The sequence below is a fragment of the Salmo salar genome, chromosome ssa01, assembly GCF_905237065.1.
Source record: "Salmo salar chromosome ssa01, Ssal_v3.1, whole genome shotgun sequence".
Taxonomy (NCBI): domain Eukaryota; kingdom Metazoa; phylum Chordata; class Actinopteri; order Salmoniformes; family Salmonidae; genus Salmo; species Salmo salar.
Window position 1 is genome coordinate 92,109,551 of NC_059442.1, and position 1,153,433 is coordinate 93,262,983.

At 42.9% G+C, this 1,153,433-nt stretch overlaps 1 protein-coding gene, 1 long non-coding RNA gene and 1 pseudogene across 3 annotated transcripts in view; 1 reads left to right on the top strand and 2 right to left on the bottom strand.

Moving 5' to 3' along the window:
- Positions 1-10,260, bottom strand: part of LOC106610147 (protein tweety homolog 2-like) — a 98,487-nt gene extending 88,227 nt beyond the window's left edge. The window contains exon 1 of one of the 2 annotated variants that reach the window (XM_014209326.2): positions 9,707-10,260. In XM_014209326.2, coding sequence (XP_014064801.1) covers positions 9,707-9,835 — 129 coding nt within the window. In that variant the 5' untranslated portion in view covers positions 9,836-10,260. The remainder of the gene's footprint in view (positions 1-9,706) is intronic. The other variant, XM_014209327.2, reaches the window with a different exon arrangement.
- A 1,877-nt stretch (positions 10,261-12,137) lies between these two features.
- LOC106610188 (60S ribosomal protein L38) lies at positions 12,138-18,929 on the bottom strand. The gene is made up of 5 exons (XR_001329867.2): positions 18,833-18,929; positions 18,607-18,633; positions 17,842-17,902; positions 14,798-14,920; positions 12,138-12,210 (listed from the first exon to the last, which is right to left on the bottom strand). It is a non-coding gene; the product is annotated as a 60S ribosomal protein L38 (long non-coding RNA).
- A 903,520-nt stretch (positions 18,930-922,449) lies between these two features.
- Positions 922,450-925,036, top strand: LOC106610120 (glyoxalase domain-containing protein 4-like; annotated as a pseudogene).
- The last annotated feature ends 228,397 nt before the right edge of the window (positions 925,037-1,153,433 follow it).

The following is a 1,153,433-nucleotide window of genomic DNA, read 5'->3' on the forward strand; positions in this document are numbered from 1 at the left end:
CTGTACCCTGACCACAACTATGTATCCAACCTGCTTCACAATCTCATATAGTCTAATGCCAACATATAGGGGATAAGCACAGTAAACTCATTAACAGGCCAATAGCTGGCCATTTAACACATTGCATTAGGCTCTGTGGATAAATGTAGACACATTATTGGCTTACTCCTGCTCTTGATGCCAGATAGGGTAGAGTATAACCGGATCCACAACGCATTGGTGGGTGATTAGGCTGATTGGAGTTCCAGATGGTTACCCTCCATAATGGGATAATAAAGACAACACACACTGTGCCGACGAATGGTGGCTGTCCGATCACCTCTGACCAGAATATATCACCAGGTCATGTTGTCAGGAAAACCTGGCCCTAAATATGAGAGCAAATACTGTCTGTTTCTTCATGATGATCTATTGTAGTAAGTCTAGTCAGACCCTTGTAGCCTTGAGATATAATAGGCCTGTAGGGGTCTGGGCCTAGTGATCTCCAGTGTCAGTCAGATCTACTGATTTTCAGCAGTAATAACATCATCACAGCAGCTGTAGTGATCAATAATCACCACAAGAGCCATAACTTGTGGAATGTTCATTTCTGACTACTGTGTCAATGTATTGCTTTCGAATTGCAGCATTAGTGCAAGAAGCCTAGTACACGGACAGATAGGAGAGTGTGGCAGGCTAGCGTAGTGTGCGTGGCAGGATAGCGTAGCGCTTGAACATTACACCCCTGGCTATAGGCTATCTATCAGGCTGCATGGTGGTGGTTGATGATCATTCGAACAGGAGTCAATTGTCTCCCATGGAGATCCTTCATCCTCTCTCCTCCCACCCCAATCAGCTCTGACTCACCTCCCACTGTCACTGACTGAGATGAGAAGCTCAACATTACTATTGACAGTTAACAGTGCAATATGCAGAAATCGCTCCGCCATTTCCTGGTTGCTAAAATTATAATAGTTTGCCTAATTTCAGTTTATGTGACAAAACAAGGAATGTATAGTGTTGAGAATTATTGTACCATCAAAACCGCTGTGAAATATATTTTCCATAACCAAAAATATTGTATTTTCAGCTGTTTGAAGTTGTTGTACAAAACTGAAACTAAAACACACAAAAACAAAACTTAAGAACGGGAAGCATAGAAATAGCTCACATAGAACAGATATACCACTTCATAGTCTTGCTTTCAATGAGAATGAAGGATATATAACTCACATTTCTTTGTGAATTTGGTCAGATCATCCAAAAAGTTACATTTTGCAGCACAAAAAAAATCATGCCACTTCAGACCTGACAACTGTTCCAAGGCATGTCATTACCAATAGAAACATCAGTCAGTCCCATCCTGCATGCTTCTTGTGGCTTCAAAGTAGCCTGGAAAACATGCACATGTCATGTCACCATCTACTCTAGTCAGCTGGTCTCCAATTTATTGGTGTTTCCCTGTGCAGTGGTTTCTATGTCTCTCCTAGAGACAGAAACAAACTAATCAACACCGACCATACTGATCACTTATCGCAGGCATTTTGCTTACATTGTTCATTACGATAAGTAGCCTACACTTGAGAAATGTGAAGTTTGAAATTAAATACGTTTTCTAATATGAGTAATTGTTAATGGGACAATTGAAGGCTACAACCATCAAACTAGCAGTCATTTAAAGCAGTGTTTCGCACAAGGGGTCGGCTTAAATATATTTATTTAAATGTTAAAGGAAATCAGTCCAAAAATGTATTTAAAAAACCCAACGATAAAGCCTTGCATCCCAATTTTTTTATTCGTTTTGCACTGTTTGCGGTACGTGCACTTGATTCAGCAGCGCTAGCGTCGAGAAGGCCAAGTGTGCCCATTTTGAACCATTTCATGTGTCTGAAGGTAGAACTCCACCTGCCCGGCAGGCTAAGGAAGCAAGTCAACTGCAATTATAGGCCTATCACTGGCAAAGAGGTGTGTATTCCAGAGGTGTGTATTCAAAGGAAGCCAGGCTTCCCCAAAAAAGTGACCAAGAAAAAAATGTTTATAAAAAAATTATCTTGCATCTCTCTGTGTTTCATAATTTTCTTTCAATTGGCAAGAGGCTGAATGTATCTCACAGGAGAAAGCACCCCTCTGTCTCTCTACGTGTAAGCCATCTATCTGATGTTGTCTGGTCCAAACGAGTATGACATTGTTGCCGCCCGTAGCATTGAAGGCAAGGGAAGCCAGCGAGCATTTGGCCTCCCTTGATAAAAAAAGGTATTAAAAAAAATGTGCCAATCAGTATTGAGCTAAACTGAGCGAGCTCAACTGTGAATGGTCCGGCGCATCAAAAAAAAACTGTCAAGGGAAGCCAGCTTGGATTTTGGCGTCACTCCTATCAAATCCCATTGAGAGCATACGTCATTGACAGTAAAACTTTAATTGTTGCATCTCATTGTGTTGGCCTCTGGTGGCTAGCTAGCTAAAATTGGCCCTTTCCAAAATTAGCCATGGATTAAGATTGAGCTGGACTTGTGGTTTTACAAAATTCTCCATACTGGCCAATGATTATAATGGCAATTCTGATCCAACCATTTATTCATACATTGTTGTGCCCCTGGCCTGAGAGGATGGAAGTTCAATATGTAGCTAGATGTAGAAGGCTAATGTTAACTAGCTAACGTTGCCCATGCATGTAATTTAGGCTAGGGAGCAAGCATTTTAGCCAGGTAGCCTAGGTCAAAAAAACACTAAAAGCGCGTACTGTATGACAGAGTGTTAGACCGTTTCATAAACATGAGAGAAGGATGGCATTGGCGTTTCTCTACAAGGGTGAGTCAAAAAAAAATTCTACTTGCAAGAACGCTCACACACACGCAGAAATGAGAACCATGGACAGCCACATCATATTTAGCTTACATTAAACTGGACTAATTTGTTTAGATGTCACTGTATTAGACTAAGCAGAGGTGATTTGATGATGTTGAAATGGTGTTGGAATAGTGGAGGCAGCTCCTGTTTTCTTTGTGACTTGCGGTAACTGTCAGTGGTTCTAAATCAATAGTTGTTCAGTGGTCCGAAAAAGTCGGGAAAATGAAGTTGCTTGACCATGCTGTAGGTCATGTAACTGTCTGTTACTGTACATGCAATATGCTTTGTGGACTTCATTGGACAGAGGTTGCTATCCGGCTTTGTGATAAAACAAAGGTGTGGTTGAATTTATTCTGCCACTATGTCTTCTTATTGTCTCAGCCTTTAGGCCTATATTTCATGGTCGCAAGGGATATGAATTAACAGGTTAAAAAGGCAAACAATGCAATTATCACAACACATAGGTTGTAATATGGCTTCCCTAGTGATTTTATCCACACACTGCTACTGCTCAGTTCACCATGTCTGCACAGTTCCCTCGAGCCATAGACCGTAAAAAGAAGCCTTGAAAGCACAGCAAAGCTGATACTGTGAGACTTCAAAACCATGACTAGAGAGACTCAACGAATACAGCAAAGAGCTTCTGTTTTTATGAGTAAGTTCATGTTCGGGTTGTTATTCAGCACTCCCAACACTTTGTTCAACACTTTTAAGCCATAAAAATGTGCATTCTGCCTACTTCTACTCACGCTACAACTAGCACTATAGCTGCAATGAATGAGTATAGCAAAGTGTTTCCATAAGCTTGCATTGTTATTATTAGTGGCTTGTATCTTTTTTCATGTCAAGGAATATTTCACTTTCTCTGGCCATAGGAGTAACAACATGAATTGGTGTACGAGGCAGAAATAATGCAGCGGGACTTAAGGTCCGTCATCAGCTAGATGGCTGTATCCTCTTTTCTCAGCGGAGGGAGGGAGAGAGGAGGGACGGTGAGTCGGGTGAGGCAGCCTCACTGCTGCTTAGACCTCCCCTCAGACTGACCATCAGATGCAGGCCACCAGTCCAGTAAGAAAAAGAGCAAAATATGCTCACTCAGCTGTGCCTCACAATGAATACAAGAAATTATCTATTAGTTGAATGCATTCAGTTGTGCAACTGACTAGGTATCCCCTTTCATATACAGTTGAAGTCGGAAGTTTACATACACCTTAGCCAAATACACTTAAACTCAGTTTTCACAATTCCTGACATTTAATGCTAGTAAAAATTCCCTGTTTTAGGTCAGTTACTTTATTTTAAGAATGTGAAATGTCAGAATAATAGTAGAGAGTATGATTTATTTTAAGCTTTTATATCTTTCATCACATTCCCAGTGGGCCAGAAGTTTACATACACTCAATTAGTATTTGGTAGCATTGCCTTTGAATTGTTTAACTTGGGTCAAACGTTTTGGGTAGCCTTCCACAAGCGGCCTTTCAGGTTATGTCGATATAGGACTTGTTTTACTGTGGATACAGCTACTTTTGTTCCCCTTTTCCTCCAGCATCTTCACAAGGTCCTTTGCTGTTGTTAAATGATTGATTTGCACTTTTCGCACCAAAGTATGTTCATCTCTAGGAGACAGAACGCGTCTCCTTCCTGAGCGGTATAACGGCTGCGTGGTCCCATGGTGTTTATAATTGCGTACTACTGTTTGTGCAGATGAACGTGGTACCTTCAGGCGTTTAGAAATTGCTCCCAAGGATGAACCAGACTTGTGGAGGTCTACAATTTCTTTGAGGTCTTGACTGACTTCTTTTGATTTTCCCATTATGTCAAGCAAAGAGGCACTGAGTTTGAAGGTAGGCCTTGAAATACATCCACAGGTACACCTCCAAATGACTAAAATGTAAATTATCCTATCTTCCCTCTCTCTGCTCTCTCCCCATCCCTTTCTTCCCATCCCTCTCTCTGCTCTCTCCCATCCCTGTCTTCCCTCGCTCTACTCTCCCCCATCCCTGTCTTCCCTCTCTCTACTCTCTCCCCATCCCTCTCTCTACTCTCACTCATCCCTCTTCCCTCTCCACTGCATCCCTCTTCCCTCTAATCTCTCCCATCACTCTGCTCTCTCCCATCCCTCTACTCTCTCCCCATCGCTTTCTTTCTTACTAACGCTTTCCCATTAAACTTGTTCACCCCTACAGAAAAGGCTCCACATTACCTACCTAATTAAAACCAGCAAATATAGGGTGGGTGTCTCACTTTAGCCACTTTGAAAAATAAATGAAAGCTGTCTGTCCCTATTTTAGACATCTAATTTACACTGTACGCTATAGAAAACAACATTCCTTGAAATAAACCCAGTCTTTGTGGAAAGTAAGATCTGAAACATTGCTCATCCCAAGGACTTGGTGGCCTGCCTGGTCATTTGGAAGTGTGAGGAAACAATGTGTGCAGTCTGTAGCTTACCCCATGACAGTCTGGCACTCTCCTCTCCTCTGGCATTCCTGTCTGCTAAGCCAAAAGCATCAGCTTCCTTATCTTTTGTGTTGTGTGTGATTACAAGAGAGATGTGAAATATGCTGTGTCTGATGTTCACACAGGTTTACTTCCATTAACAAGGGTTTAAATAAATAGTTAAAGGGTTATTGGGTGTGGTATAAAACAAGAAGTTATCCAAGATGGCGTAGTAGTCGGAGGTGTCTTGTTGCATTTTAATAATCGTTTTCCTCTGGGTTTTTTTTTGTATATATTTTAATCTCACTTTCCATCTACGGACTGAAAATATTCTACAGCAACCCGCCTCACCCAATGTGGTACGAATCTGCTATTGTTTTTTACTTTAGAACCGAAACTCCCATCAGAGGCTAGCCAGCACACTATCTACTAGCCAGTTAGCCACTGCTAGCGGTCTTCACCGTTAACTCGGACACCAGCCAGCCTCAGCTCTGTCAATACCTGCCAGTCTGCACAGCGCAATATCAACCCAGAGCATATCAGACTGCTTTTTCTCTACCACATCTCCGGATTCCTACCGCAAGCTCTGGACCTTTACACCGTATCACCGCAGATAGCTAGCTGCAATCCGAGTGGCTACTCCTGGCTAACGTCTCTGTCCCGAAGCAAGGACCAGTTAGCCTTGAGCTAGCCTCGAGCTAGGCCCATCTCCCGGCTAGCCAAAGAGGTCGACCAGCTAATTCTTGGGCTACAATACCTCTTTTGCCAATTGGCCTTTATTGCCGACACGGCGCCCTGCCGATCCATCACAACTGGTCTGCCGACATAATTGTCCGAGGTGGTTTCAACAGGCTTTTCCGTTGCAACGTCGCCGAAGATCCATCTACTGGCCACGGCCTGCTAGCTTTCTGAATCGCCATATCTCCAGCTCTAGCGTAGTAGCGACTACTGAACGGCCCCGACTTCACCTATTGCTGCTCATCGGGCCCGATGATCACTCGGCTACTCATGCCTCTCCCTAATGTCAATATGCCTTGTCTACTGCTGTTTAGGTTAGTTATTATTGTTTTATTTCTCTATAGAGCCCCCAGCCCCGTCCTAAATGCCTTAGATAGCTCGTAAGTCGCACCCTCCACACATGCGGAGACCTCACCTGGCTTAACTGGTGCCTCCAGGGACCAGTTTACCTCCACTGTACTCACATCCTACGATACCCTTGTCTGTACATTATGCCCTGAATCTATTCTACCACGCCCAGAAATCTGCTACTTTTATTTTCTTTCCCCAACACATTAGACAACCAGTTCTTATAGCCTTTAGCCGTACCCTTATCCAACTCCTCCTCTGTTCCTCTGGTGATGTAGAGGTTAACCCAGGCCCCGTTGCCCCCAGTACCACACCAATTCCCAACGTAGTCTCATTTGTTGACTTCTGTAACTGTAAAAGCTTTAGTTTCATGCATGTTAACATCAGAAGCCTCCTCCCTAAGTTTGTTTTATTCACTGCGTTAGCACACTCCGCCAACCCTGATGTCCTAGCCGTGTCTGAATACTGGCTTAGGAAGGCCACAAAAATTCTGAAATGTCCATCCCCAACTACATTTTCCGACAAGATTGAACTGCCAAAGGGGGCGGAGTTGCAATCTACTGCAGAGATAGCCTGCAGAGTTCTGTCATACTATCCAGGTCTGTGCCCAAACAATTTGAGCTTCTACTTTTAAAAATCCACCTTTCCAGAAATAAGTCTCTTAACATTGCCGCTTGTTATAGACCCCCCTCAGCCCCCAGCTGTGCCCTGGACACCATATGTGAATTGAATGCCCCCCATCTATCTTCAGAGATCGTACTGTTAGGTGACCTAAACTGGGATATTATTAATCTAAATCTAAACTAGATGCCCTCAATCTCACACAAATTATCAACGAACCTTCATCCTGACCAACTTGCCCTCTAAATACACCTCTGCTGTCTTCAACCAAGATCTCAGCGATCACTGCCTCATTGCCTGCGTCCGTAATGGGTCCGTGGTCAAACGACCACTCCTCATCACTGTCAAACGCTCCCTTACACTTCAGCAAGCAGGCCTTTCTAATCGACTTGGCCCGGGTATCCTGGAAGGATATTGACCTCATCCCATCAGTAGGAGATGCCTGGTTGCTCTTTAAAAGTGCTTTCCTCTCCATCTTAAATAAGCATGCCCCATTCAAAAAATGTAGAACTAAGAACAGATATAACCCCAGACTTGACTGCCCTCGACCAGCACAAAAACATCCTGTGGCGGACTGCATTAGCATTGAATAGCCCCCGCGATATGCAACTTTTCAGGGAAGTCAGGAACCAATATAAACAGTCAGGAAAGCTAAAGTTAGCTTTTCAAACAGAAATTTGCATCCTGTAGCAAAAATTACCAAAAGTTTTGGGACACAGTAAAGTCCATGGAGAATAAGAGCACCTCCTCCCAACTGCCTGAGGCTAGGAAACACTGTCACCACCGATAAATCTACGATAATCGATCATTTCAATAGGCATTTTTCTATGGCTGGCCATGCTTTCCACCTGGCTACCCCTACACCGGCCAACAGCTCTGCACCGGCCAAGCCCCCCCTGCTTCTCCTTCACCCAAATCCAGACAGCTGATTTTCTGAGAGAGCTGCAAAATCTGGATCCCTACAAATCAGCTGGGCTAGACAATCTGAACTCTCTCTTTCTAAAGTTATCTGCCGAAATTGTTTCAACCCCTATTACTACCCTGTTCAACCTCTCTTTCGTATCATCTGAGATCCCCAAAGATTGGAAAGCTGCTGCGGTCATCCCCCTCTTCGAAGGGGGAGACACTCTAGACCCAAAATGTTATAGACTTATATCCATCCTACCCTGCCTTTCTAAAATCTTTGAAAGCCAAGTTAACAAACAGATCACCAACCATTTCGAATTCCACCGTACCTTCTCCACTATGCAATCTGGTTTCCGAGCTGGTCACGGGTGCACCTCAGCCACGCTCAAGGTCAAAACGATATCACATGGATAAAAGGCAGTATTGTGCAGCCGTCTTCATCATTCTTGGCCAATCACCGCATTTTTATCGGCAGACTCAACAGCCTTGGTTTGTCAAATGACTGCCTCACTTGGTTCACCAACTATTTCTCAGATAGAGTTCAGTGTGTCAAATCGGAGGGCCTGTTGTCCGGACCTCTGGCAGTCTCTGTGGGGGTGCAACAGGGTTCAATTCTTGGGCCGACTCTTTTCTCTGTATATATCAATGTCGCTCTTGCTGCTTGCTGGTGATTCTCTGATCCACCTCTACGCATACGACACCATTCTGTATACATCTGGCCCTTCTTTGGACACTGTGTTAACAAACCTCCAAACGAGCTTCAATGCCATACAACACTCCTTCCATGGCTTCCAACTGCTTTTACATGCTAGTAAAACTAAATGCATGCTCTTCAACCGATTGCTGCCCGCACCCGCCCGCCCGACTAGCATCACTACTCTGGATGGTTCTGACTTAGAATATGTGGACAACTACAAATACCTAGGTGTCTGGTTAGACTGTAAACTCTCCTTCCAGACTCACATTAACCTGTTGGGGATAAGGGGCAGTATTTGCACGGCCGGATAAAAAACGTACCCGATTTTATCTGGTTACTACTCCTGCCCAGTAACTAGAATATGCATATAATTGTTTGATTTGGCTAGAAAACACCCTAAAGTTTCTAAAAATGTTTGAATGGTGTCTGTGAGTATAACAGAACTCATATGGCAGGCCAAAACCTGAGAAGATTCCAAACAGGAAGCGCCCTCTCTGACCATTTCTTGGCCTTCTACACTCTCTTTATTGAAAACTGAGGATCTCTGCTGTAACGTGACACTTCCTACGGCTCCCATAGGCTCTCAGAAGGCGGCAGAACGTTGAATGATGACTTTGCAGGCCATGGCTGAAAAACAGTAGCGCATTTACTGCCCCCTACCCTAGAGAGGTTAAAGAATGGTGAAATATTTTATTTTTTAAAGATACAAAATATCCCTTTCTCTTCCATCAGGATTATCAAATTAATGAACTGCTTTATCTGAGAATTTCTGCCAACAGCAGAAGTATGGTCGGCCTACACAGGACAGACTACAATGCAATGTTAAGGCTACCTGCAACATTACATTTAATCTTATTTTTACAAATAAAATAATGTCCTTTCTGGAGTACACTATCTCTCAGATGACTATTCACAAATATCTAGCATCTTGCTGAAAAAGTGGGAACCGCCAGCATGTTATGGTTTAATCCCAAATGGCATCCTACCATTACTTTTATAGTGCACTGCTTTTGACCAGAGCTCTGAAGGCCATGGTCAAAAATTGTGCAATATATTGGGATTAAGGTCGGTGCCAATTTGGATGGAGATTATGAGACCCTCGTGGGTCAAATCTCGGTGTCTACCACGAACCTGCTGGTAGTTCTGATCCTGGGGAGTGAACGTGTTGTCGATGGGCTGAAAGTTCAAGTTGACATGAGGGAAATTGTGTAGCCAATATGTCCACCAAGGTGCCCTATAATCCTCCCGTATTGAGGACATCCTGGCCCGAGTTTAATTATCCAAGATCTAGTAGTCTTCTTTAGTAAACGGACAGCGCAGTCCCGTCTTCTGTAACAAAGCTATAAACTGTAATGAAAAAGCATGCTGGATAATGTAAACTCGTTCACACGCACAGTAGACAAAAGGCGCAGGGAGATCGTTAAAGGAAAGCATCCCAAAATGATCGGTGAAAAATAAAATTATCACACCATGCCCAGTCAGCCCGTTTCAACCACAGCCATCCTACCGTCTGCTGTTCCAGTCATTCCACAGACAAGGGCCGTCCCTACACCGGAGCGTGTAGGAATAAGAGACGCTGGAGACAAAGCGAGAGCGCGCAGAACCTGAAAGCAGGAACATGAATAGTAATGAAAAAAATGTAATTGGAAAAAGTAAGGCTTGGCACGTGGTAAATGGATACTCAAGTTTATGAAAAAAAAGTATAGGTATAGGCCAAATATATAATTATGAAATGTTCGCAAAAGCAACATCGATATCTGGGTAGCTCCATTGACTTTGCAACACTCCCATCTAGTGTAAATAAACTCACATGCAGAATCTGTCAAAATGTACCAAAGTGCCATGGAAATAACACACAACTGATAAAATTACCGTAGTCATACGGCGCAGCTGGAGGATTTGGCCTGGTCTTTTTCCAGTCTGCAAACTGCTGCTGGACAATGACCCAGTGTTGACAGACAGTGAGCTGAAGAATGGGTTCTAACTTACTATCCCGAATCTGAAAATACTTTAAATAACAAATGGCACCCTATTCCATATAGTCTACTAATTTAAGACCCATAAATACCTGGTCAAAAGTAGTGCAGTAAATAGGAATAATAGTGTGCCATTTGAGACGCAAACCTTTTGTATCCTAGCATATCAGTGGGGAAGTGGTCTGTCTAGTTTGTAGTACAGTAGCCAATGCTATGGTCATTCCAACAAATATAACACTAACCATTTGAGCATGCTGTGACAAACAAGGTGAATATCTGAAGTCTCAACCTTCAGAACATTCTGTATGAAGTGGATGAGTCTCATGAAGCCGATTCTATGCACTAGTCTGAAATGAAGAACTTTAGCCCTACACGTGCCTGTCAATGGTACCATGGCACAGTCCCTTAGGCCTACTTGAGTTCATAGCGCTGTTCACAACTTACTGTGGAGACTTCAGCTAAACATGCCAAAAGAAACTAGCCTGCCCATCTACACCTTTCAATTAGTCATAATTAGCATGTAGATAGTCACCTTTTTTACCCTAACCATCAGATTTACCACTAAGGCTATATACATAATTATCCCAAATCCATGAAATGGCAGTGTTGGTAAAGTAATAGTACTGCATCTGTAATGGCAGGTTCTTCACCTAGTCACTTCCAGGAGCATATTTGTATTTAAATCCACCAGTCCATGAAGTAAGCGCAGGGCTATAAGTGATTGGATATGTGTAAGCAATGTAGTCGCCACCCGAAACAATTAAAATGTGGTTACATCATTTGAGTATTGGAAGAGGGCCAGTCAACTGGTTTGAGTCCACTACAGATAACCTGTCAAATTTGTTTAGCACAACAAAAAAAATGTATGAAATGTATGCATTCACTACTGTAAGTCGCTCTGGATAAGAGCGTCTGCTAAATGGAAAAAAAAATGTATGAAATGTATGCATTCACTACTGTAAGTCGCTCTGGATAAGAGCGTCTGCTAAATGACTAAAATGTAAATGTAAAAATGTAATGTTTAGGGCCAGTTTCCCAGTCAATAGGTAAACCTAGTCCTGGCCTAAGAGCATCCTCAACAGTGAATCTTCAACAACAGCAGCCGTCTCATCATTAAACACCTGATTACACGTCTCAACAGGTGATCCATGCAAGTCATGACAGCACCAGTGGGGGTGGGCCTTCCCTCTTCTGTTCTCTAGTGCTCCTCAAGCATGGGGTAGGCCGACGACGTCCCGACTTCCAATCAAACCAACTCTTTGAATGCCCAACTCCTAAGTTTGCAGTTGTCTAAAAAACACTAATACAAAACATTTGTTTACCCTTTAGCATACTTCATCGTATATATACACACTTGGGATATCACTGCAATAGGACAAGTACAAAAAACAAATCATTGGAGGAAGTCCTTAAATCTGAGGAGTAGGTTGAATCTGTCTGGGAAACCAGCTCTTAGATTATCCAGTCACTTCATTCGGCAGACATTAGTTTTTGCCTTCTTCCAATAAAAAGCCACTAAGCATGTTACACATGAATATAGATAATTTACTGTAGTGGAACAACATAACAGGCATGACAAAGACAAATGGTTTTCCTCTTTTTATTACAATTTACTGTACACGAAGATAGTCCTCTACTTGAGCTCCTTCACAGCCAGACCTGAAAAGAGATGAGCTGGTTAGAAACTACATTACATGAATCATGCTCATTCACAAAACATGCTTTGAGTGACCAAGCTACAAACTTGATACATTGACATTATTAGAAATGCTACTGGCGGTAGGAAGACAAGCGAAGGTTCGCTTGTTCAAATCCCTGAGCAGATTTTGGGAAACATCTGTTGATATGTCCTTGAGCAAGGCACTTAACCATAACTGCTCCTGTAAATTGCTCGGGATAAGAGCATCTGCTAAATGACTAAAATGTACAGTTGGGGGTTCAGGAAAGAGTATAAATCAATTTAAAAAAGGAAACTGCAACATTTTAGCAACATGAAATCTTATTCAAATCTGTTCATATACACCCCTAGGAAGAACGACAACGTAAAACATTTTCTGACAAGAGACCACTTACATATGGTCAAGTTGATACATTTTTTAAAAGTTAGGGAATAACATATACTAAAGCATTTGCAAAAAATTCTATAGCAACATAGAATGGGAAAGCAGCAATGTTTTTGAACAATTAATAGATTCTGCAGTAAATAGGAACAGAGTCTACGCAGACCAGTGCACCACAGCCAATCAGAGCTACAGTAGGCCTTCATGAAAACAAGAAATTTGCCACAGACCTGCTATCATTCACTTTGCTCTGGACTGTGTGTTTGCTGGCAGTTATTTACTTTATTGCACACCAGTATGTCTAATTGCACATCATCTGCACAGCTATTACGCCAGTGTTAATTTGCTAAATTGTAATTACTTCACTACTATGGCCTATGTATTGCCTTACCTCCTCATGCCATTTGCACACACTGTATATAGACTTTTTTTTCTCTATTTTTTTTACATTTACATTTACATCATTTAGCAGACGCTCTTATCCAGAGCGACTTACAGTAGTGAATGCATACATTTCATACATTTTTTTTTTTCTGTGCTGGCCCCCCGTGGGAATCGAACCCACAACCCTGGTGTTGCAAACACCATGCTCTACCAACTGAGCTACAGGGAAGGCTATTTTGTTACTGACTGTACGCTTGTTTATTCCATGTGTAACTGTTGTTGTTTGTGTTCCACTGCTTTGCTTCATCTTGGCCAGGTCGCAAGTTGTAAATGAGAACTTGTTCTCAACTAGCTTACCTGGTTAAATAAAGGTGAAATGAACAATAAATTAAAATGTAGCTAACGTTAGGCTCTGTTTTTAGCTTGCTAAATAAAGATATGCTAGCCTATTAGCCACATTATGATTGACTTGTGATCATTGCACTTGCTAGTTTGATAGTATTGACATTCCCAGTCTTAGTTACATTTGTCAGTTTTTTTCTAGAATATTGAGTCTTTAAACTGTATATACCGAAAGGTGGCAACAAACAATGTACCAGACCAGCTGTGCATTACAAAGCCAATTCCTCCTTTGGCCGCCTTTCCTTCCAGTTCTCTGCTGCCAATGACTGGAACGAATTGGAAAAATCGTTGAAGCTGGAGACTCATCTCTCTCACTAACTTTAAGCATTAGCTATCAGAGCAGCTTACAGATCATTGCACCTGTACATAGCCCATCTGTAAATAGGCCATCCAACTACCTCATCTCCATATTGTAAACTTTTTTTTTTGCTCCTTTGCACCCCAGTATCTCTACCTGCACATTCATCTTCTGCACATCCATTGTGATTACTTCGCCACTACGGCCTATTTATCGCCTTACCTCATTTGCACACACTGTATATAGACTTTCCTATTGTGTTATTGACTGTACGTTTGTTTATTCCATGTGTAACTGTGTTGTTTGTCGCACCGCTTTGCTTTATCTTGGCCAGGTCGCAGTTGTAAATGAGAACTTGTTCTCAACTGGCCTACCTGGTTAAATAAAGGTGAAATAAAAATAAATTAAAAAAAACCTGAGGGCAACACGTTTTGGACTACCAAGAAAAGTATTGTTGAGTTACATTAAATCACGCATTGAACTGCAACTACCTATTCTGCCAACAATTCCTTAGTGTACGTCATGGAATGTTGAGTCAAATATAACCCATTTTTAAAACCTCAAGAGTTTTGTAGCATAAACTGGGAATTTTATATATTTATCTGATATGATTGTCTGTTTCATATCTTCCAAAATAGTTAAAACGCTGTCAGTGTCACTTTAAAATCTTCAGCGGCAATGGAAGCAAGCAGCGTTGTTCTATCAGATAAAAAAAAATGTTGGCCACCAATATTCCCAGACAGCTCAAAGCATTAAGGAATATACGTCCATGCACCGGTGGATCTCAATTTCTGATGAAGTTGAAACTAAGCATTAGGTCTATCCTTAATCTCCTAGCAAGTGTGCAAATGCACCACAAGCACCAAACATGTGGTGTTTGGACAACTTGTATAGTAATAGATCAGATTACTTCACGTTCAATTTGTAACCACTCTGCACTGACAAAATAACATCTTTATAGACTGGAAATTGTCACCAGACTTCAGGATTAAAGGTCTTGAGAGATGGTTCTATAAAACAGATTTCAGACTCCTTGTGCCAATTACCAACCCAATTAACCACAACATGCCAGATTCCATGTGATGAAAGTTGAGCATCTTACCTGGGGGCAGGGACTGTTTCAGCTTCTCTGCCTTCTCCTTGTCTGTGATGACGAGGGTGTACAGGTACCGGCTGCAACGCACCTTGAACTTGACATTGTCCTTGTTCTTCTTGATCTTTACGGCTGTGGGATAATAAACAAGAAGCAATCTAAACATTCAACACTATGGTTCGCAGTCGGCGTTCCCAGACACAATCCTATGTGGGTGCAGAAATGATAAAGACATAAGCGTTAACAAACTCCACATTTTGAGTGTACTGACTAGTGTACAATACGGTCTGTGCATATTTGTAAACAACAGCTGGTGCACGTAATCTAAGGAAGTCTCTAGATTTTGCTCGCCTGAAGTAGAATATATTGTGATTAATTGCAGGCCACACTACTTGCCTAGAGAGTTCTCAGCTATACTTTTTGTAGCTGTTAATTTACCACCACAGACAGATGCCGGGACTAAGACAGCACTCAGCCAGCTGTATAAGGAAATAAGCAAACAGGAAACCACTCACCCAGAGGCGGCGCTCCTAGTGGCCGGAGACTTTAATGCAAGGAAACTTAAATCAGTTCTACCAAATCTCTATCAACATGTTAAATGTGCAACCAGAGGGAAAGAAATTCTAGATCACCTGTACTCCACACACAGAGACGCGTACAAAGCTCTCCCTCGCCCTCCATCTGGTAAATCCGACCACAACTCTATCCTCCTGATTCCTGCTTACAAGCAAAAATTAAAGCAGGAAGCACCAGTGACTCAGTCTATAAAAAATTGTCAGAAGAAGCAGATGCTAAACAGGACTATTTTGCTATCACAGACTGGAACATGTTCCGGGATTCTTCCGATGACATTGAGGAATACACCACATCAGTCACTGGCTTTATTGATAAGTGCATTGAGGATGTCGTCCCCAGTGACTGTACGTACATACCCCAAAAAGAAGCCATGGATTACAGGCAACATTCGCACTGAGCTAAAAGGTAGAGCCAGACGAGCTAAATCACTTCCATGCTCGCGCCGAGGCAAGAAACACTGAGGCATGCATGAGAGCATCAGCTGTTCCGGACGACTGTGTGATCACGCTCTCCGTAGCCGACGTGAGTAAGACCTTTAAACAGGTCAACATTCACAAGGCTGCGGGGCCAGACGGATTACCAGGACATGTGCTCAGGGCATGTGCTGACCAACTGGCAGGTGTCTTCACTGACATTTTCAACAAGTCCCTGATTGAGTCTGTAATACCAACATGTTTCAAGCAGACCACCATAGTCCCTGTGCCCAAGAACAAAGGCAACCTGCCTAAGTGACTACAGACCTGCAGCACTCACGTCCGTAGCCATGAAGTGCTTTGAAAGGCTGGTAATGGCTCACATCAAAACCATTATCCCAGAAACCCTAGACCCACTCCAATTTGCATACCGCCCAAACAGATCCACAGATGATGCCATCTCTATTGCACTCCACACTGCCCTTTCCCACCTGGACAAAAGGAACACCTATGTGAGAATGCTATTCATTGACTACAACTCAGTGTTCAACACCATAGTACCCTCAAAGCTCATCACTAAGCTATGGATCCTGGGACTAAACACCACCCTCTGCAACTGAATCCTGGACTTCCTGACGGGCCACCCCCAGGTGGTGAGGGTAGGTAGCAACATCTGCCACGCTGATCCTCAACACTGGAGCCCCCCAGTGGTGCGTGCTCAGTCCCCTCCTGTTCGCCCTGTTCACCCACAACCGCATGGCCAGGCACGACTCCAACACCATCATTAAGTTTGCACACGACACAACAGTGGTAGGCCTGATCACCGACGAGACAGCCTATAGGGAGGAGGTCAGAGACCTGGCCGGGTGGTGCCAGAATAACAACCTATTCCTCAACGTAACCAAGACTAAGGGGATGATTGTGGACTACAGGAAAAGGAGCACCGAGCATGTCTCCATTATCATCGACGGGGCTGTAGTGGAGCAGGTTGAGAGCTTCAAATTCCTTGCTGTCCACATAACAAATTAGAATGGTCCAAACACACCAAGACAGCCGTGAAAAGGGCACGACAAAGCCTAATCCCCCCCAGGAAACTAAAAATATTTGGCATGGGTCCTGAGATCCTCAAAAGGTTCTACAGCTGCAACATCGAGAGCATCCTGACCGGATGCATCACTGTCTGGTACGGCAATTGCTCGGCCTCCGACCGCAGGGCACTTCAGAGGGTAGTGCGTACGGCACAGTACATCACTGGGGCAAAGCTGCCTGCCATCCAGGAACTCTACACCAGGCGGTGTCAGAGGAAGGCCCTGAAAATTGTCAAAGACCCCAGCCATACTGTTCTCTCTACTACCGCATGGCAAGCAGTACCGGAGTGCCGAGTCTAGGACAAAAAGGCTTCTCAACAGTTTTTACCCCCAAGCCATAAGACTCCTGAACGGGTAACCAAATGGTTACCCGGACTATTTCTATTGTGTGCCCCCCCCCCCCCTGCAACCCCTCTTTTACGCTACTGCTACCCTCTGTTTATCTTATATGCATAGTCACTTGAACTATACATTCATGTACATACTACCTCAAATTGCCAGACCAACCAGTGCTCCCACACATTGGCTAACCGGGCTATCTGCATTGTGTCTCACCACCCGCCAACCCCTCTTTTTACGCTACTGCTACTCTGTTCATTATATGCATAGTCACTTTAACCATACCCACATGTACATACTACCTCAATAAGCCTGACTAACCGGTGTCTATATATAGCCTTGCTACTCTTATTTTTCAACTGTCTTTTTCCTGTTGTTTTATTTCTTTACTTACACACACACACACACACACACACACACACACACACACACACACACACACACACACACACACACACACCTTTTTGTTCTTCTTCACACTATTGGTTAGAGCCTGTGAGTAAGCATTTCACTGTAAGGTTTTGTATCCTGTTGTATTCGGTGCACGAGACAAATAAACTTTGATTTGATTACTTGATTCAATTGTCAGAAAAAGTGTCAGATGAGCAGAGCATGTGGGCAACAATGTAATACTTACACTTGGCATCCTTCCTCCTTGCTGTAAGAAGGAAATCTTTTATTTCTTCGATTTTTCGTGGCTGAAATATAACAGGAAAATAATAAGTACAATGTTCTGCAACATCCACACAACTACAGGGGTTCTCTCAACACAAATACCTTTGCTAACATGGCATAAGATTATAGCCTCATTGCTGACATAGCCATCTAGCCAAGAGAGAATAATAGCAAGCTAACTAAATGAAAGTAATCTGAGGATTGTCAGTGGACCGGTGGAACTAAAGATTCTGGTTATATCGAAATTTAGCACTAGGTCCACCCTTATTCTGGCAAGCGTGTAAATGCATCACAAGCACGAGACAGCCTGTGATGGTTGGACAACTTGCTAAGACATGCTGGCTAGCCAGGTTATCATTGGCTAGGTATGCTAACGTTCGCTAGTTAGCTCGTTACAACCCACGATGACAGTTGTAGCTGCCTTTCACTCGATTCGTTGACATTTCAGTTACTAACGAAATAGCTACACAACATCAGTTTAAGTTAGTAAGCAACTCGTGTACTGGCAGTAACCAACCACAGCAGCATTACTAGGCCGCACCGGAATTGGCCTGTGCTAACTAGTAGCCTACTCGGCTAGATAATGCTGGCGAACTAGTTACACAGGTAACAACCAGGCAAACAGATACCAACGTCTCAACGAAATAGCTAACACTAAGCGTACTAAACAACAGTAAGCCATGAACAGTTAGCCATGTAATTAAAATGCTATGAAAATGGTCCTCACCATCTTGCCGTGTCAGCGGACTGAAGCCTGAAAGACCGTAGAAAGACGAGGGTCAGAATGCAGATAATTTCAGTAGAACAAGCAACGCAAAACTAATATTAGGTTTATTATATGGATACATCTTTGTAAGATCATTCTTTAATAATTTGGGGGGGATATTATGCAGTTATAAGAAGGATGATTACAAATGTAATATTGAATGTATGGAAAAATATGTACAACTTACACAGCCTGCAAGAGAGGGGAGAAAGAGGACGGAACTTCCGCTGACGTAAAAATTATAGGTCAAGCTACGGCATACCATGGAGGACAAATGTAAGATGAACGACTTTCTCTTCACTCATTTATCCTTACTTAAACGTTTACTACAATAACATTAAAACAAGGGAAGATTTTTTTTATTTTTTTTTTTTTTTTTAATTTTAAATTATAAAGGGCAGACATATATGTAATAATATTCGACTAGTATTGGACTTGATAGACTACAATGAGCACATTATGGAAGATTGCTTTATTGTACTTGTAGACTTTTACAAGGCATTTGATAGCAGTTTAACATTTTCTTTTTGAGACTTAATTTTTTTTGATTTTGGTCAATATTTTCAAAGTGTAATTAAGACCTTTACAATAATAGTAACAGCTCTGTTAAATTATCCCATGGAACTTCACAGAGATTCAACGGAATTAGACATGGAATTAAACAAGGATGCCCAATTTCTCCTTTCTTATTTTTATTGGTCACGCAAGTTATGACACTTCATATAAATAAGGATAGTTGTAGGGGTATTCAGATACAAGACAAAGAGATAAAATGTTCACAATTGGCTGATGACACCACCATTTTTTGAAAGATCATAATGAAGTCAGGAAAGCTATTGAGTGTATTAATGCCTTCTCACATGTATCAGGTTTATCTCGGAATATTAGGAAATGTGAATTATTTGCGTTGAAAAGATGACTTAAACTCAGTATGTAATATCCCTGTAAAAGATATGATCACATATCTTGGTATTAAAGTTAGCAAAGATCAGAAAGAAAGGGCCAACTTAAATTTCTCTCCTATTGTAGAGAAAATTGGAAAGAGATTTAACTCCTGGTTATTAAGAGATCTTTCTTTATCTGGACGTGTACTTTTATCAAATCTGAAGGTCTGTCCAGATTCGTTTATACCTCCCTTGCCTTGGATGTTCCTCTGTCAGTAAATAAAATGGTTGATACTAAATGATTTAACTTCATATGGAGGAATAAACCTCATTATTTAAGAAAAGCGGTAATATGTAGCATCCAAGGTGAGGGAGGGTTGAATGCTTTGAATTTTAAAACCTCTAATATAATATTTAAGATTAAATGGATACAAAACTATTTAAGAAATAGGGATTGCATTTGGAATATCATCCCTAATTTAATATTTCAACAGATTGGTGGTCTAGAATTCTTACTCAAATGCAACTTTGATATGGGTAAAATACCTGTTAAGCTTGCAAACTTTCATAAACAAGTACTTCTAACTTGGAACCTCATGTACAAACACAATTTTTCCCCACATAGGTATACAATCTGTAATAATAAAGACACAAAATACAAAAACAAGTCTTTATTTTTCCAGAACTAGTTTGACAACAACATTATTCGGCTTAAACAATTATTGAATAATGATGGACAACTATATGATTATCCAGAATTTATTAGAACACACAATGTTACATTCACTCCTGAGGAGTATCAAATTGTTGTTAGAGCTGTCCCTAAAGGTGCTATTCTTTTAGGAGAATATAGCAATACTAAAAGTGAAACTGTTAAGTATTTTGTAGCCTCAATACAATTAGAATGAATTGACATTTTAAACTATAAATGTAATAACATGTATATAAGGAAACTATGTCATTATGTTACTATTCCCTCTGCTAAAATGTACTAGAATGCAGCCCTAGGACAAGTGAACTGGAACAAAGTTTCGTTGTTGTCTGGTAAATATTGTATATCTAAAAAGGTGAAAGAAGTATCATACAAACTCATTCATAGACTCTACCCTGTAAAGACCTTTATTATACACCGATTTAAAATAGATATTGATAACAAATGTGTATTTTGTGGTTTTGACCCAGAAACTCTTGACTATTTATTTTGGGACTGTTCTTAAGTCAGAAGATTTGAGTGAGTTTGAAGATTTTATTTTAAAAGAAACAACTATTAATGATAATCTGAGAGACTCTGATATTATGTTTTACTTTGATCCAAATGATATGGACCCTGACTTAACTTTCATTGTTCATTTGTTTATCTTTCATGGAAGATTCTTTATCCATAAAATGAAGTGGGCAGAGAACAAACCCCTTTTCACATTAGTTAAGATAGAATTTAAATATTATTTTGAAATGATCAGTAAATGTAAAAACAAAAAAGCAATATGTACCATAAAAGTATTTAACAAATTGAAAATGAATCTTGATATGTAATTCCCCTGTCTGTTAGGTTAATGTACTCTTGTTTGTATATTTCAGTTTTTTTTGTATTTGTTGTGTTCATAATAAAAATAAAAACCCTGAGCATACCGGACTGCTTTTCTCCACTACATCACCAGATTCCGGTCGTAAGCCCTGGACCATTACTCCAGATCATCGCAGCTAGCTAGCTGCTACCGAGTGGCCCAGCCCCGAAGCTAGCCTTGAGCCAGGCCCAACCCCCGGCCTGCTCAGTGGACCCTATGATCACTCGGCAACACAGCTGATGCCTCCTGGACTCTTCACTAACACGACTAGAAGCCACTACATCACCGGATTCCTGCCGTAAGCTCTGGACCTTTGCATCGGATCATCGCAGCTAGCTAGCTGCTACCGAGTGGGTATAGTGGCAAACGCCCTTGTCCTGAAGCTAACACCAGTTAGCCTCAAGGCAGGCGCATTTCCCGGCTAGCAAACAAAATTACTCCAGCTACAATACCTCTTTTGCCAATTGGCCTGGACCCTTTGTCGACACGGAGCCCCGCCGATCCACCACGACTGGTCTGCCGACGTAATTCCATCCGTTGTGCCCTCAACCGGCCTTTGCCAGACGTCGGTGAAGACGCTTCTGCTAGCCCCGGCCTGCTATCTTTATGAACGCCGTGTCTCCCGCTTTCTAGCGTAGTAACAACTACCTAACGGCTTCACTGTTTCATCTATTGCTGTTCACTGGACCCTATGATCACCTGGCTACATAGCTGATGCCTGCTGGACTGTTCATTAATCACTGTTGGCCCCAGCCTCGAACTCAGGCCCTGTGTGTAGTTAACTGACCCTCTCTGACCATTCATCACCCATTCACCTGTTGTTGGCTTAGCTGATTAGCTGTTGTTGTCTTACCTGTTGTTGTTTTAGCTAGCTCTCCCAATCAACACCTGTGATTGCTTTATGACTCACTTTATGTCTCTCTCTAATGTCAATATACCTGTATACTGTTGTTTAAGGTAGTTTTCATTGTTTTATTTTACTGCGGAGCCCCTAGCCCCACTCAACATGCCTCAGATACCTCTTTTGTCCCACCTCCCACACATGCGGTAACTTCACCCCACCATACCCGTCTGCACATTATGCCCTGAATCTATTCTACCACTCCCAGAAATCTGCTCCTTTTACTCTCTGTCCCCAACGCACTAGACGACCAGTTTGCTAGCCTTTAGCCATACCCTCATCCTACTCCTCCTCTGTTCCTCGGATGATGTAAAGGTTAACCCAGGCCCTGTGTGTCCCCAGGCACACTCATTTGTTGACTTCTGTAACCGTAAAAGACTTGGTTGCATGCATGTTAACATCAGAAGCCTGCTCCCTAAGTTTGTTTTACTCACTGCTTTAGCACACTCCGCCAACCCTGATGTCCTTGCCGTGTCTGAATCCTAGCTTAGGAAGACCACCAAAAATTCTGAGATTTCCATCCCCAACCACAACATTTTCCATCAAGATAGAACTGCCAAAGGGGGAGGAGTTGCAATCTACTGCAGAGAGTGCATGCAAAGTTCTGTCATACTTTCCAAGTCTATGCCCAAACAGTTCGAGCTTCTAATTTTTAAAATTATTCTCTCCAGAAATGTCTCTCACTTTTGCCTCTTGTTATAGACCCCCCTCAGCTCCAAGCTGTGCCTTGGACACCATATGTGAATTGATTGCCCCCATCTATCTTCAGAGTTCGTTCTGCTAGGTGACCTAAACTGGGATATGCTTAACACCCCGGCCGTCCTACAATCTATGCTAGATGCCCTCAATCTCACACTAATTATCAAAGATCCCACCAGGTACAAACCTAAATCCGTAACCATGGGCAAAGTCCATGGAGAATAAGAGCACCTCCTCCCAGCTGCCCACTGCACTGAGGCTAGGAAACTGTCACCACCGATAAATCCATGATAATCGAGAATTTCAATAAACATTTCTCTACGGCTGGCCATGATTTCCTCCTGGCTACCTCTACCCGTGCCAACAGCTCCGCACCCCCCGCAGCTACTTGCCCAAGCCTCCCCAGCTTCTCCTTTACTCAAGTCCAGATCGCTGATGTTCTGAAAGAGCTGCAAAACCTGGACCCGTACAAATCAGCTGGGCTAGACAATCTGGACCCTCTCTTTCTAAAATTATCCGCCGCCATTGTTGCAACCCCTATTAACAGTCTGTTCAACCTCTCTTTTGTTTTGTCCGAGATCCCTAAAGATTGCAAAGCTGCCACGGTCATCCCCCTCTTCAAAGGGGGTGACACTCTAGACCAAAACTGTTACAGACCTATATCCATCCTGCCCTGCCTTTCTAAAGTCTTTGAAAGCCAAGTTAATTAACAGATCACTGACCATTTAGAATCCCACCGTACCTTCTCCACTGTGCAATCCGGTTTCCGAGCTGATCACGTGTGCACCTCAGCCACGCTCAAGGTCCTAAACGATATCATAACCGCCATCAATAAAAGACAGTACTGTGCAGCCGTCTTCATCGACCTGGCCAAGGCTTTCGACTCTGTCAATCACCGTATTCTTATCGGCAGACACAATAGCCTTGGTTTCTCAAATGACTGCCTCGTCTTGTTCACCAACTACTTCGCAGACAGAGTTCAGTGTGTCAAATCGGAGGGCCGGTTGTCCAGACCTCTGGCAGTCTCTATGGGGGTACCACAGGGTTCAATTCTCGGGCCGACTCTTTTCTCTGTATACATCAACGATGTCGCTCTTGCTGCGGGGTGATTCCCTGATCCACCTCTACGCAGACACCATTCTGTATACATCTGGCCCTTCTTTGGACACTGTGTTAACTAACCTCCAAATGAGCTTCAATGCCATACAACACTCCTTCTGTGGCCTCCAACTGCTCTTAAACGCTAGCAAAACCAAATGCATGCTTTTCAACCCTTCGCTGCCCGCACCCGCCCGCCCGACTAGCATAACTACTCTGGACGGTTCTGACCTAGAATACGTGGACAACTACAAATACCTAGGTGTCTGGCTAGACTGTAAACTCTCCTTCCAGACTTATATCAAACATCTCCAATCCAAAATCAATATATTTAAATAAGGTATTATTTTTTATATATACATTTGCAAACATTTCTAAAAACCTGTTTTCGTCTTGTCTTTATGTGGTATTGTGTGTCGATTGATGAGGGGAAAAGTAATTTAATCAATTTTAGAATAAGGTTGTAATGTAACAAAATGTGAAAAAAGTGAAGGCGTCTGAATACTTTTCGAATGCATACACAGGTCAGACCCCTGGATCCCCCCTCTCTCTCTGTTTGTTGTTCTTTTGCTATGCAGAATAATGCCAGGTTTGTCAATGACATTTCACAACACAATGATCTAAATAGCAAACTATAAAAACATTTCTGATATTGATGAGAATGTCTAGCCCCTCATTGTTATTCTAGATTTTCTTAGTATTTACCATTTCAAAGAAGTTTGTGTTGGATTGGATGCAGGCCAGGGGTGCCTATAATTGCCTTTTCATTATGGAGACTAAAACGGTCTGTTGTTATTCCAGTAAGACAACAATTGTTGCCTGCTGAGAAAAATCTATAATTTTCATAAAATAATTCCTTTCATTCTGTTCATCCTCCATTTCAGGTTCACCCTTTCTAAGACATACCTATGCCATGCTGTTCTAGATAACTAACAACAGAGGTCACTAACCCATCATGAATGGAGTGGTATAATTCTCACTGTGAAACATGGGTGGCACTGTCTACCCTGCTAACAATGTGCTTGGTGGCCACATCTTTTTAAGTATCATAAAATGAGAAAATTAGATGGATTGATTTTGAAGGACAGAGTTGGGAATGAGATTTTTTTGAATATAGGTAGATATAGATAAAATTATATAATTATGTTTAAACTGTATATGCTATTGAAAGGGGTAATGTTTTTATTTAACCTTTATTTAACTAGGCATGTCAGTTAAGAACACATTTTGATTTATTTTTTGGATTAGAAAAATAAATAAATACAATATAAATATAGGACAAAACACACATTCCAACAAGAGAGACAACACTACACAAAGAGACCTAAGACAACAACATAGCAAGGCAGCAACGCAACATGGTAGCAGCACAAAACATGGTACAAACATTATTTGGCACAGAACAGCACAAAGGGCAAGAAGGTAGCGGCAACAATACATCACACAAAGCAGCCACAACTGTCAGTAAGAGTGTCCATGATTGAGTCTTTGAATGAAGAGATTGAGATGAAAACTGTCCAGTTTGGGTGTTTGTTGCAGCTCGTTCCGGTCGCTGGCTGCAGCGAACTGAAAAGAGGAGCGACCCAGGGATGTGTGTGCTTTGGGGACCTTTAACAGAATGTGACTGGCAGAACGGGTGTTGTATGTGGAGGATGAGGGCTGCAGTAGATATCTCAGATAGGGGGAAGTGAGACCCAAGAGGGTTTTTATAAATAAGCATTAAGAGTGCAGTGATGTGTCCTATAAGGAGCATGGCCGAATGGTAAAGAACATCTAGCCGCTCGAGAGCTCCCTTACGTGCTGATCTATAAATTATGTCTCCGTAATCTAGCATGGGTAGGATGGTCATCTGAATCAGGGTTAGTTTGGCAGCTGGGGTGAAAGAGGAGCGATTACGATAGAGGAAACAAAATCTAGATTTAACTTTAGCCTGCAGCTTTGATATGTACTGAGAGAAGGATGTAAAACAAAGGGCTTTATAAATACATTTGATTGATTGATTGATTGACAGTGCACCGTCTAGCCATACTCCCAAGTACTTGACTACCTCATGCTCTAAACCCTCAGAGGTAGTAATAACACCTGTGTGAAGAGGGGCATTCTTCTTACCAAACCACATGACCTTTGTTTTGGAGGTGTTCAGGACAAGGTTATGGATAGAGAAAGCTTTGTTGTAGAGCATATAACACAAAATCCGTGGAGTGGCCAGCTGAGTATAAGACTGTATCATCTGCATATAATTGGATGAGAGGGCTTCCTACTGCCTGAGCTATGTTGTTGATGTAAATTGAGAAGAGCGTGATTCATGGGCTGTTGGGGCTACAGGTTAGCAATGAACCCCGAGCCGGGATTGCTAACAAGGCTGGAAATTCAAAACATCAAAAATCTAATAATTTCAATTTCTCAAACAATCAACTATTTTACACAATTTAAATGATAAACATCTCCTTAATCTAACCACATTGTTCGATTTTCAAAGAGGCTTTACGGCAAAAGCATAAAGTTAGATTATGTTAGGACAGTACATAGCCACAAAAGTACAAACATCCATTTTCAATTCAAGGTCAGGCGTCACCAAAAGCAGAAACCAGCTTGAATTATGCACTAACTTTTGTCAATCTCCATCAGATGACACTCCTAGGACATTATGTTATACAATACATGCATTTTTTGTTCCATCAAGTTCATATTTATATCCAAAAACAGCATTTTACAGTAGCGTGAAATTCAGATTTTTTCTTCTCTGAAATGCTTCCGGTGAACATAACAAAATTACTATTCGAAAACATTGGTAAATTATAATATTGTCATTCAAAGAATAATATATTATCATCTCGTAATTGCTACCGAATGGCCAGATCTCAAAATAACTTTACTGGGAAATCACATTTTGCAATAAACGGGGTGCTATGCTAAGAACAACAGGCTATGCTATACAGTTAGCATCATCTAAAATCGATAATAACATTGTAAATATCCCCTTACCTTTGATTATCTCCATCAGAAGGCAGGCATCCCAGGTCCGGAAGGCATCCCAGGTCCGGAACAAATGTGGTTTCTTTTGACAAAGTTCATAATTTATGTCCAAATAACACCAAGTACTTAGCGTTCATTATGCTCCCACAAAACGTGTAAAATCACGCCGAAAAGCTAAAAAAACCTAGTAAATAATCTATTTATGTTCGTTCAAACATGTCAAATGTTGTTTAGCATTAATCTTTCCATTTTTAACGTTAAACATCAGTAATATTTTCACACAACCTAACCTATCCTATGTCTAGATAAACAATGAAGACAAAACTCACGTTTCTCAGATTTATGCGCAGGCGCAAAAAAATGAAGTGATGACATGTCAACTTCCTTGGATTCTAATTTGCTCTCTGTTTATCATAGACGCTTCAAACAACTTTATAAAGATCGTTGACATCTAGTGGAAGCCGTAGGTGTTGCGAAATGAATCCTTTCTCACTATGGTATCTATAAAACAATGACACTAAATAGTACAGTCACAAAATTCACATTTTTTTTGATCTATTTTTCACAGGTTTTTGCCTGCAATATGAGTTTTGTTATACTTACAGACACCATTCAAACTGTTTTAGAAAATTCAGAGTGTTTTTTATCCGAATGTGTTAATAATATGCATATCCTAGCTTCTGAGTTGGTGTAGGAGGCAGTTAAAAATGGGCACATATTTTTTTCAAAATGTCTCAATACTGCCCCCGAGCCCCAACAGGTTCCTATCGTTCCATCACATCTTAAAGTCCAATGCTGTCTTGGAATTCAGTGCCATTTTGAGATTATTACCTTGAACAATCTGCTCCTATTGGATTCATGAACTGTAAATGAGCCAGTCTTTCAGAAATGCATTTACAAATAGCTTCTGAGCGCACTTTGAAAAAAGACAACAACTGAACGGTTGCAAATGCTCTTAATAGGCTGTGGGTGCATTTAAACAGGCAGCCAATTCTGACCAGTTACCACTAATTGGTAGGGCCGGGATGATACCAGTATTGCAATACTTGCTAGTATCGTGGCAAGGAAACAAAACATGAAATGGATTTAACTTCTTTAGGAGTCAGGTCTACTTTGTGTTCTCATTTTTGCCATGGAAAAAACATTGCAATACTGCTGGTATCGTCACAGCCCTACTAATTGTTCTTCTGACCAATGAGATCAGCTCTTTTGCCAATAATTGCGCAAATGATCAGAATTGGGGTTCCTGTGTAAACGCAATCTTTGACTATGGGCCAGATTCAGATCAGCTGCCCATCACCAACACGTCTTATTGTGAAAACTGGCAGCATTTAGCTGTATAGGAGTCTAATAGAGATTTAGTGCATGTCCAAACTACTGTGGTAATACTATCAGCATGTTCAATAGAATTTTGCCCATAAAATTAAAGATGATCCAATATACAATATACAATATGCACTGTATCAATAACACTATCTAATTCATAAGCAGCGATCAATTTTTCATTTGGAAGAGTTAGCTGTTTAAACCAACATGGCTCATATGTAGCTAGGAGGTCCTTCCTATAAAGCATGCATGAAAGAGTTCCTAGTCTCTCAGCCTCCTGTAACATACATATACAGTGCATTCGGAAAGTATTCAGACCCCTTTTCTTTTTTCACAATTTGTTATATTACAGCCTTATTCTAAAATGAATTAAATTGTTTTTTTCCCTCAATGAACACACAATTCCCCATAATGACAAAGCAAAAACAGGTTTTTAGACATTTTTGAACATTTATAATAAAAATACATTTACATAAGTATTCAGACCCTTTACTCAGTATTTTGTTGAAGCACCTTTGGCAGCGATTACAGCCTCAAGTCTTCTTGGGTATGACGCTACAAGCTTGGCGCTATGGAGCAGGTTTTGATCAAGGATCTCTCTGTACTTTACTCCGTTCAGCTTTCCCTCGATCCTGACTAGTCTCCCTGTCCCTGCCGCTGAAAAACATTCCCAAAGCATGATGCTACCACCACCATGCTTCACTGTAGGTATGATGCCAGGTTTCCCCCAGACGACACGCTTGGCATTCAGGCCAAAGAGCTCAATCTTGGATTCATCAGACCAGAGAATCTTGTTTCTCATGGTCTGATAGTCCTATAGGTGCCTTGGCAAACTACAAGTGGGCTGTCATGTGCCTTATACTGAGGAGTGGCTTCCGTTTTGCCACTCTACCAAAAAGGCCTGATTGGTGGAGTGCTGCAGAGAGGGTTGTCCTTTTGGAAGGTTCTTCTTTCTCAACAGAGGAACTCTGGAGCTTTGCCAGAATCACCATCGGGTTCTTGGTCACCTCCCTGACCAAGGCCCTTCTCCCCCGATTGCTCAGTTTGGCCGGGCGGTCAGCTCTAGGAAATCTCTTGGTGGTTCCAAACGTCTTCCATTTAAGAATGATAGACGCCACTGTGTTCTTGGGGCCCTTCAACGCTGCAGACAGTTTTTGGTACCCTTCCCCAGGTCTGTGCTTCGACACAATCCTGTCTCGGAGCTCTACAGAAAATCCCTTCGACCTCATGGCTTGGTTTTTGCTCTGACATGCACAGTCAACTGTGGGACCTTATATAGACAGGTGTGTGCCTTTCCAAATCATGTCCAATCAATTTGTAGAAACATCTCAAGGATGATCAATGGAAACAAGATGCACCTGAGCTCAATTTCGAGTCTCATTGCAAAGGGTCTGAATACTTATGTAAATAAGGTATTTCTCTAATGTAACAAAATGTAGAAAAGTGCAAAGGATCTGAATACTTTCTGAATGTATTGTATACATACACAGTACCAGAGTGTGCAAATATATCAACAAGGCAAAGGGTGGCTACTTTGAAGAATCTAAAATAGATTGGGATTCTTTTAAACACTTTTTTGGTTACTACATGATTCCATGTGTGTTATTTCATAGTTTTGTTGTCTTCACTATTATTCTGCAACTTAGAAAAATAGTCAAAATAAAGAATAACCCTTGAATTAGTAGGTGTGTCCTAACTTTTAACCGGTACTGTGTGTGTACACATACATACATACATACATACATACATACATACATACATACATACATACATACATACATACATACATACATACATACATACATACATACATACCCCTTTCCAGGCTGTAAGCCTACAGATGGGGTGGGTCCGGGCTGGGAGACAGCAGGGGGAGTTCTGGATGAGAGGTAATGAGTAATTCTGGGGACGGCTCCATAATTAATCATGGTTTGGTCACACAGTGGATGACTGACTCCATAACGGCGAATGAGAATAAGGGAAGGAGGTTCATAGACCCACCATCATTGGATCCAGATTAATTCAATCATAAATGAAACATCGACTGTAAAATAACGCCGGACCTGAACGGACTAGTATGACGGTCTATTTGGATGAGCTGGAGTGCTTAAAGTCTTGAATGTTTTGTAACCCTCAAGATAACTTTTACAGTGTTATTTATTAGAAATTAGGAGATTAAGGGTGTTGAGAATTAAAAACAACATGGTGCGTCCATGTCATTGAAGCTCTCCTCTAGCTCTTGTGCATACAGGGACTGCTGGAGCAGAGTACCTCATACACTATCCAGCTTTCTCTCAACTTCCTTAATCTCTAATCATTGATTGAATCAAATGGTCAAATATCGACCCCCTTTCACTGGCCTTTTCAGAGGCAAACTAAACGGTAATCAAAGTCCTACAGATGAGTGAGATTACTGAAGGTCTGAGTGACTGATCACTCTGGCAGCATCTCAATTTGGACTACATCTGCATGCAGCACAGCTTGTTGTTGGTTTTGGTTTCTCCAGGTTTCTGTGATTTGGACCAGTAGCCTGTGGTGCTGAACAGAGCAGAGCCTTCTACATCCCTCAGAGTGTGTGTCCCAAATGGCACCCTATTACCTGTATAGTGCACTACTTTTGAGCTGAGGGCCCTGGTCAAAAGTAGTGCACTAAATAAGGAATAGGGTGCCATTTGGGATGCAACCTTACCCACCTCCCTCACTCTGTTCTGGCTCCTGCCAGATATGTAATCTTTGGCTGTCTTCCAGAGCATGTTTGACTGAACCTTACCTGCCAGGGCTTGGACCTCCAAAGCTCCTGCCCCCATCCCTAACTGCTCCTCACCTCCCTCCTGGCTGGCACTAGTCACTTTAATAATGTTTACATATCTGGCATTACTCATCTCATATGTACTATACTATTCTACTGTATCTTAGTCACTTTATAATGTTTACATATCTTACATTACTCATCTCATATGTATATACTGTATTCTATACTATTCCACAGTACCTTAGTCACTTAATGTCTACATATATGTATTACTCATCTCATATGTATATACTTTATTCTATACTATTCTACTGTATCTTAGTCACTGTATAATGTTTACATATCTTGCATTACTCATCTCATATGTATATACTGTTTTCTATACTATTCTACTGTATCTTAGTCCGTTCCACTCTGACATCACTCGTCCATATGTATATAGTTGTAACGCCCTGGCCATAGAGAGGGGTTTTTTGTTCTTGATTTTGGTTAGGCCAGGGTGTTACATTGGGTGGGCGTTCTATGTTCCTTTTTCTATGTTTTGGTATTTCTTTGTTTTGGGCCGTGTGTGTGGCTCCCAATCAGGCACAGCTGAAGCTCGTTGCTGCTGATTGGGAGTCACACATAAGGAGCATGTTTTTCCTTTGGGTTTTGTGGGTAATTGTTTCTGTTTTGAGTATTTTCCTAACAGGACTGTTTGCTGTCGTTTTTGTTCATTTTGTAGTGTTCTCTTGTTTTTGAATTAAAATTCTAATGATGAACACATCCTCTGCTGCACCTTGGTTCCCTCTTCCAGACAGCCGTTACAATAGTCTTAATTCACTCCTACTTAGTTTTGTGTGTATATGTTGTGCAATTTACCTTGTCAGCTTGGGGATTTGATCTTGCAACCTTTCGGTTACTAGTCCAACGGTCTAACCACTAGGCTACCTGCAGTATTATCTAACAAGTAAATTACTTGTTAGATTTTACTGTCAGAGCTAGAAGCACAAGCATTTCGCTACACCCGCAATAACATCTGCTAATCACGTGCATGTGACCCATACAATTTGATTTGGTTCGGTGGATCAAAGGGTATTCATTTATGACAATATGTGCTGTTACAAATCTAAAATATTATGGGTGCTCTGGAAGAGTGGTTTGGGTTTGTTTCATTCTAGATCATAAATAAGTATGAAGAACCTTTTTCCCCTCTTTGCATCAACCCAGCATTAGAATGGGCAAGATCCCATTTAGTTAAACAGTACATTACTGAATATGTCTAATTTAACATATCTCACACCCTTCTCATTGCCATTAGTTCATTACCCTTATAGTACCATGTACCTTTAGGCTGCTCTTTTTCACTGATAATTAGGTGATGTACTGTACTATAGGACATGTAGACCTGGGGCCCATTGGCCTGACATCATAACAATACATTCTTAACTGCTTTCATTTACCTAGGTCCTATAGAATAGCCTTGAGCTAGCTGTCTTTCATTTTACAGAATCTCATCTTGAAATGACATACTCTACTACCGGTCTAGTTGCTATTCTGTTTTGAGAAAAATGTTGCTGCAGTCTGTCCATTTGTCCAGTGAAGCATTGAAATCCCTCACTCTCCTCTTATTGGCTAAGCTCTGCTGAGTGTTGCTCACATTTCTCCCCACAAGGCAACACACATATGTACTATGATCTTCAAAACAACAGATACTTGTTTACTTGGACTTAAATTATCTGGGTAGTGACCATCAAATTAATTTATTTCTCTGAGAAACTAAGCCTATACTCCACCTTTGTATCACTTTTGACGTTGCTTTTAAAAACATTTGTGTCATTTTAATTTCTTAAACGTTTCCTAGTCACTGACAGCATTAAATACCAGGCTCTCATTCATGTGAGGTAAAAATTGTAACCTAAATTTGCTCTGACTTGCATTGTCAACTGTAGGACTTTATATAGACAGGTGTGGGCCTTTCCAAATCATGTCCAATCAATTGAATTTACCACAGGTGGACTCCAATTAAGGTGTAGAAACATGTCAAGGATGATCAATGGAAACAGGATGCACCTGAGTGCAATTTCAAGTCTCATAGAAAAGTGTCTGAATACTTATGTAAATAAGGTATTTCAGTTTTTTATTTGTAATTGTAACGGTTGTTGTCGGATAAAGTGGACCCAAAACGCAGCAGGAATATGTGCACCAATCTTCTTTTATTGGGTGAAGAAGGAGAACCAAAAATAAACACATACACAAAGAATAACACAACGACTATATACATGCTGGTAAGGCACAAGGCTATACACAGAATAATCTCCCACACAGTACTCAACAAACACACACCTATATATAGGACTCTCAATCAGAGGCAACTAGAAAACACCTGCCTCCAATTGAGAGTTCAACCCCAATTAACAAAACATAGAAATACAAAAGACTAGACAGAACATAGAAATACACTAACAGAACAGTGCCCAAAACCCCCCGGAATACATAAATCAAATACCCTACTAAACAAACCACCACCCCAAACCACATAAAACAAATACCCTTCTGCCACGTCCTGACCAAAATCTAATACAATTACTCCCTCTGCTGGTCAGGACGTGACAGTACCCCCCCCAAAAGGTGCAGACCCCGGATGCACCTCAAAAGAAAAAAACAACCAAAAAAACAAATTCCCCCTAAACTAAAGGGAGGGAAGGGAGGGTGGCTGCCGTCAACGGCGGCATCTGTGCTACACCCCCCCTCCCCAACCCACCTATACTGGAGGTGGCTTAGGTTTTGGCCTACTGTCCTCCAGACTGTAGGCAGAGTCTCTTGTCTCCGAACCGTAGGCAGACTCATTCAGTTCCGGGCTGTAAGCAGACTCATTCAGTTCCGGGCTGTAAGCAGACTCACACAATTCAAAGTTATTGTAAACCTCATTCTGATCCGGACCACAGGCAGACTCACTCGGTTCTGCACAGTGGGCCGTCTCCTTTGGTTCCGAACTGTAGGCCGTCTCACTCGGTTCTGCACAGTGGGCCGTCTCCCTTGGTTCCGAACTGTAGGCCGTCTCACTCGGTTCCGGGCTTAACACTCTTACCGGATACTCCTGACGGGGTACTGTTGTCGGATACTCTGGACGGGGCACGGTCGCCGGACACTCTGGACGGGACACGGTCGCCGGACACTCTGGACGGGACACGGTCGCCGGACACTCTGGACGGGACACGGTCGCCGGACACTCTGGACGGGACACGGTCGCCGGACACTCTGGACGGGACACTGTCGCCGGACACTCTGGACTGGACACTGTCGCCGGACACTCTGGACTGGACACTGTCGCCGGACACTCTGGACTGGACACTGTCGCCGGACACTCTGGACTGGACACTGTCGCCGGACACTCTGGACTGGACACTGTCGCCGGATACTCTGGACTGGACACTGTTGCCGGAAGCTCAAGACTGGACTGACACACTGGAAGCCTGATGCATGGTACTGGAAGTGCCAGTTTGGGGACACGCACTTCAGGGCTAGTGCGGTGAGCAGGAACGGGCTGAGTTGGACTGGGATTAGGCACTGGAAACCTGATGCGTGGTGCTGGTACTGGAAGTGTCAGTTTAGAGGTTCGCACTTCCGGGTCAGCACGAGAGGCAGGAACTGGAAAAACTGGGCCATGGAGGCGCACAGGTGGTCTTGATCGCACCTCCTGCACAACCTGTCCTGGCTGGATGGAACTAGCAGCCCTGTACAAGTGGGGTGCTAGTACAGGGCAAACTGGGCTATGCAGGAACTTGATGGTTACCGTGCGTAGAGCGGGCGTAGGGTAGCCTGGTCCTAGGAGGCGTACAGGCGACCAGACGCGCTGCGCAGGCATCCTCCTACCAGGCTGGATGCCCACTCTAGCACGGCATCTGTGAGGGGCTGGAATAGCTCGCACTGGACTGTGCGAGCGTATGGGCGAGATCGTGCGCACTTCTTCAAACTTCGGCGCCCTCCACTCCATACGTTTCTCCATATAAGCACGGGTAGCTGGCTTAGGGCTCACCCTTGGCCCAGCCAAACTACCCGTGTGCCTCCCCCCAAAAAATTATTGGGGTTGCCTCTCGTGCTTTATCGGCGCGTATATGGCTTCATACCTTCGCCGATCTGCCTTGGCTGCTTCAATCTCCTCCGGTGGGAGACGGTAATCCCCAGCCTGATGCCATGGTCCAGCCCTGTCCAAAATTTCCTCCCATGTCCAATTCCCCTGATAGTCCATATAATTGTTCCGTTGCTCCTTACCCCGCTGTTTGGTCCTTAGTTGGTGGGAGATTCTGTAACGGTTGTCGTCGGATAAAGTGGACCAAAACGCAGCAGGAATATGTACACTCATCTTCTTTTATTTGGTGAAGAAGGAGAACCAAAAATAAACACGTACACAAAGAATATCACAACGACTATATACAGGCTGGTAAGGCACAAGGCTATACACAGAACAATCTCCCACACAGTACTCAACAAACACACACCTATATATAGGACTCTCAATCAGAGGCAACTAGAAAACACCTGCCTCCAATTGAGAGTCCAACCCCAATTAACAAAACATAGAAATACAAAAGACTAGACAGAACATAGAAATACACTAACATAGAACAGTGCCCAAAAACCCCAGGAATACATAAATCAAATACCCTACTAAACAAACCACCACCCCGAACCACATAAAACAAATACCCTTCTGCCACGTCCTGACCAAAATCTAATACAATTACTCCCTCTGCTGGTCAGGACGTGACAGTAATAAATATGCATACATTTCTAAAACCCTGTTTTTGCTTTGTCAGTATGGGGTATTGTGTGTAGATTGATGAGTAAAACTAATAATTTAACCAATTTCTGAATAAGGCTGTAACGTAACAAAATGTGGAAAAAGTGAAGGGGTCTGAATACTTTCCATCAAAGTGAAAGTATGTTTTTCAAATTTTTAGCAAATGTATTGAAATAACAATAATTACAGCTGTGAGTCTTTCTGGGTAAGTCACAAAGAGATTTCCACACCTGGATTATGCAACATTTGCCCATTATTCTTTTCAAAATTCTTCAACCTCTGTCAAATTGGTTGTTGATCATTGCTAGTTTCAGGATAAGGTAAGACCCAGATGCAGACCGTGTCGAAGTAACAATATTTATTACAGCAACAGAGGCAAAGGTACAGTGCCTTGCAAAAGTATTCATCCCCCTTGGCATTTTCCTATTTTGTTGCATTACGACCTGTAATTTAAATATGTTTTTATTTAGACTTCATGCAATGGACATACACAAAATAGTCAAAATTGGTGAAGTGAAAAAAATTACTTGTTTTAAAAAATTATAAAAAATAAAAACGGAAAAGTGGTACGTGCATATGTATTCACCCCCTTTGCTATGAAGCCCCTAAATAAGATCTGGTGCAACCAATTACCTTCAGAGTCACATAATTAGTTAAATAAAGTCCACCTGTGTGCAATCTAAGTGTCACATGATCTGTCACACGATCTCATGATCTGTCACATGAGAAGTACAGATCAGGGTTGAGTTCTAAAAAAATATCTGAAACTTTGAACATCCCATGGAGTACCATTAAATCCATTATTAAAAAATGGAAGGAATATGGCACCACAACAAACTTGCCAAGAGAGGGCCGCCCAGCAAAACTCACGGACCAGGCAAGGAGGGCATTAATCAGAGAGGCAACAAATAGACCAAAGATAAGCCTGAAGGAGCTGCAAAGCGGAGATTGCCATATCTGTCCATAGGACCACTTTAAGCTGTACACTCCGCAGACCTGGGCTTTACGGAAGTATGGCCAGAAAAAAGCCATTGCTTAAAGAAAAAATTAAGCAAACACGTTTTGTGTTCACCAAAATGCATGTGGGAGACTCCCCAAACATATGGAATAAGGTACTCTGGTCAGATAAGACGAAAATGTAGCTTTTTGGCCGTCAAGGTAAATGCTATGTCTGGCGCAAACCCAACACCTCATCACCCAAAGAAAACCATCCCCACAGTGAAGCATGGTGGTGGCAGCATCATGCTGTGGGGATGTTTTTCGTTGGCAAGGACTGGGATACTGGTCAGAATTGAAGGAATGATGGATGGTGCTAAATACAGGGAAATTCCAGAGATTTGAGACTGGGATGGAGGTTCACCTTCCAGCAGGAAAGCATACTGCTAAAGCAACACTTGAGTGGTTTAAGGGGAAATGTAAATGTCTTGGAATGGCCTAGTCAAAGCCCAGACCACAATCCAATTGAGAATCTGTGGTATGACTTAAAGATTGCTGTACACCAGCGAAACCCATCCAACTTGAAGGAGCTGGAGCAGTTTTGCCTTGAAGAATGGGCAAAAATCCCAGTCTTCTGTTTTGTCTTATTTCTTGTTTGTTTCACAAAAAATGTTATTTTGCATCTTCAAGGTGGTAGGCATGTTGTGTAAATCAAATGGGGTGGGGTGAATACTTTCGCAAGCCACTGTACAGGACGACAGGCAGGCTCAGGTCAGGCAGAGGTCGGAAATCCAGATAGGGGCAAAGGTACAGGATGGCAGGCAGGCTCAGGGGCAGGCAGAGTGGTCAGGGGGGTGGTTCAGGGTCAGGACAGGCAACGGTCAAAAACCAGGAGGGCGAGAAAAAGAGAGGCTAGGAAAAACCAGGAGCTTACAGTACAAACGCTGGTGAGCTTGACAAACAAGACGAACTGGCAACAGACAAACAGAAAACACAGGTATAAGTACACAGGGGAAGATGGGCGACACCTGGAGGGGGGTGGAGACAAGCACAAAGACAGGTGAAACAGATTAGGGCGTGACAGCTAGACAACCATTTTCAGGTCTTGCCATAGATTTAAGTAGATTTAAGTCAGAACTGTAACTCTGCCACTCGGGAACATTCACTGTCTTCTTGGTAAGCTTCTCCAGTGTAGAGTTGGCCTTGTGTTTTAGGTTATTGCCCTGCTGAAAGGTGAATTAATCTCCCAGTGTCTAGTGGAAAGCAGATTGAACCAGGTTTTCCTGTAGAATCTTGCCTGTGCTTAGCTCCATTCCCTAAATGTTTTATCCTGAAAAACTCCCCAGTCCTAATGATTACAAGTATACCCATAACATGATGCAGCCACCACTATGCTTGGAAATATGGAGAGTGGTATTCAGTAATGTGTTGTATTGGATCTGCCCCAAACAAACATTTTTAATTCAGGACAAAAAGTGAATTGCTATGCCACATTCTTTGCAGTTTTACTTTAGTGCCTTGTTGTTAACAGGATGCATGTTTTGGAATGTTTATATTCTGTACAGGCTTCTTCTTTTCACTCTGTCATTTAGGTTAGTATTGTGGAGTAACTACAAGATTGATGATCCATCCTCAGTTTTCTCTTATCAAAGCCATTCAACTCTGTAACTGTTTTAAAGTCACCATTGGCCTCTTGGTGAAATCCCTGAGCGCTTTCCTTCCTCTCCGGAAACTGAGTTAGGAAGGACGCCTGTATCTTTGTAGTGACTGGGATATATTGATACAACATCCAAAGTGTAATTATGTGTGTGGTACAGAGATGAGGTAGTCATTCAAAAATCAGGTTAAACACTATTATTGCACACAGTTCATGCAACTTATTATGTGACTTGTTAAGCACATTTTGCCTCCTGAACTTATTTATGCTTGCCATAACAAAGGGGATAAATACTTGACTCAAATCAAATGTTATTTGTCACACATACACATGGTGAGCAGACGTTAATACAAGTGTTGTGAAATGCTTGTGCCTCTGGTTCCCGACAGTGTAGTAATATTTAACAAGTAATCTAACAGTTCCCCAACATCTACCTAATACACACAAATCTAAAAGGGGTGAATGAGAATATGTACATATAAACATATGGATGAGCGATGGCCGAGCGGCATAGGCAAGGTGCAAAAGATGGTATAAAATACAGTATACAGTTGTAGTCGGAAGTTTACATGCACTTAGGTTGGAGTCATTAAAACTCGTTTATCAACCACTCCACAAATTTCATGTTAACAAACTATAGTTTTGGCAAGTCGGTTAGGACATCTATTTTGTAATTGACAAGTAATTTTTCCAACAATTGTTTACAGGCAGATTATTTAATTTATAATTCACTGTATTACAATGCCAGTGGGTCAGAAGTTTACACTAAGTTGACTGTGCCTTTAAACAGCTTGGAAAATTCCAGAAAATTACGTCATGGCTTTAGAAGCTTCTGATAGGCTAATTGACATCATTTCAGTAAATCGGAGGTGTATCTGTGGATTATTTCAAGGCCTACCTTCAAAGTCAGTGTCTCTTTGCTTGACATCATGGGAAAATCAAAAGAAATCAGCCAAGACCTCAGAAAAACAATTGTAGACCTCCACAAGTCTGGTTCATCCTTGGGAGCAATTTCCAAATGCCTGAAGGTACCACATTCATCTGTATAAACAATAGTACACAAGTATAAAGACCATGGAACCACGCAGCAGACATACCGCTCAGGAAGGAGACGCGTTCTGTCTCCTAGAGATGAACGTACCTTGGTGCGAAAAGTGCAAATCAATCCCAGAACAACAGCAAAGGACCTTGTGAAGATGCTGGAGGAAACAGGTACAAAAGTATCTATATCCACAGTAAAACGAGTCCTATATCGACATAACCTGAAAGGCTGCTCAGCAAGGATAAAGCCACTGCTTTTTATTTCACCAAATTTAGTCAGGCTTTTGGGTGACAAGCCACATTTCATCAGCCTCCTGAGGTTGAAGAGGTGCTATTGCACCTTCTTCACTATACTGTCTGTGTGGGTGGACCATTTCAGTTTGTCATTGATGTGTACACCGAGGAACTTTCTGCCCTGCTGTCCCTTCGGCGTGGAAAGGGTGCTCCCTCTGCTGTTTCCTGAAGTCCACAATCATCTCCTTTGTTTTGTTGACATTGAGTGAGAGGTTGTTTTCCTAACACCACACTCCGAGTGCCCTCACCTCCTTCCTGTAGGCTGTCTCATCGTTGTTGGTAATCAAGCCCACTACTGTTGTCTGCTAACTTGATGATTGAGTTGGAGGTGTGCATGGCCATGCAGTTGTGTGTGAACAGGGAGTACAGGAGGGGGCTGAGCACGCACCCTTGTGGGGCCCCAGTGTTGAGGGTCAGTGAGGTGGAGATGTTGTTTCCTACCTTCACCACCCGAGGGATGCCCGTCAGAAAGCCCAGGACCCTATTGCACAGGGCAGGATTGAGGCCCTGGACCTCCAGCTTGATGATGAGCTTGGAGGGTACTATGTTGTTGAATGCTGAGCTGTAGTCAATGAATAGCATTCGTACATAGGTATTCCTCTTGTCCAGATGGGATAGGGCAGTGTGCAGTGTGATGGCAATTGCAAGGTGGAGGTGATATGATCCTTGACTAGTCTCTCAAAGCACTTCATGATGACAGAAGTGAGTGCTACAGGGCGTTAGTAATTTAGTTCAGTTATCTTTGCCTTCTTGGGTACAGGAACAATGGTGGCCATCTTGAATCATGTTAGGAGAGCAGACTGGGATAGGGAGCGATTGAATATGTCCGTAAACACCCCAGCCAGCTGGTCTGCGCATGCTCTGAGGTCGCGGCTAGGGATGCCGTCTGGGCCAGCAGCTTTGCGATGGTTAACACGTTTAAATGTTTTACTCACGTCAGCCACTGAGAAGGAGAGTGGGGGGCACAGTTCTTGTTAGCGGGCCACGACGCTGGCACTGTATTATCCTCAAAGCGGGCAAAGGTGTTTAGTTTGACTGGAAGCGTGACGTCGGTGTCCATGACGTAGCTGGTATTCCTTTAGTAGTCCGTAATTTCCTTTAGACCTTGCCACATACGTCTCGTGTCTGAGCCATTGAATTGCGACTCCACTTCATCCCTGTACTGGCATTTCGCTTGTTTGATTGCCTTGTGGGAATAACTACACTGTTTATATTCAGCCATATTCCCAGACCTCTTTCCATGGTTAAATGCGGTGGTTCACATTTTCAGTTTTGCTTGAATGCCGCCGTCCATCCACGGCTTCTGGTTAGGGTAGGTTTTAATAGTCACAGTGTGTACAACATATCCAATGCACTTCCTTATAAATTCATTCACCGAGTTAGCGTATAGGTCGATGTTATTCTCTGAGGCTGACCGGAACATCAGTCCGCGTGATCAAAACAATCTTTAAGCTTGGATTCAGATTGGTCAGACCATGGTTCTAGTCACTGGTACATCCTGTTTGAGTTTCTACCTACAAGACTCTAGGAGCAAAATGGCGTCGTGGTCGGATTTGCCAAAGGGAGGGAGGGGGAGGGCTTTGTATGCATCATGGAAGTTAGAGTTGCAGTGGTCGAGTGTATTACCCTCACACACAGTGCAATCAATATGCTAATAGAATTTAGGCAGCTTTGTTCTCAAATGTTCTTTGTTAAACTCCCCAGCTACAAGAAATGCAGCCTCAGGATAAATGGTTTCCAGTTTACATAGAGTCCAGTGAAGTTCCTTTAGGGCCATCTTGGTGTCTGCTTGAGGGGGAATGTACACAGCTGTGACGATAACTGGCGATAATTCTCTTGGAAGGTAATATGGCCGGCATTTGATTGTGAGGAATTCTAGATCGGGTGAGCAGAAGGACTTGAGTACCTGTATATTGTAATGATTACACCATGAGTCGTCAATCATGAAGCATACACCCCCGCCCTTCCTCTTCCCAGAGAGGTGTTTATCTCTGTCGGTGCGATACATGGAGAAACCCGGTGGCTAAACCGATTCCGACAACATATCCAGAGAGAGCCATTTTTCCATGAAACAGAGAATGCTACAATCTCTTATGTCCCTCTGGAAGGCAACCCTTGCGCGAATTTTGTCTACCTTGTTGTGAAGAGACTGGACATTGGCAAGATGTATACTCGGGAGCGGTGGGCGACATGCACGTCTACGGAGCCTGACCAGGAGGCCACTCCGTCTGCCCCTTCTGCGGCGCCGTTGTCTTGGGTCAGCTTCTGGGATTAGATCCATTGTCCTGGGTGATGGTCCAAACAGAGGATCTGCTTTGGGAAAGTCTTATTCTTGGTCGTAATGTTGGTAAGTTGATGTCGCTCTTATATCCAATAGTTCTTCCCGGTTGCATGTAATAACTCTTAAGATTTCCTGGGGTAACAATGTAAGAAACAATACATATTAAAAAAAACAACTGCATAGGTTCCTACTGATTCGAAGCGAGGCAACCATCTCTGTGTCACGCTTGTCGTTGGAAATGGAGGACCAAAATGCAGCAGGTATGTGTATGCTCATCTTGCTTTTTAATAAATACAAAATGAACACCAAAATAACAAAGAACGAACGATCAACAAAAACAGTCTGGTGAGGCACAAGGCTCAACACAGAATAATCACCCACAAATAACAAACACAAACACACCCTCATATATGGGACTCTCAATCAAAGGCAGATAGACAACACCTGCCTTCAACTGAGAGTCCCAACCCCAATTAACCAAACATAGAAACAGACATACTAGACAAAATCATAGAATACCTGAAAACCAAACAGTGCCCAAAAACCCCGGAATACTTAAACCAAATGCCCCTTCAACAAAACACACCACCCCGAACCACATAAAACGAATACCCTCTGCCACGTCCTGACCAAACTACAATACCAATTAACCTTATACTGGTCAGGACGTGACACTCTGTCAGCGCCATTTTGCGTCTGTCAACGCCATCTTGCGCCAAGACATTTCAGCTTTTCATTTGTAATTCATTTGTAAACATTTTGAAAAGCATATTTCCACTTTGACGTCATGGTGTATTATGTGTAGGCCAGTGACCAAAAAAATCTCAATTTAATCCATTTTAAATTCAGGCTGAAACACAACATAATGTGATTTAAGTCAAGGGGTGTGAATACTTTCTGAAGGCAATGTATATCCAGGTTCGACTGATAGACATTAAAAGTTAAGTGAACATCTGATTTTCCCTCTCCCACTCTCTCAGCCATACCTGTACTTGGAGTTGCCCTAGCCCTGACCCCCATCATCCACAGTCCAATCCTCCCCATGGCAACCCAGACTTGCACCAGGCCATGAGCATGTCTGAATGTCCTCACACGCTGTCGATAGAGCCAGGGCGCCAAGGGGGACATATTAAGGTCAACAGACACATCACTCCATTCCTATATTCCTCTTCCTATATTCCTCTCACTGCTGCTGAAATACCCGACGGAAGAAAATCTAGCGATTAACAATGAATTCATCTGAGTCTGGCCATGACTTTGGAATCAATGGACCATGTCCAATGGCAGGGCAGGGGTCCCATGACAAACCTTAGCTTTCTCCCTATTTATAAAAATATTGCAAACACACTTCTCCTCTGAGGAAAGTAATAAATAGTTAAGCAAACAAAACCAAACACACTTATTCAAACTGAGCTTCGTTTTCTTTTCAAGTTCCAATAAGAATGAATATGCCACAGTGTTATTGCTACTAGAGGTACACACTGCAGTTCCTTGTGAGGAGAGGTGAAGCTAATGATTGAATGACAATTGTGTTCTTTACCAAACCTCCACATCAGGGATGGACAACTTTGATGGGTGTGGTAGCCACAAAAAAATATGATCTCATCATGTGGGGCCGCAGTACCCACATCCAATCTCCACACACATTGCGAGCAAAATAGTTGAGGGGCCTCCCTCTTGACAGCGGAGATCCTTTTTTGTGTTTTAGAGTTAGTTTTGTGCAATGCTACTCATTTTGCCATGGTGTGGAGAGAAATGTTTTCCGTTTTTAACATGATATCTGAATGAGACTGACTAACAAAATCAATTGGCTGGTAATTCGACCATGATAACAAGTTTTGATAACTGGCCACTAAACAAACTCCTATGGTCATTGTCATGCCAGGCTACACAGCACAAACAGATCTGGGACCAGGCTAATGATTCCCCACTATAGATTCCACTTCAGTGCTTCAGTGACACGTGATTACTGCATGAATTATGGATCAGCCTAGACTGGCCATTGTTGGCCCAAATGGCCATGAGGCCACCCACCTTTCTCTACTATTGTCCTTCTATGCTCTTTCTCAATGCATTTTTCCTCAATTCTTCAAATCCTCTCTCCTCAGCTCAGCTCCAAGCTGAACTACAAGTACACACAATTTCCTTCTATTCTAAAGCTCTGTATTTCTATTCATTGAATTCAATTCACTAAACAGTTTCCATAACCATTTAAAATGTTCTCTGCTTTTCAATATATACATGTGCTATTGTGTGACTGAGGTTTGTGTCAAGGATTTCTTTGGAGTGGCCTTAGCCTTTGACTGCACTGCCTCTTCTCATTCAAATCTGTCATTCTGCCCCTGAACAAGGCAGTTAACCCACTGTTCCTAGGCCGTCATTGAAAATAAGAATTTGTTCTTAACTGACTTGCCTAGTTAAATAAAGGTTAAATTAAAAATGAAAAAATTCACACAAATTCGGTAAAAGCTCTGTGTCAGGCTCTGTCAGACAAATTTGTTTAGTCATAATAGAGTATTAGTCATTAAGGACATTGTGATATTGTTTGAACATATTTACCCTGGGCTAATAAAATATAGTGTGGGTCCGGGACGAAGGCCTAGTCCCAAACCATTATAATGATCATGAGACAAAGTATTGGTAACTAAATGAGGTTCACTTTAAAACTGCCCCCCTCACACAGACTCCCTCTCTGTCACGTCCTGACCAGTATAAGGTTAATTGGTATTGTAGTTTGGTCAGGACGTGGCAGAGGGTATTCGTTTTATGTGGTTCGGGGTGGTGTGTTTTGTTGAAGGGGCATTTGGTTTAAGTATTCCGGGGTTTTTGGGCACTGTTTGGTTTTCAGGTATTCTATGATTTTGTCTAGTATGTCTGTTTCTATGTTTGGTTAATTGGGGTTGGGACTCTCAGTTGAAGGCAGGTGTTGTCTATCTGCCTTTGATTGAGAGTCCCATATATGAGGGTGTGTTTGTGTTTGTTATTTGTGGGTGATTGTTCTGTGTTGAGCTTTGCTTTGCAGACTGTCAGTTTATCGTTCGTTTTCTTGTTTGTTGTTTTTGTATTCGTGTTGATTTAATTAAATGTTCAAAATGAACAACCACACACCTGCTGCGTATTGGTCTACCTTCTCAGATGACGATTTCGCATTATCGTCAGAAGACGAAGATAATTGTGACACTCTCTTTCTCTGCAAAGTTACAAGCAGCTCGGTGTGTGTGTGTGTGTGTGTGTGTGTGTGTAGACAGAGGTTTACAATAACAAGAGCTGACACCTAAAATGGTGGCATTGTGTTGACTCTTCTATCTTTAAGATGAATACAATGTGTGTTTGTACGAAGGAACGAGGGAAGGGGGAAATGATAGATTGGGTGTAGATGCAGAAAACAGCAGAGGAAAAGCCTGTGAGGCGTAGCTGTAGGATTCATTCCCCTATTCATTTCTATCCGCAGCGAGGCTACACCATGGAGTTGGATTTAACTAAATCTGTCTCTTTCCGCATATTGAAGGAGTCCTGCACTCTCTCCTTTTTTGTTTTTAATAGCATCCTTATGGTAAAAAATTAAGCAAAATTATTGGTGAATAAATTGGAGAATGGTGAAAAGAACAATAAACAATAATGTTTTGCCAAGATCATTACATCCAAGTGAGAAGTTTCCTCTCTCTACTAACTGGAGAGCTATTCCAGTGGAAATAGTGATTTTGGAGGTGATTAAAAAGCTATTACTGAAACGACTCTCTCAGGTAATTAAGAAGGTAGCCATTCAAAGCCTTTTAGAGACCTGGAACTGAGGGCCCACTGTAGATCGAAGAGATTACTTATATTGCATGATGATATTATACACGATAGCCCAACTGAGAATAATCCCCCTCAATCTGAATCTGCTATATTTTGCTAAATGGCTCTACTTTGTTGAGGTGCCGCCCCCTCCCCCCTCCCAAGTGGTGCAGTGGTCTAAGGCACTGCATCTCAGTGCAAGAGGTGTCACTACAGTCCCTGGTTCGAATCCAGGCTGTATCACATCCGGCCGTGATTGGGAGTCCCATAGGGTGGCGCACAATTTGCCCAGCGTTGTCCGGGTTTGGCTGGGGTAGGCTGTCATTGTAAATAAGAATTTGTTCTTAACTGACTTGCCTAGTTAAATACAGTCGTATGAAAAAGTTTGGGTACCCCTCTGAGGCTGCATAATAATTTACTCTGTCGTCACAGAAAATGATCACAGTGGCATGCCATTCATTTTCTAATAAAAGCTAAGTACTAGGGTATTGTCCAGACAAAGATTTTTAGTGTAGCAATATTAAGTTGTATGAAATTAAATCAGATGTGAAAAATAGGCTATGCAAAAATGTGGGCACCCTTGTCATTCTGTTGATTTGAATACCTGTAACTACTTAGCACTGATTAATTGGAACACACAATTGGTTTGGTGAGCTCATTAAGCCTTGAACTTCATAGACAAGTGCATCCAATCATGAGAAAAGGTATTTAAGGCGGCCAATTGCTGTTGTTCTCTTTGACTCTCCTCTGAAGAGTGGCAACATGGGGGCCTCAAAACAACTCTCCAATGACCTGAAAACAAAGATTGTTCAACATTATGGTTTAGAGGAAGGCTACAAAAAAGCTATCGCAGATATGTAAGCTGTCAGTGTCCACTGTGAGGAACATAGTGAAGAAATGGAAGACCACAGGCACAGTTCTTGTTAAGGCCAGAAGTGGCAGGCCAAGTAAAATATCGGAGAGGCAAAGGCGAAGGATGGTGAGAACGGTCAAAAACAGCCCACCTCCAAAGACCTACAACATCATCTTGCTGCAGATGGTGTCACTGTGCATCGTTCAACAATTCAGCGCACTTTGCACAAGGAGAAGCTGTATGGGAGAGTGATGCGGAAGAAGCCTTTTCTGCACACGCGCTACAAACAGAGTCGCTTGAGGTATGCAAACGCACATTTGGACAAGCCAGCTTCATTTTGGAATAAGGTGCTGTGGACTGATGAAACAAAGATTGAGTTATTTGGTCATAACAAGGGACGTTATGCAAGGCGGCAAAAGAACACAGCGTTCCAAGAAAAACACTTGCTACCCACAGTAAAATTTGGTGGGGGTTCCATCATGCTGTGGGGCTGTGTGGCCAGTGCCGGTACTGGGAATCTTGTTAAAGTTGAGGGTCGCATGGATTCCACTCAATATCAGCAGATTCTTGGGAATAATGTTGAAGAATCAGTCACAAAGTTGAAGTTACGCCGGGGCTGGATATTTCAACAAGACAGCGACCCAAAACACTGCTCAAAATCTACCCGGGCATTTATGCAGAGGAACAAGTACAATGTTCTGGACAGGCCATCCCAGTCCCCAGACCTGAATATCATTGAGAATCTGTGGGATGATTTGAAGCGGGCTGTCCATGCTCGGCAACCATCAAACCTAACTGAACTGGAGATGTTTTGTAAGGAGGAATGGTCCAAAATACCTTCATCCAGAATCCAGACACTCATTAGAGACCATAGGAAGCGTCTAGAGGCTGTTATTTTAGCAAAAGGAGGCTCTACTAAATATTGATGTGATTTTTCTATTGGGGTGGCCAAATTTATGCACCAGTCTAATTTTGTTTTGATGCATATTGCACATTTTCTGTTAATCCAATAAACCTAATTTCACTACTGAAATATTACTGTGTCCATCAGTTATTTGATAGATCAAAATGAAATTGCTGATCCAAACATCCAATTACTTATAAATGGAAATCATGAAAATTGTCAGGGGTGCCCAAAGTTTTTCATATGACTGTAAAGGTAAAATATAAATGATTAAAAACGAAGGAAGCACAAACCCCCACTTGTCAAAAGACATATGGCGTCTTGAGATTTGTAGAGCGACACAATAATACTTTGTCTTGTGTGATGGTGTGTCTTGGAGACTTCTGAAAGTTTGATCTGCAGGCAATAGCAGAGAAGTAGGCGAGTTAAAATGAAAAAGGAGACCTGGGGAAAAAGGAATACGCTTCTGAGGGAAGACCATACTAAAGTTCAAATTGAGTTTTAGTTTCTCTGTAATTCCCATCCTTAAACTTGATTCTTCAATTCTGTCATCTTTCCAAACAACTGTTTTAAGAAAAAAAAGGATTTAGAGCAAGGGTCCACTATTCCCAATCTAAACAAAGGCATCATTTTTATGGTGTATGCTTTTTTTAATCCAAACAACTTCCACTGCCATTTCTGATTATGATCTTCAAAACAATTTTATTTTTGGTTTATTAATTTTACAATTGCCAGCTTCGATTTGCAAGCCCCATTATTTTCTTTGACTTTGTGCCATTCTATAATGTGACTTAATGCAATTTGACTATATCTAAATTAAATATCTTCAATAGAACAAACATAAGGGATACCATCCAGAGGAAAACAGAGGTGTAGTCCACAGGAGGTTGTTGGCACCTTAATTGGGAGGACGGGCTCATGGTAATGGCTGGAGCAGAATGAGTGGAATGGTATCAAATACTGTACATCAAACGTGTTTGATGGCATTCCATTTGCTCTGTTCCAGCCATTATTATGAGCAATCCTCCCCTCAGCAGACTCCATTGGTGTAGTCCTACTCCTCCTCGACTGTGTGATCATGCTCAACGTAGCCAATGTGAGTAAGATCTTTAAACAGGTTAACATTCACAAGGTCGCAGGGCTGGACTGATTACCAGGACGCATAATCAGAGCATTCACTGATCAGCTGGAGGGTGTCTTCACTGACATTTTCAACCTCTCCCTGACCCAGTCTGTAACACCTACAAGCAGAGCACCATAGACCCTGGGCCCAAGAACGGCAAGATAACCTGTCTAAATGACTATCGCCTCGCAGCTCTCAAATCTCTAGATTTGATAGATATCTCTAATCTCCATGAAATGCTTTGAAAGGCTGGTCATGACTCACATGAACACCATCATCCCAGACACCCTGGACCCACTCCAATTCGAATACTGCCCAAACAGATCCACAGATGACCCAATCTCTATTGAGACGACACTATGGTGGTTGACCTCATCACTAACGATAATGAGACAGCCTATAGGGAGGAGAGACCTGGCAGTGTGGTGCCAGGACAACAACCTCTTCGCCAACTTCAGCAAGACAAAGGTGCTGATGATGGACTACATGAAACGGATGGCAGAGCACGCCCCATCCACATCAACAAGGCTGTAGAGCAGGTCGAGAGTTCCTCAGTGTCTACATCATTAAGGAATTAACATGGTCCACACACACCAACAGTTGTGAAGAAGGCACGACAATGCCTCTTTCCCCTCAGGAAGCTGAAAATATTTGGCATGGGCCCTCAGAGCTTTAAAAAGTTCTACAGCTTGAGAGCATCTTTACTGGCTTCATCACAGCTTGGTAGGGCTACAGCTTGCTAACAACTGCAAGGCGCTACAGAGGGTAATGCGTACGGCCCAGTACGTTACTGGGGCCGAGCTCCCTGCCATCCAGGACCTCTATACCAGGCGGTGTCAGAAAAACTCCAGCCACCAAAGTCATAGACTATTCTCCCTGCTACACCATGTCAAGTGGTACCGATGCAACCAACAGGACCCTGAACAGCTTCTACCCCCCCAAGCCATAAGACTACTAATTAGTTAACCAAATAGCTACCCGGACTATCTGCATTGACCCTGTTTGGACTAACTCTTTTGACTCATCACATACGCTGCTGCTATTGTTTATTATCTATCCTGTTGCCTAGTCACCTTACCCCTACCTATATGTACACACACTATATATACAAAAGTATTTGGACATCCCTTCAAATTAGTAGATTCGGCTATTTTGGCCACACCCGTTGCTGACATGTGTATAAAATTGAGCACAGGCCCATGCAATCTCCATAGACAAACATGGCAGGTTAATGGCCTTACTGAAGAGCTCACAGAACGGGACCAGCGAGTGCTGATGCACCTAACGTGTAAAAATTGTCTGTCCTTGGTAGCAACACTCACTACCGACTTCCAAACTGCTTCTGGAAGCAACGTCAGTACAAGAACTGTTCGTCGGAAGCTTCATGAAATGGGTTTCCATGGCCAAGCAGCCGCACACAAGCATAAAATCACCATGCGCAATGCCAAACATCGGCTAGAGTGGTGTAAAACTCGCCGCCATTGAACTCTGGAGCAGTGAAAACGTGTTGCTGGAGTGATGAATCACGCTTCCCCATCTGGCAGTACGACGGACAAATCTGGGTTTGGCGGATGCCAGGAGAACGGTACCTGCCCGAATGCATAGTGCCAACTGTAAAGTTTGGTGAAGGAGGAATAATGGCCTGGGGCTGTTTATCATGGTTCAGGCCCCTTAGTTCCAGTGAAGGGAAATCTTAATGCTACAGCATACAATGACATTTTAGCACCCAATTGTCATACTTGAGTATACAAGTATCATACTTGAGTATACAAGTGTCATACTTGAGTATACAATATACAATTACACCCAATTGTCATACTTGAGTATACAATATACAAGTATACAAGTATACAATAGATAGCTTAATAGAAAGTTACTCAAGTGAAAGTCACCCAGTAAAATATGAATTAAGTAAAAGTCTAAAAGCATTTGGTTCTAAATATACTTAAGTATCAAAAGTAAATGTAATTGCTAAAATATACTCAAGTATCAAAAGTAAAAGTGTAAATAATTTCCATTTCCTTATATGAAGCAAAGCAGACGGATAGCCAGCGGGACACTCCAACACTCAGACATAATTTACAAACAATGCATTTGTATTTAGTGAGTCTGCCAAAACAGAGGCAGTAGGGATGACCATGTGTTCTCTTGATAAGTGAAATGGACCATTTTCCTATCCTGCTAAGCATTCATCATGTAACGAGTACTTGTGTGTCAGGGAAAATGTCTGTAGGAATGTAATGAAGTAAAAGTCCAAATATAAATAGTAAAGTACAGATACCCCAAAAACGACTTAAGTGAAAATATTTTAAAGTACTACTTAAGTACTTTACACCACTGCCCTCATGCACAAAGCAAGGTCCATACCGAAATGGTTTGTCAAGATCGGTGTGGAAGAACTAGACTGACCTTTGGGATGAATTGGAACGTCAACTGCAAGCCAGGACTAATCGCCCAACATCAGTGCCCAACCTAACTAATGCTCTTGCTGAATGGAAGCAAGTCCCCGCATCAATGTTCCAACATCTGGTGGAAAGCCTTGCTAGAAGAGTGAAGGCTGTTATAGCAGCAAAGGGGGACCAACTCCATATTAATGCCCATGTTTTTGGAATGTGATGTTTGACACGCAGGTGTCCACATACTTTTGGTCATGTAGTGTATGTGGGGGGAGGAGGGCCCACAGAGCCCAATTTAAGCTACTGTTTATCATCTATCCTGTTTCCTAGTGACTTTACCCGTATCTACAGTACCAGTCAAAAGTTTGGACACACCTACTCATTCAAGGCTTTTTCTTTATTTTTACTATTTCCTACAATGTAGAATAATAGTGAAGACATCAACACTATGAAATAACACATATGGAATCATGAAGTAACCATAGTGTTAAACAAATCAAAATGTATTTCATAATTTAGATTATTTAAAGTAGCCACCCTTTGCCCTGATGACAGCTTTGGACACTCTTGGCATTCTCTCAACCAGCTTCACCTGGAATGCATTTCAATTAACAGGTGCGCATTTTTTAAAGTTAATTTGTGGAATTTCTTTCCATCTTAATGCGTTTGAGACAATCAGGTGTGTTGTGACAAGGTAGGAGTGGTATACAGAAGATAGCCCTTATGTCAAGAACAGCTCAAATAAGCAAAGAGAAACGACAGTCCATCGTCACTTTAAGACATGAATGTCAGTCAATTTGGAAAATGTAAAGAACTTTGAAAGTTTCTTCAAGTGCAGTTTCAAAAACCATGAAGCGTGATGAAACTAGCTCTCATGAGGAACGCCACAGGAAAGGAAGACCCAGAGTTACCTCTGCTGCAGAGGATAAGTTCATTAGAGAAATATAGGGGAGGTAATAAACAGGTGATTGAGTCCAGGTGAGTCCAATAATACGCTGATGCGCATGATTGGGAAAGGCAGGAGTGCATACTGATAATTGCAGGAGCGCGAAATGCTGGGGAGCCTGCCGCCTTTGAGCACCAGGAAGGGGGAGTGGGAGCAGGCGTGATAGTACCCCCCCTCTAGGGGTGCCACACGACGTTTCACCTGGGCGAGTCTGACGGGCTTGCCGAGGCACGGGCGCTGGACAAACTGGCTGGGCGTAAAATCCTGATGAACCGGCAGTGGCGTGGGAGCCTGGCGATCTGGCTGAGGCATGGGACCCTGACAACCCGGTTGAGGCGTGGGAGCCTGACGAGCCGGCTGAGGTGTAGACGCCTGACGAGCCGGCTGAGGCCTGGCCTGGGCGCCTGCCGAGCCAACCCGGGACAAGAAAACCTCTCAAGTCCACTAGGGCATGGAAGCCCAAGGAGCTGGCTTAAGGACCGCCAGTTCCATCGGCGTCGGCCCCCGGACCTGATGTCAACACCAACCGGAACGCCAGTACTCACCGATGCTTCGTTAGATGGCTGCTGCATTCTGTAAGGACCAACACCGGAGATGAGAAGCAGGTACGGGGAGTCAACATTTAATAAGGAACAGACATGAAACAAGACAGGGACAGCATCAGCACATGGACAAAATAACAACATTCAACAATTAATGCAGCAGTGGTGAACAGAGATGGGTGAACTGACAAATATAGGGGAGGTAATAAACAGGTGATTGATTCCAGGTGAGTCCAATAATATGCTGATGCACGTGACGGGGAAAGGCAGGTGTGCGTACTGATGATGGCACAGTGTCTCTGTGATCATTACCCAACTATGGAACAGAAGGGGATTAAAGAACGGATAGCTCGTTCCTTTCATGATACAAGATTAATTTCTTATTTTGCCTTCATCAGAGAGAGAGTGAGTTGGGGGGGTAATAAGGAATTCATCTTGAAAGGATGTTCTTAAAAATGCCCTTCTGCTCGAGAGAATGGGAACGTAAGCAACCTCATCGCCCACATAGACCAGCCCCTGGCATGGCACAGGGCCATAAGAGCACACCACCCCCAGGGTGGAAACTCAGAATACAGGATATTGAGGACACAGAGACAGCCTGTGTCAACCTGTACAAGTCTGTAACATTAATGGTGCAAGGGAAACTGTTTCAGCAGGACTTTTACAGGATCAAAGAGCGAGCACAGCAGAAGCTCACTTCTAGTGACAACCCCTCCATCCTGAGCGAGTCTGATCACACCCGCTCCTCAAACAGCCCCACAGACGAGCAGCCTCAAGAGGAGAGCCAACCCCCAGCACTGAGCAGACCTAGATCCCACAACAGCATTGCTCCTGCATTAATATGAGGGATAAATCACCGAGCTGGAGATGGAGCTGGAAGAGCTCAAACAGAGATTCAACACATTCCAGACAGCACAGACCCCAACAGACCAGCACAACAACACCCCCTCAACCAGACCCAGAGAGCTGAAGAGGAAGATAGATGTGTCTGCACTCTGGGCTGTGGTGACAAAACTCCAATGCCGGACCACTGCTACTCTAACTTCCGTGATGCATACAAGGCCCTCCCCCACCCTCCCCTCATCAATCCGACCACAACTCAATTTTTGCTCCTACCGTCCTACAGGCAGAAACTCAAACAGGATGTACCCGTGAATAGACCCATTCAATGCTGGTCTGACCAATCGGAATCCATGCTTCAAGATTGTTTTGATCACGCAGACTTGGAAATGTTCTGCGAAGCCTCAGAGAATAACATTAATTTATACGCTGACTCGGTGAGTGAGTTTATAAGGAATTGCATTGGAGATGTTGTACCCACTGTGACTATTAACATACCCTAACCAGAAACCGTGGATAGATGGTGGCATTCGCGCAAAACTGAAAGCGCAAACCACCGCATTCAACCATGGAAAGATGACTAGGAATATGGCTGAATATAGCATTGTTGCACAATGTGCAATCACAGCAGCAAGATTTTTGGCTCGTTGCCATGAGAAATAGGCAAACAGTGGAGCACAAACAACACTGTAAATACCACCAATGCTTATCTGTTTATTATCCTCCACTAGTTGTACTAATAGTTTTTGTTGTTAAATGTTTTCTCATTTTTGTAAAAAATGTAAAGCAATGTAAAAATGTTTCCCATGTCATAAAGCCCTTTGAATTGAATTAAGAGAGACCCACCTCACAAAGTACAAGAAAGTGGGTTTCGACACCCACCATCTCAGAATGTTCTGAAATTGTTTCTGTTGTTTGAAACAGATAAGATGATCATTCCTGCAACATTATTTTGTTGAAATATAATTTGATCTCAGAGAAATTAAGTTAATTGATTGCACCCAAATTGGCCACGTTAATTGATAGGATTCATATAATATTCGTTAAATATAGTACCTAACATCAGATTTGGACCAAACTTTTTTATAACAATGAGATCTACATGAGGAATCCAAATAAATGGTAAAAAGCCACCCAGGAACCCCCCACACCAATCCCACCCCAACAATGACTATATAGTATCAGTTCTATATAGTCATCGTTCAGAGAAATTAGCCATTGAAGTTGTTGGATTGATGTGTATACATTTTCTTCATATCATAATGTTTCTTCACACCTGCCTAAAGTAAATAATGGATTTATTGTGATGGTGTATATTAAATTGATTTATTATAACTTTTAAATGTATGTGTGGTGTGTGGAGATGCTAAATGTGTTTATTTTAATTATGTTAATAAACGGCATGTCAATAACCGTCCGACAAAATTTCATGACCGCCACAGCGATAGTGATCATACTTTGATCTGGTTTCCTTCAAATATCATCCAATTTCATTAAAAACATTATTTTGACTGCTCATGACCTTAAAACAGCACCACCTGGTAATATCATTCTCTGAACAGGAAAAAAATATCACCAAATATGTGAGAATACATTACATAGGATGAAAATATATTACTCTTTGTTAGGGTGGGATTGGCGTGGGGTGTGGGGGGTTCGTGGTTGGCTCTTGACAAATGTTTTTGATTCCTCATGTCTAATTCATTGTTAGAAAAAAGTTTGGTCCAAATCAGATGTTAGGTACTATCATTATTGAATATGAAATGAATCATATCAATTAAAATGGCCTTTGGGTGAAATCAATTAGCTTAATTTCTCAGAGATCAAATAAGATTTAAACAAAAAATGTTTCTGGAATGCTTATCTTCTCTGTTCTGAAATCGTTTCTGCAGTTAGAAACAATCTGAGATGGTGGGTGTCATGGCTTTCTGAAATGACATGGAACGACCCTAATGTCTTATCTGTGGAACTGTAGACTTGACCAGAGAGGAGTTGATTGTTGTAACACTGAGGTGATAAAAGAAATGTCTCCCAATCTTTACTTCTCTAATCAAACACAACACACAGTCGCTGGAACCTCTCTGGATTCATAAATTAAACAGGAGGACTTGTTCTGAATGTAACCAGGCACCATCTTAACCAAGAGCTTATGGTGTAGATGTGATCAGGGCTGGCCCCAGGCATAAGTGACATAAGCGGTCGCTTAAAACTCTGGAATCTAACAATGACAGGTTCCCTCCCATTTACATTACATTTTGTCTTCAATAGCCTGTCTGCCTGTCTGTCTGGATGCCCCTGTAGTGCTGTACTCTTTGTGGATCTTTCTATGCCTTGGGAGAGAAGCACAACAACGGCTGGATGTCATGGCACCTAAACACAGATTCCTCTCGGTCGCCATGGTTATGCCTCCATCAATTTGATCTTCCATTGTTCAGGGATTAGGAGATGAGTAAGGATTCATCCCTAATGGCACCCTATTCCGTATATAGTGTGCTAATTTTGTAGTACTTTTTCTTCAAAAGAAGTGTGCTGTATATGGGAATAGGGTGCCATTTGGAACACAGCATAACCCTTTGTGGTTGTGAGCTGGGACATGAGAGCTCTTGTTAGAGGTGACTAACAGTAAAACAAAGTTGTGGCGACCTGGGAGAGAGAGGAGCAGGAACAGAGGTGAAATGGTTAAGCTAAGCGAATGCTTTAAAAAAGAAAGAGAAAAAAATCACTGAGTGCTGGTGAGAGATGGGGACTGAGACAATTCCCTTTTGGATGCCAACCTATTATTAATGCCCTCTTCCAAGTTTTTCTCAGCGATGCAGGAAGCCGAAATACGGCTCCCACTTTCGTCTCCTGGACTACGTCCCATATGGCGCCCTATTCCCTATATAGTCCACTACTTTTTACCAGGGCCCATAGGACTCTAGGGAATAGGGTGCCATTTGGGACACATCCCTGGTTAATGAGAAAAGGCCAGATACACGCTAAGCCCTTGTAGGGTTTAGAGGAGATAACGTACCGAGGTCCAGGCCCTGCAGTAATCAAAAGACCTGGGTTCAAATATTATGTAAAATCTTTCAAATACTATGAACCTTTAGTTTAGGGTGCCAGATGGGTGGGGTTTGACGTTTTGGATCTCTTCTTTCGGTCCATTACAACAGGCAAGCTCAATCAAGCACAGATAAAGTATTTGAAATTATGTCAATAGTATTTGAACCCATGTCATCCCTGCAGTAGTAATCACATACTGAGCTCGTCATATGTTCCTCCAGCACCATGGGGGCTGAGCTGAGTACTACTATACTGAGTCAATATAAATTTAGACATCACTACAGGATTGGTCTTTGCTTTACCCATGTCAGCCCCCACGATGAAATCTGTCCATCTGTTCGTTCATGTGTTAGTCACACACGATATCTCAGACAGCACCGGACAGATTTTGACGAAACTTGGGTAAATGATACATCTTGCCATAGAGATCCTGCATTTACAAAAGTAAATGCTGATTAGCGAAAGGCAGGAGCTATAGGGCTGAATTATTCATGGGGGACGGAATGTTTACTGTAGCCTTGTTAATCTAACACCATGGGTGGTAAAGCCCATATGTTTTTCTCATGATAGTTGGTCCACACCTACGGCTCTCTTTCAAGTGTTTGTGTGTTCGTTTTACCCAGGCTTCAGTAGGAAGTCAATTTTGGTTAATTGTTTGGAACTATTACAAGGTATACTGTAGAATTGAAGGAGCATATCAAATTTCTGCCTGGTAGGCCTATTGTAAGAACTAAATGTTTTGACATGGGAGTTCTTATGGCCTTACCAGGGCTCCCGAGTGGCGCAGCGGTCTAAGGCAAGGCATCTCAATGCTAGAGGTGTCACTACAGACCCTAGTTCGATTCCAGGCTATATCACAACCGGCCGTAAATTGCGAGTCCCATAGGGCGGCGCACAATTGGCCCAGCGTCGTCCGGGTTAGGGTTTGGCCGGGGTAGGCTGTCATTGTAAATAAATGTGTTCTTAACTGACTTGCCTAGTTAAATATAAGATAAAATACTGTCACGTGTGCTCCCTCTCCAGCCTCTAGGTCACCAGGCTGCTCGTTAGGGTGCACACCTGTTACCAGCGTTACACGCATAATGACACTCACCTGCACTCCATCACCTCCTTGATTAGCTGCCCTTTATGTCACTCCCTTGGTTACTTCCACAGTCGTCATTGTTGCTGTTTCATGTTGGTGCGCTCTTTGTGTTTCTTGTTTTGTTCATTTATTTATTTATTAAATGTATTCACTCCCTGAACTTGCTTCCCGACTCTCAGCATACATCTTTACAGAATGATGACTCAACAAAGGGACGCATCAGGGAGTGTTTTTTTAATTAAATGTTTTTGTGTTGGGGGTGATGTCGGTTCCAGGTGTTGGCGCTGGAGCTACCTGGGAGGCCTCAGCCGGTTTGTAGGCTCCCATGCCAAAGCTGGGTGCCCGTGCCTGGTTCGTCAGGTTTCTGCGCCTCAGAGGAGGCGACCAGTCCGCTCCGGATCCCCGGGATGTTCCGTGGTTGGCATCCTGCGGCTGGAGCCGAACACGCCGGGGAGGGGGTACTGTCACGTATGCTCTCTCTCTCTCTCCAGCGCACTAGGTCGTCATGCTCCCGTGCCTCAGCCGGATCGACAGGTTCCCATACCTTAGGAGAGGTGACCGGTCCGCTCCTGATCCCCGGGATCGTCATCTTGGTCGGCGTCCTGCGGCTGGAGCCGTGCGTTGGGAAGGGGTACTGTCACGTGTGCTCCCTCTCCGGCCTCTAGGTCACCAGGCTGCTCGTTAAGGCGCACACCTGTAACCAGCGTTGTGCGCATAATGACACTCACCTGGACTCCATCACCTCCTTGATTAACTGCCCTTTATGTCACTCCCTTTGGTTTCTTCCCCAGTTGTCATTGTTGCTGTTTTATGTTGGTGCGCTGTTTGTGTTTCTTGTGTTCATTTATTTATTAAATGTATTCATTCCCTGAACTTGCTTCCCCACTCTCAGCGTACATCGTTACACATATCTTCATATGACATTAAACTTGTGCTTTGGGCGATAATGTAGTTGTAGTACCATGGCTGTGTCTGCAGTAGAAATGGACTTAATGTGTAGTTAACACTATCGTTACATCCCCCTGAAGTGCTGAATTTAAATGAACCATTTCTCTTTTCTGATGGGTTGAAGCTTCCTCCATAAGGGCCAGCCAGGAAGAATACCATTAGTTACCTACAATTGTTGTCTCTAATGACCTGCTGTCACGTTCTTCAAAATGAGCAGACCAAGGCGCAGCGTGAATTGAGTTCCACATCTTTTTAATACAAAGTGAAACTAGAACCAAAACTTACAAAGAACGTGATGTCGTAGTGCCCACACACACTAACTCGAACAAACAATATCCCACAAACACAGGTGGGAAAAACGGCTACCTAAATATGATCCCCAATAATAGGCAACGATTACCAGCTGCCTCTAATTGGGAACCATACAAAACACCAACATAGAAATATAAACTAGAACACCCCCTAGTCACGTCCTGACCTACTACACCATAGAGAACCAAGGGCTCTCTATGGTCAGGGCGTGACACCTGCATATCTCTGGTGTGTAACTTGGTGTTAATAATGTGTAATAATTAATGTAATGTAGGCTGTAAATTATGACATTCATTATGTTCATAGCTCATATATGGCCAATGTCTCAAAATAGAATAACAGTGTGTAAGGACTGTTTTGAAAATACTTACATATATTCAACGCAATGGGCTTAAAAAATAATCGGCCTTGCCTTTATTCAGTTTCGATTCAGAATACTCAAGTGTATAGAATTATTGTATACATATGAAAAATAACATATTTTGTGTTTTTCAAGGGCAAGTTGGCCTGTTTCAATACGAACAAAAACATTATTTTAAACCTGAGAGTAATTTGATCCCAACAGTAAACCGGCTAAATGGATATGCTACAGGAGAGTAGAATACAGGGATGCAAAGTCATGCTCTGTAAAGTGTTCATGTCACACTGCCTGGTGTGATAAAAGTGACTCTTGTCCTGCGTGGTTCACAGTTAGTTCGACTAGAGTGCAAAGCTGTAGACCGACAATATGTCTCAGAAAGCTGTAGTCTTGTGTCTCAGAAAGCTGTAGTCCTATGTCTCAGAAAGCTGTAGTCCTGTCTCAGAAAGCTGTGGACCGACAGTATGTCTCAGAAAGCTGTAGTCCTATGTCTCAGAAAGCTGTAGTCCTATGTCTCAGAAAGCTGTGGACCGACAGTATGTCTCAGAAAGCTGTAGACGTATGTCTTAGAAAGCTGTAGACTGACAGTATGTCCCAGAAAGCTGTAGTTCTATGTCTCAGAAAGCTGGAGACCGACAGTATGTCTCAGAAATCTGTAGACCGACAGTATGTGTCAGAAAGCTGTAGACATATGTCTCAGAAAGCTGTAGTCCTGTGTCTCAGAAAGCTGTAGACCTGTGTCTCCGAAAGCTGTAGACCTATGTCTCAGAAAGCTGTAGTCCTATGTCTCAGAATGCTGTAGACCAACAGTGTGTCTCAGAAAGCAGTAGACCGACAGTATGTCGGTATCCCACAACTGTCCCAGACCATGTTTGGAATATTTATTTCTCGCACGGAATAGAATAGGTCAACTTTTGTACTATGGGGGATAGTAGATTGACATAGGCTAGTGCTTTTGCTGTGCGTTAGGCCTACTCATCCTTTTGGCTGACGGAAAATAAATGTGGACAGTTCGTCCAATATCTTCAATATGCGCCTCGGAATTGGATAAGGACACACGCAGTTGCATCGCTGAAGTGTCTGGGGATGCCGCTTGGAAATTCGAGGCATTATCAAGTGCTTGTCAAATTGTGAATGAGAGACTGATGAAGTGTGTTTATTCTATTTATTTCATCTTTATTTCACCAGGTAGGCAAGTTGAGAACAAGTTCTCATTTACAACTGTAACCCGACAAAAGATAAAGCAAAGCAGTTCGACACATACAACAAACAGAGTTACACATGGAGTAAACAAACATATAGTCAATAATACAGTAGAAAAACAAGTCCATACACAATGTGTGCAAATGAGGTGAGATAAGGGAGGTAAGGCAATAAATAGGCCACGGTGGCGAAGTAAATACAATAAAGCAATTAAACACTGGAATGGTAGATGTGCAGTAGATGAATGTGCAAAGTAGAAATACTGGGCTGCAAAGGAGCAAGATAAATAAATAAATAAATACAGTAGGGGATGAGGTAGTTGTTTGGGCTATTTACAGATGGGCTATGTACAGGTGCAGTGATCTATGAGCTGCTCTGACAGCTGATGCTTAAAGCTAGTGAGGGAGTGTCTCCAGTTTCAGTGATTTTTGTAGTTCGTTCCAGTCATTTGCAGCAGAGAACTGGAAGGAGAGGCGGCCAAAGGAGGAATTGGCTTTGGGGGTGACCAGTGAGATATACCTGCTGGAGCGCGTGCTACGGGTGGGTGCTGCTATGGTGACCAGCGAACTGAGATAAGGCGGGGCTTTACCTAGCAGGGTCTTGTAGATGACCTGGAGCCAGTGGGTTTGGCAACGAGTATGAAGCGAGGGCCAGCCAACGAGAGCGTACAGGACGCAATGGTGGGTAGTATATGGGGCTTTGGTGACAAAACGGATGGCACTATGATAGACTGCATCCAATTTGTTGAGTAGAGTGTTGGAGGCTATTTTGTAAATGACATCGCCGAAGTCGAGGATCGGTAGGATGGTCAGTTTAACGAGGGTATGTTTGGCAGCATGAGTGAAGGATGCTTTTTTTGCGAAATAGGATGCCAATTCTAGATTTAATTTTGGATTGGAGATGTTTGATGTGAGTCTGGAAGGAGAGTTTACAGTCTAACCAGACACCTAGGTATTTGTAGTTTTCCACATATTCTAAGTCAGAACCGTCCAGAGTAGTGACGCTGGACCGGCGGGCAGGTGCGGGCAGCGATCGGTTGAAGAGCATGAATTTAGTTTTACTAGTATTTAAGAGCAGTTGGAGGCCACGGAAGGAGAGTTGTATGGCATTGAAGCTCGTCTGGAGGGTAGTTAACACAGTGTCCAAAGAAGTGCCAGAATTATACAGAATGGTGTCGTCTGCGTAGAGGTGGATCAGAGACTCACCAGCAGCAAGAGCAACATCATTGATGTATACAGAAAAAAAGAGTTGGACCAAGAATTGAACCCTGTGGCACCCCCATAGAGACTGCCAGAGGCCCGGAAAACAGGCCCTCCGATTTGACAAACTGAACTCTATCGGAGAAGTAGTTGGTGAACCAGGCGAGGCAATCATTTCAGAAACCAAGGCTGTTGAGTCTGCCGATAAGGATGTTGTGATTGACAGAGTCGAAAGCCTTAGCCAGGTCGATGAAAACGGCTGCACAGTATTGTTTCTTATCGATGGCGGTTATGATATCATTTAGGACCTTGAGTGTGGCTGTCAAGTCCTCCTCTTGTTCACCATCCAAAGGACACAGGGACAACTCAATTTTCCGACTCAATCTTTTTTATTTTTAGTTTGCCTTCAGTTGATTGGTCTGTCCAGTAATTTAGCCAGTAAATTTGCCAGTAAATTAGCCAGTAAATTAGGTTGTAAACCTTTAAAGACAGAACAAAAAGTTACCATCTTACATTTTAATGAACTTAAATTAGTTTAAACATTTAAATAACATTCTAAATAACTAAGATGAATTAACCATTTAAGCCTTTTACCATTGGCGTCTTTGGACTGAACCTGTGAGTGAACTTGGAGTTTTCCCTCTGAAGTTTGTTCTTCTGAATGACTGACGCCCTCCATGCCTTCACAGGTGCTCCAAATAAGTGAAAATGATTGATCAGGTGACAAGCAGCCGGTTTGCTGCTGCTGGTGCACTCTGGGAAGTGTAGTTCTTTGACTCACTCCTGATATTCAGCTCAACACCTCCCACTTGAGCTCCTGGTTTTTTTCAAATCCAGAGAGGTCACAAGCCCTTCACACCTCTGTTTGTTCTTCAATGGGTAGTAGAATGACAAGGTGTCTGACATCTCTATGAAGAATTGTGCCTGGGATTTTGGTTTGAAGCCTCTTCGTTCTTTCACCGTTTGCTCTTGTGGGCCTTTTTTTGCTGTTTGACTTTGTAATGTGAACAGGATAGCTGGGAAAAGTCTTCACAAGCACATCTCTAACGATGCCTTTGCTGTCAGCATTGACACCGACCACTCTAGCCAGCTTGTACTGTCCTCTTAGCGCGTTTTGGTCAGCCAACCAGACCACATCTCCAACAGCAACATTTCGCTTTTTGGTGTGCCATTTGTTTCTTATGAACAGATTAGGTCCAGCCAATTGGCTCCACTTCTTCCAGAAACGGCTTACCTCTGCTTGAATATGTTTAAGTCTTTTGTAAGGGTAGCCATCAAACTGGAAATCTCCAGGGTCTCCCTTTGGATTGGTACATCCTAAAAGCAGAGAATTCGGGGTGATGTACTCTACACAGTCTTCTCTGCTTTGAGTTCTTGCATCGATGGGTCTCTCATTAGCAAGGTTGGCTGCCATGAAGAGAAAAGTTTAGAATTCTCCCCACGTAAAACCACCATCTCCACCAAGGTTGCTCAACGCCCGCTTCACCACTTTGACAGCTGCCTCTGCGGCACCATTCCTATGGGGAGAGTCTGCAGGGTGGATCTTCCATGACCATTCTGTACCATGCTTGGCAGCTGTGTCTTCAAGTTCAGACTTATTTTGTTGGTTAAAGAATTTTTGAAGTGCGGGTTTGGCTCCCACAAAGTTTGTGCCAGGGTCTGACCAGAGTTTCCTGGGGTGTCCTCTCAGTGAAGTGAACCTTTGATAGGCTAGCAGGAATCCTTCAGATGACATGTCACTCACCACTTCAGTGTGTATGGCTCGGGAAGCCATGCAGCAGAAGACTATTCCCCATACTTTGAGTATAGTTCTCTTCTTGACCTCATCTTTCACTTCATAAGGGCCGAACAGGTCCATGGCGGTGAATTCAAAAGGTGCAGCTGGGCCTGTTCGTTCTAGAGGCAGGTCAGCCATGATTTGTTGACACTGTTTTGCCTTGTTTTTCCTGCAGACCACACAGCTGTCAACCATTTTCTTGGCAAGTCTACGGCCTTTTATTACATTTACATTTAAGTCATTTAGCAGACGCTCTTATCCAGAGCGACTTACAAAATGGTGCATTCACCTTATGATATCCAGTGGAACAACCACTTTACAATAGTGCATCTAAATCTTTTAAGGGGGGGGTTAGAAGGATTACTTTATCCTATCCTAGGTATTCCTTAAAGAGGTGGGGTTTCAGGTGTCTCCGGAAGGTGGTGATTGACTCCGCTGTCCTGGCGTCGTGAGGGAGCTTGTTCCACCATTGGGGTGCCAGAGCAGCGAACAGTTTTGACTGGGCTGAGATTATTATTACTATTACCCAGGCTTTCTTCCTCATCCGGAGAAGGGTTCCTGCCACTCCCTCGTGGTTTGCTTTGTGGGATTCTTGTGCCAGCAGTGTAGACACCCATGCTTCAAAGGGTAAAACTGGCACTGCTGTCTTATCTTCTTTGAATGTCTGAATTCTGCCTCCACAAACTAGCAGCCCAGACTTCACATCTTTGTACACTGTCAGTCTGCTTAGAGTTGTGTCTGAAAAATCTGTACCTTCTTGAGCTGCGAGAAAAAGGTCTTTGAGTGCATCTTCATGTTCTTTGACACTGTCGGCACAGCTTGCTTGGGTGATCTTACCTACCTCTTTGCCTGTTTAGGGGCCCGGCCCTTCCTCTTCAGCCACTGCTTGGCTGCTAGACAAACCCAGGCAACGACTCTCACCAGTTTGGACAGGCTACTGAATCTTCTTACTTCCACAAGATCTTTAACCTCTATGGGCTAGGTGGGACGCTAGCGTCCCCCCCGTGGTGCACTCCATCAACAGCAGGTGCATTTCAAGAGCGACAAATTTGAATCCAAATAAATGTCAAAATTCAAATTTTTCAAACATACAACTATTTTACACCCTTTGAAAGATTAACATCTCCTTAATCTAACCACGTTTTACGATTTCAAAAAGGTTTTACGGCGAAAGCATAAATTTAGAGTATGTTAGGACAGTACATTTACAAGAGTTGTGTGTAATGTTTTGTCAATTCAAAGACAGGGTCACCAAAACCATAAAACCAGCTAAAATGATGCACTAACCTTTTACAATCTCCATCAGATGACACTCCTAGGACATTATGTTAGACAATGCATGCATTTTTAGTTCTATCAAGTTCATATTTATATCCAAAAACAGCGTTTTACTATGGCATTGATGTTGAGGAAATCGTTTCCCTCCAATAACCGGCAGTCAAGTCAACGCCACAAATTAAATAATTAAAATTAGAAAACATTGGTAAAATATTATATTGTCATTTAAAGAATTATAGATTTACATCTCTTGAACGCAATCAACTTGCCAGATTTAAAAATAACCTTACTGGGAAATCACACTTTGCAATAATCTGAGCACTGCGCCCAGAAAAATACGGCGTTGCGATACAGACTAGACGTCATGTTGGGGAGATCTAAAATCGAAAATACTATGTAAATAATCCATTACCTTTGATTCTCTTCATCAGATGTCACTTCCAGGTATCACAGGTCCATAACGAATGTAGTTTTGTTCAAAAAAGCTCATCATTTATGTCCAAAAATCTCCGTCTTGTTAGCACATGATCTAAGCCAGCCGGACTTCACTTCATGAACGAGGGGAAAAAATATATTTACGTTCGTTCAAACATGTCAAACGTTGTATAGCATAAATCATTAGGGCCTTTTTTAACCAGAACATGAATAATATTCAAGGTGGACGAATGCATACTCTTTTATAACGTATTGGAACGAGGGTACCCAACATGAACTCGCGCCAGGTGTCTAATGGGCCATCATCGTTCCATGGCTCTTGTTCGGTCAGATCTCCCTCCAGAAGACTCAAAACACTTTGTAAAGGCTGGTGACATCTAGTGGAAGCAATAGGAAGTGCCAAAATATTCCTCAGCCCCTGTGTTTTTCAATGGGATAGGTTTAAAGGTAATACAACACATCAGGTATCCACTTCCTGTCAGAAAATGTCTCAGGGTTTTGCCTGCCAAATGAGTTCTGTTATACTCACAGACACCATTCAAACAGTTTTAGAAACTTTAGAGTGTTTTCTATCCATATATAATAAGTATATGCATATTCTAGTTACTGGGTAGGATTAGTAACCAGATTAAATCGGGTACATTTTTTTATCCAGCCGTGCAAATACTGCCCCCTAGCCCTAACAGGTTAACCCAACCAGTGGGCTTCCTTCTAAGAAGAGTTGGGTTCACCACAGGTATTCCCTCTTGAGTTTCACTCTTTGGACTTTCCTGAGTGCCTTGTCGGTCTTCTTTCTGCTGACTACTTCTCGCTTCAGCTCTTGTCAATGCACCTGAGAATGCCTTCCTCTGGAGCTTGTTTACACTCTCCCTGGCATGAGCTGCAACCTCTCCAGCTGATTTTATAGGCCACTCCTCCACTGGCCACTTTAGGAACTCTGGTCCCTCTTGCCATGTGGAATTCTCCTTCAAATCTTCAGGAGCACCCCCTCTTGTTATGATGTCAGCTATGTTTAGATCCCCACGGATCCACCACCAGTCTTGCACTTGTCCAGCCTTCTGGATTTCACCCACTCTGTTTGCAAAGAAGGTTTTGTACCCATAACTGACTCTTTGAATGGCTCCTAAGACCGTTTGACTGTCAAGTAGATGGAACCATCTCTCGATCTTCATTCGAGCATGCTTTTCCACATACTTCCTGATCCTGGCTGCGAAGACAGCACCACAGATCTCAGCTTTTACAGCGTCTCCCTTCTGATACAGGGGTGTCAGCTTGGCTTTTGATTCAACAAATCGAACTTTAGTGCCTTTACTTGTCTCCCATCTTAAGTACATCACAGCTCCATAGGTTTTATCACTTCCATCAGAGAATGTGATGCCCCACGGTTTCCCTTCCCAGCCAGCTGGTGTGAGGCTCCTGTGGAATTTCACCTCTCCAAGCTGCACATATTCTTCAACAAGCTGGATGGCTTCTTCCCTGAGGCTTTCTGAGAGAGGTTGGTCCCAGGTTTCTTGGGTTAGTTTCCCACCCCCTCCTTCTTGGAATGCTTTTCGAACAAGAATTGCTCCCTTCTGTTTGGCAGGTGTAACTAAGCCAATTGGGTCGTACAGTCCAGCCACTTGGCTTAAGAGGGCCCTCCTAGTCAGTGGGTTAGGTGTCTCAGTTCTCACCTCCTCCTTGAGAAGATTTTTCCCAACTCTCATCTTCTTTTTCCTTTTTGAAAAGTTAACTGAGGTTAACATGTAGAGCTTGTCTTCATCCATTCGGTAGCCGATACCCAAGGCTTTGTTGTCTTCGTCCCTCATTTGATTTGGAAGAATTAAGGTTTTACTTTGTGCCTTTGATAGACCCTCCACCTCCATTCCTTGCCTCCCACTTTGCCCTGACCGGACCCATGGTTTGAGGAAGAACCCTCCAGCTTTCAAGATCTCTTCTACATTTGCTGTGATTTTCTCAAGTTTATCCAGGTCATTTTGGGAGGTTACGAGGTCATCCACATAACTGTCCTCTTCAATGACTCTGCGCTCATCCTCCAAGTGAAGAAAGTTGGGCAGGCGTGCTGTTTCCCTCATAGCCAACTAAGCAATGCAACCAGCAGGTCTGTCCCCAATGTTGACTCTGGTTATTGCATATTCACTTATCTCTTCAACTGGGCTGTCCCTCCAGAGGAACCTGTGAAGATGCATCTCACGCTCCTCCAGCCATACAGAGTTGTACATCTTTTTGATGTCTCCTAGAGATGCATACGTCCCCTCTCTGAACCTCAGCAAGACAGCTCTTATAGGGTTGAGAACGTCTGGTCCCTTCAGAAGAAGATCATTCATACTCACGCCTTTGTATTTCTTGTTACTATTCCATACAATACGAACCGGTGTTGTTACCGAATGAGGGTTTGGTGCCACCAGGTGGCTTACGTACCACACTGGTCCATTCCACTCGTCCATGATTTTGTTGGTGAGTTTTATGGCTGCGCCTCGCTCGACCATTTCATAGATTTGGGTAGCATATGCGACTTTCCAGTCTGGCTCTCTGCTTAGTTGTTTTTCCATCCTTAAGAAACAAGCCTGGACTGCACTTTTGTTATTCGGGAGAGAGGCTGGATCTACCGTCCAAGGATACTTTGCATCCCAATGTGGAGCCGGTGTGTGAGCATCCCCCTTCTCGTAGGTGAGGCCTCCTTTAATGATCTCCAGTTCCCTCTCCTCTGCCAGGGTCATTTCTTTTCCTCCCGGTGGACAGTTTCCACATCGGCATCCTCCACATCTTGGCTCACATGCAGATCCGATGCTGTCCCAGTGCCACCACTCAAGGAACTCACGATTACTGGCAGCTGTAAATTTGGTCAGAGTCACATCCTCCTGCTGTAGCTGGGCTGTGTCAGTTGTTGGACTTGTGATTTCGTGATATTTGACAGCTGCTGTCCTCATGGAGCGAGCAAAGAGTGTTTTGGTCTCATATAGTGCAACCTCCACTTCTTCAAATAAGTCGGGATGTGCTCCACCCACTGTTTTCCCCAATGGACCCTCCCACAAGACGAGGTCTCCCATGATTTTTAACCTCTGGGAGCGAGTCTTCCCTCTTGGTGGTTAACCTCTATGGGCTAGGTGGGACGCTAGCGTGCCACCCGTGGTGCACTCCATCAACAGCAGGTGCATTTCAAGAGCGGCAAATTTGAATCCAAATAAATGTCAAAATTCAAATTTTTCAAACATACAACTATTTTACACCCTTTGAAAGATAAACATCTCCTTAATCTAACCACGTTTTACGATTTCAAAAAGGTTTTACGGCGAAAGCATAAATTTAGAGTATGTTAGGACAGTACATTTACAAGAGTTGTGTGTAATGTTTTGTCAATTCAAAGACAGGGTCACCAAAACCATAAAACCAGCTAAAATGATGCACTAACCTTTTACAATCTCCATCAGATGACACTCCTAGGACATTATGTTAGACAATGCATGCATTTTTAGTTCTATCAAGTTCATATTTATATCCAAAAACAGCGTTTTACTATGGCATTGATGTTGAGGAAATCGTTTCCCTCCAATAACCGGCAGTCAAGTCAGCGTCACAAATTAAATAATTAAAATTAGAAAACATTGGTCAAATATTATATTGTCATTTAAAGAATTATAGATTTACATCTCTTGAACGCAATCAACTTGCCAGATTTAAAAATAACCTTACTGGGAAATCACACTTTGCAATAATCTGAGCACTGCGCCCAGAAAAATACGCGTTGCGATACAGACTAGACGTCATGTTGGGGAGATCTAAAATCGAAAATACTATTTAAATAATCCATTACCTTTGATTCTCTTCATCAGATGTCACTTCCAGGTATCACATGTCCATAACGAATGTAGTTTTGTTCAAAAAAGCTCATCATTTATGTCCAAAAATCTCCGTCTTGTTAGCACATGATCTAAGCCAGCCGGACTTCTCGTCATGAACGAGGGGAAAAAATATATTTAAGTTCGTTCAAACATGTCAAACGTTGTATAGCATAAATCATTAGGGCCTTTTTAACCAGAACATGAATAATATTCAAGGTGGACGAATGCATACTCTTTTATAACGTATTGGAACGAGGGTACCCAACATGAACTCGCGCGCCAGATGTCTAATGGGCCATCATCGTTCCATGGCTCTTGTTCGGTCAGATCTCCCTCCAGAAGACTCAAAACACTTTGTAAAGGCTGGTGACATCTAGTGGAAGCAATAGGAAGTGCCAAAATATTCCTCAGCCCCTGTGTTTTTCAATGGGAGAGGTTTAAAGGCAATACAACACATCAGGTATCCACTTCCTGTCAGAAAATGTCTCAGGGTTTTGCCTGCCAAATGAGTTCTGTTATACTCACAGACACCATTCAAACAGTTTTAGAAAATTTAGGGTGTTTTCTATCCATATGTAATAAGTATATGCATATTCTAGTTACTGGGTAGGAGTGGTAACCAGATTAAATCGGGTATGTTTTTTTATCCAGCCGTGTCAATACTGCCCCCTAGCCCTAACAGGTTATTTAAGATGGTGAGGGAGGCATTTTTAAAGAATAACCAGGCATCCTCTACTGACGGGATGAGGTCAATATCCTTCCAGGATACCCGGGCCAGGTCGATTAGAATGGCCTGCTCGCTGAAGTGTTTCAGGGAGCGTTTGACAGTGATGAGGGGAGGTCGTTTGACCGCAGACCCATTACGGATGCAGGCAATGAGGCAGTGATTGCTGAGATCTTGGTTGAAAACAGTAGAGGGTATTTAGAGGGCAAGTTGGTTAAAACCTCTTACATCTAGACGTTCCGCTAGCGGAACACCTGCTCCAATATCCAATGATAGGCGTGGCGCGAATTACAAATTCCTCAAAAAGACAAAAAATTCAATTTTTCAAACATATGACTATTTCACAGCATTTTAAAGACAAGACTCTCCTTTATCTAACCACACTGTCCGATTTCAAAAAGGCTTTACAGCGAAAGCAAAACAGTAGATTATGTCAGCAGAGTACCAAGCCAGAAATAATCAGACACCCATTTTTCAAGCTAGCGTATAATGTCACAAAAACCCAGAAGACAGCTAAATGCAGCACTAACCTTTGATTCATCAATGAACACCTAGGACATTATGTTATACAATACATGCATGTTTTGTTCAATCAAGTTCATATTTATATAAAAAAACAGCTTTTTACATTAGCATGTGACGTTCATGGACTAGCATACCCCCCGCAAACTTCCGGAGGAATTTGCTAACATTTTACTAAATTACTCACGATAAACGTTCACAAAAAGCATAACAATTATTTTAAGAATTATAGATACAGAACTCCTCTATGCACTCGATATGTCCGATTTTAAAATAGCTTTACTATTATAAAAGTTTGATTACCTTTTGTTGTCTTCGTCAGAATGCACTCCCATGACTGCTACTTCAATAACAAATGTTGGTTTGGTCCAAAATAATCCATCGTTATATCCAAATTGCGGCATTTTGTTCGTGCGTTCCAGACACTATCTGAAAGGGTAAATAAGGGTCGCGCGCATGGCGCAATTCGTGACAAAAAAAATCTAAATATTCCATTACCGTACTTCGAAGCATGTCAACCGCTGTTTAAAATCAATTTTTATGCCATTTTTCTCGTAAAAAAGCGATAATATTCCGACCGGGAATGTCCATTTAGCTAAACAGAGGAAAGTAAACAAAGCTTTCGGTCGACGCGGGCACGAGCCTGAGTCTCACAGTACTGTAACCAGCCACTACCCAAACGCGCTACTTTTTTTCAGCCAGAGCCTGCAAAGCCACGATTCAGCTTTTTACCGCCTTCTGAGACCCTATGGCAGCCGTAGGAAGTTGCACGGGACAGCTAAGATCCTCACTCTTCAATAAACAGAGACAAGAAGAACGACACCTTGTCAGACAGGCCACTTCCTGAATGAAACCTTCTCAGATTTTGGCCTGCCATATGAGTTCTGTTATACTCACAGACACCATTCAAACAGTTTTAGAAACTTTAGGGTGTTTTCTATCCATATGTAATAAGTATATGCATATTCTAGTTACTGGGTAGGAGTGGTAACCAGATTAAATCGGGTACGTTTTTTTCCAGCCGTGAAAATACTGCCCCCTAGCCATAACAGGTTAAGATGATATCTATGAGGGTGCCCGTGTTTATGGCTTTGGGGTTGTACTTGGTAGGTTCATTGATAATTTGTGTGAGATTGAGGGCATCAAGCTTAGATTGTAGGATGGCTGGGGTGTTAAGCATGTCCCAGTTTAGGTCACCTAGCAGCACGAGCTCTGAAGATAGATGGGGGGCAATCAGTTCACATATGGTGTCCAGAGCACAGCTGGGTACAGGGTGGTCTATAGCAAGCGGCAACGGTGAGAGACTTGTTTCTAGAAAGGTGGATTTTTAAAAGTAGAATTTCAAATTGTTTGGGTACAGACCTGGATAGTAGGACAGAACTCTGCAGGCTATCTCTGCAGTAGATTGCAACACAGCCCCCTTTGGCCGTTCTATCTTGTCTGAAAATGTTGTAGTTAGGGATGGAGATTTCAGGGTTTTTGGTGGTTTCCTAAGCCAGGATTCAGACACGGCTAGGACATCCGGGTTGGCAGAGTGTACTAAAGCAGTGAATAAAACAAACTTAGGGAGGAGGCTTCTAATGTTAACATGCATGAAACCAAGGCTTTTACGGTTACAGAAGTCATCTAAAGAGAGTGCCTGGGGAATAGGAATGGAGCTAGGCACTGCAGGGCCTGGATTAACCTCTACATCGCCAGAGGAACAGAGGAGGAGTAGGATAAGGGTACGACTAAAAGCTATAAGGGCTGGTCGTCTAGGATGTCCGGAACAGAGATTAAAAGGAGCAGGTTTCTGGGGGCGATAAAATAGATTCAAGGCATTATGTACAGACAAAGGTATGGTAGGATGTGGATATAGTGGAGGTAAACCTAGGCATTGAGTGATGATGAGAGAAATATTGTCTCTAGAAACATAATTGAAACCAGGTGATGTCATCGCATGTGTGAGTGGTGGAACTGAAGGGTTGGATAAGGTATATTGAGCAGGGCTAGAGGCTCTACAGTGAAATAAGACAATAAACACTAACCAGAACAGCAGTGGACAAGGCCTATTGACATTAAGGAGAGGCATGCTTAGCCGAGTGATCATAAGGGTCCAGTGAGTAGTGAGGTTGGTTGGGGACATGGTGATTCAGACAGCTAGCCGGGGCAGGGGTAGCAAGCTAGCAGAAGACGGAGGAGGTCTGTTTATATCCTCCTCGTGTGTTTCCATCGGTAGATTAGTGGGGTTCCGTATGGTAGAGGGGACCAATCCAATTGGCAAAATAGTTATAGTTATAGTGGCCTCTTGAGCATCTGATCCCGTTAGCGGGATCAAAATCCAGCGAAAAATCATATCGCCAATTAGCATTAAAAAAATATCATAATTTAAAAAAAAAATATATATATATTTTTTTTTTTTATAGATACACCTCTCCTGAATCGACCCACGTCGTCCGATTTCAAAAAGGTTTTACAGGAAAAGCAAATCATTAGATTATATTAGATGAGTCCATCGTAAAAAGCAGCTTCATAGCCATTTTCCGACCAACCACTTGCATCACATATAATCAATAAACAGCTAAATGTAGCACTAACCTTTCACAAACTTCATCAGATGGCACCCCTAGGACATCATGTTATACAATGCATGCATTCTTTTGTTCAATAAAGGTCATATTTATATATAAAAACAGCATTTTACATCTCTGTCTGACGTTGACTACCTAATTTCCCCTCAAAAGCGTCCCCGGTAAACAATGCTACGTTTCAATAAATTGCTATACTATAACGATTTTTTAAATGTATATTGTCAATCTAACATTTATAGATGAATATCTCTTGAGAACACCCGTCATACCAGATTTTAAATTAACTTTACTGGGTAATCACACTTTGCGATAAAAGGAGATGCGATACTCAGAAAATGAGCTAATATACAGTGCTCGGCGCCATCTTGGACGCAACAGCATGAACCATCTCATCTTCTATAATATTGTCAATAATCGCCTACCTTTAGTTGTCTTCATCAGAAAGCATCCCAGGTCCACAACAGATGTATTTTCGGTCAAAAAGTCCATACTTCACGTTCCATTAGCCTGATGTTGGTAGCGCGTCCTATGGCTCTCTCCAAGCGCAGCTCTGAAGTTCATAATGAAAGCAATCCTCGCGCATGTAGGTTCGTTCAAACATGTCAAACGTTGTATAAAATAAATCTTCAGGGCCTCTAACACCAAGAGAGCCAATAAGATTCGAGGGGGATGATGTCATGGCCTTTAAAACCGTTTCCAAAGGTGGGGGCAGACATGGCCGCCGGCGTCATAATGGTGATGGCCCATCCCCTGTGACCAATTTCAAACTCGTCTCATTCACTGAGTTTTGACTCTATAAGGCTCAAACCACTGTGAAAGGACTGGCGACATCTAGTGGAAGCAATAGGAAGTGCTCACTGAACCATGGTTAACGGTGTGATTAATAAGGAAAGATGAGAAGTCAAGTCCACAATTCAGAATTCCACTTCTTGTTTCAATCGGTCTCGGGGTTTTGACTGCCATTTGAGTTCTGTTATACTCACAGACACCATTCAAACAGTTTTAGAAACTTTAGAGTGTTTTCTATCCATATATAATAAGTATATGCATGCCCTATCTTCTGAGTTTGATTAGTAGGCCGTTGAAAATGGGAACGATTTTTTTTCAAAATGCGCTGTGGCGCCCCCCTATCCTAGGGTATCCTCAAGAGGATTTATAGTGGCCCAAGAAAATTTGTCCGATGGACCTATTCAGCTAGCAGCCGATATGCTCTAGACAGCTAACGAGTACAACCTGTTAAAAAAAAACAAAGCAGAGCTCATGCCTTTCAAGCAACTTTTTTTCAAAATCATCATTAGAGTCGCGTTATGCAGCCTTACAATGTTTTAAAATCCAAAACATATAGCCCAATGTTTGTAGAACAACTAAAGTTACATGAATAACTCAAAATTAAGCATATAGGAATACCTATTTCTTTGTTAACCGCTCAACACAGAATAGCCGCATGTGCGCACTCCCTCAAATCATTTGGAGAAAATATCCTTTCTATTTCATTCAGCTTTATTCAATTGTAATCAAATCAAATTGTATTTCTCACATGCACCGAATACAACAGGTGTAGACTTTACAGTGAAATGCTTACTTACAAGCCCTTAACCAACAATGCAGTTGGTCTAAACCTGTTCTATTCGGCGCATGTGACAAATAAAATTTGATTTGATTTGAAAACAATTGAACAAAGCTCATACAATGAGAAAAAGAGGAAACCTGCATACTGCACTTGCTAGTATCAATGCTCTTTATTAAGCTGGAAGCTGTCCCCCAGTAATAGTGTTTCTGTCTTTTTTTTGTACAGAGTTGTAACATTGCTCCATTTGATTTCTCAATCCACATATTGAGGTAATGAACACGTTTAGTGTTACATTCCATACTGAATTTGAGATTGGGTTCATTGATTAATGTCATTGATTAATGCCATAAAGTCTGACAGCTCTTCTCCCGTTCCTCTCCATATGCAAAAACTGTCGTCAGTATATCGATACCACTTCAGGATTTTATAAAAAAATAGATTTTCATGATAGTACCCCGCCCTCTAGGGGCGCCACCCGGCGTCCCACCTGGGCGAGCCTGACGGGCCGGCCGAGGTGTGGGAGCCCGACGAGCTGGTTGAGGCATGACATGGGATGGGAGCCTGCCGAACCAACCGACGAGCCAGCTGAGGCACCCCTGGTTCCTTTGGCAGCGGCACATGGACCCGATGTCACCAACCCCCCCCAAAAAAAGAAAAAACAGATCATGACCTAACATAAGGACAACTCAGACTATGCTATTCTGTTGTTCTGAAAAAGACTACATTTTCTTCATATCATGTTTCTTTAGACCTGTCAAAAATAAATTATGAATTTATTGTGATGGTGTAGGCTATATTACATGGATTTATTCAACTTTTTAAAATGTAGATGTTCCAAAGGTCTGCATCAGTGGCAGCCAGAGATGCTAAATGTGTTTATGTTAATTTATGGTCAGTTACCATGAGACTGACAGCTATTTGCTTGTCAATCACCAACTTACTAAATTTTGTGACCACCACAGCCGTAGTTGTACAGTAGTTGTACCCCATGTCTGCCTTACATGCTTTCTTCCTACATTGTAAAAGTCTAACCGGGATCCTTGGCATGTCTGAACTCTGACGTCACCCCATTGAAGATGAAATTGAAAACGGTTAAGGTAAGGGTTAGGGTTAGCAGGGTTAGCAGTTCAACAACAGGAGGAAGACAATTATTGATAACGTATTTAGGGTAAAAAGGTTTAACTTTAAAACAAACATTATATCATAAAACATGCAAACTGGATCAATTAAGTAAATAATTCAATAAGTACATAATTGGAAATCCCCCCCCCAAGTGATGACGGGATTAAGTGCTCCAAAGATAAGTGTTACGTTAAAGTGCTTGATATAATACAATTCAATATAAAAAAGACAAAACCAGATTGAGCAAATAAATACATAATTTTTTATTGAACTTCCTCCTCGTGTCGATGGCCCCTCCACCTCTCATAATTAGGCCCTCACTAACTCCCACTGTCAGTGCTTTATACTACTCTTTACCATTCATACCAAGTGGAGCCAAGGTCTTAAAACTTCTTCAGGCTAGGGTCCTTTTTTCAGAATTTCTGACTGACTGACGTGCCCAAAGTAAACTGCCTGTTACTCAGGCCCAGTTGCCAGGAAATGCATATAATTGGTAGCATTAGATAGAAACACTTTTAAGTTTATATAACTGTTAAAATAATGTATGAGACTATAACACAATTGATATGGTAGCCGAAAATCCAAACAAAAACCAACCAAATTGTATTTGTTGAGATCCCATGCTCTTATAATGGAAGGCATTGGTCCTATGTAATTCCAGTTCCTAGATTGCAATTCCTATGGCTTCCACTAGATGTCAACAGTCTTTGATCAAGGTTTCAGGCTTTTTTCTTCCAAAACAAGGAAGAATTTGGAGTTTTGGTACAAAGAGTCACAGTTGGAAATCAGTCTGTGGGCGCGCACTTACTAATTTTACTTTTCTATTGAACATACTTCTTTCCGTATAAAATATTGTAGTTTATTTACATTTTAGGGTACCTGAGGATTAAATAGAAATGTAGTTTGACTTGTTTGAACAAATTTAGCGGTAGCTTTTTGGATTTCTTTGTCTGCATGTTGATGGATTACTGAAATTGATGGCGCCAACTAAACTGACTTTTTGGGATATAAAGAAGGATTTTATCTAAGAAAACAACCATTCATGTTGTAGATGGGACCCTTGGGATTGCAAACAGAGGAAGATTTTCTTAAAGCAAGTGATTATTTAATCGCTATTTGTGATTTTATGAAGCCTGTGCTGGTTGAAAAATACGTTGATGTGGGGCGCCGTCCTCAAAAATTCGCATGGTATGCTTTCGATGTAAAGCCTATTGTAAGTCGGACAATGCAGTTAGATTAACAAGAATTTAAGCTTTTATCCGATATAAGATACTGTTCATAAATGTTTAATATTACAATTATTTATTTGAATTGCGCGCCCTCCAATTTCACTGGATGTTGTCGACCGCTGACGGGACACCTATCCCTAATTAAGTTTGGATATCCACCTGGATTCAACTGCTTTTCTCTGGCCTATGGTCCAGGAGGCTTTCATCTCTAGACCGGTAATGCGGAGGGAGGTTGTAGGATGGTTTTGAAAGTGTTTTATCAGGTGTGTTTGTAATGTTTTTTTCAATTGTGTAGAGGTAAGGGATAGGGTAGAAGTCAAATTTCTTACATTGGCCTGTCTCCCCATCCATATCCATTGCTTCTAAATAAAGTGCTATCTGATGTACAGTAAGACAGTGAAAGAAGAGTGGAGTACCAATAACATGAGACTAGCCAATTATAGTATTACAACATCACCAACCCTGTTATCTGTCCAAAGGTCTTGTGGTCACATGTTCCGTGATGATGCCAGACCACTCTGCACAATCTTATAATTCTTCAATGTCCAGAAAATCAAGTGCCTATCATTAAACTCCAGCTGTCGACATCATTTTCTCTCTCTGCCTCTTTTCCCCCTCTTTTTCATGCCTTTGCTCCCAATTGGCAAATCTTCACTCTCATTATTGCGCTACTCTAATTGCATTGGGCGTGACAAGACAAAGAGTAAATAATTTGCACAACATATGTTTGAGAGGGAAAGTCATTTCTCCGCATCTGCAGGTAATTGAATTGTTATTGTTTGTTGAAAACGGGGCATCTGTGATTGGCTATATATATATATATATATATATATATATATATATATATATATATATATACTGCTCAAAAAAATAAAGGGAACACTTAAACAACACATCCTAGATCTGAATGAAATAAATAATCTTCTTAAATACTTTTTTCTTTACATAGTTGAATGTGCTGACAACAAAATCACACAAAAATAATCAATGGAAACCCAATTTATCAACCCATGGAGGTCTGGATTTGGAGTCACACTCAAAATTAAAGTGGAAAACCACACTACAGGCTGATCCAACTTTGATGTAATGTCCTTAAAACAAGTCAAAATGAGGCTCAGTAGTGTGTGTGGCCTCCACGTGCCTGTATGACCTCCCTACAACACCTGGGCATGCTCCTTATGAGGTGGCGGATGGTCTCCTGAGGGATCTCCTCCCAGACCAGGACTAAAGCATCCGCCAACTCCTGGACAGTCTGTGGTGCAACGTGGCGTTGGTGGATGGAGCGAGACATGATGTCCCAGATGTGCTCAATTGGATTCAGGTCTGGGGAACGGGCGGGCCAGTCCATAGCATCAATGCCTTCCTCTTGCAGGAACTGCTGACACACTCCAGCCACATGAGGTCTACCATTGTCTTGCATTAGGAGGAACCCAGGGCCAACCGCACCAGCATATGGTCTCACAAGGGGTCTGAGGATCTCATCTCGGTACCTAATGGCAGTCAGGCTACCTCTGGCGAGCACATGGAGGGCTGTGCGGCCCCCCAAAGAAATGCCACCCCACACCATGACTGACCCACCGCCAAACCGGTCATGCTGGAGGATGTTGCAGGCAGCAGAACGTTCTCCACGGCGTCTCCAGACTCTGTCATGTCTGTCACGTGCTCAGTGTGAACCTGCTTTCATCGGTGAAGAGCACAGGGTGCCAGTGGCGAATTTGCCAATCTTGGTGTTCTCTGGCAAATGCCAAACGTCCTGCACGGTGTTGGGCTGTAAGCACAACCCCAACCTGTGGACGTCGGGCCCTCATACTACCCTCATGGAGTCTGTTTCTGACCGTTTGAGCAGACACATGCACATTTGTGGCCTGCTGGAGGTCATTTTGCAGGGCTCTGGCAGTGCTCCTCCTGCTCCTCCTTGCACAAAGGCAGAGGTAGCGGTCCTGCTGCTGGGTTGTTGCCCTCCTACGACCTCCTCCACGTCTCCTGATGTACTGGCCTGTCTCCTGGTAGCGCCTCCATGATCTGGACACTACGCTGACAGACACAGCAAACCTTCTTGCCACAGCTCGCATTGATGTGCCATCCTGGATAAGCTGCACTACCTGAGCCACTTGTGTGGGTTGTAGACTCCGTCTCATGCTACCACTAGAGTGAAAGCACCGCCAGCATTCAAAAGTGACCAAAACATCAGCCAGGAAGCATAGGAACTGAAAAGTGGTCTGTGGTCCCCACCTGCAGAACCACTCCTTTATTGGGGGTGTCATGCTAATTGCCTATAATTTCCACCTGTTGTCTATTCCATTTGCACAACAGCATGTGAAATGTATTGTCAATCAGTGTTGCTTCCTAAGTGGACAGTTTGATTTCACAGAAGTGTGATTGACTTGGAGTTACATTGTGTTGTTTAAGTGTTCCCTTTATTTTTTTGAGCAGTTTATATATATATATATATATATATATATATATATATATATATATATATATATATACACACAGTATCTCACAAAAGTGAGTACACCCCTCACATTTTTGTAAATATTTGAGTATATCTTTTCATGTGACAACACTGAAGAAATGACACTTTGCTACAATGTAAAGTAGTGAGTTTACAGCTTGTATAACAGTGTAAATTTGCTGTCCCCTCAAAATAACACAACTCACAGCCATTAAGTAAAAATATCCAAATTGGGCCCAAAGTGTCAATGTTTTGTGTGGCCACCATCATTTTCCAGCACTGCCTTAACCCTCTTGGGCATGGAGTTCACCAGAGCTTCACAGGTTGCCACTGGAGTCCTCTTCCACTCCTCCATGACGACATCACAGAGCTGGTGGATGTTAGAGACCTTGCACTCCTCTACCTTCCATTTGAGGATGCCCCACAGATGCTCAATAGGGTTTAGGTCTGGAGACATGCTTGGCCAGTCCATCACCTTTACCCTCAACTTCTTTAGCAAGGCAGTGGTCATCTTGGAGGTGTTTTTGGGGTCGTTATCATGTTGGAATACTGCCCTGCGGCCCAGTCTCTGAAGGGAGGGGATCATGCTCTGCTTCAGTATGTCACAGTACATGTTGGCATTCATGGTTCCCTCAATGAACTGTAGCTCCCCAGTGCTGGCAGCACTCATGCAGCCCCAGACCATGACACTCCCACCACCATGCTTGACTGTAGGCAAGACACACTTGTCTTTGTACTCCTCACATGGTTGCCACCACACACGCTTGACACCATCTGAACCAAATAAGTTTATCTTGGTCTCATCAGACCACAGGACATGGTTTCAGTAATCCATGTCCTTAGTCTGCTTGCCTTCAGCAAACTGTTTGCGGGCTTTCTTGTGCATCATCTTTAGAAGAGGTTTCCTTCTGGGACGACAGCCATGCAGACCAATTTGATGCAGTGTGCGGTGTATGGTCTGAGCACTGACAGGCTGACCCCCCACCCCTTCAACCTCTGCAGCAATGCTGGCAGCACTCATGCGTCTATTTCCCAAAGACAACCTCTGGATATGACGCTGAGCACGTGCACTCAACTTCTTTGGTCGACCATGGCGAGGCCTGTTCTGAGTGGAACCTGTCCTGTTAAACCGCTGTATGGTCTTGGCCACCGTGCTGCAGCTCAGTTTCAGGGTCTTGGCAATCTTCTTATAGCCCAGGCCATCTTTATGTAGAGCAACAATTCTTTTTTTCAGATCCTCAGAGAGTTCTTTGCCATGAGGTGCCATATTGAACTTCCAGTGACCAGTCAGTATGAGGGAGTGTGAGAGCGATGACACCAAATTTAACACACCTGCTCCCCATTCACACCTGAGTAACACTAACGAGTCACATGACACCGGGGAGGGAAAATGGCTAATTTAGCCCAATTTGGATATTTTCACTTAGGGGTGTACTCACTTTTGTTGCCAGTGGTTTAGACATTAATGGCTGTGTGTTGTGTTATTTTGAGGGGACAGCAAATTTACACTGTTATACAAGCTGTAAACTCACTATACATTGTAGCAAAGTGTCATTTCTTCAGTGTTGTCACGTGAAAAGATATACTCAAATATTTACAAAAATGTGAGGGGTGTACTCACTTTTGTGAGATATATATACTGCTCAAAAAAATAAAGGGAACACTTAAACAACACAATGTAACTCCAAGTCAATCACACTTCTGTGAAATCAAACTGTCCACTTAGGAAGCAACACTGATTGACAATACATTTCACATGCTGTTGTGCAAATGGAATAGACAACAGGTGGAAATTATAGGCAATAAGCAAGACACCCCCAATAAAGGAGTGGTTCTGCAGGTGGAGACCACAGACCACTTCTCAGTTCCTATGCTTCCCGGCTGATGTTTTGGTCACTTTTGAATGCTGGCGGTGCTTTCACTCTAGTGGTAGCATGAGACGGAGTCTACAACCCACACAAGTGGCTCAGGTAGTGCAGCTCATCCAGGATGGCACATCAATGCGAGCTGTGGCAAGAAGGTTTGCTGTGTCTGTCAGCATAGTGTCCAGAGCATGGAGGCGCTACCAGGAGACAGGCCAGTACATCAGGAGACGCGGAGGAGGCCGTAGGAGGGCAACAACCCAGCAGCAGGACCGCTACCCCTGAGCCTCATTTTGACTTGTTTTAAGGACATTACATCAAAGTTGGATCAGCCTGTAGTGTGGTTTTCCACTTTAATTTTGAGTGTGACTCCAAATCCAGACCTCCATGGGTTGATAAATTGGATTTCCATTGATTATTTTTGTGTGATTTTGTTGTCAGCACATTCAACTATGTAAAGAAAAAAGTATTTAATAAGATTATTTCTTTCATTCAGATCTAGGATGTGTTGTTTAAGTGTTCCCTTTAAAGGGAACACTAAAATACATCCCATTATGAGCTTGTAATGGTTGCAGCAAGAAAAGTTGCTTTTATTGCACAATGTTTGAATCAATTACTGTTTGTATCAATATTTGTATCTTTACCTGTGACACAAAAGCAGCTATAGGCTGCTACCTATCATTTTCTTTGGTGAAGTAATACTGTTTTTTGCATCCTCCATCACCATATCTTTAGACTCTGCCAGACGGTCTGTGACCGGTGTTCCCTGTAGAGCTGTACTCATAGATTTTAGAACACTCACTTAATTGCACCTCTATTGTTTATTTCTACTTGTGTCTGGTGACAGAAAATCTATTATTTTTTCTTTGGTGAAGTAATGGTTTTTTTGCAACCTCCATCCCCTTTTCTTTCGACTCAGCCAGACTGTCTGTGACTGCTGTTCCCTGTAGAGCTGTACCCAGAGAGCGGGCAGAGCGGGCCCACCTGTGTGATTGGATGCTGTTTCACGTAGCTACCAAACATCGAAGTAATAGAAAAATAGCTTCATATTTAAGCTGAAGGGGTTGATATAAAAAGGCATCTCTCTTGACTGAGACTTATTACCACTCTATTTGTGCAGCTGTCTGGTCGATATTTCTTCTGATAAGAGGCTCCAGTTTGGCTCTGCTGGCTTCTGGCCCCTGTGGTTTTGGCGGGAGAAGAAGGGATACATTTCACAGGGGGGAGGAGGAGGACGGCCTTGTATGGGCTCAATGAAACGCGGGAAAGAGCATTTGCAGAAGTGAGATAAAGTACTTTTTTTCTCCCTCTCCCATTTTCCCAGGGAGAGAGCTGTGAGAAGGGCATAGAGCAGAGCAGTGATTGGAAGAGAGGGAGAGTGGTTGTGTCACCAATGGCACCCTTTTCCCTTTATAGTGCACTACTTTTGACTAAAGCCCTATTGGCCCTGGTCAAAAGTAGTGTACTGTAAAGGGAAAAGGGTGCCATTTGTGATGCACTGCTCAGAGAGAGACGAAAGCCAGTGGAAAGCCAGTGGAGAAGTCAGTGGAGGAGTCAGTGTAGGATGAAGAGCATGTGATTGGTGTCCCATTCACTTTCCCTATACAGATGCCAACTGTACAGGGGAGCCGATGGGCCCCAGGAGATCAGCTCAGCATAGAATTAAGATGACAGCCAATGAAATGGGGTGGTGCATGGAGAGATGTCTAACCAAGAGAGGCACATGCAGTGGTGTGTGTGTGGGGGGGGTGCTCTTGGTGTCAAAGTAGACAGCTGATTGCCTACTGTGCAGAGAGAAAACACTAGACATCACACGTCTGTTGGGCGTGAAGTGAACCACTGCATCGAACGATTCGTCAAACGGACGAGAGGCCCTCGATGGAAAACCATGTTTGTCAAATAATAGGGATCACACCATTTGGAGGTGTGGGATTGGTTTTCTGATGTGTTTGTTAGTGTCCATCAACACTATTCAAGTCATATAGCAGGATTTAATGAGGGCCAAGTCCATTGGAATACAGATTCCTGAAGCTCTAGCCCAGTTATAATTGATGGTCTAGGCTCTCAGGATTCACAACAGGATTGGCCAAGGTCCCGTCCCAAATGGCACTCTATTCCCTACATAGTCCACTACCTTTGTCCAGAGACCTATGCGCCCTGGTCAAAAGTAGTGCACTGTATAAGGAATAGGGTGCCATTTGAGATGCGTCACATGGCTCTCTAGAGCACTGGCATGTCATTACCCCAGCTCTGCTGTCCAATACAGTCTGACTTCAACCAGCTATCTAGCACCCCAGAACCATTTTAATTGAATCAAATAATTGCAGTAGCAAAGCAAGAGTTTTCTACAGATTCTTTTGAGAAATGTGTATACCTATAGTCCCAGCTAGGGTGACCACATTTCAGATTCCAAAATGCGGGACAACCGGGGGATTTTGAGGGACAGTGTAGCCTACATGAATACAAAATCTTTGCAGCATCGCAAAAAAAAAAAAAAAAAAAAACATTCTGTGGGTGGATCAGCTTTAATATTGCAGATAGATTGTTGCTTCCATCAATGCAACTGTCTGCATCATTTCCAGTCCCCCATATATTTTAGTGTTCAAAATGTTGGGGTCTCTTAGAAATGTCCTTGTTTTTGAAAGAAAAGCAAATTTCTTGTTCATTAAAATAACATAAAATTGATCAGAAATACAGTGTAGACATTGTTAATGTTGTAAATAACTATTGTAGCTGGAAATGGCAGATTCTTTAATGGAATATCTACATAGGTGATAATTCTGGTTCGAGACAGTTTGCGCTGTTCTGTGAAGGGAGTAGTACACAGCGTTGTACGAGATCTTCAGTTTCTTGGCAATTTCTGGCATGGAATAGCCTTTATTTCTCAGAACAAGAATAGACTGACGTGTTTCAAAAGAAAGTCCTTTGTTTCTGACCATTTTGAGCCTGTAATCGAACCCACAAATGCTGATTGTCACGTACTGGCCAGTATAAGGTTAATTGGTATTGTAGTTTGGTCAGGACGTGGCAGAGGGTATTCGTTTTATGTGGTTCGGGGTGGTGTGTTTGTTGAAGGGGCATTTGATTTAAGCATTCCAGGGTTTTTGGGCACTGTTTGGTTTTCATGTATTCTATGTTTAGTCTAGTGTGTCTGTTTCTATGTTTTGGTTAATTGGGGTTGGGACTCTCAGTTGAAGGCAGGTGTTGTCTATTTGCCTTTGATTGAGAGTCCCATATATTAGGGTGTGTTTGTCATTTGTGGGGAATTGTTGTGAGCACTGTTTTTTTTTGGTTTAGCCTGCTGCACTGTCATGTTGTGAGTCCTGTTCATGGTTTTGTTTTTGTTTTTCCAGTGGATACTTTACTTGTTTTGTTAATTAAAGAAACATGAGTGTCCACACTTCTGCTGCGCCTTGGTCCGTCTCTCTCATGTATGACATTTTCAACGATGAGTACGACTTATTCTATGACACTGATGCTCCGGTTATCAGCAACCATCACTTCTGTGTTCCAATGGCACGTTGTGTTAGCTAATCCAAGTTTATCATTTTAAAAGGCTAATTGATCATTAGAAAACCCTTTTGCAATTATGTTAGCACATCTGAAACTGTTGTTCTGATTAAAGAAGCAATAAAACTGGCCATCTTTAGACTAGTTGAGTCTAGTCTAGTCTAGTTGAGTCTGTACATACTACCTCAACTAACCGGTGCCCCCGCACACTGACTCTGTACCGGCACCCCCCCTGTATATATTGTTATTATTTACTGCTGCTCTTTAATTACTTGTTGCTTTTATCTCCTATTTCTATCGGTATTTTTTTAAACTGCACTGTTGGTTAGGTAAGCATTTCACTGTAAGGTCTACACCTGTTGTATTTGGCGCATGTGACTAATACAATTTGATTTCATTTCATTTTAATGACGATACACCACAGTTGTGGGTCTGCAAAATCAAGCAAATAGTACTGAACTCATGACAAAATCATCTTTTGACATTGTAGCGGCTATTGTTGTTTGGTTGTTTGTTTTCTTAGTGACGTTGAGAATATCATCTTTTAGGCTTTGATTTAATTCGCTATGCATCTGATCAGGTTTCAGCATGAGAAAATGAGAGAAGTCCTAAATTCCCGCAAGATACTGCAAGAATTTACAGATACAGAGCCTCAGAAATAAAAGATTTGTTCACGGATTAGGAGCCACTCCCTTTTTTCTAAATTAGTGGTGTTTGAATTTGCTGATAAAATGTGGACATTATTGTTTGGTTGCGGGAAAAAGGTCCAAAATGCGGGACTGTCCCGCGCAATCAAGGACATGTGGTCACTCTATTCACAGCAAGAAATGAAATAGCTATCTGAAATTAACCTTGAACCATTTTATTTTCCCCCACATGAGAAAGTAATTAGGTGTCCATGTGAGAAAGAGTCTGACTATACTGTTAGGGGGAGGGAATGTATGGTACAGGCAGTGGCAGCATCTCAAATGGCACCCTATTCCCTATATACTGCAGTACTTTTGACCCACACTACTTTTGACCAGGGCCCGCACAGTGCACTGTATAGGGAATAGGATGCCATTTGAGAAACAACCAGGGAACTGAGGAGGCCGAGGCCTGCACTCGTTAACCGTAAGCCCTTTCAGACAGACATTAAGACCCAGAGCTTGCCACTGTTTGCTTATCCCTGCTTTGTGCTCAGTTTAATGGAGATTAATTGTGTGGAGATAACAAAAGAAGGATAAGTTATTAGGGAAAATGTCCTTTACAGTTCAGATGAGAACCCATTGAGGTAAGTCTGCACGTGGGAAGACAATTGGACGATTTAACCAGACAAGTCCCCATTGTGAGCAATCAGGTTTTAGATGTGAATTTAGATAAGTGTAGTGTTAGTGTGTGTGAGTGTGTGTGTGCATGTGTATGTGTGTGTGTGTGTGTGCCCCTCTGCATAAAGCGTAGCAAGTCAATCATTATGCAACAGGTTGAAAATGGAGAGATGAGTTAAAGGAGTGATCATTAAAACCCTGATTTTTGTCTGTCTTCCTCTCTTTCTTCTATTGCTCTTCGGCTCTTTCTTCCTCTCTTTCTTTCATTGCTCTTCGTCTCTTTCTTCCCTTGCTCTTCATACCTCAGAGGCTTCACAGGGATCTCAATTAAAACCAAATAAGGCCCGTTATTTGGAGTGAGTGAGTGGGAGAGGAGAAGAGGGCTAAGCGGAGGTGATGGTAAGAAGACTAAAGGAGGTGCTGTGTTGTTAGCTGGGGTTGCAGACAGACAGAGGTTGTCTTGAATGCACCCTATTCCATATACAGTGCCAATAGGGCTGGTCAAAATGAGTGCACTACATAGGGAATAGGGTAACATTTAGGATACAGACAACCTGTGTACTTTACTCTAGCTGGTGGGGGAAATAAATAGAAACCCTCTGAGATGTGTGAAGGGAAAGAGCCAGGACTATTACAGTGATGAGCTGCTCATTAAATGTTTATTTACCTGCCTCTGTCTCATCACGCCTCTTGTAATGATGATAGGAGGGGAAGAGAGGGAACCGGGAGTCTGGCAGACAGTCATGTTGGAGCTAAACAGACAGGCCTAGCAGGATTATAAACTGGAGAAGCTCAAGGGGCTGTCCCTATGTGTGTCCCTCTGTGTGTCCCTCTGTATGTCCCTCTGTGTGTCCCTCTGTGTGTCTCTCTGTGTGATCTCAGGGAAAGGTGTCCAGGCACTACCACATAGACTCAGGGAAAGGTGTCCAGGCATTACCACATAGTCTCAGGGAAAGATGTCCAGGCACTACCACATAGTCTCAGGGAAAGGTGTCCAGGCACTACAGGTGTAGTGACACTTTTAAAGTTAATTACTTCTTGGTTTTACAATACCACTGGAAGTGGTGGAAGAGGAGTTCTGTAAGAAAATGTTCCACAAGTTTGAAAAGTAATTATTTGTTAGTGTTAAATTCTCCAGTGTTAAATTAACACTGAACGTGTGGACCCCTATCGATACTGGAATAGTGTTAAATTAACATACTGATTGGAGTAAAACCTTATTTCCCAGAGTGCCTTGCCTTTTGAGTGAATTGTAGAGTTACCGCCCATGACTGTATTTGTTAGTGACAGAGACATCATTGTTGCATTCATCCATGTTCAGTCCTATGGTCTTCATCATGTGAAATCCTGAGTAAATATGGTACTACAATTTAATTGTTTAATACAATAGGTATCTCATAAGGCCTTATTTTGAGGGCCTCCAATCTAAACATAACAATTAACTCTGTCAGTGTTGAACCAAAACCACAACCATCATTATCATATTTCCCAGCATTGCTGTATTGCAGGTTGATTTTAAATTGTTTGTTTTAATATCTATGTTTTTATATTGCATTGATTGATTAATTCATCTTATACTCCTCAAATATAAATGAAATACATTCTTTAAACTAATCCAATATGCTACTTGGATTTATTGCACCCATTACTGAAATGGTTGTTCCAGTTTAGATGCTATAGGTAGTCTCGTATTTCAGTCTTCTGAGGAGTTCGATTGCTCAGTAGGAATTGAAGAACGAAAGATAATGCGGATGATGAAGATGATGAAGTGGATTCTGAATACAATAGCGGTAGAATCAAGGAGAATTTGAGTATTGTCCAAAAGAATGGAGAACGGAGCGAAGTTGTGTACAGTCGTGGCCAAAAGGTTTGAGAATGACACAAATATTAATTTTCACAAACTCTGCTGCCTCAGTTTGTATGATGGCAATTTGAATACCCATCCACGACCCATTGTCAATGCCCTGGCTGAGGGAAGGAGGTTCTCACCCAAGATTTGATGGTACATGGCCCTGTCCATCGTCCCTTTGATGCGGTGAAGTTGTCCTGTCCCCTTAGCAGAAAAACACCCCCAAAGCATAATGTTTCCACCTCCATGTTTGACGGTGGGGATGGTGTTCTTGGGGTCATAGGCAGCATTCCTCCTCCTCCAAACACGGCGAGTTGAGTTGATGCCAAAGAGCTCCATTTTGGTCTCATCTGACCACAACACTTTCACCCAGTTGTCTTCTGAATCATTCAGATGTTCATTGGCAAACTTCAGACGGGCATGTATATGTGCTTTCTTCAGCAGTGGGACCTTGCGGGCGCTGTAGTATTTCAGTCCTTCACGGCGTAGTGTGTTACTAATTGTTTTCTTGGTGACTATGGTCCCAGCTGCCTTGAGATCATTGACAAGATCCTCCCGTGTAGTTCTGGGCTGATTCCTCACCGTTCTCATGATCATTGCAACTCCACGAGGTGAGATCTTGCATGGAGCCCCAGGCCGAGGGAGATGGACAGTTCTTTGTGTTTTTTCCATTTGCGAATAATCGCACCAACTGTTGTCCCCTTTTCACCAAGCTGCTTGGCGATGGTCTTGTAGCCCATTCCAGCCTTGTGTAGGTCTACAGTCTTGTCCCTGACATCCTTGGAGATCTCTTTGGTCTTGGCCATGGTGGAGAGTTTGGAAGCTGATTGATTGATTGCTTCTGTGGACATGTGTCTTTTATACAGGTAACAAGCTGAGATTTGGAGCACTCCCTTTAAGAGTGTGCTCCTAATCTCAGCTCGTTACCTGTATAAAAGACACCTGGGAGCCAGAAATCTTTCTGATTGAGAGGGGGTGAAATACTTATTTCCCTCATTAAAATGCAAATCAATTTATATCATTTGTGACATGTGTTTTTCTGGATTTTTTTGTTGTTATTCCGTCTCTCATTGTTCAAATAAACCTACCATTAAAATTATAGACTGATAATTTCTTCATCAGTGGGAAAACGTACAAAATCAGCAGGGGATCAAATACTTTTTTCCCTCACTGTATGGTAATTAATGGCACTGCCAAGGTAGAGAGAATGTCCAGAAATATAGAAATCATATTGGATGTGGCGGAGCCGTTCCTGGGTTTGAAAGATTTCTCAGCAAAGGAGTTACATGGAGTATTGACACAAGACGTACCACCCTCTCAAGTCCTAGAGCCTGAGAAGGGAGGTATGGAGAATTATAAGGAGGAAGAAGTGGGAGTTTTTTTTTTTTGGCAATGTACTATTTTTATTGGGGTGGATTAAGTTAGTTTCACTATTACGTACTGATTTATGTTTTATTTTAGTATTTTTTTTGGTTTCAACCCATCCAGTTGGTGGCGGAAATACACCTTTTGGGGTTGTAGTCCGCCACAAAACCCACAGAAGAAGAAGAATTTCAGTCTTCTCAACCCTGGCAGTCATTTTGAAGGCAGGTTGCAGGTGATCAAAAAATTCTGAAGGTTGGATATCCCCACTTTGGCTCAATTTCAATAGGAATTACACATCACTTTGCAAGTCAGCATAATGTGACAGATTGTGTGAATTATCCAACATGTTGGGTTGTTCGGATTAACCAAACATGAGTTAATTTAACCATCAATTGGTTTTTATTCACTTTCATGCTGGGTTGACCAAGCAGCTGGAGCTTTTTTAATACATTACTTTCAGGAGGCGTGGCTTTTATATGGTTATTTTTGGCCACCTGTGAGAGTAAATAACAATGCTGTTGGTCCTGTCGGCTTCATCAATAAGTGCATTGATGACATTGTCCCCACAGTGACTGTACATACATATCCCAAACAGAAGCCATGGATTACAGGCAACATCCGCATCGAGCTAAAGGCTAGAGCTGCCGCTTTCAAGGAGCGGGAGACTAATCTGGATGCTTATAAGAAATCTCGCTATGCCCTCAGACGAACCATCAAACAAGCAAAGCATCAATACAGGATTAAGATTGAATCCTACTACCCCAGATCTGACACTCATCGGATGTGGCAGGGCTTGAAAACTATTATGGACTACAAAGGGAAATCCAGGCTCACATCAACAGCATCCTTCTGGACACCCTAGACCCACTCCAATTTGTATACCGCCCCAACAGATGACGCAATCTTAATCGCACTCCACACCGCCCTTCTCACCTGGACAAAAGGAACACCTATGTGAGAATGCTGTTCATTGACTACAGCCCAGGGTTCAACACCCTTAGTGTCCACGAAGCTCATCATTAAGCTAAGGACACTGGGACTAAACACCTCCCTCTGCAACTGGATCCTGGACTTCCTGACGGGCCGCCCCCAGGTGGTAAGAGTAGGCAACATCAGTCTGCCACTTAACACTGGGGCCCCTCAGGGGTGTGTACTTAGTCCCCCCCATATTCCCTGTTCACCCACAACTTCGTGGCCAAACATGACTCCAACACCATCATTAAGTTTGCTGACGACACAACTGTGGTAGGCCTGATCACCGCCAACGATGAGACGGCCTATAGGGCGGAGGTCAGGGAACTGGCAGTGTGGTGCCAGGACAACAACTCTCCCTCAATGTGAACAAGACAATGGAGGTGAACAGGCCCCCATTAACATCGACAGGGCTGTAGTGGAGCGGGTCGAGAGTTTCAAGTTCCTTGGTGTCCACATCACCAACAAACTATCATGGCCCAAACATACCAAGACAGTCGTGAAGAGGGCGTGACAAAACCTTTTCCCCCTCAGGAGACTGAAAAGATTTGGCATGGGCCCCCAGATCCTCAAAAGATTCTACAGCTGCACCATCGAGAGCATCCTGACCGTTTGCATTACTGCCTGGTATGGCAACTGCTCGGCATCTGACCATAAGGCGCCACAGAGGGTAGTGCGAATGGCCCAGTACATCACTGGGGCCAAGCTTCATGCCATCCAGGACCTATATAATAGGCGGTGTCAGAGGAAAGCCCATAACATTGTCAGAGACTCCAGTCACACACGTTATAGACTGTTTTCTCTGCTACTGGCAAGCGGTACCGGAGCACCAAGCCTAGGACCAAAAGGCCATTAGACTGCTGAACAATTCATAAAAATCGCCACTGGACAATTTACGTTGACATCCCCCTTGTACACTGCTGCTACTCGCTGTTTGTTTGTTACCTATGCCGATTACCTCAACTAGCCTGTACCCCTGCACACTGACTCGGTACCGGTGCCCCCTGTATATAGCCTCGTTATTGTGTTACTTTTTATTATTACTTTTTATTTTAGCATACTTGGTAAATGTTTTCTTCTTCTTGAACTGCACTGTTGGTTAAGGGCTTGTAAGTAAGCATTTCCCGGTAAAGTCTACACTTGTTCTATTCGACGGATGTGGCAAATAATGTTAGATTTGGTCATGATAGGTTTGTTCAACTACAATGTTCAATTTTCCTTGAATATTATTGCACATTACACATTAATATTATATTTTGTAGTAAAGTGGTTACTATCCCATTGGAGACATCACATTGGAATATTGAGTGTAAGACCACAAAATAAGGCCTTATGAAATACACATAGTTTTATGTTAAATCATAACATTTTAATGGCAACATTCACTTGGGATCTCACTTGGTGAATTCCATAGGACCTAAAATGGTTGAACTCAAACACCTTCTCTGTCACTAACAAATTCAGTCATGGGTAACTCCACAATTCACTTGAAAGTCAAGGCACTCTGGGAAATATGCAAATAAAGCATTACACTTAGCAGTGTGTTAATTTGTCACTGTTCAGTGTCTATACGGGGTAAACACTTTCAGTGTTAATTTAACACTGGGAATTTGCTGTGTACAGTTCAGTGGAATTATCACTGAATGCTTTTTAGGTAATGGTAGAACTTAATGCCCAAAGTTAATGCCTGAATGGTTTAAAATTCTCCTGAAATTATTCAAGCTATGCAATGTATATATCCTACATTTCAAAGTGCATGCAGATTTTGACAACATGAAATCGTACAAAAGTCCTCAGAAGTTCAAACAAGGCCTGCAAAAACTGTTTGACCAACTACAGTCAGACTCTTCTCTCAAAACAATGTTGAGAATGCAAGACGTTCAGTAGCTACAGTATGTGGCCTGCCCATAGGGCCTGTCTCGATGCTCCTTGGGCTAGCCATTTTCTGGGGTTAGGGCCCGTCTCTGCTCCTAGGGCTAGCCATGGTCTCAGGTTAGGGCCCGTCTCTGCCCCTAGGGCTAGCCATGGTCTGGGGTTAGGGCCCGTCTCTGCTTCTAGGGCTAGCCATGGTCTGGGGTTAGGGCCCGTCTCTGCTCCTAGGGCTAGCCATGGTCTCAGGTTAGGGCCCGTCTCTGCCCCTAGGGCTAGCCATGGTCTGGGGTTAGGGCCCGTCTCTGCTCCTAGGGCTAGCCATGGTCTGGGGTTAGGGCCTGTCTCTGCTCCTAGGGCTAGCCATGGTCTTGGGTTAGTATTGTGTGTCACAATGTGAGCATGAATATATCAGCTCAAGTGATCTTTAAAAGGGTATGCTGTAGGAAACAGAAACCCCACAGCAGCTTACACTGCAGCACTGTGAAACTGATCTACTTTTACAATACAACACATTAAATTATTTTGTTATCTCACGTGTTTACTTTCTGTCATTTATACCTGTATTATAGCTTAAAAGCAGGCCACACACCATTTTACAGTACACATTGTCTTCTCTGTGCATATTCACAGGACACCGACTGATCAGTCTGACCGTTTGTTATACATCCATAATGCTGTCCATCAGGTGGGATGACCCATAAGACGGTGTTACTGTATAAGACAGCTTATACCTTGAACCACTTGAACAGTGTGCATTTCCTAATTTCTCCCCATCCACCCTTCCTCCATGGGTGGCTCCAGGGAGGGGCTGTGCTGAAGCCCCTCAAGCATAGGCCTAGCACTCCCATTAGCAGCCCAAAAACAAATGTATTAGCATGTACGCCATATACTACATGGCCAAAGGTATTAGTGAATTTGTCTATTTCAGCCATAGCTAGGCACACAGCCATGCAATCTCCGTAAACCAACATTGGCAGTAGAATGGCCCGTACTGATGAGCTCAGTGACTTTCAACATGGTACCATCGTAGGATGACACCTTTCCAACAAGTCAGTTTGTATTTTCTTTTGCCCTGCTAGAGCTGCCCCGGTCAATTGTAAGTGCTGTTACTGTGAAGTGGAAACGTCTAGGAGCAACAACGGCTCATCTGCGAAGTGGTAGGCCACACAAGCTCACAGAACGGGACCGGCGAGTGCTGAAGCGCGTAGCGTGAGGAGCAGTGGAAACACTCTCTGGAGTGATGAATCACTCTTCTCCATCTGGCAGTCCCACGGACGAATCTGGGTTTGGCGGATCCCAGGAGAACGCTATCTGCCTTAATGCATAGTGCCAACTGTAAAGTTCGGTGGAGGAGGAATAATGGCCTGGGGCTGTTTTTCATGGTTCGGGCTAGGCCCCTTAGTTCCAGTGAAGAGAAATCTAAATGCTACAGCATACAATGACATTCTAGACAATTTTGTGCTTCGAACTTTGTGGTAACAGTTTGGGGACGGCCCTTTCCTGTTCCAGCATGACAATGCCCAGGTGCACAAAGCGAGGTCCATACAGAAATGTTTTGTCAAGATCGGTGTGGAAGAACTTGACTGGCCTGCATAGAGCCTAACCTCAACTCCATCGAACACCTTTGGGATGAATTGAAACGCCGACTGCGAGCGAGGCCTAATCACCAACCTCAGTGCCCAACCTCATTAATACTCTTGTGGCTGAATGGAAGCAAATCCCCGTAGCAATGTTCCAACATCTAGTGGAAAGCCTTTATCAGAAGAGTGGAGGCTGTTATAGCAGCAAATGGGGGACCAACTCCATATTCCTGCCCATGATTTTGGAATGAGATGTTCGATGAGCAGGAGTCCACATACTTTTGTAAATGTAGTGTAGATTGCAAGCTCCCAATAGCTACCCCAGTGAAACATTTCTGGTGCCGCCACTGCCCTGTTTTGCTTCCATCCCCTCTCAAGAGACATCCGCTGCCAAATGGGAACTTTTCCCCTCACCACACACACCTGTAGCATTGTAAAGAAGTTTGCATACCAGGAGTATTGACAACGACTGGAAGTGAGCAGAAGGTCAAAGCCAGAGGGTGGAGGGGTACCTCGGCAGAGGAAACAAACTCGGAAACAATGAAAATAAATCCAATAAATCTTACTTGCTATGCATTGTCTTGTTTTCTATTATGAGAGGAAAGGGGAAAATCACTGTATGCATTTTTAAGAGGGCCCCTCTCCTTATTTCTATTCCATTTCATTCCTTAGCCTCAGATTTTGAGCGACCTCTGATAATCTTGCAGAGGTGAATGCAGTCATTCGCCTGAAACCTGAATACGGAAAAGAGATTGCACAGAAAGGCACAGAGGGAGGTATGAAGTACAGGTGTTGAATATTAGAGTATGCACATTTCATTAGAGGGTAGAAGTCTGAGTGTAAGATGTGGCCCGAAATATATTTTTTAAAGTCTTTATTTTAAGTGTTATCCTGAGTAGTAAAAGCCTTACCTTGTCTGTGAATGGAATTGAAATAAAAGGGAAAAATACCCTTCTGGTAGATTCAGTGTCATGAGATTCCCCAGGTACTGCTGCTCTTTCCGTGTACCAGTTCCGGAGGTCTACGTCACCGGCCTTCTAGGCGTCACTGAACTGTCTCATTACGTACACCTGATTCCAATTCTCCCTGATTAGTAATTGTATATATGTGCCCTCTGTTCACCATTGTCTTGTTGGTTATTGTTTCCATGTCTGTTGGTCTGTGAGTACCTGTGCTTTGACGTTTCGGCTTTCGTGCTGCTTGTATTGTGCACTTGTTATTACGGGTCTCGTCCTGTCTATTGTTGTGCATTTGTTATTACGGGTCTCGCCCCGTGTAGTGTATTGCGGGTCTTGTCCCGTGTATTTATTAGAGGTTTTACATCGCTCTTTTGTTTGGGTTACATCCCTGTGTTTTTGTATAAGTGTTTGTTTTGGGCTTCGTCCCCGTGCCTTTTCATGGCATGTTGTATATTTTGGGTGGAGTATTAAACCCCGCTATTACGAATTCCTGCGCCTGTCTCCAATCATTTATACAACGTGACATTCAGCATCTGATCAAAAGAGCACACAAAGGAGAGAGAGCTATCTACTGTATACCCTGCTGAAAAAAACAGCATAGACCAGCATACATTTCAAGCTGGTCCATTCTGGTGTATGCCTGTCAGATGCTGGTCTAGCTGTTTCTGCTGGCAGACCAGCCTTTGTTGTGTTTTCGCTGGTGACCAGGCTTCGTTGTGTTTTCACTGGTGATCAGCCTTTGCTGTGTTTTCACTGGTGATCAGCCTTTGCTGTGTTTTCACTGGTGATCAGCCGTTCCTGTGTTTTGGACATTGGTGGTGACCAGCATAAGCTAAAGCAAAACCAGCACCAAGTCACAATGTGATGTCTTGCAAAGTGATGTTTGATTCATTATTGGAATCCAACCAGCTTGGATTCCCACAATCTGCATTCCGAATGACTGCAAGAAAACCACACCCATGATTATCATATTTCTCAGCATGTTATATTGCAGTTAGATGTTTTGAATTGTTGGCTTCAATATCTGTGTTTTTGCATGTACAGTGGGGGAAAAAGGTATTTGATCCCCTGCTGATTTTGTATGTTTGCCCACTTACAAAGAAATGATCAGTCTATAATTTTAATGGTAGGTTTATATGAACAGTGAGAGACAGAATAACAACAAAAAATCCAGAAAAACGCATGTAAAACATTTTATAAATGATTTCCATTTTAATGAGGGAAATAAGTATTTGACCCCTCTGCAAAACATGACTTAGTACTTGGTGGCAAAACCCTTGTTGGCAATCACAGAGGTCAGACGTTTCTTGTAGTTGGCCACCAGGTTTGCACACATCTCAGGAGGGATTTTGTCCCACTCCTCTTTGCAGATCTTCTCCAAGTCATTAAGGTTTCGAGGCTGACGTTTGGCAACTCGAACCTTCAGCTCCCTCCACAGATTTTCTATGGGATTAAGGTCTGGAGACTTGCTAGGCCACTCCAGGACCTTAACGTGCTTCTTCTTGAGTTACTCCTTTGTTGCCTTGGCCGTGTGTTTTGGGTCATTGTCATGCTGGAATACCCATCCACGACCGATTGTCAATGCCCTGGCTGAGGGAAGGAGGTTCTCACCCAAGATTTGACAGTACATGGCCCCGTCAAATGATGCGGTGAAGTTGTCCTGTCCCCTTAGCAGAAAACCTCCATGTTTGACGGTGGGGATGGTGTTCTTGGGGTCATAGGCAGCATTCCTCCTCCTCCAAACACAGCGAGTTGAGTTGATGCCAAAGAGCTCCATTTTGGTTTCATCTGACCACAACACTTTCACCAGTTGTCCTCTGAATCATTCAGATGTTCATTGGCAAACTTCAGACGGGCATGTATATGTCTTCTTGAGCAGGGGGACCTTGCGGGCGCTGCAGGATTTCAGTCCTTCACGGCGTAGTGTGTTACCAATTGTTTTCTTGGTGACAATGGTCCCAGCTGCCTTAAGATCATTGACAAGATCCTCCCGTGTAGTTCTGGGCTGATTCATCACCATTCTCATGATCATTGCAACCCCACAAGGTGAGATCTTGCATGGAGCCCCAGGCCGAGGGATATTGACAGTTCTTTTGTGTTTCTTCCATTTGCGAATAATCGCACCAAATGTTGTCACCTCACCAAGCTGCTTGGCGATGGTCTTGTAGCCAATTCCAGCCTTGTGTAAGTCTATAATCTTGTCCCTGACATCCTTGGAGAGCTCTTTGGTCTTGGCCATGGTGGAGAGTTTGGAATCTGATTGATTGATTGCTTCTGTGGACATGTGTCTTTTTTACAGGTAACAAGCTGCGGTTAGGATCACTCCCTTTAAGAGTGTGCTCCTAATCTCAGCTCGTTACCTGTATAAAAGACACCTGGGAGCCAGAAATCTTTCTGATTGAGAGGGGATCAAATACTTATTTCCCTCATTAAAATGCACATCAATTTATAACATTTTTGACGTGTTTTTCTGGATATTTTTGTTGTTATTCTGTCTCTCACTGTTCAAATAAACCTACCATTAAAATTATAGACTTATCCTTTCTTTATCAGTGGGCAAACATACAAAATCAGCAGGGAATCAAATACTTCCCCCCCCCACTGTACATTGATTGATTCATTAATAATCCATTAATTTATCTTATGCTTCACAAATGTTCAATATGTTCTAAACTAGTCCAATGTGTTTGTTGGACTTATTGCATCTGTTACTGAACTAGTTATTCCAGTTTAGATGGTTTAGCTAGCCTCAATTAGTTTTATTCTAACCCTGGCAGTCATTTTGAACGCAAATTGTGGGTCAATAAAAGTTAAAATTGTTGCATATCCCCCACTCAGACTGGATTCCAAGAATTAGAATTCACTTTGCAAGCCAGTATGGATGCTGGTTTTGTGAGTGACAAGGAAAAACACAACGAAAGCTGGTCACCAGTGAAAACACAACGAAGGCTGGTCACCAGTGAAAACACAACAAACGCTGTGTCACGAATTCCACCGAAGGTGACTCCCCTGCCTGCTCGGGCGGCGCTCTGCGGTCGTCGTCACCGGCCTACTAGCCGCCGCTGATCCCTTTTTCCTTTTCGTTTGGTATGTCTTATTGTTTGCACCTGTTCTTCATTTGGTTCTCTTGATTTATGGTTATTTAAGCCTGTTTAGCCCGCCCAGGTTTGTGCGGGATTATTTGCGTCAGTGTGTTTGTTATTGGATGTGCTGGCGATCGTATAGTGTTGTTTTATGTGCGTGCTGTGCGCCTGTTGTTTTTGGGCACCTCGCATTTTCACGCCGGTTGTGTTGGCGTCGACCGTTTTTGTTGTGTTAAGGAATAAACACTTTATCTCCTTACCTCTGCTCTCTGCGCCTGACTCCTACCACCACTCCTAGCATTTACTGACAGAATCCCGCACCAGCTATGGAGTCAGCAGGAGCAGCCTCCCCTCCTCTCCCATCGATGGAAGAACGGGTCCTCCATCATACCACCATTCTCCACCTAATCGGCTCAGATGATGGAGAGGATGGACCGATGGGAGAGGAGTGGCCTCCCTACCGCATCCCCAGCACCAACTCCCCCCCAACAGTTACCCCTCCACCGGCGTCCGGAACCGGAGCCTTGCGCCTGGCTCTCCCCAGGGAGTACGATGGAGCGGCGGCTGGGTGCCAGGGGTTCCTGCTACAGTTGGAGTTGTACCTGGCTACCGTTCGTCCGACTCCCTCGGGAGAGGAGAGCGTAAGCGTCCTCGTCTCCTGCTTAACGGGACGTGCCCTGGAGTGGGCCAACGCAGTGTGGTATGGCCCAGACTCGGCAAGGGATCACTACCCCGAGTTCACCCGCCGTTTCCGGGCCGTGTTCGACCACCCAGCAGAGGGCCGGGCGGCAGGTGAACGGCTGTTCCACCTGCGGCAGGAGACGAGGAGCGCACAGGACTTTGCTCTGGAGTTCCGGACCCTGGCTGCTGGAGCGGGGTGGAACGACAGGGCCCTGATGGACCACTATCGTTGTAGCCTCCGGGAGGACGTCCGCCGGGAGCTAGCCTGTCGGGACACCACCCTCTCACTGGATGAACTAATAGACATGTCCATTCATCTCGACAACCTGCTGGCTGCTCGCGGGCGTCCGGACCGGGCCCTGTTGGTTCCACCTCCAGGTCCTCCAGCTCCCATCCCTATGGAGCTAGGGGAGGCCGCGTCCAGGGGAACTGGAGGAGGAGGTTCCTCCTGTACCCAGTGTGGTCGGAGAGGACACACTACCGACCGGTGCTGGGGGAGCTCCTCTGGGAATCGGGATGGCAGGCGGAGCACTCCTCGTTCACCTCAGGTGAGTAAGCACCAACCTCACCCAGAGCTCCCTGTTGGTCATATGTTCGTTTTAGTAACTTTCCCCTTGTTTTCTCCCTCTTTCCAGCATAAGGCGCTAGTCGATTCAGGCGCAGCTGGAAACTTTATGGATCGTGGGCTTGCCTTAAGGCTAGGGATTCCCCTGGTGTCGTTGGACCAACCTTTCCCCGTGCACTCCTTAGATAGCCGACCATTAGGTTCAGGACTGGTCAGGGAGGCCACGGTGCCACTGGACATGGTAACGCAGGGGGATCATGGGGAACGGATTAGTCTCTTCCTCATTGATTCGCGTGCGTTTCCGGTGGTGCTGGGGATTCCCTGGCTGGCCAATCACAATCACAATATTTCGTGGAGACAGGGGGCTCTCAGAGGGTGGTCAGAGGAGTGCTCAGGCAGGTGTAAGGGAGTTTCCATCGGTGCGACGATGGTGGAGAGTCCAGACCAGGTTTCCACTGTGCGCATTCCCTCAGAGTATGCCGATTTGGCTATCGCTTTCTGTAAAAAGAGGGCGACCCGATTACCACCTCATCGACGAGGGGATTGCGTGATAAACCTCCAGGTAAACGCTACACTTCCCAGGAGTCACGTGTACCCATTGTCACAGGAGGAGACGTTGGCTATGGAGACATATGTCACGGAATCTCTGAGACAAGGGTACATTCGGCCCTCCATGTCACCCGTCTCCTCGAGTTTCTTTTTCGTGAAGAAAAAGGATGGTGGGCTGCGTCCGTGCATTGATTATCGAGGTCTAAATTCTATCACAGTAGCGTTTAGTTACCCGCTACCTCTCATCGCTACAGCGGTGGAATCATTTCACGGCGCGCGTTTTTTCACGAAATTGGACCTCAGGAGCGCATACAATCTGGTGCGTATCCGGGGAGGAGACGAGTGGAAAACCGCATTCAGTACCACATCGGGCCACTATGAGTACCTCGTCATGCCGTATGGGTTAAAGAATGCTCCAGCCGTCTTTCAATCCTTTGTTGACGAGATTCTCAGGGACCTGCATGGGCAGGGGGTGGTGGTGTATATTGATGACATCCTGATCTATTCCGCCACCCGCGCCGCGCATGTCTCCCTGGTGTGCAAGGTGCTTGGGCGACTGCTGGAGAATGACCTGTACGTTAAGGCTGAGAAATGTGAGTTTTTCAAACGAGCCGTTTCCTTCCTGGGGTATCGCATTTCCACCTCGGGGGTGGTGATGGAGGATGACCGCGTTAAAGCCGTGCGTATTTGGCCGACTCCGACCACGGTAAAGGAGTTGCAGCGGTTTTTAGGGTTTGCCAATTACTACCGGAGGTTTATCCGGGGCTTTGGTCAAGTTGCTGCTCCCATTACCTCACTGCTGAAGGGGGGTCCGGCACGCTTGCGCTGGTCAGCAGAGGCGAACAGAGCGTTCAGTCGCCTGAAGGAGCTGTTTACCGACGCTCCCGTGCTGGCTCATCTGGATCCCTCTTTGGCATTCATAGTGGAGGTGGACGCGTCCGAGACTGGGGTGGGGGCCGTGCTATCACAGCGCTCGGGCACGCCACCCAAACTCCGCCCGTGCGCTTTCTTTTCCAGGAAGCTCGGGCCGGCGGAGCAGAAATATGACGTGGGGGACCGGGAGTTGTTAGCTGTGGTCAAGGCTCTGAAGGTGTGGAGACATTGGCTTGAGTGGGCTAAGCACCCTTTCCTCATCTGGACTGACCACCGTAATCTCAAGTACATCCGGGCAGCTAGGAGACTGAATCCACGTCAGGCCAGGTGGGCCATGTTTTTTACCCGTTTCCGGTTCACGATCTCTTATCGGCCAGGTGCACAGAACACGAAGGCCGACGCACTGTCCCGCCTATATGACACCGAGGAGAGGGCCATCGATCCGGCTCCCATCATTCCAGCGTCGTGCTTGGTAGCTCCGGTGGTATGGGAGTTGGACGCGGAGATCGAGTGGGCGTTACGGTTGGAACCTGCACCATCGCAGTGTCCGGCAGGTGTCCAGTACGTGCCGCTTGGTCTCCGTGATCGATTGATTCGATGGGCCCATAATCTCCCCTCTTCGGGTCACCCTGGGATCGAGAGGACAGTGCGGAACCTGAGGGGAAAGTACTGGTGGTCCACCTTGGCCAAGGACGTGCGGTTGTATGTTTCCTCCTGCTCGGTGTGCGCTCAGAGCTAGGCTCCTCGACACCTGCCTAGAGGGAAATTACACCCCCTCCCCGTTCCACAGCGGCCGTGGTCGCACTTGTCAGTGGACTTCCTCACTGACCTTCCCGTCTCTCAGGGGAACACCACTATCCTGGTCGTTGTGGATCGGTTCTCGAAGTCCTGCCGTCTCATCCCGTTGCCCGGTCTCCCTACAGCTCTGCAGACTGCGGAGGCCCTGTTTACCCATGTCTTCCGGCACTACGGGGTGCCCGAGGACGTCGTTTCTGATCGGGGTCCCCAGTTCACATCCAGAGTTTGGAGGGCGTTCATGGAACGTTTGGGGGTCTCGGTCAGCCTGACCTCGGGTTTCCACCCCGAAAGTAATGGGCAGGTGGAGAGGGTGAACCAAGAGGTGGGTAGGTTTCTAAGGACGTATTGCCGGGACCGGCCCAGGGAATGGGCGAGATACGTCCCATGGGCAGAAATAGCCCAAAATTCCCTACGTCACTCATCGACCAACATGTCACCGTTCCAGTGCGTGTTGGGCTACCAGCCGGTCCTGGCTCCATGGCACCAGAGCCAGACCAAGGCTCCTGCGGTGGAGGATTGGGTGCAGCGCTCGAAGGACACTTGGAGAGCCGTCCAAGACGCACTCACTAAGGCGAGTGGACGGCAGAAGAGCGCTGACCAGCACCGCAGTGAGACCCCTGTGTTTGCACCAGGGGATCGAGTCTGGCTCTCGGCTAGAAACCTGCCCCTCCGCTTGCCCTGCCGGAAGCTGGGCCCGCAGTGCGTAGGGCCGTTTAAAGTCCTGAGGAGGATAAACGAGGTGTGTTACCGGTTACAACTTCCATCTTACTACCGTATTAACCCCTCGTTTCATGTGTCTCTCCTCAGGCCGATGATGGCTGGTCCCATGCAGGAAGGTGAGGTGCCGGAGGTTCCTCCACCCCCGCTGGACATTGGGGGGTCCCCGGCGTATAAGATACGCGCCATTCTGGACTCCAGACTTCGGGGGGGGCCTACAGTACCTCGTCGACTGGGAGGGGTACGGCGCGGAGGAGAGGTGCTGGGTACCTAGGAAGGACATTTTGGACCCCCCACTACTGAGGGAATTCCACCGCCTTCATGGGGATCGCCCTGCGCCTCGTCCTCCGGGTCGCCCTCGAGGCCGGTGGCGGCGCGCTGCAGGAGCCGCGCGTCAGGAGGGGGGTACTGTCACGAATTCCACCGAAGGTGACTCCCCTGCCTGCTCGGGCGGCGCTCGGCGGTCATCGTCACCGGCCTACTAGCTGCCGCTGATCCCTTTTTCCTTTTCGTTTGGTATGTCTTATTGTTTGCACCTGTTCCCCATTTGGTTCTCTTGATTTATGGTTATTTAAGCCTGTTTAGCCCGCCCAGGTTTGTGCGGGATTATTTGCGTCAGTGTGTTTGTTATTGGATGTGCTGGCGATCGTATAGTGTTGTTTTATGTGCGTGCTGTGCGCCTGTTGTTTTTGGGCACCTCGCATTTTCATGCCGGTTGTGTTGGCGTCGACCGTTTTTGTTGTGTTAAGGAATAAACACATTATCTCCTTACCTCTGCTCTCTGCGCCTGACTCCTACCACCACTCCTAGCATTTACTGACAGGCTGGTCACCAGCCTATCCTGATCTATGCTGTTTTGTTCAGCAGGGTATCCTGCAGGTTATCCCTGAGTGAGGATAAGACAATTGTCACTGATACTGCCGATGTCCATCTGAGATAGTCAATTTTAACGACAGCTGAGTGATTCAATACCATCAATTTTTTTCCTTCACAACTAGGGTTGTGGCGGTCATGACATTTTGTCAGCAGGTTATTCTCAAGCAAATACTGTAACTGCCGGTCTCACAGTAATTGACCATTAATTAATATAAACACATTTAGCATCTCTGGGCTTCCACGCATAACCTACAATCCCCTGATGCAGACCTTTGGAACATCTACATTTTGAAGTCTAAAACATCCATGTAATATAGCCTACACCATCACAATAAATTCATTTTGTATTTTAGACAGGTCTAAAGAAACATGATATGAGGAAAATATAGTCTATTTCAGAAGAACAGAATAGCATAGTCAGAGTTGTCCTTATGTTAGGCCCTGATCTGGCCATATGACTTTGGGCTACACTAGTTAATTTAGCAGACAAGATTAGCTTAGAATTCCGTGGCATTCTTTTATAGTATGCATAATACAATTGAACATAGCTGAATAAAATAAAAAGGATGTTTTCTCTGAAAGGTTTCTGACGGAGTGCGCACATGCGGCCATTCTGTGTTGAGTGGTTAACAAAAAAGCAGGTCTTCCTATATGCTTAATTTCGAGTTATTTATGCAGCTTTAGTTGTTATCAAAACATAAAGCCCAATATTTGTATTTTTAATACATTCTAAGGCTGCATGATGCAACTCCTATGATGATTTGAAAAAAAGTTGCATGAAAGGCATGAGCTCTGCTTAGTTTTTTTGCGCAGGCTGTACACACTTCATCAGTCTCTCATTCACAATTTGACAAGCACTTGATAATGCCTCAAATTTCCCGGTTGCATCACCTTTGTGGCGTCGTAATGCCCCCTAAAAAAATCCATGCCTTTTGTGACGAGTGGCCGTTGTGCCTTTGGGCTGAATATAATAATTATAATTCCCTTCTCCCGGCTGCCTGCTCTGAAACACCTTTCATTCACATGGTTCTCTCAGATAGCTCTCTTTGTCAGTTTACATGGCTCTCTTTGTCAATTTATAAAAAATATATATATTTCACCTTTTTTTAACCAGGTAGGCTAGTTGAGAACAAGTTCTCATTTACAACTGCGACCTGGCCAAGATAAAGCAAAGCAGTGTGACACAGACAAAAACAGAGTTACACATGGAATAACATGGAATAAACAATAAACAAGCCAATAACACAATAAACAAGTCAATGACACAGTAGAAAAAAAGAAAGTCTATATACAGCGTGTGCAAAAGGCATGAGGAGGTAGGCAATAAATAGGCCATAGTAGCGAAGAATTACAATTTAGCAGATTAACACTGGAGTGATAAATGAGCAGATGATGATGTGCAAGTAGAGATACTGATGTGCAAAAGAGCAGAAAAGTAAATAAAAACAGTATGGAGATGAGGTAGGTAGATTGGGTTGGCTATTTAAAGATGGACTATGTACAGCTGCAGCGATCGGTTAGCTGCTCAGATAGCTGATGTTTAAACTTGGTGAGGGAGATATAAGTCTCCAGCTTCAGCAATCTTTGCAATTCGTTCCAGTCACTGGCAGCAGAGAACTGGAAGGAAAGGTGGCCAAATGAGGAGTTGGCTTTGGGGATTATCAGTGAGATATACCTGGTGGGTGTTGTTATCGGGTGGGTGTTACGGGTGGGTGTTGTTATCGTGACCAGTGAACTGAGATAAGGCGGAGCTTTACCTAGCATAGACTTATAGATGACCTGGAGCACCTGGACCTGGACCTGGCGACGAATATGTAGCGAGGGCCAGCCGACTACAGCATACAGGTCGCAGTGGTGGGTGGTATAAGGTGATTTGGTAACAAAACGGATGGCACTGTGATAGACTGCATCCAGTTTGCTGAGTAGAGTATTGAAAGCTATTTTGTAGATGACATCGCCGAAGACGAGGATCGGTAGGATAGTCAGTTTTACTAGGGTAGAATCCCCCATAGTACAAATCTCTTTTATTCTGTCCGATAAATAAATATTCCAAACATTGTCTGTGACAGTTGTGGGATGTGATAGATCCTAAATTAATACAACCACTACCAAAAAAACACATTTTTTAGCTATGAGGCTGACGCAATAGATCAGAACGTTTAGCTTAAAATGTTGATGAACTATTAGGCTATTTCTTCACATTATAAGCGCAGCAATGTGCACACGGCAGTAGGCTATAAGTGTGAATGTTCCAAAATGCAATCAACTAGCGGGAAAACACCATTCTCAAAAGTGACCACAAATTTGAATATGCATGTAATGCTTTCATTATAAAGGTGCATTTTTATGGTGAAGATGACCTTCCCAAACTTCAAACTCACATTGTGTGTATGTATTTCCAGTTAGGTTCTACACTCATTGTAAAGCGGATTAATGTGCTTCATTTTAAGAAATGATTTGACCACTTTAGTTGTGATACAAACCTTATAAAAACATATAGGCCTATGGGCTAGGCTAAAGGAGTATGATTTGAAAAGAAAAGCAAAAAAAGCATGCACTGTTTATTGTCTTACAGTACACAAGCCTGGCATCATTCACAAGGGTTAACCCTTGTGTTGTCTTAAGGGTCAAAAATGACAAGCCACTATGTTTAACAGCAGAGAAAACCCCCTAAATTATATTTTTTCAACCTGAAATTTGATTACTTTTCCTAGAGTGACCCCAACATTACAGTAAGTGAAACATCGTCTTTGTTCATATTTCCATGAAAGCTGTACACCACAACGGTGTCAGAAGGTGGGTGTAGCTGGTGCATGAAGTCAGGAGCAGGAGAGCAGAATGAGTGAGCAACGTACTTTACTCAAAATAACGGCACAAGGTAACAATACACTTGACCAACAAATAAACGGTAATCAATACACACGGGTGAAAACAGCACCCGTCGAAATACCAACCATAATGTACCGAATTAACATAGAAACAATCACGCACAAAAACATGGGGGAAACAGAGGGTTAAATACATGAACATGTAATTGGGGAATGAAACCAGGTGTGTAGAAAACAAAGACAAAATGGCTAGAAGACCGGTGACGTCGAACGCCGTACACCGCCCGAACAAGGAGAGGGACCGATCTCGGCGGAAGTCGTGACAGTACCCCCCCTTGCCGACACTGGCCTCGGGGACGACCCGGAGGGCGAGGCACAGGGCAATCCGGATGGAGACGGTGGAACTCCCGTAGCATTGACGGGTCTAACACGTCCTCCACCGGCACCCAGCATCTCTCCTCCGGACCGTACCCCTCCCACTCCACAAGGTACTGAAAGCCCCTCGCCTGACACCTCGAATCCAGTATGGATCGAACTGCATACGCCGGGGCCTCCTCGATGTCCAGAGGGGGCGGAGGAACCTACCTCACCTCAAAATCCTGGAGTGGACCAGCCACCACCGGCCTGAGGAGAGACACATGGAATGAGGTGTTAATACGGTAATCGGGGGGAAGCTGTAACCTGTAACAAACCTCGTTCAGTCTCCTCAGGACTTTGAATGGCCCCACAAACCGCGGTCCAAGCTTCCGGCAGGGCAGGTAGAGGGGCAGGTTTCAGGTCGAGACCTAGACCCGGTCCCCCGGTGCAAACACTGGGGCCTCACTGTGGTGGCGATCTGCGCTGGTTTTCTGGCGCCTCACAGCCTGCTGAAGGTGCACATGAGCGGCGTCCCATGTCTCCTCAGCTCGCCTAATCCAGTCGTCCACCACAGGAGCCTCGATCTGGCTCTGATGCCAAGGCGCCAGAACCGGCTGGTACCCCAGTACGCACTGGAAGGGGGAGAGGTTAGTGGAGGAGTGGCGGAGTGGCGGAGCGAGTTCTGGGCCATCTCTGCCCAGTGCACGAACGCCGCCCACTCCCCCAGCCGGTCCTGGCAATAAGACCGCAGAAACCTACCCACATCCCGGTTCACTCTTTCCACCTGCCCGTTACTCTCGGGGTAAAAACCCGAGGTAAGACTGACCGAAACCCCCAGACGTTCCATGAATGCCCTCCAGACTCTTGACATGAACTGGGGACCTCAATCAGATACTATGTCCTCAGGCACCCCGTAGTGCCGGAAGACGTGTGTAAACAGGGCCCCCACAGTCTGTAGGGCCGTAGGGAGACCGGGCAAAGGGAGGAGACGGCAGGACTTAGAAAACCGATCCACAACAACCAGGATCGTGGTGTTATCCTGTTAGGGTGGAAGATCCATTCTGAAATCCACTTACAGGTTTGACCACGGCTGTTGAGGAATGGGTAAGGGTTGTAACTTCCCTCTGGGCAGGTGCCTAGGGGCCTTGCACTGGGCACACACCGAGCAGGAAACATAAACCCTCACGTCCTTAGCCAAAGTGGACCACCAGTACTTCCCACTAAGACAGCGCACTGTCCGACCGATGCCCGGATAACCAGAGGAGGGTTAGTCAATACACGGGCGCAGACCTCCATCCTTCTTCTTCACAGAAAATAAACTTGAGGATGCAGGTGAAGTGGAGGGCCGAATATACCCCTGCCCCAGGGATTCAGAGACATATGTTTCCATAGCCGCCATCTCCTCCTGTGACAGGGGATACACGTGACTCCTGGGAAGTGCTGTGTCTACCAGGAGATTTATCGCACAATCCCCCTGTCGATGGGGTGGTAATTGAGTCACCCTCTTCTTACAGACGGCGAGAGCCAAATCGGCATATTCAGAGGGGATGCGCACGGTGGAGACCTGGTCTGGACTTTCCACCGTAGTCGCACCAATGGAAACCCCTAAACACCTCCCCGAGCACTTTCGGGACCACCCCGTGAGAGCCCTCTGTTGCCACGAAATAGTGGGGTCATGACAGGCCAACCAGGGTAGGCCCAGAACCACGAGAAATGCAGGAGAATCAATAAGGAAGAAACTGATTCTCTCCTTGTGACCCTCCTGCGTCACCATGCCCGGTGGAGCGGTGGCCTCCCTAATTAGCCCTGACCCTAATGGTCAACTATCTAGGGCGTGAACTGGGAAGGGCATATCCACTGGAACAATAGGGATCCCTAAACTATGGGCAAATGATCTGTCAACAAAGTTCCCAGCTGCACCTGAATCTACGAGCGCCTCATGCTGGGAATGCGGGGAAAACTCAGGAAAATATACAAAAACATGTGTGCAAACAGAGGGCTCTGGGTGAGCCTGCTGCCGACTCACCTGGGGTAACATGAGAGTGCCCTGCCTGCTGCCTCGACTCCCAGAGATACCTCCCCAGCACCGACCGGCAGTGTACCCTCCACCAGCCACAGATGGTGCATGGATGGGCTCTCCTCCGGTTGCCCTAAGTGCAGCACCTCCCAGCTCCATGGGCGTAGGAGCGGTGGTGCTGGGGGATGGAATCGACAGACCCCGATCTGGTCAAAGGTGAGAGTGGTGTCCCTGCAGGCCAACTCCCGACGGATGTCCTCGCGCAAACTACAATGGTAGTGATCGATCAGGGCCCTGTCGTTCCATCCCGCGCCGGCGGCCAGGGTCCGAAAGTCCAAAGCGAACTCCTGTGCGCTCCTCGTCCCCTGCCTAAGGTGGACGATATGTTCACCCGCCGCTCTTCCCTCAGGTGGGTGGTCGAAAACGGGTGAAATCCTCGAATTGGTCCAACACCGGTTCTCCTTCCCCCCATACGGCATTGGCCCACTCCAGGGCTTTCCCTGAGAGGCAAGAGACGAAGGCGGACATGCTCTCACGGCTCGAAGGAGCCAGGTGGATGGTTGCCAGGTAGAGCATCAGCTGGAATAGGAACCCCTGACATCCCGCAGCCGTCCCATCATACTCCCTCGGAAGAGCGAGCTGAATCCCACTGGGACCGGGAGAAGGAGGGGTGAGTAGTGGTGCCCTTGGTGGTGCTGGTGGAGGCGCTGGAGGAACTCCTATTCTCTCCCAGCGATCCATAGTCTGCAGGGCGCGATCCATGGCGGTGCCGAGATGTTGTAGCATGGCCGCATGCTGCTGGACGCGCTCCTCGACCCCTAATACGGGGGTATCTGCTCCTGCTGACTCCATATGGTTTTGGTGCGTGATTCTGTCAGAAGGTGGGTGTAGCTGGTGCATGAAGTCAGGCGCAGGAGAGCAGAATGAGTGAGCAACGTACTTTACTCAAAATAACGGCACAAGTTAACAATACACTTGACCAACAAATAAATGGTAATCAATACGCACGGGTGAAAACAGCACCCGTCAAAATACCAGCCATAACGTTCCGAATGAACATAGAAACAATCACGCACAATATCATGGGGGAAACAGAGGGTTAAATACATGAACATCTAATTGGGGAATGAAACCAGGTGTGTAGAAAACAAAGACAAAACAAATGGAAAATGAAAGGTGGATCGGCGATGGCTAGAAGACCGGTGACGTTGACACCCGAACGCCGCCCGAACAAGGAGAGGGACCGACTTCGGCGGAAGTCGTGACAAACGGTACAAAGATTGTCCTAAAGTCATTTTTGACTGGGCAGTTATAAAATCATTTACACCCCACAAAAACACACAAAATAATATTATGCGTGCTACTCATTGAACTCAGACAAAACTAAAACTTTCTTGTGCATGTGCAGCATCTCCCCTCCACGACCCAAGTTCACAGACAAAATAAAAACAATTTCAGACAAAATAAACATTTCTTGAAAGCATTGTTTACTAATGGGGAATGCAGTCAGAGACTATAATGGTGATGCAAATGACAATCCCCCCAGTTCTCTCTTTGCTGAAGCCATGAGTGCACATTTCAGTGCCCAACAGGTTGTAGATCTGAATTTTACAAATGTCCAGGAGGAACAAGAGAACAATGATTTAGAAGAGGAGGAATCTGAAGAAGATGGGGAAGAATACAACCCAGAGCATGATGCATCATTTTCAGATGAAGAAGTAATCCCCAAAGCTGAAAGAGTGACATTTTTGTCAAAGAACAGCAAAATAACATGGTCCTTGTCACCATATGACAACCAGGGCAGGATAGCAGCACAAAATGTCATAAGGATGACCCCAGGGCCCACAAGACATGCAGTTGCTCATGCCCAGGACAGACCTCAACATTCTACATGTTCATCACACCAGCCATGGAGGGTTTTCCGTAAAGGGCGATTTTCCATGCCACGATGCCACTGAAAGTCTTTCACACTTTCTCAAGAATGCTACGATTTGAGTCAAGACCTGCAAAATGTGTGAGAGACAAACAGGCGGCCATAAGAGAGGTCTGGGAGAAGTGGGTGGAGCGTCTGCCATACCTCTACAACCCTGGGCCTGAAGTAACAGTGGATGAGCAACTGGTTCCGTTCAGAGGTACATTTTTATTTTTCATGTCTGTAATGTAAGTGATGTATTGCTGTAATATCATTGATTTATGTGATTGTTTTCTGTGACACTGAAACTAATTACTGATAGTAATCTGTTTTGTCAAAAGGTCACTGTCCTTTCCGGGAGTATATGCCCAGCAAGCCAGCAAAGTATGGCATCAAGATATGGGTGGCCTGTGACACACAATCTAGCAACGCTTGGAAGATGCAAGTCTACACAGGGAAGCCGAACATTGGAGGTCCGGAGAAGAACCAGGGGATGCGGGTTGTGCTTGATGTTACAGATGGACTGAGTTCACCTGTTATGAACTCAGCCAACAAGCTGGACAAGGTGCTTGGAACATACAGCTGCCGGAGGATGACTGCCTGCTGGCCCCTGGACATCTTCCATAACATCATTGATGTGTCCTCATACAATTCCTTTGTGATATGGAACAAGATCAACCCTACCTGGATGCCTGATAAGTGGAACAAGAGGAGGGTGTTCCTGGAGCAGTCGGGAAAGGCACTTGTAACCCCACACATTCAAAGAAGGGAGCGTCTCCCCCACACAGCAGCCTCTGTAGCATTTGTGAAAGCTGTTCAGGGGGCTGAATCTTGTCCTGATCAACATGAGGCTGCAGCTGGGGCAGGCAAGAGGAGGAGATGCCAATTCTGCCCCGCCAAAGAATGACTGTAAAACAAATAGTATGTGCTGCACATGTGAGAGATACATCTGCAAAGTCCATGCACAAACACTTGCATACTGTCCTACATGTGCTAATTAGAGTTGATTGATTTATGTTCTTCACGTTTGTTTTGTATCTATTATCTTATTTTATTCTTATTTATTGTTGTTGTTTGTACACCTTGTGGATGGAGGCAATGGTTCAAAAAATGGGAGAAGACCAGTATTTTGTAGTTGAATTCCTCATTGTATAGTATATAAGAATATATCACTATGTTGCCAAAAAAGTTCAAGACTGTTATTGTTTCTGTCACGACTTCCACCGAAGGTGGCTCCTCTCCCTGTTCGGGCGGTGCTCGGCGGTCGTCGTCGCCGGCCTACTAGCTGCCATCGATCCCATTTTCCTTTTCATTTAGTTCTGTCTGGTTTTACACACCTGTGTCTTGTTTTTCTGATTTCGGTGGGTTTATATTTCCCCGCTGCAGGGTAGGCTGTGTGCGGGATTATTTGCTGTGTAGTACATGTAAGGGGTGCGTGCCTGTACCACGGGCGTTGTTTGTTTTAAGTACGGTATGTGTTTACCGTGGACATATTGCTTGTGGCTAGCGGAGTCAAAGTTTCTCCCCTGTGTGTGTCATTCCCTCCCTGGGAATGGATACAACATTTGTGCGGTTTTCCTTTGTGTCTGTGTTGTGCTTTCGGAACCGCCAAATAAACTATTGATTTTCCTGGAACCCATCTGCTCTCCTGCTCCTGATTCCACCCCCCCCTCCTTCGAGAGGCATTGTTACAGTTTCCCTTCAATAAAATGCATTCAAAACCACTTTCTGCACATTTCCGCTACTTTCTTAAGCGATACAAGTGCTATCTCTCGCAATTTTTTTTAACACCTATGCAGTACCTTTAGCAATAATAATAATAGTACACCTCTACTTAAGTAAAGAAAACAATTATGACAGGTGTGTTGTAATAAAAATGGGTGGTGTCCACTGATTAAATGCCGTCTTTCTGCCTTGTGAAGAGGGAAAACCCTGATATTCACAAAGTTTGTGATGAATGACAGGTTGTTTCTTCATGCAAAATAGATTTGGGGTAACAAGTTACAAATGCGAGCGTGGAGCATACAAGTTAGCAGGCGCCAGGCTAACTAGCTAGCCAACTCCAGTCATGTGCTAACGTTTGCTGGTAAACCTAGCTTTAGGTGACTAGTTGTAACCATGTAGTTTGCTGGGTAGTAGCTAGCCAAATCTTTGACTAAAAAGAGAATAGATTTGTCAATCAAGATACAAAAGATCTCCAATTATAAAACCTAATTTTAGTCATAGACATGACTACTGGTAGTTGTTTAGCTAGCTAAGTTAGCAAAAATGACAATAATTACATTTCTTCCCACTGTAATGCAGTATGCATCTCATCAGTTCTTTCAGTTTTGCCCGCCTTGGGGGAGGGACTGGGGCCAGAGGACAAAGCACCGCCCAACACAAGTTGTAGTCTATCAGAGACTGGAAAAAATGTGTCTGCTTGTACTGTATATATTAAGCAATGAATCCGCCGATTGGAACATCGCTGAAAGACGTCAAATGGCGCAATCGAATAAGGACAACCATATCTACACCCACAAAAACGTGTAGTTCGATCAGTATAACATAGAGCGATCAGTATAACATAGAGCCTTTGCGAAATTCTACAAAGCAGGACTACATCAATTTTTAGACCCCCCCCCCCACCATTAATACACCGGAAGCCGTCATAGGGTGTATCATTCAGCACGCGATGCCCTGACCTGCCGTCCTCCTGGGCAATAATGTGTGAAACACATCTCAATGTCCTAGAAATGCTACAGACATGATGAAAACAAGCCCAGATTACCCCAGGGTGAAATTCCCCTTTAAGATATGTATAGTTCCTATATCGCATCCCCTTTAAGCATACACTGTTCTCTTTTCTAGGAATGGGGTCTATTCTCAGAAATCTAAAGTCACATAAAAGTACAGAAAAAAACAGGAAGGTTGAAGCCAATATACTGTACATGGTAATTAACACGGCTATTTGTCTACTTGTGTGGCTTCCTCTCGGAGTAGGAAATGAACTTCTCCTGCAGAGTGGAAATGTAATTTCACAGCCTGTTAGTTAAGCTTTGAACCTCAACAGTAAACTGGAAATAAAATATGGGTGCTTGTGTGTGTTGGGGGCCACACCCTCAGGCACACAGGCCCACTAGAACCACTTTGGTAGGGGCCAGTGGGGCCCTCACCATCAGGTCAACAGTTTCTCTGGGCTTTAAGTGTGTAAACACTGGAAGAGTGGATGGCTCCCATGAACCCAACATATTTAACACTTACAAATAATGGCACAGAGTGACGAGAAGAAGGAACAGAGGGGGAATGAGAGAAATGGAGGGAGAGAGAGAGCTGGAGAGATTGAGACAGACAGTAACAGAGAGTGGGAGAGAGAGAGATGGAGAATGAGAGTGAAGAGAGAGAATGAGAGATCGAGAGAGTGAGAGAGAGGTTTGAAACAGGGAAGAGACTCAGGGGGTATGCTAATTTGGTATTTTACATCTGGTTAGAAATTAATATGGAAATGATCTCAACAGAGAAAAATGTCATCATGTGTGCTACTGTACCTATATCTCCCCAATAGAATCCCCATACTTTAACAATGACAGCTTATCCCTCATAGAGGGGGAGATCAACAATTTCAAAGCTCAGGGACATGTACTAGTCTGTGGTGACCTAAATGCCAGAACTGGACAAGAACCCGACACCCTCTGTCCCCCTGTGTATGAACACATACCTGGAGGTGACAGCATTCCCTCCCCCATATGCCCCCCTAGACACAATGACGACAACATAATCATCAAAAACAGGTCACAACTCCTGCAGCTCTGTCGGATGCTGGGTATGTACGTACAGTTGAAGTCTGAAGTTTACATACACCTTAGCCAAATACATTTAAACTCAGTTTTTCACAATTGCTGACATTTAATCCTAGTAAAAAATTACCTGTCTTAGGTCAGTTAGGATCACCACTTTATTTTAAGAATGTGAAATGTCAGAATAATAGTAGAGAGAATTACTTATTTCAGCTTTTATTACTGTCATCACATTCCCAGTGGGTCAGAAGTTTACATATACCTAATTAGTATTGGTAGCATTGCCTTTAAATTGTTTAATCAGTTTAATCGCGTGATAATAATTACAGGGAGCTAATTGATAAACATATCTTAAGTTTAATGGTACCCCAAAGACACGACTTTTGGAGCCCCCGTGCGAGGAATCTAAGATAGAATTGGACTTTGCTGTGAAATTCTATATATCAATTGTGCAAACAGAATTGTACAAACAGCCTGCTATGTAAACAAAGTGATTGTGCATTTTCCATTGAGAGAAGCTATTTAGAGTAGCTCCGGTCTTATGTCGATAGCAGTGAGGAATAAATTCCAGATTTAGTCCGTTAGGCCAAACGGTACTATTTCTGTCAGTCAATATTAACTTCTAGAGTAAGGTTAGAAATTAGAAGTTAACTGTCCGGTAACCGAGCCGAATAATTTGCCTACCGCACTAAGACAGTGTGGGCAGACCGTATGCGTATTTGTATTTAAGTACCGTTTCGCTCCGGTCAACATAAACGCCAGCAGAATATGCTGAATGGGGTTAAGGTGAGACGTCACTAGAAAACCCACCCTTTCCATAAGTGAAAGGATCCTATTTTGGTTCTTGGAAGGATACTCCTGAACCAAGTAGCAATAGCTTAGCATTACGGGTAAGCTAACAGAGAGGGAACATTCCCTCTCCCCGTAACACGTTTAAAATTCATCCGCTAGCGCGACGGAAGTCCGACCTTTGTACTTCCGTTTAATTTCAGCATTCTGCACCCTGGTGGTGAAGAATTGCCAGTACATCTCTAGGGGAAATTGAAACGTGGAGCACGGTAACATATCCAGACAATCACAATTGACTGGATATGACGTCTCATTCAATTTAACTAACAAGTGAAATTGCCAGATTTACCTTTTCAAGTGGATCTTTCAAATAATATCCAAAATTGATTGGGCGTCTACAATGAGACATGATTAACTTTTTCCAAACTTAACTTAGATGAAGCAATGCTCTCAGGTTAATTGAAAGTTAATTCCCAGATAGCCTATACAGGTTTGATATATCATAAATAGATGAATCAGTAAAATCGGCTTTAGCAAGGCACGGTCAGTAAAACCCCTTTACTGACGCTCAGCCCCAGGGAGGAGCGTACCCTAGTGGTGAAGGGTCCCAACATTTGAACTACGGTTTACACTTATGATATCCAATCAATGGAGATTGTATGGATTATAGTCTCATTCAATTTATTTAGTTAAATTGTCGAACATACCTTTCTAGGTTCTTCCAATTAAATGAGACAACTTAAACTTTGCATATTAACCGGGATGAAGCAACCTCTCTGGTAATTCAAGTTTAATACCCAGATAGCCTACCCAGGTAGGACTAATCATTGGCATTGATTAATTCAATTTGCTTTTGCAAATTAATTCACGTCCAACTTCCACAGTACTGTACAGTACTGATGGTTCATTAACGTCTATAAATAGATTAAAACCGTCTTTGCAGCTCCCCACATTCCAACATTTTGGAAAATTAGGAAAAACATTTTTTCCTTTCAAATGTTCTAATAATGTGCAGGCTATCAGAGGGGGTGGTCCCCACTCGCCCGCTAATTAGTGAACCTCCACCCGTAAATGGATTGATCTCTGACCTCAGCAGCGATAACAACCCTAATTATGCCATTAGTGGAAAAGCAGACAACAATGTTTTCCAAAATCAACCATCGGGCGCAGGCCTCGTAAAGGTCCTCTCCAGTCTAGCTCTGATGTCTTGCCATCCGAGATTGCCATCTGTCCAATACTGCAGTGCACAGCTGAAGCATGAGCAGGTAACGGTAGACATAAAGGCACAGGTGGAGAGAACCGGGAAACCAATGACAAATGCAGAAAAGGGAAAAATTCTGCTAGCTATGGAACTGCGTTCGAAAACTGAACAATTAAATGTAATTGCAAAAACGTATGACGATGAACAAGCACAAGCTCTTCAACAAAATCGTTTTCTACAGGAACAACTCGATTTAGCCAAAACTAAATACGATGATGTCCATGCCAAACTAGATAAATCTGAAGAGTTATCTACAAACAGGAGCGCTCAACTTGACAACATGCATGCTGTTTTGTTGAATGTTACTCAAAATAACACGGTGCTCCTCAAAGCGCTGCAGACCAAAGACGATCAGTTAATGAACACAATGACAAAGTTGGATGATAAATCAGCAGAACTTATTGAAGTCGCTGACCAAATGAATGATGAGAGAACTCAGGTGATGAGGTTGGAAATATTGATTTCTAAGCAAGCAGAGGAAATCTCATCACTGAATCTCTCGCTCCGTACTCAAGACCTCTATCTGCAAACCATGACAGATAAGATGGAGACCGAAAGGAGCAGGTGTGACACTCACGTGTCCAAAATCAGTACTCTAAGCGCTCAAGTGGACTCTGCAATGCAGCAGAAGTCCACCCTTAGGTACCATCTGGAGGAAATCCAGAATGGTCACGCTCTACAGCGCGACTTCCCATCCAAGCAACCGGAGCCCTCTACTCACAGGAGTGAAGACAATAGGTTTCAGACCTTGCCTCCCTCATGTGTCCCTCAGTCTTCTCCTCTTGGCCCTTCGGCACTGAGTAATATGGCGCCTCTTGGCCAACAACAACAAGGCTTGGCTTCTTCTCTTGGCCTTTCGGCCCCAATCTCTCCACAGGATGAAGCCAACCCTCTCCGCCCGCTTGGCGTGGAATACCTTGACAAACTCGTCAAGAATTTCCCCACCTTTGACCCCGTTCCAGGTCAGCCAAACGATACTGAGACGTTCCTAGCTGACATAGAGGACGCGTTGGGTGGCTACCCGAATGCTACGGGTTCTGACAGGGTTTACCTGTTGAAGCGAACGTCGAATAGACACGTGACGAGGTTCATTCGTCTACAACAGCAACACGTGCTAAATGACTACGCTAAACTTGCCACATCTTTGAAATTAGAATTCAGTGGTTCTGCGACTCGCAAACACGATAGCTCACTGGCTAACACCGTCAAACAAACTCGGAACGAACACCCACAAGCTTACTATCATAGGCTTCGTTCAGCTTACTTTGGCCTACTCACTGAAACAGGAATGGAAGAGCTGTTACCATTCAAACAAATGTTTCTGTCAAACATGTATCCCACCTTCATTACCTACTTGGGCCCTGCAGCCCACGTTGGCTTGCCTATCTTACAACTCAGAGAGCTTGCAAGCACAGCTTTTGAGGCATCAAAAGTTCACAACGCTAAGAGCCCTGACCACTCAGTTTTGAAGTTTAACCAGGAGCACTAACTCCAGTTAGAGGGTGCATTATCAGGTATTGGAGCGTCGAGAGATGACGCACAACAGCAGTTTCTACCACGAAACCATGATTCCAATAACCTCCGCGGTCGAAATAACTGTAAAGTAGGTAGCCATCAACATGACTACCGCTACAATCGACCCGTTCGCTACGTTCCTGCACCCAACCCACAAAAAGTGTCAGAGCACAAGGGTAACAAAGGGTTGAAGGACGACCAAAACGTAGACCAATGTTCTCCAGAAGTCCCACTACGGGAAGAACTTAAGCGAGAACAATTTGAGAAAAGGGTAAAAGATAAGTCACAAGGACTAGACGGGGAATTACCGGACACCAGGTCCGCAGGAATTAACACCCATAGCATGGACGTTAAAGTTCAAATTTCTCCCGCTCTCATTCAAGACCCTATCCAGGGCCCGCTTGATCAAGAAACAGGCCCCCGGGCTCTGTCTATAGACTCTGATACAAAAGTTGCGAAGAAAAAGGTCAAACGCTTCGTTAAAGCCAAGCCCACTCAAAATCGGAAAAGTCAATCTGCTTCCATCTTGACCAGACATGGCACATCACGTCGTTGCGAACGACCACTCCACTTTGTGGGGAATATGTCCACTAACCACAAATCTAAACGGCCATACCTGGAAACAGTCCTGGAGGACTGCTTAGCTTGTCATGCGCTAATTGATTCGGGTGCGACAATATCACTCATCTCTCAAACATTGTTTGATGATCTCAAAAGGGCTTTGAAACCAACTAAACGTTGGTTAAAAGTGGAACGATACGACACTAAACTTCGAGGGGTCACTCAGACTACCTCGCCTCTCACATTGAGAGTCATGCTGAAACTACACTTCCAGGACGTATTACTCGTTCACCCTGTGTATGTTACCAGCCTCGAAACTGTAACCCTGCTACTTGGAGCAGACTTGATGGATCGGTTACTCCCATTGATGGATTGGAAAACCAACCAGGTATGGTCACAGGCCACAGTGCCTTCTCCACTGACCACACCGTCTTCCCCTAACGCTAGCTGCAACGCAGTCCTTCACGAGGGGTATCTGTCGAAAGCACCCCTTGGGAAACGACGTTTAGAAACCTCTTGGTACAGAATCCGATCCACGGAGATAGTACGATATCTCGACACATTCCATCAGCCAACCTGATTGACCATTCTTTTCATGATTTCGAGCCAGCTGTCTCTGTGAATAAGCAACTTCCCTCCTCCTTGCAGTCGTGCAATACGATAGTTGAGATGAACTTCTCTTGCCCTTCGGACACTTCCGCAAGCACTGCGGCCGTCTCAGCAAGTAAAACATTGATGCACAGAGTATACTCTGCTTCCGATGATACACCTTCCGCTTTGTCTGGGACTGTCACCCCTTACAATGACACTAATGGCGTCAGTCCAGCAACTGACCCGATGACTCCCACTGGTGAAACACTTTGCGATATCACAGACCGATATCCTCGTCTCAGTTCGCAGGTAATGAAGAGGTTGCCACACGCGGACGCGGTGGTGACTGACATGCCTCGACAGCCACTGAGCGTTTTGAAGCACAAACACCAGGAGATTTGGTTGAAAGGTTACAGCCATTCTCATAACGCGGCCGCTGAAAACTCGTACGTACGGTCCGATCTTCTCGTTTGCGCATCGGACACCAACACCAACCGCTGGTGGGGGGGTCCCGAGGCACAAAGGGGGGGAATAGTAGCCCAGACCCATGATGAGCCTCATCGAGGCCGGTGGGGGGGTCAAGACTACGGACAACACCGTACGAGGCCGCCAGAGCATACATCAAATCTAGTTGTAAACTCTCCTATGAGAACAGTGAGGAGCAGACAGGCCCCTAGACGGGGATTATCTTAGAAGACATCTAAGATAGTACTGAGGTGTACCACACTGGTCGTAAAGGAAGTCCAGTGGACTTGTCCACCTCCAAAACTAAAGGCATCAATAATCATTCTTTGCCATGCGTAGGTTCAACTACAATACAACTAGTAAAATGCTCCAATCATGTGTTCCGGTAGATAATATTTCAGAATAAATCGGTAGGATAACTGGTCCCCTTGAGTACCAGTACCAATACTAGCAACAGTCAGTCCAGCTACAATCAGTAAGAAGGTTAGAGACAACCAATCAAATTACCATTGACAACAGCGACATAGGAGTCACTCAGAGTGCAACACGTGGAGGGGAATCTCCAGTGCACTCTTCCAATGGTTAACACACATGTCACCAATAAATAGGACCCTCCATTCAGGAGTAAAATTATTAGAAGTCATGAACCATGATCACAAAACGTGAGTACTTCCGTCGTGAGGTTAGCTCCTCCGTGGATAACATAGCTATGAAATAGACTTCATACCTATCGCCACTACAATAGTGGAAGACAGTGACTTGTAGAAAAACTACTACAGACTCCCTTGACACCAATTCTGACTGACCTCCAGGCATTGACCTGAAAATTACCTGACTATGTCAGACTCATTCTGAACAAGTTGTAATCTGCCCGGATACTTGGTTTTCTTCCCTTGACATGCGCGCTTGTGTAAGCATAAGCGCACATGCACAACGGAACATCCAATTAGGATTTATGCTAGGACCACTTAAGGGCCCAAGCAATATACCAGCCTTAGTAAAGTTGAACATTTACTTCTAGGCCTTTGACTCTACAGCACTCACCAGTTTTCTTCCCAGAAGTCCGTAGGTCATACCTGTAGACTGCCCAAAACTGGTGCATTACAGCTGTAGACTTATCATATAGTTATCAACTTAGGATAGCGCCTAAGCAACACACCAAGTAGGAAAAACCCTAGATATGGCATTAGAGACAATGCCATGATAATCATTTTGCCAGAACATTGGACGTATATAGAATACAGTCCAATTAGATGATTTTTTGTGTGAACTATATTTTGTATATTTTTTTGTTTTGTTTATGCTTTCATTCCTTTTCGGTTCAGTTCCTTTGACACTTAGGAAGTGATAGAGCCATAAACAAAGTCCCCATACAACCATCACTTAGTGCCACAACGCCGCTCATTGGGGAATGAATGTAATTATATATATTTCATGAGTGTGTGTGCATTGTTAACATCTGCCTAAGTTACTGCCCAGATCTTCCAGTCTGGACGACGGGTCCGGAACGGCGACCCCAAATCCAGACACCCACAGCCTATCCTTGTGGCGGCACGCCCGCTGTCAGAGAGACTACCAAGGTAAACCACCAGAGGGGGGGACCGCAACGGCGATCACCAACCAGGACATCCCCTGGCCCTTCCTGGGGTACTTTACAGCTTCCAGGGAACCTACCAAGGTACACCAATTGAGGAGACCGCAACGGCGATCACCAACCGGACATCAACTGCCCATCCTTGTGGTGGACGGCTCCGCTTTCAGAGAGCCTACCAAGTTCAACCACCAGAGCGGACTGCAACGATGATCTACCAATGGGACATCACGTGGTCATGATTTTATGTTGATTTGTAACTTGCAGGATAAACAAGATCCAAACCACCAGGGGGGTATGTCATGACGTTGGCCTCTTTTGGTACAGGGAGGACAGTTGACCCCCTCCCTTTTGCACCCCCCCACCTTCCCCCAATCCACCCTGTGTGTAAAGGGTTGTAAAACCCATAGAGAGACACAGGAAATCCTTCCAACTCATAGAATTGGAGAGCCAAGTGACATTTTGTGTTCTGGAGAAGGTATGGAAGATTGGTGAAGAATCCAGCTACGAACTGATCCGCTTGGTACAATTTTGTGATACTCAGAAGAGACAATATAGCCATATTACCATAAAACTGTTTATATAATAGCATCAGCTTGAGACTTGCAACTTAATGGTTGTATAGAATGTATTAATAAGGATAAAGCTTTTATAATACACATGAAATGCTATTGTACTGATGTAATGTGATAGAATTGTATTTCTGTAACCAAATCTAACTCAGTCATAGGCACGCCCCCAGGGACCCATACAGGACCAGGCGTCATTTGACAAGCCTGTTCTATGGGCACTATAAAACATCCCCTGATTTACATTTCTTCAGACCAGGCCTACACTCCGTGGCCACATAGGTTTTACCATCTAATTCCTCTACTGAAAGTGAACCATACCACGTGGTTAACTTTTAGACTATTGATACCGACAGAATAAGAATAAGTCTTTGATATTAATTATTAGTCTGCAGCTAAGTAAATTATATCATTGAACGCGAAGACCAACGAAACAACCATTCTATGACGACATTAATGAATGTCGCTTTGAAAGATCCATTCTAACCGAGAGAGAGACTCTCCAACAGAACCGAACTCTCCAACAAAGAACGACGACACACTGAGCGTAAATATATATTGATTGCAATTGTTCCCGAATGAGTGAGCCTTCAATTGTCAATTGTTAATATTAATGAACTCTGTGTAACTTCTCAGCTGACCGTTTATGACCCATTGTCTAACAGACCAGCCATGCTTGTTAGCCATTAGGGCACATTACTATACCAATCCTTTGTGACGATAATTACTGTTTGTATGTTTTCTGTTAATTACTTAGTGTAGTAAATAAATGATTTTAAGACAATTGATGTATGGATGATTTTAGTAAAGACTGGGTTCGTGCAGATACAACAATTTACGACGTTTTGGAATGAGACTGGACTAGAGGTAAAATACACCATTTAAACCAGAAGATAATCGGCCTATACTATAATACAATATAATATTATAGTACAGCAAAGTTATATTAGGAAAATTATAGCTTTGTAATCTGAATATTCTCCTTGGTGCCCCGATCTCCTAGTTAATTACAATTAAACGATTAATCAGTTTAATCGCGTGATAATAATTACAGGGAGCTAATTGATAACATATCTTAAGTTTAATGGTACCCCAAAGACACGACTGCGGCCTTTCAGGTTATGTCGATATAGGACTCGTTTTACTTTGGATATAGATACTTTTGTACCTGTTTCCTCCAGCATCTTCACAAGGTCCTTTGCTGTTGTTCTGGGATTGATTTGCACTTTTCGCACCAAGGTACGTTCATCTCTAGGAGACAGAACGTGTCTCCTTCCTGAGCGGTATGACTGCTGCGTGGTCCCATGGTGTTTATACTTGCGTACTATTGTTTGTATAGATGAAAGTGGTACCTTCAGGCATTTGGAAATTGCTCCAAAGGATGAACCAAACTTTTGGAGGTCTACAATTTCTTTTTCTGAGGTCTTGGCTGATTTCTTTTGATTTTCCCATGATGTCAAGCAAAGAGGCACTGAGTTTGAAGGTAAGCCTTGAAATACATCCACAGATACACCTCCAATTGACTTAAATTATGTCAATTAGCCTATCAGAAGCTTCTAAAGCCATGACATAATTTTCTGGAATTTTCCAAGCTGTTTAAAGGCACAGTCAACTTAGTGTATGCACACTTCTGATCCACTGGAATTGTGATACAGTGATTTATAAGTGAAATAATCTATAGTCTGTAAACAATTGTTGGAAAAATGACTTGTGTCATGCACGAAGTAGATGTCCTAACCGACTTGCCAGAACTATGACTCCAACCTAAGTGTATGTAGACTTCCGACTTCAACTGTACATAGTCAATGGTAGGCTTCGAGGGGACTCGTATGGTAGGTACACCTATAGCTCATCTTTTGGCAGTAGTACTGTAGACTACTTTATCACTGACCTCAACCCAGTCTCTTAAAGCATTCACAATTAGTCCACTGACACCCCTATCAGATCACAGCTAAATCAAACTCTACTTGAACAGAGCTATGCTCAATCATGACGCTTCATAGCCAAAGGAACTAAATAATATTAAGAAATGCTATAGATGGTAGGAAAATAGTGTGGAAATCTACCAAAAAACTATTAGGCAACAAAATATTAAATCCCTTCTTGACATTTTCCTGGACAAAATGTTTCACTGTAATAGTGAAGGTGTAAACTTGGCAGTAGAAAACCTAAACAATATATTTGACCTCTTAGCTTCCCGATCAAATCTAAAAATCTCAAGCAGACAACCTAAGAAAATTAACATCATCCTCAGCTCTGGCATCTTCCCCAATATTTGGAACCAAGGACTGATCACCCCATTCCACAAAAGTGGAGACAAATTTTACCCCAATAACTACCGGGGATATGCATCAACAGCAACCTTGGGAAAATACGCTGCATTATCAATAACAGTAGACTCATACATTTCCTCAGCGAAAACAATGTACTGATGTCAAATTGGAGTTTTACCAAATTACCGTACGACAGACCACATATTCACCATGCACACCCTAATTGACAAAACAAACCAAACCAAGACAAAGGCAAAGTCTTCTCATACTATTTTGATTTCAAAAAAGCTTTCAACTCAATTTGGCATGAAGGTCTGCAATACAAATTGATGGAAAGTGGTGTTGGGGGAAAAACATATGACATTATGATATACATGTACAAAGACAACAAGTGTGTGGTTAAAATTGGCAAAAAAACACATTTCTTTCAACAGGGCCTGGGAGTGAGACAGGGATGCAGCTTAAGCCCCACCCTCTTCAACACATATGTCAATAAATTGGTGAGGGCACAAGAACGGATTGCAGCACACTGCCTCTGTCTACTGTTTGCTGAGGATCTGATGCTTCTGTCCCCAACCATGAAAGGCCTAAAGCAGCACCTACAGTACCAGTCAAAAGTTGACACACCTACTAATTCAAAGGTTTTTCTTTATTTTTACTATTTTCTACGTTGTAGAACAATAGTTAAGACATCAAAACTATGAAATAACACATATGGAATCATGTAGCAACCAAAAAAGTGTTAAACAAATGGAATGCTTTTCCAACAGTCTTGAAGGACTTCCCACATATGCTGAGCACTTGTTGACTGCATTTCCTTCACTCTGCGGTCCAACTCATCCCTAACCTTCTCAATTGGGTTTAGGTTGGGTGATTGTGGAGGCCAGGTCATCTGATGCAGCACTCCATCACTCTCCTTCTTGGTAAAATAGGCCTTACACAGACTGGAATTGTGTTGGGTTATTGTCCTGTTGAATAACAAATGATAGTCCCACCAAGCCCAAACCAAATAGGATGGCGTATCGCTGCAGAATGCGGTGGTAGCCATGCTGGATAAGCGTGCCTTGAATTGTAAATAAATTACAGACAGTGTCACCAGAAAAGCACCCCCACGCTTCACGGTGGGAACCACAAATGCAGAGATCATCTGTTCACTTACTCTGCGTCTCACAGACACAGCGGTTGGAACCAAAAATCAAAATTTTGGACTCATCAGAACAAAGGACAGATTTATACGGGTCTAATGTCCATTGCTCATGTTTCTTGGCCCAAGCAAGTCTCTTCTCCTTATTGTTGTCCTTTAGTAGTGGTTTCTTTGCAGCAATTCGACCATGAAGAACTGATGCATGCAGGCTCCTCTGAATACTTGTTGTTGAGATGTGTCTGTTACTTGAATTCTGTGAAGCATTTATTTGGGCCACAATTTCTGAGGCTGGTAACTCTAATTCATTTATCCTCTTAACTTTTCCTGCAGCAGAGGTAACTCTGGTTCTTCCTTTCCTGTGGTGGTCCTCATGAGAGCCAGTTGTGTCATAGTGCTTGATGGTTTTTGCGACTGCACTGTTCCGGATTGACTGACCTTCATGTCTTAAAGGAATGATGGACTGACACTTCTATTTGCTTATTTGAGCTGTTCTTGCCATAATATGGACTTGGTCTTTGACCAAATAGGGCCATCTTCTGTATACCACCCCTAACATGGCATATCACAACTGAGTGGCTCAAATGCATTAAGAAGGAAAGAAATTCCACAAATTAACTTTTAACAAGGCACACGTTAATTGAAATGCATTCCAAGTGACTAATCAAATCAAAGTTTTTGTCACGTGCGCCGAATACAACGGGTGTGGACCTTACAGTGAAACACAATGCAAATAGTCTGGGTAGCAATTTGATTACCTGTTCAAGAGTCTTATGCCTTAAGGGTTAAAGCTGTAGAGAAGCCTTTTGGTCCGAGACTTGGTGCTCCGGTACCTCATGCGGTAGCAGAGAGAACAGTCTAGTACTGGGGTGGCTGGGGTATTTGACAATTTTTAGGGCCTTCCTCTGACACCGCCTGCTGAAGAGGTCCTGGATGGCAGGAAGCTTGGCGCCAGTGATGTACAGTACTGGGCTGTTCACACTACCCTCTGTAGTGCCTTGCGGTCAGAGGCCGAGCAGTTGCTGTACCAGGCAGTAATGCAACCAGTCAGGATGCTCTCGATGTTGCAGCTGTGAACCTTTTGAGGATGCCAAATAATTTTAGTCTCCTGAGGGGGAATAGGTTTTTGTGTGCCCTCGTCACAACTGTCTTGGTGTGTTTGGACCATTCTAGTTTGTTGGTGACGTGGACCCAAGGAAGGATCCATTTTCAGAGGGAGGTGTTTAGTCCTAGGATCCTTAGCTTAATGATGAGCTCTGAGGGCACTATGGTGTCGAACGCTGAGCTGTAGTCAATGAATAGCATTTTCACGTAGGTGTTCCTTTTGTCCAGTTGTGAAAGGGCAGTGTGGAGTGCAATAGTGATTGCATAATCTTTGGATCTGTTGGGCGCTATGCAAATTGGAGTGGGTCTAGCGTTTCTGGGATAACGGTGTTGATGTGAGCCATTACCAGCCTTTCAAAGCACTTCATGGCTACGGACGTGAGTGCTACGGGTCTCTAGTGATTTAGGCAGGTTACCTTTGTGTTCTTGGATGCAGGGACTATAGTGGTCTGCTTGAAACATGTTGGTATTATCAGGTACAATCAGGGACATGTTGAAAATGTCAGTGAAGACACCTGCCACCTGCCAGCGGCCTTGTGAATGTTAACCTGTTTTAAGGTCTTACTCACATCATCTACGGAGAGCGTGATCACACAGTCGTCTGGACCAGCTGATGGTCTCATGCATGCCTTAGTGTTGCTTGCCTCGAATCGAGCATAGAAGTGATTTAGCTTGTCTGGTATGCTCGTGTCACTGGGCAGCTCGCGGCTGTGCTTCCCTTTGTAGTCTGTAATAGTTAGCAGCCCCTGCCGCATCTGATGAGCGTCGGATTCTCTCTCTTTGAGAGAATGCCAAGAGTGTGCAAAGCTGTCATCTTGGCCAAGGATGGTTACTTTGAAGTCTCAAATATAAAATATATATTGATTTGTTGAACACTTTCTTGGTTTTTACATGATTCCATATGTGTTATTTCATAGTTTTGATGTCCTCACAATTTTTCTACAATTTTATTAAGACAAATTGTAAAAATAAAGAAAAACCCTTGATTGAGTAAGTGTGTCCAACATTTTGACTGGCACTGTAGATCTTCTGAACAAACTCTGTCAGACCTGGGCCCTGACAGTAAATCTCAGTAAGACAAAAAAAAATGGGATTCAAAAAATGTCCAGTTGCCAGGACCACAAATACAAATTCCATCTAGACACGGTTGCCCTAGAGCATACAAAAAACTATTCATACCTCGGCCTAAGGTAACTTCCACAAAGCTGTGAACGATCTGAGAGACAAGGCAAGAAAGGCCTTCTATGCTTTCAAAAGAACATAAAATTCAACATACCAATTAGGATCTGGCAAGAAATATTTGAATCAGTTATAGAACCCATTGCCCTTCATGGTTGTGAGGTCTGGAGTCTGCTCACCAATGAAGAATACACAAAATGGGACAATCACCAAATTGAGACTGCATGCAGAATTCTTCAAAAAATATCCTCTGTGTGCAATGTAAAATACCAAATAAACAGAGTCAATTTTCAAAATCCAGAAAAGAGCCGTTAAATTCTTCAACTCCCTAAAAGGATGCGATTCCCAAACATTCCATAACAAAGCCATCACCTATGGAGAAATTAATGGAGAATAACCCCCTAAGCAAGCTGGTCCTGGGACTCTCTTCACAAACACAAACAGACCCCACAGAACCCCAGGACAGCAACACAATTAGACCCAACCAAATCATGAGGAAACAAAAAGATAAATTACTTGACACATTGTAAAGAATTTACAAAAAACCTGAGAATGCTATTTGGCCCTAAACAGAGGGTACACCATGGCCTCACCACTGTGACTGATCCAACATTAAGGAAATCCTTGACTATGTACAGACTCAGTGATTATAGCCTTGCTATTGAGAAAGTCCGCCGAAGGCAGACCTGGTTCTCAGGAGAAGATGGGCAGTGTGCGCATAGCCTCCAAAATTAGGTGGAAACTAAGCTGCACTTCCTAACCTCCTGCTAAATATATGACCATATTAGAGACACCTATTTCTCTCAGATTACACAGAACCACAAAGAATTCAAAAACAAATCCAATTTTGATAAACGACCATATCTATTGGGTGAAATACCACAGTGTGCAATCACAGCAGCAAGATGTGTGACCTGTTGCCACAAGGGCAACCATTGAAGAACAAACACCATTGCAAGTACAACCTATATTTATGTTAATTTATTTTCACTTTAATTATATACAAATATATAGTTTTACCTTTATTTAACTTGGCAAGTTAGTTAAGAACAAATTATTATTTACAATGATGGCCACTGTATAATTACAAAACTGTATATATACATAGTATGACATTTGAAATGTATTTTGGAACATTTGAAAGTGTATGTTTACTGTTTCATTATTATTTTTTATTTCACTTTTGTTTATTATCTATTTCACTTGCTTTGGCAATTTAAACATATGTTTCCATGCCAATAAAGGCCCTTAAATTGAATTGAAATTGATCGAGTATGAGAGGAAGCAAGAGAGGCAATGAAATCGAAAAGGTGGTTGAACCATTAAAGAGAACACTTCTTCAAACTGCTAATGAACCATTAAAGAGAACACTTAATGAAATGCTAACTAAACATGAAAGAGAACACTTATTCAAACCGCTAATTCCAAATGAAAGAGAACACTTATTTAAACTGCAAATTAAACATTAATGGTTCATCACCAGTTTGAATGTGTTCTCTTTAATGTTTAATTAGCAGTTTGAATAACTGTTCTCTTTAAAGAGAACACTTATTCAAACTGCTAATGCAATATTTTAATGTGCAGACATTTCCCGAATCGCACATTTCAATATTTCTCTCTGCAGCCAGAAAGAAAGGCGACATTATGTGGATGAGAACAAAAAATGAACTGTCAGCTGAAGCACAAGACACCAAAAATATAAAGATATTAGAAAGCCTGTGTTTGAGAGATTTTTTTCAGTTATTTTGATTGTAAAAGGATTATATCATGAGTTCATGGTCCAGTCATACCCAAGCTGTTAGATATAGGGGCATAATAACTCAATATCACAAGTACAAAGAAAATATGTTTTTCAGAGAGGGCACTGAAATAAACTGAAATACATAACAGCAAGATTCATTTATTTGTTTCGCAATCTTGCAATATATATGTACGGTTATGGTATGGATACAGAAAAATAGGTTTGTGATTGTTAAAAGAAAAAATGCACTTTGTATCTTAAAGTCATACTTATGGGGAGAATTGCGAGTTGGATTGATAACTGGCAGGCATCACACAGAGAATGCAATCTTATTATCTCTGGGGTACAGTCTTATAAAACATTCAGGAGGCCTCAGATTGAAACAGAGTGTACAAAGAGAGATAGATAGGCTATAATGAACCTAGAGAGACGTGAGAGGTTAGATCAAACACACACAACCACAGACACACACAGACACAGACACACCTGGAACTAAAACAAATTATTCCTTTTAATCCCTTTGGGTCTCCTTTGCAGCCGTTAAATAATCTACTTCATTTGACAAGTTGATGTACCATGCATGTTTTCAAATTGAGTAAATTATTCAAAGGTAAAATAATAATATGAATAGGCATATATTTTCATTTTCTTTATTCATTTGATGGAGTAGAAGACAATAGCTATCCAAATCAGAGGACAAACTCACACTTGAATAGGACTGGCAGGATAAACTTAAGATGCAGCACGCTATCTGGGACTTCTGATGGAAAGAAAATCATACGGATATTGATTACTCCATCGAATCTTATTGTCTCTAAATAAGAAAGCCAGAGAGGTTGATTAAAATTGATTCAAAGAAGGAGACTGAGCTTCCTGTTTTGTTTCCTATTTAAAATCATATCTGTTGAAAATAAGTGATCAAATCAAAGTTTTTGTCACGTGCGCCGAATACAACAAATGATTCCTTACAGTGAAATGCTTACTTACAGGCTCTAACCAATAGTGCAAAAAAGATATTAGGTGAACAATAGGTAAGTAAAGAAATGAAACAACATTAAAAAGACAGTGAAAAACAGTAGCGAGGCTATATACAGTAGCGAGGCTGTAAAAGTAGTGAGGCTACATACAGACACCGGTTAGTCAGGGTAATTGAGGTAGTACAGAGAGGGGAAAAAGTATTTGATCCCCTGCTGATTTTGTACGTTTGCCCACTGACAAAGAAATGATCAGTCTATAATTTTAATGGTAGATTTATTTGAACAGTGAGAGACAGAATAACAACAAACCAATCCAGAAAAACACATGTCAAAAATGTTATAAATTGATTTGCATTTTAAAGAGGGAAATAAGTATTTCACCCCCTCTCAATCAGAAAGATTTCTGGCTCCCAGGTGTCTTTTATACAGGTAACGAGCTGAGATTAGGAGCACACTCTTAAAGGGAGTGCTCCTAATCTCAGTTTGTTACCTGTATAAAAGACACATGTCCACAGAAGCAATGAATCAATCAGCTTCCAAACTCTCCACCATGGCCAAGACCAAAGAGCTCTCCAAGGATGTCAGGGACAAGATTGTAGACCTACACAAGGCTGGAATTGGCTAGCAGCTTGGTGAGAAGGTGACAACAGTTGGTGCGATTATTCACAAATGGAAGAAACACAAAAGAACTGTCAATCTCCCTCGGCCTGGGGCTCCATGCAAGATCTCACCTCGTGGAGTTGCAATGATCATGAGAACGGTGAAGAATCAACCCAGAACTACACGGGAGGATCTTGTCAATGATCTCAAGGCAGCTGGGACCATAGTCACCAAGAAAACAATTGGTAACACACTACGCCGTAAAGGACTGAAATCCTGCAGCGCCTGCAAGGTCCCCGTGCTCAAGAAAGCACTATACATGCCCGTCTGAAGTTTGCCAAAGAACATCTGAATGATTCAGAGGACAACTGGGTGAAAGTGTTGTGGTCAGATGAGACCAAAATGGAGCTCTTTGGCATCAACTCAACTCGCCATGTTTGGAGGAGGAGGAATGCTGCCTATGACCCCAAGAACACCATCCCTACCGTCAAACATGGAGGTGGAAACATTATGCTATGGGGGTGTTTTTCTGCTAAGGGGACAGGACAACTTCACCACAAAGTGACGATGGACGGGGCCATGTACCGTCAAATCTTGGGTGAGAACCTCCTTCCCTCAGCCAGGGCATTGAAAATGGGTCGTGGATGGGTATTCCAGCATGACAATGACCCAAAACATACGGCCAAGGCAACAAAAGAGTGGATCAAGAAGAAGCACATTAAGGTCCTGGAGTGGCCTAGCCAGTCTTCAGACCTTAATCCCATAGAAAATCTGTGGAGGGAGCTGAAGGTTCGAGTTGCCAAACGTCAGCCTCGAAACCTTAATGACTTGGAGAAGATCTGCAAAGAGGAGTGGGATAAAATCCCTCCTGAGATGTGTGCAAACCTGGTGGCCAACTACAAGAAACGTCTGACCTCTGTGTTTGCCAACAAGGGTTTTGCCACCAAGAACTAAGTCATGTTTTGCAGAGGGGTCAAATACTCATTTCCCTCATTAAAATGCAAATCAATTTATAACATTTTTGACATGCGTCTTTCTGGATTTTTTTGTTGTTATTCTGTCTCTCACTGTTCAAATAAACCTACCATTAAAATTGTAGACTGATCATTTCTTTGTCAGTGGGCAAACGTACAAAATCAGCAGGGGATCAAATACTTTTTTCCCCTCACTGTATTTACATGAAGATATGGTTAAAGTGAATATGCATATATGATGAACAGAGAGTAGCAGTAGCGTAAAAGAGGGGTTGGCGGGTTGTGGGTGGCCGGACACAATGCAGATAGCCCGGTTAGCCAATGTGCGGGAATACTGGTTGGTCGGACCAATTGAGGTAGTATGTACATGAATGTATAGTTAAAGTGACTATGCATATATGTTAAACAGAGAGTAGCAGCAGCATAAAAGAGGGGTTGGGGGGGGGCACACAGTCCGAGTAGCCATTTGATTACCTGTTCAGAATTCTTATGGCTTGGGGGTAAATACTGTTGACAAGCCTTTTTGTCCTAGACTTGGCACACCGGTACCACTTGCCATGCGGTAGTAGAGAGAACAGTCTATGACTGGGTTGTCTGGGGTCTTTGACAATTTTTAGGGCCTTCCTCTGACACCGCCTGGTGTAGAGGTCCTGGATGGCAGGCAGCTTAGCCCCAGTGATGTACTGGGCCGTACGCACTACCCTCTGTAGTGCCTTGCGGTCGGAGGCCGAGCAATTGCCGTACCAGGCAGTGATGCAACCAGTCAGGATGCTCTCGATGTTGCAGCTGTAGAACCTTTTGAGGATCTCAGGACCTATGCCAAATCTTTTTAGTTTCCTGAGGGGGAATAGGCTTTGTCGTGCCCTCTTCACGACTGTCTTGGTGAGTTTGGACCATTCTAGTTTGTTGTTGACGTGGACCCAAGGAACTTGAAGCTCTCAACCTGCTCCACTACAGTCCCGTCGATGAGAATGGGGACGTGCTCAGTCCTCCTTTTCCTGTATTCCACAATCATCTCCTTAGTCTTGGTTACGTTGAGGGATAGGTTGTTATTCTGGCACCACCCGGCAGGTCTCTGACCTCCTCCCTATAGGCTGTCTCGTCGTTGTCAGTGATTAGGCCTACCAGTGTTGTGTCGTCAACAAACTTAATAATGGTGTTGGAGTCATGCCTGGCCATACAGTCATGGGTGAACAGGGAGTACAGGAGGGGACTGAGCACGCACCGCTGGGGGGCTCCAGTGTTGAGGATCAGCATGGCAGATGTGTTTTTACCTACCCTCACCACCTGGGGGCGGCCCGTCAGGAAGTCCAGGATACAGTTGCAGAGGGAGGTGTTTTGTCCCAGGATCCTTAGCTTAGTGATGAGCTTTGAGCGTTCTATGGTGTTGAATGCTGAGCTGTAGTCATTGAATAGCATTCTCACATAAGTGTTCCTTTTGTCCAGGTGGGAAAGGGCAGTGTGGAGTGCAATAGAGATTGCATCATCTGTGGATCTGTTTGGACGGTATGCAAATTGGAGTGGGTCTGGGGTTTCTGGGGTAATGGTGTTGATGTGAGCCATCACCAGCCTTTCAAAGCACTTCATTGCTACGGACGTGAGTGCCACGGGTCTGTAGTCATTTATGCAGGTTGCCTTTGTGTTCTTGGGCAGAGGGACTATGGTGGTCCACTTGAAACATGTTGGTATTACTGACTCAAACAGCGACATGCTGAAAATGTCAGTGAAAACACCTGCCAGTTGGTCAGCACATGCCCAGAGCACACGTCCTGGTAATCCATCTGGCCCCGCAGCCTTGTGTATGTTTCTTTCAACATATGAGTTTCTCGATACATAATATAAATTATGTTGTAATCTTTCTTTTTTTTTTACAAACACCCATTTATTCCAAATCTTGGTTTACTCAGGGGAGAGAAAACATTTAAATAAAAAATTAATAAAAAATATGTGTCACATGCTTCGTCTTCTGATAAGGAGAAATCAGTATTGGACCAATACACAGCGGATTGAGTGCTCATATTTACTTTTAATTTGTTTAGTGAACACGAAAAAACAATAAACAAAGAACGACAGTACGACAGTTTTGCAGGCTATACACAGCAGTGCAAAAACAATCTCCCACAAAGGGACAGGTGGAAAACAGGCTCCCTAAGTATGACTCTCAATCAGAAACAACGATGCACAGCTGTTCCTGATTGAGAGCCACACCAGGCCAACAAAGAAATACACAACATAGAAACCCTAGAATACAAAACAAGAACATAAACCAAAAACCCCGGAACACATAAATCCAACACCCCTCTACATACACACACACCCCGAACCATATAAAACAAATACCCCTCTACCTAAATACATAGCCCAAACCACATGAAACAAACACCCCCTGCCACGTCCTGACCAAACTATAATAACAAATAACCCCTATTACTGGTCAGGACGTGACAATATGACAGCAAAGAAAGGCAGTTAGAATCCAACACAGGCCACAGTCAAATCAAGGTCATAGCAAATGAATTACACTGTTACAAATTTAATTTTGCTGCTTCAATAAAAGTAAAAAAAATCTCTCATGGCCTTAATCATGCACTATAACAAGAATGTTCCTTTAAAAATCGATAAAATGGAACACAAGTGTGTGGAGTTGGACCGAAACACCTAAAACCTAAAGTTTAATTGGAATGTTTTAATAGTGATTCAGTATTTCTTTGAAGTCTCTGGGAAGAAGAGGCACGGTAATGAACTAGGGAGCAGTGTCTCTGATTGCAAATACCCCAGCACGGAAACTGAACATCCAGCAAAGTCCAGCCACAGCAAATATATGGACATATGCTTGTGTGTGTTGGCGTGTGTATGTGTGTGTTTGCATGTGTGTGTGCGTTTGAGTGTCTGTGAGCTGAAGTCTTTTGGCATGACTCATTCTAACCCATGTGACCAGGAAGATATCAGATTGGCCGCAGTGGTCTCACTGATGTCCCATCATCACATACACATTATCTGGCTCCATCTCTGTCATCCTGCCCAGCCTATACAGTACACAGACATAGTACAGCACAAATACACCAGAGAGTTGTATTACCAGTCAAGAGGCTAATCAGGACGTTCTACTCTCAGAGTATAGGCAATGTTATTGCTAACACAACAACTAGTTCATTGTTACTACTAACACCATTCCCAGACCGGACGCATGCCATCGTGCGGAAATTGATTTTGTCCCCCCACACCAAACACGATCACGACACACAGGTTGAAATATGAAAACAAACTCTGAACCAATTATATTAATTTGGGGACAGGTCGAAAAGCATTAAACATTTATGGCAATTTAGGTAGCTAGCTTGCAGTTGCTAGCTCATTTGCCCTATTTAGCTAGCTTGCTGTTGCTATGTTGAGTTGTTATTTTACCTGAAATGCAGAAGGTCCTCTACTCTGACAATTAAGCCACACATAAAACAGGAAACCAAATTGTTTCTAGTCATCTCTCCTCCTTCCAGGCTTTTTCTTCTTTGGATTTATATGGTGATTGGCATCTAACATTCATAGTATTACCATGACCGACTGACCTCAGTTCATCTTTCAATCACCCACGTGGGTATAACCAATGAGGAGATGGCACGTGGGTATCTGCTTCTATAAACCAATGAGGAGATGGGAGAGGCAGGACTTGCATCGCGTTCACCGTCACAAATATAACTGACTTCTATTTTAGCGCTTGGCAATGCAGACACTCGTTGGCGCGCGAGAGCAGTGTGGGTGCAATGATTGCAAAATAAATGTACACATACATGTTATTCAACGCTCGCGCACAGGACGCAAGCGGTGTGGTCAATCCATATGAAGATTAAGCCAAATCCTGCACTAAAAAAGCATTTTCAATGAAGAATGTTGTGCTTGCTTCTTAGTCCAGGACTAGGCTTAATCTGTGTCTGGGAAACCTCCCCTAAAACCCTCTAAACACATGTAAAAAGGAAATGTATAATTGCACTGTCCTGCACTGTTCCATATCAAACACAAACATACTAGATAATTGCTATGGATTAAGGAACCAATAGGAACTCTCTCCTACAGTGAAACAAATCTATCTCCACAACAACATGCAGTTCACAGAACTCGCATCATTAGCACCTTCTATAGCAGGCCTGGGCAAAAGTCGACCCGGGGGTCGTATGCAGCCCGCAACCTGATTCAATTCTGCCCGCGGAATCATTCTCAGATCACATAAAGAATTTGCGATAGTAAAGTTTTGAAAAACGTATTTGTTATTGTCACGTTCTGACCAGTATGAGGGTTATTTTGTTAGTGTAGGCTGGTCAGGACGTGGCAGAGGGTATTTGGTTTATGTGGTTCGGGGTGTGTGTATTATGTAGAGGGTAGTTGATATATGTATTCCGGGGTTTTTGGTCACTGCTCTATGTTATTCTATTTCTATGTTCTTTCTAGTTAGTCTGTTTCTATGTTTAGTTAATTGGGGTGTGGACTCTCAATTGAAGGCAGGTGTTGTCTAGTTGCCTTTGATTGAGAGTCCTATATATTAGGGTGTGTTTGTAATTTGTGGGAGGTTGTCTCTTGAATTGCTGTCTTTTGCCTTCAAGTCTATTCGTCGTCCATCGGTTTGTTTTGTTTAGTGTTTTTTCTCATTAAAGTTAATTATGAGCACTCAACCCACTGCACCTTGGTCCATTCCTGATGACCGTCATTACAGTTATTCAAATTAAAAGCCCAATGAATACTCGCCTTTGTGTAAATATTTAACTCCCACCGCTTGTGGGACATTTATTTTGAAGGCACATATAACTAACAATTGCACGAGGACAGACAATGAAATAGTAGCTAGCTAGAAATTTCGCAAAAATTTGTTTTTCAAACATTTCAAAGAAAAGGAATGTAGACAACGAATGTAGGGTGTTCCTGCAACAGTGGACATCGAAATATGCATTTATTGAGGTATCAGGGAAAGCTGTGTGCTTAGTGTGCAAAGAGAGCATCGCTGTCTTGAAAGACTACAACCTGTACCGACACTTCCAGACAAAGCATGCAGAGAAATATAGGAATACAGTGCATTGCAAAAATATTCATCCTGTAATTTAAATTGATTTTTATTTGAATTTCATGTAATGGACATACACAAAATAGTCCAAATTGGTAAAGTGAAATGAAAAATTATTTGTTTCAGAAAATTCAACCAAAAAAAAAAGAGAAGTAGTGCGTGCATATGTATTCACCACCTTTGCTATGAAGCCCCTAAATAAGATCTGGTGCAACCAATTACTTTCAGAAGTCACATAATTAGTTCAATAAAGTCTACCTGTGTGCAATGTAAGTGTCACATGATCTGTCACATGATCTCAGTATTATATATATATATATATATATATATATATATATATATATATATATACACACCTGTTCTGAAAGGCCCAAGAGTCTGCAACACCACAAAGCAAGGGGTACCACCAAGCAAGCGACACCATGAAGACCAAGGAGCTCTCCAAACAGGTCAGGGACATAGTTGTGGAGAAGTACAGATCAGAGTTGGGTTATAAAAAGTATCTGAAACTTTTTACATTCCACAGAGCACCATTAAATCCATTATTAAAACATGGAAAGAATATGGCACCACAACAAACCTGCCAAGAGAGGGCTGCCCAGCAAAACTCAAGGACCAGGATTATAATTTTTTTTACATTTTAGTCATTTTAGCAGACGCTCTTATCCAGAGCGACTCACAGAGTGAATGCATACATTTCATTAATTTTTTTTTTCCCGTTAGGAGTTATGCTCAGAAGATTTGTACTGTTTGGGTCAACCTAGGTATGTGAACAGACATTTTCAGTGATGAAATATAACAAGTCAAGGCACAGATGATCTCTTACTGACTCTCAGCAATACTGCGCATAGCGATGTCAGAAACTATACCGGACTTCACTGCTCTAGTCAATGCCCATCAGAGACTGCACTCCTCACGCTGAGTAGTTTGAATGTGACGTTGAGCTTTCGCTGTTGTGTTTTTGTGTATCCCCGTTAACAAGGGTTCTGTTGGTGTTGAATGCACAGTGTACTTTTCCCTCTCTGTAGTTCATTGCGTATTTAATAATGAAAATACCTACCAAAAGGAGAACATGGATGTGGTTTATTTCTGTGCATGTAAAATAAGTAGCATATCTGGATGTGATTTACAGTAGATGTGATTTACAGTAGATGTATCTGTCAACAGTCATGCACTTGATGTATAATCCTGTAATAGGATTCTGGCCCGCTATGGCAAAAATGTATTCTAATGTGGCCCTCCATAGAACAGGCCTGGTCAATTATTTTCCATAGTATAGTACAAACCAAAGGTCTAAGAAAGAACAACATGGGAGACATATCTGTGTTCCTCTCCATGTTCCAGGTGTTAGTTAGACCCCATCTCTTCGTCCTCAACCCTCTCCCTCCACTCCTGTACCACCTATGTTTGTGCTCCCTCTAACCCCACCCTTCCCTCCTCCGACTCCTCTGGACACACACCTCCCTACTGGGCACAAGGAGAAGGAGCAACAAAAGAACAGACCTCTATTCATTTTGCTTAGGCAACCTTCGTGATAAGTCAACGAGACAGCTGTTTAATTGTGCTAACTGAGGCCTAGCAGACAGTCAGCCGGCCTTCTCCCTAACGGCCTTCTCCATTCAAAACAAGGAGCCTCCTTGTCGACAAAGGAACCAGGCCCCCATGTTCTTTCCCTCTATTTACATTGACACCACTTTGTTTTTACACAGCTGCTACTCGCTGTTTATTATCTATGCGTAGTCACTTTACCCCTACCTACATGTACAACTTATCTCAACTAACCTGTACCCCCTGTATATAGTCATGTTATTGTTATTTTATTGTTACTTTTATAAACATTTGTGCTTTAGTTTATTTAGTAAATATTTTCATAACCTCTCTGGGCTAGGCGGGACGAAATCGTCCCACCTACGCAACAGCCAGTGTAATCCCGTGGCGCGATTTTCAAATACCTTAGAAATGCTATTACTTCAATTTCTCAAACATATGACTATTTTACACCATTTTAAAGACAAGACTCTCGTTAATCTAACCACACTGTCCGATTTCAAAAAGGCTTTACAACAAAAGCAAAACATTAGATTATGTCAGCAGAGTACCCAGCCAGAAATAATCAGACACCCATTTTTCAAGCTAGCATATAATGTCACAAAAACCCAGAAGACAGCTAAATGCAGCACTAACCTTTGATGATCTTCATCAGATGACACACCTAGAACATTATGTTATACAATACATGCATGTTTTGTTCAATCAAGTTCATATTTATATCAAAAACCAGCTTTTTACATTAGCATGTGACGTTCAGAACTAGCATACCCCCCGCAAACCTCCGGTGAATTTACTAAATTACTCACGATAAACGTTCACAAAAAACATAACAATTATTTTAACCTGTTGGGGATAGGGGGCAGTATTGACACGGCTGGATAAAAAACGTACCCGATTTAATCTGGTTACTACTCCTGCCCAGTAACTAGAATATGCATATAATTATTGGCTTTGGATAGAAAACACCCTAAAGTTTCTAAAACTGTTTGAATGGTGTCTGTGAGTATAACAGAACTCCTATGGCAGGCCAAAACCTGAGAAGATTTCAAGCAGGAAGTGGCCTGTCTGAGAAGTAGTGTTTCATCTTGGCTCTTTTTATTGAAGACTCAGGATCTGTGCAATAACGTGACACTTCCTACGTCTTCCATAGGGTCTCAGAGCCCGGGAAAACGTTGAACGATATCGAGGCAGGCTCTGGCTGAAACACTTTATTGCTTTTGGCAAGTGGCCACTCAGAGTACTATGGGCTTAGGTGCGTGCCCGCTTCGACCGAATGCTTTGTTTTCCTTTGTCTGTTTATCTAAATGCAGATTCCTGGTCGGAATATTATCGATTTTTTATGAGAAAAATGGCATAAAAATTGATTTTAAACAGCGGTTGACATGCTTCGAAGTACGGTAATGGAATATTTAGAATTCTTTTGTCACGAATTGCGCCATGCTCGTCACCCTTATTTAGCCTTTAGGATAGTGTCTAGAACGCACGAACAAAACGCCGCTGTTTGGATATAACGATGGATTATTTTGGACCAAACCAACATTTGTTATTGAAGTAGAAGTCCTGGGAGTGCATTCTGACGAAGACAACAAAGGTAAGAACATTTTTCTTATAGTAAATCTGACTTTGATGAGTGCTAAACCTGCTGGGTGTCTAAATAGCTAGCCCTGTGATGCCGGGCTATCTACTGAGAATATTGCAAAATGTGCTTTCACCGAAAAGCTATTTTAAAATCGGACATATCGAGTGCATAGAGGAGTTCTGTATCTATAATTCTTAAAATAATTGTTATGCTTTTTGTGAACGTTTATCGTGAGTAATTTAGTAAATTCACCGGCAGTGTTCGGTGGGAATGCTAGTCACATGCTAATGTAAAGAGCTGGTTTTTGATATAAATATGAACTTGATTGAACAAAACATGCATGTATTGTATAACATAATGTCCTAGGGTTGTCATCTGATGAAGATCATCAAAGGTTAGTGCTACATTTAGCTGTGGTTGGGGTTTATGTGACATTATATGCTAGCTTGAAAAATGGGTGTCTGATTATTTCTGGCTCGGTACTCTGCTGACATAATCTAATGTTTTGCTTTCGTTGTAAAGCCTTTTTGAAATCGGACAGTGTGGTTAGATTAACGAGAGTCTTATCTTTAAAATGGTGTAAAATAGTCATATTTTTGAAAAATTGAAGTAATAGCATATCTAAGGATTTGAATAACGCGCCACAGGATTCAACTGGCTGTTGAGTAGGTGGGACGCAAGCGTCCCACCTAGCCCATAGAGGTTAAAATAGCTTTTCGGTGAAAGCACATTTTGCAATATTCTCAGTAGATAGCCCAGCCATCACGGCTAGCTATTTAGACACCCACCAAGTTTAGCCCTGACCAAAGTCAGATTTACTTTTACAAAAGTTTGATTACCTTTGATGTTCTTCGTCAGAATGCACTCCCAGGACTGCTACTTCAATAACAAATGTTGGTTTGGTCCAAAATAATCCATCGTTATATCCAAATAGCGGCGTTTTGTTCGTGCGTTCAAGACACTATAGAAGTGTAAATAAGGGTCACGAGCATGGCGCAATTCGTGACCAAAAAATTCTAAATATTCCATTACCGTACTTCGAAGCATGTCAACCGCTGTTTAAAATCAATTTTTATGCCATTTTTCTCGTAAAAAAACGATAATATTCCAACCGGGAATCTGCGTTTAGGTTAACAGAGGAAAGAAAAGAAAGCATTCGGTCGACGCGGGCACGCGCCTGAGTCTCACAGTACTGTAACCAGCCACTACCCAAACGCGCTACTTTTTTTCAGCCAGAGCCTGCAAAGCCACGATTCAGCTTTTTGCCGCCTTCTGAGAGCCTATGGGAGCCGTAGGATGTGTCACGTTATAGCAGAGATCCTCAGTCTTCAATAAACAGAGGCAAGAAGAACGACACCTTGTCAGACAGGCCACTTCCTGCATGAAATCTTCTCAGTTTTTTGCCTGCCATATGAGTTCTGTTATACTCACAGACACCATTCAAACAGTTTTAGAAACTTTAGGGTGTTTTCTATCCAAAGCCAATAATTATATGCATATTCTAGTACTGGGCAGGAGTAGTAACCAGATTATATCGGTGTAACGGCTGTCTTCTGTAAAAATGGACCAAGGCGCAGCAGGTATGTGAATACTCATCTTTAATTAAAATAAAGGAGTAGAGCATCCACTGAACAATTCAAACAATATATAAGACAGGAACAGTTTTGCAGGCACACAACACGCAGTGCAAAAACAACTACCCACAAAACCAAGTGACAAACATACTCCTACATATATGACTCCCAATCAGGAACAACGATCCCCAGCTGTTCCTGATCAGGAGTCACAAGACCAACACAGAACAATCACACACACAAGACTGCCACGTCCTGACCCCAAAACTACAACAACAGCTCCATCTGCTGGTCAGGACGTGACAATCGGGTACGTTTTTTATCCAGCCGTGTCAATACTGCCCCCTAGCCCTAACAGGTTAACTCTACTTCTTGAACTGCATTGTTGGTTAAGGGCTTGTAGTAAGTAACCATTTCACGGTAAGGTATACACCTGTTTTAGTCAGCGTATGTGACAAGTAAAATGTAATTTCATCTGGTTATTCTCTTTTGTGTTCTTCCATCCCTCTGTTTCTGCTGCTTTCCAGGTTGTATATAACATAGACATTGTCACGCCCTGATCTGTTTCACCTGTGATTTTATCCCCTGTGTATTTATACCTGTTGTCTGTCTGGTGCCAGTTCGTCTTGTTTGTCAAGCTTACCAGCGTTTGTCCTGTCAGCTCCTGTCTTTTTCCCTGCCTCTTCCTCTCGTCCTCCTTGCCTGTCCTGACTTTGTACCTTCCCGCCTGACCACTCTGCCTGTCCCGGCCCCTGAGCCTGCCTGCCGTCCTGTACCTTTGTCCCATCTCCGGGTTATTGACCTCTGCCTACACTGACCCTGAGCCTGCCTGCCATCCGGTACCTTTGCTCCACCTCTGGAATACTGAACTCTGCCTGACCCTGAGCCTGTCTGCCTTGACCTGTTGTTGCCTGACCCTGGTGTTACAATAAACATTGTTACTTCACACGGTCTGCACTTAGGTCTTACCTTGATTCGTGATAGACATGAGTAGTCCGTGGAGGGTTCCTTCCTTGACCATGCATTGTAAGGTAGTGGTATGCTTCAAGAATCTTGAAGGACTTTTGGGGCAGTTGTCTCTAAACCATAGACAGTAGTTGTCTGTAATTCATGTTTACATTATCAATTAATCTGACTTCTCATGACTGATTTCATTTACTTATATCAGTAATTTGAGGGTTTTCTGTATAGTGGTCTAATGTTGGTGGGGCATATTATTGTGTTGTAATGTTACTCCTGTATCACTATGATAAATATCATTTTTCTTGAGTGTATTATACAGAACTGAGATTGACTTTAAAGTCCAAAGTGTAGGAATACAGGTGAAATCAGTTGACACAGACATGGTGGCGTAGCAGGAAGATCGGAATGTTGTGAACCAAAAGGTTGAGTTCAAATGATTGAGTTTAAATGTTGAATAGTAATGACTGTTTAAATAAACATACACAATGTAATCAAGTATGTCAGTGTCTCAAATATGAAGTTGAAAACGACTATTTTGTGATGTTCCGGCGATATCCTAACCACTCATTTTTGTTTGCCGTGCATCACCTGTGAAATCAAGTAAAAAATATTAATCAGAAAATATTTTTCCACATGTGGCCCATAGGGCTCCGTTCAAGGTTATGAGATCACGTGGCAAAATCCCTACCAGTTCTCACAGTCTCACGTCAGAATTAGACATTCATCAATGTTTCTCAAATGTCAAATTTTGACGTTATTTCAGTCTTTAAGATTAAGTTTAGTCATTAACTCCCAATTCTTAAGGTTAAGCATTAACTCAAAGAAATGCTTTATAACTTGCAACCTTTGGAATCACAGGCAGATACTTACCCCTATCCGCCATCCACAATGCCCTAGCAAAACCGAAACCTACCTGAAGGTAAGAGTGCTCACTTCATGTGAAGTGTTCCAAAACCACATGATTTCACATGTAAATATCCATGTGAAACTTAATTTGAAATATCCTCTCATGTGAAGTGTTCCAAAACCACATGGTTTCACATGATTTCATATGTGAAATCATGTGGGTTTTCCGTAAGGGCAACTACTCGTACAGTACACGGACAAACTACTGATAAAGACGCAGGCTCATTTCATTGCACAGGAAATCTATTTTCACTGAATATGCATCCCAAATGCCACCCTAGTGTTCCCTATATAGTCCATTATGTTTGACCAGGGTGCACTATACAAGGAATAGGGTGTCATTTGGGACACCGCCAGAGTGACGAGCCATCTCCTGCGGCACAGAGACTTGCAAAGCACTGTTCCCAGCAAACCATTACGTAACTGATTGAATGAACACGAGACACTGTCATTATGAAAGATGTTACCAACCCACTGATATGGTTATGCCAATGAGGGTAAGAAAAAGAGATGTGATGATGCCCACAATAAGTAATCCTTCATATGGCCCTGCCTAGTCCTAGTGCCTACCTCTACCTCTCTCACTGTGTAATCCTTCATATGGCTCTGCCTAGTCCTAGTGGTTACCTCCACCTCTACCTCACTGTGTAATCCTTCATATGGCTATGCCTAGTCCTAGTGCCTACCTCTACCTCTCTCACTGTGTAATCCTTCATATGGCTCTGCCTAGTCCTAGCGCCTACCTCTACCTCTCTCACTGTGTAATCCTTCATCTGGCTCTGTCTAGTCCTAGCACCTACCTCTACCTCTCTCACTGTGTAATCCTTCATCTGGCTCTGCCTAGTCCTAGCACCTACCTCTACCTCTCTCACTGTGTAATCCTTCATCTGGCTCTGTCTAGTCCTAGTGCCTACCTCTACCTCTCTCACTGTGTAATCCTTCATATGGCTCTGCCTAGCCCTAGTGCCTACCTCTGCTACTCTCACTGGCAATCACATACCCTACAACCAAGGAAATATGGAAGAGTACTCTCCAAGTGCTAATCTCCATTTTACTTTTAACTCACTCCACCACTTTACACTCTTCCCCTTTCTTCTCTCAATTGCTGTCCTGCTTCCTAGATATTTATTGTGCTGTCCTCCTGCCTTCAGTCTACGTATTTAGTGCTATCCCCCTTACTCCGGTCTAGATATGTACAGTGCTGTCCTCCTGCCTCCAATCTAGATATGTACAGTGCTGTCCCTCTGCCTTCAGTCTAGATATTTACAGTAATGTCCCCCAGCCTTCAGTCTAGATATTTACAGTGCAGTCCTCCTGCCTCCAGTCAAGATATTAGCAGCCCTGTCTACAGTCTACATATTTACAGTGCTGTCCTCCTGCCTGCAGTCTAGATATTTACAGTGCATCCTCCTGCCTGCAGTCTAGATATTTACAGTGCATCCTCCTGCCTGCAGTCTAGATGTTTACAGTGCTGTCCTCCTGCCTCCAGTCTAGATATTTACTGTATTGTCCCCCTGCCTCCAGTCTAGATATTTACAGTTCTGTTCTCCTGCCTCCAGTCTAGATATTTACAGTGCTGTTCTCCTGCCTCCAGTCTAGATATTTACATTGCTGTCCCCTTGCTTCCAGTCTAGGTATTTCTTCATCCCCTATTTGACCCTCATTCCTTCCCTCCCTCCCATCATCCCTCCAGTCTAGATATTTACAGTGCTGTTCTCCTGCCTCCAGTCTAGATATTTACATTGCTGTCCCCTTGCCTCCAGTCTAGGTATTGCTTCACGACTATTTGACCCTCCTTCCTTCCTTCCCTCCCTCCCAACACAGTCTATATGACAGTGATTCAGTGAGAACGGCTTTGATCACCTTGAATGATATATTAATTGATTTATGAATGTCTTTTGAGCTTTGTAGCTGTGAGAGGTAAAACACACTAGTCTGTAAATCCACTATAAAACCTACTAGTCTGTTAGTCCACTATAAACACACTAGTCTGTAAATCCACTATAAAACCTACTAGTCTGTAATTCCACTATAAAACCTACTAGTCTGTAAGTTCACTATAAACACGCTATTCTGTAAGTCCACTATAAACACACTAGTCTGTAAGTCCACTATAAACACACTAGTCTGTAAGTCCACTATAAACACACTAGTCTGTAAGTCCACTATAAACACACTAGTCTGTAATTCCACTATAAAACCTACTAGTCTGTAATTCCACTATAAAACCTACTAGTCTGTAATTCCACTATAAAACCTACTAGTCTGTAAGTCCACTATAAAACACGCTAGTCTGTAAGTCCACTATAAAACACGCTAGTCTGTAAATCCACTATAAAACACGCTAGTCTGTAAATCCACTATTAAACACTATTCCAAAATGGATCTATGAGGAAGTCAATGCACTAAACGTCGAGGACAGGACATTCTCTTCCATCTGCCATTTATGTCATTCTATGAGATGCACACCATTCCCCATTGCGTGAAAGAGTGTTTAAACAGGAGTGATGTGTCAGCTGGTTTTCCTAGAGAGAGACTTGGAAAAGGAGGAAAACAGAGAAATGAATTCCTTTAATGACCTTTTCTACCACCACCAATGGGCTAGTCCATTACCTCCTACCACCGCTAACGGGCTAGTCCATTACCACCAACCACCACTAACGGGCTAGTCCATTACCTCCCGCCACCACTAACGGGCTAGTCCATTACCACCAACCACCACTAACGGGCTAGTCCATTACCTCCTACCACCACTAACGGGCTAGTCCATTACCACCAACCACCACTAACGGGCTAGTCCATTACCTCCCGCCACCACTAACGGGCTAGTCCATTACCTCCCGCCACCACTAACGGGCTACTCCATTACCTCCCGCCACCACTAACGGGCTAGTCCATTACCTCCTGCCACCACTAACGGGCTAGTCCATTACCTCCCGCCACCACTAACGGGCTAGTCCATTACCTCCCGCCACCACTAATGGGCTAGTCCATTACCTCCCGCCACCACTAACGGGCTAGTCCATTACCTCCCACCACCAGTAATGGAAAAATCCATTACCTCTGCGAAGGGAGAGACGGTGGCAATAGAGCCGACAGTAGTACTATGGCTTCCTGTCACATTCCAGAGTTACTCCTCTTGTCTTTAATCAGGTACTATATGGGGTCCTATGTCGGGAGTAGGGAGTTATTTGGGACACAACCCATGTGTCTGCGGATTCTGTATGGTCAGTAGAATGATCGTTATCTTTGGGGAGGTTGCTGACTGGACTTTTTGGGGACTTTCAATTTAAATGCCTGGAAGATACCACAACTCTGTTTTGGTAAAAAGCTGATGGGCCCTAATGAATTATAGTTGTTTTTGCAATTACATTGTTTACAAACATTGGAGTTAAACAAGCTTATATTTGGGATTCTGTCGGGGTACGACAGTTGAACTAAGCTCATGAGGCATTTATAAGTTACATTTTTCTAAAATCAATGGATATATATCATTTATGTGTGCTTTAAAGTGTGCAGAGAATACTTAAATTTTTTTCAGCTGTGTAGAATTGAGAAGTTCTTGAATTCCAAAACTTCAGGGAGAAATATAGCTCTTAACTGAATTGCATTCTTAAGGCTACAAAACGTCTAGGTGCAAATGTTCAGTGTTGTGGGGGTTATTAACCTGCAAATGTTTTCTAATTTAATTTTAAGTAGTTAGGTTTCTGTCTTTTTTTGTTTTTGTCAGCGTTTGGGAGTGTAGAAATTACTTCATGAACTTTTATTTAATTTAAATCCTTTATTATCATGAACTAAAACTGAAATGTAATTAACTGCAGAAAGACGCTGTGTAATCACTTGAACTAATCAAAGTGTGCCTGTTAGAACAATGTTCACAGCACTTTATAAGCACGTTTTTGTCTTGTCAGGTATTCAAGCGCTTTTGGCTATTTTGGACCTATGGCCCATGGTCAAAAGTAGTGCACTACAAAGGGAAAAGGATGCAAATTGGGATGTAAAAACTGCCATGTTGGAGGGAATCTGTTCCAGGGTATTCTACCTAAGGCCAATGGGGAACACTGTGGCAAAGAGCTACCAATCAAACAGCATGATAATGTCTCTACTTCTGGCTGAAAAACAAAGAACCCGGTTCCCTGATTGCTTTCGGTGCATTGAGTGATTAAGTTTATGTATCCGTGTATGTACAGTACCAGTCAAAAGTTTGGACACCTACTCATTTAAGGGTTTTTCTTTGTTTTTACTATTTTCTACATTGTAGACTAATAGTGAAGACATCACAACTACGAAATAACACATATGGAATAATGAAGTAACCAAAAAAGTGTTAAACAAATCAAATAAATGAAGTGTGATACAGGTCATATGTTCAGTGACCTCCTACAGTACCTGCATTCCAGAACCAGAGAAGCACTTAATTTATCAAACAGAACATGTTCTTAAGGTCAGAGGTTTGTTAACATAAGTCGTGCCCTCTTGGTCTCTGGTCTAGGTTTGTTTAAGTGAATTTCCAAGTTGCATTGGGTCTTTCAAACCACCATAAACCTGCATCATTCTGTGTCCTTTACATTCTCCTCTGTAGCCATAACCACCTTTTAAAAAAACAGTCTAACACATTCGGCTGACTACAGACCTGATCAATGGCCACATTAGAGACAAGAGCCATGTTGCGTCCCAAATAGCACCCTATCCCTTGTTAGAAAAATGTATTCAGAAAGGGTGATCACATTTGTATAGCGTGAAAATCAAGTGGGCTGACATTCACATTGGATAGTGTGCAGCTCCATGTGCCACTGGATAGTATGCAGCTCCATATGCCACTGGATAGTATGCAGCTCCATGTGCCACTGGATAGTATGCAGCTCCATATACCACTGGATAGTATGCAGCTCCATGTGCCATTGGATAGTATGAAGGTCCATGTGCCATTGGATAGTATGCAGGTCCATGTGCCATTGGATAGTATGCAGGTCCATGTGCCATTGGATAGTATGCAGGTCCATGTGCCATTGGATAGTATGCAACTCTATGTGCCATTGTAAAATGTTCCTTTTGGCAGGTTAGGCCTATTCTATAAAACACAAAATATTCTGAATCAGGCACAAGTAAACATACAATAAGACAGGAGCAGAAGAGTGGGTGAACAACCTTCGGAAATGTTTTCTCTTCTGGCAGCATGAAAACTTTGGTTTGAACAACAATACAAAAAACATCAGTCAATCATTCCAAGGTAAATAACATTGTGATTTAGAATTTCCCTGCTAACAATGGTTGCCTGTTTCATATTTATCCATTATTCTACTTTTTACACAGACTGATGACTCACCAGCATTTCATTGGAATTGAATCACGCACACACACACAAACAAACCCTATTACCCATTGCTTGTATCTCAATACAATGAGATGTTAAAGTGCTATTTGACTGAATGAACAGCATTATACAGTCGTTTACTTGTTGGTATAAGCCGAAGTTGGCCAGAGGGGTGTGTGTGTGTGTGTCTGTGTGTGTGAGTGAGTGTGTGAGGCTGTGCCAGTGTCAGTGCATCGTAGCGGTTGGGTGTTAGCCTACACTAAATACAGAAGTCAGATTCAGGTCAGTTTGATAAGGGAGGTCAGATTCAGATCAGTTAATGAAACCTCATTATGGAAACCCAACCCAGATGAGATGTTGTGTATTAACTGTCTGTGTTTGTCTCATTTGATGAATCAGTCTGAACTACAGGTGAAGTGCCTCATCTCATCCCACTGGTGAAAGTGATAATTTCCAAACATTTTTACCCTCTCCACTACTAAAGTAAATGTCACGCAGTATTAACATACTCATTTATAGAAAACCTCAGCTGTCCCTGCTACCTCCCACCCCTTCTCCCCCTCCCCTTTCCCCCAATGCACCCAACCACCCCTCTCAAAGAGGGTTGTCTCAACGATGATGAAAAATGACTCCGGAAAAAAACATGATTTGACACATTATCTCAATATTAATGGAGTTTGAGCGAATAATACGTTTGGGTTTTGAGGCTTATTAATCAAGGTATGAGAGGGTAAAGAGCTGCCAAGTACAGTTAAATGTCACTGTCAATCTTACTGAACCTCACTTTTCCCTCTGCTGCCACAGAGATGTCCCCTCAACCCGATGGTGGTATTTATAGACATAATGCTGTCTTCTGCTCTTTGGACCAGTCGCCTTCTATGTGTTCGCCAATGGCGGTCATTCTAGACAACTCATGAGAATAAGTCAATTTGGTACTGTAGCGAGAGTGATTGGAAGAGCAAAGCCTTAGAGCTGGCCTTTCTGAAATCTCATGAGACCACATAGAACATCATAGATCTCAAGGGTGATTCCCTAATGGCAGTCCATTGGGCTTTGGTCAAAGTATTGCACTATATAGGGAATTTGGAGCCACTTGAGATGCTATCCAAGACAACCAAAGCCAAGTTTGTCTGCATGACCTATGAACCATTAGACAAAACATGTCCTTCAACAGCACTATTCAACTCTGCTCATTGTGTAAAATGTACAGGCACTGTAGGCATAAGTGCTATGGCTTGGTGTACAGTATAATTAGGGTGTTCTACAGGGCAAATGTTGTGATATAAAGGATGAGTTTCTAATGTTATACAAATCTGGCAAAGCCCTTGGTTTTTGAAACCAATGAACAGCCATTGAAGCAAAATAAATTCAGCTGTGCCAATTTCACGTGTTACTGTGAATACAAGGACCATTAAGAACACACGCCTGATTCAGTTAGAAGTGGTCATCCTGACGAGCCAGCGGAAAAGCCTCAGTATGTCATATCAACCTACTGAGTAGAGCACGCCAGCCGTCTGAACCACCAAGAGTCTGTACGTGTGCACTTTGCATGTGCATGCATGCATGTGTGTTACTGTTTGCATTAGGGCATGTGTCTGGGCCTTTGTGGGCACAACTGAGAAAAATATGTTCAGCTATCTAGCACATTCTATGGTACAAAAAAATCCATTCTATTATAAAATTGAAGAAGAAGGGTTTCAATTTCTCACCATCACTGTGTCATGAATAAATGATGAGGTGTGTTTGAATGAATCGCTCCTCTCGTCTCAATGTCCTTTGCTGTGTGTCCTTTCTAAAGTTCTCTAAATGGCAGACAGGCCAGTACATTTCCTGCTACAAGACTGGTGCTGCTAATCTGATCAAGGGGAGAAAGCTATCTCACATTAGCCAATGGCTGTGTCCTTCTGCAGGAAGTTATCTCACACTAACCAATCGCAAACTATGTCCTCTTGTAGGAGAAACCTACTGATTTGTAGTGAGCAGTATGGAGGAGGCTGAATCATGCTGTTCCATCATCGACTTGAAAAGACAAACCTTTACACAATATCCTCCTGATACAAAAATGTATGCCCCCTAGTCCATAAATCATACATATTGTATGTTATATAGTTGATAATGCCATGTAATCACTGTCTCCTTACTGCACATCCTCTGTTCTGCATTAGGGTTAGAGTTCATCTGTTCTCTACATTCATGTGTGGGAAAGAGGGACTGAACTTCACAGTACTAATTGAATTGGTCACTGTCGTTAAGCAATTAACAGCTCAGGGGCAAACGAGCCCAACGAGCCACAGAGGTCTTAGAAACCAGAAAATGGGGAGATGGGAGTGTGCTTCCCAAATGGCACCCTATTCCCTATATAGGCCCTGGTAGAAATGGGCTGTGGTCAAAACTAGTGCACTGCATAGGGAATATGGTAACATTTGGGACACAGAAGTGGGTCTCCAAGCTCTACTGAAAAGACTAATGGGAAAGCTGGGGGATGGAGCCAATGTTACAGTAGCTTGCCCTCAATCACTCAGACATTTAACGACAAAGTCAAAGCTGTGGACGGAGAGAAAGGCGACTTGTTTCAAAGGGAGTCACAGACAAAGATAATACAATAATGAAAATTTAATTTGTGGAGGAAATTAATACGTTTTTTTTTATAGAAAATCATACCCTGCTATTACAGTGCATTGTGTGAGTGAAGGGACACTCCTATCTTCAATTCCCAGATATCTGTAGGTCAAAACAGAGGAGAACATTTATATTTTCACCAACTGATGGCGGATTGTGAGAGGGACGATAGTACAAAAGGGTTATTTGGGGATAAAAGTTCAGTTCCCTGCAAACTGCGAGCTCACTTTCACTGCTATGTGAATATAATCCCCCTGAACCCTGTATCTTCATGTGCATTTAGTTAATTTGAATAAAGCTAGCAGAAAAGAACAAGCAGCAACATACAACAATGAAGCTAGCAGAGAAGCACAAGCAGCAGCATACAACAATGAAACTAGCAGGCAATAATGGGTGCGCTGCTATTTGATATTGAGCAATTAATGTCAGATCATGCAGTGCCATTTAAAAGGCTCCGTTCATACGAGGAATACAAAGGAGCTGACATTTTGAAAGGCCCCTGGTTCGCTGCCACAAAATCTTTCAGCAATTACTCAAATTAATGCTAAACACTGATGACTTCGCCTTCGGATATGGAAACAGAAAATAGAAATTAACAACCTGGGAGAACAGTATGAAATGATACACCAGGGAAGGTTAGATATTAGTTTTTCTGGCTTCATTGCGTTGTAGGAAACTTTTTCTCTGACACATCATGTGTGTAACAACATGTCAAAATTTCACTGTGTGGCTCCCCCCGCGTTATTTCTCAGGCTAAAGCATTTAATCCCCATGGAAGCCATGATGGATTTCTTGAAAAATATGCATTGAAATTCTGGAACTATGACTCTAGTGACTCTGTCATGAAGAAGAGGGAAGAATGACTAAACTGGAGGACCATCACACTCTCCCCAAAATTCCTTTGGTGCGTGAAACCCGCGAATCCAGATAAAAATGTTTAAAAGACATAGGTCGGCACTCTGAGTGTACAAAACATTAACAACACCTTCCTAATATTGAGTTGCACCTCATTTTGCCCTCAAAACAGCCTCAATTCGTCAGGGCATGGACTACAAGATGTCGAAAGCATTCCACAGGGATGCTGGCCCATGGTGACTCCAATATTTTCACAGTTGTGTCAAGTTGGCTGGATGTCCTTTGGGTGGTGGACTATTCTTGATACACATGGGAAACTGTTGAGCGTGATAAACCCAGTAGCATTACAGTTCTTGACAGACTCAAACCGGTGTGCTTGGCACGTACTACCATACCCCGTTCAAAGGCACTTAAATGTTTTGTCTTTCCCAATCACCCTCTGAATAGCACATATACACAATCCATGTCTCAGTTGTCTCAAAGCATAAAAATCCTTCTTTAAAACTTCTCTAGGGAATGGGGCACTATTTTCACCTCTGGATGAAAAGCGTGCCCAAAGTAAACTGCCTGCTACTCAGGCCCAGAAGCTAGGATATGCATATAATTGGTAGATCTGGATAGAAAACATGCTAAAGTTTCTAAAACTGTTAAAATAATGTCTGTAAGTATAACAGAACTGATTTGGCAGGTGAAAACCTGAGAGAAATCCATCCAGGAAGTAGGATTTCTTTATTTTTGTAGTTTTCTATTCAATGCCATTACAGTATCCATTGACTTAGGACTCAAATTGCAGTTCCTATGCCTTCCACTAGATGTCAACAGTCTTTAGAAATTGTTTCAGGCTTGTATTCTGAAAAATGAGGGAGTAACACCAGTCTGAATGACTGGACCCTAAAGTGTCACAGAGCTTTTTCATGCGCAATCCCGAGAGTGCACCTTTCTTGTTTACCTTTTATATTGCCGACGTTATTATGCGGTTGAAATATTATCGATTATTTAGGCTAAAAACAACCTGAGGATTGAATATAAACATCGTTTGACATGTTTCTCTGACCTTTACGGATACAATTTGGATTTTTTGTCTGCCTGTTGTGACTACATTTGAGCCTGTGGATTACTGAAGAAAACGTGTGAACAAAACTGAGGTTTTTGGATATAAAGAGAGACTATAAAGAGGAAAAATGAGAGGGAGAGGCAGCGGCATAGGGAGGAGAGTGAGAAAGAGAGAGATGTTAAATTGTACTATCTGTCAAACCAGGAGTTAAGCTTTCCCTATGCCGTAGGCTACAATTTTCATCTCACATTAACGACAGTCTGGTATTTAATGCTGTCAGTGATTAGGAAATGTAGAGATTTTTTGTATATATCAAAAGAGCAACATGACAACATTGTGGAGAGAGAGGTCTGACCCTGTGTATGAGCTGGAGTTCAGGGTGCCTTCAGGCCACGACTTGTATGATCTCAGCTCTTCAGCCTTTCATGTCACCTCAACGCAATTAACCTCTATGGGCTAGGTGGGACGCTAGCGTGCCACCCGTGGTGCACTCCATCAACAGCAGGTGCATTTCAAGAGCGGCAAATTTGAATCCAAATAAATGTCAAAATTAAAATTTTTCAAACATACAACTACTTTACACCCTTTGAAAGATAAACATCTCCTTAATCTAACCACGTTTTACGATTTCAAAAAGGTTTTACGGCGAAAGCATAAATTTAGAGTATGTTAGGACAGTACATTTACAAGAGTTGTGTGTAATGTTTTGTCAATTCAAAGACAGGGTCACCAAAACCATAAAACCAGCTAAAATGATGCACTAACCTTTTACAATCTCCATCAGATGACACTCCTAGGACATTATGTTAGACAATGCATGCATTTTTAGTTCTATCAAGTTCATATTTATATCCAAAAACAGCGTTTTACTATGGCATTGATGTTGAGGAAATCGTTTCCCTCCAATAACCGGCAGTCAAGTCAGCGTCACAAATTAAATAATTAAAATTAGAAAACATTGGTAAAATATTATATTGTCATTTAAAGAATTATAGATTTACATCTCTTGAACGCAATCAACTTGCCAGATTTAAAAATAACCTTACTGGGAAATCACACTTTGCAATAATCTGAGCACTGCGCCCAGAAAAATACGCGTTGCGATACAGACTAGACGTCATGTTGGGGAGATCTAAAATCGAAAATACTATGTAAATAATCCATTACCTTTGATTCTCTTCATCAGATGTCACTTCCAGGTATCACAGGTCCATAACGAATGTAGTTTTGTTCAAAAAAGCTCATAATTTATGTCCAAAAATCTCCGTCTTGTTAGCACATGATCTAAGCCAGCCGGACTTCTCGTCATGAACGAGGGGAAAAAATATATTTCCGTTCGTTCAAACATGTCAAACGTTGTGTAGCATAAATCATTAGGGCCTTTTTAACCAGAACATGAATAATATTCAAGGTGGACGAATGCATACTCTTTTATAACGTATTGGAACGAGGGTACCCAACATGAACTCGCGCGCCAGGTGTCTAATGGGACATCATCGTTCCATGGCTCTTGTTCGGTCAGATCTCCCTCCAGAAGACTCAAAACACTTTGTAAAGGCTGGTGACATCTAGTGGAAGCAATAGGAAGTGCCAAAATATTCCTCAGCCCCTGTGTTTTTCAATGGGATAGGTTTAAAGGCAATACAACACATCAGGTATCCACTTCCTGTCAGAAAATGTCTCAGGGTTTTGCCTGCCAAATGAGTTCTGTTATACTCACAGACACCATTCAAACAGTTTTAGAAAATTTAGGGTGTTTTCTATCCATATGTAATAAGTATATGCATATTCTAGTTACTGGGTAGGAGTGGTAACCAGATTAAATCGGGTATGTTTTTTTATCCAGCCGTGTCAATACTGCCCCCTAGCCCTATTAAGATGGTTTTGGATGAGTTGGACCACAGAGTGAAGGAAAAGCAGCCAACAAGTGCTCAGCATTTGTGGGAACTCCTTCAAGACTGTTGGAAAAGCATTCCAGGTGAAGCTGGTTGTGAGAATGCCAAGAGTGTGCAAAGCTGTCATCAAGGCAAAGGGTGGCTACTTTGAACAATCTCAAATCTAAAATATATTTTGATTTGTTTAACACTTTCTTGGTTACTACATGAATCCATATGTGTTATTTCATAGTTGTGATGTCTTCACTATTATTCTACAATGTAGAAAAAAAAGAAAAACCCTTGAATGAGTAGGTGTGTCCAAACTTTTGACTGGTACTGTATATCATAAGCCCTTACTTTAATAGCTTAGTTTTACTCTAACATAGTGGTCTGAAACTCCTGGTTTGCAGGTCACATCAGGTCACATTATGCTGGCTTGAAAAGTGATATGTTATTCCTTTTGGAATCCAGCCAGAGCAAGATATCCAACAATTGGAACTTTAACCTCTTAAAGATCGGACCCTTTTTTTCACAGCAGGGGTTCAAACTGTAGAGCCCAGTTCCTACATTTGAACATAAAATAGATTTTATCAAACAAAACTATGCTATATTTTATCGCTGGGACCCTCAGGATGACAAATCAGAGCAAGATTACTGAATGTAAGTACATTATTTACCTTCAGAGGTGAATGTATCAAACCAGTTGCCGTGATAAAAGGTTTTTGTTGTTGTGCACTCTCCTCAAACAGTAGCATGGCATTTTTTCACTGTAATAGCTACTGTAAATTGGACAGTGCAGTTAGATTAACAATAATTGAAGTGTTCTGCCTATATAAGACATGTCTATGTCCTGGGAAATATTCTTGTTACTTACAATGTCATGCTAATCACATAGCTCAACCATCCCGTAGAGGTTTGAAATCACCCGCAACCTGCATTCAGGTTGACTGCCATGGTAGGGAAGATTGATATGTGAAACAATTCTAAAAAACAACCTGCAATAGAGCATGCTCGGAAATATGATATTGATGGGCATTACCTTATCAAAAGTACTGCACCATATAGGGACTAGGGTGCTATGTGGGCCACAGCCAGTATTTCATAAAACAATGTACTTTGAGGCAGATAGACAGTAAATGTTTGTCAGGCTTCATCTCCAATTGAATCCTGGGAGAACGACAACTCCCCATCGATTTGAGAGTGGGTAGACTCCCAGAGATAACACAGTGCATAATGGGAATCAGGACACCCTGACCTTCAACGTCTGAGACTCTGAGGCGTGCCTCAGACGGCACATTTTTAAACAAGTAAATGTCACAATTTGACCCCTGACCTCTTGAAACTTTGTAGATTCCCAAAATTCTACTGGACAAGAGAAGAACTCAACTCTTGCTTAATCTCTGCTTAGAGTACCGCTCTGTGTCCGTTTGTTCAAAAAATGTAGGCATCACAATTGAAAAAGGCTTTGCTTTGGAACTTTCCAGTATTCCGTTGGTAGGTATGACATTTGGATCTATGAAAACCACCAGTAGGGTAATTGCTGATGTGTTTGACTTTATCTGGTTTTCTGCTTCTTTCCAAACGCTACAGTAACTGAAAGAAAACCCAACTTTTTTGGCTCGCCTGCGTGCCTGTGTGTGTCCTCCTGTTTGGTTCGCTGGCCAACAAATCACAGCTTCAAGCTGACGGCTGAGGTTGGCTGGTTGACAGGATGCAGTGGTGTGGCATAGTAATTGTGTGTGTGTTTGTGTGTGAGTTGTCATTGTTGTGGTGTAGTTATTGTATTGAGAAAGAAGAATTAGAGGTGGAGCCTCTGCTGTGCAGCTCAGTCATAGCTATCCTGCTAACTTACTCCGGACAGATTCCTAGCCTCTGGGAATGACTGACCGACCGACCGACTGACTGACTGACTGACTGAATGCTGCTGTTGTTTTTCAGATGGTACATCCTCATTATCCATTGCCAGAGAGGGTGAGCGTGTCTTAAAAACATAAACAAAATATTGTAAAACATAAGTATTGTTCATCTCACTCTCCCCAGGTCGTTATTCTGTTCTCAGCCTTCTTCCTGGCATGTCATGGGAGGCAAGAGAACAGCCCCTGATCATTATAGGCCAGGACAAAGCACATTTTGAAGTTATTCATCAAGAAGCGGCTCACACAAGGGTCACGAAGGTCATGCTGTTTTCTTAAAGAGCATTTCTAAGAAGAACATGTATTTTTTGGGAGAAAGCATGCTAATGACTGTGCTGCTGTCTATATGGAACAAAATGATACGTATGTCTCCACAGCCTGCGTTGTTTTCCTCCAACACACATATGGTGGGAGAATAGAGCAGTAATGGCCATTATTTCTACAATACGCCAGACACCCATCCTGACGGAGACTACTATTTGTCCTTTCCCTTCAGTCGGTCACTCGGTATAACATAAGGGGTGTCAACAACCAATCATATTAACCTGAAAACTAAAAACAGGCACAACCGGCCAATGAATGCAGAGCCCACCCTCGGAATCCCCACCTTCCTGGCTATAACAACGGGATTCAAGGAAAACTTGCCACCCAATTTACAAACTTTTCAAGCACACAAAGACGACTAGATTCGGCTCCAACTTAGGTGGGTGTTAGAGTACTTGTCTCCCTAGATGTTGCAAGTTTTTGGGCTTGGTTTTTGTTTTCGTGTAATCCGTTACAGTTACCAGCAAAAATATTCTAATCAGATTACAGATACTTTTGAAAAACGACATGATTACTTTGAGGATTACTTTTAAATTCAGAAAGGAGGTTTGTGGGAAAAAAATATTTGTCACTTCTCAGTTTTCTCAATGACATTCAAATCAGCATTGAAAAAAGGCGCATGTTTAAGTTTGTTCCACCTGAGCGAGTCTGACCACAAGTCAGAGACCACAATGATGACACTCAAAATGTGTTTGATGGATCGCGGGAAAAGAGCAGGAATAGGCTTTTGGAGGCTACAATCCAAGCTATGTTTTCCAATGGTAAAACTGCTGTCGGCATCCAAAGGTTATTCAACTTGAATAAAGGCTTGGAGGTAAGGATCACAGCAGAGGTGTAGACTACGGTGATACAGATATCACTTTTTATTGATATCTACATAGCGCATTGATGTGAATCACACCGCTGCTCTCTCATTTAGCTATTTGCGCATTACGGATTGTGGTTGTTGTGGATGGTTGTTCACAAATCTAAATGTGTATTTGAAGCCAATAATGGTTGAATACAAGAAGTTGAAGCTGCCTATCAATCATTGTTTTTGAAACCAGTGGACAGCCAGTGAAAAATGCGCTCTTGAAACAGCTGCATAGTGCAGATGCAAGCCTATGGAATACAGTGGCTTGCAAAAGTATTCACCCCCCTTGGCATTTTTCCTATTTTGTTGCCTTACAAACCCCCCAAAAATCTATTTTAATTCCAGGTTGTATCATTTGATTTACACAACATGCCTACCACTTTGAAGATGCAAAATATATTTGGGGGTGAAACAAGCAAGAAATAAGAAAAAAACTGAAAACTTGAGCGTGCATAACTATTCACCCCCCCAAAGTCAATACTGTGTAGAGCCACCTTTGCAGCATTTCCTGCTTCATGACTTTATTTAACTAATTATGTGACTTCTAAAGGTAATTTGTTGCACCAGATCTTATTTAGGGGCTTCATAGCAAAGGGGTGAATACATGTGCACGCACCACATTTCTGTTTTTTATTTTTTATAATTTTTTTAAACAAATATTTTTTAAAGTTTCACTTCACCAATTTGGACTCTTTTGTATGTCCATTACATGAAATCCAAATAAAAATCAATTTAAATTACAGGTTTTAATGTAACAAAATAGGAAAAATGCCAAGGGGGATGAATACTTTTGCAAGGCACTGTGAAAGTGGGGCTTTTATTGCTCAATCTAATTCATGCTGATAAAAAAAAATTCCATAGGCCTAATGGACACAGGCTCAAACTTGCACACTTTTGATAGACTTAAAGGGGCAATCTGTAGTTGCCTCATTCATTTTTGGACATACATTGTAAATGTAAACATTTTGGACATACATTGTAAATGTATAGGGTCATAAGATGGTTAAAACAATAATGTTGATATCATGGATGGTCAGTCCTTGCATCCATATTTCTATCTATTAATCTGAGAGTGGTTACATTTCCCCAGGCCCATCCCTCAGCTTTTTACCAAAACAGAGGCGGGGCGGACATTTTGTTATTGTTTCATCTGTGGATTTGCCCCTTAAACATCTGCATATTATCAAAATATATCAAAGTGTCACCAACAAAAAAGTTACCAATAGGCCAATAGCAAATGCAGCATATGGCATTCATTTTTCATATGTAAATAGCACTTTTCAGTAGTGCTCAAAGCATCCCATTCCATGAGCACAGCATTTATTTTTCAACTCGAGTCAATGAGGCCAGTCAGTCCTCCATGACAACAAAATCATAAACAACAGAGTAGGGATGGCTAATAAGTCCTTATTTTTGGCGTCATGCTCAGGTAAAATTTTTTGGCTAATCTATACCTCCATATTTCCAAGTCCTATTCTTGAAGATCAAGGGGTATACCATTTATTGGAGTGACTGGAATTCTGATACACTTAGGTTTTTAATGTAAACATTTAATTTAATCGTATTATTATATATATATAGTAGAAAGCAATGGGTTAGAAGAAGCCTACATAACCAACCCAGAAAGTAAAATTTTACATCCATATATGGCCAGTTATGTAAACTTTAACATTGATTTATCTTGCAATAGATGTCGTTCAATTGGTAACATACATTTATTTTTGTCTTATTCTAATGCCTCTTAAGGGGAAAGTAATCTAAAAGTAACGGAATGTTATCCAGAAGTTACATTACTGATTACAATTTTGGACAGGTAACTAGCAACTGTAACGGATCACATTTAGAAAGTAACCTACCCAACCCTCGATATATGCTGTGCTTCGATGTCATGCTACATCGAGAAGGACAAACAGGGCCGTTTTTGGTTGTCAGTGGTGACAATTAGCATTTGCATTTGGTAATTTGGTGGATGCTCTTGTCCAGAGCAACTTGCCTTAGTGAGTGCACTGCTTCTGTGAAGGTATTTTTCCTCAATCTACACACAACAACAAATAAAGACAAAGCATAAGCAGGTTTTTAAACATTTTTGCAAGTTTATAAAAAAAATATATATATACATAAGTATTCGTATCCTTTACTCAGAACTTTGTTGAACTGCCTTTGGCAGCGATTATAGCCTTGAGTCTTCTTGGGTCTGAAGCTACATGCTTGGCACACCTGTATTTGGAGAGTTTCTCCCATTCTTCTCTACAGATCTGCAGTGGCCCAGCGTCACAATTGGCACAGCGTTTGGCCGGGGTAGGCTGTCATTGTAAACAAGAATTTGTTCTTAACTGACTTGACTAGTTAAATAAAGGTTAAAAAAATTCAATAAAAGATCCTCTCAAGATCCTCTCAAGCTCTGTCAGGTTGGATGGGGCGCATTCCTGCACAGCTATTTTCAGGTCTCTCCAGTGATATTTGATCGAGAAAATTGAGGATGGATCAACAATGTTGTAGTTAATCCACAATACTAACCTAATTGACAGAGTGAGAAGAAGGAACCCTGTACAGAATAAAAATATAAAAAAACATGGATCCTGTTTGCAACAAGGCACTAAAGTAATACTGCAAAAAATGTGGCAAAGCAATTAACTTAGAGTGAACAAATGTGAACGATGATGAAAGCCAGTGATGAAGATGCATCTAGCGACTTGCTGGCACCCTGGGAGCACGGACACCGTTGGAGGTGTGAAGACTGATGTCAACTTTTATTGACAAAATGAATGTTAATGTGTTCATTAAATTGTCATATTTGGATTGTTTCAAGAGTTCCACAAGAGCTATGGATTTGTTTTATTGTGCTGTAAGTGCTATGGATTTATTGTTACAGGGAAACTGTTATTCTGTTGGTCAGACGGTGAATAGTTCAAAGAGCAGCAACACGGGTGCACTCTTATCATACACTTTTGAGTTGTCGTGATTAGATTAGAGAATGGGTGCCATTTGTTTTAATGTTTTGGTCCATGCAAAGCGATGTTAATTACACAATGTGCGAAACAGGGATTTGGCGCTCTTGGAAGAATTAAAGCTCGGTTTACATTTTAATCATGGATTTTTTGGTAAACCGATCTCCTGATTCATGTTTCTATGTCATAGTGGCGAATTTTCTATGCTATTAATATTTTGTATTATTTTTATTGGGAAGATTTCTGGTATGTACCGTTTGATAACTGTATTCTTATTGGATAACTGTAATAAATATGATTACTTTGAAATGGATGCACTGGGCCGTTTTGACACATCTTCAACTGGTCATAAATTAAGCAGGAGAGGACTCTCTCTCTACCCTCCAGTATTGGCTAAAGGAATGCCCCTTTGTCTCCAGAGACTTTTGCCCATCCAAAACTCTAACGTCCAAAAAGTGGATAATGTAAAAATAATTCTAACATAAAGAATGTGGGGAATGCTCAGTGGGGAGATATAGAAAACTAATGTCATATTGTTTTTCATTTTGTGATGTCATTAAAAACTGTATGGGCGAAATACTGTAACTTAGAAAGGAAACCCCCTTTATCTGTCAAGTTTCCCTCCAATACGTTGTGCATAGGACAGGAAAAACGATGAAAGTATTTTTGTTAAGATAGGACTGTGATTTTAGGAGTCATAAGAGAGAACTTCTAATCATATCCTTTGCACATTAAGTAGCCACGCCCCGAATGAGGTCAGAAACTGTCCTTTCGACCAGAGTGCTTAAAAGGACTGGCTAAGAATTAACATACCAGACCAGGATAAGAGGTGGAAAGCTGCACGTTTGGAATGGTTGATGGTTTGAACCGCAACACGAGGTGAAGGAATGAACTCACCTTCCTTAGGACCAGAGAGATGAAGAGCTGCAGCTCATGTCCATCATGGTCCGAATCCTGATGCCAACACGAGGAGGAAGAGGCGAGAAGCTCATCTCAGACAATCATTGGTACAGCTAAGTAGCTGTTCTGAGGAATGAACACCCATAGAGACCAGATAACGTAGAAGGACATTGTGACCTCTTGTGGACAATCAGAGCCTCACACCCACAGGATACCCCACCCAAAACCCTTTACAAGAAGGCTTGGTTCCGACAGAGATAAACGACGAACAAAGGCATTTCACACGTACATTCACGATTTCTTACTCCAAACTGGCGCCGGTTCGTCTGCAAAGTATATGATTAATGGGAGAATAGTTATAGAATGTGTCCATAATGAGTGTTCCTTTTTCCCTATCTCTCTTTTCCCCACCCCATTCGTTGTGTATAAGCCGCCATATTTTGTCAGTCCACTAGGGATCTTTGTCTCATGTAAATGTGTGTGTGTGTATTCTGTGTTATTATTTAGTTAGCTAGTAAATAAATAATTAAACCAATTTGTGTAGAATTGAATAATGAGCAAGGCTTTTTGCAGATCCAAGAAGGTTACGACTGGTCAGAATGATGATTTGATAAGAGGTAATGATTAATAAGATGACTGTTTATCGATGAAATAGGTAAAGACCTTATAGAGTTTAATTTGGGAGATGGTAACTCTCTAAACAATTTATTCCGTGGTGCCCCAAATCCTAATGATTTAATTGTTACATGATTAATTTAATCGGAAAACAATTAAACATAGTTAGTGGATTAAATAATAAACAACAGTCATCAGATTAATGTAGATAAAGTCACAACACTAGACATGTTCATTTTATAGTATTCCGAGTGGTGATGCAAGGCTTGCTTCCTTGGCTAGATTCATTGATATAATTATGGGCCTATAGCATTCAGATAATAATGGAGTCAGACAGTATGTCATACTATGGTTGTATTCCCCTACACTAATTCTCTGTCATCCTCAGACAAAGTGGATTTTGACTAATCTACAGTTTGGTTTCCACCAGATACGGGGAGATGATTTCACCTTTTAGCAGGATAATAACCCTAAATACAAGGCCAGATATCCTCTCTAGGGTATGTGGGACGAAATCGTCCCACCTACTCAACAGCCAGTGGAGTCCCCTGGCGCGTTATTCAAATACCTTAGAAATGCTATTACTTCAATTTCTCAAACATAAGACTATTTTACACCATTTTAAAGACAAGACTCTCGTTAATCTAACCACACTGTCCAATTTCAAAAAGGCTTTACAACGAAAGCAAAACATTAGATTATGTCAGCAGAGTACCCAGCCAGAAATAATCAGACACCCATTTTTCAAGCTAGCATATAATGTCACATAAACCCAAACCACAGCTAAATGCAGCACTAACCTTTGATGATCTTCATCAGATGACACCCCTAGGACATTATGTTATACAATACATGCATGTTTTGTTCAATCAAGTTCATATTTATATCAAAAACCAGCTTTTTACATTAGCATGTGACGTTCAGAACTAGCATTCCCACCGAACACTTCCGGTGAATTTACTAAATTACTCACGATAAACGTTCACAAAAAACATAACAATTATTTAAAGAATTATAGATACAGAACTCCTTTATGCAATCGCTATGTCCGATTTTAAAATAGCTTTTCGGCAAAAGCACATTTTGCAATATTCTGAGTAGATAGCCCAGCCATCATGGCTAGCTATTTTGAACCCCACCAAGTTTGGCCCTCACCAAACTCCGATTTACTATTAGAAAAATGTGATTACCTTTGCTGTTCTTTGTCAGAATGCACTCCCAGGACTTCTACTTCAATAACAAATGTTGGTTTGGTTCAAAATAATCCATAGTTATGTTCAAATATCCTCTGTTTTGTTCATGCGTTCAAGACACTATCCGAAGGGTGACGCGCCCGACCAAAAATAATCCATCGTTATATCCGAATAGCGACGTTTTGTTCGTGCGTCCCAGACACTATCCGAATGGTAAAGAAGGGTCGCGTGCATGGCGCAATTCGTGACAAAAAAAATCTAAATATTCCATTACCGTACTTCGAAGCATGTCAACCGCTGTTTAAAATCAATTTTTATGCGATTTTTCTCGTAAAAAAGCGATAATATTCCGACCGGGAAACCCTGTTTCAGTTCAAAGACGAAAAAATAAAAACATGGTGTCACCTCGTGCACGCGCCTCAGTCTCATTGTCCTCTGATCGACCACTATCCAAATGCGCTAATGTTTTTCAGCCAGGGGCTCCAAAGGCATCATTCACCGGTTTGCCGCCTTCTGAGAGCTTATGGGAGCCGTAGGAAGTGTCACGTTACAGCAGAGATCCTCAGTTTTCAATAAAGAGAGTGTAGAAGCCCAAGAAATGGTCAGACAGGCCACTTCCTGTAAGGAATCTTCTCAGGTTTTTGCCTGCCATATGAGTTCTGTTATACTCACAGACACCATTCAAACAGTTTTAGAAACTTTAGGGTGTTTTCTATCCAAAGCCAATAATTGTATGCATATTGTAGTTTCTGGGCAGTAGTAATAACCAGATTAAATCGGGTAGGTTTTTTATCTGGCCGTGCAAATACTGCCCCCTATCCCCAACAGGATATACACTGGAAATGCTTACCAAGAAGACAGTGAATGTTCCTGAGCGGCCGAGTTACAGTTTTGACTTAAATCTGCTTGAAAATATATGTCAAGACCTGAAAATGCTTCTCTAGCAATGATCAACAACCAATTTGACAGAGCTTGAAGAATTTTGGAAAGAGTAATGGGAAAATGTTGCACAATACAGGTGTGAAAAGCTTTTTGGGCCTGATACCGACTTAGAAAATTATGCCTTTCTTTTGCAAGCCTTTCCTACCCAGTTTTCAGTAGTTGGTATTCAGACTTACCCTATGAAGGTGCATAACAGGCTTTGCAGACATGATTCCCTTGCGCTGAATGAATGTAATTCAACTGCTGAAAACCCTCCAACTTTCTAGCTGGCAGATTTCCTCTTGGAGTTTTGATTCAAAAGGGTTTTCAGACATTTATCTTAAGTAATCTCTTTAAATATGGTGCACCTTGAAGTAAAAAGTTGTTGACAGAATAGAATACATTGAGAGAACCGGTTCGTAAAATAAGGATCAATATGCATCTTAGTCTCCGGTTCAGTACCAACTTGGGAATTTAAAACTACTCTGATCTTGTAGATTATTTAGACTGATGTTAGGGTTAGGAAATGTATGAATCATTCATCATTTTCTGTACTGAAAAAATATAGTGGTTTGATTCATTCTGAAATGTGTCATATTCAAGTTCAATCCATGAAATATTGGAATGTGGAAAAAAGTGTACAATAGGGGTTGAACAATAGTCCAATAAATCTACCCTAATCTTCACTATTCATGGAACTGTATGACAACGGTCCAGTCGTCCTGCACCAAGCGCCAGGCTCCAGGTTTAACCTGCTATGTGTGGTCTGAGTTCCAAAATGATTCAAATAGGCTACATGTCCCAAATTATTGATCAACGATCCACTAATGCTATAGCGACCCTCAGGAACAACTTACATGGTTGTGACAGAGGAGAGAAAGGTAAAAGGAACGGAATTGAATAACGCAAAATGTTAGCTAGGTTGAAGAAAATGAACACTAAAGTGATACAAATGTATCTAGGTGTTACTGACGGTTTCTCCCAATAGTGCTTTGTTTAATACTGTTTATACATTGAATAGCTTTGATGAGTACTCTCTAATCTGTGTTTGTGGGACTAAGTTGGGCCTCTGGGGCTTAATGCTGACAGTTGATTTACAATGCCTTGGTGATTAAACCTGAAGATTGCATTCCATAGAATGAGTTGGTGCTTGTGTAATATGAGGCACCAGGGAGGAGATGGCTCGGGTATGGATAATGATGAGAGGAACCTCGTCTTGGGGGCCAAAACCTGGTTTCCATACATTGAGAACAGTCTTCACAGCAGATACTGTCTGCAATGAGTTATTTATTTCTTTCATACAAATCATAACCTTTTGACCCATTCCACACATTTGTTGTTTGTCATGAACATCCAGGAGTATGGACTTTGCTATAAAACGCTGTGGCTTAGTTCTGCTCGTTGAGTTCTCAGTGATTACTTCCAGGTGGTTGCTGACCAGCTCCATTACTGCAGTAATTCAAAATTGTTTTTAAGAAATCTAAAAGTCTCTCTCCTTTGATTAGGATAATTCAACCACAGTGCTCATATTTAACATATCTAACAAATTGTAAATTAAAACTGAAAAAACCCAGGCATAGGCTATAATTAAAACATTCTAAGGCGCATACAAATCGAGGGCACACAATTACAATTCTGAATAATGGCACAGCTATTTATTGTCTATTTTACTGTGGAAATGGGGCCTCAATACATGTTATGTTAACCTCTTATGGCTAGGGGTCAGTATTTTCACGGCTGGATAAAAAACGTACCCGATTTAATCTGGTTACTAATCCTACCCAGTAACTAGAATATGCATATACTTATTATATGTGGATAGAAAACACCCTAAAGTTTCTAAAACTGTTTGAATGGTGTCTGTGAGTATAACAGAACTCAAATGGCAGGTCAAAACCTGAGAGATTCCTTTACAGGAAGTGGCCTGTCTGACCATTTCTGGAACTTCTTTGCCATCTCTATCTTTTACAAAGGATCTCTGCTCTAACGTGACACTTCCTACGTCGTCCATAGGCGCTCAGAGCCCGGGAAAAACCTGAATGTCGTCATCACAGCCCCAGGCTGAAACACATTATCGCCTTTCTCAAGTGGCCGATCAAGGGACTGTGGGCTTAGGCGCGTGACCAGGCCGCCCCCGTCTTTGTGATTTTTTTTCCTCTGTTTGCCGAAAAGGAGATTCCCGGTCGGAATATTGTCACTTTTCTACGAGAAAAATGGCATAAAAATTGATTTTAAACAGCGGTTGACATGCTTCGTACGGTAATGGAATATTTAGATTTTTTTTGTCACGAATTGCGCCATGCACGCGACCCTTCTTTACCATTCGGATAGTGTCTGGGACGCACGAACAAAACGTCGCTATTCGGATATAACGATGGATTATTTTTGGACCAACCCAACATTTGTTATTGAAGTGGCAGTCCTGGGAGTGCATTCTGACGAAGACAACAAAAGGTAATCAAACTTTTATAATAGTAAATCTGATATTGGTGAGTGCTAAACTTTCCGGGTGTCTAAATAGCTAGCCCGTGATGGCTGGGCTATGTACTTAGAATATTGCAAAATGTGCTTTCACCAAAAAGCTATTTTAAAATCGGACATATCGAGTGCATAGAGGAGTTCTGTATCTATAATTCTTAAAATAATTGTTATGCTTTTTGTGAACGTTTATCGTGAGTAATTTAGTAAATTGTTAGCAAATTCCTCCGGAAGTTTGCGGGGGGTATGCTAGTTCTGAACGTCACATGCTGTAAGAGGCTAATGATTTTCAATTTGCTTCCATATAGCTGGTTTCACATTTGTCTCCAGGGATCATAAGGAAACATCATCTAAAACAATTGCTATGAGTATTTACAATCCCCTTCTCCAAATTGATTACTCATTAACCTAGCTCTTATCAATAGGTCTTATCAATTTATAAATTACACTGCATGGAGAACGCTGTTATTTCTATCAGAAAAAAATTAAGTAGAATCTTTTTCCACTTGGAACCGGCAGGTTCACTCAACCTTTTTCTTGGTTTCCGCACATGTAAAGGTGGTAGAATTATGAGGGAATTAAGTCAAGGCCAGAAGATGGCTTATCTGTAGACACGCCTTCGCCACACCTTAATTTCTTTGCTCCACCCCGAATGAATAGCAGGTGAATAGTATGCTATTTTCATGCTTAAGTTCAAGGTCAAAATAGGCATAGAAAGAAAAGTGAATAACTTTCCATTTATGCGCGATTAACTCGGGTCGTAATCGGGCCTGGAGACTTGCCCAGAAAGACTCACAGCTGTAATCACTGCCAAAAGTGCTTCTACAAATTATTGAGTGAATACTTATGTAAATTAGATATTTCTGTATTTAATTTTCAGTACATTTGTAAAAAATTCTAAAAACAAATTTTCACTTTGTCATAATGGGATATTGTGTGTAAATGAGTGAGAAAAGTAAATACATTTAATCTATTTTGAATTCAGGCTTAAAGAATAGCATTTTAATGATAACATATTTTGTTACGATCTTACTTGGCCAAAAAACATTGCCATGTTCATTTGTGTTCCATCTTTTGTTACTGTGGAATTTGTAAAGCGCCTCAGAATCATCACACATAACATAACCGGCACTGCTATCATCATCCCATTTTACCATTTCACCAGATCTTTCCCAAACATTACTTTTCTGGACCTCCCTTCTCTTTGTTTTCAAATCTCATTTTCGTAGCTTTTGTCTTATTGAATTAAACTCCAACATTGTCCCTTTTGCCTTAGTGTATCAACATTAGCTTTTTCTGTCCGTTTCTAAAAGCGTTTGGCAATTGGCTTGTAGGTTATTTGGCATGTGTAAAGTTAGTCCCTAAAGCTTAGGTTTACGCACTAATGCCAGATAGCCTAAAAATAATGCTTAGAGATATAATTGCACAAGAACAATACATTTATGTATTTTTTTAATGAATTGTTTTGTCTTTATTCAAACCGCCCGCCACCCACCCATCCTTCATCCACACAATATTTCATAACCCTAACCCCACCCGCCCCACTGATATAAACCCACCCGCCCCACGGATATAGTCACGGGGACTGAGGGATAAGAGTCAACCCACACATCACTAGCACACATACACACGCACTGACCCACACACACACCCGCACACGCACGCACGCACGCACGCAGACACACACACACACACACATGCATACACAAACACACACATACACACACACACTGGCCATCAGCAGCCATCAACAGCGCAATGGGGCAATTACTATACACTCAAACTGAAATGGCGCTTTACAAATGTAACACTGACATTATCGAGCCCAAACCAGAACAATCAAAACACACAGACAGCACATAATAGGATTACACAAACAGTTGTGCAACTCTCTGTTCTGTGGTTGCAGCTTTCATGAAAAAATAACAGAGATTAGATTTTTTTGGTATTTTTCTCTCTTATATTATCCGCAATTACTCTGAGATTCACAAATGATTGGCATCAGTATTACTATTTTCACAGCAATGTGTACATTTTCACAACTCTTAATACTCCACGCTCCATGTCACATGCTGCCAGTCTTTCATTGAAAAAACCTGTAATTGTGCATTCATCTCTCACCACACAACCATTGATTCAAAAGATACATTTAATGTGAAATGTAATGAGAACATTGGTTTAATCACCAAAATCCAACATAATATCTTTTCATTTTAACTACCACTACCAATAGCGAACAATGCAAGATGTGTTTCAATTGCTGAAAATATTATGCTACAGTATTGCAAATTACAGTAGATTGCACAGTTTTCACATTAGGCAATACACTTACATTACCCAACAAAATTTATAGAAAATCTATAATTTCCATGATATTTACTCAATGTGTAATCAAAGGTATGATCAATGAAGACATCCTCTACAATCATTAATGCAAAGAATATATATATATATATATATATATATATATATATTTTTTTTTTCAATTGCAACCACCACAATATTTATTGTAGATGTACTGCTGTAATTAAATTAAAGAAACGAAATTAAACAAATTAAATGAAGTAAAATAAAACATAATGTTTAGCACACATTAATTAGCAAATTCAAATCAAAGTTTATTTGTCACGTGCGCCGAATACAACAGGTGTAGACCTTACAGTGAAATGCTTACTTACAAGCCCTAACCAACAGTGCAATTTTTAAGTAAAAAATAGGTATTAGGTAAACAATAGATAAGTAAATAAATAAAAAAAACGGTAAAATGACAGTGAAAATAACAGTAGCGAGGCTATATACAGATGGTGCCGGTACAGAGTCAATGTGCGGGGGGACCGGTTAGTTGGGCTAATTGAGGTAATATGTACATGAATGTTTAAAGTGACTATGCATAGATGATAAACAGAGAGTAGCAGCAGCTTAAAAAAGGGGTTGGCGGGACACAATGCAAATAGTCTGGGTAGCCATTTGATTACCTGTTCAGGAGTCTTATGGCTTGGGGGTAAAAGCTGTTGAGAAGCCTTTTAGTCTTAGACTTGGCGCTCTGGTACTGCTTGCCATGCGGTAGTAGAGAGAACAGTCTATGCCTGGGGTGGCTGGGGTCTTTGACAATTTGTAGGACCTTCCTCTGACACCGCTTGCTGTAGAGGTCCTGGATGGCAGGCAGCTTAGCCCCAGTGATGTACTGGGCCGTACGCACTACCCTCTATAGTGCTTTGCGGTTGGAGGTGCCGTACCAGGCAGTGATGCAAGCCTGTCTTGAGCATTTGGTCATAAATTCTCATCCACATCACAGTGAATGTCCTCATTTGTCAGAAGGTGGGTGTAGCTGGTGCATGAAGTCAGGCGCAGGAGAGCAGAATGAGTGAGCAACGTACTTTACTCAAAATAAAGGCATAAGGTAACAATACACTTGACCAACAATAAACGATAATCAATTACGCACGGGTGAAAACAGCACCCGTCGAAAACCAGCCATAACGTACCGAATGAACATAGAAACAATCACGCACAAAAATATGGGGGAAACAGAGGGTTAAATACATGAACATGTAATTGGGGAATGAAACCAGGTGTGTAGAAAACAAAGACAAAACAAATGGAAAATAAAAGGGTGATCGGCGATGGCTAGAAGACCGGTGACATCGACCCCCGAATGCTGCCCGAACAAGGAGAAGTCGTGACATCATTGTATGTGTTGTAAATGATATTACTAATGCCCTAGATAATAGAAAGTACTGTGCCGCCTTGTTCATAGATTTATCTAAAGCTTTTGACACTGTAGACCATGCGATACTTTTGGGTAAGCTGCCGTCAATAGGACTGGGATTGGATGCCTGTCGTTGGTTTCATGACTATCTAAAGGATAGAAGTCAGGCTGTTAGAGTCGACGGCATCCAGTCAGAACCATTGGAGTTGGTTAAAGGGGTCCCACAAGGTTCTATACTTGGTCCATTACTGTTCACTCTCTGCATAAACAATATTGGTGATGAGATAAGAAAGTGTCAAATTCATTTATATGCTGATGACACTGTTAATCACTCTATCGCTTCAACGGCTGACCAAGCATTATCACTATTGGAGACAGATTTTAAGATATTACAAGGGTCTTTTATACTGCTGAAACTTGTTTTAAATGCAAAGAAAACAGATTTTATGATTTTTAATAGGTTCAAAAAGTTGGTTGAAAATACACTTGCACTTACAAGCTTAGGTGGTTCTCAAATTAATCAGGTCTCTGCATATAAACACTTAGGGATATGGTTGGATGATAAACTGTCTTTTAAAATGCATTTTGAGGAACTTTGTAAACGGCTAAAAATCAAGCTAGGCTTCCTCTATAGAAACAGTTTAAGTTTGTCCTCTACAAATAGAAGACAAATTGTGCAAGCTACTTTTATGTCTGTTATAGATTATGGGGATATTATTTACATGCATGCTACGGCATCAACACTTAAATCGACTGGATGCTACTTATCATTGCACGCTAAGGTTTATTACGGGTGCTAGCTACAGAACTCACCACTGTGTTTTATATAAAAATGTGGGTTGGACTTCGCTGTCTGTGAGACGAGAACCACATCCTCTCGTGTTTGTCTATAAAGCACTTCTGAATAAGCTACCTTCTTATTTATCATCACTCATCAATATTAGAATTATAATTCCTAAAACCAGGTCTCAAGCATGGATTACACTTGAGGCCCATGCGATTTCCACAGAGTTGGGTATGGCTGCCTTTTCCTGTTACGCTCCTTGCCTATGGAATAGCCTGCAGACTAAACTTAAACTTGAGACTCTTGTCCCCCTTGCTCATTTTAAATATTTATTGGAGCATTTTTATTTTTGTATTGCTTGTAACTGTTTCGGGTAATGCAAGTTATTGTGCTGTTAGTAGAATAACCTATGAGTAAATGTAATCAGTTGCTGTATTTTTTTTGTGTTATCTGTGATCGTTTTGTTTGTCTTGTTTAGTTTTTTAGTCATTGTACCTAAACTGTATGTGTAAACATGTATACGCAGGGCCCAGCTGTAAATGAGACCTTGGTCTCAGTCTGTGTTCCTTGTTGAAATAAAGGTATAATAATTGTTCATGCACTGCAGAAAAAAACTTTTGGCATGGCGAATTCAAGCTTGACATTGGTGTGCATTGATGTCATCGTATGCCTCATCCATGGCCAGAAGGAGGGTGGCACACTCATGGCGATCGTACACCTTCCAACTCCATGCAATAGGGTTGAGGAAAGGAGAGTACGAGGGAAGTTATAGGGTCATGAATCAGGTTCCACCTCTGCATGGTGGAACCTGACATTGTCCCACACAATGACATAGGTGATCCCTTCACCTTCATAGGCCTGCTCAATTTCATTGAGAAACACAATGAGGTGTACAGCATTGTAGGATCCTAGTAATGGCCTACGTCCTATCACACAATCTTCAGCGATAGCTGCGTACATGGAGATATTTCCCTGTCGTTGTCCAGGCACTTGGACGGTCGCCCATTGGGTGATGAGGTTCCGCCCAAGGCACCGAGTTTTGACCAGAGATATACTTGTGATGGTTCACAGCAGCATCAAGCACAATCATCCTCTGGAAATACATTTTGGTTAGTTATTTGTACAGTATAGTTCGAATATGATATTGGGAAGTAGCATGTGCATCAAATAGTAACAGTAATACAGTATATAGTGCTGTACCTGAACATACTCGGCCCGCAGTTGTTTCACCCGGTTGTTGTTTCTCTCAAAAGGCACCAGGTAAATGTGTTTCATAGATAACTGGTGCCTCTTCAAAAGGCAGGCGATTGTTGGTAGGCTGATTGATGGCAAAAGTGTCATTGTTTTCCTCTACAGCCTGCTTTAATTCGGACAGCCATATGTCATTCCTGGCCCTCATCATTTCCACCACTGCCCACTCCTGCAGGTCGGTCAGCACATGACTATGGCCACCACCATGGGGTGTTCTGTCAATTCTGAGGGTAGAACAGTAAGAATACTGTAATATGTTTTGTGAATTTACATGCATTACAATATATAATTTACTGTAAATGTAATGGTAAAGCATAGTGCATATCCTGAAAACTTACCGGTTTTCTTGGCGAAATGTTCTCATGATCGAATTGACAGGTTGGAGTGTTTACGGACATATTCCATCTCTCCCTATCCCAGTCTGCAGTCCCCACATGCTTCAATATGTTCCCCATTGTTCCTGTAAACAAGAAAGCAAAGGTAACTGAACTAAATGTCTATCGCCTCGTAGCGCTCACTTTTGACATCATGAATTAGCTTTGAAAGACTAGTCAAGGATCATATCACCTCTACCTTACCTGACACCCTAGACCCACTTCAATTTGCTTTCCGCCCCAATAGATCCACAGACGATGCAATCACCATCGGACTGCACACTGCCCTGTCCCAACTGGACAAGAGGAATACCTATGTAAGAATGCTGTTTATCGACTATAGCTCAGCATTCAACACCATAGTACCCTCCAAGCTCATCAATAAGCTCGGGGACCTGGGTCTGAACCCCACCCTGTGCAACTGGGTCCTGGACTTCATGATGGGCCACCAACTCAATCATCACATTTGCAGACGACACAAAGGTAGTAGGCCTGATTACCAACAGTGACGAGACAGCCTACAGGGAGGAGTTGAAGGTCCTGGGAGGGAGGTGCCAGGAAAATAACTTCTCACTCAACATCAACAAAGCAAAGAAGCTGATCGTGGACTTCAGTAGACAGCAGAGGGAGCACCTACCTATTTACATCGACGGGACTGCAATGGAGAAGGTGAAAAGCTTAAAGTTCCTTGGCGTACACATCACTGACAAACTGAAATGGTCCACCCACAAAGACAGTGTGGTGAAGAAGGTGCAACAGCTCGTATTCAACATCAGGAGGCTGAAGAAATCTGGCTTGGCACCTAAAATCCTCACATACTTTTACAGATGCACAATTGAGAGTATCCTGTTGGGCTGCATCACCGCCTGGTATGTCAACTGCACCACCACAACTGCAGGGCTCTCCAGAGGGTGGTGCAGGCTGCCCAACGCATCACCAGTGGCAAACTACCTGCCCTCCAGGACACCTACACCAACTGATGTTACAGGAAGGCCAAAAAGATCATCAAAGATTACAACCACCCGAGCCACTGCCTGTTCACCCCGCTATCATCCAGAAGGTGAGGTCAGTACAGGTGCATCAAAGCTGGGACCGAGAGTCTGAAAACAGCTTTTATCTCAAGGCCATCAGACTGTTAACCTCTATGGGCTAGGTGGGACGCTAGCGTGCCACCCGTGGTGCACTCCATCAACAGCAGGTGCATTTCAAGAGCGGCAAATTTGAATCCAAATAAATGTCAAAATTCAAATTTTTCAAAAATACAACTATTTTACACCATTTGAAAGATAAACATCTCCTTAATCTAACCACGTTTTACGATTTCAAAAAGGTTTTACGGCGAAAGCATAAATTTAGAGTATGTTAGGACAGTACATTTACAAGAGTTGTGTGTAATGTTTTGTCAAGTCAAAGACAGGGTCACCAAAACCATAAAACCAGCTAAAATGATGCACTAACCTTTTACAATCTCCATCAGATGACACTCCTAGGACATTATGTTAGACAATGCATGCATTTTTAGTTCTATCAAGTTCATATTTATATCCAAAAATAGCGTTTTACTATGGCATTGATGTTGAGGAAATCGTTTCCCTCCAATAACCGGCAGTCAAGTCAGCGTCACAAATTAAATAATTAAAATTAGAAAACATTGGTAAAATATTATATTGTCATTTAAAGAATTATAGATTTACATCTCTTGAACGCAATCAACTTGCCAGATTTAAAAATAACCTTACTGGGAAATCACACTTTGCAATAATCTGAGCACTGCGCCCAGAAAAATACTATGTAAATAATCCATTACCTTTGATTCTCTTCATCAGATGTCACTTCCAGGTATCACAGGTCCATAACGAATGTAGTTTTGTTCAAAAAAGCTCATCATTTATGTCCAAAAATCTCGGTCTTGTTAGCACATGATCTAAGCCAGCCGGACTTCTCGTCATGAACGAGGGGAAAAAATATATTTCCGTTCGTTCAAACATGTCAAACGTTGTATAGCATAAATCATTAGGGCCTTTTTTAACCAGAACATGAATAATATTCAAGGTGGACGAATGCATACTCTTTTATAACGTATTGGAACGAGGGTACCCAACATGAACTTCGCGCCAGGTGTCTAATGGGACATCATCGTTCCATGGCTCTTGTTCGGTCAGATCTCCCTCCAGAAGACTCAAAACACTTTGTAAAGGCTGGTGACATCTAGTGGAAGCAATAGGAAGTGCCAAAATATTCCTCAGCCCCTGTGTTTTTCAATGGGATAGGTTTAAAGTCAATACAACACATCAGGTATCCACTTCCTGTCAGAAAATGTCTCAGGGTTTTGCCTGCCAAATGAGTTCTGTTATACTCACAGACACCATTCAAACAGTTTTAGAAAATGTAGGGTGTTTTCTATCCATATATAATAAGTATATGCATATTCTAGTTACTGGGTAGGATTAGTAACCAGATTAAATCGGGTACATTTTTTTTATCCAGACGTGCAAATGCTGCCCCCTAGCCCTAACAGGTTAAATAGCCATCACTTGCACCTTAGAGGCTGCTGCCCTATAAACATAGACTTGAAATCACTGACACTTTAACCTCTTACATCTAGACGTTCCGCTAGTGGAACACCTGCTCCAATATCCAATGATGGGCGTGGCGCGAAATACAAACTCCTCTAAAATCCGAAAACTTATATTTTTCAAACATATGACTATTTTACAGCTTTTTAAAGACAAGACTCTCGTTAATCTAACCACACTGTCCGATTTCAAAAAGGCTTTACAGCGAAAGCAAAACATTAGGTTATGTCAGCAGAGTACCCAGCCAGAAATAATCAGACACCCATTTTTCAAGCTAGCATATAATGTCACAAAAAACAAAACCACAGCTAAATGCAGCACTAACCTTTGATGATCTTCATCAGATGACAACCCTAGGACATTATGTTATACAATGCATGCATGTTTTGTTCAATCAAGTTCATATTTATATCAAAACCCAGCTTTTTTACATTAGCATGTGACGTTCAGAACTAGCATACCCCCCGCAAACATCCGGTGAATTTACTAAATTACTCACGATAAACGTTCACAAAAAACATAACAATTATTTTAAGAATTATAGATACAGAACTCCTCTATGCACTCGATATGTCCGATTTTAAAATAGCTTTTCAGTGAAAGCACATTTTGCAATATTCTCAGTAGATAGCCCAGCCATCACGGCTAGCCATTTAGACACCGACCAAGTTTAGCCCTGATCAAACTCCGATTTACTATTACAAAAGTTTGATTACCTTTGGTGTTCTTCGTCAGAATGCACTCCCAGGACTGCTACTTCAATAACAAATGTTGGTTTGGTTCAAAATAATCCATCGTTATATCCAAATAGCGGCGTTTTGTTCGTGCGTTCAAGACACTATCCGAAGTGTTAGTAAGGGTCACGAGCATGGCGCAATTCGTGACAAAAGATTTCTACATATTCCATTACCGTACTTCGAAGCATGTCAACCGCTGTTTAAAATATTTTTTTATGCCATTTTTCTCGTAAAAAAGCGATAATATTCCGACTGGGAATCTGCGTTTAGGTAAACAGACGAAAGAAAACAAAGCATGGGGTCGACGCGGGCACGAGCCTGAATCTCACAGTACTGTGACCAGCCACTACCCAAACGCGGTACTTTTTTTCAGCCAGAGCCTGCAAAGCCACGATTCAGCTTTTTGCCGCCTTCTGAGAGCCCATGGGAGCCATAGGAAGTGTCACGTAACAGCAGAGATCCTCTGTAATGGATAGAGATAATCAAGAAGGGCAAGAAATTGTCAGACAGGGCACTTCCTGCATGGAATCTTCTCAGGTTTTGGCCTGCCAAATGAGTTCTGTTATACTCACAGACACCATTCAAACAGTTTTAGAAACTTTGGAGTGTTTTTCTATCCAAAGCTAATAATTATATGCATATTCTAGTTTCTGGGCAGGAGTAATAATCAGATTAAATCGGGTACGTTTTTTATCCGGCTGTGAAAATACTGCCCCCTAGCCATAACAGGTTAATAATGGAACACCAGTCACTTTAATAATGTTTACATATTTTGCATTACTCATCTCATATGTGTATACTGTATTCTATTCTATTCTACTGTATTTTAGTCTATGTCGCTCTGACATTGCTCGTCCAAATAGTTATATATTCTTAATTCCATTCCTTTACTTTAGATGTGTGTGTATTGTGTATATTGTTGTGAAATTGTTAGATATTACTGCACTCTTGGAGCTAGAAATACAGGCATTTGATTTGATTTTATTTGAATTAATCTGTCAGCCTTTGCCATGGTAAGGCTTCTGTTTACTACATGGTCAACGATGACGGCCCGGACTTCATTAGACACAACAGTTCCCTGCTGCCTGCCTCCCTCTCTCTGATGTCCATCTCTTTGACAGGGCCCATGCCCACCTCTTTGAACTCTTTTGACGGGGCCCAAGCCCACCTGTCTGATGAGCCCCTTTTCCACAAGCTCTTTGATTTCTTCCTCTCCTTTGCTTTCTATCCTGATCCATGTTGAAAGAAATTGCAAGTGTTCAGCTCACACACCCCCTTTTATATGGTGACCAATTGTGGTTACCACTGTGTGAAATCATTTAGCAATATGGAGTAGTCATTATATATGGTTATCATGCATCATAATGTAATTTAGATGTTTATACTTCACAAGTATATTTAAATCCATATACTGTGTATTAGACAAGACAGTTTAAAATCTATAGATTTACCAAACAGTTAAGTGGTTAGCCATTAAGCACAGTTGGATTAAGTGATGGTAAAATGAGAAGAGAATCATGTGAAAAGTATTGTGACCATTGCATTCTGAAAGGAAATTATTGAATTATATGAAAGGTATTTCTAGATGAAATATTGATTAGGTTTGGTGAAAAGTTACTGTCAGATTCTGTGTTTTGTACTTACATGTCACGTCCTGACCAGCAGATGGAGCTATTGTATTAGTTTTGGGGTCAGGACGTGGCAGTCTTGTGTGTGTGAATGTTCTGTGTTGGTCTTCTGACTCCTGATCAGGAACAGCTGGGGATCGTTGTTCCTGATTGGGAGTCATATATGTAGGAGTATGTTTGTCACTTGGTTTTGTGGGTAGTTTGTTTTGCACTGCATTTGTTAGCCTGCAAACTGTTGCTGTCGTGTTATTGGTTTCCTGTGGATGCCTTACTCGAGTCTATTAAAGTATGAGTATTCACAGTCTCGCTGCGCCTTGGTCCTCTTCTCTCCAGTACGACATTTTTTGTGACATTACAGTAACAGTCAAAAGTTTGGACACCAAGCGTCCCACCTACTCAACAGCCAGTGTAATCCCGTGGCGCGTTATTCAAATTCCTCAAAAATGCAAAAACTTCAATTTTTCAAACATATGACTATTTTACACCATTTTAAAGACAAGACTCTCGTTAATCTAACCACACTGTCCGATTTCAAAAAGGCTTTACAACGAAAGCAAAACATTAGATTATGTCAGCAGAGTACCCAGCCATAAATAATCAGACACCCATTTTTCAAGCTAGCATATAATGTCACATAAACCCAAACCACAGCTAAATGTAACACTAACCTTTGATGATCTTCATCAGATGACAACCCTAGGACATTATGTTATATGCATGTTTTGTTCAATCAAGTTCATATTTATATAAAAAACCAGCTTTTTACATTAGCATGTGACTAGCATTCCCACCGAACACTGCCGGTGAATTTACTAAATTACTCACGATAAACGTTCACAAAAAGCATAACAATTATTTTAAGAATTATAGATACAGATCTCCTCTATGCACTCGATATGTCCGATTTTAAAATAGCTTTAGAACAGTTTTAGAAACTTTAGGGTGTTTTCTATCCAAAGCCAATAATTTTACGCATATTCTAGTTACTGGGCAGGAGTAGTAACCAGATTAAATCGGGTACGTTTTTTATCCGGCCGTGTCAATACTGCCCCCTAGCCCTAACAGGTTAAATAACACATATGGAATCATGTAGTAACCAAAAAAGTGTTAAACAAATCAAAATATATTTTACATTTTAGAATCTTCAGAGTAGCCACCCTTTGCCTTGATGACAGCTTTGCACACGCTTGGCATTCTCTCAACCAGCTTCTCCTGGAATGCTTTTCCAACAGTCTTGAAGGAGTTCCAACATATGTCGAGCACTTCTTGGCTGCTTTTCCTTCACTCTGTGGTCCAACTCATCCCAGACCATCTCATTTGGGTTGAGGTGGGGTGATTGTGGAGGCCAGGTCATCTGATGCACAAATCCATCACTCTCCTTCCTGGTCAAATAGCCCTGGACGTGTGTTGGGTCATTGTCCTGTTGAAAAACAAATGATAGTCCCACTAAGCGCAAACCAGATGGGATGGCGTATCACTGCAGAATGCTGTGGAATCCATGCTGGTTAAGTGTGCCTTGAATTCTAAATTAATTACTTGTGGTGGTGATGTTGGTTGTGGTGTGGCGGTGGTGGTAGAGGGGGCAGCAACCAGCACAGCCAGACAATTTTCTTGGAGGAGTTGCAATTTAGAATTTAGAGTCTGAAGGAGCAAATGGACGGCAAGCAGTCAGACAGCTGCTGTCATCAACTTATCCTGAGACTTAGTCATGAATCAGTATCAGAGAGAGACAGTGAGAAAGGAGAGAAAAAGAGAGAGAGATAGATAGATAGATAGATAGATAGATAGAGAGAGCAAGATGACGTGTGTGTGTGTGTGTGTGTGTGTGTGTGTGTGTGTGTGTGTGTGTGTGTGTGTGTGTGTGTGTGTGTGTGTGTGTGTGTGTGTGTGTGAGTGCAGAGACATTTGTGGTTGGTGGTCTTCTGTTTGGTCTGCATACAGAATCTTTTATGTCATTACAAAAACTTACAATTCAATCATTTATGGCACACAATCCTCTTTTCTCTCTTCACTTTATCTTCGATCAGTTTAGTATACATAAACAAAGACACATACACTGAATGGACAAATCATTAGGAACACCATGACATAGACTGACCAGGTGAAAGCTATGATCCCTTATTGATGTCACCTGTTAAATCCACTTCAGTTATTGCAGATGAAGAGGGTGAGACAGGTTAAAGAATCATTTTTAAGCCTTGAGACAATTGAGAAATGGATTGTTGTGGATGTGTGCCAGGGTGAATGTGCAAGACAAAAGTGCCTTTGAACGCAACCTGGTCTCAGAGCATTTTGTATTATTCTGTATGTAAATCTGAGACACATCATTTAATATGATATGTTACGCTTCGTATGGTATGTATTAATTTGAGGATGTCCATCACCCATTTCCAGTGGAGGCTGGTGGGAGGATCTATAGGAAGATGGGCTCATTGTTATGGCTGAAATTGAATAAATGGAACAGTGTCAAACATGTGGTTTCAATATGTTTGATATGTTCCGTTAATTCCATACCAGCCATTACAATGAGCCCGTCCTCCTATATAGCTCCTCCCATTAGCCTCCACTGCCCATTTCGTATTATATGTTATGAACTGCAATACGTATTTTATGTTACACATTTCCAGAATGTACAATATGTTACAAATTTGCAAAATGTATGTTAAGTTACAAATTCAAGCTCGGTGACTAATGTTAGCTAGGTGGTCGACAGTATTTTCAGCACAGAATCACCCCAGAAAATGCATTTAGCTATAACATTTGATACAGTAACATCACACAAACGTGTTTCTCAGGGAGATACTGGTGGAGAGTCTGATTTGGAGGGAACCTCAGGCTGAACAAGTTCTGGTTGTACAAACCCCAACACTGAAAGACTGGTAAGAAATGCTCTATTCATTTTCTGTCATTATTTGTGATTCATTAATTATTTTGTTGGTAATCGCTCAACGTAAGAAATGCTGTATGTATATTCTGTTATGCTTTGTGATTCAATAATTATTTTGTTGCCTGTTCAGCACATTGCCTGCCTATATGCAGTACAGTATTGATTCCTACCCAGTGTTAATACCCACTAGAACGACTGCATTAAGTTAAATAAAGGTTATATAAAAAATAATAAATAAAAATGAACATCCAGTGTGGTCAGTCAAGTAAACAATATCTCATCTGCATGACATATTGGTAGACTATGGGCCATCAAGTCATAGGAAGGTCACATAAGCATGTTACCCTGGTTACAGCACAGCACCATATCTTCCATCCATATTATGTTATCAAAATCAATGTTATTTAGCATATGCACAGGATACAGTGGGGTGTATGGGATATGCACAGGATACAGTGGGGTATATGGCATATAATCAGGATACAGTGAGGTGTATGGCATATGCACAGGAAACAGTGGTGCATGGCATATAATCAGGATACAGTGAGGTGTATGGCATATGCACAGGATACAGTGAGGTGTATGGCATATAATCAGGATTCAGTGGGGTGTATGGCATATAATCAGGATACAGTGAGGTTTATGGCATATGCACAGGATACAGTGGGGTGTACATGACAACATTGTACCGTGTACTATTGAAGTAACAATGTGTGTTTTGTTTACACACAGTGTCAACGACTCCCACAGACTCAGACTCTTCCCTCCTGTCCCGCTACTAACCAAGCAACAGTATCTCCAAGAACATCAGTGCAAAGGGCTTGGTAGGAAACTTTTGTTCATACAGAATGGAAGACATTATTCTCATTACAAATATTTTCCCTTTTCCTGATGAGACTTGAGAAATGAATATACAATTACATTGAGTTAGAATCAATACTATGAAAACTTGGTTTGGAAAGGCCATTGACACTTGCACTAAAAAGTGATTTCAATACATTTAATTGATATGATTTTTTTCCCTCCCATCAGCATCAACACTGCGGAGTAACTGAACCATGGATGCCTTGGACTACTGCTGGAGTTACTGAACCATGGATGACATGGACTACTGCTGGAGTAACTGAACCATGGATGACTTGGACTACTGCTGGAGTTACTGAACCATGGATGACTTGGACTACTGCTGGAGTAACTGAACCATGGATGACTTGGACTACTGCTGGAGTAACTGAACCATGGATGACTTGGACTACTGCTGGAGTTACTGAACCATGGATGACTTGGACTTCTGCTGGAGTAACTGAACCATGGATGACTTGGACTACTGCTGGAGTAACTGAACCATGGATGACTTGGACTACTGCTGGCGTTACTGAACCATGGATGACTTGGACTACTGCAGGAGTAACTGAACCATGGATGACTTGGACTACTTGCTGGCGTTACTGAACCATGGATGACTTGGACTACTGCTGGCGTTACTGAACCATGGATGACTTGGACTACTGCTGGAGTAACTGAACCATGGATGACTTGGACTACTTGCTGGCGTTACTGAACCATGGATGACTTGGACTACTGCTGGCGTTACTGAACCATGGATGACTTGGACTACTTGCTGAAAATAATAAAAAACTGACGACACAAATCTCTATTATGTAAAAATCCAGACTAAAAATGACTACTGAACACTTGTAGAACTTAAATGAAACACACATGCAATGCAGGACATGTACAGCCAGCTACCAGCTCCCAGGATAAAAAAGCCTACATGGTGCTGGAGTGGATCACAGGAGGAAGCCAGTACATTCTATATTGTGAATTGAAATAATGAGAAATAAAGTTGATTTGGTTGGTTTCTGCGGTAGCATGTAGAAAGTCACACTGGCACAATGCTGATGGTGACGCATGTAGCTGAAAGGTTAGGATGTTCCTCATCATCAATGGCTGATGTTTCCTCCATCCAACAGGTCCAAGCTATCCTGTGAATTATAGGTTGACATTGGGAAAACATTAAACAAATTGTTATTTCAGTAGCATCTGGTCATGATCAGTCTTCTTCTCATTTCCATTTTTCTTTTGGGGTCGAGTTGATTCAGATCTAAGAACAGAGAATGATGCTTGTTGGTTTCGTCTGCATGCTCTTTTTGTTTCTGGTGGCTGTAACGTTAGGTTGCAAGTGACTTTTACTTCTTCTCCACCTCCAGGGCAGCAGACTCCTTCGAGTAGGCGGGATTAGCGCAAAGACATATCTATCCCATAAGGGCAGCCCAAGGCGCCTCAGGGCTCAACCCCCTCGTTAACGTTCAAAGTGAAAACACCACGAGAAGTGGGGCGGCATAGAGTAAGAGTCATTTTTTACATTATAATATTGAATTGAACCCCTTTTGGACCTCAGAACAGCATACATTTGTTGGGGCATGGACTCTACAAAGTGTCAAAAGCATTCCACAGGGATGCTGGCCCATGCTTCCCACAGTTGTGTCAAGTTGGCTGGATGTCCTTTGGGTGGTGGACCATTCTTGATAGACACGGGAAACTATTGGGAGTGAAAAACCCAGCAGTGTTGCAGTTCTTGACATGCTCAAACAGGTGCGCCTGGCATCTACTACCATACCCCATTCAGCCTGGTCTCATAGACTAGATGTAACATAGTAAACATTCATTTTTTATTTTACCTTTATTTAACTAGGCAAGTCAGTTAAGAACAAATTCTTACTTACAATGAAGGCCTACAGGGGTACAGTGGGTTAACTGCCTTGTTCAGGGGCAGAACAACACATTTTCACCTTGTCAGCTCAGTGATTCGATCCAGCAACCTTTCAGTTACTGGCCCAACACTCTAACCACTAGGCTACCTGCCGCCCCAGGACACTGAAATTAGCATAATATGTTAAGTTTGGTATGGTTAAATAAGACAGATGGTTACTTAAGACGAAGGTAGGGTGGGTGGGTGTATAACACGAACGTCTAGCAACCCAATGGTTGTGAGGTCGAGGCTCATCACGGACAACTTTAGCATTTTAGCATCTTTTCATCTATTTACAATTTTTTAGCTACGTTGGAACTAGTTAGCATGTTAGCTAACCCTTCCCTTAACCTTAACCCTTTTAGCTAACCCTTGTGGTTTTGAATATGGCGCTCTGATTTTTCACTGGCTATTGTCAAACTCGGTGTCGTAAGAGGTTAACGCTTTAACCTAACTCCTAAACTTAACCCTAACCCTTAACCCTAACCCCTAGCCTAGCTAACGTTAGTCACCTAGCTAGCATTATCATCTTCAAACTAAACACACTATCATGTCAACATCTGCATGTCTAGCTTTAGCTCGCTAGCCTTAGCTAGTTGAAATAAATAAAAAATGTATTAGGGTCCCCAAAAGGCTCTGACTGCATGTGTGGGTATGACTGTGGATATGCTGACCCACGAGCCACTGAGGCCACTCATGATGAGTTCAGATTTTCTGTGGCCCCACCCCCAACATAATTGCCATCCTTTTCAGGATCATACCAATCAGAAAAAGCACTTCAGATTAACAAATGTGCCGTCCCACTTTTTACAGAGTACCTACAAATATTGATATGCCACAGTGGTAGTAATACATCTGGAAATATTATTGTTTGGAAGTTAGTACACAACCCATTTAAATATGCTGGAAAGTTAATCATATGGGGTTGCATTTGACAAAACATCACGTGTCAATGGCCAAAAGATAAAAAACAAGAACAACAGCTAAGAAAATGTTTCTCCTGTCTGATATCATGCCTGTTTCAGCAGCAGTCACGTTTTCTCCTGACTCAATATAATGAACAGCAAGTGAGCCAAGCATCACAGCGTTTTGAAACTACCACTGTCATCCACTTTACATTCAACTGTTCATTTAATTGGTAAAGGTATGGCTGCAGTGCTACAGCAGTTCATTTAATTGGCAAAGGGATGGTTGCATGCAGTTAATGTAATTGGTAAAGGTATGGCTGCAGTGTTATAGCAGTTCATTTAATTGGTAAAGGGATGGCTGCAGTGTTACATCAGTTCATTTAATTGGTAAAGGGATGGCTGCAGTGTTACATCAGTTCATTTAATTGGTAAAGGGATGGCTGCAGTGTTACCTTTCTACTCATGCTCTTTACACCGATAAGGAATGGTGTGTGTGTGTTTTTTTTTTGTGTGTGTGTGTGTGTGTGTGTGTGTGTCCATGCGTGCGTGAACACCACCGAACCCTGTATCTGATTCTATGCTTTTATACCATTGTTCTGTTAGCTCATGTTGTGGCTGGAAGCTAGTATCCTATCACAACACCATCTGGAAATGAATTATATCAGCCCTTTCTGTTTCTCTGTGGAACTGCAATCATATAAAAGACAGAATACGGAATGGCTTCAATTGAAAATGTTCTTATGAAAGTTCAGACCACAAAGAAGTTCAGCTGGCTTTATTGGCCATTTAATATTTAACACACAGGCTAGGAAAGGAATATATGCCTCCCACCACCGCCTGGTGGGTGGAAAACAATTAAACAAACCAACGAAAGCAGAGTTAAACAATCCCATTACTGTGAATAATGGGTTTAAAATGGTTTTCATGCTTTGGAAGTGAAGGGGTTGGTGTATAGAACAGAAATCACTCAGCTGATTGGTCCTAGAACTATGACTCAGGAGGTTCCTTCAGGGATGACCTTCAATCTTGAACAGTGAGCTAGGAGTTCAAAGGTTGTAGATTAAATTACCATGGCCATCGTCTTTCATCGGTTAGTTCACGTGTAGTAGTTAATGGCAACGTGGTCGTGTTAGAATGACGACATCTGTCGGAAGACAACGCTATTACCTCAATTCACAACTAAAATGAAATGGGATTATGTCATCAAATTCAATTAGTATGACTATTTGTTGGACAGATTTTCTTCCGATTTTCTTGTGCTGTTTCTGATAACGCCTGAAACAATTCTGAACACAACATTACGCTAACTATTCCAGATTGTACTGTACAGTAGGTAGATTGAAATACACATTTAAATAAGGAAACTCATGGTTACATGATTTTCAAATGTGCATAACATGACTGAGGGAAAGGACATTGTATTATGTTTTGTAGAGGACTTTGAGAGTTATTCACAGGGGGATTGTTAACTCACAGGCTAGAAGTTGTGTGTGACCCAAATTCTTCCCTATTCCCTATGTGGTGCACCACTTTAGACCACAGCCCTATGGGCCCTGATTAAAAGTAGTGCACTTTACCGTATAGAGAGTAGGGCACCATTGGGGACACATACTGTACGTTATCAGGACGCCCATACTTCTCATTAGCATGGAGACTACTTTGACACCTGTGAAGCCAGGACAACGACGACATCAAATGAGACTCTTAAAGAAAAGTAGGGAGGATTACAGAGAGAGAACAAGAGGCTGAAGGGGAGATAAGAAAAGGCATGTGGGTGATATACAGAAAGAATGAGAGAGGGAGTGAGGGAGGGAGTGAGTAAGACAGGCGGGGGAGGGAGGCATGGGGAAAAAAGAACAAGAAATGCTGATGTCATGGGTGACAATGTCTGTATCCCAAATAGGGCTCTGGTCAGAGGTAGTGCACTACATAGGGAATAGGGTGACATTTGGGACATAAACAATGTTTAATGGATGATATTCAGAGCCATGGCTGTGCATTCATCACACATCACCACATTGTCCTGGCACAGCACTGCTCAGCCCATCTCAGGTGGTGTGTGTGTGTGTGTGTGTGTGTGTGTGTGTCGGGGGTATCAGGCGAGGCCTGGGGGCGAATAAGTGACTGTCCGTCCGGCAGTGCGTTAGCAAATGGAAAATAATGAATCGTGAAGAAAGAGGGATGGAGAGAAGGAAGCAAACAAGGAGAGATGAGTCTCATGCAGTCATCCTCCTCCCTCCCTCCCCCTTCCTCCCCCCCTCTGCCTCCCTCCCTCACTCCGTTCCCTACATCTTATCCTCCAAGCGAATGATTATGGAGTCTACCAACTCACTGATACATGGGAGATTCTATTAACACCTTAGGCTGCTCGAGCGCCACTGTACCACCTGTCTGCTTCTCCGGCCCCCCTGGGAACTCCTAGCTGACAGGCACCCAATGGAAGAACCACCAAAGACAGTGAGGCAGCTATAGGAGACTTCTCAGAGCTATCTGTCCACACATACACACCTTGCTTTGATATCATGACTGGGAGAGACTCATTACACATGGACATGCCTGGTTCTCCAGCCAGCAAAATATTCCATTTAGCAGAAGCTTTTATCCAAAGCGACTACCCTCTGTAGTGTCTTTTCCCTATGCAACAACCATTTGTCCAAATGATAAAACATTATTGCGAGAATGCATTACATTAAAAGGAATAACAAAGCTTGATGATATACTTTTCTTTTTCTGTTTAATTTCAGAAATGGAGCAGATGAGTCCATTTCCAGGGGTTTTATTTTTATAAACTTCTCCTGTGTTTGCCCCCCATTTATTGATAAATCCCCCATCATAGTAATATTTCCTTCATCATATCCCCCCACGATACCTTCCCTCATTTCCACCCCCCATGTAACTGAAAACCGTTTCTGGCAACCCTGTTCGCGCTACGGTTAGGCAGTAGGCTTGTATTTGGGTGACGATCTGTGAGATGATAACATTTTATTTGCTTTCAAAAATTGTAAACATCTTGTCAAGTCATGTGCTCCGGTTCTTGAATACACTGTAAAAAGTAGATGCAGATTTTGTTGAAAAGTGTTGAAAAGTGGCCAAACTAAGTTGATATTTTCCGGGGAATGGGCGCAGTCATCTTTGACTTTGTTTATTTGCATCTTATGCCGAGTTCAAAATAACTGGGAACTCTGAAAAATACAAGGTAAAATCATGACATCAGAGATCTTTAACCTGTTAGGGCTAGGGGCAGTATTTGCACGGCTGGATAAAAAAAATGTACCCGATTTAATCTGGTTACTAATCCTACCCAGTAACTAGAATATGCATATACTTATTATATATGGATAGAAAACACTCTAAAGTTTCTAAAACTGTTTGAATGGTGTCTGTGAGTATAACAGAACTCATTTGGCAGGCAAAACCCTGAGACATTTTCTGACAGGAAGTGGATACCTGATGTGTTGTATTACCTTTAAACCTATCCCATTGAAAAACACAGGGGCTGAGGAATATTTTGGCACTTCCTATTGCTTCCACTAGATGTCACCAGCCTTTACAAAGTGTTTTGAGTCTTCTGGAGGGAGATCTGACCGAACAAGAGCCATGGAACGATGATGGCCCATTAGACACCTGGCGCGCGAGTTCATGTTGGGTACCCTCGTTCCAATACGTTATAAAAGAGTATGCATTCGTCCACCTTGAATATTATTCATGTTCTGGTTAAAAAGGCCCTAATGATTTATGCTATACAACGTTTGACATGTTTGAACGAACGTAAATATATTTTTTCCCCTCGTTCATGACGAGAAGTCCGGCTGGCTTAGATCATGTGCTAACAAGACGGAGATTTTTGGACATAAATGATGAGCTTTTTTGAACAAAACTACATTCGTTATGGACCTGTGATACCTGGAAGTGACATCTGATGAAGAGAATCAAAGGTAATGGATTATTTACATAGTATTTTCGATTTTAGATCTCCCCAACATGACGTCTAGTCTGTATCGCAACGCGTATTTTTCTGGGCGCAGTGCTCAGATTAGTGCAAAGTGTGATTTCCCAGTAAGGTTATTTTTAAATCTGGCAAGTTGATTGCGTTCAAGAGATGTAAATCTATAATTCTTTAAATGACAATATAATATTTTACAAATGTTTTCTAATTTTAATTATTTAATTTGTGGTGTTGACTTGACTGCCGGTTATTGGAGGGAAACGATTTCCTCAACATCAATGCCATAGTAAAACGCTGTTTTTGGATATAAATATGAACTTGATAGAACTAAAAATGCATGCATTGTCTAACATAATGTCCTAGGAGTGTCATCTGATGGAGATTGTAAAAGGTTAGTGCATCATTTTAGCTGGTTTTATGGTTTTGGTGACCCTGTCTTTGAATTGACAAAACATTACACACAACTCTTGTAAATGTACTGTCCTAACATACTCTAAATTTATGCTTTCGCCGTAAAACCTTTTTGAAATCGTAAAACGTGGTTAGATTAAGGAGATGTTTATCTTTCAAAGGGTGTAAAATAGTTGTATTTTTGAAAAATTTGAATTTTGACATTTATTTGGATTCAAATTTGCCGCTCTTGAAATGCACCTGCTGTTGATAGAGTGCACCACGGGTGGGACGCTTGCGTCCCACCTAGCCCATAGAGGTTAAGTCGGAGTTGGAATTCCGAGTTGGACGACCATTCAAACCTGTTTTTCCCCATTTGGAGCAAATTTTGTTCCCAGTTGTTTTGAAATCACTGAAGTCGGAAGTCTGAGATTTCTAAGTTCACAGTTGTTTTGATTCCGGCATTATTGTGCACCGTATTCTTGGATTAGTGTCACGATCGTCGTAAAGTTGGGACCAAGGCGCAGCGGGAATGTGTAAACTCATCTATTTTTATTAACCTCTCTGGGCTAGGCGGAACGAATTCGTCCCACCTACGCAACAGCCAGTCTAATCCAGTGGCGCGATTTTCAAATACCTTAAAAATCCTATTACTTCAATTTCTCAAACAAATGACTATTTTACAGCTATTTAAAGACAAGACTCTCGTTAATCTAATCTACTGCCCCCTAGCCCTAACAGGTTAAAAAATGATTTTAAACAGCGTTTGACATGCTTCGAAGTACGGTAATGGAATATTTTTAAGTTTTTTGTCACGAAACGCGCCCGGCGCGTCACCCTTCTTTACCCTTCGGATAGTGTCTTGAACGCACGAACAAAACGCCGCTATTTGGATATAACTATGGATTATTTGGAACCAAACCAACATTTGTTATTGAAGTAGAAGTCCTGGGAGTGCATTCTGACGAAGAACAGCAAAGGTAATCCAATTTTTCTTATAGTAAATCTGAGTTTGGTGAGTAGCAAACTTGGTGGGTGTCAAAATAGCTAGCCATGATGGCCGGGCTATCTACTCAGAATATTGCAAAATGTGCTTTCACCGAAAAGCTATTTTAAAATCGGACACCGCGATTGCATAAAGGAATTCTGTATCTATAATTCTTTAAATAATTGTTATGTTTTTTGTGAACGTTTATCGTGAGTAATTTAGTAAATTCACCGGAAGTGTTCGGTGGGAATGCTAGTTCTGAACGTCACATGCTAATGTAAAAAGCGTGTTTTTGATATAAATATGAACTTGATTGAACAAAACATGCATGTATTGTATAACATAATGTCCTAGGAGTGTCATCTGATGAAGATCATCAAAGGTTAGTGCTGCATTTAGCTGTGGTTTTGTTTTTTTGTGACATTATATGCTAGCTTGAAAAATGGGTGTCTGATTATTTCTGGCTGGGTACTCTGCTGACATAATCTAATGTTTTGCTTTCGCTGTAAAGCCTTTTTGAAATCGGACAGTGTGGTTAGATAAAGGAGAGTCTTGTCTTTAAAATGGTGTAAAATAGTCATATGTTTGAAAAATTGAAGTTTTGGGATTTTTGAGGAATTTGTAATTCGCGCCACGCCTATCATTGCATATTGGAGCAGGTGTTCCGCTAGCGGAACGTCTAGATGTAAGAGGTTTTAATTCATTGGTGACACTTAACCTGGACTTTATCCAAAATGTGTCCTTGGGTTTTTCTCCTTCAAGAAGACCTGTGTTTGGTGAGTAGCAAACTTGGTGGGTGTCAAAATAGCTAGCCATGATGGCCGGGCTATCTACTCAGAATATTGCAAAATGTGCTTTCACCGAAAAGCTATTTTAAAATCGGACACCGCGATTGCATAAAGGAATTCTGTATCTATAATTCTTTAAATAATTGTTATGTTTTTTGTGAACGTTTATCGTGAGTAATTTAGTAAATTCACCGGAAGTGTTCGGTGGGAATGCTAGTTCTGAACGTCACATGCTAATGTAAAAAGCGTGTTTTTGATATAAATATGAACTTGATTGAACAAAACATGCATGTATTGTATAACATAATGTCCTAGGAGTGTCATCTGATGAAGATCATCAAAGGTTAGTGCTGCATTTAGCTGTGGTTTTGTTTTTTTGTGACATTATATGCTAGCTTGAAAAATGGGTGTCTGATTATTTCTGGCTGGGTACTCTGCTGACATAATCTAATGTTTTGCTTTCGCTGTAAAGCCTTTTTGAAATCGGACAGTGTGGTTAGATAAAGGAGAGTCTTGTCTTTAAAATGGTGTAAAATAGTCATATGTTTGAAAAATTGAAGTTTTGGGATTTTTGAGGAATTTGTAATTCGCGCCACGCCTATCATTGCATATTGGAGCAGGTGTTCCGCTAGCGGAACGTCTAGATGTAAGAGGTTTTAATTCATTGGTGACACTTAACCTGTTAGGGCTAGGGGGCAGCATTGACACGGCTGGATAAAAAACATACCCGATTTAATCTGGTTACCACTCCTACTCAGTAACTAGAATATGCATATACTTATTACATATGGATAGAAAACACCCTAAATTTTCTAAAACTGTTTGAATGGTGTCTGTGAGTATAACAGAACTCAAATGGCAGGTCAAAACCTGAGAGATTCCTTTACAGGAAGTGGCCTGTCTGACCATTTCTGGAACTTCTTTGCCATCTCTATCATTTACTAAGGATCTCTGCTCTAACGTGACACTTCCCACGTCGTCCATAGGCTCTCAGAGCCCGGGAAAAAAGAGAATGTCGTCATTCCAGCCCCAGGCTGAAACACATTATCGCCTTTCTCAAGTGGCCCATCAAGAGACACTAGCTTATGCGCGTGACCCCGACCGCCCCCGCCTTTGGGATTTTTTTCCTCTGTTTGCCGAAAAGGAGATTCCCTGTCGGAATTTTATCGCTTTTCTACGAGAAAAATGACGTAAAAATTGATTTTAAACAGCGGTTGACATGCTTCGACGTACGGCAATGGAATACTTTGAATTTTATTGTCAGGAATTGCGCCAAGCGCGCGACACTTCTTTACTATTTCGGATAGTGTCTGGAACGCACGAACAAAACGCCGCTATTCGGATATAACGATGGATTATTTTGGACCAAACCAACATTTGTTATTGAAGTAGACGTCCTGGGTGTGCATTCTGACGAAGACAACAAAAGGTAATGACATTTTTATAATAGTAAATATGATTATGGTGAGTGCTAAACTTGCCGGGTGTCTAAATAGCGAGCCCGTGATGCCTGGGCTATGTACTTAGAATATTGCAAAATGTGCTTTCACCAAAAAGCTATTTTAAAATCGGACATATCGAGTGCATAGAGGAGGTCTGTATCTATAATTCTTAAAATAATTGTTATGCTTTTTGTGAACGTTTATCGTGAGTAATTTAGTAAAATGTTAGCGAATTCCCCGTAAGTTTGCGGGGGGTATGCTAGTTCTGAACGTCACATGCTAATGTAAAAAGCTGGTTTTTGATATAAATATGAACTTGATTGAACAAAACATGCATGTATTGTATAACATAATGTCCTAGGGTTGTCATCTGATGAAGATCATCAAAGGTGAGTGCTGCATTTAGCTGTCTTCTGGGTTTTGGTGACATTATATGCTGGCTTGAAAAATGGGTGTCTGATTATTTCTGGCTTGGTACTCTGCTGACATAATCTAATGTTTTGCTTTCGTTGTAAAGCCTTTTTGAAATCGGACAGTGTGGTTAGATTAACGAGAGTCTTATCTTTAAATGGCTGTAAAATAGTCATATGTTTGAGAAATTGAAGTAATAGGATTTTGAAGATTTTGAAAATCGCGCCACAGGCTGGCAGTGGCTGTTACGTAGGTGGGACGAATTCGTCCCGCCGGTCCCATAGAGGTTAACCTGGACTTTATCCAAAATGTGGCCTTGGGTTTTTCTCCTTCAAGAAGACCTGTGTTTGATAGATTGACTGACTGCATCTTTCCTCTTAGTGTGTATGTGTGTGTGTGTGTGTGTGTGTGTGTGTGCGTGTGTCAGTGTGCTGTTACGCTATCACACAGCAGAGGTTTTGGAAAGAGAGAATAGATCACACAGTACACATTATTCATTTATTAGATTGCAGACCTTTGAGTTCCACTTTGAGAGGCTTTTGGTCTTAATATCTCTTCCTGTCTTTTACCTTTTTCATAATCAGAATTGGTTGTTATTGTGTCCATTTGATCTTAATAAAATGTAAATTCCATGGCCAGAATCTACATGAATGAGAGAGAGAGAGAGAGAGAGAGAGAGAGAGAGAGCGAGAGAGAGAGAATGCACAATGTCTCCCCTAAGAGTATTGATCGTAGCGGTGGCCAAAGCCCAAACCAGCCCAGATTTACTGCAGAGTCTGCAGCTTTATACCTCAGTAACGCAGCAAGATTTTAATTTGAACTCAGTGATAGGCTGTGCCTCATAATTTCCCACCTGGACAATACAATGATGGCTGTAGGGCTGTCGCCATCTGGGCGTTGGCCCACTGTCCCGACTCTTGGCATGTCCTTTATTTAATTGGAATGACTAATTTGAGCTGACTTTGAGAGGGATGCCAGGGCATCCCTTCTAATAAGAATTAGAATCTTTTGGAGAGGAGGTTTTATGGGTTCAGTGGCCAATGCCAATAGACAAACTGGGCCTATCGTTATGTCTACAGCCGTTTATGACTTTGTATCAGACCATCTTTCACCTGGTTAAAACAACTGGGCAGCACAAAGTATTCTCATTGGATGAAGTCAACTTTTGGTCAAAGATATGCATGTATGAGTCAGCCTATAGGGAGGAGGTAAGTGAACTGGCATTGTGGTGCCAGGACAGGAACCTGTCCCTCAAAGTCAGCAAAACAAAGGAGCTGCTTGATGTCTTCAGGAAGAAGAGGAGGGAACATGCCCTGATCCACATCAACAGGACTGCAGTAGAGAGAGACAAGTTTTAAGTTCCTCAGCGTCCACATCACCAATGATTTGTCATGGACCAACAACACTACCATGCAAGAGGTTCCCAACAGCGTCTCTACTTCCTAAGGTGACTGAAGAAATGTGGCACTGCGTCGTCTACAAATATTACCGCTGCACCATCGAGAGCGTCCTGACCAGTTGCATCCAGGTCTGGCTCTGTCCATGACCGTAAGACCCTCCAGCGTGTGCCACATTTCTTCAGGTCTGATACCAACAGGCTTAGAGAATCAGATTGATGGGCTTTTGAAGTGACTGACCACCTACACTGGCTCTCTGCACCTTAGCACACATGCACTCACTTACTCACTCACTCACACACCCACATACACACCCACACACACACATCACAACTTCTGTTACCAGAATCTTATTTACTATTATATAAAACTGAAAAATGTAAACACGTGCCCCCCCATCAGATAGACATGTAAGTATTGTAATATAAATTGGGCTGCAAGTGGAGCCGTTGCTCCTTCGGCAATGAGTATTTTTTGTTTTTCCTCTGGGTTAAATAAGTAACATTTTTGAATAAATGTAGTAATTTCTGTAAATAATGAATCTTTTAGTGAGGCATATTTATCACAGTAAAGGAGAAAGTGCACCTCTGTTTCTACCTCCCTTGTCGTGCATTGACCACCTACACAATCCTCTTTGGGTAGCCATGTCTTTTCATGTCTGCCGATTTCTATTGCCAATTGGTGGTCACTCAGCCTGTACTCTCTCTCTCTCTCTCCCTCTCTCTCTCTAACTCTCGCTCTGTCTCTCTCTCTCGCTCTCTCTCTCTCTCTCTCTCTCTCTCTGGCTCTCTCAATTCAGTTCAATGTAGGGCTTTATTGGCATGGGAAACATATGTTAACATTGCCAAAGTAAGGGAAAACCCCTATGAAATGAACAAAAATGAATGGCAACTTATTGGCTTTGGGCGAACCATATACACAATCACAAATACCACTCAAATGGATGGCAGTTCATCAAAACCATATTGCAACAGGAACATTACAAATGCCAAGTGTAATAAACCAAAAATCCCATAGGGATTTTTTGAACGCGCTCCACCGTAGATTTTCATATGGGAAATGGTCATAGTCAGGTCCCAAGGGTGAGTTTTTCAAAAATGCTTTTTTTTGTCAATTATACATATGTAGTAACCGTATGGACACATTTTTGTCTTATTTTATTGAGTTTGTCCATAAGGCCTATGTTTTGTCCATTTGCCATATATGATCATAGGAAGTCAGCTTCCGAACCCAATAGTCAGTGAACCATGTCTAAATGGCACAATGAATATCTAAATGCCATATATAAATATTGAAAGTACCAAATCAGGATATTATGTCCATTTGCCAAACATGATCATAGGAAGTTGGCTTCCGAACCGAAAAGTCAGGGAACAATGTCCAAATGGCATAAGAAATGTCCAAATGGCATATCTACTGACCAAATGATATATATCACTATGTTAATTGACGCACGCCCAGGATAGGGGGCGCTACAGTGATTTTTTTTTTTAAATACGTGCCCATTTTAACCTCTTACATCTAGACGTTCCGCTAGCGGAACACCTGCTCCAATATCCAATGATGGGCGTGGCGCGAAATACAAAGTCCTCAAAAATCCCAAAACTTCAATTTTTCAAACATATGACTATTTTACACCATTTTAAAGACAAGACTCTCCTTTATCTAACCACACTGTCCGATTTCAAAAAGGCTTTACAGCGAAAGCAAAACATTAGATTATGTCAGCAGAGTACCCAGCCAGAAATAATCAGACACCCATTTTTCAAGCTAGCATATAATGTCACAAAAAACAAAACCACAGCTAAATGCAGCATTAACCTTTGATGATCTTCATCAGATGACAACCCTAGGACATTATGTTATACAATACATGCATGTTTTGTTCAATAAAGTTCATATTTATATCAAAAGACAGCTTTTTACATTAGCATGTGACGTTCAGAACTAGCATTCCCACCGAACACTTCCGCTGAATTAACTAAATTACTCATAATAAACGTTGACAAAAAACATAATTATTTTAAGAATTATAGATACAGAACTCCTTTATGCAATCGCTATGTCAGATTTTAAAATAGCTTTTCGGAGAAAGCACATTTTGCAATATTCTCAGTACATAGCTCGGCCATCACAGGCTAGCTAATTTGACACCTACCAAATTTGGGGCTCACTAAACTCAGAATTACTATTAGAAAAATTGGATTACCTTTGCTGTTCTTCGTCAGAATGCACTCCCAGGACTTCTACTTCAACAACAAATGTTGTTTTGGTTCCAAATAATCCATTGTTATATCCAAATACCTCAGTTTTCTTCCTGCATTCCGGTCACTATCCGAAGGGTATCGTGCGAGCGCATTTCGTGACAAAAAATGTCAAAATATTTCATTACCGTACTTAGAAGCATGTCAAACGACGTTTAAAATCAATTTTTATGCTATTTTTCTCGTAAAATAGCGATAATATTCCAACCGGGCAACGTTGTATTCATTCAAAGGCTGATAGAAAAAAAATGGAGAAGTCTCGTGAACGCTCATCTCAGTCTCACTGTCCCCAGGCTGACCACTCACAAACTCTGCTGCTGTACTTTGCCCAGAGACAGCAGAAACCCCATTCCACTTTCTGGCAGCTTTAGAGAGCCAATGGAAGCCTTAGAAAGTGTCACGTTACAGCACAGATGCTGTATTTTTGATAGAGATGCAACAGAACGACAACAAATTGTCAGACAGGGCACTTCCTGTATGGAATTTTCTCAGGTTTTGGCCTGCCATATGAGTTCTGTTATACTCACAGACACCATTCAAACAGTTTTAGAAACTTTAGGGTGTTTTCTATCCAAATCTACTGATTGTATGCATATTCTCATTTCTGGGCAAGAGTAGTAACCAGTTTAAATCGGGTATGTTTTTTATCCGGCCGTGCAAATCCTGCCCCCTAGCCACAACAGGTTAAAGTACAAAAGGGAAAATAAATAAACATGGTTGCCCTCACTGGTTGCCCTTTTCTTGTGGCAACAGGTCACAAATCTTGCTGCTGTGATGGCACACTGTGGTATTTCCCCCAGTAGATATGGAAGTTGATCAAAATTGTGTTTGTTTTCGAATTCTTTGTGAATCTGCGTAATCTGAGGGAAATATGTGTCTCTAATATGGTCATACATTTGGCAGGAGGTTAAGAAGTGCAGCTCAGTTTCCACCTCATTTTGTGGGCAGTGTGCATGTAGCCTGTCTTCTCTTGAGAGCCAGGTCTGTCTACGGCACCTTTTCTCAATGGCAAGGCTATGCTCACTGAGTCTGTACATAGTCAAAGCTTTCCTTAAGTTTGGGTCAGTCACAGTTGTCAGGTATTCTGCCACTGTGAACTCTCTGTTTAGGGCCAAATAGCATTCTAGTTTGCTCTGTTTTTTTTGTTAATTCTTCCAATGTGTCAAGTAATTATTTTTTAGTTTTCTCATGATTTCGCTTCCTTTTATGTGGTTGTAGAAGTTAACCGCTCTTTTCTGGATTTTTAAAATAATTTTGTGAAATCTTGGTTGGTGAGTGACCCCAGAGCTCACAACCGTAAAGCGCAATGTGTTCCATAACTGATGAAAGTATTTTTTGCCAGATCCTAATTTTATGTTCCTTTTGATGGCGTAAAAGGCCCTTCTTGCCTTGTCGCTCAGCTTCTTCACAGCTTTGTGGAACTTACCTGTGATGTTTAGGCCGAGGTATGTATCGTTTTTTTTGTGTTCTCTCTCTCTCTCTCTCTCTCTCTCTCTCTCTCTCTCTACCACTTGGTCTCTCTCTCTTTCTCTTTCACACACACAAGCAGGTGCACGCACACCCACCCACATGCACGCATGCACAAGCCCTCTCTCTACACTTGATTTCCTTCTCTCTCTCCTGTGTTCATCTAATCTGTTCAGTCTGTTTTTGACGTATTTCTTGGTTTAAATCTCTGCATAGTACCTTCAGCCTGGCCCACATCCATCTCAATATGGTTCTGGCTGGGTTATTTGACCAGAGGAGGGGATTGGAAGACCCATTAAATTATCCTTCCTCCAAAGCTGCTTTCTCAGAGCATGAAAGTTTGTGTGTGTGTGTGGTGTGTGTTTGTGTGTGTGTCTGCATCTGCGTCTGTGTAGATGTGTGTGTAGAGGGTACCAGTACATTTGCTGCCTCCTCGGACCAGCAGCCAAGCGGTCGCCCCACCACAGAGCTGACAACTCCATAGATTAAACCCTTGGTGGGGGGAGAAGTAATATTCCCTACCTGTAACTGAACTACACAGTCTGGCCAATACATAACAACGCAGGTGCTATACTCCTGGATGGAATTAATTGGATAACTGTCTTCAGAATATTGAAGTTTGTGTGTATGTGAGTATGTGTGTGTGTATGTAAAACAATGTGGCAGTTTGCAAATTACTTTACAAGGCACAGAGCAAGAGGCCCCTCTGTCACTCTCTGTCTCTCTCTGTCACTCTCCCCCTGTCACTCTCTGTCTCTATCTGTCACTCTCCCTCTGTCAAATCAAATCAAATGTATTTATATAGCCCTTGTTACATCAGCTGATATCTCAAAGTGCTGTTCAAAAACCCAGCCTAAAACCCCAAACAGCAAGCAATGCAGGTGTAGAAGCACGGTGGCTAGGAAAAACTCCCTAGAAAGTACAAAACCTAGGAAGAAACCTAGAGAGGAACCAGGCTATGAGGGGTGGCCAGTCCTCTTCTGGCTGTGCCGGGTGGAGATTATAACAGCACATGGCCTAGATGTTCAAATGTTCATAAATGACCAGCATGGTCAAATAATAATAATCATAGTAGTTGTCGAGGGTGCAACAAGTCAGTAACACAAGAGTAAGTGTCAGTTGGCTTTTTCATAGCCGATCTTTGAGAGTATCTCCACCGCTCCTGCTGTCTCTAGAGAATTGAAAACAGCAGGTCTGGGACAGGTAGCACATCCGGTGAATAGGTCAGGGTTCCAGCAGGTCTGGGACAGCAGGTCTGGGACAGGTAGCACGTCCGGTGAACAGGTCAGGGTTCCATAGCTGCAGGCAGAACAGTTGGAACTGGAGCAGCAGCACGGCCAGGTAAACTGGGGACAGCAAGGAGTCATTAACCCAGACAGGAAGTCCACATCAGTGACTCAACCCACTCAAGTGACGCACCCCTCCCAGGGACGGCATGGAAGAACACCAGCAAGCCAGTGACTCAGCCCCCGTAATAGGGGTAGAGGCAGAGAATCCCAGTGGAAAGAGAGGAAACCTGCCAGGCGGAGACAGCAAGGGCGGTTCGTTGCTCCAGCCTTTCCGTTCACCTTCACACTCCTGGGCCAGACTACACTTAATCGTAGGACCTACTGAAGAGATATGTCTTCAGTAAAGACTTAAACCTCTTACATCTAGACGTTCCACTAGCGGAACACCGCTCCAATATCCAATGATAAGGCGTGGCGCAAAATACAAACTCCTCGAAAATCCGAAAACTTCAATTTTTCAAACATATGACTATTTTACAGCATTTTAAAGACAAGACTCTCCTTTATCTAACCACACTGTCCGATTTCAAAAAGGCTTTACAACGAAAGCAAAACATTAGATTATGTCAGCAGAGTACCCAGCCAGAAATAATCAGACACCCATTTTTCAAGCTAGCATATAATGTCACAAAAACCAAAACCACAGCTAAATGCAGCACTAACCTTTGATGATCTTCATCAGATGACACTCCTAGGACATTATGTTATACAATACATGCATGTTTTGTTCAATCAAGTTCATATTTATATCAAAAACCAGCTTTTTACATTAGCATGTGACGTTCAGAACTAGCATTCCCATCGAAACACTTCCGGTGAATTTACTAAATTACTCACGATAAACGTTCACAAAAAACATAACAATTATTTTAAGAATTATAGATACAGAACTCCTTTATGCAATCGCGGTGTCCGATTTTAAAATAGCTTTTCAGCAAAAGCACATTTTGCAATATTCTGAGTAGATAGCTCGCCATCACAGGCTTGCACTCCCAGGACTTCTACTTCAACCACAAATGTTGTTTTGGTTCAAAATAATCCATAATTATGTTAAAATATCCTCTGTTTTGTCCGTGCGTTCAGGTCCCTATCCGAACGGTGACGCACCCCTACTGTTTTTCAGCCAGGGACTACAGAGTCATCATTCCCCATTCTGGCGCCTTCTGAGAGCCTATGGGAGCCTTAGAAAATGTCACGTTACAGCAGAGATCCTCTGTTTTCGATAAAGAGGCTATAGAAGGCCAAGAAATGGTCAGAGAGGGCACTTCCTGTATATAATCTTCTCAGGTTTTGGCTTGCCATATGAGTTCTGTTATACTCACAGACACCATTCAAACAGTTTTAGAAACGTTAGGGTGTTTTCTATCCAAATCAAACAATTATATGCATATTCTAGTTTCTGGGCAGGAGTAATAACCAGATTAAATCGGGTACGTCTTTTATCCAGACGTGAAAATACTGCCCCCTACCCAAGAGAGGTTAACTCTGTCTCTCTCTGTCACTCTCCCTCTGTTGCTCTCTGTCTCTCTCTGTCACGCTCTCTCTGTCACTCTCCCTCTGTCACTCTCCCTCCGTCTCCCTCTGTCTCTCTCCCTCTGTCTCTCTCTGTCACTCTCCGTCTGTCACTCTCTGTCTCTGTCACGCTCTCTCTGTCACTCTCTGTCACTCTCTCTCTGTCACTCTCTGCCTCTCTCTGTCACTCTCCCTCTGTCTCTCTCTGTCTCTCTCTGTCACCCTCTCTCTGTCACTCTCTTTCTCTCTCCCTCTGTCACTCTGTCTCTCTCTGTCACTCTCCCTCTGTCACTCTCTTTCTCTCTCTGTCACTCTCCCTCTGTCTCTCTCTGTCTCCCTCTGTCACTCTCTCTCTGTCACTCTCCCTCAGTCTCTCTCTGTCACTCTCCCTATGTCACTCTGCCTCTCTCTGTCACTCTCCCTCTGTCTCTTTGTCTCCCTCTGTCACTCTCTCTCTGTCACTCTCCCTCTGTCGCTCTCTTTCTCTCTCTGTCACTCTTGTCACTCTCTGTCACTCTTTGTCTCTCTCGCTCTGCTTTTTTCTTTCACTGCTGGAGGTAGAAGTTTGAATATAATACTACTGCTTCAGCCAAACACTGCTGGAGGTGGAATTTTGAATATAACTGTCACGTCCTGACCAGTATAGGGGTTATTTGTATTTGTAGGTTGGTCAGGACGTGGCAGAGGGTATTTGTTTTATGTGGTTCGGGGGTTATGAGTATTGTAGAGGGGTGTTTTATTTATGTATTACAGGGTTTTGGTGTATGTTCTGGGTTTGTATTCTAGGTTGGTTTTCTAGTTTGTTTATTTCTGTGTGGTCTGTGTGGCTCCCGATCAGGAACAGCTGTACGTCGTTGTTCCTGATTGGGAGTCATATATTAGTTGCGTGTTTTCACCTGGGGATATGTGGGTAGTTGATTTTGCACTGCTTGTTATTATAGCCTGTAAAACTGTTCCTGTCGTTTCTTTGTTTATTGTTTTTCCGTGTTCACATTTTAATAAATAATATGATGAGCACGCAACCCGCTGCGCCTTGGTCCTCTCTCTCCTACGACAGCCGTTACAATAACACTACTACTTCAGCCAACCACTGCTGGAGGTAGAAATTTGAATATAATACTACTGCTTCAGCCAAGCCCTGCTGGAAGTGGAAGTTGGAATATAATACCACTGCTTCAGTCAAACATGATTTACAGAATATTCTTAGGAAGAAGGAGAGCTTTATTAAGACAGGCATCACCCTATTGTGATAGGTTTTCACAAGTGTGGAAATAATGTGTCCTTTTCTGTTTTTCAGTGGTTACTCCTTTAACATTTGTGTCATATTGCAGCACACCTTGCGTGCCGCTGCAGCATTCTGTGGCACGTTATCTAATTGTCAGCCATTTTTTCTGTTAATGCAAGTTAGTGCTAATTTGACCACCTTTGAGAAGAATTTTTGAGCATCTTTGAGAAGCATTTGATAGTCTTCCATATTGGCATTACCAGAGAATTTCAAACCTTTTTTGTAATAACATAGAATATGGGATTAATTAAGAAATTTGGCTTAATTAATTTGATTAATGTTATGGTGTTTGCATTCACAGAAAAATTGTCAGTTTGTAAATTCAGACCATTTCGCTCTCGGAGCTCACACTGGACATTCGGGCAGAGGACTAGTGTTGATTTGAGCGTTCTGGCCTTACAACGGCAGTCAAGCACCCAAGCTAACGTGGCTAGCTACTTTCAGACACAAATGAGACCACTCTGACCATTTTACTCGCCCTAGCAGAGCTGGTAAGGCAGTTTTTGTGTTAATCAGAGCGTTGGTGACTGTAAATGTGCTGCTGGAAACAATTTAATTATGCTTTTTTCCCGACGTTTACTGACAACGGCCATATTCAACGGGTGTTGAGTGCTCTTAAAGTAATTATTCTGCACTCTGGTACATTCAGACGAGAGTGCTCTGAAATCCGTGTAGATAGTAGGCTGGACGCATGACATTTTTAACAACGTATTTTTCTGATAAAAATGAGTTTATTACATCCGCTGTGGTGCCCAGTTTCTTAATATGATGATATTTCCCAGCTGCTTGCTGTCGTTTTGAAGTAATCGCGAAAAAACAGGCCTTATTTTAGTGCATTTTCACCCTGCCAGCTCCTATTAGTTCAATTGAGCACCATGCCACCAACTCGCCTTCCGAACGTTCTATTCCCAGCTTATTGTTCCACGTCACAATGCCTGCTTGGCAATTGTTGGCAATGAGACCTGCTCACGTTGTTTTATAGTTAAAATGTAAACAACAAAATGTAAACAGCAAAAATAATATTGGAACTCTGCGGTCTTCCCATTGTTTTCTATGGGGGAAATATAGGCATGTCTGTCTATTTCACCAAATATCTTGCAATGTGTATATTTTCATTTTTTTAAGTCGGGTTTAACCGGTGTGAAATGGCTAGCTAGTTAGCGAGGTGCACGCTAATAGCGTTTCAATCGGTGACATCACTCACTCGGAGACCTTGAAGTAGTTGTCCCCCTTGCTCCGCAAAGGCCGCGGCTTTTGTGGAATGATAGGTAACGATGCTTCGAGGGTGGCTGTTGTCTATGTGTGCACAGGGTCCCTGATTCGGGGCGAGGAGAGGGACGGAAGCAAAACTGTTACACAGGCACCATTTTAATCAGGAGAATCTCCTCTTTGCAATTATGTAAGTCTGGGCAGCGAGCTCATTTGTCATAGATCGCTAGACCAGAAATTGTCAAAGTAAAAAAAAAATCTCTACTTTTTCATTACACAGACATAAGCACAGTTGACACCATAGAGGTGCGGATGTTTACTTTCTACACCAGTAGTTTTTTTCCAGTTTCGTCCGACGAACAGATTGTAGTGATAAAATAAAAATGGATACATTTTTAATGGAATTCTAAGCATCACTCCAGTCAAAACAGGCTCTTTGCACGTTCGATTCCATTAATTTGCTATGGGCTTGTGCTAGTGTTCCAGTTTAGCCAACGTTCTTAAAGCTGTTTTTCAGCCGTGGGTGAATTTTGACTCGTTCTATTGTCCAGCCTATAGATAGCCAGAGCGAATTTACGAAAGCACCCGAATGTCCATTGAAAAAGTACAATGCCTATACCATTTAGCTAAGCTAAGAATGACGAGAATAATCAAGTCAATAAACGTTGGGTAGTTAGATAGCCTTAAGTTAATATACTGGCAAGTTTGATGTATAACTACTAACGTTAGGTAGCTAGCTAATATACCATACATACTGCTGTAATGATATGCTATGTGGTTCGTAAGGACAGCGTAGCTAACAAATTGTCAGCCAACATACACCTAGCTCTGCAATTAGACTATTCTTTAGTAAAGGTTGAATAGTCTATTGTTCAGCTATTAGCCCTCCTCCCCAACTTGCAACAAATTGCTGTTCCCACCTCATTCATTTCCCTCTTCCACGCGTCATCATTCTGCTCCTGTGTGACTCGTTTGTGGGCGTGCTGGCTGGATATGGCAGCATCTTCGGTTGTGCGTCAAGAATTCTGCAAACAGTAGCACGTTTATATGAAGGTGTGGTTATTCACAGGCACATTGTTATATGCTATGGAGGTACATTTGTGTCTTTTTGTCGAGAGCAAAACCTTTTTTATTTTCATTCAAAAATAATTGTTCTGAAAGCAACTCTTTTCCGACACAAAGGAAGTCAAAGTGGACACCTACGAAGATGGCATCTCAGGTAAGCAGCACTGGGCTGTATTGACGTATCCTGAAAATGACATCTGCTGCTTTAGATTGAACGGTCATATCTCTGTTATTGTTTTCATATCTATTAAAAATAAGCTGTTTTCTTTACTTTCAGAGCGCGAACTGACCAAGTGGTCAAAAATGTAGATATTGCCAGATGTTCACTGTCCGAGGAACAGGCCGTGGAAGCTTTATTGCTGGTAAAGGTGTCCATACCCAGAGGTAAATAAACTGTTCTGTTTCCATCTTTTCATTTTTCTCCATCTCTGCCTGTCTTGTACATGGAACCTGTCTCACATGCATTAATTTAAAAACCCTTAAGATGTCAGCTGCTATTTTTCAGATTTACACCACATAAACACAGCCATTTTCACTGGACTATCTGTTGCTGCCAAGCCATGATTTCCCTGGGGGTTAGCCTTGCAATAACCAAGTAGTGAGACACATAGCCCTCTATATTTAAATTTTTCAGGTATACTCAGATAGGTGTCTGCGTCACATTATGTATTTTCTATCGACATTATCTTCTATTGTTTGTCATCATGTGTCTGTTTTTCAGCATAAAGTACTCTTTAGCCATTTAGTGTGGACACCAGGTAAGACCACACATACACAATAACAGTCTCTCTTCTTCACTTCATCCCTCTCCCCCTTCTCCCTAAATCCTCTAGGTTATATCAGCTGTTTTGGTGAACCCCTCCTGCATCTGAACTGGCTGACACAGAGGGCACTGCATGATCAGAGGTGAGATGTCACTTGGTTGGGCCAACAGGAAAATTATTAAAGAGATGCTTTACATTGAAATACAGACAGAGATGTAGTAGTCCCAGAGTTAATGATCCAAGGTCAGTTTTGCATTTCACCTCCTGATTTAAGATGACTGACCATGTTAGAATAAAAAAAACAAGGCTTAATCATGCTCTTTCTCTATCCATCTGTCTCTTGTCTGCAGGTATGTTTTGATGTGAGAGAGGAAGCCAGTCTCGTCATCGCCACCTCACGCGCTCTTAAGATAACCTTCAGGCAAACTGGGGGCCTAAGGCTGTTTAGGAGACAACTCAATTGTGACGAACTGAGAGAATATTAGGGCAGCACTAATTCATTAATCATATCCTGTCTGCCACTGTTCATAACTCTTTGCCTTTCTGTCTTCTACACCTCTCTCACCACCTCGTCTTTCTTCCTCGTTTTATAATGCACTCCATATGTGCATTGAAGCACATGTTGAACTTGCATTTATAATATTACAATTATCATAATTATAATGTATTTATGACACCTGGATAAAGAACTTATTCCAATAGAGCGTTTCACATTCTCCACTGGTTGAAATTAAACTCTCTGGGCTAGGCGGGACGAATTCGTCCCACCTACGTAACAGCCAGTTGAATCCTGTGGCGCGATTTTCAAAACCTTTGAAATGCTATTACTTCAATTTCTCAAACATATGACTATTTTACAGCTATTTAAAGACAAGACTCTCGTTAATCTAACCACACTGTCCGATTTCAAAAAGGCTTTACAACGAAAGCAAAACATTAGATTATGTCAGCAGAGTACCAAGCCAGAAATAATCAGACACCCATTTTTCAAGCTAGCATATAATGTCACAAAAACCCAGAAGACAGCTAAATGCAGCACTAACCTTTGATGATCTTCATCAGTTGACAACCCTAGGACATTATGTTATACAATACATGCATGTTTTGTTCAATCAAGTTCATATTTATATCAAAAACCAGCTTTTTACATTAGCATGTGACGTTCAGAACTAGCGAATTCCCCGCAAACTTCCGGGGAATTCGCTAACAATTTACTAAATTACTCACGATAAACGTTCACAAAAAGCATAACAATTATTTTAAGAATTATAGATACAGAACTCCTCTATGCACTCGATATGTCCGATTTGAAAATAGCTTTTTGGTGAAAGCACATTTTGCAATATTCTAAGTACATAGCCCAGGCATCACGGGCTAGCTATTTAGACACCCGGCAAGTTTAGCACTCACCAATATCAGATTTACTATTATAAAAGTTTGATTACCTTTTGTTGTCTTAGTCAGAATGCACTCCCAGGACTGCTACTTCAATAACAAATGTTGCTTTGGTCCAAAATAATCCATCGTTATATCCGAATAGCGGCGTTTTGTTCGTGCGTCCCAGACACTATCTGAAATGGTAAATCAGGGTCGTGCGCATGGCGCAATTCGTGACAAAAAAAATCTAAATATTCCATTACCGTACTTCGAAGCATGTCAACCGCTGTTTAAAATCAATTTTTATGCCATTTTTCTCGTAAAAAAGCGCTAATATTCCGACCGGTAATGTCCATTTAGCTAAACAGAGGAAAGTAAACAAAGCTTTCGGTCGACGCGGGCACGAGCCTGAGTCTCACAGTACTGTAACCAGCCACTACCCAAACGCGCTACTTTTTTTCAGCCAGAGCCTGCAAAGCCACGATTCAGCTTTTTACCGCCTTCTGAGACCCTATGGCAGCCGTAGGAAGTGTCACGGGACAGCTAAGATCCTCACTCTGCAATAAACAGAGACAAGAAGAACGACACCTTGTCAGACAGGCCACTTCCTGCATGAAACCTTCTCAGTTTTTTGCCTGCCAAATGAGTTCTGTTATACTCACAGACACCATTCAAACAGTTTTAGAAACTTTAGGGTGTTTTCTATCCATATGTAATAAGTATATGCATATTCTAGTTACTGGGTAGGAGTGGTAACTAGATTAAATCGGGTACGTTTTTTATCCGGCCGTGAAAATACTGCCCCCTTTCCCAGACAGGTTAAGTATCTCATTGAAATACTATCCTGTGTCCTCAGATTAATGCAGATGAAGGGAGTTAGATATACATCATTTTTTTCCCTCTGTATATATGAATTACAAATCAATCATGTTTCTAGTCTATGTCATAGTTACAATGTGTAATCATTGATGTCCCAGGAGGTATTTAGTCCCAAGATCTTTAGCTTAGCCTCTTGACAGTCGCCTAGGATAGGGGGCGCTACAGCGATTTTTGAAAAAAATGTGTGCCCATTTTAAACGGCCTCCTACTCAAACTCAGAAGCTAGGTTATGCATATAATTAATACTTGTGGATAGAAAACACCCTAAAGTTTCTAAAACTGTTTGAATGGTGTCTGTGAGTATAACAGAACTCATATGGCAATCAAAACCCCGAGACAGATCGTAACAGGAAGTGGAATTCTGAATTGCGGACTCAACTTCATCACTTTGCCTATAAATCACACCGTGAGCAATGGTTCATTGAGCACTTCCTATTGCTTCCACTAGATGTCCCCAGTCTTTACAAAGTGGTTTGAGCCTTCTACTGTGACAACTGACACAATGAGAGTCTGTGGAACGTGGTCACATGAGGAGGGCCATCACCATTATGACGCCGGCGCCCCTGGCTACCCTCCCCTTTCGAAACGTTTTGAAAGACAATGCAATCGTCCCCATTGAATGTTATTGGAGCTCTGGTTGAAAAAGGCCCTAAAGATTTATGTTATACAACGTTTGACATGTTTGAACGAACCTAAATTAAAAAAAAATGCATTTTGTTGAGAGAGAAGTCCTGCGGCCGACGGTACTTTTGGAGCAGCCTTCAGAACACGCTAACAAGAACAAGCTATTGGGACGTAAAGGATTAACTTTTTCGAACGAAAATACATCTGTTGTGGACCTGGGAAATCCTGGAAGTGCCTTCTGATGAAGATAATCAAAGGTAAGGGATTATTGACAATAGTATACAAGACTAGATTTGATATGCGATTGTTCCAAGATGGCGCTGACCTGTATTGCTAGCCTATTTTTCTGAGTATCGCATCCCCTTTTATCGCAAAGTGTGATTACCCAGTAAAGTTATTTTTAAATCTGGCATTGCAGGTGCTTTCAAGAGATGCTAATCTATAAATCTTAGAATGGCAATATTACATTTTAAAAATGGTTTCGAATAGTAATTTAGTAAATTGTAGCGCTGTTTCACCGGACGCATTTGAGGGAAAATAGTTAGTCAACGTCACGCGCCGATGTAAAATGCTGTTTTTATATATAAATATGAACTTTATCGACAAAAGAATGCATGTATTGTGTAACATGATGTCCTAGGAGTGTCATCTGATGAAGATTGTCAAAGGTTAGTGCTGCATTTAGCTGTTTTTTGGTTATTTGTGATGCATGTGGTTGGTCGGAAAATGGCTATGTGGCTACTTTTACGATATACTCCTCTAACATAATCTAATGTTTTGCTTTTGCTGTAAAGCCTTTTTGAAATCGGACAACGTGGTTCGATTCAGGAGAGGTGTATCTATAAAACGATATAACATAGTCCTATATTTGGAAAAAAAAAATATTACATTTTGTTATGCTAATGGCGATAGGATTTTTCGCTGGATGTCCGTCCCGCATACGGGACGAGCCCGTCAAGAGGTTTTAATGATGAGCTTTGAGGGTACTATGAAAAGCGTGCCCAGAGTAAACTGCCTGCTACTCAGGCCCAGAAGCTAAGATATGCATATTAATAGTGGATTTGGATAGAAAACACTCTGAAGTTTCTAAAACTGTTTGAATGATTTCTGTGACTATAACAGAACTCATATGGCAGGCAAAAACCTGAGAAAAATCCAACCAGGAAGTGGGAAATCTGAGGCTGGTAGTTTTTCAAGTGATTGCCTATCCAATATACAGTGTAAATGGAGTCATATTGCACTCCCTAAGGCTTCCACTAGATGTCAACATTCTTTAGAATGTTGTTTCAGGCTTCTACTGTGAATGGGGAAAGAATAAGAGCTGTTGGAATCAGGTGTCTGGAAAAAAGGCATGAACTCAGTCACGCGCACAGCCTTGGGAGCGAGCTGAGTTCCTCTTCATTCCTAAAGACAAAGGAATTGTCCGGTTGGAATTTCATTGAAGATTTATGATAAAAACATCCTAAAGATTGATTCTATACATCATTTGACATGTTTCTACAAACTGTAGTATACATTTTTAGACTTTTCGTCTGGACTTAGTAAGCGTGCGCCTTGTGCATTTGGAATAGTGAACCTAACGCGTGAACAAAATGGAGGTATTTGGATATAAAGATGAACTTTATCGAACAAAACAAACATTTATTGTGGAACTGGGAATTCCTGGGAGCGCATTCCGATGAAGATCATCAAAGGTAAGTGAATATTTATAATACTATTTCTGACTTCTGTTGACTCCACAACATGGCGGGTATCTGTATGGCTTGTTTTGGTGTCTGAGCTCTGTACTCAGATTATTGCAAGGTGTGCTTTTGCCGTGAAGCTCTTTGGAAATCTGACACAGCGGTTGCATTAACCTCTATGGGACCAGCGGGACGAATTCGTCCCACCTACGTAACAGCCAGTGCAAGCCTGTGGCGCGATTTTCAAAACCTTCGAAATGCTATTACTTCAATTTCTCAAACATATGACTATTTTACAGCTATTTTAAAGACAAGACTCAAGTTAATCTAACCACACTGTCCGATTTCAAAAAGGCTTTACAACGAAAGCAAAACATTAGATTATGTCAGCAGAGTACCAAGCCAGAAATAATCAGACACCCATTTTTCAAGCCAGCATATAATGTCACCATAAACCCAGAAGCACAGCTAAATGCAGCACTAACCTTTGATGATCTTCATCAGATGACAACCCTAGGACATTATGTTATACAATACATGCATGTTTTGTTCAATCAAGTTCATATTTATATCAAAAACCAGCTTTTTACATTAGCATGTGACGTTCAGAACTAGCAACCCGCAAACTTACGGGGAATTCGCTAACATTTTACTAAATTACTCACGATAAACGTTCACAAAAAGCATAACAATTATTTTAAGAATTATAGATACAGAACTCCTCTATGCACTCGATATGTCCGATTTTAAAATAGCTTTTTGGTGAAAGCACATTTTGCAATATTCTAAGTACATAGCCCAGGCATCACGGGCTCGCTATTTAGACACCCGGCAAGTTTAGCACTCACCAATAATCAGATTTACTATTATAAAAGTGTCGATTACCTTTTGTTGTCTTCGTCAGAATGCACACCCAGGACGTCTACTTCAATAACAAATGTTGGTTTGGTCCAAAATAATCCATCGTTATATCCGAATAGCGGCGTTTTGTTCGTGCGTCCCAGACACTATCCGAAATGGTAAATCAGGGACGTGCGCATGGCGCAATTCGTGACAATAAAAATCAAAGTATTCCATTGCCGTACGTCGAAGCATGTCAACCGCTGTTTAAAATCAATTTTTACGTCATTTTTCTCGTAAAAAGCGATAAAATTCCGACAGGGAATCTCCTTTTAGCAAACAGAGGAAAGTAAATCCCAAAGGCGGGGCGGTCGGGGTCACGACGCATAAGCTAGTGTCTCTGTGATGAGCCACTTGACGAAAGCGATAATGTTTTTCAGCCAGGGGCTGGAATGACCACGATTCTCTTTTTCCCGGGCTCTGAGAGCCTATGGACGCGTAGGAAGTGTCACGTTAGAGCAGAGATCCTTAGTAAATGATAGAGATGGCAAAGAAGTGCCAGAAATGGTCAGACAGGGCACTTCCTGTAAAGGAATCTTCTCAGGTTTTGGCCTGCCAAATGAGTTCTGTTATACTCACAGACACCATTCAAACAGTTTTAGAAAATTTGGGGTGTTTTCTATCCATATGTAATAAGTATATGCATATTCTAGTTACTGGGTAGGAGTGGTAACCAGATTAAATCGGGTACGTTTTTTATCCGGCTGTGAAAATGCTGCCCCCTAGCCCTAACAGGTTAACCTCTCTGGGCTAGGCGGGACGAATGCGTCCCACCTACGTAACAGCCAGTTGAATCCTGTGGCGCGATTTTCAAAACCTTTGAAATGCTATTACTTCAATTTCTCAAAAATATGACTATTTTACAGCTATTTTAAAGATAAGACTCAAGTTAATCTAACCACACTGTCCGATTTCAAAAAGGCTTTACAACGAAAGCAAAAATTTAGAGTATGTCAGCAGAGTACCAAGCCAGAAATAATCAGACACCATTTTTCAAGCTAGCATATAATGTCACATAAACCAAAACCACAGCTAAATGCAGCACTAACCTTTGATGATCTTCATCAGATGACAACCCTAGGACATTATGTTATACAATGCATGCATGTTTTGTTCAATCAAGTTCATATTTATATCAAAAACCAGCTTTTTACATTAGCATGTGACGTTCAGGAACTAGTTCAAACTTCCGGGGAAGTCGCTAACAATTTACTAAATTACTCACGATAAACGTTCGCAAAAAGCATAACAATTATTTTAAGAATTATAGATACAGAACTCCTCTATGCACTCGATATGTCCGATTTGAAAATAGCTTTTTGGTGAAAGCACATTTTGCAATATTCTAAGTACATAGCCCAGGCATCACGGGCTAGCTATTTAGACACCCGGCAAGTTTACCACTCACCAATATCAGATTTACTATTATAAAAGTTTGATTACCTTTTGTTGTCTTCGTCAGAATGCACTCCCAGGACTGCTACTTCAATAACAAATGTTGCTTTGGTCCAAAATAATCCATCGTTATATCCGAATAGCGGCGTTTTGTTCGTGCGTCCCAGACAGTATCTGAAATGGTAAATCAGGGACGCGCGCATGGCGCAATTCGTGACCAAAAAAATCTAAATATTCCATTACCGTACTTCGAAGCATGTCAACCGCTGTTTAAAATCCATTTTTATGCCATTTTTCTCGTAAAAAAAAGCGATAATATTCCGACCGGGAATCTCCATTTAGCTAAACAGAGGAAAGTAAACAAAGCTTTCGGTCGACGCGGGCACGAGCCTGAGTCTCACAGTACTGTAACCAGCCACTACCCAAACGCACTACTTTTTTTCAGCCAGAGCCTGCAAAGCCACGATTCAGCTTTTTACCGCCTTCTGAGACCCTATGGCAGCCGTAGGAAGTGTCACGGGACAGCTAAGATCCTCACTCTTCAATAAACAGAGACAAGAAGAACGACACCTTGTCAGACAGGCCACTTCCTGCATGAAACCTTCTCAGTTTTTTGCCTGCCAAATGAGTTCTGTTATACTCACAGACCCCATTCAAACAGTTTTAGAAACTTTAGGGTGTTTTCTATCCATATGTAATAAGTATATGCATATTCTAGTTACTGGGTAGGAGTGGTAACTAGATTAAATCGGGTACAGAAGGCACTCCCCGGACTGCTACTTCAATAACAAATGTTGGTTTGGTCCAAAATAATCCATCGTTATATCCAAATAGCGGCGTTTTGTTCGTGCGTTCTAGACACTATCCGAAGTGTAAATAAGGGTCACAAGCATGGCGCAATTCGTGACAAAAGATTTCTAAATATTCCATTACCGTACTTCGAAGCATGTCAACCGCTGTTTAAAATCAATTTTTATGCCATTTTTCTCGTAAAAAAGCGATAATATTCCAACCGGGAATCTGTGTTTAGGTAAACAGAGGAAAGAAAACAAAGCATTCTGTCGACGCGGGCACGCGCCTGAGTCTCACAGTACTGTAACCAGCCACTACCCAAACGCACTACTTTCTTTCAACCAGAGCCTGCAAAGCCACGATTCAGCTTTTTGCCGCCTTCTGAGAGCCCATGGGAGCCGTAGGAAGTGTCACGTAACAGCAGAGATCCTCTGTAATGGATAGAGATGGCAAAGAAGGCCAAGAAATGGTCAGACAGGGCACTTCCTGTACAGAATCTTCTCAGGTTTTGGCCTGCCAAATGAGTTCTGTTATACTCACAGACACCATTCAAACAGTTTTAGAAACTTTGGAGTGTCTTCTATCCATAGCTAATAATTATATGCATATTCTAGTTACTGGGCAGGAGTAGTAATCAGATTAAACCGGGTACGTTTTTTATCCGGCTGTGAAAATACTGCCCCCTATCCGAACAGGTTAATCCAGCCGCCATGTCAGATTTCAAAAAGGCTTTACGGCGAAAGCAAACCATGCAATTATCTGAGGACAGTGCCCAGCACACAAATGCATAACAGATCATTTTCCAACCAGGGAGTTGCGACACAAAAGTCAGAAATAGCGATATAATGTATGCCTTACCTTTGAAGATCTTCTTCTGTTGGCCCTCCAAAAGGTCCCAGTTACATTACAAATGGCCCTTTTGTTCAATAAAGTCCTTCTTTATATCCATAAAAACTCAGTTTAGCTGGCACGCTTCAGTCAATAATCCACTCGGTTTCCCCCCTTCAAAATGCATACAAAATGAATCCCAAACATTACCAATAAACTTATCCAAACAAGTCAATCAATGTTTATAATCAAACCTTAGGTACCATAATACGCAAATAAATGATACAATTTAAGACAGAGAATCGTTATTGTCTTTACCGGAGATAAACAAAAAGAACGCGGTCTCTCGGCCATGCGCTTGGAAACACTACAGCCAAAATGGGAGCCACTTAGAAAAACTACAACTTCTCCCTCATTTTTCCAGAAACCAGCCTGAAACTCTTTCTAAAGACTGTTGACATCTAGTGGAAGCCCTAGGAACTGCAATCGGGGAAGATTTCGCCCTATTATAAAAGTGCCAGCCATTGAAATCAGTGGTATGCTGAATTCTTTTGTTGTTGTTGATGGTTTGTCCTCAGGGTTTTGCCTGCCATTTCAGTTCTGTTATACTCACAGACATGATTTTAACAGTTCTAGAAACTTTAGAGTGTTTTCTATCCAACTCTATCAATTACATGTATATCCTAGCTTCTATGCCTGAGTAGCAAGCAGTTTACTTTGGGCACACTTTTCATCCGGACGTCAAAATACCGCCCCCTATCCAAAATAAGTTATTAAAAAAACTTAAGATGTCAGCTGCTAATTTACACCACATAAACACTCAGCCATTTTCACTGGACTATCAAGCCATTGTTTCTTCCTAGTCATGATTTCCCTGGGGGTTAGCCTTGCAATAACCAAGTTGTGAAACACATAGCCCTCTATATTTAAATGTTTCAGGTACACTCAGATAGGTGTCTGCATCACATTCAGTCAGTAACCACTCACAGAGGCACACACAACTTGCATTTCTATAACCTCCCCCACAAAACCTTATCTTTCTCTCTGTTAGAGTGGAAGGCTTATGGAGAGATGTTTGGAGTGCTGTGACATGTCAGTACTACAACTTGCTGCACAATTTGGAGGAAGAAGGCTACCTTGACCTGTCGAATTCTATCCACCTCTTCTGTGTGGGATATGTGTTCTTACCTCGTCTGCAGGCAGATCTGCAGCATTTCACAGAGAGTTGGAATAATCACCCTTTAAGTACAGAGGTGAACCTGACACCTCACCAGCTGTTGCCTTAGCACTACACAACGGATTCAAAGGATCAAGTCATCATCAAGCTTCAAGTGGTATTTATGTATTCATTTGTGATCTAAAAGTCTAATAATCACATTATATTCTATTGTTTGTCCTCATGTGTCTGTTTTTCAGCATAAAGTACTCTGTAGCCACTTAGTGTGGACACCAGGTGAGATTACACACACAAGGTTATACCAGCTGTGTTGCTGAACCCCTCTTGCATCTAAACTGGCTGACACAGAGGTGAGCGGTCACTTGGTCGGGTCAACAGGAAGTATAATTAAAGAGATGCTTTACATTGAAATACAGATAGAGATGTAGTAGTCCCAGAGTTAATGATCCAAGGTCAGTTTTGCATTTCACCTCCTGATGATTATGATGACTGACTGCGTTAGAATTAAAAAACAAAGCTTAATCGTGCTCTCTCTATCCATCTGTCTCTCGTCTGCAGGTATGCTTTGATGTGAGAGAGGAAGCCAGTCCCGTCATCGCCACCTCAACCGCTCTTGAGATATCCTTCAGCCCGACTGGGATCCCAAGGCTGTTTAGGAGACACCGCTAGAGACACCATGTAATTGTGATGAGCTAAGAGAATATTAGGGTAGCACTGTAATTCATTAATCATATGCTGTCTTCCTTGCTCCTCTGTTTTACCTCTTTCCTTTTCTGTCTTCTACACCTCTCTTCCCACCTCCTCTTTCTTTCTCTTTTTTTATAATGCATTATATGTGCATTGAAGAACAGATGAAAATTGTATTTATAATAAAATATTACAATTATAACATTTATAATGCATGTATTATGTATTTATAACACCTGGATAATGAACTTCTTTCAATAAAGCATTTCACATTCTCCACTGGTTGAAATACTACACCTATCCTATGTCCTCTTAATGCAGATGAAGGGAGTTAGATATGCATAGTTATTTTTTTCTGTATATATTAATTACAAATCAGCCTTTACTTTAATCATGTTTCTAGTCTATTGCATAGTTACAATGTGTAATCATTAATGACCCAGGAGCAGGAGTGGTAAACACTGTTGAAGTGTATAATTGTAATACATACATGCAGACACAGCAACGTTCAAAAAATGGAGTTTGATTCACCTGGTATTGGATATTACTGAAAAAGAATGTCTCACAGAGATGCATACCTGAACCACACCTTTATTTGCCAAGGAAGAGTATATGATTTGTGAATATATTCAATGTACAGGCTACAATGTGGGGATCTCATGTGTGGTAATAACTACAGTACATGTATATAGGACTTGAATCCTTTGCACAATAAAGTTATTATATTCTACTCTATCCATAGGCTTCATTAATGCCATTCAGACTTGAAGTCGATACAACAACTATGATTGCTGAGGTTCATAGTTTCTGAACTAATATTCATACCAAATGTTTTAAGGTCCATACACAGATCGGCTACATACTGTAGCTAGCTACACATCCATAGGAATACAGTTATTTTTATCCTCCACTACACAATAAGCAAATAAATAATTAGCTAGCTATGTTACTTCAGATGCATTGCATGGCAAATATAAGCACGGCAAGCTAACACAATTGTACATTCAATTTGCAGTAAATGCTTTAGCTAGTTAGATTCTTTACATCCACTTTTTCACAAGATGACAGCCTGGTTTGAGTCCCTAAAACATTAAACAACATGAATATCAATTTCATACTCATGTCATAACACTAGCTAGCTAGCCAGCTAATGTTAGCTAGTAAGCTAACTTTCTAAATAGCGATTTTTGTAAATTAGCGATTTTCATTAGTCACAAACAATATGCACAATCATTTGTCTGTATATTAACTAACATATTCCTCTCAACTGTACATTTTTTGCGTGACTCGTTATGATGTTATAACTATTTACATTTGCTTCCACCGTAATATTTTGTCAGCCATATTTGCTGAAGAAAGTCACCAAAGTCACATGGCTCACATCAAATTAGTCATTGGAACCACTCAATATGTTTGGCCATATGAAAACCTTGGGACCCAAATGCATAATGAGTGCCCTAACTCCCTCTGGCGGAGGTCTGGAGCAATGAAGCCGTGACGCTGGATACCTCTAAGTCCCGTGGTGTAAGCTCGCAACTTTTAAAGGAGGAACCACTGTATATGCCTTTTTAACAGACACTCTTATCTAAAGGGATTTACAGTCATGTATGCAAGTTTTAATGAGAGGGAGTAGAGTAGTTTATCTGTCTGGAACTAAACCCATTTGTTAGGTCTTGATTATGAGGTAAGTGAAGGAGTCAAGTGCAGGAGAGCAGAGATGTCCAAGGAGCGTCTTTTAATAGGTAAGTCCACAACAAAAAGACAGGTACACTACCAATAACAATGCCCACGACGAAAAGAGAATAGAGTTACTCACAGAAGGAAGGAAAAAACAACGCTCCTCAAACTTATACACAATCGGTATATACGTGAAATAAACTGAGGCACAACCTCAACGAGCAACCTGAGACAAGTAATCCCGCACAAACCTAAGCAGGCAACAGGGGTAAAATAAACACACAAAAATTAAAGCAAATGAAACCAGGTGTGAAAAAACCAAAGACAAAACAAACGGAAAAAGAAAAATGGATCGGTGGTGGCTAGTAGGCCGGCGACGCCGACCACCGAGCACCGCCCGAACAGGGAGAGGAACCACCATCGGTGGAAGTCGTGACACCATTTGTTCCCAGACATGACACAACACACATAATATGCCCTATGTAAACCTAACATTATAAATTAATATTATAAAGTATATCAAAAATATTGAACAGTTTGTAAAAAAGTATGTTTTTGTGACTTATGGGAACATACAGTGCTCTGCCTATAATACAATTAACAGATCCCTATTGCACAGCCCCAATATGTATATACCTCAGCCTACTTACCCACACACCTAAACCCAATTTCCTAACACTCACATGCCAATACCCAATACTGATACAATCGAGTGCCGATACACCCGTGTCCTAGCCCCACATGCCCTATTTGTTACTCATAGATCCCAGTGTCTTTGCCAGTACACCTCGTCCATGTTACTTGCCTGTCTCAGCCCTGTTACCCACTTTTCTTAGGCCTGTATTTCCCAAGTCACCAACAGTAACCTACAGTGACAAGAGAAGGTATGTGAACCATTTTGAATTACCTGGATTTCTGCATACATTTTTGTGGTGGTTAATTTCTTTGCTATTAAATGAAGAGAGACAAACTTATCACACAAGTCACAGTTATACTTAAACTAAATCTGTAATCACTTATCAATAAGGGAGCAGGTCAATACAACACACACATATAAAGTGAATCGATTGAGTGCTCTATGATAATGATGGCTGATCAACGAATCACGCTCATATGATTCGCTGAGAGCCCCAAGACAAAAGTACAGGTATTTGTCATGACGTTGGCCTCTTTTGGTACAGGGAGGACAGTTGACCCCTCCCTTTTGCACACGATCTACCCTAGTGGTGAAGGGTCCCAACATTTGAACTACGGTTTACACTTATGATATCCAATCAATGGAGATTGTATGGATTATCGTCTCATTCAATTTATTCAGTTAAATTGTCAAACATACCTTTCTAGGTTCTTCCAATTAAATGAGACAACTTAAACTTTGCATGTTAACCTTGATGAAGCAACCTCTCAGGTAATTCAAAGTTAATTCCCAGATAGCCTATTCAGGTTTGATATATCATAAATAGATTAATCAGTAAAATCTGCTTTAGCAAAGCACATTCACCAAACCCATTACTGACGGGGGTGAATCCCATGTGGCTTCAGCCCCAGGGAGGAGCGTACCCTAGTGGTGAAGGGTCCCAACATTTGAACTACGGTTTACACTTATGATATCCAATCAATGGAGATTGTATGGATTATGGTCTCATTCAATTTATTTAGTTAAATTGTCGAACATACCTTTCTAGGTTCTTCCAATTAAATGAGACAACTTAAACTTTGCATATTAACCTTGATGAAGCAACCTCTCAGGTAATTCAAAGTTAATTCCCAGATAGCCTATACAGGTTTGATATATTATAAATAGATTAATCAGTAAAATCTGCTTTAGCAAAGCACATTCACCAAACCCACTACTGACGGGGGTGAATCCCATGTGGCTTCAGCCCCAGGGAGGAGCGTACCCTAGTGGTGAAGGGTCCCAACATTTGAACTACGGTTTACACTTATGATATCCAATCAATGGAGATTGTATGGATTATCGTCTCATTCAATTTAATAAGTTAAATTGTCAAACATAACTTTCTAGGTTCTTCCAATTAAATGAGACAACTTAAACTTTGCATATTAACCTGGATGAAGCAACCTCTCAGGTAATTCAAGTTTAATACCCAGATAGCCTACCCAGGTAGGACTAATCATTGAAATTGATTAATTCAATTTGCTTTTGCAAATTCATTCGCGTCCAACTTCCACAGTACTGTACAGTACTGATGGTTCATTAACGTCTATAAATAGATTAAAATCGTCTTTGCAGTTTTCCACATTCCAAAACCAAATTTTGGAAAATTAGGAAAAACAATTTTTTCCTTTCAAATGTTCTAATAATGTGCAAGCTATCAGAGGGGGTGGTTCCCACTCGCCTGCTAATTAGTGAACCTCCACCCGTAAATGGATTGATCTCTGACCTCAGCAGCGATAACAACCCTAATTATGCCATTAGTGGAAAAGCAGACAACAATGTTTTCCAAAATCAACCATCGGGCGCAGGCCTCGTAAAGGTTCTCTCCAGTCTAGCTCTGATGTCTTGCCATCCGAGATTGCCATCTGTCCAATACCGCAGTGCACAGCTGAAGCACGAGCAGGTAACGGTAGACATAAAGGGACAGGTGGAGAGAACCGGGAAACCAATCACAAATGCAGAAAAGGGAAAAATTCTGCTAGCTATGGAACTGCGTTCGAAAACTGAACAATTAAATGTAATTGCAAAAACGTACGACGATGAACAAGCACAAGCTCTTCAACAAAATCGTTTTCTACAGGAAAAAAATCATATGCTACAGCAACAACTCGATTTAGCCAAAACTAAATACGATGATGTCCACGCCAAACTAGATAAATCTGAAGAGTTATCTACAAACAGGAGCGCTCAACTTGACAACATGCATGCTGTTTTGTTGAATGTTACTCAAAATAACACGGTGCTCCTACCCTGTGCTTTGACCTCTTTCTCCCCTCTCTCTCCAGATGAAATCTCGCGTCTTGTGACGGCCGGCCGCCCAACAACCTGCCCACTTGACCCTATCCCCTCCTCTCTTCTCCAGACCATTTCCGGAGACCTTCTCCCCTACCTCACCTCGCTCATCAACTCATCCTTGACCGCTGGCTACGTCCCTTCCGTCTTCAAGAGAGCGAGAGTTGCACCCCTTCTGAAAAAACCTACACTCGATCCCTCCGATGTCAACAACTACAGACCAGTATCCCTTCTTTCCTTTCTCTCCAAAACTCTTGAACGCGCCGTCCTTGGCCAGCTCTCTTGCTATCTCTCTCAGAATGACCTTCTTGATCCTAATCAGTCAGGTTTCAAGACTGGGCATTCAACTGAGACTGCTCTTCTCTGTGTCACGGAGGCTCTCCGCACTGCTAAAGCTAACTCTCTCTCCTCTGCTCTCATCCTTCTAGACCTATCTGCTGCCTTTGATACCGTGAACCATCAGATCCTCCTCTCCACCCTCTCCGAGCTGGGCATCTCCGGCGCCGCCCACGCTTGGATTGCGTCCTACCTGACAGGTCGCTCCTACCAGGTGGCGTGGCGAGAATCTGTCTCCGCACCACGTGCTCTCACCACTGGTGTCCCCCAGGGCTCTGTTCTTGGCCCACTCCTATTCTCGCTATACACCAAGTCACTTGGCTCTGTCATATCCTCACATGGTCTCTCATATCATAGCTATGCAGATGACACACAATTAATCTTCTCCTTTCCCCCTTCTGACAACCAGGTGGCGAATCGCATCTCTGCATGTCTGGCAGACATATCAGTGTGGATGAGGGATCACCACCTCAAGCTGAACCTCGGCAAGACGGAGCTGCTCTTCCTCCCGTGCTTGCCTACGGAGCTGTGAGGGGAACGGCACCTCCGTACCTTCAGGCTCTGATCAGGCCCTACACCCAAACAAGGGCACTCCGTTCATCCACCTCTGGCCTGCTCGCCTCCCTACCTCTGAGGAAGCACAGTTCCCGCTCAGCCCAGTCAAAACTGTTCGCTGCTCTGGCACCCCAATGGTGGAACAAGCTCCCTCACGACGCCAGGACAGCGGAGTCAATCACCACCTTCCAGAGACACCTGAAACCCCACCTCTTCAAGGAATACCTGGGATAGGATAAAGTAATCCTTCTAACCCCCCCCTTAAAAGATTTAGATGCACTATTGTAAAGTGGTTGTTCCACTGGATATTATAAGGTGAATGCACCAACTTGTAAGTCGCTCTGGATAAGAGCGTCTGCTAAATGACTTAAATGTAAATGTAAATGCTCCTCAAAGCGCTGCAGACCAAAGATGATCAGTTAATGAACACAATGACAAAGTTGGATGATAAATCAGCAGAACTTATTGAAGTCGCTGACCAAATGAATGATGAGAGAACTCAGGTGATGAGGTTGGAAATATTGATTTCTAAGCAAGCAGAGGAAATCTCATCACTGAATCTCTCGCTCGGTATTCAAGACCTCTATCTGCAAACCATGACAGATACGTTTGAGACCGAAAGGAGCAGGTGTGACACTCACGTGTCCAAAATCAGTACTCTAAGCGCTCAAGTGGACTCTGCAATGCAGCAGAATTCCACAGAAATCCAGAATGGTCACGCTCTACAGCGTGACTTCCCATCCAAGCAACCGGAGCCCTGTACTCACAGGAGTGAAGACAATAGGTTTCAGACCTTGCCTCCCTCATGTGTCCCTCAGTCTTCTCCTCTTGGCCCTTCGGCACTGAGTAATATGGTGCCTCTTGGCCAACAACAACAAGGCTTGGCTTCTTCTCTTGGCCTTTCGGCCCCAATCTCTCCACAGGATGAAGCCAACCCTCTCTGCCCGCTTGGCGCGGAATACCTTGACAAACTCGTCAAGAATTTCTCCACCTTTGACCCCATTCCAGGTCAGCCAAACGATACTGAGACGTTCCTAGCTGACATAGAGGACGCGTTGGGTGGCTACCCGAACGCTACGGGTTCTGACAGGGTTTACCTGTTGAAGCGAACGTCGAATAGACACGTGACGAGGTTCATTCGTCTACAACAGCAACACGTGCTAAATGACTATGCTAAACTTGCCACAGCTTTGAAATTAGAATTCAGTGGTTCTGCGACTCGCAAACACGATAGCTCACTGGCTAACACCGTCAAACAAGCTCGGAACGAACACCCACAAGCTTTCTATCATAGGCTTCGTTCAGCTTACTTTGGCCTACTCACAGAAACAGGAATGGAAGAGCTGTTACCATTCAAACAAATGTTTCTGTCAAACATGTACCCCACCTTCATTACCTACTTGGGCCCTGCAGCCCACGTTGGCTTGCCTATCTTACAACTCAGAGAGCTTGCAAGCACAGCTTTTGAGGCATCAAAAGTTCACAACGCTAAGAGCCCTGACCACTCAGTTTTGAAGTTTAACCAGGAGCACTCACTCCAGTTAGAGGGTGCATTATCAGGTATTGGAGCGTCGAGAGATGACGCACAACAACAGTTTCTACCACGAAACCCTGATACCAATAACCTCCGCGGTCGAAATAACTGTAAAGTACGTAGCCATCAACATGACTACCGCTACAATCGACCCGTTCGCTACGTTCCTGCACTCAACCCACAAAAAGTGTCAGAGCACAAGGGTAACAAAGGGTTGAAGGACGACCAAAACGTAGACCAATGTTCTCCAGAAGTCCCACTACGGGAAGAACTTAAGCGAGAACAATTTGAGAAAAGGGTAAAAGATAAGTCACAAGGACTAGACGGGGAATTACCGGACACCAGGTCCGCAGGAATTAACACCCATAGCATGGACGTTAAAGTTCAAATTTCTCCCGCTCTCATTCAAAACCCTATCCAGGGCCCGCTTGATCAAGAAACAAGCCCCCGGGCTCTGTCTATAGACTCTGATACAAAAGTTGCGAAGAAAAAGGTCAAACGCTTCGTTAAAGCCAAGCCCACTCAAAATCAGAAAAGTCAATCTGCTTCCATCTTGAACAGACATGGCACATCACGTCGTTGCGAACGACCACTCCACTTTGTGGGGAATATGTCCACTAACCACAAATCTAAACGGCCATACCTGGAAACAGTCCTGGAGGACTGCTTAGCTTGTCATGCGCTAATTGATTCGGGTGCGACAATATCACTCATCTCTCAAACATTGTTTGATGATCTCAAAAGGGCTTTGAAGCCAACTAAACGTTGGTTAAAAGTGGAACGATGCGACACTAAACTTCGAGGGGTCACTCAGACTACCTCGCCTCTCACATTGAGAGTCATGCTGAAACTACACTTCCAGGACGTATCGCTCGTTCACCCTGTATATGTTACCAGCCTCGAAACTGTAACCCTGCTACTTGGAGCAGACTTGATGGATCGGTTACTCCCATTGATGGATTGGAAAACCAACCAGGTATGGTCACAGGCCACAGTGCCTTCTCCACTGACCACACCGTCGCCCCCTAACGCTAGCTGCAACGCAGTCCTTCACGAGGGGTATCTGTCGAAAGCACCCCTTGAGAAAAAGACGTTTAGAAACCTCTTGGTACAAAATCCGATCCACGGAGATAGTACGATATCTCGACACATTCCATCAGCCAACCTGATTGACCATTCTACTCATGATTTCGAGCCAGCTGTCTCTGTGAATAAGCAACTTCCCTCCTCCTTGCAGTCATGTAATACGGTAGTTGAGATGAACTTTTCTTTCCCTTTGGACACTTCCGCAAGCACTGCGGCCGTCCCAGCAAGAAAAACATTGATGTGCAGAGTATACTCTGCTTCCGATGATACACCTTCCGCTTTGTTGGGGACTGTCACCCCTTACAATGACACTAATGGCGTCAGTCCAGCAACTGACCCGATAACTCCCACTTGTGAAACACTTTGCGATATCACAGACCAATATCCTCGTCTCAGTTCACAGGTAATGAAGAGGTTGCCACACGCGGACGCGGTGGTGACTGACATGCCTCGACAGCCACTGAGCGTTTTGAAGCACAAACACCAGGAGATTTGGTTGAAAGGTTACAGCCACTCTCATAAAAACGCGGCCGCTGACAACTCGTACATAGGGTCCGACCTTTTCATTTGCGCATCGGACACCAACACCACCCGCTGGTGGGGGGGTCCCGAGGCACAAAGGGGGGAATAGTAGCCCAGACCCATGATGAGCCTCATCGAGGCCGGTGGGGGGGTCAAGACTACGGACAACACCGTACGAGGCCGCCAGAGCATAAATCAAATCTAGTTGTAAACTCTCCTATGAGAACAGTGAGGAGCAGACAGGCCTGTAGACGGGGATTATCTTAGAAGACATCTAAGATAGTACTGAGGTGTACCACACTGGTCATAAAGGAAGTCCAGTGGACTTGTCCACCTCCAAAACAAATGGCAACAATAATCATTCTTTGCCATGCGTAGGTTCAACTACAATACAACTAGTAAAATGCTCCAATCATGTGTTCCGGTAGATAATATTTCAGAATAAATCGGTAGGATAACTGGCCCCCTTGAGTACCAGTACCAATACCAGCTACAATCAGTAAGAAGGTTAGAGACTTAACAAATCAAATTACCATTGACAACAGTGACATAGGAGTCACTCGGAGTGCAACACGTGGAGGGGAATCTCCAGTGCACTCTTCCAATGGTTAACACACATGTCACTAATAAATAGGACCCTCCATTCAGGAGTAAAATTATTAGAAGTCATGAACCATGATCACACCACGTATGACTGGTCCAACACTTATAGAGTACTTCCGTCGTGAGGTTAGCTCCTCCGTGGATAACATAGCTATGAAATAGACTTCATACCTATCGCCACTCCAATAGTGGAAGACAGTGACTTGTAGAAAAACTACTACAGACTCCCTTGACACCAATTCTGACTGACCTCCAGGCATTGACCTGAAAATTACCTGACTACGTCAGACTCATTCTGAACAAGTTGTAATCTGCCCGGATACTTGGTTTTCTTCCCTTGACATGCGCGCTTGTGTAAGCATAAACGCACATGCAAAACGGAACATCCAATTAGGATTTATGCTAGGACCACTTAAGGGCCCAAGCAATATACCAGCCTTAGTAAAGTTGAACATTTACTTCTAGGCCTTTGACTCTACAGCACTCACCAGTTTTCTTCCCAGAAGTCCGTAGGTCATACCTGTAGACTGCCCAAAACTAGTGCATTATAGCTGTAGACTTATCATATAGTTATCAACTTAGGATAGCGCCTAAGCAACACACCAAGTAGGAAAACCCTAGATATGGCATTAGAGACAATGCCATGATAATCATTTTGCCAGAACATTGGACGTATATAGAATACAGTCCAATTAGATGATTTTTTTGTGTGAACTATATTTTGTATATTTTTGTTTTGTTTATGCTTTCATTCCTTTTCGGTTCAGTTCCTTTGACACTTAGGAAGTGATAGAGCCATAAACAAAGTCCCCATACAACCATCACTTAGTGCCACAACGCCGCTCATTGGGGAATGAATGTAATTATATATATTTCATGAGTGTGTGTGCGTTGTTAACATTTGCCTAAGTTACTGCCCAAATCTTCCAGTCTGGACGACGGGTCCGGAACGGCGACCCCAAATCCGGACACCCACAGCCTATCCTTGTGGCGGCATGCCCGCTGTCAGAGAGACTACCAAGGTAAACCACCAGAGGGGGGGGACCGCAACGGCGATCACCAACCAGGATATCCCCTGGCCCTTCCTGGGGTACTTTACAGCTTCCAGGGAACCTACCAAGGTACACCAATTGAGGAGACCGCAACGGCGATCACCAACCGGACATCAACTGCCCATCCTTGTGGTGGACGGCTCCGCTTTCAGAGAGCCTACCAAGTTCAACCACCAGAGAGGACTGCAACGATGATCTACCAATGGGACATCACGTGGTCATGATTTTATGTTGATTTGTAACTTGCAGGATAAACAAGATCCAAACCACCAGGTGGGGTATGTCATGACGTTGGCCTCTTTTGGTACAGGGAGGACAGTTGACCCCTCCCTTTTGCACACAATCCACCCTGTGTGTAAAGGGTCGTAAAAACTCTAAAATTCCAGGAGAGTCTCTGGCCACATGGCCCATCGAGAGACACAGGAAATTCTTCCAACTCATAGAATTGGAGAGCCAAGCGACATTTTGTGTTCTGGAGAAGGTATGGAAGATTGGTGAAGAATCCAGCTACGAACTGATCCGCTTGGTACCATTTTGTGATACTCAGAAGAGACAATATAGCCATATTACCATGAAACTGTTTATATAATAGACTCAGTTTAAGACTTGCCTCATATGGGTGTATGGAATGTATTAATAAGGATAAAGCTTTTGTAAGACATTGAGATGCTATGTACTGATGTAATGTGATAGAATTGTATTTCTGTAACCAAATCTAACTCAGTCATAGGCACGCCCCAGGGACACATACAGGACCAGGCGTCATTTGACCAGCCTGTTCGATGAGCACTATAAAACACTCCCTGATTTACATTTCTCCAGACCAGGCCTACACTCCGTTGGCACCTAGGTTCTACCATCTAATTCCTCTACTGAAAGTGAACCATACCACGTGGTTAACTTTTAGACTATTGATACTGACAGAATAAGAACAAGTCTTAGATATTCATTATTAGTCTGCAGCTAAGTAAATTATATCATCGAACGCGAAGACCAACGAAACCACCATTCTATGACGACATTAATGAATGTCGCTCTGAAAGATCCATTCTAACCGAGAGAGAGAGAGAGAGAACGCGGACAAAACTCCCCAACAGAACTACTCTCCAACAAGAATCAGAACGACACACTGAGCGTAAATATATATATATTGATTGCAATTGTTCCCGAATGAGTGAGCCTTCAATTGTCAATTGTTAATGAACTCTGTGTAAACTTCTCAGCTGACCATTTATGACCCATTGTTCAACAGGCCGACCAGCCTGTTTAGCCAGTAGGGCACATTCCGATACCAATCCTTTGTGACGATAATTACTGTTTGTATGTTTTTCTGTTAATTACTTAGGGTAGTAAATAAATGATTTTAAGACAATTGATGTATGGATGATTTTAGTAAAGACTGGGTTCGTGCAGATACAACAATTTACGACGTTTTGGAATGAGACTGGACTAGAGGTAAATACACCATTTGAACTAGAAGATAATCGACCTATAGTATAATAGAATATAATATTATAGTACAGGAAAGTTATATTAGGAAAATTATAGCTTTGTAATCTGAATATTCTCCTTGGTGCCCCGATCTCCTAGTTAATTACAATTAAACGATTAATTAGTTTATTCGCGTGATAATAATTACAGGGAGCTAATTGATAAACATATCTTCCATTTAATGGTACCCCCAAAGACACGACATATTTTATAGCCAAGTTACACCCTTTTCAACCTACATGACGAATAACAGATATAGAATGGATCACAAGGTTAAGATTTGCATGAAAGACACTTATATTTCCCAGCAGACAGTACCTGCTGTAAAAACAGTTATCTTTGTGTACAGACCAGGGTCAGGCCATGGGGTCATCTCTCCCTGGTACCATATAGAACAGAAACATTAACTCATGCTCTGGAATGCGGTCTCTTTAGGTTTTATAACCCGTAAATCTCCTGTAAGTGTTATCTCCCAGAGGCCCATCCTCAGTAGAACACACACACAATAGTTATCAGAATATTCTATTCTGTTGAATAAAACAACCATTTGATGCAATAAAAGTATTATAACATAATCTTGCAATTTTCCACCATATCTTCATCTAAGTCACAACAATAGACAAACACAGTGTGCTTAAACTGATAACACACACATTACTGTATTTTTCTTGTCTATATTGAATACATATTCACGGTGTAGGTTGGAAAAAGTATGTGAACCCCTAGGAGAATGACTTCTCCAAAGTTCATTGGAGTCAGGATTCAACTAACCTGGAATCCAATTAATGAGACAAGATTGGAGATTTTGGTTAGAGCTGCCCTGCCCCATGAAAAACACTCACAAAATTTGAGTTTGCTGTTCACAAGAAGCATTTCCTAATGTGAACCATGCCTCGAATAAAAGAGATCTCAGAAGACCTAAGATTAAGAATTGTTGCCTTGCATGAAGCTGGAAAGGGTTACAAAAGTATTTGTAAGTCAGTCCACGGTAAGACAAATTGTCTATAAATGGAGAAATTTCAGCACTGTTGCTACTCTCCCTAGGAGTGGGAGTCCTGCAAAGATGACTGCAAAGATGACTACACAGCGCAGAGTGCTCGATGAGGTTAAGAAGAATCCTAGAGTGTCAGCTAAAGACTTACAGAAATCTCTGGAAGATGCTAACATCTCTGTTGACGAGTCTACAATATGTAAAACCCTAAACAAGATGGGTGTTCATGGGAGGACACCATGGAAGACGCCACTGCTGTCCAAAGAAAACCTGAATCTGAAGTTCGCAAAAGAGCACCTGGATGTTCCACAGCGCTATTGGCAAAATATTCTGTGGACAGATGAAACTAAAGTTGTGTTGTTTGGAAGGAATACACAACACTATGTATGGAGAGAAAAAGGCACAGCACACCAACATCAAAACCTTGTTCAATAAAGACATGAACAATTATAATTTTTGCGTGTTATTAGTTTAACCTCTTACATCTAGACGTTCCGCTAGCGGAACACCTGCTCCATTATCCAATGATGGGCGTGGCGCGAAATACAAACTCCTCTAAAATACAAAAACTTCCATTTTTCAAACATATGAATATTTCACAGCATTTTAAAGATAAGACTCTCCTTTATCTAACCACACTGTCCGATTTCAAAAAGGCTTTACAACGAAAGCAAAACATTAGATTATGTCAGCAGAGTACCAAGCCAGAAATAATCAGACACCCATTTTTCAAGCTAGCATATAATGTCACAAAAACCCAGAAGACAGCTAAATGCAACACTAACCTTTGATGATCTTCATCAGATGACAACCCTAGGACATTATGTTATACAATACATGCATGTTTTGTTCAATCAAGTTCATATTTATATCAAAAACCAGCTTTTTACATTAGCATGTGACGTTCAGAACTAGCATACCCCCCGCAAACTTCCGGCGAATTTACTAAATTACTTCCGGGGAATTCGCTAACATTTTACTAAATTACTCACGATAAACGTTCACAAAAAGCATAACAATTATTTTAAGAATTATAGATACAGACCTCCTCTATGCACTCGATATGTCCGATTTTAAAATCGCTTTTTGGTGATAGCACATTTTGCAATATTCTAAGTACATAGCCCAGGCATCACGGGCTAGCTATTTAGACACCCGGCAAGTTTAGCACTCACCAATATCAGCTTTACTATTATAAAAGTTTCATTACCTTTTGTTGTCTTCGTCAGAATGCACTCCCAGGACTGCTACTTCAATAACAAATGTTGGTTTGGTCCAAAATAATCCATCGTTATATCCGAATTGCGGCGTTTTGTTCGTGCGTCCCAGACACTATCTGAAATGGTAAATCAGGGTCGTGCGCATGGCGCAATTCGTGACAAAAAAAATCTAAATATTCCATTACCGTACTTCGAAGCATGTCAACCGCTGTTTAAAATCCATTTTTATGCCATTTTTCTCGTAAAAAAGCTATAATATTCCGACCGGGAATCTCCTTTTAGCTAAACTGAGGAAAGTAAACAAAGCTTTCGGTCGACGCGGGCACGAGCCTGAGTCTCACAGTACTGTAACCAGCCACTACCCAAACGCGCTACTTTGTTTCAGCCAGAGCCTGCAAAGCCACGATTCAGCTTTTTGCCGCCTTCTGAGACCCTATGGCAGCCGTAGGAAGTGTCACGGGACAGCTAAGATCCTCACTCTTCAATAAACAGAGACAAGAAGAACGACACCTTGTCAGACAGGCCACTTCCTGCCTGAAACCTTGTCAGGTTTTTGGCTGCCAAATGAGTTCTGTTATACTCACAGACACCATTCAAACAGTTTTAGAAACTTTGGAGTGTTTTCTATCCATATGTAATAAGTATATGCATATTGTAGTTACTGGGTAGGAGTGGTAACCAGATTAAATCGGGTATGTTTTTTATCCAGCCGTGAAAATACTGCCCCCTAGCCATAACAGGTTAAGCAGACCGTGGTTGTCTATTATTGTGACTCAGATGAAAATCAGATAACATTTTATGTAAAATTTATCCAGAAAGCCAGGTAATTCTAAAGGGTTCACATACTTTTTCTTCCCACTGTATATCCAGCAATTCACTTCACACCCCAACCCTGTAATTTGAATATCTTATAAAGAGATAGGTTGAGGGTCTTGCATGACAGCTAAGGACACCAGACCCACTTGGGTTGTAAGGATGCCCTTCTTTACCATCACTTGCCCTCTCTTCTCGCCATACACAAGCCATAGGGCGACTCTGTCACCTCCCCTTAGGGTCTTGCTGCTGTGAGAGAGGAGGGTCTATTATCCTTCAGGAGAGCCATGAATGTATGTGTGCACATGCATGTGTGTGTGTAAAAAAACATTCCAGCTTTGAAAATGACTCCACAAGGCACAGAACTAGAGGCCACTCTCAGTCTCTCTCTCTCTCTGTTCTCTCTCTGTTCTCTTTCTCTCTCTCTCTGTTTATCTTTCTCTGTTTCTCTCTCTCTCTCTGTGTTCTCTTTCTCTTTGTTTATATCTCTGTTTCTCTCTCTCTGTTCTCTCTGTTCTCTGTTCTCTTTCTCTCTGTTTATCTCTCTTTCTCTCTGTTCTCTTTCACTCTGTTTATCTCTCTGTTTTTCTCTCTCTCGCTGTTCTCTTTCTCTCTGCTTATCTCTCTCTTTCTCTCTCTCTCTGTTATATTTCTCTCTGTTTATCTCTCTGTTTATCTCTCGCTCTGTTCTCTTTCTCTCTGTTTATCTCTGCTGTTCCTCTTTCTCTCTGTTTCTCTCTCTCTCTGTTCTCTTTCTCTCTGTTTATCTCTCTCTGTTTCTCTCTCTCTCTGTTCTCTATCTCTACTTATCTCTTTCTTTTTCTCTCTCTGCTACATTTCTCTGTTTATCTCTTTGTTTTTCTCTCTGTTCTCTTTCTCTCTGCTTATCTCTCTCTTTCTCTCTGTTATATTTCTCTCGGTTTATCTCTCTCTGTTTCTCTCTCTGTTATCGTTCTCTGTTAATCACTCTCTCTGTTTCTCTTCTCTTTCTCTCTGTTATCTCTCTCTGTTTGTCTCTGTTTCTCTCTCTCTATCTTTCTCTCTTTCTGTTCCTCTCTCTGTTGTCTTTCTCTCTGTTTATCTCTCTCTGTTTCTCTGTCTCTCTTGGTTACATAGTGCGGAGCATGGTGTGTTCGATTATTTTCAAGCCTTCACTCACAACAAGCGCTCTGCTGTCAGCTCTGCAAATAAATATATACTGTATATATATAAACTCAGCAAAAAAACAAATGTCCCTTGTTCAGGACCCTGTCTTTCAAAGACAATTCGGAAATATCCAAATAACTTCACAGATCTTCATTGTAAAGGGTTTGAACACTGTTTCCCATGCTTGTTGAACCATAAATGAACCATAAACAATTAATGAACATGCACCTGTGGAACGGTCATTAAGACACTAACAGCTTACAGATGGTAGGCAATTAAGGTCACAGTTATGAAAACTTAGGACACTAAAGAGGCCTTTCTACTGACTCTGAAAAACACCAAAAGAAAGACACCCAGGGTCCCTGGTCATCTGCGTGAACGTGCCTTAGGGATGCTGCAAGGAGGCATGAAGACTGCAGATGTGGCAAGGGCAATAAATTGCAATGTCCATACTGTGAGATGCCTAAGACAGCACTACAGGGAGACAGGACGGACAACTGATCGTCCTCGCAGTGGCAGAACATGTGTAACAACACCTGCACAGAATAGGTACATCCAAACATCACACCTGCAGGACAGGTACAAGATGGCAACAACAACTGCCCGAGTTACACCAGGAACGCACAATCCCTCCATCAGTGCTCAGACTGTCCGCAATAGGCTGAGAGAGGCTGGACTGAGGGCTTGTAGGCCTGTTATAAGGCAGGTCCTCACCAGACATCACCGGCAACAACGTCGCCAATGGGCACAAACCCACCGTCGCTGGACCAGACAGGACTGGCAAAAAGTGCTCTTCAATGATGAGATGCGGTTTTGTCTCACCAGGGGTGATGGTCAGATTCGCGTTTATCGTCGAAGGAATGAGTGTTACACTGAGGCCTGTACACTGGAGCGGGATCGATTTGGAGGTGGAGGGTCCATCATGGTCTGGGGAGGTGTCTCACAGCATCATCGTAATGAGCTTGTTGTCATTGCAGGCAATCTCAATGCTGTGCGTTACAGGGAAGACATCCTCCTCCCTCATGTGGTACCCTTCCTGCAGGCTCATCCTGACATGACCCTCCAGCACGACAATGCCACCAGCCATACAGCTCGTTCTGTGCATGATTTCCTGCTAGACAGGAATGTCAGTGTTCTGCCATGGCCAGCGAAGAGCCCGGATCTCAATCCCATTGACCACATCTGGGACCTGTTGGATCAGAGGGTGAGGGCTAGGGCCATTCCCCCCAGAAATGTCCGGGAACTTACAGATGCCTTGGTGGAAGAGTGGGGTAACATCTCACAGCAAGAACTGGCAAATCTGGTGCAGTCCACGAGGAGGAGATGCACTGCAGTACTTAATGCAGCTGGTGGCCACACCAGATACTGACTGTTACTTTTGATTTTGACCCCCCCCTTTGTTCAGGGACACATTCCATTTCTGTTAGTCACATGTCTGTGGCACTTGTTCAGTATATGTCTCAGTTGTTGAATCTTGTTATGTTCATACAAATATTTACACATGTTAAGTTTGCTGAAAATAACGCAGTTGACAGTGAGAGGACATTTCTTTTTTTGCTGAGTTTATGTGTCTGGAACACAGCATGGGCAATGAGATGGTGGTGGTGGTGGCTGTAGCGGTGATGGTAGTAGTGATGATGGTGTTGATGGTGGTGGTGGTGGTGCTGGTGGCGGTGATGGGGGTGGTGGTGATGGTGGTGGTGGTGGCCATGGCTGTGGTGGTGGCGGTAGGAGTGGTGGTGATGGTGGTGGTGGAGGTTGTGGTGGTGGCAGTAGGGATGGTTGCGGTAGAACTAAGGTTATTGGAGATTGTTTTTCTTCAGACTGGCAGGGCCAGAGCAGCAGGTCTCATCAGACAGTGTAATGTGGTCACAATATATGCGGAGGACACGCAACCGCTCAATTTCAGGCCTGGCAGATAGAGAGATGGAATATGCACAGCAGCTGGTGCGGTGCAGGTCGTGGAAGGAGAAGAGGTCTGTATAATGAATTCTCTCCCCTACCTTCTGCTTAACATTTCTCTCACAAGCTCCACTTGGATATTAAAAGGTGTCATAGGCAATGCCATACCGAAGTCAGAATGAATGCTAAAGCAATTCAATAACCAACAGAGAGAGAAGATAGAGGTACAGGGATGAGAAATTGTTATTGTGTGTGTGAGAGAGAGAGAGATAGAGAAGGGGAGAGTGAGAAAGGGTGAGATAGAGCGAGAGAGGGTGAGAGAGAGAGAGTGAGTGAGAGAGAGTGAGAGAGAATGAGAGAGAGAGTACACAGTTGCAGAAATCCTGACCACTGTGACTGACCCAAACTTAAGGAAAGCTTTGACTATGTGCAGACTTAGTGAGCATAGCCTTGTTATTGAGAAAGGCCGCCGTAGGCAGACCTGGCTCTCAAGAGAAGACAGGCTATGGGCACACTGCCCACAAAATGAGGTGGAAACTAAGCTGCACTTCCTAACCTCATGACCATATTAGAAACACATATTTCCCTGAGATTACACAGATCCACAAAAAAATTGAAAACGAACCTAATTTTGATAAACTCTCATATCTACTGGGGGAAATACCACAGTGTGCCATCAGTCACGCCCTGACAGGGTGAACTCGGGTATTTTGGGTCAGGGTGTGTCATGTTGGGTATTTTTCCTGGGTTTGTTTTCTATGTTTGCGTTACAGCCTTGTGTTAGCTCTATGGGGTTTATTTCTATGTTGGGTTCTGTCGATTCCCAATCAGAGACAGCTGTCGCTAGTTGTCTCTGATTGGGATCACATTTAAGTTCCTCTTTCCCCCACGCTGTTGGTGGGGTGTTGCCTCTTTGTGTTTGAGCAGTTAACGTATCGGCATTTTCTTGATTTTGTGTACGTGTTTATTTCAGTGTAAAGAATAAACATGTGTTCGCTCCCAGCTGCGTTTTGGTCCGCTTCCTCATCACCCGACGACGATCGTTACACCATCACAGCAGAAATATTTGTGACCTGTTGCCACAGGAAAAGGTCAACTGGTGAAGAACAAACACGACTGTAAATACAACCCATATTTATGCTTATTTATTTTCCCTTTTGTACTTCAACCATTTGTTCATCGTTACATCATTGTGTATATATACATAATATGACATTTGTAATGTCTTTATTCTTTTGGAACTTCTGTGAGTGTAATGTTTAAAGGTAATTTTTTATGTTTATTATCTACTTCACTTGCTTTGGAAATGTTAATATATGTTTCCCATGCCAATAAAGCCCCTTGAATTGAGAGAGAGAGCAAGAGAGAGAGCAAGAGAGAGAGCAAGAGAGAGAGCAAGAGAGAGAGCAAGAGAGAGATCAAGAGAGAGATAGAATGGGGAAGGAAAACATTTACATTGAAACTTGAGTCATTTAGCAGATGCTCTTATCCAGAGTGACTTACAGTTAATGCATTCACCTTAAGATAGCAAAGGTGATACAACCATATATTTTTATTTTATAATTTTTTTATTTCACCTTTATTTAACCAGGTAGGCCAGTTGAGAACAAGTTCTCATTTACAACTGCGACCTGGCCAAGATAAAGCAAAGCAGTGCGACACAAACAACAACACAGTGATACATTTGGAAAAAACAAGCGTACAGTCAATAACACGATAGAAAATAAAGAAAGTCAATCTACATTGTGCGCAAATGGCGTGAGGAGGTAAGGCAATAAATAGGCCATAGTAGCGGAATAATTACAATTTAGAAAATGAACACTGGAGTGATAGATCAGCAGATGATGATGTGCAAGTAGAAATACTGGTGTGCAAAAGAACAAAGAAAAACTATTTGGGGATGAGGTAGGTAAATGGGTGGGCTATTTACAGATGGGCTATGTACAGCTGCAGCGATCAGTTAGCTGCTCAGATAGCTGATGTTTAACCTGTTATGGCTATGGGGCAGTATTTTCACGGCCAGATAAAAAACGTACCCGATTTAATCTGATTATTACTCCTGCCCAGAAACTAGAATATGCATATAATTATGGAAGTTTTGGGATTTTTGAGGAATTTGTAATTCGCGCCACGGCTATCATTGGATATTGGAGCAGGTGTTCCGCTAGCGGAACGTCTAGATGTAAGAGGTTTAACACCCCGGCCATCCTACAATCTAAGCTTGATGCCCGCAATCTCACACAAATTATCAATGAAACTACCAGGTACAACCCCAAAGCCGTAAACACGGGCACCCTTATAGATATCATCTTAACCAACTTGCCCTCTAAATACACCTCTGCTGTTTTCAACCAAGATTTCAGCGATCACTGCCTCATTGCCTGCAACTGTAATGGGTCTGCGGTCAAACGACCTCCCCTCATCACTGTGAAACGCTCCCTGAAACACTTCAGTGAGCAGGCCTTTCTAATCGACCTGGCCCGGGTATCCTGGAAGGATATTGACCTCATCCCGTCAGTAGAGGATGCCTGGTTATTCTTTAAAAATGCCTTCCTCACCATCTTAAATAAGCATGTCCCATTCAAGAAATGTACAACCAGGAACAGATATAGCCCTTGGATGTCTACAGACCTGACTGCCCTTGACCAGCACAAAAACATCCTGTTGCGTTCTGCACTAGCATCGAACAGCCCCCGCGATATGTAACTTTTCAGGGAAGTTAGGAACCAATACACACAGGCAGATAGGAAAGCCAAGGCTAGCTTTTTCAAGCAGAAATTTGCTTCCTGCAACACAAACTCAAAAAGGTTCTGGGACACTGTAAAGTCCATGGAGAATAAGAGCACCTCCTCCCAGCTGCCCACTGCACTGAGGATAGGAAAGTCTGTCACCACCGATAAATCCACGATAACTGAGAACTTCAATAAGCATTTTTCTACAGCTGGCCATGCTTTCCACCTGGCTACCCCTACCCCGGTCAACAGCCCTGCACCCCACACAGAAACTCGCCCAAGCCTCCCCCATTTCTCCTTCTCCCAAATCCAGTTAGCTGATGTTCTGAAAGATCTGCAAAATTGGGACCCCTACAAATCAGCCAGGCTAGACAATCTGGACCCTTTCTTTCTAAAATTATCAGCTGAAATTGTTGCAACCCCTATTACTAGCCTGTTCAACCTCTCTTTCGTGTCATCTGAGATTCCCAAAGATTGGAAAGCAGCTGTGGTCATCCCCCTCTTCAAAGGGGGGACACTCTTGACCCAAACTGCTACAGACCTATATCTGTCCTAACCTGCCTTTCTAAGGTCTTCGAAAGCCAAGTTAACAAACAGATTACCGACCATTTCGAATCCCACCGTACCTTGTCCGCTATGCAATCTGGTTTCAGAGCTGGTCATGGGTGCACCTCAGCCACGCTCAAGGTCCTAAATGATATCATAACTGCCATCGATAAGAAACAATACTGTGCAGCCGTTTTCATCGACCTGGCTAAGGCTTTCGACTCTATCAATCACCACATTCTTATCGGCAGACTCAACAGCCTTGGTTTCTCAAATGATTGCCTCGCCTGGTTCACCAACTACTTCTCTGATAGAGTTCAGTGTGTCAAATCGGAGGGCCTTTTGTCTGGGCCTCTGGCAGTCTCTGTGGGGGTGCCACAGGGTTCAATTCTTGGGTCGCCTCCTTTCTCTGTATACATCAATGATGTTGCTCTTGCTGCTGGTGAGTCTCTGATCCACCTCTACGCAGACGACACGATTCTGTATACTTCTGGCCCTTCTTTGGACACTGTGTTAACTACCCTCCAGATGAGCTTCAATGCCATACAACTCTCCTTCCGTGGCCTCCAACTGCTCTTAAATTATTCTAAAAAGTAAAACTAAATGCATGCTCTTCAACTGATCGCTGCCCGCACCTGCCCGCCCGTCCAGCATCACTACTCTGGACGGTTCTGACTTAGAATATGTGGACAACTACAAATACCTCGGTGTCTGGTTAGACTGTAAACTCTCCTTCCAGGCTCACATCAAACATCTCCAATCCAAAATGTAATCTAGAATTGGCTTCCTATTTCGCAACAAAGCATCCTTCACTCATGCTGCCAAACATCCCCTTGTAAAACTGACCATCCTACCGATCCTCGACTTCGGCGATGTAATTTACATAATAGGCTCCAACACTCTACTCAACAAATTGGATGCAGTCTGTCACAGTGCCATCCGTTTTGCCACCAAAGCCCCATATATTACCCACCACTGCGACCTGTACGCTTTCGTTGGCTGGACCTCGCTTCATACTCGTCTCCAAACCCACTGGTTCCAGGTCATCTACAAGACCCTGCTAGGTAAAGCCCCACCTTATCTCAGTTCGCTGGTCACCATAGCAGCACCCACCCGTAGCACGCGCTCCAGCAGGCATATCTCACTGGTCACCCCCAAAGCCAATTCCTCCTTTGGCCGTATCTCCTTCCAGTTCTCTGCTGCAAATGTTCTACTTTTCTCATTCATCTACTGCACATCTACCATTCCAGTGTTTAATTGCTATATTGTATTTACTTCGCCATCATGGCCTATTTATTGCCTTACCTCCCTTATCTCACCTCATTTGCACACATTGTATATAGACTTGTTTTTTTACTGTATTATAGACTGTATGTTTGTTTACTCCATGTGTAACTCTGTGTTGTTGTAGGTGTCGAACTGCTTTGCTTTATCTTGGCCAGGTCGCAGTTGTAAATGAGAACTTGTTATGTGAAATAAATAAAAATTAAAAAAAAATGTTTAATAGGAAACTGATTTTAGTAGGTGTGTCCTGTCTTCGTGACGTGCGTAAACACTAATTTCCAAGACTATGTCCCTGTACTAAAACTGATATTTCTTAATCGTTTTTGAAGTTACAAGCCTGAAACCTTGAACATAGACTGCTGACATGCTGTGGAATCCATAGGAATTGCATCCAGGGAGGTAATTTTCAGTATGACCTTATACTTGACATTGTAAGAGGATGGTCTTTCTCTCAAAAATAATTCTGGTTTGTTTTTCTTTGGATTTTCTCCTATCATATCTATTGTGTTATATTCTCCTACATTATATTAACATTTCTACAAAATTCAAAGTGTTTTCTTTCCTATGGTACCAAGTATATGCATATCCTGGCTTCAGGGCCTGAGCGACAGGGCTCGTCATTCAGGCGAAAATTGAGAAAAAAGGGGCCTAGCCCTAATTATTTGTGCTGTTCTTGCCATAATATGGACATGGTCTTTTTTATTTTTTATTTTCTTATTTCACCTTTATTTAACCAGATAGGCCAGTTGAGAACAAGTTCCAATTTACAACTGCGACCTGAACAAGATAAAGCAAAGCACTGCAATACAAACAACACAGAGTTACACATAGAAAACTCTATATACAGAATATTTTACCAAATAGGCCTATCTTCTGTATACCCCCCTACCTTGTCACAACACAACTGATTGGCTCAAATGCATTAAGAAGGAAATACATTCCACAAATGTACTTTTAAGAAGGCACACATATTGATTGAAATGAATTCCAGGTGACGACCTGATGAAGCTGGTTGAGAGAATGCCAAGCGTGTGCAAAGCTGTCATCAAGGCAAAGGGTGGCGATTTAAAGAATTTCAAATAAAAAATATATTTGGATTTATTTAACACTTTGTTCCTTACTACAAGATTTCATATGTGTTATTTCATAGTTTTGATGTCTTCACTATTATTCTACAATGTAGAAAATTGTGAAAAAAAGAAAAACCCTTGAATGAGTAAGTGTTCTAAAACTTTTGACCGGTAGTGTATGTGTATGTATACGAATACAGTGACAAGAAAAAGTATGTGAACCATTTGGAATTACCTGGATTTCTGCATAGATTTGTCATAAAATTTGATCTGATCTTAGTCTAAGTCACAATAGACAAACAAAGTCTGCTTAAACTAATAACACACAAAGAATTATATGTTTTCATGTCCTTATTATACACACTATGTAAACATTCACAGTGCAGGGTGGAAAAAGTATGTGAACCCTTGGATTTAATAACTGGTTGACCCGTTTTGCAGCAATATTTTTGGGATGTCTAGTGTGACCACTCTTTTGAAGTCATGTCACAGCATCTCAATCGGATTGAGGTTAGGACTGACTGGGCCACTCCAGAAGGCGTATTTTCTTCTGTTCAAGCCATTCTGTTGTTGATTTACTTCTGTGTTTTTTGTCGCATCACCCAACTTCTGTTGAGCTTCAATTGGTGGACAGATAGACTTACATTCTCCTGCAAAATGTCTTGATAAACTTGGGAATTCATTTTTCCGTCGATGATAGAAAGCTGTCCAGGCCCTGAGGCAGCAAAGCAGCCCCAAACCACAATGCTCCCTCCACCATACTTTACAGTGGGGATGAGGTTTTGATGTTGGTGTGCTGTGCCTTTTTTCTCAACACATATTGTTGTATGGTCTTTCTAAAGAGCTCAACTTTAGTTTCATCTGTCCACAGAATATTTTGCCAGTAGCGCTGTAGAACATCCAGGTGCTCTTTTGCCAACGTCAGACGTGCAGCAATGTTTTCTTTGTACACCAGTGGCTTCTTCTGTGGTGTCCTCCCATGAACACCTTCCTTGTTTAGTGTTTTATGTATTGTAGACTCGTCAACAGAGATGTTAGCATGTCCCAGAGATTTCTGTAAGTCTTTAGCTGACACTGTAGGATAACCTCATTGAGCATTCTGTGCTGTGTTCTTGCAGTCATCTGCTGATATTGATTGATGCTGATATTGATTGTTGCTGATATTGATTGTTGCTGATATGTCCTCAACCGATTGTGTTTTTTTTTGTTAACCTGTTAGGGCTAGGGGGCAGTATTGACACGGCCGGATAAAAAAAGTACCCGATTTAATCTGGTTACTACTCCTGCCCAGTAACTAGAATATGCATATAATTATTGGCTTTGGATAGAAAACACCCTTAAGTTTCTAAAACTGTTTGAATGGTGTCTGTGAGTATAACAGAACTCATATGGCAGGCAAAAACTTGAGAAGATTCTGAACAGGAAGTGGCCTGTCTGACAAGTTGTAGTTCATCTTGGCTCTTTTTATTGAAGACTGAGGATCTTTGCTGTAACGTGACACTTCCTACGGCTCCCATAGGCTCTCAGAGCCCGGGAAAAAGCTGAATGATATCGAGGCAGCCCCAGGCTGAAACACATTATCGCGTTTGGATAGTGGCTGGTCAGAGTACTCTGAGACTAAGGCGCGTGCACGAGGGCACGAGATGTTTTTATTTTCTCTCTCTTTGTACATATACATGCTTTACCGGTCAGAATATTATCGCTTTTTTACGAGAAAAATGGCATAAAAATTGATTTTAACCTGTTATGGCTAGGGGGCAGTATTTTCACGGACGGATAAAAAACGTACCCGATTTAATCTGATTAGTACTCCTGCCCAGAAACTAGAATATGCATATAATTATTAGCTTTGGATAGGAAACACTCCAAAGTTTCTAAAACTGTTTGAATGGTGTCTGTGAGTATAACAGAACACATTTGGCAGGCCAAAACCTGAGAAGATTCTGTACAGGAAGTACCCTGTCTGACCATTTCTTGGCCTTGTTGATTATCTCTATCTATTACAGGGGATCTCTGCTCTTACGTGACACTTTCTACGGCTCACATGGACTCTCAGAAGGCGGCAAAATGCTGAATCGTGGCTTTGCAGGCTCTGGTTGAAACAAAGTAGCGCGTTTGGGTAGTGGCTGGTTACAGTAATGTGAGACTCAGGCTCGTGCCCGCGTCGACCGAAAGCTTTATTTTCCTTTGTCTGTTTAGCTAAACGGAGATTCCCGGTCGGAATATTATCGCTTTTTTAAGAGATAAATTGCATAAAAATGGATTTTAACCAGCGGTTGACATGCTTCGAAGTACGGTAATGGAATATTTAGAAATCTTTTGTCACGAATTACGCCATGCTCGCGACCCTGATTTACCATTTCGGATAGTGTCTTGGAACGCACGAACAAAACGCCGCAATTTGGATATAACGATGGATTATTTTGGACCAAACCAACATTTGTTATTGAAGTAGCAGTCCTGGGAGTGCATTCTGATGAAGACAACAAAGGTAATGAAACTTTTGTAATAGTAAATCGGAGTTTGATCAGGGCTAAACTTGGTCGGTGTCTAAATGGCTAGCCGTGATGGCTGGGCTATCTACTGAGAATATTGCAAAATGTGCTTTCACCGAAAAGCTATTTTAAAATCGGACATATCGAGTGCATAGAGGAGTTCAATATCTATAATTCTTAAAATAATTGTTATATTTTTTGTGAACGTTTATCGTGAGTAATTTAGTAAATTCACCGGATGTTTGCGGGGGTATGCTAGTTCTGAACGTCACATGCTAATGTAAAAAGCTGGTTTTTGATATAAATATGAACTTGATTGAACAAAACATGCATGCATTGTATAACATAATGTCCTAGGGTTGTCATCTGATGAAGATCATCAAAGGTTAGTGCTGCATTTAGCTGTGGTTTTGTTTTTTGTGACATTATATGCTAGCTTGAAAAATGGGTGTCTGATTATTTCTGGCTTGGTACTCTGCTGACATAATCTAATGTTTTGCTTTCGCTGTAAAGCCTTTTTGAAATCGGACAGTGTGGTTAGATTAACGAGAGTCTTGTCTTTAAAATGGTGTAAAATAATCATATGTTTGAAAAATTGAAGTAATAGCATTTTTGAGGTATTTGAATATCGCGCCACGCCCATCATTGGATATTGGAGCAGGTGTTCAGCTAGCGGAACATCTAGATGTAAGAGGTTAAAGTGGCTAGTGATACATTTATTACATCAATTTTTCCATCATTAACCTGTTGGGGCTAGGGGGCAGTATTTTCACTGCTGGATAAAAAAACATACCCGATTTTATCTGGTTACTAATCCTACCCAGTAACTAGAATATGCATATACTTATTATATATGGATGGAAAACACCCTAAAGTTTCTAAAACTGTTTGAATGGTGTCTGTGAGTATAACAGAACTCATTTGGCAGGCAAAACCCTGAGACATTTTCTGACAGGAAGTGGATACCTGATGTGTTGAATTACCTTTAAGCCTATGCCATTGAAACACACAGGGGCTGATTAATGTTTTGGCACTTCCTATTGCTTCCACTAGATGTCACCAGCCTTTACAAAGTGTTTTGAGTCTTCTACTATGAGATCTGACCGAACAAGAGCCTTGGAACGGTGATGGCCGATTAGACTCTGGCGCGCGAGGTCATGTTGTGTACCCTCGTTCCAATACGTTTTAACCTGTTGGGTCTAGGGGGCAGCATTTGCACGTCTGGATAAAAAAAATGTACCCGATTTAATCTGGTTACTAATCCTACCCAGTAACTAGAATATGCATATACTTATTATATATGGATGGAAAACACCCTAAAGTTTCTAAAACTGTTTGAATGGTGTCTGTGAGTATAACAGAACTCATTTGGCAGGCAAAACCCTGAGACATTTTCTGACAGGAAGTGGATACCTGATGTGTTGAATTACCTTTAAGCCTATGCCATTGAAACACACAGGGGCTGATTAATGTTTTGGCACTTCATATTGCTTCCACTAGATGTCACCAGCCTTTACAAAGTGTTTTGAGTCTTCTACTATGAGATCTGACCGAACAAGAGCCTTGGAACGGTGATGGCCGATTAGACTCTGGCGCGCGAGGTCATGTTGTGTACCCTCGTTCCAATACGTTTTAAAAGAGAATGCATTCGTCCACCTTGAATATTATTCATGTTCTGGTTAAAAAAGGCACTAATGATTTATGCTATACAACGTTTGACATGTTTGAACGAACGTAAATATATTTTTTCCCCTCGTTCATGAAGTGAAGTCCGGCGGGCTTAGATCATGTGCTAACAACACGGAGCTTTTTGGACACAAATGATGAGCTTTTTTGAACAAAACTACATTCGTTATGGACCTGGGATTCCTGGAAGTGACATCTGATGAAGAGAATCAAAGGTAATGGATTATTTACATAGTATTTTCGATTTTAGATCTCTCCAACATGGCCGTTTGTCTGTTTCGCAAAGCGTATTTTTCTGGGCGCAGTGCTCAGATTATTGCAAAGTGTGATTTCCCAGTAAGGTTATTTTTAAATCTGGTAAGTCGATTGCGTTCAAGAGATGTAAATCTATAATTCTTTAACCTCTTACATCTAGACGTTCCGCTAGCGGAACACCTGCTCCATTATCCAATGATGGGCGTGGCGCGAAATACAAACTCCTCTAAAATACAAAAACTTCCATTTTTCAAACATATGACTATTTTACAGCTATTTAAAGATAAGACTCTCCTTTATCTAACCACACTGTCCGATTTCAAAAAGGCTTTACAACGAAAGCAAAACATTAGATTATGTCAGCAGAGTACCAAGCCAGAAATAATCAGACACCCATTTTTCAAGCTAGCATATAATGTCACAAAAACCCAGAAGACAGCTAAATGCAACACTAACCTTTGATGATCTTCATTAGATGACAACCCTAGGACATTATGTTATACAATACATGCATGTTTTGTTCAATCAAGTTCATATTTATATCAAAAACCAGCTTTTTACATTAGCATGTGACGTTCAGAACTAGCATACTTCCGGGGAATTCGCTAACATTTTACTAAATTACTCACGATAAACATTCACAAAAAGCATAACAATTATTTTAAGAATTATAGATACAGACCTCCTCTATGCACTCGATATGTCCGATTTTAAAATAGCTTTTTGGTGAAAGCACATTTTGCAATATTCTAAGTACATAGCCCAGGCATCATGGGCTAGCTATTTAGACACCCGGCAAGTTTAGCACTCACCAATATCAGCTTTACTATTATAAAAGTTTGATTACCTTTTGTTGTCTTCGTCAGAATGCACTCCCAGGACTGCTACTTCAATAACAAATGTTGGTTTGGTCCAAAATAATCCATCGTTATATCCGAATAGCGGCGTTTTGTTCGTAGCGTCCCAGACACTATCTGAAATGGTAAATCAGGGTCGCGCGCATGGCGCAATTCGTGACAAAAAAAATCTAAATATTCCATTACCGTACTTGAAGCATGTCAACCGCTGTTTAAAATCCATTTTTATGCCATTTTTCTCGTAAAAAGCGATAATATTCCGACCAGGAATCTCCTTTTAGCTAAACTGAGGAAAGTAAACAAAGCTTTCGGTCGATGCGGGCACGAGCCTGAGTCTCACAGTACTGTAACCAGCCACTACCCAAACGCGCTACTTTGTTTCAGCCAGAGCCTGCAAAGCCACGATTCAGCTTTTTACCGCCTTCTGAGACCCTATGGCAGCCGTAGGAAGTGTCACGGGACAGCTAAGATCCTCACTCTTCAATAAACAGAGACAAGAAGAACGACACCTTGTCAGACAGGCCACTTCCTGCCTGAAACCTTGTCAGGTTTTTGCCTGCCAAATGAGTTCTGTTATACTCACAGACACCATTCAAACAGTTTTAGAAACTTTGGAGTGTTTTCTATCCATATGTAATAAGTATATGCATATTCTAGTTACTTGGTAACTAGAATATGCCGTGAAAATACTGCCCCCTAGCCATAACAGGTTAAATGCAATATAATATTTTACCAATGTTTTCTAATTTTAATTATTTAATTTGTGGTGCTGACTTGACTGCCGGTTATTGAAGGGAAACGATTTCCTGAACATCAACGCCATAGTAAAACGCTGTTTTTGGATATAAATATGAACTTGATAGAACTAAAAATGCATGCATTGTCTAACCTGTTTAGGATAGGGGGCAGTATTGACACGGCTGGATAAAAAACATACCCGATTTAATCTGGTTATCACTCCTACCCAGTAACTAGAATATGCATATACTTATTACATATGGATAGAAAACACCCTAAATTTTCTAAAACTGTTTGAATGGTGTCTGTGAGTATAACAGAACTCAAATGGCAGGTCAAAACCTGAGAGATTCCTTTACAGGAAGTGGCCTGTCTGACCATTTCTTGAACTTCTTTTCCATCTCTATCATTTACTAAGGATCTCTGCTCTAACGTGACACTTCCCACGTCGTCCATAGGCGCTCAGAGCCCGGGAAAAAACAGAATGTCGTCATTCCAGCCCCAGGCTGAAACACATTATCGCCTTTCTCAAGTGGCCGATCAAGGGACACTGGCTTATGCGCGTGACCCCGACCGCCCCCGCCTTTGGGATTTTTTCCTCTGTTTGCCGAAAAGGAGATTCCCTGTCGGAATATTATCGCTTTTCTACGAGAAAAATGTAGTAAAAATTGATTTTAAACAGCGGTTGACATGCTTCGAAGTACGGTAATGGAATACTTAGAATTTTATTGTCACGAATTGCGCCATGCGCGCGACACTTCTTTACTATTTCGGATAGTGTCTGGAACGCATCGAACAAAACGCCGCTATTCGGATATAACGATGGATTATTTTGGACCAAACCAACATTTGTTATTGAAGTAGCAGTCCTGGGTGTGCATTCTGACGAAGACAACAAAAGGTAATCAAACTTTTATAATAGTAAATATGATTATGGTGAGTGCTAAACTTGCCGGGTGTCTAAATAGCGAGCCCGTGATGCCTGGGCTATGTACTTAGAATATTGCAAAATGTGCTTTCACCAAAAGCTATTTTAAAATCGGACATATCGAGTGCATAGAGGAGGTCTGTATCTATAATTCTTAAAATAATTGTTATGCTTTTTGTGAACGTTTATCGTGAGTAATTTAGTAAAATGTTAGCGAATTCCCCGGAAGTTTGCGGGGGGTATGCTAGTTCTGAACGTCACATGCTAATGTAAAAAGCTGGTTTTTGATATAAATATGAACTTGATTGAACAAAACATGCATGTATTGTATAACATAATGTCCTAGGGTTGTCATCTGATGAAGATCATCAAAGGTGAGTGCTGCATTTAGCTGTCTTCTGGGTTTTGGTGACATTATATGCTGGCTTGAAAAATGGGTGTCTGATTATTTCTGGCTTGGTACTCTGCTGACATAATCTAATGTTTTGCTTTCGTTGTAAAGCCTTTTTGAAATCGGACAGTGTGGTTAGATTAACGAGAGTCTTGTCTTTAAATGGCTGTAAAATAGTCATATGTTTGAGAAATTGAAGTAATAGGATTTTTAAGGTTTTGAAAATCGCGCCACAGGCTGGCAGTGGCTGTTACGTAGGTGGGACGAATTCGTCCCGCCTAGCCTAGAGAGGCTAACATAATGTCCTAGGAGTGTCATCTGATGGAGATTGTCAAAAGTTAGTGCATCATTTTAGCTGGTTTTATGGTTTTGGTGACGCCTGTCTTTGAATTGACAAAACATTACACACAACTCTTGTCAATGTACTCTCCTAACATAATCTAACTTTATGCTTTCGCCGTAAAACCTTTTTGAAATCGGACAACGTGGTTAGATTAAGGAGATGTTTATCTTTCAAAGGGTGTAAGATTGTTGTATGTTTGAAAAATTTGAATTTTGACATTTATTTGGTTTCAAATTTGCCGCTCTTGAAATGCACCTGCTGTTGATAGGGTGCACCACGGGTGGCACGCTAGCGTCCCACATAGCCCCAAGAGGTTAAAGTGGCTAGAGTTGAGTCAGTATGTTGCCAGCAGCCACTCAATGTTAGTGATGGCTGTTTAACAGTCTGATGGCCTTGAGATAGAAGCTGTTTTTCAGTCTCTCGGTCCCCGCTTTGATGCACCTGTACTGACCTCGCCTTCTGGATGATAGCGGGGTGAACAGGCAGTGGCTCGGGTGGTTGTTGTCCTTGATGATCTTTTTGGCCTTCCTGTGGCATCGGGTGGTGTAGGTGTCCTGGAGGGCAGGTAGTTAGCCCCCGGTGATGCGTTGTGCAGACCTCACTACATTCTGGAGAGCCTTACGGTTATGGACAGAGCAGTTGCCGTTCCAGGCGGTGATACAGCCCGACAGGATGCTCTCGATTGTGCATTTGTAAAAGTTTGTGAATGTTTTTGGTGACAAGCCGAATTTCTTCAGCCTCCTGAGGTTGAAGAGGCGCTGCTGCGTCTTCTTCACCACGCTGTCTGTGTGGGTTGACCAGTTCAGTTTGTCCGTGATGTGTATGCTGAGGAACTTAAAACTTTCCACCCTCTCCACTAATGTCCCATCAACGTGGATAGGGGGCTGCTCCCTCTGCTGTTTCCTGAAGTCCACGATCATCTCCTTTGTTTTGTTGACAATGTGTGTGAGGTTATTTTACTGACACCACACTCCGAGGGCCTTCACCTGCTCCCTGTACGCCGTCTCGTCGTTGTTGGTAATCAAGCCTACCACTGTAGTGTCGTCTGCAAACTTGATGATTGAGTTGGAATCATGCATGGCCACGCAGTCGTGGGTGAACAGGGAGTACAGGAGAGGGCTGAGAACGTACCCTTGTGGGGCCCCAGTGTTGAGGATCAGCGGGGTGGAGATGTTGTTACCTACCCTCACCACCTGGAGTCGGCCCGTCAGGAAGTCCAGGACCCAGTTGCACAGGGCGGGGTCAAGACCCAGGGTCTCGAGCTTAATGACGAGTTTGGAGGGTACTATGGTGTTAAATGCTGAGCTGTAGTCGATGAACAGCACTCTTACATAGGTATTCCTCTTGTCCAGATGGGTTAGGGCAGTGTGCAGTGTGATTGCGATTGTGTCGTCTGTGGACCTATTGGGGCGGTAAGCAAATTGGAGTGGGTCTAGTGTGTCAGGTAGGGTGGAGGTGATATGGTCCTTGACTAGTCTCTCAAAGCACTTCATGATAACGGAAGTGAGTGCTACGGGGCGGTAGTCATTTAGCTCAGTTACCTTATCTTTCTTGGGAACAGGAACAATGGTGGGCCTCTTGAAGCATGAGGGAACAGCAGACTGGGATAAGGATTGATTGAATATGTTCGTAAACACACCAGCCAGCTGGTCTGTGCATGCTCTGACGACGTGGCTGGGGATGCCGTCTGGGCCTGCAGCCTTGCGAGGGTAAACACGTTTAACCTGTTAGGGCAAGGGGGCAGTATTGACACGGCTGGATAAAAAAACGTACCCGGTTTAATCTGGTTACTACTCCTGCCCAGTAACTAGAATATGCATATAATTATTGGCTTTGGATAGAAAACACTCCAAAGTTTCTAAAACTGTTTGAATGGTGTCTGTGAGTATAACAGAACTCAAATGGCAGGTCAAAACCTGAGAAGATTCTGTACAGGAAGTAACCTGTCTGACCATTTCTTGGCCTTCTTTGCCATCTCTATCCATTACAGAGGATCTCTGCTGTTACGTGACACTTCCTACGGCTCCCATGGGCTCTCAGAAGGCGGCAAAAAGCTGAATCGTGGCTTTGCAGGCTCTGGTTGAAAAAAAGTAGCGCGTTTGGGTAGTGGCTGGTTACAGTACTGTGAGACTCAGGCTCGTGCCCGCATCGACCGAAAGCTTTGTTTACTTTCCTCAGTTTAGCTAAACGGAGATTCCCGGTCGGAATATTATCGCTTTCTTACGAGAAAAATGGCTTAAGATGGATTTTAAACAGCGGTTGACATGCTTCGAAGTACGGTAATGGAATATTTTGAAATTTTTTGTCATGAATTGCGCCATGCTCGTGACCCTTATTTACACATTTCGGATAGTGTCTGGGACGCACGAACAAAACGCCGCTATTCGGATATAACGATGGATTATTTTGGACCAAACCAACATTTGTTATTGAAGTAGCAGTCCTGGGAGTGCATTCTGACGAAGACAACAAAGGTAATCAAACTTTTGTAATAGTAAATCGGAGTTTGGTCAGGGCTAAACTTGGTCGGTGTCTAAATGGCTAGCCGTGATGGCTGGGCTATCTACTGAGAATATTGCAAAATGTGCTTTCACCGAAAAGCTATTTTAAAATCGGACACCTCGATTGCACAAAGGAGTTCTGTATCTATAATTCTTAAAATAATTGTTATGTTTTTTGTGAATGTTTATCGTGAGTAATTTAGTAAATTCACCGGAGGTTTGCGGGGGGGTATGCTAGTTCTGAACGTCACATGCTAATGTAAAAAGCTGGTTTTTGATATAAATATGAACTTGATTGAACAAAACATGCATGTATTGTATAACATAATGTCCTAGGTGTGTCATCTGATGAAGATCATCAAAGGTTAGTGCTGTCTTCTGGGTTTTTGTGACATTATATGCTAGCTTGAAAAATGGGTGTCTGATTATTTCTGGCTGGGTACTCTGCTGACATAATCTAATGTTTTGCTTTCGGTGTAAAGCCTTTTTGAAATCGGACAGTGTGGTTAGATTAACGAGAGTCTTGTCTTTAAAATGCTGTAAAATAGTCATATGTTTGAGAATTTGAAGTAATAGCATTTCTAAGGTATTTGAAAATCGCGCCACGGGATTACACTGGCTGTTGCGTAGGTGGGACGCCTAGCCCAGAGAGGTTAAATGTTTTACTCACGTTGGCTGCAGTGAAGGAGAGCCCACAGGTTTTGGTAGATGGCCGTGTCAGTGGCACTGTGTTGTCCTCAAAGCGAGCAAAGAAGTTGTTTAGTCTGTCTGGGAGCAAGACATTTGTGGTCCGCGACGGGGCTGGTTTTTCTTTTGTATTCCGTGGTTGACTGTAAACTCTGCCACATACCTCTCGTGTCTGAGCCGTTGAATTGTGACTCTACTTTGTCTCTATACTGACGCTTACCTTATCTGATTGCCTTGCAGAGGGAATAGCTACACTGTTTGTATTCGTTCATGTTTCCGGTCACCTTGCCCTGATTAAAAGCAGTGGTTCACGCTCACAGTTTTGCGCGAATGCTGCCATCAATCCACAGTTTCTGGTTGGGGAATGTTTTAAAACCTCTTGGGGCTAGGGGGCAGTTTTGAGAATTTTGAAAAAAATATATGCCCATTTTTAACCTCTATGGGCTATTTGCCATTTTTCTCATAAAAAAGCGATAATATTCCGACCGGGAATCTGCGTTTAGGTAAACAGACGAAAGAAAATAAAGCATGGGGTCGACTCGGGCACGCGCCTAAGCCCATAGTACTCTGATCGGCCACTTGCCAAACGCGATAAAGTGTTTCAGCCAGAGGCTGCCTCGATATCGTTCAGCTTTTTCCCGGGCTCTGAGAGCCTATGGGAGCCGTAGGAAGTGTCACGTTATAGTAAAGATCCCCAGTCTTCAATAAAAAGAGCCAAGATGAAACACAACTTGTCAGACAGGCCACTTCCTGCATGGAATCTTCTCAGGTTTTGGCCTGCCATATGAGTTCTGTTATACTCACAGACACCATTCAAACAGTTTTAGAAACTTTAGGGTGTTTTCTATCCAAAGCCAATAATTATATGCATATTCTAGTTAGTGGGCAGGAGTAGTAACCAGATTAAATCGGGTACGTGTTTTATCCGGCCGTGTCAATACTGCCCCCTAGCCCTAACAGGTTAACTGCCTCCTACACCAATTCAGAGGCTAGGATATGCATATTATTAACATATTTGGATAGAAAACACTCTGAATTTTCTAAAACTGTTTGAATGGTGTCTGTAAGTATAACAGAACTCATATGGCAGTCAAAACCCTGAGACAAATTCTATCAGGAAGTGGATATCTGATGTGTTGAATTACTTTTAAGCCTATGCCGTTGAAACACACAGGGACTTATTAATCATTGAGCACTTCCTACGCCATCCACTAGATGTCACCAGTCTTTACAAAGTGGTTTGAGTCTTCTACTGTGAAAACTGACCGAACAAGCGGCTTGGAAATTTGGTCATAAGCGCATGGCCTATACTACTCTGGCGCACGAGTGCATGTTTGGGTACTCTCGTTCCAATACGTTTTAAAAGAGAATGCAATCGTCCACCGCTGAATATTATTGAAGTTCTGATTGAAAAAGGCCCTAATGATTTATGCTATACAACGTTTGATGTGTTTGAACGAACGTAAATATTTTTTTCCCCCTCTTTGGTGAAGACAAGTCCGGCGGGCGTCGTTTATGTTTTTGAGTAGCCTACAGGACGCGCTAACAACACGGAGCTTTTTGGACATAAATTATGAGCTTTTTTGAACAAAACTACATTTTTTATGGACCTGGGATCCTGGAAGTGCCTTCTGATGGAGATAATCAAAGGTAAGGGAATATTTACATAGTATTTTTGATTTTAGATATATCCAACATGGTGCCTAGTCTGTATCGCCAAGCCTATTTTTCTGAGCGCAGTACTCAGATTATTGCAGTGTGATTTCCCAGTAAAGTTATTTTTAAATCTGGCAATGCGGTTGCGTTCACGAGATGTTAATCTATAATTCTTTGAATGACAATATAATATTTTACCAATGGTTTCGAATAGAAATTATTTAATTTGTTGTGCTGATTGACTGGCGGTATTGGAGGGAAAATATTTTCTCAACATCAACGCCATTGTAAAATGCTATTTTTGGATATAAATATGAACTTGATAGAACAAAAAATGCATGTATTGTCTAACATAACTTGTTTCCAAGATGGCGTAGCAGTTCAGACGTCCTCTACCCTCCTCTTGTCGTGTCCCGTGTATATATATATTTACATATTTTTTCTTCACTTATCTTTGTATATATATATATATTTTTTTTAATTCTAAAAACTCAACCTCAAAGCACTCTCCTGCAACCCGCCTCACCAATTTAAAAAAGAAAGTATTATTTACCTCATCTGAATTCCACAACAGAAGCTAGCAAGAGGTTAGCCATTTTCACGGGCTAACGTTGAAGTTCAGCTAGCCACGGTTAGCTGTCCTCGGCTATCCATTAGCTCGAAAAGCTATCGCCAGTTTTTGTACAGTGCGACTCAGACCAGAGCATACCGGACCTATTCTCTCTCCTTTCCCCGATTTCTACCGCAGGCTCTGGACATTTACACCTGGATCTTGCAGCTAACTAGCTGCTACCTGAGTGACTATTGGCAACGTCGGTCACGGAATTAACACACATTATTACGGAGCTAGCCAGCTAGCCAGCTGAAGAGTTCCGTCAGCCACTCCTGGGCTATTCCTGAGCTAGCCAGCTGAAGTGTCTCCTGGGCTACAACTCACCTATCCTGACCCGTTTTACTGCCGATGCGGAGCCCCATCGGGTCTTCACGACTGGACCACCGACGTTATCTGCCCGAGGGAGTTATCCAACTGGCCCCTCCGTCGCGACGTAACCTGATCGCCCATCTGCGGCCCGCTAATCGTTAGCTGTCTTTTCGGCTGCGATCTGAATAGGTCTATCGGACACTTTTCTTGGGCCACTATAACTAACTATTTTGCCAACTTGGACTGGTCCCCCCTTCCACACGGAACCCCACTAACCCACAGACAGAAACGCACGAGGTGGCTAAAAACAGACCTCCCTCCCATCTTCCACCAGCTTGCTACCTATGGCCCGGCTAGCTGTCTGAATCTCACTGGACCCTTTGATCACTCGGCTAAGCATGCCTCTCCTTAATGTCAATATGCCTTCTCCATTGCTGTTCTGGTTAGTGTTTATTGGCTTATTTCACTGTAGAGCCTCTAGCCCTGCTCATTATACCTTATCCAACCTCTCAGTTCCTCCACCCACACATGCTATGACATCTTCTGGTTTCAATGATGTTTCTAGAGACAATATCTCTCTCATAATCACTAAATGCCTGGGTTTACCTCCTCTGTACTCACATCCCACCATACCTTTGTCTGTACATTATACCTTGAAGCTATTTTATCGCCCCCCGAAACCTGCTCCTTTTTCTCTCTATTCTGGACGTCACAGACGACCAATTCTTATAGCTTTTAGCCGTACCCTCATACTTATTCTTCTCTGCTCCTCTGGGGATGTAGAGGTGAATCCAGGCCCTGCAGTGCCTGGCTCCACTCCTACTCCCCAGGCGCTCTCTTTTGATGACTTCTGTAACCGTAATAACCTTGGTTTCATGCATGTTAACATTAGAAGCCTCCTCCCTAAGTTTGTTTTATTCACTGCTTTAGCACACTCTGCCAACCCGGATGTCCTAGCTGTGTCTGAATCTTGGCTTAGGAAGTCCACCAAAAACTCTGAAATCTTCATCCCTAACTACAACGTTTTCAGACAAGATAGAACGACCAAAGGGGGCGGTGTTGCAATCTACTGCAGAGATAGCCTGCGGAGTTCTGTCCTGCTATCCAGGTCTGTACCCAAACAATTTGAACTTCTACTTTTAAAAATCCACCTCTCCAAAAACAAGTCTCTCACCGTTGCCGCCTGCTATAGACCCCCCTCGGCCCCTAGTTGTGCTCTGGACACCATATGTGAACTGATTGCCCCCATCTATCTTCAGAGCTCGTGCTACTAGGTGACCTAAACTGGGACATGCTTAACACCCCAGCCATCCTACAATCCAAGCTTGATGCCCTCAATCTCACACAAATTATTAATGAACCCACCAGGTACAACCCCAAAGCCGCAAACACTGGCACCCTCATAGATATCATCCTAACCAACGTGCCCTCTAAATACACCTCTGCTGTTTTCAACCAAGATCTCAGCGATCACTGCCTCATTGCCTGCACCCGTAATGGGTCAGCGGTCAAACAACCTCCACTCATCACTGTCAAACGCTCCCTGAAACATTTCAACGAGCAAGCCTTTCTAATCGACCTGGCCCTGGTATCCTGGAAGGATATTGACCTCATCCCGTCAGTAGAGGATGCCTGGTTATTTTTTTTAAATGCCTTCCTCTCCATCTTAAATAAGCATGCCCCTTTCAAGAAATTTAGAACCAGGAACAGATATAGCCCTTGGTTCTCCCCAGACCTGACTGCCCCAATTAACCAACAAAAATATCCTGTGGCGTTCTGCATTAGCATCGAACTGCCCCCGCGATATGCAACTTTTTAGGGAAGTTAGAAACCAATACACACAGGCAGTTAGAAACGCCAAGGCTAGCTTTTTCAAACAGAAATTCGCTTCGTGCAACTCCAACTCTAAAAAGTTCTGGGACATTGTAAAGTCCATGGAGAATAAGAACACCTCCTCCCAACTGCCCAATGCACTGAGGATAGGAAACTCTGTCACCACCGATAAGCCCACTATAATTGAGAATTTCAACAAGCATTTTTCTACGGCTGGCCATGCTTTCCACCTAACTACCCCTACTGCATTCAACAGCACTGCACCCCCCACAGCTACTCGCCCAAGCCTCCCCCATTTCTCCTTCTCCCAAATCCATTCAGCTGATGTTCTGAAAGAGCTGCAAAATCTGGACCCCTACAAATCAGCTGGGCTTGACAATCTGGACCCTTTCTTTCTAAAATTATCTGCCGAAATTATTGCAACCCCTATTACTAGCCTGTTCAACCTCTCTTTCGTGTCGTCTGAGATTCCCATAGATTGGAAAGCAGCTGCTGTCATCCCCCTCTTCAAAGGAGGTGACACTCTTGACCCAAATTGCTACAGACCTATATCCATCCTACCCTGCCTTTCTAAGGTCTTCGAAAGCCAAGTTAACAAACAGATTACCGACCATTTCGAATCCCACCGCACCCTCTCCGCTATGCAATCTGGTTTCAGAGCTGGTCATGGGTGCACCTCAGCCACGCTCAAGGTCCTAAACGACATCGTAACCGCCATCGATAAGAAACAATACTGTGCTGCCGTATTCATTGACCTGGCCAAAGCTTTTGACTCTGTTAATCACCACATCCTCATCGGCAGACTCAGTAGCCTTGGTTTCTCAAACGATTGTGTCGCCTGGTTCACCAACTACTTCTCTGACAGAGTTCAGTGTGTCAAATCGGAGGGCCTACTGTCTGGACCTCTGGCAGTCTCTATGGGGGTACCACAGGGTTCAATTCTTGGGCCAACTCTTTTCTCTGTATACATAAATGATGTCGCTCTTGCTGCTGGTGAATCTCTGATCCACCTCTACGCAGACGACACCATTCTGTACACTTCTGGCCCTTCTTTGGACACTGTGTTAACCTGTTAGGGCTAGGGGGCAGTATTTGCACGGCTGGATAAAAAAATGTACCCGATTTAATCTGGTTACTAATCCTACCCAGTAACTAGAATATGCATATACTTATTATATATGGATAGAAAACACCCTAAAGTTTCTAAAACTGTTTGAATGGTGTCTGTGAGTATAACAGAACTCATTTGGCAGGTAAACCCCTGAGACATTTTCTGACAGGAAGTGGATACCTGATGTGTTGTATTACCTTTAAACCTATGCCATTGAAAAACACAGGGGCTGAGGAATATTTTGGCACTTCCTATTGCTTCCACTAGATGTCACCAGCCTTTACAAAGTGTTTTGAGTCTTCTGGAGGGAGATCTGACCGAACAAGAGCCATGGAACGATGATGGCCAATTAGACACCTGGCGCGAGTTCATGTTGGGTACCCTCGTTCCAATACGTTATAAAAGAGAATGCATTCGTCCACCTTGAATATTATTCATGTTCTGGTTAAAAAAAGGCCCTAATGATTTATGCTATACAACGTTTGACATGTTTGAACGAACGTAAATATATTTTTTCCCCTCGTTCATGAAGTGAAGTCCGGCGGGCTTAGATCATGTGCTAACAAGACGGAGATTTTTGGACATAAATGATGAGCTTTTTTGAACAAAACTACATTCGTTATGGACCTGTGATACCTGGAAGTGACATCTGATGAAGAGAATCAAAGGTAATGGATTATTTACATAGTATTTTCGATTTTAGATCTCCCCAACATGACGGCTAGTCTGTATCGCAACGCGTATTTTTCTGGGCGCAGTGCTCAGATTATTGCAAAGTGTGATTTCCCAGTAAGGTTATTTTTAAATCTGGCAAGTTGATTGCGTTCAAGAGATGTAAATCTATAATTCTTTAAATGACAATATAATATTTTACCAATGTTTTCTAATTTTAATTATTTAATTTGTGGTGCTGACTTGACTGCCGGTTATTGGAGAGAAACGATTTCCTCAACATCAATGCCATAGTAAAACGCTGTTTTTGGATATAAATATGAACTTGATAGAACTAAAAATGCATGCATTGTCTAACATAATGTCCTAGGAGTGTCATCTGATGGAGATTGTAAAAGGTTAGTGCATCATTTTAGTTTTGGTGACCCTGTCTTTGAATTGACAAAACATTACACACAACTCTTGTAAATGTACTGTCCTAACATACTCTAAATTTATGCTTTCGCCGTAAAACCTTTTTGAAATCGTAAAACGTGGTTAGATTAAGGAGATGTTTATCTTTTAAAGGGTGTAAAATAGTTGTATGTTTGAAAAATTTGAATTTTGACATTTATTTGGATTCAAATTTGCCGCTCTTGAAATGCACCTGCTGTTGATGGAGTGCACCACGGGTGGGACGCTTGCGTCCCACCTAGCCCATAGAGGTTAACAACCCTCCAGACGAGCTTCAATGCCATTCAACTCTCCTTCCGTGGTCTCCAACTGCTCCTAAACACAAGTAAAACTAAATGCATGCTCTTCAACCGATCGCTGCCTGCACCTGCCCGCCTGTCCAGCATCACTTCTCTGGACGGTTCTAACTTAGAATTTGTGGACAACTACAAATACCTAGGTGTCTGGTTAGACTGTAAACTCTCCTTCCAGACTCACATCAATCATCTCCAATCCAAAGTGAAATCTCGAATTGGCTTCCTATTTCGCAACAAAGCATCCTTCACTCATGCTGCCAAACATACCCTCGTAAAACTGACCATCCTACCAATCCTCGACTTCGGCGATGTCATTTACAAAATAGCTTCCAATACCCTACTCAACAAGCTGGATGCAGTCTATCACAGTGCCATCCGTTTTGTCACCAAAGCCCCATATACTACCCACCACTGCGACCTGTACGCTCTCGTTGGCTGGCCTTCGCTTCATAATCGTCGCCAAACACATTGGCTCCAGGTCATCTACAAGACCCTGCTAGGTAAAGTCCCCCCTTATCTCCGCTCACTGGTCACCATAGCAGCACCCACCTGTAGCACGCGCTCCAGCAGGTATATCTCTCTGGTCACCCCTAAAGCCAACTCCTCCTTTGGTCGTCTCTCCTTCCAGTTCTCTGCTGCCAATGACTGGAACGAACTACAAAAATCTCTGAAACTGGAAACACTTATCTCCCTCACTAGCTTTAAGCCCCAGCTGTCAGAGCAGCTCACAGATCACTGCACCTGTACATAGCCCATCTATAATTTAGCCCAAACTACTACCTCTTCCCCTACTGTATTTATTTATTTTGCTCCTTTGCACCATATTATTTATATTTTATCTCTGAACTTTCTTCAAACTACAAATCTACCATTCCAGTGTTTTTCTTGCTATACTTTATTTACTTTGCCACCGTGGCATTTTTTTGCCTTTACCTCCCTTTACCTCCCTTATCTCACATCATTTGCTCACATTGTATATAATCTTTTTTTTTTATTATTATTTTAATTTTTTTTTCTACTGCATCATTGATTGTATGTTGTTTTACTCCATGTGTAACTCTGTGTTTTTGTATGTTGTCGAACTGCTTTGCTTTATCTTGGCCAGGTCGCAATTGTAAATGAGAACTTGTTCTCAACTTGCCTACCTGGTTAAATAAAGGTGAAATAAAAATATTTAAAAAAAAATAATAATAATGTCCTAGGAGTGTCATCTGATGAAGATTGTCAAAGGTTAGTGCATAATTTTAGCTGGTTTTCTGCTTTTGGTGACGCCTGTCTTTGCATTGACAAAACATTACACACAGCTATTTTCAATGTACTGTCCTAACATAATCTAACTTTATGCTTTCGCCGTATCCCAGTCCACATGAACATATCCCAGTCCACGTGATCGAAGCAATCTTGAAGCGTGGAATCCGATTGGTCGGACCAGCGTTGAACAGACCTGAGCGCGGGTGCTTCCTGTTTTAGTTTCTGTCTATAGGCTGGGAGCAACAAAATGGAGTCGTGGTCATCTTTCTGAAAGGAGGGCGGAGGAGGGCCTTATATGCGTCGCGGAAGTTAGAATAACAATGATCTAGGGTTTTGCCAGCCCGGGTCGCGCAACTGATATGCTGATAGAATTTTTGGAGCCTTGTTTTCAGATTAGCCTTGTTAAAATCCCCAGCCACAATAAATGTAGCCTCAGGATATGTGGTTTCCAGTTTACATAGAGTCTAAGTTCTTTCAGGGCCGTCGATGTGTCTGCTTGGGGGGTGGATATTCACGACTGCGATTATGATTGAAGAGAATTCTCTTGGTAGATAATGCGGTTGGCATTTGATTGTGAGGAATTCTAAGTCAGGTGAACAAAAGGACTTTAGTTTCTGTATGTTGTTATGATCACACCACGTCTCGTTAATCATAAGGCATACACCCCCGCCCTTCTTCTTACCAGAGAGATGCTTGTTTCTGTCGGTGCGATGCGTGAAGAAACCAGGTGGCTGTACTGACTCCGATAGCGTGTCTCGAGTGAGCCATGTTTCCGTGAAACAATGAACGTTACAGTCTCTGATGTCTCTCTGGAAGGCAACTCTTGCTCGGATTTCGTCTACCTTGTTGAAAAGAGACTGGACATTGGCGAATAGTATGCTCGGGAGTGGTGCGCGTTGTGTCCGTCTACGGAGCCTGACCATAAGACCGCTCCGTCTGCCCCTTCTGCGGCACCGTTGTTTTGGGTCGCCGGCTGGGATCTGATCCATTGTCCTGGGTGGTGGGCCAAACAGAGGATCCGCTTCGGGAAAGTCGTATTCCTGGTCGTAATACTGGTGAGTTGACGTTGCTCTTATATCCAATAGGTTTTATTACATACAGTCAGGAGGAACTAAGATTTCCTGGGGTAACAATGTAAGAAATAACACATAAAAAAACTAAATACTGCATAGTTTCCTAAGAACGCGAAGCAAGGCGGCCATCTCTGTCAGCGCCGGAAGTCAGAGACCTGACCGTGTGCTGCCAGGACAACAACCTCTCCCTCAACGTGATAAAGACAAAGGAGATGATTGTGGACTACAGGAAAAAGAGGACCGAGCAGGCCCCCATTCTCATCGATAGGGCTGCAGTGGAGCAGGTTGAGAGCTTAAAGTTCCTTGGTGTCCACATCACCAACAAACTAACATGGTCCAAGCACACCAAGACAGTCGTGAAGAGGGCACGACAAAACCTATTCCCCGTCAGGAGACTGAAAAGATTTGGCATGGGTCCTCAGATCCTCAAAAGGTTCTACACCTGCATCATCGAGAGCATCCTGACTGGTTGCATCACTGCCTGGTATGGCAACTGCTTGGCCTCCGACCGCAAGGCACTACAGAAGGTAGTACGAACGGCTCAGTACATCACTGGGGCCAAGCTTCCTGCCATCCAGGACCTCTATACCAGGTGGTGTCAGAGGAAGGCCCTACAAATTGTCAAAGACTCCAGCCACCCTAGTCATAGACTGTTCTCTCTGCTACCGCATGGCAAACACTACCAGAGCGCCAAGTCTAGGTCCAAGAGGCTAAACAGCTTCTACCCCCAAGCCATAAGACACCTGAACATCGTATCAAATGGCTACCCAGACTCTTTGCATTGCCCCCCCCTTTTACACCGCTGCTACTCTCTGTTGTTATCATCTATGCATAGTCACTTTAATAACTCTACCTACATGTACATATTACCCACATTCACTCTGTACCAGAACCCCCCTGTATATAGTCTCGCTATTGTTATTTTACTAATACTCTTTGATTACTTGTTACTTTTATTTCTTATTCTTATCGTTATTTTTTTAACTGCATTGTTAGTTAGGGGCTCGTAAGTAAGCACTTCATTTTAAGGTCTACACCTGTTTTATTTGGCGCATGTGACTAATATTTTAGATTTTCTTTATTTGAGACCCACTCTCTGTACTATCCAAGCAGCAGTAGCAGACTGACTCTCTGTACTATCTAAGCAGTAGCAGTAGATTGTAATGCCCTGGCCATAGAGAGGGGTTTTTGTTCTTTATTTTGGTTAGGCCAGGGTGTTACATTGGGTGGGCGTTCTATGTTCTTTTTTCAAGGTTGGTTTGTTTCGTTGATTTTGGCCGTGTGGGTTCCAATCAGGCACAGCTGTAGTTTGTTGTTGCTGATTGGGAGTCACACATAAGTAGCCTGTTTTTTCCTTTGGGGTTTGTGGGTGATTGTTTTCTGTTTCGTTCATTTTTGACCAGACAGGACTGTTTGCTGTCGTTGCTGTTTAGTGTTTTGTTTATAGTGGTTCATTTTATTAAATATTCAAAATGAATACATATCCTCCGCTGCACCTTGGTTTCATTACAACGACGGCCGTTACAGAATGACCAACCAAAAAACGGACTAAGCAGCAGAGGAAGGAGAGGCACCAGGAGAGGAGCTATCGGGAGTCGTGGAATTGGGAGGAATTGCTGGACGGTAAAGGACCATGGGCTCAAGCTGGGGAGTATCGCCGCCCGCAGTGGGAAATCGAGGCGCTGGTATGAAGCGAGGGAGCGCAACAGACACGAGAGGCAGCCCCCCCAAAAATTTGGGGGGCACACGGGGAGATTGGCGGAGTCAGGCGGTAGACCTGAGTCAACTGCCCGTGCTTACCGGAAGCAGCGTGGTACTGGTAAGGCACCGTGTTATGCTGTGAAGCGCACAGTGTCTCCAGTGCACGTTCATAGCCCGGTGCGCTATCGGCCAGCCCCCCGCAAGTGCCATCCGAGTGCAGGCATCGAGCCAGGACGGATTGTGCCAGCTCAGCGCGTCTGGTCTCCAGTGTGCCTTTTCGGTCCAGGTTATTCTGCACTGTGTCTCCAGGGCGCTGGGAGGGCCCAGTTCACCCAATGCCTGCGCTCCGCCCGTGCCGGTCCAAGGTGGGCATTCAGCCTGGAGTGTGGGTAAAGAGCCTACGTACCAGAACTCCAGTGCTCCTCCACAGCCCATTTATCCTCTGCCTCCTCCTTGCACCAGGCCTCCAGTGGGTCTCCCCATCCTGGTCAGTCCTGTGCCTCCTCCACGGACCAGGCCTCCAGTGGGTCTCCCCATCCTGGTCAGTCCTTTGCCTCCTGCACGGACCAGGCCTCCAGTGGGTCTCCCCATCCGGGTCAGTCCTGTGCCTCCTCCATGGACCAGGCCTCCAGTGGGTCTCCCCAGCCTGGTGAGTCCAGTGCCTGCACCCAGAGCCAGGCCTCCTTCATGTCTCTCCAGCCTGGTGAGTCCTTGGCCAGAGCCGCCAGAGCCGCCCGCCAGTCCGGAGCCGCCAGAGCCGCCCGCCAGTCCGGAGCCGCCAGAGCCGCCCGCCAGTCCGGAGCCGCCAGAGCCGCCCGCCAGTCCGGAGCCGCCAGGGCCGCCCGCCAGTCCGGAGCCGTCAGGGCCGCCCGCCAGTCCGGAGCCGTCAGGGCCGCCCGCCAGTCCGGAGCCGTCAGGGCCGCCCGCCAGTCCGGAGCCGTCAGGGCCGCCCGCCAGTCCGGAGCCATCAGGGCCGCCCGCCAGTCCGGAGCCGCCAGAGCCGCCCGCCTGTCCGGAGCCGCCAGGGCCGCCCGCCTGTCCGGAGCCGCCAGAGCCGCCCGCCAGCCCGGTGAGTCCAGTGCCTGCGCCCAGGGCCAGGCCTCCTTCATGTCTCCCCAGCCTGGTGAGTCCTGTGCCTGTGCCCATGGCCAGGCCTCCTTCATGTCTCCCCAGCCTGGTGAATCCTGGGTCAGTGCCACGGGAGCCGCCCGCCAGCCCGGAGCCGTCGGAGCCGCCAGGGTTGCCCGCCAGCCGGGCACAGCCCGGGACACCCGCCGGCCGGGCGCAGCCAGGGACGCCGCCAGCCGGGCGAGCGCGCCCGACACGGGCGCAACCAGAATCGCCAGCCGGGCGCAGCCAGGTCGCCTGCCAGCCGGGCGCAGAGAACCGCCGGCCGGGCGCAGCCAGGGACGCCGCCAGCCGGGCGCAGCCACCTAAGTGGGCGACGCCGAGGGTGGAGCGGAGGCCACGTCCCGCACCTGAGCCGCCGCCGTAAGAAGGCCCACCCGGACCCTCCCCTTCAGAGTCAGGTTTTGCGGCCGGAGTCCGCACCTTTGGGGGGGGTACTGTAACAGCAGCAGTAGATTGTAACGCCCTGGCCATAGAGAGGGGTTTTTGTTCTTTATTTTGGTTCGGCCAGGGCGTTACATTGGGTGGGCGTTCTATGTTATTTTTTTCTAGATTGGTTTGTTTCGTTGATTTTGGCCGTGCGGCTTCCAATTAGGCACAGCTGTAGTTTGTTGTTGCTGATTGGGAGTCACACATAAGTAGCCTGTTTTTTCCATTGGGGTTTGTGGGTGATTGTTTTCTGTTTCGTTCATTTTTGACCAGACAGGACTGTTTGCTGTCGTTGCTGTTTAGTGTTTTGTTTATAGTGGTTCATTTTATTAAATATTCAAAATGAATACACATCCTCTGCTGCACCTTGGTTTCATTACGACGACGGCCGTTACATAGATCCACTCTCTGTACTATCCAAGCAGTTGCAGCAGACCCACTCTAGGTACTACCCAAGCAGCAGCAGACCCTCTCTCTGTACTATCCAAGCAGTTGCAGCAGACCCACTCTTGGTACTACCCAAGCAGCAGCAGCAGCAGACCCTCTCTCTGTACTATCCAAGCAGTTGCAGCAGACCCACTCTCTGTACTATGCAAGCAGCAGCAGCAGCAGCAGACCCACTCTTGGTACTATCCAAGCAGCAGCAGACCCACTCTCTGTACTATACAAGCAGCAGCAGCAGACCACTCTCTGTACTCTCCAAGCAGCAGCAGCAGCAGACCCACTCTCTGTACTTTCCAAGCAGCAGCAGCAGCAGCAGCAGCAGACCACTCTCTGTACTATCCAAGCAGCAGCAGACCCACTCTCTGTACTATCCAAGCAGCAGCAGCAGCAGACCCACTCTCTGTACTATCCAAGCAGCAGCAGCAGACTCACTCTCTGTACTATCCAAGCAGCAGCAGCAGCAGACCCACTCTCTGTACTATCCAAGCAGCAGCAGCAGCAGACAAACTCTCTGTACTATCCAAGCAGCAGCAGCAGACCCACTCTCTGTACTATCCAAGCAGCAGCAGCAGCAGACTCACTCTCTGTTCTATCCAAGCAGCAGCAGCAGCAGCAGCAGCAGCAGGGCAGTAGTTGTTTTGGAATACATTTTAACATCTATTTTTTCAGAAGGTAAGTGGTTCAATATTGTTGTCTCAAAAAAACCTATCCTGGTATTTCCAGACGTCCTGAAAATGAAGACTTGTTGGTTGATAATCAGTGTTTTTGAGTGCATGGTATTTTGCAGTGAGTGGGTGGTTATCCTGTGCTGTGTGTGATTTTGGCGTCTGCTGAACAAGACAGAGCGGAGCGTGGGGAGGGAGACCATTCATAACACGTGGTTTACTTTCCCCCATCTTAAGCTGTCTGGGCTATCGCTCTAAGGAAACACATTTTTATCACTTAATAGCAAGAAGACAGGTGCTGTTAGAAAGTAACTCACTGTTCAAAACTCTGTTCCCCTTTGCAGGCAGCCAGGTTCTAATCCACCTAACTCAATTTGAAATCTGATCCCAGATGATAATGCCAAATGGAGATAAGCTAGGATGGTAAGTGTCCTTCGGCGGCCAGGATGTACACACAGACCCACGCACAAACACACACACACACACACACACACACACACACACACACACACACACACACACACACACACACACACACACACACACACACACACACACACACACACACACACACAGCCTGTAGCTGACAGACTCACTGACACACTTATGGGAGCAATAGCTCTGGTCTGTGTAGGAAGCTGGACAAGAGGACAGTGATATCCGTGATATCCGTTTCTTTCATTTGATAAGATAGAGAAGTTGACAGTAGACGATAAGGAGGTAGATAATAGATGGAAGGCCAGGACACTTCAAGCAAAGAAAGAAACACACAAAGCACCTAGCCAGCTGGAGATTTATTCTAAAAGACATGGCCTTCCTTGTGCTAGATTTATCAAAGGATACAAAACCTCAGTTTTCAGTTTTCTGGAGATTTCTTAAGAATGGCCGCCCCCTATCCATTATCCATTTTGTATGCTGAAGCCCACCAGTATGTCTCTCGGGAGGACTCTCTATAGTAAGAGAGGAGGAGAGGAACCACAACCACAGGGGCTGAAAGATATGGCCCAAGATGGTAGGATGGAAGCAGGATTGAGGGAAGAAGGGGGGAGGAAGACAGACAGCAGAGAGAAGATATGCCCTGGAGTGTCATCTCATGGGCAAACTTCCAGAACTTTGCTGCTTTCCATTTCCCATCAGCCACTAGACAGCTGCAGATCCTCTCTGTTCCCTGTTTCTCGCCCAGCTCTCATCCCCACATGACAGGCAGTAGAGCTCACAGACCCCCCCAAAGAGAGCCTAGAGCGGCTCCTGCCACTGCCCATCTCCTCTCTAACACCTGTGCTATTCACTTTTTTAGAGGCCCCAAACCCATCAAATCCAACCAACTTTCCCAGCTAAAAAATTCCTCACTCTCCCCCCAGCCCTCCTCTTTGATATCTCCAAGCAACAAAATCAAATGGAGTCCAGGAAATTTGGAAAACGTATTCAGGCTTCTTTCTTCTCCCTCCCTCATCACGGTTGATGCGCTCCTTGGCAAAGGGGATGAATAAGAATGAGCGGGAAGGAGCAGAGCTGCTGTTTGGGTCCAACTGTTGAGGAACAAGCTGGCATTTGGAGCTAGGCAGGCTGTAGAATGATGGAGTAACTCCGAACTAGCCAGAGGTTCTGAGGGAATTATGTTCATTGCTTCTTCTGGGGGGGTAAGTTATACTGTTGGGAGTGGGAGAGCGGTGTAGATGGGGTAGAAGGGGAGAGAGGGCGAAAAAGGAGAGACAGGGCAGAAAGGGGGAGAAACAGGCCTTTTCTCATTTGGAAAAAAGTCTGTCCTCTTTCCTCTGTCCCCTCTCCTCTGTCCTCTGTGACTCGGAAACCGATAAGTGGTTGAGGAGTGTGTTAATTCGTTAGTAGGAAAACGGAAGAGTCCTCCCCTCCTCCATAGCCTCCTTTCATCAGGATAGTCATGTGTATTGTACCTGAGTCCTTTGCAGAAGAGATTTGATATCTGCCCCTTTGAAGCAGTTGTTGTTTTCTTGAAGAAGAAGGGCATGCAAACCTTTAAAAACGATATGCTACATATCCTTTTCTCCATATATGTCTGCACAACTAGCAAAATGTACAGTATTTTATCACTTTACACATTTATTTTGGATTTCCAGACCTGTAAACGTTGTTTGCCTGATGACGCGCTAGTGGAGAGTAGAGTCTCTTTTCATACTGGCGCATTTTCGACCACGTTCCTCTTCTCGCCAGCGCTCCTCGATTACCTTTGACCCTTTCAAAAGGAGGTGAGAGAGGACAGAAGGGAGAGGATGCAGGAGTTGAGCAAATCCAATTGAGAAAATGTCAGGGAGAGGGGATTGACAGGTAGAGAAAGGGAGGGGGAGGTGTCGTGGGCAGATGCACAAGGCAGCCTAGCGAAACCTGGTACCTCTGTTGAGCACAATACTGTGCGTCGGAGAAAGTCTTCCCCGGTTTGGCTGGGATGCCTTTTGGTTATCTGCTACTTTACTTGTCACTTGTCACTGCACAATTCGTAGGCATTTTTCTAACAAATCGAAAAAGGAGAATTTCTTATGCTTCGAATGTAGGTGGATATTCTTTAGTTCCTCTCCAATAAACCACCCCCGCTTAGCAATTGGTGTCTGTTTAAAGTATCTATATATACAGTACCTGTAGCTCTGCGCAAAGCTGAGAGAATACATGTACGTCTATGTGACACAGTGTTTTAAAAAAGGAAACACCAAACTAGGTCTATAACACTCCAACCTAGGCCTATAACACAACAACTTACAGTGGGCCTATAACACACCAACCTAAGTCTATAACACACTAACCTACAGTAGGACTATAACGTACCTACCTAGATCTATAACACACCAACCTTGGCCTATAACACACCAAACTAGGACTATAACACTCCGACCTAGGCCTATAACACTCTAACCTAGGCCTATAACACACCAACCTACAGTGGGCCTATAACACACCAACCTTAGTCTATAACACACCAACCTTGGTCTTTAACTCACCAACTGACAGTAGGTCTATAAACACTCCAACCTAGGCCTAAAAACACTCTGATCTAGGCCTTTAACACACCAACCTACAGCAGGCCTATAACACATCAACCTAAGTCTATTACACACCAACCTAAGTCTATAACACACCAACCTAAGTCTATAACACACCAACCTACGGAAGGACTCTAACACACCAACCTAGGTCTATAACACACCAACCTACAGTAGGACTATAACATACCAACCTAGATCTATAATACACCAACCTTGTTCTATAAAACACCAAACTAGGTATATAACACTCTGACCTAGGCCTATAACACACCAACTTAAGTCTATAACACACCAACCTACAGTAGGACTATAACACACCAACCTAGGTCTATAACACACCAACCTAGGTCTATAACACACCAACCTACAGTAGGACTATAACACACCAACCTAGGGAACACACCAACCTTGGATTTTAAATCATTAAAATCCAGACGGAAAATATTTACACAATAAGCAACCACACCAACCTAGGTCTATAACACACCAACCTAGGTCTATAACACACCAATCTAGGTCTATAACACACCAATCTATGTCTATAATACACCATACTAGGTCTATAACACACCAATCTAGGTCTATAACACACCAACCAAGGTCTCTAACACACCAACCTAGATCTATAACATACCGACCTGGGTCTATAACACACCAATCAACAGTAGGTCTATAACACACCAATCAACAGTAGGTCTATAACACACCAATCAACAGTAGGACTATAACACACCAACCTAGGCCTATAACAAACAAACCTAGGTCTATAACACACTAACCTAGGTCTATAACACACCAACCCAGGCCTACAACACACCAACCCAGGTCTATAACACACTGACCTAGGCCTATAACACACCAACCTAGGTCTATAACAAACTGATCTATGTCTATAACACACCAATCTAGGTCTATAACACACCAATCTAGGTCTATAATACACCAACCCAGGTCTATAACACACCAATTTAGGTCTATAATACACCAACCTAGGTTTATAACACACCAATCTATGTCTATAACACACCAACCTAGGTCTATAACACACCGACCTAGGCCTGTAACATACCAACCCAGGCCTACAACACACCAATCCAGGTCTATAACACACTGACCTGAGCTCACAGACCCCCCCAAAGAGAGCCTAGAGCGGCTCCTGCCACTGCCCATCTCCTCTCTAACACCTGTACTATTCACTTTTTTAGAGGCCCCAAACCCATCAAATCCAACCAACTTTCCCAGCTAAAAAATTCCTCACTCTCCCCCCAGCCCTCCTCTTTGATATCTCCAAGCAACAAAATCAACAGTAGGTTAAAAATCAAATCACCAACCTAGGTCTATAACACACCAATCTAGGTCTATAACACACCAATCTATGTCTATAATACACCATACTAGGTCTATAACACACCAATCTAGGTCTATAACACACCAACCAAGGTCTCTAACACACCAACCTAGATCTATAACATACCGACCTGGGTCTATAACACACCAATCAACAGTAGGTCTATAACACACCAATCAACAGTAGGTCTATAACACACCAATCAACAGTAGGACTATAACACACCAACCTAGGCCTATAACACACAAACCTAGGTCTATAACACACTAACCTAGGTCTATAACACACCGACCTAGGCCTATAACACACCAACCCAGGCCTACAACACACCAACCCAGGTCTATAACACACTGACCTAGGCCTATAACACACCAACCTAGGTCTATAACAAACTGATCTATGTCTATAACACACCAATCTAGGTCTATAACACACCAATCTAGGTATATAATACACCAACCCAGGTCTATAACACACCAATTTAGATCTATAATACACCAACCTAGGTTTATAACACACCAATCTATGTCTATAACACACCAACCTAGGTCTATAACACACCGACCTAGATCTATAACACACCAACCTGGGTCTATAACACACCAATCTAGGTCTATAACACACCAACCTACAGTAGGACTAGAACACACCAACCTAGGCCTATAACACACCAACCTGGGTCTATAAAACACAAACCTAAGACTATAACAAACCAATCTAAGTCTATAACACACCAACCTAGGCTTATAACATACCAACCTAAGTCTATAACACACCAACCTACAGTAGGACTAAAACATACCAACCTAGGTCTATAACACACCAACCTACAGTAGGACTATAACATACCAACCTAGATCTATAACACACCAAACTAGGTCTGTAACACTCCGACCTAGGCCTATAACACTCCAACCTAGGCCCATAAAACACCAACCTACAGTGGGCCTATAACACACAAACCTAAGTCTATAACACACCAACCTACAGTAGGTCTATAACACACCAACCTAGGTCTATAACACACCAACCTAGGCCTAAATACACACCAACCTAGGTTTACAACACTCTGATCTAGGCCTTTCACACACCAACCTACAGTAGGTCTATAACACACCAACCTAAGTCTATAACACACCAACCTACAGTAGGACTATAACACACCAACCTAGGTCTATAACACACCAACCTAGGTCTATAACACACCCAACTACATCTATAACACACCAACCTAGGTCTATAACACACCAATCTAGGTTTATAACACACCAACCTAGGTCTATAACACACCAACCTTGGTCTATGACACACCAACCTACAGTAGGACTAGAACACACCAACTTAGGTCTATAACACACTAACCTAGGTCTATAACACACCAACCTTGGTCTATGACACACCAACCTACAGTAGGACTAGAACACACCAACTTAGGTCTATAACACACCAACCTAGGTCTATAACACACCAACCTAGGTCTATAACACACCAACCTTGGTCTATGACACACCAACCTACAGTAGGACTATAACACACCAACTTAGGTCTATAACACACTAACCTAGGTCTATAACACACCAACCTAGGTCTATAACACACCAATCTAGGTCTATAACACACCAATCTAGGTCTATAACACACAAACCTAGGCCTTTAATACACCAACCTAGGCCTATAACACACCGACCTAGGCCTATAACACACAGACCTAGGTCTATAACACACCAACCCAGGCCTACAACACACCAACCCAGGTCTATAACACACCGACCTAGGCCTATAACACACCGACCTAGGTCTATAACACACCAACCCAGGTCTATAACACACCAACTGCGTTTTCCAACTTTTTCAAGTATCTCAACAATCAGAGGTAATTTCTTCATTTAGTTTTGTTGTTTCATGGAAAGAGAAAACCTTTGTAATTCTTTGTGGGTCTTCCAGGACAACAGCGTGAGTTGTTCTGCTTGAAAAACAGCAGCTATTTCTAATTAAACCAAGTCCACATAAGGAGAGAGAAAACAGAAAAGTGTGTGTGTTTCTGTCAATGTGTGTGTGCATGTGTGTTTATGCTTGCGTGTTTATGCGTGTGTGTGGGGCTCCGGATGGCTACTGTCATTAGGGGCCCCATGTCAGAGTCATGCAGGTTAAGCCCCTCCTCTCATTAATGCATTCTGTTCTGTTGTGTTCTCCTCACAGAAAGACAAAAAACATCTCCCCGTCATAACAACCTAAATCTGTTTCCCGAATGGCACCCCATAGTGCTTCACTTTCGACCAGGCCCATATAGCTCTGAAAGGGAGTAGGGTTCCATTTGCTACACATCCTAAACCAGAGGTGTATCCCCTGGTCCTGTCTGTCTGGCAACTAATAGCTAACAGGTTCGATCTCATTTTAAGTCTGAGAGATGGTTGGGATACATTGCATATTGACCCGTCCAAACCCCCCTGACAGCCCCCATTGGGCAGGTGGTTTAACTAGATTACTGTTACACAGTGCATTCGGAAATTATTCAGACTCTTTCACTTTTTCCACAATTTGAGAGCAAAAAGCAAGCCATGAGGTTGGAATTGTACTTAGAACTCCGAGACAGGATTGTGTCGAGGCGCAGATCTGGGGAAGGGGACCAAAAATGTCTGCAGCATTGAAGGTCCCAAAGAACACAGTGGCCTCATCATTCTTAAATGGATGAAGAGCTGGCCACCCAGACAAACTGAGCAATCGGGGGAGTAGGGCATTTGTCAAGGAGGTGACCAAGAACACGATGGTCACTCTTACAGAGTTCCAAAGTTCCTCTGTGGAGATGGGAGAACCATCCAGAAGGACTACCATCTCTGCAGCACTCCACCAATCAGGCCTTTTTGGTAGAGTGGCCAGACGAGAGCCACTCCTCAGTAAAAGACACATGGCAGCTCACGTGGAGTTTACCAAAAGACACCTAAAGGACTCAGACCATGAGCAACAAGATTCTCTGGTTTGATGAAACCAAGATTGAACTCTTTGGCCTGAATGCCAAGCGTCACGTCTGGAGGACAACTGGCACCATCCCTACGGTGAAGCATGGTGGTGGCAGCATCATGCTGTGGGGATGTTTTTCAGCGGCAGGGACTGGGAGACTAGTCAGGATTGAAGGGAAGATGAATGAAGCAAAGTACAGAAAGATCCTTGATGAAAACCTGTTCCAGAGTGCTCAGGACCTCTGACTGGGACGAAGGTTCAACTTCCAACAGGACAATGACCCTAAGCACACAGCCAGGACAATGCAGGAGTGGCTTCGGGACAAGTCTCTGAATATCCTTGAGTGGCCCAGCCAGAGCCTCGACTTGATCCTGATCAAACATCTCTGGATAGAACGTAAAATAGCTATGCAGCGACGCTTTCCATCCAACCTGACAGAGCTTGAGAGGATCTGCAGAGAAGAATGGGAGAAACTCCCCAAATACAGGTGTGCCAAGCTTGTAGCATCACACCCAAGAAGACTCGAGGCTGTAATCACTGCCAAAGGTGCTTCAACAAAGTACTGAGTAAATGGTCTCAATACATACAGTTTTATATTTAATACATTTGCTAGAGTGTCTAAAAAACTGCTATTGCTTTGTAATTATGGGGTATTGTGTGTAGACTTGATGAGGGGCATTTAAAAAAAATCTATTTTAGAATAAGGCTGTAACGTAACAAGATGTGGAAAAAGTCAAGGGGTCTGAATACTTTCCGAATGCACTCTACAGTATATAGCCAGGGTAATGGGCAGTTTTCTGGAATTTAAACATTGAATAATGAAGGAAGCTTTATGTCACATATTTCTTCGTGCAAACCCATTACACCTCTTTGTTTGTCAGCTCTCTGGAGAGACCAAGCGAGAGTCCCCACTTTAAATCTTCAACACACTTCTTCTTATTATTTTTCCTTTGCACGCTGCTCCTCTTACACTGTTTAATAAGCTAGAAACATCATTCAAACGCCAAAACGTGCAATCTGGTCTGGATTGCTTGTATACAACTTTTTGATATCTTTGACTGTCTGTAAAGAGAAGGGCAGGTTGTACATTGATCTTGCTGCTCTGATTGGATAGAGCAAAGTTGTCTCCGTTCACTCGCTTCGTATATCATCTCATCACTTCTCATTGCACTTCTTTCAGTTTTCACATGCAACAACTGTAATTTAGACACTGACCACAGCCACACAACTCCTTACCACCACTACACAACTATTGACCACACAACTACTAAACTACACAACTACTGACCACAACTACTGACCACAACTACTGACCACAACCCCACAACTACTGACCACAACTACTGACCACAACCACACAACTACTGACCACAATTAATGACCACAAATACTGACCACAACTACTGATCTAACCTACTGACCACAACCACCAACTACTGACCACATTTAATACCACAAATACTGACCACAACTACTGATCTAACCCACTGACCACAACCACACAACTACTGACCACAACTACCTAACAACTACCTAAAAACTACTGACCACAACCACAACATTTATTGATTACAACTACTGAACCACACAACTACAGATCACAACTACTGACCACAACTACTTACCAAACTACTGACCACAACCACACAACTACTGGCCACAACTGCTGACCACAACCACACAACTACTGACCACAACTACTTATCTAACCTACTGACCACAACCACACAACTACTGACAACAACTACTGACCACAACCACACATATACTGAACACAACTACTGACCACAACCTCACAACTACTGACCACGAATACTGACCACGAATACTGACCACAACCACACATCTACTGACCACAACTACTTATCTAACCTACTGACCACAACCACACAACTACTGGCCACAACTGCTGACCACAACCACACATCTACTGACCACAACTACTTATCTAACCTACTGACCACAACCACACAACTACTGGCCACAACTGCTGACCACAACCACACAACTACTGACCACAACTACTTATCTAACCTACTGACCACAACCACACAACTACTGACAACAACTACTGACCACAACCACACATCTACTGAACACAACTACTGACCACAACCTCACAACTACTGACCACGAATACTGACCACGAATACTGACCACAACCACACATCTACTGACCACAACTACTTATCTAACCTACTGACCACAACCACACAACTACTGACCACAACTACTGACCACACCTACCTGACAACTACTGACCCCAGCCACACATTTTAAAGACCACAACTACTGAACCACACAACTACAGACCACAACTACTGACCACAACTACTGACCACAGCTACTGACCACTCTCGATGATATGAAAGTAAAGTTTCATACAGCATAATGTGTAAGCAGCATTAGGTGAACATGGATGAGAAATACTCCTACTAAACAGATGGACAGATATACATTCTGGAAAATGTACCTTTTAGTCTATCAATACACTAAACCTGAGAAACAATTCAAAATCAACGATCCATAATTCCTGTTTGTTATGATATGAAACATCAAGAGCAGTTTCTCCAACTTTTGAGGAATATGCATTGAAACGGTAAATACATGTACTGTAAACAATGGTTATGTATAGGGTGATCTGGCAGAATCAAGTCAAACAGTGATTATGTATAGAGTGATCTGGCAGAATCAAGTCAAACAGTGGTTATGCATAGGATGATCTGGCAGAATTAAGTCAAACAGTGGTTGTGTATAGAATGATCTGGCAGAATCAAGTCAAACAGTGGTTATGTATAGGATGATCTGGCAGAATCAAGTCAAACAGTGGTTGTGTATAGAATGATCTGGCAGAATCAAGTCAAACAGTGGCTATGAATTGGATGATCTGGCAGAATCAAGTCAAACAGTGGCTATGAATTGGATGATCTGGCAGAATCAAGTCAAACAGTGGCTATGAATTGGATGATCTGGCAGAATCAATTCTCCTCAGCAGTCACCTGTATATCATTACTCTACACAAGATTAAAACAATCCTGAATGAGCATCATTAGGTTAATATGAATGAGAAAAACTGTTGGACAAATGCAACATGTTTTCTGGGAAAGTATATTTTCAAACAAATCAAACAGTGCAACAAGTTAAGCAGTTGAAATGTTTTCTCGTATCACTTTAATTAGAGTATGGTCAAAAGTTCTGTCTTTTTGGTCTTCATTGCATAATGAGGGCACTTGTTTGTCATGCCATCAGCTTGAATAAAATGTTATCAACTTCTTCCACGACCACAAAAATACATTCAAAGAGCAAAAGCGAGCCACACATCTTTACTTGTAAAGTTACCATCTAGTTATTTCTTACTGTTGTTGCATTCTCGAGAAAGAAGTAAGCATTTTATTGGATGGTGTATGCCATGTACAGTAACACTCAAACGTTTGGACACATCTACTCATTCCAGGATTTTTCTTTATTTTTACTATTTTCTACATTGTAGAATAATTGTGAAGACATCAAACTATGAAATAACACATATGGAATCATGAAATAACAAAAAAGTTGTTTAATGCTTTTGAGCCAATCAGTTGTGTTGTGACAAGGTAGTGGTGGTATACAGAAGATAGCCCTATTTGGTGAAAGAACAGCTCAAATAAGCAAAGATAAACGACAGTCCATCATTACTTTCAGACATGAAGGTCAGTCAATCCGGAAAATGTCAAGAACTTTGAAAGTTTCTTCAAGTGCAGTCGCAAAAACCATCAAGTGCTGTGATGAAACTGGCTCTCATGAGGAACGCTACAGGAAAGGAATACCCAGAGTTACCTCTGCTGCAGAGGATACATTCATTAGAGTTAACCCTTGAATGAGTAGGTGTGTCCAATTTTTTTACTGCTACTGTATATCCTGTATATACAACTAATAAAACTTGAATTTAGGTAGCATGGTGGTCCTGCTGGTGATTTGTGTCTATAGCTACCAGAGTCGAAGGAGGATCAAAACATTCAAACATTCACAGAGCAACAAACTGTCTCTCTCTCTCTCTCTCTCTCTCTCTCTCTCTCTCTCTCTCTCTCTCTCTCTCTCTCTCTCTCTCTCTCTCTCTGGGATAAGTCTGATGTATTACAGCAGCAGAGGATCAATTAATCCACTCACAGAGCGCAGCTCCGTCTCTCCACCTTCGCCCTTACCCAGGAGAGAGTGCTCTTCCTCTGTCTGCGAGGCGGCTGCCCTCTTCCTATGTCTGGTGCCCTGAGTTGCAGCCCACTCGCTTGTCTCCTGCTCTATCCCTGTGGCTGGTGCTTCTGTGCTCCACCATCTCCCTATGGCGGGACAGCCTCTCCATATGTCAGCTACCCTGTGCTCCACCACACCAGGTCGGAAGCTACCATGATACCATGAGTCAGAATCCCCATCCCTGCCCAGCAACTTGTACATCCTGAAGCTTCAGCCATACAGGCATAGCCTCCAGTCAGTCAGGTATCTAGCTGCTATAGTCACAGTCAGGATGGGTGTCTGTGTTATGGTCGGTGGGTGAATGAACGGGGGGACAGAAGAAGGTGTATTGGAGGATGTGGTGCCAGGGGTTGATGGAGAGATAGAAGAAGGGGTGGAAGAAGGGAAGGATGGAGGGATGGATGGAATAAGATGTATATTGGAGGAGAGGATCTGATGCCTGCGGGGTGAAGGGAAGGATGCAGGGATAGAAACGGGTGTGTGTTGGAGGAGAGAATGTGATGACTGGGATGGATGGATGGAGGGAAGGATGGAGGGAAGGATGCAGGTATAGAAATGGGTGTGTATTGGAGGAGAGAATGTGATGACTGGGGTGGATGGAGGGAAGGATGCTGGGATAGAAAACAGTGTGCATTGGAGGAGAGAATGTGGTGCCGACACGCTTGTTTTGATTAATGGACCTCTCTCTGGCCGTGAGTGACAAATTATTAGGGTTGGCCCGCTCGTTCATCACTGTCACCGCGGCAATGCTAGTGTTTGCGGTGTCTCCGGGTCGGTCCGCCACAATCTCCCCCTTATTTCCTCCACCTGGCCCCTGAGATCCCACTGCACAGAAGAAGGAGAGGAGAGATGGGATGAGACAAGGAGAGGAGATGAGAGAGGAGAAGAGAGGAAAAGAGAGGAAAATTATATGAGTAGAAGAAGATGAGATGAGAGGAAGATGAGATGAGAGGAGAGGAAGATGAGAGGGAGATGAGAGGAAGATGAGATGAGAGGAGAGGAAGATGAGAGGGAGATGAGAGGAGAGGAAGATGAGATGATGTCACGTTTGTCGTAGTAAATGGACCAAGGCGCAGCGGGTCGAGTGCTCATCTTAACTTTATTAGTGAACACTTAACCTGTTAGGGCTAGGGGGCAGTATTGACACGGCTGGATAAAAAAAGTACCCGATTTAATCTGGTTACTACTCCTGCCCAGTAACTAGAATATGCATATAATTATTGGCTTTGGATAGAAAACACCCTAAAGTTTCTAAAACGGTTTGAATGGTGTCTGTGAGTATAACAGAACTCCTATGGCAGGCCAAAACCTGAGATTTCAAGCAGGAAGTGGCCTGTCTGAGAAGTAGTGTTTCATCTTGGCTCTTTTTATTGAAGACTCAGGATCTGTGCAATAACGTGACACTTCCTACGTCTTCCATAGGGTCTCAGAGCCCGGGAAAACGTTGAACGATATCGAGGCAGGCTCTGGCTGAAACACTTTATCGCTTTTGGCAAGTGGCCACTCAGAGTACTATGGGCTTAGGCGCGTGCCCGCTTCGACCGAATGCTTTCTTTTCCTTTGTCTGTTTATCTAAACGCAGATTCCCGGTCGGAATATTATCGCTTTTTTATGAGAAAAATGGCATAAAAATGGATTTTAAACAGCGGTTGACATGCTTCGAAGTACGGTAATGGAATATTTAGAATTCTTTTGTCACGAATTGCGCCATGCTCGTCACCCTTAGTTACCCTTTCGGATAGTGTCTAGAACGCACGAACAAAACGCCGCTGTTTGGATATAACGAAGGATTATTTTGGACCAAACCAACATTTGTAATTGAAGTAGAAGTCCTGGGAGTGCATTCTGATGAAGACAACAAAGGTAAGAACATTTTTCTTATAGTAAATCTGACTTTGATGAGTGCTAAACCTGCTGGGTGTCTAAATAGCTAGCCCTGTGATGCCGGGCTATCTACTGAGAATATTGCAAAATGTGCTTTCACCGAAAAGCTATTTTAAAATCGGACATATCGAGTGCATAGAGGAGTTCTGTATCTATAATTCTTAAAATGATTGTTATGCTTTTTGTGAACGTTTATCGTGAGTAATTTAGTAAATTCACCGGCAGTGTTCGGTGGGAATGCTAGTCACATGCTAGTCACATGCTAATATAAAAAGCTGGTTTTTGATATAAATATGAACTTGATTGAACAAAACATGCATGTATTGCATAACATAATGTCCTAGGGTTGTCATCTAATGAAGATCATCAAAGGTTAGTGTTGCATTTAGCTGTCTTCTGGGTTTTTGTGACATTATATGCTAGCTTGAAAAATGGGTGTCTGATTATTTCTGGCTCAGTACTCTGCTGACATAATCTAATGTTTTGCTTTCGTTGTAAAGCCTTTTTGAAATCGGACAGTGTGGTTAGATTAACGAGAGTCTTATCTTTAAAATGGTGTAAAATAGTCATATTTTTAAAAAATTGAAGTAATATCATATCTAAGGTATTTGAATAACGCGCCACAGGATTCAACTGGCTGTTGAGTAGGTGGGACGCAAGCGTCCCACCTAGCCCATAGAGGTTAAATAAACAAAACAAGAAACGAACTAACAGTCTTGCAGGCTAAATACAGCAGTGCTAAGAACAACCTCCCACAATACCCAAAACAAACATACTCCTAATTATAGGACCTTCAATCAGAGGCAACAATAAACAGCTGCCTCCAATTGAAGGCCCCAATCCCAATTACTTAAACAATGATCTAAACACCCTAGAATAGACATAGAAATATACAAACATAGAACAAGGACCAAAACCCCGGAATACATAAATCAAACACCCCTCTACATAAACACACACTCAAAACCATATTAAACAAATACCCCCTGCCACTTCCTGACCAAACTATAATAACAAATAACCCCTTACTGGTCAGGACGTGACAGATGAGGAGAAGAGAGGAGAAGAGAGATGGATGAGACAAGGAGATGAGATTAGAGAGGAGGAGAAGAGAGGAAAGGAGAGGAAAATGACATGAGAAGAGAGGAAGATATGTGCAAAGGAAGATGAGAGGAAGATGAGAAGAGAGGAAGATGAGATGAGATGAGAGGAGAGAAAGATGAGAGAGAGATGAGAGGAGAGAAAGATGACATGAGAGGAAGATGAGAGCAGGGGAAGATAAGATGAGAGGAGAGATGGGATGAGACGAGGAGAGGAGAGGAGAGGGGATGAGAGAGGAGGAGAAGAGAGGAAAGGAGGGGAATATGAGAGGAGAGGGAAATGAGAGGAGAGGAAGATGAGATGAGAGGAATAGGAGAGTGAGATGAGAGGAGAGAAAGGTGAGTGGAGAGGAAGATGAGATGAGAGGAAATATGATATGCGAGGAGATAAAGATGACAGGAGAGGAACATGAGAGGAGAGGAGATGAGAGGAGAGGAAAGATGAGAGGAGAGGAGATGAGAGGAGAGGAAAGATGAGAGGAGATGAGAGAATAGATGAGAGGATAAGAGATGAGTGGAGATGAAAGATGAGAAGAGAGGAAGATGAGATGAGAAGAGAGGAAGATGAGATAAGAGGAGAGAAAGATGAAAGGAGAGTAGATGAGATGAAAGGAAAGATGATAGTGGAGGAGAGGAGAGGAAGATGAGAGGAGAGGAAGATGAGATGAGAGGGGGAATGGAAAAGGAAGAGAAGAGGGAATGGAAGAGGAGGGAGATCGAGCGAGCGAAGGAGGAGAGGAGAGAGGACGTTGGATGGGGAGGGAGAGAATGAGTGATAGATCCTTTAGAAGGAGGTGTGTTGTGTTGTTCACACCTCATAGCACTTTTCCACATCACTGACTGCACAACCATTAAAAAACATGATGCTTCAACACTTCACCTCACTGCAGATTGACTGTACGGGCATGTTGGTCTTAAGAAGTCACTTTAATGGCTACATGCGGGCCACTACGATGGCCTGGTATTGTATTATTAAAGTTAATTTGGGACAGAGAAAGGGGGTCTGATAAGACGGTGTGCCGTTGAACAGCTGCGTCTCAACATGTGGCTCTGAATGCCTGTCCCCTAATTAAGCAGGTAGAGTGATGCGGAGCATTGGGAATCTTATCAGTAAGCTCCAACGCTGCTGCAGAGATAGTGTTTAGAAGTGGTGGGAGAGAAGAGTTAATTAAATACCAACCAGGCCTGCTAAACCATGACAAGATGAGATGAGAGGGGAGAAAGATGAGAGGAGATGAGAGGAGAGAAAGAGGAGAGGAGATGAGAAGAGAGATGGGATGAGACAAGGAGAGGAGAGGTGATGAGAAGGAGGAGAAGAGAGGAGAGGAAGATGAAAGGAGATGAGAAGAGAGATGGGATGAGACAAGGAGAGGAGAGGTGATGAGAAGAGAGGAGAGGACGATGAAAGGAGATGAAGATGAGAGGAGAGGAAGATGAGAGGAAGATGAGATGGGAGGAATATGAGAGGGAGATGAGAGAAGGGAAAGATGAGAGGAGAGGAAGATGAGATAAGAGGAGAGGAAAGATGAGATGGGAGGAGAGGAGAGAAAAAGGAGAGGAGAGGAGAGGAGAGGAGAGGAGAGATGAGAGGAGAGGAAAGATGAGAGGTGAGGAGAGGAAAGATGAGATGGGAGGAGAGAAAGATGAGATGAGAAGAGAGAAAGATAAGATGAGAGGAGAGGAGATGAGCGGAGATGATAGGAGAGGAGAGGAAAGATGAGGGGAGTAGATGAGATGAGAGGAAAGATGAGAGGAGATGAGATGAGAGGAGAGGAGAGGAACGATGAGAGGAGAGGAGATGAGATGAGAGGAGAGGAAAGATGAGATGAGAGGAGAGAAAGATGAGAGGAAAGGAAGATGAGATGAGAGGGGGAATGGAAAATGAAGAGAAGAGGGAATGAAAGAGGAGGGAGATTGAGCGAGCGAAGGAGGAGTGGAGGGAGGACGATGGATGGGGAGGGAGAGAATGGGTGACAGATGAGGAGGAGGGAGGAGGGAGGAAGAAGAACCAGAGGAAAATTAAGATTAGCCTTTAGAAGGAGGTGTGTTGTGTTGTTCACACCTCATAGCACTTTTCCACATCACTGACTGCACAACCATTACAAAACATGATGCCTCAACACTTCACCTCACTGCAGATTGACTGTACGGGCATGTTGGTCTGAAAAAGTCACTTTAAAACCTGTTGATTATAGGGGGCAGTGTTTTCACGGGCCGGATGAAAAACGTACCCAAATTAAACTGCCTACTACTCGGGCCCAGAAACTAGAATATGTATACTGCTCAAAAAAAGAAAGGGAACACTAAAATAACACATCCTAGATCTGAATGAATGAAATAATCTTATTAAATACTTTTTTCTTTACATAGTTGAATGTGCTGACAACAAAATCACACAAAAATAATCAATGGAAATCCAATTTATCAACCCATGGAGGTCTGGATTTGGAGTCACACTCAAAATTAAAGTGGAAAACCACACTACAGGCTGATCCAACTTTGATGTAATGTCCTTAAAACGAGTCAAAATGAGGCTCAGTAGTGTGTGTGGCCTCCACGTGCCTGATTGACCTCCCTACAACGCCTGGGCATGCTCCTGATGAGGTGGCGGATGGCCTCCTGAGGGATCTCCTCCCAGACCTGGACTAAAGCATCCGCCAACTCCTGGACAGTCTGTAGTGCAACGTGGCGTTGGTGGATGGAGCGAGACATGATGTCCCAGATGTGCTCAATTGGATTCAGGTCTGGGGAACGGGCGGGCCAGTCCATAGCATCAATGCCTTCCTCTTGCAGGAACTGCTGACACACTCCAGCCACATGAGGTCTAGCATTGTTTGCATTAGGAGGAACCCAGGGCCAACCGCACCAGCATATGGTCTCACAAGGGGTCTGAGGATCTCATCTCGGTACCTAATGGCAGTCAGGCTACCTCTGGCGAGCACATGGAGGATTGTGCGGCCCCCCAAAGAAATGCCACCCCACACCATGACTGACCCACCGCCAAACCGGTCATGCTGGAGGATGTTGCAGGCAGCAGAACATTCTCCACGGCGTCTCCAGACTCTGTCACGTCTGTCACATGTGCTCAGTGTGAACCTGCTTCATCTGTGAAGAGCACAGGGCGCCAGTGGCGAATTTGCCAATCTTGGTGTTCTCTGGCAAATGCCAAACGTCCTGCACGATGTTGGGCTGTAAGCACAACCCCCACCTGTGGACGTCGGGCCCTCATACCACCCTCATGGAGTCTGTTTCTGACCGTTTGAGCAGACACATGCACATTTGTGGCCTGCTGGAGGTCATTTTGCAGGGCTCTGGCAGTGCTCCTCCTGCTCCTCCTTGCACAAAGGCGGAGGTAGCGATCCTGCTGCTGAGAAAAATCTGAGAAAAATCCAACCAGGAAGTGGGAAATATGAGAATTGTAGTTCTTCTTTTGAATCCCTATTGAAACTACAGTGTCTGTGGGGTCATGTTGCACTTCCTAAGGCTTCCATTGGCTGTCAACAGCCTTTAGAAAGTTTTTTCATCCTTCTCCTGTTACTGGGCAGAGAATAGTTGCTCAGTCAATGAGTGGACTGCCTGAGGACAAAGGGCTTGGTGATGTGTGAGTCCGCGAGCGCGCCGTTCCTTCTTTTTCTCCTGGAATGAATACACTATTGTCCGGCTGGAATTTTATCGCATTTTTACGTTAAAAATACCCTAAAGATTGATTGTAAACAACGTTTGACATGTTTCTACGAACGGTAATGGAACTATTTGACTTTTCGTCTCTGGTGCTGCACTCGCGCGTTATGCCTTTGGATAGTGATCTGAACGCACAAACAAAACGGAGGTATTTGGACATAAATATGGAGTATTTCGAACAAAAATAACATTTCTTGTGGAAGTAGGAGTCCTCGGAGTGCATTCTGATGAAGATCAGCAAAGGTAAGAGAATATTTATAATACTAATTCAAAGTTTTGTTGATGCCAGAACTTGGCGTGTAGCTGTATAGCTTGCTTCGATGGCTGAGCTATCTTCTCAGAATATTGAACAATGTGCTTTCTCCATAAAGTTATTTTGAAATCTGACAAAGCGGTTGCGTCAAGGAGTAGTGTATCTATAATTCTTTCAATAACTGTTGTAAATTTTATCAACGTTTATGATGAGTATTTTTGTAAATTGATGTTCACATTCATCGGAAGTTTTGGTGGGAATACATTGTAAAATGCTGTTTTTGGATATAAATATGAACTTTATCGAGCAAAACATACATGTATTGTATAACAGGAAGTCCAATGAGTGCCATCTGATGAAGATCATCAAAGGTTAGTGAAAATTTTAGCTGTACTTTTGGTTTTTGTGATGCATGTCTTTGCTTGGAAAATGGCTGTGTGGTTTTTCTTGTGAAGTTTATGTCCTAACATAATCTAATTTTATGCTTTCGCCGTAAAGCCTTTTTGAAATCGGACAATGTGGTTAGATTAACGAGAGTCTTATCTTTAAAATGGTGTAAAATAGTTGATTGTTTGAGAAAATGAAATTATGAGATTTTTGCTGTTTTGTATTTCGCGCCATGCTATTTCACTGGCTGTTGAATAGTGTGTCTCGCAGGTGGGACGCTAGCATCCCACGTAGCCCTGATAAGTTAATGGCTACCTGCGGGCCACTACGATGGCCTGGTATTGTATTATTAAAGTTAATTTGGGACAGAGAAAGTAAATCAAATTTGGATATTCAAATTAACATGATATGTTACGTTTGGTAAGGTTAACCTCTTACATCTAGATGTTCCGCTAGCGGAACACCTCGCCAATATCCAATGATAGGGCGTGGAGCGAATTACAAACTCCTCAAAATTCTAAAATCTTCAATTTTTCAAACATATGACTATTTTACACCATTTTAAAGACAAGACTCTCCTTTATCTAGCCACATTGTCTGATTTCAAAAAGGTTTTACAACGAAAGCAAAACATTAGATTATGTCAGGAGAGTACCCAGCCAGAAATAATCACACACCCATTTTTCAAGCTAGCATATAATGTCACAAAAACCAAAACCACAGCTAAATGCAGCACTAACCTTTGATGATCTTCATCAGATGACACTCCTAGGACATTATGTTATACAATACATGCATGTTTTGTTCAATCAAGTTCATATTTATATCAAAAAATAGCTTTTTACATTAGCATGTAACGTTCAGAACTAGCATACCCACGAAACGTCCGGTGAATTTACTAAATTACTCACGATAAAAGTTCACAAAAAACACAACAATTATTTTTAGAATTATAGATACAGAACTCCTTTATGCAATCGCTGTGTCAGATTTTAAAATAGCTTTTCGGTGAAAGCACATTTTGCAATATTCTGAGTAGATAGCCCGGCCATCATGGCTAACTATTTTGACACCCACCAAGTTTGGCACTCACCAAACTCGGATTTACTATAAGAAAATTTGGATTACCTTTGCTGTTCTTCATCAGAATGCACTCCCAGGACTTCTACTTCAACACCCAATGTTGGTTTGGTTCCAAATAATCCATAGTTATATCCAAATAGCTGCGTTTGTTCTTACGTTCAAGACACTATCCGAAGGGTGACGCGCCGGCGCATATCGTGACAAAAAAATTCAAAATATTCCATTACCGTACTTCGAAGCATGTCAAACGCTGTTTAAAATCTATTTTTATGCGATTTTTCTCGTAAAATAGCGATAATATTCCGACCGGGAGACGTTGTTTTCGTTCAAACACTGAAAATGTAAAATGGACTCTTCATGTGCACGCGCGCACCTGTGTCATTGTTCTCAGATCGACCACTTTCCAAATGCGCTACTGTTTTCCGCCCAGGGACTGCAGAGTCATCATTCCCCGTTCTGGCGCCTTCTGAGAGCCTATGGGAGCCTTAGAAAATGTCACGTTACAGCAGAAATCCTCTATTTTCCATAAAGAGGCTATAGAAGGCCAAGAAATGGTCAGAGAGGGCACTTCCTGTATGGAATCTTCTCAGGTTTTGGCCTGCCATATGAGTTCTGTTATACTCACAGACACCATTCAAACAGTTTTAGAAACGTTTGGGTGTTTTCTATCGAAATAAAATAATTATATGCATATTCTAGTTTCTGGGCAGGAGTAATAACCAGATTAAATCGGGTACGTTTTTTATTCTGCCCTGAAAATACTGCCTCCTATCCTAAACAGGTTAAACAAAAGGAGGGTGGTTGGTTGGTGTGAGTGCGTAAGTGTATAACGCAAATGTCTAGCAACCCTAAGGTTCTGTGTTCGAATCTCATCATGGACAAATTTAGCATTTTAGCTAATTAGCAACTTTGCTACATCACTGAACAAAAATATAAATACACGTAGTGTTGGTTCCATGCTTCATGAGCTGAAATAAAAGATCCCCGAAATGATCCATACACACGTAAAGCTTATTTCTCTCACATGATGTGCACAAATTTGTTTACATCCCTGTTAGTGAGCATTTCTGCTTTGCTAAGATAATCCATCCACCTGACAGGTGTGGCATATCAAGAAGATGATTAAACAGCATGCTCATTATACAGGTGCACCTTGTGCTGGGGACAATAAAAGGCCAATTTAAAATGTGCAGTTTTGCCTCACAACACAATGCCACAGATGTCTCAAATTTTGAGGGAGCGTGCAATTGACTGCAGGAATACCCACCAGAGCTGTTGCAAGATAATTTGATGTTAATTTCTCTACCATAAAGCCCCTCCAAAGTTGTTTTAGAGAATTTGGCAGTACATCCGACCAGCATCACAATCATGTGTATGGCGTCATGTGGGTGAGCGGTTAGGGTTAGGGTTAGGCTTAGGCTTACTCTAAGGAAGCTTGGCCCCAGTGATATACTGGGCAGTACGCACTACCCTCTGTAGTGGCTTGCGGTCAGAGGCTGAGCAGTTGCCATACCAGGCTGTGATGCAACCGGTCAGGATGCTCTCGATGGTGCAGCTGTAAAAAAAAATTGAGGATCTGAGGACCCATGCCAAATCTTTTCAGTCTCCTGAGTGAGAATAGTCATTATAGTGCCCTCTTCACGACTGTCTTGGTATGTTTGGACCATGATAGTTTGTTGGTGATGTGGACACCAAGGAACTTGAAGCTCTGAACCTGCTCCACTACAGCCCCGTCGATGAGAATGGAGGCGTTCTCGTCCTCCTTTTTCTGTTGTCCATAATCGTCTCCTCCTCTTGATCACATTGAGGGAGAGGCTGGATCCATTTCAGGAAAGTCTCATTTGTCGTGTAAATACTGTTGAGTGACCGCCCATCTAATATGCAAATACATTTTCGTAGGTAATAATGCTAGACATTTACTGAGCAGAAAAAAATACCTAATAAATAGTTGGCTAGGAGCCATCTTGTCAACGTTACTTCTACCCCTGAGTCCAGGTTGCAGAGAGAGCAAGAGAGAGAGAGCGAGCGAGAGCGCGAAGACAAAGTTGTTGTTTTCTTAAGGAGGGCTGCAGTTCTATCCTCTATCTTCTCTCCTTTGACATGCGGAGGGCAGGGCTGAGCCTGTGATGGATGAGCCGTGGACAGCTGTCGGCCGGCAGCGAGACAACAAGGCCGGGGACACCCAACGGAGGCTCACCTAATTCCCAGGTCTTATTTTGTCAATAAACACCAGCCAGTGGTACTCAATTAGACGGCTCTATTGACTGCGTTCCCTGGGCTGTGTCAGATGTCAGCTGGCAACACAGTTCGACATCTGTCTCAGACACTTCTCTCAGACATTAGAAGACAGGAAAATAGAAGACAGGAGAAAATAAATAGGAAGTAGGGGGATAGAGAGAGAGGTGAGAGAGGGTGAGAGAGGTTGAGACGGGGGAGGGAATGTGAGAGAGGGAGAGAGAGAGAGAGAGAGAGAGAGAGGAAAGGGTGAGAGAGAGAGACAGAGAGAGAAAGGGTGAGAGAGAGAGACAGTGAGAGAAAGGGTGAGAGAGAGAGACAGAGTGGGGAAGGGAAGGTGAGAGAGGGATGAGAAAGAGATATAGAGGAGGGAGTGAGAGAGGGAAAGAGAGAAAGAGAGGAGGGGGAGAATAGAGGGAACGGGTGATAGAGTGTGTGAGAGAGAGAGGGTGAAAGAGAAGTTTCAAGTTTCAAAGTTTATTTGCCACATGCACAAGATACAACAGTTGTGAAACAGAATTGTGAAATTCTTACTTCTGGGCTCTTTCCCAACAATGGAGTGAAAATAATAATAATAATAAACATAATAATAATAATAATAAACATAATAATATTAATAATAATAGAGATAATAATAGAAAATAGAATAGAAAAAAGTACGATAATGCAAGTATAAACATATCAGTGCCAGTACCTTATTCAGTGTGCAGGGGTGTTGGAGTGGTTGAGGTGGCTTGTACTAGTAATTGTAGTAGGATATACATGTGAACAGGGCAGAAAAGTGACTGGCAGCAGGAATATAACAATACTTATTGAAATATACTAATGGTAATATATACATGTTAACAGGAGTAATAGTGACTAGTAGCAGGATACATAGAAAAAAACAAATGGTAATGGACATCAACAGTCAATGAACAGCTGCGTAATGGAGTAATACATCGAATCAATCAAGAAGTAGTGGGCATGAGAGAGGGGGGAGGGAAGGTAGGAGAGGTGGGAGGGAAGGTAGGAGAGAGGGGGAGGGAAGGTGGGAGAAAAGGGGAGGGCATGTGAGAGAGAGGGGGAGGGAAGGTGAGAGAAGGGGGGGAGGGAAGGTGGGAGAAAAGGGGAGGGCATGTGAGAGAGAGGGGGAGGGAAGGTGAGAGAGAAGGGGGAGGGAAGGTGAAAGAGACAAAGAGAGAGTGAGGAGGGAGTGAGCCCTGCTGACCCCCCCCAGCATAGACCAGCCTTCGTTGTGTTTTTGCTAGTGACCAGCCTTCGTTGTGTTTTTGCTAGTGACCAGCCTTCGTTGTGTTTTTGCTAGTGACCATCGTTCGTTGTGTTTTTGCTGAAGAGCACGTTTTCTCTGTGTTTGTGCTGTTGACCAGCCTTCGTTGTGTTTTGGACACAGGTGACCAGCATAAACTAGTCACCAGCATACCAGCGTATGCTGGTCACGTGTAGGACACTTACTGATTTAATTTTCTGTTAGAAACATGCACAGCTGAGGGACGGCTCTATCCAATAACAATTATTTCCTCTGAATCCACTGATTCCGTCACTCATCTGTAGAGTATTTTTGTATTTCCCCTGCATGCTTGCGTTCAGTTCATTCGTTTTCCCAAATATGTTTGTTAAATACTGTAGGCAAGGAGACATTTTCTTTTCATTCCACAGAAAGTCAAGTCTGTTTTTCTACATCCATTGTGAATGACAACAGTTCCTCTCTTAATACAAAAAATATTTCCATCACTCCCTCTTGATAACCACCGAGCCTCGGTGTGCAGCCTGGTCAGCATGAAATAGAACATTGCCATGCTCTGATCCCATAATCTCCACATATTTTTGCGAACAGGCGTGCACGCAGTGGATGTGGTTTGACGTAGTTTACAATCAAAGTTACCTGCTGCAGTATATATCTGAGTTCTGTGCTCAGCTCTTGGTGTATCATCCATATGGCAGAGGGAGACACATTCATAACTAGAGTGCAGAGGCCTGCCCGCCATGCCGCCATTGACGGAGCCCTATCTGTTAAAAAGCCCACTACTCGATCCCATGGAATCTGTTTTTTGTCAATATAGCCACGCAGCACACTGAAAGTCCCTTATGCCGTTTCATGCTCAGGAATCGTGAGACAGAACAATATGTCCTCGTGAATAGCATCCCTCGACATGTGTAGCGAACAAAAGTTAATGCATGGGCATCTCGTCCCTCACAGCTAACGTCCATTTGGAGAGCAGAAGCTGAGGAGTTTTTGAGTTGTTCAGTTTACTCTTGATTGCTAGCAATAGAATAAATTCTTCGTTTAACAATGTTAGCTGACAAATCAAATTAAATCAAATTTTATTGGTCACATTCACATATTTAGCAGATGTTATTGCTGGTGTAGTAAAATGCTGGTGTTCCTAGCTCCAACAGTGCAGTAATATCTAACAAATCACAACAATACACAAAAATCTAAAAGTAAAATAATGGAATTAAGAACTATATTGTCACGTCCTGACAAGGAAAAAGGTTATTTGTTATTGTAGTTTGGTCAGGACTTGGCAGGGGGGTGTTTGTTTTATGTGGTTCAGGGTTTGTTGGGATATGTGTTTATGTAGAGGGGTGTTTGTTTAGAGTATTCCGGGGTTTTTGGTTATGTTCTATGTTTTGTATTTCTATGCTCTGTCTATGTTGTGTAGTTCTTTGTGTTGGCCTGGTATGGCTCTCAATCAGGAACAGCTGTACATAGTTGTTGCTGATTGGGAGTCATACTTAGGTAGCCCCGTTTTCACCTGTCATTTGTGGGAAGTTGTTTTTGCACTGCTGTGTTTAGCCTGTAATACTGTGCGTTCGTTCATTTTCTTTTTTTGTTTTGTAAGGGTTATAATAAAAGTTAATATGAGCACTCAACGCGCTGCGACTTGGTCCACTATATACGACGACCGTTACAGAACTTCCCACCACCAATGCACCAAGCAGCGGGGTAAGGAGCTGGAGAAAAGCTATCGGGAGTCGTGGACATGGGAGGAGATCCTAGCCGGAGAGGGACCATGGAAAAAGGCTGGAGAGGACCTGGACTGTTATATTGGAACACGATTGGCATGGAAGCCTGAGAGGCAGCCCCAATAAAAAAAATTGGGGGGGGCACAGGGGTAGTTTGGCTGGGCCAGGGTTAAGCCCCAAGCCAACTCCCCGTGCTTACCGGAGGCAGCATGTTACTGGTCAGGCCCCGTGCTATGGGGTGATAAGCACGGCGTCGAGGCCGAGCATTCACAGGCCGGTGTGCGCGGTGCCAGCGTCCCGCATTTGCCAGGGGGAAGCGGGCATCCAGCTAGTAAGGGTGGTGCCAGTACTGCGCTCGAGACCGCCAGTGCGCCTTCACGGCCCAGTGTATCCTGTTCCCGCTCCTCGCACTAGCCCTGAGGTGCATGTATCCAGTCTGGCACCTCCAAAGCCAGCACCACGCACCAGGCCTTCAGTGCGTCAGCCCAGTCCAGCTCGTCCTACTCCTGCTCCTCGCACTAGCCTTGGGGTGTGTGTCTCCAGTCTGGTACCTCCACTACCAGCCCCACGCATCAGGCTTCCAGTGCGTCAGCCGAGTCCAACTCGTCCTGTTCCTGCTCCTCGCACTAGCCTTGGGGTGCGTGTATCCAGTCTGGTACCTCCACTACCAGCCCCACGCATCAGGCTTTCAGTGTGCAGTCCCCGTCCAGAGCTTCCGACGACGGTACCCCGTCCAGAGCTTCCGGCAACAGTGCCTCGTCCAGAGCTTCCGGCAACAGTGCCCTGTCCCGAGTGTCCGGCAACAGTGCCCCGTCCAGAGTGTCCGGCGACAGTGCCCCGTCTACATTTTTACATTTACATTTTAGTCATTTAGCAGACGCTCTTATCCAGAGCGACTTACAGTAGTGAATGCATACATTTCATACATTTTTTTTCCCATACTGGTCCCCCGTGGGAATCAAACCCACAACCCTGGCGTTGCAAACACCACGCTCTACCAACTGAGCCACACGGGACCAGAGATGGCCCACAGTCCGGAACGGAGAGAGATGGCCCACAGTCCGGAACCGAGTGAGACGGCCCACAGTCCGGAACCGACTGAGACGGCCCACAGTCCAGAACCGAGTGAGACGGCCCACATTCCGGAACCGAGTGAGACGGCCCACAGTCCGGAACCGAGTGAGACGGCCCACAGCCCGGACCCGAGTGAGACGGCCCACAGTCCGGACCCGAGTGAGATGGCCCACTGTCCGGAACCGAGTGAGACGGCCCACAGTCTGGAACCGAGAGAGACGGCCTACAGTCCGGGACCGAGTGAGACGGCCTACAGTCCGGGACCGAGTGAGACGGCCTACAGTCTGGAACCGAGAGAGTCACCCTACAGGCTGAAGCTCCCAGAGTTGCCCTACAGTCCGGAGCCCCCAGAGTCGCCCTTCAGCCCGAGGTCTACAGCGAAGCGCTTCAGCCCGAGGCCTTCTGGATGATAACGGGGTGAACAAGCCGTGGCTCGGGTGGTTGATGTCCTTGATTATGTTTTTGGCCTTCCTGTGACATCAGCTGCTGTAGGCGTCCTAGAGGGCAGGCAGTGTGCCCTCGGGGATGCGTTGGGCAGACCGCACCACCCTCTGGAGAGCCCTGCGGTTGCGGGCGGTGCAGTTTCCGTAGCGGGCGGTGCAATTGCCGTACCAGGTGGTGATACAGCCCGACAGGATACTCTCAATTGTACATCTTTAAACGTTTGTGAGGGTCTTAGGGGCCCAAGCCAAATTTCTTCAGCCTCCTGAGGTTGAAGAGGCTCTGTTGGACCTTCTTCACCACACTGTCTGTGTGGATGGACCATTTCAGACTGTCAGTGATGTGTTTGCCGAGGAACCTGAAGTTTTCCACCTTCTCCACTGCGATCTCGTCAATGTGAATAGGAGTCCACGATCAGCTACTTCATTTTGTTGACGTTGAGGGAGAGGTTATGTTCCTGGCACCACTCCGCCCTCACCTCCTCCCTGTAGGCTGTCTCGCCAATATTGGTAATCAGACTGTGTCGTCTGCAAACTTGATGATTTAGTTGGAGGTGTGTATGGCCATGCACTCATGGGTGAACAGGGAGTACAGGTGGGGGCTGAGGGGCCCCTGTGTTGAAGATCAGTGAAGTGGAGGTGTTGTTTCCTACCTTCACCACCTGGGAGTGGCCTGTCAGGAAGTCTAGGACCCAGTTGCAAATGGCCACGGAGAAGGAGAGCCCACAGTCCTTGATAGCGGGCCGCTTCGATGGCACTTTGTTATCCTCAAAGCAGGCAAAGAAGGTGTTTAGCTTGTCGGGGAGCAAGACGTTGGTGTCCGCCACATGGCTGGTTTTCCCTTTGTAATCTATGATTGTCTGTAGACCCTGCCACATTTGTCTCATGTCTGAGCCGTTGAATTGCGACTCCACCTTGTCTCTGTACTGACATTTTGCCTGTTTTATTGCCTTAAGGTGGGAGTAATTTCACTGCTTGTATTTGACCATATTCCCAGTCACCATGCCATGGTTAACCTGTTTGGGATAGGGGGCAGTATTTTCACGTCCGGATAAAAAACGTACCCGATTTAATCTGGTTACCACTCCTACCCAGTAACTAGAAATGCATATACTTATTACATATGGATAGAAAACACCCTAAAGTTTCTAAAACTGTTTGAATGGTGTCTGTGAGTATAACAGAACTCATTTGTCAGGCAAAAATCTGAGAAGGTTTCATGCAGGAAGTGGCCTGTCTGACAAGGTGTTGTTGTTCTTGCTTCTGTTTATTGAAGAGTCAGGATCTTAGCTGTAACGTGACATTTCCCACGGCTCCAATAGGCTCTCAGAGCCCGGGAAAAACCTGAACGATGACGAGGCAGCCTCAGGCTGAAACACATTATCGCCTTTTCCAAGTGGCCCATCAGAGGACAATGGAATTAGGCGCGTGCCCGATTCGACCCAGTGATATATTTTCCTTCGGCTGTTTATCTAATTGCAGATTCCCGGTCGGAATATTATCGCTTTTTTACGAGAAAAATGGCATAAAAATTGATTTTAAACAGCGGTTGACATGCTTCGAAGTACGGTAATGAAATATTTAGAAATCTTTTGTCACGAAATGCGCCATGCGCACGACCGTTATTTACCATTGGGATAGTGTCTGGGACGCACAAACAAAACGTCGCTGTTGGAACATAACTATGGATTATTTTGGACCAAACCTACATTTGTTATTGAAGTAGAAGTCCTGGGAGTGCATTCTGACGAAGAACAGGAAAGGTAAGACCATTTTTCTTATAGTAAATCTGATATTGGTGAGTGCTAAACCTGCTGGGTGTCTAAATAGCTAGCCCTGTGATGCCGGGCTATGTACTTAGAATATTGCAAAATGTGCTTTCACCGAAAAGCTATTTTAAAATCGGACATATCGAGTGCATAGAGGAGTAATGTATCTATAATTCTTAAAATAATTGTTATGCTTTTTGTGAACGTTTATCGTGAGTAATTTAGTAAATTCGCCGGAAGTTTGCGGGGGGTATGCTAGTTCTGAACGTCACATGCTAATGTAAAAAGCTGTTTTTTGATATAAATATGAACTTGATTGAAGAAAACATGCATGTATTGTATAACATAATGTCCTAGGTGTGTCATCTGATGAAGATCATCAAAGGTTAGTGCTGCATTTAGCTGTCTTCTGGGTTTTTGTGACATTATATGCTAGCTTGAAAAATGGGTGTCTGATTATTTCTGGCTTGGTACTCTGCTGACATAATCTAATGTTTTGCTTTCGTTGTAAAGCCTTTTTGAAATCGGACAGTGTGGTTAGATTAACGAGAGTCTTGTCTTTAAATAGCTGTAAAATAGTCATATGTTTGAGAAATTGAAGTAATACGATTTTTAAGGTATTTGAAAATCGCGCCACAGGCTTCAACTGGCTGTTACGTAGGTGGGACGAATTCGTCCCGCCTAGCCCATAGAGGTTAAATGCGGTGGTTTGTGCTTTCAGTTTAGCGCGAATGCTGACATCTATCCACGATTTCTGGTTGGGTAGGTTTTAGTAGTCACAGGGGGAACAACATCCCCTATACACTTCCTGATGAACTCAGTCACCGTGTCTATGTATACGTCCCTGTTATTTTCCGAGGCTACCCGGAACATATCCCAGTACGCTTGACCAAAACAATATTGAAGCATTGATTCCTTTTGGTCCGACCAGCATTGAATAGACCTTAGCATGGCTACTTACTGCTTGAGTTTGTGCATATAGGAAGGGAGGAACAAAATGGAGTCGTGATCTGATTTGCAGAAGGGAAGGCTGGGGAGATCCTTGTAGGTTTCCCAGAAGAGAGAATAGCAGTGGTCGAGTGTTTTCCCAGCAAGAGTACTACAGTCAATGTGTTGACAGAACTTCGGTAGCTTTTTTCTCAAATTTGGTTTGTTAAAATCTCCAGCTAAAATAAATGTGACCTCAAGATATGTGGTTTCCAGTTTGCATAAAGTCCAGTGTAGTTCCTTGAGGGTCGTTGTGGTATCGGCTTGAGGGGGAATATACACGGCTGTGACTATAACCGAAGAATTATCTTTGGAGGTAATAAGGCCGGCATTTATTTGTCAAGTATTCTAGGTCGGGTGAACTAAAGGACTTGATTTTCTGTACATTATCACAATCACACCATGAGTGGTTAATCATGAAACATACACCACCGCCTTTCTTCTTCCCGGAGAGATTTTTATTCCTGTCTGTGCAATGTACTCAGAACCCAGCTGGCTGTATGAATGGGGGCAGTATATCCAGAGAGAGAGCCATGATTCTTTGATGTCCCTGATGGGCTAATAATGTAATTAATAACACACAAAAAATCTAAATACTGCAAAGTTGCTTAGGAGCTATAAGCATGGCTGCTATGTCTCTTGGCACCATCTTACAAAGGTATTGATGTGAGTTTCTGTGCCTCTGCCTCCCCACACACTGTTGTCATCATATCTATTGCGGCCGATAATATCAAAGTCTCTGCAATAGTGTTTTTTCATAGTGGGCTAAGTCATTCATCATGGGATTGAGTGAAGTGTAACGGTCAAGTGTGACCTTTTCCCATGATCTAAGGGCACTCTCTGGTTGAATTTTATCTTTTAGATTTAATCATTTTCATTCACATTTTTAAGTTTCACAATATTACAAATATGTTGAGATACAAAGGCAATATTACAAAATTATAATATATAATACATATACTCAGCAAAAAAAGTGGCATGCTGCAAGGAGGCATGAAGACTGCAGATGTGGCCAGGGCAATAAATTGCAATGTCCGTACTGTGAGACACCTAAGACAGCGCTACAGGGAGACAGGACAGACAGCTGGTTGTCCTCGCAGTGGCAGACCAGGTGTAACAACACCAGCACAGGATCGGTATATCCGAACATCACACCTACGGGACAGGTATTGGATGGCAACAACAACTGCCCGAGTTACACCAGGAATGCACAATTCCTCCATCAGTGCTCAGACTGTCCGCAATAGGCTGGGAGAGGCTGGACTGAGGGCTTGTAGGCCTGATATAAGGCAAGTCCTCACCAGACATCACCGGCAACAACGTCGCCTATGGGCACAAACCCACTGTTGCAGGACCAGACAGGAATGACAAAAAGTGCTCTTCACTGACAAGTCGCGGTTTTGTCTCACCAGGGGTGATGGTCGGATTCGCGTTTATCATCGAAGGAATGAGCGTTACACCGAACCCTGTACTCTGGAGCGGGATCAATTTGGAGGTGGAGGGTCCGTCATGGTCTGGGGTTGTGTGTCACAGCATCATCGGACTGAGCTTGTTGTCATTGCAGGCAATCTCAACGCTGTGCATTACAGGGAAGACATCCTCCTCCCTCATGTGGTACCCTTCCTGCAGGCTCATCCTGACATGACCCTCCAGCATGACAATGCCACCAGCCATACTGCTCGTTCTGTGCGTGGTTTCCTGCAAGACAGGAATGTCAGTGTTCTGCCATGACCAGCGAAGAGCCCGGATCTCAATCCTAATGAGCATGTCTGGGAGTTGTTGGATCAGAGGGTGAGGGCTAGGGCCATTCCCCCCAGAAATGTCCGGGAATTTGCAGGTGCTTTGGTGGAAGAGTGGTGTAACATCTCACAGAAATAACTGGCAAATCTGTTGCAGTCCATGAGGAGGAGATGCACTGCAGTACATAATGCAGCTGGTGGCCACACCAGATATTGACTATTACTTTTGACCCCCCCCCCCCTTTTGTTCAGGGTGACATTTTCAATTTCTGTTAGTCACATGTCTGTGGAACTTGTTCAGTTTATGTCTCAGTTGTTGAATCTTTTTATGTTCATACAAATATTTACATGTTAAGTTTGCTGAAATTAAATGCATTTGACAGTGAGAGGACGTTTCTTTTTTTTCTATTTAGTTTATATATACAGTACATGTCAAAAGCTTGGACACTCATTCAAGGGTTTTTCTTAATTTTGACTATTTTCTGCATTCTGGAATGATAGTGAAGACATCAAAACTATGAAATAGCACATATGTAATCATGTAGTAACCAAAAAAGTGTTAACCTCTCTAGGCTAGGCGGGACGAATTCGTCCCACCTACGTAACAGCCACTGCCAGCCTGTGGCGCGATTTTCAAAACCTTAAAAATCCTATTACTTCAATTTCTCAAACATATGACTATTTTACAGCCATTTAAAGACAAGACTCTCGTTAATCTAACCACACTGTCCGATTTCAAAAAGGCTTTACAACGAAAGCAAAACATTAGATTATGTCAGCAGAGTACCAAGCCAGAAATAATCAGACACCCATTTTTCAAGCCAGCATATAATGTCACCAAAACCCAGAAGACAGCTAAATGCAGCACTCACCTTTGATGATCTTCATCAGATGACAACCCTAGGACATTATGTTATACAATACATGCATGTTTTGTTCAATCAAGTTCATATTTATATCAAAAACCAGCTTTTTACATTAGCATGTGACGTTCAGAACTAGCATACCCCCGCAAACTTCCGGGGAATTCGCTAACATTTTACTAAATTACTCACGATAAACGTTCACAAAAAGCATAACAATTATTTTAAGAATTATAGATACAGACCTCCTCTATGCACTCGATATGTCCGATTTTAAAATAGCTTTTGGTGAAAGCACATTTTGCAATATTCTAAGTACATAGCCCAGGCATCACGGGCTCGCTATTTAGACACCCGGCAAGTTTAGCACTCACCATAATCATATTTACTATTATAAAAGTTTGATTACCTTTTGTTGTCTTCGTCAGAATGCACACCCAGGACTGCTACTTCAATAACAAATGTTGGTTTGGTCCAAAATAATCCATCGTTATATCCGAATAGCGGCGTTTTGTTCGTATGCGTTCCAGACACTATCCGAAATAGTAAAGAAGTGTCGCGCGCATGGCGCAATTCGTGACAATAAAATTCTAAGTATTCCATTACCGTACTTCGAAGCATGTCAACCGCTGTTTAAAATCAATTTTTACGACATTTTTCTCGTAGAAAAGCGATAATATTCCGACCGGGAATCTCCTTTTCGGCAAACAGAGGAAAAAAATCCCAAAGGCGGGGCGGTCGGGGTCATGCGCATAAGCCAGTGTCCCTTGATCGGCCACTTGAGAAAGGCGATAATGTGTTTCAGCCTGGGGCTGGAATGACGACATTCTGTTTTTTCCCGGGCTCTGAGCGCCTATGGACGACGTGGGAAGTGTCACGTTAGAGCAGAGATCCTTAGTAAATGATAGAGATGGAAAAGAAGTTCAAGAAATGGTCAGACAGGCCACTTCCTGTAAAGGAATCTCTCAGGTTTTGACCTGCCATTTGAGTTCTGTTATACTCACAGACACCATTCAAACAGTTTTAGAAAATTTAGGGTGTTTTCTATCCATATGTAATAAGTATATGCATATTCTAGTTACTGGGTAGGAGTGGTAACCAGATTAAATCGGGTATGTTATTTATCCAGCCGTGTCAATACTGCCCCCTATCCTAAACAGGTTAAACAATTTAAAATATATTTTAAATGTAAGATTCTTCATTGTAGCCACCCTTTGCCTTGATGACAGCTTTTCATACTCTTGGCATTCTCACAACCAGTTCATGAGGTAGTCACCTGGAATGCATTTCAATTAACAAGTGTGCCTTGTTAAAGGATAAGCTATCCATAAGCTCGGACATAATAAGCTAGTAGGTCCCATTATAAGAATACAAAAACACAACCATTAAGCATTTCCCAATTGAAATGCACAATTATTACTTCCCATTGGAAAAAAACATTTTACCTTTAGCACGCAAAGTAACCAGTGACGTAAAGTTTAACGTGGAACTGACATCATTTTAACTACTTCGCAGATATGAAAAAAACAGGCAATCATAATATCAGTCAGAAATATCAAATTCACAGTTTATGCTACAAGTCAAATCAAATCAAACTTCATTTGTCACAAGCGCCGAATACAAGAAGTGTAACAAGTGCAGACCTTACCATGAAATGCTTACTTCCAAGCCCTTTAACTGACAGTGCAGTTCAAGAAGTGTTAAGAAAATATTTACCAAATAAACTAAAGTAAATAATGATAAAAAGTAACACAATAACATAACAATAACGAGGCTATATACAGGGAGTCAGTGTGCGGGGATACAGGTTAGAAGTCATTTGTGCATGTAGGTAGAGGTGAAGTGACTATGCATAGATAATAAACAGTGAGTAGCAGCTGTGTACAAAACAAATGGAGGGGGGCCATTGTAATAGTCCGGTGGCCATTTGATTAAATGTTCAGCAGTCTTATGGCTTGGGGGTAGAAGCTGTTAACCTCTATGGGCTCAACAGCCAGTTGAATCCTGTGGCGCGTTATTCAAATCCTTAGATATGCTATTACTTAAATTTTTCAAAAAAATGACTATTTTACACCATTTTAAAGATAAGACTCTCGTTAATCTAACCACACTGTCCGATTTCAAAAAGGCTTTACAACGAAAGCAAAACATTAGATTATGTCAGCAGAGTACCGAGCCAGAAATAATCAGACACCCATTTTTCAAGCTAGCATATAATGTCACATAAACCCAAACCACAGCTAAATGTAGCACTAACCTTTGATGATCTTCATCAGATGACAACCCTAGGACATTATGTTATACAATACATGCATGTTTTGTTCAATCAAGTTCATATTTATATCAAAAACCAGCTTTTTACATTAGCATGTGACTAGCATGTGACTAGCATTCCCACCGAACACTGCCGGTGAATTTACTAAATTACTCACGATAAACGTTCACAAAAAGCATAACAATTATTTTAAGAATTATAGATACAGAACTCCTCTATGCACTCGATATGTCCGATTTTAAAATAGCTTTTCGGTGAAAGCACATTTTGCAATATTCTCAGTAGATAGCCCGGCATCACAGGGCTAGCTATTTAGACACCCAGCAGGTTTAGCACTCATCAAAGTCAGATTTACTATACGAAAAATTTTCTTACCAGTGTTGTCTTCGTCAGAATGCACTCCCAGGACTTCTACTTCAATAACAAATGTTGGTTTGGTCCAAAATAATCCATCGTTATATCCAAACAGCGGCGTTTTGTTCGTGCGTTCTAGACACTATCCGAAAGGGTAACTAAGGGTGACGAGCATGGCGCAATTCGTGACAAAAGAATTCTAAATATTCCCTTACCGTACTTCGAAGCATGTCAACCGCTGTTTAAAATCAATTTTTATGCCATTTTTCTCATAAAAAAGCGATAATATTCCGACCGGGAATCTGCGTTTAGATAAACAGACAAAGGAAAAGAAAGCATTCGGTCGAAGCGGGCACGCGCCTAAGCCCATAGTACTCTGAGTGGCCACTTGCCAAAAGCGATAAAGTGTTTCAGCCAGAGCCTGCCTCGATATCGTTCAACGTTTTCCCAGGCTCTGAGACCCTATGGAAGACGTAGGAAGTGTCACGTTATTGCACAGATCCTGAGTCTTCAATAAAAAGAGCCAAGATGAAACACTACTTCTCAGACAGGCCACTTCCTGCTTGAAATCTTCTCAGATTTTGGCCTGCCATAGGAGTTCTGTTATACTCACAGACACCATTCAAACAGTTTTAGAAACTTTAGGGTGTTTTCTATCCAAAGCCAATAATTATATGCATATTCTAGTTACTGGGCAGGAGTAGTAACCAGATTAAATCGGGTACGTTTTTTATCCAGCCGTGTCAATACTGCCCCCTATCCCCAACAGGTTAAGGAGACTTTTGGTCCTAGACTTGCAGTGCAATAGCAGAGAAAACAGTCTATGACTTGGGTGACTGGAGTCTCTGACAATTTATGGGCTTTCCTCTGACACCGCCTATTATATAGTTCCTGGATTGCAGGAAGCTTGGCCCCAGTGATATACTGTGCTGTACGCATTACCCTCTGTAGCGCCTTACTGCCTTGCCGAGCAGTTGCCATACCAGTTAGTGATACATCCGATCATGATGCTCTTGATGGTGGAGCTGTAGAACTTTTTGAGGATCTGGGGATCCATGCCATATCTTTTCAGTCTCCTGAGGGGGAAAAGTTTTTGTTGTGCCCTCTTCACGGCTGTCTTGGTGTGTTTGGACCATAATAGATCGTTGGTGATGTGGACACCATGGAACTTGAAACTTTCGACCAACTCCACTACAGCCCCGTTGATGTTAATGGGGGCATGTTTTGCCTGATTTTTCCTGTAGTCCACGATCAGCTCCTTTGTCTTGCTCACATTGAGGGAGAGGTTGTTGTTCTAGCACCACACTGCCAGTTCTCTGACCTCCTCCCTATAGGTGGTCTCATCTTTGTCGGTGATCAGGCCTACCACTGTTGTGTCTACCACTGGAGTACAGGAAGGGATTAAGTACACACCCCTGAGGGGCCCCAGTGTTGAGGATCAGCGTGGCAGACGTCTTGTTGTCTACCCTTAACACCTGGGGGCGGCCCGTCAGGAAGTCCAGGATCCAGTTGCAGAGGGAGGTGTTTAGTACCAGGGTCCTTAGCTTAGTGATGAGCTTCGTGGTCACTCTGGTGTTGAAAGCTGAGCTGTAGTCAGTTAACAGCATTCTCACATAGGTGTTCCTTTTGTCCAGGTGGGAAAGGGAAGTGTGGAGTACGATTGTGATTGCGTCATCTGTGGATCTGTTTGGGCGGTATGTGAATTGGAGTGGGTCTAGGGTATCCAAGAGGATGCTGTTGATGTGAGCCATGACCAGCCTTTCAAAGCACTCCATGGCTACCGACGTGAGTGCTACGGGGCGGTAATCATTTAGGCAGGTTACCTTTGCTTCCTTGGGCACAGGGACTATGGTGGTCTCCTGAAACATGTAGGTATTACACACACAGTCAGGGAGAGGTTGAAAATGTCATTGAAGACACTTGCTAATTGGTCCGCGCATGGTAATCCATCTGCCCCCTTGGCCTTGTGAATGTTGACCTGCTCAAAGGCCTTGCTCACATCGGCTACCGAGATGGTTATCACACAGTCATCCAGAAGAGCTGGTGCTCTCGTTCATGCTTCAGTATTGGTCTCCTCGAAACTACCATAAAGGGCATTTAGCTCGTCTGTTAGGCTTGTGTCACTGGGCAGCTCGTGTCTAGGTTTCCCTTTGTAGTCCATAATAGTTTTCAAGCCCTGCCTTATCCGACAAGCGTCACAGCCGGTGTAGTAGGATTCAATCTTAATCCTGTATTGATGCTTTGCTTGTTTGATTGTTCGTCTGAGGGCATAGCGGGATTTCTTACAGGCGTCCGGATTAGTGTCCCACTCCTTGAAAGCGTCAGCTCTAGCATTTAGCTCGATGCGAATGTTGCCTGTTATCCATGGCTTCTGGTTGGGATATGTACGTACGGTCGCTGTGGGGACAACGTCGTCGATGCACTTATTGATGAAGCCGATGACTGAGGTGGTATACTCCTCAATGCCATTGGATGAATCCCAGAACATTTTCCAGTCTGTGCTTGCAAAACAGTCCTGTAGAGTAGTGTCATGACTGTCCTGATCAGGTCAGGGTACAGGAGACCACCACCCTACAGATTATCTCCCAAAACCCCAACAGAGGAGGAGAGATCTAGGGGTCTGAAGATGTGGGGGTTTTATGACCCCTCACGCCATAATAAACCTTAGGCCACAGAGAAATTCCTTTGTCCTCACAATGGAATTCTGGCCTCAGAACATTAAACATGCAATAAAGGGACTTTGGAACAATGGTTTCCGTCAGCCACAATGGTGGTCATGACGAGAGGTGGAATATGAAAATGTATGTAACTTTTGAATTGTTATTAAAGGTTAAGAGATTACGTTATTATGAAAACATTGTACCTTTAAGAGTTTTCCCAGTATATGCCTGATGTTTATACATTGTACGTTGTGTGGAAAATATCCAAATCAAAGAGAATGTTTTGGTAAAGATGAGATGTGAAGGTAGTGTCTAAAATAGGATTTTAGTCAAATCTAGGCCTTGCCCCTTAACTTGGTCCGCCCAGAGAATTGCCCTAAAGGCGGTTACGCCCACTTCTGACCCAAGGGTATAAGACAGGAGAGTGAAGAATTAACATATCAGACTATTTGACCCCAAGCTGCAGCGAAGGTCTAACACAGTCAACGAACCCCAAAACGAAACACAAGGTTGAAGACAAAGAAATCTTTTTCTACACGAGCTACGGACGAGTAGCTGTGTCTAAGCGGGTGAATTCAAGCCGAACCACCCAGCCTCCACTCTCCATTGAATCGTGGTATATACACCGTTCGAGTCTGAAGCTGTGAGCTCTGAGCTACAGAGCTGTCTGTCCTCAGAAGACCCCTTTCAGATCAAGGGCGAGGGATCAGACCACTTAGCCAAGAAGGACACTGACATCGTGAGAACAACCAGAGAGTTGCGCCGGAGAAGTGCGTCATTGAGAAGCCTAAACGACACACGCGGAGCTTCCCACCTGAGACCTCCAACACGTAATTACATCATTATATTCTGACCCATAAGAGCGGCAGTTCGGGGCAAGGCTAGGTTTAAATAAGCATGGCTGACAAATGAACCCAAATGTATATTTCTCTCGTGTACTTTCTTGGTTTCTCTCTCTTTTAAATCCCCATTTTGGGTAACACGCGCCATAGTGTGTTGGCCCGTTATACTAAGTCCTAATCAATAGCTAGACTGTGTTTTGTGTATGTGTATTTTTATCATCATTTTAGCTTGCTAGTAAATAAATAATCAACTAAGATTGGTGTGGTAAACTCATTGGTGAAGCCCGGGTCCGTGCAGATTCCCGGATTATGCGACGTTCAGAATGAGACTGTAGAGGAAATTGATTAATTTAGCGACTGTTGTAAAATCGATATTCTGATATCCTTTGAGTTAATTTGGGAAATAGAAACTCAATCAAAATAATGTTCCCATAGTGCCCCAGGTTGATGAGTTAATAATTGCTTGATTCATTGCTTAATTCATTTACTCACGCAATTATAAACCGTTAATCATTCGATGAGCAACAGTCGTCACATTAACTAATACAACGTCACGACAGTAGCATCCGCATCATCTGACCACTTCCTGCTTTAGTTTTTGCATGTAAGCAGGAATCAGGAGGATAGAAATATGGTCAAATTTGCCAAATGAAAGGTGGGGGAGAGCTTTGTATGTATCTCTCTGTGTGGAGTAAAGGTGGTCTAGAGTTGTTTTTCCTCTGGTTGCACATGTGACATGCTGGTGAAATTTGGTAAAACTGATTTAAGTTTGCCTGCATTAAAGGCCCGGCCACTAGGAGCGCCGCTTCAGGGTCAGCATTTTCTTGTTTGCTTATGTCCTTATAGAGTTGGTTGAGTGCAGTCCTAGTGCCAGCATCGGTCTGTGGTGGTAAATAGACGGCTATGAATAATATAGATGAAAACTCTCTTAGTAGAGAGTGTGGTCTACAGCTTATCATAAGGTACTCTACCTCAGGCGAGCAATACCTCGAGCCTACCTCGAGATATACATGCCTGTGACGATAACTGAGGAGAGTTCTCTTTGGAGATAATGCTGTCGGCATTTGGTTGTGAGGAATTCTACAGTGAGTGAAAAAAGTATTTGATCCCCTGCTGATTTTTACGTTTGCCCACTGACAAAAAAAAATGATCAGTCTTTAATTTTAATGAAAGGTTTATTTGAACAGTGAGGCACAGAATAACAACAAAAAAATCCCGAAAAATGCATGTCAAAAATGTTATTAACCTGTTAGGGCTAGGGGGCAGTATTGACACGGCTGGTTAAAAAACATACCCGATTTAATCTGGTTACTACTCCTGCCCAGTAACTAGAATATGCATATAATTATTGGCTTTGGATAGAAAACACTCCAAAGTTTCTAAAACTGTTTGAATGGTGTCTGTGAGTATAACAGAACTCAAATGGCAGGTCAAAACCTGAGAAGATTCTGTACAGGAAGTACCCTGTCTGACCATTTCTTCCCCTTCTTGATTATCTCGATCCATTACAAAGGATCTCTGCTGTTACGTGACACTTCCTACGGCTGCCATAGGCTCTCAGAAGGCAACAACAGTCTGGTTGAATCGTGGCTTTGCAGGCTCTGGCTGAAACAAAGTAGCGCGTTTGGGTAGTGGCTGGTTACAGTACTGTGAGACTCAGGCTCGTGCCCGCGTCGACCGAAAGCTTTGTTTTCTTTCCTCTGTTTACCTAAAAGGAGATTCCCGGTCGGAATATTATCGCTTTTTTACGAGAAAAATTGCATAAAAATGGATTTTAAACAGCGGTTGACATGCTTCGAAGTACGGTAATGGAATATTTCGATTTTTTTTGTCACGAATTGCGCCATGCTCGCGACCCTGATTTACCATTTCGGATAGTGTCTGGAACGCACGAACAAAACGCCGCTATTCGGATATAACGATGGATTATAATGGACCAAAACAAAATTTGTTATTGAAGTAGCAGTCCTGGGAGTGCATTCTGATGAAGACAACAAAGGTAATCAAACTTTTGTAATAGTAAATCTGACTTTGGTGAAGGCTAAACTTGCTGGGTGTCTAAATAGCTAGCCCGTGATGGCTGGGCTATGTACTTAGAATATTGCAAAATGTGCTTTCACCAAAAAGCTATTTTAAAATCGGACATATCGAGTGCATAGAGGAGTTCTGTATCTATAATTCTTAAAATAATTGTTATGCTTTTTGTGAACGTTTATCGTGAGTAATTTAGTAAATTGTTAGTAAATTCCCCGCAAGTTTGCGGGGGGTATGCTAGCTCTGAACGTCACATGCTAATGTAAAAAGCTGGTTTTTGATATAAATATGAACTTGATTGAACAAAACATGCATGTATTGTATAACATAATGTCCTAGGGTTGTCATCTGATGAAGATCATCAAAGGTGAGTGCTGCATTTAGCTGTGGTTTGGGTTTTTGTGACATTATATGCTAGCTTGAAAAATGGGTGTCTGATTATTTCTGGCTGGGTACTCTGCTGACATAATCTAATGTTTTGCTTTCGTTGGAAAGCCTTTTTGAAATCGGACAGTGTGGTTAGATTAACGAGAGTCTTGTCTTTAAAATGCTGTAAAATAGTCATATGTTTGAGAAATTGAAGTAATAGTATTTCTAAAGTATTTGAAAATCGCGCCACGGGATTCAACTGGCTGTTGCGTAGGTGGGACGAATTCATCCCGCCTAGCCCAGAGTGGTTAAATGATTTGCATTTTAATGAGGGAAATAAGTATTTGACCCCTCTGCAAAACATGACTTAGAACTTGGTGGCAAAACACTTGTTGGCAATCACAGAGGTCAGACATTGCTTGTAGTTGGCCACCAGGTTTGCACACATCTCAGGAGGGATTTTGTCCCACTCCTCTTCGCAGATCTTCTCGAAGTCATTAAGGTTTAAAAGGCTGACGTTTGGCAACTCAAACCTTCAGCTCCCTCCACAGATTTTCTATGGGATTAAGGTCTGGAGACTGGCTAGGCCACTCCAGGACCTTAATGTGCTTCTTCTTGAGCCACTCCTTTGTTGCCTTGGCCGTGTGTTTTGGGTCATTGTCATGCTGGAATACCCATCCACGACCCATTTTCAATGCCCTGTCTGAGGGAAGGAGGTTCTCACCCAAGATTTGACGGGAAATGGCCCCGTCCATTGTCCCTTTGATGCGGTGAAGTTGTCTTGTCCCCTTAGCAGAAAAACACCCCCAAAGCATAATGTTTCCACCTCCATGTTTGACGGTGGGGATGGTGTTCTTGGGGTCATAGGCAGCATTCCTCCTCCTCCAAACACGGCGAGTTGAGTTGATGCCAAAGAGCTCCATTTTGGTCTCATCTGACTACAACACTTTCACCCAGTTGTCCTCTGAATCATTCAGATGTTCATTGGCAAACTTCAGACGGGCATGTATATGTGCTTTCTTGAGCAGAGGGACCTTGCGGGTGCTGCAGGATTTCAGTCCTTCACGGCGTAGTGTGTTACCAATTGTTTTCTTGGTGACTATGGTCCCAGCTGCCTTGAGATCATTGACAAGATCCTCCCGTGTAGTTCTGGGCTGATTCCTCACCGTTCTCATGATCATTGCAACTCCACGAGGTGAGATCTTGCATGGAGCCCCAGGCCGAGGGAGATTGACAGTTATTTTGTGTTTCTTCCATTTGCGAATAATCGCAACAAATGTTGTCACCTTCTCACCAAGCTGCTTGGCGATGGTCTTGTAGCCCATTCCAGCCTTGTGTAGGTCTACAATCTTGTCCCTGACATCCTTGGAGAGCTCTTTGGTCGTGGCCATGGTGGAGAGTTTGGAATCTGATTGATTGATTGCTTCCGTGGACAGGTGTCTTTTTTACAGGTAACTAACTGAGATTAGGAGCACTCCCTGTAAGAGTGTGCTCCTAATCTCAGCTCGTTATCTGTATAAAAGACACCTGGGAGCCAGAAATCTTTCTGATTGGGAGGGGGTCAAATACTTATTTCCCTCATTAAAATGCAAATAAATTTATAACACTTTTGACGTGTTTTCCTGGATTTTTTGGGGGGTTATTCTGTCTCTCACTGTTCAAATAATCCTACCATTAAAATTATAGACTGATCATTTCTTTGTCAGTGGGCAAACGTTCAAAATCAGCAGGGGATCAAATACTTTTTTCCCTCACTGTAAGTGGTCGCTTGTCAGTGTCATATTCTTCCTGGAGGTGTATATGTATGGATTTTAATAAGACTTGATGATGCTAAAATGTTTTCAGTTCCACTTTAAATACAACAATGTTTCACACACAAAGTATTTTCAAAGAGATGTCTAACAACAGCAAGCTTGCTGCAGTTCCACCAGATGATGATTATTTGAAACAACTTCTTGTTGAAAGTTATTCTTGAAAATGGAAAAGCTAACAAATTAGCAACAACATCCTCTTTGATAACATTTGCTGCAGCCTCTGCAATCTAGCCAACAAGAAAAGCTAACTAGTTAGACCCTGGGAGAACTACTGCTCGTTATTGCGCAGCGACCTTTTGGCCTTCAAGTTTTTGTAAAAAGTTCTCACTCATTAAGTCAAAAAGTGATTGGTTGAATCCATTGTCACTCCAACATGTTGCCCTAATACAGTTGAATGGCATATGCCTTTATCTAGCTTCTGGTGGCCTAGTCAATTGCTGATTTAGCTAGCTAGATTTATCTCCCCAGAGACCAGCAAAGAAAAGTCCTGACTGTATATTTGTTTTCTCTTCAGTGTTAACTCTTTCCTTTCCAAAAAAACTGAAGAGATTAAATCAGAACATAATTTAAAATAATAATATATTATAATTATTATTATATGATAATAATCATTATTTTATGAATCCTTAGCCCTTCTCTGAAGGCGTAGTAGGCCCATTGCTCCCCACTGTGTTTGGGTTAGTAATAATTTGTAGAGTGGTGTCACAGGTGTAGCCGTGTTGAATCGACAAAAATCCAGCCGGGATGTGAATACTCATCTTTATATTTATTTTGAATAAAGCATACACGGGAAAACAATAAACAAGAACGACTAGTGACAGTTTCACAGGCTATACATTCACTAGCAGTGCGAAATACAGAATTACCCACCAAAAACGGACCAAGCAGCGGAGGAAGGAGAGGCACCAGGAGAAGGAAAGGAATGTGGACTCATGGACTTTGGAGAAAATGGAGAGGATCGTTCAGGATTCCTGGAGACGGGAGGAATTACTGGACGAAGGTGGACCATGGGCTCAAGCTGGGGATTATCACCGCCCGCAGTGGGAGATCGAGGCAGCGATAGCTGAGAGGCGCTGATATGAGGAAAGGGAGCGCAGCAGACACGAGAGGCAGCCCCAAAAATGTTTTGGGAGGGGCACACGGGGAGATTGGCGGAGTCAGGCGGTAGACCTGAGCCAACTCCCCGTGCTTACCGGAAGCAGCGTGGTACTGGTAAGACACCGTGTTATGCTGTGGAGCGCACGGTGTCCCTATGCGAGGGGACGGCTTCGAGCCAGGACGGGTTGTGCCAGCTCAGCGCGTCTGGTCTCCGTCCTGTGCCACCTCCCAGGACTAGGCCTCCAGTGGGTCTCCCCATCCTGGTTAAGCCTGTGCCTCCTCCTCGGACCAGGCCTCCAGTGGGTCTCCCCATCCTGGTTAAGCCTGTGCCACCTCCTCGGACCAGGCCTCCAGTGGGTCTCGCCATCCTGGTCCGTCCTGTGCCGCCTCCTAGGACTAGGCCTCCAGTGGGTCTCGCCAGTCCAGAGCCGCCAGAGCTGCCCGCCAGTCAGGAGCCGACAGAGCTGCCCACCAGTCCGGAGCCGCCAGAGCTGCCGGCCAGTCAGGAGCCGTCAGAGCCGCCCGCCAGTCAGGAGCCGCCAGAGCCGCCCGCCAGTCAGGAGCCGCCAGAGCCTCCCGCCAGTCAGGAGCCGCCAGAGGCACCCGCCAGTCTGGAGCCACAAGAGCCGCCCGCCAGTCCGGAGCCGCCAGAGCCGCCCGCCTGTCCGGAGCCGCCAGAGCCGCCCACCAGCCGGGCGCAACCAGGGTCGCCCGCCAGCCGGGCGCAGCCATCGCCGCCCGCCAGCCGGGCGCAACCATCACGGCCCGCCAGCCGGGCGCAACCAGGGTCGCCCGCCAGCCGGGCGCAGCCATCGCCGCCCGCCAGCCAGGCGCAGCTATCACCGCCCGCCAGCCGGGCGCAGTCAGGGTCACCCACCAGACCTTCGGCACGGCCAGGTGCGCCCCTAAGAGGGCGACGCCGAGGGTGGAGCAGAGGCCACGTCCCGCACCTGAGCCGCCGCCGTAAGAAGGCCCACCCGGACCCTCCCCTTCAGAGTCAGGTTTTGCGGTCAGAGTCCGCACCTTGGGGGGGTACTGTAACGCCCTGGCCATAGAGAGGGGTTTTTGTTCTTTATTTTGGTTAGGCCAGGGTGTTACATTGGGTGGGCGTTCTATGTTCCTTTTTCTATGTTTTTGTATTTATTTGTTTTGGGCCGTGTGTGGCTCCCAATCAGGCACAGCTGAAGTTCGTTGTTGCTGATTGGGAGTCACACATAAGGAGCATGTTTTTCTTTTGGGTTTTGTGGGTAATTGTTTCTGTTCAGTGAGTTTCCTGACAGAACTGTTTCTGGTCGTTTTTGTTTCGTTTTTTGTAAAGTGTTCTCTTTTTTTAATTAAAATTCTAATGATGAACACATCCTCTGCTGCAATTTGGTCTAATTCTGACGATGGCCATTACAAGTGGTTCTATTTTCCTCAGCATTCATTTTTTCACTATTCTGAATGTCTAAAGAATCCATATGTTGTTCTGAAATATGAACACAGAAATACTGGACATGTTGAACTCTTATTATGGTGGTGATTTGACAAAATTAGAATCATGGTCTTAAATTTGACTTTAAGGTGTCTCGGTCTTGACAAGGTCTCAGACCCCTTGTACCCATCCCGGTCTCGGTCTTGAATTGGTCTCACCCCCCCCTCCAATCTTGGTCTTGACTCAAACTCGTTTTGCTCCGGTCTTGGTCTTTCATTGGTCTCGCTTCAGATGGTCTCAAACACAACACAACACTGCTCTGCCCTACACACCCACATATACACTGCTGCTACTCTGTTTGTCAAATATCCTGATGCCTAGTCATCTTACCTCCATACATACAGTATCTACCTCTATCACTCCAATATCCCTGCACATTGTTAATATTGTACATGAACTGACCCTGTATATAGTATGCTAACCCCTATACATATCTAACCCTATCACTCCAGTATCACTGCACATTGTTAATATGGTACTGGGAATGACCCTGCACCTTTATTTAACTAGGCAAGTCAGTTAAGAACAAATTCTTAATTACAATGGCGGCCTACCAAAAGGCAAAAGGCCTCCTGCGGGGACAGGGGCCTGGGATTTTAAAAAAACAAACAAAACAATATTTATAAATATAGGACAAAACACACATCACAACAAGAGAGACAACACAACATTACATAATGTGAGACCTAACACAACAACATAGCAAGGCAGCAACACATGACAACACAGCATGGTAGCAATACAACATAACAACAACATGGTAGCAACACAACATGGTAGCAGCACAAAACATGGTACAAACATTATTGGGCACAGTCAAAAGCACAAAGGTCAAGAAGGTAGAGACAACTATACATCACACAAAGCAACCACAACTGTCAGTAAGAGTGTCCATGATTGAGTCTTTGAATGAAGAGATTAAGATAAAACTGTCCAGTTTGAGTGTTTGTTGCAGCTCGTTCCAGTCGCTAGCTGCAGCGCACTGAAAAAGGAAGCGACCCAGGGATGTGTGTGCTTTGGGGACCTTTAACAGAATGTGACTGACAGAACGGGTGTTGTATGTGGAGGATGAGGGTTGTAGTAGATATCTCAGATAGGGTTGAGTGAGGCCTAAGAGGGTTTCATAAATAAGCATCAACCAGTGGGTCTTGCGACGGGTATACAGAGATGACCAGATTACAGAGGAGGTTAGAGTGCAGTGATGTGTCCTATAAGGAGCATTGGTGGCTAATCTGATGGCCGAATGGTAAAGAGCATCTAGCCGCTCGAGAGCACCCTTACCTGCCGATCTATAATTATGTCTCCGTAATCTAGTGTGGGTAGGATGGTCATCTGAATCAGGGTTAACCCCTGTGCGGCCTCCGTCCCGTATGAGCGGTCGTAAATTCCTATGAGGAGATTCTCTCCTCATGGCCACAGTATAGAGACAGAGTGGGTTTCATAGAGAACAAAGGAGTTCTTCCACCTCACAGAACTGGATGTTTGGGAGAAGGTATAAAACATACAACATGTATGTTCGGGAGAAGGTATAAAAGATCGGTGAAGAATGCAGCTACGAACTGGTCCGTTTGGTACAATTTTGTGAAACTCATGAGAGACAATACGGCCACATTACCATTATCATGTTTATACAATAGCCTTAGCTATGAGACTTACATCTAAATGGTTGTATAAAATGAATGAATAAGGATGAAGCTATTTGTGAGATGATGGGATGCTATGTAATGATGTTAATTTGGCAGCTGGGGTGAAAGGGGAGTGATTACGATAGAGGAAACCAAGTATAGATTTAACTTTAGCCTGCAGCTTTGACATGTGCTGAGAGAAGGACAGTGCACCATCTAGCCATACTCCCAAGTACTTGTTTGAGGTGACTACCTCAAGCTCTAAACCCTCAGAGGAAGTAATAACACCTGTGGGAAGAGGGGCATTCTTTTTACTAAACCACATGACCTTTGTTTTGGAAGTGTTCAGGACAAGTTTAAGGTAGAGAAAGTTTGTTGGACACTAAGAAAGCTTTGTTGTAGAGCATTTATCACAAAACCCAGGGAGGGGCCAGCTGAGTATAAGACTGTATTATCTGCATGTAAATGGATGGGAGAGCTTCCTACTGCCTGAGCTATGTTCTTGACGTTCATTGAGAAGAGCGTGGGGCCTAGGATTGAGCCTTGGGGTACTCCCTGGTGACAGGCAGTGGCTGAGACAGCAGATTTTCTGACTTTATACACTGCAATCTTTGAGAGAGATGGTTAGAAAACCAGGCCAAAGACACCTCAGAGACACCAATACTCCTTAGCCAGCCCACAAGAATGGAATGGTCTACCGTATCAAAAGCTTTGGCCAAGTCAATAAAAATTGCAGCACAATATTGCTTAGAATCAAGGGCAACGGTGACATTGTTGAAGACTTTTAACCTCTATGGGCTAGGCGGGACGAATTCGTCCCACCTACGTAACAGCCACATGAAGCCTGTGGCGCGATTTTCAAAACCTTAAAAATCCTATTACTTCAATTTCTCAAACATATGACTATTTTACAGCTATTTAAAGACAAGACTCTCGTTAATCTAACCACACTGTCCGATTTCAAAAAGGCTTTACAACGAAAGCAAAACATTAGATTATGTCAGCAGAGTACCAAGCCAGAAATAATCAGACACCCATTTTTCAAGCTAGCATATAATGTCACATAAACCCAGAAGACAGCTAAATGCAGTACTAACCTTTGATGATCTTCATCAGATGACAACCCTAGGACATTATGTTATACAATACATGCATGTTTTGTTCAATCAAGTTCATATTTATATCAAAAACCAGCTTTTTACATTAGCATGTGACGTTCAGAACTAGCATACCCCCCGCAAACTTCCGGAGGAATTCGCTAACATTTTACTAAATTACTCACGATAAACGTTCACAAAAAGCATAACAATTATTTTAACCTCTATGGGACCGGCGGGACGAATTCGTCCCACCTACGTAACATCCACTGCCAGCCTGTGGCGCGATTTTCAAAATCTTCAAAATCCTATTACTTCAATTTCTCAAACATATGACTATTTTACAGCCATTTAAAGATAAGACTCTCGTTAATCTAACCACACTGTCCGATTTCAAAAAGGCTTTACAACGAAAGCAAAACATTAGATTATGTCAGCAGAGTACCAAGCCAGAAATAATCAGACACCCATTTTTCAAGCCAGCATATAATGTCACCAAAACCCAGAAGACAGCTAAATGCAGCACTCACCTTTGATGATCTTCATCAGATGACAACCCTAGGACATTATGTTATACAATACATGCATGTTTTGTTCAATCAAGTTCATATTTATATCAAAAACCAGCTTTTTACATTAGCATGTGACGTTCAGAACTAGCATACCCCCGCAAACTTACGGGGAATTCGCTAACATTTTACTAAATTACTCACGATAAACGTTCACAAAAAGCATAACAATTATTTTAAGAATTATAGATACAGACCTCCTCTATGCACTCGATATGTCCGATTTTAAAATAGCTTTTTGGTGAAAGCACATTTTGCAATATTCTAAGTATATAGCCCAGGCATCACGGGCTCGCTATTTAGACATCCGGCAAGTTTAGCACTCACCATAATCATATTTACTATTATAAAAATGTCATTACCTTTTGTTGTCTTCGTCAGAATGCACACCCAGGACGTCTACTTCAATAACAAATGTTGGTTTGGTCCAAAATAATCCATCGTTATATCCGAATAGCGGCGTTTTGTTCGTGCGTTCCAGACACTATCCGAAATAGTAAAGAAGTGTCGCGCGCTTGGCGCAATTCCTGACAATAAAATTCAAAGTATTCAATTGCCGTACGTCGAAGCATGTCAACCGCTGTTTAAAATCAATTTTTACGTCATTTTTTTCTCGTAGAAAAGCGGTAAAATTCCGACAGGGAATCTCCTTTTCGGCAAACAGAGGAAAAAATCCCAAAGGCGGGGCGGTCGGGGTCACGCGCATAAGCTAGTGTCTCTTGATGGGCCACTTGAGAAAGGCGATAATGTGTTTCAGCCTGGGGCTGGAATGACGACATTCTCTTTTTTCCCGGGCTATGAGAGCCTATGGACGACGTGGGAAGTGTCACGTTAGAGCAGAGATCCTTAGTAAATGATAGAGATGGCAAAGAAGTTCCAGAAATGGTCAGACAGGCCACTTCCTGTAAAGGAATCTCTCAGGTTTTGACCTGCCATTTGAGTTCTGTTATACTCACAGACACCATTCAAACAGTTTTAGAAAATTTAGGGTGTTTTCTATCCATATGTAATAAGTATATGCATATTCTAGTTACTGAGTAGGAGTGGTAACCAGATTAAATCGGGTATGTTTTTTATCCAGCCGTGTCAATGCTGCCCCCTAGCCCTAACAGGTTAAGAATTATAGATACAGACCTCCTCTATGCACTCGATATGTCCGATTTTTAAAATAGCTTTTTGGTGAAAGCACATTTTGCAATATTCTAAGTACATAGCCCAGGCATCACGGGCTCGCTATTTAGACACCCGGCAAGTTTAGCACTCACCATAATCATATTTACTATTATAAAAGTTTGATTACCTTTTGTTGTCTTCGTCAGAATGCACTCCCAGGACTGCTACTTCAATAACAAATGTTGGTTTGGTCCAAAATAATCCATCGTTATATCCGAATAGCGGCGTTTTGTTCGTGCGTCCCAGACACTATCTGAAATGGTAAATCAGGGTCGTGCGCATGGCGCAATTCGTGACAAAAAAAATCTAAATATTCCATTACCGTACTTCGAGGCATGTCAACCGCTGTTTAAAATCCATTTTTATACCATTTTTCTCGTAAAAAAGCGATAATATTCCGACCGGGAATGTCCATTTAGCTAAACTGAGGAAAGTAAACAAAGCTTTCGGTCGACGCGGGCACGAGCCTGAGTCTCACAGTACTGTAACCAGCCACTACCCAAACGCGCTACTTTGTTTCAGCCAGAGCCTGCAAAGCCACGATTCAGCTTTTTGCCGCCTTCTGAGACCCTATGGCAGCCGTAGGAAGTGTCACGGGACAGCTAAGATCCTCACTCTTCAATAAACAGAGACAAGAAGAACAACACCTTGTCAGACAGGCCACTTCCTGCCTGAAACCTTGTCAGGTTTTTGCCTGCCAAATGAGTTCTGTTATACTCACAGACACCATTCAAACAGTTTTAGAAACTTTAGGGTGTTTTCTATCCATATGTAATAAGTATATGCATATTCTAGTTACTGGGTAGGAGTGGTAACCAGATTAAATCGGGTACGTTTTTTATCCAGCCGTGTCAATACTGCCCCCTATCCTAAACAGGTTAAGGTTCCGGTGACACATCCATATCCTGAGTGGAAACCAGATTGCATACCAGAGAGAATACTGCAGACATCAAGAAAGCCAGTCAGTTGATTATTGACAAGTTTTTCCATCACTTTTGATAAACAGGGCAAAATAGAAATAGGCCTATAACAGTTAGTATCAGCTTGATCTCCCCCTTTAAATAAAGGACAAAATGTGGCTGCCTTCTAAGCAGTGGGAACCTCCCCAGAAAGGAGAGACAGGTTAAAAAGGTTGGAGATAGTCTTGGCAATGATAGGGGCAGCAACCTTAAAGAAGAAAGGGTCTAAACCATCTGTCGTGTCTTTGGCTATGACAGATTAAGTGATATTTCATGCTATTCTATAAAATCCTTTCTCTGTAATTAATATTACCTGATTAACCTGTTGGGTCTAGGGGGCAGCATTTGCACGTCTGGATAAAAAAAATGTACCCGATTTAATCTGGTTACTAATCCTACCCAGTAACTAGAATATGCATATACTTATTATATATGGATAGAAAACACTCTAAAGTTTCCAAAACTGTTTGAATGGTGTCTGTGAGTATAACAGAACTCATTTGGCAGGCAAAACCCTGAGACATTTTCTGACAGGAAGTGGATACCTGATGTGTTGTATTGACTTTAAACCTATCCCATTGAAAAACACAGGGGTTTAGGAATATTTTGGCACTTCCTATTGCTTCCACTAGATGTCACCAGCCTTTACAAAGTGTTTTGAGTCTTCTGGAGGGAGATCTGACCGAACAAGAGCCATGGAACGGTGATGTCCCATTAGACACCTGGCGCGCTACTTCATGTTGGGTACCCTCGTTCCAATACGTTATAAAAGAGTATGCATTCGTCCACCTTGAATATTATTCATGTTCTGGTTAAAAAAGGCCCTAATGATTTATGCTATACAACGTTTGACATGTTTGAACGAACGGAAATATATTTTTTCCCCTCGTTCATGACGAAGTCCGGCTGGCTTACATCATGTGCTAACGAGACGGAGATTTTTGGACATAAATGATGAGCTTTTTTGAACAAAACTACATTCGTTATGGACCTGTGATACCTGGAAGTGACATCTGATGAAGAGAATCAAAGGTAATGGATTATTTACATAGTATTTTCGATTTTAGATCTCCCCAACATGACGTCTAGTCTGTATCGCAACGCGTATTTTCTGGGCGCAGTGCTCAGATTATTGCAAAGTGTGATTTCCCAGTAAGGTTATTTTTAAATCTGGCAAGTTGATTGCGTTCAAGAGATGTAAATCTATAATTCTTTAAATGACAATATAATATTTTACCAATGTTTTCTAATTTTAATTATTTAATTGCTGACGCTGACTTGACTGCCGGTTATTGGAGGGAAACGATTTCCTCAACATCAATGCCATAGTAAAACGCTGTTTTTGTATATAAATATGAACTTGATAGAACTAAAAATGCATGCATTGTCTAACATAATGTCCTAGGAGTGTCATCTGATGGAGATTGTAAAAGGTTAGTGCATCATTTTAGCTGGTTTTATGGTTTTGGTGACCCTGTCTTTGACTTGACAAAACATTACACACAACTCTTGTAAATGTACTGTCCTAACATACTCTAAATTTATGCTTTCGCCGTAAAACCTTTTTGAAATCGTAAAACGTGGTTAGATTAAGGAGATGTTTATCTTTCAAATGGTGTAACATAGTTGTATTTTTGAAAAATTTGAATTTTGACATTTATTTGGATTCAAATTTGCCGCTCTTGAAATGCACCTGCTGTTGATGGAGTGCACCACGGGTGGCACGCTAGCGTCCCACCTAGCCCCAAGAGGTTATGCTAATCATGTAAATGTAATTAATTAGAAAGTCGGGGCACCACGGAATAACGTTTATAGAGCCGTTATCTTCCGAATAAACTCTTAAAATACTTAGTAATCTTTTACATCGATAGCCGTCATCTTAAAACCTGTTGGGGCTCGGGGGCAGTATTGAGACATTTTGAAAAAAATATGTGCCCATTTTTAACTGCCTCCTACACCAACTCAGAAGCTAGGATATGCATATTATTAACACATTCGGATAGAAAACACTCTGAATTTTCTAAAACAGTTTGAATGGTGTCTGTAAGTATAACAAAACTCATATTGCAGGCAAAAACCTGTGAAAAATAGATCCAAAAAAATGTGAATTTTGTGACTGTACTATTTAGTGTCATTGTTTTATAGATACCATAGTGAGAAAGGATTCATTTCGCAACACCTACGGCTTCCACTAGATGTCAACGATCTTTATAAAGTTGTTTGAAGCGTCTATGATAAACAGAGAGCAAATTAGAATCCAAGGAAGTTGACATGTCATCACTTCATTTTTTTGCGCCTGCGCATAAATCTGAGAAACGTGAGTTTGTCATCATTTTTATCTAGACATAGGATAGGTTGTGTGAAAATATTACTGATGTTTAACGTTAAAAATGGACCAAAAGATTAATGCTAAACAACATTTGACATGTTTGAACGAACATAAATAGATTATTTACTAGGTTTTTTAGCTTTTCGGCGTGATTTTACCAGCCCCCACCACGTTTTGTGGGAGCATAATGAACGCTAAGTACTTGGTGTTATTTGGACATAAATTATGAACTTTGTCAAAAGAAACCACATTTGTTCCGGACCTGGAATGCCTTCCGGACCTGGGATCCTGCCTTCTGATGGAGATAATCAAAGGTAAGGGGGTATTTACAATGTTATTATCGATTTTAGATGATGCTAACTGTATAGCATAGCCTGTTGTTCTTAGCATAGCACCCCGTTTATTGCAAAATGTGATTTCCCAGTAAAGTTATTTTGAGATCTGGCCATTCGGTAGCAATTACGAGATGATAATATATTATTCTTTGAATGACAATATTATAATTTACCAATGTTTTCGAGTAGTAATTTTGTTATGTTCACCGGAAGCATTTCAGAGAAGAAAAAATCTGAATTTCACGCTACTGTAAAATGCTGTTTTTGGATATAAATATGAACTTGATGGAACAAAAAATGCATGTATTGTATAACATAATGTCCTAGGAGTGTCATCTGATGGAGATTGACAAAAGTTAGTGCATAATTCAAGCTGGTTTCTGCTTTTGGTGACGCCTGACCTTGAATTGAAAATGGATGTTTGTACTTTTGTGGCTATGTACTGTCCTAACATAATCTAACTTTATGCTTTTGCCGTAAAGCCTCTTTGAAAATCGAACAATGTGGTTAGATTAAGGAGATGTTTATCATTTAAATTGTGTAAAATAGTTGATTGTTTGAGAAATTGAAATTATTAGATTTTTGATGTTTTGAATTTCCAGCCTTGTTAGCAATCCCGGCTCGGGGTTCATTGCTAACCTGTAGCCCCAACAGGTTAATTAATCATCTTATTTTCAGTCTCATAATGAAAGTTGTAAATTCTTGGTTATCTTCACGAACCCTGGCTAACAAGTTGAATCAGCAATACAAAATTGGGTTTAATTATTTATTTACTAAATACCTAAACCAATCACACAGAATTACAAATACACAGAATACAAATGATGTCATACAGAAAACATCCCTGGTGGATGGAACCTGTATGAAAGCTGGTTACACAAAGAAAGGGGGTTGGGCTTGAGTGAAAGAGCGGGAAGACTTAGGAACAAAGAAACAGCAGCTATGCTATCGTAAATACATTATCTTATGCATTCTAAATTACTGCCCATTTGGAAAAGGAAAATGCAATAAATACTTACTCTGAGCTGCGCTTCGGTATATTGGTCGTAGATGCTGGCCGTGTTGGCCAACAGATCTTCCTGTCCTCGGAAGAATGTCTCTGGTGGTAAATTGGATACGTGGTGGTATCTTTGTCTGTTTGTTAGACTGGATCCGTCGTCCGTCCTTTCCTAACCCACGTCTTCAGCGGCCGCTGCTAACTGAACGGCTAGGAAGTATCACTTCTGTAGTGATTAAGCTCAAAGTTCATACCATTCGCCACCAAAGCTCACGCCGAGGTTGGCTTAGTTCTGTACTTGACGTGTGTCCTTCTAACGTAGAGGCTGCAGACCTCACGTACTGGAACATGTGGTTATCTTTTCGTCAAAGGCTTATATAGTGGAGAGGGGGAAGGATGTGTTTCATCGTTTATAACCCCTGTCTCTTCACAGGGGTGGGCCACTGATCAAGCAGGGCACTTTCCTTATGAAAACCCAAATCTCTCATTTGGAAGCTAAAATTACATTTAATCTCCTAACAAACAATTTCAATATCAAACATTTCAATTGCATAACAATTCCATGTGACTCTGATAACTAGAGGGTGTATACTTTCCCAGGTACAGTTTATGTCGTCCTGTCATCAGTCATAATGTCTCAGATGACAATCGAACTGACATCCATACTCATTACGTTCCAAAGCATATTTCCAACTGGTTTTATTACCAAAATATGGTTCCTTTCCCCATTTGTTTGATGTTCCCAGACTCTCTATATTTAACAGGACAGCAGTCCTTCAGGACAGCAGTCCTTCAGTAGGGTCAGAAAGAGAGGGGAAGGGAGAAAGGTATTTATGGGGGGGTCATAAACCTTACCCACAGGCCAACGTCATGACAGTCCCCCCATGTTGGGTTTAATCTTGCGATTAACCTGCATGTTGTAAACCAACATAAAAATTCATGTGGGTTGTCCTGGTTGTGGACCATCGTTGTGGTCCCCATCTGGCGGTCGACCCGGGTAGGGTGTCTGCAAATGAAGAAGTCCGCTCCAAGGCTGGGCAGCAGATGTCCAGTTGGTGGTTGCTATTGCAGTCCCCCCTCTGGTGGCCGACCCGAGTAGGGTCTCTGCAAATGAAGAAGTCCGTTCCATGGCTCTGCAGCGGATGTCCGGATTGGGATCGCATTTCCGGACCCGTCGTCTGGTCGTCCAGACTGGAATATCTGGGCAGTAACTTAGGCAGATGTTAACCTCTTGGGGCTAGGTGGGACGCTAGCGTGCCACCCGTGGTGCACTCCATCAACAGCAGGTGCATTTCAAGAGCGGCAAATTTGAATCCAAATAAATGTCAAAATTCAAATTTTTCAAAAATACAACTATGTTACACCATTTGAAAGATAAACATCTCCTTAATCTAACCACGTTTTACGATTTCAAAAAGGTTTTACGGCGAAAGCATAAATTTAGAGTATGTTAGGACAGTACATTTACAAGAGTTGTGTGTAATGTTTTGTCAAGTCAAAGACAGGGTCACCAAAACCATAAAACCAGCTAAAATGATGCACTAACCTTTTACAATCTCCATCAGATGACACTCCTAGGACATTATGTTAGACAATGCATGCATTTTTTAGTTCTATCAAGTTCATATTTATATCCAAAAACAGCGTTTTACTATGGCATTGATGTTGAGGAAATCGTTTCCCTCCAATAATCGGCAGTCAAGTCAGCGTCACAAATTAAATAATTAAAATTAGAAAACATTGGTAAAATATTATATTGTCATTTAAAGAATTATAGATTTACATCTTTTGAACGCAATCAACTTGCCAGATTTAAAAATAACCTTACTGGGAAATCACACTTTGCAATAATCTGAGCACTGCGCACAGAAAAATACGCGTGCAGATACAGACTAGACGTCATGTTGGGGAGATCTAAAATCGAAAATACTATGTAAATAATCCATTACCTTTGATTCTCTTCATCAGATGTCACTTCCAGGTATCACAGGTCCATAACGAATGTAGTTTTGTTCAAAAAAGCTCATCATTTATGTCCAAAAATCTCCGTCTCGTTAGCACATGATGTAAGCCAGCCGGACTTCTCGTCATGAACGAGGGGAAAAAATATATTTCCGTTCGTTCAAACATGTCAAACGTTGTATAGCATAAATCATTAGGGCCTTTTTAACCAGAACATGAATAATATTCAAGGTGGACGAATGCATACTCTTTTATAACGTATTGGAACGAGGGTACCCAACATCAACTCGCGCGCAAGGTGTCTAATGGGCCATCATCGTTCCATGGCTCTTGTTCGGTCAGATCTCCCTCCAGAAGACTCAAAACACTTTGTAAAGGCTGGTGACATCTAGTGGAAGCAATAGGAAGTGCCAAAATATTCCTAAACCCCTGTGTTTTTCAATGGGATAGGTTTAAAGTCAATACAACACATCAGGTATCCACTTCCTGTCAGAAAATGTCTCAGGGTTTTGCCTGCCAAATGAGTTCTGTTATACTCACAGACACCATTCAAACAGTTTTGGAAACTTTAGAGTGTTTTCTATCCATATATAATAAGTATATGCATATTCTAGTTACTGGGTAGGATTAGTAACCAGATTAAATCGGGTACATTTTTTTTATCCAGACGTGCAAATGCTGCCCCCTAGACCCAACGCACACACACTCATGAAATATATCATTACATTTCCTCCCAAATGAGCGGCGTTGTGGCACTAACTGATGGAGGTATGGGGGAGTTGTTTATGGCTTTATCACTTTCTATGTGCTGAAGAAAATGAAACAAAATGAATGAAAGCATAAACATAACAAAATATAGTTATGCCACCTTAACCTCTCTAGGATAGGTGGCACCAAATCGTCCCACCTACGTAACAGCCAGTGCAATCCCGTGGCGCGTTATTCAAAAACCTTAGAAATGCAAAAACTTCAATTTTTCAAACATATGACTATTTTACACCATTTTAAAGACAAGACTCTCGTTAACCTGTTGGGGATAGGGGGCAGTATTTGCACGGCTGGATAAAAAAGTACCCGATTTAATCTGGTTACTACACCTGCCCAGTAACTAGAATATGCATATAATTATTGGCTTTGGATAGAAAACACCCTAAAGTTTCTAAAACTGTTTGAATGTTGTCTGTGAGTATAACAGAACTCCTATGGCAGGCCAAAACCTGAGAAGATTTCAAGAAGGAAGTGGCCTGTCTGAGAAGTAGTGTTTCATCTTGGCTCTTTTTATTGAAGACTCAGGATCTGTGCAATAACGTGACACTTCCTACGTCTTCCATAGGGTCTCAGAGCCCGGGAAAATGTTGAACGATATCGAGGCAGGCTCTGGCTGAAACACTTTATCGCTTTTGGCAAGTGGCCACTCAGAGTACTATGGGCTTAGGCGTGTGCCCGCTTCGACCGAATGGTTTCTTTTCCTTTGTCTGTTTATCTAAACGCAGATTCCCGGTCGGAATATTATCGCTTTTTTATGAGAAAAATGGCATAAAAATTGATTTTAAACAGCGGTTGACATGCTTCGAAGTACGGTAATGGAATATTTAGAATTCTTTTGTCACGAATTGCGCCATGCTCGTCACCCTTATTTAGCCTTTAGGATAGTGTCTAGAACGCACGAACAAAACGCCGCTGTTTGGATATAACGATGGATTATTTTGGACCAAACCAACATTTGTTATTGAAGTAGAAGTCCTGGGAGTGCATTCTGACGAAGACAACAAAGGTAAGAACATTTTTCTTATAGTAAATCTGACTTTGATGAGTGCTAAACCTGCTGGGTGTCTAAATAGCTAGTCCTGTGATGCTGGGCTATCTACTGAGAATATTGCAAAATGTGCTTTCACCGAAAAGCTATTTTAAAATCGGACATATCGAGTGCATAGAGGAGTTCTGTATCTATAATTCTTAAAATAATTGTTATGCTTTTTGTGAACGTTTATCGTGAGTAATTTAGTAAATTCACCGGCAGTGTTCGGTGGGAATGCTAGTCACATGCTAGTCACATGCTAATGTAAAAAGCTGGTTTTTGATATAAATATGAACTTGATTGAACAAAACATGCATGTATTGTATAACATAATGTCCTAGGGTTGTCATCTGATGAAGATCATCAAAGGTTAGTGCTACATTTAGCTGTGGTTTGGTTTATGTGACATTATATGCTAGCTTGAAAAATGGGTGTCTGATTATTTCTGGCTGGGTAGTCTGCTGACATAATCTAATGTTTTGCTTTCATTGTAAAGCCTTTTTGAAATCGGACAGTGTGACGTTCAGAACTAGCATACCCCCCGCAAACTTCCGGGGAATTTACTAACAATTTACTAAATTACTCACGATAAACGTTCACAAAAAGCATAACAATTATTTTAAGAATTATAGATAAAGAACTCCTCTATGCACTCAATATGTCCGATTTTAAAATAGCTTTTTGGTGAAAGCACATTTTGCAATATTCTAAGTACATAGCCCAGGCATCACGGGCTAGCTATTTAGACACCTGGCAAGTTTAGCCTTCACCAAAATCAGATTTACTATTATAAAAGTTTCATTACCTTTTGTTGTCTTCGTCAGAATGCACTCCCAGGACTGCTACTTCAATAACAAATGTTGGTTTGGTCCCAAATAATCCATCGTTATATCCGAATAGCAGCTTTTTGTTCGTGCGTTCCAGAAACTATCCAAAATGGTAAATCAGGGTCACGCGCATGGCGCAATTCGTGACAAAGAATTTCTAAATATTCCATTACCGTACTTCGAAGCATGTCAACCGCTGTTTAAAATCCATTTTTATGCAATTTATCTCGTAAAAAAGCGATAATATTCCGACCGGGAATCTCCTTTTCGGCAAACAGAGGAAAAATCACTAAGACGGGGGCAGCCAGGGCACGCGCCTAAGCCCACAGTCCCTTGATCGGCCACTTGAGAAAGGCGATAATGTGTTTCAGCCTGGGGCTGGTATGACGACATTCAGGTTTTTCCCGGGCTCTGAGCGCCCATGGAAGACGTAGGAAGTGTCACGTTAGAGCAGAGATCCTTTGTAAAAGATAGAGATGGCAAAGAAGTTCAAGAAATGGTCAGACAGGCCACTTCCTGTAAAGGAATCTCTCAGGTTTTGACCTGCCATTTGAGTTCTATTATACTCACAGACACCATTCAAACAGTTTTAGAAACTTTGGAGTGTTTTCTATCCAAAGCCAATAATTATATGCATATTCTAGTAACTGGGCAGGAGTAGTAACCAGATTAAATCGGGTACGTTTTTTATCCAGCCGTGAAAATACTGCCCCCTAGCCATAACAGGTTAAGTGGTCCTAGCAAAAATCCTAATTGGATGTTCCGTTGTGCATGTGCGTTTATGCTTACACAATCGCGCATGTCAAGGGAAGAAAACCAAGTATCCTGGCAGATTACAACTTGTTCAGAATGAGTCTGACGTAGTCAGGTAATTTTCAGGTCAATGCCTGGAGGTCAGTCAGAATTGGTGTCAAGGGAGTCTGTAGTAGTTTTTCTACAAGTCACTGTGTCTACCACTATTGTAGTGGCGGTAGGTATGAAGTCTATTTCATAGCTATGTTATCCACGGAGGAGCTAACCTCACGACGGAAGTACTCTTTAAGTATTGGACCAGTCATACGTGGTGGGATCATGGTTCATGACTTCTAATAACTTTTCTCCTGAACGGAGGGTTCTATTTATTAGTGGCATGTGTTAACCATTGGAAGAGTGCAATGGAGATTCCCTTCCCCGTGTTGCACTCTGAGTGACTCCTATGTCGCTATTATCAATAGCAATTTAACTTGTGAGGTTACTAATCCTCTTACTGAGTGTTGCTGGACTGACTGTGGTATTGGTACTGGTATTCAAGGGGTCCAGTTGTCCTACCGATTTATTCTGAAATATTAAAACTGAACACATGATTGAAGCATATTACTAGTTGTATTGTAGTTGAACCTACACATGGCAAGGAATGATTATTGTTGCCATTTGTTTTGGAGGTGGACAAGTCCACTGGACTTCCTTTACGACCAGTGTGGTACACCTCAGAACTATCTTAGATGTGTTCTAAGATATCCCCATCTAGGGGCCTGTCTGCTCCTCACTGTTCTCATAGGGGAGTTTACAACTAGATTTGATTTATGCTCTGGCGGCCTCGTACGGTGTTGTCCGTAGTCTCGACCCCCCCACCGGCCTCGATGAGGCTCATCATGGGTCTGGGCTACTATTCCCCCCCTTTGTGTCTCGGGACCCCCCCACCAGTGGGTGGTGTTGGTGTCCGAGGCGTAAACGAAAAGTTCAGACCCTATGAACGAGTTGTCAGTGATCGCGTTATTATGAGAATGGCTGTAACCTATCAACCAAATCTCCTGGTGTTTGTGCTTCAACACCCTCAGTGGCTGTCGAGGTCTGTCAGTCACCACCGCGTCCGCGTGTGGCAACCTCTTCAGTACCTGCAAACTGAGGCGAGGATATCGGTCTGTGATATCACAAAGTGTTTCACCAGTGGGAGTCATCGGGTCAGTTGCTGGACTGACACCATTAGTGTCATTGTAAGGGGTGACAGTCCCCAACAAAGCAGAAGGTGTATCATCGGAAGCAGAGTGTACTCTGCGCATCAATGCTTTTCTTGCTGAGACGGCCGCAGTGCTTGCGGAAGTGTCCGAAGGGCAAGAGAAGTTCATCTCAACTACAATATTGCACGACTGCAAGGAGGAGGGAAGTTGCTCATTCACAGAGACAGCTGGCTCGAAATCATGAAAAGAATGGTCAATCAGATTGGCTGATGGAATGTGTTGAAATATCGTAATATCTCCTTGGATCGGATTCTGCACCAAGAGGTTTCTAAACGTCTTTTTCCCAAGGGGTGCTTTCGACAGATACCCTTCGTGAATGACTGCGTTGCAGCTAGCGTTAGGGAAAGACAGTTTGGTCAGTGGAGAAGGCACTGTGGCCTGTGACCATACCTGGTTGGTTTTCCAATCCATCAATGGGAGTAATCGATCCATCAAGTCTGCTCCAAGTAGCAGGGGTTACAGTTTCGAGGCTGGTAACATACACAGGGTGAACGAACGATACGTCCTTGAAGTGTAGTTTCAGCATGACTTTCAATGTGAGAGGCGAGGTAGTCTGAGTGACCCCTCGAAGTGTAGTTTCGCATCGTTCCACTTTTAACCTCTATGGGACCGGCGGGACGAATTCGTCCCACCTACGTAACATCCACTGCCAGCCTGTGGCGCGATTTTCAAAATCTTCAAAATCCTATTACTTCAATTTCTCAAACATATGACTATTTTACAGCCATTTAAAGATAAGACTCTCGTTAATCTAACCACACTGTCCGATTTCAAAAAGGCTTTACAACGAAAGCAAAACATTAGATTATGTCAGCAGAGTACCAAGCCAGAAATAATCAGACACCCATTTTTCAAGCCAGCATATAATGTCACCAAAACCCAGAAGACAGCTAAATGCAGCACTCACCTTTGATGATCTTCATCAGATGACAACCCTAGGACATTATGTTATACAATACATGCATGTTTTGTTCAATCAAGTTCATATTTATATCAAAAACCAGCTTTTTACATTAGCATGTGACGTTCAGAACTAGCATACCCCCGCAAACTTACGGGGAATTCGCTAACATTTTACTAAATTACTCACGATAAACGTTCACAAAAAGCATAACAATTATTTTAAGAATTATAGATACAGACCTCCTCTATGCACTCGATATGTCCGATTTTAAAATAGCTTTTGGTGAAAGCACATTTTGCAATATTCTAAGTATATAGCCCAGGCATCACGGGCTCGCTATTTAGACACCCGGCAAGTTTAGCACTCACCATAATCATATTTACTATTATAAAAATGTCATTACCTTTTGTTGTCTTCGTCAGAATGCACACCCAGGACGTCTACTTCAATAACAAATGTTGGTTTGGTCCAAAATAATCCATCGTTATATCCGAATAGCGGCGTTTTGTTCGAATGCGTTCCAGACACTATCCGAAATAGTAAAGAAGTGTCGCGCGCTTGGCGCAATTCCTGACAATAAAATTCAAAGTATTCAATTGCCGTACGTCGAAGCATGTCAACCGCTGTTTAAAATCAATTTTTACGTCATTTTTCTCGTAGAAAAGCGGTAAAATTCCGACAGGGAATCTCCTTTTCGGCAAACAGAGGAAAAAATCCCAAAGGCGGGGCGGTCGGGGTCACGCGCATAAGCTAGTGTCTCTTGATGGGCCACTTGAGAAAGGCGATAATGTGTTTCAGCCTGGGGCTGGAATGACGACATTCTCTTTTTTCCCGGGCTATGAGAGCCTATGGACGACGTGGGAAGTGTCACGTTAGAGCAGAGATCCTTAGTAAATGATAGAGATGGCAAAGAAGTTCCAGAAATGGTCAGACAGGCCACTTCCTGTAAAGGAATCTCTCAGGTTTTGACCTGCCATTTGAGTTCTGTTATACTCACAGACACCATTCAAACAGTTTTAGAAAATTTAGGGTGTTTTCTATCCATATGTAATAAGTATATGCATATTCTAGTTACTGAGTAGGAGTGGTAACCAGATTAAATCGGGTATGTTTTTTATCCAGCCGTGTCAATGCTGCCCCCTAGCCCTAACAGGTTTTAACCAACGTTTAGTTGGCTTCAAAGCCCTTTTGAGATAATCAAACAATGTTTGAGAGATGAGTGATATTGTCGCACCCGAATCAATTAGCGCATGACAAGTTAAGCAATCCTCCAGGACTGTTTCCAGGTATGGCCGTTTAGATTCGTGGTTAGTGGACATATTCCCCACAAAGTGGAGTGGTCGTTCGCAACGACGTGATGTGCTATTTCTGTTCAAGGTGGAAGCAGATTGACTTTTCCGATTTTGAGTGGGCTTGGCGTTTGACCTTTTTCTTCGCAACTTTTGTATCAGAGTCTATAGACAAAGCCCGGGGGCTTGTTTCTTGATCAAGCGGGCCCTGGATAGGGTCTTGAATGAGAGCGGGAGAAATTTGAACTTTAACGTCCTTGCTATGGGTGTTAATTTCTGTGGACCTGGTGTCCGGTAATTCCCCGTTTAGTCCTTGTGACTTATCTTTTACCCTTTTCTCAAATTGTGCTCGCTTTAGTTCTTCCCGTAGTGGGACTTCTGGAGAACATTGGTCTACGTTTTGATCGTCCTTCAACCCTTTGTTACCCTTGTGCTCTGACACTTTGTGTGGGTTGGGTGCAGGAACGTAGCGAACAGGTCGATTGTAGCGGTAGTCGTTTTGAAGGCGACGTACTTTACAGTTATTTCGACCGCGGCGGTTATTGGAATCATGGTTTCGTGGTAGAAACTGTTGTTGTGCGTCATCTCTCGACGCTCCAATACCTGATAATGCACCCTCTAACTGGAGTGAGTGCTCCTGGTCAAACTTCAAAACCGAGTGGTCAGGGCTCTTAGAATTGCGAACTTTTGATGCCTCAAAAGCTGTGCTTGCAAGCTCTCTGAGTTGTAAGATAGGCAAGCCAACGTGGGCTGCAGGGCCCAAGTAGGTAATGAAGGTGGGATACATGTTCGACAGAAACATTTGTTTGAATGGTAACAGCTCTTCCATTCCTGTTTCCGTGAGTAGGCCAAAGTAAGCTGAACGAAGCCTATGATAGAAAGCTTGTGGGTGTTCGTTCCGAGCTTGTTTGACCGTGTTAGCCAGTGAGCTATCGTGTTTGCGAGTCGCAGAACCACTGAATTCTATTTTCAAAGCTCTGGCAAGTTTAGCATAGTCATTTAGCACGTGTTGCTGTTGTAGACGAATTAACCTCTATGGGCTTGGTGGGACGCTAGCGTGCCACCCGTGGTGCACTCCATCAACAGCAGGTGCATTTCAAGAGCGGCAAATTTGAATCCAAATAAATGTCAAAATTCAAATTTTTCAAACATACAACTATTTTACACCCTTTGAAAGATAAACATCTCCTTAATCTAACCACGTTTTACGATTTCAAAAAGGTTTTACGGCGAAAGCATAAATTTAGAGTATGTTAGGACAGTACATTTACAAGAGTTGTGTGTAATGTTTTGTCAATTCAAAGACAGGGTCACCAAAACCATAAAACCAGCTAAAATGATGCACTAACCTTTTACAATCTCCATCAGATGACACTCCTAGGACATTATGTTAGACAATGCATGCATTTTTAGTTCTATCAAGTTCATATTTATATCCAAAAACAGCGTTTTACTATGGCATTGATGTTGAGGAAATCGTTTCCCTCCAATAACCGGCAGTCAAGTCAGCGTCACAAATTAAATAATTAAAATTAGAAAACATTGGTAAAATATTATATTGTCATTTAAAGAATTATAGATTTACATCTCTTGAACGCAATCAACTTGCCAGATTTAAAAATAACCTTACTGGGAAATCACACTTTGCAATAATCTGAGCACTGCGCCCAGAAAAATACGCGTTGCGATACAGACTAGACGTCATGTTGGGGAGATCTAAAATCGAAAATACTATGTAAATAATCCATTACCTTTGATTCTATTCATCAGATGTCACTTCCAGGTATCACAGGTCCATAACGAATGTAGTTTTGTTCAAAAAAGCTCATCATTTATGTCCAAAAATCTCCGTCTTGTTAGCACATTATCTAAGCCAGCCGGACTTCTCGTCATGAACGAGGGGAAAAAATATATTTCCGTTCGTTCAAACATGTCAAACGTTGTATAGCATAAATCATTAGGGCCTTTTTTAGCCAGAACATGAATAATATTCAAGGTGGACGAATGCATACTCTTTTATAACGTATTGGAACGAGGGTACCCAACATGAACTCGCGCGCCAGGTGTCTAATGGGACATCATCGTTCCATGGCTCTTGTTCGGTCAGATCTCCCTCCAGAAGACTCAAAACACTTTGTAAAGGCTGGTGACATCTAGTGGAAGCAATAGGAAGTGCCAAAATATTCCTCAGCCCCTGTGTTTTTCAATGGGATAGGTTTAAAGGTAATACAACACATCAGGTATCCACTTCCTGTCAGAAAATGTCTCAGGGTTTTGCCTGCCAAATGAGTTCTGTTATACTCACAGACACCATTCAGACAGTTTTAGAAACTTTAGAGTGTTTTCTATCCATATATAATAAGTATATGCATATTCTAGTTACTGGGTAGGATTAGTAACCAGATTAAATCGGGTACATTTTTTTTATCCAGACGTGCAAATGCTGCCCCCTAGCCCTAACAGGTTAACCTTGTCACGTGTCTAGTTGACGTTCGCTTCAACAGGTAAACCCTGTCAGAACCCGTAGCATCCGGGTAGCCACCCAACACGTCCTCTATGTCAGCTAGGAATGTCTCAGTATCGTTTGGCTGACCTGGAACGGGGTCAAAGGTGGGGAAATTCTTGATGAGTTTGTCAAGGTATTCTGCGCCAAGCGGGTGGAGAGGGTTGGCTTCATCCTGTGGAGAAATTGGGGCCGACAGGCCAAGAGGAGAAGCCAAGCTTTGGCTTTGTTGGCCAAGAGGCTCCATATTACTCAGTGCCGAATGGCCAAGAGGAGAAGACTGTGGGACACATGATGGAGGCAATGTCTGAAACCTATCGTCTTCACTCCTTTGAGTACCGGACTCCGGTTGCTTGGATGGGTAGTCATGCTGTAGAGCGTGACCATTTTGGACTTCCTCCAGAGGGTACCTAAGGGTGGTCGTCTGCTGCATTGAAGAGTCCACTTGAGCGCTTAGAGTACCGATTTTGGACACGTGAGTGTCACCTCTGCTCCTTTCGGTCTCAAACTTATCTGTCATGGTTTGCAGATAGAGGTCTCGAGTACGGAGCGAGAGATTCAGTGATGAGATTTCCTCTGCTTGCTTAGAAATCAATATTTCCATCCTCATCACCTGAGTTCTCTCATCATTCATTTGGTCAGCGACTTCAATAAGTTCTGCTGATTTGTGTCCAACTTTGTCATTGTGTTCATCAACTGATCGTCTTTGGTCTGCAGAATTTGGAGTAGAACATTGTTACCTTGAGTAGCGTTCAACAAAACTGCCTGCATGTTATCAAATTGTGCGCTCCTGTTTATAGATAACTCGACAGATTTATCTAGTTTGGAGTGGACTACATCGTATTTAGTTTTGGCTAAATCGAGTTGTTCCTGCAGATGACGATTTTGTTGGAGAGTTTGTGCTCGTTCATCGTCATAAGTATTTTCAATTACTTTTAATTCTTCCGATTTCAAACGCAGTTCCTCGGCTAGCAGAATGTTTTCATTTCCTGCTTTTGTCAATAGTTGCTCAGTTCTCTCCACCTTTGCCCTCATGTTAGCCATGTCTTGCACGTGCTTCAGCTGTGCACTGTGGTATTGGATCGATGCCAACCTTTGATGGCGATACATAAGTGCTAAAGTGGAGAGAACCGTCACAAAGCCTGTGTTTGATGGTTGATTTTGGACAGCGTTCGCAATTTCGGCTGATTTTTCACTAATGGCATGATTAGGGTTGGTATCGCTGCTGAGGTCAGAGATCAATCCTTTTATGGGTGGAGGTTCACTAATTAGCGGAGGAGTGGTGACCACCTCCTTTGGTAGCTTGCACATTATTAGAAAAATTTAGAGGAAAAATTTTCCTATTTTTTTTTTCAATGTTTGGGTTTGGAATTCATTGGAAGCTGCAAAGACAAGTTTAACCTCTCTGGGCTATGCGGGACGAATTCGTCCCACCTATGCAACAGCCAGTTGAATCCCGTGGCGCAATTTTCAAATACCTTAGAAATACTATTACTTCAATTTCTCAAACATATGACTATTTTACAGCATTTTAAAGACAAGACTCTCGTTAATCTAACCACACTGTCCGATTTCAAAAAGGCTTTACAACGAAAGCAAAACATTAGATTATGTCAGCAGAGTACCCAGCCAGACACCCATTTTTCAAGCTAGCATATAATGTCACAAAAACCCAAACCACAGCTAAATGCAGCACTAACCTTTGATGATCTTCATCAGATGACAACCCTAGGACATTATGTTATACAATACATGCATGTTTTGTTCAATGAAGTTCATATTTATATCAAAAACCAGCTTTTTACATTAGCATGTGACGTTCAGAACTAGCAAACTTCCGGGGAATTTACTAACAATTTACTAAATTACTCACGATAAACGTTCACAAAAAGCAGAACAATTATTTTAAGAATTATAGATACAGAACTCCTCTATGCACTCGATATGTCCGATTTTAAAATAGCTTTTTGGTGAAAGCACATTTTGCAATATTCTAAGTACATAGCCCAGGCATCACGGGCTAGCTATTTAGACACCCGGAAAGTTTAGCCTTCACCATAATCAGATTTACTATTACAAAAGTTTGATTACCTTTTGTTGTCTTCGTCAGAATGCACTCCCAGGACTGCTACTTCAATAACAAATGTTGGTTTGGTCCAAAATAATCCATCGTTATATCCAAATAGCGGCGTTTTGTTCGTGCGTTCCAGACACTATCCGAAATGGTAAATCAGGGTCGCGAGCATGGCGCAATTCGTGACAAAAAAAATCGAAATATTCCATTACCGTACTTCGAAGCATGTCAACCGCTGTTTAAAATCCATTTTTATGCCATTTTTCTCGTAAAAAAGCGATAATATTCCGACCGGGAATCTCCTTTTAGGTAAACAGAGGAAAGAAAACAAAGCTTTCGGTCGACGCGGGCACGAGCCTGAGTCTCACAGTACTGTAACCAGCCACTACCCAAACGCACTACTTTGTTTCAGCCAGAGCCTGCAAAGCCACGATTCAGCTTTTTGCCGCCTTCTGAGAGCCTATGGCAGACGTAGGAAGTGTCACGTACCAGCAGAGATCCTTTGTAATGGATAGAGATGGCAAAGAAGGCAAAGAAATGGTCAGACAGGGTACTTCCTGTACAGAATCTTCTCAGGTTTTGACCTGCCATTTGAGTTCTGTTATACTCACAGACACCATTCAAACAGTTTTAGAAACTTTGGAGTGTTTTCTATCCAAAGCCAATAATTATATGCATATTCTAGTTACTGGGCAGGAGTAGTAACCAGATTAAATCGGGTACGTTTTTTATCCAGCCGTGTCAATACTGCCCCCTAGCCCTAACAGGTTAATCTATTTATAGATGTTGACGAACCATCAGTACTGTACCAGTAATGTGGAAGTTGGACGTGAATGAATTTGCAAAAGCAAATTGAATTAATTAATCAATGCCAATGATTAATCCTACCTGGGTAGGCTATCTGGGTATTAAACTTGAATTAACCTGAGAGGTTGCTTCATCCAGGTTAATATGAGAAGTTTTAAAAGTGTCTCATTTGATTGGAAGAACATTAAGGTATGTTCAACAATTTCACTTATTAAATTGAATTAGACGATAATCCATACAATCTCCATTGATTGGATTTCATAAGTGTAAACAGTCGATCAAATGTTGGGAACACTCCCCACTATGGTACACTTCTTCCTTGGGCCGAAGCCACATGGGATTCCCGCTGGGGCGGGACTTCTGTCAGTACTGGATTACTGAATGGGTTTAGCAAAAACCAAATTTTACTGATTGATCAATTTTAATGATAAATCAAACCTGTATAGGCTATTTGAGATTTAAACTTTAATTAACCTGAGAGGTTTATTCATCTAGGTTAATGTGGGAAAAAGATTACAATGTCTCATTTAGAAAACTCATCAATTTGGATATTATTTAACCTGTTTGGGATAGGGGGCAGTATTTTCACGTCCGGATAAAAAACGTACCCGAATTAATCTGATACTAACTGTTATAGGCCTATTTCTATTTTGCCCTGTTTATCAAAAGTGATGGAAAAACTTGTCAATAATCAACTGACTGGCTTTCTTGATGTCTGCAGTATTCTCTCTGGTATGCAATCTGGTTTCCACTCAGGATATGGATGTGTCACCGGAACCTTAACCTGTTTAGGATAGGGGGCAGTATTGACACGGCTGGATAAAAAACGTACCCGATTTAATCTGGTTACCACTCCTACCCAGTAACTAGAATATGCATATACTTATTACATATGGATAGAAAACACCCTAAAGTTTCTAAAACTGTTTGAATGGTGTCTGTGAGTATAACAGAACTCATTTGGCAGGCAAAAATCTGAGAAGGTTTCATGCAGGAAGTGGCCTGTCTGACAAGGTGTTGTTGTTCTTGCTTCTGTTTATTGAAGAGTCAGGATCTTAGCTGTAACGTGACATTTCCCCCGGCTCCAATAGGCTCTCAGAGCCCGGGAAAAACCTGAACGATGACGAGGCAGCCTCAGGCTGAAACACATTATCGCATTTTCCAAGTGGCCCATCAGAGGACAATGGAATTAGGCGCGTGCCCGATTCGACCCAGTGATATATTTTCCTTCGGCTGTTTATCTAATTGCAGATTCCCGGTCGGAATATTATCGTTTTTTTACGAGAAAAATGGCATAAAAATTGATTTTAAACAGCGGTTGACATGCTTCGAAGTACGGTAATGAAATATTTAGAAATCTTTTGTCACGAAATGCGCCGTGCGCACGACCTTTATTTACCATTGGGATAGTGTCTGGGATGCACGAACAAAACGTCGCTGTTGGAACATAACTATGGATTATTTTGGACCAAACCTACATTTGTTATTGAAGTAGAAGTCCTGGGAGTGCATTCTGACGAAGAACAGGAAAGGTAAGACCATTTTTCTTATAGTAAATCTGATATTGGTGAGTGCTAAACCTGCTGGGTGTCTAAATAGCTAGCCCTGTGATGCCGGGCTATGTACTTAGAATATTGCAAAATGTGCTTTCACCGAAAAGCTATTTTAAAATCGGACATATCGATTGCATAGAGGAGTAATGTATCTATAATTCTTAAAATAATTGTTATGCTTTTTGTGAACGTTTATCGTGAGTAATATAGTAAATTGTTAGTAAATTCGCCGGAAGTTTGCGGGGGGTATGCTAGTTCTGAACGTCACATGCTAATGTAAAAAGCTGTTTTTTGATATAAATATGAACTTGATTGAACAAAACATGCATGTATTGTATAACATAATGTCCTAGGTGTGTCATCTGATGAAGATCATCAAAGGTTAGTGCTGCATTTAGCTGTCTTCTAGGTTTTTGTGACATTATATGCTAGCTTGAAAAATGGGTGTCTGATTATTTCTGGCTTGGTACTCTGCTGACATAATCTAATGTTTTGCTTTCGTTGTAAAGCCTTTTTGAAATAGGACAGTGTGGTTAGATTAACGAGAGTCTTGTCTTTAAATAGCTGTAAAATAGGCATATGTTTGAGAAATTGAAGTAATAGTATTTCTAAGGTATTTGAAAATTGCGCCACGGGATTCAACTGGCTGTTGCATAGTTGGGATGAATTCGTCCCGCATAGCCCATAGAGGTTAAAAGATCCACTTGAGAATGTAAATCTGGCAATTTCACTTATTAGTTCAATTGAATAAGACATCGATATCCGTCTGGATATCATGAGTAACGACTTGAGTGTCACCTGACTAATTCTTCTTGAAGGAAAGTACTGGTGACTCTTCAGAGGTCCCCGCTGGCACACGCTGAAATCAAGCGGAAGTACCCAGGGCGGGACTTCCGTTCAGCAAGGCGGAGGATTTACAATGTGGCACATAACAAAATGGCTGTTTTCCCTTTTGTTAGCTTAGCATCTCGAGCAAGCTAATGCTACTTTATGCCTGAAAAATGCACAACATAGGATTCCCTTGGCAAGGGAAAGGTTTTAATTATAACGTATTATGTTCAAACCCTTTTCGGCGATATTTGACGATGTTTTAACCGGAACTCGCGGCAAACAACGAAATGCACCGTGGTCTACTCGCATCGAAACGCGAGAGAGACAGAGAGATACTTATCGCTGGTCAAGCTAATCTCTCCTAAATTTCAATCGGCTGGCTCTTTGTCCTCGCTCGAGAAATTAATAATGACCTAGCCAACACGCATCTGAAACACGCGAGGCAGAAATAGCCCAGCGTTTGGCCAAACGCGCTATTTCTCAGATAGCTTTATCAGCCCTCATACAGAACTGTATAGCTTATGCTACCCACTGACTACGTCAGGGCACAACACGGAGGCGATTCTCCAGAGCACACACGCACCAATAATTCCAGTCTACAATTCCCATAATGTATATAATAAACTTGGTATATTATGTAATCTGCTTTTCAATTTTATATAGGCTGAATCAAAATGAAAGCGTCATCCTATTTTAGATTCCTCACACGGGGGCTCCAAATGTCTTGATATTATCAAATTGACCCAACGTGCGTCTTAGTTTTAGAGGCCTCACACGGGGCGCCAAATATGTCTGTTCAGACCCTTTTCGGATCATTGAACAATGTTAAATTCTTAGGAAACAGAGTATACTCTGGGCTAACAAGTTGAATCAGCAATACAAAATTGGGTTTAATCATTTATTTACTAAATACCTAAACCAATCACACAGAATTACAAATACACAGAATACAAATGATGTCATACATGATGGCTGGTTACACAAAGGAAAGGGGGTTGGGCTTGAATGAAAGAGCGGGAAGACTTAGGAACAAAGAAACAGCAGCTATGCTATCGTAAATACATTATCTTATGCATTCTAAATTACCGCCCATTTGGAAAAGGAAAATGCAATAAATATTTACTCTGAGCTGCGCTTCGGTAGATTGGTCGTAGATGCTGGCCGGGTTGGCCAACAGATCTTCCTGTCCTCGGAAGAATGTCTCTAGTGGTAAATTGGATACGTGGTGGTATCTTCGTCTGTTTGTTAGACTGGATCCGTCGTCCGTCCTTTCCTAGCCCACGTCTACAGTGGCCGTTGCTAACTCAACGGCTAGGAAGTATCACTTCTGTAGTGAATAAGCTCAAAGTTCATACCATTCGCCACCAAAGCTCATGCCGAGGTTGGCTTAGTTCTGTACTTGACGTGTGTCCTTCTAACGTAGAGGCTGCAGACCTCACGTACTGGAACATGTGGTTATCTTTTCGTCAAAGGCTTATATAGTGGAGAGGGGGAAGGATGTGTTTCATCGTTTATAACCCCTGTCTCTTCACAGGGGTGGGCCACTGATCAAGCAGGGCACTTTCCTTATGAAAACCCAATTCTCTCATTTGGAAGCTAAAATTACATTTAATCTCCTAACAAACAATTTCAATATCAAACATTTCAATTGCATAACAATTCCATGTGACTCTGATAACTAGAGGGTGTATACTTTCCCAGGTACAGTTTATGTCGTCCTGTCATCAGTCATAATGTCTCAGATGACAACCGAACTGACATCCATACTCATTACGTTCCAAAGCATATTTCCAACTGGTTTTATTACCAAAATATGGTTCCTTTCCCCATTTGTTTGATGTTCCCAGACTCTCTATATTTAACAGGACAGCAGTCCTTCAGGACAGCAGTCCTTCAGTAGGGTCAGAAAGAGAGGGGAAGGGAGAAAGGTATTTATGGGGGGGTCATAAACCTTACCCACAGGCCAACGTCATGACACATCTGACCCAGATGTTTTTTGGGGGTCAAGTTTAAGGAGCTCCTTTAGCACCTCGGACTCAGTGACTGCCTGCAGGGAGAAACTTTGTAGCGGGACAGGGGAAAAAGAGGGAGAAGCATCGGGGAGAGTTGCATTAGATGGGGTGGGAGATGAGGAAATGTTGGACGGGCAAGGAGGCATGGCTGAGTCAAATAGGAATCCTGAGCTAGTATGCTTACTAAATTTATTGTGTTCTTCTTCTTATCATTATATCTTGTGTGTTTTTGTTCTACCTAATTATTTTTTTTGTTATATTGTTATTGATTACTGCATTGTTTGGGTTAGAGCTAGCTAAAAAGTCCTTTCACTGTACTTGTGCGTCTGACATTAAACTTCAAACTTGGTTTGTTTTGCAACTTTGCTCTTACTGGGTGAGTTTGCTTTGCATTTCCCTGTGCCTCGGATGGGTGGAGATTTCCCTTAAGGACCAATGAAATGGTCTTAAATGTGCAAACTCCACACATCCAAGGCACTGGGCCATGTTAAACAAACTGGCCCATTCTCTCTGACCCCTAAGCTCTCACGCATGACCTTCCATTGGCCCAGAGCCTCCTGTCTAACACTGATCAGTCTCTCTGACAGGAAGTTACTCCAGTAGGCCGGTTTATGGTGAAAACAGCTTCTCCACTCCTCATATGAGTAGAGTATTAGTTCTTCAAATAGTATCGGTAGGGAGCAAATCGCCTAAGGAGTTGGACCTATAATCGAAAGCTGGCTGCTTTGAATCCCAGGCCAGGCACTAGAAAAAATGAGAGAATTTATCAGGCAAATGGAGGGCTGCTGGGTTCACATCCTAAAGACATTCCCCTACTGTTTGACCCTTGAGCAAGGCCATTAACACCACAACCACTGCAGCTTGACCAAGTGCTTGCCTCAACTGTGAGTGATGTGTGCTGTTATGACTTACTGACACTGACATGGAGTGCTCCATGTTTCTGCTGGTAGCAGACCTTAACCTGGATGCAGGGAAATGTCCTGCCTATGGTCTCCACCAGGCTCCTTGGAAATCAGCTGACAAATTTGCATGAATCAACAAAAGAAAATTCTACCTGTATTTAGACATTTGTTGTCAAGACAGCCACAGCTTTTTTTTTATTCAGGGGTGTACAGGTTTTTGTTCCAGCACTTTAATAACACTCCACTCAACTAATTGTGGTCTAAATTGAAGACCACAATTAGTTGAGTGAGATGTGTGTGTTAGGCAGGAATAAATCAAATCAAGCTTTATTTATACAGCACATTTCAGACATGGAATGAAAATAAAAGGTGAAATATTTACTACACAACAAACATAAGATACAAATGTAAAGAATGACTAAATGAACAACTAAAAAACACCCTAAGGAAAAGCAAAGCTAAAAAGTTTGTGTTTTAAGATCTCTTTTAAATATGTCCACAGTTTCGGCAACCGTCATGTTCTCTGGCAGACTATTCCAGAAGCTGAGGCCTTAATAAGTAAAGGCTGCCTCTCCATGCCTCTTGGTCCTAGGCTTTGGGATAGTTAAAAGGCCCTTTTAACAGAGGACCTGAGGGACCTACAGTACTGGGTACATACAGTGCATTCGGAAAGTATTCAGACCCCTTGACTTTTTCCACATTTTGTTACGTTACAGCCTTATTCTAAAATGTATTAAATTGCTTTTTTTTCTCATCAATATACACAGAATACCTCATATTAACAAAGCAAAAACAGGTTTTTAGACCTTTTTGCAAATTTATAAAAAAAAAACATCTGAAATATCACATTTACGTAAGTATTTAGACCCATTACTCAGCCATATGTTGAAGCACCTTTGTTAAATCACGTTTGGCAGCGATTACAGCCTCGAGGATTCTTGGGTATGATGCTACAAGCATGCCACACCTGTATTTGGGTAGTTTCTCCAATTCTTCTTTGCAGATCCTCTCAAGCTCTGTCATGTTGGATGGGGAGCATCGATACATAGCTATTTTCAGGTCTCTCCAGAGATCTTCTATGGGTTCAAGGTCAGGCTCTGGCTGGGCCACTCAAGGACATTCAGAGACTTGTCCCGAAGCCACTCCTGCGTTGTCTTGGCTGTGTGCTTAGGGTCATTGTCCTGTTGGAAGGTGAACCTTCGCCCCAGTCAGAGGTCCTGTGCGCCTTGTAGCAGATTTCATTAAGAATCTCTCTGTACTTTGCTCCATTCATCTTTACCTCTATCCTGACAGGTCTCCTAGTCCCTAATGCTGAAAAACATCCCCACAGCATGATGCTGCCACCACCATTCTTCACCGTCGGGATAGTACCAGGTTTCCTACAAACGTGACGCTAGGCATTCAGGCCAAAGAGTTCAATCTTGGTTTCATCAGACCAGAAAATCTTGTTTTTCACGGTCTGAGAGTCTGGCAAACTGGCAAACTCCAAGTGAGCTGTCATGTGGCTTTTACTGAGGAGTGGCTTCCGTCTGGCCATTCTACCATAAAGGCCTGATTGATGGTTGGTGGAGTGCTGCAGAGATGGTTGTCCTCCTGGAAGTTTCTCCCATCTTCACAGAAGAACTCTGGAGTCATGTCAGTGTGACCATCGCGTTCTTGGTCACCTCCCTGACCAATGCCCTTCTCCCCAGATTGCTCAGTTTGGCCCAGCTGCCAGCTCTAGGAAGAGTCTTGGTGGTTCCAAACTTCTTCCATTTAAGAATGATGGAGGCCACTGTGTTATTGGGGAACTTCAATGATGCAGAAAGGTTTTGCTACCCTTCCCCAGATCTGTGCCTCGACACAATCCTGTCTCGAAGCTCTGCGGACAATTCTTTCGACCTCGTGGCTTGCTTTTTCTCTGACATGCACTGTCAACTGTGGGACCTTATAAAGACAGGTGTGTGCCTTTCTAAATCATGTCCAATCAATTGAATTTGCCACAGGTGGTCTCCAGTCAAGTTGCAGAAACATCTAAAGGATGATCAATGGAAATCGTATGCACCTGAGCTGAATTTTGAGTCTCATAGCAGAAGGTCTGAATACTTATGTAAATAATGTTTTATTTTTTATTAATTGGCCCAAAAAAATTACTTTTTTCACTTTGTCATGACAAGGTATTGTGTATACATCGATGATAAAAAAAAAATATATTTTAAAAGAAGGCTGTAATGTAACAGAATGTGCAAAAATGTTAAAGGGTCTGAATACTTTCTGAATGCACTCTATCACCCTCACCCCTGACAAAGGACCCTTGAAAAAAGAAAACAATTCTGTAGTGTATGCTGGTCCATTATGGTCTGGCTAGATAGTCTGCAAAACTATGCCAATCATTCTTTCCCAAATGCTTTATTACAGTTAGATTTTTAGAATTGTTTCTTTCATTATCTGTGTTTTTGCATTTAATTTATCTTGTGCTACGAAAAAATGAATAACATACATTTTCCTAAATTAATACAATATGTTAGTTGGATTTATTGCACCAGTTACTGAAATGGTTGTTTAAGTTTAGATGCTTTACTGTAGGTCAGCAGTTCCCAAACTAGGGGTCGTGACCCCATATGGGGTCTCCTGGTATGAAAATGTTTTCATGGGAGCATTTCCAAAATCACAAAAAATGTATACAGTGCCAGTCAAAAGTTTGGACACACCTACTCATTCAAGGGTTTTTCTATTTTTTACTGTTTCGGCCTCAGGAGAGAACGGCTGTAGGAAATGCTGTACCAGGATCAGGAACTTAATCATGAGCCCAGGTCATCACATCACCCAGGTCATCACATCACCCAGGTCATCACATCACCCAGGTCACCGCATCACCCAGGTAACCACATGGTATTGCATGTGCTTTGGCATGTGGACATTGCATTTGATTCAGTTAATCTTTATTTCTTCAGGGTAGTGAACTCTGTAAATGTTTTCCAGGGAGTCCTGGGATTAATAAAAACAAAGAAATGTACAGTACATTATGTGTGTGTAGAACTGTCCCCTCTATTGCCCCTTCTATCTGTGGTGTGTTTGTGTGTGTAGAACTGTCCCCTCTATTGCCCCTTCTATCTGTGGTGTGTTTGCTTCTGTAGAACTGTCCCCACTATTGCCCCTTCTATCTGTGGTGTGTTTGTGTGTAGGACTGTCCCCACTATTGCCCCTTCTATCTGTGGTGTGTTTGTGTGTACAACTGTCCCCTCTATTTCCCCTTCTATCTGTGGTGTGTTTGCCACATTGAAACGAAGAGAGGAGAGGAACATTTTATTGTGGACATGCTTTGATTTTTATTGGGAAACGTGATGAAATTCCACCCACATGCTATTATTTATTCATCTGAATTAGACAGATTACAATGTCATTCCCACCAGAGATCAAACTAAAGGCAAGCTGTCTACCTTTCACTCAACCCACACCACTTACAGTCCAATCGGACATTAGTAGCAGCTAATAGAATATGGTTTCATTCTCTTGCTTTAAAATCCAGAAGGTTGATTTCTCTTACCTTTTACAGAGTCTCTGATCCTGGATGTAAGGACCATCTTTTCTGAAAGGACATTAATTTGATATATTCTCCTAGAGAGAGAAACAGATCAATGCTTTGGTATACTCTTATATAATGTATGTAATCCAACCCTCTGTGCAAAAACTGTTTGAATCAACGTTTTTTTCTAAGGTATTTCAACAAAAAAGTCCATGTGATGACTTTGAATCAAAGTGGAACACTTATAATGTCGTTGACTTAAAGGAATTGTAACTTTTTTTTCACCCAACTTTTAACCAAAATTTAATGACATCCCACTGGGCACAGATGTCAATTCAACGTCTAATCCATGTTGGTTCCACGTCATGTCATTGAAATGACGTGGAGACAATGTTTCTTCAACCAGTGTGTGCCCTGTGGGACGGTGACAGCTATCATGCACTTTATTTATCCTGGATAGCATCAAACTTCCATTTATGAATTGTGAAAATAATTGTAGCTGCTCTACATTCTCCACTCTATTGTGCTCTGTAACAATAAACTATATATTGTCTCTAACTATTAATTTTTCAATGTTTGTCTTACAGTATGTTGTAGTTTGGATGCTATTTGGCTATGTTAATTTCTCTACCATAAGCTACCTCCAACGACGTTTTAGAGAATTTGTCAGTATGTCCAACCGGCCTCACAACCGTAGACCACGCATAACCACGCCAGACCAGGACCTCCACGTCCGGCTTCTTCACCTGCGGGATCATCTAAAACCAGCCACCCGGACAACTGATGAAACCAAGGAGTATTTCTGTCTGTAATAAAGCCCTTTTGTGGGGAAAAACTCATTCTGATTGGTTGGACCTGGCTCCCCAACCAGTGGGCGGCTCCCCAACCAGTGGGCTCAGTCATGTGAAATCCATAGATTAGGGCTAAAGGAATTTATTCATATTGATTTCTTTATATAAACTGTAATACAGTAAATGTGTTTAAAATGTTGCATGTTGCGTTCATAATTTTGTTCCGTATAGCTTCTAGCTTGTAGAGAATGATGGGACAGGTAAAACCTGACAGTACACCTTTGACTATAAGCAGGAGAGGAAAGAGGGAGAGGAGAGGAGAGGAGAAGAAGAGAGGAAAGAGGGAGAGGAGAAGAAGAGAGGAAAGAGGGAGAGGAGAAGAAGAGAGGAAAGAGGGAGAGGAGAAGAAGAGAGGGACAGGAAATGAGAGAGGACAAGACAGGACATTCAAGGAGAGGAGAGGAGAGGAGAAAAGAGGAGAGGAGAGGCAGCATGGTGCCAGTGAAGGTTCCTGGGTTCCACCTTCTGAAGGGACAGTATTAATAGGATAAGGTCAGTCGAGAGATCCCAGAGACAGACTGAACAGATGAGGACATACAAAACCTTCCAAGCTGGTTCCCCATTCAACTCAGGTCTATACTTTGTCTAGCATCAGACTGTTAAACCGTCACCACTAGCCGACCTCCGCCCTGTACCCTACCCTGAAAAAAACTATACATCAATAATGATAATCCACCAGGTATAGACAACCTTGATGGGAAACTAGCTTCCTTTCACGCCTGTGGACACACACCCCTTTAGGCTTTGGTTAAAGATATAGCAAATAGGGCTGGCACTACAGTCTGCTACCATTCTCAATAAAGTAATACCATTGCCTAAAAATAGAAACAGTAAATGGTTTGCTGGCTCTTACATCCGCCCAATCAATTTGCTGCCTGTTCTTAGTAAACTGGAGTGAATTGTGTTTTTCAGAGAAAAGGTTAACTACTTTCAGCATGCATATAGACAAGGGGACTGAACTTGTTCTGCACTGACGCAGATGACTAATGATTGGTTCAAATAAATCGATAATACGACGATAGTTGGAGCTGCATTGTTAGACTTCAGTGCAACCTTTGATGTTGTTGATCAGAAATTGTTATTGAAGATATTCACTTGCTATGGCTTTACATCACCTGCCATAACATGGTTGGAGAGTTATCTTTTTTCAGAGTTCCCAGTTGTCTTGAAAGCAAAATATGTCTCTGTGATTCTGGTTGTGCGTAATAGGAGCTTGCAAGCGTCAGTGCTCATAAAAATAGTCTACCTGACGTGCACACCACACTTTGGAGTTAGTACGTTGAATAAGAGAAGATGCAGTCCATATGATGAAATATAATTCATAATAATTAAGTCTGATTAAGTACCAATGTAACAATGGATGTGGAAATTGCCTTTTACATTGTAAAACCAGGTTTTTGGTTGTCATTGCCAATTGTGTAACTCTATGGTCTTGGTAGGGGCCAAGTGCTGATATGTACCTGTTGAGCAACTGTTAGATAGACACACAGACACTCTCTAAAGCACAGACACCCTCTAAAACACACAGCCACTCTAACACACATAGACAAACTCTAACACTCTAACATACAGACACACTCTAATACACAGATGCGCACTAACACACAGACAAACTATAACACACTCAGACACACTCTAAAGCACACACACTCTAAAACACACAGCCACTCTAACACACAGACCAACTCTAACACACATAGACAACTCTAACACTCTAACATACAGACACACTCTAGCACACAGACAAACTCTAACACACACAGACAAACTCTAACACACATAGACAAACTAACACACAGACACACTCTGACACACAAAAGACACACTCCAACACACAGACACACTCTAACACACAAAGACACACTCCAACACACAGACACACTCCAACTCACAGACACACTCCAACACACAGACACACTCTAACACACACACTCTAACACACAAAGACACACTCTAACAACCAAAGACACTCTCTAACACACAGACACAGTCTATCACACACGGGACAATAACCTGGAAGTTTATAAGAAATCCCGCTATGCCCTCCGACAAACCATCAAGCAGGCAAAGCGTCAATACAGGACTATGATTGAATCGTACTACACCGGCTCCGACGCGCGTCGGATGTGGCTGGGCTTGTAAACTATTACATACTTAACAAAAACAATACATTTCCCTTTTATTTAACCAGGTAGGCCAGTTGAGAACAAGTTCTCATTTACAACTACGACCTGGCCAAGATAAAGAAAAGCAGGGCGACACAAACAACAACACAGAGTTACACATGGAATTAACAAACTTACAGTCAATAACACAATAGAAAAGTGTATTGAACAGTGTGTTCAAATGAGGTAAGATTAGGGAGATAAGGCAATAAAAAGGCCGTAGTGGCGAAGTAATTACAATTTAGCAATTAAACACTGGAGTGATAGATGTGCAGAAGATGAATGTGCAAGTGGAGATACTGGGGTGCAAAGGAGCAAAAAAATAAATAACAATATGGGGATGAGGTAGTTTGATGGGATATTTACAGATGGGCTATGTACAGGTGCAATGATCTGTAAGTTGCTCTGACAACTGATGCTTAAAGTTAGAGAGGGAGATATGAGTCTCCAGCTTCAGTGATTTTTGCAATTCGTTCCGGGCATTGGCAGCAGAGAACTGGAAGGAAAGGCGACCAAAGGAGGAATTGGCTTTGGGGGTGACCAGTGAAATATACCTGCTGGAGCGCGTGCTACGGGTGGGTGCTGCTATGGTGACCAGTGAGCTGAGATAAGGTGGGGCTTTACCTAGCAAAGACTTATAGATGACCTGCAGCCAGTGGGTTTGGCAACGAATATGAAGCGTGGGCCAGCCAACGAGAGCATACAGGTCGTAGTGGTGGGTAGTGTATGGGGCTTTGGTGACAAAACGGATGGCACTGTGATAGACTGCATCCAATTTGCTCAATAGAGTGAAGTCAAGGATTGGTAGGATAGTCAGTTTTACAAGGGTATGTTTGCCGAAGTCAAGGATCGGTAGGATAGTCAGTTTTATGAGGGTATGTTTGGCAGCATGAGTGAAGGATGCTTTGTTGCGAAATAGGAAGCCGATTCTAGATTTAATTTTGGATTGGAGATGCTTAATGTGAGTCTGGAAGGAGAGTTTACAGTCTAACCAGACATCTCGGTACTGTATTTGTAGTTGTCCACATATTCTAAGTCAGAACCGTCCAGAGTAGTGATGCTGGACGGGTGGGCAAGTGAGGGCAGCGAACAGTTGAAAAGCATGCATTTGGTTTTACTTCCATTTAAGAGCAGTTGGAGGCCACGGAAGGAGAGTTGTATGGCATTGAAGCTCGTCAGGAGGTTAGTTAACCTCTATGGGCCGTGGTGCACTCCATCAACAGCAGGTGCATTTCAAGAGCGGCAAATTTGAATCCAAATAAATGTCAAAATTCAAATTTTTCAAACATACAACTATTTTACACCCTTTGAAAGATAAACATCTCCTTAATCTAACCACGTTTTACGATTTCAAAAAGGTTTTACGGCGAAAGCATAAATTTAGAGTATGTTAGGACAGTACATTTACAAGAGTTGTGTGTAATGTTTTGTCAATTCAAAGACAGGGTCACCAAAACCATAAAACCAGCTAAAATGATGCACTAACCTTTTACAATCTCCATCAGATGACACTCCTAGGACATTATGTTAGACAATGCATGCATTTTTAGTTCTATCAAGTTCATATTTATATCCAAAAACAGCGTTTTACTATGGCATTGATGTTGAGGAAATCGTTTCCCTCCAATAACCGGCAGTCAAGTCAGTACCACAAATTAAATAATTAAAATTAGAAAACATTGGTAAAATATTATATTGTCATTTAAAGAATTATAGATTTACATCTCTTGAACGCAATCAACTTGCCAGATTTAAAAATAACCTTACTGGGAAATCACACTTTGAAATAATCTGAGCACTGCGCCCAGAAAAATACGCGTTGCGATACAGACTAGACGTCATGTTGGGGAGATCTAAAATCGAAAATACTATGTAAATAATCCATTACCTTTGATTCTCTTCATCAGATGTCACTTCCAGGTATCACAGGTCCATAACGAATGTAGTTTTGTTCAAAAAAGCTCATCATTTATGTCCAAAAATCTCCGTCTTGTTAGCACATGACCTAAGCCAGCCGGACTTCTCGTCATGAACGAGGGGAAAAAATATATTTACGTTCGTTCAAACATGTCAAACGTTGTATAGCATAAATCATTAGGGCCTTTTTTAACCAGAACATGAATAATATTCAAGGTGGACGAATGCATACTCTTTTATACCGTACTGGAACGAGGGTACCCAACATGAACTCGCGCGCCAGGTGTCTAATGGGCCATCATCGTTCCATGGCTCTTGTTCGGTCAGATCTCCCTCCAGAAGACTCAAAACACTTTGTAAAGGCTGGTGACATCTAGTGGAAGCAATAGGAAGTGCCAAAATATTCCTCAGCCCCTGTGTTTTTCAATGGCATAGGTTTAAAGGTAATACAACACATCAGGTATCCACTTCCTGTCAGAAAATGTCTCAGGGTTTTGCCTGCCAAATGAGTTCTGTTATACTCACAGACACCATTCAAACAGTTTTAGAAACTTTAGAATGTTTTCTATCCATATATAATAAGTATATGCATATTCTAGTTACTGGGTAGGATTAGTAACCAGATTAAATCGGGTAAATTTTTTTTATCCAGCCGTGCAAATACTGCCCCCTAGCCCTAACAGGTTAACATAGTGTCCAAAGAAGGGCCAAATGTATACAGAATGGTGTTGCCTGCGTAGAGGTGGATCAGAGAATCACCAGAAGCAAGAGCAACATCATTGATGTATACAGAGAAAAGAGTCAGCCCGAGAATTGAACTCTGTTGCAACCCCACAGAGACTGCCAGAGGTCCGGACAACAGGCCGTCCGATTTGACACACTGAACTCTGAGTGTAGTTGGTGAACCAGGCGAGGCAGTCATTTGAGAAACCAAGGCTGTTGAGTCTGCCGATAAGAATGTGGTGATTGACAGAGTCGAAAGCCTTGGCCAGATTGATGAATACGACTGCACAGTATTTCCTTTTATCGATGGCGGTTATGATATCGTTTAGGACCTTGAGTGTGGTGCACCCATGATCAGCTCGGAAACCAGATTGCGTAGCAGAGAAGGTACGGTGGGATTTGAAATTGTCGGAGATCTGTTTGTTAACTTGACTTTCGAAGACCTTAGAAAGGCAGGGTACAATAAATATAGGTCTATAACAGTTTGGGTCTAGAGTGTCTCCCCCTTTGAAGAGGGGGATGAACACGGCAGCTTTCCAATCTTTGGGGATCTCAGACGATACGAAAGAGAGGTTGAACAGGATAGTAATAGGGGTTGCAACAATTGCGGCAGATCATTTTAGAAAGAGAGGGTCCAGATTGTCTAGCCCAGCTGATTTGTAGGGCTCCAGACTAGGGGTCCAGACTACAAAGGGAAGCACAGCCGCGAGATGCGCAGTGACACGAGCATATCAGACGAGCTAAATTACTTTTATGCTCGCTTCGAGGCAAGCAACACTGAAACATGCATGAGAGCATCAGCTGTTCCAGAAGACTGTGTGATCACACTCTCCCATAGCCGATGTAAGACCTTTAAACAGGTCAACATTCACAAGGCCACAGGGTTAGACGGATTACCAGGACGAGTACTCCGAGCCTGCGCTGACCAACTGGCAAATGTCTTCTCTGACATGTTCAACCTGTCCCTGACTGAGTCTGAAATACCAACATGTTTGAACCACCATAGTCCACCATAGTCCACCATAGTCCCTGTGCCCAAGAACACTAATGTAACCTGCCTGAATGACTACCGACACATGAATGACAACCGATCACGTCCCCATTCTCATCGACGGGGCTGTAGTGGAGCAGGTTGAGAGCTTCAAGTTCCTTGGTGTCCACATCACCAAGAAGCTATCATGGTCCAAACACACCAAGACAGTCTTGAAGAAGGCACAAAAGAGCCTATTCTCCCTCAGGAGACTGAAAAGATTTGGCATTGGTCCTCAGATGCCTAAAAAGTTACACAGCTGCTCCATTGAGAGCATCCTGACTGGTTGCATCACTGCCTGGCATGGCAACTGATCAGCCTCGACAGCAAGGCACTACAGAGGGTAGTGCATACGGCCCAGTGCATCACTGGGGCCAAGCTTCCTGCCATCCAGGACCTCTATACCAGGCGGTGTCAGAGGAAGGCCCTAAAAATTGTCAAAGACTCCAGCCACCCTCGTCATAGACTGTTCTCTCTGCTACCGCACGGCAAGTGGTACCGGAGCGCCAGGTCTAGGTCCAAAAGGCTTCATTACAGCTTCCATCCTCAAGCCATAAGGCTCCTGAACAGCTAATCAAATGGCTACCCAGACTATTTCTATTGCCACCCCCTCTCTTTTACGCTGCTGCTACTCTCTGTTCATTATCTATCCATAGTCACTTTAACTCTACCTACATATTACCTCAATTACCTCGACTAACTAGTGCACCCGCACATTGACTCTGTACCGGTACCCCCTGTATATAGCCTCGCTATTGTTCTTTTACTTCTGCTCTTTAATTATTTGTTACTTTTATTTTTTAACTTTCCTATTTTTTACTTATGACTTATTTTTCTTAAAACTGCGTTGTTGGCTCTTGAGGACCCCTTCGAGATAAAATCCCGTTAACAGGATTGGTTGGACAACAACCAGTGAGATAGCACGGCGCGAAATTCCCACAAAAAAGATCTCAAAATTAAAATTCAAGTATTATACGGCATTTTAAAGATACTCTACTCGTTAATCCAATCACATTGTCTGATTTCAAAAAGGCTTTACGGTGAAAGCAAAACATTAGATTATTTACGACACCATTCAAACAGTTTTAGAATCTTCAGAGTGTTTTCTATCCAAATCTACTAATAATATGCATATTCTATTTTCTGGGCCAGAGTAGTAACCTGTTTAAATTGGGTACGTTTTTCATCCAGCTGTGAAAATACTGCCCTCTAGCCCCAAGAGGCTTTAGGGGCTTGTAAGTAAGCATTTCACTGTAAGGTCTACATCTGTTGTACTCGACGCATGTGACAAATACTCTAGCACACAGACACACTCTAACACACACAGACACACTCTAACACACACAGACACACATTTTGTTACAGCCTGAATTAAAACATTTATTTTTATTTTTAATCTCACCTTTCTACACACAATACCCCATAATGACAAAACATTAAATTACAGCTCTAAAATCAATCTTCATCTTCAAATAATATTTTTGCAGGAATCTCCTTGTGAATGATTTTAGAGCGTGTCTGGGAGATTTTTAGCACATGAATTTATCGAAAATGTTGTATCAATTATTTTGAAGAACAACATTAAAGCTGAAACACAAAACAATATCTAGATATTGTTGTGTTGTGTTGAAGACTGTGCGATGTTTAACAGTGTGAATGGCAGAATGGTGAACTTACTAAATGACTAAGAGTTTGACTGTGTGATATTAGGTTGCTTCTTGTGTAAATATTTTCCGTCTGGATTTGAATGATTTAATGATTTGACACGTAGACTCGCTCTAACCCATAGACACACTCTAACACACACAAACAAACTCTAACACACAGACAAACTCTAACACACACAGACAAACTCTAATACACAGACACACTCTAATACACACAGACACACTCTAACCAACACAGACACACTGTAACACATACAGACACATTGTACCACACATTAACTTTTAGTTGTATTGTTTGTATATTGTGGTATTTTAAATGTGTGTGACTGTCCTTTATCAGTGTATGAGTGTTTTGTTACTTGTCATGTTGTGTTTTTTGTGGAACCCCGGAAGAGTAGCTTATCGAGGTGAGCTAGCCAGCCGCGACGCGGCGCCAGACTTAGTCAACACACCTAGTCATCATTAACCCACTGCTAGCTAGCCAACCATTACCGACTAGCAGCGCTGTAGATACTAATACTTTACAACGGAACGATTTGACTAGTGCAGTGTTAGCTAGCTAGCTACTTAGTTGTCTTTGTCATAGCTTGATAATTGTGTAGTTTAGTAATTACCGAGGTTAGCTAGCCAGCCATCGAGGTTAGCTAGCCAGCTATTTCCGTCCCCCGCGACGCCATTTTTCCTAACCCAGCCAACTATTACCGACGAGCAGCATTGTAGAAACTAAATACATTACAAGGAACGTCTTGATTAGTGTTATGTTAGCTAGCTAGATACAAAGTTGCTTTGTATCATGACAAGGTGTAGTACTGAAACTATCGAGGTTACCTAGCCAGCTACACGTTCAAAGTCAACAACGCAGCCACTGCTAGCCACTGCTCTCCTCTTCCATCCTATCATCTCTTCCCTCTGCTCAAACCTTCTCCAACCTATCTCCTGATTCTGCCTCCTCAACCCTCCTCTCCTCCCTCTCTGCATCCTTTGATTTCCTCTGTCCCCTATCCTCCAGGCCGGCTCGGTCCTCCCCTCCTGCTCCGTGGCTCGACGACTCACTGCGAGCTCACAGAACAGGGCTCCGGGCAGCCGAGCGGAAATGGAGGAAAACTCGCCTCCCTGCGGACCTGGCATCCTTTCACTCCCTCCTCTCTACATTTTCCTCTTCTGTCTCTGCTGCTAAAGCCACTTTCTAACACTCTAAACTCCAAGCATCTGCCTCTAACCCTAGGAAGCTCTTTGCTACCTTCTCCTCCCTCCTGAATCCTCCTCCCCCCTCCCCCTCCTTCCTCTCTGCGGATGACTTCGTCAACCATTTTGAAAAGAAGGTTGACGACATCCGATCCTCGTTTGCTAAGTCAAACGACACCGCTGATCCTTCTCACACTGCCCTACCCTGTGCTTTGACCTCTTTCTCCCCTCTCTCTCTAGATGAAATCTCGCGTCTTGTGACGGCCGGCCGCCCAACAACCTGCCCACTTGACCCTATCCCCTCCTCTCTTCTCCAGACCATTTCCGGAGACCTTCTCCCCTACCTCACCTCGCTCATCAACTCATCCTTGACCGCTGGCTACGTCCCTTCCGTCTTCAAGAGAGCGAGAGTTGCACCCCTTCTGAAAAAACCTACACTCGATCCCTCCGATGTCAACAACTACAGACCAGTATCCCTTCTTTACTTTCTCTCCAAAACTCTTGAACGTGCCGTCCTTGGCCAGCTCTCTTGCTATCTCTCTCAGAATGCCCTTCTTGATCCTAATCTGTCAGGTTTCAAGACTGGGCATTCAACTGAGACTGCTCTTCTCTGTGTCACGGAGGCTCTCCGCACTGCTAAAGCTAACTCTCTCTCCTCTGCTCTCATCCTTCTAGACCTATCTGCTGCCTTTGATACTGTGAACCATCAGATCCTCCTCTCCACCCTCTCCGAGCTGGGCATCTCCGGCGCGGCCCAAGCTTGGATTGCGTCCTACTTGACAGGTCGCTCCTACCAGGTGGCGTGGCGAGAATCTGTCTCCGCACCACGTGCTCTCACCACTGGTGTCCCCCAGGGCTCTGTTCTAGGCCCTCTCCTATTCTCGCTATACACCAAGTCACTTGGCTCTGTCATATCCTCACATGGTCTCTCATATCATTGCTATGCAGATGACACACAATTAATCTTCTCCTTTCCCCCTTCTGACAACCAGGTGGCGAATCGCATCTCTGCATGTCTGGCAGACATATCAGTGTGGATGACGGATCACCACCTCAAGCTGAACCTCGGCAAGACGGAGCTGCTCTTCCTCCCGGGGAAGGACTGCCCGTTCCATGATCTCGCCATCACGGTTGACAACTCCCTTGTGTCCTCCTCCCAGAGTGCTAAGAACCTTGGCGTGACCCTGGACAACACCCTGTCGTTCTCCACTAACATCAAGGCGGTGACCCGATCCTGTAGGTTCATGCTCTACAACATTCGCAGAGTACGACCCTGCCTCACACAGGAAGCGGTGCAGGTCCTAATCCAGGCACTTGTCATCTCCCGTCTGGATTACTGCAACTCGTTGTTGGCTGGGCTCCCTGCCTGTGCCATTAAACCCCTACAACTCATCCAGAACGCCGCAGCCCGTCTGGTGTTCAACCTTCCCAAGTTCTCTCACATCACCCCGCTCCTCCGCTCTCTCCACTGGCTTCCAGTCGAAGCTCGCATCCGCTACAAGACCATGGTGCTTGCCTACGGAGCTGTGAGGGGAACGGCACCTCCGTACCTTCAGGCTCTGATCAGGCCCTACACCCAAACAAGGGCACTGCATTCATCCACCTCTGGCCTGCTCGCCTCCCTACCACTGAGGAAGCACAGTTCCCGCTCAGCCCAGTCAAAACTGTTCGCTGCTCTGGCACCCCAATGGTGGAACAAGCTCCCTCACGACGCCAGGACAGCGGAGTCAATCACCACCTTCCGGAGACACCTGAAACCCCACCTCTTTAAGGAATACCTGGGATAGGATAAAGTAATCCTTCTAACCCCCCCTTAAAAGATTGGATGCACTATTGTAATGTGGTTGTTCCACTGGATATTATAAGGTGAATGCACCAATTTGTAAGTCGCTCTTGATAAGAGCGTCTGCTAAATGACTTAAATGTAAATGTAAATGTTATGCTTCTGCAAAAGCTAATGGGGATACAAATAAACACTGTTACTAGTTGGCTACCACCCGGTACTCTAAACTGTACCTTAAAGATTGCTTTGCCTTATTCACACCCTTGACTTTTTGTTGTTTTACAGCCTGTGTTTAAAATGGATTAAATTGATATTTTTTGTCACTGGCCTACATACAATACCCCATAATGTCAAAGTGGATTTCTGTTTCACGTATTTTTACAAATGAATGAAAAATTAAAAGATGAAATGTCTTGAGTCAATAAGTATTCAACCCTTTTGTTATGGCAAGCCTAAATCATTTCAGGAATAAAAATGTGCTTAACAAGTCACATAATAAGTTGCATGGACTCACTGTGTGTGCAATAATAGTGTTAGACATGATTTTTAAATTACTACCTCATCTCTGTATCCCACACATACAATTATCTGTCAAGCAGTGAGTTTCAAACACAGATTCAACCTCAAAGAGCAGGGAGGTTTTCCAATGCATCGCAAAGAAGTGCATCTATTGGTATAAAATAAAACAATCTGACACTGACGATTGGTTTGAGCATGGTGAAGTTATTACTCAAGCATTGGATGGTGTATCAATACACCCAGCCACTACAACAATAGTAGTCTTTCCTAACTCAGTTGCCGGAGAGGAAGGAAACCGCTCAGGGATTTCATCATGAGGCCATTGGAGACTTTAAAACAGTTACAGAGTTGAATGGCTGTGATAGGAGAAAACTGATGATGGATAAACAACATTGCAGTTACTCAACAATACTAACCTAAATGACAGAGTCAAAAAAGGAAGCCTGTACAGAATAAAAATATTCCAAAACATGCATCAAGGTAACAAGACACTAAAGTAATTCTGCAAATAAATGTTGCAGGAAAAGCAAATCACTTTTTGTCCTGAATACAAAGTGTTATGTTTGGGGCGAATCCAATACAACACATTACTGAGTACCATTCTTCATATTTTCAAGCATAGGGGTGGCTGCATCATGTTATGGATATGCTTGTAGTCATTAAGGACTTGGGAGTTTTTCAGGATAAAAAATAAACACAATGGAGCTAAGCACAGGCAAAATTCTAGAGGAAAACCTGTTTCTGTCTGCTTTCCACCAGACGCTGGGAGATTAATTCACCTTTCAGGAAGACAATAACCATAAACACAAGGCCAAATCTACACTGGAGTTGCTTACCAAGAAGAGTGAATGTTCCTGAGTGGCTGGGTTACAGTTTTGACCGAAATCTACTTGAAAATCTATGACAAGACCTGAAAGTGGCTGTCCATCAATGATCAACAATCATTTTGACAGAGCTTAAATAATTATTTCAAGAATAATGGGCAAATGTTGCACAATCTAGTTATGGAAAGCGCTTAGAGTGTGTGTGTGTCTGTGTGTGATAGAATGTGCCTTCGAAAGTATTCAGACTCCTTGACTTTTTCCACTTTTTGTTACGTTACAAACTTATTCTAAAATGGATTAAATAAAAGCAATCTACACAAAATGCCCCATAATGACGTAGCAGAAACAGGTTTTTATAAATTTTTGCAAACGCATTAAATAATAAAAACAGCAATACCTTATTTACATAAGTATTCAGACCCTTTGCTATGTGACTTGAAATTGAGCTCGGGTGGATCCTGTTTCCATTGATCATCCTTGAGATGTTTCTACAACTTGATTGGAGCCCACCTGTGGTAAATTCAATTGATCAGACATGATTTGGAAAGGCACACACCTGTCTATACAGTGGGGTGGAAAAGTATTTGATCCCCTGCTGATTTTGTACGTTTGCCCACTAACAAAGAAATGACCAGTCTATCATTTTAATAGTAGGTTTATTTGAACAGTGAGAGACAGAATAACAACAAAAAAATCCAGAAAAACGCATGTCAAAAATGTTAGAAAATGATTTGCATTTTAATGAGGGAAATAAGTATTTGACCCCTCTGCAAAACATGACTTAGTACTTGGTGGCAAAACCCTTGTTGGCAATCACAGAGGTCAGACGTTTCTTGTAGTTGGCCACCAGGTTTGCACACATCTCAGGAGGGATTTTGTCCCACTCCTCTTTGCAGATCTTCTCCAAGTCATTAAGGTTTCGAGGCTGACGTTTGGCAACTCGAACCTTCAGCTCCCTCCACAGATTTTCTATGGGATTAAGGTCTGGAGACTGGCTAGGCCACTCCAGGACCTTAATGTGCTTATTCTTGAGCCACTCCTTTCTTGCCTTGGCCGTGTGTTTTGAGTCATTGTCATGCTGGAATATCCAGCCACGACCTATTTTCAATGCCCTGGCTGAGGGAAGGAGGTTCTCACCCAAGATTTGACGGTACATGGCTCCATCCATCGTCCCTTTGATGCGGTGAAGTTGTCCTGTCCCCTTAGCAGAAAAACACCCCAAAGCATAATGTTTCCACCTCCATGTTTGACGGTGGAGATGGTGTTCTTGGGGTCATAGGCAGCATTCCTCCTCCAAACACGGCGAGTTGAGTTGATGTCAAAGAGCTCCATTTTGGTCTCATCTGACCACAACACTTTCACCAGTTGTCCTCTGAGTCATTCAGATGTTCATTGGCAAACTTCAGACGGGCATTTATATGTATTCTTGAGCAGGGGGACCTTGCGGGCGTAGTGTGTTACTAATTGTTTTCTTGGTGACTATGGTCCCAGCTGCCTTGAGATCATTGGCAAGATCCTCCCGTGTAGTTCTGGGCTGATTCCTCACCGTTCTCATGATCATTGCAACTCCACGAGGTGAAATCTTGCATGGAGACCCAGGCCGAGTGAGATTGACAGTTCTTTTGTGTTTCTTCCATTTGCGAATAATCGCAACAAATGTTGTCACCTTCTCACCAAGCTGCTTGGCGATGGTCTTGTAGCCCATTCCAGCCTTGTGTAGGTCTACAATCTTGTCCCTGACATCCTTGGAGAGCTCTTTGGTCGTGGCCATGGTGGAGAGTTTGGAATCTGATTGATTGATTGCTTCTGTGGACAGGTGTCTTTTTTACAGGTAACAAGCTGAGATTAGGAGCACTCCCTTTAAGAGTGTGCTCCTAATCTCAGCTCGTTACTTGTATAAAAGACACCTGGGAGCCAGAATCTTTCTGATTGAGAGTGGGTCAAATACTTATTTCCCTCATTAAAATGCAAATCAATTCATAACATTTCTGACATGCGTTTTTCGATATATTTTTGTTGTTATTCTGTCTCTCACTGTTCAAATAAACCTACCATTAAATTTATAGACTGATCCTTTCTTTGTCAGTGGGCAAATGTACAAAATCAGTAGGGGATCAAATACTTTGTTCCCCCACTGTATAAGGTCTCACAGTTGACAGTGCATGTCAGAGCAAAAACCAAGCCATGAGGTCGAAGGAATTGTCTGTAGAGCTCCAAGACAGGATTGTGTCGAGGCGCAGATCTGGGGAAGAGTTCCAAAAAATGTCTGCAACATTGAAGGTCCCCAAGAACACAGTGGCCTCCATCATTCTTAAATGGAAGAAGTTTGGAACCACCAAGACTCTTCCTAGAGCTGGCCGCCATGACAAACTGAGCAATCGGGGGAGAAGGGCCTTGGTCAGGGAGGTGACCAAGAACCTGATGGTCACTCTGACAGAGCTCTAGAGTTCCTTTGTGGAGATGGGAGAAACTTCCAGAAGGACAACCATCTTTGCAGCTCTCCACCAATCAGGCCTTAATGGTAGAGTGGCCAGACGGAAGCCACTCCAAGTAGGCACCTGCAGCCCACTTTGCCAAAAGGCACCTAAGACTCTCAGTCAATGAGATACAAGATTCTCTGGTCTGATGAAACCAAGATTGAATGCTTTGTCCTGAATGCCAAGCGTCACGTCTGGAGGAAACCTGGCACCATCCCTATGGTGAAGAATGCTGGTGGCAGCATCATGCTGTGGGGATGTTTTTCAGAGGCAGGGACAGGGAGACTAGTCAGGATCAAGGGAAAGATAAATGGAGCAAAGTAGAGAGATATCCTTGATGAAAACCTGCTGCAGAGCAATGAGGACCTCAGACTACGGTGAAAGTTCACCTTCCAACAGGACAACGACCCTAAGCATGCAGCCAAGACAATGCAGAAGTGGCTTTGGGACAAGTCTCTGAATTTCCTTGAGTGGCCCAGCCAGAGCCCAGACTAGAACCCGATCGAATATCTCTGGAGAGACCTGAAAATAGCTGTGCAGCAACTCTCCCCATTCAACCTGACAGAGCTTGAGAGGATCTTCTGAGAAGAATGGGAGAAACTCACCAAATACAGGTGTGCCAAGCTTGTAGCGTCATACCCAAGAAGACTCAAGGCTGAAATCTCTGCCAAAGGGTCTGAATACTTATGTAAATGTGATATTTCTGTTTTTTATAAATTTGCTTTGTCACTGTGGGGTATTGTGTGTAGATGGATGAGGGAAAATTATTTCATCCATTTTAGAAGAAGGCTGTAGCGTGACAAAATAAATTCAGGGGGTCTGAATACTTTCTGAATTAACTGTACGTACTGTAGCTCCTACCAGCTATCAATGTTTTACGAATTGAAAATAGAAGCCTCTGTATCTGTCCCCTTCCAGGGTGACGCTACTCCTTTGTACGTCATCATGCAACTCCCCTCTCTGCTCATAGACCAAACCATCAGAGGCAGATTGAGACAGACTTAAAGTGTTGAGGAACATCATCAATGATAAGACTCAGAGAAAATTAATATTTTGTGGCTTTCTCTGTCAGTTAGATCAGCACTCAGCACTGAGCTCTCTGTCTTTCAGCTCCAGCCTCTTTCTCTCTCTCTCCCTCTCTTTCTCTCTCCCTTTCTCTCTCTCTTTCTCTCTCCCTTTTCTTCCTCCTACCCCTCCTCCTCTGTCTCTGTCTGTGTCTCCGACTGGGGAGCAGTGGAGTCTTTGAAGACGACTTAGGAGGTGAACCTGACTAGGAGTCTCGAAACGGCGAATAATCACACTTTGATCATCCTCTAGTTTTTCTACATTCTCTATTTCTCACACACACATGCACACACGCATGCACACACACACACACACGCACACACACACACACACACACACACACACACACACACACACACACACACACACACACACACACACACACACACAGAGTGACTTCCAGACACATTAGACTAACGGGACCATAATGATCCCTTTTTTCCCTGCCACTTTCAGACAGCGTCAAAGCTTCAAAGAGAATAGCTTCTATACTAAAATATTTGCACAGCAGCTTCTATACTAAAATATTTGCACACACATCCTGCTGCAGAGAACATCCAACAGCAGACTCTGCTGCAGCCACAGACGTTAATAATTTGTAATAATCCTACATTAAAGTGCTAATGTGGAGGTTAAGAACCACATGGAGAAGTGGGAAAGTTCAGATATGTCTCTGAGCACGTACAATGCAGGGGGGGAATGATTCGACTTTGATTCATTCTAAAAGCCTCCATTTCGCCTTGACATCTCTCTCCCTCACTCTTCCTCGCTCTCTCTCTCTGGACTTCTCTCTCTGTCTCTCTAAAACCTATTTTCAATCTCTCTTACTGTCTCTCTCTCTCTCTCTCTCTCTCTCTCTCTCTCTCTCTCTCTCTCTCTCTCTCTCTCTCTCTCTCTCCCTCTCTCCCTCTCCCTCAGCCTTTACCACCCACCAGTCTTTCCTCTCTGTCCCTGTCGGTTTCCTGTGCCACTGTGTCAGCAGAGTGGGAATTGCAGTACAGGGGTGACATTTCAAGCAGACAGATTAGGCCTCTCTCCAATTAATTTTGCTTTCCTTCCCGGTTAAATATACAATCAACCAAAAGCAAAATGTCAGTGAAACAAACGAGGAGATGTCATGCGGCTGAGAATTACCGCCAAGAACCTCAGAAATGCCAATATGTTAAAGCTGGATCAGACTGCAGGATGAATGGGACAAACAAGACCGGGTTCAAATACTATTCGAAACCATCACTGTTTTGGGCTGTTGGTACAATCAGGGCTGGCCTTAGATTTACATGTTAGTGTTCCTTTTAAATACCACCATGAGACATAGGAGAAGGACAGAAAGACAGAAGGTAGAGGGGGAAGAAGACAGTATTTGTACAATGTATCTAGGGAAGTTGAGACACCTGCTCCTCCAACCAACACACAGATCAAAACCCAGGGTTTTTTAAAACCTGAAAGAATAAGCCTTTGGTTCCTAATTGGTACGAATAGTGCAGCATGCAGAAGAGTGTCATTTACTTTTAATTTTAAATAAATGCCTATTTCGTCTAATATCAACTGGCAAATACATTTATTTGCCCTTATCAATTAACTCAATGGATTGGTATTCATTTGACTAGGACGCCCTTCAAAACCATCCAAAATCATGGACTACTGCCTGGGAGTTAACACTAGAACCGTCATAGGCCAACAGCCACTGATGTTTGATTTTGTAATTAAAAACAATCTGCCCCCCCAAAAACGATGTCCTGCTCCTTCCCTGACATTTGCTAAATGTTTATGTTTTACACTGCTCATTTGTCAGAAGTTTGAAAGTATTTAGAGCCTTTTAACATTTTTTTCACACCTATTTTTTACTTAACCCACCAAGACAATGTGCTGTAGGACATTGGTACCCAGCCAGGCGCTAATGCATCTCTCTCTCCTCACTGAATGACAAATGGATTTAAATTAGGCTGACTGAATGATCAGGGTGAAGAGGTTGATTTAATTGATTAAACAATACTATAATGATGAGTTTGTGTTATGCCTATTTTTCAGCAGTTCGGCGATAAGTTAACCTGTTAGGGCTAGGGGGCAGCATTGACACGGCTGGATAAAAAACATACCCGATTTAATCTGGTTACCACTCCTACTCAGTAACTAGAATATGCATATACTTATTACATATGGATAGAAAACACCCTAAATTTTCTAAAACTGTTTGAATGGTGTCTGTGAGTATAACAGAACTCAAATGGCAGGTCAAAACCTGAGAGATTCCTTTACAGGAAGTGGCCTGTCTGACCATTTCTGGAACTTCTTTGCCATCTCTATCATTTACTAAGGATCTCTGCTCTAACGTGACACTTCCCACGTCGTCCATAGGCTCTCATAGCCCGGGAAAAAAGAGAATGTCGTCATTCCAGCCCCAGGCTGAAACACATTATCGCCTTTCTCAAGTGGCCCATCAAGAGACACTAGCTTATGCGCGTGACCCCGACCGCCCCGCCTTTGGGATTTTTTCCTCTGTTTGCCGAAAAGGAGATTCCCTGTCGGAATTTTATCGCTTTTCTACGAGAAAAATGACGTAAAAATTGATTTTAAACAGCGGTTGACATGCTTCGACGTACGGCAATTGAATACTTTGAATTTTATTGTCAGGAATTGCGCCAAGCGCGCGACACTTCTTTACTATTTCGGATAGTGTCTGGAACGCACGAACAAAACGCCGCTATTCGGATATAACGATGGATTATTTTGGACCAAACCAACATTTGTTATTGAAGTAGACGTCCTGGGTGTGCATTCTGACGAAGACAACAAAAGGTAATGACATTTTTATAATAGTAAATATGATTATGGTGAGTGCTAAACTTGCCGGGTGTCTAAATAAGCGAGCCCGTGATGCCTGGGCTATGTACTTAGAATATTGCAAAATGTGCTTTCACCAAAAGCTATTTTAAAATCGGACATATCGAGTGCATAGAGGAGGTCTGTATCTATAATTCTTAAAATAATTGTTATGCTTTTTGTGAACGTTTATCGTGAGTAATTTAGTAAAATGTTAGCGAATTCCCCGTAAGTTTGCGGGGGGTATGCTAGTTCTGAACGTCACATGCTAATGTAAAAAGCTGGTTTTTGATATAAATATGAACTTGATTGAACAAAACATGCATGTATTGTATAACATAATGTCCTAGGGTTGTCATCTGATGAAGATCATCAAAGGTGAGTGCTGCATTTAGCTGTCTTCTGGGTTTTGGTGACATTATATGCTGGCTTGAAAAATGGGTGTCTGATTATTTCTGGCTTGGTACTCTGCTGACATAATCTAATGTTTTGCTTTCGTTGTAAAGCCTTTTTGAAATCGGACAGTGTGGTTAGATTAACGAGAGTCTTATCTTTAAATGGCTGTAAAATAGTCATATGTTTGAGAAATTGAAGTAATATGATTTTGAAGATTTTGAAAATCGCGCCACAGGATGGCAGTGGCTGTTACGTAGGTGGGACGAATTCGTCCCGCCGGTCCCATAGAGGTTAATAATTTGACAGTGTCTTGATACCATTCTCTTTTAAAGTTTTACTCTGTAAAAATAAGCTGCTACAGGACTGTATTATTTACTGTAACTCTATTACTAATCAAATGTATGACTCTATCCAACTTGATAGCGGGAAACGAACAATGCCAGTCAGCCTGCACAGCTGGCCCATCGAAAGTACTCCTAAACTATTGTCATGACGTTGGCCTCTTTTGGTACAGGGAGGACAGTTGACCCCTCCCTTTTGCACACAATCGACCCTGTGTGTAAAGGGTCGTAAAAACTCTAAAATTCCAGGAGAGTCTCTGGCCACATGGCCCATAGAGAGACACAGGAAATTCTTCCAACTCATAGAATTGGAGAGCCAAGCGACATTTTGTGTTCTGGAGAAGGTATGGAAGATTGGTGAAGAATCCAGCTACGAACTGATCCGCCTGGTACAATTTGGTGATACTCAGAAGAGACAATATAGCCATATTACCATAAAACTGTTTATATAATAGACTCAGTTTAAGACTTGCATCATATGGGTGTATGGAATGTATTAATAAGGATAAAGTTTTTGTAAGACATTGACATGCTATGTACTGATGTAATGTGATAGAATTGTATTTCTATAACCAAATCTAACTCAGTCATAGGCACGCCCCCAGGGACCCATACAGGACCAGGCGTCATTTGACAAGCTGTTCTATGGGCACTATAAAACACCCCCGATTTCCATTTCCCCAGACCAGGCCTACACTCCGTGGCCACATAGGTTCTACCATCTAATTCCTCTACTGAAAGTGAACCATACCACGTGGTTAACTTTTAGACTATTGATACCGACAGAATAAGAACAAGTCTTTGATATTAATTATTAGTCTGCAGCTAAGTAAATTATATCATCGAACGCGAAGACCAACGAAACAACCATTCTATGACGACATTAATGAATGTCGCTCTGAAAGATCCATTCTAACCGAGAGAGAGAGAGAACGCGGACAAAACTCCCCAACAGAACTACTCTCCAACAAGAATCAGAACGACACACTGAGCGTAAATATATATTGATTGCAATTGTTCCCGAATGAGTGAGCCTTCAATTGTCAATTGTTAATATTAATGAATCCTGTGTAACTTCTCAGCCAACCTTTTATGATCCATTGTTCAACAGGCCGACCTGCCTGTTTAGCCAGTAGGGCACATTCCGATACCAATCCTTTGTGACGATAATTACTGTTTGTATGTTTTTCTGTTAATTACTTAGTGTAGTAAATAAATGATTTTAAGACAATTGATGTATGGATGATTTTAGTAAAGACTGGGTTCGTGTAGATACAACAATTTACGACGTTTTGGAATGAGACTGGACTAGAGGTAAATACACCATTTAAACTAGAAGATAATCGACCTATACTATAATAGAATATAATATTATAGTACAGGAAAGTTATATTAGGAAAATTATAGCTTTGTAATCTGAATATTCTCCTTGGTGCCCCGATCTCCTAGTTAATTACAATTAAACGATTAATCAGTTTAATCGCGTGATAATAATTACAGGGAGCTAATTGATAAACATATCTTCCGTTTAATGGTAACCCAAAGACACGACACTATACCGAAACTAATTTCACACATAATAAGAGTCAGCCTATAGACAAGATTAATTTGACAATAATCTGATGAGTGACAATATTAGGCCTACAGCTATAAAATTGTACATGAAGAGATGGACACATCTTTTAATTTACCGATGCAGTAAAAGGATCATCACTTTATCAAATCCTGCTTCAGAGTCACATGCAGGTAAAACATTTTTGAATTCTATATAGTATAAGAAATTGCATATTCTGCAGTTTCTATTACACTTCCCTCTTAGAGGTGCAGCTCTATTTCCAAATGTAACTTTTTTCCAAGAATATCTGTGCATTCAGCACATGACCACTCCTGCGGCAGCATTGCTCTGGCTACTAAGCAAAATGTAGTAACATAATAAAATGTAAATTAAAATATGCTATGTATTTATACAATTCATTCTTTAAAATTGTTCTTGAACTGGTGCTTTTGTTTAGGAATACAGCAAATTATTTCAGCTGTGACCTGGCTGGTTATATTATATATATATTTTGGTGTCTACTTTGTCAAAAGAGGCCAAAACCGGACTTTATTAAGTACTATACCTCTATTACTAATCAAATCTACAAGTAAAGTTGATCAAATAGATTACAATGTAATGTTTTTATTGTAATGGAAACGAAAATAGGCTATAGGCCTCCATGTGAGCTTCCATGTGCCTTAATAACAAGGGTCAAAAACAGAAAAAGACAGCAACCTTTCAGCTAGCCATGATTGGCTGAGATAAGGAGTGGGCTGGACATGGCGAGAGATGAGTTTCAACACCCGTTGTATATGTCCGGTGTCAGTAAACATTGGTAAAAAAGCATAATTACATTGTTGCCAGGAGCACAGTTACAGTCACCAATGCTCTGGATAACGTGAAAACTGTCACACCCTGATCAGTTTCACCTGTCTTTGTGATTGTCTCCACCCCCCTCCATCTTCCCCTTTATCCCCTGTGTATTTATACCTGTGTTCTCTGTTTGTCTGAAGCCATTTTTTTCTGGTTTGTTAAGCCAACCAGCGTTTTTGTGTCAGCTCCTGCTTTTCCCCAGTCTCTCTTTTCTCATCCTCCTGGTTTTGCCCCACCTCTGGATTTCCAACCTCTGCCTGACCTGACACTGAGCCTGCCTGCCATCCTGTACCTTTGCCCCTGTTGCTGTAATAAACATTGTCACTTCGACACAGTCTGCATCTGGGTCTTATCTTGATACCTGATAGAAAACAGCCTAACCAGCTCTGTTAGGGCAAGTAAAATGCTCAGAGTCTGGGTGGGGGCTAAAGCTTAAGATGTTTCTTATTGTATTGCACTTGGTCAGTGTGAACCAGAGGGACATGACACAACAACAAGCAAGCTGTACATACAAAACGGAAAGGACACAGTTGCAGTCTGCCATGAAGCTTTCATCCATGTATACGATGTAAGAGTCTAGTTACAGTGGGGCGGCAGGTAGCCTAGTGGTTAGAGTGTTGGACAAGTAACCGAAAGGTTGCAAGATCGAATCCTTGAGCTGACAAGGTAAATATTGATTGTCATAGCTAGCTAAATGTCATTCACTTTAACCTGTTTAGGATGGGGGGCAGTATTTTCACGGCCGGATAAAAAACAAACCCGATTTAATCTGGTTATTACTCCTGCCCAGAAACTAGAATATGCATATAATTGTTAGATTTGGATAGCAAACACCCTAACGTTTCTAAAACTGTTTGAATGGTGTCTGTGAGTATAACAGAACTCATATGGCAGGCCAAAACCTGAGAAGATTGCATACAGGAAGTGCCCTCTCTGACCATTTGTAGGCCTTCTATAGCCTCTTTATGGAAAACAGAGGATCTCTGCTGTAACGTGACATTTCCTAAGGCTCCCATAGGCTCTCAGAAGGCGCCAGAATGGGGAATGATGACTCTGCAGTCCCTGGCTGAAAAACAGTAGCGCATTTGGATAGTGGTCGATCTGAGAACAATGAAACGGTTGCGGGCGTGCACGTGAAGTGTCCATTTTACGTTTTCAGTCTTTGAACGAAAACGACGTCTCCCAGTCGGAATATTATCGCTATTTTATGAGAGAAATCGCATAAAAATTGATTTTAAACAGCGTTTGACATGCTTCGAAGTACGGTAATGGAATATTTAGAATTTTTTTGTCACGATATGCGCCGATAGTGTCTTGAACGCAAGAACAAAATGCCGCTATTTGGATATAACTATGGATTATTTTGAACCAAAACAACATTGGGTGTAAACTAGAAGTCCTGGGAATGCATTCTGACGAAGAACAGCAAAGGGAATCCAATTTTTCTTATAGTAATTCTGAGTTTAGTGAACGCCAAACTTGGTGGGTGTCAAAATAGCTAGCCATGATGGCCGGGCTATCTACTCAGAATATTGCAAAATGTGCTTTCACCGAAAAGCTATTTTAAAATCTGACACCGCGATTGCATAAAGGAGTTCTGTATCTATAATTCTTAAAATAATTGTTATGTTTTTTGTGAACGTTTATCGTGAGTAATTTAGTAAATTCACCGGAAGTTTCGGTGGGTATGCTAGTTCTGAACGTCACATGCTAATGTAAAAAGTTGGTTTTTGATATAAATATGAACTTGATTGACTAAAGACTAAAGATAACCCTGAAGGAGCTGCAAAGTTCCACAGCGGAGATTGGAGTATCTGTCCATAGGACCACTTTAAGCCGTACACTCCACAGACCTGGGCTTTACGGAAGTGTGGCCAGAAAAAAGCCATTGCTTAAAGAAAAAAATAAGCAAACACGTTTGGTGTTCGCCAAAAGGCATGTGGGAGACTCCCCAAACATACGGAAGAAGGTACTCTGCTCAGATGAGACTAAAATTGAGCTTTTTAGCCATCAAGGAAAACGCTATGTCTGGCGCAAATCCAACACCTCTCATCAACCGAGAACACCATCCGAAGCATGGTGGTGGCAGCATCATGCTGTGGGGGATGTTTTTAATCGGCAGGAACTGGGATACTGGTCAGAATTGAAGGAATGATGGATGGCGCTAAATACAGGGCAATTCTTGAGGGAATCTTGTTTCAGTCTTCCAGAGATTTGAGACTGGGACAGAGGTTCACCTTCCAGCAGGACAATGACCCTAAGCATACTGCTAAAGCAACACTTGAGTGGTTTAAGCGGAAACATTTAAATGTCTTGGAATGGCCTAGTCAAATCCCAGACCTCAAAGCAATTGAGAATCTGTGGTAAGACTTAAAGATTGCTGTACACCAGCAGAACCCATCCAACTTGAAGGAGCTGGAGCAGTTTTGCCTTGAAGAATGGGCAAAAATTCCAATGGCTAGATGTGCCAAGCTTATAGAGACTTATAGACACTTGCAGCGTAATTGCCGCAAAAGGTGGCTCTACAAAGTATTGACTTTGGGGGGGATGAATAGTTATGCATGTTCAAGTTTTCTGTTTTTTTGGTCTTATTTTTTGTTTGTTTCACACACACAAAACATTTTGCATCTTCAAGGTGGTAGGCATGTTGTGTAAATCAAATGATCAAACCCCACAAAAATCTATTTTAATTCCAGGTTGTAAGGCAAAAAAAATTGGAAAAATGCCAAGGGGGGTGAATACTTTCGCAAGCCACTGTAAGGCTCCATGGATTGATGAGGAATTGAAAAACTATATGGTTGAAAGAGGTGGGGCAAAAGGAGTGGCTAATAAGTTTGGCTGCACATCTGACAGTTTGACTTACTGCAAATTCAGAAATTGTGTAACTAAACTCAACAAAAAGAAGAATAAACTGTACCATTGTCACGTCCTGACCAGTATAAGGGTTAATTGTTATTGTAGTTTGGTCAGGACGTGGCAGAGGGTATTTGTTTTATGTGGTTCGGGGTGGTGTTTTATTTAGCAGGGCATTTGATTTATGTATTACGGGGTTTTGGGGCACTGTTTTATATTCATGTATTTCTATGTTTAATCTAGTGAGTCTGTTTCTATGTTTAGTTAATTGGGTGGGACTCTCAATTGAAGGCAGGTGTTGTCTATTTGCCTTTGATTGAGAGTCCAATATATTAGGGGGTGTTTGTGTTTGTAATTTGTGGGAGATTGTTTCTTGTTTTGCCTGTTTCTTGTTTAGCCTGTGTGAGCCTGACAAGACTGTTGTGTTGATCGTGAGTTCGTTTTGTTTATTATTTTGGTGTTCACTTTTGAGTTAAATAAACGTCAAGATGAGCATCCACATACCTGCTGCATTTTGGTCCTCCTTTCCCGACGACAACCGTGACAACCATGAAGCCAAGATCAATGACGTAAAGGATGATGAAAAAAATTACTTTGGAGTACTATAAATTATATTATGGGCAGAATTATTTAATTGAATCAGATTGCTTATTCATCACAAAACCATTTGATGTTGCCAATTATTTTAATGATTGGCAAAGTGAGCAAACTTAGGAAGGAAAAGCCAACAACGAACCATGAGCCATCGTAATCATGCATTAAAAAACGAATGATGAAAGAAAAGCATTGTAAGTTCGAATTTTGTAAAGTTAGTGTGGGAGAGGTTGAAAATTATTGTTATCAATCAATAATGACAAACCTCCTGGCATTGACAACAAATTGAACCACTCCCATCACAAAAAAATGATGGTTCGAATCTTTCCACAAGGGTTCCTCGAAGACCCTATTCAGAGGGGTTCCTCGAGGAACCTTTTGAACTATAAAGGTTCCGCCGGTGTGGCAACCCAAGAAGTTCTACAAGGCCCCTTTACTTCTAAGAGCGCAGGTGACTGGTCAATAGTGTCTTGATCAGCTTGGACACAGGGCGCAGGGAGATGACATGAGACAGAATTAAAAAACTATCGGAGACAGGCCTCCCACAGGTGAGCAAAGCCAAATTACTTCCAGCCCCGAGTAGAGACGAGCAGAGATTTCAAGCTGTTTCTGTTGGAAAGGGATTCTTCTAACGCGAACACGCTCCCAGAACAGTCCCGCTCCCACTGACAAGTCCATCTGTTACTTTCTCCATGCCATCCGCCATGTCTCCTCACACACACACACACACACACACACACACACACACACACACACACACACACACACACACACACACACACACAAGCACGCACTTCACACATGCAAGCATGAACGCATGCACGCAGGCAAGCACACACCCATACACACACGCAAACCATCATGCCTGAAATCAGAAGCTGAGAGCCAAGCCCCAGTTTCACACATGCCCTCCCCTGCCAACTATCAACCACACAACCACAAGCATATGGGGGAGGCTGCTGTCAACGTCAGGAAGAGAAGATGAAGACGCGGTGGTTGGTGGAGAGAAAAAAGGTGTAATTCTGCGCAGGTTCCAACCTGTTTTAGCTAGCGGAGTGTGAAAATAGAAGGATAACACTGTTCCAAGTCTGTTTGATCACTTCCTGTCTCCAGGATGCACAGCCATCCTGGCATAACCTCTTCTCTTTGCAAATGACCACTTTCAATCATAGAGCTTGGGATCATCCCAAATGACACCATATTCTCTATAACAAGATAAAGCTCTGCTCTATAGGGCCCTGGTCACTATACATATTAATATATATTTGATTATGTAAATGCAGAATTGATGTGTCATAACAGTAATTAATGACATGATAGAGGGACACAATGCTATAATCAAGGTCTTACCGCTGCAAAACGATTGTGGACAGCCAACACACTAATATTTTATCAAGGTCTTACTGCTTCAGGGAGATGGTGGACTGCCAACACACTGTAATGTTTTATCAAGGTATTACCGCTGCAGGGTGATGGTGGACTGCCAACACACTGTAATGTTTTATCAAGGTCTTACCGCTGCAGAAATATGGTGGACTGCCAACACACTGTAATGTTTTATCAAGGTTTTACCACTGCAGGGAGATGGTGGAATAACACACACTGTATTGTTTTATCAAGATCTTACCACTGCAGGGAGATGGTGGACTGTCAAAACACTGTAATATAATTAATATCAAGGTCTTAAATCTGCAGGGAGACTTTGGACTGCCAACACACTGTAATATTTCAAGGTCTTACCGCTGCTTGGAGATGATGGACTGCCAACACACTGTAATGTTTCATCAAGGTCTTACTGCTGCTTGGATATGATGGACAGACAACACAACGTAATGTTTTATCAAGGTCTTACCGCTGCAGCGAGATGGTGGACTGCCAACACACTAATGTTTAATGAAGGTCTTACCGCTGCAGCGAGATGGTGGACTGCCAACACACTGTAATGTTTCATCAAGGTCTTACTGCTGCTTGGATATGATGGACAGACAACACAACGTAATGTTTTATCAAGGTCTTACCGCTGCAGCGAGATGGTGGACTGCCAACACACTCATGTTTTATCAAGGTCTTACTGCTGCAGAGAAATGGTGGACTGCAAACACACTGTATTGTTATATCAAGATCTTACCACTGCAGGGAGATGGTGGACTGTCAAAACACTGTAATATAATTAATATCAAGGTCTTAAATCTGCAGGGAGACTTTGGATGGCCAACACACTGTAATATTTCAACGTCTTACCGCTGCTTGGAGATGATGGACTGCCAACACACTGTAATGTTTCATCAAGGTCTTACTGCTGCTTGGATATGATGGACAGACAACACAACGTAATGTTTTGTCAAGGTCTTACCGCTGCAGCGAGATAGTGGACTGCCAACACACTAATGTTTAATGAAGGTCTTACCGCTGCAGCGAGATGGTGGACTGCCAACACACCGTTATTTTTTATCAAGGTCTTACCGCTGCAGCGAGATGGTGGACTGTCAACACACTGTAATGTTGTATCAAGGTTTTTCTGCTGCAGGGAGATGGTGGACTGCCAACACACTGTAGTGTTTTATCAAGGTCTTACCGCTGCAGGGAGATGGTGGACTGCCAACACACTGTAATGTTTTATCAAGGTCTTACCGCTGCTTGGATATGATGGACTGCCAACACAATGTAATGTTTTATCAAGGTCTTACTGCTGCAGCGAGATGGTGGACTGCCAACACACTCATGTTTTATCAAGGTCTTACTGCTGCAGAGAAATGGTGGACTGCCAACACACTGTATTGTTTTATCAAGATCTTACCACTGCAGGGAGATGGTGGACTGTCAAAACACTGTAATATAATTAATATCAAGGTCTTAAATCTGCAGGGAGACTTTGGACTGCCAACACACTGTAATATTTCAAGGTCTTACCGCTGCTTGGAGATGATGGACTGCCAACACACTGTAATGTTTCATCAAGGTCTTACTGCTGCTTGGATATGATGGACAGACAACACAACGTTATTTTTTATCATGGTCTTACCACTGCAGCGAGATTGTGGACTCTCAACACACTGTAATGTTGTATCAAGGTTTTTCTGCTGCAGGGAGATGGTGGACTCTCAACACACTGTTATGTTTTATCAAGGTCTTACCGCTGCAGGGAGATGGTGGACTGCCAACACACTGTAATGTTGTATCAAGGTTTTTCTGCTGCAGGGAGATGGTGGACTGCCAACACACTGTAGTGTTTTATCAAGGTCTTACCGCTGCAGGGAGATGGTGGACTGCCAACACACTGTAATGTTGTATCAAGGTTTTTCTGCTGCAGGGAGATGGTGGACTGCCAACACACTGTAATGTTTTATCAAGGTCTTACCGCTGCTTGGATATGATGGACTGCCAACACAATGTAATGTTTTATCATGGTCTTACCGCTGCAACGAGATGGTGGAATGCCAACACTCTAATGTTTTATCAAGGTCTTACTGTTGCAGAGAAATGGTGGACTGCCAACACACTGTATTGTTTTATCAAGATCTTACCACTGCAGGGAGATGGTGGACTGTCAAAACACTGTAATATAATTAATATCAAGGTCTTAAATCTGCAGGGAGACTTAGGACTGACGACACACTGTAATATTTCAAGGTCTTACCGCTGCAGGGAGATGGAAGTCTGCCAACACACTGTCATTTTAATCAGGGTCTTACTGCTACAGGGAGATGGTGGACTGTCAACACACTGTAATTTTTTATCAAGGTCTTACCGCTGCAGCGACATTGTGGAAAGCCAACACACTGTAATGTTTTATCAAGGTCTTACCGCCGCAGGGAGATGGTGGACTGCCAGCACACTAATGTTATATCAAGGTCTAGACGCTGAGGGAGATGGTGGACTACCAACACACTGTAATGTTATATCAAGGTCTTACCACTGCAGGGAAATGGTGGACTGCCAACACACTGTAATGTTATATCAAGGTCTTACTCCTGAGGGAGATGGTGGACTACCAACAAACTGTAATGTTTTAACAAGGTCTTACCGCTGCAGGGAGATGGTGGACTGTCAACAGACTGTAATGTTTTATCAAGGTCTTAACGCTGCTTGGATATGATGGACTGCCAACACAATGTAATGTTTTATCAAGGTCTTACCGCTGCAGTGAGATGGTGGACTGCCAACACACTAATGTTTTATCAAGGTCTACTGCTGCAGAGAAATGGTGGACTGCACACACACTGTAATGTTTTATCAAGATCTTACCACTGCAGGGAGATGGTGGACTGTCAACACACTGTAATGTATCAAGGTCTTACCATTGCTTGGAGATAATGGATTGCCAACACACTGTAATGTTTTATCAAGGTCTTACTGCTGCAGTTAGATGGTGGACTGTCAACACACTGTAATGTATCAAGGTCTTACCATTGCTTGGAGATAATGGATTGCCAACACACTGTAATGTTTTATCAAGGTCTTACTGCTGCAGGGAGATGGTGGACTGCCAACACACTGAAATGTTTTAACAAGGTCTTACCGCTGCAGGGAGATGGTGGACTGTCAACAGACTGTAATGTTTTATCAAGGTCTTAGCATTGCTTGGATATGATGGACTGCCAACACACTGTAATGTTTTATCAAGGTCTTACTGCTGCAGGGAGATGGTGGACTGCCAACACACTGAAATGTTTTAACAAGGTCTTACCGCTGCAGGGAGATGGTGGACTGCCAACACACTGAAATGTTTTAACAAGGTCTTACCGCTGCAGGGAGATGGTGGACTGTCAACACACTGTAATGTATCAAGGTCTTACCATTGCTTGGAGATGATGGATTGCCAACACACTGTAGTGTTTTATCAAGGTCTTACTGCTGCAGGGAGATGGTGGACTGTCAACACACTGTAATTTAATATCAAAGTCTGAAAGCTGCAGGGAGACTTTGGACTGCCTACACACTGTAATGTTTCATCAAGGTCTTACCGCTGTAGGGAGATGGTGGACTACCAACACACTGAAATGTTTTATCAAGGTCTTACCGCTGCTTGGCGATGATGGACTGCCAACACACTGTAATGTTTTATCAAGGTCTTCCTGCTGCAGGGAGATGGTGGACTAACAACACACTGTAGCGTTTTATCAAGGTCTTACCGCTGCAGGGAGATGGTGGACTTGCCACACACTGTAATGTTTTATCAAGGTTTTACCGCTGCAGCGAGATGGTGGACTGCCAACACACTGTAATTTTTTTAAAGGTTTTACCGCTTCAGGGTGATGGTGGACTTGCCACACACTGTAATGTTTTATCAAGGTCTTACCGCTGCAGGGTGATGGTGGACTGCCAACACACTGTAATGTTTTATCAAGGTCTTACCGCTGCAGGGAGATTGTGGACTGCCAGCACACTAATGTTTTATCAAGGTCTTACCGCTGCAGGGAGATGGTGGACTGCCAGCACACTAATGTTTTATCATGGTCTTACCGCTGCAGGGAGATGGTGGACTGCCAACACACTGTAATGTTTTATCAAGGTCTTAATGCTGCAGGGAAATGGTGGACTAACAATACACTGTAACGTTTTATCAAGGTCTTACCGCTGCAGGGAGATTGTGGACTGCCAGCACACTAATGTTTTATCAAGGTCTTACCGCTGCAGGGAGATGGTGGACTGCCAGCACACTAATGTTTTATCATGGTCTTACCGCTGCAGGGAGATGGTGGACTGCCAACACACTAATGTTTTATCAAGGTCTTACCGCTGCAGGGAGATTGTGGACTGCCACACACTGTAATGATTTATCAAGGTGTTACCGCTGCAGGGAGATGGTGGGCTGCCAACACACTGTAATGTTTTATCAAGGTCTTACCACTGCAGCGAGATGGTGGACTGCCAACAAGCTAATGTTTTTACCAAGATCTTACCGCTGCAGCGAGATGGTGGACTGCCAACACAATGTAATGTTTTATCATGGTCTTACCGCTGCAGGGAGATGGTGGACTGCCAACACACTGTAATTTTTTATCAAGGTCTCACCTCTGCTTGGAGATGATGGACTGCCAACACACAAATGTTTTACCAAGGTCTTACTGCTGCAGTGAAATGGTGGACTGCCAACACAGTGTAATGTTTAATCAATATCTTACTGCTGCAGGGAAATGGTTGACTACAAACACTCTGTAATGTTTTATCAAGGTCTTACCGCTGCAGGGAGATGGTGGACTAACAATACACTGTAACGTTTTATCAAGGTCTGACCACTGCATCGAGATGGTGGACTGCCAACACACTGTAATGTTTTATCAAGGTCTTAATGCTGCAGGGAAATGGTGGACTAACAATACACTGTAACGTTTTATCAAGGTCTTACCGCTGCTTGGATATGATGGACTGCCAACACAATGTAATGTTTTATCATGGTCTTACAGCTGCATCAAGATGATGGACTGCCAACACACTAATGTTTTATCAAGGTTTTACCACTGCAGGGTGATGGTGGACTACCACCACACTGTAATTTTTTTATCAAGGTCTTACTGCTGCTTGGATATGATGGACAGACAACACAACGTAATATTTTATCAAGGTCCTACCGCTGCAGGGAGATGGAAGTCTGCCAACACACTGTAATTTTAATCAGGGTCTTACTGCTACAGGGAGATGGTGGACTGTCAACACACTGTCATTTTTTATCAAGGTCTAGAATTACCACTGCAGGGAAATGGTGGACTGTCAACAGACTGTAATGTTTTATCAAGGTCTTACCGCTGCTTGGATATGATGGACTGCCAACACAATGTAATGTTTTATCAAGGTCTTACCGCTGCAGTGAGATGGTGGACTGCAACACACTAATGTTTTATCAAGGTCTACTGCTGCAGAGAAATGGTGGACTGCACACACACTGTAATGTTTTATCAAGATCTTACCACTGCAGGGAGATGGTGGACTGTCAACACACTGTAATTTAATATCAAAGTCTGAAAGCTGCAGGGAGACTTTGGACTGCCTACACACTGTAATGTTTCATCAAGGTCTTACCGCTGTAGGGAGATGGTGGACTGCCAACACACTGTAGTGTTTTATCAAGGTCTTACCGCTGCTTGGAGATGATGGACTGCCAACACACTGTAGTGTTTTATCAAGGTCTTACTGCTGCAGGGAGATGTTGGACTACCAACACACTGAAATGTTTTATCAAGGTCTTACCGCTGCTTGGAGATGATGGACTGCCAACACACTGTAGCGTTTTATCAAGGTCTTACCGCTGCAGGGAGATGGTGGACTGCCAACACACTGTTATTTTAATCAGGGTGTTACTGCTACAGGGAGATTCAATATATTGTAATTTTTTATCAAGGTCTTACCGCTGCAGCGAGATTGTGGAAAGCAAACACACTGTAATGTTATATCAAGGTTTTTCTGCTGCAGGGAGATGGTGGACTGCCAACACACTGTAATGTTTTATCAAGGTCTTACCGCTGCTTGGATATGATGGACTGCCAACACAATGTAATGTTTTATCATGGTCTTACCGCTGCATCAAGATGATGGACTGCCAACACACTAATGTTTTATCAAGGTTTTACCACTGCAGGGTGATGGTGGACTACCACCACACTGTAATTTTTTTATCAAGGTCTTACCGCTGCTTGGATATGATGGACAGACAACACAATGTAATATTTTATAAAGGTCCTACCGCTGCAGGGAGATGGTGGACTACCAACACAGTGTAATGTTTTATCAAGGTCTTACCGCTGCAGCTAGATTGTGGACAGCCAACACACTAATGTTTAATGAAGGTCTTACCGCTGCAGGAAGATGGTGGACTGCCAACACACTGTTATGTTTTATCAAGGTCTTACCGCTGCTTGGATACGATGGACTGCCAACACACTGTTATTTTTTATCAAGGTCTTACCGCTGCTTGGATATGATGGACTGACAACACAACGTAATATTTTATCAAGGTCTCACTGCTGCAGGGAGATGGTGGACTGCCAACACAATGTAATGTTTTATCATGGTCTTACCGCTGCATCAAGATGATGGACTGCCAACACACTAATATTTTATCAAGGTTTTACCACTGCAGGGAGATGGTGGACTGCCACACACTGTAATGTTTTTATCAAGGTCTTACCACTGCAGGGAGATGGTGGACTGCCACACACTATAATGTTTTTAAAGGTCTTACCGCTGCAGCGAGATTGTGGACAGCCAACACACTAATGTTTAATGAAGGTCTTACCGCTGCAGGGAGATGGTGGACTGCCAACAAACTGTAATGTTGTATCATGGTCTTACCACTACATCAAGATGATGGACTGCCAACACACTAATGTTATATCAAGGTCTTACCGCTGCAGCGAGATGGTGGACTGCCACAAACTGTAATGTTTTATCAAGGTCTTACCGCTGCAGGGTGATGGTGGACTGCCACACACTGTAATTTTTTATCAAGGTCTTACCGCTGCAGGGAGATGGTGGACTGCCAACACAATGTAATGTTTTATCAAGGTCTTACCGCTGCAGGGAGATGGTGGACTGTCATCACACTGTAATGTTTCATCAAGGTCTTACCACTGGTTGTAGATGATAGACTGCCAACACACAAATGTTTTACCAAGGTCTTACTGCTGCAGAGAAATGGTGGACTACCAACACAGTGTAATGTTTAATCAAGATCTTACTTCTGCTGGGAAATGGTGGACTGCCAACACAATGTAATATTTTATCAAGGTCTTACTGCTGCAGCTATATAGTGATCTGCCAACAAACTGTAATGTTTTATCAAGGTCTTACCGCTGCTTGGAGATGATGGACTGCCAACACACTGTTATGTTTTATCAAGGTCTGACCACTGCATCGAGATGGTTGACTGCCAACACACTAATGTTTCATCAAGGTCTTACCGTTGCAGGGAGATGGTGGACTGCCAAACAGACTGTAATGTTTTATCAAGGTCTTACCGCTGCTTGGAGATGATGGACTGCCACCACAATGTAATGATTTATCAAGGTCTTACCGCTGCAGGGAGATGGTGGACTGCCAACACACTGTAATGTTCTATCAAGGTCTGACCGCTGCTGCGAGATGGACTGCCAACACACTGTAATGTTTTATCAAGGTCTGACCGCTGCTGCGACATGGTGGACTGTCAACACTCTGTAATGTTTTATCAAGGTCTGACCGCTTCAGGGAGATGGAAGACTACCAACATACTGAAATGTTTTATCAAGATATTACGACTGTATCGAGATGGTGGACTGCCAATACACTGTCAGTTTTTTCAAGGTCTTACCTCTGCGGTGAGATGGTGGACTTCCAACACACTAATGTTTTATCTAGGTTTTACTGCTGCAGCGTGATGATGGACTGCCAACACACTGTAATGTTTTATCAAGGTGTTACTGCTTTAGGGAGATGGCGGACTGCAAACACACTGTAATGTTTTATCATAGTCTTACCGCTGTTTGGAGATGATGGACTGCCAACACACTGTAATATTTATCAAGGTCTTACCGCTGCAGCGAGATGGTGGACTGCCAACACACTGTAATGTTTTATCAAGGTCTGACCACTGCATCGAGATGGTTGACTGCAAACACACTGTAATATTTATCAAGGTCTTACTGCTGCAGGGAAATGGTGGACTGCCAACACACTGTAATGTTTTTAAAGGTCTTACTGCTGCAGGGAGATCGTGGACTGTCAACACACTGTAATGTTTTATCAAGGTCTTAGAGCTGCAGAAGTGATGTTGCACTGCCAACACACAGTAGTGTTTTATCAAGGTTTTACTGCTGCAGGGAGATGGTGGACTGCCAACACACTGAAATGTTTTATCAAGGTCTTACCGCTGCAGCTAGATGGTGGACTGCCAACACACTGTCATGTTTTATCAAGGTCTTACTGCTGCAGCTAGATGATGGACTGCCAACACACTGTAATTTTGGCAAGGTCTTACCGCTGCAAGGTGGACTCTAAAAAACCTTCACCTTCCAATTCAGACCCACATTAAAATCTGTTTCCTGGTTTGATGACAGTGCTGGCTTTTTCACACGTCTAGAAATACTAAGTAACTCAACCCAGTATTCTTTTTGACGGGCCTGGCTCTCAGGGGCAGAGGGAGGCTATGACATAAAATGTTATTTTATAAATATTCCCTTAGCTGGATAACATTGAAAATCAAAGGACAAGGCATCTTGGAAGGCCAAAGGATCTATCCCCTCTATAGTATACCATATAGCCCTATGGGCAATGGTCAAAAGTAATACACTTTATAGGGAATAGTGTGCCTTTTGGATGCTTCCCATGGCTTTCAGACTGATCGTCCGGTCTGATCTGGTCTGTTCTGTGTGTGGAGGCTAGATACCATTCACATTCACCCAGGGACTCTATCCAAATTGGAAACACACACTTCAGCTTCCTCTCATCTCTGGCTTGCCATGGATACATGGAGTGTAGCATGGTGGATACCTGAAGTGTAGCATGATGGATACCTGAAGCGTAGAATGATGGATACCTGGAGTGTAGCATGATGGATACCTGGAGCGTAGCATGATGGATACCTGGAGCGTAGCATGATGGATACCTGGAGCGTAGCATGATGGATACCTGGAGTGTAGCATGATGGATACCTGGAGCGTAGCATGATGGATACCTGGAGCGTAGCATGATGGATACCTGGAGCGTAGCATGATGCCTCAATAGAAAAAATAAAAATAATAATAATAACACCAAAACAAAAAAACACACACACACACACACACACACACACACACACACACACACACACACACACACATGCACACATCCAGGCTGGAATAACTCACACAGGTTGTTGAGAAAGAAGGCAGTTAGAAGGCAATTAGTATCATACTGGTTTATATCTTTGTACTGAAGCTAATTATCATCAATATGTTATGAATAAATCACTATATCAAGGTTGTTGTTTCAATGCACCATCTGTGTTTGGGTAATTGTGCTATAAGGGGTCAATCTGGATGTTAGGAAGGACAAAGACAGTTATTCAGGTTATATCAGAGACTGCAAGTGGGAAACTGCTGCTTGGGTAGTCTCTTTAGATTTGAGATTCAGTTTGAATATAGGCTCACACTCCTGAGGTAAAAGAGGGATGATATTACAGTATCCAAACACACCAAGCAATGTACAGCTGGGCGTCAGCTTACAGAACAAACTAAACACAGTTCTGTCAATAGGATAACATGGTGTGCCTTGTGCTCACAAGGATGTTTAATTTGCTTATTGGACAATAAGGAGACGGTATAGTTAAGCTAGATGTCTGTCGGTGTACATATGGCTCCCTGTTCTCTATATAGTGCACTACTTTTGACCAGGTCCCACAGACAATAGGATGCCATTTGTGACTAGTCCCCTGTTTTTCTAGGTCTCCATTGGTGGCTATTCTCAGCACAAAGGTCTCAATGTCCTGGGTTCTCTCCACCTTTCCTCTTTCCCTTCCCTTATTCTTTCTAGCAAACAAACAAAGCTTCTCCGCCAAAGCCTGATCAGCGTCAGGCAGGGGAGAGGATTGTGTTTGTGCTTGTGTACTGTATGTGTGTGTATGTATCTATGTATATGTGTGTGCATGTGTATGTGTGTGTGCATACGTGTGCGTGCCTGCCTTTGTGTACATGCATGTGCGTGTGACAAGATGTGCCCAAATATACATGATGGGTCATTACACCCATAATGCATTTCACCAGGATTAGCATGCTGCTGCTCCTTTCACCAGCCATAACAAACTTTAAGACCCAGCTTGGATCCTCCTCACTCAGGGACCAAACCAGCAGACAGACAGTGCCTGCATCCCAGATGGCACCCTAGTACCTAACTACCTTTGACCTGGGGCCATAGGCACTGGCAGTATAGTATAGTGGCATCTCATCCATGTTTTATTTTATTCATTCCTTTTCTGCTCTAGATTTATAGAGCGTCTTGAACTCGGCTGTCTTGTGTCTTCCTGACAGCTTCGCAGGCACTTACTTTGTCGGTGTAATTCATTGCCATTACAGAGCGGAATATAAAAGGGCACCTAAAAGAGGAGGGGTGGGGTGGTAGGTGACTCACCAGCAGCGGTGGCTGCTTATTTCAGAAGACAAGGTGGGCTTTGGCTTCATCCTCCATCAAGAACAAAAAAAACAATCCCAGAAGCAGAAAGCTTTGAGGGGTATAGCTATGTATGTTAACTCTTCCTGACATCTTCTCCTGCAGAAAAAGTAATTCATTTCTTTCCCTTTTCTTTCTCCCCTCTAAAGAAAGGAAAATAGTGCTGTCATTGTTCAGTTAGGACTGTGGATCAGCTCAGATGATTTCAGAACATTGGTTGAGTGTCAAGAAAGTGTTTGCTTCTGTGGGTCGCTCTGGATGGGAGTGTTAGTTAACTGAATGTAATGTAAATGTTGAGCGGCTTCACTGCAAGTAGATCATATGTTTTAATATTCCCCCCCAAAAAAAAAAAAAAATGATGGTGTTTCTACAGTAACTGTAGCAATGATGTGTGATTGGGATGACGGTAATAACCATGTCATAATATGTCATAACAGCTGACGTAACTTGTCATAACTTGTCATAATATGGTCATAACACTGTTGTGACATTTATTTAAACCTGTTGTGACATATATTGTGTTAATTTATGGCTGGTTATGACACGTACATAACTCTCAAAACTTACCACACAAGGAAAACCATTCTGTTACACCAGGAATTCCGAAACTGGGGTACGCATAACCCCAGGGGTACACGCAATGCCGTCGGGGGTACGCCAAATAAAAATGTGATTCACATTAAAAAATATATATATATTTATATATATAAACTCAGCAACAAAAAAAAGAAACGTCTCTGTCACGTCCTGACCATAGAAAGCTTTTATTTTTCCATGGTAGAGTAGGTCAGGGCGTGACAGAGGGTTTCGTCTAGTTTATTTATGTCTATGTTGGTTCTAGTTTCTTTTTTCTATGTTGGGGGTTTTGTCAAGTTTATGTATTTCTATGTGGGGTTCTAGTTGTTGTATTTCTATGTTGATGTTTTTTGGGATGATCTCCAATTAGAGGCAGCTGGTCATCGTTGTCTCTAATTGGGGATCATATTTAACCTGTTAGGGCTAGGGGGCAGTATTGACACGGCCGGATAAAAAACGTACCCGATTTAATCTGGTTACTACTCCTGCCCAGTAACTAGAATATGCATATAATTATTGGCTTTGGATAGAAAACACCCTAAAGTTTCTAAAACTGTTTGAATGGTGTCTGTGAGTATAACAGAACTCAAATGGCAGGCCAAAACCTGAGAAGATTCCATGCAGGAAGTGGCCTGTCTGACAAGTTATGTTTCATCTTGGCTCTTTTTATTGAAGACTGAGGATCTTTGCTCTAACGTGACACTTCCTACGGCTCCCATAGGCTCTCAGAGCCCAGGAAAAAGCTGAACGATATCGAGGCAGCCTCTGGCTGAAACACATTATCGCTTTTGGCAAGTGGCCGACTATGGGCTTAGGCGCGTGCCCGAGTCGACCGAATGCTTTATTTTCTTTCGTCTGTTTACCTAAACGCAGATTCCCGGTCGGAATATTATCGCTTTTTTATGAGAAAAATGGCATAAAAATTGATTTTAAACAGCGGTTGACATGCTTCGAAGTACGGCAATGGAATATTTAGAATTTTTTGGTCACGAATTGCGCCATGCTCGTCACCCTTATTTACACAACCCTTTACAATGAAGATCTGTGAAGTTATTTGGATTTTTATGAATTATCTTTGAAAGACAGGTTCCTGAAAAAGGGATGTTTCTTTTTTTGCTGAGTTTATATATATATATTTATTTTAACGTTTCTTTTTCTTCACATTTTCAAACAGTCCATTTATATTTTCAAATAGTGATAAAGTTTGTTTTCTCACCTGAGTAGCCTCGTTTCACTGCCAAAAATAAAATTAAACCATCTAGTGTTCATGAAAATAACAAAACAATGTCAAGTACAGGTAGCCTAGTCAAATAATGAACATCCAATCACATGAACCACTACTCTTGCAGGAATTCCACTAACGGTCCATATGTTGCCAAACGTAGCTGCTAATAATGTTGTTATCTGTACTGATAAATACGCAAAAGCCATGACAGCCATGACATGGTGCAAAAGCCATGATAGGGAGACATAGTGGAGTGGTAACGCGTGTGCAAGCAGTTGCAAGCAGTTGCTCCCGATTCCATTTGGCTACACTGCAGCATCCACCAAGAGGCTCTTGCTGCCAAGGGAATGCCTGATAGCTTGAAAGACGTTCTGAGCACTACATCGAAAATGGTTAACTTTGTTTAAGCAAGGCCCCTAAACTCTCGTGTATTTTCTGCAATATGCCATGATATGGGCAGCGACCATGAGTTTCTCACATGACTGGCCTATCTGGGTGATGTTTTCTCTCACCTGAATGATCTGAACCTTGGATTACAGGGACTCTCCGCAACTATGCTCAATGTACAGGACAAAATTGAGGCTAAGAGTAAGAAGTTGGGGCTCTTCTCTGTCTGCACTAACAAGGACAACACAGGTCTGTCCATCATTGTATGATTTTTTGTGTACAAATGAACTCAAGCTTACAGACAATGTCAAATGTGATATCGCGAAGCACCTGAGTTGGGTGCGCAATTACGCAGGTACTTTCCCGAAATGGATGACATAAACAACTGGATTTGTTATCCCTTTCATGCCCTGCCTCCAGTCCACTTACCAATATCTGAGCAAAAGAGGCCCATCGAAATTGCAACTAGCGGTTCTGTAAAAATTGAATTTAGTCAGAAGCCACTGCCAGATTTCTGTATTGGGCTGCCCTCAGAGTATCCTGCCTTGGCAAATCGCTGATGCCCTTTGCAACCACGTACCTATGTAGGAGAGGATTCTCGGCCCTCACTAGCATGAAAACTAAATACAGGCACATACTGTGTGTGAAAAATGATTTAAGACTGAGCCTCTCTCCAATACAACCCAACATTGCACGAGCCGGGCTGTGACAAAAACTCACACTCATTCTTATGTTTAATAAATGTATCGTATAGTGTGTGTTTGGCAGGCTTACAATGATGGCAAAAAACAACATTTGAGAGTGTGCTGACCCTGGTGCTAGAGGATGTACGCAGCTGGAGGTTGAAGTGGTACAGGACTATGAAAAGTTTGGGAACACTGCGTTACACGAAAGCCTGCGTTACCTACTCATTCAACAGATTTTCTTTATTTTTTATTATTTTCTACATTGTAGAATAATAGTGAAGAAATCAAAACTGTGAAATAACACATAAGCCCTAAAAACTGTCAAAGACCCCAGCCACCCCAGTCATAGACTGTTCTCTCTACTACCGCATGGCAAGCGGTACCGGAGTGCCAAGTCTAGGACAAAAAGGCTTCTCAACAGTTTTTCTGGATTTTTTTGTTGTTATTCTGTCTCTCACTGTTCAAATAAACCTACTATTAAAATTATAGACTGATCATTTATTTGTAAGTGGGCAAACGTACAAAATCAGCAGGGGATCAAATACTTTTTCCCCCCACTGTATGTAGCCTCGCTACCTTTATAGCCTTGCTACTGTATATAGCCTGTCTATTTACTGTTGTTTTATTTCTTTACCTACCTATTGTTCACCTAATACCTTTTTTGCACTACTGGTTAGAGCCTGTAAGTAAGCATTTCACTGTAAGGTCTACACCTGTTGTATTCAGCGCACGTGACAAATAAACTTTGATTTGATTTGATATGGAATCATGTAGTAACCAACAAAAGTGTTACACAAATCAAAATCTTCAAAGTAGCCACTCTTTGCCTTGATGACAGCTTTGTACACTCTTGGCATTCTCTCAACCAGCTTCACCTTGCAAAAAAAAAAAATACATTCAAGTTCCTCTCTTGTAATGTAATGACGTGTGAAATACACCTATTTTCCTGAAAAGTGTGATATATTCTGATATAGTTATGAACGTGTCATAACGGGTTAGGACGCAATGTGTCAAATAAAGTGGTACCACTTTTGCATGTGAAAATCCATGTGTTTAACCTACATTGTTTTTGTTTCGAGCCTACTGCGCCGTCGGCCAAAACGGGGCACCTGGCTCAAGCCCCGGGAGGCAGCCTGGTTCCAAAACAAATGCAATCAACACTATCCCGGTTCACCTGGGGCATGTCCAGGGCAGTACACATTTCCTGTAGTCAAATTACCAAATCGCCCTCTAGTGGTCACATGGGTAGAATGTTATTCATATTATTTATAATTTCATAATTAACAAAAATCCAGTGTTTCCATTTAAAATGGTTTTGTTATATTTCAGTCTTCTGTGAATTATATGAAGTGTAATATTAGGATGCAAACTCAAAATTCAATACATCAACTCTATATCTGACATGGTACAGGTGTCTTGTTTTTCCTAAGCCTTGTGTGAGGTGTATACTTTTGCTTCAAGTTAGATTAGTTTAACCCTCCTGCTGTGTTCCGCGAGAATTGGACCGAATTACAGGTTCTCTCTGAAAAAATGTAGTTCATTTAATCTGATTGTCATAAGGTTCCATGACTTTGTCCACACAGGGTGTTTACATTTTGGGTGTTTTATTTAACTTTTGTACACCTGTGGTGATCCCGGTCAAAAATGACCGGTCATTAGAAATGAACGAGTGAGACTACAATTAGTGTATAAAACTGAGTTCAGGAACATGCCCATTCATCAGATGGACACACTTCCTCTCCTAGACCCCCACATGCATGTGTGTTTGAGTACACACACACACACACACACACACACACACACACACACACACACACACACACACACACACACACACACACACACACACACACACACACACACACACACACACACACCCCTTCTTGGCAACCCCCATGGGAACCTTTCCCCAATAGAATCTTTCCCCCACAGGAACCACACCTTTTGGCATTCTCACAAACAATAGCAACATTGTTTCAATAATATACAGAACTTTTCTCGTAGCTCTGGTATATAAACCTTTTTTGAGGCCTTGCTCACAATTCTTTCTGTGGCAGCACAATGACCAAATGATATACTGTATGTGAGGCTCTTGATCATATCTTTGATCATGACACTGGTGAGGAGGAGAGAGTCCTTGTTAAACCTTGACACAAAGTAGTCTGTGATAAATAGCACAATATGTTTCATCATAGTATTTGTTATAGTCAAAATAATCCATACATTATGCATTTTTTACTCAAAAACAAGTTGTTTGAGCTAAAGTCAATGAGGCCTACAGGCCATAAATAGCAAATACAAGTTCAAACCTTGTAATGTTCACAAGAACTTAAGTTGATAAAAGATCTAACACAACATTAGGTAATAATATATGTATTATCATGGATTTATAATCAGCTATAATGGGGCTGTCATTTTGGACAGGGAAAATTGAATTAATCAACATGAAACGAACACAACAGGAGGGTTAAGACTACCAAGAAACACTCTATGTGATCCTGATTTAGCCCACTGCAGTAAAACGTTAATCAAATCCCTTCATTATTACAGCCACATGCAAAAATGGGGACAACAGAAGCCGGTGGATTCTTCACACAATACAAAACAAACCTTATTTACATGGAGTCATTCATACTTCAATCAAACACAGCAACAGCACATAGCCACACAGTCAGTATGAAAGAATATATACCTTTCTCTGAACCTGGCTGTGGGAGAGTTCGATTGTATCAAAAGCATGCTTCCCCCTTATAAAAATGTGTAAATCAAAAAGCAATTTAGATTGTACCTTCATGGTGGTTGCACAAAGTCCCCTCCTCCAAGATCACTTGTTATTTTGATATAGAATTTCACACTGGCTGTTCCAATTTGAAATTGCTAAAGAAAGTCTGAAGAGTGATTCCCATTATTGTGTGTGTGTGTGTGTGTGTGTGTGTGTGTGTGTGTGTGTGTGTGTGTGTGTGTGTGTGTGTGTGTGTGTGTGTGTGTGTGTGTGCGTGTGTGTGTGAGTGTGTGTGTGTGTGTGCATGTGTGTGTGTGCATGAGTGTGTGTGCATGCATGCGCAAAAAAACACCCTTGAAGATGAATCAGATTATAGACAAGGGTAGTGAAAAGGAGAGAGAATGGAAACATATATGTTTTGTCACTACTTGTTGATTTAAATGTATTTTTACCTTAGCAAAGAAAACGTGTTTCATTTCATTTCTTCAGGTTGATGCTGTGCTTATTATTTTGTCCTTTCCTTCAAGTTGTCATTCTGTCATATATTGAATGTAGGAAACGATTTTCAATTTACACTGAACAAAAATATAAACGCAACATGTAAAGTGCTGGTACCATGTTACATGAGCTGAAATAAAAGATCCCATGCACAAAAAGCTTATTTCTCTCATATTTCGTGCAAATATTTATTTACATTCCTGTTAGTGAGGATTTTCTCCTTTGCCAAGATAATAATTTGGCAATACGTCCAAATGGCCTCACAATCGCAGACCACGTGTATGGCACTGTGTGTGCGAGCTGTTTGCTGATGTTAACGTTGTGAACAGAGTGCCCCATGGTGGCGGTGAGGTTATGTTATGGGCAGGCATAAGCTACGGACAACAAACACAATTGTACTTTATCAATGGTAATTTAAATGCACAGAGAAACCAGGACGAGATCCTGAGGCTCATTGTTGTGCCATTCATCCACCACATCACCTCGTGTTTCAACATGATAATCATGGCCCCATTTCGCAAGGATCTGTACACAATTCCTGGAAGCTGAAAATGTCCGAAAAAGTTATTCCGTGGCCTGAATGTTTCGGATGCTCTGGATCGACATGCACGACAGCGTGTTCCATTTCCCGCCAATATCCAACAACTTCGCACAGTCATTGTGGCCATTCCACAGGCCACAATCAACAGCCTGATCAATTTTAGGTGAAGGAGATGTGTCACCCTGCATGAGGTAAATGGTCCTGATCCACTCCCCTACCTTTTTTTCAAGGTATCTGTGACCAACAGATGAATATCTGTATTCCCAGTCATGTGAAATCCAAAGATTTTGGCCTAACGAATCTGTTTTAATTGACTGATTTCCTTTTATGAAGTTTAACTCAGTAAAATCTTACAAATTCTTGCAGGTTGCACTTATATTTTTATTCAGCACACTTCAAGGGCAAATGTATAAACTACCTGTCAGTTTTCCAAACATAATACTGTTATCCACATTCAACCAAGAGTCAATAAAAATAATTACAGTGAAACAGGTGATTATACTGTCTTATTATGGCCTTGGTAATATTGCTAAGGATTCAATAAGCTAATGAAGTGATTGACGTGTTTAAAGGGATTTGATACTGTCTTTCAGTCTTTCATTCTGATAGGTGAACCACAAACACGCATGCATGCACACGCACACACACACACACACACACACACACACACACACACACACACACACACACACACACACACACACACACACACACACACACACACACACACACACACACACACACACACACACACACTGCATAGTAGGCCTTGGATTTGTTTGTTTAATTGCACTGCCTTGACTGTTTCGGGTCAAATTTAATCACATGCTTCATAAAACAACAGGTGTAGACTAAAAGTAAAATGCTTCCCCAACAATGCAGAGGGAGAGAAAACAGAGAAATAATAGAAAAGTATTACAACTTCAGAAATAATAATAATAATAATAATACAAGTAATAATAAATACACAATGAGTAAAGATAACTTGGCTATACACACAGGGTACCAGTACCGAATCAATGTGCAGGGTGACGAGGTAATTGAGGTAGTTATAAGTACATACAGGTAAGGATAAAGTGACTAGGCAACAGGATAAACAGTAACATCAGTGTATGTGATGAGTAAAAATAGTTAGTGCAAAAAGGGTCAATGCAGATAGTCCGGGTAGCTATTTGGTTAACTATTTATCAGTCTTATGGCTTTCGGGTGGAAGCTGTTCAGGGTCCTGTTATGTCCAGACTTGGTGCATCGCTACCGCTGGCTGATGTCTTTGACAATTTTTAGAGCTTTCAGCTGACACAACCTGGTATAGAGGTCCTGGATGGCAAGGAGCTCGGTCTCAGTGACAAACTGGGCCGTACACATTACCCTCGCTATGCAAAGCGGTGATCCAGCTGGTCAAGATGCTCAATTTCAACTATGATTGTAACTTTTTAAGCTAGGTTTAAGCTAGGAGGTGCTGCTGAAACCTTTTTATGCTAGCCTTCACTGGCCCTGATACCTTCATATACTAACCTTCACTGGCCCTAATACCTTAATATACTAGCCTTCACTGGCCCTGATACATTTATATACCAGCTTTCACAGGCCCTGACACCTTTATATACTAACTTTCACTGGCCCTGAAACTGTTATATACTAACCTTCACTGGCCCTGATACCTTTGTATACTAATCTTCACTGGCCCTGATACCTTCATAAACTAACCCTCACTGGCCCTGATACCTTTATATATAACCTTCACTGGCTCTGACACCTTTAAATACTAACCTTCACTGGCCCTGATACATTTATATACTAACCTTCACTGGCCCTGACACCTTTATATACTAACCTTCACTGGCCCTGATACCTTTATATACTAACCTTCACTGGCCCTGATACATTTATATACTAACCTTCACTGGCCCTAATAGCTTTATATACTAACCTTCACTGGCCCTGATACCTTTATATACTAAACTTCACTGGCCATGATACCTTTATATACTAACCTTCACTGGCCCTAATAGCTTTATATACTAACCTTCACTGGCCATGATACCTTTATATACTAACCTTCACTGGCCCTAATAGCTTTATATACTAACCTTCATTGGCCCTGATACCTTGATATTCTAACCTTCACTGGCCCTGATACCGTTATACACTAACCTTCACTGGCCCTGATACCATGATGTCATAGTCGACCCAGAAGACCTTCAACCGGTAATAGTTGAATTATACCAAAAATGTACAGCAGTATAACTCTTCTGGCAGTGTAATGCTATGGCAGAGGTAGACTTTCATCTTCAGCATTAACTTGAAATCCCCAAATGTTCTTCAATTAGTTCTGTTTAAAAAAAGATATAAAAACATTTCACACCACTTCACACCACACCATGCGTTGAATACAACAGGGATAGACCTTACCTTGAAATGATTACTTACAAGCCCTTAACCAACAATGCAGAGTAAGAAAACATTTGCAAAATAAACTGAAGTAAAAAAAGTAACACAATAAAATAACAATAATGAGGCTATATACAGGGGGTACCGGTTCCAGGTCAATGTGCGGGTGGTAAGGGTTAGTCGAGGTAATAGAGTTCATAAGTACATGTAGATAGGGGAAAAGTGACTATGCATAGATAGTAAACAGCGAGTAGAAGCGGCTTAAAAAAAGGGGGTCAATGCAAATAGTCTGGGTAGCCATTTGATTAACTGTTCAGCAGTCTTATGGCTTGGGGGTAGAAGCATGCCACATTTTTTCATTCTCCTGACGGGGAATAGGCATTTTCGTGCCCTCTTCACAACTGTCTTGGTGTGTTTGGACCGTGATGATTTGTTGGTAATGTGGACACAAAGGAACTTGAAGCTCACGACCCTGTCTAGTACAGCCCTGTCAATTGCATTCAAATTAAATCTTCTTTCTGAGGTAAAGCTTTAAACACCTTATACCACGACACGGCATTGAAGTGCTGACTTAAGACAACATGCAAAGTGAACAAATGTTAAGGGATGGAATATGGCACAATGTTCGAGTATGAGTATTTCTCTGTTAGAAATAAAAGGAAAAAGAAAAGAAAATCAATGACCAAAACAGCCCAAGATCGGACAAACACTTAAGTACTCAATATAGGAGCACAAATAATGGATGGATAGATAGCCCATTAGATTGTGTTTAACAGTAATCAGATTCCACGCCTTTCTGGAAACCATTAACATATGAGGTCAGAGGGAAAGCGCTGAGGTAATGAACTAATAACTGGATCCTGCAAGTAAATTATAGTGGATCTGTAAGAGAAGGGAGAATGAGAGTCGCTTCTAAATTGCAAATTCCCAATAACACCCAAGAAGTTCAAATGAAACACTAATAAAATCAAGCAATCGTTTTATTTAAAACTGGTGTTGAATAAGCTCCCTGTTAAAAAGCTGAACCATACCACTGCATTCGAGCCTCTGCTCTGAGGCTAATGGGCATCATGAGACAGAGAAAATCATTTTGTGCAATTAATTCTCTATGGAAGTGTCCTGAGCAATTAACAATAATATATGCCTTTCAGCAGACTTTTTTATCCAAAGCTATTTACAGTCATGCATGCACAAATGTTATGTATGTATGGTGGTACCAGGAATCAAACCCACTACCCTGGCATCACAAGCACCATGCTCTACCAACTGAGCTACAAAGGATCAGAAGCACCAGTCTGTTGTTGCAGTGCGATTGTTTGACTGTCAGTTAATGGGTAGCTCCAGGTTTAAGGGCTGGCTAGATTAATGATGGCGGTTGGTACGGACTCAATCCATGCTCTGCTCTGCTCGCCTTTGATGGCTTTTAAACTTGTGAACTCTATAACTGAAATGGCTCCGGATCCTGAACCGCTGCAGTTTGATCGATGATGTTCTGTCCTGGACTTTTATGAAATATGTACATCTTACAGTCTTCTATAGTTTTTTTGTGTGTCTTCTGAACACGTCGTCTGTGTGTGTGCATGTGCATGCGTGTTTGTGTGTGTAGGTCAACTCTGTGGTGTCTGTCGGTTCTGTGGTGTCTGTCTGTTCTGTGGTGTCTGTCTGTTCTGTGGTGTGGTGTCTGTCTGCTCTGTGGTGTCTGTCTGCTCTGTGGTGTCTGTCTGCTCTACTGTAGCTGTGGATGGTGAACTTCTCCTCAGTATGTTTTACACCGGGCCCCTGGTGGCTCTGGTGGCCCCTGGTGGCCCTTTGTCTGCCTGCTATGGTTCTATCTGGAACACAATGGTGTGGATGGCAGATGCCTCAGCAGACCGCCCCCTGGCCCCTATCACTGTGTCGCTAAAATCCCTTGGCTGTTTGTCACTCTTTACCCTGGCCACAGTAAACTGCCAGCTGGACGCCCAGCCGGGCCAGCACAGGAGGTTGGTGGCACTTTAATTGGGGAGGACGGGCTTGTGGCAATGGCTGGAACAGAATAGGAATGGTATCAAATACATCAAATAAATGGTTTCCATGTGTTTGATGACATTCCATTAGCTGCGTTGCAGCCATTATTATGAGCTGTCCTCCCCTCAGCAGCCTCTACTGCTGGCCAGGCATGTGTGCATGCATAGGTGAGGTTTCTGAGGGCCAGCTGTGTCAATCAAGCCAATCTGTCTTTTAGTGATGTGATGATTTTGTCCCTCGTCCAACCTGGACCAGTTATGAGCCATGGGTTCGATCACTATGATAGCTGCATGTGCGGTTGTGTCATGTCCTGACCAGCTGAGGGAGTAATTGTATTAGTTTTGGTCAGTACGTGGCAGAGGGTTTGTGTTTTTGTATGTATTTCTATGTTCTGTCTAGTTTAGTTTTTCTATGTTTAGGTTTGGGTGTTGGACTCTCAATTGGAGGCAGGTGTTTCTAGATGGCTCTGATTGAGAGTCCTATAATTAGGTGTGTGTTTGGTTTGGGTTTTGTGGGTAGTTGTTTTTGCATTGCTTTTAGTATCGCCTGCAAGACTGTTGTACTGTCGTGTTTCTTTGGTTTTTTCGTGTTCACTAAATAAATAACAATGATGAGCACGCAACCCGCTGCGCCTCGGTCCATTCCTGGCGACAGATGTGACAGGTTGTCTGGTTATAGTGGTAGGGGTTTTAACACTGTTACGGTATGTTTTAATGTTGGCACACACTAAACCCGTGCCTTCCAAAACAGGAAAACTACAGCAACAGAAGGTTTACCTGGAGAAGAACCCCATTCCCTTACTGTAAGAAACCTTGTGTAGACAGGCATTCCTGAACACTACAAACTACACACTAAATCAGGTTTCATAGTTACTGTCACGACTTCCACCGAAGTCGTTTCCTCTCCTTGTTCGGCGGTCGGCGTCACCGGTCTTCTAGCCATCGTCGATCCACTTTTCATTTTCCATTTGTTTTGTATTGTTTTCTTACACACCTGGTTTCCATTTCCCTCATTAATTGTTGTATATTTAACCCTCTGCTCCCCCCATGTCCTTGTGTGGAATTGTTTGGTTGTAAGTGCTTGTACTCTGTTACTGGTGTGCGTCAGGTTTTGTACCCATGTAGGTTATTTTTGTATTGCCGTGGGTTTTGTATTAAACTGCTCCGGTTATTACCTATTTCTGCTCTCCTGCGTCTGGCTTCACTGCCACCAGTTCCGCAACCCTTACAGTTACACTATTCTGTTCTACATGCATCAACACATGTTGTGCTGTAGGATCTATAATGTGGATTACAGAGACATAGGCTGAGTCCCAAAATGCCACCCTTTGGGCTCTGGTCAAAAGCAGTTCACTGCATAGAGAATAGGGTGCCATTTGGGAAAAATACACATAGTTATTTTCCTGTCATCTTTTTGTCGACTGGGAGGATTTCGGTTCAAAAGTCCCAGGGCCAGAGTTCAACATTCCAGTCCTATTTCCTCTTCTCCTGTGTCCTGTGTGAATTTAAGTCTGCTCTCTCTAATTCTCTCTCTCTTTTGTTGTTCTCTCTCTCTCCCTCTCTCTCTCCCTCTCTCTCTCTCTCTCGCTCTCTTTTTCTCTCAGACGACCTGAGCCTCAGGACTACCTGGCCTGATGATTCCTTGCTGTCCCCAGTCCACCTGGTCGTGCTGCTGCACTAGTTTCAACTGTTATGCCTGTGGCTATGGAACCCTGACCTATTCACCAGACGTGCTACCTGTCCCAGACCTGCTGTTTTCAACTCTCTAGAGACAGCAGGAGCGATAGAGATACTCTGAATGATTGGCTATGAAAAGCCAACTGACATTTACTCCTGAGGTGCTGACCTGTTGCACCCTCTACAACCACTGTGATTATTATTATTTGACCCTGCTGGTAACCGATGTGAAATGGCTAGCTAGTTAGCGGGGTGCGTGCTAATAGCGTTTCAATCGATGACGTCACTCGCTCTGAGACCTTGAAGTAGTTGTTCCCCTTGCTCTGCAAGGGCTGCGGCTTTTGTGGAGCGATGTGTAACGATGCTTCGAGGGTGGCTGTTGTCGATGTGTGCAGAGGTTCCCTGGTTCGAGGCGAGGAGAGGGACGGAAGGTATACTGTTACACCTGCATTGCTTGCTGTTTGTGGTTTTAGGCTGGGTTTCTGTACAGAACTTTGTGACATCAGCTGATGTATGAAGGGCTTTATAAATACATTTGATTTGATTGATTGATTGATTCTCCATAACCAAGACTGGGTGTCATATTGAACATTTACCCCATTCATGGTTATAAAGGGTCCGAGAGGATCCGGGGATATCTGTCTGGATTCACTGTAATAATCAAACCTAGGCATCAAGGCCGGTTCCAATATGTCTCATGGATGCAGGACTCAGCCGAAAACAGGCTTTAGGCTTTAGTGTTGAAGCCTGTCCAGCCATGTCCTCCTGATGCCAGCCAGACTAGTGCTGACAGTCTCCACACACTCTAAACACACACACACAGAGACATCTAGCCTTGCCCTCGACCTAACCTAAGTCTATTGTAGGTGTTGTTTTATTCAGACCAGGTTTAAACTCAAGGGTTTTAGGTTGGTTTACATATTTCATGAAGTTCAGTCAGTCAGTCAATTGCAGGGAGATAATCTAACCCTATGGTCTGAAAGCTGTTGATTTATGGATGCACATAAACACTGTGAACAGCGAGAGGAGAGGGACTAAAGGTGCTCCAGGGGCAAACATAACAAAAACACAACATGTATTTCTGTTGGTCTAAAGATTTGCCTGATTCTCTGGGCAATACTGGGTACTATGTGAAAACCTTCTGACACCAGGATGTGTTTGATGTCAGAAACAGCCCTGTGTGTTTTAATAACGGTCTGGAGCTGAGATATGAACTGACACTGTGTGCCTCTGTGAAGTGCGATTATGGTGTCCCCTGCAGTTCAAAGCAGATGCTCCTCTCTCCTCTGGCAAGGACCACTGAAAAGGACCTGAAGCAGGAGAAGGACTATTTTGGGGTTATTTGCTAAAGACGTCAGGGGTATGTGGGTATCTTGCCTGTGTGTGTGTGTCAAATCAAATTCCATTTATTTGGCACATACTTCATAAACAACAGGCGTAAACTAATAGTGGAATGCTTACTTAAGGGCCCTTCCCAACAATGCAGTGAGAACAATTTGGAAATGATAGAAAAAAATAACAGAAGGAATAAAATATACAATGAGTAATGATAACTTGGCTATATACACTGGGTACCAGTACCGAGTCATTGTGCAGGGCAACGAGGTCATTTTGGTACAGTAGATATTATGTGTATATATAGGTAGGGATAAAGTGACTAGGCAACAGAATAGATAAGTGTATATTTAAAATGGTGTAAAATAGTTGTATATTTGAGAAAGTTGAATTATGACATTTTGTTGTTTTTGAATTTGCCGCCCTGATATTTCACTGGCCGTGTCCCGTAGCGTCCCACGTAGCCCATAAAAGTTAAGAATGATGGAGGGCACTGTGTTCTTGGGGACCTTTAACTTCTATGGGCTACGTGGGATGCTAGCGTCCCACCTGCGGGACACAGCCAGTGAAATATCAGGGCGGCAAATTCAAAAACAACAAAATGTCATAATTCAACTTTCTCAAACAAACAACTATTTTACACCATTTTAAAGATACACTTCTCCTTGATGTAACCACATTGTCCGATTTCAAAAAGGCTTTACAGCGAAAGCAAAACATTAGATTATGTTAGGAGAGTACATAGACAAAAATAATCACACAGCCATTTTCCAAGCAAGGACATGTGTCAATAAAACCCAAAACATAGCTAAATGAAGCACTAACCTTTGACGATCTTCATCAGATGACACTCCTAGGACATTATGTTACACAATGTTTTGTTCGATAAAGTTCAGATTTATATCCAAAAACAGCATTTTACATTGGCGCGTGATGTTCAGAAAATGTATTCCCACCAAAACGTCCGGTGAATGTGCACATCAATTTACAAAAATACTCATCATAAACGTTGACAAAATATATAACAATTATTTTAAGAATTATAGATAGACTACCCCTGGATGCAACCGCTGTGTCAGATTTTAAAATAGCTTTACGGAGAAAGCACATTTTTCAATATTCTGAGTACATAGCTCAGCCATCACGGCGAGCTATTCAGACACCCGCCAAGTTCGGGGCAACCTAAACTCAGAATTAGTATTAGAAATATTATCTTACCTTTGCTGATCTTCGTCAGAATGCACTCCCAGGACTGCTACTTCCACAAGAAATGTTGTTTTTGTTCGAAATAATCCATATTTATGTACAAATACCTCCGTTTGTTCATGCGTACAGATCACTTATCCAAAGGCATAACCCGCGAGCGCGGAACCAGAGACGAAAAGTCAAAATGTTCCATTACCGTACTTAGAAGCATGTCAAACGCTGTTTAGAATCAATCTTTATGGTATTTTTAACGTAAAATTGCGATAATATTCCAACGGGACAATAGCATATTCATTCAAGAAGAAAAAGAAGGAGGGGTGCGCTCGCGGGTCCGAGCATATCCAATCCCTTTGTTGCCAGGCAGTCCACTCAGAAACTGAGCTCCTATTATCTGCCCAGTGACAGGAAAATGCTCAAACCACTTTCTGAAGGCTGTTGACAGCCAATGGATGCCTTAGGAAGTGCAACGTCACCCCACAGACACTGTAGCTTCGATAGAGAATCAAAAGAAGAACTACAATTCTCAGACTTTTCACTTCCTGCTTGAATTTCTCTCAGGTTTCTTCCTGCCATATGAATTCTGTTATACTCACAGACACCATTCAAACAGTTTTAGAAACTTCAGAGTGTTTTCTATCCAAATCTACTAATAATATGCATATTCTAGTTTCTGGGCCAGAGTAGTAACCTGTTTAAATTGGGTACGTTTTTCATGAGAATACTGCTCCCTAGCCCAGACAGGTTAATCATGGAGAAATATTTTGTTACCTATCCCGAGATCTGTGCATCGACACAATCCTGTCTCGGAGCTCTACGGACAATTCCTTCGACCTCATGGCTTGGATTTTGCTCTGGCATGCACTGTCAGCAGTTGGACCTTATATAGACAGGTGTGTCACTTTCCAAATCATGTCCAATCAATTGAATTGACCACAGGTGGACTCCAATCAAGTTGTAGAAACATCTCAATGACGATCAATGGAAACAGGATGCACCTGTGCTCAATTTCGAGTCTCACAGCAGAGGGTCTGTGTACTTTAAACATTTGAAAATAAGGCTGTAAAGTTACAAAAATTGGAAAATGTCAAGGTGTCTCAATACTTTCCGAAGGCACTCTAGATGCAAAGCCTTAAAAAGAGGGGCAAAGTGCTATTTTTAAGGCCGATTTGCCTCATTATTTGTCAACTTGTGCACCATTTTTCTGTCCTTCACATCGGAGAGCTGCTGCAAGCTCTTTGCGTATCTTGACCAATCAGATTCACGCACAATGCACAAAGCTCAAAGTATGCTCTCCACTTTTGTCCTGTATTTATTTAGTAAGCCAAAGAAGATATTAAATGTCATTTTCATCCAATGTCTGCCGTGTTTTTGGAAGACATCATTATGTCATCACTGCTCGTGCTGCTCCCTTTGCACACTGAGTGTTAGTGCACATGCTATGATGGTCAACTCTAAGGCCTTTCTCAAGGCCAGTCTGGAGTGGTTCGTGAAAATTGTGTTATTGAGTTACTGAGAACTAGAGAGCAACATAGCAACATCGTACTAAATAGAGACAACAGCTTGGTATAGAGTCTATACTTTGACTGGAGAACTAGGGACATTAAAGAAGACGAACAGAACAAGACAGGATCAGCCAGACCTGAACCTGTATCCATCTGGGATGTTTCCTGTTCTTAATGGCTTCCTGTCTCAATTCTGTCTCTGTCTGCCTTTGTGTCTGCTTGCATCCTTAATGGCACCCTATTGCCTATATAGCGCACTACTTTGGCCATAACATGGGCCGTGATCAAAAGTAATGCACTATATAGGGAATAGGGTGCAATTTGAGACGGAGGCTCTTTCACTGTCTGTCTTTGAAAGTCGACTAGTGTGTGAGTGACACTCAGTCAGTGTCCATGCCTGCTTACTGGTATCCTCTTTAAACACTGGGATTTAGGGGGAGGATTTGCATCTGACAATATTGTAAATTCTCTCTCTTGCACCATGGGTGGGTTATGAAGGAAGATCTTACAGTGAAATTAGAATTGTATTCTCTACCTGGTCCAACTCCGTTCATCTGGGGGCTCAGCATGCAGTCCATAAGCAGGATGGATGGAGGACCAAAACTTATCTTCTACTACTACCACGATTACCCTGCCCCATCTCCCCCAATAACTTCCTCCCACCCAGGACTAAGATGTTGTCTTGTTACCAGGAAGCTGCTATTATTGGTTGTTTGGTGCTGCTGACCCCTGGGGTCGCCCGGCCTCTCATATTCCCAGCTCTTAGTCAAAGTGATTCTGACAGCCAGATTAAAATGCAAATTCCTTCCTGCCTTCCTCCTCATTCTGCTCATTGCCATTTTGTCACTTTCCCTCTCCTCGTGTGGCGGGTGGGTGGCGGCAAAGGAATTAGCACCGTTGGCCCAGGGGTTGAATATTCAGATGGTCAGCTGATTGCAGTAGCATCCCAAATGGTACCATTTTGTCTTTATAGTACACAACTTTTGATGAGGGCCCTGGCCATTTGGGACAAAGCCATAGTGATGTTACCCCTGCTTTCATCTCACACCTCCTCTCCTCTCTCCACCTAATACCCATCACTTAGTTCTGCTGCCAAGAATACCCACTGGCCTCTAGTGCTCATATGGAGGGCTGGAGTGGGTGTGAGTGAGTGTGAGATACACACACAAACAGTAAAACATCCAATTGGACAGGCTGTAAGGGGCCCTCCATCTCGCCAACCCCACCACCGCTCCACAACGCTGTACAACTTCCACTGATTAGAGGTATTCTATCTCTCATCTGTCCCTCCATTCATGGTCAGTTCCATTGTTTTACAGCACTGGAGACCTGTTCGCTGTTCTATACTCTCCAATAAGGAACAATTAGCATTTAATACAGAATATCAGTTCGTTAGGACATAATTAACCTTCATAATGAAGCAAAGTCCAAAAAGGTGTGAGTGTGTGTGTTTGTGCATTTTTGTGAGCTTTTGTGTGGGTGTGTGTGCATGTATGTGTCTGTTTGTACAGTATGTGTGTGTGTGCTGAAGTCCCATTTCCTGAGTCATTCTGTCCTCTGCTGGATGTCCTTCCCCCGTCCCTCTTCCCCCCCTCCCTCTTCCCCATGTATTTGTGTTGAATTGGTAATATCCTGGATGAGGTGGGTGGGGAGCAGTCAAGTACACCAGTCTGCTGGAGTACTTCCAAAAGACAAGCAACCTCCTGGGCAGTCTGCACAGGTGTGCTGTGTTTTCCACTCTTGTCACCTCGGCTCCTGCCCACCACATCTCAGCATGGCAGTACACACACACACACACCCCCACACACACACACCCCACACACACACACACACACACACACACACACACACACACACACACACACACACACACACACACACACACACACACACACACACACACACACACACACACACACACACGAGCTGAATGCCTTCTACGCTCGCTTTGAGCCAAGCAACACTGAACCAAGCATGAGAGCACCAGCTGTTTCGGACGAGTTTGTGATCTCGCTCTCCATAGCCGATGTGAGTAAGACTTTTAACCTCTTACATCTAGACGTTCCGCTAGCGGAACACCTGCTCCAATATCCAATGATAGGCGTGGCGCGAATTACAAATTCCTCAAAAATACAAAAACTTCAATTTTTCAAACATATGACTATTTTACAGCATTTTAAAGACAAGACTCTCGTTAATCTAACCACACTGTCCGATTTCAAAAAGGCTTTACAACGAAAGCAAAACATTAGATTATGTCAGCAGAGTACCAAGCCAGAAATAATCAGACACCCATTTTTCAAGCTAGCATATAATGTCACAAAAACCCAAACCACAGCTAAATGCAGCACTAACCTTTGATGATCTTCATCAGATGACAACCCTAGGACATTATGTTATACAATACATGCATGTTTTGTTCAATCAAGTTCATATTTATATCAAAAAACAGCTTTTTACATTAACATGTGACGTTCAGAACTAGCATACCCCACGCAAACTTCCGGGGAATTTACTAACAATTTACTAAATTACTCACGATAAACGTTCACAAAAAGCATAACAATTATTTTAAGAATTATAGATACAGAACTCCTCTATGCACTCGATATGTCCGATTTTAAAATAGCTTTTTGGTGAAAGCACATTTTGCAATATTCTAAGTACATAGCCCAGCCATCACGGGCTAGCTATTTAGACACCCGGCAAGTTTAGCACTCACCAATATCAGATTTACTATTATAAAGGTTTGATTACCTTTTGTTGTCTTCGTCAGAATGCACTCCCAGGACTGCTACTTCAATAACAAATGTTGGTTTGGTCCAAAATAATCCATCGTTATATCCAAATAGCGGCATTTTGTTCGTGCGTTCCAGACACTATCCGAAATGGTAAATCAGGGTCGCGAGCATGGCGCAATTCTTGACAAAAAAAATCTAAATATTCCATTACCGTACTTCGAAACATGTCAACCGCTGTTTAAAATCAATTTTTATGCCATTTTTCTCGTAAAAAAGTGATAATATTCCGATAGGGAATCTCCTTTTAGGTAAACAGAGGAAAGAAAACAAAGCTTTCGGTCGACGCGGGCACGAGCCTGAGTCTCACAGTACTGTAACCAGCCACTACCCAAACGCGCTACTTTGTTTCAGCCAGAGCCTGCAAAGCCACAATTTAGCTTTTTGCCGCCTTCTGAGAGCCTATGGCAGCCGTAGGAAGTGTCACGTTACAGGCCACCTTGTCAGACAGGCCACTTCCTGCATGAAATCTTCTCAAGTTTTTGCCTGCCATATGAGTTCTGTTAACCTGTTAGGGCTAGGGGGCAGTATTGACACGGCTGGATGAAAAACATACCCGATTTAATCTGGTTACCACTCCTACCCAGTAACTAGAATATGCATATACTTATTACATATGGATAGAAAACACCCTAAAGTTTCTAAAACTGTTTGAATGGTGTCTGTGAGTATAACAGAACTCAAATGGCAGGTCAAAACCTGAGAGATTCCTTTACAGGAAGTGGCCTGTCTGACCATTTCTTGAACTTCTTTTCCATCTCTATCTTTTACTAAGGATCTCTGCTCTAACGTGACACTTCCTACGTCGTCCATAGGCGCTCAGAGCCCGGGAAAAACCTGAATGTCGTCATCCCAGCCCCAGGCTGAAACACATTATCGCCTTTCTCAAGTGGCCGATCAAGGGACTCTGGGCTTAGGCGCGTGACCTGACCGCCCCCGTCTTTGTGATTTTTTCCTCTGTTTGCCGAAATGGAGATTCCCGGTCGGAATATTATCGCTTTTCTACGAGAAAAATGGCATAAAAATAGATTTTAAACAGCGGTTGACATGCTTCGAAGTACGGTAATGAAATATTTAGATTTTTTTTGTCACAAATTGCGCCATGCGCGCGACCCTTCTTTACCATTTCGGATAGTGTCTGGAACGCACGAACAAAACGCCGCTATTCGGATATAACGATGGATTATTTTGGACCAAACCAACATTTGTTATTGAAGTAGAAGTCCTGGGAGTGCATTCTGACGAAGACAACAAAAGGTAATCAAACTTTTATTATAGTAAATATGATTATGGTGAGTGCTAAACTTGCCAGGTGTCTAAATAGCTAGGCCGTCATGCCTGGGCTATGTACTTAGAATATTGCAAAATGTGCTTTCACCAAAAAGCTATTTTAAAATCGGACATATCGAGTGCATAGAGGAGGTCTGTATCTATAATTCTTATCGCGCCACAGGCTTCAAGTGGCTGTTACGTAGGTGGGACGAATTCGTCCCGCCTAGCCCAGAGAGGTTAAACTCACAGACACCATTCAAACAGTTTTAGAATCTTTAGGGTGTTTTCTATCCAAAGCCAATAATTATATGCATATTCTAGTTACTGGGCAGGAGTAGTAACCAGATGAAATCGGGTACGTTTTTTATCCAGCCGTGTCAGTACTGCCCCCTAGCCCTAACAGGTTAAAGATGAGTATTCACATACCTGCTGCGCCTTGGTCCATTTATGAAGACAGCCGTTAACCTGTTGGGTCTAGGGGGCAGCATTTGCACGTCTGGATAAAAAAAATGTACCCGATTTAATCTGGTTACTAATCCTACCCAGTAACTAGAATATGCATATACTTATTATATATGGATAGAAAACACTCTAAAGTTTCTAAAACTGTTTGAATGGTGTCTGTGAGTATAACAGAACTCATTTGGCAGGCAAAACCCTGAGACTTTTTCTGACAGGAAGTGGATACCTGATGTGTTGTATTGACTTTAAACCTATCCCATTGAAAAACACAGGGGCTTAGGAATATTTTGGCACTTCCTATTGCTTCTACTAGATGTCACCAGCCTTTACAAAGTGTTTTGAGTCTTCTGGAGGGAGATCTGACCGAACAAGAGCCATGGAACGATGATGTCCCATTAGACATCTGGCGCGCGAGTTCATGTTGGGTACCCCCGTTCCAATACGTTATAAAAGAGTATGCATTCGTCCACCTTGAATATTATTCATGTTCTGGTTAAAAAAGGCCCTAATGATTTATGCTATACAACGTTTGACATGTTTGAACGAACGGAAATATATTTTTTCCCCTCGTTCATGACGAGAAGTCCGGCTGGCTTACATCATGTGCTAACGAGACGGAGATTTTTGGACATAAATGATGAGCTTTTTTGAACAAAACTACATTCGTTATGGACCTGTGATACCTGGAAGTGACATCTGATGAAGAGAATCAAAGGTAATGGATTATTTACATAGTATTTTCGATTTTAGATCTCCCCAACATGACGTCTAGTCTGTATCGCAACGCGTATTTTTCTGGGCGCAGTGCTCAGATTATTGCAAAGTGTGATTTCCCAGTAAGGTTATTTTTAAATCTGCCAAGTTGATTGAGTTCAAGAGATGTAAATCTATAATTCTTTAAATGACAATATAATATTTTACCAATGTTTTCTAATTTTAATTATTTAATTTGTGACGCTGACTTGACTGCCGGTTATTGGAGGGAAATGATTTCCTCAACATCAATGCCATAGTAAAACGCTGTTTTTGGATATAAATATGAACTTGATAGAACTAAAAATGCATGCATTGTCTAACATAATGTCCTAGGAGTGTCATCTGATGGAGATTGTAAAAGGTTAGTGCATCATTTTAGCTGGTTTTATGGTTTTGTTGACCCTGTCTTTGACTTGACAAAACATTACACACAACTCTTGTAAATGTACTGTCCTAACATACTCTAAATTTATGCTTTCGCCGTAAAACCTTTTTGAAATCGTAAAACGTGGTTAGATTAAGGAGATGTTTATCTTTCAAATGGTGTAAAATAGTTGTATTTTTGAAAAATTTGAATTTTGACATTTATTTGGATTCAAATTTGCCGCTCTTGAAATGCACCTGCTGTTGATGGAGTGCACCACGGGTGGCACGCTAGCGTCCCACCTAGCCCCAAGAGGTTAACGAACCACCCACCAAAGGACCAAGCAGCAGAAGAGGAGGAAGCCACTGGAGAGAAAAATGGACGAATGGACTTGGGAACAGATCCTGGACAGAGAGGGACCATGGACTCAGGCTGGGGATTATCGCCTCCCTCAGTGGGAGATTGAAGCGGCGAGAGCGGAGAGGCGCTATTATGAAGAGAGAGAGCGCAACGAGCACGAGAGGCACCCCCAAGAATTTTTTTGGGGGGGGCACACGGGTAGCTTGGCCAGGCCAGGGAAGAGCCGTAAGCCAGCTACCCGTGACTACAGGGAGGTGCATATGAGGTGGAGGGCGCCATGTTACGCTGTGGTACGCACCATCTCGCCTATACGGACGCACAGCCCAGTTCGCCCAGTACCAGCGCCCCGCAGGTGCCAGGGCAAGGGGAGCATCGAGCTGGAAGGGGTGATGCCAACCCTGCACTCAAGACCGCCAGTGTGCCCTTTCGGTCCGGTGTTTCCCGCCAGACGCACTAGCATGGAGGTGCGTGTCTCCAGGCTGGCACGTCCAATACCAGCCCCACGCATCAGGAGTCTAGTGTGTCAGCCCAGCCCCGCCAGTCAACAGTCACCAGAGCTGCCCGCCAGTCAACAGTCACCAGAGCTGCCCGCCAGTCAACAGTCACCAGAGCTGCCCGCCACTCAACAGTCACCAGAGCTGCCCGCCAGTCAACAGTCACCAGACTGCCCTGAACTGCCAGAGTGGCCCTCCTGCCCTCCGGTCCAGCCCGAGTGGCCCTCCTGCCCTCCGGTCCAGCCCGAGGGGCCCTCCTGCCCTCCGGCCCAGCCCGAGGGGCCCTCCTGCCCTCCGGCCCTCCGGCCCAGCCCGAGGGGCCCTCCTGCCCTCCGGCCCAGCCCGAGGGGCCCTCCTGCCCTCCGGCCCAGCCCGAGGGGCCCTCCTGCCCTCCGGCCCAGCCCGAGGGGCCCTCCTGTCCCCCTCCTGTCCCCCGGCCCAGCCCGAGGGGCCCTCCTGTCCCCCGGCCCAGCCCGAGGGGCCCTCTGTCCCCCGGTCCAGCCCGAGTGGTCCGTCTGCCAGGGTCAGCCTGAGTGGCCCGTCTGCCCGGCGCAGCTATCGGCGCCATCAAAGTGGGCGACGCCGAAGGTGGAGCGAGGTCCACGGCCTGCACCTGAGCCACCTCCAGGATAGGTGGGTTGGGGAGGGAGGGTGTAGCACAGTGCCGTCGGTGATGGCAGCCACCCTCCCTTCCCTCCCTTATTGTTTAAGGGTTAGTGTTATGGGTTTTGTTGGGGATTTTGTTTGTTGGTGTTTTTTTTTTTGTTAGCTGCATTCCGGGGTCTGCACCTTGAGGGGGGGGGGTACTGTCACGTCCTGACCAGCAGATGGAGCTGTTGTAGTAGTTTGGGGGTCAGGACGTGGCAGTCTTGTGTGTGTTTGAATGTTCTGTGTGTCTTGTGACTCCTGATCAGGAACAGCTGGGGATCGTTGTTCCTGATTGGGAGTCATATATGTAGGAGTTGTTTGTCACTGGGGTTTGTGGGTGGTTGTTTTTGCACTGCGTTTATAGCCTGCAGAACTGTCACTGTTGTCATCTTTTTGTGTTGTTAAGTGGATGCTTTACTCCTTAATTTTAATTAAAGATGAGTATTCACATACCTGCTGCGCCTTGGTCCATTTATGAAGACAGCCGTTACATATTATTACAAATAAACTATAAAATATAAACCCCATCTCCCCTCAATGAATTTAATCCATTCAACCAATAATTTGTTCCAGTTAGAGTAATAAGATTGCAGTAATGCACTGTACTGTAAAAAAACAGGAAATGTTTCACAGTGTACTGTATGTACTGTATTATTCTCCAGTTCCACTTCTCTTACTTCCCACTGTCTCTGTCCGTCACTTCACCCCCCACCTCTCTCTCTATAGAATACCACTCACATCTTTATCACTCATCATAACCCTTACATTTCAACCGTCTTCATACACCCATCCCCTCTCTCCCACTCTTTCTCCATCTCACTTTCTCTCTGGTCCTCCCCTGTCCACTAAAGTTGTTACCATTTTCGTACCATCTGACTCTCTGCTTCAGCCCGTTATTTCAGCCCATCTCCCAGATCCAGTCCTAATTCGATTGGCTAGGCTTTCCCACTCACACAGTCCCCTATTTTCACTTAATAAAACTGATCTCCTTGTTTCAGGTTCTCAAACAGAATTTCAGCAAAAATGATACTTCTTCATTTAATACAAACCTCAGTCCCTCCACGTACCATGACCACACCCTGCTCCACATCCAACTCACTTCACTGCTTCATTTTGTAAAGTTTGTTTGTTTTGAATCCATTAAATAGGATGAATCCATTAAAACAGGATACAGAGAAATGAAGAGTAGGAGAAGAAGAAACCCGGAGGTGAACAGAATGAAAGAGAGAGAGACAGAGCTTTCATCCTCTGTTCTTTTTTCTTCTTCCTTTTCACCCAGGATATTCTCACCTGTTTGATTCCCTAACATCTCTTCTGACTTCAGCATCCCTTTGATGAATTTAATTAGAGAGGGTGTGTACGAGAAGAGAAGAGAGACAGTGAGTGATAAAGCGCCAGACTCCTCTCAGTCTTCTCTCCTCTCCTCAGTGTGTGTACGTCGTTGGGGCGAATTGGGACCAGTGAATTCATTTGGGAGGAGATGAGCAGAGACACTTTTTGTGTCTGAGTCATTTCCTCAAGAGAACATTGAATATCCTGTTGGGTTGTTATACAGCCTGGTGAGAGGGTTGGTTACCTACCTACAGCTCTCTCCCAGGCAGCCTCACCATGGATATAGTACAGTGAGGGAAAAAAGTATTTGATCCCCTGCTGATTTTTACGTTTGCCCACTGACAAAGAAATGATCAGTCTATAATTTTAATGGTAGGTTTATTTGAACAGTGAGAGACAGAATAACAACAAAAAAATCCAGAAAAACGCATGTCAAAAATGTTAGAAAATGATTTGCATTTTAATGAGGGAAATAAGTATTTGACCCCTCTGCAAAACATGACTTAATACTTGGTGGCAAAACCCTTGTTGACAATCACAGAGGTCAGACGTTTCTTGTAGTTGGCCACCAGGTTTGCACACATCTCAGGAGGGATTTTGTCCCACTCCTCTTTGCAGATCTTCTCCAAGTCATTAAGGTTTCGAGGCTGACATTTGGCAACTCAAACCTTCAGCTCCCTCCACAGATTTTCTATGGGATTAAGGTCTGGAGACTGGCTAGGCCACTCCAGGACCTTAATGTGCTTCTTCTTGAGCCACTCCTTTCTTGCCTTGGCCGTGTGTTTTGGGTCATTGTCATGCTGGAATACCCATCCCCGACCCATTTTCAATGCCCTGGCTGAGGGAAGGAGGTTCTCACCCAAGATTTGACGGTACATGGCCCCGTCCATCATCCCTTTGATGCGGTGAAGTTGTCCTGTCCCCTTAGCAGAAAAACACCCCCAAAGCATAATGTTTCCACCTCCATGTTTGACGGTGGAGATGGTGTTCTTGGGGTCATAGGCAGCATTCCTCCTCCTCCAAACACGGCGAGTTGAGTTGATTTCAAAGAGCTCCATTTTGGTCTCATCTGACCACAACCCTTTCACCCAGTTGTCCTCTGAATTATTCAGATGTTCATTGGCAAACTTCAGACGGGCATATATATGTGCTTTCTTGAGCAGGGGGACCTTGCGGGCGCTGCAGGATTTCAGTCCTTCACAGGCGTAGTGTGTTACCAATTGTTTTCTTGATGACTATGGTCCCAGCTGCCTTGAGATCATTGACAAGATCCTCCCATGTAGTTCTTGGCTGATTCCTCACCGTTCTCATGATCATTGCAACTCCACGAGGTGAGATCTTGCATGGAGCCCCAGGCCGAGGGAGATGGACAGTTCTTTTGTGTTTCTTCCATTTGTGAATAATCACACCAACTGTTGTCACCTTCTCACCAAGCTGCTTAGCGATGGTCTTGTAGCCCATTCCAGCCTTGTGTAGGTCTACAATCTTGTCCCTGACATCCTTGGAGAGCTCTTTGGTCTTGGCCATGGTGGAGAGTTTGGAATCTGATTGATTGCTTCTGTGGACAGGTGTCTTTTATACAGGTAAGAAACTGAGATTAGGAGCACTCCCTTTAGGAGTGTGCTCCTAATCTCAGCTCGTTACCTGTATAAAAGACACCTGGGAGCCAGAAATCTTTCTGATTGAGATGGGGTGAAATACTTATTTCCCTCATTAAAATGCAAATCAATTTATTAAAATTTTTACATGCGTTTTTCTGGATTTTTTTGTTGTTATTCTGTCTCTCACTGTTCAAATAAACCTACCATTAAAATTATAGACTGATCATTTCTTTGTCAGTGGGCAAACGTACAAAATCAGCATGGGATCAAATACTTTTTTCTCTTAGTGTATGTCCCATATGGTACCCTATTCCCTAAATAGTGCACTTCATAGGGCTCTGGTCAAAAGGATTCCACTATAAGGAATAGGGTGCAATTTGGGATGCAGTCCTCTTCTTCCCTCTCTGTCTTTCCTCAGTCTGAATTGATTGATGCACCCCTCCTCTTCCCTCTCTCTGTCTTTCCTCAGTCTGGCTTAAATGATTCACTCCTCTTCCCTCTCTCTGTCTTTTCTCAGTCTGGCTTGAATGATTCACTCCTCTTCCCTCGCTGTCTTTCCTCAGTCTGGCTTTAATGATTCACTCCTCTTCCCTCACTCTGTCTTTCCTCAGTCTGGCTTGAATGATTCACTCCTCTTCGCTCGCTCTGTCTTCCCTCAGTCTGACTTGATTTATTCACCCCTCCTCTTCCCTCTCTCTGTCTTTCCTCAGTTTGACTTGATTTATTCACCTCTCCTCTTCCCTCTTTCTGTCTTTCCTCAGTCTGACTTGAATTATTCAATCCTCTTCCCTCTCTTTCCTCAGTCTGACTTGATTGTTTCACCCTTCCTCTTCCCTCTCTCTGTCTTTCCTCAGTCTGACTTGATTGATTCACCCCTCCTCTTCCCTCTTTCTGTCTTTCCTCAGTCTGACTTGAATGATTCAATCTTCCTCTTCCCTCTCTTTCCTCAGTCTGACTTGATTGATTCACCCTTCCTCTTCCCTCTCTCTGTCTTTCCTCAGTCTGACTTGATTGATTCACCCCTCCTTTTGTTTGTGCTTCCAGCCTCTCTTCTTATTTATCTGGCCAGTTAATCTGCTGTGGAGTCCTGACCTGTTGTCCCCACAATAAAGTAAGGGGGCTGTCACCGATAATAGGCACATGGATAGTCCAGCAATTGTCTTTAAATTGCTCCTCCATCCGTGTCACAAATTGTACAAATTAAATTGTTTCTCTCTCTAAGCCATTCGTTCAGTCTCTTCTTCTTCTCTCTCTGAGTTTGTCTTTCCTGTACAGCAAGCCTCAGGTACCAAGCGGTTGGTTAATCCACAGTAAATTGCCTCCATGCCTGACAAATAGTCCATGTAATTACAGGAGTGTTGTGGTGCTGAAGCTGTGAAAATGAAAAAAATTTGTCCATAACTAGGATGCTAAAAATTCCGTGGTAGTAGTAGTGTAGGAATTGTGGTTCATTAGAAGTAGTCCTGGAGTACTCTTAGTACTACTGGTATACTTCTGTTATACAGTTCTGGAGTAGTGTTAGTACTACTGCCAGTATTACTGTCACAAATAAGACTATTTAAGTTCAGATAAAAAGTGCATGAGACAGTACTGTAACAGTTCATATATCTCTAACTCTAATGTAGATTATATGGAAGAAATTGAAAGTTAATGTAATATTCATGAGCTCTGATGCAATTACAAATTACACAAATGTCCTCTCTGCCTGTATGAGGTAATACAATTTACTTACTGAACACCAAAAAACTATTTTGATGATGACTTTGTAATCGCTCGTCAGGAAATGAATATTCCAAAGCGCCGGTCTTACAAATTATCTCGTTATTGAGCACTTGGCAGTGCAGGGATTTAAATTGGGGCCCCGTCCAGGAGCCTGGAAGTCTGATTGTAATTTATATGACAATGGGAGTACCTGTGCTGTCGTCTCCATGTCTAAAGGTTGGCTGGAAACGATTGCTCATCACCACAAGCATCTGTGCCCACCACCGCAGAAATCGCAGACAGAGAAGGAGCCAGTGAGATCCAAAGCAAATATGTTATTATTAAAATACAATTAGTCCTTGTTCTGAGGGCCTAGTTTTACCCAAATACAGTGTTCTATAACTCACGGTTTACAGGCCACATCAGATCTGCAAGCAGTGTTGCCATGTTCGTGGATTTCCTGCCAAATTGAGCTACTTTGAATATGATGTCGTGGGTGAAAATGAGTTGGTCGTGAGTGGCGGGTTGTTGGGCTACTTCTAAATTGCACCATGGCCGCCATAGAATTTCTCTTCAAAAAGTATATATACAGTAGCAGTCAAAAGTTTGGACTCACCTACTCATTCCAGGGTTTTTCTTTATTTTTAATATTTCCTACATTGTAGAATAATAGTGAAGACTTCAAAACTATGAAATAACATATATGGAATCATGTAGCAACCAAAAAGGTGTTAACCTCTCTGGGCTAGGCGGGACGAATTCGTCCCACCTACGTAACAGCCAGTTGAATCCTGTGGCGCGATTTTCAAAACCTTTGAAATGCTATTACTTCAATTTCTCAAACATATGACTATTTTACAGCTATTTAAAGACAAGACTCTCGTTAATCTAACCACACTGTCCGATTTCAAAAAGGCTTTACAACGAAAGCAAAACATTAGATTATGTCAGCAGAGTACCAAGCCAGAAATAATCAGACACCCATTTTTCAAGCCAGCATATAATGTCACCAAAACCCAGAAGACAGCTAAATGCAGCACTCACCTTTGATGATCTTCATCAGATGACAACCCTAGGACATTATGTTATACAATACATGCATGTTTTGTTCAATCAAGTTCATATTTATATCAAAAACCAGCTATTTACATTAGCATGTGACGTTCAGAACTAGCAAACTTCCGGGGAATTCGCTAACAATTTACTAAATTACTCACGATAAACGTTCACAAAAAGCATAACAATTATTTTAAGAATTATAGATACAGACCTCCTCTATGCACTCGATATGTCCGATTTTAAAATAGCTTTTTGGTGAAAGCACATTTTGCAATATTCTAAGTACATAGCCCAGGCATCACGGGCTAGCTATTTAGACACCCGGCAAGTTTAGCACTCACCATAATCATATTTACTATTATAAAAGTTTGATTACCTTTTGTTGTCTTCGTCAGAATGCACTCCCAGGACTGCTACTTCAATAACAAATGTTGGTTTGGTCCAAAATAATCCATCGTTATATCTGAATAGCGGCGTTTTGTTCGTGCGTCCCAGACACTATCTGAAATGGTAAATCAGGGTCGCACGCATGGCGCAATTCGTGACAAAAAAATCTAAATATTCCATTACCGTACTTCGAAGCATGTCAACCGCTGTTTAAAATCCATTTTTATGCCATTTTTCTCGTAAAAAAGCAATAATATTCTGACCGGGAATGTCCATTTAGCTAAACAGAGGAAAGAAAACACAGCTTTCGGTCGACGCGGGCACGAGCCTGAGTCTCACAGTACTGTAACCAGCCACTACCCAAACGCGCTACTTTTTTTCAGCCAGAGCCTGCAAAGCCACGATTCAGCTTTTTACCGCCTTCTGAGACCCTATGGCAGCCGTAGGAAGTGTCACGGGACAGCTAAGATCCTCACTCTTCAATAAACAGAGACAAGAAGAACGACACCTTGTCAGACAGGCCACTTCCTGAATGAAACCTTCTCAGATTTTTGCCTGCCAAATGAGTTCTGTACTCACAGACACCATTCAAACAGTTTTAGAAACTTTAGGGTGTTTTCTATCCATATGTAATAAGTATATGCATATTCTAGTTACTGGGTAGGAGTGGTAACCAGATTAAATCGGGTACGTTTTTTATCCGGCGGTGTAAATACTGCCCCCTAGCCCTAACAGGTTAAACAAATTAAAATATATTTATATTTGAGATTCTTCAAAGTAGCCACCCTTTGCCTTGATGACAGCTGAAATTAGATGTTGGCATGTTTACCAATCAGGGGCTGTTTACCCCTAACAGGGGCTGTTTACCCCTATCATGTTTACCCCTATCAGGAGTTTACCTATCAGGGGCTACCTGCATCTAGCTCAGCAAACAATGGCAAAGTTGAATTGCAATTATAAACAAAACAATACATTTTAGTCAGTAGCCTATGCCTATTGAAATAACAAGTCAATCTCGCAAATAGGCCATTTATAACAGATTGTTGTCTCAACATCTGGCTCATAATAACGGCACAATTTCCAGTTACCTAACATTTGTTTTTTGAAGCTCGTCCAAGTCTTTCTTGCACAGAGATTTTGACATCTAACTTACATCTGACTGGAGAGTGTGAGTGATGACTCTATAGTTATGCACATGGGAAAACAGGATTTATTTACAAGTATAAACTGGGTGGTTTGAGCCCTGAGTGCTGATTGGTTGAAAGCCAGGGTATATCAGATGTGTATCATGGGAATGATAAAACATACTTTTTACTGTTCTAATTACATTGGTAACCAGTTTATGATAGCAATTAGACCTCAGAGCTTTGTGGGTTATGGCCAATATTCCACAGCTAATGTTTGTTGTTCTTCTTCTATGGTATGTTGGCAATCACACAATTTAATGTGCATTCCACCACCTACTGTGCAGAATGCGAACAGAATTCCCAAGAATTTAACTAAATACCAAAACAACAAATATATAAATAAACTAAACTAAATCAAACAACTTTGCTGTTAAAAAATAAAACAGAGCTGATCCCTACACAGACTCAAGGGAGGGCGGGTCTTCGGCGCCAGTACCACTTGCAAGTCTTTAGATGTAAAATCCTTGTCCAGTTTCTTAGATTTCTTTGAAACTTGTGCCTTACAATTTATAACTGTGGCAATGAACGCCACAAAATACACCTTTTTAACACATAGGCAGCAAACATTTACTACAGGCTGTGGTGCGTCCACTACTATTCACCAGCATCACTTGTTTTCTCAATTCTTTTAATTGCCTCCTCATAGGAGATTCGATTGACCGCTCTAACATTTGCCACCTCAATCTCCTTCACCCTTACAGGGCACTCCAGGAACTCGGGATCATGATCACCACCACAATTGCAACCACATCATCCTTCTACACGTCGTTCTTCAATATACACTGTCCATCTGCACACACTTGAAATATGGCCAAATACTTTACAATTCTTACACTGCAATGGATTGGGGATGACAGCTCTTACGGCGTATCTTACTTAACCAAACTTCAAATGCGTAGGTTTTTGCTCTTTATCAAAAAACAACAGGACTGACAGACTTTCTTCTTTTTCTCCATTCACCCAGTGGGTCAGACGCCGGGCACCAATCACACCAGAAATTTTCTTCAAGGATTCAACATCGGTCGTCACCCCTGAAATGACTCCTTTGACTGGTGCTCTACTCAAAACACACAACTTCTGTTGTCCAGATTCTTTTGAGGCTCACTGCGATCTTCCTCTGTTCTTCAGAAATAACATGAATCAAAATAAGACCACTCCTGGTCACTCTGACAGACTCCACTTCTCCCAACACATACTTCACGATTTTAATCAACTCAAACTGTCACGACCAAAGTCGGTCCCTCTCCTTGTTCGGGCGGCCCTCAGCAGTCGACGTCACCGGCCTTCTAGCCATCGCCAATCCACTTTTCATTTTCCATTTGTTTTGTCCTTGTCTTACACACCTGGTTTCAATCCCCCAATTACTTGTTCATTATTTAACCTCTCTAGGATAGGTGGCACCAAATCGTCCCACCTACGTAACAGCCAGTGTAATCCCGTGGCGCGTTATTCAAAAACCTTAGAAATGCAAAAACTTCAAAGTTTCAAACATATGACTATTTTACACCATTTTAAAGACAAGACTCTCATTAATCTAACCACACTGTCCGATTTCAAAAAGGCTTTACAACGAAAGCAAAACATTAGATTATGTCAGCAGAGTACCCAGCCAGAAATAATCAGACACCCATTTTTCAAGCTAGCATATAATGTCACATAAACCCAAACCACAGCTAAATGCAGCACTAACCTTTGATGATCTTCATCAGATGACAACCCTAGGACATTACGTTATACAATACATGCATGTTTTGTTCAATCAAGTTCATATTTATATCAAAAACCAGCTTTTTACATTAGCATGTGACTAGCATGTGACTAGCATTCCCACCGAACACTGCCGGTGAATTTACTAAATTACTCACGATAAACGTTCACAAAAAGCATAACAATTATTTTAAGAATTATAGATACAGAACTCCTCTATGCACTCGATATGTCCGATTTTAAAATAGCTTTTCGGGTGAAAGCACATTTTGCAATATTCTCAGTAGATAGCCCGGCATCACAGGGCTAGCTATTTAGACACCCATCAAGTTTATCACTCAGAAAAGTCAGATTTACTATAAGAAAAATGTTATTACCTTTGCTGTCTTCGTCAGAATGCACTCCCAGGACTTCTACTTCAATAACAAATGTTGGTTCGGTTCAAAATAATCCATAGTTATATCCAAACAGCGGCGTTTTGTTCGTGCGTTCAAGACACTATCCGAAAGGGTAAATAAGGATGACGAGCATGGCGCAATTCGTGACGAAAGAATTCTAAATATTCCATTACCGTACTTCGAGGCATGTCAACCGCTGTTTAACCTCTCTAGGCTAGGCGGGACGAATTCGTCCCACCTACGTAACAGCCACTGCTATCCTGTGGCGCGATTTTCAAAACCTTAAAAATCCTATTACTTCAATTTCTCAAACATATGACTATTTTACAGCCATTTAAAGATAAGACTCTCGTTAATCTAACCACACTGTCCGATTTCAAAAAGGCTTTACAACGAAAGCAAAACATTAGATTATGTCAGCAGAGTACCAAGCCAGAAATAATCAGACACCCATTTTTCAAGCCAGCATATAATGTCACCAAAACCCAGAAGACAGCTAAATGCAGCACTCACCTTTGATGATCTTCATCAGATGACAACCCTAGGACATTATGTTATACAATACATGCATGTTTTGTTCAATCAAGTTCATATTTATATCAAAAACCAGCTTTTTACATTAGCATGTGACGTTCAGAACTAGCATACCCCCGCAAACTTCCGGGGAATTCGCTAACATTTTACTAAATTACTCACGATAAACGTTCACAAAAAGCATAACAATTATTTTAAGAATTATAGATACAGACCTCCTCTATGCACTCGATATGTCCGATTTTAAAATAGCTTTTTGGTGAAAGCACATTTTGCAATATTCTAAGTACATAGCCCAGGCATCACGGGCTCGCTATTTAGACACCCGGCAAGTTTAGCACTCACCATAATCATATTTACTATTATAAAAATGTCATTACCTTTTGTTGTCTTCGTCAGAATACACACCCAGGACAGCTACTTCAATAACAAATGTTGGTTTGGTCCAAAATAATCCATCGTTATATCCGAATAGCGGCGTTTTGTTCGTATGCGTTCCAGACACTATCCGAAATAGTAAAGAAGTGTCACGCGCTTGGCGCAATTCGTGACAATAAAATTCTAAGTATTCCATTACCGTACTTTCGAAGCATGTCAACCGCTGTTTAAAATCAATTTTTACGACATTTTTCTCGTAGAAAAGCGATAATATTCCGACAGGGAATCTCCTTTTCGGCAAACAGAGGAAATAATCCCAAAGGCGGGGGCGGTCGGGGTCACGCGCATAAGCTAGTGTCTCTTGATGGGCCACTTGAGAAAGGCGATAATGTGTTTCAGCCTGGGGCTGGAATGACGACATTCTGTTTTTTCCCGGGCTCTGAGCGCCTATGGACGACGTGGGAAGTGTCACGTTAGAGCAGAGATCCTTAGTAAATGATAGAGATGGAAAAGAAGTTCAACAAATGGTCAGACAGGCCACTTCCTGTAAAGGAATCTCTCAGGTTTTGACCTGCCATTTGAGTTCTGTTATACTCACAGACACCATTCAAACAGTTTTAGAAAATGTAGGGTGTTTTCTATACATATGTAATAAGTATATGCATATTCTAGTTACTGAGTAGGAGTGGTAACCAGATTAAATCGGGTATGTTTTTTATCCAGCCGTGTCAATGCTGCCCCCTAGCCCTAACAGGTTAAAATAAATTTTTATGCCATTTTTCTCGTAAAAAAGCGATAATATTCCGACCGGGAATCTGCATTTAGGTAAACAGACGAAATAAAATAAAGCATTTGGTCGACTCGGGCACGTGCCTAAGCCCACAGTACTCTGAGCGGCCACTTGCCAAACGCGATAATGTGTTTCAGCCAGAGCCTGCCTCGATATCCTTCAGCTTTTTCCCGGGCTTTGAGAGCCTATGGGAGCCGTAGGAAGTGTCACGTTATTGCAAAGATCCTACATCTTCAATAAAAAGAGCCCAGATGAAACACAACTTGTCAGACAGGCCACTTCCTGCATGGAATCTTCTCAGGTTTTGGCCTGCCATATGAGTTCTATTATACTCACAGACACCATGCAAACAGTTTTAGAAGCTTTAGGGTGTTTTCTATCCAAAGCCTATAATTATATGCATATTCTAGTTACTGGGCAGGAGTAGTAACCAGATTAAATTGGGTACATTTTTTATCCGGCCGTGAAAATACTGCCCCCTATCCCAAACAGGTTATGTAACAGATTTGATTAGTTTAGAAATAAGTATGTTATTAATATTTGAGTAGCTTAACATTCATTAATCAATCAATGTGCATGCAGAAACACATATATTGAAACAAACTAATTTAAAAAATCTACCTGCGATAGAGCATGCTGGGAAATAGGATAATGATGGGTGTGGTTTTGGTTCAAAGTGATGTGCATGAGTTTCAGGCCCCTAAATTAGATTAAAACCTAGGCCCTCAAAATAAGGCCTTATGACATGCATATAGTATTGTTTTAAATATATATATATTTTTTGTGATGATAACGTATTTACTTCAAATCTAACTTCTTGAAGTCCATCAGACAAACATGGGTGAATGTAACAACCATCTCTCTGTCACTTGCAAATACAGTCATGAGTTGTAACTCTACAATTTACTAGAAAGGCGAGGCACTCTGGGAAATATTTGAATAAGCCTTTGCACTTAACACTTAACACTGTTCTGGGGTCTATGTCAGTCCAGTCCACTGTGTTAATTTAGTTTTTTTTAACACTGGATAATTTGCTGTGTGTATATTTTGTCAGAGCGGGTAAGACCTACATGTCCCACAGAGCGTGACTGACAGTCAGATGTGTGTGTGTGTTTGTGTGTTGTGGTGGATGAATCAGAATTAGTTGGGTAACATAGATAATTAAGATGTTTTATTGGTATAATATGCTTGTGTGAGATACTTGTCATTAGAAAGTGTCCTTAGGACTATGGTGTCTTTCAGTTGCACGTTTCCCTTAGCTGGAGCTCAGTCACTTGGGGCTCAGAGAGGGGAGAGGTCAGACTTGTCTTTTACATGTCTCTGTTGCTATGCAGAATATCAGCAAGAGAGGAGGACAGAATGAAATGTGAATGTCTCTTTACTTATTCTTAAACCATGTGAAGGGATAGTGTGATTAATGGGGAACCAATGACTTGTCTCCACAATGTATGTGAGCAAGTCACTCCCTCCTTTTCTTTATTGTGGGGAGGTGTATGGTAGTGTCTGGGACCATTGTATGTCCTCTCTTAGATCTCGCACTTATCCTGTGATAGTATATGGCCTAGAGGCTCACTCCCCCCAGTGAGCCTGTCCAGGAGTGGGGTCAGGAGGGGGTTTGCTTGAGATGGGAGTATCTAGATTTGACAATTGATATATGCCATTGGATGAAATTGTGTTTTTGTTCTATGAAGTACCAGGGACGAGATTAGAACCTCGTCATTAGGGATCAAACTGAACGATAATTTATAGCGAATGCTATCTAGCTGTAGATACTCCTCTCTAAAGTAAACAGTCTTTCTTTGTGAACCGTTCCTAACTATCTGTGGTTTGTCATGTCAAAAGGGGGTGGATCTTGCTATAAAGATCTCAGTAGTCATTGTGTTCAACACTCTCAACGGGTCATTAGAAATGGTGAACTGTTGAAAGTCAACTGCTAATGCAAAGCTCTTATAATTAAAATTGTAGTTTAAGTATAAACTCTGACTGGTGTGTGTGAAGTTTGTCTCTCCTCATTTGGTAATACAGAAATTAGCAACCACAGTGTGTGCGTGCGTGCCTGCGTGTGTGTGTGTGTGTGTGCGTGCGTAAATGCATGTGTGTCTGTGTTTCTGCTTGCGTCTGTGTGTGTGTCTGACTAACAGCCAGGTGTACTGTGGCAGAGATTGAACCTCGGTCTGTTCCCTCCTTGTGTTACTCAGCTGGCTGTGGCAGCAGGAGGCCAATTAGGCTAGAGCCACGAGAGAGACCCATTAGAGAACAGCACAGATGCATCTCCAAGCAGCCCATCAGTCATAAAGCCAGGCTGGGAGCTTTGGCCAAAACACACATACACGGCACACACACACTGGGGACAGGGGCAGAGATAAAATGGACACTTTAGATAACGACTGTTACCTTTGTTCGTCTGTTGTCATTGGATTTTTCTTGTGACTCGTTTTGGAATATTTTAATAAATGTGTTTGCCAAACTTCACTCTTTAATTAGTCAGGCTTGGCAAGTGAGCAAGACACATGTCTGCTTAGACTTGGACACAAACAATGGCTGCTCATTTGTGGCTGCAGTGGAAGTGGCACACATCACTGGCAATTAAAATGTTGGACTGATACTCTAAACAAAGTGCCCATGGGCGGCAAAACGGGTAGCAAAACGATACACATGGCCATGCATTCATCTCTTGATCCTCCCCATCCCCAGCCAGAGAACATAATGAAGCAGACTGGACTAGATGCACTAGACTGTTAAAAACAAAAAACAAGGAAGTAGGCATTGGTCTGAAGCCGAAAAAGAAAGGAAATTAACTAGCACCCCAATGTCTACTGCACCCATGCTCTACCAAGGTTTTTCAATGTAAATAGTCCGGGTGGACATTTGATTAATTGATCAGCAGTCTTTTGGCTTGGGGGTAGAAGCTGTTACGGAGCCTAATGGTCCAAAACCTGGTGCTCCGGTACCGCTTGCCGTGTGGTAGCAGAGAGGACAGCTTATGACGTGGATGACTGGAGTCTTTGAAAAATGTTTTGGCCTTCCTCTGACACCGCCTAGCATATAGGTCCTGGATGGCAGGAAGCTTGGCCCCAGTGATGTACTGGGGAGTACGCACTACCCTCTGTAGTGCCTTACGGTCAGATGCCGAGCAGTTGCCATACCAGGCGGTGATGCAACCGGTCAGGATGCTCTCGATGGTGCAGCTCTAGAACTTTTTGAGGATCTGGGGACCCATGCCAAATCTTTTCAGTCAGGAAAAGGTGTTGTCATGCCCTATTCACAACTGTCTTGGTGTGTTTGGACCATGACAGTCTATTGGTGAAGTGGACACCAAGGAACATGAAACTCTCAACCTGCTCCACTTCAGCCCCTTTGATGTTAATGGGGGGCCTGTTCGGCCCTCCTTTTCCTGTAGTTCACAATCAGCTCCTTTGTCTTGCTCACATTGAGGGAGAGGCTGTTGTCCTGGCACCACACTGCCAGGTCTCGGACCTCATCCCTGTAGGCTGTCTCATTGTTGTCGGTGATCAGGCTTACCACTGTTGTGTCATCAGCAAACTTAAGGATGGTGTTGGAGTTGTGCTTGGCCACTCAGTCAGGGGTGAAAAGGGAGTACAGGAGGGGACTAAGCAAGCACCCCTGAGGGGCCCCTGGGTTGAGGATCAGCATGGCGGTTTGTGTTGTTGCCTACCCTTACCACCTGGGGGTGGTCCGTCAGAATGTCCAAGATCCAGTTGCAGAGGGAGGTGTTTAGTCCCAGGGTCCTTATCTTAGTGATGAGCTTTGTGGGCACTATGGTGTTGAACGCTGAGCTGAGCTGTAGTCAATGAACAGCATTCTCACATAGGTGTTCCTTTTGTCCAGGTGGGAAAGGGCAGTGTGGAGTGCAATAGAGCTTGCATCATCTATGGATCTGTTTGGGCGGTATGCAAATTGGAGTGGGTCTAGGGTTTCCGGCATGATGGTGTTGATGTGAGCCATGACTTCCTTTTCAATGCATTTCATGGCTACCGACGTGAGTGCTACGGGGCGGCTATCATTTAGGCAGGTTACATTTGCTTCCTTGGGCACAAGGATTATGGTGGTCTGTTTGAAACATGTAGATATTATAGACTCAGTCAGGGAGAAGTTGAAAAATGTCAGTGAAGTCACTTGTCAGTTGGTCCGCACATGCTTTGAGTACACGTCCTGGTAATCCGTCTGGCCCCGTGGCTTTGTGAATGTTGACCTGTTTAACCTCTATGGGCTAGGTGGGACGCTAGCGTGCCACCCGTGGTGCACTCCATCAACAGCAGGTGCATTTCAAGAGCGGCAAATTTGAATCCAAATAAATGTCAAAATTCAAATTTTTCAAACATACAACTATTTTACACCCTTTGAAAGATAAACATCTCCTTAATCTAACCACGTTTTACGATTTCAAAAAGGTTTTACGGCGAAAGCATAAATTTAGAGTATGTTAGGACAGTACATTTACAAGAGTTGTGTGTAATGTTTTGTCAATTCAAAGACAGGGTCACCAAAACCATAAAACCAGCTAAAATGATGCACTAACCTTTTACAATCTCCATCAGATGACACTTCTAGGACATTATGTTAGACAATGCATGCATTTTTAGTTCTATCAAGTTCATATTTATATCCAAAAACAGCGTTTTACTATGGCATTGATGTTGAGGAAATCGTTTCCCTCCAATAACCGGCAGTCAAGTCAGCGTCACAAATTAAATAATTAAAATTAGAAAACATTGGTAAAATATTATATTGTCATTTAAAGAATTATAGATTTACATCTCTTGAACGCAATCAACTTGCCAGATTTAAAAATAACCTTACTGGGAAATCACACTTTGCAATAATCTGAGCACTGCGCCCAGAAAAATACGCGTTGCGATACAGACTAGACGTCATGTTGGGGAGATCTAAAATCGAAAATACTATGTAAATAATCCATTACCTTTGATTCTCTTCATCAGATGTCACTTCCAGGTATCACAGGTCCATAACGAATGTAGTTTTGTTCAAAAAAGCTCATCATTTACGTCCAAAAATCTCCGTCTTGTTAGCACATGATCTAAGCCAGCCGGACTTCTCGTCATGAACGAGGGGAAAAAATATATTTCCGTTCGTTCAAACATGTCAAACGTTGTATAGCATAAATCATTAGGGCCTTTTTTAACCAGAACATGAATAATATTCAAGGTGGACGAATGCATACTCTTTTATAACGTATTGGAACGAGGGTACCCAACATGAACTCGCGCGCCAGGTGTCTAATGGGCCATCATCGTTCCATGGCTCTTGTTCGGTCAGATCTCCCTCCAGAAGACTCAAAACACTTTGTAAAGGCTGGTGACATCTAGTGGAAGCAATAGGAAGTGCCAAAATATTCCTCAGCCCCTGTGTTTTTCAATGGGATAGGTTTAAAGGTAATACAACATATCAGGTATCCACTTCCTGTCAGAAAATGTCTCAGGGTTTTGCCTGCCAAATGAGTTCTGTTATACTCACAGACACCATTCAAACAGTTTTAGAAAATTTAGGGTGTTTTCTATCCATATGTAATAAGTATATGCATATTCTAGTTACTGGATAGGAGTGGTAACCAGATTAAATCGGGTATGTTTTTTTATCCAGCCGTGTCAATACTGCCCCCTAGCCCTAACAGGTTAAAAGTCTTGCTCACAGTCTTCCGGAACAGCTTGTGCTCACATGCATGCTTCAATGCTTCTTGCCTTGAAGTGAGCATAAAGTCATCTGGTAGGCCCGCATCACTGGGCTGCTCATGTTTGGGATTCCCTTCGTAGTCTGTAATATTTTTCAAGCCCTGCCACATCCGACAAGCGTCAGAGCCGGTGTTGTAGGATTCAATCTTAGTCCTGTGTTGATGCTTTGCCTGTTTGATGGTTCATCTGAGGGCATAGCGTGATTTCTTGTAAGTGTCCGGACAAGTGTCCCTCTCATTGAAAGTGGCAGCTCTAGCAGCACTTGTGGATGAGCATTTTCTTGTTTGCTTAAGGCCTTATACAGCTCATTGAGTGCGGTATTAGTGCTAGCATCGGTTTGTGGTGGTAAATAGATGGCTACGAATAATGTAGATGAGAACTCTAGTGGGGGATTAGTGTGCTCTACAGCTTATCATGAGGTATTCTACCTCAGGCGAGAAATACCTTGAGACTTCTTTCACCTCTCTGGGCTAGGCGAGACAAATTCGACCCACCGACGCAACAGCCAGTTGAATCCCGTGGCGCGATTTTCAAATACCTTAGAAATGCTATTACTTCAATTTCTCAAACATATGACTATTTTACAGCATTTTAAAGACAAGACTCTCGTTAATCTAACCACACTGTCCGATTTCAAAAAGGCTTTACAACAAAAGCAAAACATTAGATTATGTCAGCAGAGTACCCAGCCAGAAATAATCAGACACCCATTTTTCAAGCTAGCATATAATGTCACAAAAACCCAGAAGACAGCTAAATGCAGCACTAACCTTTGATGATCTTCATCAGATGACACACCTAGGACATTATGTTATACAATACATGCATGTTTTGTTCAATCAAGTTCATATTTATATCAAAAAACAGCTTTTTACATTAGCATGTGACGTTCAGAACTAGCATACCCCCCGCAAACTTCCGGGGAATTTACTAACAATTTACTAAATTACTCGCGATAAACGTTCACAAAAAACATAACAATTATTTTAAGAATTATAGATACAGAACTCCTTTGTGCAATCGAGGTGTCCGATTTTAAAATAGCTTTTCGGTGAAAGCACATTTTGCAATATTCTCAGTAGATAGCCCAGCCATCACGGCTAGCCATTTAGACACCCACCAAGTTTAGCCCTGACCAAAGTCAGATTTACTATTACAAAAGTTTGATTACCTTTGTTGTCTTCGTCAGAATGCACTCCCAGGACTGCTACTTCAATAACAAATGTTGGTTTGGTCCAAAATAATCCATCGTTATATCCAAATAGCGGCGTTTTGTTCGTGCGTTCCAGACACTATCCGAAATGGTAAATCAGGGTTACGAGCATGGCGCAACTCGTGACCAAAAAATTCTAAATAATCCATTACCGTACTTCGAAGCATGTCAACCGCTGTTTAAAATCCCTTTTTATGCCATTTTTCTCGTAAAAAAGCGATAATATTCCGACCGGGAATCTGCGTTTAGGTATACAGACGAAAGAAAATAAAGCATTCGGTCGACTCTGGCACGCGCCTAAGCCCATAGTACTCTGATCGGCCACTTGCCAAAAGCGATAATGTGTTTCAGCCAGAGCCTGCCTCGATATCGTTCAGCTTTTTCCCGGGCTCTGAGAGCCTATGGGAGCCGTAGGAAGTGTCACGTTATTGCAAAGATCCTCAGTCTTCAATAAAAAGAGCCAAGATGAAACACAATTTGTCAGACAGGCCACTTCCTGCATGGAATCTTCTCAGGTTTTGGCCTGCCATATGAGTTCTGTTATACTCACCGACACCATTCAAACAGTTTTAGAAACTTTAGGGTGTTTTCTATCCAAAGCCAATACTTATATGCATATTCTAGTTACTGGGCAGGAGTAGTAACCAGATTAAATCGGGTACGTTTTTTATCCGGCCGTGTCAATACTGCCCCCTAGCCCTAACAGGCTAACTGTGATGTGCTAGATGCCATGCTTAAGATTGATGAAAAAAAATCCACTGGGGCTGATATGCTTGATCAATTTCTGCTGTAGCTCTCTGCCCTCATTAACTTATACAGTGGCTTGCGAAGGCATTTTTCCTATTTTGTTGCCTTACAACCTGGAATTAACATGGATTTTTGGGGGTTTATATCATTTGATTTACACAATATGCCTACCACTTTGAAGATACCATTTTTTTATTGTGAAACAAACAAGAAATAAGACAACAAAACAGAAAACTTGAGCGTGCATAACTATTCACCCCCACAAAGTCAATACTTTGTAGAGCCACCTTTTGCAGCAATTACACCTGCAAGCCTCTTGGGGTATGTCTATTTAAGCTTCGCACATCTAGACACTGGGATTTTTGCCCATTCTTCAAGGCAAAACTGTTCCAGATCCTTCAAGTTGGATGGGTTCCGCTGGTGTTCAGCAATCTTTAAATCATACCACAGATTTTCAATTGGATTGAGGTCTGTGCTTTGACTAGGCTATTCCAAGACATTTAAATGTTTCCTCTTAAGCCACTTGAGTGTTGCTTTAGCAGTATGCTTAAGGTCATTGTCCTGATCGAAGGTGAACCTCCGTCCCAGACTCAAATCTCTGGAAGATTGAAACAGGTTTCCCTCAAGAACTTCCCTGTATTTAGCGCCATCCATCATTCCTTAAATTCTGACCAGTTTCCCAGTCCCTGATGATGAAAAAACATCCCTCACAGCATGATGCTGGCACCACCATGCTTCACTGTGGGGATGGTGTTCTCGGGGTGATGGGGGGTGTTGGGTTTGTGTCAGACATTGCGTTTTCCTTGATGGCCAAAAGCTAGATTTTAGTTTCATCTGACCAGAGTACCTTCTTCCATATGTTTGTGGAGTCTCCCACATGCCTTTTGTCGAGCACCAAACGTTTTGCTTATTTTTTTCTTTAAGAAATGTTTTTTTTTCTGGCCACTCTTCCATAAAGCCCAGCTCTGTGGAGTGTACGTCTTAAAGTGGTCCTATGGACAGATACTCCAATTTCCACTGTGGAGCTTTACAGCTCCTTCAGGGTTATCTTTGGTTTCTTTGTTGCCTCTCTGATTAATGCCCTCCTTGCCTGGTCTGTGAGTTTTGGTGGGCAGCCCTCACTTGGCAGGTTTGTTGTGATGCCATATTCTATCATATTTTTTATAATGGATTTAATGGTGATCCGTGGGATGTTCAAAGTTTCAGATATTTTTTTAAAACCCAACCCTGATCTGTATATCCCCACAACTTTAACCCTGACCTGTTTGGAGAGCTCCTTGGTCTTCATGGTGTCACTTGCTTGGTGGTGCCCCTTGCTTAGTGGTGTTGGAGCCTCTGGGGCCTTTCAGAACAAGTGTATATATACTGAGATCATGTGACAGATCATGTGACATTTAGCTTGCACACAGGTGGACTTTATTTAACTAATTATGTGAGTTTTGAAGGTAATTGTTTGCACCAGATCTTATTTAGGGGCTTCTAAGCAAAGGGGTGAATACATATGCACGCACCACTTTTCCGTTTTTATTTTCTTACATTTTTTTAACAAGTAAAATTTATCATTTCACTACACAAATTTGGACTATTTTGTGTATGTCCATTTCATGAAATCCAAATAAAAATCAATTTTAATGACAGGTTTTAATGCAACAAAGCAAGAAAAATGCCAAGGGGAATGAATACTTTTGCAAGGCACTGTATTTTTAACCTGATGATTATATCTGGTGCTATCCCCAAGGTTAAGAAGGCGGCCCATGTACTCCCCCTTCACAAAGGTGGTGACCCTTGTGATCTAAATCATTACCGCCCTATTTCAAAACTTTCTTGCCATGCTAAAATATTACAATCCTTGATTAATTCTCAGCTAAGATCTTTCTCATCTTTGAAATGTATTCTAAACGTACATTAGTTGGGTTTTAGACCAGGTCATAGCAATATCTCTGCTGCATCTCTAGTGACAAATGATGTGGTTAACAGTATGGATTAAAGGCAACAACATTATGCTGCCTTCTTCATTGACCTGTCAAAGGCTTTTGAGACTGTTGATCAGTTACTGCTAATTCAGAGACTTTCCTCAATTGGCCTAGACCAGGCTGCATGTTACTGGTTTCAAAATTAATTGACAGATAGCGCTTACTGATGGTGTTAAAATCCTGGATATTTGAAAGGTGTCCCACAGAAGTCGATACTGGGTCCTGTACTTTTTATTGTTTACATTAACAATATCGACATGTCTGTAAAAAAAACCTGTAACCTACACTGTAATCTACAATACACCACGGTTGACCAGGCTCTATCGGAACTACAGTCTGCCTTCGTTGTCTTGAAGAAAAACTTTATTGACCTGAAATTAGTACTGAATGCAGGTAAAACTAAGTATATGTTGTTCTCTAGAGCACATAAAAATGACTTATGATTTCAGCATATGTACTTTGGATGGTGTCCATGTTGATCGTGTCCCTGCTTATAAATATCTGGGCATCTGGTTATTGATGAGTTAGTTAGTGAAGCTGAGAATAAAAAGGGGCTTCATCTATAGAAATAGGTCCTGCCTCTCACTAAATAGTAGAAAGCAGATTATTCTGTCGACGTTCCTATCGGTCCTAGACTATGGTGACATCTAGATGTGAAAGCAGCTGCCACTTCGTTAAAGCCATTAGATGCAGTTTATCATAGCGCACTTCGCTTTATTACGGGCGACAATTTTAGTACTCATCACTGCATTCTCTACCAGAAATTGGTTGGCCCTATTTGATGTCATGTAGGTTGATACATTGCTATGGCTTTTAAAGCCCTTTTACACAAAGTCCCACTGAACTTAACATCTTTACTAAACTTACAAGTTACTAGACTCCGTCTCATGATTAAAATTTCTTTGGTTTCCTCTGGAAATTCCATTGGTCTCTACTGAGTTAAGTAAATCAGCTTTTAGTTTTCTTGCACCTTATTTGTGGAACAATCTTCAAACTGTTATTACATGTGAGGATCTGGTGCCTATAGGACAATTCAGAAAGCTGATTAAGGACCTTATTACTGACGAATGAGTTTGTTTTTTATGACTCTGTTGTTCTTCCTGCTTGCGTTTTGTATTTATATTGATGTTTATACATTCTGTAATTTATGTAATTCAGGAGTCATCTGTAAACGAGAACTCAGTAGGACACCCTGATAAAATAAAAATATATAAATATAAAAGAATATTGATTGAGCGAGCTGTTTTGTCTTGTAGTAATGTAGGGCCTGTCTACATTTCCTGACATAACATATTTTTGGGGGGTCAGAAGATGCCCAACATAAGATCAGGTGGTGGTGTGATGACACAGTCACTCATAAATAGAGGTCTATCGAACCTGTCTGCATTGTTGATTTCTGTAACTGTTAGCTTACCTGTTTAATATTGACATAAGCTCAGAAACACATTCCTGTGCTGATCAATGGACAGTTTATTACCTCTGTCAAAGGAATATGTAGCTTAAAGTTGTGTGTATTTGTATTTATTTTTGCAATAAGGATGATGACACTACAATAATACACATCTACAATACGCCTACAGTACCAGTCAAAAGTTTGGACACACCTACTCATTCCAGGGGTTACAGTTTAGAATAATAGTGAAGACATCAAAACAATGAAAAAGCACATGGAACATGTAGTAACCAAAAAACGACCAAAAATATTTTATATTTGAGATTCTTCAAAGTAGCCACCCTTTGCCTTGATTACAGCTTGGCATTCTCTCAACCAGCTTCATGGGGTAGACACCTGGTAGGCATTTCAGTTAACAGGTGTGCCGTCTTAAAAGTTAATTTGTGAAATTTTCTTTCTTAATGCGTTTGAGCCAATCAGTTGTGTTGTGACAAGGTAGGGGTGGGTATACAGTCCGATTTGGTAAAAGACCAAGTCCATATTATGGCAGGAACAGCTCAAATAAGCAAAGAGAAATGAGAGTCCATCATTACTTTAAGACATGAAGGTCAGTCAATCCAGAAAATTTCAAGAACTTTGAAAGTTTCTTCAAGTGCAGTCGCAAAAACCATCAAGCGCTATGATGAAACTGGCTCTCATGAGGACCGTCACAGGAAAGGAAGACCCAGAGTTACCTCTGCTGCAGAGGGTAAGTTCATTAGAGTTAACAGCATCAGAAATTGCAGCCCAAATAAATGCTTCATTGAGTTCAAGTAACAGACATATCTCAACATCAACTGTTCAGAAGAGAATGCGTGAATCAGGCCTACATGGTCGAACTGCTGCAAAGACAACACTACTAAAGGACACCAATAATAAGAAGAGACTTGATTTGGCCAAGAAACACACCAATGGACATTAGACCGGTGGGAATATGTCCTTTGGTCTGATGAGTCGAAATTTGGGATTTTTGGTTCCAACTGCCGTGTCTTTGTGAGAAGCAGAGTAGGTCAACGGATGATCTCTGCATGTGTGTTTCCCACCATGAAGCATGGAGAAGGAGGTGTGATGGTGTAGGGATGCTTTTCTGGAGTCACTATCTGTGATTTATTTACAAATCAAGGCACACTTAACCAGCATACCTACCACAGCATTCTGCAGCTATACGCCATCCCATCTGGTTTGAGCTTAGTGGGACTATCATTTGTTTTTCAACATGACAATGACCCAACACACATCCAGGTTGTGTAAGGGCTATTTGACCAAGAAGGAGAGTGATGGAGTGCTGCACCTGATGACCTGGCCTCCACAATCACCCGACCTCAACCCAATTGAGACGGTTTAGGATGAGTTGGACCGCAGAGTGAAGGAAAAGCAGCTAACGTGTGCTCAGCATATGTGGGAACTCCTTCAATAGTGTTGGAAAAGCATTCCAGGTGAAGCTGGTTGAAAGAATGCCAAGAGTGTGCAAAGCTATCATCAATGCAAAGGGTGGCTACTTTGAAGAATCTAAAATCTAAAATATATTTCGATTTTTTTAAAACACTTTTTTGCTTACTTCATGGTTCCATATGTGTAATTTCATAGTTTTGATTTCTTCACTATTATTCTACAATGTAAACAATAGTAAAAATAAAGAAAAATCCTTGAATGAGAAGTTGTGTCCAAACTTTTGACTGGTACTGTATATCTAAAAATACATAGAGCTTAATGATATGCAGTGCCCTCAGAATGTATTCACACTTTTTCCACATTTTTGTTTTGTAATAAAGTTGGATTAAAATTGATTTAATTGTCTTTTTTAAAATGATCTACACAAACTATTCTGTAATGTCAAAGTGTATTTATTTATAATTTTTTTGTAAAAACCCCCCACTTCATTAGATAAGTATTCAACCCCTTTACTCAATACATGTTAGAATGACATTTGGCAGCGATTACAGCTGTGAGTCTTTGTATCTAAGAGCTTTGCATACCTGGATTGATCATTGCTAGACAGCCATTTTCATGTCTTAACTTGTCCACTAAGGAACATTCAATGTCATCTTGGTAAGCAACTCCAGTGTATATATGGCCTTTTTGTATATTTGGCCTTGGTCTTTTAAGTTATTGTCCAGCTGAATGGTGAATTTGTATCCCAGTGTCTGTTAGAAGGCAGACTGAACCAGGTTTTCCTCTAGGATTTTTGTGTGCTTAGCTCTATACCGTTTCCTTTTACCCTAAAAAACTCCCTAGTCTTTGCCAATGACAAGCAGACCCATAGCATGATGCAGCTACCACCATGCCTGAAAATATGAAGAGTAGAACTCAATGATGAGTTGTGTTGAATTTGCCCCAAACATGACACATTGTATTCAGGACATAAAGGTAATTTCTTTGTCACATTCTTTGCAGTTTTACTTTAGTGCCTTATTGCAAACAGGATGCTTGTTTTATTTTTATTACAAACACGTCCTCAGTTTTCAACTATAACAACCATTAAACTCTGTAACTGTTTTAAAGTCACCATTGGCCTCATGGTGAAATCCCTGAACGGTTTCCTTCCTCTCCGGCATCTGAGTTAGGAAGGACACATGTATCTTTGTATTGACTGGGTGTTTTGATTCACCATCCAGAGTTAATTAATAACTTCAGCATGTTCAAAGGGAAATTCAGTGTCTGCTTTGTTTAAATTTTTACCCATCTAACAATAAGTGCCCTTTTTTTGTGAGACATTGGAAAACCTCCTTGGTCTTTGTGGTAGAATTTGTGACAAAACCCACTGCTCAGCTGAAGGACCTTACAGATTATTTGTATGTGTGGGGTACAGAGATAAGGTACTCATTAAAAAATCATGTTAAACCCTATTATTGCACACAGAGTGAGTCCATGAAACTTATTATGTGACTTGTTCAGCAAATTTTTACTCCTGAACTTATTTAGGCTCGCCATAACAAAGGGGTTAAAAAATTATTGACTTAAGACATTTCATCTTTTAATTTTTTATTAATTTGTACACATTTCTAAAAACATAATTCCACTTTGACATTATAAATGTAATCCATTTTAAATTCAGGCTGTAACACAACACCAAAAAGTAAAGGGGTATGAAGAAATAAGCAAAGTTTCTTGCTAAGACTTTCTCCACATGAGCATACAGTATGTACTCAGTGTACTTTCTGAAGGCACTGTAAGAGGTGGCAATGCACCATATGGTTTGGATGTCAATCGTCGATAAAGCCCACAAAAGAACCAATAGCCTATAGTCACATCATGTACCCATATACATTTTGATTTCTAAGACATTCTAAGGTTTGTATCATTCACAACTAAAGTTGCTAGTGTATAGAACCTGTTCCATATGATATGATCACTTTCATGCTCAACATAGCCACTTCATATGCGCACTCGCTCCAGAATGGGAAACATATCCTTTCTATTTTATTCAGCTAAATTCAATTATATTCTTCTTACTATAAAATAATATAATATCAAATAATGGGACTAGACATATATGCATATCTTGTCAACTAAATGAACAAGCCTACAGCCTATGGCATGAAACATAGCCAGATAACATACAGTAGGCTATATTCTGTTTTTTTAAATGCATTTTCTTCATATCATAATGTTTCTTTAGACTTGATTAAAATAAATAATGGATTCATCTTGATGGTGTATGTGAAATACATTTTTTATACTTTTTTAAATGTAGATGTTCCAAAGGCGCGTATCGGTGACTTGTATGCAGCTTGTATTCGTGGAGGCCTGGAGATGCTAAACATGTTTATGTTAATTAACAGTCAATTACCGTGAGACAGGCAGCCTTTTGTGGCAGTCTTTTATATGACATTAACCGACTGTTTTGTTAACGAAGGCAAAGATAGGTGTTCGGCACGCTTTAGCAAAGGACACTGTGTGCTAGGAACCAATGGGAACCAATTGGATTCTCAGGCGGGGGGGGGGGGGGTGCGTTCCTGCAACTCCTGAATTGCATGCTGCAATCACACACTATTACAGGCCATAGTGATCTCTAATGTCAGTCTGATGTCTCTAGTCTGTGCTGGTTCCAATTTTGAACAGAAGACTGTAAAACAGCAGTATGCCAATTTTGAATGAACTCCGAACCTACCAATCCATCGGCCTCTCATCCATTAATTTATACCATTTGGGTTTTGATAGTAAATGGATGTAGCCCCCCCCCCACACACACACACACTTCAGTACTTGATGTGTTTGGGAAGTGAAGTCTGTACCTGGAAGCCTCAGCTCAGTGACTAGTGCTTCTGAACCATCTGCTTAGTGTCAAAGTGTCCAGGTGCAGCTCTGGATCACATTTGTGTGCGTGTGTGTGCGTGTGTGTGCGTGTGTGTGCGTGTGTGTGCGTGTGTGTGCGTGTGTGTGTGTGTGTGTGTGTGTGTGGTACATCTCTGGATCACGTTGTGTGTTAATGATTGTAATTAGAGCAAAATATGGAGTTGGAGTGCGTTGGACTTCCAAGGGGTGTTACCAAGTTCTATCCATCCTGTGAACACATCTATAGCATGCTGAAAAAGATTAGCTTTGTTTGGATAGGTTTCAATGAACCAAGATGTTGCTGAACCTATTGGGTCCTTTACTGTAGATGCTATCCACAGGAATGAGTACATATGCTCATGTGGAGAAAGTCTTAGAAAGAAGCTTATTTCTTTCTTTCAGTTGTTTGCCTATGCTTGCAGAAACCCTGCAGGAAACGGCCTATACATCTACTATGTTTGTCTTTCTCCTTTTCTCTAATTCAGCAGTTTTAAGTCAAAATAAAAGAGGAAGGACAGGTAGAAGAAGGAGAAAGCAAAACAACGGTTAGGGGATTTGTGCCCAATGCCGACCCACGTTAAGTGCACGTAAATGGAAAGTAATTCACTTTTTTTCATGCAGTTTTCTCTATGAGTATTCTGACCTTGATTTTAAGCATGTGAAATAATAACATTCTCCATGCTCTGTAATTTACAACTTGAAAGCGCTATTGATAAGAGCTAGTTAAATGACTAATCAGTTTGGATAAGGGAATTGTACATAAATTACACTTGTTTTATATATATTTTACCTTTTAATCATTGGAGAAAATCAGTCATATGGCAGAATTCTGCAGCATATCAGCATATCAACTTTCCCAAAGTAAAGTTGATGAAATGCTCTGCCATTAAATTATTCAGCCTTTTAGCATGCAGGGATGGGCACTCTCGAATGTCTTAATTAAAGGCTACTCTGACATTCTCTGTTTCTTATTTCTATCATGTTAAATATTAGCCACTATCAGTATGGGCTGTCAGTTAGCATAATAACAACACATATTCAACTTCCAATTTATTGTTAGTTCCTTCAGTTGGTATAGCCTACGTTATCATTCCATTTAGTCAATGTTTATTTGGCACATGCATAGGATACAGTGGGGTGTATACAGGAATATGACATTGCATTGTACTAGGTACTACTGAAGTGACATTTCATTTTATGTTTTCCCAATGCCAACCTATAATGCACAGGGTGGGCCTGTTGGATTGTATCAGCTATGAGGAACATCCTCACCCTTCAACTACATGCGTCACCATCAGCATTGTGTCAATGTGACGTTCCACCTGCTACACCAGAAACCAACCAAATCAACTTTATTTCTCATTATTTCAATTCACAAGATAGAATGAACTGCCATGTCAACCACTGAGAATTGAACCTCTGTAGCAGGGCCATAAGGATGCATTGAGGTCATACTGGCCTCCTAGTAGGGGGTGAAAGGCGGAACCAGAAGCAGCATATAACAGTTTGTATTCTGGATGTGTGGGACCTGGCAACACAGTCCTCATTTCAAGCTGCTGTGTGTGGTGAGTACTGGCTTCCTCTCGTGATCCGCAGCAGCACCATGTAAGATTTTTCATCCTGGGAGCTGGTAGCTGGTTGTACATGTCCTGCCTTGCATGTGTGTTTATTTAAGTTCTACAAGTGTTCAGTAGTCATTATAATTGTCCCATAATATTTTGAAAACAGTCAATGTTACCTTGAAATGTGTTTAATTATGAATTAAAATGAACATGTGGAGATTTATGTGGTCAGTTGTTTATCATGCAGCAAGTAGTCCAAGTCATCCATGGTTCCGTAACTCCAGTAATAGTCCAAGTCATCCATGTTTCAGTTACTTCGGCAGGAGTCCAAGTCATCCATGGTTCAGTTACTCTGACAGTAGTCCAAGTCATCCATGGTTCAGTTACTCTGACAGTAGTCCAAGTCATCCATGGTTCAGTTACTCTGACAGTAGTCCAAGTCATCCATGGTTCAGTTACTCTGACAGTAGTCCAAGTCATCCATGGTTCAGTTACTCTGACAGTAGTCCAAGTCATCCATGGTTCAGTTACTCTGACAGTAGTCCAAGTCATCCATGGTTCAGTTACTCCAGCAGTAGTCCAAGTCATCAATGGTTCAGTTACTCTGCAGTGTTGATGCTGATGGGAGAGGAAAAAAGCATGTCACTGAAGTGTATTGAAATCCTTTATTAGCGCAAGTGTCAATTGCCTTTCCAAACCAAGTTTTCATAGTATTGATTCTAACTCAATCTAATTGTGTAATAATTTCTCAAGTGTCATCAGGAAAAGGGAAAATATTTTTAATGAGAATAATGTCAGCCATTCTGTGTGAACAAAATTTTCCTACCAAGCCCTTGGCACAGATGTTCCTGGAGATACTCTTGCTTGGTTGGAGCAAGTGGGGGTTGTTGGCACTGTGTGAAAACTATGATGTTATTTTCGACTCACAATTCGAGGGTGCAGGGGGGCATGTCAAGGAGCTGAGAGAGAGTTAAGAGCTAAGATCAAAATGTTGCAAGCCCAGAAAGTGTAATTGAGCGAAAGAAATGAAGTGTTAAGCATGCATCTCCCTGCTCACAGTATAGTTGCCTGCGCTCTCTCAAAATGCACATGTGCTTGCATATTATGATCTCTGTTTGCTCGTAAATCTACAATGACATGTTCCTCAAATATGATTAGCAAAGTTAATGACCAATCATAGCACCGCTTTATGTTACAATGCCATTGATTGACTAGCTAAATGGAAGGCGGGACCCATACAACAGGACATTTATATCCCATGTAGCTAGCCAGTAGCCACATTGCAACATGGAGGACACTCCACAAGGCAATTCAGCCTAATGCTATTTCAATGTGTTTTTGATTATCTCCTTTATGTAAAGACTTGGCAGTGTATACAGTGAGGGAAAGAAGTATTTGATCCCCTGGTGATTTTGTACGTTTGCCCACTGACAAAGAAATGATCAGTCTATAATTTTAATGGTAGGTTTATTTGAACAGCGAGAGACAGAATAACAACAAAAAAAATCCAGAAAAGCGCATGTCAAACATTTTATAAAATGATTTGCATTTTAATGAGGGAAATAAGTATTTGACCCCTCTGCAAAGCATGACTTAGTACTTGGTGGTCAAAATCCTTGTTGGCAATCACAGAGGTCAGACGTTTCTTGTAGTTGGCCACCAGGTTTGCACACATCTTAGGAGGGATTTTGTCCCACTCCTCTTTGCAGATCTTCTCCAAGTCATTAAGGTTTCGAGGCTGACGTTTGGCAACTCGAACCATCAGCTCCCTCCACAGATTTTCTATGGGATTAAGGTCTGGAGACTGGCTAGGCCACTCCAGAACCTTAATGTGCTTTTTCTTGAGCCACTCCTTTGTTGCCTTGGCCGTGTGGTTTGGGTCATTGTCATGCTGGAATACCCATCCACGACCCATTTTCAATGACCTGGCTGAGGGAAGGAGGTTCTCACCCAAGATTTGACGGTACATGGCCCCGTCCATCGTCCCTTTTACATGGCCCCGTCCATCGTCCCATCGTCCCCACCCCCAAAGCATAATGTTTCCACCTCCATGTTTGACAGTGGGGATGGTGTTCTTTGGGTCATAGGCAGCATTCCTCCTCCTCCAAACACGGCGAGTTGAGTTGATGCCAAAGAGCTCCATTTTGGTCTCATCTGACTACAACACTTTCACCCAGTTGTCCTCTGAATCATTCAGATGTTCATTGGCAAACTTCAGACGGGCATGTATATGTGCTTTCTTGAGCAGGGGGACCTTGCGGGCACTGCAGGATTTCAGTCCTTCACGGCGTAGTGTGTTACCAATTGTTTTCTTGTTGACTATGGTCCCAGTTACCTTGAGATCATTGACAAGATCCTCCCATGTAGTTCTGGGCTGATTCCTTACCGTTCTCATAATCATTGCAACTCCACGAGGTGAGACCTTGCATGGAGCCCCAGGCCGAGGGAGATTGACAGTTCTTTTGTGTTTCTTCTATTTGCGAATAATCACACCAAATGTTGTCACCTTCTCACCAAGCTGCTTGGCGATGATCTTATAGCCCATTCCAGCCTTGTGTAGGTCTACAATCTTGTCCCTGACATCCTTGGAGAACTCTTTGGGCTTGGCCATGGTGGAGAGTTTGGAATCTGATTGATTGATTGCTTCTGTGGAGAGGTGTCTTTTATACAGGTAACAAGCTGAGATTAGGAGCACTCCCTTTAAGAGTGTGCTCCTAATCTCAGCTCATTACCTGTATAAAAGACACCTGGGAGCCAGAAATCTTTCTGATTGAGAGGGGGTGAAATACTTATTTCCCTCATTAAAATGCAAATGAATTTATAACATTTTTGACATGCGTTTTTCTGGATTGTTTTGTTGTTATTCTGTCTCTCACTGTTCAAATAAACCTACCATTAAAATTATAGACTGATCATTTCTTTGTCAGTGGGCAAACGTACAAAATCAGCAGGGGATCAAATACTTTTTTCCCTCACTGTAACACTGATGCCGGAATAGCATCTTATTACAGTGGTTTAGAGCTCTGCATTTATTATCAATGACATCAAATGAGATGGCTGGCATCTAGCGAGGGACGCTGGCATTTTCAGTGCACCTCTCCATCTCCCTCCCTTGGTTTTCAATCCTATGTAATGACATTCTATTTAGGTCCCCAATCACTGCAGAGTATGAAGCATAGGAGCAAGGGAGAGAGAGAGGACGGGATAGAAAAGGGGAACCTGAGTTGTGTTATAACCTTCTGTGTACATGTGTGCATGTGTGTGTGTGTGTGTGTGTGTGTGTGGGTGCGTGCATGTGCGTGTGTGTTAACTCGATTACTGAAACTGATGATGAAAACCATGCCTTAAAATAAATATTAAAAATTGTCCTGCATGAACCATGTAAGTGTTCATGCAGTGCGTGTGTATGAGAGTTTTTCAGTGTGTGTAAACAATCTATTATGTTCACAGTGGGGCGCAGCAAACACTCAGAGTGGGGGGCTGTGTTGTGAGACAGGAGTTAAGGCTTGGAAGGGGTGCAGACAATTCATGATGGGCACAGAGGGAAAGCCAGAGAGACATCCTCTCCCCTCCTTGCCTCAGTGCTCCAGCCCCCTCCCCTGTTACACCCGAGCATACCCCACGGACAGGCCCTGTGTGGGGGCCTTGCGTCGCCAGGTGCCCCCTCCATCCCTCACTCCCTGCCACGCTCATTTCTCACAACAAGCAGGAAGCATAGGGCCAGGCACTGGGGACCAGACACTGAAATTGAAAAGAGAGAGGTCCCTTTTTTAGCCCTGACCACAGAAAACACATTTTATCCTGCTGGTGGTGTTTCTGCTGAACCCCTAATGGGGTTGTGCTCACACAACCAGCAAATGAAAACACGCCTGTTTTGCTTGTCTGACTTTGAGCCAATGACCATACTGCACTAAGGCTTCGTTTGTGTTTGACATTTTTTAACAAGGGTAGTATACTCTGAGTGTACAAAACCTTAGGAACACCTGCTCTTTCCATGACATACACGGAGTATACCAAACACTAAGGAACACCTTCCTAATATTGAGTTGCAACCCATTTTGCCCTCAGCTCGGGCCAGCATCCCTGTGAAACGGTTTCAACACCTTGTAGAGTCCATGCCCCAACGTATTGAGGCTGTTCTGAGGGCAAAAGGGGTGCTACTAAATATTAGGAATGTGTTCTTAATGTTCTGTACAAATCAAATCAAATCAAATTTCAAATCAAACCAATATTTATTGGTCACATACACATGGTTAGCAGATGTTAATGCAAGTGTAGTGAAATGCTTCTGCTTCTAGTTCCGACAATGCAGTAATATCTAACAAGTAATCAAACAAATTCACAACAACTACCTTATACACACAAATGTAAAGGGATGAATAAGAATATGTACATATAAATATATGGACGAGCGATGGCCGTGCAAGATGAAGTAGATGGTATAGAATACAATATATACATATGAGATGAGTAATGTAGGATATGTAAACATTACAGTGGCGTTATTTAAAGTGACTAGTGATACCTGTATTAAGTCCATTTATTTAAGCGGCCAGCGATTTGAGTCTGTATGTTGGCAGCAGCCTCTCTATGTTAGTGATGGCTGTTTAACAGTCTGATGGCATTGAGATACAAGCTGATTTTCAGTCTCTCGTCCCAGCTTTGATACACCTGTACTGACCTCGCCTTCTGGATGATAACGGTGTGAACAGGAAGTGGCTCGGGTGTTTGTTGTCCTTGATGATCTTTTTGCCCTTCCTGTGACATTGGCTGCTGTAGGTGTCCTGGAGGGCAGGTAGTTTGCCCCCGGTGATGCTCTGTGCAGACCGCACTACCTTCTGGAGAGCCTTGCGGTTGAGGGCAGTGATACAGCCCGACAGGATGCTCTCGATTGAGCATCTGTAAAAGTTTGTGAGTGTTTTAAGTGACAAGCCAAATTTCTTCAGCCTCCTGAGGTTGAAGAGGCGCTGTTGCTCCTTCTTCACCATGTTGTCTGTCTGGGTGGACCATTTCAGTTTGTCCGTGATGTGTACGCTGAGGAACTTAGAACATTCCACCTTCTCCACTACTGTCCCGTCGATGTGGATGGGGGGGTGCTCCCTCTGCTGTTTCCTGAAGTCCACGATCATCTCCTTTGTTTTGTTGACATTGAGTGAGTGGTTACGGTATTTTCCTGGCACCACAGTCTTAGGGCCCTCACCTAATCCCTGTAGGCTGTCTCGTCATTGTTGGTAATCAGTCCTACCACTGTAGTGTCGTCTGCAAACTTGATGAGTGAGTTGGAATCATGCATGGCCACGCAGTCATGGGTGAACAGGGAGTACAGGACAGGGCTGAGAGCGCACCATTGTGGGGCCCCAGTGTTAAGGATCAGCGGAGTGGAGATGTTGTTTCCTACCTTCACCACCTGGGGGCAACCCGTCAGATAGTCCAGGACCCAGTTGCACAGGGCGGGGTCAGGGTCTCGAGCTTAATGACGAGTATGGACGGAAATGCTGTTAAATGCTGAGCTGTAGTCAATGAACAGCATTCTTACATAGGTATTCCTCTTGTTCAGATGGGATTTTGCAGTGTGATTGCGATTGCATCATCAGTGGACCTATTGGTGAGGTAAGCAAATTGGAGTGGGTCTAGGGTATCAGGTAGGGTGGAGTTGATTTGATCCTTGACCTGTCTCTCAAAGTACTTCATGATGACAGACGTGAGTGCAACGGGGCGATAGATATTAAGTTCAGGTAACTTAGCTTTCTCGGTAACAGGAACAATGGTGGCCATCTTGAAGCATGTGGGGACAACAGACTTGGAATAGGGATTGATTGAATATGTCCGTAAACACACCAGCCAGCTGGTCTGCGCATGCTCTGAGGATGCGGCTAGGGATGCCGTCTGGGCCAGCAGCCTTGCGAGGGTTAATACGTTTAAATGTTTTACTCACATTGGCTACGGAGAAGGTGAGCCCACAGGCTTTGGTAGCGGGCTGTGTCAGTGGCACTGTATTGTCCTCAAAGCAAGCATGAAGGTGTTTAATTTGTCTGGGAGCAAGATGTTGATGTCCGCAACGGGGCTGGTTTTGTTTTTATAATCCGTGATTGACTGTAGACCCTGCCACATACGTCCCATGTTTGAGCCTTTGAATTGTGACTCTACTTTGTCTCTATACTGAAGCTTTGCTTGTTTTATTGCCTTGCAGAAGGAATAGCTGCAATGTTTGTATTCGGTCATGTTTCCAGTCACCTTGCCATGATTAAAAGCAGTGGTTCACTCTTTCAGTTTTGCACAAATGCTGCCATCAATCACAGTGGGTACAACATCTCCGATGCACTTGCTAATAAACTCACTCACCGAGTCAGTGTATACATCAATGTTATTGTCTGAGACTATCTGGATCATATCCCAGTTCACGTGGTCGAAGCAATCTTGAAGCATGGAATCCGATTGGTCAGACCAGCGTTGTATAGACCTGAGTACGGGCGTTTCCTGTTTCAGTTTCTGTCTATAGGCTGGGAGCAACAAAATGGAGTCATGGTCAGTTTTGCTGAAGGCAGGGCGGGGGAGGGCTTTGAATGCTTCGCGGAAGTTAGAATAGCAATGACCCAGAATGCTACTAGCTCGTGTCGCACATTCGATATGCTGATAGAATTTAGGAAGTCTTGTTTGCAGATTAGCTTTGTTAAAACCCCCACCTACAATAAATGCAGTCTCAGGATGTATGGTTTCCAGTTTACATAGAGTCCAGTGAAGTTCTTTCAGGGCCGATGAGGTATCTGCTTGGGAGACTATAATCGAAGATTGACTATAATCGTGACTGTAATTGAAGATAATTCTCTTGGAAGATAATGCGGTCGGCATGTAATTGTAAGAAATTCTAGATCAGGTGAACAAAAGGACTTGAGTTCCTGTATGTTGTTGTGATTACAGAATGAGTCGTTAATCATAAGGCATACACCCCCACCCTTCTTCTTACAAAAGAGATGTTTGTTTCTGTCGGCGCGATGCATGAAGAAACCAGGTGGCTGTACCGACTCACATACCCGAGTGAGCCATGTTTCCGTGAAACAGAGAATGCTACAATCTCTGATGTCTCTCTGGAAGTCAACTCGTGCCCTAATTTCGTCCACCTTGTTATCTAGAGATTGGACATTGGCGAGTAATATGCTCGGAGGCGGTGGATGGTGGCTTGCCTTCTGAGTCTGACCAGTAACCCGCTCCGTCTGCCTCCCCTGCGGCGACCGCATTGTTTTGGGTCGGCCTCTGGGATAAGATGCCATGTCCAGGGTGGATGTCGGAACAAAGGATCCGCTTTTGAAAAGACGTATTCCTGGTCGTAATGTTGGTAAGGTAACATCGCTTTTATATCCAGTAGTTCTTCCCAGCTGTATGTAATAACACTTGAGATTTTCTGGGCTAACAATGCAAGAAATAATACATAAAAAAACAAATAACTGCATAGTTACACTCAGAGTATAAAGGAGATCACCAACAACAAACCATGTTTTCTTTTTGGTATGTCAAAACCTACAGTATAGAAAATCAATAAGAATAAAAAGAATAAAAACAATTCATAATTTCCCCCCCCAAAAAAACAACAACTAGAAAACGTAGTAGCGTTCCTAATTTATTGAATACATCAATTCCAGTCAGAACTCATCAGTGATTGTCAGTGATTGGCCAATGTGGTGTCTTCTTCTGGGTGTCAGTGATGAATGATTGCTTCTGATAGGCTGGATACCCTCAGTGGGGGCGAGGGCAGTACCCTGCTGTCAGTGGGCGTCATCCGTCCCCTTCCCTCCATGGGAAAGTGACTCAAAGTGCCAGTTGTTCTGTGGATTGGCAGTGATACATGTTCCCCCTGTTCCCCTACCACTCTGCCTCCCTCCTTCAGTCACTTTAGGTGATCCAGCACAAAGGCTAAGGCTGTGGCAGAGCCAGAGGCAGAGGGAAGGTATTGGCAGAAACAGAGGCTATGGCAGAGACAATGGCAGTGGCAGACATGGGGCTGTGGCAGACACTGAGTGAGAGTGGGAGTGGCAGAGGCAAAGGTAGGGGCAGTAGTAGAGGCAGAGGCAAGTATAGGAGAAGCAGTAGAGGTATGGGCAGCAGCAAGGGCAGGGGCAGCAGTAGAGGCGTGGGCAGCAGCAGAGGCAGCAGTAGAGGCATGGGCAGCAGTAGAGGCAGGGGCAGCAGTAGTCAGGGACAGCAGTAGAGTAAGGGGCAGCATTAGAGGCAGGGGCAGTAGTAGTGACAGGGGCAGCAGTCGATGCATGGCCAGCTGTAGATTAAGGGGCAGCAATAGAGGTCGCAGTAGAGGCAGAAACAGTAATAGAGGTGTGGACAGCAGCAGGGGCAGCAGTAGGCAGGGACAGCAGTAGAGGCAGGGGCAGCAGAAGTCAGGGGCAGCAGAAGAGGAAGGGGGAGCAGTAGAGGCAGGGGCAGCAATAGAGCCAGGGGCAGCAATAGAGCCAGGGGCAGCAGTAGAGACAGGGGCAGCAGTAGAGGCAGGGGCACCAGTAGAGACATGGGCAGCAGTACGTGGGCAGAAGCAAGTGCAGCAGTAGAGGCAGGGGCAGCAGTAGATGCATGGGAAACAGTAGAGGTGTGGGCAGCAGTAGAGGCAGGGACAGCAGTAGAGGCAGGAACAGTGTAAGAGAAAGGGGCAGCAGTAGAGGCAGTGGCAGCAGCAGGGGCAGCAGCAGAGGTGTGGGCAGCATTAGGGGCAGTAGTAGTTATGGGGCAGCTGTAGAGGCAGGGGCAGAAGTAGATGTGTGGCCAGCAGTAGAGACAGCGGCAGCAGTAGAGGCAGGGAAGTGGTAGAGACAGGGGCAGCAGTATAGGCAGTGGCAGCAGCAGGGGCAGCAGCAAATCAAATTTATTTATATAGCCCTTCTTACATCAGCTGATATCTCAAAGTGCTGTACAGAAACCCAGCCTAAAACCCCAAACAGCAAGCAATGCATGTGAAAGAAGCACGGTGGCTAGGAAAAACTCCCTAGGAAAAACTCCCTAGAAAGGCCAAAACCTAGGAAGAAACCTAGAGAGGAACCAGGCTATGAGGGGTGGCCAGTCCTCTTCTGGCTGTGCCGGGTGGATATTATAACAGAACATGGTCAAGATGTTAAAATGTTCATAAATGACCAGCATGGTCAAATAATAATAATCATAGTAGTTGTCGAGGGTGCAACAAGCACGTCCGGTGAACAGGTCAGGGTTCCATAGCCGCAGGCAGAACAGTTGAAACTGGAGCAGCAGCATGGCCAGGTGGACTGGGGACAGCAAGGAGTCATCATGCCAGGTAGTGCTGAGGCATGGTCCTAGGGCTCAGGTCCTCTGAGAGAAAGAAAGAAAGAGAGAAAGAGAGAATTAGAGAGAGCATATTTAAATTCACACAGGACACCGGATAAGACAAGAGAAATACTCCAGATGTAACAGACTGACCCTAGCCCCCCGACACATAAACTACTGCAGCATAAATACTGGAGGCTGAGACAGGAGGGATCAGAAGACACTGTGGCCCCATCCGATGATACCCCCGGACAGGGCCAAACAGGCAGGATATAACCCCACCCACTTTGCCAAAGCACAGCCCCCACACCACTAGAGGGATGTCTCCAACCACCAACTTACCGTCCTAAGACAAGGCCGAGTATAGCCCACAAAGATCTCCGCCATGGCACAACCCAAGGGGGGGGCGCCAACCCAGACAGGAAGACCACGTCAGTGACTCAACCCACTCAAGTGACGCACCCCTCCCATGGACGGCATGGAAGAACACCAGTAAGCCAGTGACTCAGCCCCTGTAATAGGGTTAGAGGCAGAGAATCCCAGTGGAGAGAGGGGAACCAGCAAGGCAGAGACAGCAAGGGCGGTTCGTTGCTCCAGCCTTTCCGTTCACCTTCACACTCCTGGGCCAGACAATACTTAACCTGTTGGGGATAGAGGGCAGTATTGACACGGCTGAATAAAAAACGTACCCGATTTAATCTGGTTACTACTCCTGCCCAGTAACTAGAATATGCATATAATTATTGGCTTCGGATAGAAAACACCCTAAAGTTTCTAAAACTGTTTGAATGGTGTCTGTGAGTATAACAGAACTCCTATGGCAGGCCAAAACCTGAAAAGATTTCAAGCAGGAAGTGGCCTGTCTAAGAAGGAGTGTTTCATCTTGGCTCTTTTTATTGAAGACTCAGGATCTGTGCAATAACGTGACACTTCCTACGTCTTCCATAGGGTCTCAGAGCCCGGGAAAACGTTGAACGATATCGAGGCAGGCTCTGGCTGAAACACTTTATCGCTTTTGGCAAGTGGCCACTCAGAGTACTATGGGCTTAGGCGCGTGCCCGCTTCGACCGAATGCTTTGTTTTCCTTTGTCTGTTTATCTAAACGCAGATTCCCGGTCGGAATATTATCGCTTTTTTATGAGAAAAATTGCATAAAAATTGATTTTAAACAGCGGTTGACATGCTTCGAAGTACGGTAATGGAATATTTAGAATTATTTTGTCACGAATTGCGCCATGCTCGTAACCCTGATTTAGCCTTTAGGATAGTGTCTAGAACGCACGAACAAAACGCCGCTGTTTGGATATGACGATGGATTATTTTGGACCAAACCAACATTTGTTATTGAAGTAGAAGTCCTGGGAGTGCATTCTGACGAAGACAGCAAAGGTAATAACATTTTTCTTATAGTAAATCTGACTTTGATGAGTGCTAAACTTGCTGGGTGTCTAAATAGCTAGCCCTGTGATGCCGGGCTATATACTGAGAATATTGCAAAATGTGCTTTCACCGAAAAGCTATTTTAAAATTGGACATATCGAGTGCATAGAGGAGTTCTGTATCTATAATTCTTAAAATAATTGTTATGCTTTTTGGGAACATTTATCGTGAGTAATTTAGTAAATTCACCGGCAGTGTTCGGTGGGAATGCTAGTCACATGCTAGTCACATGCTAATGTAAAAAGCTGTTTTTTGATATAAATATGAACTTGATTGAACAAAACATGCATGTATTGTATAACATAATGTCCTAGGGTTGTCATTTGCTGAAGATCATCAAAGGTTAGTGCTACATTTAGCTGTGGTTTGGGTTTATGTGACATTATATGCTAGCATGAAAAATGGGTGTCTGATTATTTCTGGCTGGGTATTCTGCTGACATAATCTAATGTTTTGCTTTCGTTGTAAAGCCTTTTTGAAATCGGACAGTGTGATTAGATTAACGAGAGTCTTATCTTTAAAATGGTGTAAAATAGTCATATTTTTGAAAAATTGAAATAATAGCATATCTAAGCATTTGAATAACGCGCCACAGGATTCAACTGGCTGTTGAGTAGGTGGGACGCTAGTGTCCCCCCCGTGGTGCACTCCATCAACAGCAGGTGCATTTCAAGAGCGGCAAATTTGAAACCAAATAAATGTCAAAATTCAAATTTTTCAAACATACAACTATCTTACACCCTTTTAAAGATAAACATCTCCTTAATCATAGGACCTACTGAAGAGATAAGTCTTCAGTAAAGACTTAAAGGTTGAGACTGAGTCTGCGTCTCTCACATGGGTAGGCAGACCATTCCATAAAAATGGAGCTCTATAGGAGAAAGCCCTACCTCCAGCCGTTTACTTAGAAATTCTAGGGACAATTAGGAGGCCTGCGTCTTGTGACCGTAGCATACGTGTAGGTATGTACGGCAGGACCAAATCGGAAATATAGGTAGGAGCAAGCCCATGTAATGCTTTGTGGGTTAGCAGTAAAACCTTGAAATCAGCCCTTGCCTTAACAGGAAGCCAGTGTCGGGAGGCTAGCACTGGAGTAATATGATCAAATTTTTTGGTTCTAGTCAGGATTCTAGCAGCCGTATTTAGCACTAACTGAAGTTTGTTTAGTGCTTTATCCGGGTAGCCGGAAAGTAGAGCATTGCAGTAGTCCAGCCTAGAAGTAACAAAAGCATGGATTAATTTTTCTGCATCAACAGACAGAAAGTTTCTGATTTTTGCAATGTTACGTAGATGGAAAAAAGCTGTCCTTGAAACAGTCTTGATATGTTCTTCAAAAGAGAGATCAGGGTCCAGAGTAACGCCGAGGTCCTTCACAGTTTTATTTGAGACGACTGTACAACCATCCGGATTAATTGTCAGATTCAACAGAAGATCTCTTTGTTTCTTGGGACCTAGAACAAGCTTCTCTGTTTTGTCCGAGTTTAAAAGTAGAAAGTTTGCAGCCATCCACTTCTTTATGTCTGAAACACAGGCTTCTAGCGAGGACAATTCTGGGGCTTCACCATGTTTCATTGAAATGTACAGCTGTGTGTCGTCCGCATAGCAGTGAAATTTAACATTATGTTTTCGAATGACATCCCCAAGAGGTAAAATATATAGTGAAAACAATAGTGGTCCTAAAACGGAACCTTGAGGAACACCGAAATTTACAATTGATTTGTCAGAGGACCAACCATTCACAGAGACAAACTGATATCTTTCCGACAGATAAGATCTAAACCAGGCCAGAACTTGTCCATGTAGACCAATTTGGGTTTCCAATCTCTCCAAAAGAATGTGGTGATCGATGGTATCAAAAGCAGCACTAAGATCTAGGAGCACGAGGACAGATGCAGAGCCTCGGTCTGACGTCATTAAAAGGTCATTTACCACCTTCACAAGTGCAGTCTCAGTGCTATGATGGGGTCTAAAACCAGACTGAAGCGTTTCGTATACATTGTTTGTCTTCAGGAAGGCAGTGAGTTGCTGCGCAACAGCTTTTTCAAATTTTTTTGAGAGGAATGGAAGATTCGATATAGTTTTTTATAATTTCTGGGTCAAGATTCGGCTTTTTCAAGAGAGGCTTTATTACTGCCACTTTTAGTGAGCTTGGTACACATCCGGTGGATAGAGAGCCGTTTATTATGTTCAACATAGGAGGGCCAAGCACAGGAAGCAGCTCTTTCAGTAGTTTAGTTGGAATAGGGTCCAGTATGCAGCTTGAGGGTTTAGAGGCCATGATTATTTTCATCATTGTGTCAAGAGATATAGTACTAAAACACTTTAGTATCTCCCTTGATCCTAGGTCCTGAGGTGTGGGCATCATTAGAGGCAGGGGCAGTAGTAATAATGGAACAGCTGCAGAGTCAGGGGAAGCAGTAGAGGCAGGGGCAGTAGTAGAGACAGGGGCAGCAGTGGAGGAAGGTGCAGTAGTAGAGACAATGGCATGTGGTAAAGACAGGGACATCAGTAAAGAAAGGGGCAGCAGCAGCAGGGGCAGCAGTAGAGAAAGGGGCAGCAGCAGCAGGGGAAGCAGTAGAGGCAGTGGTAGCAGTAGAGTTGTGGGCAGCATTAGAGTCAGGGACAGCAGTAGAGGAAGGGGCATTATTAGAGACAGGGGCAGCAGAAGAGGCAGGGACAGCAGTAGAGGCAGGGACAGTAGTAGAGACAGGGGCAGCAGTAGAGTCAATGGCAGCAGTAGAGGCATGGGCAGTAGTAGAGACAGGGGCAGCAGTAGAGACAGGGGCATTTTTTATTTAACCTTCGTTTAATCAGGAAAAGCCCATTGAGACCCAGAGTCTCCTTTTCAAGGAGACCTGGCCAAGAAGGAAGCAACAATAAATACATTACAGAATTAAAACTTACAACAATACAACTACATAATCCAGCCTAAAAAAAGCATTTACACTCCTCTGTAACAGAGTCTCCCATCAATATTTTAAATTCATTCAGTGGCACTAACATATCTAGATGAAGCATGGATTGTAGATTATTCCATACGTCTGGTGCACAAGAAGAGCATTGGCCAGCCTCACTTGTCATTGTGTGGTTTGTCTTGAGCTATAATAAATCATTCAAAGTGCTTTCTTCCCCCTTTTCTTTTTTTCCTATATTAAAGTTGTTGGGTGAATAAGCCCCTTCCTTTATAGATCAGTTTTAAGGTGTGTTCTCACATCTAACATTAATGTGTGTCAGGGCTGGAAATTGCATCCTAAAACACTGAACAGACGATTTCGGGCATGGCTGGGTTTATGGTATACCGCTCTAATATTTGTTAGCAAGGGGGTTGATTTATTGGCTGTGGCTGGATACAGTTATCAGGCCATTTGAGAACTTTTGATTGTCCTTTGATTGCAAAAACGAACACATTTAATAAAACATATTCAGAAAAATGTTATGGCTCTCACTCAGCGAGGAAAAACTACTGAAATGAATTACTAAGATCCACCATGAAAATAAAATAAATTGAGTCCATGACAGCAGAGGAAAATCCAGTGATATTCACTGACACCTATAATTTGATGTTTTACAATGTCTGTACACGTACATTACAAAGCAATTAAATATAATTTGCTGTAGCTGGATAAAGTCTCAAGTGTCAATTTATTGTCATGCTAGAACAAGAAACGATTCTACTGGAAGGCTGAATCCTAGTGATAATTTGAAACCTAACTTAATTGAAAAACTTATTTTGCCAGGTTATCAGGTTTCCAGAAGGAAATGCATTCCATTTTAATCCATTGTATTTGAACAGAAAATCATCATGACATGAAATAGGGAGAAAAAGCCATAGCTCTTAGCAAGTATACTATTTACTGGTGAACTTGGAGTTTGTCCTTGAGTTGTACCAGGCTTCTTTCACTCTTTATTCTCCTGTACTGTCTCTCTACATTCCACATTTTGTTACGTTACAGCCTTATTCTAAAGTTGATTAAATCATTTTTTCCCTCATCAATCTACAATACCCCATAATGACAAAGCAAAAACTTTTTTTTTATTATTGCAAATGTATTAAAAATAACTAAATATGACATTTATATAAGTATTCAGACCCTTTACTCAGTAGTTTGTTGAAGCACCTTTGGCAGCGATTACAGCCCTGAGTCTTCTTGGGTATGATGTTACAAGCTTGGCACACCTGTATTTGGGGAGTTTCTCCCATTCTTCTCTGCAGATGCTCTCAAGCTCTGTCTGGTTGGATGGGGAGCGTCGCTGCACAACAATTTTCAGGTCTCTCCAGAGATGTTCGATCGGGTTCAAGTCCGGGCTCTGGCTGGGCCACTCAAGGACATTCAGAGACTTGTCCTGAAGCCACTCCTGCGTAGTCTTGGCTGTGTGCTTAGGGTCGTTGTCCTGTTGGAAGGTGTGCCTTCGCCCCAGTCTAAAGGCTTGAGCGCTCTGGAGCAGGTTTTCATCAAGGATCTCTCTGTACTTTAATCTGTTCATCATTCCCTCGATCCTGATTAGTCTCCCACTCCCTGCCGTTGAAAAACATCCCCAGGATCAATGGGCACCTATGGAAATTCAAAAGGGACAGGATGTCTGTTCTCGGCCACACTCGCTCGTCAACAGTTTCTCCCTCGTCTCCGAAGAACCTCAGAAGTCCCCGATGCTTGCATTTCCGAGAGACTCCGAAGTCACCCGAGTTCCCTCAGGAATCATCGGGGACTGGCGACTTGTCTCCTCCACAGCTCATGCAGCTGGGCAGGGCTAGATTGTCTCCTAATGAACGTTTGTTAACCTGTTAGGGCTAGGGGGCAGCATTTGCACGTCTGGATAAAAAAAATGTACCCGATTTAATCTGGTTACTAATCCTACCCAGTAACTAGAATATGCATATACTTATTATATATGGATAGAAAACACTCTAAAGTTTCTAAAACTGTTTGAATGGTGTCTGTGAGTATAACAGAACTCATTTGGCAGGCAAAACCCTGAGACATTTTCTGACAGGAAGTGGATACCTGATGTGTTGTATTACCTTTAAACCTATCCCATTGAAAAACACAGGGGCTGAGGAATATTTTGGCACTTCCTATTGCTTCCACTAGATGTCACCAGCCTTTACAAAGTGTTTTGAGTCTTCTGGAGGGAGATCTGACCGAACAAGAGCCATGGAACGATGATGTCCCATTAGACACCTGGCGCGCGAGTTCATGTTGGGTACCCTCGTTCCAATACGTTATAAAAGAGTATGCATTCGTCCACCTTGAATATTATTCATGTTCTGGTTAAAAAAGGCCCTAATGATTTATGCTATACAACGTTTGACATGTTTGAACGAACGTAAATATATTTTTTCCCCTCGTTCATGACGAGAAGTCCGGCTGGCTTAGATCATGTGCTAACAAGACGGAGATTTTTGGACATAAATGATGAGCTTTTTTGAACAAAACTACATTCGTTATGGACCTGTGATACCTGGAAGTGACATCTGATGAAGAGAATCAAAGGTAATGGATTATTTACATAGTATTTTCGATTTTAGATCTCCCCAACATGACGTCTAGTCTGTATCGCAACGCGTATTTTTCTGGGCGCAGTGCTCAGATTATTGCAAAGTGTGATTTCCCAGTAAGGTTATTTTTAAATCTGGCAAGTTGATTGCGTTCAAGAGATGTAAATCTATAATTCTTTAAATGACAATATAATATTTTACCAATGTTTTCTAATTTTAATTATTTAATTTGTGACGCTGACTTGACTGCCGGTTATTGGAGGGAAACGATTTCCTCAACATCAATGCCATAGTAAAACGCTGTTTTTGGATATAAATATGAACTTGATAGAACTAAAAATGCATGCATTGTCTAACATAATGTCCTAGGAGTGTCATCTGATGGAGATTGTAAAAGGTTAGTGCATCATTTTAGCTGGTTTTATGGTTTTGGTGACCCTGTCTTTGACTTGACAAAACATTACACACAACTCTCGTAAATGTACTGTCCTAACATACTCTAAATTTATGCTTTCGCCGTAAAACCTTTTTGAAATCGTAAAACGTGGTTAGATTAAGGAGATGTTTATCTTTCAAAGGGTGTAAAATAGTTGTATGTTTGAAAAATTTGAATTTTGACATTTATTTGGATTCAAATTTGCCGCTCTTGAAATGCACCTGCTGTTGATGGAGTGCACCACGGGTGGCACGCTAGCGTCCCACCTAGCCCATAGAGGTTAACCTGTTAGGGCTAGGGGGCAGTATTTACATGGCCGGATAAAAAACGTACCCGATTTAATCTGGTTACTACTCCTGCCCAGTAACTAGAATATGCATATAATTATTGGCTTTGGATAGAAAACACCCTAAAGTTTCTAAAACTGTTTGAATGGTGTCTGTGAGTATAACAGAACTCATATGGCAGGCAAAAAACTGAGAAGATTTCATGCAGGAAGTGGCCTGTCTGACAAGGTGTTGTTGTTCTTGCCTCTCAGAGCCCGTGAAAAAAATTGATTTTAAACAGCGGTTGACATGCTTCGAAGTACGGTAATGAAATATTTAGAAATCTTTTGTCACGAAATGCGCCGTGCGCATGACCCTTATTTACCATTCGGATAGTGTCCTGAACGCACGAACAAAACGCCGCTGTTGGAACATAACTATGGATTATTTTGGACCAAACCAACATTTGTTATTGAAGTAGAAGTCCTGGGAGTGCATTCTGATGAAGAACAGGAAAGGTAATCAAACTTTTGTAATAGTAAATCTGATTTTGGTGAAGGCTAAACTTGCTGGGTGTCCTGTGATGCCGGGCTATCTACTTAGAATATTGCAAAATGTGCTTTCACCAAAAAGCTATTTTAAAATCGGACATATCGAGTGCATAGAGGAGTTCTGTATCTATAATTCTTAAAATAATTGTTATGCTTTTTGTGAACGTTTATCGTGAGTAATTTAGTAAATTGTTAGTGAATTCGCCAGAAGTTTGCGGGTGATATGCTAGTTCTGAACGTCACATGCTAATGTAAAAAGCTGGTTTTTGATATAAATATGAACTTGATTGAACAAAACATGCATGTATTGTATAACATAATGTCCTAGGTGTGTCATCTGATGAAGATCATCAAAGGTTAGTGCTGCATTTAGCTGTCTTCTGGGTTTTTGTGACATTATATGCTACCTTGAAAAATGGGTGTCTGATTATTTCTGGCTGGGTACTCTGCTGACATAATCTAATGTTTTGCTTTCGCTGTAAAGCCTTTTTGAAATCGGACAGTTTGGTTAGATAAAGGAGAGTCTTGTCTTTAAAGTGGTGTAAAATAGTCATATGTTTGAGAAATGGAAGTTTTCGGATTTTCGAGGAATTTGTATTTCGCGCCACGCCCATCATTGGATATTGGAGCAGGTGTTCCGCTAGCGGAACGTCTAGATGTAAGATACGGTAGTAAGATGGAAGTTGTAACCGGTAACACACCTTGTTTATCCTCCGCAGGACTTTAACCTCTCTGGGCTAGGCGGGACGAATTCGTCACACCTCCGTAACAGCCACTTGCAGCCTGTGGCGCGATTTTCAAAAAGATAAAAATCCTATTACTTCAATTTCTCAAACATATGACTATTTTACAGCTATTTAAAGACAAGACTCTCGTTAATCTAACCACACTGTCCGATTTCAAAAAGGCTTTACAACGAAAGCAAAACATTAGATTATGTCAGCAGAGTACCAAGCCAGAAATAATCAGACACCCATTTTTCAAGCCAGCATATAATGTCACCAAAACCCAGAAGACAGCTAAATGCAGCACTCACCTTTGATGATCTTCATCAGATGACAACCCTAGGACATTATGTTATACAATACATGCATGTTTTGTTCAATCAAGTTCATATTTATATCAAAAACCAGCTTTTACATTAGCATGTGACGTTCAGAACTAGCATACCCCCGCAAACTTCCGGGAATTCGCTAACATTTTACTAAATTACTCACGATAAACGTTCACAAAAAGCATAACAATTATTTTAAGAATTATAGATACAGACCTCCTCTATGCACTCGATATGTCCGATTTTAAAATAGCTTTTTGGTGAAAGCACATTTTGCAATATTCTAAGTACATAGCCCAGGCATCACGGGCTCGCTTATTTAGACACCCGGCAAGTTTAGCACTCACCATAATCATATTTACTATTATAAAAGTTTGATTACCTTTTGTTGTCTTCGTCAGAATGCACACCCAGGACTGCTACTTCAATAACAAATGTTGGTTTGGTCCAAAATAATCCATCGTTATATCCGAATAGCGGCGTTTTGTTCGGATGCGTTCCAGACACTATCCGAAATAGTAAAGAAGTGTCGCGCGCATGGCGCAATTCGTGACAATAAAATTCTAAATATTCCATTACCGTACTTCGAAGCATGTCAACCGCTGTTTAAAACCAATTTTTATGCCATTTATCTCGTAGAAAAGCGATAATATTCCGACCGGGAATCTGCAATAAACTAAACAGCCGAATTTAAATACTCCACGGGGCTAATCGCGCACGCGCCTCACTCCATTGTCACCTAATGGGACACTTGAATAAGATGATAATCTGTTTCAGCCTGAGGCTGCCTCGTCAACCTTCATGATTTTCCCGCGTCCTGAGAGCCTATTGGAGCCCTGGGAATTGTCACGTTACAGCTAAGATCCTTACTTTTCAATAAACAGATGCAAGACGCACGACTCCTTGTCAGACAGGCCGCTTCCTGCATGAAACCTTGTCAGGTTTTTGCCTGCCATAGGAGTTCTGTTATACTCACAGACACCATTCAAACAGTTTTAGAAACTTCAGGGTGTTTTCTATCCAAACCTGAACAATAATATGCATATTCTAGCTTCTGAGTTGGTGTAGGAGGCAGTTAAAAATGGGCACATATTTTTTCAAAAATTCTCAATACTGCCCCCTAGCCCAAACAGGTTAAACGGCCCTACACACTGCGGGCCCAGCTTCTGGCAGGGCAAGCGGAGGGGTAGGTTTCGAGCCGAGAGCCAAACTCGATCCCCTGGTGCAAACACAGGGGTCTCACTGCGGTGCTGGTCAGCGCTCTTCTTCTGCTGTCCACTCGCCTTAGTGAGTGCGTCTTGGACGGCTCTCCAAGTGTCCTTCGAGCGCTGCACCCACTCCTCCACCGCAGGAGCCTCGGTCTGGCTCTGGTGCCATGGAGCCAGGACCGGCTGGTAGCCCAACATGAATGAAACGGTGACATATTGGTCGATGAGTGACGGAGGGAGTTTTGGGCTACCTCTGCCCATGGGACATATCTCGCCCACTCCCTGGGCCGGTCCCGGCAATACATCCTTAGAAACCTACTCACCTCTTGGTTCACTCTCTCCACCTGCCCATTACTTTCGGGGTGGAAACCCAAGGTCAGGCAAACCGAGACCCCCAACCGTTCCAGGAACGCCCTCCAAACTCTGGACGTGAACTGGGGACCCCGAACAGAAACGATGTCCTCGGGCACCCCGTGGTGCCGGAAGACATGGGTAAACAGGGCCTCCGCAATCTGCAGAGCCGTAGGGAGACCGGGCAATGGGATGAGACGGCAGGACTTCGAGAACCGATCCACAACGACCAGGATTGTGGTGTTCCCCTGAGATAAGGGAAGGTCGGTGAGGAAGTCCACTGACAAGTGCGACCACGGCCGCTGTGGAACGGGGAGGGGGTGTAATTTCCCTCTAGGCAGGTGTCGAGGAGCCTTGCTCTGAGCGCACACCGAGCAGGAGGAAACATAAAACCGCACGTCCTTTACCAAGGTGGGCCACCAGTACTTTCCCCTCAGGTTCCGCACTATCCTCTCGATCCCAGGGTGACCCGAAGAGGGGAGATTATGGGCACATCGAATCAATCGATCACGGACACCAAGCGGCACGTACTGAACACCTGCTGGACACTGAGATGGTGCAGGTTCCAACCGTAACGCCCGCTCGATCTCCGCGTCCATCTCCCATACCACCGGTGCTACCAAGCACGACGCTGGAGGATGGGAGTTGGATCGATGGCCCTCTCCTCGGTGTCATATAGGCGGGACAGTATGTCGGCCTTCGTGTTCTGTGAACCTGGCCGATAGGAGATAGTGAACCGGAAACAGGTAAAGAACATGGCCCACCTGGCCTGACGTGGATTCAGTCTCCTAGCTGCCCGGATGTACTCGAGATTACGGTGGTCAGTCCAGATGAGGAAAGGGTGCTTAGCCCCCTCAAGCCAATGTCTCCACACTTTCAGAGCCTTGACTACAGCTAACAACTCCCGGTCCCCCACGTCATAGTTCTGCTCCGCCGGACCGAGCTTCCCAGAAAAGAAAGCGCATGGGCGGAGTTTGAGTGGCGTGCCCGAGCGCTGTGATAGCACGGCCCCCACCCCAGTCTCGGACGCGTCCACCTCCACTATGAATGCCAAAGAGGGGTCCGGATGAGCCAGCACGGGAGCGTCGGTAAACAGCTCTTTCAGACGACTGAACGCTCTGTTCGCCTCTGCTGACCAGTGCAAGCGCGCCGGACCCCCCTTCAGCAGTGAGGTAATGGGAGCAGCCACTTGACCAAAGCCCCGGATAAACCTCCGGTAGTAATTGGCAAACCCTAAGAACCGCTGCACCTCCTTTACCGTGGTCGGAGTCGGCCAATTACGCACGGCTTTAACGCGGTCACACTCCATCACCACCCCCGAGGTGGAAATGCGATACCCCAGGAAGGAAACGGCTTGTTTGAAAAACACATTTCTCAGCCTTAACGTACAGGTCATGCTCCAGCAGTCGCCCAAGCACCTTGCGCACCAGGGAGACATGCGCGGCGCGTGTGGCGGAATAGATCAGGATGTCATCAATATACACCACCACACCCTGCCCGTGCAGGTCCCTGAGAATCTCGTCGACGAAGGATGAAACACGGCTGGAGCATTCTTTAACCTCTATGGGCTAGGTGGGACGCAAGCGTCCCACCCTTGGTGCACTCCATCAACAGCAGGTGCATTTCAAGAGCGGCAAATTTGAATCCAAATAAATGTCAAAATTCAAATTTTTCAAACATACAACTATTTTACACCCTTTGAAAGATAAACATCTCCTTAATCTAACCACGTTTTACGATTTCAAAAAGGTTTTACGGCGAAAGCATAAATTTAGAGTATGTTAGGACAGTACATTTACAAGAGTTGTGTGTAATGTTTTGTCAATTCAAAGACAGGGTCACCAAAACCATAAAACCAGCTAAAATGATGCACTAACCTTTTACAATCTCCATCAGATGACACTCCTAGGACATTATGTTAGACAAAGCATGCATTTTTAGTTCTATCAAGTTCATATTTATATCCAAAAACAGCGTTTTACTATGGCATTGATGTTGAGGAAATCGTTTCCCTCCAATAATCGGCAGTCAAGTCAGCATCACAAATTAAATAATTAAAATTAGAAAACATTGGTAAAATATTATATTGTCATTTAAAGAATTATAGATTTACATCTCTTGAACGCAATCAACTTGCCAGATTTAAAAATAACCTTACTGGGAAATCACACTTTGCAATAATCTGAGCACTGCGCCCAGAAAAATACGCGTTGCGATACAGACTAGTCGTCATGTTGGGGAGATCTAAAATCGAAAATACTATGTAAATAATCCATTACCTTTGATTCTCTTCATCAGATGTCACTTCCAGGTATCACAGGTCCATAACGAATGTAGTTTTGTTCAAAAAAGCTCATCATTTATGTCCAAAAATCTCCGTCTTGTTAGCACATGATCTAAGCCAGCCGGACTTCTCGTCATGAACGAGGGGAAAAAATATATTTACGTTCGTTCAAACATGTCAAACGTTGTATAGCATAAATCATTAGGGCCTTTTTTAACCTCTCTAGGCTAGGCGGGACGAATTCGTCCCACCTACGTAACAGCCACTGCTATCCTGTGGCGCGATTTTCAAAACCTTAAAAATCCTATTACTTCAATTTCTCAAACATATGACTATTTTACAGCCATTTAAAGATAAGACTCTTGTTAATCTAACCACACTGTCCAATTTCAAAAAGGCTTTACAACGAAAGCAAAACATTAGATTATGTCAGCAGAGTACCAAGCCAGAAATAATCAGACACCCATTTTTCAAGCCAGCATATAATGTCACCAAAACCCAGAAGACAGCTAAATGCAGCACTCACCTTTGATGATCTTCATCAGATGACAACCCTAGGACATTATGTTATACAATACATGCATGTTTTGTTCAATCAAGTTCATATTTATATCAAAAACCAGCTTTTTACATTAGCATGTGACGTTCAGAACTAGCATACCCCCCGCAAACTTCCGGGGAATTCGCTAATATTTTACTAAATTACTCACGATAAACGTTCACAAAAAGCATAACAATTATTTTAAGATTTATAGATACAGACCTCCTCTATGCACTCGATATGTCCGATTTTAAAATAGCTTTTTGGTGAAAGCACATTTTGCAATATTCTAAGTACATAGCCCAGGCATCACGGGCTCGCTATTTAGACACCCGGCAAGTTTAGCACTCACCGTAATCATATTTACTATTATAAAAATTTCATTACCTTTTGTTGTCTTCGTCAGAATACACACCCAGGACAGCTACTTCAATAACAAATGTTGGTTTGGTCCAAAATAATCCATCGTTATATCCGAATAGCGGCGTTTTGTTCGTGCGTTCCAGACACTATCCGAAATAGTAAAGAAGTGTCACGCGCTTGGCGCAATTCGTGACAATAAAATTCTAAGTATTCCATTACCGTACTTCGAAGCATGTCAACCGCTGTTTAAAATCAATTTTTACGACATTTTTCTCGTAGAAAAGAGATAATATTCCGACAGGGAATCTCCTTTTCGGCAAACAGAGGAAAGAATCCCAAAGGCGGGGGCGGTCGGGGTCACGCGCATAAGCTAGTGTCTCTTGATGGGCCACTTGAGAAAGGCGATAATGTGTTTCAGCCTGGGGCTGGAATGACGACATTCTGTTTTTTCCCGGGCTCTGAGTGCCTATGGACGACGTGGGAAGTGTCACGTTAGAGCAGAGATCCTTAGTAAATGATAGAGATGGAAAAGAAGTTCAACAAATGGTCAGACAGGCCACTTCCTGTAAAGGAATCTCTCAGGTTTTGACCTGCCATTTGAGTTCTGTTATACTCACAGACACCATTCAAACAGTTTTAGAAAATTTAGGGTGTTTTCGATCCATATGTAATAAGTATATGCATATTCTAGTTACTGAGTAGGAGTGGTAACCAGATTAAATCGGGTATGTTTTTTATCCAGCCGTGTCAATGCTGCCCCCTAGCCCTAACAGGTTAACCAGAACATGAATAATATTCAAGGTGGACGAATGCATACTCTTTTATAACGTATTGGAACGAGGGTACCCAACATGAACTCGCGCGCCAGGTGTCTAATGGGCCATCATCGTTCCATGGCTCTTGTTCGGTCAGATCTCCCTCCAGAAGACTCAAAACACTTTGTAAAGGCTGGTGACATCTAGTGGAAGCCATAGGAAGTGCCAAAATATTCCTCAGCCCCTGTGTTTTTCAATGGCATAGGTTTAAAGGTAATACAACACATCAGGTATCCACTTCCTGTCAGAAAATGTCTCAGGGTTTTGCCTGCCAAATGAGTTCTGTTATACTCACAGACACCATTCAAACAGTTTTAGAAACTTTAGAGTGTTTTCTATCCATATATAATAAGTATATGCATATTCTAGTTACTGGGTAGGATTAGTAACCAGATTAAATCGGGTACATTTTTTTTATCCAGCCGTGCAAATACTGCCCCCTAGCCCTAACAGGTTAACCCATACGGCATGACGAGGTACTCATAGTGGCCCGATGTGGTACTAAACGCGGTTTTCCACTCGTCTCCTCCCCGAATACGCATCATATTGTACGCGCTCCTGAGAACCAGTTTCGTGAAAAAACGCGCTCCGTGAAATGATTCCACCGCCGTAGCGATTAGAGGTAGCGGGTAACTAAACCCTACTGTGATGGAATTTAGACCACGATAATCAATGCACGGACGCAGACCTCCATCCTTTTTCTTCACAAAAAAGAAACTCGAGGAGACGGGTGACATGGAGGGCCGAATGTACCCCTGTCTCAGAGATTCCGTGACATATGTCTCCATAGCCAGCGTTTCCTCTTGTGACAATGGGTACACGTGACTCCTGGGAAGTGTAGCGTTTACCTGGAGGTTTATCACGCAATCCCCTCTTCGATGAGGTGGTAATCGGGTCGCCCTCTTTTTACAGAAGGCGATAGCCAAATCGGCATATTCAGAGGGAATGCGCACAGTGGAAACCTGGTTTGGACTCTCCAATGTCGTCGCACCGATGGAAACTCCTTTACACCTGCCTGAACAGTCCTCTGACCACCCTCTGAGAGCCCCCTGTTTCCACGAAATATCAGGATTGTGATTGGCAAGCCAGGGAATCCCCAGCACCACTGGAAACGCAGGCGAATAAATGAGGAAGAGACTAATCCGTTCCCCATGATCCCCCTGCGTTACCATGTCCAGTGGCACCGTGGCCTCCCTGACGAGCCCTGACCCTAATGATCGGCTATCTAAGGAGTGCACGGAGAAAGGTTGGTCAAACGACACCAGGGGAATCCCTAGCCATAACCTCTCTGGGCACTCACCTACTCAACAGCCAGTGTAATCCCGTGGCGCGATATTCAAATACCTCAAAAATGCAAAAACTTCAATTTTTCAAACATATGACTATTTTACACCATTTTAAAGACTAGACTCTCGTTAATCTAACCACACTGTCCGATTTCAAAAAGGCTTTACAACGAAAGTAAAACATTAGATTATGTCAGCAGAGTACCCAGCCAGAAATAATCACACACCCATTTTTCAAGCTAGCATATAATGTCACATAAACCCAAACCACAGCTAAATGCAGCACTAATCTTTGATGATCTTCATCAGATGACAACCCTAGGACATTATGTTATACAATACATGCATGTTTTGTTCAATCAAGTTCATATTTATATCAAAAACCAGCTTTTTACATTAGCATGTGACTAGCATGTGACTAGCCTTGCCACCGAACACTGCCGGTGAATTTACTAAATTACTCACGATAAACATTCACAAAAAACATAACAATCATTTTAAGAATTATAGATACAGAACTCCTCTATGCACTCGCTATGTCCGATTTTAAAATAGCTTTTCGGTGAAAGCACATTTTGCAATATTCTCAGTAGATAGCCCGGCATTACAGGGCTAGCTATTTAGACACCCAGCAAGTTTTGCACTCACCAAAGTCAGATTTACTATAAGAAAAATGTTATTACCTTTGCTGTTCTTCGTCAGAATGCACTCCCAGGACTTCTACTTCAATAACAAATGTTGGTTTGGTCCCAAATAATCCATTGTTATATCCAAATAGCGGCGTTTTGTTCGTGCGTTCAAGACACTATCCGAAAGGGTAAATAAGGGTGACGAGCATGGCGCATTTCGTGCCAAAAAAATTGTAAATATTCCATTACCGTACTTCGAAGCATGTCAACCGCTGTTTAAAATCAATTTTAATGACATTTTTCTCGTAAAAAAGCGATAATATTCCGACCGGGAAAGCGTGTATACGTACAAAGAGAGAGAAAATAAAAACATCTCATGCCCTCGTGCACGAGCCTGAGTCTCAGAGTACTCTGACCGGCCACAATCCAAACGCGATAATGTGTTTCAGCCTGGGGCTGCCTCGATATTTTTCAGCTTTTTCCCGGGCTCTGAGAGCCTATGGGAGCCGTAGGAAGTGTCACGTTACAGCAAAGATCCTCAGTCTTCAATAAACAGAGACAAGAAGAACAAGATCTTGTCAGAGAGGGCACTTCCTGTAAGGAATCTCTCAGGTTTTTGCCTGCCATATGAGTTCTGTTATACTCACAGACACCATTCAAACAGTTTTAGAAACTTTAGGGTGTTTTCTATTCAAAGCCAATTATATGCATATTCTAGTTACTGGGCAGGAGTAGTAACCAGATAAAATCGGGTACGTTTTTTATCCGGCCGTGTCAATACTGCCCCCTAGCCCTAACAGGTTAACGCGAGCCCACGATCCGTAAAGTTTCCAGCTGCGCTTGAATCAACTAGCGCCTTATGCTGGAAAGAGGGAGAAAACTCAGGGAAAGTTACAAGTACAAACATATGACCAACAGGGAGCTCTGGGTGAGGTTGGTGCTTACTCACCTGGGGTGAACGAGGAGTGCTCTGCCTGCCATCCCGATTCCCAGAGGAGCTCCTCCAGCACCGGTCGGCAGTGTGTCCTCTCCGACCACATCGGGTACAGGAGGATCCTCCTCCTCCGGTTCCCCTCGACGCGGCCCCCCCTAGCTCCATAGGGATGGGAGCTGGAGGGCCTGGAGGTGGAACCAACAGGGCCCGGTCTGGACGCCCGCGGCAGCCAGCAGGTTGTCGAGACGAATGGACATGTTCATCCAGTGAGAGGGTAGTGTCCCGACAGGCTAACTCCCGGCGGACGTCCTCCCGGAGGCTACACCGATAATGGTCCATCAGGACCCTGTCGTTCCACCCCGCTCCAGCAGCCAAGGTCCGGAACTCCAGAGCAAAGTCCTGTGCGCTCCTCGTCTCCTGCCGCAGGTGGAACAGCCGTTCAACTCGGGGTAGTGATCCCTTGCCGAGTCTGGGCCATACCACACTGCGTTGGCCCACTCCAGGGCACGTTCCATTAAGCAGGAGACGAGGACGCTCACGCTATCCTCTCCCGAGGGAGTCGGACGAACGGTAGCCAGGTACAACTACAACTGCAGCAGGAACCCCTGGCACCCAGCCGCCGCTCCATCGTACTCGCTGGGGAGAGCCAGGCGTAGGGCCCCAGGTCCGGACGCCGGAGGAGGGGTAGCTGGTGGAGGGGGAGGAGGTGCTGGGGATGCGGTAGGGAGGCCACTCCTCTCCCATCGGTCCATCCTCTCCAACCGGCGTGAATAACGAAGTGCCCAACCCCTATACAACGGGTCCACAGTTCGCACAGAAAATAACACAGGCAGATCGCCAGCACATCCAACAAAAAAGCACTCTGACGAAAATAATCCCGCACAAACCTGGGCGGGCTAAACAGGCTTAAATAACCATAAATCAAGAGACACAAATAACGAACAGGTGCAAACAATAAGACATACCAACCGAAAAGGAAAAAGGGATCAGCGGCGGCTAGTAGGCTGGCGACGACGACCGCCGAGCGCCGCCCGAGCAGGCAGGGGAGCCACCTTCGGTGGGATTCGTGACAGTTCCATATCTAGTGCAGTTTTTCTGACCAAAAGTACTGCACTAGGGTGCCATTTGGGATGCAGAGAGCCTTAACATAAAGACTAAAGAACGGTAAGGCAGCTGTCAATGACCTTAACCCTTCGCTGGCCACCACCTCCTCCATTATTCCCCCTTCTGTGCCATTACCCTCAACCCCTGAACTGCTCAATCCTCCCTTGTCAGTTGTTCTCATGTATTGATGGATTGGCTATTTCAAACAGTCTCCAATAACATGATTAAAAAGCAGTTTTCCATCAATACATAAAGAGAAGACTCAGTGAAGTGCAATTACATTGAACACCACTCCTCCCCCTCTCCTCACCCTGCGACCCCTCCTCAATTCAAGTCCTAAATATGTCTCCCGACCTCGTGGTGAAATGCATACTGTACCTCTTATGTGGCTAGTCATAGACTAAATCAATGCAAATCTGCCATTTAAAAATGTTTTATCTCGTTTCATTGATTCAATTCCAGTCATTACAATGAGCCTGTCCCCCCAATTTATCCCACTGTCAGCCTCCACTGTCGTACATCCAGCGGTGTCTATAATGCAGACCCAATCTCAGTGTTTAGGGCTGGGATGACTGAGGTGTCTGCATCCAGAGACAGACAGACAGGGGCCTCTAGCTGATGTTTCCATCACATCCCATCCTTGCCTTTTCATTCTGTTCATCCCATGAATAACAGTTTTATATCTGTGGAAACGGACCAGATGAGGGAGGGAGGCATGGCAACCCTCAGTGGTGGCAGGGTGGTGGGGTAGGGGAGATGGGTGAAATACGGCACCCATAAAGGGTGTGGCATAAACCCAGAGCCACTTTTTTTTAGTTTGGATTGGCAAGCCAGCTGCCACGGTGCTCATATTTTAATACCCCTCATTTCTCTGAGGGTCCTGCTCTGGAGCTGAGTGGCTCTCAATCACATTTGTCAGCAAGGGTTTTATTGGATAACACAGAGAGAATGGAACGCAGCAACCCTCGCTAGGTGGCAACCATTGGCCTGGGAGAGCATGGGGAGGTAGGGTGGGGTAGGTAGTGTGCGAGTGTGCTTGAGGAGAGGATTGTGTGTGTGTCGGGGTGGGTGAAATGTAATTATCAGCAACAGAGTTTATGCCAAGTTCAAAAAGTAATGTCCTCAGGTATATATGAGGGACCGTCAAGACTACATATCCACATTGGTATGTATGAGGGACCATCCAGGCTACATATCCACTTAGTTATGTATGAGAGACTGTCCAGATTACACATCCATCTGTCCAGCAGATTATTATTTGTAGAGTCACTATGTGCTTCTATTAAGGCTAAAGTAGTTAGATGAATTCAACATAATTCAGTTTTTCCACAACATTCAATAACTAGATGATTCTAGCAGAGTGATTAACTTCTCTAGGGCCAGTGGGACGATTTCGTCCCACCTACGTAACAGCCAGTGGAATCCCGTGGCGCGTTATTCAAATACCTTAGAAATGCTATTACTTCAATTTCTCAAACATATGACTATTTTACACCATTTTAAAGACAAGACTCTGGTTAATCTAACCACACTGTCCGATTTCAAAAAGGCTTTACAACGAAAGCAAAACATTAGATTATGTCAGCAGAGTACCCAGCCAGAAATAATCAGACACCCATTTTTCAAGCTAGCATATAATGTCACCAAAACCCAAACCACAGCTAAATGCAGCACTAACCTTTGATGATCTTCATCAGATGACAATCTTAGGACATTATGTTATACAATGCATGCATGTTTTGTTCAATCAAGTTCATATTTATATCAAAAAACAGCTTTTTACATTAGCATGTGACGTTCAGAACTAGCATACCCCTCGCAAACTTCCGGTGAATTTACTAAATTACTCACGATAAACGTTCACAAAAAACATAACAATTATTTTAAGAATTATAGATACAGAACTCCTCTATGCACTCGCTATGTCCGATTTTAAAATAGCTTTTCGGTGAAAGCACATTTTGCAATATTCTAAGTAGATAGCCCGGCATCACAGGGCTAGCTATTTAGACACCCAGCAAGTTTAGCCCTCACCAAAGTTAGATTTACTATAAGAAAAATGTTATTACCTTTGCTGTTCTTCGTCAGAATGCACTCCCAGGACTTCTACTTCAATAACAAATGTTGGTTTGGTTCAAAATAATCCATAGTTATATCCAAATAGCGGCGTTTTGTTCGTGCGTTCAAGACACTATCCGAAAGGGTAAAGAAGGGTGACGCGCCCGACGCGTTTCGTGACAAAAAAATTCTAAATATTCCATTACCGTACTTCGAAGCATGTCAACCGCTGTTTAAAATAAATTTTTATGCAATTTTTCTCGTAAAAAAGCGATAATATTCCGACCGGGAATCTGTGTTTTAGTACAAAGAGAGAGAAAATAAAAACATGGGGTCGTCTCGTGCACGCACCTCAGTGTCATTGTCCTCTGATAGACCACTTACCAAAGGCGCTAATGTTTTTCAGCCAGGGGCTGGAATTACATCATTCAGCTTTTTCCCGGGTTCTGAGAGCCTATGGGAGCTGTAGGAAGTGTCACGTTACAGCAAAGATCCTAAGTTTTCAATAAAAAGAGTCAAGAAGCCCAAGGAATGGTCAGACAGGGCACTTCCTGTACAGAATCTTCTCAGGTTTTTGCCTGCCTTATGAGTTCTGTTATACTCACAGACACCATTCAAACAGTTTTAGACACTTTAGGGTGTTTTCTATCCAAAGCCAATAATTATATGCATATTCTAGTTTCTGGGCAGTAGTAATAACCAGATTAAATCGGGTACGTTTTTTATCCGACCGTGTCAATACTGCCCCCTAGCCCTAACAGGTTAATCTGATTATGTGTTAGCTTTGTTTGGAGGAGGCATACAGATCAAAGATGGCGTAGCAGTGAGACGTCTTTGTCTTCATCTTGTCAGGTCCCGTGTATATCTCTTTTTATCTCTTTTTTCTTCGCATATATATTTTTAAAATATTTTTCATAACCTCAACCTCAACTTCAATATACTCTCCTGCAATCCGCCTCACTCAATGTGGTATGGATCTGCTATTTTCTTTACTTTTGAACCGCAACCCCCAACAGAAGCTGGCCAGCTAACTAGCTACTAGCTAGTAGTCAGCTAGCCACTGCTAGCGGTCATCAGCTAACCTTAGCCCGGACAATTCTTGCCAGTCTGCACAGCGCGATCCAAACCAGAGCATATCGGATTTTTTTTTTCTCCATATCTCCGAATTCCTACCGCAAGCTCTGAACCTTTTCACCTGGATCATCGCAGCTAGCTAGCTGCAATCTGAGTGGCTACTCCTGGCTAATGTCTCTGTCCCGAAGCAAGCACCAATTAGCCTGGAGCTAGCCTATGTTATGCCCATCTCCCGGCTAGCTGAAGAGGTCCATCAGCCACTCCTTGTGCTACAATACCTATTTTGCCAATTGGCCTGGACCCCTTTTACTGCCGATACGGAGCCCCGACAATCCATCATGACTGGACTACAGACGTAATCTGCGTGACGTCCCCTTAATATCCATCTGCTATCCTGCTAGCTGCGGCCCGCTGCGGCCCGCTAGCTGTCTAGAGCATATCGGACTGTTAGCTGAAGAGGCCCATCGGCCAATTTCTTTGGCAACTATACCTATTTTGCCAATTGGCCTGGACCCTTTTACTACCTGCTGATCCATCACGACTGGTCTGCCGACGTGACCGCACGAGGGGCGCTACAAGAGATTAATTTCATCGCAACGTCCCTCTAAGGCCCTTCTGCTAACTTGCTAGCCCCTGCCCGCTAGCTGTCTGTATCGCCGTGTCTCCAGCCCGCCTAGCAAATCACTGGACCGCTATGATCACTCGGCTACACATGCCTCTCCCTAATGTCGATATGCCTTGAGAATTGCTGTTTTGGTTAGTGAGTATTGCCTTATTTCACTGTAGAGCCTCTAGCCCTGCTCAATACGACTTAGCTAACCCTTTAGTTCCACCTCCCACACATGCAGTGATCTCACCTGGTTTAAATTATGTTTCTAGAGACAATATCTCTCTCATCGTCACTCAATGCATAGGTAAACCTTCACTGTATTCACATCCTACCATACCTTTGCCTGTACACTATGCCTTGAATCTATTCACACGTGCCCAGAAACCTGCTCCTTTTATTCTCTGTTCCGAACGTACTAGACGACCAGTTCTTATAGCCTTTAGCCATACCCTTATCCTACTCCTCCTCTGTTTCTTAGGTAATGTAGAGTTTAATCCAGGTACTGCAGTGCCTAGCTCCACTCCCATTCCCCAGGCGCTCTCATTTTGTAACGCGGATCATATAAAGGGGACCAAGACGCAGCGTGTATAGTGCTCATATTTACTTTTAATGAATATACTTTAACAAAACAACAAAACGACCGAAAATAGTTTTGTCAGGTGACAAACACTAAACACTAAACAGAAAACAACTACCCACAAAACCCAGGAAGAAAAACCCCTACTTAAATATGATCTCTAATCAGAGGCAAAGAGGATCAGCTGTCTCCAATTAGAGATCAACCCAAACAATCCCAACATAGAAATAGAAAAACTAGCATTTAAACATTGAAATAGAAAACATAGAACAACCCAAAAAACCCCCTGTCACGCCCTGACCTACACTATAGAAAATGACATCTTACTAGGATCAGGACGTGACACATTTGTTGACTTCTGTAACCGTAAAAGCCTTGGTTTCATGCATGTTAACATTAGAAGCCTCCTCTCTAAGTTTGTTTTATTCACTGCTTTAGCACACTCTGCCAACCCGAATGTCCTAGCCGTGTCTGAATCCTGGCTAAGGAAGGCCACCAAAAACCCTGAAATGTCCATCCCTAATTATAACATTTTCCGTCAAGATAGAACTGCCAAAGAGGGCGGAGTTGCAATCTACTGCAGAGATAGCCTGCAGATTTCTGTCTTACTATCCAGGTCTGTGCCCAAACAATTTGAGCATCTACTTTTTAAAATCCACCTTTCCAGAAACAAGTTTCTCACCGTTGCCGCTTGCTATAGACCACTTTCTGCCCCCAGCTGTGCCCTGGACACCATATGTTAATTGATTGCCCCCCATCTATCTTCAGAGCTCGTGCTGTTAGGTGACCTAAACTGGGACATGCTTAACCTGTTGGGTCTAGGGGCAGCATTTGCGCCTCGGGAAAAAAAAATGCCCCCTTATTAATCTGGTTAATAATCCCCACTAACAACTAGAAGAGAACTAATAGAAAAACTCTAAAGTTTCCAAAATGTTTGAAAGGTGTCTGTGAGATAAAAGAGAAAATTTGGATGTACCCTCGTTCCAATACGTTATAAAAGGCTATGCATTCGTCCACCTTGAATATTATTCATGTTCTGGTTAAAAAAGGCCCTAATGATTTATGCTATACAACGTTTGACATGTTTGAACGAACGGAAATATATTTTTTCCCCTCGTTCATGACGAGAAGTCCGGCTGGCTTACATCATGTGCTAACGAGACGGAGATTTTTGGACATAAATGATGAGCTTTTTTGAACAAAACTACATTCGTTATGGACCTGTGATACCTGGAAGTGACATCTGATGAAGAGAATCAAAGGTAATGGATTATTTACATAGTATTTTCGATTTTAGATCTCCCCAACATGACGTCTAGTCTGTATCGCAACGCGTATTTTTCTGGGCACAGTGCTCAGATTATTGCAAAGTGTGATTTCCCAGTAAGGTTATTTTTAAATCTGGCAAGTTGATTGCGTTCAAAAGATGTAAATCTATAATTCTTTAAATGACAATATAATATTTTACCAATGTTTTCTAATTTTTAACACCCCGGCCATCCTACAATCTAAGCTAGATGCCCTCAATCTAACACAAATGATCAATGAACTCAGGTACAACAACAAATTTGTAAACACGGGCACACTATTAGATATCATCCTAACCAACCTGCCCTCTAAATACACCTGTGCTGTCTTCAAACAGGATCTCAGCGATCACTGCCTCATTGCCTGCGTCCGTAATGGGTCTGCGGTCAAATGACCCCCCCATCACTGTCAAAAGCTCCCCAAAACATTTCAGCGGGCAGTCCTTTCTAATCGACCTAGCCCCGGTATCCTGGAAGGATATTGACCTCATTCTGTCAGTAGAGGATGATTGGTTATTCTTTAAAAGTGTTTTCCTCACCATCTTAAGTAAGCATGCCCCATTCATCAAATTTAGAACCAGGAACAGATAAAGCCCTTGGTTCACTCCAGACCTGACCAGCACAAAATCATCCTGTGGCGTACTGCATTAGCATCGAATAGCCCCCGTGATATGCAACTTTTCAGGGAAGTTAGGAACCAATATACATAGGCAGTTAAGAAAGCAAAGGCTAGCTTTTTCAAACAGAAATGTGCATCCTTTAGCAAAAACTCCCAAAAGTTCTGGGACACTGTAAAGTCCATGGAGAATAAGAGCACCTCCTCCCAGCTGCACACTGCACTGAGGCTAGGAAACACTGTCACCACTGATAAATCCACGATAATTGAGAATTTCATTAAGTATTTTTCTACGGCTGGCCATGCTTTCCACCTGGCTACCCCTACCCTGGTCAACAGCCCTGCACCCCCTACAGAAACTCGCCAAAGCCTCCCCCATTTCTCCTTCACCCAAATCCAGACAGGTGATGTTCTGAAAGAGCTGCAAAATCTGGACCCCTACAAATCAGCTGGGCTAGACAATCTGGACCCTCTCTATCTGAAATTATCCACCGAAATTGTTGCAACCCCTATTACTAGCCTGTTCAACCTCTCTTTCGTATCATCTGAGATCCCCAAAGATTGGAAAGCTGCCGCGGTCATCCCCCTCTTCAAAGGGGGAGACACTCTAGACCCAAACTGCTACAGACCTATATCTAAGGTCTTCGAAAGCCAAGTTAACAAACAGATCAACGACCATTTCGAATCCCACCGTACCTTCTCCGCAAAGCAATCTGGTTTCCGAGTTGGTCATGGGTGCACCTCAGCCACGCTCAGGGTCCTAAACGATATCATAACCGCCATCGATAAGAGACAATACTGTGCAGCTGTATTAAATTGACCTGGCCAAGTCTTTCGACTCTGTCAATCACCACATTCTTATCAGCAGACTCAACAGCCTTGGTTTCTCAAATGACTGCCTCACCTGGTTCACCAACTACTTCTCAGATGGAGTTCAGTGTGTCAAATCGGAGGGCCTGTTGTCCGGACCTCTGGCAGTCTCTGTGGGGGTGCCACAGGGTTCAAACCTTGGGCCGACTCTCTTCTCTGTATAAATCAATGATGACGCTCTTGCTGCTGGTGATTCTCTGATCCAACTATACGTAGATGACACCATTCTGTGTAGTTCTGGCCCTTCTTTGGACACTGTGTTAAGATGGGGAAGAAATAGTCCTACTGTCACGTCCTGACCAGTAAAAAGGGTCCTTTGTCATTGTAGTTGGTCAGGGTGTGGCAGGGGGAGTTGTTTTTGTATGTTTTGTGAGTGTGTTTGTTCCTCCTGCATCACGGTTTGTTGTTTTCCTATTTTTCAAGTTATTTATGTATTGCATTAAGTTTCACATTTAAATAAATATGTGGAACTACGACGACGCTGCATTTTGGTCCAATCCTTATAACAGCCTTGACACCTACAAAAAAACATATGTCTCTATCTCCCTCTCTCTCTCTCTCTCTCTCTCTCTCTCTCCCCCTCACTCTCCCCCTCTCCCTCCGTTATCTCTCTCTTTAGAGATACTCATTTACATTTTACATTTACGTCATGTAGCAGACGCTCTTATCCAGAGCGACTTACAAATTCGTGCATTCACCTTATGATATCCAGTGGAACAACCACTTTACAATCGTACATTTATATCTTTTTTTGGGGGGGGGTGTTAGAAGGATTACTTTATCCTATCCCAGGTATTCCTTAAAGAGGTGGGGTTTCAGGTGTCTCCCGAAGGTGGTGATTGACTCCGCTGTCCTGGCGTCGTGAGGGAGCTTGTTTTGACTGGGCTGAGTGGGAACTGTGCTTCTGCAGAGGTAGGGAGGCGAGCAGGCCAGAGGTGGATGAACACAATGCCCTTCTTTGGGTGTAGGGACTGATCAGAGCCTGAAGGTACGGAGGTGCCGTTCCCCTCACAGCTCCGTAGGCAAGCACAATGGTCTTGTAGCAGATGCGAGCTTCAACTGGAAGCCAGTGGAGTGTGCGGAGGAGCGGGGTGACGTGAGAGAACTTGGGAGTGTTGAACACCAGACGGGCTGCGGCGTTCTGGATGAGTTGTAGGGGTTTAATGGCACAGGCAGGGAGCCCCGCCAACAGGGAGTTGCAGTAATCCAGACGGGAGATTACAAGTGCCTGGATTAGGACCTGCGCCGCTTCCTGTGTAAGGCAGGGTCGTTCTCTGCGAATGTTGTAGAGCATGAACCTACATGATCGAGTCACCACCTTGATGTTAACCTGTTATGGCTAGGGGGCAGTATTTTCACGGACAGATAAAAAACGTACCCGATTTAATCTGATTAGTACTCCTGCCCAGAAACTAGAATATGCATATAATTATTAGCTTTGGATAGAAAACACTCCAAAGTTTCTAAAACTGTTTGAATGGTGTCTGTGAGTATAACAGAACTCATTTGGCAGGCCAAAACCTGAGAAGATTCTGTACAGGAAGTACCCTGTCTGACCATTTCTTGGCCTTGTTGATTATCTCTATCTATTACAGGGGATCTCTGCTCTTATGTGACACTTTCAACGGCTCACATGGACTCTCAGAAGGCGGCAAAATGCTGAATCGTGGCTTTGCAGGCTCTGGCTGAAACAAAGTAGCGCGTTTGGGTTGTGGCTGGTTACAGTACTGTGAGACTCAGGCTCGTGCCCGCGTCGACCGAATGCTTTGTTTTCTTTCCTCTGTTTAGCTAAACGGAGAATCCCGGTCGGAATATTATCGCTTTTTTACGAGAAAAATGGCATAAAAATGGAAATTAACATACTTCGAAGTACGGTAATGGAATATTTAGAAATCTTTTGTCACGAATTGCGCCATGCTCGCGACCCTGATTTACCATTTCGGATAGTGTCTTGGAACGCACAAACAAAACGCCGCAATTTGGATATAACGATGGATTATTTTGGACCAAACCAACATTTGTTATTGAAGTAGCAGTCCTGGGAGTGCATTCTGACGAAGACAACAAAGGTAATGAAACTTTTGTAATAGTAAATCGGAGTTTGATCAGGGCTAAACTTGGTCGGTGTCTAAATGGCTAGCCGTGAAGGCTGGGCTATCTACTTAGAATATTGCAAAATGTGCTTTCACCGAAAAGCTATTTTAAAATCGGACATATCGAGTGCATAGAGGAGTTCTGTATCTATAATTCTTAAAATAATTGTTATGTTTTTTGTGAACGTTTATCGTGAGTAATTTAGTAAATTCACCGGATGTTTGCGGGGGGTATGCTAGTTCTGAACGTCACATGCTAATGTAAAAAAGCTGGTTTTTGATATAAATATGAACTTGATTGAACAAAACATGCATGCATTGTATAACATAATGTCCTAGGGTTGTCATCTGATGAAGATCATCAAAGGTTAGTGCTGCATTTAGCTGTGGTTTTGTTTTTTGTGACATTATATGCTAGATTGAAAAATGGGTGTCTGATTATTTCTGGCTGGGTACTCTGCAGACATAATCTAATGTTTTGCTTTCGTTGTAAAGCCTTTTTGAAATCGGACAGTGTGGTTAGATTAACGAGAGTCTTGTCTTTAAAATGCTGTAAAATAGTCATATGTTTGAAAAATTGAAGTTTTCGGATTTGAGAGGAATTTGTATTTCGCGCCACGCCCATCATTGGATATTGGAGCATGTGTTCCACTAGCGGAACGTCTAGATGTAAGAGGTTAGCGGAGAACGACAGGGTGTTGTCCAGGGTCACACCAAGGCTCTTAGCACTCTGGGAGGAGGACACAATGGAGTTGTCAACCGTCATGGCGAAATCATGGATGGGCAGTCCTTCACCGGGAGGAAGAGCAGTTCCGTCTTGCCGAGGTTCAGCTTGAGGTGGTGATCCGTCATACACACTGATATGTCTGCCAGACATGCAGACATGCGATTCGCCACCTGGTTATCAGAAGGGGGAAAGGAGAACATTAATTATGTGTCGTCTGCGTAGCAGTGATAGGAGAGACCATGTGAGGATATGACAGAGCCAAGTGACTTGGTGTATAGCGAGAATAGGAGAGGGCCTAGAACTGAGCCCTGGGGGACACCAGTGTAGAGAGCACGTGGTGTGGAGACGGATTCTCGCCACGCCACCTGGTTGGAGCGACCTGTCAGGTAGGACGCAATCCAAGAGTGAGCCGTGCTGGAGATGCCCAACTCGGAGAGGGTGGAGAGGAGGATCTGATGGTTCACAGTATCAAAGGCAGCAGATAGGTCTAGAAGGATGAGAGCAGAGGAGAGAGAGTTAGCTTTAGCAGTGTGGAGAGCCTCCGTGACACAGAGAAGAGCAGTCTCAGTTGAATGACCAGTCTTGAAACCTGACTGATTTGGATCAAGAAGGTCATTCTGAGAGAGATAGCAAGAGAGCTGGCCAAGGACAGCACGCTCAAGAGTTTTGGAGAGAAAAGAAAGAAGGGATACTGGTCTGTAGTTGTTGACATCGGTGCAACTCTCACTCTCTTGAAGACGGAAGGGACGTAGCCAGCGGTCAAGGATGAGTTGATGAGCGAGGTGAGGTAAGGGAGAAGGTCTCCGGAAATGGTCTGGAGAAGAGAGGAGGGGATAGGGACAAACGGGCCGTCACAAGTCGCAAGATTTCATCTGGAGAGAGAGGGGAGAAAGAGGTCAAAGCATAGGGTAGGGCAATGTGAGCAGGACCAGTGGTGTCGTTTGACTTAACCTGTTAGGGCTAGGGGGCAGCATTTGCACGTCTGGATAAAAAAAATGTACCCGATTTAATCTGGTTACTAATCCTACCCAGTAACTAGAATATGCATATACTTATTATATATGGATAGAAAACACTCTAAAGTTTCTAAAACTGTTTGAATGGTGTCTGTGAGTATAACAGAACTCATTTGGCAGGCAAAACCCTGAGACATTTTCTGACAGGAAGTGGATACCTGATGTGTTGTATTGACTTTAAACCTATCCCATTGAACAACACAGGGGCTGAGGAATATTTTGGCACTTCCTATTGCTTCCACTAGATGTCACCAGCCTTTACAAAGTGTTTTGAGTCTTCTGGAGGGAGATCTGACCGAACAAGAGCCATGGAACGATGATGTCCCATTAGACACCTGGCGCGCGAGTTCATGTTGGGTACCCTCGTTCCAATACGTTATAAAAGAGTATGCATTCGTCCACCTTGAATATTATTCATGTTCTGGTTAAAAAGGCCCTAATGATTTATGCTATACAACGTTTGACATGTTTGAACGAACGTAAATATATTTTTTCCCCTCGTTCATGACGAGAAGTCCGGCTGGCTTAGATCATGTGCTAACAAGACGGAGATTTTTGGACATAAATGATGAGCTTTTTTGAACAAAACTACATTCGTTATGGACCTGTGATACCTGGAAGTGACATCTGATGAAGAGAATCAAAGGTAATGGATTATTTACATAGTATTTTCGATTTTAGATCTCCCCAACATGACGTCTAGTCTGTATCGCAACGCGTATTTTTCTGGGCGCAGTGCTCAGATTATTGCAAAGTGTGATTTCCCAGTAAGGTTATTTTTAAATCTGGCAAGTTGATTGCGTTCAAGAGATGTAAATCTATAATTCTTTAAATGACAATATAATATTTTACCAATGTTTTCTAATTTTAATTATTTAATTTGTGACGCTGACTTGACTGCCGGTTATTGGAGGGAAACGATTTCCTCAACATCAATGCCATAGTAAAACGCTGTTTTTGGATATAAATATGAACTTGATAGAACTAAAAATGCATGCATTGTCTAACATAATGTCCTAGGAGTGTCATCTGATGGAGATTGTAAAAGGTTAGTGCATCATTTTAGCTGGTTTTATGGTTTTGGTGACCCTGTCTTTGACTTGACAAAACATTACACACAACTCTTGTAAATGTACTGTCCTAACATACTCTAAATGTATGCTTTCGCCGTAAAACCTTTTTGAAATCGTAAAACGTGGTTAGATTAAGGAGATGTTTATCTTTCAAATGGTGTAAAATAGTTGTATTTTTGAAAAATTTGAATTTTGACATTTATTTAGATTCAAATTTGCCGCTCTTGAAATGCACCTGCTGTTGATGGAGTGCACCACGGGTGGCACGCTAGCGTCCCACCTAGCCCATAGAGGTTAACAAACGAGGATCGGATGTCGTCAACCTTCTTTTCAAAATGGTTGACAAAGTCATCCGCAGAGAGGGAGGAGGGGGGGAGGAGGATTCAGGAGGGAGGAGAAGGTGGCAAAGAGCTTCCTAGGGTTAGAGGCAGATACTTGGAATTTAGAGTGGTAGAAAATGGCTTTAGCAGCAGAAACAGAGGAAGAAAATGTGGAGAGGAGGGAGTGAAAATATGCCAGGTCCGCAGGGAGGCTAGATTTCCTCCATTTCCGCTCGGCTGCCCGGAGCCCTGTTCTGTGAGCTCGCAATGAGTCGTCAAGCCACGGAGCAGGAGGGGAGGACCGATCCGGCCAGGAGGATAGGGGACATAGAGAGTCGAAGGATGCAGAAAGGGGGGAGAGGAGGGTTGAGGAGGCAGAATCAGGAGATTGGTTGGAGAAGGATTGAGCAGAGGGAAGAGATGATAGGATGGAAGAGGAGAGAGTAGCAGGAGAGAGAGAGCGAAGGTTGAGACAGTGTAATACCATCTGAGTAGGGGCAGAGTGAGTAGTGTTGGAGGAGAGGAAAAGGATACAAGGTAGTGGTCGGAGTCTTGGAGGGTAGTTGCAGTGAGATTAGTAGAAGAACAGCATCTAGTAAAGATGAGGTCAAGCGTATTGCCTGCCTTGTGAGTAGGGGGGACGGTGAGAGGGTGAGGTCAAAAGAGGAGAGGAATGGAAAGAAGGAGGCAGAGAGAAATGAGTCAAAGATAGATGTAGGGAGGTTAAAGTCACCCAGAATTGTGAGGGGTGAGCCATCCTCAGGAAAGGAACTTATCAAGGCGTCAAGCTCATTGATGAACTCTCCAAGGGAACCTGGAGATAAATGATAAGGATGTTAAGCTTGAATGGTTTAGTGACTGTGACAGCATGCGATTCAAAGGAGGAGATAGAGAGATGGGTCAGGGGAGAAAGAGAGAATGTCCACTTGGGAGAGATGAGGATTCCAGTGCCACCACTCCGCTTACCAGATGCTCTCGGTGTATGCGAGAACACGTGGTCAGATGAGGAGAGAGCAGTTGGAGTAGCAGTGTTTTCTGTGGTAATCCATGTTTCTGTCAGCGCCAAGAAGTCGAGGGACTGGAGGGTAGCATAGGCTGAGATGAACTCTGCCTTGTTGGCCGCAGACCAGCAGTTCCAGAGCCTGCCGGAGACCTGGAACTTCACGTGGGTCGTGCGCGCTGGGACCACCAGGTTAGAGTGGCAGTGGCCATGCAGTGTGAAGCGTTGTGCAGAGAGGAGAGAACAGGGTTAGACAGACACATAGTTGACAGGCTACAGGAGAGGCTACGCTAATGCAAAGGAGATTGGAATGAAAATTAACTAAACCACTGGGGAAGCGAGAGAGCAGGGCCTCCCTCACTAACCATTCACTGAAACGCTCAAATATAACATTTCCAAACTTCCACTTTAGAAATTATAATTGATGTAAACTACAGTGGTTCAATGTTTCCAGGAATAGGCTCAAACTTAGTTTATTCAGCTAGATAACTTGGTACAGAATTCTTCCGTGAAACCCACCCAGTGCACCGTGTCCTATGACGCCGTAGCTAACTAGCATGCTAGCATCCAATATCACACGGTTAGCACCAATACTTGGTTACAACAAACTACCAATGGATCATTCGTGTCCGTGTCTAGTTCCTTTCATAACGCAGAAGTAATTAAACGTTGGCTAGCTAACACAAAGTCAGTCCTGCTAGCTACACAAGAGGACTACACAACTCGAAAGTTCAGAAAGTTAAGCTTACGTTGCAAAAATCTTATTGACTAAAAATGATACAGTAATGCTAGCTGGTAGAGTTGGCTAGCTAGCAGTTGCTGCGTTTACCTTTATCTTTGATACAATGACAACTATGTAGCTAGCTAACATTACACTAATCAAATCGTTCCGTTGTAATGTATTTAGTTTCTACAGTACTGCTAGTTGGTAAAGTTGGCTAGCTAGCAGTGGCTGTGGCTGTTAGATTTGACCATAATATCCCTGTGGTGTCTCACTGTGGACAAGGCCTACAATTAGAGAAGATGTTGGGTGGTGTCACTGTGGACAAGGCCTACAATTAGAGAAGGTGTTGGGTGGTGTCTCACTGTGGACAAGGCCTTTAATTAGAGAAGGTTTTGGGTTGTGTCTCACTGTGGACAAGGCCTACAATTAGAGAAGGTGTTGGGTGGTGTCTCACTGTGGACAAGGCCTACAATTAGAGAAGATGTTGGGTGGTGTCTCACTGTGGACAAGGCCTTTAATTAGAGAAGGTTTTGGGTGGTGTCTCACTGTGGACAAGGCCTACAATTAGAGAGGGTGTTGGGTGGTGTCTCGCTGTGGACAAGGCCTTTAATTAGAGAAGGTTTTGGATGGTGTCTCACTGTGGACAAGGCCTACAATTAGAGATGGTGTTGGGTGGTGTCTCACTGTGGACAAGACCTACATTTAGAGATGCTGTTGGGTGGTGTCTCACTGTATTTGTAGTGCTCTCAGTGAAACACTAATGATAAATAACACGTTGCCCAAAGTTGTCATCCTCTCAACATATAAAGGAAACATGTTTCCTGCATTCATAATTGGCCCAGGCTTTATTTTATGTGTTTTTATTCATCCGTCTTTTGATGCTGAAACTGTTTTTCCCCACGTCTGCACCCCAAATGAAACCCTATTCACTATTTGGTTAACTTCTTTTGATCAGAGCACTATGGGCCCTGGTGAAAAGTTTTGCACTTTATAATAAATAGGCAGGCATTTGGGATGCACTCCATCTCCCCTTATCAATAACTGACACCCTGGTTGGGATGCCCTTGTCTCGACAAGGAGCTTTAAATGTGTACAAGTGGTTAGAACTGCTGCTCAACGAGCCCAGGCCCATTCTGTCCTGTCCTCCTCCTAATTAAGGAGGTACTTTTTTATGCGGGGTGATAAAAAGTACATAAATAAAAGCAGGACAGGGGGGTAGGGAGGGAGTAGTGTAGCCTGGGCCCATAGGAAAGGGGAGTAGGAAGGGAGTAGTGTAGCCTAGGCCCATAGGACAGGGGAGTAGGGAGGACATAGTGTAGCCTAGGCCCATCGGACAGGGGAGTAGGGAGGACATAGTGTAGCCTAGGCCCATAGGACAGGGGAGTAGGAAGGGAGTAGTGTAGCCTGGGCCCATAGGACAGGGGCGTAGGGGGGACATAGTGTAAGCTAGGCCCATAGGACAGGGGAGTAGGAAGGGAGTAGTGTAGCCTGGGCCCATAGGACCGGGGAGTAGCAAGGGAGTGGTGTTGCCTGGGCCCATAGGACAGGGGCGTAGGGAGGAGATAGTGTAGCCTAGGCCCATAGGACAGGGGAGTAGGAAGGGAGTAGTGTAGCCTGGGCCCATATGACAGTGGAGTAGGAAGGGAGTAGTGTCTTGGCCCATAAGATAGGAGAGGGAGTGGTATAGCCTGGGCCCATAAGATATGAGAGGGAGTGGTGTAGCCTGGGTCCATAAGATATGAGAGGGAGTGGTGTAGCCTGGGCCCATAAGACAAGGGAGGTAGTAGTGTAGCCTGGGCCCGTAAGACAGGTGAGGGAGTGGTGTAGCCTAGGCCCATAAGTCAGAGGAGGTACTAGTGTAGCTTGGGCCCATAAGACAGGGGAGGTAGTAGTGTGGCCTGGGCCCATAAAATATGAGAGGGAGTGGTGTAGCCTGGGCCCATAAGATATGAGAGGGAGTGGTGTAGCCTGGGTCCATAAGATATGAGAGGGAGTGGTGTAGCCTGGGCCCATAAGACAAGGGAGGTAGTAGTGTAGCCTGGGCCCGTAAGACAGGTGAGGGAGTGGTGTAGCCTAGGCCCATAAGTCAGAGGAGGTACTAGTGTAGCTTGGGCCCATAAGACAGGGGAGGTAGTAGTGTGGCCTGGGCCCATAAAATATGAGAGGGAGTGGTGTAGCCTGGGCCCATAAGATATGAGAGGGAGTGGTGTAGCCTGGGCCCACAAAATAGGAGAGGGAGTGGTATAGCCTGGGCCCATAAGATATGAGAGGGAGTGGTGTGGCATGGGCCCATAAGATATGAGAGGGAGTGGTGTGGCATGGGCCCATAAGATATTAGAGGGAGTGGTGTGGCATGGGCCCATAAGATATGAGAGGGAGTGGTGTGGCATGGGCCCATAAAATAGGAGAGGGAGTGGTGTAGCCTGGGCCTATAAGACAGAGGAGATAGTGGTGTAGCCTGGGCCCATAGGACCTAAAACCATAATAATTCACCCTGACTGATGCCTCTGAGACAGGGGAAGAGAGTCACAATACTATCCTCCTAAAACACAATTATTTTCCTCACACACGCTTCTCTCTTCACATAGCTTTTCACCACTACAGTACCATCCTGTTCTTATCCTCAAGTAACAGTAGCACACAACAGCACAACATTGACACAATGTATTGTACCCAGGTACTACTTTCAAAAAGCTTTACCCAATTTTACTACACTCAAAATGACTCCTTCAATTAAACACACTAATGCTGAGAGCTTTCTGAGTTGACGGACGGCTAATACTCACATCAAGATGAATTCACCTTTAGAGTCCCTCTGAGGAATCTCTCTCTCCTGTCTCTCTCTCCTGTCTGTCTCTCTCACACACACACACAATAGAGGGTGAAGGACTGAGGGCCGGGCGACTCCGTGTGGGGTGGTGGTGAGGGGCCATTTCCTGCTTTAATCGCTCCATAATGATAACATCTGGTCCTGAGCCATTAATTAGGAAAGAGGTGGGTAGGGGAGTGCCACTTTAAAATAAAGATCTAGCTAGCTCACACATACTCACACACAAACACACAGACATACGCGCACACACACACACACACACACACACACACACACACACACACACACACACACACACACACACACACACACACACACACACACACACACACACACACAGACAGGAATAAGGCAAGAAGTGCTCTCTCGATCCTCGTGTCGTCCTCGTGGCATTTGGAAAAAGTGATTAGTATCTATCTGCCATCACCATCATTCCTCTGAGGCCACTGTTTGTTTTCCTCATTCAAATGGTGTGTGTGACACAACATGCGTCCCATACCATCTGTTGCTGTGTGTCAGCCTGCTCGGTAACCTATTGAGAAACAAGGAAACTGTTAACCTCCAATGGAGCCATATCTGGTGTTTAACTTCAAGTTCAAGTTTATTTCCCATGTAATAAATACTGTACATTGCAGGGTGGGGGTCAATTCCATTTACAGTTTTTTCCAACTGCTTACACACAAAATCTTTTCATGTCACACGATTTTTGAAACCTCTCACTCAAAGTGCAAAACTACACACCAAATATCCAAAACCATAAGCTATTTCTCAGCCTTTGACTCAGTTGTCAATTGCATAAAACACTTTTTTCAAAACACTACACACAATTCTCTACCTAAAACACAAAAGTTTAACAGGAAGTGACTTGCTTTCCTTTTCCAAACACAACCAATCAACATGCTACACTTATTCACCAGGTCACACACACTCATCACATGTGCAAACACTAATTGCTTAAATGATCGCTAACCAATCACTGCTTTACTGTAGTATAGGCCTATAAATAGGTCAAAGGTCAGATTACCTGTTTTGAACAATGGATGCCAACAATGGACAGAGAGCAAGAGGAGTAGGAGGGAGAGGCAGGGGACAACAACGAGGACACATTCAAAGAAGAAGAGTTGGAGGAGGAGTAAGAGGAAGAAGAGGACGAGGGCAAAGAAGAGAAGGAAGGATATCCATCTCTGATGAGATTAGGGCAACACTTGTTGATCATGTGATCAACCACGGTTTGACCATGAGAGAGGCTGGACTGAGAGTCCAGCCCAACTTGAGTTGATTTACAGTGGCGTCCATAATTCGAACCTTCAGAAATGAGAACAGGTATGCAACTATCTAATGACTATTTTAGCATTACAGTAATGTACTGTAAAATACGTATGACTGCATGGTATTGCATAAACATTTGTAAATCTAAGCCATCCATTTACTGCACTGCATTGAATGAATGAGGTTGGTTATCATGCTGTACTACCTTTTTTTGTACATTGTTTACAGTTCCTATGCTGAACACATACTGTGTTTGAATTCTGTACAGAGTGGAAAGGCAAAGACATGATGGAAGACGAGGACACTTGTTTACAGATGTACAAGAGACTGCAATTATAAATATGGTTTTGGCCAAGAATGCAATTATCATTCGAGAGATAAGAGAGCATATCTTGAATAATGACACCATATTTAACAACATCAATGCTGTAAGCCTGTCGACCATACAACGCATCCTCCAACGGCACCGAGTGACGATGAAACAACTTTACAAGGTGCCATTTGAGAGAAACTCTGACAGAGTGAAGAATATGCGACATGACTTTGTAGAGGTATGTATGCATCACTACTTCCAGTACTTCAGACATACCATATTTACTCATCTGTATATCCTTTTGTCTGTTACAGAGAGTATTGGAGCTGGATGCCCATGTAATTCGCCATTAATTTATTTATGTGGATGAGGTTGGCTTCAAACTCACCAAAACCAGGCGCCGCGGAAGAAATGTAATAGGACAGAGGGCAGTTACCAATGTCCCTGAACAGCGCGGGGGTAATATAACCTCTTACATCTAGACGTTCCGCTAGCGGAACACCTGCTCCAATATCCAATGATCCAATATCCATCTCAGCCTATGCTACCCTCCAGTCCCTAGACTTCCTGGCACTAACGGAAACATGGATTACCACAGATAACACTGCTACTCCTACTGCTCTCTCCTCGTCTGCCCACGTGTTCTCGCATACCCCTAGAGCATCGAGCCAGCGGGGTGGTGGCACTGGAATCCTCATCTCTCCCAAGTGGACATTCTCTCTTTCTCCCCTGACCCATCTCTCTATCTCCTCCTTTGAATGCCATGCTGTCACAGTTACCAGCCCTTTCAAGCTTAACATCCTTATCATTTATCGCCCTCCAGGTTCCCTTGGAGAGTTCATCAATGAGCTTGATGCCTTGATAAGTTCCTTTCCTGAGGATGGCTCACCTCTCACAGTTGTGGGTGACTTTAACCTCCCCACGTCTACCTTTGACTCATTCCCCTTTGCCTGCTTCTTTCCACTCCTCTCCTCTTTTGACCTCACCCTCTCACCGTCCCCCCTACTCACAAGGCAGGCAATACGCTTGACATCATCTTTACTAGATGCTGTTCTTCCACTAATCTCATTGCAACTCCCCTCCAAGTCTCCGACCACTACCTTGTATCCTTTTCCCTCTCGCTCTCATCCAACACTTCTCACTCTGCCCCTATTCTGATGGTATTGCGCTGTCCCAACCTTCGCTCTCTCTCCCCCGCTACTCTCTCCTCAACAATCCTATCATCTCTTCCCTCTGCTCAATCCTGCTCAATCCTTCTCCAACCTATCTCCTGATTCTGCCTCCTCAACCCTCCTCTCCTCCCTCTCTGCATCCTTTGATTTCCTCTGTCCCCTATCCTCCACCCGGCTCGGTCCTCCCCTCCTGCTCCGTGGCTCGACGACTCACTGCGAGCTCACAGAACAGGGCTCCGGGCAGCCGAGCGGAAATGAGGGAAAACTCGCCTCCCTGCGGACCTGGCATCCTTTCACTCCCTCCTCTCTACATTTTCCTCTTCTGTCTCTGCTGGTAAAGCCACTTTCTACCACTCTTAATTCCAAGCATCTGCCTCTAACCCTAGGAAGCTCTTTGCTACCTTCTCCTCCCTCCTGAATCCTCCTCCCCTCCTCCCTCTCTGCGGATGACTTTGTCAACCATTTTGAAAAGAAGGTTGACGACATCCGATCCTCGTTTGCTAAGTCAAACGACACCGCTGGTCCTGCTCACACTGCCCTACCCTGTGCTTTGACCACTTTCTCCCCTCTCTCTCCAGATGAAATCTCGCGTCTTGTGACGGCCGGCCGCCCAACAACCTGCCCACTTGACCCTATCCCCTCCTCTCTTCTCCAGACCATTTCCGGAGACCTTCTCCCCTACCTCACCTCGCTCATCAACTCATCCTTGACCGCTGGCTACGTCCCTTCCGTCTTCAAGAGAGCGAGAGTTGCACCCCTTCTGAAAAAACCTACACTCGATCCCTCCGATGTCAACAACTACAGACCAGTATCCCTTCTTTCTTTTCTCTCAAACTCTTGAACGTGCCGTCCTTGGCCAGCTCTCTTGCTATATCTCTCAGAATGACCTTCTTGATCCTAATCAGTCAGGTTTCAAGACTGGGCATTCAACTGAGACTGCTCTTCTCTGTGTCACTGAGGCTCTCCGCACTGCTAAAGCTAACGCTCTCTCCTCTGCTCTCATCCTTCTAGACCTATCTGCTGCCTTTGATACTGTGAACCATCAGATCCTCCTCTCCACCCTCTCCGAGCTGGGAATCTCCGGCGCGGCCCACGCTTGGATTGCGTCCTACCTGACAGGTCGCTCCTACCAGGTGGCGTGGCGAGAATCTGTCTCCGCACCACATGCTCTCACCACTGGTGTCCCCCAGGGCTCTGTTCTAGGCCCTCTCCTGTTCTCGCTATACACCAAGTCACTTGGCTCTGTCATATCCTCACATGGTCTCTCATATCATTGCTATGCAGACGACACAATTAATCTTCTCCTTTCCCCCTTCTGACAAGCAGGTGGCGAATCGCATCTCTGCATGTCTGGCAGACATATCAGTGTGGATGACGGATCACCACCTCAAGCTGAACCTCGGCAAGACGGAGCTGCTCTTCCTCCCGGGGAAGGACTGCCCGTTCCATGATCTTGCCATCACGGTTGACAACTCCCTTGTGTCCTCCTCCCAGAGTGCTAAGAGCCTCGGCGTGACCCTGGACAACACCCTGTCGTTCTCCACTAACATCAAGGCGGTGACCCGATCCTGTAGGTTCATGCTCTTCAACATTCGCAGAGTACGACCCTGCCTCACACAGGAAGCGGCGCAGGTCCTAATCCAGGCACTTGTCATCTCCCGTCTGGATTACTGCAACTCGCTGTTGGCTGGGCTCCCTGCCTGTGCCATTAAACCCCTACAACTCATCCAGAAGGCCGCAGCCCGTCTGGTGTTCAACCTTCCCAAGTTCCCTCACGTCACCCCGCTCCTCCGCTCTCTCCAAAGGAGAGTCTTGTCTTTAAAATGGTGTGAAATAGTCATATGTTTGAAAAATGGAAGTTTTTGTATTTTTGAGGAATTTGTAATTCGCGCCACGCCTATCATTGGATATTGGAGCAGGTGTTCCGCTAGCGGCACGTCTAGATGTAAGAGGTTAAAGACAAGACTCCTTTATCTAACCACACTGTCCGATTTCAAAAAGGCTTTACAGCGAAAGCAAAACATTAGATTATGTCAGCAGAGTACCCAGCCAGAAATAATCGACACCCATTTTTCAAGCTAGCATATAATGTCACAAAAAACAAAACCACAGCTAAATGCAGCACTAACCTTTGATCTTCATCAGATGACACGCCTAGGACATTATGTTATACAATACATGCATGTTTTGTTCAATAAAGTTCATATTTATATCAAAAACCAGCTTTTTACATTAGCATGTGACGTTCAGAACTAGCATTCCTACCGAACACTTCCGGTGAATTTACTAAATTACTCACGATAAACGTTCACAAAAACATAATTATTTTAAGAATTATAGATACAGAACTCCTTTGTGCAATCGAGGTGTCCGATTTTAAAATAGCTTTTCGGTGAAAACACATTTTGCAATATTCTGAGTAGATAGCACTATTTTGACACCCACCAAGTGTGGTACTCACCAAACTCCGATTTACTATTAGAGAAGTTTGATTACCTTTGCTGTCTTCGTCAGAATGCACTCCCAGGACTTCTACTTCAATAACAAATGTTGGTTTGGTTCAAAATAATCCATAGTTATATCCAAATAGCGGCGTTTTGTTCGTGCGTTCAAGACGCTATCCGAAGTGTAAATAAGGGTCACGCGCACGACGCATTTCGTGACAAAAAAGATTCTAAATATTCCATTACCGTACTTCGAAGCATGTCAACCGCTGTTTAAAATAAAATTTTATGCCATTTTTCTCTTAAAAAGCGATAATATTCCGACCGGGAGTGGTGGTTTTCGTTCAAAGATAGACATGGAGTCGACTCGTGCACGAGCCTGAGTCTTATAGTACTGTGACCGGCCACTATCCAAATGCGCTACTGTTTTTCAGCCAGAGCCTGCAAAGCCACGATTCAGCTTTTTGCCACCTTCTGAGAGCCCATGGGAGCCGTAGGAAGTGTCACGTAACAGCAGAGATCCCCTGTTTTGGATAGAGATAATCAAGAAGGCCATGAAATGGTCAGACAGGGTACTTCCTGTACAGAATCTTCTCAGATTTTGGTCTGCCAAATGAGTTCTGTTATACTAAGACACCATTCAAACAGTTTTAGAAACTTTGGAGTGTTTTCTATCCAAAGCTAATAATTATATGCATATTCTAGCTTCTGGGCATGAGTAATAATCAGATTAAATCGGGTATGTTTTTTATCCGGCCGTGAAAATACTGCCCCCTAGCCATAACAGGATAACTATGTGTGCTGCCATCACTCAAAACGGGGTCCTCCATCACAATGCCACACTGGGTTCGTACAACACCGGCCATATGCTCTCTTTTCTGGATGCAATTTACACAATGCTTGTCCCTGATCCAGATCAGGAGCCTGCTAGATTTGTGGTTTTATGGGACAATGTTAGTTTTCACCAGGCTTTTCTGGTCCAAAACTGGTTTGCCACCCATCCACAATTTGTAGTTTTGTACCTAAACCCATATTCACCTTTTCTAAATCCCATAGAGGAATTCTTCTCAGCCTGGCGCTGGAAAGTGTATGATCGCCAACCCTATGCCCGCATGCCGCTTCTCCAGGCAATGGAGGACGCATGTGGGGACATAGAGGTTGCCTCTGTCCAAGGTTGGATACGCCATGCTAGGAGATACTTCCCTCGATGTTTGGCAAGAGAAAACGTATCTTGTAATGTGGACAAAGTGTTGTGGCCAGACCCAGCTCGGAGAAGAGATGACGCGTAGCTTAGCACTGGTGACTGCCCCCCCCTCCCCCGGGACCCCACACACACAATTGTGTTCTTTACTGTATTCTAAAGAATATACTTTTGGTTTACATATGTTTATGGTTTTGTTGTATGCTACTGTATTCCAACAGTAATATTTGGCCTAATAAATATTTTCTGTTTCTACATTGCATTGGTGTTTACAGTGTACTTGTTACCCCTCTCAGCAGATTACTTTCATTGTAGAACATTGTATTGAAATGTAGATATAAGCCAATGAAAGACCAAAGAGCTTTAGATTTAGAACAACAGTGTTTACATGGTATATCCCAAAATGTACTATTATGAAAGCAGTGTTTGCCATTTGATGCAAATGCTTCATTCTGACATGCGTTTATGGCTTTTTGAATGCAGTGTTACATTTTGAAGGAGATGTGAGGCATTTTGTATTTTGTGGGTGCAGTTTGGGGAATTGTGTGTAGTTTTGAAAAAAGGAGACAGTTTTGAAAACGTGTGTAAGCAGTTGGAAAAAACTAATTTCCTGTCAATTCAGGTACTACACTGAAATTCCCATTCCAATTCTCTTCATTGCTTTTTGTTGAGGAATATTTTAATTTTGTTAATTTTGTGGGACAACCACATCACAGGAATAGTAAATATACTTTTCCTCATTGCATGTGTTGGTTCAGGTTTAAAAATGTTTATATTTGTACTTTCTGTTGGGGGGGGGTCGAGGTGAGGGGGATTATTTAAGATCCTTTTTGAAGAGGTAGGGTTTCAGGTGCATTTCGAAGATGGGCAGGGACTTCTGCCATAATTTAGAAAAGCTTGGACTGGGAGGGTCAAGAGACCAGAGGTGGCAGAACGGAGTGCTTGTGTTGGGGTTTTAGGTTTGAGCATAGCCAGAAGTTAGGGAGTGGCAGTTCCTCTTGTTGCTCCGTAGGCAAGTACCATGGTCTTGTAGTGGATCCGAGCTTCGACAGGAAACCAGTGGAGTGTGCAGAGTTTGGTGACATGGAAGAACTTGGGAAGGTTGAAAACCAGGCGGGATGCAGCATTCTGGGTAAGTTGCAAGGGTTTTATGGCACAAGCGGGGAACCCAGCCAAGAGCAAGTTGTAGTAGTCCAGATGGAAGATGACAAGTGCCTGGATTAGGACCTACACTGCTTCCAGTGTGAGATAGGGTCGTACTCTACGGATGTTGTAGAGCATGAACCTGCAGGAGCCAGTCACTGCTTTGATGTTTGCAGAGAACGAAAGGGTGTTGTCCAGGGTCGAGCCAAAGTTCTTTGCAATGTGTGATGGAGACACAGTTGCCAACCATGATGGAAAGGTCTTTGCGCTCAAAGACCTTTCCATCCAGGTTGGAAGAGCAGCTCTGTCTTGTCAAGGTTCAGCTTGAGGTGGTGGGCCGACATCCACACTGAGATATCTGCCAGGCATGCAGAGATGTGTCGACACCTAGGTGTCAGAAGGGGGGAAAGAGAAATGTAGTTGAGTGTTGTCCGCATAGCAACGATAGAGACCATGTGAGTATATGCCAGAGCTGAGTGACTTGGTGGATAGAGAGAAGAGGAGAGGGCCTAGAACCGAGCCCTGGGGGACACCAGTAGTGAGAGTACGTAGTGCAGACACAGATCCTCTCTACGTCACCTGGTAGGAGTGGCCTGCAAGGTAGGATGCAATCCAAGAGTGTGCAGAGCCTGAGATGCCCATCACTGAGAGGGTGGAGAGGAGGATCTGATGGGTCACGGTGTCGAAAGCAGCGGAAAGCTCTAGGAGGATGAGAACAAATGAGAGTCAGTTTTGGCAGTGTGGAGAGCCTCTGTGACACAGAACAGCAGTCTCAATTGAATGACCCGTCTTGAAGCCTGACTAATTAGGGTCAAGAAGATCGTTCTGAGAGAGATAATGACGGAGTTGTTCAGAGACAGCACGCTCAAGTGTTTTGGAAAGAAGGGATACAGGTCTATAGTTTTTTACTTTAATTATTCGAGTGTTGGTTTCTTGAGGAGGGGAGCAACTCGGTCCATTTTGAAGTCAGAGGGGACACAGCCAGTGCTCACATTTGATTTATCGCTGTCCAACACAGCTCACAAGCGGTGAATTTAATGGTGTTTCTAATGAACAATCCAATAATACCAGGACTCCAATGTTCCTCCATAACACTAGTACATCCACTCAGGGTGCATCCAAAATGGCACACTACTTTTGATCAGGGCCCATAAGGATCTGGTCAAAACTAGTGCATTATGTAGGGAATATGGTGTCATTTGGGATGCAGACTCAGACCTTAGTAAGGAACCTTTGAGTCTCAACACAGTGATAACTAAATGTCTGTTATCTTGTATGACGTGTCGTCTGGGAATGGAATTAGTTTCTACTGCGGAGAAGGGGACGGAGGGAGAGATGGAGGGAGAGAAGTAGAAAGGGAAGGAGGATGAGAGAGAGGGAAGGAGGGAAAGAATGAGAGGAAATGGAGAAGAATAGAGAGAGTGAGAGCGAAGGAGACAGAGAGAGAAAAATAGAGACAGAGAGAGTGACACAGAGAGAGAGAGAGGGGACATGGTAACACTTCATTGAAGCCTTCCATCATCCAGCTCTCAGAAGGCTGTCACCAGGCATGACAGAACACAGCATAGAGACATTTGCAACCCTAATGCCAGCCTTATGACAAATGGTTGTCAGTAAGAAGCAGCATGTGATTAGCACCAGTAGCATAGGAGGACAGTGGGCCCTATATAATCAAAAGTAGTTCACTATAAAGGCAATAGGTTGCCATTTGGGAAGCAACCATTGAGTCTGACGGGAACAAGAGGAGGAAGAAAGAGCAGTTCCTGACCCTTGATGGGAGAGGAGAGGAGCAGTTCCTGACCCTTGATGGGAGAGGAGAGGAGCAGTTCCTGACCCTTGATGGGAGAGGAGAGGAGCAGTTCCTGACCCTTGATGGGAGAGTAGAGAGATGGATAAGTGATGTCAAATGACTGTGGTGTCCCAAGTGAAAGAGAGTGACATGTTGGGAATGATGTGTTCGGAGCGAGAATGGTGAAAACATCACAAGATAACCTGAAAACAATTGTTGAGATTGCAGTCTGTACCTTTGAGAATGAGCGTTTGTCTCAACTAGACCAATTGGAGAAAAACTATATACGCAGGTGAGATTGAAATGATTCTACCTCAAGAAGATGTAGGTTATAATTAGGTTCTGTCTCAAGAAGATGGATAGGTTATGATGAGGTTCTGCCTCACATCACAATATCTCACATAGATACAATACAGTAATCTACTGCTATGTTAAATTCATACTCCACTCTTTTGTTGTTGATACAACTTTTCGGGCCAATGCACAAGGGATAAATTACACTGCTCAAAAAAATAAAGGGAACACTTAAACAACACAATGTAACTCCAAGTCAATCACACTTCTGTGAAATCCAACTGTCCACTTAGGAAGCAACACTGATTGACAATACATGTCACATGCTGTTGTGCAAATGGAATAGACGACAGGTGGAAATTATAGGCAATTAGCAAGACACCCCCAATAAAGGAGCGGTTCTGCAGGTGGGGACCACAGACCACTTCTCATTTCCTATGCTTCCTGGCTGATGTTTTGGTCACTTTTGAATGCTGGCGGTGCTTTCACTCTAGTGGTAGCATGAGACGGAGTCTACAACCCTCACAAGTGGCTCAGGTAGTGCAGCTCATCCAGGATGGCACATCAATGCGAGCTGTGGCAAGAAGGATGACACACAATTAATCTTCTCCTTTCCCCCTTCTGACAACCAGGTGGCGAATCGCATCTCTGCATGTCTGGCAGACATATCAGTGTGGATGACGGATCACCACCTCAAGCTGAACCTCGGCAAGACGGAGCTGCTCTTCCTCCCGGGGAAGGACTGCCCGTTCCATGATCTCGCCATCACGGTTGACAACTCCCTTGTGTCCTCCTCCCAGAGTGCTAAGAGCCTTGGCGTGACCCTGGACAACACCCTGTCGTTCTCCACCAACATCAAGGCGGTGACCCGATCCTGTAGGTTCATGCTCTACAACATTCGCAGAGTACGACCCTGCCTCACACAGGAAGCGGCGCAGGTCCTAATCCAGGCACTTGTCATCTCCCGTCTGGATTATTGCAACTCGCTGTTGGCTGGGCTCCCTGCCTGTGCCATTAAACCCCTACAACTCATCCAGAACGCCGCAGCCCGTCTGGTGTTCAACCTTCCCAAGTTCTCTCACGTCACCCCGCTCCTCCGCTCTCTCCACTGGCTTCCAGTCGAAGCTCGCATCCGCTACAAGACCATGGTGCTTGCCTACGGAGCTGTGAGGGGAACGGCACCTCCGTACCTTCAGGCTCTGATCAGGCCCTACACCCAAACAAGGGCACTCCGTTCATCCACCTCTGGCCTGCTCGCCTCCCTACCTCTGAGGAAGCACAGTTCCCGCTCAGCCCAGTCAAAACTGTTCGCTGCTCTGGCACCCCAATGGTGGAACAAGCTCCCTCACGACGCCAGGACAGCGGAGTCAATCACCACCTTCCGGAGACACCTGAAACCCCACCTCTTCAAGGAATACCTGGGATAGGATAAAGTAATCCTTCTAACCCCCCCCTTAAAAGATTTAGATGCACTATTGTAATGTGGTTGTTCCACTGGATATTATAAGGTGAATGCACCAATTTGTAAGTCGCTCTGGATAAGAGCGTCTGCTAAATGACTTAATTAAATGTAAATGTAAAGGTTTGCTGTGTCTGTCAGCGTAGTGTCCAGAGCATGGAGGCGCTACCAGGAGACAGGCCAGTACATCAGGAGACGTGAAGGAGGCCATAGGAGGGCAACAACCCAGCAGCAGGACCGATACCTCCGCCTTTGTGCAAGGAGGAGCAGGAGAAGCACTGCCAGAGCCCTGCAAAATGTCCTCCAGCAGGCCACAAATGTGCATGTGTCTGCTCAAATGGTCAGAAACAGACTCCATGAGGGTGGTATGAGGGCCCGACGTCCACAGGTGGGGGTTGTGCTTACAGCCCAACACCGTGCAGGACGTTTGGCATTTGGAAGAGAACACCAAGATTGGCAAATTCGCCACTGGCGCCCTGTGCTCTTCACAGATGAAATCAGGTTCACACTGAGCACGTGACAGATGTGACAGAGTCTGGAGACGCCGTGGAGAATATCCTGCTGCCTGCAACATCCTCCAGCATGACCGGTTTGGCGGTGGGTCAGTCATGGTGTAGGGTGGCATTTCTTTGGGGGGCTGCACAGCCCTCCATGTGCTCGCCAGAGGTAGCCTGACTGCCATTAGGTACCGAGATGAGATCTTCAGACCCCTTGTGAGACCATATGCTGGTGCGGTTGGCCCTGTGTTCCTCCTAATGCAAGACAATGCTAGACCTCATGTGGCTGGAGTGTGTCAGCAGTTCCTGCAAGAGGAAGGCATTGATGCTATGGACTGGCCCGCCCGTTCCCCAGACCTGAATCCAATTGAGCACATCTGGGACATCATGTCTCGCTCCATCCACCAACGCCACTTTGCACCACAGACTGTCCAGGAGTTGGCGGATGCTTTAGTCCAGGTCTGGGACGAGATCCCTCAGGAGACCATCCGCCACCTCATCAGGAGCATGCCCAGGCGTTGTAGGGAGGTCATACAGGCACGTGGAGGCCACACACACTACTGAGCCTCATTTTGACTTGTTTGTAAGAACATTACATCAAAGTTGGATCAGCCTGTAGTGTGGTTTTCCACTTTAATTTTGAGTGTGACTCCAAATCCAGACCTCCATGGGTTGATAAATTGGATTTCCATTGATTATTTTTGTGTGATTTTGTTGTCAGCACATTCAACTATGTAAAGAAAAAAGTATTTAATAAGATTATTTATTTCATTCAGATCTAGGATGTGTTGTTTAAGTGTTCCCTTTATTTTTTCGAGCAGTATATTTAGCTCTCTCTTTACTGGTTGCAGAGACTTTCTGTTTCTCGCGCAAGACCCAAAACATTCACATCCTTCATATTGATTAGCCTACACCAGATGTCTTTTAGGGATGTATGGCAATTGTTGAGAATTAAAGAGTGGATGCTTTCTAAAGGAAACGGAGGAAAAAGCTTGTATAATCCATACACATGCTTTGAATGATTTATTATTTAGGTATGGAACCATTTTGTTTATTTACATGCCTTTGTTTATTAATTGAGTAGTGTGAACTATACTGCATGACCAAAAGTAAAATACCAGTCAAAAGTTTGGACACACCTACTCATTCAAGGGTTTTTCTATATTTTTACTATTTTATACATTGTAGAATAATAGTGAAGACATCAAAACTATGAAATAACGCATATGAAATCATGTAGTAACAAAACACGTGTTAAACAAATCAAAATATATTTTAGATTTTTCAAAGTAGCCACCCTTTGCCTTGATGACAGCTTTCCACATTCTTGGCATTCTCTCAACCAGCTTCAGCTGGAATGCTTTTCCAACAGTCTTGAAGGAGTGCCCAGATACGGTGAGCACTTGTTTATTGCTTTTCCTTCACTCTGCAGTCCAACTCATCCCAAACCATCTCAATAGGGTTGAGGTCGGGTGATTGTGGAGCCCAGGTCATCTGATGCAGCAATCCATAACTATCCTTCTTGGTCAATAGCCCCATACACAGCCTGGAGGTGTGTTGGGTCAATGTCCTGTAGACTGTTGTGGAAGCCATGCTGGTTAAGTGTGCCTTGAATTGTAAATAAATTACTGACAGTGTCACCAGCAAAACATCCCCACACCGGCACACCTCCTCCTCAATGCTTAACGGTGGAAACAACACATGTGGAGATCATCTGTTCACCTACTCTGCGTCTCACAAAGACAGCGGTTGGACCAAAGTATCTCAAATTTGGACTCATCAGACAAAAGGACAGATTTCCACCGGTTTAATGTCCATTGCTCGTGTTTCTTGGCCCAAGCAAGTCTCTTCTTATTATTGGTGTCCTTTAGTAGTGGCTTCTTTGCAGCAATTTGACCATGAAGGCCTGAAATCAAGCAGTCTCTGAACAGTTGATGTTGAGATGTGTCTGTTACTTGAACTCTGTGAAGCATTTATTTGGGCTGCAATTTCTGAGACTGGTAACTCTAATGAACTTATCCTCTGCAGCAGAGCTAACTCTGGGTCTTCCTTTCCTGTGGCGGTCCTCATGAGAGCCAGTTTCATCATAGCGCTTGATGCTTTTTTGCGACTGCACTTCAAGAAACGTTCAAAGTTCTTGACATTTTTCGGACATGATGGGCTGTCATTTCTCTTTGCTTATTTCAGCTGTTCTTGCCATAATATGGATTTGGTATTTTACCAAATAGGGCTGTCTTCTGTGTTCCACCCCTGCCTTGTCACAACACTACTGATTGGCTCAAACGCATTGAGAAGGAAGAAAATTCCACAAATGAACCTTTAACAAGGCACACTTGTTAATTGAAATGCGTTCCAGATGACTATCTCATGAAACTGGTTGAGAGAATGTCAAGTGTGTGCAAAGCTGTCATTGTACACTGTAGCATTACGATTTCCCTTCACTGGAACTAAGGGGCCTAGCCCCAAAAAGACAGCCCCAGACAATTATTCCTCCTCCACCAAGCTCTACAGTTGGCACTAGGAAATTGGGGCAGGTAGTGTCCTCCTGGCATCCGCCAAACCCAGATTTGTCCGTCAGACTGCCAGATGTAGAAATCGTGATTCATCACTCCAGAGAACGCGTTTCCACCGCTCCAGAGTCCAATGGTGGAGAGCTTTACACCACTCCAGCCAACGATTGGCATTGCACATGGTGATCTTACGCTTGTGTGCGGCTGTTCGCACATGGAAAACCATGGAAAACTATTTGATGAAACCATTTTGGTGCTACTTTGAAAGTCACTGAGGTCTTCAGTAAGGCCATTCTGCTGTCAATGTTTGTCTATGGAGATTGCATGGCTGTGTGCTCAATTTTGTACACCTGTCAGTAACGGGGCTGAAATAGCCAAATCCGTGTATGCAAATAATTGCCAACAAAGCAAAACTTCATGCAGCAATGCTTGGTGAAATATTGCTTTACAAAATACTGCTTTACAAAGTGACCGCCTGTGTGAGGAGAAATGCTCTCACCATCATCAGCCTTTATTAAAATGCACTCACATAGCTAGTGGAGGGTATTATACACACCACCGGTTGTTTCATTCAACACATTTTATGTTTTATATTCACTGTGAGGAGGGACAATTTAATTGCAAATGGCAATACCATCCAACTGTGAACAAGATGATGTTGGTTTGGTTGGTCGCAATTCAGCTGTTTTGTTGTCGTCGGTCTTCCTTCTTCCTCAACCTCCTGTCTCCTGAGATTCATTCTGGAGTTTTCAGCCGTAGCTCTTTCTATTCAATTCAATTCAAAGGGTTTTTATTGGCATGGAAAACACATGTTAACATTGCCAAAGCAAGTGAAATAAACAATCACAAAATTAACAGTTAACGGTTCAATGCAGCCATTTTCATCTCAGTATCAAATAATTTCTGGGTAACGATTAAGTACCTTACTGTGATTGTTTTCATTTAAAATGTTAAAAAATAAACTGAAAGAGCTTCTTAACAAAGAACAATTTCTCAAGCAAGAATTTTGTTAAGACTGTCGGGGAGTGTTCTGAGTGTGGAGGTGAAAACTGAAAACTAGCTGTTATTGGCAGAGAGGTTTGGAACTCTCTTTCTTATTAATTCATTTTCTGCCAAAACTCTATCCCACCAAAACAGGCTGAAATTTCAGGTGGCCTTTTCAAACAGCTCTTACACTAAAAGGGCATTATCATAATTTTCACAATTTCACAGTACTATTCCTACTTCATAGTGTGGAAATATACATTCAAAAAGTAATTAAAAATAGAAGAATTGGCGATCCAAAATGGAGATATATTCAATTATCACTTTTAAACATTATTTGCAATCGCACCAGTAGGCAAAACACCAGAGATAAAATATCCATGACAAACTGCAGAAATTGGAATTGTTCATAAAGGATAACCAAAACCACAGGAAGGCCAAAAAGATCATCAAGGCCACAACCACCCGATTCACTCCCTGTTCACCCCACTATCATCCAGAAGGCGAGGTCAGTACAGGTACATCAAAGCAGGAACCGAGAGACTGAAAAACAGCTTATATCTCAAGGCCATCAGATTGTTAAATTGCACAGTGAGGCTGCTGCCTACATACACAGACTTGAAATTATTGGCCACTTTAATAAATGGAACAATAGTCACTTTAATGATGTCACTAATAATGTTTAAAGATCTTGCATTACCCATCTCATATGTATATACTGTGTTCTATACTATCTACTGTATCTTAGTCTATGCCGCTCTGACATTGCCCATCCATATATTTATATATTCTTAATTCCATTCCTTTACTTAGATTTGTGTGTATTAGGTATTTGTGGTGAAATTGTTGGCTATTACTTGTTAGATATTGCTGCACTGTTGGAACTAGAAGCACAAGCATTTTGACTACACCCGCAATAACATCTACTAAACACGTGCATGTGACAAATACAATTTGATTTGATTTGAAATCATCTTGGTTACCCCATCACTGAACAGGAATTGAAGACAAAAATTCCGTCCCTCAAAGCCCAAAAAATATTGTGGTCCTACTGGTATCTTGAATGAGATGATTAAACACAGTTCTGAAAAATTCTAACTGGCTATCTTAAAATTAATTGGCTATCTGTTTATTTTTTACCATTTTAATTTAAAACAATCTTAATTGTTAAAAACCTCTATGGGATCAGTTGTCCATAAACCGGGGCAATTGTTGCTCAATATGCGATAATGTGACTAGAATGACGTTGTAAACAACAGCCAACTTTCCGGGATATGGACATGTCTTATAAGGGCAGAAAGCTTAAATTATTGTTAATCTAACTGCAGTGTCCAATTTACAGTAGCTATTACAGCAAAAAAATACTATGTTATTGTTTGAGGATAGTGCACAACAATGCAACACTTTTATCACGGCAACTGGTTTGATACATTCACCTCTGAAGGTAAATAATGTACTTACATTCAGTAATCTTGCTCTGATTTGTCATTCTGAGGGTCCCAGAGATAAAATGTAGCTGTTTGACCCCACTGTGGTCTCTGGCTCCACAAAAGCATGTTTTTTTGTTTATATTATCTTGTATCTAATGTGGTATATTCTCCTACATTGATTTCAAATTTCCACAAACATCAGAGTGCTTCCTTTCAAATGGAATCAAGAATATGCATATCCATGCGTCAGGTCCTGAGCAGTTAGATTTGGCTATGTCATTTTAGGCAAAAATGGGAAAAAGTCTGATCCTTTACTCAGAAATGATTTGATATTGAGATAAAAAACTGCATTGGACCTTTAAGTGAGTTCTAGTAGTCCCAGTGAAAGTTTGAATGTATTGACTCCTCAATTAGGAACATTTGTTTTTGGGTAGCTATGTTCATTCTTTTGTTATTCTGATGGTGTTCTTATAATTTTTATACAAAGCGTAAAACTTTGTTGTCTGGATACAACACAACAGTGACCTGTCTCTCCCCTTAGTGGTGCAAACTGTCCTTAGACTATTGGTGGTGAATTGCTTCATTGTTACCCCCTCACCTCCTCTCTTTGAAGAGAGGAGTTTGGGACCACTCCTCTCTCCTATATCTCTCCCCTCCCCATTAGTGAAGGGACCCAATGAAGGAATGAAAGGAGAGATTATACCACTCTCCTCCATCCTCTATTGTACAAGCACTTATCCCTCCCTCCCTCGCTCCCTCCCTCCATCCCTCCCTCTCAATCATATTCAAATAAATTATTTTAAAGTGTGAATGACCTTTAAGGATTTATGAAAACGCTAACCGGCTAGCCTTTTAAGGGAGGAGAGTTCGCGACCAGTTGTACATGTGAACTGTATCCCAAATGGGGCACTACGTTTGACCAAAGCTCATAGGGGTATGTTCAAAAGTAGTGCACTATGTAGGGAACAGGATGCCATTTGGGTCATAACCTTGATACCCTTGGCTGTAGGCCCAAGTATGGGCTTTTAAAATATGATTCTACTCTTTGTTTTTTTTAAGAAGAAAAAGTGGTTGGGTGGATAATGTATTAGCATCAAGGTAGTGTGTAAAGATTATTTTTTCTGTGTTCATTCTTCTTGACACTGGAAGATAAGGGGCGATACTTGCAGAGAAAGTGTATGCCACCATTTTGTGCGATCAGAAAGTCTGAAATCTCACCTTCAATACTGTTCTCTACTGCAATGAGAGACATATCCAGTGCATAATGAAAGCATGTTGCCGCTGTCAACTTTATCTTCAATGTAAAGTTTGATCGCAATATACAATGCTTGACTCTACAGCCCAGTCAGTCACATCCTCAGGCTCCTAACACCAAATGGAGGCATAGCTATACTTTGGCTTCTTAACAATTGTTGCAGACATGACATCACTGATGGCCACTAACTGCTTGCTGTCACACCCAAATATGACCTGATATTTCAACGTTGACAGGACTGTCACTTGTCTTTGACTTGGCCGCCTTGTCCAGATGAATTGTTTCTTTGACTCAAATTTCTTTCAGACAGCCAAGGTCTTGTGCAAATTTGTTTTTACATTTTTATTATACAAAATAAAATATATATATAAGATGTTTATTTTATAGCAGGTTGAATTAGAGTGGATGTGGCATTTGAGTTCTCTCTCCATACTGTAAGTGCATATTGGGCAGACACACATTTGTAATTTCTAATGTAATGCATGTTGACAAAGGAACGCCGTTGAACTCACTTCAGTACCTGACGTGAATTTGACCTCGTAAAAGTGTAGCACATTGTTATATCAAGGGAAAGAACCTCTTCATAGCTTTGTCCGTGTACTGGTACATTATGTAAATGTCTCATTTCAAAAATAGCTCCATGTTCAATGCCGATGTAACATTGAAGGTCACTGCAATGCAACACAGTGGGAAAATATACAGAGCAGAGACCTTTAAATAGTGGGTTCTACACTGAGTTAGAGGAAGAGCATATGCCTTTAAATAGTGGGTTCTACACTGAGTTAGAGCACGAGCAGATGGCTTTAAATAATGGGTTCTATACTGAGTTAGAGCAACAGCAGATACCTTTAAATAGTGGGTTCTACATTGAGTTAGTACTTTATTTGATTTGACCAGTGGACAGGATTTATTTGCAGGTCCTGAATGCTAACATACTCATGGGTCCTGGATTAATAGTGTTTTTTCTCTCCTGTATTCCCAAATCAAGATCTTAAATTTTAAAGGGATAGTTCACCCCAATCACAAAATTACATATGGTTTCCTCACCCTATAAGCAGTCTATGGACAAGGTAAGACAGCAATCAATGTTTTGGTTGTGTTTACCTGGCCACTGTCTCCAAATGCTAACTTCTTAGTTTAGTTATCTCAATTATGAGTTTATCTTGAAATCTTTGAAATTGCTTCCGTCCATCTCCTTGCCCCATCCTGAGGTCAAACCAGGGACCCTGTGAACACATTGACAACTGCCACCCACGAAGCATCGTTACCTGTCACCACAAAAGCCAAATATCTTGCAGATTAAGGGAAACAACTGCTTCTAGGTCTCAGAGAAGATGACGTCACCGATTGAACACTACTGGCATTTTCACATCGGCTACACTTGGCACTAATCAGTTCCATAGTGTACACATTCATTGTAATTATGATTGGGGACAGTTTCTGTAAATGGGGCCCAGATTTTTGGCTTGGAGTGAGGATATTTCCCACTACAATACATTCACAATAAATTAAAAATGAGAGGCCATAGATGAGGCCTGATGAGGCCTACTCCCTCTCTGAGTTTTGCACAAGAAGGTCTAGCCTACTCTACTGGCACTCCAGTGCAATCTGTGCCCCACACCTGGCCACAACACAATTCGATAGCTACTCTCCACAAGTGGATGAAGCAGTATGGACCCTTTATGACTGCAAGCACCAGGCTTCAGCCCCAGCATTCATTCCTGGTGAATGATGTCATTGATGCATTGTTCTCACACAGCTCTAACAGCACTATGCTAGCAGCCCCGTTAATTCTCTCTTTGTTTTTAGAGCCAGGTTTTGAGACAGCGTTATCAATTAGCGTTTTACCGAGGGCTAAGTAGTGGGTTGACTGGAGCAGCATGGTGGCTTTTGAAAGAAGAAAAGAGTCTTGTCTTGTCCAAAAAAATAATTTAATGCAAGTGGGCTCTCCTGTCAGATGCAGGCATTATTATTATTATTGAAATGTCTCTTTTTATATACTATATATATATTTGAAATATAACCTTTATTTAACTAGGAAAGTCAAATTCTAATTTACAATGGATGGCCTACCAGGGAACAGTAGGTTAACTGCCTTGTTCAGGGGCATGACCGATTTTTACCTTGTCAGCTCGGGTATTCAATCCAGCAACCATTCGGTTACTGGCCCATCGCTTTAACCACTAGATACCTGACGCCCCAAAACTATAATACTACATTTTATAAGTAAAATGCTTTTCAAAAACCCAAAGTGCTCCAGTAAAATATCAAAGGAATAAGAACACATGTTATTAAAGTGTATAGTAATGCCAATGGATTTACTCTAGCTGGCCTGATCAATGGGTACTTACATACAGTGCATTCAGAATGAATTCAAACGCCTTGACTTTTTTTAAATGTTGCTATGAGACACAAAATTGAGCTCAGGTACATTCTCTTTCCATTTATGCTCTTTGAGATATTTCTACAACTTGACTGGAGTCCATCTGTGGTAAATTCAATTTATTGGACATGATTTGGAAAGGCACACACCTTTTAGGGCCCACAGCTGACTGTGCATGTCAGAGCAAAAACCAAGCCATGAGGTCGAAGGAATTGTCCGTAGAGTTCCGAGACAGGATTGTGCCGAGGCACAGATGTGGGAAAGGGCAACAAAAATGTCTGCAGCACTGAAGATCCCCAAGAACACAGTGGCCTCCATCATTCTTAAATTGAAGAAGTTTGGAACCACCAAAACTCCTAGAGCTGGCCGCCCAGACAAACTGAGCAATCGCGGGAGAAGGGCCTTGATCAGCGAGGGGACCAAGAACCCTATGGTCACTCTGACAGAGCTCCAGAGTTCCTCTGTGGAGATGGGAGAAACTTCCAGAAGGACAACAATCTCTGTAGCACTCCACCAATCAGGCCTTTTTGCTAGAGTGGCCAGACGGAAGACAATCCTCAGTAAAAGGCACCTGACAGCCCGCTCCGAGTATGACAAAAGGCACCTAAAGATGCTCAGACCATGAGAAACAAGATGCTCTGGTCTGATGAAACTAAGATTGAACTCTTTGGCCTGAATGCCAAGCTTCACATCTGGAGGAAACCTGGCACCATCCCTACGGTGAAGCAAGGTGGTAGCAGCATCATGCTGTTGGGATGTATTTCAGCAGCAGGGAGTGGGAGACTAGTCTGGATCAAGGGAAAGATGAACTGAGCAAAGGACAGAGAGATCCTTGATGAAAACCTGGTCCAGAGCGCTCAGGACCTCAGACTGGGGCGAAGGTTCACCTTCCAACAAGCACACAGACCAAACAACACAGGAGTAGCTTCAGGGCAAGTCTCTAAATGTCCTTGAGTGGCCCAGCCAGGATATCGGAGAGAGGTGTTGGCTAGGAGTATGCTGCAGCGCAGGTGTTTTGAGGAGCGTGTCATCAGTCCGGTGCAACCTGTGCCGGCTCCATGCACCAGGCCTCCAGTGCACCTTCCCAGCCCAGTACGTCCTGTGCCGGCTCCCCGTACTCGCCCTGAGGAGCGTGTCATCAGTCCGGTGCAACCTGTGCCGGCTCCACGCACCAGGCCTCCAGTGCGCCACCCCAGTCCAGTACGTCCTGTGCCGGCTGCCCGCACTCGCCCTGAAGAGTGTGTCACCAGCCCGGTGCAACCTGTGACAGCTCCATGCTCCAGGCCGACAGTGCACCTCCCCAGCCCGGTACGTCCTGTGGCGGCTCCCCACACTCGCCCTGAAGAGTGTGTCACCAGCCCGATGCAACCTGTGCGGGCTCCACGCACTCGCTCTGAGGAGCGTGTCATCAGTCCGGTGCAACCTGTGCTGGCTCCACGCACCAGGCCTCCAGTGCGCCTTCCCAGCCCAGTACGTCCTGTGCCGGCTCCTCGCACTTGTCCACCAGTGCATGTGTACAGTCCGGAGTCTCCAGCAACGGTCTGCAGCCCGGAACCTCCAGCGACTATTCACAGTCCAGAGCTTCCAGCGATGGTTCACAGTCCAGAGCTTCCAGCGATGGTTCACAGTTCAGAGCCTTCAGTGACGGTCCACGATCCGGAGCCTCCAGTGACGGTCCACGGCTCGGAGCTTCCAGTGACGGTCCACGGCCCGGAGCCTTCATCTGCGCTGGTGCCCAGTCCAGGCACGGCGTCCAGTCCCGCTCCATGGCCGGAGCCGTCCTCTGCGCCGGTGCTCAGTCCAGACACGGCGTCCAGTCCCACTCCATGGCCGGAGCCTTCCTCTGCACCGGTGCCCAGTCCAGGCACAGCGTCCAGTCCCGCTCCATGGCCGGAGCCTTCCTCTGCGCCGGTGCCCAGTCTGGACATGGCGTTCAGCCCGGCTCCATGGCCGGATCCACGGTCTGAGCGGGTGCTACATCCCGCACCGGAGCAGCCACCGATGCTAGTTGCCCACCCTAACCCTCCCCATCCAGTTTCAGGTTTTGCGGTCGGAGTCTGCACCTTTGGGGGGGATACTGTCACACCCTGACCATAGAGAGCCTTCGGGGTTCTCTATGGTGTTTTAGGTCAGGTCGTGACTAGGGGGGTTTCTAGGTATTATATTTCTATGTTGGTGTGTGTGTGTATGGTTCCCAATTGGAGGCAGCTGATATTAGTTACCTTTAATTGGGGATCATACTTAGTGTGTCCTTTTTCCCACCTGCGATGTGGGATATTGTTTGGTTTTGTATGAGTGCCTATGTGCGCTATGTATTTCACGATCGTTATATCTTTGTTGTTTTGGAAGTTTCACTATCATTAAAATGTGTAACTCTACTCACGCTGCGCCTTGGTACAATTATTCATACGACGGTCGTGACATATTCTTATTATTTTTATTTTCATTCATCACCTTGGGTGTGAGAAAAGTGCTTTACAAATTAAATGAATTATTATTACTATTAATATTATTTTTATATTCCCACTTGGGGAATACACATATTCAGTTATATACAGTAATTAGACACAGATTCAGTTAAATACAGATTTACTTAGATACAGGTTAAGATATATACAAATTCAATAAGATACAGTAGTTCAACACAGATTCAGTTAGATACTTGTTCAGTTAGATACAGATTCAGTTAGATACATAATTATATACATGTTCAGTTAGATACATATTCAGTTAGATACATATTCAATTAGATATATATTTAGTTAGATACAGATTCAGTTACATACCAATACAGTTTCATACAGACTCAGTTACATACATATTTAGTTATGTCACGTCCTGACCAGTATAGAGTATATTTGGTTATTGTAGTTTGGTCAGGACGTGGCAGAGGGTAGTTGATGTATGTATTATGGGGTTTGTCACTGGTCTATGTCTGTGTTTCTATGTCTAGTTGATTGGGGTTGGACTCTCAATTGAAGGCAGGTGTGTTGAGTTGCCTTTGATTGGGAGTCCTATATAGTAGGGTGTGTTTGTCTTTGTTTTTCGTGGGTAGTTGTTTGAGAGTACTGCTTTTTGTTGAGCCTGCTTTCACTGTTTCATGTCGTTAGTTTGTTTATTGTTTTCTTCCGTGGTGTTCGCATTATTTGATTAATAAATATGTTGAGCACGCAACCCGCTGCGCTTTGGTCCCATTCTCTCTATGACGACAGTTGTGACAAGTTAGATATAGATTGAGTTAGGTACAGCTTTTGTTCAATACAGATTCAGTTAGATACAGATTCAGTTAGATACAGATTCAGTTGGATAAAGATTCAGTTGGATACAGATTTACAAATACAGACTAAAAACTGTGAGTGACATGGCTTTCAGTTGTGCGGCTGTTCTGTTCTCCTGTCTACCGTATCTGACGACACCTTTATACTCTCAATTATTTGATTGTTGTCTATTTACAAAGATTGTTTTTATACTTCTTATGTTTATTTTTATTCATCGCCTTGGGTGTGAGAAAAGAGCTTTACAAATTACATTTCATTATTATTGTTAATATGATTATTATTATATTCCCACCTGGGCCACTCAAACATAACATGTATGCCTGCATGATGCTAAGTCACGTTGGATAACAGCATCTGCTAAATGGCATGTATTATTATTTCTGAATGTGGGGGTGATTTATTACAGAAAATACTCTCTATATCAGTGTATCAGATCTTGGTAGAAAATAGCACTTTTCATTTTGTCACGCTCTGACCTAGGAGAGCTGTGTTTTCTCTGTTTAGCTAGGCCAGGGTGTGATAGGTGGGTGGGCATTCTATGTTTTGTGTTCTATGTCTTGGCCAGGTATGGTTTCCAATCAGAGGCAGGTGACTATCGTTGTCTCTGATTGGAAGCCATACTTAGGCAGCTTGTTTTTCCTTTGTTGTTTGTGGGTAGTTGTTTTCTGTTTTGTCAGTGTACCTTACAGAACTGTTGTCAGTCGTTTTATTGTTTTGGTTCGAGTGTCTTCATTAAAAGTTTAAATATGAGCACTATACACGCTGCGCTTTGGTCTACTCATTTCAACGCCTGTGACACATTTAATCTATTCGAGCCGTGGTGTGTGGTTGTTAGAGGGAGAAAGGGGGAGTTGGAGGGCTTGGTGCAGTAATGCTGGGAGACTAGGGGAATAAGTTAACTGCCTTCCTCTCTCAGTCTGAGTGAGAGAAAAAGAACAGCAAACTGACAGCAATGGAATGTGTGGAAGGGCAGCCAAAAGAATCCTTCAAATCTCTCGTCTTCCTCATCTCTTTTCTTCTTAAATTGAGAGCTGCTTCTCTCAGAGCCAGACATCAGAAATAAGAAGTTGGTCTCACTCCAGTGGATAAAGTAATAGAGAAATGATTTGAGCAACAGTCCACTCTTATTTACAGCCATTTATTTATTTATTTGTTTAGACACTATATGAAACTGAATGGAGGGTGAGGAAAAAGCAATATTCATTTTTATAATAAGATTTCTTCTCCACGGATAATGTGGCGTTATATTCTTACAATGGATTTCATGTGAAAAAGAGCGTCATGCAGCAAATACAAAGCGTTATATTTTGTCATACTACTAATCTATTTCATCTCAAACTTTTGACAGGAAGAGAAAAGTTGAAAAGGTTTTAGGCGTTTCCTGCTTTCACAAGTTAGTATAATATGTTTTGGCCAACAGGATCATGATGATTTATAAAATATAAGGGAATAAATCCTCTCCCACCTCAAACCCTTCAACATTAGCCATCAATCAAAACTGCATGCTTTATTCTGTTTTCAAAAGAAAAACTCTTATGATCCCTTTCACCCCTCTTATTACAATAATTATTGTGGGTGCGATGATTGGTATGTATTATGATGTGGCCTGCATCTCTGCCTGTGCAACCTCAACCTCACATTGCCAAATAACAAACACTTACGCATTATGTGGTGGCTGCTCTCATTAAGACAAAGTGCTGCACTTTGTAATTAATAAATAATTACATTCTAATAATGGGCCTTTGCAAATGACTTTTTACTGAGGCGCTTGGTCTGTGTTTGTGTCCCAAATTACACCCTATTCCTTATTTAGTGCACAACTTTTGGCCAGGTATGATCAAAAGTAGTGCACTACATAGCTAATAGGGTGCTATTTGGGACACACACTTGGTCTAGCTTTGTGAAGAGATGAGCCAGTGCTGCAGACAACATGAATTCAAAGGCTCTCTGCCCAGAGAGAAGCTAAGCCTCAACTCAGGGGTGGTGCTGAAGGCAGCTAGAGGAGCAGGAACCTAGTGAACCAATGCCTACACCCTCCCTCTCTCTTTTTCTGTCTGTCTTTCTGTGGTTCTCTGTGTGTCTCCCACTCACCACTCCATCCTCACGTCCTGCCACCCTCCATCCCTCCATTCCTCCCTCCATTCCTTCCTCCATCCTTCCATCCCTCCTCTCAGACATTGAGAAGGTGGGTAAGAGAAACAGTTAAACAGGATGACAGAACCTTTAGGCCTCTCTCTAGAAAACAGAGAAATCTGGGCAGATTCGAAATGGTAATTGGTGAAGAGTGAGGATAGGATACTTGATGCACACAGATCATCAATGCTACTATCTATGATCCTCTTACACATAGAAAATAAGTGACCTGGCAGTTGTGATGCTTATTTCTGGTCAGAATATCCTCAGTGCAGAACAAGACACTGGAGAGAGTTTAAAGTGGAATAATCAGCCCAGGAGTTCTAAGGAAAGGCCAAAGCAGAAAACAATAACACTACAATCAAAATAGGATGGCAATGTACGCTCTGGATGTCACCTATACACCTGATGGCAGTATAATAAATGGTCATCTATCTAGTGGGCTGGTGGATGGATGGGAGGGAGAGAGGGAGGGATGGATGGAGAGAGTGGGAGGAGGGGGTGGGGGGCATTAGAACAGAGAACGAAAATGTGCCCATCAATCATGGTTGTTTTACAGCTAGAGGTTTAGGGGCTGTTTCATCCTGTCTGCCGTCTGATTGGTCAGGGTCTCCTGGCAAGATGCTAAGACATGGTTGTATCTCTCGCTCTCTCTCTCTCTCTCTCTGCTTGTCAGTAGTTACTATATATTGTCATACTATGTGTCAGGTGAATTAGAGATTATGTTGTTTTGAGGTCAAGGCTAATGTATTTTCTCAATATGTCCCCCTCAAGGAGCATGAGAAAGAAAGAGAGAGACTTAACAAATAACCCAGAATGAACACAACAAGAACAGACCAGGTGGGATCCCCTTGAAACACACTCAGTGAGACTGATTCACAACCCTCTGCAGTCTTTCCCTGTCCAGAATTCAGAAAGGTATGAGCTAGCTGTGCCCTTCTCTGCCTTCATTGCATCCTGGGTGCGTGATTGATTTCTGGTGCAGCAGCACAGGGTGTCTTAATGTCCTAGTGTATTTCTATGTCACACTGGACTGCCTTGGCAACCTGCCCCTTCCAAACAGCGATCTGTTGCTCAATTGGTTGAGATCTGGGTAAATAAATAAAAAGGGAGGCCGGGTAGAAGATGAGGGGAGGAGAGGGTGGGTGATTACACACGTACAGTTGAATCGCTCTACGATTATTCAGACATTTCACATTCTTAAAATAAAGTGGTGATCCTAACTGACCTAAGACACAAACATTTTACTATGATTAAATGTCAGGAAATGTGAAAAACGGAGTTTAAATGTAATTGGATAAGGTGTATGTAAACTTCTGACTTCAACTGTATTTGTTACTTTTATTTCTTGCTATTTTTTTAGGTATTTTCTTAAAACTGCATTGTTGGTTAAGGGCTTGTAAGCAAGCATTTCACTGTAAGGTCTACACCTGTTGTATTCGGCACATGTGACAAATACATACAATTTGATACTGGTGGTAGTTGGGGGGGGGGGGGGGGGTTAACCGGATATTGAATCATCAAGGTGGGGCCTGCCTGTGTTGGACTGGTCTGATTCAGGACATGGCTTTTTGTACTCATAGCAGCTAATTTTCCCTTTATTTTCATGAAAAGAGCCCTCTTCTTTGTAAAGTAGATCCTCTCTAATCCCATTGAACGTTTGTTGCTGGGATGACACCGTTGAAATGTTAGGCTGCGATTCAGCCCTATTTAGAGGAAGCCCATCATTGCATCGTTAAACCAAACAGACTACCACTCAACGCTATTGTAACAATTACTGCCATTTCAGTGTCATTACTGCCTCCACTCACGGGAGTCTTGTGAGGAATTAGAGAAAAGTGTCAGCCTCTTCTCCTCTAGGGCTGCATGAGAGCTTAAAGTGCTCAGAAGAGTTGTCTACAGGGCAAATTAGTCATAATAGTAAGCATTAGTTAACTACTTTTCAGTTAGATAGATACTCAGTTAGATACAGATTCATTTTGATACAGATTCAGTTAGATAGTGTAACGGCTGTCTTCAGGAATGGACCAAAATGCAGCGGAGTTAGTATTCATCTTTCAATTTAATTAGAAAGAACACTATAACAAACAAAACAAGGAAACTGACAGCCAACAGTCCTGTCAGGTGCAAACACACTAAACAAGAAACAATTACCCACAAACCCCAGTGCCAAACAACTCCTACATATGTGACTCCCAATCAGGAACAACGATTCCCAGCTGTTCCTGATCAGGAGTCAGAAGACACACACCAGACTGCCACGTCCTGACCCCCAAACTACTACACCAGCTCCATCTGCTGGTCAGGACGTAACAGATAGAGAATAAGTTTGATAAAGATTCAGTTTGAAATAGATTCAGTTAGATACAGAATCCGTTAAAAACTAATTATATTAGATGCAGATTCAGTTAGATGCAGATTCAGTTAGATACATATTCAATTAGATACAGATTCAGTTAGATATAGATTCAATTAGATACAGATTCAGTTAGATATAGATTCAATTAGATACAGATTCAGTTAGATACAGATTCAGTTAGATACAGTAGTTAGATACAGATTCATTTAAATACAGATTCAGAAAGATACAGATTCAGTAAAATGCAGATTCAGTTAAATACAGAATAATTTAGAAACTGACTCAGTTAGATTAAGTTTGATCTTGATAAAGATTCAGTTTGATAGAACTTTAGTTTGATACAGCTTCAGTTAGATACATATTCAGTTATATACAGATTCAGTTCGATACAGTAGTTAGATACATATTCGGTTAGATACAGCAGTTAGATACATATTCAGTTCGATACATATTCAGTTCGATAAATATTAAGTTAGATACAAATTCAGTTAGATACAGATTCAGTTACATAGAGATCCAGTTAAATAAATATGAAGTTAGATACATATTCAGTTAAATACAGCTTTAGTTAGACACATATTCAGTTAGACACAGATTCAGTTAGATACAGATTCAGGTACATACAGATTCAGTTACGTAAATATTCAGTTAGATACATATTCAGTTCTATACAGCTTTAGTTAGATACAGACTCAGTTAGATACAGATTAATTTAGATACAGCTTTAACCCTTTCATGCGTGAGTTCCAAATATCTCTAACAGTTGCCCCAGCGTGAGTTTTTTTATGCACGTGATGTTAGAACGTTCTCTCCGTTCCAGAATGTGATTGTTACGTAACAGTACATTTAATCCGCGCTGCCCTCAAACCAAAGGGCAGCGCGTTCTGCATATACGTGTTCACATTTTCCGTCTGTTGCCTGCATCGCAATCAAAGTTGTTTTTGTTACCAATAATAACTTTGGAAATGTGTTCGTTTCTATCAAATTAAATGCCTTATTACGTTATAATAGTTTCTGCATATCGTTTCTTCTGTAGCATAATGTTTTTGTGTATATTCCTTATAACTGTGGACACGCAATGTAACGTTACTCACTTCATAACCTTTATGGTGTTATACTCAATGCTTAGGTAGCTAGCTATGTTCTTCTATTAGCTCTGGAAAACAATGCTAATTGCTTCAGAGAAGTATTAGCATGTGTTGTATTTTGAAGCTTCCCTGGCCTTTTGACTCCCAAGTGGTACAGCGTCTAAGTGCTAGAGGCAGACAGCCATGTTCAAATCCAGACTGCGTTTCTATCAAAGTAAGTGCCTTATTACTTTATAATAGTTTCTGTGTGTCGTGTTATACCGTTTCTACTGTAGGTCACTGTGTGTATGGAGCATAATATATTTGTGTATATTTCTTATAACCGCGGACACGCGAAGTAACGTTACTCATTTCATAACCTTTATGGTGTTAAATTCAATCGTGTTTATGTAGCTAGTTACATTGTTCTATTAGCTTTGTAAAACAATGCTAGTTGCGTCAGAAGTATTGGCTTGTTGTATTTTGAAGTTACCCTGGAAAAATTGAAAAATATCTTATACCACTTGGGTCGTTTTCTGAGTGCATTCCACAAAGCTCTTTATCATGTCCGCCTTATCCACCTCACCATTTTTAGGTTATAGTCAAGCACGCAGTATGGTTTGATGTTTCTCTCTGTCTGGTTTGATGTTTCTCTCTCCCGTCAGGTGGTCCACCTTCCCTGTGGCCGACATGGTCCCTGTATGGACAGTGGAGAGGACATGGACGTCTCGTTTGTCATGGCACTTTACTGCCAGCTGTTGTCATTTCCTATTTTGTAAAACGGGTCATTTAGGATGGCAGTAGCGTTGTTGATGAAATGCAGTCATAGCAGCAGAACTAGGAAACAGTCTTGGGAAAAGAGGGTGGCAATGAAAGGAGTTGCAAACATAGGATCTCTGCTCCAGTATTCTCTTAGGGAGTTCTTCTTTACTCTCCCCATGAGAAGGACTGTCACCAGGAAGGTATACATTTCACTAATTGTGCTTGTCCCCCCCACTCCTGGCTCTCTCTTCTCCTGTAGCTCCAAGGCATAGTGATTGGTCTCTGCTATGTCTCCCACCAGCTCCTCTGTCAGAAACAACTTGAAGCACTGCCTCAGGTGGAAATGGCACGGGCCATTGCACTCCAGACTGGGACTCATCTTCTGGGACTCATCTTTTTTTAAGTTTGTACAGGTTATGATGAGCTAAGCTAATTCCAGCTCTGTGTGGAGTCATGTTTGTTGACATACAATGCATTCGGGGTTGCACGTGATCATCTGTTGGACCAAAGATGCTATAACAAAATAAGGTGAGTAAGGGTTCACTCATTTTGAGAACTTCAGGAAGTGAATGGTGGGATGTGAATGATGGTAGACGAAACAACCCTTCAACATGCATACTATAAACAGACCAAACTCATCTTGTCTTCTCTTATTATCTTTGGTTTCTGTGAGGAAAAAAAGCATGGCTGCGCGCTGAAACTAATCGTTGGATTACTTTCGATTTCTAGAAAGTGTTTAAACACAGATTCAGATACATACATATTCAGTTAAATACAGTAGTTAGACAAAGAGTCAGTGAAATACAGATTCAGTTAGATACACGTTTCGTTCAATACAGATACAGTTAGAAATAGACTCAGTTAGATACATATTAGGTTAGATACAGATTCAGGTAGATACAGATTCAGGTATATACATTATATATATATAAATTCAGTTAGATATAGATTCAATTGTATACAGTAGTTAGATACAGATTCATTTAGATACAGATTCAGTTAGATTCAGATTCAGTTACACATATATTCAGTTATATACAGCAGTTAGACACAGAGTCAGTGAAATACAGAATTAGTTAGATACATATTCAGTTTCATACAATTTTTGTTCGATACAGATTTGGTTAGATAAAGATTAAGTGAGATACAGCTTTAGTTCGATACAGATTCAGTTACATACAGATTCAGTTAGATACAGATTAAGTTAGATACAGACTCAATTAGATACATATTAGGTTAGATACGGTTTCAGTTAGATACAGATTCAGTGTTATGTTCCCCAGTTCCTGTGTTGTGGGTTTGTGTGTGAGTGTTTCAGGATGGCTTCCTGAAATTCCCCCAAGCAGCTGATTGATCGGTCCCATTGCTAATTGGAGCTGACCACGCCCCCTCTTCAGAATACAGCCGTATCTCATTTGACTCCTTCTTCCAGCTATATAAGCCAGTGTTTTGTTGCTTAGAAGGGAGCAGAGGGTTATATCATATGTTGGTTGTAGCTGAGAGATGATGAGTGAGTCCTGTCTTGGTTGTGGCTGAGAGACAGGTTTTGTTAAGTATTTTTTGTAGCCGCTGATTTGAGGTATGTGTGTGCCAATAGAACTGTGTTTTTTGATTCTTGAAATTGTTTAATTACGTTTGGATTATTCTGTTTCATTTGTTCCCAGGGGTGAAGGGGAAGGCACCTAGGGAGTGCTTAGGCAAAAGGCCTGCGGGCATACATAACCCGTAGTAGTTTACTGTCTATACACACTAGGTAAAACCTGGGCGGACCACCCCCTGTATTTTGGTTAGCGCACCAGGTGGTGCTAAATTAGGTAAGTAGTGGGTAGACAGGTAAGGTAGGAGAGGGGGCTCTGACATTTACTTTCTTTGCTTTGATTCCGTCCAGCCCCTTTTCCACAAATTTACCGTGTGAAGGAATAAATTCCCTATAAACGGCAAATTCTCTGCCTTTTGTCACCCTTACTCGCACCTACAGTCCCATACCTCTTTCACTCCATGGGGAGTTGAGTTGTAGCAGGGTGTTGCGTTCCCTCTGACTAGAGGCGTCTATAACATTCAGTTAGATATATATTTAGTTAGATCCAGATTCAGTTTCTGTAGATGCAAATTCAGTTAGATATAGATTAAGACACTTTAGTTATATAAAGATTTTGTAAGATATAGATTCAGGTATATACACTGCTCAAAAAAATAAAGGGAACACTTAAACAACACAATGTAACTCCAAGTCAATCACACTTCTGTGAAATCAAACTGTCCACTTAGGAAGCAACACTGATTGACAATAAATTTCACATGCTGTTGTGCAAATGGAATAGACAACAGGTGGAAATTATAGGCAATTAACAAGACACCCCCAATAAAGGAGTGGTTCTGCAGGTGGGGACCACAGACCACTTCTCAGTTCCTATGCTTCCTGGCTGATGTTTTGGTCACTTTTGAATGCTGGCAGTGCTTTCACTCTAGTGGTAGCATGAGACGGAGTCTACAACCCACACAAGTGGCTCAGGTAGTGCAGCTCATCCAGGATGGCACATCAATGCGAGCTGTGGCAAGAAGGTTTGCTGTGTCTGTCAGCGTAGTGTCCAGAGCATGGAGGCGCTACCAGGAGACAGGCCAGTACATCAGGAGACGTGGAGGAGGCCGTAGGAGGGCAACAACCCAGCAGCAGGACCGCTACCTCCGCCTTTGTGCAAGGAGGAGCAGGAGAAGCACTGCCAGTGCATGTGTCTGCTCAAATGGTCAGAAACAGACTCCATGAGGGTGGTATGAGGGCCCGACGTCCACAGGTGGGGGTTGTGCTTACAGCCCAACACCGTGCAGGACATTTGGCATTTGGAAGAGAACACCAAGATTGGCAAATTCGCCACTGGCGCCCTGTGCTCTTCACAGATGAAAGCAGGTTCACACTGAGCACATGACAGACGTGACAGAGTCTGGAGGCGCCATGGAGAACGTTCTGCTGCCTGCAACATCCTCCAGCATGACCGGTTTGGCGGTGGGTCAGTCATGGTGTGGGGTGGCATTTCTTTGGGGGGCCACACAGCCCTCCATGTGCTCGCCAGAGGTAGTCTGACTGCCATTAGGTACCGAGATGAGAGCCTCAGACCCCTTGTGAGACCATATGCTGGTGCGGTTGGCCCTGGGTTCCTCCTAATGCAAGACAATGCTAGACCTCATGTGGCTGGAGTGTGTCAGCAGTTCCTGCAAGAGGAAGGCATTGATGCTATGGACTGGCCCGCCTGTTCCCCAGACCTGAATCCAATTGAGCACATCTGGGACATCATGTCTCGCTCCATCCACCAACGGCACGTTGCACCACAGACTGTCCAGAAGTTGGCGGATGCTTTAGTCCAGGTCTGGGAGGAGATCCCTCAGGAGACCATCCGCCACCTCATCAGGAGCATGCCCGGGCATTGTAGGGAGATCATACAGGCACGTGGAGGCCACACACACTACTGAGCCTCATTTTGACTTGTTTTAAGGACATTACATCAAAGTTGGATCAGCCTGTAGTGTGGTTTTCCACTTTAATTTTGAGTATGACTCCAAATCCAGACCTCCATGGGTTGATAAATTCGATTTCCATTGATTATTTTTGTGTGATTTTGTTGTCAGCACATTCAGCTATGTAAACAAAAAAGTATTTAATAAGTTTATTTCTTTCATTCAGATCGAGGATGTGTTGTTTAAGTGTTCCCTTTATTTTTTTGAGCAGTATACATTAGTTATATACAGATTCAGATATAGATATAGATTCAATTAGATACAGATTCAGTTTGACAAATAGTCAGTGAAATACAGAATCAGTTAAATAAAGATTCAGTTTGATAAAACTTTAGTTCGATTCAGGTTCAGTTACATATGGATTAAGTTAGATACAGACTAATTTAGATACATATTAGGTTAGACACAGATTCAGTTATATGTATATTTAGTTAGATACAGAATCAGTTAGGTAAAGATTAATTTAGATATAGATCCAGGTATATACATTAGTTAAATATAGATTCAGATAGATATAGATTAAATTCAATTAGAGAATTTAGATACAGATTCAGTTTGACACAGAGTCAGTGAAATACAGAATCAGTTAGATACAAATTTAGTTCGATACAGATTCAGTGAAACACAGATTCAGTGAGATGCATATTTAGTTCGATACAGAATCAGTTAGATACAGATTCATTTAGATACAGATTTAGATGTAACTACCGTTCAAATGTTTGGGTTCACTTAGAAATGTCCTTGTTTTTGAAAGAAAAGCAAATTTTTTGTTTCATTAAAATAACGTTAAATTGATCAAAAATACAGTGTAGACATTGTTAATGACTATTGTAGCTGGAAACGGCAGATTTGTTATGGAATATCTACAAATGTTAGATATTTTTCCAGTGGCACTTTGTGTTAGCTAATCCAAGTTACCATTTTAAAAGACTAATTGATCATTAAAAGACCCTTTTGCATGTATGTTAGCACAGCTGAAAACTGTTCTGATTAAAGAAGCAATAAATCTGGCCTTCTTTAGGCTAGTTGAGTATCTGGAGCATCAGCATTTGTGGGTTTGATTGCAGGCTCAAAATGGCCAGAAACAAAGACCTTTCTTCTGAAACTCATCAGTCTATTCTTGTTCTGAAAAATGAAGTGTATTCCATGCAAAACATTGCCAAGAAACTGAAGATCTCGTACAACTCTGTGTACTACACTCGTGCTTCTACACCTGCATTGCTTGCTGTTTGGGGTTTTAGGCTGGGTTTCTGTACAGCACTTTGCGATATCAGCTGATGTAAGAAGGGCTATATAAATACATTTGATTTGATTTGATACTACTCCCTTCACTGAACAGCGCAAACTGGCTCTAACCAGAATAGAAAGAGGAGTGGGAGGTCCCGGGGCACAACTGAGCAAGAGGCCAAGTACATTAGAGTTTCTAGTTTGAGAAACAGACGCCTCACAAGTCCTCTACTGGCAGCTTCATTAAATAGTACCCGCAAAACACCAGTCTCAACGTCAACAGTGAAGAGGTGACTCCGGGATGCTGGCCTTCTAGGCAGAGTTCCTCTGTCCAGTGTCTGTGTTATTTTGCCCATCTCAAACTTCTATTTTTATTGGCCAGTCTGAGATATGTGTTTTTCTTTGAAACTCTGCCAAGAAGGCCAGCATCCCGGAGTCACCTCTTCACTGTTGACCATTCTTGAACATGGGGTGAGACATTGTCACTAATTTGTAAATAAAACCAGCTTGTTATTTAGAATTATTTATTTATGTTTTTAAAGGGAGAAAAACTAAAAACCTCCTGTCATCTCATGGGTCTCCCAGTCGAGGGGATGGGTATTGAACCAGCATCTGTAGCAACACAGCTTGCACTGCTATACAATGCGCCACTAAGGAATTCAGCAACATCCCAGGTCGGGAGTGGGCTACAGTACTACAGTAAGAGCAAAATAATCCTAAAAAAAATAAAAGAAAAAAAACCTTACTGTAACAACAGTTTTAGTAAGTAATACTTCATGCACAGTTATCAGTTTCTATTTAGGTTTATTGAACTCCTCCTTGCGCTGGTCTGGAGCAATGAAATGGTGAAGCAGGGTACCATACTAAATCACAAATGACGTCTAAATCCCGCGGCTTAGACTCAAACCTTTTAGAGGAGGAACCACCGTATATACATATTATGTTACATATAGTAGTTAGATACAGATTCACTTCGATACTGATTCATTTAGATACAGTTTCAGATAGATACATATTCAGTTAGGTGCAGATTCAGTTTGATACAGATTTAGTTAGATAAAGATTTAGCTAGATATTGATACAGATTCAGGTAAATACAAATTCAATTAGATACATATTCAGTAAGCTACATATTCAGTTACACAGATTTAGTACGATACAGATTCAGTTAGATACATATTCAGATATATACCGATTCAGTTAGATGCAGTAATTAGATACAGATTAATTTAGATACAGATGCAGATAGATATATGTAGTAATATATAGATATTCAGTTAAATACAAATTCCGTTAAATATAGATTCATTAAGATACAATTTTAGTTCGATACAGATTCAATTAGAAACATATTCAGTCAGATACATATTTAGTTACATACAGATTTAGTTAGATGCAGATTCAGTTGGATAAAGTAGTTACATACAGATTTAGCTAGATAAATATTCAGATAGAGACAGATTCAGACATATGCAGCAGTTAGATACAGATTCATTTACATACAGATTCATTTACATACAGATTCATTTAGATACAGTTGATAAACACAGATTCAGTTCAATACAGAGTTAGTTAGATACATATTCAACTAGATAAAGCTTTAGTTCGATACAGATTCAGTTACATACAGATTCAGTTATATACAAATGAAGTTAGAAACAGATTCAGATATATACAGATTAAGGTAGGTATTAAGGTAGATGCGGCGGCAGGTAGCTTAGTGGTTAGAGCGTTGGACTAGTAACCGAAAGTTTGCAAGATAGAATCCCCGAGCTGACATGGTAAAAAATATGTTGTTCTGCCCCCTTGCTTAGTTAAATAAAGGTCAAATAAAAAATACTGATTCAGTTTGATACAATAGTTAGATAAAGATTCAATTAAATGCAGATTTAGTTAGATACAGATTTAGTAAGATACAGATTCAGTTATACATTATACAATTCAGTTAAATACAGTAGTTAGATACAGATGCAGTAAAATACAGATTCAGTTACACACTGCTTTCGTATGATACAGATTCAGTTATATAAAGATTTTGTTAGATTCAATTGGATACATATTGAGTTAGATACAGATGCAGCTGGATACATATATTCAATTACACAGATATTCAGTTAGATAAAGTAGCTAGACACAGAGTCAGTGAAATACAGATTCAGATACATAAAGTCTCAGTTTGATACAACTTTAGTTCAACAGAGATTCAGTTGGATACAAATTCAGTTAAATACAGATTCAGTTAGATGCAGACTCAGTTAGATACATATTTAATTTGATACAGATTTCGTTGGATAGAGATGCAGTTAGATACAGATTCATTTAGATACAGATTCAGTTAGATACATATTCAGTTTGATACAACTTTAGTTCAGTACAGATTAAGTTAGATACAGTAGTTTGACAGATTCTGTTAGATACAAGTTCAGTTAGATAGAGTAGATAGACAGTGATTTAGTTAGAAACATATTCAGTTAGATGCATATTCAGTTAGTTACAGACTCAGTTAGATACAATCGTTAGATACAGATTCTGTTAGATACGTATTCAATAAGATACATATGCAGTTTGTTACAGACTCAGTTAGATACAGATTCCGTTAAATACATATTCAGTTTGATACATATTCAGTTAGTTACAGATTCAGTTAGATACAGATTTAATTAGATACAGATTCAGTTAGACACAGATTCAGTTAGTTACAGACTCAGTTGGATACAGATTCAGTTGGATACAGTAGTTAGATACAGATTTTGTAAGATAAAGATTCAGATAGAGACCAATTCAGATAGATACAGTAGTTAGATATGGATTCAATTAGATACAGACTCAGTTAGGTATAGATTTAGTTAGATACAGATTCAGATCGATACATATTCATATGGATACAGTGTTTAGATAAAGATTCAGTTAGAAACCAATTTAGTTAGATACAGACTAATTTAAATGCATATGCAGTTGGATACAATAGTTAGATACAAATTTAATTAGATAAAGATTCAGTTAAATACAGATTCAGTTCAATATTGATTCAGTCAGATACAGTGGTTTTTTACATATTCAGTTTGACACAGATTCAGTTTGATACACATTCAGTTAGATACAGATTCATTTAGATACAGACTCAGATATATAATCAGTTAGACACATATTTAGTTAAATACATATTCAGTTGGATACAGATTCTGTTAGACAGAGTTGTTAGATACAGTGGGGGAAAAAGTATTTGATCCCCTGCTGATTTTGTACGTTTGCCAACTGACAACGAAAGGATCAGTCTATAAATTTAATGGTAGGTTTATTTGAACAGTGAGAGACAGAATAACAACAAAAATATCCAGAAAACGCATGTCAGAAATGTTAATAATTGATTTGCTTTTTAATGAGGGAAATAAGTATTTGACCCCCTCTCAATCAGAAAGATTTCTGACTCCAAGATGTCTTTTATACAGGTAACAAGCTGAGATTAGGAGCACACTCTTAAAGGGAGTGCTCCTAACCGCAGCTTGTTACCTGTATAAAAGACATCGGTCCACAGAAGCAATCAATCAATCAGATTCCAAACTCTCCACCATGGCCAAGACCAACGAGCTCTCCAAGGATGTCAGGGACAAGATTGTAGACCTACACACAGGGGCGAAAATCTGATATCAACTTTGGGGGGGACAATTACATGACACCAAAAGTAGTGCAGTAACACATAGCCTACATTGTAATATGGTAAATGTATATTGAGGAACCAAAGAAATAAGGTGTTTGCCGTACTCCTAACTACCGGTACCCAAAACTACACAACTACTCACAACAGCAATACCATTGCCTTTAACAATAGTTCAGTCACCAGTTTAAGTAGAGAGTGGGGGTATCCATGGCATTTTCCAATAATGTTCCTATTTTACAAGTAAAAAAAATGGAGAACCTTTCATAATGTTGCCAAACAAAGACTCAACAAACTTACCTGAGACTCCCTGTCTCTGCCAGTCTGTCCCTGCATATCTGTCCCCAACTCTGCTGTCTGTGTGCCATCTGTTGCCTGCTCTGCCTAATGACATCATTGTGAAACATTTCCATTAGAACTTCATTTCTTTCTTATGAACATTTTATCAACTAGTCTTTGCGATATTAGGCTACTAGGGTTCTTACTTTGCGTTTTGGTGTACTGAAAAATACTCTGATGTCCGTCTTTTATTTTTCTGCCATTTTTCTACCTGGCTGGCTGGCTACACACACACACAGTGTGTAGGTTATTTACAGTAGGAGATGGGCTTCTATCATCTTATCTTTTATCATTCTATTTGGGCTTCGATCTAAAAGGTAGCTAGCAAATGTGAAACGGATTAAAATGACAAGAGTTGACAGCTGTATGAGTTCACCATTTACACAACATATGCCGCAACCTTTTGTAATTTTAATAGTTTGTTTCATATTGGCTGGCTTCCAACAATAGCTGAATTTGCAAAGCTAGCGAGCTCCAATTCAGTTTCAGTGGTGTTTGCTATAATCTTTGCTACCCGGGTTAAATAAAATAAATAAATAAAAGTTCCCTTGCGACAATTTACCTTTTGCAACGAGACCATTAAATATATTTAAGACAATGGTAGAAAAGAGTGTAGTTCTGTTCAGTTTGGACTTCAGTTTATCGCTAACCTTATCACAGGGACTTTGAAGCACTAACTTACATCATCTGCATGCTGATCTCGGAATAAATTGATGATAGCAAAGATTCCATCTTTGACGAGGCCACATAAATGGAATAGGTACTAGCTAGCTTAATAGTTCATATTTGCGCGCTAGCTCTGCATATTCAGCTAGTGTGTGTGCGCGATTGACTGGATTAACCTCACGTCAGTTACGTTCATTGAGTGCCTTTCAGACAGTGGCTACGACCCCTCTGTTACCTTGCCAGTGGATCAAACCATTGTGAGGAAAAGGGTGGGGGGGTCGCAATCTTTTGAAACTTAAAAACGCGCTATTAAGTGTCTATAATCAGCACAATTGCTTTCATTGCGTATTATTAATATTATTTAAATTACATAGTTACATTTCAGTGATATATTGGGGGGGACAAATCATATTTTTCCCAGGATGGGGGGGTCGTGTCCCCCCCGCGATTTCCGCCCCTGCCTACACAAGGCTGGAATGGGCTACAAGACCATCGCCAAGCAGCTTGGTGAGAAGGTGACAACATTTGGTGCGATTATTCGCAAATGGAAGAAACACAAAAGAACTGTCCATCTCCCTCGGCCTGGGGTTCCATGCAAGATCTCACCTCGTGGAGTTGCAATGATCATGAGAACGGTGAGGAATCAGCCCAGAACTACACGGGAGGATCTTGTCAATGATCTCAAGGCAGCTGGGACCATAGTCACCAAGAAAACAATTGGTAACACACTACGCCGTGAAGGACTGAAATCCTGCAGCGCCCGCAAGGTCCCCCTTCTCAAGAATGCATATACATGCCCGTCTGAAGTTTGCCAATGAACATCTGAATGACTCAGAGGACAACTGGTGAAAGTGTTATGGTTAGATGAGACCAAAATGAAGCTCTTTGACATCAACTCAACTCGCCGTGTTTGGAGGAGGAGGAATGCTGCCTATGACCCCAAGAACACCATCCCCACTGTCAAACATGGAGGTGGAAACATTATGGTTTGGGGGTGTTTTTCTGCTAAGGGGACAGGACAACTTTACCGCATCAAAGGGACGATGGACGGGGCCATGAACCATCAAATCTTGGGTGAGAACCTCCTTCCCTCAGCCAGGGCATTGAAAATAGTCGTGGATGGGTATTCCAGCATGACAATGACCCAAAACACACGGCCAAGGCAACAAAGGAGTGGCTCAAGAAGAAGCACATTAAGGTCCTGGAGTGGTCTAGCCAGTCTCCAGACCTTAATCCCATAGAAAATCTGTGGAGGGAGCTGAAGGTTCGAGTTGCCAAATGTCAGCCTCAAAACCTTAATGACTTGGAGAAGATCTGCAAAGAGGAGTGGGACAAAATCCCTCCTGAGATGTGTGCAAACCTGGTGGCCAACTACAAGAAACGTCTGACCTCTGTGATTGCCAACAAGGGTTTTGCCACCAACTACTAAGTCATGTTTTGCAGAGGGTCAGACATTTTATAACATTTTTGACATGCCTTTTTCTGGATTTTTTTGTTGTTATTCTGTCTCTCACTGTTCAAATAAACCTACTATTAAAATTATAGACTGATCATTTCTTTGTAAGTAGGCAAACGTACAAAATCAGCAGGGGATCAAATACTTTTTTCCCCCACTGTAAAAAGCTGTTTTTGGATATAAATATGAACTTGATTGAACAAAACATACATGTATTGTATAACATAATGTCCTAGGAGTGTCATCTGATGAAGATCATCAAAGGTTAGTGTTTTATTTAGCTGTGTTTTGGGTTTTATTGACATATATGCTTGCTTGGAAAATGGCTGTGTGGTTATTTTGGTCTATGTACTCTCCTAACATAATCTAATGTTTTGTTTTCGCTGTAAACCTTTTTGAAATCGGACAACGTGGTTGGATTCAGGAGAGGTTTATCTTTCAAATGGTGTAAAATAGTCGTATGTTTGAAAAATTGAAATTATTGGATTTTGGAGGTTTTTGTATTTCGCGCCATGCGATCCCATTGGCTGTTGGCTAGGGGTTCCGCTGGCGGAACGGGGTTCCGCTAGCGGAACGCCTAGATTTAAAGTCCTGAGGAGAGTGAACGCGGTATGTTATAAAGCTCCCTTCCTATTACCGCATTAACCCCTCGTTCCATGTGTCTCTCCTCAGGCCGGTGGTGGCTGGTCCGCTCCAGGAGGTTGAGGTGCGGGAGGTTCCTCCGCCCCCCCTGGACATTGAGGGGGCCCCGGTGTACTCCGTTCGATCTATCCTGGATTCGAGACGTCGGGCGAGGGGTCTTCAGTACCTCGTGGACTGGGAGGGGTATGGTCCGGAGGAGAGATGCTGGGTTCCGGTGGAGGATGTGTTAGATCCTTCCCTGCTTAGAGAGTTCCATCGTCTCCATCCGGATCGTCCTGCACCTCGTCCTTCCTCCGGGTCGTCCCCGAGGCCGGTGTCGATGCGCTGCTGGAGCCTGCGCGTCGGGGGGCGGTACTGTCACGACTTCTGTCGTAGTCAATGCCCCTCCTTGCTCGGGTGGTGCTCGGCGGTCGACGTCACCGGTCTTCTAGCCATCATCGATCCGTTTTTCATTTTCCATTGGTTTTGTCTTGTCTTCCTACACACCTGTTTCCAATCCAATTCATAATGTTGTGTATTTAACCCTCTGTTTCCCCTCATGTCCTTGTCGGTGATTGTTTTTGATGTTAGGTTACGTGGGTTTGTGTATCGGGGTGCGACGGGTAATTTTACCCATTTATTTTGTAAATTGGTTTTGGAGTTGGTTTTTGTTATTAAATACTCCATGTTAACCAACTTGGTTTCTCCTGCACCTGACTTCCCTGCCACCTACATACAAGAACATGACAGTTGTTGTATGTGTTGAACTGCTTTGCTTTATCTTGGCCATGTCGCAGTTGTAAATGAGAACTTGTTCTCAACTAGCATACCTGGTTAAATAAAGCTGAAATAAATAAAATACAATTATAGAATATGCCAGCATCATAGACAGAGATAAATTGAGTGTCTATGCATTTTTTTTTTGTTATCCTTTTCTTAGTCAGGTTTTCACTATGGTTTCTAAAGTCACACTATTCCCTATATATTCTACTACTTTTAAAGTAGTACAGTATATAGGGAACAGGGTGCCATTTGGGACACATCATACAGTATGTCAATGTCGTTGACGCAGACAAATATTATGTCTAGACACAGATCTGCACTAGCTAAATCATGGCGACCCAAACCCAAGTACTAAACATATCCCAACAGCCTTGTTGGCTGTCTGCTACTAACATTGCACTCTAAACAAGTCCTTGTTTTGTACTACCATTGAATCAGGTCAGTAGATAAGAGTAATGAGACTTAGTTGTTAAAATTAAAGGAAACTGTTGATAGCTGTAGTTGTTAGCATTAAGCAATGGAAAATGTTGAGATCTAGCTTCTCACTTTTGCCGCCTGATGCTGCCAATTATTATCTCCAGAGAAATAACTCTCTAAGTCGACATTTTCGTTGCCAAAAATAGTAATTTGCTGCTTCATTGGAGTGTTTCAGTGTAATGACCTGTGGTGAGAAACACAAACTAGAAAAGGAGAGTCAGGAATTAGCCTGTTTAAGAGACAGTGTGGCTCCACACTCTCGCACGCACACACGAGCACAGTCACACACAATTGCATACACAACCACACTCACAACGTCAAGCACACACAAACTCCCATGCAGGCACACATGCAGGCTCGCACACAGGCAGGCTTGCACGCACACACAACACACACACACACACACACACACACACACACACACACACACACGCAAGCGCACACACACACTCATAAAGGAGGGCAATTACATGGTATCTTAGGGGGAAGGTGTTGTCCTGCTACCTTCCTGCCGGGGTGTCTACTGCACGACTCTCACCTTCTCACACATACATGCTAACACGCACACACACACACACACACACACACACACACACACACACACACACACACACACACACACACACACACACACACACACACACACACACACACACACACACACACACAAAGACAGAGAGAAACACACGTACTGGAAGCTCCTGTTGAGCTCGATCCCCCTGAGGAGAAACAGAAAAGCTGTGAAGTGGACACAAGTTCAATTCCCCCCTCCATCCCCCGTGCACTCCCCTCTGCCCCTGCCATTAAACTCTGTGGTGACGGTAAGAGGAATTGTCAGGCAGCTTTTTAGAGCACTAAACAACGTTCTCCTGCAGCTAGCCTCTTCTCTCTTCCCAGGTGCACTAAAGGCAATCCTGCAGAAATGTTAGCCTTAAATGGCAAACTCTCTCTCCTCAGGAAATCTAATCTGCGGGGTGTTTCTGTTCCTCTCTGACAGAACACAAGACAGATCAGAGGAAACAGGGTGTTCGTGCTTCTTGTGAAAACTCCTGGGGGCTGCTGTTGCTAGCCACAACTTTGTTTAGAAACTGTCCCCTTAGCGTACAAGCTACTGCTCTAGAGGTGTTGTTGTTGTGTGTGTCTTCATCTGTGTGTGTCGTGGTTTCGTTCGAGAAGTGTTAATCCGTGTTGTAATGGATGGTGGCATGTGGTTGGATGTGTCGTGAGACTCAGATCTCACCTATGAATCCAGCCAGTCAGCCATGCAGGTTTGGTCTGGTCTGTCTGGCACCCGGTGTAAACGGCAGTCATTCCTGATTATTGTATTTTTGTCAAGAAGAGCGAGGCTCCCTGTTGGGGGGCTTGACACCCAACTGCATAGGAAACAGAGATTTACTCCTGCCGTGCCTTGAACACATTACAGACTTTCCGCGTCCCAAATGGCACCCTATTCCCTATAGTTTCCACTACTTTTGATCAGAGCCCTATGGGTCCTGGTCAAAGGTAGTGCACTATAAAGGGAAACTGATGCCTTTTGGGACACATCCTATCATCCCATCCTGTCAATTAAGAGTGATCTGTGATGATCAGGCCATTAACCTCAAGCAGACCATGGAGTGGAACAGGACCCTCTGTCTAAACAGCAAGCCCAGGATCAGAGCCCCTAGCCCTCTCACAGCACCCAGTGACCCTCCCCTCTCTCCATGGAATATGTTAAATCATGAGGCGTGTTAATTGACAGCTCCTGGGGTAAAAAGGCAGAGGTTGAATCCAAAAATGGCACCCTATGGGCCCTGGTAAAAAGTAGTGCACTATATAGGGAAAGGGTTCCATTTGGGACGCTACCATAGCTTCTGCAATGTCCTCTGCCACTAAGGACTGGCCTAGTGACTACTGGTAAGGTCACTGGCCCCTCATCCCACCAGGGACAATACCAAAGTCCCCAATCCAATGCTGAAAAATATAAATTTGAAATGAGAGAAGTGTTTGGGTAACATTGTGAGACGTAAACTGAAATGATGAGATTACAGAGAATTTCTGAAGCAGTTCCACTTTTCACCTTCTCTGACTGTCATAGTAATGCATATTGTCTACTGTACCTTTTTCATGACCTCTCAGACTTTGTGTTCTCTTTATCTTCATTCTAAAACATTTCCTGTAAAATGTATGGCAACTTACTGGCAGCAATTGGCCAGTAAATTACTGTCAAAATGTTTTACAATGAAGCTTCTGTAATCAATTTTACGGTGCCCAAAATGTTACTATGATCTAATTTATAGTACCAAGTCAGTTACTGTAATCTAATTTACATGACCCATTACAATTACAGGATAATACTGTAATTAACCTGAGACATATTAGCCAGTGTTTTTTGCAAGTTTTCATTTTTACATTTACATTTTGGTCATTTAGCGGGCGCTCTTGTCCTAAGCAACTTAGTGAGTGCATTCAACCAAGGTTGATAAAAAAAAATATATGTCATAGTCATAGCAAATAAAATGTTTCTCTAACCATTACTGAAAATGATGTTGAAGTTAAGGCTACACTGCTCCTTAAAATAATTGTAATTACAACAACATATCTTATGACATATTTCTGACTACTGCATCTCTGGATAGTGCCAATACATTACTGAGATATACATTGCATTCAGAAAGTATTCAGACTCCTTAACTTTTTCGACATTTTGTTACATTACAGCCATATTCTAAAATTGATAAAATAGCCCCCCCCCCCATCAATCTACACACAATACACCACAATGACAATAATTTCTTTCAAATGTATTAAAACAAATGTTTAACCCCCCCTGAAATATCATATTTCTTCTCCCATTCTTCTCTCAAGGTCTGTCAGGTTGGATGGGGAGTGTCGCTGCACAGCTATTTTCAGGTCTCTCCAGACATGTTAGATAGGGTTCAAGTCCGGGCTCTGGCTGGGCCACTCAAGGACATTTAGAGGCTTGTACCGAAGCCACTCCTGAGTTGTCTTGGCTGTGTGCTTACGGTCGTTGTCCTGTTGGAAGGTGAACCTTCACCTCATTCTGAGGTCATGTGCGCTCTGGAGCAGGTTTTCATCAAGGATCTCTCTGTACTTTGCTCTGTTCCTCTTTCCCTCGATCCTGACTAGTCTCCCAGTTCCTGAAAAACATCCCCACAGCATGATGCTGCCACCACCATGCTTCACGTAGGGATGTTGCCAGGTTTGGCATTCAGGCCAAAGAGTTCAATCTTGGTTTCATCAGAACAGAGAATCTTGCTTCTCATAGTCTGAGTCCTTTACTTTAGGTGCCTTTTAGCAATCTCTAAGTGGGCTGTCATTTGCCTTTCACTGAGAAGTGGCTTCCGTCTGGCCACTCTACCATAAAGGCCTGATTGGTGGAGTGCTGCAGATATGGTTGTACTTCTGGAAGGTTTCCCATCTCAACAGAAGAACTGAAGCTCTGTCAGAGTGATCATCGGATTCTTGGTCACCTTCCTGAACAATGCCCTTCTCCCCCGATTGCTCAGTTTGGCCAGGTCGGCCAGCTCTAGGAAGAGTCTTGGTGGTTCCAAACTTTTTCCATTTAAGAATGATGGAGCCCACTGTGTTCTTGGGGACCTTCAATTCTGCAAAATTGTTTTGGTACCCTTCCTCATATCTGTGCTTTTACACAGTCCTGTCTCGGAGCTCTATGGACAATTCCTTTTACCTCATAGCATGTTTTTTTGCTCTGACATGCACTGTCAACTGTGGGACCTTATATAGACAGGTGTGTGTTCCTTTCCAAATCATGTCCAATCAATTTAATTTACAACAGGTGGACTCCAATCAAGTTGCAGAAACATCTAAAGGATGTTCAATGGACACCGGATGCACCTAAGCTCAATTCCAAGACTCATAGCAAATGGTCTGAATACTTATGTAAATTAGGATATTCATGTTTTTATTTTTTGTAAATTTGCTAAACTTTCTAAAAACCTGTTTTCACTTCGTCACTATGGGGTATTGGGTGTAGATTGATGAGGAAGAACATGTACTTAATCCATTTTAGAATAAGGCTGTAACGTAATAAAATGTGGGAAAAGGAAAGGGGTCTGAATACTTTCCAAAGGCTCTTGATGCCAGCTTCCTGTAATTTATTATAATACCAAAGCAATGAAACACAGTACAATATACAAAAAGTGACTAATAGACTGTAAAAAAGTTATTTGTACATTAATTTACTTAAATTACAAGGAATTGGAGCCAGCAGGTTGGCTGCTAGGCATTTGCATATTACAGAATATTAATAAATACTTGGTGTTGAATATAATTTTCACTTCTACATACCTAAACAGATCAAAAGGACCGGGTTAAATATTCAACCATTAAAGGTCTAAGACCCACTGCCACTAGGACCTGTCCCCTATATACAACTGTTAGAGAACCAATGTCACATATCACTTAAATTGGCACAGTACTCTGACTAATGCGTGCAACAAATATAGCTTCTTACAAGGCACACCTTAATTAATGAGCCAGCAATTAATTCCCCTCCCACAATATGTTTCCACAGTGCACCATAATGTACAGTATACTGCACTAAATATATAGCAACACAGCAATACAATACTTTATTGTTTAATTATATTGAAAAATATTATATTGTACCTTTCCTACAGTAACTTAAAGGTTGACGCCAGTAAGTTACCGTACAAACAAGTTACAGATTTTACAATGTGTTCAAAATGTTTTTGCTGCTCCAAAAATGCAGTGTGGTACTGTATTCTGAATTACAGTAGCTTACTGTTGATTTTTAGGACCAGGTTTACAGATTTAACTAAACACAGTATATAACTGTATTCTGTGGGGGTACAGCATTCTCACTCAGGGGTGCAACAAATATAGTCTCTTACAAGGCACACCTACAAATATGTTAACGATCCAGAGACTCTTTCAAACTGAATTATGTAAAACACATTTAAGGTATTTTACTGTGCATTCTATACTGAACAAAAATATATATATGCAACATGTAACAATTTCAAAAATGTTACTGAGTTACAGTTCATACAGTGTAAGGAAATCAGTAAATTGAAATACATAAATTAGGCCCTAATCTATGGATTTCACATGACTGGGCAGGAGTGAAGAAGCTGGATGTGGAAGTCCTGGGCTGGCGTGTTTAGACATGGTCTGCGGTTCTGAGGCCGGTTGGACTTATTCCCAGATTCTCTAAAATTATGTTGGGGGCGGCTAATGGTAGAAAAATTAACATTAAATTATCTGGTAACATCTATGGTGGACATTCCTGCAGTCAGCATGCCAATTGCACACTCCCTCAAAACGTGAGACATCTGTGGCATCAGCTTCTTGATATGCCTCAGATGTCAGGTAGATGGATGAACTTGGCAAAGGAGAAATGCTCACTACAGGGATGTAAACAAATTTGTGCACAAAATATGAGAGAAATACGTTTTTTTGTGCATAAGGAACATTTCGGGGATGTTTTATTTCAGCTTTACATGTTGTGTTTACATTTGTCTTCAGTATAAATTGTTTTACTGTTGAAATTACAGAAACATTTAACAGGTTTTTAGAATATGTTCTTCACTTCCAAACCATATAGGGCTTCATTGACTGTAATTGACTGTGCACCCAGATTCACAAAACCCGCTTCTTAAGAAAAAAAAAAAGAAGTTCTTAAGATAGTTCGTAAGTGCAAATCCTCAACATATCTTAAGATTTAGCGATTTTTCGTGCGAAACTTCTCAAATATCTTCTTACAAATCTTCTTTAGATGTGTGTTGCTAGGCAACCGTTTTAGCTAGCTATCTAGCTAGTAATGGCAATCAAGTTAGCATATTTCTTACTAAGAATACTGTTCTAAAACATGTTCTTTGCTTTCAAATAATCAACACTGAAACTTTCAGATGAAGTTTGTGAGTGAATTAAACATGTTTAATTGCTTTCATGAGCTTTTTCTCTAACTGCCCTGAGTTTAAGACAATAGTTCAGCTATCTTGGAGTTAAGAACATTTCCAAGAATCACATTTCTTCTTAAGCAGGAAGTTAAGGAGAAACATACGAAAAAGTTCAAGACAATTTCCAATAACCTTTTTGAGGAATAGCAACGTTGCTTATCTTTCTTCTTAAATCTACAGTTAAGGAAAAAATGCCAGTTAAGAAGAAAGTTCTACTTCAGAAGGTTTTTTGAATCTGGGCCCTGGGCCAGTAGGCATCTATTAGAGATGTCACCACTCAGGGCAAAAATGAGCCATCCAGATGACATCGGGCCCCCGTTATTTGGCCCTAATGAGTGTGTGTGACTGTGTGTGTGCGTGTGTGTGTGTGCTCACAGACCTAGTGCTCCTCCTGCTGCACTGACGATTGAAGGACACCAAAGTTTTGGTGCACCCCATACCACCCTTAGTACATTTCTGTGTATGTTGTAGGGTTTTAACTCAGACATATTTTACATGTAATGTAGATTTCCCATTGTTTTTTTGTCTTTCATTTCTGACTATAGGTAAACAGCGGGGTGTGTCATCTCTAGCAGCATACTGCTGTCTCCGTTCTTATGACTTAATCAGGCAAACCGCTAATTAAGCTAGAGATGACTCATTAGCAGGGATGGGGAGAGCTGAGTGAGCTGGAAAACTTCATTAATGAACAAACGCATTAAGCCTGGGCATCATAATGACGTCCCCAGCCCACTATTAGCATGAGACGCCACATTAACCAACACAGAGACCCATTTGGACCTCCCAGCCCCATTGGACCCATAAACAGCTTTACAACCAGATCCCCTGACTCAGAACTATAAAGTGCAACTGACTGATCCATACAGCCAGACACAGACCATAGAATGTCACTGACATCTAACGTACATAATTTATAACGTTATATCTTTCCACAATAGAGTAGCTATAAAACCAAACCAGTGACTGAACCTTTGTTTGACATTAATTACAAGCCAAATGTTTTTTGTCTTTGATAGTTGCATGTATTGGCTCATTGATTGCGTCACCTTGACAAATGCTAAATCTGCCTCTAATCCCTGACTGTGGAGGTGACAGATGTGTCTAGACATGCAAAAAGAGAAAACGGAATGCAATGGGCTGATGCATGTGTGTGTGTGTGTGTGTGCATGTGTGCGTATGTGAATGTGTAGGTGCAAGGGTGCATGCATGTGTGTGTGTGTACACTACCGGTCAAAAGTTTTAGAACACCTACTCAATCAAGGGATTTTCTTTATTTTTTTAAATTTTGTTAATTGTAGATTAATAGTGAAGACATCAAAACTACAAAATAACACATATGGAATCCTATAGAAACCCCCCAAAATGTTAAACAAATCAAAATATACTTTATATTTGAGATTCTTCAAATAGCCACCCTTTGCCTTGATGACAGCTTTGCACACAGTTGGCATTCTCTCAACCAGCTTCATAAAGTAGTCACCTGGAATGCATTTCGATTAACAGGTGTGCCTTCTAAAAAGTTAATTTGTTGAATTTCTTTCCTACTTAATGTGTTTGAGCCACTAAGTTGTGTTGTGACAAGGTAGGGGAGGTATACAAAAGATAGCCCTATTTGGTAAAAGACCAAGTCCATATTATGTCAAGAACAGCACAAATAAGCAAAGAGAAACGACAATCCATCACTATTTTAAGACATGACGGTCAGTCAATACTGAATATTTCAAGAACATTGAACGTTTCTTCAAGTGCAGTCGCAAAAACCATCAAGCGCTATGATGAATCTGGCTCTCATGAGGACCGCCACAGGAATGGAAGACCCAGAGTTAACTCTGCTGCAGAGGATAAGTTCATTAGAGTTACCAGCCTAAGAAATTGCAGCCCAAATAAATGCTTCAGAGTTCAAGTAACAGACATCTCTACATCAACTGTTAACCTCTAGTTAACTTGTGGTTGTTAGCTTGTGGTTGTTAGCCTCTATGGGCTAGGTGGGATGCTTGCGTCCCACCTACTCAACAGCCAGTGTAATCCCGTGGCGCGATATTCAAATACCTCAAAAATGCAAAAACTTCAATTTCTCAAACATATGACTATTTTACAGCATTTTAAAGACAAGACTCTCGTTAATCTAACCACACTGTCCGATTTCAAAAAGGCTTTACAACGAAAACAAAACATTAGATTATGTCAGCAGAGTACCCAGCTAGAAATAATCAGACACCCATTTTTCAAGCTAGCATATAATGTCACATAAACCCAAAGCACAGCTAAATGCAGCACTAACCTTTGATGATCTTCATCAGATGACAATCCTAGGACATTACGTTATACAATACATGCATGTTTTGTTCAATCAAAAACCAGCTTTTTACATTAGCATGTGACTAGCATGTGACTAGCATTCCGACCGAACACTGCCGGTGAATTTACTAAATTACTCACGATAAACGTTCACAAAAAACATAACAATTATTTTAAGAATTATAGATACAGAAGTCCTCTATGCACTCGATATGTCCGATTTTAAAATAGCTTTTCGGTGAAAGCACATTTTGCAATAGTCTGAGTAGATAGCCCGGCATCACAGGGCTAGCTATTTAGACACCCAGCAAGTTTAGCACTCACCAAAGTCAGATTTACTATAAGAAAAATGTTATTACCTTAGCTGTTCTTCATCAGAATGCACTCCCAGGACTTCTACTTCAATAACAAATGCTGGTTTGGTCCCAAATAATCCATTGTTATATCCAAATAGCGGCGTTTTGTTCGTGCGTTCAAGACACTATCCGAAAGGGTAAATAAGGGTGACGAGCATGGCGCATTTCGTGCCAAAGAAATTCTAAATATTCCATTACTGTACTTCGAAGCATGTCAACCGCTGTTTAAAATCAATTTTTATGCCATTTTTCTCGTAAAAAAGTGATAATATTCCGACCGGGAAAGCGTGTATACATACAAAGAGAGAGAAAATAAAAACATCTCGTGCCCTCGTGCACGCGCCTGAGTCTCAGAGTACTCTGACCAGCCACTATCCAAACGCGATAATGTGTTTCAGCCTGGGGCTGCCTCGATATCATTCAGCTTTTCCCGGGCTCTGAGAGCCTATGGGAGCCGTAGGAAGTGTCACGTTACAGCAAAAATCCTCAGTCTTCAATAAAAAGAGCCAAGATGAACAACATCTTGTCAGACAGGCCACTTCCTGTTCAGAATCTTCTCAGGTTTTTGCCTGCCATATGAGTTCTGTTATACTCACAGACACCATTCAAACAGTTTTAGAAACTTTAGGGTGTTTTCTATCCAAAGCCAATAATTATATGCATATTCTAGTTACTGGGCAGGAGTAGTAACCAGATTAAATCGGGTACGTTTTTTATCCGGCCGTGTCAATACTGCCCCCTAGCCCTTAAGAGGAGAATCAGGCCATCATAGTCGAATTGCTGCAAAGAAACCACTACTAAAAGACACCAATAAGAAGAGACTTGCTTGGGCCAGGAAACATGAGCAATGGACATTAGACCAGTGGAAATATGTCCTTTTGTCTGATTAGCCCAAATTGGAGATTTTTGGTTTGAACAGCCATGTCTTTGTGAGATGCGGTGTGGGTGAACAGATGATCTCCGCATGTGTATTTCCCACCGTAAAGCACGGAAGTGGATGTGTTATGGTGTGGGGGTGTTTTGCTGGTGACACTTTCTGTGATTTATTTAGAATTCAAGGCACACTTAACCAGCATGGCTTCCACAGCATTCTGCAGCGATACACCATCCCATCTGGTTTGGGCTTAGTGGGACTATCATTTGTTTTTCAACAGGACAATGAACCAACACACCTCCAGGCTGTGTACGGGCCATTTTACCAAGAAGGAGAGTGATGGAGTGCTGCATCAGATGACCTGGCCTCCACAATTCCCCGTCCTCAACTAAGTTGAGATGGTTTGGGATGAGTCGGACCGCAGAGTGAAGGAAAAGCAGCCAAGAAGTGCTCAGCATATGTGGGAACTCCTTCAAGACTGTTGGAAAAGCATTTCAGGTGAAGCTGGTAGAGAGAATGCCAAGAGTTTGCAAAGCTCTGATCAAGGCAAAGGGTGACTATTTGAAGAATTTCAAATATAAAATATATTTTGATTTGTTTAACACTTTTTTGGTTACTCCATGAATCCATGTGTTATTTCATAGTTTTCATGTCTTCACTATTATTCTACAATGTAGGAAAGGGTAAAAATAAATAAAAACCCTTGAATGAGTAAGTGTTCTAAAACTTTTCACTGGTAGTGTACATGCATGGGTGAATGTGTGTGTGTTGTGTGTATGTGTATGTGAATGCATGTGTCTCTGTGAATTACACCACTACACTGACGGAAGATAAGAAACACTTCCATGTTCCTTTCTCTGATCAGATGAGGGCCTCACGGGGAAGAGGAGGGGAGATGTTTTGGATGTGATTGAGAACAGTAGACAGCATGTGAGCGATGGGACTGACACTGTGTCCAAAATGGCACCCTATTCCCGATTTAGTACCCTGCTTTTGACCAAAGCCCTGAACCCCCTATAGGGCTCTGGTCAAAAGTTGAGCACTATGTAGGAAATATGGTGGAGGATTGAAATGGACAGCTTTGATGTTCCTTCTACTGTGTTATCTGAAGCAGCACTGCAGAGTCCTAGGGAGGTAGACTTCCTCTCAGCTCATTTAGGAGATATTACACACAGTCTGGTCATGCAACCAGGGGACCTGCCAAGTGAAGATCACACTGACAAGGAGAGAGACATAGAGAATGGAAAAAGAAGGAACAGCACATCAGAAATCAGCTAAATGTAATTGAAGAATACATAGAATCAAACCACTTCTGGAAAAATTGGAACACACTAAACAAACAACAACACAACGAGTTATCCAAATCTGAGATGTGTGGATTAACCACTTCTCTAATCTTTTTGGCTCTAACAATTTAGCATGAGGGTCTGCTATACAAATAGATGGAAAGTGGTGTTAGGTGAAAAAGATACGACATTGTAAAATTCATGTACACTAGAACAGTCTGCAGCACCTGGCCTCACCCTACTAGAATCACACAAACTATACATACCTCGGCCTAAACCTCAGCGCCACAGGTAACTTCCACAATTATGTGAACGATCTGAGATACAAGGCAAAGAGGGCCTTCTATGCCATCAAAAGGAACATAAAATTTGACATACCAATTAGGATCTGGCTAAAAATACTGGAATTAATTCTAGAATGCATTGCCCTTTATGGTTATGAGGTCTGGGGTCCGCTCACCAACCAAGAATTCACAAAATGGGAAAAACACCAAATTGAGACTCTGTATGAAGAATTCTGCAAAAATATCCTCAGTGTGCAATGTAAAACACCAAATAATGCATGCAAAGTAGAATTAGGCCGATACCCGGTAATTATCAAAATCCAGAAAAGAGCTGTTAAATTCTGCAACCACCTAAAAGGAAGTGATTCCCAAACCTTCCATAACAAAGCCATCACCTACAGTGAGATGAACCTGAGCAAGCTGGTCCTGGGGCTCTGTTCACAAACAGACCCCACAGAGCACCAGGACAGCAACACAATTAGACCCAACCAAATCATCAGAAAACAAAAAGATAAATACTTACGAATTGGAAAGAGTTAACAAAAAAACAGAGCGAACTAGAATGCTATTTGGCCCTAAACAGACAGTACACAGTGGCAGAAAACCTGACCACTGTGACTGACCCAAAATTAAGAAAAGCTTTGACTATGTACAGACTCAGTGCATATAGCCTTGCTATTGAGAAAGGTCACCATAGGCAGACCTGGCTCTCAAGAAAAGACAGGATATGTGCACACTGCCCACAAAATGAGTTGGAAACTAAGCTACACTTCCTAACCTCCTACCAAATGTATGACCATATTAGAGACACATATTTCCCTCAGATTAGACAGACCCACAAAGAATTCAAAAACAAATCCAATTTTGATAAACTCCCATATGTATTGTGTGAATAACCACAGTGTGCCATCTCAGCAGCTATATTTGTGACCTGCTTCCACAAGAAAAGGGCAACCAGTAAAGAACAAACACCATTGTAAATAATTTACAACCAATATTTATGTTTATTTATTTTCCCTTTTGCACTTGAAGTATTTGCACATCGTTATAACACTATATATGACATTTGAAATGTCTCTATTATTTTGGAACTTCTGTGAGTGGAATACTGTTTACTTTTTATTGTTGACTTCACTTTGTTTATCCATTTCATTCACTTTGGCAATGTAAACATATGTTTCCCATGCCAATAAACCCCATTGAATTTAATTGAGAGAGAGAGAGAGAGAGGAGATAGAAGCGGTTGGCAGATAAGATCTCTACTGGAGAATAAGGCAGGTAGTGTACGAATGCATGTTGACGTTAACGGTGAATTGGTTTATTACTGATGTATGAAATTCTAACAGGTCACATGGACAGTTTTTTGTAGTTGAGCTCTGGATAACTTCAATTTCCATCCTTTAGTCCTAATTGGTCCATAGTTAATGTTCCATTCCCTCAATCCCTCGTTACAAAACAGCACATTTCAAAAGCATTAGTCTCTAGTACAGTAAATGGGTGCCTCTCTTGGCTTGCTGATTGGTGAGGAATTCTGAGTAGTTTTTCAGATGTGATGTGTGATGGAGGCCAGGTGTAATTACCATGTATTGTGTATTCCCATACGGAGAGACAACCATAGAGACAGAAAAAAAGCTGTGGATCTATAGTCATCCATATTCTGTCCTTTCCACTGGGTTGTGTTTCTGTCAGGCTCTGTGAGGTATCCTTATGACAGCCTGGAAGTATGTTGTGTGTGTTGCACAGGAGGTTGGTGGTACCTTAATTGAGGAGGACAGGATCGTGGTATTTGCTGGAGCGGAATAAGTGGAATGGTATCAAATACATCGAACAAATGTTTTCCATGTTGGTGGCTGGAGTGTGTTTCTTTGTGTGTTGGTGGGCTGGAGTGTGCTTCTTTGTGTGTTGGTGGGCTGGAGTGTTTCTTTGTGTGTTGGTGGGCTGGAGTGTGTTTCTTTGTGTGTTGGTGGGCTGGAGTCTGTTTCTATGTGTGTTGGTGGGCTGGAGTGTGTTTCTTTGTGTGTTGGTGGGCTGGAGAATGTTTCTTTGTGTGTTGGTGGGCTGGAGTGTGGTTCTACGTGTGTTGGTGGGCTGGAGTGTGTTTCTACGTGTGTTGGTGGGCCGAAGTGTGCCTGACTGTCTGGCTAGTAGTAGAGGATATGGGAGGTTGCTGACCTCTGTAAGGCACCCACACACTCTCACACGCGGGCGGGCGGACGGACGGACAGACAGACAGAGAGTTAAGATGTGAGACAGACAGACAGACAGACAGACAGACAGACAGACAGACAGACAGACAGACAGACAGACAGACAGACAGACAGACAGACAGACAGACAGACAGACAGACAGACAGACAGACAGAGACCACACACAGGGGTCAATCAGGGGGTCAGTTAGGGTTAGAGGACAGAGGGGGAAATGGGTCAGTTAACCTGTTCGGGGCTAGGGGGGCAGTATTTGCACGGCCGGATAAAAAACGTACCCAATTTAAACTGGTTACTACTCTTGCCCAGAAACGAGAATATGCATATAATTAGTATATTTGGATAGAAAACACTCTAAAGTTTCTAAAACTGTTTGAATGGTGTCTGTGAGAATAACAGAACTCATATGGCAGGCCAAAACCTGAGAAGATTCCATACAGGAAGTGCCCTGTCTGATAATTTGTTGTCCTTCTGTTGCATCTCTATCGAAAATACAGCATCTGTGCTGTAACGTGACATTTTCAAAGGCTTCCATTGGCTCTCTAAAGCCACCAGAAAGTGGAATGGGGTGTCTGCTGTCTCTGGGCAAAGAACAGCAGCGGAGTTTGTGAGTGGTCAGCCTGGGGACAGTGAGACTGAGATGCGCATTCACTAGACTACTCAATTTTTTCTTTCAGCCTTTGAATGAATACAACGTCCCGGTAGGAATATTATCGCTATTTTACAAGAAAAATAGCATAAAAATTGATTTTAAACAGCGTTTGACATGCTTCAAAGTACGGTAATGGAATATTTTGAATTTTTGTCACGAAATGCGCTCGAGCGTCACCCTTCGGATAGTGACCTGAACACACGAACAAAACGGCGGTATTTGAATATAACTATGGATTATTTGGAAACATAACAACATTTGTTGTTGAAGTAGAAGTCCTGGGAGTGCATTCTGACAAAGAACAGCAAAGGTAATCCAATTTTTCTAATAGTAATTCTGAGTTTAGTGAGCCCCAAACTTGGTGGGTGTCAAAATAGCTAGCCGTGATGGCCGAGCTATGTACTCAGAATATTGCAAAAATGTGTTTTAGCCGAAAAGCTATTTTAATATCGGACACCGCGATTGCATAAAGGAGTCCTGTATCTATAATTCTTAAAATAATTATTATGTATTTTGTCAACGTTTATCATGAGTAATTTAGTAAATTCACCGGAAGTTTTTGGAGGGTATGCTAGTTCTGAATGCTAATGCTAATGTAAAAAAATGTTTTTGATATAAATATGAACTTGATTGAACAAAACATGCATGTATTGTATAACATAATGTCCTAGGAGTGTCATCTGTTGAAGAACATCAAAGGTTAGTGCTGCATTTAGCTGTGGTTTTGGTTTTGTGACATATATGCTTGCTTTGAAAATGGCTGTGTGATTATTTTTGGCAGGGTACTCTCCTGACATAATCTAATGTTTTGCTTTCACTGTAAAGCCTTTTTGAAATCCGACAATGTGGTTAGATTAACGAGAGTCTTGTCTTTAAAATAGTGTAAAATAGTCATATGTTTGAGAAATTGAAGTTATAGCATTTTTGAGGTATTTGTATTTCGCGCCACGCGATTCCACTGGCTGTTGACTAGGTGGGACGCAAGCGAGAGTCCCACTTCTCTCTCATCAAACATGACAAATATACCTTCTAGGTTGATACAGGGCTTAACATAGTGATATATATAATTTGGTCAGTATAAATGCCATTTGGTCATGGTTCACTGACTTTTGGGTTCAGAAACTGACTTCCTATGATCGTATATGGCAAATGGACATAACATCCTGATTTGGCACTTTCAATACTTATATATGGCATTTGGCCATGGTTCTTTTGACTTTCTATGGTCATTTATTGCAAAGGGACAAAACATAGGCTTCATGGAGAACTCAATAAAATAAGACAAAGTTATGTTCATACAGTTGTTATATATGTACAGTTGACAAAAAAAATATCTAAAGAATTTGGAAAAACGGTCCAGAAAGCACTTTATGCGGTGACCTTTGGGTCTTGACTATATGTCCATTAGCAATGTGAAAACGGTGGAGCGTGCTTGCACTCTTCGTGATTTTTGCTGTATGACACTTGTTATTTGCCATATGCCAAGTGCCAATAGCTTTGAATGTTTTGGCGTCCATTTGAGTGGTATTTGCGGTCATGTATATGTTTGGCCCAATGGCAATAAGATGCCATTAATTTTTGTCCATTTCATGGGGGTCTTCCCTTACCTACATGTCTGTTCTCTTCATTCCTTTTCTTTTCTTCCTTTTTTCAATTGGGTGTTTTTCTAACTTTTATTTCTTCATTTGTTGTCTTGTTTCTTGCTTCCATTTCAGCTATTTATCTTCTTCCTGTGATTCTTCTTCGTCATCCTTTTTTACCTTAATTTTTTCCAAGGCCTTTCTTAATCCTTCATAACAGTTCAAATCAAATCAAATGTATTTATATAGCCCTTCTTACATCAGCTGATATCTCAAAGTGCTGTACAGAAACCCAGCCTAAAACCCCAAACAGCAAGCATTGCAGGTGTAGAAGCACGGTGGCTAGGAAAAACTCCCTAGAAAGGCCAAAACCTAGGAAGAAACCTAGAGAGGAACCAGGCTATGAGGGGTGGCCAGTCCTCTTCTGGCTCTGCCTGGTGGAGATTATAACAGCACATGGCCTAGATGTTCAAATGTTCATAAATGACCAGCATGGTCAAATAATAATAATCATAGTAGTTGTCGAGGGTGCAACAGTCAGTAACACAAGAGTAAGTGTCAGTTGGCTTTTTCATAGCCGATCTTTGAGAGTATCACTACCGCTCCTGCTGTCTCTAGAGAGTTGAATACAGCAGGTCTGGGACAGGTAGCACGTCTGGTGAATAGGTCAGTGTTCCAGCAGGTCTGGGACAGCAGGTCTGGGACAGGTAGCACGTCCGGTGAACAGGTAGCATGGGACAGGTAGCACGTCCATAGCTGCAGGCAGAACAGTTGGAACTGGAGCAGCAGGTGAACTGGGGACAGCAAGGAGTCATCAAGCCAGGTAGTCCTGAAGCATGGTCCTAGGGCTCAGGTCCTCCGAGAGAGAAAAAGAAAGAAAGAGAAAGAGAGAATTGGAGAGAGTATATTTAAATTCACACAGGACACTGGAAAAGACAAGAGAAATACTCCAGAAATACTCCAACAGTTAATCTTCTCTGGATTTCTTCCTGCACCATGGTCATCCTCCATCATCTTTTCCAAGTTCTTTCTTTTCTCTAAGGAAAGTGCGGGGAAACATCTCTCTCCTCTTCCACTCCACATCTCCTTTTATTTCCATCAGCCCTGTTATCACCGGGAATTGTCCATTGGTGTACGGTTGGTAACCCACTCCACTTTTTCTTTACCTGTTTTTCGTCATCCTTTTTCAGGGTTTCTCTTGCCATTTTCATGCTCTTCAGCAAACCTCGTTCTTCTTTAAACATTTTCATCACTTCGTTCTCTTTTTGTCTTTTATTTCTTATTTTCTTTCCTGTGTCATTTGTTTTGTGTGCATGTATTATGTTTCCTGTCACCTTATGTGCATATATTCTCTCTGTCTCTGATTGTAGTATGGTTTCAAATGTTATTATATCTATGTTGCCCTGTACTGTGTACTCTCCTACCTTACAGCTCAGTATACGGTTTTTCGTTTCCTCTCTAGGTAGTAGATGATAGTCCTTAAACATATAGCTCAGTATGCGATTTTTAGTTTCCTCTCTAGTTAGCGGATGATAGTTCCTGGACATACTGGTTATTTCATACTTCTAATATTATGCAATTTCACTAGTCATTCATATATAATTTACACTCCCCTCTCAGATGCGTCCCTCCTGTCAGGCCACACTTAAGTGATGTCACAGGAAGGGTGTGCAATCTCTCCTCACCACGGACAGGCAACTTTCACACTTCTATTTACGTTTTCCCTAAAATTACCTGTGAATTCATCTCCGCCCCTGATACACTCCGCCCCGATACACTTCCTCGACACAGGGGGCAGTATTTATACAGGATATACACCTATCAAAACAGACTTTTGCCAAATGGGTCAAAGTGCTATTCTAGGCTATACACTCCCCCAGGCAGACCTCCGCTAAACCGAGTTGGAGCGGTATCGCAAGTGACCTACACATTCAGACCTCCGCTAAATAGAGTCGGAGAAGTATCCATAGGATTTTCCTATTTTTTTGTGCTGACCATGCAGACAGACAGTTGCCACCCTAAACCGAACCAAGCAGACCAGCCAGTCAGGGCAAACAGATGCACCAAACCAGATTGGACAATTTCTCCAGATGAGCAGTCCGGTGAGCGGGACGAACTGAATGACACACCCAACTCAGACCACCTGATCAAGATGAATGGGCTGTGTTTGCGCACAAACTTAGACCGATCCTGAACAGATGAGTCCTGTCAGATAAAATCAGAATCAGACAAAACAATCCCAACTCAGACAGGCCAATCATGCGGGTCAAATGAATCACCTGAACAGAGCAAGTGAATGGCCCCACCCAACTGAGCCACCTGACACCAATGAGGCACACAACTCCCAATCCAAACTGCCCACACAAATATTTCTACTTATTCTTTAACTATTGTATCCCCCAATGCTTTTTCTTAACATTTATGCATGTATTTATTGAATTCAAAAGCTCCCAGTATCTTTTAGTTCGTCTAAAATTTGGAGAGACCTACTTGGTGCTTCTATTGCTGAGGCAGGACTCCCAAAGCTAATCACACAAACATTAACTATAAGTAGGAACTGAGCTTACCTGACACGGTGGCCACCCGTTTGTGAGACTCGCCCAGAAGACCCATCATCAGGCACAGAAGTTTCACCGTTCACTGGTGCCTTGAGGCCACTCCTGACAAGCTTTCCATTATTGTTGTGGAAATATTGAATCAAATATTTCTCAGATACCGGAACTTGTAAATTCAAATAGACTTTATTTCGAAAGTAACAGAAGCCGAGCAATTCCATGGAACAGCTGGCTTCTCTTGTTCAAAACATCAGTATTTATACACTTTATACAAGTTCAGGTCTGTGTCACTTGGAAATGGTTAACCCATGTACCTGTCAAGTAGCCTTGACTAGATTCTATGTGGCCCCAAACAGTCTGGTCTATAATAGCTCAGCTTAGCTCATTCACATATTTACTTTTAGTTCTGTTTCTTCACGTCTAATGGTTAACTCTATGTTGGACCACTCCTGCATATTCACATGGTTTCGACCTTCATTCTGCTTACACATGTCTAGTATTTAACCTTATATTGCTTTTTCTTCCCAAATAGTATAGGTACTGGAAAATCACCAGGTGACTGGAGACTCTCATACATCTCCCCAACAACATCCATTCATTATGTGGACAAACCACAAGAACCTGGTATATCTCCGCACCGCCAAGCGTCTCAATTCCAGCCAAGCTAGGTGGGCCCTGCTTTTCACCCAGTTCAACTTCTCCCTCTCATACCGACCAGGATCCAAGAATGTCAAGACGAATGTGCTGTCACGCCGCTATAGCCCCGCTGCTACACCCCTGGATCCAGATACCATCCTTCCCTCTTCTTGCCTGGTGATGGCACTCTGGTGGGGAATATGAAAGCAGGTTCGTAAGGCGCAGCGTTCCCAGCCAAACATTGGGGGAGGCCCAGATAACCTGATGTTTGTTCCTAATGCTGTCCACTCCTCAGTCCTGGAGTGGGCACACTCCTCTAAGCTTGCCTGCCAGCCGGGCTCCCGTCGGACCCAATGCTTTTGGTGGCCTACCATGGTTCCTGATATCTCCGCGTTCGTTGCCGCATGCACGATCTGTGCGCAGAACAAGACTCCCCGGCAAGCTCCGGCTGGTCTCCTTCAACCTCTGCCTGTTCCTCACCAACCTGGTCTCACATATCCCTGGACTTTGTCACGGGTCTTCCCCCATCTGATGGCAACACCGCCATCATGACAGTAGTGGACCAGTTTTCCAAAGCCGCCCACTTCATTGCTCACCCCAAGCTACCCGCTGCCAAAGGGACGGCCCAGCTTATGGTGCAGCATGTCTTCCGGATCCATGGACTCCCAGTGGACATGGTCTCCTACTGGGTCCTCAGTTCTCGTCCCGGTTCTGGAAGGCGTTCTGCAGACTCATTGGGTCGTTTGCCAGCCTGTCCTCCATGTTACACCCCCAGTCCAATGGCCGGTCAGAATGAACCAACCAAGACCTGGAGACGACTCTTCGCTGCCTGGTCTCCGGCAAAACCACCACCTGGAATGGGTCGAATATGCCCGCAATATCTTTCATTGCTCTGCCACAGGTCTCTCGCCCTTAGAGTGTTCCCTGGATTATCAGCCCCATGTCTTCCCAGAGCAAGAGGAAATGGTCGGCATACCCTCAACCCAGATGTTTGTCCTCTGTTGTTGTCGTACCTGGAAGAGAGCCCAGTCGGCTCTTCTCAAGACCACCTCCAGGTATCGACGACAAGCGGACGGCCACCGGACCCCAGCTCCCCGGTATCGTCTCAGGCAGAGGGTATGGCTGTCCACCCGAGATCTGCCCCTCCGGGTGGAAACTTTCCCCCCGGTTTATCGTCCCTTTCCCCATATCCAACACCATGAGCTCCCTCATTAGCCCCTCATTAGCCCCTCTGTTTCCCCATACCCTCCATATACATCCCACTTTTCATGTGTCTAGGATCAAACCCAAGTCTCACAGCCCTTTGTCTCCTGTTTCCAGGTAAGACGCCAGGTAGCGCCCCTAGAGGGGATGTACTGTCACACCCTGATCTGTTTTACCTGTCTTTGTGCTTGTCTCCTCTCTCCTGCAGGTGTCACCCATCTTCCCCAGTGTATTTATACTTGTGTTCTCTGTTTGTCTGTTGCCAGTTCTTTTGTTCGTAAAACCTTCTAACGTTTTCCCCTTGCTCCTGTCTTTTTCTAGTTCTTGTTTTCCTGGTATTGACCATTCTGCCTGCACTGGTCCTGGCCAGGTGCCAACTTAGCAATATAGGGAAATCAAGAATGTGGCAGAGTTGGGAGACTAGCCGGGCCCAACCACTGTTTCTGCACACTGTCATATGTACACAGCCTCTTCCACTTCCTCAACTTGACAGGACCTACAGAGGATTGCAAGTCAGAGATGTCAGTAGGGGAGAAGAGATTCTGAACAGGAACCGAAATCATCTGCAACACAGACAAATCGAGTGACACAGCTGCTGCTTTGGCTGCCAAATCAATCATTGCGTTGCCCTTGGAGACAGGATCAAAAGAGTTAGTTAGCTGTATGTAAATGAGCCAAACATTTACATACAGCTATTTCAGAAGGGAGAAGAACAGCGTTCAATAGGTTATCAACAAGTTTTGTGTGAGAAATAGTTTTCCCAGAGAATGTGAGGAATGCTACCCCAAATGCATACCTGCTATCTGTGTCGATAGTAACTGACTTCGCCAGTATGCAAGCTCTTGTATGTGCAAAAGGTTCTGCAGCCTGCACTGAGAGATGTGATGGCAATTTAGCACTTTGAAGTGTGGTTGCCGCTGTTGTTACAGCATAGGCAACAAGTGGTTCTCCTTTCTCAGACCTCTGAGTGGAGCCGTCAACAAAGATTTCCAAATCAGCAATCTGCAAAGGCACATCAGTCAAATCTGACATTGGTTAAGATACAAGCTCCAACAGCGCTGTGCAGTTGTGGGGTTCTCTGCCCTCAGTTGGTGACAATGTAGCTTGATTGAGCACTGTGCACCTTTTCAGGGTCACATGAGACATGGTTAGAAGCACATTCTGATAGTGTAGCAACCTCGCTGGAGTCAGATGAGCAGTCTTAGCCTGTGAGATGAGAGCATGAACAGCATGTGGCACATGTTAGTTGACAGATAGCAAAACAATGTCAGCACCAGCCAATACAGCCTCAGTAGCCACAGCCACCACCCTCAAACAACAAACAAGACACTATCCAATTGCTTAGAATAGTAACCCGCTGGTCTCTGTTTCTCCCTATGGTCATGAGTCAACACAGAAGTCATAAAACCATTATTCTCACACACAAACAGGTTAAAGGGTTTAGATTGGTCAGAGAGACCCAGACATGGAGAAGTATTCATGAGTTGTTTCAGTTTCATCAGGGCAGTCAGTTATTCAGGAGTCCATTTTATCTTATAATTCATAGCCATCTTGTGACCATAATTGAGATCTGAGAGAGGCTAGACAACCTCGGCATTGTCAGGCAGCCACGCCCTATAGTACCCTGTCATACCAGACAGTGACATCATGTGTTGTTTGGTAACAGGCTGTGAGACAGAGAGAATAGCTTGTACTCTCTCTGGACCCAGCTGCTTGCTATTGGAGGTGATATCATGTCCCAAGTACGTTACAGTTTGGGAGACAAGTTGCAGCTTATTTTTCTTCTCTGCCAGAAAGATCAAATGAGCTTGAGTATCAGTTTCACACGCCTCAAGAGTTTCAGAGCACAATAACAAGTCTTCAACATACTGTATTAGAGTACTCCCCTCCGGGGGAATGAAACTCTCCAGATTTTGTGCCACAGTGGCTGAAAAAATTTCGGGGGACTCAGTGTACCTCTTTCCAAGGAATGACAGGGGCACGGGCAAGACAGCATCATTAACTGGCCTTAAGTCTTAAATAAAACGCCAATCCCCTCAGGCTTTTCTTACTGGCAAGATAGGGACACAGGACTAACGCTCCGTGCGCTAGCAATGAAGCATGTACCGGAGCAAAAGCTTCTTTACTGAGTGCATACTGTGCTCTGAATGGGCGCCTGGTGTCTTTAGCAGTAACCACAAGTGGCTCAGCCCCTTTCATTTGACCAAAATCATACTTGTCCCTTGCCCATAGGCAATAGGGGACCCCTCTCAAGAGGGTTGAGTCCTCTCTCAAAAGCATGATGTTGTTGACAAATGAGGGCTGATCAAGTCCATGCACACCCCTGTCAACTGACGTATCTCAGCTGAACGGGTAACAAAACATGAATGTGCTGGGTGAATAGGTTGATGCATCCATACACATTTCCCAATCAACAGAATTCACCAGCCCCTTCATCCAAACCCCAGTATCTGCCCACTCAACTCAGTGTGATTTAGCAAGGGACACATGAGGAGCACTGACTTCAAACAAGTAGAGCTCCTTTGGTGCAGGGGTTAAATTAACCCCTAGAGCACAGAAATCACTGCTACAACACAAGGTCTCACACTACACTGACTCTTCACCTATACTCTGGGAGAACCATTACTTCTCATAGCGTAAATTATTGTCGCTGGTGAGAAATGGGAAGTACAATGTAAGCCTGTCTCAGACATTAAACTGCTGTCGTGGCCCTAATGGGTTTTGGCCATTGAGAAAACAGGTGCAATTTTGGGCACCTCATTGTTAACCTTTTGAGGACAGACGTTCCGCTAGCGGAACCCCGTTCCGCCTGCGGAACCCCTAGCCAACAGCCAATGGCATCGCACGGCGCGAAATACAAAACCAACTCAAATACCACGAATCAATTTTCTCAAACAATCAACTATTTTACACAATTTTAAAGACAAGACTCTCGTTAATCTAACCACATTGTCCGATTTCAAAAAAGCTTTACAGCGAAAGCAAAACATTAGATTATGTTAGGAGAGTACATAGACACAAATAATCACACAGCCATTTTCCAAGCAAGCATATATGTCACATAAACCCAAACCACAGCTAAATGCAGCACTAACCTTTGATGATCTTCATCAGATGACACTCCTAGGACATTATGTTATACAATACATGCATGTTTTGTTCAATCAAGTTCATATTTATGTCAAAAACCAGCTTTTTACATTAGCATTTGATGTTCAGAACTAGCATTCCCACCGAAAACTTCCGGTGAATTTACTAAATTACTCATGATAAACGTTGACAAAATACATAACAATTATTTTAAGAATTATAGATACAGAACTCCTTTATGCAATCGCTATGTCCGATTTTAAAATAGCTTTTCGGCGAAAGCACATTTTGCAATATTCTGAGTACATCGCTCGGCCATCACGGCTAGCTATTTTGACATCCGCCAACTTCGGGGTCACCTAAACTCAGAATTACTATTAGAAAAATTGGATTACCTTTGCTGTTCTTCATCAGAATGCACTCCCAGGACTTCTACTTCAACAACAAATGTTGTTTTGGTTCCAAATAATCCATAGTTATATCCAAATACCGCCGTCTTGTTCGTGCGTTCAGGTAACTACCCAAACGGTGATGCGCGAGCGCATTTCGTGACAAAAGAATTCAAAATATTCCATTACCGTACTTAAAAGCGTGTCAAACGCTGTTTAAAATCAAACTTTTCTTGAAAAATAGCGATAATATTCCAACCGGGCAAAGTTGTATTCATTCAAAGAGAGAAAGAAAAAATGGAGTCGTCTCGTGAACGCGCATCTCAGTCTCACTGTCCCCAGGCTGACCACTTACAAACAGAGCTGTTGTACTTTGCCCAGAGACAGCAGACACCCCATTCCACTTTCTGGCGGCTTTAGAGAGCCAATGGAAGCCTTAGAAAATGTCACGTTACAGCACAGATGCTGTATTTTGCAACAGAAGGACAACAAATTGTCAGACAGGGCGCTTCCTGTATGGAATCTTCTCAGGTTTTGGCCTGGCATATGAGTTCTGTTATACTCACAGACACCATTCAAACAGTTTTAGAAACTTTAGAGTGTTGTCTATCCAATTCTACTAATTATATGCATATTCTAGTTTCTGGGCAGGAGTAGTAACCAGATTAAATCGGGTAAAAAATTTTTTATCTGGCCGTGAAAATACTGCCCCCTATACCACAACAGGTTAACGAACTTTAGTGCGAAAAGTGCAAATCAATCCCAGAACAACAGCAAAGGACCTTGTGAAGATGCTGAAGGAAACAGGTACAAAATAATTTATATCCACAGTAAAACGAGACTTACATCGACGCAAAGGAAGAAAGGCAGCTCAGCAAGGAAGAAGCCACTGCTCCAAAACCGCCATAAAAAAGCCAGACTACGGTTTGCAAATGCACATGGGTACAAAGATCGTACTTTTTGGAGAAATGTCCTCTGGTCTGATGAAACAAAAATAGAACTGTTTGGTCATAATGACAATTGTTATGTTTGGAGGAAGAAGAGGGAAGCTTGCAAGCCGAAGAACACAATCCCAACCGTGAAGCACGGGGGTGGCAGCATCATGTTGTGGGGGTGCTTTGCTGCAGGAGGGACTGGTGCACTTCACAAAATAGATGGCACCATGAGAATGGAAATGTACGTGGATATATTGAAGCAACATCTCAAGACATCAGTCAGGAAGTTAAAGCTTGGTCGCAATTGGGTCTTCCAAATGAACAATGACCCCAAGCATACATCCAAAGTTGTGTAAAAACGGCTTAAGGACAACAAAGTCAAAGTATTGGAGTGGCCATCACAAAGCCCTGACCTTATTCCTTTAGAAAATGTTTGTGCAGAACTGAAAAAGTGTGTGCAAGCAAGGAGGCCTACAAACCTGACTCAGTTACACCAGCTCTGTCAGGAGGAATGGGCCAAAATTCACCCAACTTATTGTAGGAAGCTTGTGGAAGGCTGCCCGAAACGTTTGACCCAAGTTAAACAATTTAAAGGCAATGCAGTGTCTTCTGATCCCTCCTGTCTCAGCCTCCAGTATTTATGCTGCAGTAGTTTATGTGTCGGGGGGCTAGGGTCAGTCTGTTACATCTGGAGTATTTCTCTTGTCTTATCCGGTGTCCTGTGTGAATTTAAATATGCTCTCTCTAATTCTCTCTTTCTCTCTTTCTGTCTTTCTCTCGGAGGACCTGAGCCCTAGGACCATGCCTCAGGACTACCTGGTATGATGACTCCTTGCTGTCCCCAGTCCACCTGGCCGTGCTGCTGCTCCAGTTTCAACTGTTCTGCCTGCGGCTATGGAACCCTGACCTGTTCACCGGACGTGCTTGTTGCACCCTCGACAACTACTATGATTATTATTATTTGACCATGCTGGTCATTTATGAACATTTTAACATTTTAACATCTTGACCATGTTCTGTTATAATATCCACCCTGCACAGCCAAAAGAGGACTGGCCACCCCTCATAGCCTGGTTCCTCTCTAGGTTTCTTCCTAGGTTTTTGGCCTTTCTAGGGAGTTTTTCCTAGGGAGTTTTTCCTAGCCACCGTGCTTCTTTCACATGCTTTGCTTGCTGTTTGGGGTTTTAGGCTGGGTTTCTGTACAGCACTTTGAGATATCAGCTGATGTACGAAGGGCTATATAAAAATAAATTTGATTGATTGATTTGAATGCTACCAAATACTAATTGAGTGAATGTAAACTTCTGACCCACTGGGAATGTGACGAAAGAAATGAAAGCTGAAATAAATCCTTCTCTACTATTATTCTGACATTTCACATTCTTAAAATAGTGGTGATCCTAACTGACCTAAATCAGGGAAATTTTATTAGGATTAAATGTCAGGAATTGTCAAGAACTGAGTTTAAATGTATTTGGCTAAGGTGTATGTAAACTTCCGACTTCAACTGTATGTCTATGTCCTGGGAAATGTTCTTGTTACTTACAAACTCATGCTAATTGCATTAGCCTACATCAGCTCAACCATTCCGTGGAAGAGACACAGATCCCGAAGAAGTTAACGTGTAAATATTTGTATGAACATAACTAGATTCAACAACCGAGACATAAACTGAACAAGTTCCACAGACATGTGACTAACATAAATTGAATAATGTGTCCCTGTACAAAGGGGGGGGGGTCAAAATCAAAAGTAACAGTCAGTAATTCACCATCGGCGAAGAAGAGGAGCAGGGAGTGGGCTCTTAGTCCACTGCTTCTTAGTATACTACTCGTTAACATTCAGTCCATGGACTTTAAAGTAGACGAGTTCAGGGCAAGGATGTCCTTCCAGAGAGACGTCAGGGACTGTAACATACTTTGTTTTACGGAATCATTGCTCTCTCCGGATATACTGTCCCTGTCCATTCAGCCAGCATGGTTCTCCGTACATCGCACAGACTGGAAGAAAGAACTCTGTGGGAAAAAGAAAGGTGGAGGTGTATGTTTTATGATTAACCTCTATGGGCTAGGTGGGACGCTAGCGTGCCACCCGTGGTGCACTCCATCAACAGCAGGTGCATTTCAAGAGCGGCAAATTTGAATCCAAATAAATGTCAAAATTCAAATTTTTCAAAAATACAACTATTTTACACCATTTGAAAGATAAACATCTCCTTAATCTAACCACGTTTTACGATTTCAAAAAGGTTTTACGGCGAAAGCATAAATTTAGAGTATGTTAGGAGAGTACATTTACAAGAGTTGTGTGTAATGTTTTGTCAAGTCAAAGACAGGGTCACCAAAACCATAAAACCAGCTAAAATGATGCACTAACCTTTTACAATCTCCATCAGATGACACTCCTAGGACATTATGTTAGACAATGCATGCATTTTTAGTTCTATCAAGTTCATATTTATATCCAAAAACAGCGTTTTACTATGGCATTGATGTTGAGGAAATCGTTTCCCTCCAATAACCGGCAGTCAAGTCAGCGTCACAAATTAAATAATTAAAATTAGAAAACATTGGTAAAATATTATATTGTCATTTAAAGAATTATAGATTTACATCTCTTGAACGCAATCAACTTGCCAGATTTAAAAATAACCTTACTGGGAAATCACACTTTGCAATAATCTGAGCACTGCGCCCAGAAAAATACGCGTTGCGATACAGACTAGACGTCATGTTGGGGAGATCTAAAATCGAAAATACTATGTAAATAATCCATTACCTTTGATTCTCTTCATCAGATGTCACTTCCAGGTATCACAGGTCCATAACGAATGTAGTTTTGTTCAAAAAAGCTCATCATTTATGTCCAAAAATCTCCGTCTCGTTAGCACATGATGTAAGCCAGCCGGACTTCTCGTCATGAACGAGGGGAAAAAATATATTTCCGTTCGTTCAAACATGTCAAACGTTGTATAGCATAAATCATTAGGGCCTTTTTTAACCAGAACATGAATAATATTCAAGGTGGACGAATGCATACTCTTTTATAACGTATTGGAACGAGGGTACCCAACATGAACTCGCGCGCCAGGTGTCTAATGGGACATCACCGTTCCATGGCTCTTGTTCGGTCAGATCTCCCTCCAGAAGACTCAAAACACTTTGTAAAGGCTGGTGACATCTAGTGGAAGCAATAGGAAGTGCCAAAATATTCCTCAGCCCCTGTGTTTTTCAATGGGATAGGTTTAAAGTCAATACAACACATCAGGTATCCACTTCCTGTCAGAAAATGTCTCAGGGTTTTGCCTGCCAAATGAGTTCTGTTATACTCACAGACACCATTCAAACAGTTTTAGAAACTTTAGAGTGTTTTCTATCCATATATAATAAGTATATGCATATTCTAGTTACTGGGTAGGATTAGTAACCAGATTAAATCGGGTACATTTTTTTTATCCAGACGTGCAAATGCTGCCCCCTAGCCCTAACAGGTTAACTACTCATGATGGAATTATGGTAATGTACACGAACTCAAATCCTTTCGTTCTCCCGATTTGGATTACCTCACCATCAAATTGACTACCTTATTACCTCCAGAGAGAAGTTTCTTCGCAAATCGTCACAGCAGTGTAAAATTCCCTCCCCCAAGTAGACACAGCGACGGCTCTCAACAAACTACACTGGATTTTTTGCAAACTGGAAACCGTATATCCTGAGGCCACGTTTATTGTAGCTAAGGATTGATAAATTAAATGTGAGGAAAATGCTACCAAAGTTTTGTCAACAAATGTCCTGTGCTACTCACTCATCGAGCACTCTTGACCAGGAGTACTCCCCCTTCCAGGACGGTTACAAGGCCCTAGCCGCCCTCCCTTTGGTAAATCAGATCAAGAATTATTTTTTTTCCTCCCCTCCTATAGGCATGAACTTAAAAACGAAGTACCCATGGCCTCTGATATGATTTTCACAGAAGTACTACTGTGGCAGGACGAGTCCATTTATACCAACCACTCCACTTAGCTCTTTAATAACATGCATACCAAACCCTTTACTTAATTATTTGAACATGCACACCAATCCCTCCACTTACCTCTGTAATAGCATGCATAACAACCACTCCACTTGGCTCTATAATAACATGCATACAAACCCATCTACTTAGCTCTGTAATAACATGCTTACCAACACCTCTACCTAGCTCTGTAATAACATGCACACCAACCCCTCCACTTAGCTCTGAAAAAAACATATATCAACCGCTTCACTTAGCTCTTTAATAACATGCATTCCAAACCCATCTACCTAGCTCTATAAAAACATGCATACCAACCCCTCCACGTAGCACTGTAATAACATGTATACCAATCCCATCAAATAGCTCTGTAATAAAATGCATACCAACCCATCTACTTAGCTCTGTAAAAAATGCATACCAACTACTCTACTTACATCTGTAATAACATTCATACCAATCCCTCCACTTACCTCTGTCATAAAATGCATACCAACCCCTCCGCTTAGCTCTGTAATAACATGCTTACCAACCCCTGCATTTATCTCTGTAATAACATGCATACCAACCCCTCTACTTAGTTCTGTATTAACATTCATACCAACCCCACTGCTTAACTCTGAAATAATATGCATACCAAACCCTACACTTACCTCTTGAATAATATGCATACCAACCCCCCCACTTAGCTCTGTAACAACATGTATACCAACCTCTCTACTTACATCTTTAATAACATTCATACCAACCCCTCAACTTAGCTCTATAATAACAGGCATACTAAACCCTCAACTTACTGTAGCCCCAAAATAACATGCATAGCAAACCCTCCACATAGCTCTATAATAACATGCATACTAAACTATCAACATACAGTGGGGGAAAAAATTATTTGATCCCCTGCTGATTTTGTTCGTTTGCCCACTGACAAAGAAATTATCAGTCTATAATTTTAATGGTAGGTTTATTTGAACAGTGAGAGACAGAATAAAAACAACAAAAATCCAGAAAAACGCATGTCAAAAATGTTATAAAATGATTTGCATTTTAATGAGGGAAATAAGTATTTAACCCCTCTGCAAAACATGACTTAGTACTTGGTGGCAAAACCCTTGTTGGCAATCACAGAGGTCAGACGTTTCTTGTAGTTGGCCACCACTCACATCAGGAGGGAGTTTGTCCCACTCCTCTTTGCAGATCTTCTCCAAGTCATTAAGGTTTCCAGGCTGACGTTTGGCAACTTGAACGTTTAGCTCCCTCCACAGATTTTCTATGGGTTTAAGGTCTGGAGATTGGCTAGGCCACTCCAGGACCTTAATGTGTTTCTTCTTGAGCCACTCCTTTGTTGCCTTGGCCGTGTGTTTTGGGTCATTGTCATGCTAGAATACCCATCCACGACCCATTTTCAATGCCCTAGCTGAGGGAAGGAGGTTCTCACCCAAGATTTGACGGTACATGGCCCCGTCCATTGTCCCTTTGATGCGGTGAAGTTGTCCTGTCCCCTTAGCAGAAAGACACCCCCAAAGAATAATGTTTCCACCTCCATGTTTGATGGTGGGGATGGTGTTCTTGGGGTCATAGGCAGCATTCCTCCTCCAAACACGGCGAGTTGAGTTCATGCCAAAGAGCTCAATTTTGGTCTCATCTGACCACAACACCCAGTTGTCCTCTGAGAGGACAACACTCAGTTGTCCTCTGAATCATTCAGATGTTCATTGGCAAACTTCAGACGCGCATGTATATGTGCTTTCTTGAGCAGAGGGACCTTGCGGGCGCTGCAGGATTTCAGTCCTTCATGGCGTAGTGTGTTAACAATTGTTTTCTTGGTGACTATGGTCCCAGCTGCATTGAGATCATTATCAAGATCCTCCTGTGTAGTTCTGGGCTGATTTCTCACCGTTCTCATGATCATTGCAACTCCACAAGGTGAAATCTTGCATGGAGCCCCAGGCCAAGGGAGATTGACAGTTCTTTTGTGTTTCTTCCATTTGCGAATAATCACACCAACTGTTGTCACCTCACCAAGCTGCTTGGCGATGGTCTTGATGCCCATTCCAGCCTTGTGTAGGTCTACAATCTTGTCCCTGACATCCTTGGAGAGATCTTTGGTCTTGGCCATGGTGGAGAGTTTGGAATCTGATTGATGAATTGCTTCTGTGGACAGGTATCTTTTATACAGGTAGCAAGCTGAGATTAGGAGCACTCCCTTTAACTTCTTGCATCTAGGCGTTCCGCTTGCGGAACCCCATTGCGCCAGCGGAACGCCTAGCCAACAGCCAATGGAACAGCAGGGCGCGAATTGAAAACATCAAAATAATTTCTAATAATTTCAATTTCTCAAACATATGACTATTTTACACCATTTTAAAGATACACTTCTCCTGAATCTAACCACGTTGTCCGATTACAAAAAGGCTTTACAGCGAAAGCAAAACATGAGATTATGTTAGGACACCACCTAAACAAGAAAAGCAACACAGCCATTTTCCTAGCAAGGAGATTTGTCACAAAAACCCCAAATCCAGCTAAAATGAAGCTCTAACCTTTGACGATCTTCATCAGATGACACTCCTAGGACATCATGTTACACAATACATGTATGTTTTGTTCGATCAAGTTCATATTTATATCCAAAAACAGCATTTTACATTGGAGCGTGATGTTCAGAAAATGATTAGCCTCCAAAACCCCCGGTGAATGACCACAATGTGCACATTCATTTACAGAAATACTCATCATAAACGTTGACAAAATATATAACAATTATTTAAAGAATTATAGATGTATTACCTCTTAATGCAACCGCTGTGTCAGATTTCAAAATAACTTTACGGAGAAAGCACATTGTTCAATATTCTGAGTACATAGCTCAACCATCAATGCAAGCTATACAGTTAGCCGTCAAGCCACGGCGTCCTCAAAACTGTACAATACTGTTATAAATATTTTCTTACCTTTGCTGATTTTCGGCGGAATGCACTCGGAAGGACTCCCACTTCCACAAGAAATGTTCATTTGTTTGATAAAGTCCATGATTTATGTCCAAATACCTCCATTTTGTTGGCGCGTCCAGAACACTATTCCAAAAGGCACGAGACGGGGGTGCAAATCAATAGATGAAAAGCTCAAAAGTGTCATTACCGTTTGTAGAAACATGTCAAACGCTGTTTCCAATCAAACCTGGTGGTGTTTTTAACATAAACAATCGATAATATTCCAACCGGACAATAGTGTATTCATTACAGAAGAAAAATAAAAAATGCTATCCATGCGTGAATGCGCATGAAGTAACTACATGATGTCGTCGTAAGGATGGGACCAAAGCGCAGTGGGAATGTGTATACTCATCTCCTTTATTATGAAGAAAACCAAAATAAACACTTAATTAAAAAAACAACGACGAAAAACAGTCCTGTAAAGCACACAGCTTACACACGGAACAACTACCCACAAAAACCCATGCAAAAACAACCCCTACTATATAGGACCTTCAATTAGAGGCAACGAGGAACAGCTGCCTCCAATTGAAGGTCAACCCAATAAACTAAACATAGAAATAGAAAAACTAGAACGAACATAGAAATATACTAACATAGAACATTAACCAAAAAACCCCGAAACACATAAAACAAACACCCCCTGCCACGTCCTGACCAAACTACAATAACAAATAACCCCTTTACTGGTCAGGACGTGACACATGACCTCAGACAGTACACTGCTTGAACCGGCTGTTATTCAGTCAAAATTCTCTATAGAAGACTCAAAAAACTTTGTAAAGACTGTTGACATCTAGTGGAAGCCTTAGGAAGTGCAAGTTGACCCCACAGACACTGTAGTTTTAATAGAAAATGGTCTGAAAGACTACAATTCTCAGACTTCCCACTTCCTGGTTGGATTTTCTCTGGTTTTTGCCTGCCATATGAGTTCTGTTATACTCACAGACATCATTCCAACAGTTTTAGAAACCTCAGAGTGTTTTCTATCCAAATCTACTAATAATATGCACATATTTGACTCTGGGCCCGAGTAGTAGGCTGTTTAATTTGAGTACGTTTTTCATCCGGCCGTGAAAATACTGCCCCCTGTAGCGAAAAGGTTAAGAGTGTGCTGCTAATCTCAGCTCGTTACCTGTATAAAAGACACCTGGGAGCCAGAAATCATTCTGATTGAGAGGGGGTCAAATACTTATTTCCCTCATTAAAATGCAAATCAATTTATAACATTTTTTTTAATGCGTTTTTCAGATTTTTTGTTGTTGTTATTCTGTCTCTCACTGTTCAAATAAACCTACCATTAAAATTATAGACTGATCATTTCTTTGTCAATGGGCAAATATACAAAATCAGCAGGGGATCAAATACTTTTTTCCCTCACTGTAGCTCTAAAATAACATGCATAGCAACCCCTCCACATAGGTCTGTAATAACATTCATACCAATCCCTCCATTTAGCTCTGTAATAACATAAATACAACCCGACTACTTACCTATGTCATAAATTGCATACCAACCCCTCCGCTTAGCTCTGTAATAACATGCTTACCAACACCTTAATGCATACCAACCCCTCTACTTAGTTCTGTATTAACATGCACACCAATCCCTCCACTTAGCTCTGTAATAACATGCATACCAACCCCTCTACTTAGTTCTGTCATAAAATCCATACCAACCCCTCCGCTTAGCTCTGTAATAACATGCTTACCAACCCCTTCATTTAGCTATGTAATGACATGCGTACCAGCCCTTCCGCTTTGCTCTGTAATAACATTCTTACCAACAACTACACTTAGCTCAGTAATAACATTCATAACAATCACCTAGACTTAGCTCTTTAATAACATTCATACAAACCACTCCACTTAGCTCTGTATTAACACTCATACCAACCCCAATACATACTTCTGTAATAACGTGCATACCAACCCCTCCACATAGCTCTGTAATAACATTCATACCATTCCCTCAATTTAGCTCTGTAATAACATAAATACCAACCCGACTACTTCCCTCTGTCATAAAATTCATACCAACCCCTCCGCTTAACTCTGTAATAACATGCATACCAACCCTTCTACTTAGTTCTGTATTAACATTCATACCAATCTCTCCACTTAGCTCTATAATAACATGTGTACCAACCCTTTCACTTAAGTCTGTAATAACACTAATACCAACCTTTCGACTTAGCTCTGTACTAACATGCATAACAACCACTCCATTGAGCTCTGTAATAACAATCATACCAACCACTCCAATTAGCTCTTTAATAACATGCATACCAACCACTCCATTGAGCTCTGTAATAACATGCATACCAACTACTCAACTTAGCTCTATAAATATATGCATACCAACCTCTCCATTGAGCTATGCATACCAACCACTTCACTTCATTCTGTAATAACATTCATACCAACCCCACCACTTACCTCTGTAATTACATGCATACCAAACCTTCATTTAGCTATGAAAAGATGAAATAAAAAAATGCTCTTCAATCACATCCATACCAACCCCTTCACTTACATCTCAAATGACATTCATTCCAACCGCTCCACTTAGCCCTGTAATAACATGCATACCAACCACTCCACTTAGCTCAGTAATAACAATCATACCAACCACCCCACTTAGCTCTGCAATAACATGCATACCAATCGCTACACTTAGCTATTTTATTTATATTCAAGCCAACCCCACTACTTACCTCTGTAATAACATGCATACCAACCACTCCACTTAGCTCTGTAATACCATTCATAACAACCTCACCACTTACCTCTGTAATAACATGCACAACAACCCCTTTGCTAAACTCTTTAATAAAATGCATTTCAACACCACTACTTACCTCTGTAATAACATGCATACCAACCCTCCAGTTAGATCTGTAATAACATGCATACCAACACCTCTACTGATCTCTATAAATATATGCAAACCAACCCCTCGACTTAGCTCTGCAATAACATGCATTCCGACTACTCCACTTAGATCTATAATTACATGCATACCAACCCCTCCACTAAGCTTTGCAATAACATGCATACCATCCCCTTGACTTATCTCTGTAATAACATCCATACCAACCGCTCTACTTACATCTCTAATTACATTCATTCCATCCCCTCAGCTTAGCTCTGTAATAACATGCATACCAATTCCTTAAAATAGCTCTGTAATAACATGCATACCGTCCCATCTACTTAGCTCTGTAAAAACATGCATATCAACTACTCTACTTACATCTGTAATAATATTCATACCATGCCCTCCACTTAGCTCTGTATTAACATGCATACCAACCCGACTACTTAACTCTGTCATAAAATGCATTCCAACCCCTCTGCTTAGCTCTGTAATAACATGCTTACCAACCCCTTCATTTAGCTCTGTAAATAAATGCACAACAACCTCTCCACTTAGCTCTGTAATAGCATGCATACCAACCATTCAACTTAGCTCTGTAATAACATGCACACCGACCCCTGTAGTTAGCTCTGTAATAACATGCATACCTACCCCTTTACTTAGCTCTGTAATAAAATGCATATCAACCCCTCTAATTGTCTTTGTAATAACATGCATATCTTCCCTTCTACTTAGCTCTGTAATAACATGCATACCAACTTCTCTCCTTAGCTCTGTAATAACATGCATACCAAGCTCTCTACTTTGTGATGTAAAAACATGCACTAGCTTGTGGTGCTGAAGCAGCTGCCTGTGTCATTTCCCAACAATTCAACAATTCAGAGATTCTGCTACTCTCACTGGTTAGCAACAACAGGGGGGCCTGTGTTTAGGAATATAGCCTGGGTGATGGCGTACCTGATTGTATGGTAGTGGGGGGAGGCTGAGTGAGCGCTGTTGTCCACAGTGCTTTTGTGCTGGTGGAGCAATCAAGACCTACTACGGGCGTTTTTGTACTGCTGAAAGAAACCGCTTAAAGGTAAACTAAAAGATTTGTTCCCAAAAGGCTGCTGTGATTCAGTCATATTGGGAAGTTCAATTAGAACGGATTCAATGAACAACAGCTATTCACTCCATTCTCCCACTTTCTCTCTCTCTACCAGGCTTCTCTGTGAAAAGCTACGTTAGTGCTCCCATCCTTCAACAGAAAGAACACAAACTCCTACCTCTATCTACCTTATACCTTCTCTCTCTCCATCTCTCCCTCGTTCCCTCTCTCCCTGACTCAACTTACCTACACTCCACCATAGTTATTATTAGGCAAAGGGAAAGGTAATTGTGCTCATCATGAGAGAGCTGCCTGCTTTGCTCTCTGATAGACTTTTAATGATCTACCCATGTCAACAGAGAGGCTGATTATGGATGATCACAACAACAATAACAATCAATGCTCCTTTAGAAAGAAGAAAAAAAGGATAATTAAAAAGTGGGGATGTTAGAATTCGCAGTCGGTGTGCAAAGGTTAAATTAAGATGTTGTAATTAGGCGGTTAGCGCTGGTGCAGGGCACTCTGACATATGTCACTCCTCCCGCCCCGATGTAACTCTCCCTCTTAAAGAGAGAGCCAGGGTGTCTCTGTGATCTCCAGTGACGGAGAAAGATACTGTATATAAATTACTGTTTAAAGACATGTCCACATCATTAGAATGACTCACAGAAGGTTTTGCAAGACGTTATGTTCTATTGGAGTTGAAAAGAAATTGGTTAAAACCAATTGGGAACCAATTGGGAACCAATTATACAAATCTGTATATATTTTTATATATTTTAATTAGTAATTTTGTTTTCATTGATTTCATCTTTTTTTGTCTTAATTGTAATGGTTTTCCTATTGAATTTCTTCAGTTTGTGCGGGAAAAAGAAGGGTTAATATCCAATAGAAAAATCAGAATTTTTCTTTGGTAGTCTCTTGGTAGTAACCGAAAGTTTGCAAGATCGAATCCCCGAGCTGACAAGGTAAAAAACTGTCGTTCTGCCCCTGAACAAAGCAGTTAACCCACTGTTCCTAGGCCGTCATTGAAAATAAGAATTTGTTCTTAACTGACTTGCCTAGTTAAATAAAGGTAAAATAAAAAATAAATAAAAAATAATAATCTAGCTGGACTCAATGCTCATTGGCTAGGCCCTCAGGCTGTGAATAGAAGGCACCAGCCAACGTCATTGACATTGACTTCAATTAGAGCAGCATTTTGGAATGACAGTAGAACAAATTGTCTTGTAATAGGTGGGACAATTGTATGATGCCTCAAGGCCCTCTAGAGGGCCTAGGTATAAGTCACTAATTTAGAGCCAATAGCGAGCCTTATCACGCTTTAGCCTAGCTAGCTGGCTAGCTTTTTGCAGTGAGTGTACGTAAAGATGGTGATGGAAACTTCAGAGAAAGTAAATGAGGACGATGTTGTGGCTAAATTGTTAGCATCACCCTTTTCAAGACTAACTTTTAATGAAAAGGTAAATATTGTACAGACTGGGAGACCAACTCCTGCACTGCTTGATTTGGTGCAACGAGAAAATAGTTTTGAAAGGCATTTTCAAGTTAATAATTATGAGCGTTATCCGTAGATAACCGGCTGTAAGCTGACAAAAAAGCTTTACTGTTAGAATTGCCTACTCTTCAGCACCGATAATAGCTCAACCTGGACAACTGTTTTCAAAGATTTAGCCTGCTTGACAAAGTCAGCACTTTGACACCAAAACTCAACTTCATACCTGCGAGCTACAATGAGTTTAAAAACATTTGGGGAAACAAGAGTAGACCTTCATATTAACGAGCAGCGGTGCAATGAGACACTTGCTCACAATGATGAAGTCAGGCACAACAGGGAGTTTTTTTATTGTTGCATGCTGGAGATAGAACATCGAATACGGCGCAACTTTTTTCTCTCTGACAGCATATATTGTCCATGGTTTTGAAACAATGTTGTTGTGTGGTTGAATTTATTCCGCCACTATTTGAGTGACTGTTTGTTTTAGCAAATGTTTCTTTGAAACGACGCAACCGTATTTTCTTTAAATGTGGTTCCTGCTATCGATATTTGCAACCGTTGTGTACGCCGAGGCGTGGCTTAGGACCGTTTGACTCTGTCATCAAAGAATTGCTTCTCCTACATAGGTCTAAAAAAGAAAGTTCTCAAGTCATGCTCTGTATACACAGGCATCCGAGTTCTCTATCTATATGTATGATGTCAGATCATTTTCTGCAACTGAGGGCCTAGCTCCAATAGTCCGGTTCGCCACTTGTTAAAACCCACAGGTATTCAGAGAGAAATGTAAAGCTTTATTTGACGTTATTGGATTTACATTCATTCCTTGCCGCTGAATTCGACAAGAGCATGGCCCATGGGGTCAAATATTCACTTAAAAACATATTTCACCATTTTGTATTTAGAGCGACAACAATTACTGTTGTTTTGGCTGGTCTCTCTGTTAACCTTCTTCTCTCCTCACTCTCCTTTGCCATTAAGTCAGAGGTTGCTAGGCAGCAAATATACTGGTCTGGACTTGACGACTGGAGGGGTGGCCAAATAACAAAACTCCTATAGTTATAAATACATCATTGAAGGTATGCATGTAATTTATTCAGGCCCATTATAATTCAAATGTTCTCTATGTTTAAACCATGGAAATTGCCTCAATGTAGATGCTCATAGATTTTATTTATGGGCCTCGAGGCATTTTCTTTAGAAAGACTCCTTTAGCAGATCAGGTTCATATATAAGGCTTGGTTGATTTGGTTACATAGACAAGCGGTGTGTCTGAAATGGCACCCTCTTCTCTATACAGTGCACATAGGGCTCTGGTCAAAGTAGTACACTATCTAGGGAATATGACATACATATGACCTTCTCTTTAACCACAGTAATGACAGTAATTACAGTGTTGTTAGTAGCTATATTCTGGCCCCAGGGGAGACCATTAAAACACATTTTTGTTTTAATCTTTCTCTCTCTCACACAGACCCACAGACCAAACACAGTGTGCACAGATGCATGCATGAATAAGCCTAACAAATGGCTTTTAAAGCATGAAACAATCCTAACAATTTTAATGGTGGTGGTGGAAAGGAGGCTGCTTTTGTTTCCAGCAGTGCGAGCCAGCCAGCCAGTCAGTCAGCTAATTAGCCAGCCAGTCAGTCTGACAATTAGCCAGCCAGTCAACCAACCCGTCTGTCAGTCAGACAGTCAGTCAGACAACCAGTCCGACAACCAGTCAACCAGCCAGTTAATCAGCCAGAAAACCAGTCAGTCAGCCAGCCAGTCAGACAGCCAGGCAACCAGTCAGCCAATCAGCCAGCCAGTCAGTAAAACAGCCAGAAAACCAGTCAGCCAGCCAACCAGTCAGCCAGCCAGCCAGTCAGTCCCTCGTCCACCTTTGAATTCAATTCTCTAGGCATGGAATAATACACTTCAGATCTTCAAGAGTACTCATGGCCATTATCGTTACAATTAATTCAATCCATTTACTGTTCAGATAATATACCATTAACCGGAATCAGAATCACTTTTAGGAGGACAATCTTGGCCCAGCTCACACATTGCATACACAATACATTTAGAAAACATACAGGAAACAAACAACAGTCAGACATGTTGTCACGGCTGTTTAAAGGATCGGACCAAAGCGCAGAATGGTTGTAGTTCCACATATTTATTATTACCGTGAAACGTTGCAATACACCAAATACTTGAAACAACAAAACAACGACGCAGAGAGAAATACACACTACTCAAAAATTAACAACCCACAAACACAAGTGGAAAAACCCCCTACTTAAATATGATCTCCAATTAGAGACAACGAGGACCGGCTGCCTCTAATTGGAGATCATCCAATAACCCCAACATAGAAATAGAAACCTAGAAAAAGCACATAGATAACAAGAAAACCAACCAAAAACACGCCCTGTCACGCCCTGACCTACTCTACTATAGAAAATGACATCTTACAAGGGTTAGGACGTGACACATGTAGCTCAGTTGGTAGAGCACTTGTAATGCCAGGGCAGTGGGTTTGATTCCTGGCACCACCCATATATAAAATGTGTCTATGCATGACTGTACGTCACTATTGATAAAAGTGCCTGCTTTTTTATTATATTATAAATAGTCACACCGATATATACAAAAAGTTACAATATTTTTAGAGCTGGATTGAGGTATTATTACTTTAAGGGGCATCTGTCATGTCCTGAGCAGTAAAAGGGGTTATTTGTTTTTGTAGTTTGGTCAGGGCGTGGCAGGGGGTGTTTGTTTTGTGTGTTTCGGGTTTTTTGATTAATGTTCTATATTTTCTATTTCTATGTTTATTCTAGTTTTGTATTTCTATGTTGTGTTTTTTCAATGACCTCCAATTAGAGGAAGCTGGTTGTCGTTGTCTCTAATTGGAGGCCATATTTAAGAGTGTTCGTTTTTCACTTGTGTTTGTGGGTGGTTGTTTCCAGTATAGTCTGTGCACCTTATTGGACTGTTTTCGTTGTTTGTTTTGTTTAACCTGTTGGGTCTAGGGGGCAGCATTTGCACGTCTGGATAAAAAAAATGTACCCGATTTAATCTGGTTACTAATCCTACCCAGTAACTAGAATATGCATATACTTATTATATATGGATAGAAAACACTCTAAAGTTTCCAAAACTGTTTGAATGGTGTCTGTGAGTATAACAGAACTCATTTGGCAGGCAAAACCCTGAGACATTTTCTGACAGGAAGTGGATACCTGATGTGTTGTATTGACTTTAAACCTATCCCATTGAAAAACACAGGGGTTTAGGAATATTTTGGCACTTCCTATTGCTTCCACTAGATGTCACCAGCCTTTACAAAGTGTTTTGAGTCTTCTGGAGGGAGATCTGACCGAACAAGAGCCATGGAACGGTGATGTCCCATTAGACACCTGGCGCGCTAGTTCATGTTGGGTACCCTCGTTCCAATACGTTATAAAAGAGTATGCATTCGTCCACCTTGAATATTATTCATGTTCTGGTTAAAAAGGCCCTAATGATTTATGCTATACAACGTTTGACATGTTTGAACGAACGGAAATATATTTTTTCCCCTCGTTCATGACGAGAAGTCCGGCTGGCTTACATCATGTGCTAACGAGACGGAGATTTTTGGACATAAATGATGAGCTTTTTTGAACAAAACTACATTCGTTATGGACCTGTGATACCTGGAAGTGACATCTGATGAAGAGAATCAAAGGTAATGGATTATTTACATAGTATTTTCGATTTTAGATCTCCCCAACATGACGTCTAGTCTGTATCGCAACGCGTATTTTTCTGGGCGCAGTGCTCAGATTATTGCAAAGTGTGATTTCCCAGTAAGGTTATTTTTAAATCTGGCAAGTTGATTGCGTTCAAGAGATGTAAATCTATAATTCTTTAAATGACAATATAATATTTTACCAATGTTTTCTAATTTTAATTATTTAATTTCTGACGCTGACTTGACTGCCGGTTATTGGAGGGAAACGATTTCCTCAACATCAATGCCATAGTAAAACGCTGTTTTTGGATATAAATATGAACTTGATAGAACTAAAAATGCATGCATTGTCTAACATAATGTCCTAGGAGTGTCATCTGATGGAGATTGTAAAAGGTTAGTGCATCATTTTAGCTGGTTTTATGGTTTTGGTGACCCTGTCTTTGACTTGACAAAACATTACACACAACTCTTGTAAATGTACTGTCCTAACATACTCTAAATTTATGCTTTCGCCATAAAACCTTTTTGAAATCGTAAAACGTGGTTAGATTAAGGAGATGTTTATCTTTCAAATGGTGTAACATAGTTGTATTTTTGAAAAATTTGAATTTTGACATTTATTTGGATTCAAATTTGCCGCTCTTGAAATGCACCTGCTGTTGATGGAGTGCACCACGGGTAGCACGCTAGCGTCCCACCTAGCCCCAAGACTGTTAGGGCTAGGGGGCAGTATTTACACAGCCGGATAAAAAACGTACCCGATTTAATCTGGTTATTACTACTGCGCAGAAACTAGAATATGCACATAATTATTGGCTTTGGATAGAAAACACCCTAAAGTTTCTAAAACTGTTTGAATGGTGTCTGTGAGTATAACAGAACTCATATGGCAGGCAAAAACCTGAGAAGATTCTGTACAGGAAGTACCCACTCTGACCATTCCTTGGGCTTCTTGGCTCTGTTTATTGAAAATGTTGAATCTTTGCTGTAACGTGACACTTCCTACGGCTCCCATAGGCTCTCAGAACCCAGGAAAAAGCTGAATGATGTAATTCCAGCCCAGGCTGAAACACATTAGCGCCTTTGGTAAGTGGCCGATCAGAGGACCATCAGACTGAGGCTCGTGCACGAGGGGATCCCATGTTTTTATTTTCTCTCTCTTTGAACGTAAACACGCTTTCCCGGTCAGAATATTATCGCTTTTTTACGAGAAAAATGGCATAAAAATTGATTTTAAACAGCGGTTGACATGCTTCGAAGTACGGTAATGGAATATTTAGAATTTTTTTGTCACGAAATGCGTCGGGCGCGTAACCCTTATTTACCCTTTCGGATAGTGACTTGAATGCACGAACAAAACGCCGCTATTTGGATATAACTATGGATTATTTGGGACCAAACCAACATTTGTTATTGAAGTAGAAGTCCTGGGAGTGCATTCTGACGAAGAACAGCAAAGGTAATAACATTTTTCTTATAGTAAATCTGACTTTCGTGAGGGCTAAACTTGCTGGGTGTCTAAATAGCTAGCCCTGTGATGCCGGGCTATCTACTTAGAATATTGCAAAATGTGCTTTCACCGAAAAGCTATTTTAAAATTGGACATAGCGAGTGCATAGAGGAGTTCTGTATCTATAATTCTTAAAATAATTGTTATGCTTTTTGTGAACGTTTATCGTGAGTAATTTAGTAAATTCACCGGAAGTTTGCGGAGGGTATGCTAGTTCTGAACGTCACATGCTAATGTAAAAAGCTGGTTTTTGATATAAATATGAACTTGATTGAACAAATTCTATATGGGAAGTGCCCTGTCTGACCATTTCTTGGCCTTCTGTAGCTTCTTTATCGAAAATATAGGATCTCTGCTGTAACGTGACATTTTCTAAGGCTCCCATAGGCTCTCAGAAGGCGCCAGAACGTGGAATGATAACTCTGCAGTCCCTGGGCGAAAAACTGTAGGGGTTTTGGAAAGTGGTCGTTCTGAGAACAATGACACTGGTGCGCGCGTGCATGTGACGACTCCATTTTTCTTCTTTCAGTGTTTGAACGGATACAACGTCTCCCGGTTGGAATATTATCGCTATTTTACGCGAAAAATCACTTAAAAAATTATTTTAAACAGCGTTTGACATGCTTCGAAGTACGGTAATGGAAAATGTTGAATTTTTTTGTCACGATATGCGCCGGCGCGTCACCCTTTGGATAGAGTCTTGAACGCAAGAACAAAACGCAGCTATTTGGATATAACTATGGATTATTTGGAACCAAAACAACATTGGGTGTTGAAGTAGAAGTCCTGGGAGTGCATTCTGACGAAGAACAGCAAAGGTAATCCAATTTTTCTTATAGTAAATCTGAGTTTGGTGAGTGCCAAACTTGGTGGGTGTCAAAATAGCAAGCCATGATGGCCGGGCTATCTACTCAGAATATTGCAAAATGTGCTTTCACCGCAAAAGCTATTTTAAAATCGGACACCGCGATTGCATAAAGGAGTTCTGTATCTATAATTCTTAAAATAATTGTTATGTTTTTTGTGAACGTTTATCGTGAGTAATTTAGTAAATTCACCGGAAGTTTTCGGTGGGTATGCTAGTTGTGAACAAAACATGTTAATGTAAAAAGCTGGTTTTTGATATAAATATGAACTTGATTGAACAAAACATGCATGTATTGTATAACATAATGTCCTAGGAGTGTCATCTGATGAAGATCATCAAAGGTTAGTGCTGCATTTAGCTGTGGTTTGGGTTTATGTGACATTATATGCTAGCTTGAAAAATGGGTGTCTGATTATTTCTGCCTGTGTACTCTGCTGACATAATCTAATGTTTTGCTTTCGTTGTAAAGCCTTTTTGAAATCGGACAGTGTGGTTAGATCTTGTCTTTAAAATGGTGTAAAATAGTCATATGTTTGAGAAATTGAAGTAATAGCATTTCTAAGGTATTTGAATAATGCGCCACAGGATTCCACTGGCTGTTACGTAGGTGGGACGAAATCGTCCCACTGGCCCTAGAGAAGTTAAGTGTCTTTCCTTTAATAAATAAGAAGATGAGCACTTTACCCGCTGCATTTTGGTCCACTCCTTACGACGACCGTTACAGCATCATGCTGTTGTATTCTGATGACTTGGGAGTCAGCCTCCCTTAGGATTTAAACTCACAACCTGGAGAGAGCTTATGGAAGAGAAATTAACATTCACATCCCTGGCAACAGCTATGGTGGACATTCCAATGGTGGACATGTTCTCTAAAAACTATGGTATGGTGGACATGTTCTCTAAAAAGTTGAGACATCTGTGACATTGTGTTGTGTGACAAAACTGGACATTTTATAGTGGCCTTTTATTGTCCCCAGCACAAGGTGCACCTGTGTAATGAGCATGCTGTTTAATCAGCTTCTTGATATTTTATTTATTTATTTTTATTTCACCTTTATTTAACCAGGTAGGCCAGTTGAGAACAAGTTCTCATTTACAACTGCGACCTGGCCAAGATTGTCACGTCCTGACCAGTATAGAGGATATTTTGTTTTTGTAGTTTGGTCAGGACGTGGCAGAGGGTAGTGTATTTATGTATTACGAGGGTTTTTTGGTCACTGGTTTATGTGTGTTTTCTATGGGTATGTTCTAGGTTAGTTTTTCTATGTGTAGGTTGGGTGCTGGACTCTCAATTGGAGGCAGGTGTTTCTAGTTGCCTCTGATTGGGAGTCCTATAAGTAGGTGTGTGTTTTGTTTGTTCACTTGTGGGTAGTTGTTTGAGAGCACTGCTTTTGTTGAGCCTGCTTCTCTGTTCCTGTCGTTAGTTTGTTTATTGTTTTTCCGTGGTGTTCGCATTTTTTACAATAAATATGTTGAGCACGCAACCCGCTGCGCCTTGGTCCCATTCTCTCTTCCACGACGGTTGTGACAAAGATAAAGCAAAGCAGTATGACAAAATAACACAGAGTTACACATAACAAACGTACAGTCAATAACACAATAGAAAAAGTCTGTGTGCAGTGTGTGCAAATGTAGAAGATTAGGGAGGTAAGGCAATAAATAGGCCATAGTGGCAAAATAATTACAATTTAGCATTAACACTGGAGTGATAGATGTGCAGATGATGATTTGCAAATAGAGATACTGGGGTGCAAAAGAGGAAGAAGATAAATAACAATATGGGGATGAGGTAGTTGGATATGCCACACCTGTCAGGCTGTCTGTGCGTATGGAACATTTATGGAATATTTTATTTCAGCTCATGAAACATGGGCCCAACACTTTAGATGATACACCACTGGAAAAAACTGCTTTATGTTGTCAACCAGAGTCACATGTTTATTTTGCAAGCTATAGTACACAATATTTTACAAAGGTAGGGACCATAGAGGGTAATCTGCTTAGTTTTTTCTTTCTTGCCAAGCCAACCTGAATTTCCTGCTACGCCACTGGGTATGTGATAATTATTATCTGACCCTGCTGGTCATCTATGAACATTTGAACACCTTGGCCATGTTCTGTTATAATCTACACCCGGCACAGCCAGAAAAGTACTAGCCACCCCTCAGAGCCTGGTTCCTCTCTAGGTTTCTTCCTCGGTTCTAACCTTTCTAGGGAGTTTTTCCTAGCAACTGTGCTTCTACATCCGCATTGCTTGCTGTTTGGGGTTTTAGGCTGGGTTTCTGTACAGCAATTTGTAACATCGGCTGATGTAAAAAGGGATTAATAAATACATTTGATTGATTGATTGTAGCGAGGGTTGGGGAGTAATGAATTTAATGTAATCCATTACATGTAAGGGATTACAAAAAACCGTTAACAGTAATCTGTTAAATTACTGATACTTTTGAAAAACTAGATGATTACTTCAAGGATTATTTTTAAATTCAGGCCACCCATGTCACCTTCAGTGAGCCGCGCTTCGCCAAAAGACCAGCGCAGACCATCACCTCAGTGAGACCCCGGTGTTCGCACCTGGGAGACTGGGTTTGGCTCTCGACCTAAAACCTGCACCTCCACCTGCCCTGTCGGAAGCTGGTTCCGCGGTTTGTGGGGAACATTCAAAGTCCTGAGGAGGGTGAACGAGGTGTGTTACAGATTAGATCTTCCCTCTAATTACCGTATTAACCTGTTAGGGCTAGGGGGCAGTATTGACACGGCTGGATAAAAAACGTACCCGATTTAATCTGGTTACTACTCCTGCCCAGTAACTAGAATATGCATATAATTATTGGCTTTTGATAGAAAACACCCTAAAGTTTCTAAAACTGTTTGAATGGTGTCTGTGAGTCTTTTATACCTTCTCCAGAACATAAATGTCGTTCGGTTCCCCAATTCTGGGAGTTGGAAGAATTCCTTTGTCTCTCTATGAAACCCCTCTCTGTCTCAAAACTGGGCCATGCGGCAGGACATTCTCCTTTAGAATTTTACGACCCCTCTCACCACAGCAGTGTCAGAAGTATAGAGGTCGGGGGATGGTGCATAGAAAAGGCCTGGTGCAGAGGGAGGGGGTTCAACTGTGTTCTCTGTACCCAGAGAGAGGGCAACGTCATGACACCTGTTACTACACTCTGCTCTCCTGCACCTGACGTCGCCTCCCGTACACACCCATAACACCAAGCAATGCATCTTCACAATGTCACAGTATCCAACGAAGGTGGCGCCCCTCCTCGGTCGGACGGCGCTCGGCGGTCGTCGTCGCCGGCCTATTAGCTGCCACCGATCTATGTTTTTGTGTCTTTTGGTTTTGTCTGTCTATCCCGCACCTGTTTCGTGTCTGTCATTTGTGGGGGGTTATTTAGTGTATATTTTCAGTTTGGGTTCTCGTGCGGGATTGTTTATTGTCCACTCAGGACAGTTGTGTCTGTGGCCTGTTTCACTGGCCTGTGTCAGCTTTATTGCCGGGCTGCGTCCCGTGCGCTTTTTCCTCGTGTTTATTTTGGGAATGTGTTTTCCCTGGCGGACTTTATTGAGTGCCCTGTGCCTTTCGGCTATTGTGTTTTTTCCCGTTGCATTAAAACACTGTTGCTCCGGCCCTCTGTCTCCTGCGCCTGATTCCGCATCTCCACTGGTCCTAGAATTCCGTGACACACAAGGTCATTTGCTGTTGTTCTGGGATTGATTTGCACTTTTCACACCAAAGTATGTTAATCTCTAGGAGACAGAATGCATCTCCTTCCTGAGCGGTATGATGGCTGCGTGGTCCCATGGTGTTTATACTTGCGTACTATTGTTTGTACAGATGAACCAAATACAATTTCCAAATACCTTCAGGCATTTGGAAATTGCTCCCAAGGATGAACCAGACTTGTGGAGGTCTACAATTTTTTTTCTTAGGTGTCGGCTGATTTCTTTTCATTTTCCCATGATGTCAAGCAAAGAGACACTGAGTTTGAAGGTAGGCCTTGGAATACATCCACAGGTACACCTCCAATTGACTCAAATTATGTAAAATCACGCCACGTAAGCATACACAAAAGACAGCATGTATTTTAAGTGTTTCTAAAAATCCCTATGGGAAAAATGAATGGTGAAAAAACGATTGGAACCATTTCCCTGTTTGACTACTAGTACTGTAGTACTCGATAGACATTCTGTAATTTGTCCCAGAACCCTTTTTGGTGCCACATAGAACCCTTTGATTTTTAGAACCCTCTCACAAGGAACCATGGTGAGGTTATTTGTTTTGTCCCTGGACACACACACAACAAGTGGTAGTTAGTACCAAAAAAGGTTTCTTAATTTTGTTCTGTACAGGAAACCTTTTTTGAATGGTTATTTGCATAACCATCTGCAGAGGATTGTAATCAGAAACGTTCAGTGGATGTACAGTAAGTTGGCAGAGAGATGCAAGTAATTTACTAGATGTTAATGGCTATTAAGTTACTGTGAATTTTACAATAACATACTGACAGCTAATTGCCAGTTAGGTTAGGCAACAAACTGCTATTAACTTACTGTGACATGTAAGGTAAACTCTTAACAGTTAATCTCTTATAAAGAAGTGCTCAACCTTGACAACATAATCAAAAACCATTTAAACACAAAACTTACATGGATGGCTGGCACAAATACATACAATTCAGTAACTTGTTGTTGTTTACCTTAGTTTCATTGCAACCAGTAGCCTGTAGTGTACCATACAATTACAGGAACTTTTTGACAGTGTAGCATTTCATGGCATAAAGAAAAACATGGTGGAGGGAAAGAACAGGATGTCTCTTCACAACAATCACAGCAGAATAGATAAGGAAATCAGTCAGTCGCAATACATTCTATCGATTTCACATGACTGGGAATGCAGATACGCATCTCTTCGTCATCAATACCTTAGAAAAGAAAGTTATGGGTGTGGATCAGAAAACAGTCAGTATCTGGTGTGACCACCATTTTCCTCATGCAGCGCAACACAGCTCCTTCACTTAGAGTTGATCAGGCTCTTGATTGTGACCTGTGGACTGTTTTCCCACTCCTCTTCAATGGTTGTGTGAAGTTGATGGATATTGGTGGAACTGAAACACGCTGCTGTACATGTCGATCCAGAGCATCCCAAACTTGCTCAATGGGTGACATATATGGTGAGTATGCAGGCCATGGGAGAACTGGGATATTTTCAGCTTCCAGGAATTGTGTACAGATCCATGCAACATGGGGTTGTGCATTATCATGTTAACCTCTCTAGGGTAGGTGGCACCAAATCGTCCCACCGACGTAACAGCCAGTGGAATCCTGTGGCGCGTTATTCAAATACCTTAGAAATGCTATTACTTCAATTTCTCAAACATATGACTATTTTACACAATTTTAAGACAAGACTCTCGTTAATCTAACCACACTGTCCGATTTCAAAAAGGCTTTACAACGAAAGCAAAACATTAGATTATGTCAGCAGAGTACCCAGCCAGAAATAATCAGACACCCATTTTTCAAGCTAGCATATAATGTCACATAAACCCAAACCACAGCTAAATGTAGCACTAACCTTTGATGATCTTCATCAGATGACAACCCTAGGACATTATGTTATACAATACATGCATGTTTTATTCAATCAAGTTCATATTTATATCAAAAAACAGCTTTTTACATTAGCATGTGACTAGCATGTGACTAGCATTCCCACCGAACACTGCCGGTGAATTTACTAAATTACTCACGATAAACGTTCACAAAAAGCAGAACAATTATTTTAAGAATTATAGATACAGAACTCCTCTATGCACTCGATATGTCCGATTTTAAAATAGCTTTTCGGTGAAAGCACATTTTGCAATATTCTCAGTAGATAGCCCGGCATCACAGGGCTAGCTATTTAGACACCCAGCAAGTTTAGCACTAAAAAAAGTCAGATTTACTATAAGAAAAATGTTATTACCTTTGCTGTCTTCGTCAGAATGCACTCCCAGGACTTCTACTTCAATAACAAATGTTGGTTTGGTCCCAAATAATCCATCGTTATATCCAAATAGCGGCGTTTTGTTCGTGCGTTCAAGACACTATCCGAAAGGGTAAATAAGGGTGACGAGCATGGCGCATTTCGTGACAATAAATGTCTAAATATTCCATTACCGTACTTCGAAGCATGTCAACCGCTGTTTAAAATCAATTTTTATGCCATTTTTCTCGTAAAAAAGCGATAATATTCCGACCGGGAAAGCCTGTATACGTACAAAGAGAGAGAAAATAAATACATCTCGTGCCCTCGTGCACAAGCGTGAGTCTCAGAGTACTCTGACCAGCCACTATCCAAACGCGATAATGTGTTTCAGCCAGAGGCTGCCTCGATATCATTCAGCTTTTTCCCGGGTTCTGAGAGCCTATGGGAGCCGTAGGAAGTGTCATGTTACGGCAAAGATCCTCAGTCTTCAATAAAAAGAGCCAAGATGAACAACAACTTGTCAGAGAGGGCGCTTCCTGTTTGGAATCTTCTCAGGTTTTTGCCTGCCATATGAGTTCTGTTATACTCACAGACACCATTCAAACAGTTTTAGAAACATTAGGGTGTTTTCTATCCAAAGCCAATAATTATATGCATATTCTAGTTACTGGGCAGGAGTAGTAACCAGATTAAATCGGGTACGTTTTTTTATCCGGCCGTGTCAATACTGCCCCCTAGCCCTAACAGGTTAACATCAGCAAACCGCTTGCCCACACAACACCATACACACTGTCTGTCATCTGCCCAGTACAGTTGAAACCGGGATTAGTTTGTGAAGCTCACACTTCTCCAGTGTGCCACTGGTAATCGAAGGTTACGACGCCAAACTGCAGTCAGGTCAAGACCCTGGTGAGGACAACAAGCATGCAGATGAGCTTCCCTAAAATAGTTTCTGACAGTTTGTGCAGAAATTATTCGGTTCTGTAACCCCACAGTTTCATCAGCTGTCCGGGTGGCTGGTCTCAGACGATCCCGCAGGTGAAGAAGCCGGATGTGGAGGTCCTGGGCTGGCGTAGTTACACGTTGTCTGCGGTTGTGAGGCCGGTTGGACGTACTGCCAAATTGTCAAAAACAACTTTGGAGGCAGCTTATGGTAGATAAATGAAAATGTTATTGCCTGGCAACAGCTCTGGTGGACATTCCTGCAGTTGGCATACCAATTGCATTTTCTCTAAAATCTAAAAACTTGAGACTTCTGTGGCATTGTGTTGTGTGACAAAACTGGACATTTTAGAGTGACCTTTTATTGTCCCCAGCACAAGGTGCACCTGTGAAATGATCATGCTGTGTAATGAACAGCGTCTTGATATGCCACACCTGTCAGGCTTTCTGTGTGCATGGAACATTTCTGGAATATTTTTATTTCAGCTCATGAAACATGGGACCAACACCTTACATGTTGCATTTATATGTTTGTTCCACCACTGGAAAAAACTGCCTTATGTTGTCACCCAGAGTCACATGTTTATTTTGTAAGCTATAACACACAATTTTACAAAAGTAGGGACCATAGAGTGTAATCTGTTTCGTGTTTTCTTTCTTGCCAAGGAAAGTCTGGTATCGTAGCATCACAATACTGGTATCGAGACAACACTAATACAAAGTACCACTCTTCTTCTCTCCTCTCATCCTCTTTTCCTCTCCATCTAGTCTGCATTGAGTGGGCATGAGGATTCCTTTTTAGAACATCAAAGACCAGTGTATTGTCTGTTTCTTTTGACCACCTTCCTTTCTGTAAAGTGTATTGAGGTTTTTGTTAAATGCACTTGAAATAAATTGTGATTTGATTCACTTTGATGTTTCCACTAGAACCTAAAATCCCCGGTATCCGGTCCTCATCCCTTAACATTTAGTCATCTTGTATAAAAAAGTGCTTTTGAGAAGCAGGCCGGCCACTAGGCAGGCCCCTTATGAAGCCGCTGTTGCTTGCATCTACAATAGCCTTTCATCAGGCCTGCAAGACCCCTGTATCCGGTCCCTCTCCTCTCACCATTTTGTTGTCTTGTATAATAAAGTGCATTTGAGAGGCAGGCAGGCCTGGCAGGCAGGCCCCTTATGAATCTTCTGTTGCTTACATCTAGCATAGCCTTTCATCAGGCCTGCATCCGGTCCCTCTCCTCTTCTGACCAAGAGCACTCCCTCTCACCCTCCTCCTCCCAACACCAGGATAAACAGGCCGCTCTCTCTCCTCTCTCCTTCCTGCAATAAATACTAAACAGCACTCTCTCTTCATAACATTGGCATTGACCTCAGGTTGTCGTAAATCCACCATATGTAGGATCCTAATCAGGAAATTTAAAAATTGTAATGTATTTATTTGAGGTTTAAAAGGGCTTCTGAAGTTTGTATTTTTCACTTTGCAATTTCAGATGGGATTTTCCCTTACAAAAAAATGTATCAACCATTATTATAATGTCCATTAATTATAATCACATAATAACTAAAATGACTTGTTGCTGCAGGATTATTTTCCTGCTTTAAAACATGTTTAGGATAGGGGGCAGTATTTTCATGGCCGGATAAAAAACGTACCTGATTTAATCTGGTTATTACTCCTACCCAGAAACTAGAATATGCATATAACTATTTGATTTGGATAGAACACACCCTAAAGTTTCTAAAACTGTTTGAATGGTGTCTGTGAGTATAACAGAACTCATATGGCAGGCCAAAACCTGAACAGTTGATTTTGAGATGTGTCTGTTTATTGAATTCTGTGAAGAATTTGGGCTGCAATTTCTGAGGCTGGTAACTCTAATGAACGTATCCTCTGCAGCAGAGGAAACGCTGGGTCTTCCTTTCCTGTGGCAGTCCTCATGCGAGCCAGTTTCATCATAGTGCTTGATGGTTTTTGCGACTGCACTTGAAGAAACTTTCAAAGTTCTTGAAATGTTCCAGATTGACTGACCTTCATGTCTTAAAGTAATAATGGACTGTCGTTTCTCTTTGCTTATTTGAGCTGTTCTTGCCATTATGGACTTGGTCTTTTACCAAATAGGGCTTTCTTCTGTATACCACCCCTACCATGTCACATTAAAAATGAAATAAATTCTACAAATGAACTTTTAACAAGGCACACCTGTTAATTGAAATGCGTGGGCAAAGCTGGCATCAAAGGGTGGCATCAAAGGGAATCTCAATTCTAAAATATATTTTGGTGTGTTTAACACTTTTTTGGTGTCTTCACTATTATTCTACAATGTAGACAATAGTTAAAATAAAGAAAAACCCTGGAATGAGTAGGTATGTGTCCAAAAGTTTGACTCGTACTGTACACACTGTTTTCTATTCTACAGTATTTTAGTCAATGCCACTCCGACATTGCTTGTCCTAATATTTATATAGTTCGTAATTCCATTCTTTTACTTTTAGATGTGTGTATTGTTGTGAATTGTTAGATACTACTGCACTGTTGGAGCTAGTAACACAAGCATTTCCCTACACCCACAATAACATCTGCTAAATATATGTACAGTATGTGACAATAACATTTGATTTGATTTGATGAGTTTAATGGCTGTGATAGGAGAAAACAGGATAGATCAACAACATTGTAGTTACTCCACAATACTAACCTAACTGACAGAGTGAAAAGAAGGACATTTGTACAGAATAAAACATGCATCCTGTTTGCAACAAGTCAATAAATTAATTCTTAAAAAATATGTGGCATTATGTTATGTGTATGCTTGTAATAGTGAAGGACTGGGGACTTTTTCAGGATAAAAAAAGAAACATAATTAAGCTAAGCACAGACATAATCCTAGAGAGAAACCTGGTTCAGAGGGCTTTCAACCAGAAACTGGGTGATGAAGTCACTGGTCAGCAGGACAATAACCTAAAACACAAGTGCAAATCTACACTGGAGTTGCTTACCAAGAAGACAGTGAATGTCCCTGAGTGGCCGAGTTACAGTTTTGAATCTAATCTACATGAAAATCTATGGCAAGACCTAAAAATGTCTAGCAATGACCAACTACCAATTTGAGAGAGCCTGATTCTTTTTTTAAGAATAATGGTTAAACGCACAATCCAGGTATGGAAAGCTCTTAGAGACTTACCTAGAAAGACACACAGCTGTAATCACTGCCAAAGGTGCTTCTAAAAAGTATTGACTTATGGTACATTCAGCCCCAGAACATAAATGGTTTGTCGAGATCGGTGTGGAAGAACTTGACTGGCGTACACAGAGCCCTGACCTCAACCCCATGGAACACCTTTGGGATGAATTGGAATGCTGACTGCGAGCCAGGCCTAATCGCCCAACATCAGTGCCCGACCTCACTAATGCTGTTGTGGCTGAATAGAAGCAAGTCTTCACAGCAATGTTCCAACATCTAGTGGAAAGCCTTCCCAGAAGAGTGGAGTCTGTTATAGCAACAAAGGGGGACTAACTCCATATTAATGGCCATGATTTTGAATATGTTCGACGAGCAGGTGCCCACATATTTTTGGTCATGTAGTGTATCTGATGGCAAACAGTTAGTAGTGAGTTGCATACAAGTGTCAATTCATCACGTCATGTGCGCCACACAACAGACACTCACCAATAGATATAGAACTCTATGGACTCACTGGCTCCCGTTTTCTCCCGTTGTGCTATTTACTGTGCAAACAAACACGTGACTAGCTCAACTGTTCTGGGGAACTACGGTAAGCTTCATCATTTAAAATAATGTGACAGGTGAAATGAAGAATGCAATCTGCTTTATCTCCTAAGGTTTGCACAATTTGACTGCAGGTAATAACTTAGCTACAAATATTCACATTTATTAAAAAACATCCAATAAATAGTTTTGACGGTATTAAAAAACCATCCCATGGCTTTTTCCAAATACCCCGGTCTTCGGTATATATGTTATTCCGCCTAAGCCTAAACGTTATCATCAACGACCATGTCTCTGTCACTAGAGTCATGGATGGTAATTCTACATTTCATTTGAAAGTCAAGGCACTCTGGGAAATAAGACTTTACTGTAAGCACTTTGTTAATTTAACCCTGTCCAGTATCTATACGGGTCCACATTCTCAGTGTTAATTTAACACTGTTCCAATGTCTATACAGGTCTACACTCTCAGTGTGTTAATTGAACACTGTTCCAGTGTATATACGGGTCTACACTCTCAGTTTTAATGTAACACTGTTCCGGTGTCTATACTGGTCCACACACTCAGTGTGTTAATTGCACACTGTTCCAGTGTCTATACGGGTCCACACTCTCAGTGTTAATTTAACAATGTTCCAGTGTTTACACAGGTCCACACTCTCAGTGTCAGGCGGTGGGTGTAGCTGGTGCATGAAGTCAGGTGCAGGAGAGCAGAGATGAGTGAACAACACACTTTACTTAAGAAATAGCACACAGTAAACATACCAATGTGCGAACAATAATGGTTGCCACAAAGCACGGGTGAAAACAGCACCCGGAAAAAAACAGCCGGAAACGTACCAACCTGAAAAATAAACAATCACACACAAAGACATGGGGGGAAACAGAGGGTTAAATACATGACCAGTAATTGGGAAATGAAAATCAGGTGTGTGGGAAACAAAGACAAAACCAATGGAAAATGAAAAGTGGATCGTCGATGGCTAGAAGACCGGTGACGTCGACCGCCGAGCGCTGCCCGAACAAGGAGAGGAACCGACTTTGGCGGAAGTCGTGACACTCAGTGTGTTAATTTAACACTGTTCCAGTGTCTGTACGGGTCCACACTCTCAGTGTCATTTACACTGTTCCAGTGTCTATACGGGTCCACACTCTCATTGTGTTCATTTAACACTCTCAGTGTAACACTGGAGAATTTGGTGTGTATGTTTAGTTAGAGTGGGGATTCACTAAAATATTCATGCAATAACTTTATATCTTTCTCTAAATGTGTGTGAATCAAACTCGGAGGGTTTCTATTTCTTAGTGTTTGAGTGTTTCTTATTGTTTGGGTGTTTACTCTTCCTATGCATTATAATTAAGCTTGAGGAGCTTGAGAAGCCCGAGGAGGTGTGGTATATGGCCAATTTATCACAAACCCCCGGGGTGCCTTAGTGCTATTATAAACTGGTTATCGAACGTAATTAGAGCAGTAAAAAATAAATGTTTTGTCATACCCTTGATATATGGTCTGTCAGCCAATCTGCCTTCACAGCTCGAACTCCCCATTTTATAATCACATTTATTACACCTTTTGAGCTATGCATAATTAATTCTAATGCTATTTTCTAAAGGGGGTAGTGAGTGCAGGTGCATTAATAAGACTTTCAACATGGCTATTCTAAGCCGCCCCTCTTCCCCTCTCTTGTGCCTTGACTCTTCCTAGGCTTATGGAGTCTCTGCACACACACACACACACACACACACACACACACACACACACACACACACACACACACACACACACACACACACACACACACACACACACACACCCACACACACACACACACTGTCTCTCTCTCACTCCTGGCCCTTTGTGCTGCTGAGTCATGAAGTTGCAGATACGGAGATCTGCCCCCTGCCTCCCGCTTCTTTCCTCTGCTTCCCTGCAGAGGAGGAGGAGGAGGAGAATAAAGGAGGCAGAGAGGTACATGAGTGCCCGTGGGAGACCACCTGGGAGAAGGAGGGAAGGAGGAGAAAGGAGGACAAGAGAGAGGGAAATTAGATGAATGATGCTTGGGAAAATGAGTGCTCCAGCACTGTACTTAAGATGGGGAAGTTGCTCGCTCCTCAGCACTGGGGACGTTTCCCTTCCAGAGGCTCACAATAAAAAGGTAGTCAAAGGCTGTGTCACAAATGGAACCCTATTCCATATTTAGTGCACTTTTTTATCAGGGTCCATTGGGCTCTGGTCAAAAGTAGTGCACTGTTTAGAGAATAGACTCCCATTAGAAGCCAGCCAAAGCTGCTTCCCTGGATCCCTGTACCATGCTGTCCCTAAGCAGGCCAGACTCATCTCACTAGCAGACAAGTAACAGCAGCAGCAGCAGCAGCATCCAGGACCTTTTGAAGTGTGTGACCCAGAGGCCCACTGGCTCTAGTAGACAGTAGACAGAGATGTGTGTGTGAGAGAGGGAAAGAGAGAGAGAGAGATAATTATTATATATATAACCTTTATTTAACTAGGTAAATCAGTTAAGAACAAATTCTTATTTACAATGACGGCCTACCAAAGGAAAAAGGCCTCCTGCGGGGATGGGTGTTGGGATTAAAAATAAAATAAAATATAGGACAAAACAAACATCATCTGAATCATGGTTAGTTTGGCATCTGGGATGAAAGAGGAATGATTATGATAGGGGAAACCAAGCCTAGATTCAACCTTAGCCTGCATCTTTGATATGTGTTGAGAGAAGGACAGTGTACCATCTAGCTATACTCCCAAGTACTTGTATGAGGTGACTTCCTCAAGCTCTAAACCCTCAGAGGTAGTAATCTCACCGGAAGGGAGAGGGAATTCCTCTTACCAAACCACATGACCTTTGTTTTGGAGGTGTACAGAACAAGGTTAAGGGTAGAGAAAGTTTGTTGGACACGAAGAAAGCTTTTTTGTAGAACATTTAACTCAAAATCCAGGGAAGGGCCAGCTGAGTATAAGACTATCAACTGCATATAAATGGATGAGAGAGCTTCATACTGCCTGATCTATGTTGTTGATGTAAACTGAGAAGAGCGTGGGGCCTAGGATTGAGCCTTGGGGTACCCCCTTTGTGACAGGCAGTGGCTGGAGCAGATTTTCTGACTTTATACACTGCACTCTTTGAGAGAGGTAGTTAGCAAACAAGGCCATAGACCCCTCAGAGACACCAATACTCCCAGAAGAATGAAATGGTCTACCGTATCAAAAGCTTTGGCCAAGTCAATAAAAATAGCAGCACAATATTGCTTAGAACCAAGGGCAATGGTGACATCATTGAGGACCTTTAAGGTTACAGTGACACATCCATAACCTGAGTGGAAACCAGATTGCATACCAAAGAGAATACTATAGAAATCAAGAAAGCCAGTCAGTTGATTATTGACAAGTTTTTCCAAAACTTTTGATAAACAGGGCAAAATAGAAATAGGCCTATAACAGTTAGGATCAGCTTGATCTCCCCCTTTAACCTCTATGGGCTAGGTGGGACGCTAGCGTGCCACCCGTGGTGCACTCCATCAACAGCAGGTGCATTTCAAGAGCGGCAAATTTGAATCCAAATAAATGTCAAAATTCAAATTTTTCAAAAATACAACTATTTTACACCATTTGAAAGATAAACATCTCCTTAATCTAACCACGTTTTACGATTTCAAAAAGGTTTTACGGCGAAAGCATAAATTTAGAGTATGTTAGGACAGTACATTTACAAGAGTTGTGTGTAATGTTTTGTCAAGTCAAAGACAGGGTCACCAAAACCATAAAACCAGCTAAAATGATGCACTAACCTTTTACAATCTCCATCAGATGACACTCCTAGGACATTATGTTAGACAATGCATGCATTTTTAGTTCTATCAAGTTCATATTTATATCCAAAAACAGCGTTTTACTATGGCATTGATGTTGAGGAAATCGTTTCCCTCCAATAACCGGCAGTCAAGTCAGCGTCACAAATTAAATAATTAAAATTAGAAAACATTGGTAAAATATTATATTGTCATTTAAAGAATTATAGATTTACATCTCTTGAACACAATCAACTTGCCAGATTTAAAAATAACCTTACTGGGAAATCACACTTTGCAATAATCTGAGCACTGCGCCCAGAAAAATACGGCGTTGCGATACAGACTAGACGTCATGTTGGGGAGATCTAAAATCGAAAATACTATGTAAATAATCCATTACCTTTGATTCTCTTCATCAGATGTCACTTCCAGGTATCACAGGTCCATAACGAATGTAGTTTTGTTCAAAAAAGCTCATCATTTATGTCCAAAAATCTCCGTCTTGTTAGCACATGATCTAAGCCAGCCGGACTTCTCGTCATGAACGAGGGGAAAAAATATATTTACGTTCGTTCAAACATGTCAAACGTTGTATAGCATAAATCATTAGGGCCTTTTTAACCAGAACATGAATAATATTCAAGGTGGACGAATGCATACTCTTTTATAACGTATTGGAACGAGGGTACCCAACATGAACTCGCGCGCCAGGTGTCTAATGGGACATCATCGTTCCATGGCTCTTGTTCGGTCAGATCTCCCTCCAGAAGACTCAAAACACTTTGTAAAGGCTGGTGACATCTAGTGGAAGCAATAGGAAGTGCCAAAATATTCCTCAGCCCCTGTGTTTTTCAATGGGATAGGTTTAAAGTCAATACAACACATCAGGTATCCACTTCCTGTCAGAAAATGTCTCAGGGTTTTGCCTGCCAAATGAGTTCTGTTATACTCACAGACACCATTCAAACAGTTTTAGAAACTTTAGAGTGTTTTCTATCCATATATAATAAGTATATGCATATTCTAGTTACTGGGTAGGATTAGTAACCAGATTAAATCGGGTACATTTTTTTTATCCAGACGTGCAAATGCTGCCCCCTAGCCCTAACAGGTTAAATAAAGGACTATCTGAGGCTGCCTTCCAAGCAATGGGAACCTCCCCCGAAAGGAGAGACAGGTTAAAAAGTTTGGAGATAGGCTTGGCGATGATAGGGGCAGCAACCTTAAAGATGAATGGGTCTTTTTGGGGTCAAGTTTCAGGAGCTCCTTTAGCACCTTGGACTCAGTGACTGCCTGCAGATAGAAACATTCTTGCGGGGCAGGGGAAAAGGAGGGAGAAGCGTTGTGGATAGTCGGATTAGAAGGGGTGGGAGATGAGGAAATGTTGGTCGGGCAAGGACTCATGGCTAAGTCAAATAGGAATCCTGACTTAATGAAGTGGTGATTAACCTCTTGGGGCTAGGTGGGACGCTAGCGTGCCACCCGTGGTGCACTCCATCAACAGCAGGTGCATTTCAAGAGCGGCAAATTTGAATCCAAATAAATGTCAAAATTCAAATTTTTCAAAAATACAACTATGTTACACCATTTGAAAGATAAACATCTCCTTAATCTAACCACGTTTTACGATTTCAAAAAGGTTTTACGGCGAAAGCATAAATTTAGAGTATGTTAGGACAGTACATTTACAAGAGTTGTGTGTAATGTTTTGTCAAGTCAAAGACAGGGTCACCAAAACCATAAAACCAGCTAAAATGATACACTAACCTTTTACAATCTCCATCAGATGACACTCCTAGGACATTATGTTAGACAATGCATGCATTTTTAGTTCTATCAAGTTCATATTTATATACAAAAACAGCGTTTTACTATGGCATTGATGTTGAGGAAATCGTTTCCCTCCAATAACCGGCAGTCAAGTCAGCGTCACAAATTAAATAATTAAAATTAGAAAACATTGGTAAAATATTATATTGTCATTTAAAGAATTATAGATTTACATCTTTTGAACGCAATCAACTTGCCAGATTTAAAAATAACCTTACTGGGAAATCACACTTTGCAATAATCTGAGCACTGTGCCCAGAAAAATACGCGTTGCGATACAGACTAGACGTCATGTTGGGGAGATCTAAAATCGAAAATACTATGTAAATAATCCATTACCTTTGATTCTCTTCATCAGATGTCACTTCCAGGTATCACAGGTCCATAACGAATGTAGTTTTGTTCAAAAAAGCTCATCATTTATGTCCAAAAATCTCCGTCTCGTTAGCACATGATGTAAGCCAGCCGGACTTCTCGTCATGAACGAGGGGAAAAAATATATTTCCGTTCGTTCAAACATGTCAAACGTTGTATAGCATAAATCATTAGGGCCTTTTTAACCAGAACATGAATAATATTCAAGGTGGACGAATGCATAGCCTTTTATAACGTATTGGAACGAGGGTACCCAACATGAAGTAGCGCGCCAGGTGTCTAATGGGACATCACCGTTCCATGGCTCTTGTTCGGTCAGATCTCCCTCCAGAAGACTCAAAACACTTTGTAAAGGCTGGTGACATCTAGTGGAAGCAATAGGAAGTGCCAAAATATTCCTAAACCCCTGTGTTTTTCAATGGGATAGGTTTAAACTCAATACAACACATCAGGTATCCACTTCCTGTCAGAAAATGTCTCAGGGTTTTGCCTGCCAAATGAGTTCTGTTATACTCACAGACACCATTCAAACAGTTTTGGAAACTTTAGAGTGTTTTCTATCCATATATAATAAGTATATGCATATTCTAGTTACTGGGTAGGATTAGTAACCAGATTAAATCGGGTACATTTTTTTTATCCAGACGTGCAAATGCTGCCCCCTAGACCCAACAGGTTAAAGAGCTCAGCCATGACCTTCTTGTCAGTAACAACGACATCATCAACTTTAAGGGACATGGGCAGCTGTGAGGAGGAGGGTTTATTCTTCAGGTCTTTAACCTTTTTCCAGAACTTCTTGGGGTTAGACCCACAGAGAAATAACTGCTCCTTAAACTTATTTCTCATTTTTCTGAACGAGTGCCTGTCAACCTGAGTATGCGTGCACCGAGCCTTTCGCCAAATGGAATTCTTGAGGTGGAGCAACTCTGACAGATCACAGTCGAACCAGGGGCTGAACCTGTTATTATTTCAAATTTTCTTTATGGGGACGTGTTTGTTAGCAACTTAAAGTCAGATTCGAAAAAAATGTGACCAAGGAGGAATTTCTACACAAAACAAATGTGACTGTCACAACGTCCACAGAAGGTGCCGCCTCTCCCCGTTCGGGTGGCGCTCGGAGGTCGTCGTCGCCGGCCTACTAGCTGCCACCGATCTCCTAGCACCTGGTTTGTGTTTAGTAATTAGTGGGGTATTTAGTCTGTCTGTTTTTTGTTTGGGGTTGTGCGGGATTGTTTCGTGTCAGTGATTGTATGTTGGGGGATTTATTCGTTTCTCAGGCTGTTACGCATTTTTGGGCATTAGGGTTGCTGGGCTGCATCCCGACTCATTCCAGGACTGTTTTGTTTTCGAGGGAATTGAATTACCCTACGTTGTTTGTTCGGCATTGTGGACTGTTGTTTTATTAAACGTGTGTCCACGTACTTGAGTCTCCTGCATATCTATTTGTGTGATAGTGACTATGTGAATGAATGTTGCCGACAATTATCTAAAGGTGACTTCTATCGCAAACTGAATTATGATCCTACCCTAGAATTACAGCATAATATCTCATCCACAGTAGAAAGCTGTTTGGAATCAGGACAAATCACCAAAAAAGAAGTTTAATTTCTATGTGTGAAATTTCCCAAGATACCAACTTTGTACACAGTCGCTAAATTACACAAACAAGTGTCTCCTCCTCCAGGTAGACCCATTGTAGCAGCAATCGACTCTGTGACATCCAACATTTCTAAATTTGTGGATTACCACATTAAACCGATGGTTGAGAATCTCCCATTGTATGTCAAAGACACCACTTTTGATGTGGAGAGCTTGTACACTAACATCCCACACACTGGAGGCTTGCAGACGCTTCAACACTTCCTTCAGCAGAGACTCTACCCTTGCTCCATCCAATGATTGCATCTTACAACTTATTGAACTGGTATTATCCAATAACTACTTTGTCTTTGAGTCAGACTTTTTCCTTCAAATTCAGGGTGTAGCCATGGGCTCCCCCTTTTCCCCCAACTATGCAAACCTGTACGATGGACAATTTGAGGACGAAATCATTTATAAAACAGAGACACACCTCCTTACTTTCTAAAATCCTCCTATGGAATAGATACATAGATAATGTCTTTGTGCTCTGGGAAGGAAGTCAGCAGAAACTGAATGAATTCCAAACTCTACTAAACGAGAGCTCTGAATACCTCAAATTCACCATGCTGACTGATGATAGAAAAATAAACTACCTGGATCATCAAAGAGAATGATGCATTACACACAGACTTATACACTAAGCCCACAGACCGCAATACTCTGCTATGTGTGGATAGTATGCATCCCCTTCCCCTCAAGAAAGGTCTAGCACACAGCCAGTTATGCAGGGTTAAATTAATCTCTGGCCACCAGATAGATTTTGACAACAACGCTAAAGAAATGACAGATACATTCAAAATGAGAGGCTACAAGGACAAAACTCTTGATGCAGCAAGATGAAAATATCTCAAAAACCAAGAGAGGAATTACAAAAAATTCATCCAAAGAAGAAAAACAACGCAACCGTCTTTTGCACTAAGTACACCAAGGGTTCGGAGAAAATGAAAGCAATCCGGAAAAAGCACTGGCATATTCTGCAATCAGACAAAAAAATCGCACACCTCTTCAAGGGTCCCTCACTGGTGGTCTATAAGCGTGGTCGCAATATTGGAGATAGCTTGTTGAGATCTGACATGCCCCCTGAGCCCACTCAGACACTCTTGACACCTATCCCAAATGGGAAATACAAATGTGGCTCGTGCGCACAGCGCAATAGCACTATAAAAATATCCTTCTTCAGACACCCACATACAGTTCGAAAAAATCCTTGTTAGGGGTATCATCTCATGCAAGACCAAGGGAGTGATCTCATTACCTGTTCATGTGGAAAAGCCTACGTAGGACAAACGAAAAGACAATTAAAACAATGCATAGCTGAACAGCGCAGCTCAATCAGGTGTAAGAACACTGACTATGCAGTAGCAGCTCACATCCAATCTCTTCCCTCAAATACACAGACATTGAGCATGTTGCTCTACCAAGGAGAGGAGGTAACATCGAGATCCTACTACTACAAAGGGAGCCTTACTGGAAGTCCTATCTGAAAACATTGACCCCTAGTGGTCTGAATCTTGACTTTGATCTCAGGCCCTTCTTATGAACAATTTTTTATTTTATTAACAAGTCTTATAAATTGATATAATCTTTCTACAGTTCATTAGCGTGAACCTAATATGTTCTCCCTGTTGATGATGCTCATTATACATTAAGGGTTGAACCAAAAGATTACATCTAACAAATATGAATGGAAATACGAAACAATTAAATGAAATTGAATTAAACAATAATGTATGTTAATGCTAATATGATGTACAATATTCCATTATGTTTCTATATGATAACAATAACCTAATATATTTAATTTGCCATATACTTTTTTTAACAGTTTCACTAGTTCATTCTAATTAACTTAGTCATTATGACACAACCCTCACTATTGTCATTGGTTGCACTAATTGCACTGTCTGTCTATATAACCTGGTTCAATTATTCTTGACATTACCCTGAAGAAGGCACAGTGATGCCGAAACATTGGTAAATATACTGCTCAAAAAAATAAAGGGAACACTTAAACAACACATCCTAGATCTGAATGAAAGAAATAATCTTATTAAATACTTTTTTCTTTACATAGTTGAATGTGCTGACAACAAAATCACACAAAAATAATCAATTGAAATCCAATTTATCAACCCATGGAGGTCTGGATTTGGAGTCACACTCAAAATTAAAGTGGAAAACCACACTACAGGCTGATCCAACTTTGATGTAATGTCCTTAAAACAAGTCAAAATGAGGCTCAGTAGTTTGTGTGGCCTCTGCGTGCCTGTATGACCTCCCTACAACGCCTGGGCATGCTCCTGATGAGGTGGCGGATGGTCTCCTGAGGGATCTCCTCCCAGACCTGGACTAAAGCATCTGCCAACTCCTGGACAGTCTGTGGTGCAATGTGGCGTTGGTGGATGGAGTGAGACATGATGTCCCAGATGTGCTCAATTGGATTCAGGTCTGGGGAACGGGCGGGCCAGTCCATAGCATCAATGCCTTCCTCTTGCAGGAACAGCTGACACACTCCAGCCACATGAGGTCTAGCATTGTCTTGCATTAGGAGGAACCCAGGGCCAACCGCACCAGCATATGGTCTCACAAGGGGTCTGAGGATCTCATCTCGGTACCTAATGGCAGTCAGGCTACCTCTGGCGAGCACATGGAGGGCTGTGCGGCCCCCCAAAGAAATGCCACCCAACACCATGACTGACCCACCACCAAACCGGTCATGCTGGAGGATGTTGCAGGCAGCAGAACGTTCTCCACGGCGTCTCCAGACTCTGTCACGTCTGTCACGTGCTCAGTGTGAACCTGCTTTCATCTGTGAAGAGCACAGGGTGCCAGTGGCGAATTTGCCAATCTTGGTGTTCTCTGGCAAATGCCAAACGTCCTGCACGGTGTTGGGCTGTAAGCACAACCCCCACCTGTGGACGTCGGGCCCTCATACCACCCTCATGGAGTCTGTTTCTGACCGTTTGAGCAGACACATGCACATTTGTGGCCTGCTGGAGGTCATTTTGCAGGGCTCTGGCAGTGCTTCCCCTGCTCCTCCTTGCACAAAGGCGGAGGTATCGGTCCTGCTGCTGGGTTGTTGCCCTCCTACGGCCTCCTCCACATCTCCTGATGTACTGGCATGTCTCCTGGTAGCGCCTCCATGCTTTGGACACTACGCTGACAGACACAGCAAACCTTCTTGCCACAGCTCGCATTGATGTGCCATCCTGGATGAGCTGCACTACCTGAGCCACTTGTGTGGGTTGTAGACTCCGTCTCATGCTACCACCAGAGTGAAAGCACCGCCAGCATTCAAAAGTGACCAAAACATCAGCCAGGAAGCATAGGAACTGAGAAGTGGTCTGTGGTCCCCACCTGCAGAACCACTCCTTTATTGGGGGTGTCTTGCTAATTGCCTATAATTTCCACCTGTTGTCTATTCCATTTGCACAACAGCATGTGACATTTATTGTCAATCAGTGTTGCTTCCTAAGTGGACAGTTTGATTTCACCGAAGTGTGATTGACTTGGAGTTACATTGTGTTGTTTAATTGTTCCCTTTATTTTTTTGAGCAGTGTAGTTTATATATGGAGTGTGCGACTTTATTTTGATAGTTTATAGCGTGTTTGTTAACAATACCACTGAAAATATACAAAAATAAGGTCCAAGCATTTTTGACAGAGGAGATCAAGCAGATACTATACCAATTTACAAATGCCAGGTCATGAAGGATTTGGAGAGGGAGTAAGAGAGAGAACGATAGAGTGAGAGAGGAGGATGAGTGGAGAGAGTGAGGGAGCTTGGAGAGAGACAGACATCGAGACAGAGAAGAGAGGGAGAGAGGTACTGTACTGCACTGCATTGAGTCAAACAGCACAGTGGACCGCCACCACCACCACCTCCTCCTTTACAGAAATCACATTGATCTGCAGCAGTTCTCTGAAGGCGGACCTCTATTCTCCCAGGATTATTCTCTTCACACTACAACTGTACTTTAGCTACTTGGATCATTGCATTTCACTGTTTACAATGATGTGGGTGAGCTGTAGCTGCTGTAACTGACTCTCAGACAAACTGCACTGCCCATGGGCATACAGGGAGTTTGAATCAACCGAACTAGCACAAATCACTACATACTACAGAAAGAACTCAATACCTTATCACTATGTACCTTAGACACACATGAGTAGTACACTTAAAAAGAGGGTTCCTCAAGGGGTTCTTTGGTAAAGTCAATGGTGTCGAAAATAGGTTTATTACTCGAGGCTGATCAACACGTTGTACACTAGTGGCACTTGCTGGTCAAAAGAATTTAGACGTCAGGTGCCACTAGTGTACAGGGTATCCTTTTTGTCTTCTACTAAACCACTCCCAAACCAATCAGGTAGTCGTTCGACAAAATTGAGCTTCGGACGTCATTGATCACGTGCTTCTGATAAGGTGATACAAGCATCGGTACACAGCTTCCAAGTAAACTGCTTAGCGATTTCGACGCATGCCTCGGAGCTCCGGTATCAAACCTAACATCATTACTATACAGCAACAAAAAGAATTGTAACGATAGAAGGAACCCTTTTTGGTGCTGTATAGAGCCTTTGGAAAGGGTTATTTTAAGCACCATAAAGGTACCATTTAGATGCTTATGAGCATGGTTCTTTAAAGGAACTTCAAAAAGGGTTCTATATAGCACCAAAAGGATTGCAACGATGCTTCTTTATAGCACCGAAAAGGGATCTGCAATCGTTACGAGAAATAACCCTTATTTTGCACTATATAGAACCATTTGTTTTTAGTGTATAGTATTATATGAGTAAATGACTAAACATGGAAGATTTGGTGAGCAGACCAAGCAAATGTAAGGGCTCTCTTCAATCCTCATGGTGAAAGACTAGTTTTACAGCGTGACAGAAATGTAAAGGCAACGTAACCGCTTTAGCAGAGACTGCATTCAAAGTAAACACACATTATCGCCTTTCTCAAGTGGCCGATCAAGGGACTCTGGGCTTAGGCGCGTGACCTGACCGCCCCCGTCTTTGTGATTTTTTCCTCTGTTTGCCGAAAAGGAGATTCCCGGTCGGAATATTATAGCTTTTCTACGAGAAAAATGGCATAAAAATGGATTTTAAACAGCGGTTGACATGCTTCAAAGTACGGTAATGGAATATTTAGATTTTTTTTGTCACGAATTGCGCCATGCGCACGACCCTGATTTACCATTTCAGATAGTGTCTGGGTCGCCAGAACAAAACGCCGCTATTCGGATATAATGATGGATTATTTTGGACCAAACCAACATTTGTTATTGAAGTAGCAGTCCTGGGAGTGCATTCTGACGAAGACAACAAAAGGTAATCAAACTTTTATAATAGTAAATCTGATATTGGTGAGTGCTAAACTTGCCGGGTGTCTAAATAGCTAGCCCGTGATGCCTGGGCTATGTACTTAGAATATTGCAAAATGTGCTTTCACCAAAAAGCTATTTTAAAATCGGACATATCGAGTGCATAGAGGAGTTCTGTATCTATAATTCTTAAAATAATTGTTATGCTTTTTGTGAACGTTTATCGTGAGTAATTTAGTAAATTGTTAGCGAATTCCCCGGAAGTTTGCGGGGAATTTGCTAGTTCTGAACGTCACATGCTAATGTAAAAAGCTGGTTTTTGATATAAATATGAACTTGATTGAACAAAACATGCATGTATTGTATAACATAATGTCCTAGGGTTGTCATCTGATGAAGATCATCAAAGGTTAGTGCTGCATTTAGCTGTCTTCTGGGTTTTTGTGACATTATATGCTAGTTTGAAAAATGGGTGTCTGATTATTTCTGGCTTGGTACTCTGCTGACATAATCTAATGTTTTGCTTTTGTTGTAAAGCCTTTTTGAAATCGGACAGTGTGGTTAGATTAACGAGAGTCTTGACTTTAAATAGCTGTAAAATAGTCATATGTTTGAGAAATTGAAGTAATAGCATTTCAAAGGTTTTGAAAATCGCGCCACAGGATTCAACTGGCTGTTACGTAGGTGGGACGAATTCATCCCGCCGGTCCCATAGAGGTTAACCAACGTTTAGTTGGCATCAAAGCCCTTTTGAGATCATTGAACAATGTTTGAGAGATGAGTGATATTGTCGCAGCCGAATCAATTATCGCATGACAAGTTAAGCAGTCCTCCAGGACTGTTTCCAGGTATGGCCGTTTAGATTCGTGGTTAGTGGACATATTCCCCACAAACTGGAGTGGTCGTTCGCAACGACGTGATGTGCCATTTCTGTTCAAGGTGGAAGCAGATTGGTTTTTTCCGATTTTGAGTGGGCTTGGCTTTTGAGTGAGCTATCGTGTTTTGAGTCGCAGAACCACTGAATTCTAATTTCAAAGCTGTGGCAAGTTTAGCGTAGTCATTTAGCACGTGTTGCTGTTGTAGACGAATGAACCTTGTCACGTGTCTATTCGACGTTCGCTTCAACAGGTAAACCCTGTCTGAACCCGTAGCGTTCGGGTAGCCATCCAACGCGTCCTCTATGTTAGCTAGTAATGTCTCAGTATTGTTTGGCTGACCTGGAATGGGGTCAAAGGTGGGGAAATTCTTGACGAGTTTGTCAAGGTATTCCGCGCCAAGTGGGCGGAGAGGGTTGGCTTCATCCTGTGGAGAGATTGGGGCCGAAAGGCCAAGAGGAGAAGCCAAGCCTCGTTGTTGTTGGCCAAGAGGCGCCATATTACTCAGTGCCGAATGGCCAAGAGGAGAAGACTGAGAGACACATGAGGGAGGCAAAGTCTGAAACATATCGTCTTTACTCCTGTGAGTACAGAGCTCCGGTTGCTTTGGTTGGTAGTCACGCTGTAGAGTTCCTCCAGATGGTACCTAAGGGTGGTATTGTCCTGCATTGCAGAGTCCACTTGAGCGCTTAGAGTACTGATTTTGGACACGTGAGTGTCGCACTTGCTCCTTTCGGTCTCAAACTTATCTGTCATGGTTTGCAGATAGAGGTCTTGAGTACGGAGCGAGAGATTCAGTGATGAGATTTCCTCCGCTTGCTTAGAAATCAATATTTCCATCTTCATCACCTGTTCTCTCATCATTCATTTGGTCAGCGACTTCAATGAGTTCTGCTGATTTCTCATCCAACTTTGTCACTGTGTTCATTAACTGATCGTCTTTGGTCTGCAGCGCTTTGAGGAGAACCGTGTAATTTTGAGTAACGTTCAACAAAACTGCATGCATGTTATCAAGTTGAGCGCTCCTGTTTGTAGATTACTCTTCAGATTTATCTAGTTTGGCGTGGACATCATCGTATTTAGTTTTGGCTGAATCGAGTTGTTCCTGTAGCATATGATTTTGTTCCTGTAGAAGACAATTTTGTTGAAGAGCTTGTGCTTGTTAATCGTCATACGTTTTTGCAATTACATTTAATTGTTCAGTTTTCAAGCGCAGTTCCAAAGCTAGCAGAATTTTTCCCTTTTCTGCATTTGTCATTGGTTTCCCGGTTCTCTCCACCTGTCCCTTTATGTCTACCATTACCTGCTCGTGCTTCAGCTGTGTACGGCGGTATTGGACGGATGCCAATCTCGGATGGCAATACATCAGACTGGAGAGAACCTTTACGATGCCTGCGCCCGATGGTTGATTTTGGAAAGCGTTGTTGTCTGCTGTTTTTCCGCTAATGGCATAATTAGGGTTGGTATCGCTTCTGAGGTCAGAGATCAATCCATTTATGGGTGGAGGTTCACTAATTAGCGGGCGAGTGGGGACTACCCCCTCTGATAGCTTGCACATTATTAGAACATTTGAAAGGAAAAATGTTTTTCCTAATTTTCCAAAGTTTGGTTTTGGAATATGTTGGGAGCTGGAAAGACGATTTTAATGTATATATAGACGTTAATGAACCATCAGTACAGGACAGTACTGTGGGAGTTGGACGTGAATGAATTCGCAAAAGCAAATTGAATTAATCCCCTACAACTCATCCAGAACGCCGCAGCCCGTCTGGTGTTCAAAGTTCTCTCACGTCACCCCGCTCCTCCGCTCTCTCCACTGGCTTCCAGTCGAAGCTCGCATCCGCTACAAGACCATGGTGCTTGCCTACGGAGCTGTGAGGGGAACGGCACCTCCGTACCTTCAGGCTCTGATCAGGCCCTACACCCAAACAAGGGCACTGCGTTCATCCACCTCTGGCCTGCTCGCCTCCCTACCTCTGAGGAAGCACAGTTCCCGCTCAGCCCAGTCAAAACTGTTCGCTGCTCTGGCACCCCAATGGTGGAACAAGCTCCCTCACGACGCCAGGACAGCGGAGTCAATCACCACCTTCCGGAGACACCTGAAACCCCACCTCTTTAAGGAATACCTGGGATAGGATAAAGTAATCCTTCTAACCCCCCCTTAAAAGATTTAGATGCACTATTGTAAAGTGGTTGTTCCACTGGATATTATAAGGTGAATGCACCAATTTGTAAGTCGCTCTGGATAAGAGCGTCTGCTAAATGACTTAAATGTAAATGTAATCATCCCTGGATAGGTTATCTGGGAATTAAACTTTACATTAACCTGGGAAGTTGGTTCATCTAGGTTACTATTGCAAAGTTTAAGATGTCTCATTTAATTGGAAGAACCTAGAAAGGTATGTTCGACAATTTAAATAATTAAATTGAATGAGACGATGATATCCAAGCAATTGAGAGCATCTGGATTCTCATAAAAGTAACCTGTAGTTTAAATGTTTAGGGTACATTCACCACTATGGTATACTTCCCCCTAAGGCCGAAGTCACATGGGATTCACTCCCGTCAGTAATGGGTTTTACTGAATGTGCTTTGCTAAAGCAGATTTTACTGATTAATCTATTCATGATAAATCAAACCTCTATAGGCTATCTGGGAATTAAACTTTAAATTAACTTGAGAGCTTTGCTTCATCTAAGTTAATATGGAAAAAGTTCATTTTGTCTCATTGTAGAAGCCCAATCAATGTGGATATTATTTAAAAGATCCACTTGAAAATGTAAATCTGGCATTTTCACTTGTTAGTTAAATTGAATGAGACGTCCATATCCAGTCAATTGTGATTGGCTGGATATCTTAACGTGATCCACGTTTGGATTTCCCCTACTTCTCCCAAGAGATGTACTGGCGATTCTTCACCACCAGTGATGCAGAATGCTTAAATCAAACGGAAGTACAAAGGGCGGGACTTCCGTCGCGCCAGGCGGAGGAATTTAAACGGGGCACAGGAAGAGGAAATCTTTTCCCCTTTGTTAGCTTAGCGTCACGTGCAAGCTAATCCTACTTTGTTCAGAAATATCACTTCCAAACACAAAATAGGGTCCTCTCACCATGGAAAGGGTGGGTTTATTAGTGACGTCTCACATTAACCCATTCGGCATACTTTGCTACATATGTTGACCGGAGCGACACGGTACATAAATACAGATACACCTGTGGTCTGCCCACACTGGCTTAGTGCGGTCGGCGGATAGAATACTTTGCGCGGTCACCGAACAGACATCTCCTAATTTCTAACCTTACTGGCTCTATGCCCTTGCTCTAGAAGTTAATATTGACCGACAGAAATAGTACCGTTTGGCCTAACGGACTAAATCTGGAATTTATCCCTCATTGCTATCGACACACGACCAGAGGCACTCTCCAAATAGCTTGTTCTAATGGGAATACACACACAACCAATTTGTATAGATAGCAGCCTGTTTGTACAATTCTGTTTGCACAATTGACATATAGAATTCCACAGCAAAGTCCAATTCTATCTTAGATTCCTCGCACAGGGGCGTCATAAATGTCGTGTCTTTGGCATCATTAAAAATGAAGACATATTTCTCAAATAACTGTCGGTAATTATTATAACGTGATTAACATGATTAATCATGTAACTGTAATTAACTAGGAAGTCGGGGCACCAAGGAAAATATTCAGATTAAAAAGTTATAATTTTCCTAATATAACTTTCAGATATTTTAATATCTGATCAATTAGTCTTCGATTGAATGACTTATTTACCTCACGTCAGTCTCATTCCAAACGTCGTAAATTGTTGGTTATCTGCACGAACCCAGTCTTCACTATGAGTCATCCATACATCAATTGTCTTAAAATCATTTATTTACTAACTAAGTAATTCACAGAAATGCATAACAAACAGTAGATATGGTTACAAAGAAATGATAGGAGAATGTGCCCTAGTTGGCTAAACCGGCATGGCGGCTTCTTAGACAAAAGGGGAGTGGGGGTCAGCTGAGAAGGCACTACAGAGTTGATAATTATAACAATTGAAATGCTAATCCTTTGCACATGAACGCTCACTCATTTGGGAACAATTGCAATCAATACATATATTTACTATCAGTGTGTCGTCAGGATCTCTGTTGAAATGGTTGTTTCTGTTGGAGAGTCTGTCCGCCCTCTCTCTCTGTCGTGGTTAGAATGGGTAGTTCAGAGTGACATTCATTAATGTCATTATAGGACAGATGTTTCGGCGGTTGTCGGTCTTCGGCGTTCAATGATACCGAATTTCTAGCTGCAGTCTAGTAATTAATATCAGACTTGTTCTTATTCTGTCGGTATCGATAGTCTAAGAGTTTAACCACGTGGTATGGTTAAAAGTTCAGAAAAAGGAATGCATGGTCAAACCTTGGCCCTCTCGTTATTGAGGTAAGCTGGTCTCCAACCTTTAGCCATCTCGTAATTGAGGTAAGCTCGGTCTGGTGATAGAAAACCTAGGTGGGGGTTTTATTCGGAAGAGCAGAAAAAGGATGTCTCATGACGCCAGGTCCTGTTTGTGTCCCTGGGGGCGTGCCAAGGACTTATTGAAACTTTAAACAGAAATACAACTCTCTCACATTAACATCATTACATAGCATCCCATCATCTCACAAATAGCTTCATCCTTATTCATTCATTTTATACAACCATTTAGATGTAAGTCTCATAGCTGAGGCTATTGTATAAACATGATTATGGTAATGTGGCCGTATTGTCTCTCATGAGTTTCACAAAATTGTACCAAACGGACCAGTTCGTAGCTGGATTCTTCACCGATCTGTTATACCTTCTCCAGAACATAAATGTCGTTCGGTTCTCCAGTTCTGTGAGGTGGAACAACTCCTTTGTTCGATATGAAACCCACTCTGTCTCTATACTGTGGCCATGAGGAGAGAATCTCCTCATAGGAATTTACGACCGCTCTTACAGAGCCTGGTGTCAGAAGTATAGAGATCGGGGGATGGTGCATAGAAAAGACCTGGTGCAGAGGGAGGGGGGTCAACTGTGGTCGCTGTACCCAAAGAGGGCAACGTCATGACACTGTATTGTGTGCAGATGACTGAACTGTTCACTGTGTCTGTGTCTGCAGGTATACAGACCTGGAGGCATACAATGGTATGTCAATTTGTATTGGTATATTTTACAGATCACATTTACCATCCTTCTTCCTTACCTCATCAATGAATATCCCATAGGTCTCTATATTATGAACAAGGTATGTGTATGAAAACCATTATCAAAACAGTTATTTTCATTCACATTCACCACAAAAACCAAGGTATGAATACTGTTGTGTGCATATTTTGTTAACCTCTCTAGGGAAGGCGGGACGAAATGGTCCCACACTATTCAACAGCCAGTGAAAAATCAGAGCGTCAAATTTAAAACCACAAAATGTCATAATTCAAAGTTCTCAAACAAAGGACTATTTAACACCATTTTATAGATACAGTTCTGCTGAATCTAACCACATTGTCCGATTTCCAAAAGGCTTTACAGCAAAAGCAAAACATTAGATTAAATTAGGAGAGTACATAGACACAAATAATCACACAGCCATTTTCCAAGCAAGCATATATGTCACATAAACCAAAACCACAGCTAAATGCAGCACTAACCTTTGATGATCTTCATCAGATGACACTTCTAGGACATTATGTTATACAATACATGCATGTTTTGTTCAATCAAGTTCATATTTATATCAAAAACCAGCTTTTTACATTACCATGTGATGTTCGGAACTAGCATACCCACCGAAAACTTCCAGTGAATTTACTAAATTACTCATGATAAACGTTGGCAAATACATAACAATTATTTAAAGAATTATAGATACAGAACTCCTTTATGCAATCGCTATGTCCGATTTTAACCTGTTGGGGCTAGGGGGCAGTGTTTTCATGGCCGGATAAAAAACGTATCCGATTTAAACTGGTTACTACTCTTGCACAGAAACAAGAATATGCATATAATTAGTCGATTTGGATAGAAAACACTCTAAAGTTTCTAGAACTGTTTGAATGGTGTCTGTGAGTACAACATAACTCATATGGCAGGCCAAAACCTGAGAAGATTCCATTCAGGAAGTGCCCTGTCTGACAATTTGTTGTCCTTCTGTTGCATCACTATCGAAAATACAGCATCTGTGCTGTAACGTGACATTTTCTAAGGCTTCAATTGGCTTTCTAAAGCCGCCAGAAAGTGGAATGAGCTGTCTGCTGTCTTTGGGCAAAGTACAGCAGCATAGTTTGTAAGTGGTCAACCTGTGGACAGTGACACTGGAGATGCGCATTCACGAGACTTCTCAATTTTTTTCTTTCAGCCTTTGAATGAATACAACATTGCCCGGTTGGAATATTATCGCTATTTTACGAGAAAAATCGCATAAAAATTGATTTTAAACAGCGTTTGACATGCTTCTAAGTACGGTAATGGAATATTTTGAAATTCTTTGTCACAAAATGTGCTCGCGCGTTACCCTTCGGGTAGTGACCTGAACGCACGAACAAAACAGATGTATTTGGATATAACTATGGATTATTTGGAACCAAAACAATATTTGTTGTTGAAGTAGAAGTCCTGGGAGTGCATTCTGACGAAGAACAGCAAAGGTAATCCAATTTCTCTAATAGTAATTCTGAGTTTAGTCAACTGAGTAAAGTCTTTTTTAAATCCTATAGTAAATAAAGTAATGGACACGCAGGATTCAGGTCAAAGAGGATTCAGAGGGGTTCTGAAAAGAAAGGTTAGTGTTTTCATGTGGAAACCTCCAACACCTCCATCAGTCCAAAATCACCTTAAAACCTGTTGGGGCTAGGGGGCAGTATTGAGAATTTTGAAAAAAATATGTGCCCATTTTTAACTGCCTCCTACACCAACTCAGAAGCTAGAATATGCATATTATTGTTCAGGTTTGGATAGAAAACACTCTGAATTTTCTAAAACTGTTTGAATGGTGTCTGTAAGTATAACAGAACTCATATGGCAGTCAAAACCCTGAGACAAATTCTGACAGGAAGTGGATACCTGATGTGTTGAATTACCTTTAAGCCTATGCCATTGAAACACACAGGGGCTTATTAATCTTTGAGCACTTCCTATGGCGTCCACTAGATGTCACCAGTCTTTAGAAAGTGGTTTGAGTCTTCTACTGTGAGAACTGAACGAACAAGAGCCTTGGAACGGTGGTGGCCGATTAGACTCTGGCGCGCGAGTTCATGTTGGGTACTCTCTCTCCAATACGTTTTAAAAGAGAATGCAATCGTCCGCCTTGAATATTATTCATGTTCTAGTTGAAAAAGGCACCAATGATTTATGCTATACAACGTTTGACATGTTTGAACGAACGTAAATATTTTTTTTCCCCTCGTTCATGAAGAGAAGTCCGGCGGGCATAGATCATGTGCTAACAACACGGAGATTTTTGGACATAAATTATGAGCATTTTCGAACAAAACTACATTTGTTATGGACCTGGGATTCCTGGAAGTGACATCTGATGAAGAGAATCAAAGGTAATGGATTATTTACATAGTATTTACGATTTTAGATCTCTCCAACATGGCAGTTAGTCTGTATCGCAAAGCGTATTTTTCTGGGCGCAGTGCTCAGATTATTGCAAAGTGTGATTTCCCAGTAAGGTTATTTTTAAATCTGGCAATCCGGTTGCGTTCAAGAGATGTAAATCTATAATTCTTTGAATGACAATATAATATTTTACCAATGTTTTCGAATAGTAATTATTTAATTTGTTGTGCTGATTTTGACTGGCGGTATTGGAGGGAAAAGATTTCCTCAACATCAACGCCATAGTAAAACGCTGTTTTTGGATATAAATATGAACTTGATAGAATAAAAAATGCATGTATTGTCCAACATAATGTCCTAGGAGTGTCATCTGATGGAGATTGTCAAAGGTTAGTGCATAATTTTAGCTGGTTTTCTGCTTTTGGTGACGCGTGTCTTTGCATTGACAAAACATTACACACAGCTATTTTCAATGTACTGTCCTAACATAATCTAACTTTATGCTTTCGCCGTAAAGCCTTTTTGAAATCGGACAACGTGGTTAGATTAACCTGTTATGGCTAGGGGGCAGCATTGACACGGCTGGATAAAAAACATACCCGATTTAATCTGGTTACCACTCCTACTCAGTAACTAGAATATGCATATACTTATTACATATGGATAGAAAACACCCTAAATTTTCTAAAACTGTTTGAATGGTGTCTGTGAGTATAACAGAACTCAAATGGCAGGTCAAAACCTGAGAGATTCCTTTACAGGAAGTGGCCTGTCTGACCATTTGTTGAACTTCTTTTCCATCTCTATCATTTACTAAGGATCTCTGCTTTAACGTGACACTTCCCACGTCGTCCATAGGCGCTCAGAGCCCGGGAAAAAACAGAATGTCGTCATTCCAGCCCCAGGCTGAAACACATTATCGCCTTTCTCAAGTGGCCCATCAAGAGACACTAGCTTATGCGCGTGACCCCGACCGCCCCCGCCTTTGGGATTTTTTTCCTCTGTTTGCCGAAAAGGAGATTCCCTGTCGGAATATTATCGCTTTTCTACGAGAAAAATGTCGTAAAAATTGATTTTAAACAGCGGTTGACATGCTTCGAAGTACGGTCATGGAATACTTAGAATTTTATTGTCACGAATTGCGCCAAGCGCGTGACACTTCTTTACTATTTCGGATAGTGTCTGGAACGCATCGAACAAAACGCCGCTATTCGGATATAACGATGGATTATTTTGGACCAAACCAACATTTGTTATTGAAGTAGCTGTCCTGGGTGTGTATTCTGACGAAGACAACAAAAGGTAATGAAATTTTTATAATAGTAAATATGATTATGGTGAGTGCTAAACTTGCCGGGTGTCTAAATAGCGAGCCCGTGATGCCTGGGCTATGTACTTAGAATATTGCAAAATGTGCTTTCACCAAAAAGCTATTTTAAAATCGGACATATCGAGTGCATAGAGGAGGTCTGTATCTATAATTCTTAAAATAATTGTTATGCTTTTTGTGAATGTTTATCGTGAGTAATTTAGTAAAATGTTAGCGAATTCCCCGGAAGTTTGCGGGGGTATGCTAGTTCTGAACGTCACATGCTAATGTAAAAAGCTGGTTTTTGATATAAATATGAACTTGATTGAACAAAACATGCATGTATTGTATAACATAATGTCCTAGGGTTGTCATCTGATGAAGATCATCAAAGGTGAGTGCTGCATTTAGCTGTCTTCTGGGTTTTGGTGACATTATATGCTGGCTTGAAAAATGGGTGTCTGATTATTTCTGGCTTGGTACTCTGCTGACATAATCTAATGTTTTGCTTTCGTTGTAAAGCCTTTTTGAAATCGGACAGTGTGGTTAGATTAACGAGAGTCTTATGTTTAAATGGCTGTAAAATAGTCATATGTTTGAGAAATTGAAGTAATAGGATTTTTAAGGTTTTGAAAATCGCGCCACAGGATAGCCGTGGCTGTTACGTAGGTGGGACGAATTCGTACTGTGTGTACTGTTTGTTGGAGACTGTTTGTTGTTCTATGGAAGATCAGTATATCTTTTGAAACAGGGGTTAAACACAACATTGAATCAACATTTTGCCTTTCGACTGACTAATAGATTTTCTGCCGTTTTGGTTCTCATCCAGCAGGCTGAGTACTGTCAAGTGGGTGCGTACTGGTAGCGAAGTCAGGTGCAGGAGAGCAAGAGATTTGTGAACTGGCACACACTTTATAGAGGCAAAAATGCAAAATGCGCAAAACAGTCACAAGAATTATGTTTAACAATAAACATATTCGTGAAATACCACGGAAAAACAAACCAGTCTGGCGCGTCAACAAATAACACGTAACACAAACAATCTTTCACAAAGACATGATGGGGAACAGAGTAATAAATATATGTAGATGGATTGGGGAATGAAAACCAGGTGTGCAGGGAACAAGACAAAGCAAATGGATACATGAAAAATGAAGAGGCGATGGCTAGAAAGCCGGTGACGTCGACCGCCGAACGCCGCCCGAACATGGAGAGGAGCCGACTTCGACGGAAGTCTTGACAAGTACACTGCTGTGTTGAACATCTTGTCAGAGTTTACTGCAGTGTTGAACATCTTGTCAGCTCCATCTCCCTGACTGTCCATTATGTTTGGGCTAACTGTTGTTTACCTGCCTTCATATCAAGATGATGTTTAAAACATTTGCCTACTAATTCAGAGGGGTTCTGATAAGAAGACAAGACAGTGGCCCATTGAGTGACATCAAAGTTTTAGGCTGCAGGTGAGGATGTTGAGTACTTCACCTCATGTGGCTCTTGAGGAGCGGTCTTAGCCAGACACAGTGGTATGTGGCGGGACTCAATGTAATGGGCGCTGGGTGGAAACACAGGAGCCTTAATGGGATTACACGGAGAGAGAAGCTAATCGATGGAGAGCAGGTGGAGAATTAAACACATCAGAGGGAAGGGGAGAGAGAGAGAGAAAGAGAGAGGGAGGGGAGGAAGTAATGTAGGAAGAGAGGGGGGAGAGAAGAAGGAAGTGGGGGAGAGGAAGGGGCCGAGCGGGTGAAGGGACAGAGGAGAAAGAGGAAGGAATAGAGTGAGGGAGGGAGGGATGGATGGATGAATGGAGAGAGAGGGAGAAAGGGGGAGGGAGGTAGACTAATGAACCTGGAGACATAAGAATCTCAGAGGACAGAAGTATCATTACACAACTGTCTCCCTCATGACCATCTGTCTGTTATACCACCTACTTCCAGACTCTCTGAATTCACTTGAATACCCTCAAAAGTCTTTCAAAGTGTTTTTTTATGTAAGAAATTAGGCAGGAAGGGTGCTTGTCTCTCATTTGGTTGAAAACAGCCCATTGTATTTCCCTGGGATACTGCTAAATGAAGTATCCTGGTTAGACGCTGGATGTATCCATTAGGACGAGACAATAACCTACTTGCAGGGAGCCATTAGCAGACACATAGAATGTGTGTTCAATTGAAAGAATGGTCTGATTATCAGTCTAGCCTCAGAGGCCAGTGAACGCTTCAATTGAATGAAATAACAACCACATTACTGCGTTTTGTTTGTCGAGTTTATTCAATTCCCACTGTGTGTGAATTAATAATTTCCACTCTGTAATTCCCCTAGCTTCTTCTGGTTATAGGCCTAATGCATGGTCAATTCCCAAACGGCACCCTATTCCCTATATAGTGCACTACTTTTCCCTTTACAGTGCACTACTTTTCCCTATATAGTGCCAAACCTTTGTCATGAGCCCTGGTCAAAAGCAGTTCACTGTGTATAGAATAGGGAGACATTTTGGACACAACCTTAGCCACTTAGGGTCACATAACTTTAGAGGCAAGGCCGTAGGCCCAAGATCTGCATTTAAAAAGCCAGGTGTGTTCTCCAGATATACATTGAGTCCCAAAAGGCACCATATTCCCTTCATAGTGAACTATATAGGGAAAATTAGTGCACTATATAGGGAAAAGTAGGGTGCCATATGGGACGCAGCACGTTTAGTCCATACTGAACACAATCAAAGAGGATGCAGTCAGTAAAATCTCCCTTGAAAGAAAGCATTGCTCAGGAGGAAGGAAGATAATTGTGACAGAGGTATAGTGTGGTGTTAACCTGTTTGGGCTAGGGGGCAGTATTGACACGGCTGGATAAAAAACGTACCCGATTTAATCTGGTTACTACTCCTGCCCAGTAACTAGAATATGCATATAATTATTGGCTTTGGATAGAAAACACCCTAACGTTTCTAAAACTGTTTGAATGGTGTCTGTGAGTATAACAGAACTCCTATGGCAGGCCAAAACCTGAGAAGATTTCAAGCAAGAAGTGGCCTGTCTGAGAAGTAGTGTTTCATCTTGGCTCTTTTTATTGAAGACTCAGGATCTGTGCAATAACGTGACACTTCCTACGTCTTCCATAGGGTCTCAGAGCCCGGGAAAAAGTTGAACGATATCGAGGCAGGCTCTGGCTGAAACACTTTATCGCTTTTGGCAAGTGGCCACTCAGAGTACTATGGGCTTAGGCGCGTGCCCGCTTCGACCGAGTACTTTCTTTTCCTTTGTCTGTTTATCTAAACGCAGATTCCCGGTCGGAATATTATCGCTTTTTTATGAGAAAAATGGCATAAAAATTGATTTTAAACAGCGGTTGACATGCTTCGAAGTACGGTAATGGAATATTTAGAATTATTTTGTCACGAATTGCGCCATGCTCGTCACCCTTATTTAGTCTTTAGGATAGTGTCTAGAACGCACAAACAAAACGCCGCTGTTTGGATATAACGATGGATTATTTTGAACCAAACCAACATTTGTTATTGAAGTAGAAGTCCTGGGAGTGCATTCTGACGAAGACAACAAAGGTAAGAACATTTTTCTTATAGTAAATCTGACTTTGATGAGTGCTAAACCTGCTGGGTGTCTAAATAGCTAGCCCTGTGATGCCGGGCTATCTACTGAGAATATTGCAAAATGTGCTTTCACCGAAAAGCTATTTTAAAATCGGACATATCGAGTGCATAGAGGAGTTCTGTATCTATAATTCTTAAAATAATTGTTATGCTTTTTGTGAACGTTTATCGTGAGTAATTTAGTAAATTCACCGGCAGTGTTCGGTGGGAATGCTAGTCACATGCTAGTCACATGCTAATGTAAAAAGCTGGTTTTTGATATAAATTTGAACTTGATTGAACAAAACATGCATGTATTGTATAACATAATGTCCTAGGGTTGTCATCTGATGAAGATCATCAAAGGTTAGTGCTACATTTAGCTGTGGTTTGGGTTTATGTGACATTATATGCTAGCTTGAAAAATGGGTGTCTGATTATTTCTGGCCCGGTACTCTGCTGACATAATCTCATGTTTTGCTTTCGTTGTAAAGCCTTTTTGAAATCGGACAGAGTGGTTAGATTAACGAGAGTCTTATCTTTAACCTGTTAGGGCTAGGGGGCAGCATTGACACGGCTGGATAAAAAACATACCCGATTTAATCTGGTTACCACTCCTACTCAGTAACTAGAATATGCATATACTTATTACATATGGATAGAAAACACCCTAAATTTTCTAAAACTGTTTGAATGGTGTCTGTGAGTATAACAGAACTCAAATGGCAGGTCAAAACCTGAGAGATTCCTTTACAGGAAGTGGCCTGTCTGACCATTTCTGGAACTTCTTTGCCATCTCTATCATTTACTAAGGATCTCTGCTCTAACGTGACACTTCCCACGTCGTCCATAGGCTCTCATAGCCCGGGAAAAAAGAGAATGTCGTCATTCCAGCCCCAGGCTGAAACACATTATCGCCTTTCTCAAGTGGCCCATCAAGAGACACTAGCTTATGCGCGTGACCCCGACCGCCCCCGCCTTTGGGATTTTTTCCTCTGTTTGCCGAAAAGGAGATTCCCTGTCGGAATATTATCGCTTTTCTACGAGAAAAATGACGTAAAAATTGATTTTAAACAGCGGGTGACATGCTTCGACGTACGGCAATGGAATACTTTGAATTTTATTGTCAGGAATTGCGCCAGCGCGCGACACTTCTTTACTATTTCGGATAGTGTCTGGAACGCATACGAACAAAACGCCGCTATTCGGATATAACGATGGATTATTTTGGACCAAACCAACATTTGTTATTGAAGTAGACGTCCTGGGTGTGCATTCTGACGAAGACAACAAAAGGTAATGACATTTTTATAATAGTAAATATGATTATGGTGAGTGCTAAACTTGCCGGGTGTCTAAATAGCGAGCCCGTGATGCCTGGGCTATGTACTTAGAATATTGCAAAATGTGCTTTCACCAAAAGCTATTTTAAAATCGGACATATCGAGTGCATAGAGGAGGTCTGTATCTATAATTCTTAAAATAATTGTTATGCTTTTTGTGAACGTTTATCGTGAGTAATTTAGTAAAATGTTAGCGAATTCCCGTAAGTTTTGCGGGGGGTATGCTAGTTCTGAACGTCACATGCTAATGTAAAAAGCTGGTTTTTGATATAAATATGAACTTGATTGAACAAAACATGCATGTATTGTATAACATAATGTCCTAGGGTTGTCATCTGATGAAGATCATCAAAGGTGAGTGCTGCATTTAGCTGTCTTCTGGGTTTTGGTGACATTATATGCTGGCTTGAAAAATGGGTGTCTGATTATTTCTGGCTTGGTACTCTGCTGACATAATCTAATGTTTTGCTTTCGTTGTAAAGCCTTTTTGAAATCGGACAGTGTGGTTAGATTAACGAGAGTCTTATCTTTAAATGGCTGTAAAATAGTCATATGTTTGAGAAATTGAAGTAATAGGATTTTGAAGATTTTGAAAATCGCGCCACAGGCTGGCAGTGGCTGTTACGTAGGTGGGACGAATTCGTCCCGCCGGTCCCATAGAGGTTAAAATGGTGTAAAATAGTCATATTTTTGAAAAATTGAAGTAATAGCATATCTAAGGAATTGAATAACGCGCCACAGGATTCAGCTGGCTGTTGAGTAGGTGGGACGCAAGCGTCCCACCTAGCCCATAGAGGTTAATTAAAGATATATGCTAGTCTACTGTACCGAGCTGGAGCATATTGGAACCATCGGTCCTGACTTGTCACGAATCCCACCGAAGGTGGCTCCCCTGCCTGCTCGGGCGGCGCTCGGCGATCGTCGTCACCGACCTACTAGCCGCCGCTGATCCCTTTTTCCTTTTCGTTTGGTATGTCTTATTGTTTGCGCCTGTTCCTCATTTGGGTCTTTTGATTTTGGTTATTTAAGCCTGGTTAGCCCGCCCAGGTTTGTGCGGGATTATTTAGCGTCAGGTTGTGTTTTTTGTATTTGGATGTGCTGGCGATCTACTGCTGTTATATTTTATGCATGCTGTGCACCTGTTCTGGGCACGTTGCATTCTTTCCACGCCGGTTGTGTTGGCGTCGATCGTGTTGTGTTTTGTTCAATAAACACAAAGTTCCTTACCTCTGCTCTCTGCGCCTGACTCCTACCACCACTCCTAGCAACTACTGACATGACTGTTGCTCAGGAACAGCTTATGTGGAGGAAGTGGCGCAAGGAATCATTCCCTCTTCTCTAGACTCTAGGACCCCACTTGAGTCTATATGATTAGACAGAGATACTGACAGGTCAGGAACAGATTGTTGTGGTCTATCAATATTTATAAAACCAAAACTCGGTTTATCTGTCTTTTCGTACCTGAGATGTCATTGCATCCTTTATTTCATAATGTAACTACTGTAGCTCGTATCTTCCTGACATCATAAGAGTTAGTCTACAGTATGCCACACATGTTCCAGTGTGTAGCACTCCTATCCTTTTTTGGGCTGTTGTGAAACATAAAGTATGAAGTGGTTGGCTACCATACAACATTTTTTTTATTTTATTTGATAATCTTGATAAGATTCAAACCCCAATATCAATCTGTGTTGGTGATTTCTCCCGGCTGTGTAATATTTATTTACTAAATGTGCTTTATGTAATTGTCTATGAGATTGATGTGTTGACATGGTGTAGTGCAAATAGGCCTCTGGGGTGTACTGTACCCTATACATGATGTACTGTACCCTATACATGATGTACTGTACCCTATACATGACTTACTGTACCCTATACATGACTTACTGTACCCTATACATGTGAATTATGAACAGTAAGCCACCATGACATTTGGCACCAAATAAACAAAGCAATACTCAAATAACATTGTTGAATTCATATTATTTGTCTAAATGTTCACCCCAAACATGTTTTTAGACATACACACAATGCTCACTTATAATGAGTTACTGTAAATCGTAACACATTACAGAAGAGGAGAGAATTGGATATTTTCTCTCACAGACACAATCTCTCTCTCTCATACCTTCTTCTCTCTTAATTTCTGTGTACCAAGCTTGGTATGTGTGTGTATTAATATATTTGTGTGTGCGTGCTTGCACACTCACGTGTGTGAGGGTGTGTCACGGTTGTCGTAAGGATTTGACCAAAATGCAGCGGGAATGTGTATACTCATCTTCTTTTTTTAATTGGCAGAAACAAGGAAAAACCATAACAAAAACACACGTATACAAAAATAACAACGATAACGAAACAGTCCTGTCAGGTGCACAAACACTAAACAAGGAACAACTACCCACAAAATCCCATAGAAAAAACACCCCTCTTAAATAGGACCTTCAATTAGAAGCAACTAGGAGCAGCTGCTTCCAATTGAAGGTCAACCCAACAAACACCACATAGAAATAGACATACTAGAACTAACATAGAAAATACTAACATAGAACATAGCCCAACAAACCCCGAAACACTCTAAACAAACACCCCCTGCCACGTCCTGACCAAACTACAATAACAAATAACCCCTTATACTGGTCAGGACGTGACAGGGTGTCCCTAGGGAATATGATGAAAACTAAATCCCAATTCACATAAGAGCCTCTCCTTCTCCAATTCAATTAGCTGGTATCCAGCTTTACTGACTCTGTGCCCTGTGAAGACATTCAACAACACACTAGCAGTCAGAATTGGGAAACAGCTGGGATTGATTTAACTTGCCTGGCACAATCGAACCAATTTAACAGTGCTGAGATGCTCAAACCCTCCTCCTCTGTCATTCCGTGCCAGACTCACGCAAACGCTCTTGTATTTGAACAATTTTGAATACTGTTTGAACCCAGGTCTGGGAGACCCAAGGCTAGCGCCTGGCCAGGCTCTTATAGAAGAGGGTAGACTAATCCCAGTTAAACTGAGAGGCTGGGGGGGTCAGAGGTATTGGACTGGGGGCACAGAGGTTGATGAGACTGTGGGTTCAAGAGATGAGGGAGAGGAGGAAATCAAAGCCAGTACAGAGTTAATGTCCCAAATGGCCCCATAGTCCCTTTATAGTGTACATAGGGCTCTGGTCACAAGTAGTGCACTGTATGGGAAATAGAGTGCCATTTGGGACACAGATAAGAATGTGCTAACAGGAAAAGGGATGAACAAGTACTAGGCAGGCAGGGGCACAGAGGGAACAGAGAAGGGTGGGATCCTCCTTCCTCACAATTTTCCCTGACTCTCAACAGAACACAATCAGCCACTCCTCACCCAAACCCACACATGCAGGATTTAGTGCTGTAACCCTAACACAAGAACAACAGACTACTACAAACCAAAAACAATCGTCACAAACAAAACCCTGCTTGGAGTGATTAGATTTTGTGTTTCTCAACTGTGCAAAATGAGTGTGTATTTTCTTTGATTCGGCACCACATGTAGTTACAATAGTTACCTTTTCTCTCAGAATGGATCATGATGCATTCATCTCCTTCACATCTCTGTTGGTTCTGTACCATCGCTGGATAGAAACCATTTAGCTAACAAATGACTGTTAATCATGGTGTATCCAGGCACTAAAGTTGTCCACTTACTGTCATGAATGGTATGAATAAGTCATCATTATGTCATAGAGGGTAAGATAACGCTTCTATCACCATCTATCTTTCCTCATCCCTCATCCACCCTGGGCCTATTTCACACCCTCAGTCGTGGCGTGCCTCGAAGCCAGCTTTGATTGTCCAAAGCCAAGCTGGATTAAAGCCCTGACAACGCTCCAGAAAATAGGTAGCAGCTATACCTGTGGAAAGTAGTAATGAGTCCTACGGGTGAGGACAAAGCCTCTTAGCCTTCTAAAGCTGTTCAGCTCCATGGGACCTTAGTGCCAGGCTGGCCTAACAGCCCCTGGCAGTGTGTGTACGCGTGCCTGCATGCGTGTGTGAAAAGAAGTAGGCAGGCAGGGTAGGATTAGGAGCCCGCTGTAGATGGAGGTAGAGGTGTTTAAAACCTCCATGCTTAAACTCCCAGACAAGAGATTTTAATCCTCTCCCTCAAACCTTGCAAGGCCTCCTCTCAGCTTGGCTCTACCCAGCTCCGTCCACCCTAAAGGGGCACGGGTGGAGGAAGAGAGAGGATGAAGCTTTAATAGATGGACAAATAAACATATTTATAAATATTTTAATGAGAAAAAAACATGACGAATGGTGGTCTCAACATCAAATCATTTCTGGGTAACAATTAAATAACTTCTGTGATTGTTCTCAATTACAATGGCCAAAAATAAACAAAAATAGCTTTTAGCAAGAACAATTTCTCAAGTAAATAATTTTAATAGGACTGTCTGGGTGTGGTCTGAGTGGGAAGGGTAAAACTGAAAACTAGCTGTTATTGGCAGAGAGGTTTGGAACTCTCTTTGTTATTGGTCTATTATTGACCTGGTGATATCACCATAGACGCCATCTAACCAAAACATGCTGAAATTTCAGGTGGCCTTTTCAAACAGCTCTTACACTAAAATGGCAAAATTTTACAGTATTGTTTAAGAGGAAGGGTGAGGAGGGGTGGGGGGAAGAAGGGAGGGAGGGGAGGGGTGAGCACAAGAGAGTAGAGCACAAGGGAGAAAATACTATGCAGGTTCAAGCAGATCTCTAAGGACAATATTTAGTACAAATCTTTCACACATTCTACTTGGCATGGATTGAGGGATTAACTTGTATTACTTAGGTCGTTTTTTAGTAATAAAATCCTCTGTGCAGGAACACAGGGAGACAGATTCACACAATAACTGAAAAACCTTTACAACCCTTCTCTCCCCCTCTCTCTCTCTATCTCTCTCTCTTCCCAATATCTCACTCATTCTCTCTCCTCCCTATCTTTCTTTCTCTCTAATTTTCCCATTCCTTAAAATTCTCTTTCTGCTCTTGCCCTCTCCCATAGCCGCTCTCCCTCTTTCTATCCTGTTCTCCCACTCTCTCTCTCTCTCTTTCGATCTCATTCGCTCTTTCATTGCTTGCCTCTTCAAAATAGCCTTACACATGCAGTCTTTGGTCTCTGACCTAGAATAGTTATTTTGTGATCATTTTCAATTACTTATTGGTTCGCTGTGCCTTCATTTCTTTCCTGCATAATTTTACAATTGAAAATACTGTAGCTAGGGACCAGGCAGGCTGGCTGCTGAGCAAGAACAAATCAAATCAAATGTTATTAGTCACACACGCTGAATACAACCTTACAGTGAAATGCTTAGCCCCTAACTAACAATGCAGCTTAAAAAAGACAAATAAGAATGATAAATAAAAGTAACAAGTAGTTAAAGAGCAGCAGTAAAATAACAATAGCGAGACTATATACACGGGGTACCGCTACAGAGTCAATGTGCGGGGGCACCTGTTAGTCGAGGTAATTGAGGTAATATGTACATGTAGATAGAGTTTTTAAAGTGACTATGCATAGATAATAACAGAGAGTAGCAGCAGTGTAAAAGAGGGAGGGTGGGGGGCAATGTAAGATGTTCAGGAGTCTTATGGTTTGGGGGAAGAAGCAATTTAGAAGCCTATATGAATTAGACTTGGAGCTTTGGTACCGCTTGCTGTGCGGTAGCAGAGAGAACAATGCATGACTAGGGTGGCCGGAGTCTTTGACAATTCTTAGGGACTTCCTCTGACACTGCCTGGTATAGAGGTCCTGGATGGCAGGAAGCTTGGATGTACTGATGTGGCCCAGTACGGATGTACTGGGCAGTATGCACTGCTGTAGTGCCTTGCGGTCGGAGACCGAGCTGTTGCCATACCAGGCAGTGATGCAACCAGTCAGGATGCTCTTGATGGTGCAACTGTAGAACCTTTTTAGGATCTGAGGACCCATGCCAAGTCTTTTCAGTCTCCTGAGGGGGCATAGGTTTTGTCGTGCCCTCTTCACGATTGTCTTGGTGTGCTTGGACCATGTTAGTTTGTTGATGATGTGGACACCAAGGGACCAATCTCAACCTGCTCCACTACAGCCCTGTCGATGAGAATGGGGGTGTGCTCCTTTTCCTGTAGTCCACAATCATCTCCTTAGTCTTGATCACGTTGAGGGAGAGGTTGTTGTTCTGGCACCACACGACCAGGTCTCTGACCTCCTCCCTATAGGCTGTCTCGTCATGGTCGTTGATCAGGCATACCACTGTTGTGTCATCAGCAAACTTAACGATGGTGTTGGAGTCGTGCTAGCCGTGCTGTCGTGAGTGAACAGGGAGTACAGGATGGGATTGAGCACGAACACCTGGGGCGGCCCGTCAGGAAGTCCAGGATCCAGTTGCAGAGGGAAGTGTTTAGTCCCAGGGTCCTTAGCTTTTTTAATGAGTTTTGAGGGCACTATAGTGTTGAACGCTGAGCTGTAGTCAATAAATAACATTCTCACATTGGTGTTCCTTTTGTCTAGGTGGGAAAGGGCAGTGTGGAGTGCAATAAAGATTGCATCATCCGTGGATCTGTTAGGGCGGTATGCAAATTGGAGTGGTTCTAGTGTTTCTGGAATAATGGTGTTGATGTGAGCCATGACCAGCCTTTCAAAGCACTTCATTGCTACAGATGTGAGTGCTATGTGTCGGTAGTCATTTAGGCAGGTTACCTTAGTGTTCTTGGGCACAGGGACTATGGTGGTCTGCTTAAAACATGTTGGTATTACAGACTCGGACAGGGAGAGGTTGAAAATGTCAGTGAAGTCACTTTCTTGTTGGTCAGCATACGCTCGGAGTACATGTCCTGGTAGCCTAGCCTGTTTGGTATAGGGGGCAGTATTTTCACGGCCGGATAAAAAACGTACCCGATTTAATCTGGTTACTACTCCTGCCCAGAAACTAGAATATGCATATAATTAGTAGATTTGGATAGAACACACAAAAGTTTCTAAAACTGTTTGAATGGTGTCTGTGAGTATAACAGAACTCATATGGCAGGCCAAAACCTGAGAAGATTCCATACAGGAAGTGCCCTGTCTGACAATTTGTTGTCCTTCTGTAGCATCTCTATCAAAAATACAGCATCTCTGCTGTAACGTGACATTTTCTACGGCTTCCATTGGCTCTCAGAAGGCGCCAGAAAGTGGAATGGGGTGTCTGCAGTCTCTGGGCGAAAAACAGCAGGAGAATTTGTGAGTGGTCAGCCTGGGAACAGTGACACTGGAGATGCGCGTCCACGAGACTGCTCCATTTTTTTCTTTCAGCCTTTGAAAGAATAAAACGTCGCCCGGTTGGAATATTATTGCTATTTTAAGAGGAAAATAGCATAAAAATTGATTTTAACCTCTATGGGCTAGGTGGGACGCTTGCAGCCTGTGGCGCGATTTTCAAAACCTTAAAAATCCTATTACTTCAATTTCTCAAACATATGACTATTTTACAGCTATTTAAAGACAAGACTCTCGTTAATCTAACCACACTGTCCAATTTCAAAAAGGCTTTACAACGAAAGCAAAACATTAGATTATGTCAGCAGAGTACCAAGCCAGAAATAATCAGACACCCATTTTTCAAGCCAGCATATAATGTCACCAAAACCCAGAAGACAGCTAAATGCAGCACTCACCTTTGATGATCTTCATCAGATGACAACCCTAGGACATTATGTTATACAATACATGCATGTTTTGTTCAATCAAGTTCATATTTATATCAAAAACCAGCTTTTTACATTAGCATGTGACGTTCAGAACTAGCATACCCCCCGCAAACTTCCGGGGAATTCGCTAACATTTTACTAAATTACTCACGATAAACGTTCACAAAAAGCATAACAATTATTTTAAGAATTATAGATACAGACCTCCTCTATGCACTCGATATGTCCGATTTTAAAATAGCTTTTTGGTGAAAGCACATTTTGCAATATTCTAAGTACATAGCCCAGGCATCACGGGCTCGCTATTTAGACACCCGGCAAGTTTAGCACTCACCATAATCATATTTACTATTATAAAAGTTTGATTACCTTTTGTTGTCTTCGTCAGAATGCACACCCAGGACTGCTACTTCAATAACAAATGTTGGTTTGGTCCAAAATAATCCATCGTTATATCCGAATAGCGGCGTTTTGTTCGTATGCGTTCCAGACACTATCCGAAATGGTAAAGAAGTGTCGCGCATGGCGCAATTCGTGACAATAAAATTCTAAATATTCCATTACCGTACTTCGAAGCATGTCAACCGCTGTTTAAAATCAATTTTTACGACATTTTTCTCGTAGAAAAGCGATAATATTCCGACAGGGAATCTCCTTTTCGGCAAACAGAGGAAAAAATCACAAAGACGGGGGCGGTCAGGTCACGCGCCTAAGCCCAGAGTCCCTTGATCGGCCACTTGAGAAAGGCGATAATGTGTTTCAGCCTGGGGCTGGAATGACGACATTCTGTTTTTTCCCGGGCTCTGAGCGCCTATGGAAGACGTGGGAAGTGTCACGTTAGAGCAGAGATCCTTAGTAAAAGATAGAGATGGAAAAGAAGTTCAAGAAATGGTCAGACAGGCCACTTCCTGTAAAGGAATCTCTCAGGTTTTGACCTGCCATTTGAGTTCTGTCATACTCACAGACACCATTCAAACAGTTTTAGAAACTTTAGGGTGTTTTCTATCCATATGTAATAAGTATATGCATATTCTAGTTACTGGGTAGGAGTGGTAACCAGATTAAATCGGGTATGTTTTTTATCCAGCCGTGTCAATACTGCCCCCTAGCCCTAACAGGTTAAACAGCGTTTGACATGCTTCTAAGTACGGTAATGGAATATTTCGAAAAAAAATTGTCACGAAATGCGCTCGAGCGTCACCCTTTGGATAGTGACCTTAATGCATGAACAAAACGGAGCTATTTGAATATAACTATGGATTATTTGGAACCAAAACAACATTTGTTGTTGAAGTAGAAGTCCTGGGAGTGCATTCTGACGAAGAACAGCAAAGGTAATCCAATTTTTTAATATTAATTCTGAGATTAGTGAGTACCAAACTTGGTGGGTGTCAAATTAGCTAGCCTGTGATGGCCGACTTATCTACTCAGAATATTGCAAAATGTGCTTTCGCCGAAAAGCTATTTTAAAATCTGACACCGTGATTGCATATAGGAGTTCTGTATCTATAATTCTTAAAATAATTGTTATGTATTTTGTCAACGTTTATCATGAGTAATTTAGTAAATTCACCGGAAGTTTGCGGTGGGTATGCTAGTTCTGAACATCACATGCTAATGTAAAAAGCTGGTTTTTGATATAAATATGGACTTGATTGAACAAAACATGCATGTATTGTATAACATAATGTCCTAGGAGTGTCATCTGATGAAGATCATCAAAGGTTAGTGCTGCATTTAGCTGTGGTTTTGGTTTTTGTGACATATATGCTTGCTTTGAAAATGGCTGTGTGATTATTTTTGGCAGGGTACTCTCCGGACATAATCTAATGTTTTGCTTTCACTGTAAAGCCTTTTTGAAATGGGACAATGTGGTTAGATTAACGAGAGTCTTGTCTTTAAAATGGTGTAAAATAGTCATATGTTTGAGAAATTGAAGTTATGGCATTTTTGAGGTATTTGTATTTCGAGCCACACTCTACCATTGGATATTGGTGAGGCGTCCCCTAGCGGAACGTCTGTCCCTAAAAGGCTAGAGGTTAGAGTGTTTGCCCAGCAACCAAAAGGATGCTAGATTGAATCCCTGAGCTGAAAAGGTAAAAAGGCAGTTAACCTATGATGTCATTGTAAATTAGAATTTGTTCTTAACTGTCTTGCCTAGTTAAATAAAGGTTAAATAAAATAAAACACCTGTCTGACCTGTTTAAAGATCTTACTCACATTGGCTGCGGAGAGTGTGATCACACAGTCGTCTGGAACAGCTGGTGCTCTCATTCATGTTTCAGTGTTATTTGCCTCGAAGCGAGCATAGAAGGAGTTAACCTCTCTAGGTAGGTGGGACGAAATTGTCCACACTGTCCGATTTCAAAAAGGCTTTACAACGAAAGCAAAACATTAGATTATGTCAGCAGAGTACCCAGCCAGAAATAATCAGACACCCATTTTTCAAGCTCGCATATAATGTCACATAACCCAAACCACAGCTAAATGCAGCACTAACCTTTGATGATCTTCATCAGATGACAATCTTAGGACATTATGTTATACAATACATGCATGTTTTGTATAACCAGCTTTTTACATTAGCATGTGACGTTCAGAACTAGCATACCCCCCGCAAACTTCCGGTGAATTTACTAAATTACTCACGATAAACGTTCACAAAAAACATAACAATTATTTTAAGAATTATAGATACAGAACTCCTCTATGCACTCGCTATGTCCGATTTTAAAATAGCTTTTCGGTGAAAGCACATTTTGCAATATTCTAAGTAGATAGCCCGGCATCACAGGGCTAGCTATTTAGACACCCACCAAGTTTAGCCCTCACCAAAGTCAGATTTACTATAAGAAAAATGTTATTACCTTTGCTGTTCTTCCTCAGAATGCACTCCCAGGACTTCTACTTCAATAACAAATGATGGTTTGGTTCAAAATAATCCATAGTTATATCCAAATAGCGGCGTTTTGTTTGTGAGTTCAAGACACTATCCGAAAGGGTAAAGAAGGGTGACTCGCCCGACGCGTTTCGTGACAAAAAAAATCTAAATATTCCATTACCGTACTTCGAAGCATGTCAGCCGCTGTTTAAAATCAATTTTTATGCCATTTTTCTCGTAAAAAAGCGATAATATTACGACCGGGAATCTGTGTTTTAGTACAAAGAGAGAGAAAATAAAAACATGGGGTCGCCTCGTGCACGCGCCTCAGTCTCATAGTACTCTGACTGACCACTATCCAAACGCGCTAATGTTTTTCAGCCAGGGGCTGCCTCGACATCATTCAGCTTTTTCCCGGGTTCTGAGAGCCTATGGGAGCCGTAGGAAGTGTCACGTTACAGCAAAGATCCTAAGTTTTCAATAAAAAGAGTCAAGAAGCTCAAGGAATGGTCAGAGAGGGCACTTCCTGTACAGAATCTTCTCAGGTTTTTGCCTGCCATATGAGTTCTGTTATACTCACAGACACCATTCAAACAGTTTTAGAAACTTTAGGGTGTTTTCTATCCAAAGCCAATAATTATATGCATATTCTAGTTTCTGGGCAGTAGTAATAACCAGATTAAATCGGGTACGTTTTTTATCTGGCCGTGTAAATACTGCCCCCTAGCCCTAACAGGTTAAAATAAATTTTTATGCTATTTTTCTCGTAAAAAAGCGATAATATTCCGACCGGGAAACCCTGTTTACGTTCAAAGACAGAGAAAATAAAAACATGGTGTCGCCTCGTGCACGCGCCTCAGTCTCATTGTCCTCTGATCGACCACCATCCAAATGCGCTAATGTTTTTCAGCCAGGGGCTGCAAAGACATCATTCAGCTTTTTGCCGCCCTCTGAGAGCCTATGGGAGCCGTAGGAAGTGTCACGTTACAGCAGAGATCCTCAGTTTTCAATAAAGAGAGTGTAGATGCCCAATAAATGAACATACTGTTAGTTCACATTGTAACATCTATAAAGCTATGTTTTTCTTTTCACGTGACAAGATTGCAACATTCTTCTACATGACATCCCACAAGAAAAGAACAGGGTTGAGAAAAAGGAAAGAAGAATACAAATAAACTGACACTGGAGACACAGAACATTCTCCACTGTTAAATCAACACTGAGAGTGTTCAATTTAACACTGGTCCAGTGTCTACACGGGCCCACACTTTTCAGTGTTAAATTAACACACTGATTAGTGTAAAGTCTTACTTGTATATTTCAGAGTGCCTTGTCTTTCAAGTGAATTGTGGAGATACCACCCAAGACTGTATTTGTTAGTGACAGAGACATGGTTGTTGCAATCATCCATTTTCAGTCCTATGACCTTCACCAAGTGAGATCCTAAGTGAATGTTATCACTAAAAATGTATTATTTAACACAATACAACAAGTGTTTATTAAGGTGTTGTGTCTTCGGGCACCATTAAACTGAAGACATGTTTATCAAAATAACTCCCTGTTATTATTATTACGCGATTAAACTGATTAATCGTTTAACTGTAATTAACTAGGAGATTGGGGCACCAAGGAAAATATTCAGATTACAAAGTTATAATTTTCCTAATATAACTTTCCTATTTTATAACATTATATATTATATTATCTTATAGTATAGGCCGATTATCTTCTGGTTTAAATGGTGTATTTTACCTCGCGTCCAGTCTCATTCCAAACGTCGTAAATTGTTGTATCTGCACGAATCCAGCCTTTACTAAAAGTCATCCATACATCAATTGTCTTAAAATCATTTATTTACTAAACTAAGTAATTCACAGAAAGCATACAAACAGTTGGCTATCGTTACAAAGCATTGGTGGAGTAATGTGCCCTAGTGGGCTAAACCGGCGTGGCTGGTGTCTTGTTAAAACAAAGGGTCATAAAGGGCAGCTGAGAAGACACAACAGAGTTGATAAATATTAACAATTGATATGCTAATCTTTTGCACATGAACGCTCACTCATTCGGGAACAATTGCAATCAATATATATTTACGCTCAGTGTGTCGTCGGGATCCTTGTTGGAGAGTTGTTGTCCTGTTGGAGAGTTTTTGTCCTCGTTCTTTCTCTCTCAGTTAGAATGGATCTTTCAAAGCGACATTCATTAACCTGTTAGGGCTAGGGGGCAGCATTGACACGGCTGGATAAAAAACATACCCGATTTAATCTGGTTACCACTCCTACTCAGTAACTAGAATATGCATATACTTATTACATATGGATAGAAAACACCCTAAATTTTCTAAAACTGTTTGAATGGTGTCTGTGAGTATAACAGAACTCAAATGGCAGGTCAAAACCTGAGAGATTCCTTTACAGGAAGTGGCCTGTCTGACCATTTCTGGAACTTCTTTGCCATCTCTATCATTTACTAAGGATCTCTGCTCTAACGTGACACTTCCCACGTCGTCCATAGGCTCTCAGAGCCCGGGAAAAAAGAGAATGTCGTCATTCCAGCCCCAGGCTGAAACACATTATCGCCTTTCTCAAGTGGCCCATCAAGAGACACTAGCTTATGCGCGTGACCCCGACCGCCCCCGCCTTTGGGATTTTTTCCTCTGTTTGCCGAAAAGGAGATTCCCTGTTGGAATTTTATCGCTTTTCTACGAGAAAAATGACGTAAAAATTGATTTTAAACAGCGGTTGACATGCTTCGACGTACGGCAATGGAATACTTTGAATTTTATTGTCGGGAATTGCGCCAAGCGCGACACTTCTTTACTATTTCGGATAGTGTCTGGAACGCATCGAACAAAACGCCGCTATTCGGATATAACGATGGATTATTTTGGACCAAACCAACATTTGTTATTGAAGTAGACGTCCTGGGTGTGCATTCTGACGAAGACAACAAAAGGTAATGACATTTTTATAATAGTAAATATGATTATGGTGAGTGCTAAACTTGCCGGGTGTCTAAATAGCGAGCCCGTGATGCCTGGGTTATGTACTTAGAATATTGCAAAATGTGCTTTCACCAAAAAGATATTTTAAAATCGGACATATCGAGTGCATAGAGGAGGTCTGTATCTATAATTCTTAAAATAATTGTTATGCTTTTTGTGAACGTTTATCGTGAGTAATTTAGTAAAATGTTAGCGAATTCCCCGTAAGTTTGCTAGTTCTGAACGTCACATGCTAATGTAAAAAGCTGGTTTTTGATATAAATATGAACTTGATTGAACAAAACATGCATGTATTGTATAACATAATGTCCTAGGGTTGTCATCTGATGAAGATCATCAAAGGTGAGTGCTGCATTTAGCTGTCTTCTGGGTTTTGGTGACATTATATGCTGGCTTGAAAAATGGGTGTCTGATTATTTCTGGCTTGGTACTCTGCTGACATAATCTAATGTTTTGCTTTCGTTGTAAAGCCTTTTTGAAATCGGACAGTGTGGTTAGATTAACGAGAGTCTTATCTTTAAATGGCTGTAAAATAGTCATATGTTTGAGAAATTGAAGTAATAGGATTTTGAAGATTTTGAAAATCGCGCCACAGGCTGGCAGTGGCTGTTACGTAGGTGGGACGAATTCGTCCCGCCGGTCCCATAGAGGTTAATGTCGTTATAGAATGGATGTTTTGTCGGTCTTCGCGTTCAATGATAGAATTTCTAGCTGCAGACTATTAATTAATATCAAAGACTTGTTATTATTCTGTCGGTATCGATAGTCTAAAAGTTTAATCACGTGGTATGGTTAAAGTTAACCTCTTGGGGCTAGGTGGGACGCTAGCGTGCCACCCGTGGTGCACTCCATCAACAGCAGGTGCATTTCAAGAGCGGCAAATTTGAATCCAAATAAATGTCAAAATTCAAATTTTTCAAAAATACAACTATGTTACACCATTTGAAAGATAAACATCTCCTTAATCTAACCACGTTTTACGATTTCAAAAAGGTTTTACGGCGAAAGCATAAATTTAGAGTATGTTAGGACAGTACATTTACAAGAGTTGTGTGTAATGTTTTGTCAAGTCAAAGACAGGGTCACCAAAACCATAAAACCAGCTAAAATGATACACTAACCTTTTACAATCTCCATCAGATGACACTCCTAGGACATTATGTTAGACAATGCATGCATTTTTAGTTCTATCAAGTTGATATTTATATCCAAAAACAGCGTTTTACTATGGCATTGATGTTGAGGAAATCGTTTCCCTCCAATAACCGGCAGTCAAGTCAGCGTCACAAATTAAATAATTAAAATTAGAAAACATTGGTAAAATATTATATTGTCATTTAAAGAATTATAGATTTACATCTTTTGAACGCAATCAACTTGCCAGATTTAAAAATAACCTTACTGGGAAATCACACTTTGCAATAATCTGAGCACTGCGCCCAGAAAAATACGCGTTGCGATACAGACTAGACGTCATGTTGGGGAGATCTAAAATCGAAAATACTATGTAAATAATCCATTACCTTTGATTCTCTTCATCAGATGTCACTTCCAGGTATCACAGGTCCATAACGAATGTAGTTTTGTTCAAAAAAGCTCATCATTTATGTCCAAAAATCTCTGTCTCGTTAGCACATGATGTAAGCCAGCCGGACTTCTCGTCATGAACGAGGGGAAAAAATATATTTCCGTTCGTTCAAACATGTCAAACGTTGTATAGCATAAATCATTAGGGCCTTTTTTAACCAGAACATGAATAATATTCAAGGTGGACGAATGCATACTCTTTTATAACGTATTGGAACGAGGGTACCCAACATCAACTCGCGCGCAAGGTGTCTAATGGGCCATCATCGTTCCATGGCTCTTGTTCGGTCAGATCTCCCTCCAGAAGACTCAAAACACTTTGTAAAGGCTGGTGACATCTAGTGGAAGCAATAGGAAGTGCCAAAATATTCCTAAACCCCTGTGTTTTTCAATGGGATAGGTTTAAAGTCAATACAACACATCAGGTATCCACTTCCTGTCAGAAAATGTCTCAGGGTTTTGCCTGCCAAATGAGTTCTGTTATACTCACAGACACCATTCAAACAGTTTTGGAAACTTTAGAGTGTTTTCTATCCATATATAATAAGTATATGCATATTGTAGTTACTGGGTAGGATTAGTAACCAGATTAAATCGGGTACATTTTTTTTATCCAGACGTGCAAATGCTGCCCCCTAGACCCAACAGGTTAAGTAGAGGGATGCAGGGTCAAACCTATTGGCCAACTCGTAATGGAGTGGAGGCCTGGTCTGATGAAAGAAAATCTGGGTGGGGGTTTTGTACGTGAACATAGAACAGGCTTGTCACATGACGCCTGGTCCTGTCTGTGTCCCTGGGGGGCGTGCCGATGACTGATTTAAGCTTTGAACAGAAATACATTCTATCACATTAACATCAGTACATAGCATCTCGACGTATTCCAAATAGCTTTATTCTTATTAATACATTTCATACAACCATTTAAATGCAAGTCCCATAGCTGAGGCTATTATATAAACAGTATTATGGTAATATGGCTATATTGTCTCTTCTGATTATCACAAAATTGTACCAAGCGGACCAGTTCGTAGCTGGATTCTTCACCAATCTTTTATACCTTCTCCAGACATAAATGTCGTTCGGGTTCCCCAATTCTGTGAGTTGGAAGAATTTTCTTTGTCTCTCTCTATGAAACCCCTCTCTGTCTCAACTGGGCCGTGTGGCAGTACATTCTCCTTAAGAGTTTTACGACCCTTTCACACAGGGCCTGGGTGGGGGAAGGTAGGTTGGGGGGATGGTGCAAGGGGGCGGGGGTCAACTGTCCTCCCTGTACTCAAAGAGGGCAACGTCATGACAAAGGCCTTTAAGGACATAATTTTACCCTAGTGCAGTGGCCTGAAACGAAAGGTTTTCAGGCCTGCAAGTCACATGATGGCTTGCAAAGCTGGGATTTCAACCAAAACTATTTTCCAATCTTTTTGTTCTGAAAATAACCAAAATGTTTTTTGTTCCGTTCCACTGTTCCGACCAGCAAAATAAAGTTATGAACCGGTTTGAACCCCAAAAAGGTACTGGTTTATATTGTTCCTTTCTGTTCCTTTATTAACCTGTGAAATAAACAGTTTTTAGCTCCTTAAATTACATCATCAATGAGTAAAGACAAAGACAGCTTGTAGTAAAGATGTAAGGCAGCGTGTAGGCCTGCCTTACAACAGGCCTACAAGCCCTCAGTCCAGCCTCTCTCAGCCTGAGCACTGATGGAGGGATTGTGCCTTCCTGGTGTAACTCGGGCAGTTGATGTTGCCATCCTGTACCTGTCCTGCAGGTGTGAAGTTTGGATGTACCAATCCTGTGCAGGTGTTGTTACACGTGGTCTGCCACTGCGAGGACGATCAGCTGTCCGTCCTGTCTCCGTGTAGTGCTGTCTTAGGCATCTCACAGTACGGACATTGCACATTTTTGTCCTGGCCACATCTGCAGTCCTCATGCCTCCTTGCAACATGCCTAAGGCATGTTCACGCAGATGACAAGGGACCCTGGGCATCTTGCTTTTGGTGTTTTTCAGAGTCAGTAGAAAGGCCTCTTTAGTGTCCTAAGTTTTCATAACTGTGACCTTAATTGCCTACCGTCTGTAAGCTGTTAGTGTCTTAACAACCGTTCCACAGGTGCATATTCATTAATTGTTTATGGTTCCTTGAACAAGCATGGGAAACAGTGTTTAAACCCTTTGCAATGAACATCTGTGAAGTTATTTGGATATTTACGAATTATCTTTGAAAGACAGGGTCCTGAAAAAGGGACGTTTCTTTTTTTGCTGAGTTTAGTAGATTTGGCCACACATAATGCTTTCGCTATCTCTCTGATGGGTTTGTTTAGATTTTTAAGCCTAATGATGGCTTGCTTTACTGGCAGTGACAGATCTTTGGACTTCATATTGAGGCTTAACAGCAACAGATTCCAAATACAAATGCCACACTCGAAATGTATGGACCTGACTGTAAACTGGAACAACCATTGGGTGCAATAAGTCCAAGTAACAAATTGGATTAGTTTAGAAATAGTTATGTTATTAATACTTGAGTAGCATGTGATTAATTAATCAATCAGTGTACATGCAAAAACAACGATATTGAAACAAACAATTCTAAAAATGAACCAGCAATAGAGCCTGCTGGGCTTAATTGTCACGCTCTGACCTAAGAGAGCTGTTTTTTCTCTGTTTAGTTAGGTCAGGGTGTGATAGGGGGTGGACATTCTATGTGTTTGTTTTCTATGTTTTGGCCTGGTATGGTTTCCAATCAGAGGCAGCTGTCTATCGTTGTCTCTGATTGGAAGCCATACTTAGGCAGCCTTTTTCAACCTGGTTTGTGTGGGTAGTTGCTTTCGGTTTAGTTTGTATTAACCCGACAGAACTGTCCGCTGTCATTTTTGTTCATTTGTATAAGTGTTTCATTTCATTAAAATTACAATAAGATGAGCACTCAACACGCTGCGCCTTGGTCTCCTCTATATGACGGCCGTGACATTAATACTGGTTATTTACACCAAAACTGGAGTTCTATTACACCCCTTAGTGTTAAATTGAATTCTGTAAATCATTAATTAACTCATGACTCAACACTAGAAAAGTTACAGTGAAAAATCAACACTACAAAACACTGGCCAATTTGCTGTGTAGCTGTAATGGTCTTGTGGACGGGACAACCTATAAAGCGTAATAAATTAAGCCGGGGGGCAATTAATGCTCAAGGACAGAGGAGGAGATCTTAGTAATGAGAGTTCCATGAGCAGTAACTGTACGACATAGTGATTCACCTAGCAGGGCTAGAGGCAGACAATGGATAAACGTGAAACAGTATTTAGCCAGAAGGAAAGCAAGACATGGAGAGAGATACCATGATTAATCTTGTAGGGCCTAGCCAGTGGTGAAAGAACCAAAGCCTGAAACATGAACCTGTGGTACGGAATGTAACAATAAAGAGCTTTAGCTTTCAGCAAAATATTTTCTATTTTCTGAGGTTATAGAATGAAATTACCACTTGAGAGTTGAAGAGTGTGTGAGGAGGGTAAATGGAGAGTTGAAAAGTGTGTGAGGAGGGTAAATGAGGAGTTGAAAAGGGTGTGAGGAGGGTAAATGGGGAGTTGAGGAGGGTAAATGGGGAATTGAAGATGGTTATGAGGAGGGTAAATGGGGAGTTTAAGAGGGTGTGAGGAGGGTGACTGCGGAGTTGAGGAGGGTAAATGGGAGTTGAAGAGGGTGTGAGGAGGGTAAATGGGGAGTTGAAGAGGGTATAAGGATTGTAAATGGAGCGTTGTAAAGTCCTTTTGGTACAGTTTCAGACAGTCTGGTGGAGTGTGGTGGAGTGTTACTACTACGACAGTTGCAATGGTGGTTTCACAGAGGACCGTGTGCCTGTGTGTGTATTTATGTTGTGTGTTTGTGTTCTTGTGGGGACTAGAAGTCCACTATAATAGTAAACAAACAAAACATTTGACAAACTGGGGACATGTCAATTGCTTTTTCTAGGGGTTTTAGGGTTAAGGTTAGAATTAGCGTTAGGGTTAGAATTACATTAAGGGTTAGGGTAAGGAGCTACTGTTAGTTTTAGGGTTAGGGTTAGGAGCTAGGGTTAGGGTTATGGTTAGGTTTTTGGGTTAAGGTTAGGGTTAAGGTTAGGATTAGGGTAAGGGTAAGAGTATGGGTTAGGGTTAGATTTAGGGATATGGGTTAGGGAAAATACGTTTTGAATGGGACTGAATTGTGTGTCCCCACAAGGTTAGCTGTAAAAGACTGTGTGTGTGTGTGTGTGTGTGTGTGTGTGTGTGTGTGTGTGTGTGTGTGTGTGTGTGTGTGTGTGTACCTCCTGCCTCTGTCACGGCCAGTTGTCTGGGCTTAAAATAGATGTTGACATGGTGCACACATGGATGGTGAAGAGGTGTGCCCTCCGCGGTGCCGCTCTGACAGAACCGGTAGAGTGTTGCCGTTGACAGGGCCAAGCAACACCGCTGCCCTCAGCCACACACAAACACACACACTGCTCACAACCCGCCGCCTCAAGGCCAGACTGCCAGGGACGGATAACCTCTGCTCCCTGTCACCTATGAATGACTCAACCGCTAATGCATAATGTGTCACCCAGAGAGAGATGCTGAGGGAGGGAAGGAGCATTGGGGGGAGGGCAGGAACTAACTAACTAACAAACTAACTAACTAACTAACTAACTAACTAACTAACTAACTAACTAACTAACTAGCCAACCAATTACCTAGAAAGCTAAGCAACTAACTAGCTAGCTAGCAAGCTAGCAAACTGAATAAATAATTAACTAACACCAGTGACTGAGTTCACTACATGGGACTGATTGACTTACTGATTGACTGAAGAAAAAGCCTCTGGACTAAACTACAAAACGACACTCCTACAAACATTGTACTATATCACTAAATTATACAAACATCCTACTACGCCACTAAATAATACACATTTCCTGCTATACCACTAAATTATACAAACATCCTACTATGCCACTAAATTATACACATTTCCTGCTACACCACAAAATTACACAAACATCCTATTATACCGCTAAATTATACAAACATCCTACTATACCACAACATTATACACATTTCCTGCTATACCACTAAATTACACAAACATCCTACTACACCACAAAATTATACAAACATCCTACTATACCACTAAGTTATACAACATCCTACTATACCACTAAATTGTGCAACTATCTGACTGTACCACTAAATTGTATCCTCATCTCTCCCAAGTGGACATTCTCTCTTTCTCCCCTGACCCATCTGTCTATCGCCTCCTTTGAATTCCATGCTGTCACAGTTACCAGCCCTTTCAAGCTTAACATCCTTATCATTTATCGCCCTCCAGGTTCCCTTGGAGAGTTCATCAATGAGCTTGACGCCTTGATAAGTTCCTTTCCTGAGGATGGCTCACCTCTCACAGTTCTGGGTGACTTTAACCTCCCCACGTCTACCTTTGACTCATTCCTCTCTGCCTCCTTCTTTCCACTCCTCTCCTCTTTTGACCTCACCCTCTCACCTTCCCCCCCTACTCACAAGGCAGGCAATACGCTTGACCTCATCTTTACTAGATACTGTTCTTCCACTAATCTCATTGCAACTCCCCTCCAAGTCTCCGACCACTACTTTGTATCCTTTTCCCTCTCGCTCTCATCCAACACTTCTCACTCTTCCCCTACTCGGATGGTATTGCGCCATCGCAACCTTCGCTCTCTCTCTCCCGCTACTCTCTCCTCTTCCATCCTATCATCTCTTCCCTCTGCTCAAACCTTCTCCAACCTATCTCCTGATTCTACCTCCTCAACCCTCCTCTCCTCCCTTTCTGCATCCTTTGACTCTCTATGTCCCCTATCCTCCCGGCCGGCTCGGTCCTCCCCTCCTGCTCCGTGGCTCGACGACTCATTGCGAGCTCACAGAACAGGACTCCGGGCAGCCGAGCGGAAATGGAGGAAAACTCGCCTCCCTGCGGACCTGGCATCCTTTCACTCCCTCCTCTCTACATTTTCCTCTTCTGTCTCTGCTGCTAAAGCCACTTTCTACCACTCTAAATTCCAAGCATCTGCCTCTAACCCTAGGAAGCTCTTTGCCACCTTCTCCTCCCTCCTGAATCCTCCTCCCCCCCCTCTGCGGATTACTTCGTCAACCATTTTGAAAAGAAGGTCGACAACATCCGATCCTCGTTTGCTAAGTCAAACGACACCGCTGGTCCTGCTCACACTGCCCTACCCTGTGCTTTGACCTCTTTCTCCCCTCTCTCTCCAGATGAAATCTTGCGTCTTTTGACGGCCGGCCGCCCAACAACCTGCCCGCTTGATCCTATCCCCTCCTTTCTTCTCCAGACCATTTCCGGAGACCTTCTCCCTTACCTCACCTCGCTCATCAACTCATCCTTGACCGCTGGCTACGTCCCTTCCGTCTTCAAGAGAGCGAGAGTTGCACCCCTTCTCAAAAAACCTACACTCGATCCCTCCGATGTCAACAACTACAGACCAGTATCCCTTCTTTCTTTTCTCTCTAAAACCCTTGAACGTGCCGTCCTTGGCCAGCTCTCCTGCTATCTCTCTCAGAATGACCTTCTTGATCCAAATCAGTCAGGTTTCAAGACTGGTCATTCAACTGAGACTGCTCTTCTCTGTGTCACGGAGGCTCTCCGCACTGCTAAAGCTAAGTCTCTCTCCTCTGCTCTCATCCTTCTAGACCTATCTGCTGCCTTTGATACTGTGAACCATCAAATCCTCCTCTCCACCCTCTCCGAGTTGGGCATCTCCGGCGCGGCCCACGCTTGGATTGCCTCCTACCTGACAGGTCGCTCCTACCAGGTGGCGTGGCGAGAATCTGTCTCCGCACCACATGCTCTCACCACTGGTGTCCCCCAGGGCTCTGTTCTAGGCCCTCTCCTATTCTCGCTATACACCAAGTCACTTGGCTCTGTCATATCCTCACATGGTCTCTCCTATCATTGCTATGCAGACGACAGACAATTAATCTTCTCCTTTCCCCCTTCTGATAACCAGGTGGCGAATCGCATCTCTGCATGTCTGGCAGACATATCAGTGTGGATGACGGATCACCACCTCAAGCTGAACCTCGGCAAGACGGAGCTGCTCTTCCTCCCGGGGAAGGACTGCCCGTTCCATGATCTCGCCATCACGGTTGACAACTCCATTGTGTCCTCCTCCCAGAGTGCTAAGAACCTTGGCGTGACCCTGGACAACACCCTGTCGTTCTCCACTAAAATCAAGGCGGTGACCCGATCCTGTAGGTTCATGCTCTACAACATTCGTAGAGTACGACCCTGCCTCACACAGGAAGCGGCGCAGGTCCTAATCCAGGCACTTGTCATCTCCCGTCTGGATTACTGCAACTCGTTGTTGGCTGAGCTCCCTGCCTGTGCCATTAAACCCCTACAACTCATCCAGAACGCCGCAGCCCGTCTGGTGTTCAACCTTCCGAAGTTCTCTCACGTCACCCAGCTCATCCGCTCTCTCCACTGGCTTCCAGTTGAAGCTCGCATCCTCTACAAGACCATGGTGCTTGCCTACGGAGCTGTGAGGGGAACGGCACCTCCGTACCTTCAGGCTCTGATCAGGCCCTACACCCAAACGAGGGCACTGCGTTCATCCACCTCTGGCCTGCTGGCCCCCCTACCTCTGCGGAAGCACAGTTCCCGCTCAGCCCAGTCAAAACTGTTCGCTACTCTGGCACCCCTATGGTGGAACAAGCTCCCTCACGACGCCAGGACAGCGGAGTCAATCACCACCTTCCGGAGACACCTGAAACCCCACCTCTTTAAGGAATACCTAGGTTAGGATAAAGTAATCCTTCTAACCCCCCCTTAAAATATTTAGATGCACTATTGTAAAGTGGTTGTTCCACTGGATATCATAAGGTGAATGCATCAATTTGTAAGTCGCTCTGGATAAGAGCGTCTGCTAAATGACTTAAATGTAAATGTAAATGTATAAACATCCTACTATACCACTAAATTATACTAAAATCCTACTATACCACTAAATTATGCAATCAACAAACAAACATCCTACTAAAGTGGCTTGCGAAGGTATTCACCCCGCTAAGCATTTTTCCTATTTTGTTGCCTTACAAACTGGAGTTAAAATTGATATTTTTGGGGGTTTGAACACAACATGCCTACCTACCACTGTCACGACTTCTGCCGAAGTCGATGCCTCTCCTTGTTCGGGCGGTGCTCGGCGGTCGACGTCACCGGTCTTCTAGCCATCATTGATCCATTTTTAATTTTCCATTGGTTTTGTCTTGTCTTCCTACACACCTGATTCCAATCCCATTCATTACATGTTGTGTATTTAACCCTCTGTTTCCCCTCATGTCCTTGTCAGAGATTGTTTATTGTTATGCTTGTGATATTAGATTGGTGCACGACGGGTTCTTGTACCCACGTTTATTTGATTATGTACTTTGGTTTTGGAGGTTTGTTTTACGTTATTAACCTCTATGGGCTAGGTGGGACGCTAGCGTCCCCCCCGTGGTGCACTCCATCAACAGCAGGTGCATTTCAAGAGCGGCAAATATGAATCCAAATAAATGTCAAAATTCAAATTTTTCAAACATACAATTATTTTACACCCTTTGAAAGATAAACATCTCCTTAATCTAACCACGTTTTACGATTTCAAAAAGGTTTTACGGCGAAAGCATAAATTTAGATTATGTTAGGACAGTACATTTACAAGAGTTGTGTGTAATGTTTTGTCAATTCAAAGACAGGGTCACCAAAACCATAAAACCAGCTAAAATGATGCACTAACCTTTTACAATCTCCATCAGATGACACTCCTAGGACATTATGTTAGACAATGCATGCATTTTTAGTTCTATCAAGTTCATATTTATATCCAAAAACAGCGTTTTACTATGGCATTGATGTTGAGGAAATCGTTTCCCTCCAATAACCGGCAGTCAAGTCAACACCACAAATTAAATAATTAAAATTAGAAAACATTGGTAAAATATTATATTGTCATTTAAAGAATTATAGATTTACATCTCTTGAACGCAATCAACTTGCCAGATTTAAAAATAACCTTACTGGGAAATCACACTTTGCAATAATCTGAGCACTGCGCCCAGAAAAATACGCGTTGCGATACAGACCAGCCGTCATGTTGGGGAGATCTAAAATCGAAAATACAATGTAAATAATCCATTACCTTTGATTCTCTTCATCAGATGTCACTTCCAGGTATCACAGGTCCATAACGAATGTAGTTTTGTTCAAAAAAGCTCATCATTTATGTCCAAAAATCTCCGTCTTGTTAGCACATGATCTAAGCCCGCCGGACTTCACTTCATGAACGAGGGGAAAAAATATATTTCCGTTCGTTCAAACATGTCAAACGTTGTATAGCATAAATCATTAGGGCCTTTTTAACCAGAACATGAATAATATTCAAGGTGGACGAATGCATTCTCTTTTATAACGTATTGGAACGAGGGTACCCAACATGAACTCGCGCGCCAGGTGTCTAATGGGCCATCATCGTTCCATGGCTCTTGTTCGGTCAGATCTCCCTCCAGAAGACTCAAAACACTTTGTAAAGGCTGGTGACATCTAGTGGAAGCAATAGGAAGTGCCAAAATATTCCTCAGCCCCTGTGTTTTTCAATGGCATAGGTTTAAAGGTAATACAACACATCAGGTATCCACTTCCTGTCAGAAAATGTCTCAGGGTTTTGCCTGCCAAATGAGTTCTGTTATACTCACAGACACCATTCAAACAGTTTTAGAAAATTTAGGGTGTTTTCTATCCATATATAATAAGTATATGCATATTCTAGTTACTGGGTAGGATTAGTAACCAGATTAAATCGGGTACATTTTTTTATCCAGCCGTGCAAATACTGCCCCCTAGCCCCAACAGGTTAAACTACTCCATTTATACCAAGTTTGATTCTCCTGCACCTGACTTCCCTGCCACCTACACAATCGGCATGACAGAATCTCTGACCTAAAATATGAAGTCAGCAGGAGAAGGTACCCCGGACATGGAGGTGGAGGAGCGTGTCCAGGAGCATTCGAAGAAGCTTTACCATCTGGGCGCCGCCATGGATCGCGTTGTCCAGAATATGGACCGCTGGGAGAGACAGGGAGTTCTTCCAGTGCCTCCACCAGCACAACCGGGGTCTAACCTGAACGCCCCTTTTCCGCCTGAACCCAGTGGGATCCGTCTCTCCATGCCACAGGGGTACAATGGAAGTGCTGCCAACTGCAAGGGATTCCTCCTCCAATTAAACCTTTATCTGGCCACGGTCCACCCAGCTCCATCGGACCGTGAGAAGGGTTTCGCCCTCGTCTCGTGCCTCACCGGGAAAGCCCTGGAGTGGGCCAGTGCCGTGTGTGGAGAGGGAGATGCGGCGTTGGACCATTGTGAGGAGTTCACCTGCCGTTTCCGGGCAGTCTTTGACCACCCAACCGAGGGCAGAGTGGTGGGTTAGCACCTCTACCATCTGAGGCAGGAGACGATGAGCGCCCAGGAGTTTGCCCTGGAGTTTACCTTTGCAGTCTCCGCGAGGACGTCCGTCGGGAGCTGGCCTGCAGAGAATCGACCCTCACCTTGGACCAGCTGGGGGTTCTGTCCATCCGGCTGGACAACCTGCTGGCTGCTCGCGGACGTCCAGATTGGGGTCTGGTGGTTCCATCCTCCCGCACCCCCTCTCCGATACCCATGGAGCTGGGAGGGGCGGTGCGCAGGGAGACCATAGGAGGTTCCCGCTCGTGCACCATCTGTGGCCGCAGATGTCACACTGCTGGTCGGTGCCGGGTTGGTTCCTCTCGAAATCGAAGCAGCAGGCAGGGTGCTCTGGCATCACCCAGGTGAGCCGGCACCATTCTCACCCAGAGCCCTCTGTTGCACATATATTTGTGTCAGTCAATTGTCCTGAATTTTCCCCGCGTTCCCAGCATAAGGTGCTTGTAGATTCAGGCACAGCTGGGAATTTCATTGATAAAGCGTTAGCTCATAGTTTAGGGACCCCATTGTACCTGTGGATGTGCCTTTCCCCGTTCATGCCTTAGATAGTCGGCCATTAGGGTCAGGGTTTATCAGGGAGGACAACGCTCCTTTGACTATGGTGACGCAGGGGGGTCACACGGAAAATATTAGTCTTTTCGTTATTGACTCTCCTGCATATCCCATGATGCTGGGCCTACCCTGGTTAGCTTGTAATAACCCCACTGTTTCTTGGCCACAGAGGGCTCTCGAGGGGTGGTCGCGAGAGTGCTCAGGTAGGTGTTTAGGGGTTTCTATTGGTGATACTACGGTGGAAAGTCCAGACCAGGTCTCCACCGTGCGCATTCCCCCAGAATATGCGGATTTGGCTCTCGCCTTCTGTAAAAAGAAGGTGTGGAGACATTGGCTTGAGGCGGCTAAACACCCCTTTCTCATCTGGACTGACCACCGCAATCTGGAGTACATCCGGGCAACAAGGAGAATGAATCCTTGCCAGGCAAGGTGGGCCATGTTTTTCACCCATTTTGTGTTTACCCTCTCTTACAGACCAGGCTCCCAGAACGTTAAGGCAGACGCACTGTCCCGGCTGTATGACACAGAGGAGCGGTCCATGGATCCCACTCCCATAATCCCAACCTCTTGTTTGGTGGCGCCGGTAGTGTGGGAGCTGGATGTGGACATTGAGCGGGCGTCACGTGCAGAGCCCGTTCCCCCTCAGTGTCCAGCTGGGCGTCTGTACGTTCCGTCTGCTGTCTGCGACTGGCTGATCTATTGGGCCCACACGTCACCCTCATCTGGTCATCCTGGGATCGGTTGGACGGTGCGCTGTCTTAGTGGGAGGTACTGGTGGCCCACTTTAGCTAAGGATGTGAGGGTTTATGTTTCCTCCTGATCAGTGTGCACCCAGGGAAAGGCTCCTAGACACCTACCCAGAGGTAAGTTACAATCCTTAGCCGTTCCACAACAGCCGTGGTCGCACCTGTCGGTGGATTTCCTAACCGATCTTCCACCTTCACATGTTAAAACCTCTTGGGGCTAGGTGGGACGCTAGCGTGCCACCCGTGGTGCACTCCATCAACAGCAGGTGCATTTCAAGAGCGGCAAATTTGAATCCAAATAAATGTCAAAATTCAAATTTTTCAAAAATACAACTATTTTACACCATTTGAAAGATAAACATCTCCTTAATCTAACCACGTTTTACGATTTCAAAAAGGTTTTACGGCGAAAGCATAAATTTAGAGTATGTTAGGACAGTACATTTACAAGAGTTGTGTGTAATGTTTTGTCAAGTCAAAGACAGGGTCACCAAAACCATAAAACCAGCTAAAATGATGCACTAACCTTTTACAATCTCCATCAGATGACACTCCTAGGACATTATGTTAGACAATGCATGCATTTTTAGTTCTATCAAGTTCATATTTATATCCAAAAACAGCGTTTTACTATGGCATTGATGTTGAGGAAATCGTTTCCCTCCAATAACCGGCAGTCAAGTCAGCGTAACAAATTAAATAATTAAAATTAGAAAACATTGGTAAAATATTATATTGTCATTTAAAGAATTATAGATTTACATCTCTTGAACGCAATCAACTTGCCAGATTTAAAAATAACCTTACTGGGAAATCACACTTTGCAATAATCTGAGCACTGCGCCCAGAAAAATACGCGTTGCGATACAGACTAGACGTCATGTTTGGGAGATCTAAAATCGAAAATACTATGTAAATAATCCATTACCTTTGATTCTCTTCATCAGATGTCACTTCCAGGTATCACAGGTCCATAACGAATGTAGTTTTGTTCAAAAAAGCTCATCATTTATGTCCAAAAATCTCCGTCTCGTTAGCACATGATGTAAGCCAGCCGGACTTCTCGTCATGAACGAGGGGAAAAAATATATTTCCGTTCGTTCAAACATGTCAAACGTTGTATAGCATAAATCATTAGGGCCTTTTTTAACCAGAACATGAATAATATTCAAGGTGGACGAATGCATACTCTTTTATAACGTATTGGAACGAGGGTACCCAACATGAACTCGCGCGCCAGGTGTCTAATGGGACATCATCGTTCCATGGCTCTTGTTCGGTCAGATCTCCCTCCAGAAGACTCAAAACACTTTGTAAAGGCTGGTGACATCTAGTGGAAGCAATAGGAAGTGCCAAAATATTCCTAAGCCCCTGTGTTTTTCAATGGGATAGGTTTAAAGTCAATACAACACATCAGGTATCCACTTCCTGTCAGAAAATGTCTCAGGGTTTTGCCTGCCAAATGAGTTCTGTTATACTCACAGACACCATTCAAACAGTTTTGGAAACTTTAGAGTGTTTTCTATCCATATATAATAAGTATATGCATATTCTAGTTACTGGGTAGGATTAGTAACCAGATTAAATCGGGTAAATTTTTTTTATCCAGACGTGCAAATGCTGCCCCCTAGACCCAACAGGTTAACACCACGATCCTGGTCGTTGTGGATCGTTTTTCTAAGTCCTATCATCTCCTCCCTTTGCCCGGCCTCCCTACTGCCCTACAAACTGCTGAGGCCCTGTTTACACTCGTCCTCCGGCACTACGGGGTGCCTGTGGATATAGTGTCTGATTGGGATCCCCAGTTCACGTCAAGGTTCTGGAAGGCATTCATGGAACGTCTGGGGGTCTCGGTCAGCCTTACCTAAGGTTTTCACCCCGAGAGTAACGGGCAGGTGGAGAGAGTTAACCAGGATGTGGGTAGGTTTCTGAGGTCGTACTGCCAGGACCGGCCGGGTGAGTGAGCGGCGTTCATGCCCTGGGCAGAGATGGCCCAGAACTCGCTCCGCCACTCCTCCACTAACCTTTCTCCCTTTCAGTGTGTATTGTGGTATCAGCCGGTTCTGGCATCAGAGTCAGAACGAGGCTCCTGCGGTGGACGACTGGTTCCAGCACGCGGAGGAAACATGGGACGCCGCCCACGTCCACCTTCAGCGCACCGTACCGTGCCAGGAAGTTGGCCCAGACCGTCACCGCAGTGAGGCCCCGGTTTTTGCACCGGGAGACAGGGTCTGGCTCTCAACCCGAAACCTGCCCCTCCGCCTGCCCTGCCAAAAGCTGGGTCCGAGGTTTGTGGGGCCGTTTAAAGATCTGAGGAGAGTGAACAAGGTATGTTAAATAATTGTTATCTATTTTGTCAACGTTTATGATGAGTATTTCTGTAAATTAATGTGCACATTCACCGGAAGTTTTGGGAGGCAAACATTTTCTGAACATCACGCGCCAATGTAAAATGATGTTTTTGGATATAAATATGAACTTGATCGAACAAAACATACATGTATTGTGTAACATCATGTTCTATGAGAGTCATCTGATGAAGATCATCAAAGGTTAGTAATAATTTTAGCTTTTATTTGTGGTTTTTGTGACACATCTCCTTGCTTGGAAAATGGCTGTGTGGTTATTGTTTGTCTATGTACTGTCCTAACATAATCTAATGTTTTGCTTTCGCTGTAAAGCCTTTTTAAAATCGGACAATGTGGTTACATTAATGACAAGTGTATCTTTAAAATGGTGTAAAATAGTCGTATGTTTGAGAAATTAAAGTTATTAGATTTTTGATGTTTTGTATTTCGCGCCCTGCTGTTCCATTGGCTGTTGGCTAGGAGTTCCGCTAGTGGAATGACTGTCCTCACCAGGATTTATTAAAGTGGCTAGTGATACATTACATCAAGATGGCAAGATGCAGTAGATGGTATGGCGTACAGTATATACATATGAGATGAGTAATGTAGGGTACATAAACATTATATAATATAAAGTGGCTAGTGATAAATTGATTACATACATTTTTCCATTATTAAAGTGGCTGGAGTTGAGTCAGTATGTTGGTAGCAGCCACTCAATGTTAGTGATGGCTGTTTAACCTGTTGGGGTGTAGGGGGTAGTATTTTCACAAACGGATGAAAAACGTACACAATTTAACCGCTATGGGCTAGGTGGGACTCAAGCGTCCCACCCGTGGTGCACTCCATCAACAGCAGGTGCATTTCAAGAGCGGCAAATTTGAATCCAAATAAATGTCAAAATTCAAATTTTTCAAACATACAACTATTTTACACCCTTTGAAAGATAAACATCTCCTTAATCTAACCACGTTTTACGATTTCAAAAAGGTTTTACGGCGAAAGCATAAATTTAGAGTATGTTAGGACAGTACATTTACAAGAGTTGTGTGTAATGTTTTGTCAATTCAAAGACAGGGTCACCAAAACCATAAAACCAGCTAAAATGATGCACTAACCTTTTACAATCTCCATCAGATGACACTCCTAGGACATTATGTTAGACAATGCATGCATTTTTAGTTCTATCAAGTTCATATTTATATCCAAAAACAGCGTTTTACTATGGCATTGATGTTGAGGAAATCGTTTCCCTCCAATAACCGGCAGTCAAGTCAACACCACAAATTAAATAATTAAAATTAGAAAACATTGGTAAAATATTATATTGTCATTTAAAGAATTATAGATTTACATCTCTTGAACGCAATCAACTTGCCAGATTTAAAAATAACCTTACTGGGAAATCACACTTTGCAATAATCTGAGCACTGCGCCCAGAAAAATACGCGTTGCGATACAGACTAGACGTCATGTTGGGGAGATCTAAAATCGAAAATACTATGTAAATAATCCATTACCTTTGATTCTCTTCATCAGATGTCACTTCCAGGTATCACAGGTCCATAACGAATGTAGTTTTGTTCAAAAAAGCTCATCATTTATGTCCAAAAATCTCCGTCTTGTTAGCACATGATCTAAGCCAGCCGGACTTCTCGTCATGAACGAGGGGAAAAAATATATTTACGTTCGTTCAAACATGTCAAACGTTGTATAGCATAAATCATTAGGGCCTTTTTTAACCAGAACATGAATAATATTCAAGGTGGACGAATGCATTCTCTTTTATAACGTATTGGAACGAGGGTACCCAACATGAACTCGCGCGCCAGGTGTCTAATCGGCCATCATCGTTCCATGGCTCTTGTTCGGTCAGATCTCCCTCCAGAAGACTCAAAACACTTTGTAAAGGCTGGTGACATCTAGTGGAAGCAATAGGAAGTGCCAAAATATTCCTCAGCCCCTGTGTTTTTCAATGGCATAGGTTTAAAGGTAATACAACACATCAGGTATCCACTTCCTGTCAGAAAATGTCTCAGGGTTTTGCCTGCCAAATGAGTTCTGTTATACTCACAGACACCATTCAAACAGTTTTAGAAACATTAGAGTGTTTTCTATCCATATATAATAAGTATATGCATATTCTAGTTACTGGGTAGGATTAGTAACCAGATTAAATCGGGTACATTTTTTTATCCAGCCGTGCAAATACTGCCCCCTAGCCCTAACAGGTTAAACAGGTTACTACTCTGGCCCAGAAACGAGAATATGCATATTATTAGGATATTTGGATAGAAAACACTCAGAAGTTTCTGAAACTGTTTGAATGGTGTCTGTGAGTATAACAGAACTCATATGGCAGGCAAAAACCTGAGAAAAATCCAAGCAGGAAGTGGAAAGTCTGAGAATTGTAGTTCTTCTTTTGATTCTCTATCGAAACTACAGTGTCTGTGGGGTGACGTTGCACTTCCTAAGGCTTCCATTGACTGTCAATAGCCTTCAGAAAGTGGTTTGAGCATTCTCCTGTCACTGGGCAGAGTATAGGAGCTCAGTTACTGAGTGGTTTGCCTGGCAAAAAAGGGATTGTATATGCGCAGTCATGCGTGCACACCGTTCCTGCTTTTTCTTCTTGAATGAATATGCTATTGTCCGGTTGGAATATTATCGCAATTTTACGGAAAAAATACCATAAAGATGGATTTTAAACAGCGTTTGACATGCTTCTAAGTACGTTAATGGAACATTTTGACTTTTCGTCTCTAGTTCCGCGCTCGCGCGTTATGCCTTTGGATAAGTGATCTGTACGCACAAACAAAACGGAGGTATTTGTACATAAATATGGATTATTTCAAACAAAAACAACAATTATTGTGGAAGTAGCAGTCCTGGGAGTGCATTCTGACGAAGATCAGCAAAGGTAAGTCAATATTTGTAATACAAATTCTGAGTTTAGGTTACCCCGAACTTGGCGGGTGTCTGTATAGCTCGCTGTGATGGCTGAGCTATGTACTCAGAATATTGAAAAATGTGCTTTCTCCATAAAGCTACTTTAAAATCTGACACAGCGGTTGCATCCAGGAGTAGTCTATCTATAATTCTTTAAATAATTGTTATATATTTTGTCAACGTTTATGATGAGTATTTTTGTAAATTCATGTGGACATTCACTGGACGTTTTGGTGGGAATACATTTTCTGAACATCACGCGCCAATGTAAAATGCTGTTTTGGATATAAATATGAACTTTATCGAACAAAACATACATGTATTGTGTAACATAATGTCCTAGGAGTGTCATCTGATGAAGATCGTCAAAGGTTAGTGCTTCATTTAGCTGTGTTTTGGGTTTTATTGACACATGTCCTTGCTTGGAAAATGGCTGTGTGATTATTTTTGTCTATGTACTCTCCTAACATAATCTAATGTTTTGCTTTCGCTGTAAAGCCTTTTTGAAATCGGACAATGTGGTTACATCAAGGAGAAGAGTATCTTTAAAATGTTGTAAAATAGTTGTATGTTTGAGAAAGTTGAATTATGACATTTTGTTGTTTTTGAATTTGCCGCCCTGATATTTCACTGGCTGTGTCCTGCAGACGCTGGTGTCCCACGTAGCCCATAGAAGTTAATGGTGTTGTCTTCACCTAAAGAATCCCTCATCCTCGGTCACCCCTGGCTAAGCCTTCACAACTCTGCCATCTCCTGGTGGCAAGGGGATCTTCTGTCATGCTCTCCCGTCTGTTTTAAGAACTGCTTCAGTCTACCCTGTCGAGCCAACTCTATAGAAGGATTGGAGTCTGCCGTTCCAACCCACATCCCACCTTTATATGCCCAGTTCCTGAGTGTCATCAGCAAGAAAAATGCGATCATTCTGCCCCCTCATCACCCGGCGGACTGCGCAATCGATCAATCCATCAACGTCTCCGGCTGCATCCAGTTTCTTTTTGTAAAAAAGGATGGTAGTCTCTGTCCCTGCATACATTACTGACCCCTCAATGATCTTACCATCAAGAATCGCTTCCTTCTTCATCTGATTCCAGCCGCTCTAGAAGAAGTTGGACAGGCTTCCATTTACTCCAAACTGGACCAACGTATTGCTTACAACCTGGTCCGTATATGAAGTGGGGATGAGTGGAAGATGGCGTTCATCACCGCTAGGGGTCACTACGAATACCTGGTTATGCCCTACGGTCTCACCAATGCTCCCGCAATCTTCCTGTCCTTCATAAATTAAGTTTTCCACAATACATGTATGTACACAATACATGTATGTTTTGTTCGATAAAGTTCATATTTATATCCAAAAACAGCATTTTACATTGGCGCGTGATGTTCAGAATATGTATTCCCACCAAAACTTCCGGTGAATGTGCACATCAATTTACAAAAATACTCATCATAAACGTTTTAGAAACTGAGTGTTTTCTATCCAAATCTACTAATAATATGCATATTCTAGTTTCTGGGCCAGAGTAGTAACTTGTTTAAATTGGGTACGTTTTTCATCCGGCCATGAAAATACTGCCCCCTACACCCCAACAGGTAAACTGAATGACCTCCAAGTGAAGGAGGCCAATCTGAAGGGTGATACTTTCAGTCATGCGAGTCACAAGACCAGTTCCAAGAGGTTGTCCATCCACCACATTAATCCAAAGTGGAGGATTAGCAGGGATTAGTTTGACCCTTAACTGTTGTGCCAATTGTTCATCAATAAAATTTCCTGCAGCCCCCGAGTACACTAGTCCCTCCACAAAGTGAGTAACCCCCATTAGCAGAAAGAAGAGCCGGGACCCTAAACTGCCTTTTGGTGATGTTCAAAAACGTAGAGGTGCTTACCCCAGCGGAAGTGGAGGGGTTGTGGTCAGCCCCTCATGGGGGGCGAATCAGACAGCTTTTGAGTAGGTGGTTACTCTCTCCACAATAGAGGCACAGGTTTTCATGTAACCTCCAGTGTCTCTCGGCAGGCGTGACAGGGGCGTGGCCGAGTTGCATGGGTTCGGGGCTGTTGGACCGTGGTGGACGAGAGAAGGGCGTGGAACACTCGCAGGCCTTGGGTGACTGTATAGGTTTGCGGTCCACAGGTAGGTTGTCAATGGATATGGACATCCGGATGTTTTGGTTAAGGTCCATTAAATCTCCTCTGCAGGCAAGTTCGGTCTGTAACTCCCGATCAAGACCCCTCCAGTAGACTGTAAGGAGAGCTGGTTCCCGGTGTGACGACCTGAAACTGAAGGATCGGGCACCTCCTTGAAGAGGGCATAGAAAAGTGATTCAGAGGACATATCAGAACTTTGAGCGACCCACAGGGCTGTGACTGTGAGTAGGGAGATGTAGTCCACCCTGTCTTTGTCAGCGGTGAAGTCAGCAGGGTGATGGTCTATGTACAGGTTACACTGCATGACAAATCCTTGACATTTCCCTGGGGAGCCGTCGTACTTAGGCATGGACATGGGGGGAGATGAACGAGAGGAGGCTGTGGCATCTGATATCAGTGAAGTAAGGAATGGACTGGCGAAAGACATCGCAGAGTTCATTGATTCATTCCTCCTGTCAGGCCAGACGTAGCTGTAGCTTTGCTGAATCCATCTGTTGTTTTAGGTGAGGTATTCTGTAATGAACACGAGGGGAGACAGAGAGCTGGTTTCAAGCGCAGGGCGCAGCAGGTGTTTATTGCAAAGGACTACAGGAGGAGGCAGGTAGCTGGGTCCAGGGGCAGGCAGAAGGTCATACACAGGGGTCCAAAAGGGCAACAGTACAGGCAGGGAAAAGGTTAGAAACGTAGTCCGGGAGATCAGGCAATAGGTGGCAATAGGCCTGTTGGGGTTAGGTTTATGACCCCCATAAATACCTTTCCCCTTTTTTCTCTCTCTACTCTATAGAGTTGACTCTTGAAAAGCCCTTTGTTAACATAGGGTGTCTGGGAACATCAAAAGGTGGGAAACAGAAACATATTTCGGTAATCCAACCAGTTGAAAATATGTGTTTGTACTTAATGAATATGATCTCAGATCAGTTGTTGTCTGAGACATTACTACCAATGACAGGATGACATAAACTGTATCTTGGAATGTCGACACATTGTAGTTATCAGATTCACATGGAATTGTTGTGCAATTTAAATGTTTAAATATGAAACTATTTGTGAAAAGATTAAATGTAATTTTAGCAAAAAGTAATCTTAAAACAGAACTTGCTTTTGCTTTACTTTTCCTTAGGGTGCTTTTAAGTTGTTCAGTTTTTAATGATATAAAAAACAATGTAGTAAATATGAAAGTTTGTATTTTCATTTTTTTGTATTTTTGTGAAGCACATTGCGTTGCATTCTATTTCTGAAATGTGCTGTATAAATAAAGCTTGATTTTATTTGATTTATTTAGCACCCCGTGGGCCCTGGTGAAAGAGTAGTGCACTACAGTGCTTTCGGAAAGCATTCAGACCTCTTTACTTTTTCCCTCATCAATCTACACACAATTCCCCATAATGACAAAGCAAAACATGTTTTTTTATTTTATGTATAAAAAAACTGAAATATCACATTTACATAAGTATTCAGACTCTTTACTCAGTACTTTGTTTACAGTTTTCCAATTATTTGTATTATGTTCCCGGCCGGCCGACCATCCGCTCAAGAAAAATTTGGTCAGCGGCTCAATCAAGTTGATCCCTGCTGTACGCCCCATTTCTGGTTGGTTGGTGTGCTGTGTGCTACTGGTGTGTCCTGCTGCTGGCAGATTCACAGCTAAATGTCTATTGCCTTTTCAGGTTCATCTACGGTCCTGCCCCTGTCAAATTTAATGGCTTGTGGAGAGAAATGATTGTTCTACACCAGGGGAGATAATGGCATTCTGTCAGAAAGTAGAGGGGCTGGGACACATGGATTTATCATGACTAGACTGACTGTACTGCTGCTCCTCTACTCTTGTATGTTGTCTGTTAACTCGCTTAGTCTCTAGCATTTGTGTATTGTCCTGTCAACCGTGCTGTTCTGTCTTCATTCACATATTGAGTATGAGTGCTGCCTCTTAAATTTCCTTGTTTTTGGCCTTGTACGCTCGTTGATACATGTTGTATGCTAGTTGATACATGTTGTATGCTAGTTGATAGATGAATGCTAGTTGATACATGTTGTATGCTAGTTGATACATGTTGTATGCTAGTTGATACATGTTGTATGCTAGTTGATAGATGAATGCTAGTTGATACATGTTGTATGCTAGTTGATACATGTTGTATGCTAGTTGATACATGTTGTATTCTAGTTGATAGACGTTGTATGCTAGTTGATACATGTTGTATTCTAGTTGATATATGTTGTATTCTAGTTGATAGACGTTGTATGCTAGTTGATACATGTTGTATGCTAGTTGATACATGTTGTATGCTAGTTGATACATGGTGTACGCTCGTTGATACATATTGTATGCTAGTTGATAGATGTATGCTAGTTGATACATGTTGTATGCTAGTTGATACATGCTGTATTCTAGTTGATACATGTTGTCTGTTAGTTGATACATGTTGCACAGTATGTTTTGTTTTGTGGTGTGTATTCAATTGCTTTTATATACAGTGGCCGCGTTGAATACCCGTACTTGCGTTCTAAATGCATTTTATAGTATGTGATATGTTGAAAATTGAGAACGCTTCAATGCCAGGATGTCATACTCATTTTGGCTTTTCATCTAGTAAAATTTGCTGCACACTATTGATGAAGAGAATTGTATTTTGAGACCCATGTGTCTTGGCAACAGCTGATTTTCAGCTGAGGGAACACGCTGTACCAAAATGAATGAATGGTGGAAATCCACGCAATTGAGCATTGGATGAGGCATTTTCAGTATTCTGATGTTTGTTGCTTACTGCATATGTTTTCACTAAACAGTACATTCTAAATAATATGTAGTGTGATTAGTACACAGTATGTAGTTTTAGTAAGTAGTAGGCAAGCCAGATTTCAGACACGGCTATAGTGTATCCTCTCTTAGCTGTAATATTACCTATATCTGAGGATTGAGAGAAAGTTTGTATCTTCAATTCTTTATGAAAAGCCATAGTTCAAAGTGGGGGAGAGAAAGAAATTAAAGAGATTTAAACAGGGTGTTAGGGGGCTGAGATGGAGACAGGCAGGTATTTGTGGTTTATCTTTGTAGCGCTAATTAAAATGTATTTACATCAACAAACAAACACAAAATCAAAAATATCCACCCCAAAACACCTGACTCTAAGTAAAAGCGTAGGCGTACTGTTTTTATTGGTGTGTGTGCATGTGTGCTGTGCGTTTACTGTGTGCATGTGTGCTGTGTGCTGTGTGTGCTGTGTGTGCGTGTGTGTGTGTGTGTGTGTGTGTGTGTGTGTGTGTGTGTGTGTGTGTGTGTGTGTGTGTGTGTGTGTGTGTGTGTGTGTGTGTGTGTGTGTGTGTGTGTGTGTGTGTGTGTGTGAGTTTCAGCAGAGTTAGGAGGGATGAGGGATGAGGGATAAAGGATATGGATTGTAGCTGTTGACATGTCATTACCTAAGCCAGGTCAACGAGTAAAGCCTGATGCTGGGGCTTTCACTGTCTGAACACTGAGTCAGAAGATATGCCTGTCCCTTCACTGGAACTTCATAGCGTTTAAGGGATGCAGATAGACTGACAGGAAAAGTCTGATTATTCAAATCCAAAGAGATCTACTTGCTCTACCTCTTCTCAAGAGTTGTGAATCATTATTTGTTATGTTGTTTGTCATGTTTTCCAGGGTCTTATCTTCCTACACACCGAATGCTGTTACTTCCCTGCCACACTCCGTTACTGTTGTTGACTACATTCTCAATGACACATGTTGTACTTCAGAGCCCTTCACTGAGCCCTTCACTGAGCCTTTCACAGAGCCTTTCACAGAGCCCTTCTCTGAGGCCTTCACTGAGACCTTCACTGAGCCCTTCACTGAGCCCTTCACTGAGCCTTTCACAGAGCCCTTCACTGAGCCCTTCACTGAGCCTTTCACAGAGCTCTTCACTGAGCACTTCACTGAGCCTTTCACAGAGCCCATCACAAAGCCCTTCACTGAGCCTTTCACAGAGCCCTTCACTGAGCCCTTCACTGAGTCTTTCACAGAGCCCTTCACAGAGCGCTTCACAGAGCCCTTCTCTGAGCCATTCACTGAGTCTTTCACAGAGCCCTTCACTGAGCCCTTCACTGAGCCCTGTCCAACAGGCCTGTGGAACAACAAGTCAGTGGCTAACTCTTCTGAATCACTATATATCACTCCTCTTGGATAGCTTCCATGATATCGGCTGTCAATCAGGCTAATGGCCTGTTGCTGGTTCATTGTTTGCTGTGGTGTGGCCAGCCTGGTCACCCGTGATACAAGTCAGCATTCAATGTCCATCCATATCTGAGGACGTTGGGAGATGATGTGGAAGCCGGCCACTATGGGCAACAGTGAGCCCTGTTACCTTGAAGAATTTGGGGTTAATGCCTGAACTTAACTCTAACCTTAAACATGTTCAGTTAATGCCTAAACTTAACCTTAAACACTTCGGAATTTGACGTTTGGAACAACTTTGAAGTTTGATGCTTGAAAAACATGGATGAACGTCTAACGCTGATGTTAGACTGTGAGAGCTGGTAGGGTGTGGCTCCAGGACTAGCCATACAGTACTTTGATAGGACAATAAATATAACTGCATTCTCATGTTTTTTTTCTTTTTTCCTTTTTCTCTCACATAGTTCCATTTCTTTTTATTTCCTATCTATATTACTAACCTTACTGCGCATTGTTGAGAAAGAACTCGCAAGTTAAGCATTTCACTGTTTGACACCTGCTGTATCCTATGCATATGACAATACAACTTGAAATTTAAACAATAGCTCTTAGTACATCATCGTAAGTACATCAACTTATAGTGGAAGTTGTTTTTACTACTTTACAATACCTGTGGATAAATTAACTTGTAGTAGTATTAATAGTAGATTTTACAAATTTAGCTCTAGGTCTAGTATTATTTTGCTACTTTACAATACTTTAATAAATTAATAAATCAACTTGTATTAATACTAGTTTTGCCACGTCCTGACCATAGTAAGATGTTATTTTCTATGGTAGAGTAGGTCAGGGCGTGACAGGGGGTGTTTTGTGTTTTTTTCTATGTTTTCTATATCTATGTTTAGTTCTAGTTTTCTATTTCTATGTTGTTGTTTTTTGGGATGATCTCCAATTAGAGGCAGCTGGTGCTCGATGTCTCTAATTGGAGATCATACTTAAGTAGGGTTTTTTTCCACCTGTGTTTGGTGGTAGTTGTTTTCTGTTTTGTCTCTGTACCTGACAGAACTGTGCGCTGTCATTTTTTCTCTTTGTTATGTTGCTTCAGTATTTTGAGTTATAATAAATTATCATCCTGAGCACTCAACATGCTGCGCTTTGGTCCCCTCTTTACGATAGCCGTTACAGAACTACCCACCACAACTGGATCAAGCAGCATGCCCGGGAGGAGATGGATACCTGGTCTCTGGAGGAGTGGCGAGAAAGGAAAGACTGGACTTGGGGGCAAGTATTGGACAGATATAGAAGCCTGCTGGGGAAGCATGAGAGGCAGCCCCCAATTTTTTTTGGGGGGGGCACACTGGGAGATTGGCGGAGTCAGGGGTGAGACCTGAGCCAACTCCCCGTGCTTATTGTGGTGAGCATGTGCCTGCTCCTCGCACTCTCCCTCCAGTGCGCCTCTACAGCCCAGTACATCCTGTGCCCGCTCCTCGCTCTCTCCCTCCAGTGCGCCTCCACGGCCCAGTATACTGTGCCAGCTATGCGCACCCGGTCTCCAGTGCGTCTCCCCAGTCCGGTGAGACCTGTTACAGCTCCACGAAAGAAGCCTCCAGTGATGATCTATGGTCCGAAGCCTCCAGTGATGATCCATGGCACGAAGCCTCCAAATCAAATCAAATCAAATTTATTTATATAGCCCTTCGTACATCAGCTGATATCTCAAAGTGCTGTACAGAAACCCAGCCTAAAACCCCAAACAGCAAGCAATGCATGTGAAAGAAGCACGGTGGCTAGGAAAAACTCCCTAGGAAAAACTCCCTAGAAAGGTCAAAAACCTAGGAAGAAACCTAGAGAGGAACCAGGCTATGAGGGGTGGCCAGTCCTCTTCTGGCTGTGCCGGGTGGATATTATAACAGAACATGGTCAAGATGTTAAAATGTTCATAAATGACCAGCATGGTCAAATAATAATAATCATAGTAGTTGTCGAGGGTGCAACAAGCACATTCGGTGAACAGGTCAGGGTTCCATAGCCGCAGGCAGAACAGTTGAAACTGGAGCAGCAGCACGGCCAGGTGGACTGGGGACAGCAAGGAGTCATCATGCCAGGTAGTCCTGAGGCATGGTCCTAGGGCTCAGGTCCTCCGAGAGAAAGAAAGAAAGAGAGAATTAGAGAGAGCATATTTAAATTCACACAGGACACCGGATAAGACAAGAGAAATACTCCAGATGTAACAGACTGACCCTAGCCCCCCGACACATAAACTACTGCAGCATAAATACTGGAGGCTGAGACAGGAGGGATCATATGATACCCCCGGACAGGGCAAAACAGGCAGGATATAACCCCACCCACTTTGCCAAAGCACAGCCCCCACACCACTAGAGGGATGTCTCCAACCACCAACTTACCGTCCTAAGACAAGGCCGAGTATAGCCCACAAAGATCTCCGCCACGGCACAACCCAAGGGGGGGGGGGGCGCCAACCCAGACAGGAAGACCACGTCAGTGACTCAACCCACTCAAGTGACGCACCCCTCCCATGGACGCAATGGAAGAACACCAGTAAGCCAGTGACTCAGCCCCTGTAATAGGGTTAGAGGCAGAGAATCCCAGTGGAGAGAGGGGAACCGGCAAGGCAGAGACAGCAAGGGAGGTTCGTTGCTCCAGCCTTTCCGTTCACCTTCACACTCCTGGGCCAGACTATACTTAATCATAGGACCTACTGAAGAGATAAGTCTTCAGTAAAGACTTAAAGGTTGAGACTGAGTCTACGTCTCTCACATGGGTAGGCAGACCATTCCATAAAAATGGAGCTCTATAGGAGAAAGCCCAACCTCCAGCCGTTTGCTTAGAAATTCTAGGGACAATTAGGAGGCCTGCGTCTTGTGACCGTAGCGTACGTGTAGGTATGTACGGCAGGACCAAATTGGAAAGATAGGTAAGATCAAGCCCATGTAATGCTTTGTAGATTAGCAGTAAAACCTTGAAATCAGCCCTTGCCTTAACAGGAAGCCAGTGTAGGGAGGCTAGCACTGGAGTAATATGATCAAATTTTTTGGTTCTAGTCAGGATTCTAACAGCCGTATTTAGCACTAACTGAAGTTTGTTTAGTGCTTTATCCGGGTAGCCGGAAAGTAGAGCATTGCAGTAGTCCAGCCTAGAAGTAACAAAAGCATGGATACATTTTTCTGCATCATTTTTGGACATAACGTTTCAGATTTTTGCAATGTTACGTAGATGGAAAAAAGCTGTCCTTGAAACAGTCTTGATATGTTCTTCAAAAGAGAGATCAGGGTCCAGAGTAACGCCGAGGTCCTTCACTGTTTTATTTGAGACGACTGTACAACCATTCAGATTCAACAGAAGATCTCTTTGTTTCTTGGGACCTAGAACAAGCATCTCTGTTTTGTCCAAGTTTAAAAGTAGAACGTTTGCAGCCATCCACTTCTCTATGTCTGAAACACAGGCTTCTAGTGAGGGCAATTTTGGGGCTTCACCATGTTTCATTGAAATGTACAGCTGTGTGTCGTCCGCATAGCAGTGAAATTTAACATTATGTTTTCGAATGACATCCCCAAGAGGTAAAATATATAGTGAAAACAATAGTGGTCCTAAAACGGAACCTTGAGGAACACCGAAATTTACAATTGATTTGTCAGAGGACAAACCATTCACAGAGACAAACTGATATCTTTCCGACAGATAAGATCTAAACCAGGCCAGAACTTGTCCATGTAGACCAAATCTCTCCAAAAGAATGTGGTGATCGATGGTATCAAAAGCAGCACTTAGATCTAGGAGCACGAGGACAGATGCAGAGCCTCGGTCTGACGTCATTAAAAGGTCATTTACCACCTTCACAAGTGCAGTCTCAGTGCTATGATGGGGTCTAAAACCAGACTGAAGCGTTTCGTATACATTGTTTGTCTTCAGGAAGGCAGTGAGTTGCTGCGCAACAGCTTTTTCAAAAAAATTGAGAGGAATGGAAGATTCGATATAGGCCGATAGTTTTTTATAATTTCTGGGTCAAGATTCGGCTTTTTCAAGAGAGGCTTTATTACTGCCACTTTTAGTGAGCTTGGTACACATCCGGTGGATAGAGAGCCGTTTATTATGTTCAACATAGGAGGGCCAAGCACAGGAAGCAGCTCTTTCAGTAGTTTAGTTGGAATAGGGTCCAGTATGCAGCTTGAGGGTTTAGAGGCCATGATTATTTTCATCATTGTGTCAAGAGATATAGTACTAAAACACTTTAGTAGCTCCCTTGATCCTAGGTCCTGGCAGAGTTGTGCAGACTCAGGACAATGGAGCTTTGGAGGAATACGCAGATTTAAAGAGGAGTCCGTAATTTGCTTTCTAATGATCATGATCTTTTCCTCAAAGAAGTTCATAAATGTATTACTGCTGAAGTGAAAGCCATCCTCCATTTGCGAATGCTGCTTTTTAGTTAGCTTTGCAACAGTATGAAAAAGAAATTTCGGATAGTTCTTATTTTCCTCAATTAAGTTGGAAAAATAGGATGATCGAACAGCAGTGAGGGCTCTTCGATACTGCACGGTACTGTCTTTCCAAGCTAGTCGGAAGACTTCCAGTTTGGTGTGGCGCCATTTCCATTCCAATTTTCTGGAAGCTTGCTTCAGAGCTCGTGTATTTTCTGTATACCAGGGAGCTAGTTTCTTATGACAGATGTTTTTAATTTTAGGGGTGCAACTGCATCTAGGGTATTGCGCAAGGTTAAATTGAGTTCCTCGGTTAGGTGGTTAACTGATTTTTCTCCTCTGACGTCCTTGGGTAGGCAGAGGGAGTCTGGAAGGGCATCAAGGAATCTTTGGGTTGTCTGAGAATTTATAGCACGACTTTTAATGCTCCTTGGTTGGGGTCTGAGCAGATTATTTGTTGCAATTGCAAACGCAATAAAATGGTGGTCCGATAATCCAGGATTATGAGGAAAAACATTAAGATCCACAACATTTATTCCATGGGACAAAACTAGGTCCAGAGTATGACTGTGGCAGTGAGTAGGTCCAGAGACATGTTGGAGAAAACCCACTGAGTCGATGATGGCTCCGAAAGCCTTTTGGAGTGGGTCTCTGGACTTTTCCATGTGAATGTTAAAGTCACCAAAATGTTTAATATTATCTGCTATGACTACAAGATCCGATAGGAATTCAGGGAACTCAGTGAGGAAAACTGCATATGGCCCAGGAGGCCTGTAAACAGTAGCTATAAAAAGTGATTGAGTAGGCTGCATAGATTTCATGACTAGAAGCTCAAAAGACGAAAACGTAAATGTTAGCAACACCTCCGCCTTTGCCGGATGCACGGGGGTATGGTCACTAGTGTAACCAGGGGGTGAGGCCTCATTTAACACAGTCAATTCATCAGGCTTAAGCCATGTTTCAGTCAGGCCAATCACATCAAGATTATGATCAGTGATTAGTTCATTGACTATAACTGCCTTGGAAGTGAGGGATCTAACATTAAGTAACCCAATTTTGAGATGTGAGGTATCACAATCTCTTTCAATAATGGCAGGAATGGAGGAGGTCTTTATACTAGTGAGATTGCTAAAGCGAACACCGCCATCTTTCATTTTGCCCAACCTAGATCGAGGCACAGACACGGTCTCAATGGGGAAAGCTGAGCTGACTACACTGACTGTGCTAGTGGCAGACTCCACTAAGCTAGCAGGCTGGCTAACCGCCTGCTGCCTGGCCTGCACCCTATTTCATTGTGGAGCTAGAGGAGTTAGAGCCCTGTCTATGTTCGAAGATAAGATGAGAGCACCCCTCCAGCTAGGATGGAGTCCGTCACTCCTCAACAGGCCAGGCTTGGTCCTGTTTGTGGGTGAGTCCCAGAAAGAGGGCCAATTATCTACAAATTCTATCTTTTGGGAGGGGCAGAACACAGTTTTCAACCAGCGATTGAGTTGTGAGACTCTGCTGTAGAGCTCATCACTCCCCTTAACTGGGAGGGGGCCAGAGACAATTAATCAATGCCGACACATCTTTCTTGCTGATTTACACGGTGAAGCTATGTTGCGCTTGGTGACCTCTGACTGTTTCATCCTAACATCGTTGGTGCCGATGTGGATAACAATATCTCTATACACTCTACACTCGCCAGTTTTAGCTTTAGCCAGCACCATCTTTAGATTAGCCTTAACGTCGGTAGCCCTGCCCCCTGGTAAACAGTGTATGATCGCTGGATGATTCGTTTTAAGTCTAATACTGCGGGTAATGGATGATGGATCAGTGATGATCCATGGCCCGGTGCCTGTAGGGATGATCCATGGCACGAAGCCTCCAGAGATAATCCATGGCCCGGAGCCTGTTGGGATAATCCATGGCAAGAAACCTGTAGGGATGATCCATGGCCCGGAGCCTGTAAAGATGCTTAATTGCCGTATTCGGACAGTACTTGTGTGTGCGGGTAGTAGAGGTGTGTGTACGACAGGCCACGTCTTCCCCACAGAGTTCCTCATTATGGGCTGGCCAGGGCAGGTGCTGGCTTGGTAGCGCTGGGCTGGGATTAGTGTTGGGTAGAGCTGGGCTGGGGTTAGTGTTGGGTAGAGCTGGGCTGGGGTTAGTGTTGGGTAAAGATGGACTGGGGGCTAGTGTTGGGTAAAGATGGACTGGGGGTAGTGTTGGGTAAAGATGGACTGGGGGTAGTGTTGGGTAGAGCTGGGCTCGGTTAGTGTTGGGTAGAGCTGTGTTGGGTAAAGCAGGGCTGGGGTTGGTATTGGGTAGAGCTGGGCTGGGTAGAGCTGGGCTGGGGTTAGTGTTGGGTCGAGCGGTGTGCTGGGTAGATCTGGGCTGGGGTTAGTGTTGGTTAGAGCTGGGTTGGGGTTAGTGTTGGGTAGAGCTGGGGTTAGTGTTGGGTAAAGCTAAGTAGTGTAAAGTACTTATTAGAAATACTTCATGGTACTACCTAAGTAGTATTTTTGATTATCTTTACTTAATTGTACTATTTATATTTTTGACAACTTTGACTTTTATTCACTAAATTCCTAAAGAAAAGTATGTACTTTTTTGAATGCTTAGTAACACAGGGAAATGGTCCAATTCACAGACTTATCAGGAGAACATCCCTGGTCATCCTCTGCCTCTGATCTGGTGGACTCACTAAAGACAAATGCTTTATTTGTAAATGATGTCTGAGTGTTGGAGTTTGCCCTTGGCTATACATACATTTAAAAAACAAGAAAATTGTGCTATCTGGTTGGCTTGATATAAGGAATAAGAAATTATTTACACTTTTACTTTTACTATATTTTAGCAATTACATTAACTTTTGATACTTAAGTACATTTAAAACCAAATACTTTTTGACGTTTACTCAAGTACTATATTACTGGGTGACTTTCATTTTACTTGAGTCATTTTCTATTAAGGTATCTTTACTTTTACTCAAGTATGACAATTGAGTATTTTTCCAACACTGGTAAAGCTGAGCTGGGAAAAACTAGGCTGGGGTTAGTGTTGTGTAAAGCTGTGCTGGGTAGAGCTGGGCTGGGGTTAGTGTTGGGTAGAGGGTTAGTGTTGGGTAGAACTGGGCTGGTGTTGGTTTGGGTAAAGCTGGGCTGTGTCGAGCTGGGCTGGGGTTCCACAGGCAGGTGTAGCAGAGCTCCACTTAATTGACACCCGGAAGAAGAAAATGCTTCTCCTTGCTGAGGTTCACTCACTCCTCTCTTTCTCTTCTCTCAGTCTCTCACTTTCTCTCCCTCTCGCTATCTTTCTCTCGCTTTGTCTCTCCCTCTCTCAGTTTCTCTCTCTCTTCCTCCCCTCTCTTTTCCTCTTCTGTCCCTCTCATTGTGGAGGAGAACTGAGCAAAGCCAGGGCTTCTAACAGCATATCACCATGGCTCCTCTGCTTTCTGTTCTAGCTGTCAGATTCCCTGTTTTCATACAGCACATCCACGACCGAGCAGCCCTCACTTCTTCCTGGGGTTGGAGCCAATTTGAGCACTGGAAATGCCGGGATTTTTCTGTCATTGAAATGCTTTGTTCTTTTTATACATTTTCAGGATGGAAAAACACTTTCAGTGTAAACTTAAACAACTAAAACCAGATATGAAGTACGTAGAAAAGATAATGGACCTATATTTTTTTATAATATAATCTGTGAGAACTAACAATCACTAAAATAAAAGCTAAACATTCAGTTTGAATTAAACATTCCAAAAACAATTAATTTAGCAGTATTGCTTTTGTTATGATGTTTGAGCAAAATAACACAGCATTAAACATGGCAAAAGGCATAGAACTGCAGGAAATCTGCTTTAAAACTGAAACAACTTTTCTCATTTCCATGGAGAAATGTGTAGAATTGCCACGCCCTATGCCACGCCCCCTGGCACGCCCACAACCAAAGTCCCTTTTTATTCCAGGAAAAGTCCTAATATGGGATTACTGTGGCTGAAAACCCTTTAGGAAGTGTATGATGGTGGTATGGGAACCAGCAGTGTAACATGATGCCATGCGTTGTGTGATAGCAGAAGACTTATAGAGTACTGTCATTGCTAAGTGTTTGACTTTGGCTAGTCTTGTGTTGGCCACAGCTGTCATGTCCTGACCAGTAAGGGGTCATTTTGTTATTATAGTATGGTCAGGACGTGGCAGGGATGTGTTTGATTTATGTGTCTTGGGTTTTTGGGTAATGTTCTATGTTGTCTATTTCTATGTTTGAATGTCTATTTAGTCTATTTCTATGTTCAGGTTTGGTATGGCCTTCAATTGGAAGCAGCTGTTCTTTGTTGCTTCTAATTGGAGGCCATATTTAAGTAGGGGGTTTTTGTCACTGTGTGTGTGTGGGTAGTTATTTTCTGTATAGCTGGTAAGCCTTATAGAACTGTTTCGTCGTTGTTGTTTATTATTTTTGTTAAGTGTTCACGTTTATCCAAATAAAATAAGGAAGATGAGCACGATACCCGCTGCTCCTTGGTCCACTTTCTACGAAGCACCTGACAACAGCACAGTGCATAGAGAGGATATTGCTTCATAGCATTCAGGCAGAGGCAGTTTGTGTTTTAATTTCTCAGTAAGAGTTGCCTTCAAAACATATACAGTATACCAACTCACTTATCATCAAAGACTAGTCTATGTAAATGATACAACACAATCAGTCACAAAGGCATATTTGTTTAACCTAAAATGTTTCCCACAGGCCACAATTATTATACACTGAGTGTAGCAAACATTAGTAACCCCTTCCTAATATTGAGTTGCACCCCCACCCCTTTCCCCTCAGAACAGCCTCAATTCATCAGGACATGGACTCTACAAGGTGTCGAAAGCGTTCCACAGGGATGCTGGCGAGTGTGAAAAACCAAGATCTTGACACAAACTGGTGAGCCTGGCACCTACTACCATACCCAGTTCAAAGGCACTTAAATCTTTTGTCTTGCCCATTCACCTTCTGAATAGCACACATACACACTCCATGTCTCAATTGTGTCAAGGCATTAAAATCCATATATAACCTGTCTCCTCCCCTTAATCTACACTGATTAAAGTGGATTTAACAATTGACATCAATAAGTGATCATAGATTTCACCTTGGTTCACCAGGTCAGTCAATGTCATGGAAAGAGCCAGGTGTCTTAATGTTTCGAATACTCAGTGTATGCCTCGCTGGTTGGACCATATTACGTCGAAGTAGCATGGGCATGAAAGCTTAATTAATTGAATAAAGTAAAGTGGTGAGAACAGAGTTGTTCCTTATCAAAGATCAGACATATTGGGCCTCTATATCTCCTCCATCTCTTCATTCATTTAAATAATTCATGAATTTGACTGAAAATCATTTTGGGGGAAAGAGCTTTTCAATTAAGGTCATACTGCTGAGGAATGGTATATCCACATTGATATGTAAAGTGGCCCTAGAACAATATCTACAATGGTACATCATCTCCATTTCAACTTGAAACAGACACTTCACATGGTCTGAGTGTGCATTTTCACAGACATCAAGGACACAGCCAGACAGAGGGGGGGAGGCGATGAAGAGGCATGGAAATGGACAGATGAAAAGATAAAGAGATGTGCATGGAGCAGAGGGATGGATAGAAGAGAGAGAGAGAAAACAGGAGCGGTAGTTAAATGTAGAGTAAAAAGTTGTGTGATGTTGAGAGGCCTGCCTGTGTGTGGGCAGTAGTCGGCAGTAGGCAGCATTAATGGGTGGATTGATGCAGCGTTGATGGGTGGATGGATGCAGCGTTGATGGGTGGATGGATGGAGCGTTGATGGGTGGATGGATGGAGCGTTGATGGATGCAGTGTCGGTGGGTGGATGTATGCACCGTTGTTATGGGTGGATGGACGCAGCGTGGATGGGTGGATGGATGGAGCGTTGATGGGTGGATGGATGGAGCGTTGATGGATGCAGTGTTGATGGATGCAGGGTGGGTGGATGGATGGATAAAGTGTTGATGAGCGGATGGATGGATGCAGCGTGGATGGGTGGATGGATGCAGAGTTGATGGGTGGATGGATGCAGCATTGATGGATGGATGGATGCAGCGTGGATGGGTGGATGGATGGAGTGTTGATGGGTGGATAGATGCAGCGTGGATGGGTGGATGTAGCATTGATGGGTGGATGGATGCGGCATTGATGGATGGATGGGAAAAGTGTTGATGAGTGGATGGATGCAGAGTTGATGGGTGGATGGATGCAGCGTGGATGGGTGGATGGATGCAGCATTGATGGGTGGATGGATGCATTGTCGGTGGGTGGATGTATGCACCGTTGTTATGGGTGGAGGGACGCAGCGTTGATATGGGTGGATGGATGCAGTGTTGATGGGTTTATAGGATGCAGAATTGATATGGGTGGATGGATGCAGCGTTGATATGGGTAGATGGACGCAGCGTTGATATGGGTGGATGGACCCAGCGTTGATATGGGTGGATGTATGCAGTGTTGATGGGTGGATGGATGCAGCATTGATATGGGTGGATGGATGCAGCGTTGATATGGGTAGATGGATGCAGTGTTGATGGGTGATGGATGCAGGGTGGGTGGATGGATGGATAAAGTGTTGATGAGGGGATGGATGGATGCCGCATGGATGGGTGGATGGATGCAGCGTGGGTGGGTGGATGGATAAAGTGTTGATGAGCGGATGGATGGATGCAGCATGGATGGGTGGATGGATGCAGAGTTGATGGGTGGATGGATGCAGCATTGATGGCTGGATGGATGCAGCGTGGATGGGTGGATGGATGGAGCATTGATGGATGGATGGATAAAGTGTTGATGAGTGGATGGATGGATGCAGCATTGATGGGTGGATGGATGCAGCATTGACGGGTGGATAGATGCAGCGTGGATGGGTGGATGTAGCATTGATGGGTGGATGGATGCGGCGTTGATGGATGGATGGATGGAAAAAGTGTTGATGAGTGGATGGATGCAGCGTGGATGGGTGGATGGATGCAGCATTGATGGGTGGATGGATGCGGAATTGATGGGTGGATAGATGCAGAGTGGATGGGTGGATGTAGCATTGATGGGTTGGTGGATGCAGCGTTGATGGATAGATGGAGCATTGATGGATGGTTGGATGCAGAGTTGATGGGTGGATGGATGAAGAGTTGCCGGATAGATGGATGGATGCAGAGTTGATTGGTGGATGGATGCAGTGTTGATGGATGGAATGTTGATGGGTGGATACATGCAGTGTGGATGGGTGGATGGATGTAGCATTGATGGGTGGATGGATGCAGCGATGATGGGTGGATGGATGCAGCGTGGATGGGTGGATGGATGCAGCGTTGATGGGTGGATGGATAAAGTGTTGATGAGTGGATGGATGCAGCATTGATGGGTGGATGGATGCAGCGTGGATGGGTGGATGGATGGAGCATTGAGGGATGATGGATGGATGGAGAGTTGATGGGTGGATGGATGAAGAGCTGATGGGTGGATGGATGCAGAGTGTATGGATGGAACGTTGATGGGTGGATGGATGGATGCAGTTTTGATGAGTGGATGGACGCAGAGATGATGGGTGGATGGATGGAGCATTGATGTGTGGATGGATGGGGCGTTGATGGATGGATAGAGCGTTGGTGGGTGGATGGATGAAGAGATGATGGGTGGATGATGCAGACTTGATTGGTGGATGGATGCAGTGTTGATGGATGGAAGGTTGATGGGTGGGTGGATTTATGCAGTGTGGATGGTGGATGGATGTAGCATTGATGGGTGGATGGATGCAGCGTTCATGGGTGGATGGATGCAGCGTTGATGGGTGGATGGATGCAGAGTTGAAGGGTGGATGGATGCAGCATTGATGGGTGGATGGATGCAGCGTGGATGGGTGGATGGATGTAGCGTTGATGGGTGGATGGATGCAGCATTAATGGGTGGGTGGGTGGATGGATGCAGCGTTGATGGGTAGACTGATGGATGCAGCATTGATGAGTGGATGGACGCAGCGTTGATGGGTGGATGGATGGAGCATTGGTGGGTGGATGGATGCACCGTAGTTTTGGGTGGATGAATGCAGCCTTGATGTGGGTGGATGGATTCAGCATTGATAACGGTAGATGGATGCAGCATTGATGGGTGGATGGATGCACGATTTCTAGGTGGATGGATGGATGCGGCGTTGATAGGTGGATGAATGCAGAGTTGATGGGTAGATAACGCGTGGATGGGTGAATGGATGCATTGTTGATGGGTGGATGAATGCAGCGTTGATTGGTGGATGAATGGGAAGTTGACGGGTGGATGGATAGAGGGTTGATTGGTGGATGTATGCAGTATTGATGGATGGATGGAACGTTGATGCGTGGATGGATGGATGCAGCGTTGATGGGTGGATGGATGGATCATTGATTTGTGGATGGATTGAGCTTTGATGGATGGATGGAGCATTGGTTGGTGGATGGATTGATCATTGATGTGTGGATGGATTGAGCTTTGATGGATGGATGGAGCGTTGGTGGGTGGATTGATTAATGGAGCGTTGATGGGTGGATGGATGGAGCATTGATGAGTGGATGGATGGTGTGTTTATGGGTGGATGGATGCAGCATTGATGGGTGGATGGATGCAGTGTTGATGGGTGGATGGATGGAGCGTTTATGGGTGGATGATGGAGTGTTGATGGGTGTATGGATGCAGAGTTGATGATTGGATGGATGAAGAGTTGATGGGATGATGGATGCAGAGTTGATTGGTGGATGGATGCAGTGTAGATAAATGGAACGTTGATGGATGGATACATGCAGTGTGGATGGGTGGATAGATGTAGCATTGATAGGTGGATGGATGCAGCGTGGATGGGTGGATGGATGGAATGTTGATGGGTGGATGGATGGTGTGTGATGGGTGAATGGATGGAGAGTTGATGGGTGGGTAGATGCAGAGTTGATGGGTGGCTGGATTCAGCATGGATGGGTGTATGGATCCAGCGTTGATGGGTGGATGGATGTAGCATTGATGGGTGGATGGATGGAGCATTGATGGGTGGATGGATGGAGAGTTGAATGGTGGATGGATGCAGAGTTGATGGGTGGATGGATAAGGAGTTGATGGGTGGATGTATGTAGAGTTGATTGGTGCATGGATGCAGTGTTGATGGATGGAACATTGATGGGTGGATACATGTGGTGTGATGGGTGGATGGATGTAGCATTGATGGGTGGGTGGATGCAGCGTTGATAGGTGGCTGGATGAATGCAGCGTGGATGGGTGGATGGATGTATTATTGATGGGTGGTTGGATGGATGCAGCGTTGATGTGTGGATGGATGGAGTGTTGATGTGTGGATGGATGGAGCGTTGATGGATGGATGGAGCCTAAATGGGTGGATGGATGGTGCGTATGGGTGAATGTATGGAGAGTTGATGGGTGTGTGGATGCAGCGTGGATGGGTGGATTGATCCAGCGTTGATGGGTGGATGGATGTACCATTGATGGGTGGATGGATGGAGCATTGATGGGTGGATGAATGGAGAGTAGAATGGTGGATGGATGCAGAGTAAATGGGTGGATGAATGAGGAGTTGATGGGTGGATGTATGCAGAGTTGATTGGTGCATGGATGCAGTGTTGATGGATGGAACGTTGATGGGTGGATACATGCAGTGTGATGGGTGGATGGATGTAGCGTTGATAGGTTGGTGGATGCAGCGTTGATAGGTGGGTGGATGGATGCAGCGTGGATTGGTGGATGGATGTAGCGTTGATGGGTGGGTGGATGAATGCAGCGTTGATGGGTGGATGGATGGAGCGTTGATGTGTGGATGGATTGAGCGTTGATGGATTGAGCATTGGTGGGTGGGTGGATGGATGGAGCATTGATGGGTACATGGATGGTGCATTGATGGGTGGCTGGATGGAGAGTTGATGGGTGGATGGATGCAGAGTTGATTGGTGGATGGATGCAGTGTTGATGAATGGAACTTTGATGGGTGTATGGATTTTTGCTTTGATTCAGCGGATGGATGCAACGTCGATGGGTGGATGGATGGAGTGTTGGTGGGTGGATGGATGCACCGTCGTTTTGGTGGATGGATGCAGCATTGATAAGGGTAGATGGATGCAGCGTTGATGGGTGGATGGATGGAGTGTTGGTGGGTGGATGGATGCACCGTCGTTTTGGTGGATGGATTCAGCATTGATAAGGGTAGATGGATGCAGCGTTGATGGGTGGATGGATGCACAATTGATCGGTGGACTGATGGATGTGGCGTTGATGGGTGGATGAATGCAGAGTTGATGGGTGGATGGATGGATAAAACTTGGATGGGTGAATGGATGCATCGTTGATGGTGGGTGGATGCAGCGTTGATGGTGGGTGGATGCAGCGTTGATGGGTGGATGGGTGGAGTGTTGATGGGTGGATGAATGGGGCATTGATGGGTGGATGGATGCAGGGTTGATTGGTGGATGGATGCAGTGTTTATGGATGGATGGATGGATGCAGTGTTGATGGGTGGATGGATGGAGCGTTGATGGATGGGATGGATGGATGGAGAGTTGATGGATGGATGGATGCAGAGTTGATGGGTGGTTGGATGAAGAGTTGATGGGTGGATGGATGGATGGAACGTTGATGGGTGGGTGGATGCATGAAGTGGGGTTTGGTGGATGGATGCAGCGTTGATGGGTGGATGGATGGATGCAGCATTCATGGGTGGGTGGATGGATGCAGTGTTGATGGGTGGATGGATGCAGGGCTGATGATTGGATGCATGAAGAGTTGATGGGATGATGGATAAAGAGCTGATTGGTGGATGGATGCGGTGTTGATGAATGGAACGTTGATGGATGGATACATGCCATGTGGATGGGTGGATGGATGTAGCATTGATGGGTGGATGGATGCAGCGTTGAAGGGTGGATGGATGCAGAGTTGATTGTTGGATGTATGCAGCGTGGATGGATGGATGTAGTGTTGATGGGAGGATGGATGCAGCGTTTATGGATGAATGGATGGAGAGTTGATGGGTGTATAGATGTAGAGCTGATGATTGGATGGATGAAGAGTTGATGGGATGGTGGATGCAGAGCTAATTGGTGGATGTAGCATTGATGGGTGGGTGGATGCAGCGTGGATGGGTTGATGGATCCAGCGTTGATGGGTGGATGGATGCAGCGTGGATGGGTGGATGGATGGATGCAGCGTTAATGGGTGGATGGATGGAGCATTGATGTGGGGATGGATGGAGTGTTGATGGATGGATAGAGCATTGGTGGGTGGATGGATGGAATGTTGATGGGTGGATGGATGGTGCGTTGATGGGTGGATGGATGGAGAGTTGATTGGTGGATGGATGCAGAGTTGATTGGTGGATGGATGCAGTGTTGATGGATGGAACGTTGTTGGGTGGATGGATGGAGCTTTTATGGGCGGATGGATGCAGCGTCGATGGGTGGATAGGATGCAGCATTAATGTGGGTGGATGAATGAAATGTTGATGGGTGGATGGATACAGTTTTGATGGGTGGATGAATGGAGGGTTTATGGGTGGATATATGCAGCGTTGATGGGTGGATAGAGCAGTGTTGATGGGTGGATGGAGCAGCGTTAATGGGTGGACAGAGCAGAGTTGATGGATGGATGGATGCCGTTAGTAGTTCTAATGGAGTTAAAGCTGGCTCCTCCACGTCTGAGTCCCAAATGCCACTCTGCAATGTGAGCCCTGGTCAAAGTAATTCACTATATAGTGAATAGGAGGCCATTTAGGTCACACTCCATGATTCCATTTCCCAGGAGTCTTTGCTCCATGTGGATTATATATCTCTGGGGAATACAGCTGCATCTCTAAATGATGCTGCCTCCCATTATCCCTCCCATGTGTCCTCCCATCATCCTTCCCTTGTGCACTCCCGTCATGCCTCACGTGTTTTCTCCCATCATGCCTCACGTGTTTCCCCCCGTCATGCCTCCCATGTTTCCTCCCGTCATGTTTCCCATGTTTCCTCCCATCATTGCCTCCCATGTTTCCTTCCATCATGCCTCCCATGTGTCCTCCCATCATTCCTCCCATGTGTCCTCCCATTATTCCTCCCGTGCCCAATAATTATGCACAATGTGTTCCCAGGTGATTAAGTGAATCATGAGTTAGGTTTTCCATTGTATTTAATTGTGGGTTTAATCATTCATTAATTTGTTCAGGGTCTGTTACGCATACAGTAATGGTGTGTGTGGTAGTAAAATGGCCGACAGTGTGTTTGTATCTTTGTGCAGTTTTGTGTTAGGGGATGTGTGTTTGTGGTAGTGCATTTTGTGGGTGGCTGGGTTGGTTTCTTAAATAAGTCTTGTATGTCTGTCCATATTTCAGTTCAATTATTTCTGTAATCAACGTATATTTTTTTATTCCAGGTAGAATGGAAGTTGAATCATTATCTACGACCTGATTCACATTCTTTATTTCTTTCAATTATTTATTTTACCCGGAGGCTCTGGTTTGGTAAAAACAATTACATATAATGCACATACACTGCATTCGGAAAGTAATCAGACCCCTTGACTTTTTCCATATTTTGTTACATTACAGCCTTACTCTAAAATGGATGAAATAGATTTTTTCCTCATCAATCTGCACACAATACCCCATAATGACAAAGCAAAAACAGGTTTTTAAACATTTTTGCAAATGTAGAAAAATAAGTACATTGAAAAAATGTACATAAGTATTCAGACCCTTTACTCAGTACTTTGTTGAAACACCTTTGGCAACGATTACAGCTTCAAGTCTTCTCGGGTATGTCGCTACAAGCTTGGTACACCTGTATTTGTTTCTCCCATTCTTCTCTGCAGATCCTCTCAAGCTCTGTCAGGTTCGATGGGGAGCGTCGCTGCACAGCTATTTTCAGATCTCTCCAGAGTTGTAAGATCGGGCTCTGGCTGGGCCACTCAAGGGCATTTAGAGACTTGTCCCGAAGTCACTCCTGCGTTGTCTCGGCAGTGTGCTTAGGGTTGTTGTCCTGTTGGAAAGTGAACCTTCGACCCAGTCTGAGGTCCTGAGCGCTCTGGAGCAGGATTTCATCAAGGATCTCTTTGTACTTTGCTCTGTTCGTCTTTCCCTCGATCTTGACTAGTCTCCCAGTCCCTGCAGCTGAAAAACATCCCCACAGCATGATGCTACCATTACCATGCTTCACTATAGGGATGGTGCCAGGTTTCCTTCCTCCAGATGTGACACTTGGCATTCAGGCCACAGAGTTCAATCTTGGCTTCATCACACCAGAGAATCTTGTTTCTCATGAGCTGAGAGTCCTTTAGGTGCCTTTTGGCAAACTTCAAGTGAGCTGTCATGCCTTTTACTGAGGAGTGGCTTTTGTCTGGCCACTCTACCATAAAGTCATGATTGGTGGAGTGCTGCAGAGATGATTGTCCTTCTGGAATGTTCTCCCATCTCCTCATAGGAACTCTGGAGCTCTGTCAGAGTGACCATTGGGTTCTTTGTCACCTCCCTGACCAAGGCCCTTCTCCCCCAATTGCTCAGACCAGCTCTAGAGTATTGGTGGTTCCAAACTTCTTCCATTTAAGAATGATGGAGGCCACTGTGTTCTTGGGGACCTTCAATGCTGCAGAAATGTTTTGTTACCCTTCCCTAGATCTGTGCCTCGACACAATCCTGTCTCGGAACTGGCTTGGTTTTTGCTCTTACGTGCACTGTCAACTGTGGGAGCTTATATAGACAGATGCGTGCCTTTCTAAATCATGTCCAATCAATTGAATTTACAACAGGTGGACTCCAATCAAGTTTTAGAAACATCTCAAGGATTATCAATGGAAACAGGATGCACCTGAGCTCAATTTCGAGTCTCATAGCAAAGGGTTTGAATACAACCTCTACAGGATCAGTGGGTCCCCCGCACGACGGTTGAGCTAACGTAGGCTAATGTGATTAGCATGATGTTGTAAGTTACATTAACATTTCTCAGGACATAGACATATCTGATATTGGCAGAAAGCTTAAATTCTTGTTGATCTAACTGCACTGTGCAATTTACAGTAGCTATAACAGTGAAAGAATACCATGCTATTGTTTGAGGAGAGTGCACAGTTATGAACTTGAAAATGTATTAATAAACCAACTAGGCACATTCTGGCAGTCTTGATAGAGCATTTTTAACATAAATGCGATGGTTTATTGGATCAGTCTAAAACTTTGCACATACCCTGCTGCCATCTAGTGGCCAAAACTTCAATTGCACCTGGGCTGGAATAATACATTATGGCCTTTGTCTTCCATTTCGAAGATTATGGTACAATAAAGATTTGTCCAGATCTAATGTGTTATATTCTCCTACATTAGTTTAACATTTCCGCAAACTTCAAAGTGTTTCCTTTCAAATGGTATCAAGAATATGCATATCCTTGCTTCGTGTCCTGAGCTAGAGGCAGTTAGATTTGGGTATGTTATTTTAATGCAAAAATTGAAAAAAGAAAAAGGGGTGGATCCTTAAGAGGTTTTATGTAAATAAGGTATTATTATTTATTTATAAATTTGCTAACGTTTCTAAAAACTGTTTTTGCTTTGTCATTATGGGGTATTGTCTCTAGATTGATGAGGGAAACAAGGCAATTTAATCGATTTTAGAGTAAGGATGTAACTTAACAAAATGTGGGAAAAGTCAAGGAGGCTGAATACTTTTTGAATGCACTATATATAGCCAGTGGAATAATACCCTATAAAATGTAAATCATGTTTTTACAGAATTAATTAAGATGCTCATTTTCATGCAATTAGTATGAATATGCCAATAAATAGTTTTGCCAGCCATGCAGAAATAGCTTTTCTTTGATGATTCTGAAAGGAGTGTCTGTGCGTGTGTGTGTGTGTGTGTGTGTGTATGTGTGTCTGTGTGTGCATATGTGTCTGTGTGTATCCTGAAGGACGACTCCCGAAGGTCATTGCCAACTTTTACCAGAACAGCAATTATTTTAATCTACCCAGTTTTCCTCTCATTATGAAAAAAATTGTGAAAAAATTGGTGAAAACGCTCTCTCCTAAATTGTTTGCAATTTGCACATAGTCTTTACCCCAAATGGTACACTAATCCTTTTATAGAACGCTGCTTTTGACCAGAGGGCTCTGGTCACATGTAGTGCACTATAAAGGGAATAGAGTGCTATTTAATACACAGTCTTTAGAGTGAGGCATTCATAGAAAGAGATGGAAAATAATGGTCCATATGTTAGCATGACCGTGGTCACCCTCGATAATGCGTAAACAGCTTCTGCTGAGTATAATATGGGGATGTTATTGTGAGACTTCTTCTATGATTTTCTTCCTTTTGGTCTAATCTTTCTCTTATTAAATGTCAATTTTATTGTCCTCTAAAAATGATTTCTAATATAATTAATATTCTCTGAGTAGAGAAAATATGTTTTGTGTCGATATAATATTACAAATGTATAATATGACAAATATATAATATGACAAAGCCTCTTCTATTAAGTCTGTTTGATGTTCAATTCCTTCAGCTGGGGGAGAAGTAATGAATAAACAAATAAATACATTATATCAAATAAAATACAATTTTTTTGGTCACATGCACATATTTAGCAGATGTTATTGCAGGTGTAGCGCAATACTTGTGCAGGTGTATAATGTTTTCTCAATAACTGGGTCAACAAAAATGGAAAAACTAGATGAAATATTGATGTAGCAATGTACTGTATGCAGACTGACAGAATAACAAAGTATTAAAAAATTATTCAATGGACAAATGTTGTCAAGAAGATATGTGTCAGGAGTGCGTAACTGGTGGCATGGAAGTCAAACGCAGGAGAGCAGAACTTGGTAAATAGCTGGAGCCGTTTAATGTACATAACTACCGGCATACAAAAATAACAAAACACATGGGCAACAAAACCCGTATCGCACCAGTCACAATAAACACACGTACTTACAATAAACAATTCCCGACAGGACATGGGGATACAGAGGGAACATATACAACATGTAATTAGGGAATTGAAACCAGGTGAGTGTGACAACCAGACAAAACAAATGGAAAATGAAAAATGGATCGACGATGGCTAGAAGACCGGTGACGTCGACCGCCGAACACCGCCCGAACAAGGAGAGGAACCGACTTCGGCAGAAGTCGTGACAATATGTTATAAACTAATACCATGGTGAAGTTCAGACACCCCTGTTAAACCTTCACAGAGCCTTGTCCTACTCAGTGATGCCTTGCTACTTACCCAGTGGTATTCAAACCTTTTCAGCGGGGACCACATCTTTTCCCCAGAATTTCTGGGGACCATATTTTTCCCAAAATAATTCTTCTAATTCTTAATGAATTACATTTCATTTCAAGAAAAGGCCCTGCGTAAATCCTTTCCAAAACATCGAAATAGAGAAGAAAACTGCAGCTGATGCATTTAGCATACTAAAGTGTCCCTGCAAGGTGACTGGGAATATGGTTGAATACAAACAGTCCAGTTATGTCCTCTGTAAGGCAATCAAACAGGCAAAACGTCAGTACAGAGTCAAAGTGGAGTCGCAATTCAACGGCTCAGACACGAGACGTATGTGGAATGGACTCAAGACAATCACGGATTATGAAGGGAAAACGAGCCACATCGCGGACAACAGTGTCTTGCTCCCGTACAGGCTAAACACCTTATTTGCCCGCTTTGAGGATAAAACAGTGTCGCTGACACGGGTCACTCGTGAGGACTGTGAGCTCTCGTTCTCAGTGGACGACGTAAGACATTTAACCATGTTAACGCTGCCGGCCCAGACGGCATCACAAGATGCGTCCTCAGAGCATGCACAGACCAGCTGGCTGGAGTGTTTACAGACATATTCAATATCTCCCTATCTAGATACTCCCATCTCAAGTAAACCCCCTCTTGACTCCAGTCTGGAAAAGCTCACTGAGGGGAGTGAGTCTCTAGGTCATACACTATCCCAAGATAAGTGCAACATCAGAGGGGCCATACAATGGTTCCAGACACTGCCATACACCTTCCCCCAATGCCAAAGGAGGGAGTGACTTGCGCACAGACATTGTGGAGACAATTAATTGGTTCCCCATTAATCACGCCATCCATTCACATGGTTTAACAGATACATTCACTTAGCAGACACTCTTATCCAGAGTGACTTACAAATTGGTGCATTCATCTTATGATATCCAGTGGAACAACCACTTTACAATAGTACATCTATATCTTTTTTTTTGGGGGGGGGGGTTAGAAGGAATACTTTATCCTATCCCAGGTATTCCTTAAAGAGGTGGGGTTTCAGGTGTCTCCGGAAGGTGGTGATTGACTCCGCTGTCCTGGCGTCGTGAGGGAGCTTGTTCCGCCATTGGGGTGCCAGAGCAGCGAACAGTTTTGACTGGGCTGAGCGGGAACTGTGCTTCCGCAGAGGTAGGGAGGCGAGCAGGCCAGAGGTGGATGAACGCAGTGCCTTTCTTTGGGTGTAGGGACTGATCAGAGCCTGAAGGTACGGAGGTGCCGTTCCCCTCACAGCTCTGTAGGCAAGCACCAATGGACTTGTAGCAGATGCGAGCTTCAACTGGAAGCCAGTGGAGTGTGCGGAGGAGCGGGATGACGTGAGAGAACTTGGGAAGGTTGAACACCAGACGGGCTGCGGCGTTCTGGATGAGTTGTAGGGGTTTAACCTGTTGGGGCTCGGGGGCAGTATTGAGACATTTTGAAAAAAATATGTGCCCATTTTTAACTGTTTTATAGATACCATAGTGAGAAAGGATTCATTTCGCAACACCTACGGCTTCCACTAGATGTCAACGATCTTTATAAAGTTGTTTGAAGCGTCTATGATAAACAGAGAGCAAATTAGAATCCAAGGAAGTTGACATGTCATCACTTCATTTATTTGCGCCTGCGCATAAATCTGAGAAACGTGAGAGTGTCATCATTTTTTATCTAGACATAGGATAGGTTGTGTGAAAATATTACTGATGTTTAACGTTAAAAATGGACCAAAAGATTAATGCTAAACAACATTTGACATGTTTGAACGAACATAAATAGATTATTTACTAGGTTTTTTTAGCTTTTTCGGCGTGATTTTACCAGCCCCCCAACCACGTTTTGTGGGAGCATAATGAACGCTAAATACTTGGTGTTATTTGGACATAAATTATGAACTTTGTCAAAAGAAACCACATTTGTTCCGGACCTGGAATGCCTTCCGGACCTGGGATCCTGCCTTCTGATGGAGATAATCAAAGGTAAGGGGGTATTTACAATGTTATTATCGATTTTAGATGATGCTAACTGTATAGCATAGCCTGTTGTTCTTAGCATAGCACCCCGTTTATTGCAAAATGTGATTTCCCAGTAAAGTTATTTTGAGATCTGGCCATTCGGTAGCAATTACGAGATGATAATATATTATTCTTTGAATGACAATATTATAATTTACCAATGTTGTCGAATAGTAATTTTGTTATGTTCACCGGAAGCATTTCAGAGAAGAAAAAATCTGTATTTCACGCTACTGTAAAATGCTGTTTTTGGATATAAGGATGGAACGAAAAAAATGCATGTATTGTATAACATAATGTCCTAGGAGTGTCATCTGATGGAGATTGAAAAAGGTTAGTGCATAATTCTAGCTGGTTTCTGCTTTTGGTGACGCCTGACCTTGAATTGAAAATGGATGTTTGTACTTTTGTGGCTATGTACTGTCCTAACATAATCTAACTTTATGCTTTTGCCGTAAAGCCTCTTTGAAAATCGAACAATGTGGTTAGGTTAAGGAGATGTTTATCTTTTAAATTGTGTAAAATAGTTGATGGTTTGAGAAATTGAAATTATTAGATTTTTGATGTTTTGAATTTCCAGCCTTGTTAGCAATCCCGACTCGGGGTTCATTGCTAACCTGTAGCCCCAACAGGTTAATGGCACAGGCAGGGAGCCCCGCCAGCAGCGAGTTGCAGAAATCCAGACGGGAGATGCCAAATGCCTGGATTAGGACCTGCGCCGCTTCCTGTGTAAGGCAGGGTCGTACTCTGCGAATGTTGTGGAGCATGAACCTACAGGATCGGGTCACCGCCTTGATGTTAGCGGAGAACGACAGGGTGTTGTCCAGGGTCACGCCAAGGCTCTTAGCACTCTGGGAGGAGGACGCAATGGAGTTGTCAACCGTGATGGTGAGATCATGGAACGGGCAGTCCTTCCCCGGGAGGAAGAGCAGCTCCGTCTTGCCGAGGTTAAGCTTGAGGTGGTGATCCGTCATCCACACTGATATGTCTGCCAGACATGCAGAGATGCGATTCGCCACCTGGTTATCAGAAGGGGGAAAGGAGAAGATTAATTGGTTGTCGTCTGCATAGCAATGATAGGAGAGACCATGTGAGGATATGACAGAGCCAAGTGACTAGCGAGAATAGGAGTGGTGAATAGCGAGAATAGGAGAGGGCCTAGAACAGAGCCCTGGGGGACACCAGTGGTGAGAGCACGTGGTGCGGAGACGGATTCTCGCCACGCCACCTGGTAGGAGCGACCTGTCAGGTAGGACGCAATCCAAGCCGCGCCGGAGATGCCAAACTCGGAGAGAGTGGAGAGGAGGATCTGATGGTTCACAGTATCAAAGGCAGCAGATAGGTCTAGAAGGATGAGAGCAGAGGAGAGAGAGTTAGCTTTAGCAGTGCGGAGAGCCTCCGTGACACATAGAAGAGCAGTCTCAGTTGAATGACCTGTCTTGAAACCTGACTGATTTGGATCAAGAAGGTCATTCTGAGAGAGATAGCAAGAGAGCTGGCCAAGGACGACACGCTCAAGAGTTTTGGAGAGAAAAGAAAGAAGGGATACTGGTCTGTAGTTGTTGACATCGGAGGGATCGAGTGTAGGTTTTTTGAGAAGGGGTGCAACTCTCGCTCTCTTGAAGACGGAAGGGACATAGCCAGCGGTCAAGGATGAGTTGATGAGCGAGGTGAGGTAGGGGACAAGGTCTCCGGAAATGGTCTGGAGAAGAGAGGAGGGGATAGGGTCAAGCGGGCAGGTTGTTGGGTGGCCGGCCATCACAAGTCGCAAGATTTAATCTGGAGAGAGAGGGGAGAAAGAGGTCAAAGCATAGGGTAGGGCAACGTGAGCAGGACCAGCGGTGTCGTTTGACTTAACAAACGAGGATCGAATGTCGGCAACCTTCTTTTCAAAATGGTTGACAAAGTCATCCGCAGAGAAAGAGGAGGGGGGAGGAGGATTCAGGAGGAGAGGAGAAGATGGCAAAGAGCTTCCTAGGGTTAGAGGCAGATGCTTGGAATTTAGAGTGGTAAAAAGTAGCTTTAGCAGCAGAAACAGAGGAAGAAAATGTAGAGCGGAGGGAGTGAAAAGATGCCAGGTCCGCAGGGAGGCTAGTTTTCCTCCATTTCCACTCGGCTGCCCGGAGCCCTGTTCTGTGAGCACGCAATGAGTCGTCAAGCCACGGAGCAGGAGGGGAGGATAGGGGACATAGAGAGTCAAAGGATGCAGAAAAGGAGGAGAGGAGATTGAGGAAGCAGAATCAGGAGATTGGTTGGAGAAGGATTGAGCATAGGGAAGAGATGATAGGGTAGAAGAGGAGAGAGTAGCAGGAGAGAGAGAGCGAAGGTTGCGACGGCGCAATACCATCAGAGCAGGGGCAGAGTGAGTAGTGCTGGAGGAGAGCGAGAGGGAAAAGGATACAAGGTAGTGGTCGGATACTTGTAGGGGAGTTGCAGTGAGGTTAGTAGAAGAACAGCATCTAGTAAAGATGAGGTCAAGCGTATTGCCTGCCTTGTGAGTAGGGGGGACGGTGAGAGGGTGAGATCAAAAGAGGAGAGGAGTGGAAAGAAGGAGGCAGAGAGAAATGAGTCAAAGGTAGACGTAGGGAGGTTAACCTCTTACATCTAGACGTTCCGCTAGCGGAACACCTGCTCCACTATCCAATGATGGGCGTGGCGCGAAATACAAACTTCCATTTTTCAAACATATGACTATTTTACAGCATTTTATAGATAAGACTCTCGTTAATCTAACCACACTGTCCGATTTCAAAAAGGCTTTACAGCGAAAGCAAAACATTAGATTATGTCAGCAGAGTACCCAGCCAGAAATAATCAGACACCCATTTTTGAAGCTAGCATATAATGTCACAAAAAACAAAACCACAGCTAAATGCAGCACTAACCTTTGATGATCTTCATCAGATGACAACCCTAGGACATTATGTTATACAATGCATGCATGTTTTGTTCAATCAAGTTCATATTTATATCAAAAAACAGCTTTTTTACATTAGCATGTGACGTTCAGAACTAGCATACCCCCCGCAAACATCCGGTGAATTTACTAAATTACTCACGATAAACATTCACAAAAAACATAACAATTATTTTAAGAATTAGAGATACAGAACTCCTCTATGCACTCGATATGTCCGATTTTAAAATAGCTTTTCGGTGAAAGCACATTTTGCAATATTCTCAGTAGATAGCCCAGCCATCACGGCTAGCCATTTAGACACCGACCAAGTTTAGCCCTGACCAAACTCCGATTTACTATTACAAAAGTTTGATTACCTTTGGTGTTCTTCGTCAGAATGCACTCCCAGGACTGCTACTTCAATAACAAATGTTGGTTTGGTTCAAAATAATCCATCGTTATATCCAAATAGCGGCGTTTTGTTCGTGCGTTCAAGACACTATCCGAAGTGTAAATAAGGGTCACGAGCATGGCGCAATTCATGACAAAAGATTTCTAAATATTCCATTACCGTACTTCGAAGCATGTCAACCGCTGTTTAAAATCAATTTTTATGCCATTTTTCTCGTAAAAAAGCGATAATATTCCGACCGGGAATCTGCGTTTAGGTAAACAGACAAAAGAAAACAAAGCATGGGGTCGACGCGGGCACGAGCCTGAGTCTCACAGTACTGTAACCAGCCACTACCCAAACGCTCTACTTTTTTTCAGCCAGAGCCTGCAAAGCCACGATTCAGCTTTTTGCCGCCTTCTGAGAGCCCATGGGAGCCGTAGGAAGTGTCACGTAACAGCAGAGATCCTCTGTAATGGATAGAGATAATCAAGAAGGGCAAGAAATTGTCAGACAGGGCACTTCCTGCATGGAATATTCTCAGGTTTTGGCCTGCCAAATGAGTTCTGTTATACTCACAGACACCATTCAAACAGTCTTAGAAACGTTGGAGTGTTTTCTATCCAAAGCTAATAATTATATGCATATTCTAGTTTCTGGGCAGGAGTAATAATCAGATTAAATCGGGTACGTTTTTTATCCGACTGTGAAAATACTGCCCCCTAGCCATAACAGGTTAAAGTCACCCAGAGCCATCCTCAGGAAAGGAACTTATCAAGGTGTCAAGCTCATTGATGAACTCTCCAAAGGAACCTGGAGGGCGATAAATGATAAGGATGTTAACCTTGAATGGGCTAGTGACTGTGACAGCATGGAATTCAAATGAGGAGATAAACAGATGGGTCAGGGGAGAAAGAGAGAATGTCCACTTGGGAGAGATGAGGATTCCAGTGCCACCACCCCGCTGACCAGATGCTCTCGAGGTATGCGAGAACACATGGTCAGACGAGAAGAGAGCAGTAGGAGTAGCAGTGTTTTCTGTGGTAATCCATGTTTCCGTCAGCGCCAAGAAGTCGAGGGACTGGAGGGTAGCATAAACTGAGATGAACTCTGCCTTGTTGGCCGCAGAATGGCAGTTCCAGAGGCTGCCGGAGACCTGGAACTCCACGTGGGTCGTGCGTGCTGGGACCACCACGTTAGAATGACAGCGGCCATGCGGTGCGAGGCATTTGTGTGGCTTGTGCAGAGAGGAGAGAACAGGTATAGACAGACACATAGTTGACAGGCTACAGGAGAGGCTACGCTAATGCAAAGGAGATTGGAATGAAAATTAACTAAACAACTGGGGAAGCGAGAGCGCAGGGCCTCCCTCACTAACCATTCACTGAAACACTCATTTAACTTACCTTTAATAATCTTCATCAGAAGGCACTTCCAGGAATCACAGGTCCACAACAAATGTTGTTTTGTTCGATAAAGTTCATAATTTATGTCCAAATAACTCCATGTTGTTTGCGCTTTCATTAAGCTACTCAACATGTAGGACGTGCGAGGAAAATGTCACAACGAAAAGTTAAAAAAAAATCTATTTACATTCGTTCAAACATGTCAAACGTTGTATAGCGTCAATCTTTAGGGCCTTTATAACGTGAAACTTCAGTAATATTCCATCCGGACCCATGCATTGTCTTGAAAAACTTTTTGGAACAGAGCTACCTCTCGCGTGAATGTGCGCCAATGAATTGACATCCTTCCCTGGGTCACCAACTTCCCAGCCTTATCATTCGGTCTCTGTTCATCATAGATGCCGCAAACAACTTTTTAAAGACTGTTGACATCTAGTGGAAGCCTTAGGAAGTGGAAAATGAATCCTTAGTCACTGTGTGTTCGATTGGCAATGACTTGAAAAACCTACATGCACCAGATTTTTCATTTCCTGGTTGTATTCTTCTCAGGTTTTTGCCTGCCATATGAGTTCTGTTATACTCACAGACACCATTCAAACAGTTTTAGAAACTTCAGAGTGTTTTCTATCCAAATCTACTAATCTACTAATAATATGCATATTCTAGTTTCTGGGCCAGAGTAGTAACCTGTTTAAATTGGGTACGTTTTTCATCCGGCCATGAAAATACTGCCCCTAGCCCAGACAGGTTAAATAGCCATCACTTGCCAGCCTCCACCCTGTACCCTGCCCTGAACTTAGTCACTAAGTTACTTAATATAACATCAAATGGATCAGAAATACAGTGTACTGTAGACACTGTTAATGTTGTAAATGACTATTGTAACTGGAAACGGCTGATTTTCAATGGAATATCTACATAGGCCCATTATCAGCAACCATCACTCCTGTGTTCCAATGGCACGGTGTGTTAGCTAATCCAAGTTTATCATTTTAAAAGAATAATTGATAATTTTAAAACCCTTTTGCAATTATGTTAACACAGCTGAAAACTGTTGTCCTGATTAAAGAAGCAATAAAACTGGCCTTTAAACTAGTTGAGTATCTGGAGCATCAGCATTTGTGGGTTCTATTACAGGCTTAAAATGGCTAGAAGCAAAGACCTTTCTTCTGAAACTCATCAGTCTATTCTTGTTCTGAGAAATGAAGGCAATTCCATGTGAGAAATTGCCCAGAAAATGAAGATTTCACAGAACAGCGCAAACTGGCTCTAACCAGAATAGAAAGTGAAGTGGGAGGCCCCGGTCTACAACTGAGCCAGAGGACAAGTACTTTAGAGTGTCTAGTTTGAGAAACAGGTGCCTCAAGTCCTCAACTGGCAGCTCATTAGATAGTACCCGCAAAACACCCGTCTCAACGTCAACAGTGAAGAGGCGACTCCGGGATGCTGGCCATTGCGCATAGTGATCTTAGGCTTGTGTGGCTGCTCGGCCATGGAAACCCATTTGATGAAGCTCCCGACTAACAGTTCGTGTGCTGACATTGCTTCAAGAGGCAGTTTGGAACTCGGTAGTGAGTGTTGAAACCAAGGACAGATGATTTTTATGCTCTACATGCTTCAGCACTTGCCGGTCCCATTTTGTGAATTTGTGTGGCCTACCACTTCGCGGCTGAGCTGCTGAGCTGTTGTTGCTCCTATATGTTTTCACTTCACAATAGCAGCACTTACAGCTGACCGGGGCAGCTCTAGCAGATATTTTATGAACTGACTTGTTGGAAAGGTGGTATCCTATGATGGTACCATGTTGAAAGTCACTGAGCTCTTCAGTAAGGCCATTGTACTGCCAATGTTTGTCTATGTAGATTGCATCGCTGTGTGCCCGATTTTATTCACCTGCCAGCAACAGATATGGCTGAAATAGCCAAATCCACAAATTTGAAGGGGTGTCCACATACTTTTGTATATATAGTGTTTATACTGTATTGTAGTCAAGTCTATCCTATTCAACTTTTGCTGTACATATACTATTTAAATCCACGTATTATTTAGATATACTATATATTCTATCAACATACTGTCCATAATGTCTATACATTCCATCACATATATATATATACACACTCTGGATTCCGACATCGTTCGTCCTAATTTATCTATATTTCTTAATTCCATTATTTTACTTTTAGATGTGTGTGTATTGTTGTGTATTGTTAAATGTTACTGCACTGTTGCTAGGAACACAAGCATTTTGCTAACAATTAATTAGATTTTATTTGAAAGAAACACACAGTGTGTGTCACGCCCTGACCTTAGAGAGCCTTTTTATTCTCTATTTTGGTTAGGTCAGGGTGTGACTAGGGTGGGTACTCTAGTTTTTGTATTTCTATGTTGGCCTGGTATGGTTCCCAATCAGAGACAGCTGTCTATCGTTGTCTCTGATTGGGGATCATATTTAGGCAGCCTTTTCCCACCTGTTTGTTGTGGGATTTTGTCTATGTATAGTTGCCTGCGAGCACTACATTGGCGCCACGTTTCGGTTTGCTCATTATTGTTTTCTGTGCGTTTCACTCGAATAAAGATGATGAAACCATTCCACGCTACACCTTGGTCCGATCATTACAACAACGTTCATGACAATGTGTCCCAAATGGCACCATATTCCCTGCATTGTGCACTACTTTTGACCATGGCCCATAGTACACTATAAAGGGAATAAGGTGCCATTTTGGGACACAGACCGATTGATCTATGAGAGTATGTTATGTAAGTCTATAATTCTCATGACATTGATTTAGCTGCCTTGTTTTGTCTGTACGGCAGTTCATTGAAGGGGATGCTAACTGGGATGAAATGGGGGCCAAGTTAATGCCAGCCACTTGTGTTTTTAATTCCCCAACTACCTGGTTGGTTATCCAGGGAGGATCCTACCACATTGTCCAATGCTCTGCAATGTGTGGTAAAGGAGAACTCCCTGAACACAGGAGAGAAGTTCAAATCTTACCCTACGAGGTCCAAAGTACTTTGGAGTTTTCTGTTTTACTTGGTAATTAATTGCACCCATCTAGTGTCCCGGGTCTAAATCAGTCACTGAATAGAGGGGAATAATACTTTTTTCTTTAAAGCAGTGGAACTGATTTTGAGGACCAGGACCCATTTTTTTCTACTGCATCATTGATTGTATGTTGTTTTACTCCATGTGTAACTCTGTGTTTTTGTATGTTGTCGAACTGCTTTGCTTTATCTTGGCCAGGTCGCAATTGTAAATGAGAACTTGTTCTCAACTTGCCTACCTGGTTAAATAAAGGTGAAATAAATAAATAAATAAAAAATATCCAACATATCATCTCAGAGTAAGAGTGCTAATCTAGGATCTGTCCATCTAATCTATGCATTGTGATCTAAAAGGCTAAACTGATCCTAGATCAGCACATCTACTTTGACACTTTGAGGATACGGGTCCAGATTTGAATTTCAGTGCAATAGAGTATCTGTGAAGGGAACAGTGGAATTCTGCTTAAAGACTAAAGGGAGCGGGAGCGAGAAAAAACAGCCTTGTCCTTTTACTCCCTCCCTCTACAAGGCCCACCACCAAACAATGTAAGCTGCTCTTTGCTCGCTCGCCACAAAATTTGAAGCTATTTTTTTGAAACCCTGGAGGGAAAGTACAACAGAAAAGAGAAAGTGCCCAGGCAATCTCTCTTTCTCTCTCTCTCTCTCTCTCTCTCTCTCTCTCTCTCAAATTCTTTTCAGTTCACTTGAATGCAATTCAGAGCAATCCCATGGTTATTGGAATGACTATCAATACGCCCACACAACTAAAACAGGCAAGCCTGTCAAATAGAGAATGGAAATGTTCTTGTTGTTCTTGCTGTTCCTCAAATCAAATCAAATTTTATTGGTCACATACACGTGTTTAGCAGATGTTATTGCGGGTGTGGCGAAATGCTTGTGCTTCTAGTTCCGACAGTGCAGCAATATCTAACAAGCAATATCTGAAAATTTCACAACATATACCCAATACACACAAATCTAGGTAAAGGAATGGAATTAAGAATATATAAATATATGGACGCATAGACTAAGATACAGTGAAATAGTATACAATTCAGTATATAAAAATATGAGATGAGTGCAAGATATGCAAGATATGTAAACATATTAATTAAGGTTACGTTATTAAAGTGACTAGTGTTCCATTTATTAAAGTGGACAATGATTTCAAGTGTATATATCGGCAGCAGCCTCTCTGTGCTAGTGATGGCTATTTAACAGTCTGATGGCCTTGAGATATAAGCTGTTTTTCAGTCTCTCGGTCCCAGCTTTGATGCACCTGTACTGACCTCGTCTGTGTTCCTGTGTTCATGTGTTACTTGTTGTTCTTGTTGTTCCTGTGTTTTTTTTCTTTTTTTTTCGTTCCTGTTATTCTTGTTGTTCCTGTTGTGGAAAGGTTCTATCCCTGAACATCTTGTTTGGTGCTATGAGTTGGTATTTGTGCGGAGGAGTCAAACATATGTTGGTTTGGCAGTGATTGTGTTTGGGTTTATGTAAGTTTTCATGACTGGAACGCAACACTTTTCCTCACTTCCCTTTAATCTATTTCTCTTTCGTTCCTCAGTCTTTCATTCACATGGTCTCTTTCCTCCTCAGTCTTTCATTCACATGCTCTCTTTCCTCCTCTGTCTTTCATTTACACGGTCTTGGTTTTCTATTTTTCTCTTTCTTCACCTTCACCAACCTGTTGACCTAACCTGTTGACTTAACCTGTTGACTTAACCTGTTGACCTAACCTGTTGACGTAACCTGTTGACCTAACCTGTTCACTTAACTTGTTGACCTAACCTGTTGACTTAACCTGTTGACCTAACCTGTTGACTTAACCTGTTGACCTAACCTGTTGACCTAACCTGTTGACCTAACCTGTTGACTTAACCTGTTCACTTAACCTGTTGACTTAACCTGTTGACTTAACCTGTTGACTTAACCTGTTGACTTAACCTGTTGACCTAACCTGTTGACCTAACCTGTTGACCTAAGCTGTTGACTTAACCTGTTCACTTAACCTGTTGACTTAACCTGTTCACTTAACTTGTTGACCTAACCTGTTGACTTAACCTGTTGACCTAACCTGTTCACTTGACTTGTTGACCTAACCTGTTGACCTAACCTGTTGACCTAACCTGTTGACTTAACCTGTTGACTTAACCTGTTGACTTAACTTGTTGACTTAACCTGTTGACCTAACCTGTTGACCTAACCTGTTCACTTAACCTGTTGACCTAACCTGTTGACCTAACCTGTTGACTTAACCTGTTCACTTAACTTGTTGACCTAACCTGTTGACCTAACCTGTTGACCTAACCTGTTGACCTAACCTGTTGACTTAACCTGTTGACCTAACCTGTTGACCTAACCTGTTGACTTAACCTGTTCACTTAACTTGTTGACCTAACCTGTTGACTTAACCTGTTGACCTAACCTGTTGACCTAACCTGTTGACCTAACCTGTTCACTTAACCTGTTGACCTAACCTGTTGACCTAACGTGTTGACTTAACCTGTTGACCTAACCTGTTGACTTAACCTGTTGACCTAACCTGTTGTCCTAACCTGTTGACTTAACCTGTTGACCTAACCTGTTGACCTAACCTGTTGACCTAACCTGTTGACTTAACCTGTTGACCTAACCTGTTGACCTAACCTGTTGACCTAACCTGTTGACTTAACCCGTTGACCTAAACTGCAAAACTCACCCAAGAGCCGAGTACAGTGACTGCATCTAAAGCCAACACAGGAAAATCAAGCAACAAGCAGTACTTAACCACAAGATAAAAATGACACTGGCCTACAAACAATACCTCATAATATCAAAGTGGAAAGCTGAAATGAAAAGCTGAAATGTCTTGAGTCAATAAGTATTCTACTCCTTTGTTGTGGCAAGCCTAAATATGTTCAGGAGTAAAAATGTGCTTAACAAGTCACATAAGAAGGCGACGGGCTCCTCAGCTGTCAGTCATGCTATACAGAGCCTGCTAGAATGTGACAAGTCCACCAAGAATTAGCATGCAGAGGCTGCATGAAGGCAAAGACATGACTCAAATCAAATCAAATCAAATTGAATTTGTCACATGCGCCGAATACAACAGGTGTAGATCTTACAGTGAAATGCTTACTTACAAGTCCTTAACCAATAATATTTTAAGAAGTAAAACAATACGTGTTCAGTAAAAAATTGATAAGTAAAAATTAGAAAATAAAAGTAACAAATAATTAAACAGCAGCAGTAAAATAACAGTAGCAAGGCTCTATACAGGGGGTACCGGTACAGAGTCAATGTGCGGGGGCACCGGTTAGTTGAGGTAATTGAGGTAATATGTACATGTAGGTAGAGTTAAAGTGACTATGCATAGATAATAAACAGAGAGTAGCTGCATCGTAAAAGAGGGATCTGGGTAACCCTTTGATTAGCTATTCATGAGTCTTATGACTTGGGTATAGAAGCTGTTAAGAAGCCTTTTGGACCTCGACTTGGCACTCTGGTACCGCTTGCCGTGAGGTAGCAGAAAAAACAGTCTATGACTAGGGTGGTGTCACGAATCCCACCGAAGGTGGCTCCCCTGCCTGCTCGGGCGGCGCTCTGCGGTCGTCGTCACCGACCTACTAGCCGCCGCTGATCCCTTTTTCCTTTTCGTTTGGTATGTCTTATTGTTTGCACCTGTTCCTCATTTGGTCTTTTGATTTTGGTTATTTAAGCCTGGTTAGCCCGCCCAGTGTTGTGCGGGATTATTTTAGCGTCAGGTTGTGTTTTTGTAGTTGGATGTGCTGGCGATTTACTACTGTACTATTGTATGCATGCTGTGCACCTGTTTTGGGCACTTGGCATTTTTTCCACGCCGTTTGTGTTGGCGTCGATCGTGTTGTGTTTTTATTTAAATAAACACAAAGTTCCGTACCTCTGCTCTCTGCGCCTGACTCCTACCACCACTCCTAGCAACCGTTTGACAGAATCCCGCACCTGCTATGGAGTCAGCAGGAGCAGCCTGCCCTCCTCTCCCATCGATGGAGGAACGGGTCCTTCACCATACCACCATCCTCCACCGAATCGGCTCAGCGATGGAGCAGATGATGGAGAGGATGGACCGATGAGAGAGGAGTGGCCTCCCTACCGCATTCCCAGCACCAAATCCCCCTCCACCATCTACCCCTCCACCGACGTCCGGACCCGGAGCCCTACGCCTGGCTCTCCCCAGGGAGTATGATGGAGCGGCGGCTGGGTGCCAGGGGTTCCTGCTACAGTTGGATTTGTACCTGGCTACCGTTCATCCAGCTCCCTCGGGAGAGGAGAGCGTAAGCGTCCTCGTCTCCTGCTTAACGGGACGTGCCCTGGAGTGGGCCAACGCAGTGTGGTATGGCCCAGACTCGGCAAGGGATCACTACCCCGAGTTCACCCGCCGTTTCCGGCCGTGTTCGACCACCCAGCAGAAGGCCGGGCGGCGGGTGAACGGCTGTTCCACCTGCGTCAGGAGACGAGGAGCGCACAGGACTTTGCTCTGGAGTTCCGGACCTTGGCTGCTGGAGCGGGGTGGAACGACAGGGCCCTGATGAACCACTATCGGTGTAGCCTCCGGGAGGACGTCCGCCGTGAGCTAGCCTGTCGGGACACTACCCTGTCACTAGATGAACTAATCGACATGTCCATTCGTCTCGACAATCTTCTGGCTGCGCGCGGGCGTCCAGACGGGGCCCTGTTGGTTCCACCTCCAGGTCCTCCAGCTCCCATACCTATGGAGCAAGGGGGGGCCGCGTCCAGGGGAACCGGAGGAGGAGGCTCCCCTTGTACCCAGTGTGGTCGGAGAGGACACACTACCGACCGGTGCTGGGGGAGCTCCTTTGGGAATCGGGATGGCAGGCGGAGCACTCCTCGTCCATCTCAGGTGAGTAAGCACCAACCTCACCCAGAGCTCCCTGTTGGTCACATGTTCGTTTTAGTAACTTTCCCCTTGTTTTCTCCCTCTTTCCAGCATAAGGCGCTAGTCGATTCAGGCGCAGCTGGAAACTTTATGGATCGTGGGCTCGCATTAAGGCAAGGGATTCCCCTGGTGTCGTTGGACCAACCTTTCCCCGTGCACTCCTTAGATAGCCGACCATTAGGGTCAGGACTGGTCAGGGAGGCCACGGTGCCACTGGACATGGTAACGCAGGGGGATCATGGGGAACGGATTAGTCTCTTCCTCATTGATTCTCCTGCGTTTCCGGTGGTGCTGGGGATTCCCTGGCTGGCCAATCACAATCCCAATATTTCGTGGAGACAGGGGGCTCTCAGAGGGTGGTCAGAGGAGTGCTCAGGCAGGTGTAAGGGAGTTTCCATCGGTGCGACGATGGTGGAGAGTCCAGACCAGGTTTCCACTGTGCGCATTCCCTCAGAATATGCCGATTTGGCTATCGCCTTCTGTAAAAAGAGGGCGACCCGATTACCACCTCATCGACGAGGGGATTGCGTGATAAATCTCCAGGTAAACGCTGCACTTCCCAGGAGTCACATGTACCCATTGTCACAGGAGGAGACGTTGGCTATGGAGACATATGTCACGGAATCTCTGAGACAGGGGTATATTCGGCCCTCCATGTCACCCATCTCCTCAAGTTTCTTTTTCGTGAAGAAAAAGGATGGAGTGTTGCGTCCGTGCATTGATTATCGAGGTCTAAATTCCATCACAGTAGGGTTCAGTTACCCACTACCTCTCATCGCTACGGCGGTGGAATCATTTCACGGCGCGCGTTTTTTCACGAAACTGGACCTCAGGAGCGCTTACAATCTGGTGTGTATCCGGGGAGGAGACGAGTGGAAAACCGCATTCAGTACCACATCGGGCCACTATGAGTACCTCGTCATGTCGTACGGGTTAAAGAATGCTCCAGCCGTCTTTCAATCCTTTGTTGACGAGATTCTCAGGGACCTGCACGGGCAGGGGGTGGTGGTGAATATTGACGTCATCCTGATTTATTCCGCCACCCGCGCCGCGCATGTCTCCCTGGTGCGCAAGGTGCTTGGGCGACTGCTGGAGAATGACCTGTACGTCAAGGCTGAGAAATGTGAGTTTTTCAAACGGGCCGTTTCCTTCCTGGGGTATCGCATTTCCACCTCGGGGGTGGTGATGGAGGATGACCGCGTTAAAGCCGTGCGTATTTGGACGACTCCGACCACGGTAAAGGAGGTGCAGCGGTTTTTAGGGTTTGCCAATTACTACCGGAGGTTTATCTGGGGCTTTGGTCAAGTTGCTGCTCCCATTACCTCACTGCTGAAGGGGGTTCCGGCGCGCTTGCGCTGGTCAGCAGAGGTGAACAGAGCGTTCAGTCGCCTGAAGGAGCTGTTTACCGTCGCTCCAGTGCTGGCTCATCCGGATCCCTCTTTGGCATTCATAGTGGAGGTGGACGTGTCCGAGACTGGGGTGGGGGCCGTGCTATCACAGCGCTCGGGCACGCCACCCAAACTCCGCCCGTGCGCTTTCTTTTCTAGGAAGCTAGGGCCGGCGGAGCAGAACTATGACGTGGGGGACAGGGAGTTGTTAGCTGTGGTCAAGGCTCTGAAGGTGTGGAGACATTGGCTTGAGGGGGCTAAGCACCCTTTCCTCATCTGGACTGACCACCGTAATCTCGAGTACATCCGGGCAGCTAGGAGACTGAATCCGCGTCAGGCCAGGTGGGCCATGTTCTTTACCCATTTCCGGTTCACAATCTCTTATCGGCCAGGTTCACAGAACACGAAGGCCGACGCACTGTCCCGCCTATATGACACCGAGTAGAGGGCCATCGATCCGGCTCCCATTCTTCCAGCGTCGTGTTTGGTAGCTCCGGTGGTATGGGAGTTGGACGCGGAGATCGAGCGGGCGTTACGGTCGGAACCTGCACCATCGCAGTGTCTGGCAGGTGTTCAGTACGTACCGCTTGGTCTCCGTGATCGATTGATTCGATGGGCCCATAATCTCCCCTCTTCGGGTCACCCTGGGATCGAGAGGACAGTGCGGAACCTGAGGGGGAAGTACTGGTGGCCCACCTTGGGTAAGGACGTGCGGTTTTATGTTTCCTCCTGCTCGGTGTGCGCTCAGAGCAAGGCTCCTCGACACCTGCCTAGAGGGAAATTGCACCCCCTCCCCGTTCCACAGCGGCCGTGGTCACACTTGTCAGTGGACTTCCTCACTGACCTTCCCGTATCTCAGGGGAACACCACTATCCTGGTCGTTGTGGATCGGTTCTCGAAGTCCTGTCGTCTCATCCCGTTGCCCGGTCTCCCTACGGCTCTGCAGACTGCGGAGGCCCTGTTTACCCATGTCTTCTGGCACTACGGGGTGCCCGAGGACATCGTTTCTGATCGCGGTCCCCAGTTCACGTCCAGAGTTTGGAGGGCGTTCATGGAACGTTTGGGGGTCTCGGTCAGCCTGACCTCGGGTTTCCACCCCGAGAGTAATGGGCAGGTGGAGAGGGTGAACCAAGAGGTGGGTAGGTTTCTAAGGACGTATTGCCAGGACCGGCCCAGAGAATGGGCGAGATACGTGCCATGGGCAGAAATAGCCCAAAATTCTCTACGGCACTCATCAACCAACATGTCACCGTTCCAGTGCGTGTTGGGCTACCAGCCGGTCCTGGCTCCATGGCACCAGAGCCAGACCGAGGCTCCTGCGGTGGAGGATTGGGTGCAGCGCTCGAAGGACACCTGGAGAGCCATCCAAGACACACTCACAAAGGCGAGTGGACGGCAGAAGAAGAGCGCTGACCAGCACCGCGGTGAGACCCCTGTGTTTGCACCAGGGGATCGAGTCTGGCTCTCGGCTAGAAACCTGCCCCTCCGCTTGCCCTGCCGGAAGCTGGGCCTGCAGTGTGTAGGGCCGTTTAAAGTCCTGAGGAGGATAAACGAGGTGTGTTACCAGTTACAACTTCCATCTTACTACCGTATTAACCCCTCGTTTCATGTGTCTCTCCTCAGGCCGGTGGTGGCTGGTCCCATGCAGGAAGGTGAGGTGCCGGAGGTTCCTCCCCCCCGCTGGACATTGGGGGGTCCCCGGCGTATAAGATACGCGCCATTCTGGACTCCAGACTTCGGGGGGGGGCCTACAGTACCTCATCGACTGGGAGGGGTACGGCGCGGAGGAGAGGTGCTGGGTACCCAGGAGGGACATTTTGGACCCCCCACTACTGAGGGAGTTCCACCGCCTTCATGGGGATCGCCCTGCGCCTCGTCCTCTTTGTCGCCCTCGAGGTCTGTGGCGGCGCGCTGCGGGAGCCGCGCGTCAGGAGGGGGGTACTGTCACGAATCCCACCGAAGGTGGCTCCCCTGCCTGCTCGGGCGGCGCTCGGCGGTCATCGTCACCGACCTACTAGCCGCCGCTGATCCCTTTTTCCTTTTCGTTTGGTATGTCTTATTGTTTGCACCTGTTCCTCATTTGGTCTTTTGATTTTGGTTATTTAAGCCTGGTTAGCCCGCCCAGTGTTGTGCGGAATTATTTTAGCGTCAGGTTGTGTTTTTGTAGTTGGATGTGCTGGCGATTTACTACTGTACTATTGTATGCATGCTGTGCACCTGTTTTGGGCACTTGGCATTTTTTCCACGCCGTTTGTGTTGGCGTCGATCGTGTTGTGTTTTTATTTAAATAAACACAAAGTTCCGTACCGTCGGCTCTCTGCGCCTACCACCACTCCTAGCAACCGTTTGACAGGTGGCTGGAATCTTTGACAATTTTTAGGGCCTTCCTCTGACACCGCCTGATATAGAGGTCCTGGATGGCAGGAAGCTTGGCCCCAGTGATATACTGGGCCGTACGCATTACCCGACTCAGACTGTGCTACCCTGTGATTATCTAATAATAAAACAAACTCACGAAAAGCCAAATACAGTAAATATTTTTTTGTTATCTAATGTTTTTTCTCAAATATTATTCTGGTGGTTTTTATGCTCAAAATCTCAACATGTGCTAAAACTGCATCAAAACCTCAGGAAAGGCGCCAGGGTATGCATTCCTTCCGTCCCATCCAATCAAATCGTTGACTCGCAGTGGCCGTTCCTGAGTCCAGTCACTGTTAATGGACAGGGTCAGCATATGCCTCGCTGCTTTGCCCAGCTTCATTGGTTGCATTGTGCCAATTTCATATTTTGCACATGCGTATTGCCTAAACATGTTGTGTGGGTAAGCCCGGGGTAAGATCTGCACATTTGGACGTGTCTACATAGTTTGGATCTTGCATCCCTTGAACTGAACAAAGTTAGCTAGCTAGCAAAAACAACCTGAGAAATGGACACTATATAGGTTCTGACTGACAGCTGAGTTCTAAAGGCAGGCTCCTCGTATTCTATCAGGAGAAGGAGAGGATGGGAGGGGAGTACAAGAGGACGGGAGGGAGTACAGGAGGATGGGAGGGGAGCACAGGAGGATAGGAGGGGAGCACAGGAGGATGGGAGGAGAGCACAGGAGGTTGGGAGGGGAGTAAAAGAGGATGGGAGGGGAGTACATGAGGTTGGGAGGGGAGTAAAAGAGGATGGGAGGGGAGTACAGGAGGTTGGGAGGGGAGTAAAATAGGATGGGAGGGGAGTACAAGAAGATGGAAGGGGAGTACAGGAGGATGGGAGGGGAGTACAGGAGGATGGGGAGGGAGTACAGGAGGATGGGAGGGGAGCACAGGAGGATGGGAGGGGAGTAAAAGAGGATGGGAGGGGAGTACAGGAGGATGGAAGGGGAGTACAGGAGGATGGGAGGGGAGTAAAAGAGGATGGGATGGGAGTACAGGAGGATGGGAGGGGAGTACTGGAGGATGGGAGGGGAGTACAGGAGGATGGGGAGGGAGTACAGGAGGATGGGAGGGGAGCACAGGAGGATGGGAGGGGAGTAAAAGAGGATGGGAGGGGAGTACAGGAGGATGGAAGGGGAGTACAGGAGGATGGGAGGGGAGTAATGGAGGATGGGAGGGGAGTACTGGAGGATGGGAGGGGAGTAATGGAGGATGGGAGGGGAGTACAGGAGGATGGGGAGGGAGTACAGGAGGATGGGAGGGGAGCACAGGAGGATGGGAGGGGAGTAAAAGAGGATGGGAGGGGAGTACAGGAGGATGGAAGGGGAGTACAGGAAGATGGGAGGGGAGTACTGGAGGATGGGAGGGGAGTACAGGAGGATGGGAGGGGGGTACAGGAGGATATCAGATAACTTGGCCCCAGTGATGTCCTGGAACGTACGCACTACCCTCAGTAGAGCCATACGGTCAGATGCCAAACAGTTGCCATACCAGGCAGTGATGCAACCGGTCAGGATGCTCTCAATGGTGCAGCTGTAGAACTTTTTGACGATCTGGCCACCCATGACAAATCTTTTCAGTCTCCTGAGGGGGAAAAATTGTTGTCATGCCATCTCCACAACTGTCTTGGTGTGTTTGGACCATGAACGTTTGTTGGTGATGTGGACCCAAAGAAACTCTCGACCAGCTCCACTTCAGCCCGGTAGATAATAATGGGGGCCTGTTCAGCCCTCCTTTAACTACAATCAAAGACCAGCTCCTTTGTATAGCCTGTAGTCTACTATACATGGTGGAGGAACATATTGCCTGTCTGTAGTCTACTGTACATGATGGAGGAACATAATGCCTGGCTTTAGTCTAGTGTACATGGTGGAGAAACATATTGAATGCAGTCTACTGTAAATTGTGGAGGAACATATAGATTATATACATGTTGAAGGAACACAAATTACATGTAGTCTACTGAACATGGTGGAGGAACATATAGATTACAGTCTACCGTACATGATGGAGGAACATATTCGCTGTAGTCTACTGTACATTTTGAAGAAACATATAGACTGTAGTCTACTGTACATGAGAGTGGAACATATTGCCTGTAGTCTCCTGTACATGGTGGAGGAACATATTACCTGTAGTCTCCTGTACATGATGGAGGAACATATTGCATGTTGTCTCATGTACAATGTGGAAGAACATATTGCCTGTTGTCTCCTGTACATGGTGGAGGAACATATTGCCTGTAGTCAACTATACATGATTGGGGAACATATTTGCTGTAGTCCACTGTACATGGTGGAAGAACATTTTTGCTTGGCAATAGTCTACTGTACAAGGTGGAGGTACATATTGCCTGTAGTCCACTGTACATTATACATGAAAATATTGCTTGGCTGTAGTCTACTGTACATGGCAGAGGAACATATTGCCTTCCTTTAGTCTACTGTACATTGTGGAGGAACATATTGCCTGTAGTCTACTGTACATGGTGGAGGAACATATTGCCTGTAGTCTATTGTACATGATGGAGGAACATATTGCCTGTAGTCTACTGTAAAAGGTGGAGGTCCATATTGCCTGTTGTCTACTGTAAAAGGTGGAGGAACATATTGCCTGTTGTTTACTGTGGAGGAAAATATAGATTATATACATGTTGGAGGAAAGTATAGATTATAGTCTACTGAACATGATGGAGGAGCATATTGCCTGTAGTCTACTGTACATTTTGAAGAAACATATAGACTGTAGTCTACTGTACATAGTAGAGGAACATATTGGATGTAGTCTACTGTACATTATGTAGGAACATTTAAATTATAGTCTACAATACATGATGGTGGAACATATTGCCAGTAGTCTACTGTACATTGTGGAGGAACATATTATCTGTAGTCTGCTGTACATGATGGAAAAACATATAGATTATAGTCTACTGTACATGGTGGAAAAACATATAGATTATGGTCTACAATACATGATGGAGGAGCATTTTGCCTGTAGTCTACTGTACATTGTGGAGGAACATATTGCCTAGCTGTAGTCTACTGTACATGGTTGAGGAACATATTGCCTTGGTTTAGTCTACTGTACATTGTGCAGGAACATATTGCCTGTCGTCTGCTGTACATGGTGGAGGAACATATTTTCTGACTGTAGTCTACTGTACATGATGGAGTAACGTAATGTCTGTAGTCTGCTGTACATGACGGAAGAACATATTGCCTGTATTCTACTGTACATGATGGAGTAACGTATTGTCTGTAGTCTGCTGTACATGACGGAAGAACATATTGCCTGTATTCTACTGTACATGATGGAGTAACGTATTGTCTGTAGTCTGCTGTACATGATGGAAGACCATTTTACCTGTAGTCCACTGTGCATGTACAAGAGCATTTTTGCTTGGCTTTAGTCTTCTGTACAATGTTGAGGTACATATTGCCAGTAGTCTACTGTACATTGTGGAAGAACATATTTCCTGTAGTCCACTGTACATTGTGGAGGATCATTTTGCCTGGCTGTAGTCCACTGTACATTGTGGAGGAACATATTTCCTGTAGTCTAGTGTACATGTTGGAGGAACATATTGCCTAGCTTTAGTCTACTGTACATGATGGAGGAACATTTAGATGACAGTCTAGTATACATGATGGAGGAACATAATGTACATTGTGGAAGAACATATTTCCTGTAGTCCACTGTACATTGTGGAGGAACATTTTGCCTAGCTGTAGTCCACTGTACATTGGAGGAACATATTTCCTGTAGTCTACTGTACATTGTAGAGGAAACATATAGATTATAGTGTACTGTACATTTTGAAGAAACATATAGACTGTAGTATACTCTACGTGGTGGAGGAACATGTTGGCTGTAGTATACAGTACATGATGGAGGAACATATTTCCTGTATTATACTGTACATGGTGGTGGAACATATTGCCTGTTGTCTACTGCATATGGTGGTGGAACATATTGCCTGTAGTCTACTGTACATTGTGCAGGAACATACTGCCTGCCTGTAGTCTACTGTACAAGGTAGAGGAACATATTGCCTGGTTTTAGACTACTGTACATTGTGGAGGAACACATTTCCTGTAGTCTAGTCTACATGTTGGAGGAACATTTTGCATGGCTTTAGTCTACTGTACATTGTGGAGGAACATATTGCCTGTAGTCTACTGTACATGGTGGAGGAACATATGGATTATATTCCACTGTACATGGTAGAGGAACATATTACCTGTAGTCCACTGTACATGATGGTGGAACATATTGCCTGTAGTATACTGAACATGGTGGAGGAACATATGCCTGTAGTCTGCTGTACATTGTGGAGGAACATATTGGCTGTAGTCTACTGTGCATTGTGGAGGAACATTGTGGCTGTAGACTATTCTGCATTGTGGAGGAACATATTGGCTGTATTCCAATGTACATGATTGAGGAACATATTGCCTGTAGCATACAGTACATGATGGAGGATCTTATTGTCTGTAGTCTGCTGTACATGATGGAGGAACATTTTGAATGTAGTCTACTCTAGATGGTGGAGGAAAATATTGCCTGTCTGTAGTCTACTGTACATGGTGGAGGAACATATTGCCTGTAGTCCAATGTACATGATGGTGGAACATATTACCTGTAGCCAACTGTACATGGTGGAGGAACATATTGCCTGTAGCCAACTGTTCATGGTGGAGGAACATATTACCTGTAGCCAACTGTACATGGTGGAGGAACATATTGCCTGTAGCCAACTGTACATGGTGGAGGAACATATTGCCTGTAGTCCACTGTACATGATGGTGGAACATATTGCCTGTAGCCAACTGTTCATGGTGGAGGAACATATTACCTGTAGTCCACTGTACATGGTGGAGGAACATATTGCCTGTAGCCTACTATACATGGTGGAGGAACATATTGACTGTAGTCTAATGTACATGTTGGAGAAACATATTGCCTGTAGTCTACTGTACATGGTGGAGAAACATATTGCCTGTAGTCTACTGTACATGGTGGAGGAACATATTGCCTGTAGTCTACTCTACATTGAGGAAGAATATAATGCCTTGCTTTAGTCTACTGTACATGGTAGAGGAACATATTGCCCAAAGTCTACTGTACATGGTAGAGGCACATATTGCCTGAAATGCTAGTGTACATGGTGGAGGAACATATTGCCTGTAGTCTACTGTACATGGTGGAGGAACATATTGCCTGTAGTCTACTGTACATGGTGGAAGAACATATTGCCTGTAGTCTACTGTACATGGTAGTGGAACATATTGCCTGTAGTCTACTCTACATGGTGGAGGAATATATTGCCTGTAGACTACTGTACATGGTGGAGGAACATATTGCCTGTAGTCTACTGTACATGGTGGAGGAACATATTGAATGTAGTCTACTGTACATGGTGGAGGAACATATTCCCTGTATTCTGCTAGAGAAGGTTGAATAAAACATTGTCTGTAGTCTACTTTACAAGATGGAGGAACATATTGTCTGTAGTCTTTTGTACATTGTGGAGGAACATATTGCCTGTAGTCTACTGTACATGATGGAGGATCTTATTGTCTGTAGTCTGCTGTACATGATGGAGGAACATTTTGAATGTAGTCTACTCTACATGGTGGAGGAAAATATTGCCTGTCTGTAGTCTACTGTACGTGGTGGAGGAACATATTACATGTAGTCTACTGTACATGGTGGAGGAACATATTGCCTGTAGTCCACTGTACATGATGGTGGAACATATTACCTGTAGTCAACTGTACATGATGGAGGAACATTTTGAATGTAGTCTACTCTACATGGTGGAGGAAAATATTGCCTGTCTGTAGTCTACTGTACGTGGTGGAGGAACATATTACATGTAGTCTACTGTACATGGTGGAGGAACATATTGCCTGTTGTCCACTGTACATGATGGTGGAACATATTACCTGTAGTCAACTGTACATGGTGGAGGAACATATTGCCTGTAGTCCACTGTACATGATGGTGGAACATATTAGCTGTAGTCAACTGTACATGGTGGAGGAACATATTGCCTGTAGTCCACTGTACATGATGGTGGAACATATTACCTGTAGTCTACTGTTCATGGTGGAGGAACATAATACCGGTAGTCAACTGTACATGGTGGAGGAACATATTGCCTGTAGTCCACTGTACATGATGGTGGAACATATTACCTGTAGTCTACTGTTCATGATGGTGGAACATATTACCTGTAGTCAACTGTACATGGTGGAGGAACATATTGCCTGTAGTCCACTGTACATGATGGTGGAACATATTACCTGTAGCCAACTGTACATGGTGCAGGAACATATTGCCTGTAGTCCACTGTACATGATGGTGGAACATATTACCTGTAGTCTACTGTTCATGGTGGAGGAACATATTACCTGTAGTCCACTGTACATGGTGGAGGAACATATTGCCTGTAGTCTACTATACATGGTGGAGGAACATATTGACTGTAGTCTACTGTACATGTTGGAGAAACATATTGCCTGTAGTCTGCTGTACATGGTGGAGGAACATATTGGCTGTAGTCTACTCTACATTGAGGAAGAACATATTGCCTTGCTTTAGTCTACTGTACATGGTAGAGGAACATATTGCCCGAAGTCTACTGTACATGGTAGAGGCACATATTGCCTGAAATTGTAGTGTACATGGTGGAGGAACATTTTGCCTGTAGTCTACTGTACATGGTGGAGGAACATATTGCCTGTAGTCTACTCTTCATGGTGTAGGAATAAATTGCCTGTAGTCTACTGTACATGGTAGTGGAACATATTGCCTGTAGTCTACTCTACATGGTGGAGGAATATATTGCCTGTAGTCTACTGTACAAGGTGGAGGAACATATTGCCTTTAGTCTACTGTACATGGTGGAGGAACATATTCCCTGTATTCTGCTAGAGAAGGTTGAATAAAACATTGTCTGTAGTCTACTTTACAAGATGGAGGAACATATTGTCTGTAGTCTTTTCTACATTGTGGAGGAACATATTGCCTGTAGTCTACTGTATATGATGGAGGATCTTATTGTCTGTAGTCTGCTGTACATGATGGAGGAACATTTTGAATGTAGCCTACTCTACATGGTGGAGGAAAATATTGCCTGTCTGTAGTCTACTGTACGTGGTGGAGGAACATATTACATGTAGTCTACTGTACATGGTGGAGGAACATATTACCTCTAGTCCACTGTACATGGTGGAGGAACATATTGCCTGTAGTCTACTATACATGGTGGTGGAACATATTACCTGTAGTCTACTGTTCATGGTGGAGGAACATATTACCTCTAGTCCACTGTACATGGTGGAGGAACATATTGCCTGTAGTCTACTATACATGGTGGAGGAACATATTACCTGTAGTCTACTGTACATGGTGGAGGAACATATTGCCTGTAGTCTGCTGTACATGGTGGAGGAACATATTGACTGTAGTCTACTGTACATGGTGGAGAAAAATATTGCATGTAGTCTACTGTACATGGAGGAGAAACATATTGCCTGTAGTCTACTGTACATGGTGGAGGAACATATTGGCTGTAGTCTACTCTACATTGAGGAAGAACATAATGCCTTGCTTTAGTCTACTGTACATGGTAGAGGAACATATTGCCCGAAGTCTACTGTACATGGTAGAGGCACATATTGCCTGTAGTCTAATGAACATGATGGAGGAACATATTGTCTCTAGTCTACTGTACATGATGGAGGAACCTATTGTCTGTGGTCTACTGTACATGGTGGTTGAACATATTGCCCGTAGTCCATTGAACATGATGGAGGAACATATTGCCCGAAGTCTACTGTACATGGTAGAGGAACATATTGCCTGTAGTCTACTGTACAAGATGGAGGAACATATTGCCTGTAGTCTACTGTACATGGTGGAGGAACATATGCCTGTTGTCTACTGAACATTGTGGAGGAACATATTGGCTGTAGACTACTGTGCATTGTGGAGGAAAATATTGGCTGTAGACTATTCTGCATTGTGGAGGAACATATTGCTTGTAGTCTACTGTACATGATTGAGGAACATATTGCCTGTAGTCTACTGTACATTGTAGAGGAAAATATTGACTGTCTGTAGTCTACTGTACGTGGTGGAGGAACATATTACATGTAGTCTACTGTACATGGTGGTTGAACATATTGCCCGTAGTCCACTGAACATGATGGAGGAACATATTGTCTCTAGTCTACTGTACATGATGGAGGAACCTATTTTCTGTGGTCTACTGTACATGGTGGGGGAACATATTACCTGTAGTCCACTGTATATGATGGTAGAACATATTACCTGTAGTCTACTGCACATGGTGGAGAAATATATTGCATGTAGTCTACTGTACAAGGTAGTGGAACATATTGCCTGGAAGTCTACTGTACATGGTGGAGGAACATATTGCCTGAAATTGCAGTGTACATGGTGGAGGAAAATATTGCCTGTAGTCAAATGTACATGGCGGAGGAAAATATTGCCTGAAAGTCTAGTGTTCATGGTGGAGGAACATGTTGCCTGAAAGTCTACTGTACATGGTGGAAGAACATATTGCCTGTCTTTAGTCTACTGTTCGTTGTGGAGGAACATATTGCCTGTAGTCTGCTGTAGATGGTGGAGGAACATATTGTCTGTAGTCTACTGTAAAAGACGGAGGAACATATTGCCTGTCTTTAGTCTACTGTACATGGTGGAGGAACATATTGCGTGTAGTCTACTGTACATTGTGGAGGAACATATTGCCTGTAGTCTGCTGTAGAAGGTGGAGGAACACATTGTCTGTATTCTACTGTACAAGATGGAGAAACATATTGTCTGTATTCTATTGTACATTGCGGAGGAACATATTGCCTTTAGTCTACTGTTCAAAATGGATGAACATATTGCCTGTAGTCTACTCTTCATGGTGGAGGAATAAATTGCCTGTAGTCTACTGTACATGGTAGTGGAACATATTGCCTGTAGTCTACTCTACATGGTGGAGGAATATATTGCCTGTAGTCTACTGTACAAGGTGGAGGAACATATTGCCTTTAGTCTACTGTACATGGTGGAGGAACATATTGCCTGTAGTCTACTGTACATGGTGGAGGAACATATTGAATGTAGTCTACTGTACATGGTGGAGGAACATATTCCCTGTATTCTGCTAGAGAAGGTTGAATAAAACATTGTATGTAGTCTACTTTACAAGATGGAGGAACATATTGTCTGTAGTCTTTTGTACATTGTGGAGGAACATATTGCCTGTAGTCTACTGTACATGATGGAGGATCTTATTGTCTGTAGTCTGCTGTACATGATGGAGGAACATTTTGAATGTAGTCTACTCTACATGGTGGAGGAAAATATTGCCTGTCTGTAGTCTACTGTACGTGGTGGAGGAACATATTACATGTAGTCTACTGTACATGGTGGAGGAACATATTGCCTGTAGTCCACTGTACATGATGGTGGAACATATTACCTGTAGTCAACTGTACATGATGGAGGAACATTTTGAATGTAGTCTACATGGTGGAGGAAAATATTGCCTGTCTGTGGTCTACTGTACGTGGTGGAGGAACATATTACATGTAGTCTACTGTACATGGTGGAGGAACATATTGCCTGTAGTCCACTGTACATGATGGTGGAACATATTAGCTGTAGTCAACTGTACATGGTGGAGGAACATATTGCCTGTAGTCCACTGTACATGATGGTGGAACATATTACCTGTAGTCTACTGTTCATGGTGGAGGAACATATTACCTGTAGTCCACTGTACATGGTGGAGGAACATATTGCATGTAGTCTACTATACATGGTGGAGGAACATATTACTTGTAGTCTACTGTACATGGTGGAGGAACATATTGCCTGTAGTCTGCTGTACATGGTGGAGGAACATATTGACTGTAGTCTACTGTACATGGTGGAGAAACATATTGCCTGTAGTCTACTGTACATGGTGGAGAAACATATTGCCTGTAGTATACTGTACATGGTGGAGGAACATATTGCCTGTAGTCTACTGTACATGGTGGAGGAACATATGCCTGTTGTCTACTGAACATTGTAGGAGGAACATATTGGCTGTAGACTACTGTGCATTGTGGAGGAAAATATTGGCTGTAGACTATTCTGCATTGTGGAGGAACATATTGCCTGTAGTCTACTGTACATGATTGAGGAAGATATTGCCTGTAGTCTACTGTACATTGTGGAGGAAAATATTGCCTGTCTGTAGTATACTGTACATGGTGGAGGAACATATTGCCTGTAGTCTACTGTACATGGTGGTTGAACATATTGCCCGTAGTCCACTGAACATGATGGAGGAACATATTGTCTCTAGTCTACTGTACATGATGGAGGAACCTATTTTCTGTGGTCTACTGTACATGGTGGGGGAACATATTACCTGTAGTCCACTGTATATGATGGTAGAACATATTACCTGTAGTCTACTGCACATCGTGGAGGAATATATTGCCTGTAGTCTACTGTACAAGGTAGTGGAACATATTGCCTGGAAGTCTACTGTACATGGTGGAGGAACATATTGCCTGAAATTGCAGTGTACATGGTGGAGGAAAATATTGCCTGTAGTCAAATTTTACATGGCGGAGGAAAATATTGCCTGAAAGTCTAGTGTTCATGGTGGAGGAACATGTTGCCTGAAAGTCTACTGTACATGGTGGAAGAACATATTGCCTGTCTTTAGTCTACTGTTCGTTGTGGAGGAACATATTGCCTGTAGTCTGCTGTAGATGGTGGAGGAACATATTGTCTGTAGTCTACTGTAAAAGACGGAGGAACATATTGCCTGTCTTTAGTCTACTGTACATTGTGGAGGAACATATTGCCTGTAGTCTGCTGTAGAAGGTGGAGGAACACATTGTCTGTATTCTACTGTACAAGATGGAGAAACATATTGTCTGTATTCTATTGTACATTGCGGAGGAACATATTGCCTTTAGTCTACTGTTCAAAATGGAGGAACATATTGCCTGTGGTCTACTGTACATTGTGGAGGAACATATTGCCTGTAGTCTACTGTACATGGTGGAGGAACATATTGCCTGTAGTCCACTGTACATGGTGGAGGAACATATTCCCTGTAGTCTACTGTACATTGTGGAGGAACATATTGCACGTAGTCAACAGTACATGGTGGAGGAGCATATTACCTGTAGTCTACTGTACATTTTGGAGGAACATATTGTCTCTAGTCTACTGTACATGATGGAGGAACCTATTGCCTGTAGTCCACTGTACATGGTGGAGGAACATATTCCCTGTAGTCTACTGTACATTGTGGAGGAACATATTGCACGTAGTCAACTGTACATGGTGGAGGAGCATATTACCTGTAGTCTACTGTACATTTTGGAGGAACATATTGCCTGTAGTCTACTGTACATGGTAGAGGAACATATTGTCTTGCTTTATTCTACTGTACATTGTGGAGGAACATATTGCCTGTGGTCTACAGTACATTGTGGAGGAACATATTGCCTGTGGTCTACTGTACAAGAATGAGGAACATATTGTCTGTAGTCTACTGTTCAAAATGGAGGAACATCTGGCCTGTGGTCTATTGTACATTGTGGAGGAACATATTGCCTGTAGTCTACTGTACATGGTGGTGGAACATATTCCCTGTAGTCCACTGTACATGGTGGAGGAACATATTCCCTGTAGTCTACTGTACATGGTAGAGGAACATATTGCCTTGCTTTAGTCTACTGTACATGGTGGAGGAACATATTGCCTGTAGTCTACTTTACATGGTAGAGGAACATATTGCCTTGCTTTAGTCTACTGTACATGGTAGAGGAACATATTGAATGTAGTCTACTGTAGATTGTGGAGGAACATATTGCCTGGAAGTCTAGTGTACATTGTGGAGGAACATATTGCCTGAAATTCTATTGTACATGTTGGAGGAACATATTGCCTGTAGTCTGCTGTAGAAGGTGGAGGAACATATTGCCTGTCTTATGTCTACTGTACATTGTGGAGAAACATATTGCCTGTAGTCTACTGTAGAAGGTGGAGGAACATATTGCCTGTAGTCTGCTGTAGAAGGTGGAGGAACATATTGTCTGTCTTAAGTCTACTGTACAAAGTGGAGAAACATATTGCCTGTAGTCTGCTGTAGAAGGTGGAGGAACACATTGTCTGTAGTCTACTGTACAAGATGGAGGAACATATTGTCTGTAGTCTATTGAACATTGCGGAGGAACATATTGCCTGTTGACTACTGTTCAAAATGGAGGAACATATTGCCTGTGGTCTACTGTACATTGTGGAGGAACATATTGCCTGTAGTCTACTGTACATGGTGGAGGAACATATTGCCTGTAGTCCACTGTACATGGTGGAGGAACATATTGCACGTAGTCAACTGTACATGGTGGAGGAGCATATTACCTGTAGTCTACTGTACATTTTGGAGGAACATATTGCCTGTAGTCTACTGTACATGGTGGAGGAACATATTGCCTGTGGTCTACAGTACATTGTGGAGGAACATATTGCCTGTGGTCTACTGTACAAGATGGAGGAACATATTGTCTGTAGTCTATTGAACATTGCGGAGGAACATATTGCCTGTGGTCTACTGTACATTGTGGAGGAACATATTGCCTGTAGTCTACTGTAGATGGTGGTGGAACATATTGCCTGTAGTCCAGTGTACATGGTGGAGGAACATATTGCCTGTATTCTGCTGGAGAAGGTGGAATAAAACATTGTATGTAATCTACTTTATAAGATGGAGGAACCAATTGTCTGTAGTCTTTTGAACATTGTGGAGGAACATATTGCCTGTAGTCTACTGTACATGGTTGTGGAACATATTGCCTGTAGTCTACTGTACATGGTGGAGGAACATATTGCCTGTAATCTACTGTACATGCTAGAGGAACATATTGTCTTGCTTATTCTACTGTACATTGTGGAGGAACATATTGCCTGTAGTCTACTGTACATGGTGGAGGAACATATTTCCTTTAGTCTACTGTACATGGTGGAGGAACATATTGCCTGTAATCTACTGTACATGCTAGAGGAACATATTGCCTTGCTTCAGTCTACTGTACATGTTAGAGGAACATATTGGCCGAAGTCTACTGTACATGGTAGAGGAAAATATTGAATGTAGTCTACTGTACATGGTGGAGGAACATATTGCCTGAAATTCTAGTGTACATGGTGGAGGAACATAATGCCTTTAGTCAACTGTACATGGTGGAGGAAAATATTGCCTGAAAGTCTAGTGTTCATGGTGGAGGAACATATTGCCTGTAGTCTACTATACATGGTGTTAGAACATATTACCTGCAGTCTACTGCACATGGTGGAGGAATATAATGCCTGTAGTCTACTGTACATGGTAGACGAACATATTGAATGAAGTCTACTGTACATGGTAGAGGAGCATTTTGCCAGAAGTCTACTGTACATGGTAGAGGAACATATTGCCTGGAAGTCTAGTGTACATGGTGGAGGAACATGTTGCCTGAAATTCCAGTGTACATGGTGGAGGAAAATATTGCCTGTAGCCAAATGTACATGGCGGAGGAAAATATTGCCTGAAAGTCTAGTGTTCATGGTGGAGGAACATGTTGCCTGAAAGTCTACTGTACATGGTGGAAGAACATATTGCCTGTCTTTAGTCTACTGTTCGTTGTGGAGAAACATATTGCCTGTAGTCTGCTGTAGAAGGTGGAGGAACATATTGTCTGTAGTCTACCGTAAAAGACGGAGGAACATATTGCCTGTCTTTAGTCTACTGTAAAATTGTGGAGGAACATAATGCCAGTAGTCTGCTGTAGAAGGTGGAGGAACACATTGTCTGTATTCTACTGTACAAGATGGAGGAACATATTGTCTGTAGTCTACAGTACATTGTGGAGGAACATATTGCCTGTAGTCTACAGTACATGGTGGAGGAACATATTTCCTGTAGTCTACTGTACATGGTGGAGGAACATATTACCTGTAGGCTACTGTATATGGTGGAGGAACATATTGACTGTAGTATACTGTACATGGTGATGGAACATATTGGCTGTAGTCTACTGTACATGGTGGAGGAACATATTGCCTGTAGTCTACTGTACATGGTGGAGGAACATATTGCCTGTAGGCTACTGTACATTGTAGAGGAACACATTGGCTGTAGACTACTGTGAATTGTGGAGGAACATATTGGCTGTAGTCTGCTGAACATGATGGAGAAACATATTGCCTGTAGTCTTCTGAACATGATGGAGGAACATATTACCTGTAGTCCACTGTACATGATGGAGGAACGTATTTTCTGTAGTCTGCTGAACATGGTGGAGGAACATATTGCCTGTAGCATGCTGTACATGGTGGAGGAACGTATTGTCTGTAGTCTGCTGAACATGGTGGAGGAACATATTGCCTGTAGCATGCTGTACATGGCGGAGGAACGTATTGTCTGTAGTCTGCTGTACATGGTGGAGGAACATATTGCCTGTAGCATGCTGTACATGGTGGAGAATCAAATTGTCTGTAGTCCACTGTACATGATGGTGGAACATATTACCTGTAGTCTACTGCACATGGTGGAGGAATATATTGCGTGAAGTCTACTGTACATGGTAGAGGAACACATTAAATGTAGTCTGCTGTACATGGTAGAGGAACATATTGGCCGAAGTCTACTGTACATGGTAGAGGAAAATATTGAATGTAGTCTACTGTACATGGTGGAGGAACATATTGCCTGAAATTCTAGTGTACATGGTGGAGGAACATAATGCCTTTAATCAACTGTACATGGTGGAGGAAAATATTGCCTGAAAGTCTAGTGTTCATGGTGGAGGAACATATTGCCTGCAGTCTACTATACATGGTGGGGGAACATATTACCTGTAGTCCACTGTACATGATGGTAGAACATATTACCTGCATCTACTGCACATTGTGGAGGAATATATTGCCTGTAGTCTACTGTACATGGTAGAGGAACATATTGAATGAAGTCTACTGTACATGGTAGAGGAGCATTTTGCCAGAAGTCTACTGTACATGGTGGAGAAACATGTTGCCTGAAATTCCAGTGTACATGGTGGAGGAAAATATTGCGTGTAGTCAAATGTTCATGGCGGAGGAACATATTGCCTGAAATTCTAGTGTACATGGTGGAGGAACATAATGCCTTTAGTCAACTGTACATGGTGGAGGAAAATATTGCCTGAAAGTCTAGTGTTCATGGTGGAGGAACATATTGCCTGTAGTCTACTGTACATGGTAGAGGAACATATTGAATGAAGTCTACTGTACATGGTAGAGGAGCATTTTGCCAGAAGTCTACTGTACATGGTAGAGGATCATATTGCCTGGAAGTCTAGTGTACATGGTGGAGGAACATGATGCCTGAAATTCCAGTGTACATGGTGGAGGAAAATATTGCCTGTAGTCAAATGTACATGGCGGAGGAAAATATTGCCTGAAAGTCTAGTGTTCATGGTGGAGGAACATGTTGCCTGAAAGTCTACTGTACATGGTGGAAGAACATATTGCCTGTCTTTAGTCTACTGTTCGTTGTGGAGAAACATATTGCCTGTAGTCTGCTGTAGAAGGTGGAGGAACATATTGTCTGTAGTCTACTGTAAAAGACGGAGGAACATATTGCCTGTCTTTAGTCTACTGTACATTGTGGAGGAACATATTGCCTGTAGTCTGCTGTAGAATGTGGAGGAACACATTGTCTGTATTCTACTGTACAAGATGGAGGAACATATTGTCTATAGTCTACTGTTCAAAATGGAGGAACATATTGCCTGTGGTCAACTGTACATTGTGGAGGAACATATTGCCTGTAGTCTGCTGTAGAATGTGGAGGAACACATTGTCTGTATTCTACTGTACAAGATGGAGGAACATATTGTCTATAGTCTACTGTTCAAAATGGAGGAACATATTGCCTGTGGTCAACTGTACATTGTGGAGGAACATATTGCCTGTAGTCTACTGTACATGGTGGTGGAACATATTCCCTGTAGTCCACTGTACATGGTGGAGGAACATATTCCCTGTAGTCTACTGTACATGGTAGAGGAACATATTGCCTTGCTTTAGTCTACTGTACATGGTGGAGGAACATATTGCCTGTAGTCTACTTTACATGGTAGAGGAACATATTGCCTTGCTTTAGTCTACTGTACATGGTAGAGGAACATATTGCCCGAAGTGTACTGTACATGGTAGAGGAAAATATAATGTAGTCTACTGTACATTGTGGAGGAACATATTGCCTGGAAGTCTAGTGTACATGGTGGAGGAACATATTGCCTGAAATTCTATTGTACATGGTGGAGGAAAATAATGCCTGTAGTCAACTGTACATGGTGGAGGAAAATATTGCCTGAAAGTCTAGTGTTCATGGTGGAGGAACATATTGCCTGAAAGTCTACTGTACATGGTGGAGTAACATATTGCCTGTAGTCTGCTGTAGAAGGTGGAGGAACACATTGACTGTAGTCTACTGTACAAGATGGAGGAACATATTGTCTGTAGTCTACTCTAAAAGGCGGAGGAACATATTGCCTGTAGTCTGCTGTAGAAGGTGGAGGAACACATTGTCTGTAGTCTACTGTACAAGATGGAGGAACATATTGTCTGTAGTCTACTGTAAAAGGCGGAGGAACATATTGCCTGTTGTCTGCTGTAGAAGGTGGAGGAACACTTTGTCTGTATACTACTGTACAAGATGGAGGAACATATTGCCTGTGGTCTACTGTACATTGTGGAGGAACATATTGCCTGTAGTCTACTGTACATGGTTGTGGAACATATTGCCTGTAGTCTACTGTACATTGTGGAGGAACATATTCAACCTAGTCAACTGTACATGGTAGAGGAACATATTGTCTTGCTTTATTCTACTGTACATTGTGGAGGAACATATTGCCTGTAGTCTACTGTACATGGTGGAGGAACATATTTCCTGTAGTCTACTGTACATGGTGGAGGAACATATTACCTGTAGTCTACTGTACATGGTGGAGGAACATATTGCCTGTAGTCTACTGTACATGGTGGAGGAACATATTGCCTGAAATTCTAGTGTACATGGTGGAGGAACATAATGCCTTTAGTCAACTGTACATGGTGGAGGAAAATATTGCCTGAAAGTCTAGTGTTCATGGTGGAGGAACATATTGCCTGTAGTCTACTATACATGGTGGGGGAACATATTGAATGAACAAGATGGAGGAACATATTGTCTGTAGTCTACTGTAAAAGGCGGAGGAACATATTGCCTGTTGTCTGCTGTAGAAGGTGGAGGAACACATTGTCTGTATTCTACTGTACAAGATGGAGGAACATATTGTCTGTAGTCTACTGTTCAAAATGGAGGAACATATTGCCTGTGGTCTACTGTACATTGTGGAGGAACATATTGCCTGTAGTCTACTGTACATGATGGAGGAACATATTGTCTGTAGTCTACTGTACATGGTGGAGGAAAATATTGCCTGTAGTCTACTGTACATGGTAGACGAACATATTGTCTTGCTTTAATCTACTGTACATTGTGGAGAAACATAATGCCTGTAGTCTACTGTACATTTTGTAGGAACATATTGCCTGTAGTCTACTGTACATTGTGTAGGAACATGTTGCCTGTAGTCTACTGAATATGGTGGAGGAACATATTACCTGTTGTCCACTGTACATGATGGTGGAACATATTGCCTATATTCAACTATAGATGAAGGTGTAACATATTGCCTGTAGTCAACTGCACATTGTGGAGGAACATATTTCCTGTAGTCTACTGTACATGATGGAGGAACAAATTGTCTGTAGTCTACTCTACATGGTGGAGGAAACTTATTGACTGTAGTCTGCTGTACATGGTGGAGGAACATATTGACTGTAGTCTACAGAATATGGTGGAGGAACATATTGCCTGTAGTCTACTGTACATGGTGGAGGAACATATTTCCTGAAGTCTACTGTACATGATGGTGGAACATATTACCTGTAGTCTACTGTACATGGTGGTGGAACATATTGCCTGTAGTCTACTATACATGGTGGAGGAACATATTACCTGTAGTCTACTGTAGAAGGTGGAGTAACATATTGCCTGTAGTCTACTGTACATGGTGGAGGAACATATTGCTGTAGTCTGCTGTAGAAGACGGAGGAACATATTGCCTGTAGTATACTGTACAAAATGGAAGAACATATTGTATGTAGTCTGCTGTAGAACGTGGAGGAACACATTGTCTGTAGTATACTGTACAAAATGGAGGAACATATTGTCTGTAGTCTACTGTGCAAGATGGAGGAACATATTCACTGTCTTTAGTCTACTGTACATGGTAGAGGAACATATTGCCTTGCTTTAGTCTACTGTACATGGTAGAGGAACATATTGAATGTAGTCTACTGTACATTGTGGAGGAACATATTACCTGAAAGTCTAGTGTACATGTTGGAGGAACATATTGCCTGTAGTCTACTGTACATTGTGGAGGAACATATAGATTATATTCTACTGTACATTGTGGAGGAACATATAGATTATATTCTACTGTACATTGTGGAAGATCATATAGATTATATTCTACTGTACATGGTGGAGGAACATATTGAATGTAGTCTACTGTACATTGTGGAGGAACATATTGCCTGGAAGTCTAGTGTACATGGTGGAGGAACATATTGCCTGTAGTCTTCTGAATATGGTGGAGGAACATATTACCTGTAGTCCACTGTACATGATGGTGGCACATATTGCCTATATTCAGCTATACATGATGGTGAAACATATTGCCTGTAGTCAACTGCACATTGTGGAGGAACATATTGGCTGTAGACTACTATACATGGTGGAGGAACATTTTACCTGTAGTCTACTGTACATGGTGGAGGAACATATAGCCTGTAGTCTACTGTACATGGTGGAGGAACATATAGCCTGTAATCTACTGTACATTGTGTAGGAACATATTGCCTGTAGTCTACTGTACATGGTTGAGGAACATATTCCCTGTAGTCTACTATACATGGTGGAGGAACATATGGATTATAGTCTACTGTACATGGTAGAGGAACATATTGCCTTGCTTTAGTCTACTGTACATGGTAGAGGAACATATTGCTGTAGTATGCTGTAGAAGACGGAGGAACATATTGCCTGTAGTATACTGTACAAAATGGAAGAACATATTGTATGTAGTCTGCTGTAGAACGTGGAGGAACACATTGTCTGTAGTATACTGTACAAAATGGAGGAACATATTGTCTGTAGTCTACTGTGCAAGATGGAGGAACATATTCACTGTCTTTAGTCTACTGTACATGGTAGAGGAACATATTGCCTTGCTTTAGTCTACTGTACATGGTAGAGGAACATATTGCCCGAAGTCTACTGTACATGGTAGAGGAACATATTGAATGTAGTCTACTGTACATTGTGGAGGAACATATTGCCTGGAAGTCTAGTGTACATGGTGGAGGAACATATTGCCTGTAGTATGCTGTACATGGTGGTGGAACATATAGACTATATTCTGCTGTACATGGCAGAGGCACAAATTGCCTGTAGTCTACTGTACATAGTAGAGGAACATATTGAATGTAGTCTACTGTACATTGTGGAGGAACTTATTGCCTGGAAGTCTGGTGTACATGGTGGAGGAACATATTAGCAGTAGTCTACTGTGCAAGTTGGAGGAACATATTGCCTGTAGTCTACTGTACATGGCGGAGGAACATATTCCCTGTAGTCTGCTTTAGAAGGTGGAGGAACACAATGTCTGTAGTCTACTGTACAAGATTGAGAGACATATTGTCTGTAGTCTTTTGTACATTGTGGAGGAACATATTGTCTGTAGTCTACTCTACATTGTGGAGGAACATATTGCCTGTAGTATACAGTACATGATGGAGGAACGTATTGTCTGTATTCTGCTGTACATGGTAGTGGAACATATAGATTATAGTCTACTGTACATGGTAGAGGAACATATTGAAAGTAGTCTACTGTACATGGTGGAGGAACATATTCCCTGTAGTCTGCTGTAGAAGGTGAAGGAACATATTGCCTGTCTTTAGTCTACTGTACATTGTGGAGGAACATATTGCCTGAAGTCTACTGTACATGGTGGAGGAACATATTGAAAGTAGTCTACTGTACATGGTGGAGGAACATATTGCCTGTAGTCTACTGTACATGGTGGAGGAACATATTCCCTGTAGTCTGCTGTAGAAGGTGTAGGAACACATTGTCTGTAGTCTACTATACAAGATGGAGGAACATATTGTCTGTTGTCAACTGTACAAGATGGAGGAACATATTGCCAGTATTTAGTCTACTGTACATTGTACATTGTGGAGGAACATATTGCCTGTAGTCTGCTGTAGTAGGTGGAGGAACACATTGTCTGTAGTCTACTGTACATTGCGGAGGAACATATTGCCTGTAGTCTATTGTACATTGTAGAGGAACATATTGCCTGTTGTCTACTGTACATGGTGGAGGAACATATTGCCTGTTGTCTACTGTACATTCTAGAGGAACATATTGTCTGTAGTCTACCGTACATTGTGGAGGAACATATTGCCTGAAGTCTACTGTACATTGTGGAGAAACATATTGCATGTAGTCTACTGTACTTGGAGGAGGAACACATCACCTGTAGTCCACTGTACATGATGGTGGAACATATTGCCTATAATCAACTATCCATGATGATGTAACATATTGCCTGTAGTCTACTATACATGGTGGAGGAATTTATTACCTGTAGTCCACTGTACATGAAGGTGGAAGATATTGCCTATATTCAAATATACATGATGGAGGAAAATATTGCCTGTAGTCAACTGTACATTGTGGAGAAACATATTGGCTGTAGACTACTGTGGTGGAGGAACATATTGCCTGTAGTCTACTGTACATGATGGAGGAACATATTGCCTCTACTCTACTCTACATGGTGGAGGAACATATTGCCTGTAGTCTACTGTACATGGTGGTGGAACATATTGCCTGTACACTACTGTACATTGTGGAGGAACATATTACCTGAAAGTCAAGTGTACATGTTGGAGGAACACATTGCCTGTAGTGTACTGTAAATTGTGGAGGAACATATAGATTATATTCTACTGTACATGGTGGAGGAACATATAGATTATATTCTACTGTACGTGGTGGAGGAACATATTGCCTGTAGTCAACTGTACATGATGGAGGAACATACATGTTATAGTCTACTATACATGTTGGAGGAACATATTGGCCGTAGTCTACTGTACATGGTGGAGGATCATATAGATTATAGTCTACTATTCATGATGGAGGAACATATAGATTATAGTCTACTATACATGATGGAGGAACATATTGCCTGTAGTCTGCTGTAGAAGGTGAAGGAACACATTGTCTGTAGTCAACTATACAAGATGGAGGAACATATTGCCTGTAGTCTACTGTTCATGGTGGAAGAACATATAGATAATATTCTACTGTACATGGTGGAGGAACATATAGATTATATTGTACTGTACATGGTGGAGGAACACATAGATTATATTCTACTGTACATGGTGGAGGAACATATAGATTATATTCTACTGTACATGGTGGAGGAACATATAGATTATATTGTACTGTACATGGTGGAGGAACACATTGTCTTTAATCTACTGTACAGGATGGAGGAACATATTGTTGTAGTCTGCTGTACATGGTGGTGGAACATATAGATTATGGTCAACTGTACATGGTGGAGGAACATATTCCCTGTAGTCTGCTGTAGAAGGTGGAGGAACACATTGTCTGTAGTCTACTGTACAGGGTGGAGGAGCATATTGTTGTAGTCTATTGTACATGGTGGAGGAACATATTGCCTGTAGTCTACTGTACAAGGTGGAGATCTGTAGTATGTCTACTATACATGAGGGGGAACATTTGCATGTGTAGTCTACTCTATCATTGTGAGCAGAAGCTATTAGCTGTAGTCGACTGTACATACTGGATGAATCATACCTGTTTTCTACTGGTCCCACGGTGGAGGAACATAACCTGCTAGTCTACTGTAGACGGTGGAGGAACATAGCCTGAGTCTACGTACATTGTGGAGGAAAATATTGCCTGTGGTCTACTGTACATGGTGGAGGAACATATTGCTTGTTCTCTTCTCTACATGGTGGAGGAACATATTGCCTGTAGTCTACTGTAAATGGTGGAGGAACATATTGCCTGTAGTCTACTCTACATTGTGGAGGAACATAATGCCTGTAGTCTACTGTACATGGTAGAGGAACATATTGCCTGTAGTCTACTGTACATGATGGAGGAACATATTGACTGTATTTTACTGTACATGGTGGATGAACATATTGCCTGTAGTCTACTGTACATGGAGGAGGAACATATTGCCTATATTCAACTATACATGATGGTGTAACATATTGCCTGTAGTCTACTGTACATGTTGGTGTAACATATTGCCTATATTCAAATATACATGATGGAGGAAAATATTGCCTGTAGTCTACTGTACATTGTGGAGGAACATATTGCCTGTTGTCTACTGTACATTGTAGAGGAACACATTGGCTGTAGACTACTGTGCATTGTGGAGGAACATATTGGCTGTAGACTATTGTGCATTGTGGAGGAACACATTACCTGAAAGTCTAGTGTACATGTTGGAGGAACATATTGCCTGTAGTCTACTGTACATTGTGGAGGAACATATAGATTATATTCTACTGTACATTGTGGAGGAACATATAGATTATATTCTACTGTACATTGTGGAAGATCATATAGATTATATTCTACTGTACATGGTGGAGGAACATATTGAATGTAGACTACTGTACATGGTTGAGGAACATATTCCCTGTAGTCTACTGTACATGGTTGAGGAACATATTCCCTGTAGTCTACTATACATGGTGGAGGAACATATGGATTATAGTCTACTGTACATGGTAGAGGAACATATTGCCTTGCTTTAGTCTACTGTACATGGTAGAGGAACATATTGCCCGAAGTCTACTGTACATGGTAGAGGAACATATTTCCCGAAGTCTACTGTACATGGTAGAGGAACATATTGAATGTAGTCTACTGTACATGGTGGAGGAACATATTGCCTGAATATGTAGTCTACTGTACATGGAGGAGGAACATACTGCCTGTAGTCTGCTGTATATGGTGGAGGAACATATTGCCTGTCTTTAGTCTACTGTACATTCTTGAGGAGCATATTGCCTGTAGTCTACTGTACATGGTGGAGAAACATATTGAAAGTAGTCTACTGTACATGGTGGATGAAAATATTGCCTGTAGTCTACTGTACATAGTGGATGAAAATATTGCATGTAGTCTACTGTACATGGTGGAGGAACACATTGTCTGTAGTCTATTGTTCATTGCGGAGGAACATATTGCCCGTAGTCTACTGTTCAAAGTGGAGGAACATATTGCCTGTTGTCTACTGTACATTGTGGACAAACATATTGTCTGTACTCCACTGTACATGATGGTGGAACATATTGCCTATATTCAAATATACATGTTGGAGGAAAATACTGCCTGTAGTCAACTGTGCATTGTGGAGGAACATATTGCCTGTAGTCTACTGTACATGTTGGAGTAAAATATTGCCTGTTGTCTACTGTACATGGTGGAGGAACATATTGCCTGTAGTCTACTGTACATGATGGTGGAACATATTGCCTATATTCAACTATACATGATGGTGTAACATATTGCCTGTAGTCTTCTATACATGATGGAGGAACATATTGCCTGTAGTCTACTGTACATTGTGGTGGAACATATTGCCTGTAGTCTACTGTACATGGTGGAGGAACATATAGATTATATTCTACTGTACATGGTGGAGGAGCATATAGATTGTATTCTACTGTACATGGTGGAGGAACATATTGCCTGTAGTATACTGTACATGGTGGAGGAACATATAGAATATAGTCTACTATACATAAGGAGGAACATTTGCCTGGCTGTAGTCTACTCTACATTGTGGAGGAAGATATTAGCTGTAGTCTACTGTATATGGTGGATGAACATATTGCCTGTAGTCTACTGTACATTGTGGAGGAACATATTGCCTGTAGTCTACTGTACATGATGGAGGAACATATTGCCTGTAGTCTACTGTACAAGGTGGAGGACCATATTGCCTGTTGTCTACTGTACATGTGGAGGAACATTTTGCCTGTTGTCTTCTGTACATGGTGGAGGAACATATTGCCTTGCTGGTTTCTACTGTACATGGGGTTAACTTATAGCTTGTTGTTGTCTTCTGTACGTGGTGGGGGAACATGTAGTGAGCTAACGCAGTTTTGTTCATTGCTCTGTAACGTTCAATTACCTTATTTTATCTCCCAAAAATGTAATTCTCCCTGGTCAACTTCAATATGAATGCTATTGTAAAGCACAGTTTCCTCCCTTTCCAGCATAATCAATGACTAGACTTTCATGCTGCCCGTCTCTGCATGATTGAAGATGTCAATGAGCTCCGTCGGGACTTTTTAAAAATGGCGGGTGGGGATGCGAAACCTACTGCGTGATTGGGAAAGGCGAGATAAGCCTGCATTTTTCACCCGATCTGTCGTCCAACTTATCACCTCTGAAATGTAAATAAAACACTATAAAGAGTTTATATAATGTCTCATTACATACCTATTTGAATGTTTGTGTCGAATTTGAATCAGTTTTTTTAGGGATGGCACTAAAGTTATCTTCAGAAGTGAACAGCGGCTGTCACGGCTTTTGAGAGTCATGATGGCTTGCAGTGATGACTCAAAAAATGAATGCATTCTGTTAGTACCACCTATGATGTCTCCATTTATTGGTCTGTTTGTACCACCTATAATGTCTCCATATATTGGTCTGTTTGTACCACCTATGATGTCTCCATATATTGGTCTGTTAGTGCCACCTATAATGTCTCCATAATTGGTCTGTTAGTGCCACCTATAATGTCTCCATATATTGGTCTGTTTGTGCCACCTATAATGTCTCCATATATTGGTCTGTTTGTACCACCTATAATGTCTCCATATATTGGTCTGTTTGTACCACCTATAATGTCTCCATATATTGGTCTGTTAGTGCCACCTATAATGTCTCCATATATTGGTCTGTTAGCACCATCTATAATGTCTCCATATATTGGTCTGTTAGCACCATCTATAATGTCTCCATATATTGGTCTAGTACCACCTATAATGTCTCCATATATTGGTCTAGTACCACCTATAATGTCTCCATATATTGGTCTAGTACCACCTATAATGTCTCCATATATTGGTCTAGTACCATCTATAATGTCTCCATATATTGGTCTAGTACCACCTATAATGTCTCCATATATTGGTCTAGTACCATCTATAATGTCTCCATATATTGGTCTAGTACCACCTATAATGTCTCCATATATTGGTCTAGTACCACCTATAATGTCTCCATATATTGGTCTAGTACCATCTATAATGTCTCCATATGTTGGTCTGTTAGTACCACCTATTGGTTGTAACTGTGGATGCTACATCAGTCTATGTCTGAGCTGAGCAGTGTGTCATTTTGTCCGAAAATATTAAATATGCCGCCCTCTGAGGCTATTGATTGTATAACTTGGCTACATTGGTATTTACATTTGGTGAAAATTGTTTGCAATTTTGGTTAATGGTTATATCTGTTGTATGCTGAACCAAGGTTTATTTGTGAGAAAATCTGTCTTTGATAATAGCCAGCGCCTACCAAGCCACCGACCCAACCGAACGTCACTGGTGTCACCTGCATAGGCTTAGAGCCAGTCCACCATTCCACTCCTCTTCTACAGTAAATGTATATTCTCTGAGAGAGAGAGAGAGAGAGAGAGAGAGAGAGAATGGGGGAGTTGGGAGAGCGCAGACAGATGGATAGAGACATCCTACAGAGCGCAGATCTCTCAGTTACTGCCTATCACGTTTCAGGTATGACCCAGATGCAGACAGTGTCGAGAAACAAAAGTTTATTTCAAACAGGGGCAGGCAAACGACTGGTCAAAGGCAGGCAGGGGTCAGTAATCCAGAGAGGGTGCGAAGGGTCCAGAACGGCAGGCAGTCTCAGGGCAGGCAGGTGTCAATAATCCAGTGAGGTGAGGCAAGGTATAGAATGGCAGGCAGGCTCCGGGTCAGGGCAGGCAGAAGGGTCAAAACTGGGAAGGACTAGGAAACAGGAGCAAGAAACAGACGGAAAAATGCTGGTAGGCTTGACGAAACAAAACAAACTGGCAACAGACAAACAGAGAACACAGGTATAAATACACAAGGGATAATGGGGAAGATGGGCGACACCTGGAGGGGGGTGGAGACAAGCACAAAGACAGGTGAAACAGATCAGGGTGTGACACTGCCAGAGGGAATGAGCACAAAGAGACAGACAGACCAACTGACTGTGGACAGAAGTCATCTTCACTCACCTCATTCCCACTGATCTTTCATCTCAGCATTGGACTGCTCATAGATTAAACCCTCCCACTAAAAATCTAATGAAATTTTATTTGTCACATGCGCTGAATACAACAGGTGTAGACTTTACCATGAAATGCTTACTTACAACCCCTAACCAACAGGAGTACAGGAAAAGGAGTACCCCATTCATATCTACGGGGCTGTAGTGGAGCAGGTTGAGATTTTCAAGTTCCTTGGTGTCCACATCACCAACAAGCTATCATGGTCCAAATACAATAAGACAGTCGTGAAGAGGGCACGACAAAGCCTATTCCCCCTCGGAAGACTGAGATGCCCCATCGAAGTACACACATAGTCGTATGTGAACATACACATTCACACAGGCACACACACAGACACACACACATTGCTTTGAGTCAATATGTGTCTATGTGAGTGTATTTGTGTGCTGAGGAGGGAGATGAAGTGAGAGGAGGATGGCGGAGGGAGAGGAGGATGGCGGAGGGAGAGGAGTGAACATTAATGGTGGCTAAAAGCAAACCGCTTGTAGCAATGATTGTTCAATTAAGGATCAATAAAGTATTGGAGACAGGTCATTTGGCAGGCCTGTATAGCAAAGTCTGTAAATCAGGACTTTAAAGAGCTATGCAGACAGAGAGCCAAGCAACATAGTGACACACACACACACTGTCCCTTTATGGCGCATGATCACCAACCCTCTCTCATTAATCACTGCGACTGGTAGCTCTGACAGTTGGGCAGAAGGTATTTTTTTCTCTCTCTCTTTCCCCCCTCTCTCTTTCTCTCTTTATTTTTTATTTTTTTCTCTCTCTCCTTCTTCCCCCCTTCCCTTCCCTTCCTCCCTCACTCCCATCTGCTCAGCAGGTATATAAACATCAACCGCCAGTCCTGCTCCAGCTGTTCTACCAGCAGTATGACGACACACACACACACACACACCCCACCACCACCACCACCACCACCACAGCAGCCTGGAACCCACTATCGTTTGCCCAGACTATGGCCTTTCACTCCTCACTCTTTCCTGCCTCTCTGCTGATGGACTCCCACTCCACAGCCATCTGTGATGTGAGCAGATTATCTTTATTACACTGGAACACTATGGGCTGGTTTCCCGGACACAGATTAAGGCTAGTGCTGGACTAAAGAGCGTTTTCAATGGGTAATCTGCATTAGGCTGGGTTTTTAGTCCAGGACTATTAGTCTGTGTCCGGGTGTCTATTCAGGTGTTCCGATGGAGTTGTGGAGGGATGGATGATGACTACCTCTCTATTCTTCTCTCTCCCTCAGGCATACTGTATTCCACTTTTGTTTTATGGGTTTCTGCATCAGATAAACAAAATACGTCCATAACCGTGACGTAAGGCATAATGATCTGCTTCATTAAAATAATCCCTTATTGATGTCACTTGTTAAATACACTTCAATCAGTGTAGATGAAGGTGAGGAGACAGGTTAAAGAAGGATTTTTAAGCCTTGAGACAACTGAGTGTCATTCAGAGGGTGAATGGACAAGACAAAATATTTAAGTGCCTTTGAATTGCGCATGGTAGTAGATGCCAGGCACACCAGTTTGTGTCAAGAACTGCACTGCTGCAGGGTTTTCCACGCTCAACAGTTTCCCGTGTCTATCAAGAATGGTCTACCGGCTCTCGAGTGGTGCAGCGGTCTAAGGCACTGCATCTCAGTGCTTGAAGTGTCACTACAGACCTGGGTTCGATCCCGGGCTGTGTCACAGCCGGCCGTGGCCGGGATACCCGCCGCAAAATTTGACCAGTGTCGTCCGGGTTAGGAGAGGATTTGATTGGCCAGGATTTCCTTGTCCCATTGTGCTCTAGTGACTCCTTGTGGCGGGCCAGGCACCTGCAGGCTTACTTTGGGTCCCAGCTGGACGGTGTTTCCTCCAAGACATTGTTGCAGCTGGCTTCTGGGTTAAGTGAGCAGTGTGTCAAGTTGCAGTGCGGCTTGGCAGGGTTGTGTTTCAGATGATGCATGGCTCTTGATCTTCACCTCTCCCGAATCCGTAGGGGAGTTGCAGCGGTGGGACAAGACTCTAACTACCAATTGGGTGAAAAAAGCATGGTCCACCACCCAAATGACATCCAGCCAACTTGACACAACTTTGGGAAGCATTGGAGTCAACATGGGCCAGCATCCCTGTGGAACACTTTTGACACCTTGTAAAGTCCATGCCCTGGCAAATTGATGCTGTTTTGAGGGCAGAAGGGGGGGTACAACTCAATATGTGGAAGGTGATCTTAATGTTTGGTATACTCAGTGTACATATATACAGTGGGGGGAAAAAGTATTTGATCCCCCGCTGATTTTGTACGTTTGTCCACTTAGAAAGAAATGATCAGTCTATAATTTTAATGGTAGGTTTATTTGAACAGTGAGAGACAGAATAACAACAAAAAAATCCAGAAAAACGCTTGTCAAAATTGTTACAAAATGATTTGCATTTTAATGAGGGAAATAAGTATTTGACCCCTCTGCAAAACATGACTTAGTACTTGGTGTTAAAACCCTTGTTGGCAATGACAGAGGTCAGACGTTTCTTGTAGTTGGCCACCAGGTTTGCACACATCTCAGGAGGGATTTTGTCCCACTCCTCTTTGCAGATCTTCTCCAAGTCTTTAAGGTTTCGAGGCTGACGTTTGGCAACTCAAACCTTCAGCTCCCTCCAAAGATTTTCTATGGGATTAAGGTCTGGAGACTGGCTAGGCCACTCCAGGACCTTAATGTGCTTCTTCTTGAGCCACTCCTTTGTTGCCTTGGCCATGTGTTTTGGGTCATTGTCATGCTGGAACACCCATCCACGACCCATTTTGAATACCCTGGCTGAGGGAAGGATGTTCTCACCCAAGATTTGATGGTACATGGCCCCGTCCATCGTCCCTTTGATGCGGTGAAGTTGTCCTGTCCCCTTAGCAGAAAAACACCACCAAAGCATAATGTTTCCAACTCCATGTTTGTCGGTGGAGATGGTGTTCTTGGGGTCATAGGCAGCATTCCAGCTCCTCCAAACACAGCGAGTTGAGTTGATGTCAAAGAGCTCCACTTTGGTCTCATCTGACCACAACACTTTCACCAGTTGTCCTCTGAATCATTCAGATGTTCATTGGCAAACTTCAGACGGGCATGTATATGTATTCTTGAGCAGGGGGACCTTGCGGGCGCTGCAGGATTTCAGTCCTTCACGGCGTAGTGTGTTACCAATTGTTTTCTTGGTGACTATGGTCCCAGCTGCCTTGGGATCATTGACAAGATCCTCCCGTGTAGTTCTGGGCTGATTCCTCACCGTTCTCATGATCATTGCAACCCCACGAGGTGAGATCTTGCATGGAGCCCCAGGCCGAGGGAGATTGACAGTTCTTTTGTGTTTCTTCCATTTGCGAATAATCGCACCAAATGTTGTCACCTTCTCACCAAGCTGCTTGGCGATGGTCTTGTAGCCCATTCCAGCCTTGTGTAGGTCTACAATCTTGTCCCTGACATCCTTGGAGAGCTCTTTGGTCTTGGCCATGGTGGAGAGTTTGGAATCTGATTGATTGATTGCTTCTGTGAACACAGGTAACAAGCTGCGGTTAGGAGCACTCCCTTTAAGAGTTTGCTCCTAATCTCAGCTCGTTACCTGTATAAAAGACACCTGGGAGCCAGAAATCTTTCTGATTGAGAGGGTGTCAAATACTTATTTCCCTCATTAAAATGCAAATCAATTTATAACATTTTTGACATGCCTTTTTCTGGATATTTTTGAGGTTATTCTGTCTCTCACTGTTCAAATAAACCTACCATTAAAATTATAGACTGATCCTTTCTTTATCAGTGGGCAAACGTACAAAAACAGCAGGGGATCAAATACTTTTTTCCCCCACTGTACACTATTGTACGGTGTCCCTTACCATAGAGCAGGGTGTTGCTTCTTCAATCTGCTGTTGTCTGAATTATATTTTAGTTCCAGAAAACTGTCTATGACAAATTTTCAGTTTGATACTGAGGCTGTTATTTGTAGGGTACTTTCTGCATGTCAGATTTTACGGGACTCATACTTATACCATGTCCATTATATCTATCACGATGTATTCCAATAACAACTTCTGCTATCAGTGTTCAGCTTTGGACAACCACATTAACCTCTTGGGGCTATGTGGGACGCTAGCGTGCCACCCGTGGTGCACCCTATCAACAGCAGGTGCATTTCAAGAGCGGCAAATTTGAAACCAAATAAATGTCAAAATTCAAATTTTTCAAACATAAACTATCTTACACCCTTTGAAAGATAAACATCTCCTTAATCTAACCACGTTGTCCGATTTCAAAAAGGTTTTACGGCGAAAGCATAAAGGTAGATTATGTTAGGAGAGTACATTGACAATAGCTGTGTGTAATGTTTTGTCAATTACAAAGACAGGCGTCACCAAAACCATAAAACCAGCTAAAATGATGCACTAACCTTTGACAATCTCCATCAGATGACACTCCTAGGACATTATGTTAGACAATACATGCATTTTTAGTTCTATAAAGTTCATATTTATATCCAAAAACAGCGTTTTACTATGGCGTTGATGTTCAGGAAATCGTTTCCATCCAATAACCGGCAGTCAAGTCAGCACAACAAATTAAATAATTAATATTAGAAAACATTGGTAAAATATTATATTGTCATTTAAAGAATTATAGATTTACATCTCTTGAACGCAATCGACTTGCCAGATTTAAAAATAACCTTACTGGGAAATCACACTTTGCAATACTCTGAGCACTGCGCCCAGAAAAATACGCTTTGCGATACAGACTAACGGCCATGTTGGAGAGATCTAAAATCAAAAATACTATGTAAATAATCCATTACCTTTGATTCTCTTCATCAGATGTCACTTCCAGGAATCCCAGGTCCATAACGAATGTAGTTTTGTTCAAAAAAGCTCATCATTTATGTCCAAAAAGCTCCGTGTTGTTAGCACATGATCTAAGCCCGCCGGACTTCACTTCATGAACGAGGGGAAAAAATATATTTACGTTCGTTCAAACATGTCAAACGTTGTATAGCATAAATCATTAGTGCCTTTTTTAACCAGAACATGAATAATATTCAAGGTGGACGAATGCATTCTCTTTTAAAACGTATTGGAACGAGGGTACCCAACATGACCTCGCGCGCCAGAGTCTAATCGGCCATCACCGTTCCAAGGCTCTTGTTCGGTCAGATCTCACAGTAGAAGACTCAAAACACTTTGTAAAGGCTGGTGACATCTAGTGGAAGCAATAGGAAGTGCCAAAACATTAATAAGCCCCTGTGTGTTTCAATGGCATAGGCTTAAAGGTAATTCAACACATCAGGTATCCACTTCCTGTCAGAATCTGTCTCAGGGTTTTGCCTGCCAAATGAGTTCTGTTATACTCACAGACACCATTCAAACAGTTTTAGAAACTTTAGGGTGTTTTCTATCCATATATAATAAGTATATGCATATTCTAGTTACTGGGTAGGATTAGTAACCAGATTAAATTGGGTACGTTTTTTTTTATCCAGCCGTGAAAATACTGCCCCCTAGCCCCAACAGGTTAATGTCTCTTATGGCCCTCAGCCTCAGCCCAGCAACACACACACACAGAGAACCCTGGGTGGCCTCAGCATGACTCGTCTTCAACTGCTTTCATTCTGCAAGAGACAGATTACAACACAGTGGCTATGCTCCTGTCATACAGCAGCTCCACATAGTAATGTAGTAGGTAGTAATGGCACCAACAGAGAGGGCTGCCTCGCTTCTCAGTGGCACACACACCACCCACCGCTTCCAAGTATATTACTCACAAATGTCCAGTCCCTAGATACATTTACATTTTAGTCATTTAGCAGACGCTCTTATCCAGAGCGACTTACAGTAGTGAATGCATACATTTCCTACATTTTTTTTCTCATACTTGTCCCCCGTGGGAATCAAACCCACAACCCTGGCATTGCAAACACCATGCTCTTCCAACTGAGCCACACGGGACCACGTGATAACAAAGTTCACGAAATCAGGGCAAGTGTTGCTTTCTCAAGAGACATCAGGGATTGTAACAAACTCTGTTTTATGGAAACATGGCTCTCTGGATATGCTGTCGGTGTCAGTACAGCCACCGGGATTATCAGTGCGTCGCACCGACAGGAATAAACATCTCTCCTGGAAGAAGAGGGGAGTGGGTGTATGTTTCATGATTAACAACTCATGGTGAATTTGTAACAGCATACAGGAACTGAAGTCCTTTTGTTCACCTGACCTAGAGTTCCTCACAATCAAATGTCGACCGTATTATCTCCTAAGAGAATTATCTTTGGTTATTGTCACAGCCGTGTATATCCCCTCTCAAGCCGATAACACGACGGCCCTCAAGGAACTTCATTAGACTTTATGCAGACTGGAAACCATGTATCCTGAGGCGGCATTTATTGTAGCTGGGGATTTTAACAAACCAAATTTGAGAAAATGGCTACCTTAATTCAATCAGCATATCGACTGTAGCACTCGCGCTGGAAAAACACTGGACCATTGTTACAATAAATTCCACGATGCATACAAGGGCATCCCCTACCCTCCTTTTGGCAAATCAGACCATGACTCCATTTTGCTCCTCCCTTCCTATAGGCAGAAACTCAAACAGGAAGTACCCTTGCTAAGGACTATTCAACGCTGGTCTGACCAATCGTCACAACCTGGGATATGTTCCAGGTAGCCTCAGATAATAATACTGATGTATACGCTGATTCAGTGAGTGAGTTTATAAGGAAGTGTATAGGACATGTTGTACCCACTGTGACTATTAAAATCTACCCTAACCAGATACAGTGGATAGATGGCAGCATTCGCACAAAACTGAAAGGGCGGACCACCGCATATAACCATGGCAAGGCAACTGGGAATATAGCAGAAAACAAACAGAGTAGTCATTCCCTCGGTTAGGCAATCAAACAAGCAAAATGTCAGTGGGGTCACAATTGAATGGCTCAGACAGGAGACGTATGTGGCAGGGTCTACAGACAATCACAAACTACAAATGGAAAACCAGCCACCTCTGGACACCAACGTCTTGCTTCCAGACAAACAAAACACCTTCTTTGCCTGATTTGAGGATAATAGAATGCCACAGAGGCGGCCCGCTACCAAGGACTGTGGGCTCTCCTTCTCCGTGGCTGACGTGAGTAAGACATTTAAACGTGTTAACCCTCGCAATGCTGCCGGCCCAGACGACATCCCTAGCCGTGTCCTCAGAGCATGCGCAGACTAGCTGGCTGTTGTGTTTATGGACATATTCAATCTCTCCCTATCCCAATCTGCTGTCCCACTTGCTTCAAGATGGCCACCATTGTTCCTGTACCCAAGAATGCAAAGGTAACTGAACTAAATGACTATCGCCCCGTAGCACTCACCTCTGTCATCATGAAGTGCTTCGAGAGACTAGTCAAGGATGATATCACTTCCACCTTACCTGTCACCCTAGACCTACTTCAATTTTATTACTGCTCCAGTAGGTCCACAGACAATACAATTGCTATCACACTGCCCTATCCCATCTGGACAAGAGGAATACCTATGTAAGAAAGCTGTTCATTAACCTGTTAGGGCTAGGGGGCAGTATTGACACGGCTGGATAAAAAACATACCCGATTTAATCTGGTAACCACTCCTACCCAGTAACTAGAATATGCATATACTTATTACATATGGATAGAAAACACCCTAAAGTTTCTAAAACTGTTTGAATGGTGTCTGTGAGTATAACAGAACTCAAATGGCAGATCAAAACCTGAGAGATTCCTTTACAGGAAGTGGCCTGTCTGACCATTTCTTGAACTTCTTTTCCATCTCTATCTTTTACTAAGGATCTCTGCTCTAACGTGACACTTCCTACGTCGTCCATAGGCGCTCAGAGCCCGGGAAAAACCTGAATGTCGTCATCCCAGCCCCAGGCTGAAACACATTATCGCCTTTCTCAAGTGGCCGATCAAGGGACTCTGGGCTTAGGCCCGTGACCTGACCCCCCCCGCCTTTGTGATTTTTTCCTCTGTTTGCCGAAAAGGAGATTCCCGGTCGGAATATTATCGCTTTTCTACGAGAAAAATGGCATAAAAATGGATTTTAAACAGCGGTTGACATGCTTCGAAGTACGGTAATGGAATATTTAGAATTTTTTTGTCACGAATTGCGCCATGCGCACGACCCTTCTTTACCATTTCGGATAGTGTCTGGAACGCACGAACAAAACGCCGCTATTCGGATATAACGATGGATTATTTTGGACCAAACCAACATTTGTTATTGAAGTAGCAGTCCTGGGAGTGCATTCTGACGAAGACAACAAAAGGTAATCAAACTTTTATAATAGTAAATATGATTATGGTGAGTGCTAAACTTGCCGGGTGTCTAAATAGCTAGCCCGTGATGCCTGGGCTATGTACTTAGAAAATTGCAAAATGTGCTTTCACCAAAAAGCTATTTTAAAATCGGACATATCGAGTGCATAGAGGAGGTCTGTATCTATAATTCTTAAAATAATTGTTATGCTTTTTGTGAACGTTTATCGTGAGTAATTTAGTAAAATGTTAGCGAATTCCCCGGAAGTTTCGGGGGGGTATGCTAGTTCTGAACGTCACATGCTAATGTAAAAAGCTGTTTTTTGATATAAATATGAACTTGATTGAACAAAACATGCATGTATTGTATAACATAATGTCCTAGGGTTGTCATCTGATGAAGATCATCAAACTATATATATATATTCCATTCCTTACTTAGATTTGTGTGTATTAGGTATTTGTTGTGTAATTGTTTGATATTAATGGTTAGGTGTTTGTATAATTTCATTTACACAACATGCCTGTCACTATTGTGAAACAAACAGGAAATAAGACAAAAAAACTGAAAACTTGTATGTGCATAACTATTCACCACCCCCAAAGGCATAACTTTGTAGAGCCAATTTTTGCAGCAATTATAGCTGCAAGTTTCTTGGGGTATGTCTAAATAAGATTGGCACATCTAGCCACTGGGATTTTTTCCCATTCCTCAAGGCAAAACTGCTCCAGCTCCTTCAAGTTGGATGGGTTCCACTGATGTACAGAAATTTTAAGTCATACCACAGATTCTCAATTGGATTGAGGTCTGGGCTTTGACTCGGCCATTCCTAAACATTTAAATGTTTCCTCTTAAACCACTCAAGTGTTGCTTTAGCAGTAAGCTAAGGGCAATTGTCCTGCTGGAAGGTGAACCTCCATCCCTTTGTCAAATCTCTGGAAGACTGAAACAGGTTTCCCTCAAGAATTTCCCTGTATTTAGCTCCATCCATCATTCCTTCAATTCTGATGCTGCCACCACCACGGTTCACTGTGGAAATGGTGTTCTCGGGGTGATGAGAAGTGTTGGGTTAGCGCCAGACATAGCGTTTTCCTTGATGGCCAAAAGCTCAATTTTAGTCTCATCTGACCAGATTTCCTTCTTCCATATGTTTGGGGAGTCTCACACATGCCGTTTGGTGAACACCAAATGTGTTTGCTTATTTTTTCCTTTAAGCAATGGCTTTTTTTCTGGCCACTCTTCCGTAAAGCCCAGCTTTGTGGAGTGTACGGCTTAAAGTGGTCCAATGGACAGATGCTCCAATTTCTGCTGTGGAGCTTTGCAACTCCTTCAGGGTTATCGTTGGTCTCTTTGTTGCCTCTCTGATTAATGCCCTCATTGCCTGGTCCGTGAGTTTTGGTGGGCAGCCCTCTTTTGGCAGGTTTGTAGTGGTGCCATATTCTTTCAATGTTTTTATGATGGATTTAATGTTGCTCCGTGGGATGTTCAGTTTTGGATATTTTTTTTAACCCAACACTGATCTGTACTTCTCCAAATGTTTGTCCCTGACCTGTTTGGAGAGCTCCTTGGTCTTCGTGGTGCCGCTTGCTTGATGGTGCCCTTTGCTTAAAGGTGTTGCAGACTCTGGGGTCTTTCAGAACAGGTATATATACTGAGATCATGTGACAGATCATGTGACACTTAGATTGCACACAGGTGGACTTTATTTAACTAATTATGTGACTGAAGGTAATTGGTTGAACCAGATCTTATTTAGGGGCTTCATAACAAAGGGGTGAATACATATGCATACACCACTTTTTCCATTTTGAATTTGTTAGAAAGTTCTTTTTTTCATTTCACTTCACCAATTTGGACTATTTTGATGTATGTCCATTTCATGAATTCCAAATAAAAATCAATTTAAATTACAGGTTGTAATACACTAAAATAGGAAAAATGCCAAAGGAGATGAATACTTTTGCAAGGCACTGTAGAGAGACAGGGAGACTGGGAGAGGGAGAGAGAGAGGCAGAGAGAAAGGGAGGGGTGAACATCCAGCTAAGAGCCGGGAAACGAGCTGAAATCCACAGTAGGATAGGCCACTGCCAGAGTGGAAATGGAGAAAGAATAGTGGTAGAGGGATGGATGGTGGTCCCTCAAGACTAAAGTTATAAATAGACGATATGTGTGGATGCGGCTTGCTCCATTAAAGTGGAACCTGATAAACTACAGTGGTTCCTCCTTTAAAAGTTGCATCATACTGCAGTACACCTTGCGGGCTGCTGCAGAATTCCATGGCACGTTATTTAATTGTCAGACATTTTTACCATTAATGCTAGTTAGTGCTAGTTTGACCACCAGAGGGCATCTTTGAGACGCATTTGATAGTTTTCAATATTGGTATTACTAGAGAATTTAAAACCTTTTTCATAAGAACATAGTATATAGGATTGATTTAAAGAAGTGTAGCTTAATTCATCTGATTAACATTATGGTGTTTCTATTCCAAGAAAAACGAAAAACAAAACCCTCAGGGTTTCCGTTAGGATGGAACGTAAAATATGACGCTGTACAACATGACGTTCGGGAGTAGGCTACAGTACTAAGAGCATTAAGATGATTGGAGGATTCTAAGTTAATTTCTAGATTGATTCTGATCTGTGAGAATATCTAAGGTGTTTTTATACAATTCTAAATTAATAATAATAATATCTTTGTTTAAAAAATAACGATATTTTGGAGATTTCGTTTTCATTTAACCTAGAGTGAGCGAGAAAAAGGCCATTCTTGAACATTCTCACAAATTTGTCTCCCGGCACAGGTATCGAACCAACATCTGTAGCGACGCAATTTGAATTGCGATGCACTGCCTTAAACCACTGCGCCACTCAGGGGGCCGCATGCACAAAGTTTTTAATGCTGATCAATTGCCTTGCACAAAGTATCACAATACAGAGAAGTGTTGGTAAGCATATATTGACCTTCTAATAGCCCTTAATGGGCTATTATAAAACAATACATGGTGTCCAGGTCAGGATAACCAAAACATTTCTTTATTATTAAAGACTATCAGAAAGAATGTTTGTACTTATTTATTTTATTTTGATCCAAAGCCATGAATGAGTGAGTCACTCAGCTTTTTGTAGGTGCCGAGGCTGTATGTCCATGCCATCTACTTGATTATTTAGCAGACATAACTTGCTTCTATTCAGTCAACACATACAGTATATCTTAAGAATATCATAGAAAATAATTGAACATTTATAAAAGCCAAAATATTTATTTATATTTTTAGAGCAAGAGAAACCAAGGACATCCCGGCCAGCTAAACCCTCCCCTAAGCCAGATGACGCTGGGACAATTGTGCGGAACTTGCAATCACAGCCAGATGATATACAGCCTGGATTTGAACCAGAACCTATAGTGATGCTTTTTGCACTGAGATGCAATGCCTTAGACGACTGCGCCACTCGGGAGCCGTGACCAATACGACCAATATATATTGTCCTGTTACTAGCCCATTCTAGTGTTTGAAAACCTGTTTTTAAAATGCCTCCAGCTGTCCATCACTACTGTAAACAAAAACACAGCATCTTGTTGACATCCTTTATTGTAACCACAATGTCGCAAATAATTTGTATGTACGTTTCCATTTACTTTTATAGTTTGGGATTTACAAATGTGCGCTTTTCATGTCATCATGTCACTTCTGTGCGGTCCTCTGTGGCCCGTGCCCTAATGCCATGAACCTAGTGTGCCTACCGCTATCTCAGTGGATAAAGCTGGAGAACTGCAAGGCAATCCCATTGTGTGCCAATCGGGAGCCATGACCAATATGCCCAATATACACTGCTCAAAAAAATTAAGGGAACACTTAAACAACACAATGTAACTCCAAGTCAATCACACTTCTGTGAAATCAAACTGTCCACTTAGGAAGCAACACTGATTGACAATAAATGCTCACATGCTGTTGTGCAAATGGAATAGACAACAGGTGGAAATTATAGGCAATTAGCAAGACACCCCCAATAAAGGAGTGGTTCTGCAGGTGGGGACCACAGACCACATCTCAGTTCCTATGCTTCCTGGCTGATGTTTTGGTCACTTTTGAATGCTGGCGGTGCTTTCACTCTAGTGGTAGCATGAGACGGAGTCTACAACCCACACAATTGGCTCAGGTAGTGCAGCTCATCCAGGATGGCACATCAATGCGAGCTGTGGCAAGAAGGTTTGCTGTGTCTGTCAGCGTAGTGTCCAGAGCATGGAGGCGCTACCAGGAGACATGCCAGTACATCAGGAGACGTGGAGGAGGCTGTAGGAGGGCAACAACCCAGCAGCAGGACCGCTACCTCCGCCTTTGTGCAAGGAGGAGCAGGAGAAGCACTGCCAGAGCCCTGCAAAATGACCTCCAGCAGGCCACAAATGTGCATGTGTCTGCTCAAACGGTCAGAAACAGACTCCATGAGGGTGGTATGAGGGCCCGACGTCCACAGGTGGGGGTTGTGCTTACAGCCCAACACCGTGCAGGACGTTTGGCATTTGCCAGAGAACACCAAGATTGGCAAATTCACCACTGGTGCCCTGTGCTCTTCACATATGAAAGCAGGTTCACACTGAGCATGTGACAGACGTGACAGAGTCTGGAGACGCCGTGGAGAACGTTCTGCTGCCTGCAACATCCTCCAGCATGACCGGTTTGGCGGTGGGTCAGTCATGGTGTGGGGTGGCATTTCTTTGGGGGGCCGCACAGCCCTCCATGTGCTCGCCAGAGGTAGCCTGGCTGCCATTAGGTACCGAGATGAGATCCTCAGACCCCTTGTGAGACCATATGCTGGTGCGGTTGGCCCTGGGTTTCTCCTAATGCAAGACAATGCTAGACCTCATGTGGCTGGAGTGTGTCAGCAGTTCCTGCAAGAGGAAGGCATTGATGCTATGGACTGGCCCGCCCGTTCCCCAGACCTGAATCCAATTGAGCACATCTGGGACATCATGTCTCGCTCCATTCACCAACGCCACGTTGCACCACAGACTGTCCAGGAGTTGGCGGATGCTTTAGTCCAGGTCTGGGAGGAGATCCCTCAGGAGACCATCCGCCACCTCATCAGGAGCATTCCCAGGCGTTGTAGGGAGGTCATACAGGCACGTAGAGGCCACACACACTACTGAGCCTCATTTTGACTTGTTTTAAGGACATTACATCAAAGTTGGATCAGCCTGTAGTGTGGTTTTCCACTTTAATTTTGAGTGTGACTCCAAATCCAGACCTCCATGGGTTGATCAATTGGATTTCCATTGATTATTTTTGTGTGATTTTGTTGTCAGCACATTCAACTATGTAAAGAAAAAAGTATTTAATAAGATTATTTCTTTCATTCAGATCTAGGATGTGTTGTTTAAGTGTTCCCTTTATTTTTTTGAGCAGTATATATTGTCCTGCAGAAACGTCCTGCTAGAAACGTCCTGCTAGAAACGTTTTGAAAAACAGGGTTAATAATATATCTGTGAGAATATCGAAGGGGCTTTTATATAATTCTAAATTAATTAATAATAATGACAATAGCTTTGTTTTAAAAATAACAATATTTTGGAGATGATTTTGTTTTCAAATAACTTAAAGTGAGCGAGAAAAAGGCCATTCTTGAACATGGGGTGAGACATTGTTACTAATTTGTAAATAAAGACAGCATGTTATTTAGAATTATTTATTTATGTTTTTTTAGGGCTAGGCGGTGAAACTGGAGGGCGCGCAAATCAAATAAATAATCATAAAAAGTATGGATATTAAACATTTAGGTACATACAAGTGTCTTACATCGGTTGAAAGCTTAAATTCATGTTAATCTAACGGCACTGTCCGATTTACAGTAGCCATTACAGCGAAAGCATGCCATGCGATTGTTTGAGGACGGCGCCCAACATATTTTTTCCACCGGAACAGGTTTCATAAATTCACAAATAGCGATTAATTATTCACTTACATGTAGTGTCATTTTGTTAGATAAAATCCTTCTTTATATCCCAAAAGGTCTGTTTAGTTGGCGCCATCGATTTGAGTAATCCACTCCTTCAACATACAGTGAAAGGAATCCAAAAATCTACCCATAAACTTTGTTTCAACAAGTCAAAATACGTTTCTATTTACTCCTCAGATACCCTAAAATGTAATCAAACAAATTTCCAAGACTGTGTCCCTGTACTAAAACTGATATTTCTTATTCGTTTTGGAAGTTACAAGCCTGAAACCTTGAACATAGACTGCTGACATCCTGTGAAAGCCATAAGAATTTCATCCTGAGAGCTAGAATTCAGAATGTCCCTATACTTTCCATTGTAAGAGCATGGTCTCTAAAAAAAACATTCCTGTTGTTTTTTCTTTGGATTGTCTCCTACCATATGCATTGTGTTATATTCTCCTACATTATCTTAACATTTCTACAAACCTCAAAGTGTTTTCTTTCCAATGGTACCAATTATATGCATATCCTGGCTTCAGGGCCTGAGCAACAGGCAGTTCACTTTGGGCAAGTCATTCAGGCGGAAATTGAGAAAAAAGGTGTCCCTTCCATGGAACAGTTGAGCTTAACGTAGGCTAATGCGAACATTTCCCAGGACATTAACATATCTGATATTGGCAGAAAGCTTAATTTCTTGATAATCTAACTGCACTGTCCAATTTCCAGTAGCTATTACAGTGAAAGAATACCATGCTATTATTTGAGGAGAGTGCATAATTTTGAACATGAAAAGTTATTAATAAACATATTAGGCACATTTGGGCAGTGTTGATACAACAATTTTGAATACTTCTACCTGCCTTCTCGATCCTATCCCCACTACCTACTTCAAAACAGTTTTTAATTGCATATCTGAAGAAGTGCAAGCTATTGTTAACCACTTTTCCCACTGCATTAAAACTGCAATGGTGAAACCCCTTCTGAAGAAAAATAATCAAGATTCTTCAACTCTTAGCAATTTTCAGCCAATCTCCAACATTCCATATTTATGCAAAATTCTGGAGAAATTGGTATTCAAAAAGCTAAATGATGTTTAACCTCTTGGCGTTCCCCCAGGATAGGGGGCGCTAAAGCGATTTTTGAAAAAAAATCGTGCCCATTTTAAACGGCCTCCTACTCAAACTCAGAAGCTAGGATATGCATATAATTAATACTTGTGGATAGAAAACACCCTAAAGTTTCTAAAACTGTTTGAATGGTGTCTGTGAGTATAACAGAACTCATATGGCAGTCAAAACACCGAGACAGATGGAAACAGGAAGTGGAATTCTGAATTGCGAACTCAACTTCATCACGTTGCCTATTAATCACACCGTAAGCTATGGTTCATTGAGAACTTCCTATTGCTTCCACTAGATGTCCCCAGTCTTCACAAATTAGTTTGAGCCTTCTACTGTTAAAATTGAATGAATGAGACGCTGTGGAACGTGGTCACACGGAGAGGGCCATCACCATTATGACGCCGGCGCCCCTGGTTACCCTCCCCTTTCGAAACGTTTTGAAACACAATGCAATCGTCCCCCTCGAATCTTATTGGCTCTCTTGTTGAAACAGGCCCTGAAGATTTATGTTATACAACGTTAGTAATTTAGTAAATTGTAGCTCTGTTTCATCGGATGCATTTGAGGGAAAATAGTTAGTCAACATTACGCACCGATGTAAAATGCTGTTTTTATATAGAAATATGAACTTTATCGAACAAAAGAATGCATGTATTGTGTAACATGATGTCCTAGGAGTGTCATCTGATGAAGTTTGTAAAAGGTTAGTGCTGCATTTAGCTGTTTTTTGGTTATTTGTGATGCATGTGGTTGGTCGGAAAATGGCTATGTGGCTACTTTTACGATATACTCCTCTAACATAATCTAATGTTTTGCTTTTGCTGTAAAGCCTTTTTGAAATCGGACAACGTGGTTCGATTCAGGAGAGGTGTATCTATAAAACAATATAATTTGATAATTATTATTATTTTATTTTTTTAAATTAAATTTTGTTATGCTAATGGCGATATAGTTTTTCGCTGGATGTCCGTCCCGAGGCCGCACAGGGGTTAAAGTTCCAACTGTATAAAAAAAAATCCAATCTAGTTTTCAGCACAGAACAAGCCTTAGTTGAAGTGGTAAATGAGTGTGCCAACACAGATGCCAAACAGCTCTCTGTCCTGGCACACTTGGATTTAAGTGCTACATTTGACTCTGTTGACCATGATGTCCTGCTGGACAGACTGGAGAGGTGGGTTGGCCTCTCCAGCTCAGTTTTAAATTGGTTTTAGGAGATATTTAACTGGTCAAGAGTTTTTTCCCCCTTGGTGAACATAACTCAGAGAAAATGCATTTCACTTGGCGTTCCAGAAGGTTACATTTTGGGTCCGGTACTGTTCAGTTTATATAAACTCAGAAAAAAAATCCCTTTTTCAGGACCCTGTATTTCAAAGATAATTAGTAAAAATCAAAATAACTTCACAGATCTTCATTGTAAAGGGTTTAAACACTGTTTCCCATACATGTTCAATGAACCATATACAATTAATGAACATGCACCTGTGGAACGGTCGTTAAGACACTAACAGCTTACAGACGGTAGGCAATTAAGGTCAGAGTTATGAAAACTTAGGACACTAAAGAGGAATTTCTACTGACTCTGAAAAACACCAAAAGAAAGATGCCCAGGGTCCCTGCTCATCTGCGTGAACGTGCCTTAGGCATGCTGCAAGGAGGCATGAGGACTGCAGATGTGACCAGGGCAATAAATCGCAATGTCCGTACTGTGAGACGCCTAAGACAGTGCTACAGGGAGACAGGACTGACAGCTGTTCGTCTTCGCAGTGGCAGAGCACGTGTAACAACACCTGCACAGGATCGGTACATCCGAACATCACACCTGCAGGACAGGAATAGGATGGCAACAACATTTGCCCGAGTTACACCAGGAACGCACAATCCCTCCATCAGTGCTCAGACTGTCCGCAATAGGCTGAGAGAGGCTGGACTGAGGCATTGTAGGCCTGCTGTAAGGCAGGTCCTCACCAGACATCACCGGCAATAACGTCACCTATGGGCACAAACCCACCGTCGCTGGACCAGACAGGACTGGCAAAAAGTGCTCTTCACTGACGAGTCACGTTTTTTTCTCACCAGGGGTGATGGTCGGATTCGCATTTATCGTCAAATAAATGAGTGTTACACCGAGGCCTGTACTCTGGAGCGGGATCGATTTGGAGGTGGAGGGTCCATCATGGTCTGGGGCAGTGTGTCACAGCATCATCGGACTGAGCTTGTTGTCATTGCAGGCAATCTCAAAGCTGTGTGTTACAGGGAAGACATCCTTCTGTCACGACTCCCGCCGAAGTCGACCCCTCTCCTTGTTCGGGCGACGTTCGGCGGTCGACGTCACCGGCTTACTAGTTGCCACCGATCGATGTTTCACTGTTCGTTTGGTTTTGTCTTTATTGTGTACACCTGTTTTGAGTTTCCCTAATTATGTTCATTATTTAAACCTCTGCATTTCCTGTTTGTCTTGTCGGTGATTGTTTGTCTGTTTTGTGTAGTTGGAGGTGTTTCTCCTAACTATGTAATTTTTATGAGAAGATGGATTGAGAAATTTTAGTAAACACGTTTTGTTTACCTTCCTCCCTGTGTCCTGCGCCTGACTCCTCCACTTCTCTAAGAAAATCCGTTACACCTTCTCCTTCATGTGGTACCCTTCCTGCAGGCCCATCCTGACATGACCCTCCAGCATGACAATACTACCAGCCATACTGCTCGTCCTGTGAGTGATTTCCTGCAAGATAGGAATGTCAGTTTTCTGCCATGACTAGTGAAGAGCCCGGATCTCAATCCCATTGAGCACATCTGGGACCTGTTGGATCGGAGGGTGAGGGCTAGGGCCATTCCCCCCAGAAATGTCCGGGAACTTGAAGGTGCCTTGGTGGAAGAGGGGTAACATCTCACAGCAAGTATGGGCAAATCTGGTGAGGTCCATGAGGAGGAGATGCACTGCAGTACTTAATGCAGCTGGTGGCCACACCTGTTACTTTTGATTTTTGAACCCCCCCCCTTTGTTCAGGGACACATTATTCAATTTCTGTTAGTCACATGTCTGTGGAACTTGCTCAATTTATGTCTCAGTTGTTGAATCTTGTTATGTTCATACAAATATTTAATATTTGCTGAAAATAATCACAGTTGACAGCGAGATGATGTTTCTTTTTTTTGCTGAGTTTATGTTCCCCAATGGCAGCGATATCAGAAAGCACAGCAATGATTTTCACTGTTATGCTGACGATAAACAACTTTATATTTCTGTGTAACCAAAGGGTTTTAGCTCCGAGGATAAATCATTAGATTGTATTAGTGATTGAAACACGTATTTTTTTCTTCCCCTTTTTCGATATCCAATTGGTAGTTACAGTCTTTTCCCATTGCTGCAACTCCCGTACGGACTCGGGAGAGGCGAAGTTCGAGAGCCGTGCATCCCACGAAACACAACCCAGCCAAGCCGCAATGCTTCTTGACACAATGCCCGCTTAACCTGTTAGGGCTAGGGGGCAGTATTGACACGGCTGGATAAAAAACGTACCTGATTTAATCTGGTTACTACTCCTGCCCAGTAACTAGAATATGCATATAATTATTAATGGCAGGTCAAAACCTGAGAAGATTCTGTACAGGAAGTACCCTGTCTGACCATTTCTTGGCCTTCTTTGTCATCTCTATCCAAAACAAAGGATCTCTGCTGTTACGTGACACTTCCTACGGCTCCAATGGGCTCTCAGAAGGCGGCAAAAAGCTGAATCGTGGCTTTGCAGGCTCTGGCTGAAAAAAAGTAGCGCGTTTGGGTAGTGGCTGGTTACAGTACTGTGAGACTCAGGCGCGTGCCCGCGTCGACCGAATGCTTTGTTTTCTTTCCTCTGTTTACCTAAACGCAGATTCCCGTTCGGAATATTATCGCTTTTTTTACGAGAAAAATGGCATAAAAATGGATTTTAAACTGCGGTTGACATGCTTCGAAGTACGGTAATGGAATATTTAGAATTTTTTGTCACGAATTGCGCCATGCTCGTGACCCTTATTTACACTTCGGATAGTGTCTTGGAACGCATACGAACAAAACGCCGCTATTTGGATATAACGATGGATTATTTTGGACCAAACCAACATTTGTTATTGAAGTAGCAGTCCTGGGAGTGCATTCTGACGAAGACAACAAAGGTAATCAAACTTTTGTAATAGTAAATCGGAGTTTGGTCAGGGCTAAACTTGGTCGGTGTCTAAATGGCTAGCCGTGATGGCTGGGCTATCTACTGAGAATATTGCAAAATGTGCTTTCACCGAAAAGCTATTTTAAAATCGGAAACCTCGATTGCACAAAGGAGTGCTGTATCTATAATTCTTAAAATAATTGTTATGTTTTTTGTGAACGTTTATCGTGTGTAATTTAGTAAATTCACCGGAGGTTTGCGGGGGTATGCTAGTTCTGAACGTCACATGCTAATGTAAAAAGCTGGTTTTTGATATAAATATGAACTTGATTGAACAAAACATGCATGTATTGTATAACATAATGTCCTAGGTGTGTCATCTGATGAAGATCATATAAGGTTAGTGCTGCATTTAGCTGTCTTCTGGGTTTTTGTGACACTATATGCTAGCTTGAAAAATGGGTGTCTGATTATTTCTGGCTGGGTACTCTGCTGACATAATCTAATGTTTTGCTTTCGTTGTAAAGCCTTTTTGAAATCGGACAGTGTGGTTAGATTAACGAGAGTCTTGTCTTTAAAATGCTGTAAAATAGTCATATGTTTGAGAAATTGAAGTAATAGCATTTCTAAGGTATTTGAAAATCGCGCCACTGGATTACACTGGCTGTTGCGTAGGTGGGACGAATTCGTCCCGCCTAGCCCAGAGAGGTTAACCCAGAAACCAGCCGCACAAATGTGTCGGAGGAAATGCCATACACCCGGCCCACCACAGGAGTCGGTGGTGCACGTTGGGACAAGAACATCCCTGCCAGCCAAACCCTCCCCTAACCCCTATGATGCTGGGCCAATTGTGTGCCGCCCCATGGGTCCTCCGGTAACGGCCAGCAGAGCCTGGAATCTAGCGGCACAGCTAGAACTGCGATGCAGTGCCTTAGACCACTGCGCCACTCAGAGGCCCTTGATTTAAATACTTGGAAGGCTCACAACTTCCTCCAGCTAAATCAAGACAAGACCAAGGTACTTATTGCTGGAGCCAAAACACATAGAGAGAATCAGGCCGAACATTTTAATTCATGGACAACAAAGATAAAACACCAAGTAAAACACCTAGGTTTTCTTTTAGATTCTGAACTCAATTTTGATTCACACATTAGGAATGTGACCAAACTAGCTATTTACCACCTGAAGAACATTGCCAAGGTTGGGATGTTTCTCTCTCAGGCTGACACAGAGAGACTGTTCGATTCGAAAAGTAGTGTAGATGTGAAGGAAAGTTCATATAGGTTTGCAGGGGTAGGATTTATCAGGCCACTATTGGTGGCCATCAAACTATTCTGATAAGTAGTGATTATCTTCCTCACTCATCCAAGGGTCTCTCTGTTTGGATGTGGCCTTTTCCAGTAATGGCATTCATTTGTTATTAACCCCTGTGCGGCCTGACATCCAGCGAAAAATCACATCGCCATTAGCATAACAAAATTTAATAATAAAAAAAAATTATAATAATAATAATTATATCGTTTTATAGATACACCTCTCCTGAATCGAACCACGTTGTCCGATTTCAAAAAGGCTTTACAGCAAAAGCAAAACATTAGATTATGTTAGAGGAGTATATCGTAAAAGCCACATAGCCATTTTCCGACCAACCACATGCATCACAAATAACCAAAAAACAGCTAAATGCAGCACTAACCTTTGACAATCTTCATCAGATGACACACCTAGGACATCATGTTACACAATACATGCATTCTTTTGTTCGATAAAGTTCATATTTCTATATAAAAACAGCATTTTACATCGGTGCGTAACGTTGACTAACTATTTTCCCTCAAATGCATCCGATGAAACAGAGCTACAATTTACTAAATTACTATTCGAAAACATTTTTTAAATGTAATATTGTAATTCTAAGATTTATAGATGAATATCTCTTGAAAGCACCTGTAATACCAGATTTAAAATTAACTTTACTGGGTAATCATACTTTGCGATGAAAGGGGATGCGATACTCTGAAAAATAGGCTAACGTTACATGTCAGCGCCATCTTGGAACAATTGCATATCACATCTAGTCTTGTATACTATTGTCAATAATCCCTTACCTTTGGTTGTCTTCATCAGAAAGCACTTCCAGGAATCCCAGGTCCACAACAAATGTATTTTCGTTCGAAAAAGTGAATCCATTATGTTCCATTAGCTTGTTCTTGTTAGCGCGTCTGAAGGCTGATCCAAATCCCCCGTCGGGCGCGGGACAGCCGTTTCGACAAAAAGCATTTTTTTTCCCATTTAGGTTCGTTCAAACATGTCAAACGTTGTATAACATAAATCTTCAGGGCCTGTTTCAACAAGAGAGCCAATAAGATTCGAGGGGGACGATTGCATTGTGTTTCAAAACGTTTCAAAAGGGGAGGGTAACCAGGGGCGCCGGCGTCATAATGGTGATGGCCCTCTCCGTGTGACCACGTTCCACAGCGTCTCATTCATTCAATTTTAACAGTAGAAGGCTCAAACCAATTTGTGAAGACTGGGGACATCTAGTGGAAGCAATAGGAAGTGCTCAATGAACCATAGCTCACGGTATGATTAATAGGCAACGTGATGAAGTTGAGTTCGCAATTCAGAATTCCACTTCCTGTTTCCATCTGTCTCGGGGTTTTGACTGCCATATGAGTTCTGTTATACTCACAGACACCATTCAAACAGTTTTAGAAACGTTAGGGTGTTTTATATCCACAAGTATTAATTATATGCATATCCTAGCTTCTGAGTTTGAGTAGGAGGCCGTTTAAAATGGGCAATTTTTATTTTCAAAAATCGCTTTAGCGCCCCCTATCCTAGGGGAACGCCAAGAGGTTAAAGTTATCAACTAAATCATCACAAGAGAAAGGCAGAATAGGCGATGGAGTATTGTTCATACACTCAATAAAATCTGTAGCAACTTGAGAGGTAAGAAAGCATTTTTTTGTAATGCGTTTAGTATTACCCTGTGCTGTGGGCAACAAGGTACAGTGCCTTGCAAAAATATTCATCCCCTTGGCATTTTTTCTATTTTGTTGCATTTCAACCTGTAATTTAAATAGATTTTTATTTGGACTTCAATTTTTTTACACAAATTAGAGTAAAAAAATTGGTGAAGTGAAATTATAAAAAATAACATCTAAAAAAATAGAAATAAAAACTGAAAAGTGGTGCGTGCATATGTATTTACCCCCTTTGCTATGAAGCCCCTAAATAAGATCTGGTGCAACCAATTACCTTCAGAAGTCACATAATTAGTTAAATAAAGTCCACATGTGTGCAATCTAAGTGTCACATGACCTCAGTATATTTAAACCTGTTCTAAAAGGCCCCAGAGTCTGTAACACCACTAAGCAAGCGACACCATGAAGACCGAGGAGTTCTCCAAACAGGTCAGGGACAAACTTGTGGAGAAGTACCGATCAGTGTTGGGTTATAAAAAAATATCTGAAACATAGAACATCCCATGGAGCACCATTAAATCCATTATTAAAAAATGGGAAGATTATGGTACCACAACAAACCTGCCAAGAGAGGGCCACCCACCAAAACTCACGGAACAGGCAAGGAGGGCATTAATCAGAGAGGAAACAAAGAGACCAAAGATAACCCTGAAGGAGCTGCAAAGCTCCACAGTGGAGATTGGAGTATCTGTCCATAGGACCACTTTAAGCCATACACTCCACAGAATTGGGCTTTACAGAAGCGTGGCCAGAAAGAAATAAGCAAACAACATCAACAACATAACCATCCCCACAGTGAAGCATGGTGGTGGCAGCTGTGGATATGTTTTTCATCGGCAGGGACTGGGAAACTGGTCAGAACTGAAGGAAGGATGGATGGCATGAAATAGAGGGAAACCTGTTTCAGTCTTCCAGAGATTTGAGACTGGGGCGAAGGTTCACCTTCCAGCAGGACAATGACCCTAAGCATACGGCTGAAGCAACACTCGAGTTGTTTAAGGGGAAACATTTACATGTCTTGGAATGTCCTAGTCAAAGCCCAGACCTCAATCCAGTTGAGAATCTGTGGTATGACTTAAAGATTGCTGTAAATCAGCAGATCCCATCCAACTTGAAGGAGCTGGAGCAGTTTTGCCTTGAAGAATGGGCAAAAATCCCAGTGGCTAGATGTGCCAAGCTTATAGAGACATACCCCAAGAGACTTGCAGCTGCAATTGCTGCAAAAGGTGGCTTTGGGGGTGGTGAATAGTTATGCACACTCAAGTTTTCTTTTTTTTGTTGACTTATTTCCTGTATGTTTCACAAAAAAATGTATTTTGCATCTTCAAAGTGGTAGGCACGTTGTGTAAATCAAGTGATACAAACCCCTCCAAAATTAATTTTATTTACAGGTTGGAAGGCAACCAAATAGGAAAAATGCCAAGGGGGGTGAATACTTTTGCAAGGCACTGTAACCAATGGAATATCAACCAAATTATTAATGCTACGGCCACATTTTTTGACAGTCTCCAATCTATCAGAATGGTAAGAGATGACAGTTTGTATAAACTCACTAGAAGGCGAGGTTGAAGGAACATACATTAGGTTACTCACAATAGCCATAATGCCATTTCTACAGGAGTTGATATGGTTTCCAAGTCCTCTGTTGCTTATTCTGACAGAGAAAACTGGAGCACTACCAGACCATATCCGTCAGTCTGAAACAGTTTGATCTTGCTGGAACTGGAATGCTTACTAGCCCGGGTCCAAAATATTGGCCGATCTGAAAAGTACAAGCCATGGGCTTGTGGTCTAGCCTAATTTCCATCCGTGGTGACAGTTTACCTGGATCATCATCTGATCATCTGGGGTCGATGGGAAGAAAAGTGGGTTCTCCAGAGCAGTGGTGGGACCTCCATTGCAGGTTCCATTTCCTCCCCCTCCACCTCGTCCACAACTCCGGTGTCACTCCTAGGCTGGATCTACTCATATCGTGCTGTGGAGTCCAGAGGATCAGTTCATTACCAGGTCCTACTGGTACCGTGCTGTGGAGGTCAGAGGATCAGTTCATTACCAGGTCCTACTGGTACCGTGCTGTGGAGGTCAGAGGATCAGTTCATTACCAGGTCCTACTGGTACCGTGCTGTGGAGGTCAGAGGATCAGTTCATTACCAGGTCCTACTGGTACCGTGCTGTGGAGGTCAGAGGATCAGTTCATTACCAGGTCCTACTGGTACCGTGCTGTGGAGGTCAGAGGATCAGTTCATTACCAGGTCCTACTGGTACCGTGCTGTGGAGGTCAGAGGATCAGTTCATTACCAGGGGTGTCTTTCTGCCTATAGGCATGGATAGTACCAGTGAGCTGAAGATAGACAAAATACCTTACACCTTAATACTCTGCCCAGCAACGCAGGGTCTCCATGGTGACTCAGGTTCCCACCAGTGGGGGATTAACAAGGGTGGTAACTAAGTGATGTCACCGAGGACACAGATCGTATGAGCATGACAACACGATGGCAGACAGATGCGATGGCGGTTCTCATAGTACTTTGTGATGAAAATGTGTGGTTTCAACGGGACATTCAGTATGCCTGTAACCACTAATGGCATTGGCAGTAATTGACAAAGTTACAGCAAAGTCCATGTCTATGACAGCAAGCATGCCTAAAGTCTATGATGCAAAATGTTAACTCTTTTAAACAAAGCTCCTGTGATTTTTATCCCTATAGCCTCCCCCGTGTCCCTGGGTTCTGAGTCATTGATGTGCATACCTGAGTAGGAGGGTGATGTCACTCAGCTGCAATCAGTTCATGTGGTACGATTATGGAGTGAGATACCTGCCAAAAGGTTGAACGTATGTATCGTTAGGATCGTAAGAAAACCATACATAAACTGTTAGGATCGTAAGAAAAGCTGTGTGTGAAACATGAAACGTAAACGTGACATTTTATCTGTGAACATACAAACACCATGTTACGATTACGGACCAAAATTTTAGGCTTGAACAAATATTATGTTGCATTTCTGATGTACAATAATACCTTTCAGAGTTTTGGCAGTTTCATCTCACCAACAAAAAAACCCCAACACAGTATAAAAAAAACGGAAGTCAGGGAAATCCTGTACATTTTCAAGTTAAAAGTTGCCTTTCTCTATTACTCCTCAGTTGAGTTTACTTCACATTTAGGTCACTAATCTAATGGATTTTTTCCCCAGCGCAAGTCTAGATAGCACTAGCTGTATTATGCCTACAATAGTGAAGTTTCAGTCCGCTAGGTGTATCTCTACATTATGTTATATCTCTGAGTGACGCGGACATCCCCATGCATGCACCATATCAAAATATGACTCATTCAATATTGCACCATTCTATAATGTCTGCAATCATAACCAGTAGTTTAAATCAGGAATAATGAAACATAACCAGTTGTGTATACCAGGAATAATGAAGCATAACCAGTAGTATATACCAGGAATAATGAAACATAATCAGCAGTATATACCAGGAATAATGAGACATAACCAGTAGTATATACCAGGAATAATGAAACATAACCTGTAGTATATACCAGGAATATTGAAACATAACCTGTAGTATATACCAGGAATAATGAAGCATAACCAGCAGTATATACCAGGAATAATGAAGCATAACCAGTAGTGTATACCAGGAATAATGAAGCATAACCAGTAGTGTATACCAGGAATAATGAAACATAACCAGTAGTGTATACCAGGAATAATGAAACATATAATAATAGATGTGTGGTGAATCTATGAATTATGTATATTTAATTCATGCCTCAACATGTTGCCAAAGCATGCTATTTAAAATAATTTGACATGATTTAGATGAATCGGCCCATGAACATAGGGAGATTGAAATTAACAAGGGAGAGGTTAAATGTAGGCTAAGTCTGGCATTAGCTTATTCTCTGTTGCAGTGGTCTTAGGTAGTCTCCGTATAGGCTATTCCCTCCATCGTGCCACTGCTGCCCAGTTGAAGAGCTTGTGATCTCCATGCAGCACCACAGCACCATGCACCTTCAGAAAAGCACCTCTCAGCCTCAGAAGATGCCCTCCAGGATATGCAGCCATAGAGTTATTATACCCTAATGTAGGCCTATTTGCCTACTTGCAATTAAAGTGCACAGCATGCATGATACTCGTCATTCCAACATATTTGAACATATAACATTTAACAACATCCAAACATAAAATAGGCCTTAAACTTGTAGGCACTGCAATTTAGGCTATCATTTTTGATATAGGTGAAAAAAAAATGTAAACTCTGATTGATAACTGAGAGAGAGAGAGAGAGAGAGACAGAGAGAGAGAGAGACCGAGAGAGAGAGAGAGACAGACCGAGAGAGAGAGATCGACCGAGACCCCTAGTTAGTAATCTCCACAAGTGTCAGAAGACTCGTCTGAAGTCGGTACCACAGATCTGCTAACTTCAGTCTGTAGCATCCGAACCGTCTGGGCTACACAGTAATACGACCCTCTGTGCAAAGGTGAGACTCTCTCGAACATGTACAAGACTAGTCTGAAGGTCCCCCGGTACCAGTTGAAAAATAGAATGGAAGCATATAGAAGACAGTTTAATGCCAAAAATATGGGGTTAAATACATGTCCAATAAAAAGTATTCCTGATCAACTGTCTGTTGTTCAATGTAGTGAATATGTTATTCAATTCGTTTGTATGGGTTAATAGCAGTAAGGCCCCGCCCCAAAAAATCAAAAAAATAGTTTTATATATTTTTGGGGTGCTTCAAGTGGTCTTAAAATTCGAAATCAAATAGCTAAATGATCATTGGCATGACCTTCTTAAAACAATTTCATATAGCTTAGTAGATCCCCCCCTACCCCCCAGCAAAGGCAGGGCTTAGACTGATGGGTTAATTATGTCATCATTGATTTAAAATGTTTCTATATGCTTGTTTGCTGGAAAATGTAGTGATAATACTTTCCATGCCAATCAATCAAGCATGTTGAATTGAATTAAGAGAGCGAGAGGGATAGGGAGAAAGCGAGAGAATCAAAACCGTAATGTATCATGGGTATATTGTGACTGCCTGACAGATCTACAAATAATAGTTATTTATGATGTTATTTGTAAATCAGTCAGTCAGCAGTCGCCTGCACTGTTGGCTGCAATGTCAAACAAGCCCAATGACTTAATTGTGACAGCTTGTGATATATCAGATCAGTTCCATCCTCTACCCATATAGGCTGTGTTTACAAAGGCAGCTTAATTCTGATCTTTTTTTCAATTATTGGTCTTTAAAAAATATCTGATTTGAAAAAATATCTGATTGGTCAGAAGACGAATTAGCGGGGAACATTTTTTGAATTGGGCTACCTCTGTAAACTATTTTTTTTTCACCAAGTGGTCTTTAAAATTAGATTGACCATCAGCTCTTTAATGTCACTTGGTGGAATCCAGCAGTCCTCTCCCCTACTCTGAGGTTGTAAAGTTTAGTTTCATGACCTTGGGTGGCCATGTCATCAGAAAATTGCTTCCCTTCTTATCTCTCTCTCTCTCCCTCTCCCTCTCTTGCTCTCTGTTTCTCTCTCTCTCTCTTATGTTATCTGCTATATGTCCGTCACCAGTATAATTTTCCTATTGCTGGACTGTGTGCAGAATCTGAATGACAAACTTCACTGTACGTTCATATCAATCTAAACTCATTTACCTGCCTTCAAAAACAGCTGTGCAGCAAGTCCCTAATATTACTAGGTACTGTGGATGACGTCAATTTACTCAACAACTCAAAGCCTTAACACAGAAATACCAGAAGATAATAACTCTTAGAGGGGAGCTAAGTTGCTTAAAACTAAAACTCTTTACTAAAAACTCCTAAACTTTGCTGGATCTGTACAAACTTAAACTTGTGTTTCAGTTGGTCTCATTATATAATAGTGGTTTGGTGGGTTCAAAACAGTAAGCCTTGTTACCGGTGGGTTTAGAGAGGGAGTTGTGGTCAGTAGGGATTGATACTAGAGGTCCGAGGGCATCTCATCGCTGTGACGACTATGACAGGGCTTTGACTGTAATTGGTGAGTGGTGATAATAAGCGACCACTCATCTCCCTCTCCTCTCCTCTCCCAGACACTTCGCCATTCAGATAATCACCCGTTCCAATTCATTAAGCCCCTCTCTGTGGTTGGTCGGGGGCTGGAGGATTGGCGGAGTGTGTGTGTATGTGTGTTTTAAAGTGTTTATGTTATTTTCCCTCTCCCTCTAACAGAGGTCTAACTGATAGAGAAATGTTTATGGTGTGAGAGTTATGTAATAAAAAGCAGGCTCTTCACATAATGAATACAGAGGGAGGTAGGTAGAGAGAGGGAAATTGAGGGAGAGAGATAGAGGGTGTGCGTGTGTTTGTGTGTAGAAGTTTGGTGGGTGGGATATTAGTGGTGGTCAGAGAGCATAAGGTTCCAAAAACACATTTTCACATGTGAAATGTCACGTGAATACATGTGAAGTGTTCCAAAAACACGTTTTCACGTGAGATTTCACATATGAAATCACGTGGGTTTTGCGTAATGGGGACACCAGCAACCTGAATTTCCACCAGGTCTGAGGCGATGGCAAAAATTGTCCATAGATTTGTTATCAAGAATACATTTATGCACAGCTAAAAGTTGCTCGGAATCAAGTCAATAACTGTGTGATTATTTGACAACACCAACGAAAAAGTTGCGGAGCTCAGTGAAACTTTACATTAAGTGTGCATAAACGCTCTTGGGGTTTGAAATTGCATCATTTTGGTCTGGAGTGCATTAATGTGTTCAGAAGTGCTTGGTAACTTTGTAGCTTGGTAACTCAGCAGTGCTTGGTAACATATTTATTACCAAGAACATATCCATACACTCAAAAATATGGTTATGGTAAAATGTTGTTCCCTGGTGTACAAAAAGATCAAAGGTACACATAAGGTACCTTCAGAGGTACACATAGGAACAAACATGGTTGGTACCTTTTAGGGTACTTGAGCATATAATCTACTATAATGGTAAAAAATAATTACCCAATATATTCAATATAAGGTACAAACAACACTGTGCTTTGAAATGTAGGTGGGGCAATGTGCTGGTAGCGGCTCATTAGCATATTTGTGGGCATGGTCTAAAATAAGTTGCATTTGTGTCAACCGCTATTGGAAATGTTGGAGCAGTTTAACTGCTTTATCGTTATGCTCATGATTGTTGAGCACTTATTTTGACACTGTTGGTTTTGTCGTTTTTGTAATAAAGTTGGACAGTCAAGAGCTGCTGTGTTAAGAGGTTACTGTGCTTTTCCAAGAGTGTAGTGGCAGCTGGTTCCCTTAAAGTTACATTTTCAATAGCTTACTGTCAATGAGTTGAAATTGTAATATTCACATTAATTCTTAGGGCTAGGCATCCCGCTAGCAAACAACTTCCGGTGAAACAGGAGGGCGCATAATTCAAATAAATAATCATCAATATTATGGATTTTAAACATTTAGGTACATATAAGTGTCTTATATCAGCTGACAGCTTATATTCTTGTAACTGCACTGTCCAATGTACAGTAGCTATTACAGCGAAAACATGCCATGCGATTGTTTGAGGATGGCACCCCACATCAACATATTTTTCCCACTGGCGCAGGTTTCATACATTCACATATAACGATTAAATATTCACTTACTTTTTGAAAATCTTCCTGATTTGAAAACCAAAAGGTCCCAGCTTTAACATGTAGTGTCGTTTTGTTAGATAAAATCCTTCTTTATATCCCAAAAAGTCAGTTTAGTTGGTGCCATCGATTTGAGTACGTTGCAGAGAAAGGAACCCACAAGTCAAAATACATTTGTATTTACTCCTCAGATACCCTAAGATGTAATCAAACTATAATATTTCTTTCGGAAAGAAGTATGTTCAATAGGAAACCGATTTTAGCAGGTGCATAATTTCTTCATGGCGCACGCAAACACAGATTTCCAAGCCTGTGTCCTTCTACTAAAACTGTTATTTCTTGAAGTTACAAGCCTGCAACCTTGAACATAGACTGCTGACACCCTGTGGAAGCCATAGGAATTGCATCTAGGGAGATAATTTACAATACGACCTTTCTCTTGCATTTCTAAGAGGATGGTGTCTCAAAAAAAAAAATCTGGTTGGTTTTTCTTTGGATTTTCTCCTACCATATCTATTGTGTTATATTATCCTACATTATTTTAACATTTCTCCAAACTTCAAAGTGTTTCCTTTCCAATGGTACCAATTATATGCGTATCCCGGCTTCAGGGCCTGAGCTACAGGCAGTTTAATTTGGGCACGTCATTCAGGCAGGAAATGGAGAGAAAAGGGGCCTACCTCTAAGCTTACTGCAGCTAATCTGTCATGCACCTGATGGTGGAGCAGGGAATTTAGTATTACAATGACATGGCTGGAAATTAAATATTTTATGGCTCTTCAGCGTCAGCCTTCAACAAAACTAGCAAACTAACAGTGTACAAGTTTACAGTTAATAATCAGAATACAACAGAGCAAATTAACTGGGATAACACACCCGCTTATGGGAGACCAAAAAGAACTAGCTGAAAGCCAATCTTCTGATAGGCTGCCGCTGCTACAGTATGCTGCCCATCAGCAAGTGATCTGCATGTTGGCAACAGAAAGGTCAGTGAAGGCATCGTAGGTTACTGGCATGTATTGCTATTTGCAGAAAGTTGCCTGTAGGTTACTAACAACATTTTGCCAATAAGTTATCTTACATTAATAAGTTACTGACAAATTGTTCTCAGTTAAAAAATGACTAATTCACAGAAAATTCTAACAAATGGACATTAAGCTACTGTAAAACACACAATACCCTCTTTACAGCACAGCTCATTACTAACATTTTCTTTATTCAAAATTCACAGAATGAACCGTATCAAAGGAGGTGCTTTACTTGCAATGGCATAACCATCAAACACTTAAACTGCTACAACACTTCCACTGAGGGTTGGCAGAAATACACATATAGTTGACCACGCCCCCGATATGCTAATAGTCGAATGAGTACATTGCCACAATCTATCAAAGCACAGTGATTATCGTGCCTTATGGAAAGATATCCCATTACACCTACAAGGTACCAAACTGTACCATGTGAGTTGATATGTGTACCTGTGAAGTTTACCTTTTAGTTTGTTGTACCCTAGGGAACAACATTGTACCCTAACCTTATTATTTGAGTGTGTTGATACATATTCCAAGCAATACGTATGGACCTGGTGGCAATGGAGAAACATCAATGTGCTCCACCAAGAGGTTGCAAGTTCATATCTGTCTTTGAGCTAGTTTTACATTGGTGGTGATAATTGGACAATTATTAATATGATTCTGGGAAGCTTTTAGCCAAGTCCAGAAATGTATTCTCACCAGTAAGTCTGTGGCCATATCTCTTTCATGCTAACAGACCTGGTGGTGTAGCAGGACATTCAGGTTCCTAGCAACCAAGAGCTTGCATTACAAAATTATTCAAAATATTTTACAGAAACTGAAATCAGAATACAACAGTCATTTTACAGAAATAACAAGTTGTTGTATATACTTTATGTATTCCTGGCAATAAATATATATTCTATCGCCAGTTAGACCTGGTGGCTCATTAGGAACTTCAGGTAACTAACGAACAAGAGGTTGTGAGATCACATCCCAAGCGAGGGTGAATATCAACAAACATAAGCACCTTAACTTATCTGCAAAAATACTGTAACTAGTTGAAGAATTACTGTATTTTCACTGCAACTAGACAAAAACTTCTAGGGTATGATGAACGTCTTGGAACAAACCGGGATCTGTTTGAATTTAATTAATGTCAGTGATTCCTTTTAAGACAAAATATTATCAATGACAGGCAACATTTTTGTCACTTGTATTTTATTTTGCATGTTGTCACATGCTCACATGTTGTCACGCATCATCAAATCAAATCAAATTGTACTTGTCACATGCTCCGATTACAACAGATGTAGACCTTACTGTGAAATGCTTACTTACAAGCCCTTAACCAACAATGCATTTCAAGAAAGAGTTTGGTCTTAGACTTGGTGTTCTGGTACCGCTTGCCATGCGGTAGCAGAGAGAACCGTCTATGACTTGGGTGACTGGAGTCTTTGACAATTTTTTGGGCCTTCCTCTGACACTGCTTAATATATAGGTTCTGGATGGCAGGAAGCTTGGCCCCAGTACTGGGCCATACGCACTACCCTCTGCAGCACCTTACAGTCAGATGCCGAGAAGTTGCCATACCATGCGGTGATGCAACCGGTCAGGATGCTCTCGATGGTGCAGGTGTAAAACTTTTTGAGGATCTGGGGACCCATGCCAAATCTTTTAGAAACAAGAGTATATCAGTTTCATGTTATCACATACACATAACTTCACATACAATCACGTGATCACAGAGGATCACACGAGATCATGTGTTCACGTGTGAAATTTATGTGGATAGATCAAAATGGACACACTAAGGACCTCCTTAGTGTATTTATTCTGTCAGGCAGACCTCTCAACAAACAAAGCTGGGATAAAATTGTGGATAGATCTCTGAGCTCTGCTTTGGAGAAACCATGGGCTCATCCGTTTTGAAGGATACAAAATCTGTTTCAAAACTCAAACCATGTAGCTACAACGCAACTCAATCTATTGGTTTCATCATCCACTGATGCTGTCTGTACTGAACATACACAGGAAGCTCAAGGTCATCAAACTGAACAGCAAATGATTTATTAAACCAACCGATAAATAAAAAATGCAGAGGCCGCTGATGTTGAGGCGGACCAGTAGGGTCTGGGTGGGTGAGAGGATGTGTGTGGAGATCATCCGAGCTAGAACATCAGATAAGATCAGATCAGAAGGGAGGGCAGGTGTGTGTGTGTGTGTGTGTGTGTGTGTGTGTGTGTGTGTGTGTGTGTGTGTGTGTTAAGACAGGCTTCACAGAGCTCTCTGAAGAACTGTGAGACTACCCAGAGATTTGCCTTTTCAGTTTTATCCTCCACCTTTATGTGTGTGTGTGTGTTTGTATGTGTTTGTGTTTTTGTGAGTTTGTGTTTTGCTGCCAAGTTCTCTGATTATATATTCTCATGTTTCTGTGTGTGTGTACATGTTAGTATGTGTTTGTGTGTCTCCTCTCCCCTCACCAGTACACAGGCTCTTCAGAAACGAGCAGGGGTGATGCTCCAAGCTATTGATCAGGCCCGCTGTCAGAGCGTATCTCAAAATCATTTCATAGACTGATGCCTTTTGTTGTATAAAGCAGATTTTTATTTTCATCTCTCTTTTCTGCTGTCTTCTCCTCTCCTTTCCTTTCTCTCTCTCTTCTCCTCTCCTTTCTCTCTCTTCTCCTCTCATTTCCGCACTTGCTCTTCTCCTCTCCTTTCTCTCTCTCTTCCCCTCTCCTTTCTATCTTCTCCTCTCCTTTCCACTCTCTCTTCTCCTCTCCGTTCTCTCTCTCTTCTCCTCTCCTTTCTCCCTCTCTCTCGTCTCCTCTCCTTTCCCTCTCTCTCTTCTCCTCTCCTTTCCCTCTCTCTTCTCTTCTCCTTTTCCTCTCTCTCTTCTCCTCTCCTTTCCGCTCTCTCTCTCTCTTCTCCTCTCCTTCGTTAGCTCTCTGGCCTGAGAGCTTGTCTGGGAGTGCCTCGGAGTGTCTCTCTGTGCTTTGTTCGCATCGGATGAAAAGATGGACACAGCAGCGGGAAGGGGAGGGGTGGATGGGGAGGGTTAATGAAGAATACTAGAGCAGTGTTGGACTAGGAAAGGGATGGGATATATAGGAACCGTTAATATGAAGATGGGGAACACATCCTATATTGCACTAAGGCAGAGGACAATCATAACTGCTGAGGAGGCAGGTTCTGTTGTGGAGCATCATGGGACAGAGGAGGCTAGAGGAGGTCAGATCATCCCTCTTCTCTCTCCTCCTCCACCTTCAACAGGCCCAAGGGTTGCTCTTCTCTTTGTTCATGTACCACATGGCACCCTGTACCCTATAGGAATAGAGTTCCATTTGTTACGCATCCTTGGATCCCCCATTCTGAATCTGGGGGAGACCATGTCTCTGGCCATGTTAGTATCCAGGTTGAAGAGAGAATGGACACACATACGGCCAGCTTGAAGAGAGAATGGACACACATACGGCCAGCTTGAAGAGAAAATGGACACAAATACAGCCAGCTTAAAGACAGAATGGACACACATGTTAGTCAGACTGAATGCCAGGGGGGATAGAACAGATGTGTTAGTCAGACTGAATGCCAGGGGTGGATAGAACAGATGTGTTAGTCAGACTGAATGCCAGTGGGGATAGAACAGATGTGTTAGTCAGACTGAATGCCAGTGGGGAAGGAACAGATGTGTTAGTCAGACTGAATGCCAGGGGTGGATAGAACAGATGTGTTAGTCAGACTGAATGCCAGGTGTGGATAGAACAGATGTGTTAGTCAGACTGAATGCTAGGGGTAGATAGATCAGTCATCCTGGGAATGACACTTCAAGCTTGGCACACCAGTATTTAGGGAATTCTCCCGAGTCTTCTCTGCAGATCCTCTCAAGCTCTGTCAGGTTGGATGGGGAGCATCGCTGCACAGCTATTTTCAGGTCTCTCCAGAGATGTTCGATCGGGTTCAAGTCTGGGCTCTGGCTGGGCCACTCAAGGACATTCAGAGACTTGTCCCAAAGCCACTCCTGCATTGCCTTGGCTGCGTGCTTAGGGTTGTTGTCCTGTTTGAAGGTGAACCTTCGCCCGAGTCTGAGGTACTGAGCGCTCTGGAGCAGGTTTTCATCAAAGATCTCTCTGTACTTTGCTCCATTAATCTTGCCCTCAATCCTGACTAGTCTCCCAGTCCCTGCCACTGAAAAACATCCCCACAGCATGATGCCGCCACCACCATGCTTCACCGTAGGGATAGTGCAAGATTTCCTCCAGACGTGATGATTGGCATTCAGGCCAAAGAGTTCCATCTTGGTTTCATCAGACCAGAGAATCTTGTTTCTCATGGTCTGAGAGTCTTTAGGTGCCTTTTGGCAAACTCCAAACGGGCCTTTTACTGAGTGGCTTCCGTCTGGCCACTGTACCATAAAGGCCTGATTGGTGGAGTGCTACAGAGAAGGACCTCCCATCTCCACAGAAGAACTCTGGAGCTCTGTCAGAGTGACCATCAGGTTTTTGGTCACCTCCCTGACCAAGGCCCTTCTCCCCCGATTGCTCAGTTTGACCAGGTGGCCAGCTCTAGGAATAGTCTTGTTGGTTCCAAATATTTTTATTTTTAAGAATGATGGAGGCCACTGTGTTCTTGGGGACCTTCAATGCTGCAGAAATGTTTTTGGTATCCTTCCCCAGATCTGTACCTCAACAAAATCCTGTCTCGGATCTCTACAGAAAAATCCTTCGACCTCATGGCTTGGTTTTTGCTCTAATATGCATTGTCAACTGTGGGACCTTATATAGACAGGTGTGTGCCTTTCCAAATCATGTCTAATCAATTTCCTTTATCACAGGTGGACTCCAAGTTGTAGAAACCTGTCAAAGATGATCAATGATAACAGGATGGACATGAGCTCAATTTCGAGTCTCACAGCAAAGGATCTGAATACTTACGTAAATAAGGGGTTTCTGTTTTATTTTTAATAAATGTGCAAACATGTCTAAAAACCTGTTTTCACTTTGTCATTATAGGATATTGTTTGTTGATTGATTAGGGGAACAATGATTTAATCAATTTTAGAATAAGTCTGTAATGTAACAAAATTTGGAAAAAGTCATGGGGTCTGAATACTTTCCAAGAGCACTGTAGGTGTGTGCTGAATGAACAAGGTGCTTAGGGACACACACCATCGTCTGATATTAGAATGAATGAGACAAGTGGACCATGCAGCCATAAGTAATCACAGCTAGTCACAGCTCATCGACACCAGGAGTTAACACCAGGTAGATGTGGCATATAGCTACTGCAGTGGGCATCTGAAAGGAAAAGAGGAAAAGAGATGGAAACAAGGGATGTGTCCGAAATGGCACCCTATTCCCTATTTAGTGCACTACTTATGACCAGGACTCAAAGTGCACTATAGAGGGAATAGGGTGCCATTTGGGAAGGATCCTAGATAAATAAGAAAACAGTTTGACTCTGTGAAAATCTGAGCTCCAAACAGCTCCAGCGCAAAAGCTACTACTGGGGATTTTAGAAAATCACCCTCTTGCTGAGGGGAGGCAAGGCACTGTAAATAAGTTTAAAAAGCATAAAATAGATGGTGGAGTACCCCGGGGTGGGCAGAAATACACTCCATCTTTGTTTTCACTGACATTACCTCATTATTAACTTCCTGGCAAGGTCTCCCATTTTCTGGATGAGATAGAGACAACCGCAGAATAGGGAGCATACAGAGAAACAACGGAGGCCAGTACCATGGCGTGTGGTGCCCTGTGGTGGCTTCCTTGGAATTCATCACCAAAACATTGTATTGACCTGATTCCCCTGGGGCGAACAGCCTCATTCTAAAGACATAAAGTGGATTTTCAGTGTCATGGTATTATACAGTGCCTTTGGAAAGTAGTCAGACCCCTTGAATTTTCCACAATTTGTTATGTTACAGCCTTATTGTAAAATTGATTAAATAAATACAAAATCCCCAGCAATCTACACACAATACCCCATAATGACAAAGTGAAAACAGGTTATTAGATTTTTTTGCAAATGTATTAAATAGAAAAAACAGAAATAGCTTATTTACATAAGTATTCAGACCCTTTGCTATAAGACTCAAAATTGAGCTCAGTTGCATCCTGTTTCCATTGATCATCCTTGATATATTTCTACAACCTGATTGGAGTCCACTTTCAACAAAGTACTGAGCAAAGGGTCTGAATACTTATTTAAATGTGATATTTCATTTTTTTCATTTTAATAAATTAGTAAACATTTCTAAAATCCTGTTTTTGCTTTGTCATTATGTGGTATTGTATGTGGATTGATTAAGTAGGAAAAACAATTTAATCAATTTCAGAATAAGGCTGTAACCTGGCAATGTGGAAAAAGTCAAGGGGTTTGAATACTTTCTGAAGGCACTGTACCTCTCTCTCGCTCTCTCTCTCCCTCTCTCTGTGTGTGTAGGTCTCTCTCTCTCTCCACACACACACACAGTCCTGTACAACTAAACTTGTGGGGACACAAAATTCAGTCCCACTCAAAATCCTATTTTCCCTAACCCTAAACCTTATTCTAACCCTAACACAAATTCTAACCTTAACCCTAAACCCCTAGAAATAGTATTGACCTTGTGGGGACCAACAAAATGTCCCCTGTTGGTCAAATGTGTGTTTGTTTACTATTCTTGTGGGGATTTCTGGTCCCCACAAGAATAGTTAAAGACGTACACACACACACACACACACACACACACACACACACACACACACACACACACACACACACACACACACACACACACACACAGCTATAGAAACACACACCTCCCTTCCATATTCATGAGTCTCAGACTGCCCACCATATGTTGATTCAACAATGCAGTCACTGACAGTCAGAAAGTGTCTCAATGGGATTTTGTCTGACTCCCTTGGCCACCATTCTCCTCTGGATAAACGTGTAAATCCCATTCTTAGCACAGTGAACATGTTCAAATGGTGTTTGAATATTCAGTTGTCAAAATGAATCAAGCTCTACAGTGACAGCCTCAGCACATGTCTGTCTCTGTTTGTTTCCCGTGACAAGATGTGCTTTAGTTTACTCTGAAATCTGGCTGGTAGCAGTGACTTCTTATTCTGCTCACCGTTTGTAAGGGTAGATCACGTGGTGGCTTATGGAGGACAATACCCATAACGTTGTACAGACGCACATAGCTATTCAACCTATTACTGTAGCCTAGCAGCAGACATGAGTATAATTGATGTCTTGACTAGGCCTAGATCTGCAGTATCAACGAACATTGCATGTATTTATTCATTAACGAGGCACATATTTTTGGGTTAAGAACGGGGACGTTACCTCTACGCATGTTGGTCATGGGCTGTTCTCCATCGTTTGGTAGACTGTTCTCCATCACTTGCTAATCTGTTCTCCATCGCTTGATGCTTTATTGCGCTCTACCGCGTGGTGGCAACCTACTAACGCTGCCATACACGCGCATGTAGGACGCAGACCGACAGTCAGTCCTGGATTCTCACGAGGAACAGTGGACGCTGCCTTTAAAGCGTATGGACCAGGCTCCTCCGCTGCGAAAGACATCGATGATAGCGTGGTTATTTTAAGTTTTTCTCCCACTCCCCTTTTCTCTATACTTCCCGCGTAATTTACCCCTACCACTGCGTGAATATAATCATTTCTACCAAAGGAATTGCCGGAGCTGACGTGGCAATAGGCTTTGGAAACTTTGGCTACTCATGCGGGGAGTATCGCTGATGTTGCTGGAGCACGTCACAGGGAGCTAGACGGCTCTCTCTCGCGCTCTCCCATCTTCAAAACTACCAGAGACAATCAGACTCACCATCAACAAAGGATAAACTTCATGATTAACTTTTATGGAAACGGGAAAAGTATTGCAGATTAAATAGTTGACTTTGCCTATATTGATATTGTATGTTTTAACTTGCTCCGATGCAGGTGCAGTGAGAATTTGAACTGTCTGATTGAACTCTGCTCTGCAATCTGAAAATGATTTTTTCAAAGGAACACAGATAGGTTCAAGCTGTTTTCTTGCAATTCGTAATAGGTAAAAATAGGTTTTCCCCCTTGTAATACAGACTGAAACCCACGACTGTCAGTGAGTGTATGCTACAATTTTGTTCAAACATAAAACACTATAGTCTGTATTTTTATCAACAGGGGAAACGTTTAAAATGAAAAATACGTTGCTGAATGACTGCGTTATTGCATAAGCCTACCGATAATTGAATTTTTGGGCTTATATCTTTGTTGGCATTCTTTAAGTCATATGTGTGACGGCAAAGCTTTAAATTGATCCGCTTGATGTATCGTTCCTTCTGAGCAGTTGGCGCTTGTTAGATAGCTTGTTCTCGCTCGAGCGCCCGGAGATTGCCCGGTTTCAGCGGCAACAACGTTCACGGAGAGAGGACAGTAACAGCATCCACACGGGCACACATAGAACTCTGGGAAGACTTGGTCAGCATCACAGCGGAGCAACATGTATCCAGTGTGCCTGACACACGCTGCGCATTTAGTCCGGCTGGGGACAATGGTTGGGGATTCGCCTGGATTGAGGTGGCGCGCCACATGGATTTTATTGTTTTCCCTGTTTATCCACTTCACAACAGCTCAAGGTAAAATAATTCCGTTTGTGTAGCACACCAGTACAGGCTTTATGTCCCTTTGTCATGCAGTGCTTTCGTGGAACAATGTTAATGAATGGTCCCCGTGTCCTCATCTGTGGAGCTTGAAGGCGGTACTGTATAGCCTATTTCTATAAAGTCACAGTAAGGAATTATATATATAATTATATACACTTCTTATTGTAACTTACCCACAGTGGCTCACTTCTCTCTCTCTCTCTCTCTCTCTCTCTCTCTCTCTCTCTCTCTCTCCTCTCTCTCTGTCTCTCTCTCTTCTCTCTCTATGTCATTACATGCATGTCATGACAGTGCTTTTCTCATGCAGTAGAGTGCATTACCATAAGGACAAATTGGAGTAGTTGATAGATGTCAGTGAACTCAACAGCTAATCGAACATGCATCTGTCATGATCAATCCATATCGCTACTGTATTATCATTTGCTTATCTGGCTGACGTCAGACTTGCTCTTACTTTACAAATGATGACATCGGCAGTTGGAGTGCCATGCTTTTAATTGATGTAATTTGAATTAAGATACATTATTTTCAACTGTTATTAAAATAGTGTTAGGGTAAATATTATTCTGACGTTTGAACACTCGCTATGAATTTGTCATTAGAAGCCCAGCTGTGTGAACATACTAATTTAATGAATACATCCTAATTAATTAATCAGGCAGGGTCCCATCCAGATGAATGTTTGCATAGCAAACAAGCAGCTGTAAATAAACAGATACAACAAATGCTGATATTAATAAAATACTGCTAGGGCAAACACATTCTGATTGTGAAAAGAGACTGTGTGTGCGTGTGTGTGTGTGTGTGTGTGTGTGTGTGTGTGTGTGTGTGTGTGTGTGTGTGTTTGTGTGCGTGTGCGTGTTTGTGAATTAATTATGTCGCCTTATCTTCTCACAGAGAGGCCTATAGCCACTTGTGGGACATTTTCACCCACTGGAGTTGATGTCCTCAAAGAGAAAGATACATTCAGTGTGAATTTAGTTACAGAAGCCATGTTGGTGGCTGGAGCAGAAATGATTCTGAATAGTTATTTAGTTTAGAACTGATCCCCAGAGGCGGTGGATGCTAGTACCCACTGCCCAGCATTTTCATAACATTTACATTTACGTCATTTAGCAGACGCTCTTATCCAGAGCGACTTACAAATTGGAGGTAAAGAGAGAAAGGGGGTAGGCTAATGTATAATAATGATGTAGCAGGTGTCCCCCTCCAGCACCCCTACCCTGCGCACATACACTGAGTGTAAAAATCATTAGGAACACCTGCTCTTTCCAGGACATAGACTGACCAGGTGAATCCAGGTGAAAGTTATGATCCCTTATTGAGGTTACCTGTTTTAAATCCACTTCAATCAGTAGATGAAGGGGAGAGGACAGGTTAAATAAGGATTTTTAAGCCTTGAGACAATTGAGACATGATTATGTTATGTGTACCATTCAGAGGGTTAATGGGCAAGAGAAAATATTTAAATGGCCACCACGATTATTTACATTGACCTCCCCCTTTTTTTTTTTTTACACTGCAGCTACTCGCTGTTTATTATCTATGCATAGTCACTTTACTCCTACCTACATGTACAAATGACCTCAACTAACCTGTACTCCAGCACACTGACTCGGTACCGTTACCCCTGTATACAGCCTCGTTATTGTTATTTTATTGTGTTTCTTTTTATTTTATACTTTAGTTTATTTAGTAAATATTTTCTTAACTCTATTTCTTGAACTGCATTGTTGATTAAAGGCTTGTAAGTAAGCATTACACAGTAAGGTCTACACCTGTTTTATTCAGTGCATGTGGCAAACACATTTTTATTTGATTTGACTATAAACACGGCAACAATTCAGAGTCATAATCATTGGGGGAAAAGTCTGGAATTACATTGCTGACAATACTCTCAATACTCAGGGGTTATTGTGAGCTTTACTATGTATGTGTGTCCATTCTCTCTTCAAGTGCCTTTGAATGGAGTATGGTAGTCGGTGCCAGATACACTCATTTGAGTGTGCCAAGAACTGCAGCACTGCTGGGTTTATCACACTCAACAGTTTCCTTTGTGTATCAATAATGGTCCACCACCCAAAGGACATCCAGCCACCTTTGGACACCCTGTAGAGTCCATGCCCCGACGAATTGAGGCTGTTCTGAGGGCAAAACAGGGTGCAACTCAATATTAGGAAGGTGTTCCTAATGTTTTGTACACTCAGTGTACATTAATAATGTTACTGGAAATTGATTAAAATGGTCATGAAGGCTTTAAATTCCTTTAAAGTGTGCATTTAGAATGTTTTTTTTTCATACCTCCACAATGCGCTATATAAAGTTTGAGCCAGATTACTGTTTGAATAGAACAGGTGAGAGAGATAGTTAAAGAGAGATAGATAGTTAAAGAGAGAGAGAGGGAGTGTCCAGAAGCAGAGATAGTATCCTCTGGTTGAACCCCCCATCCCTCCTTTCCTCCTCCTTTCTTTTCACCTCTTCCCTCACCCTCCCCTGCTTGTGTCTGCAGAAGCCAGTGGAGCAGTATGGTAAGGTAATTGGGATGCAGGTATTGCTGCTGCTGTAGGGGATGAGCTGCGTTACCTCTGGAGATGTAGTCTAAGCCCTCAGCATCATTGTACCACTGTATAATACAATGAAGAGGAGACTGGAGTTGTAGTCCAAATGACACCCTATTCCCTATATAGCGCACTACTTTTTGCCAGCTCTGGTCAAAAGTAGTGCACTATAAATGGAATAGGGTATCATTTGGGATTCACCCTAGAATTAAACAACCAGGGATACTGAGATATTGCAAGTAGAGATATATCCATCATTTTTGAGGGCAGATCCGCTCCCTCTGACATTTACTGAGAATTGATACCTCATGCATCATGGGATTAACAATCTTGACACTGTCACTTTTCACACTGTGTGTGTAGAGAGAGAGAGAGAGAGAGAGAGAGAGAGAGTGTGTGTTCTGGGAGTGTGTGTGTTTGTACTGCGTGTGTCTGAGAGGGAGTGGGAGAGGGAGAGAGTGTGTGTGTGTATATGTGCATACTGTATGTAGAGGGAGATGGAGTAGCTATAGATGCCAGTGCTGTGCTCTGTCTATTCAGCTCTGGCAGCATTGCCTGCCCGGCCAAACTTTCATTATGGATTCAGGGGTCAGGACCCACAGGAATTAATTGGACACTCTTCATACTGTCTCTGAGTGCAGCACTGCTAGTTGAGAGCACAGTGACCCGGGCCCTTTCCCTCCAATGATTAAAGGACATTAGGAGGCGAGCAGAGCAGAGCGACCTGACTCTGGACCGACAGCGCCCGTCCGTTTTAACGTGTTTGTGTTTGTGTCCGCCGTCACCCACATTTTAATGATCAGTCTAAGTAAAATGGCCTTTCAACAGAGGCAGAGCAGAAGAGTATGCATCAGAGTGGACTGAAGTATACTAATGACCTGCATTAAAGACCTATAGAAGAGATGCACTAGAGAAGGTCCAGTACTCTGCATATCCATTGTCATGTCAAACATCAGTATGCAACATTGAAGGACATAATGAACTAGAGAGAGTATTCAGCAGTGAGTTCGTTATGTTCTTCTATAGTAATGAACTAGAGGGAGTATTCAGCAGTGAGTTCTTTATGTTCTTCTATAATGAATTAGAGGGAGTATTCAGCAGTGAGTTCTTTATGTTCTTCTATAATAATGAACTAGAGGGAGTATTCAGCAGTGAGTTCTTTATGTTGTTCTATAATAATGAACTAAGGGAGTATTCAGCAGTGAGTTCTTTATGTTCTTCTATAATAATGAATTAGAGGGAGTATTCAGCAGTGAGTTCTTTATGTTCTTCTATAATAATGAACTAGAGGTAGTATTCAGCATTGAATTCTTTATGTTCTTCTATACTGATTAACTAGAGGGAGTATTCAGTAGTAAGTTCTTTATGTTCTTCTATAATAATGAACTAGAGTGAGTATTCAGCATTGAATTCTTTATGTTCTTCTATACTGATTAACTAGAGGGAGTATTCAGCAGTGAGTTCTTTATGTTGTTCTATAATAATGAATTAGAGGGAGTATTCAGCAGTAAGTTCTTTATGTTCTTCTATAATAATGAACTAGAGGTAGTATTCAGCATTGAATTCTTTATGTTCTTCTATACTGATTAACTAGAGGGAGTATTCAGCAGTGAGTTCTTTATGTTCTTCTATAATAATGAACTAGAGGGAGTATTCAGCAGTGAGGTCTTTATGTTCTTCTATAATAATGAATTAGAGGGAGTATTCAGCAGTGAGTTCTTTATGTTCTTCTATAATAATGAATTAGAGGGAGTATTCAGCATTGAATTCTTTATGTTCTTCTATACTGATTAACTAGAGGGAGTATTCAGCAGTGAGGTCTTTATGTTCTTCTGTAATAATGAACTAGAGGCAGTATTCAGCAGTAAGTTATTTATGTTCTTCTATAATAATGAACTAGAGGGAGTATTCAGCATTCAGCAGTGAGTTCTTTATGTTCTTCTATAATAATGAATTAGAGGGAGTATTCAGCAGTAAGTTCTTTATGTTCTTCTATAATAATGAACTAGAGGGAGTATTCAGCATTCAGCAGTGAGTTCTTTATGTTATTGTGTAATAATGTATCTAGATGTCTCATTGTCGTGTGTGTAGGTGGCAGGGAAGTCAGGCGCAGGAGAAACCAACGTGGTGTAACTGGAGTAGTTTAATAATTATAAAACAAACTCCAAGAAACCAACGTACATAAAAATAAACATGGGTAAACATACCCGTCGCACACCTATACAAAATTCACACATAACCACAAACAATCTCCAACAAGGACATGAGGGGAAACAGAGGGTTAAATACACAGCATGTAATTAATGGGATTGGAACCAGGTGTGTAGGAAGACAAGACAAAACCAATGGAAAATTAATCAATGATGGCTAGAAGACCGGTGACGTCGACCGCCGAGCACCACCCGAACAAGGAGGGGCATCGACTTCGGCAGAAGTCGTGACAGTACCCCCCCCAGACGCACGGCCCAAGCTGCGCGTCGACACCGGCCTCGGGGACGACCCGGAGGACGAGGTACAGGGCGATCCGGATGGAGACGATGGAACTCTCGCAGCAGGGAAGGATCTAACACATCCTTCACCGGAACCCAGCATCTCTCCTCCGGACCGTACCCCTCCCAGTCCACGAGGTACTGAAGGCCCCTCGCCCGATGTCTCGAATCCAGGATGGATTGAACGGAGTACGCCGGGGCCCCCTCAATGTACAGCCACCACCGGCCTGAGGAGAGACACATGGAATGAGGGGTTAATGCAGTAATGGGGGGGGAAGCTTTAACCTATAACATACCTCGTTCACTCTCCTCAGGACTTTAAACGGCCCCACAAACCGCAGACCCAGCTTTCTGCAGGGCAGGCGGAGGAGCAGGTTTTGGGTTGAGAGCCAGACCCTGTCCCACGGTGCGAACACCGGGGCCTCACTGCGGTGACAGTCTGCGCCAACTTTCTGCTGCCGTACGGCGCGCTGAAGGTGGACGTGAGCGGTGTCCCAGGTTTCCTCCATGCGCTGGAACCAGTCGTCCACTGCAGGAGCCTCGGTCTGACTCTGATGCCAAGGGGCCAGAACCGGCTAATACCCCAACACACACTGAAAGGGAGAGAGGTTAGTGGAGGAGTGGCAGAGCGAGTTCTGGGCCATCTCTGCCCAGGGCACGAACGCCGCCCACTCCCCCGGCCGGTCCTGTCAATAAGACCTCAGAAACCAACCCACATCCTGGTAAGGCTGACCGAGACCCCCAGACGTTCCATGAACACCTTCCAGACCCTTGACATAAACTGGGGGCCTCGATCAGACACTATATCCTCAGGCACCCCGTAGTGCCGGAAGACGTGTGTAAACAGAGCCTCAGCAGTCTGTAGGGCCGTAGGGAGACTGAGCAAAGGGAGGAGACGACAGGACTTAGAAAAACGATCCACAACGACCAGGATCGTGGTGTTACCTTGTGAAGGTGGAAGATCGGTTATGAAATCCACCGACAAGTGCGACCACGGCCGTTGTGGAACGGGTAAGGGTTGTAACTTACCTCTGGGTAGGTGTCTAGGAGCCTTTTACTGGGCGCACACTGAGCAGGAGGAAACATAAACCCTCACGTCCTTAGCTAAAGTGGGCCACCAGTATTTCCCACAAAGACAGCGCATCGTCCGACTGATCCCAGGATGACCAGAGGAGGGTGACGTGTGAGCCCAGTAGATCAATCATTCGCGGACAGTAGACGAAACGTACAGACGCCCAGCTGGACACTGAGGGGGAACGGGCTCTGCACGTGACGCCCGCTCAATGTCCGCGTCCAGCTCCCACACTACTGGTGCCACCAAACAAGAGGCTGGGATTATGGGAGTAGGATCTATGGACCGCTCCTCTGTGTCATACAGCCGGGACAGTGCGTCTGCCTTAACGTTCTGGGAGCCTGGTGTCGTGTCTTTGGCTATGCCGGATTAAGTGATATGACATGCTAACCTATAAAATCCTTTCTCTGTAATTAATATTACCTGATTAAGCTAATCATGTAAATGTAATTAACTAGAAAGTCGGGGCACCGCGGAAGAACGTTTATAGAGCCGTTATCTTCTGAATAAACTCTTAAAATACTTAGTCATATTTTACATCGATAGCAGTCAATATTAACCCTTATCTTATTTTCAGTCTCATAATGAAAGTTGTAAATTCTTGGCTATCTTCACGAACCCTGGCTAACAAGTTGAATCAGCAATACAAAATTGGGTTTAATTATTTATTTACTAAATACCTAACTAATCACACAGAATTACAAATACACCGAATACAAATGATGTCATACATGATGGCTGGTTACACAAAGGAAAGGGGGTTGGGCTTGAATGAAAGAGCGGGAAGATTTAGGAACAAAGAAACAGCAGCTATGCTATCGTAAATACATTATCTTATGCATTCTAAATTACCGCCCATTTGGAAAAGGAAAATGCAATAAATATTTACTCTGAGCTGCGCTTCGGTAGATTGGTCGTAGATGCTGGCCGGGTTGGCCAACAGATCTTCCTGTCCTCGGAAGAATGTCTCTGGTGGTAAATTGGATACGTGGTGGTATGTTCGTCCGTCTGTTAGACTGGATCCGTCGTCCGTCCTTTCCTATCCCCCGTCTACAGCGGCCGCTGCTAACTCAACGGCTAGGAAGTATCACTTCTGTAGTGAATAAGCTCAAAGTTCATACCATTCGCCACCAAAGCTCACGCCGAGGTTGGCTTAGTTCTGTACTTGACGTGTGTCCTTCTAACGTAGAGGCTGCAGACCTCACGTACTGGAACATGTGGTTATCTTTTCGTCAAAGGCTTATATAGTGGAGAGGGGGAAGGATGTGTTTCATCGTTTATAACCCCTGTCTCTTCACAGGGGTGGGCCACTGATCAAGCAGGGCACTTTCCTATGAAAACCCAATTCTCTATTTTGGAAGCTAAAATTACATTTAATCTCCTAACAAACAATTTCAATATCAAACATTTCAATTGCATAACAATTCCATGTTACTCTGATAACTAGAGGGTGTATACTTTCTCAGGTACAGTTTATGTCGTCCTGTCATCAGTCATAATGTCTCAGATGACAACCGAACTGACATCCATACTCATTACGTTCCCAAGCATATTTCCAACTGGTTTTATTACCAAAATATGGTTCCTTTTCCCCATTTGTTTGATGTTGCCAGACTCTCTATATTTAACACAGGCTATTCAAGTCCTTCAGTAGGGTCAGAAAGAGAGGGGAAGGGAGAAAGGTATTTATGGGGGGGTCATAAACCTTACCCACAGGCCAACTTCATGACACTGGTTTGTAAGAGAGGGTAAACACAAAACGGGTGAAAAACATGGCCCACCTTGCCTGGCGAGGATTCAGTCTCCTCGCCTCTCGGATGTACTCCAGATTGCGGTGGTCAGTCCAGATGAGAAAAGGGTGTTTAGCCCCCTCAAGCCAATGTCTCCACACCTTCAAAGCCTTGACGACAGCCAACAGCTCCCTGTCCCCCACATCATAGTTTCGCTCCGCCGGGCTGAGCTTCTTGGAAAAGAAGGCACAGGGGCGGAGCTTAGATGGCGTACCCGAGCGCTGAGAGAGCACGGCGCCTATCCCAGCCTCAGACGCGTCCACCTCCACTATGAATTACAAAGAGGGATCCGGATGAGCCAAAACAGGAACCGAGGTAAACAGAGCCTTCAGTGGCCTAAAAGCCCTGTCCGCCCCAGTTGACCACTGCAAGCGCACCGGACCCCCCTTCAGCAGTGAGGTAATGGGAGCAGCTACCCGACCAAAACCCCGGATAAACCTCTGGTAGTAATTGGCAAACCGTAAATATCGCTGCACCTCCTTCACCGTGGTTGGAGTCGGCCAATTATGCACGGCTACAATGCGGTCACTTTCCATCTCCACTCCTGACGTGGATAGGCGATTCCCTAAGAAGGAGACGGACTGTTGAAAGAACAGGCATTTCTCAGCCTTGACATACAGGTCATGCTCCAACAGGCGACCAAGCACTCAGCGCACCAGGGACACATGATCGGCGCGTGTAGCGGAGTATATCAGAATGTCATCGATATACACCACTACACCCTGCCCGTGCAGGTCCCTGAAAATCTCATCTACAAAAGATTGTAAGACTGATGGAGCATTCTTCAACCCGTATGGCATGACGAGGTACTCATAATGCCCTGAGGTGGTACTAAATGCTGTCTTCCACTCGTCTCCCTCTCGGATACACAGCAGGTTGTACGCACTCCTGAGATCCAGTTTGGTGAAAAAGCGCGCCCCGTGCATTAACTCAATCGCCATGGCGATCAGAGGTTGCGGGTAACTATACCCCCCCGTGATTTTATTGAGACCTCGATAATCAATGCACGGGCGCAGACCTCCATCCTTCTTCTTCACAAAAAGAAACTCGAGGAGAAAGGTGAAATGGAGGACCGAATGTACCCCTGACGCAGGGATTCGGAGACATATGTCTCCATAGCCAACGTCTCCGCTTGCGACAGGGGATACACGTGACTCCTGGGAAGTGCAGCGTCTACATGAGATTTATCGCACAATCCCCCTGTCGATGGGCTGGTAATTGAGTCGCCTGCTTTTTACAGAAGGCGAGAGCCAAATCGGCATATTCGGGGGGAATGTGCATGGTGGAAACCCCTACACACCTACCTGAGCACTCTCACGACCACCCCGTGAGAGCCCTCTGTGGCCAAGAAAAAGTGGGGTTATGACACGTTAACCAAGGTAGACCCAGCACCATGGGATACGCAGGAGTGTCAATAAGGAAAATACACATTTTTTCCTTGTGACCCCCCTGCGTCACCATACTCAAAGGAGCTGTGGCCTCCTCGATAAACCCTGACCCTAATGGTCGACTATCTAATGTGTGAATGGGGAAAGGCACATCCACGGGTACAATGGGGATCCCTAACCTATGAGCAAACGCTTGATCAATATAATTCCCAGCCGCGCCTGAATCTACTAGCGCCTTATGCTGGGAACGAGGGGGAAAAAATCAGGAAAAGTGACAGACACAAATATATGGGCAACAGAGGGCTCTGGATGAGAATGGTGCCTACTCACCTGGGGTGGCACCAGAGCGCCCTGCCTACCTCGATTCCCAGAAGAACCTACCCGGCACCGACCAGCAGTGTGACCTCTGCGCTCACAGATTGTGCACGAGCGGGAATCCCCTCCGTTCTCCCTGTGCACCCTCTCTCCCAGCTCCATGGGTATAGGAGAGGGTGTGGGGAGGATGGAACAACCAGACCTCGATCTGGATGTCCACGAGCAGCCAGCAAGTTGTCCAGCCGGATGGACAGATCCACCAGCTGGTCGAAGGTGAGGGTGTTGTCTCTGCAGGCCAGCTCTCGACGGACGGATGAGGGTGAACTCCTCACAACGGTCCAACGCCACATCTCCTCCTCCACACACAGCACTGGCCCATTCCAGGGCTCTCCCGGTGAGGCACGAGATGAGGGCGAAACTCTTCTCACGGTCTGATGGAACTGGGTGGACCGTGGCCAGATAAAGGTCTAATTGGAGGAGGAAACCCTGGCAGCCGGCAGTATTTCCGTCGTAACCATGAGGCATGGATATACGGATTCCACCGGGTTCAGGTTGAGAAGGGGTGTGGGGTATAGACCCCGGTTGGGCTGGTGGAGGCGCTGGATGAACTCCCTGTCTCTCCCAGCGGTCCATATTCTGGACAACGTGATCCATGGCGGCGTACCGATGGTGAAGCTTCTTCGCTTGCTCCTGGACGCGCTCCTCCACCTCCATGTCCGGGGTATCCTCTCCTGCTGACTTCATAATTTTGGTCGGAGATTCTGACATTGTCATGTGTGTAGGTGGCAGGGAAGTCAGGCGCAGGAGAAACCAACTTGGTTTAACTGGAGTAGTTTAATAATTATAAAACAAACTCCAAGAAACCAACGTACATAAAAATAAACATGGGTAAACATACAGCACACCTATACAAAATTCACCAACACATAACCACAAACAATCTCCGACAAGGGCATGAGGGGAAACAGAGGGTTAAATACACAGCATGTAATTAATGTGATTGGAACCAGGTGTGTAGGAAGACAAGACAAAACCAATGGAAAATGAAAAATGGATCAATGATGGCTAGACGTCGACCGCCGAGCACCGCCCGAACAAGGAGGGGCATCGACTTCGGCAGAAGTCGTGACAAGATGGAGTATTCAGCACTGAGTTATTTATGTTATTATATAATAATGAACTAGAGGGAGTATTCAGCAGTGAGTTCTTCATGCCATTGTATAATAATGAACCAGAGGGAATATTCAGCATTGAATTCTTTATGTTGTTCTATAATAATGAATTTTAGGGAGTGTTCAGCATTCATCAGTGAGTTGTTTATGTTCTTCTATAATAATGAATTAGAGAGAGATTTCAGCAGTGAGTTCTTTTTTTTCTTTTAGAATTGTTTTATTTATTTTATTTCACCTTTATTTAACCAGGAAGGCCAGTTGAGAACAAGTTGTCATTTTCAACTGCAACCTGGCCAAGATAAAGTGAAGCAGTGCGACAAAAACAGCAACACAGAGTTACAGATAAACAAACGTACAGTCAATAACACAAAAGAAAAGGAAAAATAGAAAAATCTATGTACAGTGTGTGCAAATGTAGAAGAGTAAGGAGGTAGGCAATAAATAGGCCCTAGAGGCGAAAATAATTACAATTTAGCGTTAATACTGGAGTGATAGATGTGCAGATGATGATGTGCAAGTAGAGATACTGGGGTGCAAAAGAGCATAAGGGTAAGTAATAATATGGGGATGAGGTAGTCGGGTTTGCTATTTACAGATTGGCTGTGTACAGGTACAGTGATCGGTAAGCTGCTGTGACAGCTGATGCTTAAAGTTAGAGAGGGAGATGTAAGACTCCAGCTTCAGAGATTTTTGCAAATAATAATGAACTAGAGGGAGTATTCAGCAGTGAGTTCTTTATGTTCTTCTATAATAATGAACTAGTGTGTAGCTACTAGCTGGTCTGCATGTGTTCTTTACACTGTTTATGTAATGGAGACACAAGTGAGTGAGGGAGGGTTATTATGGTTTCGCTAGCTCGTGAATGCTACACTACGGCATCGACGTTGACGGTTTGTCTAAACATTGTTCTTTCCTGCCAAACATTGGCTGTTGGATTTGTGTTCAGAGGAAAGGACCCGTGGAGCGAGCTGAAAGCCCCTTATGGCATGCTACCGTACTTCGCATAAGCATAGCTACGATAAATTCCCTAAATAAACCAGGGTGACAAAGCACACCCCAGCCTGGCTCACCACAGATATTATGTCAGATCTGACATTTATAGCTACGGCATACTGTCTCTCACAGTTTCTCTCCATTTCTGATCCTTTCCTCATTTACTGGGCCTTGTAGACACAATGGGCTCTGGTCGCCTGCTTTTGGGTGCCATCTTTAACGAGGTTCTATTTTGGAATTCAGAGTAGCAGGGGAGGACTTTACTGGAATGTCATGTTTGGCATACACTTAGAAATCACTCATCATTAGAGTGGACTAGCTTACAGTGCAGGCAGGGAGCTAGACTTTGTACGTTTTCAGAGAGAGAGGGAGAGAGAAATACGGCGAGTGAGAAAGAATGACAGAGCGGGAGATTGAGGGAGAATGAGAGAGAGAAGAGCGAGTGAGAGAGAGAATGACACTTGGTTACCATAAGAGAGAGTGATTGAGTGAGGCCCCTCTCTGGATGAAGGTATGAAGGCATGCCCTTCAGGTTAGTGTCCATGTGGATAGTGATGAGACACGGGGGTGCATCATCCGCTTCATGGGGTCAATGGAAGTCTGTTGTTTGCTCCCCCGGCCTGCACGGAATGCTGGGGATGTTTAGAATGGGGTCATTTTTAGATCGCCATCAATGACAATTTGGATGCTATCCTTGACCCTTGAAAGTTGAAGTTTGATTTCGTTTGGTCTAAGTATGTGGGCATTGAATGGTAAGCCTGGCTAGCTAGGCCTCATGACATATTTCCTATGCTTTCTCTCTCCAAATGCAATTCCATCAAAGAAGGCCACTTTCCGATTGTACAGTGCATTGCAAAAGGGTTCATCTCCTTTGGTGTTTTTCCTATTTTGTTGCATTACAACCTGTAATTTAAATGGATTTTTATTTGTATTTCATGTAATGGACATACAGAAAATAGTGAATTGGTGAATTGGTGAAGTGAAATGAAAAAAAGAACATGTTTCAAAAAATATTTAATAAATTAAAAACAGAAAAGTGGTGAGTGCATAGGTATTCAACCCCTTTGCTTTGAAGCCCCTAAATAAGATCTGGTGCAACCAATTACCTTCAAAGTCACATAATTCGTTAAATAAAGTCCACCTGTGTGCAATCTAAGTGTCACATGATTTGTCACATGATCTCAGTATATATACACCTATTCTGAAAGTTGTGGAGCAGAACAGATTTAAATGTTTTACATTTACGTCATTTAGCAGACGCTCTTATCCAGAGCGACTTACAAATTGGTGCATTGACCTTATGATATCCAGTGGAACAACCACTTTACAATAGTACATCTATATCTTTTTTTTTTTGGGGGGGGTTAGAAGGATTACTATATCCTATCCCAGGTATTCCTTAAAGAGGTGGGGATTCAGGTGTCTATGGAAGGTGGTGATTGACTCCGCTGTCCTGGCGCCGTGAGGGAGCTTGTTCCACCATTGTGGTGCCAGAGCAGCGAACAGTTTTGACTGGGCTGAGCGGGAACTGTGCTTCCGCAGAGGTAGGGGGGCCAGCAGGCCAGAGGTGGATGAACGCAGTGCCCTTGTTTGGGTGTAGGGCCTGATCAGAGCCTGAAGGTACGGAGGTGCCGTTCCCCTCACAGCTCCGTAGGCAAGCACCATGGTCTTGTAGCAGATGCAAGCTTCAACTGGAAGCCAGTGGAGTGTGCGGAGGAGCTGGGTGACGTGAGAGAACTTGGGAAGTTTGAACACCAGACGAGCTGCAGCATTCTGGATGAGTTGTAGGGGTTTAATGGCACAGGCAGGGAGCCCCACCAACAGGGAGTTGCAGTAATCCAGACGGGAGATGACAAGTGCCTGGATTAGGACCTGCGCCGCTTCCTGTGTGAGGCAGGGTCGTACTCTGCGAATGTTGTATAGCATGAACCTACAGGATCGGGTCACCGCCTTGATGTTAGCGGAGAACGACAGGGTGTTGTCCAGGGTCACGCCGAGGCTCTTAGCACTCTGGGAGGAGGACACAATGGAGTTGTCCACCATGATGGCGATATCATGGAAAGGGCAGTCCTTCCCCGGGAGGAAGAGCAGCTCCGTCTTGCCGAGGTTCAGCTTGAGGTGGTGATCCGTCATCCGCACTGATATGTCTGCCAGACATGCAGAGATGCGATTCGCCACCTGGTTATCAGAATGGGGAAAGGAGAAGATTAATTGTGTGTCGTCTGCGTAGCAATGATAGGAGAGACCATGTGAGGATATGACAGAGCCAAGTGACTTGGTGTATAGCGAGAATAGGAGAGGGACTAGAACAGAGCCCTGGGGAACACCAGTGGTGAGAGCACGTGGTGCTGAGACGGATTCTCGCCACGCCACCTGGTAGGAGCGACCTATCAGGTAGGACGCAATCCAAGAGTGAGCCGCGCCGGAGATAGCCAACTCGGAGAGGGTGGAGAGGAGGACCTGATGGTTCACAGTATCAAAGGCAGCAGATAGGTCTAGAAGGATGAGAGCAGAGGAGAGAGAGTTAGCTTTAGCAGTGCGGAGAGCCTCCGTGACACAGAGAAGAGCAGTCTCAGTTGAATGACCAGCCTTGAAACCTGACTGATTTGGATCGAGAAGGTCATTCTGAGAGAGATAGCAGGAGAGCTGGCCAAGGACGGCATGTTCAAGAGTTTTGGAGAGAAAATAAAGAAGGGATACTGGTCTGTAGTTGTTGACATCGGAGGGATCGAGTGTAGGTTTTTTGAGAAGGGGTGCAACTCTCGCTCTCTTGAAGACGGAAGGGACGTAGCCAGCGGTCAAGGATGAGTTGATGAGCGAGGTGAGGTAAGGGAGAAGGTCTCCAGAAATGGTCTGGAGGAGAGAGGAGGGGATAGGGTCAAGCGGGCAGGTTGTTGGGTGGCCGGCCGTCACAAGACGCAAGATTTCATCTGGAGAGAGAGGGGAGAAAGAGGTCAAAGCATAGGGTACGGCAATGTGAGCAGGACCAGCGGTGTCATTTGACTTAACAAACGAGGATCGGATGTCGTCGACCTTCTTTTCAAAATGGTTGACGAAGTCATCCGCAGAGAGGGAGGAGGGGGGGGGAGGAGGATTCAGGAGGGAGGAGAAGGTGGCAAAGAGCTTCCTAGGGTTAGAGGCAGATGCTTGGAAGTTAGAGTGGTAGAAAGTGGCTTTAGCAGCAGAAACAGAGGAGGAAAATGTAGAGGAGGGAGTGAAAAGGTGTCAGGTCCGCAGGGAGGCTAGTTTTCCTCCATTTCCGCTCGGCTGCCCGGAGCCCTGTTCTGTGAGCTCGCAATGAGTCGTCAAGCCACGGAGCAGGAGGGGAGGACCGAGCCGGTCGGGAGGATAGGCGACATAGAGAGTCAAAGGATGCAGAAATGGAGGAGAGGAGGGTTGAGGAGGCAGAATCAGGAGATTGGTTGGAGAAGGATTGAGCAGAGGGAAGAGATGATAGGATGGAAGAGGAGAGAGTAGCAGGAGAGAGAGAGCGAAGGTTGCGACGGCGCAATACCATCTGAGTAGGGGCAGAGTGAGTAGTGTTAGAGGAGAGCGAGAGGGAAAAGGATACAAGGTAGTGATCGGAGACTTGGACGGGAGTTGCAGTGAGATTAGTAGAAGAACAGCATCTAGGGAAGATGAGGTCAAGCGTATTGCCTGCCTTGTGAGTAGGGGGGGACGGTGAGAGGGTGAGGTCAAAAGAGGAGAGGAGTGGAAAGAAGGAGGCAAAGAGAAATGAGTCAAAGGTAGACGTAGAGAGGTTAAAGTCCCCAGAACTGTGAGGGGTGAGCCATCCTCAGGAAAGGAACTTATCAAGGCGTCAAGCTAATTGATGAACTCTCCAAGGGAACCTGGAGGGCGATAAATGGTAAGGATGTTAACCTCTATGGGCAAGCGTCCCACCTACTCAACAGCCAGTGTAATCCCGTGGCGCGATATTCAAATAGCTCAAAAATGCAAAAACTTCAATTTTTCAAACATATGACTATTTTACACCATTGTAAAGACAAGACTCTCGTTAACCTCTCTGGGGCAGGCGGGACGAATTCGTCCCACCTACGTAACAGCCAGTTGAATCCTGTGGCGCGATTTTCAAAACCTTTGAAATGCTATTACTTCAATTTCTCAAACATATGACTATTTTACAGCTATTTAAAGACAAGACTCTCGTTAATCTAACCACACTGTCCGATTTCAAAAAGGCTTTACAACGAAAGCAAAACATTAGATTATGTCAGCAGAGTACCAAGCCAGAAATAATCAGACACCCATTTTTCAAGCTAGCATATAATGTCACAAAAACCCAGAAGACAGCTAAATGCAGCACTAACCTTTGATGATCTTCATCAGATGACAACCCTAGGACATTATGTTATACAATACATGCATGTTTTGTTCAATCAAGTTCATTTTTATATCAAAAACCAGCTTTTTACATTAGCATGTGACGTTCAGAACTAGCAAACTTCCGGCGAATTCACTAAGAATTTACTAAATTACTCACGATAAACGTTCACAAAAAGCATAAGAATTATTTTAAGAATTATAGATACAGAACTCCTCTATGCACTCGATATGTCCGATTTTAAAATAGCTTTTTGGTGAAAGCACATTTTGCAATATTCTAAGTACATAGCCCAGGCATCACGGGCTAGCTATTTAGACACCCGGCAAGTTTAGCACTCACCAATATCAGGTTTACTATTATAAAAGTTTGATTACCTTTTGTTGTCTTCGTCAGAATGCACTCCCAGGACTGCTACTTCAATAACAAATGTTGGTTTGGTCCAAAATAATCCATCGTTATATCCGAATAGCGGCGTTTTGTTCGTGCGTCCCAGACACTATCTGAAATGGTAAATCAGGGTCGTGCTCATGGCGCAATTCGTGACAAAAAAAATCTAAATATTGCATTACCGTACTTCGAAGCATGTCAACCGCTGTTTAAAATCCATTTTTATGCCATTTTTCTCGTAAAAAAGCGATAATATTCCGACCGGGAATCTCCTTTTAGCTAAACAGAGGAAAGTAAACAAAGCTTTTCGTCGACGCGGGCACGAGCCTGAGTCTCACAGTACTGTAACCGGCCACTACCCAAACACGCTACTTTTTTTCAGCCAGAGCCTGCAAAGCCATGATTCAGCTTTTTACCGCCTTCTGAGACCCTATGGCAGCCGTTGGAAGTGTCACGGGACAGCTAAGATCCTCACTCTTCAATAAACAGAGACAAGAAGAACGACACCTTGTCAGACAGGCCACTTCCTGCCTGAAACCTTGTCAGGTTTTTGCCTGCCAAATGAGTTCTGTTATACTCACAGACACCATTCAAACAGTTTTAGAAACTTTAGGGTGTTTTCTATCCATATGTAATAAGTATATGCATATTCTAGTTACTGGGTAGGAGTGGTAACCAGATTAAATCGGGTACGTTTTTTATCCAGCCGTGAAAATACTGCCCCCTAGCCATAACAGGTTAACTAAACAACTGGGGAAGCGAGAGAGCAGGGCCTCCCTCACTAACAATTCACTGAAACACTAAAATGCTAAAATATAACTTTTCTAGCTACCACTAGAAATTAAAATTGATGTAAACTACAGTGGTTCAATGTTTCCAGGAATAGGCTCTAACTTATTCCGCTAGATAGCTTGGTACAGTATTCTTCCGTTAAAACCCACCTAGTGCACCGTGTCCTATGACGCCGTAGCTAACTAGCTAACTAGCATGCTAGCATCATATAACACACGGTTAGCACCAATACTTGGTAACAACAAGCTATCAATGGATCATTCGTGTCCGTGTCTAGTTCATAACGCAGAAGTAAGTAAACGTTGGCTAGCTAACACAAAGTCAGTCCTGCTAGCTACACAAGTGGACTACACATCTCGAATGTTCAGAAAGTTAAGCTTACGTTGCAAAAATCTTATTGACTAAAAATGATACAGCTAGCTGGTAGGGTTAGCTAGCTAGCAGTGGGCGCGTTGTTGACTATGTTAGAAAATGTAGCTGGCTAGCTAACCTCGATAGTTACTCTGTGCTACGCCTTTATCTTGATACAAAGACAACTATGTAGCTAGCTAACATTACACTAGTCAAATCGTTCCATTGTAATGGATATAGTTTCTACAGTACTGCTAATTGGTAAAGTTGGCTAGCTAGCTGTGGTGTTATGGTGTTGACGCCGTTTCGAAAACGTCACGAACGAACGAACGAATACAGCTGGCTAGCTAACCTTGTTAGTTCCTCAGAGCTACACCTTTATCCTTGATACAAAGACAGCAGATACAACTATGTAGCTAGCTAACAATACACTAATCAAATCGTTCCAATGTAATGTAATGTAATATTACCCACGGAGCGAGGTGCAGCACGACCACTCACTCCAGCATCCGGACTGTGGAGTTATACAAAAATATCTGAAACTTTGAACATCCCACGGAGCACCATTTAAATTCATTATTAAAAATGGAAAGAATATAGCACCACAACAAACCTGCCAAGAGAGGGCTGCCCAGCAAAATTCACAGACCAGGCAAGGATGGCATTCATCAGAGAGGCAACAAATAGACCAAAGATAACTCTGAAGGAGCTGCAAAGCTCCACATCGGAGATTGGAGTATCTGTCCATAGGACCACTTTAAGCCGTACACTCCTTCACGGAAGAGTGGCCAGAAAAAAGCCATTGCTTAAAGAAAAAAATAAGCAAACAAGTTTGGTGTTCACCAAAAGGCATGTTGGAGACTCCCCAAACATATGGAAGAAGGTTCTCTGGTCGGATCAGACAAAAATGTAGCTTTTTGGCCATCAAGGAAAACGCTATGTCTGGCGCAAACCCAACACCTCGCATCACCCCAAAATATCCCCAAGAACACCATCCTGTGGGGATGTTTTTCATCGGCAGGGACTGGGAAACTGGTCAGAATTGAAGGAAGGCACTAAATACAGGGAAATTCTTGAGGGTAACCTGTTTCAATCTTCCAGAGATTTGAGATTGGGCAGGAGGTTCAAGTTCCAGCAGGACAATGACCCTAAGCATACATTTACATTTTTGTCATTTAGCACACGCTCTTATCCAGAGCTACTTACAGTTATGAATGCATACATTTCATACATTTTTCCCCCCGTACTGGTCCCTCGTGGGAATCGAACCCACAACCCTGACGTTGCAAACACCATGCTCTACCAACTGAGCCACACAGAACTGGTGCTACTATACTGCTAAAGCAACACTCAAGTGGTTTAAAGGAATCCATGTAAATGTATTAGAATGGCCTAGTCAAAGCCCGACCTCAATCCAATTGAGAATATATGGTATGACTTAAAGATTGCTGTACACCAGTGAAACCCATCCAACTTGAGGGAGCTGGAGCAGTTTTGCCTTGAAGAATGGGCAAAAATACCAGTGGCTAGATGTGCCAAGCTTATAGAGACATACCCCAAGAGACTTGCAGATGGATTTGCTGCAAAAAGGTGGCTCTACAAAGTATTGACTTGGTGAGGGGGTGAATAGTTATGCACTCTCAAGTAAAAACATTTTTAAATCTTATTTCTTGTTTGTTTCACAAGAAAAAATGTTTAGCATCTTCAAAGTGGTAGGCATGTTGTGTAAATCAAATGATACAACCCCCCAAAAAATCCATGTTAATTCCAGGTTGTAAGGCAACAAAATATGAAAAACGCCAAGGGGGTGAAAACTTTTGCAATCCACTGTATGAGGCAGCCAGAGATATTGAGGAGACATCCAGTCAATGATGGTTCTGCAAACTGCAGTTTGAAAAACATTTAGATAGGGAACATTTTCTTAATTTTGTAGATTTTTGTTCTGTTTCAAAGCCTCGTGGCCTTTGGTGTGATCACAAGCGTCCTTGTTCAGCTGATATGAGATTGACTGTTGAGGAGTGAGCAAGAGATGTGAAAGGAAATGTAACTGGCTCCAGCCAGCAGCAAGGTTGTTAAATATTCTAGGGAGCAGGTCAGCTTAACCTCCTGGTCATGTTCTACAGACTCTCTGTAACTCTCAAAAAAAATGGCCCAGATTTTAGTCTAACACATAAGCTCAGCCTTGGAAAAAACACACATGCTGAAGTAAAAAACAACCTTGATGCTCTGATGCTGTAAAAAAAAACACAGATCTAGTTTCTTCTCTGTTTGCCCCATGGACATCCCTGGAGAACGTGGTCCCTTTTTTTCCTGCCTCTCCATCCCCATGCCCCTGCCTGCCTGCCTGCCTGCCCGCCCTGTGGAGGGCTGGCTGTGGCCAAGAGCAGCGCCTCAGAGTATATATTTATGATCTATTTATATTTCTGATCCACACTGCTGCACAGCATACACACTAGTTAGTGATCCACACAGCCACACAGCATACACACTACAGTTAGTGATCCACACTGCAACACAGCATACACACTAGTTAGTGATCCACACAGCCACACAGCATACACACTACAGTTAGTGATCCACACTGCAACACAGCATACACACTAGTTAGTGATCCACACAGCCACACAGCATACACATTACAGTTAGTGATCCACACAGCATACACACTACAGTTAGTGATCCACACTGCCACTACACTATTCTGAGCACGTTTATCCACAATACACTACTCACTCACTTACACTATAACCAAGCATGGTGCGCTCATTATGGCACAACACACACACACACACACACACACACACACACACACACACACACACTGATATATATTTCAGAGAAACACACCACCTGCTGTCTCTTCCCCTGCTCAGCCCTCCTGCTTAATTCTCTCTCACTCTCTTTCTTTCTCTCTCTCTCTCTCTCTCTCTCTCTCTCTGTAGGGCTCTCCAATTACAGGAAGCATAAAGGAGGAGTATATGGAATCATTACTGGAGAGGAAGTGCCGTATACTGTATTAGAGTGACTGCAGGGGCCTGTTGATCTTACTAGTGCTCTGAATCTTAATTCATCAGGATGACTAATAGAGTCCACAGAGAGAGAAACCTTCTCAGAAGCTCACTGGCTGCGTCCCAAATGACACCCTATTCCCTATACAGTGCACTACTTTTGACCAGTGGCCATAGGCCCTATATAGAGAACATGTACACTGTTACCATACCCTTGCTATTCGTATTACATTGTGTAGTATGGAACAGAATGGCAGCCAGCCCTATGGAGATTGGATATTCATTAATGTGAAGAATGACACGCTTCAGTGGCAACAGTGGTTAGAGCTTTGGGCCAGTAACTGAAAGGTTGCTGGATCAAATCCATGAGCTGTTGTTCTGCCCCTGATCAAGGTAGTTAATCTGGTAGGCTGTCATTGTAAATAAGAATTTGTTCTGAACTGACTTGCCTAGTTAAATAATGGTAAAAAATGAATGTGTATGGCTACTGCATCTTTTTGTGTTTGTGGAGCTTTTGACTGATTCAAGAAAAGAGAGGTTTCTTTGGCCTTTTTTTGCTCTGCCTCTTGGCTGTGTAGTTCTCTCTCTCTCTCTCTCTCTCTCTCTCTCTCTGTGTGTGTGTGTGTGTGTGTGTGTGTGTGTGTGTGTGTGTGTGTGTGTGTGTGTGTGTGTATTGAAAAATTGAAGTTTTGGGATTTTTGAGGTGTTTGTAATTTGCGCCACGCTCTATCATTGGATATTGGCGAGGCGTTCCGCTAGCGGAACATCTAGATGTAAGAGGTTTTAATATAACAAGAAACATGGAACAATACAATGTAGGAATAGCATCTAGACACGAACCACAGAAAGCAATACTGCCTGGGGAAAGAACCTAAGGGAGTGCCAGATAAAGGGGAGGTAATGGAGTCCAGGTATGCCTAATGAAGAAGGGCAGGTGCACGTGAGGATGGTTATCAGGACCAGTGGTTAGTAAACCGGTGACCAACGCCGGAGGGGAGGAGCTGGAGTAGATGTGACACTATCCACCCCCTCTGACGCGCGGCTCCAGCTGCAGGACAACGATGGCCAGAGGGACGGCCTGAGGAAGAGGAGCGGGCGGCGAAGATGGAAATCACGGATGATGTTGGGACCCAGAATGTCCTCCCCCGGAACCCAACACCGCTCCTCTGGGCCTAGATACCGGAACCGACCCCCATGACGTCAGAAGTCCAGTAGGGATCTGATGGCATACAGTTTGAAATGTGCCATTTAAAATGGCAATATGTGACTTTTTGGGTGACCTGACCAAATTCACATAGAAATGTGAGTTATAGATATATCATTCTACTTGAAAGCAAGTCTAAGACGCGGTAGATCTGTTCAACAGTATGTGCACTATTTCTATGCTTCCCGTTCTTAAGTTTTGTTTTTGGGTCTTTTAATTTCAGTTTTATGCACCAGCTTCTAACAGCTGAAACAACAATATTTTTGGTTATGGAAAATATATTTCACAGCGGTTTAGATGGTACAATGATTCTCTACACTATACAGTACTAGCTTATTTTGTCACATATAATGAAATTAGGCGAACTATTAAAGTTTCAGCAACTAGGAAATGGCGGAGTGATTTTTGCATGATGCAACTTTCAGATGATAATGTTAGTGCATAGGCTCTAGTTGTTTTAACAGAATAGCCTACAATGCCTTTTCAGCTTTACCCAAGCTGACTTACTCGGGGATATGGAATACAACGCATACAGAGCAGGGTTCACTGTGCGGACAGAACAAAGTCTGTATGTGTACCGTTACACCCTTAACACACACACACACGCACACACCACAGGAGGCTGCTGAGGGGAGGACAGCCCATAATAATGTCAGGAATGGAGCAAATGGAAGGGCATCAATAACATGTATTTGACACCATTCCACCACATTGAGCTGAATCACAATCCGATGGGTTTTAATAACAACTTTTTGAGACACTGCCTCACGCTGCTGGTGACTGCTGGAGGTCGACCAAAAAAATATACTTTTTAGATATTTTTTCTCACACTTAACTGGGCTCCTGTCTCTGACAGACCCATGTGATACGACAAACTCCGACAGCCCTATTTGCATATAGACTGCTTCTGTTCTGAAACTTTGGTCTACCTCTACCTCTAATTTGGGGGCTGTCTGGAGTAGTACTGACCAGTTCTACCTCCCAAATTGTACCCTATTGCCTATAGTGTACTACTTTTGACCATGGCTGATAGGACTCTGTTCATACGAAGTGCACAATTTATGGAATAGGGTCTGATTTGGAACACAACCCAGGGGTGGCTGGTTGTCCCTCCCTGCCTAGTATTAATTGGGTCCCTCTTCCCTTCTGGTTGACTGGGACACATGAAGGCCACCCAGGGGGCAGCCGCATGCTCAATGCCTACCCTCCTCTCCTCTCCCCTCCCTTGAACTGGACAACACACCCCAGGCTCAGTGTGGATGATCTTTAAAACGCGTACTCCATTTCGGATCTTTAGCTGCTCATTTTAACCTCTAAGCCAATCCCTCCTGGCTTTAGTCAGTTTGAATAAGCAACAGGCTGGTTGTGATTATTGGCTGGTTATTCTTGGTGAAATGGATGATATGGTCCTTAATTGAGCAGCCATTGTGTGAATGATTGGTCTCTTATTATTGCTTTCATACCACAAAAGTTTTGAGATGACTTACTTACCCATAAATAGCTTTGCCTAGATGTACTTTCTGTGTGTGTGCAGTTATGTGTTTGTGTGTACTGTTTTTGAAGTCTTCTTCGATCCTCAAAAAGATGTATGTCAGGCACAGTGAGTAAGGACCAGGCTTGATGAAGGGTGCGGATAGAGGATGCATACCTTTTAGGGTATGGCATTTAGGCTCTGTTTGATAAGGCAGGGGTGTAGAGAGACAGTAAGAATCCCAGTGCTATCTCAGCCCTCCTAGCCGTTTCATCTATAAAACCTTTCCCCCCAGAGGCAACCTAGATATGTGTACACTGCTCTACGTCCTGCCTTCCCAAAATAGACCTGTCATTACCTAGCTATGAGAAACCATCCATGGGCATTGGCAACAGTCAGTCTGTGTCCCAAACGGCACTCTATTCCTTATGTAGTGCTTTGTGTGCACTATACTTTTGACCAGGTCACTCATAACTGTACTGTTACTTCATTTAATTTGAGTCTTTGTTACTGCTGGAAAACATACACTTCTCAATACAGTATACTGCAAGTCCTTTAAATGAGTTTCTGAGAGGACCTCTGAAGATAAACCAGATTATGTGAATATGGACATCCTGTGCTTTCCTGTCCTGTACAGTGCATTATGTGCTGTATTGTGCTGTACATTATTCACACTCCTTTACTTTTTCTACATTTTGTTGTGTTACTGCCTGAATTTAAAATGTATTAAATTGAGATTTTGGGTCACTGATCTACACACAATACCCCTACCACTTAGTTTCAAAGTGTGATTTTGTTTTTAGAAAATGTTGGACATACTGTAAAAATATTTTTTAAAGCTTGAGTCAATAAGTATTCAACCCCTTTGTTATGTCAAGCTTAAATAAAATGTGCTTAACAAGTCACATAATAAGTTGCATGGACTCTGTGTTCAATAATAGTGTTAAACATGGTTTTTGAATGACTACCCCATTTCTGTACCCCACACATACAATTATCTGGAAGGTCCCTCAATCTAAAACGATGTTGGAGGTGGCTTATGTTAGAGAAATAAACATTCAATTATCTGGCTACAGCTCTGTTGGACATTCCTTCAGTCAGCATTCCAATTGAGAGCTCCCTGAAAACCTGAGACATCTGTGGCATTGTGTTGTGTAACAAAACTGCACATTTTAGAGTGGCCTTTTATTGTCCCCAGCACAAGGTACATCTTTGTAGTGATCATGCTGTTTAATTACAGTAGCTTCTTGATATGCCACACCTGTCAGGGGGATGGATTATCTTGGCAAATGAGACATGCTTAAGTAACAGGATGTAAACTAATTTGTGCACAACATTTGAGAGAACTAAAGCTTTTTGTGCGTATGGAACATTTCTGGTTACTTTTATTTCAGCCTATGAAAAATTGGACCAACACTTTACATGTTTTGTTTACATTTTTGTTCAGTATATGTTCAGGGTATTGTTTGTTGATGGGTGAGACAAGAAATCTGTATATATTTTTAATTTAGGCTGTAAAACAACAAAATGTGGAATAAGTTAAGGGGTGTGAGAACTTTCTGAAGGCACTGCATAAGGAGACCATTATGGATCATTATGCAAACCTAAACAGGCAGGGAAGGGAAGGTCTATGCAGACATATTTACCAGAAAACAGCCCATTATGTGTGTATGTATGTATGTGTGTGTGTATGTGTGCAGTGTGTGTACGTTCAGGAAATGTGTATGGATAAATGAGTTGTGTGTTTGCGTGCATGCGGTGTGTGTGTGTCACACAGTGTGGTCTAATGGAATGATCAAGGACCCCAGAGTGAAACAGCTTCAGCAGGCCCTTTAAGCCCCGACTCCCTCATACAGCTCCTTGTGCATTTATAATGGAAATACAATCAGATTGGCTGGAGCTCAGGAACCTCTGAACCCTGAAATAACCCTTCCCTAGGGGAGATGTGTGTGTGTGAGTATGTCACTCTCTCTCTCTCTCTCTCTCCCTCTCTCCTTCTGTCTCTCTCCTCTCTCTCTCTCTCCTCTCTCTCTCTCCTTCAGTCGCTCCCTCTCTCTCTCTCCCTCTGTCTCTCTCTCCTGTCGCTCTCTCTCTCTCTCTCCCTCTGTCTCTCTCTCTCCTGTCGCTCTCTCTCTCTCTCTCCTCTCTCTCTCTCCTTCAGTCGCTCCCTCTCTCTCTCTCCCTCTGTCTCTCTCTCTCCTGTCGCTCTCTCTCTCTCTCTCCTTCTGTCGCCCTCTCTCCCTCTCTCTCCGTCCGTCCGTCCGTCTCTATGTATGTCTCTCTCTCTCTCTGTCTGTCTGTCTCTATGTATGTCTCTCTCTCTCTGTCTGTCTGTCTCTATGTATGTCTCTCTCTCCCTCTGTCTGTCTGTCTCTCTATCTCTCTCTCCCTCATTCTGTCTGTCTCTACGTATGTCTCTCTCTCCCTCTGTCTGTCTGTCTGTCTGTCTCTATGTATGTCTCTCCCTCTCCCTCTGTCTGTCTGTCTGTCTGTCTGTCTGTCTGTCTGTCTGTCTGTCTGTCTGTCTGTCTGTCTGTCTGTCTGTCTGTCTGTCTGTCTGTCTGTCTGTCTGTCTGTCTGTCTGTCTGTCTGTCTCTCTCTCCCTCTATCTGTCTGTCTGTCTGTCTCTATGTATGTCTCTCTCTCTCTCTCTCTCTGTCTGTCTGTCTGTCTGTCTGTCTGTCTGTCTGTCTGTCTGTCTGTCTGTCTGTCTGTCTGTCTGTCTGTCTGTCTGTCTGTCTGTCTGTCTGTCTGTCTGTCTTTAACTGTCCTTAACATGCTTAACTCTACTCCCCTGGTGCTATAATGCTTAACATGCCGTCACTCTACTCCCCTGGTGCTATAATGCTTATCATGCCGTCACTCTACTCTCCTGGTGCTATAATGCTTAACAGTCCTCTAGATCAGAGGCAGTAGGGATGACCAGAGATGTTCTCTTGATAGTGTGTGAATTAGACCATTTTATTTTCCTGCTAAGCATGTGAAAATGTAATGAGTACTTTTGGGTGTCAGGGTAAATGTATTGAGTAAAAAGTACATAATCTACTTTCGTAATGTAGTAAGGTAAAAGTATTAAAATAAAGTACAGATTCCCCAAAAAAGACTTAAGTAATACTTTATAGTACTTATACTTAAGTACTTTACACCACTGCTCACACACACACACGTAAAACCCCTCGCCAGAGGTCATGAAAATATTCCACAGACTTCTAGAAGCCTTGAGCAATTTACTACACTGTACAAAACACTAAGAACACCTTCCTAATATTGAGTTGCATCCCCTTTTGCTCTCAGAACAGCCTCAATTTTTCGGGGCATGGACTCTACAAGGTGTTGAAAGCATTCCGCAGGGATGCTGGCCAATGTTGACTCCAGTGCTTCCCACAGTTGTGTCAAGTTGGCTAGATGTCCTTTAGTTGGTGGACCATTCCACCAACTAAAGGTGAAAAACCCTGCAGCATTGCAGTTCTTGACACAAACCAGTGTGCCTGGCTAGGGCTGTGGCGGTCATTAAATTTTGTCAGCCGGTAATTGTCAAGCAAACAACTGCTGGTATCACATAATTGACCGTTAATTAACATAAACACATTTAGCATCTCCTGACTTCGGGGCATAGCCTACAAGCCACTGATGCAGACCTTTGGAACAAGGTCTGCATAAATCCATGTAATGTAGTCTACACCATTACAATAAATCCATTATTTATTTTAGACAAGTCTAAAGAAACATGATATGAAGAAAATATAGTCTATTTCAGAAGAACAGAATAGCATACTCCGTGTCCTTATCTTAGGTCCTGATCTGGCTATCCTATATGGCTGTGGGCTACACTAGTTCATTTAGCAGACAAGATTTGTTTAGAATTCCATAGAATAATTTTATATTATTTTATAATATGAAGAATACAATTGAACAAAGCTGAATAAAATAGAAAGAATATTTTCTCCAAATTATTTGAGGGAGTGCGCACATGCGGCTATTCTGTGTTGAGTGGTTAACAAAGAAACAGGTACTCCTATATGCTTAAATGTAGAGTTATTAATGTAACTTTAGTTGTGATCTAAATGTTGGGCTATATGTTTTCATTTTTAATACATTCTAAGGCTGCATGATGAGACTCTAATGATGATTTGAAAAAAGTTGCATGAAAGGCATGAGCTCTTCTTTGTTCTTTTTGGAAAAGACCGAACACACTTCATCAGTCTCTCATTCACGATTTGACAATCACTCGATAATGCCTCAAATACCTGACTGCATCCGCTTTGTGTGGCCGTAATGCCCCCTAAAAAAATCCATGCGTATTGTGGCCAATGGCCGTTGCGCCCTTGGGCTGTATATAATAATTATAATTCCCTTCCCCTGGAGGCTGCGTACTGAAGCACCTCTCACTCACATGTATCTCCGTCACATGGTCAGGTCTTTCTCACAGGCTACAAGTGAAGACAGACACATCGGGGACGCAACTGCACAAGAACTGTCCACATTTACTTTTCGTCAGCCAACAAGTTGAGAAGGCCCAACGAACAGCAAAATCACTAGGCTGTGTCACTCTACTATCACCCATAGTACAAAAGTTTACCTATTCTATTCTGTGCGAGAAATAAATATTCCAAACATAGTCTGGGACAGTTGTGGGATGCGATAAATCCCAAATGAATACAACCACTAGCATAAAAAAAAACGTTTTTAGACAATGTGGCTGACGCAACAGATCAGAACGTTTAGCTTAAACTGTCAATAAGCTATTAGGTTATTTCTTCACATTATAAACACAGCTATGAGCACACAGCACTAAGCTATACGTGCAAATGTTCCATTAGCAGGAAAACACCATTCTCAAAAGTGGCCACAAAAAAAACATGATATCACATTTACATAAGTATTCAGATCCTTTACTCAGTAATTTGTTGAAGCACCTTTGGCAGCGATTACAGCCTCAAGTGTTCTTGGTTATGACGCTACAATCTTGGCACACCTATATTTGGGGTTGTTTCTCCCATTCTTTCCTGCAGATCCTCTCAAGCTCTGTCAGATCGGATGGGGAGCGTCACTGCACAGCTATTTTCAGGTCTCTCCAGAGATGTTCGATCGGGTTCAAGTCAGGGCTCTGGCTGGGCCACTCAAGCACATTCAGAGACTTATGCATTGTCTTGGCTGTGTGCTTAGGGTCGTTGTCCTGTTGGAAGGTGAACCTTCGCCCCCAGTCTGAGGTCCTGAGTGCTCTGGAGCAGGTTTTCATCAAGGATCTCTCTGTAGTTTGCTCCGTTCATCTTTCCCTTGATCCTGACTAGTCTCCCAGTCCCTATATAATATACTTAAAGGACATTTCTGCCTTTTTACTTGTTTGATTCTCCCTTTTAGAAGCCAGCCGCCGACCAACATATCAATTCAGCGCCAGTCATCACATGAGGATAGAATGGTAACTACCCACGGGTCGGATCGATTCAGACACTCGCCCCATCTTAAACAGACAGACATCTCATCAAATACCTATAAACCTCGCTCTCGCTCTCACTCTCCTCTCCTCTCCTCTCCTCTCCTCTCCTCTCCTCTCCTCTCCTCTCCTCTCCTCTCCTCTCCTCTCCTCTCCTCTCCTCTCCTCTCCTCTCCTCTCCTCTCCTCTCCTCTCCTCTCCTCTCCTCTCTCTGCCATGCCATTACATTACCCATCCATCCATTGACTAGGCCTAATGCTGCCTCGCTATTTACCCATTCGACACAAAAATTAATGGAGCCTCTCTCCCCCTGGTTGGATTAATCAGCTGTAACCATATGCTGCCGTATGCAATTACACTGCAATTTTGACCAAGAGAAACAGCTGTTGCCACTTTGAAAGGGTGAAATAAGATTGTAATTGCCCTAACTTTGATTTGTAGGGTGCTTTCCTTTGATGAGAAAATGCATTTACATGTTACATAATGATAGAGGGGGAATGACGGAAACTATTAGGCCCAGGGATGGAATGTTTCCCCTCAGATACTTCCTCCAGATGTATCCGATAGAGTAACCTTGCCCGCTGCCAGTTCAGTTTTGATTACTTATTGAACATTTTAAACTAGGTGGTTCGAGCTGATTGGCTGACAGCTCAAACTGTATACTACGGGAATGACAAAACAGTTATTTTTACTGCGTTGGTAATTACGTTCGTAACCAGTTTATAATAGCAATAGGGCACCTCGGGGGTGTGTGGTATATGGCCGATATACCACGGCTAAGGGCTGTATCCAGGTACTCTGCATTGCGTTGTGCGTAAGAACAGTCCTTAGCCGTAGTATATGGGCCATATACCACAACCCCTCGGGCCTTATTGTTTAATTATAGCGCGGTTATGAATATGTTTATTTATTTCCGTTCTAATCAGACTCTTTATATTCCGGGGGTGTAGTCTGTGTAGTCACTCTGCTGTTGCGATAGAGTATCACCTTCCTTTCTCACCACATATCATTTGATAGACCCACCACTAATCCTCCAGGTAATGCAATGCACCACTGAAGTCACATCAGATGTGGCGTCCCCAAATACTCTCTTACGTCCTGTGCTCTGAATCTGCCAAGATCTGACTTGTTCCCTTCGTCCCACACTATTCCCTACATAGTGCACTACTTTTTACCAGAACCCTATTGGCCCTTGTCAAAAGTAGTGCATTATGAAGGGAAAAGGATGCCATTTTGAGATACAGCTGGAGTTTACAACCTCTATCCCCATCACTGTGCTCCCTGCCAAAACATTCTGCACCGTCAGCCTATGAATAGACTGCAGCATTGTGACATCCTCCTACATGATACATGAGAATGATATGATGTCAGATGTTCTCCTATGAGCTGTGTGTCATCCTCAGTCGGTGTAGTAGTGTATTCCCATATTGGAGCTAGCTGGTTGAATCATCAACACATGTATTGCACTCGTTCAGATTTCACCCAGGGACCATCTCGAGAATTTGTCATCAACATACATGTACATCTTAGTCACCCTCAGTGGAGATTGCATTACAAATGAGCCCTTGTTGAAATTCTCCTGATATGACACAGCAGAGACAGAACAGTGACAGAGGAGAAGTAGGGAGACATAGACAGCAAGAGTGAGAGAAACACAGAGAGAGAAGAGACAGACACAGAGAGAGAGGAAGAGAAGGGGAGAAAGGGAGAAGGGGAGATAGAGAGGGAAAGAGACACAAGGAGAGAAAGAGAGAGAAAGGGAAAGACTGACAGACAGAGAGAAAACAATAGCTGGATAAAGTTGAGGAGGGTACAAGTAGGAAGAGAGAGAGAGACTGGGTAAAAGTCAGAAGAGAGAGAGACTGGGTAAAAGTCAGAAGAGAGAGAGAGAGAGACTGGGTAAAAGTCATAAGAGAGAGAGAGAGACTGGGTAAAAGTCAGAAGAGGGACAGAGAGACTGAGTAAATGTCAGAAGAGAGAGAGAGACTGGGTAAACGTCAGAATAGAGTGAGAGAGAGACTGGGTAAAAGTCAGAAGAGAGACTGGATACAAGTCAGAAGAGGGAGAAAGATACTGGATAAAAGTCAGAAGAGAGTGAGAGAGAGACTGGGTAAAAGTCAGAAGAGAGTGAGAGAGAGACTGGGTAAAAGTCAGAAGAGAGACTGGATACAAGTCAGAAGAGGGAGAAAGATACTGGATAAAAGTCAGAAGAGTGTGAGAGAGAGACTGGGTAAAAGTCAGAAGAGGGAGAGAGACTGTAAAAGTCAGAAGAGGGAGAAAGAGACTGGATAAAAGTCAGAAGAGAGTGGGAGAGAGGCTAGGTAAAAGTCAGAAGAGGGAGAGAGAGAGAGACTGGGTAAAAGTCAGAAGAGAGAGAGTGAGAGACTGGGTAAAAGTAAGAAGAGGGAGAGAGACTCGGTAAAAGTCAGAAGAGAGAGAGACAGAGACTGGGTAAAAGTCAGAAGAGGGAGAGTGAGAGACTGGGTAAAAGTCAGAAGAGGGAGAGTGAGAGACTGGGTAAAAGTCAGAAGAGAGAGAGAGAGACTGGGTAAAAGTCAGAAGAGAGAGAGAGAGACAGGGTGAAATTCAGAAGAGAGAGAGAGACCTTGTAAAAGTCAGAAGAGAGAGAGAGACTGGGTAAAAGTCAGAAGAGAGAGAGAGAGAGAGAGAGAGAGAGAGAGGTTAAAAGTCAGAAGAGAGAGAAAGAGACTGGGTAAAATTCAGAAGAGAGATAGAGAGACTGGGTAAAAGTCAGAAGAGAGAGAGAGACTGGGTAAAAGTCAGAAGAGAGAGAGAGAGAGAGAGAGAGACTGGTTAAAAGTCAGAAGAGAGAGAAAGAGACTGGGTAAAAGTCAGAAGAGAGAGAAAGAGACTGGGTAAAAGTCAGAAAAGAGATAGAGAGACTGGGTAAAAGTCAATCAGAAAAGTGGGAGAAGACGTGAGGTGGATTCGGTGTCGGACCAACTGACAGTTAACGTTTGTCTTTCCCAGACACACCTCAGTATTCAGCAGTATAGGTTAGAATCTGGATTAATAATTCATACACCTCACAATGCTTCTGGCTCTGAGCGCCTGGCGTCTTGAAATATGAAAAGCTAAATGACAGACACGTTTCTCTGTGGTGTGGAGACATTCTATTTCTTTCTGAATTATCCGCCGACTGAACTCCTCCACTGAATGGGACACGGCTAGGGAATGTATAATGATGACAACCTGCTACTCTGAGACGGGCTGTAGAAAAGGACGGCTTCATATAGTCATCATTTTGACAAACTGCTAAATCAGTCCACTCTCTGGTACTTCATAATTTGGACATTCATGGTTATCATCGTTTTGACAAACTACTAAATCAGTCCACTCTCTGGTACTTCTTTAAAAGGACATTGATGGATATTATCATCTTTTTTTCGCATGTCATGATTTGATTTCTTGTCCTCGTTTGACTTTCAGCAGTGTTCAGAGAGAGACTGACCTTCAGCGGTGTTCAGAGAGAGACTGACTTTCAGCGATGTTCAGAGAGAGACTGACTTTCAGCGATGTTCAGAAAGAGACTGACCTTCAGCGGTGTTCAGAGAGAGACTGACTTTCAGCGGTGTTCAGAGAGAGACTGTTGTATCGAGTCGTCAATCATGCAAGACTGAAATTAACTTCCCCGCGGCAGCTATCGCTCTACTACACTGATCATAGTGCTGATCATTATATCAAGAGTTGAAGAGCTGCTTTGGGCTTTTGCCGAACATCAAGCTCTGTTGCTGAACTGAAGCTGAATGGTTGTTTGTTGCTACAAGCCTAGACGCCTTACGAGAGAAAGATGAGATGAGAGCAGTGCCTCCAATAAACTCGGAGGGATAATCAAAGGCATCAAACAGGCTTTTCTGTAGCAAAGCTTTACTCTGCATCTTTATCACTGAGAAAGAACGACAGGCCCCCGATCTCTCCTTTATACAGACTGGCACTCCTCTATTATCGAGCACAGATCTGTCTCTTTGAACCAGCCTGAGACTCAGACGACTCACCAGATGCTGACATCCCCTGTTCTATGATCTGAAGATTCTCCTGTCTGCACTTTACAACAATGAATTACATCCCAAATGTTACCCTATTCCCTATATAGTGCACTACTTCTGACCAGAGTCCTATGGGCCCTGGTCAAAAGCAGTGCACTAAATATGGAATAGGGTGCCATTTGTGACATGACCATGGACTCTTTTATGAAAATAGGAAAGGCAGGGCATCACCCTGAGGATAGAGCAGAGCAAAACAGAGACTATGGCGCCATCTTGCTCAGAGGGGAAAACATTCACAATCCACAATTCACCGTAGATTCGTAAATAGTTACAACGCTATATATTTGTTAACTCAGGATTTTCTAAGTGGATGGTTATTCAGTGGATTTGAACCATGCAATTTAGCAGGTAGTTCAAGTGACCCGAGGATAAAGAATCTGACACAAACAGATGGATGTGTGGACGGGAGGCGTTGACCCATAGGATTGGGATCGCTTGACCTCAATTCAGCACTCCTGATAGGTACCTCCAGTGGCCACACGCACACACACAGCCCTCATCTTCCAGCTTCACAGAGATGACCGCTCAATCAGTCTGACCAGCAGCATAAAGGGGCTCCATCCATCTTGATTTGTCAATCATTACAATTGTTAATTACACCTGAGTACTGTCATCCTGCCAGGCTGGGTGGGGACCAGGGTAATTGCTGTGTTGATGGGAGCCAAGGTTTCCCCCTCTCCTTTCTTCCCTCCTCTTCCTCCTCCTCCTACTCCTTTTCATCTGGAGAATATAGACTAGGGCTAGGCATCACCTGCAGGCTGACCACCGAACACAGACTGGTAAAAGAATAGGGGGACTCTTTGTATTTAACTATGATGCTGGAGTGACATTTAAAAGAGCATGTGTCCATTGTTACTGCAGAGCTATAGGGTTGAGCATGAGAACCAGGGATCAGGGAGTATATTACCAAAGTGTGACAGTTCAAAGGAGGGAGAGACGTTTTGAGGCTGCAGTCAACTAGCCTGATGACTCAAATTCCATTCTTCCTCTGCTCTGTTGTTCTGTACATACTTCAGTCTGAGGCTGCCATCGTTGAAGTTGTTTGAGGTGACGAGAGGCACAAGGGGTGTTGTACAAAACAAAGTCATCAGTGATTGGGTCATCTCTAACCAAAGCCAATTATGATTTTTCAAACCGCCCCTCTACCCACGTGTGTTCTGGCTCTGGCTCAACCCATTGGTTTCTGTGTTGGCATTCGGTGAAGGGTCGGGGAGGTACTCAGATCCAGACTCACAGAGGAGAAGAAACTAACGTTTGTGGGCGTAGCGTAGCGTTTGGCCGGAGCAAGGAGTGTGGGAAGCCAGGCAAGCAGTCAACAAAACATTAGCTTCATTTTTTGTGGCTGTTTTTGGCCTCCTAAGCGTCTCCCATTTGTAGCTGTCGCCTTCTTCCCCTCCCTCCTCCCTCTTTCTCCCCCTCCCTCCTCCCTCTTCTCCTGCTGTCGCCTATAGCAGTGAAGGAGGACAATATGCACCTACGATCAAAGACGGGATGACAGCTCAGCAGAATGGTTAGACTCTATCTGTCTCTAACTCTTTCTAAATCATCCCTCCATCCTTAGTCTTAAGACTTTCTCATAGTGTCAGAACTATGCAACACAAACAAACAGACACACATTTGCATGTACGCACGCATTCAGACACACACACACACACACACACACACAAACACACACTCTCATGAAGTGTCAGAAGTATGGAGTGCTGTGATGGGGCACTACAGCGGCTCTTCTTGATTTTGTTTCAAAATGTCCACGCTGTTTTCATGACATAGTGGACTGAGGTGATTTAAAACATTCAGTACTCAGTGGGTGGCCTACTTTTATAGACACAGTGGACAGAGAGGTTAAGTCAGAGCATGTTTTTACAGATGGGCGGCTTGAGGTCTGTATACTTATGGGAGACAGAGAGAGAGAGACTGATAGACATGGAGAGAGATGGAGGGATGAAGAGGAAGTGTTTATTAATGAAGGGAAACAACCCCACTGATGGAAGGGTGGGCTGTATACGTTGGGGCCCCTTCTCCTGATTCAGTGTTCCTAAAGTACATCATCTGGTCACTGGTAGATATAAATATGGCAACCTTATAAGGAGTTTGGTTAGTTGGGAAAATGTCACTGGTGTAGTAGTGTAACCAATGTCACATGCTAGTGACTAGTGGCCAATGTCCCAGTCAGCCTATGATAAAATGGGGAGAAATTATGACTAAGCTAGAACTGGGGGAGACAAATGGTGAAGGACTATAGGTGTATCCCAAATGGCACCCTATATAGTGCACTACTTATTGGCACTGGTCAATAGTAAGATACTAAATAGGGAAAAAGGGGGCCATTTGGGATGAATGGTAATGTCTCATAATGCAAAGTGATGATGCCAGTAGAATAATGTTACAGTGTAACAACAAGCATTTTCTGCACCACTGCTGCTCAAAGAACAGTCTGTTCCCTAAAGCTTCAAAATGACTTGTGTACACACGCACGCACACACACACACACACACACACACACACACACACACACACACACACACACACACACACACACACACACACACACACACACACACACACACTTAAACATACACTTACACACTTAAACATACACTTACACATGCACACACACAATTACCCATAGATGTTACCCAGGACAGTTAGCTGAAGAGGTCCATCAGACAATTTTCTTGGGCTACAATACCTATTTTGCCAATTGGCCTGGAACCTTTTACTACATGTAGCCCTGCTTATTCATCATGACTGGTCTGCCGACGTAACCGCCCGAGGGAGCTACAACTGACTCTTCCGTCGCAACATCCCCCTAAGGACCTTCTGCTAAACTGCTAGCCACGGCCCGCTAGCTGTCTGAATCGCCGTGTCTCCAGACCGCCTAGCTACTCACTAGACCCCATGATCACTCGGCTAGGCATGCCTCTCCCTAATGTCAATATGCCTTGTCCATTGCTGTTTTGGTTAGTGATTATTGTCTTATTTCACTGTAGAGCCCCCAGCCCTGCTCAATATGCCTTAGCTAACCATTTGTTCCACCTCCCACACATGCGGTGACCTCACCAGGTTTAAATGGTGTCTCTAGAGACAATACCTCTCTCATCGTCACTCAATGCCCAGGTTTACCTCCACTCTATTCACATCCAACCATACCCTTGTCTGTACATTATGCATTGAATCTACTCTTTCATGCCCAGAAACCTGCTCCTTTTACACTCTGTTCCGAACGCACTAGACAACCAGATCTTATAGCCTTTAGCCGTATCCTTATCCTACTCCTCCTCTGTTCCTCTGGTGAGGTAGAGGTTAATCCAGGCCCTGCAGTGCCTAGCTCCACTCCCATTCCCCAGGCGCTCTCATTTGTTGACTTCTGTAACCATAAACGCCTTGGTTTCATACATGTTAAATAAAGGTGAAAAAAAAATAAAAAAAAATAAATGTTAACATCAGAAGCCTCCTCCCTAAGTTTGTTTTATTCACTGCTTTAGCACACTCTGCCAACCCTGCCTAGCCGTGTCTGAATCCTGGCTTAGGAAGGCCACCAAAAACCCTGAAATTTCCATCGCTAAATATAACATTTTCCGACAAGATAGAACTGCCAAAGGGGGCGGAGTTGCAATATGCTGCAGAGATAGCCTGTAGAGTTCTGTCATACTATCCAGGTCTGTGCCCAAACTATTTGAGCTTCTTCTTTTAAAAATCCACCTTTCCAGAAACAAGTCTCTCACTGTTGCCGCTTGCTATAGACCACCTTCTGCCCCCAGCTGTGCCCTGGACACCATATGTGAATTGATTGCCCCCATCTATCTTCATATCTCGTACTGTTAGCTGACCTAAGCTGGGACATGCTTAACCCCTGGCCGTCCTACAATCTAAGCTAGATGCCCTCAATCTCACACAATTTATCAATGAACCTACCAGGTACAACCCCAAATCCGTAAACACAGGCACCCTCATAGATATCATCCTAACCAACCTGCCCTCCAAATAGACCTCTTCTGTCTTCAAACAGGATCTCAGCGATCACTGCCTCATTGCTTGCATCCATAATGGGTCCTCGGTCAAACGACCACCCCTCATCACTGTCAACGCTCCCTTAACCTCTATGGGCTAGGTGTGTTGCTGTCCTGGGGCTCTGGGGTCTGTTTGTGCTTCTTAACAACACCCCAGGACCAGCTTGCTTAGTGGACTCTTCTCCATTTTCATCTCTCTGTAGGTGATGGCTTTGTTATGGAAGGTTTGGGCATTGCTTCCTTTTAGGGGGTTGTAGAATTTAACGTCTCTTTTCTGCATTTTGATCATCAGCGTGTATCGGCCTAATTCTGCTCTGCATCCATTATGTGGAGTTCTCTCTTTCTCTCTTTCTCTTTCTCTCTCTCTCTCTCTCTCACTCTGGAAGCAGTTATTTGATCAGCACCACCACTCTGAATAGACCAAATTAAAAAGGGTTAAAGGGGATTTTTTTATGTTTTGTGTATTTATTAGGGCTCCCCATTAGCTGCTTCCAAGGCAGCAGCTACACTTCCTGGTGTCCAAAACACATTACGACACTTAAATTACACATAAAACAAAAGATAAAACAGTACATCATATAACATTATTACACCACTACATATCTACAATACAAAATGTATAATACCACCAATATTACAATGTTCGTGTGTGTAGAGTGCGTGTGCTAACAGAAAACTGACCAGTTTTTTAGAGTTGTGTTTATGTGTGTGTGTGTGTTAGCTTGCTTGTGTGCGCGCGTAAGACTCTGTAAAATATAGTTCTGTTTCATTCCTCAAAACCTCATCTCTAACAGTGAAGCTTTTAACTTGACGTGGCATGTTGAGGGTTATACTCTTTTAGCTGTCCCTGGAAGAGGACTGTATGTGTGGATAATCAAATCCATAGACGTCCTGTATTGAATGGGCTGTTTCTCAACCTCCCTACCACACCCATTTACCATACATCTGTCCCTCAACAAATGTATTTACAATTGACTTTCAGTCAAATCTATTCAGAGAGATGCTTGAGCATTGGATATGGATGTGTTTCTACCTGGTGGTGACTGACTGAATCCCAGCTTGGACTAGGACTAGGACTAGGCGATATGACGTAGGTTTTTCAAACTCATGGGCAATTTTTTAAAATATTTTCTCAAAATAAACTTTTTTGTAAACTGCATTTCAAACAGTCAGCAATAATCTAATGAATTCAGGGCTTGTGAAATTATACCTAGGCTGAATATAAGCCTTCCAGAACCATAAGACTCACTAATAATATAATTATTTTATCAAAATAGTTTAACCTGCTTTTTTGCATTCATCACTGATCTGGCTTTCAAGTCTGTCTATGAAAATGCCCTTTTGATACACATTTTACCAGAACCATGCATAATGCACATTCACTAATAATGACCAACTTCTTGTAGCAGGCATTATAGAGAAAATGAACACAGGTCTCATAAACAATCTTTCAAGCACAAGACCATGTGCTTGTGAGTAGCCAGCTAATATTTAGATTTAAAGTCTAGCCAACTTGGATCTATATGCTAGCTAACAAGATAGAACAGTTGAACTGTTATGGACTCACCCTTCTGTCCGTCTCCAACTGTTTGAACAGCATGCCAGCCTGTCTATGTTGTTCAAATGTTATAATCAATTGGCTTACCTTATTTCTCAGAATAAGAACCAGTTGTCAATTCCTTATATAATAGTTTTTTATGTGTATTGCAAATTTATAAAATACAGACTAAACAACTAGTATAACTAGTATAACCGCAATGCCGCACGCAACAGAAACTAAGCATTAATTTTCCATAATCAATGTTCATTGATTCTCCCGTTTTAGTAGTGTCTGCTCCGCACACAATTTGAGGAGTTGAGACATAAAATGGTATTACCTCTATTACAGTAAAACAATGTCTCAATGTGTTTCGGTGTCCATATGACCCATTCTGTTGGACCAAACCTTAAATGGAAATAACAAGTTGAAAGATGCTTGTTGTCAGAGAGGAAGAAATTATCTTTCAACTTTGTTGTTGTGAGTGGAAGGGGGAGGGGCTTGGTGTGTGTGGCTCAGTTGGTAGAGCATGGTGTTTGCAACGCCAGGGTTGTGGGTTGGATTCCCACGGGGGACCAGTAAGCATTTTTAATATTTAAAAAAAAGAAATGTATGAAATGTATGTATTCACTACTGTAAGTCACTCTGTATAAGAGACCATCTGCTAATTGACTAAAATGTAAATGTAAAATGTAGGAGGGGCTTGGTGTGTGTGGAGGAGGGGCTTGGTGTGTGTGTGTGTGTGGAGGAGGGGCTTGGTGTGTGGAGGAGGGGCTTGGTGTGTGGAGGAGGGGCTTGGTGTGTGTGGAGGAGGGGCTTGGTGTGTGTGGAAGAGGGGCTTGGTGTGTGTGGAAGAGGGGTTGGTGTGGGTGGAGGAGGGGCTTGGTGTGTGTGGAAGAGGGGCTTGGTGTGTGTGGAAGAGGGGTTGGTGTGGGTGGAGGAGGGGCTTGGTGTGTGTGGAAAAGGGGCTTGGTGTGTGTGGAGGAGTGGCTTGGTGTGTGGAGGAGTGGCTTGGTACATGTGGGGGAGGGGCTTGGTGTGTGTGTAAATTGGAAGGTGCAGAAGGAGTGAAGGAGACTTGACCAAAAAGTCAACATGAGAACAAGCAGACATAAACGCTCAGAAAAAATGAAAATAAAACTTGATTCTTCCGATATAGACATTTGGAATATGGCACAAAAACATACTTTGAAATGAATCTTATTAATGTGGTCCTTCCCAAGATGGCATAGCAGTCGGACGTGTGTGTTTTTCTTTGTCTTATCCCGTGTTTTATCCCGTACCCAATGTGGTACTGATCTGCTTTTTTTATTCCTTATAACTCGAACCTCCATCAGGAGCTAGCCAGCTAACTAGCTACTAGTTTTGTCAGCCACGGCTAGCGGTCTCCACCTTTAGCTCGGTCACCAGCCAGCCTGAGCTCGGACAATACCTGCCAGTCTGCACAGCGCAATATCAACCCAGAGCATATCGGACTGCTTCTCTCTACCACATCATCGGATTCCTGCCACTCTGGATCATTACACCGGATCATTGCAGCTAGCTAGCTGCAAACAAGTGGCTACTGTTAGCCTACGCCTCTGTCCCAAAGCAAGCACCAGTTAGCCTCGAGCTAGCCTCGAGCTAGGCCCATATACCAGCTAATTCTACAATACCTCTTTTTCCAATTAGCCTGGACCCTTTATTGTCGACACGGAACCCCGCCAATCCATCACGACTGGACTGCCAACGTGATCGCCCGATGTGGTCTCAACTGGCTATTCTGTTACGATGTTGCCGAATAACAATCTGCTGGCCCCGGCCCGCTAGCTTTCTGAATGCTGTGTCCACTGCTCGCCTAGCGTAGTAGTGACTACTGAATGGCACCCTGACTCACCTATTGCTGCTCTTTTGACCCTATGATCACTCGTTACACAGCTGATGCCCCCTGAAATGTTTCAATAACTCAGTACCTCATTTTGTTTACCTGTCGGCCCCAGCCTCGGACTCAGGTCCTGTATGTACCTAACTGACCCGCTCTGCCCATTCATCACCATTTACTCGTTGTTGTCTTAGCTCTCCTGATCAACACCTGTGATTGCTTTTTGCCTCTCTCTAATGTCAATATGCCTTGTCTACTGCTGTCTTTGCTAGTTCTTATTGTTTTATTTCACTGTAGAGCCCTCAGTCCCGCTCAGCATGCCTTAGATAGCTCCTTTGTCCCACCCCACACACATGCGAAGACCTCACCTGGCTTAAATGGTGCCTCCAGAGACAATACCTCTGTCATCGTCTCTCGACGTCTAGGTTTCCACTCACATCCTACCATACCCTTGTCTGTGCATTATGCCCTGAATCTATTCTACCACACCCAGAAATCTGCTCCTTTTATTCTCTGTTCCCAACACACTAGATGACCAGTTCTTATAGCCTTTAGCCATACCCTTATCCTACTCCTCCTCTGGTCCTCTGGTGATGTAGAGGTTAACCCAGGCCATGCAGTCCCTAGTTCCACTCCTATTCCCCAGACGCTATCATTTGTTGACTTATGTAACCGTAAAAGCCTTGGTTTCATGCATGTTAACATCAGAATCCTCCTCCCTAATTTTGTTTGATTCACTGCTTTAGCACACTTCACAAAACCTGATGTCCTAGCCGTGTCTGAATCCTGGCTTAGGAAGGCCACCAAAAATTCAGAAATTTCCTTCCCGAACTATAACATTTTCCGCCAAGACTGCCAAAGGGGGTGGAGTTGCAATCTACTGCAGAGATAGTCTGCAGAGTTCTGCCATGATATCCAGGTCTGTGCCCAAACAGTTCGAGCTTCTACTTTTAAAAATCCACCTTTCCAGAAATAAGTCTCTCACTGTTGCCACTTGTTTATAGACCCCCCTCAGCCCCCAGCTGTGCCCTGGACACCATATGTGAATTAATTGCCCCCAATTTATCTTCAGAGTTTGTACTGTTAGGTGACCAAAACTGGGATATGCGTAACACCCTGGCCGTCATACAATCTAAGCTAGATGCCCTCAATCTCACACAAATGATCAATGAACCTACCAGGTACAACCCCAAATCCGTAAGCATGGGCACTCTCATAGATATCATCCTAACCAACCTGCACTCCAAATACACCTCTGCTGTCTTCAAACAGGATCTCAGCGATCACTGCCTCATTGCCTGCGTCCGTAATGGGTCTGCGGTCAAACGATCACCCCTCATCACTGTCAAACGCTCCCTAAATCATTTCAGCGAGCAGGCCTTTCTAATCGACCTGGCCCGGAAGGATATTGACCTCATTTCGTCAGTAGAGTATGCCTGGTTATGCTTTAAAAGTGCTTTCCTCACCATCTTAAATAAGCATGCCCCATTCAAAAAATGTTGAACTAAGAACAGATATAGCCCTTGGTTCACTCCAGACTTTACTGCCCTTGACCAGCACAAAAACATTCTGTGGCGTACTGCATTAGCATGGAAAGCCCCCGTGATATGCAACTTGTCAGGGAAGTTAGGAACCAATGTACACAGGTAGTTAGGATTATTTTGCCACTATGGCCTATTTATTGCCTTACCTCCCTAATCTTACTACATTTGCACACACTGTATATAGATTTTTCTATTGTGTTATTGACTGTACGTTTGTTTATCCCATGTGTAACTCTTTGTTGTTTGTGTCACACTGCTTTGCTTTATCATGGCCAGGTCGCAGTTGTAAATGAGAACTTGTTCTCAACTGGCCTACCTGGTTAAATAAAGGTAAAATAAATAAAAAATCATCCAGCCATCTGGCAAACAGAGCCCATTTAGAGGTCCAGGGGAGGTATAGTTTAGCACCGACTGTTTAACACAAACAAGCAGTTTGACACAACAGTAACCAAGCTCCTACAGGACTCTATCTCTTTACAATGCTCTCTTCCCAACTGGCATACAGATATGTTCTGTGTTATCCAAGGCCATTCAATCCAACAGGCTTTGGAAGTGATGGACAAGGGTGCACAGAAACAGGCCTTGCTTTCATATTTGACTGTTCATGCCTGTAGCTGGCAGCTAGGCAGACAGACATGCTGTTTTGGTCTTGGGGCTACTGTGAAAGAAAAAGAAACATGCCAAGGTTTGAATTTAGTACAGCTTGTCCAGTCAAACACCAACCTTGTTTTTAAAACCAGGGTGGTTGAGGGGCAGTTTGACGGGCAGCTATGATGCCAGTGGACTGTAAACTGTCCATCAGGTACTCTGCAGGTAGCAGGTCGGAGAAGGCATAGGCCATACTAGTTGAACCAGCTGAACCAGAGGGATTTTGTTCTGAAGGCTGCTTCATATCCCTCCCCCTCCTTATCCGCCTCTCTCTTTCTCTCCCTTTCACTCTGTCTCCCCCTCCCTATCCACCTCTCCCTATCCCTCTTTCTCCCCCTCCCTATCTACCTCTCTCTTTCTCTCCCTATCCCTCTGTCTCCCCTTCCTATACATCCATCTCTTTCTCTCCCTCTGTCTCCCCCTCCCTATCCACATCTCCCTCTCCCTCTATGTCCCCCTCCCTATCCACCTCTCCCTCTGTCTCCCCCTCCCTATACAACTCTCTCTCACCCTATGTCTCCCCCTCCCTATCATCTCTCTCTCTCTCCCTCTGTCTCCCCTCCTTACCCACTTCTCCCTCTCCCTCTGTCTCCTCCTCCATATCCACCTCTCCCTCTCACCCCCTCCCTATCCACCTCTCCCTCTCTCTCTCCCCCTCCCTATCCACCTCCCTCTCCCTTTGTCTCCCCTCCCTATCCACCTCTCCCTCTGTCTCCCCCTCCCTATCCACTTCTCCCTCTCCCTCTGTCTCCCCCTCTGTTTCCCCCTCCCTATCCATCTCTCCCTCTCCCTCTGTCTCCCCCTCCGTATCCACCTCTCCCTCTCTCTCTCCCTTTGTCTCCCCCTCCCTATCCATCTCTCTCTCTCTCCCTCTGTCTCCCCCTCCCTATCCAGCTCTCTAACTGCCTCTCCCTCTGTCTCCCCCTCCCTGTCCACCTCTCCCTATCCTTCTGTCTCCCCTCTCTCTGTTTTCTTTCGCTCCCGCCACTCTTCTCTCTCTTTCTTTTCTCTCTCACTCAATGTTTTCTTTCGCTCCCTCCACTCCTCTCTCTCTCTCCCTCTGTTTCTCTTTTCTTTCTTTCTCTCTCACTCACTTCAGAGCTTGGCAGTGGGCCCGGTCGATGCTTCCATTGGTCTGCTGTGGTTCATGCCGTCAGGACTTTCATATTGAGCAGGACGTTGAAACGTCCCCCTGGCCTGCATCACACAGGACACACACTCTGTTTGATGTCACTTCTGCTTTCTGCTGAGATCCATACAGACACCACTGGCTTCTATACAGTACACTGGTGTAATACATTGGTTTGTGTGTTTGTGTTATACATGTACATCTTTTACCATATTGTGAGAACATTGAATATATGCCCTCACTTAGTCAAGAATTCCCCCTTGGTGCGTTCTACTCAGTGCACATACAGGCCAAGGAACAAGCAGATCCAAGCTATATAGTAACCATAAGCCAGAATCACAATCACCAGGGTTTTCTTGTGGTGGAGGGTGGGTCCTTCGAACCTTTCTCCAACTGTGGCCATGGTTTCATCATTTTTACAGATTGCAACAGCACTGAGCAGAACCGTTTTTCAACCTTGACCTCGTGGCAGCATGAAAGTGTTTCTCTTACTCTTTATCTTGGTTCCCTAACTGGCTCTGACCTCTGGAATCCAGTGTGCTGATCAACACCACTATCATCTCTTCTCCTTTCCTTTACCTGCGCCACAACATTGCTTAGTTAAATATAGGATGAATAAAAAAAATTAAACATGTCATGTTTTATTATTGCTGTATATGGAGTGTCAACAGACACTCTTACTTTTCACCTCCTGCCCACATACACAGTCTATAAAGACTTTTATAAAGTGTCAAAACTATGGAATGTTGTGATGCGGCCTGTACACTACTACACACACTGCTGAAATGGTTTTCTTTTGGAGGAGCGGAGGGGGTGGGGGTTGCAGAGTTGGGGTGCTTTATAAGGTAAACAGTGACTAAATGTCTCGCTATGTCCGTTATGAATCCTGCTGACCCGTTTGAATTTGAATTTCTACAGTTGGGAAATTCTGTTCCATTCGGCCACAACACTCCTCTGTCTTCTCAGCTCCAACTGACACTTCTTGATTCATGATCCAACTACTGGCCTCAGTGGCCTGCTTATTTAGAGGGTGTGTGAGGGTATGACCAGGATGAGGCCTGTGTGTGTGTGAATATAGTGTGTCATGTGTGGGGCAATGTAATGAGTCGAAGAGCAAAATGAAGGGGAAAGAAAGATTGAGAGACTGAAAGATTGAGTGAGACAGGGGATGGAGGAGGCTGCACAGTTGAAATTTGGACAAAATCCATACAGGAGTAAAAAAGCCTTGACAGGAGTCTTAAGGGGTTAATGCAGTTAATAACATGAAGTTTTCTTAGCTACCAGAGCTGTAACAAAGTGTACTAGCCTAATGCTGGGTAACATGGTCTCTAGCACGCCACACACGGCTCAGGGGAGAGAGACAGGGACACTAACACACCACCTACTGAGAAGAGTGGCCTAGAGGGCCCTCTTACCCAGTCAGGGGTGAGATGGGGAGAGGGAGTGTGGAGTGTATCTTGCCGGGAAACGCAAAAGAGGAGAACCGTAATGTGGTTTGTCGGTACCTAGCTACAGTACATGTGGTAGGATACTTGGTCTCATGAGAGGACATCCTCTGAGTTCTCTTGTAAAGGGTTCAGCTAGCAGTAATTGGTGAAGTTTGTATGACTACTGTAATACTGTAGATGTCTTCATATGCATAGAAGTTGAGTGTGTGGCACTCCGTCTGCCTTCCTTAAAGGCTGGAATTCATCACAGCATGTCTTGAAATGGGCACACAAGCCAGCACTGTTATCAACACATGGGAGTGTCTCTCTCTCTCTCTCTCTCTCTCTCTCTCTCTCTCTCTCTCTCTCTCTCTCTCTCTCTCTCTCTCTCTCTTCTTCAGTAAGACCATTCTACTGCCAATGTATGTCTATGGAGATTGCATGGCTGTGTGCTCGATTGTATACACCTTTCAGCAATGGGTGTGGCTGAAATAGCCGAACTGTCTAATTTGAAGTGGTGTCCACATACTGCTGTATATACTGTATGTGTATGTTACATTACATTACATTACATTGCCAAAGCAAGAGAAATAGATCATTAACAAAATTGTAATAAACAATACAAAAATGTACCGTAAACATTACAGTCACAAAAGTTCCAAAGGAATTTAGACATTTCAAATGTCATATGGCTATACAGTGGATTGCACACTGTGGTATATCACCCAATAGATATGGGAGTTGTTTTTTAATTATTTGTATTTTTTAAATTTTATTTCACCTTTATTTAATAACCAGGTAGGCAGTTGAGAACAAGTTCTTTGTGGGTCTGTGTAATCTGAGGGAAATATGTGTCTCTAATATGGTCATACAGACAGGAAGTTTTTTACATTTTTTATTTAACCAGGTAAGCTAGTTGAGAACAAGTTTTCATTTACAACTGCGACCTGGCCAAGATAGGTTAGGAAGTGCAGCTCAGTTTCCACATCATTTTGTGGGCAGTGTGCACACAGCCAGTCTTCTCTTGAGAGCCAGGTCTGCCTATGGCGTCCTCTCTCAATAACAAGGCTAAGCTCACTGAGTCTGTACATAGACAAAGCTTCCCTTAATTTTGGGTCAATCACAGTGGTCAGGTTTTCTGCAACCGTGTACTCTCTGATTAGGGCCAAACAGCATTCTAGTTTGCTCAGTTTTTTTGTTCATTCTTTCCAGTTGGTCAAGTACTTATCTTTTGGTTGGGTCTAATTCAATCAATCAAACACATGTATTTATAAAGCCCTTCTTACATGAACTGATGTCACAAAGTGCTGTACAGAAACCCAGCCTAAAACCCCAAACAGCAAGCAATGCAGGTGTAGAAGCACGGTGGCTAGGGGAAAAAAAATGCGTGAAATGAAATGTATGAAATGTATGCATTCACTACTGTTAGTCGCTCTGGATAAGAGTGTCTGCTAAATGACTAAAATGTAAATGTAAAATGAAAAACTCCCTAGAATTGTGTTTCTCTCTCTCTCTCTCTCTCTCTCTCTCTCTCTCTCTCTCTCTCTCTCTCTCTCTCTCCCTCTCTCTCTGAGTTGATGTTCAACAGGCTAGAAGTGGTCATGATGGGGAGAGGTTAGGAGGGGAGGGAAGGGAGGGAAGAGGAGGGGAGAAGAGGGGATTAGAGGGGAAAAGAGGGGAGAGGAGGGGGAAAGAGGGGAGTAATGGGGTAGTGTGTGGAAGCAGAGTGACTTTCATAACAGTGTGTGAACAGTTGCTTCAATGCCACTGTTTTCACTGGAATAGCTGATGAGGGGTTCTCAGTGTGTGCACTGATTGAGTGTGTCACATTTATTTTGTACTCTCCAATTCCCTCCACCTCTCTCCTACCATTCAGTCATATCTCTCCACTCTCTCTCTCTGCTACCAGTCAGTCATAACTCTCCACTCTCTCTCTGCTACCAGTCAGTCATAACTCTCCACTCTCTACTACCATTCAGTCATATCTCTCCACTCTCTACTACCATTCAGTCATAACTCTCCACTCTCTCTCTCCTACCATTCAGTCATAACTCTCCACTCTCTACTCTCTCTCTACTACAATTCAGTCATAACTCTTCTCTCTTTTCTACCATTCAGTCATATCTCTCCACTCTCTCTCTCTGCTACCAGTCAGTCATAACTCTCCACTCTCTCACTCTTACCATTCAGTCATAACTCTCCACTCTCTCTGCTACCATTCAGTCATAACTCTCCACTCTCTCTCCTACCATTCAGTCATAACTCTCCACTCTCTCTCCTACCATTCAGCCATAACTCTCCACCTTCTCTCTACTACAATTCAGTCATAACTCTCCACTCTCTCTCTACTACAATTCAGTCATAACTCTCCACTCTCTTCTACCATTCAGTCCTAACTCTCTACTCTCTCTCCTACCATTCAGTCATAACTCTCCACTCTCTCTCCTACCATTCAGTCATAACTCTCCACTCTGTCTCTCCTACCATTCAGTCATAGCTCTCCACTCTGTCTCTCCTACCATTCAGTCATAACTTTCCACTCTCTCTCCTACCATTCAGTCATAACTCTCCACTCTGTCTCTCCTACCATTCAGTCATAGCTCTCCACTCTGTCTCTCCTACCATTCAGTCATAACTCTCCACTCTCTTTCTCCTACCATTCAGTCATATCTCTCCCCTTATCTCCTTCTTTTCTCTTCTCCTCTTTTCTCTCCCTCTTGATTTGTGTTTAATGCATCTCCCTGTCTCTGTTTAATGATTGCTCTCCCACTGATTTTTCTATTTCTGTTTCAAACGTTTATCAGAGCAGCAGTGTTCCGTTTGCTACAGGTGTGTGTGTGTGTGTGTGTGTGTGTGTGTGTGTGTGTCTTTTCCATCTCTCCTGCTGGTCTCACCATGGAGAATCTGATTGGCAAGGCAGAGCTTTAGCAGAAACAGGAGATCCAACTGCATGGAAACAGTCCTGTGTGTGGGAGTAGCAGTGAAATCGTTTCCTCTCTACACATACACACACACACTCCTCTCAGCCAGATCGCTAATAGCCGAGGTAGTGAACAGTCTATATGAGAGAGGAGAGAGCTAGCCAGGAGGCCAGGTCACTTAGTATGGCCCTCTGTGAGGAGTGGAGGGATACGGACAAAAAGCACAGTGGCCTCATGGTTCTAGGGTCAATAAGTGGTTGTCAAGGTGAAGCGGTGATGATTAGATCTGCTCTATGAGGAGGAATGGAGGGATCACCTGCTGCTGTCTACTCTATTGCACTATACCTTGACCCCCACCTTCACCACCCACTTCCATTCAGCATTCATGCTTTCACTAACAGCTCACCAGACTCCTATTACCTAGCATGTTATAGGCTAGTGAAGAGTGTGAATGGTTATATACAGTGAGTCACCATTAATTAATTGGACTAAACAGGTCATGGGAGATGAATTACAAACTACTGATGTTAACCATTTATACTCGTGCGAATTGATCTCTATGGATTGGGATAAATTGAAATGTTTCTTACAGAAGAAATGTGAAAAGCATATTCATAACCCTTGTAGCAATTGAAAGGGAACAGTTTGGAGATAATAGAGAAATTATTAGACCAAAATGAAGTACACAATAGTTCACCTGACAAGACTGAATCCAAACATTACATTGTTGATTTTATGTGCATTTTACATTTACTGTACTTTTTGCCGCATTTGTTGATAACGAAATCTGAAAATACTCTGGATACATTCAGTAACAGGAACTTGAGCAAGCCTGCATCCCCGCCATCACACAATTACTGTTGTTGTTTACGCAATCCCATAGTTGTCCATTATAAATCGCAATCTGGGTCAGGTGGGCGTGATTTGAAAGCTTGTTATATTTTCAACATGACTAGCTAAGTTCTAAAATATGATTTTACAGTGTTAGGCTTTCACAAGGCAATTCAGAGAAATAGATCGTAATTTTTGTGTCCAATAGAATGGAGTGATGCATTCAGGTGCCTGCGTCGCGGCAAGTTTTCTTCACAGTGAACAAATTCTGTTCAGAACAAAACACGGTATGACATGTACTTCCAATATAGTGATCATAAATGTGGACACTGTATATGACATGAGTTTTAGGATTTGGAAATGTGAAGTGCATATTTGGAATCAGATGTTTGGCTTGCTTATCCTCTCTAGGGTATGTGGGACGAAATCGTCCCACCTACTCAACAGCCAGTGGAATCCCGTGGCGCGATATTCAAATACCTTAAAAATGCTATTACTTCAATTTCTCAAACATATAACTATTTTACAACATTTTAAAGACAAGACTCTCCTTTATCTAACCACACTGTCCGATTTCAAAAAGGCTTTACAACGAAAGCAAAACATTAGATTATGTCAGCAGAGTACCCAGCCAGAAATAATCAGACACCCATTTTTCAAGCTAGCATATAATGTCACAAAAACCCAGAAGACAGCTAAATGCAGCACTCACCTTTGATGATCTTCATCAGATGACAACCCTAGGACATTATGTTATACAATACATGCATGTTTTGTTCAATCAAGTTCATATTTATATAAAAAAACAGCTTTTTACATTAGCATGTGACGTTCAGAACTAGCATACCCCCCGCAAACTTCCGGGGAATTTACTAACAATTTACTAAATTACTCACGATAAACATTCACAAAAAGCATAACAATTATTTTAAGAATTATAGATACAGAACTCCTCTATGCACTCGATATGTCCGATTTTAAAATAGCTTTTTGGTGAAAGCACATTTTGCAATATTCTAAGTACATAGCCCAGCCATCACGGGCTAGCTATTTAGACACCGAGCAAGTTTAGCCTTCACCAAAATCAGATTTACTATAACAAAAATGTTATTACCTTTGGTGTTCTTCGTCAGAATGCACTCCCAGGACTTCTACATCAATAACAAATGTTGGTTTGGTCCCAAATAATCCATCGTTATATCCAAACAGCGGCGTTTTGTTCCTGCGTTCTAGACACTATCCAAAATGGTAAATCAGGGTTACGAGCATGGCGCATTTCGTGACAAAACATTTCTAAATATTCCATTACCGTACTTCGAAGCATGTCAACCGCCGTTTAAAATAAATTTTTATGCAATTTATCTTGTAAAAAAGCGATAATATTCCGACCGGGAATCTGCGTTTCGGTAAATAGAGGAAAAAAAAGAAAGACGGGGGCGACCAGTGCACGCGCCTAAGCCCACTGTCCCCTGATCGGCCACTTGACAAAGGCGATAATGTGTTTCAGCCTGGGGCTGGAATGACGACATTCAGCTTTTTCCCGGGCTCTGAGAGCCTATGGGAGCCGTGGGAAGTGTCACGTTACCGCAGAGATCCTTTGTTTTGGAAAGAGATGTCAAAGAAAGCCAATAAATGGTCAGACAGGCCACTTCCTGTAAAGGAATCTCTCAGGTTTTTGCCTGCCATATGAGTTCTGTTATACTCACAGACACCATTCAAACAGTTTTAGAAACGTTAGGGTGTTTTCTATCCATATCTAATAAGTATATGCATATTCTAGTTACTGGGTAGGAGTAGTAACCAGATTAAATCGGGTACGTTTTTTATCCGGCGGTGTAAATACTGCCCCCTAGCCCTAAGAGGTTAAGAGTGTGCTCCTAATCTCAGCTCGTTACCTGTATAAAAGACACCTGTGAGCCAGAAATCTTTCTGATTGAGAGAAATACTTATTTCCCTCATTAAAATGCAAATCAATTTATAACATTTTTGACATGCGTTTTTCTGGATTTTTTTGTTGTTATGCTGTCTCTCACTGTTCAAATAAACCTACCATTAAAATTATAGACTGATCATTTCTTTGTTAGTGTGCAAACGTACAAAATCAGCAGGGGATCAAACACTTTTGTCCCTCACTGTATGTACAAAACAAGTTGCGAATAAACAAACAAAATAGCATGGTTGGTTAAGAGCCGATAAGACGGCAGCCCTACCCTCCGGTGCCATCTTCTGATCAGTTCTACTACGTGATATCTTTCAAAAAAGCTGCATTGAAAGAATTACCTACACATACTAACCAGCTCATGTTATAGACAGAAACGTGCTACATGGCAAACCAATCCGAACTCATTTCTTGGCATGTCCAGCCCTTCAATTATCTCAGCCAATCATCGCTAGCGGAATGGTTCCTGTCTTTTTCCATAGCTAAACCAACTAGGCTCGTAATTTAACAATTGTATGCGTATGTCACGTCCTGACCAGTATAAGGGTTATTTGTTTTTGTAGTTTGGTCAGGACGTGGCAGAGGGTATTTTGTTTATGTGGTTCGGGGTGGTGATTTATGTAGTAGGGTGTTTGATTTATTATTTCCGGGTTTTGGTCTATGTTCTATGTTTTGTATTTCTATGTTCTTTCTGGGTTGTGGTATTTCTATGTGTAGGTTAATGGGGGGTTGGACTCTCAATTGAAGGCAGGTGCTTTCTCGTTGCCTCTGATTGAGAGTCCTATATATGGGTAATTGTTTGGTGAAGTGTTGTGGGAGATTGTTTCTTGTTTTGCCTGTGTGAGCCTGACAAGACTGTTTTGTTGTTCGTGAGTTCTTCGTTTTTTTGTTATTTTGGTGTTCTCTTTATTTTAAAATAAATACAAGATGAGCATCCACATTCCTGCTGCGTTTTGGTCCTCCATTCCCGACGACAACCGTTACATCGTATTTACAGATGGCATACAACTTTGCTATTAAGGCACATGAAAGTTCACATTTTCCAGAAGGCAGATGCCGCTCCTGTGAAGTAGTTATGAGTAACATACGCCTAGTTTCCTGAAACAAGTTACAAACATATTGAGTGTTGGATGTTGAACGTTTCCAAGAGCACAGGGGTCTCCTTCATTGGGAAATTGAAAAATATGGAACTAACCAGACTTTGTCTAGAGCTGGCCTTCCGACCAAACTGAGCAACCGGGCAAGAAGTACCTTGGTCAGGGATGTAACCCAGAACCCAATGACCACTGCCAGAACTACAGAGTTCCTTGGCTGAGATGGGAGAACCTTCGAGAAGGACAACAGTCTCTACAGCACTTCACCAATCTGGGATTTATGGGAGAGTGGCCATACGGATGCCATTCCGGAGAAAAAGGCACATGACAGCACGCCCGGAATTTGAAAAAAGATATGTGAAAGACTGACAGCATAAGGGAAACAATTATGTGGTCTGATGAGACAAAAATGTTACTATTTGGCCTGAATGCAAAGTGCTATGTCTGAAGAGAACCAGGCACAGCTCATCACCCATCTAACAACATCCCTACCGTGAAGCATGGTGGTGGCAGCATCATGTTATGGGGATGCTTTTCAGTGGAAGGGACTGGGAGACTGGTAAGGATACAGGGATCTATGAATTAAGCCACATACAGGCAAATCCTTGATGAGAACCTGCTTCAGAGTTCAAACGACCTTAGACTGTGGCGAAGATTTACGTTACAACAGGACAATAACCCTAAGCAGTCAGCCAAAGCAACGCTGGAATGGCTTCAGAACAAGAATGTGAAAGTCCTTGACATGCCCAGCCAAAACCCAGACTTGAATCCCATGGAAAGATTGTTGTTCACCACTTGAAGAGTGTTGTTCACCGCCGCTCCCCATCTAATTTAACAGAGCTTGAGAAAATCTGCAAGGAAGAATTGGAGAAAATCCCTAAATCCAGATGTGCAAAGCTGATACAGACATTCCCAACACGACTCAAAGCTGTAATCACCGCCAAAGGGGCTTCTACAAAGTATTGACTCAGGGGTGTGAAAATGTATGTAAATTAGATATTTCTGTATTTCATTTTCAATATATTTGCAAACATTTCTAAAAACAGGTTTTTCCATTGTCATTATGTGGTATTTTGTGTAGATGGGTGAGACAAAAATCTATTTAATATTTATTTAATTTAGGCTGTAACACAATAACATGTGGAATAGGTCAAGGGGTATGATACTTTCTGAAGGCACTGTATTAGTGGCCAAATCTGCCATTTTCAACCCATGTATACAAGTGAAAAAGGTTAAACCAAGGTTTGATAGATATTAGATTAATGCACAACAATCAATCAGTTCCAAATGACTTTGTCTAGATTGGAATAATTCTATCAATTCCAAGACTGCATTTCTCAATAGACTTATACTATAGTTTAAATAGGTTTGGACGGTCTCTAATTGTACTAGAGCTGTATGACAAAATCTCAAACTGTGTGAATGACATCGCCCCATTGCATAATGAAATGGCTGAGCAAGTGAATAATTCCCCAAGTTGTGCTTCTCTCTCTATATTTAGCTACTTCTTTATCCCAGAGAAAGCTTTTAAGTTTAGTGGAGGATTAAGTCATCCTCGATTGGTGCTTTTTGGCTTTTTTTATGACATCTGAAAAAAAGACTAAGAGAGAAGGATTTAAAACACTAAATGAGCGCATTATTCTGAAATCTGAGTCTCTGTTACTGGGATCTTGCTGAATATGCTCAGTGGCCTTAATATTGATGATCATTTCTCCCTCTGTTTTGCAAGGGCGCTACACCATTGGTTCTATTCTGCCAGGAAGATCAATCAAGCTCAGACAAAGTATTAGAAAGAAAACTATGCTATTTGAACCCAGGACCATTTCGGTAATAAGTGTTTTAATTCATGCTATCAAGTGTTATCCTCTAGCATCAAACTTGCATTCTGTTTGTATGTATGATGTTATTCGTTTTAGCCAACATTCAATTCAGCAGGTCACGTTGTTTGCTCCCTGTGTGTGAGAGCCTGGACCAATGTGGTGTATCGGTCAGACCATCCCCCCTCCTGACCAGTGGAAGTTAGGGTGCATCCAAAATGGGACCCTGTTCCCTATATAGTGCACTACTTTTGACCAGGGCCCATGTGTCTGCACTATACAAAAGCACTGCACTATACACTGGGTATATCAAACATTAAGAACACCTTTTGACCTCAGAACAACCTCAATTCATCGGGGCATAGACTCTACAAGGTGTTGAAAGCGTTCCACAGGGATGCTGGTCCATGTTGACTCCAATGCTTCCCACAGTTATGTTAAGTTGGCTGAATGTCCTTTGGGTTTTGGACCATTCTTGATACGCATAGGAAACTGTTGAATGTGAAAAACCCAGTTCTTGACACAAACCGGTGAGCCTGGTACCTACTACCATACCCCGTTCAAAGGCACATAAATCTTTTGTCTTGCCCATTCACCCTCAATGAATGGCACACATAAACAATACATGTCTCAACTGTCTCAAGGCTTACAAATCCTTCTTTAACCTGTTTCCTCCCCTCCATCTACACTGATTGAAGTTAATTTAACAGGTGACATCAATAAGTGATCATAGCTTTCACCTGTATTCACCTGGTCAGTCTATGTCATGGAAAGACCAGGTGTCCTTAATGTTTTGTATACTCATTGTATAGGGAATAGAGTGTCATTTGAGACACACATTCAATAAAGACCCTGCAGGGCTGGTACTGATGTTATGCTGATAAATGAGATCTGGGACTTTACTCTGAGGTGGTATCTGTACTCTATGGTGGTATCTGTACTCTGTGGAGGTATCTTAACTCTGTGGTGGTATGTTTACTCTGTGGTGGTATGTTTACTCAGTGGTGGTACATTGACTATGTGGTGGTATCTTTATTCTGTAGTGGTATATTAACCCTGTGGTGGTATATTAACTCTGTGGTGGTATCTTTATTCTGTAGTGGTATATTAACCCTGTGGTGGTATCTTTACTCTGTAGTGGTATATTAACCCTGTGGTGGTATATTAACTCTGTGGTGGTATCTTTATTCTGTAGTGGTATATTAACCCTGTGGTGGTATCTTTACTCTGTAGTGGTATATTAACCCTGTGGTGGTATCTTTACTCTGTAGTGGTATATTAACCCTGTGGTGGTATATTAACTCTGTGGTGGTATATTAACTCTGTGGTGGTATATTAACTCTGTGGTGGTATCTTTACTCTGTGGTGGCTTCTTTGCTCTCTGCTGGTATCTCTGGTGAATACCTAAAAAATAAAAAATAAGAAAAAAGTAAGAGATAAGAAAAACAAACAATTAAAGAGCAGCAGTAAATAACAATAGCGGGGTTATATACAGGGGGTACCGGTACAGAGTCAGTGTGTCAATGTGCGGGGGCACCGGTGTCGAGGTAATTGAGATAATTATGTACATGCAGGTAGGTTGTTAAAGTGGCTATGCATAGATAATAACAGAGAGTAGTAGCAGCGTGGGGGGGGTGCAAATAGTCTGGGTAGCCATTTGATTAGCTGTTCAGGAGACTTATGGCTTGGCGGTAGACGCTGTTTAGAAGCTTCTTGGACCTAGACTTGGTGCTCCGGTACTGCTTGCCAGGCGGTAGCAGAGAGAACGGTCTCTGACTAGGGTGGCTAGAGTCTTTGACAATTTTTAGGGCCTTCTTCTGACACTGCCTGGTATAGAGATCCTGGATGGCAGGAAGCTTGGCCCCGGGGGTGTACTGGGCCGTACGTACTACCCTCTGTTGTGCCTTGCGGTCGGAGGCCAAGCAGTTGCCATACCAGGCAGTGATGCAACCCATCAGGATGCTGTCGATGGTGCAGATGTAAAATCTTTTGAGGATCTGAGGACCCATGACAAATCTTTTCAGTCTCCCGAGGGGGAATAGGTTTTGCCGTGCCCTCTTCACAACTGTCTTTGTGTGCTTGGACCATGTTAGTTTGTTGTTGATGTGTACACCAAGGAATTTGAAGCTCTCATCCTGCACCACTACAGCCCTGTTGATGAGAATGGGGGCGTGCTCTGTCCGCTTTTTCCTGTAGTCCACAATCATCTCCTTTGTCTTGATCACGTTGAGGGAGAGGTTGTTATCCTTGCACCACATGGTCAGGTTTCTGACCTTCTCCCTATAGGCTGTCTCATCGTTATCGGTGATCAGGCCTACCACTGTTGTGTCATCAGCAAACTTAATGATGGAGTTGGAGTCGTGCCTGGCCATGCAGTCGTGGGTGAATAGGGAGTACAGGAGGGGATTGAGCACGCACCCCTGAGGGGCTCCAGTGTTGAGGATCAGCGTGGCAGATGTGTTGTTACCTACCCTTACCACCTGGGAGTGGCCCATCAGGAAGTCTAGGATCCAGTTGCAGAGGAAGCTGTTTAGTCCCAGGGTCCTTAGCTTATTGATGAGTTTTGAGGGCACTATGGTTTTGAAATATGAGCTGTAGTCGATGAATAGCATTCTCACATAGGTGTTCCTTTTGTCCAGGTGGGAAAGGGCAGTGTGGGGTGCAATAGAGATTGCATCATCTGTGGATCTGTTGGTGCTGTATGCAAATTGGAGTGGGTCTCGGGTTTCTGGGATAATGGTGTTGATGTGAGCCATGACCAGCCTTTCAAAGCATTTCATGGCTACAGACGTGAGTGCTATGGGTCGGGAGTCATTTAGGCAGGTTACCTTAGCGTTCTTGGGCACAGGGACAATGGTGGTCTACTTGAAACATGTTGGTATTACAGACTCAGACAGGGAGAGGTTGAAAATGTCAGTGAAGACACTTGCTTGTTGGTCAGCGTGTCCTCAGAGTACACGTCCTGGTAATCCGTCTGGCCCAGCGGCCTTGTGAATGTTGACCTGTTTAATGGTCTTACTCACATCGGCTGTGAAGAGCGTGATCACACAGTCATCCTGATCAGTTGATGCTCTCATGCATGTTTCAGTGTTACTTGCCTCGAAGCGAGCATAGAAGTTATTTAGCTCTTCTGGTAGGTTCGTGTCAATGGCAGCTCTCGGCTGTGCTTCCCTTTGTAGTCTGTCATAGTTTGCAAGTCCTGCCACATTCGACGAGCGTCGGAGACAGTGTATAGTAGGGCATAGTGGGATTTATTCTAAACTTCCGGGTTAGAGTCCCGCTCCTTGAAAGCGGCAGCTCTACCCTTTAGCTTAGTGCAAATGTTGCCTGTAATCCATGGCTTCTGTTTGGGGTATGTACGTACAGTCACTGTGGGGACCACGTCCTCGATGCATTATTGATAAAGCCAGTGACTGATGTGGTGTACTCCTCAATGCCATCGGAATAATCCCGGAATGTATTCCAGTCTGTGCTAGCAAAACAGTCCTGTAGTTTAGCATCTGCTTCAGCTGACCACTTTTTTTATAGTCCTAGTCACTGATGCTTCCTGCTTTAATTTTTGCTTGCAGGCAGGAATCAGGTTGACAGAATTATGGTTAGATTTGCCAAATGGAGGGAGAGGGAGAGCTTTGTACATATCTCTGTGTGTGGAGTAAAGGTGGTCTAGAATTTCTTTACCTCTGGTTAAACAAACAACACCCTCTAGCTGGCAGTGTGCATCCTTTCAGTTTGTTTACCAACTCATAGAAGTAGTAGAAAAAAATTGACTACTTCAAAATGGAGTTGGCTCTCACAGACGCCATAACGGGACATATATAAAGATGATATCTCTTTCATTCTCAATGTTTACCAGATACGACCGGGAACAATCCAACTGGTTATTATGTGTCTATCATCTTTGAGCTCCGACTTCTCCCACGTCCTCTATCTAACTCGTTCTCTATTTAACCACTTGGTTACAAACGCAGCACTAGCCATGGCATAGTTAATCTGTCTCAGCCCTGGCCTTTGCTATTTTACATGGTATTGATTGTGGGGATTGAGGGAAAAGCCATGGCTAGATCAGTTAAATTCTCTATGACTTTAACGCATTCATTCTCTCTCTCTCTCTCTCTCTCTCTCTCTCTCTCTCTCTCTCTCTCTCTCTCTCTCTCTCTCTCTCTCTCTCTCTCTCTCTCTCTCTCTTTTGTCTTTGAGTAGTCTTTCTCCACTGTTGTTCGGCTCACGTCCCTTAATGAGAACTATCTATAGAAGGTTTTGTCCATTCCACCACTGTGTTTATCCTTCCTTGTTTTATGGATCTTTAGATCATTATATTTGATATAACACTGGTGATTAACACTATTATAAAGTGGAGAATGGATACTGGATATGTTATGCTTATTACATCAATTAAAATATTACATGTTTATTGCATTATTACCTTCCACTCAAGCTCTCTAAAAGTTAGGCCTGTCAGTCTCTGTGACTCTGTGGGTCTCTGGCTTCATGTCAGTTTGCCAGTCTCTGTGACTCTGTGGGTCTCTGGCTCCATGTCAGTCTGTCAGTCTCTGTGGCTCTGTTGGTTTCTGCCTCCATGGTAGTCTGTCAGTCTGTCAGTCTTTCTGACTCTGTGAGTCTCTGTCTCCATGGCAGTCTGTCAGTCTGTCAGTTTATGTGGCTCTATTTGTCTCTGGCTCCATATCAGTTTGTCAGTCTTTCTGTCTCTGAGACTCAGTAGGTATCTGGCTCCATGTCAGTCTGTCAGTCTCTGTGACTCTGTAGGTCTCTGGCTCCATGTCAGTGTTGTTGATCATCAGCTAACCATTCATCAGGAGTGCCTACAGGACCTTGGCTGGGCCAGAGAGGGTAGGAAGTGGGGGAGCAAAGGTTGGATGGGGAAAGGAAGGAAGGTTGAGAGGGAAAGGGGTGTTAGTAGAGGTTTAATTTGCTGCTCATAATGTGAATTTGTCCACTCATGTGAGCCTGTTGTGCACTGTCCAGCATTCGTAGTGGTTCTCCATCGAGGCACATATTTCATCTCATACAAACCAGGACACTCTCAGAACATTGAACAGAGAGAACATAGAGAGAGAGTTTGGGATTAGTGAGTGAGGAAGAAGCAGGAGATAAAGAGGGAGCATTCGTTGAGAACGGTTGTTTGGAGTATGTGTTCTTTGTGAGAGAGAGAAAGATAGAGAATATGAAAGGAAGAGATAGTGTAGCTCACACTCCGTCAGGCTATAGATACGGAGCGTGAAGAGAGCTGACTCGATGTTGTATTTTTTTGTTTGCTCATTCCAGTCTCCTCTCTCTCAATTCAATTGGCATGGGAAACATATGTTAACATTGCCAAACAAGTGAAGTAGATAATAATAAAAAGTGAAATATACAATAAAAATGTAAAGTGAACATTACACTCAAAGTAGTTCCAAAAGAATAAAGACAATTCAAATGTCATATTATGTCTATATACATTGTTGTAATGATTTGCCGTTAGTTAAAATACAAAAGGGAAAATAAACATACATTTGGGTTATATTTTCAATGGTGTTTGCTCTTCACTGGTTGCCCTTTTCTTGTGGCAACATGTCACAAATATTTCTGCTGTGATGGCACACTGTGGTACTTCACCCAGTAGATATGGGAGTTTATAAATAAATTGGGTTTATTTTCAAATTCTTTGTGGATCTGTGTAATCTGAGGGAAATATGTGTCTCTAATATGGTCATACATTTGGCTGGAGGTTAGGAAGTGCAGCTCAGTAACCACCTCATTTTATGGGCAGTATGCACATAACATGTCTTCCCTTGAGAGCCAGGTCTACCTATGGCTGCCTTTCTCAATAGCAAGGCCATTCTCACTGAGTCTGTACATAGTCAAAGCTTTCCTTAAGTTTGTCACAGTGGTCACAGTGGTCAGGTATTCTGCCACTGTGTACTCTCTGTTTAGGGACAGGTAGCATTCTGGTTTGCTCTGTTTTTTTGTTAATTCTTTCCAATGTGTCAAGTAATTATCTTTTACTGTCAGGGCCCAGGTCTGACAGAATATGTGCAGAAGATCTAGGTGCTGCTGTAGGCCCTCCTTGGTTGGTGACAGAAGCACCAGATCATCAGCAAACAGTAGACATTTGACTTCAGATTCTAGTAGGGTGAGACCAGGTGTTGCAGACTGTTCTAGTGCCCTCGCCAATTTGTTGATAAATATGTTGAAGAGGGTGGGGCTTAAGCTGCATGCCTGTGTCACCCCACGGACCTGTGGAAATAAATTTTTGTTTTTTTTGCCAATTTTATCCACACATTTGTTGTTTGTGTACATGGATTTTATAATGTTGTATGTTTTCCCCCCAACACCACTTTCTATGAATTTTGTATAGCAGACCCTCATTGCCATATTGAGTCAAAATCTTTACTGAAATCAACAAATCATGAGAACTCTTTGCCTTTGCTTTGGTTTGTTTGTTTGTCAATTATGGTGTGCTGGGTGAATGCGTGGTCTGTCGTACAGTAATTTGGTAAAATGCCAATTTGACATTTGCTCAGTACATTGTTTTCTCTGAGGAAATGTACGAGTCTGCTGTTAATGATAATGCAGAGGATTTTCCCAAGATAGCTGTTGACGCATATCCCAATGTAGTTATTGGGGTCAAATTTGTCTCCACTTTTGAGGATTGTGGTGATCAGTCCTTGGCTCCACATATTTGGGAAGATGCCAGAGCTAAGGATGATGTTAAAGAGTTTAAGTATAGCCAATTAGAATTTGTGGTCTGTGTATTTCATTATTTCATTGAGGATACCATCAACACCGCAGGCCTTTTTGAGTTGGAGGGTTTGTATTTTGTCCTGTAGTTCATTTAATGAAATTGGAGAATCCAGTTCCTTCTGGTAGTCTTTAATAGTTGATTATAAGATTTGTATTTGATCAGGTAGATTTTTTTTCTGTTTCTTCTTTGTTATAGGGCCAAAAAGGTTGGAGAAGTGGTTTACCCATATATCTCCGTTTTGGATAGATGATTCTTTGTGTTGTTGTAGGTTTAGTGTTTTCCAATTTTCCTTGAAGCGGTTAGTCTATGGATTCTTCAATTACATTGAGCTGATTTCTGACGTGCTGTTTCTTCTTTTTCTGTAGTGTATTTCTGTATTGTTTTAGTGATTCACCATGGTGAAGGCGTAGGCTCAGGTTTTCTGGGTCTCTGTGTTTTTGGTTGGATAGGTTTCTCAATTTCTTTCATATGTTTTTGCGTTCTTTATCAAACTATTTGCCATTGTTGTTCATTTTATTTGGTTTCCTGTTTGAGATTTAGATTTGATAGGGAAGCTTAGAGGTCAAATTTACTGTTTAGGTTTTCTAGTGCCTAGTTTACACCTTCACTATTACAGTGGAACATTTTGTCCAGGAAGTTGTATGAAAGGGATTGAATTTGTTGTTGCCTAATAGTTTTTTGGTAGATTTCCATACTACTTTCCTTCAGTCTATAGTATTTCTTAATTTTATTCAGTTCCTTTGCTTTGATGCCTCATGATTGAGTATTGCTGTCACGCCCTGACCTGAGAGAGACGTTTTTCTCTGTTTAGTTAGGTCAGGGTGTGATATGGGGTGGGCATTCTATGTATTTTATTTCTATGTTTTGTCCAGGTATGGTTTCCAATCAGAGGCAGCTGTCTATCATTGTCTCTGATTGGGAACCATACTTAGGCAGCCTTTTCCCATCTGTGTTTTGTGGGTAGTTGTTTTCTGTTTTGTGTTTTACTTGACAGAACTGTGCGCTTTCGTTTCCATTGTTTATTATTTTGTTTTTAGTGTTCTGAGTAAAAATAAATATCAAGATGAACACTTACCACGCTGCACCTTGGTCCCCTCATTGCGACGGTCATTACAGAACTACCCACCACAACTGGATCAAGCAGCGTGCCCAGGAGGAGATGGATTCCTGGTCTCTGGAAGAGTGGGAGGAGAGAATAGACTGGACTTGGGGGCAAGTAGTGGATAGATATAGAAGCCTGCCGGGGAGGCAAGGAAGGAAGCACGAGAGGCATCCCCAAAAAATTATTGGGGGGGGGCACACTGGGAGATTGGCGGAGTCAGGGTTGAGACCTGAGCCAACTCCCCGTGCTTATCGGGGTGAGCATGTGCCTGCTTCTCGCACTCTCCCTTTAGTGCGCCTCCACAGCCCAGTACGTCCTGTGCCTGCTCCTCGCACTCTCCCTCCAGTGAGTCTATTCAGCCTGGTACGCCCTGTGCCTGCTCCACGTACCAGGCTGTCAGTACGTCTCCTCAGTCCGGTGAGACCCATTCCAGCTCCACGAGAGAAGTCTCCAGTGATGATCCATGGTTTGAAGCCTCCTGTGATGATCCATGGCATGAAGCCTCCAGTGATGATCCATGGCCCGGAGCCTGTAGGGATAATCCATGGCAAGAAGCCTGTAGAGATGATCCATGGCCGGAGCCTGTAGGGATGATCCATGGCCCAGAGCCTGTAGAGATGATCCATGACACGAAGCCTCCAGTGATAATCCATGGCCCGGAGCCTCCAGTGATGATCCATGGCACAAAGCCTCCAGTGATGATCCATGGCGCGGAACCTGTAGGGATAATCCATGGCACGGAGCCTGCAGCGACGGTCCCCAGTCCGGAACCTACAGCGATGCTCTCCAGTCCGGAGCCTTCAGCGACCCTCCCCAGTCCGGAGCCTCCAGCGACACTCTACAGTACGGAACCTCCTGAGACGGCCTGCAGCCCAGAGTCTTCAGCGGCGGCCTGCAGCCCAGAGTCTTCAGCGGCGGCCTGCAGCCCAGAGTCTTCAGGGGCGGCCTGCAGCCCAGAGACTTCAGCGGCGGCCTGCAGCCCAGAGTCTTCAGCGGCGGTCGGCAGTTCAGAGCCTCCGGTCATGATCCAGGGTCTGGTTCCTCCGGCGACACAGAAGCGGGGGGATCAGCGGGCGGTGTGGGGGCTACGCCCCGACGCCTCGAACCAGAGCCGCCGCCAAGTATAGATGCCCACTCGGGGGGGTACTGTCCCGCCCTGACCTGAGAGAGACGTTTTTCTCTGTTTGGTCAGGGTGTGATATGGGGTGGGCATTCTATGTATTTTATTTCTATGTTTTGGCCAGGTATGGTTTCCAATCAGCAGCAGCTGTCTATCATTGTCTCTGATTGGGAACCAGACTTAGGCAGCCTTTTCCCACCTGTGTTTTGTGGGTAGTTGTTTTCTGTTTTGTGTTTTACCTGACAGAACTGTGCGCTTTCGTTTCCATTGTTTATTATTTTGTTTTTAGTGTTCTAAGTAAAAATAAATATCAAGATGAACACTTACCACGCTGCACCTTGGTCCCCCTCATTGCGACGGTCATTACAATTGCTTTGTTCAAATAGACTGTGATTTTGCTATGATCTGATAGGGGTGTCAGTGGGCTGTGAACGCTCTGAGAGACTCTGGGTTGAGGTCAGTGATAAAGTAGTCTACAGTACTACTGCCAGGAGATTATCTATAGGTGTACCTACAGTAGGAGTCCCTTCAAAGCCAGATGAGGGGAGTTCTTTACTAAACCCTATACAACCATATGAGGGGAGTTCTTTACTAAGCCCTATACAACCATATGAGGGGAGTTCTTTACTAAGCCCTAGACAACCATATGAGGGAAGTTCTTTACTAAACCCTATACAACCATATGAGTGGAGATCTTTACTAAACCCCAGACAACCAAATGAGGGGAGTTCTTTACTAAGCCCTAGACAACCATATGAGGGGAGTTATTTACTAAACCGTAGACAACCAGGTGAGGGGAGTTCCGTACTAATTAGTGACCTTAATTAATCAATCAAGTAGAATGGAGGAGCGAAAACCCACAAACACTCGGACCTCCATGGAATGAGTTTAAAACATGCCCTAGAGTCTCTGCAGTGAACTTTGAACCCCAGGGTCCTGACCACTGACCTCTGAACCCTCTGCCAGTCCTACTTCCCTGAACCTCTTGTACTCACAGTGGTACTACTTGGCATAAATTAACACACGTCCATCCCCCACTAATAAACAACACAGATGGATCCAAATATCAATGAATCCAAACAAGCTGAATTTGGTGTTTTAAGTATTTCAGAACTTAAGAGGATTCCTTTGTCAAAACCCAGCTGTTAAAAAAAGCCTGACACTAGCACAGTGAAGAAGTGGGTTATCTGGCTGAGAAAGAAAGATGGAATAACAGTCTGTTCATGGTGAGGCCCCCTTGAGTAAGAAAGCAAGAAGAAGAAGAAAGGTGAGAGGGGGGTGGAGGATGATGGGAAGAATGAGAGGAAATTGAGATGATGGAGAGGCCATAGGGGCTGGAGCTGAGGCCAGGGGGGCTGGAGGGGAGGCCGTAGGGACTGGAGGGCAGGCCAGAGTGGCTGGAGGGGAGGCCGGAGGGGCTGGATGGGAGGCCGGAGGGGCTGGAGGGAAGGCCGGGAGCTTATCTTTAATTGGCAGGCTAGTGTGCGGCTGGATGACCACCATGCGGGACTAGCAGACATGACCAGAGGGCAGACTCAGTCGGCAGGGCAGACGAGTGGGCTGCCACATGGCTCTCTGCTCACTCCCTCCACCAACCAGCAACCGCCTAGCTTGCACTTCTTCCTGAGGAATCGCACAATCCCACAGGCACTCCCATCTGCTTCCTGGCTCCTCCACCCTCATTAGGAAGAGGCAGACTGGGGCTGAGATGGTGAGGGAGTCTGGGTCTGGGGCAGCAGGGCTAGGGAGGGAGGGAGGGGAGGAGGGGGAGAAGGGAAGCATGTGGACACGGGCAAATCAAATCCAATCAAAGTTTATTTGTCACGTGCACAGAATACAACAGGTGTAGACATTACAGTGGAACGCTTAATACTTATATAAATAAGGTATTTCTGTTTCAAGTTTTTATACATTTGCAAACATTCTAAAAACCTGTATTCGCTTCGTCATTATGGGGTATCGTGTGTAGATTGATGTGAAAAATATATCATTTAATCCATTTTAAAATAAGGCTGTAACAATAACAAAATGTGCAAAAAGTCAAGGGGTCTGAATACTTTCCAAATGCATGATTTTGTAGGTCATATCGCCCAGTAGTGTCACTTAACATGTCTAGTACTGAATGAGTTGGAACAAGTCTGTCTAGAAGGACTTGGTATTGGCATGTGTGGATGCCGGTTGAGGTCTGTGCTGAAAGGTAAATGGATGGTTGACTTGATGGAGTAAAGCAATAGAGAAATGGGCCTGATTAATATCACAGGGTTGACGGTGTGTGAAAGATTAATTAGTAGCAGAAAGAAACATGTGGTTATTCATTGACAGTCTATATCACAAAAGCCGGGCCGGAGCTGAAAGGATATAATTATTCACTTCTCCTCAGGAGGAGAGATGTTTTATTCTCTGTCTTCCTCTCTCTTGTCTCTCGTTGCACATTTATATCTTAGATAAATGGTCTGCTTCACTGGGCTCTGTTTTATAACTGAATAACAATGTTAATCAGTGAGGGCTTTCTTCTCTGCTGGTTGCTTTGTAATGTTTTGCCGACCTGAGCACCTCACCCCCTGAATCACTTCAACATAGCCTCTCTCTCTCTGCCTCTCTCTCTGTCTCTTTGCCTCTGCCTCTCTGCCTCTGCCTCGCTCTTTCGCTCTCTCGCTCTCTCTCCTTTTTCTCTCGCTCTCGCTCTCCTTTTTCTCGCTCGCTCTCCCTCTCCTTTTTCTCTCGCTCTCTCTCTCTCCCTCTCCTTTTTCTCTCGCTCTCCCTCATTCCCCTCTCTCTCACTCTTAATTTTTCTCTCCCTCATTCTTTCTCTCTCCCTCCTCAACCTTTCTCTCTCGCTCTCCTTTTTCTCTCTCTCGCTCTCCTTTCTCTCTCTCTCTCTCTCTCGCTCTCTCTCGCTCTCCTTTCTCTCTCTCTCTCGCTCTCCCTCGCTCTCCCTCTACTTTTTCTCTCTCTCTCATTCCCCTCTCTCTCACTCTCTTAATTTTCCTCTCCCTCATTCTTTCTCTCTCCCTCCTCAACCTCTCTCTTTCTCTGTTTCCCTCACTCTCTTTCTCTCCCTCCCTCCCTCCCTCCCTCCCTCCCTCCCTCCCTCCCTCCCTCCCTCTTTCTGACACGGTTAATATGGAAACATGGTGTTGTGGTCATTCACATGTCATTCTCCAAAACAAAGGAAGTGATGTTTTAATTACACTTTGTTGATTGAGCTTGTGTTTATAAGAGCTTCCTATTGAAAGTGAGCACTTGTCAGAAAAATTTCAAACAACCCCTGTTAACCGTCCTGGCAGGAAACGAGACACACAGGATTTGACTGAATCTCCTATATACAGACAGCCAGTGCAAGAAAATGTTTTGTTTGACAGTGAAGTGAAGACGTATTTATAACCGCACCAACTTATCCTAGTTTCAATTTGGCAGATATCTTGTTTCAATTAGTAGGAGTCAGATTGAACTGTCTGCCTCTCCTTAAACCCACAGCTACTTGATGTTTCACTCTGACTGTTGAAGAGAGCATGAATTGATTCATCAGAATGTATGCCTCTCCTTAAACTCATAGCTACTTGCTGTTTCACCTTGACTCTTAAAGAGAGCAGGAACTGATTCATCAGAATTCTTCCTTCCTCCTTTCCTGCTTGCTCTCTCAATACTCTCATTTGCTCTATTTCTCTCTCCAATAATCCCAATCTCTCCTTCTGTCGCTCATTCTCATTCTCAATATCTCTCTCTCACTCTCCCCCTCCCCTCTAATGTTTTCTCTCCCTTTCCCTCACCCCCCTCCACCAACCCCCCTTCTTGCCCAATTTCTTTTAAATGTTCAATGCAGCTGTTTTTATGTCAACATCAAATAATTTCTGGGTAACAATTAACTAACTTAGTGTGAATGTTTTTTAGTTAATTAAGCGGAGCCAGTTCAGAAAGGAAACCAGAGTGTCCCGCCTCAGGCTGACACATCAGGCCTTACCTTATTTGGTGGTCTATTTAAGCTGACTGGGTCTGCTTTCTCATCCTGCTGCCACTTTCTGCTACTGCTACTATGCGTTGGCTTCTTGCTCCCTCCACCACCCCAGCCTCCAATTGGTTCTGTGTTCCTGCCGGTCCTGCGAGGGGATTGTTATACCTTACTGCCTGTAGGATATTTTATATTGTCACTTTGCTTGGGCAGTGAGCTACCCTTAAGGAGCAGAGCCTATATCGCCAAGACTTGCATTATTCATTGCTTAATAAATGGCTTAACATATTTCCAAGTGCCGTTTTCGTTCTGAAAAATTGTGAAAAATAAACAAAAATAGCTTCTTATCAAATAGCAATTTCTTAAGCAAGAATTTCAGAGAAAACATCACCAGCAGAGTTCCGCAGTTTTCAATAAAGAGAGTGTAGAAGGCCAAGAAATGGTCAGAGAGGGCACTTCCTGTAAGGAATCTTCTCAGGTTTTTGCCTGCCATATGAGTTCTGTTATACTCACAGACACCATTCAAACAGTTTTAGAAACTTTAGGGTGTTTTCTATCCAAATCAAACAATTATATGCATATTCTAGTTTCTGGGCAGTAGTAATAACCAGATTAACCTCTCTAGGGTAGGTGGCACCAAATCGTCCCACCTACGTAACAGCCAGTGTAATCCCGTGGCGCGTTATTCAAAAACCTCAAAAATGCAAAAACTTCAATTTTTCAAACATGACTATTTTACACCATTTTAAAGACAAGACTCTCGTTAATCTAACCACACTGTCCGATTTCAAAAAGGCTTTACAACGAAAGCAAAACATTAGATTATGTCAGCAGAGTACCCAGCCAGAAATAATCAGACACCCATTTTTCAAGCTAGCATATAATGTCACATGAACCCAAACCACAGCTAAATGCAACACTAACCTTTGATGATCGTCATCAGATGACAACCCTAGGACATTATGTTATACAATACATGCATGTTTTGTTCAATCAAGTTCATATTTATATCAAAAACCAGCTTTTTACATTAGCATGTGACTAGCATGTGACTAGCATTCCCACCGAACACTGCCGGTGAATTTACTAAATTACTCACGATAAACGTTCACAAAAAGCATAACAATTATTTTAAGTATTATAGATACAGAACTCCTCTATGCACTCGATATGTCCGATTTTAAAATAGCTTTTCGGTGAAAGCACATTTTGCAATATTCTCAGTAGATAGCCCGGCATCACAGTGCTAGCTATTTAGACACTCAGCAAGTTTAGCACTCACCAAAGTCAGATTTACTATAAGAAAAATGTTATTACCTTTGCTGTCTTCGTCAGAATGCACACCCAGGACTTCTACTTCAATAACAAATGTTGGTTTGGTTCAAAATAATCCATCGTTATATCCAAACAGCGGCGTTTTGTTTGTGCGTTCAAGACACTATCCGAAAGGGTAAATAAGGGTGACGAGCATGGCGCAATTCGTGACAAAAAAAATCTAAATATTCCATTACTGTACTTCGAAGCATGTCAACCGCTGTTTAAAATCAATTTTTATGCCATTTTTCTCATAAAAAGCGATAATATTCCGACCGGGAATCTGCGTTTAGGTAAACAGACGGAAGAAAATAAAGCATTCGGTCGACTCGGGCACACGCCTAAGCCCATAGTACTCTGATCATCCACTTGCCAAAAACGATAATGTGTTTCAGCCAGAGGCTGCCTCGATATCGTTCAGCTTTTTCCCGGGCTCTGAGAGCCTATGGGAGCCGTAGGAAGTGTCACGTTAGAGCAAAGATCCTCAGTCTTCAATAAAAAGAGCCAAGATGAAACACAACTTGTCAGACAGGCCACTTCCTGCATGGAATCTTCTCAGGTTTTGGCCTGCCATTTGAGTTCTGTTATACTCACAGACACCATTCAAACAGTTTTAGAAACTTTAGGGTGTTTTCTATCCAAAGCCAATAATTATATGCATATTCTAGTTACTGGGCAGGAGTAGTAACCAGATTAAATCGGGTACATTTTTTATCCGGCCGTGTCAATACTGCCCCCTAGCCCTAACAGGTTAAATCGGGTACGTTTTTTATCCGGCCCTGCAAATACTGCCCCCTACCCTAGAGAGGTTAAAGAGAAAATCATGGACACCATCACTTAAAAAAATCATGGGTACCATCACTAAGTGAAAACATCATGGCCACCATCACTGAGAGAAAACATCATGGCCACCATCACTTAGAGAAGAAATCATGGACACCATCACTTAGAGAAAAAATCATGGACACCATCACTTGGAGAAAACATCATGGCCTCGGCTAAGAGAAAATATCATGGCCACCATCACGTAGAGAAAACATCATGGACACCATCACTTAGAGGAAACATCATGGCCACTATCACTTAGAGAAAACATAAGGGCAACGGCTAAGAGAAAACATAATGGCCACGATGAAGAGAAAACATCATGGCACATCATGGATCTTTTGAGATCTGCTTTGTGTCTAACCTTAACATACTCTAGACCTATAGAAATGCTGCCATTGTTTATATGACAGTCACACAGTGACTCAGAGCAGGCTGGCTCGTACACACACTCCTAACAGAGCGGTTTAAAGGGTTTAACTCTGACACAAAAATAAAGAGAGAGAGAGAGGATAAAGAACAGGCTCTTTCTAGAATCACCAGACATTAGTCGTGGAAGGCAACATGCCTTGTATTTCATTCTGTCCAAGAGAGAGGGGCTTGTGCTTGTTTCATGTGTCAAGCACTATGTAGTGTAGCCTGACAAATCCAATTGATGTCTCTATTTAGCAGCATCACACACAGAGAGAGAGAGAGACGGAGAGAGAGAGGGAGAGCGTGCGGCGGGGGTAGCACAAAGACAGCTATTGAACAGCATTAACACGCTGGCTCTGTTCAAACAAACCTCAAGCCTGAGATCAGCCTTTAAGAGTGTTTTAATCCTGTTAACAAGAAGGGGTCTTTACACAACAAGTTTCACTTTGAAATTCAACGTATTATGGATAAACGTCTGTTTGTGAAGCATTAATTCCATGTAGTTACAGCGTAGATTCCACTTGGTTACAGGGTTAAAACAGAAACAGCTCAAAGTGTAGGTATTCATTCTGAGTGGTTAAGGTTAGGGCTATGGTTTGGGGAAGGCTTAAAACTAAATAATGAATCAAGTACCATCAAGTAACCAAACCAGCTTTAAACAAGGTCTATGTGCATTCCTGTGATCGAGTGTCAGACTTCATGGTCTAGCAGGGAATAGACAATGTATTACATCAAGGTAAACATTTAAGCCCTCATATATTGTTTCCACCTGTAAGAGAACAGAATAGATGGACAGACGAGAGAGACTGGGACTGGCACACAGGCAAACAATATATTCTTCTGGAACCATTGGAATGCACTTACAATTTTTAAAAGCAGAATGACGTGAATAAGAAAAGATGATAACATATGTGGTAGGGAAGAATGGAGATAGAGGGGAGGGGGGAAAATGGAGATGGAGAGAGGGGGAGGGAAGAATGGAGATAGAGGGGGAGGGAAGAATGAAGATAGAGAGGTGGGGGAGAATGGCGATAGAGAGAAGAGAGGTGGGGGAGAATGGCGATAGAGCGAAGAGAGGGGGTGGAGAATGGAGATAGAGAGGGGGAGGGAAGAAGGAAGATTGAGAGATGGGGAGAATGGAGATAGAGAGAAGAGCGAGGGAGAGGGGAGAATGGAGATAGAGAGAAGAGCGAGGGAGAGGGAATAATGGAGACAGAGAGAAGAGCGAGGGAGGGGGAATAATGGAGATAGAGAGAGGGGGAGGGAATAATGGAGATAGAGAGGGGAGGGAATAATGGAGACAGAGAGAGGGGGAGGGAGGGAATAATGGAGACAGAGAGAGGGGGAGGGAGGGAATAATGGAGACAGAGAGAGGGGAGGGAATAATGGAGATAGAGAGAGGGAATAATGGAGATAGAGAGAGGGGAGGGAATAATGGAGATAGAGAGAGGGGGAGGGAATAATGGAGATAGAGAGAGGGGGAGGGAATAATGGAGATAGAGAGAGGGGGAGGGAATAATGGAGATAGAGAGAGGGGGAGGGAATAATGGAGATAGAGAGAGGGGGAGGGAATAATGGAGATAGAGAGAGGGGGAGGGAATAATGGAGATAGAGAGAGGGGGAGGGAATAATGGAGATAGAGAGAGGGGGAGGGAATAATGGAGATAGAGAGAGGGGGAGGGAATAATGGAGATAGCGAGAGGGGGAGGGAATAATGGAGATAGGGAGAATGGAGTTAAAGAGAAGAGAGGTGGGGGAGAATGTAGATAGAGAGAGGGGGAGAATGGAGATAGAGAGGGGGAGGGAGGGAAGAATGGAGATAGAGAGAGGAGGGTGGGAGGGAGGGAGGGAAGAATGGAGTTAGGGGAGGGGGGAATGGAAAAGAGGGAAGAGAGAGGGTGGAAGGAGATATAGAGTGGGGAGGGGAGAGATGAATGGAGATAGAGAGAGGGGAGATGAAAGACAGAGCGAGAGACATAATTGATCAATGAAATGATCAAATATACAGACAACAAATTCCAATTGGCTATACTAAAATTCTTTATCATCATCATTAGCTCTGGCATCTTCCCCAATATTTGGAACCAAGGACTGATCACCCTAATCCACAAAAGTGGAGACAAATTTGACCCCAATAACTACATTGGGATATGCGTCAACAGCAACCTTGGGAAAATCCTCTGCATTATCATTAACAGCAGACTCGTACATTTCCTTAGTGAAAACAATGTACTAAGCAAATGTCAAATTGGCTTTTTACCAAATTACTGTACAACAGACCATGTATTCACCCTGCACACCCTAATTGACAAACAAACAAACCAAAACAAAGGCAAAGTCTTCTCATGCTTTGTTGATTTCAAAAAAGCCTTTGACTCAATTTGGCATGAGGGTCTGCTATACAAATTGATGGAAAGTGGTGTTGGGGGTAAAACATACAACATTATAAAATCCATGTTCACAAACAACAAGTGTGCTGTTAAGTTCCGCTAGCAGAACACCTGCTCCAATATCCAATGATGGGCGTGGCGCGAAATACAAAGTCCTCGAAAATCCGAAAACTTCCATTTTTCAAACATATGACTATTTTACACCATTTTAAAGTCAAGACTCTCCTTTATCTAACCACACTGTCCGATTTCAAAAAGGCTTTACAACGAAAGCAAAACATTAGATTATGTCAGCAGAGTACCCAGCCAGAAATAATCAGACACCCATTTTTCAAGCTAGCATATAATGTCACAAAAAACAAAACCACAGCTAAATGCAGCACTAACCTTTGACGATCTTCATCAGATGACACTCCTAGGACATTATGTTATACAATACATGCATGTTTTGTTCAATCAAGTTCATATTTATATCAAAAAACAGCTTTTTACATTAGCATGTGACGTTCAGAACTAGCATACCCACCGAAACTTCAGGTGAATTTACTAAATTACTCACGATAAACGTTCACAAAAAACATAACAATTATTTTAAGAATTATAGATACAGAACTCCTTTATGCAATCGCTATGTCCGATTTTAAAATAGCTTTTCGGTGAAAGCACATTTTGCAATATTCTGAGTAGATAGCTCGCCATCACGGGCTAGCTATTTTGACACCCACCAAGTTTGGCCCTCACCAAACTCAGATTTACTATAAGAAAAATTTGATTACCTTTGCTGTTCTTCGTCAGAATGCACTCCCAGGACTTCTACTTCAATAACAAATGTTGGTTTGGTTCCAAATAATCCATAGTTATATCCAAATAGCGGCGTTTTGTTGTGCGTTCAAGACACTATCCGAAGGGTGACGAAGAGTGATGCGCCCGGAGCGTTTCGTGACAAAAAAATTCAAAATATTCCATTACTGTACTTCGAAGCATGTCAAACGCTGTTTAAAATCAATTTTTATGCGATTTTTCTCATAAAAAAGCAATAATATTCCGACCGGGAGTCGTTGTTTTCGTTCAAAGACGAAAAAATAAAAACATGGTGTCGGCTCGTGCACGCGCCCCCAGTCTCATTGTTCTCAGATCGACCACTATCCAAATGCGCTACTGTTTTTCAGCCATGGCCTGCAAAGTCATCATTCACCGTTCTGCCGCCTTCTGAGAGCCTATGGGAGCCGTAGGAAGTGTCACGTTACAGCAGAGATCCTCAGTTTTCAATAAAGAGAGTGTAGAAGGCCAAGAAATGGTCAGAGAGGGCACTTCCTGTAAGGAATCTTCTCAGGTTTTGGCCTGCCAAATGAGTTCTGTTATACTCACAGACACCATTCAAACAGTTTTAGAAACTTTGGAGTGTTTTCTATCCAAAGCTAATAATTATATGCATATTCTTGTTTCTGGGCAGGAGTAATAATGAGATTAAATCGAGTACGTTTTTTATCCGGCCGTGAAAATACTGCCCCCTATCCATAACAAGTTAAAATAGGCAAAAAAACACACACATTTCTTCTCACAGGACCGTGGGGTGAGACAGGGATGCAGCTTAAGCCCCACCCTCTTCAACATATATATGAAAGAATTGGCGCGGGACTAGAAAAGTCTGCAGCACCTGGTCTCACCCTACTAGAATCTGAAGTCAAATGTCTACTGTTTGCTGATGATCTGGTGCTTCCGTCACCAACCAAGGAGGGCCTACAGCAGCACCTAGATATTCTGCAGAGATTCTGCCAGACCTGGGCCCTGACAGTAAATCTCAGTAAGCCCAAAATAATGGTGTTCTAAAAAAAGGTCCAGTCGCCAGGACCACAAATACATATTCCATCTAGACACCATTGCCCTAGAGCAAACAAAAAACTATACATACCATGGCCTTAACATCACCGCCACGGATAACTTCCACAAAGCTGTGAACGATCTGAGAGACAAGTCAAGAAGGGCATTCTATGCCATCAAAAGGAACATAAAATTCAACATACCAATTAGGATCTGTCTAGAAATACTTGAATCATTCATAGAACCCATTGCCCTTTATGGTTTTGAGGTCTGGGGTCTGCTCACCAACCAAGAATTCACAAAATGGGACAAACACCAAATTGAGACTCTGCATGCAGAATTCTGCAAAAATATGCTCCGTGTACAACGTAGAATACCAAATAATGCATGCAGAGCAGAATTAGGCCGATACCCACTAATTGTCAAAATCCAGAAAAGAGCTGTTAAATTCTAAAACCACCTAAAAGGAAGCGATTCCCAAGCCTTCCATAACAAAGCCATCACCTACAGAGAGATGAACCTGGAGAAGAGTCCCCTAAGCAAGCTGGTCCTGGGGCTCTGTTCACAAACACAAACACCCCACAGAGCTCCAGGACAGCAGCACAATTAGACCCAACCAAATCATGAGAAAGCAAAAAGATAATTACTTGACACATTGGAAAGAATTAACAAAAAAACAGAGCAAACTAGAATGCTATTTGGCCCTATACACAGAGTACACAGTGGCAGAATACCTGACCACTGTGACTGACCCAACTTAAGGAAAGCTTTGACTATGTAGAGAGTCAGTGAGCATAGCCTTGCTATTGAAGAAGGCCACCGTAGACCATCGCCCTCAACCGCAGCCCCAACACCTCACACAGGAGCAACAGATCAACAGACACTCTGCCCAGACCAGCGGGACCCCCCGTACCTACACACAGAGGACCCACACCGAGAGGACCCACATCCAGATCACAGCACACCAGGCACATCCACACGCCCACCCAAACATATCAATAACCCCCAAACCAACCATGTCCACACCCCATATAGGCCCCCTCAGATCAGACATATGCCGCTCCTGCCCACCCCATGACCCCCACTCCTGCTAAGAGGGCCCAAACATGAAAGTCACACATACGCCCAGGCCGTGAGCAGGCAGGCAGACAGGCCTAACCCCCACTCTTACACTAGGCCAAGCCAATGGCATTTACCAGATGCTCAGCAGGCTTTGCTCACTCTTACTGGTCTGAGGCCAAACCACATGACTAACAACTTTGGCCACTTTATGGAACACAAAGCCTTCACTTTCTCATCCTGAAATGTCCAAGGCCTGAGGTCATCTACCTTTGGTCTAAAGAGCAGGAACCTGGACTTCACCAAATAAATTACAAATACAGACATTGTCATCCTACATGAAGCATGGTATAGAGGAGATGGACCCACTGGTTGCCCTCTAGGTTACAGAGAGCTGTCCCATCCACCAAACTCCCAGGTGTGAAACAGGGAGTGGACTTAGGGGGTATGTTAAGGGTTTGCTAATTTGGTATAGAGCAGACCAATCTCACTCTATTAAATGTGTCAAAACAGGAACATTTTACATTTGGCTCAAAATTCAAAAGTAAATTATCTCAACAAAGAAAAATGTCCTCCTGTGTGCTACCTATATCCCCCCACTAGAATCCCCATACTTTAATGAAGACAGCTTCTCCATCTGTCACGTCCTGGCCAGTATAAGGGTTAATTGGTATTGTAGTTTGGTCTTGCCTTGCAGAGGGTATTTGTTTTATGTGGTTCAGGGTGGTGTTTTGGGAGAAGGGCGTTTGATTTAGTATTTCCGGGTTTTTGGGTTATGATCTATGTTTAGGTAATTCTATGTCTAGTCTAGGTAGTCTGTGTTTCAATGTTTGATTAATTGGGGTTGGGACTCTCAATTGAAGGCAGGTGTTTTCTCTTTGCCTTTGATTGAGAGTCCCATATATGAGGGTGTGTTTGTGTTTGGGATTTGTGGGAGATTGTTTTTGCATTGTGTGTTTTGTAGCCTGTAAAACTGTTGCACTATTGTTGTTTATTGTTTTTTGTATCGTGTTCACGTTAGAGATTTATTAAATTCAAAGATGAACACGACCTCCGCTGCGTATTGGTCTACCTTTTCTGACGAGGACTTTTCTATTTCCTCTGAAGACGATGAATGCTGTGACACCATCCTGGAGGTGGAAACCAATAATTTCCAGGCCCAGGGACATGTAGTCTGTTGCGACCTAAATGCCAGAACTGGAAAATAACCTGACTCCCTCTACACACAGGAGGAGGTGCTACCTGGAGGTGACAGCATTCCCTCTCCCATATGCCCCTCTAGGCACAACTACGACAACATAACCACCAAAAAAGGGTGACAACCCCTGTTGCACTCTGGGCTTGTACATAGTCAATGGTAGGCTTCGAGGGGACTCATACAGTTAGGTACACCTATAGCTCATCTCTTGACATTAGTACTGTGGACTACTTCATCATTGACCTCAACCCAGTGTCTCAGAGCGTTCACAGTCAGCCCATTGACACCCCTATCAGATCAGAGCAAAATCAGTCTACTAGAACAGAGCAATACTCAATCATGAGGCATCAAAGCCAAAGGAACTGAATAATATTATGAAACACTATAGATGGGGGCTCCACGGCAATCTAAGGCACTGCAGTGCTAGAGGCGTCACTATAGACCCTGGTATCCATCCCGGCTGTATCACAACGGGCCGTGATTGGGAATCCTGTAGGGCGGCGCACAATTGGCCCAGCGTCTTCCGTGTTAGAGAAGGGTTTGGCCGGGGGGCTTTACTTTGCTCATCGCGCTCTAGTGACTCCTTGTGGCGGGCCCAGGTACCTGCAGGCTGTCTCCGGTCATCAGGTGAATGATGTTTCCTCCGACACATTGGTGCAGCTGGCTTCCGGGTTAAGCGTGCGGGTGTTAACAAGCGCTGTTTGGCGGGTCATGTTGTGGAGGACGCATGGCTCGACCTTCGCTGCCGAGTCCGTTGGGGAGTTGTAGCAATGAGACAAGATCGAAATTTGAGAGAAAAGAGGGTAAATAAAATACAACCCATATTTATGTTTATTTATTTTCACTTTTGTACTTTAACTATTTGCACATCGTTACAACACTATATATAGACAAAATATGACATTTGAAATGTCTTTGTTTTTTTTAAAGTTTTGTTAATGTTTTGTTAGTGTTTACTGTCATTTTTTTCATTATTGTTTATTTCACTTTTGTTTATTATATTTTTCATTTGCTTTGGCAATGTAAACATATATTTCCCATGCCAATAAAGCCTTTTGAATTGAATTGATAGTAAGGGGGGAGGAAAGAATGGAGACAGAGAGAGGGGGGATATAGAGGGAAGGCCTGGAGCATGACAGATAATCAAAACACACTGTATTGTGGGCATTACTGACCATCAGAAAAAGACAGAGAAATAAAACAGAGACAGAGACAGAAACAGAGCAATATTCAACAATAACATCAACACACATAGAAATTGGAACATTATGGAGATAGCAGCAGGATATCATCATTGATGCGATTCTATCATGCTGTGACAGAAGCATATATCTGTGGATGGTGTGTGTGTGTTTGTGTGTGTGTGGAGGGTTGTTCTGAGGTCATCCAAGCAGACCCTGATTAGGGCCCTGCAGGGGTTCTAATAAGGGGCGGGGCCTATTCCTAACGAGGCAACATGACGGTGGAAGAAAGAGAGAAATGAGAGATAGAGAGAGAGATAGATGGAGATGGAAATGAGATAGAGATGGAGAGAGAGGGAAATGAGAGAGAGAATAATGGAGAGAAAAATGAGAGCGAGAGAGAGATAAATCCCTTAAATGTAATTGAACATTTGAATTGCGAGAGAGAGATGGAGAGGGAAATGAGAGAGAGAGCGATAGATAGAGAGGGAAATGAGAGAGAGAGATATGGAGATTGAAAGGGAAATCAGAGAGAGAGAGAGCTGTAGAGGGAAATCAGAGAGAGATGTAGAGGGAAATAAGAGAGAGATGTAGAGGGAAATAAGAAAGAGAGATGGAGAGAGAGAGGGAAATGAGAGAGGGAGATGGAGAGGGAAATGAGAGAGATAGAGAGTGGAGAGGGAAATGAGAGAGAGAAGAGATGGAGAGCGAAATGAAGGGGAGAGAAAGAAAGAGAGAGAGAGAGAAGTGGGAGAGAGGGAGATGGAGAGGGAAATGAGAGAGACAGAGAGACCCCTCAGAGCCCCAGGACAGCAACACAATTAGACCCAACCAAATCATGAGAAAACCAGAAGATAATTACTTGACACATTGGAAAGAATTTACCAAAAAACAGAGCTAACTAGAATGCTATTTGGCCCTAAACAGAGAGTAAACAGTGGCAGAATACCTGACCATTGTGACTGATTCAAAATTAAGGAAAGCTTTGACTATGTACAGACTCAGTGAGCATAGACTTGCTACTGAGAAAGGCAGACCTGGCTCTCAAGAGAAGGCAGGCTATGTGCACACAGACCACACAATGAGAAGGAAACTGCGCTTCACTTCCTAACCTCCTGCCAAATGTATGACCATATTAGAGACAAATATTTCCCTCAGATTACACAGATCCACAAAGAATTCCAAAACAAATTCAAGTTTGATAAACTCCCATATCTTCTGGGTGAAATACCACAATGTGCCATCACAGCAGCAAGATTTGTGACCTGTTACCACAAGAAAAGGGCAACCAGTGAAGAGCAAACACCATTGTAAATACAACTCATATTTACGTTTATTTTTTTGTACTTAACTATTTGCTCCTTATTACAACACTGTATATATACATACAGTGAGGGGAAAAAGTATTTGATCCCCTGCTGATGTTGTACGTTTCCCCACTGACAAAGAAAGGATCAGTCTATAATTTTAATGGTAGGTTTATTTGAAGAGTGAGAGACATAAAAACAACAAAAAAATCCAGGAAAACGCATGTCAAAAATGTTATAAATTGGTTGCATTTTAATGAGGGAAATAAGTATTTGACCCCCTCTCAATCAGAAAGATTTCTGGCTGCCAGGTGTCTTTTATACAGGTAACGAGCTGAGATTAGGAACACACTCTTAAAGGGAGTGCTCCTAATCTCAGCTTGTTACCTGTATAAAAGACACCTGTCCACAGAAGCAATCAATCAATAAGATTCCAAACTATCCACCATGGCCAAGACCAAAGAGCTCTCCAAGGATGTCAGGGACAAGATTGTAGACCTACACAAGGCTGGAATGGCATACAAAACCATCGCCAAGCAGCTTGTTGAGAAGGTGACAACAGTTGGTGCGATTATTCGCAAATGGAAGAAACACAAAAGAACTGGCAATCTCCCTCGGCCTAGGGCTCCATGCAAGATCTCACCTCGTGGAGTTTCAATGATCATGAGAACGGTGAGGAATCAGCCCAGAACTACACGGGAGGATCTTGTCAATGATCTCAAGGCAGCTGGGACCATAGTCACCAAGAAAACAATTGGTAACACACTACGCCGTGAAGGACTGAAATCCTGCAGCGCCCGCAAGGTCCCCCTGCTCAAGAAAGCACATATACATGCCCGTCTGAAGTTTGCCAATGAACATCTGAATGATTCAGAGGACAACTGGGTGAAAGTGTTGTGGTCAGATGAGACCAAAATGGAGCTCTTTGGCATCAACTCAACTCGCTGTGTTTGGAGGAGGAGGAATGCTGCCTATGACCCCAAGAACACCATCCCCACCGTCAAACATGGAGGTGGAAACATTATGCTTTGGGGGTGTCTTTCTGCTAAGGGGACAGGACAACTTCACCACATCAAAGGGACGATGGACGGGGCCATGTACTGTCAAATCTTGGGTGAGAACCTCCTTCCCTCAGCCAGGGCATTGAAAATGGGTCGTGGATGGGTATTCCAGCATGACAATGACCCAAAACACATGGCCAAGGCAACAAAGGAGTGGCTCAAGAAGAAGCACATTAAGGTCCTGGAGTGGCCTAGCCAGTCTCCAGACCTTAATCCCAATGGAAACTCTGTGGAGGGAGCTGAAGGTTCGAGTTGCCAAACGTCAGCCTCGAAACCTTAATGACTTGGAGAAGATCTGCAAAGAGGAGTGGGACAAAAATCCCTCCTGAGATGTGTGCAAACCTGGTGGCCAACTACAAGAAACGTCTGACTTCTGTGATTGCCAACAAGGGTTTTGCCACCAAGTACTTAGTCATGTTTTGTAGTGGGGTCAAATACTTATTTCCCTCATTAACCTGTTGGGTCTAGGGGGCAGCATTTGCACGTCTGGATAAAAAAAATGTACCCGATTTAATCTGGTTACTAATCCTACCCAGTAACTAGAATATGCATATACTTATTATATATGGATAGAAAACACTCTAAAGTTTCCAAAACTGTTTGAATGGTGTCTGTGAGTATAACAGAACTCATTTGGCAGGCAAAACCCTGAGACATTTTCTGACAGGAAGTGGATACCTGATGTGTTGTATTGACTTTAAACCTATCCCATTGAAAAACACAGGGGTTTAGGAATATTTTGGCACTTCCTATTGCTTCCACTAGATGTCACCAGCCTTTACAAAGTGTTTTGAGTCTTCTGGAGGGAGATCTGACCGAACAAGAGCCATGGAACGGTGATGTCCCATTAGACACCTGGCGCTACTTCATGTTGTGTACCCTCGTTCCAATACGTTATAAAGGCTATGCATTCGTCCACCTTGAATATTATTCATGTTCTGGTTAAAAAAAGGCCCTAATGATTTATGCTATACAACGTTTGACATGTTTGAACGAACGAAATATATTTTTCCCCTCGTTCATGACGAGAAGTCCGGCTGGCTTACATCATGTGCTAACGAGACGGAGATTTTTGGACATAAATGATGAGCTTTTTGAACAAAACTACATTCGTTATGGACCTGTGATACCTGGAAGTGACATCTGATGAAGAGAATCAAAGGTAATGGATTATTTACATAGTATTTTCGATTTTAGATCTCCCCAACATGACGTCTAGTCTGTATCGCAACGCGTATTTTTCTGGTCACAGTGCTCAGATTATTGCAAAGTGTGATTTCCCAGTAAGGTTATTTTTAAATCTGGCAAGTTGATTGCGTTCAAAAGATGTAAATCTATAATTCTTTAAATGACAATATAATATTTTACCAATGTTTTCTAATTTTAATTATTTAATTTGTGACGCTGACTTGACTGCGGTTATTGGAGGAAACGATTTCCTCAACATCAATGCCATAGTAAAACGCTGTTTTTGTATATAAATATGAACTTGATAGAACTAAAAATGCATGCATTGTCTAACATAATGTCCTAGGAGTGTCATCTGATGGAGATTGTAAAAGGTTAGTGTATCATTTTAGCTGGTTTTATGGTTTTGGTGACCCTGTCTTTGACTTGACAAAACATTACACACAACTCTTGTAAATGTACTGTCCTAACATACTCTAAATTTATGCTTTCGCCGTAAAACCTTTTTGAAATCGTAAAACGTGGTTAGATTAAGGAGATGTTTATCTTTCAAATGGTGTAACATAGTTGTATTTTTGAAAAATTTGAATTTTGACATTTATTTGGATTCAAATTTGCCGCTCTTGAAATGCACCTGCTGTTGATGGAGTGCACCACAGGTGGCACGCTAGCGTCCCACCTAGCCCCAAGAGGTTAACCTCTATGGGCTAGGTGGACGCTAGCGTCCCCCCGTGGTGCACTCCATCAACAGCAGGTGCATTTCAAGAGCGGCAAATTTGAATCCAAATAAATGTCAAAATTCAAATTTTTCAAACATACAACTATTTTACACCCTTTGAAAGATAAACATCTCCTTAATCTAACCACGTTTTACGATTTCAAAAAGGTTTTACGGCGAAAGCATAAATTTAGAGTATGTTAGGACAGTACATTTACAAGAGTTGTGTGTAATGTTTTGTCAATTCAAAGACAGGGTCACCAAAACCATAAAACCAGCTAAAATGATGCACTAACCTTTACAATCTCCATCAGATGACACTCCTAGGACATTATGTTAGACAATGCATGCATTTTTAGTTCTATCAAGTTCATATTTATATCCAAAAACAGCGTTTTACTATGGCATTGATGTTGAGGAAATCGTTTCCCTCCAATAACCGGCAGTCAAGTCAACACCACAAATTAAATAATTAAAATTAGAAAACATTGGTAAAATATTATATTGTCATTTAAAGAATTATAGATTTACATCTCTTGAACGCAATCAACTTGCCAGATTTAAAAATAACCTTACTGGGAAATCACACTTTGCAATAATCTGAGCACTGCGCCCAGAAAAATACGGCGTTGCGATACAGACTAGACGTCATGTTGGGGAGATCTAAAATCGAAAATACTATGTAAATAATCCATTACCTTTGATTCTCTTCATCAGATGTCACTTCCAGGTATCACAGGTCCATAACAAATGTAGTTTTGTTCAAAAAAGCTCATCATTTATGTCCAAAAATCTCCGTCTTGTTAGCACATGATCTAAGCCAGCCGGACTTCTCGTCATGAACGAGGGGAAAAATATATTTACGTTCGTTCAAACATGTCAAACGTTGTATAGCATAAATCATTAGGGCCTTTTTAACCAGAACATGAATAATATTCAAGGTGGACGAATGCATACTCTTTATAACGTATTGGAACGAGGGTACCCAACATGAACTCGTGCGCCAGGTGTCTAATGGGCCATCATCGTTCCATGGCTCTTGTTCGGTCAGATCTCCCTCCAGAAGACTCAAAACACTTTGTAAAGGCTGGTGACATCTAGTGGAAGCAATAGGAAGTGCCAAAATATTCCTCAGCCCCTGTGTTTTTCAATGGGATAGGTTTAAAGGTAATACAACACATCAGGTATCCACTTCCTGTCAGAAAATGTCTCAGGGTTTTGCCTGCCAAATGAGTTCTGTTATACTCACAGACACCATTCAAACAGTTTTAGAAACTTTAGAGTGTTTTCTATCCATATATAATAAGTATATGCATATTCTAGTTACTGGGTAGGATTAGTAACCAGATTAAATCGGGTACATTTTTTTTATCCAGCCGTGCAAATACTGCCTCCTAGCCCTAACAGGTTAAAATGCAAATCAATTTATAACATTTTTGACATGCGTTTTTCTGGATTTTTTTGTTGTTATTCTGCCTCTCACTGTTCAAATAAACCTACCATTAAAATTATAGACTGATCATTTCTTTGTCAGTGGGCAAACGTAAAAAATCAGCAGGGGATCAAATACTTTTTTCCCTCACTGTAATATGACATTTGAAATGTCTTTATTCTTTTGGAACTTCTTTGAGTGTAAAATTTACTGTTAATTTGTATTGTTTATTTCACTTTTGTTTATTATCTACTTCACTTGATTTGGCAATGTTAGCATATGTTTTCCATGCCAATAAAGCGCTTGAATTGAATTGAGAGAGAGAGAGAGAGAGAGACAGAGAAAAAGATAGGGTGAACAGGGCATTGGTAGAGTCTGTAGTGTCTCTCAGGGCTGCAGGGAAAACAGCTGACTGAGGAGAAATGGGATCAGTGGGATTAGGCTGCCTTGTTGAGCTCAGAATGGATTCATCCCAACTCTCACACACACACACACACACACACACACACACACACACACACACACACACACACACACACACACACACACACACACACACACACACACACACACACCCTACCTATACATGCTGTATCTTACCAACAACACTTGCCTTGCTTTTAACTGTCATATTATACCATCACTCCTTCCGTCCATTGCTATAACAGTCATACCAGATCAATGTAGCACCCTCTACATCGTACTGTCAGCATACCAGCCTCTACATCGTACTGTCAGTATACCAGCCTCTACATCGTACTGTCAGCATACCATTCTCTACATCGTACTGTCAGTATTCCAGCCTCTACATCGTACTGTCAGCATACCATTCTCTACATCGTACTGTCAGCATACCAGCCTCTACATCGTACTGTCAGTATACCAGGCTCTACATCGTACTGTCAGCATACCAGCCTCTACATCGTACTGTCAGTATTCCAGCCTCTACATGGTACTGTCAGCATACCATTCTCTACATCGTACTGTCAGCATACCAGCCTCTACATCGTACTGTCAGTATACCAGGCTCTACATCGGAATGTCAGCATACCAGCCTCTACATCGTACTGTCAGCATACCAGCCTCTACATCGTACTGTCAGCATACCAGCCTCTACATCGTACTGTCAGCCAACCAGCCTCTACATCGTACTATCAGCATACCAGCCTCTACATCGTACTGTCAGCCAACCAGCCTCTACATCGTACTGTCAGCATACCAGCCTCTACATCGTACTGTCAGCATACCAGCCTCTACATCGTACTGTCAGTATACCAGCCTCTACATTGTACTGTCAGTATACCAGCCTCTACATCGTACTTTCAGCATACCAGCCTATACATCGTACTCTCAGCATACCAGCCTCTACATCGTACTGTCAGCATACCAGTCTCTACATCGTACTGTCAGCATACCAGCCTCTACATCGTACTGTCAGCATACCAGCCTCTACATCGTACTGTCAGCCTACCATCCTCTACATCTTACTGTCAGCCTACCACCCTCCACATCTTACTGTCAGCCTACCACCCTTTACATCTTACTGTCAGCCTACCATCATCTACATCTTACTGTCAGCCTACCATCCTCTACATCATACTATCAGTCTACCAGCCTCTACATCGTACTGTCAGTCTACCATGCTGTACATCGTACTGTCAGTCTACCATGCTCTACATCGTACTGTCAGTCTACCAGCCTCTACATCTTACTGTCAGCCTACCACCCTCTACATCTTACTGTCAGCCTACCATCATCTACATCTTACTGTCAGCCTACCAGCATATACATCGTACTGTCAGCCTACCAGCCTCTACATCTTACTGTCAGTCTACCAGCATATGCATCATACTTTTAGCCTACCAGCCTCTACATCATACTGTCAGTCTACCAGCCTCTACATCATACTATCAGTCTACCAGCCTCTACATCATACTGTCAGCGTACCACCCTCGACATCATACTGTCAGCCTACCAGCATATACATCGTACTGTCAGCTTACTAGCCTCTACATCTTACTGTCAGCCTACCAGTCTCTACATCGTACTGTCTACCAGAGGGAGAGGGAGTCAAATCTCGCATAGCCAACAGCTGCCTCACACAAATTAACAAAAATCACCCCCTTTCCACCTCTACTTTTCCTGCCATCCCCTTCCCTCCATCACTTCCCCCTTTCCCCATCTCTCCCCCTTCCCTCCATCGCTTCCCCTCTTCCCCTTCCCTCCATCCCTTCCACTTTATTCCTTCCCTCCATCCCTTCCGCTTTTCACCTTTCCTCTGTCCCTTCCCTTCTTCTGCTTCCACTTCCCTCCATCCCTTCCCCTCTTCTCCTTCCCTCCATCCCTTCCCTTCATCCCTTCCCCTCTTCCCCTTCCCTCCATCCCTTCCCCTTCCCTCCAACTCTTTCTCTTCCCTCCATCCCTACCCCTCTCCCCCTTCCCTCCATCCCTTCCCCTCTTCCAATTCCCTCCTTCCCTTCCACTTCCCTCCATCTCTTCTGCTTTCCCCTTCCCTTCCCTTATCTCTTCCCCTTTCCACCATCTCTCCGCCTTCCCTCCATCCCTTCTCCTTTCCTCCATCCCTTCCCCTTCTGTCCATCTCTCCCCCTTCCCTCCATCTCTCCCCTTCCCTTCATCTCTTCCCTTCCCTCCATATCTTCCCCCTTCCCTCCATTTTTCACCTTCCCTCCATCCATTCCCCTCTTCCCCTTCCCCACATTCATTCCCATCTTCCCCTTCTCTCCATCTCTTCTGCTTTTCCCTTCCCTCCCTCCATCCCCACCCCTTCCATCTCTTCTCCTTCCCTCCATCTCTTCCCCTTCCCTCCATCCCTTCCCCTCTTCCCCTCTCCCCTTCCCTCCATCCCTTCACCTCTTCCCCTTCCCTCCACCACCCTTCTCTCCATCCCTTCCCCTTCCCTCCATCCCTACCCCTTTCCTCCATCTCTACCCCTTCCCTACATCTCTTCCCCATCCTTCCATCCTTTCTCCTCTTCCCCTTACCTCCATCTCTTCCCCCTCCCTCCATCTCTTCCCCTTCCTTCCATCCTTTCCCCTCTTCCCCTTATCTCCATCTCTTCCCTTTCCCTCCATCTCTTCATCTCTTCCCTTTCCCTCCATCTCTTCATCTCTTCCCCTTTCCACCATCCCTTCCCCTTCCCTCCATCCCTTCCCCTTCCCTCCATCTCTTCCCCTTCCAACCATCTCTTCCCTTTCCCTCCATCTCTTCATCTTTCCTCCATCCCTTCCCCTTCCCTCCATCCCTTCCCCTTCCCTCCATCACTTCCCCTCTGCCCCTTCCCTCCATCCCTTCTCCTTCCCTCCAAACCCTTCCCCTTCCCTCCATCTCTTCGCCTTCCCTCCATTATTCCCCTTTCCACCATCCCTTCTCCTTCCCTCCATCCCTCCCCCTTTCCCTCCCTGTCTTTTCCTTCCCTCTGTCTCTTCCCATCCCTTTCCCTTCCCCTCTTTCCCTTCCCTCCTCCCTTCTCCTCTTTCCCTTCCCTCCATCCTTTCCCCTCTTCCCCTTCCCTCCATCCTTTCCCCTCTTCCCCTTCCCTCCATCCCTTCCCCTCTTTCTTTTCCTTCCATTCATTCCCCTCCTCCCCTTCCCTCCATCCCTTCCCCTCACAATGTGTGCGTATGCATGTGTCTGTACCTTTGTGTGTGTCTCTTCACAGTCCCCGCTGTTCCATAAGGTGTATTTTTATCTGTTTTTTAAAATCTGATTATACTGCTTGCATCAGTTACCTGATATGGAATAGAGTTCCATGTAGTCATGACTCTATGTAGTACTGTGTGCCTCCCATAGTCTGTTCTGGACAGATTGTGAAGAGACCTCTGGTGGCATGTCTTGTGGTGTATGCATGGGTGTCCGAGCTGTGTGCAAGTATTTTAAACAGATCACTTGATGCATTCAGCTTGTCAACACTTATCACAAAAACATGTACTGTAGTGATGAAGTCAGTCTCTCTTCCACTCTGAACTATGAGAGATTGACGTGCATATTATTATTGTTAGCTCTCCGTGTACATTTAAGGGCCAGCCGTGCTGCCCTATTCTGAGCCAAGTCCCTCTTTGTGGCACCTGTCCTCACTACTGAACAGTAGTCCAGGTGCAACAAACCTAGGGCCTGTAGGACCTGCCTTGTTGATAGTGTTGTTAAGAAGGTAGAGCAGCACTTTATTATGGACTGCACTGAGGATAGGAAACTCTGTCACCACCGATAAGCCGACTATAATTGAGAATTTCAATAAGCATTTTTCTACGGCTGGCCATGCTTTCCACCTAACTACCCCTACTGCATTCAACAGCACTGCACCCCCCACAGCTACTCGCCCAAGCCTCCCCATTTCTCCTTCTCCCAAATCTATTCAGCTGATGTTCTGAAAGAGCTGCAAAATCTGGACCCCTACAAATCAGCTTGGCTTGACAATCTGGACCCTTTCTTTCTAAAATTATCTGCCGAAATTATTGCAACCCCTATTACTAGCCTGTTCAACCTCTCTTTCGTGTCGTCTGAGATTCCCATAGATTGGAAAGCAGCTGCTGTCATCCCCCTCTTCAAAGGAGGTGACACTCTTGACCCAAATTTGCTACAGACCTATATCCATCCTACCCTGCCTTTCTAAGGTCTTCGAAAGCCAAGTCAACAAACAGATTACCGACCATTTCGAATCCCACCGCACCCTCTCCGCTATGCAATCTGGTTTCAGAGCTGGTCATGGGTGCACCTCAGCCACGCTCAAGGTCCTAAACCACATCGTAACCGCCATCGATAAGAAACAATACTGTGCTGCCGTATTCATTGACCTGGCCAAAGCTTTTGACTCTGTTAATCACCACATCCTCATCGGCAGACTCAACAGCCTTGGTTTCTCAAACGATTGCCTCGCCTGGTTCACCAACTACTTCTCTGATAGAGTTCAGTGTGTCAAATCGGAGGGCCTGCTGTCCGGACCTCTGGCAGTCTCTATGGGGGTACCACCAGGTTCAATTCTTGGGCCAACTCTTTTCTCTGTATACATCAATGATGTCGCTCTTGCTGCTGGTGAATCTCTGATCCACCTCTACGCAGAAGACACCATTCTGTATACTTCTGGCCCTTCTTTGGACACTGTGTTAACAACCCTCCAGACGAGCTTCAATGCCATACAACTCTCCTTCCGTGGTCTCCAACTGCTCGTAAATACAAGTAAAACTAAATGCATGCTCTTCAACCGATCGCTGCCTGCACCTGCCCGCCTGTCCAGCATCACTTCTCTGGACGGTTCTGACTTAGAATTTGTGGACAACTACAAATACCTAGGTGTCTGGTTAGACTGTAAACTCTCCTTCCAGACTCACATCAATCATCTCCAATCCAAAGTTAAATCTAGAATTGGCTTCCTATTTCGCAACAAAGTATCCTTCACTCATGCTGCCAAACATACCCTCGTAAAACTGATCATCCTACCAATCCTCGACTTCGGCGATGTCATTTACAAAATAGCCTCCAATACCCTACTCAACAAGCTGGATGCAGTCTATCACAGTGCCATTCGTTTTGTCACCAAAGCCCCATATACCACCCACCATTGCGACCTGTACGCTCTCGTTGGCTGGCCTTCGCTTCATAATCGTCGCCAAACACATTGGCTCCAGGTCATCTACAAGACCCTGCTAGGTAAAGTCCCCCCTTATCTCCGCTCACTGGTCACCATAGCAGCACCCACCTGTAGCACGCGCTCCAGCAGGTATATCGCTCTGGTCACCCCTAAAGCCAACTCCTCCTTTGGTCGTCTCTCCTTCCAGTTCTCTGCTGCCAATGACTGGAACGAACTACAAAAATCTCTGAAACTGGAAACACTTATCTCCCTCAATAGCTTTAAGCAACAGCTATCAGAGCAGCTCCCAGATCTCTGCACCTGTACATAGCCCATCTATAATTTAGCCCAAACTACTACCTCTGCCCCTACTGTATTTATTTATTTTATTTATTATTTTGCTCCTTTGCACCATATTATTTATATTTTAACTTTGAACTTTCTTCAAATTACAAATCTACCATTCCAGTGTTTTACTTGCTATACTTTATTTACTTTGCCACCATGGCCTTTTTTGCCTTTACCTCCCTTATCTCACATCATTTGCTCACATTGTATATAGTCTTATTTTTTTCTACTGTATCACTGATTGTATGTTGTTTTACTCCATGTGTAACTCTGTGTTTTTGTATGTTGTCGAACTGCTTTGCTTTATCTTGGCCAGGTCGCAATTGTAAATGAGAACTTGTTCTCAACTTGCCTACCTGGTTAAATAAAGGTGAAATAAATAAAAATAAAAAAGTTTAGTCACCTCAACTTGCTCAATTTCCACATTATTCTTTTCAATATGTATTTGTGGTTTAGGGTTTAGTGAATGATTTGTCCCAAATACAATGCTTTTAGTTTTAGAAATATTTAGGACTAACTTATTCCTTGCTACCCATTCCAAAACAAACTACAGCTCTTTGTTAAGTGTTACAGTGATTTCATTCGCTGTCGTAGCTGACGTGAATAGTGTTGAGTCATCCGCATACATAGACACACTGGCTTTACTCAAAGCCAAGTGGCATGTCGTTAGTAAAGATAGAAAAAAGTAAGGGTAATCAGGGTAATTCCTGATTCTACCTGAATTATGTTGGAGAGACTTCCGTTAAAGAACACCCTCTGTGTTCTGTTAGACAGGTAACTCTTTATCCACAATAAAGGAGGGGATATGAAGGGGACAGCTGTGACTAACACATCAAACATCAGGCTTCTGCCCAGCTGCCCCCTAACTTGATTTGGCCAGGCGTCCCCAAACCAGGACTCTTCATGATGAGGCCTCATAACACACCAGTCTCTCTGTTTGATAGGTTGTGTCCCAAATAGCACCCTGTCACCTATAATGTGCAATACTTTTGACCAGGACCTGTAGTCATCTGGTAAAAAGTAGTGCACTACATAGGGAATAGGGTGCAATTTGAGAAGCACACATAGAATAAGCACACTCTGGTGTCCAGTGTGGGTCGCGTTATTATTGAGCTGGTACTAGTATTCTATTAGGTGATTATAGGGCAACTGCCAAGAAACATAACCTGGCTCTCTAGTGCACCCATGCCAGCTCTCGAAAAGCCACGATATTTTACAAAGAAATAGCAGTGTGGGATGAGGGGAGATGATGTTTAATTCCAGGAACAATGGATGCTAACTACCGTAGTCTGAATCATCCTGTAGTTTCAGCTCCAGCTCAGTGTCAATGGTATTGATGGACTGTATAGAACTGTCTGTCTCAGTCTCAGCAATAGTTATATAATACTATACTTAATGAGGAATTGTTCTGAAACACCTTTTTCCTCTGTTACTAAGACATGGATAAAGCAGAGTTGTTTGCATTCCTTTCTTATGAAAATGCTTTTATTAAATGTCTTCCACCTTGGCACTGTAGAGAGATAATGGCATTGGATGTTGTTATGCCCTTGTTCTGAGAGGTAAGCACACGGCTCTCTGATGCAAGTACTCCCTCCATACAAGAGAACCCTGTCAATGTAATTTTGTCCACAGAGAATGGAATTAATTACATGTTGATAACTTTGAATGTATGGCACTGTTGGGCAATTTACTTTTATGTTCACCATCAATAACAGCTAGGGTAATTTGATATTCCCTTTGAAAATAGAAATCACTGTGGACTGTCCAATGTTCTCTCATCTTATAACATAATAGTAAGCTCCTTGTCAATCTGTGAATATATCTCAATAACCTAATTGTGTCTATTTTAACCGAGTACGGTTGGTGCCTGCAGGGCATAAAGCTAATTATAGGGTGGGTAGCGTACGTGCTTGATTCGAGCACCATTTAGAGGCCTTTCCAGAGGACCCTTCAATGGGTACATTTCATCCCACTCCCTGGAAGGGTCCCCTGGGCATAGTAAAGCAGACCCCCTGCCTCCTCTGTCATGAGCAAGGAGGTCTCTCTCTCTCTCTCTCTCTCTCTCTGAAGTGGTCTCTTTAGGGTGTAAATCAATCTGTAGAGGCTAGCTGCAATAAATCACTTGCTTATTGAAAGACCTGCCGAAGTAAATTACTTTCTGGGGTAGAGAGCACTACAACTTTAAACTCTGAAGCTGTGTCCCAAATGGTACTATATTGCCTACCTAGTGCACTATTTTTCAACTGATCCCTATGGGGAATAGGGTGCCATTTGGGAGAGACTGCAGAGCAATGAAGGATTACTGTTAGTTCACTTTAGGGTCATGGATGGAGCACTGCAGGTAAGTATAGCAAATGTTGTACAGAAAGGAATAGAGAGAAGATGACATAGAGCCGGTCCCACATGGCTCCCAGTTACCATTTCATCTGGCTCTGGGTAAGTAGAAAAAGGGCCCAAATCTCTCACTATCCTTTTAGTGTTTGCAGATCTGAAGGGTCTGGATAGATATAATCAGTCTAGTGGATGAGCTTCCAACATATTGCTTCCACCTTACAGGTCTGTAAGCAATGAAGAGTTATGGCTAAAAGAAGGGTTAGGGAGTGAATAGGGACGGGCCCATATACTCATATTGCAGATAGTGAGGAGTGTGTCATTGACTTGTATAGGAGTTGAGTGGAGTAGTAGTATTGTTGAATCATACTGACAGCCCTCTGATCCATGAGTGATGTAGTAGTATTGTTGAATCATATTGACAACACTCTTATCCACAGCAGAACAGAACAATCTGCTCTAATTGCTATATTACTCATTGAGCTGAAAACAGGTTTGATTGAGCTGTACAGTGGAGACTGGAGAACAGGATGGATTGAGCTGAACAATGGAGACTGGAGAGCAAGGTTAATTGAGCTGAACTGTGGGGACTAGAGAGCAAGATGGATTAAGTTGAACAGTGGTTACTGGAGAACAGGGTTGATTGAGCTCAACAGTGGAGACAGGAGAGCAAGGTTGATTGAGCTCAACAGTGGAGACTGGAGAGCAGGAGTGATGAAGCTGAACAGTGGAGACTGGAGAGCAGGAGTGATGAAGCTGAACAGTGGAGACTGGAAAATAGGGTTGATTGAGCTCAACAGTGGAGACTGGAGAGCAGGGTTGATGAAGCTGAACAGTGGAGACTGGAGAGCAGGGTTGATGAAGCTGAACAGTGGAGACTGGAGAGCAGGGTTGATTGAGCTGAACAGTGGAGACTGGAGTGCAGGGTTGATTGAGCTTGACCATGGAAAAGCTGGCAGGTCCCTTGATCAGTTTCAATTCAGCAGGCCAATCATTAGGCAGGTTTTAGCTTGAGTACTTTTGTGTTGATTTTGGTTCTATTCAGCAGTTGTTAGGTCGCAATGTTCGAAAACGGAGGTTATAGTGTGATACAGACACGTACACACAAACACACACACACACACACACACACACACACACACACACACACACACACACACACACACACACACACACACACACATACACACTCACACCACTCTCTCCAATGTGTTTCGGCAACTTTGAAATTCTCATACGATCACACTGACAAATGTCTCTAAAGAAACAGCTGGTCGAATAAACAAAAATAGTTCAATATTTATGAAAGCTTTTTAGCAGGGATGGTCGTTAGTAACGAGACTCAGCGTTCAACCTTAATTAATTTAACACAAAGACAGGAGGAGAATAGCAAAATCCGGTCTAAATATGTTGACATGTCTTCTCTCTGAATTTTAATGGGGTTAAAAACCTATCGTCTGAATCAACACACAATAACCTGTTCTCTCTGTACAAGAACAATGTTCTCTCTCTCAAATTCAACAGATGGTCATCAAAAGTATAAATCTGAATTGAAATAGGTACGCTGTTTCACAATTCTGCTACCTTTTTCTTTTAGCCAATTTAAACCGATCAGACAAAAAAAACCTTAAGACTCACTTGAGTGGATATGTGGGAGGAAAAGCTGGTTTTCTAGAGAAAGAGAGGGAGTAAGCACTTGCAAGATACACTAAGAAGAGATTGTTCCCTTGATATCAGAGTCGAAGAACAAGCCTTCTATGTGATACCCTGCTCAGCGTTTGGCATAGATTTGCGGCTCCAGCACTGTTGCCACAAATAATACACCATGTCATTCCATCCGGTGGTGGTGGAATGGAGAATAACTGACAATGCAGGTGAAATATCTCAAAATAACATATTGTGAAGGGGCTGCAGGGAGCCTAGCGGTTAGAGTGGTGAGCCAGGAACTGGAGGGTTGCTCCGGGCAGCAGCGTAGCCTAGTGTTTAGAGCATTGGACTAATAACCGAAAGGTTGCAAGATCAAATCCCTGAGCTGACAAGGTACAAATCTGTCATTCTCCCCCTGAACAAAGCAGTTAAGCCACTGTTCCTAGGCCATCATTGAAAATACAAATTTAATCTTAACTGACTTGCCTAGTTAAATAAAAAATTGCCTCCAATGTAATTGTGCCTTTGAGCAAGGCACTTAACTGCTCCCTGGGTGCACCTCCAAAAAAAATGATTGATATCTTTTGGAGAGGTTGGGTTGAAAGCAGAAGTCACATTTTGGTTGGACCTGGTGTGCAATTGACCAGTAAAGTGACCTTAATCTTAAAAGAAGACACCTCGAAAGAGCACGCCATCTTGTCTGCTCCAGTTTTACATCAACCAGGGCCTGTATTCAAAGTAGGAGTGCTGATCTAAAATCAGTTTAGCCTTTAGATCATAATGAATGAGACTACATCTAAGGGAAGGGGCCTGAACCTAGATCAGCACTCCTACTTTGAGACAACGACAGATGTTTCTCTAATTAAGGAGTCTCAACCAGAACATTTTGAATCACATCAGGAATGACAGGACTGGTAATGACAGATTCACACAGGAATTTAAGGAGGTAATAAGATTAATTAAAATGAATGAATAGCGATACTAAACCAACAGATGCCACCATTTTTGGGGGGCTGATTGACAGCTTTCTGGTCCATTTAAATTAGTTTTATTTATATATATATTTATATATATATCTTTACCTTAGTGTGTAAACATATCATGCTTCAATATCTTTACCTTAGTGTGTAAACACAACATCCATCAATATCTTTACATTAGTGTGTCAACTCACCAATAGATCTGGTAGAAGAAAATACAAAGAAGAAAACAAACGTTTTTTTTCTACCACCATCTTTGAAATGCAAGAGAAAGGTCACAGTTCTAGCCATCACTCTGGTTGTAATTACAATAGTGTCCACAAGATGGCAGCAGTTTATGTGCACTGGATAACTTGATGGATAACTTGAAGTATGAGTGAACTACACGACTTTTGGTGTGAAGTCCCCAGGTATATTTTGGCAAATCGTGAAAGAGACATTCGCATTCATATTACATTTTTCTGCAAGAATATTGTCAAATCTGTATCCTTGGACTTTGATTTCGCTTTCCAATTATTAGTAGCCATATTATAAGTTCAACATTTGCAAAACAACCAGTTTTCATAACTTCATAACTCTGAATATCCTTATAATTTCTGTCCAAAATTTAAAGGCTTGCTGTCGTACAAGGTTAGTAGCTACATTTTCCGACATATACATGGTTTCCAGGTAATCCCGTAAAGCCCAGCGCATTGGCTATCTAGCTAGCTTCGTTTGACCCCGATTGGTGCTTATTTGACAAAGATACAGTCATTCAAGTGATGACTGCCTGCGTCATCGGTGTGCCATGAAGGTGTCACTCTCTGACCAAATATGGTGTCCTATAGGATATACTACACCCCTAATGATATCGTGAAGTCTTATTACCTTCTATGATTTCTGAGGAATACATACGAACGTGATTTGACTCGTTAAAACAACGTTTAGGGTGAGATTTTCACTGATTCCTTTCTTTGCAAATTGAACAAGTGGAAATACAAAATCGATCGCACATGCTATATGGACCTTTTAAGGATATGAAAAATAATTTTATCTAACAAAACAACACTTCATGTTATCTCTGGGACCCTTTGGATGATAAATCAGAGCAATATTTCAGAATGTAAGTACACATTTCACTTTCAGAGGGGAATTTATCCAACCTATCGTGGTGAAAAAGTGTTTTGTTGTTAGGAGCTCTCCTCAAACAATAGCATGGCATTTCTTCGCAGTAATAGCTACTATAAATTGGACAGGGCAGGTAGCCGGGGTGACAGGTAGCCTAGTGGTTAGAGTGTTGGACTAGTAACCGAAAGGTTGCAAGATCGAATCCCCGAGCCAACAAGGTAGCAATCTGTTGTTCTGCCCCTGAACAAGGCAGTTAACCCACTGTTCCTAGGCTGTCATTGAAAATAAGAATTTGTTCTTAACTGACTTGCCTACTTAAATAAAGGTAACAAGGTGTTCAGCTGATATAAGAGGCTTATATGCACTGACATTTGTTGTTTCTCTAAAATCTGTGATCTTGACATAATGTGCTGCCTGATTTACAACTGTCCTGTTGATGGAACACTGATCCTTATTAACAAAACCAAGGAGCTTATCTTGGACTTCTGGAGACAGCAGAGAGAGTATACCCCCATTCACATCAATGGGGCTGCAGTGGAGAGGGTACAAATATTCAAGTTCCACATCGTGCACATCACTGACAACCTGAAATGGTCCATTCGTGTAGACAGTGTTGTGAAAAAGGCACAACAGCACCTCTGTAACCTCAGGAGTCTGAAAAAAGTTTGCCTTTTGCCCCTAAAGATTATATTTACAATAAAAGTGACTCCAAAATGACACAACAGATTGTTTACTATTAATTTCTAATGGGCACAAACTATTCTGAAACACAACCATAACAAACATCAAATGCATCCAACAAATGTGTAGAATCAAGTCTGGCCGTTGCGTGCTATGAATATGGAACCAAATACTTAACTTTTTACTACTTTAAAACACATATAAGTGAATTTGTCCCAATACCAAATACTCCCGACTATGTACAAAAAGTGCTGTAATTTCTAAACGGTTCACCTGCTATGGATGAAAACATCCTCAAATGAAATCTGACACTCTGCTCTTTAACCTCATAGTATCAGATCCAAAACAACAAAAGATTTGTCACTGTCCCAATACTATTGGAGATCACTGTATTTACTGCATTTTAGTCAAGGCTCATCCTGCAGTGCCTTGCAAAAGTATTCATCCCCTTGGCGCTTTTCTATTTTGTTGCATTACACCCTGTAATTTAAATAGATTTTTATTTGGATTTCTTGTAAGGGACATACACAAAATAGTCAAAATTGGTGAAGTGAAATTCAAAAAATAACATGTTTAAAGAAATGATTATTATTTTTTTAAACTGGTGCGTGCATGTGTATTCACCCCCTTTGCTATGAAGCCCCTAAATAAGATCTGGTGAAACCAATTACCTTCAAAAGTCACATAATTAGTTAAATAAAGTCCACCTATGTGCAATCTAAGTGTCACATGATCTGTCACATGATCTCAGTATATATACACCTGTTCTGAAAGGCCCCAGAGTCTGCAACACAACTGAGCAAGGGGCACCACCAAGCAAGCAGCACCATGAAGACCAAGGAGCTCTCCAAACAGGTCAGAGACAAAGTTGTGGATAAGTACAGATCAGGGTTGGGCTATGAAAAAATATCTGAAACTTTGAACATCCCACGAAGCACCATTAAATCCATTATTAAAAAATGGAATGAATATCGCATGACAACAAACCTGCCAAAAGAAGGCAAAATTCACCCAGAATTTACCCAGCAAAATTCACAGATCAGGCAAGGAGGGCATTAATCAGAGGCAACAAAGAGACCAAAGATAACATTGAAGGAGCTGCAAAGCTCCACAGCGGAGATTGGAGTATCTGTCCATTGGACCACTTTAAGCCTTACACTCCACAGAGCTGGGCTTTACGGAAGAGAGCCATAAAAAAGCCATTGCTTAAAGAAAAAAATAAGCAAACATGTTTGGTGTTCGCCAAAAAGCATGTTGGAGACTCCCCAAACATATGGAAGAAGGTACTCTGGTCAGATGAGAATAAAATTGAGATTTTTGGGCATCAAGGAAAACGCTATGTCTGGCGCAAACCCAACACCTATCATCACCCCGAGAACACCATACCCACATTGAAGCATGGTGGTGGCAGCATCATGCTGTGGGGATGTTTTTCATCGGCAGGGACTAGGAAACTGGTCAGAATTGAAAGAATGATGGATGGTGAAAAAATACAGGGAAGTTCTTGAGGGAAACCTGCTTCAGTCTTCCAGAGATTTGAGACTGCGACGGAAGTTCGCCTTCCTTCAGGACAATGACCCTAAGCATACTGCTAAAGCAACTATTGAGTGGTTTAAGGGGAAGCATTTACAAGTCTTAGAATGGCCAAGTCAAAACCCAGACCTCAATCCAATTGAGAATCTGTGATATGACTTAAAGATTGCTCTACACCAGCGGAACCCATCCAACTTGAAGGAGCTGGAGCAGTTTTGCCTTGAATAATGGGCAAAAATCCCAGTGGCTAGATGTGCCAAGCTTATAGAGACATACCCCAAGAGACTTGCAGATGTAATTGCTGCAACAGGTGGCTCTACAAAGTATTGACTTTGGGGGGTGAATAGTTATGCACACTCAAGTTCTTTTTTTGTCTTATTTCTTGTTTGTTTCACAATAAAACATATTTTGCATCTTCAAAGTGTTGTGTAAATCTGGATTGGATGCACCAGGTGGCAGAGCTAGAGCAGTGTTTGTCATACCATGAGTAATCCCGAAAATCCGTCTTCTCATGTACACATCTGTAGCATCTGAACGGTTTGACTTTGACACAGTGTGCAAAGCTGTCATCAAGGCATAGGTTGGCTACTGTGAAGAATCTCAGATTTAAAATATTTTGATTTCTTTAACACTTTTTTGGTTACAACATGATTTAGTATGTGTTATTTCATAGTTTTGATGTTTTCATTATTATTCTACAGTGCAGAAAATAGTAAAAATAAAGAAAAACCCTGGAATGAGTAGGTGTCCAAACTTTTGACTGGTACTGTATATGTATATAAGTATTCATCCCCTCTGAATGCACTATATATATATATATATATAGTGCATTCAGAAAGTGTTCAGACTCATTGACATTTCCACATTTTGTTACGTTACAGCCTGATTCTAAAATGGATAAAATAGTTTTTTCCCGTCTTGAATCTACACACAATACCCCATCATGACAAAACAAAAAAACTTTTTTTTTCTAAAAAAAAATTCTGAGCCAATTGCAATTTGTAGTCCTTTTTGTGACACCTGACCACATGACGGAACAGTAGTCAAGGTGCGACAAAACTAGGGCCTGAAGGACCTGCCTTGTTGATAGTGTTGTTAAAAGACAGAGCAGTGCTTTATTATGGACAGACTTCTCCCCCATCTTAGCTACTGTTGTATCAATAGGTTTTGACCATGACGGTTTACAATCCAGGGTTACTCTAAGCAGTTTAGTCACCTCAACTTGCTCAATCACCACATTATTCATTACAATATTTAGTTGGGGTTTAGGGTTTAGTGAATGATTTGTCCCAAATACAATGCTTTTAGTTTTAGAAATATTTAGGTCTAACTTATTCCTTGCCTCCCACTCTGAAATTAACTGCAACTCTATGTTAAGTTTTGCAGTAATTTCAGTTGCTATAGTAGCTGACGCGTATGGTGTTGAGTCATCCGCATACATAGACACTCTGGCTTTACTCAAAGCCAGTGGCATGTCGTTCGTAAAGAGTTCTTCACATTCAACAGTTTCCCATGTGTATCAAGAATGGTCCACCACCCAAAGGACATCCAGCCAAATTGACACAACTGTGGGAAACATTGGAGTCAACATGGCGCGCGCAGCATCCATGTGGAATGCTTTCGACACCGTCAAATTGAAGCTCTTATGAGGGTAAAAGATGGTGAAACTCAATATTAGGAAGGTGCTTCGTAAGTTTTGTACACTCAGTTTTTCTATATTTGTATTATTTCTTAATTTCTTTATTTTATTTTGGGGATGTGTAATATGTTGTATTGTTGTTACTGCACTGTTGGAGCTAGGGACGTCTGCACGCGACAAGCACAATTTGATTTGATTTGACTATTTCCGGGGGAATGCTCAGTGACCTTGACTGGGGAAACTGTGGACCTGAGGGTTTTGTTGAAAGTAAATAGAACATGAAAGCTTTTGTTGGATTCTAGACCATCTTATGGTCACTTTATTGTCTTTGACTAAAATGTAGTGGTATCTTTGTGAGCATGCAAGCACACACACCCGCACATACGCGCACACACACACACACACACACACACACACACACACACACACACACACACACACACACACACACAGAGAGTCAGACTGACTCTGATTATATAAGTCTGACTTTGATTGTGCAAGTCTGACTCTGATTCAGGGTTAATAGGGGTGGCAGGTAGCCTAGTGGTTAGAGCGTTGGCCCAGTCACCAAAAGGTTGCTAAATCGAATCCCTGAGCTGACAAGGTAAAAATCTGTCATTCTCCCCCGTCGCTGTAAATAAGAATTTGTTCTTAACTGACTTGCCTAGTCAAATAAAAATTGTTCTGAGGTTGGGACTGGAAAGAGCAAATATAAATAACATTTCATTTGGCTTCTCTCTCGCCTGAGGTCCTGCTGTCTTGGTTGACACGGACGACTGCATGCAGTCAGAGGCAGCAAAGCTAGGAGTCAGACATATTTTTTTCAGCCTAGTCATGCAGCCACTAAGAGATACCATTCAGTTAGCCAGGGAGTATTTCCCAAGCAACCCCAGCTCAGGCTCAGACACCGACTAGAAAGGCTTTATACCCAAACGACCATATTGATGAGCAATTAACTACCGAGGTGGAATGACAGCCATGAGAGCCAGTGGAGCCTGTAAGTCCCTCTAACACGGAAACTAGCCATCTCTGTCACCAGTTAAAGAGCATTTGTCACTGAGGTGTGGGAGAAGGAGGGAGAGAGGGGGATGATGAGGGGGAGAGGAGGAGGAGAGTGAGGAGGAAGAGGGTGAGAGGAAGCGGGTGAGAGGAGGAGGAGAGTGAGGAGAAGGGTGAGATGATGATGAGGGTTAGAGGAGGAGGAGGGTTAGAGGAGGGTGAGAGGAGGATGAGGATTAGAGTAGGAGGAGGATGAGAGGATGAGGAGGTAGAAGAGGGTGAGAGGAGGGTGAGGGTTAGAGGAGGGGGAGGGGGGTGAGAGGACGAGGAGGTAGAGGAGGGTGAGAGGAGGATGAGGGTTAGAGGAGGTGGAGGGTGAGAGGATGATGAGGGTTAGAGGAGGAGGAGGGTGAGGGTGAGAGGAGGAGGAGGTAGAGGAGGGTGAGAGGAGGATGAGGATTAGAGTAGGAGGAGGGGGGTGAGAGGACGAGGAGGTAGAGGAGGGTGAGAGGATGAGGGTTAGAGGAGGATGGTGAGAGGAGGAGGAGGTAGAGGAGGGGGAGAGGAGGAGGGGGAGAGGAGGAAGACGGTGAGCAGAGGAGGGGGAGAGGAGGGGTGGAGAGGAGGAAGAGAGTGAGAGGAGGAGGAGGAGGTAGAGGAGCGGGAGATGAGGGGGAGGAGGAGGGGTGGAGGTAGAGTAGGGGAGGAGGGGGGAGGAGGAGGTTGAGAGTAGGATGGTGAGAGTAGGAGGAGGGTGAGATGAGAAGAAGGAGGATGAGAGGAGGAGGGTGAGAGGAGGGGGTTGAGGTAGAGGAGGGTGGGAGGATGATGGTGAGAGGAGGAGGGTGAGAGGAGGTGGACAGGGAGAGGAGGGGGAGGAGGAGGAGGGTGAAAAGAGTAGATGGAGGGTGAGAGGAGGAGGAGGTAGAGGAGGGTGAGAGGAGAAGGAGGAGGTAGAGGAGGGTGAGAGAATGAGGAGGAGGGTCAGAGGAGGCAGAGCGTGAGAGGAGGGTAAACGGAGGAGGGGGAGAGGAGGGGTGGAGAAGAGGAGGAGGGTGAGAGGAGGAGAAGGGTGAGAGGTGGATGAGGTAGAGCAGGGTGAGATGAGGAGGTAGAGGAAGGTGAGAGGATGGCGAGGAGGTAGAGAAGGGTGAGAGGACGGGGAGGAGGTAGAGGAGGGTGAGAGGAGGAGGAGGAGGGTGAGAGAAGGAGGAGGAGGGTGAGAGGAGGAGGAGGGGGAGCGGAGGAGGGGGAGAGGAGGGGTGGAGAAGAGGAGGAGGGTGAGAGGTGGAGGGAAGGAAGAACAGGAGGAGGTTGAGGAGGAGAAGTTAAAGGAGGAGGAGAGGAGGAGGAGGGGGTGAGCGAAGGTAGAGGATGGTGAGAGGAGGAGGAGGAGAAGATAAAGGAGGAGTTAGAGGAGGAGGTTGAGAGGAGCAGGGGGAGGTAGAGGAGGGTGAGAGGAGGAGTTTGAGGTAGAGGAGGGTCGGAGGAGGATGGTGAGAGGAAGAGGGGGAGGAAGAGGAGGGGGTGGAAGAGGAGTAGGAGGAGGCAGAGAAGGGGGAGAGGAAGAGGAGGGTGAGAGGAGGTAGAGGAGGGTGAGAGAAGGAGGGTGAGATGAAGAGGGTGAGAGGAGGAGGAGAGTGAGGAGGAGGTAGAGGAACAGGAGGGTGAGAGGAGGGAGAGAGGAGGAGGAGGAAGAGGAGGAGGAGGAGGGTGAGAGGAGGAGGAGAGGGGTGAGAGGAGGTAGAGGAGGAGGGTGAGAGGAGAAGGAGGAGGGTGAGAGAAGGAGGAGGGTGAAAGGAGGTCGAGAGGAGGAGGTAAAGGAGGGTGAGAGGAGGGGGAGGAGGTAGGGGGGTGAGAAGAGGTAGAGGAGAAGGAGGTGGAGAGTGAGAGGACTGTTTACTGAAACAGCCCCTTGTGGATGTTTGTTGAGAGAAGGTATATCTCCCGAAGGCTCCAGAGTGGCACAGCATTCTAAGGCACTGCATCTCAGTGCTAAAGGTGTCAATACAGACCCTGGTTCGATCCTGGGCTGTATCACAACCGGCCGTGATTGGGAGTCCCATAGGGCGGAGCACAATTGGCCCATTGGTGTGTGGGTTAGAGGAGGGTTTGGCCAGGGTAGGCCATCATTGTAAAATAAGAATTTGTTCTGAAGGAAAGAATCCCGTTTTTCTACTTTCTTACTTGTTATGTGAGGAACATGGTAGTTAGGTGAAGTGATTGTTATATGAGGAACATGATAGTTAGGGGAAGAGCCTGTTATGTGAGAAACATGGTAGTTAGGAGAAGTGATTGTTACGTGAGGAACATGGTAGTTAGGAGAAGAGCCTGTTATGTGAGGAACGTGGAAGTTAGGAGAAGTGATTGTTACGTGAGGAACATGGTAGTTAGGAGAAGAGCCTGTTATATAAGGAACGTGGAAGTTAGGAGAAGTGATTGTTATGTGTGTAACATGGTAGTTAGGTGAAGTGATTGTTATGTGAGGAACATGGTAGTTAGGGGAAGAGCCTGTTATGTGAGGAACATGGTAGTTATGGGAAGAGCCTGTTTGTTATGTGAGGAACATGGTAGTTAGGTGAAGTGATTGTTATGTGTGGAACATAGTAGTTAGGAGAAGTGCTTGTTATGTGAGGAACATGGTAGTTAGGGGAAGAGCCTGTTATGTGAGGAACATGATAGTTAGGGGAAGAGCCTGTTATGTGAGAAACATGGTAGTTAGGTGAAGTGATTGTTATATGAGGAACATGATAGTTAGGGGAAGAGCCTGTTATGTGAGAAACATGGTAGTTAGGAGAAGTGATTGTTACGTGAGGAACATGGTAGTTAGGAGAAGAGCCTGTTATGTGAGGAACGTGGAAGTTAGGAGAAGTGATTGTTACGTGAGGAACATGGTAGTTAGGAGAAGAGCCTGTTATATAAGGAACGTGGAAGTTAGGAGAAGTGATTGTTACATGAGGAACATGGTAGTTAGGAGAAGTGATTGTTATGTGAGGAACATGGTAGTTAGGGGAAGAGCCTGTTATGTGAGGAACATGGTAGTTAGGTGAAGTGATTGTTATGTGTGTAACATGGTAGTTAGGTGAAGTGATTGTTATGTGAGGAACATGGTAGTTAGGGGAAGAGCCTGTTATGTGAGGAACATGGTAGTTATGGGAAGAGCCTGTTTGTTATGTGAGGAACATGGTAGTTAGGTGAAGTGATTGTTATGTGTGGAACATAGTAGTTAGGAGAAGTGCTTGTTATGTGAGGAACATGGTAGTTAGGGGAAGAGCCTGTTATGTGAGGAACATGGTAGTTAGGGGCAGTTATTTTTCAAAGCCTTAGGCTATACACATTTTATAAAATATTTAACAGATGACCCTCTTCACTTTTCACTTTTGTTTTACTAAAATCTGAAAATGTGAAACATTTTTCTTAAATATTGCACCATTAGAGCAATTTGAATGACCTCAAGCTTCCAGTATAGAGATACACAACTTCCTGTCAGATTATGGCTGAACTTTGCCTATTTTAGTAGTAAGTAACATTTCTTGATTACGTTGTTGAACTAAGGTGTTGAACTAGAGCGACTTGAAGTTTATGGATCAATATACCAAGGACCATTGAAATCGAGTGCATGCTTGAAAATCCCTCTTTTAATAATGGTTTCTTGATTGAGCAACCTTGAGAAAAATCTCGACCTCTCCCTTTCACAGCGCAATATAATGGGGGGCTATTATGAGAGACATTCAGCCAGATAAATAGTCCACTCCGACCGACAACACATCTCCAATTCATTAACTGAATATGCTGGTTTACTGGGTCAAAATCAATGTGAGAGTCATATACAGCCACAGATATGCCCGATACATACAGCTTTCTCTGTGAAGAAATTGGCCAAGCAGTATATTTACTGATTTAATCATTCATTCAATGGGCTGTGGGTTGCACAATCCAGCAGGCGCAAGGTTGGAATCGATGTGGACGGATGTAATACATTTGTCTGATTTGAGAGTACTACTATACTGTTTTGATCTGGGGTACAGGGGGATAGATAGATAGATAGATAGATAGATAGATAGATAGATAGATAGATAGATAGATAGATAGATAGATAGATAGATAGATAGATAGATAGATAGATAGATAGATAGATAGATAGATAGATAGATAGATAGATAGATAGATAGATAGATAGATAGATAGATAGATAGATAGATAGATAGATAGATAGATAGATAGATAGATAGATAGTGTCATAACTCTCCTGTGACGATCTGAAGGATCAGGTTACAGTGGGTCCGCTCTAAAGTGTGCTATCTCTTGTAGAGGGGGAGAGCGGGAAGTCTGCTGTTTTATGACGTCATAATACACTGCCTCTATGCTCTATAATGTTTGAGGTTGGGATGTAAAATGTGGAACACAGAGAGACCCTTGGACATCAAAAGTTTGAATAATTAAACAATATATCTTTGAGAATGACACTTAAGGGACAGTCATGACACGTGTTGGGGATCTCATGGACGACAGGAAACACTCATTACTGTGTCTTTGGTTGTGTTCACTTCTTAATTATGGGGTTTACAACTAAATATTGTGAAACGTATGTGATTAAACATGGAACTATTTGTGAAAAGATGTAATGTGATGTTAACCTTCTAGATGAGAAAATATGGGTTTTAATATAAAATTGACCAAATCAGTGGCCACGCCCACATGAGCATAGATATTACATCGGTGTCATGGACCGCCCTTTTCTCAGAAGTGTATAAAACCCACTCTTGATGAAATTTACATTAGATTAGAAAACATGGACCTGACGCTACATGTTGAAAGGGTTAAGAACTACAACTCTATGGGCCCAGGAGACCAGACAGTGTGTATTGTTGGCCACACAGCTGGAAAGGGTTAAACTCTGAAACTATTGATCACTACAGAATAAGAGCAAATCCTAGACGTAGAATTACTCGTCTGCAGCTGGAAATTACATGTCTAGTAATTATTGCAATTATCAACTGTGTTGTGAATCTATTTGGTCTTTCCCGCTTTTTTATCTGTCCCCACCCCTTTCCCTTGTCTACCAAGCCATCATACCGGTTTAGCCCACTAGGGACTTATCAATGCATCGTGTTAGTAACCAATATCTACTGTTTGTTTGTTATGTATTTCTGTGATTATTTAGTTAGTATATAAATAATTAAGCCAATTTGTATATCGCTGATTCATAATTTAGGCTAGGGTTCTTGCAGATATGCAAGGGTTTGCGACGTTTGGTAATGAGAACTGATGATGGAAAATAATTATACATTAATAGAAGACTAATCGATAAGATATGAAAATATCTGAACAGTCGATTCGGGAAATAGAGACTCCATAAACATTTTCCTGTGGTGCCCCACTTCCTAGTTAATTAAAGTTTACATGATTAGTTTAGTCACGTAATAATAATTACACAGAGAATTGATTTGATAATATAACAGTCTTCATATTAATGAATAGTCACAGACACGACAATAGACAGGCCATTACTCAGATTCGAAGCTCACATAGAGACTTCTGTTTTCTCTAGGGATCCAGATGTCAGTGGTTGCATCTGAAATGGCACCCTATTCCCTACATAGTGAACTACTTTTGAGCAGTGTCCTATTGGAGATGAGGGCATGGTAAAAGGGAGAAAGAATGATGTAAGGTAAGGAGTGAAGCAGAGCAGAGGGCCAGGTAGAGTAGGGTTAAGGTAGGATATGGTGGGTTTGGATAGTTCAGGGAATAGAGGGCATGTTAGAGAGGCATGTGGTAAGGTAGGGAGTGCAGCAGTGGTGTAGTTGGTGATAAACGCACATAAACATCATTTATGCCCCCAAAAATGTAAACCCATGAGCGTTTACATCTCCTTTTGAGTAAAAATCATTGAAAGTATAGAGAGCGTTACTTTACTCCCCACGAACGGTGATCAGCGTTAACCCACCAATTTTTTTTACCAGTATATCACATGTAGCAGCATACCACCCTGCATCCTACTGCTGGCTTGCTTTCGAAGCTAAGCAGGGTTGGTCCTGGTCAGTCCCTGGTTGGGAGACCACATGCAGCAGGAAGTGGTGATGGAGGGCCAGTAGGAGGCAGTCTTTCCTCTGGTCTAAAAAAATGTGATTTGGGACAGGGTGCTGTCTATGGGATGTTAAATAGCTTTCCTGACTCTCTGAGTTCATTAAAGATCCCATGGCACTTATTGTAAGAGTAGTGGTGTTAATCCTGGTGTCCTTGCTAAATTCCCAAGCTGTCCCTCATACCATCATGGTCACCTAATCATCCCCAGCTTACAATTGGCTCATTCATCCCCTGTAACTATTCCCCAGGTTGTTGCTGTAAATGAGAATGTGTTCTCAGTCAACTTACCTGGTAAATTAATAAAATAAGGTAGGAATACCTCCAGCCATCCAGGGTAGGAAGCTCTCCAGCCCTCTGTGGTAGGAAGCCATATGGTGTAGTGTTGTAATAAGCTAGTCCACCTGTATTATTCTAAAGCTGCTTAGCCCACTGTCAGCATGTACAAACAAGCTCCTTGTATTTGGCAGAGAATTGATTGAAATAACATGTTATTTGCTGTGTGTCCATCTACTGTAAATTGGGGTTAGTGGTGTTGAGTGCTATAATGTCAGAACGGTTCTGGTTAATAGCAAGAGGGTGTTGTTCCTGTACTAATTTACTCTCTCTCTCTCTCCCTTACTTTCCGGTGCTGTTCCTTTCTTCTTAATGGATGTGGAAAAAGGTAAGATCACTTCTATTTGCTGTTGTAATTTTGTTCAGCAACCAAGTTCCAAAGAGGATTGGAGGGAGTTTATAGCTAATACACTTGGAGCGAGGCTCTTCAATTGAGTTATCAGCCTAATTCTGCTCTGCATGCATTATTTGTTGTTTGACGTTGTGCACAGAGGATATTTTTGAGGAATTCTGAATTTGGTTTTGGTTGTAAATTCTTGGTTGGTGAGCGGACCCCAGACCTCACAACCACAAAGGGCAATGGCTTCTATAATTGATTCAATTATTTTTAGCCAGATTGTAATTTGTATGTCCTTTTGATGGCATAGAAGGACCTTCTTTCCTTGTCTCTCAGTTTCAACGCTAATGCTTCTACATCTGTATTGCTTGCTGTTTGTTGTTTTAGGCTGGCTTTCTGTGTAGTACTTTGTGACATCGGCTGATGTGAAAAGGGCTTTATAAATACATTTGATTGATTGATCATGTTTAGGCCGAGGTATGTATAGATTTTTTTGTGTGCTCTAGGACAACAGTGTCTAGATGGAATTTGCATTTGTGGTCCTGGCAACTGGACCTTTTTTGGAACAACATTATTTTAGTTTTACTGAGATTTACTGTCAGGACCCAGGTCTGACAGAATATGTGCAGAGGATCTAGGTGGTGCTGTAGGCTCTCCTTGATTGGGGACAGAAGCACCAGATCATAAGCAAATAGTAGACATTTGACTTCAGATTCTAGTAGGGTAAGGCCAGGTGCTGCAGACGGTTCTAGTGCCCTCACCAATTCGTTGATATATATATATATGGGGCTTAAGCTGCATCCCTGTCTCACCCCACAGCCATGTGGAAAGAAATGTGTGTTTTTTTTAACCAATTTTCACAGCACACTTGTTTATGTACATGGCTTTTATAATGTCATATGTTTTCCCCCCAACACCACTTTCCATCAATTTGTATAGCAGACTCTCATGCTAAATTGAGTGAAAAATTTTTTGGGGAAATTAACAAAGCATGAGAACACGTTGCCTTTATTTTGGTTTGTTTGTTTGTCAAAGGGTACGGTAATTTGGTAAAAAGCCAATTTGACATTTGCTTAGTACATTGTTTTCACTGAAGAAATGTACGAGTCTGCTGAACCTCTTCAAGATCGAACCCTTTTTTTCAATTTCCGCCTAAAATGACATACCCAAATCTAACTGCCTGTAGCTCAGGACCTGAAGCAAGCATATGCATATGCTTGATACCATTTGAAAGGAAACACTTTGAAGTTTGTGTAAATGTGAAATTAATGTAGGAGAATATAACACATTAGATCCCGGAAAAAATATATTACAAAGAAAAATCCATGCATTTTTTTGTAGCTTTTTTGTACCATCATCTTTGAAATTCAAAGGATAGGCCATATTATATTATTCCAGCCCAGACACAATTTAGATTTTGGCCAATAGATAGCAGCAGTGTATGTGCAAAGGTTTAGACTGATCCAATGAACCGTTGCATTTCTGTTCAAAATGTTGTATCAAGACTGCCCAAATGTGCCTAATTGGTTTATTTATAACTTTTCAAGTTTATAACTGTGCACTCTCCTCAAACAATAGCATGGTATTATTTCACTGTAATAGCTACTGTAAATTGGACAGTGCAGTGAGATTAACAATAATCTAAGCTTTCTGTGAATATCAGATATGTTTATGTCCTGGGAAATGTTCTTGTTACTTACAACCTCATGCTAATCACATTAGCCTACTTTAGCTCAACCGTCCCGAGTGGGACCCACCGATCCTGTAGAAGTTTTAATGATAATGCAAAGGATATTCCCAAGGTTGCTGTTGATGCATATCCCACAGTCATTATTGGGGTCAAATTTCTGTCCACTTTTGTGGATTGGGGTGATCAGCCCTTGGTTCCAAATATTGGGGAAGATGCCAAAGCTGAGGATGATGTTAAAGAGTTTAACTTCTTACGGATCATTGGGACGCTACCGTCCCACCTGGCCAACATCCGTTGAAATTGCAGAGCTCCAAATTTAAATGACAGAAATCGTAAAATTAAACATTCATAAAAATACAAGTGTCAAACATAATTTTAAAGATTATCTTCTTGTTAATCCAGCCGCGTTATCAAATTTGAAAAAGGCTTTTTGGCGAAAGCACACCATGCGATTATCTGAGGACAGGGCCCTGCACACAAAAGCATTACATACATTTTCCAACCAAGCAGATGCGTCACGAAAGTCAGAAATAGCGATAAAATAAATCACTTATCTGTGAAGATCATAATCTGGTTGCAATCACAAGGGTCCCTGCTACATAATAAATGGTCCTTTTGTTCCATAAAGTCCTTCTTTATATCCCAAAAAAGTCAGTTTCAATGGCACGCTAGACTCAGTAATCCACCGGATTCCCTCGTTTAAAATGCATACAAATGAATCCCGTAAGTTACCAATAAACTTCTTCCAAAAATATCAAACAACATTCCTAATCAATCCTCAGGTACCCTATTATGTAAATAAATGATTCCATTTAAGACGGAGAATCACGGAGACCATTACCGGAGATAAATAACGAAGTACGCGCACTCACCGGAACGCGCTACAAACACTACAGCCAAAATGGGAGCCACTTAGAAAAACTACAAATTCTAGCTCATTTAAAAAAAAAACAAGCCTGAAACTCTTTCTAAAGACTGTTGACCTCTAGTGGAAGCCTTAGGAACTGCAATCTGGGAGGACTTCCTATTATATTTCCATTCCCAGCCATTGTAATCAGAGGTGACCTGAAAAAAAATAAATTCTGGATGGATTGTCCTCGGGTTTTTGCCTGCCATATCAGTTCTGTTATACTCACAGACATTATGTTAACGGTTTTGAAAACTTTAGAGTATGTTCAATCCAATACTACCAATCATATGCATATCCTAGCATTTGGTCCTGAGTAACAGGCAGTTTACTTTGGGCACCTCATTCATCCAAACATCCGAATACTGCCCCCTAGCCCGAAGAAGCTAAGTACAGCCAATTGGAATTTGTGGTCTGTACATTTTATAATTTCATTTAGGATACCATCAACCCCACTGGCCTTTTTGGGTCTCTCATTCTCTCTCTCTCTCTCTCTCTCTCTCTCTCTCTCTCTCTCTCTCTCTCTCTCTCTCTCTCTCTCTCTCTCTCTCTCTCTCTCTCTCTCTCTCTCTCTCTCTCTGTCGCTCTCTCTGTCGCTCTCTCTCTCTCTCTCTGTCTCTTTCTCTCACTCCAATTCACTCTCTGTTAAACACACATGCTGAGAAAAGCTTGCGAGGTAGAGAGGACTTTCTCCTTCTTTGTGAGCTGCCGTTGTGGGCTACACGAAGAAGAATGGAAGCCACATTTTTATTCTCCAATGGCTTTTAGACTATTTTACCAGTTGATCTATATTTTAAAGCTGACCAGGGAGGAAGTAATTGCCACAGACTGTAGTTAGAGTTGTATCTTTCTCTCTAGTTTATGTTTCATCTGTTACTGTTTTGAAACACACGTTCAGGTAGGTAGGAGGACAGCCTGCAGAGTTCACTGCTGACACAATCAGGACCCCTCTGTGTGTGTTTGCCTGTTGACTGTTTGTTTGAATCAAACTATATTGGTCGCAGAGAATATTTAAAATACTCAATGTATTTAAATATAGTTTATATAATACCGTTTTTATAATATAGTTTATATAGAGTTTCAACTAAAATGCAACTAATAATCTTTGATAGTCAAATACAGGTCTTAGAAAACAAATAATATTTGAAAGTATTTTGAATACCTGTCAGAAAACCAAATAATATTTCAAGGTGTTGAATATCGAAAGTTATTTGAAAACAGAAAATATATATTTATTTGATGACATCCAAATATTTGATGAAGAACCACAAGCTACACCAGTCAGTTGAGTTAGTCTAAATATCTGATCATTAGCACATGGTTTGGAGGCCAGACTGGGACTAGGAGCCTCCTGCATGTTTTCTGGGGATCGGGACTAGGAGCCTCCTGCATGTTTTCTGAGGACTGGGACACCAGCCTCAACCGACCACCCTGTATAAAGAGACAAACAACAGCCTCAACTGACCAACCCTGGATAAAGAGACAAACAAAATCACCGGGAGGGACAGAGGTGTCAGCGGCAGGAGCCACCAGCTGCAGTCCCCAACTAGACTATTAATCATTGTAAACTAATTTAAAGGACTGAATGTATATGCTGATATCATTGAGGTAGCGATTAGCTTAATAATGCGGAAAACTGTTGAATCATCGATTTTCTCTTTTCATTCAATGTGAAAGGTTTTAATTGGATCAATGTTTGGCTCCTGGCTGTGGATGTATCAATTAGCATGTGTCAACAGGGGAGTTTTATGGAAGAATAAAATATTTATTATGACCAAAAATATTTTTCTATGATATAGTAGAATGTCTGTGTAGCTTGGACTAATTTCCTAACAAATGCTAGTGAAAAATCTAAAAATTGAAGAATAACATTTTCATAATAGGCTGCATTCCAAATTCCATGTTGCTTTGTTTTGGATTATACTTATCATTTAGGCTGTGTAAATAAGGAGGTGGGGTTTTAAGAGCTGTTTTAGGCTTGGAGTTGGTTTTGAGGCCTCTGTCTCTGAGACCTCAAAATCCAAGATGGCGTAGCAGTCAGACATCTTTGTCTTTTTCCTGTCGTGTCCCTTGTATATATCTTTTTACATCTTTTTCTTTGCATATCTTTTTAAAATATTTTCCTAAACCTCAACTTCTAAATACTCTCCTGCAACCCGCCTCACCCAATGTGGCGTGGATCAGTTTTTTTTTCTTAAGTATTTCTATTTACTTCGGATCTGGAATCCCTCAACTGAAGCTAGCCAGCTAACTATCTACCAGCTATCAGTCAGCAAACCATTGCTAGCGGTCATCAGCTAACCTTTAGCTCGGAAAGCTCTCACCAGTTCGAACAAAGTGACTCAAACCAGAGCATAACGGACCTATTTAAAATATATATATATATAATTCTCTCCATATCCCCAGATTCCTACCGGAAACTCTGAACATTTCATCTGGATCTTCGCAACTAGCTTACCGCAATCCCGGAACAAGCACCAATTAGCCTGAAGCTAGCCCGGCCAGGGCTCCTGTGCTACCACCGAAGCCCACTCCTGGGCTACAATATCCGGACCCCTTCTACTGCCGGTACGGGGCACGGAACCCCGCTGATCCTCTACGACTGGAATACCGACATAATCTGCCCAAGGAGTCCAACAGGCCCCTCAGGCGCGACGTCCGCTGAAGGCCCATTCTGCTAACCGCGGCCTGCTAGCTACCTAGAGCTACTTGGAACCCTACTAATTTCATGACTGGTCTATCGACGTCACCACACGAAGAGGCAAAAACAGACTTACCACCATTGTGACGTCCCCCAAAGGCTAGCTTGCTAGCCCCGGTCTGCTAATGTGCTAGCTTGCTTGCCCGGGTCTGCTAACTGCTAGCTTGCCTGCCACGGTCTACTAACTGCTAGCCCTGGTATGCTAACTGCTTGCTTGCTAACCCGGTCTGCTAACTGCTAGCTTGCCAGCCCCGGTCTGCTAACTGCTAGCTTGTTTAGCCCCGGCCTACTAACTGTTAGCTTGTTAGCATCGGCCTGCAAACTGTCTGAATCGCCATGTCCCCAGTCAGCCCAACCACTCACTGGACCCATATGTTCACTTGGCTACGCATGCCTCTCTCTAACTTCTCTATGGCCAGTGGGACGATTTCGTCACACCTACGTAACAGCCAGTGGAATCCCGTGGCGCGTTATTCAAATACCTTAGAAATGCTATTACTTCAATTTCTCAAACATATGACTATTTTACACCATTTTAAAGACAAGACTCTCGTTAATCTAACCACACTGTCCGATTTCAAAAAGGCTTTACAACGAAAGCAAAACATTAGATTATGTCAGCAGAGTACCCAGCCAGAAATAATCAGACACCCATTTTTCAAGCTAGCATATAATGTCACATAAACCCAAACCACAGCTAAATGCACCACTAACCTTTGATGATCTTCATCAGATGACAACCCTAGGACATTATGTTATACAATACATGCATGTTTTGTTCAATCAAGTTCATATTTATATCAAAAACCAGCTTTTTACATTAGCATGTGACGTTCAGAACTAGCAAACTTCCGGTGAATTTACTAAATTACTCACGATAAACGTTCACAAAAAACATAACAATTATTTTAAGAATTATAGATACAGAACTCCTCTATGCACTCGCTATGTCCGATTTTAAAATAGCTTTTCGGTGAAAGCACATTTTGCAATATTCTAAGTAGATAGCCCGGCATCACAGGGCTAGCTATTTAGACACCCACCAAGATTAGCCCTCACCAAGGTGAGATTTACTATAAGAAAAATGTTATTACCTTTGCTGTTCTTCATCAGAATGCACTCTCAGGAATTCTACTTCAATAACAAATGTTGGTTTGGTTCAAAATAATCCATAGTCGGACAGTGTGGTTAGATTAACGAGAGTCTTGTCTTTAAAATGGTGTAAAATAGTCATATGTTTGAAGAATTTAAGTTTTTGCATTTTTGAGGTATTTGAATAACGCGCCACGGGATTACACTGGCTGTTGAGTAGGTGGGTCGCAAGCGTCCCACCTAGCCCATAGAGGTTAATCTAACCACACTGTCCGATTTCAAAAAGGCTTTACAACGAAAGCAAAACATTAGATTATGTCAGCAGAGTACCCAGCCAGAAATAATCAGACACCCATTTTTCAAGCTAGCATATAATGTCACATAAACCCAAACCACAGCTAAATGCAGGACTAACCTTTGATGATCTTCATCAGATGACACCCCTAGGACATTATGTTATACAATACATGCATGTTTTGTTCAATCAAGTTCATATTTATATCAAAAAAACAGATTTTTACATTAGCATGTGACTAGCATGTGACTAGCATTCCCACCGAAAACTTCCGGTGAATTTACTAAATTACTCACGATAAACGTTCACAAAAAACATAACAATTATTTTAAGAATAATAGATACAGAACTCCTCTATGCACTCGCTATGTCCGATTTTAAAATAGCTTTTCGGTGAAAGCACATTTTGCAATATTCTAAGTAGATAGCCCAGCCATCACAGGCTAGCTATTTTGACACCAACCAAGTTTGGCACTCACCAAACTCCGATTTACTATTAGAAAAGTTTGATTACCTTTGGTGTTCTTCATCAGACTGCACTCCCAGGACTTCTACTTCAATAACAAATGTTGGTTTGGTCCCAAATAATCCATAGTTATATCCAAATAGCGGCGTTTTGTTCGTGCATTCAAGACACTATCTGAAGGCTAAATAAGGGTCATGCGCCCGACGCGTTTCGTGACAAAAAAATTCTAAATATTCCATTACTGTACCTCGAAGCATGTCAACCGCTGTTTAAAATCAATTTTTATGGCATTTTTCTCTTAAAAAAGCGATACTATTCCGACCGGGAATCTGTGTTTTAGTACAAAGAGAGAGGAAATAAAAACATGGGGTCGCCTCGTGCACGCGCCTCAGTCTCATAGTACTCTGACCGACCACTATCCAAACGCGCTAATGTTTTTCAGCCAGGGGCTGCCTCGACATCATTCAGCTTTTTCCCGGGTTCTGAGAGCCTATGGGAGCCGTAGGAAGTGTCACGTTACAGCAAAGATCCTAAGTTTTCAATAAAAAGAGTCAAGAAGCTCAAGGAATGGTCAGAGAGGGCACTTCCTGTACAGAATCTTCTCAGGTTTTTGCCTGCCATATGAGTTCTGTTATACTCACAGACACCATTCAAACAGTTTTAGAAACTTTAGGGTGTTTTCTATCCAAAGTCAATAATTATATGCATATTCTAGTTTCTGAGCAGTAGTAATAACCAGATTAAATCGGGTATGTTTTTTATCTGGCCGTGTAAATACTGCCCCCTAGCCCTAACAGGCTAATATCAATATGCCTCGTCCATTACTGTCCTGGTTAGTGATTACTGTCTTATTTCACTGTAGAGCCTCTAGCCCTGCTCAATATGCCTTAACCAACCATGTTGTTCCACCTCCTACATATGTGATGACATCACCTGGTTTAAACGTCTCTAGAGACTATATCTCTCTCGTCATTACTCAATGCCTAGGTTTACCTACAATGTACTCACATCCTACCTTACCTTTGTCTTTACACTATGCCTTGAATCTATGCTATCGTGCCCAGAAACCTGCTCCTTTTACTCTCTGCTCAGAACTTGCTAGATGGCCAGTTCGTATAGCATTTAGCCGTACCCCTATCCTACTTCTCCTCTGTTCCTCTGGTGATGTAGAGGTTAATCCGGGTCCTGCAGTGCCTAGCTCCACTCCCACTCCCCAGGTGCTCTCATTTGTTGACTTCTGTAAGCATAAAAGCCTTGGTTTCATGCATGTTAACATTAGAAGCCTACTCCCTAAGTTTGTTTTACTTAAGGCTTTAGCACATCGAATAGCCCCTGTGATATGCAACTTATCAGGGAGGTTAGGAACAAATATACACAGGCAGTTAGGAAAGCTAAGGCTAGCTTTTTCAAACAGAAATTTGCATCCTGTAGTAGTAACTCAAAAAAGGTCTGGGACACTGTAAAGTCCATGGAGAATAAGAGCACCTCCTCTCAGCTGCCCACTGCTCTGAGGCTAGGAAACACTGTTACCACCGATAAATACACTATAATTGAGAATTTCAATGAGCATTTCTCTACGGCTGGCCATGCTTTCCACCTGGCTACCCCTACCCCAGTCAACTGTCCGGCACCCTCCACAGCAACCCGCCAAAGCCCCAACCATTTCTCCTTCACCCAAATCCAGAAAGCTGATGTCCTGAAAGAGCTGCAAAATCTGGACCCCTACTAATCAGCCGGGCTAGACAATCTGGACCCTCTCTATCTAAAAGTATCTGCCGAAATTGTTGCAACCCCTATTACTAGCCTATTCAACCTCTCTTTCTTATCGTCTGAAATTCCCAAAGATTGGAAAGCTGCTGCGGTCATCCCCCTCTTCAAAGGGGGTGACACTCTAGACCCAAACTGCTACAGACCTATATCTATCCTACCCTGTCTTTCTAAGCTCTTTGAAAGCCAAGTTAACAAACAGATTACCAACTATTTCAAATCCCACCGTACCTTCTCCGCCATGCAATCTGGTTTCAGAGCTGGTCATGGGTGCACCTCAGCCATGCTCAAGGTCCTAAACAATATCATAACCGCCATCGATAAGAGACATTACTGTGCAGCCGTATTCATCGACCTGGCCAAGGCTTTCGAGTCTGTCAATCACCACATTCTTATTGGCAGACTCAACAGCATTGGTTTCTCAAATGATTGCCTCGCCTGGTTTACCAACTACTTCTCTGATAGAGTTCAGTGTGTCAAATCGGAGGGCCTGTTGTCCGGACATCTGGCAGTCTCTATGGGGGTGCCACAGGGTTCAATTCTCGGGCCGACTCTCTTCTCTGTATACATCAATGATGTTGCTCATGCTGCTGGTGATTCTCTGATCCACCTCTACGAAGACAACACCATTCCGTATACTTCTGGCCCCTCTTTGGACACTGTGTTAACTAACCTCCAGACGAGCTTCAATACCATACAACTCTCCTTCCGTTGCGTCCAACTGCTCTTAAACGCAAGTAAAACTAAATGCAACTATTCAATCGATCACTGCCCGCACCTGCTCGCCCATCCAGCATCACTACTCTGGACGGATCTGACTTAGAATACATGGATAACTACAAATACCAAGGTGTCTGGTTAGACTGTAAACTCTAATTCCAGACTCACATTAAGCATCTCCATTCCAAAATTAAATCTAGAATCGGCTTCCTATATTGCAACAAAGCATCCTTCACTCATGCTGCCAAACATACCCTCGTAAAACTGACCATCCTACCGATCCTCGACTTCGGTGATGTCATTTATAAAATATCCTCCAATACTCTACTCAACAAACTGGATGCAGTCTATCACAGTGCCATCCGTTTTGTCACCAAAGCTCCATACACTACCCACCATTGCGACCTGTACGCTCTCGTTGGTTGGCCCTCGCTTCATACTCGCCAAACCCACTGGCTAAAGGTTATCTACAAGTCTCTGCTAGGTAAAGCCCCACCTTATCTCAGCTCACTGGTCACCATAGCAGCACCCACTCGTAGCACACGCTCCAGCAAGTATATCTCACTGGTCACACCCAAAGCCAATTCCTCCTTTGTTCGTCTTTCCTTCCAGTTCTCTGCAGCCATTGACTGGAACGAACTGCAAAAATCTCTGAAGCTGGAGACTCATATCTCCCTTACTAGCTTTAAGCACCAGCTGTCAGAGCAGCTCACAGATCACTGCACCTGTACATAGCCCATCTGTAAACAGCCCATCTATCTACCTACCTCATCCCCATACTGTAATTATGTATTTATCTTGCTCCTTTGCACCCCAGTATCTCTACTTGCACATTCATCTTCTGCACATCTACCATTCCAGTGTTTAATTGCTATATTGTAATTACTTTGCCACCATGGCCTATTTATTGCCTTAACTCCCTTATCTTACCTCATTTGCACTCACTGTAAATATACTTTTTGTTTTCTTTTGTTCTACTGTACTAGTGACAATGTTTGGTTTATTCCATGTGTAACTCTGTGTTGTTGTATGTGTCTAATTGCTATGCTTTATCTTGGCCAGGTCGCAGTTGCAAAAGGAACTTGTTCTCAACTAGCCTACCTGGTTAAATAAAGGTGAAATAAAAAATAAATAAATAAAAAACATTACAAGGGGCTGAAGGCTCAACTCTAACTTTACATCTCCATATATAGTCAGGCAGCCTCACCACTAACCTAGGGCAGACTGGATGTCTGGCTGGAGGATAGGCGTGGCTCATTCTTGGCCCTCTGAGCAAGGACCGGGCAGCAGAGAAGAGGGGTAGAGATGGAGGAGAAAGGGATAGAGGAAAAGAGAGGGGGAGAAGGAGAGGAGGGAAAAAGATGGAGAGAGGGATACAGTGCCTTGCAAAAGTATTCATCTCCCTTGGTGTTTTTTCCTATTTTGTTGCATTACAACCTGTCATTTAAATGGATTTTTATTTGGATTTCATGTAATGGTCATACATAAAATAGTCCAAATTGGTGAAGTGAAGTGAAAAAAAAAATGGTTAAAAAAAATAAAAAAAATAAAAAAGTGGTGCGTGCATATGTATTCACCCCCTTTGCTATGAAGCCCCTAAATAAGATCTGGTGCAACCAATTACCTTCAGAAGTCACATAATTAGTTAAATAAAGTCCAGCTGTGTGCAATCTACGTGTCACATGATCTGTCACATGATCTCAGTATATATACACCTGTTCAGAAATGCCCCAGAGTTTGCAACAAAGAGACCAAAGATAACCCGGTAGGAGCTGCAAAGCTCCACAGCGGAGATTGGAGTATCTGTCCATAGGACCACTTTAAGCCGTACACTCCACAGAGCTGGGCTTTATGGAAGAGTGGCCATAAAAAGCCATTGCTTAAAGAAAAAAAAGTGGTGTATTTTGGTGAAAGCCAAAAAACATTTGGTGTTCGCCAAAAGGCATGTGGGAGACTCCCCAAACATATGGAAGAAGGTACTCTGGTCAGATGAGACTAAAATTGAGATTTTTGGCTATCAAGGAAAGCGATATGTCTGGTGCAAACCCAACACTTATCATCACCCCGACAACATCACCCCCACAGTGAAGCATGGTAGATTGCAGCATCATGCCTTGCGGTTGTTTGTCATCGTCTGGGGCTGGGAAACTGGTCAGAATTGAAGGAATGATGGATGGCGCTAAATACAGGAAAATAGTTGAGGGAAACCTGTTTGTCTTCCAGAGATTTGAGACTAGGACGGAGGTTCACCTTCCAGCAGGACAATGACCCTAAGCATACTGCTGAAGCAACACTCGAGTGGTTTAAGGGGACATATTTAAATGTCTTGGAATGGCCTAGAAAGCCCAGACTTCAATCCATTTAAGAATCTGTGGTATGACTGAAAGATTGCTTTACAACAGCGGAACCCGTCCAACTTGAGGGAGCTGGAGCAGTTTTGCCTTGAAGAATGGGCAGAATTCCCAGTGGCTAGATTTGCCAAGCTTATGGAGACATACCCCAAGAGACTTGCAGCTGTAATTGCTGCAAAAGGTGTCTCTACAAAGTATTGACTTTGGGGGGGTGAATAGTTATGCACACTCAAGTTTTATGTTTTTTTTGGTCTTATTTCTTGTTTAAGAAAACATATTTTGCATCTTCCAAGTGGTAGGCACGTTGTGTAAATCAAGTGATACAAACCCCCCAAAAATACATTTTTATTCCAGATTGTAAGGCAAATATTTTTGAAGAATGCCAAGGGGGTGAATACTTTCGCAAGCCACTATAGGTGGGAAAGAGAGAGAGAGGGATGGAGGAAGAATTTGTAGACAGAAAGAGGCAGACTGATGATGCTGACTGGACATGTGGTTTCCCCTAAATCTGTCCCATTTTGCTGCTCCGGTGTCTTTTTTAGAATACCATAGTCCTTATAGTCTTCTCTTCTACATTCCGGTTGATAGATCTCTGCCTCCAAGATGTTGATTCCCAAAACCTGAGTGATCACTGTTCCCTCTGAAGTATTAAAATAATAAAGAGAGTCTTCGTCTGAAGTATTATCAGCAACTCTTTAAAACATTTCAGAAGACTTTCATGTTCAGAAGAACTGTGTTAGAAAGTCGCTGAGACTCTTTTATTCTAACCAAAGTGCTGGCTTCTATAAAATGTCTATCAATCGCAAACTTATTTATGTTGGGGGGAGGGGGGGTGGTTTGTGATGGGAGTGTCAAAGGTAGTCTGAGTGAAAACAAAACACATTGTTCTTAGAGTCCACTGCTCTGAAACTAGATCAGGAGAGACAGACACATTTACACTGCTCTGAAACTAGATCAGGAGAGACAGACACATTTACACTGCTCTGAAACTAGATCAGGAGAGACAGACACATTTACACTGCTCTGAAACTAGATCAGAAGAGACAGACACATTTACAGTGCATTTCATGTTTTCTGTTTTTTTTTGTGTTATTTCTTGTTTGTTTCACCAAAAAACTGTTCAGTTTTTGTTTGTTTGTCTTATTTCTTGTTTGTTTCACACAAAAAAAAGAAATGGTATCTTCAAAGTGGTAGGCACGTTGTGTTACTCAAATGATACAAACCCCCCAAAAAATCTACTTTAATTCCAGGTTGTAAGGCAAAACAATTGGAAAAATGCCAAGGGGGTGTATATTTTCGCAAGCCACTGTAGGTCCCTTAGAGTCTATGAATTTATAATGCACCTCACGCACGTCTCAGGATGTCAAGTGTGTGAGGGGAAAAAACTGAGCCAATTTCTGTCAACCTGGCACACACACATTCACTCACAATCACACTCTCTCACGTACACTCACTCACATGCACACGTGCAAGCAAGCAAAACACACACACACACACACACACACACACACACACACACACACACACACACACACACACACACACACACACAAGCCCTTTTACCACTCTCTCACTGTTTCTCTCTTGTAAATCATGTGGCTGGCTGGCATGCCGTCTCTCCCTTCCCCTAATCCCCTGTTGGGAAATTGTTGTAAAAAAAGTTGTTGGCATTTCTATCAGCAGAGGCATAGGGACATTTTTCAGAGTAATTCACAGATAGAAGTCTAGTGGTTTGTCCCAAATGGTACTCTATTCCCTATATAGTGCAATACTTTTGGACCAGATCCCTATGGTTCATGGTCTAAAGTAGTGCACTACAAATGTAACAGGCTGCCATTTTGGACTTCGATGGTGTGCTGGATGTTGTGCTGCTGTGTGAATGCATGCCTGCCTTTAGAGAACTCTCTTTCTTTCCCTCTGCCAGGGAACTGCTCTCCTGATCTCTTTTCAGAGCAATGGAAAAGGGCCTGTCTCTCCTCGTCTAGTTTCAGAGCACTGGAAAAGTGTCTGTCTCTCCTGATCTAGTTTCAGAGCACTGGAAATGTGTCTGTCTCTCCTGATCTAGTGTCAGAGCAGTGGAAATGTGTCTGTCTCTCATGATCTAGTGTCAGAGCAGTGGAAATGTGTCTGTCTCTCCTGATCTAGTTTCATAGCACTGGAAATGTGTCTGTCTCTCCTGATCTAGTGTCAGAGCAGTGGAAATGTGTCTGTCTCTCCTGATCTAGTTTCAGAGCACTGGAAATGTGTTTGTCTCTCCTGATCTAGTGTCAGAGCAGTGGAAATGTGTCTGTCTCTCCTGGTCTAGTTTCAGAGCACTGGAAATGTGTCTGTCTCTCCTGGTCTAGTGTCAGAGCAGTGTAAATGTGTCTGTCTCTCCTGATCTAGTTTCAGAGCACTGGAAATATGTCTGTCTCTCCCGATCTAGTGTCAGAGCAGTGAAAATGTGTCTGTCTCTCTTGATCTAGTTTCAGAGCACTGGAAATGTGTCTGTTTCTCCTGATCTAGTTTCAGAGCAGTGTAAATGTGTCTGTCTCTCCTGAAGAATGGACAGAAATCCCAGTGGCTAGATGTGCCAAGTTCCGCTGGTGTACAGCAATCTTTAAGTCATACCACAGATTCTAAATTGGATTGAGGTCTGGGCTTTGACTAGGCCATTCTAAGACATTTAAATGCTTCCCCTTAAACCACTCGAGTGTTGCTTTAGCAGTATGCTTAGGGTCATTGTCCTGCTGGAAGGTGAACCTCCGTCCTAGTCTCAAATCTCTGGAAGACTGAAACAGGTTTCCCTTAAGAATTTCCCTGTATTTAGTGCCATCCATCATTCCTTCAATTCTGACCAGTATCCCAGCCCCTGCCGATGAAAAACATCCCCACAGCATGATACTGCCACCACCTTCACTGTTTGGATGGTGTTCTCGGGGTGATGATAGGTGTTGGGTTTGCGCCAGACATAGCGTTTTCCTCGATGGCTTCAATGCTCCATTTTAGTGTCATCAGACAAGAGTACCTTCTTCCATATGTTTGAGGAGTCTCCCACATGCCTTTTGGCAAACACCAAACATGTTTGCCTATTTTGTTCTTTAAGTAATGGCTTTTCTTCTGGCCACACTTACATAAAGCCCTGGTCTGTGGAGTGTAAGGCTTAAAGTGGTCCTATGGACAGATACTCCAATCTCCGCTGTGGAGCTTTGCTGCTACTTCAGGGTTATCTTTGGTCTCTTTGTTGCCCTCCTTGCCTGGTCTGTGAGTTTTGCTGGGCGGCCCTCTCTTGGCAGGTTTGTTGTCGTGCCATATTCTTTCCATTTTTTTAAGAACGGATTTAATGGTGCTCCGTGGCATGTTCAAAGTTTCGGATATTTTTTTATAACCCAACCCTGATCTGCACTTCTCCACAACTTTGTCCCTGACCTGTTTGGAGAGCTCCTTGGTCTTTGTGGTGTCACTTGCTCTCTGGTGCCTTTCAGAGTGTAGGTGTATATATACTGAGATCATGTGACAGATCATTTGACACTTAGATTGCACACAGGTGGACATTATATAACTAATTATGTGATTTCTGATGGTAATTGGTTGCACCAGATCTTATTTAGGGTCTTCATAGCAAAGGGGGTGAATACATATGCACACACCATTTTCCGCTTTTAATTGTTTAGAAGTTTTGAAACAATATTTTTTTTTCATTTCACTTCACCAATTTGGACTATTTTGTGTACAGTTGTGGCCAAAAGTTTTGAGAATGACACAAATGTTAGTTTTCACAAAGTCTGCTGCCTCAGTGTCTTTAGATATTTTTGTCAGATGTCACTATGGAATACTGAAGTATAATTACAAGCATTTCATAAGTGTCAAAGGCTTTTATTGACAATTACATAAAGCTGATGCAAAGAGTCAATATTTGCAGTGTTGACCATTCTTTTTCAAGACCTCTGCAATCCGCCCTGGCATGCTGTAAATTAAGTTCTGGGCCACATCCTGACTGATGGCAGCCCATTCTTGCATAATCAATGCTTGGAGTTTGTCAGAATTTGTGAGGTTTTGTTTTTCCACCCGCCTCTTGAGGATTGACCACAAGCTCTCAATGGGATTAAGGTCTGGGGAGTTTCCTGGCTATTGACCCAAAATATCAATGTTTTGTTCCCCGAGCCACTTAGTTATCACTTTTGCCTAATGGCAAGGTGCTCCATCATGCTGGAAAAGGCATTGTTCATCACCAAACTGTTTCTGGGTGCTTGGGAGAAGTTGCTCTCGGAGGATGTGTTGATATCATTCTTTATTCATGGCTGTGCTCTTAGGCAAAATTGTGAGTGAGCCCACTCCCTTGGCTGAGAAGCAACCCCACACATAAATGGTCTCAGGATGCTTTACTGTTGGCATGACACAGGACTGATGGTAGCACTCACCATGTCTTCTCTGAAAAAGCTTTTTTCCGGATGCCCCAAACAATCAGAAAGGGGATTCATCAGAGAAAATCCCTGTACCTTTTGCAGAATATCAGTCTGTCCCTGATGTTTTTCCTGGAGAGAAGTGGCTTCTTTGCTGCCCTTCTTGACACCAGGCCATCCTCCAAAAGTCTTCGCCTCACTGTGCGTACAGATGCACTCACACCTGCCTGCTGCCATACCTGAGCAAGCGCTGTACTGGTCGTGCCCCGATCCCACAACTGAATCAACTTTAGAAGACGGTCCTGGCGCTTGCTGGACTTTCTTGGGCGCCCTGAAGCCTTCTTCACAACAATTGACACACTCTCCTTGAAGTTCTTGATGATCCGATAAATGGTTGATTTAGGTGCAATCTTACTGGCAGCAATTTCCTTGCCTGTGAAGCCCTTTTTGTGCAAAGCAATGATAACGGCACATGTTTCCTTGCAGGTAACCATGGTTGACAGAGGAAGAACAATGATTCCAAGCACCACCCTCCTTTTGAAGCTTCAAGTCTGTTATTCGAACTCAATCAGCATGACAGTGATCTCCAGCGTTGTCCTCGTCAACACTCACACCTGTGTTAACAAGATAATCACTGACATGATGTCAGCTGGTCCTTTTGTGGAAGGGCTGAAATGCAATGGAAATGTTTTTTGGGGATTCAGTTCATTTGCATGGCAAAGAGGGACTTTGCAATTAATTGCAATTCATCTGATCACTCTTCATAACATTCTGGAGTATATGCAAATTGGCATCATACAAACTGAGGCAGCAGACTTTGTGAAAATTAATATTTGTGTCATTCTCAAAACTTTTGGCCACGACTGTATGTCCATTACATGAAATCCAAATAAAAATAAATTTAAATTACAGGTTGTAATGCAACAAATTAGGATAAACGCCAATGGTGATGAATACTTTTGCAAGGCACTGTAAATGAGTTACCCTGGCCTCATATCACTTTACCCTGGACTCATATCACTTTACCCTGGCCTCATTTCACTTTACCCTGGCCTCATATCACTTTACCCTGACCTCATATCACTTCACCCTGACCTCATTTCACTTCACCCTAACCTCATTTCACTTTACCCTGACCTCATATCACTTTACCCTGGCCTCATATTACTTTACCCTGGCTTCATATTACTTTACCCTGTTCTCATATCACTTTATCCTGGACTCATATCACTTCTATTTCTTCAATTTTTTATCCATTTTATATTTCCTCCTCTTTTCCCCTGGGTTCTCCTCTCTTTATTTAGAAATAATACATTCCCATAATGACACGGTCACTCAGACGCCATTCCCAATGCGACCCGGTCACAAAGACGCCATTCCCACAGCAACCCGCACACACAGACACCATTCCCACAGCAACCCAGTCACACAGACGCCATTCCCACACCGACCCGGTCATAAAAACGACATTCCCACAGTGACCCGGTCACACATTCAATTTAATGTATTCTAATTTGTTGATTTTTTAACATTTCAGTTCTCTGGTTTGCTCTGCTCTATCAGGTCAACCTCTTTCCTGCTGTTGTACTCAAAATGCCTTCCATTTAATGTGTTATACAAGTGAGAATGTGTACATTGTAACACTGGCAAGCTTGGCATGATGAGAGGGCAACTCCAGATTCTGGAGAGAATCATTGACATATTTCTTTAGTGTGTACAGCATCTGCTCCCTGTGGGAATTGAACCCATGACCTTGATGTTTGTAGCGCCATGCTCTTACAGAGAGAGCCATAAAGGATGTCTCTGGACACGTGAGACTGCATCGGGCCCCATGTGGCATGATATGCCAACTGGAGAGGGGATGGGTTCCTACTGACTCCACATGGAGCCTCTCATGTTCAGGGGCCGGTGGGCCATGTTCTGTGACACAGATGTTTCCTCCCTGTGGGTTTGTGTTTTCTCTTAAATTATAACAGCTGATTCCTGGTCAGCTCGATATGGAGACACTCTGGCTTCCTGTCCTTCTCTGGGTTTACTCAGGTGTTCCCAGACAGGATTTGGGGAAGGTTTTAATGTGGAATGTGGATACCCGGTACATCGTTGCAAGACTGTCATGTTTCATGAGCGAATTTAGACATTTTAATACACTCTGTGATGCATTTTTTGGAGGTCGGATCATTAGGGTTTAAACATGGAAAAACTAAGGTAAAGGTGTTTCTCAGCCATAAAACCTCAGAATAGTATCCTTGTACAGTAAATGATTAGCAGGCTTTCACTAGCAATCAAGGCAGACCTAGTTGACTTCAGTAACTCCATAGTGAACACAGCTGAAGAAGAAATATAAATCAACCACATATTGGCAATCTATCTAACTGTCATTATTTCAAATCAAGTCAAATGTTTGTCACATACACATATTTAGCAGATGTTATTGTGGGTTTAGCGAAATACTTTTGTTCCTAGCTCCAACAGTGCAGTAATATCTAACAATTCACAACAATACACACAAATCTAAAAGTAAAATAATGGAATTAAGAAATATATAAATATTAGATTGAGCAATGTCTGAGTGGCATTGACTAAAATACAGTAGGATAGAATACAGTATATACATATGAGATGAGTAAATCAGTGTGTAAACATTATTTAAACATGAATAAAGTGACTAGTGCTCCATCATTAAAGTGGCCAGTGATTCCAAGTCTTGATAGGGCAGCAGCCTCTAAGGTGCAGGGTTGCATTATCGGGTGATAGCCGGCTAGTGATGGCTATTTAATATTCTGATGACCATAAGATAGAAGCTGTTTTTCAGTTGGTCCCAGCATTGATGCACATGTACTGACCTCGCCTTCTGGATGATAGTGGGGTGAACAGGTGTGGCTCGGGTGGTTGAAGTCCTTCATTTTCTTTTTAGCCTTCCTGTGACATCAGGTGCTGTAGGTGTCCTGGAGGGCAGGTAGTTTGCCCCTGGTGATGCGTTGGGCAGACCGCACCACCCTCTGGAGAGCCCTGCGGTTGCGAGCAGTGAAGTTGCCGTACCAGGTGGTGATACAGCCTGACAGGACGCTCTCAATTGTGAATCTGTAAAAGTTTGTAAGGGTTTTAGGGGCCAAGCCAAATTTCTTGCTTGCTTGAGCCCCAAATCACATTTTCTATGGACAAGGAGAGCTTATCTATTTTGAGTAAAATCTAGATATTTGCATTATTGTTGAGGTTTAACAGTGATTATGAATGTAGAAGGTACAGGTCTGGGATCAGGAAATAGTCTCATTTTTGCACAGTGGCAGTGCTCTTTCTTTGTATTTTTTGATTGATGTTTGTCCTTTTCTTTTTTAGACGACATACTTCTTACACAATATGCAGCCTGCATGCTGATTGGCTGACAGCCGTGCTATATCTACTGTTTCGGAACTGTATGGATACAGTATGTATCAAAATAATATTATGGTATTAAGCAGGCTACAGCAGCACAAATAAATGTCTTACAATTATTCAATCACTAGATTATACATATGTAATTTTAAACACCCATACTCTTAAATTGTTAGTGAAAACATCAGAGACAAGAACAGCAATTAATTGTGAAAATATGAGATATTCTTCCCCCGGCAACCACAAAAATCAATTCCCTATTTATACATTGTCACATCCCAAATAATAATAATAATAATTGATCACATTTCTATAGCGCTCTATAAAATATCATATGACACCTTATTCCCCCACATAGTGCATTACTTTTCACCTATTTAGGGAATTGGGTGTCATTTGGGATAGGCCCACATTATTTGATTCCTCCCATTCAACATTAATTTATAACCTAATGTTAATTTGTTTGTATTGTTTTTAAATGTACTTGCAGGAATTCTACTTGTAATCAACATTTCAATGCGTTTTTCCTCTTCTCAGGTTACAGACGTGTTATAATTGATGTGCTTAATCCAGAACCACAAACTCATCTAATCATACAGTCATGTAAATGACTCTAAGTCGACACAGCAGCCACATACAGTATATTTATCATTCTGAAGCTTTTACTAATGAAACTGACTTTAATTCGAATGTTTTATGAGATAACCATGCGACTGGAGGAAGAAATTATGCAATGCATTATTCTCTCTCTCTCTCTCTCTCTCTCTCTCTCTCTCTCTCTCTCTCTCTCTCTCTCTCTCTCTCAGTTAAATTCAATTCAAGGGGCTTTATTGGCATGGGAAACATATGTTTACACTGCCGATGCAAGTGAAATGGATTAACAAAAGTGAAATAAGCAATAAAAAGTGAACAGTAAATATTACACTCACACAAGTTCCAAAAGAATAAAGACATTTCAAATGTCATTATGTCTATATAGAGTGTTGTCTCTCTCCCTCCCTCCTTCGCTCCGTCTCTCTCTCCGTCTCCCTCCCTCTCTCCGTCTCTCTCGCTCTCCCTGAGCTCTCTCTGTCTCTCTCTGTCTCTCTCTCCTCGCTCTCTCTCTCTCGCTGTCTCTCTCTCTCTCTGTCTCTCTCTCTCTCCCTCTCTCCCCCTCTCCGTCTCTCTCCCGCTAAGCTGCCTGGAGTATATGTATTCATTTCTGAAAGACAACATACCAGAAAAGAAGAAAAAGACGATAAAGAATGAATGAATGAAAAGTAAATATCTAATGAAGAATCAAGCTGAGGGTGTTGTGGAGGGCCTTTTAAGATGTTCATGAAATGTTTTGATACTTCAAAGACAACACACCCATGATCTAAGGAGAGGGGTATTGAAATAGTGACCGGAGGGGGAGCTGGAAGGTATTGAAACAGTGACCGGGGGGGAGGGTATTGAATCAGTGACCGGGGGGGCTGGAGGGTATTGAAACAGTGAACGGGGGGCGGGAGGGTATTGAAACAGTGACCGGGGGGCTGGAGGGTATTGAAACAGTGAACGGGGGGGCGGGAGGGTATTGAAACAGTGACCGGATGGGGCTGGAGGGTATTGAAACAGTGAACGGCGGGGGCGGGAGGGTATTGAAACAGTGACCGGGGGGCTGGAGGGTATTGAAACAGTGAACGGGGGGGCGGGAGGGTATTGAAACAGTGACCGGGGGCTGGAAGGTATTGAAACAGTGAACGGGGGGCTGGAAGGTATTGAAACAGTGACCGGGGGGGTTTGAAACAGTGACTGGGGGGGGGGGGGGGGGGTATTGAAACAGTGCGCTGCTAGTGGGGTTTATTGTTGTTTATTAAGAACAGGAGACGTGAAAAATTACGAACAAGTACTTGCGCAAATTGGCAGATTAATTGTGTTGTAGCCAGACTGGTGGTGTCTTACTTGATTGATTTGACACAGGGTGGAAAACTTAAAGCATTTCATTAGGACAACCTGATTGCTTTAAGATGCTTTTGTTATTTATTATATGTCCTTTTTTATTGGTTATCCTCAGAAATCCAAATATATCTCGTGAGAGTGGTCGAGGGGGTCCAGTGTGTGTGTGTCATGCCTGGTGGAGGGGGTTCGGTGTGTGTGTGTCATGCCTGGTGGAGGGGGTTCGTTGTGTGTAGTGGTTTGTCTCGTGAGAGTGGTGGACGTGGTCCGGTGTGTGTAGTGGTTTGTCTGGTGAGAGTGGTGGAAAGGTCCGGTGTGTGTGTGTGTGTGTGTTATGCCTGCTGTGATGTAATGGTTTCAGATGGACAGAGTCAGCGCCCTGTAGTGTTATGGTTCATTTCTGAGGCCCTGGATGCTCCTGTTTAAGTCTGAGTCTAACAGTAGTGGAATGTTGCTACTCTAACCTATTCCCAATCAATTTCAGACTGCTCCCTGGTGAACAAGGCTATCCTCTGGATGGAGACTCTTTCAACACTGTCATTCTGTGGGTCCAAATGGAACCCTTCAGTGCACTACTTTTGACTACTGTATATAGGGACTGGGGTGCATTTAGGATGGGTGCCATGAGGGTGCTTCGTGGTTCCACGTAGAACTGTTTACTTATAACTACTCTAGAAATGTACTGTACTCAATACAGATTGCTTGTTGTGCGTACGGCCTAGTACATCACTGGGTCCAAGCTTCCTGCCATTGTGACGACCCTCCCACTCTGTCTGCCGAATTCTTTCTCTTTGCTCTTGTTTTCCTTAATAGGATGTCGGTGGGCGGAGCCGGGAGGGTCGTCTGCGAAATGGGACACAGGTGGACTCGGGTGTGTCCCAGGATAAATGCACCTCTTCCCCATTCATTGGGGAGACACTCTTCATGCAGACACTGATAGATTTTGGTTGTGGCATTTTTGTGGCCGTTTTGTTTGTTTGCGTTGGCACCTTTCAACATCTCTCATTATCACATTTATGCACGCAACCACTCACTTACACTACTGATTACTGACTTCATACACCATTGTTAATTGTATTAAGTTTACTTCAGTTAATAAATATATTTTGTTATTCCTTATCTCCACGTTGTCTCCCTTTTTGTTACGAACTTTGAGCTGGTTCTTGACAAGTGGGGGCTCATCCGGGATATTGAATGTATTGTGTTTGTGTTCATGTTTGAGAACTCTGTAGGTGCTTTGTTTGCATCTTTTGTTAGTTTTTGAGTTGTAAAGTTTAGTTGGCCCAGTATTGGTTGCCTTTATTTGTTTGGTAAACTTGCCACTGCAGTGGATAGTTGGTTGTGTGCTATGTTGGAGAGAGTACATTGGTTAGTTTCCAGGCCCCTGCTCAGGCTGGAGACTCTTGCTCTACTCGCTGTTGGGACATCGGTCCGAGGAAGTGAGTACAATCGGCTGTGTACCTCAGTGGGAGATTTGGGTAGGGTAGTGACACTTAACTACCCGGAGCTATAGCCTTTCTTTTTCCCCTGTTAGGCTTAGTGACGTGTTTCACTTTGGAATACGTTGGGCATGGTTATTTTGTTTGTTATTTTGTGTGGTGTCTGTGGACTGAGCAGTTGTCTCGGGGGCACATCCATGGCTTGGGAGAAATATCTGTCCTGTATTCAAGCCTTGTTCGACCGCGTAGCTGCAGCCGTTACATACCTTGGAAAGGTGGTTGGACAGGGTGAAGTGCATCCTGTTCGGGCTAAAGTGGTAGCTATTGCTGCTTTTCCGCAACTACTAAAAATGAACTGATGCGTTTCTTGGGAATGATTTTGTCTTCAAGAGAGCGAGAGTTGCACCCCTTCTGAAAAAACCTACACTCGATCCCTCCGAAGTCAACAACTACAGACCAGTATCCCTTCTTTCTTTTCTCTCCAAAACTCTTGAACGTGCCGTCCTTGGCCAGCTCTCCTGCTATCTCTCTCAGAATGACCTTCTTGATCCAAATCAGTCAGGTTTCAAGACTGGTCATTCAACTGAGACTGCTCTTCTCTGTGTCACGGAGGCTCTCCGCACTGCTAATGCTAACTCTCTCTCCTCTGCTCTCATCCTCCTAGACCTATCTGCTGCCTTTGATACGGTGAACCATCAGATCCTCCTCTCCACCCTCTCCGAGTTTGGCATCTCCGGCACGGCCCACGCTTGGATTGCATCCTACCTGACAGGTTGCTCCTACCAGGTGGCGTGGCGAGAATCTGTCTCCGCACCACGTGCTCTCACCACTGGTGTCCCCCAGGCCTCTGTTCTAGGCCCTCTCCTATTCTCGCTATACACCAAGTCACTTGGCTCTGTCATATCCTCACATGGTCTCTCCTATCATTGCTATGCAGACGACACACAATTAATCTTCTCCTCTCCCCCTTCTGATAACCAGGTGGCGAATCGCATCTCTGCATGTCTGGCAGACATATCAGTGTGGATGACGGATCACCACCTCAAGCTGAACCTCGGCAAGACAGAGCTGCTCTTCCTCCCGGGGAAGGACTGCCCGTTCCATGATCTCGCCATCACGGTTGACAACTCCATTGTGTCCTCCTCCCAGAGTGCTAAGAACCTTGGCGTGACCCTGGACAACACCCTGTCGTTCTCTACTAACATCAAGGCGGTGACCCGATCCTGTAGGTTCATGCTCTACAACATTCGCAGAGTACGACCCTGCCTCACACAGGAAGCGGCGCAGGTCCTAATCCAGGCACTTGTCATCTCCCGTCTGGATTACTGCAACTCGCTGTTGGCTGGGCTCCCTGCCTGTGCCTTTAAACCCCTACAACTCATCCAGAACGCCGCAGCCCGTCTGGTGTTCAACCTTCCCAAGTTCTCTCACGTCACCCCGCTCCTCCGCTCTCTCCACTGGCTTCCTGTTGAAGCTCGCATCCGCTACAAGACCATGGTGCTTTCCTACGGAGCTGTGAGGGGAACGGCACCTCCGTACCTTCAGGCTCTGATCAGGCCCTACACCCAAACAAGGGCACTGCGTTCATCCACCTCTGGCCTGCTCGCCTCCCTACCTCTGAGGAAGCACAGTTCCCGCTCAGCCCAGTCAAAACTGTTCGCTGCTCTGGCACCCCAATGGTGGAACAAGCTCCCTCACGACGCCAGGACAGCGGAGTCAATCACCACCTTCCGGAGACACCTGAAACCCCACCTCTTTAAGGAATACCTAGGATAGGATAAAGTAATCCTTCTACCCCCCCCCTTAAAAGATTTAGATGCACTATTGTAAAGTGGTTGTTCCACTGGATATCATAAGGTGAATCCACCAATTTGTAAGTCGCTCTGGATAAGAGCGTCTGCTAAATGACTTAAATGTAAATGTAAATGATTGGTTATTACTGTAGTTTTTGTAGGAACTTCTCTACTGTGGTCGCTCCCTTGACAGAATTGCTGAAAGCTAAGGCTGTTTACGTATGGTCTTCTCGTTGTCAACAGATTTTTGAAGATGCAAAGAGGTTGCTTACCTCAACTCCGGTGTTGGCTGCTCCTCGCGTGGATTTGTCATTTACCTTGCAGGTGGATGCTAGTCATGTGGGGGCAGGTGCAGTTTTGCTGCAAGCAGATGTGTCTGGTGTTGAGAGGCCTGTTAGTTTCTTGTGAAATGTCAGAAAAGTAGTAGAGAGAATTATTTTTTTCTGCTTTTATTTCTTTCATCACATTCCCAGTGGGTCAGAAGTTAACATACACTCAATTAGTATTTGGTAGCATTACCTTTAAATTGTTTAAAACTTCTTAGGGATAGCCCCCTTTTTTAAATTTTCACCTAAATGACATACCCAAATCTAACTGCCTGTAGCTCAGGCCCCGAAGCAAGTATATGCATATTCTTGCTACCACTTGAAAGGAAACACTTTGAAGTTTGTGGAAATGAGAATTGAATGTAGGAGAACATAACACAATAGATCTGGTAGAAGAAAATACATAGAACCATGTAACCAACGTTCACAAAATACATAACAATTATTTTAAGAATTATAGATACAGAACTCCTTTATGCAATCGCGGTGTCAGATTTTAAAATAGCTTTTCGGTGAAAGCACATTTTGCAATATTCTGAGTAGATAGCCTGGCCATCACAGGCTAGCTAATTTGACACCCACCAAGTTTGGCCCTTACCAAACTCAGATTTACTATAAGAAAAATTGGATTACCTTTGCTGTTCTTCGTCAGAATGCACTCCCAGGACTTCTACTTCAACAACAAATGTTGTTTTGGTTCCAAATAATCCATAGTTATGTCCAAATAGCTCCGTTTTGTTCGTGCGTTCAAGTCACTATCCGAAGGGTTATGCGCTGGCGCGTTTCGTGACAAAAAAAATAATAATATTCCATTACCGTACTTCGAAGCATGTCAAACGCTGTTTAAAATACATTTTTATGCGATTTTTCTCGTAAAATAGCGATAATAATCCAACCGCGCGACGTTGTATTCGTACAAACACTGAAATAAGAAAATGGAGTCGTCTCGTGCACGTGCACACCAGTGTCATTGTTCCCAGAAGGACCACTCACAAAAACCCCTGCTTTTTTTCGCCCAGAGACTGGAGAGCTCTCATTCAACTTTCTGGCGCCTTCTGAGAGCCAATGAAAGCCTTAGAAAATGTCACGTTGCAGCAGAGATGCTGTATTTTTGATAGAGATGCCCTAGAAGTAGAACAAATTGTCAGACAGGGCACTTCCTGTATAGAATCTTCTCAGGTTTTGGCCTACCATATGAGTTCTGTTATACTCACAGACACCATTCAAACAGTTTTAGAAACTTCAGAGTGTTTTCTACCCAAATCTACTAATAATATGCATATTCTCGTTTCTGGGCAAGAGTAGTAACCAGTTTAAATTGGGTACGTTTTTTCATCCGGCCGTGAAAATACTGCCCCCTATCCATATCAGGTTTTAATAATGTTTTCATATCTTGCATTATTTATGTCATATGTATATACTGTTTTTCTATACTTTTCTACATTATCTTAGTCCGTTCCGCTCTGACATCGCTCGTCTACATGTACACTGCTCAAAAAAATAAAGGGAACACTAAAATAACACATCCTAGATCTGAATGAATGAAATAATCTTATTAAATACTTTTTTTCTTTACATAGTTGAATGTGCTGACAACAAAATCACACAAAAATAATCAATGGAAATCCAATTTATCAACCCATGGAGGTCTGGATTTGGAGTCACACTCAAATTTAAAGTGGAACACCACACTACAGGGTGATCCAACTTTGATGTAATGTCCTTAAAACAAGTCAAAATGAGGCTCAGTAGTGTGTGTGGCCTCCACGTGCCTGTATGACCTCCCTACAACGCCTGGGCATGCTCCTGATGAGGTGGCGGATGGTCTCCTGAGGGATCTCCTCCCAGACCTGGACTAAAGCATCCGCCAACTCCTGGACAGTCTGTGGTGCAACGTGGCGTTGGTGGATGGAGCGAGACATGATGTCCCAGATGTGCTCAATTGGATTCAGGTCTGGGGAACGGGCTGGCCAGTCCATAGCATCAATGCCTTCCTCTTGCAGGAACTGCTGACACACTCCAGCCACATGAGGTCTAGCATTGTCTTGCATTAGGAGGAACCCAGGGCCAACCGCACCAGCATATGGTCTCACAAGGGGTCTGAGGATCTCATCTCGGTACCTAATGGCAGTCAGGCTACCTCTGGCGAGCACATGGAGGGCTGTGCGGCCCCCCCAAAGAAATGCCACCCCACACCATGACTGACCCACCTGGAGGATGTTGCAGGCAGCAGAACGTTCTCCACGGCGTCTCCAGACTCTGTCACGTCTGTCACATGTGCTCAGTGTGAACCTGCTTTCATCTGTGAAGATCACAGGGCGCCAGTGGCGAATTTGCCAATCTTGGTGTTCTCTGGCAAATGCCTAACGTCCTGCACGGTGTTGGGCTGTAAGCACAACCCCCACCTGTGGACGTCGGGCCCTCATACCACCCTCATGGAGTCTGTTTCTGACCGTTTGAGCAGACACATGCACATTTGTGGCCTGCTGGAGGTCATTTTGCAGGGCTCTGGCAGTGCTCCTCCTTGCACAAAGGCGGCGGTAGCGGTTCTGCTGCTGGGTTGTTGCCCTCCTACGGCCTCCTCCACGTCTCCTGATGTACTGGCCTGTCTCCTGGTAGAGCCTCCATGCTCTGGACACTACGCTGACAGACACAGCAAACCTTCTTGCCACAGCTCACATTGATGTGCCATCCTGGATGAGCTGCACTACCTGAGCCACTTGTGTGGGTTGTAGACTCTGTCTCATGCTTCCACTAGAGTGAAAGCACCGCCAGCATTCAAAAGTGACCAAAACATCAGCCAGGAAGCATAGGAAATGAGAAGTGGTCTGTGCTTACCACCTGCAGAACCACTCCTTTATTGGGGGTGTCTTGCTAATTGCCTATAATTTCCACCTGTTGTCTATTCCATTTGCACAACAGCATGTGAAATGTATTGTCAATCAGTGTTGCTTCCTAAGTGGACAGTTTGATTTCACAGAAGTGTGATTGACTTGGAGTTACATTGTGTTGTTTAAGTGTTCCCTTTATTTTTTTGAGCAGTATATATAGTCTTAATTCATTCCTACTTAGGTGTGTGTATTGGGAATGTGTTGTGTAATTTGTTTGATATTACTTGTTAGATATTACTGCACTGTCGGAGCTAGAAGCACAAGCATTTCGCTACACCCGCAATAACATGTGATAATCATGTGTGTGTGACCATTAAAATTTGATTTGATTTGAGTAATAGTCGTTTACAGGTGTAGTGGTCTCTGTACAAAACAATGCCAATATTAACAAGACAGTCATAATAGTCATTTTGAGGTGTAGTGGTCTCTGTACAACACAATACCAGTATTAACAAGAGAGTCATAATTGGACAAATTATCTTAATTACTCACCTTGGTTACAGTAGTACAACTGGAGAATGCTAATCAGCAGAGATTATGTGTTTGTTTCTGTGTATTTTAGCAGAGTGGTGATGAACCTGGCATATTAATGAGCAAACAGTGTGCTTCATAGTTGGCTGTTTAAGGACTACTATATTACTAAGTTACAAACTGTCCATCTGCTAAGGACAAAAATGTTCTTGTGTTATGCCAAAAATGATGATGTTTTTGTTGCTTTTGTTTCATTCTTAGTTGGTGTGTGTCTGTGTGTGCGCACACATGTGTGTGCGTCTGTTTGCTAATGATGTCAAACGGTAACATCTGCATGTATTACAGCTGCAATCTTTGATGGGGGATTCTTCCTTCTTCAATCTGCCTGCCAAGAGACGACTAGAGAGAACAATCAGAAAGATAAAGAGAGGGATCAGGGAAGAGTGAGGAAGAAAGATTGAGATGGGGAAGATACAGACAGGAAGATAGTGAGAAGGAAAGAGAGAGAGTGTGTGAGAGAGAGAGAGAGAGAGAGAGAGAGAGAGAGAGAGAGATGAACAGAGAGAGAATGGTAGAAATGATGAGAGTCTTGTGGTTTATAGGCAAGGGGAATGGGTTGGGGAAGTGTGAGTGCTGCTGTTGAGAGACGGAGAGACTGAGAGACAGCCAGGGAAACAGTTGTGCTTTAAATTAACGTATGCTAAATTAATTAACACACACACACACACACACACACACACACACACACACACACACACACATGGAACGCTCATCATCCACCTCTGCTATGGTCCAATCAGCCCAGAATAGAACACATCGGGGGACTGGCAAGCAGGGGCCTGAGCTATCCACTATCCAGTCTCCTCTGCGCCCGACTGTACAGCGCCGTGCCCTTCATTAGTGTGCCCCAGCCATACGGCCAGCAGTCACCACAATTATTCCCCCCTCTACCGCAGTTGAAATGTCTCTCTTTCCTTCTCCTCTTCCTGCTCTTCCTCCACCTCCTATGCTGACTCTAGGTGTTCTGACATTCAGGTTGTCATCTCTGGCTTCAGACAATGCTCTTTGCACATGGAATTAAAACCTGACACTCCTGGCTTCCTGGAACAGAATGTTTTTTTCCCCTTTTTTTCTTTTCTTTCTTCTCTGTTGTTGGACAAGATGTAAAGTGGCTGTCTGCGGTTTACATGTTCAGCTCTCACCTTTTTCTCTCTCTCTCTATGTCTCTCTCTCTCTCTGTCTCTGTCTCTCTCTGTCTCTGTCCATCTCTGTCTCTTTCTCTCTCTCCCGTTCTCTAACACACACACGCACACACACCACATGAGGCTGCTGAGGAACTGCTCATAATAACGTCTGGAACGGAGCATTACCACGAGCCTGTCCTCCCCAATTAAGGTACCACCAACCTCCTTCTTTCACAGTCTTCCAGCTGTCTCCCTGTCAACGTATGTTGCACCTGTTTTCCCTGGTGCCCTATGTCACATGGTTGGTACACTTGCTATGATCTCACCCTTTCAGACCTGGGATCATTTTCTCAGATCTCAGAAAGTGACTACTTTTCAAAACTATTTGAATACCAATCTCGGAAAGTAACTCCTTTTTGAAACTATTGAATACAGAGCTGAGAAAGCAACTGCTTTTTAAAAGCATTTGAATACAGATCTCAAGAAGTGACTACTTTTCAGAAACTGTTGGACTGCCTTCCGTCGACTAATGGCAGGGCTGTATCTGGAACTGCATCTTGAAGATAGAAATATAAGGAATAGAGAACACACAATCTCCTATACTATTCCAATCGATCTGACATTAATATTTGATCTACACAGTACATTTCTGTCTGAATATTTTGTAAATGTCCATTCTCCTGGTTGACGGCCTCCGGTGTACTTAATCAAGTCAAACCAATTAACCAATGATATTTTGTACAGATACGTATAAATAAGTGGTGATGCTCAACTACTGTATGACTCTTTCAACATTCCAGTGAAAAGGTCGAAAGCTGCAATACATTTTATGGTACCTAAAAATACTGCGGAGTAATTCAAATCCATTTGCAAACATTGCAAACAGCCAGTTGGATGCTTAGCAAAAACAACTTTAACCTCTTTGTCCATCTCAGGGCGAGTGTTACTTTTTCAAACACACACTATACCACCTTTAAAGGGATAGTTTACTCAGAATACAAACTAACATGATTTTCCACCACCTACCTTGGCTGTAGTTGATTCACGAAGGCATTTTTGGGATATTTTGTTTCCTTTGGACACTTAATAGCCATATTTTGTTACTGATAGCATTTTTGGTAACACTTAACTTTTAACTGTTCTTGTGCCGGTGTAATACAACTGTGATTACTTTTGGAGCAACATTTTATCAGCATGTTGTTACATAATACTTTGGTCATTTAAATGTATTTGCATAATGACCATTTTTATGAGTACTGTACACAAGATAAATAGTGACTGTTCCTTATTCAACATATGTAATAACGTATTGTTTAATTATAAAGACGTTTCCAAAGTCTTTATATCATATCATATATCATATCATATATCATATATTTAGACTAACTCAACTAACTGTCATAGTTTTTGGTTCTTCATCAAATATTTGGCAGAAATCAAATAAACAAAATATTGTTTTCAAATAACTTGGATATATTCAAACAATGTCAATATTAGTTGTTTCTTTGAGAGGTATTCAAAATACTTTCAAATATAATTTGTTTATATGATACCTGTATTTGAATATCAAAGAAAGTATTTGCCTTTTAGTTGAAACTCTAAATAAACAATTTTACTGTATATAAATGACATGTACTGCATATTTTATAAACTATATTATCTATGTAAAGTAGCCTAGCGGTTAGAGAAGCGAGCCAGCAACTCGAGGGTTGCCAGTTTGAATACTGGGTCCATCTGGAAAAATCTGGCAGGAGTTGGGCTGGCAACCGGAGGGTTGCTGGTATCATATCATAGATGTTGTTGCTTGCCGTTGTGCCCTGCAAGGCACTCAACCGCCCCCCCACCAACAACAGCCCAGTGTGGCAGCCCCCCGCACCTCTCCAAAAACACTTGTGTATGTATGTATGTATGTATGTATGTATGTATGTATGTATGTATGTATGTATGTATGTATGTATGTATGTATGTATGTATGTATGTATGTATGTATGTATGTATGTATGTATGTATGTATGTATGTATGTATGTATGTATGTGTGACTTTTGGAGCGGTTGGGTTAAAAGCGGAAGTAAACTTTCAATTGGACCTTGTGTACAATTGACCAATAAAGTGACCTTAATCTTAAACTATATTAGTTGAGTTGGTTGAGTTGGTATTTTCAAATAAACTACAAATACAACTATTTTCTACCCAGGTCTGCACCCTATAGTAACCTGTATAACCTTAATCATGGCTAATCCATAGTTGGGCCTGCATCCTGGACTTTGTCTCTCCATGGGTTTAGGTAGGCATGCAGTGCATCGATACACCTCTCTCTCTCTCTCTCTCTCTCTCTCTCTCTCTCTCTCTCTCTCTCTCTCTCTCTCTCTCTCTCTCTCTCTCCTGTCCTTCTCACTGGCTCACTTTCTCTCGCACTCTCTCTTGCTCTCTCTTTCTCTCTCTGTCTTTCTCTCTCACTCTCTCCCTCTCTCTCCATCCCTCTCTATATGTAAAACACTGGCGCTGATAATGCCTGTGCCGGCGAGAGATGAGAGCTAGAGCAACTGCATCACCTGTGTACTCATAATTAAAATAAATCACAGACATTCAGTACTGTTCGCCTGCGCTGTGCCAGCATCCAGGGCTGCATGGGCCAATCCCTAACCAGGTTCGCTGGGGCGTCCACCTGACCTGCGTAGGTAGGATACCGTAAATTGGAGCAGCATCTGTGTTGGTGTTTTGTTTTTTCCCACATGGCACATTCCATAACGCCAGTAATTGTTCAACTCAAAGGTGCTGTAACCTCCATTACTGATACTGTTATAGCAGTGATTTAGCTGAGAGTAGGGTTTTGGGATGGGTAATTTGATAGGTAATACCATCACATTAAGTCCATGAAATGGAACAGGTAGGAGGTTGCTGTTGTTGGGATTACTGTCCTTGCGCATGTAATACTTTGGATAGGCTACATTGGTTGGGATTACTGTTCTGGCCCATATAATACTTTAGACAGGCTACATTGGTTAGGATTACTGTTCTGACCCATGTAATACTTTAGATAGGCTACATTCATTAGGATTACTGTTCTGGCCATGTAATACTTTAGATAGGCTACATTGATTGGGATTACTGTTCTGGCCCCTGTAATATATACAGTGCATTCGGAAAGTATTCAGACCCCTTGACTTTTTCTACAGGCTGGTTACAGCCTTATACAAAAATGGATTACATGAATGTTTCCTCATCAATCTACACATACTATCCCATAATTACAAAGCGAAAACAGGTTTTTAGAAATTTTTTCAAATGTATTAAAAATAAAAAAAAACAGAAATACCTTATTTACATAAGTATTCAGACCCTTTGCTAATGACACTCAAAATTGAGCTCAGTTGCATCCAGTTTTTTATTTATTTTATTGGAAGAAAAAAAAAGTAACCTTTATTTAACTAGGCAAGTCAGTTAAGAACAAATTCATATTTACAATGATGGCCTAGCCAGGCCAAACTGGACGACGCTGGGCCAATTGTGCACCGCCCTATGAGACTCCCAATCACGGACGGATGTGATACAGCCTTGATACACCTTGTTTCCAATGATGTTTCTTCAACTTGATTGGAGTCCACCTGTGGTCAATTAAATTGATTGGACATGTTTTGGAAATACACACACCTGTCTATATAAGGTCCCACAGTTGACACTCGATGTCAGAGCAAAAACCACGCAATGAGGTTCAAGGAATTGCCAATAGAGCTCTGAGACAGGATTGTGTCGAAGCACAGATCTGGGGAAGGGTTCCAAAAAATGTCTGCAGCATTGAAGGTCCCCAAGAACACAGTGGCCTCCATCATTCTTAAATGGAAGAAGTTTGTAACCAACAAGACTCTTCCTAGAACTGGCAGCCCAGCCAAACTGAACAATCAGGGGAGAAGAGCCTTGGTCAGGGAGGTGACCAAGCTCCTGATGGTCACTCTGACAGAGCTTCAGAGTTCCTCTGTAGAGATGGTAAAACCTTCCAGAACGACAACCATCTCTGCAGCACTCCACCAATCAGGCCTTTATGGTAGAGTGGCCAGACGGAAGCTACTCCTCAGATGAAAATCTGCTCCAGAGCGCTCAGGACCTCAGACTGGGCCGAAGTTTCACCTTACAACATGACAACAACCCTAAGCACATAGCCAAGACAACGCAGTAGTGGCTTCAGGACAAGTCTCTGAATGTCCTTGAATGGCCTAGCCAAAGCCCGGACTTGAACCTGATCAAACATCTCTGGAGAAACCTGAAAATAGCTGTGCAGCGACGTTCTCCATCCAACCTGTCAGAGCTTGAGAGAATCTGCAGAGAAAAATGGGAGAAACTCCTGTCCTGACCTTCCCTGCCCTGCCCTGCCCTGACTTGCCCTACCCTACCCTTGCTACCCTGCCCTGACCGGCCCATCCTGCCCTGACCTACCCTACCCGGCCCTGCACTACCCTGCCCCAACCTACCCTGCCCTGACCTAGCTAGCCATGCACAGCCCTACCCTGCCCTGACCTACCCAGCGCTACCCTGCCCTGCTTGGCTTAAGACTTTTGTGGAGCTCCCTCCCCTTTCATCTGTCAATCATGTTATTGTCCTGTAAAGTTGCAGCGTGGTGACTCTTGATCTGTCATGCGTGTGTGACACAGCACAGCACAGTAATGTCTTCATCATAATACGTCTCAACTCCTGAGTGAAAGCAAACTGGATTTGAACTGACTGACTCATTCCCCGTTTGAGGGAATGTCTTGAGTTTAATTCCTACAAACAAAGGACCGACCGGCGAGTCACACAATGTTTGTTTTCCTGTTCTATAGCATTGTTCTATAGCATTGTTTTATAGCATTGTTTTGTGCCCTGTGTTATTTTTGTATTTCATTCGTGAATAAATCATGTCGACTCCATAATTTAAAAAAGCAGTCAGAGATTTACACTGAGCTCTGTCAGAGACGGTTGTTTCGTGGCATATTCAATAATTGTTTAATATATTAATTGACTGGGTGCCTGGTGCCCGGTGCCTGGTGCCTGGTGCTGAGCCTCATGCTGAGTCTGGTGCTTGGTCTCTACACAACGGTGTTGCTGCTAGCCCTTTTTGGGGGGCTATTAATCAAGGCGCCATTTCTCTTGAGAGAAATCAAATCATTCACGAGAGAAATCAAGTCAATAACTATGTGGGACGCTGGGCTGAAGGAAGTTGTAGTTTTCAATAAGCAAATATTCAACCTAGTTCAGCAAAGAAATGTGGTAATTAACTGCATTGACTGTAATCCATTGCGCCTGTTGTTTCCAGGTCTAACAGAGATGGATAGACTTTTACGCCTGCTAAGTTAGGTTTGATACACACAGACCGCATAGACGCACAGACAGCATGACAAAGAAATGTACACAACACAAGGAAGAGAGAGATGGATAGAGACATATTGTGAACGTATACCTTATCTATACTGAACAAAAATATAAACGCAAAATAGTTGGTCCCATGTTTTATGAACTGAAATAAAAGATCACAGAAATTTTACACAGATAAAAAAAGCGTATTTCTCTCAAATGTGCACAACTTGGTTTACATCCCTGTATGTGAGCATTTCTTCTTTGGCAAGATAATCCATCCACCTGACAGGTGTGGCATATCAAGAAGCTGTTTAAACAGCATGATCTTTGCACAGGTGCACCTGTGTTGGGATAATAAAAGGCCACCGTAAAACGTGCAGTTTTGTCACACAACACTGCCACAGATGTCTCAAGTTTTGATGGAACGTGCAATTGGCATGCTGACTGCAGGAATATCCAACAGAGCTGTTGCCAGAGAATCACATCTTAATTTATCTACCATAAGCCACCTCTAACATCGTTGAAGAATTTGACAGGATAAGAGTGTCTGCTAAATGACTAAAAAAATGACAGTACGTTCAACCGGGCTCACAACCGCAGGCCACGTGTAACCACACCAGCCCAGGACATCCACATACACCTGCGGGGGGTGCTGAGGAGTATTCTGCCCTTTTGTGGGGAAAAACTAATTATAATTATCTGGGCCTGGCTTTATGCCCTCCCTATGCCCTCCCAGGCCCACCCATGTCTGTGCCCCTGCCCAGTCATGTGAAATCCATAAATTAGGGCCTAATGAATTTATTTAAATTGATTGATTTCCTTCTATGAACTGTAACTCAGTAACTTTTTTGAAATTGTTTCTTTTTGCATTCATATTTTTGCTCAGTGTACTTTGAAGAACTAGTCAAATTATTTCATCAGACAGCTCTGCAGCTAGTCTAGCTAAATAGGATGCCTAAAGAGCGTCACTGATCCAAGCGGCACTGACCCAATGAGAAAGACAGTGAATATGCACACTCACCGGGGATATGGCCCATGTTCTCTGCTGGTGCCAATAAGATAAGCTAGTGTTTGCTCAATTAAGTTAAGAATTGTATAATTAAAAGACAGATTGGAGTCTTTTCATTGTCATCTCTTTACAGCAATAGCCATTTGCTTTCCAAACAGTTTATCATCAATTGTATTTTTAAATATTGCGATATGCCTGGCTGGGTCTCTCTGCTTTTCACTGAAAGTCGCAATGTAACAATCATCAATTTGATATTTGCAGCAGGCGTTGCACAAATTGCGGGCCCTTGCAACTGTAGTCTATGCAATTTAAAACAATCCACAGGTTTTTTTTTAAGAAGCTAATGTTGCAAAATCGGGCTTTCTGGTGCCCTAGCCTATTTTTTTATTTATTTTTTATTTCTGTATAGACAGGCGTAAGCTAATTAGGCATTACAATTTTGGGCATTGCATTTCAATTTACTTTAGGCAAAGCTTAGTTTTTCCTAGCCTTATGGACACCCCACCTATACCTTTCAACACAACCCGTCAAGATGTTTTCATCTGATTGTCAATCACTTAACAAAGGTGCTCCTGTAGGCTACCTGCACACATTCGTTCACTCACAAAATAATTTCAGCATCCAAACCCCAACAGTGCACTGTGCACCCACAATTTGATAAATGGAAAGAGACATAACTTACAAAACACCACCGTGTCTTGTAATGACATTCTGCTATTGTCATTAGGCCTACAATTATAGCCTGAATTGATACATCCACTGTTGTCCACGGTCTCGTCCACTCATCTCTGCCTTGTCTGCAAGCTTCTGGGCCACTCATCTCCACATTGATTAAATGTACGGTTCTCCTCAAACCACAACTCAAATTAACAAAGAAAATTATAAAAAAATTATTTAAAAAAATAAATATTTAGTCTCTCTGTGTTTCATAATTTTCCTTCAATTCGCAGGAGGCTGAATGCATCTCACAGGAGAAGCATCTGAGCAAGCAAAACAGCTCGCCTCTGTCTCTCTCCGTGTAAGCCATCTATGTGATGCTTTCTGGTCCAAACGAGTACGACATTGTTGCCGCCCGTAGCATTTAAGGCAAGGGAAGCCAGCGAGCATCTGAGCTCCCTTGACAAACAAAGTATAAAAAATTTGACATCAGCGTTGAGCTAAACTGAGTGAGCTCAACTGTAAATAGTCCTGGTGCATTGTTGAATTGTTGCATCTCGTTAGCTAGCTAAAATTGTCCCTTTCCTAAACTAGCCATGAATGGAGATAGGGATTTGGACTTGTGGTTTTACTTAAATCTCTGTACTGGCCAATGATTACATTTTATCAGCATATCGAATGCGCGACCCGGGCTGGAAAAATTCTGGATCATTGTTACTCTAACTTCCGTGACACATACAAGCCCCCCCCCTCGCCCTCCTTTCGGCCAATCTGACCACAACTCCATTTTGTTGCCTCCCGCTTATAGCCAGAAACTAAAACAGGAAATTCCTGTGCTCAGGTCTGTTCAACGCTGGTCCGACCAATCTGATTCCACACTTCAAGATTGCTTCGATCACGTGGACTGGGATATGTTCCGGATAGCGTCGAATAACAACATTGATGTATACGCTGATTCGGTGAGTGAGTTTATTAGCAAGTGCATCGGTGATGTAGTACCCACAGCGACAATTAAAACCTTCCCCAACTAGAAACCGTGGATTGATGGCAGCATTCGCGCAAAACTGAAAGCGCAAACCACTGTTTTTAATCGGGGAAAGGCGACTGGAAACATGACCGAATACAAACAGTGTAGCTATTCCTTCCGCAAGGCAATCAAACAAGCTAAGCGTCAGTATAGAGACAAAGTAGAGTTGCAATTCAATGGCTCAGACATGAGAGGTATGTGTTAGGGTCTACAGTCAATCACAGACAAAAAAAGAAAAACAGCCCCGTCGTAGACCCCAATGTCTTGCTCCCAGACAAACTAAACAACTTCTTTGCTCGCTTTGAGGACAATACAGTGCCACCGACACGGCCCGCTACCAAAACCTGCGGACTCTCCTTCACCGCAGCCAACAACACAACAGTAAAACATTTAAACGTGTTAACCCTCGCAAGGCTGCCGGCCCAGACGGCATCCCTAGCCACGTCCTCAGAGCATGCGCAGACCAGGTGGCTGGTGTATTTACGGCCATATTCAATCAATCCCTATGCCAGTCTGCTGTTCCCACATGCTTCAAGAGGGCCACCATTGTTCCTGTTCCCAAGAAAGCTAAGGTAACTGAGCTAAATGACTATCGCCCTGTAGCATTCACTTCCGTCATCATGAAGTGCTTTGAGAGACTAGTCAAGGATCATATCACCTCCACCCTACCTGACACCCTAGACCCACTCCAATTTGCTTACCGCCCCAATAGGTCCACAGACGACGCAATCGCAATCACATTACACACTGCCCTAACCCATCTGGACAAGAGGAAACCTATGTAAGAATGATGTTCAACGACTACAGCTCAGCATTTAACACCATAGTACCCTCCAAACTCGTCATTAAGCTCGAGACCCTGGGTCTTGACCCAACCCTGAGCAACTGGGTCCTGGACTTTCTGATGGACCGCCCCCAGGTGGTGAGGGTAGGAAACAACACCTCCCCCGCTGATCCTCAACACTGGCCCCACAAGGGTGCGTTCTCAGCCCTCTGCTGTACTCCCTGTTCAGCCATGACTGCGTGGCCATGCACGCCTCCAACTTAATCATCAAGTTTGCAGACGACACAACAGTAGTAGGCTTGATTACCAACAACGACAAGACAGCCTACAGGGAGGAGTTGAGGGCCCTCGGAGTGTGATGACAGGAAAATAACCTCACACTCAACGTCAACAAAACAAAGGAGATGATTGTGGATTGTGCCCAGTCAAAACTGTTCGCTGCTCTGGCACCCCAATGGTGGAACAAGCTCCCTCACGACGCCAGGACAGCGGAGTCAATCACCACCTTCCGGAGACACCTGAAACCCCACCTCTTTAAGGAATACCTAGGATAGGATAAAGTAATCCTTCTAACCCCCCCCCCCCCCTTTAAAAGATTTAGATGCACTATTGTAAAGTGGTTGTTCCACTGGATATCATAAGGTGAATGCACCATTTTGTAAGTCGCTCTGGATAAGAGCGTCTGCTAAATGACTTAAATGTAATGTAAATGTAATTGTGGACTTCAGGAAACAGCAGAGGGAGCAGCCCCCTATCTACATTGACGGGACAGTAGTGGAGAGGGTGGAGAGTTTTAAGTTCCTCAACGTACACATCACGGACAAACTGAAATGGTCCACCCACACAGACAGCGTGGTGAAGAAGGCGCAACAGCGCCTCTTCAACCTCAGGAGGCTGAAGAAATTTGGCTTGTCACCAAAAACACTCACAAACTTTTACAGATGCACAATCGAGAGCATCCTGTCGGGCTATATCACCGCCTGGTACGGCAGCTGCTCCGCCCATAACCGGAAGGCTCTCCAGAGGGTAGTGAGGTCTGCACAACGCATCACCGGGTGCAAACTACCTGCCCTCCAGGACACCTACACCACCCGATGTCACAGGATGGCCAAAAAGATCATCAAGGACAGCAACCACCCGAGCCACTGCCTGTTCACCCCGCTAACATCCAGAAGGCGAGGTCAGTACAGGTGCATCAAAGCTGGAACCGAGAGACTGAAAAACAGCTTCTATCTCAAGGCCATCAGACTGTTAAACACGCCATACCATCTACTGCATCTTGCCATCTTGATGTAATACATGTATCACTAGCCACTTTAAACAATGCCACTTTATATAATGTTTTCATAACCTACATTACTCATCTCATATGTATATACTGTACTCTATACCATCTACTGCATCTTGCCATCCTGATGTAATGTATCACTAGCCACCTTAAACAATGCTGCTTTATATGTTTTCATACCCTACAATACTCATCTCATATGTCTATACTGTACTCCATACCATCTATTACATATTGCCTATGCTGTTCGGCCATCACTCATTTATATATTTTTATGTACATATTCGTATTCATTCCTTTACACTTGTGTGTACAAGGTAGTTGTTGTGGAATTGGTAGATTACGTTAGATATTACTGCATGGTCGGAACTAGAAGCACAAGCATTTCGCTACACTTGCATTAAAACACCTGCTAACCATGTGTATGTGACAAATACATTTGATTTGATGATTTGATTTGATTTGTAAACCACCCGGTTTACAGTCAATTGGCACATTTTTAATTAGGCTGACATGCAGTAATGTAAAGTAATGGTTTAATAGCCTATAGTTTTTGGGGCATGTTGTATTAAGTTTGATAGTCTCACGTTTTACCGGTATGGCTACCACCACTGTTTATTTTACTGGGATGCCGTACCGGACTGTACCGCCTTACTTTCTTTCACCCATGTATACAACTGAACTATTTTTTTATTTCAACGTTTTTTCAAATTTTTCTATTGATCGCTGTCTCACACTGAAAAACTCTCAACAGTAGGAGAGACTGCATGTGTCCCAAATGGCAACCGAATCCCTTTATAGTGCACTTCATTTGACCATCACAATAAGGGAATAGAGTGCTATTTTGGACACATCCTCTAAAAGGCTCTGCCAGGGAACTTCCCCAGCCTCCCGCTGAACTTAAACATCTATATTTAGTTTTTGGCGAAAACACTTTGAACAGCCCAATGTTTGAAAGCCCAGGCTAGTGAAGTACACTCTTCGGATGGTTTAATGTTGTTCACAGTAGGGACACTGCCCTACCTGGCCTCTGCAAACACACACACACACACACACACACAGACACATACACCTGCTTCTAATTAGCAAGATCTGGTGCGTGTGTGTTTGTGTGTGTGTGTGTTTTGTCTGTGTGTGTGTTTTAATAGTTTTGTTTGTACAGGTCTCAGAAAAAAAGTGAATGTATTGAATGTATAAATCTTTTTTGTTTACAGTAGGTTAATAAAAATAAATTGACAAAAAGCTTTTCTGCATTTTAACATTTACATCAATAACTCTACCACCTCACCTCTGAGTAGCTTTGAAATGAAGTAGCTTGGGGACACGCAACGCATTGCTTTTCCTCTCGTCTGAATAATGGTTAGGCTTCCTGGCTCAATCCCCAAGAAAAAGCGATGCAATGAAATGTTTTCCTTACTTAGGCATCTATTTACCCAACAGCTATTGTGCTACCCCGGAGTGTGTGTTTATAACCAAAGGGAATGTTAAATGTGTTAAGTTCCATTTAATTAACTGCTTCCTTTCCTCCATCAAATCCCCTGACTTAAAAAACTCTTACTTTTTACAATTATTTCCCTTTTTACCCTTTTTACAATTATTTCCCTTTTTACAATTATTTTCCATCATGCCGAAACTTAACTATTTTACTGTGTGCGTATTGTAGTGCAGCCACGTAATTTCAATTGCATGATTCATATGGCACGTTGTAAAGTTAATCTTTCCTGGTTATATATGGATGTTGACATTGTTAGGTTGTTTATGATGTTGATGTCAGTATGAATAGGCGAGTGTGCTTAGTCCCCCACTGTACTCCCTGTTCACCCACGACTGTGTGGCCACGCACTACTCCAACACCATCATCAAGTTTGCTGACGATACAACGGTGGTGGCTGTTTATTTACACCACAGATGGATGCTGGCAATAAGACCTCAGCTGTATAAAGAAATAAGCAAACAGGAAACTGCTCACCCAGAGGTGGCGCTCCTATTGGCCGGAGACTTTAATGAAGGGAAACTTAAATCAGTTTTACCTAATCTCTATCAACCGGGGGAAAACAATTCTAGATCACCTGTACTCCACGCACAGAGAGGCATTCAAAGCTCTCCCTTGCCCTCCATTTAGTAAATCTAACCACAATTCTATCCTCCTGATTCCTGCTTACAAGTAAAAATTAAAGCAGGAAGCACCAGTAACTTGTTTATAAAAATGTGGTCAGATGAAGCAGATGCTAAACTACAGGACTGTTTTGCAATCACAGACTGGAACATGTTCTGGGATTCTTCCGATTACATTGAGGAATACACCCCATCAGTCACTGGCTTTATCAATAAGTGCATCGAGGACATCGTCCACACAGTGACTGTACGTACATACCCCAACCAGAAGCCATGGATTACAGGCAAAATTCACACTGAGCTAAAGGGTAGAGCTGCCGCTTTCAAGGTGTGGGACTCTAACCCGGAAGCTTATAAGAAATCCTGCTATGCCCTCCGATGAACCATCAAACTGACAAAGTGCAAATACAGGGCTAAGATTGAATCGTACTGCACCCGCTCCGACGCTCGTCTTATGTGGCAGGGCTTGCAAACTTTTACAGACTATAAAGGGAAGCACAGACGCGAGCTGCCCAATGACACAAGCCTACCAGAAGAGCTAAATCACTTCTATGCTCGCTTCGAGGCAAGCAACACTGAGGCATGCATGAGAGCATCAGCTGTTTCGGACGACTGTGTGACCACCCTCTCCCTAGCCGAGTAAGACATTTACACAGGTCAGCATTCACAAGGCCACAGGGACAGACGGATTACCAGGATGTGTGCTCCGGTGCAGGTGCTGACCAACTGGCAGGTGTCTTCACTGACATTTTCAAAATGTCCCTGATTGAGTCTGTAATGCCAACATGTTTCAAGCAGACCACTATAGTCTCTATGCCCAAGAACACAAAGGCAACCTGCCTAAATGACTACAGACCCGTAGCACTCACGTCCATTGCCATGAAGTGCTTTGAAAGGCTGGTAATGGCTCACATCAACACCATTATGCCAGAAACCCTTGTCCCACTCCAATTTGCATACCGCCCAAACAGATCCACAGATGATGCAATTTCTATTGCACTCCACACTGCCCTTTCCCACCTGGACAAAAGGAACACCTACGTGAGAATGCTATTCATTGACTATAGCTCAGCGTTCAACACCATAGTACCCTCAAAGCTCATCACTAAGCTAAGGATCCTGGGACTAAACACCTCCCTCTGCAGCTGGATCCTGGACTTCCTGATGGGCCGCCCACAGGTGGTAAGGGTAGGTAGCAACACATCTGCCACGCTGATCCTCAACACTGGAGCCCCTCAGGGGTGCGTGCTCAGTCCCTTCCTGTACTCCCTGTTCACCCACGACTGCGTAGCCAGGCACGACTCCAACACAATCATTAAGTTTGCAGATTACACAACAGTGGTAGGCCTGATCACCGACAACGATGAGACAGCCTATAGGGAGGAGGTCAGAGACCTGGACGGGTGGTGCCAGAATAACAACCTATCCCTCAACGTAACCATTCTCATCGACGGGGTTGTAGTGGAGCAGGTTGAGAGCTTCAAGTTCCTTGGGGTCCACATCACCAACAAACTACAATGGTCCAAATACACCAAGACAGTTGTGAAGAGGGCACAAGAAGCCTATTCCCCCTCAGGAAACTAAAAAGATTTGGCATGGGTCCTCAGATCCTAAAAAGGTTCTACAGCTGCAACATCAAGAGCATCCTAACTGGTTGCATCACTGCCTGGTACAGCAACTGCTCGGCCTCCAACCGCAAGGCACTAGAGGGTAGTACATCACTGGGGCTAAGCTCCCTGCCATCCAGGACCTCTATATCAGGTGGTGTCAGAGGAAGGTCAAAACAATTGCCAAAGACTCCAGCCACCCAAGCCATAGACTATTCAGTTTGCTACCTTCTGGCAAACAGTACCAGAGCTTTAAGAGAAAGGTTTAATGCCTTGATATTTAATAGCTTTAAATCTCCAATCTCATATTCATTATATAAATATACCCGTTTAACTTTTATGTGGTTTTCCACTCCAAATAAAATGAAATATTTTTTGCTCACATAACTTTAAAAAACATTCTCCTGGAGTCAGTAGAGCCATGAATAGATATGTAAACTGTGTTATCACTAGGTAATTAATCAGTGTAATTTTCCCATAGATTGACAGGTGTTTCCCTTTCCATGGTTTCAAGATCCTATTTATTTAGCTACATTTTATATCAAGATGTATAGTTGCAAGAACATTCAACTTTTCAGGAACTTGTACACCAAGCAAATCAACTGCACCATCCACCCTTTTAATTGGGAGACCACATTTTAAAGTTTGTGTCTTTTAGAGACCCAATCTGTAATGTAGTATATTTATCGTAGTTGGCTTTTAATCCAGATAAACTGGAGAAATTGTCAATTTCCTCAATAAGACCTTTCAGGGTTGAAGATTATGGACTTGAGAAAACTTCATCGACATACCCTGATACCTTTGTTTCTAATCCATTCATTTCTAACCCCTTAATTTTATATTTGGATCTGATTTTTATAGCTAACAATTCAATGGCCATAACAAACAAAATGCTCAGAGAAATAACCATTATTTATAATTGTACATAAATGTTCCATCTTATTAAATATTCTCCAAAGTTAAAATAATACAGGCACTAGCCATACTTTATAAAGCCCTGGTTTATAAATTATATTACACATCTGCTGTAAAGATTATGCCTTGTTTCCCTGCATTCTCATAGTTTTCAATTATTTATAACAATTGTCTAATGTTATCTCCAATATATCTTCCGTTTAAGAATCTTGTCTGATTGTGATGATTGTGAATAATAGCCAGTAAGACATTTTTAATTGTATGAGCAATGCATTTTCCAATATTTTTACATCGCAACATTGAAGAGTGAGGGCATGCAATTTTTTTAGAGAGATTATCTTTCAATAATTCATGAAATTATTGAAAGAATACCGAGAGTATGCAAAGCTGTGTTCAAGGCAGAGTGGCTACTTTGAAGAATCTCAAATATAAAATATATTTTGATTCATTTAACGCTTTTTTGGTTACTACATGATTCCATATGTGTTATTTAATAGTTTTGATGTCTTCACTATTATTCTACAATGTAGAATATTGTAAAAAAAAAAAAACATTTAAAAAAAATGATATTTGATGATGACCTACCAAAAGGCAAAAGGCCTCCTGCGAGGATGGGGGCTGGGATTAAAAATACAAATAAATTAAATAAAAATATAGGACAAATGACAAGAGAGACAACACAACACTACATAAAGAGAGACCTAAGACGACAACATAGCATGGTAATGAGTAGGTGTGTTCAAAGTTTTGACTGGTACTGTATGTAAATCAAATAACTCATACGTCTGCACATTTATCTGGTACTGGTACTCCTTTTACATAGCTCCATTATTGTGTATTTATTTTGATTCCTTTTGTATTACTATTTTTAAACTCTGCATCGTTGGGAATTTTGTGGTAAAGTCTATACCAGTTGTATTCAACGCATGAGACAAATAACATTTGATTTGATAGTTATGAGGTGTGTTAATCCATTGTCTCACGTCAGATGGTGCCACTCCTCCGCAATGCTTGTCACTCAACTGATCTGTCATGTAGGATGTGGAACTAATTTTCAAATTTGAATATTGAGCATCCGCCATTAAAACATAGTTCCCAAATTTTTATATCACTGCGCTCTTGAATGAGTCTCCATGAAGTAGGCAGAATATCTAGCTAGCTAAATTATTACTAACGTTGTAACAGTGATTGAATAGTTTGCCACCTATTCTGTGCAAGGTCTTTGGTCTAAAGTGCAGTGACTTGATCAGCTGTGTAGTTAACTGTTGTAGCTAGCTAGATTACTGACATATCTAGCTAGTTAGTCAGATAGATGTTCCTTCACTGACATAAAAAGCTTACTTAGCCAGTTTTTAAGTTACCATTAAGTTGTAGACATGCAGCCCCATAATTAAGAGTAACTGACCGTTATCAGAAATCAGTCCATAGATCAGCATGTTTCTCCGCAATTGTATTGTTGCATCAGCTGAGCACAGCAGCTAACTCGGAGGGTACTGCAATGACACGTGGCAGATGAACAGCTGCTTCATGGAAACTCAAAACATTGTAAAAATGTGCACTATTAGCTACAGTAGCTTGCTAGCTAGCTTTTGTTGGAAGAGTCAACATTGTGTGTGCATCACTAGCTAAGTAGGTAGATGGTTGGTTAGCAGCATCGTTTCATTCAAAGATGATTTCAGTGACTGGCTCAGCTGTTAGACACACGTATGCTAGTTTTCGTGCCCATAGTCAAACCTCAAAAATACTGCTCATTGTAGCACAGTAATCTTTAGCTAGATGTAAATTGGGGCGACTGAGGCTTCCTCACCAAAAAAAACTCACATTATCGTTTTAGCTTCGATTAAGTCATACAGTGTTGAGGCAGAAATGAGATTCTGCAGATTATTAAGTCACCTAGGTAATATTTTCAAATGTTATGGCAGTCCATTGTAGCCGGACTACTTTTGATCTATCTCTTTAGCCTTTATGACATACGAGACAGATCAATGTAGGCAGAATCGACGCGCTATCTGATGTAAGACAATGGTGTTGATGTTGATGTACTGACACATACATCCCTGGCCTTCATCTAATCCTCTACCACTAGAAACCTCCTCTCATTTGTATATTCCTTGATTCAACATGTTCTATCTATTAGTAATCTCCCTGCACTCTCTCTTGCCTTTGTTCTCTATCTTCCCTCCTTCCTTCCCTCCCTCCACCCAATGGTTGGGGACTCTGATTGAACTCTGTAAAATAAAGGTGAGATGTGCTAAAATGACACCCTATTTCCTACGTAGTGCACTTATTTTGACCTGAGCCTGATCAAAAATGGTGCACTATGTAAGGAATAAGGTGCCATTTGGGACACAAGCCATGGTGAATGCGTTCATAGTATAGTTTAGGCTTGGGGGATATCCAGATCGTCATACCTTCATACCAACATAGCAGGGTGGCAGGGTAGCCTAGTGGTTAGAGCATTGGACCAGCAAACGAAAAGGTTGCAAGTTCGAATCTCCGAGCTGACAAGGTACAAATATGTCGTTCTACCCCTGAACAAGGCAGTTAACTCACTGTTCATAGGCTGTCATTGAAAATAAGAATTTGTTCTTAACCGACTTGCTTAGTTAAATAAAGGTTAAAAAAAATGTCCTCCCATACTGGGAAATGCTGTAATACTGACCACAAGGCACCATTTTAAACCCCCACTGAGCCTCTGTAATCCTGAGGTTAGCAATGCTAACAAGTACATGTAAAATCCAACCCACGGCTGAATCTAGTTGAACAGTTATACAGGACAGACATCCCAGCTCATAAAGTTAAAGAGGTAACTCAGAAATGCTACTCAGTTTGCTGCACACATAAAACAAATATTAGACAGCAATGCTCTAGATTCATTTAGTTGTGATTTCCATATTGTAACTAGATCACAAGGCTCCGGTCTCTCGTAAGGTAAGCTTCATAAGGAAAAATAAAGTGACAGGTGAAATGAAGAACATAATCTGCTTCATCTCCTAATGTGTTGAACAAGTTGATTGCAGGTACTTACTTAAAAAGTATCAAAAAATATACAAAAGTATTAAAAACAAACTTCAAAGAAATAGTTTCACCAGTATTGACGGTATTGAAAAACCCTCCCGTGGTTATGTCCAAATACCCCGGTATATGGTATATACGGTCTATACGGTCTACACAGTCTATACAGTCTATAAAGTCTCTACCGTCTATACGTTTTATACCGTCTACATGGTCTATATGGCCTATACACTCTATACGGTCTATATGATCTATACAGTCTATATGGTCTATATGGTCCATACTGTCTATATGGTCTACATGGTCTATACAGTCTCTACAGTTTATACAGTCTGTACAGTCTATACAGTCTATATGATCTATACAGTCTATATAGTCTATATGGACTATATGGTCTGTACAGTCTATATGTTCTATATGACCTATAAGGTCTATACAGTATATATGGTCTATATGGTCTAAATGGGTATACAGTCTATATGGTCTATATCGTCTATATGGTCTAGACAGTCTATATGGTCTATATGGTCGTTACAAGCTATACGGTCTATACAGTCTATATGGTCTAAATGTTCTATACATTCTATATTGTCTATACAGTCGATATAGTCTATACAGTCTATATGGTCTATACGGTCTATACAGTCTATATGATATATATGGTCTATATATGGTCTATATATGGTCTATATAGTCTGTACAGTTTATACGTCTATACGGTCTATACGGTCTATACGGTCTATATGTTCTATACATTCTATATTGTCTGTACAGTATATATGGTCTATATAGTCTATACAGTCTATATGGTCTATATGGTCTATACAGTCTTTACAGTCTATACGAGGATGGGAAACTGGCATAGTCTCAACGTACTCTTGCAATACTATGGCAGCAATTTCATAATTTGCTTGTGCATCAGCAGTTTTTCTTTTGTTATTTCAGTCACTGATAGTCACTCAATTAGCCCATGTCAGCTGGCATTTTGTAGATTGGTAAGTTAGTCTAGCCAGCTATCTAAACTTAGTAATCATGTAGCTTGCTCTCTATCTCTCTCGTTCTCTATCTCTCTTGTTCTCTCACTCTCGCTCTCTCTCGTTCTCTTGTTCTCTCACTTTCTCTCTCTCTCTCTCTCTCTCTCTCTCTCTCTCTCTCTCTCTCTCTCACTCTCTTGCTCTTTCTCTCTTTGTCCTTCATGGTTAGAATGTCAATAGGGTGGGTTGAGGGACGGGTGGACGGCTGGTGGAGTGCCCTGTGGATGTTTTGCTCTATGTTTTCATTCTGCAGGTTGATCGGTGACAACGACTAGCCTTTTCTAGCACAGTTGAATTGACTAACTTATCGGTGACATGATTTGCCCTTCCCAATATCATTAACAAATCATTCATATATACAAATCTGCCACATTAAATGCAAGCCAAACTCTGCCTGCACGTTCCCTTTGCCTGTGTTTGCCCAGCTCAGAAACAAGCAATATATTATTGACTGTGAGTGATGATGTGGATGTGTGTGTTGACAAAATAACTGCCCTGCATGTCAAGCTGACCCCATCTTGGCCTAACAGTATGCATCAAATATCCTCATATGAGTATGACTATTAGTGGAGCCACTTAGCACAGTGACCGGAAGAACCAATGAGTTGCTTATCCGGAGCCATGGTCGATAGCTCCATCCATTCGTTACGCTCATTCCTTCCTTCCGCCCTGCTATGAATGAAATCTCCCTCGCTGTCAGTGGAGCGTGGCAGCCACTCATTAACCAGGCTTCATCTACTGAGCATGTTCCACCCAGTTATGAGATCTTAACTGCAAACAGTTCAGACATTCACAGTCAATGATTCAACACTCGATAAGATATTCTCCAGTTATTACAGCACTTTTACTGACGCTCACACTGAGTGGAGTGGACTGAGTGGAAAATGTGAAAGGGGTTCGGTTCACTTGGGGCCAAGCTCTGGTTTTGATGGCCTTCTCATGGTCAACAATGAGATAGACTTTAAGTGCCTTTTTAAAGAGAAGTGTGGTATCTTTGTAATGTTTCTGAAGATCTTGCTCCATAGATTAGTATCTAGACAGCACTGGCACCACTAACTTAAAAAAGGCTAGACCAAGTCTTGTGAATGTCACATGTTTTGTAGCTTTTTTTAAATATATTTGCTCCCTCTAAAACGTGACAACTAAACATTTTCTGTCACGCGCCAGCGAACATGTTTCCACTTCCATTGTCGCCAAAAGATTATGCCGATGACAGCGGAAAAATAACCTTGATTCCCGTCCTACATTCATTAAACACAATAGAATTGAAAACATTTTTCTCTGTTGAGAGCGAGAGAAAAGTGTCAGTTGTCGCTTGACAATCATCTTCAGTGTGTTTTGGGGTTCACACTGTGAGAGGAGCCAAACCACTCAATACTGCTTCTCTGCTTCCTACAACCAGACTAAATTAGACCCAGGAGAGAGGGAACACTTAGCCAAGACAAACAATGGCACATGTGGAGAGATGTCTGTTTGGTCCACCTTGAGTACGAGAAGCCACTGTGTAGACTTCTGAAGGAGAGAGACAGGTGGAGGGGGGCAGAGGGGGGCTGAGGTCAGAGACATTGGGGGATTTTTCAAGAAAAGCAAACATCTGTACAAACATGTAATTCAAAACCAGCGAGAGGCAGAACAAGCAAGAGAGAAAGGGAGAGAGAGTGGAGGATGATGAAATGGGGACAGAGAGATGGAGTCAGAGAAATGCGGTGAAAGGGTGGCTGGATGGAGGGAAGTTGTTAGAGAAAATGCGAGAGAGTCACAGACAAGGTTTAGACCCAATAAAGAGAACTGTATTGAGAGAAATGAAAAAATAGATTATAATTATATAGTGAAAGATGGATCTGAAAGCCATCAATGCCCAGCAAGGGTGAGAGAGAGAGGGGTTGAGACATGATGAAAGAGAGAGAAAGATAGAAGGAGAGAGATATTGAAAGAGAGCGAGAGAAAGAGAGAGAGATTGAAAGAGACATCAAATAATCAGAGCATCAGAGTGAGAGAGCGAAAGAGAGGGAGAGGGAGGGAGAGAGAGAGGGGGAGGGAGAAGAGTGATTGGTGAATACCAGGCAAGCGGCATCATCATTAGTGCATTAGGATCAATTCAATTCAAGGCGCTTTATTGTCATGGGAAACATATGTTAACATTTCCAAAGCAAGTGAAGTAGATAATATGCAAAAGTGAAATAAACAATAAAAATTAACGGTAAACATTACACTCATAGAAGTTCCAAAATGATAAAGACATTTCAAATGTCATATTATGTATATATACAGTGTTGTAATGATGTGCAAATGGTTAAAGTACAAAAAGGAAAATTAAGAAACATAAATATGGGTTGTATTTACAATGGTGTTTGTTCTTCACTGGTTGCCCTTTTCTTGTGGCAACAGGTCACAAATCTTTCTGCTGTGATGGCACACTGTGGTATTTCACCCAGCAGATATGGGAGTTTATCAAAATCAAATTCTGAGGGAAATATGTGTCTCTAGTATGGTCAAACATTCGGCAGGAGATTAGGATGTGCAGCTCAAATTCCACCTCATTTTGTGGGCAGTGTGCTCTCTTGAGAACCAAGTCTGCCTACAGCGGTCTTTCTCAATAGCAAGGCTATGCTCACTGAGTCTGTACATAGTCAAAGCTTTTTGGGTCAGTCACTGTGGTCAGGTATTCTGCAACTATCTGTTTAGGGCCAAATAGCATTCTAGTTTGCTCAGTTTTTTTGTTAATTCTTTACAATGTGTCAAGTAATTATATTTTTGCTTTCTCATGATTTGGTTGAGTTCCTGTCTGTGGCGTCTGTGGGGTCTGTTTGTGTTTGTGAACAGAGCCCGCAGGACCAGCTTGCTTAGGGGACTGTTCTCCAGCTTCATCTCTCTGTAGGTGATGGCTTTGTTAAGGAAGGTTTGGGAATCGCTTCCTTTTAGGTGGTTGCAGAATTGATCGTCTTTTTTCTGAGTTTTGATCATTTGCGGGTATCGGCCTAATTCTGCTCTGCATGCATTATTTGGTATTTTACGTGGTGCTGATTCTCAATTTCCCATTTTGTGAATTCTTTGGTGAGCGGCCCCCAGACCTCACAACCATAAAGGGCAATGGGTTCTATAACTGATTCAAGTATTTTTAGCCAGATCCTGGTTGGTATGTCAGTTTTATCTTCCTTTTGATGGCATAGAAGGCCCTTCTTGCCTTGTCTCTCAGATCGTTCACAGGTTTGTGAAAGTTACCTGTGGTGCTGATGTTTAGGCCAAAGTATGTATCGTTTTTTTGTGTGCTCTTGGGCAATGGTGTTTAGATGGAATTTGTATTTGTGGTCCTGGCGACTGGACCTTTTTTGGAGCGCCATTATTTTGGTCTTACTGAGATTTACTGTCAGGGCCCAGGTCTGGCAGAATCTGTGCAGAAGAACTAGGTGCTGCGGAAGGCCCTCCTTGGTTGGTGGCAGAAGCACCAGATCATCAGCAAACAGTAGACATTTGACTTCAGATTCTAGTAGGGTGAGGCCGGGTGCTGCAGACTGTTCTAGTGCCCTCACCAATTCGTTGATATATATGTTGAAGAGGGTGGGGCTTAAGCTGCATCCCTGTCTCACCTCATGGCCCTGTGGGAAGAAATGTTTGTGTTTTTTGCCAATTTTAACCGCACACTTGTTTGTGTAGATGGATTTTATAATGTCATATGTTTTCCCCCCAACACCACTTTCCATCAATATGTATAGCAGACCCTCATGCCAACTTGAGTCGAAGGCTTTTTTTTAATCAACAAAGCATGAGAAGACAATCTCTATATAGTTGTTTACACCAAACACGGTCTATGTCATTTGTATGGATAAGGTACTGCTCCCTCTCTCCCACAGCACAGTGAAGTAGTGTGTGTGTGTGTGTGTGTGTGTGTGTGTGTGTGTGTGTGTGTGTGTGTGTGTGTGTGTGTGTGTGTGTGTGTGTGTGTGGCTCACCCCCACCCCATACCACATGGGTATTTCTCTCATGTTCAGGCCAGCACGCCTTTGTCTGATCTGGGCTTTGAATTCTCTCATCCGGAGCCAGGCAGTACCCTCGGGGGTTACCATTTCTAATACAGGTCATCCGGAGCCAGACAGTCCCCTGGGGGGTAACCATATCTAATACAGCACATCTGGAGCCAGGCAGTCCCCTGGGGGGTAACCATATCTAATACAGCACATCTGGAGCCAGGCAGTCCCCTGGGGGGTCACCATATCTAATGCAGCACATCTGGAGCCAGGCAGTCCCCTGGGGGGTCACCATATCTAATACAGCACATCTGGAGCCAGGCAGTCCCCTGGGGGGTCACCATATCTAATACAGCACATCTGGAGCCAGGCAGTCCCCTGGGGGGTCACCATATCTAATGCAGCACATCTGGAGCCAGGCAGTCCCCTGGGGGGTCCCCATATCTAATGCAGCACATCTGGAGCCAGGCAGTCCCCTGGGGGGTCCCCATATCTAATGCAGCTCAGTTGTGTTTTTGTTTTTTTAGTCAACATGAGACATACAGTTCCTCTGCCTGGGTTAAGTTTTCTACCCCCGAGGAAGAGGGTGACAGGAGGAAAAAAAAAGGAAAACTGCTCAACCAGTGACGTCATACATTTCTAGACCTATAACTAGCAGTAACAACCTTCCACACAAGCACAACAAACACACACATTCCAAATAACCCCACATATCGAGCGGTTCTGCTTTTCAACCCTGACACTTGTGCATTTGTCCTCGGCCCCTAGTTAACTGCACAGTGTTTCAGCTTGCCTGCCTGATGCTATTGGATTATCGATTGCAATCACCAGCAGTAATTTGCCAGGGAGGGAGTGATGGGTTGTGATTAAAGATCCTTCCCCCAGCCTGCCTGGTGGCCCGTGGAGCATGGTGCAGCCAGGGGAATGCATGCTGGGACACACAGACACAATCGGGCAGGCAAAACACACACACACACACACACACACATACACACACACACACACATACACTGTTACAATGAGCTGAAGGGTTTGCTGTGTGCAAGTGATTGAGGATTTCAAATCAAATCAATCAAATCAAACGTTATTTGTCACATACGCCGAATACAACCTTACAGTGAAATGCTTACTTACAAGCCCTTAACCAACAATGCTTTGAGAAGTTTTAAGAAAAATAAGTGTAAAAAGTAAAAATGTGATAATATTTTTTTTTTAAATAAATGTAACAAATAATTAAACAGCAGCAGTAAAATAACAATAGCGAGGCTATATACAAGGTGTACAGGTATAGTCAATGTGCGGGGGAACCTGTTAGTCGAGGTAACTGAGGTAAAAGCACAATTGGTTTGGGGATCATAAAATGGCAGCACTTATCCATCCAAACTGTGTGTGTGTGTGTGTGTGTGTGTGTGTGTGTGTGTGTGTGTGTGTGTGTGTGTGTGTGTGTGTGTGTGTGTGCGTGCGTGTGTGTGTGTGTGTGTGTGTGTGTGTGTGTGTGTGTGTGTGTGTGTGTGTGTGTGTGCACGTGCGTGCGGGTGCCTGTCTGAATGCACATGTTTCCTTGAATAAGATGCACTCTGAGGGAGCTCATTTAATGCATGTGTATGAGCCCTGTTTCATTTATTTTCTATGTATGGATACAGCATTTTCTAATACATGCCTGTATCAGTGCAGGACACATAGAGATCATAAAATAATGTTCTATATGTCAAATCAAATCAAATACCATTTGATTTGTCTCATGCGCTGAATACAGGTGTAGACCTTACAGTGAAATGCTTACTTACAAGCCCTTAACCAACAATGAAGTTTTATGAAAAATAACTATTAAGTAAAAAGTAGATAAATAAAAAGTAGAAAATAACTGTAACAAATTATTAAATAGCGAGGCTATATACAGGGGTACCGGTGCAGAGTCAATGTGCACGGGCACTGGTTAGTCGAGGTAATTGAGGCAATATGTACATGTAGGTAGAGTTAAAGTGACTATGCATAAATAAGAAAGAGTGAGTATCAGCAGTGTAAAAAAGGGGGGGGAATGCAAAAAGTCTGGGTAGCCATTTGATTAGCTGTTCAGGAGTCTTATGTCTTGGGGGTAGAAGCTATTAAGAAGTATTTTGCACCTAGATTTGGCACTCCGGTACTGCTTGCTGTATGGTAGCAGAGAAAACAGTCTATGACTAGGGTGGCTGGAGTCTTTGACAATTTTTAGGGCCTTCCTCTGACACTGCCTGGTATAGAGGGCCTGGATGGCAGGAAGCTTGGCCCCAGTGATGTACTGGGCTGTACGCGCTACTCTTTGTAGTGCCTTGCGATCAGAGGCTGAGCAGTTGCCATACCAGGCAGTGATGCAACTAGTCAGGATGCCCTCGATGGTGCAGCTGTAAAAATGTTGAGGGTTCTGAGGACCCATGCCAAATGTTTACAGTCTCCTGAGGGGGAATATCTTTCGTCTTGCCCTCTTCACGACTGTCTTGGTGTGTCAAGTGTACAGAGGGACTCTACAGTAAACTGGAATGTACAGTCTACTATTAAGTGGTTCATTTTTATTTTATTTTATTTCACCTTTATTTAACCAGGTAGACCAGTTGAGGACAATTTCTCATTTACAACTGTGACCTGGCCAAGATAAAGCAAAGCAGTGCGACACAAACAACAACACAGAGTTACACATGGAATAAACAAAAGTACAGTCAATAACACAATAGAAAAACCTATATACAGTGTGGGCAAATGGAGTAAGGAGGTAAGGCAATAAATAGGCCATAGTAGCGAAGTAATTACACTTTAGCAAATTAACACTGGAGTGATAGATGTGCAGATGGTGATGTGCAAGTAGAAATACTGGTGTGCAAAAGAGCAAAAAACTAAATAAAAACAATATGGGGATGAGGTAGATAGTTGGATGGGCTATTTACAGATGGGCTGTGTACAGCTGCAGCGATCGGTAAGCTGCTCAGATAGCTGATGCTTAAAGTTAGTGAGGGAGATATAAGTCTCCAACTTCAGCGATTTTTGCAATTTGTTCCAGTCATTGGCAGCAGAGAACAAGAAGGAAAGGCGGCCAAAGTAGGTGTTGGCTTTGGGAATGACCAGTGAGTTAAACCTGCTGGAGCACGTGCTACGGGTGGGTGTTGCTATGGTGACCAGTGAGCTGAGATAAGGAGGAGCTTTACCAAGCAAAGACTTATAGATGACCTGGAGCCAGTGGGTCTGGCGATGAATATGTAGCGAGGGCCAGCCGACAAGAGCATACAGGTCGCAGTGGTGGGTGGTATATGGGGCTTTGGTGACAAAATGGATGGCACTGTGACAGACTGCATCCAGTTTGCTGAGTAGAGTGTTGGATGCTATTTTGTAACTGACATTGCCAAAGTCGAGGACCAGTAGGATAGTCAGTTTTACAAGGGTATGTTTGGCAGCATGAGTGAAGGAAGCTTTGTTGCGAAATAGGAAGCCTATTCTAGATTTAATTTTGGATTGGAGATGTATAATGTGAGTCTGGAAGGAGAGTTTACAGTCTAGCCAGACACCTAGGTATTTATAGTTGTCCACATATTCTAAGTCAGAACCGTCCAGACTAGTGATGCTAGTCGGGTGGGCGGGTGAGGGCAATGATCGACTGAAGAGCATGCATTTAGTTTTACTAGCGGTTAAGAGCAGTTGTAAGCCACGGAAGGAGTGTTGTATGGCATTGAAGCTCATTTGGAGGTTTGTTAACACAGTGTCCAAAGAAGAGTCAGATGTATACAGAATGGTGTCATCTGCGTAGAGGTGGATCAAGGAATCACACGCAGCAAGAGCGACATCATTGATATATACAGAGAAAAGAGTCGGCCTGAGAATTGAACCCTGTGGCACCCCCATAGAGACTGCCAGAGGTCCGGACAACAGGCCCTTCAATTTGACACACTGAACTCTATCTGAGAAGTAGTTGGTGAACCAGGCGATGCAGTCATTTGAGAAACCAAGGCTGTTGAGTCTGCCGATAAGAATTTAGTGATTGACAGAGTCGAAAGCCTTGGCCAGGTCGATGAAGATGGCTGCACAGTACTGTCTTTTATCGATGGCGGTTATGATATCGTTTAGTACCTTGAGCATGGCTGAGGTGCACCCGTGACCAGCTCGGAAACCGGATTGCACAGCGGAGAAGGTACATTGGGATTCGAAATGGTCTTAGAGTTAATTTGTGGTTTAGTACGGCACACTGTGTCACCACTTCATTGCTCCAGACCAGCACAAGGGGGAGTTAGAGAACTGATTATGCTTTTGGGTCCTACTGTGTCTGTAACTGACAATGAATGGGCGACATAAACATAAATAGAAATTGATCTTTGTGCAGTATTACTTACTAAAACTGTTGTTACACTAAGGTTTTTATTATTTTATTTTGTTAGGATTATTTTGCTCTTAGTGTAGTACTGTAGGCCACTCCCGACCGGTGAAATTAGACACTGCATAGCAGTGCAAGCTGTGTTGCTACAGATGCTGGTTCAATACACGTGCCACCCTCGACTAGGAGACCCATGAGAGGATGTTTTTTTTTCTCCCTCTAAAACAAAAAGAAATAATTCTAAATAACAAACTGGCTTTATTTACAAATTGTTAACAATGTCTCACCCCATGTTCAAGAATGGCATTTTTCTCGCTCATTTTGCTATTTGAAAACGAAATCATCTCCAAAACATTGTTATTTTTGAATGAAGCTATTATTACTCATTTTGAAATATAAAAGCCTGTTGGATATTCTCACAGATATGTTACTAACCCTGTTACTAGCAGGACAATATATATTGGTCATGGCTGTGTACCGTGTACCATGTACAGTGCACTGCCTTCCCTGTGGCTCAGTTGGTAGAGCATGGTGTTTGCAACGCCAGCATGGTGTGCGCAACGCCAGGGTTGTGGGTTCGTTTCCCATGGGGGGCCAGTACAAAAACAAAACAAAATATGAAATGTATGCATTCACTACTGTAAGTCGCTCTGGATAAGAGCGTCCGCTAAATGACTAAAAATGTTAAAAAATGTAAAATGGCTCCCGAGTGGCGCACAATGGGGTTGCCTTGCAGTTCTCCAGCTGTATCCACTGAGAGGGCAGGGGGCACGGGAGGGCCGCAGAGCCGCACACCGAGGGAGGGGTGGTGGACCCCCACCACACTGGCAACACTTTAACCTCTATGGGTTAAACAGCCAGTGTAATCCCGTGGCGCGTTATTCAAATTCCTCAAAAATGCAAAACCTTCAATTTTTCAAAAAATATGACTATTTTATACCATTTTAAAGATAAGACTCTCGTTAATCTAACCACACTGTCCGATTTCAAAAAGGCTTTACAACGAAAACAAAACATTAGATTATGTCAGCAGAGTACCCAGCCAGAAATAATCAGACACCCATTTTTCAAGCTAGCATATAATGTCACATAAACCCAAACCACAGCTAAATGTAGCACTAACCTTTGATGATCTTCATCAGATGACAACCCTATGTCACGACTGTCTAGGACCAGTGGAGAGGTGGAATCAGGAGCAGGAGACAGAGGGCCGGAGCAACGGTGTTTTAATAATATTATTGACACGCAATAGCCGTATTGCACCAGGCGCGTGGCGAAGTCTGCCAGGGGAAAAACACCTTCCCAAAATAAGCGCACTGGAAACGAAAAGCGCACGGGGCGCAGCCCGGCAATAATAATCTACAATCACAATTTATAATCACAACTGTCCTGAGTGGACAATAAACAATCCCGCACGAGAACCCCAACTGAAAATACACACTAAATAACCCCACACTAATGACAAACACAAAACAGGTGCGAGATAGACAGACAGACAAAACCAAAAGACACAGAAACAACGATCGGTGGCAGCTAATAGGCCGGCGACGACGACCGCCGAGCGCCGCCCGACCGAGGAGGGGCGCCACCTTCGTTAGATACTGTGACACCCTAGGACATTATGTTATACAATACATGCATGTTTTGTTCAATCAAGTTCATATTTATATCAAAAACCAGCTTTTTACATTAGCATGTGACTAGCATGTGACTAGCATTCCCACCGAACACTGCCGGGGAATTTACTAAATTACTCAGGATAAACGTTCACAAAAAGCATAACAATTATTTTAAGAATTATAGATACAGTACTCCTCTATGCACTCGATATGTCCGATTTTAAAATAGCTTTTCGGTGAAAGCACATTTTGCAATATTCTCAGTAGATAGCCCGGCATCACAGGGCTAGCTATTTAGACACCCAGCAAGTTTAGCACTCATCAAAGTCAGATTTACTATAAGAAAAATTGTATTACCTTTGCTGTCTTCGTCAGAATGCACTCCCAGGACTTCTACTTCAATAACAAATGTTGGTTTGGTTCAAAATAATCCATAGTTATATCCAAACAGCGGCGTTTTGTTCGTGCGTTCAATACACTATCCGAAAGGGTAAATAAGGGTGACGAGCATGGCGCAATTCGTGACAAAAAAATTGTAAATATTTCATTACCGTACTTCGAAGCATGTCAACCGCTGTTTAAAATAAATGTTTATGCCATTTTTCTCATTAAAAAAAGCGATAATATTCCGACCGGGAATCTGCGTTTAGGTAAACAGATGAAAGAAAATAAAGCATTTGGTCGACTCGGGCACGCGCCTAAGCCCATAGTACTATTATCGGCCACTTGCCAAAAGCGATAATGTGTTTCAGCCAGAGCCTGCCTCGATATCGTTCAGCTTTTTCCCGGGCTCTGAGAGCCTATGGGAGCTGTAGGAAGTGTCACGTTATTGCAAAGATCCTCAGTCTTCAATAAAAAGAGCCAAGATGAAACACAATTTGTCAGACAGGCCACTTCCTGCATGGAATCTTCTCAAGTTTTGGCCTACCATATGAGTTCTGTTATACTCACAGACACCATTCAAACAGTTTTAGAAACTTTAGGGTGTTTTCTATCCAAAGCCAATAATTATATGCATATTCTAGTTACTGGGCAGGAGTAGTAACCAGATTAAATCGGGTACGTTTTTTATCCGGCTGTGTAAATACTGCCCCCTATCCCCAACAGGTTAAGGGGCATTGCACTAATAATGGCGCTGACTAGGGAAACGTTACCTCTGTTCTTAGTGCCAGTCTGCACGTTCAAACTAAAACAATGTAACTAATAATGACATCTTTATGCTTTCATTAAATAAAATAACAAATTACTATGGGAATAAAGATCACTGAATTACAGAAATATCCTCCAATCCTCCATTCCTCTATATGTAATTATTGGCGGAGAATTTCGTCATATTTTTCAATACACTGTAGGCCTACCGTAGGTGACATGAGTCTCACTAGTGTTGAGAATGTGCTGTTAAAAGTGGTGTAGGTCTTATTTATTTAAAGAGAATATTGAAGTTAGAAGCAATAGAATTTGAAGCAAAGCCTACAACAATTTTAGCACCATTTCGCACTGCTGTGAGACAAGCATGGGGACTGGTCTTGATAAATCAATGAGATTTTTATTTTCACTGATTCTCCATGTGGGTATTGATTAGACAAGAATTATAAAATGACAGTGTAGAAATGTTATGCTCTTAGTGTAACCTTTATTTTACTAGCCAAGTCAGTTAAGAACAAATTCTTATTTACAAGGACAGCATATTCCTTCCTCACCATCGGGGAATTGAACCCCAGTCTCCCACATGCCCGCACAACAAGGGGATTCTTTAGCTAAATAGCCCAGTACCGTTCTTGTTTTTCCTGGAATAGGAATACCCTGATATTAATCAAATTAATTGAGCAAGTACCAGTCAAAAGTTTGGACACACCTATTCATTCCAGGGTTTTTCTTTATTTTTACTATTTTCTACATTGTAGAATAATAGTGAAGACATCACAACTATGAAATAACACACATGGAATCAGTTCAGAACAAATTCTTATTTACAAGGACAGCCTACTCCTTCCTCCCCGTTGGGGAACTGAACCCCGGTCTCCCAAGTGCTTGCATTCTCTCGTACAGCCACTATTGAAGGCTATCAAATGCTTCTCAAAGATGCTCTCTGGTGGTCAAACTAGCGCTAACTAGCAGTACCAGTGGTTCACACTTAAATAACGTCCCATAGAATTCTGCGGCACCATGCAAGCTGTGCCACAGTACACTGCAAATTTTAAAGGATGAACCACTCTATCTATATATCTATCTATCTATCGATGTCAGAAAGTGTGTACATATCATGAGATAATATGAAGTTATCCCATGCAGTTTAACTCCGTGGTCAGACGGAAACATTACAGTCTTATGTGACTCACATTCCTATTGGCAGCCCTTATACAGGGTAATGACCTAAACAGAGGTGGTGTCAGAGAGAGAGGGGTGAGCGGTAGATGGAGAGAGAGGGAGAGAGAGAGAGAGAGGGAGGAAGAGAGGGCAAGAGAGCGAGAGAGAGACAGAGACTGTTTTTACTATCTCTCCAACAGACCTCTAGCCAGCTCTTTACCCTGCAGGTCTAATTGCCCTCAGCCCCACACATCATTGCTGTTTCAACATAAAAGAAACATTGAAACTTTATTGCCAGGGATCCATAACAGTTTTTTGAGGGTGTATGGTTTAGAGCCTCCATAAATACGGTATGCTGCAGTAGAGGAGAGGGAAGCCATCAAAGAGCCATTACAGAGACACCTGTTGCTGTTTCACTTGGATTCATTTGACTGCTAGACAGACGGCTACAGGAAACGGTGAGATTACTACAGCTCAAACAGAACCTTGACCCTTCTGAGAAAAGAACCACCTAGTACGATGCACTTCATTCACCTTGTATTGAGATACAATGTTCTATTAAAACATTTAATATCTAAAACATTTAGCATCTAATATTAGCTGTGTGTGTGTGTGTGAGGAGAGAGAGAGAGAGAGAGAGAGAGAGAGAGAGGGAGAGAGAATAGTAAACAAACAAACATTTGAAGAACTTGGGACAAGGTCAAATGCTATTTCTAGGTGGTTTAGGGTTAAGGTTAGAACTAGAGTTAGGGTTAGGAGCTAGGGTTAGTTTTAAGGTTAGGGTTAGGTTTAAGAGGGTTTCTGTTTATGCTGGTATCAAACCTTGGGTTGCACGGGCCTATTGCAACTTCCTTCCCTGTTTCTATATTGTATATACGACCGGTCTGGAGAGGGTGGGACGTTTGGGTTATGGTTACGATTATGGTAAGAATACAGGCTAAGGTTATGGTTAGGGTTCAATTAAAGTTCAGGGAAAATAAGGGACTGAATTGTGTGTCCCCACAATGTTAACTGTACGAGAGAGAGAGAGAGAGAGAGAGAGAGAGAGAGTGTGTGTGTGTGTGTGTGTGTGTGTGTGTGTGTGTGTGTGTGTGTGTGTGTGTGTGTGTGTGTGTGTGTGTGTGTGAGTGAGGGGTGGGGGGGTTTGGGGGGGGGGTATAAGAGTGTGTGTGATTTTTGGTGTATCCAAATGCGTACATGTGTACTTGAGTTTCACTGTTTGTTAACACCCTCCTCCCTCGTCTCCTCCTCCCTCCCTCCTCCTCTCTTCCTCTCCACCTTCCTCTCCTCCCTCCCTCTCTCCCTCCTCTCCTCCCTCCCTCCTCTCCTCCTCCCACCCTCCTCCTCAGTCAGCGGCAGCCTGCAGGTCATGCAGGAGGTGGGTTCGTTCATCACAAGGGTCCCAGCTTTTAGTATATACCCTGTTCTCTCATTGTTCACAAGGAGTCACAAGTTCCTCCCTGATAGACTCAACATAGCAGTATAAAGCCAAGAACTACCAGGATGTTTATCTCACCATAAAGACACATGATAAATTGGCCCACGGGTTGACACACACACACACACACACACACATACACACACACACACACACACAGCAACAGATAGTTGAAGTGTGTACCTTCTTAAACGATTATCAGTTTTTCTTAGTTATCTAGGTGCAATATGATGTTGTCTTTGCTTATATTCATTTAACAAGCAAAAAGACATCTTGGAATAAATACAGTGAATTAATGAGGAATTAGAAAGGAGGGAGAGAAAGACAAACAGGTGGCATTTCACATGTTATTTAGAGCTGTTATTTCCTATGATGCACACAGAGAGATGGGGAGAGAGAGAGACAGAGAGAAACAGAGACATACAGAGACAGAGAGACAAACAGAGACAGATAGAGAGAGAGAAACAAAGAAACAGAGAGAGACAGGGAGTGAGCAAGACAGAGAGAGAGACAGAGAGAGAGAAAGAGAGACATTATAATGTAAATGGCACCCTATTCCCTATACAGTGCACTACTTTTCACCATAGTGCTGTGATAGGGAATAGGGTGCCGCTTGGGATGTTGTATTTCACAGCTCATAGAGTTACTTTAATACCCACGACATGTGTACTAATATTTTATATTATTATATTACAGTTAATTTTATAGTTTATTCCATAAATGAACTTCTATAGGGACATGTTGATCATATAACACTGACTCAACAGGCTAGTTTTAATTCCAGCGCATGGATACATTTTAATTAAGGAGCACGTCTATCAGGATAATTAACAGGTTTTTAATAATGAAAACTAAATCAGGACATTCATCTGGTGCTTGGCGGCTGGACTGGCATTTCCATTTCAGTCTTTTATTATTTATTTTTTGATTATTTTTGCGGCTCAATGCCTAAAGTGGCTCCTTTAGCTGGAGGAGGAGGAGATGGAGGAGGATGAGGGAGAAGAGGGAGAGGAGGAAGAGGATGAGAGGTCAGGAGAGAAGCAGAGGGTAGAGAGGTATGAGGAAAAGACAAGGAGAGGGAAGAGAGAGCAGGTTTAAGGCACACAGTCAGATAATCCGATAATGAGCCTCTCCTTTCCATACCAGAGTCTAGAAAACCATGAGTCATACAGGCTCCTACAGGGTTCTGCTCTCTCTCCCCTCTCTTCCCCTTTTCTCCCCTCCCTCTCTCTCTTCCCCTGCCTCCCCTCTCTATGCCTTGCCCCCTCTCTCTTCCTCTCCCTCCCCTCTCTACCCCTTGTCTCCCCCTTCCCCTCTCTCTTTCTCTCTCTCCCCTCTCTACCCCTTGTCTCCCACTCCCCCTCTCTCTTTCTCTCTCTCCCCTCTCTACCCCTTGTCTCCCACTCCCCCTCTCTCTTCCTCTCTCTCCCCTCTCTACCCCTTGTCTCCCCCTAACTCTCTCTCTTCCTCCCTCCCCCTTGTCTCCCCCTCTCCCTCTCTCTTCCTCTCTCCCCCTTCTCTCCCCTCTCTCTTCTTCTCTCTCCTCTCTCTCCCCTCCCCTTTCTCTTCTTCTCTCCCCCCTCTCTCCCCCTTCTCTTGCCTTCCCTCTCTCTATTCATCTCTCTCCCCTCTTCCCTCCCCTCTATTCTCTTTTCCCCCTTCCTTCCTTCCATCTTTCCCTCTCTCCATCTCCCTTCTCTCCCCCTTTTTTACCGCAGTCCCCATTGTCCTCCCTTTCTCCTTATACCCAACATCCCCCTCTCTCCCTCTCCTCTCTCTCTTTCTTTCCCCCAATCCTAATTACAGATGAGAAACTTAATATTTCATTAATGACCACATTAATGAAACAAGGACGACTTCCCTTTTGTCATGGTTAAAAGTTTACGGCAAATAATTAATTATCCACAATTAAAGCAGGAAAAAGAGTAGAAGCCCCATGAGAGAATTTAGAGTCTCTTGGAGTCCCCTGGTGCAGTAGTTTATTTATACTGTACAAGCCTTAGTTCCCTATGGGGCTTTGTATTGTGGGCCACTCTTGGAGAGACTGTTACAAAATCAATAACTATCCCACAGATTTTGCTGCACTCAATATGTCTAGGGGTCTTAGGCCTAGTTAATGGGTCTGTAACCTGATTTAAGATGTGCATCTATGTCAGAAATCAGCGGATGAGGACCGTGTTGTAGGGCTGGGCCATTTCTTTTTTCAAATGCAAATGTCTGGATGCCTGTATCGCAAGAATCTGTTTTTTATTTATTTATACGTTTTTAACAGCATTTATGTCCGCTTGTTCTCATGTGGTCTTTTTAGTTGAGTCTCGTTCACTCCTATTGTGCTGTGCACCTTTCCGTTTATACCAGAGATCTGTATATAATGATGTAATGCTTATGTCTCCACCCTAACAATGGGAGTTGTTGTCTCAAAGGCGAGAAGGTAGGCGATAATCTTAGGTTCAAAATAAGCACATAGAAACACATTGGACTTATTTTGGACATATTTTGTCAAGAGAGAAACCTCTTGTTTCACCTCTTCCTCTCTGTTCACACACACACACCAAGCCTCTCCTCCACACACACCAAGCCCCTCCCCCTGCCACTCACAACAACAAAGATGAGAGATAATTTCTTCCTCTCTGACAACAAGCGGTTTCAACTTGTTATTTCCATTTAATGTATGGTCCAACAGAATCGGTCATGTGGACACCGAAACACATTGATACATTATTTTACTGTAATAGAGGAGAAGCTAACCTCTCAAACAATACCCTTTTATTTCTCATCCCCTCAAATTGTGTGCCGAGCAGACACTACTAAATCAGGAGTATCAGTGAACATTGATTCTAGAAAATGAATGCTCAGTTTGTCGTGTGTGGCATTGAGGTACTACGTAATGCTAGCAGCATTTTAGCCAAAGACGGTTATACAAGCGGTTTAGTCTGTATTTTATAAATGATCAAATTTGGACTTATCAGACCAAAGGACAGATTTCCACCAGTCTATTGCCCATTGCTTGTGTTTCTTGGCCAAGCAAGTCTCTTCGTCTTATAGGTGTCCTTTAGTAGTGGTTTCTTTGCAGACATTCGACCATGAAGGTCTGATTCACGCAGTCTTCACTGAACAGTTGATGTTGCAGCTCGCATTTATTTGGGCTGCAATCTGGGGTGCAGTTAACTCAAATGAACTTTTCCACTGCTGCAGAGGTAACTCTGGGTCTTCCTTTCCTGTGGCGGTCCTCATGAGAGACAGTTTCATCACAGTGCTTGATGGTTTTTGTGACTGCACTTGAAAAAAATTTAAAAGTTCTTGACATTTTCCGATTGACTGACCTTCATGCCTTAAGGTAATGATGGACTGTCATTTCTCTTTGCTTATTTGAGCTGTTCTTGCTATAATATGGACTTGGTCTTTTACCAAATAGGGCTATCTTCTGTATACCACCCCTACCTTGTCACAACACAACTGATTGGCTCAAACACATTAAGAAGGAAATAAATTCCACAAATGAACTTTTAACAAGCCACACCTGTCAATTGAAATGCATTCCAGGTGACTACCTTGTGCAGCTGGTTGAGAGAAAGGCAAGAGTGTGAAAAGCTATCATTTAGGCAAAGGGTGGGTACTTTGAAGAATCTCAAATATAATACATTTTGATTAATTTAACACTTTTTGGGTTACTACATGATTCCAAATGTGTTATTTCATAATGTTGATGTCTTCAATATTATTCTACAATGTAAAAAATAGTAAAAATATAGAAAAACCCTGGAATGAGTAGGTGTGTCCAAACTTTTGACTTGTACTGTATGTAAATACAATATTAAATCAATAATAGTGTGATGAGGTTAATATTAGCCTATAACTTGTGAAGTATATATTATCACTTGTGAATGATGCCCAATTAACAACACATTATTTTTTTGCAACTTTTTCAAACCATAGTCACACACCTTATGTAGACTAGCACATAGGCCATTATGTTTTGATAAGGTTTGTAACACAACTAAAGTGGCCAAATAACTTCTTAAAAACCTCTTGGGGATAGAATCCCACTGACGGGATTGCTAGCATGGCGGGAAATTCAAAACATCAAAAATCGAATAATTTCAATTTCTCAAACAATCAACTATTTTACACCATTTAAAAGATAAACATCTCCTTAATCGAACCACATTGTCCGATTTCAAAGAGGCTTTACGGCGAAAGCATAAAGTTAGATTATGTTAGGAGAGTACATAGCCAAAAAAGTACACACATCCATTTTCAATTCAAGGACAGGCGTCACCAAAAGCAGAAAAACAGCTAAAATTATGCACTAGCCTTTGACCATCTTCATCAGATGACACTCCTAGGACATTATGTTAGACAATACATGCATTTTTGTTCTATCAAGTTCATATTTATATCCAAAAACAGCATTTTACATCGGCGCGTGTCGTTGAGAAAATGTGTCTTCCCCAAAACTGCCAGTGAATTTACAAAAAATACTCATTATAAAACATGGTTAAAGTATTAAACTGTTGTTCAAAGAATTATAGATTAACATCTCCTGAATGCAACCGCATTGACAGATTTCAAAATAACTTTACTGGGAAGCATACTTTGCAATATTCTGAGTACTCTGGTCAGAAAAATACACTACGCAATACAGATAGCTGCCATGTTGGAATCATCTAAAATCGTAAATAACATTAGAAATATTCCCTTACCTTTAATAATCTTCATCAGAAGGCACTTCCAGGGATCTCAGGTCCACAACAAAATGTGTTTTTTTCGATGAAGTTCATAATTTATGTCCAAATAACTCAATGTTGTTCCGTGTTGTTAGCGCGTTCGGTAGGCTACTCAAAATGTAGGGCGCGGGAGGGAAAAGTCACGACGAAAAGTCAAAAGAAAAATCTATTTATGTTCGTTCAAACATGTCAAACGTTGTTTAGCATCAATCTTTTGGGCCATTCTTAACGTGAAACATCAGTAATATTTCAACCGGACCTCTCCTGTGTCTTGAAAGACATTTTGAAAAAGGTCTCACCTCACATGAACGCGCATGAGCGCGCAATAATGAAGTGACGACATACCAGGGACATCAACTTCCCTTCCTTCTCATCCGGTCTCTGTTCATCATAGATGCTTCAAACAACTTTATAAAGATTGTTGACATCTAGTGGAAGCCATAGGAAGTGCAAAATTAATCCTTTGTCAATGACTTGAAAATAGTACAGCCACAAAATTTTCATTTCCTGCTTGTATTTTTTCTCAGGTTTTTGCTTGCCATATGAGTTCTGTTATACTTAGAGACACCATTCAAACAGTTTTAGAAACTTCAGAGTGTTTTTTTTTACTAATAATATGCATATTCTATTTTCTGGGCCGGAGTAGTAACCTGTTTAACCTCTATGGGCTAGGTGGGACGCTAGCGTGCCACCCGTGGTGCACTCCATCAACAGCAGGTGCATTTCAAGAGCGGCAAACTTGAATCCAAATAAATGTCAAAATTAAAATTTTTCAAACATACAACTATTTTACACCCTTTGAAAGATAAACATCTCCTTAATCTAACCACGTTTTACGATTTCAAAAAGGTTTTACGGCGAAAGCATACATTTTGAGTATGTTAGGACAGTACATTTACAAGAGTTGTGTGTAATGTTTTGTCAATTCAAAGACTGGGTCACCAAAACCATAAAACCAGCTAAAATGATGCACTAACCTTTTACAATCTCCATCAGATGACACTCCTAGGACATTATGTTAGACAATGCATGCATTTTTAGTTCTATCAAGTTCATATTTATATCCAAAAACAGCGTTTTACTATGGCATTGATGTTGAGGAAATCGTTTCCCTCCAATAACCAGCAGTCAAGTCAGCGTCACAAATTAAATAATTAAAATTAGAAAACATTGGTAAAATATTATATTGTCATTTAAAGAATTATAGATTTACATCTCTTGAACGCAATCAACTTGCCAGATTTAAAAATAACCTTACTGGGAAATCACACTTTGCAATAATCTGAGCACTGCGCCCAGAAAAATACGCGTTGCGATACAGACTAGACGTCATGTTGGGGAGATCTAAAATCGAAAATACTATGTAAATAATCCATTACCTTTGATTCTCTTCATCAGATGTCACTTCCAGGTATCACAGGTCCATAACGAATGTAGTTTTGTTCAAAAAAGCTCATCATTTATGTCCAAAAATCTCTGTCTTGTTAGCACATGATCTAAGCCAGCCGGACTTCTCGTCATGAACGAGGGGAAAAAATATATTTACGTTCGTTCAAACATGTCAAACGTTGTATAGCATAAATCATTAGGGCCTTTTTTAACCAGAACATGAATAATATTCAAGGTGGACGAATGCATACTCTTTTATAACGTATTGGAACGAGGGTACCCAACATGAACTCGCGCGCCAGGTGTCTAATGGGACATCATCGTTCCATGGCTCTTGTTCGGTCAGATCTCCCTCCAGAAGACTCAAAACACTTTGTAAAGGCTGGTGACATCTAGTGGAAGCAATAGGAAGTGCCAAAATATTCCTCAGCCCCTGTGTTTTTCAATGGGATAGGTTTAAAGTCAATACAACACATCAGGTATCCACTTCCTGTCAGAAAATGTCTCAGGGTTTTGCCTGCCAAATGAGTTCTGTTATACTCACAGACACCATCAAAACAGTTTTAGAAAATTTAGGGTGTTTTCTATCCATATGTAATAAGTATATGCATATTCTAGTTACTGGGTAGGAGTGGTAACCAGATTAAATCGGGTATGTTTTTTTATCCAGCCGTGTCAATACTGCCCCCTAGCCCTAACAGGTTAAATTGGGTACGTTTTTCATCCGGCCGTGAAAATACTGTTCCCTAGCCCCAAAATAAAGCACATTCATCTGCTTTAAAATGGGTGTAGAGCCTAACTGGCATTGATACTGAACATAGCGCTTGAGTTTCAAGGTTGTGAAATATAATTAGCATTTTATAAAAGTAATACATGCATAATCACATTTGTGGTCACTTTTAAGAATGGTGTTTTCCGCTAATGGAACATTCATGCTTATAGCCAACTGCCATGTGGGCATTGCTGCGCTTATAATGTGAAGAAATACCCTAATAGTTTATCAACATGTTAAGCTAAAAGTTCTCATCTGTTGGGTCAGGCTCATTGCTTCTAACAGTTATTTTTATGCTTGTGGTTGTATTACTTTGGGATCTATCGCATCCTACAACTGGCCCAGACTATGTTGGGAATATTTATTTTTCGCACAGAATAGAATAGAATAGGTCAACGTTTGTACTTTGGGGGATAATAGATTGACATAGGCTAATGCTTTTGCTGTTTGTTAGGCCTACTCATCTTGTTGGCTCTCGAAAAGTAAATGTGGACAGTTGTTCCAATATCTTCAATTTGCGCCTCGGAATTGAATAAGGACGCGCACAGTTGCGTCCTCGATTTGTTGTCTTCACTTGTAGCCTGTGAGAAAAACCCGATCACGTGATGGAGAGCCATGTGAGTAAGAGGTGCTTCGGCACGCAGCTGGGAGAAGGGAATTATAATGATTGTATTCAGCCAAGGGTGCAACGGCCACTGGCCGCAAAAGGCATGGATGTTTTTATGGGGCAATACAGCCAAAAAAAGGGTATGCAGCCTGGAAATTCGAGGCATTATCAGGTGCTTGTCAAATTGTGAGTGAGAGACTGATGAAGTGTGTACAGTTTGGATAAAAAATTAAGCAGAGCTCATGCTTTTCAAAGTGACTTTTTTGAAATCATCATTAGCCTTACAATGTATTAAAAATGAAAATATACAGACCATAAATAACTCTAAATTAAGCATATAGAAGTACCTGTTTCCTTGTTAACAGCTCAACACAGAAAAGCCACATGTGCGAACTCCCTCAAATCGGTTGGAGAAAATATCCTTTCTATTTTATTCAGCTTTGTTCAATTGTATTCTTCATACTATAAAATAATATAAAATAATGCCATGGAATTCTAAGCAAATCTTGTCTGCTAAATGAACTAGTGTAGCCCAAAGCCATATGGCCAGATCAGGGCCTAACATAAGGAAAACTCAGAGTATGATGTTTTCTTCTTCTGAAATAGACTACATTTTCTTCATATCATGTTTCTTTAGACCTGTCTAAAATACAAAATGAATTTATTGTGATGGTGTAGGCTATATTACATGGATTTATTAGACTTTTTATAATGTAGATGTTCCAGGTCTACATCAGGGGATTGTAGATTATGTGTGAAAGCCCAGAGATGCTAAATGTGTTTATATTAATTAACGGTCAATTAACTCTGTCTGTCCGTCCGTCCGTCCGTCCGTCCGTCCGTCCGTCTGTCTAGTGGCCCTCTGAGGCACTTAGCACAGTGTGTTTGTTTAGGTGTGAAAGTATAGGCTCACAAGCAGCTCTAGGATGGCTCAGTATCTGAGTTTTGGAGAAAACTAGCACACACGCAGGCACACACACACACACTCTCCCGCCCCCTCCCAGCCGCAGGTCCTGGCTCCCAGCATGCATTAGGCCATCCATCAGCCTCACAGTGGATCCAGCCCTTAGCGCACATGGAGAGAGAAAAATTGACAGAAAAAAAGAATGGAGAGAATGGTGCTTAATTCACAGTAATTAAGTACCTAAAAATTAAATGAGTGAATAGAAGAAAGAAATTTGCTGAAGCTGATTTACCGCTCCAACCTGGTGATGCATATCCCACAGGACTGTGGAGGGGTTTGGCTCAGAACAGAATTATTAACAGAATTATTAACATGGCTATTGTAAGAACCGACACTGGCAGGCCTCATTCTTTAACTGGGTCCTGATGAGGGATAATACCACCATGGTGGAGGGGTACCTGACGGGCCTCATTGTTTAGCTGGGTCCTGATGAGGGATAATACCACCATGGTAGAGGGGTACCTGGCGTGCCTCATTCTTTAGCTGGGTCCTGATGAGGGATAATACCACCATGGTAGAGGGGTACCTGACAGGCCTCATTGTTTAGCTGGGTCCTGATGAGGGATAATACCACCACGGTGGAGGGGTACCTGACAGGCCTCATTGTTTAGCTGGGTCCTGATGAGGGATAATACCACCATGTTAGAGGGGTACCTGGCAGGCTTCATTGTTTAGCTGGGTCCTGATGAGGGATAATACCACCATGTTAGAGGGGTACCTGGCAGGCTTCATTGTTTAGCTGGGTCCTGATGAGGGATAATACCACCATGTTAGAGGGGTACCTGGCAGGCTTCATTGTTTAGCTGGGTCCTGATGAGGGATAATACCACCATGTTAGAGGGGTACCTGGCAGGCTTCTTTGTTTAGCTGGGTCCTACTGAGGGACTTGTTTTGGGCAATGGTTCTCCCATGGATGATAGTGTCCATGTCCTTGCTTCATGTTGCTTAACACTACCTTTCTCCCCTCTCCTGTTCAGCCCAGATTATCTACACACTAATGAGTGTCGCTAGCTGTTAATGAATGACTGAGACTGGGGCTGGAGCTACCAATAGGCTGCTTGCTCCCTGAGGGCTATCTCATATCATGATTTAACACCAGACATATTGGACAATCACACTCCTCCATCTTCCCTCCCTCCCTAGTCATTGTCCCACTCCTTCCTCTCCCTTGTTCTCTCCTCATTCCCCTTGCTCCCGCTCCTCCTTTTCCTCCCTCATTCTCTCCTACCTTATTCCCCCTTTCACTAAGGCTTGATAGTGTCACCATGGACACCCACTATACTCTGTCATAACTCGACTGTGACTGACTTGGTACTGCTCTGCTCTGAGGCATGGTACTGCTCTGCTCTGTGTTGTTCATGGAATTTTGGATGATGGTAGTTGGCCAGCCAAATGACCACAGTCTCCATAATATTTAGACACACATTTTCTCCTCACCTCTGCTCCTGACTGCATGTGCTATCATAAAAATAGAAAGAATAGTCTAACCCTAGCAATTTGACTGGTAAACTCATGGGTACACTCGCAATGGCTGCCTGGTATTGTGATGTAATAATTTCCATGGTAATGTAGCATGTTCAGGTTTCCTAGCCACCGTGCTCTACAACTGCATTGCTTGCTGTTTGGGGTTTTAGGCTGGGTTTCTGTACAGCACTTTATGACATCAGCTGATGTAAGAAGGGCTTTATAAATACATTTGATTGATTGAAATTTGATTGATTGATGTTCATTCAAATGATGCTAACTGATGTGGCTCATGCAATGGAATGTATTTTTTTTTAAGTCAGTTGAGTTGAATAAACAAATCACACCACATATTGATTGGTACACTTCCTGATTTTCTCTCTCATCCTCAGAGGCTAGGAGAGCATTGGGGGAACTCGAGCGTAGTATTAGTGAGATTGAGGTAGAGATGGTGGGACAAGGCAATGTAGTTCTCCAGGCTAACTTAGCTGAATTATGTAGGGACCTGGGCAGTTTTTTCCAGGTTAAAGCAAAGGGAGCACTTGTAAGAGCTAGGTTCACCTTGCTCAAGGAGATAGATACTCCCAGTTCCTAATTCTTTGGTTTGGAAAGACAGAGTGTTGAAGCCAAGGGTTTGCATTGTGTATGGCTGTCTGATGGGCGGGTGACCTCTGTGGTGGGGGAGATGCAGGAGCGGACTGTGGAGTTTTTTAATGAGTTGTATAGGGCAGAACTGTGTGATCCTATGTGTGCTCAGGTTTTGTTTGTATAAATCCCTAAGCTCTCTCTGGCACAGAGGGATACAATTGATATTCCCCTGTTGTCCCATGAACTAGCAGAGGCCGTAACCTAAATATCCCCCGGCCGTGCACTGGGGGTCGATGGACTCCCAGTGGAGTTTTATAAAAAATTCTGGGGAATAATTGGACTGGATCAGGAAGGACTGGGAGGGGCTGTCACAGGCAATGGTGTCAAGACTGGCCAGGTGGAGGTGGCTCCTGTCCCAAGTGTCATGTAGAGGGAGGGTGCTGATAATCAACCACCTGGTGGCATCTTCCCTGTGGCATAAACTGGTTGTCCTCAACCCCCCGGTAGGTCTCCTCACAGCTGGTGGATTTTTTTCTGGTCGAGCCATCACTGGCTGAGGTCAGCAGTGCTGTATATGTCCGTAAACTAAGGAGGACAGGGCCTGGTGGAACTGGAGAGCTGGGTGGCTGCATTCCGATTAAAGGTGGCGCAGAGACTGCTGAACAATACTGATGTCGGCTGGAGGGAACCAGCATGTGCGCTGCTGAGGAGAGCTGGTGGATTATGGTTGGACTGGCAGCTATTCCCAATGAGGCTGGAGAGGCTGAGTACAGCAGGTCTCTCTGATTTTTACTCTGCACCGCTCAGGGCCTGGCAGCTGCTAAGGCCCACAAGAGAGTGGGGTGTGGAGCCTGGGCTGTGGGTGTGGGAGGAGCCTATCTGTTGAGATCGGGGGTGGAAAACCCCAGAAGTCCTGGCACAACAAACAGGACTAACATCTCTTAGGTTGCTGGAGAGATTCCTGGAAGAGGTCCAGGAGAAACTGTCTGAGCCTGTAAGTGGGGTGTTTGAGCGGCCAAAAGGGGAGGGGCCACCAATTTTTCTGCCACTGCAGGTGACGGAAGAGGCTGGTGACTGGCAAGGGGGTCTGGAGGATTTGTTAGATTTTAACGCTCTGAGCCTGGGGGAGTTTGAGGGGGTGGGAGGTAAACCTATATCTACAACCTCTGCATTAAAGTTAGGAACATTAGGAGCCTAACAGGAGTGAAGGCACATCAGTGGCAGGGGGTTTGTGGGGCAGAGAGTATGGTGGGTTTTAGATGGAGGGGGCTCTACAAACTCCCAGTACCAAAGAGGTCAGGGGACCTCCAGTTGGAGGGTTCTACATGGAGCCTTGGCAACTAACAGCTGGTTGGCACGGGTTGAACCGGGAGTCGGAAATGGGTTAAACTGTGATTTATGTGTTTTCTGTGTGCGCCAGGTGAATGCCATTAATATCTCTGTTGGAATGTCTGTGTGAGAGGTTGGGGGTGGAGTTTACTGTCTGGATGTTTATAATAGGGGACATGTATTCAAATAAGGAAAGGCCAAATGTGTGTTGTTGAATTTTCTGTTTGCTCAGGAAAAGTTGTCTATTTAGCTAACAAGGACGAACAGGGTCAAAGGTAACAGACCCTTTACTATTGTTGCATGGGATGTCTCTGCACGCCTTAGGGTGGAATTTTAGTTCTATAAAATGATAAAAAGTGTGGAGATGTTTCAGGAGATATGGAGTGTTGGGGGGGCTGTCTATACAGCTGGGGAAGATGGGTTGGATATACAGTTGTTTTTTGTGATGTGTGATGTTGTTTTGTATTGTGTGGTAGAGGGCAAGGTGAGTATGCAGTACGGCAGTACAGGGGATATTAGTTTTGGGTGGTGGTGAGGTTTTAATGAAATTAGAATTTATCATTAAAGAAAGACAAAAAGTCAGTCTCCCTCTCTCACTCTTCCTCTCTCTCGCTCTCGCTCACTCTTGCTCACTGTTTATCTTCATCTCTCAAACTATGTCTCTCTCTCTCTCTCTTTCCATGTCTCTCTCTCTCTCTCTCTCTCTCTCTCTCTCTCTCTCTCTCTCTCTCTCGGTCTATCTTTCTTTATCTCTCTCTCTCATTCTCTTTCTCTGCATACTGGGAGTGTGGTGCATGCTGGGAATTGTATGAGTGAGTGCGAGTGATGTCTGGAGTCAAATCGCCTTTGTTTTCCTTATTGTTTACTTTTCTTGGTGGTTTTCCTTTTTCTTTGCATGATTAAGGTTATCATTATTTTTATTTTTGTGGTAGAATTAAGTATATTGGATTTCTTGTTGGAATTGCCATGGTTTTGGCGGGGATGGCGACCCACATGGAGATGCCGTCCCTGTCACTTCGGCACGGCTTTAGGTATGTTCCTGAAGCTACTGTCACTGTAGGAGAGAAGGTAGGCTATGAAAATGTTGCTTATGCATCGCGGATGAATAAAGCGGTGGTAGTCTTTCTTGAAGAAGAGCATCTTGTTGTTCGGATGGTTGAGCATGGCATACTGCTTATGTTAATTCAAGTTACGCCGCTTTTTTCTCCGTTTATTCCCAATGAGCTATTGGAGCGCAAATTATTGTGGTTGGGGAAGTTTGCAAGTTCAATTAAGATTGTCCTGTTGGGTTGCAAACACCCGGCTTTGAAACAGGTTAGGTCGTTTTGGCGACAGGTGTTTATGTTTTTGGACTCATTGGAGTTTGGAGTTATCGTTGGAGTTGGAGTTATCGTTTAAAGTTAAGTATGTCACAGACTGTACATGGCTCATGCTAGTACGGTCAGTCAACGGTGTTTTGATTGTGGGGATGTTGGCCATAAGCGACATGCTTGCCCGAAAAGAGAGAAGGCGGAGGGAGGGATGCCGGTGGTCCTCATAACGCCTGGGCCCACTGATGTAGGGAGAGGTGGGCCGACAGTGGTAGAGTAGCCACAAGCACCTGTTGCTGAGGAACAAGTTGTCTGTGTTGAGGGTACTGAGTTGCAGCTTGTACCAGAGGGGAACATAGTGTCTGTTATGCAGCATAAACATATTGTTGTAGGAGGTAAGGACAGATTTGGGGAGCCATTTCCCCAGACTGGTGAGGAGATGCCCAGTATGCATGATGGGGTACAGGAGGGGGTTCAGGTGGGGCTAGTCTCCCAGGTAGTGTAGGAGATGCCCGGTATGAGTGATGGGGTGCAAGTGGGGAGTGTTGAGAGGGATGTGCCTGATGGGAGTCAGCGGTCTGTGGCCACAGTTGAGGAGGATCAGGAGAAGGATATGGACATCTCTTCTGATATGATAGCAGCTGGTGACGACTCAATTTACAATTTAGAGGAGGTTAAAAGGTTCCTGGATCAGACTTTTGGGAAATCTGTCAAATTGGCAGATGTATTTGATCTTGATAAGTTTGTGAGGTCAGCTGTGATGTTACAGAAGATGGTGGGTTTAGACCAGTTGAGTGTGATGAAGCGTTTCCGCTTGAGGGAATTTGTTACTGCTGTTATAGCAGCAAAAGGAAGTGGGAAACGTGGTAAGGTTAAGAGAAAATTAAAACAATGATAAAGATCATGTTTCTCTGCTGTTTCTTCTGTTTTTCCTTTCTCTTTTCTGTATGGCAATCAATTGAATGGATCCTTACTCAACGTAGACAAACTAAGCGTGATACATAATCGTATAGTACATAACAAACTCACTTGGATCGTAGTGGCTTTAATTCGAGCCTTGCATTTCGTTTTTAAAGTGGGTGACAGAAGCAAAACGGCCACCTTTAACAGAGATGTGCTCGGCATGACGATTTTGCGTTACAAAGAGTTTGAAGAAGGATGTAAGGCAACTTGTAAGGGCCCTTATGATGGAAAATGGAGCAAGACAATGGTCAGCTTTGGGCCAGAGGTTGATGACTTTGTGGCTGAACTGTTCTACGGTGATGGAGTGTGAGAATTTCGCCTAGGCAATGACTTCCTCAGTTTGACTCTGCAGTCTAGCCAGGCTTTCAACAATGCTAAGTGGCTTGGTTGGCCCCTCACTGAGGTTGGAAATGGCCTCTACCTGGTTGAGGCCTCAGGAGGTTATCACTTCTACCTGGTGGACAAAGATCAGACTCCCAATGATCCTGTGCAGAATGTGAGTCTGGCATGGTCTGACCTGCAGGAATCAATACATTGCTGCTCCTCCCTTCTGGGAATAAAGGTGAAAGAGAACAATGAGGAGAAGAAGACTATCCTGATGGGATTCACAGACACTCATTGTAACCTAGAGCTTCACAACATTGTTGGGACAGTAGATCATGGGACAGCCTTCGGGCGGATAGCATTCTCCTGTCCACGTGAGCAGTTTTCAGATCTTGAAGCCTTGATGACAAAGGGAAACCATCAAATATTTACTATCTTGGTTAGCCTGGACACCCCTGGGAAGGCTTGTTTAGCCTGGACACCCCTGGGAAGGCTTGTTTAGCCTGGACACCCCTGGGAAGGCTTGGTTAGCCTGGACACCCCTGGGAAGGCTTGGTTAGCCTGGACACCCCTGGGAAGGCTTGGTTAGCCTGGACACCCCTGGGAAGGCTTGTTTAGCCTGGACACCCCTGGGAAGGCTTGGTTAGCCTGGACACCCCTGGGGAGGCTACAGTAGAAGTGGTCATTTGGGCTGATTCAGATGCCCATGAGATCTGCTTTGTTGTTTGAGTGTTTATAGTGTTGTGGGTTCCCAGACCCAATAAAGCTTCTTTAAAACTCAAACTCTTCGTCTCTCTCTCTCTTTCCCTCTCGGTCTATCTTTATCTCTCACACTCTCTGTTTCTCATTATCTTTCTTTATCTCTCAAACTATCTCTCTATCTTTCATTATTTCTCAAACTTTTACTCTCTCTCCTCTCTCTTTCTCTGTGGTCTTATCCCTGTGTGTGCCGCGGCTCAGAAAGACTACGTTTCTATTTCTCATAGTGTCACACACAGTTAACTGAGCTCTATTTATCTCTCTGTGTCTGGAGGTCTTTCTCTCATTCTCCTCCTCTCCTCCTCCTTCTCTTTTTCTCTCCCTCCATGGCTGGGTATGGAGGGATAACAGGAGGACATGCTCTGTTACTTCAAGGGGTCTTAAAATTCAAAATCATATAGCAAAATTATCCTTGATATGACCCTCTTAAAACAATTCTATATAGCTAAGTAGACCCCCCCTCCTCCCAGCTTAGACAGGGCTTTGACTGTTTACTGCCAAAAATAAGGGGGTTAAATACATGTAAAAAATTGGGACCATCTGTTGTTCCATGTAGTGAATATGTTATTCAATGTGTTTGTGTAGGCTAATAGCAGTAAGGCTATCATCAAATAATTTTGTTCGATTTTTTTAATGTATTTTGTATTTTTTTATACTTCAACAGGTCTTACAATTCAAAATCAAATAGCTAAATGATCCTTGGTATGATCTTCTTAAAACGATTCCATATAGCTTAGTAGAACCCTCCCTCCCCTGGCTTAGACAGGGCTTAGACTCTTATGGGTTTAATAGTTGCGTGCGTACAGTCATGCTGCAGGTGGTTGCCTTGTGGCTTTTATCCAGGTGGGAGAGGGGAGAGCCAGACTGTGTGAATCCCAGCCAGAAAGAGGGAGCGGAGGGGTGAGGGGGGGAAACGTTAGAGGAGAGCCAGGCACGCAAGATGCGGTTCACTTTTTGCAACCAAATGGGTAGATGATTTTTTTTGTCAGTCACTGTATGAACAGTAAGTTCTGCTTTGGGGCATTTGTGGACTGAATCATTGGATAAAATAAAGCTCAACCAACCACGGTCTTCCTCTAAGAGAATACGTCTCGAGGCTAAAGGCAACGTAGACCAAAATAAACACTAGAATAGTGATATCATACCCCATTCTCCCCCTAGTCTCACAGAGTAGGTACACTACTATAGGTAAACAAAGCGTAACTCCCCTGTGTGTGTGTGAGTGTGTTCTCCCTTTCTCGGCCCTTGCATATTTCAGAGGTAGTACCCGGTGCTACTCTCAACCAACAAGCCTTCCTCATCCCCAGTAGGGACAGCACATCTGATCACGCCTAGGTAAACCAGCCAACCTGCATCAGCCAGCAGAAGTTCCTGCTAGCACTGCAGCATAAATATTCAGGGAAACATATCCAACATTCTAATGACTTCTTCTTTATCATACACACACACACACCTTTGCCGTTTATGTTTCCTCTACAGATCTCTTCCCTCCCTTTCTTCCCTCCTTGTTTCGCTCTCAATCCCTTTGTCTTCTTGCACATGCATGATTCATAGCTATCCATTAAAGACACACACCAATGGGCAAAAGAGACCTTGCTTGATAGGCGTGAAATAACAAACACAAATTAAATCACAAGAAAATGAATACACTCTTCTGGACAGTTCTGAGGTACGTGTGTTGATTCTCAACTGAGACTGAGTGACCAAAACCTAGTCTTCCTAATGAGAATATTTATTATCTTTTGTTTCTTTGATTTCCAACTCAAGTACCTCCTCGCCTCGTTGGCTGTCATCTCATAAAACATGATTTTGGGGGAAGGAGTCTCATCAACAAAAAAATCTGACTTCTGTTGCTTCCTTGTTTTCCTAAAGTGACACTTTAACTCAGCATTTTTTTTGTCTGAGCAGCTTAATGTCTGACACTGTTCCTGTTGGGCCTTTGAAGAGGTGAGGGAGGGAGGGATGGCTGGGAAGGAGGCAGGGAAATAACAGAACAACCATCTGGCGTCATTTAGTTGAGGAGGGGGATGATAAGAGAGGGAGAGAATGAGGAAGAGAGGTGTGATTAAGGGTATAGTGAGAGAGAGAGGGGTGTGATACATTTTAATTGTATTTATTTAACCTTTATTTAACTAGGCAAGTCAGTTAAGAACACAATCTTATTTACAATGATTGACTACCCAAGCCAAACCCTACTCTATTGTGCGTGCCCTGTGCGACTTCCGATCACGGTAGAGAGAGCGAGAGAGAGAGAGAGAGAGAGAGAGAAGAATTCTGCAAAAATATCCTCTGTGTACAATGTAAAACAACAAATAATGCATGCAGAGCAGAATTAGGCTGCGAATTATCAAAATCCAGAAAAGAGCCCTTAAATTCCACAATCACCTAAAAGCAACCCTTCCATATCAAAGCCATCACCTACAGAGAGATTCATCTAGAGAAGATTCCCCTAAGCAAGCTATTCCTGGGGCTCTGTTCACAAACACAAACAGACCCCGCTGAGCCCCAGGACAGCAAAAGCAACACAATTAGACCCAACCAAATCATGAGAAAACCAAAAAGATAAATACTTGACGAAGTGGAAATAATTTACAACAAAAAAAACAGATCAAACTGGAATGCTATTTGGTCCTAAAAGGAGAGTACATAGTTGCAGAATACCTGACCACTGTGACTGACCTAAAATTAAGGAAAGCTTGACTATGTACAGACTCAGTGAGCATGGCCTTGCTATTGAGAGAGGCTGCAGTAGGCAGACCTGGCTCTCAAGAGAAGACAGCCAATGTGCACACTGCCCACAAAATGAGGTGGAAACTGAGCTGCTCTTCCTAACCTCCTGCCAAATGTATGACCATATTATTGACATATATTTCCCTCAGATTACACAAACCCATAAATAATTTGAAAACAAACCCAATTTTGATATACTCCCATATCTATTGGGTGAAATATCCCAGTGTGCCATCACAGCAGCAAAATTTGTGACCTGTTGCCACAAGAAAAGGGCAACCAGTGAAGAACAAACACCATTGAAAATACAACCCATATTTATGCTTATTTATTTTCCCTTTTGTACTTTAACTATTTTCACATCATTACAACACTGTATATAGACATAATGACATTTGACATGTGTCTTCTCTTTAGAAACTTGCGAGTGTAATGTTTACTGTTAATTTTTTATTGATTATTTCACTTCTGTTTATTATCTATTTCACTTCCTTTGGTAATGTGGTGCGGCAGGTAGACTAGCGTTTAGAGCATTGGACTAGTAACCGTAAAGGTTGCAATATCGAATCCCCAAGGTAAAAATAAAATTATAAATAAAAATCTGTTGTTCTGCCCCTGAACAAGGCAGTTAACCCACTGTTCCTAGGCTGTCATTGTAAATAAGAATATTTTCTTAACTGACTTGCCTAGTTAAATAAAAGTAAAAACAAATGTAAACATACGTTTCCCATGTGAATGAAGACCATTGAATTGAGAGGGAGGGAGGGAGGGAGAGAGGGAGGGAGAAGGGAAGAAAAGATGGGGAGAGGGAGGTAGAATGCAACATATAGTGTCACTAGTGTTTTGGAAGGTATTAAGGGCTCTGGTGTGGCCACTATCAGGGGCTGGTAATAACAACCAACGGTCTGGTTAGCAGCTCTGGTGTGGGCACCTTCAGGAACTGGCAATGACAACCAACGGTCTGGGTAGCAGCTCTGGTGTGGGCACCGTCAGGAACTGGCAATGACAACCAACGGTCTGGGTAGCAGCTCTGGTGTGGGCACCTTCAGGAACTAGCAATGATAACCAACGGTCTGGTTAGCAGCGCTGGTGTGGGCACCGTCAGGAACTAGCAATGACAACCAACGGTCTGGTTAGCAGCTCTGGTGTGGACACCGTCAGGAACTAGCAATGACAAGCAACGGTCTGGTTAGCAGCTCTGGTGTGGGCACCGTCAGGAACTAGCAATGACAAGCAACGGTCTGGTTAGCAGCTCTGGTGTGGGCACCGTCAGGAACTAGCAATGACAAGCAACGGTCTGGTTAGCAGCTCTGGTGTGGGCACCGTCAGGAACTGGCAATGACAACCAACGGTCTGGTTAGCAGCTCTGGTGTGGGCACCGTCAGGAACTAGCAATGACACCCAACGGTCTGGGTAGCAGCTCTGGTGTGGGCACCGTCAGGAACTGGCAATGACAACCAACGGTCTGGGTAGCAGCTCTGGTGTGGGCACCGTCAGGAACTAGCAATGATAACCAATCGTCTGGTTAGCAGCGCTGGTGTGGGCACCGTCAGGAACTAGCAATGACAACCAACGGTCTGGTTAGCAGCTCTGGGGTGGGCACCATCAGGAACTAGCAATGACAACCAACGGTCTGGTTACCAGCTCTGGTGTGGGCACCGTCAGGAACTAGCAATGACAACCAACGGTCTGGGTAGCAGCTCTGGTGTGGGCACTGTCAGGAACTAGCAATGATAACCAACGGTCTGGTTAGCAGCTCTGGTGTGGGCACCGTCAGGAACTGGCAATGACAACCAACGGTCTGGGTAGCAGCTCTGGTGTGGGCACCATCAGGAACTAGCAATGATAACCAATGGTCTGGTTAGCAGCGCTGGTGTGGGCACCGTCAGGAACTAGCAATGACAACCAACGGTCTGGTTAGCAGCTCTGGTGTGGGTACCGTCAGGAACTGGCAATGACAACCAACGGTCTGGTTAGCAGCTTTGGTGTGGGCACCATCAGGAACTAGCAATGACAACCAACGGTCTGGTTAGCAGCTCTGGGGTGGGCACCGTCAGGAACTAGCAATGACAACCAACGGTCTGGTTAGCAGCTCTGGTGTGGGTACCGTCAGGAACTGGCAATGACAACCAACGGTCTGGTTAGCAGCGCTGGTCTGGGTACCGTCAGGAACTGGCAATGATAACCAACGTTCTGGTTAGCAGCTCTGGTGTATTCATAATTATAAACAGAATGAAATCCTTGCCTGGCTTGACATTTATGTTTAATTAGTTATGGTGCAATATGTCCGCTTCCTAGTCCCTACTCACCTCACTCTGGGTCGGGGTATTGTTTGTCTGTTTGAGGGTCTTGTGTCGAGGCATAGTTTACCTTGCAAAGACAAGCAGTGGTGTATGACTAGGAGAAATGTATGTGGCTGTGTTGAGACGTGACAACAGGCATTGAGGTTAATACCAGAGCAGGGCCACACAGCTCCGCAACGCATGACCCGCACAACCCGCTCCTAACCGCCTGCCCGAAAGCACTGGCTTGTCACACTACTAAAGCCCCATCGGTGGCTTTGATCCCTTGCTGTTGTTCAGTGTGTGTGTGTGTGTGTGTCAGGTGGACTCTGGTGCTGGCTGGTTTCACACGCACACACACACACACACACACACACACACACACACACACACACACACACACACACACACACACACACACACACACACACACACACACACACACACACACACACACACACACACCACCCCCTACTGTGGTAAGGCCAGAAGACTTAAATCTCTATGTCTCTTTCCTCCTACCCCCCTCTCTCTCTCTCTCTGCCTCTTCCTCCCCCCCTCTCTCTCTCTCTCTCTCTGTCTCTCTCTCAATTCAATTCAATTTCAATTCAATTTAAGGGTTTTATTGGCATGGGAAACATATGTTTGCATTGCCAAAGCAAGTGAAATAGATAATAAACAAAAGTGAAATAAACAATACATTTTTTCACTGTAAACACTACACTTACAAAAGTTCCAAAAGAATAAAGACATTTTAAATGTCATATTATGTGCAATGTACAAAAGGGAAAATAAATACACATAAATATGGTTTGTATTTATAATAGTGTTTGTTCTTCATAGGTTGCTCTTTTCTTGGGGCAACAGGTCACAAATCTTGTTGCTGTAATAACACACTGTGGCATTTCACCCAATAGATATGGGAGTTTATCAACTTTTTGGGGTCTGTGTAATCTGAGGGAAATGTGTGACTCTAATATAGTCATACATTTGGCAGGAGGTTAGGAAGTGCAGCTCAGTTTCCAACTCATTTTGTGGGCAGTGTGCACATGGCCTGTCTTCTCTTGAGAGCTAGGTCTGCCTCTGCGGTCTCTCGATAGCAAGGCTATGCTCACTGACTACATAGTCAAAGCGTTTTGGGTCTCTCTCTCTCTCTCTCTCTCTCTCTCTCTCTCTCTCTCTCTCTCTCTCTCTCTCTCTCTCTCTCTCTCTCTCTCTCTCTCTCTCTCTCTCTCTCTCTCTCTCTCTCTCTCTCTCTCTCTCTCTCTCTCTCTCTCTCTCTCTCTCTCTCTCTCTATATATATATATATATATATATATATATATATATATTTCTCTCTCTCTATCTCTCTCTCCTCAAACTCCTCACACTCCTCAGACCTGTGATCCTTCAGGCTGGTGATTAAACAGCAACCATTCACTTATCAGGAGCTCTCTAGTTTCTCTCTCTGTGCCATAAATTAGTAGCAGCTCTGCTTCGCTCCCTAAATCAAATCTTATCTGCTAGCTGGCTGCTTGGGTGGCTGGCTGCATGGAGAAGAGGAGTAGAGGAGAGGAACACGGGAAGAAAAGAGGAGGAGTGGAGGAGAGGAGGAGGAATATTGGAGGAGTGAGTTTGTTGGTTTGTTTGTGTGAGTTTCTCTATTTGACTCGGCAGCGTGTGAAATGTAATTAAACTAGGCTAGACACACACAGACACTTTCTCCACTCCACTCCATCTCCACTGTCATTATTCGTTGTTGTCTCTTAACCCTTTCTGTTCTTTCATTACAAATTGTGGAATAGACATTGCATTGATGTCTCTGCCCAGTGGGATATAGCAGCACTTGGAATGGTTGCTCGACTAAAAGGTTTGCGATTATGCTGTGGGATTTAGAGGTCATTTGTGGTATAGTACGGTACCCTGTGTCACTACTTCATTGCTCCAGGCCAGCACAAATGGGAGGTAGAGCACTGATTATGCTTTTGGGTCCCAAGGCACTACTGTCTCTAATTGACAATAAATGGGCGATATAATCCAAATAGAAACTGATAATTACAGTTGAAGTCGGAAGTTTACATACACTTAGGTTGGAGTCATTAAAACTCGTTTTTCAACCTCGCCACAAATTTCTTGCCAACAAACTATAGTTTTGGCAAGTCGGTTAGGACATCTACTTTGTGCATTTTACATTAAAATGTTTATCATTTAGCAGATGCTCTTATCCAGAGCAACTTACAGTAGTGAATGCATACATTTGTGCATGACCCAAGTAATTTTTCCAACAATTGTTTACAGACAGATTATTTAACTAATAATTCACTGTATCACAATTCCAGTGGGTCAGAAGTTTACATACACTGAGTTGACTGTGCCTTTAAACAGCTTGGAAAATTCCAGAAAATGAAGTCATGGCTTTAGAAGCTTCTGATAGGCTAATTGACATAATTTCAGTCAATTGGAGGTGTACCTGTGGATGTATTTCAAGGCCTACCTTCAAACTCAGTGCCTCTTTGGTTGACATCACGGGAAAATCAAAATAAATCAGCCTCAGAAAAAATTGTAGACCTCCACAAGTCTGGTGCATCCTTGGGAGCAATTTCCAAATGCCTGAAGGTACCTCGTTCATCTGTACAAAAAATAGTACGCAAGTATAAACACCATGGGACCACATAGCCGTCATACCACTCAGGAAGGAGATGCGTTCTGTCTCCTGGAGATGAACATATTTTGGTGTGAAAAGTGCAAATCAATCCCAGAACAACAGCAAAGGACCTTGTGAAGATGCTGGAGGAAACAGGAACAAAAGTATCTATATCTACAGTAAAACGAGTCCTATTTCAACATAACCTGAAAGGCTGCTCAGCAAGGAAGAAGCCACTGCTCCGAACCCGCCATAAAAAAGCCAGACTACGGTTTGCAACTGCACATGGGGACAAAGATCATACTTTTTGGATAAATATCCTCTGGTCTGACGAAACAAAAATATAACTGTTTGGCCATAATGACCATTGTTATGTCTGGAGGAAAAAGGGGGATGCTTGCAAGCCGAAGAACACCATCTCAACCGTGAAGCACGGGGGTGGCAGCATCATGTTGTGGGCATGCTTTGCTGCAGGAGGGCCTGGTGCACTTCACAAAATAGATGGCATCATAAGTTAGGAAAATTACGTGGATATATTGAAGCAACATCTCAAGACATCAGTCAGGAAAATAAAGCTTGGTCGCAAATCGGTCTTCGAAATGGACAATGACCCCAAGCATACTTCCAAAGTTGTGGCAAAATGGCTTAAGGACAACAAAGTCAAGGTATTGGAGTGGCCGTCACAAAGCCCTGACCTCAATCCGATAGAAAATATATGGGCAGAACTGAAAAATTGTGTGCAAGCAAGGAGGCCTACGAACCTGACTCAGTTACACCAGCACTGTCAGGAGGAATTGGCCAAAATTCACCAAACTTATTGTGGGAAGCTTGTAGAAGGCTACGCAAAATGTTTGACCCAAGTTAAACAATTTAAAGGCAATGCTACCAAATACTAATTGAGTGTATGTAAGTGATTTCTTATTATTATTATTAATTTAAAATCATATAAAAACCCCTTGGAAATTCTCACAGATATGTTACTAACCCTGTTATTTGCAGGACAATATATATTTGTCGTATTGGTCATGGCTCCCGAGTGGCGCAGACGATGGACCTAGCCCATGGGGAAGGGAGGACGATGGACCTAGCCCATGGGGAAGGGAGGAGGAGTTAGGGGGAGGGGGTGCCCACCCGGCCCCACTGGGTAGCACAGAGCAACAATGTAAAGGGCATTGCACTAATTATGGCACTGACTAGGGAAACGTTCCCGCTGTTCTTAGTGCCTGTCTGCATGTTCAAACTTAAACAATGTAACTAATAATGGCGTGAAAAATGCCCCGTAGATATGAAATCAGAGGGCAGATATTACTAAATATGAAACCATTAGTCCTCTCACTAAAGGCATCAGTCATAAATTATACTTAAATCTGACCTGGATTTAGCGAAAAAATGACATGAAAAGAGCATTTGGAAATCCCAAACTCTAAAAGTAATTGGAAGGTAGATCCAAATTATTTGTGACATTGTGGTTACAATAAAGAACGTAAACAAGATGCTGTGTTTTCATTTTGCAGTAGTGATGGACAGCTGGAGGCATTTTGTATTTCTTCATCAACATCTTTATGCTTTCGTTAATAAAATAACGAGAAAAAATACATTAAAAATGATAGAAACGATGTGGTCCCAGAAACTCCTCTCTGACATAGGGTCCAGCATATCTCTTGATGATTTCTTCCTCAAAGAAATCTCAAGCCATGGTACCTGAAAAAGGAGGCAACAGTGAATTATTGTGGAAACGCCATAACAGTCCGTGAGGTGTAGGCTACAATATTTTATATACCTTTTGCTTTGTAAATGACCAAACTTAAAAAATACATCCATTAAATATAATTATATATAATATATATAACATGTCTTACCAAGCCTTTCCATAAGTCCACGCAAGTTTCTTCAACTGTCTTCTGACTGTGATTAGAGAGATGTTGATGTGCCATGAAGCCAGCAGATTACAGATTGCCTTTCCCGATCACTCATCATCTTCACTCATCAGTGAGTCAGTGGCTTGAATAGTCTCGCTGGAAACACTGGCGACAGCTGATGCATAGGTCCAGAGCCAGGCAGTATTGGCATGTTTACTACAGTATGTACTGTACTTTGTAAAGTATTCATCCACCTTGGTGTTTTTCCTATTTTGTTGCATTACAACCTGAAATTTTGTATTTGTATTTCATGTAATGGACATACACAAAATAGACCAAATTGGTGAAGTGGAATGAAAACTAACTTGTTTAAAAAAATTAAAAAAAATTAAAACCAGAAAAGTGGTGCGTGAATATGCATTCACCCCCTTTGCTATGAAGCCCCTAAATAAGATCTGGTGCAACCAATTACCTTCAGAAGTCACATAATTTGTTAAATAACTTCTTTGGCATACTGGTTATTGATCGGAATTTCGGATGACTGACGTGCCCAAAGTAAACTGCCTGTTACTCAGGCCCAGAAGCTAGGATATATGCATATAATGGTAGCATTGGATAGAAAACACTCTGAAGTTTCTAAAACTGTTAAAATAATGTCTGTGAAAATACCGGAACTGATATGGCAGGCAAAAACCAGAGGAAAATCCATCCAGAAAATGGTATTTTTGAGGTCACATGCCATTTCAATGCTAGGCTATGGGATATATAAATAGATAGGACCCAGATGGCAGTTCCTATGACTTCCACTAGATGTCAACATACTTTAGAAAGGGTTTCAGGCTTGTTTTTTGAAAATGAGCAAGTAGTTGTAGTTTTTCCAAGGTGTCTCTCATTAGAAAAGTAGTCTTGTTGGCACCTGAATGAGGTGCTCGCTCTTCGTTATTTATCTTCCCTATTGAACATACTATTCTCCGTCTTAAATATTATTGTTTATTTAGATATTAGAGTACCTGAGGATTAATTAGGAACATTGTTTGACTTGTTTGGAAAAACTTTACCAGTAACTTTATGGATTCGTTTGTATGCATGTTGAACGAGTGGATTACTCAGATCATTGGTGCCAAATTAACAGACTTTTTTGGATATTAAGAAGGACTTTATAGAACAAAACGACCATTCATTGTGTAGCTGGGAGCCTTGGGATGGCAAACAGAGTAAGATCTTCAAAGGTAAGTGATTTATTTAATCGCTATTTGGGATTTTGTGATGTCTATGATGGTTGAAAAAGTATTTTGATGTGGGGCGCTGTCCTCAGATAATCGCATGGTATGCTTTTACCATAAAGCCTTTTTGAATTCTGACAACGCAGTTGGATTAACAAGAAGGTACGTTTTTAAATGATGTATGGCACTTGTATTTTCATGAATGTTAAATATTACGATTTTTGTATTTTGAATTTCGTGCTCTGCAATGTCACCGGATGTTGTCGTAGGTGTCCTGCTAGCGGTTCATGCGCCCAAACAGGATAATGTCCACCTGTGTGCAATCTAAAGGTCACATGATCTGTCACATGATCTCAGTATATATACACCTGTTCTGAAAGGCCCCAGAGTCTGCAACACCCCTAAGCAAGGGGCACCACCAAGCAAGTGGCACCATGAAGACCAAGGAGCTCTCCAAACAGGTCAGGGACAAAGTTGTGGAGAAGTACAGATCAGGGTTGGGTTATAAAAAATATCCAAAACTTTGAACATCCCACGGAGCACCATTAAATCCATTATTAAAATGTTTTAAGAATATGGCACCACAACAAACCTGCCAAGAGAGGGCCGCCCACCAAAACTCACGGGCCAGGCAAGGAGGTTATTAATCAGAGAGGCAACAAAGAGACCAAAGATAACCCTGAAGTTCGGAGAGTCTGGTATGCCCAAAGTAAACTGCCTGTTACTCAGGCCCAATAGCTAGGATATTATATAATTGGTAGATTCCGATAGAAAACACTCTGACGTTTCTAAAACTGTTAAAATGATTTCTGTGAGTATAACAGAACTGATTTGGCAGGTGAAAACCCAAGGAGAATTAATCCAGAATGTGATTTTTTGATGTGTGTTTTTCCATTGAAAGGCTATTGTCTACATAGGGATTTAGCTACCAGATTGCAGTTCCTATGGCTTCCAATAGATGTCAACAGTCTTTAGACATGGTTTCAGGCTTGTTTTTTGAAAAACGACCAAGAATAAGAAGTTTTGGAAAGTGTCTATTGAATTGTGCACTACTGTTTTGCGTGCGTGACTGCGTGCGCACTCTTCGTTATTTTTCTATTCAATACGCTATTGTCCGGTTGAAATATTATAATTTATTTAGATATCTGACAACCTGAGGATTAGTTTGAATTTTTTTGGGACTTGTTTCGACGAACTTTACCGGTACTTTTAGGATTTATTTGTCTGCATGTTTGAACGCCTTTGAGCAGGTAGATTACTGAACAAAACGCGCCAACCAAACAGTTTTTGAGATATAAAGAGGGACTTTATCAAACAAAATGACAATTTATTGTGTAGCTGGGACCCTTTGGATTGCCAACAGGTGAAGATCTTCAAAGGTAAGTGATTTATTTTATCGCTATTTTTGAGTTTTATGACACCTGTGCAGGTTATGAATTTATGCTGATGCAGGAAGTATGTGAGGCGCTGTTCTCAGACAATCAAATGCTATGTTTTCGCCGTAAAGCCTATTGTAAATCAGACAACGCGGTTTGATTAACAAGATTCTAAGCTAAAGAATGGTGTATAACACTTGTATTTTCATGAATGTTTAATATTACGACTTCTGTATTTTGTATTTCGCACTCTGCAATTTCACCGGATGTTGTCGACTGATCCGTAAGAAGTTAAAGAAGAAAACGCTATGTCTGGTGCAAACCCAACATCTCTCATCATCCCGAGAACACCATCCCCACAGTGAAGCATGGTGGTGGCAGCATCATGATGTGGGGTTGTTTTTCATCAGCAGTGACTTGGATACTGGTCAGAGTTATAGCCTCGCTACTGTTATTTTTCACTGTCTTTTTACTGTTGTTTTTATTTCTTTACTTACCTATTGTTCACCTGTTGTATTCGGCGCACATGACAAATAAACTTTGATTTGATTTGGAATTGAAGGAATGATGGATGGCACTATATACAGGGAAATTCTTGAGGGAATCCTGTTTCAGTCTTCCAGAGATTTGGCACTATGCCAGAGGTTCACCTTCCAGCAGGATAATGACCCTAAGCATACTGCTAAAGCAACACTCGAGTGGTTTAAGGGGAAGGATTTAAATGTCTTGGAATGGTCTAGTCAAAGCCCAGATCTCAATCCAATTGAGAATCTGTGCTTATGACTTAAAGATTGCTGTACACCAGCGGAACCCATCCAACTTACATTTTAGTCATTTAGCAGACACTCTTATCAAGATCGACTTACAGTAGTGAAGGCATACATTTCATTATTTTTCTCCATACTGGTCCCCCGTGGGAATCGAACCCACAACCCTGGCGTTGCAAACACCATGCTCTACCAACTGAGCCACACGGGACCTGAAGGAGCTGGAGCAGTTTTGCCTTGAAGAATGGGCAAAAATCCCAGTGGCTAGATGTACCAAGCTTATAGAGACATACCCCAAGAGACTTGCAGCTGTAATTGCTGCAAAATGTGACTCTACAAAGTATTGACTTTGGGGGGGTGAATAGTTATGTACCATCAAGTTTTCATTTTTTTTTACTTATTTCTTGTTTGTTTCACCAAAAATAAAAAATAAATGTATCTTCAAAGTGGTAGTTATGTTGTGTATATCAAATGATACAGACTCCCCAAAAATATATTTTAATTCCAAGTTGTAGGCAAAAAATTTGGAAAAATGCCAATGGGGTGAATACTTTTGCAAGCCACTGTACCAGGAGCTGTGCCAGGCCTGTGCCAGGCCATGTCTTTTCACTCATCCAGCTGTAACACATAGAATTCACTGACTTGTATGCGAAGCAGTACTTGTTTCAAAACATCTCATCCAATGTCACTGATGCGTCGTGAAACAGTGTTGTTTGATGAAGGAATTTCCTGTATAGTTTTTTTGATCTTTTCTCCCAGCATTGTCCCAGCCATATCCGTGGCTCGCAGGAAGAATTAAGTCCTTCACAATAGTATGGGGCTTGCCTGTCCTAGCCACTCAGTAGTTCACCATATAAGACACTTCTAGCCCCTTCTTGTTAAAGGTATCTATTGCTTTTGTACATGTCTTACTACTCGAAAATTGTCTTAATTGTCGCTCAAAAAACTCTCATGGCTTATTTTTCAAATTTGCATATTTTGTTTCTAAATGTCTCCGCAAGAGTGAAGGTTTCATAGAGTTGTGAGATAGTACTTTTGCAAATATAACACACTGTGGCTGAGGAAAGTCAATACTCCAAATATAAGTGAACCCAAAATCAAAGTAGATCTCATCATATTTGCGCCTCTTTGATGGTCCAACGTCCCTGTCTGTTGTTCGGTGCTTTCACGGGTAAGGAGACAATAGCTCTTCGGCTGCATCAGATTGACAACTGTCAGTGTCCATGCTAGCTGGGCTAACAACAAATGTAGAATTACTGATGCTAGCATTGGATGTGCTTGTGGAAGCAGAACAACTTGTGTCGTCGACAGGTGCAGGTGTAGTACTGTTGGTAGTAATGGTTCTACCTGTAGAGCTGTTATGTGTCTCTATGGACACGGGCCTTACTAAATGGACTATTTGAAAATGTGAAAAAAAAACATATATTTATTTTTTTACATGTGAATCACTACAAACTGCATTAAAAGGCATGGAAAATGGAAGGGCAACAGGCATTGATGGGCTTCTTGTTTGCTTTTGGGGCTTGTTGGGAGAGGATTGGCTAGCAGTAGTTAATGGTAGTTTGACCGGAGGGATACTACCGATAAGCTGCAAGAGGGCTGTCCTCACCCTACTGACAAAAAAGGGTGACTCAAGGGAGGTGAAGGACTTGAGGCTGGTGGCTTTTTCCCTTTCCCTTTATTGTGCAATGATTATAAGATCATGTCCAAGGCTTTGTCCAACAGGCTGAGGGAGGTGATAGGGCAAATCATACATTCGGACCAGTCATACTGTGTTGCCGGCAGGCAGATAGGAGATAACATTTTCCCTGATTCTGGATTTTTTGGACGTCTCTGGGGCTATTGGGTTGGATGCTGGTCTATGTTCAGTTGATCAGGAAAGGCATTTGACCGAGTTGAACATCAATACTTTTGGCACACTTTTGAGCCATTTGGTTTCAGCTCTGGTTTTATTGCCATGATCAGGGTGATATATGGTGACATTGAAAGTGTACTAAAAGTTAATGGTGGCTTGAGTGCTCCTTTTAAAGTGTGTAGAGGTATTAGTCAGGAATGTTCTTTGTCAGGAATGTTGTATTTATTTAATTTTTTATTTCACTTTTATTTAACCAGGTGGGCCAGTTGCTAACAAGTTCTCATTTACAACTGTGACCTGGCCAAGATAGAGCAAAGCAGTGTGACACAAACAACACAGAGTTACACATGGGATAAACAAACGTACAGTCAATAACACAATAGACAAATCTATATACAGTGTGTGCAAATGTAGTAAGATTAGGGAGGTAAGTGTCACGTCCTGACCAACAGAGGGAGTAATTGTATTAGTTTTGGTCAGGACGTGGCAGAGTTTTTGTGTTATGTGTAGATTGGTTGCTGGACTCTCAATTGGAGGCAGGTGTTTCTAGTTGCCTCTGATTGGGAGTCCTATAAACAGGTGTGTGTTTTTCTTTGTGTTTGTGGGTAATTGTTTCTGTTCAGTGTGTTAGCTGTCAGTACTGTTTAGCTGTCGGTTGTTTCTTGTTTTGTAATTATATCGTGTTCTTTCTGAATTAAATTATGAACACTAACTCCGCTGCACCTTGGTCTTCTTCCGATGACATCCGTTACAGTAAGGCAATAAATAGGGCATAGTGGCCAAATAATTACAATTTAGCAATAAAACACTGGAGGGATAGATGTGCAGAAGATGAATGTGCAAGTAGAGATGCTGGGGTGCAAAGGAGCAAACAAAATAATAATAACAATATGGGGATGAGGTAGTTGGGTGGGCTATTTACAGATGGGCTATGTACAGCTGCAAAGATCGGTAAGCTCCTCTGACCGCAGATGCTTAACCTCTATGGGCTAGGTGGGACGCAAGCGTCCCACCCGTGGTGCACTCAATCAACAGCAGGTGCATTTCAAGAGCGGCAAATTTGAATCCAAATAAATGTCAAAATTCAAATTTTTAAAACCAGCTAAAATGATGCACTAACCTTTTACAATCTCCATCAGATGACACTCCTAGGACATTATGTTAGACAATGCATGCATTTTTAGTTCTATCAAGTTCATATTTATATCCAAAAACAGCGTTTTACTATGGCATTGATGTTGAGGAAATCGTTTCCCTCCAATAACCGGCAGTCAAGTCAGCACCACAAATTAAATAATTAAAATTAGAAAACATTGGTAAAATATTATATTGTCATTTAAAGAATTATAGATTTACATCTCTTGAACGCAATCAACTTGCCAGATTTAAAAATAACCTTACTGGGAAATCACACTTTGCAATAATCTGAGCACTGCGCCCAGAAAAATACGCGTTGCGATACAGACTAGCCGTCATGTTGGGGAGATCTAAAATCGAAAATACTATGTAAATAATCCATTACCTTTGATTCTCTTCATCAGATGTCACTTCCAGGTATCACAGGTCCATAGCGAATGTAGTTTTGTTCAAAAAAGCTCATCATTTATGTCCAAAAATCTCCGTCTTGTTAGCACATGATCTAAGCCCGCCGGACTTCACTTCATGAACGAGGGGAAAAAATATATTTACGTTCGTTCAAACATGTCAAACGTTGTATAGCATAAATCATTAGGGCCTTTTTTAACCAGAACATGAATAATATTCAAGGTGGACGAATGCATTCTCTTTTATAACGTATTGGAACGAGGGTACCCAACATGAACTCGCGCGCCAGCTGTCTAATGGGCCATCATTGTTCCATGGCTCTTGTTCGGTCAGATCTCCCTCCAGAAGACTCAAAACACTTTGTAAAGGCTGGTGACATCTAGTGGAAGCAATAGGAAGTGGCAAAATATTCCTCAGCCCCTGTGTTTTTCAATGGCATAGGTTTAAAGGTAATACAACACATCAGGTATCCACTTCCTGTCAGAAAATGTCTCAGGGTTTTGCCTGCCAAATGAGTTCTGTTATACTCACAGACACCATTCAAACAGTTTTAGAAACTTTAGAGTGTTTTCTATCCATATATAATAAGTATATGCATATTGTAGTTACTGGGTAGGATTAGTAACCAGATTAAATCGGGTACATTTTTTTATCCAGCCGTGCAAATACTGCCCCCTAGCCCTAACAGGTTAAAGTTAGTGAGGGAGATATACGTTTCCAGCTTCAGTGATTTTTGCAATTCGTTCCAGTCATTGGCAGAAGAGAACTGGAAGGAAAGGCGGCCAATAGAGGAATTGGCTTTGGGGGTGACCACTGAAATATACCTGCTGGAGCGCGTGCTATGGGTGGGTGCTGTTATGGTGACCAGTGAGCTGAGATAAGGCGGGGCTTTATCTAGCAAAGACTTATAGATGACCTGGAGCCAGTGGGTTTGGCGACAAATATGAACCGAGGGCCAGCCAACGAGAGCATACAGGTCGCAGTGGCGAGTAGTATATGGAGCTTTGGTGACACAACGGATGGCACTGTGATAGACTACATCCAATTTGCTGAGTAGAGTGTTGGAGGCCATTTTGTAAATGACATCGCCGAAGTCAAGGATCGGTAGGGTAGTCAGTTTTATTTTGGGACAAGCTAAGATGTTAATTGTTCTGAGTAGAAAACATAAAATAGACACGGGATATGGGCAGGACTTAAGACGAGTTTTTAAAGGATTAGTCGAAGCGAGAATAAAAGTGGATTTGTAGTTCTTCTCGGCTGTAAAAGATATCCCATTGTTTGAGGAGAAGTGGGCTTATGAAGGAGCGGTTTTTTTTGTGGAGCAGGGGATTCTATTTTCTGTTGATGAAATGAGTTGAATGTATATTTGTATTTTTGATTTTATTATTATTATTATTTTTTATTTTTTGAATGACAGATTTGTTATTTATATTCTGAAAAGGCACAGTGTGCCATTATTTGTGTTAATAATGAAGTATAAACAAAGGTTTTATAAAAACAAAAACAAAAGCTCCTACCAACGGGAGGGTTCTCTCCAGGAACAGGGTTGGAGTGAAAACCTTCAGGAGGGTAGCTCTCCAGGAACAGGGTTGGAGTGAAAACCTACATGGTTTGGAGAGCCCTGCTCTAGGTATTTCCTTCAGCTTTCTACATCAGATCTCACATACCTTGGATTCATATCTCTGCATGGCTGAAGTTCCTGTGGCACTTTAGCTCAACCCAACTCCCATACCCACTATATCCCAAGGCCACGTTCCACAACACTTTCACCCACATTCCACTGTAGGCTAAGGCTGAGAGAGATGCCAGGTTACAGCCATCTTATTTCTCTCAGCTGTTCTTCATGAGATCCCACATGCTGGGTCACAATTGGTGAGGCCTGGGGCTAGCTGGCTGGCTGGTTGGCTGGCTTGTGTAACCCTCCATGGAGGTTGCAGTAGAAATAGAGACCATTGACTCACTGGTTGAGTCAGACACCTAGAGATAAATCACGCCAGAGAGGGGAACATGGATAGACTTCTTTTGCATCTTTTATGGAACATTAGACTGAGCAACACGATGACCTAATTTGAATTGATTTGGGCTCACATGCTTGCTCGCACACATACATACTCGCAGACACCCATACTTATTTGCCCGCACACATACACTCACTCACTCACTCGCTCGCTCGCACACACACACACACACACACACACACACACACACACACACACACACACACACACACACACACACACACACACATATATATTCACCTCAAGGCGTCGTTTTCAGATGAATGAACCCAGCTAGATCACATTTCTTTATTCATCCTCCTGTTCTCCCACTGTGTATTTCTCTGAGAAATCTCCTCCATATTGTTATTGTGCAGCAGCAGTTCATGGTGGAGTGGAGTCTTAGCCTGTCTATGTCTTTGTTTTAATTTGCCAACTGGATGCTCACTTAAATAGGAAGGGAGACAGATGCTGAAGCAGACTGTATTTCCTCAACACAGTGCCTGGGAAATATGCTGCTCTGGAGACAGATGCTGAAGCAGACTGTATTTCCTCAAACCAGTGCCTGGGAAATATGCTGCTCTGGAGACACATGCTGAAGCAGACTGTATTTCCTCAACTCAACACTGACACACACAAACATACTGACATGCAAACACACTTGCACACACACACAGTTATAGTGCACTAGACTGGCCCTAACCTATTTCAGTGTGAAATAACCTGTTCTTCTTTAATTCTACTATTCTTCTCTTCATTCCTGGGAATTTCTTAAATCCTTCCTTCCTTCACTCTCTCTCTCTCTCTCTCTCTGCATGCTAGGAGTGTTTGGTGCATGCTGGGAATTGCATGAGCGATTGCATGAGCGAGTGCGAGTGATGTCTGGAGTTAGATTGCCTGTTTTTTCCTTATTGTTTCCTTTTCTTGGTGGTTTTCATTTTTCTATTCATGATTAAGGTGAATATTTATTTTATTTATTTGTTGTGGTAGAATTAAGAATATAATTTTTCTTGTCAAAATTGCCATGGCTTTGGTGGGGATGGCGACCCACATTGGCACGCCGTCCATGTCACTTCGGCACGGCTTTAGGTGTGCTACTGAAGCTACTGTCACTATGGAGGAGTTTCTGGTCGCCGTAGGAGAGAAGGTAAGCTATGAGAATGTTGCTTATGCATCGTGGATGAATAAAGCGGTGGTGATATTTCTTAAAGAAGAGCGTCTTGTTGATTGTATGGTTGAGCATGGCGTACTTCTTAACCTCTTGGGGCTAGGTGGGACGCTAGCGTGCCACCCGTGGTGCACTCCATCAACAGCAGGTGCATTTCAAGAGCGGCAAATTTGAATCCAAATAAATGTCAAAATTCAAATTTTTCAAAAATACAACTATGTTACACCATTTGAAAGATAAACATCTCCTTAATCTAACCACGTTTTACGATTTCAAAAAGGTTTTACGGCGAAAGCATAAATTTAGAGTATGTTAGGACAGTACATTTACAAGAGTTGTGTGTAATGTTTTGTCAAGTCAAAGACAGGGTCACCAAAACCATAAAACCAGCTAAAATGATGCACTAACCTTTTACAATCTCCATCAGATGACACTCCTAGGACATTATGTTAGACAATGCATGCATTTTTAGTTCTATCAAGTTCATTTTTATATCCAAAAACAGCGTTTTACTATGGCATTGATGTTGAGGAAATCGTTTCCCTCCAATAACCGGCAGTCAAGTCAGCGTCAGAAATTAAATAATTAAAATTAGAAAACATTGGTAAAATATTATATTGTCATTTAAAGAATTATAGATTTACATCTCTTGAACGCAATCAACTTGCCAGATTTAAAAATAACCTTACTGGGAAATCACACTTTGCAATAATCTGAGCACTGCGCCCAGAAAAATACGCGTTGCGATACAGACTAGACGTCATGTTGGGGAGATCTAAAATCGAAAATACTATGTAAATAATCCATTACCTTTGATTCTCTTCATCAGATGTCACTTCCAGGTATCACAGGTCCATAACGAATGTAGTTTTGTTCAAAAAAGCTCATCATTTATGTCCAAAAATCTCCGTCTCGTTAGCACATGATGTAAGCCAGCCGGACTTCTCGTCATGAACGAGGGGAAAAAAATATTTCCGTTCGTTCAAACATGTCAAACGTTGTATAGCATAAATCATTAGGGCCTTTTTTAACCAGAACATGAATAATATTCAAGGTGGACGAATGCATACTCTTTTATAACGTATTGGAACGAGGGTACCCAACATGAAGTAGCGCGCCAGGTGTCTAATGGGACATCACCGTTCCATGGCTCTTGTTCGGTCAGATCTCCCTCCAGAAGACTCAAAACACTTTGTAAAGGCTGGTGACATCTAGTGGAAGCAATAGGAAGTGCCAAAATATTCCTAAACCCCTGTGTTTTTCAATGGGATAGGTTTAAAGTCAATACAACACATCAGGTATCCACTTCCTGTCAGAAAATGTCTCAGGGTTTTGCCTGCCAAATGAGTTCTGTTATACTCACAGACACCATTCAAACAGTTTTGGAAACTTTAGAGTGTTTTCTATCCATATATAATAAGTATATGCATATTCTAGTTACTGGGTAGGATTAGTAACCAGATTAAATCGGGTAAATGTTTTTTATCCAGACGTGCAAATGCTGCCCCCTAGACCCAACAGGTTAAAGGTATGTTTATTCAAGTTACGCCGCGTTTTTCTCCGTCAACAAAGGTAAGGATTTTGTATGTATCGCCGTTTATTCCCAATGAGCTATTGGAGCACGAGTTATTGTGGTTTGGGAAGTTTGCAAGTTCAATTAAGATTGTCCCATTGGGTTGCAAACACCCAGCTTTGAAACAGGTTATGTCGTTTCGGCGACAGGTGTTTATGCTTTTGGACTCACCAGAGCAGACTTTGGAGTTATCGTTTAAAGTCAGGTATGTCAACAGACTGTACAGTGGGGGAAAAAAGTATTTGATCCCCTGCTGACTTTGTACGTTTGCCCACTGTCAAAGAAAGGATCAGTCTATAATTTTAATGGTAGGTTTATTTGAACAGTGAGAGACAGAATAACGTTAAAAAAATCCCAAAAAACGCATGTCAAAAATGTTATAAATTGATTTGCATTTTAATGAGGGAAATAAGTATTTGACCCCCTCACAATCAGAAAGATTTCTGGAGAAAGATTAAGAGCACACTCTTAAAGTGAGTGCTCCTAACCACAGCTTGTTACCTGTATAAAAGACACCTGTCCACAGAAGCAATCAATCAATCAGATTCCAAACTATCCACCATGGCCAAGACCAAAGAGCTCTCCAAGGATGTCAGGGACACGATTGTAGACCTACACAAGGCTGGAATGGGCTACAAGACCATCGCCAAGCAGGTTGGTGAGAAGGTGACAACATTTAGTGCGATTATTCGCAAATAAAAGAAACACAAAAGAACTGTCAATATCCCTCGGCCTGTGGCTCCATGCAAGATCTCACCTCGTAGAGTTGCAATGATCATGAGAACAGTGAGGAATCAGCCCATAACTACACAGGAGGATCTTGTCAATGATCTCAAGGCAGCTGGGACCATAGTCACCAAGAAAAAAATTGGTAACACACTACGCCGTGAAGGACTGAAATCCTGCAGTGCCCGCAAGGTCCCCCTGCTCAAGAATACATATACAGGCCCGTCTGAAGTTTGCCAATGAACATCTGAATGACTCAGAGGACAACTGGTGAAACTGTTGTGGTCAGATGAGAACAAAATGGAGCTCTTTGACATCAACTCAACTCACCGTGTTTGGAGGAGGAGGAATGCTGCCTATGACCCCAAGAACAACATCTCTACCGTCAAACATGGAGGTGGAAACATTATCCTCTATGGGCTAGGTGGGACGCTTGCGTTTAAGCTTTGGGGGTGTTTTTCTGCTAAGGGGACAGGACAACTTCACTGCATCAAAGGTACGATGGACGGGGCCATGTACCGTCAAATCTTGGGTGAGAACCTCCTTCCCTCAGTCAGGGCATTGAAAATGGGTCGTGGATGGGTATTCCGCATGACAATGACCCAAAACACATGGCCAAGGCAACAAAGGAGTGGCTCAAGAGGAAGCACATTAAGGTCCTTGAGTGGCCTAGCCAGTCTCCAGACCTTAATCCCATAGACAATCTGTGGAGGGAGCTGAACGTTCGAGTTGCCAAACGTCAGCCTCAAAACCTTAATGACTTGGAGAAGATCTGAGTGGGACAAAATCCCTCCTGAGATGTGTGCAAACCTAGTGGCCAACTACAAGAAACGTCTGACCTCTGTGATTGCCAACAAGGGTTTTGCCTCCAAGTACTAAGTCATGTTTTGCAGAGGGATCAAATACTTATTTCCCTCATTAAAATGCAAATCATTTTATAACATTTTTGACATGCGTTTTTCTGGATTTTTTTGTTGTTATTCTGTCTCTCACCTTTCAAATAAACCTACTATTAAAATTATAGACTGATCATTTCTTTGTAAGTGGGCAACCGTACAAAATCAGCAGGGGATCAAATACTTTTTTCCCCAACTGTATATGGCCCACTGCTAGTACGGGCAGTCAACTGTGTTTTGAGTGTGGGGATGTTGGCCATAAGCGACATGCTTGCCCGAAAAGGGAGAAGGCGAAGTGAGGGATGCAGGTGTTCCTCGTAACGCCTGGGCCCACTGATGTAGGGAGAGGTGGGCCGACAGTTGTAGAGGAGCCACAAGCACCTGTTGCTGAGGAACAAGTTGTCCGTGTTGAGGGTAGGGAGTTGCAACTTGTACCAGAGGGGAACATAGCGTCTGTTATGCATAAGTAAACTATTGTTGTATGAGGGATCTGTTGAGCTAGTTCCTCAGACTGGTGAGGAGAGGCCCAGTACAAGTGATGGGGTACAGGAGTGGGTTTATGTGGAGCTAGTCTCCCAGGTAGTGTAGGAGATACCCACTACGAGTAATGGGGTACAGGAGGGGGTTTAGGAGGGAATAGTCTTCCAGGTAGTTTAGGAGATGCCCGGTACGAGTGATGGGGTGCAAGTGGGGAGTGTTGAGAGGGATGTGCCTGAGGGGAGTCAGGGGTCTGTGGCCTCAGTTGAGGAGGATCAGGAGAAGGATATGGACATCTCTTTTGATATGATAGCAGCTGGTGACGACTCAATTTACAATTTAGAGGAGGTAAAGAGTTTCCTGGATCAGACTTTTGGTCAAATTGGCACTTTTTTTGATGTTGATAAGTTTGTGAGGTCAGCTGTGATGTTACAGAAGACGGTGGGGTTAGACCAGTTGAGTGAGATGAAGTGTTTTCGCTTCAGGAAGTTTGTTACTGCTGTCACAGCAGCAAAAGGTAGTGGGAAACATGGTCAGGTTAAGAGAAAATTAAAACAATGATGATGATCATGCCTCATAGGGTGTCTTTTTTCTCTTTGGTTTCTCTGTGGTTTCTTCTGCTTTTCCTTTCTCTTTTCTATATGGAGGTACTAAGGATATGTTTTCTCAATATTAATGGGGTAAGGGACAGGAATAAGAGGGCTTGGGTGTTAGAAGTAATAAAACAGAATAGGCTTAATGTATTTTTTCTAAAGGAGACATAGTGATGAGGCTAATGAGGTTGACTGGGAAATGTGGCGGGAGGGGCAGCATATACTCAGTCATGGTACTAATTTCAGTGCTGGGGTGGCAGTCTTGTTTTCCTCAGGCTTAGGGGTGACTGTGGTAACTACAACAGAGATTGTCAAGGGTCGGATTTTATTGGTTAAGGCGGATGTTATGTTTTTTTTCTTAATGTTTATGCTCCTAATGAGGGTACAGAGCATATTTCTGTATTTGGTCAAATAAAGGAAACCTTAAGACAGTGTAACCAAGAGGGGTGTATTGGTTTTGGGGGGACTGGAACTGTACAGTGGATTTTACTGTTGATCGCACTGCTAAAGAACCTCACCTGCGGTCAGCTACTTGTCTGTCTGGTTTATTAACTGAGTTTGACCTTTCTGATGTGTGGAGAGTAAGGCATGCAAAGGTTAGGCAGTACACATGGCTAAAAGTTAATGAAGGTTGTGTAATTGCAGCAGGGTTAGACATATTGTATGCATCTGATCACTACTGTAGTAGGGTTGGAAGGTTTGATATTACTCCTGTGGGTTTCTCTGATCAACATATTGTTACTGTTGATATTCACTTGTCCAGTCCACGAAGGTCATCACCTTACTGGTATTTTAATGTTAAGTTGTGGATGGAGGGTTACAAAAGGGAATTGTGAGTCCTTGAGGCAATGGTGGGAGGTTGGGAAGGCCCAAATATGATTGTTTTGTCAACAGTATACTTCCCTGTCTCGTATTGAAGTTAAAGAGACTATCAGGGCCCTTGAACAGGACATCAAATCTATTAAATTGCAGTTGCTCACTCAGAATGACCCTGGACTAGTTGTGAACTTACAGGACAAGAGACATGAACTGAGGTTGTTTCTACATGAAAGAGTGAAGGGTGCCTTGATTTGGTCTCGTTTTGCTACCCTCAAAGATATGGATGCTCCTAGCGCTTCTTTTAAACATAGGACAGTCGACATTACAACGTAAACAGGTGGTCTGCCTTCGTCTCCCTGATGGGAAGGTGACCAAGGATGACAGTGAAATGCGCCAACATGCCGTGTCTGTGGACAGAGTTTTCCTCTGCCCTCTATAAGCGGAGGATTGTTATTCTCTGTGTACTGAACAGTTGTTACATGGTCTTCCTCAATTGGGCCCTGAGCAGAGAGTTGCTTTGGACTGTGACATTACACTGCAGGAGTTGTCCACAGCAGTTATGCAGCTCTCAACAGGTCGAGCCCCTGGCATCGATGGTTTACCATCTGAGTTTTATAAGCACTTTTGGGGTCTATTGGGGAGGATTTTTATGAAGTGGTGTGTGAATCTTTTCATGAGAGTTCTCTTCCTGTATCCTGTCAACGTGCGGTACTTTCATTGTTGCCAAAAAAGGGGGATTTGGCTCTTATAAAAAATTGGCGACCTGTTGCGTTGCTGTGCACAGAATATCAAATTGTATCTAAATGTCTCAAACAGGTTGAAAGAATATCTGGGGCTGTTGGTCCACAAGGACCAGTCTTACTGTGTAACTGACCGCTCTATTGTTGATAACTTGTTTCTGATAAGAGATGTTTTAGACATTTGTAAACTGTCTGATGTGAATGTGGGTTTACTTTCTTTGGATCAGGAGAAGGCTTTTGACCGTGTTGACCATCCGGGTCTTGTTCAAAACAATGAAAGCCTTTGGGTTTGGGGATGTTTTTTTTGTCTTGGATGTGTTTACCTTATTCTGGGGCCTCATGTATGGTGAAGGTGGGGGTGGTTTGAGTTGCCCATCCCAGTCCAAAGGGGCATCAGGCAGGGATGCCCAATTTCAGGGCAATTATATTGTCTAGCAATTGAACCAATGCTTTGTTTTTTAAGAGCGAGGCTTCTTCCATTTGCGAATAATCGCACCAAATGTTGTCACCTTCTCACCAAGCTGCTTGGCGATGATCTTGTAGCCCATTCCAGCCTTGTGTAGGTCTACAATCTTGTCCCTGACATCCTTGGAGAGCTCTTTGGTCTTGGCCATGGTGAAGAGTTTGGAATCTGATTGATTGATTGCTTCTGTGGACAGGTGTCTTTTTTACCCCAGCCACCCCAGTCATAGACTGTTCTCTCTACTACCGCATAGCAAGCGGTACCGGAGTGCCAAGTCAAGGACAAAAAGGCTTCTCAACAGTTTTTACCGCCAAGCCATAACACTCCTGAACAGGTAATCAAATGGCTACCTGGACAATCTGCATTGTGTGCCCCCCCATCCCCTCTTTTACGCTGCTGCTACTCTCTGTTTATCATATATGCATAGTTACTTTAACTATACATTGGATAACTGGGCTATCTGCATTGTGTCCCGCCACCCGCCACCCACCACCCGCCAACCCCTCTTTTATGCTACTGCTACTCTCTGTTCATCATATATGCATAGTCACCTTAACCATATCTACATGTACATACTACCTCAATCAGCCTGACTAGTTTTAGTCCCTTGGATTATCTGGTACATGGGACTGTAGCTGGTAGCAGTGACTCAGTCAGGATGGGCTTGTCCTGGGCTTATAGCCTCAAGAATTTCTGTGAGGAGGCTGTGTACGTGTGTGTGTGTGTGTGTGTGTGTGTGTGTGTGTGTGTGTGTGTGTGTGTGTGTGTGTGTGTGTGTGTGTGTGTGTGTGTGTGTGTGTGTGTGTGTGTGTGTGTGTGTGTAGAAGGAAGGACGATTCTCCACGCATCCCCTCTCCACTCCTCACCTCTCTACTCCTCGCCTCCCCTCTCCACTCCTCCCCTCTCCACTCCTCTCCTCTCCACTCCTCCCCTCTCCTCTCCAGTCCTCTCCTCTCCACTCCTCCCCTCTCGACTACTCTCCTCTCCTCTCCACTCATCCCCTCTCCTCTCCCTCTCCCCTCCTCTGAATGAATTGCTGTGCTAACGACCTCCCTCTCCATATTACATCTAGCAATGATGGACCATTTGTTTGCTTTATCATGGCTTTAAACCCCTGGAGTCTAGCGAGTCAGTGAGACATGTAGAGATGCCTGGTCGACTGGAGTCTAGTGAGTCAGTGAGACATGTAGAGATGCCTGGTCGACTGGAGTCTAGTGAGTCAGTGAGACATGTAGAGATGCCTGGTCGACTGCAGTCTAGTGAGTCAGTGAGACATGTAAAGATGCCTGGTCGACTGGAGTCTAGTGAGTCAGTGAGACATGTAGAGATGCCTGGTCGACTGCAGTCTAGTGAGTCAGTGAGACATGTAAAGATGCCTGGTCGAGTGTAGTCTAGTGAGTCAGTGAGACATGTAGAGATGCCTGGTCGACTGGAGTCTAGTGAGTCAGTGAGACATGTAGAGATGCTTGGTCGACTGGAGTCTAGTGAATCAGTGAGACATGTAAAGATGCCTGGTGGACTGGAGTCTAGTGAGTCAGTGAGACATGTAGAGATGCCTGGTGGACTGGAGTCTAGTGAGTCAGTGAGACATTTTACAAAGATACACTGTGACTGTGTGGGCTGGAGGGTCTGCTCAGCTCTGTCCATAGGACTGTCAGATGTGTACTGCTCTGGTTGACAATGTGTCTCTTCAGTAATCTGCCTCTTTAGAAAATAGCTTAGTGAATAGGGCCGTTAAAGTGCATTTTGATATTATGGTTTCTAGTGATTGGGAAGAATGATGATGATGAACAGATCTCTTAGCAGCAGTATTAGCTGTTCTTGTGTTGGAGATTACAGTACAGGAATAAACAGCATCAGGAATGGTTTTGTAATAGAATTTTATAGCATTATGTTGCCATTTCCGCACTGTCTTCCAGTGCTGTGTCTGGAGGCTTCATTATCAATAATCAACAAATGGCAGACAGACGTTCAAACATCTGTTCTGTTCCATCTACCTGAACGGGCTTGTATAGACACACACACACACACACACACACACACACACACACACACACACACACACACACACACACACACACACACACACACACACACTCCCTCCTTCACATACCCACATACCAGAAGGGCTTGGGTCTGGCTCCATGTGTCCCATTCTTCTTTAACCTTTCCTGGGCATCTGTTGATATGTAGCAAATAAAACATGAAATCCTTATTAAAGGATGAGTATACATACAGGCTAATTAATGTTTGCATTGTGGCTTGCCTCCTCACTCCAACACATCCTAGATAATCCCCACCTGCACATCAAACAATATGGCTGACATTTACATCTTCTATCCCCATCAAACACATCTCTCTCAATGGATTATCATGTCCCATATTCAGGCCTCTGCTTTGCCCCAAATGGCACCCTATTCCCTACATAGTACACTACTTATGACTAGATCCTTGATCAAAAGTAGTGCACTATATAGGGGATAGGGTGCCTAATGTGACACAATAATCTTTGACATCAAAGTTTGATACTTTGTCCCCAATTAACAGATTCTTACACGTATCCAATAGATTTTTAATGGCATTATAATTAGGCCAGTTGTGAGACACTGATGGGGTCATTAAACTAAAGAAAGCCTAATGTATACCAGGGATCATCAACTCGTTTTTTTTTTTTTTTTTCTTGAGCAGATGGTCGGGGGACCGGAACATAATTACGAATAATTTGTACACTGCAAATTTACCCCGAAAAGCCCAAAGAAATATAATGCTTGACTAAAATATGATAATTTCAAATGGTGTTTACATTTGTATACAACCACCTGTCTCTCTATTATACTTGGCATGTAGGTTTCTCACTTATGAGTGACAAAAATTGGGATATGGGGCTGGGGAATGGTCAGGGTGTATTCAAATTAAATACTGTAGTACTTACTATAGTTTAAAAAAATGGTGTTTTTGCTGACATTTCTGTAGTATTTACTACAGTGTTTATTTTTTGTGGATAATACTGTAGTATTTACTATATTATTCTGCAGTATATTACAACATTATATACTAGGTACTACATATGATCGAGGGATACTACAGTGTGGAGTATAGTATTCTACAGTTTACTACAGAATTTTATAGTCAGTACTGTAATATTCTATAGTAAGTAGTGTAGTATTTTTTTTATGTGGGGTAAGAGGGCAATTCATGTTCAATTATTTATAGTCTGAGACACTCAACTGCTATTATCCCAACTGTTTAACATGAAATTAATATTTGATTGGTCATTCCAGCCCCTCTCACCTGCCCCGACACTATTGGTCTGTTCATTAAAGAGAGTAATTGATGAATGGGCCAAGATGACTGCGGCCGAACAAGGAGACTATCAATTATTAATTATAATTCATAGATTAGGCTGACACAATGTGAGAACTGTTTAAGGAAGGCGTTGAGAGTGGAAGTGGTTATGACACTAGTGCTCCGACTGCTCAGCCTTAATTCTAGGTCTTCTGAGACACACAAGTGTATGAACACACACACACACACACACACACACACACACACACACACACACACGTGCACACACACGTTTGCACATATACATATAGAAAACACCTTTATTTATCCAGGTAGGCCAGTTAAGAACAAGTTCTCATTTACAACTGCGACCTGGCCAAGATAAAGCAAAGCAGTGTGACACAAACAACAACACAGAGTTACACTTGGAAAAAACAAACATGCAGTCAAAAACACAATAGAAAAAGTCTATATACAGTGTGTGCAAATGAGGTAAGATAAGGGAAGTAAGGCAATAAATAGGCCATAGTGGCAAAATAATTACAATTTATCAATTAAACACTTGACTAATAGATGTGCAGAAGATGAATGTGCAAGTAGAGATACTGGGGTGCAAAGGAGCAAGATAAATAAATACAGTATGGGGATGAGGTAGTTGGATGGGCTATTTACAGATGGGCTATGTACAGGTGCAGTGAGCTGTGAGCTGCTCTGGCAGCTGGTGCTTAAAGTTAGTGAGGGACATATGAGTCTCCAGCTTCATTGATTTTTGCAATTCGTTCCAGTCATTGGCAGCAGAGAACTGGAAGGAAAGGCGACCAAAGGAGGAATTGGCCAGTGAAATATACCTGCTGGAGCACGTGCTACGGGTGGGTGCTGCTATGGTGACCAGTAAGCTGAGATAAGGCGGGGCTTTGCCTAGCAAAGACTTATAGATGACCTGGAGCCAGTGGGTTTGGCGACAAATATGAAGTGAGTGCCAGCCAACGAGAGCATACAGGTCGGAGTGGTGTTTAGTGTATGGGGCTTTGGTGACAAAATGGATGGCACTGTGATAGACTGCATCCAATTTGCTGAGTAGAGTGTTGGAGGCTATTTTGTAAATTACATTGCCGAAGTCACAGATCGGCAGGATAGTCAGTTTTATTAGGGTATGTTTGGAAACATGAGTGAAGGATGCTTTGTTGTGAAATAGGAAGCCGATTCTAGATTTAATTTTGGATTGGAGATGCTTAATGTGACTCTGGAAGGAGAGTTTACAGTCTAACCAGACACCTAGGTATTTGTAGTTGTCCACATATTCTAAGCCAGAACCGTCCAGAGTAGTGATGCTGGACGGACGGGCAGGTGCGGGCAGCGATCGGTTGAAGAGCATGCATTTAGTTTTTCTTGCATTTAAGAGCAGCTGGAGGCCATGGAAGGAGAGTTGTATGGCATTGAAGCTCGTCTGGAGGCTAGTTAACACAGTGTCCAAAGCAGGGCCAGAAGTATACAGATTGGTGTCATCTGCGTAGAGGTGGATCAGAGAATCACCAGCTGCAAGAGCAGCAGCATCATTGATGTATACAGAGAAATGAGTCGGCCCGAGAATTGAACCCTGTGGCACCCCCATAGAGACTGCCAAAGGTCCGGAAAACAGGCCCTCCGATTTGACACACGGAACTCTGTCTGAGAAGTAGTTGGTGAACCAGGCGAGGCAGTCATTTGAGAAACCAAGGCTGTTGAGTCTGCCGATAAGAATGTGGTGATTGACAGAGTCGAATGCCTTGGCCAGGTCGATGAATACGGCTGCACTGTATTGTCTCTTATCGATGGCGGTTATGATATCGTTTAAGACCTTGAGCGTGGCTGAGGTGCACCCATGACCAGCTCTGAAACCAGATGTCATAGCGGAGAAGTTACGGTGGGATTCGAAATGGTCGGTGACCTGTTAGTTAACTTGGCTTTCGAAAAAACCTTAGAAAAGCAGGGTAGGATAGATTTGTCTGTAGCAGTTTGGGTCTAGAGTGTCTCCCCCTTTGAAGAGGGGGATGAACACGGCAGCTTTCCAAACATTGGGGATCTCAGACGATATGAAAGAGAGGTTGAACAGGCTAGTAATAGGGGTTGCAAAAATTTTGGAGAATAATTTTAGAAAGAGAGGGTCCAGATTGTCTAGCCCGGCTGATTTGTAGGGGTCCAGATTTTGCAGCTCTTTCAGCACATCAGCTCTCTGGGTTTGGGTGAAGTAGAAATGGGGAAGGCTTGGGCAAGTTGCTGTGGTGGGTACAGGGCTGTTGACCGGGGTAAGGGTAGCCAGGTGGAAAGCATGGCCAGCCGTAGAAAAATGCTTCTTGAAATTCTCAATTATCGTGGATGTATCTGTGGTGACTGTGTTTCCTAGCCTCAGTGCAGTGGGCAGCTGGGAGGAGCTGCTCTTATTCTCTATTGACTTTACAGTGTCCCAGAATGTTTTGGAGTTTGTGCTACATAATGCACATTTCTGTTTGAAAAAGCTAGTCTTAGCTTTCCGAACTGCCTGTGTATATTGGTTCCTAACTTCCCTTAAAAGTTGCATATCGCGGGGGCTATTCAATGCTAATGCAATACACCACAGGATGTTTTTGTGCTGGTCAAGGGCAGTCGGGTCTGGAGTGAACCAAGGTCTATGGTTCAAATTGTTTTGAATGGGGCATTCTATTTAAGATGGTGAGGAAAACACTTTTAAAGAATATCCAGGCATCCTCTACTGATAGAATGAGGTCAATATCCTTCCAGGATACCCGGGCCAGGTCGATTAGAAAGGCCTGCTCGCTGAAGTGTTTTAGGGAGCGTTTGACAGTGATGAGGGGTGGTCGTTTGACCGCAAAGCCATTACGGATGCAGGCAATGAGGCAGTGATCGCTGAGATCTTGGTTGAAGACAGCAGAGGAGTATTTGGAGGGCAGTTTGGTTAGGATGATATCTATGAGGGTGCCCGTGTTTACCTGGTAGGTTCATTGATAATTTGTGTGAGATTGAGGGCATCAAGCTTAGATTCTAGGATGGCCGGGGTGTTAACCTCTATGGGCTAGGCGGGACGAATTCGTCCCACCTACGTAACAGCCAGTCTAATCCAGTGGCGCGATTTTTGAATCGTTTGAAATACTATTACTTCAATTTCTCAAACATATGACTATTTTACAGCTATTTAAAGACAAGACTCTCGTTTATCTAACCACACTGTCCGATTTCAAAAAGGCTTTACAACGAAAGCAAAACATTAGATGATGTCAGGAGAGTGCCCAGCCAGAAATAATCAGACACCCATTTTTCAAGCTAGCATATAATGTCACCAAACCCAAACCACAGCTAAATGCAGCACTAACCTTTTATGATCTTCATCAGATGACACACCTAGGACATTATGTTATACAATACATGCATGTCTGTTCAATCAAGTTCATATTTATATCAAAAAACAGCTTTTTACATTAGCATGTGATGTTCAGAACTAGCATACCCCCCGCAAACTTCCGGGGAATTTACTAACAGTTTGCTAAATTACTCACGATAAACGTTCACAAAAAGCATAACAATTATTTTAAGAATTATAGATACATTACTCCTCTATGCACTCGATATGTCCGATTTTAAAATAGCTTTTCGGATGAAGCACATTTTGCAATATTCTAAGTACATAGCCCAGCCATCACGGCTAGCTATTTAGACACCCGGCAAGATTAGCCTTCACCATAATAACATTTCCTATAAGAAAAATGTTCTTACCTTTCCTGTTCTTCGTCAGAATGCACACCCAGGACTTCTACTTCAATAACAAATGTAGGTTTGGTCCCAAATAATCCATAGTTATATCCAAATAGCGTCGTTTTGTTCGTGCGTTCTAGACATTATACGAATGGTAATCCACGGTCGTGCGCATGGCGCATGGCGTGACAAAAAATGTCTACATATTCCATTACCGTACTTCGAAGCATGACAACCGCTGTTTAAAACCAATTTTTATGCCATTTATCTCGTAGAAAAGCGATAATATTCCGACCGGGAATCTGCAATAAACTAAACAGCCGAATTAAAATACTCCACGGGGGCTAATCGCGCACGCGCCTCATTCCATTGTCACCTAATGGGACACTTGGATAAGGTGATAATCTGTTTCAGCCTGAGGCTGCCTCGTCAACCTTCATGATTTTCCCGGGTCCTGAGAGCCTATTGGAGCCCTGGGAATTGTCACGTTACAGCTAAGATCCTTACTCTTCAATAAACAGATGCAAGACGCACGACTCCTTGTCAAACAGGCCACTTCCTGCATGAAACCTTGTCAGGTTTTTGCCTGCCATAGGAGTTCTGTTATACTCACAGACACCATTCAAACAGTTTTAAAAACTTTAGGGTGTTTTCTATCCAAACCTGAACAATAATATGCATATTCTAGCTTCTGAGTTGGTGTAGGAGGCAGTTAAAAATGGGCACATATTTTTTCCAAAATTCTCAATACTGCCCCCTAGCCCAAACAGGTTAAGCATGTCCCAGTTTAGGTCACCTAACAGCACGAGCTCTGAAGATAGATGGGGGGCAATCAATTCACATATAGTGTCCAGGGCACAGCTGGGGGCAGAAGGTGGTCCATAGCAAGTGGCAACGGTGAGAGACTTGTTTCTGGGAAGGTGGAGTTTAAAAGTAGAAGCTCAAATTATTTGAGTGTCCTTCCCTATACGTGTGCTGAAAGTCTGTTAATTTCTTTACTGTGAAATAGTATTCCATCTGGTCAGTCACAATTTTTTCCAGAAGTTTAGTAAGTGTTGGTAACAGGCTGATTGGTCGGTTATTTGAGCCATTAAAGTGGGCTTTACTATTATTGGATAGTGGAATGACTTTTGCTTCCCTCCAGGCCCAAGGGCACACAATATCTAGTAGGCTTAAATTGAAGATGTGGCAAATGGGAGTGGCAGTATCGTCCTCTATTATCCTCAGTATTTTTCTATCCAGATTGTCAGACCCCGGTGGCTTGTCAAATTGTTGATAGACAACAATAATTGTTCCACCTTTTCCAAACGGACTTTAATTCAATTGTACAAATCTTGTTTTTCATAATTTGTTCAGATATACTTGGATGTGTAGTGTCAGTGTTTGTTGCTGGCATGTCATACCTAAGTTTGCTTATCTTGCCAATGAAAAAGTCATTAAAGTACTTGGCAATATCAGTGGGTTTTGTGATGACTGAGCCAGTATGAATGCTGCTGTCAGGCATCTAATGATTGCTGTTCTGCTGGCTGTTTATTACAGTATGAATGCTGCTATCAGGCCTCTAATGGTTGCTGTTATGTTGGTCGTTTATTACGGTATGAATGCTGCTATCAGGCCTCTAATGGTTGCTGTTCTGCTAGCCATTTATTACAGTATGAATGTTGCTGTTCATCTTAAATGAATCATTGTTTATTGTCAGTGGACTGGAGAGGTTCCAACAAATTTAATGCACCATAGTGAACGTCTGTCAGAAGCTCTGCTGGGGCAATCCCAGCAATTGTCTTATATACAGCTATACAGAGACAAGTTATATTTGCATGATTTAGCATAATTCATTCATCATTACCGGTTTGTTTCATTCATGTGACCGACCAATATTGGTTCAAAACATGTGACAGACCAATACCTTACGAGGCTTCTTCTCTCTAAGCTGTGACTTTCAAACTGAGATATCTTTCATTCTCAAAAAAAGGTCTGGGCGTACTGCCAAATTGTAGATACTGATAAGTGAGGATTTGTTCAATCAGTCACTTGCATGAACACAGAAATTGGTTAATACAGTGATTCCTCCTTTAAAAGTTGCAAGCTTATGACGCAGGATTTAGAGGTAATTTGTGGTTTGGTACGGTACCCTGCGTCACCACTTCATTGCTCCAGACCTGCTTAAGGGGGAGTTATAGCAAATATTATGATTTTGGGTCCTACTGTGTCTCTAACTGACAATTAATGGGCGACATAAACCTAAATAGAAACTGATAATTGTGCAAGACTACAGTATTACTTACTAAAACAGTTGTTACACTAAGGATATTTTTTTTTATTTTGTTCGGATTATTTTGCTCTAACTGTGGTACTGTAGGCCACTCCCGACTGGTCACATTGTACAGCGCCTGAGTGTATATTAGTGCAAGCTGTGTTGCTACAGATGCTGGTTCAATACCCATGCCGGCCTCGACTGGGAGACCAATGAGATGACTGTAGGTTTTTCTCACTCTAAAAACAGAAATAAATCATTCTAAATAATAAACTGGCTTTATTTACAAATTAGTAACAATGTCTCACCCCATGTTCAAGAATGGCCTTTTTCTCGCTAATTTTACATTATTTGAAAACAAAATCATCTCCGAAATATTTAACGGGCATTGCACTAATAATGGCGCTGACTAGGGAAAGGTTCCCGCAGTTCTGTTCTTAGTGCCAGTCTGCACATTGAAACTAAAATAATGTAATTAAAAATGGCATCTTTATGCTTTCATTAATAAAATAATGATAAAAATACTCTTTCAAAATTAAGATGTTAATTTAGTTATGGATCCATAATTAACTATTATGGGAATAAATATCACTGAATTACAGACATATTGGAACAAATTTGTCAAATGAAGGCAAACAAATTGTTGGTCACTGGAAAATACTCTTTCAAACACACATGGTCACAATGTACAGCGTCATTATGGCTATTAGCAGGGCTATATTTTGGCCTTTTTAAATATTATTTTGGCCTTTATTCAGATTACAATTGCTCACTGTCGTTTTTCTTCAAACAAAATAATCTCCAAAATATCGTTATATATAGCCTTCCTGCTGTGGACATCTATTTCAGCACCATTTTGCGTTGCTCTGAGACAAGCATGGAGAAACGAAAATGTTCAATTAAATTACATGATATTCTTAAGATATGTGTTGACTGAATATTAGCAATTAATGTCTGCTAAATAATCAACTTAGGTTTTTCCAGAAATAAGTAATTTTAAATAACAAACTGGCTTTATTTACAAATTAGTGAGAATGTCTCACCCCATATTCAAGAACTGCCTTTTACTCACTCACTCTAGGTTAAATAAAAACAAAATCTCCAAAATATTGTTACTTTTTAAACAAACCGATTTGTATTATTATTATTATTATTCATTATAAAAGCCTCTTAGATATTCTCACATATTTTAATTTTGAATCGTCCAATCCTCTAAATGTAATTATTGGCAGGGAGTCACGTCATTGAAAAAAATATTTTTAGATATCTGTAGGCCTACCATAGGCAAAATGAGTATTGGTTACACTACAGTTAGGGTGTGGAAATGTTATGCCCCTTAGATATTAATTTAGATTCTACCAATCATCTTATGCTGTAGCCTACTCCCGACTGTCACGTTGTACAGTGCAATATTTTCCAATCCATCCCAATGGAAACCCTGAGGGTTTCGTTTTTCTCAGAATAGAAACACTATAATATTAATCAAATTAATTAAGCCAAATTTCTTAAAATCAATCCCATGTTCTATGTTATTACAAAAAAGGTTTTAAATTCTCCAGTAATGCCAATATGGGAGACTATCAAATGCTTCTCAAAGTTGCCCTCTTGTGGTCATACTAGCACTAACTTGCATTAATGTAAAAAATGGCTGACAATTAGAATGCTGCAGCAGCCCGCAAGGTGTGCTGCAGTATGACACAACTTTTAAAGGAGGATCCACTGTAGAACAGCACATGAATAGAACACATAAATGAGTTATGAGAAAAGCACATGTATAATATTTCCATCACATTCCATCCTCTTACATTTTAATGTAAATATTTAGATTTTAGCTTCAATATCAAAATATTCTAAACTCCTATTACAGTAAGAGAAATCCACACAGAAAAAAAGTAACTTCATCATTTCAAACCCTTTATTCTGGGTTTTCCAATCCAATTAGTATGGTAATTCTATACTCATAATAAATGTTATACTTATATTAATGGGATTGAGTATAAAAAGTACACACACATAGATAAGGGATCTGTAGATTCAGAGGTGAATAAATCTCTCAGTGTCGACCGTTGTTGACCGTTGCCGTAACACAATCAGGTTGGATTGAGCTATGTTTTTCACTAACTGTCCCTGGGACATCAACTTAGTCACAATATAAAGCCCTGTTTTTCAATGATTACTCATCGTTTGTATCTACAGGGGAAATGGGAGCTCATCCAGAGTTGGCACCTCATTAGTTTCACCATCCTCTGGAGGAGCAGAAAATATGATTGCTGCTGAAATCTTATCATCCAGAGATGCACAGATAACCTTACAGCATGCTAATGACATTTCACAGGGAAGAGAGAGAGAGAACACATGTTATAACAGGTTCACACCAACCTTGATACGAATGAGATTGGGGCAAGGTTAGCCCAAGCTACAATCTAGTGGCTCTCCTCACATTTTAGGGCACAGTTATGTCTCTAGAAGCCTCGCCGTTCGAAATCATAATTAGAACTATTGATAAATTATCCAAACCAAATTTAGAATGATAGTCCTTAGTGCTTCACATTGGTTATATTACTTTAATTTAAGACCCTCAACTTAGCACACACCGATACTGGCAGAATGTACATTTATATTGAACCTATTTTTCTAGCATTAACTTTTCTCATTATGGCCCCCATTTGTATTTGTGGTAATGACAGATTGGTATCTCAATGTATTATTAGTCTAATTTACTATAACTTCCACAGTGTGCAGATCTCCACAATCAACCTGATACCCCAAATAAGCAATTTTGGATAAGCTAAATCAATTACAGGTTCGGTTGACCACCCCCCTCCTTCACGGCACTCATCCTTCTGGTGTTTGTTCATGTTCATCTTCAGATAGTGTTTCAGTTCATCCGCCTAATGGCACATCTTCAATGTGGATGGCCCTTGATAATGTCGCTCACCTGAGCTGCCACTGACCTTTACAGTCCATATCGCTCTCCATGCTCACTCCACATGGACTCCTGTCGCACTCCCAAGAGAAAAGGCATGAGAGAAAAGGCAGTTGACAGCTTTGACTGGATGCTGTGTACAGGCTGCTGACTTGGACCAAATTGAATGCCATTTTCGCCATTACTTCAGCCAGTTAGGGGTGACTGAGGTTCACACTGTTCTTGCTCAACTTGTCTAGACACCATCTGTGGTCACCTTCACCATAACCTCGAGAGAGGACAGACCAGAACAACAGTTTAGTTTATGGCATTTCTAATTCAGGAAATCCAGACAAATCCAGACATGATTTACTGTATGACAAATTATTATTACTACCTGATTCTTAATACAGATTTCTAAAACAAATGGCAAAGACACATTTGAAACCATTTCCTCACCCCAAATTGGTTTATGCTACCCTATCATCTTGACGATCTCACTGCAAACTTACAGGTTAGCGAGTCAGAGGGCTAATCCTTAGGGAGAAATCCTGACCATCCAATCTGGTGAGAGGTGTATTGAAGCAAGACAAAAACAAATAAAATAAAACATCAATACACTTCTTCATATAAACTAGAGGTGGGGAAAACTTCAATCCATTTGGAGTAACTGTCAACCACTACCAACATCTTTTTTTTTTCTTTTACATGCAGGAATGTGAAGAAAAACAATTTGCATATTTACCAAAGGGCCCCAGGGGACTGGTAATCCCCCTTTGTACACATGACACTCAGTGATTCATGCATCCCAAAAAAAACAACACTGCCTGTTAAATAAAAAATTATCATCGATGTGTGTAGGTGGCAAGGAAGTCAGGCGCAGGAGAAACTAACTTGGGATAACTGGAGTTGTTTAATAAATAATAAACAAACACGAACTCCAAACCCAACGTATATAAAAAATAACATGGGTAAAAATACCCGTAGCTCACCAAATACAAAATACACAAAATCAATAACAAACAAAACAATCTCGGACAAGGACATGAGGGAAAACAGAGGGTTAAATACACAACATGTAATGAATGGGATTGAAAACAGGTGTGTAGGAAAACAAGACAAAACCAATAGAAAATTTAAAATGGATCAGTGATGGCTAGAAGACTGGTGACGTCGACCGCCGAGCACCACACGAACAAGGAGGGGCATCGACTTCGGTAGAAGTTGTGACAAAAATAAACAAATTAGAATAATGAATCAAATTAGAATTATAACTCTTAACTCCATAAGGAAATAATTGTATCCCATAAGGTAATGGTAAAATAGACTAGAGACAATATATCCCCCATTCAGGGGCAGCGCTCTCTCTCTGTCCTCCTCGTGGTCCAAATCACACATAGGACTATTGATCAATTATAAACTTCTTCTAATTATTACTGTTTACATAGCCCATTTAAATATCACCCAATGTCTCCAGTTAGGGTGATCAGGCCTCACCAGGAAGTCAGAACCCGTGGTCAGAGGTCAGTGTGCCCTATTATTTGTTTTCATGTACCTCAGCCATTATGTAAATATATTTCAAACATTTCAAACATTTTGTGCATCAGGCTTACATTGGGTTTGTCAGTACATTTCTTTTCAAGAGAATTTACATGTGCAACCAAAACTCTGACAATAAAAACTTTTGTTTGTGTACACCATCCTTTCTAACCCATGAAAACCCCACTAAAACCATTTAAAAAGACGCCACACCATAATTCAGTATTAACCCCACTAAAAAATATTCATAACAGAAAATCGTGTTCAACATGCATTAGTTATATTTAACAGGGTTGGGGTTTATTTCAAAATGCATTACCAGGGTGGAGGAAATATTCTAAGCATTTATAGTTTTATTGGTTAAGGGTAAGTCAAGTCCCATACAATATTTTAACCTTATCATACATAAAATGATTCATAAAGGAACCTCTGAACTTTTCTCAGAATACTTTTTACACCACTTACATAATTCTACATGTGGCTATGCAAGTTATATATTATTATTATTTTTATATTCTTACTTCATCAGATCATAATAATAACCCATTATACTCAATATCATGTTACTTCATCTCTAGTAACCCTTTTATACATTTGTGTTACATCACAAATTCCTCCTTTAGACTATTCATACAGAGGTTTGGATATTTACACTAGTTGCTCTATTTAACAGCATACTCGGGAATGATACTCTCTTCTTCCATATCTCGACATACATAATAACGTTATACATCAAACCGTTATCCTCATCTAATCACAAATAATAAATCATGTTACCCTCAGAGATGTTATGTTATCCTTGTTACTAACGAGACATGTAATCTGAACATGTTATCCTCATTACTAATCGAGACATCCCCTAGACATGTTGTCTCGAATGAGATTTCTGACATGTTATCCTCTACCTGTAGATAACATTAATAACATTATAGATCGGCTCACACAGAACTGGAAAACTCAGCTCACACAGAACTGGAAAACTCAGCACAAATTCACTCCATATTCACACTGGAGCTAGTCCTTTGACAGCTCTAATTCTCTCAATACTTTATAGCTAATTTTCAATCTTATTATTCAATTTTCAATCAGCTTTTTATCCATATTTCAATGTTGTTATCCAAATTTCAATCAGCTTAATATCCAAAATGTAAACCTTAATAGTACTAATTTACATCAATTTATTATCCACATTTTAATTATTTGTGTTACAGCTTAATAACCTGTTGGGGCTACAGGTTAGCAATGAACCCCGAGTCGGGATTGCTAACAAGGCTGGAAATTCAAAACATCAAAAATCTAATAATTTCAATTTCTCAAACAATCAACTATTTTACACAATTTAAAAGATAAACATCTCCTTAATCTAACCACATTGTTCGATTTTCAAAGAGGCTTTACAGCAAAAGCATAAAGTTAGATTATGTTAGGACAGTACATAGCCACAAAAGTACAAACATCCATTTTCAATTCAAGGTCAGGCGTCACCAAAAGCAGAAACCAGCTAGAATTATGTACTAACCTTTGTCAATCTCCATCAGATGACACTCCTAGGACATTATGTTATACAATACATGCATTTTTTGTTCCATCAAGTTCATATTTATATCCAAAAACAGCATTTTACAGTAGCGTGAAATTCAGATTTTTTCTTCTCTGAAATGCTTCCGGTGAACATAACAAAATTACTATTCGAAAACATTGGTAAATTATAATATTGTCATTCAAAGAATAATATATTATCATCTCGTAATTGCTACCGAATGGCCAGATCTCAAAATAACTTTACTGGGAAATCACATTTTGCAATAAACGGGGTGTTATGCTAAGAACACTAAGCTATGCTATACAGTTAGCATCATCTAAAATCGATAATAACATTGTAAATATCCCCTTACCTTTGATTAACTCCATCAGAAGGCAGGCATCCCAGGTCCGGAAGGCATCCCAGGTCCGGAACAAATGTGGTTTCTTTTGACAAAGTTCATAATTTATGTCCAAATAACACCAAGTACTTAGCGTTCATTATGCTCCCACAAGACGTGGTGGGGGGAGTGTAAAATCATGCCGAAAAGCTAAAAAAACCTAGTAAATAATCTATTTATGTTCGTTCAAACATGTCAAATGTTGTTTAGCATTAATCTTTTGGTCCATTTTTAACGTTAAACATCAGTAATATTTTCACACAACCTATCCTATGTCTAGATAAACAATGATGACAAACTCACGCTTCTCAGATTTATGCGCAGGCGCAAAAAAATGAAGTGATGACATGTCAACTTCCTTGGATTCTAATTTGCTCTCTGTTTTTCATAGACGCTTCAAACAACTTTATAAAGATCGTTGACATCTAGTGGAAGCCGTAGGTGTTGCAAAATGAATCCTTTCTCACTATGGTATCTATAAAACAATGACACTAAATAGTACAGTCACAAAATTCTCATTTTTTTTTGATCTATTTTTCACAGGTTTTTGCCTGCAATATGAGCTTTGTTATACTTACAGACACCATTCAAACTGTTTTAGAAAATTCAGAGTGTTTTCTATCCGAATGTGTTAATAATATGCATATCCTAGCTTCTGAGTTGGTGTAGGAGGCAGTTAAAAATGGGCACATATTTTTTTCAAAATGTCTCAATACTGCCCCCGAGCCCCAACAGCTGATCCCCCTAAACTTCTTTGGGATAGGGAGCGGTATTTTGACATCTGGATGAAAAGCGTTCCCAAAGTAAACTGCCTGCTACTCAGGCCCAGAAGCTAGGATATGCATATAATGTCAGATTTGGATAGAAAACACTTTCACATCCACATTCACTTTGTACTATTACCAAACACACTCGGTAATCTCCCTTATTACCCATGTGCATCTTCAACGATTCTCTTGTCGTTCCTTGCTATGCACCATATGTATCTCCAATGGTTCTCTTGCCGCTACCTCAAGTTATTTTGTAATAGCTTTAGACCACATACATATTTCTTATAAATGCCTACAGACAGCTGTCAGCGGGGCTTTCCATGGTACTGTTACGCCCTCTATCTAGTTGTCTTATATACAGCTACACAGACAAGTTAGATTTGCATGATTTAGCGTAATGAATTCATCAGTATCATTTTGTTTCATATTTGAGATATATTGTGTTCTCAAAGCAAGTTATGTGCGTACTGCCAAATTACAGATACTGATAAGTGAATATTCATTCAATCAGTCACTTGCATGAACACAGAAATTGGTTAGTAGAACAACACATGAATAGAACACAGAAATTAGTTATAAGAAAAGCACATGTATACCATTTCCATCAGACTCATACAGCCAGTCCAGATTGTGTTATGAAGGATAGGCTGTCATTCAGCCAGGTAGGCTATTGATTGGGCGCTCCATCGCCCATCTGAAGGGTGAGGTATCAGGAAGACTCCTCACCAACTCTACTCAATGACTGCATCCCAAATGGGGACCTATTCCCAATGGGCTCTGGTCAAAAGTAGTGCACTATATAGAAAGTAGAGTGCTATTTGGGACACATACACTAGATTTCCAGTACTGAATAGACAAAGAGGAATGATGAAAAATACACTTGTGATTCTTGTGTTATATATTATAGAGGGAGGGAGGAATGGAGAGAGAGAGGGATGGAGAGAAGGAGGGATGAGAGAGAGAAAGAGAGGGAAGTAGAAGGAATAATACTGTATCTCTGGAAAACAGAGAGAGAGAGAGAATATTACCCCCCGCTCAACTATGATCAGGAGAAGTTTTCCTCTGCTTGCCATTGCCTTGATTAAATCTCCCATTTTAAAAAGGCCCTTGTGGCATTGTGATATGGAGGTACAGAGCTAAATGAAAGGTTGCCATTTATCAGCTCTGATTCTGATATTGAATCTGGCAAAGCTTGACCCTCAGCTGCTCCACTTTGCTCTGCTTCTCCTTCTCTCCCTCCCTCTCTCTCCATCCCTCCATTCTACCATTGCTTAACGCATATAAATAAATCAGGGGAATGAATTCCAATAAATGTTTTTCCTCATTGCTCTCTCCCACTGCAATCCACTGACTGATGGAGAGAACTGATAAGTGAATTGGTTTCCAGAGAGAGAGAGAGAGAGAGAGAGAGAGAGAGAGAATATTTCAGCCTGTTGCTTCCAGTTAGCAGGTCAAGGATCATGTGATGCTGCTTTCTGTTGCATCCTGTCTAGTTAGTGTGGTCCATAGGGTCACTGCTGGTGTGGCTGGCCTGCATCCAGTTTAGCATTAAACAGAGGAATACATGTAGCTTCCTCCAGTACACCTACTAGACCAGCGTTCAACAAGTCAAGATCACTTTCTGAGTCATAATGCAAGCTGAGATCTACTGCTCAGATATTTTTTAAACATAAGCCTATGCAACAATTAAAAACAGTTATGTTGCAGTGCGGTTTGTGCAGCAGGCTATAGGCCCAATACATTATCACTGCATATTGGATATGCTTGAATTTAATTGCCAATGTTGTTCTTCTCAGACCATTTTGAAATTATATGTAAAAAAATGTATGTATGTCATCACACTGGTAATAGAGCATTTGTTGTATTATTTGTGAGGCACAGCTGAGTGAGCAGAATAATTATATTTTTAATGATTTGTATGACTATTTTTTATTTATTTTAGGGGGATAAGCTTTAATATTGCAAATGGATTGTGGCTTCTATCAATGTAATTGTCTGCATCATTTCCAATGTGTCATATGTGTATACACATATATATGACACATTGGAAATGATGCAGACAATTACATTGATAGAAGCCGCAATATTAAAGCTGATCCCCCTAAATGTATTTGGCTAAGGTGTATGTAAACATCCGACTTAAACTGTGTGTGTGTGTGTGTGTGTGTGTGTGTGTGTGTGTGTGTATATATATATATATATATATATATATATATATATATATATATATATATATATATATATATATATATATATATATATATATATATATATATATATAAAATCACAAAAATGGACAGAAATGAAGGATATTCCATGCAAGAAATGGCCAAGAAACTGAAGATCTCGTTCCGCCATGCCATAATGACAAAGTGAAAACAGTTTTTTAGCAATGTTTGCTTATTATTTTAAAATAAAAAACGTAAGTACCTTATTTACATACATATTCAGACCCTTTGCTATGAGAATCGAAATTTAGCTCAGGGTATCCTGTTTCCATTGATCATCCTTGACATGTTTCTACATCTTGATTGGAAATCCCATTTGTATATCAAATTGATTGGGCATGATTTGGAAAGGCATACACCCATCTATATAAGGTCCCACAGTTGACAGTACAAGTCAAAGCAAAAACCAAGCCATGCGGGAAAAGGAATTGTCCGTATGGCTCTGAGACAGGATTGTGTCAAGGCACAGATCTGGGGAATGGAGCCAAAAAGCATTGAAGGTCACCAAGAACACAGAGACCATCATTCTTAACTGAATGAAGTTTGGAAGCACCAAGACTCTTCCAAGAGCTGGCCGCCCGGCCAAACTAAGCAAACAGGGGAGATGGGCATTGGACAGGGAGTAGACCAAGAGCCCAATGGTCACTCTGACAAGCTCCAGAGTTCCTCTGTGGATATGGGAGAACCTTCCAGAAGGACAACCATCTCTGCACTACTCCACCAATCAGGCGTTTATGGTCGAGTGGCCAGACGGAAGCCACACCTCAGTAAATGACACATGACAGCCCAGTTGGAGTTTGCCAAAAAGCACCTAAAGGAATCTCAAACCATGAGAAACAAGATTCTCTGGTCTGATGAGAATCTTCGTCACGTCATGTCTTTGGGAAACCTAGCACCATCCCTACAGTAAAGCATAGTGGTGGCAGCATCATGCTGTAGGGATGTTTTTCAGTACCAGGGACTGGGAGACTAGTCAAGATCGAGGGAAAAATTTACGGAGCAAAGTACAGAGCGATCCTTGATGAAAATCTGTTCAAGAGCGCTCAGTACCTCAGACTGGGGCGAAGGTTCACCTTCCAACAGGACAACGACCCTAAGCACACAGCCAAGACAATGCAAGAGTGACTTCGGGTCAGGTCTCTGAATGTCCAGAGTGGCCTAGCCAGAGCCCGGACTTGAACCCGATCAAACATCTCTGGAGAGAACTGAAAATAGCTGTGCGGCAACACTCCCCATCCAACATTACAGAGCTTGGGAGGATCTGCAGAGAAGAACGGGAGAAACTCCCCAAAAAACAGGTGTGCCAAGCATGTATCATCATACGCAAGAAGACTCGAGGCTGTAATCGCTGCCAAAGGTGCTTCAAGAAAGTGCTGAGTAAATGGTTTGAATATTTATGTAAAACATTTGCAAACATTTCTATAAACGTGTTTTTGCTCTCTCATTATTATTTATTTTATGTAGATTGACTATTTAATTAATTTTTTAACCTCTCTGGGCTAGGCGGGACGAATTCGTCCCACCTACGTAACAGCCAGTTGAATCCTGTGGCGCGATTTTCAAAACCTTTGAAATGCTATTACTTCAATTTCTCAAACATATGACTATTTTACAGCTATTTAAAGACAAGACTCTCGTTAATCTAACCACACTGTCCGATTTCAAAAGGCTTTACAACGAAAGCAAAACATTAGATTATGTCAGCAGAGTACCAAGCCAGAAATAATCAGACACCCATTTTTCAAGCTTGAAAAATGGGTGTCTGATTATTTCTGGCTTGGTACACTGCTGACATAATCTAATGTTTTGCTTTCGTTGTAAAGCCTTTTTGAAATCGGACAGTGTGGTTAGATTAACCTCTCTAGGCTAGGCGGGACGAATTCGTCCCACCTACGTAACAGCCAGTGTAATCCAGTGGCGTGATTTTCAAAACGTTAAAAATCCTATTACTTCAATTTCTCAAACATATGACTATTTTACAGCCATTTAAAGACAAGACTCTCGTTAATCTAACCACACTGTCCGATTTCAAAAAGGAAAATGCCATGTCTGGCGCAAACCCAACACCTCGCCTCACCCCAAGTCACCATCCCATGGTGGTGACAGCATCATGCTGTGGGGATGTTTTTCATCGACAGGGACTGGGAAACTGGTCAGAATTTAAGGAATGATGGATGGCACTAAATACAGGGAAATTCTTGAGGGAAACCTTTTTCAGTCTTCCAGAGATTTGATAATGGGTCGGAGGTTCACATTCCAGCAGGACAATGACCCTAAGCATACAGCTAAAGAAACACTTGAGTGGTTTAAGGGGAAGCACTTAAATGTCTTGGAATGGCCTAGTCAAAGCCCAGACCTCAATCCAATTGAGAATCTGTGGTATGACTTAAAGATTGCTGTACAAGGATCTGGAGCAGTTTTGCCTTGAAGAATGGGCAGAAATCCCAGTGGCTAGATGTGCCAATCTTATAGAGACATACCCCAGGAGACTTGCAGCTGTAATTGCTGCAAAAGGTGGCTCTACAAAGTATTGACTTCGCAGGGGGTGAATAGTTATGCACGCTCAAGTTTTCTGTTTTTTTTTGTCTTATTTCTTGTTTGTTTAACAATAGAAAAAATGTAGCATCTTCAAAGTGGTAGGCATGTTGTGTAAATCAAATGATACAACCCCCCCTAAAATCCATTTTAATTCCAGGGTGTATGGCAACAAAATAGGAAAAATGCCAAGGGGGTGAATACTTTTGCTAGCCACTGTATTTCCCTCAGATTACACAGATCCACAAATAATTTGAAATCAAACCCAATTTTGATGAACTCCCATATCTACTGGGTAAAATACCACAGTGTGCCATCACAGCAGCAATATTTGTGACCTGTTGCCACAAGAAAAGGGCAACCAGTGAAGAGCAAACACCATTGTAAGTACAATGTACCTTACTCCATTTGTACTTTAACCATTTACACATCATTACAACACTGTATATATATATACATAATATTACATTTGTAATGTCTTTATTCTTTTCGAACTACTGTGAGTGTAATGTTTACTGTTAAATTGTATTGTTTATTTCACTTTTGCATATTACCTACTTCACTTGCTTTGGCAATGTTAACATATGTTTCCCATGTCAATAAAGCCCCTTGAATTGAACTTCTGGTTTAAGAGAAAGACCTTGTGTAGCACATAGCTCTTCTGGTTTGAGAGAGACGGGAGAGAAAGATAGAGAAGCTTTAGGTAGCACATTGAACTTCTGGTTTGAGAGAGGGGGGGAGAAAGATAGAGAGGCTTTAGGTAGCACATTGCATTTCTGGTTTGAGAGAGAGAGAGAGAGAGATACTTTTTGTCTTTCTTTACTGAAGCATTCTCATTTTATTTAACCCCCCCCCCCCTGTACTGCAAACATGTACCATACTCACCTTTCCATCTACCACATGATACAAGCCAACATCACAATAGCCAAAACAATACCAACTCCTACAACCGTATATCCAAAACATCTTCCCCAGCTATACAGACAGCCCCCCAACACACCATATCTCCTCAAACATCTCCTCACTTTTTATCATTTTGTAGAACTCAAACTCAACCCTAAGACGCGCAGAGACCATCCCATTAAACAATAGTAAAGGGACTGTTGTCCCCCCAACTTTGACCCTGTTCCTCCTTGTTAGCCAAATAGCTAACTTTGCCTGAGCAAACAGAAAATTAAACAAAACACATTTGGCCTTCCCCTTACTTGAATACCTGTATCCAATTATAAACACCCCAACAGTAAAAACCACCCACATCCTCTCACACAGAAATTCCTAAAGAGACTTAATGGCATTAACCTGGTGCACACAGAAAACACATAAATCACAGTTTCTTTCATTTTACCAAAAGGACACTCCTGCCCGACTCCCGGTTTCTTCATGGAGCCCTGGCCAACCAACTGTTAGTGGCCAGGGCTCCATGAAGAACCCTCCACTGGAGGTCCCCTAACCTCTTTGGTACTGGGGGTTTGTAGTGCCCCCTCCATCTAAACCCCACCATACTCTCTGCCCCACATACCCCCTGCCACTGATGTGCTCTCACTCCTGTTAGGCTCCTAATGTTCCTAACCTTAACGCAGAGGTTGTAGAGGGTTTTACCTCCCACCCCTTCAAACTCTCCCAGGCTCGGAGTGTTAAAATCTACCAAGTCCTCCAGACCCCCTTGCCATTCTCCAGTCTCTGCCGTCACCTGCAGTGGCAGAAACATTGGTGGCAGCTCTCCCTTTGGCCGCTCAAACACCCCCCTTACCGGCTCAGACAGTGTCTCCTGGACCTCCTCCAGGAATCTCTCCAGCAGCCTAAGAGACGTTACTACTGTTTGTTTTGCCAAGACTTCCGTGATTTTCCACCCCTCCTCTCCCAGCAGTCTCAGGTCACCCAGACTTTGTAACCCCCCCTGCCATCAGTTGCCTCTGCAGGGTGGCCGACTGAACTGATCTCAAAGGAATGGCTTAGTTGTGGAAGATAGGCTCCTCCCACACCCACCGCCCAGGCTCCACACCCCCTCCTCTAGTGGGCCTTAGCAGCTGCCAGGTCCTCAGCACTGTAGAGTAAAAATCTGAGATGTGGATGTATTTGAAGGCCTACCTTCAAACTCAGTGCCTCTTTGCTTGACATCATGGGAAAATCAAAAGTAATCAGCCAAGACCTCAGAAAGATAGATGGCATCATGAGGATGGAAAATTATGTGGCTATATTGAAGAACAATATCTATTCTACCCTGCCTTTCTAAGGTCTTCGAAAGCTAAGTTAACAAACAGATTACCGACCATTTTGAATCTCACCGTACCTTCTCCGCTATGCAATCTGGTTTCAGAGCTGGTCATGGGTGCACCTCAGCCACGCTTAAGGTTCTAAACGATATCATAACCGCCATCGATAAGAGACATTACTGTGCAGCCGTATTCATCGACCTGGCTAAGGCTTTCGACTCCGTCAATCACCTCATTCTTATCGGCAGACTCAACAGCCTTGGTTTCTCAAATAATTGCCTCGCTTGGTTCACCAACTACTTCTCTGATAGAGTTCAGTATGTCAAATCGGAGGGCCTGTTGTCTGGACCTCTGGCAGTCTCTATGGGGGTGCCACAGGGTTCAATTCTCGGGCCGACTCTCTTCTCTGTATACATCAATGATGTCGCTCTCGCTGCTGGTGATTCTTTGATCCACCTCTACGCAGACGACACCATTCTGTATACCTCTGGCCCTTCGTTGGACACTGTGTTAACCTCTCTAGGGGGTGTGGGACCGTCCCACCTGGCCAACATCCTGTGAAATTGTAGAGCGCCAAATTCAAAAACAGAAATACTCATTATAAAAATTCATAAAACATACAAGTGTTATACATTGGTTTAAAGATTAACTTCTTGTTAATCCAACCACGGTGTCAGATTTCCAAAAGGCTTTACAGCGAAAGCATACATTGCAATGATCTGAGAACAGTGCCCAGCAGACAAATCATTACAAACTGTTACCAGCCAAGTAGAGGAGTTACAAAGTCAGAAATAGCAATAAAATGGATCACTTAGCTTTGATGATTTTCGAATGGTTGCACTCACAAGACTCCCATTTACTCAATAAATGTTCATTTTGTTCGATAAAGTCCCTCTTTATATCCAAAAACCTCCGTTTTGTTTGCGCGTTTTGTTCAGTAATCCACAGGCTCAAAGGCAGTAACAACAGATAGACGAAAAATCCGAAAAGTATCAGTAAAGTTCGTAGAAACATGTCAAACAATGTTTGTAATCAATCCCCAGGTAGTTTTCAGTCATAATAATCAATAACATTTCAACCGGACTAAAGCTTTGTCAATATAAAAGGAAAACAAGAAAGGCGTGCTCTCGGTCGAGTGCATGAAAAACTTCTGGGACACTGCAGTGTCCACTCATTCAGATTGGTCTTACTTCCTCATTTTTAATAATACAAGCCTGAAACAATTTCTAAAGACTGTTGACATCTAGTGGAAGCCATTGGAAGTGCAATTTGGGTCCAAAGTAAATGGATACTGTAATGGCATTCAATAGAAAACTACAAACATTAAAAAATCCCACTTCATGGATGGATTTTTCTCAGGTTTTCGTCTGCCATATTAGTACTGTTATACATTATTTTAACAGTTTTGGAACCTTTAGAGTGTTTTCTATGCAAATCTTATATGCATATCCTAGCTTCTGGGCCTGAGTACAAGGCAGTTGACATTGGGCACGCTTTTCATCCGGAAGTGAAAATAGTGTCGCCTACCCTAATGAAGTTAACCTCCAGATGAGCTTCGATGACATACAACTCTCCTTCCATGGCCTGAAACTGCTCTTAAATGCAAGTAAAGCTAAATGCATGCTCTTAACAGATCGCTGCCCGCACTTGCCCGCCCGCCCGTCCAGCATCACTACTCTGGACGGTTCTGACTTAGAATATGTGGACAACTACAAATACCTAGGTGTCTGGTTAGACTGTAAACTCTCCTTCCTGACTCACATTAAGCATCTCCAATCCAAAATTAAATCTAGAATCGGCTTCCTATTTCGCAACAAAGCATCCTTCACTCATGCTGCCAAACATACCCTTGTAAAACTGACCATCCTATCGATCCTCGACTTCGGCGATGTCATTTACAAAATAGCCTCCAACACTCTACTCAACAAATTGGATGCAATTTATCACAGTGCCATCCGCTTTGTCACCATAGCCCCATATACTACCCACCACTGCGACCTGTATGCTCTCGTTGGCTGGCCCTCGCTTCAAACTCGTCGCCACACCCACTGGCTCCAGGTCCTCTACAAGTCTTTGCTAGGTAAAGCCCCGCCTTATCTCAGATCACTGGTCACCATAGCAGCACCCACCCGTAGCATGCGCTCCAGCAGGTATATCTCACTGGTCACCCCCAAAGCCAATTCCTCTTTGGCCGCCTTTCCTTCCAGTTCTCTGCTGCCAATGACTGGAACGAACTGCAAAAATCTCTGAAGCTGGAGACTCTTACCTCCCTCACTAACTTTAAGCACCAGCTGTCAGAGCAGCTCACAGATCACTGCACCTGTACATAGCTCATCTGTAAATAGCCCATCCAGTCTACCTCATCCCCATACTGTAATTATTTATTTATTTATCTTGCTCCTTTGCATCCCGGTATCTCAACTTGCACATTCATACCATTCCAGTGTTTAATCGACCAATCCCATAGAGGTTAATTGCTGTATTGTAATTAATTTGCCACCATAGCCTATTTATTGCCTTACCTCTCTTATCCTACCTCATTTGCACATGCTGTACATATATTTTTCTACTGTATTATTGATTGTATGTTTGTTTATTCCATGTGTTGTTGTATGTGTCAAACTGCTTTGCTTTATATTGGCCAGGTCTCTGTTACAAATGATAACTTGTTCTCAACTAGCCTACCTGGTTAACCTCTTACATCTAGACGTTCCGCTAGCGGAACACCTGCTCCAATATCCAATGATAGGCGTGGCGCGAATTACAAATTCATCAAAAATACAAAAACTTCAATTTTTCAAACATATGACTATTTCACAGCATTTTAAAGACAAGGCTCTCCTTTATCTAACCACACTGTCCGATTTCAAAAAGGCTTTACAGCGAAAGCAAAACATTAGATTATGTCAGCAGAGTACCAAGCCAGAAATAATCAGACACCCATTTTTCAAGCTAGCATATAATGTCACAAAAACCCAGAAGACAGCTAAATGCAGCACTAACCTTTGATGATCTTCATCAGATGACACACCTAGGACATTATGTTATACAATACATGCATGTTTTGTTCAATCAAGTTTATATTTATATCAAAAAACAGCTTTTTACATTAGCATGTGACGTTCAGAACTAGCATACCCCCCGCAAACTTCCGGGGAATTTGCTAACAATTTACTAAATTACTCACGATAAACGTTCACAAAAAGCATAACAATTATTTTAAGAATTATAGATACAGAACTCCTCTATGCACTCGATATGTCCGATTTTAAAATAGCTTTTTGGTGAAAGCACATTTTGCAATATTCTAAGTACATAGCCCAGCCATCACGGGCTAGCTATTTAGACACCCGGCAAGTTTAGCCTTCACCAAAATCAGATTTACTATTATAAAAGTTTGATTACCTTTTGTTGTCTTCGTCAGAATGCACTCCCAGGACTGCTACTTCAATAACAAATGTTGGTTTGGTCCAAAATAATCCATCGTTTATTCCGAATAGTGGCGTTTTGTTCGTGCGCCCCAGACACTATCCGAAATGGTAAATCAGGGTCGTGCGCATGGCGCAATTCGTGACAAAAAAATTCTAAATATTCCATTACCGTACTTCGAAGCATGTCAACCGCTGTTTAAAATCAATTTTTATGCAATTTATCTCGTAAAAAAGCGATAATATTCCGACCGGGAATCTCCTTTTCGGCAAAGAGAGGAAAAATCACAAAGACGGGGGCGGCCAGGCCACGCGCCTAAGCCCACAGTCCCTTGATCGGCCACTTGAGAAAGGCGATAATGTGTTTCAGCCTGGGGCTGGGATGACGACATTCAGGTTTTTCCCGGGCTCTGAGTGCCCATGGAAGACGTAGGAAGTGTCACGTTAGAGCAGAGATCCTTTGTAAAAGATAGAGATGGCAAAGAAGTTCAAGAAATGGTCAGACAGGCCACTTCCTGTAAAGGAATCTCTCAGGTTTTGACCTGCCATTTGAGTTCTGTTATACTCACAGACACCATTCAAACAGTTTTAGAAACTTTGGAGTGTTTTCTATCCAAAGCCAATAATTACATGCATATTCTAGTTACTGGGCAGGAGTAGTAATCAGATTAAATCGGGTACGTTTTTTATCCAGCCGTGAAAATACTGCCCCCTAGCCATAAAAGGTTAAATAAAAAGAAAAAAAGAAAAAGAAAAAGTTGTAGACCTCCACAAGTCTGGTTCATCCTTGGGAGCAATTTCAAAATTCCTGAAGGTACCACGTTCATCTGTACAAACAATGGAACGCAAGTATAAACACCATGGGTCCACTCAGCCGTCATACCGCTCAGGAAGGAGACGCGTTCTGTCTCCTAGAGATGAGCGTACTTTGGTGCAAAAAGTGGAAATCAATCCCAGAACAATAGCAGAGGACCTTGTGAAGATGTTGGAGTAAACGGGTATCTATATCAACAGTAAAACAAGTCCTATATATTTTTGTATGTATTTTTACCATTATTTAACTAGGCAAGTCAGTTAAGATCAAATTCTTATTTTCAATGACGGCCTAGGAACAGTGGGTTATCTACGTTGTTCATATCAACATAACCTTAAAGGCCGCTCAGCAAGGAAGAAGCCACTGCTCCAAAACCACCATAAAAAAGCCAGACTATGGTTTGCAACTGCACATGGGGACAAAGATCGTACTTTTTGGAGAGAAGTCCTCTGGTCTGATGAAACAAAAAATATAACTGTTTGGCCATAATGACCATCGTTATGTTTTGAGGAAAAAGGGGGAGGCTTGCAAGCCGAAGAACACCATCCCAACCGTGAAGCACAGTGGTGGCAGCATCATGTTGTGGGGGTGCTTTGCTGCAGGAGGGACTGATACACTTCACAAAATAGATGGCATCATGAGGTAGGAAAATGATGTGGATATATTGAAGCAACATCTCAAGACATCAGTCAGAAAGTTAAAGCTTGGTTGCAAATGGATCTTCCAAATGGACAATGACCCAAGCATACTTCCATAGCTGTGACAAAATTGTTTAAGGACAACAAAGTCAAGGTAATAGAGTGGCCATCACAAAGAGTAGCCCTGACCTCAATCCTATAGAAAATGTGTGGGCAGAACTGAAAAAGCGTGTGTGAGCAAGGAGGCCTACAAACCTGACTCATTTACACCAGCTCTGTCAGGAGGAATGTGCCAAAATTCCCCCAACTTATTGTGGGAAGCTTGTGGAAGGCTACCCAAAACATTTGCCCAAGTTAAACAATTTAAAGGCAATGCTAACAAATACTAATTGAGTGCATGTAAACTTCTGACCCACTGGGAATGTGATGTAAGAAATAAAACTGAAATAAATAATTCTCTCTACTATTATTCTGACATTTCACATTCTTAAAATAAAGTGGTGATCCTAACTGACAGAAGACAGGAATTTTTACTAGAATTAAATGCCAGGAATTGTTAAACTGAGTTTAAATGTTTTTTTTTGGCTAAGGTGTAAATAAACTTCCGACTTCAACTGTATGTGTGTTTGCAGTAGCGCTGTATGTTTGAAGATGGGAGGATGATATGGGGTTAGTTCCCTATTTGGACAATCTGTCTCGACAAAGCAAATCATTAATACGCAGCTAGCTGACAATGTAACGGGTTTGGGAGGCTGACATCTTTTCAGATTCATACATAATTTACCTATTTAAGTTTTAATCTAATTAAGAAGACAAAAGAGCATGCTGCACAGCCAGCCGTGTCCATTGTGCAGTTTATTGTAATTTGTCTTGTCCTGGATGCAGAACTGAGCGATTCACTCCTAGCTGAAAAGTTCAAATTGTCTTTATTTGACAATTTCATGAAAAAAAACTTAGTTTAAGGTTAGGGTTAGGCATTAGGGCTGTGCCAGCTAGTGACCACTCTACAGAGCTGCCTCCAGAATAAGATTCATGACGAAAAACGCTAAACTACGTCCATTGTCAACATCAGTTTGGACTCTTTCTCACAATCTGGCTCCTTTCTCACTAATCTGGGTCCTGGACACAGGGGCCAGACTTGTTACCCAGGGTGCCTTGCAGTCGCAAGTGTGTGCCAGAAAGGGTTCTGTGATCTCACAGTGTATCCGATCTCTCTCTCTCTCAGCCAGCATGCTATTTCAGTCCCTTTCATTGCTCTCTGTCTGCTTCTTGATATGTCTGTCGGTCAGTCTGTCTGTTGTTGTGCAGCAGGGTCAGATTAGATAGGAGGGATGGAGGAAGTGAACAGAAAGACTTTAATATGCCTCCGCTGGCTATTGGGAAGCCTCTCTCTCTCTCTCTCTCTCTCTCTCTCTTCCGTGGCTAAACACCATGACAGCTAAGATAGCTGTCAGTCTGTCATTCTGTTTGTTCTGAATTCTGTACTCTGGTTTTCTGCTCGCTGGCTGGCATTGTTTGTTTTCAGTTGGTGACATGGTGTGTTGTTAGTATGCCTCAGCAGCAGAACAGCAGAGCGGTAGAAAAAGAGTCTGTATTTGTGTGCGTGAGTGTGCTAGGTGTTGTTTTGCATTGCACTACTTAGGTACTGTATTGCAGGCGGTGTGTGTGTTCTCTTCAGGTGGTGTGTTTTCTCTTCAGGCGGTGTGTGTTCTCTTCAGGCGATGTGTGTTCTCTTCAGGCGGTGTGTATTCTCTTCAGGCAGTGTGTGTTCTCTTCAGGCAGTGTGTTCCAGCAGGTCTTCTGACCGTGGCCACCAACTCACTTCTACCTGAGAATCTGACTACTACTTGTCCCAGGAGAGATGTCTCGTCTTGCCAGTCCCTTGGACCTGGACATTACCAGCAAGTACAGCACTTTGGGAGGGAAGGCCCGTGTGTGTTCTCTTCTGGCGGTGTGTGTGTTCTCTTCAGGCTGTGTGTGTGTGTGGTCTCGTCAGGTGGTGTGCGTGTGTGCGTGTGTGTGTGTGTGCGTGTGTGTGTGTGTGTGTGTGTGTGTGTGTGTGTGTGTGTGTGTGTGTGTGTGTGTGTGTGGTCTCTTCAGGCGGTGTGTTCACTTAATACTGACTGGGGTTGGATCCCGGCGTGGACGTTTTACTGTTATGATTATATACTAATACTTACTCCTCATCATTCTACCTTGCCTGCAGTTTCCCTAAAGTCCAATTTATACCCTACGGAGACGGACCCTGTGGAGCACAGAGCAGTGTTGCAAGGCTGTTTTTCGACGTACTCATTTTTTAATATTTTTTTTGGTCATTTTAGCAGATGCTCTTATCCAGAGCGACTTACAGTAGTGAATGCATACATTTCACACATTTCTTTTCTCTTTTTTTTTTCTTCGTACTCCCATGCCACATGAAAATTGTAACGCACTGTATCATTCCTTGCGTATTCCTGGGGCAGTGTTGTGTAGGCTCTGAAGCTCTCTTGGTTCCTTCATCTGATCTGTAGGCTATGCATCAAAGTAGCCTATTTTGCATTTATAAGCAAACATTAAACCAAACATTGTAGCCTTATTAAATACCCACAAAATGTATTTTGTTTAGAAGTAGGTACTGTTACATATACGCCGGGAGTCAGAAAGCAGGTGCAGAAGGTGAGTTTAATACGGAACAGATACAAAATAACGAACATGGGAAGCGTACTGAATGTGCGAGACAATCAATAACACCTAAGAACTGATGAAGACAGAGGGCTAAATAAAGGGAAGTAATCAGGGAAGTGATGAAGTCCATGTGTGCCTAATGATGATCAGCAGGTGTGGGTGATGAAGTTTGCCAGGTGTGCTTAATGATGTGTTGCCAGGACTTGTGTTTAGTAAACCAGTGACATCGAGTAGTGGAGCGGGAGTAGACATGACAGTATCACCCCTGACGCATGGCTCCAGCCGCAGGGTGACGCCAGCCAGGGGGACGGCTCTGAGTGCGAGGGGCAGGCTGGTGCGGACTGCGAAGTTGGGAATCTCGGATGATGTTAGGATCTAGAATGTTGTCCACCGGAACCCAACCCCGCTTCTCTGGACCGTACCCCTCCCACTTCACCAGGTACTGTAGCCAACACCCACAGCGTTGGGAGTCCAGGAGGGATCTAAAGGCATAGGTGGGCCTCCCTCGATGTCCAGGGGTGGTGGAGTGGTATCCTGGGGGATGGAATCAGCCAGGGCACCAGGAACCACCAGCCTGAGGAAACATGAAAAGAGGGTGTGATCCGGTAGTCAGTGGGGAGCTGTGAATGGTATGTTACCTCATTGACCCTACAAAGGACTTTGAAAGGCCCCACAAACCCAGGGAATCAGCAGGTGGAGCGGGAGGTTCCTGGTGGAGAGCCAGAAGCGATCACCAGGATGGAACACGGGAGCTTCACTGCAGTGGCGGTCCACCTTCTCCTTCTGTCGGTGGACGGCGTGTTGGAGCCTCACGTGCGCAGCGTTTCAAACCTCCTCTGCACGCTGGAACTACTCGTCCACCACAGGGGCTTCGGCCTGGCTCGGAGTCAGGGCCGGCTGGTACCCCAGGCTGCACTGGAAGGGAGACAGCCTGGTGGAGGAGTGATGAAGTGAGTTCTGGGCATACTCCGCCCAGGGAAGTATCCAGGCCCACTCACCCTGTCGGTCCTGACAGTGACTCCTAAGGAACCTCCCCAGCTCCTGGTTCATCCTCTCCACCTGCCCGTTGAACTGAGGCCGGTACCCGGAAACGAGGCTGACCGTGACCCCCAGCTTCTCCATGAATGCTCTCCATACCCGTGTCGTGAATGGGTGGCCACGGTCAGAAGACCTGCTGGAACAGTGCCAAAGTGACCTGGAGAGTGGTAGGGAGACCAAAGAGAGGGATTAAACAGCAGGATTTAGAAAACCTGTCCACAACAACCACAATAGGTGTAACCATCAGAAGAGGGGAGATCAGTGATGAAATCAATGGACAGATGAGAACAAAGCCGCTGAGGCACTGGAAGGGGAAGGTGTTTCCCTGCTGGAGCGTGCCGGGGAGATTTGGATTGGATACATATGGAACATGAGTTTACAGTGGGCGATGTCCTGTACCAAGGTGGGCCACCAGTACTTCTCGGAGAGGGATTGGATGGTGCAGGTAATACCTGGTTGTCCAGCGGTGAGGGATGTGTGTGCCCAGGTCAACAGCCGATCTCTCACGCCCGTGGGAATGTAGATGCGTTCTGGAGGGCAGGTAGCAGGAGCGGGTTCCCTCTCCAGAGCCTGGCGGATGTCCACATATACAGTGCTTCCCAAAACACAGGGCCAATGATACGGGAGGACCAGCTGATGGGCTGGTGGGCACTCACAGGACTCTCATTCGGCGTGGAACCATAGGGTAAGGGGCAGAAGGTCTTCCGGCATCCTGGTCCCCAGGCAGTGATTTTCATGATCGACCATGAGATGGTGTGTTATGATGTTGGAGCCACGGGAGCCTGAAGATTAACTTGTCTACGGGTGTGGTGGTAATGAAGACTGGAAGACATTCCTGATGCATGGGTCCCACAGTGAGGGTGAGTGGTGCATTGATGTGTGTAATTGTGCCGGATCCCAAACGTTGCGTATCTAGGGCTTGTACAGGAAAAGGAGAGGAGAGCGGGTATGAGGTTTAGTTCAGGAGGAGGCGAGGACCTGGTCAATGAAGTTCCCTCCGGAACCAGAGTTCACTAGAGCTGTGGAGACAACACTTGAGGTACAGCCAGACAGTGAAATAGGAACCAGAAAGGGTTTGGTGGAAAACGATGATACTGGAATACTCACGCCTACCCTGGGGTATGGAAGATCACGGGGCCACCCCTCTGCTCTAGTGGACCCCGGATTAGAGCACACTGTACACCACTGAACACCACTGAACCTGATGCCCCTCCAGGCTGCAATAGGCACAGAGCCCCAGCTGTCTCCGTCGACACCGCTCTACCGCGGAGAGGTGTGTGGCCCCTACCTCCATGGGTTCAGGTTCTGCCTCAGGACAGCCAAAGGAGGGAGGTGAGGTGGACACCAGCGCTCCCGAAAAAGGTTATCCAGATGGATGGCCATCGAGATGAGAGTGTCCAAGGATATGTTGTCATCCCGACATGCCAACTTCATCTCGACCTCCTCGCGCAGTCCACTGTGGAATAGAGTGCGCAGCGCCGGCTCATTCCATCCGCTGGAGGCTGCCACAGTGCAAAAGGTGAGTGTGTACACCGCAGCAGTCTGGGCACCCTGCCGGAGCTGGAAAATACGCTCGCCTCCCTCTCTGCTCTCTGGAGGATGGTCGAAGACTGCCCTGTACAGAGTCATGAACCTCTCATACAAACCCTGCACTTCCTCTCCTCTCTCCCAGACGGCCGTATCCCACTCCAGGGTCCTTCCGGTCAGCAGGGAAATGATCTTGGACCTCTCGGTGGTGAGGGCTCCAGTCTGATAGACGGAAATAGAGGGAGTACTGGATTAGGAAGCCACGGCTTTTCGATGGAGTATCATCATATTTCTCTGGAAGGGACAGTCAGGCATCACTGACATGGGCGGAAGGCTGGGTAGGCTGGGGGGCTGGCTCACTGGCGATCCGTGGTAGGAGGGTATGGAGAACCTCACTGGTGGTATTGAGGCGGTGGAGAATGAGGAGGACCTCCTCCATGGCCGTACCCAATTTTGCCAGCTGATCGTGGTGTTGATGGAGTAGATGCCCGTCTGGTATAGGGTTGAATCTTCTGCTGCTTCCATATTCCTAAAGTGCTACTCTGTTATGTATATGCTAGGAGTCAGAAAGCAGGTGCAGAAGGTGAGTTTAATATGGAACAGATACCAAAGCAAAAACATGGGACGCATACTGAATGTAAGAAACAACTTTTTATCGATCCCTTATTTTACCAGGTAAGTTGACTGAAAACACATTCTCATTTACAGCAATGACATGGGGAATAGTTACAGCGTAATGACCACAGAGATTCACCCTACACAATCACTGCCCTGGGGCATTGGGATGGTTTTTTGGACCAAAGGAAAGGGTGCCTCCTACTGGCACTCCAACACCACTTCCAGCAGCATGTGGTCTCCCATACAGGGACCAACCAGAACAAACTCTGCTTAGCTTCAGAAGCAATGCAGCAGTGGGATGCAGGGTGGTATGCATCCCATTGCATACCACCCTAATGAAGGATGAACACAGAGGGCTAAATAAAAGGGAAGTAATCAGGCAAGTGATAAAGTCCAGGTATGCCTAAGGATGAGACGCAGGTGTGTGTGATGAAGGGTGCCAGGTGGGTGTAATGATGGTTTGCCAGGACCGATGGTTAGTAAACCGGCGACGTCGAGTGGCGGAGCGGTGGATCGGGAGTAGACGTGACAGTAACTAGTGATTCCAGGCAATTGGTAAAAACAGCTGCGAGATATGTTATTTTTCTCTGCACCAAACCATAAAGATATTGTATTTTTAGCTGATTTTGAAGTGAATTCATTCAAGCAGCATAGAGTATCAAACTGGGATAACGTTGTAGGTTACACCGGCAAGTACAAGAATATTTGCCAGGGCACATTATTTAATTATAAATCAGATTATTTCACATAGCGACGTGGGAAGCTAATCAACTTCAAAATCACTTCAACTTCAAGATTGCTGTCTTGGTTTAGATTGGCATTAAATAGGCAGTCTATTTTGCATTGATAACCCAATATAATGTAATATTTTGCTATTTGGGGGTCTAAGAACACATGGACCGGCAAGGTTATCTATTTGCTATTTGGGGTCTAAGAACACATGGACAGGCGAGGGTGTCATGTTACAAAAGGTGTGCGTTGATAAATACAATTCTGACTCCACCCATTAAGTGTGTGGAAACCTTAAACTGACAGCAGAACTGCCTCTTTCTCTTTCTCTCTCGCTCTCTCTTAGCAAGTCTGTCATTTGTTGGTGTTTTACACTTCATAGTAGGCTGCTTGCATGTTATTGTGCCGGCTGTAAATGAGTCTTGGCCTCTCTGCGAAGACAGCAATATGTCTGTAAAACATCCATTTAGGTAAACCATCAATGCTGTGGAGCGATTCTCTCTCTCACAGTTTAAACGTAAACTTTTCCTGAGCACTTAACATCTCATGTTTCATTTGTGCTGGATACTGTGATGCTATGAGTGCTGTGTTTTCACTGAAGATGAGACGGATTATGGATGCTATCGCTCTGATCATATCGGTGAAATGTGTTTTTTCTCTCATAACACATTTTACACCACTATTGCCGATAGTAACACATACCCATCCAGATAAAAGGCTTCTCTCTCTGGGAGATGCATAATGTGTTATACAAGGAGTGTTTTCATGCTAATCACATGTCTGTTGACTCAGTAAGTGCAATCACACATGATTGCGGGAGCTCCTCTCTCCCACGGGTCTGACTTTCAACCTGCTCACATACTGTTCATACACACACTATTACCAGAGGAATGTGCCAGAGGGATGTGACTCGTGGGGGGTTGGACTGAAGCAGAAAACAGGCACTTGGACTGCTCAGTCAGAGGCCCCATAATTCTCTGCACCTTTCTCCGGCATGGCTTCAAATTACGATTGGGACAGAGCTCCCCTCTCTCTCACCCCGTTTGAATCCTCCTTCACCCCCCAGCCACCTGTTCTACTATAACTCATAGGCTGAACCTCAAACGGAACCCTTTGAGCACTTCAAGCACTCGATCACTCGATATGCGTGTTCACGAGTCAATCAAGTCAATCTGAAATGCTAGTTGTTGAGTCATTAAGAGCTCCACTGCACCCTTTGGAAGCCTCTTTATCTCAACAACCTCAGCAGCAACTTCTTCCCATGAATCTTAGCATGTGACCTAGCAACAACAGTCACTACTATGTCACCCTCAAAAGTAGTAAATCTAAATAAATCAAGAAATGTGTAATAAAAAAATAATTCTTAGTCACCCGATTTTACATATAGCTAAGGAGTTTAGTGCATTTTGGAAGTTTGATCATGTACAGGAACACTTGTTCATTATTAATTAACTTGCTAGCTAAGCCTGAATCATTGAATTCATATGTGATGAAAGAGAAGCTGACCAACTAGTTCAACACTAAATGCAATGCTCCTTCTATAAGAAATAACATTATTTTATCGCAATGAAGGAATGAAGCAGCAAACAGCCTGCTCACCAGTTAGCTGCTGCATGTTTAGCTGACCCAACATTACAATGTAGCAATTGATGCTTTGGAAACATGCTGATGTACGGATTGACTGCTGGGAACATGTCTACAACTTCATCAGCAAGCTGTCAAACTATCCTAAGTGACAAGCGACATGCAGTGCAGTGCGCAACATCATTACCTAGCTAGCTAACATTCCATCCCTGTGTTTGTCAGTGAAGCTAGCTTGCAAAAGGCAAGCTACAACAAGCTAAACCAGCTGAGGAAATCACTGGCGACCAATATACTTGCACATATTTTGTGCAGGAGAAGAGAGAAATTGTTTTGTTTAAAAAACTTTCTCACTGTCTATCAGAGTGCTGGTCTCTATCTGCGCATGTCCCCAGTGCCTGTGTTTCATGACAAGTGATGCATGCCACAAGACAGGTCACAGGAGACAATGCTTACGGATGGATTTAGAATTTTGGAAGTGGCAGTTGGAAACGTCTCAATGCTCTTTGTGGCCACAAATCTTGTAGACTCGAGTGATCACTATCGAACACAATAGTAAGTGGACTATAAATAAAGGGCTCAGGGGCCAAGTGTTCGGTTTGAGATTCAGCCATACTGTACTAGCCTCCACTACCCTTCCACCCCGCATAGCTCATACTAAGACATATCCACTCCATCCCACTGTAACTTATACTAGGCTCTTCCATCCCCATCCACTCCCTCCCACTGTAAGTCATTACTTGCATCCCCTACTCTCAGATGTAGTGTTTCCAATGCTGCTAACACACAGAGACATGGATCCACCCCTACACACTGAGTAATAGCTGCCATTATGTCTAGCTGGGGATATTGTATATTTCCCTTCTTTCTCTCTCTTTTCTGTGCTCACCCAAACATGTTCATGTTACTCCACTTTTGTCTGTCTGTCTGTCTGTCTGTCTGTCTGTCTGTCTGTCTGTCTGTCTGTCTGTCTGTCTGTCTGTCTGTCTGTCTGTCCTGTCTGTCCTGTCTATCTCGTTCCTCCTGTCTCGCTTTCTCTTTCCCACTCACACATCAAATTACACCTCCTCCTGTGGTTCTCGCACTCTGTTACTCCTCTAGTGGGAAACTTCACTCTCTCTCTCTCTCTCTCTCTCTCTCTCTCTCTCTCTCTCTCTCGCTCTCTCTCGCTCTCTCTCAAATTTAATTCAAAGGGCTTTGAATTAAATTCAATGGGGTTAATTCAAAGGGGTTAGACTGTAAACTCTCCTTCCAGACTCATATTAAGCATCTCCAATCCAAAATTAAATCTAGAATCGTTTTCCTATTTCGCAACAAAGCATCCTTCACTCATGCTGCCAAACATATCCTCGACTTCGGCGATGTCATTTACAAATTAGCCTCCAACACTCTACTCAACAAATTGGATGCAGTCTATCACAGTGTCATCCGTTTTGTCACCAAAGCCCCATATACTACCCACCATTGCGACCTGTACGCTGTCATTGGCTGGCCCTCGCTTCATACTCGTCGCCAAACACACTGGCTCCAGGTCATCTACAAGTCTCTGCTAGGTAAAGCCCCACCTTATCTCAGCTCACTGCTCACCATAGCAGCATCCACCCGTAGCACACGCTCCAGCAGGTATATCTTACTAGTCACCCCCAAGGCCAATTCCTCCTTTGGCTGCCTTTCCTTCCAGTTCTCTGCAGCCAATGTCTGGAAGGACCTGAAAAAAATCACTGAAGCTGGAGACTCCTATCTCCATCACTAGCTTTAAGCACCAGCTGTCAGAGCAGTTCACAGATCACTGCAACTGTACTTAGCCCATCTGTAATATAGCCAATCAAACTACATCATCCCCATACTGTATTTATTTATCTTGCTCCTTTGCACCCCAGTATCTCTACTTGCACATTCATCTTCTGCACATCAGTCACTCCAGTATTTAATTGGTATATTGTAATTACTTTGCCACCATGGCCTATTTATTGCCTTACCTCCCTTATCTTACCTCATTTGCACACACTGTATATAGATGTTTTCTACTGTATTATTGACTGCATGTTTGTTTATTCCATTGTTAACTCTGTGTTGTTGTATGTGTCGAACTGCTTTGCTTTATTCTTGGCCATGTCGCTGTTGTAAATGATAACTTGTTCTCAACTAGCCTACCTGGTTAAATAAAGGTTAAATAAAAATAATAAAAAATACATGTACAATGGTGTTTGTTCTTCACTTGTTGCCCTTTTCTTGTGATTGCACACTGTGGTATTTCAGCTAATAGATATGGGAGTTTGTCAAAATTGTGTTTGTTTTCTAATTCTTTGTGGGTCTGTGTAATATGAGGAAAATATGTTACTCTAATATGGTCATATATTTGGCAGGAGGTTAGGAAGTGCAGCTCAGTTTCCACCTCATTCTGCGGGCAGTGTGCACATAGCCGGCCTTCTCTTGAGAGCCTGGTCTGCCTATGGCGGCCTTTCTCAATAGCAAGGCTATGCTCACTGAGTCTGTACATAGTCAAAGCTTTCATTCATTTTGGGTCAGTCACAATGGTCAGGTATTTTGCCACTGTGTACTCTCTCTCTCAATCTCTTCCCCTCCACCCTATCTATCCAGCCTAGCTACATGTCAGCCATTTAATCAGTGCGATTATCTTACCACCAGTCACTGAAAAATGCATGCCTTCCAACCAATTTAACAAGCTGGAAATGTACCATCAGCTGAGGAACACATCCAACTCCACCACTTTCCCCAGAGCACACTGGAGGGCTGACCGCATTGACTCAGACACCGATACAGAGAGGATGTGGGATGTCATTGTGCGTGTGTATGTGCGTGTGTGTGGGGCGGGGTATTAGGGGTCAGCAGTATCACAAGCCAGGCTGCCAGGCAGCCAGGCAGCCAGACTCAGTATGGTGTCAGTCTCACCTTTAATTGGTCAGCATTTAGCTAGAGCCAGGAGGTGATATTTAACCTCCATTGCACCACTACTTCCTGTGGCGATGGCACCTGTGTCACCTAACTCATTATGTCACCTAACTCATTATGTCACCTAACTCATTATGTCACCTAACTCGTTATGTCACCTAACTCGTTATATCACCTAACTCATTATGTAACATAACTCATTATGTCATCTAACTCATTCAGTCATCTAACTCATTCAGTCATCTAACTCTTTATGTTTCTTGCTCATTATGTCACCTATTTCATTATGTCATCTAACTCATTATGACATCTAACTCGTTTTGTCACCTAACTCGTTATGTCATATAACTCATTATTTCATCTAACTCATTATTTCACCTCACTCATTATGTCATCTAACTCATTATGTCATCTAACTCATTATGTCACCAAAGTCTTTATGTAAAATTAAATTAAATTAAATTACATTTTATTGGTCACATACACATGTTTAGCAGATGTTATTGTGGTTGTAGCCAAATGCTTGTGTTTCTAGCTCCAACAGTGCAGTAATATCGAACATGTAATATCTGACAATTTCACAACAATACAAACAATACACACAAATCTAAGTACAGGAATTGTAAGGATCAACGCTTGAGACGAGAAGCAGGTACAAGCAGTGAACATGCAATAACCACGGACTGGAACAGAATATGGACAGCGTCTGGACAGGGGAAATGGAAACGGCAATAATGCTGACAAGGGGATGAAACAGAGGACAGATATAGGGAAGGCAATCAAAAAATGTGTAGGAGTCCAGGTGAGCCAAGTGAGCGCTGATGTGCATAATGATGGTGACAGGTGTGCGTAATGAAGGGCCCTCGAGCGCCAGAGAGGGAAGGCGGGAACAGGCGTGACAGTACCCCACCCCTCTCTAGGGGCGCCACCCAGTGTCCTACCTGGGTGAGCCTGACGGGCCGGCCGAGGCATGGGCTCTAAACAAGTCGGCAGAGGCGTGGGACCCTGGTGAGCCGGCTATGGCGTGGGAGCCTGACGAACCTGCTGAGGCGTGAAAGCTTGACAATCGTGCTGAGGCATGGGAGCTTGACGAGCCGGCTGAGGCGTGGGAGCCCGATTAACCGGCTGAAGCATGACGTGGGATGGGCGCCTGCTGAGCCAAGAAAACCTCTCGAGCCAGCTAAGACGTAGGAGCCCGACGAGCCAGGTGAGGCATCTCCGGTTCCATCGGCGACGGCACCCGGACCTGACGTCACCAACAAAAACAAAATAACAAAAACTCCCTGATGCTTCACATATTGGACAGCATTCTGTAAGGATCGACGCAGGAGACGAGAAGCAGGTACAGGGAGTGAACATTTAATAACATCGGACAGGAACAGAATACGGACAGCGTCTGGACAGGGGGAATGGAAACAACAATAATGCTGACACGGGGATGAAACAGAGAAAACAGACAGATATAGGGAAGGCAATCAAAACATGAAAGAGTCCAGGTGAGTCCAGTGAGCGCTGATGTGCGTAATGATGGTGACAGGTGCCCTCGAGCGCCAGATAGGGAGAGCGGGAGCACGCATGACAGGAATTTAATTAAGAATATATAAATATTTTTAATGAGCAATGTCAGAGCAGCATAGACTAAGATACAGTAGAATAGGATATAATACAGTATATACAAATGAGATGAGTAATGCAAAGTATGTAAACATTATTAAAGTGACTAGTGTTCCATTTATTAAAGTGGCCAGTGATTTCAAGTCTATGTATATAGGCAGCAAACTCTAATGTGCTCTAATGTCCTCCGGGACACCTACATCACCCGATGTCACAAGAAGGCCAAAAAGATCATCAAGGACAACAACCCGAGCCACTGCCTGTTCACACCACTATCATCCAGAAGGTGAGGTCAGTACAGGTGAGTCAAAGCTGGGCCCGAGAGACTGAAAAACAGATTATATCTCAAGGCTATCAGACTGTTAAACAGCCATCATGAACATAGAGAGGCTGTTGCCAACATACAGACTGAAATCTCTGGCCACTTAAATAAATGGACTTAATAAAGGTATCACTAGTCACTTTAAATAATGCTACTTTAATAATGTTTACATGTCCCACATTACTCATCTCATATGTTTATTTATTTATTTATTTTACCTTTATTTAACCAGGTAGGCAAGTTGAGAACAAGTTCTCATTTACGATTGCGACCTGGCCAAGATAAACCAAAGCAGTTCGACACATACAACAACACAGAGTTACACATGGAGTAAAACAAACATACAGTCAATAATACAGTAGAAAAATAAGTCTATATACAATGTGAGCAAATGAGGTGAGATAAGGGAGGTAAAGGCAAAAAAGGCCATGGTGGCAAAGTAAATACAATATAGCAAGTAAAACACTGGAATAGTAGATTTGTAATGGAAGAAAGTGCAAAGTAGAAATAGAAATAATGGGTTGTAAAGGACCAAAATAAAAAAAGAAATAAATGAATACAGTAGGGGCAGAGGTAGTTGTTTGGCCTAAATTATAGATGGGCTCTGTACAGGTGCAGTGATCTGTGAGCTGCTCTGACAGCTGGTACTTAAAGCTAGTGAGGGAGATAAGTGTTTCCAGTTTCAGAGATTTTTGTAGTTCGTTCCAGTCATTGGCAGCAGAGAACTGGAAGGAAAGACGGCCAAAGCAGGAATTGGCTTTGGGGGTGACCTGAGATATATACCTGCTGGAGCGCGTGCTACAGGTGGGTGACCAGTGAGCTGAGATAAGGGGGGACTTTACCTAGCAGGGTCTTGTAGATGACCTGGAGCCAGTGGGTTTGGCAACGAGTATGAAGCGAGGGCCAGCCAACGAGAGTGTACAGGTCGCAGTGGTGGGTAGTATATAGGGCTTTGGTGACAAAACGGATGGCACTGTGATAGACTGCATCCAATTTATTGAGTCGGGTATTGGAGGCTATTTTGTAAATGACATCGCCGAAGTCGAGGATCGGTAGGATGGTCAGTTTTACAAGGATATGTTTAGCAGCATGAGTGAAGGATGCTTTGTTGCGAAATAGGAAGCCGATTCTAGAATTAATTTTGGATTGGAGATGTATAATGTGAGTCTGGAAGGAGAGTTTACAGTCTAGCCAGACACCTAGGTATTTATAGTTGCTGGACGGGCGGGCAGGTACGGGCAGCGATCGGTTGAAGAGCATGCATTTTGTTTTACTAGTATTTAAGAGCAGTTGGAGGCCACGGAAGGAGAGTTGTATGGCATTGAAGCTCGTCTGGAGGGTTGTTAACACAGTGTCCAAAGAAGGGCCAGAAGTATACAGAATGGTGTCGCCTGCGTAGAGGTGGATCAGAGACTCACCAGCAGCAAAAGCGACATCATTGATGTATACAGAGAAAAGAGTTGGCCCAGGAATTGAACCCTGTGGCACCCCCATAGAGATTACCAGAGGCCCGGACAACAGGCAAACTGATTTGACACATTGAACTCTATCAGAGAAGTAGTTGGTGAACGAGGCGAGGCAATTATTTGAGAAACCAAGGCTATTGAGTCTGCCGATGAGGATGTGGTGATTGACAGAGTCGAAAGCCTTGGCTAGGTCAATGAATATGGCAGCACAGTATTGTTTCTTATCGATGGTGGTTACGATATATTACATTTACATTTACATCATTTAGCAGACGCTCTTATCCAGAGCGACTTACAAATTGGTGCATTCACCTTATGATATCCAGTGGAACAACCACTTTACAATAGTACATCTCTATCCTTTTTTGGGGGGGGTTAGAAGGATTACTTTATTCTATCCCAGGTATTCCTTAAAGAGTTGGGGTTTCAGGTGTCTCCGGAAGGTGGTGATTGACTCCACTGTCCTGGCGTCGTGAGGGAGCTTGTTCCACCATTGGGGTGCCAGAGCAGCGAACAGTTTTGACTGGGCTGAGCGGGAACTGTGCTTCCGCAGTGGTAGGGAGGCGAGCAGGCCAGAGGTGTATGAACGCAGTGCCCTTCTTTGGGTGTAGGGACTGATCAGAGCCTGCAGTTACGGAGGTGCCGTTCCCCTCACAGCTCTGTAGGCAAGCACCATGGTCTTGTAGCAGATGCGAGCTTCAACTGGAAGCCAGTGGAGTGTGCGGAGGAGCGGAGTGACGTGAGAGAACTTGGGAAGGTTGAACACCAGACGGGCTGCGGCATTCTGGATGAGTTGTAGGGGTTTAATGGCACAGGCAGGGAGCCCCGCCAACAGCGAGTTGCAGTAATCCAGACGGGAGATGACAAGTGCCTGGATTAGGACCTGTGCCGCTTCCTGTGTAAGGCAGGGTCGTACTCTGCGAATGTTGTAGAGCATGAACCTACAGGATCGGGTCACCACCTTGATGTCAGCGGAGAATGACAGGGTGTTGTCCAGGGTCACGCCAAGGCTCTTAGCACTCTGGGAGGAGGACACAATGGAGTTGTCAACCATGATGGCGAGATCATGGAACGGGCAGTCCTTCCCCGGGAGGAAGAGCAGCTCCGTCTTGCCGAGGTTCAGCTTGAGGTGGTGATCCGTCATCCACACTGATATGTCTGTGAGACATGCAGAGATGCGATTCGCCACCTGGTTATCAGAAGGGGGAAAGGAGAAGATTAATTGTGTGTCATCTGCGTAGCAATGATAGGAGAGACCATGTGAGGATATGACAGAGCCAAGTGACTTGGTGTATAGCGAGAATAGGAGAGGGCCTAGAACTGAGCCCTGGGGGACACCAGTGGTGAGAGCACGTGGTGCGGAGACGGATTCTCGCCACGCCACCTGGTAGGAGCGACCTGTCAGGTAGGACGCAAGCCAAGAGTGAGCCTCGCCGGAGATGCCCAACTCGGAGAGGGTGGAGAGGAGGATCTGATGGTTCACAGTATCAAAGGCAGCAGATAGGTCTAGAAGGATCAAAATCAAATCAAATTTATTTAAATAGCCCTTCTTATATCAGCTGATATCTCAAAGTGCTGTACAGAAACCCAGCCTAAAACCCCAAACAGCAAGCAATGCAGGTGTAGAAGCACGGTGGCTAGGAAAAACTCCCTAGAAAGGCCAAAACCTAGGAAGAAACCTAGAGAGGAACCAGGCTATGATGGGTGGCCAGTCCTCTTCTGGCTGTGCCGGGGTGGAGATTTTAACCTGTTAGGGCTAGGGGGCAGTATTTACACAGCCGGATAAAAAACGTACCCGATTTAATCTGGTTATTACTACTGCCCAGAAACTAGAATATGCATATAATTATTGGCTTTGGATAGGAAACACCCTAAAGTTTCTAAAACTGTTTGAATGGTGTCTGTGAGTATAACAGAACTCATATGGCAGGCAAAAACCTGAGAAGATTCTGTACAGGAAGTACCCTCTCTGACCATTCCTTGGGCTTCTTGGCTCTGTTTATTGAAAATGTAGGATCTTTGCTTTAACGTGACACTTCCTACGGCTCCCATAGGCTCTCAGAACCCGGGAAAAAGCTGAATTATGTAATTCCAGCCGCTGGCTGAAACACATTAGCGCCTTTGGTAAGCCTATCCAAGGCCAATAATTATATGCATATTCTAGTTTCTGGGCAGTAGTAATAACCAGATTAAATTGGGTACGTTTTTTATCCGGCCGTGTAAATACTGCCCCCTAGCCCTAACAGGTTAAATGTTTCAGAGAGCGTTTGACAGTGATGAGTGGAGGTCATTTGACTGCTGACCCATTACGGATGCAGGCAATGATGCAGTGATCACTGAGATCTTGGTTGAAAACAGCAGAGGTGTATTTAGAGGGCAAGTTGGTTAGGATGATATCTATGATGGTGCCTGTGTTTAAGGCTTTGGGGTGGTACCTGGTAGGTTCATTGATCATTTGTGTGAGATTGAGGGCATCAAGCTTAGATTGTAGGATGGCTGGGGTGTTAAGCATGTCCCAGTTTAGGTCACATAGCAGCACGAGCTCTGAAGATAGATGGGGGGCAATCAGTTCACATATGGTGTCCAGAGCACAGCTGGGGGCAGAGGGTGGTCTATAGCAGGCGGCAACGGTGAGAGACTTGTTTTTAGAGAGATGGATTTTTAAAAGCAGAAGTTCAAATTGTTTGGATACAGACCTGGAGAGTAGGACATAACTCTGCAGGCTATCTCTGCAGTTGATTGCAACACTGCCCCCTTTGGCCGTTCTATCTTTTCTGAATATGTTGTAGTTAGGGATGAAGATTTCAGAGTTTTTGGTGGACTTCCTAAGCCAGGATTCAGACACGGCTAGGACATCCGGGTTAGCAGAGTGTGCTAAAGCAGTGAATAAAACAAACTTAGGGAGAAGGCTTCTAATGGTAACATGCATGAAACCAAGGCTATTACGGTTACAGAAGTCATCAAAAGAGAGCGCCTGGGGAATAGGAGTGGAGCTAGGCACTGCAGGGCCTGGATTCACCTCTACATCACCAGAGGAACAGAGGAGGGGTAGGATAAGGTTACGGCTAAAAGCTATGTGAATTGTTTGTCAATGACGCCCAGAATAGAGAGTAAAAGGAGCAGGTTTCTGGGGGTGATAAAATAGCTTCAAGGTATAATTTACAGACAAAGGTATGGTAGGATGTGAATACATTGGAGGTAAACCTAGGCATCGAGTGATGATGAGAGAGATATTGTCTCTAGAAACATCATTGAAACCAGAAGATGTCATAGCATGTGTGGGTGGTGGAACTGAAAGGTTGAAAAAGGTATAATGAGCAGGGCTAGAGGCTCTACAATGAAATAAGCCAATAAACACTAACCAGAACAGCAATGGACAAGGCATATTGACATTAAGGAGAGGCATGCTTAGCCTAGTGATCATAAGGGTCCCGTGGGATTCAGACAGCTAGCCGGGCCATAGGTAGAAAGCTGGCAGAAGATGGAGGGAGCTCTGTTTTTAGCCACCTCGTGCGTTTCCGTCTGTAGATTAGTGGGGTTCCGTGTGGTAGGGGGGACCACTCCAATCGGCAAAATAGTTATAGTTATAGTGGCCCAAGAAAATTGTCTGATAGACCTATTCAGAAAGCAGCCGATAAGACAGCTAACGATTAGCGGGCCGCAGATGGGTGTTCAGGTTACGTCGCGACGGAGGGGCCAGTTGGATAACTCTGTAGTCCAGTCGTGAAGGCCCGATGGGGCTCCGCATTGGCAGTAAAACGGGTCCAGATAGGTGATAGTAGCCCAGGAGTGGCTGATGATAATCTTCAGCTGGCTAGCTCCTGAATAATTTATGTTACCTCCGGGACCGATGTTAGCCAATAGTCACTCGGGTAGCAGCTAGCTAGCTGCAAGATCCAGGTGTAAATGTCCAGATCCTGCGGTAGAAATCCAGGGATATGGAGAGAAAAATAGGTCCGGTATGCTCTGGTCTGAGTCGCGCTGTACAAAACTGGCGATAGCTTTTCGAGCTAAGGGATAGCTGATGACCGCCAACCGTGGCTAGCTGAACTCTAAAGTTAGCCAGTGAACTGGCCAGCCTCTGGCTAACCTCTGGCTAGCTTCTGTTGTGGATTTCAGATTTGAGGTAAATAATACTTTTTTTTTTAAATTGGTGAGGCCGTAAACACTAAGCATGCTATGAGGACGCGGTTTGGGATGCGGTCTCTGCTAGGGATGTCGTCTGGGCAATCAGCCTTGCGAGGGTTAACACGCTTAAACTTCTTACTCACGTTGGCCACTGAGGAGAACGAGCCGCGTCGGTAGCACTGTTTTATCCTCAAAGCAGACGATGATGTTGTTTAGCTTGTCCGGAAGCAAGACGTCGGTGTCCGTGACGTGGCTGGTTTTCATTTTGTAGTACGTGATTGTCTGTAGATCCTGTCACATACGTTTTGTGGCTGAGCCATTGAATTGCGACTCCATTTTGTCTCTATACTGCCGTTTTACTTGTTTGATTGCCTTACTGAGAGAATAACTACACTGTTTGTATTCTACCATATTCCCAGTTACCTTACCATGGTTAATTGCGGTGGATCGCGCTTTCAGTTTTGTGCGAATGCTGCCATATTTCCACAGTTTCTGGTTAGGGTAGGTTTTAATACTCACTGTGGGTGTAACATATCCTATACACTTCCTGATAAACTCAGTCACCGTATTAGTATATTAGTCAATGTTATTCTCGGAGGCTACCCGGAACATATTCCAGTCCTTGTGATCAAAACAAACTTGAAGTGTCGATTCCGATTGGTCAGACCAGTCTTTAGCATGGGTAAATCCTGTTTGAGTTTCTGCCTATAGGAAGGGAGGAGCAAAATGGAGTCATTGTCATATTTGCCGAATGGAGGACAGGGGAGGGCCTTGTAGGCATCCCGGAAGGGGGAGTAGCAGTGGTCGAGTGTTTTCCCAGAGTGAGTGCTACAGTCGATGCGTTGATAGAACTTTGGTAGCACTTTCCTCAAATGTGCTTTGTTAAAATCCCCAGCGACAATAAAAGCGCCCTCAGGATATGTGGTTTCCAGTTTGCATAAAGTCCAGTGAAGTTCTTTGAGAGCCGTCGTAGTATCGGCTTGAGGGGGAATATACACGGCTGTGACTATAACCAAAGATAATTCTCTTGGGAGGTAATATGGTCTGCATTTGATTGTGAGGTCCGGTGAACAAAAGGACTTGAGTTTCTGAATGTTATCACAATCACACCATAAGTAGTTAATCATGAAACATACACCCCCGCCCTTCTTCTTCCCAGAGAGATATTTATTCCTGTCTGCGCGATGAACTGAGAACCCAACTCGCTGTACAGACTCAGACAGTAATGTTTCCGTGAAACAGAGTATTTTACATTCCCTGATGTCTCTCTGGAAGGAAATCCTCGCCCTCAGCTCGTCAACTTTATTATCCATAGACTGAACATTAGCGAGTAATATACTCGGAAGCGATGGGTGGTGTGCGCGCCTCTTGAGTCGGACTAAAATTCTTCTTTGAGTACCTCTTCTCCTCCGGCGATGTTTTGGAACCAGTTCAATTGCTCTGGGGGGTACAAACAAAGGATCCGATTCGGGAAAGTTGTATTCTTTGTCGTAATGCTGGAGAGTTACCGGCGCTCTGATATCCAAAATGTCTTCCCGGCTGTATGTAATAACACTCATCCCGGCTGTATGTAATCTAACTCATTACGTCACCTAACTCATTATTGTGGATGTGATTCCCACACATACATACATACACACACACACAGACACATTTCAGAATATTAACCTAATGCGCTAACTGTCAGACTTTTCACACCAAGTGTGCTTACTCTTATGTGTTTACCTTCCCAGTAAATGTTAATCCTAGGATTCCAATTTCCACCTCTAGATAGCTAACACACTGAAGTCTTGTTAGACATTATCAATCATAGTCTGCTGCTGGAAAAACTTATGTGTTATGGCTTTACACCCACTGCCATAATGTGGATAAAGATTTTCTTGTCTTTCAGAACACAGAGGGTGTTCTTTAATGGAAGCCTCTCAAACAGGAATCAGGAATTCCCCAGGGTAGCTGTTTAGACCCCTAGCTTTTAAATTGTATTACTAACGACATGCCGCTGACTTTGAGTAAAGCCAGAATGTCTATGTATGCGGATGACTATACATGTCAGATACTACAGCGAATAAAATGACCTCAACACTCAACAAAGAGTTGCAGTTAGTTTCAGAGTGGGTGGCAAGGAATAAATTAGCCTTAAATATTTCTAAAACTAAAGCATTGTATTTGGAACAAAACACTCACTAAACCCCTAACATCAACTAAATCTTGTAAAAAATAATGTGGAAATTGAGCAAGTTGAGATGACTAAACTGCTTGGAGTAACCCTAGATTGTAAACTGTCATGGTCAAAATATATTGATGCAGTAGTAGCTAAGATGGGGAGAAGTCTGTCTATAATTAAGAGATGCTCTGCCTTCTTAACAACACTATCAACAAGGCAGGTCCTACAGGCCCTAGTTTTGTCGCACCTTGACTACTGTTCAGACATGTGGTCAGGTGCCACAAAAAAGCACTTAGTAAAATTGCAATTGGCTCAGAACAGAGCAGCACGGCTGGCCCTTGGATGTACACGGAGAACTACTATTGATAATATGCATGTCAATCTCTCCTGGCTGAAAGTGGAAAAGAGATTGACTTCATCACTACTTTTATTTATGAGAGGTACTGGCATGTTTAATGCACCGAGCTGTCTGTCTAAAATACTTGCACACAGCTCGGACACCCATGCATACCCCACAAGACATGCCACAAGAGGTCTCTTCACTGTCCCCAAGTCCAGAACAGACTATGGGAGGCACACAGTACTACTTAGAGCCATGACTACATGGAACTCTATTCCACATCAAGTAACTGACGCAAGCAGTAAAATTTGATTTAAAAAACAGATAAAAAAACACCTTGTGGAACAGCGGGACTGTGAAGCAACACACACACACACACACACACACACACACACACACACACACACACACACACACACACACACACACACACACACACACACACGATAACCTACGTACTATACATACACATTGCTTTAGTATAGTAGCTATGTGGTAGTGGTGGAATAGTTGCCTGAGGGGACACAGTGTGTTGTAGAATATGTGAATGTATTGTAATATTTTTTAAATGGTATAATCTGCCTTAATTTTGCTGGACCCCAGGGAGAGTAGCTGCTGCTTTGACAGCAGCTAATGGGGATCCATAATAAATACAAATACAAATGTGGACACAAAGCTAAGGAGAGGAGGTAGGGAGAGGGTAGAAAGAGATTATGTGACAGAACTATCTCTGAGCCACACAGGAGTAGCTGGATGTTCAATTTCCTCTAGGGGAAGGAAGGTTGAGGAGTGGAGTGTGTAACCTGCTAGCCTGCTCTCCTCTCATTTCCCATACAAGCTCTGCTCTGCACAGGACAGGGCTGGTCTGGATGGACAGCATCCTATTTGTGATTACAATGGTGTTTGTTCTTCACTGGTTGCCCTTTTCTGGTGGCAACAGATCACAAGTCTTGCTGCTGTGATTGCACACTGTGATTATTCACCGAATAGATATGGGAGTTTATCCAAATTGGATTTGTTTTTTCAATCTTTGTGGGTCTGTATAATTTGAGGGAAATGTATGTCTCTAATATGGTCATACATTTGGCAGGAGGTTAGGAAGTGCAGCTCAGTTTCCACCTCATTTTGTGGGCAGTGTGCACATAGCCTGTCTTCTCTTGAGAGCCAGGTCTGCCTACAGCGACCTTTCTCAATAGCAATGATATGCTCACTGAGTCTGTACATGGTCAAGCCTTTCATTATTTTTGGGTCAGTCACAGTGGTCAGGTATTCTGCCACTGTGTACTCTTTGTTTAGGGCCAAATAGCATTCTAGTTTGCTCAGTTTTTTTTGTAAATTATTTCCAATGTGTCAAGTAATTATCTATTTGTTTTCTCATGATTTGGTTGGGTCTAATTGTGTTGCTGTCCTGGGGTTCTGTGTGATCTGTTTGTGTTTGTGAACAGAGCCCCAGGACCAGTTTGATTTCAGGACTCTTCTCCAGGTTCATCTCTCTGTAGGTGATGGCTTTGTTATGGAAGGTTTGGGAATCACTTCCTTTTAGATGGTTGTAGAATTTAACAGCTCTTTTCTGGATTTTGATAATTAGCAGGTATCTGCCTAATTTTGCTCTGCATGCATTATTTGATGTTTTACACTGTACACAGAGGATAATTTTGCAGAATTCTGCATGCTGAGTCTCAATTTGGTGTTCGTCCCATTTTGTGAATTCTTGGTTGGTGAGGTGAACCCAGATCTCACAACCATTAAGGGCAATGGGTTCTATAACTGATTCAAGTATTTTTAACCAGATCCTAATTGGTATGTCACATTTTATGTTTCTTTTGATGGCAAAGAGGGCCCTTCTTGCCTTGTCTCTCGAGTCGTTCACAGCTTTGTGGAAATTACCTGTGGCGCTGATGTTTAGTCCGAGGTATGTATAGTGTTTTGTGTGCTCTAGGTGTCTAGATGAAATTTGTATTTGTGGTCCTGGCAACTGGACCTAATTTTGGAACACCATTATTTTTGTCTTAATGTGATTTACTGTCAGCCCCACTCTCTCTCTTTCTCTCTCTCTCTCTCTCTCTCCATCATATACATTTCCTTTCATGCAATTCTCTGCAACTCAGTGAGCTTTGAGATCTGAATTGCAGCCTGCCACTCACAGAGACACACCGAGCAAGGCTCGGCGGCGAAACGAAACGTGCAAGACACAATGAGACTTTGAATCCTATAATTTTGAGAGCAGAGCTTCCTGTGTTCAGGGTCCATGAATGGGAGTCTGCCACTCACACAGTAACAGTGTCAAGCTCACAGACTTGACTGTGCTCAGTAGTAAAGACGTTTCTGCTAGATGAGAGGGTTTCTATTTCGCTTCATACGTCTGTCAGAGTCAAGAGACATAACACATTGGTGAACAGATAGTATTCATCTAGTGTACTAGGAGAGAAGTGCTTACAATATATGGAATGGAGACATACTCAGGGATGTGTACTGTATGGATACATACTCAGGGATGTGTAGTGTATGGAGACATTCTCAGGGATGTGTAGTGTATGGAGACATACTCAGGGATGTGTAGTGTATGGATACATACTCAGGGATGTGTACTGTATGGAGACATACTCAGGGATGTGTAGTGTATGGAGACATACTCAGGGATGTGTAGTGTATGGAAACATACTCAGGGATGTGTATTAAATGGAAACATACTAAGGGATGTGTAGTGAATTGTATTTATATGTCACTCTTGGCTCTATTTTAGTCTATCGCTAAGGAGGCGCAAGTGAGAGATTACAATTAGAATATACCAATACAATAGAATGGTCCTGTTGTTCATTCACAATTGGTGATTACATAATTATGCAATGTTAGTTTCCCCTGGCTCATCAACTCACCCATTCTTTCCCGTCATACTGTACTTTACTTCAGGTGTTATACAGTATGTGTGAAATTAGTTTTGGTACAGTTTTGAGGCAATTATTGGGGTGATTATCAAATGGGCACGGGAACATCCACTGTCGGGAGAAGCCGCGGAGCACGCCCTACTGTCAGGAGAAGGAGCTGGTTATAACTCCAATTCTGTTTGTGAAAGTTGGATTCTAACAATGGCAATGTGTTATATAGACTGATTTAGGAAAGGTCAAGGACGGAGGGGGCTATGACTTAGAAACTGCAGAGTAATATTATTTTTACATTAATGAGCAGTCAGAGTGTTAATCAAGGTTTAGCAGCATCTTGTTATCCTGGCCATTTCCCCAGTAGCCTATGAATAAAGGACTTTTAAATGGTCTACTGAGAGTGCTTTGAGGGTTTTTGCCCTCATGCTTTTTAGTTATTCACAATTCACATACCTGCATTTCGCTCGGAAAAATAGGCTATCCATCCCATTATTACAGACTCACTCCTCCAAACCATTCTGTCCTCCTATAATGCCATATCAACGACAAATATTTTTGACAATCTGCCTCGCACATAGGCAACGTTACAATTGACAGGAGCCTAGTATTCTGTATAGACGTGCAAATGTTATGCGTAAAGACATTTAGGCCTGCGTGTGCACACAGTGCCATGGAACAAGGTAAGCGATTTATGATATCATGGTTAAGACCCAATCCTATTTAGAAATATTGTTTTTGGTTTAAAAACAGTAGGTGATTGTTTTTCATTTAAGGGATTATCATTAAAGGGATACTTGGTGTTTTTGGCAATGAGACCATTTATCTACTTTCCCAGAGTCATATGAACTTGTGGATATCATTTGTATGTCTGTGTGCCCAGTATGAAGTAAGTTAGAGGTAGTTTAATCTATTAGAAAGATTCACCATACATGGCAGGGATTTGTAATCCTTGAGCAGGGCAGCCTAAGCGTTTTATCGGGCCACCTTAGTCCAAAATGTTTAATTTGTTTAAATACATTTTCAGGATGGAAAAACTCTTTCAGTGTAAACTTCTAAGACTAAAACCAGATAGAAAGTATGTCGAAAAGATAATACACCACCAACATGAAAGCTTAACAGAATTGAACATTTGGCAGTATTGATTTTGTTGTTATGTTTAAGCATATTAAAACAGCATTAACCATGGAAAAATGCATAGAATTGCAGGAAATTAGCATTAAATCTACTAAATGTTATCTCAGCTCCTTGGCAAAATTGTAGAATTGCATGAAATTGGCTTAAAAATGCTAAATGTTCTCTACACCACCATGATGGGGGTGTAGACATATTCAGCGGCACCGACCCACGCCCCATGCCAAGCCCCCTGAACCTAACCCTTTTTTTTATCCAGAAAAAACCCTGCATGGCTTTATGGTGCAAATGTACATGGCTCAAATGGAAATGCATTTCCATCTACTATTTCTGGAGAAGTGCAAATGTGACCTGTAAGATGGTTCCATGATGTTTATAAAACCTTACATTTATAGCAGTATAATGGTGTGTGGATATACTACCTTTCTCTTTACATTGGATCTTTATCCAGCTCCAGTGAAAATGTGTATGTTGCCATGTCTGTATTATACGACCACGGAGAGAAATTATGGTGACTGAAACTGTTAGACATTACCTTTTTATAACAAGTTGTTACATTTTTATTAGAAATTAATTAGAATTATACACTGTCTTGTTGGGCTTTATCAATAGCCTAGTAAGTTTAATCTTACTTACCTTTGGAATGTCCATGTCCAGACTGCAATTTACAATAGGCCTAGACCCTATATCAGTGTGAATGTATTTCCATATTGAAGCAATGCAATTAACATTAACATTTGTGACTCACAACCTGGATTCAGTCTTAGGTAGCAACATTTGAATTGTTGTTTTTTACATTGGATAAAAGTAGAGACTCAGAGCTACAAAATGATGTATCACACATTGCATTTGAGGAAACTGTAACGGGTGTTGTTGGGTAGAGAGGACCAAGGCGCAGCGGGTTGCATGTTCATCATTATATTTAATGAATACAGATAACACGAAACAAAACAATAAATGACAGGTGACAGTTTCACAGGCTAAAATAATCACTAGCAGTGCGAAATACAACTACCCACAACATACAAACAAAACCCATACCTATATATAGGACTCTCAATCAAAGGCAACTACAAACACCTGCCTCCAATTGAGAGTCCAACACCCAATTACCTAACATAGAAATACTAAACTAGAGATAACATAGAACATAACCCAAAACCCGGAAATAATAAAACAAACACCCTTCTAATCAAACCACCACCCCGAACCAACCAAAACAAATACCCTCTGCCGCGTCCTGACCAAACTACAATACAAATAATACCTAAACTGGTCAGGACGTGACAGAAACAATGAGAGAGTAATTCTGCTTTGAAAGTTGATCAACTTGGAAACTCAGTTTTGAGAAAACTGTCTCAATGTTTTGGTACTACTATTGGAGAGCCTTTCTTTGTCTACACCCATTTTGTAACCTTTATTTAACTAGGCAAGTCAGTTAAAGAACAAATTCCTATTTTCAATGACAGCCTAGGAACAGTGGTTTAACTGCCTTGTTCAGGGGCAGAACGACATATTTTTACCTTGTCAGCTCGGGGATTTGATCTTGCAATTCCTGGTCCAACGCTCTAACCACTAGACTACCTGCCACCCCATTGAGCATTGTTCATACCCTCTTAAGCCTTAGCTCCACTCATCTCTTTAAGCTACTTCACTTCCAGACATCTAAGAGAGAGTGAACAGCTCACTGAACATTATTCGCCCTATCGCTGTGGTTTCGCGTTCAGAGCGCACACTGGACTCTCTGGCCAAAAGTAGGGTTGTTCCGAAAGCTCTGACCTCACAACTACAGTCAAGCACCCAAGCTAACTGGCTAACATTGGCTAGCTACTTCCAGACACATAATGAGTGAAGACCCCACTCTGACCATTTTACTGCCCCTAGCAGAGCTGGTTAGGCTTTTTTCATGTTATCAAGAGCATTGGTGACTGTAACTGTGCTGCTGGCAACAATTCAATTACACTTTGATGCCAACATTTACTGACACTGGCCATATTCAACTGGTGTTGAGCGTTCACAAATGCATGTTATTCTGCTCTCTGGCACACTAAGACAAGAGTCTTTTGTTAAGAAATGTGGCTAGATAGCTAGCTAGGTAAACAATGAATCCCAACGCATGACGTACCGTTAGTTAGCGAGCCAGCCAGCTAATGTTAGCTAGCTAGCTAACAGTACACTTTAACTTGAAATTAAAATACTTTGTCAAACAATTTGAGTGGAGTCTTTAGCTAAACAATGGACCATAATCACAACTCATGATGTTACTACCCTGCATGAATCTGCAGGTAGCTAACCAACCATGGTCTACGGCTATAACTAGTCAAGAAAATGTGTCTGAGATACAAAGAATAAGATCATACACATGTCAGCCAGAGACCCAGCCAGCTAATGTTAGCTAGCTAACAGTACACTTGAAATGAAACCACATTCTGCCAAAAAAACAAACATTTTGATAAAAAAAAATATTTTTTACGTTCAAACAGCTCTCCTGTCAAGTCGTGACTTGCGACATACGCCTAGTTTCCTGAATCAGGTCACATTTTAGTTATTTAGCAAACACTCTTATCCAGAGCGACTTACAGTGCATTCATCTTAAGATAACTAGGTGAGACAACCACATATTGCAGTCATAGTAAGTACATTTTTTCCTCAAAAAGTAGCTGTCAGCAAAGTCAGAGCTAGTAAGGGGGAAAAAGTCTATTGAGGATGTTAGTTCACGAAAGGCAGTTTTTTTGGGGGGTTGGGGAGGACCGGGGGGGTCGGGGGGGGGGGAGAGTGGGGGTGATGAGGGATTATTTAAGATATTCTTTGAAGTGGTAGGGTTTCAGAAGATGGGCAGGGACTTTGCTGTCCTAGCTTCATGGGGAAGCTGGTTCCACCATTGGGGTGCCAGGACAGAGACCAGAGAGACCAGAGGTGGTGGAATGGTGCGCTCGGGTTGGGGTGTAGGTTTTAAATAGCTAGAAGGTAGGGAGGGGACAGTTCCTTCTTGCTGCTCTGGAGGTAAGTACCATAGTCTTGTAGTAGATGTGAGCTTCGACAGGAAGCCAATGGATTGTGCAGAGGAGCAGGGTGACATGGGAGAACTTGGGAAGGTTGAACACCAAACAACAGTGAGTTGTAGTAGTCCAGACGGGAGATGACAAGTGCCTGGATTAGGACCTGTGCTGCTTCCTGTGAGAGGTAGGGTCGTACTCTACGGATGTTGTAGAGCCTAAATCTGCAACAGCGAGTCACTGCTTTGATGTTTGCAGAGAATGACAGGGTGTTGTCCAGGGCACAACAAGGTTCTTTGCACTCTGAGAGGGTGACACCGGGAGTTGTGAACCGCGATGGAGAGGTCTTGGAGTGGGCAGGCCTTTCCCAGGAAGAATAGCAGCTCCATCTTGTTGTGGATAAGCTTGAGGTGGTTTGCCGACACCCAAGATATATCTGCCAGGCACGCAAAGATGGGTGTCACCACCTGGTTGTCAGAAGGGGGGAATGAGAAAAGTAGTTGAGTGTCATCCACATAGCAATGATAAGAGAGACCATGTGAGGATATGACAGAGCCAAGTGACTTGGTGGATAGAGAGAAGAGGAGAGGGCCCAGAACTGAGCCCTGGGGGACACCAGTAATGAGAGCCCTTTCGTGCCACCGCCAGAGCGTTGGGAGAGAGAGGGGGGATACTGGGAGAGAGAGGGGGATACTGTGAGAGAGGGGGGATACTGGGAGAGAGAGGGGAGAGGGCTGGGGAAAAGAGGGAGGGCAGGGGAAAAGAGGGGAGATATGTGAAAGTTAGAATATAATAGTGTGAGTGGGAAGTCATGAAATTTAAAGAAAAGTCAAACCTGCTTTCTGCGATTGACGTTATCACTTGTGTTTACTTTGCTTATGTATCGGTCTCACGGCCATTGCAAGAGCTTCTCACAGGAAGGGAAAGCAGGCAACAAGGAACTAGGGGTTGATTAGAAAAAGCTGTTTTTCATCAACTCACCACTGTGACTGACCCAAACTTAAGGAAAGCTTTGACTATTTACAGACTCAGTGAGCATAGCCTTGCTTTTGAGAAAGGCCGCCGTAGGCAGACCTAGCTCGCAAGAGAAGACAGGCTATGTGCACACTGCCCACAAAATGAGGTGGAAACTGAGCTGCACTTCCTAACCTCCTGCCCATTGTATGACCATATTAGAGACACACATTTCCCTCAGATTACACAGATCCACAAAGAATTTGAAAACAAACCCGATATTGATAAACTCCCATATCTACTGGGTGAAATACCACAGTGTGCCATCACTGCAGCAAGATTTGTGACCTGTTGCCACAAGAACAGGTCAACCAGTGAAGAACAAACACCATTGTAAATACAACCCATATTTATGCTTATTTATTTTCCCTTTTGTACTTTAACCATGTGTACATCGTTACAACAGTGTATATATACATAATATGACATTTCTAATGTCTTTATTCTTTTGAAACTTCTGTGAGTGTAATGTTTACTGTTAATTTGTATTGTTTATTTCACTCTTGTATATTGTCTACCTCACTTGCTTTGGCAATGTTAACATATATTTCCCATGCCAATAAAGCCCCTTGAATTGAATTGAATTGAGAGAGGGAGAGAGAGAGAGACTTCATAGAGAGGACTCCCTACTGGCTCTCCTTTTCTCCTCTCTCATCTGTACAGCGTTTCGCTCCCGCTATTTATTCTCATCACTTCATCCCACCTGTGAGAAGCAGAAGAAAAAGAAGAGAGAGGAGAGTTTTGCACAGAAATAGTGACTTCCTTTTAAATTAGACTTCCTGCAAAGTGCTCTATTTCACACTTCGCACTGCGTTTTGATGCAATGCTTTCCTTCTCATTGCAAGAAATGTCCCCAGAGAAAATATCTCATCTCGTGGAGAGAACGAGGGAGAATGAGAGGCAGAGAAATAGGTAAAGAGTTAGAGAAAGAGCGAGAGTAATAGAAACAGGCAGAGCAAGAGAAAGAGGTGTAGAGAGGCAGAGAGAGAGGGGAAGAGAAAGAGGCAGACAGGGAGAGAGAGGGGAAGAGAAAGAGGCAGAGTGAGGGGAAGAGAAAGAGGCAGACAGGGAGTGAGAGGAGAAGAGAAAGAGGCAGAGAGAGAGAGGGGGAAGAGAAAGAGGCAGAGAGAGAGGGGAAGAGAAAGAGGCAGACAGGGAGAGAGAGTCGAAGAGAAAGGCAGAGAGAGAGATTGGTAGAGAAAGAGGCAAAGAGAGGGGAAGAGAAAGAGGTAGAGAGAGAAAAAGAGAGGAGGCAAGGAGAGAAACATGAAAGTGAGATGGGAGGGCGAAACAACATCACAACATCATGCAGTTTGTTTGATGTCCTCTAAAGTTACAACACCTTTTGATTGTCTCCCTGTGAAGCAGAAAGAGTCACCAAGATGGCCGTTTCCTTCTTCTGTGTCTGTCATCTGCCCTGCCTGACTGACTCTCATTTCCCTGTGGGTCCTGAGGGACTGACTGTTGGGGAGTGTGTGAGTGTGTGTGTGCATGGAAGAGCATGCATTGGTTGTGCCATGGCCATAATGAGAAACTTTGCTTTGGCTGGATACAGCTATCTGGCAATGACAAGCAACATAAGCCCATTGAACATCTCTCTCTGAACATCTCTCTCTGAACATCTCTCTCTCTCTCGCTCTCGCTCTCTCTCTCTCTCTCTCTGCTTCATTGGCAGAGAATATAGATACTTTTGTACTTGTTTCCTCCAGCATCTTCACAAGGTCCTTTGCTGTTGTTCTGGGATTGAATTATTTTCCCCATGATGTCAAGCAAAGAGGCACTGAGTTTGAAGGTAGGCCTTGAAATACATCCACAGGTACACCTCCAGTTGACTCAAATGATGTCAATTAGCCTATCAGAAGCTTCTAAAGCCATGACATCATTTTCTGTAACTTTCCAAGCTGTTTAAAGGCACAGTCTACTTAGTGTATGTAAACTTCTGACCCACTGGAATTGTGATACAGTGAATTATAAGTGAAAGAATCTGTCTGTTAACCTCTATGGGCTAGGTGGGACGCATCTACTCAACAGCCAGTGTAATCCCGTGGCGCGATATTCAAATACCTTAGAAATGCTATTACTTCAATTTCTCAAACATATGACTATTTTACACAATTTTAAAGACAAGACTCTCGTTAATCTAACCACACTGTCCGATTTCAAAAAGGCTTTACAACGAAAACAAAACATTAGATTATGTCAGCAGAGTACCCAGCCAGAAATAATCAGACACCCATTTTTCAAGCTAGCATATAATGTCACATAAACCCAAACCACAGCTAAATGCAGCACTAACCTTTGATGATCCTCATCAGATGACAATCCTAGGACATTATGTTATACAATACATGCATGTTTTTTTCAATCAAGTTCATATTTATATCAAAAACCAGCTTTTTACATTAGCATGTGACTAGCATGTGACTAGCATTCCCACCGAACACTTCCGGTGAATTTACTAAATTACTCACGATAAACGTTCACAAAAAATATAACAATTATTTTAAGAATTATAGATACAGAACTCCTTTATGCACTCGCTATGTCCGATTTTAAAATAGCTTTTCGGTGAAAGCACATTTTGCAATATTCTGAGTAGATAGCCCGGCCATCACAGGCTAGCTATTTTGACACCCACCAAGTGTGGTACTCACCAAACTCCGATTTACTATTAGAAAAGTTTGATTACCTTTGCTGTCTTCGTCAGAATGCACTCCCAGGACTTCTACTGCAATAACAAATGTTGGTTTGGTTCAAAATAATCCATAGTTATATCCAAATAGCGGCGTTTTGTTTGTGCGTTCAAGACACTATCCGATGGGTAAAGAAGGGTGACGCGCCCGACGCGTTTCGTGACAAAAAAATTCAAAATATTCCATTACCGTACTTCGAAGCATGTCAACCGCTGTTTAAAATCAATTTTTATGCTATTTTTCTCATAAGAAAGCGATAATATTCCGACCGGGAGTGGTTGTTTTCGTTCAAAGAGAGAGAAAGTAAACATGGTGTCTCCTCGGGCACGCGCCTCCAGTCTCATTGTTCTCAGATCGACCACTTACAAAATGCGCTAATGTTTTTCAGCCAGGGCCTGCAAAGCCACCATTCAGCTTTCTGGCGCCTTCTGAGAGCCTATGGGAGCGTTAGAAAATGTCACGTCATGCCAGAGATCCCCTGTTTTGGTTAGAGATGATCAAGAAGGCCATGAAATGGTCAGAGAGAGCGCTTCCTGTTTGGAATCTTCTCAGGTTTTGGCCTGCCAAATGAGTTCTGTTATACTCACAGACACCATTCAAACAGTTTTAGAAACTTTAGGGTGTTTTCTATCCAAAGCCAATAATTATATGCATATTCTAGTTACTGGGCAGGAGTAGTAACCAGATTAAATCGGGTACGTTTTTTATCCGGCCGTGCAAATACTGCCCCCTAGCCCCAACAGGTTATCAATTGTTGAAAAAATGCATTGTGTCATGCACAAAGTAGATGTCCTAACCGACTTGCCAAAACTGTAGTTTGTTAACAAGAAATTTGTGGAGTGGTTGAAAAACGAGTTTTAATGACTCCAAACTAAGTGTGTGCAGTGCAATAGTGATTGCATCATCCGTGGATCTATTGTTGTGGGCAATATGCAAAATGCAGTGGGTCTATAGTATCGAATAAGGTGGAGGTGATATGATACCTAGCCTCTCAAAGCACTTCATGATGACAGAAGTGAATGCCACTTTCTTGGGCACAGGAACAATGGTGGACATCTTGAAGCAAGTGGGGACAGTAGACGGCACAGGGAGAGATTTAATATGTCTGTAAACACTCCAGCCAGCTGGTCTGCGCATGCTGTGAGGACGCTGCTAGGGATGCCGTCTGGGCCGGCAGCCTTGCGAGCGTTAAAACGCTTAAATGTGTTACTTATGTCGGCCACGGAGAACGAGAGTTCTCACACCACTGTGTATATATATATTTGACCCTTCACTCCTCCAGACACCTATGTATATACTATATATAGGTGTCAAATCAAATCAACATCAAATCTAATTTTATTTGTCACATGCGCCAAATACAACAGGTGTAGACCTTACAGTGAAAAGCTTACTTACAAGCCCTTAACCAACAATGCCGTTTCAAGAAAATACCTAAAAAATGTAAGGTATAAGAATAACAGATGATTAAATAACAGCAGTAAAATAACAATAGCGGGGCTAAATACAGGGGGTACCGGTATAGAGTCAATGTGCGGGGGCACCGGTGTTGAGGTAATTGAGGTAATATGTACATGTAGGTAGAGTTATTTAAGTGACTATGCATAGATAATATCAGAGAGTAGCATCAACATAGAAGAGGGTGGGGGCAATGCAAATATTCCTGGTTGCATTTGATTAGCTGTTCTAGAGTCTTATATGGCTTGTGGTAGAGGCTGTTTAGAAGCCTCTTGGACCCGTCAGGGTGCTCTCGATGGTGCAGCTGTAAAACCTTTTGAGGATCTGAGACCCATGCCAAATCTTTTCAGTCTCCTGAGGGGGAATAGGTTTTGTCGTGCCCTCTTCACGACTGTCTTGGTGTGCCTGGACCATGTTAGTTTGTTAGTAGTGTTAGTAGTGTTAGTAGACCATGTTAGTAGTTTGGAACCAAAAGCTCTTGAAGATTTTGGTTCCAGGCAGATCCCTTTTGGTTCCAAGTAGATCCCTTTTGGTTCCAGGTAGAACTCTTTTTGGTTCCATGCAGAACTCTTTTGGGTTCCATTTAGAACGCTCTGTTGAAAGGGATCTACCTGGAACCTAAAAGGATCTACCTGGAACCAAAAAGGATCTACATGGAACCAAAGGGATCTACCTGAAACAAAAGAGATTAGACAGACAGACAGGTAAGTAGGTAGACAGAGAAACCAATAGTATTACACCAATAGGATTGGAGATGGGGAGCACATCATGGTATATGAGGACAAAGAAGGTAAACCTGTAGACTCTCTGTTGTCATCCCCCCTCCGTGGAGGAGTTTATTCTACTAGGGGTTTACACACCTCATTGCCACCACAACACACACAGTCTGCCCCATAACACACATGCTTAGGACAAGGAGGTGGTATGATGCAGAGCTGACATAACACTCTTAGGAGGGGGATCGTACATGATGCTAACTCAAGTCAAACTCCCAGACCTGAGCCATGAATGGAGCAGGGTAGAGGAGGAGGTGAGAAAGTTAGGGTGTGGAAAAAAAAGGTAATGTGTGAAACATTGATGGAGATTGATGGAGATGAATAAACCTAGTAGTGGAAGACAGAACGAGAGAGTATGTATAGCAAACCCTAGACATGTCTATACAAGCGTGAGAGAACCAAGCATCCACAAATGCCAAGACAAACATACACTCTTAGAATAAATGGTTACAAAAGTGTTATTTGGCTGTCCCCATAGGATAATGCTTTTTGGTTTCAGGTAGAACCCTTTTTGGTTCCACTTAGAACTATTTTGGGTTCCATATAGAACAGGTTGTGTAAAGGGTTCTACCTGGATCTCAAAAGGGTTCTACCTGGATCCAAAAATGCTTCTTCAAAGGGTTCTCCAATGCAGACAGCTGAAGAACCCTTTTAGGTTCTAGTTGGCACATTTTTTTCTAGAGTGTAGAAGTAAATTGTCTCCTCCTTCCCCCAGCTTTCTCTGTGGCCTGCTGTATGTAATGGGTCTGGTCCCTCTCCACTGCCCCTCAATCTCAGATTAGGATCTGTAATCTGGCACTGACAGGTGACCTAGTTCAATCTCAGGGGTGTCTAAGAACCGGCCTACCCTGGAATACTGCAATGTACTGCACACAGCCTAATCCAGCTCACATTCACACCTCCAGACCATCCAGAACGCCAGGCCCCACCAGAGGCCACTGCTCCCCAGGATGCAGTTCCCAGCTAGGAGTGTAGTGAGTGATAAGATGCCTGAAGGGATGGAGGGATGGAGGAATTGAGGGATAAATGAAGCTGGCACATGTAGGGATAAAGAGTAAGACGGCTGGTTAGTGTATTAATTGAGGTCAAGCAGCTGTTCTGACCACACTCTAAACCCCCTCTGAGACTGTAGCCCTCACGCTGACCGCTTCTGAACCGTTGAACCTGTCCAGACAGTGACCTGAAGTTGACCAGATCATGTGGTAAAGCACATAAGGCTCAATATAAATATAAATTTAAGGGCAACGTTCTCGCTTTAATGGAGACTGCATTGACTGTTGATTGAATTACCCTTTAGTGGTGGGTGGTGTGCAGTCATGTTGTCTGAGCAGTAGACTAATTATTAGATCCCCTTAGTGTTAAAGGTCAAATGAAGGGTCAATTGTATGTGGGATGAGAGAGTACAAGAATAAAGAGATTATAAGGGCACAAGGCGAGACCCAGATGCAGACACAGGAGGCACATGGTTGGAGTCTTGGATATTTATTAATCCAAAAAGGGGTAGGCAAGAGAATGGTCCAGTACAGGTAAAAGGTCTAAACCAGTTCAGAGTCCAGTAGGTACCGAATGGCATGCAGGCTCGAGGTCAGGGCAGGCAGAATGGTCAGGCAGGCAGGAATGGAGTCCAGAAAACAGGCAAGGGTCAAAACTGGAAGGACTAGCAAAGAGAAGCGAAAAAGGAGTACAGGAAAAACCACACTGGTTGACTTGACAAACATACAAGACAAACTGGCACAGAGAGACAGGAAACACAGGGATAAATACTGGGGAAAATAAGTGACACCTGGAGGGGGTGGAGACAATCACAAGGACAGGTGAAACAGATCAGGGTGTGACAGAGGTATGGTTCAAACTGTTTAGAAGTCGGTCTTTAAACCTTGATCTTAATATGTGTGGGTTATTACTGCAATAGGAAAAACTATTTTACCTCTGGCATTGCATCTGAGTCAATGTCATGTTCATCTGGAATATACAATATGTTATTCATACAATCTGTGTAGACCATACACAGCAAATTCTTAAATGTTGAATCAACACTGAGAGTGTTAAATTTAACAATGTTCCAGTGTCTGTACTGGTCAACACTTTTCAGTGTTAAATTAAGACATTGCTTATTGTAAAGACTTATTTCCATATGTCCTAGTGTGCCTTGCCTTTTGAGTAAATTTGAGCTTTGCCACCCATGACTGTATTTGTTAGTGACATAGAAATGGTTGTTGCATTCATTCATTGTAAGTCCTATTGCCTTCACCAAGTGAGATTCTAAGCAAATATGTTAACATTAAAATCTTAACGACAATACAATACATATTGCTTCAGCCTTATTTTGAGGCCTAGCTTTACCCTAATGCAGTGGCCTGAAATTCATGGTTTACAAGCCACATTAGTCCTCCAAGTCACATTATGCTGTCTTGCAAAAATGATGTGTAATTCCTCCTGGAATCCAGCCAGAATTGGGAGATCCAACATTTTGAATGTTTATTCAACAGCAATCTGCATTCATAAATCACTGCCAGGGTTGGGAAGAGCAAGATATGAGACTACCTAAAGCATCTAAACTGGAACAACCATTTCAGTAACAGGTGCAATAAATCCAAGTCACATATTTGATTTGTTTATTTATATTTGAGTAGCATAATATTAATGAATCATTCAATGTCCATGCAAAAACATAGATATTGAAACAAACAATTTTTTTTAAATGACCTGCAATAAAGCATGCTGGGAAATATGATAATGATGGGGGGCGTGGTTTTACAGCGCTCCTGAAACAGCACTAGAAATATTGCAATGAGAAATCAACACAAGGTAGAACTGGCTAATTTGCTGTGTACAATACGTTATTCATGAATACATCTCTACTATGATGGCCACTCACCCTCTCTATATATATTTCCTGCTGTCACCAGCAATGAAATCTTCTGAGAAAATGAGAAGGAAAAAGTTAGCGAGTGTCTTTCTCATGCCAGCCAGCCAGCAGAGCGTGGAGAGATAATGCAACACTTCCAGTAATTTCCACTTCCGTTCAGAATGTGGCGCCTGCTTCCACCGCTTCAAAGTATGTGAAATTGATTTGTAATAACTTAAAATATTAGATGAAGTCAGTACATGCGGAACAGAGTACACATGACCAGGAAATTGAGAGCCCCAAATATTTTCCCTTGTGTAGAAAGGCTGCAATTAACAGGGGATTTCATCCTTTGTCAAATATAATTGAGTTCAGATTGAGGGAGAACAAGAAACGTTTTTGAAGCCAAGCAAACAGTATTAATTGTGTTTGAGTGTGAATTTCTTTTGTCCTTTTTTCATCTCACTCAAATGGACCTCAGGGTTTTGTGTTTACAAGTCTAGCATCATGGTTTATTTGTCACTACTGACTAACTGTTGGTGATAAATGCCTTTTTAAGTTGCAGTCTCTAGCTTTATATATGGTCAATAGCCAGGACTAATAAAGACTACAGACATCATCTATTGTTGTATACCTGCATATGATGAGATGAGAATCGTTGAGTTCTGAGAATCTAGACAAATCTTTATCTTGATAATTATATTAGTATTGACTCAATGTATCCTCGCAAGAGCTTCTAGAACACTGCTGGGGTTCTGACTGAATCTCCCAGGGATACCCTAATAGAACAGAGAACAGGGAGCGTACAGGCATGTTCCCTCAGGTCACTTAGATCTGCCACTGTGCCACTCTACACAATTAGATTAGGCCCTAGCCTCTTACTAGAGATCAATGTACTTCCTGGAATATAAAGCATGACAAACACACTGGTACTGGCAGCCAATAGCCTCTCTGTACTCCACAGTAAGACAACACAAAAGGGGAATGGGATGGGATTGTTTTTGTCATTTACACTTGAAAAAACAATGTACCTCTGTCCCTGACGTGAGTGTATGCATTGTGTGTGTGTGTGTGTGTGTGTCTGTTAATGCTTAACCTTAATGTAAGTAATCATAATGCTATATTAACTCCACTGTGTATGTTTGAAAGTGATGACTATTGCTCTTCTTATTTCTCAGTATTCAAACAACACTTGAATGTGTGTGAATTTGAAATGAGTATTAGCAGGCAAATCAGAGCTACTTTAGAGCTACTTTAGAGCTACTTTTGATCTACTTCAGACTGCTTTAGAGCTACTTTAGAGATTCTCTATATCTACTTTAGAAGTACTTTAGAGATTTGCTGAAGAGGACTAAAGACTCAGGAAGTGCCTTGGCTTCTGTGTCACTCTTTTGACCTTCTTATCATTACCCACAAAGTGTTTTCATTGTTGACAAGTATCTTAACACTTCTCAGGGCTATGTGGGACGCTACCGTCCCACCTGTGGGACACACTATTCAACAGCCAGTGAAATAGCATGGCGCGAAATACAAAACATCAAAAATCTAATAATTTCAATTTCTCAAACAATCAACTATTTTACACCATTTTAAAGATACCCTTCTCCTTAATGTAACCACATTGTCCGATTTCAAAAAGGCTTTACAGCGAAAGCAAAACATTATATTATGTTAGGAGAGTACATAGACAAAAATAACCACTCAGCCATTTTCCAAGCAAGGAGATGTGTCACAAAAACCCAAAATACAGCTAAAATGAAGCCACTTCCGTTCAGAATGTGGCGCCTGCTTCCACCGTATTCCACCCACCCATTCACTGAAAACAGCACCCTGCCCAAAAATAGCTTTTCCAAATGCAAGTCCTCAAAGTAAATTGACAATATATATAATTAATGATCTTCATCAGATGACACTCCGAGGACACCATGTTACACAATACATGTATGTTTTGTTCGATAAAGTTCATATTTATATCCAAAAACAGCATTTTACATTGATGAGTGATTTTCAGAAAATGTATTCCCACCAAAACTCCCCGGTGAATGAGCACATCAATTTACAAAAATACGCATCATAAATGTTGACAAAATACATAACAATTATTAAAAAATTATAGATACACTACTCCTTGATGCAACCGCTGTGTCAGATTTTAAAATAGCTTTACGGAGAAAGCACATTGTTCAATAGTCTGAGTACATAGCTCAACCATCAATGCAAGCTATACAGCTACCCGCCAAGTTCTGGCATCAACAAAACTCTGAATTAGTGTTATAAATCATTCCTTACCTTTGCTGATCTTCGGCGGAATGCACTCCAAGGACTCCTACTTCCACAAGAAATGTTCTTTTTGTTCGAAATACTCCATATTTATGTCCAAATACCTCAGTTTTGTTCATGCGTTCAGATCACTACCCAAAGGCATAATGCGCGAGCGTAGTCAAAATGTTCCATTACCGTTCGTAGAAACATGTCAAACATTGTTTACAATTAATCTTTAGGGTATTTTTAACGTAAAAATGCGATAATATTCCAACCGGACAATAGCGTATTCATTCCAGGAGAAAAAGAAAGAATGGCACGCTCGAAGGCTCGCGCATCTCCAGGCCCTTTGTCCTCAGGCAGTCCACTCATTGACTGAGCTACTATTCTCTGCCCAGTAACAGGAGAAGGATGACATTTTTTTTCTTAAGGCTGTTGACAATCAATGGAAGCCTTAGGAAGTGCAACGTGACCCCACAGACACTGTAGTTTCGATAGGGATTCAAAAGAAGAACTACAATTCTCAGATTTCCCACTTCCTGGTTGTATTTTTCTCAGGTTTTTGCCTGCCATATGAGTTCTGTTATACTCACAGACATCATTCAAACAGTTTTAGAAACTTCAGACTGTTTTCTATCCAAATCTACTAATAATATGCATATTCAAGGGTCTGGGTCCGAGTAGTAGGCAGTTTAATTTGGGTACGTTTTTCATCCGGCCGTGAAAATACTGCCCCCTATACTCAACAGGTTCATTTATCTATATTTTCTTGTTTCATCTCACCATCTCTCCTCCTCTCTCACTCTGTCAGAGAGCCTCCAGGGAGTTGGCTGTGACCTCAGAAATCAAGGGTCATCACCAATCACACATTTACCAGCCCGCTACCACTCTCTCTCCCTCTGTCATCCTTCTTTTTATACCTCCCATTTACCCATGTAGTTCTGCCACCTGCCAGTAAGTGATAGCTAGAAGCAGCGTCACGCAGTACTAAACTACCACCTCACCGAATGTCAAGCACTTAACATGCTTAATTATAGCCTGTTTGGATCCTACAGCTTCAGAAGTGAATTTTAAAGCAAAGCTGTGCATTCAATATCATTCCTCCCGCTTTTTCATTGTTAGCCTCGGGTTTGTCATCTCAATTGATGCTCTTCCTCCCACAGAGGTGTCCAGAGTAGTGCCTGTGTCAATGTTACCTCTTAGAGTTCTCTAATTGTATTAACCTTTTCACACATACCAACAAACTGGTGTGATCATTCTACAGTGGTCCCTGTTGCTACGATCAAATCGGTGTTATTAGAACGCTTGATTAGAACGCTTATTTATAACGTCCATTTTTGATTGATGCAACAATCAACATTTGAGCTGGCCACACTTTTCTTTCACTGAAACATTTTGCACAAACACAGTCCTTACAAAGTTATGTCCAGCATGTGACCAGTTTATTTTTTCGGAGGGAATGATCAGACATTCATTGAAGTAGCAATAGCATAACACAATCATCCAATCCGGAAAATGTAGGCTACATTTGTTCTAACGCCTACTGAGAAAAGATTGACATAACACAATCGGTCATATTTTTATAACTCTCCGCTGAGAAAAACTACAATATGAATTAGCAAATAGCAATTACTATTTATAATTAATCGCATCACTGGTGAGTCGCCATTGATCAAAATAATTCAGTAAAACACTTTCTAGAAATCAAAAGTAATCAGACAATGGGTAGTTTGTGCGCACGCCATCCTTGTTTTTTTTGCATCAACCAAAGACAAGAGGAGACAAGTTGAGTTTGGTCTGTTTATAGTATGCATGTGGAAGGGTGTGTTGTCTACTGTAACGATATGTGCTGAGAGTCGGGAAGCAAGTTTAGGGAGTGAGTGTCTAATTAAATAAACACAACATAATACAAAAATAAGAAACACGAACATCATACAGAACTGACACAGGAACAGAAACAATGATGCCTGGGAAAGGAACCAAAAGGGAGTGACATATATATGGAAGGTAATCAGGGAAGTGATGGAGTCCAGGTGAGTCTGATGACACGCAGGTGCTCGTCACGATGGTGCCAGGTGTGCCCCATAACGAGCAGCCTGGTGACCTAGAGGCTGGAGAGGGAGATGATCCCGGGGATCAGGAGTGGACCGGTCACCTCTGCTGAGGCGCAGGACACCTGTCAATCCGGCTGAGATGCGGGAGCATGGCGACCTAGAGCGCCGGAGAGAGCATATGTGACGGTACCCTCCCTGGCGCGTTCTGCTCCAGACGCAGGACACCAACCAAATGGACGATTCTGGGGATCAGGAGAGGACCGGTCACCCTTGCTGATGCGCAGGAACCTGTCGCCAGCTGGGGCGTGGGAACCTGACAGTCCGGCTGAGGTAGGGGAGCCTGGCTATCCGGCTGAGGTATGAGAGCCTGACGAGCCAGTGGAAGCAAGAGAGCCTGGCGATCTGGTGAAGGCACGAAAGCCCGACGAGCCGGCTGAAGCAGGGTAGCCTGGCAATCCAGCTGAGGCAAGGGAGCTTGGCGATCTGTCTGAGGCATGAGAGCCTGTAGTGGCTCAAGGACCCGACGTTGTTCCCACCGAAACAAAAAACACTCCCAGATGCTTCCCTTAGGTGAGGCGTCATTCTGTAACGATGTGCGCAGAGACTCGGGAAGGAAGTTCAGGGAGTGAGTGTTTTAATAAATAAACATAATACAAAAATAAGAAATACAAACAACCCACAGAACTGACACAGGAACAGAAACAATGACGTCTGGGGAAGGAACCAAAGAGAGTGACATATATAGGGAAGGTAATCAGGGAAGTGATGGAGTCCAGGTGAGTCTGATGACGCACAGGTGCGTGTAACGATGGTAACAACCGTGTGCCACAATGAGCAGCCTGGTGACCTACAAGCCGGAGAGGGAGCAGACGTGCATCTATGATCATCCACTTCCCTTCATTCTCTTCCTGAAGTTTACCCAAAAGATGAGTGAACCATTCCTTCACCTCAGTATAATATCTTTGGTCAGACAGATGACATGACACCCAGAATGCATTGTATAATGTCAACAAACATGGGGCCACACATAGCTGGCAAATAGCTTAGCTGATTATAATCAGTACAACCTTCAAAAATGTATTTTACACACATCATAGGTGTCCATTACAATACATGCAGTAATTGGAATGCATTATTTGTCACCAGTAATTGAAAACGTGAATAAAACTGTAAATACATTATGCTCCATACATACTTACATACAGTTGAAGTCGGAAGTTTACTTATACCTTAGCCAAATACATTTAAACTCAGTTGTTTCACAATTCCTGACATTTAATGCTTGTAGAAAATCCCTGTCTTAGGTCAGTTATGCTCGCCACTTTATTTTAACCTCCCTGGGCAAGGTGAGACGTTTGCTTTTGTCATGCACAAAGTATATGTCCTAACCGACTTCCCAAAACTATAGTTTGTTAACTTCCCTGGGCTAGCATCCCACCCTAGTCAACAGCCAGTGGAATCGCGTGGCGTGAAATACAAATACCTCAAAAATGCTATAACTTCAATTTCTCAAACATATGACTATTTTACACCATTTTAAAGACAAGACTCTCGTTAATCTAACCACATTGTCCGATTTCAAAAAGGCTTTACAGCGAAAGCAAAACATTAGATTATGTCAGGAGAGTACCCTGCCAAAAATAATCACACAGCCATTTTCAAAGCAAGCATATATGTCACAAAAACCAAAACCACAGCTAAATGCAGCACTAACCTTTGATGATCTTCATCAGATGACACTCCTAGGACATTGAGTTATACAATACATGCATGTTTTGTTCAATCAAGTTCATATTTATATCAAAAAACAGCTTTTTACATTAGCATGTGATGTTCAGAACTAGCATACCCACCGCAAACTTCCGGTGAATTTACTAAATTACTCACGATTAACATTCACAAAATACATAACAATTATTTTAAGAATTATAGATACAGAACTCCTTTATGCAATCGCGGGGTCAGATTTTAACCTCTTGGGGCTAGGTGGGACGCTAGCGTGCCACCCGTGGTGCACTCCATCAACAGCAGGTGCATTTCAAGAGCGGCAAATTTGAATCCAAATAAATGTCAAAATTCAAATTTTTCAAATATACAACTATTTTACACCATTTGAAAGATAAACATCTCCTTAATCTAACCACGTTTTACGATTTCAAAAAGGTTTTACGGCGAAAGCATAAATTTAGAGTATGTTAGGACAGTACATTTACAAGAGTTGTGTGTAATGTTTTGTCAAGTCAAAGACAGGGTCACCAAAACCATAAAACCAGCTAAAATGATGCACTAACCTTTTACAATCTCCATCAGATGACACTCCTAGGACATTAAGTTAGACAATGCAATACATTTTTAGTTCTATCAAGTTCATATTTATATCCAAAAACAGCGTTTTACTATGGCATTGATGTTGAGGAAATCGTTTCCCTCCAATAACCGGCAGTCAAGTCAGCGTAACAAATTAAATAATTAAAATTAGAAAACATTGGTAAAATATTATATTGTCATTTAAAGAATTATAGATTTACATCTCTTGAACGCAATCAACTTGCCAGATTTAAAAATAACCTTACTGGGAAATCACACTTTGCAATAATCTGAGCACTGCGCCCAGAAAAATACGCGTTGCGATACAGACTAGACGTCATGTTGGGGAGATCTAAAATCGAAAATACTATGTAAATAATCCATTACCTTTGATTCTCTTCATCAGATGTCACTTCCAGGTATCACAGGTCCATAACGAATGTAGTTTTGTTCAAAAAAGCTCATCATTTATGTCCAAAAATCTCCGTCTCGTTAGCACATGATGTAAGCCAGCCGGACTTCTCGTCATGAACGAGGGGAAAAAATATATTTCCGTTCGTTCAAACATGTCAAACGTTGTATAGCATAAATCATTAGGGCCTTTTTTAACCAGAACATGAATAATATTCAAGGTGGACGAATGCATACTCTTTTATAACGTATTGGAACGAGGGTACCCAACATGAACTAGCGCGCCAGGTGTCTAATGGGACATCAACGTTCCATGGCTCTTGTTCGGTCAGATCTCCCTCCAGAAGACTCAAAACACTTTGTAAAGGCTGGTGACATCTAGTGGAAGCAATAGGAAGTGCCAAAATATTCCTAAACCCCTGTGTTTTTCAATGGGATAGGTTTAAAGTCAATACAACACATCAGGTATCCACTTCCTGTCAGAAAATGTCTCAGGGTTTTGCCTGCCAAATGAGTTCTGTTATACTCACAGACACCATTCAAACAGTTTTGGAAACTTTAGAGTGTTTTCTATCCATATATAATAAGTATATGCATATTCTAGTTACTGGGTAGGATTAGTAACCAGATTAAATCGGGTACATTTTTTTTATCCAGACGTGCAAATGCTGCCCCCTAGACCCAACAGGTTAAAATAGCTTTTCGGCGAAAGCACATTTTGCAATATTCTGCGTACATCCACAGGTACACATCCAATTAACTCAAATTATGTCAATTAGCCTATCAGAAGGGAAATATTCTGTCTGTAAACAATTGTTGGAAATACTACTTGTGTCATGCACAAAGTAGATGTCCTAACTGACTTGCCAAAACTATAGTTTGTTAACTTCTCTGGGATATGTCACCTCGACAACAACCAGTGATATCAGGGCGCCAAATTCAAACAACAGAAATCTCATAATTAAAATTCCTCAAACATACATGTATTATACACCATTTTAGAGATTAACTTCTTGTTAATCCAACCACAGTGTCTGATTTCTAAAAGGCTTTACGGCAAAACTAAACCATGCTATTATCTGAGGACAGCACCCCAAACAAACAAACACAGACAATCAGAATTCATCCCGCCAGGCACAACACAAAAGTCAGAAATAACATATAATGCATCCCTTACCTTTCAAGATCTTCTTCTGTTGGCACTCCAATATGTCCCATAACCATCACAAATGGCCCTTTTGTTCGATTAATTCCGTCATTATATATCCAAAATGTCAATTTATTTGCCGCGTTTGATCCAGAAAAACACTGGTTCCAATTCGCGCCACATGACAACAAAATATCTTATAAGTTACCTGTAATTTTTGTCCAAACATTTCAAACAACTTTCCTAAAACAACTTTAGGTATTTTTTTACGTAAATAATCGATACAATTTAAGATGGGATAAACAGCGTTCAATACTGGAGGAAAACAATGTGGAGCGTGCTTTCTGGTCACGCGCCTCTATCAAACAGTACACTTCCCTTTAGCCTTGTTCTGAACAGCCGTATTTCTTCATTACACAAAGGAAAAATATCAACCAATTTCTAAAGACTGTTGACATCCAGTGGAAGCAATAGGAATGGCAAGCAACTGCCTTAGAAATCTAGGTTCCCAAAGAATACTCATTGAAAAGAGAGACCTCCAAAAAAAATCCTGGTTGGTTTGTCCTCGGGGTTTCGCCTGCCAAATAAGTTCTGTTATACTCACAGACATCTTTCAAAAAGTTTTAGAAATTTCAGTGTTCTCTATCCAAATCTATATATCCTAGCTTCTGGGCCTGAGAAACAGGCAGTTTAATTTGGGCACGCTTTTCATCCGGACATGAAAATACTGCCCCCTATCCCAAAGAAGTTAACAAGAAATTTGTGGAGAGGTTGAAAAATGAGTTTTAATGGCTCCAACCTAAGTGTACGCAAATTTCTGACTTCAATTGTACAAACTGTATATGCCTACAGTAGAAAAGACAACACGATATACAGAAAATAAGGAACTTACTTTGATAGGAAACGCACACATGTCCAAAACTATTATTTGTAAGGAAAATAACATGGAAGGCAAAGCGAGCGCCAGCAAGAACATTTTCAATTCTTGATAGACTGCGCAAATACAGTTGAAGTCGGAGGTTTACATTCAATTAGGTTGGAAACATTAAAACTCATTTTTCATCCACTCCACAAATTTCTTGTTGAAAAACTATGGTTTTGGCAAGTCGGTTTGGATATCTACTTTGTGCATGACACAAGTCATTTTTATCATCAATTGTTTACAGACAGATTCGTTCACCTATATTTCACTGTTTCACAATTCCAGTTGGTCAGAAGTTTATACATGACTGTGCCTTTAAACAGCTTGGAAAATTCCAGAAAATAATGTCATGGCTTTCGAAGCTTCTGATAGGCTAATTGACATCATGTGAGTCAATTAGGTGTATCTGTCGATGTATTTCAAGGCCTACCTTCAAACTCAGTGCCTCTTTAATTGACATCATAGGAAAATCTAAAGAAATCAGCCAAGACCTCAGAATAAAAATTGTAGACCTCCACAAGTCTGGTTCATCCTTGGGAGCAATTTCCAAACGCCTGAAGGTACCACGTTCATCTGTACAAACAATAGTACGCAAGTATAAACACCATGGGACCATGCAGCCATCATACCGCTCAGGAAGGAGGCGCTTTCTGTCTCCTAGAGATGAATGTACTTTGGTGTGAAAAGTGCAAATCAATCCCAGAACAACAGCAAAGGACCTTGTGAAGATGCTGGAGGAAACCGGTACATAAGTATCGATTTATTTGCAGGAAGAAGGCACTGCTCCAAAACCGCCATAAAAAAAGCCAGACTACGGTTTGCAACTGCACATGGGGACAAATATCGTACTATTTGGAGAAATGTCCTGTGGTCTGATGAAACAAAAATAGAACTGTTTGGCCATAAAGAGCATTGTTAGGTTTGGAGGAAAAAGGGGGATGTTTGAAAGCCGAAGAACACCATCCCAACCGTGAAGCACGGGGGTGGCAGCATCATGTCGTGTGGGTGCTTTGCTGCAGGAAGGAATGGTGCACTTCACAAAAAAGATGGCATCATCAGGATGGAAAATTATGTGGATATATTGAAGCAACATCTCCAGAAGTTAAAGTTCTGTCGCAAATGGGTCTTCCAAATGGACAATGACCCCGATCATACTTCCAAAGTTGTGGCAAAATGTCTTAAGGACAACAACGTCAAGGTATTAGAGTGGCCATCACAAAGACCTGACCTCAGTCCAATACAAGATTTGTGGGCAGAACTGAAATATCTTGTGCGAGCAAGGATGCCTACAAACCTGACTCAGTTACACCAGCTCTGTCAGGAGGAATGGGCCAAAATTCACCAAACTTATTGTGGGAAGCTTGTGGAAGGCTACTTGAAGTGTTTGACCCAAGTTAAACAATGTAAAGGCAATGCTACCAAATGCTAATTGAGTGTATGTAAACTTCTGACCCACTGGGAATATGATGAAATAAATAAAAGCTGAAATAAATCATTCTCTCTACTATTATTCTGACATTTCACATTCTTAAAATAAAGTGGTTATCCTAACTGACATAAGACAGGGAATTTTTAGTAGGATTAAATGTCAGGAAATGTGGAAAACTGAGTTTAAATGTATTTGGCTAATGTGTATGTACACTTCTGACTTCAACTGTATATGCTTACTTGATCTGCGCAAATATGACTGAAGTGTGGTGGGCTCTCCTCTAAGGGAGAAATTTATCCAGCTCAGTAAATCCTCATGCATAAATTGTCTGCAACGCTGAGTTGGGCTACTTATATGTGAATTAATGAGGAGGCGTAACACACTTCTATTCAAACTGTTGTTAGAAAATACAAATTGTTAAAAATAATTTGAAATTGACAAGTTGAAACATAGCCTATAGATAATTAACAGGCAGCACATGTTAACTGTCCTGTTGCGTAATAATCACTTTTTGGAACAGTGTGTGCATTCTGACATCACGTGTATAAAACAACTCACGCTGGGGCGACCGTTAGAGATATTTGGAACTCATATGTGAAAAGGTTAAAGGTATTAAGGAGCCCAGGTGAGGTGAAGCGTAACTGTTGAAATTGCAGCCTCAGTGCCAGGGCATTAATTGGGCATTCAGTCCCTTGCGTGGATGGTATTCTGACGGATGGGATGGTAGGATCAGGATAATATCTAGAGTGATGCTCTGTTCTGGCATGGAAATATGTGTTGAGGTGACTGTGTGCCAAATGGCACCTTATTCCCTTTATAGTGCACTACTGTTGGTCAAAAGTACAGTACAGTATTGGAGTGTATAGAGAATAGTGTGGCGTTTGGGATAGACCCTGTGTGTTTCTACCAGGGTAATCTGTAGCCTGTAGTGGTTGGCCTTGCCTTGCCTTCACACCCCAGAGTTCTCCCAAGCTGCTTAAGGCCAGACCTGTAAACAGTTGAGGGATTATCCTCCCCAGGTTCACCTTGGTAACACCACCACTCTGATCCCTCCTCCCTTTCCTCAGGATTATTCACTCCCTCCTGGTTCACTCTTCTCTTCTTTTCTACCTCCACTATTCTCTGCCTCACTCTCTCCATCCCCAACCACAGAGGAGGCTGGTGAAGGGAGGACAGCTCATAAGAATGGCTGGAATGGAATGAATGGAGTCAATACCATTACATTGATTCCATTCCAGTAATTTCTAAGAGCCCATCCTTGAATTCTGCCACCAGCCACCACTGATTCAGAATGCTGAACCAGCCACTCTCCAATACGACGATGGGGAATGTCTGCTCTGTGAGGATGCGTGGCTTTATTGTACCGCGATTGACGACAGCTGCAAGGTTATTTCTGCCAGCTTTGTCTTGTACACCTCGTTCTTCTAGAGCCAAAAGCCACTGTCTGATCACTAAACACACCAGTCACCAGACCACAATGAAGCCGTTCCTCACCTGCCTGACTGGAGTTCACTGCTTTGTGGATGTTAAGGGAGCGAGGAGAGCTTAATGTGTAATCAATTGCCAGGCACATTGACATATCTGTAATAGGTGATTACAAGACAATGGATGTACATTGTCCTTGCGAAACAAATGAGGATTGCAGTTGGTGAGGAGAGGAGGGGATTGGTCGATTAACCTCTATGGGCTAGGTGGGACGCTTGCGTCCCACCTACTCAACAGCCAGTTGAATCCTGTGGCGCGTTATTCAAATCCTTAGATATGCTATTACTTCAATTTTTCAAAAATATGACTATTTTACACCATTTTAAAGATAAGACTCTCGTTAATCTAACCACACTGTCCGATTTCAAAAAGGCTTTACAACGAAAGCAAAACATTAGATTATGTCAGCAGACTACCCAGCCAGAAATAATCATACACCCATTTTTGAAGCTAGCATATAATGTCACATAAACCCAAACCACAGCTAAATGTAGCACTAACCTTTGATGATCTTCATCAGATGACAACCCTAGGACATTATGTTATACAATACATGCATGTTTTGTTCAATCAAGTTCATATTTATATCAAAAACCAGCTTTTTACATTAGCGTGTGACTAGCATGTGACTAGCATTCCCACCGAACACTGCCGGTGAATTTACTAAATTATTCACGATAAACGTTCACAAAAAGCATAACAATTATTTTAAGAATTATAGATACAGAACTCCTCTATGCACTCGATATGTCCGATTTTAAAATAGCTTTTCGGTGAAAGCACATTTTGCAATATTCTCAGTAGATAGCCCGGCATCACAGGGCTAGCTATTTAGACACCCAGCAGGTTTAGCACTCATCAAAGTCAGATTTACTATAAGAAAAATGTTCTTACCTTTGTTGTCTTCGTCAGAATGCACTCCCAGGACTTCTACTTCAATAACAAATGTTGGTTTGGTCCAAAATAATCCATCGTTATATCCAAACAGCGGCGTTTTGTTCGTGCGTTCTAGACACTATCCTAAAGGCTAAATAAGGGTGACGAGCATGGCGCAATTCGTGACAAAAGAATTCTAAATATTCCATTACCGTACTTCGAAGCATGTCAACCGCTGTTTAAAATCAATTTTTATGCAATTTTTCTCATAAAAAAGCGCTAATATTCCGACCGGGAATCTGCGTTTAGATAAACAGACAAAGGAAAAGAAACCATTCGGTCGAAGCGGGCACGTGCCTAAGCCCATAGTACTCTGAGTGGCCACTTGCCAAAAGCGATAAAGTGTTTCAGCCAGAGCCTGCCTCGATATCGTTCAACGTTTTCCCGGGCTCTGAGACCCTATGGAAGACGTAGGAAGTGTCACGTTATTGCACAGCTCCTGAGTCTTCAATAAAAAGAGCCAAGATGAAACACTACTATTCAGACAGGCTTCCTGCTTGAAATCTTCTCAGGTTTTGGCCTGCCATAGGAGTTCTGTTATACTCACAGACACCATTCAAACAGTTTTAGAAACTTTAGGGTGTTTTCTATCCAAAGCCAATAATTATATGCATATTCTAGTTACTGGGCAGGTGTAGTAACCAGATTAAATCGGGTACGTTTTTTATCCAACCGTGCAAATACTGCCCCCTATCCCCAAAAGGTTAATAGGCTAGTGGATGTGTCTGCCACACCAGTTTTCTCTCATTCTCCGTCGGCCTGGAATTATTGATCCCCCCCCTTCACATTCCTGACCCTTTGGATTCTCATTGAAGAATGTCAATTTGTCTCCCCGACCCCACGTCTCTGTACAAAATGATCAGAGACACGGAGCATAAAGTTTGTTATAATTTCTTGGCTAAAATCTCTGTTTGGGTCACCTTGTCATTGATGTGCTCGAAGCAGACCGACTGAGACCAGATCAAGACCAATGCGTTTGCGAGAGAATAAATTGTTTCCAACGTCTCACTGGTTTCATATTATATCACAGACTTTCCCCTCCAAAGTTTGCTACCATCAGACGTACCGTACAGGTTGGGATTGTTGCAAATCCTCCTTCAGAGTTCTGACTGACAATCTTCCAATGTTCTGAAGTTCAGATGTTCTAAGCTAACAGAAACCTGCCAGACAGAAGCCTTTGAATTCCGGCATACACTTGGGAATATCTCTGTGGGGATTGCTGTTTCATTACTTCCTTTTGCCATCATATACGTATACAGCAGAGGCAGGGTCTTCCTTTCCTTCAGTTTAATGTAAATCCAGCTCAGGCAACAGCCACTATATCGACAAATAGCACTATGAAATTAACCCTAATCACCATGGCTACTGTATGTGTTTTTTACTTTAGGGAACCATTATCCTGTAATACTGTATCCATCATCTGGCATCCCAGACTTGGCAGACCCAGAGCCAGACCCAGAGGCAGACCCAGAGGCAGACCCAGAGCCAGAGCCAGAAGCAGAGCCAGACGCAAAGCCAGACGCAGAGCCAGAGCTGCAGTGACATAATGTTTTCTATTACCTCCTGCCTTTCAAGCCACATTTCCCGCCTAGTGGACCTATGGCCCATAAAAGAGGATATTATAAATACATCATGTTGTATGAGGACACCTCCGTTAGTGTATGACATGCAGTTCCATCTTTGTCATGAGATAACCTGGATCCCGGGACAGGGTTGAAACCTTCAAAATACAGTTTATGCATGTGTTTGTGTGTCACTCTGTGTGTGTATGTGTGTGTGTATAGAATATAGAGTGAGTGGGATATTAACACTCATACACCATGACTTGCTAATCAGATGGAGACCGTTCTCTCTTTCATCTATTTTGTTCCACACCAAAGCCATTATACGTGTCTTTGTGTTGCACCTGTGCGGTGGTCTTAATTAGGATGTTAATGGACTTTCTGTTCCCTTAGCTTTCGGTGTGTGTGTGCGTGTGTTTGTGTGTGTGTGTGTGTGTGTGTGTGTTTGCTGCAACCTTCACAGCATTAATTAAAACTCACCCTTCCCCTGAGATCAGCAGCCTCAATTAACCTCTCACAGCGTTCCACAATTGGCCAATTATGTCCTCCGTCTCCCCCTCTCCTCCCCCACCTCCTCCTCCCTATTCTTCTCCCTCATCCTGCATGTCAGCAAACACAGACAAACTGACCGCAGATAGATACTGTGACTGCATCCAAAATTGCACAATTATCCCTATTTAGTGCACTACTTTAATCAGAGACCTGGGACCTGGTCAAATGTCGTGCACTAAGAAGAGAATAGAGTGTCATTTTTTTGGAGGAACCTGTGCACTCCAAAGATCTCGTCTCACAAGATAAGATGTATCTCTGATGTTATGCTGTTTTGGGGATTATGTCATGGGTTGCGTTTTGACAGTACTTTGTGCACATTTTGTGTTGAATAGTTCTCCTATGCTGACTCTTGTTGTCCCTGTAGTTTCTCTGTTGTGGTGGATTGGCTTGTTATAAAAAGATAGAGCTTATGCATCTGTCCCTCACTGTTGCACAGACAGGACAGACTCATTGAGAAGGAGGGAGAGCGAGATAGAGAGAGCGATAGAGATAAGGAAAGACAGAGGGAGACCTGCCAGAGAAAAGAGAGGAGAGGAGAAAGATGCTACACATCGCCTCTCATGGTGGGCGGAGACAACTAGAACACCTGCCAGGTATCGAAGGGACATGTAGATAATGGTATCTCCTACGAAGACATACTACACTAGAGAGACAGAGGGTGGAAGGGAGAGAGAGAGAGAGAGAGAGAGAGAGAGAGGTGACCGTCCACACAACTCTTGAAAAACTCCATCTATCCTCTCTGATATGGACAAAAATCCATCAAACCTCTCCGATATGGACTGAACTCCATCCAATCTCTCTGATATGGACGACTGAACTCCATCAACCGTCTCTGAAATGGTCTGAACTCCATCAAACCTCTCTGATATGGACTGAACTCCATCAAACCTCTCTGAAATGGACTAAACATTATCAACTCTCTCTGATATGGACTGAACTCCATCAACCCTCTCTGATATGGACTGAACTCCATCAACCCTCTCTGATATGGACTGAACACCATCAAACCTCTCTGATATGGAAAAACATCTATCAATACTCTCTGATATGGACTGAACTCCATCCAATCTCTCTGATATGGACAAATGAACTCCATCAACACTCTCTGGTATGGATTGAACTCCATCAGACCTCTCTGATATGGACAATAATCCATCAATACTATCTGATATGGACTGAACTCAATCAACCCTCTCTTATATGGACTGAACTCCATTAAACCTATCTGATATGGACAACTGAACTCCATCAACCCTCTCTGATATCGACTTAACTCCATCAAACCACTCTGATATGGAAAAAATCCATCAATACTCTCTGATATGGACTGAACTCCATCCAAACTCTCGGATATGGACTAAACTTTAGCAATCCCCTCTGATATGGACTAAACGTTATACATCCTCTCTGATATGGACTAAACTTTAGCAATCCTCTCTGATATGGACTTAACTTTATCTGTCCTCTCATATATAGACTAATCTCCATCAATCCCCTCTGATATGAACAAAATTCCATCAAACCTCTCTGATTTGGAATAAACTCCATCAAACTCTCTGATATGGACTAAACTCCATCACTCTCTGATAGTGACTGAACTCCGTCAAGCCTTTCTGATATGGACTAAACTCCCTCAAACCTCTTGATATGGACACAACTATATCAAGACTCTCTGATATTGACTAAACTCCATCAATCTTCCCTGATATCGACTAAACTCCATCACCCTCTCTGATATGGACTAAACTCCTAAAATCCTCTCTGAAATGGACTAAACTCCATCAATCTTTTCTGATATGGACTAAACTCCATCAAACCTCAATAATATGGACTAAACTCCATAAACCCTCTCTGATATGGACTAAACTTCATCAGTCCTCTCTGATATGGGCAAAAATCCATATACCCTCTCTGAAATGGTTTAAACTCCATCAAGCCTCTCTGATATTTACTAATCTCCGTCACCCCTCTCTGATATGGACTAAACTACTAAAAACATCTCTGCTATGGATTAAACTCCATCACTCCTCTGATATGGAATAAACTCTATCAAACCTCGCTGATGTTGACTAAACTCCATCAACCCTCTCTGATATGGACTGAACTCCATCAACCCTCTCTAACATGGACTAATCTTCCAAAATCCTCTCTGATATTTTCTAAACTCTGTCAACACTCTTTGATATGGACTAACCTCCATCAACCTTCTATGATATCGACTATACTCCCAAAATCCTCTCTGTTATGAACAAAACTCCATCAAACCTCTCTGACATGGACTAAACTCCCCAAATCCTCTCTGAAATGGACTAAACTCCCAAAATCCTCTCTGATATGAACTAAACATCATCAGTCCTGTCTGATATGAACTAAACTCCAGCACTCCTCTGATAGTGATTGATCTCCGTCAAGCCTCTCTGAATTGGACTAAACTCATTTAAGCCTCTCTGATTTGGACTAATCTCCATCAAACCTCACTTAAATGGAGTAAACTCCATCGACTCTCTCCGATATGGACTGAACTACATCAGTACTCTCTGATATGGACTAAACTCCCTAAAAACTCTCTGATATGGACTAAAATCCCCAAATCCTCTCTGATATGGACTGACCTCCATCAACCCTCTCTGATATGGACTGAACTCCCAAAATCCTTTCTGTTATGGACAAAACTCCATCAATCCTCTCTGAAATGTATTGAACTCCATCAAACCTCTGTAATATGGACAAAACTCCATCAACCCTCTCTGATATGGACAAAAATCTGTCCACCCTCTGATATGGACTGATCTCCATCAAACCTCTCTGATATGGACTGAATTCCATCAACCCTCTTTGATATGGACTGAACTCCTTCAAACCTCTCTGAAATGGACTAAACTCTGTCATTCTTCTCTGATATGGACTAATCTCCATCAATACTCTCTGATATGGACTGAACTCCCATATTTCTCTCTAATATGGACAAACTCTATCAAGCCTCTCTGATTTGGACTAAACTCCCACATTCCTCTCTGATATGGACTAAACTTCTTCAACCCTCTCTGATATGGACTAAACTCACAGAATTCTCTCTGATATGGACAAAAATGTCCTAAAATGAAAGATGTGTGGCCCTCTATCTTCTTGTTGACAAGAAACAGACAGGCATGTAGCGATTAACACCATTGTTTAATGTTTTATCTATGTTTATATCTTTATTTGTCTATTTTCTATCCTTGCTTTTTGGTGGTTGGATGTTTTGTGTGTGTGTGTGTGTGTGTGTGTGTGTGTGTGTGTGTGTGTGTGTGTGTGTGTGTGTGTGTGTGTGTGTGTGTGTGTCTCTGTGTGTGTGTGTGTGTGTGTGTGTTTGTGGGGGGGGGTTTATGGAAACAAGGTGGGGAAATAAGGTTGATTGCAAGTTCCAGACATTCACATTGATTGTCCTTATTGGTCTTAGAGATTTCAGATTGCAGGTTTTGCAGCGCCAGCTAAGCAGCAGCTCTTCGTCATTAGTTTATACTTCTTCAGCCAATGACCATGTGGTGTTGGAGTGCTCTGTGTGTGTGTGTAGTGTGTGCGTGTAAGTGCGTGCGTAGGTGCGTGTGTGAGGCTAATGAAATTAAAACGTCTTCCATTTCCATGGGCTTTTTAGCAGATAAAGCTGCAGATAAGCTATTTTCCTTGACACATTCTTCAAGACAAATTGCAGGAACTAAATGTTCTCCTACTCATCCTCTCCATATTTAATTTGATCAGGGTTGTCTTCGTCATGAGGAAAAACACTGTTAATGTGTATGTTTGACAGACAGACATGGTGTGATCTGAATGACCTGTATATGAAATGAAGTATTCAAATGTTCTAACTCAGTTTTCTCTCTTTGTCTTTCCGGTGCGGTCTCCCTGTTCGCTTCATGTGAATCTGTTAACAGGTAAAGTTATCAAAGACTCTTTTTTCAACTTTCATGTATTTAGAGTTTTTAGCAGCCTCATAAATCATGGAATAAGAGAAGAGCAGAGGATGAATGATAGGAGTATTAATGAAGTCCGATTTAACCACTATAGCTGGGGGCTTAATGAGCAACTCATGAACATAACAGTCAATTACAAAAGCTTTTGACCCTTAGCAATTTCTAACTCTCAGTCCCTGGCTTTACCTCTCTCACTCTGTCTTTCTTGGTATGATGGAGCTGTAGAGGTTTTCACCCACACACAGTGGGTTCCACACACACACACACACTCTTGAGCACCCGCAAGCATATATGCACACACGCACACACACACGCACACACACACGCACATACACACGCACACACATACGAGTTCTTGACCTCTATGAACAGAGACGTATGACTGCAGTAGAAGCAGTCAAAACAGCTATTAGAATTTGTCAGTGTAATTTGAATAAGCCCTTCAGCCCTTCTCTCTCTTCTCTCTACATGGAGAAGTTAATCAAACTTTCTGATATATGTATTTTTGCCAACTCAGCATTTGTGACCTGTCGGAAATACAATGTCAATATCAACTTAATAAAGAAGGTGAGCAGCGTGGGTGATAGACTGTAATATGCAAGCCAAGCAATCTTTGGACACATCTTGTACAAGTCCCCCAAGAAGTTAATGTGCGGATGACTGGCTGTCTATGTGGAAGTGTCTGTATCTCAGCTGTCAGGTGGCTCGTCTGTGTGGAAAATGTCTGTCTGTCTTCTGTCCTGATCTAAGGTGACTTGTTGTGTTTGTCTAGCGGAGGTTCTTGTGACTTTGTATCTGTGTGTGTGTTTCCTGTAAACTGGTGAGCTGCCAGTGTATAGCGGTCCTGTAAACGTGAAACAAACCAGCTGCTGGGACTGAGAGACAGAGGCTGTGTCCCAAATGGAACCCTGTTCCCTATATAGTGTACTACTTTTCAACATGGCCCATAGGCATCTTGTCAAAAGTAGTGTACTATATTGGGAGAATGAGGGATAATGAAGTCATAGTTCAAAAAGGTACACTGCTTGTCTCGGTCCTGTTTAATTTTCCAAATCCTCTATTCTACTGTCTATTCTACGGTTGAAACCATTGTTGACTAACAATGATGGAGTGAGAGACGGCGGGAGAGAGAGAGATGGAGAGAGAGAGATAGAGATAGAGAGAGAGAGAGAGAGAGAGAGAGAGAGAGAGAGAGAGAGAGAGAGAGAGAGAGAGAGAGAGAGAGAGAGAGAGAGAGAGATGCATGCATCAGGACAGGCATAACTGTGGTCTGGTCGATCCCTGCCTGACCCAGTGTTCTAGCTCCTTGCCATCCAGGACCTCTATATCAGGTGTTGGCATAGGAAGGCCCGGAAAATTGTCAAATACTCCAGCCACCCTAGTCATAGACTGTTCACTCTGCTACCGTCCAGAAAAGGGTACCGGAGCATCGCCTCTCGGAACAACAGGCTCTGAGACAGCTTCTATCCGCAAGCAATAACACTGCTAAATAGCCATAAGAGTGTTAAATAGTTAATTAATGGTTTTCCGGACTATCTGCACTGACCTTATCTTGAGCTGACTCTATGCACACTTACAAAACTAAACATGCACACTATACACACTCACTCACTCACTCACACACACACTACACTGACACTCACTGACACTCACTCAAAATTGATCTTGTACTGGTACTTCCTGTATGGCTCCATATTGATCTGGTACTGGTATTCCCTGTATATAGCTCCACATTGATCTGGTTCTGGTACTTCCTGTATATAGCTCCATTCTTGTTTATTTTATTCCTCTTGTGTTACTATTTTTCTTTTTATATATATTTTTAAAATCTGCAACATTTTGAAGAGCTCGTATGCAAGCATTTCACGTTAAATCTACACCGATTGTATTCGGCTCGTGACAAATACATTTTGATTTGATTTATTATGACATCTTGCAGACAGTGATGTGTGAGGCTTACGGAGGAACACACCAATGACACTATTGTATCCTCTTACCTGAGGTAGCACAATATGAGATACTAGTAGCAGTAGTAGTTGTGGTTGTAGTAGTAGTAGTTGTAATAGTATTAGCAGTTGTAGTAGCAGTAGTAGTAACAGTAGTAGTATCAGTAGTAGTAGTAGTAGTAGTAGTATTACTAGCAACAGTAGCATTAGTAGTAGTAGTAGTAGTAGTAGTAGTAGTAGTAGTCGTAGTCGTAGTAGTAGTAGTAGTAGTAGTAGTAGTAGCATTAGTAGTAGCAGGAGCATGAGCAGTAATAGCAGTAGTAGTAATAGTAGTAGCAGCAGTGGTAGTGGTTGGTTAGAGTGTTGGGCCAGTAACCAAAAGGTTGCTGGATCGAATCCCCAAGCTGACAAGGTAAAAATCTGTTGTTCTGCCTCTGAGCAAGGCAGTTAACCCATTGTTCCCCGGTCGCCGAAGACGTGGATGTCGATTATGGCAGCCTCCCGCACCTCTCTGATTCACAGGGGTTGGGTTAAATGCGGAAGACACATTTCAGTTGTACAACTGACTAGGTATCCCCGTTAGTAGCAGTAGCTGTTGTTGCAGCATTAGTAGCAGCACGTTTTGTTATCTTAGTAGAATGGAAATAGGGAGGGACCTTATCTCCTGTGACAATGAGAGGTGTTGCTGGAGGGGACAGGCTAGGAGCAGAGAAAGAAAGAGAAGGCGTAGGTCCGTTATAGTAGCGCTGAATGCTGCGAGAGTGTGTGGATGGGAAAATGATATACAGTTGCAAAAGTATTCCTCCCCCTTGGCGTTTTTCCTATTTTGTTGCATTACAACCTGTAACTTAAATTGATTTTTTTAATTGGATTTCATGTAATGGACATCCACAAAATGGTCCAATTTGGTGAAGTGAAATGAAAAAAAATTACTTGTTTCAAAAAATTTGAAAAAATAAAAAACGGAAAAGTGGTGTGTACATATGTATTCACCCCCTTTGCTACGAATCCCCTAAATAAGATCTGGTGCAACCAATTACCTCCATAAGTCACATAATTAGTTAAATAAAGTCCACCTGTGTGCAATCTAAGTGTCACATGATCTGTCACATGATCTCAGTATATTTACACATATTCTGAAAGGCCCCAGAGTCTGCAACACCACTAAGCAAGGTGCACCACCAAGCAAGTGGCACCATGAAGACCAAGGAACTCTCAAAACAGGTCAGGGACAAAGTTATGGAGAAGTACAGATCAGGGTTGGGATATAAAAAAATATCTGAAACTTTGAACATCCCACGGAGCACCATTAAATCCATTATTAAAAAATGGAAAGAATATGGCACCACACCAAAACTCACGGACCAGGCAAGGAGGGCATTAAACAGAGAGGCAACAAAGATACCAAAGATAACCCTGAAGGAGCTGCAAAGCTCCACAGCAGAAATTGGAGTATCTGTCCATCGTACCACTAAGCTTTACACGCCACAGATCTGAGCTTTACGGACGAGTGGCCAGAAAAAAGCCAATGCTTAACTAAAAAAATAAGCAAAAACATTTGCTGTTAGCCAAATGGCATGCGGGAGACTCGCCAAGCATTTGGAAGAAGATACTCTGGTCAAATGAGACAAAAATGTAGCTTTTCGGCCATCAAGAAAAATGCTATGTCTGGCGCAAACCCAACACCTCTCATCACGCAGAGAACACCAACCCCACAATGAAGCATGGTGGTGGCAGCATCATGCTGTGGGGATGTTTTTCATCAGCAGGGACTGGGAATGATGGATGCTGCTAAATACAGGGACATTCTTGAGGTAAACATGTTTCAGTATTCCAAAGATTTGAGACTGGGATGGAGGTGCACCTTCCAGTAGGACAATGGCCCTAAGCATACTCCAAAAGCAACACTCGAGTGGTTTAAGGGGAAACATTTTAAATGTCTTGGAATGGCCTAGTCAAAGCCCAGACCTCAATCCAATTGATAATCTGTGGTATGACTTAAATGTACCAAGCTTATAGACACATACCCCAAGAGACTTGCAGCTGTATTTGTTGCAAAAGGTGGCTCTACGAAGTATTGGCTTTGGGGGGTGCATAGTTATGCACGCTCAAGTTTAAAAAAAAATGGTCTTAGTTCTTGTTTGTTTCACAGTAAAAAAGATTTTGCATCTTCAAAGTGGTAGGCATGTTGTGTAAATCAAATGATACAAACCCCCCAAAAAATTAATTTTAATTCCAGGTTGTAAGGCAACAAAATAGGAAAAATGTGAAGGTAGTTGAATACTTCCGCAAGCCACTGTACAATAGCTCTCACTTCACATTCAGCAAACGGCATCAGAAGCAGATTGAGTTTTAATAGCTGAAATGAGCGAAATCTGGGAGCTGCACCGACCGACACTAACAGGAATAATTGCAAACAGGTCTAAATGGAGAGGAAAGAATGAAATAACAGCCATTATTCACATAGGGTTGTTATTAGTCCACTCAATGAATAGCCAGCTGAGATATGCATCGCGTCAACCTTGACAGATGTTCCAACTAACAACATTCCAACATGGCCAGCCCAGCACTTTGGTTGTTGTTCATTATTTTGTTCAGTTTGTGTGCGTGTCTGTCTGTCTGTGTTCTTTCAGTGTTTATCTCATCTTGATTAAATCAGATTACAACGGGACATTACAACACATGTGGTTGTGATAGGAGCCTTCTTTTGGGTCTTAATCTGTTCCTCTCTGATTGGGGCTTGGGAGGCAATGTTAATGTATTTGCAGAGAGCTCAGCTTTCTAGGGAAGCCAATGATGACAGCGAGACAGAGAAATAAACATAGATTGATAGAGAGAAGAGAGAGATGGAGTGAGTGAGTGGGCAATGGGGATGTAGATTGAGAAAGAAAGAAAGAAAGAAAGACAGACGGATGGACTCTCTAATTGGACATTTTTTATCTTTTCAAGATCTTCTTTCAAATACTCTGTATCTGGTTTAACATGACATCAGGAACAGAAGTAGTCATTTGAAGATGGTGCCGGAGAAGATGGCTGACCGTTTTACGTGCTCCTAACCGATTGTGTTTTTATGTTAATTTATTTGCATTGTTTGTAACTTATTTTTTTACTTATTTTGTACATAATGTTGCTGCTACTGTCTCTTATGACTTTCCTTTAATAAATTCTTAGGGCTAGTCCCCTTTTTTCTCAATTTCCGCTTGAATGACGTCCCCACCTTTTTTTTGAGAGACCATCCTTTTAGAATGGCAAGTAAAAGGTCATATTGAAACTTAGCTCTCTGGATGCAATTCCTATGGCTTACACAAGGTGTCAGTAGTCTATGTTCAAGGTTTCAGGCTTGTAACTTCAAAAACGAATAAGAAACATCAGTTTTAGCGCAGGGACAAAGTCTTGGAAATGTGTGTTTGCGTGCGCCATGAAGACAGGATGCACATGCTAAAATCGGTTTCTTATTGAACAAACTTCTTTCCATTAGAAATATTATAGTTTGATTACATTTTATGGTATCTGAGGAGTAAATAGAAGGGGTAGATTGTTTTTTAGGGGTAGATTCTCGGATTCTGTTCTCTGTATGTTGAACGAGTGTCACGTCCTGACCAGTATAAGGGTTATTTGTTATTGTAGTTTGGTCAGGACGTGGCAGAGGGTATTTTGTTTATGTGGTTCGGGGTGGTGATTTATTTAGTAGGGTGTTGGTTTAGTTAGTTCCGGGTTTTTGGGGTTATGTTCTATGTTTGTATTTCTATGTGGTCTCTAGTCTTTTGTATTTCTATGTCTAGTTTATTGGGGTTGGACTCTCAATTGGAGGCAGGTGTTTTCTAATTGCCTCTGATTGAGAGTCCTATATATGGGTATGTGTTTGGTTAAGTGTTTGTGGGAGATTGTTCTTGGATTGCTGGTTAGCCTTCAAGACTGTTATTTTGTCGTTCATCGTTTTGTTATTTTTGTATACGTGTTTGTTTGGATTTTTCCTTCTTTTCCCGTCAATAAAGAAGATGAGTATACATGTCCCTGCTGCGTTTTGGTCCTCTCCTTACGACAACTATGACAACGAGTGGATTACTCAAATCGATGGTGCCAACTAAAATGACTTTTTGGGATATAAATAATTATTTATTCTAACAAAACAACACTACATGTTATAGCTTGGACCCTTTGGATGTCAAATCAGAGGAAGATTTTCAAAAAGGAAGTGAATATTTAATCATTATTTGTCAATGTATGAAACCTGTGCTGGTGGAAAAATATTTTGATGTGGGGCGCAGTCCTCAAACAATTGCATGGCATGTTTTCGCTGTAATTGCTACTGTAAATCGGACAGTGCAATTAGATGAACAAAAATGTAAGCTTTCAACCGATATAAGAAATTTACATGTACCTAAATGTTTAATATCCATCATTTTTATGATTATTTATTTGAATTGTGCGCCCTCCAGTTTCACCGGAATTTGTCCCGCTAGCGGGATGCATATCCCAATCAGAGTCCGTCGAGGCTGACGTGAACGACATACTGCTTTCCTGGGTACAGGCCCAAATCCCCGTCTGAGAGTATGCCATATCAGTCATTGGCTTCATCAATAAGTGCATCGATGACATTGTCCCCACAGTGACCGTAAGTACATACCCCAACCAGAGGCCATGGATTACAGGCAACATCCGCACTGAGCTAAAGGCTAGAACTGCCGCTTTCAAGGAGCAGGACTCTAACCCGGAGGCTTATAAGAAATCACTCTGTGCCCTCTGACGAACCATCAAACAGGCAAAGTGTCAATACAGAACTTTGATCGAATCGTACTACACCAGCTCCGATTCTTGTCGGATGTGACAGGGCTTGCAAACCATTACAGACTACAAAGGGAAGCACAGTCGAGAGCTGCCCAGTGACGTGAGCCTACCAGATGAGCTAAACTACTTCTATGCTCCCTTTGAGGCAAATAACCCTGAAACATGCATGAGGACACCAGCTGTTCGGGACGACTGTGTGATCACCCTCTCGTTGACATCGCAGCCGATGTGGGTAAGACCTTTAAACAGGTCAACATTCACAAGGCCTTAGGGCCAGAAGGATTACTAGGACGTGTACTGCGAGCATGCGCTGACAAACTAGCAAGTGTCTTCACTGACATTTTTAACCTCTCCCTGTCTGAGTCTGTAATACCAATGTGTTTTAAGCAGACCACCATAGTCCCTGTGCTCATGAACACTAAGGTAACCTGCCTAAATGACTACCAACCCGTAGCACTCACCTCTGTAGCCATGAAGTGTTTTCAAAGGCTGGTAATGGCTCACATCAACACCATTATCCCAGAAATCCTAGACCCACTCCAATTTGCATACCGCCCTAACAGATCAACAGATGATGCAATCTCGATTGCACTCCACACTGCCTTTTCACACCTAGACAAAAGGAACTCCTATGTGAGAATGCTAGGCCTGATCACAGACAACAACGTGACAGCCTATAGGGAGGAGGTCAGAGACCTGGCCGTGTTGTGCCAGGACAACAACCTCTCCCTCAACATTATCAAGACAAAGGAGGTGATTGTGGACTACAGGAAAAAGAGAACTGAGTATGTCCCCATTCTCATTGATGGGGCTGCAGTGGAGCAGGTTGAGAGCTTCAAGTTCCTTGGTGTCCACATCACCAACAAACTTACATGGTCCAAGCACACCTTGCCAGTGGACTAAGAGGACATCCAAATCTGACACCTGCTCACAGCCAATGCTTTTCAGACATCCTCCACAATGGAGGCCAGAGGGAAAGTTATGGGTTATAATTAATTTATCTAAGGTAAGAGGAATATAAATGGCTGGTTATATCTATTTCACACTAAAGCTGGGCCAACCAGATCTACCTTTTCAATAATGTAGATAACTAAACTACAGTCTCAATGAGGAAAAGAGAGAGCGAGAGAGAGAGAGGGAGAGGGAGAGCATGAGAGAGAGAGCATGAGAGAGCATGAGAGAGGAGAGGGAGAGGGAGCGCATGAGAGAGAGAGCATGAGAGAGGAGAGGGAGAGCATGAGAGAGCATGAGAGAGGAGAGGGAGAGGGAGAGCATGAGAGAGAGAGCATGAGAGAGAGAGAGAGAGAGAGAGAGAGAGAGAGAGAGAGAGAGAAATACATCCCATTCTCTCTCTTCACCTCCTCAGGTGTCCTGGTTGGCTGTGGCACTAAATGCATTAGAAGGATGGGCCTCCGGTGGACACAGTGAAAAATGGGGATATGTGCTTTCCAAGAGACCTTCAGAGCTCCACTTCAAAAGTGCCTGCACATCAGTAGCTATCATATTGTCTCTGGACACACACCCATACCCACACACACCAGACACACACACAGGGGTCACCCACTCGCACACACACTGTGGACGTTGCCAGCAACACTTTTGCTTCGTCACTAAACAGTTGACCGTCCTTGTCAGTAAAATCTTTATGTTGCTGATTGGCAATAGTCCCTGGGATGATGGCAGGGGGGCTGGTAGGGGGGCTGGCAGGGGGGCTGGAAGCGGGGCTGGAAATGGGGATGGTAAGGGGAGCTGGCAAAGGGGCTGGTAGAGGGGCTGGTAGTGCACTATAAAGGGAATAGGTTGCCATTTGATGCTACGATAGTGAATGTGTTCGTAAACTAGCTGACAGTCTACCCACTCACTCTCTGAGAGTATAGCACAGGAATCATTTCCAAGTGGGCTGCACATGACAGGCAAAACAGGAAATGTATTAAGACATTGAAACTGAGTCATGGACAAAATTATGTTTGTGCACACATAAGTTCACGACACAATCTCCTCCGTTCTTTTGGTTTCCTTTATCATTCCATCTATCCGTCTCCCTCGTATCTTTCTCTCTATCTCTCTCTCTCTCTCTCTCTTTCGCTCTCTCTCTCACTCTCTCTCAAATTCAATTTTCAAATTAAGGGCTTTATTGGCATGAGAAACATATGTTAACATTACCAAAGTAAGTGAAGTAGATAATAAACAAAGGTGGAATAAACAACAAAAATTAACATTAAACAATCCACTCACAAAATATCCAAAATAATAAAGACATCTCAAATGTCATATTATGTCTGTACACAGTGTTGTAATGATGTACAAATAGTTAAAGTACAAAAGGGAAGATAAATAAACATAAATATGAGTTGTATTTACAATGGTGTTTGTTCTTCACAGGTCACCCTTTTCTTGTGGCAACAGGTCACAAATATTGCTGCTGTGATGGCACACTGGTACTTCACCCAATATATATGGGAGTTTATTTAAATGGGATTTGTTTTCTAATTCTTTGTGGGTCTGTAATCTGAGGGAAATATGTGTCATATAGCCTGTCTCCTCCTGAGAGCCAGGTCTGCCTACGGCAGTCTTTCTCAACAGCAGGGCTATGCTCACTGAGCCTGTAAATAGTCAAAGCTTTCCTAAAGTTGGGTCAGTCACAGTGGTTAGGCATTCTGACTCTCTGTTAAGAGCCAAATAGCATTCTAGGTTGCTATGTTTTTTTGTTAGTTCTTTCCAATGTGTCAAGTAATTCTCTTTCTGTTTTCTCATGATTTGGTTGGGTCTAATTGTGTTGCAGTCCTGGTGGGGTCTGTTTGTGTTTGTGAACAGAGCCCAGGGACCAGCTTGCTTAGGGGACTCTTCTCTAGGTTAATCTTTCTGTAGGTGATGGCTTTGTTATGGAAGGTTTGGGAATCACTTCCTTTAAGGTGGTTTTAGAATTTAACAGCTATTTTCTGGATTTTGATATTTTTCGGGTATCAGCCAAATTCTGCACTGCATGCATTATTTGGTGTTTTACATTGTACACTGAGGATATTTTAGCAGAATTCTGCATGCGGAGTCTCAATATGATGGTGTTTGTCACATTTTGTGAATTATTGGTTGGTGAGCGGATCCCAGACATCACAACCATTATGGGTCATACCCATTAAGGGTATTTTTTAGCCAGATCCTAATTGGTATGTCTAATTTAATGTTCCTTTTGATGGAAGACTATTCTTGACTTGTCGCTCAAATCGTTTACAGCTTTGAAAGTTACCTATGGCGCTAATGTTTAGGCAGAGGTCTCTCTTTCTCTCTCTCCTCTCTCTGTTCTCTCTCACTCTCTGTTATCTCTGTTCTCTTTCTCTCTATTCCCTCTGTTCTCTTTCTCTTTATGTTCTCTGTTCTCTCTGTTCTCTCTCACTTTGTTCTCTCTATTCTTTCTGTTCTCTCTCTCTGTCTCTCTACTCACTGTTATTTCTGTTCTCTGTTCTGTCTCTTTGATCTCTCTGTTCTCTCTGTCTCTCTGTGCTCTCTGTTCTCTCTCTCTCCTCTCTCACTCTCTCCTCTCTGTTCTCTCTCTCTATTCTCTCTGTTCTCTCTCTTTCTGTTCTCTGTTCTCTCTCTGTCTCTGTGCTCTCTGTTATTTCTGTTCTCTGTTCTCTCTTTTTGTTCTCTCTGTTCTATCTGTTCTCTCTGTCTCCCTGTGTTCTCTGTGCTCTCTGTTATTTCTGTTCTCTCTTTATTTCTCTTTGTTCTCTGCTCTCTCTCTCTGAGTTCTCTGTTCTCTCTCTCTGTTTTTCCTCCTCTACCTCTCAAATTAAGCTTTATCTCTCTCTCTGTCTCCTCCTCCTCCTTTTCCCCCTCTGCTTCTTTCTCTTCGCCTCTACCCCTTCACCCCATCCCCTCTCCCCAGTGGACTAGACCATCTCCCCCTCTCCTCCTCCTCTCCAGTGGTGACACAGGCCAAGCAGATAAAAGGATGAGGGGGATGAAAGGAAGCCATGATGTATTCCTGACACAAATCTGTTGTAATCCACACACTGTTGGTCTCTCTCTCTCTCTCTCTCTCTCTCTCTCTCTCTCTCTCTCTCTCTCTCTCTCTCTCTCTCTCTCTCTCTCTCTCTCTCTCTCTCACACACACACACACACACACAACCCCTCTCTCTTTTCCTCATTGAGGCTGTAGTTTAGTTATCTACATTATTGAAAAGGTAGATCTGGTTGGCCAAGCTTTAGTGTGAAACAGATATAACCAGCCATTTATATTCCCCTTACCTTAGATAAATGAATTCTAACCCATAACTTCCCCTCTGGCCTCCATTGTGGAGGATGTCTGAAAAGCATTGGCTGTGAGCAGGTGTCAGATTTGGATGTCATCTTAGTCCACTGGCAAGGTGTGTGTGTGTATGCATGCGTGTGCGTTCATGCTTTTGTGTGTGCTTGTGTGAGTGTGAAAACTCCACTACACTAAATGTATCTCTTCCAGTCAATAACCTCACAACCCTCTCAATCTCACCAATAAAGCTTAGGCTCAGCCCATTGACCACACCAGTCAATTACAATAAACGACCAAGGGGTTTAGTGAATGCATTGTCTGGCGGTCAGTGTGGCCCCAGTTCCCCGTGCCAGCCCACAGATTCATGACAGTGCACAGAATGGAAATCATGTGGAGGTTTTGTTTAGATTTCTGCTGACTAGGGAGTGTTCCCTCAGGGGACGGTAGTGCTGGAGCCCAGGCGAGATGGAGAAGCCTGCCGTGTGTGTGTGTGTGTGTGTGTGTGTGTGTGTGTGTGTGTGTGTGTGTGTGTGTGTGTGTGTGTGTGTGTGTGTGTGTGTGTGTGTGTGTGTGTGTGTCTGTGTGTGTGTCTGTGTCTGTGTGCGCGCGTGTATGTGTGGTTAATCCTTTCTTTCTTACACTGATTTTGAAAAAAGATATCACAAAGAACTGCAAAACTGTTGCTAATGCTCTCCACTTTCGGGAGGACGATCATGCCATGCTGACTCTCTCTGACTCTGAAAATGAATCCGATGATGAAAAAATCCCTGATTTAGGTTAAAATATTTTAATTGAACCAGACATTGTAGAGTCTTCTGAAACAGTGATCAACAGTGTTGTTGTCACATAAGAAGTTGACCAAGTTTTGAAATCAGTGGAATGCCAGGTGGAAGCAGAGTATGATAGCTAAGGAGATGGATAAATTATGCCGTTTTATTGCAAATATGCCTAGGGAGTTGAAAAGAGAAAACACAGAAGGCTGTTGTATAAACACCTTTCTCCGGTTTTCATCTTCAAACTAAGGGTAAGCATGGCATCCGTGACAGAGAGGGATAAGCGTTCATCCAAGTACACGGGTAAGGGAGTCCTGCCAGCAACATTTTCAGATATTATATGTTTCAAATTTTGTTAGAATGTTGTTTTCATTGCAAGTTAAAGCCTACTGTTAGCTAGCTATTTAAAGTTAGCTGGCTGGCTCGCTAGCTAACGCTACATTTATGATCTGTGTAGTAATATTTTTAGTATCTCAGAATTCCATTTGCATTGCTAGCTATAGCCTAATGTATGCATGCAACCATTTCACTGTACCATTTACACCTTCTGTATCTTGTGCATGTGATAAAAAAGCTTTGATTGTATTTGATATAGTGTGTGTTTACCGGAGGCAGTAATGCGAAGAACAACATGACCTGCACCAAAGTAAAATTAGGATTTAACGTTAGGCCAACGAGACAGTGTCCAAGTTCTAAAATTCTCCGGTAGAATGCCCTGCTTTTATTTCGTCACACTCACAACCGTTAGCTATGTTCTGTAATTAGCTCGCCATTAACTTGTAAATAATGATTGTTGTGAGTTTATTTTCCTGTAATAATGAATGCAAATTAGCTAAAGTTAAGATGTTGTCAGCTATATCATTACTTGAACAGGCTAGCCAGCTAACTTAATGTTAAAAAAAGTTTGATGTCGGACAACAATAGAATGTTCATGATGTCACTGCGACAACTGTCTACAGAGTTGTTGATAGACGTAGTTTAAACCAGCCTTTAGTCTTAATCTTTGGTTGTTTAGTACATTACCAAACTCACTCTGTTTAGCACATGGCCTCACATGTGAATCCTTAAAGAGATGGGTGGGGCTAAGGCTTAAGGGGGTGTGAACGATGCTGAATGGGCATAGACAAAGAAGAGCTCTCCAGTAGGTGTAAATTATTCAAGTGTAGTTTTCTCAAAAGTGGGGTTACAAGTTTATCAACTTTCAAAGTACAATTACTTTCCCGTTGTTACTCAACTGTAGTATATGATGTAAAATGTTCTAGCTCTGAGTCTATATTTTTATCCAATGTAAAATAAAATGTCGCAACATTTTTTGGGGGCTGGTTGGTCACAGTAAATGTATCTAGAACAACTATTGATCTCTTTGTTTCTACCTGCTTTAATGAAGTAGGGACTGAAGCACTTCTCTGATCATCTTCACACTGTTGTTCCTAAAAGGAGAACTGTTGAGGTGTCTGGCCACCAGATGCCTAGCACCAGATGCCTGCCCTGGACTTGCACTGGACTGCACCTCACCAGCACATTTCCGCATGCGTCCATCCCTCCATCCATCCATCTATCCACACATGCGTGCCAGCTGCAACACACACACTCCCGTTCCAACCACCTACCTGCCCACACAGCATGCCCCCCAGGGCCAATGACATAATGCCAAATGTGGGTCAGTGTTTATACTGTTACTAGTTCAATTGGGTGTGTGTACTAAGATGTGTGCTCGCATGTGTGCCTGTGTGTGTGGGAAGAGAGGGGTCAATATAAGTGGAGAGAAAGACTATCACATTGATCACTATGGCTGACAACAACTGATCAGTAGTTCAGAATGAGAGGATAGCCGGCCTGCAGCTCATGGATAAAGACAATACACAGTATAATGCCTTGCTCTTTCCAGTTTTCCTTCCATCTTGATGTCAGCCCCCCTTCGCTCTTGTCGTGACTTTACATTAATTAATCTGTTATTTATTTTATCCACAAAATATGTTTAATTGTTGCCCGTTTATATAAATAATGTAACAATTAACTCATTAGGAATTGTTTAGAGAGTTACAATCCCCCGAATTAAACTATATAAGGTCTTTATCTATGACATCGATAAACAGTCATCTTATTAATTACTCCCTCTTATCAAATACTAATTTCTGAACTATTGTAACCTTCTTGGATCTGCAAAAACCCCAGCCTTAGACATTATTCAGTACTACAAAAATTGATTGAATCATTTATTTACTAGCTAACGAAATAATAACACAGAATACACACACACACTTACATGAGACAAAGGTCCCTAGTGGACTGACAAGATATGACGGCTTGTTATAACATACTGTAGATGGAGGGGGAGAGAGAGAGGAAGAAAAAAGGACACATCCTATAACTATTCTGACATTAACCACATACTTTGCACACGAACCACCACACATTTGCAATAAGAGATCATGCATGTATTTACGTGTGAAATGCCTTCGTTCATCGTTTTTCTTGGTCGGAACCAAGCCTTCTCGGAAAGTTGTTGCCTTCCAGCTGTATGGCTCTGATTGTTGGAAAGGGGTCTCCCCTTTCCCGTCTTCTATTGTTGTTTACTCTGGAAGACAATCAGCCATGTCGACAGTTCCCTTTGGTGATGAACGTAGTAGGATAGTCTCACTTAGATTCGCTTTTCTCGATATCTAACTTAGAACCTCTTCAGCGTCTCGTCCCGTCAGCGGGATCAAAATCCAAGGAAAATCCAGGGAAAACTCCTAGCGACATTAGCATAACGAAATTTTATATTTATTTTTTTCAAATATAGGACTGTCTCATATCGTTTTATAGATACACCTCTCCTGAATCGACCCACGTCATCCGATTTCAAAAAGGTTTTACAGGAAAAGCAAATCATTAGATTATGTTAGAGGAGTCCATCGTAAAAGCAGCAACATAGCCATTTTCCGACCAACCACATGCATCACAAATAACTAAAAAACAGCTAAATGCAGCACTAACCTTTTACAAACTTCATCAGATGACACACCTAGGACATCATGTTACACAATGCATGCATTCTTTTGTTCAATAAAGTTCATATTTATATATGAAAACAGCATTTTACATCGGCGTCTGACGTTGACTAACTATTTTCCCGTCAAATGCAATCCGGGGAAACAGAGCTACAATTTACTGAATTACTATTCGAAAACATGTTTAACCTGTTAGGGCTAGGGGTCAGTATTGACACAGCCGGATAAAAAACGTACCCGATTTAATCTGGTTACTACGCCTGGCCAGCAAATACTGCCCCCTAGCCCCAACAGGTTAATAACATCACAAAATGAATAATAATATATCTCCCCACTGACCATTTCCCACATTGTTACATTAGAAATATTGTTCCATTATTCACTTTTCAGACGTTAGAGTTTTGGGCGGGAAAAAGTCTCTCGACAAAGCATTCCTTTGGTTGATACTAAAGTATAGAGAGAGAGTTCTCTCCTGCTGAAATGTACGACCGGGTGTGGAGGTATCAAACCCCCCACAGTTCCCTCCTCCCCCCTTTGAGGTTGTGAGCGGGTCTGGTTATTGTCAACCATTGCCAAGCTGATATAACCCATTGTGATCCTCACAGGACAGTCATGACCGAAAGGTGACTCTACACAAACATATTGTGTCAATGGCTTCTCGATTTCCCACAATACTTCACATCGCTTTGTCCTTTTTTAGACTAGATTCAACCCGTAGTGCGGAATATACACGCTATAACATGATTGAAATTTAAAGGCGATGTTCCCACTTTCGCGGAGACTACATTCACGGTAAAGTCTGCATATGTCGGCTCAGTCTGAAATTACCTTTACATTTCAATGACGCTTTTATGCAGATCTTCCTCACTACGGATTGAATCTAGCCCTAAGAGGTAAATATACCGCCATGGGCCAATCAATATTGAAAGAATCTCTCTCATCCGCTCTTTCTCTCGCTCATTTTCTCTCTCTTTCTCTCTCTTTTGTCTTACTGTATACAAGACTTACTAATCACAGCCAGAGCGTGTTGCTACTTCCCCTTTGTCCTTTGCAGGCCTGCTCATTAAACATCCTATTCAATCTAAATGCCACCTTAGCAGGCTGCGGACTTCACCATTGATGTGAGTAGTTTCCTTCAAAATAGACTGACGCTGTCAGCCACCAGGGTTTTAATAGGTAATAGAACCATCTGCCATTAAAAATAAGAAAGAAAAGAAGCGCCATTTGGGTTTTCCCTCCAGACATCATAGGACATGGTGAATTGGTTTATTTTTCCCAGCGCTGCTCAGACAATGACAAGGGTAATGACCAGCCAAACGTAATCACATATTCTGTCCTTTTCTTAAATCAACTCTCCTATTCTTCCACACAATGGCCCACCTGTCCCTGTCAAGCAGCGGGTTGAGTTCTCTGTCTGTGTGTACGACCAGGAGAGAAGAGAAATCAGCACTTGGGTGATCATGAGCAGGATGACATTTATTGTCATGAGTCTTGTCCTGGAGGCAGAGCTGAGTGATTTCCCGTTAGATATGCCAGCTGCAAAATCAAAATTGGCTATATTGTGCAAATTCAAGAAAACAAATTGAGCTTTTTTGTCTGGTTAAGCGGTGTGGTGAAGGTTAGGGTTAAGGTTAAAGTTAGGTTTCAAATCAGATTGTATGACTTTGTGGCTGTGCCAGCTAGTGACCACTCTGTAAAGATGCCTCCACAACAAGATTAATGAAGAAAAACACTAACCTGCTGGCCATGATAGGGCAAACAGGGTTGGATAGATAGATAAATAGATAGATAGGTAGATAGATTGTGAAGCATCCATCAAGTCACACAGCCACCTGCATACTCCACATATGCACACAGACAAACCTGTACTTACCCATCTACCCTACTACTGACTGGCTACCCACTCTTCTGCCATGTCTCTCAGTATTCTCATTCCCAGTCTCAGTCACTCTCATATTGAGTCACCGTAATGGGAACGTTCTCTCATCATGGATGATCTCACATCTGTCAGGCCAGCCTGTACACACTGGAGTCAGTCTAGAGAAATCCCAGTGAGGAACAGAGATACACAGGCAGCAGCATTGCAGTGTATGTTGTCTAGGATCAACAGAGAAGAACTGCGTCATATTGGTCACTAGTGACCATGCCACAATAACAGACAGACAGCATGGCAGGGCAGCCTGGCGTCTAGCATCTGGTTGGAATCTCTGCCTCCATCCACTACCCCCGGATGGCCTCGGGATGATCTCGGTATGGCCTCGGGATGGCCTCGGTATGGCATTGGCATGGCATCAGAGTACCATCATTACATTCTCACTCAGAATGACTTTCATAGCTGTGCAAGGGGATCAGATGGCATCACACCGCCAGGAATGTAATTCTCATGGACATAGTGTGTGAATGTCTGTGTGCCCGTGCGTGTGTGTGTATCTCTGTGTGTGCATGCAAGCAAGTGTGTGTGCATTTGTATGTGTGTGTGTCTGTGTCTGTGTGCGTGTGTGATGAGCATGTTTTTACAGGCAGGGAGTTGGTAGTGCCCGGTGCCAACCCACCCATTGACGCTGGCTGTGAATCCATATGGTAATGGCATGGAGGGGACACTCTCCAAGCTGGCACCAGGCTCAGCTGCACTGCCAAGGGACTGTCTACACTTCAAGCTCTGAGTCAGAAAACATACTCTCCCACAACAAACAAAAGCTGTGTAGTGTTGAGGAAAATCCACAGAAATCCCTGCGAGCCCTAGTCTTAGAGTGATAGCCACAATGAGCACTGCTCTTACATTTGGCAGGAGGTTAGAAAGTGCCGCTCAGTTTCGACCTCATTTTGTGGGCAGTGTGCACATAGCCTGTCTTCTCTTGAGAGCCAGATCTGCCCACGTCGGCCTCTCTCAACAGCTAGGCCATGCTCACTGAGTCTTTACATAGTCAAAACTTTCCTCAATTTACGGTCAGTCACAGTGGTCAGGTATTCTGTCACAGTGTACTCTCTGTTTAGTGCCAAATAGCATTCGAGTTTGATTTGTTTTTTGGTAAGCATCTTTACGTTTTCTCATGAGTTGGTTTGGTCTAATTGTGTTGCTGTTGCTGTCCTGGGGCTCTGTGGGGTCTGTTTGTGTTTGATAATTTGCGGGTGTCGGCCTAATTCTGCTCTACATGCATTATTTGGTGTTTTACGTTGCACACAGAGGATGTTTTTGCAGAATTCTGCAGTCTCAATTAGTTGTTTGTCCCATTTTGTGAATTATTGGTTGGTGAGTGGACCCCAGACCTCACAACCATAAAGGGCAATGGATTTTTGTAACTGATTCAAGTATTATTATTATTTAATTTATTTTTACCCCTTTTCTCCCCAATTTTATAATATGCAATTGGTTGTTACACTCTTGTCCCATCACTGCAACTCCGCTACGGACTCGGGAGAGTTGAAGCTTGAGAGCCATGCGTCTTCTGAAACACGCAATGCTTCTTGGCACATTGGCCGTCACGGCTGGCTATGACAAAACCTGGGATCAAACCCGTGTCAGTAGTGACGCCTCACGCACTGCGATGAAGTGCCTTCGACCGCTGTGCCCCCATTCTCTCTCTCCCTCTTTCCCCTTTCTTTCCCTCCCTTTTCCCCTCTCTCCCTATTTCCCTCTCTCCATGGATCACTTGTTCCCAGCAGTCACAATTGTTCCAAGCCTTCTGCCATCACCTCCTCCCCTCAGCCCTGTGAACCCATGGCTCCTACGGATGCCTAGTGTGCCCTGACTACGACTGTCACATTCTCCACGCATACCAGCCCAGGGATAGAGTGACAGACAAGCAGAGCCAGGAACCAGCCACAGTCACGGGTGGCAACCATCTTGTTTCAGTGACAGCTGGCTACAGGCCAGCCTATGAGGCCTTTCTCCTTTTATCGCTTCTCACCAAGGAGGGACGCTGCCTGCCAGCCTCTCATATTTTATACATCTGAAGCCAGATTGCACACTGGTGTGACAGAGGAGAGGACCAAGGACCTCACTCCCAATCTGGGAGAGGGAAACTGGGACTGGGACCTGGTGTCTAGTCCTAGCTTCACCTCCTGGAGGTGTGTCTTGGGTTTGGGTGAGGGATGTTAGGCCATGTCAGACCATGACACCTTTTGGAGGAGGAGATTAACCCAGCGGAACTGTGGCACTCTCATGTTCGGGAGCAGTTGTTGAGTAACTTGACTTACACTGTACAGTAGAGAACCTTGTAAATCCATACACAGAACCCTGTTCAATGAATAGAACACTGTGGACAGACCTAATGTTTTTTTTTGAGCAGTTCTACTTTTGCCATGGCTTTCCCAAGAATGCAGCATGAAGTGTATCAGTATTTTATTATTCTACTCTACTGCCTCCCTGTGCCCGACTACTCCAGATTGATACAGTAAACAGCAGTATTTTAAGCAGTCCCATTGGTTCCATCCACTGTTTCCCCCTCTCTCTCACACCCTCCCCTCCCTTCATCCCTCCCTCCCCCCATCCCTCCACCCACTGTTTCCCTGTCTCTCTCTCTCCCTCTCTGTCTCTCTCCCTTTCTCTCCCCTCCTCTCATCTATTCCTCCTCTCATCTGTCCCTCTCTTCTCTCTGTCCCCAGCCCCGTTGCATTGCCTGCTGGGATCTAACAGCTGTGACGGTGCGTGCTAAGCTATCTCCCCCCTGCAGGCCCCAGAACTGTGTAATCACTTTGTCTGGCCAAGTCCTGTGTCATCCCTGTCCCCAACCACCACACTGGAGGGATAGCGGGAGGGAATGAGGGATGGAGAACAGGAGGGAAAGGCCATGGGAGAACAGGGGGAGATGAAGAGAATGGAGGAAGAGACGGAATGATGAAGAGAGAGGGAGGGAGATAAAGAGGGAGGGAAAGGTCAGTGGAGAATAGGAGGAGAAGATGATAAATGGAGAGGAAAGAGAACCATATTTCCGGTCTGGTTTGGTCTAATAGGCCATTCATTTGTGAGATGTGCCGTGTAGTGTGACACAAAGAAAACTTAGATGAGTTATTCTGTTGTACAGCTTCCCTGCTTCTTCATCATGACGTTACTTAAGCAATACGACCCAAGGGGTGTGGTATATGGCCAATATACCACGGCTAAGGGCTGTTCTTAAGCATGAGTCAACGCAGAGTGCCTGGATACAGGCCTTAGCCATGGTATATTGGTCATATACCACAAGCCCACGAGGTGCCTTATTGCTCTTATAAAATGGTTACCAACGTAATTAGAGCAGTAAAAATACATGTTTTGATGGATCTCTGGTTCGGGTTCCCGTTTTTGACCTTGTGGAAGATCTGTCGATGTGCCCTTGAGCAGGGTGTTGACCCTGGTTGCTTCTGTGTGTCGCTCTGGATGGGAGTCTGTTAGATGACCAATGTGATGTAGTTGTTGAGCGGCTTCACTGCAAGTATATTGTATGTTTAAAATATTCAACAAAAAATTATAATAATTTAAAAAATAATTATAATAATTAAAAAATATATATAAAATACATTAAAAAAATACAAAATAAATATCAATGTTTTGTCATACCCGTGGTATACGGTCTGATATACCACGGCTGTCAGACAATCAGCATTCAGGGCTTGAACCACCCAGTTATAAAAAGTATTAAATTATTATATATAGTGATAAATCATTTGCTGATAGTCAGATAATAATGTCGCCATGCCGAAGGTACGTTATATGAGTTGGTGTTGGTCAGATAATAATGTTGCCATGTCGAAGGTACGTCATATGAATTTGGTGTTGGTCAGATAATAATGTTGCCATGCCGAAGGTACGTCATATGAGTTTGGTGTTGGTCAGATAATAATGTTGACATGCCGAAGGTACGTCATATGAATTTGGTGTTGGTCAGATAATAATGTTGCCATGCCGAAGGTACGTCATATGAATTTGGTGTTGGTCAGATAGTAATTTTATTTCCCCTTTATTTAACCAGGTAAGCTAGTTGTTCTCCTTTACAACTGCGACTTTACAACTGCAACTGCCAAGATAAAGCAAAGCAGTGTGACAGAAACACAACACAGAGTAATACATGGAATAAACAAGTGTACCGTCAATAACACAATAGAAAAAAAGAAAGTCTATATACAGTGTGTGCAAATCGCATGAGGAGGTAAGGCAATAAATAGGCTATATGAGCAAAGTAATTACAATTTAGCAGATTAACATTGGAGTGATAGATGAGCAGATGATGGTGTGTAAGTAGTGATACTGGTGTGCAAAAGCGCAGCAAAGTAAATAAAAACAATATGGGGATGAGGTAGGTAGATTGGGTGGGCTATTTACAGATGGACTATGTACAGCTGCAGCGATCCGTTAGCTGCTCAGATAGCTGATGTTAGTGAGGGAAATGTAAGTCTCCAGCTTCAGCGATTTTTGCAATTCGTGACCAGTCACTGGCAGCAGAGGACTGGAAGGAAAGGTGGCCAAAGAGGTGTGACTTTGGAGATGACCACTGAGATATACCTGCTGGAGCGCGTGCTACGGGTGGGTGTTGTTATCGTGACCAGTGAGCTGAGATAAGGCGGAGCTTTACCTAGCATACACTTATAGATGACCTGGAGCCAGTGGGTCTGGCGACGAATATGTAGCGAGGGCCAGCTGACTAGAGCATACAGGTCGCAGTGGTGGGTGGTATAAGGCGCTTTAGTAACAAAATGGATGGCACTGTGATAGACTACATCCAATTTGCTGTGTAGAGTATTGGAAGCTATTTTGTAGATGACATCGCCGAAGTCGAGGATCGGTAGGATAGTCAGTTTTACAAGGGTAAGTTTGGCAGCGTGAGTGAAGGAGGCTTTGTTGCGAAATAGAAAGCTGATTCTAGATTTGATTTTGGATTCGGAGATGTTTTATATGAGTCTGGAATGAGAGTTTACAGTCTAGCCAGACACCTAGGTATTTGTAGTTGTCCACGCATTTTAGGTCAGAACCATCCAGAGTAGTAGATAGTAATGTCGCCATGTCGAAAGTACATCATATGAGTTTGGTGTTGGTCAGATAGTAATGTCACCATGTCAAAGGGGCATCATATTAGTTTGGTCAGATAATAATGTTGTCCCCCAGACAACTTTTGATGGTATGCTGTATCCAGGATATTGAAGCTGGTATTTTTATGGTTTATTTAACCTTTGTTTAACTAGGCAAGTCAGTTAAGAACAAATTATTATTTACAATGATGGCCTACCCCGGCCAAACCCGGATGACACTGGGCCAATTGTGCACTGCCCTATGGGACTCCCAATCAAGGCTGGATGTGATACAGCCAGGATTCCAACCAGGGACTGTGGTGACATCTCGTGAACTGAGATGGAGTCCCTTAGACCGCTGTGCCCCAGGACGAGCTTGCTTAGGGGGCTCTTCTCCAGGTTTATTTCTCTGTAGGTGATGGCTTTGTTATGGAAGTTTTGGGAATTGTTTCATTATAGGTGGTTGTATAATTTAACAGCTCTTTTCTGGATTTTGACAATTAGCGGGTAGCGGCCTAATTCTGCTACTTATGCAGTATTTGTTGTTTTACGTTGTACATGGAGGATATTTTAGCAGAATTCTGCATGCAGAGTCTGAATTTGGTGTTTATCCCATTTTGTGAATTATTGGTTGGTGAGCGGATCCCAGACCTCACAACCATGAAGGGCAATGGGTTCTGTAACTGATTCAAGTATTTTTTGCCAGATCCTAATTGGTATGTTGAATTTTATGTTATTTTTGATGGCATAGAAGGCCCTTCTGGCCTTGTCTCTCAGATCGTTCAGAAGCACCAGTTCATCAGCAAAGAGTAGACATTTGACTTTCCATTCTAGTAGGGTGAGGCCAGGTGCTGCAGACTGTTCTAGTGCCCTCACCAATTCATTGATATATATGTATGTTGAAGAGGGTGGGGCTTAAGCGACATCCCTGTCTCACCCCACAGCCCTCTGGAAAGAAATGTGTGTGTTTTTTTCCAATTTTAACTGCACACTTGTTGTTTGTGTACATGGATTTTATAATGTTGTGTGTTTTTTCCCCAACACCACTTTACATCAATTTGTATAGCAGGCCCTCATGCCAAATTGAGTTGAAAGCTTTTTTAAAATTAATAAAGGATTAGAATACTTTGTCTTTTTTATTGGCATGGGAAAGAGATAATAAACAAAAGTGAAATAAACAATCCAAAATAAACAGTCAACAGCTCACAAAGTTTAAAAATAATAAAGACATTTCAAATGTCATATTATGTATATATACAGTGTTGTAATGATGTGCAAATACTTAATGTACAAAAGGGAAAATTAATAAACCTCTCTCTCTCTCTCTCTCTCTCTCTCTCTCTCTCTCTCTCTCATTGTATATTTTCTTCTGAAAGCCATCTCCTTTAGCCATCTCCCTTGATTAAAGAGAGGGAGAGAGGAGAAAAGAGGGAGGGGGAGAAGAGGGGGTGAGAGGAGAAGAGGGGGTGAGAGGAAAAGAGACGAAGAGAGGGAGAGAGGACAAGAGGGAGAGTGGAGAAGAGAGGGAGGAAGGAGAAGAGAGGAAGGGAGGAGACGAGAGGAAGGGAGGAGACGAGAAGGAGCAAGAGAGAGGCGGAAGAGGATTGTCAGAGAACCCTTTGATGTTCTTTGATTAATTCTTCCCTTTATTGCTCACATTTATTCATTCCATTTTGTATTATCACAGTCTCCCATGGCCAGAGGGTTTGTGTTAAGGGGGTTGCTGTGGATAGTTTTCATATTCTTTATAATACTTTGTTATGATCCTAATTATGATTTCATATGTTACCACGTTCTCTATTTATATATTTATATTCTCGACCTCCACCAGTCTGCTTTGGTCCAATCATGTTGTTGAAATGTGGGTGGTGAATGACTTATATGATCTAATAGTATTAATATCAGGTTTATGTTGAAGGAAAACGGTTCTTTAATAATTTAAGTGCCCCCAAGTACACATGGCCAACACATACACTAACATGATCCATACAAACATACACACCATACACACAGCCAACACACACACACACGTATACACACACACATACATGACCCTGTGTACTTCATATCTGTGAGTGTGTGGAACATGACAGTCCTCTTAGGGAGAGAATTCTAGGTGCATGTAAACAACAGAAAACAATGCTATTGTGTTGGTGAGGATTTACCACAGTACTAGTGGGTTGGTGGGTATATACCATGTTACTACTAGTGGTTTGGTGGGCATATACCACAGTACCATATTGGTGGAATTTAGCACAGTACTAAAACTCACCTAAATAATGTGGAAATTGAGCATGCTGAGGTGACTAAACTGCTTGGATTAACCCTGAATTGTAAACCGTCATGGTCAAAACATGTTGAAACAACAGTAGCTAAGATGGGAAAAGTCTGTCCATAATGAAGTGTTGCTCTGCCTTCTTTAACAACACTATCAACAAGGTTCTAGTTTTGTTGCACCTGGACTACTGTTCAGTAGTGAGGTCAAGTGCCACAAATGTACACGGAGAGCTAACATTAATACTATGCATGTAAATCTCTCTTGGCTCAAAGTGGAGGAGAGATTGATTTCATCACTACTTGTTTTTGTAAGAAGTGTTGACATGCTGAATGAGTGATCTGTTTATACTACTAGCACACAGCTCGGACACCCATGCATAACCCACAAGACATGCCACCAGAGGTCTCTTCACAGTCCCCAAGAAAATAACAGACTATGGGAGGTGCACAGGTAACTGATGCAAGCAGTATAATCAGATTTCAAAAAACAGATAAAAATACACCTTATGGAACAGTGTGGACTGTGAAGAGACACACACACAGGCACAGACACAGACACACATACACATGATAAAACACGCACGCATGGATGTTGTATTGTAAATATGTTACAGTGGAGTAGTGGCCTGAGGGAGCACACTAACATTACATGTATTGGGTAAAGTCTTATGAAAATTAATTTCATGTCATTTGTTAAAATGTATTTAAAGTAACTGCCTTAATGTTGCTGGACCCCAGGAAGAGTAGCTGCTGCCCTGGAAGGAACTAATGGGGATCCTTAATCAACCCCAGGGAGAGTAGCTGCTGCCTTGGCAGGAACTAATGGGGATCCTTAATAAATAGAAATACAAATATCCCCTCTAATCTTCTCAGTAGAGTGTTCTGTATGCTCTGCTTCCTGGGTGCGTCCGAAATGGCGCCCTATTCCATATGTAGTGCACTACGTTTGACGAGAGCCGTATGTTTCCAGGTCAAAAGTAGTGCACCAAATAAGGTTGGGATGCTCTACCTTCCTGTGGCTGTATTCTTTTAAATGCCGGGAGAGAGAGATAGAGAGAGGCCTGGCATGCCATGTTAGTTCCATGCTAACATTTACTGATATCAGTGTTTCTACCACTACCCCATCCCTTACTACCTTTCATGTAATTACATTCCTGTGTTTTCTTCATCTCACACTCCGGCATGATGTCTCCCTCCATCCCTTCGCACCTCACTCATTCGTCTGTGTGATGTTTTGATCCTGTGTTTCGACCTCATCGGTCCATGTTGTTTTTCTTTCTTTCTCTATTTCCCTCACCTTCTTTCTCTCTGAAGCGCTCTCTCTTTCTAACTCTCTCTCTCTCTCTCTCTCTCTTTCTCTCTCTCTCTAGCCCTCTCTCTCTCTCTCTCTCTCTCTCTCTCTCTCACTATTTTGCATGGAGGGAGGCTCCCTGCAGTATTCAGCCTCTTCAGATTGACCCAAGCTCCATCTCTCTAACTCTGGCCTGCTATTGATCAAAGAGAGAGATGGGGGAGGGAGAGGGGAAGAGAGCGAGGGAGGGAATGGACGCTGGGCTGGCCAGCACTCTCATCCCTCACTCCCTCAGTAAAGAAAGAGAGAACATTTCCAGCAAGACTGAGGCCAGATCTCTCTCGGGTCGACCTTTCAGAGAGGAGGGCTTTTACACATGCCCACACACACAAACAAACACACACACACACACACACACACACACACACACACACACACACACACACACACACACACACACACACACACACACACACACACACACACACACACACACACACACACACACACACACACACTGCGGTTGTGAAGCATAGACGTTTTCAGGCAGTAAGAGCGCGACTGAGCCTTCAATCTCCTTTAATTTCAGCGCTCTAATAATATAATAGAATGTTACCGGCTCTTACGGATGTGCATGTCCAGTTGTGAATGGGACATTTACGTTATAATGTCAAGTGGTGGCTATGCCCTATCAAAGTAACTAAGTCAGGAGAAGTGTACAGGAGAGGTTGAACTCTGGTTGGGCCAGACTGTAGGAGATGGGTTCTGGTCAAAAGTAGTGCACCAAATAGGGAATAAATAGGGTATCATTTGGGAAGCAGACGTCATCACTGACTGGTATGTAGCCCTGGGCCCGCTCCACATGCCAAACTCAATGGGGTGTACAGTAGCACCTGATCGAAGAACTAGCTTCAGGTCCAGGAGTGACAGTTGACTTTCTAGGTTTCAGGTAAGGTTACATGTCCTCTTATAAGGAAAACAAGTCAGTGCTCCACCTCTCTCTGTATTAAAACATCTCTCTCTGTATTAATACGATTCTGTATTAAAACCTCTGTTAAAACCTCTCTTTATTAAAACCTCTCTCTTTATGTAACAGTCTTCGTATGTAGTAGACCAAGGCGCAGCGGATTGAGTGCTCATTTGAACTTTTATTGAACACTTAAATAACAAAACAAGAAAACGAACGGACGCACAGTATTGCAGGCTAAACACAGCAGTGCAAAAACAACTTCCCACAAACCGCAGGTGAAAAAAGGGCTACCTAAGTATGACTCCCAATCAGCAACAACGATGTACAGCTGTTGCTGATTGAGAGCCATACCAGGCCAATAAAGAAATAGACAACCTAGAAAATCATAGAAATACAAAACCAGAACAACACCCCAAAACCCTGGATCACATAAAACAAACACCCCTCTTACATAATTACATATCCTAACAAACCCTGAACCACATAAAAAAAACACCCCCTGCCACGTCCTGACCAAACTACAATAACAAATAACCCCTTTACCTCTCTCTGTTAAAATCTCTCTCTGTTAATACCTCTCTTTATTAAAATCTCTCTCTCTTTATTAAAACATATCTGTATTAAAACCTCTCTTTATGAAAACCTCTATGTATTAAAACTACAGGAGAGAGGAGTGGGATGAATTAGCCAATTGGAAGCTAAAGTGAGGAGGCAGACTAGTGGGCTTCGTTCTGGGAGCTGGCAGAGTTCGAGCCTGTTTTGTTCCCCGGTGCTGAATTAGTGGCGAGACAAGCAACCCTCTTTCATGTTTGCCTCTGCCTCTCTGACAGGAAACCCACCAGATTTTGTCCTTGTCAAATACCCACGCGCAGTGTCTGGCGCAGACGAGTCACACACACATGTACGAACACGCTAGCATACACAACACACACCTGCACGAAAACGCTAGCATACACACACACATGCACACACACACTAGCATTCACATGCATACGCTAACCCACCTATCACATACACACACACACTCCTGCATACACACTCACATACATGAATGTTTGACAGGACGACAAACTTGTTTATATTTCCTCTTATAAATATATATATATAGAAGAGGAAATATAAACAAGTTTGTTTATATATATATATATATATATATATAATAAAAGTGGGTTTGGGATGAACATTTTCAGTTTGGTATTCAGGAGAGATGTGTCTGACTTTGATTCTCCATTCTCATGAAACTTTCAAACTTATCTTACAAAAACGTGTTTCTTACATGGTGGCATCCATGTTGATGCCCTGAATACTAAGGATCCCTCGACTTCTCAGACAAAGGTTTAAATTAACTCTTAATAAACCACTGACAGTTATTAACCATGATGTTCTGGTTGTTTCATGTCTTCAGTAACCATGATGGTAATCGCTGGTTTCTGGTGTCTATTTCGCTTGTCATGAGTTTCTCTCATTGGCAGGTTGCTGCAAAAACACTGTGATTCATAATTAACAAACGGTATGAAATATTCAGTTGGGACTCAACTGTCTAGTGTACTACGCACACACACACACATTCACACATGCATGCATGGACAAACACACAGACATATACACACAAACACACACATAGATTCAAACCTGCATGCATGCACGCATGCACAAACACACAGACATATACACACAACACACACACACACACACACACACACACACACACACACACACACACACACACACACACACACACACACACACACACACACACACACACACACACTGTCACCCCACCCCGTCACACCCAGACACAAAGCAGATGTACAATCTGCTTGAAGGAGGAGAGCCCTCTAACTGCTTCCCTAGCTTGCACTGTTAGAGCTTCAGTCTGTCTTATCATATTTGATGTAAGGCACCAGTGGGAGTTAGATCTGAGAGGGGAGCACTGTGTGATGTTGGGGGAGTCATGGCCGCCGTGTGAATAAACCTGTTTGTCCTGATTGAAGTGAACAGGTCTGTCTTCATAGATGACATGTAGAACTCGCCTCAGGCCACCAAGCCATTTGGCACTCAATGACCCTCTCGCCTCTTTTCTCTTTTCATTCCACCTCTCCCTCATTCCATCTCTCCCTCTCTGGCTCTGCCAACCGTGTGAGGCGTCTAGCATCCAGGGAGAGGGCGAGAGAGAGACACCCTTTGGCCTCTCCCTCTTTTCTCTCTTCATTCCTGCATTTTTTATCTCTAATTCTATTTGCTCCCCCCCGGTGGGGTGAGTTGTTGAATGAACGGGAGGGTGCAGGATGGGAGGGTGGGTAGTGGGTCTGGGGGCCATGTTGCTGTTTGATTCCTGGCTAACACCCCGAGGGGAGGTCGTCACGCAGCATCAGAGGACTAAGATCAGCGATGGATGGAGAAAAGGAGAGAGAGAGGGAGAGAGAGAGAGAGGGGGGGAGAGAGGGAGAGAGAGGGAGGGATGGAAGAGGGTTAGAGAGGGGTGGGAGAGAGAGATGGAGAAGGGACAGAGGAAGGGAAGAGAGAGTGATGGAGCTGTGGATGGAGAGGGAGAGTGGTGGGAGAGAGACTGAGAGAGAGAAAGAGAGAGAGAGAGAGAGAGAGAGAGGAATGAGTGAAGCGGCTTAGCTCCATTTATCTATGTTAGTCAGTCAACACATTAACATAACTATTACAATAACAGGGAAGGTAAGGATTTTTTCATTTCGATGGACATAATAAATTGATATGGCAATAGTGGACAAAATTGCGCAAAATATTGGAGGCTTGGTTAAAAGCTCTTGGTTAAAAGCTATTGGTTAAAAAGTCTTACTTTATGTGTGCAGGCTGTCGCTTCATTTGAAAAGCGGATTTGCTCCTTAGTGCCACCATAGTATTTGTGACTGGGGGCTGTTAGAATCAGAGCTTCTCAAGCAGACAGGACAGGACAAGACAGGACAGGTAGAATAAGTCAGGACAGGACAGGTAGAACAGAGGTAGAGTAGAGTGCACTGCAGTACAGAACAGTATAGGGGCTGAGGATGTGTCCCAAATGGCACTCTATTCCCTATTGTGTGCACTACTTTTGACCAGGACCCATTTGGGACCCACCCGGGGACTCCTTTACCCCTGAGTGGGATTGTAGAATTTTAGAGGCCCCTGCAGCACTGGCCCAATCAGGATAATGGCACAGCTAGTCTTCATAGGCATAAGCCCATCCTCCACCCCTCCTTCCGTCTCTCCATCCCTCCCTCTATCAGCCCATTAGCTCTCCACACAGGGCTTCACATAGAGTTATTGTCATCAAGCTTCTGTCTCAATAGCCTGTCCCTTTTAGTACCTCTCCTCTCTCCATTTCACTATTTTCACTCTCTCAATAGCCTGTCACTTTTAGTACTTCTCCTCTCTCCATCTCTCTATTTCCCTCTCTCTCCCTCTCTCAATAGCCTCTCGCGTTTAGTACCTCCTCTCCATCTCTCTATTTTCCCTCTCTCTTTTTCTCATTTTTCCTTCTCTACTTTTTCTCTGTTCATTTTGAGCAGGTGGTTGGGTGAAAGTGAGAGACGGAGGTAGGGAGGAATGGAGGAAAGAGAGAGGGGGGAGAGGTGGTGGTACTGTAGTGTTGTCACGATACAAGCATTTTGACTTCAATACCGATACCAGGTTTAGTATTATGATACACGGTACCATCACAATACACGATACCAAAACTATACCACAGTAAAAAAAGAAGGCATATTAGCCAAAGTCACAGAATGGCACTTGATCCAGACAGATGAGCTCAGCCACTCCTATGTTCAATCATTAGATATCTTTTGAGTTCAATATCATTGTATTTTAATTGTTTTACGTCAACATTTTTCAGAGACAGCCATGCATGCATTAGTGAATCAATTATACAATGATACAATTCATTTGACTTAGTGTTTTCTTCCCAGGCGTAATGCTAGGCATTATCGCTGGGATATGAGGTAACAACAGAACCTGACCTATGTTGTCCCTTGTGTGGTGTTCGGGTCTGTGGGACTCATTTTCAATATTTACTAAAAGAAAAATACATTAATTATTATTTCAAGCTGATACTCATTGCCCGTGACTCATTTTCTGTGAAGAACATGTAAAATAACACATTTATATTACATACGTGGTGTTCGGGACCCAAGAGTAATACAAGTGTGGAAAAGCGTGTGTGTAGGTGAAAACAAGTAAAAATTTATCAAACATGTTTTCTGTGTGTCTTCACTCTGCCTTCCTCCTACCTGGGCCTGCTGTTTCAACATAGCACCAAGAACCTTTCTGTCTCCCTGCCTGTCTCCTGCTTTTCTTGCACTCTTTACCCTTTGTAGTGTGTGAAACTACACAATATTTTGCAGGAAGTGGCACAATGCAATTTCAATACATTATTTAGATACAGTATTAAAAAAAAGTATTTTCCCACACTCTACCCCAGCCAAGTGCAAATTAGGGGAGGAACCCAACAAATAAATAGCTTGGCATGTGTTGCTCCTTACCACAATCAAAAGAGTATGGCAAAAATAATTTCTGCTCAGAGGGCCTTATAAATAATTGCTGCAGAGAGAGAAGCTAGTGTGGAAGGAGTGTCTTCCACTTTGGAAGACTAAGAATTTTCCGAATGTGAGGATCTTGTCTCTGTCAATTAGGAGTCTGACAGTGAGTTGGAAGAAAAGGATGAGATTGACGCTCAACCAGGCCCAGGACCAGCCCGTCAGCAGCCGGCCCCAGGACCAGCCAGTCAGCAGCCGGCCCCAGGACCAGCCCGTCAGCAGCCGGCCCCAGGACCTGCCCATCAGCAGCCAGCCCCAGGACCTGCCCGTCAGCAGCCAGCCCCAGGACCAGCCTGTCAACAACCAGCTCATCAGCAGCCTGCTGGAGGAGAAATATGGATGTAAAAAAATTGTGAAATGGAATGGTCTTCTTGCCCAAGGAATGAGCCACCCCGCATTGCTGCCAATGTGATGCAACCAGGGCCGACGCGGATGGCGGTTACTCATGTGCAGGACAGAAAGTATTTTTTTGCACTGTTCATCCCAGACACCATCCAGAAAATCATTCTGGACTGCAATAATTTGGAGGGAAGACGTGTTTTTGGAGAGAGATGGAAGGAGATTGACCAAACATATTTACATGCATACTTTGGGGTTATTTTCCTTGCTGTTGTTTTCAGATCCAATGGGGAATCCACAGATTCCCTGTGGGATGCAAAAACTGGCAGAGAACTTTTCCCTGCAACAATTTCTCTGGAAAACGTCCACATTATTTCCAGGAGTATCCGCTTCGATAACCGAGTGGGTGGACCGCTTTCCCCTGTTTTACAACCCTGGTCCTAAAGTTACTGTTGATGAGCAGCTTATGCCATTTAGGGGCCGCTGCCCCTTCAGGCAGTACATACAGTCTAAACCCACAAAATATGGAATCAAGATCTGGGCTGCCTGTGATGCTACTTCATCATATGCGTGGAACTTTCAAGTGTAAATGGGGAAGCCAGATGGAGGAGCCCCTGAAAAGAACCAAGGGATGTGGCTTGTCCTGGACGTGACACAGGGACTCCGTGGCCACAACATCACATGCGTTAACTTTTTTACTTTGCACAAGATGAGACAGGAGTTCATCAAGAGGAAGCTGATGATGGTAGGAATAGTACTGATAAATAAGCCAAAGCTCCCACCTCAGCTGTTGAATACACATAACAGTTTGTGTTCACGGATGACACATCCCTAGTGTCTTACGTGCCATAGAAAGGCAAAAATGTGGTACTAGTCATTTAACAACTATCATGTCCTGTCAAACGGGTTGCATTTCTTGCCAGGAACATTAAAAAACAGAAATCATAATGGATTACAATGCCACAAAGGAGGGGTGGATAATTTAGACAAGCTGGTGACTGGCTACAGCTGCAAAAGAAGAACCCTACGCTGGCCACTTGTGATATTCTTCAGCATCTTGGACATCTTGGTGTACAATGCGTTTGTCATCTGGATGGTGTTGAACCCAGATTGGAACAAAGGGAAGCTCCAGACAAGATGACTCTTTCTCAAGGAGCTGGGCAAGGCATTGGTAAGACCTCAAATCCAGAGGAGGCAATATATCCCGAGGACCCCAGATTCTGCAGCCGTCGTGAGGAGATTTCAGGAGGAGGATGCTGGTGCCCCATCCGCCCGACCCACAGACCCAACAACTCCAATACGGGAAGTAAGAGTGAGTGATGTTGTTGCATGTGTGTGTCTGACTCTCCTACCTTGGCCTGCTGTAACTATATATGTGAGTGAGATGTTAGTAAAATTTCTGAACTAAGTGTCCAGTCATTCTAGATTGCAGTCGGTAGCAACAAGAAGAAGTGCTGCGATGTGTGTGGACCCAAGAAGGACAGGAAGACACAGTACACATGCATCAAGTGCAAGAAATACATTTGTAACACACACACAATAAAACCCTGTCCCTCATGTGGTGTGTAGACCATCCTTAATTTGTGTTCAATGAGGCTCATTTATCATTTCCATAAAATACTGTATATAAAATCTGTCCTTCCAATTTGTTCAGTTCAAAGCAATAAACATTAATAGTGATGAAAACCTTGTTTAATTTATATTTGTTCAAGATAAACATGATTTATTCCACCCATGTCTTGATTATAATTATAATTTAAAAAAACGAATAGCGTTTTTGATGATACATGTGATCTAGCAGAGGTAAATGGCAAATATTAACCATGTACACTGTTTATATTTCTGGTAATTGATCTAAGTATTAAGCATGAAGTATTTTTACGTAAATTGTTATCGCTGTATTGTTTGAAAAACACTGTAATGTGTAGACCTGCGAACATTGGGGGAATAACAAAAACATGAACACCCCACAAGGATTATAAGTGTAAAAGAAATATAACAAATTTGTTTGTGAGGTGTTAAGCCTGTGTTAAATGATGCTTTTAATGATTAAAATACAAAAAAGTGATTGTGATTGTGTTGAATTGTGTTTGGGAAATAAAGATGGTTTTAAAAAGTGACTAATAATATTTCATTCCGTACAGACATTTGTAGGCGACTTCTATTCGGAGCTCTGGTTTTCCCGTAATTTAATCCTCCCGTGTTTGCTGCCTCACTAATTACACTTTTCGCCTATTCCCTGCCTGTCCCGTGGCTCAACTTACCCCATACCCAGGGTAAGTTGTTCCAAGATACCACTTTTTTTGGACAAGCTATGTTTTCCAAAATGTAATGTTTACATGAATTCTGATTATTTCCAGGGATACACAACATCCTGAAATATATGTACATGTCTTTATTAGAAATAATACTATATTTCCCTTGACGGAGTGATGCTGAATGTAAAAACAATGCTCAACTTACCCCACTCTACCCTATTTTTTTTTTAACCGGCTGTGCTGATAGACAGACTTAATCTGTGAGACATATTTGACAGAACTTCCAAAATGAAGAAATGTTTTACTTCCAAAACTTTTTTCATGTTCTAGCATTGAAAAAGTACTGAAGTTTTGGTATACCGTGCAACACTATGGTACTGTAGTCCGACCTGCAGAATAAGTCCTTTATGATTTGAGAGCGGGTCACCCAGTCTTTGAGAGAGATGACACTTGTCTGCAACTCATTTAGAAAGGTCTCATTGGTTGATCTCAAAAGTTTTCTAAAAAAGATAGAAACCCCATCGATTTATCTCAAGATAACTAGAGCTTTGTGTCTCTCCCCCTTTATCCTATTACGCACCTCTTGTAACGTCTGCTTCCAACTCACACTCTCAAACACGTAGATCCTCTGAACGCAGCTCACTTTCCAGCCCACTTCCCAGCTCACACTCAAACACATAGATCCCCTGAATGCAGCTCAATCTCCAGATCCCAATCACCTGAATTCTGATCACCAGTTCAAACACCTGTATGTTATTATCACACACTATTTAGTTCAGTTCTGTGCACCCCATCACTGTGAGGTAGTGTTTTTGTGACACACTTCTATTCGGAGCTCTGGTGTTCCCGTAATTTAATCCTCCCGTGTCTGCTGCCTCACTAATTACGCTTTTTGCCTATTCCCTGCCTGTACCATAGCCTACCGGATTTCCTGTTATCTAGCTATTGCATGATCTCTCTGACGACGTTACTAGCCTTTTCCATGCCGGTACTATTGCCTTTTTGAACCCATATGTATGACCTTCTGCCTGCCCCTGGACCCAGCTTCCTGCCTACTCATGTGGTCCTTTACAATAAACACCTGCTGCGCCCTGCACTTGAAACCAGCTCTCTGTCTCCCATCGTGTTCATTACACCTCTCTCCTTATTTCACTCTCTCTCCATCTCTCTTCCTCTCTCTCTCCCTCTCACCCTCTGTCTCCATCTCGCTCTCTCCCTTGGCTCCCCCTCTCTTTTCTATCTCTCTGAAGATTGATTGGTAGGTAGGGAGGTGGTGTGTTTGTGCCTATAGGCTGTCCTGTGTGTAAAGACAATTGGAAGCTGATTGATTGGGTTAGGTTCCTGGTTGCTGCATACTGATAGACGTTGCAGCATATTGCAGCACAGCTTGCAGTGTGCTGCAGAATTCTATGCTACGTTATTTTAGTGTCAGCCATTGTTGCCAGAAAAATGGAATTTACCACAATATGCCACCATCTATCACAAACGGTTGCGGCATAAATTCAAAACTTTTTAGGAAGAACCACTGTACATGCACACTGACCACAGCCCTATACGCAGTGGTGGAAAAAGTACCCAATTGCCATACATGAGTAAAAGTAAAGATTCCTGAACATAAATTGACTCAAGTATAAGTGAAAGTCACCCAGTAAAATCCTACTTGAGTAAAAGTATTTGGTTTTAAATATACTTAAATATCAAGTAAATATAATTGCTAAAATACACTTAAGTGTCAAAAGTAAAAGTATAAATCATTTGAAATTCCTTATTTTAAGCAAACCAGACAGCACCATTCTCTTGTTTTTTTTTTCATGGATAACCAGTGGCACTGTTACGTTCGTCTGAAGGATGAGACGAAGGTGCAGTGTGGTCGGCGAACATTTTTTTCCTTTATTAAATGAACACCATCAAAACAACAAAAGAAACAAACGTAAAGTTCTGCAGGCTTCAAAGCAGCTATACAAAAACAAGATTCCACAAAAACCCAGTGGGAAAAGGCTGTCTAAATATGATCCCCAATCAGAGACAATGAAAGACAGCTGCCTCTGACTGGGTACCATATCAGGCCAGCATAGAAATTCAATAATCTAGAATGCCCACCCAATTCACACCCTGACCTAACCAAATAGAGAAATAAAAAGGCTCTCTACGGTCACGGCGTGACTGGCACACTCCAACACTCAGACATTATTTACAAACAAAGCAAGTGTTTAGTGAGTCCGTCAGATCAGTGGGATGACCAGGGATGTTCTCTTGATAAGTGTGTGAATTAGACCATTTTCCTGTCCTGCTAAGAATTCAAGTTGTGACAGTTACTTTTGGCTGTCAAGGAAAATGTATTGAGTAAAAAAATAAATGCATTTCTTTAGGAATGTAGTGATGTAAAAGTATACATTTCTCAAAAGTATAAGTAGTGAAGTAAAGTACAGATACCCCCAAAAACGACTTAGTACTACTTTCATCACTGGCTGTATGTAGACCAGACCTGGTACTATTTTCTTTTGACTGCCTGAAGTCCAGGTAGACAGGATTTATACTTTTTAAATGCTTCTATTAGTTCCATTGCAACAGGTAGGTTCAATCAAGCACATAGCTGCAGTACTTAAAATTATTCCAAATAGTATTTCAACCCAGGTCTGAGCAAGGCCCTGGGCGACTAACTTACCTCTTAACCAGTATTTATGTATTTTTCACAGAGAGCTAAAAGTCCATGTGTAGACCATGTTTTATTTCTACTTTTTATCCTACCATGGTTGTAGTGGATCACACCAAACATTCAGACCCAGTATGTATTGTGTTTGTTCATCATCCATCCTCCTGTGTTGGTAGGAGGGTGCTGGGGAGAGCTCAGGCCCATATCTCATAGGGAGGCAGTGGAATCTCAGACCAGATTAACATAGTGCAAAAAAAGTCAATGCAGATAGTCCAGGTAACTATTGGTTAACTATTTAAATAACTATTTAGCAGTTTAGCGAGCAAGGGAGAAAGGGAAGGAGGGAGGGAGGGAGAGAGAGAAAGAGGGAGAAAGGTAAGGATGAATGGATGGAGCAATGGCGGGAAGGAGCGAAGGAGATAGGGATGGAGTGAAGAAGGGTGGGAGCAAGGGAGAAAGGGAAGGATGGAGCAATGGAGGGAGGGAGCGAGGGAGATAGGGATGGAGGGAGGGAGAGAGAGGGCGAAATGGAAGGAGGGAGGGAGCGAGGGAGAAATGGAAGGAGGGAGCGAGGGAGAAAGGGAAGGATGGAGGGAGCGAAGGAGAAAGGGAAGGAGGGAGTGGGGGAGAAATGGAAGGAGGGAGTGAGGGAGAAATGGAAGGAGGGAGCGAAGGAGAAAGAGAAGGATGGAGGGAAGGAGAGAGGGAGATAGGGATGGAGTGAAGGTGGGAGGGAGCGAGGGAGAAAGGGAAAGATGAAGGGATGGAGCGATGGAGGAAAGGAGCGAGGGAGATAGGGAAGGAGAAAGGGAGCGTGGGAGAAAAGGAAGGAAGGAGGGAGGGAGAGAGGGAAAAAGAGAAGGAGGGATGGTGAGAGGGAGAAAGAGAAGGAGGGAGGGAGAGAGGGAGAAAGGGAAGGAGGGAGGGAGAGAGGGAGAAAGGGAAGGAGGGAGGGAGAGAGGGAAAAAGAAAGATGGAGGGAGGTAGGTTGACCTTGAGGGTTCTTTCTCTATCTTGCAATTTTCAGGCAGGGGGAGAGTTGATCTAGTGAACGTTTTATAGAGGCAGGGCTGGCAGGGGATGGAGCCTATAGGGGCTGTGTGGGTCTGCCTTTTACCTCTTTTCAATGAAACAACAGGACTGAGTGGTAAGTAGAAAACACCAGGGAACAACACACACATATACACACATACGCACACACATACATTTAGTAACCTCTTTAGCCCTCTTTGTTTCGGAAACAACAAAGGCTATTTTCAGGAATAGAATCCACCATGAATTGTTGAGAGGGAAATTGATGTGCCATTAGAATGCCTTTATTACTTTTCTATCAGGAGCTGGAGGATAACCTTGTGGTTTTAGAGTGGACCGGAGATGAGAGAGAAGGAAAGAGAGGGATAGGGAGAGAGAAGGAGAGAGAGAGAGAGCAGTGCTGGAGGAAGATATAAAATCCCAGCACATCAGTGGGGCATTGGGGAAGGAGATCATGCCCCCGGTCCATCTTTGACTTTTTCTAAATCAGTCTGTATAACACACTGCCAGAATCCTACTAGTTATAACCAGCTATAACCAGTTTTAGGAGGGCATGTCAGTTTTTTAAATGTTTTTTCCCCATTGCCCCTCATCGACCACAAGGCCTCCTCCTCTCCTTCTCCCGACAGTGGAAGTCAGTTGAAGGTGCCGTGCCCAGTTGATAATCACCCCGATAATTGCCTCGAAACTGAACCTAAACTATAGCTAAACTAATTTCACACATACAGTTGAAGTCGGAAGTTTACATACACCTTAGCCAAATACATTTAAAAAAACAGTTTTAATCCTAGTACTAATCCTTTGACATTTAATCCTAGTAACAATTCCCAGTTTTAGGTCAGTTACGATCACCACTTTATTTTAACAATGTGAAATGTCAGAATAATAATGGAGAGAAGGATTTATTTCAGTTTGTATTTCTTTCATCACATACCCAGTGGGTCTGTCATGACTTCCGCCGAAGTCGATCCCTCTCCTTGTTCGGGCGGCGTTCGGCGGTCGACGTCACCGGCCTTCTAGCCATTGCCGATCCACTTTTCATTTTCCATTTGTTTTGTCTTTGTTTTACACACCTGCTTTTCAATTCCCCAATTACATGTTCATTATTTAACCCTCTGTTTTCCCCATGGTTTTTGTGCGTGATTGTTTTATGTATGTTTGGTCCGTTATTGTGGGCTCGTTATTATTACATTTTATTGGAATATTTGAGTAAATTACTTGTGTTACTCATCTCTGCTCTCCTGCGCCTGACTCCTCTGCACCAGTTACACCCAGACCACTACAGGGTCAGAAGTTTACATACACCCAAATAGTATTTGGCCTTTGAATTGTTTAACTTGGGTCAAACGTTTCGGGTAGCCTTCCACAAGCTTCCCAATAAGCTTCCCAATAAGCTTCAACAATAAGTTGGCTGAATTTTGGCCCATTCCTCCTGACAGAGCTGGTGTATCTGAGTCAGGTTTGTAGGCCTCCTTGCTCGCACATGCTTTTTCAGTTCTGCCCACACATTTTCTATGGGATTGAGGTCAGGGCTTTGTGATGACCTCTCCAATACCTTGACTTTGTTGTCCTTAAACCATATTGCCACAAAATTGGAAGTATGCTTGGTCATTGTCCAATTGGAAGACCCATTTGCGACCAAGCTTTAACTTCCTGACTGATGTCTTGAGATGTTGCTTCAATATATCCACATAGTTTTCCTACCTCATGAGGCCATCTATTTTGTGAAGTGCACCAGCCCCTCCTGCAGCAAAGCACCCCCACAACATTATGCTGCCAACCCCGTCCTTCACGGTTGGGATGGTGTTCTTTGGCTTGAAAGCATCCCCTTTTTCCTCCAAACATAACGATAGTCATTATGGCCAAACAGTTATTTTTTTGTCTCACTAGCACAGAGGACAGTTCTCCAAAAAGTACGATCTTTGTCCCCATGTGCAGTTGCAAACCGTAGTCTGGCTTTTTTATGGCGGTTTTGGAGCAGTGGCTTCTTCCTTGCTGAGCGGCCTTTCAGGTTATGTCGATATAGGACTCGTTTTACTGTGGATATAGATACTTTTGTACCTGTTTCCTCCAGCATCTTCACAAGGTCCTTTGCTGTTGTTCTGGGATTGATTTGCACTTTTTGCATCTGTAGGAGACAGAACGCATCTCCTTTCTGAGCATTGTGATGGCTGCGTGGTCCCATGGTGTTTCTACTTGCGTACTATTGTTTGTACAGATGAACGTGATACCTTCAGGCGTTTGCAAATTTCTCCTAAGGATGAACCAGACTTGTGGAGGTCTACAATTTTTATTCTGAGGTCTTGGCTGATTTAATTTATTTTCACATGATGTCAAGCAAAGAGGCAATGCATTTGAAGCTAGGCCTTGAAATACATCTACAGGTACACCTCCAATTAACTCAAATTATGTCAATTAGCCTATCAAAAGCTTCTAAAGCAATGACATAATCTTCTGGAATTTTCCAAGCTGTTTAAAGGCACAGTCTCAGTGTATGTAAACTTCTGACCCACTGGAATTGTGATACAGTGAATTATAAGTGAAATAATCTGTCTGTAAACAATTGTTGAAAAAATTCCTTGTGTCATGCACAAAGTAGATGTCCTAACCGACATGCCAAAACTATAGTTTGTTAACAATAAATTTGTGGAGTGGTTGAAAAACGAGTTTCAATGACTCCAACCTAAGTGTATGTAATTTTCCAACTTCAACTGTATACACATATAACAACAACAACAATAACAATGAATTATGATGGGGAGAGAGGGGGAGAATGTTGAGCTGATGAGCGAGGTCAAGTGAAAGATGCATATGCTAATCATAGGCTAATTATGCAATCACCTATTGATGAGCGAGGTCAAGTGCATAGACTAATTATGTAATCACCTATTGATGTGCAAGGTCAAGCGAACGATGCAGAGGCTAATTATGTAATCACCAGTTGATTAGCAAGGTGAAGTGAACGATGCATAGGCTAATTATGTAATCACCTATTGATGAGCAAGGTCAAGCGAACGATGAATAGGCTATCAAAGATGGAGGACGATTACGAGATCACAGGTGGCGTCCGTACCTTTTTTTGTAAAAAGCTACATTTGTGCTCTCTAATTTAACTATGCAAGTCAGTTAAGAACAAATTCTTATTTTTATTGACGGCCTACCTCGTCAAACCCGGATGACGCTGGACAATTGTACACCGCCCTATGGAACTTTCAACCACAGCCGAATTGTCACGTCCTGACCAGTAAAAGAGGTTGTTTTTTAGTGTAGTTTGGTCAGGGCGTGGCAGGGGGTGTTTGTTTAGAGTGTTTCGGGGTTTGTTGGGCTATGTTCTTGTTAGTCTATTTCTATGTTAGTTCTAGTATGTCTATTTCTATGTGGTGTTTAGTGTGTTGACCTTCAATTGGAAGCAGCTGCTCCTCGTTGCTTCTAATTGAAGGTCCTATTTAAGAGGGGTGTTTTTTCCATGGGATTTGTGGGTAGTTTTTTCCTGTTTTGTGTTCGTGCACCTGACGGGACTGTTTAGTGTCATTTGTTATTTTTGTATAGGTGTTCCTTTTGTTTTCCTTCTTTAATAAAATAAGAAGATGAGTTTACACGTTCCCGCTGCGTTTTGGTCCAATCCCTACGACACCCGTGACACGAATTTGATGCAGCCTCGGTTCAAACCAGGTACTGCAGTGACACCTCTTGCTCTGAGATGCAGTGTCTTAGACCACTGCACCACTCAGGAGCCCCAAATGAACCCTTATGAATGGCTGGGTTAATCATTTAAATTAATAGTGAACCTAATTGGTTCCAACACTTTAAATGGACCTCAGGGGAAACACTGTCACAACCAGGTAATTTGCCTTTATTCATGTTATCCAATGCCCTTTTGAGGTCATGGAGAGAGATTTGGGCTCCCAGCCAGCTTCCTCAGTTGAGAGGAGTTCTATGTCTTTTAAAAAGGACTTGATCTGGCTTGGTGTGGATTACAATCAAAAGTGTACAATTCATTATAGAAACTTGAGAATCTTTGGTCGATTCATTTGGGTTCTCATAGTAATTCACCTGATTCAGATTCAATAGTTGCAATATCCGCAATAACCTTTACTTAACCTTTATTACAGCGAAGCTTGTTAGCCAGTAGACAAGTTGGTTGAGTTTAACTCGATGGATTTAACCAAATCTGACCATAGCTCTATGTTCCTGATTCCTGCTTACAAGCAAAAATTAAAGCCGGAAGCACCAGTGACTTGGTCTATAAAAAAGTAGTCAGATGAAGCAGGTGCTAAACTACAGGACTGTTTTGCTAGCACAGACTGGAATATGCTCCTGGATTCTTCCAATGGCATTGAGGAGTACATCACATCAGTCACTGGCTTTATCAATAAGTGCATCGAGGACGTCGTCCCCACAGTGACTGTACGTGCATACCCCAACCAGAAGCCATGGATTACAGGCAACAGGGTAGAGCTGCTGCTTTCAAGGAGCGGGACTCTAACCCGGAAGCTCATAAGAAATCCCACTATGCCCTCTGACAAACTATCAAACAGGCAAAGCATCAATACGGGACTAAGATCGAATCATACTACACCGGCTCGTCGGATGTGGCAGGGCTTGCAAACTATTACAGACTAAAAATGGAATCACAGCCGAGGGCTGCCTTTGTGACACGAGCCTACCAGACAAGCTAAATAACTTCTATGCTCACTTCGAGGCAAGTAACACTGAAACATGCATTAGAGCATCAGCTGTTCCAGACGAATGTGTGATCCTGCTCTCCGCAGCCAATGTAAGTAAGACCTTTAAACAGGTCAACAGTCACAAGGCCGCTGTGCCAGACAGATTACCAGGACATGTACTCCGAGCATGCACTGACCAACTGGCAAATGTCTTCACTGACATTTTCAACCTCGCCCTGTCTGAGTGTGTAATACCAACATGTTTCAAGCAGACTACCATTGTTCCTGTGCCCAAGAACATTAAGGTGACCTGCCTAAATGGCTACTGACCCGTAGCACTCACCTCTGTAGCTTTGAAAGGCTGGTCATGGCTCACATCAACACCATTATCCCAGAAACCCTAGACCCACTTCAATTTGCATACCGCACCAACAGATCCACAGATGATGCAATCTCTATTGCACTCCACACTGCCCTTTCCCACCTGGACAAAAGGAACACCTATGTGAGAATGCTATTTATTGACTACAGCTCAGCGTTCAACACCATAGTGCCCTCAAAGCTCATCACTAAGCTAAGGACCCTGGGACTAAACAACTCCCTCTGCAACTGGATCCTGGCCGTGTGGTGCAAGGACAACAACCTCTCCCTCAACGTGAGCAAGACAAAGGAGATGATTGTGGACTACAGGAAAAGGATGATCAAGCACTCCCCCATTCTCATCGACAGGGCTGTAGTGGAGCAGGATGAGAGCTTCAAGTTCGTTGGCATCCACATCACCAACAAACTTTCATGGTCCAAGCACACCAAGACAGTTGTGAAGAGGGCACGACAAAACCTATTTCCCCCCTGGAGACTGAAAATATTTGGCATGGGTCCTCAGATCCTCAAAAGGTTTTACAGCTTTACCATCGAGAGCATCCTGATGGGTTGCATCACCTCCTGGTATGGCAACTGCTCGGCCTCCAACTGCAAGGCACTACAGAGGGTAGTGCGTATGGCCCAGTACATCATATTGTGTTTCAGCCTGGGGCTGGAATGACGACATTCAGGTTTTTCCCGGGCTCTGAGAGCCTATTGGAGCCGTGGGAAGTGTCACGTTACCGCAGAGATCCTTAGTTTTAGAAAGAGATGTCAAAGAAAGACAATAAATGGTCAGACAGGCCACTTCCTGTAAAGGAATCTCTCAGGTTTTGACCTGCCATTTGAGTTCTGTTATACTCACAGACACCATTCAAACAGTTTTAGAAACTTTGGAGTGTTTTCTATCCAAAGCCAATAATTATATGCATATTCTAGTTACTGGGCAGGAGTAGTAACCAGATTAAATCGGGTACGTTTTTTATCCAGCCGTGTCAATACTGCCCCCTAGCCCTAACAGGCACCACAGGCTAAAAGGGATTTTTTTTCTTTAGTCTCATCAGACTGAAACTTTACCAGTTGAAAGTATACATAATGTCACAACTTCTGCCGAAGTTGATGCCTCTCCTTGTTCGGGCAGTGCTCAGCGGTCGACGTCACCGGTCTTCTAGCCATCATTGATCCATTTTTCATTTTCCATTGGTTTTGTCTTGTCTTGGTTTTGTCTTGTCTTGTCTACACATGTTGTGTATTTAACCCTCTGTTTCCCCTCATGTCCTTGTCAGAGATTGTTTGTTGCTATGCTCGTGATTTATGGATTGGTGCGTGACTGGTTCTTGTACCCACGTTTATTTTATTATGTACTTTGGTTTTGGAGTTCTTGTTTTATGTTATTAAACTACTCCATTTATACCAAGTTAGATTCTCCTGAGCCTGACTTCCCTGCCACCTACACACATGACACATAAATACAACATATTATTGTATTAGAAGTTTTTTATTTATTTTAACATTAAAATACACAAATGTGACAAAACCTCCTTTAATATGCACTCATTTGCATATTACAAGAATCCGTTTTTCAACACATTGCTTCAAGGCAGAATTTTTAAATTTTTTATTGTGATAAGACACTCAATGGTCAGAGTGTTACAGATCAGTTCATCAAAATATTGTATTTCATTGAATTATAAAAAAAACTATTCACACGGATGCATATTTTGCATATATTTACAGATAAAATGACACTTAAAGTCAAAATGACACAAGATATAAAAAAAGCCTCTGTGACAGTCTGACTCTAAGACCTAAGAACCTGTGCGTGGAACAATGTGAATATATGTTCTTGAAACACAGTAAAATGAATTGACGCACGGGGAAACATTTTATTTTGAGAAAATGGATGAAAAAAATGTACTTTTCATGAATATGACCATTTATGTCACATTAATTACAATTTTATTCATATATCACTTCTAAACTGACAAACATCAAATATACCTTTTACTTGTACATTAGCACATTGAATACTGGTCTGTTGGGAAAAAAATGCAGTTTTGGGCAACTTCTCATATCACTTTGCTCAATTTGTCACATACAGGGATTTTGTATGGCTGTTGAAATGTGCAGAACATTAATCAGCTATGCCTGCCCCATATGTAAGGCCCTCTTTGAGTTGTTGCTGGTGAGGCCTTACTTTCTTGACTGTGTCATGGGACCTGCGCCTACGCTTGGCGCACTCCGTTGAAGCAGCATCAGCTCTCACAACACGCCTCGCATCCTTCTCTCTGATTTCTTCCAGTGCCACCAAAGTGCTGTCAAGCCACAATTTGTCCATCACATTTGATATTGCGTGGCTACTGCCATACTGGCTGCTGTGTCAATGCGGCTTTTGCCAACGAAGACAGTTTTGGGGCATCGCGACCATATTACAGAGTTCAGATATTCATTTGCATTCTGGGTTCCTCCGTGCTGCATTCTTTTGAGGAGGTTATCATGTGACATCCTATGATATAGAGGTACCATTTTCTGTGCAACCTCTCTATTCAAAAAGGTATGGCCTCCATGGTTTTTGTGACATGGTGGATCTTCCCTATTTTCTAGGGCTAGCTGGTACCAGCACCAAGATGACGAACATCTACCGTGATCAGGGATTTCATCTGTTGACATGGAATGGACAAGACCAGCCCAGATAGAATTCTTCATGCCCTCTACATCACCCTGGTTATCAAGAATCACACCCCCTGTAATAGTTTTGCAGACTTATATTTTTGTGCAGTGAGTTTCCCTACACCTCTCCCCCCAAGGTGTTTCTCTGAACTAAGTTTACGAAGCGCTGTTCCCATCCTCTTGTGGGCATGATGCATTCTAGTTTCCCTATCTCAATGCCTGGGTAGGGATCTAATTTGGCAACTGCCTTGTATGCAATACTGTCACCATCTGAGAGCATCTCGGTGTAACGAGACTGATCTGGCCCACATGCGTTTAGCTGCGTCCTACTCCATTGCTTTGCTCAAACCAGAGAAGTTTTGAGCACAGTCATCTGCATGAGAATCCTGCCATTCCCTGAACTCCTACTCACTAATTCCACTTTTCCTTTTCATCACACATGCATGGCAGTACAAAGACAACACCTCATAGTCTATCACTAGACCTGTTACAATGTCTATGCTCACACCTATCCCGTAGTTGGAAGTGAATCCTCTCGTGTCAAGTGCCATCAAAGGATACATGAATGTCTATGATGACATCCTCATCCTCCTTCAGCAACTCTGCTATGTCTGGGTCTAGATCTGCATAAGCTGTTCTAATTATCTTTGCAGCACTCTCCATTGACTGTAGCTCTCTCTGAATCTCTGCAACTGAAGTGGGGGGAAAGAGTACTTATTATGATGTCTGTCGACATTACAGTCATAACTGTCGGACTAAATATCAGCATATCAGCATGTATTTACTTTATGTAAAGCTAATTCCTCAGTAATCACAGTAGGCTACAGCCATATGACGCTGTAGGCCTATTTGACAGTCTCATTGTATAGTTATGTTTTCCTATTACTCCGTTTATTCACTTTGAATACATTTGCTGGAACGAGGAAATAAATATTATTTATACACAGCATGTCACCTGACAATAATGGGCTACTCTCCCCTTTTATTTATCTGTCACTCTCCTCCCCTGTCATGTCTATGATATGAGCTGAGACGCAAAGAAGGAATCCCTAGGACTTTGCTTATTTTGTGCTGCATAACCAAGTCCAAGTTCGTTGGCTAGAAGAACCATCCTCACATTTATGTAAAATACCACATCTCCCCTGGAGCACTCCTGCAGTCTGGAGGAAGTGTAAACACTCCTCCTAAATGCATCACAATCACCTTCACAGTGTGCACATTCTATCATGTCAGAATTACAGAATCCCTGGTTGGTGGGGTCTATGGTGATTTTCAGTCCAGTGTGTAGACACTTAGGGCAAATTAAATCATGTACAAGTTTGTTTATTTGTGACGTGGAATAAAAGCCACTGCTGGCTGGCTGGCTGGTTGGCTGGCTGGCTGGCTGGTTAATCACTGCTAGCTGTCATCTTCATCTCAACTAACTTGCGGCTTGACGCGCTGCTGCCGGCTACCTCCTTTTCCTCATCTACCTGTACTGCTACTGCCTCGATCGGCTGATTCCGCAAATTATTTATTTCATTCAATGCTTTTCTAACATTGGTTAACTGAGATCGCCTATTCTTATTCACATACTGTTGGTAGATTCTTAGAGATTTGCTCATTTTGTCTCTCTTTATGTAGATACTTCGCAGGAGATGTTTTCAAACAAGGAGGTGCTGCGCGGCACTTGAGGCATTTTAACCAATCACGTTGCCAGAAAGGACCTTTAAATGCCTGTAACCAATTGGATGTCAGGAAATTACTAATCTTTCAGCACGAAGCACTATGTCTACAAAGCATATCGCCATGTGTGAACTGGCTAACAATATGCTCCAGAAAAAAAGTTTTTGAATGATATATGATTCAACATGGAGAGTTTTAAAAATGGTGGTTGAATATCTGCATGAAACATGCTAACAAGAACTAAATGTATGCTAGGTGTAGTTTACGGAGTTGGGATAAAAAGATACAAATCAAATATTTATATACATGCCTATGATTGCCATTTAGTTTTTACATTTTATGAAAGTAGGGAAGTTATTGTAGCAAAATATCCCAAAAACTGAAAATCTGAAATTTGAATTACTAACCTTTGACGATCTTCATCAGATTACACTCCCAGGACTCAATGTTAGACAATACATGTATGTTTTGTTAGATAAAGTTCATATTTATATCCAAAAACCGCATTTTACATTGGCGCGTGATGTTCAGAAAATGTATTGCCACCCAAAACTTCCGTGAATGAGCACATCAATTTTCAAAAATAATCATCATAAACATCGATAAACTTTAAAACAGTTATTGAAAGAATTATAGATACACTTCTCCTTAATGCAACCGCTGTGTTAGATTTCAAAATAGCTTTACGGCGAAAGCACATTTTTCAATATTCTGAGTACAGAGCTCAACCATCAAAGCAAGCTATACAGATACCAGCAAAGTTCTGGATTCAACTAAACTCAGAATTAGTATTATAAATATTCACTTACCTTTGCTGATCTTCATCAGAATGCACTCCCAGGACTCCTACTTCCACAAGAAATGTTCATTTTGTTCTAAATACTCCATATTTATGTCCAAATACCTCCTTTTGTTTTCGCGTTCAGATCACTATCCAAAGGCATAATGCGCGAGCATAAATCCAGACACAAAAAGTCAAAATGTTCCATTACCGTTCGTAGAAACATGTCAAACGTTGTTTACAATCAATCCTTAGGGTCTTTTTAACATAAAACGTCGATAATATTCCAACCGGACAATAGCGTATTCATTCCAGAAGAAAAAGAAGGAACGGCAAGTCCTTTGTCCTCAGGCAGTCCACTGATTGACTGAGCTCCTATTCTCGGCCCAGTAACAGGAGAAGGATGAAACAAGTTTTTAAAGGCTGTTGACAGCCAATGGAAGCCTTAGGAAGTGCAACATGACCCCACAGACACTGTAGTTTTGATAGGGATTCAAAAGGAAAACTACAATCCTCAGATTTGCCACTTCCTGGTTGGATTTTTCTCAGATTTTGGCCTGCCATATGAGTTCTGTTATACTCACAGACATCATTCAAACAGTGTTAGAAACTTCAGTGTTTTCCATCCAAATCTACTAATAATATGCATATCCTACCTTCTGAGTCTGAGAAGCAGGCAGTTTAATTTGGGCACGTTTTTCATCCGAATGTGAAAATACTGCCCCCTATCCTTAACAGGTTTTAAGCATATTTCTGCAGCATTAGTAAAGATGTGATCAATACATGTTGATGATTTAATTCCTGTGCTGTTTGTAACTATCCTGGTAAGTTGACTGGTTACAGTTTGAAGTTTTTTCTTGAGTTGGCACCTTGATAAAAGCCAGTCAATATGTAAATCACCCAGAAAATATACCTCTCTATTGATATCACATACATTATCAAGCATTTCACACATGTTTTCCAGATACTGACTGTTAGCACTTGGTGGTCTATTGCAGCTTCCCACCATAATGGGCTTTAGGTGATGCAGATTAACCTGTGGCCATATTACTTCAACAGTTTTTAACATTAGATCTTCTCTAATATTTACAGGAATGTGGTTCTGAATATAAACAGCAATACCTCCACTACTGGCATTTATGTTTTTTCTGTAAATGTTATAACCTTGTATTGCTACCACTATATCATCAAAGGTATTGTCTAAGTGAGTTTCTGAAATAGTCAGAATATGAATGTCATCTGTTACTAGCAAATTATTAATTTCATGAACCTTGTTTCTTACACTACATATGTTAACATGGGCTATTTTGAGCACGTTTCTGGGATGCTTGCTTTTTTTCATTACTTTACTGGGAAGCTTAGCAGAAGTAGATATGTTCATGTTATTTATGTTAGAGCAGGGGGAGCTGCACACAGTGGACTTCCTACTATGGCACACCACCTAAGTGCTAACAGCATAAATCTGGCTCATAGGCACATGATTGCTGCATACAATTGCCATAGGATCAACAGTGGCTTTCGGGCAGTTAGAGGGACATAAATTAGGTTACTTACATTGTGTCTACCAATGCCCCTTGTATAATGTACATTTGCTAAAGCATTATTATGAATCAGAGACACAATGGGATGGATTAACTGAGCTGGCCTTGGGCCATTGATAAATCATTGTCTCAACGCAACCTTATAATGCTGTGAAAGGATCTAGGAACCCCAATGATTTGGGGAGATCCCATCCTCCTTATAAAACATGTTTTGTTTCCAAAAGCGATCAAAATTGTCAACAAAAGATGGACCTATTGAGCTGCATTACTCATGTAGCCAGTGGTGAAGTGATAGAATCCTGCTAAAGCGTTCAATGCCATGATTCAGAGAGGGCACAGTTTAGTTTAGTTTAGTTTATTAATTTGACCATTTTAAAAAACAAGCACACAAAACTTAAAAGCCATACATGCACATGAATAAAATCATAGAGGATAACACACAATAAAGTCTGGGACTTATTTCCCCACAAGACCAGATATGATGATTTACTACTGCTCTGGGATAGGACATTGTTTTTGCAACAGGAACAGTCGCACTTCTTACCAAGGAGCTGCCCAAAATCACGGCTGGCGAGAAGGATGAGGAAATCCACCCACTCTCATGCTTCACAGGATGGTGCAGGCCTACGACTGATGGAGAAGCCCATCTCGATTCAGAGCAACACGGTAGGTTGCCGACATCAACTTCAAAATCGTAGGGGAAGGAGTAGGCCACAGACACAGCTACCCCCAGCGACGAAGGTGCATGAAGATCCGTCTCCAGGACGGTGAAACATTTATTTGTTTGTATCCACTCTGGGCCTCTCGTTGGGAGTGTAGACTGCTTTGCGGGAGGCCACGGTCTTCGGGTTCTACGGCTCGTGACATCATCGATTGCCGTGCTCCTTCTTGCTGTGGTCCTTCGACTCCGCTATCAGATGGTGGAGGAGAGGCAGGAGATGACTCCCATGGCGAACGAACTCCGGGCAACACTGGTAGGTCGGATAATGACAAGCAACAAGACAGAGATGCATCCAACATGCACGAACGCGGTCCAGCTACCGGCGTAGAAAGGGTAAACATTCCCCTCTGTACAGTGGCTGAGGCTCACGGGGAGCAAGGAGACACTGCCTGGGATCAGGGACTGTACAGTGGCTGAGGCTCACGGGGAGCAAGGAGACACTGCCTGGGATCAGGGACTGTACAGTGGCTGAGGCTCACGGGGAGCAAGGAGACACTGCCTGGGATCAGGGACTGTACAGTGGCTGAGGCTCACTGGGAGCAAGGTGACACTGCCTGGGATCAGGGACTGTACAGTGGCTGAGGCTCACTGGGAGCAAGGAGACACTGCCTGGGATCAGGAACTGTACAGTGGCTAAGGCTCACAGGGAGCTAGGAAACACTGCTTGGGATCAGGGACTGTGCAGTGGCTGAGGCTCACAGGGAGCAAAGAGACACTTCTTGGGATCAGGGACTGTACTGTGCTGTGGCTGAGGCTCACAGGGAGCAAGGAAACACTGCCTGGGATCAGGGACTCTACTGTGCTGTGGCTCACAGGGAGTAAGGAGACACTGCCTGCGATCTGTCTGTTGATGAGCTGGGAGCGTTCTTTTCAATCCTGTATGTCCGTGGATCATTCAGAGGATAGATTGTGTATATGGAGTGCTTCTTGTCAGACATGTATGAGATACTTTTCTTTGGAGAAACCATGTCACAGGATTGCTTCAGAGAGATCATGCGTTACCTTCGGTTTGATGACAAAGAAATGCCTTGGTATCCGACATTTGGAACAAGTTCCGTGTGTGTGTGTTCTTACTGAACTCCCACTGCATAAGAAGTCAGGGCATCAAGTCAACCATTTGATCTTCCCTTGACATTCATATATCCTAACACACGTCTGTGTTAATGGGTTAGGACATTGTGTTGACACTGTTTATCCACCGCTGGGCTGTAAAACATCAGGGAAGTAAAATACAAACGTCAGGGAAGGTACACCATCTCACACAGAGATGAGAGCGCACACACACACACACACACACACCCATGCGCGCACACACAGCTGAAGGCGAAGAAGATATTATGTACTAGAGGGAGTCACTTGACAGAGATTAGTCAAAGGGAGTGGAATGCTAATTGTCCTGTACAACCATTGGAAAGGCAATGTGAAACAACCCTGCTGACACAGTGGGCTGATGTTGTGCATACTTCAAATCAAATCAAAATGTTTTGGTCATATACACATGGTTAGCAGATGTTATGTACATGTACATTTATTTAATTATTATTTCACCTTTATTTAACCAGGTAGGCCAGTTGAGAACATGTTCTCATTTACAACTGCGACCTGACCAAGATAAAGCTAAGCAGTGCAACAAAAACAACACAGAGTTACACATGGGATAAACAAATGTACAGTCAATAACACAATAGAAAAAGTCTATGTACAGCGTGTGCAAATGTTGTAAGATTAGGGAGGTAAGGCAATAAATAGGCCATGGAGGCAAAATAATTACAATTTAGCATTAACACTGGAGTGATAGATGTGCAGATGATGATGTGCAAGTAGAGATACTGGGGTGCAAAAGAGCAATAAATAAATAAATAACAATATGGGAATGAGGTAGTTGGGTGTGCTATTTACAGATGGGTTGTGTACAGGTACAGTAAAACGTCTGTCATCTTCTCCAGGGGGCCATCTCACATTGTTTTAATCTTGTGTTTTTATCAATTATCTGGATGTGAACTTGTCAATTCTGAAGCCCCCACCCCCTCTCCCACCCCCCGCACCTTGACTAACCATATCAATGTATGCGATGTCATGACGAATTGTGTTCTGTATTTGCACTAAGTGAATGTGCGATTCAGAATGCATAATCACGAATAAGCCCTATGTTTCTCTGTCAACACACACTCACACACACACACACACACACACACACACACACACACACACACACACACACACACACACACACACACACACACACACACAGGGGAGAAAACAAGGGGAGAAAACAAAAACACACACAAATAAAATAAAAAATAATAAACACAACAATAACGCATTCAGACTTTAAAACCAATCATCGGAGCATCTGGACCTCCAGAACCAATCATCTGTGTATCTGAACCTCCAGAACCAATCACCTGTGCATCTGGACCTCCAGAACCAATCATCTGAGCATCTGGACCTCCAGAACCAATCATCTGAGCATCTGGTCCTCCAGAACCAATCATCTGAGCATCTGGTCCTCCAGAACCAATCATCTGAGCATCTGGACCTCCAGAACCAATATTCTGAGCATCTGGACCTCCAGAACCAAACACCTGTGCATCTGGACCTCCAGAACCAATCACCTGTGCATCTGGACCTCCAGAACCAATCACCTGTGCATCTGGACATCAAGAACCAATCACCTGTGCATCTGGACCTCCAGAACCAATCATCTGTGCATCTGGACCTCCAGAACCAATCACCTGTGCATCTGGACATCAAGAACCAATCACCTGTGCATCTGGACCTCCAGAACCAATAACCTGTGCATCTGGACCTCAAGAACCAATCATCTGAGCATCTGGTCCTCCAGAAACAATCATCTAAGCATCTGGACCTCCAGCTAGCTGTTTTTGGGAGAAAAATACTCTATCCCCTCTGGCATTTAGATTTGCGTCCCAAATGTCCACTATAAATGGAATAGGGGGGCATTTGGGACGCACATGGGGGTCATTTAGCCTGGTTTCCCAGTGTGTTAATATTGTGCTCTGAACCTCCAGGCATCCTGTGTTTGAATAAGGTAAAGATGCTGAAACCCAGGAGGGGTGCCTGATTACTTGCATATTCATGAGAGCAAATTGGAGATGCCCTATATGTTCTCCTCAATTGCATTACTGTATCTGTTTCTCATCATCTTTTTGGGTGAATGTCTATAATAGTGTGAGCTGGAGATGTGTAGGTTGCTCCCAAAACAAAGAGGTCAATTTCTCTATTTTTCTCTCTCATCCTTTTTTCTCACTTTCTCTATTCCCCCCTCTATCTTTCTTTCTCTCCTCTCACTATCTCTTTCTCTCCTCTCTTTATCGCTCTTTCTCTCCATCTCTCTTTCTCCCCTCTCTCTTTCTCCCCTCTCTTTTTCTCCCCTCTCTATCTCTCTCCCCTCTCCCTATCTATCTTTCTTCCCTCTATCTCTCTTTCTCATCTCTTCTCCCCTCTCTCTACTCTGCTCTCTCTATCTCTCTTTCACACCTCTCTTCTCCCCTCTCTCCCCCTCTGTCTTCTCCCCTCTGTCTTTCTCCCCTCTCTCTCTCTCTTTCTCCCCTCTTTCTTTCTCACTCTCTCTTTCTCCCCTCTCTCTACCTCTCTTTCTCCCCTTTCTCTTGTGGTGGCTAATTTCCGCATTACCAAATGAGGAGTTACAAACACACCAGTCCGAGTTAAACTACATCTTTAATACTTAATTAAGATACTTTTGCAAAAGTTCTTGACCCCCAATAATGCACTCTCTCGAATGAATCATTTAATGAGGTGATTACAGAATGGCTACAGGGATCTTTTATAGCAACGATACCCCCTTCAACGTACATTGACAAACCACAGATACTTAGTAACAGTTCACAAATGTTAACCTCTATGGGCTAGGTGGGACGCTAGCGTGCCACCCGTGGTGCACTCCATCAACAGCAGGTGCATTTCAAGAGCGGCAAATTTGAATCCAAATAAATGTCAAAATTCAAATTTTTCAAACATACAACTATTTTACACCCTTTGAAAGATAAACATCTCCTTAATCTAACCACGTTTTACGATTTCAAAAAGGTTTTACGGCGAAAGCATAAATTTAGAGTATGTTAGGACAGTACATTTACAAGAGTTGTGTGTAATGTTTTGTCAAGTCAAAGACAGGGTCACCAAAACCATAAAACCAGCTAAAATGATGCACTAACCTTTTACAATCTCCATCAGATGACACTCCTAGGACATTATGTTAGACAATGCATGCATTTTTAGTTCTATCAAGTTCATATTTATATCCAAAAACAGCGTTTTACTATGGCATTGATGTTGAGCAAATCGTTTCCCTCCAATAACCGGCAGTCAAGTCAGCGTCACAAATTAAATAATTAAAATTAGAAAACATTGGTAAAATATTATATTGTCATTTAAAGAATTATAGATTTACATCTCTTGAACGCAATCAACTTGCCAGATTTAAAAATAACCTTACTGGGAAATCACACTTTGCAATAATCTGAGCACTGCGCCCAGAAAAATACGCGTTGCGATACAGACTAGACGTCATGTTGGGGAGATCTAAAATCGAAAATACTATGTAAATAATCCATTACCTTTGATTCTCTTCATCAGATGTCACTTCCAGGTATCACAGGTCCATAACGAATGTAGTTTTGTTCAAAAAAGCTCATCATTTATGTCCAAAAATCTCCGTCTTGTTAGCACTTGATCTAAGCCAGCCGGACTTCTCGTCATGAACGAGGGGAAAAAATATATTTCCGTTCGTTCAAACATGTCAAACGTTGTATAGCATAAATCATTAGGGCCTTTTTTAACCAGAACATGAATAATATTCAAGGTGGACGAATGCATACTCTTTTATAACGTATTGGAACGAGGGTACCCAACATGAACTCGCGCGCCAGGTGTCTAATGGGACATCATCGTTCCATGGCTCTTGTTCGGTCAGATCTCCCTCCAGAAGACTCAAAACACTTTGTAAAGGCTGGTGACATCTAGTGGAAGCAATAGGAAGTGCCAAAATATTCCTCAGCCCCTGTGTTTTTCAATGGGATAGGTTTAAAGTCAATACAACACATCAGGTATCCACTTCCTGTCAGAAAATGTCTCAGGGTTTTGCCTGCCAAATGAGTTCTGTTATACTCACAGACACCATTCAAACAGTTTTAGAAACTTTAGAGTGTTTTCTATCCATATATAATAAGTATATGCATATTCTAGTTACTGGGTAGGATTAGTAACCAGATTAAATCGGGTACATTTTTTTTATCCAGACGTGCAAATGCTGCCCCCTAGCCCTAACAGGTTAAGTTTTGTATGACAGATATCAATAAAACACATCAGTCGGTAACTGCTATGTCAACAGGATTAATGGTATAGCCCAGTATCTGGTCTCCTTAGATCTGTCCCTCCCTGGTACGGTATTGAACAGAACTATTTCATCCAATGGCATATATCAATTGTCAACTCTAGATACTCCCATCTCAAGCAAACCCCCTCTTGACCCCACTCCTGGACAGGCTCACTGGGGGGAGTGAGCCTCTAGGCCATATATTATCACAGGATAAGTGTGAGATCTAAGAGAGGACATACAAGGGTCCATTTACTGCCATAATCCTCCCCACAATAAAGAAAAGGAGGGAGTGACTTGCTCACAGACATTGTGGAGACAAGTCATTGGTTCCCCATTAATCACGCCATCCCTTCACATGGTTTAAGAAATAGGTAAAGACACATTCCCATGATGACAAGTCTGACCTCTCCCCTCTCTGGGCCACAAGTGTCTGAGCCCCAGCTAAGGTAGACATGCAACTGAAAAGACACCAGAGTCCAATGGACACTTTCTAATGACAAGTACCTCAAATAAGCATATTATACTAATAAAAAATCTTAATTATCTATGTTACCCAACTAATTCTGATTCGTCCACGACACTCTTCTCCCCTCTCTCCCTCGGTCTTCACCCCTCTGTCTTCACCCCTCTCTCTATATCTTTCTCCCCTCTCTATCTCTCTTTCTCCCCCTCTCTCTTTATATCTCTTTCTCCCCTCTCTCTATCTCTCTTTCTCCCCTCTCTCTATCTCTCTTTCTCCCCTCTCTCTCTTTCTTCCCTGTATCTCTCTTACTATCGCCCCTCTTATTTCTCCTCTCTCTCGCTCTTCTGCATATCTCTCTATCTCCCCTCTCCCTATATTTCTTCCCTCTATCTCTCTTCTCCCCTCTCTCTACATCTCTCTTTCTCCCCTCTCTTTTCTCCCCTCTCTCCCCCTCTCTCTCCTCTCCTCTCTCTATATCTCTTTCTCCCCTCTCTTCTCCACTCTCTCCCCTCTCTGTCTTCACCCCTCTCTGTATCTCTCTTTCTCCCCTCTCTCTGTCCCCCTCTCTCTTTCTCCACTCTCTCTATATCTCTTTCTCCCCTTTCCTCATCTCTTTCTCCCATCTCTGTCTCCACTCTCTCTCTATCTCTCTTTCTCCCCTCTCTCTTCTCCCCTCTCTCACTCTCTCTTATCTCTCTATCCCTCTTTCTCCCCTCTCTCTCTCACTCTGTCTTTCTCCCCTCTGTCTTCTCCCCTCTCTGTAGCTCTCTTTCTCCCTCTCTATCTCTCTTTCTCCCCTCTCTCATCTCCCCTCTATATCTACCTTTCTCCCCCTATCTATCTCTCTTTCTCCCCTCTCTCTTCTCCCCTCTCCCTATTTCTCTCCTCTCTCTCTCTTTCTCACTCTCTCTTTTTCCCCTCTCTCTTCTCCCCTCTCTCTCTCTTCATCTCTCTTTCTCCCATCTTTCTCTCTTACTCCCCTCTCACTCTCTCTTTCTCCAGCTCTCTTTCTCCATCTCTCTTTCTCCCCTGTCACTCGCTCTCCCCTCTCTCTTCTCCCCTCTATCTATCTCACTTCTACCCTCTATCTGTCTTTCTCCCCTCTCTTCTCCCCCCTCCCTCCCTCCCTCCCTCCCTCCCTCCCTCCCTCCCTCCCTCCCTCCCTCCCTCCCTCCCTCCCTCCCTCCCTCTTTTTGTCTCATTTATCCCTCCATCTCCCTTTACCACTCTCCCCCTCCTTTCTCTCTTTGAGTCAGAGTTGAGCCCTTTTAAAAAGATTTAAAGTTGAGTTGCAGCCCTACATCCTAATCCCTCACTTACTGTTAATCCTAACAGTATGCTCCACTTCTAAAGACGTTGAAGGCTGACAATCAAATGTCAGGGAAAAGAGGAGAGGATCAAGTGCTTCTGGAGATTAATTCAGGGGCGAGACAGAGAGTGATATAGTCAGAGACATGGGTCTTCAGATCCACTGTTAAACAATACTAGTTGCCATCCTCTCTTTTATAAAGGCTGCCATTTCCATCTGTCTCATAGTCGGCTGTTAAATGGCTTTCAGAGTATTATGAAAATGTCCTAGTACAGGGGTAATCTTCATCTTTCTCTCTTTATCGCAGATCCTTTAAGTTCATAAGGTTTTAGTGGAAGCCACAATTTCAAAATGTTCCAACTGGATCTATCTATTTGATTTCATTTCATTTCATTGTTTGCCCGTGTCTGTGTGTGGCCCGTTCCTTTCGATCAAGACCCCTCCCTGCAGGAACATACTGTATATAACATCAGCATCACTTAGAGTGGAAGAAAGAAGGAAAGAAAGGAACTGTAGCTCTATGAAGACTACATCACACTGCTGCTCTGTGTATGAGCTACAGTGCAATGTATTATGATTCCAGGCAATGGACAAGAGCCAATCAGTATGGAGGAGGGGTGAGTGAACAGTGTGATGGAAATCCATGCTGGTGGCTGCCTGCTGGGGTGCCATACAAAGATGGCTGTCCATTAGTAAAGAATAGCGGCCTGTGCATTCCTAAGCCAAGGCAGCTAGTCCCTCCGAGAGGTATTATCTATCCAAGGCCGATATCAGCACAAGACTGCCTGACTCAAAACCACCCCTCTCTCTCTCTTTCTCTCTCTCTCTCTCTTTGTATTTAACATTCTCTCGCTCTCTCCCTCCCTCTCATTTTATTTATCTCGCTCTCTCCCTCCCTCTCGCTCTCTCTCATTTTATTTCTCTCGCTCTCGCTCTCTCTATCTCTCCCTCTCTCTCTCTCTAGAAAAACGGTAATAACTAGGACTAATAAAAATGAAAAATCAGTAACAGGGTTTGCTTTGACTTAGGAGTCATCTTTGCTGTACATATTGGAGCTAGAAAATAGGCTACGTTGATCCCAATGCTAATGTGGAAGCGTCTGTGGGGGCATAGAGTTAGGCAGCAGGCTGACATACTGTATGATAGGAGCCAGGCAGTGAGAGGAGATTAAAATAGTGTTGTGTTGCTGACTTGTTCTTAGCAGGCACTGGGGTTTATTTTTTAGTAGGGGCCACCACTGAGGAGGATTTGGGTTTTGGGATGTCGGCCTGGGAGATGCTTTATTGGAGTGAAACTGTGTGTGCGTGGGTGCATGTTTAAGCTCCCTATAAGAACAAAGACTGGTCTTTAAAAAATACAACTTAACTCTGAAGGAAAGTGGTTGGTTGATATTGTTTTTCACCCTCGCCGTTTTATTTTGTTTGCTGGATTGCTTTGTAATTAATTTTCAGAGAATTTTCAGAAGTTATTCATCTGTTTACAAATTGAATTGTATGTCCTTTCGTAAGAGTGCTGCTGAGGAAAAGCTGTGTTTGCATTCATTGAAGAATGTTATTTTCCCAGAAAGCATTTCTCAAGTCATCCTTGTTTGTGCTGTATGAAGGAATGAGTGAAAGGGGAAGAGAGAGCGGAGGGCAGAGTGTTAAGTGGGAATTGGTGGAAAGATAGTGAGTGGGAGAGAAAAGAAGAGGGAGAGAAAGAGAGAGAAAGGGGAGAGAGAGGGTGCTAAAGAGAGAAAGAAATTATGGTCAAGAAGTGAGTGTGCAAGAAAGGGAGCGAGAGTAATGAGAGACAGAGTGAGATGGAGAAAGAGAGGGAGAAATGAGTTTACCTGTTCCCTGCCCTCTCGTGGCCAGTATAAGGGTTCAGGTGGAGGGGCTGCTGCTGGTGGTTTGAAAGCCCTAAACATTTACACAACGTGTGTTGGTTTCTCCAGAACGATTTAAACCATTAGACCTTGATGAGTTCTGAACGGGGAACCTCGGAGAGACCTGGCGAAAACTACTCAATGCAGTATACTACTTTACCCCCCTCTGTCCCTCTCTCTCTCTACCCATCCATCCATCCCTCCCTCCCTCCCTCCCTCCCTCCCTCGACCTTTTCTCACAATATCAATAAACACTGAGTCATAGCACTTATGGTTTAGAATGAAGGAGTTGTGTAAATAGTGTAACAATAGAGTCAACAGAAAGACATTGTCTAGTTGTTGGGATAAACACAGGGGGAGAATTGAGGAATGGAGTCAAGGGTGGGCTGTACTGTCTGTCTGTGTGTGTGTGTGTGTGTGTGTGTGTGTGTGTGTGTGTGTGTGTGTGTGTGTGTGTGTGTGTGTGTGTGTGTGTGTGTGTGTGTGTGTGCATGCGTGTCTCTCTCTATGTCTATGTCTCTGGGTAAGGGTTAGTATGGTAAGGAGAGGCCTCCATCTTGATTCACTATGTCTTGGGGCAGCCGCAGTCATCGTGGCTTTTCTATAGCACAGCCCTCTCCTGCTCTGCTCCTCCAGCACTGCTCCTCCTCCTGTATGCAGGACACAGATGACATTTCTCCAGTCTGTTGTCTGCGGGCTCACCGAGGGGACAGGGTGATCGAAAGCAACGACTCATGGTTTAAAATAGCATTCTCTACAAAGAGGGGGGCAGCATTGCCTGGAGCTCAGGATGGAGGGGGAAGAGGGGCGCGCCCTGCCCTGATGCACTCTGGGCAATTAGACCATATGTCTGTGCTCTTACCTTTCCCTCCCCTCAGGATGGATAATGGAGGAAAATAGTGCAGGTCGCAAGGTCAGCAGTCTGCAGTGTGCCTGAGTACTCTCACTGGCTGAGGTAGCCACAGCACACCATTCCATCACACCACACACACACAGGGACAGCTACACAGCTGCACAGATACACTTTAAATACATTCTCCTCCGTCACACACACACACTCTGACCCAAGCAAAAAGTAATTTATGTTTCCATAACCCTATGTTTCTCACACACACATATACCAATCTGATCGCTCACTGCATCGGTAACAAAACCGTTTCAAAAGTTACAAATCAAATGTTACGAATCACCGGGTCACAAAAGTTTTTTACTCATATTTGTTTCTGCCTTATTCTGAAAATACCTCTAATTTGTTGTGACTGAATTGATGTGTCCTCTCCTTCAGCCTATCAAACTTTTCTGCATGTAACTGAGTATGACATTGATCTACAAGTCAGATAACATCTGTCCCCACAGTGCGGGAGACGCAGCTGCTCGCGCCAACGAGAGGAAGACTTACGCTATCCCTGTTCTTATACTGGTAGGCCACATCTGCGCGGCACCTTCCAAGTGGTCAAAACCAGTCGGGCGTGAATTACAAAACTGTTTTATAATAAACGGCTATGTGTGTCATAGCTAATAAATAAATAAAATAAATAAAATATATATATATATATATTGACATAATAAGTATCTCAAAACATTTGAATCTGCTATATGACAAGTTAATCAGTGGGTGATGAGGATTTCAGTTCACACACTACATCATTCACACACACACACACACACACACACACACACACACACACACACACACACACACACACACACACACACACACACACACACACACACACACACACATGGCCCCTCAGCTCAGGAAGTCATCTCAGACAGATCCAGCCCAGCTCCTGAGCTCCTTCAAGTATCAGATATTCATGTAGAATGGAAAATGAATGTGTTCATGCAACAATTGTTAGTGCATCGAATTGTATCGATTCATTCCACTAATCAAATTAAAACGCATCAAATTGTTTCAAACTAAAATGTATGGTTCCTGTATCGTATCAGAGCCCATGTATCTAGATGCGTATTGAATCGTCTTGTAAGGAGAGATGCACATCTCTAGTAAATATGTATACCTCCTAATGCAGGAGTTGAATCTGGGATTTAAGACACGCTGCCTCTGATTTAACCAATGTCCTTTTTTCGATTCTTTAAAGTCTCTCTGGGACAGAACTAGTCTCTGTAGTGATCACAAAGAGAGGTAAATACACTGAGGGACCATGTCTGACTGCATGTTGCATCACTAAAGAGACTGTAATCTCTCCCTGCTGACCTCTTCACACCATCCCTCTCTCCTTCCCCCTCTCAACCCCTTCACACTCTGTGGTTTGGCCTTCTATGGAGGGGGCTATGGAGGGGGCTACTGAAAAGCTATGGAGGGGGCTACTGAACGTACAACATAATCAGTGGCGGGAGAGATATATTTAGAGGGAGGGAGGGAGGGAGGGAGGGAGGGAGGGATAAACTACATAAATATCACAAAATAAAGCCTTTCAAATAACCATTCTCCAAAGGGAGAGAATTGAATTGTACTCCAGAAACGTTATCTTGTTGCCTTTGTCTGGTTAAATCAACATGTCATCTGATATCTCATCTCATCTCTCTCTGCAATCAGGCCTGCATGGCTGCTTGGATGAATCTGCCATGCCGATGTTTATCAAGCATCTTAATGCCCAAACTACTTGGATATTTCATAATTTTATACTGTAACTGACTCAACTTGAAGGATAACTGTGAACGCAACTCATCATATAATCGCTGAAAGTTCGACTTTAAAGCAGGTATCTCTCTCGCCCCGTCTCCCTGTCTCTTCTGTTCTCCCTCCCACCTTCCCTCTATCCCTCCTCTATGCTCCAACTGACAAAAAAACAAGTAACTCTCAGGTAGAGTAAAAACAAGTGATTTCTCAGCTGTTAGCTACAATGCATAATTTATGTGTAAGCTTGTTTTAATATTCAGTGTCAGACCGAGTGATTATATTGCATTAAGATTCCCCTAATGTCTAAATAAATCTTCTTGTGTATTGTATTGGCAAAATCACTAAGATAAAAACACAAGTTTGTATGTAGTGATATGTGGTTGTTGTACTTACTTTGTACTTTGAAAGGAGTTAAAGTTGCTCTGGAAAAGAGCATCTGCCAAATGACTGAAATGAAAGGTACAATTCTGAAATCCATGCCTTTACTTCAGTCAATGTGTTGGTTGCATCACTACAATAGTAATATGTTTCTAATGCTTTCCATTCATTCAGAGCCACAAGCATTTATTCCATGTCAGTAATTGTAAATAAGAATTTGTTCTTATCTGACTTGCCTTATTAAATAAAGGTTAAATAAATAAATACATTCAAAAAATGGAAGAGTCAGCATGTTTCTGCCCGGCACCAGACCTGGCTCTATAATAAAACAGCTGAAGTTTACACATTAAAACCAGCACCAATAAACCCCCATGGTGCCAATCTAACTTGATTTATTCTATCATTCATGCTTTTTATTAAATCCGCCGGTGTCTACGGTGCACTCTGCTCGATTTCTACAGCGATAAACATCTCTCAAACAGTACAAAGAGCCTACTATAGCTTTTCTCAATACATCACTTCTCCACAATTCTAAAGTTAGGGTCAGGTTTAGGGATAGGGTCAGGTTTGGGGTTTTATATTTAGGAGTCTACATTTTGAAAATAACAAAAGATCTCCGAAAGCACTCAACATAATACAGGCCTCTCCATTGGCTCCCAACACTAGCGTTTGTGCCACAGTGGATAACTGGCCAATCAAATTGATATTAAAAACTGAGAGAGCTTTTGTGACATGGTGGCATCAGTAGGAATGAAGCTGTGTGTGTGTGTGTGTGTGTGTGTGTGTGTGTGTGTGTGTGTGTGTGTGTGTGTGTGTGTGTGTGTGTGTGTGTGTATATTTGGTGCATGTGTGCATGCGTCAGTATACAAAAGCTTCTACAGTGTGCCTATAGCAGGGACTGGGTTTGGCCTACAAATGGTTTTTACACATCATAGTTTTTATGAAACTCTTCCAAATTGCCTTTGTGGTTTTGTACAACACAACATGAGGGAGGATTGTCGACAAAGCAACAACAACATGGAGCTTTGTTGTAATTCTGACGTGGTGATGTGGATTCAATGAAAACTTCATATGGCTTCTGGCATGACAGAGACTTATCGACTTTCTAGAGTTTGTGTGTGTGTGTCTGTGTGTGTGTATATGTGTGTGTGTGTGTGTGTGTGTGTGTGTGTCTGCATGTGTCTGAGTGTGTGTGTGCATGTGTGAGTCTGCGTGTCTGCGCGCGTGTGTGTGTGTGTGTCTGCATCTGTGTGTCTGTGTGTGTGTGTGTTAGACAAAAGAGAGAGAAAAAAAGAATGTAACTAATACCTAAGAGTACTTGATAGACTATCACATTAATATCCATATATAATCATATTATGCAAGCGCATGGATGTCTGCAGATATTAATCTCTTCTGAGCATCTGTGTCTTGTATGCATAAATGTTACCGTACAACAGACCATGTATTCACCCTGCACACCCTAATTGACAAACAAACCAAAACAAATGCAAAGTCTTCTCACGCTTTGTTGATTTAAAAAAAAGCCTTCGACTCAATTTGGCATGAGGGTCTGCTATATAAATTGATGTTAGGTGGTGTTGGGGGAAAAACATACTACATTATAAAATCCATGTACACAATCAACAAGCGTGCGGTTAAAATAAGAAAAAATACACAGATTTCTTCCCACAGGGCCATGGTGTGAGACAGGGATGCAGCTTAAGCCCCACCCTCTTCAACATATATATCAACGAATTGGCGCTGGCAATAAAAAAAAAAACTGCAGCACCCGGCCTCACCCTACTAGAATCTGAAATCAAATATCTACTGTTTGCTGATGATCTGGTGCTTCTGTCGCCAACCAAGGAGGGCCTTCAGCAGTACCTAGTTCTTCTGCACAGATTCTGCCAGACCTGGGCCCTGATAGTAAATCTAAGTAAGAACAAAATAATGGTGTTACAAAAACGGTCCAGTCACCAGGACCACAAATACAAATTCCATCTAGACACCATTGCCCTAGCGCACACAAAAAACTATACATACCTTGGCCTAAACATCAGCGCCACAGGTAACTTCCACAAAGATGTGAACGATCTGAGAAACAAGACAAGAAGGGCATTCTATGCCATCAAAAGGAACATAAAATTCAACATACCAATTAGGATCTGGCTAAAAATACTTGAATTAGTTATAGAACCCATTGCCCTTAATGGTTGTGAGGTCTGGGGTCCGCTCACCAACCAACAATTCACAAAATGGGACAAACACAAAATTGAGACTCTGCATGCAGAATTCTGCAAAAATATCCTCCGTGTACAACGTAGATCACCAAATAATTCATGCAGAACAGAATTAGGCCAAAACCCGCTAATTATCAAAGTCCAGAAAAGAGCTGTTAAATTCTACAACCACCTAAAAGGAAGTGATTCCCAAACCTTCCATAACAAAGCCATCACCTACAGAGAGATGAACCTGGAGAACAGTCCCCTAAGCAAGCTTGTCCATGGGTTCTGTTCACAAACACAAACACACCCCACAGAGCCCCAGGACATCAACACAATTCGACCCAACCAAATCATGAGAAAACAAAAAGATAATTACTTCACACATTGGAAAGACAACAAAAAAACTGAGCAAACTAGAATGCTATTTGGCCCTAAACAGAGAGTACACCGTGGCAAAGTACTTGACCACTGTGACTGACCCAAACTTAAGGAAAGCTTTGACTATGTACAGACTCAGTGATCAGCAGACCTGGCTCTCAAGAGAAGACAGGCTATGTGCACGCTGCCCACAAAATTAGGTGGAAACTGAGCTGCACTTCCTAACCTCCTGCCGAATGTATGACCATATTAGAGACACATGTTTCCCTCAGATTACACCGATCCACAAAGAATTCGAAAACAAACCCAAATTTGAGAAACTCATATCTACTCATATCTACATATCTACTCATATCTACTCATATCTATCTGCAGCAAGATTTGTGACCTGTTGCCACAAGAAAAGGTTAACCAATGAAGAACAAACAACATTGTAAATACAACCCATATTTATGCTTATTTATTTTCCCTTTAGTACTTTAACTATTTGGACATCGTTACACCACTGTATATATACATAATATGACATTTGTAAAGTCTTTATTCTTTTGAAACTTCTGTGAGTGCAATGTTTACTGTTCATTTTTATTGATTATTTCACTTTTGTATGTTATTTACCTCATTTGCTTTGGCAACGTTAACATACAGTGGGGGAAAAAAGTATTTGATCCCCTGCTGATTTTGTATGTTTGCCCACTGACAAAGAAAGGATCAGTCTATAATTTTAATGGTAGGTTTATTTGAACAGTGAGAGACAGAATAACAACAAAAAAATCCAGAAAAACGCATGTCAAAAATGTTATAAATTGATTTACATTTTAACGAGGGAAATAAGTATTTGACCCCCTCTCAATCAGAAAGATTTCTGGCTCCCAGGTGTCTTTTATACAGGTAACGAGCTGAGATTAGGAGCACACTCTTAAAGGGAGTGCTCATAACCACAGCTTGTTAACTGTAAAAAAGACACCTGTCCACAGAAGCAATCAATCAATCAGATTCCAAACTCCTCACCATGGCCAAGACCAAAGAGCTCTCCAAGGATGTCAGGGACAAGATTGTAGACCTACACAAGGCTGGAATGGGCTACAAGATCATCGCCAAGCAGCTTGGTGAGAAGGTGACAACATTTGGTGCGATTATTCGCAAATGGAAGAAGCCTCGCTCTTAAAAAACAAAGCATTGGTTCAATTGCTAGACAATATAATTGCCCTGAAATTGGGCATCCCTGCCTGATGCCCCTTTGGACTGGGATGGGCAACTCAAACCACCCCCACCTTCACCATACATGAGGCCCCAGAATAGGGTAAACACATCCAAGACAAAAAAAACATCCCCAAACCCAAAGGCTTTCATTGTTTTGAACAAGACCCGGATGGTCAACACGGTCAAAAGCCTTCTCCTGATCCAAAGAAAGTAAACCCACATTCACATCAGACAGTTTACAAATGTCTAAAACATCTCTTATCAGAAACAAGTTATCAACAATAGAGCGGTCAGTTACACAGTAAGACTGGTCCTTGTGGACCAACAGCCCCAGATATTCTTTCAACCTGTTTGAGACATTTAGATACAATTTGATATTCTGTGCACAGCAACGCAACAGGTCGCCAATTTTTTATAAGAGCCAAATCCCCCTTTTTGGCAACAATGAAAGTACCGCACGTTGACAGGATACAGGAAGAGAACTCTCATGAAAAGATTCACACACCACTTCATAAAAATCCTCCCCAATAGACCCCAAAAGTGCTTATAAAACTCAGATGGTAAACCATCGATGCCAGGGGCTCGACCTGTTGAGAGCTGCATAACTGCTGTGGACAACTCCTGCAGTGTAATGTCACAGTCCAAAGCAACTCTCTGCTCAGGGCCCAATTGAGGAAGACCATGTAACAACTGTTCAGTACACAGAGAATAACAATCCTCCGCTTATAGAGGGCAGAGCAAAACTCTGTCCACAGACACGGCATGTTGGCGCATTTCACTGTCATCCTTGGTCACCTTCCCATCAGGGAGACGAAGGCAGACCACCTGTTTACGTTGTAATGTCGACTGTCCTATGTTTAAAAGAAGCGCTAGGAGCATCCATACCTTTGAGGGTAGCAAAATGAGACCAAATCAAGGCACCCTTCACTCTTTCATGTAGAAACAACCTCAGTTAATGTCTCTTGTCCTGTAAGTTCATAACTAGTCCAGGGTCATTCTGAGTGAGCAACTGCAATTTAATAGATTTGATGTCCTGTTCAAGGGCCCTGATAGTCTCTTTAACTTCAATACGAGACAGGGAAGTATACTGTTGACAAAACAATCATATTTGGGCCTTCCCAACCTCCCACCATTGCCTCAAGGACTCACAATTCCCTTTTGTAACCCTCCATCCACAACTTAACATTAAAATACCAGTAAGGTGATGACCTTCGTGGACTGGACAAGTGAATATCAACAGTAACAATATGTTGATCAGAGAAACCCACAGGAGTAATATCAAACCTTCCAACCCTACTACAGTAGTGATCAGATGCATACAATATGTCTAACCCTGCTGCAATTACACAACCTTCATTAACTTTTAGCCATGTGTACTGCCTAACCTTTGCATGCCTTACTCTCCACACATCAGAAAGGTCAAACTCAGTTAATAAACCAGACAGACAAGTAGCTGACCGCAGGTGAGGTTCTTTAGCAGTGCGATCAACAGTAAAATCCACTGTACAGTTCCAGTCCCCCCAAAACCAATACACCCCTCTTGGTTACACTGTCTTAAGGTTTCCTTTATTTGACCAAATACAGAAATACGCTCTGTACCCTCATTAGGAGCATAAACATTAAGAAAAAAAACATAACATCCGCCTTAACCAATAAAATCCGACCCTTGACAATCTCTGTTGTAGTTACCACAGTCACCCCTAAGCCTGAGGAAAACAAGACTGCCACCCCAGCACTGAAATTAGTACCATGACTGAGTATATGCTGCCCCTCCCGCCACATTTCCCAGTCAACCTCATTAGCCTCATCACTATGTCTCCTTTAGAAAAAATACATTAAGCCTATTCTGTTTTATTACTTCTAACACCCAAGCCCTCTTATTCCTGTCCCTTACCCCATTAATATTGAGACAACATATCCTTAGTACCTTCATATAGAAAAGAGAAAGGAAAAGCAGAAGAAAACACAGAGAAACCAAAGAGAAAAAAGACACCCTATGAGGCATGATCATCATCATTGTTTTAATTTTCTCTTAAAGCCTTCCGCTGCAGACTAAACCCACCCACCCTGTTGAGCTAGCCAACGCTTTGATTAAAAGGGTATTAATGCTAGTTTTCACCAGTCGGCTTCTCTCTCTCTCTCTCTCTCTCTCTCTCTCTCTCTCTCTCTCTCTCTCTCTCTCTCTCTCTCTCTCTCTCTCTCTCTCTCTCTCTCTCTCTCTCTCTCTCTCTCTCTCTCTCTCTCTCTCTCTCTCTCTCTCTCTCTCTCTCTCTCTCTCTCTCTCTCTCTCTCTCTCTCTCTCTCTCTCTCTCTCTCTCTCTCTCTCTCTCTCTCTCTCTCTCTCTCTCTCTCTCTCTCTCTCTCTCTCTCTCTCTCTCTCTCTCTCTCTCTCTCTCTCTCTCTCTCTCTCTCTCTCTCTCTCTCTCTCTCTCTCTCTCTCTCTCTCTATCTATCTATCTACTCCCCAGTGGTAGGGTTGACCTTTCCTTCTCTCTCTGAGATGAGACATCATTTACACATATACAGTATGTATCTCTCTGCTTGTTCAATTACCAGCCTTGACATGCACATATGCTGCACGCTGCACGGCTCTGTGAAACCCAAACAAGGCCAATAACCCACACTTTGTCAACCACCGCCGCCCGCCAAAGCCCGACTTGCAGTGTGCGATAGGATAGCTATTGTAGCCAGCAACCTTGATTCATTTTGTTAAATGGACAATGACCGCAGTGCTCGTCGTGTCGGACAATGACCGCAGTGCGCGTCGTGATGGACAATTATGTAATTTATTGTTATTATAATGAGCATCATTAACACTACCGGCTCTTTAGAATTATTATGATTATCCATATCAGTGTGTGTGTGTGTGAGAGGGAGTGTGTGTGTGTACTTGCGTCCATCCCTATCAGGAGATGCCAGTGGGTGGAACTATTGATCTTGTGTTTGACATGTATCACAGGGATTGGGGAGGAGACATTTTGCATGACAAAGGGGCTCATTACCTTACTCTATTGTGCTTGGCTGCTATGATTGCTGTCATTTTCTCTCTCTGTGTTATGTTTGCGTGTGTGTGTGTGTGCGCGCGTGTGTGTCTGTGTGTGTGTGTGTGTGTTCTTGTGTCCATCGGTTTGTGTGTACGTGTTTGTATGCACATGTGTATGCTTGCGTCCATCTGTCCGTGTTTGTGTGCCTGAGTGTGCGTCGGTGTGTGTGTACAGCCGAATAGCAGCTCTCAGATTGCTCCCCTACCCTGCAGATTATTCCTACAGTAGGGTGGGCTTCTAAGTATCCTTTCTGGTTAAGCACACATCCGTAATTGGACTGTGTGTCTGGTGTAATTGCAGGGGTTTAAACATGGCCGGATTAGCCCCTCTGTGTTTGCCATCATGTTTGACTAGCAGCGCTAATGAGAAAGGAATCCTTCCATTGAGAGAGAGGGGACAGGCGGAATACTAAAAGACTGGAGCAGGAAAAAGAAAAAAAGTCTGGATACTTAACTAATTATGTGACTTTGAAGGTAATTGGAGTTTTTGCATTTTTGAGGTATTTGAATAACGCGCCACGGGATTACACTGGCTGTTGAGTAGGTGGGACGCAATCGTCTTCTTCGGTTTCTTATTCCACATGGTACTACACTGGAATACGGCAATATATTGTCAAGTGTGACTACATTTTGACATTGAAATGTATTGTATGCCTGTATATAGTATCATTGCCTCTTGAACAAACTTCTAGGCTACAGATTTAATCACTGAATCATCCCTGTCCAGAATCTGAGGAGACAGTGACCTTTCTGTCGACTCTCTCACAACAGCCTTGCCTCTTAATTTCTAGATGGATAAAATATGCCTCGTTGACATTCACAACACAACACAGAGTTGAAAGAGTGCAACAAGGAGGCGTGAGAGAAGATACATATTAATTAGGTTTGTTTCTAAACGTTGAACATGGCTGTGGGTGTTAGGGTTAGTTCTCAAACAGGCCACAGCTGACCTTCCTCTACCTATATTCACTTTAATGAAGTGGTGCCTGACTAACACATAACTACTCAACAAACATGCTTTCGTTCCATTAGCATGTTAGCTACTAGTTAGCATAGCTTAAGTGGTCAGACTAGAGTTGTTGGACTAGATTCCAAGTTTTGTTTTTGAGAGTGAACCCAGTTTAAAATTCAACAGGCAGTAGGGTGACGTATGGAGGAGGCTCGGTTTATTTTGAGACAGTGTAGGTTTGTTTTTGAGATGAAGCCCATTTAAAATCAGACAGGCAAAGGAAGGGAGGAGTGTGGGATGGAGGGAGTGGAGGATTAGTTTGTTTTGAGATGATGTTACTTTGATCTGTGGTGAAAACATAAATATTGATTCAGGCTCAGTAGTCAAACACATGGAGGCTGATTGGTCTTTGAACTGTGAACTCAATTACCCAAAGTCCCTTGGGGTCTCCGGAGACATCAATGTGGATTCGACTTGGATTGGTGATTGGAGATTAGGACTGGGGTTGTTATGATCAGAAAAGAGTAGATATAGTATAGTGTATATGGATGTGTTCTTCCTGATGAAGTACACAACACTAATACTACTCTTCAGATCAGAGTTAAAGGAAATATTGTGATTTGTGTATATGAAATAAGATACAGTTAGAGGTAAGTTATATTGTAAAGACACAGTACAGAGAGACAGTTAAAGGCAAGTTATATTTTAAAGAGAGTTAGAGGTAAGTTATGTTGTAAAGACAGAGGTAATTTATATTATAAAGACAGTTAGAGGTAAGCTATATTGTAAAGACACAGTACAGAGAGACAGTTAGAGGTAAGTTATATTGTGAGAGACAGTTAGAGGTAAGTTATATTGTAAAAACAGGTATACAGTGAGGGAAAAAAGTATTTGATCCCCTGCTGATTTTGTACGGTTGCCCACTTTCAAAGAAATGATCAGTTTATAATTTTAATGGTAGGTTTATTTGAACAGTGAGAGACAGAATAACAACAAAAAAATCCAGAAAAACGCATATCAAAAATGTTATAAAATGATTTGCATTTTAATGAGGGAAATAAGTATTTGACCCCTCTGCAAAACATGCCTTAGTACTTGGTGGCAAAACCCTTGTTGGCATTCACAGAGGTCAGACGTTTCTTGTAGTTGGCCACCAGGTTTGCACACATCTCAGGAGGGATTTTGTCCCACTCCTATTTGCAGATCTTCTCCAAGTCATTAACCTCTCTGGGCTAGGTGGCACCAAATCGTACCACCAACGTAACAGCCAGTGCAATCCCGTGGCGCGTTATTCAAAAACCTTAGAAATGCAAAACCTTCAATTTTTCAAACATATGACTATTTTACACCATTTTAAAGATAAGACTCTCGTTAATCTAACCACACTGTCCGATTTCAAAAAGGCTTTACAACGAAAGCAAAACATTAGATTATGTCAGCAGAGTACCCAGCCAGAAATAATCAGACACCCATTTTTCAAGCTAGCATATAATGTCACATAAACCCAAACCACAGCTAAATGTAGCACTAACCTTTGATGATCTTCATCAGATGACAACCCTAGGACATTATGTTATACAATACATGCATGTTTTGTTCAATCAAGTTCATATTTATATAAAAAACCAGCTTTTTACATTAGCATGTGACTAGCATGTGACTAGCATTCCCACCAAACACTGCCGGTGAATTTACTAAATTACTCACGATAAACGTTCACAAAAAGCATAACAATTATTTTAAGAATTATAGATACAGAACTCCTCTATGCACTCGATATGTCCGATTTTAAAATAGCTTTTCGGTGAAAGCACATTTTGCAATATTCTCAGTAGATAGCCCGGCATCACAGGGCTAGCTATTTAGACACCCAGCAAGTTTAGCACTCATCAAAGTCAGATTTACTATAAGAAAAATGTTCTTACCTTTGTTGTCTTCGTCAGAATGCACTCCCAGGACTTCTACTTCAATAACAAATGTTGGTTTGGTCCAAAATAATCCATCGTTATATCCAAACAGCGGCGTTTTGTTCGTGCGTTCTAGACACTATCAAAAAGGGTAAATAAGGGTTACGAGCATGGCGCAATTCGTGACAAAAAAATTCTAAATATTCCATTACCGTACTTCGAAGCATGTCAACCGCTGTTTAAAATCCATTTTTATGCAATTTTTCTCGTAAAAAAACGATAATATTCCGACCGGGAATCTGCATTTAGGTAAACAGACGGAAAAAAATAAAGCATTCGGTCGACTCGGGCACGCGCCTAAGCCCACAGTACTCTGAGCGGCCACTTGCCAAACGCGATAAACTGTTTCAGCCAGAGCCTGCCTCGATATCGTTAAGCTTTTTCCCGGGCTCTGAGAGCCTATGGGAGCCGTAGGAAGTGTCACGTTAGAGCAAAGATCCTAAATCTTCAATAAAAACAGCCTAGATGAAACACATCTTGTCAGACAGGCCACTTCCTGCATGGAATCTTCTCAGGTTTTGGCCTGCCATATGAGTTCTGTTATACTCACAGACACCATTCAAACAGTTTTAGAAACGTTAGGGTGTTTTCTATCCAAAGCCAATAATGATATGCATATTCTAGTTACTGGTCAGGAGTAGTAACCAGATTAAATCGGGTACTTTTTTTATCCGGCTGTGTCAATGCTGCCCCCTAGACCCAACAGGTTAAGGTTTCGAGGCTGACGTTTGGCAAGTCGAACCTTCAGCTCCCTCCACAGATTTTCTATGTTAAGGGCTGGAGACTGGCTAGGCCACTCCAGGACCTTAATGTGCTTCTTCTTGAGCCACTCCTTTGTTGCCTTGGCCGTGTGTTTTGGGTCATTGTCATGCTGGAATACCCATCCACGACCCATTTTCAATGCCCTGGCTGAGGGAAGGAGGTTCTCACCCAAGATTTGACGGTACATCGCCCCGTCAAATGATGCGGTGAAGTTGTCCTGTCCCCTTAGCAGAAAAACACCCCCAAAGCATAATGTTTCCACCTCCATGTTTGACGGTGGAGATGGTGTTCTTGTGGTCATAGGCAGCATTCCTCCTCCTCCAAACACGACGAGTTGAGTTGATGCCAAAGAGCTCCATTTTGGTCTCATCTGAACACAACACTTTCACCAGTTGTCCTCTGAATCATTCAGATGTTCATTGGCAAACTTCAGACGGGCATGTATATGTATTCTTGAGCAGGGGGACCTTGCGGGCGCTGCAGGATTTCAGTCCTTCACGGCGTAGTGTGTTACCAATTGTTTTCTTGGTGACTATGGTCCCAGCTGCCTTGAAATCATTGACAAGATCCTCCCGTCTAGTTCTGGGCTGATTCCTCACCGTTCTCATGATCATTGCAACTCGACGAGGTGAGATCTTGCAAGGTGCCCCAGGCCGAGGGATATTGACAGTTCTTTTGTGTTTCTTCCGTTTGCGAATAATCGCACCAAATGTTGTCACCTTCTCACCTAGCTGCTTGGCGATGGTGTTGTAGCCCATTCCAGCCTTGTGTAGGTCTACAATCTTGTCCCTGACATCATTGGAGAGCTCTTTGGTCTTGGCCATGGTGGAGAGATTGGAATTTGATTGATTGATTACTTCTGTGGACAGGTGTCTTTTATACAGGTAACAAACTGAGATTAGGAGCACTCCCTTTAAGAGTGTGCTCCTAATCTCAGCTCGTTACCTGTATAAAAGACACCTGGGAGCAAGAAATCTTTCTGATTGAGAGGGGGTCAAATACTTATTTCCCTCATTAAAATGCAAATCAATTGATAACATTTTTGACATGCGTTTTTCTGGATTTTTGTTGTTGTTATTCTGTCTCTCACTGTTGAAATAAACCTACCATTAAAATTATAGACTGATCATTTCTTTGTTAGTGGGCAAACCTACAAAATCAGTTGGGTTTCAAATACTTTTTTCCCCCACTGTATGTACGTTATATTCTAAAGACACATTACAGAGAGACAGTTAAAGGTACGTTATTTTGTAAAGACAGTTAGAGGTATGTTATATTGTAAAGACAGTTAGAGGTAAGTTATATTGTAAAGACAGTTAGAGGTAAGTTATATTGTGAGAGACAGTTAGAGGTTTGTTATATTTTAAAGACAGTTAAAGGTACGTTATATTGTAAAGACAGTTAGAGGTAGGTTATATTGTGAGAGATTGAAATGGCATGATGAATTGACTATGTTACATGATTAACACAGAAGCTAAATGTTAATTAAAAGTTACATCTGAGCCTCACAAATACAAATAGACTAAGAGCTCTAGGAGTGATAATTAAATTAAACTGAAAATGTAATTAAACACAGAGGCACTTACAATGCCTTCACTCTTAAAAATAAGGGTACATTTAGGGTACAGTACTGCTCCCCCCTGGGGTACAATAACACAACATACATAATGTACCTTCAGGGTATTCTCTGGAAGTATTTAGACCTCTGGCTAGGCCACTCAAGGACATTCAGAGACTTGTCCTGAAGCCACTCCTGTATTGTCTTGGCTGTGCGCTTAGGGTCGTTGTCCTGTTGGAAGGTGAACCTTCGCCCCAGTCTGAGGTCCTGAGCGCTCTGGAACAAGTTTTCATCTAGGATCTCTCTGTACTTTGCTCCATTCATCTTTGCCTTGATCTTGACTAGTCTCCCAGTCCCTGCCGCTGAAAAATATCCACAGCATGATGCTGCCCCCACCATGCTTCACCGTAGGGATGGTGCCAGGTTTCTTCCAGATGTGACACTTGGCATTCAGGTCAAAGAGTTCAATCTTGGTTTCATCAGACCAGAGAATCTTGTTTCTCATGGTCTGAGAGTCTTTAGGTACCTTTTGGCAAACTCCAAGCGGGCTGTCATGTACCTTTTTCTGAGGAGTGGCTTCTGTCTGGCCACTCTACCATAAAGGCCTGATTGGTTGAGTGGTGCACAGTTGGTTGTCCTTCTGGAAGGCTCTCCTATCTCCAAAGAAGAAATCTAGAGCTCTGTCAGAGTGACCATTGGGTTCTTGGTCACCTCCCTGACCAAGGCGCTTCTCTCCCGATTGCTCAGTTTGGCCAGGTGGCCAGCTCTAGAAAGAGTCTTGGTGGTTCCAAACTTCTTTCATTTAAGAATGAAGGAGGCCACTGTTTTCTTGGGGACCTTCAATGCGTCAAACACTTTAGGGTAATGGAAAATCCAACACAACACATTAAACCTGTTACGACTAGACTTTCCGCTAGCGTTTCGACAACATCCAGTGAAATTGCAGAGCGCGAAATTCAAAATAAATTATTAGAAATATTCAACTTTCATAAAATCACAATTGCAATACATCAAAATACAGCTTAACTTCTTGTTAATCCAGCCACCGAGTCAGATTTCAAAAAGGCTTTACGGCAAAAGCAAACCATGCGATTATCTGAGGACAGCACCCCATCATACAAACACATGACAATCATATTTCAACCCGCCAGGCGAGACACAAAACTAAGAAATAACGATATAATTCATGGCTTACCTTTGAAGATCTTCTTCTGTTGGCACTCCAAAATGTCCCATAAACATCACAAATGGTCCTTTTGTTCAATAAACTCCGTTGTTATATCCCCAAAATGTCCATTTATTTGGCGCGTTTGATTCAGAAAAACACCGGTTCCAACTCGCCCAACATGACTACAAATTATCTAAAAGGTTACCTGTAGACTTGATCCAAACATTTCCTAATCCAACTTTAGGTATTTTAAAACGTAAATATTCAATAAAATGTTCAATAGCGGATAAAATGAATGTGGAGCGAGCTACAGTTTGCGCACCCCAAACAAAACAGTACACCAAGCTCGACACCCATAAAGGAAAGGGCTACTTCTTCATTTCTCTAAAGAAAAACATCAACTAATTTCTAAACTGTTGACATCTAGTGGAAGCCATAGGAACTGCAACCAGAGTCAGAAATCTAGATTCCCATAGAAACTTAATTGAAAACACAGTCACCTGAACAACAACAAAAAATCCTGGATAGTTTGTCCTCGGGGTTTCGCCTGACAAATAAGTTCTGTTATACTCACATACATAATTTAAACAGTTTTAGAAACTTTCGAGTGTTTTCTATCCAAATCTACCAAATATATGCATATCCTAGCTTCTGGGCCTGAGTAGCAGGCAGTTTACTTTGGGCACACTTTTCATCCGGACGTGAAAATAGTGCCCCCTAGCCCGAAGAGGTTTTAAAGAGTGAAGCCCTCTACATTTTGTGTTGTGGCTATGTGGTGGTGTAGGGATGTTAAATGATGTACTGTTTTATCTTTAGCTCGTTCAGTACAAACATAGTTCACTGTTTTATTACTTGTTTTATATTTAATGTGGAAGCTTTGGTGTGTTTGGACCCCAGGAAGAGCTAATGGGGTTCCCTAATAAATACAAATACAAATTTCCAGAATTGTGTTATAGATATGCTCGTCACCAGTAGGGAATGGGGAGGTTTGCTTAACCTCTATGGGCTAGGTGGGACGCTTGCGTCCCACCTACGTAACAGCCACTGCCAGCCTGTGGCGCGATTTTCAAAACCTTAAAAATCCTATTACTTCAATTTCTCAAACATATGACTATTTTACAGCCATTTAAAGACAAGACTCTCGTTAATCTAACCACACTGTCCGATTTCAAAAAGGCTTTACCACGAAAGCAAAACATTAGATTATGTCAGCAGAGTACCAAGCCAGAAATAATCAGACACCCATTTTTCAAGCCAGCATATAATGTCACCAAAACCCAGAAGACAGCTAAATGCAGCACTCACCTTTGATGATCTTCATCAGATGACAACCCTAGGACATTATGTTATACAATACATGCATGTTTTGTTCAATCAAGTTCATATTTATATCAAAAACCAGCTTTTTACATTAGCATGTGACGTTCAGAACTAGCATACCCCCGCAAACTTCCGGGAATTCGCTAACATTTTACTAAATTACTCACGATAAACGTTCACAAAAAGCATAACAATTATTTTAAGAATTATAGATACAGACCTCCTCTATGCACTCGATATGTCCGATTTTAAAATAGCTTTTTGGTGAAAGCACATTTTGCAATATTCTAAGTACATAGCCCAGGCATCACGGGCTCGCTATTTAGACACCCGGCAAGTTTAGCACTCACCATAATCATATTTACTATTATAAAAGTTTGATTACCTTTTGTTGTCTTCGTCAGAATGCACACCCAGGACTGCTACTTCAATAACAAATGTTGGTTTGGTCCAAAATAATCCATCGTTATATCCGAATAGCGGCGTTTTGTTCGTGCGTTCCAGACACTATCCGAAATAGTAAAGAAGTGTCGCGCGCATGGCGCAATTCGTGACAATAAAATTCTAAATATTCCATTACCGTACTTCGAAGCATGTCAACCGCTGTTTAAAATCAATTTTTACGACATTTTTCTCGTAGAAAAGCGATAATATTCCGACAGGGAATCTCCTTTTCGGCAAACAGAGGAAAAAATCCCAAAGGCGGGGGCGGTCGGGGTCATGCGCATAAGTCCCTTGATCGGCCACTTGAGAAAGGCGATAATGTGTTTCAGCCTGGGGCTGGAATGACGACATTCTGTTTTTTCCCGGGCTCTGAGCGCCTATGGACGACGTGGGAAGTGGCACGTTAGAGCAGAGATCCTTAGTAAATGATAGAGATGGAAAAGAAGTTCAAGAAATGGTCAGACAGGCCACTTCCTGTAAAGGAATCTCTCAGGTTTTGACCTGCCATTTGAGTTCTGTTATACTCACAGACACCATTCAAACAGTTTTAGAAATTTTAGGGTGTTTTCTATCCATATGTAATAAGTATATGCATATTCTAGTTACTGGGTAGGAGTGGTAACCAGATTAAATCGGTATGTTTTTTATCCAGCCGTGTCAATACTGCCCCCTAGCCCTAACAGGTTAAGTACTGCTCAAGTACTGTAATAATTTAGATGAAAATCTGCAATAGTATTTTGAAGACCTAACATTGTATTTTGTAGTGTGACCATTACACACATTTTAAGCTTAAAGACACACCAGAATGGCTTTCCAAGTGGTGTTGGGTGTTCCTGAGTGTTCCAGTATCTGCGTTGACATAAATAAGAGTTGAATATCGCTGTCCATCAATAATCCCCAACCAAATTGACTGAGCTTGAACATTTTTGCCAAAAACATTTTGCTCTTTTGATAACATAGACTGGCCAAGTGAATCCAGGTGAAAGCTATGATCCCTTATTGATGTCACCTGTTAAATCCACTTCAATCAGTGTAGACCAAGGGGAGGAGTCAGATTAAAGAAGGATTTTTAAGCCTTAAAACAATTGAGACATGGATTGTGTATGTGTGCCATTCAGAGGGTGAATGGGCAACACAAAAGATATAAGTGCCTTTGAACGGGGTATGGTAGTAGGTGTCATGCTCACCGGTTTGTGTGTCAAGAACTTCAACGCTTTCAACACCTTGTAGAGTCCATGCCCTGAAAAATGTAGGCTGTTCTGAGGGCAAAAGGCAGTGCAACTCAATAATTTTAGGATGGTGTTCCTAATGTTTTGTGAACTCAGTGTATATCTTGCTCCAAGAGCTGTGAAAAGTTGGTGTAATCCTGTTCAACATGATTCCCAGATGTAATTGCTGCCAAAGGTGCTTCAAACAAATATAACTCAGTGGGGTGTGAAGACATTCGCAATCAAGACATCTTTGTTTTTTATTTGGAGTTCATTTTAGAAAATGTCTATAATGTTTCTTTCACTTTGTAAATGTGGTTGTGAAAATCAGTAGGAAACAAATGAAATTAAATACCTTTTTTGATTTAAAGCATTGTGAAGACTTTCACTAGGCACTATAAGTCCTGACACACACACACCCATACCCACACACACAGAGCTTGTGGTCCTATCTCTGTCTGAAGGGCCGTGTCAATGTCTTGGTGTTATCTTGTCACCATGTCAACATCAAATGTTTCTTTGTCACAGGATGAACATTTGTCTCAAAGTTTCAAGAGATGTTACTTTGTCACAGGGTTAACACAAATGTTAATGAACGGTAATTCTGAGCCTCACAGCGGAAAATAGAACAACAGCTACACTTGAAGTCGTACCTTTACATACACTTAGGTTGGAGTCATTAAAACTAGTTTTTCAACCATTCCCCAAATGTATTGATAACAAACTATAGTTTTGGCTAGTGGGTTAGGACATCTACTTTGTGCTTGACACAAGGAATTTTTCCAACAATTGTTTAGAGACAGATTAATTCACTGTACCACAATTCCAGTGGGTCAGAAGTTTACATACACTAAGTTGACTGTGCCTTTAAACAGACTGGAAAAAATCCAGAAAATTATGTCATGGCTTTAGAAGCCACCCAAATGACATCATTTGAGTCAATTGGAGGTGTAGCTGTGGATGTATTTCAAGGCCTACCTTCAAACTCAGTGCCTCTTTGCTTGACATCATGGGAAAATCAAAAGAAATCAGCCAAGACATCAGAAACAAAATGTAGACCTCCACAAGTCTGGTTCATCCTTGGGAGCAATTTCCAAACGCCTGAAGGTACCACGTTCATCTGTACAAACAATAGTACGCAAGTATAAACACCATGGGACCACGCAGTTGTCGTACCGGTCAGGATGGAGATGCATTCTGTCTCCTAGAGATGAACATATTTTGTTTGGAAAAGTGCAAATCAATCACAGAACAACAGCAAAGGACCTTGTGAAGATCCTGGAGGAAACAGGTACCTGAAAGGCCACTCAGCAAGGAAGAATCCATTGCTCCAAAACCATCATAAAAAAAGCCAGACTACGGTTTGCAACTGCACATGGGGACAAAGATCGTACTTTTTGGAGAAATGTCCTCTGGTCTGATGAAACAAAAATAGAACGGTTTGGCCATAATGACCATCATTATGTTTGGAGGAAAAAGGGGGAGGCTTACAAGCTGAAGAATACCATCCCAACCGTGAAGCATGGGGCTGGCAGCATCATGTTGTGGTGGTGCTTTGCTGCAGGAGGGACTGATGCACTTCCCAAAATAGATGGCATCATGAGGCAGGAAAATTATGTGGATATATTGAAGCAACATCTCAAGACATCAGTCATGAAGTTAAAGCTTGGTCGCAAATGGGTCTTCCAATTGGACAATGACCCCAAGCATACTTCCAAAGTTGTGGCAAAATGGCTAAGGACAACAAAGTCGTGGTATTGGAGTGGCCATCACAAAGCCCTGACCTCAATCCTGTAGAAAATGTGTGGGCAGAACTGAAAAAGTGTGTGCGAGCAAGGAGGCCTACAAACCTGACTCAGTTACACCAGCTCTGTCAGAAGGAATGGGCCAAAATTCACCCAATTTATTGTGGGGAAGCTTGAGGAAGCCTAACCGAAACGTTTGACCCAAGTTAAACAATTCAAAGGCAGTGCTACCAAATACTAATTGGGTGTATGTAAACGTCTAAACCACTGGGAATGTGATGAAATAAATAAAAGCTGAACTAAATCATTCTCTCTACTATTATTCTGACATTTCACGTTCTTAAAATAAAGTGGTGGTCCTAACTGACCTAAGACAGGGCATTTTTACTAGGATTAAATATTAAGAATTGTGAAAAACTGAGTTTAAATGTATTTGTCTAAGGTGTATGTAAACTTCCTACTTCAACTTCAAGGAAATGTGCTATTGTATTTTCTACTGTATACTCATGCTCATGCAAGGCCTGGTGAAAATCGACATGGTTTGCTGCCTTAAAAATGTAATCTAGAAATGATTATATCCCTTTTATTTCCTTTAAGACTTCTCAGGTATTGTGGTGGCAGCGTCATGTTATGCGTATGCTTGTCACAGGTACGGACTGGGCAGTTTGTCAGGATCAAAATAAATACGAAAGGAGCAACGCCCAGTTAAAAAGTTAGAGGAAAACCCGCATCAGTCTTCTGAAAACGTAAGCCTGGGATAGAGTTTTATTTTTAATGACACAAATGTTAATTCCAAATGGCACCCTATTCCCTATATAGTGCACTACTTTTGCCCAGATCCCATTGACCCCAAGTCAATGTAGTGCATTAAATAGGGAATAGGGTGCCATTTTGGACACATATTTTGTTTGTGGGATCTATTATAGTATGCTTTGTTTTCCCTTAGCATGGGAAAAAAACACACACAGGCACACGCATAAGCACAGACGCATACACGTACACACACACATGACGAGCAGATTATAAACCCACTGGATTATTGGCCAACCTTCCTCATGGCATCTGATTTAAAATGGAAGCTAGGTCTCAGTCTGTGAAGTTTAATGAACAAACCACACACTCAGTTACACCCAGATGCACCAATATGTCATCTCATCAAGAGATTAGAATACATTCATTTACTGGAAACCAAAGAGGAGAATGGAATAATAATAAAAATAGAAGAAGAAGTGAAGAAGAAGAAGATACAATATCATTTTGTTGAAGCTGCAAAATGATCTAGTTTAGGCTACAATTATTTTGTCTTAATTAGTCAGGAAAACATTGCTAGGCCGCTCTTTAGAACTGCTTATTTCATCATCATTTGACAACATGTGCATGGTGTTACTATGTCAGTACACCGATGCCCAGTGCTACCACTCTTCTGTCCCTAGCGTGCCCCCTTGTTACCCCTCCAGACCAGCCAGACCCACCCAGAACACAGAACAGTCCTTCCCAGGCCAGGGCACTGCCAGTGGACTAGGTCTCAGATCCCTCAGACTCCTTCTATGGTAGTTCTGTACCTTTCTACGTCAATTAGAATGTGTGTGGAGACACCTTTCTGTTCTAGTTCCACCCCTGCGTCAGCACATGCACACGTGGATGCATGCATGTGCAAATGTAAGTGCACACATGCACACACACTCCCCACCATCTACTAATTAGGATCTAATTATCCAGGCAAGTGTAAACAATCACAGCAGATGGCTGTGAACGTGACATTAGCACTAATGACCTTGAGCTCTGCATGTGACTCTGTTCTGAGACTGTGTGAGATGCTGTGAGGTTCTGTGAGACTGGGGTTCCATCAGGAATAGGAAGAGAGGGGCTCTCCTTTCGCCACAGTGCATCATCACTAAACACACCATCCAGTTTGATCCGTCGCACATTGTGTGTTTGCTGAAGTGTGATGTCTGGAGCCAGTGTTCTCTGTGCTGCTTGCTGCTTGGTTGGATTACACTCGCCACCACACTGTTTGGAGAAGACCGAATGAGAACCTTTGTGCCTCCTAGCGGGGTTGTGTACTGTTCCTAACCTGCTGATTATGTGTGAGTGCTTGAACCTCTGATTGTGTTCACACAAATCTCACCATCCTTCGCTCTGCTGCCCTGCACAGTTATGTGCTTTCTCCATTGATAATGAATGTAGAATCCTGATTTATTTCATCTGAGGCTCTGAACTCAGAGACAGTCGTCCAGATATAATGCATAGATCTGTACTTGATTCTCTATTCTACACTATAGAGGATCTTAGCTGCTGTAGGTGAGGTATTTCTATGTGAATTGTCATATTGGATGGCTTGCGTGGGCAGATACTTTGCTACTTAATTATTCTACAGGAGACCAACCACCCCACACGACCCAACCCAGCTACCCACCATGTCTCTCCCGCTGACACAGAGAGAGAGAGAGAGAGAAACAATTCATTGTGTTCGGTAGTCGCTCCACTCACCACAAATTAATATCTTCATTTGTTGGCTCATTGGCACCATTAATTGTTTTCAACTCGCTATATTGGCTGCCTGAGAGGCGGCAGAGTGGGAGGAAGAGACTTATTGGCCCATTCAGGTCACTCTTTAGAACAGCATCTCTCTCTCTGTCTCTCTGTCTCTCTTGCTCATTCTCTCTATCTCTCTCTCTCTCTCTCTCTCTCTCTCTCTCTCTCACTTTCACTCTCTCTCAATTCAATTCTATTCAATTCAAGGGGCTTTATTGGCATGGGAAACTATGTTAACATTGCCAAAGCAAGTGAAGTAGCTCTCTCTCTCTCTCTCTCTCTCTCTCGCTCTCTCTCTCTCTCTCTCGCTCTCTCTCACACCACCTCAAAAGGTAATTCATTTCCCTTCCTTTGGCAATGACATGGCATTTGTTAAACATCTGTCCTTGCTCAAGTGCCTGAGATGTGTCCTGCTTGTTCGCATGCCTAAGTGAGCAAAGAAATTATATGGAGAAAGAATGAGAACAAAGGAGTAGGAGGCAGAGAGAGGGAGAGCGGAAATGAGTGACCCCTGCCTGTGACCCAAATGGCAAGTACTGGGGCTTTTTGCGTCATTGTGCATTTTAAGAACCCCAGGACCCCGCTCCATCTCAGCCTTGGCTTGGAAAAGGTAATTCTGCCCTTTCAATAATGACAGCATTCTTCTGGCCAGGACAATGCCTCACAGGAGCTAATTTTGCTCCAATCTTTTTCACAACTTTTCTTTATGAGAAAATAGCAGGTAAGAAGGAACAGAAACAGGGCACCCATGTTAATTAGCTAGCCTGCTGTTCTCTAGCCTGCTGTTCTCTGACCTGCTGTTCTCTAGCCAGCTGTTCTCTAGCCTGCTGTTCTCTAGCCTGCTGTTCTCTAGCCTGCTGTTCTCTAGCCTGCTGTTCTCTAGCTGTCCTGCATTTAGGCTCTCAACTCCTTGTGAGCACTTTAAAGCTTATCAGAGCCGTATACACATCTGCACAGCAGGTGAAAAAATATTGGACTGTTGGGTTTTTATCCTTCGAACCTGAATAAAAGGAATCTATGTGGCTGAAATATAGCTTTTCAACCTGCTCCGTGTGTATATGTCCGTTTGTGCGTGCATGCAAGTGTGTGTGTGTGTGTGTGTTGCATGTGTGCTGCGGGTGCCTACACACTAATGGTACAGTCCTTGGGGCTGCTGTTAGTAAGCCCTACATAGGTCTATTGGATTGAACCATTCAGAGACAAAAGGTTATAAATTGAAGGATGGGTGGAACCCCTAAATCACCTCTGCAAATCATTCCCTCCTACACACTAACGATACAATCCTTGAGACACCTGTTAGTCGACCAAACAGAGGCCTATGGGTAGGTACCATTCAGAGACAGGAGGAGGGGGGCAGTTAGGTAAAGGATGGGTACAACCTTTCATCACATGAGCGATGAGGACCTGATTGGCCAGCCCTGGATGTTTTTGCATCATTATTCGGGTGTTTGTAAGACCAATAAAAAAGCCCAGTGAACCCTGTGTTCATTCATCACCACTGTTTATTCACTTAGTGCTGCTGCTGGCTCATCAGGAATGTGGTGGTGTCACACTGTGGTGGAGGACTGAGGATAGGAAGCGCTGTGGGGAAATAATCCAAATGTGACCGACCGGCTCGATTCAGTCTTACGTAGCATGATGTTTTTTACATTGAATAAAAGTAGAGACTTTGTGCATAAACAGTTCACGAACAATGGGAAAGTAATTGTGCTTTGAAAGTTGATAAACTTGTAACCACACTTTTGAGAAAATGTCCCTTGAATATTTTTGTAGACCTACTGGTGAGCTCTCCTTTGTCTACACCCATTCAGCATCGTTCACACCCTCTTAAGCCCCACTCTTTAAGGATTCACATGTGTGGCCATGTGCTAAACAGAGGGAGTATGGTATATACTACGTCTATCGACATGTCTGTAGACAGATTTTATGTATTTATTTAACCTTTATTTAACTAGGCAAGTCAGTTAAGAACACATTTTTATTTACAATGACAGCCTACCCTGGCCAAACCCTGACCCGGACGACGCTGGGCCAATTTTGTTCCGCCCTATGGGACTCCCAATCAAGGCCGGTTGTGATACAGCCTGGAATCAAACCAGAGTCTGTAGTGAAGATCCCAAGCACTGAGATGCAGTGCCTTAGACCATTGCGCCACTCGGGTGCCCAGTTATTTAAGTGACATCATGAACATTCTATTGTTGTCCGACATCAAACCTTGTTCTTGTCGTTATGAAAAAGTATAAACACAAGAATTAAATAGTGGAGTATTTTGTTTAGGCATGTAGATAGCTAGCTAGCTAAACAATGAACCAAAGTCCCAACTCATAACGTTACTACCCTGCATTAATCTGCAGGTAGCTAACCAACTATGTTCAATGTTAGCTAGCTAGCTAACATTAGGCTATAACTAGCAATGCAAATGTCTCTGAGATATGAATAATATTACTACACAGGTCATACATGTAACTTAGCTAGCGAGCCAGCCAGCTAAAGTTAGCTAGCTAGCTAACAGTATGCTTTAACTTGAAATCAAAACAACTTTCTGACTGAATTAGAAACATATAATATCTGAAGATGTAGCTAGCTAGACTCTCTTACCCATATACATGGATGAACGCTTCTCCCTCTCTGTCACAGATGCCATGGTTGCCCTTAGTTTGAAGATGTAATCCGGAGACAGGAGTTTTATACAACAGCCTTCTGTGTGTTCTCTTTTCGACTCCCACTGCATATTTGCAATCAAACGGCAGAATTTTCTCCAACTCCTTAGATATCATACTGTGCTTCCACCTGCCATTACACTGATTTAAAACCTCGGTCCTACAGAAAGTGGAGAGAATTAGCAACACTTTTGCAGTTCTTCGTGATATCTATAAAAAAAACTGCGTTAGAAAGGATTACCTACACATACTGAGCAGCTCATGTTATAGACAGAAGGATGCTACATGGCAGACCAATCCGAACTCATCTCTCGGCATGTCCAGTCCATCCATTATATCAGCCAATCATGGCTAGCGGGAAGGTTCCTCCCTTTTTACGTGGCTAAACCAACTAGGCTCATAATTTAACAATTGTATTTGTATTTACAGATGGAGTACAAGTTTGTTATTAAGGCACATGAAAGTTCACATGTTACAGAAGCCATTTCGGCATTTTGATAAAAAACAGATATGTTTAAGTTCGAATGCCACTCCTGTGAAGTTCTTTCCTGAAACGAGTCACAAATGTCTATATAGGTATGCGTCTCAAAAGGCACCCTATTCTTCTATGTAGTGCATTACTTTTGTGCAGAGCCTTATGGACCCTTATCAAAAGAAGTGCCCTGTAAAAGGGAATAGGGTGCCATTTTGGCCACATCCTGTGTGTGTCTCTCGAGTAAATACTGGGGCAGAATATACAGTATAAAAAAAATCAAACAACACACCATGGTTCATTCCCACCTGCCTTTCCCACTGTGAAAGTCCCTTCATCACCTCCATCCAGTTTCCCAGTTGCTGCTTACTATTATGTTGAATGTTTGTGTGTTTGTTGATCCAACAGACAGGTAGAGTGTGTTGTGATTGTTGATCCAACAGAGAGGTAGAGTCTGTTGTGATTGTTGATCCAACAGAGAGGTAGAGTATGTTGTGATTGTTGATCCAACAGAGAAATAGAGTGTGTGATTGTTGATCCAACAGACAGGTAGAGTCTGTTGTGATTGTTGATCCAGCAGAGAGGTAGTTTGTTGTGATTGTTGATCCAGCAGAGAGGTAGAGTCTGTTGTGATTGTTAATCCAGAAGAGAGGTAGAGTCTGTTGATTGTTGATCCAACAGACAGGTAGAGTCTGTTGTGATTGTTGATCCAACAGAGAGAGAGTGTGTTGTGATTGTTGATTCGTCAGGCAGAAAGTACCTGTGATTGTTGATCCAGCAGAGAGAGTGTGTGTTGTGATTGTTGATCCAACAGAGAGATAGAGTGTGTTGTGATTGTTGATCCAGCAGAGAGGTAGAGTCTGTTGTGATTGTTGATCCAACAGACAGGTAGAGTCTGTTGTGATTGTTGATCCAACAGAGAGGTAGAGTCTGTTGTGATTGTTGATCCAACAGAGAGGTAGAGTCTGTTGTGATTGTTGATCCAACAGAGAGATAAAGTGTGTGATTGTTAATCCAACAGAGAGGTAGAGTGTGTTGTCATTGTTGATCCAGCAGAGATATATTGTGTTGTGATTGTTAATCCAGCAGAGAGAGAGTGTGTTGTCATTGTTGATCCAGCAGAGAGATATTGTGTTGTGATTGTTGATCCAGCAGAGAGAGAGTGTGTTGTCATTGTTGATCCAGCAGAGAGATATTGTGTTGTGATTGTTGATCCAGCAGAGAGAGAGTGTGTGTGATTGTTGATCCAGCAGAGAGAGAGTGTGTGTGATTGTTGATCCAGCAGAGAGAGAGTGTGTTGTGATTGTTGATCCAGCAGAGAGAGAGTGTGTGTGATTGTTGATCCAGCAGAGAGAGAGTGTGTGTGATTGTTGATCCAGCAGAGAGAGAGTGTGTGTGATTGTTGATCCAGCAGAGATAGAGTGTGTGTGATTGTTGATCTAGCAGAGAGAATATTTTGTGATTGTTGATCCAGCAGGTAGAGAGTGTGTTGTGATTGTTGATCCAGTAGAGAGAGGTGAGTGTGTTGTGATTGTTGATCAAGCAGGTAGAGAGTTTGTGTGTGATTGTGTGTGTGTGAAGTGGTTTTGGATAATAATGGGGATCTGAGAAAAGCAACTTGTTAGAATTAAATGTCCCTTGTCATGGTCATTGACTGGGATAGCAAATGCCACACAGACTTACACACACACACTCACTCACTCAAACACACCGCGGATTAGAGAGGTTAGCTCATATGTGGAAGATCAGGTAGAGAGAGAGATAGTATAGGAGGAGAGGACACCGATTAGAGAGATTACCTCATAGATCAGGTAGAGAAAGAGATTAGAGGAGAGGACACAGATTAGAGAGGTTAGATCACAGATCAAGTAGAGAGAGCGAGTAGAGGAGGAGATGACACAAATTAGAGAGGTTAGATCATAGATCAAGTAGAGAGAGAGAGTAGAGGAGGAGATGACACAAATTAGAGAGGTTAGATCATAGATCAAGTAGAGAGAGTAGTGGAGGAGAGGACACAGATTAGAGAGATTAGCTCATAGATCAGGTAGAGAGAGAGATTAGACGAGGAGACGAAACAGATTAGAGACGTTAGATCATAGATCAAGTAAAGAGAGAGAGTAGAGGAGGAGAGGACACAGATTAGAGAGGTTAGATCATAGATCAGAGGAGGAGAGGACACAGATTAGTGAGGTTAAATCATAGATCAGGTAGAGAGAGAGTAGAGGAGTGGAGGACACAGATTAGAGAGGTTAAATCATAGATCAGGTAGAGAGAGAGTAGAGGAGTGGAGGACACAGATTAGAGAGGTTAAATCATAGATCAAGTAGAGAGAGAGTATAGGAGTGGAGGACACATATTAAGGAGGTTAAGTCATAGATCAGGTAGAGAGAGAGTAGAGCATGAGAGGACACAGATTAGAGAGGTTAAATCATAGATCAGGTAGAGAGAGAGTAGAGGAGTGGAGGACACAGATTAGAGAGGTTAAATCATAGATCAGGTAGAGAGAGAGAGTAGTGGAGTGGAGGACACAGATTAGGGAGGTTAAATCATAGATCAGGTAGAGAGAGAGTAGTGGAGTGGAGGACACAGATTAGGGAGGTTAAATCATAGATCAGGTAGAGAGAGAGTAGAGGAGTGGAGGACACAGATTAGAGAGTTTAAATCATAGATCAAGTAGAGAGAGAGTAGAGAAGGAGAGGACACAGATTAGAGAGGTTAAATCATAGATCAAGTAGAGAGAGAGTAGAGAAGGAGAGGACACAGATTAGAGAGGTTAAATCATAGATCAGGTAGAGAGAGAGTAGAGAAGGAGAGGACAGATTAGAGAGGTTAAATCATAGATCAAGTAGAGAGAGAGTAGAGAAGGTGAGGACACAGATTAGGGAGGTTAAATCATAGATCAGGTAGAGAGAGAGTAGAGGAGTGGAGGACACAGATTAGAGAGGTTAAATCATAGATCAGGTAGAGAGAAGGTAGAGGAGTGGAGTGGAGGACACAGATTAGAGAGGTTTAATCATAGATCAGGTAGAGAGAGAGTAGAGGAGTGGAGTGGAGGACACAGATTAGAGAGGTTTAATCATAGTTCAGGTAGAGAGAGAGTAGAGGAGTGGAGGACACAGATTAGGGAGGTTAAATCATAGATCAGGTAGAGAGAGATTAGAGAAGGAGAGGACACAGATTAGAGATGTTAAATCATAGATCAGGTAGAGAGAGAGTAGAGGAGTGGAGGACACAGACTAGACAGACAGGTTAGATCATAAAACAGCGAGAGAGGAAAATGGTTTAAAGTTATTTTCTTCTATTTTTACAAGATGGCTTCTGTCCAAAATACTAAAAAAGAATCATTTACATTTACAGTTCACTCATCTTTTCTTCTCCTTCGCTGAAACCTAACGTATTCCACGGCAGGACCATGTCGGCAATGCAAACCATCCCTGAGCTAAACACAGAAAGCTAAATCAGGACTTGTTATTATGTTGTTGTACATGGGGGTAAACATGTCATACATGCTTTTATTGAGACAACTTGAAATCTCCTTTCCATTATGCCACTTGGAGTCAGGTGTTGTTATGTAAAGACTGGTGGGTATGTGGGTAAGAAGTAGCAGGGTTGTCTGGTGGGTATGAAATAGCAGGGTTGTCTGGTGGGTATGAAATATCAGGGTTGTCTGGTGGTTATGTGGGTAAGTAGTAGTGGGGTTGTCTGGTGGATATGAAATAGCAGGGTTGTCTGGTGGTTATGTGGGTAAGTAGTAGTGAGGTTGTCTGGTGGGTATGAATAGCAGGGTTGTCTGGTGGGTATGAAATAGCAGGGTTGTCTGGTGGGTGTGAAATAGCAGGGTTGTCTGGTGGGTATGAAATAGCAGGGTTGTCTGGTGGGTATGAAATAGCAGGGTTGTCTGATGTGTATAAAATAGCAGGATTGTCTGGTGGGTAAGAAATAGCAGGGTTGTCTGGTGGGTGTGAAATAGCAGGGTTGTCTGGTGGGTATGAAATAGCAGGGTTGTCTGGTGGGTGTGAAATAGCAGGGTTGTCTGGTGGGTATGAAATAGCAGGGTTGTCTGGTGGGTATGAAGTAGCTGGGTTGTCTGGTAGGTATGAAATAGCTGGGTTGTCTGGTGGGTATGAAATAGCAGGGTTGACTGGTGGGTATGAAATAGCAGGGTTGTCTGGTGGGTATGAAATAGCAGGGTTGTCTGGTGGGTATGAAATATCAGGGTTGTCTGGTGGTTATGTGGGTAAGTAGTAGTGGGGTTGTCTGGTGGATATGAAATAGCAGGGTTGTCTGGTGGTTATGTGGGTAAGTAGTAGTGAGGTTGTCTGGTGGGTATGAAAAAGCATGGCTGTCTGGTGGGTATGAAATAGCAGGGTTGTCTGGTGGGTATGAAATAGCAGGGTTGTCTGGTGGGTGTGAAATAGCAGGGTTGTCTGGTGGGTATGAAATAGCAGGGTTGTCTGGTGGGTATGAAGTAGCTGGGTTGTCTGGTAGGTATGAAATAGCTGGGTTGTCTGGTGGGTATGAAATAGCAGGGTTGACTGGTGGGTATGAAATAGCAGGGTTGTCTGGTGGGTATGATTTAGCAGGGTTGTCTGGTGGGTATGAAATAGCAGGGTTGTCTGGTGGGTATGAAATAGCAGGGTTGTCTGGTGGGTATGAAAAAGCATGGCTGTCTGGTGGGTATGAAATAGCAGGGTTGTCTGGTGGGTATGAAACAGCAGGGTTGTCTGGTGGGTAAGAAATAGCAGGGTTGTCTGGTGGGTATGAAACAGCAGGGTTGTCTGGTGGGTAAGAAATAGCAGGGTTGTCTGGTGGGTATGAAATAGCAGGGTTGTCTGCTGGGTAAGAAATAGCAGGGTTGTCTGGTGGGTATGAAATAGCAGGGTTGTCTGGTGGGTATGAAGTAGCTGGGTTTTCTGGTGGGTAAGAAATAGGGGGTTGTCTGGTGGGTATGAAAAAGCAGGGTTGTCTGGTGGGTATGAAAAAGCATGGCTGTCTGGTGGGTATGAAATAGCAGGGTTGTCTGGTGGGTATGAAACAGCAGGGTTGTCTGGTGGGTAAGAAATAGCAGGGTTGTCTGGTGGGTATGAAACAGCAGGGTTGTCTGGTGGGTAAGAAATAGCAGGGTTGTCTGGTGGGTATGAAATAGCAGGGTTGTCTGCTGGGTAAGAAATAGCAGGGTTGTCTGGTGGGTATGAAATAGCAGGGTTGTCTGGTGGGTATGAAGTAGCTGGGTTTTCTGGTGGGTAAGAAATAGGGGGTTGTCTGGTGGGTATGAAAAAGCATGGCTGTCTGGTGGGTATGAAAGAGCAGGGTTGTCTGGTGGGTATGAAGTAGCTGGGTTGTCTGGTGGGTAAGAAATAGCAGGGTTGTCTGGTGGGTATGAAACAGCAGGGTTGTCTGGTGGGTAAGAAATAGCAGGGTTGTCTGGTGGTTATGAAATAGCAGGCTTGTCTGGTGGGTATGAAAGAGCAGGGTTGTCTGGTCGTTATGAAATAGCAGGGTTGTCTGGTGGGTATGAAAGAGCAGGGTTGTCTGGTGGTTATGAAGTAGCTGGGTTGTCTGGTTGGTATGAAAGAGCAGGGTTGCCTGGTGGGTAAGAAATAGCAGGGTAGTATGGTGGGTATGAAAAAGCAGGGTTGTCTGGTGGGTAAGAAATAGCAGGATTGTCTGGTCGGTATGACAGAGCAGGGTTGTCTGGTGGTTATGAAGTAGCTGGGTTGTCTGGTGGGTATGTAATAGCAGGGTTGTTGTGTGGGTATGTTGGTAAGAAGTAGCTGGGTTGTCTGTGTGTGTGTGTGTGTGTGTGTGTGTGTGTGTGTGTGTGTGTGTGTGTGTTGTGTGTGTGTGTGTGTGTGTGTGTGTGTGTGTGTGTGTGTGTGTGTAATCTGTTTCCTCCCTCCCTCCCTCCCTCACTCCCTCCCTCCCTCCCTCCCTCCCTGCCTCCCTCCCTCTACTACTTTCTCACCTCTTCTCTCTCCTATCTCTCCTACTCTCTCTCCTCTTCTCTCTCCCCCCTTTCCTCCTCCCTCTCCTCTTCTCTCTCCTACTCTCTCCTCCTCTCTCTACTCCTCTCTCTACTCCTCCCTCTCCTACTCTCTCTCCTTCTCTCTCCTCCTCTCTCCTACTCTCTATCCTACTCTCAACTCAACTCTTTCAAACTCTCTCCCTCTCCTCCTCTCTCTCCTCCTCTCTCCTACTATCTCTATACTAATATCTCTTCCCCCCTCCCCTCTCTCCCCTAGTCTCTCTCTCTCTCCTACTGTCTCTCCTACTCTCTATATTGCTCTCTCTCCTTCTCTCTCCCTCTCCTCTTCTCTCTCCTACTCTCTCTCCTCCTCCCTCTCCTACTCTCTCCTCCTCTCTATCCTACTCTCTCCTTCTCTCTCTCCTAGTCTCTCTCTCCCCTACTGTCTCTCCTACTCTCTATACAGCTCTCCTTCCTACTATCTCGCTCTCCTGCTCACTCTCCTGCTCTCTCTCCTCCTCTCTGTCCTACTCTCTTCCTCTCTCTACTAATCTCTCTCTCATATTCTCTCCCTCTCCTCCTCTCTCTCCTCTCTCTCCTACTATATATTCTCTCATACTCTCTCCCCTCTCCTCTCCTCTCTCGTAGTCTCTCTCTCTCTCTCTCTCTCTCTCTCTCTCTCTCTCTCTCTCTCTCTCTCTCTCATACTCTCTCCCTCTCCTCTCTCTCCTCTCTCTACTCTCTTCTCCTCTCTCTCCCCTCCCTCTTCCTCTCTCTCCTAGTCTCTCTCTCTCCTACTCTCTGTCCTACTGTCTCTCCTACTCTATCTACTGCTCTATCTCCTACTCTCTCACTCCTGCTCTCTCTCCTCCTAGTTCTCCTATTCTTCCTCCTACTCTCTCCTACTTACTCTCTCTCATATTCTCTCTCATACTCTCTCACCTAATCTCACTCATACTTTCTCTAATAGGTTATCTTCTACTCTCCCTATCCTACTCTCTCTCATACTCTCTCACCTACTCTTTCTCTTTCATACACTTTCTCCTACACTCTCCCTCTCCTACTCTTTTCCTGCTCTCTCTCCTGCTCTCTCTCCTCCTCTTTCTCCTACTTTCTCTCCCTTACTCTCTCTCCTATTCTCTCTCAAACTCTCTCTCCTAATCTCTCTCACCTACTCTTTCTCCCCTACTCTCTCTCTTTCATACTCTCTCTCCTCCTCTCTCCTGCTCTCTGTCCCTCCTACTCTGTCTCTCCTACTCTCTCTATCTCCTAATCTCTCTCTTTCATACTCTCTCTCCTACTATCTCTCCTCTCTCCCTGCTACTAACTATGCTACTCTCTATCAGACTCTCTCTAACCTACTCTCTCTCCTCTCTCTCTTTCCTACACTCTCTCACGCACTCTCTGTCCTCTCTCGCTCTCCTACTCCCCCTTCTACTCTCTCTTCTACTCTCTCCCTTCCCTCTCTCCTCCTCTCTAGCTTTCTCCTCTCTCTCATACTCATACTCTCTCTCTCTCCTAATCTCTCTCCTCCTCTCTCTCCAACTATCTCTATACGACTATACCTTCTCCTCTCTCTCCCCTCTCCCCTTTTCTCTCCTAGTCTCTCCTCTCTCTCATACTCTCTTCCTCTCCTTTTCTCTCTCCTCCTCTCTCTCCTGCTATCTATATACTACTATCTCTTCTCCTCTCTCTCTCCCCTCTCTCCTACTCTATCTCCTACTCCTCTCTCTCCTACTGTCTCTCCTACTCTCTCTTCTGCTCTCCTTCCTACTCTTTCCCTCTCCTGCTCTCTATCCTGCTCTCTCTCCTCCTCTTTCTCCTACTCTCAATTCTGCTCTCTCTCCTACTCTCTCCAATTTTATCTCTCTTACTCTCTCTCTCCTATTCTCTCTCATGCTCTCTCTAGCCTCTCTCTCCTACTCCCTCTCTCTCTCTTCTACTCTATCCCCCCTGCTCTCTCTCCTACTCTCTCTCCTACTCTCTCACACTCTCTCCCTCTCCTACTCTCTCTCTCCTGTCTCCCTCTATCTATATACTACTATCTCTTCTCCTCTCTCTCTCCCCTCTATCTCCTACTCTTCTCTCTCCTACTGTCTCTCCTACTCTCTCTTCTGCTCTCCTTCCTACTCTTTCCCTCTCCTGCTCTCTATCCTGCTCTCTCTCCTCCTCTTTCTCCTACTCTCCATTCTGCTCTCTCTCCTACTCTCTCCAATGTTATCTCTCTTACTCTCTCTCTCCTATTCTCTCTCATACTCTCTCTCCTCTCTCTCTCATACTCCCTCTCTCTTTCTCCTACGCTATCCCCATGCTCTCTCTCCTACTCTCTATCATACTGTCTCACTCCTACTCTCTCACCTACTCTCTCCCTCTCCTACTCTATCTCCTCCCCTCCCCCCGCTCTCTCTCCTGCTCTCTCCTAGTCTCTCCCTTTCATACTCTCCTACTCTCTCCCATACTCTCTCTTACTCACACTCTCTCCCTCTCCTACTCTCTCTCTCCTGTCTCCCTTTCCTGCTCTTTCTCCTACTCTCTCTCCTACCCTCTCCCCCCTGTTCTATCTCTTGCTCTCTCTCCTCCTCTTTCTCCTAAAATACCTCCTGCTCTCTCTCTCCTACTCTCTCTCCTACTTTCTCTCCCTTACTCTTTCTCCTATTCTCTCTCATACTCTCTCCTAATCTCTCTCTCCTTGTCTCTCTTCTACTCTATCTATCCTACTCTCTCTCATTCTCTCACCTGCTCTCTCCTACTCTCTCTCTATCCTACTCTCTCCCTCTCCTGCTTTCTCTCCTGCTCTCTCTCCTCCTCTTTCTCCTAATCTTCCTCCTGCTCTCTCTCCTACTCTCTCTCCTGTTTTATCTCCCTTACTCTCTCTCCTATTCTCTCACACTCTCTCTCCTAATCTCTCTCTCCTGGTCTCTCTTCTACTCTATCTATCCTACTCTCTCTCATATTCTCTCACCTCCTCTCTCTCTCGTACTCTCTTCCTTTCATACATTCCCTAATACTCTCTCCCTCTCCTACTCTCTCTTTCCTACTCTCTCTCCTACTATCTCTCATATTCTCTCTCATATTCTCTCACCTCCTCTCTCTCTCCTACTCTCTTCCTTTCATACATTCCCTAATACTCTCTCCCTCTCCTACTCTCTCTTTCCTACTCTCTCTCCTACTATCTCTACTATTCTCTCTCTCCTACTCTCTCTCACATACTCTCTCTCCTCTCTCGCTCTTCTACTCCCCCTTCTACTATCTCTTCTACTCTCTCTTCTACTCTCTTTCCTACTCGCTCTCCTCCTCTCTATCCTCCTCTCTCTCCTACTCTCGCCCTCCTACTTTCTCTCTCTTCTACTCTCTCTCCTACTCTCTTCCTCTCCTACTCTCTCTCTCTCCTACTCTCTCTTTCTCTCCTCCTATCTCTATACTACTATACATTTTCCTCTCTCTCTCCCCTCACTCCTCCTCTCTCTCGTAGTCTATCTATTTCCTCTCTCTCATACTCTTTCCCTCTCCTAATCTCCCTCCTCCTCTCTCTGCTCCTCTCTCTCCTACTATATCGATACTACTATCTCTTCTCCTGTCTCTCCCCTCTCTCCTCCTCTCTTTCATACTCTCTCTCTCCTACTCTCTCTCCTACTCTATATCTCTCCAACTCTCTCTCCTACTCTCTACCTCTCATACTCTCTCTCTCCTACTCTCTCTCTCCTACTCTCTCTCTCTCTATATATATATATATTGATTAATTGATTTGTTTTAAGTTAGTTTGAGTTGTTTTAAGGTTATATTGTCTCACTTTCACTAAGCACGTATAGGGGTGGTGGGATCATTGAGGTTGGTTCTCTCGGGGGCACAACCAGCAGGAGGGGCTGGTTGTAATGGCCACTCGTGGAGGTGTAGAGTTTGAAAAACTTAGTCGGAGGCATGGGGTGAAGAATCCCGCTGCGATAGGTTGTTCGGTGGAAGAATGTAGTTTAGCAGTGGGCACTATCATTGCATATGATAGCAATAAATCAGCCTCAAGGATGATTAGCGCTGTAGTAATATTCTTGGATTCCATTGAAAATCTGAATACGATAGTTGAGAGTGGTGTTGTGTTGCGGGAGACACAGACGTCAGTATTCCCTCTTATGAATATGGCATGCCCCCTTTTGTTAGAGATTAAGTTTTGTAGCGAAAGTTATCTCGTCATGGACAACTTGTTTCTACAATAAAAAAGGTTATTAAATCGCCTTTTCATATCTCATAGGAGACAAGTGCACATGATTTTAAAGAAGGATACTGATTAACTGAATTTAGCGTTCCGTTTCAAGATTGATAGGTTTGATTATGTGTTCTACGCTTCTACTGAAACAACAAAATTATGTGGGTGTGGAAGAGAGGGGCATTTGGTGCATAATTGTCCAGAGAATGACAGCGCAGAGCCCGGTAGCAGCTCTAGCGCTGGTGCAGCTAAAGCACCACTGAGAAGGGATGAACAGGCTAAGGGTTCAGGAGAAGGGAGAAGGTGGGCAGATGTGGTGGGAGAAATAGGAAAGGAGAGCAATGTGGCCACGGGGGAAGTTGTGGTAGAGCAGGGAAAAGAGGGGGGGCAGTGGGTGAGACTGCGATTGAGGTCGCTGAGGGGGTGCTGGAGAATGAAATGAGAGTTCAAGAGGAGAGTGAAGCAATGGCAAATGAAGCAGCTGTTTTCAAAGTTCCCGAGGAGTAAGAGGAAGAATTTAAGGGGTGGTGAAGGTTCTAATTCTAAGAGGAAGGCAGAGATTGTTAAATCAGTTGAGGATAAACAGGTTGAAGAGATGGAGTTTTATTCTGGGGATGATAGCGATAGTGAGGCATCTGATGCGTCACAACAAAATAGAGAGAGAAATGGGGTGGAAGGGAGGTACGGGATTGAAAAGGTACGTCAACTTCTGAATTTGACAAAAGGGAAGAAAATATACAGGATTATAATGTAACAATTTTTTTTCCTGAAAGTGAACTGTTTATTGAATCAGCAAAGTTTCTGATATCAAAAATAATGGGTGGAGGTTTGACAAGCACATCAATTTCTAGACTAAAGAAAGTGGTCACGAGAGTGACAAGTGAGGTACATACTAAAGGAAATGAAAGAGTACAGTCACAGTCCTAACTCTGTAAAGATAAACTCAGCAAAAAAAGAAACGTCCCTTTTTCAGGACCCTGTCTTTCAAAGATAATTTGTACACATCCAAATAACTTCACAGATCTTCATTATAAAGGGTTTAAACACTGTTTTCCATGTTTGTAAAATTAACCATAAACAATTAATGAACATGCACCTGTGGAACGGTCGTTAAGACACTAACAGCTTACAGACGGTAGGTAATTAATTAAGGTCACACTTAAGAAAACTTAGGACACTAAAGAGGCCTTTATACTGACTCTGAAAAACACCAAAAGAAAGATGGCCAGGATCCCTGCTCTTGTGCGTGAATGTGACTTAGGCATGCTGCCAGGAGGCGAGAGGACTGCAGATGTGGCCAGGGCAATAAATTGCAATGTCCATACTGTGAGAAGCCTAAGACAGTGCTACAGTGAGACAGGACGGACAGCTGATCGTCCTCGCAGTGGCAGACCACGTGTAACAACACCTGCACAGGATCGGTACATCCGAACATCACACCTGCAGGACAGGTACAGGATGGCAACAACAACTGCCCGAGTTATCAGCAGATCAATGAACATCCTAGAGTCTGAAATAGTGGAACTCCTGATGTTAGTTGAGACACAGGATATCAAGGCCATACTCAGGCCCTCAAGAGAAAAAAAGCTGTGTTGGCAAACCTGCTGGGTATCAGAGGACAGGGGGCATTGGTGAGAAGTAAGTTTCAGGGAATCTCTGAAATGGATGCCTCATTACACATTTTTCTTTAGCTTAGGGAAAAAGAATGGACAAAGAAGAATTATTCATTTCTTCAAATCAGCTGTTGGACAAGAGCTCACTAGCCCAAGTGAAATTAGAAAGAGGGCAGTAGAGTTCTATGCTGAGCTCTACAAGTGGAATTAGAAAGAGGGCAGTAGAGTTCTATGCTGAGCTCTACAAGTGAAATTAGAAAGAGGGCAGTAGAGTTCTATGCTGAGCTCTACAAGTGGAATTAGAAAGAGGGCAGTAGAGTTCTATGCTGAGCTCTACAAGTGGAATTAGAAAGAGGGCAGTAGAGTTCTATGCTGAGCTCTACAAGTGGAATTAGAAAGAGGGCAGTAGAGTTCTATGCTGAGCTCTACAAGTGTGAGTATAAAGAGGATAAAACAGTGACACAGCGGGTCCTTAAAGGGCTCCCACATGTGGCTGCAGAAGCTTAGGTTTAACTAGAGCAACCATTGTCTTTGTAGGAGCTATACACTGCATTAACATTAGTACAAAAAAAAAATAATGCATGAAATGAAATGAAATGTATGCATGAATTGTATGCATTCACTACTGTAAGTCGCTCTGTATAAGAGCGTCTGCTAAATGACAAAAAAAAGTTTATTTTTATTTTTATTAAAAGGCATGGAAAATGGAATTGCACTGGGCATTGATGGGCTTCCTGTTGACTTTTAAAAATCTTTTTGGGCTTTGTAGGGGAGAGGATTGGCTAGCAATAGTTAACGATCGTTTGACCGGAGGGTTACTACTGCTAAGCTGCAGAAGGGCTGTCCTCACCTTACTGCCAAAAAAGGGAGACCCTAAGGAGGTGAAGAACTTGAGGCCGGTGGTCTTAATGTGCACTGATTATACGATCCTGTCCAAGGCTTTGTCCACCAGGCTAAGGTAGGGGATGGGGCAAATCATACACACGGACCAGTCCTACTGTGTTCCCGGCAGGCAGATAGGGGATAACATTTTCCTGATTCTGGATTGTTTGGACGTCTCTAGTGCTATTGTGTTGGATGCTGGTCTAATTTCAATTGATCAGGAAAAGGCATTTGACCGAGTTGAACATCAATACCCCTGGCACACTTTTGAGGCTTTTGGTTTCAGCTCTGGTTTTATTGACATGATCAGGGTGATATATGGTGACAATGAAAGTGTATTGAAAGTTAACGGTGAGTTGAGAGCTCCTTTTAAAGTGTGTAGAGGAATTAGGCAGGGGTGTTCATTGTCCAGAATGTTGTATGCCATCGCTATAGAGCCACTACTAAATAGCATTAGAAGCCGCATTGAAGGGGTGAACCTTTCAGAGGATATTCCTCCTATTGGTCTCTCAGCATATCCTGATGATGTAGTTATTTTGGTGAAATATCAAGTGGAGGTGGGATAGTTTGAGTCTCATAGTTGATTGGTTTAGGGGAATATCCTCTGCAAAGGTAAATTGGTAAAAAAAGTTATGCTTTACAGATTGGGAAATGGTCTGGAGGGATCATGGCTTTTCCAGGGGGACTGGAATGGTGTAAGGGAGTTTTCAAGTATCTTGGAGTGTGCCTAAGGGATGAGGAGACAATGGAAACAAAAATTTGGAATGGGGTGGTTGAAGTGGTGGAAGGGAGGATGAGGAGATGGCGTTGGTTATTATCTCGTATGTCATATAAGGGACACATTATTATTGTTAACAATGTGGTTGCCTCTGCACTGTGGCCTCGGTTGTCATGTTTAGAGACACCATCTGGCCTTCTGGCTAAGATACAGGCAAATATCGTGGACTTTTTGGGGGATAAATATCATTGTGTTCCACAAAGTGTTTTGTATTTGTCAAAAGAGGAGGGGGGACAAGGTCTTGTACATCTTGCTAGTAGGTCTGCTGCTTTCCGGTTTCAGTTAATACATAGGTTGTTTATGCACCAAAAAATGTGGTTTGGAGTGGGGTGGCAGGTCTGGTATTACAGAAGGTAGGGGGATTAGATTTAAAGAAGGCTTTATTTTTGGTTGATAGTAGCCAGATTTCTAGGGATGGAGTACCTCCGCTTTACAGAGGCCTTCTTAGGGTTTGGAGAATAATGAAGGTGTCCAGACGCACTAAGGCGGAGTCAGTGCACTGGGTGCTGGAGGAACCTCTGGTGTATGGGGCAAGACTGGATTGTATAACTGAAGCTGCTCCACATTTCTCCAAGATACTGGTGAAGGGCAAAATCATCACCCTAAGGAAGTTAATGGACATCAAATCAAATGTATTTATATAGCCCTTCTTACATCAGTTGATATCTCAAAGTGCTGTACAGAAACCCAGCCTAAAACCCCAAACAGCAAGTAATGCAGGTGTAGAAGCACGGTGGCTAGGAAAAACTCCCTAGAAAGGCCAAAACCTAGGAAGAAACCTAAAGAGTAACCAGGCTATGAGGGGTGGCCAGTTCTCTTCTGGCTGTGCTGGGTGGAGATTATAACAGAACATGGCCAAGATGTTCAAATGTTCATAAATGACCAGCATGGTCAAATAATAATAATCACAGTAGTTGTCGAGGGTGCAACAAGTCAGCACCTCAAGAGTAAATGTCAGTTGGCTTTTCATAGCCGATCATTGAGAGTATCTCTACCGTTCCTGCTGTCTCTAGAGAGTTGAAAACAGCAGGTCTGGGACAGGTAGCACATCCGGTGAACAGGTCAGGGTTCCATAGCCGCAGGCAGAACAGTTGAAACTGGAGCAGCAGCACGGCCAGGTGGACTGGGGACAGCAAGGAGTCATCATGCCAGGTAGTCCTGAGGCATGGTCCTAGGGCTCAGGTCCTCCGAGAGAGAGAAAGAAAGAGAAAGAGAGAATTAGAGAGAGCATACTTAAATTCACACAGGACACCGGATAAGACAGGAGAAATACTCCAGATATAACAGACTGACCCTAGCCCCCCGACACATAAACTACTGCGGCATAAATACTGGAGGCTGAGACAGGAGGGGTCGGCCAAACAGGCAGGATATAACCCCACCCACTTTGCTAAAGCACAGCCCCCACACCACTAGAGGGATACCTTCAACCACCAACATACCATCCTGAGACAAGGCCGAGTATAGCCCACAAAGATCTCCGCCACGGCACAACCCAAGGGGGGGGCGCCAACCCAGACAGGAAAACCACGTCAGTGACTCAACCCACTCAAGTGACGCACCCCTCCTAGGGACGGCATGGAAGAACACCAAGTAAGCCAGTGACTCAGCCCCTGTAATATGGTTAGAGGCAGAGAATTCCAGTGGAGAGAGGGGAACCGGCCAGGCAGAGACTGCAAGGGCGGTTCGTTGCTCCAGAGCCTTTCCGTTCACCTTCACACTCCTGGGCCAGACTACACTCAATCATAGGACCTACTGAAGAGTTGAGTCTTCAGTAAAGACTTAAAGGTTGAGACCGAGTCTTCGTCTCTCACATGGGTAGGCAGACCATTCCATAAAAATGGAGCTCTATAGGAGAAAGCCCTGCCTCCAGCTGTTTGCATAGAAATTCTAGGGACAATTAGGAGGCCTGCGTCTTGTGACCGTAGCGTACGTGTAGGTATGTACGGCAGGACCAAATCGGAAAGATAGGTAGGAGCAAGCCCATGTAATGCTTTGTAGGTTAGCAGTAAAACCTTGAAATCAGCCCTTGCCTTAACAGGAAGCCAGTGAAAGGAAGGTAACACTGGAGTAATATGATCAAATTTTTTGGTTCTAGTCAGGATTCTAGCAGCCGTATTTAGCACTAACTGAAGTTTATTTAGTGCTTTATCCAGATAGCCGGAAAGTAGAGCATTGCAGTAGTCTAACCTAGAAGTAACAAAAGCATGGATACATTTTTCTGCATCATTTTTGGACAGAAAGTTTCTGATTTTTGCAATGTTAAGTAGATGGAAAAAAGCTGTCTTTGAAACAGTCTTGATATGTTCTTCAAAAGAGAGATCAGGGTCCAGAGTAACGCCGAGGTCCTTCACAGTTTTATTTGAGATGACTGTACAACCATCAAGATTCATTGTCAGATTCAACAGAAGATCTCTTTGTTTCTTGGGACCTAGAACAAGCATCTCTGTTTTGTCCGAGTTTAAAAGTAGAAAGTTTGCAGCCATCCACTTCCTTATGTCTAAAACACAGGCTTCTAGCGAGGGCAATTTTGGGGCTTCGCCATGTTTCATTGAAATATACAGCTGTGTGTCATCCGCATAGCAGTGAAATTTAACATTATGTTTTCGAATGACATCCCCAAGAGGTAAAATATATTGTGAAAACAGTAGTGGTCCTAAAACGGAAACTTGAGGAACACCGAAATTTACAGTTGATTTGTCAGAGGACAAACCATTCACAGAGACAAACGGATATCTTTCCGGCTGGGCCCACATTACTGGATGGAGGACGGGTGGCTGAACATTTGCGGGTGAGGTCGGAAAGGATTGTCGGATGATTGCTGGGAAGTTGCAGGAAGGCTCTGTCAGCAGAAGAGTGGATTATGTTCAATAGTTACTGCAAAAAGGCACAAGATGAGAACGTCTCATTTCCCAGACTAAGGATTATACCCAATATCCCAGAGTCAGACAGAAAGGCTTTATTACAGGATTTGAGAGGGTTGGAAGAGGCGGGTTTGGTGAATGGGAAAGACTTATATAGGGGGTGTGTCAAGGTTTCGAATAAAGATAAATTGAAGAATGAAAAAGACACTCATTGGAGGGTAAAACTGGGCATTGGTGACAAGGTAAAGCCAGCATGGAGAGCACTGTACAAGCCACCGTTACAAAAGGCCACTGGTGACATGCAATGGAGGATTTTGCATGGCATCATTGCAGTTAATGCTTTTGTATATGCTATTAACTCAGATGTTGGAGACATTTTTTTGTAATATAAGAGAAACTATTTTTCACTGTTTTCACTGCATCTCTTTGAAATACTGGAGGCTTTGTTTACAGCGGTAGGGGAGATTTTCAATGACACTGTTTTTATCTTGGGATTTCAATATAGTAAGCAACAGAAAATAAAATGTCAACTGTTAAATTTTATTTTGGGTCAACTAAAATATATATTTTTCTGAGTAGGAAAATAAGATATATAAAGGATATAGTAAGGATGTAAAATGTGTTCTGAAAGGATTAGTAAAAGCGAGAATAAAAGTAGATTTTCAGTTCTTCTCGGCTGCAAAATATCTCCCATTGTTTGAGGAGAAGTGGACTTATGAAGGAGCGATATGTTTTGTGGAGGAGGGGAAACTATTTTTGGTTGATGTAATAACTTGAATGTAAATTCTTTTTTATTTCATGTATTAGCTTTTTAAATGTTTATTTAAGAAGGACGAATTTGTTGTGTGATTTCTGAAAAGGCAGTGTGCCAATATTTGTGTGAATACCTTAGTTTAAAATAAAGATTTTATAAAAACTCAAACTCTTTCCAACTCTATCCATCCTGCTCTCTCTCCAACTCTCTCCCTCTCCTGCTCTATCTCCTCCATCTTTCTCCTACTCTCCCTCCTTCTCTCTCTCCTACTCCCTCTCCTTCTCTCTCCTTATCTCTCATTCTCCTACTTTCTCTCTCATCTACATTCTCTCATACTCTCTCCTTCTCTCTCTCTCCTCTCTCCCTCTCATACTCTATCCCTCCTGCTCTCTCTCATATCTCCCTCAATATCTTTAAGCATCAGCTGTCAGAACAGCTCACAGATCATTGCACCTGTACGTAGCCCATCTGTAAATATCCCATCCAACTATCTCATCCCCATATTGCTATTTATTGTTTTGGTCCTTTGCACCCCAGTATCTCTACTTGCAAATTCATCGTCTGCACATCTATCACTCCAATGTTTAATTGCTAAATTGTAATTACTTTGCCACTACGGCTTATTTATTTCCTTACCTATTGCGTTATTGACAAATCATTTTGTTTATTGTTCGTGTCGCACTGCTTTGCTTTATCTTGGCCAGGTCACAGTTGTAAATGAGAACTTGTTCTCAACTGGCCTACCTGGTTAAATAAAGGTGAAATAAATAAAGACAAATGAAAATACTAATCTCTCCTACTCTCTCTCTCCTCTCTCACTCTCCTACTCTCTCTCCTACTCTTACTCTCTCTCCTACTCTCTCCATTGCCTAATCTCTCTTTCTTCCACTCTAACCCACTCTCTCGCTCCTACTCTCTCGCCTACTCTCTCCATATACTGCTCTCTCCTCCTCTCTCTCTCTCATGCTATCTCTCCTACTCTCTCTCTCCTCCTCTATCTCTCCTACTCCCTCTTCTACTCTCTCTCTCCTCTCTCCCTCTCCTACTCTCTCTCCTACTCTCTCCCTCTCTTACTCTCTCTCCTACACTCTCCCTCGCCTACTATCTCTCACACATACTCTCTATCCTACTATCTCTCCCTTACTCTCTCTCCTATTCTCTTTCATACTCTCTCTCTTCTACTCTCTATTCTACTCTCTCCCTATACTGCTCTCTCCTCTTCTCTCTCTCTCATACTATCTCTCTCTCTTCCTCTCTCTCTGCTACTCCCTCTCCTACTCTCTCCCTCTCTTACTCTCCCTCCTACTCTCTCCCTCGCCTACTCTCTCTTGCTCCTACTCTCTAGTCTACTCTCTCTCTTACTCTCTCCTCCTCACTCTCTCCTACTCCCTCTCCTACTCCCTCTCCTACTCTCTCCCTCTCATAATCTCTCTCCTACTCTCTCCCTCGCCTACTCTCTCTCGCTCCTACTCGCTATGCTACTCTCGCTCCCTTACTCTCTCTCCTATTCTCTCTCATACTCTGTCTCCTACTCCCTCTCCTCTCTCTCCCCTACTCCCTCTCCTGCTCTCTCTCCTACTCTCTCCCTCTCCTACTCTCTCTACTACACTTTCCCTCTCCTACTGTCTCTCCTACTCTCTCTCCAAATCTCTCTCCCACTCTCTCTCTCTACTTGCTCTTCTACTATCTCTCTCCTTCTCTCTCTCCTTCTGTCTCTCCTACTCTCTCTACTGCTCTCTCTCCTACTCTCTTCCTATCCTACTCTCTCTCTCCTACTCTCTTCCTATCCTACTCTCTCTCCTAATCACTCTTACTCTCTCCTACTCTCTCTCTACTCTCTCTTCTACTCTCTCTCTCACTCTCTCTCCTACTCTCTCTTCCAGTCTCTCATCTCCTGTTCTCTCTCCTACTCTAAGTATAGCATGACGGATCCTTCCAGGCAGTGTGGGCATACCCCGACAGGAAACTGGCATTGTGAACAGCATGAGAGGCACACACAGACTTAAGTGTGCAGACGCGCTTGCATGAGCATATACACACACACACCCTGCTCCGGCATATACCCTGCCCAGTTACTGCCATCATAGCGTGCTCCAGTGGAACATCACATAACACTAAGGCGTTTGGCGCTAGCTTACTGAACTGAACAAAATACCTCCCAGTGAATACGAGGTTTAGACATTTTCACTGTCATTGTTATATACCTCCCTCCATTCTTCCCCCTTCTACTTATTCCCTCCATCTGTCCTCCCCTCTTTTCTTTCTCTTATTCAATTCAATTCAACTCAATTTAAGGGATTTATTGGCATGGGAAACCTATGTTTACATTGCCAAAGCAAGTGGAATAAATTATAAACAAAAGTGAAATAAACATTACACTCACAAAAGTTCCAAAGGAGTAAAGACATTTCAAATGTCGCATTATGTATATATGCAGTGTTGTAACGATGTGCAAATGGTTAAAGTACAAAAGGGAAAATAACTTAACATAAATATGGGTTGTATTTACAATGGTGTTTGTTCTTCACTGTTTCCCTTTTCTTGTGGCAACAGGTCATATATATTGCTGCTGTGGTGGCACACTATGGTATTTCACCCAATAGATATGGAAGTTTATCAAAATTCGATTTGTTTTGGAATTCATTGTGGATCTGTGTAATCTGAGGGAAATATGTGTCTCTAATATGGTCATACATTTGGCAGGAGGTTAGGAAGTGCAGCTCAGTTTCCACCTCATTTTGTGGGCAGTGTGCTCATAGCCTGTCTTCAAAGATTTCCTTAATTTTGTGTCAGTCACAGTGGTCAGATATTATGTATGCTGTCTGTTTAGGGCCAAATAGAATTCTAGTTTTGTAAATTTTTTCCAATGTGTGAAGGAGTTCTCTTTCTGTTTTCTCGTGATTTGGTTGGGTCTAATTGTGTTGCTGTCCTGAGTCTCTGTGGGGTCTGTTTGTCTTTGTGAACAGAGCCCCAGGGACTCTTCTTCAGGTTCATCTCTCTGTAGGTGATGGCTTTGTTATGGAAGGTTTAGGAATCACTTCCTTTTAGGTGTTTGTAGAATTTAACAGCTCTTTTCTGGATTTTGATAAATAGAGGTTATCAGCCTAATTCTGCTCGGCATGTATTATTTGGTGTTCTACATTGTACACAGAGGATATTTTGGCAGAATTCTTCAAGAAGAGTCCCATTTTGTGATTTATTATTTGGTGAGTGGACCCCAGACCTCACAACCATAAAGTGCCTCACCTTGTCTTTTTACAGTGTCAGTACTATCTTTCTTTTCCGCCTGTCCTCCTCCTCATCCTCCTACTCATCCTCTACACACCTTCCCACTATTCTTTATTTCCCCTCCCTCCCTTTCTTTCTCAATCTCTCGTTCTGCTCCTCCTTCTACTTTTTCAGGCAGGACATGTGAGCGCTATTCAATATTGATAACAAGTGGCACCTGAAATAACACCTCATTACTAGCTAATTACAGGTTAGGGCTGTTGGGGATGTTCAAAGGCCTTGTGTGCACCCCGTCATCTCTACACTCTACAACCTTTGACCCTCTACCTCATCTCTTTTAACCATCAGACCCCCTGCTGTTTCTAGCAGCTCTGCTAAAACAGCTGTCTAATTCAGCTTGACACGAGCCACGCACAGGAGACCCCTACTGTGGTACTGAGAACAAAAATAGGATTTATTTGTATCCAGTTAGTGTTTTACGGAACAGGATTATGGAAGGCCACATAGCCTAATGAGTTGGTATACGGTGAGGGTTCGGAGAGACCCTCACCGTATACCAACTCATTAGTCTCCACATCCATATTTCTATTCCGTAAAGCATGTTTTCTCAGTAGTGCATTGAGCTTATATCCCTATGGAACATTGTCACACACAAACACAGACACACACACACACATAGAGCACATGAACTTAACAATAAACTAAAGAGCATTGTCCTTGTATGGAAGGCCACATAGCCTAATGCTCACTGGCATTAATCAATCAAATGCTACTGTGACAACATGTCATACTCTTTTGTTCCAGACAGCATCAAATACATGGACAACACATACTGACACAGAGGGACACTGTTTCAGTCGCTCAAATGATTTCTCCACTGTGTTCAGCCTCTTGCGAATTTACAGAAAATAATGAAAACACTGAGAGATTAAAAATATATATTTTATAATTTTTCACACCTGTAATTTAAGTATTCACCCCTTGGCATTTTTCCTATTTTGTTGCCTTACAACCTGGAATTAAAATAGATTTTATGGGGGATTTGTATCATTTGATTTACACAACATGCCAACCACATTGAAGATGCAAAATATTTGTTGTTGTGAAACAAACAAGAAATAAGACAAAGAAAAGGCAGAAAACTTGAGTGTGCATAACTATTCACCCCCTCAAAGTCAATACATTGTAGAGCCACCTTTTGCAGCAATTACAGCTGCAAGTCTCTTGGGATGTGTCTCTATAAGCTTGGCACATCTAGCCACTGGGAAAGATTCTCAATTGGATTTAGGTCTGGGCTTTGACTAGGCCATTCCAAGACATTGAAATGTTTCCCCTTAAACCACTCGAGTGTTGCTTTAGCAGTATGCTTAGGGTCATAATCCTGCTGGAAGGTGAACCTCCATCCCAGCCTCAAATCTCTGGAAGACTGAAACAGGTTTCCCTCAAGAATTTCCCTGTATTTAGGGCTATCAATCATTCCTTCAATTCTAACCAGTTTCCCAGTCCCTGCCGATGAAAAACATCCCCACAGCGTACCTTCTTCCATATGTTTGGGGAGTCTCCCACATGCCTTTTGGCGAACACCAAATGTGTTTGCTTATTTTTTTCTTTATGCAATGGCTTTTTTCTGGCCACTCTTCCGTAAAGCCCAGCTCTGTGGAGTGTACGGCTTAAAGTGGTCCTATGGACAGATACTCCAATCTCCGCTGTGGAGCTTTGCAGCTCCTTCAGGGTTATCTTTGGTCTCTTTGTTGCCTCTGATTAATGCCCTCTTTTCCTGGTCCATGAGTTTTGGTATACGGCCCTCTCTTGGCAGGTTTGGTGTTTGATAATGCATTTAATGGTGCTCCGTGCGATGTTCAAAGTTTCTGATATTTTTTCATAACCCAACCCTGACCTGTACTTCTCCACAACTTTGTCCCTGACCTGTTTGGAGAGCTCCTTGGTCTTCATGGTGCTGCTTGCTTGGTGTTGCCCCTTGCTTAGAGGTGTTGCAGACTTTGGGGCCTTTCAGAACAGGTGTATATATACTGAGATCATGTGACAGATCATGTGCTACTTAGATTGCACACCGGTGGACTTTATTTAACTAATTATGTGACTTCTGAAGGTAATTGGTTGCAACAGATCTTATTTAGGGGCTTCAAAGCAAATGGGGTGAATACATATGCAGACACAACTTTTCCGTTATTAATTATTTTGCATTTTTTGAAGCAAGTTATTTTTCTTTATTTCACTTCACCCATTTGGACTATTTTGTGTATGTCCATTATATGAAATCCAAATAAAATCCATTTAAATTACAGGTTGTAATGCAAAAAAATATGAAAAACTCACTTCTGTGTTATCTCAGTGAACGTTGTTTTACAGCTTTAATAGTCGGGGGCGACAGTGGACACACCCCATCCCTGTGGTTTGGGTTGGTCAGGTTCCTTGTGTGTATACTGTGTGTTTGTGTGTGTGTGTGTGTGTGTGTGTGTGTGTGTGTGTGTGTGTGTGTGTGTGTGTGTGTGTGTGTCCTCTTACATCTCCCTCCTCCCTCCTTCTGACTGTTACAGTAGCTTTTCCAGTTGGTTCGTACACGACCCCTCTCCTCATATCAGCTGTGAGCAGAGTGTTTCTGAGTAGTTGGTTGATGTGCAAGTTGTTAGTGGGGATGTTCCAGGGCTTTAGTCATGTGATCCTGACACGCGGGACCTGTCTTAGCCTTTATTGTCTCAGTAATGCAGGATTTGATTTGCTCTCATAAATATAATGGCATAATTTGCTCAGAACATGCAGTGATGCATGGAGCCATCTCGTCCTCAAGAGAGGCTTTTATTTCTGGATCTTCAGGGAAATTAAACCTGCTTGCCCACACATGTCTAAGGGAGATACACACACACAGAGACACTCTCTCGCACGCAAACACACACACGTACAAACATAACATTGTGCTCTCGCTCTGTGACACACACAGTAACACAGTCTCTCTCACTCCTGTACCCCACACACTTACGTACACACACATATCCCACAAACACACGTCCTTATTAAAGTTCTTCTTTCCGAGGAGGTAGTGTTTCATCACTGTGTTGTTCTGCTTTGACGTTATTAGGAAGAGGAGCGATGGCTATGGGGTGAGTGATAAAGGTGGGAGCGCGCACTGAAAGCTGAAAGGTTAGCCAGCAGATTTATGAACCTGCGTCCTTCTCCAGCGAGGCCATTAAAGAATGGAGACGACTTTAATGTTTTACCTATCTGATTTATGGTGTGAATACCTTTGTATGTTATCCCCACATGAGAGGTGGGAGGGTTGAGGGTCAGTGGTGCCAAGGCCTTCCTATCTTATCCCCACAGTGAGAGGTGGGAGGGTGGAGGGTCAGTGGTGCCAAGGCCTTCCTATCTTATCCCCACATGAGAGGTGGGAGGGTGGAGGGTCAGTGGTGCCAAGGCCTTCCTATCTTATCCCCACAGTGAGAGGTGGGAGGGTGGAGGGTCAGTGGTGCCAAGGCCTTCCTATCTTATCCCCACAGTGAGAGGTGGGAGGGTGGAGGGTCAGTGGTGCCAAGGCCTTCCTATCTTATCCCCACATGAGAGGTGGGAGGGTGGAGGGTCAGTGGTGCCAAGGCCTTCCTATCTTATCCCCACAGTGAGAGGTGGGAGGGTTGAGGGTCAGTATTGCCCTGTCACAACAATGGACGGACTGAGCATCATAGCATCAGTGATGGTGAGGGTTGCAAGGGAAAAACGCTGGATGTATTTGTTCTCAATTCCTTGCGTCGATTCTCATTGCCTACCTCTCAAATTAAATGTATGTGTGTGTATGCGTGCGTGCGTGTGGGCAGTGGATGATCAGTGTGTGTTATTGTGTGAGTATGTGTGTGTGTCTGGGTAGTGGATGATCAGAGTTGGTTAATGTGTGTGTGGGTGTGTGTGTTTGTGTGTGTGTCTGGGCAGTGGATGACCAGTGTGTGTAGTGTGTGTGTGTGTGTGTGTGTGTCTATTGTCAGAGTGTATGAAGGAGGAGGGCTTGCTTGGCAGTAGGGAGCTGTGGCCAGGCTATGAGTGTCTCAGTGGGACGGTCACCAGGACACACTCAGACAAGGCCAGGCCACAGAGCTAAATAATGACTGGCCCTGGAACAGATTTCACGCACAGCACACAGACAGGAAAAGGCCACTGGGCTACATAATGACAGACCCCGGAACAGATCTCAAAACCAGTGGGAGTCCTTAACAGCCTGGCCAGACCACCAGCAGAGCAGCACTCCAACTGACATACATTCTCACCACACAAACACACACATAAAAAAAACACACACACACACACACACACACACACACACACACACACACACACACACACACACACACACACACACACACACACACACACACACACACACACACACACACACACACACACATACACATGACACTGTATGCACTGCCCACTGTGTGTATTTATCACCCAGGCTCTAAAAAACTACATGACTAAAAGTATATGGACATGTACTCGTCGAATCATGGGCATTAATATGAAGTTGGTCCCCTGTTTGCTGATATAACAGCATCCACTATTTTGGAAAGGCTTTCCACTAGATGTTGGAACATTGCTGCAGGGACATGCTTCCTTTCAACCAGAAGAGCATTAGTGAGGTTGACACTGATGTTGGGCTGAATTCATCCCAAAGGTGTTCGATGGGGTTGAGGTCAGGTCTCTGTGCAGGCCAGTCAAGTTCTTCCACACCGATCTCGAAAAACCATTTCAGAATGGACCTCGCTTTGTGCATGGGGGCATTGTCATGCTGAAACAAGAAAGAGCCTTCCCCAAACTGTTGCCACAAAGTTGGAAGCACAGAATCATCTAGAATGTCGTTGTTGTCTCACCCATTGTTGTCTTAGCTCTCCCAATCAACACCTGTGATTGCTTTATGCCTCTCTCTAATGTCAATATGCCTTGTATACTGTTGTTTAGGGCAGCTCTCATTGTTTTATTTTACTGCATAGCCCCTAGTCCTGCTCAACATGCCTCAGATAGCCCCCTTGTCCCACCCCCCACACATGCGGAGACCGCACCTACGTAGCTTAACTGGTGCCTCCAGAGATACACCCTCTCTCATCGTCACTCAATGCCTAGGTTTACCCCTACCTTACTCACACCCTACCATACCCTTGTCTGTAGACTATGCCCTGAATATATCCTACCACGCCCAGAAACTGCTCCTTTTATTCTCTGTTCCCAAAGCACTAGACGACCAGTTCTTATAGCCTTCAGCCATATCCTCATCCTACTCCTCCACTGTTCCTCTGGTGATGTAGAGGTTAACCCAGGCCCTGTGTGTCCCCAGGCACTCTCATTTGTTGACTTCTGCAACCCTAAAAGCCTTGGGTTCATGCATGTTAACATCAGAAGCCTCCTCCCTAAGTTAGCTTTATTCACTGCTTTAGCACACGCCGCCGACCCTGATGTCCTAGCCGTGTCTGAATCCTGGCTTAGGAAGGCCACCAAAAATTCTGAAATTTACATCCCCAATTACAACATTTTCTATCAAGACAGAACTGCTAAAGGGGGCGGAATCACAATCTACTGTAGAGATAGCCTCCAGAGTTCTGTCATACTATCCAGGTCTATGCCCAAACAGTTCGAGCTTCTACTTTAAAAATCCATCTCTCCAGAAATACGTCCCTCCCTGTTGCCGCTTGTTATAGACCCCCCTCAGCTCCCAGCTGTGCCCTGGACACCATATGTAAATTGATTGCCCCCCATCTATTGGCAGAGTTCGTACTGCTAGTTGACCTAAATTGGGATATGCTTAATACCCCGTCCGTTCTACAATCTAAGCTAGATGCACTCAATCTCACACAAATTATCAAAGAACCTACCAGCTACAACCCCAAATCCGTTAACATGGGCACCCTCATAGATATCATCCTGACCAACTTGCCCTCTAAATACAACTCTGCTGTTTTCAACCAGGATCTCAACGATTACTGCCTCATTGCCTGTGTCCGTTATGGGTCTGCGGTCAAACGACCACCCCTCATCACTGTCAAATGCTCCCTAAAACACTTCTGCAAGCTGGCCTTTCTAATCGACCTGGCCCGGGTATCCAGGAAGGATATTGAACTCATCCCGTCAGTAGAGGATGCCTGGTTGTTCTTTAAAAGTGCTTTCCTCACCATCTTAAATAAGCATGCCCCTTTCAAAAAATGTAGAACTAAGAACAGATATAGCCCTTGGTTCACTCCAGACTTGACTGCCCTTGACCAGCACAAAAACATCCTGTGGCGTACTACACTAGCATCAAATAGTCCCCGTGATATGCAACTTTTCAGGGAAGTTAGGAACCAATATACACAGTCACTTAGGAAAGCAAAGGCTAGCTTTTTCAAACAAAAATGTGCATCCTACAGCACTAATTCCAAAATGTTTTCAGACACTGTAAAGTCCATGGAGAATAAGAGTACCTCATCCCAGCTGCCCACTGCACTGAGACTAGGAAACACTGTCACCACTGATAAATCCACGATAATTGAGATTTTCAAAACGCATTTCTCTACGGCTGGCCATGCTTTCCTCCTGGCTATCCCAATGCCGGCCAACAGCTCTGCAACCCCCACAGGAACTGGCCCAAGCCCCCCCCCCCATCGCTTCTCCTTCACTCAAATCCAGACAACTGATGTTCTGAAAGAGCTGCAAAATCTGGATCCCTACAAATTAGCTGGGCTAGACAATCTTGACCCTCTCTTCCTAAAACGATCTACCACCATTGTTGCAACCCCTATTACTAGTCTGTTCAACCTCTCTTTTGTATCGTCTGAGATTCCTAAAAATTGGAAAGCGGACGCTGTCATCCCCCTCTTTAAAGACTGAGACACTCTAGACCCAAACTGTTACAGACCTATATACATCCTGCCCTGCCTATCTAAAGTCTTCGAAAGCCAAGTGAACAAACAGATCACCGACCATTTCGAATCGCACTGTACCTTCTCCGCTATGCAATCTGGATTCTGAGCGGGTACCCCCGTGCACCTCAGCCACGCTCAAGGTCCTAAACGATATCATAACCGCCATCGATAAAAGACAGTTCTGTGCAGCCGTACTCATTGACCTGGCCAAGGCTTTCGACTCTGTCAATCACCGTATTCTTATAGGCAGACTCAACAGCCTTGGTTTCTCTAATGCCTGCCTCGCCTGGTTCACTAACTACTTCTCAGATAGAGTTCAGTGTGTCAAATCGGCGGGCCTGTTGTCCGGATGTCTGGCAGTCTCTATGGGGGTGCCACAGGGTTCAATTCTCAGGATGACTCTTTTCTCTGTATATATCAATGATGTCGCTCTTGCTGCAGGTGATTCTTTGATCCACCTCTATGCAGATGACACAATTCTGTATACATCTGGCCCTTCTTTGGACCCTGTGTTGACCAAACCTCCAAACGAACTTCAACGCCATACAAGACTCCTTCCGTGGCCTCCAACTTCTCTTAAATGCTAGTAAACCAAAATGCATGCTCTTCAACCTATCGTTGCGTGCCCCCGCCTGACCAACTAGCATCACTACTCTGGACGGTTCTGACTTAGAATATGTGGACAAATGTAAATACCTAGGTGTCTGGCTAGACTGTAAACTCTCCTTTCAGACTCACATTAAGCATCTCCAATGCAAAATTAAATCTAGAATCGGCTTCCTATTTCGCAACAAATCCTCCTTCACTCATGCTGCCAAACTTACCCTCGTAAAACATGCTATCCTTCCAATCCTCGACTTCAGCGATGTCATTTACAAATTAGCCTCCAACACTCTTCTCAGCAAATTGGGTAGAGTCTATCACAGTGCCATCCATTTTGTCACCAAAGCCCCATATACTACCCACCACTGCAACCTGTATGCTCTCATTGGCTGGTCCTCGCTACATATTCGTCGGAAAACCCACTGGCTCCAGGTCATCTATAAGTCTTTGCTAGGTATAGCTCTGCCTTATCTCAGCTCACTGGTCACCATAGCAACACCCACCCATAGCACACACTCCAGCAGGTATATTTCACTGGTCATCCCCAAAGCCAACACCCGCTTTGGCCGCCTTTCCTTCCAGTTCTCTGCTGCCAATTGATTGGAACGAATTGCAAAAATCACTGAAGTTGGAGACTTATATCTCCCTCACTAACTTTAAGCGTCAGCTGTCAGAGCAGCTTACCGATCGCTGCAGCTGTACACAGCCCATTTGTAAATAGCCCATCCAACCAACTACCTACCTCATCCCATATTTGTTTTTCTGCTCTTTTGCACCCCAGTATTTCAACTTGCCAATCCTCATCTGCACATACATCCCTCCTGTTGTAAATTGCTAAATTGTAATTACTTCGCCACTATTGGCTTATTTATTGCCTTACCTCCTTACATAATTTGCTCTCACTGTATACAGATTTTGTATACATATATTGTGTTATTGACTGTACGTTTGTTTATCCCATGTGTAACTCTGTGTTTGTAACAATGCCTCTCGATGGAGGGGGGTGTGTGGAATCAGGAGCAGGAGAGCAGATGGGTTCCAGGAAAATCAACAGTTTATTAGGCGGTTCCGAAAGCGCAACACAGACACAAAGGAAAACCGCACAAATGTCGTATCCACTCCAGGGAGGGAACGACACACACAGGGGAGAAACCTTGACTCCGCTAGCCACAAGCAATATGTCCACGGCAAACACAAACCGTACTTAAAACAAACAACGCCCGTGGTGCAGGCACGCACCCCTTACATGTACCATACAGCAGATAATCCCGCACACAGCCTAACCTGCAGAGGGGAAATATAAACCCACCGAAATCAGAAAAACAAGACACAGGTGTGTAAAACCAGACAGAACTAAATAAAAAGGAAAATGGGATCGGTGGCAGCTAGTAGGCCGGCGACGACGACCGCCGAGCACCGCCCGAACAGGGAGAGGAGCCACCTTCGGTGGAAGTCGTGACAGTGTTGTTGTTTGTGTCGCACTGCTTTGCTTTGTCTTGGCCAGGTCGCAGTTGTGCTGGCCTACCTGGTTAAATAAAGGTGAAATAAAATAAAACAAATAAAAAAGTGTGCTGTAATATTTCCCTTTACTGGAACTAAGGGGCCTACCCCGAATGATGAAAAACAACCCCAGACCATTGTTCCTAGCCCCACCAAACTTTACAGTTGGTACTATGTATTCAGTCAGGTAGCGTTCTCCTGGCATCTGCCAAACACTCATTCGTCCGTCAGACTGCCAGATGTTGAAGCATGAAGACTGCCAGATGTTCATCACTCCAGAGAACACATTTCCACTGCTCCAGAGTCCAATGGCGGCAAACTTTACACCACTCCAACCAACAATTGGCATTGCGCATGGTGATCTTAGGCTGTTCGGCCATGGAAACCCATTTTATGAAGCTCCCGACGAACAGTTCTTGTGCTGACGTTGCTTCCAGAGGCAGTTTGGAAATCAGTAGTGAGTGTTGCAACTGAGGAAGACCACTTCGCAACAGAGCCATTGTTGCTCCTAGACATTTCTACTTAACAGGACTTACAGTTGACTTTGGCAGCTCTAGCAGGGCAGAAATTTGACTAACTGACTTGTTGGAAAGGTCCTATGACGGTGACACATTGGCTATTCTACTGCCAATCTTTGTCTATGGAGAATGAATGGCTGTGTGCTCGATTTTAAACACGTCAGCAACGGGTTGGATGGGTCCTACTGTAGACTAGCTACTCACTGGTGTGACTCTCTTCCCACTGAATATAGCATTAGAATATGTCACCATTTGTACTCTCATAGGAGGGAACCTACATGAGCTACATTGTGTGAGATGCAATTTTAGTCAGCACTCCAACACTTGTGAAGAAGTGCATAAAGGAGAGAAAAGGTGAACGGCATCACGACTGACTATGTCTTATTTTTGGAAATGAGAGAATCTATTATATTATTGCCACGGCTCCTCCTCTGCAGTGCAGGGGTGGTTCCCCCTGCAGGCAGAGGAGGGTCGTTAGTGATTGCAGCTGGTGTGATTGGAGCCACCTGGGCTCAGGGTATTTAACCAACTTCTCCACTAACCTCTCTCTGGTCTGTCTGATCTGTCTGGTCTGGCTCCTCGCTGAGCTTCTGGCTCGCTGGGCTTGCTCTCTTTCTCCCTGCTCCTCCAGGTATGATCCGGTTTTGTTTGTTCCTTTGTAGATGTATTTAGTTTCCACTCAGTCATGTTTACACATACATATTCACGCATCCATGCACCTTACATACACCTTACATTATGACATTTCCACACCTCATTCCTTTTTCTTTGTTTATAGTTAATAGTTTTGTTTTATAATAAAGAACGTTTTGAATTGGCCTATACCAGTTGTCGATGTCCTCTCATTTTTGCCACAGGCTATGAGCCGGCCTGTGACGTTATGGACGTTAAACTCTAACGCAACCACTTATACATTTTAGTTTTTAATTAATGAAAGACTAGATTTAACTGACTGCCCAGTGAATACCCATACATTTCCCCACAAACCCCTACGTCTCCACATATCCCTACATGTCCCTACGTACCCCTACATGTCCCCACATACCCCTACTTGTCCCCAAATATCCCTACATAATCCAACATATCCCTACATGTCCCTACACATCCCTACAAGTCCCAACATACCCCTACATGTCCCCACATACCCCTACATGCCCCACATACCCCTACATGTCCCCACATACCCCTACATGTACCTACAAACTCCTACATCTCCCAACATACCCTTACATGTCACTACATTTCCCAACATGTCCCCACATACCCCTACATAACCCGACTTGTACCCACACACCCCTACATGTCTCCACATACTCCTACAGGTCCCTACATGCCCCCACATACCCATGCATGACCCTACATACCTCTACATGTCCCCACATACCCCTTCAAGAATCTACATACCCCTGCATGTCCCCACATAACCCTGCAAGCCCCTACATACCCCCACATCCCGCTATGTATCCCTACATGTCCCCACATACCCCTATATGTCCGCACAATCCCCTACATGTCCCCACATAACCCTACATGCCCCTACATTTCCCCACATACCCTTACATACCCCTACATGTCCCGAAATACCCTGACATACCCCTACATGTCCCCACATACCCCTACATGTCCCCACATACCCCTATATGTCCCCACATAACCCTACTTGTCCCCACATACTCCAACATGTCCCACATACCCCAACATGTTCCCACATACCCCAACATGTCCCCACATACTCCGAAATGTCCCCACAAACTCCTATATGTTCCCACAAACCCCTACATGTCCACACTTACCCCGTCATGTCTAAACATATACATACATGTCCCCAAATAACCCTACATGTCCCCAAATAACCCTACATGTCCCCAAATAACCCTACATGTCCCCAGATAACCCTACATGTCCCCAGATAACCCTATATGTCCCCACATACCCCTACATGTACCTACAAACCCCTACATTTCCCAACATACCCTTGAATGTCACTACATTTCCCAACATGTCCCCACATACCCCTACATAACCCGACAAGTCCTCACATACCCCTACGTATCCCAACTTGTACCTACATACCCCTACATGTCTCCACATACCCCTACATGTCCCCAAATACCCCAACATGTCCCCACATACTCCAACATGTCCCACATACCCCTACATGTTCCCACATACCCCAACATGTCCCCATATACTCCTATATGTCCACACTTACCCCGTCATGTTTAAACATATACATACATACCCCTACATGTCCCCACATACCCCTACATGTCCCCACATACCCCTACATGTCCCCACATACCCCTACATGTCCCCACATACCCCTACATGTCCCCACTTACCCCTACATGTCCCCACATACCACTACATGTCCCCACACACACCAACATGTCCACACATATCACTACATGTCCCTATATACCCCTACATGTCCCTAAATAACACTACATGACCCCAAATACACTTTCATGTCCCCACATACCCTTACATGAATCTACATACCCCTGCATGTCCCCAACAAAACCCTACATGCCTTTACATTCCCCTACTTACCCCTACATATCCCCACATAACCCTACATGTCCCTAAATGTCCCTAAATTTCCCTGCATGTCCCCACAAACACCTACATGTCCCCAGATACCCCTACATGTCCCCGCTTTCTCCTACATGTCCCCACATACCCCTTCATATCCCCACATACCCCTTCATATCCCCACATATCCCTACATGTCCCCACATACTCCTACATTTTCCAAACATACTCCTACATGTCCCCACATACCCCTACATGAATCTACATACCCCTACATGCCCATACATACCCCTACATGTCCCCACATATCCCTACATGTCCATACATACCCCTACAGTGGGGGGAAAAAGTATTTCATCCCCTGCTGATTTTGTACGTTTGCCCACTTACAAAGAAATGATTAGTCTATAATTTTAATAGTAGGTTTATTTGAACAGTGAGAGACAGAATAACAACAAAAAAATCCAGAAAAATGCATGTCAAAAATGTTATAAAATGATTAGCATTTTAATGAGAGAAATAAGTATTTGACCCTTCTGCAAAACATGACTTAGTACTTGGTGGAAAAACCCTTGTTGGCAATCACAGAGGTCAGACGTTTCTTGTAGTAGGCTTCCAGGTTTGCACAAATCTCAGGAGGGATTTTGTCCCACTCCTCATTGCAGATCTTCTCCAAGTCATTAAGGTTTCGAGGCTGACATTTGGCAACTCAAACCTTCAGCTCCCTCCACAGATTTTCTATGGGATTAAGGTCTGGAGACTGGCTAGGCCACTCCAGGACCTTAATGTGCTTCTTCTTGAGCTGCTCCTTTGTTGCCTTGGCCATGTGTTTTGGGTCATTGTCATGCTGGGATACCCATCCACGACCCATTTTCAATGCCCTGGCTGAGGGAAGGAGGTTTTCACCCAAGATTTGACGGTACAAGGCCCCGTCCATCATCCCTTTGATGCGGTGAAGTTGTCCTGTCCCCTTAGCAGAAAAACACCCCCAAAGCATAATGTTTCCACCTCCATGTTTGACGGAGGAGATGGTGTTCTTGGGGTCATAGGCAGCATTCCTCCTCCTCCAAACACGGCGAGTTGAGTTGATGTCAAAGAGCTCC